General features: G+C 35.7%; 2 protein-coding genes and 1 non-coding gene across 6 annotated transcripts; 2 read left to right on the forward strand and 1 right to left on the reverse strand.

Annotated features, from left to right (window-relative positions):
- The first annotated feature begins 39,741 nt into the window (after positions 1 to 39,741).
- On the forward strand, positions 39,742 to 931,666 carry ZNF385D (zinc finger protein 385D). Of its 4 annotated transcripts, XM_025448806.3 has the most exons (9): positions 39,742 to 39,887; positions 267,899 to 268,117; positions 714,153 to 714,295; positions 816,187 to 816,297; positions 852,827 to 852,989; positions 918,358 to 918,588; positions 925,444 to 925,622; positions 926,674 to 926,775; positions 928,608 to 931,666. In XM_025448806.3, exons 1-9 carry the CDS (start codon positions 39,782 to 39,784, stop codon positions 928,839 to 928,841), a joined length of 1,488 nt encoding a protein of 495 aa, XP_025304591.1. In that variant the 5' UTR covers positions 39,742 to 39,781; the 3' UTR covers positions 928,842 to 931,666. The 4 variants fall into 4 exon arrangements, with proteins under 4 accessions (XP_025304591.1, XP_025304592.1, XP_025304594.1 ...); XM_025448807.3 differs by lacking the exons at positions 39,742 to 39,887; positions 267,899 to 268,117 and adding an exon at positions 639,056 to 639,371; XM_025448809.3 differs by lacking the exons at positions 39,742 to 39,887; positions 267,899 to 268,117 and adding an exon at positions 639,986 to 640,236.
- Positions 288,733 to 288,841, forward strand: LOC112661243 (U6 spliceosomal RNA). The gene has a single exon (XR_003137549.1). It is a non-coding gene; the product is annotated as a U6 spliceosomal RNA (small nuclear RNA).
- On the reverse strand, positions 766,740 to 772,705 carry LOC112661214 (60S ribosomal protein L38-like). Its single transcript, XM_035704706.2, has 2 exons — positions 772,607 to 772,705; positions 766,740 to 766,990 (listed from the first exon to the last, which is right to left on the reverse strand). The coding sequence occupies exons 1-2, from the start codon at positions 772,703 to 772,705 to the stop codon at positions 766,796 to 766,798; spliced, it is 294 nt and encodes a 97-aa protein (XP_035560599.2). The 3' UTR covers positions 766,740 to 766,795.
- Positions 931,667 to 1,153,433: the final 221,767 nt, after the last annotated feature.

The following is a 1,153,433-nucleotide window of genomic DNA, read 5'->3' on the forward strand; positions in this document are numbered from 1 at the left end:
ATATCTATAATACATATATACATATATGTATATATATTGTTTTTCCCCAAGAGTTTATTAACTTACAGTGAGACATTGTTAATGCTGGACATCAGAAAATTCTGTTAATTCTTTCTTCCAAGTAGATGGATAATCTAATCACTTTTTATCACATCTAGTAATTACCATATCTTGCCCAGACATCATCATCATCTTTCCATGGATTATGCCAATAGCATACTAGCTGGGCTCCCTGCTTTGTCCCCTGTCCCCTGTTTAGTCTATTTTCTGCCAGGAAGCCAGAGTGATTCTTTTATTTTATTTTATTTTTTTCAGAGTGATTCTTTTAAAGTCACGTCCAGTAACATTCCTCTCTTTTTAAACCTTCATCAACTTTCCATTTCAGTCTAAGTAAAAGCAGAAGTTACTTTTGATGACCTATAAGGCTTTATGTAATCTTTTATGTTGTTACCACTCTGGTTGTTTCCAAAATCTCTTTCCCACATTCATTTGGCACCAGCCACACTGATTTCCTTGTTCTACTTTAACATATCTGGCAAGCAATCATTGTGAACTTTGCACTGGCTTTTCCTTCTTCCTGGGATACTCTCTCCCCAAAATATTTTCATTGCTACCACATTCACCTATGATATCTGAATCTTTGCTGAAACGTCTACCTTCCAAAGGAGACTTGTCTTCGCCACCCTATTTAAAATTGCCAATGTCATTGGCCCCTGGCGCTTGTCTCTTGAATGATGGTTTTGTTTTTTGTTTTTTTTTTTTTGTTTTTTTTTGCCATAGTAAATAATGGATACTTAATTAATATTTTTAAAATAAAGTGGATGCATTAATTTATCTCTGTGACACTGCAATCAATGCTTTGTATATAGGAGAAGGCAAGCCAGGACAAGAGATTTACTTTACATTTATAGGACAGATAGTCTTTTATGTAAATCTAATTTCTACATAGGAGACTTCTTTATTTTACTTCATTAGCGTCATTTTAACCAAATGCATTTATGAATAATGAATGCTTTGTTGTACATCTTAGATTAGATCATGCATACACAGGATTTGTATTACATAAGTAAATTTATTGAATTCACTGGGGTGAATATGGGGGAACTGATAAAAAGTATAGTTCCACACTTTGAATCTAGTTTTAATTATTTATCTGTCCTTGGGTTAGAGTGTGAACTCCATTTCTGTATACCTAAATGAGACGTCCTTCTAGTCTAGATGAGCCATAGAAATTATTAATACCATAAAGCTTCAATAGTCACTGCTTTTGTGTAGAAATGTTGGATGTGGTTATTCCAAAGGAAAGAAAAATGGATAAATATCTCTTTTTTAGCTTACACATCCATGTTTTGATTAGACTGGACATCACTATTAGGAACACATCTAAAGGTTTGCTTGAATATTATTTATTTGAATTGATTTCTGTTGCTTGAAATGAATTTTTCCTAAAATGCCTTTTGATATGTAGTAAAGCCAATGGCTACACTTCCATGAAACGATTTTAAGGTTTAACAATATTTTCCTTGTGTAAAGTTAAAACAAGACATTGTTTATTAACATAGAACACTTGACAATATTTATCTAATCTGAATGTTAGTAACATTTCATACCTGTAAAAATAGCTACTGAGACTGAAGGTAAGTGAATTCTTGGTTTGTCTTACCAGCATTATTAATACATGTTTATTTTTCATGCATTATATTTAGGAAGTAGAGAGAGAAGAACTGAAAGCTGTTGCCAAGATGCTTTTAAAGTCTGTTTTGGAATTGTTTTATTTTTTTCCATTCCAAAATGTAATGGTGATTGCACTATGTATTCATACATAATATAAAAATTTACAAGCAATTTCTTTTTATTTTATTTTTTACAAGCAATTTCTTAAAAACACCCAAGTATAATAGTATCTAAGTCTAGCTATGGAAATACAACTCTCTGTGAACAAATGCCATTTTACTCTGTCATCATCATTATTACTAGAGCAGTTGGGTATCATTACAGATCTAGTTGGTACTCTGGGTTTGTACTTTAAGGGTCACCTTCTCAGTAATATTTCAGTACCTCACACTTCCTATTCCCATTTGTTTGAATAATAGACATTCTGGTATTCTTAATCCTTTCTCTTCTTTCAACAATTATCTAGCACACAGTCAAATCTTAGTATCACTTAAAATTCTTACATGTTTAACTCAAGTCCCCTCTATGTAGTAGTTTCTTGATCATAAATAAGGTAGTCACTTCCAGATCAGTGCTTGCCAGTAGAGTTTTTTTGTGAGGATGGGACTGTTCTAAATCTATACCATTCCATATGGTAGCCGCTAGCCACATGTGATTATTGAGCACTTGATATGTGGTTAGTGTGACTGAGGAATTGAACTTTTAAACAATTTAGATTTAAATTTAAATAGCCACATGTGGCTACCATATTGGACCTCTCAGGCTAGGATATTATTTCTACAGGATTAATAGACCCTACAAGGAATTTAGACAAAAATGGCTTTGTTCTCTCTCTCAGGTCTTGGTCTCTGCTAGATTTGGGCCATTGCAGGTCCTTTTGAAGCTTTAATGTATCACTGATTGTTATGGTAACTGTGGATTACTGTTTATCCCACTGCCAGTCAGCTCCTTAATCTCTAGTTCTTCACCCACAGGATTGTTGGTGTCCCTTTGACCCCTGGGGTGACCTTGGAAAATTTGGAGTCTTAACTTCCCTTTGCTACTATGTAGTGTTTATTGCTACCTCTTGTTTTCCCAAAGCTGTGGGTCAACTCTGGTCCACCTGGAGAGCTCAGTCTCTTAGCAGAGACACTGCTTTTTTTTTAAAGGTATCTGCCCTTCCACCACTGTGTTCATAAAACCAAGCAGGAAACCAGTTGGATGAGTTACATAGTGGGTTTCATTTAAAATGTATTCCAAAATTCATTGTAAAAGATTCATAATGTGTTGCCTGAAGCCTGCTGACTTCCATACTAATTCCTGAATGCTGGACCTTGTCCCCTTATTTACATTTAACTTGTTACACTGGTATGTAGGTATCATATGCAAGATGATATTGGGTAGGGGTGGAGGACTGTCTTGACACCAAATTTAGAAACTTCTTTTCCTCTATCAGGCTAGTCGGATGACAGATACGTCTAGGAATAGGGCATAAATATGTGGGTTTTGTGAGAGGGCACTCACTGGATTTTGTGCTCTTACAGGCCTTACCTGAGTTGTCTACATAAACTTGAACTGTCATGTAAGAGCCTCTCAGGAGAGAATCTGTCCATGAAACACAGGTGCTTACCCCTTTTTCTAGCCAGCAAGAAAAACAAATAATACAAAATCTTTCCTTTTCTTGTGTCAAGTTCCAAAAGAGGGTGGTCCCCTATCACTGCTATTTGTACTCCTGGGATACAGCGTTTCATTTGTACCATGGTTTGTTTGTTTCTTTTTTTTTTTTAAGATATTTATTTATTTATTCATGAGAGATACAGAGAGACAGACAGAGACATAGGCAGAGGGAAAAGCAGGTTCTCTGCAGGAAATGTTATGCGAGACTTGATCACACCCTGAACCCAAAGGCAGACGCTCAACCCTTGAGCCACCCAGGCATACCTCTAACATGGTTTCTATTCCCTCCGGGTGTATAGGCATTTGGTAGGAGAAGCTGGTCTAAGGCCTCATGACATAAACCCTTGCACTGTACTTAGAATCACTCCCCTCAGAAACCCAACTTATTCTACTCCCTTCTGTCAGATTTCTATTTCACCCACAGGGATTTTTCCTTTTCAGGGCCTCTTTGCTCCTCTCAGTGGCTGCCTGTGGTAATTAAAACTCCCAAAGCCCCAATCAATCTGTTTGTGTAGGTCTGAATCTAAATTGTGGACAAAGTTCAAGATCTTTCCCACAGGACTTGTGGGCCCCACATAAATCATGGCGTATTGATGAGGGTTTAAATATTTCTGAGCTGGTGACAGAACCCTGTCTGCCTAATGTATCCATAGACCTCTGACGGCTGTTGTCATCTACATGGTGGGGGAGGATAATGGTTTGTCTGACCCTCACATTTGACTGAGCCAAAATGTTCTACCCTTAAACAACTTTTCATAAAAATGCAAGTTATATCAAAAACCTTAAACCACAAAAACCACAAATGCATTGTCATAACATAAATATTCTATTAAGAATATGATGGGCCTGGATCATATGACTCTATGCAATACATTTGCACTCTTGTCTTGAAGATGCAGTAGAGTGAATGGTAAGCCAAGTACATTTATAAAATGCTTTCACATACCTTGACTCACTTAATTCTGATGGAAATTCACTGAAGTGCCCAGGAAAGAAGAAACTGGGATCCAGGGAGGTCAAGTGACTCACTCAGTCAAATCATGTCTAAAATAAGTTTTCCTAATGGAAACTGTTCAAAAATCATGCAAAAGAATGCAGCTTTATATTTTGGGGCCCTTATTATTATTATCTTTTAAATTTTTAAAATGATTTTATTTATTTATTCATGAGAGACACACAGAGAGAGAGAGGCAGAGACACAGACAGAGGGAGAAGCAGGCTCCATGCAGGGAGCCCCACATGGGACTTGATTCCAGGTCTCCAGGATCACACCCTGGGCCGAAGGTGGTGCTAAACCTCTGAGCCACCCGGGCTGCCCTGGGGCCCTTATTAACTTTTTATCACAAACATAAACCTCCTAATTGGGTTTCTTTGCCATACTGTTTAATTAGTTCCTTCACTTGTTTCTTTTTTAAAGATTTTATGTATTTATACATGAGAGACACGGGGTGGGGAGAGAGAGAGAGAGAGAGAGAGAGAGGAAGGGAGGGAGGGAGAGAGAGAGAGAGAGCGAGAGAAAGAGAGAGAGACAGGGACACAGGCAGAGGGAGAAGCAGGCTCCATGCAGGGAGCCTGATGTGGGACTCGATCCTGGGTCTCCAGGATCACGCCCTGGGCTGAAGGCAGGTGCTAAACTTCTGAGCCACCTGGGCTGCCCTCTTCATTTGTTTCTAAGACAGGAAAGTTCTAATGAATTCACTGGACGTCTTTTTTGTTTTTGTTATTTGTTTTTAAATATATTGAAGTATTCTTCTTTCTTTTTTTTTTTAATTGAGAATTTTAAATACAAAAGGAATCTGATTCAGTGATGTCAGAACTCCAGTTGTTAGGCAAGACAGCTGCTTGACGGTCCCTACCCCTGTGTCCTCAGAACATACTTGTCACATTTGTTCTGACACTTATTTTTCATTTTATTGGGAAGTATTGGTGTGAAGAATTGCAAGAGGCAAATACAAAATAAGGTCTGCTGAATGGTCTTTGTTCATTTCCCTTTATGGTCATTGTGAACACAAAGAGAATATGAGCCTGCGAAAGAGGCAGAGCTTTGCTTCACCACCCTTGTCTGCCAACTTTCACCCTGACAGTTCTGGAGGACAAGGATCCCTCCCCCCCTTTCACTCGGTTACAGACCTGCTGGCTGATGGTGAGCTGTGCTGATTTGTTTTCTCAAGCCCTAAGGTGTATGTAATGGAGTGGAGAAAAGAGGTAATGAAGAGTGTCCTTAAAACTGGCAGAAGAGTTCCTCTCTCTCCATCACCCTGTTCACCTGGGCATCATTAAATGCATATTTACCTTGGGAAAGTTACTGCTGCCATAGAAGAAATATGTGCAGTGGGGAGGGGGGTCTTGCCATAAAGGGAGAGTTTTAAAATAATAGCATTCTATTAGCCTATAACTAAGCTATGTATGGGTATACATGCTCATGTGGAGTATGTAAAATAAAAGAAAATATTGATGGAAAAAGCACAGTGGGAAATTGGAAAGAGTTTTGGAAGAGGTGCCAGGGTTGCCTCTGATTAGTGATATGACCTTAGAAGAATCCCTCCAAGTCACCATATTTTGCACTTTCAGATCAAGTAGGAAGTGCTGGATCTTGTTGGCTTACAGAACTTGTATGTAGAGCAAGTGTGGAAGTATTTTAAAAACTAGAAAACACTGTAGGAAAAAATTAGGCTAATTACAATCACATTTAGGGTATTTTATCTGGAGAACAAAGAGATATTATTGAGCATGCAACATCCTTTATTTTAAAATAATCTTTTAATTTGAAGGAACATAAATTTAATAAAATGGATTATTCCAGGGAATAAATTACATCTTGAGAGTTAATTGGGCATTTTGGAAGCTACATAAATTTGAACAGTAATTTTCTGGATGAGGTTCTGGTGTTCTATTCAACTTGATGCAGCTTATGAATTGGTCAACTCAGAAATTTATGGATGAGAAAATCTGGTACAGTAGTTTCAAACTCTTACAGTCAATTAGTCAGCAAAATGAATGCAGTGCTCTATAGGTGCTGAGGACTGTATTAGGCAGTAATGGGGCACAAAAAAAGATAGAGATTACATATAACAAAAAAGACACTCCCTTGAGGAAAAGGCTTAAGTTTTTTAAAAAGAAAGAGATGAGACAAAGTCAGCTAACAATGGTGAAGGTGTAGGGAAATAAAGTAAAAATCAAGGTGAGCTGAAGCTTGTTAAGGAAAGCTTTTAAGGGGTGACTTTCTAAAAAAGATTGCATTCTTTGATCTGCACTATTACCACAAAGCAAGCTTACTTGCACATGACAACCTTGAATAATTTATGTGACTCTGGACATCTATCCATTTTCTAAATACCAAAATTACCAAAAAATATAAGTCTAAACTGTATTAACTATGAATTCCTTAGTGAAATATTTTAGTCTAATTTTTCTTTTCTTCCACTAAAGGAGGATGTGTATGGGTAACATAAGTTGCACAAAATGCTTCTACAATAAAATCTGGGGATAATATGCATATCCCAAGGAGTAAGGAAGAAAAACACAGCATTCTTTTTTTTAATTTTTATTTATTTATGATAGTCACAGAGAGAGAAAGAGAGAGAGGCAGAGACATAGGCAGAGGGAGAAGCAGGCTCCAGGCACCAGGAGCCCGACGTGGGATTCGATCCCCCGTCCCCAGGATCGCGCCCTGGGCCAAACAAAGGCAGGCGCCAAACCGCTGCGCCACCCAGGGATCCCAACACAGCATTCTTAAGTGAGGTTGTTTTGTAAAAGTTTTTCCCTTTTAGCTCTTGTAAACTTTTGTAAGCCTAAGTATGCAAGCTGCCCAGGCAACTTTTGCCTTACCTGAAATGTTGCTTTGTAGGTAGGAATTACCAAGGACAGTGAGGCAGTCTCCCCATCTTACTGGCCTTGGGGTGTGTCTACTCTCCAGAGCATAAAGCAGTACGTGTTAGGACAGCAGCCAGGGTGGCAGGTCCCATGGTCCATAATACTTAATTCTCCTAGTGTCCTGTATCCAATGTTAGCTGAGACCAAGTGCAAAGCCTCACTCTCCCTTAAGCTCCTCAACTTTGTAAAAGGATATATAATGATATTGACCTTTATTAGGCTTGAGTTTTGCCATACCCTTCATGTGTATTTTAAATAGTGTTTTAGAGATCTAAAATAACCATACCAGGATTTCTGACCCACAGAAACTGAGATAATATTGTTTTAAGCCACTAAGTTTGGGGTTGTTATGCCGCAGTAGTTAAACTGATACAGATATTAAGGAGAATCTCAGAACATCTTATTATTTGCTTTCAGTACTCAGAAAACTCATGATGAATTTTTGCCTATTATTTTAGATGACTTCATCAGTTATGCCAAGTGCACTCCTATATGCTACTTCTTGCTATTCTCTTCAATGTCCAAATCAAGTATAACCTGAGAATAATTTTATTTGACAATTTCTAGATGTGCTCCACAGAGTGTGGCTAAGGCAATATAATAAGTGTTCCCTTGAAAAACATGCAATTTTTTTCTATCATTTTTCGACAGATAACTTATATTGGTCTTATAAATAGCCTTAATTCTTCAGATACTCTGTGATTTGCTTCTGCATAGTGTGTCTTTTATTTCCCCTGACCATGCTACAAGCCCTATTATCATGCTTCCTTAGACATAGAAAATGAGGTCCTGAGACTTCTCTTATCAAATCCATACAGCTAATAAGCATTAGCAGAATAAGGATCTGAACCCAGATATGATGAGTTCTAAAGACTGTTAAATGATTTGTACTGCTCAAGGACATGATGCTTTTGTTGCATTCATAAAGCCCACCTTACAAAGCATTAAAGGAAACTGTATTCAAGGTGGAGAAAGTTCTTTGGACATGTGCTACTGAATTTCCATTATAACTGATTCAAGGGTGCCTCCTTGAATTAGAGGCTCAAAGTAGTCCCTAGTTTTATTTCTTTAAGCATCACATATGCCATTAGAGTTCAAGTAATTAGTGCAAAGGCTGGATCCAACTGGAATTGTGTTGGATTCCTTGTTTAACTGAAGTTGCCAATTCTTCTGAGAGTAATTTAAGAAATCTATTGACAGTTTCCTTCAGTTGAGTTGTTTTAATGGTAAAATGCTTTGTACTCTGATTTTTTTTCCTGACGTGAACTATTTTTTCCCCTATCCATTTGTACTCCCCCTTGCTCTATTAGGTGAAATTTTCCCTGTGAAAAAGTTCTACCTCATATTCACTTGAAAACACCCAGCTATAGCATCATTTTGATCATAGACACATTTGAGAATGCATAGTGTGTTCAGTCACTTCGGTAAAGGCCCTCTTTGAGAAAATATGAAGTCGTGTTAAACACAGCATGGAACAGTATCTCCATTATATATTTGGTCTTAAGAATTCTACAATCTTATACTTTCAGAATTCATGAAATTTCCTTGTTTGACATGTAATCATACAATGTGGTGTAAAACTGTTGCCTTCTAAGAATTTTGAATGAAGTTTGAAAGGCTTAGTGTCTGAAATTATTCTTTCCTTGTGCTGTGTTTGTGTGCGTGTGTGTGTGTGTATATATATATATATATTGTCTTTTAGAAACCATAAGGAAGGTATGGTGCTGGTGTATCCACTAGATACTACAGAGGGCACATTTCCAGTATTCCAATCTTCACTTTCCTTTCTTCAAATATAAGGCACATTTTAGATGATCTGTTTGCAAGTTTGTTATTGCATGAGTGTAGTATAAGCTACTTTTAAAATTTGTCTGGCATACAAAGACATAGCCTTACTTCCTTGTGCTTTTTATGGAACATTATAAATGTTGTATATATTTCAGTCAGGTTGCATCATGCAACTGCTGCATTGTAAATTCCACATGCAAGAGGAGCCTGCAGTATACCACTTATGGGTCTCTTAAATTTCAGGGTTTATACATATGGTATGATTAAATATTAGCAAGTTATTATATATGTGGTGATAAGGTTTATATTACTAAACTGACTACATGCTGGTGTCTCATGGAACAGGTAGGGTTTCAAAAGATGAGGACTCTATGAACAATTTGGGTGAGAAATTTTTAAAATCCTAGGTAAGTATGTTGTAAATATTTTTATTTTGGTATTAAGTTTTTTTAAAGAATTTAGTTTTTTCAGAGTTATACCAGAAATACCAATATTAAAATATTAAAAATATTTTCTAGTTATGTTATTAAATGGGTCTAAAGAGGTTAATCTTAAAAAAAAAAACTGCCATTAAGCATGTGGTACAACCTATTTTCACTCAGATTATAGTTTCTCTTACTGTCTCTTACCCAAAAGAAACCAGAGTTTCTTGTGATAGGGAATTTAGGATGATCCAGACCTTCTTGTAGTTACCAGATGTTATTAAAATGATGGAGTCAGTTAAAGTGGCTTCCACAGGTGAAGTTGTTCAATTTTGAGCATCATAAAACAAATAATTTCTCAAAGCTATAAGTCCCTATAATATTCAAAATAGGCAAATATGAGATTTTTAAAAAGGAAGGCAGCCATGAATTTCCAGTAAATGATCATGAAAAGGATTTATATCAAACAACTTGAACTGTGTGCATACTACATTCAAATTTTGTTAAACATCTAAAGCTGAAATCTGCAAAATTTTTGAACTTCCTGTTGCACCCAATTATTTAAAAAATACTATCTCACATAAAAGACCATCTAGAAGTAGGTTACTCTCCAGTACCCATGATGCCAGGACCCCTGTACTTTCCTTGTCATTTGGTCATGAACAGTGTTGGCTTCCCTGCCAAGGCTGGTTATCTCATATTCTAAGTGATCATAAGATGGCTCCCAGCAGTAAAGTAGGAAGAGGAGAACCTCTCAGTCATTCCTTCTCAGTCTGCTCTAGATAACTTTAGCTCCATGCTTGCTTCTAGGTGGTGAACAAGAGCCCCCAGGTGTCTGCTTTTGCTCTGATTGACTTAGATTCATTAGGAAGCATATTTGAATTAAGGATGGGGGCAGATTCCTCTAATTATCTGGAATGAATTCCTGAAGAAAATCAGATTCTGTTAGGAAAAAGGGTGATGTAAATAAAGAGTGGCTGATAGGCAAACTAAGTGTGGCTACTACCAGCTGTAAATTGTTTTTTAACTCAGATTTGGAGTACAAAAGCCTTAGAAAGTCAAAATAAGTAACATTAAGTTGAGATAGAGGTTAAAGGATAAAGTTGTTAAAATTATCATCAAAGGCACAATAATAATTATGTAAGATGAAAACCTTAGAATATCCAGGGGATATATGATGTGCAGTTTGGAGGAAAAAAATAGGGACTTGAGAAAACCAATTGTAAGGGTACAGTCCTTATGTGCCAGTTCTACTCAAATTATCCTGGAAAGTGTCCAGATTTCTGTGTCCCAATTACAGCTCTCCAATTTATAGCCCAAATTTATAATTGTTTCCTAGTCTTAAATTTTCTACTGCTAAGAGTTGGTTGAAATTGATGTGGTTAATTCCACTCTTGGTAAGTATTAAATGACTGTACAGTCCCTGTGAAAGTATATAAGTAAGGATAGACATGAATAAATGAGCCAAAGTAATTCAACTCGATTATAATTACATTAACAATTTTCGTAAACATTTCATAATTTATGTAGATTTCTTTTCTGCTTCCTAAGGTGTTTTTAATCTCTTGGAAAAGCATGATTTAAGTTGTAGGTGTTTTAATTGCTTAGGAAAATTATGATTAATATTTAAATTATTTAATGGAATTGAATCAATTAAATATGATAATGTTTAGAGAACATAAAACTGTCAGATTCATAAGCTAATCAAGAAAAAAGTGAGAGTATTTTTAATTTTAATTCTTAAATCACTAGATTTATGTTTTTAATTTTTTTTAAAGATTTATTTATTCATTCAGAGAGAGAGAGGCAGAGACACAGGCAGAGGGAGAAGCGGGCTAAAAAAGTGAAAGAGTATTTTTAATTTTAATTCTTAAATCACTAGATTTATTTTTTTTAATTTTTAAAAAATATTTATTTATTTATTTATTTATTTATTTATTTATTTATTTATTTATTTATTTATTTATTTATTCATTCAGAGAGAGAGAGAGGCAGAGACACAGGCAGAGGGAGAAGCGGGCTCAATGCAGGGAGCCCGACGTGGGACTCGATCCTGAGTCTCCAGGATCACGCCCTGGGCTGCAGGCGGTGCTAAACCACTGCGCCACCGGGGCTGCCCAATCACTAGATTTATAAATAAAATAGCAAGGTTTAAAAATTGAGCTTAAGGGATTTAAGGTAAAAAGTTGTATTTAGACTTTTAATAAAAATTAAACATAATGATTATAAAGGTTATTTTCCCCACACACAATTTCCCTTTAGATACTACTTAGTTTGGCATGCGATGAGCAAGGATACGATTTGGGGAAGGTGAAGAAGCTATGCCTCCCCCATCAGGTATATATAATAGCATCCGTGTAACTTAGGACTTTGGATTTATTGACTAAGGTTATGAGGATTCTGGCTATGACTCTTTGGTGGTGTAAATTATGGAAATTAAAGGACAATAAAAGGCCCCTGAGTAAGATAAATATCCAACCCATCACTTCTTCCCTCGTTATTATATATGTGGTGATAAGGTCAGAAAGAAGAAATTGGGAGGGGCTGAAGAATATTTTGCATAAGCAGAGCTTGTAAAATCTTTAGTGTCTTCTTTTATTCAGCCTTGGACCAGGGTTGTGTTTGGGTTCATATTGTTGATAAATAATGTATTGTTGAGAAATGGATCAAGTGTCTGTAAGTCACCTGGCCTCTCCTTTTTGAATTGCCCTTAAATCCCAAAGGGCTCCAAGTTTGATTGATGAGGACACTGAGGGAGGGAGGATACAATGATGAGTCCCAGTACCAGTTCCTGACAGTTTGTTTCTTTGCTGTAAGCACCTAAACCTATGGGTTTCCCTGTGGCATTTCAAACTTACTCATAGCAGATGATGTTAGTGAAAAGATTATCTGGAATTCCAGAAGCTTATCAAATATCTTGTTTCCAAGTAAAGGATGGATGGCAAATATATTCTGATGCCAATATAATGGACAGACATCTGAAGGTTCTGCTCTAATAAAAGATAATCTTCTAAGCAACTCATGTGCACTTAGGTTGGATCAAAGGCCTTGAAACACTACTTAAAGTGGTTCTACTATAGTGCTTGAGAAGGCTTCATATCAGCTCCACTTCCCTTTAGTTTTAGTAGAATGCTTTCTCACTTGCTATAGGTAGGGATAATATTGCTAACCAAATTAACACAGGTTGTTCATGCTTTTATCAAAAGAGTGTGCTTCTCTGGCTCTAACAGCATTGTAGAATCTATTCCTTCCCCTAACCTTACCCCTACTAACCATGACAACAAATGATTGTCCTTAATAAAATAAAAACAGAAATGTAAAAAAAAGAGCTGCTGGTGGCCTTGGAATATAGTTAGTAAAAAGGAACAACTAGAGTTGCATAAGAAGGATGAGATAGTGTATTAGTCCAAATACTCCAAGAAGCAGCAACAAGAACAGAATTGAACATAAAAAAAAATTGTTGAAGGGAGGATCTTTGTAAGAGAAGACAGTGAGCTAGACAAGGCTGGAGAGCTCTCAGATCACGATGCAAGTCTAATCCTAAGTGAAAGAGAAAGGGTGAAAGTTAGGTGCAAGTGTTATAGATTGCCATACAATCTAACAGAATTCCTACAAAGTTACTGGGGAATCCTCAAGCTAACGTTGACCATCTGAAGATTCACTTGTCTCCAGGAATGGTTCTACCATGATATTCCTGTTCATCACTGACTTTTGGGAATCATGGGCTTAGTGTAAATGTGCGAATAGAATTTCAAAGTACACCACTTGTAGCCCTAGTTGGTGATCTGTGAGTTTTTTTTTCCTGGTCACCATGAATGGCGTCAACAATCAACCCCAGGTTTTTCACTTGAGCATTTGGGATATTTATTAAAATAGGGTGACACTTGACATAAGGAGCTCAGGCCTGTGCATGGCTGAGGAACATTCAAGTGGACAAATTGGAATATGAACATGGAAGTTAAAAATAAGGATTTAGAACATACATAGTACAAAAATGAGCAATTTTGGCTGGAGAAAAGACTTTGTATGGTGTCTGTAAAATTGCCAGGCAGGTGATAACTGTAGATAAGATGTGTGTCATGATATAGAAAAGTACAAAACTAGGGTAATGGAAGGAATCCTCAGGGAAATGTTTCCTGACCTTGAAGGATATGAAGGAGGGTAGAGCAAAGGTGCTCAAGACAGAAGGGGCATCTGTTGCAAGGGTGAGTGGGCAGCAAGAGCTGTTCTGCTTTCAAAGGTCTGTAATTTCTTTTGGTGGAGGTGCATATGGAAACATAGACAGAGGTTACACTAGAGAAGTCTGAAGGGCCAGGCCATAACAGACTTGCTAGAGTTGGGATTCTGAACTACTTCAGGTTCAAGGTGACAAAAATTGTGCATTTTAAAAGATCGCCCTGGCATTGGCATTGACATAGGAATAATGTTCCTCTAGTAAACTAAAAAGTCTCACTCTGTCTCAGGGGCCCAGGGTTGCCAAGTTTAAATGAAGAAAAAACTGTAATTTTTATGGGAGAGTCCTAATTATAAAGTTATTAAAATAATTCATGTAAAAATCATGCACTTGTGCATTTTGTGTGGACCAGTTTGCTATACTTTTCCTGATGTGCCTTCTGGCAAGATAAAACTCACAGCTTCCACTTTGCAGGCTCTGGAACCATAGTTCTGAGCATTTCTATTGCTCTTGTTGCTAAGGAGCGTCATACCTACTGACTTGGATTTTAACTGAATGGAGGTAAATGTTACGCTCTCTGCTTTCTCCCTCTCCTCTTCCTACCTCCCAGCAATTTACAAGTCTTTCCCAATTCTGCCCACCATGGTTTACTTTACTGCAGAAATAGGTATCTTTTTCTGAGTTTTCATTCATGATTTTTCTTGCTGAAGGATCTAATGCTGCTTCTAATCTCCCCTCCATGCTCAGTCTCTCTGAGACTCGTGGCTTTCTTTTTACCCACCATCTTTGCTACTTCAAGTCCTACCACTGCTTCAATCTCCCTATCTAACTTCTCTTATCCTATGTCTGCATTTCTTTTTTTTTTTTTAATTTAAATTTTTCTCTGCCCCAAGTATTTGAGTTTCCATGTTGAACACCTTGTGATGGGCAGTGACAATGCTTCTGAACTTCTAGTAATCCTTAGTTGGTGAGCTAATCAGTCATATATAATGGGATAGTCTTCACATTTTAGCAATGTTTTTGTTTTGCAAGGATTAGAAAATAATGATTAAGAGTATGCTCTCTGTAGTCAGATGACTTGAATTTAAATCCTGTATCTACCACTTTCTAATTACTTGTACATATTTTATTTTACATCCTCAAAGTCTCAACTCTCCTCATTTGCAAAAATGAGGTTAATAATAATGTCCTTTAGGGTTATAGTGTGAACCAAGGAAATTAATCTGTTTAAAGTGTATATCAAAATGTCTGGAATTCAGTATATTTTCAGTATATATTGGTTTGTATTTTCATTATTAAAGATTTCCCCCTTCCAGTTATTGTATGTTCTCTCTTCTTGTCGCACTATTTACTTTCTTAGATTTAAACCATTCCAGAGGTTTCAAAGATCTAAACTACTGTTTAGGATACATATGATTTCTCTACATACGTTTTTTTGTTGATAATCTTGTACTTTATGGGGAGGATGTTGATGGAATTGGCTTTTAACTAACATAATACCTGGATTTATGTAATATCAAGCTGTGTTACAAACAAGTTTCCATGTAAAGCTGGAAGTAGAAATCATAGTTTGTGAATTATAGCCACAAATACTGACCTGTTGAGGCAAAATGTGTAAAAAAAGAGAAAGAAATAGACTGGGATTAAACAAATAGAGTCCTCATTGGAGCATTACCATTGTGTGGCTCTTGGCCTTAGTCAACTTTAGCTTAACTTCATGGGTCTAGATGGAGATTGGACCAAACAGGGATACTCATATGCCAGGGCTTTAGAGTCCTGTGACTATAAGGGTTTAAACAAATCCATGGTATGAACATATACATAACTTCTGGAACATAGTTTTACTCAAAGGTTTGGGAAAAGACACATTATCTGAAAAATAATAGTGAGATAAATGTATTATCACATTTTAAAGTAAAACATGTGACTTAGAAGAAATTGGAATTAACACCTTGGCTCCTTCTGATTAGTTCCTCAGATATGCTGGAGTACATGTCACACCTTCAGATATATTTTGGGAGAAACTTGAGAAGTCTCCAACCTCTAGGGCTAAAATTTATTAATTTTACGTCTGTTTTTAAAGACTTCTGAGGGTCTTTATACACCCTCAATAATGTCTTTCATTTAAAATCCTTGGTTATCAACAAATGAGTGTAATATTCATTATTATTTATAAAATATACCCTTTTAAAATAGCTTAGTATAAATTACATTTACAAAGTTTTGAAATAAAAATAAATATTTAGGCAGGTGCCAGGCTGGTTCAGTCAGAAGAGCATGCTCTCTTGCTCTTGGGGTTGTGAAATCGAGCCCCACATCGGGTGTAGGGATTACTTAAATTAACAAAACTTAAAATTAAAAAAAGTATTTAGAGTATATTATTTACATGCTTTTTCCATTATAGGGCATTAAACATATATTAAATAAATGTATTGAGTCCTTTCTTAAGACTCATTCCTTTTTGTTAGATTTTTAAAAATGCAATTAAACAAAAGTTACCCATAAAAATATTAATATTCTTAACTTAATACTACTATTAATATTAATATTAATATTAATATTCATTTTAAGGTGACCTAATACTAATTTCTCAGTGATACTTTAGGGAGATACTAGTCTCATCATATATATATATATATATATATATATATATAATTGCTGCTTGAATTGTTGAGTTTTGCTTGAAGCTATTAATAAGCCAAGATAGGTGAACAATTATAATTTCTTTCTTCAAAGACTATTTGAATATTTGTAGTCAATTCTCATAAATACTCATGCAGATAGAATTCTGGACTTTGACCTTATCATCTACATTATTTTAATTACTTTTGGGATCAAATGAAAATTTCCAACAGACTTCCATATAATGAGTAACACTTCGTGTTATTTGTAAATTGTCATACTGACTTGAGTCTGCAGGTACACTGGCAAGAGATTAAATTTCTGCAGTAATATTCACCATGAAAGTTTACTTTCTTTTCATTTAGAAAATATCAGGGTAATGATAATAGCATAAAAAAAAGTGTGCAAAAAGATTTTATAGGTAACAAAATGGTGACTTTATTTTCAAGGAGTTGTCTTTTAGCCTGATTTATGCTTTCTTTTCTTTTTAATAAAAAGAGAGCAAAAACTTAAATCCTTTCCCAGTGGCCACTTATATAACAATAGTCACTGTTAATTTGGGGAAAATAATTTTCTGAACCCAAAACTTATTTGACAAAATTTATTAAACAACCATACAATTCTTGAAACAACCATACAATTCTTGGGTAGTAGTTTTCTTCAAATAGTATACTATCATTTTGTATTTCTTCTGCATATGCCACATGACACTTGAATCTTCAAACACAAAGTAAAAGTATGGATAATTTAAGATATTCAGTTGTAAAAAAATTGCCTTCTGAAATATATAGGTTATTACTGAAAAATCTTTTAAAGACTATCTTATAAAGAGTGAGCATGAGCTGGGGGAGTGGTAGGAGGAGAAAGAGAATGTCAAGCCGACTCCACACTGAGCAGGGAGCCCAGTGTGGGGCTCTGTCTCAGAACTCTGAGATCATGACCTGAGCCAAATCAGGAGTCAGACACTTAATGATTGAGCCAGCTAGGTGCCTGATTATTGCAAATTTTCAAAATATGTATTTGTTTTATAAATTACTACCTACCAGAATATTTATAACATCTACCGCTTAACATGTGAACATGAAATGAGAAAACATGTGTTAAAGAATTTGTAACCTATTGAGTAAGCATATAGTTATCATTGTTTTAACTCTGCCTTAGGTCTGTGTGTGTCCATGGGCATACAGTTATAAACTTCCAAGTTCTTAGAAATATTGCCTCTGAAGCACATCAATTTCATCTTTATAAAATATATGCTTAATTGCTAAAGAAATATTATAAATCACAAAGGGTTTTCATGTATGGAGTGCCTTTCTTTTCTGGTTAATGTTTAAGTATTTTAGAATAAGATAATACTCTTTTTTTTTCCTGGTGGTAAGTTTTTCTCTGACCTGCACCACTGAAAATTGTTTTTTCTACATTGATATTTGAATGATTTGCCTCTTTGGTAAATAAATGTACCAGAGCATTTTTGGGTGGACACACCAGTTTTGCAAATACACCTAGTGTTTTGTATCTCCAGCTGGGATTTTCTGATGCTTAAAAACACCAAAAAGTTTATTTCCTAAACAGGAATTCATGGAAGAATATGTATGCATGTCAAGCCTTTAATAATTATGTTGATTAGCGATAGGCTCTTGAATCAACCGTTTCAATCTGAAAAATATTGGAAGGTAAGAAGATTAATTTTACAAATAAGATAGTATGCAGGCAGGCAGAATTTGATTGGAGATAAAGGTCAGTAGCCATCTGTTCCTCAGTCTTATTTAGAAGAGCAGAAGGTGTGGTATGTCATGCCCAAGCTGTTTTCAAATGCGTGATAACAAAAAATGTGAAACCATTTGGAAGGTGAATATTTTGAAATTTCACCTTGAAACAAATTGCTTCCTAAGATAAACAAAATAGTGTGTTTAATTTCTGCTAAGAATTTTTCCTACAGATTTTGAATAGTTGTGCAGCTTCCTAATCTAAATGAATGTACCCTGGAATTAGTCTTTTGAAACAAATTATAACAAACAGAAATATCAGAGAATAGAGGTATGAGTCTGTACAGTAAATTCTGCAGATCTGCCAATGATTGGCTAGTTTCTCACATAAAAATTTTATCTACCTATTCTTTAAATGGATTAATCTTTTATTATTATCACTGTTATTATCATTTACTCTGGGTGTACATGCATCTTCCCAGAATTTTTGTGAGAACCAATGTGGTCAATACTTTTGAGCTCTGATGTCAGCAGACAAGCAACCTTACTGAAGCTTCTAGGTGGCTCTGGGCCTTAAAGCAATAAAATATGTAAACATGACAATTCTTTTTAGCTGCATCAACTCTTTTTGGTATTCCCACAGCTGATCTCAATTTTCTCTTTTTATAACAACTCAGTAAGGGGTTTTACCAGAGCAGACAAGCATGAAATTAATTTTCCATAGAAGTTTACTGGTGCTGGGAAACTCGCTGGTCAGTAATATTGATATAAGTCCTATGCTGGTGTGGCTGTTTCATTTTCTTCTTTTTAATTGCAGTGAATTTTATCAACGTCAATTCTATAAGTATATACTATGCAAAAACTTTAAGTGAAGGAATATGAGTTCTTTTCATATTTAATCTCCTAACTTTTAGCAAGATTTATAGTAGTACAACACTAGGATTTTTTTGCTCATAGCAAGATAACTTAATGATTTGTTTTGGCACTTGCTGTACTTGACATACAAAATGTTGGAAGAAAGAAGCTGCCCCAGTACTCCACAGGGTAACTAAAGAGCTGAGACTCCTGTTGGGCATTTTTAGAACTAGCAAAACTTGAATATGTTAACTCTAATTCAGATAATTTCTTTCCCTATGTTGTTAAGTCTAAAATGCCTTTGGTGTCTTGCCAATAAAAAATATATCTATTAGATGTAATTGTTGCCTCAAATTCTTTAGGAATTATATTCGAACTATTTTAAGACTATACATTTTTTATTAATAGGAGAGGTCATCCTTAACTTTGTGGATCTAAGAATTTCTGGTTATTAGTATGCTCAATTTTAAGAGGGACTTAAAAAGTATTTATACAATCTGGGTTATTGTGCTGAGAGTTTTCCTATTCAGCAGATCTAGTTCTGAGTAATGACTTCTAGAGACTGGTCATCTGGCCTGCTCTTGAAGTACCTTGCTCTTGAGGTAACCTTTGTTATATAACCTCTGCCCAATGAATCACTTTCTTGTCTTAAAAGCCTCAGCTTGGTTCTCCCCTTTGCACCGGGTGCATCACCAGGGATATGAGCTCCTGCTGACTTTCTCACTCCCTGTTGATAACATTTAAAAGGAAAAATCCTCCCTTAGTTTCTGAGACTAGCATGTATTTTGTAAATGGTTTCCTCTGTATCTTTAGGAGAGTGAAGATTTCAGAGATGTCGCAAATCTCCTGCTTGTACATTACTCCTGAAAGGTAAATGGATATATTGTTTGATTTTTTTTTTTTTTTTTTTTTACTATTTAAATGTATTTGAGAACTAAGAGATTGGATGTGTAAGAATAGAAAGGTAAACTATCTGTAAGGATCCTGACAAGCGGGAGGTGAAGCAAGAGGAGAATGTTCCTGCCCTCTAGCCTCCCCTGCCCTACTCTGCCCAAGGGTTGGAACAGACTTGCACTATTTAACAAATATTTGTAGAACATTCATGAAGTACAAGGCAAAGCACTAAGTTAAAGGGCTGTTAAGCAAATGAGCAAGAACAACAAATGCCTGTGATCCCTATCCTCAAAGAGCTCATGGATACACTAAAAAATGTTCAGAGGCATTTAAACCAAAAATATGAGATAATGTACAAATAGGTAGCCATTTATTGAATGCTTAAATGTATTAGCCTGTTAAATGCCAACAACTATTCATGAGGTAGGTACTATTATTTCCAGCATTTTCTAAACAGGAAGCTGAAGTTCAGGAAGGTCAAGTAACTTGCCCAAGGCTGTATAGCTCTTAGCAGAAGAGCTGGGATTTGAACCAGAAAAACCTGGATCAAGCATCAGTGTGCTCAACTGTTAGGCTGTAAATCCCCCTCCTCCCTGTATAGCTCAGAACAGCAGTACTGATGTGTTCTTTCAGAAGAGGAATTGATTAATTCTGTTTGATTGGAGTGTAGAGATGGATTTACAATGGAGTGAGCAGAGTTTTGAAGAATAAATAGTTTTTCTAAGAAAAGGTGGGGTGATGGTGGTTGAGGCATCTTTCAGGCGGAGAAGCCAAAGGAGATTATTTGTAAACAAACAAACAAACAAACAAATGAGGTTTGGCTTTTCTATATCACAAACTTATGTTTTTAATTAATTTGGGTTTTTTTAGAGAGAGAGAATAGGAGGGGAGGGACAAAGGGAGAAGGAGAGAGAGAATCTTAAACTTCACAGCCAGTGTGAAGCTGACTTGGGGTTCGATCTCACAACCCTGAGATCATGACTTGCACTAAAATCAAGAGTTGGATGCTTAACCATCTGAGCCACCCAGGTGCCCCTCTGTCACAAACTTTATGGGCAGAAGAAGCAGGGGATAAAGCTGGAGAAGGAAAACAGAGCTGAATTCTGAAGTGTCTTATAAAAATATGAGAAGATTAAAATTTGAATTATAGGACAGCATCACTTAATGTGTAAACTCAGAAAACAATACATTTCAGGTATTTCTATCAGGAGGAACTCAGTCTCCAGTGGTAATGGAGAAGTAAGAAAGCCTAACAAGGGATATTGAGGTGATCGAGATACTTAACATAGCAGGAAGCCATGAGTCCCCTAGGTTGGAGGAACAAAGGAAGGCAGTGATGTTGCTGGATCCCAGGACCTAGATTACTGGTGGAAGCCAGATCCATGTGAGCCTGACTTGTCAGGGAATGCAGCTATTGCCAGACCTGCCAAGTCATTAGGACAAGTGGTTAGGGGGGAAAAAGAGTCCTCCACTCTCTAGCTAGTGTTTCCTGGTGGACAAACAGCAGAAGCCTGGGGGAATGCTCCTAAGGAGTCAACTCTCATTCACTAGCATACAGATCAAGGAGGGAAGGGAAGGCATGAATCTGACAGGACAAAAGACCTAGGACCACCAAGGTAGGAAGGGTTCCACCATAGGGTTATACCATGTGAGATGTGCAGATGGCTACAAATTTGGAATAGAGATTTAGGAACAGGGATTGGTGAAGTCACGGAGGTTATTTGGAGGGCTACTGCATTTGGCAGGGCTTAATAAGGAGTAGAATTAAATTAGGATCTGAAGGAATGGATCACTTTTTTCATGACTTCATTGTTGGGAATGATTTCATAAACAAGACGCAAAAATCACTAACCATAAGTGAAAAGATGATAAATATATTAAAATTCAACATTCCATTTATCAGAAGACAATGTAGAAAACTGTAAATGCAAGTTATAATCTGGAAGAAGATATTTACAGCACATATAGTTGATGAATCATTAATTTTGAGAATAACATTGTTACAAATCAATAAAAAAATGAAAAACAACCAAACAGAAAAATGGGCAAAAGGCATGAACTTGCATTTCACAGATGAGAAAGCCTGAATGGCTAATAAGCATATAAAAAGATGCTCAATATCAGTAAACTGGGAAATGCAAATTAAAAGCATACCGTATGCACAGCCTGGGTGGCTCAGCGGTTTAGCACCGCCTTCAGCCCAGCGCCTGATCCTGGAGACCCGGGATCGAGTCCCATGTCAGGTTCCCTGTATGGAGCCTGCTTCTCCCTCGGCCTGTGTCTCTGCCTCTCTCTCTCTCTCTGTTTCTCATGCAAAAATAATAAATAAAATCTTAAAAAATAAAAATAAAAAATAATAAAAGCACACCGTGATACAATTCACACTAACCAGATAGGCAAAATTTAAAAACTCAGATGCTGCAAAGACCCAAAGGATACTGAGAAATAAGAATGCTAATTCACTGATTCTGGGAGTATATGGGTATAACCATTTAGGAAAACATTGTGGCGTTACCTTGCACACTCCCAAAAGATATTCCTGTATATGTGCAACACTGTAACTATAAAATAGTGACTATTGTTTGTAAAAGTAAAATTAAAAGAAGTAAAACAATGAAATAATCAGGGGCTACTTAAAGGCCTGTTCAATACATTGTGTCATATTCACACAACATAATTATATACAACAGGGAAATAAATGAGTTATGGGATACCTGCAAACATGGTTGAATATTGAAAATATAAAATCGGGCAAATATACTGATCATATGTATATAAATGTTAACATAAAGTCTGAAATATATAAAACCTAACTATATACTATAGTTATATATCTATATATAACTATGTCAAAAAGTTACACTCAAAACTTCTGGGAAGGGACATAGGAAGAACTTCATAAGAAACTTCTGTTTCTGGGGCACCTGGGTGGCACAGTTGGTTAAGTGTCTGCCTTCGGCTCAGGTCATGATCCCAGAGTCCTGGGATGGAGCCCTGCAGGGGCTTCCTGCTCAGTGGGAAGCCTGCTTCTCCCTCTCCCTCTCTTCTCCCTGTCTCTCTCTCCCTCTGCCACTCCCTTAGGGTGTTCTATATTGTCAAAGACTGTAGTGTTCTAATCTAGAAGAAAGCAATATTTCTCCTCCATGGAATCATTAATTCCCTAATTAAAATATTAGCTTCCTGAGGAGAGGTATTATACCTTTTACTTTTTTATGTTCCTCTTTCTGCTAGTAAAGCCCTAGTGTATGTTTGTGGTTTAGAATGATGGTGCTGAAGGGAAATTAATTCACCTTTCTCCTATCTGCCTCCCATCCCCATTCTGTGACTGGTGGGAAAAAACATCTCCTAACGTGTAGCAGAAACATAGGCAACATGGACTGTATCTCATTCTAGCTTTGTCATCAATCAGATGGCTAACCTTAAATAATACACCTGGCTTCTTTGGTTAACTAGTTTCATTTTAATTCCTGAAAGTTGAGGTTGTATTGGAAGTTCACTTCTGCTTTAAAATTCTAAGGTCGAGGATGTCACTGTAGAGATGGGTTCATCTGCAGACCTTTCCACTTTTATGAACATACATTGTTGTTTCTGTGCTTGAAATTCCTAGTTATAGCCTGTCTTTTTTTGCATAACTGATAGCAGTTTTTAATTCTATGTGAAATACCTTATTTCTGATTGCTGTACATCAAAATGATGGATTTGCCATAATTTTTCAGCTGTCAATCTGAACATTTTCAGGATTTTGGGTGTCCTTGAAGTGCTTCACCTACTTTGTTGGCATTGCACGCAGAAAATAGAGAACACATGATTCTGGCTTAAAAGTCTAGGGAACTTGATTTTGGTTGGCATTTAAACATTGACTTTTACACCACATCATCAGTTGGTAAATTTAGTTTTCACATGCATTTTATTGTGATCTTGCAGAAATAACCTACAAATTCAGTTCATTTTCTGTTTCTGTCTGAGGCCAAAAAGCAGAATGATCCAACAACTATATTTTTCTGAATTCATGTTGGTAATTCATTTCTAAATAACAGTATCCATAATTTTTACCGTACCTATTTTAAGGACATGAGTTTGACATCTAAATCGTTGCTGTAAATCATGATGATAAGCTTCCTCATGCAAGAATATATTTCTCTTTCAGCACATTTATTTTCAGGAATATTCAAATTTAATAGTGAAATATATGGGCCTAATGGGGATGCCAACAGTAACGGTGTTAGAAGAGGGACATCATTAGTATCAAATACTGTTAAATTCAAGAGAGGTGGCTGGGTTGCTGTTGCCATTCTATCTTGTCATGAAGCATTTGGTTGAACTCTTTTATATTTTGAGACTGCCAGTCTTTTATTCTTGCTGATCTCTTATTAAACTTAGGGGATCTGTTTGCCATTTCTTCATTTTGACCTTTAGCCTTTATTTAGACATTAGTAAACCTGTGCTTAGTTCTTCGTTTCCAAACATGGAGTTCCTCTAATGTTCTTGCACATATTTTTGGAAGATTGGGTTCAGCATTCAGGCTGGCCTCAATTTTTAGGTATGCATCTTTACATTATCTGTTTTGCTTACATGGTCTCAGTATGGTAGTTCTTGATGTAGAATCATTCTCCAGTGATAGTGCACAATTAGCCCTATTGTAAGAAAACAAATAGTTTTATTTTTACCAATGTGTGTGGAATGGTCTTCTATTATTTCTAGGATAGTGCACAGTTAAGAAAAAATGATTAGAAGATTTATATAGGTGAGGCTGTATATGGGTTCAAAAAGCTCTGTTGATTAATATCTATGAATTCATTCCTTCATTTAATAATTTTTCAGTCAATATCTACCTTGTTTCAACCATTTTGGGCAATTGAAAACTGGGAGAGAGAATAGATAGTCAACCTATTCCAAGGTTAGTCCAGAAGTTGGGAAGAAAGATGCATTCTTCTCTAAAAATGATTTCAGCATGCAGGCTTTTTACTTCAAAGTAGGTACACAGAAACAGTGAGGGACAGTCATTCCCATGGAACAGTTTTCCAAGAGAAAAATGTTAAGGAGAGGTCGAATTAACCCACCAGGACAGATGATGTAATTGTTTGAACTGGGTCCTGGAAGAACAGTGATCCGAATGGAGCTATGAAAATGAAGATGGGAAAGTTGGCATGTCAGAATGGAGTATTCAAACTTGGCTTTATTACTCTAGGTAGCTAGAAGTGAATGAAGTACAAATCTGCACTTACAGCTAACCAAAGAATTTGTATTTTTCTTAAATTTTGAAAATTGTGGGATTACTTTAAATCCAGGAGATTGTTGTTAGAATAGAAATCTAACTACTTGGGCTCACACCTGAGATTCATTGACCTTGAGCAAAGTATAATACTCATATCTTAGTATCTTCACATGGGAGTAATGATAGTGCTTGTCTCATGGGGTTTTTGTGGCAGAAAATGAGATAACGCATGTAAAGCACTTAATACAGTGTCAAAGACAGAGTATACATACATCAAGTAATTATTATCCATAATGTACTTTAATTGTAGCCAATTTGAACATACAATCTTGCACTTGGAAGAGATCAATTGCAGGAATTTTCTCCAATATATTTTTGAGAAATACCCAATTTTGAGTAATAGGGTACTCACTACTTTATAAGCATCCTATTTCCTTTCAAACAGTTCTAATCATTAGAAAATTCTTGCTTGTTGAGCCAGCAACTGTGATGTCTGACTTCCACCTATTGTTTCTGCTTCACGGAGCTTCATGTAACATTTGAGATTTCTTCCACGTGGCAGCCTTTTAAATTTAAAGACAGATATCTCACTTTCCATATGTTTTCTCATTTCTATAATAAATCTTCTAAATTGTTGGGTTTATGTTATAATTTTCCATTTATTTGAGGATGGTATTGGCTAGCTAATTAGGTAGCCAATCTGAAATCCCTTTTCCCCTACCCGTCTTCAAAGTTAAGTTTGAAAAGCAGCAAAGGGAGCTATAAGACTATTTTGGCCAATGAGATGTAAAGAGAATTCAGCTGGAGACTTTTTGGGAAAGTCTTTAGTTTCCTAGCAAAAAGGATCTTCTCAACTGGCATTGTCTTCTTTTATCTCCTTTCTTCCTGTCTGAAGTGAGAAAATGATTATTGGAGCTACAGCAGCTATATTGCAGCCTTGAGATAGTGCCTTGAAGGTAAAAGTCAGCAAGCTAAAGAGCCCGTGACTTGTTGACCATCTCTGGCAGTGAATCAAAAGAAAGCCAAAATTAAAATTAGAAAAATCAGATATAGGAATTTTAATTTCTAAGTCAACAATGCATAACATATCAGATAAATGCTTATAATTAATATTGACCATGTCCATCTCCTCCCTTTTCAGGACAATATGAAAATAAAATTAGCTTTACTGTTTTCTAATACTTTGGAGTCATAAATTGCCTCTTAAGCAGCCTGACAACTGAGTATTTGAAAATGATCTCTGGGAACTTCTTTTTACAAGTAATTTTTCAACTGATGAGAAACATTTAGTATTGCTATATACCATGACAAATTTTCATGAAGATGCCAGCTTAGGTGACAAGTTGAGACTGAAATCCCAGCCATGCACCCTGCCATGAGACTGCCTCCATCCAGAAGAAGGGGGACATTTTTCCTGAACTTCAGAGCAGAGGGAATCAGAAACCTTTACTCATTTCCCACAGTCCCATGAAAATATCACAACATTCCTCTGGAGCCAGACACCATTTCCAAAGAAATATGGAGCAGGAAGACGTTTGGAGAACAGAAGCAGCCCTAAAGGAAATTCAAACTTTGAGTTGATGGAATATTTACTCAAACAATATTATTTGAAACTGGAAGAGATTGAATTAAATTTTATTTTAAATTTAATTCTTCCATCCTCTTCTTTTCTGCCTTCCCCTTCATTCCATCAGCAGGGACAGGTCTCACTAGGAAGTTGTTGAAGATTAAGACTCAGATGAGCTACTTTTGTATTTGTTTTTGTACATTGTGAAGGCCAAGAGCAAGTCACCCTTGATGTGCTGCTTTGGCATACAGGTTATTTCAAGCTGAAAACAATCAAGGCCCAAAAGACTCAGGAAGAAACTTTGATCTCCCCATTAAATTGCTGAAAGACTGTAGAGGCACCTGTTCTGGGAAGAAAATGATCACCACAGATAACTACAGCATAATGTGAACTTGGTGTGGTAGACAAGGAGGAACTTAGCAAAGTCTGTTAAAATTTCTCTCTTTGTCCCATTGTTTCTGGAAGGCCTAGTGAACATGTATTCACTAGACTAGAACATCTAGTCTTTTTCATTTTTCTGTGAATAGCTTTCCTTCCTTTTGAAGTACCAGACCCCTACCTCCTTCTCCTTAGTTCAGGATGATATATATATCTGATTTTGCCTCTCTTTGAAATCTCACGTCTGTGTGGGTTTCTGGTATGTATGTAATTAAATTTTATTTTCTCCTGTTAATTAATCTCATATCAATTTAATTCTTCTATCTAGTCTAAGGGTAGAGGGATTATTTTCTTCTCCAACAACATCTTAATTGTGGCATATGAATGTCACTACATAGGTAAAATTTGCCACATATTCCAAAGGGTACGAATTAACCATAATAGGAACTTACACATGATGGCACACCACACGTATAAAGTATATGTTCTTGTCCTGGAATTGCTTACAATCTAAACTGCAGAAAATTAACATTGATATAAACATTTCTGAATATAAGTAAAGCAATTCTGAGTTCATTACGCAGTTAGTGAATATTGTTCATTTGCACAATTAAATTGTATGCAATCTTTCCTTAATTATCTTTCTCTATTTTAGACATTTTAAAATTCATGAGATATAACAATAAATACAATAAAACCTTTCCAGTTTTAAAGAATTTTAGTTAGTATACTATAAATAAGTGTGGATCAAGAACCGTATAGAGAAAGAGATGTAAATAGAACAACTGCCTTTTCTTAGTTATTTTAGGAAATTTATCAAAATGTGAACTTAATTTCTGTTCAGGGCTAGAATTCTAATTGAAGTAGGCTATTTCCTATATGGTATAATTTGCATAGTAATATTTTTTCTTTTTCTGATTATTGAAATTCAACCATTAGTGATTCATTCTCTAGGTGCAAGCATTGTGGTCTTTCTGTAGGCCTTTTAAAATGCAAATGCACATGGAAAAGTGCAACCAAATTAAGTTCTTTACAATTTAGAATGGTTGCAAATATCAGATGGATTCTTTTCTCAGCATAGCAACATAAATGTTTCTAGGTGTTTGAAGTGAAATACACAAAGTAAGACATTAAAAGTTGGAGAGAAGGCAAATTTTCAGAAAAATGAGTGGAAAGACATGCTAGAATCCAGTAGCCTGTACTTCACAATTGTAGCTATTGGCACTCCTTTTATTTTTTTAAATTCTGTAAGTATGTAGGTGCTAACTGCTTTAATGACCACAGCATCTTATGAACTGAAGAATAAAAGAGAACATTCTGACAAGATATTTGGCACATGGTGACACTTTCAGACCCTTGGACATTAGACTCTTCCATTGTTCCTCTGCTTCAAATCTACAGATAACAAGGAGGGAGAGAGAAGGAGTGAACAGGCATTTGCACAAAAACCCCAGAAGATTTTGGGGCCCAGACTTGAGGCCAGTGTTTTCTGTTGATATTTTCCCGGTCAAAAGTAATCATAAGCCTTTGGATGCCAGGGGCTTGGGAAAAGTAGTTTTTCCCTGTTCCCAGGAGATAAAGGAGATCATTTGGTAAACATACAGTACTTTCCTGCCACTATTAGGTTTCAGAATTATTAGTAGGAATAATCATCTAAAAGGCAAAAAAATCTTTAACATCTAAAGTAGATCAGAAATTTGTTCAGCACTACATATGATTTTCCACATTGAGGCAAGCATCTTCTGAGTCATATATAACATTTCCCATCAATAGTAAATCAATAAGTACTAATTGAATTCCTATTGTAGCAAATATGTAAAATCACCACTTTCATTAATACCTATGCTCTACATATGTGAGACTCTGTCTTGCCTACACTAATAATTTAAGTACAGCAAGTGTATTAGATAGAAAACGTTATCTGCTATGTTCAGATCAGTTAAAAGGGCATACATAACTCAAGCATTTTTTTTTTACTTAGTACATATAAATGCATATTCACCATTTTTTTATGTAGGGCAGAGATATTCCTTTTAGTGTAAGTGTTCATTGTCATCTATCTTTTGTAACTTGATGCATATTTTACCTGGTGCACATTCTGTGGGTTTCCTGTCCAGCTACTCTCCTTTCCCGTGCTGCCAAGAGATTTTTAAATTTTTTTCCCCTGGTGTCTTCCCATTTCCCAAATGAATCAGGTGATTTCCCACCTTATCAGCAAATGATGTTGGGTATTTAACTGAGTCCTGGCCAATGAGATAGAAAAGAAACCTGAAGAGCTTCTTTGAAAGATGTCTTTGCTCTTAAAGGAGCAAATGCACAAGAACTCCCAGGTTCCCTTTCAGCCTTTGGCTATTGATTTATGAGAGTGGGATGCCATGAACTGCTGCAACCACTTTGATTCAATGAAGGAAGTCTGCCAATAAAGTATAAATGGCTGGATAGAAAGGTGGGAAAAGGATGATTTGATTAAGTTGTCATATCTACCTCAGGACTCTGGCTAGCTGGAATAATAAGCCCATTATTATTTTGCCTTTCAAGTAGAATTTGTTATTTCCAGCTGAAACATCTTAATTAAAATACCACAAATCCTAGTTTGTTTCTTTAACTTGCAGTGAGATATTAAACACATTCATTAAGATATGCCATGTGAACAGTCCTTCGAGACTGTTATGATTTTTCCAATCTTTTACAAATGTCTCCTACTTAATTCAAAAGCAGATCTGTTTTTTGGTTAGTTGTTTTTTTTTTTTTTTTTTTTGAGCAACTCATCTTTTTTTTTTATTCTCCAGTTTTATTGAGAAATAATTGACATACATCATTGTATACATTTAAACTGCATAGCATGATAGTTTCATTTAGAGTAGGTTCAGCTAACATCCACCTTCTCATATAAATAAAATAAAAGAAAATAAAGAAAATCCTCTCTCTGATGAGAACTCTTAGGATTTTCTCTCATAACAACTTTGCTACATATCACACGTAGCAGTATTACAGTCATCATGTTGTACATTATGCCCTAATACTTATAACTGGAGTTTGTAACTTTTGACTACCTTTCTCCAATTCCTGCTCCCCAACCCCCATCCCTACCTCTGGTAACCACAGGTCTGATCTCTTTTTCTTGAGTTTGGGTTTAAAAAACATTTAAGATTCCACATACAAGTGAGATCATATAGTACTTCTCTTTACTCTGACTTACTTCACTTAGCATAGTGCCTTCAGGATCCATCTATGTTGTCACAAATGGATTTCCTTGTTTTTGTGGATGAATAGTATTCCAGTATGGATATTAATATTCTCTATCTATCTGTCTATTTATCTATCATCTATATCTGTGTAATCTATCACAACTTCTTTATCCATTCACCCATCTATGAAGACTTATGTTGTTTTCATATCTTGGCTATTATAAATAATGATGATATGAACAGAGGAGTGCAGATATCTTTTTGAGTTAGGGTTTTCATTTCCTTTGGATATATCCCCAAAAGTAGAACTGCTGGATCATATGGTAGTTTAAATCTTTTGAGGACTCTCCATATTATTCTTCATTAGTGGCTATACCAGTTGATAGTCCCACCAATGGTACACAAGAGTTCCTGTTTCTCTACATCCATGCCAGCATTTGTTATATCTTGTATTTTTGATGATGACCATTCTAACAAATATGAGGTGATATCTCATGGTGGTTTTAATTTGCATTTCCCTAATGATGAGTGATGTTGAGCATCTTTTCACATACTTGATGAGCTTTTGTAAATCTTCTTTGGAGAAATATCTGTTAAGGTTCTTTGCCCATTAAAAAGATTTCCTGTTGAATTATATGAGTTCCTTATGTATTTTGGATATAACCTCTTATCGGATATATGATTTACATTTTTTTCCTCATGGCCATCTCAATAGATACAAAGAAGCATTTGATAAAATGCAGAATCCATTCCTGATTTAAAAAAAACCTCTTAAATTAGGCATAGAAAGAATATATATATCAACATATAAAGGCCATATATGGCAAGTCCACAGCTGACATCATACTCAGTACTTCAAAAGATTGAAGGCTTTTCCTCTAACATTAGGAACAAGACTGGATGTCCACCCTCACCACTCCTAATCAACATAGTACTAGAAGTTCCAGCTGGAGTGTTAGGCAAGAAAAAAAAAAAAGCATCAGAATTAGAAAGAAATAGAAGTGTCTCTATTAGCAAATTACATGATTTTTTATATGGAAAATCCTAAAAACTCAACCAAAAAAGTATTAGATCTAATCAAGTTGCAGGACACAAAATTAACATACAAAAGTCAGTGGCATTCCTATACATGAATAATGAATTTTTTTGAGAAAGAAATCAATCTTTCTAGCATACAAAGAATTAATTTAACTATGGAGGAAGAAGATCTCTACTCTAAAAAGTATAAGACATTGATAAAAGAAATTGAAGGCCTGTATGGAAAGGTACTTATGTTCATGGATTGGAAGCATTATTACTATAAAAGTGCCAATTCTTCCAAAAAAAAAAAAAAAACATTTATAGATTTAATGTAATTCCTGTCAAAATTTCAATGGCATTTTTTTTTTTTTTTACAGAAGTGGAAAACACACTCCTAAAATTTATACAGAAGCATATAAGATCCTGAGTAGTCAAAGAAGTCCTGAGAAAGAAAGACAAAGCAGGAGGCATCAAACTTAATGATTTCAAATTATGGTATAAGGCTATCGTCCTCAAAACAGTATGGCACTGGCATTTGGGGAGCATATGCAAAGCACTGAATTTAATTTTCTTAGAGGCAACATGTCTTTTTTCACCTTCATATTTCATTATTTTATGTAATGTTTAAGTAAAATATACAACTATAATTAAGTACAACAAAATTGGCTGAATCCCGGTAAAAGTTTACTGTAAGTGGTAGGAACAGTATTTGGAAGCACACTAAAAAGTAGCCTTCACCACTCAGAGCTTTCAGAAATAGGGGGTTTCTGATAGCCTAGAGGTTAGGGTAGAAGATAGAAAGTGATTAAAAATGGTTTTGAGATTCCAAGTCTAACAAGAATGAGATACCACTGCACTATAAGCAAAAGAGAAGTCAGTGGGAGGAGATGTTGCTGAAGAAGACACACAGAGTTTGAGGTGATGGGGATTTATGAGTGACCATGTTCATTCTTGTAAACATTCAGGATAGCAATGCTTTCAAAAAACCAAGAGTACAAATTTCCATATATCTCCCTGAGATATGAACAAGCTGAAATATACATAATTTATACATATATATTTGAGAGAAACATCACTCTCTGCTAATTTATACAACTATATAGCAATCAATACATTAGTTATGGAATAGATTTGTGTTTGGGTGGAAAAATAAAAGTGTTTTGAAGCATGAATGGATTACATATTTAGCACATCATGCTTTTATGTGATTTTTCTTTTTCTGCAAAATGTTGTGAGTTTATTACATACATACCACTCCATGAAGTTCCTCTATGTATGTAGTTCAGGTCATGCCTCCCATTCAATTGGTTTCAATAACATATCACTGTCTCAAGGCTGTGTCCTTGAAAATGGCTCCCACTGTGGGAGTGGTGTGTAGAACATACATTTCAGGGACAAGGAGAGGATGAGGAGCCTCTGATTGACTGAATCTAGCTCTCAGGTCAATCAGTGGTCACATCCTCTTGATGGCCTCCTCTAATGTAAAATCACTCCTTTGTCAGTTTATTCTTTTTCTTTTAACTTCTCATTCATTGATTGAAAAAGATCTAGGATCCCCAATCACAAATATGTTCTGTATTTGGCCATTACATTGATCTTCCGTAGTTAACATGTACTTAGATCTATTTTCTGTTGACCGTAGTCTCCTCTTCAATATCCAATCTTTAATTATTTTAAGCCAAGATTTTGCTGTAGTTTTATATGTTTTTTTTTTTCATTAGCACTTGCAGAATTTCACTAGTAATGGGGAAGAACTTTAAAGCAATTTTTTATCAGAAAATATTTTAATCACTGGCCCTTTTCTGAAACCCTGTGAGGTTTTTACTGAGTATTTTTGTTTATCTCTTCCAGTAGAATAGACACATTGGTGCTGAGGCCACACATACAACAAATGGAAGGAAATTGGCATTAAAGGTTTTCTGAAAAAAATTAGAAATAATCTGATCCATATATCAGCATAGCATAATTCAGTGTTGATGGGGCTCAGGGCAGGCTACCCCAAGATATGCCACTTTGGTGTATTGATGATTTTGAATTAAAGTTACTTAAGAAACAGCCAGTGTAGGAGGAACACTCTAACTCTCCTCTGTCTGCCTAAAATTAGGAAGTAATTACTCCATGTGAAGGGTGTTCTCCCTGCACCTGGAGAGTAGAAGGCATTCTTACTACCACATATGAAGCCAGGGCCCTGAAGCTCTGTAAGGAAGCCTTGTTGCTTCATTAATTTGCTACACCACCCTCAAGCTGCTTTGTCTTCCAGATTCTTCACAAATTGTTTCTTAATCTAAAAGGTTTCAAAGCTGCCTGCTTTGGTCAGTTCTTTTGAGTTTTATATTTCTATGAGCACATACAAAAACAAAATTTGTTTTTTTCTTCGGTTAACCTGCCTTGTGTCAATTTAATTATTAAACTAGCCGAAGAACCTAAAAGGGAAGGAAGGAAAAGTTTTCTCCTCCTGCAGTGCTGAGTCATTTGTTCAGAGACAGCTTGGAAAGATGTTAGTAGACAGCAGTCACACTCTTGAGAGTAGGGAGGAGAATTGCTTCAAGATATTCCCGAAAGATATTTGCTCCAGGAGAAAACTGTGTCACAGAAACACTATAGCAGTGATTCTCAAATTTGAGTGTACATCTGAAACTATACCTGGGGGGCTTATTAAAACAAGGGCTACTGGGACCTACAGAATTTCTGGTTCAGTAGGTCAGGGTGGATCCCAAGAATGTGCATTTCTAGTAAGTCCCCAGGTGATGGTGATACTGCTGGGCCAGGGACAACACTTTGAGAAATACTGCCTTACAACAGTGTCTAGAAAGATAGGTTAGTATTAGGCAGGAACTAGAGAAAATTTTGCTTCCAACTTCTTTTAGTTGTACACAGGTTAATTTTCATAAAGCAGCACTTCATATTTCTAATTTGCTAAAAAATTTCACTATTTTCTGCTAAATAAAGTTATAATAATGAACTAGACATCAAAAATCATTAGCAGTGTCCCTAACCTTTGACCTATGTTCTTGACATACTAGTTCACTTGTTGGCCCTCAAAATAATTTCAAAGCCTTCATGCTTTACTCACCCAGAGTACCCATCACAGTACCTTGCAAATAATATTTATTAAAATAATTGCTGCATTCGAGATAGATTTCTTTGGGTTGCTATAAAGCAGTAATAAAGAAATACTCAAATACTTGGGCAGGTTTGTTCTATAGGCTTCTCTGTGAACAAAATTCTGATTATGAGGAATGACAGATGGATGTGACAGTACAAAGACCTGCTTCTCTGTCCTCAGTTCAGGATAACTCTGAAGGTTCCATTCAGCCCAGAGCTCTTGTGGAATCGGTGGAGGCCTTTGTTGAGACTGCATTGGAATTCAACTTCCCTTTTTTTACTCAGTTCTTCCTTTTCTTTCTCATAGGCGTTGACCTCAAGGGCTCTCCCTAGTAAACTTCCTGCACAGAAATTTCCCTGTCTCCAGAGTCTGTTTCCTGAAGAACCCAACTTAAGACAAAAAGCATGGGGACTGACAGCATTTATTAACTCTATTTTGCTGTTTCAGAGACAACATTTTAAAGTGGAAATTAAATGTGCTTTCTAATCAGAGAGATTGAACTTTATTAGGTATCATCTCAGAGAAGTTGCTTTACCTCTCTGAACATGTTTTCTCATCTTGGAAGTGATTTTACTAGGTTGAAGACCATCCCACTGCAGGCACTCAGTACAGGGAGGCCTATAAGTGGCTAAAGCTGAATCACTACAAGGCTAAATATCTAGAGCATATTGTCTGAACTCCTCCCACATGTGCTTTTTATTTTTGCGTTGTAATACTGTGTCTTGATTTGTAGTAAAGCTTCCTCTTAAAAGCCACATGAATTCCAAAATACTTAATATTCCAGGGATGAGATTTTTCCCTCAATTTTGGGAGCAGGAGCAATTTTTATAGCACGAGAGACTGAGATTTACAAATCTTCATCTCAGTGACAGTTGTGTCACATTAATGACTCCTTCTCAGTGGCTTCTAAGGCTGAGAACCTGGCTCTTCGTTCATTCACAGTATTGGTGTTGACCTACTCTTTGCTGTCCTTCCTTGACCCAGTTTCCTCTTTCCATGATCTGATTTCATTGTTATGGTATTGGCATTTTATTATAACAATCATTTTAGAAAGTGTTGGGCTAAGCATAAATTGATGTCCAGATTTTGATCTTGAATATTTCCTACACTAAATACCATCTTTATTTTGGTGAACTTGATCAGACTTTCCCTATAATCCTTGTCCATTATTCACCTTTGTGTTTAATTTATAGCCTTTTAATCTTGAACTCTATATTCAGCTATCATACCTGAGGTGAGTACCAACCCTAAATACCAGCTACTGAGTATTTAGTACTTATTATGTATCAAACATAATATTAAGTGCTTTACAACAGGGGTTTACAAAGAGCAGTCTCTAGGCCAGAAGCATCAGTATCCCTGGTAAACTTGTTAGAAACTCAAATTTCTGAGACTCCTCTAAGATCTAGTAACGCACACTCTAGGGGTGAGACTTAGCAATTTGTATTTTGACAAGCCCCCCAGGTGATTCTCCTGAATGCTCTAGTTTGAGAATCACTGCTTTGCCAATATTATTTTATTATGAAGGCCTAAAACTGGAAGGAAAATAGTCTTATCCCTGTTTTACAGTTGAGGAAACTAAGAATCCGAAATATTAGGTGAATTGTGCAAGGTCTCACACATTCTAGATGGCAGCATGGCAAACTGACCTCAAGTCTGAAAGACTTTGAGAGTCCATCCTCCCAAGTTCTGTTCCATGAAACTCCTCATTGCTTGATCTCATATAATTTCTACTTTGTTGATTACTAAACTTGGGTAAGCCATGCTGCATACTTTGTTTCTGTACGTTTGTCTTTGAATTTCACTAGGCAAACAACAAAAATGCTGGTTAACTTCATTATAATAAATGTATATATCTTACCCCTGAGGTAGCTTCCCATATGGTAGGATCACTTGGTGATCTTTCTTCCCATCTCTTGTGGGTTCACTGTGTTATCCCTGTCAAAACTTGTTCCAGATATCCTCTACTTTTTTCAGGCTCACAGTGCTATTTCTTCAGTAGAATTCCCATTGCTGTTTTCCTAGAGATCCAGGGACAAGATAATGTAAGCCTTTCTTATATCCTGCCATTCCACTTTAGAATCTCAGTACATCTTCTTGTTTCTATTCCTGTGTCGTTTCTTCTAAGGAACGGGTGACCCTTTTCTCTGTTAAGATTGATTACCTAACTCCTGGTTCACTAGTTCTGTTTTTTCTTTTCAGATATTGCTCAATCAATTCTCCCCTTCTCTCACCTGGAACTTCTTTCCCACATATTTGGCCCTTTAATTTCATCAAAAAAGTATGTTTGGACTTTCCGTTTTCTAAAGAGGAACAACCTTACTCAATCCTGCTATCAGCCCTCTCTACCTTCAATCTCTGTCTTTTGTCTTCAGTTGATTGTCATAGTTCTTTAAAGAATAATCTAAAATTCTTCTTTAATTCCTTTGCCACTCATAATAGTGATACTTTTTGGTGCAACAATACTCTTGAAAGTAATCAATTAACTTTTTGTTAAATCCTCCTCCAAAACAAACCCTTCTCCAAAATAAATCTACAACCTCCCTCAATGGCTTTAATGTTTCTCCTTTAATACCTCTGTCCCATTTGTTATCTGTTGTCCGTTCTATCTCTGTAACAAAACTTTTCCCTAACTTGGTTTTCACAACACTGAAATAACAGAGCCCACTTAGCCATCTCTTCCCATCTTTTTCGTTGTGATTTGGTGTTTCCTATTCTATAAAATTATTAATTCATTCAGTGAACATTTTTAGAGGCTACTATGTGTCAGGTTAGTGCAAAAGTGAGAAAACAGTACATTATCTCAGTCCTTAAAACTGCCTTATGCAGAGAGTACTGTTATCCATATTTCATGGATGCTGATTCTGAGTAACAGGAAGCGACATAGTTCTAAGCTTCTGTCCTAAACACTTTATGTTTCTTTCTCTATTCAACTTCACTAACTTTACAGTCTCCAAAAATTTAGCTCTCTCTATATGCCCAGAGCTCTAAAAAATGAAAGTGAACACAAGCTCTAACCCAGAATTTATTTCCTCAAAGCAAGGCTTCTATTCCTACTATGTAATCATCCATACCTGAACATCTCCCCCAAACCTCTGACTAAAAGTATCCAAAGAGAATTGATTATCTGATAGCCTTTCCCCAATAAACATAAAAATATAACCAACTGTAAGTTTCGTTTTTGACTTGTCAGTTCTTAATGGTACTATTTCTAGTACTGCAGGCACAAAACCTTAGAGATCTCTTGAATAAATCTCTCTCCTCCACACAATTGCTATGTAATACTGTTAATTATGTCTCCTTTTAAAGATCTTTATGTTTCATTTCCCACAACTGGTATCATTGTTTGTATCTTTATGATCTCTTACCTGTGGCTTCCACTGCCTCCTAAGTGTTTTCTACAACTCTATTTTCTGCTTATTAGTTCATTCCATTATCTTTTTTTAAATCAAATCTTCTTGCTGTATTTTTTATTATGGTGGTTCCTTGCTCAACCCTTCTAAAGTGAAGTACGAACTGCTAAGGGTAGCAGTCATAGCACCTGCTAACCTTTCAGGCTGTTGCTTCCACCTTCTTCCATGCAGTGTATGTTTGGATCAAGGGGTCCACTACTCCCCATACTTTGCTGCTCTTACACTTTCACCTTAAATGTTTACTTCTGCCTGATGGAATCATATCACATTTAAAGGTTTGTCTAGAATGACTTTTCTTCTCTGAAGTCTCTTCAGACCTTGCTGCCTTTTAAACTGCTAATGTGTTTGGTATTCTCTTGCGGTACCGCAGACTGCCTAATATGATGTTTATTGGTATATGTCAAATTGTTCTTTCAAAGCAGGAACTGTGTCATATTCTATTCACCCCAAGAAAGGCCTTCATCATGGCAAAGACTTACTAACACTTGCTGAACTGAAATGACAGGGTGAGTATTTAAATCCAGACAAAAACATGTGGAGAGAGAGGATCAAACCAAGCTAACATAGTCATGCTAAGTAGTTCTCTTTATTTCTTCTAGGCATTTACTCTTCTTGTTTGTTTGTTTGTTTGTTTTTTTATTAGCTTGAGAAGTGATTTAACTTCTTGATAGTACATACTTGACCAGTGCTGCATATCTGCTAAAGTCAACAACTGGCTCAGAGGATGAATAGACTACACTTGAGAGGGTGTTACTTAGGATTTTCTTTCTAAATGTGTTTGTGCAGTGGTCACTGCTGATTATTTTTGAGAGCTTATCTTAAGGACATATAGCAAATTACCATTATCTTTATACATTTTCTTCAACGTTAGTATTCCTAATAATTTTCTCAACAGCAATGACTAATGGCAATAATGACAGCATTGTATATGTGGCACACTTTATACTTTGCACTCCGCTCATCTTTATGTTATTTGGCCTTCCCAGCATGCTGAAACCCCATGAAAGACAGTGTCTCGGTAACTTGTTATTTCAGATCCTCTTACAAATAGTGGCTCAGCTGATATCAGAAAGCAAGTTTATACTGTTTGTGTTTTGCAACTCAAAATGTGGTCCTTGGATCTGCTGCCTCTGCCACACCATTAGACCTGGAGGGAATCTCAGGCCCTACTCCAGACCTATTTATTTGAAGAGAATCTGAACTTTTCACCAGAGTCCCTAGATGATTAGTGTGCACAGCAAAGTTTGAGAAACACCCCCCTACCTCCTAAGAAAGGACAACAGAGGGTGTGTTTTCATCCCCAGGGTACTATAGTTGGGGGGGGGGGGAGGTTAGGGGTAAGGGTAGAGAGAGAGAGAGAGAGAGGCAGGGAGGGAGAAACAGGAGGAGGAAGGACAGAAGCATTTGGTCAAGGAAGAAAAAAATCCCAGTAGGGCTTGGGTCCCTCAAGAGAGGTGAGAACTGGGGTTTTGTGGAGGAGGGACTTTCCAGTGTATTTTCAGTGTCTTCACCCTATCACTTTGTATCTGCACCCAGGTTGGAGGCTCACTGTTAAAAAAAAAAAAAAAAGGCGGAGTGGGGTAGGAGTGAGGGTGGGGGGTGGAGCTGTTTTCAGGTAGAACAACGCAACCGGGGAGGGAGGATAAAGGACCTAAGCCGAAAAGGAAAGCCCCTTTTCTGAGCCTCCTGGAGCTCATTTCCAATCCCTCTAGTTTCTGGGTGCATTTCTCTTCCTCACGTTTGCCCCTAAACACCCAGGATCCGCTCACCCCATTAAAGCTAGTTGCTCGCCTCTGGGCTGCTTCGTCTCTCCGCAGTCTCGGTCTTTCCCCGGCACCCCGGGCCGGGCCCTCCCTCCGCGCCCGCTCGCACCTCTCCACCGGCTGCACCTGCGGCTCGGGCTGGGGCTGGGCTGGGGCTGGGGCTGGGGCTCGGGCTCGGGCTCGGCTGGGCTCGGGCTGGGGCTCGGGCTGGGGCGCAGGCTCGGGCTCGGGCTGGGGCTCGGACGCGTGCGGAGCGCCGCGGGGCGAGGCGGAGGCAGAGGCAGAGGCGCGCCGGCAGCCACCCCCGCGCCAGCCCGCGCCTGGGGGCAGCCCGCGTGGCGCTCGCCTCAGGGACTGCTCCCCGCGGCCGCCGCCGCCCACGCCGCGCGGAGAGCAGCAGGGCCGGAGCTGCAGGCGGGCAGCTGCGCGCCCCCGGGGCCGGCCAGCCCGGGCGGCCGCTCCTCCCGATGCCGGGGCCGGGGCGCCGGGCGGCTGCGGGCAGGAGGATGAAGGGCTCGGCGGGAGGAAGGAGAGAGAAGCTGCTGGGGCCCACGAAAGCTCAGCCCAGCCACGGTAAGTTGAGCGCAAGAGAGGCGTCTGGGCTCGGGTGGCGGAGTTGGCTGGGCTGCTGGACGTGGGGCTGGGCTGGCGTCCCCGCGAGCGGCGAGGCGCACGCAAGGGGCATCTGCAAGGTCCACGCCGGGACGCCCCCGGCCCCGTGCGCCCTGCCCTGGGGCTGCCCCGGTGCCTCTCCTGCTCCGCGCCCAGCAGCGACGTGAGCTGGGTGCAGGGGCCGAAGTGTAGGGCGCAGAGCTCCAGGGTCTCCGGCCCCCCACCAGGCGCCCACGGGGGCCGGGGGGAGGGGGGGCGACCGGGTGAGCCCGGCTGAGGCTGGAGTCGCGGGCTGGGCCCCCAGGATGGGCCTGTCTCCTAGTGGGTGTGTTGGGGGCGCGCTCCCTCCTCGGGAAACCTGGCGAAGTTGTTGGGATAAGAAGGCACAGCGGGCCAGCTTCGTGATGGTCTTTTCTTCTTATTTTCTCCCTTCTTCTTTGCCTTTATCTTCCCACCTTTCCTTCTTGGTTTCTTTTGAAGATCTTCAGGATGCACAGGATTTGCAAGCAACGTGGGGAGCTGCTGTGGGATAGGATGGCTTCCTCCAGGGGAATAATTTTAACGCGTAGGTTGGAGTTGGGAGGTTAAGGGTAAATCCGTGCCCCTGGATCTGATTGCCCTCCTGGTCCAGGAGGCTGAGTTCGAAGAGACGGCACAGTTCGGGGTACCTTGTGACTTCCTGCGTTTGGGGAGAAGTTTTATTGCCTGTACACATTGGGGTCAGAGGAAACCTGCCGTGCCCACTACAGTGCCGCGCCTTGTGAAACGCTCTATTCCCCATCTGTCCCCCTTACAGTTCAGGCTTGTCTGCATCTCACGTATTGCTGGAGATGATGTTTATGTCGGCTTTAGCCTGAGCTGCAGCTAAAGTAGCAAGGGGTGTGATGTTCCTGGGTGTGTGAGCACCCCCAAATTCTGGAACCTTGAACTGACTTCAGAGACTATGTTCTGTAGTTACACTAAGGAAGGACCCTCGAGCTGGTGCTCTTGTAGGACATTCGTTTGGTGCTTTCTGGGGGATGTCATGGGGGGAATTTCTCTCTTTTCTCTTGAGGCTGTTTGCTAGTTGTCTGTTTAAAGTGATTTTCATGTCCAGTCAATTCTGGTTCACCATGTTCTCTGAAACCAACTAGAAAAGTTTCTCTCTCTCTCTTTCTCTCTCTCTGGGTTTTCATATCACCCTTACTTGCTGGTACCAGTAGTTTAGTCACTATCCTCTGGTCTGTAAGCATGAAAGGCAAATATGGGTCATTTCAAATTATGTAGATTGATGCAGCACAGCGTGTCTGGGGTTTGCTGCAATTTCTCCACATTTCCTTCCAGATGTTCCTCAGAAATTAACTTGCGCACCCTATCCAGGAAGCTAAAACATAGACTGGGGGAATGGGCCATGTATTATCTTAGATTTCAGTAAATGAAATGCTGGAAGCTCTCTGTTAGGAGAAAGGAACCTAAGCCAAAATATAGGGTGTCTGGACTATTTTTGCTCCGGGACAAAGTGGCTAAAGGACCTTTGAGGTTATTTGACAGCAACAAGAACAGTAGTAATAATGACATCTAACATTTTTTTTTTTCCCTAATCAGTGCACACCAAGCAGTGTATTAAGGGCTTTACAGCTCCTGTAAATACCTAACAACCCCAAAAAGGCAACATCTGTACATCTCCATTGTGTAGATAAGGAAAAAGAAACCTTAGAGATGTAAAATTTGGAAAAAATCGAGTTAATGTTGTAGAACTGAGGATTGCAGGACTCCAAAATTGGTTTCTTTAGCCCCTACACAATCTTGTTGAATCTTATTTGAAACGTGGGAGTATTATCTGAGTCCTAAACTCGATGAAAAAATTGGTATGGCAATGACCACATCATAGATTGATTCAGTTCACAGCTATTTAAAATGTTTAATATAACAGAGATGTTGAACTCAGACTTCAAATCAAATGAAAATTGTGCGGCATTTATGTAATTTGGTCTGCCAACTCTAGAGAGAGCTAAATGCTGAGGTCTTGGTGTTCCTCTTGACAGTGTTCCTTCTTTGAGTCCCTTTATTGTAAATCAATAGTGTAGTATAGCCTCTCTCTTAACAATGTGTGATTTATAGCATCCAGCATACCTGGTGCTGACATCACGTTTGTATGACTCTCTAGAGTTATCCTGAGGTCTATCTGGACACTCTTCTGTTTCAGCCAGTTTATAATTAATGCTCAGATCCTAACAAGATGTTGAATTTCTATTAGGAGATACTAGCAGCTTGTTTGAACATTTCCTTTCTATTTTCAACAGTATTTTCAAAACAATTACACCCCCTGCTGTGATTTGCTATTTACTAGGTGCATCAAAAGTTCAGTAATGAAAAATGTTTGTAATTCAAAAAAACATAGTGTCTCATCTACCATAACAACTTCAGCTAAAAGATTCACATCCAATTTAGGGCTTATTTTATCTGAAGTTTAATTAAGATGTTGCATTTCTTCCTGCAAAGTGTATCAGGTAGTTGGGTACACATCTTCCACTATTTTCTTGTAATCTCCAACTTTATAAATTCATTAGTGATGAGTTCTTCAGATAATTTATGTTAGTACTTATCTAAAGATTTTGAGGTTTTAAAACTAAGAGCAAGAACAACAAATAAGATGCATGTGTCATATTTCTTCACAAGCTGTAATTATGCTTATCTGGGGAATAGTGATGTATGTTAAGTCATAGATCTGATTTGCCTGCACATGAATGGAATTATCAGATGAAAGCATATAAATCCATTGGGATTCTAATGATATTCATACCCCAGATGTGAAAACTGCTTTGGAAAGTAGAGAATCTTTGAGAAGTTAAGCTATTTTACTATGTTTCATTGCACTTGCGTTGTATCTAATTGTTTTTTAATAAAACTACATTTCTCTAGTAAACTAGTGGTTACTCCTATGATTTCTTTTGTTTTAGGGTTAAATTGTATTTTCTAGTAGTAACTTAGCATTGCATCAAATATATATTTGCGTCTTTTCTCTTGATATATTTGAAGCCTAAAAAAATAGTATTTTGTCTACCGTAAACACTACATTTCTGAGTACATGTGGGTTTTAGGAGGAATATAAAAATAGTGTAGTAATAACTTGCCTAGAGGTTTTACTTTTTATTTTATTTTATTTTATTTTATTTTTTAAAGATTTTATTTATTTATTCATGATAGTCACACACACAGAGAGAGAGAGAGAGAGAGAGAGGCAGAGACACAGGCAGAGGGAGACGCAGGCTCCATGCAGGGAGCCTGACGTGGGATCCGATCCTAGGTCTCCAGGATCGCGCCCCAGGCCAAAGGCAGGCGCTAAACCGCTTCGCCACCCAGGGATCCTGAGGTTTTACTTTTTAGAAGTAGATACTGAGGTTGCTATAATCCTTAACATATTTAACCGTAGTAATGAAGTATTGAAGCTAATTATGAATATGAATTGTTGAATTGCAAAATACTTTATAAAGAATGTCTTATAAATGGGTTACCCTTATAATCACATGAACATCTGTTCTGTTTTCAAGTTTCATCTTTGCACAATAGGACTACTAGTTTATTTGATATTATTTGGTGATTTGAACAACCAGATCTCTGGAAAATGATTTAAACTCGATAAGCATTTGAGTCACATTGATATCACAAACTGAAGAAACTCATATTGGGGAACAATTTTAAATTTTGAATCTTTCAAGAGCTTAGAACACAAGGTAGGTAAGATTCCTTAGTTTTTTGACAAGTATTCTAAAGAGAGAGTCTGAGTAAAATATGGCTGTGGGTTGAACATCAAGCAAGCACTTCAGTAGCCTCTTAGGAAACCTTGATTTGGCTCAAATGGGGTTATGTGCCTGAAATTCATTAGTGTAATTAATCTTTTGAACAAGTGAATAACATATTTGAGATCATATAAAAAATTCCAGTATATTAAAAATGTATTATATATTCTAGGGCCTGCTTAAAAAATAGCAATAACTCCCCTTTCTGGATTGATCCAGCATTAACTAAAAATAAAGTTTGATGACAGAGAACTTTCAGGATATTGAGAGGTAGAGATGAATTAAATTCTTTATGAAGTTTTTGTCCCATTTTAAATGTGATTTTAATCCTATCCAGATATTCTGTACCACTTTTAGTGTTTTGCCCAGATTAAAGATGGGATTCAAGAGTATCTTATTCCTTAACTTACTGATGAACTTGGTAGAGAATGCTAGAACAGCGTTCTAGAATGCAATAGGGAGCTCTAGACCATTTAATGATTTTATTACTTTGTCTATAGTGTCATCCAACCATGATTCTTTTTTTGCATTATTTGAAACTCAAAGGGGCAATTCTCCTGATCTGGAATTACATGTACCAAAGCAGGCAAAATATGCAGCATTCCTAAACTGGTCTTTTAAGTAAGAGGTTTGCAGTAAAGGAGAGTTCTTACCTTGCATGCATGTAGTTATGTAGCCCATCTTTCAGCAAACAGGACTAATCTTGGTATATCTTGATAAACCCTTAGACCTATATATCTCCATGAGAAGAACAAATACTAATACAGTGCAGTGTTAGGGAGGTCCATTTTAGGATTTAACTAAGGGTTTCTTATAATACTGGGGTCAGATGTTCTCTGTTTAGTTTTTTTTTTTTATAATCTTGTAATGTGTCCTTTTTTTTGTATCTAAAGAGTTAATCACTGTTGTTTTTATAATTATTTAAAAATTCTTAGAGATTTCTTTCTCCTTTAACAACCTTTCATTCTACCCTCAACTGAACGGAAATAAAAAAATAATGTAGTATTTACAGAGGAATACACTTGAAACTCCAGAAGGCATCCTGAAAAATCTAGATTTTAAAACTTTTTTGTGGAGAACAACTTTTATGAGTTGGTCTCTGAGTACCAAATCTATCCAGATCACCTAGAATTTAAAGAATAAAGGTTTCAGGTACTAGATTGAGTTCTCAGGTAGTTAGAAATTTAACATTCATAGTACAATTTGACATTAAAGTTATTGAGACAAAATAGTCATTTAACATGATGTAGCATTTAAGAATGTGAACTCAAGAACTAGAATGCCTATGTTCGAATCCTTGCTCTGTTACTTATAAACTATGAGAGTTTAGTCAACTTACTGTATGTTTCTTTGCCTTGTCTATAAAATGGTGATGCTATGTGACCTATCTTGTAGGTTTATTGGACACTTAAGACGTGCTTCAAATAGTGTCTAGTACAAAGTGAATATGCCATAGATATTAGTTATTTTTAATCACTGTCATGTATTAGTTTTCTGCCAGATTGCCACAAACTTGGTGGCTTAAAACAACAGAAATGTATTCTCTCATAATTCTGGAGGTCAGAAATCTGGCACCAGTATCACGAGGCTGAAATCGAGGTATCAGCAAGGCTGTGCATAGTCAGGAGGCTCTAGGGGAGAATCTGTACCCTGCCTCTTGCAGCTTCTGGTGGCTATTGGCATTCCTTGGTTTGTGGTCACACCACTCTGATCTCTGCATTTGTCTGTCCATTACCTTCTCCTCTGTGAATCTAATTTTCCTCTGCTTTTCTCTCATAAGGACATTTTTTTTATAAATTTATTTTTTATTGGTGTTCGATTTGCCAACATATAGAATAACACCCAGTGCTCATCCCATCAAGTGCCCCTCTCAGTGCCCGTCACCAAGTCACCCCATCCCCCCCTGCCCACCTCCCCTTCCACCACCCCTAGTTCGTTTCCCAGAGTTAGGAGTCTCTCATGTTCTGTCTCCCTTTCTGATATTTCTCACTCATTTTTTCTCCTTTCCCCTTTATTCCCTTTCACTATTTTTTATATTCCCCAAATGAATGAGACCATATAATGTTTGTCCTTCTCCGACTGACTTAGTTCACTCAGCATAATACCCTCCAGTTCCATCCACTTTGAAGCAAATGGTGGGTATTTGTCGTTTCTAATGGCTGAGGAATATTCCATTGTATACATAAACCACATCTTCTTTATCCATTCATCTTTCGATGGACACCGAGGCTCCTTCCACAGTTTGGCTATTGTGGACATTGCTGCTATAAACATCGGGGTGCAGGTGTCCCGGCATTTTATTACATCTGTATCTTTGGGGTAAATCCCCAGCAGTGCAATTGCTGGGTTGTAGGGCAGGTCTATTTTTTCCTCTTTGAGGAACCTCCACACAGTTTTCCAGAGTGGCTGCACCAGTTCACATTCCCACCAACAGTGCAGGAGGGTTCCCCTTTCTCCGCATCCTCTCCAACATTTGTTGTTTCCTGCCTTGTTAATTTTCCCCATTTTCACTGGTGTGAGGTGGTATCTCATTGTGGTTTTGATTTGTATTTCCCTGATGGCAAGTGATGTGGAGCATTTTCTCATGTGTTTGTTGGCCATGCCTATGTCTTTCCTTTTCACGTCTTTTGCCCATTTCATGATTGGATTATTTGTTTCTTTGCTGTTGAGTTTAATAAGTTCTTTATAGATCTTGGATACTAGCCCTTTATCTTATATGTCATTTACAAATATCTTCTCCCATTCTGTAGGTTGTCTTTTAGTTTTGTTGACTGTATCCTTTGCTGTGCAAAAGCTTCTTATCTTGATGAAGTCCCAATAGTTCATTTTTGCTTTTGTTTCTTTTGCCTTCATGGATGTATCTTGCAAGAAGTTACTGTGGCCAAGTTCAAAAAGGGTGTTGCCTGTGTTCTCCTCTAGGATTTTGATGGAATCTTGTCTCACATTTAGGTCTTTCATCCATTTTGAGTTTATCTTTGTGTATGGTGCAAGAGAGTGGTCTAGCTTCATCCTGTGGATGTCCAATTTTCCCAGCACCATTTATTGAAGAGACTGTCTTTTTTCCAGTGGATAGTCTTTCCTCCTTTGTCAAATATTAGTTGACCATAAAGTTGAGGGTCCACTTCTGGATTCTCTATTCTGTTCCATTGATCTATGTGTCTGTTTTTGTGCCAGTATCATACTGTCTTGATGACCACAGCTTTGTAGTACAACCTGAAATCTGGCATTGTGATGCCCCCAGCTATGGTTTTCTTTTTTAATATTCCCCTGGCTATTCGGGGGTCTTTTCTGATTCCACACAAATCTTAAGATAATTTGTTCCAACTCTCTGAAGAAAGTCCATGGTATTTTGATAGGGATTGCATTAAATGTGTAAATTGCCCTGGGTAGCATTGACATTTTCACAGTATTAATTCTTCCAATCCATGAGCATGGAATATTTTGCACTCTCTCAGGCCTGTCTCCAGAGCTTCTTTAAACGTTTGATAGAATTCCCCAGGGAAGCCATCTGGCCCTGGACTTTTGTATCTTGGGAGGTTTTTGATGACTGCTTCAATTTCCTCCCTGGTTATTGGCCTGTTCAGGTTTTCTATTTCTTCATGTTCCAGTTTTGGTAGTTTGTGGCTTTCCAGGAATGCGTCCATTTCTTCTAGATTGCCTAATTTATTGGCGTATAGCTGTTCATAATATGTTTTTAAAATCGTTTGTATTTCCTTGGTGTTAGTAGTGATCTCTCCTTTCTCATTAATGATTTTATTAATTTGAGTCTTCTCTCTCTTCTTTTTAATAAGGCTGGCTAATGGTTTATCTATCTTATTAATTCTTTCAAAGAACCAACTCCTGGTTCTGTTGATCTGTTCCACAGTTCTTCTGGGCTCTATTTCACTGAGTTCTGCTTGAATCTTTATTAACTCTGTTCTTCTGCTGGGTGTAGGATCTATTTGCTGTTTTTTCTCTAGCTAGGTGTAAGGTTAGCTTTTGTATTTGAGTTCTTTGCAGTTTTTGGATGGCTGCTTGTATTGCGATGTATTTCCCCCTCAGGACTGCTTTTGCTGTATCCCAAAGATTTTGAATGGTTGTATCTTCATTCTCGTTAGTTTCCATGAATCTTTTAAATTCTTCCTTAATTTCCCGGTTGACCCTTTCATCTTTTAGCAGGATGGTCCTTAACCTCCACGTGTTTGAAATCCTTCCAAACTTCTTCTTGTGATTTAGTTCTAATTTCAAAGCATAATGGTCTGAGAATATGCAGGGGACGATCCCAATCTTTTGGTATCGGTTAAGACCTGATTTGTGACCCAGTATGTGGTCTATTCTGGAGAAAGTTCCATGTGCACTTGAGAAGAATGTGTATTCAGTTGCGTTTGGATGTAAAGTTCTGTAGATATCTGTGAAATCCATCTGGTCCAGTGTATCATTTAAAGCTCTTGTTTCTTTGGGGATGTGCTTAGGGACCTATCTATTGTAGAAAGCGCTACATTGAAGTCACCAAGTATAAGTGTATTATTATCTAAGTATGTCTTCACTTTGGTTATTAATTGATATATTTGGCAGCTCCCACATTCGGGACATATATATATATTGATGATTGTTAAGTCCTCTTGTTGGATAGATCCTTTAAGTATGATATAGTGTCCCTCTTCATCTCACTAGTCTTTGGTGTAAACTTTATTTTATCTGATATAAGAATGGCTACCCCTGCTTTCTTTTGAGGACCATTTGAATGGTACATGGTTCTCCAACCTTTTATTTTCAGGCTGTAGGTGTCCTTATGTCTAAAATGAGTCTCTTGTAGACAACAAATAGATGGGTCCTGCTTTTTTATCCAGTCTGAAACCCTGTGCCTTTTGATGGGGTCATTAAGCCCGTTCACATTCAGAGTTACTATTGAAGGATATGAGTTTAGTGTCATCATGATACCTATTCACTCCCTGTTTTTGTGGGTTGTTCCATTGGACTTCCTCTTAAAGAGGAATTTTAAGAGTCCCCCTTAATATTTCTTGCAGAGCTGGTTTGGAGGTCACATATTCTTTCAGTTCCTGCCTGTCTTGGAAGCTCTTTATCTCTCCTTCCATTCTGAATGAGAGCCTTGCTGGATAAAGTATTCTTGGCTGCATGTTCTTCTCATTTAGGACCCTGAATATATCCTGCCAGCCCTTTCTGGCCTGCCAGGTCTCTGTGGAGAGGTCTGCTGTTACCCTAATACTCCTCCCCATAAAAGTTAGAGATTTCTTGTCTCTTGCTGCTTTAAGGATCTTCTCTTTATCTTTGGAATTTGCAAGCTTCACTATTAAATGTCGAGCTGTTGAGCGGTTTTTATTGATTTTAGGGGGGGATCTCTCTATTTCCTGGATCTGAATGCCTGTTTCCCTCCCAAGATTGGGAAAGTTTTCAGCTATGATTTGTTCAAATACATATTCTGGACCTCTGTCCCTTTTGGCGCCCTCAGGAACCCCAATTAAATGTAGATTTTTCTTTCTGAAGCTGTCATTAATTCCCTTAATCTATCCTCATGATCTTTTAATTGTCTCTTTTTTCCTCAGTTTCCCTCTTTGCCGTCAACTTGTCTTCTATGTCACTCCTTCATTCTTCTACCTTGTTAACCCTCATCGTTAGGACCTCTAGTTTGGATTGCATCTCATTTAATTGATTTTTAATCTCTGCCTGATTAGCTCTAAATTCTGCAGTCATGAAGTCTCTTGAGTCCTTTTATGCTTTTTTCTATAGCCACCCGTAGCTGTATAATAGTGCTTCTGAATTGGCTTTCTGACATTGAATTGTAATCCAAATTTTGTACTGTGGGAGAGAGGACTGTTTCTGATTCTTTCTTTTGAGGTGAGTTTTTCCTTCTAGTCATTTTGCTCAGTGCAGAGTGGCCGAAAACAAGTTGTATTGGGAAAAGGAGAAAAAGAGAGAAGAGAAAGAAGAAAAGAAAATGAAAAAGAAAAAGAAGGAAAAAAAAGAAGAAGAGAAAAAAAAAAAGCTGGGGGGAAGCAAATAGAAATCAAAAAACAAAAAACAAGGGGGAGTATCTTCTGATTCTGTATACTATAAATCCCTCGACTTCCCCTGGAACTTTCCAGTGCTGTTTGGTCAATAATTTGTTTTCCCCTGTCCCTCTAGCTGGTCTTCTGGGATAGGGGCCTGCTGTGCTGATTCTCAGGTGTGTGCACTTGGGGGAGCTGCTCAGTCCCCTGCCTGGTGCAGGGGTCAGTGAAGGTTGTTTAACCTGTTTATCCGTTGAGGCCACTGTGAGGCTCAGTGGGGGTTGTTTATCCTGTGAGGCTACTGTGAAGCTCAGTGGGGGTTGTTTACCCTGTGAGGCCCCAGGAGGAACAACGCCGGTGGCGGCGGCCAGCTCTCCAGCCCTAGAGTCAGCTCCCGCAGTAACTACAGAGCTCTCAGTCTGCAGGGGCCTGGATGCTCCGGGGGCGGGGCCGCTGATCTGCTCAGCTTGGGGCCGCCAGGGGGCAGGAATGTCCTTGCTGACCTGTGCAGTCCTGGCTTCTGCCTGTCCTTGGGGGAGTGCCGGATCTTGGGCTGTGTCCTCGGAGCCCTGTGCTCCGGGGCCTGCGCTGTTGGAATCATGCTCCTGGCCAGGCAGCTCCCTCCCGCGGAGCCTCCACCGGAGCCGGTCTGAGCTGCTCCTGGGACCGTGCAGCCCCCTCCACGCGGAGCCTCTGTCTCAGCCACTGCCAAGCTGCTCCTGGGTCCAGCCGTGCTAGCACTGCAGCCCTTTAGGGAGCTCGGCCGTGAGGTGTGGCGAGCTCCCTCCGGGGCGCATGTGCTCTGTTAGTGTCCCTGGGAGTCTGAGGGCATCCCCGCCCCTCCTGGGGTCCTGCTCTAAATCCTTGCCAGCGTCTTAAGGACATTCATGACTGCAGTTAGGGCCTGTCCTGATAATCCAGAATAATTTCTTACTTTAAGATCCTTAGTGTAATCATATCTACATTCTTTTTCCAAATAAGATGACATTACGGGTTCTAGGGGTTGGGATCTGAGGGGCTGGAGTGGGGATGGCGGGGTTGGGTGCACATTATTTTGCCTACTATAATCATCATCCTCATATTCTTATACTGTGGTAGTTGTATGAAAAGATGGCAGAACCAACATAAATAAGTTATGAAAAATATAGAAAGGATCAGAAATTTCATGTTTTTAAAGCAAATTGTCTTATGTTCAAATTTTGACCAGATATTTGGATCAAAGACTTCAGAGCAATTAATTATTTTCTGTTCACTTTAACATAATGCAGTCAGTAAATATTTGATGAGTGGTTACTATGTGCTTGTAGAGTACTGGTGCTTAGGATGTCTGTGTTGATGGCAAAAGCAAGGCCCTGGACTCCTGGAGCATTTAGTGTATTTAAAAGATAGCTAGACAGCTACTATCTTTTAACTAGTACTTTTGGCCCTTTGTGTTTAACCTCAAATTTTAGGAGCAAAGAATTACTATTAAAATCACTTTAGAGATAAAGGACTAAGCTAAGAAACATATATGCACATAGCTAGATGGGACAACTTTTGAACTATTCCTTCTGGTTGTACTTTATAAGCAACAAAATAAAAATCAGGAACAAATTTAACAAAATAAATAATACATTTTTAGCAATATAAACAGAATTTTGTCAACCACATAGTTAACTAGAAATATCAACTAATAAGATATTATGGTTAATTTGACTTGGGTTTAGCTGACAAGAGGTTTTCCTTTGGAATTAATATATTTTACATTTTAAAAAAAGAGTATTAGTTGATTTTCTGGCCTTAGTGAATTGACACTATTTTAATTCTTTAGCTTTTTAAAGAAAATTAATTGTAATAAAATACATAAAACATGAAAGTTACCATCTTAACCACTTTTAAGTGTACACTTCAGTGGCATTAAGAACACTCATATAGTTGTGTGACTATCACCACCACACATATCCAAAACTCTTTTCTTCTTACAAAACTAAAACTATCCACTTTAAACAATAGCTCCACATTCTCCTTCCTCCCATTCCCTGGCAACCATCATTCTACTTTCTGCCTGTAAGATTTTGACCACTGTAAGTACCGCCTATAAGTCGAATCATATTGTATTTGTCTTTGTGTGACTGGCTTATTTCACTTAGCATAATGTCCTCAAAGTTCATTCATGTAGTAGCATGTATTAGAATATGTCTTTCCTATTATGTATATATATATATATATATACACACACACTCACACACCTTTTATATATATAAAATTCCCATTTTCTTATTATATATGTATTATATATCAGTGGGCACTTGAGTTGTTTCCATATTTTACCTGCTATGAATATGGATCTACAAACATCTCTTCCAGGCTGCTTTCTATACATTAGGAATATACTCAGAAGTGGAATTCCTGGATCATATAGTAATTCTATTTTTAACTTTTTGAGGAACTGCCATGTTTTCCTTAGTGACTGTGCCATTTTTCATTCCTAGTGCATAAGGCTTTCAGTTTCTCTGATTCTTGCCAAAACTCATTTTTCTTCTTTCTTACTCTTTCTTTCTTTCTTTCTTTTCTTTCTTTTCTTTTCTTTTCTTTTCTTTTCTTTTCTTTTCTTTTCTTTCTTTCTTTCTTTCTTTCTTCTTCTTTCTTTCTTTCTTTCTTTTCTTTCTTCTTTCTTTCTTTTCTTTCTTTCTTTCTTTCTTTCTTCTTCTTTCTTTCTTTCTTTCTTTCTTTCTTTCTTTCTTTCTTTCTTTCCTTTCCTTTCCTTTCCTTTCCTTTCCTTTCCTTTCCTTTCCTTTCTTTCCTTTCTTTCCTTTCTTTCCTTTCTTTCCTTTCTTTCCTTTCGTTTAAGTGGTAGCCATTTTAGTGGGTATGAGGTACTTTCTTTTGGTTGAAATGGTATATTTTGACTTGCATTTCCCTAATAATTAGTGTTTTGAAATCTTTTTGTGTGGTTTGTATATTGACCATTTGTATATCTTCTTTGAAAAAATGTGTATTTAAGTCCTTTGCCCATTTTTGAGTTAGGTTGCTTGTTTTGTTGTTGAGTTTTAAAAGTTCTCTATGTAGGGGTGCCTGGGTTATGCACTAGGTTAACTATCCAATTCTTGATTTTGGCTCAGATTGTGATCTCAGGGTCTTGAGAGTAAGCCCTGCATCGGGCGCTGTGCTCAGTGTAGAGTCTGAGAGTCTCTCTCCCTGTGCCTGTCCTTCTGTTCTCTCACTCCCAAATAAATAAATCATTGCTTAAAAAAATGTTCTCTTTATATTCTGGTTAATCTCTTGTTTGGTATATGATTTTCAAGTTTTTCTCATTCTATGGGTTTTTTTTTTTATTCTATTCATAGTGTTTTTTGATGTGCAAATTAAAAAAATTTTCAAAGTCCAATTTGTTCTTTTTGTTCTTGTTGTTTCCTGGACCTCTGGTGTCCTATTTAAGAAAACAATGTCTCTTATTTACCTTTCTGGTATTTAGTTTGAGGTGTTTTAAAAACAATGTAAAATATTGCTAAATTAAGTTTACAAAATAAGGAACTAGAATGAGAAAGAATAAACTATAGTTGCAGGCTAAAATGAGATTAATCTTACAAATGTGATACTGACCAACAAAGTCCAGAGAGTCCAAAAAGCCTTATTCCATTCACACAGAGTTCAAAACCAAGAAAAGCTAACTTATGAATACATCACAGTTGTCAGGGAGGAAGGGGGAAAGGTGCTGAAAATGTTTCCTGATGTGAGTGTTGATTACATGGACTTATTCACTTGTAAAAATTTATCAAGCTGTACATATGATGTATGTACTTCTCTGTATTTGAATTACACTTAAGAAAGTTAAAAATCAATTTGTCGTTCAGAAGCGCATGACAAAGAGAAATTTCCTTAGGAGTAGAAGAGGTAAGTAAAGAAATGCTCCAACCTGTTCTAAGGGTTTATCATTTGGAGGACTTGGTTCATAAATTTGGCCCTAAGTTTTTAAGCAGTAATCAGATCCATATACCCAGATACCATCAGAATTGTGTTCAAGAGAAAACACCATTTCTGGGACCAAGACTGGAGGGAATTTTTCCCGTGAATCTTTATGAAAAGGGAACTGAATCGTGTAGTGAACAATGTCTGTGTTGTTAATGTGGCAGAGACTTTCACAGGTGTCTTTCCTACAAAGTGCAGAACAGTTTAGTTACTGGGTGCTTTCTGATTTGGCTTAACTTTAAACATTTCAGTTTCTAGAGGACTGGGAAAGCTATGTATCCTTTAGACAATACTTTATAAATTTTGCTCCCTTTAATGACTCTTAGCCATAGTTCCATGGTAGTGAGCTTGAGCCCACTTACACGGACAGATTCCTGGTGCTAATACTCTTTTTGATGAGTTAAAAAATGGCGTCACCTTGACTCTTTGAGAAAGAGAACTTGAGAAAAATGGATACCTTCCAGGAATGAGAAGGTATGAGCAGTGGGCAAATTCGTATTTGCCTAAAGAATTAATAAGTAGGATACAGTGAACTAATTTGGATTTCTCTTGATAATTCTTCACAGTTCTTCACAGGACTTCCCAAGCATCAATAATCCAGGTAATGATAGCTGAAATCCCATAGAGAATAATTCCATTATAATGGGGACCATGTTGTATTAATCTTTCTACCTCTTCCAATGCTTGACAGTGCCGTGAACAAAGTAGGTATCCTAAAACATTGTTGAATGAGTAAATAATTGAATTTCACTCAGTGGTAGACACAGAATTTGTATAAAATTAAGCTAAATAATGATCAGATTCTAAAAACATGCTGAAAATGGCCTCAAAAACAGCAAAATAATATATCAAATTTTGATATATTGTGTCATTTGCTCTCTCCAGAGTAGATACAGCTTAGTTACTGGTTAATTAATGGCTTTAGCACCTCATAAAGAAATTTTTTAGCACCTCATAAAGAAGAGTTTGACTTTAGGAAATTGCTTTCAAATTACATTTTTCTCTTCCTATGGATTTTGCTGAGCACTTTGTATTTGTAAAAATTCCTTATTAATTAGTGGCATAACTCTTAATTATTTATTAATCATAAATTATGTTTGATACCAATGCATACTTCTTTGACTAAATAAAAGACCAGAACAAGTAAACCTGAAGAGATAACAAAACTTAAAAAATATTTTCTCTTCTTAGTTCACAAATTAGAACATGATTTCTTAAAAATTCAAAACTTGAAGAAGAACCATTCAGAATTCTAAGGAAGTTCAAAGAAAGAATTTCTTTCTTAAGAGATTGCCTTTAACAAAGTAAAAATTTCCCTAATTAGAATGTTTTAGCATGCATGAGAAAGTTTGAGAAAAAATAAATACTATTCAGGGTATAAAATGTTGCCATTACAATGGTGAGTTTACATTTTTATGTCCATTTAGAGCAAGACTTCTTTTTCTATTAAAGCACATACTAAAATCTTACATTGAAATAGTGTTTCACAGAATACAGAAATGAAATCTGTATTTTCTCATTTGTTTCTTCCCACAAATTGGGGAGGGGGTGGGTAGGTGTTACCATTAGCTACATTTACATTTTTTTAAGATAGGGAAACAAAAGGTCAAGTGATTTTGCAAGACCAAATAAGTTGGAGGTAGCAAAGTTGGATCATGAACTCACCATGTCTGACTCAAAGCCTGATGTTTTCTGTGCTATGCTGAATAGTTTCCTTTTCTTTTCACATACAAAGGGAGATAGCTTCTGTTAAGTCTATCATATATTCTAATGAATTACTGGGGACAATGATAGTATATGACTGGAATGGAGATGAGAACAATCAATAAATGACAGTATTAAGGGAGTACTAATGAAACTTTAATTTGAAAATTGCTCTGAAATGTATTCCAAGATAGGTTTTATAACCATACTCAGATTTGATGTGAAGATAAACTAATTTTATGCAAATGCTAAAGTGACTTTAACAGTTATGTTATATACCTTGATGTGGTCCTTAAGGAAATTGTCAGGACCATTAATAAGTTTCTAAATTGATTAAGCTAATTTGGTACTCCAAAAGGCATCTTCCTATAAATTAATGCTGCCTATTACATTCTGATTACAGCAAATTGCTTGCTTTCCATGCCCGAGTTCGAAAGTTTCCAGTCTCTGCATTTCTGTGCTTTCCCAGTCGCTGGCTTTCCATTTTGTCTTGCCACATCAGAACAATGAATCATCTTACCCATTAGCTGAGTTTGGAAATTCTGTGTTATTCAATGAATTTGTTTTTACTCCATCCCTTTGATAATTTGAAACCTGGCAACTTAACTACTTTCCCAAATGTGTGTGTGATGTAATGTCAACGAGTTTTGTTTTGAACAGCAAAAGACTGCAGTCGTTTTTTTTATCCTTATAAATCAAGTGCAATATTTTAATAACTGACATTGTGTGTTTCATAATAATAAAAGGTTTAAGGTAATAATAGCTAGTGATCTCTAGAGGCAAGCATAATCAAATAATATTAGAAGGCTTTCAATTTTTATAACCTGATGGAAACAGAAATGTGCCAACTGAGTGATCACTCTGATTATCAGAGTCTCATAGGAATACACAGTTATTCATTTCTATTTCATGAATTCGTACTCAAGGAGAGTCAAAACATTAAAGTCAGAGTGTTATTTCTTTGTTTCTAACACTTAAAGCATGAGGTGAACAGAGGGACACACAGTGAGACAACATATGTCAACACAATGTGCTTCTCATGCCCCCTACAGTGAACCGGGCATACAAGGACGTTGGTGTTTGTTCATTTTGAAAGAATTTTTAAGACTGCATGTGATTGCATTGTTGTTAAAATAAACATCATTGGATCTTGGAAGTTGGCTCTTACTGAAGCGTGAGTAGAGTCTAGCAAAAATGATGGTAATAAATTTTTGAAATTTGGTTGTCATAATGTGTATAGAGAATACAGTGAAGTATGTCATTTAGGATACTGCCAACCACTGCACAATACTTATTGTGTTTGGAACTAGAATCATGGTGCTAATTCCATGAATATGGCTGTATGTGTATGGGATTATAATATGTGTCCACAGACTAAAGTAGTTTGGAAGTCATTGAAAGGTTAATTTGAGGATGGCTTGGCATACTTTTATGGAAAGTTGTAAGAGTGGTTTGCTTTAAAAGAATAAAATTACCAGGCATATGTTTCAAAGAAAGAAATCATCCTCTTCCAATAGTCTAGTAAAGGTTTATTTAGCTCTTACTTTATTAGTTCCTGAAATTTTTCAGAAAATGAAACAAGTTGTAAGAGTTTAACTGTGAATATTATCCAAGATAACATTGGAAATGTCCCCAGAGAGGATATTTGTTAAAGCTAGTCAGGTGGCTGTGATTTTAATAATCATGATAATCCCAACCTCACATGTCATGCTGTTTGTAGCTCTTCTTTTGCTTTATGTTCAGGTAAGAAAGTGATCCCACAAACAAGTTTGAGAACTTAACTCTATGTCAAAAATACCTCTTCATTGATCATTATGCTGCCTTTACTACATATGTCTCATTCTCTTTGACAACCCACATAAAAAATCATATAGCCAAGGAATAGAAATATTATACATTCATTTGTTTATACATGATTCATAACTAGTTTTCATGTCAGTGAGAAATTTACTGTCTCTATAGGGCATCATTTCTTGTCCTTTCTACTGGTTTTCCCATTGTCATCTCAAGCTGAGTTCATCAGTTTGCCCTTAAATTCAGCTTCACTTCTTCTTGACTTGACTTTTTCTTTCAACAGTGTTCTTTCAAGCAACACTGTTTTCTCAGAGTTTAACTATTTATGTACAGTAAATAGCAGATACCAATCTTGACTAACAATGACAGCGATTGCCTTATCATCTTATATAAATAATCATGAGAACCTAAAAAAGATCTTATAGTTAGTATCATTATATTTCTTTTTCAGATCTCACTATTAACTATGACTATTAAATTTAATGAATGTGCCCAAAGTAGCAGAGCATCTGCAAATACTCAAGTTTTTGGTTTATTTTTGAACAAAATGCAAAAACTGTCTATTTTTCCTTCTTGTAAAATGCTAATACCAGCTCATTTTTAAGGAGGTATTGGATTCTGCAAGACAGAAAAATCTCTTGAAACTTGCATAATAATATTTCTATATATATTTTAAGTTACTTGAATCAATTCCAGGCTTCTCCTAGCATTACCTAATGATGGCAAATTTAAAATGGCCACACTAAGAGAAACGTTCCACAATTACATTTTTATTTTATTCCCAGTAATTGGGTCAAAATGGACAAACATATTTTCCTTTCCTTTCCTTTCCTTTTTCTTATTTCTTTCCTTTCTCTCTCTCTTTCTTTCTGTTTTTGTACAAGAACTCAAAACATCGCACTTGTTGCTAGATATCAGAAAGGGGTCATCTGCTTCCATTTCCTGGTTCTAAGCCTGGATTATGTAACCAGATGGTTTGTAGAATTATGATGTTGGGTCATTAAATCATATAGATGGTCTTATAACTTTGGAGATGAGTATTTGCTTTTGCCATTTAAAATTTCAGTTCCAAGTGGACATCCATTCTCAATGCCACTCATTCTTCTAATGGTCAGTAGCTGCCTTCTTATAAAGACCGTTCTGAATTTTGTCCTGCACTTAAGATTCTTGATCCAGTGCCTACTATTAAATTCAGAGTCTTATCTGGTTTCTGCTTCTCGGATGAAATAGAGATCATTAGACAGGCATGCCTTCAAATTTTCTTCTTTCATTACTAGTCACAGCTTTATTTATAGCCATTTTGATTCACATCTTTATCTCAAAAGGATTGCTGTCCCAATGCCCACTTATTTTATGATCCCACTTCCTCCTAGTACCTCTTAAACATTTTTTCAATTACTCATCCTATCTCTTAAAACTTCATTCTGTCTTTCCATCTACTCTCCCTCCAGATCTGCTGTACTCTCCTTTCTATATAGAATAACTTCCTTCAAGCTGCTGCCCTAAATCTCTCCTTGGAATCATTGTCAAACTTCTGGAAAGGGCAGTCTCCATGCTTTTCTTTCATTTCTTCACCTCAATTTGTCATACTTCTGAGACACTTTTCAAGGGTTACACATGAACTTTATGTCAAATCCAAAGGTCTCTTTTCAATATTACTTAGTCCGGAACATGCTGAAATATTTGACTCCACTGACTGTCCTTGTTATTCATTCCACAAATACTAAGTACCCACTAGAACATAAGACACAAAACCTGGAAATATGGATAAGATTCAACATTTTATTTCCAGAAACTTAACTGGGATAGGAGGAAATAATTAAAAATGGAGCATATAGTGCTTGTAGTGATTAGATCTGTTTACCAATCAGTCACTTTGAAGGATTGTAATACTCCACTGCCCTGAGGTCAGGTTATAACATGTCATTTGCTTTGGCCAAGAAAATGTGATTTAAGGTCATTTGTCACTTTTTGGCAGATGTCTTTAAACACTGGTGTGTGTTATGTTAGGTTCCTATCCTCCGTCACAGAGACTGACAGTGTTTCAGATGGTGGGGGCTTTGATAGCTCATGACCCTGAGTGAGGATAATTTGCAGTGAAGGCCCTGCTGACCTGAGATGAACATGTTGTTGAGCAAAAAGTAAGTCTTTGTTTCCTTAAGTCTCTAAGATTTTAGGACTTTGTTAATGCAGTGTAACTTAGCATATCCTGACTGATGCACTGCTACATGAAACGTAAAGTACTATGGAAATAGAACACTCCTCTTGCAGGCTTCTCCTAGACTTCAAGCAGTGTGTCCCAATGTCACCTTAAACTCGGCATGTTAAAAATAAGATTTCTTTAAAAAATGACAGTAATTGCTAAGCAGTTAGTAATGGAATTTAATTGTCTTGCCTCTAACTGAAAAGAGGTGGAGGGTCTTTGAGAAAATCAATTCACAACCAACTATATGCATTTTTTAATGTTCTTGTTATTGCCTTTCAGGGCTACTCTGAAGTTTATATTTCCTCTCTACAAACTTCTTGAAACTTGTAAACATTTCAAGTTCACTTAGAGATTTGGGGATAATGATATGCTTTGGTCTATTTTTCTTCCTATCTGAAAGCTTCATTGTGTTAAGGCTGGAAAAAGTACTGTGTAATTATGTGTGTGAACTTCTTGATAATCTCAATGATGGAATTTTCTTTTATGTGCAAATGCTTATTCCTGCACTTTTCATATAATTAATGTGCTCACAATAATATAGGACCTATTATAACTTGCTATCTCATTTCCTATACATACTGAAGAGAGGGCATTGTCTGGATGGTAAATGTTTTGCTCACTTAATGGTAGACTCTCATTTTGTTACCACCCTTACCTCTTGTTCTTGATATTTTATATCACCTTTTACTTTCTTATAATATCTCACCCAAGACTTCACTTTGTAATACATCCAATAATATGTTTAACTGTGGATAACATTGAATGTAGCAAAGCTTTCGAATGGCCTTATCTTTGATTTGTGCTCATATACGTTACATTATTGCTCTGTCTTCATCATTAAACCATAACTGTCTCTGTTCTATTAATCTATGTAATCTAATTTTGATACTTGAAAACTATCTTTACATTTCCTTGAAAGTTTTGGTTTAAGAAAAATCAGTTGGGACACAGAATTTCAGCACTGACAGCCTGCTAACATCTGATTGAGACAGGAGTTTCTGTGGCCATGAGGAAGAATACCATGACGTTTGTCAGCTTTTTGCTTCTTTCCTCTTAGTTCTCTTAGTCCTCCTCTCTTTATCTGCTGCCCCACCACCAAATATTTACCCCATGTAAAACACTTTCCTTAAGAAATAAAGGTGACACTGAAAAATCCCATATAAGTAACACTCAAAACAGCAGTGTATGTAAAATTTAGCTCTCCGTATGCATCAAAATATACCTCCTATGGGATATGCTGTTTTTTTGTGTGTGGACCATTTTACAAATGCTTAATAATAATGCCAAATAGGATATTTATGATGTATAGACAGATGCTTTGGTTAAATACTAATTGCACGGTTTGGTCTCTTGGTTTCCACCTCCGTCTAGTCATTGGAACTCAAAGTAATTAAATCTCAAGCTGCTTAACACATGCACATGTGTTCACACAGGCATATATCCATATATGAAATAAGAGTTTTTATTATCCCAAATATGTTTTATACATATTTGTTCTTTAGAAAGGAATTGGAACTATTTTCAACCTATATGCAGAAAAGAAAAAAATACTAAAAGGATAAGACAAAGTATTTACTGAATTGTCTATTTATTGTAATACAGCTTTTCATGTTTCATAGCTTCTGTACATCATGATTTGGAAATATATATTCCTAGGCTACAGGCTCCACCATTACATTTGTGATACAGCTGTATTCTGTGTATGCTAAAAATCCTTTATTTGTTCCTTGAGTTACACAAATGAATATTCTTTTCTTATAGTCTATGGATGATTCAAGGTCATAATACATTTTAGTTTGCTTTATATTTGGTTATGATATTCTTGTGAGTTTAGAAAAAATTTTTTCCTGGAAGCTTCCTCCCCTCCCTCCCTCCCCCTCTCCCTCCCTCCCCCTCTCCCTCCCTCCCTCCCTCCTTTCCTTCCTTCTGTCCTTCCTTCCTGGAGGATCTTTTTATTTGTCATCTTGCTAATGTCCAGCTTCTTCTAATTTCTTGGAATCCATTTAAGGATCTTTAGGTTTCATGAATTCACTGGCTTCTTGGTTTCCATTGTGCTCTGGACCTCTTAGACAGCTGCCACTATGAGATTTTATTTCATTTTTGTATTTTCTTATTTTCTTCTATTTCGTATATCCCATGTCATCATTTTCCTGGATCTTACTGTCACTTTACTGGAATACATAACAAGTAACTTCTGTTAGAAAGGATATGTGTGATGTAAAATACATCTGAGTCTTTGCAAAATAATTTATAGCACATATTCAATGCTTTAAAAATGTATATATCATTTGATACAACAAATAAACATGAGTTTTTTTCTAAAATGTATTTAATGAATGGGCGCCTGGGTGGTTCAGTGGTTAAGTGTCTACCTTTGGCTCAGGGCCTGATCCCGGGGTCCTGGGATCTAGTCCCACATCAGGCTTCCTGATGTGGGAGCCTGCTCCTCCCTCTGCCTATGTCTCTGCCTCTCTCTGTGTGTCTCTCATGAATAAAAAAATAAAATCTTTAAAAATGTGCTTAATGAAAATATTATACTATATGTAAAGACTTAATGATAAATTCATAGTTGCAAATTCCTTGCAAGACAATGAAGACTATATAAAGGACCTCAAAATGCATCTTAGCAACATAATGGGTTATATGAGGTAACCAGAACATATCTATTGAGAGTGAATTACACCTACTATATTGTGAATGAATAAAAAGAATCACAATCAAATGTAGATTTAAATTTCTGTTCATTTTTATCATTATATGTGTATAATAAAGGTTATAGTCGGTGTTGTCCAGTAGAACTTTCTTGATTGAGGGTAATGTTCTATATCTGTTTTGTCCAATATTGTAGCCACTAGTCCCTTGTGGTTACTGAGCACTTGACATGTTATTAGTGTGACTGAGGAAATTAATTTTTAGGTTTGTTTAACTTAAATAACCAGAGCATCATATTAGCACAAGTATAGAAAACTATTATATTCCAACATGTTATTGGTGATTATTTCTAGTAGGGAGTCATTGATTATAGGTGTTCTTACTTTTTAAAGTCTCATCTATATTTTTAAAATGAAATTTATGTTAAAAACAGTTAGGAAGCTTTATTTTGAGGAAAACATGCTTGATAGATATTGTTAATCTATGAAAATCATGGCATCTAAATCATGATTTAAGATTTTAATATATAAACAAATTGTTCATTTCTTTCATATCAACATTTCTGCTATATTTCAGAAATAATTAAATTTTCATAAGGGATCGGCCTCTGTCTCTTGGATCAAGTTTGTGTTTTAAAGGACAGAAAAATATTTTTAATAATAGCAACAGCAGCCAGCATTTATCAAGACTTACTAAGTGCCAGGAACTGATTAACATGTACTAACTCATTTAATTCTTTTGGTATATATTTGAAATATAGGATGATACTTTCCCCATCTTCCATAAAGGATCTGAGGCATGGAGAATTTAAATAGGTTGTCCTAATTACTCAGGATACAGGGGTGTAGATGGCAAGAATCTGACTTTCAAACCCAGGCAGTATAAAAGCCCTATAATCAGCATAACTCCATCCGCATTTAGCAGAAAGGTTGCTGGTGAGAAGGAGGTGTAGAGCATTAGATTTAAGAAAGGAGGTAAAGCAAGAGAAAGGTAAAGAAGTTGAGAGTTCATGTGTGTTTGTGATTAGAATGATTTTCCATGGTATTTAGGTGAATAAGATAGAAAATGAGAGCAGAGCAGAGCAAAGAGGAACATTGAAATGTGGTAGGAAGGGATAAAAAATCATGTCACTTCTGGTAGAGTGTGACATGGGAGCAGGAAAGATAGGAGCTGGTAGTCAGTGGGATGTCAGATTAGATTTAGGAGGGGTTTCATGTTATTTGCAGTTAACACTAGAGTACAGAAAAAAGAGTATGTGGCTGGGGTAGGACAGAGGTAGGATTACTGCAGTAAGTTAAAGAATTGAGAGAACAAGGCTTTGGAAGGGTATCTACATGCATGAAATCACCATGACGTATGACAGGAGTAGTTTTGGAAAGAGTGACTGTGAGCCAGAAACTAAAATCTTGCAGTGGTTTGTGGATGACCGCACCAAGGAAGGGGACTGGTGCTGCTAGTGGGCTGCAGTGTGGCTCACGGCTACATCCTCTTGTTCATTCTAACACCAGGTTCTGGCACATAGTAAGAGGTTGCATCAGGGTGTCGAGAATTCTAATTGGGCCTCTTTCCCGCACCTGGTGGGGGGCTACCACAGAGACTACAAGGATAAATCAAGGAGGAGTAATTGTATATTTTTTAAAGACTTTTTAAACAATTTATTTATTCATGAGAGACACAGAGGAAGGCAGAGAGAGGCAGGGACATAGGCAGAGGGAGGAGAAGCAGGCTTCAAGCAAGGAGACAGAAGTGGGACTCGATCCCTGGACTCCAGGGTCATGCCCTGAGCCGAAGGCAGATGCTGAACCACTGAGCCACCCAGGAGTCCCGGAGTAATTGTATCTTATATGCAAGTTACTGAGCTGTTGACCTTGACGAACATGATGCTGCTGGGGCATGGATATGGTCCAGGAGACATGGTGGAAGTCCTAGAAGGAATGCTGTGGGTGCAGCCTGTGTTTCCACTCTTAGCATGGTGGAGATAAATGAATTTCCATGGGTAGAGGGCCATCCACTGGATGAGGAGACTCTAGCAGCAAGAGGCTTTGGCAGGGCTGATGGGTTCAGGTTTGACCAGATCACCCACACCAGAAAATCGTGTGAGGGGGCAGAAGTGTGGCACATAACAAGTGTAGCCCTTTTGGATGCTGTCCACATAGAGGGGATAAGCAGGAAGGAGTGTCTAAGCTCACTGTTGGCTTGTGAGGTTGTTCAGGTAAGGAAGAAACAATCATAAGGAGAAGACTGATGAATCTCCATGGGCTAGCACAAGAAAAAGATCTCTTCTTCCTCCTCTTCCTTCCTACCCCATCTCCAGCAGCATAGGAAACTTTCTGGAAAAGAAGAAGTTATGACATCAGCTGAGGCCTCCTGTCCCTGCAGAACTCCAGAGCTTAGAGGAAGGAGGGGAGAAGGAGAGCAATTAACCCAATCCGAGTCTGAAGTCTTAAAATGGTTATGACTGACTCTTAGTGACTCAAACAAACTCCTAGGTTACAGAATTAGACTAAAATCTTGTTAGAGGAGACTGTTTCCTAAAGGAAAAGAAGACTTTAACAGAGAATATTTGGTAGCAGTTTTTAAAAAGCTGTGTATGCCCCAAATTTTTATTGAGTGAATATTTGTGGAATGAATGAGTAACTCAGACTCTATTACAACTTGACATTATGTATTAAGACCTGAGATTTTTGTACATAGATATTTAGTGACAGGAAATTACGTAGACTTGGTGGCTAGGTCCTCTTCAGGCCAAGATGAAGCCACTCCTCTAAAAATGTGTTAGGAAATAATTATGTTGCAGGAATCAACGATCCAAAGAAATTTTTTTAATTTAGAATCCAAGAATCTTAAGACAACTCTCCATCTGGGCTGTGAATTACACTTCTCACCTCAGAAAATGCAAGCCTCAGTCACACCATGTCACATACAGGAACAGGGTCTCGTGTAATTGTGAAAATGGGGCTCTGCTAACCTCAATGGATAAAAACTATCAGAAACACTTTGCAATACTTTGAACTTTGATCCTGTGCATAACTGAACCTTGTCATTATCTTATTAGATGAAGAATGGAAGGAACTCATCATAGATTTTTAAGCAGAACTGATAACTTCTTTTTTTCCTTTTTAGTTTTTATTTTGTATATGCTAAGAAAAGTAAAGATTGTAAACTCCCTTTAATTTTAAAGTTACTATAGACTTCTCAGGCTTGTAACAAGAAAGAAAGTCTGTGGTACCCATTGTGCTATGCAGTCACATCTTTCTTGCCTCTGGAAATGTCTGTGGCTGGCTCAGGTAAGGAAACGTTGACATATTCCTTTTATGTTGGCTACATGAATAATATGAGGTAATGATACAAAATATATATAAAAGAAAGCCCTCCTTAAGGGTCATTGAAAAGAAACAAGTAATTCTTTTCTTTCTCTTCAAATTGGCACCATTTTCCTTCCATATTTGGAAGGAAAAGTAGTTTAAATCTGCCACTCATACTTAACCTGATTTTTAAATTACACTCTCCCTCCTTTTTTGGTAGAGAGGGAAGCAATTTAGATCTTTGGACTATGAATTCTGTGAATCCCATAATTGTATCATTACTTGGAGTCAATGTTGAAGATATGAGTTAATGTTAAATGTGCTTTGTGCTGATGGGTATTTATTTAGCCTTAAACCACTACCATTTTTCACTATTGGCTTGTTTGCATTGGATTTTCAGCTTATTCTGATTAGAGTTCTTGGATGTATTTGTATTTGAAGTAACTTAGTTATGGCAAACATACTACTTATATTGCAGCTTGCTGTGTAAAAATCTGATTCAGATTTTTGAAATGACACTTGAAAAAATGTTTAGCCAGTCTGCCCAGGTGTTTTAGCAATTATGCTTGTTAATTTTTAGTAATCATATCTCTTGTGTCTGATTATCTCCATGAGCAGACTACTCATTCCTGGAATATAGATTGTTCTAGAAAGTTCTAAAAAAGAGTTGTCTAAGGACAAACCATAGCGAACATTATATTGCTGTGTTTTTCAGGGGAGGATTTTGATAGAATCTCATAGACTTTAGAATGCAGTATATTTGTTTAGCTAAATTAAAATTGCTATTTTTGTTGTCAAACAAACAATTCTGACTACTTTGCATTTCTGTTTTATAACCTAGTTTGTTATTTTATCAGTCTAATTACTTTTTTAAATTAAACTTTTTATTTTGAGATAATTGTAGATACATATGAAATTGTAAGAAATACTAATTACTTTTTGCTGATGTCAGTATAGCATTATGGGTAAGAATATGTGCGTAGTCAGAGAGAAGCAGATCTATTCAACCTGGTCTAACATGCCCTAGTTATGTGATCTTGTGCAGCCTCACTGAGAATTTTTTCATCGATTAAATATGAAAAATAATTTAGATCTCTCAGAATGATATTAGATGCACTCAGGGTATAGAGTGCACCTGCCACTCCTTAAACAGTGGTTATTATTAACAGTATCTTTAAAGTGTTGTGATGAATTACAGCTTTTTTTTAAAACTACAGAATACATCTCCCACATAGCAAAACACAATGGAAAGTACTTAGATTTATACACATGTACATTTAAATATTTATGCATTTAATATGGGTACTCTTTGAAGAAATGGATCCATTCCATAAAAGAAGCTATAATTATGGAAAAACTCCAAATGTGTCTCTTACATATAAGAGATATTATTTCTTGGAGTATTGTTACTTCAGTATATGGTTATCTTTTCCACTGAATTATAAGTTCTATGAATATAATGGCTAAATAGAGAAATAGTGTTTGTACACAGTGTGTCTTCCAGAAATATTAATTAAGGTTTTGCCAAGGTCTGTTAAGCCTCAAATCAATAGCTTACACAAATAGATTTGCTTTGAGCTAATGGTTTAAATGCTCAGTGTTGGGATCCCTGGGTGGCACAGCGGTTTAGCGCCTGCCTTTGGCCCAGGGCGTGATCCTGGAGACCCGGGATCGAATCCCACGTCGGGCTCCCGGTGCATGGAGCCTGCTTCTCCCTCTGCCTGTGTCTCTGCCTCTCTCTCTCTCTCTCTGTGTGACTATCATAAATAAATAAAAAATTAAAAAAAATAAACGCTCAGTGTTCTAAATGCTCTTTATTAATAGACTTTGATTAATTATGGAGAATAATTTTCATATTCAACATTCCATTAAGATGTCATCCACACTTGAGTTCCAGGATGAGTATGTAAACAGATGGGTAATGCCAATCTAAAGAGTTGGGCACAGTGAAATTTTTGCTGAGACATTTCCCAACTACACATGTCTTTCTTGTCCTTTTTAGAAAAAATAATAATAAATTTCAACTGAGAAGACACTATAATAATGTAAAATGCAGACGCAATCATAAATAACAATTGATATAAGATGTTAGAATGGTTGTACATGTTTTTTTTTTCTAGTCTAAACCATGAATAAGGAAAAAATAAATGCATGAAATCAGCTTGGCCTAGAGGCATGGATAAGTGGTATAAGTGTATTGGACATCCAGAACTGAAGTATTGTGAATTCATTCATAGCATAGGAAAAAGTTTTAGTAAGTCCTACTGAATATTATATAGTTATATCCTGAGCAAATGAGCTCAACTTAAGTGAGTTCACTTTTACTTATATTCAAATTTTATTTCACATTTTACACAGTTGCATTATTATATTTCTAAATTCTCATTTAGTAATCTTATGCTTATATCCTGTGGTTGTATCTTACATTATTAATTGGTTAATGTCCTACTCTATAATTCAGAACACTAAAATAAAAATAATAGCAGTGTCTAGAAGTTTATAGAAGTTAATAGTTCTCAATAAACTTTGGAGCATCTTTTTCATTTTGTTCTCACAATAAGTGTGGTGAGACCCAGACTATAAATGCTATATTGGAAACTATATAAGAACTCAGGTGCCCTTTTAATTTATGTATGGTCCAATGCATTTTTTATCTTTCATCAATCCTTGATCATAAGTGGCTTCTATTTTTAAAAATGAGAAAAAAAATAAAAAAAAAATAAAAATGAGGATATCAGACACAGTAAAGCATTGGGTTTGATCCCAGAAATGTCAAACCTCATAAAAGATGTTTTTAAAAATAGATGCATTTGCATTCTTTTGTTTATTTCTCACCCTTAGTACTAGCATGTGAGTTAAGAAAGGCAGATATCACCAGTGTACTACCTGAAGAATGGACAGGGAGTGAAATGATTTGCCCAAAGTTTGGCACTGCTATTGGAGCTCATAACTTGTAGCTCCACACTGAACAGTCTTTCCACTAAATCACAGTGTTTCCACACAGGGGTTCCAGTTCCATCCATTGTTCACATTGTAACAGAGGATACAGTGAATGGGTAATTCATATCTAATTACCTCAGGTAAACTTGATGTTCTGCTGCTGTTATTCAGCCAAATGAGCATTTGTTCATTCATACAGATCTTCCCTGACTTACAGTGAGGTTACATCCTGATAAACCCATTGTAATATGAAAATATTCTAAATCAAAAATGCATTTAATAAACCTAATCTATGGAATCTCAGAGCACTTATGTTAGCCTACAGTTGGACAAAATCATCTCACACAAAGCCTATTTCATAACAAAGTATTGAATACCTATGTAATTTGTTGAATACTGTACAGACAGTGAAAGAGAATGTTTGCAAGTATATTAGTTGTTTGTCCTGGTGATAGTGTGGCTGCCTGAGAGCTATTGCTGCCACTGGCCAGCAGCACAGCAGAGGACTGTACCACATATTGCTAGCCTGGGGAAGGATCAACATTCAAAATTCAAGGTGCGGTTTCTGTTGAATGCATATTGCTTTTGCAGCATGGTAAAGTCAAAAGATCATAAGTGGGCCCATCATAAGTTGGAGACCATCTGTACTTCATGGACTCATTCCACTCTTGAAGCATTTAATGTTTGTTAAACTCCATCCTAGGTACTCTGCCTGCTAAGACTATTAAATACTGTTTTCTTTTTTTTTTCCTCCTGCAAAATCTATAATCTGGTGAAGGAGTCACAGGCTTCTAAATTTTAAGCAGATATCAACCTAAAAGGAGATTAATTCCATAAATAAGATGGGAAGATTAATTACTTGATTCTTGAGTGTAGCAATTAGCATTTGCACTGGTTGGAATTATTTCCTCTCAGATAACTACCAAAGTAAACAAGTTTATGTATTTATATTATTTGATAACTAATTTTGTCTACATTTCCATATTAGTTTTTTTTTTTTTAAGGACTGCCATAGCAAAGTACTATATATAAACCAGGTGGCTTAAACAACAGAAATTTATTTTCTCATAGTTCCGCTAACCAAAACTCTGAGATTAAGGTCTTGGTAGGGTTGGTTTCTTTGAGGCTTCTTCCCCGGGTTTGTAGATATCTGCCTTTTCCTGGGTCTTCACATACATAGTCTTCAACCTCTGTGTTCTAATTTTCTCTTCATATAAGGACACCAGGAATCACAGATTAGGGCCCACCCTAATGACCTCATTTTAACGTAATCACATCTTAAAAAAATTCTTTCTCTTCTTATAATCACATTGTGAGGCAGTGAGGGTGAAGGCTTTAATCTGTGAATTTTAGGGGGATAAACCCATAGCAATGTCTAACAATAGGCTTAAATTTTTTTTAAAAAGTCGATTAAAATAGTTGCTTCTTTTCTCCTGTAAATTTAGGCTCCATGAAAGACATTCACTAGAGTAAAGAACATATATTATTAATGTTCTAAGTGTAGACTTTGTTTAGATTTCATACATGCTGCAATTGTCACAGAATGGCAAAAATAGGGATACACAATTTTCTTTGAAGTTTTTTCTTGTTTTAAATAAAATAAGACACAGCTATCATGTTGAAGGTAAGCTCCAGATTTGTACATTCCATTTTACCCAGTTATTTGAGTGGTGGGTGAGTTTGTAAAAATAAAAAAAATTAGAATTTCTTTTATTTATGTGCAAAATTTAAGTTTGAGACTATATATTCCAATATGAATGCAGTTTTAGAAATTTTGGTTTCTAAGATTTTGTGAGAGTTTATGACATCCCTTTGTGAAATCTATAGTTTATGGCACATAAAATTTGCTGGTTTAGAATAATTTTTTAAACTTAGTAACAATTTGGTTTAACCTTTGTAGTGTTACTACCAAACAGAAAAGTCTGTTCTCATTTAACTTCCAACTCAGATTTTGATTTTGTTGAGCAGTGAATCACCCTCACTGCTGCTATGTCTCATTGTTTGAAACTGCATTTTTCTCATGTTAGATATCTTTCTCTTGGGCAGCCCGGGTGGATCAGCAGTTTAGCACCACCTTCGGCCCAGCATGTGATCCTGGGGACCCTGGGATCTAGTCCCACGTCAGGCTCCCTGCATGGAGCCTGCTTCTCCCTCTGCCTGTGTCTCTGCCTCTCTCTCTCTCTCTCTCTTTCTCTCTGTGTGTGTGTGTGTCTCATGAATAAATAAATAAAATAAAATAAAAGATATCTTTCCCTCAAATTGACTTAGCATCAACTTTCCTTTTTCTTCTTTGGGGGCTATGGATGAAGTACAGTTTACTATTGTGATTCTAGGAGAGTCTTTTTGACTTCAGAACTGCATAGATCAAAACTCAAGGAGATAAATCTTTCTTCCTTGCAGTGGTTTGACCTAAAATAACTGTTCCAATGTACTCATGATATATTTTCCTGTAAATTGTAGTTTTTTTTAACCTATTTTTAAAAAGAATATCTATGGTAAATTTAATTAAATGCATTACTCAAATATAAATGATTAAAATATGAATAAATACATTGTGGACCAAACCACATGATTTTGGTCAGTAGCTCAAGATGAAGTAGATTTTGGGAAGGATAATAAAATACACTACATAGTACACAATATACAGTGCCTCTCTCTTTTGTGTCACTTTCCTTTTTGTGAAGTCTTAATACTTGAAGTTTACTTCTTGTTTCAATATATTTATATTAGGTGGGATTTAAAGTTTCAAATTGTCAATGCTTCATGTGAATATTTGGTTTTTGTATTGTCTCATTAGTGTATTAACAACATGTGACTGATAAAAAGTAGAACAGAATAAAAGAGTATTATAGTGGAGTGTGGCATTCTGGAGTAAAAAAGAAGAATTTCCTTTTTCTTTTTAAAGTAGGAAGAAGTGTCAGGTTGTATTTGAAATTTACACTTTTAAGAACTACCTTGTTGTCTTAGTATAAAATGTACTGGGTTTCTGGGACACCTGGGTGGCTCAGCAGTGGAGCATCTGCCTTAGCTTAGGTCATGATTCTGGGGTCCTGGAATTGAATCCAGCATTGGGCTCTTTGTGGGAGCCTGCTTCTCCCTCTGCCTATGTCTCTGCCTGTCTCTCTGTCTGTCTCTGTCTCTCATCAATAAATTTAAAAAATATATTTAAAAGAACAAAAAATGTACTGGGTTTCTTTTGGAATAGGGGAAGAGAACGGGGTTTTTAAAATAAATATATAAAATGTCACCTAACCCTTAGAATAGTTCTCAGTGGTACAAAAGGCAACTCTAAATGGTGGCCAGGGGTCAAGTGTCCACTGTATGGGTTTAAATTAAAATTTTATCACTGACTGGATTTGGTTTTTCGGACACATTTATTTATACCTGATAAACTTCAGTTTTCCTTTTACTATAATGGGATAATAGTGATTTGTAAATCATGAAGTTTTTCTTAGGATAAAATAAGATAATGAATTTAGAGGCACTTCACTTATTTGAATCATAGCAAATGCTCTGTAAATTAACTATTCTATGATTGTTATTAAAACATTTTAGAATGGAGATTTCCAAGTATAGTGCCTCAAATAATCTAGATTCTCTTTTCTTCTAATGGATGTCATTATTTATATTTTACACAAATATTTTTGAAGAAGGCAATAAGTATTTTTACTTATTACAGAGTCTGGCTTATAAATTAAATCATTCTATAAGCATAAAAGCTAATGGAAACAGGAGATAAATTCTGGTATGCAAGAGGATGCCAAGGGAGTCCAGCAGACATTCAATTTATGTTTCTAATACATTGTAGTTGGGATCCATGGGAAGCCAACTCTGGAAGGAGATTAGTGTGCAAAGAGTTTACTGTGTGAGGGAAGGGAAGAAAGAAGGACTGAGACAAGGGAAGAGCCAGATTAAGATGCAGTTACAAAAAGGATTCAGCCAAACTGTGAGCTCTGTGTCTAGGATGGCTCCTTAGGGATGTCCCAAGTTGGTGCAAGAGGCCAGACTTTATATCTTCACATTGACCAACCATTGGCTACAGGCTGTCCTGAAAAGGGGATGTGACTTTGGGCCAGGGTGCTTTCTTCACCTGACTGAATAACAGGACAGGTATGACAGCCAGTAGTATTTCTGGAAGCTGAAGGATCAAGTCTTGTGGGAATACCAGGGTGGTACAACACAGAGCCCACAACACAGTTTCTATCCTGTACAGAAATGTTTTATTTCTTCCATACATAACTTATATTAAGCATCCCTTTATTTACTTGGTTACTGTCTGTCTTTCCACTGGAATGAAAATCCCATGACAATAGGGATGAATCTGTCATGTGTATTTTCATTGCTTAAAATAGTATGCAGGACATTGTAGCCACTTATTGCCAAAAAAGATAATCCAAAAATATTCATTTAACAAAAGAATTTGAAGCCTTGTTATTGTAAAATAAGACATTTACTTCATGTGTGGTGAGGTGAGTAATTGCATAGATTTTAATTATTATACAAGTAGGTACATATATTTTTGAAGCCCAAACAAAGCCCAAACAAAGAAATTTATTATTGTAAGACAAACTGAAGAACTTTGGGAACTTTCTGTCTAAATCTATCATGATCTAGTCATGGAATTACCTGGACAGTAAAATAACTGGGTTAATAGAGAACTATCATAAAAGTAGTTCATAATAAAAATACCTTTAATCATTATTAATATGGTTTGCACTTTTTACTATTATTGTTGTTATTATAGCTAATACTACATCACATAGCCTGTATCTTTTAAGTACCAATGAGTGGGAAATCTTGTACTAGGATCCATGGTCATCATAAACAATTAAAATACTTGTAGAAACTTAGAGCTAATGCTCCTCACAGTAAGATCCTTAAAGTACCAGGACTGAATGACATAGGAGTCATGAAAAAGTAGAAATTATGATACCAGAGCATCTCACTGGGGTAGGACAGGGCAACTGCATTTTTCAAAATCTCCCTAGGTCATGCTCCTGCACTCAAATACTTTAGACCAATTGCTTAGTTGGTGAATTCATGGGTAGACCATAAAAGGGCAAGAAAAGAAACATAACCATCATTTATTCATCATTTGTTTTGCGCCAGGACTGTGTTAGGTGTCATCTTCATTAGCTTTATTTAATTCTAATCAAAGAAAGGCCGAAAGATAGATAGTATTATTCTTGTTTTTAATTTTTCTATTTTTAAATATTTATTTATTTGAGAGAGAGAGAGAGAGTGCGCGCACAAGCAGAGGGAGCAGCAGGCAGAGGGAGAGGGAGAAGCAGGCTCCCGGCTGAGTAGAAAGACTGAGGTGGGGCTCAGTTCCAGGATCTTGGGATCATGACCTGAGCCGAAGGAAGATGCTTAACCAACTGAGCCACCCAGGTGCCCCTATTCTTGCTTTTTAAACATGAGACTGAGTTTAGAGGAATTAGTGATACTGTAGTTAGCAATGAGTGGAGATAAATTCCAATCCTGTTCTGACTTCAAAGCCCAGTTCCTTTCTGCTGGACTGTGAGGTTTCCTTGTCATGTAATTTAACACACACACACACACACACACACACACACACACGTATAAACATCCAGCAAAACTCACAGACAAAATAGAAGAGTTTGTTGCTCATCTTCACAGGAAGAGTATATATCATATGCAATAAAGTCCCTCAAAAGAGAAATCTGTCTTTCAGGAAGGTATCATGAGGAAGGAGAGTCAAGTTGGATCTTAAAAATTGAGCGAGAAGTGGATAAGAAGAAAATAGTAGAAACAGTCTTCTTCGTTGTTTAGCTTTAAGGAAAAAATGTATGTTGTAAAAGGTTACATAGAGGTTATATATGCTCTGAGGCGCTGCTACTCAAAGTGTGGTCCACAGACCAGCAACATCAGCATACCTGTGAGTTTATTAAAAGTGCAGAATCTGAGGCCCCACTCTGGATCTGCTGAATCAGAATCTTCATTTCAGCAGGATTCCTAGGTGAGTTGTGCACAGTAAAGCATAGGAAGCACAGCTCTGAAAGTAGTGGGCCGGTGTTGCTAGAAACAAGAATATAAATGGACTAAATCAGCAAATATATATCTGAACCAGATTGTGAAGTACCAGTGCTTCAAGACTAACACATCAAGATCTTAATTGTTCAATACCCTATCAAAATCTGAAAACACTTAAGAAAGTTAAAAAAAAATAGGAAAGAAAATGCTTTTTACTGAGAAGACCATTTAAAGGGAGCATCAGGAATAGTAATTATTTGAATTGTGGTTCCAAAAGTGTGGTCCCAGGAGCAGCAGCAGCAGCACTACCACCACCACCACCATGAACTTGTTAAAATGCAGATTCTCAGACCCCTTGCAAAATCAGGATCATTCTGTATCAGAAACCATAGGGGTGGGACCCAGCAATCTGTGTGTTAAAGAAATCCATCAGGTGATCTTGATAAAAATTCAAGTGTGAAAATGAATGATACTAGGGGCACTGAATGTAACATTGTTTTCTGCTGAAAGGAAAAAAAATAGTAAAATATTCCAGATAGATTTTAAGGGTTCATAGATGCATGCATAACTTAAACTGGATGGGAATTTATTAGGAGGATTTTGGATAGCTCACAGAATCCATAAGATTACTAGGGAATGAGCTGAAAGAAATAGGCAGAAGCCAAGGGTAGCAGAGAACATGGCCACCGTCAAGGTCAAGTAATGAGTACAATCAATAGGGTGCTTCATTGGTACTGACACAGATACTGTTGCCACTGGACATGTTTTGCTGTTCCCAGCAGGGTAGTCTATAGTAATTAGGTGCCTAGTTGTTCTGTCTGTCTCTTCAGTGTCAAAGCCCTGGGCAGGAGCTTCTAATTGGCTAAGCTGAAGGCGTATGTTTAACTCTAGATCCAGAGAATAAAGAGAGGGTGTATCTGGACATTTTTGGTTCCCATAGTGACAAATTCCCTAAAATGAGATAGTTGATATACTATAATAATCTCTGGGTTGTTTTTTCTGTTTAGTGAATAGTTTTAAAGGTACTTTTTTCTTTGTCTTTACTGAGAAATAATTGACAAAAGTTGTGTATACTTAAGGTGTAAGAGTTGATGTTTTGATATCTATTGTAAAATGATCCCCACAAGTCAAGCTAATTGACATAATCATTACTTCACATATTTTCTTTATTTTTTGTATGGTAAAAATCCTAGCAAATATTAAGTATATACAATATAAATTAAGTATATATTGTATTCACATTACTGAACATTTGATTCCATCTCTAGAACTATTCATCTTGTATAATTGAAACTTTGTACCCCTTGACCAATATCTTCCCATTTCCCCTTCATCCTAGAAAAAGAAATAACAGGTACTCAAATCATAAAAGAAGAAGTGAAATTATCTGTTTGCCAGTGGCACAGTCTTTTATATGAAAACCCTAAGGATTCAGGAAAAAAATCTTAAGTTTCTAAAGGACTTACTCAAGTAGAAGGAAAGGGAAACAATTCTAGATTCGGGGAGAAAAGTTTAGAGACTCAGAGTCATAAAGTTCCAGTAAATAAGCAGCAGAATTTGATTGTGGGTTTTACAGGACATGTTAAAACCAATGGTAGGACTGAGATTTTAACCTGAGTAACTGGCGAAATTAAATTATTGGTGGTAATTTGTTGAACGTTTTAACTCATTCATTAATTCAGCATAGGTTTGTGAAGTGTTTACTATGTACTTGGCACTATTCTGGGGGCTGGAGATACTACCATAATTAATAGTAATAGCTCAAATTTGTGGAATACTTATGTGTCTGAAATTGAGACGCGTGCTTTACACAAAATAATATTTTAAGGACTATAGTGTATTTCATACATTAGGAGATAGTGAATAATAAGTGGAAGAGCCAAGAGTATAACTTAGTTTGATTCCATTGGCAGTTATGAATTTGGTACTCATAACCACCATGGTTTATAGTCTTTAAAAGATAAGATTGCAACTCTGTATAATATTGATTTCCCTGGGACTTCTTCCTAAAAAGAATAGAGAAAGAATGGAAAGCCACTTTGCTCTTCAGATAATGAATATGTATTTTGGGTTTGGTGGCACATCCAAATCTTGCTTAGTACAACAATTTTTTTAAACCATTCAGTCTAGTGATTTCAATTTTATTTTTTAAACAATTTTTTAAAAATTTATTTATTCATGAGACACACATACACAGAGAGAGAGAGAGAGAGAGAGGGAGAGAGAGAGAGAGAGGGGCAGAGACATAGGCAGAGAGATAAGCAGGCTCCATGCAGGGAGCCCAATGTGGGACTCCATCCTGGGACTCCAGGATCACTCCCTGAGCTGAAGGCAGATGCTCAACCGCTGAACCACCCAGGTGTACGTCTTAGCACAAAAATTAGTCAAAGATATGGGATTGACTTCTGGAGAAATCAGAGGAGAATTCGTAGATTTGTTTGTCAGCAAACTATTTTTTTCTGGAAAAGGCCAGATAGCAAATATTTTGTGGTTTCTGAGCTGTATGGTCTTTATTGCAACTACTCAGCTCTCTCCCTGCAACAAAAGAGACCATAGGCTGCATGCCATACGTGGGTTGTGATTATGTTCCAAAATGTGTATTTACAAAAGCAAGTGGCAGGCCACATAGGCTTTAGTTTGTGAATTCTGGTAAAGATAGAAATATTATATCATGTTGGAATTTGAAGAGAAATCAGTAATCACGAGATTTAATTTCCTCATTTTTGTAGGGGAGGAGCAAACAAGTGTAAAGAATGCTGAAGATTTTTAAAATCATTGATACTGCTAGAAGTAGAATAAAAATACATTATTTCCTTCACTTTTATCCTAGGTCTCTAACCCCCATACTTTGATACTCTGTTTTTTTATTTTTTTTATTTTTTTTATTTTTATTTTTATTTTTATTTTTTTTTTAATTGGTGTTCAATTTACTAACATACAGAATAACACCCAGTGCCCGTCACCCATTCACTCCCACCCCCCGCCCTCCTCCCCTTCTACCACCCCTAGTTCGTTTCCCAGAGTTAGCAGTCTTTACGTTCTGTCTCCCTTTCTGATATTTCCCACACATTTCTTCTCCCTTCCCTTATTTTCCCTTTCACTATTATTTATATTCCCCAAATGAATGAGAACATATAATGTTTGTCCTTCTCCGACTGACTTACTTCACTCAGCATAATACCCTCCAGTTCCATCCACGTTGAAGCAAATGGTGGGTATTTGTCATTTCTAATAGCTGAGTAATATTCCATTGTATACATAAACCACATCTTCTTTATCCATTCATCTTTCGTTGGACACCGAGGCTCCTTCCACAGTTTGGCTATCGTGGCCATTGCTGCTAGAAACATCGGGGTGCAGGTGTCCCGGCGTTTCATTGCATTTGTATCTTTGGGGTAAATCCCCAACAGTGCAATTGCTGGGTCGTAGGGCAGGTATATTTTTAACTGTTTGAGGAACCTCCACACAGTTTTCCAGAGTGGCTGCACCAGTTCACATTCCCACCAACAGTGTAAGAGGGTTCCCTTTTCTCCGCATCCTCTCCGACATTTGTTGTTTCCTGCCTTGTTAATTTCCCCATTCTCACTGGTGTGAGGTGGTATCTCATTGTGGTTTTGATTTGTATTTCCCTGATGGCAAGTGATGCAGAGCATTTTCTCATATGCATGTTGGCCATGTCTATGTCTTCCTCTGTGAGATTTCTGTTCATGTCTTTTGCCCATTTCATGATTGCATTGTTTGTTTCTTTGGTGTTGAGTTTAATAAGTTCTTTATAGATCTTGGAAACTAGCCCTTTATCTGATATGTCATTTGCAAATATCTTCTCCCATTCTGTAGGTTGTCTTTGAGTTTTGTTGACTGTATCCTTTGCTGTGCAAAAGCTTCTTATCTTGATGAAGTCCCAATAGTTCATTTTTGCTTTTGTTTCTTTTGCCTTCGTGGATGTATCTTGCAAGAAGTTACTATGGCCGAGTTCAAAAAGGGTGTTGCCTGTGTTCTTCTCTAGGATTTTGATGGAATCTTGTCTCACATTTAGATCTTTCATCCATTTTGAGTTTATCTTTGTGTATGGTGAAAGAGAGTGGTCTAGTTTCATTCTTCTGCATGTGGATGTCCAATTTTCCCAGCACCATTTACTGAAGAGACTGTCTTTCTTCCAATGGATAGTCTTTCCTCCTTTATCGAATATTAGTTGCCCATAAAGTTCAGGGTCCACTTCTGGATTCTCTATTCTGTTCCACTGATCTATGTGTCTGTTTTTGTGCCAGTACCACACTGTCTTGATGACCACAGCTTTGTAGTACAACCTGAAATCTGGCATTGTGATGCCCCCAGATATGGTTTTCTTTTTTAAAATTCCCCTGGCTATTCGGGGTCTTTTCTGATTCCACACAAATCTTAAAATAATTTGTTCTAACTCTCTGAAGACTCTGTTTTGAAAGATGTCAATTGTCACCGTCATGCTGTTGGAGTTATCCTGCATGACAGGTCATGGCCTGGACCTGCCATTGACTTGGTAACATGGAAAGAAACAGATTATGAAAGAGAAATACGTTATAGTTGCACAGCAGTGAGTTCCCTTATGTAATAGTAGGCAGAAATTAAGGCAGACAGTGGCTCCTCCCCTAGATTAAAGGTATAAAAGAGTGTGACTCTGGATTCCTTTATCCTGGTGGGTTCCTTATTCCATGTGGGTACAATTGATTTCTCATTTGGTAGCATATTTGTATGGATCTAGAGAGACACTGAGAAAACTACGTCCTATTATGCCCTTGTATCTGTATCTTTTGCCCTTTTCATGTTGGGTTTTTTTTTTTTTTTTGGATAAAAAATAAAATTTGGATGGGTGTAAATTGACATTCATTCCAATTTTAAAAATATTTGTTTTCAAGGTAGCAACTTAACACACAAGCTAATAATCTTTAAAATCTATCCTTCAGAAGAATTTGGAGATAAGCAAAATTCTAAATATCTCCCCAAAGATATAGAGTTCTGTCTCCTTTCATAGATATTTAATATAGCTTTCTTTTTTTTAAATGAAATTTTTTATTGAATTCTTGAAAATGGCTATTTTATGAAACAGAGAGTGAATGAGTATTAGTACATAGCTAATAACTCAATTTTGAGAGATGTTCACAGAAAGTAGGACACTGGAGAAAGAACAAGAAATAGTATAGAGAAGAGCTCAGAAAGCTGGGTAGAGAAACCAAATAACTCAGGGAGCTAGACATTCAGGAGAAAGGGCTGGGCGGGAGTGAACGTTGAACAGTATCAAAAGCTACAGAAACTATCACTAGACTTGATACTTCAAGGTGACTGGTGACATTTTAGTGATGTTTCAATATGCTGACGCCAGAAACTAGTGTATAGATGTCTAAGCAGCAAGCAAATTGAGTAAGGAAGCATTAATTTCAGAAATTTGGACCACTAAAGAGGATTATGGAAGAGTAGCATGGATCATCAGATTGGTTGTTTTGACAAGGAAGTTTTTGTTTATATCTGAACAGTAAATGGAAGGGGCTAGTAGAAAAGTGATATATTAAATACCTAGCATTTACTGAAAACGGGGTTTTCAGCTCAAGTTTAAATAGTGCATATGTACTTTATTCCATATCTTTCATCTCTAATAACTTCTTGGGGGTAGATATATGGTTTATTAATCATTAGGTATTCAGCACCTAACATGGTATATGGCAGATAGTATGTGTTTAATAAATATTAGTTGAATTAAAAAGACTACTCACTGTTTACTAAGAAAGTAAGACAATGAGATGATGGAAAATAATGAGCTATACTAATATATTCATGAATAATTTCTAAATTTCCTAACTACATACTTGAGTAACTTCAGTTTCCTGTATTGTGCTTTTATGGTAGTTATTGGGCTTCAGTAAAAACTACTAAACTTTATAAATGATGGCAAAACAAAACTAAAAAGGGAAGGCCAGTTTCTAAATAAGGCAATGTTGCAGGAGCACATACTTTTTATGTTTACTATTTTTTAATATTTATTTATTTTAGAGAGCAAAAGCAGGGAGAGAGAGAGAAAGAGAGAAGCAGATTCCACGCTGAGCCCTATGTGGGGCTTGATCCCATAAACCTCAGATCATGACATGAGTCCAAACCAAGAGCCAGTACTTAACCAACTGAGTCACCCAGGTGCCCTAGGAACTCTTTCTTTCCTTCTTTCTTTCTTTCAAGATTTTAACATATTTATTCATGAGAGACACAGAGAGAGAGAGAGAGAGAGAGAGAGAGAGGTAGAGACACAGGCAGAGGGAGAAGCAGGCTCCATGCAGGGAGCCCGATGCAGAACTCGATCCCGGGACTCCAGGATCACACCCTGGGCCAAAGGCAGGAGCTAAACTGCTGAGCCACCCAGGGATTCCCCCAGGAGCACATACTTTAAAACACATGCAAATATAATGTGCATGCATGTATGTGTGTGTACATATTTATAAGGTATATAGATATGTCTAGATCTACACACATATCTAAACATTGACAATGTTTTCTTTTTTAAAAAAGCTCAATAAACATTGTTTTGTTGCACATTACCTTTGTCTTTACATTCTTTTTGTATTGGGTTATAGTGAATTTTAGTTCTAAAACTCTTGTTATATTCCATTCACAGAAAGCAGTTCTCAAAGTAGAGAGAGTGTACAAGAAACTACATCCTTGTATATTAAACTTATTCCTGAGTCAGCATCCATTTCTATTCACTCTATATTGAGATTTCTGTAATTTCTGTTTATCCTTTGTAAACATCATACTTTTCACACTTCCTTCATACAGCAAACATGAACTCTGCATGTATACAGATTGTGGATTATTAGATTATACATGGAATTCTATGTTATCAAAACTAAGATATTTTCTCTCATATGTTTGTCTCTATTTGAATTACTAAACCAGAAATTTATAGAGAAATCATATATTCACCAAACTTTTTCTCAGAAAATAGAATTTTCCCAATAGATAACTTTAATCACATTTTAAGTTTTTTTTTTTTAAGATTTTATTTATTCATGAGAGACAGAGAGAGGCAGGGGCCTAGGCAGAGGGAGAAGCAGGCTCCCCACAAGGACCCCGATGCAGGACTGAATCGTGGACCCTGGGATTATGCCCTGAGCTGAAGGCAGATGCTTGACAACGGAGCCACACAGGTGTCCCCACGTTTTTTAAGTTTAAATTTAAGTTTTTAATTATTTCTGCTATTTATTTCCATCAGTGTTAGTCTCATCCTAAAATCAACAAGCATGTATTATTTTTTTTTTCTGGGATCTATCTTGGTATATTTTTCTTTTTAAAAAAAAGACTGCTAACTCTGGGAAACGAACTAGGGGTGGTAGAAGGGGAGGAGGGCGGGGGGTGGGAGTGAATGGGTGACGGGCACTGGGGGTTATTCTGTATGTTAGTAAATTGAACACCAATAAAAAATAAATTTAAAAAAAATTTTTATTTGGGCATGCCTGGGTGGCTCAGTGGTTGAGCGTCTGCCTTCAGCTCAGGGCATGATCCTGGAGTCCCAGGATCGAGTCCCACATCAGGCTCCCTATATGAAGCCTGCTCCTCCCCCGCCTCTCTCTCTCTCTGTGTCTCTCATGAATAAATAAATAAAATCTTAAAAAAAATAAAAAATTTTATTTAAATTCAATTAACACATAGTATATTATTAGTTTCAGAGTTAAAGTTCAGTGGTTCATCAGTTGTGTATAACACCCAGTGCTCATCACATCATATGCCCTCCTTAATGTCCATCACCCAGTTACCCCGTCTCTCCCACCTCCCCTCACCAGCAACTGCCAGTTTGTTTCCTATAGTTAAGAGTCTCTTATGGTTTGTCTCCCTTTCTGATTTCATCTTATTTTATTTTTTCCTCCCTTCTCCTATGATCCTCTATCTTGTTTCTTAAATTCTACATATGAGTGAAATCATGATAATTGTCTTTCTCTAATTGACTTATTTCGGCATAGCACAATACCCTCTAGTTCTATCCACATTTTTGCAAATGGCAAGATTTCAATGACTAATATTCCATTGTGTGTGTGTGTGTGTGTGTATACCACATCTTTATTTATTCATCTGTTGAACATCTGGACTCTATAATTTGACTATTGTGGACAATTGCTGCTATAAACATTGGGGTGCAGGTGCCCTTCTAGATCACTGTGTATCCTTTGGGTAAATACCTAGTGATGCAATTGCTAGGCCTTTGGGTAACTTTATTTTTAACTTTTTGAGGAACATCCGTACTATTTTCCAGAGTGGCTGTACCAGCTTGCATTCCTACCAGCAGTCTAAGAGGGTTCCCCTTTCTCCGCATCCTCACCAACATTTTAACAAGCATTTCTAAAATCATGTCAAGTCTGTCCACATTTCTGTAACCATTGAATTAATTGGTCATTTTGGGTAGGTTGTAATACCAAGTGAGAATCTAAACTGTATTAGTTATGATAAAATGTGAAACTATCCATTCTTATTGTGAGTGTACACATTTGGAAAAAAATGTCATGGAAAAAGTTAAGCTTTATTTCCAAATGTTGAATGATTCATAGAGCATAATTAGAATGATTTACAAAGTGTTACAAAATGTATAATTCTTAATGAATTTCTACTCTTCAGCAGCAAATAAATGAATGGGCTTTTAAGACTCAAATTGTAGGTAAAAAAAAAAGCTGCAAGATGTGTGCATTAATGGTGCATAATATATCCCTTCCCCATTAACATTAGGGTTTTTTTTCTTAGGAAAAAATAAAGCCCTTTGCACAATGGTTTTGAGGTTGTCACTCATTACCATTATATCTGTAATAAACCATTTTAGGCACAGGTGGCATTTCCCTGAGCACTCTGGTCCTAACATATTAAATAAAGCTTAGTGTGTTTCAAGATTACTCTTCCATATTGTGTTAAAGTTTGGTGTAAAATGTGGCTGTTTTTAGGAATGCTATAATTAAATTCTTTTATATTTAAAGATTTTATTTTATTTACTCATGAGAGATACAGAGCGAGAGAGAGAGGCAGAGACACAGGCAGAGGGAGAAGCAGGCTCCATGCAGGGAGCCTGATGTGGGACTCAATCCCTGGTCTCCAGGATCCCGGGACTGCAGGCGGCGCTAAACCGCTGCACCACTGGGGCTGCCCAAAATACTTGCTTTTTAAAATAGGTCTAATACAAAAACAAATTTGGTCTAGTTTAGTTTTTGAAATTATTTAATTTTACCAGTTGTAAATATGTATATTTGATGTGTAGTGAAATACTTGATAATATGCTCTGGAAAATAGCCATCATATGTGACAAGATAAAAATACTTCATCCATAGGTCACCAGCCTAACTTTTGAAAATAACAACTTGGATTTCTTCAAAAAGTCACATGGAGTATATAAATAGCTTGTGTGTAATTAAGACAAAAAAAATCAGAAGGCACACTAATTTTGAGTTACTGCTGAATAAGTCCATTTCATAAAACTATTTCTGATACAGTTGGATGATTTTTGAGTTCCAGCAAATAAAACCAAAATTGGGTTTTGGTATTATGCAACTTTTAATACTCCTTTACAGTTATAACACTAGGAGGACTACTTTAAACATTTCACTTGAAGTTCCATAATATATTACAGTGAACTCTATCTTTGTTTATATGTTGAAAATTTCTGGATTTTACTTTATTCCTTACTATATCTTTTCACCTCAAGTCAACAATTTTACCTGATAAGGCTTAACCAATGAGGAGACAAATATATTGTCTCAGTTTTTTTGTAGGTAGTGTTTAGTTATAAACATTAATATTTCTTAATTAAATCTCTATAGTAATTCAATATATTTAGTCTATAACATCAGTGCTAGATCATTTTTAAGATATAATTGATTTGTTTTAGTGGACTTGGAATTCTGAGCACATGTACATTTTAGAAAATTCAGAAAAACCAAAGGTAAAACTATAAATCATCCAAACACTCACCACCCAGAGACTTAGCATTTTCATTTTTGCAGACAATGCAAAGATGACTACATGTTAAGCAAAAATATGTGAAAAGAGATGCTATGCACATTTATGCAATGTTATTTAATAAAGATTCACAAATTAACAATTTTAAGTCTTGTTTTTTTTTTTTTAAGATTTTTTTTATTTATTTGTGACAGAGAGAGAGGCGCAGAGACACAGGCAGAGGGAGAAGCAGGCTCCATGCCGGCAGCCTGATGTGGGACTTGAACCCGGGGTCTCCAGGATCATGCGCTGGGCTGAAGGTGGCGCTAAACTGCTGGGCCACCAGGGCTGCCCAAGCCTTGCTTTAATTTGCAAGAAAATATGTGTTTAACAGAAATCTGGAAGATAAAAGTAGAAGAAAAATCTTCAGAAATAATTGTGACAGACCTTTTGATTAATTTCCTTTGGTTTTACTTCTACACATATGCTTATATATGTCAGTGCCCTCCAGTAATGACCAGTAAGAACACACCTTATGGTTTGAGCAAGTTGGATTTATTGCCCATTTTGGTGAGGAAGAATATGTTACATGGGGACTGTTACATAAGATAGTGTTAGGAGTATAACAGTGTATTGGAAAAGACTATAGGATTTAGGTTTTGGTTAGGTGATTTGGAGAAGAGTTTATGGAACTGAGGCTTTGCTTTGGATTGGGTGTTGTTAGGAAACGGGGCTAATGTGATTATGTTAATAAACCTATCTAGGAAAAGGGAAGACTATTGAGATTAATGTTATTGGTGAAGAAGCAACAATGACTCACATTAGCCTAGATAATGGAATGTTCAGTCATTTTTGTGGTTTGACAATGTTCATGATTTGTCTATTCAGGGATTGCAGAATGATCATATTTTTTATCTGGAACCATCATGATCCTAAAGTAGTCTTTTCTGATGTTGATGTTCTGTTAAATTCTTTACGTCCCACAGGAGAACAAGACCTATCTGTGAAGGCCAGGCCAACTCATGATAACACGGAAGCTCTTTTGCTCCTGGATTATAGGGGCTGCTTTTTTCTTTCTCAGATATTATAATCATATTTTATATCCAATATAAAATATAATACTCTATGAAAGCAATAAACTTATTCCATTCATTGTTCATATTTGCTTTTTACCAGTTTTATTACAATGTGCATCCATGAGGGCTTTTCTTTGTATTTCTTAGTATTTACAGTACGACCTGAATCTATGGCTTAATGTAGTTTATACATTTTGGAAAATTCTTAGTCAATATTTTTTCAAATGTTGCCTCTGCTCTATCACAAGTTTCTTTTTTTTTTCTTATAAGATTTATTTATTTATTTTATATATAGAGAGAGTGAGAGTAGGGGGAGGAGCAGAAGAAAAGGACCAGAGAATCTTCAGGCCGACTCCCTGCTGACCATGGAGCCTGACACAGGGCTTGATTGCAGGACCAAGAGCTGAAATCAAAAGTCAGATGCTCAGCCAACTGAGCCACTCAGGTGTCCGTCTATCATGACTTTCTTACTGAGATCCAATTACACATTTATCCCACCTATTTATTGCATTTCATATATTTCTTATTCTCTTTTAAAACATAATCATGTAAGTTTTAAATCTGATTGTGATCAGATTTTGTCATATCACTAATAATGTTTCTTTCTTAGCAGAATTTTGGAAAAATTAGGTAGATCAGTAGTGCTTCTCAAGTAATTCCTAGCAAATACAGAAGGCAATATAATTTGGTTGTCTATACCTGATACAAATTTTATTCTCTATTTTTCATTTAACAAATATGCATGCCCATACAATGTGTCTGGCGTTATTCTAGTGTCAAGTACACATTTACATAGACACAAATCCCTACTTGCAAAGGAGAGCATTTTATAGTGAAAAGCTCATAGCCTAGCTAGGAGAACCAAAATGAGAGGGAAAGTGGGAAGAGAAGTGACTGATGAGAAACAGATTTTATCAACTGATGTAGTTAATTACCAGGTAGCAGAGGAGGAGCTCTGCTTGAATTATATTATATATATATATTCTATATATTCTATATATATTCTCTATATATATATTCTCTCTATTCTATATATAGAGAGAATATATATAGAATATATATTATATATAGAATTTATATAATATATTATACCAATGTTCATGATTTGTCTGTGTTCAGGGATAATATATATTATATATATTATTATTGAATAATATTATATATATTATATCTCTTCTTATATATATTATAAGACTTGAATTTCAACTAAGAATCCCAGGTATGGAGACAAACTCAAAAAATATTCTAAAGGGAGAGAATAAGAGTGAAGGCATTAATAAAAATAAACTCCTACTTAAATGATCCTCAAATCTAAATTCTAAATCATTTGAATAATTTTAACTTTAAGAAAATAAAGATTAAAACAAAAACAAAAAAAAAAAAAAAAGGAAAAAAAAACCCAAATCTCAACAATTAGTACCTAAATTCACTCCAGATAAAAGTGATGTTATGGAACAGTCTGACAAAGATTTTAAGTAAACATTTTGAATGCTTGAATGGATACGTATAGGCTTAATTTCCCTTGAAAATTAAAAATATGAGATAAAAGCAGATAAATGATAAGAGAATAGTTCTTGGAAAGTGAACCAATTAGAAATTTTAGAAGTAAAACATACAGTCACTGACATAAAACTCAACAGTTTGGATAAATACAAGATTAAACTCAGTTTAAAGGTGAATCAGTCAGTTTGCCACCCAGATTGACAGGGAGACAAAGATATAAAAGAGCAGTTAAGGGAGGCCTGGATGGCTCAGTGCTTGGGCATCTGCCTTCAGCTCAGGCATGATCGGGGAATCCCGGGATTGAGTCCTGCATCGGGCTACCTGCATGTAGCCTATTTCTCTCTCTGCCTGTGTCTCTGCCTGTGTCTCTGCCTCTCTCTCTCTCTCTCTCTCTGTGTGTGTGTGTGTCTCTCATGAATAAATAAATAAAGTTTTTAAAAAAATAAAATAAAAGCAGTTAAGAAATACAGAGAATAGTTTGAGGGATTATAACTTATGCTGATCTTATATGGTAGCTATTAAGTATAAGGGACAAGTAAGCAATTAACATGTGGCTAGTCTGAATTGTTATGTGCTATAAATGTAAAATACACATCAGATTATAGGGACTTAGTTTAAAAGACGAGTGTGAGATATCTCTAATATTTTTTATTTTATTTTAAAGATTTTATTTATTTATTCATGAGAGACCGAGAGAGAGAGAGAGAGAGAGAGAGAGAGAGGCAGAAACACAGGCAGAGGGGGAACCAGGCTCCTTGCAGGGAGCCCAATGTGAGACTCAATCCCAGGAACCCAGGATCATGACCTGAGCTGAAGGCAGACGCTCAACCATTGAGCCACCCAGGCATCCCTCTAATAATTTTTATATTGATCTTTAATCATTTTATATTGGTTTATATTGATATATGGTAATATTTTGGATCTTCTGAGCTAAATAACAAATATTAAAATTAATGTCATATGTTTTTATTTTAATGTGGCTACATAAAATTTTAAGTTATATATGTGGCTTACATTACATTACTGGTGGGGAATGGTGGTCTGTATAGTATTTACTCTTATGCAAGAGTTCCAGGAAACAGTATAGAGGAAATAGTGGAGAAAAAATATTTGAACAGATAATGGTTAAATTTTTATACAATTGAAGAAAGATAATTACAGTCATATGGTACATTAGGCTATGTTAAGGATAAATAAAGACATACTCAAAGTTTATAATGAAGTTGTATAATAAGAACAATTTTAAAATTTGTAGTTTGCACCAATGGGTTACCTATAAAAAAACGGTTGGGTCAATAATAGACTCCTCTGGAGGTCACAGACAATAGAATAACATTCTTAAATTGATGAACAAAAATAGCTGACAATCTTTTTTTTTTTTAAGATTTTATTTATTTATTCATGAGAGACACACACACACAGAGAGAAGCAGAGACACAGGGAGAGGGAGAAGCAGGCTCTATGCAGGGAGCCTGATGTGGGACTCCAAACTGGTTCCCCAGGATCAGGCCCTGGGCTGAAGGCAGCGCTAAACCGCTGAGCCACCCGGGCTGCCCAATAGCGGACAATCTAAAAGCATTGTGCCAAAATAGATATACAAGTATAAGGAAAAAAGGAAAGGGGAAAATACATTTTCAAATAACAACATGTAGTTTACCATCCATGGGTCTTCACTAAGAGTTGTGGAGGAATGTGTATCAGCAAGGATAGTGGACCAACGGGAGGCATGGGATGCAACCAAGCCTAGAAAGTGAGAAAATATTAGTGATTTTAACTCTATTTTAGTAACTTCTTTTTGTTTGTTTCATAGCAGGTAAAGTAATGAAATGGATCAGACAAATGTTCAATGTCAAGTTAGAGGATGCTAACACTAGAAAAATAGAAATATTCATTGTCAAGAATATGAATTATGAAATTAACAGTAATCCTAAAAAAATAGAAATATAATGCATAGTTTCCAAAATTGAAAAATTCCTGAATTGCCAACAGGAATGTGAAGCGAAGGAGAAAAAGTGAGTGGGGGGCAGAGGGAAGGGGGGAGGGAGGGTAGAGAACAGGAGGGGGAATTGGATAGGAAGGAAGAAATGGAATTTTTTTTTTAAAGTCCAAATGGATCAGTAATCACATCATATATAAGTTGATTAACTACTGATTAAAATCAGAAATCATCAGATAAAAAGAAATATAATCTAAGTAGAAAGCATTTGTAAAATATTTAGATAATATAAAACAAAAATAAAAAGGAAGAGAAAATAAATGTTTAGAAGAGTGCTTACCACATAGTAGGAATTCAATAAATGTTACTTATCATTTCACAGTTTTCTTCCAGATGATATATGTTTTCATATTAAAATGATCAGATTCTTTATTTCATATACCTCAAAATGTTGAAATGGAAACAATATGAAGAGAAATGCTTTAAGAAATAGCAATCTTCTTTTCTGTACAAAGTCAACATTTACAAAGCGTAGGGGCGAAGGTGATAAATCACTGAACTGTATAGTTCCCTGGCCTGGAGCTCAGTTTAAATACATGTCAGGGTCTTTTCATCTGCCAGGCAGTATGCAGTCTGCCACCAGGCGAGCAAAATAAGAAAACACAATACTACGGCTCTGTGGAGATCATAGTCTGGCAAAGAAATTCTTAACTGAGTAGATGGATCTAGTTTGAGATTCATGTGAACCTTCAGGAAATCTTTGGAATCTCTGAAATGATAGACAAAATGTAGTTTTATGTATTTTGTCAGTGTGATAGGTCAGTAACTTTCATCACATTGGAAGAGTTGATATCTCCACAAAATTTAATATCACCATCCTAGGATTGGTTAGCTAACGTGTGCCCATGGAAGTTAAAAGAAATGGAAAGGCAAGCTTTCACATTTTTTTATATTTTTCTTACTTACAATTTAACTTAGGAAATTAGATTTCTCATTTTATAGTAATTGTCCTCTGAAAGACACATTCCGCACCCCCCATCCTCCCTGCCCCTCTTTGGGCATAACGTAGTTCTTACATTATTCAACTTGTAAGGTTTAATGCTCCTGACAGCCAGTTTCAAATTGACTTTTGTGGCCCATTCTCAATTATACTTGCAAATTAGTAAGGATGGTTGAGTGATAAAAAGAAACCCTTGGATAATCTCCAAACCTCATTTTAGCCAATAATTTCTATATTTTTATCATTCTTTTTTTTTTTTTGCAAGAACTTCTTAAAATAGGTTTCAAAAATAAGTCATTTGGATTTTACTTCCATCTACTGTCCCTCTCTCCCCTGTAGCGAGTATGTTAATGACCCATAGCAAAAGACCTGGAACCTTGTAAATGGCTCAAGGAATTTAAACAGGAGGTAATTTCCTATTTTCTGGCACCCCAGCTGCTTTTATCAACTTGCTTTCAGCCTTATAATAAATGTAGACACAGGTGTGAATAAATAATATTTTTCATGTGTTGTGGTCTCATAAGCTTGCTTATTTTCTTAGGCAAAATCAGGATAAAAGTTCACATAACATATATGTAATACATTAGAATTTTACTGTTTTTTAACGTAATATGATATGTGGTCGGTTTTACAATAAGCAAAAACCTTGACTAAGGGAGGTTCTGTGATATTTATTAACCAAGGCACCCTAGATACACCTCTGAGATCAGTCAGTCCTCAAGTTTAACTTTTGGTGATAATTTATATTATGTTTCAGATTATAATACAGTTTGTTACAAGAAGAGTATCTTTTAGTGAGAACTGCTACTCATAATTAGAGTGACCTTGGGCAATTGACTTGGTTTTTCTAAGCCTTAGTTTTCCAATTTCTAGAGTGGGTATTGATGATATCATCATCATCATCATCATCATCATCATCATCATCATCATCATAACTTACAGGGTCATTTCAAGGACAGAATGAGATTAATTCATGTAACAGGGTTAATGCAGGGGACACCTGGGTGGCTCAGCAGTTGAGCGTCTGCCTTTGGCTCAGGGGCGTGATCCTGGGGTCTGGAGTTGAGTCCTGAATCAGGCTCCCTGTAGGGAGCCCTCTTCTCCCTCTGCCTATGTTTCTGCCTCTTTCTCTGTCTCTCATGAATAAATACATAAAATCTTTTTTCAAAAAAACAAGGTTAATACAGACCCATTTTCCAGGAAGAATATTTAATAAAAGAATACTTTTTCTCTTAAACATTCAAGGGCCATAAGTTCCTCCATTTTTCTACTTTAGCACAGCAAGTATAGTAATACTTTATTGGTTCCCTTTTCTCAAGTATTTCTGAGTATTACTAAAGAATGTTTTATTGATGCTGTAAAGCAATTACATGCAAACCAGGAAAAAACCCACAAGCAAAATACTGAGTGGACAGTGCCAAATACAGAAAATTACATACAATCAGATTCCATTCACCCTTTGCATAGGGCAGGTAGTGATTGGAAGACAGCAGAAGGGACATTTCTGAGGTGCTAAGAATGTTCCTATTTTTGAACTGGGTGCTCCTAAGACAAATGTGTTTAATTTGTGAAAATTTATTAAACTGAAAAAATTTTTTTTTTTTTTTTTAGAGAGAAAGAGAGCTGAGTGAGGGGCAGAGGGAGAGGGAAAGAGGGAATTATTTTTTAAGATTTATTTATTTGAGAGAAAGAGCATACATGCACGAGTGGAAGGAGGAGCAGAGGAAGGAGAGAGAATCCTGAAGCAGACTCCCCACTGAGCACAGAGCCCAGTGTAGCACTCAATCCCAGGACCCTGAGATCATGACCTGAACCAAAATCGGGAGTCGGATGCTCAACTGACTGAGCCACCAGCTGCCCCTAGCGGAAAACTTTTGAAAAATACATTTACAAAGGTACATTTATTCACCAAAAAATTTTAAATGCTTTTTGTAAAAAAACACCAGTCCATCTGGGTATTAGTTGTCCTACTTTTTGACCCATCCACATGATGCTGAATGCTCCATTGTTGACTGATTTCTTCTTGCCTTGTTACCTTGCCTCTACTTTGCCTGTTCGAACTTGTCCTGTGTGTGGGTTCAGACCTCTCCCTTTAGTCTTAAAGCATAGAGCAGAACAGACTGATAAAACTTTCCTCATGCTGTGCATGGAGCAGAAAAGAGTTGAACCAATGCAGCACATGCCTCAGAGATAAGCAGGAGTTGAAATGCATGGCCAGAACCCTCTGCATGAGTTCTTGGCTGGTTATCTATAAGCCCTTGGAGTCACCTTGTGCTGTGACCCAGACACTCCTTCACACCCCCTAGCTACAGGAGTTTGACATTACTCCCTCTTCTCTAGCCAGTATTCTGGGTCCCCATATTTCTCTGTGACTTGGGGAAAATGGTATTTTCTTCGTCTGAGACTCAAGACTACTACAAAGTCAGCCTAATCAACATAGACAGGAACTTTGACTACAGTGTATACACACTATTATATAAAGGAGAGCATAATAAAGTGTAAGTATTCATGGCCTTGCCCCTTGTCAGGCAATGAGTGGAGATAAGACTCAAGTCCATATTCAGAGAAGCACAAAGCACATACTTTAGGAACTAACTGGAGGGAAAAGCAGAATGGAGAGCAGGAAGGAGAAATGACCTACCTTTTCAATTGGGAACTAGAGATCACCCAAGGGGAAGGGAGACAGTAGACCTAGACTTTTCATGAAAAGGGGAAATTATTGAATCCCTATGAAGTATTGTGTTTTGGGAGAAAGAGATGGGTAATGATTATTAGGAAATTTTCCCTTGTGTGTCCTCTGTGCCACCTCTTGAGAACATTCTCAAGAACTTTTGGGCCTTTAGAGAAAAATTTGATTTATTTTGTTCCCTCATGATACTAAGATAAGTGTTGAGAGAGCAAGATGGCCCAGTGTAATCAGTTGCATTAAATATATCAGTAACAAAGTTGATTGCACAGTATTCCAGAACTTGTCATTTAGGGACATTTTTTTTTTTTTTTTTTGGTGTGTGTTTACTTTATTGTTGTGTAACAGAATGATCAATTCAAGAGCTTGTCCCACTGGTCATCTCTCCCCACTAAACTAAGAACAAAGGTATTCAATACCCTCAGCACCCCTAGCCAGATTTAAAAGTGCTGAAATTGGAGTTTCAAATTAGTTTATTTTTCATCCAAAATTTTAAAAATTCCTGGAACAGGTTTCTAACAAAATTCAAAACCAAAACACCTGGACTTCCTTTCCTTCAGAATTTGTTACAGTAATAATCATAACTTATACAACACTCTGTGACATGCACTGTACTAAGAACTTTACATTTCACTTATTTAATCTTTATAACAAACCTAGGAAGTAGGTACTCCTAATTCTCATCTCCATTTTACTGAAGAAGAAACTGATGCACAGAGAGGGTAAGTGATTTGTTTAAGGTCACACAGCTGGTAATGATAGAGCTCTGATTCAAGCTCAGACGCTTTGCCTGTCCATTATCTCAGTTTTATTGTCTCTAAAAAGACCACTTTGTCAGTCTCATACCCAGCATAGATAATAGTGACAGTAAGTCAAAGAGGAGGCAGGATTGAAAGTCACATTTGTGAGTGGAGGTCAAGGTATGAAGAGGGCAATAAAAGATCTTTTTCCAAAATGTTCTTGCTCTATTTTATATTTCCTTTTCCAGTTGCACTTTAGAATTAGCTTGTCAAACTGCATTAAAAAATGCCATTGAAATTTTGGCTGGGGTTGTACTGAACATACAGATAATTTGGGGAGAACTGAAAGTTTTAAGATACCGAAACTACTATAGAATCATGAAATACTTTTCCATTTTATTTCTTTATATAAGTCAGCAAATGCGTATATTTTTTCATCTCAGTTGTACACATTTCTATAATTTCTGGGTTTTTTATGGGTGTGTTACTACTATGAATGGACTTCCATCATATTATAAATCCTATTTTTGGGATATAGGAGAGTCATTAAATTCTGTTTATTTCACAAATGGACACCTTATTGAAATATCTTAATAGTTCTAAACAGTTGGGGGGATGATTCATATTCATCACTTAACACATTAACTGACTCATAAGTACATAATAAAGGTTATCTGCTATTTTTTATTAGCAAATAGATTCAATTTATTATTTTACAAATGATTTTCTGTCTATATCCTAGATGAGATTTTGTAGAATTTTTGTGTTAACTTTGCTTTTTAAAAATTGATTTTTAATCATCTTTAAGAATGAAACAATATTTAGTACTCCCTTGAATAGAAATAAGAAATTTAGCCATCTTTAGGTAAATTGCACAGTTTCTCCCTTCCTTTTTTTTTTTTAATTTTATTTATTTATTCATGAGAGACACAGAGAGAGAGAGAGAGAGAGAGAGAGGCAGAGACAGAGGCAGAGGGAGAAGCAGGCTCCATGCAGGGAGCCCGATGTGGGACCCGATCCCAGGTCTCCAGGATCACACCCCAGGCTTCAGGCTGCGCTAAACCGCTGCGCCACCGGGGCTGCCCCAGTTTCTCCCTTCTGCCTCCCAATTTTTTACTCTTGAGATTTCAAGTCTAGATGGTTGTTATAACTAAATATGTAAGCATTATAAGTCACAGGCATCAACTGGTGATCAGCAGTCAGACAAGGTCAGGGAATCTTGTGAATCAGCACTTCACCCACTTTTCACTCCATTCCCTAGTCTCATTATTATCAGGATCCCTAGGGTGCCTTATGACCATCAGAGATAATGGGAAATGTCTTCTCAGTTATGAGCTAGGCATATCCCCATAGTAAAACTAGGACAAGGCCCAGGAAGGGATATATCCTCAGAAGACCTTGACCCCAGGAAAAGCTGTGGGTCCTGAGCATGGGGATGATTGATGATAACCCCAAATGTTTGTGCCAGATTTCCCTGTAAGCCACAAAGAACTTGGACGTCCTTCTTGCCCCTGAGAGTACAGGAAGGCCAGGAACCAAGAAGATTCTTTTGCAGAGGCTGTTTACAAATTTTCTGGCTATGAGGGTAGAGACTGCATCCTTTCAACCATCACTGGGACTATGGTCACTTAACAGTGTTATGGGTCCAGGTGAAAGGAAACAGAACAATAGAAGTCAATTTAAGATGCCCTAGCAATGAGAAAGAAGAGCAGAGCAAAGAGAACCCTTACCCAAGACTGCTGGCAGAGATAGATGGTAACTTGATTAAAAATAATAAAAAAGTACTTATATGAAGAATGCCTGTCTTGAACTTAAAAGAATTTATTTCTGACCTTATTACTTCAGAAGGCTTGAAGGAGAAAAAATAATCATCAAATGGCTGGGCAAATGGAAAGGCAAAGCATAAGGATGGATGCTATGTGAGAAAATACAAGAAATGTGGAGAATATGTCCAATGGATATTACATGTATATAATGGTATTCCACTGGGAGAGGGGGGAGAAAACAGATGAAGGAAGGACAAAAATTAAATGATAGATTAAAATATCCCTGAACTGGAAAAATGGCAGATTGGGTAGACTGAAAGAGCAGGGTTGATGAAAAATGTCTGGGATGGGCTGGTAAAAGTCTTAATGTCTAAGGTTAAAGGGAAACCTTATGAAAATCCAGTCAAGTTTCCTAAAAAAAAAGTCACACTCACTGTACTTCTCTTTTATAGTACTGGGAGATAGAGCAGAGTGTGGTCTTGTCTAGACTTCAGAGAGAAAATTACTACAATGTCGTATTGCTGTACCAAGTCAAGATATCCTTCCACTGTTGAGATGAAAGGAAAAATAATTCAGGATGTAAGTAATTCAAAGAAGTGGTCCTATGTCCTGTCCTCAGACAGTCTGAGCAAAGCATTTAAGAAAAGACCACAAATAACAAACAGGTAGCACAGTTTAGGGAAAGATAAGGAAGTAAATAGTGCTGAGAAATGGTATATATGATATTCAGTAAAGATATATTGCCTGGAAATATACAATATGTAAGTGTGAGTGAAGATATATTGCCTGGAAATATACAATATGTAAGTGAAGGACTCTAGAAAATATATATGCTAACCAAGATTAGTAATAGCTCAGACCTAAAGGGGATAAAGTATCTGGGGAAAAGCTATGAGATGGAGAAGGAAGAAAGTTTTCTAAAGATCTCAGTTTAGGGGTGCCTGAGTGGCTCAGCGGTTAAGCCCTTTGGCCCAGGTCATGATTCTAGGGTCCTGGGATTGAGCCCTGCATCAGGCTCCCTACTCAACAGGAGTCTGCTTCTCCCTCTTCCTCTGTCCAGCTCACTCTCTCTCTCTCTCTCTCTCACTCTCTCAAATAAATAAATAAATAAATAAATAAATAAATCCATTTATAGGGGATGTGAGAGGAATGACAGGCAGGGGAAAGTGAGGAGTAACAGTGAGATAAACAGTTTTTATAGAAAGGGGATATAGTAGTCCTAAAACTTAATTGTAGTATTATCAAGATACTCAATAAGAGTATAGCTAGTAGAATAGAATGAAGACCATTAAAAGAATAGAAAAGCACAGCAGATCTTTCTATTTAGCAAGGGAAACAGTAAAAAGAATAGTGTCATTAACATCAGCAAGTCAAAAAGGAAAAAAATGAAGAAACAACATTTAAATAAGTAATAAAGCTACTTGAATAAAATACAGTATCAATCATATTAAATATAAATAGACTGAATTCCTGCATTAAAGTTTAGGGACTTTAATAGAAAGGGTTAAAAAAAAGAATATATGTTATTTGCATTCAACACACTTAAAATGAAATAATGAAAAATGGGTAACAAAGTGGTGGTAAAGAATATACCAGAAAGTCAGAGGGAAAAAAAAAAAAGAAAGAAGACCAGCAGTGTTAGTGTCAGATAAGGTGAAATTAGACTTAAGAAATCCAAACAGGATGAAATGTGATGTAAGCTATCATAATGAGAAAAGTATAATTTGTGAAACAGTTATGAAAATCACGAGCTTATGTACCAAAGCAAATAGCATAATTTATGTTTTTCCAAAATTGACTTTAGTTTCAACAAAATGCTTAATTTTATTATGATAACCAATTTTTATTATAGTAACAGACAAATCTAAGCAATTAAAAAGTTATATTCAAAGTGTACAAAATTTAAATATATTTTCATCACAAATTGAAATAAGTGAAAAATATTAAAAACTGAAGAATTAATTTACATAGCATCATTAAAATTATTTTCCCTTGAAACTATCTGAAGTTATCTATTAAGATTAAGGGACAAATTAATGATATTTTTTTTAAGAAGCCAACATCTTAAAATCAGTTTTTAAAATTTAATTTCATTCTATTAAATATTTTAATAAAAATAAAATTTCCCATTCTAGTGTGTTCTAGAATTCCAAGAATACCAGGGAAATGAATCTTGAGGCAGGAATTTATCATATTCATAACAACTGAAAGGAAGGATTTGGGACAAGTTAATTTGTCTTTCCCTTTACTGGAGTATTAATCCCATTCAAATCCTCTTTGAGTTTTAAATCAGTATTCATCTCTGATACTAGCTGAAGAACAACCTTAATGACATTAAGAAAGAGTTACCTTTATTTTTAGCACACTGGTTAGGAAATGTGCAGAAGTGTTTTCCCTGGGACCTTATCAGTAGTAAGTCAAAAGAATGGATGCTGAGGATGCACAGACCATCAGATCTCACATGAGGCACACATGTACTCTTTCAAAAAATGTTTGTGTGCATGCGTTTTTGTGAGATGGAGACTCTTCCAAAAAATGCCCAGGCAGGGGTCCTTTTTGCCTGTATCCAAGGTAGTTCTGATTATAAAATATCTCAAAATAATAAACAGAAAGATTTTCAGGTTAAAATCTATGGAATAGTAACAGCTGCTCTCAAAGGAAAAAGTATAACTAAAATGCAATCACTTAAAAAATTCTGTCAGAAATTGAGAAAATTTCAAGACCAACTCCTTCATATCCAAGTTAATCAGAGTTGTCTGTGATATCAGTTTTCTACTTGTGACCTTTTGATCCTTAATCTGCCCTTATCTTTTTGTATTGGATAATTTTGCTGATATTTTCATAAGACATCATCTAATTACTTTTTGGTAGCATAGCTTTTCACAGGAGAACATTGTGAGGTAGTATTCAGGGATTTACAATCTAGACCCAAAAACCATAGGGAAATCTGAGAATGCCCTAACATTGTAAGCAAAAACTTGCATTTATTCTTAATTACATTTTGCTTCTTCTACGTGGAGAAGATTTATGGCTTTTGTCATATTCTTTTAAAAAATAATTCCAGTATAATTAACTAACAGTGTTATTTTAGTTTTAGGCATACAATTCAATGATTCAGCAATTCTATACATTACTCAGTGCTCCATCATGATAGGTGTACTCTTAATCTCCACCGTTTTCACCCATTTCCCCATCTACTTCCCCTCTGGTAACCATCGGTTTGTTCTCTTTAGTTAATAGTCTGTTTCTTGATTTGCCTCTCTTTTTATGTTCTCTATGATTGTTTTGTTTCTTAAATTGCACATATGAATGGAATCATATGGTATTTTTCTTTGTGACTGATTTCATATAGCATTATACCCTGTACATCCATATATCCATCCCTATTGTTGCAAATGGCAAGATCTCATTATTTTTTGTGGCTGAGTAATATGTGATACACACATCTTCTATATCCATTCATCTATCGATGGACACATGGGCTGCTTCCATAATTTGGCTATTGTAAATAATGGTACAGTGAACATAGGGGAGCATATATCTTTTCAAATTAGTGTTTTTGTTTTCTTTAGGTAAATACCTAATAGTGGAATTACTGGATCATATGGTAATTCTATTTCTAATTTTTTGAGGAGCTTCCCTACTGTTTTCCATGGTGGCTGCACGAGTTAACATTCTCATCAGTAGCATAGGAGAGTTTGTTTTTCTCTACATCCTACCAACATTTGTTTCTTTTGTTTTTGATTTTAGCCATTCTGACAGGTATGAAGTGATATCTTACTGGTGTTTTTGATTTGCATTTCCCTAATGACAAGTGATGTTGAACATCTTTTCGTGTGTCTGTTGGCCATCTGTATGTATTGTATGAAGAAATGTCTTTTCATGGCTTCTGCCCATTTTTAGTTAGATTATTTAATTTTGATATGTTGAGTTATATAAGTTCTTTTTTTTATTTTTAACATTTTAAAAAAATTTTTATTTATTTATGATAGTCACAGAGAGAGAGAGAGGCAGAGACGCAGGCAGAGGGAGAAGCAGGCTCCATGCACCAGGAGCCCGACGTGGGATTCGATCCCGGGTCTCCAGGATCGCGCTCTGGGCCAAAGGCAGGCGCCAAACCACTGCGCCACCCAGGGATCCCTATAAGTTCTTTATGTAATTTGTATGGTATGTCATTTGCATATCTTCTGCCATTCAGTAGGTTGTCTCATGGTTTTATTGATAATTTCCTGTGCAGTGCAGCAGCTTTTTATTTTGATGTAGTCCCAATAGTTTATTTTTCTTTTTGTTTCCCTGCCTCAGAAGACATAATAGATAAAAGTAGTTAGAGCTGACGTCAGAGAAATTACTGCCTGTGCTCTTCTCTAGGACTTTCGTGGTTTTAGGTCTCATGTTTAGATCTTTAAGTTTATTTTTATTTATGGTATAAGAAAGTAGGCCAGTTTAATTCTTTTGCATGTTGCTGTCCATTTTTCCCAACACCATTTGTTGAAGAGAGTCATTTTTCCCATTGCAGATTCTTGCCTCTTTTGTTATAGATTAATTGATCATATAATCATGAGTGTATTTCAGGACTCTTTTCTGTTCCATTGATGTTCGTGTCTGTCTTTGTGCCAGTACTATACTGTTTCAATTGCTACAATTCTGTAGTATATCTTGATAGCTGGGATTATGATACCTCCAGTTTTTTCTTTCTCAAGCTTGTTTTGGCAATTCAGGGTCTTTGGTTGTTGCGCATAAATTGTAGGGTTATTTGATCTAGTTCTGTAAAAACTACCGATAGTATTTTGATAGGGATTGCATTCAATATATAGTATAGACATTTTAACATTGTTTTCTCAATCCATGAGCAGAGAGTATTTTTCCATTTATTTGTGTCATCTTTAATTTCTGTCAACAATGTTTTATAGTTTTCAAAGTACAGGTATTTCACCTCTGTGGTTAAGTTTATTTCTAGGTTTTTTTTTTTTTTTTTTGGTGCAGCGTAAATGGAACTATTTTATTGATTTATCTTTCTGCTACTTACTACTAGTGTATAGAAATGCAGTGGATTTCTGTATATTGATTTTGGATACCAAACCTTACTGAATCCATTTAAGTAGGTTTTTAGTGGAATCTTTAGTATGTTCTATATGTATCACGTCATCTGCACATAAGGAAAGTTTTAGAATTCTAGTACAATATTGAATAAAAGTGGTGAGAATGAACATCCTTGCCTCATTCCTGATCTTAGGGGAAAAGCTTTCGGTTTTCCACCAGTGAGTATAATGTTAGCTGTGGGTTTTTTATATCTAGCCTTTATTATGTTGAAGTATATTCCATCTGAAGCTTCTTTGTTGAAGGTTTTTTAAAAATAAGGAATGAGTATTGTAGTTTGTCAAATGCTTTTTCTGCATCCATTGAAATGCTCATATGATTTTTATCATTTCTCTTGTTGATGTGTTGTATCACACTGATTGATTTGTGAATATTTAAACACTCTTGCATCCCAGAAATAAATCCCACTTGATCATGGCAAATGATTTTTTTTAATGTATTAGTTGGATTTGGTTTGCTACTACCTTATTGAGGAATTTTGTGTCTATGTTCATCTGTGATAATGGCCTGTAGTTCTCTTTCTTAGTGGCCTCTTCATCTGGTTTTGCTATCAGGGTAACACTGGCCTTACAGAATGAATTTGGAAGTTTTTCTTCCTCTCCTGTTTTTTTGGAATAGTTTAAGAAGTATACATATTAACTATTAACTCTTCTTTAAATTTTTGGTAGAATTCACCTCTGAAGCTGTCTGGTCCTGGACTTTTTTTTTCATTGGGCACTTTTTGATTACTGATTAAATTTCAGTGCTGGTAATGTCTTTCCAAATTTTCTATTACTTCCAAAATCAGTTTTGGGATGTTATATGTTTCTAGAAATATATCAATTTTTTTCTAGATTATCCCATTTGTTGGCATATGATTTTTATAATATTCTTTTATATTCCTTTGTGTTTTTGTGATGTCAGTTTTTATTTTTCTTCTTTCTGATTTTGTTTGAGTCCTCTCTCTCTCTTTTTGATATATCTGGCTAAAGGTTTATAATTTTTGTTGATTTTTTCCTGGTTTCAATAATCTGTCCTATTGTTCTGTTTTTTTTTGTTTGTTTGTTTTGTTTTGTTTTTTAGTTTCTTTTACAGTGATTTCTGCTCCAATCTTTATTATTTCCTTCCTTCTATAGGTTCTGGGTTTTGTTTGTTCTTCTTATTCCAGCTTCTTTAGGTTGTTTATTTGAGATTTTTCCTACTTCTTGAGGTAGGCCTGTGTTGCTATCAACTTTCCTCTTAGAACTACTTTTGATGCACCCCAAAGATTTTGGAACATTGTGTTTTCATTTTCATTTGTTTTCATATATTTTTTGATTTCCTCTTTGATTTCTTGGTTGATCATTCGTTAGCAGCATGATATTTAACCTCCACCTACTTGTGCTCTTTCCAGATTTTTTTCTTGCGGTTGATTTCTAGTTTCATAGCATTTTGGTCAGAAAAGATGCATGGTATAATTTGATCTTTTTTAATTTGTTGAGACTTTCTTTGTAATCTAACATGTGATCTGTTCTGGAGAATGATCCATGCGCACCTGAAAAGAATGTGTATTCTGCTATTTTAGGATAGAATGTTCCAAGTATATCTATTAGTTCCATCTAGTACAGTGTGTCATTCAAGTTTCTATTTATTTGTTGATTTTCTGTTTGCATGATCTACCCATAGATATAAGTGGGGCATTACAATTCTCTACTATTATTGTTATTATTATTATTCCCTTTATGTTTGTTATTAGCTGCTTTATGTATTTGGATGCTGCCATGCTGGGTGCTTAAATATTTACAATTGTTTTATCTTATTGTTGAATTGTTCTCTTTTTGATTTTACAGTGTTCTGGGTCTCTTGTTACAGTCTTTGTTTTAAAGTCTATTTTGTCTATAAGTATTGCTACTTCCACTATGTTTTCACTTCCATTTGCATGCTAAATGCTTTTCTGTCCTTTTACTTTGAATATCTGTATGTTGTTCAGTCTGAAATGGGTCTCTTGTAAGCAGTATATTGATGGATCTTGCTTTTTTATCCATTCCATCACTGTGTGTCTTTTGATTGGAGCCTTCAGTCTATTTATATTCAGTGAGTATTGATAGGTATATATTTATCGCCATTTTGTTAATTGCTTTATCATTGTTTTTGTAGTTCTTCTCCTTTCTTCTATTGTGGTTTGATGGCTTTCTTTAGTAATATAGTTAAATTCCTTTCTTTTTTTTTTTGCATGTCTATTACTAGTTTTTTATTTGTGGTTACTACTAGGCTTATATATAATAATTTGTGCATATAGCAATCTATATTAAGTTGGCAGTTGCATAAGTTTGAACCCATTCTTTACTCCTCTCTCCCATATTTTAGGTATATGATATCATACTTACATCCTTTCATTTTGTGAAAGCCTTGACTCTTGACTGTTTTGTTTGTTTGTGTGTGTGTGTGTGTGTGTGTGTGTGTGTGTTTAGAGAGGGATAGAGAAAGGAGGGGCAGGAGAGGGAGAGAGAGAATCCTAAGCAGGCTCCATACCCAAGGCAGAGCCCAGTGAGGGGCTCGATCCTATAACTCCAAGATCATGACCTGAGCCAAAAGTGAGAGTCAGATGCTTAACTGACTGAGCCACCAAGGTACCCTTGCTTTTGCACTTCTTACTTTTCTTATTCCTGCTTATCTTTCCTTTCCACTTAAAGAATCTTCTTTAATATTTCTAGTAAGGCTGGCTTGGTGGTGTTAATTCCTTTAACTTTTGTTTGTCAGGTAAACTCTGTATCTCCTATTCCAAATGATAGCCTTGCTGGGTAGAGTATTCTTGGCTGCACATTTTTTTGTTCTTGTTCAGCACTTTGAATATATCATGCCATTCTCTCTGGCTTACAGAGTTTCTGTTGTTAAATCAATGATAGCTTTATGGGGTTTTCCTGTGTGTAACTATTTTATTTTCTCTTGCTGCTTTTAAATTTTTCTCTTTATTGGGGCACCTGGGTGGCTCAGTAACTTATGTCTGACTCTTGATTTTGGCTCAGGTCATTATCTCAGGTTTGTAAGATTGAGCCCTGTGTCAGGCTCCATGCTCAGAGTGGAATCAGCTTGAGATTTTCTCTCTCTTCTGCTGCTTCTCCCCCTGCTCACACACTCTCTCTAAAATAAATAAATAAAATCTTAATAAAAGAATTCTCTCTTTATTGCCACTTTTTTGCCATTTTAGTTTATGTCTATTTGGACCTCCTTAGGATGATTTTACTGGAGGTTCTCTTTGTCTCCTGGATGTGAATTCTGTTTCTTCTCCAGATTTGGGAAGTTTTAAGCTACTATATCTTCAAAAAAATTTCCTGTCCCCTTCTCTCTCCTTTTTTTTTCTGGGATCCCTATAATCTGAAAGTTATTATTCTTGATAGCATTACTGAATTACCTTAATCTATTTTCATTTTTTAATTATATTTTCCTCTCTCATTCAGTTTGCTTGCTTTGCATTACTCTGTCCTCCAGGTCACTGATCTACTCTGCTGCTTCTAGTCTACTATTCATTCCTTCTAGTGTATTTTTAGTTTAATTTATTGGTCCTTTATATATGATTGGTTCTTTTTTTAAGATTTTATTTACTTATTTGACAGAGAAAGAGCAAGAGAGAGCACAAGCAGAGTGGGGGGCAGAGGGAGAAGCAGACTCCCTGATGAGCAGGGAGCCTGATATGGGGCTCGATCTTGGGACTCCAGGATCATGACCTGAGCTGAAGGCAGATGCTTAGCCAACTGAACTGCCAGGAGCCACTGATTGTTTTTTTTTTTTTTATGTTTTCTCTCTTTTTGAGAGTCTCACTGAGGTCTTCTACTCTTTTCTCAAGTCTAGTGATTGTCCTTATGAACATTCTTTAAATTCTCTATTAAGCATTTTACTTATTTCTGTTTTGTTTAGCTCTCTTGTGATTTTGTCCTGCTCTTTCATTTAGGACATACTTCTTTGTTCTTCACTTTGTCTAACTTACTGTCTGTTTTGTGTAAGGAAAGTAAGTTACATTTCCTAATCTTGAAGAAGAGGTCCTGTAGTGCCTGGCAGTGCAGGATCCCCTGTTCACCAGGTTCTGGTTCTTCAGGGGCATCTCCAGTGTGTATTCCTTTGCCCTACTGTTGTAGCTGAGTCACATTTGCCTTCAGTCTAGTCATCTGCAATGGCTCTCTTTGCCTATTATGATCAGGGTTTGGTCCCTGTGTTGTTAGTGGGCCGATCTAGGGCTGCCTTGGGCTTGAGTTAGGTCAACCCAGGCACTTGGAGAACTGTGGTTGTATCTATCTACAGGGTACTCTTCTGTGTTATTCCCAGAGGCTTTTGTTGGTGAATGGGGCCAATAGACTAGCTATCTGCCTCCAGCCTACTTCTGGGGCCACAAGCCAGTGTGCATGGTTATCTTCCTTACCCCTGGTACACAAATCACTTTTGGACTGGTAATGGCCCCTGTTGGAGCTGCTTAGAATGCACACCTGCCAGGGGTGTGTGTGTGTGTGTGTGTGTGTGTGTGTGTGTATAAAGGAGTTATTATCCTCCGAGATAATGGCGGCCAGGCACTTGACTCCAGCAAGATCCATGCAAGTCCACTGTCGTAGGTGACCTGAGGTCACCCTAGAAAACTCCTGTGGGCCAGGATGGAGGGGCATGGTCTACAGAGTGCAGAGATGGAGTCACTGTTAGCAAGCTAGGTGGAGAGTGCTTGGGCTGTGATGGTCCCTGCAGGTGTCAGTGTATCTAGGCTGGGAGAGAAGAGAGAAATAGAACCCTCCAGTTCTTTTGTTCATGGAGAAACTTCCCAGTCAACCCTGCCCCTCCAGCATATGTTCTGAGATTAGTTAACAAATCTTCCATCTTCAAACTGTTGCATCTATGCCTTATCTCAGCAGGGCTGTTTGTTGTACTGTCTCTTTAACAGTGGGGGCTCAATTTCCTATCACCCTCTAGCTTTCCTAGGGACTAGCTGATGATTTTTAGGATTCTGGGTATTGAGACTTGTTGATTGTATGAACTCTTGAAGTTAGGTTCCTCTGGTTTTCAAAGCCAAATGTTATAGGGATTCATCTTCCTATTGTGGGTCCCCTATGCCTGCAGTGCCTTGTGTGGGGTCTACTCCTCTCCCTCCTCTGTCCTCATGGTGTGAGGAGTAGACCCCACACAAGGCACTGCAGGCATAGGGGACCCACAGTAGGGAGGTCCCTCCTCCCTACTGTGAACAGTCTTACAGTTCAGTTCCTTGGGTCATTTTGGCTCCTGACTGCATCTCCACCCCTTCCTACCCTCTTCAATGTGGCCTTTTCTCTACATTTAGTTGTGGAGAGTTTGTTTTGCCAGTTTTCAGGTTATTCTCTGGATTATTTACACTGATGAAGGTTTTTTCTTGGTATCCATGGGATGAGGTGAGCCTAGAACCCTTCTACTCTACCATCTTCCCCCAAAATCTTCTATTGTATTCCTAAAGAGATCTATGAGGAGAAGTGCTACTATGAGTCTCTGTATGCATTTTATTAATATATTTTTTGATCCTAGTATTTGAAGAACATCATTCCTAATGTCCAGTATGGTCATTTAACACTTTACCCAAAGGTTATCAGTCAGTAGTCCTCTTGTTTTTAAAGTAATGTGTAAATGCTACTTGAAAAAAAATAATTTAATGAAATTTTGGAATTTCTAGTGAATCCCTTTTGTAAAATATTCCTTTAATATTGCTTATTCTGTGTTATTTATTGTGACTTTAATAGACGTGAATATCTATTCAAAAGAGCTCTTTGAATTAAATAATATTTATGTAACTAATGATAATTAATGTTCCAGATGATATTTTACAAAGCTTTGTAAAGATCTTTACATGTAATAAAGATTAGGTAAAAATATAGTTTTGGTCCTCTTTCCTCCATATGCCCTTAAAAAACTATTTGCCATCTAGTGTTCTCTATGGTGTTTATATTAGGCAGCTGCATGATAGTTATAAATTTAGCTTTTGCTTTATGCTAATTTTTGGCATATTTTCTGGAATGGAACAATTTCTAAAAGGCTGCACTGCAGGCATTTAAGGTAAATTCTTTGGTCATTTATAAGGATAATAGTTATGCTTTTAAAAAGCACAGTATTCTCTCTTTTAAAAAATGCATTATAGAGAACTTAACCTCTGAATATTTCTTCTCTGACTAAAGCTACCATTTTCCTTATTTCTAATGATATTTATCTTCTCACCATGGCCTCTAGCTCCTTAATCATTTTTTTTTCTACAATACATCTTCATTTCATATATTGTACTTGATTATTTCAGGAATGTTCAGTCCAGTAGGCTGTAATTCCTTTCTCTCAAAAATTGGAGAATTCCTGGGATCTTTTCCTTGTAGCCTTATGTTGCTAATCCTCAATCTTGGATACTTCCTACTACTTAATGTCTGTTTCTCTGCTTGCTGCTTCCAGAATATTGCTGAAAAATGCCAGGCAGTGAGCCAGTTTATTTGACCACCAATTCACTTAGTGCTAATTCATCTTGGCTCCTCTCTCCATCAGAAACACTTATACTCAACTTTAATTTCTCTCTTCTTTATTCTTTATATCTCTAGCTCCATAATTTCCTATTTACCTCAAACCTCTGACCTGACTCTCTTCACTCAGGAGATGGCACTTGTCTGATTCTTTATTGATTTATCAAGGTTATCTGATGTTTGCACTCTTCGTGATTTTCCTTCCCACGTCAATTTTTCCCTGCATCTTCATCCACTTTCTCGATCTGGCCTCTTTGATAAAAAATGTTATTTCATCCTTAGGGCCTCCTTCCCACTGGGGCTCTCAGTGAATCTGTCTGCTTCCATTTTCACTATGTTAGGTAAGTTGTCCTCCTTTGCATGTTCAGTATCATTATTTTCTCAGAATTCTTCCCTGCGGTTAAAAAAATAATAGCTGAACATTTTATGAGTACTCCTAATGTACTGACACTATGAAATATTTCATATTAATTATTTTATCATGAAGATGATCTTGTGTGGCAAATACTGTTAATAGTCCCATTTATAGATGAGCAAGCTGAGTCTTAGAGAATGTAGATCAACGTCAAGAATGGGACTCAAATCTAAGCCTATGCGACTTCAAAACAAATACTCTTAAGCATCTAGTTCCTATATTATTACTTTCTTCCTTTTATCAAACTTATTGGGGAAAAAAGAATCTACTTTTGGTTTCTTAAATGTTTCATTCTTAGTTTCCTGCTTAGTCACAATGTGCCTCACGTATTGACATAGCCCACTTCATTTAAAATCCTGTCTTAATGCAAACTACAATGGTGCTTGACATTGTTGTCAGTGAGACAACTTCCACTTTTAATTTCTTTTCCCCCATCCCTCTCTGATATTGTGTTCTACTGACACCACTGCCCTCACTTGTCTTTCCTTAGTATTTTTCTTTTTCTCTCCCCAGATAGTGTTCCCTAAAATTCTGTTATGTAATAATCTCTCTTCTGGGTATCTCATTGTCTTCCAAGGTTTCAAATAGCATCTAAAAAGTCAGTGTGTCCCTATTATGAACATTAACTTTGAAGTCTCTCTCAGTTACCAGACCTGAATTTCCACCTGCCTTATGATCATCTTTAAGGGCAATCACAATATTCATAAACAAGTCATTATGTCTCTGAAACGTTCATTTACTCAGCTTGACTTCCCTTCATCAAAGGCATTGCCACCCACTCATTTGGCTAAGGGGTGTGGCTTCTACTTTCCTTTTATCTTCCATAATCAGTTGGTCACCAAATCCTACTGATTCTGTGTTAGTGAGGTTCAGTTTCCTTTTTCTCCTTTTTTTTTTTCCCCCCCTTTGGTCTCTGGCCTGTAGCCCTGATTTCACTATCTCTCTTTGTGAATATTACCTATCACAATAACCTTGATTGTTTGCCTTGAGTCATCCCATTATTCAATTCAGTCTTTGCCTTGATAGCTTTGCATGAACAGGCCTTTCTTCAAAGCCTGGATATGATGAACCTTTATTTTTTTAACCCATCCTTTATATCAGTTCATGTTCCTCTTGATCATAGTACTGTCAAATTCTCTTTGTTGCACAGTCCTTCCAACAATTGTTTTGTTTACCTGGAGCTGACTCTATCCTCACCTGTAGGAGAGCACATGATTCAGGCCTGGCCAAGAGCAAATGGCCCTGATGATTGATTTAGAGATAAGAACACAGTTAGAGCCACTCAGACTTTGGGAGGAACATTATTCTCAATGGGGAATCTTCCCAAGGAAATGAAAATTGGTTCTTGTGGGACAGATGAAAAAATCTTAACTTTTACAATGGTTTGTGGCCTTCTGGAGCTGAACCCTACTGTTCAACACTACCTGACAAAATCTTATTTCTTAATTTTCTGAGGATGAGGACTGGGGGATGAGGTATGGCAATTAGGGAAAAAATGTGTTAAATGTCTCTATGGGGAGAGATAATTTAAAAATCTTGAGAAACACTAACTAGAGTGTTTGAAAGAGAAGTAATCATCTCCTGTGGGAGCAGCATCTGAAGAAAATACAGGTTCGATCTTCTGCAATCCTTTAATATTACAAAATAATAGAATGTCTGAGACTAGAGCCAAAATGAGGAAGCACACTCAGGGATGAATATAAGAGAGTTGGATCCTGATGGCATCCTTTGTACCTCTGAATCCCGTGATTTCTGAAGTGAGAATTATTGCTGGACTTAACTATGTAGGCAAATGCCTATTTCGGCTTAAGTCATTTTGAGTTGTTTTTATTTTTACTTTTTTTTAAATCAATTTCCAAGGTAATAGTCCTTAAGAATATTCTGACTCTGCCTCATATTTATACATACTAACCTGCTATTCATCTTCTCTTTCAATTTTATTGTAAATTAAACATTTATACGTCTATTAAATTTTTTAAATTACAGTATAGTAAACAGTGTTATATTAGTTTCAGGTGTACAATATAGTGATTCAACACTTCCATACATCACTCAGTACTCACCACAGCAAGTGCATTTCTTAATCCCCATCACCTATTTCATCCATCTCCCACGCACCTCCCCTCTGTAACCATCAGTTTGTTCTCTATAGTTGGGAGTCTGTTTCTTGGTTTTCCTCCTCTCTCTCTTTCTCCTTTCTCTTGCTCATTTGTTTTGTTTCTTAAATTCCACATATGAGTGAAATCATATGGTATTTGTTTCTTTCTGACTGACTTATTTCACTTAGCATAATTGCTAATATATATATATATATATATATATATACACACGCACACTGCTTTATTAATCTATCCATGAACACTGTTTCCATAATTTGTCTATTAAGTAAATAATGCTGCTATAAACATAGGGGTGCATGTATCCTTTTGAATTAGTGTTTTTATACTTTTTGGTAAATATCCAGTAGTATAATCACTAGGTCATAGGGTAGTTCTATTTTTAACTTTTTGAGGACCCTCCATACATTTTCCACATTGGCTGCACCACTTTGCATTCCCACCAGCAGTGCGGGAGTGTTCCCGTCTGCACATCCTGGCCAACACTTGTTTCTTGTGTTGTTGTTTTTAGCCATTCGGATAGGTATAAGGTGATATCACATTGTAGTTTTCATTTGCATTTTTCTGATGATGAGTGATGTTGAGTGTCTTTTCGTCAGTCTGTTGACCATCTGTATGTCTTCTTTGGAGAAATGTCTATTCGTGTCTACCACTACATTTACATATTTTTACATTGTTTTTTTTTCTTATCCATTATGTTGTTTGTATTGTAAACTCCTCTTTTTAAGACATTAAAAATGATACCTATACCATAGTCCTCAATGGATTTTCTTCAAACTATAACAGAAATTTATCTGTAATTTAGTATTTTTGTGTTATATTTTTTTAAAAAATTGATGTGGCTATATTCTAATGAGATTATATGACCTTAGAGTTTTTATGAACATTGTCTTATTTAATTTTTTAATCTCCAGGTTCTAGTAGAGTGCTTTCAACATAAGAACTCCCTAATAAAATTGATTTAATTGCATTTTTACTTGTAGATTACTGTGCATACTTAATTTTTCTTCAGTGCTTCTGAAGAGAAGAGGAAAATTGATTATTAGAACAGTATCTATACAAGTCAAAGAAGTAAAACTTAACCCAAAGGGAAGAGAACCATAATTTCATAAATAATGAATTAACTGAGTCCCTACAAACCTAGGCATTTTTGCCACATAGAGTCAGTGGAGTATAAGTGGATAGTGTGAGGATTTCACTACGGTCCAAAATGCTAGCTGGAATTGAAGAAAGGATAATTATAGGACTCCAATGCCCCAAGTGATGTCTTATTGCATAATGCATAAATCAGAGCTAATTTATGTCAGAACTAGCATCCTTCATCAGTCTAAAGGCAAGTATGCCACTTGACAAAATTGTAGGTATATGGCAGTACTGCTGGGAATATTGATTTCATAGCTTGATGGGGATGATAATAGTAAAAATTGGCGTATTTTATTGTAGAATCATTTGATTTTCTGAGGCTTAAAAAATGCCAAATTGTATCATATTATGAGACAGCAAAGCACCAATATTGTCTTCTTTTCTTCTTTCATCATGTCTTCAACCAGGATTTTTTTCCAGCTTTAAATATAATTAACATATGAAATTGTATAAGTTCAAGGTATACAACACAGTACTTTTATGTATGTATATATTGCAAAATGATTACCATGAAAAGGTTAGTTAACATATCTGCCATCTCATAAAGTTATAATTTTCTGTGTGCAGGGAGAACTTTAAAAAAATCCACTCCTTTTTTTTAATTGGAATAAATATAAGTTTAGATATGCCCAGTTTGTATAAAATTCTATAGAGTTTACTTCTATATATTTAGAATTTTTTCCTGATTTTTTTCCATCTGTTTTTCTTGGCCTTTGCCTAGGTTTGGATTTAAAACAAAATTTAGCTGAAAGAATAAGCAGATAAATATACCTGATATTACTTTTGAAGATAAGAAAGGGAAAATGTGCCCTCCTAGACATGAAAACACATTATAAAGATACCTTCATTATTAAAGTGATAGAGTATTAGAAATATAAACACCTAAAGCAACCTAATACGGTTTTTAAACATCCTATGTCAAGAAGAGAAAAAATATTGTGTTTACATAAAATCAAATTATCTTTCTGTTTTTCATGATGTATAATTTTACTCACAATGAATTAAAGTTTTTAATATGAAACTAAAAGTATTAATATTTATGTAATCTTTTACATCTGGATATAGTAAATCTTTCTAAGCATAAAATCATTTTATGTAATAGAAAAGACTGGTAGTTTTGACTTCATAAAATATAACAACTCTTCAACATGAAAATCTTCATATATAAAATTAAAAGTGGGAACAATTGTGTTTAAATAATATTACGGACAGAACAAAAGCTCTTCTTATATAAATTGTACTTACAAATCAATGAAAAAATATTAATTAAAAGTGGATGAACCACATTACGCATTAATACTAAAATGAGAAGTAAGCCTATGAAAGGACTGTTGGACTTCGACAATACCAAAAGGGCTAAACATGTGAACAACATACTAATTTTCACTTGCAAAGTTTGTAAGCATTATAGAAAATCTTCTTTATGGTAAGATGACAAAGATAAATGACTCATGGAAGTCTAAATTCATTTTTATTTTCAAATAAGCCATTTGACAATAAGTATTAAAATATTTGAAGAAGTTCATTTTTATTTTTTTTTGGGTCACTAATTCTCTTTCCAGGAATTTTCCACAAGCAACTAATCAGTGATGCAGCTATGGAGTTAATTGCAGTAGTATTTATAACAGTGAAAACATGGAAATCGCTTAAATTTTTGAAGTTTAATAATAAATCAAAAACATTATATTATACTACAAAATATAAGCTTTCAATATTTTAGTTATGTAGTAATAGTGTTAATGATGTTACTGTGTAAAAGTTACACATTATACAGGAGGCTCTATGATAAGGACTTCAATGTAATAGCTTATGTTCTCACAGCCATCTGGGAAGAATAATTTTTCTGTTTTAAGCAAAGTAAGATGAAGCTCAGAGAAGTTAAACTACTTGCTTTTGTTCATACTGTCACCAGAATGGTCAATGATCACAATCTAATATTGTGAAAACAAATATGATACTGTGCTTAATATAGTGTAAACTCCAGAGGAGCAGATGTGTTTATTCGTTGGGGTCTTTACTGCTTGCATCAACTCCTATCCCAGGGCAAAGTAACTCTAACTTCTCAAGGGAGAAACTTGCTTGTTCAGTCTAATAGAGCATGAAGCCTCTGTGAATTCATTGGGGACTGCCAGGTTTTCTGCAGCTTATTTTGGGTCTTGTAATGTGTCCTTCTGGGGATGTAAAATTCCACCCTGATGGTCATTGTTACCTTATTCTCTGGGATATCAAAACTGGTTCAGAATCATAAGGTACCAAGATGTGTAGTAAGAAGGATGTAAAGCTGAAGTATGAAAAGAGTGAATTTTGAAAAGCTAAAATAGATTAGATGATGACAGAGAAAGAAGGAATAATACTCTTTCCAAAGAATGATTAACCTTTTCAGCTTACCAAAAACAGGACATAATTCAGAAGTGAATTTGATCACCATAATTTTCAACTCTGACCATTGATGTTTTAATTATTTTAAAATATAAGAAAGCTATCTGGATGCACTTTAGTTTATTCTTGTCCTGGCCATGACTTATCTGGAAACTTGTCTTTTATGTTTAAACTTTACTTAAATATTTCAACTCTTGAATAGTATATATTTTTGCCCTTATATTTTTGCCCTTATATAAATACTCTCTTTATATATAGCCTAGACAAAAATAGTTCAATGTCCTTATTTTCACCTTTAAAAGTGAAAAACTGGGACAAGGTCATGCTCTCTTAAATCCAAGAAGTGTTTTATTTATACTTGCTTCTCCCCAACCTTTGAATGCTTTATTATAGGAAGGATTACCATATGAATAATTAAAGTTTTAAATGTACAGGGCAGAGATAAGTAAATAGTTACAGGCAAAAACTCATTTTTATTTAAAGTAAAAGCAACTGTGGAGGAGAATTTCAGATGGTACTACTTTCTTAAGAAAGGACAAATACCTTTTTACTTTTCACATTTTAGTGTACTTATTCAAAATGGTGACTAGCCTGGAGATTAACACAAGGACTGCTTTTCCTTTTTTGTTTCAGATCCATTAGTGGAATATCTTGGCACCCTTAGAGCTGCACAGTGTGATTTTCTGGGTTATTATTTCCTTTCTGGCAGTATTTTAATACAAGTACAGAAAATGGAAAAATTATCTGTATAGCCTCCCATTTTATTGCAGAAGCAATGCAGGGATTAATCAATTTGCAGTTAGAAAAAAAATTCCCTAAATTATTAAGCAAACTTTTGAAATTTATTAATTTGCAATTTGCAGAAGGATTTTGGCTGTATTTGTTTTCTGTGTTGCTGAGAGAAAATTGGAACCTTACATGAAAGATGGATTGGCCTCAAGTTCATATTCTTCATGGTAATATTTTTGTAAGTCCTTGTTAAAATCTCCACATTTTGATTCTCCAACATCGACTCTATATGTCACTACTTTTTTTTTTTTTTTCCAGAGTAATCCAAGTCTGGCATGGGTTCCCCTGTCAATAAATTCTAATATTCATAAACTCTAATCTCAGTTCTTTTTCCCCACACTGCCTCTCTCAGGAAGCCTCACCCATCTCTCTGCCTGTCTGAAAATGCCAGTGAGTGATCCATTGTCAGAGAACTTCTACCTTTTACATCTCTAAGTTTCCTTGGAAATCATGTAATAAAACTTAAGATAATGATGCCACCTTTCTTTAAAAAGGTGTGTGTGTGCAAATTGTAGTGTTCCTACTGTTTTTTGTTTTAAGACTGTGATTTTCTTTAATTTACTTAGCAAGGATGGTAAACTGTGCTATTAATGCTTTTAAGTTTATATAAAGAAAGTATGGAATTCGGAGGCACCTGGTTGGTTCAGTCAGGTAAGCATCTGCCTTCGGCTCAGGTCATGATCCCAGGGTCCTGGGATTGAGCCCTGCATTGTGCTCCCTGCTCAATGGGGAGTCTGCTTCTCCCTCTCCTCCCTGCTTATGCTCTCCCTCAGTATCTCTGTCTCTCTTTCTTAAATACATAATTTTTTTAAAAGTATGGAATCCATATGAAGGAAAGAAAAAAGTGTGTGGGTTTTGTTTTGTTTTTGAATTGTGAAATTCCATTCAGAGAGCTGAGTTATAATCTGAATAAAAGACTAAAATTCAATTTGCAGGAGGGGAGAGGGGCAAGATGTAGAAGGAATAGGGGTCGGTCCTCAGCTCACCTGGCCCCACAAACTTACCTAGATAACTTTCAAAACATCCTGAACGCCTACGAATTCGACCTGAGATTTAAAGAGAGAACAACTGGAATGTTACAGAGAGAAAAGTTTTCGCTTCTAACAAGGTAGGAAGGTGGAAAAAAAAATAAATGAAAAAGAATAAAGTGGTGGAAGGGCATCGCGAGTATCCCTGCTAAAAGGGAACAGCGAGAGCCTCTGGGAGAGGAAAGCCCAGCCCTGGAGAAGTAGGAACTTTAAAAATCTGCACCAGATATTTCCCAGATGGAAAAGTGCTTTGCAAGGAAATCCGGCAAAATCCCAGGAGGTGCAGTGAAGCCTCCAGATTCCCGAAGTCACTAGAAGAGGAGGGGCGCCTGGGGGAAGGTGCACTGCAAATGGTCGGATCTTTTTTTTTTTTTTTTTTTTTTTTTTTAATTCAAGTATTGATATATAGCACTGTTAGTTCCAGGTGTATAACATAATGATTCAGAAACACTGACTATATATGTATATGTATATATGAGAAATGACCACAATAGGCGTAGTTAATATCTATTGCCATACAAGTTATACATTTTCTTTTTGTGATCAGAACTTTTAAGATCTATTCTCTTAACAACTTTTAAATATATGCAGTACAGTATTACTATAGTCACTGTGTTACATCCCACGACTTATTTTCTTTTTTTTTGTTTTTTTTTCTTTTCTTTTATTTATTTATTTATTTATTTATTTATTTATTTATTTATTTATTTTTTTATTTTTTTTATTGGTGTTCAATTTACTAACATACAGAATAAACCCCAGTGCCCGTCACACATTTACTCCCACCCCCCGCCCTCCTTCCCTTCCAACACCCCTAGTTCGTTTCCCAGAGTTAGCAGTCTTTACGTTCTGTCTCCCTTTCTGATATTTCTCACACATTTCTTCCCCTTTCCCTTATATTCCCTTTCACTATTATTTATATTCCCCAAATGAATGAGAACATATAATGTTTGTCCTTCTCTGACTGGCTTACTTCACTCAGCATAATACCCTCCAGTTCCATCCACGTTGAAGCAAATGGTGGGTATTTGTCATTTCTAATAGCTGAGTAATATTCCATTGTATACATAAACCACATCTTCTCTATCCATTCATCTTTCGTTGGACACCGAGGCTCCTTCCACTGTTTGGCTATCGTGGCCATTGCTGCTAGAAACATCGGGGTGCAGGTGTCCCGGCGTTTCACTGCATCTGTATCTTTGGGGTAAATCCCCAGCAGTGCAATTGCTGGGTCGTAGGGCAGGTCTATTTTTAACTCTTTGAGGAACCTCCACACAGTTTTCCAGAGTGGCTGCACCAGTTCACATTCCCACCAACAGTGTATGAGGGTTCCCTTTTCTCCACATCCTCTCCAACATTTGTTGTTTCCTGCCTTGTTAATTTTCCCCATTCTCACTGGTGTGAGGTGGTATCTCATTGTGGTTTTGATTTGTATTTCCCTGATGGCAAGTGATGCAGAGCATTTTTTCATGTGCATGTTGGCCATGTCTATGTCTTCCTCTGTGAGGTTTCTGTTCATGTCTTTTGCCCATTTCATGATTGGATTGTTTGTTTCTTTGGTGTTGAGTTTAAGAAGTTCTTTATAGATCTTGGAAACTAGCCCTTTATCTGATATGTCATTTGCAAATATCTTCTCCCATTCTGTAGGTTGTCTTTGAGTTTTGTTGACTGTATCCTTTGCTGTGCAAAAGCTTCTTATCTTGATGAAGTCCCAATAGTTCATTTTTGCTTTTGTTTCTTTTGCCTTCGTGGATGTATCTTGTAAGAAGTTACTATGGCCGAGTTCAAAAAGGGTGTTGCCTGTGTTCTTCTCTAGGATTTTGATGGAATCTTGTCTCACATTTAGATCTTTCATCCATTTTGAGTTTATCTTTGTGTATGGTGAAAGAGAGTGGTCTAGTTTCATTCTTCTGCATGTGGATGTCCAATTTTCCCAGCACCATTTATTGAAGAGACTGTCTTTCTTCCAATGGATAGTCTTTCCTCCTTTATAGAATATTAGTTGCCCATAAAGTTCAGGGTACACTTCTGGATTCTCTATTCTGTTCCATTGATCTATGTGTCTGTTTTTGTGCCAGTACCACACTGTCTTCATGACCCAGCTTTGTAGTACAACCTGAAATCTGGCGTTGTGATGCCCCCAGATATGGTTTTCTTTTTTAAAATTCCCCTGGCTATTCGGGGTCTTTTCTGATTCCACACAAATCTTAAAATAATTTGTTCTAACTCTCTGAAGAAAGCCCATGGTATTTTGATAGGGATTGCATTAAACGTGTATATTGCCCTGGGTAACATTGACATTTTCACAATATTAATTCTTCCAATCCATGAGCATGGAATATTTTTCCATCTCTTTGTGTCTTCCTCAATTTCTTTCAGAAGTGTTCTATAGTTTTGAGGGTATAGATCCTTTACATCTTTGGTTAGGTTTATTCCTAGGTATCTTATGCTTTTGGGTGCAATTGTAAATGGGATTGACTCCTTAATTTCTCTTTTTTCAGTCTCATTGTTAGTGTATAGAAATGCCACTGACTTCTGGGCATTGATTTTGTATCCTGCCACGCTACCGAATTGCTGTATGAGTTCTCACAATCTTGGGGTGGAGACTTTTGGGTTTTCTATGTAGAGTATCATGTCATCGGCGAAGAGGGAGAGTTTGACTTCTTCTTTGCCAATTTGAATGCCTTTAATGTCTTTTTGTTGTCTGATTGCTGAGGCTAGGACTTCCAGTACTATGTTGAACAGCAGTGGTGAGAGTGGACATCCCTGTCTTGTTCCTGATCTTAGGGGAAAGGCTCCCAGTGCTTCCCCATTGAGAGTGATATTTGCTGTGGGCTTTTCATAGATGGCTTTTAAGATGTCGAGGAATGTTCCCTCTATCCCTACACTCTGAAGAGTTTTGATCAGGAATGGATGCTGTATTTTGTCAAATGCTTTCTCTGCATCCAATGAGAGGATCATATGGTTCTTGGTTTTTCTCTTGCTGATATGATGAATCACATTGATTGTTTTACGGGTGTTGAACCAGCCTTGTGTCCCAGGGATAAATCCTACTTGGTCATGGTGAATAATTTTTTTAATGTACTGTTGGATCCTATTGGCCAGTATCTTGTTGAGAATTTTTGCATCCATGTTCATCAGGGATATTGGTCTGTAATTCTCCTTTTTGGTGGGGTCTTTCTCTGGTTTTGGAATTAAGGTGATGCTGGCCTCATAGAACGAATTTGGAAGTACTCCATCTCTTTCTATCTTTCCAAACAGCTTTAGGAGAATAGGTATGATTTCTTCTTTAAACGTTTGATAAAATTCCCCTGGGAAGCCATCTGGCCCTGGACTCTTGTGTCTTGGGAGGTTTTTGATGACTGCTTCAATTTCCTCCCTGGTTATTGGCCTGTTGAGGTTTTCTATTTCTTCCTGTTCCAGTTTTGGTAGTTTGTGGCTTTCCAGGAATGCGTCCATTTCTTCTAGATTGCCTAATTTATTGGCGTATAGCTGTTCATAATATGTTTTTAAAATCGTTTGTATTTCCTTGGTGTTGGTAGTGATCTCTCCTTTCTCATTCATGATTTTATTAATTTGAGTCTTCTCTCTCTTCTTTTTAATAAGGCTGGCTAATGGTTTATCTATCTTATTAATTCTTTCAAAGAACCAACTCCTGGTTCTGTTGATCTGTTCCACAGTTCTTCTGGTCTCGATTTCGTTGAGTTCTGCTCGAATCTTTATTAACTCCCTTCTTCTCTTGGGTGTAGGATCTATTTGCTGTTTTTTCTCTAGCTCCTTTATGTGTAAGGTTAGCTTTTGTATTTGAGTTCTTTCCAGTTTTTGAATGGATGCTTGTATTGCGATGTATTTCCCCCTTAGGACTGCTTTTGCTGCATCCCAAAGATTTTGAATGGTTGTATCTTCATTCTCATTAGTTTCCATGAATCTTTTTAATTCTTCCTTAATTTCCTGGTTGACCCTTTTATCTTTTAGCAGGATGGTCCTTAACCTCCACGTGTTTGAGGTCCTTCCAAACTTCTTGTTGTGATTTAGTTCTAATTTCAAGGCATTATGGTCTGAGAATATGCAGGGGACAATCCCAATCTTTTGGTATCGGTTCAGACCCGATTTGTGACCCAATATGTGGTCTATTCTGGAGAAAGTTCCATGTGCGCTTGAGAAGAATGTGTATTCAGTTGAGTTTGGATGTAAAGTTCTGTAGATATCTGTGAAATCCATCTGGTCCAGTGTATCATTTAAAGCTCTCGTTTCTTTGGAGATGTTGTGCTTAGAAGACCTATCGAGTATAGAAAGAGCTAGATTGAAGTCACCAAGTATAAGTGTATTATTATCTAAGTATTTCTTCACTTTGCTTAATAATTGATATATTTGGCAGCTCCCACATTCGGGGCATATATATTGAGGATTGTTAAGTCCTCTTGTTGAATAGATCCTTTAAGTATGATATAGTGTCCCTCTTCATCTCTCACTACAGTCTTTGGGGTAAATTTTAGTTTATCTGATATAAGGATGGCTACCCCTGCTTTCTTTTGAGGACCATTCGAATGGTAAATGGTTCTCCAACCTTTTATTTTCAGGCTGTAGGTGTCCTTCTGTCTAAAATGAGTCTCTTGTAGACAGCAAATAGATGGGTCCTGCTTTTTTATCCAGTCTGAAACCCTGCGCCTTTTGATGGGGTCATTAAGCCCGTTCACATTCAGAGTTACTATTGAGAGATATGAGTTTAGTGTCATCATGATATCTATTCAGTCTTTGTTTTTGTGGACTGTTCCACTGAACTTCTTCTTAAAGGGGAATTTTAAGAGGCCCCCTTAAGATTTCTTGCAGAGCTGGTTTGGAGGTCACATATTCTTTTAGTTGCTGCCTGTCTTGGAAGCTCTTTATCTCTCCTTCCATTTTGAATGAGAGCCTTGCTGGATAAAGTATCCTTGGTTGCATGTTCTTCTCATTTAGGACCCTGAATATATCCTGCCAGCCCTTTCTGGCCTGCCAGGTCTCTGTGGAGAGGTCTGCTGTTACCCTAATACTCCTCCCCATAAAAGTGGGATTTCTTGTCTCTTGCTGCTTTAAGGATCTTCTCTTTATCTTTGGAATTTGCAAGCTTCACTATTAAGTGTCGAGGTGTTGAACGGTTTTTATTGATTTTAGGGGGGGATCTCTCTATTTCCTGGATCTGAATGCCTGTTTCCCTTCCCAGATTAGGAAAGTTTTCAGCTAGAATTTGTTCAAATACATATTCTGGCCCTCTGTCCCTTTCGGCGCCCTCGGGAACCCCAATTAAACGTAGGTTTTTCTTTCTCAGGCTGTCGTTTATTTCCCTTAATATATCCTCATGGTCTTTTAATTGTTTGTCTCTTTTTTCCTCAGTTTCCCTCTTTGCTATCAACTTGTCTTCTAGGTCACTCACTCGTTCTTCCACCTCATTAACCCTCGTCGTTAGGACTTCTAGTTTGGATTGCATCTCATTCAATTGATTTTTAATTTCTGCCTGATTAGCTCTAAATTCTGCAGTCATGAAGTCTCTTGAGTCCTTTATACTTTTTTCTAGAGCCACCAGTAGCTGTATAATAGTGCTTCTGAATTGGCTTTCTGACATTGAATTGTAATCCAGATTTTGTAACTCTGTGGGAGAGAGGACTGTTTCTGATTCTTTCTTTTGAGGTGAGGTTTTCCTTCTAGTCATTTTGCTCAGTGCAGAGTGGCCAAAAGCAAGTTGTATTGGGAAAAAGAGAAAAAGAGAGGAGAGAAAGAAGGAAAGAAAAGAGAAAGAGAAAAAAAAGGGAAGAAAAAAAACGAAAAAAAAAAAAAAAAGAAAGGAGAAAAAAAAAAAGGGGGTGGGGGAAGGAAACAAATCAAAAAGCAAAACAAAACAAAACAAAAAAAAGAACCACCGGGGAGTATCTTCTGATTCTGTGTACTTTAAGTCCCTTGGCTTCTCCTGGAAGTTGTCAGTCTAGCTGGTGTTCTGGGGGAGGGGCCTGTTGTGCTGATTTTCAGGTGTTAGCAGTTGGGGGAGCTGCTGTGCCCCTGCCTGGTGCAGGGCTCGGTGGGGGTTGTTTACCCCGTGAGGCCGCAGGAGGAACAGCCCCAGTGGCGGGGCAGCTCTGGAAACCTGGATTCAGCTCCGGCAGGAACTCCGTCTGCAGGGTCTGGAGGCTCCGGGGCGGGGCCGCTGCTCTGCTCAGCTGGGGCAGGAGCGTCCTCGCTGTCCTGGGCCCTCCCGGCCTCTGCCTGTCCCGGGGGGAAGGCGGGATCCTGGGCTGTGTCCCAGCGCCCTGTGCTCCGGAGCCTGCGCTGGTGGATTCGCGCTCCTGGGCCGTGCAACCCCGTCCGCGGAGCCGCTGCCCGAGCCCCTCCGAGCTGCTCCTGGAACCGCGCAGCCCCCTCCGCACGGAGCCTCTTCCTCTGCCCGAGCCCCTCCAAGCTGCTCCGGTCCCGCCGGGTCCCGCCGTGCGCGCTGCAGCCCTTAGGGAGCTCGGCGCACTCTCCTGGGCGCGCAGTTGCTGTTACTGTCCCCGGGAGCCCGAGGGCATCCCCGCCCTCCTGGGTCCTGCTCCACCTCCCTGCGAGCCCCTTTCCCCCGGGAAGGTCGGTGCAGCTCCTGCGTCTCCGGGACGGGGCTCTCCTGTCCTGGGGACACTCGCCCCGGCCTCAGCCCGGCTCCTCGCGGGCCCCTCCCCCTTGGAGGCCTTTGTTTCTTTATTTCTTTTTCCCCGTCTTCCTACCTTGATAGAAGCGCGAACTCTTCTCACTGTTGCATTCCAGCTGGTCTCTCTTTAATTCTCAGGCCGAATTCATAGATTTTCAGGATGATTGGAAGGTTTTCTAGGTAATTTGGTGGAGACAGGTGATTTGGGGACCCTACTCTTCCGCCATCTTGCTCCTCCCCCCCCCCCCCCCAAATGGTCGGATCTTGGTGCAGGGCTGGAGCTGTAGCCCTCGGGGGATTTTGGGAGAAGCCAGTGGGTTAGGCCCAGGGCTCCAGGTGGAGGTGGCTGTGCCTGGTTCCCTGTAGGAGAGGCGGCCCCGGAGCGCAGATCCAGCGCCACAGGGCCCCGGATCCCAGGGCATTGAGGGGACACAGCCCACAATCCTGCACTCGCCGTAGGACAGGCAGAAGCAGGGAGAGCACAGGACAGACAGCAAGGACTCTCCTGTGGCTGGGCTCCCCTAAGCTGTGCAGATCAGCGCACCTGCGGGAGCACCTAGGCCAGTGTGGACTGGGAGCTGACTCCAGGGCTGGAGAGCTGGCCGAGGCCAGTGGTGTCGTTCCTCCTGGCGTCACCCTGTGCCTGGGAGGGACGGGGCCGCCAGGGAACAGTGGCCTCAACGGATAAACAGGTTAAACAACCTTCACTGACCCCTGCACCAGGCAGGGGACTGAGCAGCTCCCCCAAGTGCACACACCTGAGAATCAGCACAGCAGGCCCCTCCTCCAGAAGACCAGCTGGAATGACAGGGGAGAGCAAACTCTTGACTGAGTAGCACTGGAAAGCTCCAGAATGGAGGGGAAAAATTGTGGGAAAATAGTATAGAGAATTATAAGGTTCCCCCTCTTTTTTCCTTTGTCCATTACAATTCAATTTTATATCAGACTAAAAATTTCCAATATTTTTCTCTTTTCCCACCTTAACTATAATATTTTACCAGCTCTTCATTTTTAAGTTTTTTCCTTTTTGACTTTCATATTTCTACAGTTATATGTCTTAGATATATTTTTCACTTCTGGATTCCCGTCAACGTATTCAGATTAATTTGGGGAGATATACAAGATGTGGGTTTTTGTTTTGTGTTTTTGTTTTCTCTGCCTCGTTTTGTTCTACAATGGCAGAAGTTAATACCTTCTAAAACATGATCAACATACACCCAGAACCAAGTGTAATACTGTGCTGGTTCATTCCATGAGATTATATTCTTCATTGCCATTCTTCCCCCAATTTTATCTTGTTTATGTTTTGGTGGTCAATATGGGGCTTTCTATAACTATTGCTGGTTTACATAAATTTGAGATTGAGCATCTTCTAACATACAGAACAAAATACATTCAGAACCAAGAAGATAACCTTCTAGGACTCCTCAGGTAGACTACATTCTCTCTCCACTACCACTTCTTCACCACCACCATCCCCCAGCGCCCCCCCCCTTTTTTCTTTTTTCTCTTTTTCCACTTTTATTTATTTCTTTTTCTTTTTTCTTCTTCTTTGGGGTTTTTGGCCTTTTACTTTTTACTACTTTGTTTTAAAATTTGTTTTTCACTATAGTGGTCCTTTTGTTTTATTATCTGATCTTCTTTTTAATTTTCTGGACTCTGACCTATTAAATCATGTAGAGTGGATTTTACTTAGGTCATGGTTGATATTTTTGACTCAACCCACTCATACAGCTACTCCGTACAAACAAAATGACTAGAAGGAAAAATTCACCACAATAGAAAGAACTGGAAACAGTACTCTCAGCCACAGACTTACAGAATATGGATTTCAATTCGATGTCAGAAAGCTAATTCAGAAGCACAATTATAAAGCTACTGGTGGCTCTGGAAAAAAGCATAAAGAACTCTAGAGACTTCGTTACTGCAATATTGAGATCTAATCAGGCTGAAATAAAAAATCAATCATATGAGATGCAATCCAAACTGGATGTCCTAACTGCTATGGTTAATGAGGTGGAAGAAAGAGTGATTGACAGAAGACAAATTGATGGTAAGGAAGGAAGCTGAGGAAAAAAGAGAAAAACAATTACGAGACCATGAGGAAAGCCTTAGGGAAATAAATGATAGCCTGAGAAGGAAGAATTTACATAAAATTGGGGTTCCAGAAGAGGCCAAGAGGGAGAGAGGACCACAAAGTATATTTGAACAAATCATAGATGAGAACTTCCCTAATTTGGGGAGGGAAAAAGGCATTCAGATCCAAGATATAGGTCCCCCACAAAAATAAGCAAAAACCGCTCAACACCTCAACATTTAATAGTGAAACTTGCAAATTCCAAAGATAAAGAGGAAAATGAGACAAGAGAGTCTTAACTTATATGGGGATAAATATTAGGTTAACAGCAGACCTCTCCACAGAGACCTGGCAGGCCAGAAAGGGCTGGCAGGATATATTCAGGGTCCTAAATGAGAAGAACACGCAGCCAAGAATACTCCATCCAGCAAGGCTCTCATTCAGAGAGATAAAGAGCTTCCAAGATAAGCAGGGACTGAATAGGTATTATGATACTAAATTCATATCTTTCAATAGTTATTTTGAATGTGAATGGGCTAAATGATCTCATCAAAAGACGCAGGGTTTCAGACTGGATAAAAAAACCAAGACCCATCCATTTGCTGTCTACAAGAGACTCATTTTAGACCTAAGGACACCTCTAGCCTGAAAATGAAAGGGTGGAGAACCATTTACCATTCTAATGGTTCTCAAAAGAAAGCTGGGGTAGCAATCCTCATATCAGATAAATTCAAGTTTATCCCAAAGACTGTGGTATGAGATGAAGAGGAACACTATATCATACTTAAAGGATCCATCCAACAAGAAGAATTAAAAATGATGAATATTTATGCCCCTAATGTGGGAGCTGCCAAGTATATCAATCAATTAATAACCAAAGTAAAGACATACTTAGATAATAAAACACTAATACTGGGAGACTTAAACATGGTAGTTTCTGCAAATTACATATCTTCTAAGCAGAACATCATCAATGAAGCAATGGCCTTAAATGATACACTGGACCAGATGGATTTCACAGATATTTACAGAACTTTACATCCAAACGCAACTGAATACACAATCTTCTCAAGTGCACATAGGAACTTTCTCCAGAATAGACCACATACTGTGTTACAAATCAAGTCTCAACTGATACCAAAAGATGGGTATTGTCCCCTACATATTTTCAGACTACAATGCTTTGAAACTAGAACTCAATCACAAGAAGAAATTTGGAAGAAATTCAAACACACGAAGATTAAAGAGCATCCAACTAAAAGATGAATGGGTCAACCAAGAGATTAGAGAAATTAAAAAGATTCATGGAAACTAATTAAAATGAAGATATGGGGATCCCTGGGTGGCTCAGCAGTTTAGTGCCTGCCTTTGGCCCAGAGCGTGATCCTGGAGTCCGGGGATTAAGTCCCACATCAGGCTCCCTTCATGGAGCCTGCTTCTCCCTCTGCCTGTGTCTCTGCCTCTCTCTCTCTCTCTCTCTCATAAATAAATAAAATCTCTTAAAAAAAGAAAATGAAGATATGACTGTTCAAAATCTTTCGGATACAGCCAAAGCAGTCCTGAGAGGAAAATACATCTCAGTACAATCCTCCCTCAAAAAATTGAAAAAAACTCAAATATGAAAGCTAACCTCACACCTAAAGGAACTGGAGAAAGAACAACAAATAAAATCTACACTAAGCAGAGAAAGGGAAATAATAAAGATCCGAGCAGAACTTAATGAAATAGAGACCAGAAGAACTGTAGAATAGATCAACAAAACCAGGAGTTGGTTCTTTGAAAGAATTAATAAGATAGATAACCCCTACCCATCCTTATTAAAAAGAAAAAAGACTCAAATTAATAAAATGACGAATGAAAGAGGAAAGATCACAACTAATACCAAGGAAATACAAACGATTTAAAAAACATATTATGAACAGGTATATGCCAACAAATTAGGCAATCTGGAAGAAATGGATGCTTTTCTGGAAAACCACAAATTACCAAAACTGGAACAGGAAGAAATAGAAAACCTGAGCAGGCCAATAACCAGGGAGGAAACTGAGCAGTCATCAGAAACTTCCCAAGACACAAAAGTCCAGGGCCAGATGGCTTCCCAGGAGGATTCTATCAAACATTTAATGAAGAAATAATACATATTCTACTAAAGCTGTTTTGAAGGATAGAAAGGAAAGGAATACTTCCAAACTCATTTTATGAGGCCAGCATTACCTTGATTCCAAAACCAGACAAAGACCCCACAAAAAAGGAGAATTATAGACCAATATCCCTGATGAACATGAATGCAAAAATTCTCTACAAGATACTAGCCAATAGGATCCAACAGTATATTAAGAAGATTATTCACCATGACCAAGTGGAATTTATCCCTGGGATGCAAGGGTGGTTCAACACTTATAAAACACCAATGTGATAGATCACATCAATAAGAGAAAAAACAAGAACCATATGATCCTCTCAATAGATGCAGAAGAAGCATTTGACAAAATATAGCATCCATTCCTGATCAAAACTCTTCAGAGTGTAGGGATAGAGGGAACATTCCTCAGCATCTTAATAGCCATCTATGAAAAACCATTGATAATATCATTATCAATGTAGAAAAACAGAGCCTTTCCTCTAAGATCAGGGAAACGACAGGGATGTCTACTCTCACCATTGTTATTCAACATAGTACTGGAAGTCCTAGCCTCCTCAGTCAGACAACAAAAAGAAGTAAACAGCATTCAAATTGGCAAAGAACAAGTCAAACCCTACCTCTTCACAGATGAAATGATACTATATAGAAAACCCAAAAGACTCCACTCCAAGATTACTAGAATTCATACAGCAATTCAGCAATGTGTCAGGATACTAATTTTGTATCAGTGGCATTTCTATACACTAACAATGAGACTGAAGAAAGAGAAATTAAGGAGCCAATCCCATTTATAATTACACCCCAAACCATAAGATACCTAGGAAAAAACAAAACCAAAGAGGTAAAGGATCTATACTCTAAAAACTACAGAACACTTTTGAAAGTAATTGAGGAAGACCCAAAGATATTGAAAAATATTCCATGCTCATGGATTGGAAGAATAAATATTGTGAAAATGTCTATGGTACCCAGGGCAATTTACACATTTAATGCAATCCCTATCAACATACCATGGACTTTCTTCAGAGAGTTGGAACAAATAATCTTAAGATTTGTATGGAACCAGAAAAGACCCCGAATAGCCAGGGGAATATTGAAAAAGAAAACCAATGCCAGGGGCATCACAATGCCAGATTTCAAGCTGTACTACAAAGTGGTAATCATCAAGATAGTGTGGTACTGACACAAAAACAGACATATAGATCAGTGGAACAGAATAGAGAACCCAGAAATGGACCCTCAACTCCATGATCAACTAATATTTAACAAAGCAGGAAAGACTATCCACTGGAAAAAGGACAGTCCCAATAAATGGTGCTGGGAAAATTGGACAGCCAGGCATAGAAGAGAAGACCATTCTCTTACACCAGACACAAAGATAAACTCAAAATGGATGAAAGGTCTAAATGTGAGACAAGAATCCATCAAAATCCTAGAGAAGAACACAGGCAACAACCTTTTTGATCTTGGCCATAGTAACTTCTTGCAAGATACATCTATGAAGGCAAAGGAAACTAAAGCAAAAATGAACTATTGAGACTTAATTAGGATAAAACACTTCCACACAGCAAAAGAAACTGTCAACAAAACTAAAAGACAACCTACAGAATGGGAGAAGATGTTTGCAAATGACATATCAGATAAAGAGCTAGTATCCAAGATCTATAAAGAACTTATTAAATGCAACAGCAAACAAACAATCCAATCATGAAATGGGCAGAAGACATGAACAGAAATTTCGCCAAAGAAGACATACACATGGCCAACAAGCACGTGAGAAAATTCTCTGTATCACTTGCCATCAGGGAAATACAAATCAAAACCACTATGAGATGCCACTTCATGCCAGTGAGAATGGTGAAAATAACAAGACAGGAAATAAATGTTGGAAAGCATGTGGAGAAGGGGGAATCATCTTTCACTGTTGGTGGGAATGTGAACTGGTGCAGCTACACTGGAAAACAGTGTGAAGGTTCCTCAAAGAGTTAAAAACAGAACTACCCTATGACCCAGCAATTGCACTACTGGGTATTTACCTGAAAGACCCAGATGTAGTGAAACTCCGGGACACCTGCACCCCAATGTTTATAGCAGCAATGTCCACAATAACCAAACTGTGGAAGAAGCTGTGATGTCCTTCGACAGATGAATGGGTAAAGAAGATGTGGCATGTATATATATACAATTATCAGATATTACTCAGCCATTAGGACTAATATCCACCATTCGCTTCGACATGGATGGAACTAGAACGTATTATGCTGAGTGAAATAAGTCAGTTGGAGAAGGCAATCATCATATTTTTCACTCATACAGGGAACATAAGAAATAGTGAAAGGGATTATAAAGGAAAGAAGGGAAAATGAGTGGGAAAAAATTAGAGAAGGTGTCAAAACATGAGACACTTGTAACTCTGGGAAATGAATAAAGGGTAGTGGAAGGGGAGGCGGGTGAGGGGTTGGGGCGACTGGGTGACAGGCCTTGAGGAGGGCACTTGATGTGATGAACACTGGGTGTTATACTATATGTTGGCAAATTGAACTTCAATTAAAAGAATAAAATAAAATTCAATTTGCAGTAAATCTTTTCTAAAATAATAATTATATATTTTTCTTCTGTAAGGTTTTATTTAAATTCCAGTTAATTTACAATGTAATATTAATTTCAGGTATAGGATTTAGTGATTAAACACTTCCATATAACACCCAGATGCTCATCACAGTAAGTGTGCTCCTTAATCGCCATTACTTACTTCTCCTATCTTTCCACCAACCTCCCCTCTGGTAACCATCAATTTATTTTTTATAGTTAATGGTCTATTTCTTGTTTTGCCTCTTTTTCCCCCCTTATGATCATTTGTTTTATTTCTTAAATTCCACATATGAGTGAAATAATATGATATTTGTCTTTCTCTGATTTACTCCAATTAGCATAATACTCTCTAGCTCTATCCACATTGTTGCAAGTGGCAGGACTTCATTCCTTTCTTATGGCTGAATAATATTCTGTTGTGTCTTTGTGTGTGTGTGTGTGTATGTGTGTATACACATAATAGCCAAATTATGGAAATAGCCCAGAATTTCCATCAACTGTTTCCATAATTTTGCTATTGTAGATAATGCTGCTGTAAACCTTGGGGTGCATGTGTCCCTTTGAATTAGTGTTTTTGTGTTCTTTGGGTAAATACCTAGTAGTGCAATCAGTCACTGGATCATAGGGTAGTTCTATTTTTAACTTTTTGAGCAACCTCCATACTATTTTCCATATTGGCTGCACCACGTTGTATTTCCACCAGCAGTGCAGGAGGGTTCCCTATTCTCCACATCCTCACCAACACCTGTTCCCTGTGTTGTTGATTTTAGCTCTTCTGACAGTTGTGAACTGACATCCTGTTGTTTTTGCTTTGTTTTGCTTTTAAATATTTTATTTATTTATTCATGAGAGACACACAGAGAGAGGCAGAGACCTAGGCAGAGGGTGAAGCAGGCTGCTTGTAGGGAGCTGGATGTGGGACTTGATCCCTGGACCTGGGATCAGCCCAGAGCTGAAGGCAGATGCTAAACTGCTGAGCCACCCAGGTGTCCTGGCATCCCATTGTTGTTTTGATTTGTATTTCCCTGATGATGAGTGATGTTGAATGTCTCTTCATGTGTCTCTTAGTCATCTGTATGTCTTTGGAAAATGTCTGTCCATGTCTTCAGGTATGTCCTTTGCAAATATCTTCTCCCATTAATAAGTTGTCTTTTAGTCTTATTGTTTCCTTCACTGTGCAGAAGTTTTTTATTTTAAAGAAATCCAAATAATTTATTTTTGCTTTTGTTTTCATTGCCTCAGGCAACATATCTAATAAGTTGCTTTGGCCAATGTCAGAGAGGTTACTGCCTGTGTTGTCTTCCAGGATTTGTATGGTTTCATGTCTCACTTTTAAGTCTTTAATCCATTTTGAATTTATTTTTGTGTATAGTGTAAGAAAGTGGTAAAATAATTATTATTTTGATGTTTTTTGACATGTAAATGTAGATATTTTTTGTGTTTTAAATAATTTGCAATCTTTTTGAAGTTGCAGTAACTTAAGATCACCAGAGCTCTTTAATTACTATTTCAGTGCTTTAAATTGTGGTACTTCTTGCTCTATTCTTCTTAACTAAAAGTAAATGGAACTTTCAAGAGGCCTAAAATATAGCACAGAATTTGATTATACATTGAAAAAAATATGATTCAACTAGTTAAAAATTAAAGATAATTTAAATTTTATTTGACTTTAAAATACTTTGGTTTTATGATTTTCCCCTTAGCAACATATTCTGAGTTTGATGTTATTAACCTTCCCTGCAAATAAGCACTTTACTTTTTTTGCATATACATCTTATGTACTTGCCCTAAAACTTGTCTAGTTTAAATTATCTTAAGAAAACAATTTTTTTTTAATAAGCATAGAGAATAAATTCTGGACATGTTGATAACATGCTTTAAAGAAAGAAACAGATACCTTACGTCATACCTCTTGGTCAACACACACACACACACACACACACACACACACACACCGTATTCCACAAGAAGGTAAAGAGTCTACCCCAATGCATTTGTCACAGTTTCCCCAAAATACCACATATGTTACATCTGTGTGGTTGGCACATGCACACAGATACATACAGACAACACACACATACATAATATTTGTAAATTTTCCAAATAATCATATCTTTCCCATACCTTCAATTTTAATCTACTGATGGATGGCTTTTAACCATTGCAGTCATGAAGGTGGCCAAAATCTATATCTGTATTCCAGTTTTGCTCCTAAACTTTAATTCTTTGATCAAAAACTATTACCTACTTTATTAAATTTAATGTCTTCATTGTGGCACTGAAGGCTTTTTGCATTATGACCTCAGTCTGTCATTAACAGAATTATCTTCTTTCTTTTCTTTCTTCTGCTCATTTGAGTTAAACTGACTTTTCTTGAAACATACTTCCCACCTAGAAGGACTTTTCTCAGGTAGTTACTGTGATTTTTATTTACTTCTCTGTTCCATGCTCCAGGGTTCAACTCCCATGCTCAGAAGCCTTGGATCTATCCCAAAGTATAAACCCTAAACTCTAGAGGAATAAAAGAGGTTCATTTCCTTTATAAGGCTATCAAAGTCAATCTCTTCCATGGAGCCATCAATGAGATATGGTTCTTAGCCCCCTGGAGCTCTAATGCTCACTTATATAGAACCTCTGTAAACACTTCAAAGAGCTTTGTAGTCATTTTTAGAGTAGCATTTTCCCTTATCAAAGTGAAGATGCCTTGATGATGGCCAGTTCTTCTAAAATATAATGTCTGTTATTTAGCTCATTATCTTTATGTGTACATCTCTGCCTCTCTATTTCTAAAAATTTAGTAGGCCTAGTCTAGAATGCTGAATTCCATTCTTCCCTCATACCCACAACCACAAGATAAGGGATAAATCCCTTATCTCTGTCTGAATTATTTCAGACTCATTCAACTTACATTGCAGCTATATAAAAGATACGTACATGCAAAGGATTTCTCTTCAGTTAAGCTGCTGACACCTCACCATGCTAGAGCAGCAGCTTCCTGATCTGCCCCAATATCAGGCCCTTGTCTTTCTCCATCCGTATGGACAGTCTGCTTCTTACTTGGTTCTGAAGGTAGTGTTTTAATGGAAGTGTAGTTTCCTCTCCATTTTCTTAGAAATATTAATGAACAGACAAAAGAAAAGATGTGAATATAGACCAACCTTGGTAAAAAGAGTAACAACTTAATAATATGCCATTCTCCTGGAGGGACTTTTACAAATAGAGTGTGCTCCATGTGCTAAACAAGAACAACAGGTACAGAAGAAAGAGAACATTGTTTTTTAACCACAAGGAGAAAATTTTACCCCACTTGATATCCATAGATCAGAGATTTAGAAGTGTCACTTGCCCCAAAACTGAAAAAGATTTATCTGTGCCACCCTTATCAAATTTATAAACATGAGAATTGCTTATGGTAAATGTAACACCAAAGGCACATTCTATGAAAGAAATAATTGTTAAGCTGTACTTCTTTAAAATTGAAAATTTTCAAAAAAATAAAATAAAATTGAAAATTTTCATTCTGCAAAAGACTGCCAAAAGAATGAGAAGACAAGGCACAGACTGAGAGAATATATTTGCAAAAACATATCTGATCAAGGACCGTTAACCAAAACATACAAAGAACTCTTAAAACTCAACAATAAAAACACAAATAATTCAATTAAAATGGACCAAAGACCTTAACAGACATCTTCCCAAAGAAGATATATAGATGGCAGATAAGCATATGAAAAGAAGCTCCACATAATATGTCACCAGGGAAATGCAAATTAAAACAATGATACACTTTTTAGAATGGACAGAATCCTGAACACTAACATTGAATACTAACAAGCCTGTGGAACAACAAGGACACTGATTCATTGTTGGTGGGAATGTTAAATGGTACAGTCACTTTGCAAGATAGTTAGGCAGTTTCTTATAGAACTACACATTCTCATATGATTTGATCCAGCACCTGTACTCCTCAGTATCTACTCAAAGGATCTGAAAACTCATTTCCTCACAAAAATTTGCACAAGGATGTTTATAGCAGATTTATTCATGATTGCCAAACCTTGGAAGCAACCAAAATATCCTTTAGTAAGTGAATGGGTAAATAAATAATCTGTAGTACATCCAGATAATGGAATATTGTTCAGCATTAAAAAGAAATGAGCTATTAAGCCATGAAATGACAGGGAGAACCTTTAAATGCATATTACTAAAGTGAAAGAAGCCAGTCTCTAAAGGCTGCACTGTGTGTATTTCCAACTATATGACAGTCTGAAAAAAGGCAAGACTGGCGAAGTAGAAAGAACAGAGTTTGGAGTGGGGCATGGAGGGATGAATAGGCAGGCATAACACAGGATTTTCTGGTCAGTGAAAAAAATCTGTATGATATATATCATCATACATTTGTCTAAACCCTAGAATGTACAACATCAAGAGTGAACCCTAAGGTAAACTGTTGACTTGAGTAATTATGATGTGTCAGTAGATGTTCATTGATTATCACAAATAAACCACTTGGTGGAGAATGTTGATAATGAGGGAGGCCGTGCCTGTGTGGAAGCAGAGGGCATATAGGAAATCCCTGTACCTTCTGCTCAATTTTGCTGTGAATCTAAAATTGCTTTAACAATTTTTTTTTTTAAATTTCCTTAATGAAGTAGCCCAGGGTAACTTATGAAGACCTCCATCTCCATTCTCATCCTTATCACTAAGTAAGAATAACCTGAATTAAGAAGGAGAAAATATGAATGAGTAGTGGGGAACTTTGTCGTCGTTTCCTTGCCCTACTTTTACCAGGGAACAGCTGTAGACTTTTAAAAATATTGGATGGAGAGTGGACAGATTTGACCTCAACTTAGTAAAAGAAATAGCTAACAGCTACAAATCTTTATTTTAATCTTAAAAAAGTCTTTATTTCAATCTTTATGACATAAATGTATTACTAAGCTTGACAACCGGTCCTCTGACAACTGGTGACAGTCAACAAGATGGAGGCTTCATCACTCTGAGGTTAGCAGAATGGTGACATGAAGAAAGCCCAGTGCTGACTGTAATTTGCATATGTCATATAACCAAGAAGTCAGCTCATGTTGTTTTAAGCCACTAATATTTTAAGGTTGGTTGTTACTACATTAAAACCTCATATATTTGGTAAACCAAGAAATTTTACCTACCATATTCATGCAAGGGTGAATGAATTTAAAGAAAAAAAAATCTTTAGAACCTATGATAAATGACTTGAAACAACAAAAAGCATAAGAGTATCTAGGAGCAGATAAATAATAACATAATTTGGGAGAAAATAATTATGTATACATTTAGAAAGTATCTGAATTGTATTTTCAATAAAATCTAATAAACTGCAATTCATGAATAAAGACATTATAAAGAATAAAGTGATAAAAAAGATAAACCTGCCTAAGATGAAAGCTGAGATTAAGAGCTAGATGAGATAGGAAAATATTTGGAGATTAAAATGCAAAAGTGAAACAGAAGTCTTTTTGAATACAATAACAAGCAAAATTAACATTGTAAAAAAAGAAAAATAGTACTGTACTAAGGACTCAATGTTCTTATTATAAAATAAATAAGTAAATGAACTAATGACTTTACTAAAATGGAGAGAACTTAAACTGGATGACTATTGAGGCAGATATTAATTGAAATACAGGGAAACAAAGAGTTAGCAATGATAAATAAAATGCTGGCTGCTTATAAATGAAAAATACTTTTTACATGCTTATGCATGTAAAGAGAGAGAGAATAGGAGATATTCAAAATAGCAATAAGAAAAATATTTTAGCCATAATTATGAAAAATTTTTGAAAAGAGAATAATAGTTATAGTTGGAAATCTCATTATGGTAATCATTGTTCAAGGAAAGATAAATGATCAAAATTGGTTCTAGGAGAAATCATTAGGTGTGATTATATCACTAACCATGAAGGATACTAAACATTTATCAAAGAATTATCTCCATGAGGGCCCCAGCCTCAGATGGATTTAAAGGTTGTTTCAAAATTTCTGTCATATAAAGAGAAAAGTATCCAATACAGTTTACAACGTCCACACAGCATTGAAATTAATAACAGAAAACAAACAAAAAAGAAAGCTGCACATCAATGTCAGCTTAAATATATGTATTCAAGAATGTTAAATAAAATGCAAATGATTTGAATTCAACAGTATATAAATCATTAACAAAAAGGAATTTGATTTTTTAAATATTGTATCTTAAATCACAAAGTATAATGTTATATTCAAAACACATTTCTGATAAAAAGTCATACATAATAGGAAAATGTATTAATTGGGACTTTGAGAAGAAGACAAGAAAGGCCTCCTCTTAGCATTTTTATTGAAAATTATACTGGAAGATCTATGGAGAAAAGAAATAGAAATAGGTGGCAAACTGGAAAGGAGGAAACAAAATTATTGAGGTTTTATGGTTTTCTACATTAAAACCATCAACTTACAACATAAAAAGACAAAATCAAGGTTTGACTTTAATTATAGAAATATGATTTAGTAGGTAAACTGTAAACTGTCCTAGGACAGAAAAGCTAAACATAGTGCATGAACTCTGCTTTAAAAAATCACTTCAAGGAAAAAAAAAAAAAAAATCACTTTAAGGGACACCTGGGTGGCTCAACGATGGAGTGTCTGCCTTCGGCCCAGGGCGTGATCCTGGAGTCCCGGGATCGAGTCCCACATTGGGCTCCTTGCATGGAGCCTGCTTCTCCCTCTGTGTCTCTCATGAATAAATAAATAAAATCTTTTAAAAATAAAAATCACTTCAGATGTATAGACTAGCTGATAAATTAAAGAGAATCCTCATAAGCTGAAAAGGAATGAGTCAAGATAAGTGAAAGCACTGTAAAGCTAATAGCTGTCCTGGTCATACAGGCAGATCCTGTATGTTCTATGGTTAGAAATTTGGCTTTTAATCAGTTATATACACATAGGAGAGAATTTGGCAGGGGATAGAACAAAGAGTTAATTTGCACTGATCATGTTATGTTCTCTTATCAGAATATAATTAATTTAGCAACATTAACAAAAAAGATTAACTATCACCTTTCAAATTTGGAAATTAGAGAATTAAAATTTTACACCTTTTCATAATTAAAACTCTTCTAATTTCATAATGAAAACTCTGTCATAGCTGTCTGACATTTTACTTGTTTCTTAGAGAAATAAGACAAAAATGTATATTATTCCATTTGAAATAAAAAAGATATCAGGTAACTAAGAAATTTAATTAAAAAACTCGAGGCCTTTCTGAAAAAAAACTATTTGGAAAGATATTAGAAAATATATAAATAAGCAAAGAGCTATTTACAAGGATATAGTGTTTAAAATTATAAGGATTTTAATTCTCTCCAAATTAATGTAGAAATTCATTGTAATTCAATTAAAAACCCACCAAACATGTTCTGAGTTGAAAATTTTATTCTGAATATATAGAGAAATAAATGCCATTATATATATTTAGTTTTACTATTGATTGGTAGAAATACAAATTAAAATCATAATATAAAGCTTACAGGAAGCAGAATCAAAAATTGTCAACTGTGGGGACACCTGGGTGGTTCAGTGGTTGAGCCTTTGGCTCAGGGCATGATCCCAGGGTCTGAGATCAGTTTTTTTTTTTTTTTTTTAAGATGTTATTTATTCATGAGAGGCACAGAGAGAGGCAAAGAGAGACAGAGAGAGAGGCAGAAGCAGGCTCCACGCGGGGAGCCCGACATGGGACTCCATCCCAGGTCTCCAGGATCATGCCCTGGACCAAAGGTGGCGCTAAACTGCTGAGCCACCCGGGCTGCCCCAGGATTGGGCTTCTTATAGAGAGCTTGCTTCTCCCTCTGCCTAGGTCTTTGCCTCTCTCTGTCTCTCTCTCTGTCTCTCTCTCTCTGTGTCTCTCATGAATAAATAATTAAATGTAAAAAAAAATTGCAAAACTGTGGCAATATTAAGTGTTGTTAGGGACATGAAATAATAGAATCTCTCCCAGAGAGCTGATGATAGTGAAAATTGATACAGCAATTTTGGGGATAAATTTGTTAAGAGATAGTAAAATTGAAAATCTACATTCAATCCAACTGCACAGTTTAGAAAAACTGCTATATACTTTGAGACAGAAGTAAAAATGTTCATGTCACTGTTGTTTGCGAAGTATAAACATGGAAGCAACATAAGTGTAATGAATAGGAGAGTGAATAAAAAAGTATAAACTCTCAATAATATTACATACCCTAGTAAACCAAATAAAAACCCACATGCTTCTGCACAGATAACAATCTCAAAAACCCAATAAAGAGAAAAAAGGCAAATTTCAGAAAATACATGCAGAGAATACCTGTTATATAAGTTTTAAAATAAGTGAAACAATGGTGTATGTTGCAAAATAATACATATCTGTACGTAATGCCAAATTCATATGCAGTAACTTGAAATGATAAACCCTAAATTCATAATAATGGTATCTTCCAGGTGCAAGAATGAGCAATGAGTCAGAGTAGAGGATTTAGCTTTTTTTCTTCTTCTATATTTCACTTCCTAAATTTGTTAAGTACAGAGACTTTTTTCTTTTTTGTATGCCTGAACTTTTTTCTTGAAAAAACAAGAAGTTCTTGTTTTTTTTTTAAATTTTTATTTATTTATGATAGTCACACAGAGAGAGAGAGAGGCAGAGACACAGGCAGAGGAAGAAGCAGGCTCCATGCACCGGGAGCCCGACGTGGGATTCGATCCCAGGTCTCCAGGATCACGCCCTGGGCCAAAGGCAGGCACTAAACCGCCGCTCCACACAGGGATCCCTAGAAGTTCTTGTTTTAATTGGTATTCTTATAGAATTTTTTACTTTTATTTTTTTTCAAATTATGGTTTGTTTCTTGTTACTCAGGTATATTCTTCTGTTCTCCGTCTGTAGCATAATCCTTCTTCAAGTAGGGAATATTCTCAGCATTTGAGCTATTCAGGGCCTATCCTAAAGTAATGACCTAAAGAGTTATTCTGAGAGTGGACTTCTTCAATTTGGATTTTTGGGTGTCAGTTATAGTAGCTACATTCTGAATTGTAATCATCATATAAATTATACTCTTAAAAGAACAGATAGTAATTTCTACCACAAACTTGTATAGATCTTAGTCATTTTATTGGTTATGAAAGTCACCATCAGCCTCTTTAATTTCCACAGATCCAGTGAACCCTGAAAGCAATTTGAGAAGAGATGCTAGTTCATTATTGATAGAAGCATATTCTTCTCTTGACACAAGCTCATAAAATTTGAATTATGGTGGAAACTGCTCCATAATATGTTTTAATCATAAAAGGACCTTGGCTCTGATAGTGTCCCCTCTGCCAAATCATGTTTTCCTGAAATTAAGTGGAATCAAAAGAATGTTGCAATTCTATTTTTAGAACTATCTAATATACTGTGGTTATAATTGCATGGGTTTGGTAGAAAAATAAAACGAAAGTTAAGCCCATGCTCACGTATGCTCAGGAAACTTTTAAATAAAGTTGAGAAACATATTTACTGTTTCTCAGAGCCACTTATTGTTTTGACACAATGAAAACTGAATCCTGGAAATGATAATCTGATCAGTCTTTTGTTTTATATTTATATTTTAATTTTAGGCCTGCCTACTAACACTATTTACAATCAGCTTGAAATGCACTGATGTGACATGCGATGAGAAAAGAGATGGTCACAGATGCTGCTTTTTCCTCCCTCTCCACTTGCTTTTTTTAAACCTCTGTCAACTTTACACCTCACTACTCTTTTTAAATGGCACACTGCAAAATGACCTTTAAGTCATCAAATCTGATGACCTTTCCTGTGTTTTTATTCTCTTTGACTACTGTGTGTCTTTTGAAATTCTTAACAACCTTTTAAAAAAATTCTACCTTTAATTGCTTCCATTTTTCTTCACTTTAAATTATTTGACTTAATTTTTTTAAACATGGAGAATTATCCGCCTGTTTTTAATAAATCAAATGATACACATGTGAGAAGCAGCTCAGAAATTCCGTTTTCAATCCTATTCTGTACCATCTACTGATCCCAAAAGTTATCTGTGTTAATAGGCTGGTAATTGTCACTGCTCTTGACAAAGCCAAGTCACTACTCTTCTCAAAGCTATGGAAACATATTTATAGATGTGCAGATTATTTTTTGGTTTCACTATCTATAAATATTAGACTAAAATATACACTGCTTGTTAAACGTGCTTTTGAAATATCCTGTATTGTGTGCTTCTAGATCAATACAGATATTCATGGCTATTCATTTTACCATTTATACTTTTATATATATATATATATATATATATATATATATATATATTTGTCAATACATTTAGAACTTATTTATATTATTTAAGAAAATGTTCAATTGTACATTCCCCACATGTGTTTACCTAGTTATGCTGTGTCAGAGAGGACTGTGAAAAGGAGACAGGAACATGAACCCACTCGGGGTCACTCTTGACACTTAAAGCTCATCACTCAGTACTGTCCGGATTAAGAAGATTTCTACTCTGGGCTTTTCCTTTTGTGGAGCCCTGCTCTGGCAGTAGCTCCTACCTCTGTGAGGTAAGAAGTTTGCAGATCAAGGAGCTTGCTCTTTTATAATCCATGTCTGTCCCTTTAGACTTTGCTCTGGGTAGTCAGAATCCTGGATTCCTCCAGGATCTGTATGAGCCTCTACCCCAGGCCATCTTCCCAGTGGCAGACTGTGCCAAAGATCTGGACAAAAGTCTTTTTTTCAGATAAAGGGAAGGGTGGAGGATGTGAATGGGCTTGGGATAAGTTATCTGAGGTGTCTAGACATATGTGTGAGAGGCCCTACCTACTAGGTGGCCTGGGGTTGGGAATAATGGTGGCTGGTTCCTGTCTTGGAGCTGAGCACTAGGAACCAATTAGTCTCACTATGCCGCCACATTCTAGTGCAAAGATCTGAGATATTCGAGAGTTCTGAATTTGGGCCCCATCTTTCAGGTCCTTAGGAGACTGTATTTGTCAGGAGAATATAATTCATCTTACTAAGTAGTTTACTAGTTTGATATATAACAGAAATATAATTAGTGGCTAAAGTAATTAGGAAATGAGGGCTCCAATTAGTATGGGTGCCTCAGGACCTGTGAATGTGAGGATGGGTCTGTCAGTGCTTCAGTGTAGATGGTCACTTTGGAGACTCTCACTGAACAAGGTTTCCTGGTATTTACATTCTTGTATAATCTCCTCCCCTTAAATATGGACTATCCCTTTGGCTTTCTTTCACCAATAGAGTATAGCAGAAGTGGCCCTCAGGAGAAGCCATACAATATGCCTGAGACATTTTCCTGTGGGAGGAAACTTAAGTTACCCATGTGGAGAAATCACATGTGGTTTCTTGTGGCATCCATGGAGGTGCCCATCCTTTAAGAAGGAACATTCTATTCAGCAAAGAGTGCAGTTGGCTGAGAGCTGCCAGCTGATGCTCCTTCAGCCTCTACCTCCGTGTTCAAGCTGGAGCTGTGCTTTCTCAGTCAGCCCCCAGCCTATGACCACGTAACGTGGGCACACCAGGTTCTGGCCACTGCCCAGCATGACAGTCTCTGTTGTGGAGCCCCATGATGAATTGATAAGACTTTGTTACCTGCACTGAAGTCCAAGGCTCTCCCTGCTGGATTGTTTTCTGCCTTCTTCCATTTTATAAGCACCAAATCTGCATCATGCCCTAACAGCATTCTCAGCCCATTAGGCCTTCTCCCTCTTTTAACTTTCATGATATCACCCCACTTATCCCCCCAGGAAACTCTGGCAATCCCAACTCCATCTCCGTATCTTCTTGCTGGAGGATCCAACTGACACAGCCACTGAGGCATGAGCCAGCAGCAAGAACCTAGGATTTAAGCAGGTGACACTAGTGGGAGTCATTTCCGCAGTTCCTAGCCATTCACACTACCCCAGTTCATGTCTCATGGAACAATGACAAGCTGTCTGCACTTAGTGCTGCCCACATTGCAGAATCCTGAACAAACAAGAACACCATGGTTTGAGACCTCTAAGTTTTGGAGTGGTTTGTAGCAATATATAATGAGACAGAAATTACTTGAAGTTAGTGACCTCATGACAGAATGCTGACACATACAGCATTGGCTTAATTCATAACCTTTAAATATTTAGATATTTAGATATATGGTGGGTGGACCTCCTTTTGTACTCTTGCTCCAGGCCTGCATATGTTGCAGTTGGGCCTGACATTGGTTACTGTGGAACTTTGCTATTTCTTTTCTTCTCCTTTGCCTTGAATATTCTTATGCACTTTGCCTTGTTTCTTTTTCCATTTTCAAAATGTCAGCCTCCTTCAAAGATTAGCCTTTGTACCTCTTAATCAGAAACCCAATTGGGAGGGATCAGAAACCAGGGGTGGTGCTTTCTCTGATCACATCTTCCAAAGGTTATGGTTTTCAGCAGTTGCTGAGAGAGTGGTGGAAGTTGTTAGATGAAAAATTGTTAAGTAAGAGCTTGAGATATTAGAGGTCAAATTGTATGATTTGTAGACAAAGTAATAAAAAAAAAAAAAAAGAAAAGGTGGCACATTTTCTTGTATGTTCATCTTTTTCTAACAACTGAATGTTCAGGTCCATCTCCTTTACCCGGTTCAGTCCTGGGTCATCTCACTCATGACAAAAACTTCATGAAGGTTGAAATGCTTTCTGTGTGTTCTTACTGTGACTTTTTGGCGATTTGAGTCATACAGATAAACCTGTGTCCAGTTTTAAGTCTTTTCAGAGACTTATTTATTTTCCTTGATGTATTTACCTTATGAGTCCTGGAGCCAGATAACAGCCTTTGGATGCATGTAAGTTAGACGCATCAGTTTCTCTTCCTAGCATGCGAACACTGTGTAGCCTACTCTATAGTCCATGTGTTTGTATCAAAATTGAAACATTTTTCCTAGAAGATCACCTTGATTTTGTGCAAGCATTACACCCAAACATATTGGGGGTATTTTAAATACTACTTTACTAAAATTTATCCAGCCTCTAAAAGACTGCCAAGTTTAGTTTAAGATTTTTTAGTTTATTATTCAAGTGTAAAGAAAGAATTTATTGTTAACTATGATATGTAATTCCAAACACATGTTACTGTTATTACCAGCAGAATGACTTTTCCATTAATAGGAACACTGGAGTTTTCATACTAATAATAGAAATTAATGGGCCATAAGCAAACATTTTGAAATCAATTATTCTATAGTGAAAGATGTATGTGAGTATACATATAAATAGATAGACAAAGATAGATAGTTATTTCTATGGTCCTATAATTGAAATCAGGTATATAATTTTCCTACTCCTTTGGATTAATTTGTTGAATACTTCTTTTAAGCTAAAGGATATCTAATAGTGTTAACAGATTAAAGATTTACTGCTTAGTGACTTTGTAATAAGGGCCAAAGGCATTGAATTCCCACCAAGTCCTGATATCTTATTTATTTTGCTTTATTACAACAAACTGTAATTTTGCATTTTTTTAATAGAGAAAGTAGAGTCTAAGAGATGTAATATAGCTCACCCATCAACATACAGTTGATAACTGTTAGCATCAGTATCCACATCCTGCTCTCTCACCCTGAATTTCATGTTGTCCTTTTGTTATTTTAGCCTTGAAAAATTCAGTGGCTCTACTTAAAATCATCTCTTGATTTCATTGTTACTATAGAATTTTGATCCTAGGGAGTAATGGAAGTAGAGAAGGGAGTCAACAGCAATAAATACCGGGAAAAGAATGGGACTGTAGCATATCCTTCATAATCTGTAACAATCAAATGTAGAAAAAAATAATTTATTATAGAAATAAAGCTGCATGCCACTGTTACATCTTACCCTTTTCCTTATCTCTTGAAGCCTTTAGATTTTTAAGTTGGCTATGTAAAACTATAGATAAATCTAAGTTTTTCGTTTTGACACTCCTATGGACATGTTACTTTCTAATAAAAGTCTATGGAGTTTCTCATGTACTTCTTTGTAATTGTTCTAGTCCTAGACAATAAAGTGCCATCCTCCATAAGAATGAGAGAACTAACAAAAATCCAAATTAAAGTATGTAGTCTGTTCATCTATAAATAGACACAAAGTCTTGAACTTTTGTACTATACTTAATTCCAGACTACCTTGGAAAAGTATTTAAAGAAATATGAGATGAAAATATAATGATCCACATATACAGCATTTTATATGTTAAAAGCAAAATGTGAAAAAAATCTACATACATGTTAGGGCTCCAAGGAAAAACTTTCTGTATTCCCTTCCTGGAAAAATGACAACAACTTTCAAAAGCATATTGTAACTCAGTATATGATGTAATTAAAAAATAGTAGAGGTAATAGAAAGTATATTAGATGCTGCAGAATTAATTAGAAACTGTCTAAATCATTTGGGCTATTCTGACACATACCGTAGATTAGGTGGCTTAACAAGTATATATTTTTCATAGTTCCGGAGTCTGAGAAGTCCACGACCAAGACAGTGTCAGATTCAGTGTCTGGTGAAGCCTACCTCCTGATTCATAGATCGATATCTTCTTTCTGTCACTTCACAAGGCTAAAGGGGTGAGGGGGCTTTCTGAGTTTCTTTATATGAGTGCACTAATCCCATTTAGGAGGGCTCCATCCTCATGACCTAATTACCTCTCCACAAGTTGACCTCCTAATACCATCACATTGGGGGTTGGGATATCAGCATATGAATTTTGGTTGGACACACAATTCAGTTTATAGCAGAAAACCAATATTAAGAATACACCCAGCTCTCAAGAAAAAAGATGAAAATTAGGGGAGAAACTTCTCTTTTTTCAGGGAGATAACAGAGCACAAAGTATGATTATCTTGTAGGACGACTAACCAATTATCAATTGATCTTATGAGTCCAGTGTTGTTAAGATATGAAATCTGAGAAATATAATGGAGGAAAATGAAATTACTTAATTTAACATATGAAAATTGAAATTGTAAGTAAAATATTAAAATTGAATTTTTACATCTTGAAAGAATGCACACAAATGAGTAGGCTAATCCTTAGAATGCAAAAGTGTTTCAGTATTATGAAATCTGTTATAAAGTACCACATAATTCAACAGAAAGGATTTCTAATAAAGAAAAAAAGCAAAGATTCCCATTTTCACAAACTTCACTATATGTAAAACAATTCAAAAAATTATTGGTAATGCAAAAAGGCAGTAAAGAGGTATAATAATTTTAACTATTGTAATGAATAATATAAAACTATCACTATTTGCAAATATACTTAATCAACTAAAATTTGTTGTAAGTAAAGTTCAGTAGGGTACTCAAGTATAGATGATATACAGGGAAGCTGAAATTCTCCTTCTTCCCTACCTATTCAGTGGGGATTAACATCAGGCCTTCAGTTTGGAGAAACTGTCAATTGTGGTTGGTACAGTAACAAAATTCGACGTGCTCTGCCCAAAGCTGGAACATCAACAGGAGCATTAAGGAAAACATTTAGAGTTACTCACTAGCCAGTTTTTTACAGAAACATCAGAGATCAAATAAAAGGAGGAGGAAGAAGATAAAGATGGGAGAAAGAGGTGCACAAAAGACAAAGAAGGAACAGAAAAGAGGGAAGGAGGGAAGAAGGAAGAAACGAGAGAAGGAACAAGAGAAATAAAAAGCAGAAGGAAGGACGAAAAGGAAAAAAGAAAAGAATTGTCAATTTAGAACTGTTCAGATGAATAGAAAAAAAAACCTGGAAATGATTAGACTTTAGAATATGATAGAGAAACTATTGAAATGAACACATACGATTTTTAGAAAATGGAACATGAATAATTAGAGAATTGATATTAGGAAGACAGAGTTGGAGCCCTATTTCGAGTTATATAGTCAAAGTAAAAAATGACAAAAATTTTGCAAAATATGTGACAAAAATCAGTAACTCTCAACATGTAAAGGCATCTTATAAATCACAAAAAGTCCAAACACTCACTGAGAAAAGTAGGCAAATGTAGTTAGTGTATGATTTGTGGAAGACAAATAGAGTCAGCATTGACATATGTAAAAAATATTTAGACTATAGTAATGGAGAAATGCAAACTCAAGTGTGAGTGAGCATGGTAACTTAGACTTGGGTACGTATGAACACACATGCAAGCAACATTTTGGGAAAGATGTAAGGAAATGGGTTTTCATACAGTTTTTTTGCTATTGAGACATTTGTGGAAGGCAAATGGGAAATGTGTGTTGACTTTGATATTTCTCTTTTAGGAATTTATGCTAAGAACACAATTACAAGGGCACACAAAAATATACATTTTGATTAGTGGAAGAATCATGGCAAATCCCTGTGATGGAATACTATATAACCATTAAAAACTCCTGAAGGTTTCAAAATATGAAATGGCCAGAACATATTGTATAGGGAATGGAAGTTGATTTCAAAATAGCACACATGGGGGTATAGCTCAGGGGTAGAGCATTTGACTGCAAAATAGCACACATATTATATGCAGCATTTTTACTTGGTGCTCTGTGTGTTACTCTTTTCATTTAAGAACATCTCCTAGAATTTTCTTCGTTATGAAGCTTTAACTTTGCTTCTTTTTTGTTTAACACATGTTTGAAATCTCTTCTCAAAGCTGTTGTAGGCATTTGTCACTTTAGGGATATCATGATGGGATTGTAGGGCTGACCTGAGACTTCTAGAAAGCCTACTAGTACCTGCCTGAGGTGAATAGAGGGATGTAGAACATATGTGCAGATCACGTAATAGTATCATGTGTTATGGCCGTTGAACATTATTCAGTGAAGGTAACTAAGGGTTCTGCTGACTCCAAAATTCTGTGGTTCTCTTGTAGCCTGTTCTTGTCTCTATTTCTTACCAGTTCTTCTTACTTTGGCTGTAGTACTGGAAATAGACGTAGTGCCACATATCCCCCTTGCACCTGGTAGCAACTTTATTTCTTAACTAATAAGACCCACTTTCTTTCCTGAGCATCTGGTCAGCTGTTTTGATTCTGGTCTTTCACACCTGTCTGACTATGATTCCTGTTTTGTTTACTTGGCTAAGAATCTATAAGTTCCTAAAATTGCTTTCATAAGTCTTAAGAAATAGTTCCAAAATTAGGAAGCCACCATACATAAGGTAGTTGGAGAGTTGTGGAATGTAATCTCATGGCCAAAGGAGTGTATGACATTCTGTGGGAAAATTGTAAACTAATGTTTTTGCTGTCCCTTAAAGGATTTTATTCAAAGTCACCTAAATGGAAGCAACAAGTACTCGAGTCTTTTTTTCAACTAGAGAGAATTACCATTTTTAAAAATAATTGCATGCTTTGCTGATGTAATACAAATTGTGTATTGTCTGAAAATCATAAGTATGTTTGAATCTTTTCTGTGGATCATTGAATGGATTGTGCTGTCAGAAAAGGAAAGAAAATCCATACTTACAATGAGCCCTGATGTTTACTTTTATGATACTGAGGGAGTTTAAATACTTTGAATCATCAGAACAACAATATCAACCACAAAACTTCATTTATAGTCAACATATTCTTTTTGGACATGAGAATCTACCATTATATTTTAAAATGGTGTTGACTGAGATGACTGACACAAAATGATCATTTCCAGAAAATTCAAGAATTCAGGACTCTTCTTTCTAGGAGTATTTTTTAAACATCATTTTTTAAAGATTTTATTTATTCATGAAAGACACAGAGAAAGAGAGAGAGAGAGGTAGAGACACAGGCAGAGGGAGAAGCAGGCTCTTTGCAGGGAGCCCGATGTGGGACTCCAGGATCATACCCTGAGCTGAAGGCAGATGCTCAACCACTGAGCCGCCCAGGCAAATCCCTAAACATGTTCCATGTCCCTAAACATGATTTTGATTTTGTTCATTATGCTGTGTATAATTGTACAGGTATTAGTGCTTCACACATTGTAGAAGAAGAATTAGAAACATGTCAATTAGCTGATCTTAAACCCAAAATATGTTTCCCAGATTTTATTTATGTTGGTAAGTAATAAAGCTGAAAGTGTCCTACACCTTATAAAAAAATCAATACATTGAATCAAGAGAGATAAGAGTAAGTGCTACCCTTACACCACTGTAGTTTATTTCAAACCTTTGAGTGAGTGTGTCCTTACCTCCTCTATTTACAAAGGAAATGGATTTAAAAAGAAAAGCTCTAGGGAGGTATTAAGATCTAGATGATTTCTAGGTAACAACCCACCTGAGTTTATGTGTAGCTTCTTTCTGTTTCTTTCTTTCTTTTTTTTAAAGATTTTATTTATTTATTCATGAGAGACACAGAGAGAGAGGCAGAGACACAGGCAAAAGGAGAAGCAGGCCCCATGCAGGGAGCCTGATGTGGGACTTGATCCCAGGACTCCGGGATCACGCACTGGGCTGAAGGCAGATGCTGAATTGCTGAGCCACCCAGGCATCCCTCTTTCTGTTTCTTGATATAAAATTTCCTTTATCCTCAATTCCTCACTAAAGGAAAAATGGAATAAATAAAACCAAACCCTTTACTTACCAATGTGTCCAATATTTTTAAACCAACTAAATATAAAATAAGCATTTCCTATTTGTGACAGGTGTCTCTATTTAAGAGTTGGACATGAAAAGTTGAAGGTAGGAATGTTCTGGAGGCTGAGGGATGGATGAGCCTCTTATCACCAAAAACACTGTGGCTTAATCAGAAGCACTTACAACATGGTCTATTTGAAGATACCTTCTCTAAGGATACTAATCTTTCTTTATAAGCAAATTGGTAATTCAGTTGGTTTGTCACAGAAACACTGCTTATAATCGCTATTGAAAAATTCCTTTTTCTATCTTTTGAGTTTGTGCATGGCCATTTCTAATGGATTATTCAGCAACATCTAATTCATTGTTCAGTAAACCTAAGATATATTCTGTAATTTTTTCTCCTCTTTGCTTATTTTCCTTTGCATCTTGTTCCTTCCATATTCACTTTGCTGTGCCATTTTTCTTGTCTGCCCTTTTAATGTGATAAAATATTCTCTTATCTAAAATGATTTTGGCCTGTCAAAATAGTCTGTCTCAGAAAGGATTTTCTTTTTTAAGCATTCCAGATCCAGAATCTTCTCCTTTCCCCTGACATTCTTACATTATGATTGAATTCTCTTATTTCTTTCCATAAGAATGACTGATTCAAAGAATTTAGAATGCTGAAGCTGGAAGTAACTGTATTTGGATACACTATGTGGTTAGTTCATATTTGCTTTTATTTCACATGTAATAAAGAGGTTTTTCAATTTTAGCTGTATCTTTGAAATTAAAATTGGTCATAGCGGCTAATGGCTTTAGAAGCATTATTTATTCTTTGCAGTCTGCCCCACAGAATTTAGAATTGATGTATTATATGGAAAAGATTTGAGGTATTTAATAGTTATATTTACTGATTAAACTTATATATTTATTTTTATTTTTATAAGATTTATTAATTTATTCTTGAGAGACACAGAGAGAGAGAGAGAGGCAGAGACAAAGGCAGAGGGAGAAACAGGCTCCCTGTGGGGAGCCCAACGTGGGACTTGATCCCGGAACTCCAGGATAATGCCCTGAGCCGAAGGCAGATGTTCAACCACTGAGCCACTCAGATGCCCCTACACTTATATTTTTAAAGAAGATTCCTTTTGATTGGTGGATATAGAATGGCACTCTTATAGTATCTTGCTTCATGTTAGTATAAAATGATATTGAATGTTAATTTTCTGTTGTCTAGGAATTATAGCCAAATATCCACATATAATAAAGCCACCAGACATGTCATGAATGGCCTCATTAAGGAGTCACAGACCCAGTTATAGAACTATTAAACATCACTCACTCCCTACCCTTTTCTTAAAGAACAAGATGAATCTGAGGGAGAGAAGACATTAGGAATGCATTATTCCTGTTAAGGGAATTGCTCTCTTCCATATTTGTTAAAAGATAGAAGGTAATACCCTCCACTGAATTCAGGTCCCAAGGGAAATATAATAGTAACTAGTATTTACTGAGTATTTTTTTTTTTATTTACTGAGTATTTGATGTGTGCCAGGAAGTAGACTAAACACATCACAGTTATCATGAAGTCTTCTGCTTCTCACAGCTACCTTCTGATGTAGGAGCTGCTATTATCTCAAATTTACAAATAAGGAAATAGGAATACAGAAAACACCTTGCTCAAAGTTACACACAGCCATCAGACTCTGGCTTCAACTCTATCCATATTTCCTGTATCCAGATGCTTTACTCATTAAAAGTTCTAGTACCTCTCACTGACAGGGATTTAAATTAAGGTAAGGAAAGAAGACTAGAACACTATTCTTAATTAGACATCTGCTTAAACATCAGACTTGCAGGTTGGTGCTCTGTTCCCATTTAAAAAGAAAAGAAGGCATTAAAGAGAAACTCAGAGTGGTTGGAGATAGCACTACATTTCTACTATCTTGCCCAGCATTCCTCTGTATCAAGTGGACACCACAGGAAGTAGAAAGTCTAGGTCCATGTTTCCAAAAACCTCTCCCAGAGTCCCTATCAGGCAAAGGCACCATGTGTAGGAGACATGGAGGATGCCAGTGCAGGAGGAAACTGGAGGGAGGATTGGGAAACAGCCATATCAATGTCATTTCCCATGCAAAGCTTATTAACCAAGACCCCATCAGAGATTCAGCATTTGGATTCCTGTCTAAAGGAGACAGTTGTTGACCAAGAGAAGACTACAATTTTAGCTTTTTTTAAAAAAAATTCAGGCATAATTGACATAACATTCTATTATTTTTAAGTGTAGAACATAATGACTCAGTATTTGTATAAACTATGACTTGTTTACCACAGTGTCTAGTTTCCCCATCACCACATAAAGTTACATGGTATGCAGTGCAATATTGTTGACTACAGTCACCATGTTATATATGACGCATCTCCATGACTTATTTATTTCATGATTGGAAGTTTGTCCCCTTAGACCCCACCACCCCACCCGCCTAGCAACCACCAATTTGTTCTCTACATCTGAATTTTATTTTGTTCATTGGTTTTGTTTTTTAGATTCCATATAAGTGACATCACAGGGTACTTGTCTTTCTCTGTCTGGCTTATTTCACTTAGCATAATATCATCAGGGTTCACTCATGTTGTCACACATGGCAAGATTTCATTCTTTTTTTTAGGGCTGGGTAGTATTCTAGTGCATATATCTACCACATTTTCTTTATTATCTACTTATCTACCAGTAGATACTTAAGTTACTGCCACATCTTAGCAATTGTGTATAATGTTGCAATAAACATAGGGATGCATATATCTTTTTGAAGTAGTTTTTGTTTTCCTTGGATAAATACTCAGTAATGGAATTGATGGACTACCTGGTAGTTCTATTTTTACTTTTTTTGAGGAACCTCCATACAGTTTTCCATAGTGGCTGTACCTATCTATATTTCCACAACCAGTGTACAAGGGTTCCCTTTCCTCCACACCCTTGCCAATATTGTTATTTCTTGTCTTTTTTATATAAGCCATTCTGTCAAGAGTGAGATGATATCTCATTGTGATTTTGATTTGTATTTCTCTGATAATTAGTGATGTTAAACATTTTCACATGGCTGTTGGTCATCTGTATGTCTTCTCTGGAAAAATGTCTATTCAGATCCTCTGCCCATTTTAAAATAGAATTGTATTTTGTTACTAAGTTGTATGGGTTTTTTATGTATTGTGAATATTAACCCCTTACCAGATATATGATTTGCAAATATCTTCTCCCATTCAGTAGGTTGCCTTTTGTTTGTTGAAGGTTTTCCTTCACTGTGCAGAAGCTTTGTAGTTTGATGTGGTCTTATGTATTTATTTTTGCTTTTTGTTACCATTGCCTTCGGAGTCAGATCCAAAACACTATTGCCAAGAGCAATACCAAGAAGCTTTCTGCCTATGTTTTCTTCTAGGAGTTTTATAGTTTCTGGCCTTATATCCAATTCTTTAATCCATTTTGAATTAATTTTTGTGTATGGTGTAAAATGTACACTTTCATTGTTTTGCACATGACCAGTTTTCCCAGCACCATTTATTGAAGAGACTATCATTTCCTACAATTAAATCTTTTAAGTAAAAGAAAAAATGCCATTTTCTCTGACCCTTATCTAAATCTCATCACTGAAAGTACTAGAGGAGAAACAGAGGTAGCAGGAGGGAAATGAAGAGCACAGATTTGCCTTCTCTAGCCTTTGACTTTAGGGAAGGGGTTGATGCCGGACTGAAGGAGAAAATTGGACAACTAAATTAGACATGAGATCAAATTTTGAATTGCGTTGTTCAATAGTTGAATTATTAGAAAGTTATTGGATTTTCCCAAGTTAATTTTAAGGTACAGAAAACAATAAACAGAAACAGATTATGGGGGGAAAAAGAATTGGGGAAAAAATAAACTCTTTCATGAGGTTTATCTATGGATTAAGATTGTTCAGTAAATTAGCCACCTAAAACTCTAATTTCTTATAGTAGATAAGACATTGCTGGCTTCAGATTAGAAATACATTCACATGATCACAACAATGATACACTTGGGACAGTACAAAATGGGAAGTTTTATTTTTTGTGATTTTGAGTACTTAATGACTACATTTATAACTGCTTTGTTTTTCTATCCAATAATAATATACTGAGTGTTTATCTTTTTGATATCATTGCAGGGAACGTGGTATATAAACACAAATGAGACATGCTCTATGCTTTCTAAGTAGATCAGTTATGCAGTGCAGAAAATGTAAGTAGGTAATGATCACAAAATCTAGTAAGTACAGTAATGGAGACAGGTCAGGAGGCACAAAGAAGGTCAGTTATAGCTGGGAGAAATCAGGAAGGCTTCATGGAAGAGGTCTAGATCAAGATATGAAATGTATTTTAGAGGTACTACTCCTCATTTTCTATACTGTTCTTTGAGCATATTAAGTCTTTATCCATATCAGGAAACTCCTTCATGTCTTGAACATTCTCAGTCTTCCAAAATCTAATGCTTAACCATTCTTAAGGTTCAGATGAAAAGCCATTTCTTTAGAAAAAACTAACCTGAGCTGTAAATCTAAAATTTGCCTCCCTGTTATTTTGTCAGAGCTTGTTGATTCCTTCACATATCCTCATAAGTAATGCCTGTGTCAACTTTATTAATACGTTCATACCTCCAGGTAATTATAAGCTTCATGACACTGAGAATTCTGTTTTCTTTACTATTGTACTTCTGGCATCTTGTAGATACACGATAAATATTTGCTGCATTATTTTCATTGCCATTATGTAGTGAATCCTTAATCAGTATGTGATTATTTTGGCCTTTGGCACGCCTTTCTTCCTGCTGCTTCCTTGATTTTGGTGATTTTATTTTTCATGAGCTACCTAGGACCAATCTGAATGGGCCTGTTGCCTTTAACTACAATTTTCCAGACTTCAGCTCAAGTCTTGGCATTGCATCAAGGAATTCTTCTAGGCTCAGCCTCTTAAAGCTACTTACTTCGTCTACTCTCAGTCTTTCTCTTTATATCCATTTATTTTTCTCCTCTGGTTCCTTGAATCAAAAGCTCTGTATTTACTCTCACCAATGCTAATCTTGTGGCCTTTACACACTCTCCTTCTCTCAGGTCTGTGTGTGTATCTTCTTGCCACTCTTGTAAGCCATATGGTATATAAAGACAAATGAGACATGTTCTGTACTTTTTACTTCTGGGAAAATTCCAAGGCAGTTTTGGTATGGAAAGAATTAAAACTGTTGTTTAGAATTAGAATTTTTATCTGTCTCATACTTTGGAGGATAGAAAAATAAGCACAAATAAATGCAATGCAATGAAATGTGATGTTATATTTAAATAGTGCTTAGAGTTTCTATTTTTCATTACCAGCCTTTTAAAATAAAATATTAAGTGTGACCCCATTTGGTTGAAATAACTGGTCTTTTTGATAATTTTACTCATGCAACCTATTTTTAGGTACAATAACTTTAGAACAGAAAAGGAGGCTAAAATTTTACTCTATTATTTGGTTCCATTCTATATTTATTGCCCTTGACATCTTCACCAATAATTTTTAGCTTCCATGAGAGTGCTATCCATATGTATCAAAAGCCAGTACAAAACAAAAAAGGGAGATGCAAATGTTCTGTTGTCTTTTCTGTCACCAATAGTGATACACATGGTAATAATTAGGAGTATCACCTATCTTTGCTGTGATTTTCCCCCACATATCCCAAATTCATCTCTGCATTTAATCCATAAAGTAGCATTGTAATATAAGCTAAGAATGCATTACATGATCAATTTACAAATATAAAATTTGTCTTAGCATCTTCAAATGCCCTACATGAGCTTATATGGCTGAAAGGTTTGTAGAACTGCGTCTCAAATACAGGTCTAGGTCCAGGCCTGTGTTTGTTAAACTTGTATTGCTTTGTGAGATTACTATGCCAAGTAAAGCATTGTTGAAGCATTTACTGAGTATACAAATAATAGTAGTAAGTATCGTAAATTAATATCTAGTGGCAGTTAAAGTACGCACTTAGTGAAGGATGAATCTTTCTAATTAAAATTCTGAACTCCCATGCAAATGATTGGATCCAAGTGCTTCCCCTACTGATATCCCAGAAGTATTGAAATGTACACTACAAACAAAATTGAATTCATAATAAAGAAGCATTCTAATAAAGAAGCAATTTTCTTTTTTTATGCCAGTGCCCATCATAACTGTCACCATTTCATTTCTCATAATTCTTTTTTTAAAAGATTTTATTTATTTATTCATGAGAAACACACAGAGAGATGCAGAGATACAGGCAGAGGAAGATGCAGGTTCCCTGCAGGGAGCCAGATGAGGGACTTGATCCTGGACCCCGGATCACACCCTGAGCCAAAGGCAGATGCTCAATCACTGAGCCACCCAGGTGTCCCCATTTCTTATAATTCTTTAAAGAAAATGAGTATGCTAAATATTTGAAAGTGCTCACACTGGAATTTTGCCAGAGGTCTTCTGATATCACCTGATGTAAGGCTGTGGGTTTTCTGTCATTTTTAAAGTTGATAAAAATATTTTTATTACATTTTCCCAATTCCAAACACTCATGCTATCAAAGGTGAAATTAAACTATTGTCTTATATAAGAACATTAATCTAACTTTTACCTTTTGGAAATGGAAAGCAAAGGCTACAATCCCAAGATTCGTAGAGACATACTGATGTATTTTTATCACAGCATAAGTGAACTGTGTCTTAAAAACACCTCAATTTTACCTTGATAAATACAATATAAGGCTCAAATAACCATTGTACTCTGTAATTACCTTGATTAGAGAAGAATAAAAATGGTTTCACGGCAATCAAAGGGCTCTCAAATTTTTATATGTTAACAGCCATTATCTCCCTGCTTCCAGTGTGCAGGTGGTAGTTGAAGTAAAGGACTAGTTATGCCCTACTGACAGCCTTTGATTAATCTCTCTCTTTTTTTTTTTATTCTGCAAAGAGCTAATCAAATTTTTAATTTGCTAATCAGGTTTCCTTCTGATTAATGCCACAGTAATCATTTAATGAAATAGAATACAATGTAAAATGTTCCTCACTGGAAGAATGTGCTCACTAGTATAGCAGAAGCATTTATCTTTACTATGTGTTACTGTTGGGTGTTTGTGAGACATACTCTTCTCAAGTATTAAGAAATGACAACAAGAGTAATAATAGAACCTAGCTGACAAATGTGCTGTATTTAATTCTAATTTTTAAATTAGTGATGACCATGGGTTCATGGAATCAACAAAAGAACCGTTCAGTATGCATGACAGCTATCCACTGGGTTTATCTTATCTTCTAATTGATTGATTCACGCTGTATACTCATCCTGTTTCTTTACCCAAATTCAGATGTAATTTATTATGTTGATCTTAATAGTCTTAAAGATTTCAACATTATGCTGAGTGAAGTAAGTCAATCGGAGAAGGACAAACATGATATGTTCTCATTCATTTGGGGAATATAAGTAATAGTGAAAGGGAATATAAGGGAAGGGAGAAGAAATGTGTGGGAAATATCAGAAAGGGAGACAAAACATAAAGACTCCTAACTCTGGGAAACGAACTAGGGGTGGTGGAAGGGGAGGAGGGCGGGGGGTGGGAGTGAATGGGTGACAGGCACTGAGGGGGCACTTGACGGGATGAGCACTGGGTATTATTCTGTATGTTGGTAAATTGAACACCAATAAAAAATAAATTTACTAAAAAAAAAAGATTTCACATTTTAACTAAAGACAATAGGAGGCAAGACTTTCAGAAAAATGATTAACTTTATTTGAATCCTAGTTGAACATTTCATTTCTACTAGAGGATTACATAGAAAAGATTATATTCAGTGCAGTGTTTCCTTTATACATGTTTCACTTATTTTTTTTCAAACAGTAAAATGAACATATTGATATCACTGACTGCTATTTTCACATTCAAACATTCAGACTGCTAGAAAGCCAGAGGAATTTAACATCTTGATTGCAATGCACTCTTGACCAACCTTGGTGAAACAGTTCACACATAAATGAAGTTAAGATGGTGAGCCATTAAAAATCATAGTGATTTATATGAAGTTGAATTATCCAGGTTTCCTTAGAGGCCTATACTGGACATTCTAAATAGTCTCTGTTAAACTTATTGTCTCAATCATTTTTTCCAGGCTTATGGTTTTCTATGAATCATTAATTTGTCCTCCATATAGATTATTATGAGATATTATACTGTCCTTATGGTTATGTTATAATAAAAATGATATCTTCTTACATAAGGTCCATTTAAAAATACAAAACATTTGATTCTGGTTTTAGGGTTAGGACAGACAAAGGTAATACAGTATCAGATGTCTTTGTTTCTTTCTCAGATGTTCTTTATTCTGATGGAATTTAAATTTTGTTGAGATGGAGGTAGAGAAAATTTAAAAAAGTAATTTTTAGATGTGCATCTTCTAGATCAATTTGAGGAGATTCTTCAGTTAGAATAAATTTGAAATATTAAGTAAATAAAGTATTATTCATAGTCTGACTAAATTAATTCTCTTAGTAAGTATTACTATAAGGCCGGTAGAATGTACTTGGTCAATGGCACCATTTGATAGTGACCAATGTTTCTCTCTCTCCTTTCTGTAGGGAAAAAAATAAAAGTGAACTTCAATGAAACACTATCCTTTGTCCATAGCATACCCATCTGTCTTACCTGATTCTGCTTTAGTGGGGGGGTATATATACAATATACAGTTCTGTATATTGTAGATAATTTCTATTGGCCCAATAGAGATTAAACTAAATTCCCTCCCCATCCTGTAGAAATGATAGTTTTACCTCCATTTGCACATTAATTTCATCTTCTTGATTGATGAACGTGTCTGCTTTTTGGAATCTCTTTTTAAACACTTACGATATCTGCTTGGTTTTCCCCTGATTGAAATAAATTCTTTAGGACTTGTATTTTTTATCTCTATCATAATTTTATAGTTTTTTGAAAATTATCATTGATCACTTCTCTCTCTAGGGCATATATTCTCAGTGTCAATATTTTTGGCATTTGGGGCCAGATAATTTTTTGTTGTGAGAGGTTGTTCTGTGCATTATGGGATATTTAGCAGCTTCTCTGGCTTTTACATATTAGATGCTAGTAACACCCTCTCATTTGTGGCAACCAGAAATGTCCCCAGGCATTGCCACATGTCTCATTTGAGAATATTTAAAATCACCCCTGATTGAGAACCACTACTCTAGGGTAAAATGATACGCTATAATCTTCTACAAAAATTAATGCCTTCTATTGATTTATTTATTTAACTAATGTTTATAGAATAACACATGTACACACACAATTGTGAATAAGACCAATCACAAATTTGCCTATAGGATACTGATAATTAATAACATTTTCATGGTCATATCTTTTTTAATGTAAATTCTTATTTTCCTTTTAGACCTTAAAAACATTCTTTGTTACTTCAGGAAAATTTTCTTATTTTACCTGCTTTCTTTTTTTATCCTATCTCTCTCTCTGACTTTTCATTTGTGAGTTAAATAATGACCCTAGTCATAGCATAACTGTATGCCATATATCAATAAGTCAGCAATAGTTATGTAAGTGAAAATAGTTGCCATTAATTTGGTCATTTATTTTCCCTCAGAGTTCTTGGAAGTTTGCCATGGAGGTAACCCACAAGTAAAAGATTAAGTGGAAAACTATATGAACACTTAGAATATACTTTGGCACATTGTATGTAATAAATGTTAGAAAAGACACAGATATTTAAGACATATCTAAGATACTATAGTTGAGTTTACTGGTGACAGGGCCAGTCAAGGAATGCAATTATTATTTTTAAAGGTTTATTTATTTATTTATTTATTTATTTATTTATTTATTTATTTATTTGATAAAGGGAGAGAGAGAGAGGGAGAGAGCACAAGCAGGGGAAGTGGCAGAGGAAGAGAAAGAAGCAGGCCCTCCACTGAACAGGGAGGCCTATGTGGGACTTAATCTCAGGACCCTGAGATCATGACCCAAGCCAAAGGCAGATGCTTAACTGACTGAGCTACCCAGATGCCCCTGCAAGTATTTACACATGGTCTTTAACAAAGAAATATATTAGATCCTCAATACAATAAATTTTTGATAATTATCTCAAAAAGAAATAGAAAAAAAATTTTGTGAGTCATGGTAATGACACAGTGATAGATCATGTCTTCGGAATACCCTTACCTAAACCCAATCACAGGTTTTTTTTTTTAAAGATTTTATTTATGAGAAACAGAGAGACAGAGAGGTAGAGACATAGGCAGAGGGAGAAGCAGACTCCATGCAGGGAGCCCGATGTGGGATTCAACCCCGGGTCTCCAGGATCATGCCCTGGGCTAAAGGTAGCATTAAACCACTGAGCCACCCAGGCTGCTCCCAATCACAGGTTTTATAAGGTTGCTTCCGTCAGTAAGAAATCATAAGGAACTGTTGCCTATGCACCCAGAGAATATGCTTCTGCAGGCCAGCATTAGAGGGGTTATAATTATTAAGTTATGGTCAATCAGTATATATTTATTTGAGTGTGTTCTGGGTATGGCCCTAGGTATTAGGGATATAGAATTAAACTTTAAGACAGATATCCAACTCTCAAGGAGAGGATATCCCCAGGGAAACAGAAAGCTAGTAAATTAAATTATAAGATGAAAAATAAGATAATTCCAGCTATTGGAAAGTGCTAAGAAGATTTAAAGTAGGGTAAAATGATTGAGCCTGACTGGTGGTTTGATACATGGAGATGGGGAAGTTAGGGAGGCCTCTTTGAAATCAAAATATTTAAGAACACTTTAAATGATGAGAAGAAGGCAGACTAGAAGCTCTGGAGGAAAAGTGCTTTAAGCTTAATGAGCGAGTACAAAATTTTGAGGTGAGAATAAAGTTGCTACGTCTCAGGAAACACAAATCTGGAGCATGACTGGGGCATGGAGAAAGGGCATGGAGAAAGTTGGGGTGAATTTGGAAACATAGGGCGGAGTCAAATGAAGTGTGGGTTTGTAAGCCATGTTTAGACATCTATTTTTTATCCCAACGATATTTTTTTTCTCTGTGCAATCAGGTTCAGTTTTCTTGTCTTTATCTTCAAATTATTTGAGAAAATCTTTGAAAGTTTGAAGGAAAAATATTTGCAAGAGAAAAAAAATTTAGAATAAAAAGAAATGTCTGTATAGAGATTGTGTGGAAAATGAACCCAAATTCATCTTCCCCAATAGATGTCTTTATTTCTTAGACCTCTTTTCTTTCTCTTTCCTCCTCTTCCTGCTTTCCTTTCAATACAGGAATGCTGTTACTGCTGTCTCCTGAGTATCATGACCCAAAATACAGTGCCCAGTGTATTACCACATGTGTCTTGAACATTTATTTTTTAAATTTTAAGAAGATTTTGTTTATTTATTTGACACAGAGAGAGCACAAACATCAGGGGCAGCAGAGGGAGAGGGAGAAGCCCGCTCTCTGCTGAGCAGGGAGTCCCATGCTGGGCTTGATCCCAGGACCTGAGCTGAGCTAAAGGCAGATGCTTAACTGACTGAGCCACCCAGGTGCCCCCATTTTGAAAATTTCATAACAGTGGATAAGAAGAAATGAATGAACAGATAATTGAATACATGAATAGATGGCAGGATCTCTGGTTCAGGGGAGAGAATGTTCCAGAAAAAGTTTGCAGGGATGGGGCATTTCAGGGAGATACTTGGGTAAAGAAATTCTAAGAGTGATACATAGATAACACTGAGAAAGGAAACTGTCAAGAGGCAGAACCAACAAGGGTCACACTTGGAAATTAACAGAGAAATGGCCCAAGGTTAATACAATAAGATGTGTGTGTGTGTGTGATATAGGTTCTTGACTTCAGAATTTTACAGAGCATTTCAGGCTAGAGAAAGAAAATGGAAAAATGATATAAGGGATTCAATATAGTCATTAAAGGTGCATACATTTAAAGTAATTAAATTCTGGGTAAGATTCAAACCTTATCCAAGGGATTATTGGTCTACTTTATAGTGAAAAAATACCACAAATAATATAGGTTATTACCATAAATAATGCAGTAATAACCAAGGGTTTCATGTTGTATAGCTTTATATTTTCTACATGCTTTCTTACTGTAACAATGGAACATTTAAATTTTATTATACCTGGACAGATATTTATATTGTCACTCATTCTGTCTAATAATATGATTTAAAATGAGAGATAGGCATAGCTTTTTAATTTAAATATAAGTATGCCCAAATATAAGTATTACATAAACATTTTCAAGTGAGTTAAAAGAAAGAAAATTTGAGAAAAAAATGTGTTGTAGATTTTAGCTGAAGAGGAGTGAAACAGATAGGCTTCTCAATATCAAAATGAGAATGAAAATCTGTATTTGAAAGCCTTGTTGGATAGCTTCAACTTTTTAAAACTCTAAGATACTGTCCTAAAATCCCTAACTGTACAAAATCATTTAGTCATTTGAAGAACACTGGAGATTAGTTCACGAAGAGAAAGTAGAAGGAGTAAGTGGCCACTAATATTCCATTTGAACTGTGAGCAAGAGAAGACCCTTTTCCAGGGAAAAGAACAGAACGTTAGGCACAAAAGAAGAACTAAAGAAGAACTACTTCTCTGTAACTTTGCTCCTCAAAGTTGAGGAGCTCACATATTGGCAGCTTGTTAGAGACAGTTCTTAGACTACACCTTGTAACTAGAATCTACACTTGACCAGATGCCTGGATGCTACATGCCTGTTCTAGTCTGAGAAGTGCCCCTGTATACCACACACACACACACAAAAAAAATGATGGAAGTTTGGGTTGTCTTGTCAGTACAGGATAAAATATCTCATTGCCAGATATTTAAGAAAGTGATGCAAGTGAGAGCAAGCCAGGATTGCCACTTAAGGTTTATTGGTGTTCGGGGTTAGCACTGATATTTAAACAAGAAACAAGATTAAAGAATGTGAAAAGATGATTCATGGCATTGTGTTTGGAGGTCATACTGACAGTCTACACCTACAAAAAAAAGTTCAACTTTATTTCTCTTTGGAGACTTTGAAGAAGCTGGAAAAATCCTTTTCCTCATGTTGTCATTTAATTCCAGTTCACCTTGCAATCTATGTCTTTTCTTGAAATACGTTTTATGTCTCTAATGGCCAGGGCTCCCTCCCCATTACTCAAAAGTGTTCCTGACTTTCCATGCCCTCCAGAAAGTCATTCTGAAGTCACCAGATGGAGTCTGAACTTCCTTGGCTGTATCCTAGCCCTGACATTAAATTCCGTACAAGATACAGATTTGTCCTTGTTCTCAAGACACCCTTAAGTGCTCTAATTTCTAAGAAGTATCTGATGTTAGCACCTCACTGTGTAATCATGCCGCTTGCTTCTAGTTAACTCTCAAGGGCCTCTGTAATCCTTTGCTAACAGAGATGTCTCTGTTTGTTCTTCTGTTCATAGATTCATTCAGGTTCTTCTTCCCTCATTCATTGCACATTTCCCAACTCTGTGTTAGACAGAAGTTTAGTTCTGGGGATACAGGATAAATAAGCCTCAGTCATGGCCCTTGGGAACTTAGGATGATTTGATGCATATAGATTTCTCATATAGTGGCAGTGCATGCACACTTGTTTGTTTATTTATTTTCTAATCGCAAAGAAATGCTGGAAAATATGAACAGGCCCTTTCTTCTGGACAGGCTATATTGTGTAGAAATGAACCTTATAATAATAGATACTGCTACTTAGTGCTTAGGACTTACCTCACATGCTTCTGAGTGGGTTATCTACCGTAACTCACTTAACCCTCACAGCAACCATATTCTCCTGCACCCCAAATTTTCCAGATGAGGAAGGAGAAAAGACAGAAGTAACTGGCATAGGCCACAAAGCTGGCAAGTGGAAGAGCTTGGATTCACATGGAGGTGATCTGGCTCCAGAGTCTTCACCTCATTAGGTTCACTTTGAAGCATATTGTTACCAATAACATAAAACGCCTCTCAGTACCTTTTTGATAGATGAAAGTAATATCTCCCTCATTTTATGTTCCCATTCTCTCCTGTGCCAGAGGTCCACAACTTATGGCCCATGCCAAATTTATTTTTGTAAATAAAATTTTATTGGAATATAGCCATGCCCATTTATTTGCATTTTGCCTATGACTGCTTTTGTGTTAAAGTGACATGGGGTGCGTTATTGTGGCAGTAACCTTCTGCTTGAAAAGCCTAACATATTTATTATCTGGCTCTTCAGAATAAAATTTGCCAGCTCCTGTTCAAGCATAGTATAAAATCAATTCATACCTTACATATTACATAAAACAATTTGAACAGTAATGCTTTCTACACTGAATATAATATTTACAGTGAATCTTAATGGAAGAAAATAAAGAAACTATATTTATTTCAGGTATATGATTTTCAAATAATCTCAGTAAGAATTAAAGGGTTATTCTTTCTTTCAAAGAAATGACTGGTTTATGCCCTTCCTGAGTGCCTCTGTGGATGGCCTCAGTGACCCTGATGTTGGGAATATGCTTGCCATTTCCTTTTATTGTTATTTCATGTCTCCAACTTCAATAATGCTTTTTTTTTTTCTTAGCAATTATTTAGCACCATCTGAAACTGCAGAATGACTTTATGTAATAATTTCTCATGTAGGGATGCCCGGGTGGTTCAGTCAGTTAAGCGGTGGACTTTTGTTTCCGGCTCAGGTCATGATCTAAGGGTTGTGGAAATGACCCCTGCTTTGGACTCTGCACTTAGAGGGGTGTCTGTTTGTCCCTCTGTCTCTCTCTCTGTCTGCCACCTTGCTCACGTGCATGTGTTCTCTCTCCCTCAAATAAATAAAATTGTAATAAAAATAATTTCTTGTATAGTGCATATTTACACTGTCATTAGAAAAGAGGAGAAAGAATATTTGTCTTATTTCAGTTATTGGAATGCCAAGACTTGTAAAAAAATTAAATCAGATTTATTTTTATTTTTTCACTTTAAGTGGGAATGTAGTCTTTATCTTGTTCCATCAGTGCTTATAATTGCCTTTTGTTTTGTTTCACATAAAATATGAAGAGTATGCTTTGAGTAATTTTTACTGCTTTAATTACTTAGAGCTTAATTTGTTTTTAATAATTTAATAGATAAAATCAAAATAGAGTATTTGATTGTATATGCATAGTTCTAATTTGGGAGTGCATTTAGGGAAGGCAATCATTTGCACAAAATCTTTTACATGACAAAGTAAAAGAAAGTGTAATTAAAATAAAAATAACAATGTTTTAATAAAGTTAAAAGGATTTTTTTCTTAATCTTTCTGTTACTGTTCATCTGAGGTTGTGAACACATTTCTTATTGAGAAATAGTGATCATTCTTCATCTTATTTTCACTGAAACTATATCTTTTGAAAGCAGAAAATTCAAATCTTTTCAACATAAGAGTTATAATTTGACATGTGCAAATTATTCTTTCTGTTTCTTAAAAGTGGCTAAATATGCAGTTTTTAAAATCCTGTTCTTTGGTAAAATATAATAAAAAACAGTTTTGTTAGAATTAGAAAGAGATTGACTATTTAGGTTATGACAAAGAAATAATGTATGGATTTCCATACACATATATTTTACTTCGAGTGGCTTAGACTCTTTGTTATTTATCCTTTGAAGCTTAATTGTTTAATTAATTTATACATAGCTGCTTCTCAAATGCTTTTTCCCATGGACATGTTATACAAGTTCAACTTTGGGATTTTTATCTGAAAAGAAGCCATGACTTAGATTGGTTTATTTACTTATTTAAATAAGTGAATGGACTTCGTAATGTTCTACTAATTAAAATTCAGAACAGAGTAGCCTAGTTTATTTGTATTTTGCTTTAAATAATGCATGTAAGCTGTGGATATTTAGAATATTGTGTCAAAGCTTTGAGCACTCTATTGTCATTTCATATCCTTGGTAGGAAAATTTGTTTGTTTTGCTTAGTTTTGTGAATGGAATGATAATGATGGATGACATTGCTTTTCCCAGAAAAGAGAACCTGACTCTACTTGTGTATCTGTGCACCATCACATACTTAGGAACAGACTCTCTGATAATATTTGAGCAGCCTTATCAAATAATGATAAAGTTGAAAGCGGTGGCCAAGAAGAGTGCTGCTTTGGGACATGAAATATAAATATATATCAAATTGTAGAAATACTACTTTTGCAATCAGAATAAAAAATTTCCATTGCATACTGCTTACCTGTCCTAACTATCCCTTCTGAAAGAGGATGAAGAATGTTGATATTCAAGCCAGTCCTTTTGATTGCTGCTTCCTTTCATGTTCATAATGCTATCACTCAGTGAGTTTAGACTGCTGACTCAAAGGCCTGTGTCATAATCCTTTCGTGACAAAAATTGATTTGATAGTGTGTGTTAGGTTGATGGTGACAAGGTCAATTGAGTTCGATTTGCTTTCCTCTCTAAGTAATCAACTTTGTTCCTCTAGTATGTGGAGACCTTAAAAGGCCTGGAGAGTTTTAAATGTTTCTACTCTACAAATGTTTATTATTTAGATACAAAAGAGTTCATTTAACCTCCTTTGCCAATAATATGCTTTGCAAAAAGATTTTGTAATTTTGTGATGAAAGCTTAAGTGTTTTTGTTCATTTAAAAATGATTTTAGCACTGGCTTTTTCAAAAATCATAAAATATTTTTAGCTTAAACATACCTCCACAGAGGTCTTTGCTAATCATATTATCTGAGTACATCACCCTGTAATTCTCTATCTTTGGCTGAAGTTTTTATCTTTCCATGATGCCGACCATGATTTGCAATTGCATTTTTTAATGCTTACTTCTTTACTAATTTGTCAACTCTATGAATTGAGGCTGGGTCTATTTTGCTCATAATTATATCCCAAGCATCTAGTTGCAATCATGGCACATAGGAGATGTTTAATAAAGTATACATGGAAAAAAAAAAACATTGTCTATTATCTGAGGAGTTTGGAATAGATAACAAGGAAATCCAGTTTTGATCATGAGACTTTTTTTTTATTATAATGCAATTCATTGCTATATAGACCTTTATTCATTAAGTCATTCAGCAAGCAGACCCTGTGTACCAAAACACTGTACACGGGTAGAGCTCTTTCTCTAGATTTTATAGTGGGGAGACCCATATTAAACAAACATTTTTGGGGCATGTTACACATCTGGTGGTGGTAATTATAATGAAGAAATCACATAGAAAACCTAACTTAAACTGTAGGAAGAAGAGTATCCCAGAAGCTCTTCCTGCGAACAGACAGGATCTTCTCCCCCACCATATTATCTCTCACTAGCCATAGTGCTCTGACCCTGGTTGTCACAGAACTCTTACTGGATTTATGCCTCACTGTGGTCAGATGATCCCTGTCCTTACCATATGGATACACTTCTGTCACTGACCCATTGTCTTGTGTCCTAGTAAGCATTTACCTTTCCCAATGGGATTGGTGCCCTTCCCTGCTACCCATCCGTTTTGCCTGGGACTCTGCCAACTTCCTATTTGCCAATCCTTTGTCCAAGGAAAAGCACACTGTTTCCTGTATAGTAGCTATTGGTTCACTTCTGTTCTGGATTAATTGAGAAACACTTTTGCTCTACTATTAGCTTCATCTTATCACACACTTCTTGCATTTCTGTCAGGACTTAGCCCAGAGTTATCTTAAAGGTGACTTGGATTTTGATCAGTCAGATTCCTCCAGTCTTCTTCCTCTTCGAGTCTCTCTTTTGTTCTATTTTCCTTACTCTATTTCTTACCCTTCTGGGTTCCATATTTTTATACTCAACTTGCTGATGATTATGAAATATGCTACACATATTTATATTTTTTAACCTTTCTGTTCAGAGTTTCTCATCCTCAACACTTTTGACATTTTATAGCAGATAATTTTTTGCTCTGGGTATAGCCCTGTGCATTGTAGGAGGTTTGGAATCTCTCTCCCCGTTGCAAAAACAAAAACCTGTTTAAACATTGCTAAATATCCTCTGGGGTCAAAATTTTCCCAATTGAGAGCTAAATATGCTTTCAAGTAACCAAGGTATATTTCACTTAACCATTTATTCATTCTTCTACTTATTCAATAAATATTTATTGAGCACCTACATGGTGTCAGAAGCTATTCAAGGCATTGGAAATACCACTGTAATAAATGCAGATAAAACCTTTGCCCTTATAGAGCTCACATTTTTGTAGAAGGAAAATATAAAAAATAAACGATATAATGCAAATTCATGAAGCACACAATGAATTAAAGGAAAAAGAGCAAGGAAGTAGAACATTATTCTAGAGAGAATAGTCAAAGTCTTTCTGAAGACAACTTTTGACCAGAGACAGAAAGGAAGGGAAGTTGAGAGTTTCGTGAAGATCTTGGACAAAGTCATTGCATAAAGAAAGGAGCAGAAAGCAGAAAGTTCCTGAGTAGAAACAAGTTTGTTGTGATTGAGAACTAACAAAATGCCTTACGTGGTCAGAACTGAAGGAAGAATAACTGGATTGGAGTGACGGTCCTGGGGTATGATGAAAAGTCACTGGAAAGATTGAGCTGAGCGGTAATGGAATCGGATTTTTAATCAGGAAGAGACATTCTGACTGCTCTGGGCAGAATTGACAGTAGTAAGGAAGGCAGGAACGGAATCAAGGAGAACCATTAGGAGTTTGCTGCAAGAGGATAAGTGAGAGAAGATGGAAGCTAGAACTGGGCTGATGATACTGGAGGTGGTGAGATGCCATTGTGGTAAGAGATGTCTTTTGAAGGAAGGCTTGGCTATACCTGCTGAGGGTTTGGATGTTGGATGTATGTAAGAAAAAAAAAGAAAAGAACAAGGCTGATCTGTAGGCATGGTGGCTATTGCTTCCATTTTCTGAAATGGCTAAGACTGGGAGAGGAGCAGGCTGGAGGTGATTAAGAGCTCCATTTTCTGTATTTTAAATCTGAAATGGCAGTTTTTGTGGATGCTGAGTATAATTACTTGTACTTGGATTACCTGGGATTTTTTTGTCACCTCAACACAAAAGTGTACATAGGTAGTTGGTGCAGACTTTTTCCCCCCTTTTAAATGAAAAGCTCAAAAATCTTGAGTAAGCCAGGATTTGCACAAAAAAATTCAGACTCTAAATTTAAACTGTGAAGGAGTACCATTAATTAAAGCTGCCAGTGATTTTCTGATGTTTTTATGTTCAAACTCAAAAACAGAAAGCATTTTTTTACACTTTGCAGCAAATAACAAGTAAGTGTAAGTCCAAACTGAAAATACATGTTTCTAAGAAGCTTAAATATTTAGTTCTGTATCTCTATTATTATTAAAATGAAGATGAATTTATGGAAAAATACCTGAATGATTGGATTTATATAACAAAATCTGATCAACTTCCTCCAAAGACCATTTTTGGGTCCTGGTTGTCATCTTCTTTTTTTTTTTTTTTTTTTTTAACCTATTAATCAGTGTGTGTTAACTCCAAGGATCTGTTAGAAGGTTTTTATACATGTCCCCTTCATAGTTAGTGTCTGTAGTATTAATAGTATTAATAAAAGTAGTTTCCACTTGCATGAAATATTTTTCTTCTTTTCCCTTGTGTATGTATTTGTATTTAAAATGAGTCTCTTGTAGGCAGCACATCAATAAGTCTTATATTCATTCAGCCACTTTATATCTTTTGTGTGGAGCATTTGATTTAAAGTAATTATTGATGGGTATGTGCTTTTTATCATTTTGTTAATATTTTCTTGCTGTTTTTGTAGTACCTCTGTTCCTTTCTTCTCTTGCTTTCTTTTTAAGTGGTGATGGTTTTCTTTAGTGGTGTGCTTTCTCTTTTTCTTTTATGTATTTACTATAGATTTTGCTTCGCAATTACCATGTGTCTTACATATAACATCTCTATAGCAGTCTATTTTAGGTTGATAAAATCTTGAGTTTCACCCTATCATAAAACTCAACATTATTTCTCCCCTGCCGTGTTTTTTTTATGTCACATTTACATCTTTTGTCGTGTGTATCCCTTCATTAATTATTGTAATCATATTTTACTACTTTTGTCTTTAAACCTTTATGCTAACTTTGTGATTTATCCACTACATTTACTATATATTTATCTTTGTTGTCAAGTATATTATTTCATATGTATTATAATAACTAATTAGCACCTTTTCTTTCCTGTAAGGCCAATTTGGTGGTGAGGAAATCCTTTAGTTCTAGCTTTTCTGGAAGATTTATCTTTTCTTCACTTTTGAATGATTACTTTGCTCCTGGAATATTTTTCGTTGGAAATGTTTTTCATTCAGCACTTTTCTGTATCTTACCATTCCAGTCTGGCCTGCATATTTATGCTGAAAAACTCATTAGTCTTATGGTGGTTTCTCTTTATGTAACAAGTTGCTTTTCTATTGATGCTTTTAAGATTGTCTTCTTGTCTTTAACTTTTGACATTCTAATTATAATGTGTCTTGGTGTAGATCTCTTCAGATTCCTCTTATTTGGAACACTCTTTGCTTCTTGGGTCTTCTTTTTCTAGATTAGGGATGTTTTCAGTTATTATTTCTTCAAATGAAATTTCTACCCCTTCTGATGCAAAGCTCTATGATGCAAATGTTTATTCTTTTGGATATTGTCCATAGTTTCTTAAACTACCCTTACTTTTTTGTTTTTCATTTTTTTTCTTGTTCTTGCTCTAATTGGGTGAGTTCTACTCCTGTCTTTAAGTTGAATGATCCTAGATCCTGCTTCATCTAGTCTGTTTTTGAATCCCTCTAGTGTATTTTTCAGTTCAGTTGTTGTATTCTTTAGTTCTGTGACTTATATTTGGCATTTTCTTATATGTTCCATCTCTTTGTTGAAGTTCTCATTTTGTTCCTCCATTCTTCTCCCCAGTTTGGTGAGCACTTTTATGACCATTATTTTGAACTATTATCAGGTAAATTACTTCATTTTATTAAAGTTTTTTTCCCTGAAGTTTTATTTTTTTTCTTTCATTGGAAACAAATCCCCTTGCTTCTTCATTTTACCTGATGCCCTGTGCTAGTTTCTCTACAGTAGATGAAACCACTCTCTCAAGTCTTGAAGTAGTGGCTTTGTGTAGGAGGTAAACCATGTCATTCAAACCTTCCTACACTCTTGCTTGTCTCTCAAACCATTGTGCTTAGCCCAAGCATCCTATTCTGTTTTTAATGACTCCAAGTAGTTGAGGACAGTCAACACTTGTCCGTATCTAACAGAGAGAATCTCAGCTCCTCCAATAGATTCCCACTGACTGGAAGCCAGAGCCTCCAGCAATAGCTTTTAAAAGCATACAAATATAAAAAAATAAAAGTGTGCAAATATATATAGTCCTGTAGGATGCAAGATTAAGCCCGCTGGCCACTAAATACAGGTCATCAAGAGACATATCCCAGGTTGCAGCTGTAAAAATTAGGGCACCAGACTCATGCAAAAGCTCCCTTCCAGGTGACCCTGGTGTTCTGGAGTATAAAAGCATGAAAAGCATGGCATGCACCAGTGTTTGTCCCTGGAGAGTGTTCTAGCAATCTCTTAGAAGTGTGTGTTAAATTACATACCTGTCCTTCAGACTGGTGCTTTAATGTAAGCAGGAGAACTTACTCCCTTTAAATTTGGGTGTGATCACCTCTCTCTGGAATGGGCCCTGGGGTGAGAGATTTTAAGTGTGTGAGACCATTTTTGGGGGAGAGGTAGGTGAGATGAAACACTTTTCTTAAAGTTTTTATTTTAATTCTAATTAGTTAACACACAATGTTTTATTAGTTTCAGGTGTACAATATAGTGATTCAACACTTCCATATAACACATGGTGCTAAATGCATGAGCCCTTTAAGAACAGTTTCTCAGATCTGTAGAATCTTGTGAGCCTTGGTATGTGAGTCTCATTGGTTTTCAAAATTAGAAGTTTTGTGGGCTCCTATCTCAAGTTATATCTTAATAATTGGATGCCTCATGTTGGGTTCGATTCCTTCATTCCCCAGAGGAAAGTTCAGGTTTTGAGTTCCCTCTAGGTTGTGGGTCATTGAATTTGAGGTGAGGTGTGTGGTGATAATGTATCCAAGCTTCTACCTCCTGTGATGTTGTTTTCTTTTTGTCTAACATGTAGCTGTCACATGAATAGCCTTTAGGTTCTGAGAAAACTGTTTCATTTGTAACTGTAGACTCCTCTGTGGGAGGAGTTGAGTTCAGGATCTTTCTACATTAGGTAATTGAATAATTCAGAATATTATTTTTAAATACTTTATATGATAATCTACTGGAATTTTAAAAAATAAAATAATGGATCAATCTATTCTTTAGAGTTCATATATGGGGCACACTCAGGGTAATTGAGTAGAGAGTTTAATAAAAAGAGCAAGGTTGGGAAGGGAGAAGAAATGTGTGGGAAATATCAGAAAGGGAGACAGAACATAAAGACTCCTAACTCTGGGAAATGAACTAGGGATGGTGGAAGGGGAGGAGGGCGGAGGGTGGGGGTGAATGGGTGACGGGCACTGAGGAGAGCACTTGACTGGGATGAACACTGAGTGTTATTCTGTATGTTGGTAAATTGAACACCAATAAAAATAAATTTATTATTAAAAAAAAAGTTACTAGGGAAATAAAATGAATTTTGCAATGCTTTTAAATAAAATAAAATAAAATAAAATCTAAAATAAAATAAAATAAAATAAAATAAAATAAAATAAAATAAAAAGAGCAAGGTTGGACAGCCCCGGTGGCTCAGCGGTTTAGCACCACCACCTTCAGCCCAGGGCTGGATCCCGGAGACCCGGGATTGAGTCCCACATCGGGCTCTCTGCATGGAGCCTGCTTCTCCCCCTGCCTGTGTCTCTGCCTCTCTCTCTGTGTGTCTCTCATGAATAAATAAATAAAATCTTTAAGAAAAATAAAAAGAGCAAGGTTGAGATAAATCAGCAGGGAATGGAACACAACATAGGGCTAGAAGGATCTTCTCTTAGACTTGATAGGAAACTGAAGGGATGTGTTTCAGAAACTTAAAGAGAATCCTGTTGGAAGATGCCAAAAGATGTAAACTATAACCTTTGGTAGATGAACACAATAAACTTGAAGCAACATAGCAGGGGCAATTGAAGATTTCAATCTCAATTTCCCCCACCCTCAGTCTCCATTGGGGCATATCATAAAAGTCAGGCTCCCAGGCATGGAAAAGAGTGAAGAAGGGTGAAAGTCTCTGGAGGGGCAAATCCAGCATACACCATGATTCAGTTATTATTATAATTTTTAAGCAATATTAGATCCTGGAGTACTTCATACATCTTCATCTGTTCCTCTGAAACTATTTTGAATGTTTACTGCACGGACCTTACCAAGCTAATTCAACTACCTCTTATCAAACCAAAATTCACTCAGCGTATTTGCATACCACTTTGTGTTATAAGCTTGAATTGTTTTCTTAATGTTATACTGCGCCATTTTCTACCTAGTCTTTAACTGTTACGTGACAGACTCTGGCCAGTTCTCTCTCTCTCCAACTACTTAAATATGTCCATGGTCTGTTCTTACCTCTTTATTGTTAGAGGGGTGTGGAAGTGCAGGGACTGAAGGGTTATAGAGGTAGGAAGGTAGGGAGATAGAAATAGAGATAGATAAATAGATATTTCTGGGAAAAACACGATTGTTTCTAAAGTAATTGCAGTTTATTTCTTATACATATTAATCAAATAATTACCCTCATTGAAATCATATTAAAATGCCATTTTAATTTTTAAATTTGTGAAGGATTCCATAATAAATGTTTTAATGTAATTTTTAAATAATAGCATAATAACTAGATTTATTAAACATATTGCTTCACTAAAATTATTTCCACAGAAAAATTGATAAAAACATTTCTTTGGAATTAAAAATCTGGCTATAATTTTGAATTTGATAGATAGTAGGTATGTCACATTCAGTTTTTAAAATTAAAACCATAACTAAAAATTTATAGTTGAATTAGCATTTTTATATAGGATAAAATGAGAAGATATTTATTATGTTAAGTAAAAATGTTTCCTTTTTGACAGCAGGCAGATTTATAACCATTTTGCTAATGAAACTTTGTTCAGTATTAAATAGGAATCCTAAAATATCTAGCTTTCAAATTTATGCTCATTTTATTCTTCCTACAAGGGATTACAAAATGATTTACAACCTATCAAAATCAATCCTAAAGAATTTTTCATTTATTGGATACAATAATCACACCTTTTAATTAGAATATAATTTAATTTTCCATGAAAGTCTGTATTAGCACAGAAAGCCTGAATGAAATGTATTTGAATAACTTACTACTTAGAGTGGAGCACATTGAAAATAACCTGATTAATTGTGTTTTTACATGATTAATTGTACATACTAGTTGCTTATCTCTTTCACACATTGAATTTCTCTGTTTCCTTTATCATCCTTTTATGCCACAACAGCCTTTCTCTCTCTTATGTGGATTTTAAGGTTCTCAAATAGAGAAGTACGAAGTTGATAATTCTCATTCAGAGACTGTGAGAAGGAAAAAAAATTACACAATAAAATTATGATTGTTATTTGCCTTTTTTTACTGTGTTGATGATTCTACTGGTGGTGAACAAAGGGAACAGTAGTAAAAATGCTGGCACTTTACACAAATCAAGGCAGTGGCACTAACTGTATTAGTGCTCATTGGCTTCTTCACATTATGTGCATTTAAAAAATATATTATTAAGACTTTAATTTTTAGAGTAGTGTTGGGTTCCCAGTAAAATTGAGGGGAAAGTTCAGAGATTTTCCATATACCTCCTGCCCCCACATATATATCGACTTCCCCTTCCCCTTCCACTCAACAGAGTGGTTTTTTGTGATAATTGGTGAACCTACACTGACACATCATAATTACCCAAAGTGCATAGTTTACATTATTATTTACTCATGATGTTATATATGCTATTGTTTTGGGAAAAATATATAATAAAGGACGTGTATCCATCATTATGGTGTCATACAGAGTATTTTTACTGCCCTAAAAATCCTTTAGTTTTATTTAAGAAATTCCGCCATGAGCAGTAAAACATTTCTTGTATTAAAACTTAAATAATGACTATACTCATCTTTTTAATATTCTAGTGATAAAAACAGGAGGTACACATAAGATGTTTCTGCTACATACTGAAATATGACAGTTATCTCTGGGAAAAGTCTGTGTGATTGTTTGAATTACAGGCTAACCTAGCAGCTTTTATCATGGAGTGTCAATTGTACTTGAAAGAACAACTGGCAAACTATGATTATTCATACGTCAGTAATTGTCATAATGAAGTGAACTTATCATTTCAAGGAAACTAACTCTCAGTGTTTTCTGCAAATGATAAAATTCAAGCTTTCAAGGGAAAATTAGAATTTTGGAAAACTTGAATCTACTACCATGAGTTTCCTGATTCTTAATGACTTTTCTGATGAGTTCAGTTGTAATTTTAACAAATGATATTTAAATACACACACATACACATATTATACAGTGAAATGCACCAAAATTTAGAAGATCAATATAACTCAGTAAGCCAATAGTTTCTAAATGATCTATGCATGATGTTATATAACCATTCATGAGAGATTTACCAAAGTGTAAGATAGACTATTTATAATACTTTATTGATAATATTTCAGAAACCATATAGCAGCTAAGCTTTACAAACTATTGCATATTGAGTTCTATTGTAGTATCAAAGAAGAATACCCACCATTCTTTGGAAAAAGACTTTAAAGCCTCTTTACTTGTCCAAGTATATGCATTTAGGAGATGGGCTTTTTTTTGTATACTTAAAGCAGAGCAATACATTTTAACAGATTGAGAACCAAAATAAAGAGACTGGCATAATTATAAAACAATGCCACTCTTCTCCCTAATTTATTTTTGTTTTGGTAAATATAGATATTTTTCATATAACATGTTATATTTTTAACATGCAATGGTATTATAATTATTATTTTTAAATGAATGGATAAACAAACTATTTCTCTACATTTTTATTTCTGATATGGAAAGTAACAGTAGCCATAATTCATATAAATAAAACCTCTTTGGGATTTTCAATACTTTTTTAAAAAAATATTTTATTTATTTATTCATGAGAGACACACAGAGAGAGAGGCAGAGGCACAGGCAGAGGGAGAAGGCAGGCTGTATGCACGGAGCCCGATGTGGGACTCAATCCCTGGCTTCCAGGATCAGGCCCTGGGCTGAAGGCAGCGCTAAACCACTGAGACACCCGGGCTGCCCCTCAATACTTTTTTTTAAAAGATTTTATTTTTGGGATCCCTGGGTGGCGCAGCGGTTTGGCGCCTGCCTTTGACCCAGGGCGCGATCCTGGAGACCCGGGATCGAATCCCACATCGGGCTCCCGGTGCATGGAGCCTGCTTCTCCCTCTGCCTGTGTCTCTGCCTCTCTCCCTCTCTCTCTCTGTGACTATCATAAATAAATAAAAAAATAATAATAAAAAAAAATAAAAAAAAAATAAAAGATTTTATTTTTAAGTAATCTTTATACCCAATGTGGAGATCAAACTCATGACAATCAAGAGTTACATACTTCACTGACTGAGCCAGACAGGCACCTCAAGAGTCTTGAAATCAAAATGTTGGAGAACTTCTATAGTCGGTCAAAGTAGTTTATGTCTGGTCTTAGATACCTTTTTGGTGGGGGACTATTTTGAGTTCTGCCCAGAGAAACCTGTTGTTTTTGTTTTTGTCTTTCATTTAAAAGAACAAATTTAGTTGTAAAAGCAAAACATTTTTCATAATACTATACAGAGTATATTGTGGGTCTCTTCCAAAATAGCAAGAAAAATATTTGTTTCACAACTTACTTTTGAACCAAACTCTATTTAAATATTCACAAATACTAATTTGAGAAAACTGTGCAGTATTCTTTTTCCTCTTATTCTTCCTAATTTAATGTTGCATAAATGTGGCTGCATCAGCAGTTTCTTTTCTTTTTTTTGGATGCCCCCTCCCTTTTAAAGCGAATGTTACCTCTAACATTTATAGCTTGTTCACAGTAGTAGACCGCAAGGCCTGCAAAACAAATTATTCTAATTAACTCTCTTTGGCAAGGTTTTTCCTAGACAGACTAAAAATAAGCTGCTTTAGTTATAAAGAGTAAACCTTTTCCCTACCCTGGATTGTAAACTCATCAGTTTATTTGATATCCTATTATAATTCTACAGGAAACATTTAGCACTGAGTCTGTCTTTAACACCTCTTCTTCATGAAGATGACTATATTACCCTTAAGTAGTGCTATATAACATAAACTAATTTAAAAAGATTAAATATAATATAAAATATTTTGTAGCATTTGCTGACCTGATTTTTCTTTTGCAAATATTAGTAGAAATTAACTAGGTATCAAAGGATGTGATCTTGAGATGATCACTGTGAATTTTATATTTCTTTAGCATTTCAAATTAGGTCTCTGATACAAACCTGGTAAGAATTAGAGTCAATGTAACAACAGTTGTATTCTCCACTCATTTACTTTATTAGGAGATACATGTTTCTTTCTTTATAGGATTCACTGTCTAGAAGAGAAGACCAGTTTACATAGATATGTGATTATAAGCATGCATGTACATAGTGATTAATTCAATATATAGGTTGTGTACAAAATTCAGATACAGCACAAAGAACAAATGATTTATTCTTTGGGGGATTGGAGGGATATTTGGAATGGCTCACCGAAGATGCTGGATCTTAGCACCATCTAGAAAGGTGAATAGAAATTTGAGAGGAAAATATATAGTGTGGATATTTTAGTAAGAGAAATAACATTTGTAGAGATCTTAGAATTATGAACCAGTATCTTTACACATTGATTTACAGGTTCCTCTGTATTAATGAAGCATCAGTTACTAAGTGAGGCTTGGATAAGAAATAGAGTTGAGAAACAAAGTAAGACCAGATTAGGGAAGAGTTTGACTTTATCCTTACAAGTACCTGTTGAGTCATAGAAGAGTTTAAAGAAAGGAGTGACTGAGTGAGAAATTTGAAGTTAGCACTACAGAAAAGAAGCATGGAGAGGTAAATGGCTGCAGTTGTACAGAGTGCAGAGACAGTCTGAACTGAGAAAGTAGTAGTATTAGTGAAAAGAGTGCAATAGATTTAAAAAGAATTTTGAAGGGAGATTGACAGGACTCCATTTTCACATCCTTTGCTCAGATTTTGGTCAGAGTGGAAATATTCTTTATCTTTCTTCATCTCTAACATATACAAGTCTCTTAAAATACATAGACTGTACATAGGTGAGAACTGCATCTGAAATCCTAGGAAAAATGTACATTGAAAACAAGAGCATAATAGAAGGTCATAGAGTAGAAGAGACACAGAAGGACTAACCAGAGAGTTAGAAGAGGAAATGACAATACAATTCCAGTTAAGGAACAAGAAAGTTTAAGACACATTGGGCAATTGGACAAAATGTGGAGAGGTCAGCTGTGATGCCTGAAAGGTGTTGATGGCTTTGTAGAATTTCTGAGAGTGATGATGTCTGGTCGTGCTTTTCTTTAATTTGAAAAATCTAAAGAAATGGAAGATGTTCATATACTGAGTGTAGAATTGAAAGATTCTATTAAAGGACAGAAGACATGAGCACAGATAGAAGCTGAGCTAAGAAGTTTGTTAAAAGAGATTGAAAATACAGACTCAAGTTTTCCCCTGGTGGTGCTAAGAAGTCTATTGATTGTCATCTGGAAATTGCCTTTGAAAACTGGGAGGAAGCCTACTGAGGTCATGGCATTTTAATCTCATGAGTCTTCTGTGTGGTCTTGAAGTACATTACTGTTTCTGCTTCCCCAGGAATTTTATTCTTCCTTCTGACTGGAAAACACTTGTTCATTTATGAGGTATCAGGGCATGGATAGCTTTTTTTCCAAAGAAGTCTTTTTTAACCTGATTAATGTTCTTTATCCTTATGAACCTATTCTTTAACTCTTTAGGATCACAAAATGTGCCATTGACATTTACTTGTGTTAAGTCTGTTTTCACTAAGGAAATGTAAACCCCATGAAGATGGCACTGTTTTTGATTGATCACGTAAGTCCAAGATTAGTGATAGAAATTGATGCACAGAAAATAGTCATTAAATATTGGTGGAATGAATACAAATATAAAGATGGCAACTGGAAATTTTGCTTATAGAAATATGGTCTTAAAAGACATTAGGCTAATCACTTATCAAGACAACTGCCACACTACAAACAATAATGACAGCATAGGTTGTGTGACATGCAGTACAGTATCACCATTTTATTTGTAGAAAGAGGGAAACTATATTATAAATTATATAAATTATATATATTATATATACCATATTGCTACCTTATGACTTATACCCACATAGGTTCTAAATCAAAGAAAACGTAGAAATACATACTCCAATTAGGGAATAATTATCTGAAATCTGACCCCATGGGCAGAAACTCAAAAGAAAATAAATATCAATAAATTCTAATTTTGTGATTATTAATCATTACATATAGCAGTAACCAATATTCCCCATTAACAAAGTTCAAATGTAAATGATAAAGCATAAAAACTAGTTGTGATATACTGGGAAGACTTTTATTAATAATGGAAGTATTCCTGTGGATCAATAAGGTGAATGTGCGTCCCAAAAAAACACCAAGTTAAGGATATGAAATTGAAACCCTCAAGAGAATAAATACCAACTAGTAGTCAACATGCATGTAAAATCTTTGACTTCTCAAGGGAATGAACATTAAATGGATAAGGAAATACCAAGTGTTCTTATCAGAATAGTGGCTTTTTTTAAAGTGTGATGTTATGGTATTCTTAAAGGCTGAAGATAGGTATGTAGTAGCATAAAGTGATATCACATTTTGGCAACTAATTAGCAATATTCATCCATAAACCTTTGACAAAATTATTTTGCTGAGAATTTTTTCTTAAACAAATGAAAGTTTATAAAGAGATATACATTCAATAATATTTATGTAGCCTTACTAAGAATAGAAAAAAAAGAAATACTACAAACGCTAAGTCAAATGAAGTATTTAGATAAATTATTTCATCTCCATAATATGAAGTATATCCTAAAGTAAAACAACACTATACATGTCTATTTATTGATGCCCACATTATATAAAGGGAAGAGAAAATAGAGGTTTTAAAAACAGTCCGATAATATCCCATTTGTGAGAGAAAATCTTACATAACTGTAGAATCAGTGTCAGCATTGATTTGCCTCATGGCATTGGTGTCTACAAAAATTGTTTTTACTTATTAGTATTTTGTTTATATAATGTTTACTTGTGTATTTAGAAAGTGATACATGTTTTATAATAAAAGGTATGAGGAAGTAGAAAAATAAATAACCTTAATATAAGCACAGAAGAGGCTTGCTGGGTCAAAGAAAACTCACAGACCTAATACTCTTGATAGAGATTGTCAAGTACTTCAGAAGGCTGTTGTCAGTGGAGGGTACATTGTTTATGCTGGGAAATAAAATTAAATATGTGTAATATACATTTGCCAGTTTAATAAGCACATTATCCATTACTTCTTTAATTTGCCTAATTACAGTTCCTAGTAAGATTTGAAAATTTTAACATGTTTATTACTTCTTTTATAAATTGTTTAGCATATCTTTTCTTCTCTTTGTTTCTGGAGACTCTTGTGCCCTCTCTTTAAGTGACCATAAGGGATGTATAAATTAAGATCATTGATGCTTTTAGATTATACATATTGTAAATATTTCCCCAGTTAATTATGTGCATTTAAATTTGTTTATGTTGTTTTCTTTAACATACAGAAAAAAATTAGCTTTTAGGTAGTCATAAATCCCAAAATGTCTACCTTTTTATGCTTAGAAAAGGATTTTTTTAAAGTTTAGTATGTTGGATGAGGGGAAATCTAATTTTACTTTAATTTCCTGATAGTTAAACCAGCACAAATGGATAATGTTTTATTTTCCCACTGATTTGAAATGCTTTTCTTATCATATTTATGCTTGTTTCTGGATTTTCTCTCTTGGTCTAACAATCTGTTCAGTCATTCTTGTGCCAGAGCTACACTGTTTTGGTACTTATATTTTCTAATATGTTTGCTTATATAATATTTCTAGATTGTTATTGTCTATTATTCATCCAGATCAAACTTGGAATGATTGATAAAAATCCTAAAGTAACCTCATTTGAGATTTCAAATTAAATAGTATTAAACTATAAAATTTAATATAAGAAAATTGAGATCTTGTCATTGGTAATCTCCCCATATTATGGTAATATGATGTTTTACCTTTAAGCAGATTTTTATGTTTCATCCTTACCATTATTAAAAGGAAAACTCTTACAATTATTATATTTGTTGTAGACACTCCAATCTTTTTTAATTCCAATATAATTAACATACAGTGTTATATTAGGTGCAATACAGTGATTCAACAATTCTATATATTACTCAGGGCTCATCATGATAAGTGTACTCTTAATCCCCATATCCTGTTTCACCCATCCTCCCAAACACACCACCTCTGGTAATCATCAGTTTGTTTCCTGTAGCTAACAGTTTGGTTTGTTTGTCTCTTTTTTTTTATTTGTTTTGTTTCTTAAATTCTGCATATGAGTGAAATCATAGGGTATTGTCTTTCTCTGACTGATTATTTCATTTAGCATTATACCTCCTTAGATATATCTGTGTTGTTGCAAGATTTCATTCTTTTTTAAAATTTAAATTCAAATAATTAACATATAGTGCATTGTTAGTTTTAGAGTTCAGTGTTTCATCAGTCTTTTTTTTCATCAGTCTTATAGAATACCCAGTGTTCATTACATCATGTGCTGTTCTGAATGTCCATCATCCAGTTATCCCCCTACCTCTCTCTCCTCCAGCAACCCTCTGTTTGTTTCCTATGAAACAAAGTCTCTTATGTACCCTCTAGTTCCATCCATGTTTTTGCAAATGGCAAGATTTCAATTTTTTGTTGGCTAAGTAGTATTCCATTGTGTGTGTGTGTGTGTGTGTGTGTATTTTTTTTTTTTTTTTTAATCTGTATGCTTGAGTCTCCTTTCCCGGATTCCATGTGAGCCTGGGGCTGTCTCTACTTCATTGTTTTATTATGTACAAACGCTACAGAACGAGGGGAGCAGACACGCGTGGGGTAAGAGGGGCCCGGTGGGTGCAGTTCACAGGGCAGATGGTGCACTGGGGCCGGGGGAGCAGCACACAGGCCATATCTATAGGGCAGGCGGGGCAGAAAGGGGTTAAAAACGAGATCCAAGCCAGCCAGATCACAGGGAGTTGCAGGGCTGTCGTCCACCTTCTGATCTCCCCCCAAGGTCACAGTGCGTGTATAATATATATATATATATATATATATATATATATATATATATATACCACCACACACACACACACACACACACACACACACCACATCTTTATTCATTCATCTATCAATGCACATATGGGCTCTTTCCATGGTTTCGCTATTGTGGACATTGATGTCATAAACATAGGGGTGCAGGTGCCTCTTCGGATCACTACATTTGTATCTTTGGGGTATACCCCTAGTAGTGCAATTTCTGGATTGTAGGGTAGCTCTATTTTCAACTTTATGAGGAATCTGCATACTGTTTTCCCGAGTGGCTGCACCAACTTGCATTCCCACCAACGATGTAAGAGGGTTCCCCTTTCTCTGCATCCTTGCCAACATCTGTCATTTCCTGACTGGTTCATTTTAGCTGTCCTAACTGGTGTGAGGTCGTATCTCATTGTGGTTTTGATATGTGTTTCCCTGATGCTGAGTGATGTTGAACATTTTTTTTTTTTGCATTTTTTGCATTTGAACATTTATTGCATCTGTTGAGCAATTTGTAGGTCTCCTTTGGAGAAATGTCTGTTCATGTCTTCTGCCCATTTCTTGATTGGATTATTTGTTCTTTGGGTGTTGAGTTTGATAAGTTGTTTATAAATTTCAGATACTAGCCCTCTCACTGATAAGATATTTGCAAATATCTTCTCACATTCCGTCAGTTATTTTTTGGTTTTGTCAACTGTTTCCTTTGCTGTGCAAAAGCTTTTTATCCTAACAAAGTCTCAATAGTTCAATTTTGCCTTTGTTTCTCTTTCCTTTGGAGACTTGTCTAATAAGAGGTTGCTGCAGCCGAGGTCACAGAGGTTGTCGTTTGTGTTCTCCTCTCGGATTTTGGTGGATTACTATCTCACATTTGGTCTTTCATCCATTTTGAATCTGTTCTCTTGTACAGTGAAAGAAAATGGTCCAGTTTCATTCCTCTGCATGTGGCTGTCCAATTTTCCCAACATTTGTTGAAGAGACCGTCTTTTCCATTGGATATTCATTCCTACTTTGTTGAAGATTAGGTGACCGTAGAGTTGAGGTTCCATTTCTGGGTTCTCTATTCCATTCCTTTGATCTATGTGTCTGTTTTTGTGCCTGTACCATACCAACTTGATGATTACAGCTTTGTAATACAGCTTGAAGTCCAAAATTGTGATACTACCAGCTCTGGTTTTCCTTTTCAACATTCCTTTGGTATTCAGAGTCTTCTCTGGTTCCCTACAAATTTTAGGATTATTTGTTCCAACTCTGTGAAAAAAGTAGATGGTATTTTGATATGGATTGCATTGAATGTATAGATTGATCTAGGTAGCATAGACATTTTAACAATATTTGTTCTCCCAATCCATGAACATGGAATGTTTTCTATTTCTTTGTGCCTTCTTCATTTTCTTTTATGAGTGTTCTAGTTTTCAGTTTTTCAGAGTATAGATCCTTTTCCTATTTTCAGAGTATAGATCCTTTACCTATTTGGATAGGTTTATTTCTAGATCTCTTATGTATTTTGGTACAATTGTAAATGGGATGAATTCCTTAATTTCTTTTTCTTCTGTCTCCTTGTCAGTGTGTAGAAATCCAACTGATTTCTGTGAATTGATTTTATACCTTGCCACTTTGCTGAACTCCTGTGTGAGTTCTCTCAATTTTGGGGTGGAGTCGTTTGGGTTTTCCACATAGAATATCATGTCATCTGTGGAGAAAGAGAGTTTGACTTCTTCTTTGCTGATTCAGATACTTTTTATTTCTTTTTATTGTCTGATTACTGAGGTTAGGACTTCTAGTACTATGATGAATAACAGTGGTGAGAGTGGATATCCCTGTCATGCTCCTGACTTTAGGGGAAAAGCTCTCAGTCTTTTGCCCATTGAGAATGATATTTGATGTAGGCTTTTTGTATATGGCTTTTACGATGTTGAGGTATGTTCCCTCTATCCCTATACTGTGAAGAGTTTTAAAGAGAATTTGCTGTACTTTGTCAGGTGCTTTTTCTGCATCTATTAAGAGGATCATATGGTTCTTGTCCTTTCTTTGACTAATGTAGTGTATCACATTGATTGATTTGCAGGTGTTGAACCACCCTTGCAGCCCAGGGATAAAGCTCACTTGATTGTAGTGAATAATTTTCTTAATGTACTGTTGGATCCTACTGGGTAGTCTTTTGAGAATTTTTGCATCTATGTTCATCAGGGATATTGGTCTGCAATTCTCCTTTTTGGTGGGATCCTTATTTGGTTTTGGGACCATGGTAATGCTGGTCTTATCAGTTTGGAAGTTTTCCTTCCATTTCTATTTTTTGAAACAGCTTCAGAAGAATAGGTATTAATTATTCTTTAAATGTTTGGTAGAATTCCCCTGGGAAGTCATCTGGCCCTGAACTCTTGTTTCTTAGGAGATTTTTGATTACTGCTTCAATTTGCTTGCTGGTTATGGATCTGTTAAGGTTTTCTATTTCTTCCTGTTTCAGTTGTGGTAGTTTATGTTTCTAGGAATGCATCTATTTCTTCTAAATTGCTGAATTTGTTGGCATATAGTCACTCATAGTATGTTATTACAATTCTTTGTATTTCTTCAGTGTTGGTTGTGATCTGTCCTCTTTAATTCATTATTTTAATTATTATTATTTTTTAAAGATTTTATTTATTTATTCATGAGAGATACAGAGAGAGAGAGGCAGAAACATAGGCAGAGAGAGAAACAGGCTCCATGCTGGGAGCCCAATGTGGGACTCGATCCTGGGACTCCATCCAAGAGCACACCCTGGGCTGGAGGCAGACACTCAACTGCTGAGCCACCCAGGTGTCCCATGATTTTAATTATTTGAGTCCTTTCTCTTTTTGATACATTTGTCCTAGGGGTTTATTGATCTGATTTATTCTTTCAAAGAACCATCTCCTAGTTTCATTGTTTTTGCATTGTTCGTTTGGTTTCTATTTCATTGATTTCTGCTCTAATTCTTATTACTTCTCTTTTCCTGCTCAGTTTGGGCTTTATTTGCTTTTCGGTATTTATTTTGGTTTGTTCGTTAGAAAACTGGATCCCAAAATTGTAAAAAAAGAAAAACTTATATATGTATAGAAATAAAATTAAATACTATGATAGAATGAAACTATAAAGATGAAAATTTAAAAAGACTTAAAAAGGTTGATAAAATAAGAAATTGGCTGAAAAGGAAAGAGAAAAAAATTAAAACTGAAAGGCTAAAGAATCGTGAGAAAAAAAACGCATGAATTCTATATACTATTTTCTCTAGGACTGGAGTTTTGCAGTTCTGTGTGATTGAGAAACTTAATCTTAGCTGGATGTTTTTGCTGATCATCTGGGGGAGGGACCTTTTTTGCTGATTCTCAGGTGTTCTTGCCCTGGGTGGAATTGCACCACCCTTGCCAGGTGGCCAGGCTAAAGTGAAGGGCTCTGGATTTTTCTATGTGATTTTTTTTACCTGAGGGCTTTCCATAGTGCTTTAGAGGATGAGAGTGAAAATGATGGCCTCCTGATCTCTAGCCCTGGAGCCCAGAGCTTACAACTCCCACTTCTCAGTGTGCCCTCATTGAAAAGCAGTCAATCATTCCTGTCTCCTGGTCTCCAACCCATTCTGTACTCACTCAGCTTGTGACTGAGCATTTCCCTCTCAGGCATGCAACCCTGCTTCAGGTCTCCAAACCCTGCAAATTCCTGTGGCTCGCTGCGCACTGCTTCTCCCTTGGGAGGCAAGGGTGTCTTCAGAGTTCTGCTGCTTGTTGGGCCCGTGCTCAGAGAGAAGTCCTGCTGACTATGCCAGTTTGCTGTTTATGGCCACAACAAGCCAAAAGCCCACTCCTGGGCTCACTGACTACAGCTGGCTTCCCCACTCCAATACCTGGGAACTCTGCTGCACTCAGGCTCTCTCGTCCTTTCTGTGACCCCTGGAATCCTGAGATCACATTATCCCTACCTAGATTTTCACCCCTCTTTACTATCTGAACACCTTTCAGGCAGGGTTGCCCCTCACTGGAGCTGACTTCTGAAAGTTTTGATTTTGCACTCTACTGTTATATCACTTGCTGGTAGCTGGCTTATATCACCTTTGATTCACTTCTTAGTACCTCCTACTTTGCAGAAGGTGGTTGCTTTTTTATTTGTAGACTTGCAGCAATTCTTTTCTTAGTTCTCTGGTTGAATTCACAGATGTTCAGAATGATTTGATAGCTGTCTAGCTGAATTCCTGGGACCAGACAAAACTAAGGTCTCCTACTCCTCTACCATCTTAGAAAGTTGATTTCATTATTTTTTATGGTTGAGAAATATTTCAGTGTGTGTGTGTGTGTGTGTGTGTGTCTATATCATATCTTCTTTATCCATTCATCTCTCGACGGATACTTGGGTTGTTCCCACAACTTGGTTATTATATAGAAATCATGCTGCAATAAATAACACTTTTAATAACAATAATTTTTTTCATCTTTGCTCCCATGGATTCTGTTTATACTTTTATCATTTTACTTCATGATATAATGATATACCTAAACACATCCATCCACCTCAACTTAGATTGATAGAGGAATAAGCTGCATCTTAAGCTTCTTTCTGTTGTGTTTATTTCCCCACAGCACAGTGACCCCTTACTCTTTTCTGATTAAAGAAATGAATATCAAATAAATTTCCAATGGAGGAAAGTTCAGCATATTGGTATGAAATCTAATTACCAGTATTCTCCCCTTCAATTTACCTTTACAAGAATAGACTAAAATACGTGCTAAGAAAGCATACAATTATTTAAACCTTCCTAACTCAGTATTTTGAAATTCTTTTTTTTTGTTTTTTGTTTTTGTTTTTTTTTAGTATTTTGAAATTCTGAAGCCAGTAATATAATATCACAGTCTAAAATTCATATCCAAATGGAGGAAAACAAAAAGTTTTTAGTTTTGGAAATATATCAGTCTCTTTCTTCTCTGAATTCATTATTTTCATTTTATTGATTTGAATTAGATTGCATTTCAATAGCGGTTTCTAAATAACATCTATTGAATGGTTAACATGTGCCAGGTACTAAGCTAAGCACTTTACACAAGTTATCCATTCAATCTTGACTGCAGTCCTATGACATAATCCTCGTAAGCTCATAAATTTTACACAATTTTACAAAAGAGGAAATTGAACTTTAAAGAGGTGTGAATTTCCCCAGTCTATACAACATCCGAGTGACAGACATGGAACTAAAAATAGTATCCATAGGACACCAGGCACAAACTATGAACTCTTGTTCTGTTCACTTCATTGTTAGGCCTACTATAGTAGTTCTCAATGGAAATGTGTGGTGATTTTGCCCTGCAGAGGGCATTTGACAATGTCTGGACACATTTTTTTGGTTCATACAACTGAGAATAAGGATGCTACTGACAGCTAGTGGGTGGAAGGCAGAGTTCCTGTCCCCAAATAAAGCCCAAGACAGCTCTCTAAAACAAAATGTTATCTGGTCCAAATCATCAATATTGCTAAAGTTGAGAAACTTGGTCTACGGTAAAGACAGAAAAACTTTTAAGTTATGGAGACCCCTTCAGAAAATTCCCAGATAGACTAATGCTGAGGAAGGGGTTGCACCAATCAAGCCTTGCAATATATGGTACTAAATTTTATATAACAGGTGGTAATATATGTTTATTTTTGTAAAAGATAAATGTTATGGAAATATGCTGCTGTGCTTATTTTTCTTATAGAATTTAAGAGATCCTTTTCTTAAATTGTTCAGTGAAGAATGATTCTAGTTGACATTTGTGTAAAGATGATAGTTAAGAAGGAATAGTTAGTTTTACTTATGTACTTCAAAATATCAGATTTTCAGGGCTCATTAATTGTGGTCTTGATTATTTTCACAAATGGCTATCAGTGAAGTTTTTGTAATTTGGTGTAGAAATTTTCTTATTCTGAATTAATATTGAAATTTCAAGTGGCTCAGTAATTGAACAAATCTTTGGGCTTTATATTCTCATTTTGCTGAAGCAAAAGTGATTACTTGGCCTTTGCTCTGATCCCAAGACTTACACACTAAGGATCTTTAGATGGGTAAATGGGTATGGAAACCCATTTTACTGAAGTTTTCGGTAGATTTTCAAGATGTAATTAGTAAAGTTCTTGAGGGGTTTTTGGATTCCACAAATTAAAGTTTTCTTGGCAAGAATGATTAAATTTTAAAACGAGTAAGTACCCACAAATTGACACTTAACTCTCCAGTGACGGAACATTTTACCTTTTGCTCACTTAGTAACTGCTCTGTTTTTGCAATATTCTTTAAATACTTTGTGGCCAGGGCTGGCTTTATCTGTGTATGGAGCAGTGACAAGGACCCTATACTTTGAAGGGCTCACCCTATACTTTGTTTAATCCTCTTCTCTCGACATCTTGAAAGTCTTAACTTTTGAATCAAGGACCCACATTTTCATTTTGTACTGAGTGCCAATATTATATAACTGGTTCTGTACAGCAAGTACATTTTGATTACATATTATTAAGTTGAATATGCAGAATATTGGGGGCAATATTCCCATACTAAAGGATCAATTAAAATAAAGTCATTCTAATCTGAATAAATAACATTGATTTAATTATTTGTGGGGTAGCCTAGAGAGGTAGGTAATTAGTAATACACATGCCTGCAAAAAGTTATCAGTATACTTCATGTATATTAAAATCTAAATTGATAAATCTGTTTTAGTACCCTTTTAAAAATAAGAATTAAAAAAATTAAAAGCCTTCTGTAATTGAAAATAAAACCTTGATACAACCCACTCAGGAAATACAAGAAATTATTTTATGAATATATTTTCATTTTTTTCATTGTATCATATGACTGTATAACTGTGTTTTGCTGTATATAAATACAATTTGCGGAAAATAAGTTTATTATATCCTTGACTTATTCTTTCCAAAATTACAAATTTGGAAGTGAATATTTGTAAACACTTGGAAATTTAACTGCGTGATATGAACATTGAGATTTGTTTTTCAGCAGAAGTTGCTTACCATTCTATGTACTTGCTCTGGATAATTTGTATAATATCCCCCAGAGAGAAAATGTGATGCCCAGTTAGCTTAGAAGGGGTGATCAATATCCTTATAGACTATGTGATAGAGAGGCCTCTTTGCAGAAGGGAAAAGCTGACATGGCATGTACATCCCTCTCTCGTTTCAGGTGGACTCTAGTGGACTTAGGTATAAATAGAGGTATGCTATTTTAGCTTCTGCCATTTAGAAATTGAGCATCAGCGTAATTTCAAATAATGCACATTTGCACATTTCTCAGAGCTTTGAAAGGGTTTGTCAAAAACTATTGCTGTTGCTTTTCACTTATCTATGGATTTATCTCTAGTATAGCAATCTCCATCCTTAGAAATTCCCAGCATAAGAAATCAGCCTGCTGACCGCATCCTTTGCCATTCGTGAAAATGCTGGTGGACAGAGTGAATATTATGCTAAGTGAAATAAGTCAGACTAAGAAAGACACATGTTTTATCATTTTACTCATATGTGGAATCTAAAAAAACAGTGAATAAACAAATAAAAAAACTGAATCGGACTTAGATACACAGAGAACAAACTGATGGTTGCCAGAGGGAAGAAGAGGTAGGGAGGTGGGCAAAATGGGTGATGGGGAATGGGAGATACAGGCTTCCAGTTATGGAATAAATAAGTCATGGGGATGAAAGGCACAGCACAGGGAGTATAATCACTGATGCTGTGGTTCTGCTGTATGATGAGAGATGGTAGCTACACTTGTGGTGAGCACAGCAAAACATACAGAGTTGTTGAATCACTGTGTTGTATACCTGACACTAATGTAACATTGTGTACCAACTGTACCCCCCCCCAAAAAAAAAAAGTTAAAAGAATCCACAATGGGATGATGACAGTCTCTTCAATAAATGTTGCTGGGAAGACTGCATATCCACATGTAAAAGAATGAAATTGGACCCTTATTTTATATAACACACAAAAACTAACTTGAATTAGATTAGAGTTAAATGAGACCTGAAACTATCAAAATGCTAGCAATGATTTTTTGGGGAGATATGAAACTAAAAGCATAGTCAACAAAAGCAAAAATAAACAAGTGGGATTACATGGAACTAAAATGTTTCTGGAGCATCTACTTTTAAATGACTTCTCTACTCATGTGAATGGTGGCTAGGTTGGAGCGTCTAGAGAATTTATAGACGAACTCTCCCAGTGACTTGGGCTTCTCTCAGCCTGGCACATGCCTTCTAAGAGGAAGCATCTAAGAGAGACAGGTATAGCTGTATAACCTTACTGACCTCACCTAAGGAGTAGAGTATCACTTCTACTTCTAACTGCTACACGGGTCCCAGTGGTCACTGCTAAGCTTCAAGTGAGGATACATAACTACTCATAATTTTATTGTTTTCATTCCCTCTCCCTGCCCCAAATACCATTTTAAATTGTAAAATATATATTGCAATTTTCTCCACCGTACTCTCCTTGGAGTTAAAGGCTTTCCTAAGTAGTATCCAGGTCACCATTACTTAGAGCAGCACTTCACCTTCAGATGCCTGAAACCTCAGCCATAACAAAGGAGGGAGTAACTAACTTGTAAAGAGCATTGTGATGCCACCAGCTCCACTCTTCAGTTTTCATGGGAGGCATGGAGAAGACTTTTTCAAGATTGCACTTTGCAGTTCCCCCTAAAATGTCCACAAGTAGGAATTAGTTCCTGCCATAGCGTTCAGGAAGAAGAAACTAAAGAAGGTTGGAAAATGTGCCCAGGTTCACAGAGCAAGTAAATGACAACACCAGAATTCAAATCCAAAAGCCTGTGCCTCCTAAAGAGAAATGCCAGTTTAAAGAGTCACTGTTTATATTGCTTTTCATAACTGTAATCTTAATTTTATACATATAATTGTGTGATTTTTTAAAAATGTTTTGTGTCCCCTTCAAACACTTCATGAAAGGTTGAGGACTATGTTTATCTTCTTCCCTATATTCTCAAAGCACATATTAAGAGCTCAATAAATATTTGTTGAATTAAGGAATGGAAGTTCAGTTTCATCAAACTTGAATAAAACTTAGCTTATCTTTCCATACAGCTGTATGGTCCATGTTGCCATTATGTCCCTTGCAAACATAATTGGCAATTGTTGGATTTTTCTCCCACTAACTACCACGGGTAATGCTTGAGTAGAATAACCTTGATTACGTTGGGATGCTATACGTTGAGGTTTGCCTGATTTCAGAAAACAATCTTCAGAGAGCAAGTTAGTATAGTAATGATCATTGCATCAGCTGGACAGAGGACTATGAAATGATTTTGTCACTTTTTTGTAGACTTAAAATTCATGCTTTTTATGAGCTTATTTTTATAGAGTACACGGTAAAATTCCTATTTTTTTTTTACAGATACTCTGGAATCTGTGGGAAGTCTGCCTTGCAAACTGTCATATTAGAAAATTGTGAAAATTTTGGTATATAAATAGCAATCTGTTAAATATTGGGAAATATATCAAGTAAGCCTAACCTGTGTGATTTTAAAAAATAACACTGGTTTCCAAAACATTTCTGAAAAATTTTCATCAACATATGCATTTTTTAAGCTCTCCTATTTTCATTGACATGATTGTTAGTGTAAGTTACATGGAGCTTAAATTAGTCATCATCAACAATTATTCATGTGATTTAAAAATATGATTTTAAAGCTTAATATATTCCCATGCTAAACATGCACACTTTCTCCTAACTTTCACTTAAATTTTTAGACTTAATTTAAAGAAAAATGTTTCTAGTTTTATAATTAGCAAAAAAATTTTCTTTCTACTAATCAGCAACCTAATATGTCAAATAATCAGCACTCTAAAGGACAAAGAAAATGGGAAATAGAACTGCATTTTTGTGGCCCAAGAAATTTGAATGAGATACTCAGCAATTCGAAATCTAACAGAGGGACACCAGGATAGCTCAGTGATTGAGCATCTGCCTTTTGCTCAGGTCATGATCAGGGGTCCTGGGATAGTCCTGCATTGGGCTCCCCATGGGGAACCCCCCTCTCCCTCTGCCTAAGTCTGCCTCTCTGTGTCTTTCATGAGTAAATAAATGAAATCTTTAAAAAAAAGAATCTAACAGAAAGGACAAATGAAACTCTGTAATATAAATAAAACTTTGTGAGTATATAAATGAAATTGTGTATTGTAAATATGAATAAACTGAACTTGATGTGTATATTAATTGAATAGTGTGAGTGTTGTGTATATGCATATGATTGACAAAAGTGTGCAAAGATGTATGCTACAAATATACATAGACAGAGACTGTCAGTTCTGAAAAAAAATCAGTTAACCCTAAGAATTAGATTCACAGAATTTTGAAGGAAGCACGGTTATGGTTTATCAAAAAAAGTGGGGAGGAAAAAAAGCTTGAGAATAGGAGTGTTTAAAACAAAATGAGAGAATTGGTAGAGTATCTCACAAAGTCATTTCTGAAAGGATTTTCTTCCTTCTTATCTTCATCATAGGATTAAAAAATGCAATAATCTTTTCCCTTCTTTGATCATACATTATGAAAATGAAAGCTACTGAAAGCTTTCTTTTTGTTGAATGATTTAGTGTGCATGTCAGGCAATTGAGAGACTAACCTCAAATTTATATCATAAAGTTAACTACCCTCTAGAGCATTTCAGTTAGTTTTATAACGAAGTATTTCTAGGTTTGAAGTGAGAGAAAAATGTATCTTTGGAGTTCATCAGTGTGGTTCAGAGTATGGTTCTTGTCATTTGAGTTTCCTTTAGCAAATGTGTCTATGTGGTTTTTGAGGACTATCTACGAGTAGTCATTTAATGTCTTCTGGTAGTGAGGAAAGTGTTCACAACACACAAGGTAAACCATTTTAGCTATGGCAGGTAAAATGCTTAAGAATAGACAGCGGTCAGCAAAAAGGTGTGTTTAGTCCTATATGAAAATCAAGGACTAAAAAAGAATTTTGCTAATGGCCATGGAAAGGCATAGATCCAACTAAGATATTGAAGAAAAAGATGGAGAGTTAGATTTGAAAAGAGATATTTCTTCTTGTGTGACCCATTAAAATAATTGTAATCAAATGCTTGAATGAAACTTTACATTTAAAACATTCTCATTATCCATGGTTTTGTGAATATGATCATAGTGTCTGTTATGCTATCCAAACCCCTGGCCAAATGTTGTGTGCCAGAAAATAAAAGTGGCAGGCTGGTTTCATGGCACTGTCACTATCACTGAGCTTGTTTGGGATGGAGATTTCTCCTTCAAAAGGAGCTCAGATTGAGCCATGACACTTAAATCCAAACTACTTTGCAGATTTTCCTGGAAATGATTCAGAGTGATTATTACTTGATTAGAGTAGTTCTTCATGTCACCTTCAATCATATTTCCTTCCAATTTGTGGCAAACTCAGAAAATTTGTCATCCTCCTGATAAGGCAGGTAGAACTAAATATTTTCCACACCAATTGAAAAAAAAATTAAAAAAGAGAAAATGAACTCTGCTAAAGCATTTTCTTCTCTGCAGTTTTCACTAAACCCTTCGTAGTTGCCGTGTAGCACCTATCTCTCCTCTATCGTTGCAAGCTGTTAAAGCTAAAATGAACTTGCAATTTTAATTAAAATGCTTTCACCAGGTGGTTTTAAAATGCTGATTAATGAAAATAGAAGAGGAGGGACCCCTGAGTGGCTCAGCAGTTGAACCTGTTGAAGGGCTGCCTTTGGCTCAGGGCATGATCCTGGGATCAGGGATCCAGTCCTGCATCAGCCTCCCTGTGGGGAGCCTCTGCTTCTCCCTCTGCCTGTGTCTCTGCCTCTCTCTCTGTGTCTTTCATGAATAAATAAATAAATCTTAAAAAAAAAAAGAAAAGGAAATAGAAGAGGAAATGTACTCTCAAATTTTTTGTTGTTACTTATCCTGGTTTTGGAAAATCAAATAGCTGAGTCACATTGCACGGCTTCTAAATATTTGGTAACACACTGGTTTATATAGAATTTGCTGCTGTGAAGCCAACAGTATGCTTTCCTTGGAACGCAGAAATCATAGCTCTACCAATCTCAGGACACATGTCACGTAGTAGAAATGTTGAGGCCAAAATGGTGGTGAAAAAAACAAATCAATATATAAATCCCATCTATTTACTGTGATACCTCTTTATTAAAAATATATATATCAAGAATAACTTGAAAACGAAGTAAAAAATAAAGTTACTAAAATCAATCTATTTATTATTTAGACTTTCTCCTCAAACTCTGAAACCTTAGTTTCCTTGAAGGCAATATACAATAAGTTTTAGTTCAGGAGGCCATAATAGAATACTGTAGACTGAGTGGTTTGCACAACATATATTTATTTCTCACAGTTCTGGAGGCTGGGTAGTCCAAGATTAAGATGTGGCAGATCTAGTGTCTGGTGCAGTCTGCTTCCTAGTTTGCAGATAGTCAGCTTCTTGTATCCTACATGTGGGAACAGAGTGAGAGAAAACCCTTTTGTCTCTTGAATCCCATTAATGGGAGCTCCACCCTCATGACCTAATCATTTTCCAAAATCCTCACCGCCCAATATCATCACCCTGAGGGTTAGGATTTCAACATAGCAATCTTGCGGCGGGGGGGGGGGGGGGGGGGGGGGGGGGGGGGGGGGGCACAAACATTTAGTCTGTAACAGTGTTTCTAGCTTGCATTGAGTTAGAACCAAAAAACAGAATTTCTTCTATTCACTTGCAAGTCATTTCCAGCAGTTTTGATGCAAGTGCAGACAATTTAAGAAGAATTAAGGTAGCCTGCTTTGGATCTGGGATATGCCAAGTTCCTCAAGCATAAATTTTGGAAATCATAGATGGTATTGAGACCTTGGATGATTTGACAAGCTGATAGTTATTCATCTGGGCACATGGTAGTCCAAGTTGTACAGTGTATGTGCTAAAAAAATCTATCACCCTAAAATTACCTAAAAAAATAATAGCTATACTAGAATGTTTTTAATCTTTGCTATTACTTTTAAATATGCCCGCAGGGCATGAAATGCTTGTATTTTGGAAGATCCCATGAAATAGTAAATTCAGCATAGAGTTATAGACTGTGAAGTCATTTGTATTTAAGGGGTATTAAACACACTTTGAAGCCTATCCTATTTCAAACTTATCAATTGTACTTTGGGAGCTGATGTGCCTGAAAGGGACATTAAATATTAATCATTCTGAGGCTCTCATTTTAGATTTTATGATCCTGATTCAAAGTAGTTAAGGGTTTCACTTTGATTGGAGTATTTGTTAAAAGCAAAAGAAAAAGAAAAGATCTAGTTCTTGGATTGATAATAAGAATATACATAATATTTATTATACTTTTCTGCTTCTGATATGTTCAACTGTTTTCACTTCCAGTTGTCTGGTATCACTTTGCTTCAAAGCTGAGTAAGGAATGTCTCTTGAAACTCTCCGAAGACTAACACAATTTTAAGATAAATCACTTCACAAGTCTAAGGCAGTTATAACAAAGCAACACATTGTGCAAACCACAGGTATTATAAACCCTAGAGCAAAAATTTAATAACAGTTAATTTATTTTTTCACTTAGGAAGGTTCTTGCTCAGAGTATTAACACTTTTTTGAACTGTAGATTTTGTAGGGGTTTGTTGGCTTCATGGAAAAATAAAAAAAATATGTCTCAAGAGATTTTTCAATAACTTTCTTTGTCCTGGTGGAGGAGTGGTAAGTCAATAAAGAGATTTACTCAATGAAAGATTGGCTGTTGTCATGAGTTACAAATTTCTTGTCATTATTATGAGAAATATATAACGGCTATATTTCAGACACAACTCTTGCCATCTTCTAAGCTTAAGTTTCATACTTTCAGTTGTCAATTGAATGCTCCATTTGATAGAGTGCTGAGCTCCAAGATCAAAGTTCTAAACATCTCCTCTTAAACTCAAACCCAGTTCTTCACCCCAGTTGTACATTCCTGGTAACACTGTCATTGTTTTGCCAGGCTTAAAACTTACCAGCTGCTTTGCCCTCTCCCATTTCAAACAATGCAGCCAGCTTCACTGGTTAGCCTTTTCTTGCCTTTCACATACTCTGAAAACTTTTGACTTTCTTTTTCTTTCTTTAAAGGTTTTATTTATTTATTCACGAGAGACAGAAAGAGAGAGGCAGAGACAGGTAGAGGGAGAAGCAGACTCCATGGAGGGAGCCTAATGTGGGACTCGATCCCCAGAGTCCGGGATCATGACCTGAGCCAAAGACAGACGCTCAACAACTGAGCCACCCAGGCGTCCCTGAAACCTTTTGATTTTCATTTCCATTGCCCAAAATGATTGGGACAATGATTTGTGGCATTTCTGTTGTCAGAGTAGTAAGCTCATTTCTTTTCCTGTTCTCTAACTCAACCTACCTTTCAATACACACTTTTTTTCTTATTCTCTTGCTCAGAAATCTTCAATGGTTCCCTTTTGCTATATAAGTGTATATTTTTAGCTTTGAAGTCAGGAAGAGATTGCTTTTTTAAATTCTAATATCAAACCTTTCAAATCTAACCCTTGGTATCTCCCTGTACCTCTTTTCAAAATATTTGGCCTCAGTAATTCAGATCATGCCAATTCACTAATCTATAGCATGGCCACAAGGTCTGTATATATAGGCAATGTCTACATATCTCACCATGTTAAGCGACCACTTAATGTCTGTCTTTGATGGTCTCAAGAAGGAAAGGCTGTTTTGAGTGATTCAAAAGGTTTACAAACTACCTAATATTTCCAGTAATGAGTATCATTCCAGTATCATCGATAATTTCCAGAGCTGGATTGGATGATGTGGCCATGTGGAATGGGCTGCTGACTTATCTGATTTGAGGAAAGTTTTCAGATTACTTCTACATAGTAATGCTTTAGGCCTACATTTATTTACTGAAGAGATACAAATTACAGATGCACATGCAAGGACTGATAGAAATACACTACTTCACTGAAGCTTTCTCTGGCACAGTAGGAAACTATGCACATTGCTAATGAGGGACAATGTATTGAACATAGTGTGTAATGTTACTGAATTTATTTTGTACAGTGATGTAATATAGATTGTATATTTTCCTAGTTTCCCAGGCATTTTGTCCACCTTGTAGAATGTTCTTTCTCTTATATAGTTATAAAATTTCTTTAATTTTTTTTTTTTTACTCTGTCTCCTAGTTGGTTTCTTGCATAAAATCTTTCTAGATAACTCAACCTGGAATAATTTGCTGAACTTCCACAGAAATTACTGTTTTGTCTATGGTGGAGTATTTGAAAGTATTATTTAACAAAACTGATGTCTTTCTTATCAGTTCTATTTCTTTCCTTCACTTTTACCCCAAACATCCCCTTCTTGCACATCTTGCTTAGAGAGTTAGATGTTAAGTGTCCAAATACTTTTCCAGATGACAGTCATTGTAGATAGAGCCACAGAATTTAAATCATGTAAGTATATTCTTACATGTAAGTATAAATGCTGGTGACTTGGATTTAAAAAAGAAATGTGTATACATTTGAAACATGAGTTATCCTTTTCTCACACTGGTTTATATTCTGTGGGCTGGGGAAGGGGAAAAGAGAGGTGATGTGGACTAGAGAGCAATCAGAAGCCCCCCTCAAGTTTTATGTCACTGTCATCCTACGTGGGTTCTCTTTCTTAAGCAGCTGGCTTGTTACCTAGTGACCACTGGAGGGCATGAGGCCAATTTTTACCTTGAGATTTTTCTTACCATCTTGTTCTTTGAGCAAAATATCTGTTCCAGTGGCCAAGAATCTAATATAATGATTCTCAAATCATCTGTAGTGAAATACCAGTTGTGTGTGTGTGTGGTGTGTGTAAAGTTTTCATTTCCAATCAATTACAAACTGATGTTTTGTAAAACATAATAAAAATGAATTACTAGAAAAAATACTAGATGAAAAAGGATATTCAAAAAATCAAGCCCACATATCTTGTAAGAATCAACAACTGAAATATTATTCAAATTACTATAGAGGTTTTTTAAGTATTAGAGTGTCTAGGTTTATTTCATTATGGGCTTATAGCCAACAATGTCCAGACTCATCTGTGGAATACATTGAGTAACACTGTTCTAGTTAGTTTGGGCAGTCAAGTGCGGAACTGGGACAACCAGAGGTAGTAGGGATCTGAGAAAGCCACCACCCAGCACACTTCAATAACTATATATGTGGGAGAGGCTTGGCAAGCTGGTTAATTGAAACAACCCTGTCCTGAAAGAGTGACCTAGCAGATGCTTTATTCCCTTATCCTCTTCTCTACTCCACAGGCCATTTATTTAATAATTAGCCATGAAATAATCTCTTCACGGGAGGTCCATCATATTATGGTCTTAAAAGTTGTTTTGAAAATAAGGATGCCCAGATGGCTCAGTCAGTTGAGCAACTTATTCTTGATTTTGGCTCAGGTCATGATTTCAGGGTTGTGAGATGGAGCACTGCATCAGGCCTGCACTGGGCTTGAAGCCTGCTTATGAATCTCTCTCTCCTTCTCCTTTGTCCTTCCTCATGCTGCTTACACAGAAACATTCTCTCTCTCTCAAAAAGAGAATTGTTTAAAAAATATATTAATATTTATTCTTCTCAGTTTACACTTTTCCCCCCAAGGATCTTAAGATTCTTGGGGTTAGACAGTAAATTTTACTTTTCTTTGCATTTCCCACATTTTCTAGTTCAATGCCTTACATAATTGCCTGTAATAATTTATTTGTTCTGATTAAGCAAAAATGCCAATCAATTCCAAGGAAAACATAGCAAAATTTGCATTGTTTAGATAAGTTATAATAGCCCTTATTTTTGATATTCTGGATTGTCTCCTGCATTTATTTATTTTAATTAGGTGGAGTTATTTATTTAGGTTAATAGAGAAATAAGTGAAGTTATTTATTTAATAGGTTAGTAGAGAAATAAGAGGTCAAAAGGGACCTTGATGTTTCTAAACTTTAGTTCGTTTCCTTATCTTATGTATTATGCATACATAACAGCAGCTTTTGTTCTAGGTTACTTTGAAGGTTAAATACTATTTACAAAGTACCTAAACTATGCTTTGTACACAACAGTTACCCAAAAGTATTAGTTGTCCTTCTGTTAGTAGTGATCATTTTAATGCTTTGCTCTTGTTGCAACCAGTATGTAATATAGGATTGCTGGTAAAACGACTTTTTCCCTTTACATATTGATTCCATGTATGCAAATATAGCTACTTAATGGAAGAAAATAGTTCTTAAAATCTTAATTCTAGCTTTAAGGAGAAGAACAACTAGTTAATGAAAATGATAATATACATTTCTTCCCTTTATTTTTAGTGGCAAGTTTATGATACTTTGCCTACATATATATTCCCTAAATAATCTTGTATCCCTGAGGAAACTACACAAAAAAAGACACAAACTACACAAAAAGAGACACAAATACTGATTTTGCCTCAGGGAGCACTAGGAATGTGGACCAACATCTTCCCTGGAGGATTACCAACAAATTGCTAATGTTGACTTGCATCCTTAATTTAGCCAAGATCTCAGCATCTTAAAGTATATTTCTCATTACTTACTTGTTTTTAGTAAATAATTGAACTTGAATTTTCTATCTCATAAATTCACAATTCTAATTCAATGCTATGGTAGTGAGAGGGGAAAGGAGTGTTTATGTTCATTTCTTAGCTTTGAATTTGCTCTTAGGAGCAGTTAGACAAAACACAAAATCGAGAAAGTAAACTTCTGTTGTGTCATTGCTCTTTGTTCTTAGTGTTCTTTGTGTTTCACTAGTACTCCTGAGTTTGTTAATTTATAGGTGTTGTTTTAAAGCTGTCCTGTATTTGCGAATAGAGCTTTTTAAATAACATATAATCATATAGGTATAATCACATTTAGGTATAATCTGGGGGTATTTTTCACTCATTTGCTTAGTCCCAGTGTAAATTTTCTCTTGTTCATATTCTAATTGGACTCTGTTCTAAATACCAATAGTCCTTTTTTCCTCCAAACCTGTGATTTGGCTTCATTACCACAAATTGGTTTGTATAAACTTTAACACTTTTCTTATGTTTTTGGACATAATGCATAATCTTTGATTTCCAAAGATTTTCTTTTGCTGCCAGTTTTTTCTTCTTTTGCTAATTAGTCATTATTTATTCTTTTGGACGAAGAAGCAACTCATTTTTATTTTCTAAGCTGAGGAGAGACATTTTTCTCCCTTAATGGTGGAACTAGACCATTGCTTAGGCTGCTTGACTACTCAAAATTACTGATTACTTGCCCTGGTTTGCATGATCAGTCACTTTATGAACTATATTTTTAAATACATTTACACAATGTATAACTAAACTTGAAATCAGCAACACGAAATGATTCCCTGACACTTGTTGTTAGCAGACAATGCTTCTAGTATAAATCCTGAATTTTTAAAAAAGTATTTGAAATAATTTTAGGTTTTTAGAAGAGATGTGCAGTAGGAACAGAAAGTTCCCATGTCCTTTTACCCAACTTCTCATATGTGACCATGCTATACAACCATGATACATTTTGGTATACTATTCTTAACTAGATTATACTTTATTCAGATTGTATTAATTTTTCCAGTAATGTCCTATTTGTTTTCCAAGATCTAGTAGCAAATACTATGTTATATTTCATTGTGTTATCTCTGTAATCTCTTCCAATCTACAACAGTTCCTCTTTCCTTGTTGTTATGACCTTGGCATTTTTCAAGAGTACCAGTCAGGTATTTTATAGACTGTTCCTTGTTTTGAGCTTGATGTTTTCTCATAATTACCCTAGGGTTATTAATTTGGAGGAGAATACCACAGAGGCCAAATGGCATTTTCATCACTCTCTATCAGGGCTGACACAATATCAATATGCCTTATTATGATGTTAATCTTTATGATTTGGATAATGTGTTTGCCAGATTCTCTACTGTAGTTACTCTCCCCACTCCCGCACTACCCCATCCCAATTGTCTGTTCTTTAGAAGTGAATCACTAAGTCCAGCTCATGATCCAGGACAGTATAATTAACCTCTAGCTTCTGAAAGGAAATCTATCAAAAAATTTATGAACATATGCTAAAGACACCACAGTAATTAATAATATTTTGGGGACATAATTTTTTTTAAAGATTTGTTTACTTTAGAGTGAGAGAGCACACATGAGAGAGAGACCAAGTTGGGGGAGAGGCAGAAGCAAACTCCCCAGTGAGAGCAGAGCCCCACACAGGGCTCAGTCTCACAACCTGAGATCATGACCTGAGCTGAAATCGGGAGCCTGATGCTTAACTGACTGAGGGCCATAGGCACCCCTTAGGGGAGATCATTTAAAGAATAAACAAATATTCTGTTTCTCTTTAGAGTTTTACCCATTGCTTTTATAATTAATTTGTAAATTTTCCCCACAGAAATTATTTCTTCATTGTTCCAATGGTGATTTTCAATTTTCCCATTTGTTTTACATTTATTATTTGGAATTCTTCTTTAAGGAAAAGCTATTCCTTCTGCATTTATTCATTAATTCAATCATTTACTAAGATAAATCTGCACAGTTGGATATACACTTTATTCTTTGGATTATAGGCAATGCTATCATTATTAGTTTGTTTAGATTATTCCAGTTTTGGTGATTGAGAAAATTTTCAAGTTGTTCTCTGTCCCTTTTTGATATATCTCTATCCTTTTTCATTCCTTTAAGCTTTCCCTTGTTTTCTGACACTATAAGATGCCTTATGATATCCTATCTTTGCCCTGTCTCAGGCCTGGAATCAGTGATTTCTCTAAAGGATCTGCTATAGATTGAATGTTTGTGTTCCTCCAAAATTCAAATGTTGAAATCTAATCCCCAATGTTATAATGGTATTTGGAGGTGGAACTGTTGGGAAGTAATTCGGTCACAAGAGTGGAATCCTCATGAATGAAATTAATGCCCTGATAGAAGGAGGCCAGAGACCTGGCTTGCTGTCTTTCTGCCACATGAGGATGTATTGAAAAGTTGTCAGTCTCCAACCAGAAAGAGGCCAGAATCTGACCATGTTGGCACCCTGATTTCAGATTTTTAGTCTTCAGAACTGTGAGGAAAAAAAAAAAAAATCTGTTACTTATCTGGTCTATGGTACTGTGTTATATCTAGCAGCCCAGTCTCACTAAGCCAGAGTCCCAGAACCTTTCATTGGAAAACACTTGGAAACCAAGATCTGGGTGCTGGGTGTGCTTGTAGTGTCATTACTTTTCATCCTGCTCAGTGGACTGAGCTCAATTTCCTGGCCTAGAAAATGTATTTATGTATACTGAAGCAACATACATATATAACATCACTATTCATCCATTAAACTAACCTGATTTTGTGTTTATAGATCTGAGTCTAATTTAGCACCACAGAGTTTCTAGTCTTCCCCTTTTCCTTACTTAATACCTTCTTTCTCTGATAGTGTAAAACATGTCTCACCTTAGCTACAATTTATATATACTTATTTGTTCAGCCATAAACTACATTAAAAGTAGTGTCAGAATTACTAACCGATATAATATTTATGTATAATTCATTTTATGGTTAGTGTTATTCAGTCAAAATATCACTTCCCAGAATTACTTCTAGCAGATCCCTTTCTTCCTCTTCAGTGAGGTTAGATGGAACATTTGCAATACAGTTAGATTCATTTGTAACATCTGCATCCTGTCCTGGGATCCCCTGCCATCTATTGATCAGAAATAGACTCATAAATACAGACAACAAACTGGTAGTTGCCAGAAGGAAAAAAGTTTGGGGATGGGAGAAATAGGAGAAAGGGTTAAGACTTCCCAGTTATAAAATAATCAAGTCATGGTGATGAAAAGTACAGCATAGGGAATAGTCAATAATATTGTAATAACTTTGTCTGGTGAGAGATAGTAACTGCACTAACACCTGAAATGAATATAACATTATAAATCAACTATATTTTAGTAAAAATAAATGCATATGTTCATTCTTTGTGGTGTATAATTCTATGGAGTTTGACAAATATGTAAGCCTGTATTCACCACTACAACAGCATACAGAACTGTTCATTATCAGCATCCATCATCCTGATAATTCCTTTTTTGGCCATTTTGTTGTCAACAATACTCTCCCAACTGTGGGCAACTACTATATAGATGTGTTTTCACTATAATTTTGCCTTTTTAAAATGCCATATAAATGATTGCATGCAGCACCTTTTTGGGTCATCAGGCTTCTTTCACCTAGTAAAATTCATTTAAGATTTATCCATGTTGTTACATGAATAAATAGGAGTAGGATTGCTAGGTCATATGGTAAATGTATGTTTATCTTTGTTTTTGGAAGTGGTTGTCCATTTTGTATTCTTAATCAGAAATGAATGAGAGGTCCTGTTGTTGTGGTATGTCACCAGCATTTCATAATGTCAGTTTTTGGTTGTTTGTTTTTAACCACTCTAAGAGGTATGCAGTTGTATCTCGTTGTGGTTTTAATTTGCATTTTCCTAATAACTGATGATAATGAGCAACTTTTCTTATGCTTATTTGTCATTAATTTATCATCTTTGGTGAAGTGTCTGTTAGATCATTTGCATATTTTCTTTAATTGGAGTTGTCTGTTTTCTTATTGTTGAGTTTTAAGCGTTAATTATATATTCTGGATACAAGTCCTTTTTTTTTTTTTTTTGGATACAAGTCCTTTACCTGGATATATTATGCAAATATTTTTTTTCTGGTTTGTAGCTTGCTTTTCCTTTCTCTTAATACTTTCATAGAATTGTTACAAAATGTGCTTAATATTGCCAAAGTCCAGTTCATCAATTTTTCTTCTCATGAGACATGCTTTTGATGTCTTATAAAAACACTCATCACAATGATGTTCTCTTTCCTTCTCATAGTTCTATATTTTTACATATCACACTTAAGTCTATGATTATTTTTCAGTTAGTTTTCCTATAAAATGCCTGATGTGGGACTGGATCCCAGGACCCTGGGATTATGCCCTGAGCCAAAGGCAGACACTCAACCACTGAGCCACCCAGGTGTCCTCGATATTCTACTTCTTAGGATGTATTTAAAACATCTGTTTCTCTTGTTTAAGTAAGTTCTTCTATATAAATATCACTGTGATAAAATACAAAAGAAGTAGTATATTCAGAATATGTAAGAGTTATTAATGTAAGAGTACATTGTGTTTGGGATTGCAAGTTATGCACAATGCTTATAGAACATGTATTAACCACTGTGTAGGGAAAAAAAAGTTTTCTTAAATATTCTTCATTTCAGCCTCAACCAAATTAAAACAGTATGAAAGCATTCTTCCCTTCCTTTCTAGAAAAACAATGGATGTGGAAGGTAGCATCCTTTCTCAAGCCAAGAAGCTAGGTGAGTCCATTTAAGGCTAAAGGACTATAGACTTAGAAATAATCAACTCAAAACCTGAAGTAGACAAAACTCAAATGTCTGTCTAACTGGAGGGGTGCCTGGGTGGCTCAGTCGCTTAAGTGTCTTCCTTTGGCTCAGGTCATGATCCCAGGGTCCTGGAATTGAGCACTGAATCAGACTTCCTGCCCAGACTTCCTTTCCCTGTCAGCTGCTCCCCCTGCTTGTGCTTTCTTTCTCTGACTCTCTCTATGTCAAATGGAGAAATAAAATCTTTTTTAAAAAAAGTGTCTAATTAGAACACAAAAATAAATCTTGGCCATGATTGGGAAACAGTCTGGGATGGACCAGTACCTAATCATCCAGACAATACAGAAATCCAGGTAAAGGTGAATAGAAAGCCTACATAAAATAGGCCAATATCAAAGACAAGATAGAATTGACAAGGGGATGAATTATGAGAAATAAGATGAGGAATTAGGGAGGAAGAGTGTGTGGGAACATTGCCCTCTAGAACACAGTTTCATTTATGAAGACCAAAGCCCTAACAACTTCCCTAGGATATTCAGCTTTCTTTCATTTTCAGTGTTGTGGGTGATTTCCTAAGAATATTATTTGGTACTTATTTTGAGGAAAGAGGGTAATGTCTCAGAGCCTTTAGGAGATTTGGGTTTCTTAGAATACAATATATACTGAATATCTGCTTCTCATGAGCACCTCATTGGGTATTCAGGACTCACAAATGCATAAATTTACTTAATTGGGCAGACATTCACAAATGGCCTAAAGTATGTATGGGGTTGTGGAAGGTATTTATATAATCTAATAGAAACAATGGATGTGGATACAAACTAATTACACTTTGATAAGCAACAATAGAGGCATGCACTTTATATGGAGGTACTACAGACAAATGATTAGTTCTGTGCAGGAAATGTTAGGGGAGGAGTAGTCAAAGAAGGCTTCTGGAAGGAGATGGCATATGTGCTGGTTGTTGATAGAATCCTTCCTGTACAGATTCATAGTCTAGAGACAGATAATCTAGTACTTATTGTTTCAATGTGGTGCAGTAAGGATCCTTGGAAATGAAATAGAAATTCAGAAGGATAAGGGAGAGAAGGAAGAAAGGAGAAAAGGAGGGAGGGAGGGAAGAAGAGAGGAAGGAAAACTAGAGAGTGACTAAAGGAAATATAACAAAATTTGAAAATTATTATTCTAGATTACTGGATTGTAAAATATTTTAAATATCTATATTTTGCTATGTTTCTGCTAATATGTATACCAGTTTTTGAATTTGGAGAATATTAAAGGTTATTTCTTTAAAGTTTTGCCAGAACTTTTGCCTTTAAGATAGAGTGAAAAAGAATTCTTATTTTTAGGATGAGGATTATGGAGAATTTCTGGTTGCTTAGAGTAGAAAGGCAATTGGCATTGTAATATTTTCTTTAAAAAAATCATAGACCCACATGCATGAATTCCACTATTATGCCAGCTCTCAAACTCATCTTCATGATGAGGAAGATTATAGAAAAAATTTTAATCTGTTGAAATTCTTGCTAGATTAAAGAGTGTAATTTAAGAGAGTTAAAGAAATGATGAAATCTGATTTAAATTGCCATTAAAATTCCTATCTAAAGTACTAGTGTTGACTCAAGAAATTAAAAGCCAGTAAATGTTTCATCTTTTGAGCTTGGGAAGCCTGAAACTGGACAAGTTAGGTGGCATTTTGAAAATCAGGAAGTTTGCCAAACCCTGAACACTGTGTACGTTTACCAGACACTATTGGTCATGCTCAGTATTTTCGTTTTTTTTTTTTTTTTTTTCTTGTATCAGTTTCCTTTATGCCTCTTATTGGTGTCTGTGTTTACACACACACACACACACACACACACACAGTCTACAATTTTGATAAGAATAAAATTGTCTAGTAAACAAAACTTTAATTATTCTTAAAATAGTCTAGTTATGTATGAATGTGGAAGGAAAAAATACACAGTGAGGGGATTGAATTTTACTCTTGACTATTTTCACTTTTTGATATATTCTGCTTTTTTGTCTTTACTATAAGTAAATATTAATGATTTTTTGCTTTATTGTATTTTTCCCTCTAAATGTAGGGAACGAAATGCTGGTAACGTTTTTTTTTTTTTTTTTTTTTAAACTCAAACAACAACAACAAAAGGCTTGTGAAATGTTTGTAAAATTGAATGTAGTAAACCATGAAGCTTTGGTAAGAAGAGATAATAAAAATGGGGAAGTAAAATTATTCAAATGGTATAACTAAATATACTTCTTTTTTCATGTTATTTATATGTTTCTTTTCAAATTAAGGCATAATTGACATACAATATCCTATAGGTTTCAGGTGTATATCATAGCAGTTCGGTATTTTTATATCTTACAACATGATCCTGATGATACATTTAGTTAACATCTGTCACCAAAGTTATCACAGTATCATTGACTATATTCCCCATACATGCTATATATTACATTCCCGTGATTCACGTATTTTAAAACTGGAAGTTCATTCCACTTAATCCCCTTGACATATTTCATCCCCCCCTAAATCTTCTGTCTGGTAGACAATATTTTTTTTCCCGCGTCTATGAGTCTGTTTCCCTTTTCTTTCATTTGTTCATTTTCTTTTTAATGTAGTACGTTCTTTTTTTTTTTCCTATTTTTTTAAGTTGAAATGTACTTGATAAACAATGTTGTATTAGTTTCAGGTGTACAACAAAACAACAGATCTGTACATTATGCTATACTCACTACCAGTGTAGCTGCCATCCGTCATCATACAACGCTATTACAATATTATTGACTTATATTCCCTGTGCTGGACCTACATCCTTGACTTATTCTCTAATTGAAAGTCTGTACCTCCAGCTTTCTTTTTCTCATTTTGCCCATCCTCTCCCTGCAATTTGTAACCATAAATTCTCTGTATTTATGAGTCGGTTTCTGTTTTGTTTTGTTTTTTAGATTCCACATATAAGTTAAATCACATGATATTTGTCTTTCTCTGATTTATTTCATATAACATAATGTCTTCTAGGTTCACCCATGCTATTGCAAATGTCATATATACCTCTTAAATATCTTAAAGATGTTGGAAGTAACTAGTTAATAGCTGTTGCCATCTTTAAGGGTCCAAGTGGTTTATTATTTGAAGTTAAATGCCCTAAATAAAATATAGATTTGTAATATTGTGAAAACCCAAATAATATTATCGTTTTTAAAAATTGAGAAATATATAAATGTATTGAGAAGAATGTAAAATTTTGCTGTCATTCTAATATCATTATTAATTGTACCAACTCTGAAGTTCTAAGAGTTAACTTTTGTGGCTTTTCTCTAGTTTTCCGAACAAAGTTATAATAATTTATGTTAATCTATTCAACAACTGTTTAAAGAAATTTTTTAAAATAATGAGGTAGTGAAACATTACAAAAAAGTTATAAATATGATTAATTTTAAATGAAACTGTGTGCTTGGATAAGCACAGAAGAAGGAACAATGAATCCTCCTGGGAAGGCAGGTGTTCCATTTACTACTATTGTATAACAATATATACTTAATAGTTTATTGCAATATCTTTTATTTTCCTCACAAGTTTTGGGTTAGATATTGGGGAATAGTTTGGTTGGGCCATTCTTTTACAGTCTTGTAGTCAGATATTTGTTGTAGTCAGATATTTGTTGGGGATATAGTAATCTGTATCAAGTTGAACTACATAATTTGTGGAGCCTAAAGTAAAATGAAATGGTGGGGCCCTTTATATAAAAAGTAGAAAACGTGCTGTTAAGGGTAATAAAAATAAAGCCCCCCTTTCTTACAGTCTCTTTCAAATTGTCACAATATATGTTATTTGCTGTTTAATGCTTTTCTAAGTAAAGAAAAATTAAAATGTTTTATTAGCATGAATTGTACCATTCATCTTTATGCTATACAAGTTATAAATACAAATATAAGAACATTTAACTCACATGTAACATCACTGAAATTAAATAATTCCTATTCCATGGTTTATATGTGTACATATATTTCAGTCTTACCAGAAAAATGAAACACTGCACAAAAGCAACAAAATTGTTGTTATTTCACTTCTTGTAAAACATACATTCTACTAATATTGTCTACTTTTGCCTTACTGAATAAGTTCTGAAAGGAAAAGGAACTTTGTGTTGCCTTAGTTTCCCCTTTCTTTTGTCATTGTTTTTGTGGTAAGTGGTTGGCAAATGGAGGGAAGTACCATGAATAAGAAAGGATATGATAGTTTTCTTTGTTTGGTAGTGTTTCTGAATTCAAAGCAAATCCTAAAATTTGTATGGAACCACAAAAGACCCAGAATAGCCAAAGCAATCTTGAAAAAGAAAAACAAACCTGCAAGCATTCCAGTTCCAGATTTCAAGCTGTATTACAAAGCTGTTGTCATCAAGACAGTGTGGTACTGGCACAAAAACAGACATATAGGTCAATGAAACAGAATGGAGAACCCAGAAATGGACCCTCAACTATTAATGGTCAAAAAGCAGGGAAGAATATCCAATGGAAAAAAAGTCTCTTCAACAAATGGTGTCTGGAAAACTGGACAGCAACATACAGAAGAGTGAAACTGGACCACTTTCTTACACCTACACAAGAATAATTTCAAAATGGATGTCAGACCTTAATGGGAGACAGGAACCCATCAAAATCCTACAGAGAACACAGGCAGAAACCTCTTTGACTTCAGCTTTAACCACTTCTTACTAGATATGGCAAGGGAAACAAAAGCAAAATGAACTTTTGGGACTTCATCAAGATAAAAAAAAGCTTTTGTACAGCAAAGGACACAATCAACAAAACTAAAAGGCAGCCTATGGAATGAAGGAAGATTGCAAGTGACATATCAGATATGAGTTAGTATCCAAAATCTGTAAATAACTTATCAAACTCAACACCCAAAGAACAAATAACCCAGTTAAGAGATGGGTAGAAGACTTCCAGATCCCGTAGCGAACTGCACGCATTGGGATTTAGACAACCCTGGGCTGCCAGGCTGCTTTGGCAGTGGCCAGCCCTCCAGGTGGGAGATGCTGGGAGGCAACTGCGGGGCTGGGGAGCGCGAGGCGGAGGGCTCGGACCGGCCGTGGAGGCGAGGGGCCAGTTTGGATATCCCAGTAAAGGGAACGGCTTGTGGACCAAGAGTAGGATGTTGGAGGATGCTTGTGGAGCTCACCCCAGTTAACCATTGGAAAAAGAAGCCAAAACTGTCATAAAATCACACCTTAAAGCGGGAGAATAAAGGATGTCAGAGGCAGACACTCCCACCAGCCTCAGACTTAACTCTGACTTGGAAGATCACGCTCAGCGCGTATGGCAGCTAGAATCCAGTCTCCTAAGAGCCAAGACCAAAGGATCGGACCTAAACAAAGAAAATAACGCTGCTGACTGTTAAAAGGAGCTGGCCATACATACATCAATGGGTTTAATCCTCACCGTGATCCTGTAAGATTGGGTGGTAGTAGAATCTTCTCGACCAAGTTGCTGAGACACAGGTTAAAGACTGTGTTTAAAATCACAACTACTAGTGGCAGAAGTCCCTGTAAATGTTAAACTGGATACAGAGATGGTTTTTCAGGTTGTCTGGAATATTGACATATTGGAGACACCTAATTCCCCTTCAGTTTGGGGAATGGCTGGATTAACTATGGAATATCCAGTTATGGAATACTGTTGTACAAACCTGGGAAGTTCCCCAGGATGTATTTTGGAGTGGAGAACAAAATGCATGCTGCAGAACAATATGTATTTAGTCATTCTTTTTGGCAAAAATAGGCCCTCAAAACAAAACAAACAAACAAAAAGAAATGGGCAGAAGACATGTACAGACACTTTTCCAAAAAGACACCCAGATGGGTAACAGATACATGAAAAGATGCTCAGTATCACTCATCATCAGGGAAATACAAAATCTAAGCCACAATGAGATATCATCTCACACTGTCAGGATGGCTAAAATTAACAACACAAGAAACAAAAGGTATTGAAGATTCAGAGATTCTTGCACTATTGGTTGGAAATGCAAACTGGTGCAGCCATTCTGGAGAATAGTACAGACGGAGAGTCTTCAAAATGTTAAAAATATAGCTACTCTATAATCCTAGTACTACTAGGTATTTACCCAAAGGATTAAAAAAATACAGATTCAAAGGAACACATGCAATCCAATGATGTTTATAGCAGCATTATCAACAATAGCCCAACTATGGAGAGAGCCCAAATGACCATGAGCTGATAAATGGAAAAAAGTGGTTACACACACACACACACTAGATATTAGTCATCAAAAAGAATGAAATCTTGCCATCTGCAATGACATGGATGGAGCTAGAATGTATTATGCTCAATGAAATAAGTCAGAGAAGGACAGGTACCATATGATCTCACTCATATGTGGAATTTAAGAAAGAAAACATGAATATATGGGAAGGGGGAAAAGAAAAAATGAAGAGAGAGAAACAAGACATGAGAAACTCCTAATGATAGAAAACAAACTGAGAATTGATGGAGAGGGGTGGGTGGGTGGGCAATGGGCTATCTACACGACGGATATGAAAGAGGGCATTTATTATGATGAGCACCGGGTGCTGTATGATAGTGATTAATCGCTGAATTCTACTCCAGAAACCAATATTGCGCTATATACTAACAACCTAAAATTCAAATGAAAAAAAAAAAAAGGACAAGTATGGCATTTTGGTCATGTTAGTCCCCATGCTTACTCAGTTGTACATATAACCTACTTATCTTTATTCACCTTGAGTCATTGGATTCCCATGCTTTGGTCCAACTATCCTGTGCTGTTGGGGAATCATGAATGCTGTATACAAGTAGAATGGCAAGGGATAGCAGGTGCTCATAACTCTGTCTCCTGTGCTCACTCACATACTCCATTGTTCTAGTGGAATGCACACACAAAACATAAGTTCATAGATAAAACCACTGAATTCTATGATGGTGACAGAAAAGCGCTATGCCAAGGGTAGAGTTCTTTTAGTAGGGGGCCCTAGGTGATTGCACAAATAAAATGCCCATAAAGTTGGTCCTGATCTGAAGGCTTTGCCTAGCAGAACATCCAAACATGGCTCAATCACACAGCTGGCAGTTAACTGTTATCTAGAGTATTCACATATGGCCCTTCAAGCATGGTGGTGTCAAGATGAACTTATAAACTTCATACATGAGGTCTGGCTTTCCCCACGGCAAGATCCTCAATGAATCAGACATAAGTTGCATGGCCTTGTATGATCTAGCCTCAAACGTTATGTAGAGTAGCTTCCACCATAATTTACCAATCAAAGCAGTCATAATAGCACTCAGATTCAAGGGAAAGAAAAAGGACACCCACCTCTTAACAGAAAAAACATCAAAGAATTTGCATCTATTTTTTTAAAAGCCACTATAGCAGATGACCTGGCAAATTTTGAATGTAATAATAGATATGATAATAGTAATAAAGCCTCGTATGATTACCATTAAAATTAAAAATCTCCTCTCTCTACTGGCAACTTTCTAGTGTAATAGTTATCAATAATTTGAGATGCTTTTATATATAAGCAAAATATATGTGTATACATATTTAAACATGCACATATACAACAATATATACATTTACATATACACACATATATCAGAAAATGTTGCTTTCCAAAAGATATAATTGCCTAAATGATTTCTTATGACTTGGCTTGCTTTATTTGCATTTAAAATTTTGGGGATCCCTGGGTGGCGCAGCGGTTTAGCGCCTGCCTTTGGCCCAGGGCGCGATCCTGGAGACCCGGGATCGAATCCCACGTCGGGCTCCCGGTGCATGGAGCCTGCTTCTTCCTCTGCCTGTGTCTCTGCCTCTCTCTCTCTCTCTCTGTGACTATCATAAATAAATAAAAAATTAAAAAAAAAAAACTTAAAAAAAAAATAAATAAAAAAAATAAAATTTTGTATTATTCTTTGTGCTGGCTGTATATTATTCTAGATATACCATGTACTCCTTCAAGTTTTTCCAGATTCCTTGCTATTACAATTAGTATTGCAATGATTTCTGATGTTACATCTTGTCAATTTGGTAAACATCTGTCCATAGAAAATTTATGGAAGTGGAATTATTGGATCAAAAAACTTTTGCAGTTTTGAATTTTAATTCACCAATGTGTATTTTCCACTTCTTGTTTGCTAGGCATTAAACTAGGCACTTACTTTAATGAATATTTTCATATTACTTTTCAATGAGATTGTACTAATTTGTCCTCCACAAGATTATGTGTGAAATTCTATTTCCTCTTGCCCTTGTTAGCACTGGATGCTGTTAAGCATATTAATTTTTGATAAGTATATAACCATAAAATGCTTTGATTTCCAATTTTTAACTCTGAATTTTGCTATTCCCCCCTCCCTTTTTTTAAGGAATTGCCTGCATGCCTCATTTGGCCACTTTTCTTTTGACTAACTATCTTTAAGAAAACTATCTTTATTAAGAAAATTTTCTGTTTAGCATAACAGTTGCATATCTCATCTCTAGTTATAACTTTTGCATTGTTTGAGGTATTTTGACCATGCTGAAAATTTTAAGATTTTGGTTATATCCATCTTTGAATGTTTTGCCATTTTAAAATGAATATTATCTTTTTTCCTTTCCTTCCTATTAATTGGCCTTAATTTCCTTTCCTTCAAGATTAAATAAATTCACATTTAGTTTTTTCCAGGTTTATTTTTCACATTTGAATTTTTGTTGCAGTTAAAAATGAACAAACACCTTTAAAATCAAAGTATCCACTCCTTTTGAGAAGACAAGACATGGATATTAAAATATGTGAAAGGCATAGATTTGGGTCTGACTGAAGGTATAATTCTGGGTTCTTATAAAAACAATTTATTTTTAAGTTAGATGCATAAAGATTCATACATGTACACATATACCATCTCATATATACCTAGAGACTGTCCTTAATCAACCTATTGGGAGTTCTTTTTACCAAAAATTGACTCACTATGTGTCTGTTTTTGTGCCAGTACCACACTGTCTTGATGACCACAGCTTTGTAGTACAACCTGAAATCTGGCATTGTGATGCCCCCAGATATGGTTTTTCTTTTTCAATATTCCCCTGACTATTCAGGGTCTTTTCTGATTTCTCACAAATCTTAAAATGATTTGTTCCAACTCTCTGAAGAAAGTCCATGGTATTTTGATAGGGATTGCATTAAATGTGTAAATTGCCCTGGGTAGCATTGACATTTTCACAATATTAATTCTTCCAATCCATGAGCATGGAATACTTTTCCATCTCTGTGTCTTCCTCAATTTCTTTCAGAAGTGTTCTGTAGTTTTTAGGATATAGATCCTTTACCTCTTTGGTTAGGTTTATTCCTAGGTATCTTATGCTTTTGGGTGCAATTGTAAATGGGATTGACTCCTTAATTTCTCTTTCTTCAGTCTCATTGTTAGTATATAGAAATGCCACTGATTTCTGGGCAGTGATTTTGTATCCTGCCACACTGCCAAATTGCTGTATGAGTTCTAGCAATCTTGGGGTGGAGCCTTTTGGGTTTTCTATGTGTAGTATCTTGTCATCTGCCAAAAGGGAGAGTTTGACTTCCCCTTGCCAATTTGAATGCCTTTTATTTCTTTTTGTTGCCTGATTGCTGAGGCTAGGACTTCTAATACTATGTTGAATAGCAGTGGTGAGAGTGGACATCCCTGTCTTGTTCCTGATCTTAGAGGAAAGGCTCCCAGTGTTTCCCCATTGAGAGTGATATTTGCCGTGGGCTTTTCATATGGCTTTTAAGATGCTAAGGAATGTTTCCTCTATCCCTACACTCTGAAGAGTTTTGATCAGGAATGGATGCTGTATTTTGTCAAATGCTTTCTCTGCATCTATTGAGAGGATCATATGGTTCTTGTTTTTTCTCTTGCTGATGTGATCTATCACATTGGTTGCTTTACAAATGTTGAACAGGCCTTGCATCCCAGGGATAAATCCCACTTGGTCATGGTGAATAATTTTAATATACTGTTGGATCCTATTGGCTAGTATCTTGTTGAGAATTTTTGCATCTGTGTTCATCAGGGTTATTGGTCTTTAATTCTCCTTTTTGGGGGGTCTTTGGTTTTGGAATTAAGGTGATGCTGGCCTCATAAAATGAGTTTGGAAGTATTCCATACCTTTCTATCTTTTGGAACAGTTTTAGTAGAATAGGTATTGTTTCTTCTTTAAAAGTTTGAAAGAATTCCCCTGGGAAGCCATCTGACCCTGGACTTTTGTGTCTTGGGAGGTTTTGTTTTTTTTGTTTTTTTTTTGTTTTTTTTTTTTGTTTTTTTTCTTGGGAGGTTTTAGATGACTGCTTCAATTTCCTCTCTGGTTATTGGCCTGTTCAGGTTTTCTATTTCTTCCTGTTCCAGTTTTGGTAGTTTGTGGTTTTCCAGAAATGCATCCATTTCTTCTAGATTGCCTAATTTGTTGGCATATACCTGTTCATAATATGTTTTTAAAATTGTTTGTATTTCCTTGGTATTGGTGGTGATCTATTGGTGGTGATCTCTTCTTTTTCATTTATGATCTTATTCATTAGTCTTTTCTCTTTTGTTTTTAATAAGGCTGGCTAATCGTTTATCTATCTTACTAATTCTTTCAAAGAACCAACTCCTGGTTTTGCTGATCTGTTCCACGGTTTTTCTGGTCTCTATTTCATTGAGTTCTGCTCGAATCTTTATTAACTCTCTTCTTCTGTTAGGTGTAGGTTTTACTTGCTGTTCTTTTCTCCATTTCCTTTAGGTGTAAGGTTAGTTTGTGTATTTGAGTTTTTTCCAATTTTTTGAGGGATGGTTGTATTGCAATTTATTTCCCTCTCAGGACTTCTTTTGCTGTATCCCAAAGATTTTAAACAGTTGTATCTTCATTCTCATTAGTTTCCATGAATCTTTTTAATTCTTCTCTAATTTCCTGGTTGACCCTTTCATCTTTTAGCAGGATGGTCCTTAACCTCCACGTGTTTGAATTTCTTCCAAATTTCTTCTTGTGATTGAGTTCAAGTTTCAAAGCATTATGGTTTGAAAGTATGCAGGGGACAATCCCAGTCTTTTTGTATCCGTTAAGACCTGATTTGTGACCAGTATGTGGTCTATTCTGGAGAAAGTTCCATGTGCACTTGAGAAGATTGTGTATTCAGCTGCGTTTGGATGTAAAGTTCTTTAAATATCTGTGTAATCCATTTGGTCCAGTGTACCATTTAAAGCTCTTGATTCGGGGAAGCCCCGATGGCTCAGTGGTTTGGCGCCACCTTCAGCCCAGGGCATGATCCTGGAGACAAAGGATCAAATCCCACGTCAGACTACCTGCATGGAACCTGCTTCTCCCTCTGCCTGTGTCTCTAGCTCTCTCTCTCTCTCTCTCTCTGTCTCTCATGAATAAATAAATAAAATATTAAAAAAAAAACTCTTGATTCTTTGGAGATGTGCTTAGAATATATGTCGTTTGCAGAAAGTGCCGTGTTGAAGTACCCCAGTATAAGTGTATTATTATCTAAGTATGTCTTTACTTTTGTTATTAATTGATTGATATACTTGGCAGCTCCCACATTAGGGCATGAGTATTCATTATTGTTAAGTCCTCTTGTTGGATAAACCCAATAAGTATGTTATAGTGTTCCTTTTCATCTCTTACTACCGTCTTTGGGATAAACTTGAATTTATCTGATATGAGGATTGCTACCCCTGCTTTCTTTTGAGGACCATTTGAATGGTAAATGGTTCTCCACCCTTTCATTTTCAGGCTGGAGGTGTCCTTAGGTCTAAAATGAGTCTCCTACAGACAGCAAGTAAATGGGTCCTGCTTTTTTATCCAGTCTGAAACCCTGCGTCTTTTGATTGGATCATTAAGCCCATTCACGTTCAGAGTTACTATTGAAAGATATGAATGTAGTGTCATCATAATATCTACTCGGCCCCTGTTTTTATGAATTATTTCTTTGGGCTTCCTCTTTCTTTTACAGAGCCCCCCTTAATATTTCTTGCAGAGCTGGTTTGGTGGTCACATATTCTTTCAGTTTCTGCCTGTCTTGGAAGCTCTTTATCTCTCCTTCTATTCTGAATGAGAGCCTTGCTGGATAGAGTATTCTTGGCTGCATGTTCTTCTCATTTAGGACCCTGAATATATCCTGCCAGCCCTTTCTGGCCTGCCAGGTCTCTCTGGAGAGGTCTGCTGTTACCCTAATACTCCTCCCCATAGAAGTTAGGGATCTCTGGTCTCTTGCTGCTTTAAGGATTTTATCTTTATCTTTGGAATTTGCAAGTTTCACTATTAAATGTCTAGGTGTTGAACGGTTTTTATTGATTTGGGGGGGTGGGGAATCTCTCTATCTCCTGGATCTGGATGCCTGTTTCCCTACCCAGGTTAGGGAAGTTCTCAGCTATGATTTGTTCAAATATGCTTTCTGGTCCTCTGTCCTTTTCGGTGCCCTCTGGAACCCCAATTAAATGTAGATTTTTTTTCCCTCTGAGGCTATCATTTATTTCCCTTAACATTTCCTCATAGTCTTTTCATTGTTTTTCTCTTTTTTTCTCAGCTCCCTTCCTTGCCATCAACTTGTCTCTATGTCACTCACTCTTTCTTCTACCTCATTAACCCTCATCGTTAGGACCTCTAGTTTGGATTGCATCTCATTTAATTGATTTTTAATTTCGGCCTGATTAGATCTAAATTCTGCAGTATGAAGTCTCTAGAGTCCTTTATGCTTTTTTTTCCAGAGCCATCAGTAGCCTTATAATTGTGCTTCTGAATTGGCTTTCTGACATCAAATTGTAATCCAAATTCTGTAACTCTGTGGCAGATAGTACTGTTTCTGATTCTTTCTTTTGTGGTGATTTCTTCTTTCTAGTCATTTTGCTCAGTGGAGAGTGGCTAAAAACGAGTTGTACTGGAAAAAGGAAGAAAAAAGGAAAAAGAAAAGAAAAAACAAAACAAACAAAAAACAAGGAAAGGTACCCTCTGGTTCTATATTACTGTAAATCCTTCAACTTCCCCTGGAGCTTTCTAGCGCTGCTCGGTCAAGAACTTTCTCTCCCCTGTCCTTCCAGCTGGCCTTCTGGGGGAGGGGCTGCTGTGTTGATTCTCAAGTGTGTGCACCTGGGGGAGCTGCCCTGCCAGGTGCTGGGCTCCGGTGAGCTGTTTACCCGGTGAGGCCCCTGTTCCCTGGCAGCCCCACTCCGTCCCAGGCACAGGGTGACACCAGGAGGAACAACCCCACAGGCGGCGGCCACCTCTCCAGCCCTGGAGTCGGCTCCCGCAGTAACTGCCACAGCTCCCAGTGCGCACTGGCCTAGATGCTCCCGGGGCGGGGGGCGCTGACCTGCACGGCTCGGGGGCGCCCTGTGGCAGGACCGTCCTCGCTGTCCTGTGCCCTCCCTGCCTCCGACCCTCCCGAGGGGACCGCAGGATCCTGGGCTGTGTCCCTGGGCGCCCTGGGATCCGGGGCCTGCGCCGCTGGAATCGCGCCCCCCGGGGCCGGGCTCCCGAAGGCATCAGGGCGCAGCCCCCTCCGCCCGGAGCCCCCGCCTGACCCACCGGCTTCTCCCGAGGCCCCGCCGGGCGCTCCAGCCCTTTACCGAGATCCCCGGGTGTGTGGGGCGCTCTCCCCGGGGCCCTCCTCTGCCAGTGACCCCGGGATCCTGGAGGCCCCGCTGCCCTCCTGCGGTTCAGCCTGGTTTCCTTGCTTAGCGTCTCTCCCTCCAGAAGAATCCAGGGCTGGGCTTTCTTGAACCGGGAGGCTTTTACCAGCGGCCTTAGCGGGCTCCTCGCGGGGCCCCTCCCCCAATGGAATCTTTTTTTTTTTTTTTCTTTCACCTTCCTACCGTGTTAGAAGCACAAACTCTTCTCTTTATAGCTTCCAACTATTCTCTCTTTAAATCTCAAGTTGAATTCTTAGGTTTTCAGGATGATTTGAAAGTTCTCTAGGTAAGTTGGTGGGGACAGGTGACTTGGGGACCCTATTCCTCTGCCATCTGGCCCCGCCCTCCCCAATATTTTATTATTTTTGATGCAGTTGTTGATGGGATTGTTTTCTTAATTTGTCTTTCTCCTAGTTCTTAGATCCACTATGACTCCTGATCTTGCAAGTGGTGGTCTTGTAGAGCAGAAGTTCTGTGAAGCTATAGTACAGCCCCCTTTGGTCATCAAAACCAGATGCTCCAAGGGTGTCCCTTATGTGGGCTGCATGTGCCCTCTTGTTGGACTGGGTTGTGACTACCAGCATCTGGGTGGGTGTGACTGGCCCTCAGCCTGTCAGCAATGGCTGGCCATGACCATTGCAGGGGCACTGGTAGGCAGGGCCTGCTTCCATGCAGCGTCTGGGAGGACTGGCTATGGCTGCTGCATGTGTACTTGTAGGAGGGGCTAGCTACTGGTACAGCTGACTAAGAAGCCTTGTGGTAGATATTGCAGGCATGCTAGTGGTGGGGCTAGCACCTACTTCCCCAGAGCAAGAGTCACTCTGGAGGGCCACCAGTCCTGACTGACTGGCTATCAGGTGTGGCAGTAAAGCAATTACTCTGAGGATGCTCAGAGTATGCTCACTGGGCGAAGAAGGATAGGAGCCACTTTTGAGGGGTGCCTCCAAGGCTTCAGTCTCTGTGGGCTCTTTCTGCAAGGAAATGCTGGGGCAAGGCAAGCGATATTAACAAGGTAGATGGAAGGCATTATAACTGCCTCCTGAAAGTTTTTGTCCAGCTAGCTTGATGAAAGGCAAGATAAAGGTGCCTGTTAGCACTTCTGTTCTGGAGGAAGCTCCCTTCTTCTCTAGTATATATCTGAAAATTGGTAATAGATCTCCTTCATATATAACTCAGGTGCTTTTTTTTAAACTGCGGTTTCTGTGTTGGGTCAGGTGAGTGACATAGCCTGCTGGCCTCTTAAAAACAGAGACTCAGTTTGCTATAGTCCCCTGGCTCTTCTAGAGTTGTTTGCCATTTCTAAGGTATTATGGGGGCTCCTTTACTTGATGCAAGTTCTCAGGGCCAAGGGTTCTAAGTATCGGGCTAATTCCATTGTTCCTCTATGACTATTTCATTTGTGGTTATATTTATCCAACCTTGTGGGTTGGGAATTTGCTTCCCAAAAACATCTCAGTCCTTCCTACTCTTCTTAGTGTGGCCTTGTCTTTATGTCTTTAGCTGTGGAAGATCTGTTGTGCCAATCTGCAGGCCATATTCAGAATGAGTTTCATTACATGTAGTTGCCTCAGTGTGTCCATGGGAGAAGGTGAGCTCAGGATCTTCCTACTCCATTATCTTTCCCTATTCTTTTTTTTTTTTTTTAAATCATTTATTTATTTGAGAGAGAAAGAGGGAGAGCACAGAGGGAGAGGGAAAAGCTGACTCCCTGCTCAGCAGAGAGCCTGACACGGGACTCCATCTCAGGACCCTAGATCATGAGCTGAGCCAAAGACAGGTGCTTAACTGACTGAGCCACCCATACACCCCATCTTCCTCTATTCTTAGACTGGTTTGGTATTGGGATTTTAATATAACCATTAAATTGCTTCCAAATGTCAGAATAAAAGTAGAAGAGTACGATTTAGGGGAAGAGATATGGAAGGGATGTTTAAATAAGTAGGAGGATAATAAGCTCTTTCTCCCTGGAAATTGAAAAAAGAGAAAGTTTCAAGACAGTAGACATTGGGACTATATTTGTGACACTAGAGTAATTTCATTGAAGTAGTGTGAGCAAAGGCCAGATATCTTGGGGGTTAGTAATCTATTTTCGAGTCATATACATAATAAGTAGGGAGTATTTTAAAATCAGCTTTATTGAAGTATAAATGACACGCAGTAATATGCATCAGTTTTAAGTATGCATTTCAATGAGTTTTGATGAATTTATACATACCACTACAATCAGGATATAGAATATTTTTATTATTATACAAAGTCCTTTTATGACCCTTCTCAATTCACGCCCTAACTTACTGCCCCAGGCAATCACTGATCTGCTTTCCTTCACTACAGATTAGATTTGTCCTTTCTAGAATTTCTCATAAATGCAGTCATATAGTGCATAATTTTTTGTGTCTGGCCTTTTGCACTCAGCATGATTTTGATATTCTTTCATGTTGTTGTATGTGTCAGCAATTTGTTCTCTTTTATTGGTAGGTATGTAAAATATGTTTTTGAGCAGTTTTATTAGTGATATAAAGTATAGACCATAAAAGAGAAATATAAAGAAATATCATACTTTTTTTTCAAATAGCGAAAATCTGAGTATTTGTAAACAGATAAAAGAACTCAACAGAGAAACCAAATAGAGAATACTAAAAAGGAAATAATTTATTTAAAATATTCCAAGAGAACTATAGGTCATAAAAGGAAAAAGGCCATGAAATGAAAGTATAAGTGGGGAAGTTAGCCTTAGAATTAAAATAAATAAACAAAACAAAGAACAGCTAGAAAATGTTTCTTTAAGCACAGTGAAGGAGATATGGTAAACTAAAAAGAAAAAATTAAAAAGTAAAATGAAAATTTTAAAATATAAATATATCAGGAATTATGGTGGAGAGAAGATAGTGGTGAAAATTTACATCAAATAGCCTAGATTTTCCTTGTAAGAAAGTGAAACCATCCTCTGAGAATTAGAAATATGGAGTTGGAGTTGAAAATTTGAGGAATAAGGAATCTATTTTATTAACATGGCACATGGAATCAGCTGATGACTTCTCATATACTCAGCATATTTTTTATTTATTCTAGCAACAGTTGAAAAGAAGAAAGAGAGCATTGAGTATTGCACAATAAGAAGGATCTGAAGCTGAGAAAGTGAAGGATTTCATTGTGTGAAGAAGTATAATTTAAAACACTAACTCTGGTTATTGTAAATAATGCTGCAGTAAACATAAATGTGCATATATCTTTTCAAATCAATGTTTTCATTTGGGAGGGAGGGAATACCCAATAGTGGAATTACTGTGTCATATGATATTTCTATTTTTAATATTTTGAGGAACCTCTATATCGTTTTTCAAGTGATTGCACCAACTCAAATTTCCACCAACAGTGCATGAAGGTTTCCTTTACTCAAGATATGGAAGCAACCCAAATGTCCATTGGTAGATGAATGGATAAAGAAAATGTGTTATACATACAATGGGGTATTACTGAGCCATAAAAAAATAATGAGAAATTGTCATTTGTAAGAACATGAATGGACCTAGAGGTATTATGCTAAGTGAAATAAGTCAAACGGAGAAAGGCAAATAACATATGATATCACTTATGTATAGAATCTAAGAAAAAAACAAAGCAAATGAACAAACTCACAAAACAATAAACAGACTCTTACAGAGAACAAACTGGTGATTACCAGAATGGAGGTGGGTAGGTCAGATATTCACTGGGGTTTAAGAGGTACAAACTTGCAGTTATAAAATAAATATAGTATGGAGATGAAAAATACAGCATAAGGAATATAGTCAATAGTATTGTAATTACATTGTATAGTAACAGGTGGTGATTACACTTATTGTGGTGAGCTTTGAGTAATATATAGAGTTATTGAATCCAATGTGATATACACTTGACAATATAACATTGTATGTCAGGTATACATAATAAATAAATTTTTAAAACCCCACTAACTCTGGAATCTAGAGTAAGGGCAAAGATAAGTCCAGGAAGTTGATGGATGAGAATAAAAGGGGAAATGGAGTGAGGGAAAGATGGTTATGAATGTGAAAAAATCTAATCCATTCGGCCTTGGGTAAATCTCATGATCCATACATTAGGGACCATTGTGTCCTCTCTTTAATATAAGGTCCTTTTGGTGATTAAGACTAGAATTCTCTGAAGACCCTTTGAACTAAGTAATTGTAATCACATGTACTTCCTCAGAAAAATTCTATGTTGCTTTGCATTCTATCCACTTTCTTTTCTTTAATTTGGAGCTCCCAGAATGCCCTATGGTGGTGTGCTTCTTTTTCTTTTCTACGAAGTCTTTGTAGTTTCTGCTCTAGGATTGACCCTGATCCAGTAATGAAATCCTCTAGTATAAAAATTTAAAACAGCCATAAATTCCACTTATTACCGTCTATAATATGTATATTAAGACTTGTCAAGATTTAAGCTTAATATGTATATTAAGACTTGTCAAGCTACATATGAATAATGTGAAGTCTTAATTAAATGCAAGTTCTGATTCAGTAGGTCTGAGCTCCACCTGAGAATGTACATTTCTAGCAAGCTACCACAATATGCTAATATGCTTGAATCATACTATCAGTAGCATAGATCTAGCCTATACCTCTCCATTTTGACCTTTGCAAGCAGAAATATGTCAAGGAAGGATAATCTCAAAGATATGACTAAACATGTGGAAAGATTGAATGGAGTGAAGATTGAGGTCTTTGGAGTTGTCCTCATTGAACTATTAGGAGAAAACACAGATGCTAACTAATACCATATAATAAAATGACAGATGAAGTAGAGAGAAAAATAAGATAAGTGAAGAGGGTAAAAAAAATGTGATAAAAATAAAAACCTGACTGACAAGGAGGTGGAGAAGATGCTGTAAATGGATGACCTAGACTTTGAAAGAGGCAACTGTTGAAAGCTTGCCTAAGGAAAGAAAGTCATAATAAAGCACATCATAAACAAATGAAATTCATGTTCTGCTTGGTAACTTTAATTACAAATTCCTAAATAAACAAAGTAATTATTACACATAGGTTGCCAAGGTTACTGTTTTCACAATTTAAAAGTGTTTTCTCACCTATAGATGGGAGAACAAAAGAGTTGAGCTTTAGAAGATAACTTTTGATGGTTCTATAAAACAATAATCTTGATATTCAAGTGTCCTCATCTAATTTCTACTGAACTCTCTTCCCTTGTGCTGTGTAGCTTTCTCAAATGACAGTCCTTCCTATTTTCTGTTTATGATTCCAAGATTTTGTTGGCTGTCATGCAGGGCTCTGTGCTTCTAAGCACCTTTACCACTGCTGAGAGCCTGCTTAAAATTTTTGTGTCCAGCTGTGGTAAAAGTGAATATTGTTAAAAAAGGAATAGAAGGAGTTTTCTCCTTTGATATAGGATCAAACTTGGAAAAGGGAACATCAATATAAAATGAGCAATACTTAAATAACCTTTTTTCACTTCCGTTTACTTTCGGAGAGATAAGATTCTATTCCACTTACAGTTTCTTTTCATGTTGGAGACTACAGTGAAGGTACAAAAACTATGCATATGGAAGTAGTCAGCAGGGTTTAATTTCAGTGGGAATCAGAGTTGGGTTAAAATAGAGGGAGTGGTTTAAAGACTCCTTCTCATGTTCTTTCAGGTACAGTAGAAACTACTGAAAAGTGGTATATGTGCAGAAGTCATTTTAGCTAAACACACTTGAAGGTGTTAGTATTGCAGGCAAAGATCATTTGATAAATATTAACAAGATTACATTTATTTAAGTCTGGCAGATTCTTTCTACATTTCAGATGATTGTGAAAATTTGCTTACTATATCTTAGTCTGGGTTCCTTCTGAGTTAGATCTGTGACAAGGATTTGAGGTGAAGTAGTATTTGGGGGGTGTTGAATCCAAATACTCCAGAAAGAAATACACATGCTGATAGTTGGGCATCAGACTCATGCACGGTGCAGTAATAAGGGTGACAAGTTCTGGATTGAGCACTGTCAATGTCTACTACATACTATGGTGTATATGTGTCATCTTTTCTTACTAGTATATGTTATTCAATCAGAGCTATTTTGAATCTAAAAGATAAAGGGAGGAAATGATTACTATATGAAATCAGAAATTTAAATATGTGAAAGTATGACAGAAGGCTTTTAGAATATAATTTTAGCTATAATTATAAATATACACCATTGTTAATGGAATTAGAAATGTCATACTTTTTTCTTGACAATGAGTTCTACTAGGAACAGGAGCACCTGGGTGGCTCAGTGGTTGAGTGTTTGCCTTTGACTCAGGTCGTGATCTGGGGGTCCTGGAATCCAGTCCCACATCGGACTCTCCGTGGGGAGCCTGCTTCTCCCTCTGCCTGTGTCTCTGTCTCTCTCTCTCTCTGGGCCTCTTATGAATAAATAAAATTAAAAAAAAAACTAGGAATACAGTATGTTCAGGGACCAGATTTCCTCATGAATATATATGCCAAACTGTAATGAACAGAGGCGTACTGGTGGCTCTGAGAGTGGATTTGCCTGCCATGCCCTGCAACAAGAGCAGTGCCCAATAGTTGAGTTGGAAGTATCCCAAGCTTCACCTACCTGTGGGTTGATCGCATACACTGTGCAGAAATAAAGATTTGTTTCATTTCAGAGCTTACTTTTTTAAACACTATACACAATAGCTCATAGTAGCTTATTTTACTGGAAGGTATTTACTATACCTATGAAAATGACTAACCACTTCTGTAACAAACCATCCAGATCTAAAAAACATGAAGAAAAAAATAAGTACAACATATTGAAATTCTGATTAGTTGTCATACCTGATTCTCATTGGCCCACCTTGATTTAAATGAACTGAGGGCATTTATAATTAAAGCCTAAATATTTGGTTATGAGATTTGGAGGAGGGGTAATGAGACACCAAAGAACTGAACTTAATATCATATTTTTTATATTCAAAACATTAAATGATATTGTATTGGAAATTATAGAGTGATAAAACTAACTTCTTAATAACTTTTAAAATGGAAATAATACCATATCTAACTAAACTGAGTTTGGAAAAAGGATGATTGCATTAGGGAAGACTTTAGGGATAATTACTAAATGATTAAAACAAACCACATAAAAAGGACAAATATATTAACTGGTTTATATAAAATCAACATGAATGTTTAGATGAGCACTATCAGCAAAAATAAAAAAAAACTTTAATACTCTCAAGATGTTCATTATCATTTTAAAAAGTCTTTTGTGGTTCTTATTTTGGTAGTGATACAGAGCATTCTAAATTGCTGAATAAGTTGCCTAATAATAGATATAAACTTACATTTTACTTAGAGCTTTATAATTTCCCAAACCACTTTTGCATCCATTCTTTCATTGGATCTTACAAACTGTGAAAAGTGGGTTGCTACTATTTCTGTTTAATAGATGAAGAGGTTGAGGCTCAGAGCAGTAAGTGGTTTGCCCAAGTAGAAATAGCTAGTCCATTATTTTGCCCATTATGCAAGCCCAGTTCAATTCCAGCTTTACTAAAGCTAGTTCAAACTGAAGTTGACTGTCCCACTCCTTGCTGTCATTGTCCTTATGGATACATATGAAGAAATGAACTTTACCCTTGAGAACTCTTAATTTGAATATATTTGATCTCAGAACTTGCTGTATTTTTATGATGACTCTAATAAGTGGACACAAATTTTGTTTACTTACTAGGCTGTCACCCCAGACTTTTTTCTTTTGTTTAATTTGGGGCTGGCTGGTGAAGACTATGTGATGAAGGACTATGGTTACCAGAGTTGAGGGTGGTTAATGAAATCTTCTGCATATACAGTTTTGAAAAAGAGCCTAGAAAACCAATGGCTTCTCTGTGTGTTTATTGAGAGCATTCACTTTGGCTACTGGGTCATGGAGATATGTCTTTTATGGATATCATAAAGGCTTTGATAAGTAAAGAAGACAAAGCTTAAATTGCATCAATCACACAAAAATGATGTAATTTATATTTAAATTAAATTCAGATTTTTAAAAATCTTTGTTCCAGCTTTATGTATATATACTCTGTAATTTAGTTACTGTCAGCCATGCACCCTATATGCCATTAAGATGTCTGTATTAAGTTAAAAAGAACAAATGAGTTGTCTTTTTTATTAAAAAAGATAAAAACCACACAGCTACAAAGAAATCTATTTTCTTGTAAGCCCTAAAGTGATTATAAATCACTATAAAGTAAGGCAAAATGAAATTAAACCATAATTTTTCAAAATTGCCTCTGTGAATTTGAACATCAGTGAAGATTTTTAGTCTTAACATTCTAAAACAATGCTTAATACAGAATGCCATATTTATGAATGAAATGTGCTGATGTCTAGGATTTGCTTCAAAATAAATGAGGTTGAGTAAGGAACTGCATAGGGGTATAGATGTAATAATATTGACTGTGAATTGGTAAATGTTGAAGCTTGGCAATGAATACAAGAGGTTCATCATAATTTTTTTGCTTCTAAAAAAGATAAAAAAAGAAAATAGTTTATTCTAATATTCCATATATCAAATTCATATACAGAAATTTTTATTTATATATAACTATACATATATGGATGGTTATATATGCATATATGGGAGGTAGGTATGCATGTGTATTTTTGCATGTGCATGTATATATGCTTATACATATGCCCATAACACTTCTAACTACAGAACATTCTAACTAGAATATTTGGGTTCTAGTTATATGCTATTGCTGCAGTGTTCTGGAAGAAATTAAGCTACCATATCTGTAAATGAAAGACTATTATTTTCCATTTTAGACATTACTTTGTCTATGTAAGAATCAGTGCTTTTCTAAGGAAAATTGAAAAATAATGCATTTTCCTGATTATATCCATATGAAATATATATAATCTGTTTTTCTGGTGATGGGAAAATATTAAATATTAAGTTCTGTGAAAAAATATAAGCCCTCAAATAGCTATTATAGTATAGTAGAAAATAGTGAAGTGATACTGGTAGGGGTGGTATGTGGAGGATTGGGATAGTTAAGGGCTTCAGGAATATAATATTAAATGAGTCTAAGAGTTTATGTGATTGAGAGGTAAAATAAAATTTCATACATAGAGAACCACATATGTGAACACCCAAAAGTATGAAAAAATGGTGTATATGAAATGGTTTAAGATTATTATGACTTGGGAATAGTATGTGTATTAAAAAAAAATCAAAGAATATAGAAGAGAGATTCAGATGACCAAGGACTTCTATTTATGGAGGATGGGTTCCATCATTGGCTTTAAATTGAAAGACATTACTTCCGGTTTACTTTTACATGGTCACTTTTGCAATTATTGCTATGAAATTCTGATTAAAATTGGTTAGAGGCAGAAATAACTATTAAGAAATCATAACTGTTCAGATGAGAGGGACAAAAGTCTAAATAAGGCAGGAACAGTACAGAATAAATTAAAAAAATAACTAGGAAATGGAACTAACACATGTTAAATACAGTAGAAAAAGAGGAAGAGAGTATTAAAAAAAAATCACTCTCGGGTTTCTAACTTTAAAAAAGGACTGTAGAGTACAGGTCCATAATCATTTATCTACAATTCCAAAATCTACATGTTCCTGATCAGAAAACTTTTTACCTCTCTTTTTTTTTTAGCCAAAATTTAGTGGCATACCATTTTTTTGGATTGATATGATTATTTTAAAAACTTTATTCTACTTACTATAAATATTCATACATCTGCTGCAGAAATATTTATAGCAGCATTATCTACAATAGCCAAATTATGGAAACAGCCTAAGTGTCCATTGACTGATAAATGAATAAAGATACAGTATATGTATATAATGGAATATTATTCGGACATGAAAGGAATGAAATCTTGCCATTTGCATGGACGTGAATGGAGCTAGAGAATATTATGCTGAGCAAAGTAAGTCAATCAGAGGAAGAAAAAATACCATATGATTTCACTCCTATGCAGAATTTAAGAAACAAAACAAATGAGCAAGGGGAATGAAAGAGAGAAGCAAAACAAGAAACAGACTCATAACTATAAAGAACAAACTGATGGCTACCAGAAGGGAGGTGGGTGGAAATATGGGTTAAATAAGTGATGGGGATTAAGGAGTGCACTTGTGATGAACACCAGGTGTTGAATGGATGTGCTGAATCACTATATCATACACCTGAAACCAATATTCTACTGTATGTTAACTAAACGGAATTTAAATACCAATATTATACTGTATGTTAACTAAATGGAATTTAAATAGAAACTTGAAAAAATGTATTTAATTATGAGCCATTGTCCTAGAAAAAGCTGAGATTATTATATAATACATGATATCAGCTCCTCATTATCTTTATAAAGTCTAAAATAATCTGACTATCAAAACATATCTAGTCCTCAAGGCTTCTGATAGAGATTATGGATTTGTTGTGCTATTTAATAATATATAATTTATTAAAATGATACCACTTTGTCTCTTAAAAGGTAAAATAACTCTATAAAATTCAAGCATGACCTTTTGGGGCATTACCTGGAAAATAGGTTGTTAAATGAATGTTGTCAGCGCAATATGATTAATTTTTGACTCATATGTGGGTAGGACAGAATGTAATGTAATTTTCCCATTTCTAGATTTCTACTGCTTAGCTTCTTTACATTTTCCTGACTAGAGTACACATGAAAACATAGAAGGGGGAACTCTGAAGTAGAAATATAAACAAAGACTAAAAATATCTGAGACATTGCTAGGAGAACATTGAAAAAGGAAGTTTTTTGTGAGCACACTAGTTCCTGATGTACCTTCGTAAAAAATTTATACCAAAAAAAAATTTATACCAAATTTATTAGAAATTATCAAAGAATAGCATTTTCATAGTTACTTCCAGGTTATATTAACCAGAAAAAAATATCACAGTCAAAAACATAGCCACAGTAAGTACCAGCTGAACCTGAATTATGTTGAAACTGATGTAACATTGCCTACATGGTGTGTATCTATACATGAGTGATTGAACATAAAGCAAACTATGTAAATTTTCTTCCTTATACAATTTTTATTTTCTTACTTTTACAAATTGTACTAATTTTAAAGAAAAAATATTTTAAAATGTCAACTTTTTTCTCTTCTTTATGGAGCTCTTTACACTCCTTTATTCCCGCTCCATTTTCTTCCTTCTCTGAAAACTTCTACAAATAATTATATATGAATATAATAACTGAATGAATATATATTTATGTATATACACATTACGGTGTATTACAAATACATATGATGTACACAGAGAGACAGACACATACTTCTTTACTTATATCTATAATGAGATTTTATTACTCCTTGAATTAAGTCACGATTTTATGGTGTAAGTAAAAGCAGACATTAACTTTCACATAACTGATTATTTTTTTTTATGTTTGAATTTAGAGTCAAGACTCTATAAATATTTGTTAGTTGGTTAGTAGAAATTTTGGACTAGTAATCATATTTCAAACATATATTCTCATATGACAAAACTCCAGGTCATCTAGAAAAGGCAAGCTAATTATCCCTTTTTTAATGTTTATCTTATGCTTGTTTTCTTCAGAAGTTAAAGAATTATGGAATGGCTGGTTTCATAGCACCAAAGCAGCACTAATATGACTCTATTCCTATACATTACCTTCCTGTACTTTAACATGTTAAAATTGTGTCTCTCTGAAGCCAATGACCATCATTTATGGGTTGCCGTGGAAAATTGTTAAGCATTCCACAGCAAAAAGAATGTACAAAGAGAAAGGAACAAACAGGTCTCTGGGTAACAGAGAGCATTTTCAAATAGCTTGGCTAATGTTTATGTGGTAAACTATAGCATCTTCAGTGCTTTTAGGACAGTGACCACGTCCATTTTATTTACCGCTTTACCTCAATGCCTAGTACACTATCTAGCTAGAAGTAGTCAATTAAAACTGTTTTTCATTGGATAAAATTTTATGTCTGGATAAAATGGGAAAAACTTAACTTATGTAAGTTTATCTGAAATTCCTTGTGACCTGCTTGCTACTGTCATCTTTTTTAGACTCTGGAGGTAGAGCTTTCCTAGCTGCTGCTTTACAGATGCAGTTAAACCAATACCAATATCACTTACCAGCTGCTTTGGGTCACTGCTAATTGTCTTAACTGCTATGTAAATAGTCCAAGGAAGGGTCACCCTTCTGTTAAAGTTCCTAGGAGTTACAACTGCACCCACAGTGAGCTTGAAATGAAAATCAGTCCTCATTTTGGGCATGCACATGTGTGAGAAAAGTTTCATACTCCTCTAAGAATTTCATTTTTATAGCCCTGAGGGTCACAGTTAAGCTATTTAATTCATCCAGCATGTCTAATATACAAAGAAAAAACCCTGCCTGCCCTAGTTGTTAAATATTTTAAATTTCACCTCTTTTGAGTGAGGATTTTTTACTATTTGAATATTTCCATACTTGGTTGAGAATTTACTGCGCATTAGGTCCAGTTTAGACACCATTACCTTACTGCATCATCACAGCAATGCTGGGCCCTGGGTTTAACTATCTAGAGCATTTTCAGAATTTTCTCAAAGCCACATGGCTAGAATATGGCCAGGTCAAGACCAGGGCCGTCTGATTTCATACCCCATTATGCTGCATACCAGAGTTCACCTATAGCCAACATGTGAATGGATAGCTTTACAAATTTTACCATACATAGGAGTTCCTTTGTTATATTTTCTTAGGATTTAAAACTGTCAGCTCTAGTGCTCTCTTCGGCAGAACATATACTAAAACTGTCAGCTCTAGTATTCACAGAGCAGAAAAGACCAATCATTCAAGTCTAATTACAATTATTAAATAATTAAATAAAACCTATGACCGTGACATAATCAGTCCTATTAAGTACTCTTAAGAAATAAAGGTCCAAAAAGTGTTTCTAACATATATTAAATTTAAAATTAGATTGACATTACTGGGTATTTACCCAAAGAATACAAGAACACTATTTCAAAGGGATACATGCACCCCTATATTTATAGTGGCGTTATTTACAATAATCAATAAATGGAAGTAGCCCAAGTGTCTGTCAATTGATGAATGAATAAGGAAGATGTGGTATATGTACATGATAGAATATTATTCAGCCATTAAAAAGGATGAGATTTTGCCATTTGCAACAACATGGATAGAGTATTAAGCTAATAAGCAAAATAAGGCAGTCAGAGAAAGACAAATGCCATATGATTCCACTCCTATGTGGAATTTAAGAAACCAAACAGGCAAAGGGAGAAAAATGAGAGAGACAAACCAAGAAATATAGACTCTTAACTACAGAGAACAAACTGTTGGTTGTCAGAGCAGAGGGGGTGGGTAATGGATTACATAGGTGTTGGAGATTAAGAAGTGCAATTATGATGAGCACCGGGTGTTGTATAGAAGTGTGGAATCACTGCATTGTATACCTGAAACTAACATAACACTGTATATCAACTAAAAATTTAAAATTAAATTTGGAATTAAAAACTTTAAGGGGCACCTGGGCAGCTCAGTGGTTGAGCCTTGGCCTTTGGCTCAGGTCATGATCTCAGGGTCCTGGGATCGAGTCCCTCATCAGGCTCTCTACAGGGAGCCTGCTTCTCCTTCTGCTTATGTCTCTGCCTCTATCTCTATATCTCTCATGAATAAATAAATAAAATATTTTTTAAAAACTTTAAAATATAAAATAGTTTATAAAAATATAGCAGCTATGACCATAGTGTTTCCACCGTGTTTTTAAACAAATCTACTAGAACCAACACTTCAGAAAACAAATATATTGTAGTAAAAATGCTAGTGAGAGTCTAGAATAATAATGCCTAAAGTGTACAGGGTATTTTCTAGAGTTTATAGCACTCTCATCTGATTTTCCTGACTTACTGAAATGGTGACATCAGCCTCTTCATCATTGTAGGTGAGGAACATGAAGCTCAGAAATGAGAGTTTACCTCCCAGAAGTCAGAGTTTGTTGCTCCAGAGCTTGAAATGTGGTCATTTGATCTAGGGTGCACTTCATTGTGCTGATTCTCAGAACATGGCCAGGAGTTATTAGAGTTTTTGAATTTTTAATGAAAGTTCCTCAAAAAAAGATTTAGGTGTGTATCTTTCCTCTGCCCTTTGAGATGATAAGCTCTGTGAGCAGGGACTCTATGACCCACTTGTTTTTCTTACAACACCTTACACAGTATCTCCTTTGGAGAGAGTAGAAGTAAAATAAATGTTTGCTGAGTGACACCATAGTGTGAAGACATTGGAGGTTGCATTTGTTGGCTAGGACTGGAGTGACAAAGTACCACAACCTGGGTGGTTAAAAACAGAAATTTATAATTTCATGTTTCTAGAGGCTGGAAGTCTAAGATCAGGGTGTGATCAGGGTTCTTCTGAGGGCTCTAAGAGAGAATCTGTTCCATGCAGGTACTTTTCTTCCTAGTAGTGACTTTGTAGCTCACCCATCTTCAGGATATGACTTCCAAATGACCATAGAAAGCAAAAGGGAATTGAAGAATCAGACATAAGAGGTTTTTATGGACCAGGCCTAGAGCTGACTACATATTAGTCACATGGCCACATCTAACTGCAGGGATGACTGAGGAGTGTCATCCATCTGTTGCTTTAAAGAAAGGAGAAATGGGTTGGTGATCTACAAGCAGTGCTTACTACATGACAGCCAATTTTTTCCATAATACTTTCCAATCTACTTTTCCGATTCATACTACCCACACATCCCTTTTATGAACTTGGTGTAAACAAAAGTGAGATATTGTTTGCTTACTTTATGTTTTCATATCTGGATGATGCTTAAAATTTCTTCTATTCCCTACTTCTTCAATCTTAGTCCCCATGAACAATGTTGCTTATCTTTAAAGACTTCACTCCAGTATCACTGCCACCAAGAAATGTCCTCTATACCTTCCATGATTTAAAATGAAAGGAGGTTTCCTCCTTTTGGATTTCCATAGCAAGTTACCCATGAAGGCAGTGTTGTAAACAAGCCATAAAAGTCTCCAGCGTACATTATTAATGGAATGGATGTTTATATTTCTGAAACTATAAATAATTTTTATTAAAATTTTTATCAAATTATGAAATTTGGTAAATAAAATATGTTCTTTAATATAGGAAAAGATTATTCTGACAATAAGAATGAGCGATTCTATTTAAATTCAGATTCTACTTAAATATCTAATCTGTTTTAGAAGAAATTATCTAAGCTTTAAGGACTAGAGGGGATGAGTCAGAGGGGATAAAGGGAGTAAACTCATCTGTTAGAAGGGATATATTTTGCTTGGAACATAAAAGATCCCAACATCGTAGGAGCAGAACTGTCAGCAACTCCTTAGCACTAAGAGTAATTTGCTCTGACTCACAGACTGCAGTTTTTACTCATGTTTGATTGATTAGTTCTTAATAATTGAAAAATCTGACTCAACAAACTAGTTACTCTAAGTCCATAATAAACAAAGAACCTTTTCTTCATAAATTGGTTTCTCATGTAAATCTGCCTGAAAATAGGAAAATCCACATGCCACAAAGATATAAACATTTAACATTAAGTCTCCTATGATTTTATTTAATGTTAATCTTCTTGTGACTTATCTCTGGTGTGCTGGTGAGACTGTGTTTCTTAAAAGTACCAGAAGCTGCTCCACAGAAAATTTGTCCCCTGAAACTTTTTGGAGTTATATATGTGTACCACATCAATCACCTGAGTCTTTCTTCTGACATTCATCACTCTCTACTTTGTGTTATAGTTCAGTGGGTATAGTAAAATAAATTTGTCATACTAATTTTGAATATTATATCTAATGCTGAATTACCACAATATCTATAGTGCTTATTCAGTGTTTTGTTGGTGATAAACCATAAATTAATATATTTTTAAAATTAGGAGCCAATATGAATGTGAGATTACACATAGGAAGTATTCTACTTCCAGAGGAAAATTATATCTGGTTACGTGAGAACTCAAGCACCATTTGCTTTAGAGTAACAAAGTATATCCTCTGGAGTAAATATGGTCTGTGGCTCGTTTTTGTTTTTTGTTTTGTTTTGTTTTGTTTTAAAGATTTTATTTATTTACTCATGAGAGACACTGAGAGAGAGGCAGAGACATAGGCAGAGGGAGAAGCAGGCTCCATGCAGGAAGCCCGATGTGGGACTTGATCCTGGGTCTCCAGGATAATGCCCTGGGCTGAAGGCAGATAGATGCTCAACCGCTGAACCACCCAGGCATCCCAGTGTGGCTTGTTTTTGTACTGTTAATGCACTAAGAGTGGTTTTTAACATTTTTTTAGAGCTTATAAATACAACAAACCAATAGAAACAAGGGAGAAAAGAATATGAAACAAAGTGTATGTGGCCCACAGAACCTAAAATACTTAGTATCTAGCCTTTTATGGAAAATATTTTTCTTTTTTCTTTCTTTCTTTCTTTCTTTCTTTCTTTCTTTCTTTCTTTCTTTCTTTCTTTCAGAGAGTCAGTGTGGAGGGGAGCAGTGCACAGGAGACTCTGGCAGAGAAAGACAGAGAGAGAGAATCTAAAGCAGGCTTGATGCCCAGTGAACTCCCTCTCATGACCCTGAGATCATGATCTGAGCCACAACCAAGAGTCAGACTCTTAACCAACTGAGTTACCCAGAACTCCTGGAAAATATTTTTCAACTCCTGTCCCAGATTACCAAGCCGGACTGTGACATTATTATAATTTTATCTGACTTGTTTCCTGTAATTATATCTATTCCTTGAGATATGTCCTTTCCAACTGAAAGGAACTTCTGAAAAGAATGTGATTTATAAACCTCCACAAATTAACCTATGTTTTATTCATCAGAAGCTAAAACGATTTTAGTTAGCATCTTACTACCTCCAAATAAATGCACTCTAATCATTATGTGTAAACAGTCTTTCATTGGTTCCAAATTAACACATTTTGTTTTTTCACTTTAGTTAATATAATTAATTTGGGTGTGCTTCTTAGCCCAGTATCTTATAATTAAGTATTACGTAGTGATTTCTTCTCAGAAAGGCTATAAATAAGAGAACTAGTGAATGCTTTAAGTTTAGATAGTTGTATACTAACTATAGCTATACCTGTAGCTTTGCCCTAATTTTACTTTTCTAATCATAAAAGAAAAGAAAAAACAGCATTTTTCTTACTTCTTACTTACTTACTTACTTTCGTAAAAAGAAAACCAGCATTATACCTTACTTAACTGTAAGATGTGCTCTCATTTGCCTTCACGTTTTCTCACCTAAGTCATTTTATATTGACATTAGAAATGGCCTTTTTGACTTATTTAAAATAGTCACTTGAAAGAGAAGCATATTAAGGCTGATTTGTTTAATGATGCAGGAATAAAACCTGACATTTTAAAGGCTTATTAGTTCCAAGAAAAGAGACTCTCTTAAGTGAAACATCACTAATGTGTTTCCAAAAGGTCAACAGTTTATTACCTTATAACAGGTGGATCAGAGCCACTTGATCTGGGCTTATCAGTTTCTTTTTTTCTTCCATCTCCTTGATTTCAAAATCATTACAGGAAGACATGCATATAGAAATGTAGCAAGATGGCATGAAAAGATAGAAAAATAGTTTTGTTGTTGTTTTTGTCCTTGTGTGGAACAGGGATTGATAGATACATGGTTAGAGCAAAGACTGAGCTGTGGTGAGCAGGTGGGATGGTGCTGTGTTTGACGGTCCACTGTCTTCTACCCATCTCTTGTCATCTTCTTCCGTTTATGTTTTGCAGTCCACTAGGAATAACTGAACAAGAGACTGTCAGGTCTTTTTTTGTATTTGTGATTGAAAAATACACGTTTTTGAAGGAGAAAGCTAGATATCGCATTGCTACTAAAACACTTTCTATTGCCACAGCATCTTAGGGAATTACCATTTGTGCAGCAATAATCACCTCATATCTAAGAGAGTATTTTCAGGGTAGAGAAAATTGGGTAAGAATTATGAATGAAACATCGCTTAGGTATGTGTTGCCAGAGCCAGGAGTCGTTTTGTTGAATTAAAAACAGTCAAACTAGCTTTAGAAAGGAAACAGGAGATGAAGGAATTTGCTGGAAGTATATAGAGTGATCTTGTAGACTCTAGTACAAGAAATTCAATCCTGTCGCTGTAAGAGTGTTCCCCCAAAAATACATGACACTCAGGAACCACTGAAACACTTCTTGCCCACTCCCACTCTCTGCACCACTATTTTCCATTACCCTCTGTTTTCCCATCATTCCTTCTTATCTTTCCTCCTGCTACTTTCTGCCTCGGAGCAGCATTCTCCTCTCTCTACATAGATTTGATTTCTTGGTATCAAATACAGGAAGAACATACACAGTTGTCCCTTCTACTCTGTAGCTCCTCCTAGTTCAACCACCCAAGTGAAACTCTGTGTCTCTTCTCTGAATCTAGATTCCAAATGCTAACATTAGAGAAGTTTTTGAAAAAACTTAGAGAATCAGATTGTCCTTTTTGAGCCAGCTGCCCACCTGTGACATGAATGAACTGCAATGTCTGGGGTGAAGTTACATAATTCACTGCCAGAAAATCCAGGAAACCACTTTATCTGAAGAGTTGGGAGACTAGGGTGAGAAGAGTAGCTACTGAGATTAACATATTCAAGACATTTATTTGGGGCACCTGGGTGGCTCAATCAATTAAGCATCTGCCTTTGGCACAGGTCATGTTCCTAGGGTCCTGGGATTGAGCCCCACATCAGGCTCCTGGCTCAGCAAGGATCCTGCTTCTCCCTCTCTGTCTGCCCTTCCTCCCTGCTCATGTTCTCTCTCTGTCTCAAACAAATATTTAAAAAAAATACATTTATTTGGTTTTCCAGTCATTTGAACATTGAAGAATATTGAACATCTGGTATGTGCTCGAGTTTTAACAATGAGTAAGATACAGTTGTTTCTTTTAAGGTTATAATCTGCTAGGAATGACAGCTCTGTAAACACTTTCTACTGAAATCAGTTCTTCTGCTGGGTGCACACAGGGCACCTATGTGAGTTTTGGAGGACTCAAACAATTTGCTGGGAAAGCAATGAGACATAAACCACCTATTAAAAGATGTATAGAAATCAGGATGTAAGTGCATTTGATTAAAACTGATTTTAAAAAAGCACAATTTATCAAAAAGCCAATTCACCAACACATCAATTTGTCAAATTTGCCTGTTACCAAAACTTATTTTAAGGAATATCATCCTTTTAAAACTAATACAATCAATACATAGCAATATGAATATATTATGTTTATGGATACATAGTGAGTTTTATAATTTTACTTGATTGATTATTTGGTGAAATTGATATTTAGTAAATTTGAAATTCAGAGCATTGCCTTTGGGTTATTGGGGAGGAAAATCCTCCTCTGCCCTTCAGAGTGCTTCTAGGTGGACTTAGGATCAAATCGACATGAGACAGATTAACAAGAGAAAATAAAATTTAATAGCATATGTACAGGGAATCTACACAGACAGATTCCAGAGAGAATGAGGCAAGATGAAGCTTATATGAGCTAAGGAGTAGGGTAGGTCTGAGGGGAGGGAGGGAAGGAAGGCCATTAGCAGGAAGGTGAAATGATTTGTTTTGAAAAATAAAGGTTGCTGTATTTTGCACTAAGTTTCTTAGAAAAGGTGGAGTCTCTATTAATAGCTCTCTTCCTGGTACAGGCTCTCCTTTCCAATGTAAATTTAGGCTCTTGAGGACCAGGAAGAGAGCTGTTCCTGCATCTGCTGGGTTTTGATTACTTTTAATTCAAAATAATGTTCATGCCAAAGTGGCCCATCCTGGGGCACCCTGCCCTTGGCCCCTACAGAACATATTGGTCTGGTTTCAAGTGCATAGATCCAGAGTTTGAGGGAAGAAGTTCTTGTTCCTCAGGGCTAGAGCATACAGTATGAACTGGGCAGAGGAAGATAGTTTGGGAGGGGGAAAAGAGGAGAGGGGGAAATGAATGATCTCTTAGTAAGCTTTCCTGTATTGACAAGAGTTAACGTCTAAAAAATATGCATAATAAAAATATGCCAGACACATTTTTTTATATTGATTTTATATTTACCCATATCCATTTCATTCCAATGGATTGTAGGCTTCTCAAGATCAAAAATATTTTTTCTTAACCTAAATAATCTCTGATTTGTTATGGCATTTTAGAACACACACATATTCTTCTTTTTCAGGTTTATGAGTTCTTTGAGTGATCAGTAAATACATTTTAACTAAGCCCTTATGCTCATTAACATTAGGTATAATTAGACTTTATTAATTCCCAGTTCACTTGCAGATGCCTCTGTTTTTTCAGAGATATAAGTACAGGACTGTTACACAAATTTAATTATTTTTTTAGTACTTTCTGAAATAGAAAAAAAATTGTCCCTATTACAATAGCTACTTAAGATATTAATCATTGTAAAATAATGACATGTATTTAACATGTGGAGCTACATCTTATTGATTATTAATGCGGGTCTATAAATGAGTATTAAGCACAGCCAGCAGTTACCACTCAGTGACTTCTTCCCTTGACTTCTGCAGGATCTTTTCCCAGGTCTTAGTTGATACAAGTAGTTTGAAACTAGCTTTTTAGTTTTCTATAGATTTTTATCTTTCAAAACATCTTGACACTTAGGGAAATGTGATCCAGAATATGATACTTAAATTGAATAAAGTGAATATAATTATGGATAAAGGGGTTTTTTAGATATCTAGAAATTTAGATCAGAAATTACCTATGTCCCATTACTATGGCAAACAGTTTTCCAAGGTGAATATTTATGCTTATACACTCTCAGTGGTAAGGCTGAGTATATAATTGCCTTATAACTCCACATCAACCTTTAGCTAACTTTTATGTGTGGGTCTGTACTGTTCCTTAGTTAAGTGAAAGACAAAGAAGAAATGATTGTTCTATTAAAGATTAAATCACAAGTGAAAGTCACAGACATCATGGTCATAGTCTCTCTCTTTCTAACTGTCTCTTGAAAAAAAAAAAAAGGCAAGGGGTGTGTTTGGCTGGCTCAGTCACTTATGTGTCTGACTCTTGATCTTGGGTAAGGTCATAATCTCAGAGTTCTGGGATTGAACCCCACATTGGGCTCCACAGACTGAAGATAGAGCCGGCTTGAGATTCTCTCTTTACCTCTCCCTCTAAAAAAATTAAAAGAATAATCAATCAATTAATCATGGTGGTAGGATAGCAGTAATTTGATGTTTTGCTAGAGTTTTCAAAAATAAATGTAAAGGAATAAAATTATTTCAGGAACACTTCTCATGAATAATCTTGGGGGGAAAAGAATTGCTGGTGCACAGGAAAAAAAAACGTGGTTTGCTTATAGTTTATGTTTATATTTTTCCTCCTCAAACCAACTTTATTATAAAAATATGCTAAATAAATAACATAAACCAGATGTAGAAAAGAGGAATTTAAAAGCATTAATAATGAAATATACACAATAATTTTACTAAATATGAATGCCTTTAGAGTGTTGGTATACTCTACAGTTGAATCAGTACCTATTGTGCTTGCCAGTCTCTTTAATTAGCTTCCACCAGTAAGTTTATTTTAACAGTTTATTTAATTTGTATTTATAAGACTAAACACAAATGTGAGCATTTGTGACATGTCTATGAGAAAATTCTGTTTTGTAACTGTAAACTTTTCAAGGGAATGTGTCATATCTGTTCTTCTTCTTGTAACTATTCCAAGATATATATAGCACAATGTTTTATTCACATTGTGTCTTGAGTAAATATTATGTGCTGACTGAATGGATCTGAGAAGCAGGATGCTTTTATGTCCTGTACTTCTCCACTATAATACCATTGTCAATGACTCCGGGTGGCCATGTCAAAGACTGAGACACTTAACATTTACAGTCTCATAAAGTGGGATCACCTTGGAATCTGCAAGTGGAACTATACACTGGCAACAAACATTACAAAACTGGCAACGAAGATTCTCCAGTATCTCTTTACAAGGCCATCACATGATTCTCTAGGAGCTTTTTCAGCCGTAAGGACTGTGATTCAGCTCTGTGTTCTCCTTGGTTTTGCCAGCTTGTAAATTTTAGAAACTGCTGACCATTACTCATCTGGTGGCTGGTAACACCTATCAGAAAGCTATCATGCACAATAAGCAGTTTCAAGGACCTAAAGCCTTTGTTGTTTCTTACCTAACCCAGACACGCTTTCCTGGGTGGCACCAGGAGATTATGCTTCCGTTTCTTTGAAAAGTCCTTTCAACTTGCTTCTGATATGAAGGAGACATGGCTCAATCTGACCTCTTCCCCCCAGAAGATGTGCTACCAACTTTTTCCAAAGATCTTTGTCAGGAACAGTAGCAGAATCCAGGAAAAATGGTTTCAATAGAGTTTATTGGTAGGTTCTTCAGTTTTCTTAATGCTGTATTTTAATTGAGTTAATCCTTACCTGACAGCAGTAAAGTGTCTGTCGTTAACTATTATTGTACAGATTTTAAAAAATAAACCTTGGGGAGAAGGTAAATAATCAGTCTGCAGTTTGTAGATTCCTAGATTGCTGGTCTTAAATTGGGAAGACTTTTTGTATAAAAGCCACTAAGAGAACAACTCATTTATTTATTTATTTATTTTAAGTGAGAGAGATTGTGAGGAGGTGGGTAAGGGCCAGGAGAGGAAGAGAGAGAGAAAATCTCAAACTGACTCTATGCTGAGCACAGAGCCCCAAGTGGGAGCTGAAAGCCCCCATGTGGGACAAAGGGCATAGAACCCAACCACAATCTCACAACCCTGAGATTGTGACCTGAGCTGAAACCAAGAGTCAAACACCTAACAGACTGAGCCACACAGGCACTTCTGTGAAGGCTCATTTACTATCTCAATTTATCAAACCCACTTTTTTTTGTTGTTCTTTTTTCTGTGTAGTGACAGAGTAATTTTCTTTATACTGAAGTTCAAAGGAAAACTGCAAAAATGATTCTATGTCATCAAAATTATCAAATTAAAATGATTTTATATTTCTTTTATCAGGGTGACTGCTTCTACTTTTACCTTTTTCATATATGAATAAAAACTTCTATGGCTAGAAGAGTAGAAAAATAGTGTTTAGATATTATTTAAATTTCAAGAATTAAAAATGAGAAAGCAAAACATTTTAAACATCTCTTAGTTGACTATCATATTGCCATGACTAAAGCTGATTAAAAATTCATTAAAAATGAGTTTACCTCTTTTCCTTAACTTCCTAATCAAAGTTCTCAATGTAAATGCTTAAGGCTGTGTGGCATATTAGGGCATGGATTCTGGAGGTTCCAGTTCCCACTGTAACAACTTCTAATTGTATGATCTGGGTGGGCTTTCTGTGACCTCTTTCTATACAGTGTTTACCTACAAAATCAGAAAAATACTATTTTGTACTCTGTAAGGTTTCTTTGATGATTAAATGCATCAGGGCAGGTAAAGTCTTAAAAGAGTTTCTAGTATCTAATAAATATCCATAATGTTAATAGCTTTCGTTTTTAATTTGAATTTCCATAAAACTCCTCATTTTATCCTTTTTCCTATTTAAAGTATAATCCATAAATCCTGCCTATATATGAAATATATGTATATCTTTGGTTATATATTAATTCTCTATAATTTTTGGCCTTACAGTTAGCCATATCTCATTTAAGTCAAAACTCTGGCTTTAAAAAAAGGTTTTTTATTTTAGGAAATTTACTCACAATTTTTGGCTTAGTATTCCCATCTGAACAATATGGAAACAGTAAGACATGTCTTTGCAGATGAGTATAGCTCCTCTCCAGTTGTCAGAATGTGCATGTGTTTGTTCCCTTCTTCTTTCCCTTCTTCGGTATACATTATGCACTTTTATAATAATGCCAAATCTGAAGTCAGCAAGTCTAATTCCTTGACTATACAGAACCTGCCAAGTGAAACTTTAAACTTTGAATATTACCATGGCATAGCATCTTAGCATCTTATTATTTTTCAGGGACAAACACTCCCTTTTTGGATAGCTCTTGCATTCCGCCTATTGTCAATCATTGTTGTTAATGATGCTGCCTATTTAAGTATGCACTGAATAAAACATTCAAATCATGTTATTTATAACTTGTGCATTTCCTTCCACATATTTCTCTGATCTGAGATGTAAAATGTAATCTACATTGGGCAGACTATTACAGCTTGGTGAAACAAAGGGACAGAAAAGCGAAGGGAAAACACTCTAGACCATAAAATAATAAAAAGAATTGGAGATGGGATTGTGAGACTGTGATTATTTTGTGTAGTTAGTTTTGTTATACTTTTTTCAAATCTCAGAATTAAGGAATTCTAGGATCTTCAGAAGTTGGAGAGGAAAAGCAAGACGTGTGAAATCTAGTCAATGAGGAGTGACACATGTCCTGATCAATAATCATGACATACGTTGAAGAGCAGTAGATGGTATAAATTCATTTTTTTGTGGATGTTAAAGAAGATAGATTTATTAAAATGTACAGCAACAAGGAAGTTTCTACTCTATTTTTCCCTCCATATGTAGCATAAGGACTATGTGGTAAATTTGGAAACCACTATTTTCTATTTCAAAGAAATGGTAAAATCTAACTTGAGAAAAGGAAGTTAGTGGTGGTGTACATTTTCATAAATTAAGACTGAGGAAAGGTTATTTGTTGAATTGTTTACTTTTGTATTAAATGTGTGCTTTATTGCAAGGTCTATCTGCTATGTATATATTTTAACAATAGTAATACAAGTATGTGGCCATTTGTTTAACTTTTGTGTTAGCATGAAATACAAGAGAGAAAAACAGTATAATAAACAATATAATAAGTCTAAAAGGAAATTTTAAGCATGCCAAGCCAAAGCAATGCTTTTGTTGAGATAGACTTTTTTTTATTCCCTTGCTTTACAAACACTTGCAATTCAATAATACAACAAAACCTAACTCCTCTCATTTTCCGTATCTCTTCTCTGAAGGCTTATTTACACAAACAAGGACTCATCAATTATCTCCTATGTATAAAAGACTTAGAACTCTCTTTCACAATATGCTTAGTACCAGATACATTAATTATCCTAAAACTATCTCTCACTGAATGTCCTTTCACAAATCAAGCTTAATATGTCTTTGCTGCAAATATCAGTGATTGCCTCAACACTAAATTGAAAGAACTGTTGTCCTCTTGCTTCTAAATGTGAAATCAGTAAGTCTCTTCCTTATCTTTAAACTTAATCTTACCTTTTAAATTTACCAGGTGAACTTGTCAAATCCAGATATTAGGAGTTCTTTGTTCATTCTGGTTATTTTCTGTATCTTTGCTTAAGTATTCTCATATCTTTATGATTCTGTACACAATTTCTGCGTCTTCTCCCCAGCCTTTTTAATCTGGATTATTAAAACATTTTACTTTCCTTTACACATTGTATGTAAGTACTCCATGAATATATACTTATTGAATAGCAACACATAAATATATTGGGTAAAATATAAAAGTAGATATCTTTTTCTATGACAGAGGAGTTAGTATCAAGCTAGTCTTCCCTTTAAGCATACCATGAAAGCAACATAAAGTCACAACAGAAGGCTGTTTGAAATCTGAACACAATAAAGAAAGGCAAGACTTCTGGAGGCAAGTTTGTGGAGAAAAGGAAACCAAAAACAAGTGAGACATATATTTTAAGCAGCCTTTGTTCATCAAGGCTTGTGTCTAATCCTGAACTGTGGGGAGTCATGAGTCCCAGAGACTGAACAGAATGAAGGGGGCAGAGGCTGAAATTCTAAGGGGTGCTTCTGGCCACAAAGCTGGGACATAAACATGGGAATTCTGGAGAGAAACTCTGGTCTGGAGAGAAACTTTGGGTAGATCCCCCCACTTTCACCTGAGACTCCTAAAGACTTATACCCTATAAGTAAGGGCCAAAAGTCTGGACTCTCATGTCATTTTCTGACTTAGTCAAGAGAATCTGCCTCAATTCTAGTTGAACGCTGGAAGAGAAGTAATCTCTGAGGGAAACATATAGGGCAAAAATGCCCCTATGTAAAAAAAAAAAAAATGCCCCTATGTATTTTTATATGCATTTTCTACCATTCAATAAAATTTTTCAAGTATATCAAGAAAAACTACCAAAAACCAAGAGGAAAGGTAGAGCCATAGACTAGAGATTATTCAGATATTGAGGGATAAAATATAACTGAAGGTAGTATGTGGACAAAAATAAATGATGTGAAGTTTCACCAAAGGACTAGGATCTATAAAACCAAGTAAAACTCACATTTTAGAACAGAAATATATAATCTTTATGAGCTCAATTGATGGATTGACAAAACATTTGGTTAAAGCTTGAAGAGAGATTTTGTTTTTGTTTTTTTTTAATTTCATCCAACTCAATAGAAACATCTGAAATGGAGCACTGGTACAAAACAAAATTAGAAAAATGCAGGATAAAGAAGATGGAGATATATAGTTCACTGAGAAAAGTTTTAATGGTGGAAGTATAGTCCTGGAAGGAGAGGAAAGAGAGTCTCAAGTAGAGATAATATAGATTTGGAGCACCTGGGTGACTCAGTATGTGGAGCATCCAACTTTTGGTTTCGGCTCAGGTAATGATCTCATGTAGGGCTCTGTGCAGAGTCTGTTTGTCCCTCTACCTTTGCCCCTCCCCCAGCTCTTTCTGTCAAATAAAATCTTTAAAAAATAATATAGATTAAAAACATTAAATTACTCGGAATATTTGGATCAGAGATCTCTAAATGTAAAATGTAAAACTGTAGAACTTTTAGTAGAAATTATACAACATCTCTATGAATTAGGTCAAGATAAATGTTTTGAAACATGTTACCAGAAGCAGAGTCCATTAAAGAAGAAATTGATAAATCCCACTTCATCAAAACCTAAAGTCTTTGCTCTGTGAAAGACTGTGTTAAGAGAATGAAAATATATACCACAGACTGAGAAAATATTTGCAAAGCACATATCAATAAACAGTTCTGGCTGCATTTGCTATGTGGGTCCTGTGTAAAATGAAAACACAGGTCCCTTTTTCAAAAATCAGGAGAAAAATGTCTTTAGGTGTGCTAAAAACTTGTCTCTGTCTTCCATGGTTTCTCTCTCAATCTTCATAGTATTTTTCTAAAAGACTTTATTTTTTAATTTTTTTAAGATTTTATTTATTTACTCCTGAGAGACACAGAGAGAGAAGCCGAGACAGGCAAAGGAGATGAAGGCTCCCTTGGGGAGCTGACTCTATCCTGGGATCATGCCCTCAGCTGCCACCAGGTGTCCCAAGACTTAATTTTTTAGGGCAAATTTAAGTTCATAGCAAAACTGAAATGAAGGTACAGAGATTTCCCATATACTCCCTGTTCCCACACATGCATCATCTCCACTATTAAGCAATCCCTTCCAGGCTGGTGCAGTGGGCTGCAATCAGTGGACTTGCAATGACACATCATGATCACCAAAGTCCTTAGTTTACCTTAGGGTTCACTCTTAGGGTTTAAACAAATGTATAATGACATGTATCCCTCATTATAGGATTATACGGAGTATTTTCAGTGCTCCCAAAGGCCTCTTCTCCATCTAATCATCCCTTCACTACCCCCTCCAACTCCTGGTGACTACTGATACTTGTCCTGTCTCCATAATTTCGCCTCTTTCCAGAATGTCATATAGTTGGAATCATATAGTATGTAGCTTTCTAATATTGGGTTCTTTCAGTTAGTGATATGCATTAAAAGTTGCCTCCATGTATTTTCATGGTTTGATAGCTCATTTCTTTTTAGCACTGAGTAATATTCTATTTTCTGGATGTACCAGTTTGTTTATTTATCCATTTATCTGCTGAAAGATATCTTGGTTGTGTTCATGTTTGGGCAATTATGAATAGAGCTGCTATAAATATCCACGTGCAGATTTTTGGGTGGACAAAAATTTTAAGTTTTCAACTCCTTTGTGTAGATGACTGCTAGATCAAATGGCAAGAGTATATTTAATTTTGTGAAAAACTCCCAAACTTTCTTCCAAAGTGGCTATACCAGTGTGCATTCCCACCAACAATGAATGAGAGTCCCTGTGGCTCCACATCCTTACCAGCATTTAGTGGTGTCAGTGTTTTGGATTCTGGCCATTCTAGTGAGGTTTCGTTGTTGTTTTAACTTGCATTTTCCTTATGATATGTAATGTGGAGCTTCCTTTCATATGCTTATTTGTCATATTTGTATCTTCTTTGGTGAGATGTCCTTCAAGGCCTTTGGCCCATTTTTAAAACAGATTGTTTAGGTTCTTACTGTTGAGTTTTAAGAGTTCTTTGTACATGCCCACACATATGTATACATACACCTATAGTACATGTATACATATACATGTGTGTGGATATACATAAATTTATACATATATTGGCTCTTTTATTACTTTTATTTATTTAAGGAATAATTGGAGGATTGCATGTAAACAGTGGGATTACTGATAATTATCAGAATAAATCCTTGGGCTTATTTAGAGAAGGATTTTATGTTTTTGTATCTTTCAGATAACAGTTATTTCTCATAATTATCTCTTGCAAATATTTTCATCTAGTCTGTGGCTTGTCTTTTCAATTTCCTGACATGGTCTTTCATAAAGCAGGAGTTTTTAAATTTAATGAAGTCCCATTTATCAATTATTTCTTTCATAGATTGTGCCTTTGTTGTCATATATAAAAATAATAGAGCAGTTTTCATGCATATGAATTTGAAGGGGATGGCAGAGAGGAATCTTCTTTTCCAGATTTCTGGCAAGTGACACTTCTAATTCTCTTACCTATGGATGTTAAGTGGAGTAAACTCATCTCCTTGTGGTTAAAAAAATGTTCTCTCTTTAGTAACTGTTGTCCTGGTTTAGCATGTCAAACACAGGCTATTTTTAAACATTCCTTCAGGAGCATAGCATATTATTAAGTTGATATTCTTATTTACCAAGGGTGGTCTATATTCACATATCTTGTTTTGACTGTTCATTAACATTTCTAAGATGACTGAGAGGAAACTATGCTCCCACTAAATGCCCTCAGAACCAATTAAAAAGAAGCTGCCTATGTGGAGGGAAGAGGAGGTAGGCACTGATGTTGGAGCTGATCAGGAAGCTGCTGCTCCAACACAGGGAGGTGTCAGGAGCCTAACTGGAGGGAAATCCTTTGCTTGTATTTATCTTTTATATGGCTGCAGTGTAAGGTGAATGAGCATTAAAATGGGGTGAGAATCTTCTGTGCTCTCCCTATTTATCCCTGCCCTGCTGTCATAGTGGTTTTATTTGTTAAAATCTCTTGCTCCCTTAGGAACCTACATACTATAACCTAGCTCAGGGTAGGGAAGGCAGTCTCCACTTTTCACAAGGCCACCACCCCAGCCCATGACAGAGGGCAATACCTAACAGATTGTAACATTGCCTGGGCATTTGGTTGAGGGATCAGTGAATTTGCTATGGCACTAGGAGTCAGAGTGGGATGACCACCAATATTCCTTAACTCAAGGTAAATCAGGGTACATGTGCCCAACCCTGACCATAACCTCCTTCAAGAGTTAGGGAAAAATACCGAAAAAAAAAAAAAAGAGTTAGGGAAAAATACATCCCTTCCCTGCCAACACAAAATTGCTACTCTTGGTAGAGGGTGATGGAAGATGCATTGTGGGTTCAGGGAGGTGAAGGCAGGGCCTGGGCACCACACACTGGGGAGTGGACAGCCAAGGACTCATCCTCGGGAGGCACATGGTGGCATCTAAGTAAAGGCCTAAGGTCCTACCTCCTTGACTTATGCTTCATTTCCCTAGTGGAGTTTACTTACAAAACACAAATTCAAAGACCTAATTAAGAAAGTCATAACAATGACCACAGAACATTAAACTCCAAAAGTGGCGTCCTCCTGAATGTGAGGTGTCATGGAACTGCACAGGTTAAATGCCCTTGAAGCTAGACCTCCCAACAAAAGACTTGTTTCCAAAATATGTAAATATATAGTATATGTGTGCATATTTTTACGTCTAAATTTCTTTTATATAACTCTGTTGTGAATATGATTAAAAAATATTCAGGTTATGAAACTATTGTCAAGTAGATTTAAGAGAGATGCAAATTTTGTGAGTTTTGATAATTACAACCGAATGGTTGTTCAAAGTTAACACAGCTTGTCCTGGGTGCTGACCCCAGCCCCCATCCATTACTATAGTGGACTTATTTTATTTTCATGTTAGAAACAAAATATATTGATTTATGTCTAAGTTGTCAATTATTTGACATCCTTCTTACATAATTCACTACTCCACCTATCCAGTCTTCCACTTAGAGTTGACCTCAAATCTATAGGATTTTTGACCAATGGATTATGTCTAGTTAAATTAAGTTTAATATTTTTATTAGGCTATAAATAGAGATGACATCTTTTACATTATATACATGTATTCTTGAAACTCCAGACCATAGACTTGAACAGTTACTTCATCAAAGAGGATATATGGATGGCAAACACATGAAAAGATATTCAACATCATTGGCCATTAGGAAAGTAGAAATTAAAATAATGATTTGATCTCAATAATTATCTATTAGAATGGCTAAAATAAAAAAATACTGATAATACTAAGACTGGTGAAGATTTAGAGCAATTGGAACTCTCATAAATTGCTGATGGAAATTCAAAATGGTACAGTTTCTTTAGAAAACAGTTTGTAATTTCCTACACTTGCTTTGATACTGGTTCTGAGTATTTACTTTAGAGAAATGAAAATATATGGGTGCACAAAAACCTGTACATGAATATTTCTTGAAGCTCTATTTATAATCAACCAAAACTTGGGAAAACCCAAATATTCTTCAATAGGTGAATAGGTAAGCAAATTGTGGTACAATCATACAGTGGACTGCTTCCCAACAATAAAAAAGGAACAAATTATTGACACATGCAACAACTTAGAAGACTCTCAAAAGAATTATCTTGAGTTAAGAAGCCAGTCTCAAAAGGGTATACACCTTTTTATTCCTTTAATATTACATTCTTGAAAAGACAAAAAGTAGTGACAAAGAACAAATCAATAGCTACTAGGAGTAATGAGTGTGACTATAAAGGAGTAACACAAGAGAGTTCTTTTGGAGTGTGAGAGTGTTTTATATGCTGATTATACTAATGGTTACCCAAATTTACATTGACGTTAAAGTTAATGAAATTTTACACAAATGAAATTCAGTTTTACTGAATGCTAAATAAAAACTAAAAAATATCAATGGATTAAAAACTAAAAATATAAATAGAAAAATAAGATTGTTTCAATAAATCTTTTTAGGATAACTGGCTAGTTATTTGGGGGAAAAGTTTATTAGTTTAAGTCTTAACTCTGTACTATACACCAGAAATACATTTCAAATGAAATTAAATTATAAATCAAAAAAATACTTAGGGTAAAATATAGTTGCCTAATATCTAAAATCTGGAAGGAATTACAAAAATGCACCTACATATATGACTACAATAAAACAAAACTTTAACTTTGTAAAAAATAGCTCATACAAAATTAAAATTAAAATAGCTAAACCTAATAATTTATAGTCAGTGAATAAGAGATTTTAAATCTACTTTTTTTTTTTTTTTTAATTAAGCTTCCTAGGGACACCTGGGTGGCTCAGTGGTTGAGCATCTGCCTTTAGCTCAGGGCATGATCCCTGGGTCCTGGGACTGAGTCCCCCATAGGCTCTTTGCAGGGAAACTTCCGCTCCCTCTACCTGTGTCTCTGTGCCTCCCTCTGTTGTCTCTCATGAACAAATGAATAAAATCTTTAATTAAGGCTCCTAAATTATCAGTTACATATGGATAAGGTATAGCAATATAAATTTCGCAAAGGAAATTCTAATAAAAACATACAGAGGTGTCCTACATGCAAACAAAGTAAAAAATTCCATTTGTTATTACTTTTCATTCATTTCATTAGCAAAAAAAAAAAAAAAAAAGGTATACTCTGGAGACACCATAAGTGATCACAGTAAGCAAAATAGTCCTAAAAAGTCAGTATAATAAACTATTTAAAAATATATTTAACTTAACTAATAATTATTTAACCCTATTAACAGTGAAGAAAATGATTTCTTTTATATGCTGCCTGTGTTAATAAAGAACATAGAATGCTTTGCTTAACTTAATTCACTGTGTTAGTAATTAAAATAATTATATCCAATTTCACTAAAATTGGGCATATTTCTTTTTTTAAGATTTATTTATTTTTAGAGAGAGAGAGCAGGGGGAGGGACACAGGGAGACAGAGCAAATCACAAGCCAACTCCCCACTGAGTGCAGAGCCCTACATGAGGCTGGATCCAAGGCTCTGAGATCATGACCTCAACTAAAATCAGACAGTCTCTTCAATAAATGGTGCTGGGAAAATTGGACATCCACATGCAGAAGAATGAAACTAGACCACTCTCTTTCACCATACACAAAGATAAACTCAAAATGGATCAAAGATCTAAATGTGAGACAAGATTCCATCAAAATCCTAGAGGAGAACACAGGCAACACCCTTTTTGAACTCGGCCATAGTAACTTCTTGCAAGATACATCCACGAAGGCAAAAGAAACAAAAGCAAAAATGAACTATTGGGACTTCATCAAGATAAGAAGCTTTTGCACAGCAAAGGATACAGTCAACAAAACTCAAAGACAACCTACAGAATGGGAGAAGATATTTGCAAATGACCTATCAGATAAAGGGCTAGTTTCCAAGATCTATAAAGAACTTATTAAACTCAACACCAAAGAAACAAACCATCCAATCATGAAACGGGCAAAAGACATGAACAGAAATCTCACAGAGGAAGACATAGACATGGCCAACAAGCACATGAGAAAATGCTCTGCATCACTTGCCATCAGGGAAATACAAATCAAAACCACAATGAGATACTACCTCACACCAGTGAAAATGGGGAGAATTAACAAGGCAGGAAACCACAAATGTTGGAGAGGATGCGGAGAAAGGGGAACCCTCTTGCACTGTTGGTGGGAATGTGAACTGGTGCAGCCACTCTGGGAAACTGTGTGGAGGTTCCTCAAAGAGTTAAAAATAGATCTGCCCTACGACCCAGCAATTGCACTGCTGGGGATTTACCCCAAAGATACAGATGCAATGAAACGCCGGGACACCTGCACCTCGATGTTTCTAGCAGCAATGTCCACAATAGCCAAACTGTGGAAGGAGCCTCGGTGTCCATCGAAAGATGAATGGATAAAGAAGATGTGGTTTATGTATACAATGGAATATTACTCAGCCATTAGAAATGACAAATACCCACCATTTGCTTCAACGTGGATGGAACTGGAGGGTATTATGCTGAGTGAAATAAGTCAATCGGAAAAGGACAAACATTATATGGTCTCATTCATTTGGGGAATATAAATAATAGTGAAAGGGAATAGAAAGGAAGGGAGAAGAAATGGGTAGGAAATATCAGAAAGGGAGACAGAACATGAAGACTCCTAACTCTGGGAAACGAACTAGGGGTGGTAGAAGGGGAGGAGGGCAGGGGGTTGGGGTAAATGGGTGACGGGCACTGAGGGGAGCACTTGACGGGATGAGCACTGGGTGTTATTCTGTATGTTGGCAAATTGAACACCAATAAAAAATAAATTAATTATTAAAAAATAATAAAATCAAGACAAAAATAAAATAAAATTTAAAAAACCAAAAAGGAATCAGAACTTAACTGAGTCAATCACTCAAGTGCCCCCAAACTGGCATGTTTCTTGTAGATAAATAACAAGTCATGTAACTGAAAGAAAAATCCTTGTTTGAATGTGAATTTTAGCTATTTTAAAACATTTTTTTGTAGATTTTAGAATGTCATAGACCATCCTATGTAAATAGTCATTGTAAAATAATAGGTCATGTTCTTATTATTTTAACATAAGTAAATTATACCCAAAGTTACAAAAATGGAATGCTATCTATATATAGAGAAAAAAATCCCTGTATCTATGTCTAATTATTTATTATTTCTAATGGATGGATATGTTTCAAGGATTGCAATTTCATGAAAGAATGCCAGAGAAGCTTAAGGTAATTCAGAGAGATCAGTTTTATACATAAAAATATTTAATTTTACCTCAATATCAAGTTACCCCAGATAGTTCTTGCAAGCTTGTTCCACATTTTAGGTTATTATTTATATAACTTTGACCATTTAAAACTCGGCAACAATTGCTTTATGAACTTGTACCTGCTAGACATTATGCTCAGTGACTACAACAAAATCCTTACCACATATGTTTGGAGAAATTACCTCTAGTCATTTCAAAAAGAACTTTTCACTAATTTGAAATGAAAGCAAGGTTACCAATATAAGAATTAAACAAAATAAATTTATATAGATCTTTCCTCAAAAAACCTAATTGTTATACTTCATAAAAGCAACTATCATCACACAAGGCACAAGCCAGAATAAAATTAATACATGCTGTGGAATCTGAGCCCAGGGGATATGCCAAAACATGGAAAGAATGCCAGTCTGAACTTGAAATTTCCTGTTTTATAGATTTGCTTCTCAACTTTGACTGTATTTGAATATTATTAATATATTTGCCCACAAGTAATTGTTTTAGAAATTACTCCTCAGCAACAATATAAAATCTCAAACTGTGATGGCAACACTTGCCAAGAATACTGTTTTTATTGCTTCATTACACCCACTGGGCCATTTTTATTGTTGAATATAATGGGTAAGTGTTCATTTTCCAAACACTGCAAGCACATAGGGGCAAAAGTGTGTTAGAATTAGTAAAGAATAACAGATGGCATGTGATAGTTAGCATATACATTGCTCTGTAAGTAGAGCTCACTTTCTGGGATATCCTAATATCATTTGGAAGGTAGTGTTTGGTTAATGAACAATGGGACACTTTCAACGGGACACAAGGCAATATAGAATCATCTTCTTAGGTCCCTGTCTGTTAACTGCTGCTTTTGTAGATTCCTGCAGAACAATTTTGAATTATTTAAATTTGTCTTATTGTCCTATCCTGAAGAGAAACATGGAAGAGAAATCTAAAAATGTGAGGTTCTGGTGGTGAGGAGGATAAAAATTGGTATTACTGCACCATCTTTCTTTAGATAATGTGAACCAATTTATTCAGCTCTACAAACTCATATGCAATTATCCAGTATTATCACAATTCCCTCCCTTTCTCTCTCTCTCTCCCTTTTTGGGTTTCCCGGCTTCTGATTCAAAATTCTGCTTAGGTGGTTCTTTTCCTTTTATTTATTTATTTTTAAAAGATTTTACTTATTTATTCATGAGAGACAGAGAGAGACAGACAGACAGAGACAGAGACAGAGGCAGAAAGAGAAGCAGACTCCATGCAGGGAGCCCAATGTAGGACTTGATCCTGGAACTCCAGGATCATATCCTGAGCCAAAGGCAGATATTTAAACCGCTGAGCCAATAAGGTGTCCTGGTTCTTTCTCCTTTAAAAGGAAGTTTGGCACAGGTCTGTGAAATTAAATGTTATTTAGAATATGTAAATATCTAAATATTCCTCATGAGAGGAAAAGTGTTTCCTTCTCATTTCAGTACTTACTCCATTTTCTTACAAAATGAATTAAACATTTATGTAGTATTTAAAAAGTATGTTTATGTGTGTGTATGTATAGAGAGACAGAGAAAGAAAAAGTTACTCTTTTCAAAGTTGATTTCACATTTTAAGAGTTGATTTTTGTAAATTAATTATGGTCTCAAAAACTTTTAAGCCATTCAAAGTGCCCCATTAGTTAGCATGAGCATGAGAAATAAGTATATATTACCAGTTAATTAAAAAACATATGTGGTTGATTAGTACTTAGCTATCTTATTTTCATAGATCTCAATTAAATAAATGACTACAGTATATTCAGACTACAAGATGCCAATTAAAAGTTGATGCTAGAAAAAGGTACTGAACCAAGAAATGAAGAAATTTCAGTGAAGAACAGTCATATACTTTGTTAAGAATTTGCCTTTTCATATGTGAGAGATTGTACATTCTCTTTATTTTTTCAATCTAGATTGAAGATATCATTAGGCACTGGCTCTAGAGCCTGAATTCAAAATCCAGCTCTGCTACTTATTGGCTGTGCCTCAGTTTTCTCATCTATAAATTTGGATTAATTATGGAATATAACCTTCATTGGCAGTGTTTTAAGAATTAAATGCACTAATGTTTATAAAGTGTTTCATCAGTGTATAGCCCTAGAAAAAAAGTGTTTCTAAATTATTAGTTTTTTGAAACACTTAAGAAGCCCTGACATTTTCATTAGTGTTGTAAAATACGAATTAATTTTGAGCACATTTCAAATATGATATTGGTGCCAATTATTCTGAACACTTGTTTTAAACAAGGCTGTTTTTTCAACACTGAGATGTAGTCCATCCAGCATGAGTGTGAAATGAAATAAGACATCGGGATTTCAGAAGGAATTGACTCCATGTGATCGAAAACATATCTGGTTCCTATGATCAGCTCATTTTGCCCTTATACACATCTCCCTTGGATACATATAAGGAAAGTCAGATCAAAGTGAAAAGGTTGCTTGTTAGTCACATAATTAGGATGGGTAGAGTTAAAGGACATTGAAACCTGCAATAGCTCTCACCACAGATATGATCATACCAAAAGCCAGTTCTTTTCTACAGGCATGGTCACCACTGAACAATGCATTACTAGGTCCATGTGACCCTTGCCTCTCTGACTCTTTCACATGCTTTCCTGGTTGACAATTCTTGAAGTCAGTATTTCTTCATAAATCTGGATGTGTTTGTTCAAGTTATTTTAAGTTTTCTCTGAATTTATGCTTGCCTGGGAGCATTTTTTCCGAGGTGACTTTGCAGCTCTTTTCTGACCCATAATGTATCGATTTCATACTTTTCTTATTTTCAAGTTCCTGAAGAAGTCTCACTTTTTAACTGCAACGTGTATTGAGTAAACTTGCTTAATTAAGCCATTGGAATATAAAACTAAGTTGAATTTTAAAATAGCTAGAAGTGTGACCTTTTGTCCAGGAATGTCTCAATTTAGGCCTATTTACAGTTTAGCAAAGTATTATTATTAAGAGTTGCATTAAAATAAGCTAGCAGGAGTTTAGTACAAATATATTCTAACATGCCAACTTGCCGCTGTTGTCCTGTCTTTGATTAGAGAGTTAACTTAAAAGAGTTCTTAGGTTAACACATCATTAGATCGAGAAAACAGTCAGTGACAAATTTTTTTTTTCCTGGACAGATTTCAGACACTACATAACCAACATCTCCCTTACAAAGGTGTTTTTCCAGGTGGGATAGGAGTCCTTAAAAAAAAAAAAAAAGGTGGGGGACATGAATGCTGAATGGTTTGCAACATATTTATATATTTGTGAATTGTTTTGAGGAAAAAAATGTCACCATGCACGCTTTTTGTACAGAATTGTAGTCTAGCTTGCACTAAGGTTGCAATAATAGTTGTTTTACTGATAAGCATCATTGAGTTAGAAATGAGTATGAGACTGAGAACTATAACATTTATCTATTATGGGGTTTCATTTGGCTAAAATGTTCTTCTATTTCTTTCCTAGTCCATTGTACCTTCATTCCTCCAAATTTACAATTTTGAAGTTTCCACAGCCTTTTCCATTTTCATCACTGGCACTTTGGATCAGATAAACAGATCACTTTCCTGTTTGGTAAATTATAGTTATAATGAACTGAGGTTGATAGTAAATAATATTCAATGTATGTAGCAACATATCTGCTGATTACAGCATCTGAAAGGAAAACCATCTTTATTTAAAACATTTTATTTTAAATATAACTCAAAATATAGGATTAAAACAAGGACTTGTTTCTCCTATTTAATAGCCACATAGCACTACCATAAGTTTAAAAATTAGAAGTATATGGCATGACAAATCTATAAAACCTTGAGTGTTAAGAGACTTCTTGGCAATCTCATGTACTTACCCATTCTTGACTCTTGGGCTATCAAGATTTTGCTTGAGTAGTTTAATTCTGAGATTTATCAATCAAGAGCAACCGTCTTTTGTTTTGAAATTTAAAAAAATTATTTGAGTATAGTTAACACAATGTTATATTAGTTATAGGTGTACAACATAGTGACTTTACAATGTTATACATTATGCTATGCTCACTCCAAGTGTAGCTACCGTCTGTCACAGTACAATGCTATTAAAATATCATTGACTATATTCCTTATGCACACCTTTTATTTCCAGGATGCATTCATTCCCTAACTCCAGCAACCACCCATTTGTTCTTGTTCTTTGTATTTATAGGTCTGATTCTGCTTTTTGTTTGTTTATTCATTTGTGGTTTTTTGTTTTTTTGTTTTTGTTTTTGTTTTTTTTTTTAGATTTCACATATAAGTGAAATCAAATGGTATTAGGTTTTGTCAATCAGACTTATTTCACTTACCATATTACATAGTAGATCCATCCATGTTGTCGCAAATGGCATAATCTTCTCCTTTATGGCTGTGTAATGTTCCATTATATATATATAATGGAATATATATATATATTCCATTTTCCTTCATTCATCTATTATAAATGCCTAGGTTGCTTCCATGTTTGGGCTATTATAAACAATGCTGCAATAAACATAGTGGTGCATATATCTTTTTTAGTTAATATTTTCTTTTTTCCAGGTAAATACCCAATGGTGGGATTATTGGGTCATATGGTACTTCTTTTTTAAAATTTTTTGAGGAAACTCCATACTGTTTTCTGGAGTGGCTGTACTGATACATTCCTATCAACAGTGCATGAGGGTTCCTTTTTCTCCACATTCTCACCAAAAGGTGTTTCTTTTCTTCCTGATTTTAGCTATTCTAACAGTTATGAGGTGATATCTCATTGTGGTTTTGATTTACATTTTCCTGATGATTAGTGATGTTGAATATCTTTTCATGTGTCTTTTCACCATCTGTATGTTTTTGGGAAAAATGTCTATTCAGATCCTGTGGCCAATGTTTTAATTAGGTTGTTTTTTTGTTGTTAAATTACGGGAGTTCCTTATTTTATTCGAATAGTAACCACTTATTGGATGTGTCATCTGCACATATCTTCCCCATTCAGTGGGCTGCCTTTTTGTTTTGTTGATGGTTTTCTTTGCTGTGTAGGAGCAAAAGCAGTTGTCTTATCAATTAATCAATTAAAATTAGTAGTCATCAATTAATATACAACATACATTGCTGAAGATTTGAGATCTGGCACAATTAGAGGAAAATTAATTGAGAAAATCTATGTGAAAATCATTTATCAACTCTTAAAGTCCATATAAGTGCCAGATTTAAAAATTTATTCTAAAGGCAAAACACAATGTTGCAATCAATAATGTGAGATCAATAATGGAAACATGAGTCTAAAATATCACTTTCTCAAACTGAGCTACATTTTGTAGCATTAGAAGGAAACAAATTATTTGCTCACCTCTTTCATTTTACAAATGTGGAAACAGACCCAGAGGGGTGAAGGATTTTTCTGGAGACTACACACCTGAAATATGTTAGAATAAGTATACTTTGATAAGTCTTGATCTTTATACTGTAAATTCATGTTCAGAACTCATTAAAATGATCTTTGGTTCATCAATTAGAATTAATATTTAGGTAAAATCCAGGTATTGACAAAGTGAAACTTGTGGTTTTATACCCCATATCTCTTAAATAAATCTTAACCTAAATAAAAATTGGAACTTTCTTTTTTTAACTTTTTCTGTATTATAAAAGTAAAATAACAAAAACATGAAATATGTATAATATTGAAAATTGAATTAAAGGAAAAACTCAAGCTACAAAGAAAGTGAAAAAAAATCACTAATTGCTCTAAGAGCCAATATTTTGTTAAATTCCATTTCAATTCAAAAGCACATTCAAAGCGAGAATTATAATTTATAAATATAAATTATAAATTGTAATTATAATTTATTTGACTACTAAAATTTTAAATATTTTATTTATATTTTTATTATGTATATTATATATATATATATATGTATACACATATATATAAGAGAGAGAGAGACAGAGAGTGTGTGCATGCGAGAGTCAAGGGAGGGTCAGAGGGAGAGGGAGAAGCAGATCCCCTGCTGAGCAGGGAGCCAGACTCAGGGCTTGATCCCAGGACCCTGGGATTATGACCTAGGAGGAAGGCAGATGCTTAACTGATTTAGCGATTCGGGTGTCCTGCCTACTAAAATGTTTTTAATGAAAAATATATGTTAATGGTGGAATATAAATATACTTTTAGACTAATTTTTTAAACAGAGTTTTTATTTAATCATGGAGACAGAGAGGGAGGCAGAGACATAGGAAGAGGGAGAAGCAGGCTTCCTATGGGGAGCCTGATGGCAGGACTCAATCCCAGGACCCAGGGATCATGACCTGAGCCAAAGACAGACGCTCAACCACTGAGCCACCCAGGCATCCCTAAATATACTTTTATAAGAAACTTTTCATTTCATAAAAAAACTTTGTTAGTGAAATTTTTCATTCTCTGGAGATCAGAACATTTGAAAAAAGCAGAATCCATCTTTTTATCTTTAAAACGATTTAATTTTAACTACCCTAGATGAATGAGAGTCTGTTAAAAAAAAAAAAAGAAAGAAAAGAAAAGAAAAGAAAAACACCCAGCTAAAGAACTTTCTTTCTTATTGATAGTACTGTATGTAGCCTAAATTATTCATGCTGTAGTTTAAAGTCATGTAGTATTATTCTTTCATTAAGAGAAATGATAACTGCTTTCAATTTCATAATATTCCTTTATATATTTTAAGACTGTTATTAAGGTTCTTTTTAATCTTTTTTTTTTTTTTTAGGTCTAAGAAACCTAATTTGTTATAATTTAAATTTATGAATCCACTGTCTAACATTTAATGGTCTTTTACATCTCTTTTTAGACCTATATTCACATCTATCATGTCTCTATTTGGAGTTCAAATCTGAATATAATGCATTTGAGGAACATGAGTATGATTAAATCTTTACTGAAACCTACACACAAAAATCTCTCTCTTTATGTGTATAGTTATGTTCTGTCTTAAATTTACCACCCTGCAAAACATTTTATTTATAATAACTGCTATAATTTGACAAAGTCATTTAAAACATTATTTTTACGAGTACAATTATTGAGTTCTACAAACTTACTTAATAATCTTCAAGCTTATCGTTCTTGTAATGGAAAAAATATGCTAAATGGTACCATAGTATAAAATGAGTACTATTTAGTTTTGTCTTTTTTTAAATTTTTAAATTTTTTAATTTTGTCTTATTTCTGAATCAATTTCTAAGTCAAATTTGTTTTTTTTTTTTTTAAGCTATCTGGCCTGATTGTGACCTTTCTTTTTTTTTTTTTTTCTTAGTTTTTTTTTTTTTTTTTTTTTAAGATTTTATTTATTTATTCATAGAGACAGAGAGAGAGAGGCAGAGACACAGGCAGAGGGAGAAGCAGGCATCATACAGAGAGCCTGACCTGGGACTCCATCCAGGGTCTCCAGGATCACGCCCTGGGCTGCAGGCGGCACTAAACCGCTGCGCCACCAGGGCTGCCCTCTAAGTCAAATTTGACAGTGATATGTTAGTCATTGTGTTTTTATAGCAAATAGTTTCATTTTATATGGCAAATCTGATCAATTTCTAGATTCCTACATTGAGATGTTGAGTGTGCAAAACCAAATTCAGGCTCAGAAGCGCAGAGTGTCATAATTAATTAGCAGTGTCTGCCATGGTTATAAGTCAGGTGATTTAGATCTTCATGGAGATCTAATCTAATCTAATCTAAATCTAAAATTATTTTTCTATTTGTTTTACTTGAATATGTTTTGTATGTGTAGAGTTCAGAGACAGCGGAGATATGTTTGTTAAATGGACGTATTTAAGGAAGAAATGACTTAAACCTTTTTGAGAAAGCTGTGGTGGTAAGTTGTCAAGGAACTTTTTCTTAACAAACAAATATATTTCCTTGGAAGTTTGGGTTAATTCCTAATTTCACTGATAGAATATAGAAGAGTTAGTTGATATATTAGTTATCTAATGTTGCATAACATGATCATAGTGAACTAAATGGTTTAAGATAGCACAGGTTTATTATCTCACAGCTTCTGAACATCAATAATCCAGACATTGTTTAGCTGGTTTCTCTGGTTTGGCACTCATTAAAAGGGAACAAGTTATTTGCTCACCTCTTTCATTTTACAAATGTGGAAACAGACCCTGTCTTCTGTCAGGTTGCAGCTGATGAGCAAAAAGAGAAAAGCTAAACATAAAATGTCTCTGATTGGCTAGTTAAAGTACTCTTACTCAGAGTCAAATTACTCAGTGGCATACCAATTGCTTTGTGTAGGCTTATGAGTTTTGAAGCAAAACATCTCTAAACAAAACGTATCATCTGAGAGAACAGATGGCTATATGAAATACTGACTAAGAAAGCCGATGAAAGGAAGTGGTGGCAGATCTTTTGATTCCTTTAAGTTTCTAGGACTTGGTTATCAACTTATCAGCCAGGGCTCTGGTCTCATCTAAGGCTTGACTAGGGAAGAAACCACTTTCTCACTCATTTTGTTGGTAGCATTCAGCTGGTTATGATGGCCTCAGTTTCTCCATGGTTGTTGGTCAGAGTCTACCCTGAGCTCCTTGCCAAGTGGACCTCTCCATAGGGAAGCTTATACTCAGCAACTTGCTTTTCCACAGCTATTAAGGGTAAGAAAGTCTCTTCAATTGATGGGCATTACAATCTCATCTCATGTAACATAATCATATTTACATAATTACATACATCCCATCACCTCTACCATATTCTATTGATAGAAACATGTTACAGGTTCTGCCTATACTCCAGGGGAGTCTGCATAGGTCTGACCGACTATGAGGTAGACACCACAGGGACTATCTTAGAGCATGTCTGCCACAGTTGGCATGTACGAATTATTTCAGGGGACTTTCTTGTGCTATGAAACAATATTCTTATGCAGTCTGAAGATTGCCTGAAATAACAGTAATATCTTCTCTAATCCTCTAATACTAGGGCAGGGGTGTATAAAAGGAAACATTGAACTAAAGGTAATTATGTCATTCATAAAACTGCATGCAGAATATCATGAGAAAGTCTGATTTATGAAAAAACTAGATGTAGACAATAGCCGAAATCACACAAATATGAAAATCCATATTAAGAAGATAAAGTCTCTGAAAAAAAAGAAAAAAAATCCTAGGACTTTAAGTATTATGAATAAGACAAAGGCAAAGCTATTTCTTGAAATAAATGAACAACTCAAGCATCCAACTGCTGAATTTGCAAACTTGAATCTTAATTGCAATAAATACCACAGTTTTACTCTTTCTTGGCATGTAACATCATCAGGTTATCCTAAAGTCAGTATAATGAACATTTTCACCCTCTTCTCAAGTCTTCACAGAGGACTAGGATATTTGCTTTTTGGGAGTGCTAATATCCCAAGTGCCTAAAAGGGTGCTGCACACGGAGGAGGTGCTTTAAATATATTTGTCAAATCACTTTACTGATCTTCTGAGTTTCTGGTTCCTTCCGTCACAGAACTTTTCACCAGATTTAAGCCAAAACAATCTCTCTCTAATTTGGGTCTTCAAAAGTTTTTCTGGGACAAACCACTCTTCAATTTTATGTAAGCTGCTTTCCATGCAAAGTAGGATACAGATAAAAGCACAAAGCTATTTGGTGCATTCTCTAGGGAACAGGGTTAATATTTAAAATAACATCATAAAAAATATAGCCTGAGAACTCAGGAGCATGGCTCATAATCCGGCCTCAACACTCTGATAGCATGGTGAGGATACCGGATGGCATAAATCCGGGGGGTCAGATTTTGCCAAGGAGGCCCTGACATCATGACTGACTTCAAAAGAGATTCTTGAAATAAAATAATAATAATAGTAATAATAATAATAATAATAATTTTAAAAGGCTAGAATATGGGAAAATCTCCATTTTAAAAATATAATAAAAAGTAGTTATGAAGTGTTTTTCATAGGACTTTGAAACATTAAGGGATCACATTAATTACATTGAAATTTAAGATGCAGGGATGCCTGGGTGACTCAGTGGTTGAGCGTTTGCCTTGGCTCAGGGCCTGATCCCAGCGACCGGAATCTAGTCCCACATCAGGCTCCCCATAGGGAGCCTGCTTTTCCCTCTGCTTATGTCTCTGCCTCTCTCTCTATGTCTCTCATGAATAAATAAATAAAATCTTAAAAAAAAAGAAATTTAAAATGCATCTACTGAATATTGGTTTTAATAGAATGCCTTTTATTTTTTTTTTTATTTTTTTTTTTTTAGAATGCCTTTTATTAAAAAGACAAGACTTGCCTTTGGTTTTAGTTTTGCAGTTAAACTATGAGCTCTTGCTTGGTCTCAAAGATTTTCCAGCTATGATTTCATGATGAGTCCCTTGAAGAGTAAGGTAGGATTTTCTTTATCTGAGAACTCAAACTAGAAATTCTGATTATGAGTTTACAATTTTTAAAGCCCAGTGCCTAAGAATGGGGAAAGAATATATATAAAAGTTTCATTCTGTATTTTATCCTGACATTCCCAGTTTAATTTTTGTATGTGAATCCTTGAATATATAGTAAGCCTTTCTTCACCTTGTGAAAACCATAATCTTATTGAGACTGACAAATTTGGTTTAATGCCATGATGTAATAAAAACTGTAATTGAAGTAATAATCCATTAACCTTGACTTGTCTCATGTAATCTTCTATAATATCATTTTCCTATCATAAAAGTAAGATAGTACTAATTAAAATGTCCTCATTTTTAAAATTCCACCGTGATATTTAAGTCAAAAAGCTATATAAAACAGTTGCTGCTCATTAATAGGGAACTTATAGTAACATGATGATTAGATTGATTTAGATTGTCTGATTTTCTATGATGTTTCTCCAATTTATTTTTAATGTCTTTCATAGCTAAATTTTGGTGAATTTATGTGGAATTAATTAGATGTACTACATATATGCATGCCACTAAAGCTGAATACTGTGTATATGAATATGTGTGTGTTATATATTTATAAAGTTACAATAATGCTATTTTTATGCCTAGTGTTATGGGAATCTCCAGATACTGTAGTTTTAAATTTAAATTCATACTGCACTCTAGTGGGGAATGAGATCAATGCAAAATTGTTCTTATGTTGGTATTTTAAGGTAATTACGTAATTATGGACTATTTATAGTTTTAAAAATGAAGTGTATAAGAATGTGATCTATAATTTTCTCAAAGGTAAAATGCTATAAATATAATTAATATATGATGCATATAATATTTATGTTTAATATTGGACCATTAGAGTAAAATATGATGTTTTTTAAATTAGTCTTGGGGATACCTGGGTGGCTCAGTGGTTGAGTGTCTGCCTTTGGCTCAGGGCATGATCCCAGGTCCAGGGATTGAGTCCCACATTAGGCTCCCTGCGAGAAGCCTGCTTCTCCCTCTATGTCTCTGCCTCTCTCTCTGTGTCTCTCATGAATAAATAAATGAAATCTTTAAAAAAATGAATTAGTCTTGAAAATAGAGGAAAATTGTCTACTGAGAGCGCTCACTTGATTTCTTGCAGAAATCCTAATTTAAGGAAATATCAAATAAAACTCAATTGCTCATTTTTTTCTACTAAGATGAAAAAAGAATAGCTAACTTTCTTCTATAAATTTCAAAAATGATGATTAGATTTTAAAATATTTGCTTGTTGGGGCATCTTGATGGCTCAGTTAAGTGTCTAACTCAGTTTCAGCTCAAGTCATGATCTCATGACTCATGATGGATCCCACAGTATTCGGCGCCTCAATCAGCAGAGAGTCTGCTTGAAGGTTCTCTCCTTCTTCTCCTCCCTCCATTCATGCTCTTTCTTTCTCTCTCTTGAAATAAATAATCTTTTTTTATTTTTAAAATATTTTATTTATTTATTCATGAGAGACACAGAGAGGCAGAGACATAGGCAGAGGGACTTGATCCCAGGACCCCAGGATCATGACCTGAGCCAAAGGCAGATGCTCAACAACTGAGCCACCCAGGTGCCCTAAATAAATCTTCAAAAAAATAAAATATTTGCTTGTTATACTTCGTTGGTGGTCCTCATTTCAAGAAGCAACTTCATTGAAACTTTGGACAACAATTTTGTCATCATTAAAATCACCTTTAGGATACATAATAGCTGTTTTATTTTTTTAAAGTTATTTCAAATTAAATGAGTGCTTTTAAAATCCATTTATAATATTGTCTCTGGAAATTTTATTCCAAATAACCAGTATCCAATCATGTAATAGTAGTATAGTACCATTTTTCTAAGTATTTTGTTCTGTGAATACTTTTTCAAGATGTTTATACTTTTCTCTGATTTTTTATTTGACCTTTGAGAGATTTCCTCAGAATGACATCTTACAGTTGTAGTTATGAGATTATATTCTCACAAATAATGATTAATTCTTTGTTGCATTGTTTTATCATCTTTTTTATTGAGTCAGGCAAGTAAAGTCATACAAGAGCAAATTACAAACTCTATTAGGATTTGTACAGATTGTACGAAGTAAAATTTCTCTTCAGTGAAATGGCCTAGAATTTCATGTCTTCCCCCAAAAGTACTTTTTTTCATAATAAAGCAATAGAGAAAGCTATTTGTGACATAATAGACTCTAAAAGGAATTTAGGAATGCTTGGGTGGCTCATCGGTTGAGATTCTGCCTTTGGCCCAGGGCGTGATTCTGGAGTCCAGGGATCCAGTCCCACATTGGGCTTCCTGCATGGAGCCTGCTTCATGCCTGTGTCTCTGCTTCTCTCTCTCTCTCCCTGTCTCTCTCATGAATAAATAAACAAAATCATAAATAAACAAATATATAAATAATAAAAGCATTTAATATCAGTAGATATCTCTTTTCAGAAAGATAATTTTTTAGAACAAAAGTTGTTTTACATTTGGACAGTATTTAGATGTTTGCTTTTATTTTCTCAAAGAAATTGACTTTGAAAGAAATAGGCAAAATTTATCACCTCTTGTCCTTGTATAAGTATTATCAAAAGTCAAGGAATTAAAGCTGCTTATCAATTGAATTTATGAGTTATATATTTTTAGTATTCCTAGCTGTTATCCACCTGAACAATTCATCTTTCATATCTATAATCAAATGTTCATTTTAATCTAAATGACAAATGACTGCTACATACATGGTCATACCAAGGTCTCTAAAGGTATTTTTAGTGTTTGCTATTTAGTTATGCGACTATGTATGGAAGCAGGTCTGTACTAAATGTGTTCTGTATTTATAAGTCCCTATCTATTTCATTTTTAAAACTATTATGGCAGGAGAAGCCACTGAAAAAGCAATAATAGTTTATTTATGCCATTTACTATTGTATGATTTTATAGGTCATATATAAAACTCTTTTTAGAGTATGGTTTATTGTGCTCTAAACTACCTGTTGGCAGATGTTATCTACTGTCACTTCATATTATTGTAGACCCTTAAGATACCTGGAGATCTTAAAGCCTTACCATTTTGATAAGGTAGCAGATCCAAGAACAAGAGATAAAGGCAACCAGGGTCAAAACAATGGAACCTGGCTTGTTAACTTTGAAATAAAACACTGAAATTATCTATAGAGAAAGTTTTCCACTCAATCAAATTTGGTTTGTCAAATGATATACGCTACTGTAAATGCTTCTAATTTTATATTAATGGTTGTTGATTGCTTTGGTAGGGTTGAAATTCTAACCACAAATGGAGTTTCTGAATGCTTAATTATATGGAGATTGGTTGGATAAGCTGTGTGTGTGTGAATAGCTTATCCTTCATCCTGATTGGAACTTATAGACAGACTAAAGGCCTCAGTTAAGGTGTGTTAAATTGTGGTTGGTTAGTTTTTAATAGGCAAATTAAATTTTTAAAAAAATGGCTTGGAACCATGATCTGTATTGGATTTCCCACCCTTTCCTGTCTGAATTGCACTTACCTCCCCAGTCATATGCAGGGCAGCTGGAAAATTCTGGGCTTCCATTCAGGAATGTGAGCCTTTCCATTTTAAGTTAACATATGACAACCGGGAAGATAAAAAAATGTAATTTTTTAAAGTTTTATTTTTATTTAAGTAATCTCTACAACCAACATGCATCTCAAATTCATGACCCTAAGATTAAGTCACATGCTCTTCCAACTGAGCCATCCAGTCCCCTCAGAAAATGTAATTTTAAAAGAATTTGTAATACCAAATTTCTCCTGAAATTTCACCATGTGTGTGGGCCACACATGTGGCAGTGATCCTTTCCCTCACCCTTCCAATCACACAATTTGTTTTTCCTGCTTGGGGATAAATGAGTAAGGGATAAAGAAAAGAAGAGAAGCTTCTTTCTTAGTTCTTTCTCAGTGTACAGAAGTTCCAGAGAAATTCTGGCTTGATGGATCAAGAAGAGAGAATGGACCCTGACCTTTCTAACTCCCCTTTAGAAGAACTCTAGATGTGTAGCAAAGTTGCCAAGTTAGTACAATTCCCATATACCTCATACAACCAGTTTCTTCTATTGTTGATAGGTTAATATGGTCCATTTATCAAAACTAATGGACTTGTAATAATATATTAATATTAATGAAACTGTGGATTTTATTATTATTTTTTACCTAGTGTTCTGAGTTTCCGAACCCTATCCTAGATACTATCTTTCATTTACTTTTAATGTTTCCTTTGGCTTCTCTGGGCTGTGATAATTTCTCAAACTTTGTTTTTGATGACCTTGACAGTTTTCAGGAGTAACAATCAGGTATTTTGTAGCATGTTCTTCATTTTGTTTTTGTCTCATGTATTTCTCATGCTTTGACTTGGATTATGTGTTTTTTTTTAATTTATTTTTTGTTGGTGTTCAATTTACTAACATACAGAATAACCCCCAGTGCCCGTCACCCATTCACTCCTACCCCCCGCCCTCCTCCCCTTCCACCACCCCTAGTTCGTTTCCCAGAGTTAGCAGTCTTTACGTTCTGTCTCCCTTTCTGATATTTCCCACACATTTCTTCTCCCTTCCCTTATATTCCCTTTCACTATTATTTATATTCCCCAAATGAATGAGAACACATAATGTTTGTCCTTCTCCGACCAACTTACTTCACTCAGCATAATACCCTCCAGTTCCATCCACGTTGAAGCAAATGGTGGGTATTTGTCATTTCTAATAGCTGAGTAATATTCCATTGTATACATAAACCACATCTTCTTTATCCACTCATCTTTTGATGGACACCGAGGCTCCTTCCACAGTTTGGCTATTGTGGATTATGTGTTTTTGTGAGGAAAACACATAGAGGTGAAAAACCATTCTCAACACATCTTATCAAGGTTTACATGCTGTCAACATGACTTATCAATGTTGTTAGCCTTGATTACATAGCTGAGATAGTGTTTGTCAAGTTTCCCCATGATAGAGTTACTTTTTCTCCTCTTTCCATACTTTATCATTTGGAAGCAAGTCACTAAGCAGATCCTGTTCTTAAGGGGTAGGGAGTTATGTCTCTTCCCTCCTGAAGAAGGGTATTTATTTAAGTTATTTGGATCACTTCTTTTTGGGGGTTTGCATCTTCTTCTGCATTTACTTTTTAAAATATCAGTATGTATTCATTGATATTTTATATTTAAAATATAAAGTATTTTATACTTTGGACTATACCAATAATATGGTATTTAGTTGGTTGTTCCAGCATTGGTCATTAGAAGTTCCAGTTGGCTTTTATGTCTATTACCCAACTTTTGATTATTAACAAGTTGAGTTACACCAAACTTTGGGTTCATTAGGTTTATGGGCTGTTACCCTGAACGTGGTATGGGGAAGAAAAGATAAGCAATTTTCGGGGCAGTCTTACACTAAAAGGCTGGTTCAAGAGGTGATATTTCAGCTTCTACCTCAAAAGTTTCTCAAGTGGGTCAAAACAATGTACTATAAATGAACTTCAAGAACCCTGTTGCTTCCCAGGGAAAATATTTTGTCCACTTTTATTTCTCAAATTATGCTCAGATATATGGTTTAATATAGCTTGTTAAAGATGAGTTCTCTTATGTACAGTACCTTTTATTTCTATGAATCATAGGATTAATTTAAACTTTTTGTCTACAAAATTTAAAACACCCACAAGCAGATACCTAATTCCTACAATAATCATCCCTATGATAACTCTAATCCTTGAACGTATTACACCATGAAGTCTAGATCCACATTATTGTGTAAAGCCACAGACTTTCATTGTGTCTTCAGTAGTTCTGAGGAACAGAGGTTAGGTGGAAAAAAAAAAAAAAAAAAAAAGAATGTATCTATAAAATAGTTTGGGTTCCAAGCTAGTTACCTAAAGCCTAGTAGGACCACTGAATTTTCTCCTAGTGAAAGTCAAATGAGCAAAATTTCCCCTCCAGAATTTAAATGATAACTTTTACCATATTAGGAGTCAAAATTACCTGTGTATATACTGCCTCCTACTTTAGAGAATGCCATTTGAAACATTGCTGTTTTCTTGCATATTCTATAAAAGCTTTGCAATGTTGCACCTCCGTCACCAAGACCGAGATTTCCTTTTTTCCTAATGTTCATGCCATAGTTAATATATCTTACTTTCTCTTTCCTTTAAGAGTTATTTCCTTGCCTCTCCTTCTCCTAGTGCAAAATTAATTGTTGACTCTGGTGACCTAGTCTTCACTTTCTTTAGTGATCAGGGAACCCCTTATCTGTAAGCAAATAAATCTCATAGCCGTGATAGAAAATTTCGTCTCCAGTATTTTCCCCTACTAAATTGTTGGCAGACATTCTTATTTTATAGGTCAAGGTGGAAATGTGAATCAAGAAAGAAAATGTTTCCTTCCAAACAAACGCATATATTTGTTAAAAATGATGTGTCACAAGGGCTCATGCTCTGGGACTGTCTGTATAGTTTGGCCTAGTTCTGACAAAGCTACCATTCATTCAGTAGGATACATATTCTCTTTTATGGCTTATTTCTTTCAAATATATTGATTTTTAAAATAGTAAGTGTAGTAAGTGATCACCAGGTAAAATTTTGAAAATGAGGAAAAGATATAGAAAAAAAGCCAACTTTAATCTCACCATTCGGAATCAACTATTATCATTTTTTCGAAGTCTTGTTTGTGTTTTACATAGTTGTAAACATTTGTAAATTTACATCTTACAGGTTTTTTTAATTATATAGAAAGAATTTCCCGTGTTATAAATTTTTCCAATCTATTTTATTGGCTATACAATATCACAATGATTAAATGTACCATCTTTTACTTAATCTTTTTCATTACTTAAAGTTAGTTGAGATAAAAGACTTTAAAAATATAAATAAACTCTAGAAAAGAGTTTTGAAATATTCTGAATAGAATCTGGAGTAGATACTAAAATTACTTTTTTATATATATATAAAATAAGAAAAGCTAATATATTTAGTATATATTTTGCTATAACTAAAATTATGTAATCACTTCAAAAAATCTATTTTCTCTTCAATGTGACCACTTAAATTATATGTTTAATATTTTGTTATAGGGTCTACTTGAGTAAGAAAGATGAAGCTTCCTTCTAAAGGGGAAGTTAATATATTTTAAATAAATTGGTCTTCCCCAAAGCATGATTTATATACTTATAATCTTTTATTCCTTTTGGAAATTAGATACTTCAATATTTTTTAAGAGATTCAAGTATTAGGTATTTGACCTGATTTATTAGGTAAATTTTTATTATTAAAATTATTTTGGCATTTGTTACCTCATTCACCTGATGCCAAAGCCTATCTTGTAATAACTGTCTTATCATTATCAGTAAGTTGAATAATGGTAAGGATCATCCTCATCTTGCTTATCAGTTTATCTCCAGCACCTAGGGAGTTGCCTGTCACACAGTAGGCAGTTAATAAATTCATGCTAAAATAATTGTTGCTTTCTTGCCAATATTTTCAATGACAATGCAATAAATCCTTGAGGAACCTGTAAAACTGGAATGGAGAAATCAAATCTGGACCATAAGAGTTAGGCTGAGTCCTATGTAGTGAAAACACAGAATTTTGAAATGAGCCATTGTTTTAAGTAATTTGTAAATGAATAGCTAAATTTGTATTGCAGTAGTTACTTAATTATTACTATGGTAAAGCCAGTGGTACTGGAACTGTTAGTGGCCCTTTTCTCTTGGATTTGAGTATACAAAGCATATATTTATCCAAAAATAATATATTCCAATGTAATCCATAGATAAGTTACACTTTTTGCACCTTACTTACAAAGGTATCTTGGGTATTCAGAATCTCTTTTGTGCTCCAGGTATAAAATATGAAATTTTAGGTACTGAAACAATTTCAGCATTTTTGTATCTGTAGGATGTAAGTGACCTTACTTAATTGGCAAGGAATATAAAAACAAGAGAAAGTTATTTAGTTGAATCAAAAGGATAATATCTACATTAATACATGCTAGAGGGATCCCTGGGTGGCGTAGCGGTTTGGCGCCTGCCTTTGGCCCAGGGCGCGATCCTGGAGACCCGGGATTGAATCCCACGTCGGGCTCCCGGTGCATGGAGTTTGCTTCTCCCTCTGCCTGTGTCTCTGCCTCATTCTCTCTCTCTCTCTCTGTGACTATCACAAATAAATAAAAATTTTAAAAAAAATAAAAAAAAATACATGCTAGAAAACAAGATGATGAATTTGGTATTTGGAGATTAATAAAATGGAATGCTTATCCTAACTATACCATTTATTTGCTGTGTGACCCTAGGTAAGTTTTTTAACTACTCTAAACCTTAGTTTCTTCAGATATGAGACAGGAAAATCTATAGTGTCTATTCTACTGTCATAATGATTGAATGAGACAATGTATGCTAGACCTTTGTCAGACATTTGACACAGAAAAAAACAAAATGAAATATTTCTCATTTGTATTCCATTAAGGAAGTGATATACTTTCAAAGAGTATGAAAGCAACGTGCTAAAAAGGGAAGAAGTGGAAATTTTGAATTTTTATTATCTAGAACAGTGCTTATTTGCTACCCAATTCAGTCCTATGAAAGAATCCAGAAGTCTTGATCAGCCTGTTCATAGATTCCTTTGTACCCCTAGATTTCACATGTGCACATGATGGAGAGAGTGAGGCTGAATTTTTACCTGATGACTTTGAAGACAAACCAGAAAGAGAAAAGAAACATACCAATTTCACTTTGTGCAACGTTTGTAACATTCAGCTGAATTCAGCTGCTCAAGCACAAATCCACTACAATGGCAAATCACATCAAAAGAGATTAAAACAACTGAGCAATGGGATGCTGAAAAATGACAATGGTAAGTTTTTCTAAAAATGTGTTCTCAATTTTACATCATCAACTTAAGTTATTTGTGTACCTGCAGATGTAAATATAAAAGAATGGACTAATTTATTTTTAAAACCCAGACAGAACACTACATAAAAGCTTATCAGCATATCAAATTAAATAATCCCTCACAGCATTTTGGATGAAAACGGGAAATTTTGTTTGTTGTATACACTTAATTGTATTAGCATTGTGATCGTGACCCTCCAAGATATTTGCTATAATTTGAAAAAGTTGACATTAGAGTTCCTTGATGTTTGCCTTTAACGTAGATTTTGCAAATGGGCATCCTTTTAAATATTATACAAAATGATATTTAGAGTTTTTGTTTTTGCATAATAGGGGCTTCAATAGGTAAGTAAGATTGCCGTTCAATTGAGAAAAATACATATCTTATGAACTACATGTTTTAACAATAAAGTATGATGTCAGTACTTACCGATTGTTTAAATTTGCTACTGAAAATTCATGGTTTGCTTAATCATTTTAGAATACTTTTTGAAAGTGTATGCTGAGTTTTAGAGTAAACAGATTTTAAAAATAGCACAAAATACTTTTGGAAACAATGGAACTGTTTTAGAAAAAACATGAGGAGTTGAGGCGGGAGAAGAGTGGATTCCTTTGAAAGGCTAGGAAAATAGGAAACAATAGCAAACAAAATGTTACAATACTGTATTCTGGTTGGATGCTTCATGTTTGGTAAATAATATACATTTGTCTAAATTTTAAGGCTTTAATAATGAGACCAAATATTCATCTATGCTAATGTTTGGCATCATGAAGTTTTTTTTTTAACATAAATTTGTAGTTTGTTTCAAGGCTACCAAATAATGAGAAGAAAAACTCTACATTTTTAAAATGGAAATTATTTCTACCTTGCCTTGTGTTTTTATATGGCTAAGCTAAAGTAGTCTACTGGAAAGGACTCCGTATTTATGTTTCTGTGGTATGACTAATTGTTAGTCTTGGATGTTGGTGGTCAAAAGACACGTAAAAAACAAAAATAGTCATCAGGGAGTGCCTGAGTAGCTGGGTGGTTGAGCTCTGCGTTCAGCTCAGGGCATGGTCCTAGAGTGCCGAGATTGAGTCCCATGTCAGGCTCCCCTCCAGGAGCCTGCTTCTCCCTCTGCCTATGTCTCTGCCTCCCTCTGTGCATCTCTCATGAACAAATAAATAAAATATTTTTTAAAAGTAGTCATCAGAAAATAATTGAGAACTACTAAATTCTACAGGCATAAAATGAACTAGTAAGACAAAAATGTATTTCTTAAGTCATGTTTAAAATATATATTTCACAGCCTCTATTTTGAACTACTTCACCTTATGTTTGACATTTGGGTAAAATCTTTTTTTTTATTATTTGGGTAAAATCTTCTTAAGCACAGTATGATTAAATTTCAAATTGTTTTTCTTCAAGTCTGTATTATTGGAGGTAATGGTGACAAGTCTGGTGTTTTACTTTACCTACCTTTACATTTACAAACCTCTTTTGGGAGGAGTAATAAATGATATCATACAAGGAAACCAAGACAAAAGTCATGCCTAGCTTAGAAACTCAAATCAGAGCCAATCCCAAACAAAATTTAGAATGGTCAAAGGTTTTCAAATCCTAATACTAGGAATGATTTCCCTCAAATTGGTATTTTAAAATAATTTTATCAGTGCATTTATTATAGGGTAGTATTGTGATAAAATTTTTATGTGCATTTTCTTGTTTAATTTTTCATTACAACCACAGAGATGTTGCTATCATATTTTTCTTATAAATGTGGAAATTGAGGGTAACATTGATTAAATAGTGTGATGAAGGTCACACAACTATTATTTTTTTTTTTTTTTTTTTTTTTTTTTGAAGGTCACACAACTATTAAATGGTCAAACTAGCAATCGAACTCAGGTCTTATTCATTTATATACCTGCACTTCTGAAGTCTGCTGCCTCCTCAGAATGAATATTCTGCAGAAACTTGCCTTTCTTTATTCAAAGAGAGAAATCATTTTAGGAAAGATAAAAAAAAATCCTATCATATTTCCAACAATGCATTGATCAATGTGGTGCTTAACAAAATTTATTGCTACATTTTTCTATTCATATTTTTTTCCAAGGCTCTTTCTAGTAAGAGTCATTAAAAACAACCAGGAATTAATAAGAACACTTGGTTTAGATCATATTAGTTTGGCCTGGAATGATACTTCCGAGGAAAGCCTCACCTTTTTGTACAGGTGGATGTTACTACAGGCAATCAACTTCACAACTGACTTAGTTCCTCACATTAATATGGAGATATTATTTCTTATACATATTCCTCCATTCCCCACTCTCAAAGTGTACTTTTTCAGACTTTTTCAGAATTAGAAAGAAGCCCCATTCCAAGCCTTATATACCTATTACTTGTGATTCCTTTACTACACAGAAACCAAGCTAAAAATGGAATTTCTAATAATAAAGGATCCAAAAAAAATTCTTAATTGAGAATATTATCATTTTTATTTGGAGAAATAGAAATTGTTTTATTTTTCTTCTGGAATGTACACACTTGCAGAATGGACTGCTGTGAACTGCTTCCATCTTAGAAAATCTTCTCTTCAATCTAGATTTCAAATGGGGAATAATTTAATATAGTAGTGCCAAAAAGGAATATGACAATAGAGATGTTTACCTGAATTCACTCAACCTTGTGCTTAATTGATTTATTTTTAAGGATGCAAATTAAATAGTAGACATGGAACTAATTATTATTCATTTGAGATTGTCTAAATGGAGAAAAACATACTATCATTTCTGACTTTACTGAACGTAGAGCATCATTATAATTATATGCCTAAAGTCATATCCTAACAAATACTACAGAAGACAAGAGTAAACAAGAGTAGACAATCATCTAAAATTTGGTTTCTGCATTTTTAAGCAAAATATTGCATTTCTCATGTCATCTCACTTAATAGAGAAAGTGGTCATCTGAAGATCATAGTGAAAAAATGCATTAGGTGTACTAATTAATAGGTCACTGTTCCCCCAGGTAAGACTTTTACATTTCTGATAGTGCTGCACTCTTTGGAGAAGTTGTTATATGGAACATGTGCTGCACACTTGGGTGCATGCTATCCTGAGTCTCCAAAGTCCCTCCTGCTAGTTAGAAATGCTGCCTGCTGGGTTCTTCCCTAAGCATGCCCTCAGCCAAAGGGAGCTACCTCTCCTCTCTTGATCTTGTTCCTTTCTTGAGGGCAGCCTGCAGAAGCCCCAGCTCCTTGCCTCAAAAGTCGGTATACAGCTCTAAAAAGCTATTCCAGCTTCAGGTTTGCTGATGGTACTGTGGCAGTACTATCATATCCTTGCCTCACCCCTTACCCAGTCCTGCTTTCCTCATGCCTCAGAGGTATAGAACCCTCATTCACCACTCGCCCACAAAATCATCGGAGTCTACTTCCTGGAAATCTACCTAAGATACCACCGGTGCTTGTTGTATCTTAAAGTGATATGTGTAATATGCTTCATTGTGCAAAAGCAACAAAATTTAATACTTTCCCCCATCTATATTGTCTATTTGTTGCCTGAATATAAGTTTTGTCATAAAAAATACAAAGAGAACAAAAAGTGAGCTAGTGTTTATTAGTCTGGGTGTCTTATATATATATCATCTATGAAACCCCAGTCAACAGCTTTGCAAAGCACATATTATTCTATTTTATAAACAAGGTAGCCAAGAATCAAAGGGACTAAGACATTTGCCAAATAACTCAATGCATAAAGTTTCCTATGTCTCCATTATCAGCAACATACAAATCCCCCTGGTAAACTTAAACTCTAGTGTCACAAAATTATGTCATGTATTTGGATGTATTCTTATGTTGTTGAGTTATGTTATTTTTTAAACAATATACATTATTACAAAATATCTAATGTTTCCATAAATTCTCTTTACCAACTGCTGAAAATATTTTGTGGAGAATAGTCATATAAATAAATAAAATAAAATAAATAAGTCATTTTATAATCTATCACTATACATTCACTGTTACTCCAGAAATACATTTCTTTTTGTTGCACATTTTATAAGGTGAGAAGATACAGAAATAGCAAAAGGGTATTCTGTAGTAAAAAAAAAAAAAGCTTAAATGTGTAGCTTTATCATATTCCAGAAATTCCATGCCTCACCCTCTCATGAAAACTATAAACTAAAGAAATTTCAGTACAAACTGCATGGCTTACTAATTTTTCTCTTTGGATAACATCTTTCATTTTGTTTTTAATTAGAAGTTAAGTTCTGCAGAGAACCATTATTTTTATGATGATATAAAATAATATTATCTCATTTGGGCTGTTCATAAATGTTCAAAACTAAAATAAAAAATCACAAGGGTTCTGCAAATGTAATTTCTCTAAATTGTCACGGTTCTACCAGGTATGAAAATAAATATGAGTAAGTAAAACTGAATGTACAGTATTACATGTATGATAATATAATAGTGTTTGCATAGTACCACCTTTTTATTAATGCATGCTTTAAAATTACTCTAAAGAAATTAATAATGGAATTGAGATTATGGATAAATGTTCAGATTTTGCTCACATTTGGCATTTTATGTTCTAATTATGTGATATATTCTACAGTGAAAAAAATAAGGTTTTTATTGTGTATGTAGGATTTTTTTTAATTTTTATTTATTTATGATAGTCACAGAGAGAGAGAGAGAGAGGCAGAGACACAGGCAGAGGGAGAAGCAGGCTCCATGCACCGGGAGCCCGACGTGGGATTCGATCCCGGGTCTCCAGGATCGCGCCCTGGGCCAAAGGCAGGCGCTAAACCGCTGCGCCACCCAGGGATCCCTGTATGTAGGATTTCTTATAAGATTTTCAGGGAGTATAAAGTTGAGTATTAAAATGAAGCATACTGGGATGCCTGGGTAGCTCAGCAGTTGAGCGATTGAGCGTCTGCCTTCAGCTCAGGGCGTGATCCTGGAATTCCAGGATCGAGTCCCCACATCAGGCTCCCTGAGAGAAGCCTGCTTCTCCCTCTGCCTGTCTATGTCTCTGCCTTCTCTCTGTGTCTCTCATGAGTAAATAAATAAAAATCTTTTTAAAAAAATTAATAAAATGAAGCATACTAAGAATATATAAGTATACTAAAAGTATACTTTTATCTAAAAACTGAAATTTGAAGATTAGCATAAAGATGCTCCTTTGATTGATTCTTAAGAGCATTTTGGAATACATGTAACAAGGGTAAAACTTTCTATGACCAACAAATTTAATTCAGTTCATGTGCTCACCATGGTTAAGCTGTTGTTAAAAGCTCGTTAAAGGATTGAGTAACAACTTGACCTATTGTGACAACTTTATTTTATTCAGAAAACCTTTGTCATATTTGAGTTATTTTATTAAGCCTGGTTTTCTATTTTTATTGGGTTGAAACTGCTATCAAATAATTCAGTTTTATCTAATAGTATTCTAGAGTCTTTCGGTGCTCATTGTTTTGTAGCACATAAATCTAGAATATTGCCGCCCTTATCTATCCTCTTAGCATTAAATTTTCTTTTATTTAACAGAAGAGCTAAATAAAATTTTACTTTCGAGCTCTCACTGATCTATTCTCTTTCCTCTCTATTGATTGTCCCAGACAAGGTTTAAAGTATCAGTAGATTTTCAATTTATAAGAGGTGCCTTCTCTTGCAACATTGATAGTTAATAAAAATTCAAAATAGCTTCATAAATTTTTCTGTTATTTCAGGTCTTGATTTTATAATAAATTCCTCCTTTATATAAAAATTCATTTCATCTTTTGATTTCCAAGGACTATTTGTACACAGACTAGTAAGAACTTACGGACATTTAAGGATTAGTAGTGATGCCTTTTGGGATTATTTTATTAAATAATGATAACTTTCTTAATAATATTTTATCCATATGAGTATAAGACAAAATGTGATATGGCAATAAGGAATATTGCTTTTCTGAAGCTTCTCTCTTCTTGACCATATCCTTTAGAAGGTTCAGTCTAGGGGAAACAATGAAAAAATGCTGATATTAAATTGTCCAACATTATGTAATAAGACATTTTGTTCTTGAGTGATCTAAGTTTCCTTTTTATTACTGAAAGATAAAAACATGGGAGAAAATGACAAATGTTAGTTTTATCATGTTCAGATTTTCAGATGGTTTTTGGCTTTGGTTATCAACTTTTTTTTTCTCCATAAAAGGAAAACACATTGATCATTTCAAACAGATGGAATTCTAGCTGCTAGCTACTCGCTTCACCTGGACTCCACATTAATTTCATTGAACAAGCAGTATTTTTATCAACCTAGAGATTTTTTTTATCCAGTCTGTATCTCTAAGAAAAATCCTCTTTACTGGAATAATAGTGATGTTTTATAATCTGAGGCTGATAATCCAGCATGACCCCCATCTGGATACCACGTCAGTGGGCAACTGTGCCCTAAAAGAAATATAGTCTAGCTCTTCAAGACTGTTGTTATTCATGCAAACTTAGGTGAGATATTTTTCACCTAAAAGAAACATTAAGAAAAAAAAGAATGAATTAAGTACATGCCATTTAGTTTGAGAAAAGAATTTTTTTTTAAGATTTTATTAATTTATTTGAGAGAGATAGCATGAGTAGGAAGGAGGGGCAGAGGGAGTGGAGGAAGCTGAGTCCCTGCTGATCAGGGAGCTGGATGTGAGACTCCATCCCAGGACCCTGGAATCATGACCTGAGCCAGAGGCAGATGTTTAAATGACTGAGCCACCCAAGCACCCTGAGAATAGAATTTAAAGAGTTTTCTATTTGTAATTTTCTGTATGTATATTTGTGTGTTTCTTTGGGGATATTTGAAGAATTGGGAGCTTCTACCAGTGGTAGCATAAACTGGGGGTGCAGAAAAATTCATTTGTTCATCTGAACTCCAAATCTGTCTAGCACAGGTTGAACTTTCTCTTGTTTCCTTTGCCCTTTCAGTCACTAACTCCTTCCACAGCAATATCTTCCAGTTCTAGTATTTGTATTCTCTAGTCTTAGGAAAATAACCACTTTCACTTTTCTATGTTTGAAAGTACATATTTTTTAATTTTCCTATTTTATTTATATTTCCCCTAAAAATAATTTGCTCATGGTAACAGAGCTAGTAGGTAATGGAAATGTGATGCTTTTATATAAATTCCCCTTTCCTAAACAGGTTAGTTTACATGTGGAGGCCAACCATATTTAAATTGGCTTTGGGAAGTTTCTACAGCTTCACCTCAGGCATGGCATGCTTCATCATTTTGTATTTATCAGAAACACAAAACAGTAGTATGAGCATGTGTGTATGTGTATGTGTGTATTTTTAAGTTGGCACTTTAATTCATTAAATAGACTTCCAAAATATTAATTTTAAGTATTCAAATAAGAGGCAAGAAACTAATTTTCAAAAATAGCAACCTAGATACATCTATTTCCTCTTTTTGTTTTCAAAATTGCAATGATGTGACACAAGAAATTTAAGAACAAAAGTAAATAAATCCATAGCAGCATGGCACAGTGGAGAAGAATAAAATAGGAATTTCCGGAATATATAACAAAAATGTGATGAAAATGAGGTAAAACCCTGAAGCTAAATACAAATACAGAAACCCACAGGGGTAGGGAAAAAGTGCTCTAAAATTTTGATTTCCATCCAAACTTCAGAATACCTTTAAGATTAATCTGAAATAGCATTAAAAGTGGGGCTCACTCTTAGATGAACATTGTGATGACTTTAGTTATGTAGGTTTACAGTTAGAGATGGGATATAACTGACATGCCCAACGTAATTGTAGATAAGTGAAGAGCAAATGAGTTTGGAGACTAGGAGCCAGACAGATCAGAAAGTGAATGTTGTCTTGGGGTCAGGGATAAGAGGGTAGAAGGGACAGACTTCTGAAATTTTAATTTGTTAACTTTGTAAAGTGTGCTGTAATTCTCTCTTGCTTCTCACCTGTGGAATCTTCAGTAAAGAATTCTGTTTCTTGACATTTTGTATGCATTTAGTTTCTTCTTGGGGAACTAAAATGGGTGTTAAGACTAAACAGATTGAGGCTGACACGAGGCATACAGGTAGAAAGACAAGGGCATATTATATATGCACGTCCATTTCCAACTACTTGTATCAGGTACAGTGTTGAAATCAGAAATGTGGGCAAGACATATTTACTACTAACTTAAGATTTGCCAATCTTTAGAGGAGAGAAATGAATATAAATTTCAATTCAAGGTTTTACTTCAGAGAGAATATATGATGAAAAACATGATTTTCTGTTAAGATTTTATTTCGGTGGCTAAATAAAAGTATAGAAGTATAGAGAATTGTATGAACTAATCAATGACTTACGGGTACAATAAGTGTGGTTTCAAAAAGAGAGGAATAAAAACAATCAAACTAAGAATATTTAACTTCATTAACATATATTAAACAAATGTGTGTATGCAATAGTAATTCTGATAAATAATTCATATTTCCCAATTCCAAAGAAGAATATAATCTTTTAACAAAGAAAATTGGTGCAATATATATAAATAGCAGGAGGAATAAAATAGTGAATACAGCTTGAATGAAGAATTAGCAAGGTTCTAGGTTAGAACTCTGTTGTATGCTGTGTGACTGTTAAATTAGTGTGGTTAAATGTTAAGACTGAACAGAGGAAAAGCTGACTGGAGGGGTAACAAAGACCTAGGTACTTATTCAGTTTGTGCTACTAAATGGAATTTTATCTCACTGATAAAAGAACTATAACTGAGGGAGTTATAAAATAGCCAAAAGAAATAAAGCAGTATTAAAATTTAATTCTTGTCCTGTAGGAGGAAGTGAAAGGGTACCCTAAGAAGATAATGAGGGTGTTAGAAATATAAATAATGAATAACATTTGTTGTGAATTTACTTTGTGCTAGGTATGTAATTATACATATATTAAATCATATTTTTGTGAGTTACTATAGTTTATTTGTGTCCATTATGTAGATCAGTAAGCTGTGACAGAGAAGGTGATTTGCCCAAGGCCTCTTAGCTCGAGAGAGGTGAATTCAGACTCTGAATCCTGGCAAGCTGGCTCCAGAGCCTATGCTTATATTCATGATGTTGAATCACCTCTTAAGCCTGGAGAACAACTAGGATTGCTTCAGGATTCAGATGTCAAAGGAGGAAAGAGTTTCAGAAAAAGAATATGGTTAACCAGTGGGTTCTAAAGGTTTTTTTTCAGAGATATTGAGAAAGGTAACCTTATATTGGAGATCTGAAAATTATAAAATGGCAGATATCTTTGAGGAATTATTTCAATTAAGTGGGAAAAGCTAAGCTGGTGTTTGAAAGGTAAAGACAGTGTTTTTCTGTTGGTCTTTAGAACATGTGATTCAGAATCACCCTGAGTGTTTTCTTTAAAAATTCAAATTCCCTGGGTATACATTCCAAGCTCCTTTAATTGGGATTCTCCAGGAACATTTAGTTAGAAGAAATAGAAAATCAGTAAGAGGGGAAGGAAGAGGAAGGAAGAGCAATGAGATGGTCATGGCTTAATTTGCATACTTCAACAGCAAAAGCTCTGCTATAGAGACATTTTAGTGACCATCTGTTTTTATTTTAACATGTGTTGGGAAAAGATGAATTGCAAACCCAAGAGACTAATCAAAGTGTTTTCTTGTTATATTTTCAGCAATGTTTCAGGGCCTCTTATAGATCTACAAGTCATGAAACCAAATGGCTATTTCCCATTAAATCTAGCTCTGGTGGTTGTGAGTGGGTCCTGATCATTGTAGGTAATTTGAGGAACAGATAATCCATCTGTGCAGGGGCAGGAGGGTTATGTACACCACAGTTTGCATCTGGTCTTGCTCTTTTGTTTGGCATTCTCACGATGAAATTTTACAACTTAATCATGAAAAAAAGTCCAAGTGTATATACTTTATCCCAAACTACTTCTTTCAACAATATTTTGTATGTTTTTCCTTTTTCTTGTTATATTTTCACTTGTTGAGAATGTTGTCTTCATATGGTGGTAATTTTTTCTCCTAGAAATACATTTACATTTTTACCTGAAAAATACCTATTGTATAATTATCAGTATTTGTTGATGAAAAGTACTCTGTTTTGTCTTTTTTTTACCTTTTACCTTAATCAGCCACATATGTGCTAAAGTCCCTATCTCAGGATATTCTTGTGCATGAGAGATTTGCTGAGATAAGAGGTCTTAGATTTTTTTCTCATTCTCTCATGTCTAAAATTCAAGGCTTACTTTATAAATTGATTTTTACTCTGGGCTAGGTGAATGCTCTTTTTGAATACTGTTGCCTTTCCTTATGTCTAATTCATCTGTTGTTAAATGTAAAAGAAACTCAAATTTAAAAATGTCAATAACAAACCATAGTATTTTTATTTTATTTCAACAAACATGGAGGAACCTCTGCTACCATCATTTTTTCCCAAGACAATTAGAGGGCTAGAATTATACTTAGTTTCTAATCTGAAAATTTTTAAATTTTTTAAATGCTGAAAAATCACAATTTTATGAATAGTAGTAGTGGTGTTTTCATTATTTAAATCTTTTAGTCAAGAGGTCAAATTTTGAGATAATAAATTAGAATAATGTCAGAACAACTTAACACATCTTATACAGGTACTCAATAAATATTAATTTGTTATAGTCTTATCAGACACATTTTACTTACTCAAACTATTCAAGGACCTTGTTTGCTAACATGACTAACAAAAGTGTTACAGTGTTTGAAATTCCTGCTATCAGGGTTTTTTTTTCCTACTTCCATAAAATATTTTCCCTTCTTAAATAGAATTTCGTTAAGAAATTTCTTTAGTCCCAGAAGCATTTTTTTTTTAAAGATTTTATTTATTTATTCATGAGAGACACAGAGCGAGAGAGAGAAGCAGAGACACAGACAGAGGGAGAAGCAGGCTCCATGCAGGGAGCCCGATGTGGGACTCAATCCTGGGACTCGATCCTGAGCCTCCAGGATCACACCCTGGGCCGAAGGCAAGCGCTAAACCGCTGAGCCACCCAGGGATCTCCATAGTCCCAGAAGCATTTTAATAATGCTTTATAGAGAGAGATAATCTTTATATAGAATAGTATTCTCACTATTGTAAACATCAGAGTCTATTTTAATTATATTGTATTTCTGAGGTGGAAATTAAAAAAAAATCAAAGTGGAGATCCCTACATTCAATATATCTGACCCTTAAATGATTTCTTTACCAAACTATCAATAATATTGTCATTGTCATCACATAATAAGGTTGATTGAGTTATTTCATGATGCTTACAAATATCTTGTCTTCGATATGCTATTTAATGATTGCCTTTATTAGCTTAATATGAAAGCCCACCACAAATATCATATGCTATAACATAATTTCTCTGAGGTTCATAAAATTGTATAAACCAAACAACATACTCAACAAACAAATAAACAACATATTTCTTTTAACATCCTTGGAAGAGAAATGGTTTTTGTTTCCTTTGGAAATAGGGCCTTAGTAATCAAACAGTTGAAGGATTTTAAAATTTAAGGCAGAATAAAGTGACCTAAAATATTTCTGTTACTTATTATTATGAACAATACCAGATATTTGTTTGTTGTATGTGATTCAGGGAGGTATTAAAATTAAAAAGGGGAATAGGTATACGGGGAAACTGGAAATGAGGTAAGAAGTCTCACAGAGGGAAAATATATTAGAGGTATTTATAGAAACATCAAGGCTTAAAGAAACTTGGCTCATATTTCATTTAGAACTTATTCCAGAATAGTTCTACTTTGGTGAGTTTGTACCAAGTAAAAAGATGAGAAAAAAGAGGGCTTGAGTTGCACAGTAGAGCTTTTCTTAGTTCTCTTCTGATAGGAAGAGAGACTCAAATATTTCCCTATATGTCCACATGGTGAAATCATACATAGCTGAGTTGCTATGGGGTCTGGCATGGTGAGAGGCAAGGAATGCCCACATCCTAGACTGAGTTTTGGTTTGATGTTGTAGCAGAGCCTCAGAGTAGTTTGTAGCATTAACATGAATCTTTTTTTTTTTAATTTTTATTTATTTATGATAGTCACACAGAGAGAGAGGCAGAGACATAGGCAGAGGGAGAAGCAGGCTCCATGCACCAGGAGCCCGATGTGGGATTCGATCCCGGGTCTCCAGGATCACGCCCTGGGCCAAAGGCAGGCGCTAAACCGCTGCGCCACCCAGGGATCCCTAACATGAATCTATATAAGGTTGGATTAGCCAGGAAGATATTCTTGTTCCTCTTCCAGATATAAATGAAATGAGTTTTGGCCCAAGACTTCAGCAGCGTATATGGTAGAGTACCCTGAGATGGGTACCCAACCAACTCATCCCAGTCAATATCAACCAGCATATTCTCAGAGACCATAATCATGAGGCCAGAGATGACCTCTACTCTGAATTTGTTCTCAGAAGACTTGCTCCAACAAAAAAACCTTCTTGGACAGGAACAGAGAAAACAGATTAAGCTGAAAGACAATATTAAAACTGAAAGTGACTGGATAATACAAACAGGAACATTTGAATCAACACACAGCGAGAGCTACTGTGATTATCACATTTAGATATTAATTTGTAACTCTGCTACATCTCCCATATGGTATTTTTCTACCTCTAGTTGTACATTTTTGCTCTCTGCAGTTCTCAGATTGATTTCTTGGGTGTTAAAAATGATTTGATGTTTATGTAGCTATGATCAGAGGATGAGGCAAGCCTAGAGTACCCCTGCTCCTCTGGCATTTTAACTTTGCCTCCCGAGATCAGTATCGTTGACCCTTGAACAACATGATTTTGAACTGTGCAGGTCTACTTATATGTGGATTTTTTACATTACAGTACTATAAATGTATTGTCTCTTCCTTATGATTTTCTTAATAATATTTCCCTTTCTCTAGCATATTTTATTGTAAGAGCATTGTTATAAGAAATATATAAAGCATGTGTTAATCAAATGCTTATGTTATCAGTAAGGCTTCCAACCAACAGTAGCCTATTAGTTGTTAAATTTTGGGAAAGTCAAAAGTTATACATAGATTTTTGACTGCACAATGGGTTCATGCCCCTAACCCTTATGTTGTTCAAGGGCCAACTTTATTTGTGTCTGGCTTATTTCACTTAACATAGTGTCCTCTAGGTTCATCCATGTTATCTCAAATAGCAGGATTCCCTTGTTTTTTAAGGCTGAAAAAAAATCCATTCTATATTTATAACCACGCATATAATATATATATATAATATATATAATACGTATATTATATATACATATTATATATATCCGAACACATACACAGACACCACATTTTCTTTATTCATTCTTCTGTCTGTAGACACAGGTAGTTTCCGTATCTTGGCTATCATGAATAATGCTGCAATGAACACAGGAGTGTAAATATCTCTTTGAGATACTAATTTCATTTCCTTTGGTTATATACTCAGAAATAGGATTCTTAGATTGTATGGTAGATGGATCCAAAGAGAACCACATGAAGACACACTATAGTCTAATTGTCAGAAGTTAAAGAGAGAATTTTGAAAGCAGCAAGAGAAAAGTCACTTGTATACAAGGAAGGCCCATAAGATTATTAGCGGATATTTCAGCAGAATCCTTGAAGGCCAGAAGGGTGTGGGATGTATACCCTGCTAACCAAGCTGCTATACCTGGAAAACTTATCTTTCCAAAGGGAAGGGAAGATAAAGATAAATAGAAACTAAGGGAGTTCATCACCGCTAGACCTGCCTTACAAGAAATGATAAGGAGAATTTACCCTAACAGTGGTGGATAATCATTTTTAAATTTAGTATAAAAGTTAAAGGACAAAAGTGTTAAAAATAACTATAACTGAATTACATTAGTTATGTCTAATATTAATAGATGTAAATCGAGAATCCCTCTTTCCCTTCAGTGCTCCTCAAATTATTGATTTTTAGTCTCCTGTGAGATAAGCTTTCCCAAGAGGCTCACTGTTCAGTCACATCATCTCCTGAGGGACTAACCCCACACATGCTTTATACGGTCTGCGTTTTTACATGAGTACAGCTGAGATTAAGTTAAAACTTCTAGTAGTTGTATTTACTTAAATTTTGTTCTGGATTCTCCTTTTCAAATGTAAAAATATTTCAAAAACTAATATGTGGATTCACAGCAGGCTTGTTAAGTCATGTTTTAACCACTGTCTCTATCCTTCTGTAGTTGAATGTGTTAGCAAACTAATTGTGTTAGTGGCCTGAAGGAAGAAATTAAAAATATTTATCTCTTACTTAATACTCAGTGCAATGGGTATGCCTTGTGTAAATAATTCCTGTTCAGAACATAGGGGAGAAGAAAAGTAAGCATGAATTTTCACTACTAATTATTTATCTGAAACAACCTTTTTACTCATTTTTATGTTTCTAGGGATGCTATTCCAAGTATCTAACACATGATTTCTTTCTTTTTTTTTAAATTTTTATTTATTTATGATAGTCACACAGAGAGAAAGAGAGAGAGAGAAAGAGGCAGAGACACAGGCAGAGGGAGAAGCAGGCTCCATGCACCGGGAGCCCGACGTGGGATTCGATCCCGAGTCTCCAGGATCGCGCCCTGGGCCAAAGGCAGGCGCCAAACTGCTGCGCCACCCAGGGATCCCTAACACATGATTTCTTTAGGTAAAATCTGATGTGAACAGAACTCTTTCCAACTGAGAAAAGTTTATGTAAATAAAACAATAAAACTATGGGTATATAGAATACCCACACATATAACAATTACTGCATAGTTTTGAGATGTACATAAGGCCCTGTTTGAACATGTATAAAAATGGAAATATAGGGGCAGCCCACGTGGCCTAGTGGTTTAGTGCTGCTTTCGGCCTAGGTTGTGATCCTGGAGACCCGGGATCAAGTCCCACATCGGGCTCCCTGCGTGGAGCCTGCTTCTTCCTCTGCCTGTGTCTCTGCCTCTCTCTCTCTCTCTCTCTCTCTCTCTCTGTGTGTGTGTGTCTTTCATGAATAAATAAATAAAATCTTTTTTAAAAAATGGAAATATGGTTATTCTGAATAGAGGATCTCCCTGAACTAAAACTTATCTTTCAGTTGCTACTTTCTTTTTAGTTCCTCCTAATTTTTTGTGGCATTATTTTATTTTATTTACCTTGCATGTTTAATTCTTGACAGAAGCAAATGAAGTAATGTAAATGGAAGTATTTCAACAATCTCTTTTTCTTACAAAGATGTGAATTTAAACTAGTTATTTCTTTGAAGCGCCTCTGAGTTATTTGAACATAAAGGCCCCGAGAATCTAATAGGAACTTAATTCCATATTAAAATCTGAAGTAAGAGTCAAGGGAATAAACTCTGAGATTTGGTGAAATTTCTGGACTGTTTCTTACACACAAAAATTACCCATCACTCTGCACTAATTAGCACTGATAACATCAAAGCCAAAACATTGGAGACTTAAGGACAGTCAGAAGGAGGAGGGAAGGGAAAAAGTAATTGTCTTTTGGTAGCTTAAGAAAAGAGGCATGTTGGCCATGCCTATGTCTTCCTCTGTGAGATTTCTCATCATGTCTTTTGCCCATTTCATGATTGGATTGTTTGTTTCTTTGCTGTTGAGTTTAATAAGTTCTTTATAGATCTTGGAAACCAGCCCTTTATCTGATGCGTCATTTGCAAATATCTCCTCGCATTCTGTAGGTTGTCTTTGAGTTTTGTTGACTGTATCTTTTGCTGTGCAAAAGCTTCTTATCTTGATGAAGTCCCAATAGTTCATTTTTGCTTTTGTTTCTTTTGCCTTCGTGGATGTATCTTGCAAGAAGTTACTGTGGCCGAGTTCAAAAAGGGTGTTGCCTGTGTTCTCCTCTAGGATTTTGATGGAATCTTGTCTCACATTTAGATCTTTGATCCATTTTGAGTTTATCTTTGTGTATGGTAAAAGAGAGTGGTCTAGTTTCATTCTTCTGCATGTGGATGTCCAATTTTCCCAGCACCATTTATTGAAGAGACTGTCTTTCTTCCAATGGATAGTCTTTCCTCCTTTATCGAATATTAGTTGACCATAAAGTTGAGGGTCCACTTCTGGGTTCTCTATTCTGTTCCATTGATCTATGTGTCTGTTTTTGTGCCAGTACCACACTGTCTTGATGACCACAGCTTTGTAGTACAACCTGAAATCTGGCATTGTGATGCCCCCCGATATGGTTTTCTTTTTTAAAATTCCCCTGGCTATTCGGGGTCTTTTCTGATTCCACAGAAATCTTAAAATAATTTGTTCTAACTCTCTGAAGAAAGTCCATGGTATTTTGATAGGGATTGCATTAAACGTGTATATTGCCCTGGGTAACATTGACATTTTCACAATATTAACTCTGCCAATCCATGAGCATGGAATATTTTTCCATCTCTTTGTGTCTTCCTCCATTTCTTTCAGAAATGTTCTATAGTTTTGAGGGTATAGATCCTTTACATCTTTGGTTAGGTTTATTCCTAGGTATCTTATGCTTTTGGGTGCAATTGTAAATGGGATTGACTCCTTAATTTCTCTTTCTTCAGTCTCATTGTTAGTGTATAGAAATGCCACTGATTTCTGGGCATTGATTTTGAATCCTGCCACGCTACCGAATTGCTGTATGAGTTCTAGCAATCTTGGGGTGGAGACTTTTGGGTTTTCTATGTACAGTATCATGTCATCGGCGAAGAGGGAGAGTTTGACTTCTTCTTTGCCAATTTGAATGTCTTTAATGTCTTTTTATTGTCTGATTGCTGAGGCTAGGACTTCCAGTACTATGTTGAATAGCAGTGGTGAGAGTGGACATCCCTGTCTTGTTCCTGATCTTAGGGGAAAGGCTCCCAGTGCTTCCCCATTGAGAATGATATTTGCTGTGGGCTTTTCATAGATGGCTTTTAAGATGTTGAGGAATGTTCCCTCTATCCCTACACTCTGAAGAGTTTTGATCAGGAATGGATGCTGTATTTTGTCAAATGCTTTCTCTGCATCTAATGAGAGGATCATATGGTTCTTGGTTTTTCTCTTGCTGATATGATGAATCACATTGATTGTTTTACGGGTGTTGAACCATGGCCAACATGCATATGAGAAAATGCTCTGCATCACTTGCCATCAGGGAAATACAAATCAAAACCACAATGAGATACCACCTCACACCAGTGAGAATGGGGAAAATTAACAAGGCAGGAAACAACAAATGTTGGAGAGGATGCGGAGAAAAGGGAACCCTCTTGCACTGTTGGTGGGAATGTGAACTGGTGCAGCCACTCTGGAAAACTGTGTGGAGGTTCCTCAAAGAGTTAAAAATAGACCTGCCCTACGACCCAGCAATTGCACTGCTGGGGATTTACCCCAAAGATACAAATGCAATGAAACGCCGGGACACCTGCACCCCGATGTTTCTAGCAGCAATGGCCACGATAGCCAAACTGTGGAAGGAGCCTCGGTGTCCATCGAAAGATGAATGGATAAAGAAGATGTGGTTTATGTATACAATGGAATATTACTCAGCTATTAGAAATGACAAATACCCACCATTTGCTTCAACGTGGATGGAACTGGAGGGTATTATGCTGAGTGAAGTAAGTCAGTCGGAGAAGGACAAACATTATATGTTCTCATTCATTTGGGGAATATAAATAATAGTGAAAGGGAATAGAAGGGAAGGGAGAAGAAATGTGTGGGAAATACCAGAAAGGGAGACAGAACGTAAAGACTGCTAACTCTGGGAAACGAACTAGGTGGTAGAAGGGGAGGAGGGCTGGGGGTGGGAGTGATTGGGTGACGGGCACTGGGGGTTATTCTGTATGTTGGTAAATTGAACACCAATTAAAAAAAAAAGAAAAAAAAAAAAGAAAAGAGGCAGAATGAGCAGTGACAACTGTGAGAAGAAAGGGGACCCAGAGAGAACCCCTCAGACTAGGTAAATTTTTTTGACAAATAGCCTGCATCTGAGATGTGGACTCAGGTAGTTGAATGGACAGATCCTAATATTTGGGGCTTCTGCATTAGTGGTCCCAATCAGCATCAGCTGAGTACTTGGTGAAACCCAGATCTTGGAAGCATATTCAAATTTATTGAATCAGAAACTCTGGTGTGTAGGCTGAGCAAACTGTTTCTTAAAGGAGCCCTTCAGGTGCTTCTGAATGCAGGCTCAAGTGTGAGAATCACTTCCCTGTGTCATAAATACATCTCGTAAGCAATAGTTTTAGGATAAAATAAAGTAATTTATGTAATTTATTTAGTGCAAGCATGCAATAAAATAAGCATTAGCTATAATTATGGTTAGTCCTTGTTATATCTGTAATCAGCTGACAGAAAAGTCAAGATTGGAAAAGTATATAGGCAAAGACATTTAGGAGTTAGTGTCCTTATAAACATAATTCAGAAACCTCCGCCTATTGTGACCTGCTTACAAATCAACTGTGGATTGTAAATGCAGATTCTGATTCAGACAGGTCCAGGGCAGGGCCTGAGATTCAATATTTCTAACCAGCTCCCAGGTAGTGCTATTGCTACTAGTCCTGGTACCACACTTTGAGTAGTAACGATCTGTTATATGACACCTTTTACTTCTACTTCACAATTCTTTGAAACCCCCAAAGCAATATGAAGCAGAAGTTTGTGTATTCCTAAGAAAGCCAAAGAATAGAAGGTGAGTAGCAAGTTGGGACTCTTTGGGTTTCATGTGATCTATTCCCTTGAATTGTATCTTTTGTTTATCTTTCTTTAGGAAACAATTTAATAGTTCTTAGAAAAGAGAGTTTGGAAAGTAACCATAAATTCCTAAAGTTTTATGGTCATTGATTACATAATTTCAAATTGAGACAAATGGTACTGCTAGACTAAATAAAGGTCAGACAGATGTGTCAGATAAGCCATGTATAACTACCACCATGTAGATCTTACAAAGCCATCTGGAAGGGCCCATCCTTCAGCTTCACTTAGTAAACCGTACACATTTTATTTTCAAAAACAGCTCCTCTTTTTAGTTTGTTTTTGAAGCTAAGCATAGTTTTAATTGTTGACTCATATCACCAAGGATAATTTTTAAAAAAATATGTTTAATTGTGGTCATCCCTTTTCTTCTGCAGTTTTGAAGGTTTTCCAAGAAATAATAGAAGATATGTCTACACTTTAATACAGAAAGCTGAGTGGTGTTGAGTAAATGGTTCTGTTCTTTAACCAAAACAGTTCAGTGTTTAAAAGTGTAGTATGACCAGAAATAGCACCTCTTATTTACGTAGAATCCACTTAATGAAAGACTTTTCACTGTTTCTGGATTCTGCTCTTATAGGTCTGGTAAATTTTTACTTAATTGGATTTGATAGCTCCATCGTGCATGACTGAAGACAAATTTATAAAGCACAATTTCTAATTCAGTTGAGTTTCCTTGAATTATATGGTTTTATATTAAGGTTGTTATACAAATCTTATACAATTGGAATTCTATTCATGAAGCCCTTAGTCTAAAGTGGTATTGAATAATAAGAATAAGCTATATTCAAGCTATTTTTTATAATAAATAGTCATAAAACAATTATCACAGAAATGCAATATTTACTCAATGTCAGCCTCAGAAACTTGGTTTTTAAATTCTTGTCTCTCCGGTCAACCTTCTTCTTTGTTGAAGCCACCATTGCCAATAGCCCCAGGCTTCCATATTCTCAATTCTAAGTCCAATAAAAGAGAGTCCCTTTTGCCTGGGCGGCTCAGTGGTTGTTAAGTGTCTGCCTTTGGTTCAGGGCATGATCCTGGAGTTCTAGGATTGAGTCCTGCATCGGGCTCCCTGCTTGGATCCTGCTTCTCCCTCTGCCTATGTCTCTGCCTCTCTATTTCTCTTTGGCTCTCATGAATAATTTTTTTTTTTTTAAAGAGAGTCCCTTTTTCCTAGGTATTATAGGAAAAAGCCTCATTTATTACTGAATTCTATGGCAGATGCAGGGCTAGGGATATGGTTAGTGGGATCTAAAGTCAACCCTGACTCACTGTGGAGGAAATATTCCCTGAAAGGAGGTACCTGAAAAACTGCAATTTTAAAGCTCTTATGAGTAATTACAGAAATTTAAAGGGTAATAAGCACTAGCTAAGCTCTTGCATGGATCAAAAGAATAAAATCTTTTTTGCCAAAAACTTTTGTGAGAAAAATCTTGTAATCTCTACAAACTCAAAAAGGGTACTTTGGCCTGTAAGAGAATTTTTAAAAATTTTAATTCCAATATAGTTAAGCATCCAGTGTCATATTAGTTTCAGATGTACAATATAATGATTCAAGATTCTATACATTACTCACTGCTCATTAAGTGAGTGATGTATAGAATCTTTTTCACCTATTTCACCCATTAATCTCTTTGATCTATTTCACCCATCCCCCACACAATTCCCCTCTGGTAACCACCAGTTTGTTCTCTTTCTTTATTGTGTTTCTTACATCTCACATATGAATGAAATCATATGTATTTGTCTTTCTGTGACTGACTCATTTAGCATTATACTTCTACCTCTATCCATGTTGTTGCAAATGGCAAGATTTCATTCCTGGCCTATAATAGATTTTAAACATGCCTCTTAAAACATCAAATAACAGTGTTTGCTTTGGCAGCACATGTACTAAAATTGGAATGATACAGATAAGATTAGCACGGCCCCTGCATAGAGGGATTACACCCAAATCCATGAAGTGTTCCATATATATATATATATATATATATATATATATATATATATATATTTTTTTTTTTTTTTAAGAAAACAACAACTAAAAACTCTATCCAGTTATAATGTCAGTTTTATATACTTTGTAGGCAGGATTTGGGCTGATTGTTTGAATTTTAAAATAATTTGAACTTTTGCTAAGAAAATTAATTTTTTGAATATGGAAACAGTATATTGCCTGTGGTCCTTTTGTAAGTATAGATTTTAATATTTAGTACTTAAGAGGATACTTCTTTTTTTATCATAATGGAGAGCCCTACTAATAGGTAGGCTTAGTTTTCAATTTCACATTATTACCCCCACAAGGAATAATATGAATATTGGGATCTGTCATGTTCTGACCTCTTCAAAAATTCCATCCAAGACTCTTATCCAAGTACTTGACTATTAAGGGTGCCTTGGTGACTCAATCAGTTAAGTGACCAATTCTTGATTTTGGCTCTAGTCATGATCTCAGAGTCATACGATCAAGCTACACGTTGGGCTCCATGTTCAGTGTAATCTGCTTAACATATACTTTTTCTCTCTTCTTCTGCCCCTCCCCCTGCTCATACTCCCTCTCTCTAAATAAGTAAATAAATAAAACCTTAAAAAAATAGTACTCAACTAACTAGTTTGCTATAGTGTAAATAATAGCTAATATTACACAGACATGATCTATCCTATGTTAATTTTTTTGTTTAGTGGGCCAAGTTATATAGTAGACCTATGTTATCTCAGCATACTTGTTCCTGTTCTCATTAATTACAGTGCTATTATTATTCAGAATTTTAATGGCAAATGTCAAAAAAAAATCTGACTTAAAAGGGGAGTGTATTGACTCATTTAATGAAAAGTAGATAGGGATGCCTGGGTGGCTCAGCAGTTAGGTTTAGCACCTGCCTTCAGCTCAGGGCATGATTCTGGAGTCCCCAGATGAAGTCCTACATCGGGCTCCCTGCATGGAGCCTGCTTTTTCTGCCTATGTCTCTGCCTCTCTCTCTTTGTGTCTCTCATGAATAAATAAATAAAATCTTAAAAAAAAAAGAAAAAGAAAAGTCATAGATGGAGGTCAGAGAATAGGGTATGTGTGGTTTTATGCACAACTGGATTTAAGAGCACAGCCTCTGTTGTATGTCCTGGTTCCACTGTTTACTAGCTATGATACTGCACACATTGACAGTTTCCTTAGTTATGTAGTGTGTATAATAATGTCATCTTTCTTTGAATGGTGTGTTAATAGACATGAGGTTCCTAGAATGAGACCTGACAGAGAGAAAACATACAGTATTATCATAAACAGTCCATTTCCCAATCTTCATTTTCTGGGGAGCTTTCCTCTGTATTGATAACATCATCCTTACCAGCAGGTCAAGGCTTCCATTTTCCCAACATTAAGTTCAGCAAAAAAGAAAATATCCCTTTCCTAGTTATTACAATAAAAGCTTCAGGATAACTTTCACCAAACTGACTGGGTTAGGGTCAGTCCCCATGGCCAGGAAGCATATGTCCTGCTCTGATAAACTAGCCATCTGTGGGTCACATGCCCATTCTGGGAGCTGAAATCAATCCAGCACAGGGATAGAGTAGGGGCTGGTGGTTTTGCAAGAAAAATTGAGATTCTCTCACCAGCAGGGAAGGAGGTAAATTTGGGGAGGCAGGAATAACTACTGTTTATTTTTAAAGTTCTTTGAACTCTGGTACTAACACTATGGCTACATTGTTGTATTTGTTCTACATTGCTCGGTCTCTTTCTAATTATAAGCATTTACAAAATAGCAATAGGAATAATTACTACTGTAATTTTAATTCACTAACCATGAATGAAATACAGATTCACTAGCAACTAGCATGTAGCTTCTGGTTATCAAAACTGTCTTGTTTGAAAAGCCCTCTCTACTATTTTATTGTTTTGTCTCCTTTAAACAATGAAAGACAAAATAGTCTCTTGAAAATAAGCAAAAACCCAGAATAGTAAAAAACTTCACACAATGTGCTCGCTTCACAATTTATAAAAAATTCTAAATATACTGGCTTACAGATCCTCTTTATTTTATAACATTATCATTAAAATGTGTCATTTTGATTTGCTTTGCAGTCTAGTGTTTTATTCATCTAAATTCTGTGAAGATTTTTTTCAAAGTTGTACACATTTTTAGGTTTAAAGTCTCAGGAAAACCAGAAAACCAGAATCAACATGATCTAAGTGTGAACATAAAATATTTTATGTCACCTGCTATTCGTTCATTCAACAAATGTTATAGAAAACCTTTTATTTGTCAGGCAAAGATCTTTGCCTTCATGAAGTTTATAACTAGGCAAGTACAGAGAGACAATAAAAATCTACATCATAAAAAAGCACATTATAATGTAATGTCGGTATAATATAGAATGGGGACAAGGTAGATATTATTTTAGGTTCTCAGTGTGATTTGTTTCAGTCTAAAGCTTTAAGACAACAGGGAAAGACATGCAAAAAATGTATTTTGTCTAACTCATTTTATAGCCCTTTGGTTTATAATAGTTAATAATATTAATGGAAAACTCCTGTGGACTGCTTACACTTTTAGCATGCTTAATTAATAAAATAATTCTAACTGGAGCTATTTCTCAAATATTACTGTTTATTCTACTTAAATGAAACATTTTAGAGATGTTAGATCAAATCCTATAAATAAAATTGAATCCTTCCTCCTTTTTTTAGTAGACCAGATGATTCTCCCTCAGGCTAATTAATGCTTTCCTTGGATGCTCACAGAGCTTTATAAGCACTTCTATTCACTGTGCTCATTGCACTGCACAGTTTGCTTTGTTTCTGTCATGTGTGCATCTCATGGTCATCTGTCTTGCAGGTCACTGCTCCATTCTCCCTTCGCTGAGTAGCCAAACTCTCCAGGCACGGTTTTCTAGCACTACATTTCTTTTACTCTAACATCCATAGCAAATCTCTCTGTTGTTTATCCCAGCTGGGTTGATTTTACTTCTTTATTGGGGAAAATGTTATCTTCTCTCTCATGTTCAACTACCTGGAGGTCTATCTCCCTCCAGCTTTCCTATTGACTTGGACCTAGTGGCCAGTATGGTCAGCGACTAACACACAGTACTCCTTGTTGGGGAAACACTAGCCTCTAAATTATACTTTTAAACTATTACTCTGGATCATTATTAATACCTGGTCCAAATACAGAATGACTGAATCTGTATTCTTATCAATGTGCTCTTTATATCTGAGTTCTTCTTTCCTGACTCCTTATCCCCACCTGATCAAGGCTAGTGTTTGAAACTTAAAACCCATAAATAACATTTATTTGTTCTTTTTGTCCTATTGTATCTCCCTTGCTGTAGATATAAATCTGGAGATGATACATGAAGTAGGAAGACATAGCCAGAAGAAAAGCCCAAAATTATATTTCAGGAAAAATATTCTGATCAACTTCCCTACTAGACATTGAGTTTCTTTTGTAAGTGAAGAATCTTGCCTAGTGGGGAGAGAAACCATGGTGTAGTTCAAAGAGGAGGGGTTTAAATACAGAGGTCCTTACATTCATATAAAGTTCTATTTGCAAGCTCTGAGGGTTTGGGCTTTTTAATTTCTTAGCCTCTGTGGTTTCAACATTAGATCACAAAATGATAGCTTTATTCCAAGGTGGTTGTGAGGAATAAGGAAAGCATATATATGTAAAGAATAAATGTAATATTCACTCATTTTAAAAGGTATGTCATAGTTGTTAATATTAAAAGAAAATTCTCTAGTAATAATTCAGATTTCATATGCATATATACACACACTCATATATAATTGTGAGTTTAAATAAAATTGTTTAATGAAGAACAGCATGATGTTGAATAAGTTTTTTAGAAAGTAACTTATCAATCATATATATAGATATTCATTGCATCATTGTTGGTAACAATATAAAAGTTTAATAAATCTAAATATCATTAGGCAAATATTTAAAGACAAGTGACAGTTGAATATGCATTATATGATCTAAGCATACCATGAGAACAAATTATCTGCCAGTATGTGTATGCAAATAGAAATAGATCTACTGCATACATAAGTAGTAGTTAATAGTTGCTCTTTCTGGGGATCATAGAAGTTTGGGGTATGGGAAGGTCTTTCACTCTCCTTGTGTTTGTTTTTATTGTTTTAAACTTAATGCATAAAACACATGCTATATTAAATGAATTTCTCCCTCTCCATATAAATTTCATTATCACTGTCATCATTCATAACCCCAGAGGAAGCAAGTGACATGCTCAAACTGGCAGACAGTGAGAAGGGAAATCTGATAATAGTGAGAAAACATTTAATAGTAAGGGATCACTACCACCATTCATGACAGTGAGGACAGAGATATTTTAGGAACCCAGGGGAGTGAAAATCCTGTGGGGGAGGCTGTTCTGAGACCTGTGCCTGTTAACACAGTTAGACCCAGATGACCCCCCAGGGAGAGAACTGGGAAATAAAACACTACCATGCCCATGACTGCACCAACCTCATTTCTCTCTCCTGCTCCCAGCTGTTGGGGCTCTCCATTGGCTTACGGCTGCCAGGAAGTAAGGACGCCTACTGAGATGGTCTGCACAGTTAAGTTTCTCAGGTTGGAGACCAGAGTAGAGAAGATGGAAAGAATAGCTACAGAATCAAGCAAATGTAATATATAAGAATTTAAGTAAATGTTTATATGTACAGTTGTCCCTTGAACAACATGTGGGTTTGGAAGACGAACCCCGTGCACAGTTAAAAATTCACATATAGGGACGCTTGGGTGCCTCTGTGGTTGAGTGTCTGCCTTCCGTCAGAGTGTGATCCCGGGTCTGGGGATCTCGTCCGTCCCCCATCGGGCTCCCAGCAAGGAGCCTGCTTCTCTCTCTGCCTGTGTTTCTGCCTCTCTGTGTGTGCCTCTTATGAATAAATAAAGTCTTTAAAAAAAATCACATGTAAATTTTGACTCCCCTCAAAATTTGACCACTAATAGACTACTATTACATGAAGACTTACTGTAACATAGTTAACATATTTTGTATGGTATATGTATTATATACTGTGTCACAATAAAGTAAGCTAGAAAAAATAAAATGTCATTAAGAAAATCCTAGAGAAGAGAAAATACATTTACAGGACTGTACTGTATTTATTTAAAAATCTGCCTATAAGTGGGCATGTATACACACAGAGAATTAAATTAATTTATAGATGCATTTTGTTTATAATTTCAACCTAAATATTACATTTAATGGTTTGATTTGGTTTTCCATCACCAATTTAAATCTGGCATTTTTTAGACTGTAAGGAAAATGGCTATGGAGAGAAAAACAAAGGAACACCAACAGTTAAATTTGAAATGAAATCCAAAGAATAAAATTCATGAAACATATAAACTTAAAACTAGTAAATAAAAAACCCAAACAGTTTTGTTTAGTTAAAAAAATGCTAAGCCAAATAAACATAGTTTTAGTTAAAACAATTACTAAAAAACTTAGTAAAACATCATATTGAAAAAACATTGTATTAAAACCAAACAAACAAACAAAAAAAACACAAAAACCAAAAACCACCAACCAACCCACAATATTACTGTGGGCTAAACATTTTACCAGAAAGAATAGGCCTGGGTGTTTTCCAAATTTCCTTTAAGACCGAAGTCTTTTTGTGCCTGGGAATTATAGTGTTCTCATGTTTCAGTTACCCCAAATAAGCTGTCAACCTGATGATGCTTTTTAGCTATCTGTAAAATTGACTGTCATTTAGCCATGAGTTCTGTGGATAAATGTTGAAATGCAGTCACTCGATGTCATTTGATCTGTACATGTTATGAGGCAATAATATTCCACAAGTCAAGGAGTACTAGCTTTGAGGATAGAGATCTGAAATTGGCTTGGCTAATTGTCTGTCCTTGGTCAAGGTATTAACTGTTTCTTTCTTTTTTTTTTTTTTTTAAGATTTATTTATTTATTTGAGAGAGAGAGAGAGAGAGAAAAGTGGAGGGACAGAGGGAGAGAGAGAGAGAGAATCCTAAGCAGACTCTGTGCTGAATGCAGAGCTGGGTGTAGGGCTGGATCTCATAATCCTAAAATGGCAACTGAGCAAAACCAAGAGTTGAAGGCTTAACTGACTGCACCACTCAGGCACCCCAAGGCATTCACTATTTCTATGCCTTCAATTCCTTAACAGTAAAGCTGAGAAGTGGATGACAACTTGGGCCACTGTAATCTCACTGAGATAGCACATAAGTGTTGGGACAAAATGGTTGCTCAACACAGGTTGCTTTTCTTTCCTTGATGTGCTGCCCTCTTCCTGTTCCCCCAGGGGTAGTGTCTTCAGTGCTTAATCTGATTCTTCTCTCCAAAAGGTGAATAGCAGACCAGTAAACTATTGCTACTTTTCTCAGAGAGGCCCTGGAAATCTATGATTCACCAGGCTGAATTTTAAGTATTTTGTACTTTACATGACAGTGTTTCCCTACATTGGTACAAATAATTGGAAATTTGTCTCCTTAATCTTAGAAAGTTCAACAAATTGAAACAAGTATGTAGTATTCCTGCTTTGTTTTTTCCCAAGATATAAACAAATCAAGATTTAGAATGAAGTGGGTGGGGGAACTAATTCAGATACTTTAAAAATCTATCTATCTATCTATCTATCTATCTATCTATCTATCTAAGTATTAAGTTATTCTGTTTTGGTGTCTTTTTGTTCCATTAGATGATTTCAAAAGAAAGAAAATAAATTTTTTGAGAACTAGTTTTGCCAGTGGGTTTCTAAAAATAATGAAATACTGCTTTGGGACCATTAACTATACTACCCTAAGAAGAACTGGTGACTCTACATTTGTATGTAAAGCAGTCAAGGAAGTTTTTAATTTTCTTGTAAAGTGTTTTTTAATTTCTTTGGAAGTCCAATAAGCATCTCTTGTAGTTTTAAATGATGAAATACATTGCTCTTTAAATATTTGGCTTACAGATGCATTAGAGCACATCTTTTAATCACTGAGTATTTATTTATTCTACATTGCTCAGAACTTGAATCCTGGTGGTCTTGTACAATTTGTGTTTACATTCAGCAATTATACAAGCTTTAGTATGCCTTATTTAATATAAATCAAACTAGTATACTTTATTTCCTGTAAACCTCAAAATGTAAATGTTTAAAGAAATGGGACATTGTCTCATTTGTCCTCTGATAAAAATGTAGCTAACAAAACCTAGCACACCCTTCTCTTGCTCTTGGTCTTCAAGAAAATAATTTTAGAAAGAGCAACATCCTATAGTTGCATATTAGATCAGAGTTTCTACACATTTATCAACCAGATTTTATTTTCCTATATGCATTTTAATTTTTTGTTTTTAAATAATTCAAGACTTATAAGGTGTTGCAAAAATAGTACAGTTTTTATGCACCTTTTTACCAGCTTTCCCCAATGATAACATCTACAACCAGAATACTTTACTAAGCTGGGAAATTGGCATTACTGCAATATGGTTAAACTAGATTTATTTGGATTGAATCCATTTTTACATGTATTTTTAAAATTTTGCCTTTTATAGTTCTGTGAAAGTTTATTGCATGGCTAGATTCATATAACTGGCACCACAAGCTGATTACAAAATTATTCTAGCCCTATAAAGAAATTCCCAACCTACCTGTAACTCTAATCCCAAATGCCCTTTCTCCAACCACTGATCTATTCTTCATTGCTATATTTTGTCATTTTAAGAATGTTATAAATGGCATAATACAGTATATATAACCTTTTCAAATGTCTTTTTTTTTTACTACGTGTGAGATCCATCTAAGTTGTGTTTCAATAACTCATTTCTTTTTATTGTTGAGTAGATTTCTATTGTACAGCAGTTTATTCATTTAGTAGTTGAAAGATATTCAGCAATTACAAATAATGTTGCTGTGAAAATCTATGTATAGATTGTTGTATGGACATAGTTTTTATTTCTATAGGATAAAGAAACAAAGAGTGCAAATGCTGAGTTGTATGGTAATATATCTTTAATTGACATACTGATTTCCAGAGTGGCTATACCATTATACATTCTAGCTAGCAACATGTGAGAAATATGGTGTGTCCACATCCTCATCAACACTTGATTTAATTTGTTAGTATTTTTTTTTTATTTTGTCCATTCTAATAGTATAGAAGTCTTTCATCATGCTTTCATCGGCATTTACCAAGTAACAAACGATATTCAACATCTTTTTGTCTACTCGTTCTCCATATATTCTATTTAGTCAAATGCCTGTTTACTCATTTATTAATTAGCTCTTTTCCTTTATTGACTTTACGAGTTTATATATTCTGAAAACAGATCCTTTGTTGGATATGTCATTTGGCAATACTTTCTCACAATTTGTGATTTACCTTTTCATTATCTTAATAATGTGTTTCACTGAGAAAAAGTCTTTAATTCTGATGAGTCTAGGTTATTGATTTTTTTTCTTTTTTTATGGATTGTGCTTTTGGTGCCATGTCTAAAAACTCTTCACTAACCCTAGGTCACAAGGATTTTCTCTTATTTTTTTCTTCTATTAGTTTTGTAGTACTATATTTTGATTAATAGTTTTGATCCATTTTCAGTTAATTTTTGTATAAAGTGTTGGATTTAGGTCAAGTTATTGTTACTGTCATTATTCTTTTGCCCATGGATGCCCAACTGTTGCAAAACTATTTGTTGAGAAGCTAATCACTCTTATTTGATTGTTTTTGCACCTTTACCAAATATTGATTGATATATTTTATTGGTCTACTTCTGGACTCTATTTTGTTCAATTGATCTGTGTGCAAACTCTTCGCCAATTCCAGTGTCCAAATTACTATAGCTCTATAGTAAGTCTTACTATTGTGTAATGCAGTGACTCAAATTTTATTCTTTTTTGAAATTATTTTAATGATTAAAGCTTTTGTTCCTTTTCCTTTAAGTGATGATAGATGATAGATAGATAGATAGATAGATAGATAGATAGATAGATAGATTAGATAGATAGATAGATAGATAGATAGATTATATCTGCAAAAATCTTGCTGGGATTTTGATAGAATGGATTAAATCTATAGATCAATTTGGAGAGATTTGACAACTTTTCTATGTTGTGTCCTCCATTGCACAAATATGGTATGTCTCTTAATTTATTTAGATCTTTGTAGTTTTAGCACACAAATTCTGGATATGTTTTGTTAGATTCATACCATATGATATGGTAATTTTTGTAATTGTTATGAATTGCATGTAAAATTTCTGCTTTCAATTGTTCCTTGTTTGTAATGTGTGTCTGTGTGATGACCTTGCATTCTTATTAGTTATAGCAGTTTTCTTGAATATACCTTAAACATTTCTATATAGGTAATTAGGTCATCTGCAAATAGGCAAGTTCTATTTCTACTTTTTGATTTTATATCCCTTTTGTTTGTTTTTCTTGCTTTATTGTACTGGGTAAGATTTGTAGTATGAGATTCAGAAGGAGTTGGGAGACTTTCCTGTATTCATTCTGTTTAGATTTTTAATGATTCCCTTATGAATAGGGAATATACTTTGTATGGTGTTTTAGTTGTTCTCAATTTGTTGGGGTTGGTTTCATGAATGAATATGTGTGCTTTCTGATGAATTTTCCATGTGCATTTGAAGAGAATGTGTATTCTGCTGCTGTTCACTGGAGTTTTCTGTAACTTTCGGTTAGATTTGCAGGTTAATGGTGGTATTTAGATCTTTTCTACACTTGCTCATTTTCGTATGGTTTTAACGATTACCAAAGAAAGGTTTTGAAGCCCTTAACAACATTTATGCTTTCACTTCCATCATTTTTGCTTCATATATTTTGAAGCTCTATTGTTGGATACATATACATTTAGCATTGTCATATTTTCCTGGTGATTTGACTTGTTCTGAACTATTTGTCTAATATTAATAAAGCCCTCCAGCTTTCTTAGATCAGTGCTTATATGTAACTTCATTTCCTATGCTTTTACTATTTTTTTCTTTGTCTATCTTTATATTTGTTTTTTTCTGATTTTTCCGTCTTTCCTCTTTCCTGCCTTCCTATAGGTTTCTGCACATTCTCTTTATATTCTTATATTAGCCACTCATGAATCTTCTCAGAAGTTCATACACAGCTTAAACAATTCTTTTCATCAGCAATTATTATCTTTCACAATTCTCACTTCACTCTATAGATAGGAGGGGGAGACATACTACTCTTTGCTGTCATTTGCTTAGTTCATATTGTGGATGACCCACCAGACTTCTCCCCTCCTCTGTAACTGTGATGTCTAAGGAGAAGAGGAGGATGCTGTCTCTACTTTGTTAATGTATGGTGTGGAGGGTTAGAAGGATCATTTCTTGACTTTTGTGGTCTCTTTCCAGTCTACTTTTTTTTCTCTTTCAGTCATCTGATGGTTGGTTATGTATTTTGTCCAGGGTTTATAGTTGTACTTAGCAGGAAGAATACATAAAATGTGTTTTTATTTGTCTTGCATCAAATCAGAAATGTGATCTGCATCAAATTTCTTAACCATTTTTATTTATTTAATATGGCCATTGTACCGTTCTAGTATAGTGTAAAATAAAAGAGCAGTTTTTTCATTGTCTGGTTCTCTAGCCATTTTTTCTCGCCTCCTCTCCATCTCCCTCCTCCTCTCCCCACCCACACAGCATATAGAGAGTTCATATTCAGTATTCTGTTCCATAGTCTGGCTGAATTGCTTTTTAAACCTTAGAGTCTTCGTGCTATTGAGTAGGGTGTTAAGCAAACTTTATTTGTGGGGATGAAGAAAAAAGGATTTCAAAGATATGAAGTATTTTCCAAAATCAAAAAATATTATGTTTAAGAATCCAAATCCTTTCTTACCTCTGCCAGGAGAGGATAGAAAGGGAATATTTGAGGAGTTAAAGACAATTATATTAAAATATTATATATTTTTAAAATATATCTGTTTTATTAAAAGAAGTAAATTAACTACACTTCCAGCTAATAAGACATTTAAGAGATTTCATAGAGATCTAGAATTTTAGTTTTTGGAAGGGCCATAGAGATTTTCTCATCTGATACTTTCATTTTAAAAAGGAACAATTTAAGGCAACTTCACAATATTTATATAGTTTGAATCTATTATAAGTTAACAGAGTTTTCAGTGAATAATTTGGACCGGTTAATCTCTTCCTTAAGTGTTGAAATATCTTTAACATTTTACACAGGTACATTTTTTGGAATTTCAGAATAGAAAGAAATCATTACTAATTTATTATAAATATACTTTTAGTGCCTTTTTGATAAGTTACTATCAATGACATGGGTAAATTATTAAGTTTCTAAAGTATTCGTATTTCTTAGGAATCAAATCATTAAGCATTAAGTTCCTACAATATTAATAAATTAAAGGTCATTAATTATTATTACTATTCACCAATGCTTCTACTACAGTTCATCTATAGGATGTGATTAAACAAAGTATATATAATGGAACACTGGTTATACAATATACTCAGGTACATGTTGAAATAAATATGGATTAAGCAATCCATTATATTGGTCTCATCATCTATTCACTGAAACTTTATCTTCTTTGTTCTCTCCTCACCTAGCTTATGTTACACATTTTACCATTATAATCACTCTCTTACATGTACCCTAAACTTCTTTCTTCCTTTCTTATTTCGTAGACAAAATATCAACTCTGGTTAAATCATGGAACTCTTTTTTCACATCAGGTCTGCACCCATTCAGGTGAACACACACACACACACACACACACACACACACACTCATGCTGACTTGTTTTCATGATCGCTGACTTGCAGTGGGCTTTCAATGTGCTAGGTAATTGCACTATACTTCCCTGGTTATTTTTCTCCTAATCCACTAGATGACTCTTTTCATCCTTTCCCTTACTTCTCAAGCCTTCATAGACTTCTCCCCCTCTATATTATTTTTTAATTAATTAATTAATTATCAAGAAAGACAGAGAGAGAGAGAGAGAGGCAGAGACATAGGCAGAGGGAGAAGCAGGTTCCCTGTGGGGAGCCTGATGCAGGACTCCATCCCAGGACCCCAGGATCACAACCTAAGCCAAAGGCAGATGCTCAACCACTGAGCCACTCATGTGCCCCTCCCCATTTTTATTCTTGGCTGATGAATTTGCTTCCTATTTCACTATGGAAATAAAAACGTTTAGCAAAGAGCTTCCATGAGCTCCCCCTGTGGCATCTTCTTACCTCCCTCCATCTATGTCCCTACACAGTGTGCCTTCACTCTTCACTCTGGATAATCACCCATTCTCTGGCAATGGCCAAGATCCTGTCTGCTTTTCTAGTCCACTCAGTCCTGCAGCAGTTCTCCCAATTCTTTCCTGACACATTCATTTTTCATTCTCCGCTGGGTATTTCCCATCACTATTCAAACATCCTATTAATTCTTTCATCTTAAAAATACTCTTTGCTTTATTTTCCCTCAACCCCACTTATCTCTTTCCCTTCATAGAAAACTTCTTAACAGACTTATTTATAATAGGTATCTCCAGTTTCTTCACAAACCTACTCCAAAGAGGCATTGCTTCCTTCACCTGTTTACTCAAACTGTTCTTTTCTAGGTCACCAATGATTTCATGCTGATAAGTCCCCAAATCAAGTATATGTCATCATCTTAAGTGACTTATTAGAAAGAGATCACTCTCTTCTTATTGAAAGGCTGTCTTCACTAGGCCTCTAACATACTGGTTTTTCTCTTTCTTCCTTACCATACCTTCTCAGTTTGCTGGTTCCTTAGCTCTTTGACCTCTAAATGTTGGGGTGTTCCAGGGCTTAGTCTCTGGAAGTCTTATTTATTCTGATTTATTTTCTTGGTGATTACATCCAATATCATAGTTCTAGTGCTCTCTAAACATTGATGATTCCCAAATTGTATTCCTTGCCTATATCTCTTCCCTGGCGAAGTCATATGGCCTTATGAGACCCATGTAATCATTTGCTACTTGAGACCTGTGTAAATATGTAATAAGTAAATGCATTTCTCAAATGTGGTTGGTATAAAACTGAGCTCTTTATTTTCCCTTTTCAGATTTCCTCACTTTCTGTTATACCCTATTCTGTATCCTATTCCATCTTATTTCACCCCATCTATTCCCATCTTATCCCATTATCCGTCTTCATTTCTTATTCCTATCCCCTTTCCTTATCCATGCCAGTCATACCAGCCTTCTAGCTCTTTCTCTGATTCAAACTAAGCTTGATTTCACCCCAGAGCTTTTGCATTTTCTGTTGTCTCTGTTTGAAGCACTTTTATTTAGAAAACTGCATGACTCATTTTCGTACCAATTTAGCTCTTTACTGATATGTCATCATTTCAATAGGCCTTTTTTGAATCTTTCTATATCTGAATCGTGACCCATATACATGTATGTGTGTGTGTGTATACACATACACTTGCTTTTCTCCTTCTCTATGGGAATTATCGTCATTCAATCAACCATATATTGTGCTTTTAAAATTTTATTTATTTTTCTCTCTTCCCTACTTGAAACCAAACCCCATGAAGGCAAAGTTTTGTCAGTTTTGTTTAGCTGTTTTTCTAATACCTAGAAAGGACCTTGTCATATATTGTATGCTCAATAATATTTATAGTGTGAAGAGTGTCATTTGTATTGAATGGAAAAATTATTCATACAGGAAGAGAATCCACTTGATAAAATTGTTATAAATTTATTTGAGAGAATACTACTGGGAAATGACTTGTACAACCAAGTTACTCTAAAATCCAGAATCCACTATTGTAAGAAAAACAAAGAATTTCCTAGGGTAAAAATCAAATCATTTTTAAGTCTTTAGGGATTTATATTTCTGCAGGTTTTCTACCTCATTTTTCATTATGAGTAAAGGCCACACCATTCAACAACTTTGTCTAAGTTTTTTTAAGTTTATAAGCATGACAACTAGTACATATTTTTACTGCTTGTTTTGCATCTGTGCATTGGAAATCCTTAATGCATTGTTCACACTGTTCATCCTTTCACACAAGCTCACCAACTCAGAGCATTTTTCCTTTCTCATTTGAACAGGTTACCATTTTAAGATTCTTCAATCAATACCTTTTTCCATTTGCATCATATTAGGAGGCAATTTAAAAGTTTAATCAAAGACTTCAGCAATTGTTGCTGATTATGCATGCTGAATTAAATCTGGGGGCTACAGACTGTGAATTGATTCATGTATGAGGTCCTCTGTGGTAAGAAATGAAGGGAAGCAGGATTTCTCTCCATGCTGTAAGCGCTAGCAGGAAGAGTATTGATCTATTTGCCTTTGTGCTTCAGTGCTTGCCTGGTCAATTATTTACAGATCACTGAGGCAGTGAGCGTTCAGGAGCAGGTGAAAGAAAGAGGTTGAATTTCCTGTGCTTAGACTAAGTTTGATGTTAATGAAGAAGTTGATAAAATGAAAACATGCTGTGTTAAAGAAACAGATATATCACAGTGGGCAACAACCAGTGGCTTCATCAGGGTCTCTTTAAATGAAAATGATTTTGATTTATTTATTTTTTTAAGATTTTATTTATTTATCCATGAGAGACACACAGAGAGAGGCAGAGGCATAGGCAGAGAATGAAGCAGGCTCCTCTCAAGGACTCAGATGCAGGACTCATCCCAGACCCTGGGATCATGACCGGAGCCCCTGACCCTAAGGTAGATAGATGTTCAACCACTGAGCCACTCTGAAAATGACTTTGATTTAAAGCAACCTTGCATTTCTATGTGTTATTTTCTAGTGGGCTTCCAGATACTGAATATGGCCTGGTCAGAAAGAAAGCATAAGTTTGGTGATTCATTTTAGTTTGCAGGTATAAAAATAGATAGTCTCAAAACTCCCTTCTACCTTTAAAAGTCACTGCTTCTAATATTTCATGCATTTTTATAACAAATATTTTTTAAGAACCTGTTTGTTTCAAGTCAAATGTAATGTCTTAGGAATATAACAAGTGAATAAGGAAGAAATTTTAAACTTTTTTTTTTTTTAAAGAACTACCTCATAGGATTATTATGCCTTTTTTATTGTTATGCCTATTAAGTGAGATTAACAGTAGTATATGAACTAGATTATGTTACTATTTTAAAAATATAGATGAAGATGTTATAGCAGCTTAGTTTTCTCTTAAAAGATTTGTGTAATATCACGCAGCTAGTAAAAAGTAGAGATGGAATTCAAACTTGGGTGGCCTTTATTTTTTTTAAAGATTTTATTTATTTATTCATGACAGAGAGAGAGAGAGAGGCAGGCTGAGACACAGGCAGAGGCAGAAGCAGGCTCCATGCAGGGAACCTGACGTGGGACTTGATCTCGGGTCTCCAGGACCACATCCTGGGCTGAAGGTGGTGCTAAACTGCTGAGCCACTAGGGCTGCCCAAGGGTGGCCTTAATTTAAAGCTGGAACATTTATGTGCTATGCTGTGCCCTCCACCAAATTCATATGTTGAAGCCCTACTCCCACCCTGCCTCAGTGTGACTGTATTTGAGATGGGTCTTTCTAAGAGTTAAATAAGGTTAAATAAGGTCATTAGGGATAGGGCACTAATCTAACATGATTGATGCATTTGTAAGAAGAGGAAGGAATACCAGAGATGTGGCAAACACAGAAAAGGCCATGTGAGGACATGGCAAAAAGGCGGTCATCTCTAAGCCAAAGAGAGCTGTGGCAAGAGAAACTAAACCTCTGATACTTTGATCTTGGGCTTCCAGCCTCCAGAACTATGAGAAATATATTTCTTTTGTTTAAGCCACACAGTCTGTGGTAATTTATTATGGCAGTCCTAACAGACTCAAGCTTTCTCAAGTATACAAAATCCCTTTACTTTTTTTTTTTTTTAATTGGCACCAGTGCCTGGTATGTAGTAGATGATGAATAAATATCCACCAATAGGGGCTCACCTGACACATCCCAAAACAGCATATCAAAGAGATCCTAAATAATTGTGTGACAGCAAATCCATTGGATTAATGATAAGAGCCTATTTTCTAATCCACCACTCCCTGAGAGGCCTGTTTCTGGTTGAAGGGGCTATCAGAAGTGCCTGGAAGCAGGGCAAATGATCAGAAGCTACTGGAGAGATAGTGGCTCAAAGTGAGCAACAACTCTAAAAATGTAGTAGTTAAAGGGCATACTATGGAAGCCAAACCATTTAAAGAAACAAAGACCAATAAAAGTGATAAAATTATTAATAAAGAATCATTTGAGCATGCACATACATAAGCATTCTCCTCCCTCAAAATAATTTCTAAGTGAGGAGTTCCTGGGTGGCTCAATGGCTTGAGCATCCAACTCTTGATCTTGGCTCAGGTCTTGATCTCACAGTTGTGAGTTTGAGCACCATGTTGAGCTCCACACCCAGCATGGAGTCTACTTAAAATAATAATAATAATTTCTAAATGAAACATATTTTCAGATTAAAATGGAAGTAAATTACTCTAGAATGAGTTCCAGTTCATATGCCAAAAAAATAAGATTTTAGAGTACATTTGTTAAAATTTGACATAGATCAATGCCTTCTTTTATGTTTGTTTAATATTTCTTTTGACTTAATTTTACAGCAATGAAGATGTTGACTTATATCCTTAATCCATGTTGAGTAGCTCACTAGGTATTTATCATATATTAAGTTCCACGTAAATCCCTTCTGAAGGCAGAGCCAATGGCAAAGTTCATCTGACAGGTGGCATTCTTGGCAGCCCCGTACTGACATCTCATTGGTGGGCTCTGTAGCTTCCCTAGAACAGTTAATCTGGACCTAATTCTTTGGTGTACAAGATAATTAAAGTTCTGACTTTTTAGAATTAGATAATTACTGAAGAAACAATACAAATAGGTTACAGTTTCCTGTATCTTGGATTATATTACATGTTAAACAACTATAAGCATTTTTATTTTGGTTGATAATGTTGTAAGATTTCTGTTTCTAAGAACTTTTAACTAAAAACATTATACTAGAAATCATACATGGAATGCTCATATCTCTGAAATGAACCAAGAAACACTGTTAAGATACTGTTTATATCATGTTTGTAAGGCCTATGAAACTCTAAACCTGGAATTGTTCCTGTTAGCTGAGGATGTGCTAAATCAAGCCAAAGACATTATACTTTAGAGATACTATATCTATCTGCTCTCTGCTTGTCTTTACAGGGTATAGGCTCACTTCCACACAAGTCCCAATGAATTTTTTTGTCCCAGTGATTTCATTGCAAAAATAAGTTTAATTTCTTAATTCATAGTACTAGAATTCCCACTGGTATAATTTAAATGTGTGCTACCATTTAAACATACTTATATATATGACACCCTTTGGGGATGTATAGTCTACGACCTGTACAACTGTACAAAGCAATCTTCCTTTCATTCCCTCCCTCCATCCTCATAAGCACAACCTCTTACTCTGAGCACTATGCTTGTATTTTTACTTATATTGCAATTTCCTAAGATTACTTAACCCTTGCTTCATGAAGGAATTTATCAATGGCAAAACACTTAATCACTTAAGGGATTAACAACTTGAAGTCATTTGCTCTCTGCCAGTTATTTGAAATTACCAAACTCAGGGAAATAATAGCATACTTTAGAATCATGGGATTTTAGAAGTAAAAGGGACATTAGTAATGCTGAAATTCTTAATACCATAAGTAAAATATATTGCATTTATTTTACTTAAAAATTATTGAAAGTGTCAGGGTCTAATAGTTTTCAGGAAGAAAACAATGCTGTTCTTTAAATTTTATGCTGATACTATTACTCACCACAGGCTTCATTTAAACAAATTTCATTTTGTTGATGCTTCTTAAGCTGATGTATTTATCCTTCATGCTGCTTATATAATATCCATGAGAGGGCAGTAGAGTACCTGGTTCAGATGCTAAGAAATTGTGCCTCAGTAAATTCTTTTTAAAAAAACTCTTGACCTCAGAGTGACTATTATCATCGTATTCGATTAAAGAGAATGCTATCTTTGCCAGCTAACAGCTGCAATTTTGAAAAGTGAATATTTTTTCTTAATTTCTTCCTGTTTTGGCAATAACAGATATTCATTCTCTCATATACATACTTTATATTCATTAATAATAGTCAATGGTAATATTAATAACAATGCTGATCAATTAGAGGTTTATGACCATTAAGGTTATTTAAAATTAAATACTTAAAATATTAGATTGAGCCTGTTATATTAGTTGAGAAAATATCAAGTTTTGGTAAAAAATAAAATCCAACGTGATAAATCTCTGTGAATTCAGATACCTCTCCTATTTAACCTGTTAATTAATTGTTTAATATCACTTTTGGTTGAACAAAATGTCTGTGCCTAATCTCTTCCTTCTAAATCCAGAGAGATAAGCATTTTCTTAATTTCAAAATCGATATTTGTATAACCATCCCCCATAATGAAGTTGGCTCATAGCTAACATTCCCACATAGCAAATTAACTTAGTTACAAGGAGCCCATTCAGCAACCTGCTTATCTTAAGAAGGAACATTCAAAGTTGTATTGCTCAAAGGATGGCTTATGAGTGGTTTAGTGAGTTCCTATTTAATCTTAGGGTACAAATTTCATGATATCACTTGTAATGATTTAAGATAATTCCATAAGCTCTACATTGCTGGACTTTTTCTGTTTCTCAGTGCTGAGATATCATGACACTGAGCCTAGCCAGCAGGAATTCATAAGACCTAGGTTCTTAGAGCCAGATTTTAGAGTCATCAATTTGAAATCCTGTTTATACCACTGACAGATTATTCATCTTGGACAATGTATGTAACGATCCTAAGACACTTCCCTATCTGTTGAAAGAGGGTAATGATTTTACCTATTACAAAGGATGGTTATGATGGGCAAATGACCTAACAATTATGGTACATAGTAACAACTCAATTGATGTTATTATTAGCTTTAGCATTTTATATAGTTTCTATGAAGAGGCTACTAGAAATAGCCTCATAAGACCTTATTGCTGTATTTATAGAAAATATATTTTTAAGGGCACTATCACTATATTGCTAGGCCCCACGGAAGAAATGTGTTTCACATTTTAGCACCATCATGCTTTAGATTATGTTGCCAATTTATTTGGCTTTATCTGATAATCACTTTGAATCACCTGTTATGGCCTTGTTTTTTGCCCTAGTTGTTAGAAAGCTTATGTTTCAAATTTTACTTTATTTCTGGCAAATTTGGGGTTATTTAGCTTTCCACATTTGTAAATATCTTCTCTCTTATATACATATCTTTTTTTTCTGTTTTCTTCATCCACATCTATTAAATTTAATGGCGTGTATTATTCAAAAGGCCTTAAATTTCTTACTGGACTAGTTATAAAGTGCATTCATCCATGTGGACAAATGAGCAAAGTAAATCTGAGTGGTTGCTGAGGAGCAAACTTTCTAATTTATAGAAAAGGATGGCATTATGTGTTAACTGCTAAAGACTTCCCTCTGTGAGTTGTAGTAATTATGACCTCAACCAAAAGTATTATTTGATATTGAATAGTAAATATAGATGTACAAGAAGCCTGTGTTAATAGATTTAGGAGGTAATGCAAAGGAAACTTTGAGATTTGAGAGACTGATTCCTCAGCTCTCTCACTCTCAGTATCTATTGGTCATAAAAATTCACTGGTTTCATAAGGAATGTAATTTTACCTTGCATGGCTGAAATCATATTCATGTGTAAATGCTGACAGTGCTCAGTGCCTATAATCCTTATCCCCCTTGGGCTCCAAATAGGCCATTGTTAACCTTCCATTTTTAATATGGAAGTGGTCATGTCTACAGCTTTTAAAATAGGTACAGTACTATCAAGATCATGCTTTGCAAAGATCGTTTTGTTTTGAAAAAGAAAAAGAAACATGAAGTTGTAATGCTACCCCTAGAGGTCTTTTCTGATAATTACTCAAAGGACCCTAATGTTTCAGAGGTCATATGACTAAAGCTGCACAATATTGTCTCATCCTTTGAAATATGTTGAGAGTGACTATTCTCTTTCCATTTGCAATACAATTAAAAAAGAGAGACAGAAACCATATGATACAAAATAATTTGGACTCTGGTATCAGAATTATTTTTTAGGAAGTCTAGGGCACCCGTGCTCCTTTTCTGTTTTGTGCATAAACTTCATTTTTTTTTTTTTTTTGCTCATTTTCTCATTGTATTAAAATCACTTATTTCTAAGGTTTATCAATTCTGTTGGAAACTCTATGCAGGCAGGGTCCATGTTTCTTTTTTATCTCTGCAAGGTCTAGCATTCTCTCTGGTTGTTGCAAAAATTATCACTGCCCTGAACAACTCTGTTAGGTTTTCACCTTTTACTGATGACTTCTTGCTGCCAGTCACTACAATGGTTTGTTTGATGGATTTCTTTGGCCATGGAAGAATACACCTTAGACAGTCTAGGAATTCCAGAGAATCAACACCCCCAGGATAAACCTTCAATCAACAACTAGTAGGACTTGGTTGGAAAATACCTCAATTTTCTTACTGTTAGCTAGGAAAACTCTCAGGTATGTTCTATGCACTATCTTCCAATGGCAGGTAGTGGGATTAAGCCCAGTTTGCTCACAATGGTGATATGTTCATTAATGTACCTTCTGTTGGCTTCCTCTCATATCCTATTTTTCTTCCCCAATCTCCTAATGTTTCCTAGAATCATCTCCTAAATAAACTACTTGCACTCAAGCCTTTATCTCAGGATGACTTCTGGGGAAACACAAAGTGAATTATTGTATATATCAGGGTCACTATACATATTTGTTGAATGATGGATGGATAAGCATATAGATGAGTGGGTAGAAATGGGTAAGTAATGCCTTTATTTAGTTTATCAAATGTTCCTTTTCAAGAGAAAACTTTAGCTAGATAGTATCTGATTAGCTAAGGCACCAATCTAAACACCTTCTCTCTATTTCCTCAAAGTTATCTTCTTGCTTCATATAATGTGAACATATGAAAATTTAATAGCTAGTTAAAATGTTCTTTGTCACAGTAACTGAGGGGGAGAAATAAGAATTGTCCTTCATATGTAGAAAGACCAGGTTAGATATTTTGCACAGATATTTATTGAGAACTGATATTACACTTTGAGTTTAATTCAGTGGGAAAGGACAATCTGTCAAGATACTGTCACGTTAAACTATAAGCATAATAAATCCATTGTAATTGCTATGGTAAGAAGAGAAATCAAATATACTTGAAGGAAAAAAGTTGCCTCTGTGCTGTTTAAATGGTGATATTTCTGAACATTTTCTCATTATACGGTACCTTTTGTAGTTTATAATCAGAGGCTCCATCATCTTTAGATCATGGAAAACAGTACCATGTTTCAATTAGTATATTCAGACAGTCCTATCACAATAGTTTTTTCCTCCACCCACCTCCCTTCTGGTAACCCTCATTTTGTTCTCTATAGTTAAGAATCTGTTTCTTGGTTTGTCTCTCTCTCTCTCTCTCTCTCTCTTTTTTCTCTTCGCTGTTTGTTTTATTTCTTAAATTCCATATGAAGAGAAACCATAGGGTATTTGTTTTTCTCTGAGTGACTCATTTCACTTAGCATAATGCTCTCTGGTTCCATTCGTTTCTTTACAAATGGCATGATTTCATTCTTTTGAAAAATTCTTCTAAAGATTTTATTTGAGAGAGAGAGAAAGAGAGAGAGAATATGAGCAGGGGGAGAGGAAGAGGAAGAAACAGCCTCCCCACTGAGCAGAGAGCCCCACATGAGACTCAATCCCAGAACCCTGGGATTGACCTGAGCCAAAGGCAGACACTTAACTGACTAAGCCACCCAGATGCCCCAAGATTTCATTCCTTTTTATAGTGGAAAAATATACCATTGTGTATATATGCCATCTCTTTTTTTCCATTCATCAATCAATCGATATTTGGGCTGCTTTTATAATTGGGCTTTTAAAAATAATACTGTAGTAACATCAGGGTGCATGTATCCCTTTGAATGAATATTTTTGTATTCTTTGGGTCAATACCTAGTAGTGCAATTGCTGGATCACAAGGTAGCCAATCAAGGATTAGTATGCACAATATATAAAGAACTTATAAAACTCAATACCCCAAAAATGAATAATCTAATAAAAATGGTCAGAAGACATAAATAGATATTTTTCCAAAGAAGACATACAGATGGCCAACACACCCATGCAAAGATGTTCAACATCACTCATCATCAGGGAAATGTAAATCAAAAATACAATGAGCTATCAGAATGGCTAAAATCAAGAACATAGGAAACAATAGATGTTGGCTAGAATGTGGTGAAAAGGGAAAGCCTCTTTTACCATTGGTGGGAATAGAAACTGGTGCAGCCATTGTGGAAAATAGTATGGAGGTTCCTCAAAAAGTTAAAAATATCACAACAGTTTTATATGAAAAAAATCCAATTGTTATAAGTTCACTGTGAGTAAGAATTTAAAAAATAAGATTTTAGTGTAAAATAAGCAATACATACCCTGATATACTTTAAAATAATCTTGAACATTAAATTCTTGATCACCATAGCTGCTGAATAGTCTTGAAGTTCAAGAACAAAATAAAATCAAACAATTTGTTTTATCATTCCTAGTGTTATAAAAATAATAGCTTATATTTCTTGAGAAACTCATTATATAACAATTTATAGACTATTTCTTAATCTCTCAAGTACTGTATCATAATAACCATAGTAGAGTTCTAGAACCTGATTCTAGAAAATCTACATCTTTTGTGATTTTATAAAAATATTTTATTTATTTGAGATAGAGATACAGAGAGAGAGAGAGAGAGAGCATGAGCAAGGGGGAAGAGCAAGGGAGAAGTAGACTCCCTGCTGAGCAGAGAACCCCATGTGGGGCTCTATGTGGGGCTCAATCCAAGGATCCTGGGATCTTGACCTAAGCCAAAGGCAGATGCTTAACCAACTAAGCCACTCAGGCTGCCCAGTTTTTGTGATTTTTATAAATTACTTAACCATCTTCTATAATTATTTTAATGGTTATTATTGAAGTTTGCATTTCTTTAGATATTTAAAGAGTTTTGTTTTGTTTTACCCCCCCAACCCCCATAGTTTGGCCTTTTCTTAACTAGTCATTTTCACTTATCTTGGGTCTGATCATTAAAATATAATTTAGAAGATTAAAAATGGTTTTTCAGTCAGGATTATCCCAACATTAGGAATATGTTATTAGATATTAGAATAGGAATATCACATGAATGAAATGAGTATCAACATTGTACTGCTATGCCTATTGCAGACATCAGTAATCAATTAGAACATTCTATTAAGAGCACATTTTTTTAAAAGATTTTATTTATTTATTCATGAGAGACACACACACACAGAGAAAGAGAGAGAGAGAGGCAGAGACACAGCAGAGGGAGAAGCAGGCTCCGTGCAGGGAGCCTGATGCGGGACTTGATCCCAGGACTCCAGGATCACGCCCTGGGCCAAAGGCAGGTGCTAAACCACTGAGCCACCCAGGGATCCCCAAGAGCACATTTTTAAAAACTTTCTCAGCTTATCTCTTTTGAAAGTTTTTAGAAAGTTTGAAATTGACAAGTGAGTAATTTAATTTGTCATTTCTAATATAGAGAAAACTGACTATACTTTCTTAAAACTACATACCTATATGCATATATGTGTAAAATGTATATCCACCTACATGTAGATGCATGTACACTTGTTAATCACATATCACTTCTCATATTTTATATATGCAAATTTATATATGAATTACTATTTATATTTCTAACAATTTAAATATTTACCTTATATAAATCCTTATCTCTAATGTTTTATGAAGAGAAATAAGTATACACAGACAGAAACAATTATTTTCACTTAGCCTCTAGCACTGATTTGAAATTTGATAGTTTTATATTTTCCTCTAATTACTATAAACATGTAATTTTAAATGTTCCTAAAGAACATGATTTATTTTTTCTTATTTCTGTCATTAAATATATAACATTTATATAATCTGATATATTGCTCTTCTCAATTTGATTATTTTAAGGGTTAATGAAAACCGTTAACCATTGCCATAGCAGGGACTGGTAATTCTAGATCTGATAAATGGATTCCAGTATTTCCATTTAGTTTTTTGATCTAGATTAGCAAAGTAGAACCATGTGCTTTAACGTGAGTAGTAGAAATGATCTCTATTGATATAGTGATTCTCAAAGAAGACTCAATTTTTTTTTAACTTCCTTGAGCAGAATCATCCCCAAGTAACACTCTAGCCAATGAGCTTTCTTTTGTATCTAGGTATTATTTAATCAATTTCTCATTTCCTATAACCCTGACTTCTGAACACATTTCATTACTGACAATAAGGCAAGTCCCATGATCTTCTGGTTCCTGGATAGCTCACTACATATTTCAGTATACACAACCCTTACTGACTATATTGCCACATACATAAGACCTGTTTCCTTTTTACTTATACTGACATATTTATTACAGACTTCATTTTTTTCAAGCCCTACTATCCTCATAAGTTAGCTTTATTGATCAACTAATTTGAACGAAGGTATAAATGATTAGTGATAGTTTAAACTGATAATAGCTGCCTTTATTGCCCTAACCAAAAAAGATGAACAAATATAGAAATTTAAACACTGTATAAGGCAATGCAGTTGACGGTGACATTTTTAAATATTGGGACCTTTCCTAAAGCTTGTCAAATGATTGCCTGCTTGCCATGCATGTTTCAGCATTATCTATTATCTTGATGTTAAATTATAGAGTCATAGAGATTTAGAACCAGAAATTACCCAGGGATAAACCAATTCATGAGTAGCAAATAAGCAGCACTTGACCTGCCAAGTCCTCACCCCTCACTCCATTCTTACTTGCTGAGCTGTGACACAAGCTCACAATCTATTTCAACATAGAGCACCAAGCAGCTTTTTCCAACCTACCATTATTGGCACTTGATGTGAAAATGATTTGTCATTCTGGGCTTAATCTACTTCATTATTTTCACACATGATACAAAGAGAGATTAATGCAGTTGACCCAGGCCACATAGCTAGCTGAAGAACAGGATAAAATGCCATATTTTCTGGGCATGTTCACTTTCCCTACACATGTATGTAGTAAATCACACTATCATTTGTTCATATCTGAATTCACTAAAAGAACATCAACTTGGTAGACAGTTGCTTCTATGATTTTTCCTCATTGGGAAAAGTGACAACTCAGTTCCTGAGGGACACAGAGGCTTAACCACAAATGGATCTGTATTTTTTAATAATCCATTTCTTACCACTTCAAAGCTTTTACCCTTCTTAGAGAATGGGACTTGTGTCTCTCCATCCTCTGTGCATAGTTTTCTCCCTAAGTCACCTAGGTTCATTGTTTCAAATTACATCTGTATATATCCAACCCTCATTTATAAAAAAAAGTTAAATCTGAAAGTGATCATGCTAAGTCCTAATACTTATATAATTGGTATAAATAATCACATTAATAAATTATTTATATAAATTGATAACATTTCATTACAATTGATTACATTAATAATGATAATTTTGCTTATCAATGAGAAAGAATCACTAGTGTTATTAGTAAAATTATTGCCCACTCTTATCCTTTTTATGTCCTATAAAAGTTCTATGCTCTATAATATTTTTGTGCATAATTTGTTCATTTTCCTGATGGCTAGAGGAAAATGATCTAAAATTGTTAATTACTGGAAGATTTCTTGTAGTTATCCATTAGTTATTTTAATTTCTCAGAGCATAAACTTTAGAAATTATTCTATTTATAATTTATTCAAAAAAGAAACTTAATTTTGCAGCTATCAACTAATTGGATATAGGAGTAATGAATAATATCCTATTAAACAGTAGTCTTAACTATTTCTGAATTCAGGAAACTGCTACTTTGGTTGCATTTACATGTTAATTTACAGTGTATTTATTAGCTCTTAGTTGCAGCATCTTGACTTCTCTTTATCAGTATTTTAGTCAAATGAATTTGGTTGCAAACCTTTGAGATTAGGGTAAATGTTTGACTAATTTAGCTGTGTTACTACAGCCAACTTTTCTACTCTTTAATGACTGAGGTGCTTTTGATGGAATTAGGCAAAGCAGCATTAGAACTGAATATAGCATCTTTTGGCACTTTTCATTGGGCAGTAGTGTATATTCTGTCCTGGAAACCTAGCCTGTGTCTCTAAAACCAATAGAACAGTAAGTTAACTCCACATTTCACTATTCATATTTTCATGAAAGTCTTAAGCAAAAGCATTTGGAAAACTGTCAGAAGAAATAAAAGAGAAATAAATGAAAGCTTGATCTGATTCCTTCTACTTTTTATGGATTTAAGCTTACCACCTACCAGCACAATATAAGTCTAATAACAAAACCATTTGTTCAATTCACTGAGTCACTGAAAGGAAATATAAAGGGATTCAGCAGTGGTTGAACAAAATGCCAACATTGTAAATTAGGAAAAGCATGAAGTAGTGCCTAACCCAAGAATTTTAAATCACTTCAACGTGGCTTTTTCACAGTCCTGAACATAATGACACTTGGTGATTGCATCATCACATGCATTCTCCAGGAGTTTGACAACCTAGGCAGTGGGAGGCCCTCTTCTGCAGTGTCCAAGTCATCAGTCCTTAGCCCGATTTTCACTCTGCTTGCTTCTGCTTGAGCTTGCTAAATTGAAGCTCTCATACATATTTAGTAAATTTAGGTGTACCAAGTTCACAGTCAGGACAGATTTCTACCTTGTAGATATTCCTCATCTTTTCTTAAATTATTCCTGAGTAAATAGAGCTGTTTACAGTCTCCTTTTCACATGCAGAATGTATAAACCAGTCTCCTGGAATTACAAAAACCACCGTGGAGCCCCAGTATATCACTGCTTTAGTTTGAATATTCAACCATTTCAGGCTGCATTCTTTCTTATAAAGTGTTAGTCATACTCTCTGAATTTATACCATTTTCATCTGCCTTTAAACATGATACCCGAGGAGCTTTTCCCAAACAACCTGATGAAACCATACACCATGGATTAGGCGTCTTCACACTGCTTTTCAAAATCATCTATAGAATCCATTTCAGATTCCTTGTCCTCACATACAAGACTCTCAGACAAATCCAGCCTTTCTTGACAGCTGTATCATCGCCTGCTCTGATCTCATCAGTACCTCAAGCCCCTTACTGTACCTGTATTTATCTTGCTGTTATTTCATATTCCCTTTGCCTTCACTTCTTTCACTGGGAAAAACCCTATTAATTTACCTCTAGCCCTGTCTATCTGGAGAAGAGCTATTCACTTACAAAATTTGTTCAAAATCACTTTCTCTAAAATGCTTTCTCTCTACTATCCAGGAAGAGGCCATAATGGATTCCTCAAAAAACTCAAGCTTTACTGTATACATACTTCTGTAATTGTAGCTATGATTTGTTAGGGGCTTATATTACATATCTATATACAGGACAGCATTATATTTACTCTTATATATTTATAGTTTTGTAATGAGTGGCACATACTAGGAGACCGGTAAATCATTAGTGAGTGAATGGGTGTAGATGACTAAATGAATGAATGAGTGAATAAATGAATGTGTGGGCTTGGGTCTCCTTCTAAAATGACTTGCCATCAGGAAGAGTTGATTTTGGTTATCTCTAGCTCCAAGCAGCAAGTCAAGTATAGTTTCCTCCCCCAGTGGGTATACACCAATGAAGCAGTGGTATTAAGGATGGAGACAAGTTATAGTTACCATGTGTGCAAGGCTCCATCCTGTGCAAGGGTCATCACTTAATGCTTTTCATATTAATCTTATTTAGAATTTATAATAACTTTTTGAAGTAATTATAAATTATATCCATTTCACAGATGAGAGAACTAAGCTCAAGAGGGTAACTAACTTTCCTAAGCCACTCCAATAATGAGTTGCAGAGCTTGAATTTGAACTCTAGTTTGCTCAACTACAGAAGCCTCAGGTCATGAAGAACACACTAATTTGGCAATCATTTCATGGTGATTGGGATCAAAAATGTATCCAGTCATTCAAATTTTCCTATCTCTGTCCCTGTCAAGCTATAGCTTCATTTCACACTCATGCTCCTTCCCTCTTAAGGAATTTTATGCCTTGACAAACCATGCAAAAGAACCTCCATTATACTTATAGCTACTGTTGAAATTCACCTCTTGGGAAAAAAACACACATTTGACAGCTGTTCTGACCGAAGATATGGATTAAAATGAAAGGGAAATTGCTACTGAATATAGAGCAAGGTAACAAGAAAGAATCCTCTATTGTATCAAGTTTGTGTATATATACAAACACAAATATCATTCATTCTGTATATAAATATCTACATAGAGCAATATTATTAACATTGTACTACATATGTATATACATATGTAACATATGTATGTTATACATATATAACATACATTCACTTAGTTGGCATCATATAGCACATGCACAGAAGAGAAGGAATTATATCAACCATATGTAATTAGCTATTGATAGACAGTATTTTTAATGTATATTTTTTGTAATAGCTATATATCATTTTTCTAATTTAAATAAAGTTATAAAATATATAGTCCTTAAAGTAGTTACTTCATGTTAGGTTCCAATTTACATATAAAATCTATTACAATTAACTGACCCCATTTTATTTTTTAAAAATTATGGATTTTTAGAAAACTGTTAGTTTCTAAAATTCATTTCCATGTAAAACCTCTGCTTTCTTCTCATGCTTCTTCTACTTATTAGTTCATTTTACAACCTCTACTCTCAGAATCTGGAAAATTTAACATAATTTTCAGTCAAAAGGGGAACTGCCTTTTAAAAACTGTAATTGTACATTTTTTGCATAATTAGATAAGATGGCTGTATATATGAGGCCTGCTGGGAGTTCCTCTCAGGGAGCTTATGCAGAGAGAGAGCAGCAACCAGCCAGGGCTGGGGGGAGCAGAGAAAGTACTGACCTATTCTGTGATGAACGAATGTCCAAACTACCCATATAAGGGATCATTGTGACACAGAATCTAAATGATCTTGAACCCAACTGGTCAGGCTTCTCAGCATCAGGTAAGTGAGTGAGTTATTATAGATCAAGGTGGTTCAAACAAGGTAATTTGAAGGCACCAGAAGATAGTTGCAGTTGCAAGGGTTAGGACCAACCAGTACCAGACCAGTGGTTAAACCTCCAGGGAACTGGGCTCAGCTTCAGAGATGGGTTTACAGGAACTGGTATTGAACCAAGTAAGCAGAAACTGGTGAGAAACTCAAGCTAACAGGGTTACAGAGCAAGCACTCAGAAACTAAAGTGACATTGGAAGAAAGGATAGTAAACACCTTCTAAATACTCATGGAAATTTAAAGTAGAGGGTTCCAATATACTGTGCATTCAGATTCTGTAAAAGAATTTTTGGGGATGCTTGGGTGGCTCAGTCAGTTAAGTCTCTGACCGTTGGTTTTGGCTCAGGTCATGAACCCATGGGTCCTGGGATTGATCCACACTCATTGTGAAGTCTACTTGAAGATTCTCTCCTTCTGCCCCTCCCTCTATGCTCTCTCTCTCTCTCTTGCTCTTAAATATATAAATAGAAACCTTTAAAAAAATACAGTTTTTTTTTTTGTTCTCGCACCTGGACGCAGGATTAAGGTCACTAATAGAATGACCATATCTCAGTTTTGTCATCTGTCAAATGGGAATGATAATTGTCCCCACCTCACAAACGTTTTGTGTGGAATAACTGATGTGTTAAATGCTTAGGTTTGTTATTTAGAAAACTTGATTATTTTTGATGACCACTTCCTTATAACCTGATGTTTATACCAGTGGCTTTCATTCAGGTAGCTAGGGAAAACAGCCCAAGGAACTTTGTGTAACTACAAATACCTGGACTGCACTTTAGTCCAACTGAATTAGAATTTCTCAGACTGACATCCGAAGTTCTCTAATTTCCAGAGAATTCCAGAGGTGGTTATATCCTGTAAGGTATGACTATAACATGTGATAGTGATACTTTTTTTTACTAAAAATTATTTATGATTAATTAAAGTAATGCAAAAATATTACTTATGAATACTTAAAGTAACACATTATAACAGATGGATACTGTTCAGTTAGAAAGTTCACAGTTTTAGGGGATCCCTGAGTGGCGCAGTGGTTTAGCACCTGCCTTTGGCCCAGGGCGCGATCCTGGAGACCTGGGATCGAATCCCACGTCGGGCTCCCAGTGCATGGAGCCTGTTTCTCCCTCTGCCTGTGTCTCTGCCTCTCTGTCTCTCTCTGTGTGTGACTATCATAAATAAATAAAATTAAAAAAAAAAAAGAAAGTTCACAGTTTTAGAACTGAAATAACTGATAAACTAGCCTCTGAAGAAAAAAAGATTATGTAATAATCACTGAGTTTAATTATCATAGATATGTTAAAATGCACTTTTGGGCCATTGTATTTACATATAGACAAGCTTGATTCTAATGATACCATTTCATGATTCTGATATTCAGAAGACCATAAATTTTCTGCCTTTCACCTACAGCCCTTCAACGTAAATGAAGGAAGGAAGGGGGGAAGCAGTATTTAAGAATAGACTGTGAAAGTGAATACATATTCTAGTTTCCAAATCTCTTTGTGAAAGGATTTCTTTTTATTGTTGAAACAGAGTTCAATTTCAAATATGTCAGCACTTTAATCTTCTGAACCCCTTTGATTCTCTCATAATACTGGGTCAGTGTAAAGATATCGTGGCAAGTAGCAACAGACTTGAGTAAAACATTGACCATTCTTCAGTACTCCTTTCAGTTCTACCGGCAGCCACTGGATGCCCTAGAGAAAATCGCCTTTCGTTAGTTAATTCACTCAAGTTCATAGACTCTTTTTTCTTCCTTTTTTTCCCCCAGACAATATACTTTCAGGCAGTATGCCTAGTGGCACAGAATATGATTCATACTTGCTAGATGGTGCAATTTATCTCTCATAACAATGCTTTATTTTCTACCGCTTTTGATTGGAACAATTTTTCTTCCTAGTGCGGGTGGGAAGAGACTAACAGCTTTGGGGTCATTTTTATGCCATGTCTTATGTTGTAGTTTTTATGTAGAATGGAATAGAATTTCATAATTCTAAACAATGAAGAAACGGAAACAACACCAAGAAGTACACATCCCCACCAGGAACTGTCTGCCAAACCCAGGGGGTTGTAAAGTATTGAATGAAACATTTACAGTCAGTGAAAAAGGAGAAATCACTGTGTTAAAAAAAATGAGTCCAAGCATCATAATGCTACCTGCAGAAGAACGTCATTATTCTTCCTCTAAAGCAGGGCAATGACAAGAATCAACAAAGTAGATTATAGTGAACAAGTAATAAAACATCATCTTTTTTCAAACAGTCTTTGATAGCAGGAGGCACACTCAGTGAATTTTAGTACACAGGAAAGCTGGGAGTGATGGCACTCTACAGAGGATGCCATATGTAGGAGAAGAGAAGGTTTCTGCAGATGCATCTGCTGGAATCCATCATAGAAGTGATGGCAATTGCATTGGCAGAAATGCATTTTCCATAAGAGCTAGACCAGTTTGTTTCCAGCTTGAAAATATATGGACACCTTTTAAGGGAAAAAATGGAAAGCTCTCACAGACCCCTTTCCCTCCCTAAGGTAGGCACATTATTTTTCTAATACGATTTTTGTATATAATGTATATGTACATATGCCCTATATATTATAAATAATATATGGTATATATTAATCATAAACAAAGAATACATTCCTAATACTGCTAGCTTTTATACAATAAGTAACTGATTTACCTGTTGATTTCAAAGGAGACTTTAAAGCCATACAAGTTAATCATATTAATTTATCAGGATGAACTTTAGTGTTTTCTCAACAAGGGATTATCCCTTTCGGTGTGAAATTACCTCTTATGACTGTACAGAGGCATAATTTGCCATTCTAACGTGAGCCATATGAGGACTTAATTTTTCTGTTCTGATTGTAAAAATCGTAAGATTTTTATTTCACCAGTGATATTGCTTGATCTTCACATGGTACCAAAATGACCATAAGCACCAACCCAAATATGAGCACTGAAGTTCAGTTTTAATTTTTTAGATCATCAAAATGCAAATAAGCCACTTTAGAATAAATTACTGAAGAGATTTCTTGACACCCTGAGATCATGTCCTTAGACTCAACTTGAGAAACAAAGAGACTGAGAAGACAAGTTTATTAAAATTACCAAATCACCAATATTGCCTATAGGGCACTCCTGAGTAGACTGGGTGTGTTGGGTAGAATGTGGGGCAAATATTTGCTTTGTAACACTGTAATTTCAATCTCACTCTTTTCTAAACATTTATTGAACATTTACTGTTCCAGTAAAATGGGAGGCACTGGTGAGATGATAATTTAGATATGCCCTTGTCCTCAAGAAACTCAAGAGTTTATCAGGAGAGACAAATACATATATTGACAAATGGCTCCAGTGCAAGTGTTAAGTCCTATCACAACCACAGAAATATGTCAAAGTGCTGTGAGGAAATATAGAAAGGCACATGATTTTTGTTTGATCTCATAGCTAGTGAAGACTTAGAGATCAGTCAAAATATCCTCACAGTTTAAGGATGAATTAAAGTGTTTCTTCTTTTCCTTTTCTCTCTTTTCCAGTTTTCCTGAGTCAATGTATATATTTCTCATCTCTGCCTGTACCTTGTTTGCCCAATGACTCCAAAGGCATTGCTAACTTTCCTAGGGAGTTCTCAGTACTCAATAGCCAGCCTCCTGTGGTCTTAAACTACATTTTGAGTAAAAATACTGTACACTGATGTTTTTAGTAAGGTGGGATATAGGGAATTGGTTTAGCAGAACCATAAAGTACAGGGACTCCTGGCTCAAAATGCAGGGACTCAGATCCCAGCTTTTAGTATCTGATCAACCTTGGACTCATTTCTTCTATTTTTGTTTCTTCACATTTCAAATAGAAATAAAAATAAAATCAGCATACTATATATTATATATGATAACTAGAAGGATGTAATGAAATCATGCACTCTACATAGTTTGCCATAGTTTCTGGCAAATACCAAGTGCTTCAATAAATATTGGCTAATGTTAGGAGTACTGCTAGCTCTTAATGACACATGGATAAAAGATATTTCCTCTGGGGAAAAATACAGACAATTCAACTCTCTTGACTATCAATCCTGGGGCATTTTGAGTTTTAAAGGAGAACTTATATGGTTGGTTCTTTTCTTTAATATCAGGACCACACTTTTCCATTGATGTAATGTTTAATTTTTATTCTTTTTGTTTTTTTGTTTTTTTAAAGACTTTATTTATTTATTTTTTATAAATTTATTTTTTATTGGTGTTCAATTTGCCAACATATAGAATAACACCCAGTGCTCATCCCATCAAGTGCCCCCCTCAGTGCCCATCACCCAGTCACCCCATCCCCGCCTACCACCCTTTCCACCACCCCTAGTCCATTTCCCAGAGTTAGGAGTCTCTCATGTTCTGTCTCCCTTTCTGATATTTCCCATTCATTTTTTCTCCTTTCCCCTTTATTCCCTTTCACTATTATTTATTTTCCCCAAATGAATGAGACCATATAATGTTTGTCCTTCTCCGACTGAGTTAGTTAACTCAGCATAATACCCTCCAGTTCCACCCACGTCAAAGCAAATGGTGGGTATTTGTCATTTCTAATGGCTGAGTAATATTCCATTGTGTACATAAACCACACCTTCTTTATCCATTCATCTTTCAATGGACACCAAGGCTTCTTCCACAGTTTGGCTATTATGGACATTGCTGCTATAAACATTGGGGTGCAGGTGTCCCAGCGTTTCATTGCATCTGTATCTTTGGGGTAAATCCCAGCAGTGCAATTGCTGGGTTGTAGGGCAGATCATTTTTAACTCTTTGAGAAACCTCCACACAGTTTTCCAAAGTGGCTGCACCAGTTCACATTCTCTCCAACAGTATAAGAGGGTTCCCCTTTCTCCGCATCCTCTCCAACATTTGTTGTTTCCTGCCTTGTTAATTTTCCTCATTCTCACTGGTGTGAGGTGGTGTCTCATTGTGGTTTTGATTTGTATTTCACTGATGGCCAGTGATGTGGAGCATTTTCTCATGTGCTTGTTGGCCATGTCTATGTCTTCCTCTGTGAGATTTCTGTTCATGTCTTTTGCCCATTTCCTGATTGGATTGTTTGTTTCCCTGCTGTTGAGTTTAATAAGTTCTTTATAGATCTTGGAAACTAGCCCTTTATCTGATACATCATTTGCAAATATCTTCTCCCATTCTGTAGGTTGTCTTTTAGTTTTGTTGACTGTTTCTTTTGCTATTTTAAGATTTGTGTGGAATGAGAAAAGACCCGCGAATAGCCAGGTGAATATTAAAAAAGAAAACCATAGCTGGCGGCATCACAATGCCAGATTTCAGGTTGTACTACAAAGCTGTGGTCATCAAGACAGTGTGGTACTGGCACAAAAACAGACACATAGATCAGTGGAACAGAATAGAGAATCCAGAAGTAGACCCTCAACTTTATGGTCAACTGATATTTAACAAAGGAGGAAAGACTATCCACTGGAAAAAAGACAGTCTCTTCAATAAATGGTGCTGGGAAAATTGGACATCCACATGCAGAAGAATGAAACTAGACCACTCTCTTTCACCATACACAAAGATAAACTCAAAATGGATGAAAAATCAAATGTGAGACAAGATTCCATCAAAATCCTAGAGAACACAGGCAACACCCTTTTTGAACTTGGCCACAGTAACTTCTTGTAAGATACATTCATGAAGGCAAGAGAAAAACAAAAGCAAAAATGAACCATTGGGACTTCATCAAGATAAGATTTTATATATTTATTAATGAGAGACACAGAGAGACAGAGACACAGACAGAGACACAGGCAGAGGGAGAAGAAGGCTCCATGCAGGGAGCCCAATGTGGGACTTGATCCAGGTCTCCAGGATTAGCCCTGGGCTGAAGGTGGCGCTAAACCACTGAGCTACCCGGGCTGCCCTTAATTCTTATTCTATTAGAAAAAGTCCCTGATGCGGTATGATGGAAAGGTAGCAGGATACTAGATCCCACGGAACTTCATCTTTTTATAAACCCAATTTGTCTACTACCTCATTCTGTTATTTTGAGTGAATCATTTTGCTTCAATGGGTTTTAGCTTCCTCATTTGTAAAATGAAGTCTGTAGTCACCAGATGATTTAAAATCTGTCCTTGGATTCATTCGAACATTTCTAAGAAGTGTACATTTTTTGATCATTGATTTCATCTTCTTTTGGGGTTACAATTTATGGGGTCAAGAACACTGCTGACTTGGTATTATTTTTGCCAGAAGTTCTGGCAAAAACAATGTCGTTTTGTAGCTGAACTGATACTTTGTAAAACTTATATATACCTATTTTCTTAAGAAGCTGTAGTTGGTGAAATTAAATGTCTTTCTATTCTTGTGTTGCTGGTCTTAGCACAGTATAAATAGAACTTACAGGGAAATAGTTCAGTGTGGAAGTAATAATATGCTATTTTTGTTATTTGGATTAATGTTTAAACTCTATATGTTTATTAAAAGTATGACAACAGAGATGTTATTTCACCTCTTTGAGGACACTTGGCTCACAGATTGGCACATGGTATCTGCTCAGTGAACTGACATTCCTTCGTTGTTGTTTTTTTTTTTTTTTTTTTTTTTTTACCAGTGTCATATATATACACTCAAAGGAAGTCTAGATAGATAGATCTGTATATATAGATCATATAGATCTATCTATCTTATTGTTTTGACCTTTGCTAGAAGTTAAGCATTTTTATTCTTTATTTATTTATTTATTTATTTATTTATTTATTTATTTATTTTTTATTTTTTATTTTATTTTATTCATTATTTAATGGTGAATTTTGGTGCTTTTTAACTTCCAAATGCATTTTGAATACTACTAGAAAAGACAGATTATTTATTTTTATATAAAAAAACTGTATCCCAAATTGAACCTTATCATTTATGAGCATTACAATTCAACAGTATCTCATTTTCTCTAATTTCTTCAAACTAACGTACCTTAGAAACCATAGTATTAAAAGCTCTTTTGGTTTTGGTTTTGTTTTGTGGGGTTTTTGTTTGTTAGAGAGAGAGAGAGAGAGAGAATTCACACAGCAGGGAGGGGTAGAGGGAAAGGGAGAGAGAAGCTTAAGCAAATTATACAGTGTAGAGCCCAACATGGAGCTTGATCTCACAACCCTGAGACCATGACCTGAGCCAAAATCAAAAGTTGAACACTTAACTGACTGAGCCACCCAGGCATCCCTAAAAGCTTTTGGATAGCCATTTATATTGGGCCCCATGTATTGCACTTTATTTTATTTTTATAAAGATTTTTATTTATTTAATCATGAAGATACAGAGAGAGAGGCAGAGACATAGGCACAGGAAAACAGGCTCCCTGCGGGGAGCCCAATGCAGGACTCAATCCTAGCACTCCAGGATCACACCCTGACCCAAAGGCAAGACGCTCAACCTCTGAGCCACCCAGGCATCCTCATGTATTGCATTTTAAACCTGAGTATTTGTACTTAATAAAGTGTTGCCCAATTTCACATTTGCTATTTCGCATTATTCCTTTTTAAAAATATTTTATTTATTTATTCAAGAAAGACACAGAAAGAGGAAGAGACATAAGCAAAGGAAGGAGAAGCAGGCTCCTTGCAGGAGCCCGATGTGGGACTTGATCCCAGATCCTGGAATCAGGCCCTGAGCCTAAGGCAGATGCTCAACTGCTGAGCCATCCAGGCATCCCCTATTTCACATTTTATTCCTAAAATCTCTAGCACGACCCTCAAAGTCTTACCATTTCTGCAAATATCTTAAAAACTGATGTTTAATATTAGAAATTTTTGATAGGGGGCATTTACCAAAACCTCTGTTCTTTTACCTACCATTTTAAGAATTCTACATCTAGACTCTAACATTTTATTCTTAGTATTTAATATATATACTTATGGTATGTAGTTCTTATTTCCACTTATTGTCAGTATAATTACTGGGCTTCTGACATTTCCACAGACTTCAGTCAGGCCACCTTTGCTGGTGTTGGGTTTCCTTACACTTCATTCACCTGTTGGTATCCCTCTATGCTTCAAGGCCCCCTGCAAGTCCAGTGTCTCCATAAAGCCCAGGATGACTACCTTAGCATTTATTTTGTGTGCACACATGAGGGATTATTTCCATTTGTACTTAATTGGCTTTATCGCTTAAATTATTTGTCATCTACTCACACATTTCCTATAAATTCCATCACTCTGGATAATTCAGTCATCTCTATTCCCAGTTTCTCTATATCAAGACTCTAAGACAAGCAAAAACAGTATTGCTTATTCTGGTTGACTGCTATCACTACAATGTTCTGATCATTAATTGCAACTCATATTTTTACATACATCAAAAATTTTCTTTTAAGGATTTGATTTGTCTGTTAGAACAGAGCAGGGAGGGGCAGAGGGAAAAGGAGAGAGTGAATCTTAAGCAAGCTCCATGCTGGTCATGCATGATGTGTGGCTTGATCTCACAATCCTGAGATCAGGACCCAAGCTGAAACCAAGCATCAGATACTTAACCAACTAAGCCACTCAGGCACCCCAAGGAATTCTTTACATTATTAATACTCATTTATTTATTTTATTCATTCATCATTCATCTGTTCTGCTTCCTTTCTAATGGACAACTTGTCTACTGCAAACCTTCAGCACTTTCCTCAAGTCATTTACTCCACTTGCACAGAGGATGTTCATACAAAAGTCTTTATTTTTATGTACACACATGCCATGACAACAATGGCATAACACTGTGCATACTCTTGTTGTTTGCTTTTTCACTTAAAAATTAACATAAACATTTTCCCACGTCACCTGATACACCTGATGCAATATTTTTATTTGGTTAGTATTATACTGTTCAGGAATACCGTATTTTATTTAGACTGTTCCCTGACTTTAAACAAGCAGATTTTTTTCCTTTTCTTTCTATCATCTTCTATTACAAATAGTACTATGATCAACATCCACGAGTAACGTGTGCATCACTCTAATTACGCCTTTAATGTGAAGATTCAAATGGAAACTGTTGGCTCAAATAGTATGCAAGTGTTAAAACTTTTGGTAAATAATGCCAAATTTTCTTCCGGGAGTTTTTTTTCCTAACTGAATTATCAGTATCCTCCTCTTGTTCCACTCTGTCACTAACATTGAATGTGATCTTTTTATTTTTATCTTGCTTATTTGGTAGTCAAAAAATATAGTCTTTATTTAGCATGTATTTTTTTGATAACTAAAGAAAGTGGGCAATTTGTTGTGTGCTTACTCAACATTTGACATTTCCCCTCTTGTGATTAGACTCTTCATGTCATTTGTACCCATGACTACATGACAAGTTCAAATGAGGACTATCTGATTAAAAACAGAAGTCTTGAAACCCTGTATTTGGTGTTGGCAAGATGACCAATCTCAGAGGAACTTCTAGAAGGTGATTAAACACTCAACACTTAAATCAAGTCCAATTACCCTCATACATTCAGCATGGTTTCTTTTAGTGAATTGGAACAAAATCTTCCCCTGTTTTAGATGATTTCTTCTCTTAATCCCTGAGTTGGTAAAGTATTTGAAAAGCCACTCTCTGTACCTTATATGACAATCCATGTATTTACAGTTCTTGCACTTCCCTTGAAGTATTTGACTTGGTCTTACTCCTCCCAGAATAATTGAGTCAAATGGTCACTTTCTCTCATACTAGTATTTTCTGGAAGTTGTAGTGGATAAACATATTTGTCCTTGATGCAAGGTTACAAATAATATAGTATTTTGTTGCTTATAACATATTCAATATGCTGGGAACTCTACCTTCTGTCTAGCTAGGAGGAATTCTATTTCAGTTGTGTTTTGCGATCATTCCCCTCCAAAGGTTACCATCACCCACACATATACACCCTGAATATCACCCTAGCCTTGGTGTAGCTAGAAGTTTAGGACATTATGGGAATAGTCCTCTGGTTTTTAATGGCTATTGGTCAACATTGGCATGCTCCTTTCCCAGCTTACTTGAGTTTATAAAGAAAGGCAACTCCACTCTCTCTGTTACTGGGGGCAAGGAATGTTATTGTTCTTTCTGCCAAGGCTATAGTAACTCTAAGGTATTCTATCAAAGTTCTGATTTGCTACGGATATCTGTATTAAATTGAAGTTCCTTTATTTCCTGGGGGATGAGTGGTAACATAAGCAAATCCTAGTTCTTCCAATTCACATTTTATCACAGTGAAAAGAAGCCAAGTAGAATATCTTTCAATATTCTGGCCAGAAAGCAGCTTATCTGGATTTGAGTTCATCAGGAATATTTCCTACTTTGTATGTTACTGTGGATGACAGTTTTGTCAAACTTTCCATCAATTCCTTCCAGCTTCCAGTAATATTTTGCTTGCATTTCTTTGTGTCCTAACCAATTTTCTTCATGTCCATGCCTCCTTATGGATTTTAGATTCCCACTAAGATTCTCTTCAGGACCTTTTACTTGGAGGACTCATCTAATATATGTTTATATTTCTGTTGAGCAAGATTTAAAGACAGAAGACAATTAAAATGCTTACACATTTCTGAGTGAAAAAAAAAGTGAAGCTTAGGAACAAAATGCCTAGCCCAAGTTACCATTCAAGTATAAAGGTCAGATGCATGCATTCTCAAGTATTCAAAAACTCAGATTTTTTTGAGAAATATAACCAATAGATGAATGCGATAGTTCATCTCAGAAGGAAAATGATCAATAGAATGGTTAATGACAGAGGACATTAGAGCAATGACTTCATGTGTAAAAACAGATAAAATATACACATTTTAAGATGTGAAAGGACTTAGGGAATTCAATAGCAATAAGCCTATTATTTAAAAAAATTGAAAATAAAATCCAGTCTATTCCTTTACTAAAAACTGAAAGCATTTATCAATTTAGAAATCAATGTACTTGTTTTCTTGAGATAGGTATGGCTAGTAAATGGAAGGAAACAAATGGGTTTGTAGGTATGTATAGTGATAGTAATACTCTATTTCTTGATGTGGGTATGGTTGTATAAATTTTCCTAGTATATAAATACTTAAAAAGTGTAATATTAGTATTCTGTATATATATATATATATATATATATTATACCTTATTAAAAATTTTCTTAGAAGCCCTATAATATAGAACTCAGCCTAAACAGCTATGGGAATTATAGAACATAATCTGAATGTTACTAACCTTGAAGAAATAGAAATAAGATGAATAATGTGAGTAATAAAAATGGGAATTAGGGAAATAGGTAGGAAGGAGGACATAGTTGAATGCTCAGTAACTTTCTCATTTTTTGTTCATAATGGGTTCTCAATTTATATAATGGATGAGAATAAAATTTATTGTTAAAATCACAAAGCTTTACAACCTATTAATACTTTTCTGAATGTTTTTACTCACAAATGAACTTTTTGATAATATCTTTTGTGGAAAAAGTATTTATGTGAAGCTCAACAGTTATATTATTTCACTTTGATTTCCTTTACTTTTGGAAAAATCAACTAAAATAAATTTAACATATTCTATTCAAATTACATTTTTATTAAATTATATATAGCTATTTATGCATTTAACAATTGTATACCCCTTAATTTATATCTATATGTGGATTAATGTCTAGGTTGATTTATATGTATTACCAGACTATACTTTGGGAATTTTAGATGGTAAGTGCTTTGTTCTTCTGAAAAGAAGTATGTTTCATTTGTACAAATAGTACAATCAGTCATACTATTTAATTTTTAGGCATGATTTAATGATTTAGCTTCCTGGAGAGTTTTTTTTTTTATACTTTTTATTACATGTGATGGATTATAGCACATGGCTCCAATGAGTCACTTCTCCCAGTGTCCATACTTCACACTGACCTCCTACTTTAGAGATGGAGAAACTGTCTGCCCCTAGACACTGAACTCAACCACATGACATGCTATGGGCAATAAAATGTTAACAGGCGTGACTCAGACAGACACAGGATATGAACTTATGCATTAACATGGCCATAACTAGCAAAGCTCCCAAACCCTGAGTTAACCCTGAAACAAGTAAACAAAAAATGCTTATGTTTCATGCCTGAAATGTAAAAACTAAACAAAAATTTTACCTTTTATGTAGAGTTGTTGTGGCAATGATAGTAGATGTGTTACTGTAATATGTGTTGTACATTTACTAATTATATTGTACATTGCCTCTTTTCTGGTAGAGAGAAATCATTAAAATGATCCTTAATATTTCAGATTAAAAATTAAAGTCTAAACTCTGGGACACCAGTGTCTGCCTTTGGCTCAGGGCGTGATCCCGGGATCTGGGATGGACTTCCACATGGGGCTCCCTGTGAGGAGCCTGTTTCTCCCTCTGCCTGTGTCTCTGCCTCTCTCTTTGTGTCTTTCATGGATAAATAAATACAATCTTTAAAAAAAAAAAAAAAGTCCAAAATCCTTGGCAAATTACCCATGCCTTTTGATGCCATATCTTCCCTATTTTTCCAGTTTCATATCCTACATAACTCTACATATGCTCTTGTTTGTATTCTAAATATGACACATTCAGGACTTCAAACATTTCTTCTATTATTTCTTCATTATCTACTGGAATCCTACTTGTTCTTTAAGACTTAGCTCAAAAGTAACCTCATTGGTAGCTATCCTTTCTCCTTCGCTTCCTAACAGAATCAGTCCCATTCTTTATCTATGAATTTGCAAGTAATTAGACATTTCATTTGAAACCCTTTATTGTTTCTTTTTATTTTAATGCAAAGAATTTTCGTAATAAAATGTAACCACTTTGAGTTCCAGGATACTAAGATCATCTCTTGACTCCTGACCCCTAAATGGAATTGGGCCCTTGAAAAATCATAGATGAATGGATACATGAGTGAATGAATGGATGACTTAAAACATATAATGCACTAATTATATTCAGTTGTATTAACATATTTTTAATTATAGTAACAAGTGAAGACAAATCTTAAGATCAAATATATAAAAATAAGATATAGATTGCTAAAATTAAAGGTGTTTACTATTTCTTTCCTGATTTTTCCTTTGGTTTTAAATCTTTGAAAATATAACCTGTACTCAGTATCAGATATAATGATATTTGGAGAAATAATCAGCTAATGAAGTGCTTTGATTTCATGCTTTTTTATCCAGGCTGCAATCAAAGACCAAAGAGTAGTATTATGTACTTTAATTCATACTTTTATGTCCCTGCAGATTTTCTCTGTAAGTTTCTAATGTCTGGGTTCTACTGAAAAATGCCTATAACAAATTTCTTTAAAATTTTATAATCAGGGTTGGGGTTTTTTTCATTTTTTTTGGTCTAAGAATAAGGATGCTCATAACTAACAGAATTTTACAATGTTCCTTATATTCTTAGAATTTATTGTATAGTTAACTATTAATAAATAAGATGAGGTTCCTTATAGAGTATATTTTTACTTTTAATCTTTTTTCTCCCTGAAGAATACATTTTATTTAATTAACCATGAACCTCAATCTAATTGAGAACAAAAGAAGCCCACAAAAAAAACAAAAACATGGAGTACTTAAATATCTTTATTTAAAAAATATACATTTTCTTTATTCTTCTCTCTTTCATGAGCAAGCATGAACTTGGTATAATTCATGTTAAAAGGACAACAATAAGCTTTATAATTGCTATGTGAAGTTAAAATACATTGTCCATCTGTTCTAAATGTCCATTTATAGAGGAAGAAATATAGAAAAGAAGCATGTAAAAGTCAAAATGGTTTTGAATTTAGAATATATATATTTTACAAAGGAATTATTAATATATAATTTGATGAAACATTATCCAACCTCATGTTTTAAGTTCAGTTTTAGCATTATTGCCTGGAGAGGCTTTGAGAGCCTGGCAAGTTAGGCAGTTGATAAAGCAACAAATGTGTCAAGACTGAAAGTGATTTTTTTTTTCAGAAGAAAAAAACATAATTGAGAAATCCTCCCTAATTTTCTCTCCCATTATGAAAACATCATTTGCTATGAAACTTAAAATAACTTGAAATTTTTCAAATATCTCATAGTATCAGAACAATATATTTTATTAAATAAAATAGTAAATATAAATGGCATAATTATATGTGTGTTCATGTGTATATATGATATTAAATTTGAAATTTCAACCAAGGCACCAGGATGCAACAGAAGATACATTTACGAAAATGAGATGTGAGACCAAAATATGAAGTTACCACACTGTAGGTAGCTTTATTACCCTTGCACCTTTAATGTGATAATCCTAAACCAAGCAAAAGAAAAAAAATTAACAAGAATGACCAAAAACAGAAAATTAAAAAAAAAAAAAAGATGAAGATTTTGTGAGAACAGGTTTTGGAAGAGTAACTGGAATAATAATATGACTCTCATGTTTTGCTAAATGGAATGGAGGGCCCTCTTTCCATTCACTTAAAGTATGGTAAGTGAAGCTTGAATTATTGGAGAATTCTTAACTGATATTGTGTTTATAATTAATGAGTGATTTTTTTTTTCATTTTAAAAGAAATAAAAAAAATAAAAATAAAAATAAAAGAAATCAGCCTATTACCCAGGGGACCTACTGGATTCTACAATTTCATCCTACATTAAGAGAAAAATGGGCTTCCCTTGAAGTTTAAAAGAATATTGGCTAGACATAGCTAAAATTATATTTTAGTTATATCCCATTTGATATGTTTGTTTAATCTTTCCATTAGAATTACATATATAAAATATTTGCTCTTAATTTTTTTAAGATTTTATTTATTTATTCTTGAGAGACAGAGAGAGAGAGGCAGAGAAAGAGGCAGAGGGACGAGCAGGCTCCATGGAGGGAGCCTGATGTGGGACTGGATCCCAAGATCCCAGGATCAGGCCCTGGACTGAGCCATCTGGGCTGCCCTATTTGCTCTTAATTTTAACAGACCTTTCCAAGATTTTGTTTTCATTAAACTGCATCTATTCAGTCTTTCCATAAATAAATAGGGCAAAATATAATTTTGCACATTCTTCTCATACAGGCTATTTTTTACTGCTGAGTTTTAACAGATTTACTAGTTTTTATTTTACTTTTGTAATGTTCAAAATATTTCATTACATCTAATCCATATTAGATAATTTTAGGAATAGATGAGTTGTAAATGATAGAAAACTAGAAATTAATTGTTCCTGGGACACTGTGATTAAATAAGACCTTAGTTTAGTGCTTTCTTTTTCTTCGACTAAAATATTGAACTTTTAAGAGGTCTATCAGTTAGGATTCAGGAGAAGAGGAACCCATACAGAATTCTGAACATCAAGCATTATTAGCTGTAACAGTGGACTGGCTGGCAATGAATAAACAGATCTATAAATAATATAGTAATAACAAATACAGGAATAGGGCCACTAATTCTAGGTCTTAAATAGTGCACAATCAACAGGACAAGATCTGGAAGAAGCTGCCACATACATATATTAAGATCTCAACTTCACTGGAGAGGGTTTGGCCATGACTGGACCACAGTTTTCTGAGCCTGTTGAGCTGCTCATGGGGATGCCAGTGGAAGCCATCCACAAGGTGATGTCATGCCAATGGTACTCTGCCACGTGCGACCTGAGAGGACTCCACAGGAAGCCCTACCTCAATGCCTGGAGCTGGCCCCGCAAATCTATGGGTGTGGCTAGAGCCAGACATTGCAGAAATTAGGCATGTTTCAGGAAACTGCCTCAAGAAATATATCAGGACCCAGAAGAGAAACCCGTTCCTTTTCTGGTTTCCTATAGTACACTCTACTGACAAAGCTTAACATTGTGCCAATTAGCAAAAGAGAAATGTTCACAAGGTCCAGATCCATTATCATAGAGAAGGCAATGAATTGTGGATTTGCAACTGTTGCTATTATTTAGCAACTCATATAACTAAATATTGTGTTTGATTTTCAGTAATATCAGCCTTGTTGCTACAATAAATAAAATATTCTTTCATCATTCTCATGGTAGTTGTCTGGTCCTCAGACTATGACTTACACTTAATGCTTGTCCTTTTTTCTCAATAGGTGTTTAAGTGCCCTCAGAAAAATCTATCCTACACCATAATCCTTGTAGTCATCATTACTGTCATAGCAGTCAAGTGCAGCAGCCAGTTGGGCTCTTAAGACACTTCCTTTAGTTGTCTCTTTATCACAATCCACCACAAGTGATAGTTTGATTAATTATGATTTTATTGCATGCCATAGATTCCTAGAATCCCATTTGCCATTAGCAAAAATCTCACCACTGTACTCGAGCCTAAGAACATCATCAGACCACTTCCTGAATCCCATGTTTGCAGTTCTATTGCTTGGGACCACTCCCAGGGCAAAACTCCACAGTAACTTGAATAAGAGAAGTTTAATATGAGGAGTTATTGATTACAACAGAGATTGAAGTAATGGAAGACATGCTAGTAATGTTTGCCCCTTTGGCTGAGATACTATAACCAAGGAATCATTAGGAACTGAAAGATCCCCTTTCCCAGAGCTGAGATTAAACCTTATTGGAGAAGGTGCTTCTCTGCCTCCCGTTATAGCGAAAAGTTCACTGGTATCATGATTCCACCGGGGAGAATGCCATGGGAAGCTGCCACCAGGGAACTACTGTTTCTGCTAATCACCCAGAGCTGCCAGAAGCACACCTACAGAAGCCATGCACGCTGTAGTAGCCAGAGATAGCAGAAACTTGCTTGTACTGCGGGAGTCTGTCTCTAGAGCTCCCCAGAAGCAGGAAAAGAAACATTTTCTTCTTCCAGTGTCCCGTTAGCACCCTCTGCTGACAAAGCTTAACATCATGCCAGCTGACAAATGAGGAATATTTATAGGGTCCATCAACATTATTACCAGATAGGCAATGAAGGGTGGATTTAGACTAGAAAGATAAAAATTAATGGCTATCACAGACTGCTGTCAGGTTAGGACTATAGGCATACCTTGGAGATCCTGTAGGTTCAGTTCCAGAGCCCTACAATGAAGCAAATATCACAATAAAAGTGAGTCAAATGGATTTTCGCTTTCCCGGTACATGTAAAAATCATACTTATACTATATTGTAGTCTATTAAGGGTGTCACAGCATTACGTCTAAAACTATATATACATATACAACTATAGTTTATAGTTTATATATATATTAGTACTATATATACTAGTTTTATATATATCATATAAAATCATAATTTTAAATTATATTATGTATATTATTTTAGAAAATACTTTATTGCTAAAAAATGGTAGCTATCATCTGAACTTTCAGTGAATTGTAATCTTTTTTCTGGGGGAGGATCTTGCCTCGATGTTGATGGCTGCTGACTGATGAAGGTGTTGGTTGCTGAAGGGTGGACAGCTGTGGCAATTTCTTGAAGTAAGGCAACAATGCAGTTAGCCACATCCTTGACTCTTCCTTTCATGAACAGTCTTTCTCTGTAGCATGTGATGCTGTTTAATAGCATTTTAACTACAGCAGTAATTTTTTTCTAAATCAGAGTCATTCCTCACAAACCTTGCCACTGCTTTGTCAACTAAGTGTATGAAGTATTTTAAATTCTTTGTTGTCATTTAAATAATCTTCACAGCATCTTCACCAGGGGCAGTTTCCTTCTCAAGAAATCACTTTCTTTGCTCATCCATAAAAAGCAAGTCCTCATCCATTCAAGATTTATCATGAGATGGCAGCATTTCAGTCACATCTTCAGGCTCCATTTCTAATTATAGTTTTCTTCTTGTTTCCACTACATCTACAGTGACTTCCTGCACAGAAATCTTGAACCTTCAATTTGTAAAAAATGTAACAAAGTGCAATAAAGCAAAATGCAATAAAATTAAGTATACTTGTGTATTTGCAGATATTATATCTAGCAAGTATGAATAAAAGTTTAAATATAATGTGGAGAATATAGGAGAGTGAGCCATTTTTCTGATGATAAATGGGTAAAAAAAATCTATATTCTGATATTGGAGCCATGTAGGATCAATAAAACAACATTGGCAATAACAATAATAGAAACTGAAGAGAGAATATTTGAGGAAAATTGAGTCTATTCAATGCATTGGTAGATCACCCAACATAACATTTTAAAAAGATGTTTATAAAAATAAAGGGAAACCATAAATAATTTGAACTTGGAATAAATTGATAGATTTTTCTCTGAAATTATCTGAAAGAAGTTTCTAATAATTTATTTAGCCTCATTCTAATGCTTCATGTTGTTACAGCTGTTTTAGTCTTTACACATCTCAGAAAAAATAACAGATATACACATCAATTATTTTACTCCTTTAAGAAAACATCCTCTTTTAAAGCTCTTCAGTACAATTTTAAAAAATGATGTGTTACATGCCTTCTTTTTATCCCCCAGATGTAGTATGCAATGATATATCAGTTGTGTATAACACCTATTGCTCATCATACTACATACCCTCCTTACGGCCCATCACCAAGTTACCCCCCTGACACACCTCCGTTCCATCAACCCTCACTTTGTTTCCTATAGTTAAGAGCCTGTCATGGTTTTTCTCCCTCTCTGATGACTTTGCATTCAGTTTTACCTTCCTTACCTTCTCTTTGAGCATTGTACATATATTGACCTAGCTGGTTAACTCACACAGCACTTAGATGTATAAAGAAAATATACATCATTATTGGTTTATTTAGCTATTCTAATCTCCTTATGATCCCTACCCACTAATTAAGGGGGAAAATAATACAATATAAATTTTGTGTTTTTCAATATTTAATGAAATAATTTTAGAAAGTTCTTTAAGCTGAGTCCTTTTATTTAATTTAATTTTAAATATTTTTAAAGTTGTACTTATTGATGAGAGACACAAGGCAGAGGAAGAAGCAGGCTCCCTGCGGGGAGCCTGAGGTGAGACTCTATACCAGGACCCCAGGATCATGCGCTGAGCCAAGGGCAGATGCTCAACTACTGAGACACCCAGGTGTCCCAAACTGAGTCCTTTTAAATATAATTCTCATTCTCTTTGATCTCCTCTCTTCCTGATGGTATCTGGTTATGTGGACAAGGCAATTTAGCTGCAGGAGGGAAGAATGAATCACTTTTCACTGGTCACTGTTTTTTGAGTTCTCATTTGATCTTGCTGCAATGTTGTCTGTTTTTCTCCTTTTATTGCTAACATTTCATCTGGGTTTTTTGTTTTGTTTTGTTTTTTGTTCTGAAAATATTGGCTTTGTTGTAGTTGTTGTTGTTTTGTTTCTTTGGGTTTCTTTGTGGAGCATTGGTTTTCAACAGTGATGCCCGTGATCCCAGATAAAACCTCTACTTAAGGTTCTGGTCACTGCTCTGCCTCTACCTTGTGCCAGTCCACTAGAGATCTCTCTCATCATTGGTATCCATACTCAGACCGAAGAACATTTTCAAGGCTTTCACACAACAACTGCAGATGATGGAAAACTGGCTTTAGATTCATCCACATACATCTTTGCTCTTATGCCATGTTGGATGGTGCCATGCTAAAGAGATGGACCTGAAATTGCCCAATGCTGAAACAAAGAGAGGGAGGGGTTTACCAGATTTAGTGTTGCCAGGTCCCTTCACATTTAGTGAAATGTTTCTAATTGTGTCACCTATTAAGAGCAAGATGGGAAAGAAATGATTCAGAGTCTCTCATATATTATCCCATATTTTATATTCTCACAGAGTCTAGGACCAGGAGAGGCAGTTTCTGGGTTTTCTTTTCACAGCATATATATTTTGTGCCAACGTTTACATGCCTTGTGGACTAACATATGTCATGAGAAGAAAAGTTGTCTCTAATTTCATGGGAGGAAATCTGTGATTTTTGCCCTCCCTTCTGTGCATGGTTCTGATATATTACATTTAAATTGGTAAAATCCTCTTGTTCTAGACAAAGCCCTGCTTTAATACTATCTACAGGATCTTATTTTGGGTGTTAGAAGCTGATTATTGACATTCTTTCTCTTTGCATTCCTGCTGTAACAATCCTGTCTTTCCCAATCAAATAAGCGCTACTAGCAGACTAGCAGGAACGTTGATAAAAAGAAATAGGAGAGATAAGAGTCATTAATTTAGTTCAAAGATATCCCTCTTGGGAATCCCTGGGTGGCTCAGTGATTTAGCGCCGCCTTCAGCCCAGGGCATGATCCTGGAGACCTAGGATCCAGTCCCACATCGGGCTCCCTGCATGGAGCCTGCTTCTCCCTCTGCCTGTGTCTCTGCCTCTCTCTCCTCTCTCTGTCTCTGTCTCTCTCTCTCTCTCTCCCCCCCCCACTCTGTGTCTCTCATGAATAAATAAATAAAATCTTAAAAAATATATATCCCTCTTTAATAGACTTTTGAATAATCTCCCCTATATGCTACTGTTTGGGTTTTGTTGTTTTTAGATTTTTCTCACTGTTCTATTTCCCTGTTCTCATTAAGAATAAATCACTAATTTTAGACTCACATACCTATTCTATCAAATAGGATTACAATTGACCTCAAATGACAAGGGTCAAAATAAAAAATCATTTTAAAAGTTGATGTTTATTTCTATCTTATATAAAAGTAGGCAGTCTTAGGGTAATATAATGGCTCAAAAATCTTCTGGGACTTAGGCTTTTTCTCTCTTGCTAAAGCTCATCTTCAATAATGAATTTCTACCTCAAGGTCCAGGAATAACTCCCTTGCTTCAGCCACCATTTCATATTTCAGCAGAGAAGACAGAAGCAAAGAAGACCACGTCTTCCTTTTATTTCCGGAATTTATATACTTCATTTTCACTTACTCCCTTTGGCCAGAACTTAGTTACATAACATAGCTATTAGCAAGGAAGAATGGTTAATCTTTTTTTTTTTTTTTTTCCTTCTGGACACCCATGTGTTTAGCAAAAAAAAAAAAAAGGACTGAGAGGAGATGGATATGGCAGACAGTTAGCAGTTTTTATGACCACAGTAAGAGGGAAAATAGTATATTGCTTAATTTTACTCTCTTACTTGAAATAGAAGATGTGATTTTCAGGAATAATTTATGATGTTCAAATAATCAGTGTTCAAAGAATATCTCACAATCACTACTCTGCTGATTAATATCTTCTAATCAGAAAATTTCTAACAGTGTAGTTCCAAACCATTTATTTTGGTTGTTAGATTAAAAGTATAAAAGGAAACAAAAAAGCGACCCTAAAACAAGTAATTACCTCTGACACTATTAGGGGGAAAAATAGACAGTAATTTTAGGAGAATATAGTATCTTTGTGTTAGCTATAGTAATATTATATGTACGTAATGAGCAAATCTAACAATTTCAGTGGATCTATAGAATAGTGGTTTGTTTTTTGATGAAATAGGGGTTAGCACCATCTTTTGTAAAGGGTCAGATAGTCATTAATGTTAGGGGGTTTTGGCGATAGAGTGTCTGTCAAAACTACTCAGCTCTGATGTTTTAGCTTGAAAGCAGGCATGGCTAATATATGCATGAGTGGTCATGTTTATGTTCCAATAAATTTTTAGTTATGAAAACAGCTGCAAGATTTGGCCCTGGCTTCATGTGAGTATTTCTGGCCAAGAGGTGAATGAAATACTTAATCTTCTAGGACTCCAATCTCCGAGGAGAGCCAAGGCTCACTGTGTGCTCAGGAGGAAGAGGAACTGCTTTGGGGAATGACTAGCTCATCCCTGCCTCAGCCATTATTGTAACAATTTCTTAACTTTTGTATTATTTCAAAGTTTTAAAATAATGTTTGTACATATAAACCTATGAATTAGATAATTTGGATATTAATTCAATACTTTGTAGAAGATGGAAGTTAAGTAGCTTGCTCAAAGAAACAGAACTGTTAAAGGGGTGGACAAGCATTTAATTTCATGTTCCCAAACCAGTTCTATAGCACAGTACTCTTAGTTTAAATTAGGACCCACAGATGGATGGAGTCTAGGAGAAGATTAGGAAGAATTTTGTGACAATAAATAAACTACCCTAAGTTAACCCCAGGTATTTAACAAGCATCCTGGAGCATCTACTACATTTTATTCAGTAATGTATTAGACATAAAGAGATATAAGATATGTTTGTTGAGGGGAGTCTGGGTGGCTCAGGTGGTTAGGCATCTGCCTTTGGCTGGGGTCATGATCTCGGGGTCCTGAGATGAAGCCCCACTTTAGGCTCCTTGCTGGGCAGGGAGCCTGCTTCTCCCTCTTCCTCTCCCTTGCTGTTCTTCCTGCTTGTGCTCACTCTCTCTTTCTGTGTCAAATAAATAAGTAAAATCTTTTAAAAATTTTTTAAAAAAATATGTTTGTTGAGCATCAGGGACTTATAATTTAGTTGGAGATACTTATATGTATAATATTTTATATGTATATATAATCATATATATAGATTACATACATGTATTATATATACTTATTGATATAGTTGTATATACAACCTATAGCTATTCTTGGTATACTTATAGACATATATATAAACAGAACAACTGTGATAAATATCCTGAGTGGTAAATAACTGTTATAACTTCAAATTACATTATGTATTTTAGTTTTCTTTAAAATTTGTGAGTTTCTACCAAGATTCAGGACAAAAGCAGATTCTTTGCATTTTTTGGTCGTGGACATTGGCTTCCAGAAAGACAAAAGCAGAATGAGTGTTTTCAACATGTGAGTTTAAGGCAAATGTGTCAGCTACATAGATAACTGCGTCAATTGTCTATGCATTAAAGTCTCCCAGGTTCATTGACACAAAATCACCACAGCTTTGGAGTTTTTAGGGCTTACGATGTCAATAACACTCTAATTTGTGTGATAAAACAGAATGAGTTTTCAGGATGCATTAGTGTAAAGAGGTAGACAAGAAACATTATATAACTTCCTAAGTAATTATATGACAAAGTATAATGGCAAAAACATCTTATGAAATGATTCCCGAACATTTTGTGTCTTCATTAACATAGCTATGAGTAGGCTGTCTGCCAGATAAGCATATCATCTTTGATATTCTTCCCCTGAGCATATATTTAAAATGATTGCTCTGATACTTTTAGATGGAATATGTATACATAAATTTTTAGGGGCCTATTTTTAAACATATACAAAAATCAGAATTAATCTTATGCATTTCACACACGTGTTTTTATAAAACCCATCATTCCTATGTCTTTATTTTCTCAACAGAAGTACTATTTGCTATAATTTTGAAAATCAGAGGCAAAAAACATTCTCCAAAGAAATAATGATACCAATAAAGGCATACAGTAATCTAATTTTTGATACCCTATGCTATCAATGAAACTGGAATTATCTTCCTTAGGGCAACATCTCCTTATTATAATAGGATACAGTTACTTTCAAGTAATGAAAAGCTCTTACTGCCTTGAAGAACTGTGAGGGAACACTTGTTATGTTGTGCTTGTGTCTACTAATTGGTAATTACCATTAATTCACTTCAGAAATCTCTTCCCATTCCAGTTTCCAAGCTCTTATTGAACTCTCACATTTGAAAATATATGAAAGACTTTCAAAAGAGTGTTTCTTCATTAAATATCATTGTTAGTCGCTTGTACTTGGTAGCTTCATATTAAAATGTTTTAATCATATAATTATTAGTTGTGACATGATGTTTTTGCATTAACACCTTTTACTCTGAAGGCTTGTTTATAAAATCAGGTCCAAAGGCTGATCCAATTTTTGGTTTGTTATAAATATTTTTTCGTTTATCAGCTCTTTAATTTTAATGGTAAATACTGCAGCTATGTGTATGGTGTGGCATTCAAGTTTAAGATTGGCTAAATTGGGTAACATGTAACTCCCAGGAACCATGGCCATTCTTTTTATTTGTATTTACCCAATCACATCTTGACTAATTGTGATTCCTTTCTATCTTCTATCTAAGTTCTGATTATTCTAAAGACAAGAATGTTAGCTATTAAAATTAAAGTAAGCATAAAGAATTTTAAAGGGGACACTTGAAATAAAGGAATATGGTGTAATTATTCAGAATTTTGGACAAAGTACACATTTTTAGAAACAAGATTGTTTTCGATTTTTAAGGTATGTAACTCTATATATTCAGTTTTATGGTACTCATCTGGTCTATCTGTCCTATTATTTTTAAATAATACTATGTGTATTCTGTACAGAAAAGTTACTTCTTAAATCCTTCTTTGAATTTATGACATTTACTTCTACAACCTGCCACTATTTATGATACAGGTTCCATACAGCCATGCCTGAGAAGTAGCTTGAAAAGACACTGATTGCCATCCCTTGTCAGTATTAGAGATTTCTTTTTTGAAGATAATGTCAACAAGGTGACTAGGCCTTATGGCTTTTGTTGCTGAATTCTTGCCTTGTTAAACACTGTGACTTCTCTAATTTTCTTTATAAAAATACTGCCAAATTCTCTAATCTATGAACCAGGAGACAAAATATTAATACCAAATTCTTGTCCAGTCATCTTTTAACAGGAATAAAATTAATAAACAAATAAAAAGTACAGCTATGCACTTGATGGTATCACTGATGTTGGATCATGTTCTCAGTTTTTAAGCCTGGCCAACATCATTCTGTTATGATCACCACTCATGGTCATATTGCATGACCACTCATGGTCATATTGCAAATGTATACAATCATTCAGGCTTTTGATTTGTTAATATTTTCTTAAAAATACAGACACCAAACAAGTGGAAAGTCTTTCTACAATATAAAAAAAAAAATATTTTTTGAAAGAGGTCTATGGTATGACTTTTTTAAAAAGGAGTTTGCTAAACATTTTGGACATTATATATCCATCTGGACTTTTCAGATAATGAGCCTCCAAAATTCTCCCATGATTCCAGCATTCATGGAAAGTCATCCAGAGAAACTAAAATGGTTTCTAAATCTTAGAGGTATTTAAGGTAGATAGTCTTCAGTTTTGAAACTTAATAAAAATGCATGATTATTTTAGTCCAACCTTATTTTTCTCTTTTATCACAGACTTTCCATTTGTCAGCTTCTGATGTTCTGAAGATGTTCCATATTCAGGATTCAGGTCAGAAGTGGAGTTAGTGAGCATTTTCTGAGAAAAATGGTGTCTTACTTGGAAAATGAATAAATAGGAACCTATCACTAACACATTTAATTGAGATACCCCCCCCCCCCCGTTACTTTTGTTGTTATAAATAGCTTCTAAAGCAGGAATTAGGTTGTAGGTGGCTGTTTGTACTTTGAAACATTTGTGGAAAAGAATTACTGCATGAAAGGATCATTCAATGTTAACCAGAACAATAGCAAATGTGTGCCAGAAAATATAAAATGTTCATCTGATTCTTTGCATTGAGGAAAGGGTTAAATAGGAAATCTGATTTCTGTTTAGGTATGGGACCATACCCTCGATGGGCTTGGGTAGGTAAAAGACAACCAACTTCTGTAGTAGTCTACTGAGAAGGAACCTTGCCTATTTCAGACATGGTTGAATTGGGACAAAACTACATTCAGCATAGATGATGTAGTCAGTTGATTACCAATATTGCACAGTTTTTTTCTCTTCTCTGCTGAATCTAGGATTGTTTTTAAAAATTCTTCCACTTCTAGGTACCTGGGTGGTTCAGTGGTTGACCATCTGCATTTGGCTCAGGTTGTGATCCCAGGGTCCTGGGATCAAGTCCCAAATCAGGCTCCCCACAGGGAGCCTGCTTCTCCCTCTGCCTATGTCTCTGCCTTTCTCTGTGTCTCTCATGAATAAACAAATAAAATATTTTTAAAAATGAAATAAAATTATTCCACTTCTAATACCAAAGAAGCTCTTTTGAGGGTAGTAGAAATAGGCGAGGAAAGAGCAGAACATAAGCAAAATTCTGAATGGGAATGGAATATGATACAAGGGAATTTATAATTATCAGTGCAGTGTACTATAATGAAGCAACAGAAAAAAAAATTCATACAATCTTCACAAAAAGCAGATACTGAAACTGAACTATATAGTATGGGAAGAGGGAGATGTCTGTTGAGACATGCAAGAGAAAATGGAAAATAGGTATTTGAATATAAAGCTCTGACAAAACTCTAAGATAGATCTGAATGATTTACTTAAGTGATATTCAAGGGAATGAATCAAAACTTATTTGGGAAGAGTATGAAAGAAAGAAAAAACAACCCAGGATTAAGTCCTGAGGATCTCCAAGCTTCTCAGTTTTAGAGAAGGACATTCTTACTAAAGAGTGGCTATTTTGGAGAAGGAAATCCAAGGGCATGGAGTGTTATGAAATCCAAGAAAGACTGGTTAGGAAAAGTAAGAGGGGGATGATGAGAGCAGAAGAGCAGCATTTGGATTTGGCAACATGGAGTTCATTGGCAGCTTTTTTAAGAGCACTTTCAATACAGTGTTCAGAATTTACATTGCAGTGTATTGAGTGGGTGATTCTATATGGTTTCAAACACATAGGGGAGGGGAATCTTGAGGAAATCTCAAAGGGAAATGTTTTAAACTTAAGTGATCAGGGTGTGCATATATGTTGATGGGAGTCATTTAGTGGTAGAAATGAAATTGACAGTATAGAAGAAAAAAAGACTACCAGCACCAGTGGTTTCAACTCCGGTGTCATGTTAGAATCACCTAGGAAGATTTAAAACACATCAGTCGTTGGGTCAATCCCAAACTAGCTAATCGGAATCTCTGGGAGTGGAGCCCTAGAATTGGTATTTTTAAAAGTTTCTCACAAGATTCAAATATGTAGCTAGTGTTGAGGGCCACTGAACTAACTCCATGGTTTCTCAGACTTTAGAGGACATCTGTATCACCCTCCAGTTTCTGATTCAGGTTCTAAGTGATGCTGATGTTGCTGATCTGAGGACCACATTTTGAGAATCACTGAACTAACAGAAGGATTATGCCTCACATGAAGGTGTGAAAGGAAAGGAGTCCAGAGTTCAAGTGGAAGTATATACACCCTGGACATACAGAAGCTTACGTCTCTCATTATCATGGGAGGGAAAGTGACAATAACAAATGTTAAGATTGCTCTGTGAACTCAATGAAGTATATGTGAACTAAGTGGGGAATGGGAACATAAAAGTGTGACGAAAGAGGAAGTTATTTTCTTTTATTGTGGACATTAAGCAAACTGTGGAAGTATAGTAGGATTGCCAGAAATTCCTCTCTTGAAGTCTGAATCCGAAATTTAAAAGGAGGAAAAAAACCTGCTTATATGATTTTCTCACATAGCAAACAGAAGTGATCAATAGAAGATTCTTGTTCAGATGCCATTGATTAGTAATCTTCTAGAATTAGGCAATGGGCTAGATGCTTTTTGCTTAGATACATCCAAAAAAAAAAAATTGAGGATTGGCTTCTTTGCCAAGAGCTAGATGATAGCAATGAATGGAATTATAGCTATTGAAACACTCCAAAGGCTGTTTATGGTAACTACGTATCTAATTATTCTTGCATTGACATAATCAATGCCTTCACTCCAGCTGATCATTGTGGGATCAGCTTGTCTTTGCCTTTTCTTTTCAGAGCAAACGAGCTGGCACAGGCAAGCAAATCAAGCAGCTGTTGACACTTGTTTCTGTAAAACCCTTTGGGAACTTCACTCTAGATATCTTCATCTTCTAGGTACACAGCAACAGAAAAAATTATCTTGGTGTCTACCAAGAATTACTTAGGGTACCAGAATACTTAGGAATGAAAATTGAGTATCTCTGGAAATGTGCAAGGAACATTGAATCAAACACTTCAGTACAAGCAGAACAAAATTAAAGTAATAGATTTTTAATAATGTTCCTTTCAATAAACAAGGATAAATAACCCTTTTAAAGGATACAAAACCATTCATGAATTGTATAAAACAATCTTGTTTATTAAAGGTTGCTTTATAAAAGAGAAAACAAAAAAAATTGTTGCTTGCTACAAATGTGCATATTGCCTTGAAGAAGTGTCTAGTTTTGGCAGTTAACCTCTTTCTGCACTTTTTTATGATACTAAAAATAGTGTGCTTTTACCTATGCAGGGAGCTTCCAAATGTGTTCTTCAATTCACCAAACAGTTCTTAATCTCTTGTGTCTAACCTCCCCATTCCTTTAATTCCCACTACAAACTTGTAAGACGGAGAAACTAATATTATTCTCCTTTTACAGGTGAAGAAAAAGAAAGAGCCAGAATTATTTGCCTAGTCCTGTAATTGATGCCAAGAATGGGACTAAGACTCAGGTTTTTTGATATCTTGCCAATGTTTTTCTCCCCAAGAAAGGTTGTTGAGTGTGGCTTTTTATAGTTTTTAAAAATAAATCGATTATTGAATTTCAGTAAAGATAGGGTTTCTAGAAATTTAAACTACTTTGACCCTAAGAAATAAAGCATTAGCAGTGGGGTAGTCACGCATTATACCCTTCTCAACCTTTCTCTGTCAGCAGAAATTATGCTCATTTTGTCTTCTCTCACTGCCAATCTCTTTATGCAAAACTAATCTTAATGTAATTTAGAAAATGAAAAACAGGGATCTGAAAAGGGAAATATTATTGGACTTGTCTCCAGATTATGATTTTAATTCACAATTTGGGACTTCAAGATGATTGAAGGTCTGGCTTTTGAAGAGAACCTAGCTTTGTTTCCAGCAGGTGTAGAGTGTGCTTCCAGCCTGGCAGAGTCTGTTTTTCTTTGCCCTGAGGGAAGCTGCTTTTTTATGACTACAGAGCTTTCTAGTTCAAGGGTGATTTGAGGTGCTTGGAGCTAAATTTGAACTATTGAAAAGAAAGAATGTGCCTGGAAACTAAGAGGCAAGTTCTTCACAGCCTCTCTCCTCTCTTACTGAGAGCAGGGGCTCTTAACTTGGCTCAAGTCTTCCAGTGAACCTCACTTTAGGATCAAGCAGCTCAGCCTCAGGGAAAAATGTGTATTCCAGGCCATTAGGAATCAAATCTAGATGTTTTATTTTCTTCTTACTTTCCTTAGTTCCTCACTTCCAGTCTACTTTTTCTCACCTCTAGTATTTCCTCTTTAGTTTCTCCTTATAAATTTTCTTGTGACCTTTCCTCCCTCTTCTCTTCCCGCTTCATCCACTCTTTCCTTGTTCTCCATTCTTCCCCCTGCTCCCTCCCTCCCTTCAGATCTAACCTCCATTCCTTTACTTCTTTTCAATTTTGCTTACTTTGTGTAATAATATATCACAGTTTGGGAAGTCATTTGTTTTAAAATTTTCTAACTCTAACCAAATCCATAGAAAAAAATTAATAAGTATAATACTTCTTTTAGGTACCAGCTCTTCAGCAAGTAGGGGATCCTCTTGAGTTCTAGTGATCCTCAATTGTGTTCCTGAGAGAATGCTTGATTCTGCTAGAAGAAACAGAAGTAACTTCCAGGAAGTATAAAATGCTTAAGCATAGTCATAGTAGTCTGATGAACATGGCTTTTGTCCATGTCAGTTAAGGAATTTCCATGTCCAATTGAAATGTTCTACCCTTTCTCAGACTTTCTTACCATAGGGTAGCTTCAGTTACTATCTATAACACTAATGTGGAATAAGAGTCTCATTTATAATCCCATGATTCAATTGCCTCAGTACTCACATTCATCATTGTCACTAAGATGAGGAAATGAAAATAACAATACCACAGTTTAACCATGAGTGTTACAGGAATAAATTATTCTACTCAAGAAAAGAATTTTACAACATATTTTTTCTGAATTTTATAGCTTCCTACAGATCTCTTGATAAACAGTATCAGTTACTAAAGGAAGGCCTTGCAAGGCCATTGTATTATAAACAGTCTTTGACTTACTTCAAAGGAGTCTATGATGAGGCCATTGTTGACTGCCCCACCAATAAATGGCAGAGTGAAAACAGCCTGAGCAAGTGTGTTAGGCATTTATTTGTTTACTTATTTTCTTAAAGATTTTATTCATTTATTCATGAGAGAGAGAGAAAGAGAGAGAGGCAGAGACACAGGCAGAGGGAGAAGCAGGCTCCCTGTAGGGAGCCCGATGTGGGACTTGATCCCGGGATCCTGGGATCATGACCTGAGCCAAAGGCAGACACTCAACCACTGAGGCACCCAGGCATCCCTGTGTTAGGTATTTAACTGCCCAACCAGAAAGAGAAAGGTTTAGAGCTTGTATGGACCTTCTTTGGGTCTTTGAATAGAAGATGTATTCTGTACTTCAGCTTCCTCATCTGCCAACCCAAGAGAATACGAGCTAACTCATAAATAATCATGGATATTTTCTAAGTATATTGAATATTAAGCTAATGTTCACTGTCTGGAAAATGAGAGAAATATACAAGAATGAATAAGGTGAACTTCAGAGGTGATTCCAGAAGAGAGGAGGGAGGACCAACGATAGTAGCTTTGTAATGGGTTTAATTAAAAAAAAAAAAAAAAAAAGGTACTATTAGGAGGCAAATACCAGCAATTTCTCTTCAATCACCCAGTGACTTCTAGTGTGAAGGTGAATAAAATCTATCTCAGGTTTGTATTTAACCTACTGTTTCATACTTTGAGAGGAATATTAGGCTGCCCATTGTTTAGATAGGTTGCCATCTGCCATGAATATTTGTTGAAATTCTTACATTGAATGTAAGTTTAAGATGACCAAGAGATACTGAAGAATGGGATTAAAACTTTGGAATATAATGGATCTGTCAAATACTATAATTTTAGGTCTTATAGTGGGTGAGAAAGGAAGGTAATTTGCAGTGTAGACATGTGTTCTTCAACCTCGTGTAAAGCCAGCACAGGACCATTCCATTCAGTGTCCACAATTGAGCTACTTCATGAATATCATGTTGCCCTTCTATTTCAATGTGTTCAGTCGATACACATTTCATATTCTATTTACAGATTTGGTAAATGAACAAGTAGAAGTTTTAAATTTTGGCAGATTTTAAAAAGTGCTGCGTTTATTTTTTTTCTTAATGTAAGTTAACACACTATTTATAAAATTATTTCTTAAGTTTCAGTGTAGTAAATGCTTTCTGAAGACACATGAGAAGATCACTTAATAAAAGTGACTGGATTGAATCTTATTGAAATTATAAGTTGTTGCAAATAACATTGAAGCTGACCTTTTTCATTGATTTTTGTACCTTTTATAATTTCATAACTTACCCGTAAACCTGGAAATGCAGAGGTTTGCTTTGGCCCTACCATTTTTCTAGATTCTTTTGACCCTTAACAAAATTTTAAAATTGTAAATATTCCAATTTTATTTGGGGGTTTTGTTTATTTCTCCAGCATCTTTATTCAGTATTTTCTCATGCCCTTTACCCTTGAGTGAGTATAGGTCTCCCCATGACTAGAATATCTGTGTGCCTGTTTGAAAATAGGTTCACTCTTTTATGGTTTCTCATCATAATGTGTCCAGGAATGGGAAAAAAACCTTAGAGAAATCCATTTCATTTTTGAAGTAATGAACAAAGTACACAGTTTTATCTTACAAGTCTTAATAGAAACAATTAACAGTGTGTGTAGTAGCCAATGACCTGTTAAATATAAGGTCTCAAAATTTAGGAACAATTTATCTGGAAAGCAGTTACTTCAAAGATATCTCTTTCTTTGCAGCACAGTTGATCCTTGAACAATGTGGGAGCTAGGGGCACTGACCCTCACCCCACATAGTTGAAAATCCACATTTAACTTTTGACTCCTCAAAAACTTTACTGTTAACGAGAGCCTTATTGATTTAAAAAACAGTTGATTAACACACATTTTGTATGTTATATGTATTATACACTGTATTCTTACAATAAAATAGGTTAGAGAAAAAGAAATGTTAGTAAGAAAATTATAGGGAAGAAAAAATACATTTACAGTACTGTGTATTTATTGAGAAAATCTGTACTTAAGCTGACCCAAACTGTTTAAACCTGTGTTGTTCAAGGGTCAACTGTATATTGCTTGTCTTTTTAAAAAATTAATTTCAAGTGGTGCCATTTATAAATTAGTGGACCTCTTAATCCAGGACCTCACTGATGCTTTAAATGGATGAAACCACTGATTTTTTTCAAGGATGTGTGAATAGATAATAATTGTTTTAAAAAATAAGCTCACTTATCTTTAAAGTTTAAAGTGAAACATTTGTGAAAAATTGTTAAATGATGAAGGAAGTCAATGAATTTCCAATTCTAGAGAAGTACCATTATCAATGTGAGGATGCAGTACACAGCTCAGCCAGTTTGTGAGTGGAAATAAAACAGAAAACAAGCAATAACAATGGTAGACAGCATAAAGCTCATTTGGTCTTTCTTGTTCTTTTCTCTAAGTGTAACAGAGAGCTTAGATGTATTAGATGTAAATTAGATGTACAATTCATCTTACACCAGATATTAGAAGCAGAATATTATCAAGGAATATGGGAGGACAAAGGAAGTTGCCTGCCTTTAATTGGGGTTCCCTGGGTTGCTGGCTTAGGCCTGGCTGTTTCATGAGCCATGGAAAGGAGGCCCAATTTATTTCCCACTGTTGTATATCCCCTACTGCCGCACGTAGAAAGGGTGCTAAAATCCTGGAATTTCTTCTTCCCTCCTCCTCCTTGGGGAAAATTGTAGGAAGAGAACCCTATTGTGGTAGAGATAATTTATTTCTCCTTTTTGTTTTTTAAGATTTTATTTATTCATTCATGAGAGACACAGAGATATAGAGAGAGGCAGAGACAGGCAGAGGGAGAAGCAGGCTCCATGCAGGGAGCCCGACATGGGACTCGATCCCTGGTCTCCAGGATCACGCCCTGGGCTTAAGGCGGTGCTAAACTGCTGAGCCACCCGGGCTGCCCTAATTTAATTCTCCTTAAAGAACAAAACATTTTACCAGATACCATTATAAACCACTGATAAGTTTGTCCCATTCCTTTGTTTCAAACTCTTCTTGTAATTTTAATTATCTAAAAAATCAATTCCAAAATTTTCAGCATGCCATTTTTATTGTTTATTTTACCTTTTTCTCACTTATGTACTATACATCCCAGCCCCTTTGGGGTCTTGCCATATCCTGAATACATCTTGTTCATCTTTTCCCAACTCCAAGGCTCACACTGTTGTCACTTGCTCAAGCATTTATTGTTTCCCCCTCAGAAATTACTTTCCTACTGTTAGAACCTTGATTTGCAGCCTAGTTCAGAGACAGCCTTTGCTGTGGGGAGACCCTTCTGCCAGTTCCAAGAAATTATCCATATTAGCCTAAGCCAATCCCTGTGATCTTATTTTTCTTGTGATCTTATTAGACTCTTATTTGACTCAGTACCGACCAGTGAGATGAAATGAGGGGGTGGAGGAGGGTATTTGTTAAAATATTGAATTTTCTAACACAAGGGCCGTTTGTAGCTAATCTAGCACTTTTTACCTTCTTACTGGTTGAACACAGATGTAACTTCTGGGGACACAGCAGTTATCTTGGTATAATGAAACATTGAGCATAAAAACAAAAGATTAAAGCTGAGGGTGACGGAGGGTAAAGATAGAGTCTGGGTATGTAATAACATCTTGAAGCTCCTTATCCAATTCTGAGATACCTTCTTTCATATTTATTGTTATTTTTAAATGCCCCTGTGATCTCAGCTACTATTACCAGATTCTCTGTTACTTGTAGGTAGAAGCATTTTTTCAAGGTTGTGCATTTTGCCAACACTTCTATAGTGTTCTTCCTCACATATGGGCTGCAGAAATTCAGTTATCCTTTATATAAAAGTTCAATCAGAGTTCAACTAGAATTTTGCAAAATAAAGAGTTTATTTTGGGAATTAGACCTTGCACAAATGTGGGAGACAATGGGGAAAAGAAGATCCAAATTAAAATCACTAACAGAATAGGGTACGTGTGAATGATGTTGAACTTGTAGGAACCCAGGTACATCCAGCTGCTAGCATAGATCCTCAGAGGAATATAATAAAAAGTAGTAGAGTTCAAAGGGTATGGGGAAGAGGGAGGGAGAGAAGCAGGGTGAGAGAGAGAGAGAGGAGGAAGGAAAGAAAAAGGAAAGAAGGAGGGAAGGAAGGGAAGGAGAGAAAAGGAAAAGAGGAAGGAGGGGAGGCAAAGGGAGGGGAGGAGAAAGGAGGGGAGGGAGGAAATTTTCAGCTCTATTACTACATGTGGATATAGACCCTAAGAATGGCATCTTGAATTTTAATGTCCAGGAGGAGACAGGAATTGTGATGTTGCTAAAAGTGTTGAGCTGTAACTAAAATAGTAACCAGAATATGCTTCATAGTATTCCTATGAAAAGGAAGGGTTACTTAGGTATAACAAAGAGGAGAATTAGCACCACAATACCTAGAATTAATACAACTATCTAAAAAGTCTCTAAAGCAACTAAATTTAAACTAGCGAAAATAGCTATAAGGGAGATAACCCATAATAAAATAATACGATCTTGTTAATATTACTGAATTTTACATTTAATTTCAATTAATTTCAATTTCGATCGCCATAGGTAGCCAGTGGTTACTGTTTTGGACAGAGAAGTACTAGATATTTTTTATTCCTAAATAGTTGCTTCTTTTGCTTATGTAATTTGAAGTTGTAAAAGAAAGCCATTCTTTCCCATCAAAAAAAGTATATTTGTTTCCATAATAATAGACATCAAGTTTTGAAAATCGAAGTGCATCATCTATGAGGGTAACTTTAGTGTTATGAATCATTAGAAAGAGAGAAAATGGGACACGCACTTCTGTTTTGTTATAGCTCAGAAGATTTCAGTGGCTTTTCTGAAGCTGTTGCTAACTCAGAAACTATATTATACAAATCTATAGTGACTTCATTATCTGTTACCTGTTATTGCCCTGTTGAACTAAAATAAACTGTTGTATTATGTGACCGATAAAATGGTATTAGGTATTTTATTACTTGCTCGCTGTCAACTTGAATGTAAGACAGTTATTAAAGATTATACCAAGAAGATTCAGAGTACTACAAATGTTATTTTACAGAGCTGACAGGTTGCCCTTAATGTCTCCAGTCATAAAATAAAAGAAACTGGATAAATCTGAAGCCAGCGATATAAACTGAACAGGCAATGTGATGAATAAAACACAGAGATGAGCAATCTTCCTTTTCATATTCCCTTTATTTTTCTAATGCTTATGCCATTACTTTAACAGCTTCTAACTGATGTAAATTGGAAAGCAAGAACATTAAAAGAGTAATTCCACTGAGGAAAAGAATGTTTCTTTATAGTCACATTAGGTGCCTGAGTGTGATCTAGACTTTCATAATCCATTGTTGAATTTATGGATGTTAGAAAGTAGGGAAACTAATAGGAATAGGGCACTTCTGATTATAAGCATCATTGATTTTGATGAAGCATCCAGTGGAGGTGAAACTTATTTAGCATCCTGGATTATGTTTCCAAAGAAATATATTTGCAATTTCTTTTTCATGTGGCTTCTTCTCTTTCTAGAAAAAGATGCATCTCAGGTCATGACCAACCAGCTAGGGAACATCAAATAAATGTAAATAGCTAAGTGCACAATATTTATACCATCTTAGCTGTCATTCAGGCACTGAATTCCCTTTTTGTCTGGTGGCCTACTTAGGGCTTAGGAGAGCTGCCCTGGTCTGATGGCGCCTCCTGGTGTACATACAGGCAACAATCTCACCCGGCATCTTTTTACTACCTGCTTCCTTGCTTACGTAGTAACAAGAACGCTACATCACTGTTTTTCCTTTCCTTCATCTTTGATATTTCAAAGCTATATGGATTGTTTCATAAGAAATCTCTTTTTTTTTCTCTGCCTCAAATTGGTTTGAACTCTAAACCAGTTTATTGAATGGGCTGACCATAATATGACTTTATTTTTTCTTCCATGGATCCTTCGAGCATTGTTCTGTTGGCTTTCCTTTCCTGGCTCCCTGAAGACATCTCTGGAAAATACACTAGCTCTCTTATCAGTTTTAAATATCACAACTGCCTTTTTTATGTTTCCCACTTTTGTGAATAAACAACCCTTAGGTGATCCAATTTCAAACGTGATCCTCAGGTATTGTTCAAAGATTCCCCCACTCCATCTCCTTTGGACAATTTTAGATGGAGCTGTGCTGTCCTTTCCCTCTCCTTTCCTTTCTGATTTTTCCAGAATCAATACAGGGGAGTAAAGATTAAAAGAAAAAGAGAATATCATCTTTTATGCCTGGTACAATGTATGGGTATTGGTGACCTTCAGTAACGATAGACATTTATATTCTGGTTCTTTTATGCAGTGTATTGTATGTCTTTTGGGAATGCCTCCCTTCCCAGCTCTCCACATCCCTGGAAATTTCTGGTCTTCATGTATACACCTAATTTTAGCAATGCATGTGCCAACTTCCCGCTTACTTATATTCATACCCATTCCATTCCTCCATAAATAGATTTCTTTTCTTTCTTTCTTTCTTTCTTTCTTTCTTTCTTTCTTTCTTTCTTTCTTTCTTTTTCTTTCCCTCCTTTCCTTCCTTCCTTCCTTCCTTCCTTCCTTCCTTCCTTCCTTCCTTCCTTCCTTCTTTTCTTTTCTTTTTCTTTTCTTTTCTTTTTTTTCTTTCTTTTTCTTTTCTTTCTTTTCTCTTTCTTTTCTTTCTTTTCTTTTCTTTCTTTTCTTTTCTTTTCTTTCTTTCCTTTCTTTCTTTCTTTCTTTCTTCTTTCTTTCTTTCTTTCTTTCTTTCTTTCTTTCTTTCTTTCTTTCTTTCTTTCTTTCTTTCTTTCTTTCTTTCTTTCTTTCTTTCTTTCTTTCTTTCTTTCTTTCTTTTTTCTTTCCTTTTTACCATGCCCAAATAAGCAGCCCTTTTGGGTTGAAGTTGATCAAGTTGGCTTACAGCTGGATGATACTGTACACCGACCTAGCATGGGGAAAACTCACTAGTCCCTGTCATACTAACATGAGAGTGCAGGCCATAAACTCTTGTCTCCCCTACTCTTCACTCTGCCATTGCAGAATGATCCAGCTGCCTCCCACCTTCAAAATTTTCTGGAGAGTCAGGCACCAGTCTTTATAGTCAAGTAGAGAGACAAGCTCTCACAAACACTTTCTATGGGCATCTGAGTTCTGTGTAGATTTGACTATTTTTTCCCTCTGCAGGTATCTGTCTAGCTGGAGGACCCTTTTAAAGGTCCTCATTCTCTATTAGTGCTTCTCCCAGCATATTTCTCACAGTATGAGGATGAAGGCAAGAGAATAGCTAAACAGGTTCTTCTTTTAGTCTAAGACTTACTAACTACAGAACCCTAAATGAGTTCCTCTTCTGCATGTATTTAAGTTAATATTTCTGTTTTTATTTAACACTACAGTTGATAAACAAATGACTTGTCTTTTTACTGTATGTTCACTGCTGAAATGCTTTCAGAGTTTGTTTATTCCCTTGAAGAAATTTCAGAAAACAAAGTTAGTTTGGGAAAATAGTTCTTTACAACCATCAAGTGATTAAGTTAACATTTTTCCTATTACCCAAGGTATAGCTACATTAATACTGCTCTCAGAGAATGAGGAAATCAATAAAACTTTTAAATATCCATGATTATCAATTCATTATATATATATTTTAAAGATTTATTTATTTATTTATCATAGACAGAGAGAGAGAGGCAGAGACACAGGAGGGAGAAGCAGGCTCCATAACGGGAGCCCGATGTGGGACTCTATCCCGGGACTCCAGGATCGCGCCCTGGGCCAAAGGCAGGCGCCAAACCGCTGAGCCACCCAGGGATCCCCAATTCATTACATATTTATAGAGAAGTTATTTAGTAAAAATGTCATTAGTTTGGTATGAAATTAACTTTATTATCAGTTTACAGTTTCTTTTGATAGCATAGTTTATACTTTACTATAAGAATCAATTCTTCATCTTGTGATTGAGTAATAAAGCAATTAGAACTGGAATTCAAACTCTATTCTTTAATTAATAATCACTGTTTTTGTAAAAACTCTCATGTATGGCTTTTCTTATTAGATTTTCCCTTATTTTCTAATTGAGAAGTGCTAGGCTAATAATAATCTACTATGTTATGTATCTAACATATTTTGAATAATCCAAACCTTATTTCTTCATGTTTGAAGATTGGTAGTTTCCATACATATTAACGTGTTTTTAATGAGAATTAAGGTGGATTGATTGTTTAAATAAGTTTTGGAAATATGAATAAAGTTCAAAAAGAAAATTCCCCAGAATTTTCTAGAGCATTTAGTATATTAATATATATTTTCTCTTTCCAAAGAGGAAATACAATTCACAAAATTAAAACTTATTGACCAAGTAATGGCTTAATTTCCCCTTTAGAAAAAGACTTGTTCACCCTATTACTTTCATTAATGTTACTATCTTTAATTATAGAAAATTAAAAGTATTTATTTATAGTTGGTTGAAATTCAATTTGAATGTAGTCAGTATCAATAATTTTTATTTTTAAAATAATTTTTCAATAAATATTTATTGAGCACATGTTCCTGATGCTTAGGCCCAGGAATATGGCAGTAAACAAAATTGACATAAATCCTGTACTCTGGACCTGACTTATGTTCTTCAAAACAGAATCCACATATACATTGGAGGACCCAAAGATAGTGCAATAAGCTAAGAGTTTAAAGGAATACTTTTCTGGATTTTCAACACTGCACATACTCTTCCATAAAATGAATGTACCTAAAGAAGTCCCTGGCAAATGATTCCTGACCTTCACTCCCACCCATCCTATGACAAAGGACATTTTAAAATATTAAAATAGAAAGGTAGGTCAGCCACCCCTGTCTTACTTCTTCTGTGCATTATTTCACAGAAGAAAATCTTCCCAGAGCCAACAGTAAGGTTGATGTTGATGTTAAGAAAGTAATTAACCCAAATCCGCTGGTTCTCACATCCCCACCCTCACACTCATATACATTCTCTGTTATTTTTCTCCTTCTTCCTTTCTTCCTCCCCATCTTCCCCTTTTCTTTTGGACACACACACCTGTCATTTAAGTGAGAAAGCTTTTTGTTGTTGTTGCTGTTTAGTAATGCTCAGTGCTGACCACAAGGAAGGTCACCTCCAATAATTACATAGTACCATTGTGAAGACATAACCTCTGATAAGTTAGTTCCTAAGTCAGGTCAGCAAGCTACTTGGCTACTTAGCTGTCCCCCAAGCAATGTGTCACACCAGTGTCCTTTTCCTTTTCTTCAAATCAGAGCTACTAGGAGGTTTCATAGTCATTAAAGTAAATCTCCTGTGAGTTCAGTTGCACTCTTGGCTAATGAATATCTCTGAAAATGATGTTAAGAGGAAATAGCTTGAGTTACAGAGAGATACCAAACAAAATTAACTCATTAAAAATTGCTTAATTTACATGGAAAAATTATGAGCCTTAAATGTATATAATGAATTAGTCAAAAGTCAGAAGCCTTCACTATTGGTACACAGAAATCAGGTGAACTGTTAATTTACATTCCAGTTACCAGTATAATTTATCCTCCAAAGTCTTCAGAGTTGGTTAACTGAAAATTAATGTCAATTTTAGTAATTGTTTTTTGTTTATTAAATGTAGATTTAATCTAATATGGGCAGGTATATCCCAGTTAGTTTGATTGTTCTTATGGAGTATAATCTATTTTAAAATGTTTCTAGTTTCAACTTTTCCTTTTTTTCTAACTGGAAAAGCCTTAAGATTATTCCATAAAATAAATTACTTCTCCCAATACAATTCTAATTAGGAAAGTACTTGCCTTGACTCTTTAGCAATATGCTCCAAATAAAATACTGAGCTGAGGATAAGATGGCATTCAATTCTACCCACTGTAGCTAGAGCGTAATTTGTCTTGAATGAATTAGTAAACAGCCAATGAGTCTCATAAGTATTAAAAGTAACTCACTGAATCAGTCTCAAGGTATTTGTAATCACTTAAATAAATGAAAATGGCAGAAGAAAACAAAGCAGAAAATGTCAATGGAAGAGAAGGACATTACTGGTGGTAGTTCTCTAGACATTACAGATAGCAAATCTGGGGGAAAATGGCTAGTGGATTGTCCAGTTTGATTAAATGACAATGAACTAACTTAAAAGGAATTTTAGTCAATTTACCATGTCTTTTCTATGTGAACATAGACTGTAATTGGCTGTCAAGGCATTGTCTTTTTTATTTTTATTTTTTTATTTTTTTTTATTTATTTTATTTTATTTTTTTTTAATTTTTTTTTTATTTATTTATGATAGGCACACAGTGAGAGAGAGAGAGGCAGAGACACAGGCAGAGGGAGAAGCAGGCTCCATGCACCGGGAGCCCGATGTGGGATTCGATCCCGGGTCTCCAGGATCGCGCCCTGGGCCAAAGGCAGGCGCCAAACCGCTGCGCCACCCAGGGATCCCCCGGCATTGTCTTTTTTAAAGAACATTTCTATTGAGTATTCTGGAATAGTGAAAGAGATAGGAAAAATAGGCTTGAAAACATGGTTAATGAAATTGCAGCAAAGTGAGCAGTTTTTGAAAAGTTTATTTGGTCCACAAAAAAGTGTATTGGTGCTTTGAATTGAAACCCTAAGTGACTATTTTCCTTTGACTTTTTCCTCTTAGTGGCCATTTGTTTATTCCACTTAGCTGATCCCCTGCTGCCCACTCCGCTGTCATTTTGGTTGGAACAGTTGTGCTGAGCCACTATCATCAATTTTCCTCCCAGTTGAATCTGCCAAGGCTGACAATTATTACACTAACAAGTGCTTGTTCAGTAATGTTCAGTCATTCAGATTGCTTCCCTCATTATTTTTCTTCCCTGGAGGCATTTGATATGAACAGTCCCTAGCTCTTCACCTGGGGCTTAGAGATAGAGAAATTTGTTTAGATCTCAGTTATAATTTTATCTCTGATTAATGGCAAAGAGATTTGAGTCTCATTTCTTGGGAGCAGCTGTTGTCCTAAGTAGCCACATAGAGAGAAGTTGGTCATGTCCCCATGTCTCCATATTTTATTGGTTTGAAGGAAAGTTCTGAAAACCAAACTGGTGAAGGAAAAACTGTAGAAGTAAGATATTCTGAATAATCTTCAAAAATGATTACAGTATTTTATACATAAAAATTGTTTTTAAATATCACCTTACTGCAGCATTAGAAATCATAATGAAACCTGTAAAGAAGTTCCCATACTGTGGTATGGTAGTAGAATGAAAGTTGTACATGAATAACTCCTATCTCTGAATCCCTAAATAAGCTGGCAGCAATTAGAAATTGTTTCAAAATTGAAAGAGAGGTAGGAGCTTAAACCAGCTGGTAATGGAGGAGTTCCAAATACTATGGAAGACTAAATTCTGTTTTGTGTTCTGGATTGTACCTTTCTTCTCATTTTTCAGAAACCTTTCTCCGTTAATTATCTTTTTCTCCTGGGAACTTTCTGTGTGTGTGTGTGTGTGTGTGTGTGTGTGTGTGTGTGTGTTTGTTTGTTCTATATTAAATCCCACTAAGCAAAAAGAATCCTTCTTTGCATACACGCTCCCCATTCTGAACCATACTTCCGATCTCATTTATAGTAAACCAGTACAAGGACTTTCTACATTCATTATGTCTTTCTGTCATCAAAAGGACTAGTCAATTTCCTTTCTTACTGTCATTCCTCACATTCAGCTGAATCATTGTCTTTTGATTTTTAATGTTTAAGGACTATTTTTTTGGCCAATTTTTGGTTCACAGCAAAATTAAGAGGAAGTTACAGAGATTTCCCATATACTCCCTTCTCCTACATATAATTTAGATACATAGCCCTAAAAAGCTTTTTGCAGTTTCTTTAAAACTGAGTTGACAGTGGCTTCTGTTTTCTGAGTGGCAAAAATGTCAAGGAGATAAATGTATGGCAAAGTCAGCCACAGTGGACTTTCTCAGTTTGGAGCCTTGCTCAGCTTTGGAACTTTTGAAAATACTTTACAGTTGCAAACTATAGCCTTGTCAATAGAGTCCAAGAAATTGAAGAACCACAACTCATCATAATTGTAAGAATTATGATTTCAAACTGGAGCATTGATTTGGTGACTGCAGAGCTCACACCTCTAATATAATATAGAATTTTTAAAAGAGTAGTTGAATAGTTTGCTTTTGACAGAAATCTTCAATTTTCCAAAGATAATCAAACAAGTTAGGCCTCAGACAAGGGAGTTTGTTTTTCTTATGTTCTCTTATGTTTATTATGAAGCTATATGAAGGATCTAGATGTTCTTATTTAACTTGGGTCTTCACAGTAACTTCTGAGGATATATTTATTGACTCCTGGTCAATGATTTTTATAGTGAGAAGATTTAGACTTTTGATTATTTAGAGGAGTAAAGTGTTGGAGAACAAACTATGGCTCTTAAATGGGCTTTTCCAGCAGAGAAATACATTACCAGGGTTTCATAGCATTGCTGAAGAAATGGACTTGAATGATTATGAGCTAAAGGAAATAGTTTGTTGCAAAAGAATTAAATTCCCTATAGTATCTTTTGCTATAGAACAATAATTTAAGACCCTTAATTAATTATATACTTAGTAACACGGAGAACATCTTTAAAAAAAGCTTGGGGAGCCTGTGCGGACCAGTCAGTTAAGCATCCTGACTCTTGATTTTAGCTCAGGTCATGATCTCAGGGTCATTAGATTGAGCCCCAAGTTGAGCTCCATGCTCAGTATAAAGTCTGTTCGAAGATCTCTCTCCCTATGTCTCTCCCCTCCATGCTCTGTCTCATAATTAAACAAACAAACAAACAAATAAATAAATAAATAAATAAATAAATAAATATTTTTTAAAAACCTCTACACAATTATGTATAGCAAATCAATTCTATAGCAAAGAAAGTTAGGTATCCATAATCAACAATATTGTAATAATGGCTAATATTGAACACATGGCTATATACCAATCTAAATGCTCTGTGGGTATTAACAACTTAACACAGAAGTTCTGAAAGTGATAGGCAATGTTCCTCATTTTATAGATCGAGTAATGAGATTTGTAGAGGGTAAGTGAGTTGCTCAAGTCCCATAAATCTTAGACATTGAGATGAATTTGGGTCCTATCAGTGTGATTCCTTACATGCCTGAGCTGGAAGTACCTAAGACCAATTCTAGTTGTGTTTTAACCTATTTGATAATTCCTTTGGTAGCACATATGAGAGGTGGTTACTTAACCTCTGCTTACCACCAACAAAGGTGGAAGGGGGAAGGAGCTATTGACTTACACATTTCTTTTACTTAAACATACTTCTAACTTCTATAAAGCATTGGAATACAGATAAAAGTTAATATTTCCTGGTCTTAATTCTGTCTCCAAGATTTACTTTGTATGAATCTACTTTGGTTCCACATGCAAGTTCTTTAATATTGGAAGACAGATATTATAACCTCACTGATATGTTCATCCTCTAATTTGAACATCCTTGTTTCTTCAACCATTCATCAAAGATTATGGTTTCCAGATCCATTCTTAAGTCTCAATTCTTCAATATCTTTCATAAAATGTGGTGTTTATCACCTAAAATGATATTCCAGGTGTAATCCAATAAGTGCAGCTGAATATAAATATTGCTTTATTGCTGTGAACAATGTACATTGATCAATTGAGTATTTTTTAGTATCCACATTATCTTGTTGGTTCATACTGAGTTTCATATCATCCAAAAACCTCAAGGTGGATTACATCAAACGAAAAAGCTCATGCACAGTGAAGGAAAACATCAATAAAACAAAAGACAACCTACTGAATGGAAGAAGATATTTGCAGAAAAGAAATTTACAGAAGGATTAAATTCATCTGATGACATGTTTTGAACCCCTCCATTCATTTTTATCTATCATCCATTAATCTTTAGTCAACTGAGTTGATAAATACTCTTTTTTGCTTAATCCTGTATGAGTTGGATTTCTGTCTCTAGCAAGCAAGACAGGTAACTAATACAAAAGTAGCATAATGAACTATTTATTGCCATGCAATTTTATTTCATTTGCCCTCTCTAGTTTTTCCAGCTCATTAACATTTTTAAAATTCTGTTAGTCTTATGTCCCAACTTAGCATCATTCCTAAATTTAGTAAGTCTGTCTTCTCTGTGTTTCCTTAAGTTGTTGACAAAAATCTAGAAACTCAAATGGCAAATCTCGTAAGGACTAATTAAGACCTCATTTCCATAATTCTTTACATTCTCAAAAAACATAGCATAGGAAACAATCTATGCATATAGTAATCTACCCTTAAAAATTGTGATCAGTGGTATTTCTTCATAGCTTTGTGTGATCTGGATTTTATTTTTCCCCATTTTATGAAATCAGGTTAGCAAATTCCTATCACCCATCAAACCTAGAGTCTCTGGAATCAGATTGCTAAAACTCCAACACAAGGTCCACAAAGCACTATAGAAACTTGGTCAAGTTAGTTAGTCCCTGTGAGCTTCAGTTACCTTATCTATAAACTGGAGATAATAATCAAACCCTCCTCCCAGGGTTGCAAGAATTAGATGTGAATAATGCTTGTAAGGAATTTATCTCTGTATAAATTAGGATTTCAGCAGACAGATGACACATTCAAATTAGGATAACTTACAAAGGGTTTAATAAAGAGTCCATTTACAAGGCTGTGAGCAGCATGTCGAGGAAAGATGATGATAATGGTGGAGTGAATACCACCACAGACTAAGCAGGGAGAGGAGGGGGGCTCTTGCAGGAGCTCAGAAGTGGAGAGTCAACTAGACACTAAATCTTGAGAATAGTAGTGACCATCAGTGGAGATGCATAGCCAGACTCCGGCAACCCCATAAGAGAGCAGGAGACCAAATACACAGCCTTCTATTCCTCTGAAAGTCCCATCTCCTGGCAGGAACCCCCCACTAAATCCAATTAAAAGCTGGAATGCAAAGAAGCCAGCTGATGTAATAGCAAATGTAGATTAGTCTCTTGATCACAGAAAAGAGTAGAAAAGTGGGATGCCTGGGTGGCTCAGCAGTTGAGCATCTGCCTTTGGCCCAGGGCATGATCCTGGAGACCCAGGATTGAGTCCCACATCGGGCTTCCTGCATGGAGCCTGCTTCTCCCTCTGCCTATGTCTCTGCCTGCCTCTCTCTCTGTGTCTCTCATAAATAAATAAATAAAAGCTTTAAAAGAAAAAGTGGAAAAGTATGGAGAGTGGTGCGGAAGCACATGGAGTACATCCAGCAAAAGCTCAACTCCTAAAAGAATACAGTCTATTAAAAGTAATTTTTAAAATCATTTAGTTAACTATTCATGTTCGCTAACAATCCTAAGGTATAATGTTTCTAGATTTTCATAAAATCTAACATGAAGCTGTGGGTTGTCCTTTTTTATGTTGTCTGTTAAATTGAGCTACATGAAATTGTCATTTTGTAGGTCTTAAATAGCTTACTGCCTATACTTTTATATGGGGGCTTGAATCCCTCTAGTCTTATGGGACTGGGCTTTAGCATATACTTTGGACTAAAGGAAAATGGTAGAAAATTTGACTAGAATGGTAAGCTGGACACAGGTAGATAAGATACATTGGACTCTATACTAAGACATTCAGAACTTAGCATGTACTCATTTAGAAGCCATTGGAGATTTTGTTGTTATTTTGTAGATACTTTTAAAATTTTTATTATTTATTTATTTATTTATTTATTTATTTATTTATTTATTTATTATTTATTTATTTATTTATTTTTAATAATAAATTTATTTTTTAATGGTTTCAATTTGCCAACATACAGAATAACACCCAGTGCTCATCCTGTCAAGTGCCCACCTCAGTGCCTGCCACCCAGTCACCCCCACCCCCCGCCCTCCTCCCCTTCTACCACCCCTAGTTCGTTTCCCAGAGTTAGTAGTCTTGCATATTCTGTCTCCCTTTCTGATATTTCCCACTCATTTTTTCTCCTTTCCCCTTTATTCCCTTTCACTATTTTTATATTCCCCAAATGAATGAGACCATATAATGTTTGTCCTTCTCCGATTGACTTATTTCACTCAGCATAATACCTTCTAGTTCCATCCATGTCGAAGCAAATGGTGGGTATTTGTCGTTTCTAATGGCTGAGGAATATTCCATTGTTTACATAAACCACATCTTCTTTATCCATTCATCTTTCGATGGACACCGAGGCTCCTTCCACAGTTTGGATATTGTGGCCATTGCTGCTAGAAACATCGGGGTGCAGGTGTCACCGCGTTTCATTGCATCTGTATCTTTGGGGTAAATCCCCAGCAGTGCAATTACTGGGTCGTAGGGCAGGTCTATTTTTAACTCTTTGAGGAACCTCCACACAATTTTCCAGAGTGGCTGCACCAGTTCACATTCCCACCAACAGTGCAGGAGGGTTCCCTTTTCTCTGCATCCTCTCCAACATTTGTGGTTTCCTGCCTTGTTAATTTTCCCCATTCTCACTGGTGTGAGGTGGTATCTCATTGTGGTTTTGATTTGTATTTCCCTGATGGCAAGTGATGCAGAGCATTTTCTCATGTGCTTGGTGGCCATGTCTATGTCTTCCTCTGTGAGATTTCTGTTCATGTCTTTTGCCCATATTTATTTTTTAAAAGTTTTTGTTTAAATTCCAGTTGGTTAACATACACTGTAATATTAGTTTCAAATACAATATAGGTATTCAACACTTCCATACAACACTTGGTGCTCATCACAAGTTTGCACCTTAATTCTCATCACCTGTTTCACCCATCCCTCCATCTCTCCGCTCAGGTGACCATCAGTTTGTTCTCTATAGTTAAAAATCTGTTTCTTGTTTTGCCTCTCTCTTTTTTCCCCTTTGTCTCATTTATTTTTTTTTTCTTAATTCCACATATGAGTGAAATTATGTGGTATTTGTCTTTTTCTGACTGACTTATTTTGCTTAGCATAATACTCTCTAACTCCATCCTTGTCATTGCACATGGCAAGATTTCATTCTTTTTGATGTCTGAGTAATATTCCATTCCATAGGCCACATTTTGTTTATCCATTTGTCAATGGATGGATACTTGGACTGTTTCCATAAATTGACTATTGTAAATAAAGCCGCTATAAACATTGGGGTGCATGTTTCCCTTTGAATTAGTCTTTTTGAATTCTTTGGGTAAATCACTGGTGTTGCAATGGCTGGATCATAGGGTAGTTCTATTTTTCAGGAACCTTCGTATTATTTTCCAGAGTGGCTGCACCAGTTTATGTACCCACCAACAGTGCAGGAGGGTTCTCTTCTCTCTACATCCTCACCAACACCTCTTTTTCTTATGTTGTTGATTTTAGCCATTCTGAAAGGTGTGAGGTGATCTCACTGAAGTCACTGGAGATGTTAAAGCTGGGATGTAATGCTTCTAGTCCTGAGAAAGGAAGATAATATTTTTAGAAATAGCATGCTATTTGCCCCTAACAATGAGCCTACCTTATTCTTTATTTTGTTTGGGTCACAGCCAAATAAAATGTTTCTATAGTTATTAATATTTTTTAGAAACCTCCATTTATTATTTATATTAGTTATATTGACATCCTTTGTGGGTTTTAGTAACTTTTTTGCAATAGCTTTGCTGTATTCTCCTACTTCTGGCTCATTTACATGTTTTGCATAGGTATCCTTACAATTACTTTGCTATTATTTCATTATTAGAGATCATAACCTCCCTAGACCACCACATAAAAGTTAAGGCATTGTTGAATAGAAAGATAAAATCATACAATTATACTTTAGAGTTTTTATCCATAGGATCATATGTTATTATATCTATTATAAATATCTTTGATACGATGAGTCAAAAAATGACCATATCCATCACTGCAGTGTACATTTTAAAAATGTCTTTAGGGACACCTGGTGGCTCAGTGGTTGAGTGTCTGCCTTTGGCTCAGGTCATGATCCCAGGGTCCTGGGATCGAGTCCCATATCAGGCTCCCTGTGGGAAGTCTGCTTCTCCCTCTGCCTATGTCTCTGCCTCTCTCTGTGTCTCTCATGAATAAATAAATCTTTTTAAAAATGTACTTAAATATGGAGATTTGAGTATTTATTTCTCTTTTTAGTGTGCATAAAATCTTGATGATTATCATTCATTTTCAAAATCTGAAGTTGTCTATACCAGTATATTGACTTTTTCTCTTTTGGTTATATTCCAGAGAATTAGAATTGAAGCCTCAAATAATGCTAGTTTTTCCCAACTTTTGATTGATTAAGCTGTCAGAAAAATAAATGAACAGTATGTTTAGAACTCCAGTTGTGTGGAATAAAATTTACTTCCATCTGTAGGTTACAATAATGATAACAATAACACTACCAACATTTGTCAATGTTAATTCTGCTCTAGGTTCCATTCTAACTGTTCCACATACATTATCTTATTTAATTGTCTTCAACAAAATTGTAAAAAAGGTGTTACTATTATCCCTGTTTTATTGATGAAAAAACTGAGGCCAAGAGAAATTAGGTAAGAAATGCAAGGGCATGCAGATAGTAAGTGAGACAGCCAGGTATTCTAAGTGAGGCCATTTGATTCCAGGGATCCCGAATTTAGCCAGTAATTTATAAAATCTCCACAGGTAATTTGAGGGAGCCCATCACTAAAACATTTTGTCTTTCTTGACTGTTTTGTAATTTTAATCAAGAAAACTTCCTCCTTCTCATGCACTATTAATTTTGCCATCCCCTACACACTCTAGTCTAGAACTTTGCTTTTGGTTAGTGTCCAGTAAATCTAGATATCATGCCATGTATCCTAATTTTCATATCACTACTGCTTTTTCCTTCTTTCTTTCCCATTCAGGTATTCTCCACTATCCCATTCTCCCTTTGGCTTGTGAACTTTTCTATGGGTCAATATTCTTGTCAGTTAATGTTACTCTTTCTTTTCCTATTGGATCATTTCATGTAAAGATGTATTCCAATTTTTACTCTCATTGGACTGAAACTTGGTGATGTCTGTGCTAGCATAGTTACCAGCATGCTTTAAAATATAGCTATTTGGTTAAATAACTGTGCTCTATTGTAGGAAAAAATGATTATTATCTGTCTCCTCCCCTGTTGTTTCCTCCTGAGAACAATTGAGTACCTTCTTCCCCACTGATCTGCTCTTTTTTACCTGTGGTCCTCAATTGATTTAGCTCCTGTTGTTTATCTGAATCCTTTTTCTCTAACTCCTGAACTTTATTGAATTTCATGCATGTTGTTTTAAATGCTCATCATGGAGGTGAGACTCTTGCTAGAATGTCCTTGTCTTCAGGGTAGGCACCCAGCAATATATCATTTTAACCCTAGGTATCAAGGTCTAGAAAAAACAAATACATTTTGCTTTTACTCTTTGCTTTCCATTTCTGTTTTTCTTTTTCTCTTACTTATGCCTTTTTATCTGGACTGTACTTTCATTATATCCCTAATTAGTCATCAGCACACCACCTGCAAACTACATGTCTTTCTGGAGCTTTTAACAGATTCCATACCATTTCTGGATGCAGAATTCTCACTACTTTTCTGCAGGGTGTTCATGCTTTTGTTATCTACATTCTGCATCTTAAAATGAAACACAACTCTTTGTTTCTTCCAGAAGTTCCTCTTGGAAATAGCCATGGTTTATTTCTTGTTTGATAGGTGTCTCCTTAAATAGGTGGGATTTTGGGTGCCACTTGTCCTCTCCCTCCTCTGTTTCTGCCACATTCTTACTGTTAGAGGAACTTATCAAAGACAATTACTTTGGTGTATACTCATGGCTGGGTCCCAGTATTTCAAAACAAAAAAAAAAAAATAGTTTTGAAACCAATTTTAAAATGTTGTTTTCAAGAAACAATATGTTTGTACATGCTCTGTAATGCTCTGGGTTAAATGTTGAGTAAAATGTTTTTCTTTTTAGCTGAAAGGGTATTGTTTGATATAGTGCAGCATATTAACATTCAAAACATCTTTAGAAAAGAAAGTTGTTAGATGAACACTGAGAACAAAGCTGTCTAGCTTTGTGTCTCACAATTTAAATAGCATTATTTGGACCCATGAGAACAAGGTTGGGAAGTTTTGTCTGTTCTAGTATTTCTTCTTACTCCACCAGTCGTTTTGAACCTGATTGCTGTTTAGTGGAGATCAAACTTGATGATATAAGTGATTTAACACACTTCATTCAGAGTATTTTATGAGCACTATAGTTCATTGATACCCAGGTGTAGACTAACAGTAGACTACTCAATGTTCAGTGATTTTCTTGCATAGACAGCAATATATAAATCTACAGTGCTTATTTTACATGCATATCTTTGGATATCCTAAAACAATGTAAAATGATTAAGTGGTACCATTTTGTAAATTTTCCTATTGAAAGTATGTTTAAAAATATTTGACATCCAAATCTTGAAATACTGTTTTAGTAAAGGATAAATCCAACACATCTCTGGGCTGATATTTGATATTTTTATTCCATTATCCTATAAATTTATTTTGCCTAGAGTATCAAAGACTGCTTTAAAATATACAGTATTTTCTTTCCTGAGTATTGCTTTAACCACACTTAATGTTACTTATTTTTTTAACATTTATTGAGTTATTCCTGAATTAAAATATTTGTGATATGCACAACATTCTTGAAAATAACACATCAGTAGGAAAACTGGTGTGAATTACATCCCATGATATCACTTATATCATTTGATAGTTTCAACATCCATTTATTTTTGTTACATATTTTATTTTTTTTCTTTAATATATTAATGTTTTCTTTTTTTAATAATAAATTTATTTTTTAGTGGTGTTCAATTTGCCAACATACAGAATAACACCCAGTGCTCATCCCGTCAAGTGCCCCCCTCAGTGCCCATCATCCATTCACCCCCACCCCCGCCCTCTATTTTTGTTACATATTTTAAATCTATGTTACATATTTTTATAGTCTTTGTAGTCAAGTTGACTTCTTTTTCTTTTGACATGACTTTCTGTCAGTCATTTTTAATATTTATTTATTTATTTATTTATTATTTATTTATTTATTTATTTATGATAGTCATACACAGAGAGAGAGAGAGAGAGAGGCAGAGACACAGGCAGAGGGAGAAGCAGGCTCCATGCACCGGAAGCCCGATGTGGGATTCGATCCGGGGTCTCCAGGATCGTGTCCTGGGCCAAAGGCAGGCGCCAAACCGCTGCGCCACTCAGGGATCCCTGTCAGTCATTTTTAATCATGTAAATCCCCCTTTTGAGATCCAATTCATGATCATTATGATGAGACTTTAATATAGTGTATTATCCTGATATGATGACCAACCATCTGGTTTGCCCAGAACTGACAGGTATTTTGGGAGAAGGACATTCAGTTTTAAAATTGGCATTGTCCTGGGAAAAACCATACCAGGTTGCTTAGAGAGAGAGGGGTTCTTGGGATGCATGATTGTCAATGTTAAAACAAGGAGAGTTCTAGGTGAACTAGGATGATTGATGACCCTACATACTACTGATTACTATGGATTTTAATTTGGAACAGTTTTCATCATGGTGCTTAGTGCTGAAGTAAAAAAGATAATCTAGTGTAACTTGAACAATCAGACCATTCAAAAAAATTTTCCTGGAAAATTGCATATTATGTTTTTAATTACTTTTGATCTCGAGTTGCTTAGCAAGTGTTTTACTTTTTTCTTGTTATTATCACCTTGATTTTTATGATGATAGCCCAGAGGGTGATTTAAGTTTGCCCTTTCCTCTCAGGACACATTCTTCTGGTGGAGTCACACTCTGCACAACACATAACATCTCCTCCTGCAGTCTGTTCATGAATTCAGTGAAACCCAAGTCTTTTAAAAAATGTTCCATTCCCTTTTCTCCCTAGATATTCCTGGTTCTGTCAACTTCTATCATCAACCTATCACAGTGTTCATCCTCTACTCTTGGACTTTACACCATGCAACTTTAATTGTTTGGATAAGAACTCAGTCTCTGTCAGTTCAATCTTTTCCCCTTTGTGTACAGTATGTGATAACTAAGAGCAAGAACTTCAGAATTAGATGGTGTGGCTCAAAATTTAGCTCTAAAATTTGCCAACTATTGGATCTTTGGCAAGTTATTTCACCTCTCTGTGTCTTAGTAACTGGGGCAATAATAAAATCTCAGCTTCATAACTGGGGCAATAATAAAATCTCTACCTTTTAGAAGATATGGTAAAGATTAAAATTAATGCATCTAAAGCACTTAAATTAGTCTATAGCATATAATAAGTATTTGATAAGCATTAATATTAATATTGTTTCTTTTTTTCCTGACCACTGTAGTTTATCCTCATCCACTGATTTTACTTAATTTGTTAGTATCTATTGGTATGTTAAATGGGCAGATCTCAAGATCTCTGTTAAATATAAGCATCTAGAACTAAGAAAGTCACCTCTGCTATCAATTCTAAACAGTGCTCAAACCTCCCATATACTGAGTCCCTTATGGACATATCATTGCCCCAATTCTATAGCATTATACCAGCTAGAGCACACTCTTTGAAGTTCTTACTTTGGACCTTTGTCTGTAATAAACTGTACCTTTTAGCAATGTGAAATTTGCATGACTCAACTTGAAGTATGTTCAATTCCATGATAAAGTAATTTCTCCTGAAATCACTAAATAATATATTTGATATACATGCATTTCTTTTCCTTCAAATCATATTTAGGATGTCTTTTTGTTTGATCAACTTTTCTTCATCTGTCCTCACCCCCAATCAGCTTTGTAATTTATCTTAAAGTGCAAAGGGAAGAAACATTGTCAAAATGACTCCATTTTATTCTCAGTGATGATGGGCTTTGATATAAAACTTTAATTTGAAAGAAGAAATCAGATTTAGTTTCTCAGCATGATCCTTTTTAGTGTTCTATTCTTCTGGTTTTTCAAATGGTAATATAAAAGTGATCTGTGCATGATGATAACAATATAAGTATGTTCCCTCAGTCCTGGTCTTGAGTCTAAAGTATATGGTCTCTACATAGATTGATTGGTGGTACTAAATATACATGAGTTGGGGTCATTCCAAACCAGACTCATTTGCTACACTGCTGCCTCCTGGTCTACTTTTAATTGATCCTTTAGTTTATTTCTGCTACTCCCTTAACCATCAGCATTTCAGTTGAACCATATTAATTGAAAGGTTCATGATATTATGCTTGGACAACGTATGATAGGGAAGATAAAAATTTAAGAAGGCTACAATGTAAAGGGGAATATTTGTAAAGAGCAGACTAAAATCCATGTTATTTTTGAGGTACAGAGAACTGTGTACTTTTATTTTATCTGTATTTGCCTCCTACAGAATCCTCATTTTTATCTTCGGTCCTTAGACTCTTTCCTGAGTCTCACAGTATGAGTCCTCACTGCCTTCCTGGTTAAATGAATAAATAATCAAGCCATACTGGACTATCTCTTAAAAACTATTAACTTTTCAGATAATTATTTTGCATGTTATTTGAAAGAGTAGTTGTTAATTCTAAACAATAGGTTTTAAAATTTGTTAATGTTTTTCTTGATTTTTTTTGCCAATTTTTGTTTTCTATTCCTTTTTCCTCCTTACAAAAATAATATACTACATGATGTAGAGTCTGTTGAGTTTACTTAGGACAAATATTCCTTTCTAGAACTGTAGATTTCTGATAAGATCTAAGGTATGCTCTTGGAGTGTCTGTGTTTATTTGTGAATCTTAAGAATTTTCTGGTGTGTCATTTTTAAAAATTAATTTCCTTTAAGGTATATTTGTTTTAGGTACAAAGAGCTGAACTATAATCATTGAGTGGTGGGTTATTTCTTGCTGATAATAGTTTTTTCTGAAGTTTTGCAATGGCAAGAGTAGAAAGTTTATAGAGCAACTTCTATAAAGTTTGAGGAAGTCGGAGTTTAGGGAGGGTCTTTTTTATGAAATAGATGTGGAAGTCAGTAAACCAATACAGAAATGGGAGTGTGCATTTGGCAATTCAACACTTTGTGAAGTGCTTGTGAGTTAAAAACTATGATAATAATAATAATAGCAGTTAACATTCTTTAGAAGTTTAACCATGTGCTAGTCACAGTACTTTATGAACTTTTTAGGGTTATCTCATTTAGTTTTTATAATAACCTTCTGAGACATATAGTTTTAGGTGCCTTATTTATAAAGAAAACTAAAGTACAGAAAAATTAAGTTGCTTTAATTGCAGAGCTAGCCAGTGACTAATATCTTATTCACATACAGTTAGTTCTGGCTTCCAAATCTGGTACTAACCAAACGTAAGATCTTATACTCCTCTCTGCCTCTGCATGTCATAAGTAGGGAAACAAGCTAATTGAGTTTTCATGAGTTTCATCACTTCATATAATAAGTTAGAGCAGAGTCACTAGGTTGTCTGTGCATTAGAACCAGCTGTGGATTTTTTTTTTTTTTTTTGGTAATATTCCAACTCCAGTTCACACCCTAGACTTATTAAGTCACAATCTCAGGGAGAAGAACAGAGGTATCCGTAATTTCTGAAGCTCCCATGGGATTTCAATATGCAGACAAGTGTGGGAAACACTGAGTTGGAGGAATGCTTGAAAAGAGTCAAAATATCTTCATTCCAAAGCCATTCTTAAAATTATATTAGGCACCTCCAGTTGGTTGGAGATTTCCAAAAGGATCATTCTGCTTTAACTCATTTGGAGCTCTTGTTATGGACTTGGCATTGAACTGGGAAATTCACCTCCCTTAATCCTCACATAAGTATGTAAGAAAACTGAAGCTGAGAGAATCAAAGAAACTTGATCAAATTCATAGACCTATTTAGTGGGGAGCCAGGAGTCAAAACTCAAGTTGGCTTGACTCAGAACCTAAGATGCGGGATTCTGGGAATAACATTGATTGTTTCTATTTTGAGGTCACTTTTCTTTGTTTCTAACCTTATAATACCTGGGGACTTATTCGTGTTATGAGTTTTTGACATTTATTTTCACTGGCTCTGACTCCTCCTAAAGCTTTGAAGTTTGGAGCATCCACATTTAGCATAACTCTGGTTTCTTCCCATGTTGAGAGTCTTAATCATACTAACTGCTGTGTTTAGAGCCTTATCTATATTTAGGTTCCAGCTGTTGTTGCTGATGAAACTGCTGGAGCACAGAAGCTATCTTCATCTTGGGTTCCCCATGTGGTTCAACTTTAGAAAAAAAGGGGGGGGGGAGAGAAAAATCTACCAGCATCCTTGAAATCTGTGCATCCAGCATTACCCCTGCACCTGGGTCTCCTTTTAGCAGACATTATGCTGGCTGTCACTCCTGTTATATTCTTAACTTGAAGTCACAGCTCTGTAACTCCACACTACTCAAAGAATTTTCCATCATGTATTGCATGACAAATCATAGACTTGCTACATAGAATCCAGAATTTCCTAAATATCCCACAATGAAAGATTCCTCTGAGAGAATACAAATTAAAGATTTGTGTTGCATTTTTGGAATTCTATGAATTTTGATTTTAAAATTAGCAGAGTTGATAATTTTAGTAAAAGCTATAAAATATGCAGTAATTTAATTACAAAATGTTATCTTCTTTTACTTATTTTCTATCATAGCATTTGGGGCATAGAAAATGAATAAAAGCATATTACCACATGAATTAAGTTTACTTAATCTTAGAAAAAGTATATATATAGAAGCAAAGCCTGCTTTGTGGGTCTGTGACTTGTGCAGTCACAAAGGACTCCATGCTCAGAGACCTTATACTCAGCTTAATGCTTTGCTATTATTACCTTTAAATATTTAATAATTTATGGAAAAAGGTCCCACATATTTATTCTTTACAAGTTCCCACAAATTATGTATGGGAACTTAGTGTTATGTAGCTTTTCCCACATAGAAGACATATATCTGAGCATAAACTTAGAGTCCACTTCTAGTTCACCTAAAAAACCTCGCGGTTATTGTAATGAATATAGAGATAAATACATAAAGAAAAATATTTCCTTTAGAATTAGGTTGAATAGTCATGTTCTTTATATTCATATTCACATTTTTCATGTATATAGTTGTTACCAATAAAACACAACTTAATTTAGTATCTTTATTGAATTTATATGTGCTAGAATTTTAGCTATTAGTATGTGAAAAGGGTTAGATATATTTTTTGATATTAAAGGTGTCCTTGACATAATTGATATACTGACTGAACCAGTCTGAATGAATTAAAATGAATTTCCCATCTCTCCTCATAAAAATAAAAATATATGGAGATATAACATTAATTTTAAAAGAATACGCACTTGAGCTCAAAGAGATTCTCTTATTCCAGAAACAAGGTAAGAATGCCTTGTTCCAAGGGACTTTAGATCCTGTGCCCTAGGGCCTTGGTTTATTACTCAACTATGTATAGGAGAGGAAAGACTAGAAAAGAAATTCCTATACAAAGCCAGGACCCTGTTTGGACAGCCCCTTTAAAATATGAGATTTAAAGAACTCTACTCATGAAACTGAGATGTGGCGAAGAAGCTATATCTATCAGTGTTGTAAGTGTGCCTAGGTAGAGAAGGGAAGGGAAGTAGAAATTGCGCTTCCAAACCTGTGTTCTACAGGTATAGAGTCCACATTTATATGGCCTTTGCCTTATGAATATCATCTCAAAAAATAAGTTTTAAGCTCCATCAAATTCTGTCAAACAGCTGACCACACTGCAAAAGTAAAGGTCAAATACCTTTGTAGGGACGCTTCCACAGTCAGTGCATACATGATTCTATAGTACAAGGCAGTCTAAACCAAGAATAAGCCCATGACAAAAAATATGAGTAGCCCACAATGGAAGAGAGAAAACAAATGTAAGTAGTAGGAGGATTCACACTTGAAACCTGGACAAAAGAGAATATTCTTAAAGAAACTGTAAGTAATTTCTAAACTTATTAAAGTAATAGAGAAGAACTAGAGTATATAAGATGAAATGAAAAGAATAAGAAAATTAGAAACTAATCAAATATGACTACAAATGAAAAATATAGTAGAAATAATTAAAATTCAATAAGGAAATGAATAGGCAGATTTCACAATTTTGAACACAGAATTGTTAGTGTGTTGGGAGGTACACAGAAAATAACCAAAAAAAGTTACAAAGTTACAAAAAGAAGACAGCTATAAAAGGAAAGCTAAGGGAAATTGAGTTTAGAATAAGACTAATCTAAGTTGATAGGATATTCAGAGTGAAATAGAATGAAGTAGAGATAATAAAGGAAAAAGAAAACAATGTTTAAAAAGCAAGAATCCTATACAAACAATAATTACACATAGTTTTGAGTACTTGATATTGCAAATCATCAGGAAAAAATAGAATTAAAGTGAAGAGAATATTTTAAAGGAAAAAAAAAAGACAGTTTACCTACAAATACAAATAAATTTGGCTAACAGTTGAATTATTATCAGCTAGAAGTTAATGAAATATGATCTTCAGAATACTAATGAGCTATAAATATTGTAAAAATTCTATACCCAGTTAAATATTATTTAATGCTATCTATGTGCAATGAAGACAAGATAAAATCTGAGTTATCCACTCAGAGAACTATATTGAAATAAGTGCCAAATCTCTAGCTCAGTAAGAAATTAATTGAATTTTTAAGAAACAAGTTAGATGCAAGTTGAAATCTAGTTCACATACTTAGGCAAACATATTAAGAAATCAAAATAAATATAGATGGTTAAATAATGAGAAGAACATATTAATTTTGGCAGAGTATTAAGAACAAGACATGCTAAAATAGTAGAAAACATAATGAAAATGAGAAGAGAAATATATTAACTTTAGACTTTATTGCCAAGTTTACAACTTAACAATTAAATGTAATTACTAAAAGCATTAAAAGATAGTAAATGTATTTATTGCAAATGAATGAGGGCATGAATAAATTAAAATCTCTAAACCTAACAAATTATTAGAAAATGGGGAATCAGGAAAGAAGAAATGGTAAAATATATGTATACATTTAAATCAGAGTAAATTATAAATATATTAATTTTCTAGTGATAAGTTGTCTATAAAATTATAAACAAAAATAATAGAACATTGATTTTTTTTTTTAGCAAGAGATGCAGCTAAAAGACTAGCAAAGAAAAAGTTGAAAGCAGAGCTGGGAAGAGATATGCTACAGTTCTACTAACCAAAGGAATACTTGTATAGCAATACTAACATAAGACAAAATGGACTTAAATAAAGGGTTACCCAGAATGAAGAGAGGTATTTTATTCTGGAAAAAAAGAGTAATTCGGTATGTCTTCATGTAATCCCAAACAGATGTGCACAGCCTAAAAATATTTAAAGCAAAAATTGACAAAAGAAAAATGAGCTTCAGTTTTATCTGCAGTGCTATACCTTAATAATACTAATAATATATATAACAAAATGTTAACGTCTATTTAATGTAAATGGCAGCTACACTGATGTTTCTCCTAGTACTTTTTGTACTTTATAATGTTTGAAATATTTTCTAAGAGCATTTAAAATGTTTAGTAGCTTTTTCAGGGGTTCCCAGATGGCTCAGTGATTGAGTGTCTGCCTTTGGCTCAGGTCCTGATCCAGGGGTCCTTGGATAAAACCCCGCATCAGGCTCCCCATGAGGAGTCCGCTTCTCCCTCTGCCTATGTCTCTGCCTCTCTCTGTCTCTCTCATGAATAAATAAATAAAATCCTTTTTAAAATAAAATGTTTAGTAGCTTTTCACCTTACAAGTTGGGTAACTATTGTTCTAATTAAGCCATTTTCAACTAAGCCAGAGTTTTATATATCTCTGTATGTGTACATGTACATATAGATGCATATATACATATTGATTCATGAATTCAATGAATGTTTATGAAATGCCTTCGGTTTTCTAGCCTTGAAGGCAGGTCAGGAGCTTGTAATGTAAAGATTAATGTCAGGGAGATGAGCTAAATTGTGCTGCAGAAAACAGCCAAACTTCAGTGGTTTAATACAAACTACTCTTTTAAACTTATTAAAATTTATTACAAGTTCAGGCAACTCTCCAGAGCTACTCCCCTCAGCCTGATTTGGGCAGATAAAGCCTCTATAATTATTGGAAGACAAACTTTTGATCTATATGAAAGGAAAAATATGAAGATGAAGAATGGCATGCCAGTTCTTAAATGGTCTCAATCTCCCTTGTATTTAATTTACTAAAGAGATTCAGATGGCCATGCCTAACCTCATATAGGCCGTGAAATGACAGTAAAGAAAAAAGAATTAGAATTTTTTGTATAGCATAGTGTGGAAGAACACAATTTTCCTGCCATCTTGGAACTAACAATTGAATATAGATTCTAGATCAAGATTTTTTAGCCTAGCACTACTGACATTTTGGACTGGGCAATTCTTTGCTATGGGGGACAGTCCAAGCACTGCAGAGTGGTTGGAGGCATCCCTAACTTCTATCCATTAAATGCCAGTGGTATCTCCCAGTTGTGATACCCCCAAATATTTCCAGACTTTGCCATGTACCTGGGGGAAAAATTACTCTTGATTGATAAACACTGGTCTTTTTTATTTTTTTAAAATTTTTTTAATTTTATTTTTTTAATTTTTATTTATTTATGATAGTCTCACAGAGAGAGAGAGAGGCAGAGACATAGGCAGAGGGAGAAGCAGGCTCCATGCACCAGGAGCCCGACGTGGGATTCAATCCCAGCAGGCGCTAAACCGCTGTGCCACCCAGGGATCCCCCACTGGTCTTTTTTAAAAAATATATTTTATTTATTTATTCGTGAGAGACACAGAGAGAGGCAGAGACATAGGCAGAGGGAGAAACAGGTTCCCTGCAGGGAGCCGGAAGTGGAATTCGATCCCAGGACCCCGGAATCACGCCCTGAGCCAAAGGCTGAGCCATCCAGGTGCCCCAGAAATACTGGTGTAAAAGAAACAAAAGAACTATCTTATAAAATATAAGTATATGAGATTCCATAACAGAAAGTAGAAAGTGCTAAAAATATAAATAAGTCTATCTTAAATTTTATGTTGATTCACCCATGACTTTTATGAAGTTCCTTTTAACAATATGAGAGACTTTCCATTTTTTATTTGCTCCAAAAGGTTGACAATCATATGATCCTACAATGTCCATTGTTCCCTGTTCCAATGGAAAAAGATGTCTTTTTGACAGGGGTGTGGGCACATTATTCAAGTGTCATCCAAAAGAATGGAGTCTTGGATTGTTTCCCTAGAACCTTGGCATGGTAATTCAAACATCAAAGCGTAAGAATGCATTTAAGGCAGTCATGATACAGAAGCCTGGAGATGGAGATCAATTACCAGAGGTAATGCTGAAAGAACATACTGGGGCAACAATAAGAAGAAGAGGACCAAGAACTAAGAGCCAAATGCTTTCTGTAATAATACACTTATTGCTGGAAATAAGCAAGAAGTGTGATGTTTGTGTTCATTCATAGATGATTATTCACACCTCAAATTTCTGGGCAAAGAGATTAAGTACAAGGGTGCCTGACTGGATCAATGGACAGGAATGGAACTGTGAGTCACCAAGTACAAAGTTGATAAACCAAAGGATTGGAAATGAATTCCAGTGAGCAGCCAGGCTGACAAAGAGGGTGGAGACCAAATTCCTCAGCATTATTGCTAGGGAGAGGAAAGGGAGATAATCTTGTGATAAGCAGGGGTGCTTGGGACCTGGGTTACTAATTTGGTTTAGCATCAGACTCTTGACTGCCACTCAGGTCCTTATTTCAGGGTCCTGGGATTGAGCCCTGCATTGGGTTTCCTGCTTACTGGGGAGTCTGAGGATTTCTCTCCCCCTTCCTCTACCCCTCTCCCCACACAGTGCTTGCTCTCTCTCTTTCTTTCTCTCTCTCTTTCTCTCAAATAAATAAAAATCTTTAAAGAATATAAGGTTGTGTTAAGCCTAGGTATTTTCTTTCAAGTTGCTTTGGTGGATAATGACATGAAAGGGTTTGTATCCTTTTATGATGCATTATGGAGCATAGGGAAATAAAAAGAATGCAACAAATGTGTTTGCAATCTATTAGTTATTATCAATGTTTATATGCTAATTCACAGTATAATAAATTGATAGTGGTGCTATAAAATGGATCCACAAACATCTTTAATGCTTGACACTAAACCTATTTGCTTTAAATTGAATCCTGTAATTGGCAAGGAAGCAATTCTATAGTATCTTACTCTGTAAATTATTTGCTTAGGTAAATAGCAAATAGACCCATCTTGTGGCCACAGCTATATTTAAATTTTTTAAAAAGGAATGATACATGCTCATTATAAATAATTCAAACAATAAAGATGTATGTAAAGAATGGGAATTCTCTTATTCTGCCTCTAATCCACTTCTCAAACCTTTGTAAGAACTACTTTAAACAGTTTTCAGATTAATTTTTAGCCTTTACTTTTAGGTTTTTAAAAAGAAAAATTCTTCTTTAAAAAAGAAAAATAAGTCTGTTTCTAAAGAGTTACTTTTGTCAACTATTTATTAATTTCTATTTTTATTGCATTATGCTTTATGTTTTGTGAATATTTACACAGAAGTGCAATTATTAAGAAATACATCAAATTAATTACTATTCTCAGCAATTTTATTTGTTCATTATTATTTTGTATACCATGTCTTCATTTTCCCTTCAATCCATTTTCCAGTTTGCACACATGTATTATCATATTTTTTAAAGTTCCATGCGTGATAAGTCTTCTGAGTACAGTTGTATGTATAAAAGACCTCTATTTTGAATATTTTGGAGGGTGGGTGACCACTTGAGGTTCAAAATTTTCTTAGCAGGTTTTACATAGTACTACACTTTTGTATTTTTGTTTGTTTTGTTAGCATTACTTATTTCTTGATATAAATGAGTTTGGTTCATATTTCTTCATAGATACCAGTTTTCTTCTTCCTGGCATTTTATAGGATTGTTGTTTTTATCTTTGGTGATTTCACTGTCTAGGACTGTGGGGCTTGAGGATATATTAATGCCTCTGTATTCTATGTTCTGGAAGAATCTCTTTCCTTGCTTTTATACTGATTTGATCTTTTGTCTTTGGACAATTCTCTACTTCAGTTGACTGCTTTTCTTCTTATTTTCTTTCTCTTTTCCCACTCACCTTTAAACATTTCACTAGCTATGCTTTTAATTTCAAAGAACTTTGGGTTCTTGGTTTTGTTTTTAAAATAACAGGCCTTTCTATTTTTAGTTATGTGATAGTATCTTGAAATTCTTTGAAGGTACAGATTACACATTTATTTTTCGATTATTTCTTCTCTTTTCTGGTTTGCTCTACTTCTTGGGTTTACTCCTTGCTTTTACAGACTTAAGGGCCAATGATTTTCCTCAAATGTTTTGTGATTTGGACAGTTTGTTTATATATATACACATTTCTATATATACATATATATGCTCACATATACATTTATATGTAAATGAGGTTCTTGGTTGACCAAAAATTAATAGAGAGCCTTCACTCAGTACTCTTAAAAATCTGTATGATTTGTTAGATGATGTTGCTGAAAACCTGCAGTTCAGTTGGCTTGTTTTCCTAGGACTGTGGAAACACATAGTCCCTGAGGCTCCACCCAGCTTCATCCTCCAGCCTTCTCACCAACTTTTTGTCTTCTTGGGGATTGTCCACTTTATTTAGCAGAACGTACTTAAAGCCTTATTCTGGCTCAAACTCCAAAGCTAACCAGCTCCTTAATAAAATTTCCTACCTATTACTCTTTGGATTGATTTTCCTTCCGACACTGCTACCTGAGTTATTTGGAGCTATCTCAAAATTATACTTAGAAAATACACCTATTTTCAGTTATTTTTGAGAGGCAATAACCCAAATATCAAACCCATTAACATATTCCTACATCAACAACAAATGAAAATATTTTGAGGGGCATGCGGGTGGCATAGTTGGTTGAGCATCCCCTCTTGGTTTAGGCTCAGGTCATGATCTCATGGGTATTGGGATATAGCCCCCACAGGGCTTCACTTTCAGCAGGGAGTCTGAAGATTCTCTCTCTGCACCTCTCCCCACTTGTGATCTCTCTCTCTCTCTCTCTCCCTCTCAAATAGATAAATAATCAAAAAAGAAATATATTTTGTAATACAAAAAATATATTAATTAAAATTTTTTTGGCCCAAAGTAACTAACTTAATACAATTGGCTCTGTTTTCTCAGTAATCATCATTGGGGATTCTTGCAAAGTGAAAATATCTAACTTCAGTAAAGAATATAAATAAAATGTTTATATGTACTGTGTCTAATGAGACAATTATTAGAGTTTTAAGTTCTGTGGACATTTAAGCAAGTGTGTTTTTCATCTGAGTTTTTAAATTTTATATTTTGAAGCCAATAGGTTTTTTCAATATTTAAGCATTTTTATAGATCTTAGGCAGTGACCCTCTTTCTAACCTGTGTGGTTTGTTTATTTATTAGCTTTTTGGGTTTTACCTTCTGTTTGAGCTCATCTACATTAAATCTTCCATATATTCCTCAAATTTTGTTCTTTTGATAGTCTTCTTCTACTTTACAAAACTAATATGGATTCAATTTCAATTTTACATTTCTTCTATCATTCTAATGGGATTTGGGGAAGTATAAAAGTGAAACACTGCTATTAGTCATCTATCTTTGACCAGAGCCTACAATCACTCTTGATTGAGAAACTCCTCTTACTTTGGACATACACATTTTTAATAAATATAATCTATTGGCATTGTTTAAATTTAGACGGAAGCTAATTCCTAGTTCCTAACAATTCTCTGTTAAGCAGTTCATGGAAAGTATTCTTAACCCTGCACTGCAACACAGTGGGGTGGTCACCATTGGAGGACTCTGAATATATCTAAAGACTTGAATAAGTCATTGTCCTTTCTTGCAAGTGAGAAGACAAGTGAAACCAGCTCCAATGTACACCAAGCTGCAGTCACAATAATATTATTATCTTATACTAATTATTTTAACTGTTTGGATGTGATCTGATCTCCTACTAATTAGACTACACTTTAAGGATCATTATCTCTATATCACTTTCTGGAGCACATGTGTTTTCTGGAAGAGACAGGGAGAGGGAGAGGGAATATTGGAACAAGGGAAGGACAGAGAAAGGGAAGATAAGGAGAATTTTATGAGTAGTGTTTTACAACTGGTAATGCAAATACAGAACTTTAGTTTTTAGTATTAAAACACGTTTATGGAATGTATTTAGTGTGTTATCCCTTTAGGATTGACCAAATATTTGATTATTGTTAATGGAGTCAATATTTTGGTAAAGTTCAGAAAGTGGTATGCATTTCAAGCTTGTGAATATAAAGACTTTAGGATAATAATTCTTAAAATGTCAAGGAGGAGATATGTCATTTAACCTTTCAAAGTCTAGTACTGAAAACAAGGCATTTATCCCCAGAAGCATGAAAACCAAATTGTGCTAATGATTCTAGAAGAGTGGTGAGCTCTCAAGTCCTTCTTCTATCAGCCTCCACAATTAGGAATTCTTGGCACAGAAAGTTAATATAACTCCCTGTTTGATAATATTATGCACATGTACTGATTATTTTATGTGTGTATTGAGCCAAAATATTTGGAAGAAAGGAAAGGAGAAAGGCGGGGAGAGAGGGTGGAAGGAGAAACCTGCTACCTACACAGTTCCTTTTTAAAAGATGTTTAATTTGTGCCGCTAGACACAAGTGTATTTTAGCAGCATAATTGTCATTAGACTTAGAATTTTGGCTCAACAACTTTACCAAAAGTGTCGTCTTAGATAAATTACCATGTTACTATGTGTTCAGTATTTCTCTTCTTAAAAATGGTATAATAATAATTTCTTACCTTCTTCAAGGGGTTGTTGTAAATATTAAATGATCGTTTTATAAATTACAGATTATAGTATTAAATCATTAGATATTTACAAACATACTTATTAATACAACCCATTTCCCGATTTACTATTACCTAGATTCCAGAATGTTCCTCTGATCATCCATAACTTTATTTTATGCATCAAAATTTAAAAGTTCTTAAGGAATATCAAACTCTATTGTCATGTATATCTCTTTTCTGTGTTTCCATTAAGTGCCATTATAGCAAGAGTTGTTCCTTTCCTGTTGTAGGCGGAATCTGCTAAGCTTATCAATGTGCAGAAATGAAGTCAATAGACAGTAACCCAGTATTGAGTTTGTTCTTGGGCAGTTTGCTTCTACCTTAGTGATAGATGTATTTGAAGCAGATGATAATGCTCTAATGATATATAGACATGACTTTTTTCTCTAAGAATAAGTATACCATTTTTCAGTATTTTTAGGTACTTTAAAATAACCATCAAGTCAGTGGTGACTGGGTAGCACATTTGGTTGAGCCTTTGACTCTTGGTTTTGGCTCAGGTCGTGAACTCAGGGTTGTGAGATCGAGCCCCTGTCTAGATCTGTACTCAGGCCTGAATCTGCTTGAAATTTTCTCTCTTCCTGTCCTGCCTCCCCTCTTCTACCCAAATAAAATAAATAAATGAAATATTTTTAAAAAGTAACTATCTAGCCATAGTTTGTATTTATTTCCATAAGAAACTTTCTTACTGGGGACTTTTTTGCTTATATATACTTATTTTAGAAACCATAAACACAGTGAAATTTACTCATAATTTACTATAGTTACATGCAAAAATACATCAAACTCTAAGTAATTATTTATTATCCTTCTGGGAACAATTTAGGGATGATTCATTAACAAAACTTGTATAAATTCACGTATCGTGTCTTCAGTGAGTTTTATTAATAATGAAATATTTTCAATTATGATCTGTTGAAATATTCTTTCCAGGATTCTGTCATGTACATTTAGCTCTGAATAAATGATATAGTCACTGGGATTTGGAGAGTAGGCAGGAAAAAGGGGGAAAAGAAAAAAAATCAGACAAAATTTATTGAAATAGCTCTCCTATTATCATTTTTCCAGTTCAAAATATAAACAACCTAAACAACATCTATCAAAATATTCATACAATGTCTTATAAAGAGATAATGATACACCTGGGAATAAATACAGCTGATTTTCTTCTGTCTGTGAGGTGAAATTTGGCCCTAAAATTTTTTTGCAGTATTGGGTCCATGGGACCTTGTGTGCAGCTAGACTTAGAGAATCTTCAATTCTGAATTTCTAGCTTGAAATGTAGTTATTGAAGCACACCATACTGGTCTCCCAGTCTGCACACTGGGCAGGATGCAGGTTTGAGCCTACACAGAACAAACTCAATGGAGATCCCTTTTGTTTGCCCCCTCAACAAATTCAAGGGCTGGCTTAAAGATGAACTGGTATTGGGGAAAAATAATTATTTTTGGAGGTAGTATTTCTTTCTTTGCCAAGGCAGAAATGATGCTGTTGATGAATTATGTGTGTAGAACTCTTGTGAATTTGCTCTGCCCTAAAGTTAATTTCCTGAATATTCTGATTCTTGTGACATGGACTAATAAGATATTTATGGCAACAACTGCTAAAATGGCTCCTGATCTTTCCTCCTTTATTATTATGCCTTCTGGGCTCATCTGTTTTTTCATGCAAACTGCTTTCTAAAATAAATAACATATTTTCTTTATATTTTATTAATTACAATCTATTCTTGAAATCTCTCACAGGCTTTCTTTGTTTGTTGTTTTGTTATTGTATCTTCCCTGCAGTAAGTTACTAAAGGCAAATATAGTCAGGTGAATGATGAGCCTAATTGTAGGACTTTCATAACAGTTGAGAAGGAACTATGATAATTTGTTTTCTTCTTTTTCCTTTACGCCCTTTTATCCTCCAGTCTACTGGTTCTATTCCTATTGTTATTACTACTTCTATCTTGTTCCTTTTTCATTTTTCTTCTACTTTTGCTTGGTTTGTAATGCTTTGGTAATATGTTATTTAAAAAACGATAGAGTCAATATAATAGAAATCTGTATACTGATAACCAAACTTAGAAATAAAACATGGCAATGCAGTCGATGAACCCTGAATACCACTTTAAAATTTTCTTGTTTCTTCTTTAACCAGAATTGACTACTATCCACATTGTGGAGTTTTAAAATTCTGTATTTGGGGGCACCTGGCTGGCTTAGTCACATGCAACTCGATCTTGGGGTTATAGGTTAGGGCACCCTGTTGGATATAGAGAATACTTAAAAATTAAATCTTAAAAAATTCCATATTTTAGTAATTTGCATATTTTAAACATAAAAATGTGATATTTGACATAACCATCTGTAAATTAACTTCTCATTGAATTTATTTTTTCAGGAGTATTTTATACTGTATAATGCTCTGTCATTTGGATATACAGTTTATTTATTCTCTTGTTGATGGATGTGGATATTATTTACAATTTTTCACTATTCCAAATGTTACTTGAATCAATATTTTTACAAACATTTTAGTGGATTGCTCACACAAGGATAGGATAAGATTACTGGGGATTGCTTGTTTTAGGGCATATTGTGATTTAAATGAACTAGATAAAATGTTCTCCAAAGTAGTTTGCCAAGTTACCCTCCTGTTGTCAGTACATGGTAGGACTTATACAACTTTGTAATATTTTGTTTTCTTTATGTTATCTCTTTTTTTGTTATCTAATGTCCTTTTACCCCAATTTATTTTGCTTTATTATATGATTTTAGTTCTGTCTTCCTGTTTTTTTTTATTGGAGTTCAATTTGCCAACATATAGCATAACACCCAGTGCTCATCCCGCCAAGTGCCCCCCTCAGTGCCCATCACCCAGTCACCCCAACCCCCCGCCCACCTCCTTTTCCACTACCCCTTGTTCATTTCCTAGAGTTAGGTATCTCTCATGTTTTGTCACCCTCACTGATATTTTCACTCATTTTCTCTCCTTTCCCCTTTATTCCCTTTCATTAATTATTATATTCCCCAAATGAATGAGACCATATAACGTTTGTCCTTCTCCAATTGACTTATTTCACTCAGCATAATACCCTCCAGTTCCATCCACATCGAAGCAAGTGGTGGGTACTTGTCATTTCTTTTTTTTTTTTTTTAATATATATAAGTCTTTTTTTAAGATTTCATTTATTTATTCATAGAGATGCAGAGAAAGAGGGGGAGAGAGAGAGAGAGAGGCAGAGACACAGGCAGATGGAGAAGCAGGCTCCATGCAGGGAGCCCGTCGTGGGACTCGATCCCAGGACTCCAGGATCACGCCCTGGGCTGCACGCGGCGTAAACCGCTGTGCCACTGGGGCTGCCCATATTTGTCATTTCTAATGGCTGAGTAATATTCCATTATATACATATACCACATCTTCTTTATCCATTCATTCATCCTTCGATGGACACCGAGGCTCTTTCCGTGTCTTCCTGTTAAGCATGACTTATTCATCTTCACACTTTTTTTTATTTTCTAATATGAGCTTAAATGTACAATTTAATTATACACACTGATTTAGTTAATTACTGCTTGCCTTGTTACAGTAGTTTTATAATTGATTAATTATAAGCATTTTCTGATTTACTCAAAGTATGTGTGAAAATTTCCACACACTTTCTCTTGTGTTTGTTTTTACTTTTCAACATGATTGTATTGTAACCTACAATACAAAAAATCAAGCCTGTATGAAGGTGATCATGGCTGTTGAGCTTGCCTTATATTCTAGAAAGTACTTTTCTCAAAACATAGGCTGATAAAAGTAAGTTTCTTTGTCATCTCACTATGTTTCCAAGTGACTGTCTAGTCTACCTTATTTTGAAAGTATAGCAATTTGAAGGTCTAAATTTTTATGCGGAGTCTCAGTTTCAAGCATCATCAAAATAAATATTTTTTAAAGATAAATAATAATAGGCCAGCTAGATGACATTAAAAAAATAAAATTGGACCTTACTTCTCACTGAACACCAGAATAAAGTCCAAATGCATGTAGAGTGATAAACTATACAAGGAGTAGAATATTAAAAGATTCTATTTAAAAGATTGTAAAGTCGCTTTAAAATCAGAATGTGGGAAATCCTAAACAAAACTCAAAATTTATATATAAAAAAGAAAATTGGTAAATTTAACCATATAAAATTATTTTAAAACTCCATAAACAAAAATAAAATAAATGATAAACTAGGAAAAATATTATATATTATGTATATAATATATATACAATATATCACTTTGCAATTTATATATAAAGTTATTGATAACCCAATACAAAAGTCAAGAAAATACATGGAAAGTTCAAATTAAACATATATAAATGGCCCTTATGCAAATGATGGTTATTAACTTTTACTCATAAGTTTAAAAATGTAAACTAAAAGTACACTGAACTATTATTTCCCACATATTGGCAAGAATTCAAAAGCCAGGAAGTACACTCTATTGATGAAACTGTGAAGAAATATTCTCATACACTGTTGATAGGTGTACACAACCCATATGGGGAAGAATTTGTAACATTTATGAAAACTATAGATGCATTTCCCATTGAGTCTGCTGTGAATGCTATTTATCGCTATATACACAGTGGATGAACCTTCATATATACCAGACAACTTATACACAGGTGATGTTATTTGTGATAGCAAAATTTTGGAAACAAACTAAATAAATACCCATAAAAGCCTAATTTGACTACACAATGGTAGACCAACACAAAAGATTATTATTTAGATGTTAAAAAGAATGAAGATGGTCTCTAGGAACTCCTATGGAATAATTTCCAGAATATATTGTGGAGTGAAAAAAGAGTCAGGATGTGGTAAGGTATTTCTTATCTTGCATAAAGAAACACAGAAAGATGAATAGAGGGGATCCCTGGGTGGCTCAGCAGTTTAGCACCTCCCTTTGGCCCAGGCGTGACCCTGAGTCCCATATCCGGCTCCCTGCATGGAGTCTGGTTCTCCCTCTGCCTGTGTCTCTGCCTCTCTCTTTCTCTCTTTCTCTGTGTCTCTAATGAATAAATAAATAAAATCTTTTAAAAAAATGAAGTTGAATAAAAAACTGAGTATAATGGTTATTAATAGAAGTGGGTGAAGCCAGCATAGATGAGATTGAAAACTTCTCTGTGCATACCTTTTCAAATAGTTTGTCTTAAACCTCATAAACAACCTACCTTTTAAAAACATTAATAAATGAGGATTTAAAAAAAAAAACTAAAGTTGAGTCTAACTCTTTGTCAAGCTACACCATGAGCAACTTCACACTTTATAAGACCCACGGTTTGATGTTTTCTTGGCAGAGCTATGAAAACCCAGTCCCCTGTATCTACCATCTCTACACCAGCTTTGCATGATTTCTACTTATCACACTTTGATTTCAATGGATGCTTTTTAAATACTTATTCTTTTTTTGTTGTTTTTACAAAAAATTTTCACAATCTAATTTGCTGTGTTTACAAAAATTAAAGATGTTCTTTCTTGATGTCTCTTCTATTCATGTTTCTTTCCCTTTCTTCTCACTTGTCTCTCTATTCTATAATTATTTTTTTTTAATCTTATTGCTACTTGGTTTCTCATTTTCTACCTGTGATTCAGCTTCCTTTCTCTCATGTCTACCCCTATTCTCCATTTGTTACTATGGTCAAAAGAGATAATTATCCAAAGGTGTTTTTATGTCAACATAAAAGGTCACCTCTGAAAATACCTGTATTTTCCTAAGCTTCTAAATTTGAAATATTGTATTGTAAACATTTCTAACTTTACAAGCATTTTATTAAAAAACATAAAGGAGCATAATGCAGATTATCTTGTGGCTAAAAACCCCCAAACCATTTGCAATTGACTTTTTTTGTAATACATATCAACAAGGATGATATTTTGTCTTTCTACAGATGCACCAATTAGTTTTCTTTCCCTCCTCTTCTAAAAAGTTAAGCCCAATGTAAATTTATCTAAATGTTTTCATTTTGGCTCTTCTTTTTAAAAAAAGTGTACTGATGAGTAAAGAAGGATCCAAACCCAAAGCATCATGTAGAATTAGAGCCAGAAGCTGTGTTTCTTAGACTGTATTCAATACATAAAAGTGCTATTCTTTCCCTTTACAGTCAAAGCTCAAAAAGGCACATTCAAGGATGGAAAAAAGCTTTTAGGACTTCAAATGCCTATGAATAGTCAGCCATTAGAGATAGAGATAGATCTCAATGTAATGGCCTTTCATATAATTCTGTTTCTGATTTTAACTACTCTAATGCTCACTCCCATTCCTAGAAGTGCCTGTTGGAACAAAGGAATGGGAATTTTCAGTAAAACAGTGGCATTTTGAAATTTCACACTTAATGCTCTAAAAATTGTTTAATGGGTTCTTCCCTAATTATGTTAACATTTTCAGAGGGAGACTCAGAGGACCATTCCCTAAGTGAGTAGGGGGCAGGGGAGGGAGCATGGGTGAGAATGTTGAATATTGAGTTGTAGTTGCTTAAACTCACATTATATGACAATCTATCATGTTCAAAGCTTAAGCAATTAATGAGTGGGCACTCACTGACACACATTAGTTCTCAAGGACATTTTTAACTTTTATTAGTGTAGCTTTACACTTCCATCAGTTTGTTCACAATTTATCTTAAGTAAACTTTTTAAAAAGACACTTCTCATTCAAAAGTATTTCTTTTATCTTAGAAGATATAATTTTATTTGCCAAGGAGAGAAAAACTCCTTAAGAATTTAAATATCATCTTAACCTTAGTTATAAGTGTATCTATTCTACATAAGAGTAAGGAAGATTGGCAGATTCATTCATATTTCTGTTTAAAAAAATGATGAATTCATTGCCTGTTTCAGTAATTAACCAAGACATTAACTGTTGCATCACTGTGCATGAATAGCAACAGAGTTTGCTGCCAAATCACAAATCTAAATTTCCATTTCCTGAGAGATTAAGCCAATGTTACTTAAAGTTCATCTCTTAATAAGACCATCAGAGGAATATCATTTCTTTTAAACTGTGATTAATGTTAATCTAAAGATTTTATTTAAGTGTTACTATTCCTGCCAAAGAAATAATCTAAAAAGGAGTGGGTAAGGAGAGAGAGAAACATGTGAGTCTGGCAGGCAAAATAAAAAATAAAGGAAGATAATGATATTCTTGACAACATGTTGTAAAATTTAAGACAACAAAATATTACTGACATCTTTGGACTTCTAATCACCAAGATCAATGAAATGTGACTGATCTAGATAACTATTTCATTTCCATACTTGTCCATTTAGTTTCCTTAAGTAAAAGCATGTCTGTGCACTCATTTATTATCTTTCAGTTTTATTGAAATATAATCAACATACAGAGTGCTTTATGTTTAAGGTATAGGGTAAAATGACTTAACTTACATATATTGTGAAATGATTACCACATTGAGTTTAATTAATATCCATTATATAGATACAAAAAATAGAAATAAAATGGTTTTTCCTTGTGATAATGAATTTTTATTTCATAATTAATTTCTCAGCTTTTCTCTTTCAGGGGATCAGAATTTTGTTTAAGTTTCTAGGAAATAGTAAATGGTATATTAAAGTAGAAACATTAGTATAGAAATTCTTTTTTAATATGTAATGCTTCAAGAATTTATGTATCATCATTGCATGGGGGCTGTACTAATCACATATATATATCAATTTTAGTATACGTGCTGCCAAAGTGAGCACTAATATAGAAATTCTGAACTTTAAAAAACTAGTTGTTGTTGCTCTTGTTTGGAGGACAGGACAGTGTGCATGTGTGTGATTAGATATATAAAAAATCACATCTTTATTTTTAGATATATTTAGTTATATTTGCTCTAGAGGAAATTCTTTCAATTATGAATGTGGATGACAAACCATCTTACTATTGGCAACTCCTATAACTTTGTCACCAATAGACATAATAGAAATCTGTTGTTGCAGTTAACCTGACTTATTTATGTTTATGACCACCTTGAAATAACAGTCATCATTAGACCTGCCAACAAATCTGTTAATGTGTTAACAAGAAAGAACACATATGACCATATCACATTTTTAAAGTCATTTGATAACATCATTTTAATGTAATTGGTTTGCTTTGTGATTATTTGTGCTTTAATATTTTATTTTAGGTTTAAAAACATCATTATACACGCATAGGTTTAAACAGACTGCCAAAGGGCTCCATTGCTTGACCATTCACTTGTACACTCTGAAGAGTTTTTTCATTAATTTATACAATTATATCACAGCAGAAACTTTCTTTTGCAATGTGTACTCCTTGAAAAAGAATTTCTTTTGCGATATGTACCCCTTGACAAAGAATTTATTTTGTAACATGTGCCCCTTGAAAAAGAATGATATAGACTCAGTTACCTGGGTTCCCTAGGTTTAGTTTTTAAAAGGCCTAGCCATACGTCTTAAGTCCTATCTCATTGTGGGTTTTATTTTAGCGATGAAGAAATCCAGTTGTACACATCAATCAAGCTCAATGAGTTATAGCATTTCCCTTGTGGTTTTGTTGTTGTTTTTATCAATAAAAATCCAAGAGCATTACATTGCATTAAAATGCTACAGAACAAAGATATTTTCTGAGAGTTTCACTGACAAATAATTTATGTGAAGTTTACTTGATATCTTAACTATTGTTGCATCCATCTGAAAAGACCGAAAACAAGATAAAGTTGTTTTTCTTCTTCCTGCAATATCTGAACTTAACGTGAACACGTCTTAATACAATCTAAACATATGGAATGAGAATAATTAACATTGCTAGTTTGATTTTGATACTTTATGAGTATGGTTCTTCCAAATCAAGAGAAACAATTGGACATTACCAACATCCTTGGACCTCCTGTTTTCTGTCAGTATTCTCATTAAATTCTTTAATTTATATCAGTATTCTCATTAAATTCTTTAACTTCATTATATTATTGGAAGGCAGAAGCACTATCTATGGAGTCACTCTGACTAATATTCTAATATAACTCTATCATTAGTTTTTGACTTTGAATTTGTTAACTAATATATCTAACACAGTATTCTTATTTATTCAATGAAAATTAAAGCAGCTAAGTCACATGACTGTTTAAGAATTAAATGAAATTATATATGTTGCTGTATATGTACATATACATATACATATACATAATACACATATATACATATATATCCATACACATAGTGTCCTGCAAAGTCTGGCATACAGTAAGTGTACATAGTAAGTACAAGATAGAGAGCAGACATTGCTAATGATCTAAGTCCTTCACTCCAAACAATCAACAATGTTGATTTTTGCTTTTTCATAGTACAAATTCTTTTAGAACAACATAATTCCACTACATGACTTTATTCAGTTTATATACTGCCCTATAGCATGTAATCAAATACATTATTGATTAATGATAAATAAATCCATAATTTAAGGAAACAATGAAAATTTGATTGAAATCCAGAGTCATCGTGTTTTTCTGGTAAGTGCTAATTAAATTTGCTTAAGAAATTTTTACTATCTGGCAGCCCCGGTGGTGCAGCTGTTTAGCGCCACCTGCAGCCCAGGGCATGATCCTGGAGACCCCGGATCGAGTCCCGCGTTGGGCTCTCTGCATGGAGCCTGCTTCTCCCTCTGCCTGTGTCTCTGCCTCTCTGTCTCTCTCTGTGTCTCTATGAATAAATAAATAAATAAATAATCTTAAAAAAAAGAAATATTTACTATCTGTTAGGTCTTGAGGAACTAATAAGTCATAAGATCATGTGTTCTTCAGTAGCTCATAATCTAGAAGAGATAAGAGAAAAGTAAATCATAATGGAATAAATGATAACAAAAGGCATGTGCATGGATCAGAGAAGGTAACAAACTTTGTATTGAGAAGTTGGGAAAACTTCCCAAACATTGTGACAATAAATTGGGACTTAGAGTTTTAGAAAATTCTGTGAGGGGAAAAGCAAGGATTGAATGCAAGAAGAATGAGGAGTAAAGACAGATATGAGTGAATGTTAAAGTATTGTCCACATGTTTTGTTTTAAATAACTGATACTTTTCTCTCCAAGCACCCAGTGTAAATAAAAATACACATTAAAACAATAGGAGACTTAGAAATCTGACGCATTGGTAAGAAACTTTTAGAAAAGATACATTGCTAATATTCAGGATTGGCAAGGATGCAGTGAAATGAACAAGCACTAAAATTATGAAAGGGAGAGAAAATTGCTATCAGATTGCTGGTGAGGCAATTTGACAATTTATATTAAGGGTTTACATCCTTTAGCCTGGAGACTGTACTTTTTGAAATCTATACTAAGAAACTAATCAAATATATACTAAATTTATAGATGAACGTTTGTCTTCAAATAATATACAATATCTAAGGGACTAGAAACAACCTAAATATTTGACAAGACAGAAAGGGGTAAATAAATAATAGTGCAGATGTACACTTTGCAACCATCAGAGAACATGTTTGTATAGAATATTTAATGATGTGGCAAAATGTTCATAATATCATAAGGATTGCAGTAGAGTATAATAATATACACTTTTGCCTCAAAGAGACCTGAGTTCTTGTCATATCTTCATCACTATTTTGTATAGCCTGGGGAAACTTAATGACGTTATCTTAGCCTCAGCCTCTTCACCTGTAAGATGGGTAAAACAAACAGTGGTTGTTCTACAAAGTTGCTTTCAGGGTTCATTGGAAAAACATTTAAAGAATTTATTTAGTGCCTGGCATCCAGAACAGGGACGGACTGAATAATGATAGCTGTGATGGATGATGATGATATAATTTTAAATTGCTGTTTTGCTTCTATGTCATGAAAATGGTTTTTCTACTGCCTCTTGCTGCTCTCTGAAGTTATTGTATGCCTTCTATTATATTTAACATGAGTTTGTTTGGGTAATAGCCCTACTGTGTCCTTATATTTTGCATGCAGAGCAAATAGTAAAGACTTCAGATGCCCAGAGTTATGTCTTCTAGTCTTTTTCTGATCTTTGACTATTATTGGATATCTACCTTCTATAAAATTAGCTATTATGTTATCTAGTAGGTAATATTTAAGGCACTGCTGAGTTGGAGTGGACATAAGATAATAGCAAATAACCTATATAATACTGACTGCCAGGAATTTTGCATTTATACATAGACTAACTCATTTAATTTTCATAGCAACTACATGAGGTAGGATTGTTACAATTCTTACTCCACAAATGAGGATAATGGAAAGATTAGTTTATCTGTCCAATAACACAGAGATAATTGGTAGACAATGGGATTTAAGCCCATGTGGCCTGGCCCTAGAATCCATAACTCACTAACATGCCAAACTACATTTTTGAGGGACTGCACTGTAAGTCCATGCAGACAGACACAATACTAGACTTCTTAGTACTGAAACTCCTCTTTCAACCACTGTGATTGGTACAAAGTAGCAAAACAATAAATCTCATCCAAAGCATGACTGGCCAAAGTGAAGAAGATGGAAATTTCAAATTCCAAATGCAGTCTGTTGCACACAGTACTCCTGATAACCATTCTGCAGCTGCCTTTTACATCTGGCATTCTCAGATAAAGTATCTACCTTTGGGGCTGTACCATAATACATTTCTTTATTTTATTAGCTGTTATGCTAAAGCATTCCTGTTTGTGGTGGAAACATTATTTGCCAGTCACTTGGCTAATCATTTTTAAATCATGGAAATAATCAACTTAACACAATAATGACTTCCAAACTATTTTCTTCTTATTTTAACTGTATAAATGCTACAGTGTTTTGTCCTTGCTTTTCCAAATGTTTTCTAACAAAGCAAATGTGTTTTTTGTCCCACTTTACACTTAGAAAATTCATGGCTTTGTGGTGGCATGTGGCTATAGATCTCAAAGCTGAGAACATGATTTTGGCTCTTGTTTTCAGTTTGCTTGACTGAATAGTTTATTATAACTACAATTTCAAAATTCTTTAGAAACATGAAACAGTCTTTGCCAGGAGTACAACTGCTTTCCATCTAAAATGCCAGCATTTCAGTGTGTCTTGCAACATTTTAATTAGTTTGCTTATGGAACCAAATACACTCATAAAACACTGAAGGCAAAAGAAAGTCTCCCTCACCGTAATTACTTTTTGCAAAGGATTTACTTACATTTTCATAATTATTCAAGTGTTTTTGTACAGGGAAGTTTACAGTTTAAATGGAAAATTATACCTCCATAAAATCCACTGCAAATTAGCAGATTTAATATAAGCATTCTAATTCTCAGTACCGTGTACTGTTGATACTATTGTGGGATCACACATTGGTTGTTTAGAAAGATAGATTTGCTGCAGCAACCTGTTAAATTTGAATTATTGCCAGAAGATATGTTGTCCTTTAATGTAGCATTCTGTTTTCAAAGGAAGTCCAAGCTGTACACATTGTTTGCTAATGGTTTAAGAAGCTCAGAATTTCCCCATGTGGGTAGCAATCAGTGTTTCAGCTCATAATCTTTCTCTGTTAGAGGGTGTAGAGATAGGCCGAGCTCTGCAAAAATAAAATAAGAGACTCAATAAGATTTCTGTACCTACAGTTGAATAAATTAGTAACTTTATATATTACTTCTAGTATCAGTGTGCCAGAGTTACTGTCTTTGCACTAAGATGTAATTTATAGTAAAGTACATAAATTATATATTAAGTATTAATATGATTACTAATAATTGCCTATTTATATAATAGAGTGGAAATATACATTAATTCTTAAAATTAATGCTAAGGAATATAAATGAACAGAAATGAAAATAAAGATCAATTCTAACCTTATTATCCAGAAAAAGGCAGAGTTAATATTATCAGCTCTTACTAGGAAGTTAGGTAAGTTCATGCTCTGGTAATATACAAAATGGACTATGATTTCTATTTTAAATTTATGAAGATTTCCTTGTTGCTTCCAATTAGTCACTGGTGTTGACCAAACCTTTGTATATATAATCATGAGAAGAATTATGTGTGTTCCACTATCAATAAATCTCTAAGATGACAGAGTAATTTCATTAGCAATCATGGAATTTTAGCTCAGGACTTCTATTTTTCAAAGAAAATAAGTACCCATGACAGTTATTCATATATGACACATCCCTACAAACTCTTAAGGAAAATAATCTTAAAAAGCTTTTTAAAATAATAGCAGAATTTTACAAATAGAGTCAGACTAACCTATACCAATTTTTATAACTTCTCATTTAAGATTTGTCTTCAATTAAATGAAAATTAAAAAATAAGTGAGAAATTGTGATCTGGTACTGGAAAGGTTACACATAAAGCTTTGCATTAAATCAAGCACACATGTGAAAGCTCTAAGGCAACTAGAAGTAGAAATAAATTCTCATTCAACAGCTTGATATATTCTGTCAATAGAAATGAGCAAATGATAAAAGTTGGGCCAAAAAGATAGTAAGTTATGAAAGGCTAATTTTGTTTTACCTGGGTCAACTGAGGCACCTTAATGGGATTAAAATGAGGAGAGCACTCAAAGGCAATTACATAGTTACAGATTGTGTGATTGTGTGTGTGTGTGTGTGTGTGTGTGTGTGTGTTTTAATGCAAAGAAAACATGTTGCCCTAAGGACAACCAGTGTTTCTAAGGATCAGAAGAAAATGACTTTTGGTACTTAGGATCGTGTAAGATATTTGAAGCATATTTTATCATTTATTCAAATATTTGTTCCAAGTCTAAAACCCAAAATACCTTTTGCAAGAGAGAATTATCATCATTTGCTAATAATTATATTTTACATGTCTATACTAAGAGGTAATCCACAAATAATTGGTTTCCAGTTCTTGCATCAGAACATTGTCAGAAAGTCCTGACTATTTTGCCATGTGATTATAATTTAGAAAATGACAAACACATTGAACAAATGTGTCCTGAGAGACTGAAGTCCAGTCCAAATCAGGAATGAAACAAGTTGGTAGAGCTCCTGTCCAGTAGGTTAAATCGTATGGAATGGCTGATCTGCAAGCTACACAAAGAGTGATTTTATATGGCTCACTCCAATAGTGGTGTTTTATGAGTTCTGTGACTCTGCTTTTCACTTCAATGTGACATTATTAGTTATCTATTGCATTGTAACAAATTACTCCCAAATATAATGGTTTAAAACCATAAAGATTTATTATGTCACAGTTCCTATGAGTCAGGAGCTAAAAAGGGGCTTAGTTGCCTGGTTTTAGTTCAAGATCTCTTATGAGATTACAGTCAAAATATTGGCCAGGGCTGCAGTTATCTGAAGGCTTGACTAGGGATGGTGGATCCATTCCAAGGCTACTTACATGCTAGCAAGTTAGTATCAGTTGTTGGCAGAAGGCTTAGTTTTTTGCTATTGTGGCCTCTCTATAAGGCTGCTTTACTGTACCCATAATATGGCACCTGGCTGAACCTAATGAGAGATCCAAGAGAAAGAGAGTCACAATGACTTTTGGGACTAGCCTTGGAAAGCAGGCACCATCATTTTTACCATATTTTCTTCATTAGAAGTGAATCCCTTAATTTAGCCAAAATCAAGAAGAGAGGAATTACATCCTGCCCTTTGAAGAGAGAGGCATCAAAGAATTTATGAACATATTTTGGAACCATCATAACAGCAGTAGTTACTCAACATATAAACATATATGATTGATACTCATCCAGTATTTTTAATATAAGTTCCTTTGTTTAAGCTTTGATATGTATTTTTCCACCCTGGTGCTCTCTTTCTCTGACTACTTACCTCCTCTTCATCTTGAATCTTCCTGCAGATTTTATTCTTCTTTCTTTCTTTACTCTGCATATCTGCTGAGGTGGAGCATCTAAATATAGCAGTCGTTTCAGGGGCCTAAGAAACAATTATTATTGAACTTTCCATGTTAGAAAGTAAAGGTTTTACTGGACTGGGGCAAGTGTTTTATTACTTCCCTGTTTATTTTAAACCTCAAAATCACACATTTTGGAAAGAGCTACCCTAGAAGTTTATTATCAGAAAACCTCCATATTGTTGGTCAGAGTAGTTAAATTGTGGTACAGCTTAGTTACCAATTAACTATCAAGTGCTAGGTAAGAAGCTCAATCTCTAGACCTCAGTGTTCCTTACCTCTATGGTAAGATTGCCTCTAAGGTTTTATTTAATAGTAAAAATATTATATGATTATGATTCATTGTGATGTATGGAATTAAATGTACATAGTAGGATGGCATAGAATTTTTTTCTCTCTCTTCTGTTTGGTGCAGTTGTATAGAACAGTAACAAAATACTTATTGTACACCCTTTTTTGTAATGTTTGAACCTAGCCTGGAAAAATTTTCAAGCAAATGAATCATCAACCAGGTATCATTTAGTCAAAGTGGAAATTGGAAAAGAAGATTGGCATGTATTAGAGACAGTCACAACTATTTTCCACTGTTCTCTATCTCATCATGTCCATTGTCAAACTACTGGAGCTGGGGAACCTGCGTTCTTGGAAGCTGTATCCAAAGCAAATAAGCTTTTAAAACCTAAAGTTATGATTTTGATATTAACATGAAGCAAATATGTTTTGTTTTTTCATATATTTTAAATTCCTCTCAGTTTTTTTTTTTTTTAATAGAATTGAAGTCAGTTGTGTAGGAAACATTTGCAGTAATACTGAACTTGTTAAGGTAGATTTCACATGCCATCTAGCCTCACTCCCCAGGAAGACTTTTTAAAGTGTTAATTTGCCAATTTGTGATTTTCTTCCTGATTACATTTGCGGGGAGCCATCTAGAGACATAATTAGTGGGAATGCCTTGTACTCACAAAACAGTAATCGGATAAAAAGGTGTATGGAAATTTTTACTAACACCCACTTGGTCTGGAGACAAATGTAAAAGCTGATTATAAACATATGTGCCAGATCACAGGCAAGGCTTCTAATCTCACAGAAAATTTAGCAAGATTTTAAATTATAACAGGACAAATACATCCTAATACATATTTGTCAATAATGGCATAGTTCCTGGATTATTTTCTTCTCTTTCCAGGAAAAAAAAAAAAAAAGCAAAATATGTACCATGGCTAAAATACTATAACACTAGCCCTAATTTAAATCCTGAGTTAAGATTATTCTAGTAATAGAGACCACACAAATGTTTAGTACTTATTCTTTGATAAATCTTGATTAGGAAATGGAGGTACATAACTAAGTAAGAAAGAGCAGTGAAGGAACTTAGCATCTAGAATCAAGAATTCCTAATCAAAAGGGTATAAAAGAGCAAAAGAAGCTCCAAATAAGTTTGGGACATTTTTTATATATAGAAATGGTGAAAAGCAAATAAATAACAAAAAAAATACAGAGAAAAAAATCATTTATCTGGAAAGAAGATTGGAAATACTTTTTAAAAAAAAATTAATTCCAGTGTAGTTGGTATATAGTGTTGTATTAGTTTCAGGTGCACAATATTGTGATTCACAATTCCATTACTCAGTGCTCATCAAAATAAGTGGACTGGGCAGCCCGGGTGGCTCAGTGGTTTAGCGTCGCCTTCAGTCCAGGGCCTGATCCTGGAGTCCTGGGATCGAGTCCCACGTCCGGCCCCTGCGTGGAGCCTGCTTCTCCCTCTGCCTGTGTCTCTGCCTCTCTCTTTCTCTCTCACTCTGTGTCTCTCATGAATAAATAAATAAAATCTTAAAAAAAATAAGTGGACTACTATTAACTCTTTGATTTATTATTTGTGTGTAAATTCTATATTATTGTCATTGTTAATATCTAGTATTTCTGATTCATACCTTTGGCTACATCAACTATCCCTAGGTCTGTGGGACTGCTAGAGGAGAAAGAATTTGCTGCAAGTTTACTTGGTCTCCAGCAGGGTCCATTCTGCTCATTTCTTTAAGGATATACAAAGCTACTGAGTGGTCATACAGATGTACACACATCCTCCACTCCACCTCCTATTACTTTTTTTTTTTTTTCATTTTTTTGATGCCCCTTCTCTTGATTAATTCTTTGCATTCCTTGAAAGTCAAAGGCAATCAATGTCCAAAGATACTTTCTTAGTTGTGGGAGAATGCAAGTGATTCATCATATCCCTCAGAAATTTAATTTTAATTTAACTTTAATATACTTAGGCTGCAATTGTTTAGAATATTTTTTAATTGAAGCTTGACATACATATACAAAATCACACAAACCGTAAGTGTATGATTCAATGAATTTTCACAAAGCAAACACATTTGCATAACCACCATGGCTCAAAAAGTAGAATACTAATCATCCTCAGCAGCCCCAGTAGTTAAACCCTCTCTGACAACAATAATAAATCGATTTTTACCTCCTTTTGAATTCTATGTAAATAGAATTATGGAGCATGTACTCTTATATATGGCTTCATTTATATATTATTATGTTTGAATGATTCAATGTTTTTGTGGTAGCAGTGGTTAATTTCTCAACTCTAGATAGTTTTCTATTACATGAACATACCAACATGTAGTTATTCATTCTGTTGATGGGAAGTTTGGCATTATAAGTAATACAGAAATGGAAAACGTCATACATGTTTTGGAGCTCATCTATTATATGTTTCATGTGCTCCTCTCTGTACTTTTCATTTATTTTGCCCTCTGTGTTATAGTTTAGATGTTGGGTATTGATCTATCTTCTGGTTCATTCATCTTTCTTTAGCTGTGCCCCATCTATCATGCTGTGATGTCAGTTATAGTATTTTCAATTAAAATTTTTCCATTTGATTCTTATTTTCTGTGAAAATTCTCTACATGGTCATCTATTTGCTTAAAGATATTAATCACACAAAAAAAGATATTAATCACAATTATTTTAAAATTTCATGACTGTATTATTTGTGTCACTTTGTATTGCCTGTTTTTCCCACTGGTCTTATTTCTTAACATCCAAAAAACTTTTAGTTTCACTGTCAGTCTTGTGTGTGGACAACTTTAGCAATGATTTATTTACCCTATCTTCTGACAGGCCAAAAAGAGACATAACACTTAAGTCCAGTCAGACCTTGAACTAACTTGATCCTAGTTTGCACTCTTAGCATGGTTCAGTCTATCTCTGGTTAACCCCCATGCTATGTCCCTCCAGGGATCCTAATTAGAGCCTGGAGTATTTACTATTACCACTTCTTTTTGGAGGTCTTCAAATTTGATATACTGAGCACTATGGGAATGCTGAGAACACCACACACTCTTTATAGTATTTGGTTGCTTTCCACACAATTTCTGCTTGACTTCATTATATCTTTTCCTGTGTGGCTTAATCAGATACTGACTCAGTGAGACAACATGTATTGAGGCCAGTCTCACATCTATCAACCTTATTCATCAGTGGAATCTTGGTCAATCAAGTCCTAGATGCCTTGTTGTATCAGAACTACAATTCTTGTTTCCCAAACATGTGAGGTTACTGAAAGCTCTTTTGTATTTTAGGATGTATAGAAGCTTAGTCACATCTTGGTATATGCCAAGAATCAATAAATGTCCCAAAGAAAAAGCCATTATGCACAAAATCTGGCTTACCTCAATAAAATTTCCTTCCCTCCAAGATCTGGCCCTTCAAAACTGGCTACTTCAGCAGCTCTCTCATGCTTTCAAATCCACTGCTTAAAATTTCATTATGATATTTTTTATTCTTAGCAGGATTATTAATCTGCTATGAGAAATCTCAACATAATTGGAAGTGGAAATTTCGGGCTTGAATTTTCATGCTATATTTTTAGAATAAATACTCACATGGTAATTAGATAAAACATTTAAGACAGTAAATTTGGGAGAAGTGAATCATCTTCACATCATGTAATTTTAAGGAATTTGGGTAAAATAGATGAGATATTATTTCCTTTCCCAATACTGAAACAGGTCAAAAGAGACCAGTAATAAAAAAGCTAAGAACTTAAAATAATGACCATTACAGGACCTCTAGATTTTATATTTTTACAGATGCCTGCATTTTACAAGTCAAAGGTACATATTTTCTTTTTAAAACAAAAGTATAGTAGTTTTCAAAATCATTGAACCTTATTTTTCACATACTATAAACATGTTTATCTATGTATATGTATTTTTTATATTTATATACATGATTTTCTGCTCTACAATTCAAATATTCACATGCATGTGCATGTACTCTTATTCTAAAAAATCAGAAGTAAACCTGCTAGTTGAGTCCAATAGATTTATATGTGACACTGTTAATTAGAACAATCAGGAAATGAATATGATGAACAGTTTTGATTATAAAGCCTGTGCTTCACATTGTAAATTTGACAGAGTCCAAGTAATGCTACAGTAACTAAATTAAAAGCCACAGATGTGTCTTTACTAACCTAAAGTTTTTTATCTCTCTCACTTGCTAGGAGAAATGAAGGTGAGGTCAATTCCTTAGCTTTGAAATGTCAATATGCTGTTTGTGTTTGCTACACATTGAGTTTGTTTTCCAAATAAAACACCAGCTTTAGAAGTTGTGCCAGGTGTTCAGGGTTGTTTTTCAACTCATTCAAGTCAGTAATACAATTCTGCCTAAAGTCCTATACTATAAAATTATTGAATTCATCAAATCCATTGGGGTAGAACCATACTACTCAATAGGGAGGACCTACAAAGTGTAACTTTTCAATTTCTACTGCTGAATCCTAAATAAGATTAGCAAAATGCACTCTAGAAAGGCAGGTTTCAAAACAAGTTTAAAAAAGAGAAAGGTACTTGTTGAATTACTCTCTACCTTTCTCAAATCAATGTGCCTTTATATTTTTTAATATAATTTCAAACTGACAGAAAACTTTCAAGAATAGTACAATAAACTGTCATATATAGATTTTATCCAGATTCACTATTATTTGCATTTTGCCCAATTGCTTTATTGTTATGTCTCCCCTTTGGATTCTCCCTCCCTTTTTCCTTTCATATTTTTGAGTCTTTTGAGGATTATTGGAAACATTTTGCTCCATTACCCCTGTAAACTTTAGTGTGTCTTACCTAAGAGCAAGGATATCTTCTTACCATAGAATAGTTATTAAAATCAGGAAATTTAACATTGTTCTAATATTACCAAATCTGCAGTTTATATTTGGATTAGTCAATTATGTCCTCTGTAACCATTTCTTCTCTGTGTTCTGTCCAGTCCTGGATCATATACTGCATGTAATTTTCTTGTTCTTTAGGATTCTATTGTGAAACAGTTCTAAGGACTTTTAATCTTTCTTTTCTTGGTATCTGTGAAGAGTACAAGACAACTATTCCAAATAATATTTCTCAATCTGTATTTCTGACATTGTATATTTGAAATTTATTTGTTTTCTTGGTTGCCTTCTGTATGCCCTGATAGAATAGGTCTAGGAAATGTATCCGTTTTATACAGTTGTGTTTCCTCATCATTAGGACTGTGACCTGGCACATGTTAGGTTCTCAATAACAGATTTTTGAATACATGAGTGCTTATATGTGGTATAAATTTTATGCATATTATTTCATTTCCTGGCTACAACTTTGAAATTAATTATACTTAAATCTATTTTGCAGGTAGGGAAACTTAGGATCCAAATCTACTAATCACAAAAGTTACCCTAGTTATTAAGTTGCAGTGTTGTGATGAGAAGACATGTTTCTCTTATCAAAAATGTTTTCACTTCAAACTCTGCTCACTCTGAGAGTACAGATATTTTTCATCTTCTGGGCATAGTACTTCCCAATTCTAGTGCCAACTTTGGAATTCATTATGCTGGAAAACTATTAAGGGATAAGTGTAGCTGGATAAAGTAAAATAAACCTAAGCTCTAACATTATTTTATCTGCTCAGTACGTGAACACATGCATTTTCCTCAGTTCACTACCTTCTAAAGATGTTTCATGGTCTCATATTGCTAGTCTCCAAATATAGTCTGTAAGAATAGAAATTACCTTTGAACATAAAGCAGAATATTCTGTTGCTTCAAAATCTTTGAAACTGGAGATTCTTCTCTTTTTCTTTTTTTGGAAGACCAACTGTGGAGCAAGTACTTAAGAATTCTCTAAAGCAAGTGTTTACAAAGAGCCCTAGGGATATTTTTTTTCATTTGTGAAAATGTTTTCACTTTGTCAGACATATAATGATGCCAACTGCAGGTTTTAGTAGATGAAGGAGATACTGAAAGATAGAGGAAATGATATTTTGTGTTTAAAACAGTTTAAACTTCACCAATCTTGATTTTTTTTCTTTCCTGGCTAATGATATTTCTTTCATTCTTTACTTAAGATTATAAATTGATTTATAAGTCAAATGGACTTACAAGTTTTGGATTATCATACAAAGCAATTAGAAGATTTAAACAGTCATGAAGATGATAACTAGGATTTATATATCCTTTATTATATTTCTAGCACCACACATAACACAGACTGCAGTTCATTGAATATGGGTTATTTGTTGAGTATCAATATTATTGTCGGCACCATCATTTTTATTTATACTTTGTTGCTTTTAGTGAGCATTTCTGGAATCTTGGGTATGCATATATCTTTAATTTCCAAGGGAAGAAATACACAAAGCTGTTATAAAGACAGATGTTATGTATCATCTTTTATGTATTCATTGTATTATACCTTAAAGGCAGATGTAGAGAAATAACCTGACCACCAGGGACAGCAAATTATAAAACAAAATGGTTTTACAAGTAGAGTTCATTGCTTTGGCTGCTTTAGATTTTCAGAATGTAAATTCAGGCCAGAAAGTTTTATATAAGGGATACCTGTGTTCAGAATCTTAGGTCATAAGGATAATAATTTGGATACAGGGAGGAAGAAATGAGAAGCAGCAGCAGTAGGAACTTCTCCTTCTTATCCTTGACTACTTTTCCATATACTACCACGGCTGGATCATTGATTATAATCTGAAAAACTAACCCTCCTATTATTAGGAGGCTAACCCTCCTCCTGAATACTGCTTTCACCCTATGTCCAGACATACCACACCATACACAGAGTCAATGCCACCACAAAGATAGATGATAACCGGCCAAACAGATGATAAACTTCTTCCAAATGGTCACTGCAACGAGTTATAAGTGGCACACCCCAATTTACTCAAGATTTAACATTTTGTAAAGCATATGGACATTTTAAAGTATTTCCACATGAATTCTATGGAATCTTTTGGGAAAGGACCACATGGACATTTTGGTTTTTTAGCCAGGTTAGGACTATTGAATAAAAGATATTGCTTGGAGCAAGATACTGCTGCTGTTTAATGAAGAGTTGCCCACAGAATAATTCATAAAGTACTAGTTGTAAAAGATGATCTTGAAAGAAGTGTCCATGTTCAGATGATTAAGGAAATGTGTCATTACTGTATACTCCTCACCCATTAGACTAATAGTATTGACTCAAAGATGTGTTGCAAAATCAAAATCAATTTAATTTTGTTCAATGAAACATTTTCCAAGTATATATGAATAGTGCTTCATCAGGAAACATCACTTCAAAACTACAAAACTATGATACCATACAATGGGCAAAGAAGTTACAACACAAAAAGGAAAATTATCATCAGGTACAAAAAAGTATATTTTCACAGAGGTCTTGACACCTGACTAGCTAACAAAAGTGGCCTGCAGCCAGTATGAATATTGTATCAGATATCTCTTCTGGGAGTCAAATTGCTGGATTGTCTCCGAAAGAAATTAGTACTTCCAAGTTTTGAATTCCTATAAAAGAAGTAAAGAACCCAGTTTTCTCTAAGTAATTGATATCCAGAACAAACTTCTTTCTGATCCATATGTTGCTTACTTCTGAAATTCCTACTCATTATTTATTTCTCATTTCGTCTACCATTAGGATTCTAATCAAATCCATGATCATCTCTTTGCAGCAATGAGAAATGAAAAATAAGAAAATGTCAAACATTTTCTGCCTATTTTTTTAATTATCCATAATCTGTTCTCCACATTCAATGAGAAGGATCTCTGAAAGATACTCATATGACCATATCTTACCCTACTTTGCACTCTTCCGTGTCTTCCTATTGCCTTTAGGATTGAGGCCCAGCTCTTTCAGCTGGCCCAAAAGATCCTATATGATCTCCCAACTCATCTCCCTTTGGGGTGACCTCTCTTCCTTTTAGTCATATTATTCTTTCAATTATTCATAGGTTCTATGGTCCTTTTCAGAATCCTACAAATGTCCCTCCTTCTTTCAAAATTGCTCTGCATCCAGTCCACCATGGTCTCCCATTAAATAATGCATGTGTATGTATCCTTCAGAACTGATGTCTCCAAGGAAGCTTTTTCTGATCCCTAAATAAAGTCAGAAACCCCTTCTATAGACAGTCATAGCTCTTGACGTTTTTACATTATGGTATTTAACAGAAGTTTAATCAAATATTTAATTGGTTAATTAGCTACTGAAAATTTGTCTATCTCACTAGAATTAAAGAAAGATGATACCAGTTTACATCACTAAATCCACAAGGCTTTGCATTTAGTAGGTAATGAACAAAAGCTTGGATGAATGGGATGGACAAGTCAGGAGATGGATGGTTGGATGGATGGATGAATGGATGGATGGACAGATGAACAAATGGATGGTTGGGTAAATAAATAAATTAAAACACAGATGTATATAGGTGATAATCCCTTATTCTATGAATATATGAACATGTCTGGATGCTAAAAGATAGCATAATAGAATAATAAAAATAAATAATAATAAAAATAAAAACCTCAATTTTTATTACTTTCATTATTCAGCAATAATTTTAAAGGTGGCTTTTCCATACCTCTCCTTATTCAAGTCAATTTACCATGGAAATATGATCTTTCTGGACTTTGAAACTGTAATCTGAATCACTCCTTTTGTCCACTATTTTCATTTGTATTTAGCTTATATTTTAGTGTAAGGAGAAGTTACTATCTTTGTTACAAATGCTTTGAATTTCCATACCACACTGAACTGGGGGTTGGCTTTTTTTAGGGGGGAGGAGTAATGTGCATGTTTTTTAAATTATTATTTTCTAATTTTTCTCTAAGTATTTCTATTTTTTTCTAATTATTATACATTGTCTGGAAGCTGCAATTGGTTCACTTCCAAAATATTAGGGGATCAGTTATTTATAAAATGAAATATAACAATGTAAAAGTATAATTTATATGGCCTACTTTAGAAATCTTATGGTTCTATACAAATAAAAGATATTAAAATTAAAATGCAAAAAAAATCATTTAATTCACCATTGCATTTTATTCCAAGGAAGTTTTTCCTGCTTTGCCATAATTTGTTTCATTGCATTTTAATCAATTCTACAGTTACTTAGTAGTTATAATTAAGCTAGGGCTCCGTTTTTTGGGATTTTTGACAAAATACCTGTTGTAAACCAAAGAGAGAAGAAAAAAGATATTGACCAAATTTTGTGCAGTCTAATGTTCTTCAAGTGTGATATTAAATTGGCCAAATCGATGACAGAAAAATTATTCCTTAAGTAAATTCCTATTCATCCGTTCATTTAATATCTAGTTACCAAGACTTTGTATATGCCAAGTAAACTTCTAGATTCTGTAAACCCCAGATAAATAAAACAGAGAAGTCTTCTACCCTTTGTAGAGCTTTTTGCCCACCCTATGTAAGTCATTTCCTCTTTTTGGGTCAGATTATCTAATTTTTCTGGGTTGGGAGAGGCAGTTAGATGATCTGCCTTCCAGGATTCCCCCCACCCACCCCCACCCTGTACTAGGCAGCCACATTGGCCCAAATTTTTCCCTGTGCCCACTGCAGGGCCAGCCCTGGTGGGTGAGAGAATCCCTTGCATCACATTGATAGGTTCCAAGTACTACAAGTCCTGTGACTGGGATCAGGGTAAGAACCTCAGATAGCTGTTTCCAGTGCTCTGAATATATCAAGATGAAATTAATGCCCTCGTTAATTGCATTCTCAGCTAGATGGGAAGGAGAGACATTAAAATTTTGAGTCTTTCATCAGAAACACTATGATATTTTATAACTTTGTGAATTATTTTCTGTTATCATTTAGTTCTGTCAGATTAAAAAAAAAAAGCCTAGAAAGAGCAATGCTTTTCTCTAACTGCATTTAGCATGCTTGTTTATTTTTGACTATAAATTTTGTCCTATTTGAAACATGAGAGACACCTAACTCTGGGAAATGAACAAGGGGTGGTGGAAAGGGTGGTGGGCGGGGGGGTGGGGGGGTGGAGTGACTGGGTGATGGGCACTGAGGGGGGCACCTGGCGGGATGAGCACTGGGTATTACGCTAAATGTTGGCAAATTGAACTCCAAGAAAAAACAATTTTAAGTGAAATATGGAGGTTTTCTTTTACCTTTTGGGAGCACTAAGTTTCATTCTGATTTGTTAAATTTAAAAAGATTTTGATTGGGGATTCCCAGGTGGCTCAGCAGTTTAGCATCTGCCTTCGGCCCAGGGTGTGATCCTGGAGACCCGGGATCGAGTCCCGCGTCGGGCTCCCTGCATGGAGCCTGCCTCTCCTTCTGCCTGTGTCTCTGCCAATCTCTCTCTCTGTGTCTCTCATGAATAAATAAATAAATAAATCTTTAAAAAAATGTTTTGATTGATGAAAAGCACAAATTGTTAAAACAATATAACTGACCTAGATATCATAGGTTATTTGAGATACTATTTGAGCAAAGTCATTTATCTAACTAAACCATTTGTTGCAAAATCACGATAAAAGTAACTTTATTAACTACATGGAATAAAACAACAAATACTAGAAGCCTATATCTTATGCTGCAATCCCAATAGGAGTTATCTTGTAATGTTATATCATAAAAATCTCAGGGCTTTAAAGGAAGACATTATGGTTTCTACATTTTTCCCCTTATAAAAAATATAATACATTATTTTATTTATCTTCCATGTTTTTCCCTTGGATTATTTGTAATGAAAAAAATACTGGCATATAGTTTTAGTAAGAGAAAAAATAATATTATAAACACACAAACATTCATGCCTTATATTTCACAGATTTTCTGATTGCTAAACCCCAAGCCATTCTGGCATAATGTTTATTTGGATTTCTTTTTCAATTGTGAAACTTTCTACAATGATTTGGGAAAATAGATTTTATAGTTGTTATATAATTTGGCAACATAATTTACTTCTACCCTGGGATTATATTACAGTGAAAATGTTCATATTCATTGACTAAGAGCGGTTGTTTTATTTTTTTTATTAAATATACAGCTTCTTGTCAGCAACAATAATGATAATAGCAATAAAATAAGAGCTACTATTTATTAATTATGTAACATGTACTCAGCAAGGTGTCACTATATAAATATCATCTCATTTGTTCCTACAGCAAAGCCTATGGAGAAGTATTATTCCCATTGTTGAGATGGAACTTACTCAAAACCTACTGAGGTTTTGAGATATGAAACTTGTACAAAGTCCAGCAACTGGAATGCAGTACAGTTTTAAACTTTGGTCTGATAGCAAATCTCATATTCCTTACCTATACTGCCACAATCTAGTGTCCCTACCTACAAAATATAGGTCTTCTTATTATGATCAGCTAACAAAATGATCTTGCATGAGCCAATATTCTTAGGTAGAAATAGAACATAATCTATAAGGCTTAGTTATATTAATTTTAAAAACCAGTAAGAGGACAAAGATTTTCAGGGAGAAGAGACATAAGCCTGCACATGTACATTCCAATGAGTTGTAACAGTTTTATTAAAAGAGGATATCTCCATAGCTACTGTGTTCCCATGAACTCCTTCTCCTTATGTGTGTGAGTGTGTGTGCACACGCACGTATGTGCACTTGTATGTGTTTAAGTATGTGGAGTAGCACTCACGTGGAGCAGAACTTGGGCATACCAAGGGTGATCTTGAGAATCGGGGGGCTTATTTAGACAGAACTGTTTCATCCAGGATTGAATACTACCTTTATCCCCAAATTGATGGTCAATAAGTACAGTGAATGGAACTAGTCTATTAATGAGACATTTCATTTCCCAATAGAGTAATAGAGGTGGTCCTATGGGCTACAGAATGGAGAATTGAATGGGAAAAAATCAAACAAAATATTGGACAGGCCGAGTAAAATGTATTATCAGCTCTTTAACTGGGGGGGAGGAGAATCTAGGTAAGGAGAAGAGGCATGAAAAACAGGGGTGGTCAAGTGGTTATGTTCAGAGAAAAAGGGCTGAGCACATAACCCTACAAGCCAAGCTGAGCACCATTACAGCAATATCTTATTTGTATCCTCTGGGTAGCTTTGTGCCATGTGACCATATGGAGATAGAAAAGAGCATAGTTTTACTTTTAAGACCATTGAGTAGGATTTCAGCAGAAATCTCTTCCTTCTAGAAGAAGGCCCTTCTTTTGTGGACATGAATGAGAGTTATTATAACTCACAAGGACACTATTGTTCTTAAGGCAAGAAGATTCATGAAACTTAGTAATGGGACAGGAGCTGTGTCTTTGGAACCAGGAAGCCATAAACTTATCACAGTCACTAGCAGAACAAAGTTGCAAAACAGAATTTTAAGGAAAGAGTATAGTTGGCAACAATGATTGCATTAGGTCACCTTCCAGGTAAGGGCAACCTTAATGCAAGAAATAATTAGAGTACCAAGGCTAACAATATGGAATATTCAGAGATAATACACCTCAAGTAAAGGTTAAATTGGATCACCTGTTTTACACAGGATAAAGTACTATAGGTTTATTTCCACTTAAGGTTTGCTTTCACTGAAAGTCTGAAATTGGCCTCTGCAGCTGTGCATCCCTTTTTCTGAAAGCAGGCTCATTTCATGATTATTTTGAGAGACTGTGCTTAGCATAACACTTCCTCAAATTACCAGAATCATGAATCAGTCTTTATCATTGCACAGGCATATCAGAAAGCAGAAGGTTTCATCGCTGTGGACAGGTTTCTCTGACATATCATTTGTTTTTTTTTTTTTTTTTTTTTTACATAAAGTATTTTTTAATGAGAAAATATCAAAGTAAAAGTCAAATACACTTAATTCTATTTTGATTGCAAAAGTACAAGTGTGCTTTATCAAATCTCACAGGATGTAAGGGAACATTTATTTACATGTAGCTTTCTAAATTGAGATCATATATTCAAACACATAGTTTTGTGGACTGAGATGTATATCAAGATAACTTTTATAAGTATTAAACAACTTCCTGAAATAGGAAATTGTAAACATCTTATTTGTCCAGCTGTCACTTTCCTGTGTTGTAAATGTGTTAGAGTAATGCTACTTTTTATTTTATTATATTTTATTTTATTTATTTTATTTTTTAAAATTTTTATAAATTCATTTTTTATTGGTGTTCCAATTTACCAACATACAGAATAACACCCAGTGCTCATCCCATCAAGTGCCCCCCTCAATGCCGTTCACTCATTCACCCCCACCCCCCACCCTCCTCCCCTTCCACCACCCCTAGTTTGTTTCCCAATGTTAGGAGTCTCTCATGTTCTGTCTCCCTTTCTGATATTTCCCACTCATTTTTTCTCCTTTCCCCTTAATTCCCTTTCACTATTTTTATATTCCCCAAATGAATGAGACCATATAATGTTTGTCCTTCTCCGACTGAGTTAGTTCACTCAGCATAATACCCTCCAGTTCCATCCACGTCAAAGCAAATGGTGGATATTTGTCATTTCTAATGGCTGAGTAATATTCCATTGTATACATAAAATAGATCTGCCCTACGACCCAGCAATTGCACTGCTGGGGATTTACCCCAAAGATACAGATGCAATGAAACGCCGGGCCACCCGCACCTCAATGTTTATAGCAGCAATGGCCACAATAGCCACACTCTGGAAGGAGCCTCGGTGTCCATCGAAAGATGAATGGATAAATATCATTTGCTTTGAATATGTTGCTTTGTTGGCCAGAAACTCCCTCGCAATTATTGAAAAGTTAACTATAATGGAAAATATTTAGTTTTCCCAGGGTAACTTCTTAGTTGTCTCCTTTTTAAATGTTTACAATTAGATCTCTATAAAGAGTAATTTTTTCTCCCCTCCCCTACTCAAACTTTATCATTTTCAAAGTTTCCTATAACCTTTTTTGTGAGTATAACACAATTTCAAAATGAGCAAGAATATCACATTTGTAAAAAAACAAAACAAAACATTAAATGATAGGATTGGGCAGAACCAATTCTTAGGGTAAAGTTTGGAACAACTTTATAAAAAAAAATATGAAAGCTTTCCCCCCACCTCAATTCATTTTTAGGAATTTAAATCAATTAAATCAGCTTTTATCTTGTATCTCTAGCTATTTATATGTACCCCACAAGCAATGGCTTTGTAAAATCTAGTTTTATAATGTTTCATAATTTTATGACATATTTAAGGTAATGGATACTATGTCAAATCAGTTTCCTTTCAGATCCGGGAAGAAAAATTCACCTTTAGTAAGTTAGCAAGTTAAGCTGAATCATCACAGTATTAACTCAGTGTTTTGACAAACGTCTTTTAGAAATATTATTCCATCTTGGTTTATATCCTTACTTCTCACCTATGGTTTGAAAGAAGGTTGAACAAAATGTTTCTTGACAATACCTGAACCGAAGGATGTCTGAAGCCAGCATGTGGTTTGAAATAGTGGGGGACAGATAGGAGGAAAAAAATGGTCAAAGAAAAATATTCCACATGGGTCCTAAATGTTTCTGTATATGTGCAGCAATGACTGTTAGAAGAGCCAAATTTTTCAGACCCATTGATCTTCTAAGAGCTGCTCTAATATTTTTCTTATGCCCTAGCAATCTGCTAACTATTTAACTATGATATAAACTATTCCCACCATTCTCTTCAATTTATCTATGATAAATATGCACTAATAAAGGATTCTGTCATTTAAATAAATGGCATACTTCATCACCTCCTTTTAACAGTTTCTGCCACCCTTCATATTATCAGCACAGCTGACAAGTAGCAAAATTAAATGAATTGAATCTCATCTCTGCCTTGTAGTCTGCCCACCATCTGGTAGGGTATCAAAGCCCTGACATCTGTGTTTCGGCCTGTTTGTTATTTGCTTGTATTTCAACAGTTTAAAGAAAAATATTAAACTTAAATTGTCTAATACTTCGTGTTACTACAAACACTAGAACTAATTTTTTTTAATTCTTTTTAACAAGTCTATTCAAATAAGTATCAGTGGTTCAAGTTTGAGTTTGTCATAGTCCGTATGAGGCCATAAATTCAAATATTTGCAATTAGAAAAATAAGCAGTAATAAATACGTAGAGAGATGTTGAGGAATGCCACTTGTCTTAAATTACTGTTGTTGTTATTGTCTTAATGAAGACGTCAGAGCACTATTGAAAGAATTTGTTTCCTCTTGTATTGCACTTTTTTTATGTTGTGGAATGTACTTTTGAGAAATATTAGGCATGTTTTAGATGGAGGCATGCTGACAAAAAATTGTGTATATGGCGCTAAATGAAAAGGATATATTAAATATATCAATATGTATTGCATAATTTTTAAATTGGAAAATGTTGCCAGCAATATATGTAGTAATACAATACTAGAAGGATTTTCATTATAGTGAGGAATAGTCTAAATTTGCTCACCATCAGTAATATCATTTAAAGTTATTCTGAAAATTCTAGTCACTTCAGTTAGGAAAGAGAGGAAAGTAAGAGGTATAGATATTACATAATAAGAACACAAATTTGACAATTATATCCAAAGCACTACTGAAGAGTATTACAAATTCAATAAAATGATCGGTTATAAAGTAAACATTGAAAAATCAATGATATTTTTTAAAACTACCCCAAACAGATTCAAATATATTTTAGAGTAGTAAGGTATGTTTCCTACTCCTGTTGAAGACCTGTCTTCCAGCATGACTGGAAAGTTCTATCAGGCTTTCTGAGTTCTCCAAAGCCTGACCTATTGTTGGTAGTTTGGATGCCTCATATTTGGTGCCATAATGGAGCTGGAGACAAGGATATGGCTGACTTATGGTTAAGAATGTGGATAAATAAACTCAGGTTCTTATTACTTGTGAGAAACCCTTAAAGATGTTTTCTTTTCTGATTTATGGAAAATTAATTATCTGTATAACTCTTTTGTTGGTAAAGAACTAACTTGAAGTAGATATCTAATCATGATATAGGGAAACTCCCTGGCACCATAATTCAATGAGAGGATCCAAAATATTAAATTATGTAAAATGAGAGTTAACAAAATAGCCAGAATGATGCAAAATTTAGATCAGTCCAAGTTCTTGCTTGGTTTGGCACCAACTGGTGGTGTTCCCTTGCCCTGGCTTGCTTAAATACTGATAGAGATGATTCGGGATCCAGTGGCTACCAGAGGGTTTCCTGGACAGCATCAAAGCCTTAAAGAATAACCTACTTAGCTCATATTCATTGGCCAGATTTTGGAAGATAAGCATGGGAGAATATTGGAGATGACAGGACCCACCTTCCCTCTCCCCATTTCTCATGGTGGAGTAACCTGGATTTTTCATCCAGCCTTGTTCTCATCTTCAAGGTCTATCCCACGCCTCACAAGAAAATAGGAACTTTACCTGCCATCCCCTAAATCCCATCTGTAATCCTCCCTAGCCATTCTGAGAAAACAGCCAAGAAAAAGGGTAAGAATCCAGTCACTGATTGTGTTGCATCCAAATTTGTATTATTATGCTAACAATTTTGTGTAATGGGGAGAAGGAAGGATTTCATCTTGCTCTTTTCCTTTGTTTGAAGCAAGAACTTGTCATAGCATTCCATGACACTCCACTTGTAGTACAACACAAAAGCCTCTGTTGAATAAAATACCTTGAATTTTCATGATAAGGAACAATTATTTAAGGTCAGTAAACACCAGGTAAATCACCACATATTTTAAATTTTTCAAAGACAACACAGCCTGTCAGACAAGGTACAAACCACTTTATTGAGGATATTCATTTACAGTTTCAGCCTTAGATCATATATATTACTTTTTGCAACATCATATTTTTGTAAAGCTTAGTTTTTGGTGGTTGCTGTGATAAAAACCAAGTATAGCACAAAATCAGTGAGGAACAGAAAACGACAGTGAATGTGTTCAATCGTACTCTAAAGCTTGAAAGATTATATCAGATTTAACGGGTCTGGACATCTCATTATTAAATTGTGTGGTAATTAAAGAATAAAATAAAAATAATTTATTTTCAATAATATATATCATTTAGTCATTCGGCAACTTATTTTTTAAGACACAAATATTTATTGTTTGGACATGCCTGCTTAACAAATAGGACTCACACATTTCTTTTAGCCCAAGAGTACCAAGTAAAAATCACTGAGACACAAAATGAGAAGTTTGGAAACCTCTGGGTTGAGAAGATTCTAATTGCTCTTTAGATCCCTGGGATTCTATTAGATAACAGAAAATCCCCATAATGAGAAATTGCCAAAAACTACAATTTTGAGAAAATTGAACTCTATGTGGTTACTTGAGGCTGAGAGAGAGAGAGAGAGAGAGAGAGAGAGAGAGAGAGAGAGAAAGATGGATAGATTACTTTATTGAGATAAATCCCATCTGCAATAGGTGAAACATCACCCGGTAAAAATGTGTCCTTGTGTTCTTGTGTCTTTCTGTCCTTGTTTCATGTTTTCAGTCAGCTCATGTTTGTTGATAATATTATAAATGTGGCTCAACAAAACAGATTGGAAAGGGTCTCATTTTAAAACAAGACCCTGGCAGTGTTTTGTTGTAGAAAACATGTACATTTAGTGTGTGTGTGTGTGTGTGTGTGTGTGTATGTGTGTGTGTATGCACATGTGTGTGGGTACTACTCTAATTAGAAACCATTTTTGTCTATTTTAATATCCAAATAGTGCAGTAATATCTTTGTGTAAGCCTAAATAAATAGCCCTTTCATCCCTCATTTCATGTTAGTTTCATGAACATTAAAAAAAAAAAAGAATGGATGGGCTTATTATGTACTGAAATCAAATGAAAGTGAAAAAAATACTCTGTATCCCTTCAATGTTTAGAAAGTACAGGGTTTATGTCAAACCAAACTATTAGTTAATGTCATTTTCCTGGTAGCTATGTTATTTGAAAATATTTCCTAATAACTGAAGCTATTTCATATATTGCATTTTAACCATTTGGTGAAACTTTTGATAAAAGGTTTACTTGGAAATAACTACTTAATCTTATTGAAGTTATATTTATTCAGGAGATTTCAAGTATGTCATAGTGGAGATAATCATGAAAGATGAGTCAGAGGATAATGACAGGAAGAATCACAATGAAATTCAGAGAGCCAGTAATTCCACTTTTTTCCAGATGTTTTACTGCCACTTGAAGTCTAAATAGTTATCCATTGAGCTTGATGTGACTTCTGAGAGGAAAAAACAGTATATTCTGAGCCTCTAGTTTGTAAGTGCTATTGCTTGAAATGTTCGTTTCCCACATGACCTTTACAATGTTTTAGTACATTTCATTAGATAGAGACAGTGGTGTAAGGAGACACTTGAGTAAAATTCGGACAGCAGAGGAGATAGTATTGTAGTGTATTCGGATTTGATAATTGTGGTAGTTTGTAACCCGACAAAGTATATGATGTTAGAAAATAAAGTCGGCCTCCTGTAATCTTGATTTTGTACTTGCTGAATGTGTTCAATGAGGGCAGAGGAAGAGAATGTGTTTAAGGTACCATGGGAAGCCTTTTAGGAAGTCTTAGATATGAGCTTATAGATAATCAACATTTTTCATATATCTAGTCATTCTACCCTAGATATCTAAACTTCTTTTCTTTGAGGTTACTTTATCTGTGGGAATGCAAATGGATGTGCCTGCTTTTAGAACTTCTTTGAAATCATCATACAAATTAATATGAATCAGGTACATTTTATCATGGTATCATATAACAAAACTTTTATACCACTCCTTAATAATTACTTTATATTAGCCATCACAGTTTTTTTTCAGCACTCATTAATTTATTTATTTGCATATCCTACAACTGTTTATTAGATATCTTATGGTGTCCCAGGCACTGTGTTAGCTGCTGGATATACAAAAGTGAACAAAATTGCTATGGTCTTTGCCTTCATGGGGACTATAGCAGAGGGGAGAACACAGTCCCTGTCATTCTGCTTATAAGCCAACTTTAATACAGATGGCATTGATTGGTTTCTCTTTGTCATCTCTTTCTTTTTTTCCCCCCATTTGTTTTTACTGAAGTTCGATCTCCCAACTGTTAACACCCAGGGCCCATCCCATCATATGCCCTCCTCAGTGCATGTCATCCAGTTACCCCAACCCCCCACCCACCTCCCCTTCCATAACCTTTTGTTCCTCTCCCAGAGATAGGAGTCTCTCGTGTTTTGTCACCCTCTCTAATTTTCCCTCTTGGTTACCCTCCTTTCCCTTATAATCCCTTTCACTATTTCTTATATTCCCAGTATGAGTGAAACCATATGATGATTGTCCTCCAGTTGACTTACTTAACTCAGCATAATACCCTCCAGTTCCACACACATCGAAGCGAATGGTGGATATAGGTCCTTTCTAATGGCGGAGTAATATTCCATTGTATACATAGACCACATCTTCTTTATCCATTCATCTTTGGATGGACACCAAGGCTCCTTCCACAGTTTGGCTATTGTGGACATTGCTGCTATAAACATTGGGGTGCAGGTGTCCTGCCATTTCACTGCATCTGTATTTTTGGGCTAAACCCCCAGTAGTGCAATTGCTGGGTTGTAGGGTAGCTTTATTTTTAACTCTTTGAGGAACCTCCACACAGTTTTCCACAGTGGCTGCACCAGTTCACATTCCTACCAACAGTGCAAGAGGGTCCCCCTTTCTCCACATCCTGTCCAACATTTGTTGTTTCCTGTCTTACTAATTTTCACCATTCTCACTGATGTGAGGTGGTATCTCCTTGTGGTTTTGATTTGTATTTCCCTGATGGCAAGTGATGAGGAGCATTTTCTCATGTGCTTGTTGGCCATGTCTATGTCTTCCTCTGTGAAATTTCTGTTCATGTCTTTTGCCCATTTCATGATTGGATTGTTTCTTTGCTGTTGAGTTTAATAAGTTCTTTATAGATCTTGGATACTAGCTCTTTTTCTGATATGCAAACATTTTCTCCCATTCTGTAGGTTGTCTTTAGTTTTGTTGACTGTTCTTTTGCTGTGCGGAGCATTTTATCCTGATTAAGTCCCAATAATCCATTTTTGCTTTTGTTTCCTTTGCCTTCATAGATGTATCTTGCAAGAAGTTACTGTGGCCAAGTTCAAAAAGGTTTTTTCCTGGGTTCTCCTCCAGGATTTCGGTGGATTCTTGTCTGACATTTAGATCTTTGAACCATTTTGAGTTTATCTTTGTGTATGGTGTAAGAGATTGGACCAGTTTCATTCTTCTGCATGTGACTGTCCAATTTTCACAACACCATTTACTGAATAGACTGTCCTTTTTTCCAGTGGATTCTTTCCTGCTTTGTCGAATATTAGTTGACCATAGAGTTGAGGGCCCATTTCTGGGTTCTCTCTTCTGTTCCATTGATCTATGTGTCTGTTTTTGTGCCAGTACCATACTGTTTTGATGATCACAGCTTTGTAGTACAGCTTGAAATCCAGCATTGTGATGCCCCAGTATTAGTTTTCTTTTTCAGTATTCCTCTGGCTATTCAGGGTCTTTTCTGATTCCATACAAATCCTAAGATTATTTGTTCCAACTCTCTGAAGAAAGTCCATGGTATATTGATAGGGATTGCATTGAATGTATAAATTGCCCTAGGTAGCATAGACATTTTCACAATACTTATTATTCCAATCCATGAGCATAGAATGTTTTTCCACCACTTGTGTCTTCCTCAATTTCTTTCAGAAGTGTTCTATAGTTTTTAGGGTATCGATCCTTTACCTCTTTGGTTAGGTTTAATCCTAGGTACCTTATGGTTTTGGGTGAAATTGTAAACAGGATTGATTCCTTAATTTCTCTTTCTTCAGTCTCATTGTTAGTGTATAGAAATGCCACTGATTTCTGGGCATTGATTTTGTATCCTGCCACGTTGCTGAATTGCTGTATGAGTTCTAGCAATCTTGGGGTGGAGTCTTTGGGTTTTCTATATACAGAATCATGTCATATGTGAAGAGGGAGAGTTTGACTTCTTCTTTGCCAATTTGAATGCCTTTTATTTCTTTTTGTTGTCTGATTGCTGAGACTAAGACTTCTAGTACTATGTTGAATAACATAACAGTGGAAATAGTGACATCCCTGTCATGTTCCTGGTCTTAGGGGAAGGGCTCTCAGTTTTTCCCCATTGAGAATGATATTCACTGTGGGCTTTTCATAAATGGCTTTCAAGATATTGAAGGATGTTCCCCCTTTCCCTACACTTTGAAGAGTTTTTTTTTTTCTTTGAAGAGTTTTGATCAGGAAGGGATGCTGTATTTTATCAAATGCTTTCTCTGCATCTATTGAGAGGATCATATAGTTCTCATTTTTTTCTCTTATTGTTTTAAGGACCACCTTTGCATCCTGGGGATAAATCCCACTTGGTTGTGGTGAATAATCCTCTTAATTTACTGTTGGATCCTATTGGCTAGTATCTTGTTGAGAATTTTTGCATTCATGTTCATCAGGGATATGGGTCTATAATTCTCCTTTTTGGTGGGGACTTTGGTTTTGGAATTAAGGTGATGCTGGCCTCATAAAATGAGTTTAGAAGTATTCCTTCCCTTTCTAGCCTTCAAAACAACTTTCATAGAATAGATATCCTTTCTTCTTTAAACATATGATAGAATTCCCCTGGGAAGCCGTCTGGCCCTGGACTTTTGTGTTTTGGGAAGTTTTTGATGACTGCTTCAATTTCCTTGTCTGTTCAGATTTTCTATTTCTTCCTGTTCCAGTTTTGATAATTTGTGGTTTTCCAGAAAAGCATCCATTTTTTCCAGATTCCCTAATTTGCTGGCATATAGCTGCTCATAATGTGTTTTTAATATCGCTTGTATTTCCTTCCTATTGGTTGTGATCTTTCCTTTTTCATTTGTCATTTTATTAATTTGAGTCTTTTTCCTTTTTAATAAGGCTGGCTAGGGGTGTATCTATCTAATTAATTCTTTCAAAGAACCAACTCCTGGTTTTGTATCTCTGTTCTAGAGTTCTTCTAGTCTCTATTTCATTGAGTTCTGCTCAAATTTTATTATCTCCCTTCTGCTTGGTGTAGGTTTTATTTCCTGTTCTTTCTCTAGTTCCTTTAGGTGTGAGGTTAGCTTGAGTATTTGATTTTTCTTTTCTATTTTTTGAGGGAGGCTTGTATTGCGATGTATTTCCCTCTTAGGACCACTTGTATTGTATCCCAAAGATTTTGACCAGTTGTATCTTCATTTTCATTAGTTTCCATGGATCTTTTTAATTCTTCTCTAATTTCCTGGTTGATCCATTCATCTTTTAGTAGGATGCTCTTTAACCTCCTTGTGTTTGGGTTTCTTCCAAATCTCTTCTTATGATCGAGTTCTAGTTTCAAAGCACTGTGGTCTGAAAATATGCAGGGGACATTCTCAATGTTTGGTATCTGTTGAGACCTGATTTGTGTCCCAGTATGTACTCTATTCTGGAGAAGTTCCATGTGCACTTGAGAAGAATGTGTATTCAATCGCATTTGGATGGAAAGGTCTGTGAAATCTATTTAAGGTACTTGTTTCTTTGGTGATGTTGTGCTTAGAATATCTGTCATTTGCTGAAAGTGCCATGTTGAAGTCTGCTACTATTAGTGTATTATTACCTAAGTATCTCTTTACTTTGGTTATTAATTGATTGATATACTTGGCAGCTCCCACATTAGGGGCATAAATATTCATGATTGTTAGGTCTTCCTGTTGGATAGACCCTTTAAGTATAATATAGTGTTCTGCTTCATCTCTTACTACAGGCTTTGGGGTAAACTTCAGTTTATCTGATATGAGGATTGCTACCCCAGCTTCCTTTTAAGGATCATTTGAATGGTAAATGGTTTTCCACCTTTTCATTTTCAGGCTATAGGTGTCTTTAGGTCTAAAATGAGTCTCTTGAGAGTCCTCACTGACCTGTGCTCTCCTGCCTCCACCTGTCCCAGGGGGAACACAGGATCACTGGCTTGGTCTGCTTGGGCACCCTGGGATCCAGGGCCCTGTGCTGCTGGACCCACACTCCTGGGGATCCCCTCTCCCAAAGGGAAAGGGCACAGCCACCTCCTTCCAGAGCCGCCCGCCTAACCCACTGGCTTCTCCCAAATGCCCCTGAGATTTGTAGATAATGCTGCTATAAACCATGGGGTGCATATATCCATTTGAATTGGTATTTTTCTATCCTTTGGGTAAATCCCTATTAGTGCAATTACTGGATCATATGGTAGTGTTTTTTGAGGAAGCTCCTTGCTGTTTTCTACAATGGGGGTATGAGTTTGCATTCCCACAAACAGAGCAAGAAGGTTCCCCTTTTTTCCACATCCTCACTAACACCTGTTGTTTCTTGTGTTGTTGACTTTTGATATTCTGACATTTGTGGAGTGATACCTCATTATGGTTTTGATTTGCATTTCCCTGATGATCAGTGATGTTCAGCATCTTTTTATGTTTTTATTTAAATTCTAGTTAATTAACAGACAGCATAATATTAGTTTCAGATGTAGAACTTAGCGAATTGTCACTTATATACAACGCCCAGTGCTGTATCACATGTGCCCTCCCTTAATATCCATCACCCATTAACCCATTCCTCTACCCACCACCCCTCCAGTAAGCCTGTTTATTCTTTATAGTTAAGAGTCTGCTTTCTAGTTTGCCTCTCTTTTCCCCCCTGTGTTCATCTGTTTTGTTTCTTGACTTACTTGTTTTTTAATTAAAAGTTTGTACCTCCTAACCTCCTTCACCTATTTCACCCCCCTTCAAGCCCTCCCTGCTCTGATAACCAACAATTTGTTTCCTGTACATATGAATGTCTCTCTGTTTTGTTTTGGTTTTGTTGTTAGATTGCACATATAAATTAGATCATATAGTATTTGCCTTTTTCTAACTTATTTCACCAGCATAATATATGCTATGTCCATATATGTTATCACAAATGACAAGATTTCCTTTTTTAATAACTGAGTAATATTCCATTGTGTCTGTGTATACCATTAATCTATCCATTCATCTGTCAATGGACATTTAGGTTGTTTCCATATCTTGCTTTTTATCAATAATGTTGCATTGAATGTAGGGGTGCATAGATTTCTTTTAATTGTTTTCATTTTCCTTGGAAAAATATTCAGAAGTGGAATTATAGGATCATGTAGTAATTCTACTTCTAATGTTTTGAGGAATCTCCATACTGTTTCCATACCGGTTGTATCGGTTGACATTTCCAGCAACAGTGCATGAGTATTCCCTCATCTGCAAATCCTTGCCAACACTTGTTATTTTTTTGTCTTTCTGATACTAGCCATTTTAACAGGTGTGAGGTATTACCTCTTTTGGTTTTGATTTGCATTTTCCTGTTGATTAATGATCTTAAGTATCTTTTCATGTGCCTCTTAGCCATTTTTATTTCTTCTTTGGAAACATGTCTATAGAAGTCTTCTACTGAGTTTTTTAATTGAATTGTTTTTTTTGAAAAAAACAAAAGAAAGATGTATAACTTCTTCATATATTTTGAATATTAACCCCATAGCAGATTTGCAAATACCTTTCATATTTTTTGTAGTTTGAAATATCTTCTCCTATTTAGTAAATTGCCCTTTTGTTTTGTTGATGGCTTCCTTCACTGTGCAAAATCTTTCTAGTCTGATATAATCTCATTTCTTTATTTTAGCTTTTGTTGCCCTTGCCTGAGGATATTAGTCCAAAAAATATTGCTAAGACCAATGTCAAAGTGATTATTGCCTATGTTTTCTTTTTGGAGTTTTATGGTTTCAGGACCTATATTCAAATCTTTAATCTATGTTTATTTATTTTGTTATACCCACCATTTGCTTCAACATGGATAGAACTGGAGGGTATTATTCTGAGTAAAGTAAGTCAATCAGAGAAGGACAAACATTATATGGTTTCATTCATTTGGGAAATATAAAAAATAGTGAAAGGGGAAAGGAGAGAAAATGAGTGGGAAATATCAGTGAGGGTAACAGAACTTGAGAGACTCCTAACTCTGGGAAACGAACAAAGGGTGGTGAAAAGGGAGGTGGGCAGGGTGTTGGGTGACTGGGTGATGGGCACTGAGGGGGGGCACTTGACCGGATGAGCACTGGGTGTTATGCTATATGTTGGTAAATCTAACTCCAATAAAAAATATACAAAAAATTTATTTTGTATATGATAAAATATAGTGATCTAGCTTCATTCTTTTGCATGTGGCTGTCCAGTTTTCCCAATGCTATTTATCGAAGGTATTTATCTCCCATTGTCTATTCATGCTTCCTTTGTCATAGATTAACTGACCATGTAACATGGATTTTTATCTCAGCTCTCTACTGTATTCCATTTACCTATGGGTTTATTTTTATCCCTAGTACCATACTGTTTTGATTACTAGAGATTTGAAATATACTTTGAAATCAGGAAGCATAATACCTCCAGCTTTGTTCTTCTTTCTCAAGATAGCTTTTCCTATCCAGGGTCATTTGTAGTTTCATACAAATTTTAGGATTTTTTGCTGTACTTCAGTGAAAAATGCTATTGGTATTTTAATAGAAATTGCATTGAAACTGTAGATTGTTTTGAGTGGTTTGAGCATTTTAACAATATTAATTTTTCCAATGCATATGCCTGATATATTTTCATTTATTTGTATCATCTTCAATTTCTTTAATCAGTACTTTATAGTTGTCAGTGTATAGGTCTTGTATCTCCCTGGTTAAATTTATTACTAGGTATTTCATTCTTTTTGATACAATTATAAATGGGATTGTCTTTTCAATTTCTCTTCAGACAGCTCATTAGTAGTGTATAGAAATGCAACCAATTTCTGTATGTTAATTTTGAATCCAAAAACCTTATTGAATTCATTTATTAGGTCTAATAGGCTTTTTTTTTTGTCTTTAGGGTTTCTCTATATAGTGTCATGTCATCTGCAAGTAGTGACAGTTTTAGTTCTTCCTTTCAAATTTGAATAACTTTTATTTCTTTTTCTTGATGCATCTAGGACGTCTTTGAATAAAAGTAAGATGGAAATCCTTGTTTTGTTTCTGATCTTAAAGGAAAAGATTTTGTCTTTTCACTATTGATTCTGATGTTAGCTGTTGGTTTGTTTTATAGGGTCATTATGTTGAGGTGCATTCCCTCTACACTCACTTTGTTAAAATTTTTTTTCATAAGTGGATGTTGAATTTTTCAAATACTTCTTCTACATCTGTTGAGATGATCATATCGTTTTTATCTCTCCTTTTGTGGTGCATCACATTAATTTGAAAATATTGAGCCATTCTTGCATACCTAAAATAAATTCCACTTGATCATGGTGTATGATACTTTTAATGTGTAAATGAATCCTGCTTGCTAATATTTTGTTGAGGATTTTTGCATATACGCTTATTGGTGATATTTGCCTGTAGTATTCTTTTTTGTGGTATCTTTGTTTTGTTTTGTTTTTTATCAAGGTAACATTGGCCTCATAAAATGGGGTTTGAAAACTTTTTTTTGAATAATTTGAGAGGGAAAGATACTAAGTCTTCTTCACATATTTTATAGAATTCTGGTCCTAGACTTTTGTTTATTTGGAGTTTACTGATTCTAATTCATTACTCATAATCAGTCTTTTCAGATTTTCTATTTCTTTATGATTCAGTCTTGGAAGATTGTGTGTTTCTAGGAATTTCTCCATTTCTTCTATGTTTTCCAGTCTGTTGACATATAATTGTTTGTAGTAGTCTCCTACAATCCTTTGTATTTCTATGGTATCACTTACAACTTTTCTTTCATTTCTCTTTTTTTTTTAATTGGGCACGCTTTTTCTTGATGAATCTGGCTAGAGATTTGTTAATTTTGTTTATCTTTTCAAAGAAATAGCATTTGGCTTCATCAATGTTTTGTTTTTTAGTTTTTATTTCATTTATTTGCACTCTGATCTTTATTATTTCCTCTCTTCTGCTACTTTGAGCTTTATTCTGCCTTTTTTAGTTCCTTTAGGTGTATAAATTGTTTGGATTTTTCTTTTTTCCTGAGAGAGGCCTGTACTGCTAAGATCTTCCCACTTAAAACTGCTTTTGCTGCATCCTATAGATTTTTAAAAGTAGTGTTTCTATTATAATTTGTATTAAGGTATTTCTTGACTTTGTTTTTTATTTCTTTCTTGACCAATTGATTGCTTAGTAACTTGTTTATTCTAAGTGTTTGTGTTTTTTCCAGTTTTTTTCTATAATTTTCTATAATTGATTTCTAATTTCATGCCATTATAGTCAGAAAATATTTATATGATTTCAGTTGTCTTGAATTTATTGAGACTTGTTTTATGATCTAACATATTTGTCTATCCTCGAGAATGTTCTATGTGCACTTGAAAAGAATGCATATTCTAAAGTTTTTGGATGAGATGTTCTGTAATATCTCTTAAGTCCATCTGGTCTAATGTGCAATTTAAGGCCAATGTTTCCTTATTGATTTTCTGTCTAGATAACCTATTCATTAATGTGAGTAGTAAGGTCCACTACTATTCTTATTTATTACTGTCAATTTATCTCTTTACATGTATTACTATTTGCTTTATATATTTAGTTACTCCTATGTTGAGTGCACAAATATTTATGGATGTTATATCTTCTTGCTGGATATTGATCTCTTTATTATTATATAGCACCCTTCTTTGTCTTTCCTTATGTCTTTCTTTTAAAGCCTATTTTGTTTCCTGATTAACAACTCAGGAAACAAAAGATGTTGGTGAGGATGTGGAGAAAGATGAACAGTCTTACTCTGTTGGTGGGCATGCTAACTGGTCCAGCCACTCTGGAAAACAGTATGGAGTTTCCTCAAAAAGTTAAAAATAGAACTACCCTATGACCCAGCAATTATACTATTAAGTATTTATCCAAAAGATACAAAAATAGTGATTTGAAGGGCCACATGCACCCCAATGTCTATAGCAGCAATGCTGACAATATCCAAACTATGGAAAGAGCCCAAACTATGGAAAGATGTCCACTGATGGATGAATGAACAATGAAAATGTGGTGTATATATATATATATATACAATGGAATATTACTTAGCCATCAAAAATAGTGAAATCTTGCCATTTGCAATGATGTGGCTGGAACTAGAGTATGTTATGCTAAGTGAAATAAGTGAGTCAGAGAAACACAAGTAACACCTGACTTCACTTGTATGTGGAATTTAAGAACTAAAACAGATGATTTATGGGAAGGGAAGGAAAAACAAAGTAGGATAAAAATAGAGAGGAAGAGAAACCATAAAAGACATTTAACTATGCAGAACAAACTGAGGGTTGCTGGCGGGAAGATATGTAAGGGGATAGGGTAATTGGGTGATGGGCATTGAAGAGGCAATTGATGTAATGAGCTCTGTATGTTATGTGCAACTGATGAATCCCTAAATTATACCCCCATATTCATAATACACTACATGTTAAATAACTTGAATTTAAATAAAATAAGAAAAAATCGAATGTGTTTTGTTTGATAGACTATTGCTAGTCCAGCTTTCTTTTTGTTTTCATTTTCATGGGACATCTTTTTCTATCCCTTCCCTTGGGCCTGTGTGTCTTTAGATTTGAAGTGAGTTTCTTATAGACAACATATAGATGAATCATACTTTTTATCCATTAACCTATCCTGTCTTTTGATTGGAACATTCAGTCTATTGACATTTAAAGTAATTATTGATAGATAATAATTACTTATGGCCATTTTGTTCAACTTTTTCTAGTTGTTTATGTTTTTCTTCTCTGTTCCTTTCTTCCTCTCTGGTCCCTTGTTTCATGGCTTGATGATTTGCTTTAATATTGTGTTTGGGTTCCTTTTTCTTTATTTTTTTATGTATCTATTATAGTTTATGGTTTATAGTTACCATGAGGTACAGGTGTGTGTGTGTGTGTGTGTATACATATATCAGTCTATTTTAAGATGATAGTCACTTAAGTTGAAATGTATTCTAAAAGCACTATATTTGTGTTCCCTTTCTGCAACCATTTATGTTTCTGACATGATATTTTATCTTTTTATTTTGTGTATCCCTACACTATTTATTATGGTTATGGTTGATTTTACTATTTTTGTCTCTCAACCTTTATATTAGCTTTTCCAGTGGCTGATCTATTGCCTTTAATATATTTAATATATTTGACTTTACCAATGAAATTTTTTAAAATATATTTTCTTATGTCTAGTTATGACCTTTGCTTTTCTGCTTAAAAAAAAAGACCATTTATACATTTCTTGCAAGGCCCATTTACTAGTGATCAATTCCTTTATTTTTTGCTTGTCTGAAAAACTGGTCATCCCCCTGGTAATTTTGAATAGTAACTTTCCCATCCAGAATACTCTTGGTTGTAAATTCTCCCTTTCAGCATTTAAAAAATATCCTGCTTCTCTCTTCTGGCCTCCAAAGTCTCTGCTGAAAAATTTAATGATAATTTAATGTTTCCCTTATATGTGACTATTTGTTTTTCTCTTGCTGCCTTTAAGATTCTTTCTTTAAATTTTACCATTTTAATTATAATATGTCTTGGTGTGAATCTCTTTGGATTCATCTTGATTGGGAACTCTCTTTGTTTCATGGACTTGGATGTCTGTTTTCTTTCAGAGATAAGAGAAATTTTCAGACATTATTTCTTCAAATAAGTTTTCTGTCCTTTTTTTTATTTTTTTAATTCTCCTGGAATCTTATATTGTGAATGTCAGTACACTTGATGTTGTCCCAGAAATCCTTTAAACTATCCTTTCAATTTATTTGTTTGTTTATTTATTTTTGCTGTTCTTATTGGGTGGTTTTTTTTATTATCCTATCTTCCAGGTTGCTGATATGTTCTCACTATATAACTTCATCTGCTTTTTATCCCTGTTTTGTATTTTTATTTTTCACTTTATTTTTTTCAGCTCTGATTTGTTCTTCCTTATAGTTTCTAATTATTTGTTGATCGTTCTTACAATGTTCCTTCATTCTTCTCCAGATTTCACTGAGTATCTTTATGGCCATTAGTTTGAATTATTTATCAGATAAATTACTTATCTCTATTTCATTAATTTTCTTTCTGGGGTTATTTTTTGTTCTTTTGCTTGGAACATATTTCTTTGTATTCTCATTTTGTTTGATTTTCTGTATTTGTTTCTATGAATTAGATGGAACAGTTCTCTCTCTCTCTTTCTCTCTCTCTCTCTCTCTCAAGAGTGGACTTGTATAGGAGCATCCCCCATGTAGACTGCATATTCCTAGCTTTGGCGGCCAGCTGGAGCTGAAGTGGATTTGGGTTAGGGAATCCCTGGGAGTGTGATTCAGTGACTTCCCTGGTAGGATGGCTGGAGATATAATGGGCTCAGGCCAGCAAGTCTTAGGCATGATGCACTAAGGCTGCCTTGGTAGAATGGCTGGATTTGGCTTAAGCCAGGAAAGTCCTAGGGTGTGTTGTGCCAGGGTCTCATTGGTGGGACAGCTGGGGCTCAAGTGGGTACAGACCAGGATGTACCATACCAGAGTTATCTTGGCAAGATGGCTGGTAGGAGTTGGAGCAGACATGGGCCAAGAGCATTCTAGGGCCAACCACTGCAGGGCCACCTCAGTAGGATGGCTAGGTCAAGTGTAGGCCAGTGGGGTCCAGGAGTGTGCCATACTGGGACCATTTTGGTAGGATGGCCAGAACTAGGATAGGTACAGGTATGGTCTCAGAATATACCATGCCAGAGCTACTTTAGGGGGACAGATGGAGCTGATGTAGGCCAGGACCCAAGGCACACTGAGGTGGCCATAGCAGGCTGGTTATAGCCTCCTGGCTACATGGACCCTTCTTCTGACACACTATCAAGGTGGAAGGGGTAGGGAGATATAAAAATAGCATTTATCAGGGCCTCCAACCTCCAACTAAGCTCCAGTGGTTACCCACATGTTTGTTATTTGCCCTAGGACTAGTAAATGGATTTCCTTATTAATTTATAGATCTAGCTGCTCCTTGAACTGCTGTTTTCTTGCTGTGCTCCAGGACAGGCGAGTCTGTGTGCAGGCCCTGAGTGATATCCATCTCTAATGTAGATTGTTGTGTAGAGGATTGGGTTCTCATCATTATTACTATGTCTCTCTCTCTCTTCTACGTTTCTCTACTTGGCTCCTCAATCATTTTGTTGTACAGAAGCTCTTCTATCAGCCCTCAGTTCTTCTGGAAGAATGGCTCTATATCTGAGTATAGACTTGTGTGTTCACAGAAGGAGCTGAGTTAAGAGTTTTTCTACACTGCTTCTTAGGCCATTATTCCCGCTATTTTTTTCATTTTAAAGAAAGGATAGAAATGGTTAAGTTAAAAGAGAGAAGTAAGAAAATCAAGAAACCAGTGTACCCACAAAAGAAGAGGTCCTAATTTTGTGGTTCACCGGTGTATGACTTTGGAGAAATACATGAATATATTTGGTGAACTGATCCATGAACTGAGCAGGGGTCAGCTAAATCAGCTAATTTGCCATATGAATATACACACTCCATTAAGTAAAATTAAGAGATGATTACTGGATTCAGCTTAAATTCATATTACTGTGAACTGATTTCTTAATTTTTAGAGAGCTCTTAAAATTGAGCAGCATAATGCAAAATGTGATATTTATTCTTATTAAAGTGAATTCCTTAAAGAGGAAATGAAGCATAGTTACTTATGTTTCTGGAATAAACACCGTGCCAGGTCATAAACTTGATATCTCAGTGCACATATTTAAGTATCTTTACTTCTAAGGTATTTTCACAAAGCTCAGCAATTCTCAACGACATAGTTTTAACATGAGTAGTCTAGTTAAGGGTATGATTAAGATGGTATATCAATTAGGCATGAGATCATTGAGCAAACACACATTCAATATAAGCACAAAATATGTTTTTGAAAGTAAATTTTCACTATCATGTAAAATTCTGAGTCCAGGAAAACCAACATTTGTTCTACCTACTTCATGTCTCATTCCTTGCCATGAGCAAAATAATTTAATATTGCCAGTCTTCTAGTTATTTTTTTTCTGTTTTATTGAAGTTGGAATTCAGTTTTTAAATGAGTTGACAAAGTTCAAACACTAAAGAGGACAGAGAACTAGGCTTAAAATTTTGACTTTTCCTTGCAGAAAACATACAACTAACATGAATCTCACCATAAATATGCATTGTGTGTGCATTATCATATAGATTATAAAAATTTTTAGGTACAGACAATATTAGGGTATAGAAATATATTCTAAACTCTAGTAAGTCAGATACCATTTTCTCATCCCAGCCAGGGCCTTCATGACATAAAAACAATCCCTTGTCTCTCTCTCTCTCTTTCTTTCTTTCTGTAAATATATGTATATTATATAGTCAGTGAATTTATGTGTGCAGTATTTGAAAATTCTTCAAAGTATATTTTTCTAAGAGTCTACCTATGTGTAAAATGAAAATAAAAAAGAATTTCAAATTATTCATGTTAATAGTACATTTGTAACATTTTATATATAAATGAGATTTCTGTTACTCACATGAAATACTTATCTATACACATTTGTGAAATGAAGGTGAAAGTCTTGACCTTAACAAGTACCTTGCATATATATCTATATTTAAATAATCTGAATTTGACTTCCAAATAATTTCTGAGAGAATTTGGAAGCCATCCCTCCCAACCTCACCTCATAAATGTACTGAACATTTTCTTGTTAAAGATGAGAGTAAAAAAAATCCACATTTCTTAATGATTCTTTAAACCCAGTTGTTTTCCTACCCTACAGCTGAATGGCTTTGAAAATACAACGTGCAAACTTGCAGATTAATAGTACTTAGATGTCCGGAGCTGATGTAATTTCAGGCTGCTCAAATTAACTCTCTCTGACAAGCCTTCCCTTGCAAACTACCAGCAGCAAAGTGCCTCTTTGTCTACAGTTATAAGCCAGGCTCCAATCTCTGGGAGTTTTCACATTGTTTCTAATATATTGGTGCTTGGACAAAGTCGAATCATTCCCTATGAAAGCCTGACTGCCCAAAGGGTATAAACCCAATTGCCAGTGGTTTATTCAGCTTTGACAGTTCTCAGTGTGATCCTAACAGCCTTTGGTAAAACAAAAAGGCAAGAGAAAATCTCCAGAAACTTCCTTCTATTCATTTCTTTAATAGTTTTCTTGCCACAGGAGACTTAAGAAGATTTGTACAGCCTGCTCTCTTTTCATTAGCAGCAAGTGCAATGCTGTTGGGTAAGTTAATGTGAAAGACTATAAAAAAAAGTAGAGTGCTATATATACGAATTTTTATAGCATTTAAAAAAAACTGTCCTTTTACTTAAGTACAACAAAGTTGAAAACATAAATAGTAAATATACTTTGTGTTTTCCAAATCATAGACAGCCTTCTGTTTGTTGAATGCAATTCCATGGTTCACTGGTTTTTTGGTAAGAACATGTTAAAATTATCATTATTGGACTGACAAAAAAAACCTGATTGAATTTTCAGCACAATCATAGTTCTTGTCATAGAATTTAACAATATTTAATGATTTCTTTGTATTTCCATATGCAACAAAATGTATCAGTATTTTCTGGTTTGATTTGGCCATTCCATTAAACCTCCAGAACTAAATTACTGTTCATGTAGCATTCTTCGTTCCTTCTTTGCCAGTGAAAGTGTAACTGGTTAGTAAAATTTCCAACTCTGGCTGAGAAAAAAATACCCACATTTATATTTGGTACAGCACATTACACAAATCTATGAATGCATTATATATATTATATACATGTAAAAGCAAGATACTTCCCCTATAAAGTGGTTTTAATTGCTAGATCCTATATAATTTGTTGGTTATATGTTGCATAATTTTTCTTTTATAATTTGTATTTTATTATGTGGGCTAATTTCTGAATTCAAGAATTGATGAAATATACTGAATATATTATAAATCGTCAGAAGATATATTGTTTACTTGAAGTTATTACTGCAGAAGTCATTAATACTTTAAAGTTCAATATTTTATAAATTGAAGCATAGAAAAAGAAACTAGAAAAACAGAATGAGTCAGATAAGGAGAAGTTAGTTATTTCTTTAAGGTACTTTTTACCCTATAAGATAGAAACAAAAGTGAAATTGGTGTGCTAAATTAATTGACTCTTATTTTTATGTCTTCAGGTATAAAATAGCTAAATTCAGCATGATGTTAAGATTTTTCCTGGTTTCTCTGATCTAATTTTTTATTAGAAATATAAGTGCGTATTGGAATGGTATTATAATTATAAATTCTCATGTATTATCAAGAAGATTCCTTTATGGACCTAGCAGGGTTAAATTGTAACATCTCATAAGGCAAAATAAATGATGATTTTAAAATAAGACTGATGAACTTGACATTCAGCTTTTAGTGAAATCCTCATTTTTCAGAAAAGTAACAGAACTGCATGTATTATGTACCTGTGATTAGGGACATCTCAAACAATGACTTGATTAAAGAACTGTAGATAGAAGTGTTCTTTCCTCTCCCCACATCTTTACATTTTTTCCCCTGACAGTTTGTGATGGTGCGTTGACATTTTGAAATATCAAAGCAGAGAATAACCATTGATACAGCTGTCTGACTTACCATGGTTCCTTATTATAGCAATCATGTTACCACGGGCCATACTTCTGTCAACAGCACTTCATCACGGATGCCCCAATTGCCCATATATGCATGGAAGCTTAGAGCGTTGCCTGCCAAAGATGTAATAAATCAAGGAACAAATTATGTGGTTGCTTCTACAGTGCTTAGATTTTCTTGTGTCCTCATGGTCATGTGTCTTATCCAAAGTTAGTAAGTCTCTAAACAATGTATTCCTAGAGGATGAGTCCTTGCATTCTGTTTGTATCATATTTTATAGGACAGAAGGATGACTCCCTAGAAATTTTAATGTGGAGCATAATCTTAAAGAACCCTTTACTAGTGTTCAGTTTTAGAAAAGGAACTCAAAACAATTATTATTCCCTTATTCTCAGAATGCTCACAAAGTTGTCATTTTATTTCAAATACAAGCTACTTGAATACCAAGTAGGTATGATTTCTCTTAAAATGAGAACTTACTAGTATATCAGAAGATTTTTTTTAAAAATGGTATAAAATTGTTAATACTCTATTGGTTCCTTGAAATGATATTAACATATTGACTTATAGTATTATTGTTTTGTCATGTCCATAGCTATAATGCATACATTTACTAACATATTTGTGTGCTGTATATACTTTATTTAAAAAAAGATGAAGTTTGGCAAAGGAGAATTATCCAAAATCAAAAGGATAATTATATATAACCTGATGGTATCTAGTTATGTCACATTGTAAAAGAACTTAAGTCTGTGAAAGAGCAAGACCAAACATTTTATAAAATTTATTTTTCTTTGTAGTTGTAGATCTTAACCTTGTAGTTGCCTCAAATTAGTTGTGGAACAAGGTGGACCATGTTCTAAAAAGGAAATTAAAGAGTCAGAAAAGATCATAGGAAACATCCAGCCTAATTACTATATTTTATAGATCATTATTTTCTTCACTTTTTTTAGCTAAGTAGAAAACTGCATTACAGCTGAAATGTGATTCAGCTTAGTATATACATATACTATGACTTTATTTCCAAAGAGATTACATAATTTACCAGAGAGGGTGTTTGTCTTTTCATAAAAATGAAATTTCTACAAAACTGGCATCATCAAAAAAAAAACAAAACATAAAGTTATATAAGGCAGACCGCACAACAAAGAAAAATCAGAGCTTGGGAACCCAGATATCTTGTTTCCTTAAGTTTTTCTTCTAACCACTGTATAATAAAGAAAGTATTTGAGGCACCTGGGTGGCTCATTTGGTTAAGTCTGCGCTCTTGATTTTGGCTCAGGTCCTGATCTCAGGGTTGTGTGATTGAGCCCCACATTAGGCTCTGTGCTCAGCGGGAGTCTGCTTGAGATTGTCCTCTTTCTGCCCCTCCCCCTGCTCTCTCAAATAAACCAATAAAATCTTTTTTATTTCAAGTATGCATCTTATTTGATAGTTTGTTCTTGAAAAAATATACAGTAGATATCTGAAAGGTATCACTAGCTGAAATCACACTTTCAAGGACTATTTCTGTTTTTCATTAATCTTTACTAGTCATGGCTTTCAAATACTTTAAATTTAATATAATTTATCTTTTAGCCATTTATAAAATACTAATTATCCAAAAATACTTGGATGAATCCACTGTGATGTATCTTTCTGAAATAAATTCTAATAAAGTTAATATTTTTACAGTATTCAAGACTATTTCTGAATCATTATTTGTTGACAAATATTTTGTATAACATGTTTTTGCATATGATATCTTCTGTGTTAAGAAAAAATCTATATATTAGGAATTCCTTGACCACCTTATCTTGGATTGTCCACACCCCTAACCCCACTCGTATCTTCTTAGCCTGTATTATTTTTCTTCTCAGCATTTAATTATAGGTAAAATTTATTTATTATAGGTAAATTTATTATTTAAAATTATAGGTAAAATTTAAAATTTATAGGTAAAATTTATGTTTTATCTGCTTTTTTTATCTCCTAACTCACATGTAAGATACTTGATAGCATGCAGAGTGTTTTGTTTTGTTTTTCTTTATTGCTATACAGCAATAATAAAGTATTTCTGGCATAAAATGTAAACTTTTGAGGTGAATGTTTAAAAAATTGATAATACCCAGAGCTAATATTATATTTACAATGTTGTAAGAGTGGTGCTTTGCACGTATAATTTCTAATTTTCACATCAATCTTGTCAAGTAGTTACCATTCTTGCCATTTTATAAATTAATAATTGAGACACACTGTGTAAGTTACTTGCCACTGAATGGCTGAGATTGAATCAAATCTAGCTCTATCTGTTTCAAAGCCTGTGAATATATTTTTGCTGCTTCACATTGTCTGATGATATATTGTACTTGCAAAAAATTTTATTTCACATGTTGAAAAATGTTTTTTTCAAGGAAGTTTCTTTATAAGGAAGGGGGTGAAAGATAGAGAAATGGAGTGAATGTGATGGTAAACAATGTCACAGTTCATGATTAGCTAGAAACTTATAAAAGAATATAAACAAAACACATTTTCAAATACCTCCAAAAGAAAGTGCCCAGGGAAGAAAAGTAAAGAATCCAAAAGAAGTGAAACATGCACAGAGAAAATTCTTTTAGTTCCAACTTTTATTACCACATTAGTTCAGAAGGACTTTAATTTCTCTTTCTTTGAGACAGCTTTCTTTTTCTCTTTTTTTCCCCTTGAAACCACTTTCCAGCCTTCCATCCATCATGTCTCACTCTTTCCTTTTGTCAAGTTGTTTTTTCAGTGTCATCTGAACCAAGAACTGCACTTAATCCCACCCCCAACTCTGAGGTCTTCCCTTCTTTGATAGAAATCCTTTCCATTCATTTTCCAAGGTCTTTCTCCTAGCCTACCTAGTTCTATAAGCCTTCAGCCTGCAATGAAAATTACCCCCATATAAATATATAAAACCCAACAGCCAAAAATGGATAATCCAATACAAAATGGGCAAAAATCATGAATAGCAAGAAGACATGCACATGGCCAACAGACACATAAAAATCATGAATAGCAAGAAGACACGCAGATGGCCAACAGATCACAACAGATGATCAACATCATTTATCATCAGGGAAATGCAAATCAAAACTATATAATGAGATATCACCTCACGCCTGGCAAGAGCTTAAGTCAACAACAAAAGAATCAAGAGGTGATAGCAAGATGTGGAGAAATGGAAACCATCTTGCATTTTTGATGTGGATGCAAACTGGTGCAGCCACTATGGAAAACCGTATGAAGGTTCCTCAAATGTTGAAATAGAACTGTCCTGTGATCCAGTAAATACACCACTAGGGATTTACCCAAAGAATACAAAAAATACTAATTCAAAGGGATACATGTGCTCTGATGTTTATAGCAGCATTATCTACAAATTATGGAAATAACCTAAATGTCCATTGACTGATAAATGGATAAGGAAGATGTGGTACACACACACACACACGGGAATACAACTGAGCCATAAAAAAGAATGAAATCTTGACATTTGCAATGATGTGAATTGGAGTTACAGAGGATTATGGTAAGTGAAATAAGTCAATCAGAGAAAGACAAATACCATTTGATTTCAGTCATATGTGGAATTTAAGAAATAAAACAAATGAAAAATGATGAAAAGAGAGAGAGGCAAAACAAGAAAAACTCTAAACTCTAGAGAACAAACTAATGGTTACCAAAGGGAAGATGGGTGGAGGGATGGGTTAAATAAGTGATGGGCTTAAGGAGTAGACTTATGATGAGCACTGGGTGTTGGATGGAAGAATTGAATCACTATATTGTACACCTGAAACTAGTATTCACTGTGTTAATTAACTGGAATTTAACTAAGAACTTTTTTAGAAAAGAAAATTACCCCCATAAAAATTCATGGCATCAGTTATTAGACACATCAGATATTGCTTTAGAATATTTTTTATTTTATTACATTTATATGTAACTCTTGATTTCTTGTTATTCATATAAATATTCTAGATTTTAAGGATTATGTATTTTATTTTATTATCTTTAAAGGTTTTAAACATTTTATTTTATTTTTAAGGATTTTATTTATTTATTTATGAGAGACACAGAGAGAGAGGCAGAGTCACAGACAGAGACAGAAGCAGGCTCCATGCAGGGAGTCCGATGCAGGACTCAATCCTGGGACCCTGGATCATGCCCTGAGCCACAGGCAGATGCTCAATCACTGAGCCACCCAGGAGTCTCAAGGGTTACGTATTTTAATTCCTTGTATACTTTACAATATCTAGGTACTCAAGAAGGCTTGGTTGAATATTATTTTCTAATAATGTATAACTAATGAGTTACTTACAGGTAATTTTGGTGGGTGATTCATATTTTAATGGACAAATACGTAGTTTTTAGAAGGCCTAAAACTCTTCCTACAATTCTGTGGTAAAGCTTTAAAGTCAAACCAAAATAAATTTATATTCAAGTTCTTTTCATACTGGCAAAATAGTTGTTAGGAATTCCTTACTCATGCTAAGGGTCTTTTTCCTCAACTGAAAAAATGGAAGTAGAAATACCTGCTGAATAGTGTTGTTATCCTGACCAAATGAAATGATGTGTCTATTAAACCCCCGGTTTAGAGCCTGGAACAAAGTAGGAGCCCAGCAAATACTAATCTTTGTTGTAACTGTGATTCTTGTCATTCTTATTTCATAGATATTTCAGTAGGCACATGGGGATTTCACTCCTCCTCCCCCTCCTCCTCCTCCTCTTTCTCCTCCTTCTCCTCCTCCTCCTCCTCCTCCTCCTCCTCCTCCTCCTCTTCCTTCTTTTATTTTCTTCTTCTTGTATACATTTTTTTTTATTGGAGTTCAATTTGCCAACATATAGTATAGCACCCACTGCTCATCCTGGCAAGTGTCCTCCTCAGTGCCCATCACCCAGTCACCCTATCCTCCCACCCACCTCCCTTCCACTACCCCTTGTTCGTTTCCCAGAGTTAGGAGGAGTCTCTCATGTTTTGTCGCCCTCTCTAATTTTTCCCACTCACTTTCTCTCCTTTACCCTATAATCTCTTTCACTATTTTTTATATTCTCTGTATGAGTGAAACCGTATAATGATTGTCCTTCTCTGATTGACTTACTTCACTCAGCATAATACCCTCCAGTTCCATCCACGTTGAAGGAAATGGTGGGTATTCGTCATTTCAAATGGCTGAGTAATATTCCATTGTATATATAGACCACATCTTCCTTATCCATTCATCTTTCAATGGACACCAAGGCTCATTCCACAGTTTGGCTATTGTGGACATTGCTGCTATAGACATTGGGGTGCAGCTGTACTGCCGTTTGATTGCATCTGTATCTTTGGGGTAAATCCCCAGTAGTGCAATTGGTGGGTCGTAGGGTAGCTTTATTTTTAACTCTTTGAGGAACCTCCACACAGTTTTCCAGAGTGGCTGTACCAGTTCACATGCCCACCAAGAGTGCAAGAGGGTTCCCCTTTCTCTACATCCTCTCCATTTGTTGCTTTCTATCTTGTTAATTTTTGCCATTCTCACTGGTGGGAGGTGGTATCTCATTGTGGTTTTGATTTGTATTTCCCTGATGGCAAGTGATTTGGAGCATTTTCTCATGTGCTCTCTTCTTATCCTGGCAATGACAGCACAAGTTACTCTTCATGTCCTTGTCTATTGTGAGTGGATTTTTATCTTCTGTTCAGCTGACAGCATGAAAAATCAGTTCAGTGACAAGCCTGTCCCTTCAATATGATGTCCAGCACTGCTAATAACCAAACTGGAGGAAGTACAAAATATGGATCATGACCTGGGAGACCTCACAGTTCAGTTTAGATGGTGATCCAGTGGGTTTGAAACAATTAAAAAAATTATGTGCTAAATTTCAACATAATGACAAAAATTAGAGTAGGAATAATTGAGATGGACTGAACTTGGATAAGAAATAGGAGAAGTCAACTAGCTTTTCAGTTTGAAGGATGATGAACTTTGTACTGAGTAAAGGTAGAAATATAGACATGTCAAATTGGGGTGTTGGGATGGAAATTAGTTTTAGGGCAAAGTGCATATAGAGAGGAATAGATGAATTTAGTAAGAGTCACTAGTGGATGATGAGCAATAAGTATGACCCACATGGTAGATATCTCACACAGTTGGTGAGAAAGAACATAGCCAAACTGTAGAAATAAAATGTAAATAATAGTTTATTGTGAAATAGTAGAGAGTGGATAAAAATGTCTCATGTTTATCATCTGGAGCAGTATATGGTGAATGGTTACCTGACAAAGGATGATTCATATACAGGAAAGGGGCAAGCAATAACTGACAAGAAGCATTTAGCCTACTGTCTTTCTCCACTCCCACCTTCACGGGAGTTATATTTAGGCTTGGACTGGTTGGTATGCTATGATATTAGACAGATCACCCATAGGCATTCTCATCTGCCAGGCTCACCAGTGTCAGGACACAAAAACTTTCTTGGTGATTATTCAGATCTTAGCTTGATTAGGAGAAAGCCCTTGCCAGGTTGTAAAGTCAAAGCCTATTTAGGTGTTATGGTAAAATTTTCAACTTAATGAGTACATTTTAAAATATTTAGTTGAGTAGATAAATCAAATTAAATTAAAAACTGAAACTGTCCATAATACTCCATGCACTGAGATTTTGCTGTGTTGAGTATGAGTTGAAGCAAGTAAGAAAAGAAAACATAGGCCTTCTTTTTTACATAGATATTTGGCACTCTGTTAATATTTCTGGAAATTGCATTTGTGGCATATGGAAGAGTGTGGTCATTTGTTGCAAGGAAAAGACAGATTTTTTTTTAAAGAATATATTTTCTACTTTTTGGTCTTTGGCTAGAGACTTTAATGATTGGAAAATATGCTTATTTTATAGAAACTATGCTGTATACATAGTTTACATTGAGTATATATTCAGAGAATTTTAAGATGATAAGAACTTGGAGACTCTATAAAACAGTTAAAATTTCATTCATCATCAGAAGGAAAACACTAATTGTTTCCTCATTAATATCAAACTGTAGGACCAGTTCCATAGGGAGAGTTTTTCCCTTAATTTCAAGACAAAAGAGGATAATAAAGTATGAATGTCCTTTGTGTTTTTATTTTTAAACATAAATGTAAAGGTGAGTAATTTTTAAAATTCAAACAATAGTGAGAAATTCAATATAGTTGAGGATGCTTCATCATCAATAACACAAAACGTCTTTTTAAGTTTCTTGATTAGATTTTACAAACCCTTGTTATAGTGTGACTAAAATACCTCTAGCATAAACAATTATTAATACAATGTCGAATAGGTCCTTAGGTGAACTCAATTACAGTGGCACAATGGGGCAAATAACTGTAAAAGCCATTGGCATTATTGTTCTCCGAAGGTCAAAGGCACTGGAGTGGAGAATGGTGAAATTAGATGACAGAGCAGAATAAGAGGCTGTGATTGAAGATGTTCTGGATCACAGACCTTTATTGTACTTTGATTTTTTTAAAGCTTACTTTATTTGGGTCTTTCATCTGTGAAAAAAATTAGTGTATGCTGTACTCTTCTTTGATTGAAGTATTTGAACTTTTATGAACACACATTTTTTTTCCATCTCAAGAAGTACTTTTTCTTTCTGGTAGCACTCCAGCTGTGAGGCTAACTTCTGTTAGTTTTCACATAAATCTCCCTGATCTAAAAAAAAAAAAAAAAAAAAAAAATCTCCCTGATCTAAACTAGGGTTTTTCTTTCTGCTTTTGGCAATATTTATTACAGCCTTCTATATTCTTAAATATTTTACATCCAAGAACCTGAAAAGGTGAAATGTTAATAGAATTTAACCACTTGGAACAGGAATGTTTAAATCTGGCAAATTCACTGATTACTTAGGTTGCTACTATTCCTAATCTTTTATTTCTAATAAGAAGCCCAGAAAGTTTGTAGACTTTTTTTTTAAGATTTTATTTATTTTTTCATGAGAGACAGAGAGAGAGAGAGAAAGGCAGAGACACAGGCAGAGGGAGAAGCAGGCTCCATGCAGGGAGCTAGACATGGGACTTGATCCCAGGTCCCCAGGATCAGGCCCTGGGGCGGAAGGCGGTGCTAAACCACTGAGCCACCTGGGCTGCCCAAGTTTATAGACTTTTATTCCATATTTTAACACAGTAAAATGAATAGCAACTCCCAAATATTACCTCAGGTTTTAATCTTTAAGATTAAAAAGATCTTAGTTTTTAGTGAGGAGAAGAAATCTGGATCATTTACTCATCTTGTGCCATAAACTATGATAATAACTGGATATACATTGCTGTAAAATGAGATAAAGTACATGACTTCATAAACAACTATCTAGTAGAGGAAACAGATACTTAACCAGTAAACATGTAAATGAGAATGTGATTACAAATTATGATAAATACTATAAAGGAAAGAATAGACTCCATGAGAAAGTAACATGATGTACCAATTTAGACTGATTACCTCACAGAATAGGGCTAGTTATAGTGAGGGAATTTGGTATTGGTAAAAAAGTTTCTCTATATATACCAGTGCTGACATATCAAAAAAAAAAAACTCAATCGAGATTTTACAAAGCTTGAGCATTTTTAGCCTCATTATGCTAAATAATTATCAAAATAAGCCTTTTTATGTAGTCCCTATCAAAATACCAACTTTATTTTTTACATAACTAGAAGAATCCTCGAATGTGTATGGAACCACATAAGACCCTTTTAGCCACAGCAATCTTGAGGAAGAGCAAAGCTGATATACTAGATTTCAAGATATACTAAAAAGCTACAGTAATCAAAATGCTATGGTACTGGCACTAAATAAATAAACAAATAAACAAATAAACACATAGAACAATGGAATGGGATAGAGAGCCCAGAAATAAACCTGGACTTATATAGTGAATTAATCTATGACAAATGGAAAGACAGTCTCTTCAATAAATGGTGCTGTCAGAATGGGACAGCTACATTGAAAAGAATGGGACTGGATCACCTTCTAACACCATACACAAAAATAAATGAAAAATAGATTAAAGATCTAAATATGAGACCTGAAACCACAAAACTCCTAGAAGAAAACATAGACAGTAATTTCTTTGACATTGACTGAAGAAACATTTTTTCAGATATGTCTTTGAAGTCAAGGAAAACAAAAGCAAAAATAAACTATTAAGATTACACCAAAATAAAAAGCTTTTGCACAGTTAAAGAAACTATCAACAAAACAATAAAGCAACCTACTGAATGAGAGAAAATGTTTGTAAATGACATATCCAATTAGGGTTAATATCCAAAGTATATAAAGAACTTATACAACTCACCATGAAAAAAAAAAAAAACAAATAGTTTGATTAGGCAATGGACAGAGGACCCAAATAGATATTTTTCCAAAGAAGACATACAGATGGCCAACATACACATGAAAATATATCCATCACTAACAGTAAGTGAAATGCGGATCAGAAGAAGCACAATGAGACGTCACCATACACCTGGCAGAATGGCTGGACTCAAAAAGATAAGAAGTAACAAGCGTTGGTAAAGATATTGAGAAAAAGAAACCCTAGTACACTGTTGGTAGAAATGCAAATTGGTGCAACTACTGTGGAAAAAAGTATGGCGGTTCCTCAAAAAATTGAAAACAGAATTACTAGGTGATTTTGTAATTCCACTCTTGGGTGGGAGTACTTAAAGGATATGAAACACTAAATCAAAAAGATTAATGTACTCCTATGTTTATTGCTGCATTATTTACAATAACCAAGGTATGGAAGCAATCCAAGAGTCTGTCAAGAGATGAATGTATAAAGTAGAAGTGATGAGTATGTATATGTGAATCAGAGATAGATGAATACCATATGATTTCATTTATATGTGGAATTTAATAAACAAAACAAATGAACAAAGAAAAAAGAGACAAATCACACACAAAAAAAGAAAGAAAAACAAATTCTTAAATACAGAGAATAAATTGATGATTGCCAGAGGATAGGTGGAAGAGGAATTGGGTGAAATAAAGGGGATTAAGAATACACTTACTGTGATAGTCACTGAGTAATGTATAGAAAAGTTGAATCATTAGATTGTGTACCTGAAATTAATATAACACTGTATGTTAATACTGCAATTTAAAAAAGTATACAAATAAAAAATAAAAAATAAAAAAAGTATACAGCCGTTTTGCAAGTTGCTCAAAAATTACGTTCATCTTCTCTCTGCTAATTCTTTGCCACCTTACCTGCATTTCTTTTTTTGGTGAAGATTTTTCTCACCTGGTGATGTGAGTGAAACAACATTCTTTTAGTTATCCATGCTTGAAGCTCTGGAATTATCTTAGACCTCTTTATCTTTTTCTCCCTTTCTCATCAACTTATTCAAATTATTTATAAAATTTGTATCTACTTTAGTGAATTACTTGACTTCATGTCCATGTCTTGGTTTCCTCATCGTATGGGGATAACAACTAATCCTATGGTTATTTTGAGGAGTAAATGAGTTAATAAAGCACTTAGAGCAATTATTGTTGCTTAGTAAGTGCTATGTAAGTGTTTGTTATATAAAATAAGTGATCAGTGGGGTTTTTTTTGATATGATGTTCTTTTTAAAAAATTTAAATATTTTTAATTAATTATTCATGAGAAACACAAACAGAAAGAGAGAGGCAGAGACAAAGGCAGAGGGAGAAGTAGCCTTCTAGCAAGGAGCCTGATGTGTGATGTGATCCCTGACCTGGGATCATGTCCTGAGCCCAAGGCAGACGCTCAACCACTGAGCTACCCAGGCATCCCAAGCCACTCAGGCATCCCTGACATGATGTTCTTCTGCAGACTTATAAGGCATGCATAGCACTAAAAATTGCACTAAAAATTAACTCGTTAATTACTAATGTCAACAGTGTATTCTTTTCATGATCAGAAGACACATACTCCTTCACTGTCTTCTGCTGTACAATTTGTTACTAGATAATTGCACTTTTAACTGGAAAAATATCTAAAAAAGGATACTTTGTAGATAAATCAGGTAATTTAATGGTGGTGTTCTTTTAAGAAGCATTCTTAATAATGACAATACAATTAAACAGTGTGCCCAGCACCACAAGACAGTGTAGTAAAAACAATTTTTGCTCAACTCTCATTCATATCATTTAAGCTATAGCTAATATATATGTACAGTCAGTCTTCTATGTTTAGGTAGAGGTCAGAATTATTCAGTAGTTAAGAAAATGGTGGATCGATGTGTTAAAAAACAAATTAACTATATTTAACAGATTTGTTTACTCATTTGCTTGCAAAGCAAGTTCATCTGTTAGTACAGTCAAACTGCCAGCCAAAGCAGCCCTCCTCGAGGCTAAAGTTGTTTAATCATCCCTTAACTGGAGGAATCCCAGTTGATCCCAAAATCTGAATTCCTTTATTGTATCACTGGGATTCCCTCATGCTGTGTTCTCAATCTGTCTCCAATTTTTGATTATTAATATATTTAAGTGTCTTTATGATGTAGTCAATAAAGAGTTTGCCTTAGAAGTTAAAGCTACATGTACTTTTTCTATATTTAATTGGAAGAAGGAATCATCTGGTAAAAAGCCAAGATCTTTACCTGCTGTTGGATATTTAAAAGATAATTTATGACAAATCTCAGAGTAAACAATTGATGATAAGTGGTAGTAATTTAAAAAGGAGCAACATAAATTTCCTTGGAACTCAGATAATCTATTAACAGTAATTTCTCTTTTTATTTGGAGGAAATATATAGATCATAGAGCACATTTCAACCAAATAAAGCTCCTAGTGTTCCAGGTTTTATAGACTTTCCCTCTAAATATATTCTCATCCAAAAAGAGAAATATAATCAACAATAGATGTTTTCAGTTGATTTCCAAAATACGATTCAACAAAACCAGTAAAACTTGCTTCTTAGAGTTAAGGAGAAATAGAGGATATGTTGAATATTGTTTTTTTTTTTTTTTCTTTTCTGGAAAACATACTCAGATTTCTTTCGTACTGAAGACCAGTTTTCAAAATTTTCATTTTCCAATACTTTTTCTGCCCAAATTAGTTTTATTAGCAATGAATTACTGTGTAAATAATAGTAACTAATTAACCGAAACCCAACTATGCACTAGTCAACTTTGCTAAGAACCTCATATACGTTACCTCATTCAAAATTCCTGGCAATCCTATGATCTAAATGGAATGAAGATTACCTTGGTTTAGACTTGGGGAAACAGAAGCTAAGTGTTTTAATGCTATAAGAGACCAGAACATATGAAAGTTGTTCAGATTTTGATATTTGTAGGACTCTTTAAATTTATTTGGAATTATTTTGACTTGTTCAAGATTTAATCTATATGAAGATTCAATGGTAGAGTCATATTAAGATAGGACTCATTCATCAATATTTGTCATGGTGTACAGAAATTAATAAAGGTTCTCCTCCTTATCCCAAATAAAAAATATGTGTTACATTTTTGTTTTCTGTCTCAGTGCTAAATACCAGTAGATTAGGCCCAGTAATACAAAATAGATAAAGCAGTTTTGATCCTGAGATACTAAAATTATAGCTATGAAGCATTGTTTTTTTGTAAAGGAGTAAAAATTCTGTGTATTAATAACATCTTCTTTGATTACTATCATTAATCTCATTATATAGTTATAAACCAACTCACAGTTACATGATTTCAAATGTACTATGAATTAAGCCATGCATGTTAAATAGCAAAATCTGGAGAAAGTCACATAAGTTCCTTTTGGAAATAGAGAAAAGAAGCTGTGATGATCCTTTTCAGTACTTTACTTTAGGTCACAGATCCAGAGGAGATTAAGATATGGAAGGAAGGAGGGAAAAAAACAACAGAAAATATTCTTCGGAAATGAGGAATTGTTCCAATCATATTTTATTGGTCTTTAAATATATAAGTCCCCAAGTCCAGGCAAGTATCAATATTGCAAAGCCACGCCAGTAGCACATGGGGAAATGGTACACAGGAATCAGTTCGCAGCTACCAAATCCAGCAAGTTTCCCTCCATTTCCCTTGGGTTCAGAATGTCGATGTCTCCTTAAGGAAAATCTGATTTGGAAAAAAGCTGTGTATCTGCTGTAGCCCCGTGACCTTCTGTCTCTATTGACAGTTTCAGTAACTACTTTGAGATAAGCTCAGGTAACAATCCATATGCAATTATTATTATCATAGATAATAAATAACATCCTCACCATGGCATTGAAAAGGAACAGGCATGGTTGTATAATTGTTTTATATGCTGCTTTACACTGTGACATTTTCTAGTGCAGATATGACTTAGATGTGGCTACCTTTTTAGAAGTTGCTCACCTATTTGAGAAAGCAAAAAGTCAAGAAATAAGGTGGAGTGGCTTTCTGTTCCAGCATGTGTATTTTCAAGCTACTTAACTTTCTCAAGAAGAGAGTAATCCTGACTCCAGCTCAATTGACTGTTAAAGCTTATGGCTCCCCACCTAATCAGCCACACAGAATAACTGCTCTCTAGATACTTGTCAAGGATTATAACGTCAAACTCACTGCTATTCAATATTTAATCAAGAGCTGGGTAGAGAGATATAATACTTATAGCAGATAGCCTGAAGGAGATGCTGCCCATCGCTTAAATGTAAAAAAAAAACAAAACAAAAAAAAAATGTCTCTGTTTCAAGCCAGAGTGCTGTATCATGTACCGAAAACTTGCTTTCACTAATTTCATTTTCACATTTTTTCCAGAGGCATAGATGTAGGAAAATTAACCAAGGCAGCTAATTATGGTATTTACTGTTCAAACTATTTTTTCCTATATCACAAATGGCTTTTTTAGCTTTTATTTGCCTTGATCAACTCACATGTTTTTAGCAGCCTTGTTGAAGTATAATTCACATACCATAAAATTCACTCATTTAAGTATACAATCCAGTGATGTTTAGCAGATTTATAGAATTGTGCAAACATCCCCACAATATAGTTTGAACATTTTCATCATCCTAAAAATATTTCCCATGTCTGTTGCTGTCAAGCCTTGCCCTCATTCCCAGCCCAGGGTAACCACTAGTTTGTGTTCTTTCTCCATAGATTTTCACAAAAATGACATTATACGATGTGTGTGCCTATGCAGCTGGCATGTTTCAATAGTATAGTAATTTGGGGGTTCATCCATGTAGCATGTCTATTATTGCTGAATAATATTCCATTGTATGGATAAAACAAAAAATATTGTATTCACCTATTCACCAATTGATGGAAATGTTGGATCATTTCAACTTTTGGTTATTATAAATAATACTATAATACATATTTGCATACACATCTTTGTGTGGACATAATGTTTTTCATTTCTATTAGCTAGATACCTAGGAATGGAATTTCTGGGTCATCTAATAAGTTTATCTTTAACTTTTTAGGCTGCCAAATTATTTTCTAAAGTGACTATATCATTTTACATTCCCACTAGCTGTGTATGAAGGTTCTTGTGTCTCTACAATTTCCGCAACACTTGTTACTGTCTGTCATTTTGATTATAGCTGTTCTATTGACTGAAAAATCATATCTCATTGTAGTTTTAATTCATTTTCCATAATTACTACTTATGTTGAGTATTCTTCATGTACTTATTAATTAGGAGTTTATATCTTTTGATATTCAGATCACTTATCCATTTTTAAAAATTGGGTTGTCTTTTATAATTGAGTTGTAAAAGTTCCCTATATATTCTAGACACAAGTCCTTTACCAAATATGATTTGTGTATATTTTATCCCCTTATGTGGCTTGGCTTTTCATTGTCTTAATTTGTTTTTTTAAAGCACAATTTTTAAAAAATTTTTGACAAAATCAAAATTATAATATTGTAATGGATTATGATTCTGGTATCATATCTGAAATATCTTTTCCTAACCAAAAGTTCTAAAGATTTTCTTCTATATTTTTTCCATGTATTTTATGGTTTACCTCTAACATTTAGGCCTGTGATAATTTTTGTGTTTTTGGTATGTGTGTAATGGTAGGAGGCATTGGTTGGAAATTATGTTTTGCATGTGGATATCTGATTTTCCTAACACAATTTGTTGAAAAAGGTTATTCTTTACCGGTCTGAATTGCCTTGGCATCACTACCAAAAATCATTTGACTCTAAATATAAGGATTAATTTCTGATCTCAGTTCTGTCCTTTGACTCTCTTTATGCCAGCTTCACGCAGTCTGTAGTGACAAAGCTAATCTCAAGTATTCCTGTAGCAGTTTTCAAGCCCTAATATTCATGTCCATTGTGCATTCTCTGGGAAAGAATATGGGTATGGAAAAATAGTTCCCAAACTTCTGTCACCAAGCCCCCCATCCCCCACCATACCACTTTATTTAATTCTCAAGAACTTTTTTTGAGATGTGATTTACATATGATCAAATTAAATACACACTTCAGTAGATATTAGCAGATGCCTATATTCATGTAGCCCACAGTGGTAGCAAGATATAAAATATTCATTCTAGGAAGGCAAGCAGATTCTTAGGGTTATTTTATTTGTGATATGGTAAGCTTAATGCCCCTAGAGTTAGGTAAAATTCTGGTCCAAATATGGCTCTGTAGAGTATCTCATAATCTCCAAGAGAATAATAATCCTCTCAACAATCATTGTCTGATCATTTCCAGCACTATATTAGGTAAGGTGCTGGTAGTTGTCCTTGGTTTTTAGGTAACCAGTATTTTACCAAAACTAGGAATCATAGGACCTAAGGACTTTGGGCTGATACCATGACATTTAAAAAGATATGAGGGATCATTATAGCATCTTCAGTGAATCTTACTTCTGTGTTTTATATAGTTTAGCTGAGGACTTCAAGTGATCCTTATTAAAAGAATGCCATGCCATCAAACATTTAAGGCATCTGGAATCACAGAGTACCCATAATTTTAGGATTGAATAATAAACAATGCAATCAGACTGACTTTTGATAATAGTACATTCTTCCTGATGGGCCAAAATGCACACTAAGGACTATCTGTTAAGAAATGAAACCTAATTTCTTTTACTTTTTTACCATGGAAAATATATATAAGAACATAGAGAGACCTTGTATTTGTGTATTGTGTTATATAGAGGGCTAACAATGTTTCCCTAGATGAATTATTGAATAGTTCTTTATTTTTAGCACTCATCAACCTAAGTGTATTTCTGGGCTTTCCATTCTGTTCCACAACTATTAATCTATCTTATATTAATACCAATACCACATACTCTAAATTACTGTAACTTTAAAAATAACTCTTGTTATCTGATAGGGCAAGTCTTTACATTTTGTTCATCATCAAAATTGCCTGAGTTACTCTTTGTCCTTTTCTCTTCCATACAATTTTACCATCATTTTCTTAAATACTGTAATATACATTTTGAGTTTTAGATCAGAATTCCATTAAATGTATATTTTAATTTTGAAGGAAATATTAATTAGGACATAGATTGCCTTCGTTTATTTGGGTCCTTGTGGATGCCTTTCAGTATTGTTTTCTCTAAAAAGATCCTATGCGGTTTTTGCTACAGCTTTTTTATAGCACCTTGTATTTAAGTTGCCATGTGGTGCTATCTTGCTTATATAGGAATATAGGAATATATAGGAATATAATTTATTTTTGTATTGTTATATAGGAATATAATTTATAGGAATATAGGAATATATTATATTATTCCTATATATAGGAATATATAGGAATATAGGAATTATATATTATATATATAGGAATATATATATAGGAATATAATTTATTTTTGTATTGACCATAAATCTAGCTACACAGATGAATATTTCTATTATTTTTAATCATTTATTCTTATGGTATTCTGGAGTACATTGACAGGCAATAATATTTGCAGTTTTTTTTCTTTTGCAAACCTTTAGGCTTTTACTTTTTTTATTTTTATTTTTTTTAAATTTTTATTTATTTATGATAGTCACAGAGAGAGAGTGAGAGGAAGAGACACAGGCAGAGGGAGAAGCAGGCTCCATGCACCGGGAGCCTGACGTGGGATTCGATCCTGGATCTCCAGGATCGTGCCCTGGGCCAAAGGCAGGCGCCAAACCGCTGCGCCACCCAGGGATCCCACCTTTAGGCTTTTAAAGTTATTAGTGTCACTATTGTTATTGCACATAGCTGGGATGTCCATGTTGACTACAAGTAGTGGTGGTGGGGAATATTTGTCTCATTCTTGATTTTAAGGTAATGTTTCAGACAGCCCCAGTGGCTCAGCGGTTTGGCGCCGCCTGCGGCCTGGGGTGTGATTCTGGAGACATCGGATCGAGTCCCACGTCGGGCTTCCTGTATGAGGCCTGCTTCTCCCTCTGCCTGTGTCTCTGCCTCTCACTCCCTCTCTCTCTGTGTGTCTCTATGAATAAATAAACAAAATCTTTAAAAAAATAAATAAGGGTAATGTTTCCCCATTAAATCTAATGATACCTCAATATTATCTTAAATGACTATATTCATGTCTAGCTCATAGTTGAATTTTGATAAATATTTATGAATGAATGAGCCTGAAGTTGGTTATGGTTCTTAGGAAGTATAATACTTTATTTTTAATGATTTCTATTTCTGAGGAGTTTCTTTGTCTCTTTTGGGGATTTGATAATAAGATAACCAAAATGACTCCTTCACAGATTTTATGATTACCTAAAAGCCTGCTCTCTCATATTTTCTCTAGTCTCACACTTACCAGCATCCACTCCCTCTGTCACAAGCAAGTGGCAATAACATCTTTCTTACTCTGGGCATGTACACAAAGTGAGACTATAAAGGAAAGGACATTTAAAAAGTTAACAAGATTCATATGTTAAGTTTCCAAACTTATCTTTGACCAATAATTTTTTTTACATTATATAGATTAAAATTTAAAAAGTAACTGTAAGAGAAATGAAATTGTTTGGGGTATAGGTTGTATTTTCATTTTGAATATTTGAATTTTATGTTGAACGAGCATATACTGAAAACACAGTGGGCTACTTACCAAATAACAACTTTGAGTAGATATTATTAGATAAAAGCAGAATTTTCTAATTTTCCAGTTACTTCATGCTCGGCCTAGAAAATTTAGAAAGAACAAATAATAAAACCATTGTAACATAATATAATCTATAAAAATGATAACGAGCTATTTTTGACTTTTTGGTGCATTTTTCTCAGGCTTTTCTCTATATGAGAGACTATTAAGCAGCGACACTTTGGTATACTATTTAGTAATCTTCTAAATCAATATGGTATTTTTAATTGCTATACATTACTATATAGAATAGAGGTTGACAGACTATGGTCTGTAGTCTTAATCTGTTTTTGTTTTGCACAGCCCACAAGCAAAATAAATGACCCTAATACTTTAAAAGAGTTGAAATATCAAAATAATAATAATAATATAATATTTTATGACCTGAAAATTATTTGAAGTTTAAAATTGAGTTCCTATAGATAAAGTTTTATTGGAACACAGCCACATTAATTTGTTTATGCATTGTCTATGACTGTTTTCCCACTACAATGGCAGAGTAGAGAAGTTCCTATCATAAACTGATTCTCAAAGACTAAAATACTCATTATCTTGCCATTTACAGAGAAACTTTCCAACTGCTGATTTAGGTTCACTATAATTTATATAACCATACCTATTTTGTTAAGTAGCAGCTTGTTTCCTATTTTTAATTATTCACAGATGACCATGTCATGAACTTTCTGATGGTACAAACCCCTTAGGGTCCAGTAACCCACAAGGCTGTAATTTCATTTTTTCAAAAGTGGTGGCAATGTTAGTAATGAATGTAATTTACACTTGGTGTTTACTATGCGCCTGAGTTTATGCTGAACTCTTGATATACATATGCCATTTAACCCTCTCATCAAATCCATAGGTTATGTACAGCCATAATTTCCATTTTACATATTTTACCACTGGTTTAGGTGGAACTAATTTGTCCCACATTACGTGACCAGTAAATAGAAGAGGAACTACCGGATGGTCACCTCCAGACACTGAGTTTGTACTTTTTGAAATGCATTTTAGTTATTATTGTCTGTGTATGCAGCTATAAGGTCAACCTCTTTGATGCTAGGCGATAATGTATATTACATCTTTGAACTCCTAGTGCCAGCCTTGGTTCCTAATAAATGGTTGGCTATAGTAATGCTGAATAATAAATGAATGGAGACTGAATGCTGACATTATTCTCCAACATCCTCTAAATCCCTTGGCAATTTTACAATAAAACTATCAAAGACAAGATATGAGGGACAACTATTCAAACAAATGTTATTAGAGAAGACCATGTTCTTGATACTATTTAATGTATTATGAAACCATCTGATAGCAAGGAAGAGATTTCAAATTAAGGCTGTCTTTATTTAATAGGAGTAGGAAGGATTTGAATATTTCCTCTTAGATGTTAGGATCTAGGGCAAGCATTTGAAATAACCTTGGAGCTAATAAATAACAAAGGCTGAACCTGAAGACAAAGACATTGATTAATATCACAAAATCTCCCTGTCAAGAGTCATATCAAACTGGCAATTTAACTTCAAAATTATAGAATGATATTGGAATAAGGAGGAAGATAGAGAAAATGTCAAAAGAAAAGAATAGTTTTTCTTAAACCATAGACCATGTAATCCCCATATGTTGTGATTTCACTTTTCTTATCAGATATGCTTATCACTATAACTATGGACATTAGTGTCAAAAGGAGACATTAGTGTCAAAAGGACAATTATAAATGTTTCACATACATTCTCCAGTTTGAGGAATAAAAATATTATTCAAGGAAACCGCTTACAATTTTCTGAGATTCAAAGAAGGCAATTTTAGAATTACAAACCCCACTGAAAAAGTCACTGATTGTGCTTGCTGCATTCTCAAATAAAAGAACCAGAACAGTAACAACAATCATAATAATGGCTTCTCCCAATACCCAAATATCAAGGAATAAGAGACTGGGTAGATAAATTGTAATTAGACCTTTCCAGTATTTTAGTATGAATTAATTGAAATTGGTTTTGTAGAGAATGTTTAACTATATTTGAAAAGACTGACTAACAGTAGAGTACTCAAATTAAAAATAAAGTTACAAAGCAGTATAAATGCTATACTGGAAAATTTATGCCAAAGAATATATATGGCTAACCATATACAAGCATACTACTAGTGGTTAAAATAGTTACTTTGGGTATAGGAATATATGTAATTTTTGTTCTTTATGCTTATTCTCTAAGTATTATAATGCTATTTGTATAAAGATCATACTTTAAATGTAAATGCACAATTTAAAATATGCATCAGGAGTGTCTGAGTGGCTCAGTTGGTTAAGCACCTGACTCTTGGTTTTAGGTCAAGTCATGATCTTAACGTCCTGGGATCAAACCCCATGTTGGGCTCCAAGCTCAGCACAGAATATGCTTGTCCCTTTTCCCTCCTCCTCTCCTCTGCTCATACATGTCTGCTCGCTCTTTCCCTCTCTCTCAGATAAATAAATGAAATATTTTTTTAAATGTGCATCAGAAGCAGCCAAGTATAGAATCAACCCAGCAGAAAAATAATAATCTGGAAAATCTACTTGAGGAACTAACAAAAAAATAAAAAATAAGATTCAAATACAAAAAAAGTGTACACAGTATTTGTTACTTAAGTTGATAATACTTATCCGGAAAAACTACATTACTTTCCAAATATTTTAGCTTTCTGTACTACTTTGTTATAAATATCCAGTTCTGTTACCTTCAGGAAGTAGAACAGAGCCTACAGAGTTTTACCTTTTGATAGATATTAAGCCTTGATGTGGTGTAACATACCTTCAATATTCATGGCCAATTAGAAAGAGAAATCATTTCTGATATTAAAATGAGAAGTTTAAAATCTATCTATTGAAACAAAATCTAGTATATACCTGGTTGTTATTGGTAATCTTTTTTAGTTTTAAGCTAGAATTTAATGGAACCAGTTGAGCTTTTAAGTTGCCATTGGCCAGAGTAATAAGCACCATTTCCATGGTAGTCTCAGCAAGAAAACCTCATTTCTGAGTAACCTCTTAATGTGCATGTTGAAATTCATACACTAGGGACAAACATTTTCTAACTAGCCCTCTGTTTGCTCTGAGTCCCATTAAAAGTATGAGGTGTGAATAGTATCTTTGCCTTCTGCTGACTTTCTATATAAGCCCTTGACTTCCAACTTACATCTGATGTTCTACCTTCTTAAAACTGTTCAACTGACCCCTTTGTTATTTGTGTATGGGGATATATGCTACTTTTGTTTCTCTTATTTTCATTTTTCCTTTTTAGTGGGGAGTGGGAGAATATTTTCACATTTCTTAAATGAACTAGTTGCTTTACTGTAACCACTAATATATATCATCAATACAGACAGCATTTAGAGAGAAACTCATTCATTTCACCTGATAACAGAAAAATACTAGTTAAAACAAGAACATTAAAAGCTGAAAATTAAAGAGATACACCTACATTAAAAAGAAGCATGAGAGCTTTTCTAAAGTTACACAATGCTGTTAGATGTTTGTGCTTACAACTCTATTTGCATTGTCTTGAACTAGCAAATACCTGCAATAATAATACCAATCTTTAAAAAGGAAAAATAACCTCCACCCAAGGTGCCTTTTGGGAAATGGAAAGTAGTGTCAGCAGTTCTGTAGTGTGTTGAATTTTAATGAACTATAAACCCTTTCTCTGAGATTCTGAAAGTATTTATCTTATTCCCAGATAACCACAGCACTGTCAAGGCATAGCACCCACGGTCTCTGGGTAGTAGGAAAAAATATGCCATATAAATGGAATGACAGGGAAGTATGCAGAGTGTTAAATAACATACAAATCTTTTTTGTTGTATTTTTATTAATTCTTAAAATAATTATCACATGCTGGCTTTCTATTGAATATGATTGTGGTGACTTACACTAACCAGGTCTCTTAACTTCTCCCCATATTGGTGGTCTGTACGCACATACTACTTTTTATTGAACTGGGAATTTTTTTTGCCATTAGATATATATGTCTTTTAATGTCCAAAGTTATCTGTGTTAAACATCAGGGTAATTTTTCACATAGTTATTGTTAGATTTTATCTGAACTCCAAATAAGATTAAGACTTTATCTTTCAGAATTTCAATTTTTCAATACACCTGAAACAAGGGACATTTAAGATATTTTAAATAAAGCCATTTTTGTTTTAAAAATGCTATATGTTCATAATTTTATATTCCACTTTTTAGCAGCAGTGCAATGTATATTTTTATTGTAACTTCCAATACAATGAAATGATGCAACATAAATAGATGCTTTTCATCATAATCTTCTGTTTCTAGAAATATTCATAATTTAAATAATTATGTATCTTGAATTCATGCCAATTAAGTTTGTTCATCTAGGGACTGAATTTTAATGAGATATTTGAATGAGTTTTCATTGATACGATCTTTTGGCAGGACACAATCAAATGAGAAAAGGTTTAATCTCATATTTTCATTTCTTCAATATTTGAAAAAGACAGATAAGACACCCCTCTAAAACCAAAAAAAAAAAAAAAAGTCAAATAGAAGTACTGAACAGAAGATGGGCTAGAGACTGAATAGTTTAAGTACATTCGAAGATCATTTACTTACTAACACTTGAAGTCAATATGATTTATCTCAAAAATATAATAGGAAGTGTTAACCCACTCTCTTCAAGAAAATTAAGAAACATAGTGGACAGGTTTTGTCATGCTTGAATTAGTGGGCTAGTTTTAGAGAAACTATCCACTAAAATTCTGGAGATGACTTCATTAAAAAAAAAAAAAGAAGAAGAAGAAGACAGAGAGAGGAAAGGAAAGGAAAGGAAAGGACAGAAGGGAAGAAGGAAGAGTGATTTAAAATTCTTCCAGTGTTAACTGTAGGCTACATGTATAGGCTACATGTATCTCCCTGTGAATGGACAAAGCACAGTTCCCTGGAGGAAGAGGATTTTATTAACTAAATGCCTAACAGCTGCCTCACAAGCATGAGCCTGGATAAACCAAACAAGCTGCAAATCTGTGCACCCTGCATGAAAGGCCACATAATACAAGCTGATTACTTTAGGGCTTGCATTAATGTGGCTGTGAATAAAAATAACCAACCGACAAATCTTTGCCTAATTTTAACAACTACTGATGAGGAAATCTAAACAGATGGGATCATTATGAGGTATGAGTTTATGATGAATTAGCATTGTGATCAAAGGCTGGGAGGATGGCCTTTGGAGTATAGTGAGTGGTAAAGGAGGTAGAATTACTAATCCTCACCAAGTAAGAGTTTTAATCTCCCTTTAAAAGGCCAGACATTTGATAATTTTATTCCAAATTGACAGAAACATAATAACCTCTGTAAGAACAGAAGGAAGAGAACAAGTCCTTTGATTTAATAAAGTTTAGTTTAATGAAGACAAGGCTTCTGATGTAGAAGCTTTCCAAAGATAAACAAAATAAACAAGTTCATATGAGTACCTGTTTGTAGATATCCATCTTTTCTATTGGAATATTAAAAACCATCACTTTAAGGATGGTAATAGTCCCTGGGATATAATACTCATTTGTCAAATGCTTTTCTGTGAATTAGCAATACAAAACTCAGAAATTCATGTAGGTAGTCTTCTAACATCAGGTTTGGGAAGTGGAATGTGCTGAATTTTTCTGTTAATCATTATTTCCTACAAAAGATACATAACCTGAGGAAATAGTTTTTAGGAGGAAGATACAGTATAAGACTTATTCTGTAGGTTTAGGTGTGACAGTTATAACCAGGACACATTGCAACACTGCATGCATGCTCACTCTCCTCTCTCCCATATTCCTTTCCCCATGCACCTACCTCAGGTGGTCATCAGGATTCATTCTCCTGGTGAGAAGGTAGCACATTACTCACATTTGAAGGAACATTGCCTCTCTAGCCAGAAGATTCAATTTGGTTCAATCATTCTTTCACAGTACTTTCCCAGAACCCTTATCCAGAGTCATTATCCACTGGTTCACAAAAGTGAGAACCCAATCCAGAAAGTGAACAATTTACTCTTTTCTTATCATCATTGCAATTCTGTTTCCACTCTTCCCAAACCCCAGTAAGGTTGAGCATTATTTCAAGTTCTTAGATGTGGAAGCCAAAATAGTTTAAGATTTTTCTTTATATTCTTGGTAGGGAGCCAAAAGCTATTTCAGAGAAGTGTTCAAGAGTAAAATGGCAAATAATAGAATAGGAATGCTTATTCATCTTATTAACAGCATTTCTGTAGAGGCCCAAGTGCAGTAAATGCATTATCTGAATATTGTGGAATATAATTTAATACTTGGATTTTCTCCTTATTTAAGTTCCAGAAGGGTGGTGGAAGTTGTAATGATTGCCAATTCCTACTGATGCACAGTTAGATATCTGTATCTAACTTGCACGAAATAGAGAACAATCCACTGGATAGCTTTGAATGGCACACAACCCTAGATCAAAGCATGACAGTTTGTTTAGTTTCCTCAACACATGTTCAGTTTTATCTACACCAGAAAGAAAAACACTTTACCATTTATCATGAAGACGGTAAAAGATATCCATATCTTACCTCTCTAGATACTATAAGAGATATCATAAAAATGACTATCAATAAAAAGAATCGTCCAGTAAAAACATCTGTTTATGAAGTAAAGCTAAATTTATTAAACCTACAGCAGCAAAGGAGTACACTACTTAAAGTTAATAATGTCTCAGAATAGGAAATTAGGGCAGGGTCTTTAACCAGTGTTAGGGACTGGACTGGATAATTTTAAGACAGGTTTTACAAGGTAGAGAAATGGTTGAGATAGCAGAATTTATGACATAATTGTTTTGAATTGGTGTGAATAGCAAACAATCTCGAAGTGAGTCTTAATAAGCAAGTCAGGGGATCCCTGGGTGGCTCAGCGGTTTAGTGCCTGCCTTCGGCCCAGGTGGTGATCCTGGAGTCCTGGGATCGAGTCCCACATCGGGCTCCCTGCATGGAGCCTGCTTCTCCCTTTGCCTGTGTCTCTGCCTCTCTCTCTCTCTCTGTGTCTCTCATGAATAAATAAATAAAATCTTAAAAAAAAAAAAAAGCAACCCATTAGCCTTGGCAAATAAGCTTTTTAGTTGGTTCACAGTCTTAGATTCCAAAAACAAATATTTCTTAGTGCAAGAAAGTAGGTTAATTTTGTTTAGTCTGAGTATTGTTTAACAATGAAATAGAACCTTATTTTAGTTTCAGTTCTCACTAATTTCATTTTTTTAAATGTTTATTTATTTATGATAGTCACAGAGAGAGAAAGAGAGAGAGGCAGAGACACAGGCAGAGGGAGAAGCAGGCTCCATGCACCGGAAGCCCGATGTGGGATTCGATCCCGGGTCTCCAGGATCGCGCCCTGGGCCAAAGGCAGGCGCCAAACCCCTGTGCCACCCAGGGATCCCTAATTTCATTTTCAATGTTCTAAATCCTCTGAAGGTCATTTTTAGTTTGACATACTGATTAATGTCCATTTTACTATCTTTTATGACTACTGAGAAACTAAAGTAATCATGTAAGTTTTTAGAAATCCATCTTATAAAATATAATTCCCTCTAAACCTTCAAATGATTTCCAGGTATGATAAATACCTACGTAGACATGTAAATCCTTCATATTTCTTCAATTTTAATAAAATAATTTGTTGGCAGATAATTAAATAGGGAAATTATTTAATAGCCCTTAATAGCAACACAAATTGTACAATACTGAAAATAGATCTAAAATGTTCTTACCACACACACAAAGTAATTATGTGATGTGATGGATGTGTAAACTCACCCTTTTGTTATCATTTCATAGTATATGCTTGTATCAAATCATTATTTCATATACCCTACTTAACTTACACTATACTGTATGTCAGTTATATCACAAAGCTGAAAAAATAAAACTCAGTTAAAATGACAGAAAAAAATATACAGCTTCTGTAATGTAGCTCTTATTTTTCAATAAGAATGTTAGCGTATGTTGAGTGTTTCAAATTTGTCATGTTGAATGAGTTGACAAGTGTCATCTTAGATCTTGTGATTCTCAAATAACTTTATGAATTGAATATTAGGAATACGGCCATATTACAAATACAAACCTTAAGAAATTATATAACTTGCCTAGAGTCACATAGCTCATAGATGGCAAAGCAACAACATGAATTCAGGTCACCAGCCTCCTTAGAGCATGGCCTTGTCACGGTGGGCATATGGTCACTATGAAATCAGTGATCTACAAAACACTTTATATTTTCTTTCACTTAGAGTCTTAACAATAAGCTTTACTAATATTTCTTACAACATGAATTAAATATAAAAATGAAAGCCAATGAGATATTATAAAATCCTTTTTAGTTTGTTTAGAAATAACAATTCTACATTTTTAACTACCCCAAATATTTGCAATTTTAGGAGTCATTAGCATTTACAAATTTATTTTGAGTTTTAGAAGTTCTAATATTATATATGAGATTGCTAAATTACATGATTTTGAAAATACACAGATCTTCTTTCTCCTCATCAGCATTCTCTCTAGCACATAGCACACATGCAAACAAATACACATTTCAGGATAGCCCAGGTAGGTGGCTCAGTGGTTTAGCGCTGTTTTTGGCCCAGGGTGTGATCCTGGAGACCTGGGATTGAGTCCCACGTTGGGCTCTCTGCATGGAGCCTGCTTCTCCCTCTGCCTGTGTCTCTGCCTCTCTCTCTTTTTCTCTCTCTGTGTCTCTGTCTCTCATGAATAAATAAATAAAATCTTTAAAAAAATACACATTTCATTCTCAGGAATTTTAGAAAACACCATATTGTTTTTCAAATATGAATTAAAGAGCATTGTGTTTCTTTTTTACTTAAAAAAATGTGTGTAAAAACTTAGTCATCAAATATGATGAAATTCTACAACTAAATTTAATTTAAAAGCCAATTGACTCTATATTTTGAAATTATGAGTCATTTATTTTGTTCCTCAAATGCCATCATTTTATTTTCAGGGAATTTATGCAGTGTTCTTTACATTTTCTCTTGCTTCCTCCATAAAAAACTTTCTCTCCTCCCCCTCCCTGGCCTACATCACATTCTGTATTTTCACATTCGTATTTTGACCTATCAGTCATATCTGTTCATTCTCACATGAATATTATTATACATGAGATGCAACGATTATGAGTTTCTGTTTCTGGATTGCTGGTTGGACTTTTCAAAGACTTTTAACTCATTGTACTGGAGCAGTTATTTTTAAGTGAAAATTTTAATAATTTCCTAAAAGTAGTAAATTCCATTTTTTTCCACTTGCGTTTTAGAAGCAAGCAAAAGAGACAATATTTAAAAGAGCTTAAAATAAGTGCAAAATCCCTCCACATTTTGACATTTTAAAAGGTTGTTCATTGAGCTGAGAAATTTCAAGATTATCATTTTAGAAGCTTTTTGTAAGCCACTGTCTCTCCCCTATTTTAGAGATCTGGAAACTTCATGGAACATATGGAATCTACATAATAAACACATGGAACAGATATAATGCCTAGCGAATGTTATCATTTCCAACAACAATGAACTAAATGGCTGAATGAAGCCCTAGAGTCACATAGCTATTAGGTGGCAGAGTAATCGCACTAGTGGAATGAAGTAGGACAATAATAGTTTAGGAAAAAGAAAGACAAGTGCTAATTTGTGTATATTTGTGTTTGGGCATGTGTGTTAAATATGTCTAACCCATAGCTAGTTATCCCATGAGAAATGGGATAATGACTTTGGTGCATTTCACTCAGAGCTTTAAACTGGAGATTCTAAGGGTGAAATAGAATTTGTCCATCTATTAGACTTCTCTCTTTCCAAATTTGACTATGGAGCTCAATGTTTGCTATATTTAGAGATAAAATGATTGTTACAAAGATTTTATTACCAATAATGATTCCCATCTGCACATAAGCCAAGAGGACAAGATTTTCTAATGTTATTATCAGTGATGTTTGGTTGCTTTTCATTTCCACCTGACATAATGGAAAATGCAATGTCGCCAAATTCTCAGAATATCAGAGTTATTTTGTGTTGTTAAACTAAATACATGCTGCATAAATAAAAAAAAAATGAGGGGGGTGGTTGTGTTTTATGCAGTGACAGAGTTTTGTCAAGTGGTTCCAAAATAGAATATGATTGCTTCCATATGCAGTCCATATTATATTCCGACAAACTTACATCTCATAGGACATGGCCATTCTGTAGGAAGAAAAGTTATTTAAAGAAATGGAACATCTGTGTTTTCAACACTTGAGCTATCAGTGAACGATTAACTCTTTGTTTAGCCACTGAGACCTTTAGAGAAAAAGCAATTTAAATATTGGAAACTGTATTCTGCTTTGTTTTACCATATTTTTAAAAATACTAATTTAAGGTTTCTGTAACCTTTTCACATAAGCTAAAAAAAAACTTGTGGCTTTACACCATGCTAAATAGAGCTAGCCCATGGCTATAAATAATTCTCCCATTCTGTAGTCACACAAACTTTTTGAACAGCTGCAATTGTCATAACATTGACACGTGGATGTACATACCCATAATTTGCAAGTTTCTCAGGCAAAGACTTTTTAAGGGCTAAACCGATCCCTCACACTGTTAATAACCAGTATACTAAGGGCTATTGAGTCGAGATGAACATGGATTTGAGAATTTTGCCGGTGCTCTTTCCTTTTCCTGGCATTCCTCCTGATGGTCCACAGTCTGGCCAAATCTGCTAAATTCTACAAATCCTGATTTACAGGTTATAACCTTTGTGAAGACCTTCCTCACGCCTGTGGGTAGTTAATCCTTCATTCTGCTCCTGCAGCACTGTGCCCAGCCTCCGTTTGAGAACTCAGCCTCTATAATGTTTCCAATTGGTCTTCCCCTCTGCTGGTGAATTCTTTACAAACTGGGATCCTCAGCATTTATCCTCAAATGTTGCTATGCACAGTAGGTATCCAAAATTGTTTCTTAGAATAAACGAATGATATATAGTATAACACCATTCTTAGTAGAAAAGACCTCTGTTTCTCAGTATCATTCAGGCTCTTTCCTATGTCAAATGCAGCTTTGCCTCCTACAATTTCGTTTTTCTTTTCCTTATAATTCTTAATTCACCCTTCTAATTTTTAATTCATCCCCCTGTGTCTTGGTTTCATCCTTATTCCTGTATCTGAGAGTCCTTGTTTTTATAAAACATATTAAGAAAGTAAACAACTTTCCCCCTGCTTTCTACCAGTGATGTTTTAAACATACTTTTTCCTCTTCATCTTATATATACTGGTCTTGGTTCCTTAAATGTTTCACCCTTTCACAAACCCTTTGTGGTTTTCATTTCCACTGTTTGCTTATCCTTTCATGAGTAAAGATCTTTCCGGGCCTGTTGCTTCTACCAGGCAAGTTCATTGACCACACCCCCGTTGGCCTCCCTCATCCTATTGGGTCCTATTGGTATTCCCGTCACAGAGCTTAAGCTCTAGGCCACAGTGATGTGTACAATTTGCAGCAATGTTTTCTGTTATTGAGGATAATAGCCTTTTCTTATATTTCATTGGTCAAACCTTATAAAGCATTGACAGTACTGCGTGTTGGTGAGAGTGTGAGAATGTACTTCCAGAAGAATAACTGGAAAAACTTTGTGAAGAGTCATGTGTATCAGAAGGTCCCAGAGTATGTATCCCTCTGAACTGATTCCATGGGTAGGAATTTTCCTAACCTGACTAATGTACATTTATGATCAAAATGTCCACAGCAATGCTGTTTATAACAGTGAAAAAAATGGACACTAGCTGAATTCCAACCAGAGGAATTATTCACATAAACATTGGTCATCTATACAATGAAATGTAGCTAGACTATTTAAAAGTATACATATGACATGGAAATGTCAATTTTTTCTTATAAGAAAAAAAAGATTTTAAGGTGTAATAAATGCCATTTTCATAATAAGAATTAATATTTATTATAGAGGTGAAAGTATTGTTATATACCACAATATTAGTATTGTTTATCTCTAAATGGCAAAATTCATCTATGCTACTTTTTATCCTGTTTTAAATATACATTTATATAGTTAAATATTTAAATATCTAATATGTAAATGTAAATTAAATATAAATGTATTGTATAAATATTTTATATATGTACTTATATATTTGAATTTATGTATTCTAACATATACTTCAAATATATTTATGTAATGTGTTATATAAACATTTAAATATTTACTATTTAAACATATGTATTTTGTATATATTTAAATGCTACTAAAATGAGCTTTATTATATATCTAATGAAAAGAAAACTAAGCTTAAGAGACCATTGAGTTGCCGATGGAGGAAGTATGAGTTCTGATAAACATTCTTGATGAGCAAGTGGAAAATGTATTTTCAAATGGTCTAGTATGAAGGGCCACATTAGCAGCACTAGAGATTGACATCAGCATGGATCCTGGGTACATGCAGTATGTGTGGCTGTACTCTAAAAAGCATGATCACATTATTAGCTCTCAAGCAGTGGGGAATGGGGCAGGGAAGAATGCCAGAATCAGTACAAAGCTCAAGGTAACCTGCCAATGGGTTTTGAAGGGCATAAAGGCTGAAGACTGAAGACTGGAAATGCAGGAACCTGGGTGTGTCCTCTTTGATCACACACATTCTCTCAGCTGTTCATACCAGTGGCAGCTGAGGGACAGACTAGTGTATTAGATAGACAAGGACCCAGGATGTGAGAACAATGATAGCATCCAGAAGCCAAATACCTGGGAATAACTTTTAAATAGCCTGAGTCCCTGGCCAAAACTGAGTCCCTGGCCAAAACTGTGGTTTGGAAGCTATGGCTAGGCATAAGGATAGAGTGGCCCTGGTCCATGGGTATGGGAAAGGAGCCCAGAGACATCAAAGAGAGCATATTGGGTGAAGACAAGGTCAAATACAAAATCATAGGTAAGGGAAGGAAGCAGAGGTAGGAACTGGATCCATGGTGAAAATTCTACAGTCTGTGTTCTTCAGGTCACAGGTGGGAGGTGAAGGCCAGGTGGTCCCTGAGGTGATCCTTTATTCAGGATGTGGAGTGAACATGAAGCTGAGGACTCAGTAATGACATTTAAACATATCAATTATAATACAAGATAGCTACTTTAAAAATGGATGAGTCAGGGATCCCTGGGTGGCGCAGCGGTTTAGCGCCTGCCTTTGGCCCAGGGCGCGATCCTGGAGACCCGGGATCGAATCCCACGTCAGGCTCCCGGTGCATGGAGCCTGCTTCTCCCTCTGCCTGTGTCTCTGCCTCTCTCTCTCTCTCTCTCTGACTATCATAAATAAAAAAAAAAATTAAAAAAAATGGATGAGTCAAATGATGTGAAGGAAATAACTGTTTTTAGGGAAATATTAATAACCTTGCAAAAGAAATTTGGCTGAATTTTAAGAGACGAATAGGAGCTAAGCATGTGGTAATGCAGTTCTTTCCGAATAGAAGGAACTGCATCCTTTATATAGGGCTTGCACCACTTTTAAGATATTTCTTTGTAGATTTTTCTCCCAAGTGTCCATGATTCATAAAACTTCCAGTTACATGGCTCAGCCCTTTTAACATTTTCTTAAAAGAAAAAAAGAAAGAAAACAGCAATTAACAGTTTTCATTTAGCATCTTGATCTCTTGTTAAAATATAATTTTCAAAAAGCAAAATCATGATTGTCAGGCAAATATAAAGTGAATACGTGGAATCTTTTCTTCCATTTAACTTGTTAATCAGACAAAAAGAAAGTTGTCCTTACCAATCCAAAGAGCATTTGAAAAATTGTCTATGAACCCATTAATACATAAATATTAGGGTAAGATGACTGAGTTCTATTGAAAAAAATTGGTAAGTATTCAAAGGGCAATAAATTTGGATGTTTTTAGAAAAGAATTTTACTCCTCTATCAGACAAAAATAATTAAAGAAGTAAACAATTAACTTGACTAGGTTTGGAATTGGTAATCAATTGTTAACAATAGTTCAGCCTTAAACCGAGTGTATTCTTAAAACTTAAATGACTATTGCTCCTGAATGACACTGAAATGATGGGCTACCACCTTTGCACATTATGTCCAAGCGTTAGATAATCTTTTTGAGGCTCTAGACTTCTATCATTTGTTTTCTTTGCTATATTTTTTTATTCTCCGAACTGAAGGGTTTAGTTTTCCTTGGGCAAATCCATTATACTATCAGCAGTTCTTAGGTTGAAAAGTGTGCCCTGGTTTGAAATTGAGAAAGATTGCCTGGTGCTAACAAGTTAAAGTTTATGAATAAATACACCCTTGGATAGAATTTAGCCTTATGTGATAAGAGAAAGCCCCTGCTGCTATCTCTGAATATTAATCTCTAAAATATTAATCACAGCTTGGCTTAAACATGCAAAGTGACAGCTGTGTGAAATTGTTTTTGTGCCTTTTCCTGTACAAAAGTAAAATAATAAAGACAGGTTTAGTTGTTTTTGTATTTTATGTTAAAATACAGGCTACCATTGGACTCTAAGAGGGTATTGATGACCATTTTAGTGCCCTTATAAATCCAAGATTCTATAATGTCATAATTTCTAAAACATATGATTATTTCCACCAAAGTCAAAGATTATTCAATTACTTCAAATGAAAAATATTTTAATCTATTATAGATCTTTCTCATTAAATATTAGTGAGATGAATCATAGCTTAATTTCTTTTTTATTTTTTCCTTGCCAATAATATTCTTTTTCTTTCTAATATTTTCCTGACAACTTTAAGTTCTAGAACATTTCTCGTATCAAATCCAGTCTTTTGAAATAGGTATATTTAGAGTATCTCATTGAGTAAACTAAAAAATTTCCTTATTTCCTCATCAGCACCATCCTTTCTCCAAATCTAGTATAACAATAGAAAAGTGACAAAAAGAGAGATTTTCTGGTTAGTAAAAATAGAGCTTCTAATCCAGTGTGATTTACACAGTTCTATGTCATAGAGCTTTGTCTGGTCTAGCCTGTTCATTTTACAGTAGCAAAAATAGACATAGATCCAGAAAGATATGGTTTTGTCAAGGTGACACAATCAAAAGTGGTTTCTAGGATATGTGTTGCCTCTCAGTATCTACAATGTTACATATTTAGGAAATTAGCCTTCCTGATTATATTTCTTAGATATATTTTCAATAATCCCAGAGAAGTATGCTTTTATTTTTTTGAAACAGGAATAAGATGTGTTCTTCATAGTTAATATACATACAAGCTTGAGCTTTACTAGGTTTAATGATGAGTTATGTGCATACATGAGGGTACAAACCTTTAGAAATCTGAGAATTCTGACACATTCTATGATTAGTTTGAAAGAAAGAAGCAAATTTGAGAGTCTCATAGTGAATGACTAGTTTTGTCTTAGTAAGATGAGGTTCCCAATAGATCTTTAATTGTCATCTCCAGTTTTTCACAAGGAAGTTCTTTTGCTCATGACTGCAACAGTCTTAAATGCTATATTTAATCTTTATTAGTGTGCACCCATAAATGACTTCACGGTTTCTATTGCTTTTGCCAGAGAGGCATGTGTTCATGGTCAGCATGGACAGCTGTCATTTTTTTAAATCAACTTTATTGAGGTATAATTTCCATACAATGAAAAGCACCCATCTTAAATGTATGGGTCAATGAATTTTGACAAATGTTTACACCGGTGTAACTACCATCACAATCAAAATACAGAACGATTCCATCAACCTATAAAGTTCTGCGACAGACATCAATTTTGATTTTCATAGAATGCTTGCTTAGACACTTGGCCTTTTGCCTGTCTCAGATGGTGCTGTTAATCCAGCCTTGCAGACTCGGAGGATCTTTTTAAAATAGAGCACAGGTGTGAATGTGACACAATAGAGCTTGGGTACTATTTTAAATGACTGAATCATTGCATCAAATATTGTATTTTGCTCTTGGCAATAGTTCTTTTTTTGAAGTAAGCCTTCTCACATACACATCTAATTCTGTGATACTGTGTTTGAAATAAGAGGAAATGCCTTCCCAAATCCTTTTAATGATCAGTTTCTGCCCTGAGCTAAAAAGCTTATGCATATTACTAGTTATTAAAACTGGTCATCCCTTTTTAGAAAGATGACTGGGTGGTTTGGTTTATCTGGTCTCAAGACCTCATGTCGTGGGTGACAGGTGCAATCATTTTATAGGTGTGGGGTTGCAGAGCTAGCACTGCAAATGTTGTTTACTTAAAATCACCATGACAGAAACTAAGTTACCCTTCCTTTGGGCTGATGATGAAGTTTGGGTGGTGATCACAAAGACTGAAGTAACAGGCTTGTATTGATGTATTAAAGGACAAAGACCATTTTATTTATACAAAAATAAAGCAGCTAGTTATTCCTATGAAACAGTTGTGCCACAAATCTTTTAAAAATTCCATTTTCTTTGAGACACATTTGACTTGCTTCCTAGAAAATGGAATCAAAATATTAAAATAAACACAAATAATAAATCAAGAAAAATAACTTTCACTGATGTCATTCTATTGGTTATTGGAAAATCTTCATGGGGGCACCTGGATGGCTCAGTGGTTGGACATCTGCCTTTGGCTCAAGTCGTGATCCCAGGGTCCTGGGATCAAGTCTTGCCCAAGGCTCCCCGTGAGGAGTCTGCTTCTCCTCTGCCTATGTCTCTGCCTCTCTCTGTATGTCTCTCATGAATAAATAATTTTTTTAAAAAAGGAAAAGCTTCATTAAGTGCTACTCCCAAACTCCATTAATTCCTGCTTCCTTTCTTTTTATTTTTCAATTTTTTTCATTGAAGACAACCTTATCCTATAAAAAGAGGAAGGAACAGAACATAAAGTCAGATAACCTGATCTATTCCCATCAGATATTAAGCTATTACGTGTTGACTGATCAATAGTTTAAGACCTCTCTGAGTCATTGAGGCCTCTATAAAAACGGTGTATTCATGAATGTTTTGCACTAATCTTAAAATTAAATGGAATAGAATAAAGTTTAAATGCAGATAGATAATAATCTTCTACAAATATTTTGACGCGTTGACGCGGAGAAAAGCAACTTCTATCTAATTATGTAGGTCCAAAATGGGATTTCAATTGGGCACTCTTCATTACTAGACTCAGCTTGAAGTTGAGCGCTGTGTTTCAGATGATACAAAGCAAAGAATAACAACCTATCACCAGCGGAGGGAGAGACTGAACATCCCTGATATTCTGGAAGCTGACACTGGCAAGCAAGCAAACTATACATGCATTTTTAATACCAGGCTATAGACTTTTTTTGTCGTCCTTTTTTTTTTTTTTTTTTCCTGAGGTTCTTCACCCATTATCTGAGTCTCCCTACCTTCCTTTTTACTCTTAAAATAGCCTGTCACTCTGGGTCTTACTGTACCAACTTGTGTCCTGGTACTTCTTACTCTCACAGCTCTTTACAAAGCTACCTATTTTTCTGTTTTAGCCCCCTGGATGAGCACACATGCTTTGGAGCTAAATAGTTAGGGAACAAAATCCCATTTCTACCAGTCAACAGCTCATTTAACCATTCTCAGCCATCCTGTCACCTAACCATCATTTCCTTTATCTGTGAACTGGAGAGAATGATGTACCTTAGAGGATTATTGTAAGGCTTAACAACATTTTAAAAGTGTATATGCATGTAATGCATGCCAGCCACTGGTATCCTATATGCACTGTTAGTACAAAATTACCTGATGCATATATTGCTGGTGAGAGTACTTTTGGAGAGAAACAGGCAGCTTCTAAATCCATTTTAATTTCCACTTTCCATATTCTTCCAAACTTTAGGATTTAAAACCAATAGGATTTAAACTCATCAAATTTGATGATGAAAATTACATTTTACACCAGAATTTAGGATTGGGAAGTAAAGGTAGAAATTAAGACTTAAATCAAAACAGATAGGGTCTTCTCATCATCCTCAATCCCTAATAAAACAATGAATGCCTCTTTCAAACTGATTAGAGAACCATCAGTGGAAAGTTTGTATCTCCCTTTGGACTTTTTTCTCCCCCTTTCTTTCCTCTTATTAAAAAAGAAGAAAAATGTTACATTAAAGAAGAAAATACAAGAAAGATATTTATGTGTAGGCTTTGGAATCATGCGGACCTAGGTTTAAGAATTCTATGACCTTGAACATATCCTCTTAATTTTATCATCTGCAAATGGGAATAGATAACAGGATTATATTGAGAATTAAATGGGATAACACAGGCAATTTGCCTAGCACAGCACTTGCTACTCAATAAATGTTAGTCATTAATGCTATGATGTTTATCATCACCATCCAAGGGCAACACCAGAATTATAGTAGAAAGAGAACAGACTTCGATGCCAGCCAGAACTAGTGTGGTCACTTCATCATCCTGAACTTCAGTGTCTTCATCTGTGAAATGGAGATAATACTGGTTTCCTGAGAGGGCTATTATGTGCATTAAATTCGATGATGTCTAAAAAAAGCACCAGGAATGGAGAGTTTAGTAATCACCAGCCTTTATCCTAATCGCAAGGCAAAGTCAGTCAGACCTTTTACCAGGCCTACCTAATGAACAAATGAATTATTTTTCTCTTTATGTGTGTAAATGTGTACATAAATATGTCAACTACAGTGATGCCACCCTAATACCACTATTTTTATTTTTTTCAATTTACCTTCTTGGCTTAATTCCTTATTGTGGTTCATCTTGTGTGACTCATCCATTCTTATTGTTTTCCCATCAGTTGTCTTGTTATTTTTCCTCCATACCACAGGAGCACTTACAAAGTATAAATATTGCCCACCTCCCTGATTTACTTAAATGAATATTTTTTCTAATATCTCTTCCTTGTTTTAGTATGTTAATAAGCAAAGGCATATCATACTCATCCTCATCAACATCATCATTACGAAGTAGCCATAATGCTATTCTCTTGTTTGGAAGCTGGCTATTAATCTTGCACAGATCTAGTAAAATGCCACTATATTACCTGTTTGACTTTTCCATAATTTGATATTTCTTTCCTATTTGATTCTGTCATCCTTCTATAGCAAAATTTGCTAAATAGTGTCCACTGTGGCTCTAGTTGTTTTTCTCTGATCACCCCCATTCAGTGTTTTCCTTGATCTTTGTCCAAACAGAGGAAGCATGTGCTGGTTATTTTAAGTGGTGTGTCTTTGTTGGTTAAATTGAACATTTTCTCATTAACAATTCGTATTTCTTTTGTTTTTAAGATTTTATTTACCCATTCATAAGAGACACAGAGAGAGAGGCAGAGACACAGGCAGAGGGAGAAGCAGGCTCCCCACTGGGAGCCCGATGCAGGACTCCATCCCAAGATCCCAGGATCAGGACCTGAGCCAAAGGCAAATGCTCAACCACTGAACCACCCACCCAGTTGCCCCCCAACAATTCATATTTCTTGTTTTGTAGATAGCCTCTTCAGGATCTTACTGCAGTTTTTCAAATGCTGTTTTTCACTAAAGGATTGAGATTATTATGTGTGTGCCTTACCGATGTCCAAACATTTCATTTAAACTGTAACTTTAACGTAAACTGTACCACCTGACATAGAGGCTATCCGTTTTGGTCTTCTACTTAGAAGAAATTCAACTGATCTGTTTGGTTTTTAAGATGGTTCAAATTTTACTACATCTTAAACAAGTTCTCTGATTTTCTGTGATGTAATATGAATACCATAGGGAGCAAGACATGTTGTTTCAATGGGACATTTGGTCACAGAGTAGTCAAAGCTCACCAAAATATAAAGCCATTTATGTTTCTTATATTGCTGGTTTTACCAGTGAGAATATAGAAGCCCACAGAGGTTACATTAGTAGTCCAAGGTCACAATCTGATAAATGCTTATTCACAATCTCCTGGAGTGTGGTTGAATACAATGGTTCTCAAATATGTGGTGTTTGCATAAGCATCTCCTGAAAACTTTTTAGAAATGCACATTTTGAGTCCTCACCCCAGAAATACTGAATCACAACATCTGGAAATGGGGTCCAGCAATCTTTGTTTAATAAGCCCTCCTGGCAAGCCCTCTGATGTTTTCTTTCTTTCTTTCTTTCTTTCTTTCTTTCTTTCTTTCTTTCTTTCTTTCTTTCTTTTTTTTTTTTTTTTTTTTCTCTCTCTGATATTTTCTAAAGGTTGAGAACCACTGATCTCATAGTCTTTTCCCCTTTAGGTTCTTGCCAAAAGAACCTTGATTTTGTTCACTTATCAAAAGGCATTCTAACCAGAGAAAGCAAGCAAAATCTTAGGACAGGCTTTCTCAACCTTGGCACTATTGATACTTTAAGCCAGGTGATGTTTTCTGAGGGGGTGGGATGCCATTTCCTTTGTTCCATTTATTATTTTAGGATGCATAACAGCAGTGCTGCCCTATACTTACCAGATTCTAGTAACATCACTGTCCCTAAATTGTGGCAATCAGAAACATCATCAGGCAGTGCAAAATGTCACCTGGGGAGCAAATCCCCCTTCTCCTAATGGGAATGACTGTCCTGGGAGATGAATCATATTTGCACTAATCTGAGCATCATCACCCCATTCCTAATTATCTGTGATGTAATTCAAAGCATACAACCTAGTTCTGGTCAATGAGACATGAGAGGAAGCCTTTTGAGAGGTCTTCTGAAATATTTTTCTGCCCACTAAAATTGGAGATGTCCAGGAGGAAACCTTCTTTCTTCCTTCTCTTTAAACATTACTTTTGTGTATCCATTGCTTGAGCTGTGGCAGAGCTTGCACCATTAGGGGAACACCTATAAGATCAGAGAAAACTTGTCATAAATGACCTACTACATCAATTGGTTCAGATAACAGTTACCATCAGGCCTCCTATTATTTGAGAAAATAATCTATTGTTTTTGTAATCTTAAATTGGTTTATGTTACTTGGAGATAAAACATCCTATCTGATACATGCATTATGACTAGATATTTTACATTTATAAATTCTGGTAAATGGGGAGTTAATATACATATTGGTGCCTTTCAAATAACTAAACTGCAGCAAACTACAAATATAAATAATATGAAGCAATACTGAAGTATACAGTAAAGATAATCTGAAAGGAGTTTATGCGTGAACAACATTTTCTTATGTGTTTATGTATGAAGTTTGTCTTCCAATGGCAATGAAAATGAAACTCTCCAGAAATCACATTCAGATGTCTATATTAGGAAAATTCCATTACAATGAGCTATTTTAGTGTAGAGTACTGCCATTATGCTAGATCTCAGAGGGGTTTTGTCAGTGAATATATGCCCAGGTGTCTTTGCTGTTCAGTGATAATGAAAGTTTTTTGTGATATTGAACATCACTGAAATGTAATTTTATCTCTTTAGTGTGCATTGTTCCTTTTTTTGTTTTAAAATAATTGGCCTCAAAAATAATACTTAAATGCTAGAAGAATGGAAAGTTGTACATTTTGATTTAAATGCTTCATGGTCTAACATTTGAATGAACAAAAGTACAACCTCAGTGCTTATAATTTATTTAGTCACCTCCGTTTATAAAAAGACCCCTTTGGAGAGTGAAAAGTGAGGAATTAGTTTTGGTTGCTATAAAGATAGAATCTAGATAGTATAGCTTATTTAAAACTAACAGTAACAACAACAACAACAAATAAATCAATATTGTGTATGAATTAGGATGTAGCTTGCTCCTTTCCTGCACACATAATGATAATGTTGGACTCTCAGACCTAGTTAAATTAACATGATGGTCACACAAATACATCTCAGTGAAGTTATGCACACATAACTCCATGTTCCTTTCTCCTCTTGCTCAGCCACAATCCCATCTTAATATTCTGAAATCTAGGAAGTAAGTTATAAAGTTAGCCATAACCAGCAAGCCCTACAGAAAAGAGTAAGGAGAAGGAAGGTAGGAGAAAGGGGAAATAACTTGCATAGTAAATAAACATGTGCCACAGTCAGGAAGGAAGAAAATAGCTGCTCCAGTCTTGATTTCTACAACTAATCATGAGGCTACACGTACACAAAAGAATCACAGTGGGTCTCCTGGGTTCAATATATATTCTTTTTTCCTAAATGTTGTAAAGTACTCTATTTTCACTTGCTAGTCAAGATCAATCACCCAGGCAATGTATTAATTCCCTTTTGCCTATTTTCAATGGCACAAGCAGTCTGAAATAGCCATGTGGCAGTCTCAAGAGAACTACTGCTGTAGTCACTGATCTAAGCATTCTTATTTAGGTATTTAAAAACCTCTAAAGCAGGAAAGCCCAAAGTGGCAAGTCTATTGAGGCCTCTACCTAATCAGCCAAAGTCTTGCTTTCAGTAGGCTCAGATGTCCTTGGATGATAACTGCAGTAACTGTTTTATTACTACTTTTCATGGATTTACCAGTGTTCCATCTTCACTGCCCATAAACATAGCTATCAGAAAACCAATCCCAATGTTTTGTTTCCTTAAGGAGCTGCTGCCTTCAATGACTTCTACTAGAAGCTTGTGTACTGGCCAAAATTCTTAATTGCAGAAAATAGTTGCCTCTATCTATCACGCATGTATATGTTTTAGTATTAGGGGAGACTGGGAAAAGTAGACTTTTTTTTCATTCTACTTTGGGAATTGGTATCTACAGTGTTGGAAACTATCAAATTATGAAGTTTGGGCACAGATATTAATGACATATATCAAAAGCATCAGTACTTCTTAAATGTCATCTATTGCTCACTCAAATTTAATATATTAGTGGAGTAAACTGTTCAGATGCTGGAATTTCAGACTTCCCAAGCTTCTCTTTTTATAGTCTCCATTAATATTCTTTCCAATAGACACATGGTGTCACAAAATTTATTTTATTTCCTTAAGATTTATTTATTTATTATAGAGAGAGTACAGGCAATGGGAGTGGCAGGCAAAGGGAGAGGGAGGAGCAGGCCCTAGTTGGCAGGGAACCCAATGTGGGGCTCAATCCCAGGATCCTGGGATCATGACCTGGGTTGAAGGCAGACACTTAACCAACTGAGCCACCCAGGCGCCCCACAAAATTTATTTTAATGACATAGGAGCAGAGATATCTCAGTAACATCACTGATTCCCAATGTTAAAGAGAGGAATCCCTTACCCATGTCCCAAATTTACTTTTAATATTATTCACACAACTATTCTATTCATTAAACATAATTGTCACTGATGACATTTAGTACATTTCCAATGATGTTATTGTAAATTTTAAAAATTTTACAAATTAATACTAGTTTGAATTTAATGTAAACCTGACTTCCAAGAGCATGATAGACACATTTTTCTTTCTCTGTCCTGCACCTAAGATCTTAACATCTCTTGACTCTATGTACTTATTTCCATTTTTGCAGTCTCTGACATTCACTTCCTTCTTATCACTTATTTTTATCCTAAAAATAAGGGTAAAAATGGCTTCAATCACTGCTCTAATCTGGGCTTTACACCACCACAATTTTCCCACATGGAAATCTATCCATGTCACTCCCTTTTAAAAAACATTTTAGTGGCTCATACACAGATAGGAAGGTAGGAATCTTGTGTCCTCCATAACACCATTAGCTCCTTCTAGTTACCCACTTGAGCTCTAATCAAACAGAAATACTTCATTTTCCATATATGTTCAACTATTTTATGAATCTAAGCATTTAAACATGCTGTTCTCTTCTCTTGGAATGTCTCTTCTTTTGAACCACATATTCTTATTTTATGATTTCTTGTCTACCTGCTTAGGATTATTCACTTGCTCTATGAAGTCTCTATTCCTCTTTGTGCATGCCACCATTATTGTACTCACCTCACTGTGTTTTTGATGGGTGATGCTTGTCATTGTTTATAAACATCTGTGTTGTCTCTTCAAACTGAGGTCCTAGAAATAAGTTGTTTCATATCTTGAATCTCCAGAGATTGGCATGGTGCCTGGCACATATTTTAAGCTCTACTATTTCTTGCTAAATGAATAAATAGTTGAATGGCTTATGGCTAAATGCTCACCTGATATTATTCTTCCTTGTAAAACTTAAGCTCAAAGATTTTTAAACCATGACTGATCATTGCTTAAATAAACTTAGTAGTAGAAAGTAGCCATTTTAAGAGATTTGTGGATTCTAAATTAGCCACTGGAGGGAGCCCATATACCATGAATTTAGAGAATCATTACCACTTGCAGACTTTGTTAATTAAAGATAATTATCAAGTAGATCTTTAAATTTAAAATACGGTGAGTTTTACAGTTCTAAAGTACTAACTAAACCACTCTATAAGCTGGAAGGAGATCAGATAGAAGTCCAAGTTTGTTTTGATCTGAAAGTCAAGTTATGTTATAGGAGATAAGGAAGAGAGCAAATGGGAAACAAATAGGAAATCCAAAAATTAGCAGTGTTTTTAGCTTGACACATTGGTTCAACATTTTTTTCTTTACATTTGTGACAACATAATCTCTAAACTTGTTTTTTAAGAAGCATGTTTTCCTACCAGTAATATTAGATGACTAGACCAATTGTAACATACTAATCTTAAGATAGTATTATTGATATTTGGAATTATTTTTTTAATGCAATGGCCTGAATTTCTTTCATTTTAATTAATTATTATAGAGATAAAGATGTTGGCTTTCTTATTATATTGTTGAAAGTGAAATAAATCAGAAATTTTCTAGATTGAGGCAATTTTAAAATATTGTTTGATATAAATGATTATGCAAGTTCAAAAATTTGAGAGGTTTTAAGAAATGTGAAACACATATGTAATTGCCTAGAGACACACATACAAAGATTCTATCATTTGATCTCTTGGAACTTACTAAGTCCTGGCAAAATTTTTAAACGTATTAAAAAGTTACTTTTGCGAATCATCTAAGGCAGTGATTATCTTTAGATTGATCTGAAGCCCATATAATTAAAATAATTTTCCTTTTGGATGATAAAATGAAAAAAACAAATTCCATCTCAAGTGATGCTGTTGTAAGTCTGCACAGAGTAGAAACTGATGACTGCCTAAATGAGGTACTACAATGCATAACAGTGGCTTTCATAAAGTTTGGAATGTTTCTAGAAATTTTCTAAACTCTGAGGCAGCTAGACAAGGGAATTCTAACAACAAGAGAATTCTAATTGGCTCTCAATTTCAAATTTCTCTATGAAGCAACTTTCAACCTTTGGACTGATGCTCTCTCTTGGCACAGTTAAAATTTCAGAGATAACTTCTGGAGATAAGTAATTTGAGGGACTTCAGTGGAAAAACATTCTATGAGCTAAATTATTTGAGGACACATTAAAACATTTAATGAGTTTTATATTTCATATAAATGCTAAGTTATTTATGGTTGAGCCTTTTAAAATATTATTCATGGAGATCATGACTCATTTTTGCATATCTCTTGTGCTAGCTCCCAGACCACAGTGCAGCACAATAAAACAGGTTGATGACTTGGGTATTGATTAAGAGTCAGTTGGCTGATTGCAATATGCAAGACACTTTTTGTTTGTTTGTTGGTATTTTTACTGATATTTCAAATTTTATGCCAGATCTTCCTAACTTCTGTAAGTATGTCACTCACATTTGGAATCTGGTATATTTGTGACAAAAGTAGATGTGGATGAGATCTGATGTCAGTCAGTCCAGTTATGTTCAAATTGATTCTAGTCTACTAATATTCTTTCACTTCTCCACCTGGAATTATCATCACCATTTTGTTTATTTTATTTTTTTAAAGATTTTATTTATGTATTCATGAGAAACGCAGAGAGAGGTAGAGACATAGGCAGAGGGAGCCTGATGCAGGATTCCAACCCAGGACCCCAGGATCATGACCTAAGCCAAAGGCAGACACTCAACCACTGAGCCACCCACGCACCCCTGTCATCACCATTTTAGATGAGAAATATGAGGTTGTGAGAGGTTACCTACTTTGTGTCACACAGGGAGTGTTATAACCAGCATCTGGGCTAGGTATGTTTGACTCTAAAGTTCATTCTTTTCTCTACTGTGTTTTTCAAACTTTTCTGATTGGAATCTGCTCTAAACATTTTACATGTGACCAAGTGCAGATACCCACAATAAAAACATTTTCAAAAAATACTTATCTTCACAACCTGTCATTTATATTGATATTTTGCGTGCTTTTCGATTCTATTTCATTTTTTGAGACATAAAACAATAATTTTACAGTTCACTAATTGGTCACAACCTGTTCTAAGAAAAAACAGTGATCTTCACCCCACTTCTGGACTTTATCTTGCTGTGGGAATAAATAGTTTCTGGATTAACTTCAGAGGGTCTTAGATCAGATGAGGTAAAAGGAGTGGGAAAGTTGATAGAGTCAGTGTCTTTTAAATTAAATTAAATTAAAAATCCATTAGAGACCAATGTTTAGGTACTTTGAATATAAATAAGACTTGTTGTGGAAGGAAACCAATAAATCTTAATCTTGGTATTTTTTTCAAGTGTATTTTGAGAGAAGTCATGCTTACATTAATAAGAGTTTTACCAAATTAAATCAGTAAGGATAATAACTATCTTAAATCAATGAGAGCAAAATACAAACAAGTCTATTTGGAGAAGTACTATTAAAGATAAGAGTGCATTTTAAGAATGATTTTTCTGGATTATGACATCCTTAGAGATTTCTTGAGGAATTTATTTGAGCAAACCTAAGGCAGTCATTTACTATTGTTTTTCCCTTGAGGTTTCTGTGCTGAACCAGCATATACCTGACATTGTAGATTTTCAAGGCTGTAATCTATGGGATCTGAAAAATTCAGGCATCCCTCACTCTCTAAAAATTTAAGTTAATCCATTTCATTTATTAAGATAAAGTTTTATTTGAGGTATTTTAATTTCTCTGCTTTCAGTAACATTCTAATTCAGAATGCCTCCTACCCCATGAAGTAGGTTATTGGAACTTAATTTTTAAAGTAAATTTCAGTTGCCCTTGAAATGAATAGAAATCATATAAGCTACAGTTGAATTAAAATGGTTATTTTACATGCACATATAGAGACCAACATCTTTTTTTGCTGTTGATAATATTCTTTTAATTTAATATTTTGTGATAAGCTTGGATTTCTATTTCAAGAGACTATTAAGCAAACAGAGTGGAACTTTTGTAAATCACATCAATGATAGATAATCCTTCTATGGATTACTGAATTTAGTGAATTAGTATAGATTTAAAAATAATAGAAACTTACTGTGCCTTCAGAATTTTAGGTATATGTCATATAGTAATAATGATGATATAATGCAAACTCTTTAATTTGTGTCTCAGATAATTAAGAAATTTCAAGGCCTCTCAACTTGATTTCGAACTGACTCAACCCCTTGGGTAAAACATTAGCTAGATATTTGCTGCTGCTATGAAGTCATACATTCATTTCTTAATGAACAGTTATTTTTTCCTGTGTGCTAGATTCTCTTCGTTTTTGTTTTTGTTTTTTAAGAGAGGGAGAGAGAGAGAGAGAGAGCGAGCACGTGCATGGGGATGGGGGAGGAGGAGAGGGAGAGAGAATCTTAAACAGGTTCCACACCCAGCACAAAGCCTGATGCAATTTTTGATCTCAGGACCTCAGATCATGACTTGAGCTGAAATCAAGCATCTGACACTTAACTGACTGAGCCACCCATGTGCCCCTAGACAATCTTTGAAACTCTAGAAACACACATGCAAAACTGACAAAACCTATGCTTCCACTATTTATCTTCTAGTTAGGAAGAAAGATGATAAACAACCACATAGTATACTGTCTGGTCATCATGATAAAAGACTTTCAAAAAAAATCTATAGAGCAAGGAGTTAGAAAGTTATTTTACATGGAGCTCTTTTACTTGGGATAGTTGGGGAAGAAGAGAGATTTGGACAATCCTACCTTTTCTTGGAAGCTGCACTTCAAGATATAAAAATAAATTTCTTTCCTTCCCCCACCTATATCTCCAGTTCTCTGCTCTTTGTGCCTTCTGTGCAGGAAAGTTACAACACCATGCATTTTAATGCTAGTGAATGGATTACCTTTAGATATTTCTAATCACAGAAATTTCTATTTAATATTCATTGTTGCTTATGAACAATGTTGAAGAACTTCCTCAAGATGATAGGATTAAATAAGAGAACACTAATGTTTGGTTAGTCTTTTACATTATCTGCATATTGGCTGCACTGATGCCTAATTTTTATTCTTTTAAGGGAAAGAACTTTTTTGTTTGACTTATAAACATACCTTATGGACTATTTTATGTTTGATTATTTTTTATTTTATATTTAATAGAAGGTTGCAGTAAATATCATCTAAATCATATGTTTTTTCTACCCACTTTGAAGAATAGAGCCAACATGACAAGTAGCCTAAGTGGAGATTTTTATTAATAATTCTAGAAGAATAAGAGAATCTAGTCAATAAATATTGTGAATTGGTTACTAATGGAGGACTTCTGATGCAGATATGGCAGACAGACCCCAAGGTGACCCCCAACTATTCCTACCTGCTGGTGCCCTCATCTTTGCTTAAGCCCTTCCACTGGAGTGTGAGAAGGATCTGTGACTTGCTCCTAACCATAGCATGTGACTGAGGGAATGAGATAGCATGCCTGTAACTGTTATGTTAAAAAAAAAAAAAAAAAAAGATTCTACCTTAGCAGAACAGAGCTAGAGAATATCCTTATGGACTTGATGAAGTAAATGGCCATGTGGGAGAAGCCCACGTGCCAAGGAAGTCTGAGTAGTCTCTAGAAAGTTGAGCTGGTCTCTAGGAACTGTGGGTGATCTCCAGGAACTCAGGATGGTCTCTAGAAACTCTAGATGGTCTCCAGGAATTCTGCATCAGCTCTAGAAACTTTGGGTAGTCTCTAGGAACTGTGGGATACCAGTAGAATCTGATATAACCTGCAACTGATAGCCAGTAATAAGGCAGGGCCCCAAGTTATACAACTGCAAAAAAATGAATACTGCCAACAACCTGATTGAGCTTGGAAGTGCATTCTTCCCTAGTTGAGCCTCCAATAAGAATGCAGCCTTGCTAACATCCTGATTACTGTCTTGTGAGAATCTGAGTGTAAGACCCACCTAAGCATGACTGACTTCTAAACCATGGAAACATTGAGATAATAAACAAGTGTTCTTTTAAGCAGCTAAAGTTTGATAAGTTTTTACACAGCACCAAAACAACTAATAGAAACATACTCAACTCCTCCACATCCTTTTATCCCAAGCAACCACCAAACCTACAAAGTTGAAAAATGATAATGATGATGATGATGATAATCTTAAAACTAAAAACAGAACAATAATACAAATATACTATTGAGTACCTACTGTTTGCCAAGCAGTGTATTAGATACTTTCCTCTATCATTTTATTTATTTTTCATAAAAACTCTACAAAGAAAATATTATCTTAACCATTTGACAAACAATAGAAACAACTTTCTAGAAAGTTTATCAACTTGTGCTACAATGAATGTCAGAGACAAAATTAGAACCTGTATCTATCCATTTCCAAGTAGGTCTGTGGTTCTGCCATCCCGCTTCAAAAATTTGCTTTCAATTCTCACTCTCAAACACATCTGTGCTTCTGAAGACAAAACAAAAACAAAACAGACCCAGAAACAAAGACACACAACCAATGTGTTTTGAGGCCACAACAGCTTCATGGTTTCTCTCTTCTTTTGACCTCTCAGAGGCCAATGTCAAAGTGAGTCCATCTTTACTCTGATCTTTCTTATTTCTCCTTCCATCAGAAGCTGTCATGCTGTTTCCCTTGAGTGCTTGGTCCCACTCTAATTCTCTCACCTTATAGCAAGCTATATTTTCTTATACCCATCTGTGCCCCTACAGCTTTTCTTATGATTCACGTGAATCTACCACCATTTGTTCTTCCCTACTACTTTCTAGTTTAAGGGAGTTTTTTTGTTTTCTTTCTGTTTAGAGGCTGATATATTAACTTTACTTTTTATTCATTTAAAAAAAATTTTCATTCCGGTATAGTTAACATACAGTGTTATATTAGTTTCGGGTGTATAATATAGTAACTCAACAATTCCACACATCACCCAGTGCTCATCGTGGTAAGTGTACTCTTTAATCCTCATCACATACTTAATCTATCCTCCCATCCACCTCCCAACCAATAACTATCAGTTTGTCCTCTACAGTTAAGAGTCTGTTTCTTGGTTTGTCTTTCTCTTTTCTTTTCTCCCTTTGCTCATTTGTTTTGTTTCTTAAATTCCACATAAAATCATATGGTTTTTGTTTTTCTCTGACTTATTTCACTTAGCATTATACTCTTAGTTCCATACAAGTTGTTGTAAGTGGCAAAAATTCTTTCTTTCTAATGGCTAAATAATATTACACTATATATATATATATATATATACCTCTTATTTTTTATTCATTCTTTCATCAATGAATACTTTGGCTGCTTCCATAATTTGGCTATTGTAGCCAATAAAATAAACATAGGAGTATACATATTCTTTTGAATTAGTGTTTTTGTATTTTGGGGGGCAGATACCCAGTAGTACAATTACTGGATCATAGATAGGGTGGTTCTATTTTTAACTTTGTGAGGAAACTCCATACTCTTGTCTACAGTTGCTGAACCCGTTTGCATTCCCACCAATAGTGCAAGAGGGTTCCTTTTTCTCCACGTCCTTGCCAACACTTGTGATTTCCTGTGTTTTTAATTTTAGCCATTCTGGAAGATGTGAGGTGACATCTCATTGTAGTTTTGATTTGCATTTCTACAATGATTAGTGACATTGAGTATCTTTTCATGTGTCTGCTAGCCATCTGTATATCTTTTTTTGGAGATATGTCTGTTCCAATCTTCTGCTAATTTTTAAATTTGAGTATTTCTTTTTTGGGTATTGAGTTGTATAAACTCTTTATGTATTCTAGATACTAGCCCTTTATCATATATATCATTTGCAAATATCTTCCCCATTCAGTAGGTTTCCTTTTAAATTTGATAATTGTAAAAAATAATATGAAATAAATAAATAAATAAATAAATAAATAAATAAATAAATAAATAAATTTGGTAATTGTTTCCTTCACCATGCAGAAGCATTTTGTTTTGAAGTCCCAATAGTTTAATTTTGTTTTTTTTTTTTCCTTGCCTCCAGAGATGTTTCTAGAAGTTGCTATGGCCAACGTCAGAGGTACTTTTATTATTGTGTATGATATAAGAAAATGGTACAGTCTCATTCTTTTGCATGTAGTTGTCCAGTTTTCCCAACACCGTTTGTTGAAAAGACTGTTTTTCCCCCCCATTGGATATTCTTTCCTGCTTTGTTGAAGATGAGTTGACCATATAGCTATGGATTCAATTCTGGGTTTTCTATTGTGTCCTATTGATGTATGTGTCTATTTTTGTGCCAGTACCATACTATTTTATTACTACAACTTTGTAATATAATTTGAAGTCTGGAATCGTGATACCTCCAGTTTTGTTTTTCTTTTTCAGGATTGCTTTGGCTATTCGGGCTATTTAGTGATTTTATACAAATTTTAGGATCATTTATTCTAGTTCTGTGAAAAATGCTGTTGGTATTTTGATAGGGATTGCATTAAATATGTAGATTACACTGGGTAATGTATATAAGTTAACAATATTTATTCTTCTACTCCTTTCCATTTCTTGTGTTGTCTTCAATGTCTTTTATCAGCCTTTTATAGTTTTCAGAATACAGATCTTTCAACTCTTTGGTTAGATTTATTTCTAGTCATTTTATTATTTTTGGTGCAATTTTATATTGGATTGTTTCTTAATTTTCTTTCCTGTTGCTTCATTATTAGTATATAGAAATTAAACAGATTTCTGTACATTGATTTTTGTATCCTGTGACTTCTGAATTCATTTGTCAGTTCTAGTAGTTTTTTGACGGAAGTTTTCAGATTTTCTATATAGAGTATAATATCATCTGCAAATAGTAAATTTTTACTGCTTCCTCACCAATTTGGATGCCTCTTCTTTTTGTTATCTAATTGCTGTAAGCTAGGAATTTTTGTACTATGTTGAATTAAAGTGGTGAGAGTGAACATCCTTGTCTTATTCCTGCTTAGGGAAGAAATGCTCTTAGTTTTTCTCCATTAAGTATGCTATTAGCTGTCGGTTTTTCATATATGGCTTTTATTATGTTGAAGTAAGTTCCCTTTAAACCTGATTTGTTGAGGGTTTTTATCATAAATGAACGTTGAACTTTGTTACATGCTTCTTCTGTGTCTACTGAAATAATCGTATGGTTTTTATCCTTTCTCTGGATTGATGTCATGTATCACATTGATTGATTTGTAAATATTGAACCACTCTGGTAACCCAAGAATAAATCATGGTGAATGATTTTTTTAATGTATTGTTGGGTTTGGTTTACTTATATTTTGTTGAGGATCTTTGCATCTATCTTCTCAGAGATAATGGCCTGTAGTTTTCTTTCTTAGTGGTGTCTTTATCTGGTTTCAGTATTAGGGTAATGCTGGCCTCATAGAATGAATTTGGAAGTTTTCCCTTCCACTTCTATTTTTTGAAACAATTTGAAAATCATAGGTGTTATCACTTTAAATATGTGATAGAATTCACCTCTGAAGCTGTCTGGTGCTGGATCTTTGTTGGGAGTTTTTGATTACTGATTCAATTTCATTGTTCATATTTGGTTTGTCCAAATTTTCTATTTCTTCTTCAGCTTTGGTAAGTTATACATTTCTAGGAATTTATCCATTTCTTCTAGGTTATCCAATTTGTTGACGTAATGTTTTATAATATTCTTTCACAATTGTTTGTATTTCTTTGGTGTTGGTATTGCTCCTCTTTCACTTGTGATTTTGTTGATTTGAGTTCTCTCTCTCTCTCTCTCTCTCTCTGTTTGATGTATCTGGCTAGAGAGTTATTTATTATATGGTTATTATTTAACCAATATGTTAATATTGGTTAATATATTATTAATTATTATTATTAATATAATATATAATTAATATAATTAATAATATTAATATTATTAATATTGGTTAATATATTATTTAACCAATAAATAACCAATAATGGTGATTTATTATATGGTTATTATTTAACCACCATATATTTGTGATATTTCTAGATTTCTTTTCATGGTTGATTTCTAGTTTCACAGTGCTGTGGTCAGAAAAGATGCATGGTATGACTTTGATCTTTTTGAATTTGTTGAGATTTGTTTTGTAGCCTAATACAAGATCTATTTGGAGAATGTTTCTTGTGCACTTGAAAATAATTTGTAAATTGCTGTTTTAGGATGGGCTGGTCTGAATATATGTGCTAAATCTATCTGGTTCAGTATGTCATTCAAAGCCACTATTTCCTTGTTGATTTTCTGTTTGGATTATCTGTCCATTGATGTGAGTGGGGTGTTAAAGTCCCCTATGATTATTATATTACTATTGCTTAGTTTCTTTGTTTTTAACTCTTTTATGTATTTGGGTGCTCCCTCATGTTGGGTACATAAATATTTCCAATTGTTATGTCCTCTTGTTGGATTGTCCCCTTTATTATTACGTTGTGTTCTTTTTTGTCTCATTACAGTTTTTGTTTTAAAGTCTATTTTGTTCAATATAAACATTGTTATCCCAGCTTTCTTTTGACATCCATTTGCACAATAAATGTTTTTCCATCCCCTCACTTTCAATCTGCAGATGTCTTAAGGTCTGAAATGAGTATCTTGTAGACATATAGATGGTTTGTTTGTTTGTTTAATCCATTCTCACACCCTATGTCTTTTGATTAGAGCATTTATTCCATTCAGATTCAAAGTGATTATTGATATGTATTTATTGTCATATTGTTACTTCTTTTGTGGTTGTTTTTGAAGTTTTTCTCTGATCCTTTCTTCTCTTTCTCTCTTTCATGGTTTGCTGATGTTCTTTAGTAATAATCTTGAATTCCATTCTCTTTATTCTTTGCAGATCTATTACTCGTTTTTGATTTGTGGTTCCCATTAGGTTTGTATATAACATCTTTTGCAGATAGCAGTCTGTATGAAGTTGATGACTGCTTAAGTTTGAACCCGTTCTCTACTTCTCTCCCCCTCTCTGTTTTAGGTATATGGTGTCATATTTTTTGCACTGAGATGAATGCTGTCTAGTTGTATCTATGGGATGAGGTGAGTTTATGGTCCTCCTGTTCCACCATCTTCCCCAGAAGTCATAATCTATCAATTTTAAATTCTCTCCCTTCTGCTGTGCATCAATTATTCTTCTATGTAATCTACATATTCAAAAATTAGGATTTTTCAGGTATTATGGGCTGAATGTGTCCCCCATCCCCTGCCCCTAAAATATGTTGGAGTTCTGGGGATGAAGTTTTAAAAGAAGTAATCAAGTTAAAATGAGATCATTAGGGTGTACCTAATTCAATATGACTCTTGTCTTTATTAAAAATGGTGAAATTTAAATACAGAGACAGAAACATACACACAAAGATGCCATGTGATGAATTATTCTACCAGGAGCCAAAGTACTACCAGAAAAGCTAAGAGAGAGCCTGGAACAGATCTTTCCCTAGAGCCTTCAGAGGTATCACAGCCCTCTGACACCTTGATCTCAGGCTTCCAGCCTGCAGAACTGGAGATGATAAACTTCTATTGTTTAAGTCACTCAGTTTGCTGAATTTTGTTATAGTAGTTCTAGAAAACAAATACACAGGGTGACCTGAGTGGAAAAACACATCATTCTCTTCCTGCATACCCACTTGCTTTTCTGTATGTTTCTACCTGGAGCCTCTTTCTTTCTCCCCCAAGGATTTTTCTTCTCAGTATTTCCTGAGGAAAGGTAAGAGGCAACCAAATCCTATTTGATTTTGCCTGACAGACATTAAAAGCCACCTTCTATTTTTTTACAAGGGCACTAGGGAAGGTTCTGCTCCATTAATTGTCCACAATATGATTGGTTAGGTTTCTGATTCAGGCCAGGTTATCTGGCACTTCACCTCCATTGTCTTGTATCGACAGTCTCCTTGTCCTCCTAGATGGGCCTTTTAGGCAGCAACTATAGCCATATTAGGCCTGATCTGTTTGTCATGTGTGTCCTGTCTAATCCATGGGAAACATACATCTTTCACCTGATATGAGAAGGTCTGTCAGGCAGTGCCTGGGTGGCTCAGTTGGTTAAGTGTCCAACTCTTGATTCTGAGTCATGACTTGAGGTTGTGAGATCAAGCCCCATATCAGGCATGGAGCCTGCTTAAAATTCTCTCTATCCCTTTGCCCTTCCTTCACCCTGCTTGCTCTCTCTCTCTCTCTCTCTCTCTCTCTCTCTGCCTTTCCCCCTGTTTCTCTCTTTAAAAAAAATATAGGCTATCAGTATTTTACACATTCTGTGCTGGTACCACAAGCAGCCTCAGCTAGTTGCTTCTCTCTTGGCTATTCTCATTGTCAGATGCTTGCCCACTGTGTCCCCTAAAGTCTTCTTATCACAGTCTCTGAGAAGTCTCTATACTGTGCCTCTTACCAGATGTCTAGAGGACTCACACTACTTACTCTCTTCAAAGAAATCATCTCTAGTTTCCTGAGAAACTCTAGGTCTCCCACCTCTTTTATTGACATGGGAGGGAAAAAGTAAGGTAGTATTTTTTTATGTCATCCTGCAAATCCTGCTTACAAGTAATTGGCTGGAGGTGAGTGTTCAGATAAGAGCCACAGATCTGGCCCTCTGCTATCTCTTTGGTACCTCCAATTTAGGTGAACTGGAATCCCACATTGGAAAAACTAACCATGTCTTATTTTGCTAACAGTTTGAGGTCTTAAATGAAATGAAAAACAAGGGACACCTGGGTAGCTCAGTGGTTGAGTCTTTGGCTCAGGGCATGATCCTGGGGTCACAGGATCAAGTCCCACATCAGGCTCCCTATGGGGAGCCTGCTTTTCCCTCTGCCTATCTCTGCCTCTCTCTCTGTGTCTCTCATGAATCAATCTTTTTAAAAATGAAATCTTTTTAAAAAATGAAAAACAGGTCATTTTAACATTCTATTATCACTTCTATTCATCCTCTACCTGTCTACCTGCCCCTGCATCTTATTTCTTTTTCCTTTCCAGCCAACCTTTGTGAAAAACGCAGCTAGACTGTTTCCATTTTCTTCCACTACTACTCAATTCACAGTTCTGTCTTCTTTTTACACGTCAACACTAAAAACTGTCCTGGAATAAATTCATTAATAAACTCTTGATTACTCCAACAATGTTCAATTCTCAGTTCTGACCAATAAAGAAATTCATTAATAAACTCTTGATTACTCCAACAATGTTCAGTTCTCAGTTCTGACCACTCTTTATTCCCATGAACCTCTTTGAACCTCTCCTTCCTTCTTACAACTCTTCCTCCCATGTGCTTTGATATGCTGCTCTCTCTTATTTCCGCCATCACCTTCCAAAAGCTCCTCTTCCTTTTTCCTTCATTAAATGCTAGTAATCTCTGGGGTTCCTTTTTGGCACCCTTTCTTTCTTTCTCTCTTTGCTGTTTAACCCGTATAAAAATTTTCTTTTTCTCTAATCACTTCCAAATCTAAAGGTCCACACTAGTTCACTTTCCTAAATTCCAGATACTTACTTAACTATCAATGAATATATTTGCAGCTCTACAATTTTGAACTATTATTCTTGATACAACATTTTTGCAATCTAACAATGGTGGAGGAATTACCTGGAATTAAAAACCTTCAGTATATTACCTCTCAAAAAAGAGGGGGAGCAATTACTGAGTCTGAATAAAAGCGAAAATGAAAGAGAAATAAATTCTTAATCATTTAATCACTTTATTTTAAAAGTAACTTTATTCATTGTCGTATGATTTTATTCACAAAATACTAGAGTTATTTTATAATATATTAGCATACTTTCAGTTGAAATATGTCATCCATTTGGAAACATTTTGTTACAATTTCTTAAAAGCAACATTTAAAATCATTTTGCCAATTTATTAATCATGCTTTTTTTCTTCAGTTCCTTATGTTCTTCCCAGTGTTACAGAAAATGGTGGTAGGCATCTTAGAAGTATCTTTTCTATACATTCTTTATTTACAAATCACCAGAGCCTAAGCCAAGTCTTAGCCACTTTCTTAGATGATTTTAAACATAATTTCTCTGTTTCCTTTGCTGAATGATTGATATTCATACTACTTATTTTATTTTTGCTTTTATCACACTACTTTGTCCCTAAGCAGCTTGCAAAAGAGCAAATGCTATGTCTATTAAGTTTTGCTTCCTGAAATGCAGCAGCTGATGTATATATAATTGTTATAAATGTTTTTTAAAAACTAAAACAAACTTCTTTGTTTGCTTATTTTCACAACATTTGCTAGACTTACATAAAAATGTAAAGTTTAGTGTTGCTGTTGTTTTTGCTCTTTTAAATTCTCCATCCACAAATATTTGATCTTCATTTTTTTTTTTTTTTTTTTTACAAACTATGCCATTAAGCTGTATAGGAGTGTTTCCTTGAATGATTGCCAAAATGTTAGAATTAACTATTGGTAGTAGACACCTAAGGTTCACACTCAGAAACAAACCCTGTTATTTAAAACCAAATCCACAAAAATCAAACATCTTTCATGGCATTTTGATATTTGAAGTAAATTGTCACTCTGGAATTGAGAATCTACACATTGCAAAAAACTCAGGTTCAAATTTCATCCTCATAAAAGTTTCCCAAAGGTAAATTTTTATGTTAGCACTCCCAGACATCAGGGAACATTTCTTTCCACCAATAGAGGCATAATGGAGAAACTTAGACATCCCTAAGAAAGAATCAATAAATGCTGCTTCCAGAGGGATATCCTTGAAGAGGAGAGGAAGGGAAAGGAAGATTTGCAAGTCTCTTAAAAGTCTGGCATCTGGGCAGCCCCGGTTTAGCACCACCTTCGGCCCAGGTCATGATCCTGAAGACGCGGGATTGAGTCCCGCGTCCGGCTCTTTGCGTAGAGCCTGCTTCTCCCTCTGCCTGTGTCTCTGCCTCTTTCTCTCTCTGTGTCTCTCATGAATAAATAAAATAAAATCTTTAAAAAAAACTTTTAAAAAAGTGGCATTTAATGAGGTTCCAGATATTCTAGCCAGGTGACCCACACATATAATGAAAGAATATGCTGGAAGGGGACTCACAGGGACACTGTGGACCCCTTCATGACCACAGCTGAAGGTGAAGTTAATGCCATTTGGTAGGAACAACTATTAAATAACACACAGCACATTGTTAGGTTTGTTTATGCGAGGCCAATGCTAATCATGCATTTAAACTCAAATCTCATCAACTTATCATGGTCTTTGCTAAATGTAAACCAGAGAACATTCCATAAATAACTATCAGCTGTTCATGCCTCTGTATCTTTGTATAGACACACTCCAATTTGATATGGACAAGAAAGCATACTAAGATTTAACGAGACTAGGCCTGCATAGGCTCATAATTGTAACAATTGATATGGCTTTTCTGAGCCCTTTATCCCGCATTCACCTGAGGCCCTGTTTCTTCAGATAGGATGAATGCCAGAGCTAGTCACAAGGACATCGATGACAGAAGGGTTGCTCTCTGTGAGAGGAGGGTGAATGGATGCCAAATGCAGACAAAGCTCACTTCAAAAGGTTGCTCAGTTCTGAATCAAGGTTCTTCCTCCTCCTCTCCACTTCATGCATAGTCACACCCAGATCCAGCTAGTATGTCCACAGTCATTGTGCAGTAAATTGAGTGTGACCTCATCTATGCCATGACTCATAGGAAGAAGGAGTTTCATCCATCCTCCAGCTGTAACTTTGAAGTACAAAACTAAACGCCATTTGTTAGATAGGCAGACCACTAAAGGATATTAAGAGTTAGGAGTGATCCAGGGTCCATGTGTGCTGTCAATGTTTAAATGGCACTCCAAGAAAAAAAAAAAGCATGTATAAATGTATGTAATGGATAATTTTTTAATTGAAGTATAGTTGACACATGTTACATTGGTTTTAGGGGTATAATGTAGTGATTCCACAAGATTATACATTATGCTCTGTTCACAAGTTTAGCTACTCTGTCAGGATACATCACTATTACAGGATCATTGACTGTATTCCCTATGCTCTCTCTTATTCCCATGACATACTCATTCTATAACTGGAAGCTTGTGTCTCCTACTGCCCTTCACTCATTTTGCCTATCCCCCACCCACCCCCCTCTAATAACCATCAGTTTGTTCTCCATATTTCTGTGCTTTGTTCATTCATTATTGTTTGGGGTTTTTTGGTTTTGTTATTTTAGATTCCACATATAAGTGAAATCATAGTATTTGCCTTTCTTTGTCTTATTCCTTTAGCATAGTACTCTCAAGGTTCATCCATGTTTTCACAAATGTCAAGATCTCATTTTTATGGCTAAGTAATATTCCACTCCGAGTGTGCATGTGTGTGTGTGTGTGTATGTTGCTTCTTTTCTAACCATTTATCTATCAATGCTTGGGTTGCTTCCATGTCTTGACTATTGTAAATAATGATGAAATGAATACATGAGTGCATATATCTTTTTAAATTAGTGGGGTTTTTTTTGGGGGGGTGAGGGAGGGTGGATACCCAATAATAGAATTACTGGATTATATGGTATTTCTATTTTTAATTTTTTTGAAGACCCCCTATATTGTTTTCCACAGTGGCTCCCCCAATTTACATTCCCACACTCCTTTTTCTCCATATCCTCTCCAACATTTGTTATTTATTATCTTTTTTATTTTGACCATTCTGACAGGTTTATGGTGATATCTCACTGTAGTTCTGATTTGCATTTCTCTGACAGTGATGTTGAGCTTTTTTTTCTGTGTCTCATTGTCTATGATAGTTAATTGTATATGTCATGTTATCTGGGCCAAGGCATCCAGATAGTTGATCATTATTCTGGATGTTTATATGAAAGTGATTTTTGGATGAGAATAACATTTAAATCAGTGGACCAATAAGTAAAATAGATTACCTTCATAATGTAGATAGGTGGGCCTCATCCAATTATTTGGAAGCCTAAGAAAAACAAAGACTGACCTCCCCTTAGCAAAGAGAAATTCTACCAGCTGGCTTTCTTTGGACTCCTCCATGGATCTTCAGATTCCTGGCCTACTCTGTGGATTTTGGATTTACCAGGCCTCCACAATCATGTGAGCCAATTCCTTAAAATAAGTCTCTCTTTCTCCCTTTTTCTCTCTGTCCTTCTCTCTCTGTCTTCATTCTGATATCTATATGTATGATCTAGGTATCAATCATCTATCCTTTTGGATTTTTTTTTCTTAAAGAACTCTTATAAATACAATATACATAAGTTTATTATAAATGTTACAGATATAAAAGTTGTATAGCACAGAATTTTAAAAATAATAAAACATGCAAAATTATTGTAAATTTTTTATAGTAGATTGATTCTCACATGCTTTCTTGGTTTTTGACAAACTATTATATTGGTAGCTAGCATGTGGTTGTAATTTAACCAAGGATTGACAAATGGAGTTATTTCCCAATCTGGTCTTTTTCTAATAAACATATTTTTATAAAATCTGATATGTAACTTGTGAAATCCACTATCAGTTTTATATCACAAAATCAGACTAAAAATAAATGTTTAATTATTATTCAATTCAACAAAGAAGTCACTCATATTATTGTGAACATACATAATTTGACATGAAATAGTAGTTGCTATTTTAGCTTATATTAATAAATAAGACAAAAGTGGAAGAACAGTGATGTACTTTGGGGCTTTATTTGACTTCTTTCCTGAATTGAATATTAGTTTTACAATCCTGGAAAAAATGTCCTCAATTTCTGTGCTATTCTCAATGTAACAGGGACACACCTGACATACTTTTAAGTTAATTTAAATTAACTTTTTTTTTTCATTTTTCTTAAATCCAGAGCAGGAGTTGGTAAGCTTTTTGACTAAATGATCATATAATAACTGTTTTAGGCTTTGTGGGCCATGTAGTCTCTGAATTGCAAACATTAAGTTCTGCCATTATAGTTCAAAAGCAGCCCTAACAACATATGTAAATGAACATGGCTGTATTTCATTAAACTTTATTAACCAAAATGGGTACCTGGTTTAAAAGTCATACTTTCCTGTCCCCCTGGTCTAGATATCAACAATCAAGTAAGCAAGCCTTGCTTTGTTGTGTTTGCTGATGTCCTTGGTGTAGGTACTCAGTCATGGCTGATTTTAACCTACTAGCATAATTTCCCTGAATCTGCAGCCGGACAGAGATATGGAGTAACATAATATTGTATAGTATTTCCAATAGACAGATGCAATATCCATAAGTAACCTCAAGAGGATAGATAATAGTAAAATCCATAAGAAATTAGAACTGATGAGCTGTATTTATTACTTTTGTTTTTAATATCATTTCATTATAAGTGTATATAATCTAATATTTAATATTGGTTCTGTTGAAAACTGGCTTGCAAAATTCCTGAAAATTTAAAAATCAACTCTTGTGAACCAATACAAGTTGGCTCCAACACACCACTAGCTATGGTCAAGAACCAGCTTAAAAATCTGGGTCAAGGCCCTGAAACTATTTCAGGGGATAACTATTGGGTAGAAACATAGGTACAAGATGAAGGCATTAGGGGACACCTGGGTGGTTCAGTGGTTGAGTGCTTGCCTTCGGCCCAGTGATCCTGGAATCCAGAATGCAGTCCGAGTTCCACATTGGGCTCCCTGTGGAGAGCCTGCATCCCCCTTTGCCTAAGTCTCTGTGTCTCTCTTTCCATGTCTCCCATGAAAACATAAATAATCTTAAAAAAAAAAGATGAAGACATTAGAAGGAACACTCAGATAGCAATGACAATGAAGGAATGTTTTACTTAGGCAAAACTGCTTTCAGAATTGTCTGCTGATTTTCTTTCTTTTTTTTTTTAATTTATTTTTTATTGGTGTTCAATTTACTAACATACAGAATAACCCCCAATGCCCGTCACCCATTCACTCCCACCCCCCGCCCTTCTCCCCTTCTACCACCCCTAGTTCGTTTCCCAGAGTTAGCAGTCTTTATGTTATGTCTCCCTTTCTGATATTTCCCACACATTTCCTCTCCCTTCCCTTATATTCCCTTTCACTATTATTTATATTCCCCAAATGAATGAGAACATATAATGTTTGTCCTTCTCCGACTGACTTTTTTTTTTTTTTTTTTTTTTTTTTTCTCCGACTGACTTACTTCACTCAGCATAATACCCTCCAGTTCCATCCACGTTGAAGCAAATGGTGGGTATTTGTCATTTCTAATAGCTGAGTAATATTCCATTGTATACATAAACCACATCTTCTTTATCCATTCATCTTTCGATGGACACCGAGGCTCCTTCCACAGTTTGGCTATCGTGGCCATTGCTGCTATAAACATCGGGATGCAGGTGTCCCGGCGTTTCATTGCATTTGTATCTTTGGGGTAAATCCCCAACAGTGCAATTGCTGGGTCGTAGGGCAGGTCTATTTTTAACTGTTTGAGGAACCTCCACACAGTTTTCCAGAGTGGTTGCACCAGTTCACATTCCCACCAACAGTGTAAGAGGGTTCCCTTTTCTCCGCATCCTCTCCAACATTTGTTGTTTCCTGCCTTGTTAATTTGCCCCATTCTCGCTGGTGTGAGGTGGTATCTCATTGTGATTTTCAAGACACACTCTGTACCAAACACCTGATAATTTCAGTTTAGCAACATTTCAGAATTAAAAGAATTTTCTGATTTGAGTAGAGAAAATAATTATTATTTCAAATGCTACCTCAATGGGAAAGGAAATCTCAGGTTCCAAACAACCAACTTGAAAAGGACCTTTTTAGAACACTGTGTTCATAACTTGTAGAGTACCTGTGCATAATACAAGTAACAGGGTCAGTTTTGCATGGGCAAATTATATTTTGCCAAAATAGTATTGAATAGAATTCATGGGAATGGTTTTACCAGCTGTTGAATTTAGCAATCTTAATTTTTTCTTGCCAAATGGGAACAAGCAATTAGGTAATAATAAACCCTCAGTTTTCCTTTCCACTCTGCAGACCACCCACATCATGATTCTTTGTCTTGTGTTACACATCAACACTAGAAGTCTAGAGAAATAGATGAGATGGTGTAACATGTCTCAATCTGAGACCAGTTGTTCTTACCTGTAGTTCAGCCTACATTAGCTGCTGAAGGAACCTCAAAGGCAGTGATAGAAATGCATTGCTTTAATAAACAGTCATGTTTTCCATGCATATAAATTCTACCCTTATATGTACAACAATTTGATGAAATATAATAAAAATGGAATGACCATCTTTTTGGTCAATATGCTTTATTTTGCTGTATAGAAAGCATCGTGCATCACTAAAACCCATTTCTCATCATCTCTAGTTAATTTTAAACTTGTGCCATTTTAAGCTTTGGGAATCTTGGGAAAGTCTGCCAAACGGTGCGTATTTATTCATATCATGAAATTGCATGGCTGAGAAGAAATAGTAAATTCACAAAATCATACATTTTTATATATGAATGTAAATCATAAAACCTCATAATCAAGTAAAACTTCCTCATTTTACAGATGGGAAAACAAAGACCTAGAATAAATAGGTGACATGGTCACTTTTAGCTAGATACTCTGGTTAGAAAGAAATATATATTTTTATTTTTCTTGTTATGGGAGGAAAAAGGTTTCTTAGTTTATTTTTAAAGATAAATTATTTTAAATGATACATGCTTCTAGCTTTAAAATCAATTTGACTTTTCCCCCCATGAACTAATTCTTGTAGAACAATGATTGATTATACAATAACGAATAGGGTTCTTGATGAGAAGACAAACTACAAAGGCGTTGTCATAAATCTAGACAAAATGGTGAGATAATCTTATCTACATACAGATTAATTCATAGATGATGTATGTGTTTTCTTATGACATGTCTTTAATGTGGTGGGAGACAGCATAAATTAGTTACCTCCAAATATCATAAAAAATATTTATTTTCAGAATAATATTTTAATGAGGATTTTGTTAGTGAGAAGTATTAAGTTGTACTCTATCCTCCTATAAGCCATATGTTCCTAACCACATTTTACCTTTATCTAAGTCTCTTGAACCCTTTTTTGAAGGCAAAGTGGAAAATCTGGGGAAGTTTCTAACTATCTGTTTTCTTTCTGAAAAAAAAAAAAAAAAAAAAAGGCCCAGAATTAGCTAAGCAAAACACTATGTTGCAAGTGCTGCTTGCAGTTGGTCTAATGACAATTAAAAACAAAATTATTACTGTTATAGAAGGCAATCTTCCTCAAACCTTAATGTTTGAGAATCAAGGGATCTTGTTAAAGTGCACATTTTAATTTACAAGTTCTCCAGTGGGGCTAGAGTGCCTGTAGGTCTAAGCTCACAGGTGAGGCTGCTGCTGCTGATCCAGACCATATTTTAAGTAACAAAATCTCTCTGGTATGGTCATTTTTGTACTTCTGAAGCCTTTAGAGAAGGCTGGATGAGAGGCCATAATGCAATTTGAATCACTTTCCATGGCTTGATTTGCATGTGATTTGCATATCAATAGCATTTTTACATTTTAGAAGATTACTTAATTTATTAGCTTTATTACTGCCCTGCAGAACCAAATCATGACCAAGAACTAATTTGGTGGACTGACTTAACAATTTAAGGGAACATGAAAAAAGGGTTTGCTCTCCTTTTACTTTCCTTCCTTGTAAGGTGAAAGCATTAAGAAGGAAGGAAGGAAGGAGGAATGTCTACTCTCCATCATAAGACTAAAGGGATAACATCATGAAGTAAAGTCTTCTATATTTATTCATCCTCTGACACTGAAGTTTGTAAGCAACTTTCTGAATGAGGGCTTTCTGGTGCCTTTTAAACATAGCACCCAGTGGCTCAGAGACAGCTATTTTTATTGTGTTTAGTTATTCCTAAACCACACGTGAATATTTATTTTTTAATTGAAGTGCTGCTATGTGTTACAGCAGTTGTGAGAAAAGTGTGTTTAGACTGTGTGAAGGACTTGATACTTAAGTTAATAAATTCATCTTTAATAGCTTCTTGCCTTTGAAGAAAGGTTGGTTTACAGCAGATCAGCTGATACTTAAAAGCCTACACCATTTCAAGATTACAGTCCTGCTATTCATACTAGATGTTATGATGACATAGCTATTTTTAATGCAAAACAACTATATTGAGAACATAGACAAGAAGCATCTGTAAAGGTAGCTGAGAACCAGCATTCTCATCCCAAAGATGGTAATAAATGGGTCCCATGTGTACTCACCTTAGCAGAAGTTCTGTCATTTAGACATTGCTGCAGTTTGGAAGAAATAATTTATGAAGACAAACACTTTGGAGTCAAGAAGACTAAACTCATTGTGCTGATGAAGGAATATAACAAACACAGGACTTTTTTCTCCTATACATTTTTTTTTTGGTCCAATAGGGGTAAATTATCATATCATTTGATCCACATTAACCCTGTGACAGACAAAATGTTACAGTCCTGATGTGTTTTTAAAATTTGAGAGGCATTTGAATGATGAAAAATAACAAGGGCAACTTTTTTTTCTGGAAGTATATCACAGAACAACTCTTGGTAGCAAGTATTGTCCAATTGCTGTGCTCTTCAAACGTACAAAGTTCTTTATACAAAATATATTTTTAAAGACTTTATTTATTGGGATGCCTCGGTGGCTCAGCCGTTGAGCATCTGCCTTTGGCCCAGGGCATGATCCCAGCATCCGGGATTGAGTACTGCACTGGGCTCCTTCAATTTTATTTATTTATTCATGAGAGATACAGAGGGAGAGAGAGGCAGAGACACAGGCAGAGGGAGAAGCAGGCTCCCTCTGGGGAGCCTGATCCAGGACTACATTCCAGGACCCCAGGATCAAGTCCTGAGCCAAAGGCAGACGCTTAACCACTGAGCCATTCAGGCGTCCCTACAAAATATCTTTAGAGTGTATATGAACCTAAATAAAAATGGTATTATAAAGGATTTTCTGCATGATGCAGAAAAGCACTTCAAATTAATTAGAGAGATAATTGCTGTAATATATAGTTATAAATAATTTGCTGATCTTAGGAACAAAGTGCATATAAGAGGCTTGGTATATTATAGCTAAAATATTTAAATCTTCTAAAAAAAGTAATAGAAACATATCCATGACCCAGAAATTCCAACTCCTAATATCTACTTAGAGAATAATTTGTTTAAATGAGAACATTTAAACATGTGTTATTACAGGGCTGTCTATAATAATGTAAATATGAAAATCGCTTACATGTTCAATAATGTAATAGAATATTAGGTAGCATTTAAAAAGGAAGTTAAAAAGTAAAAAGGACTACATGCAAAAATCAATGAATGATGAAAACAAAATATAAAGATTGGCACAGTATGATATACTCTTCTGTAAACATATAGAGAATACTATATATTTTCTATTTTTTTATATATTAATTTCTTCTTCATACTGGGGACAAAAATGAAACAGATAATGGTGGCTCCTTTTAAGAAGGTCTTGTTCAAATGGTGCTTCCGTCTTATCTAAATGGATCCTTAAAACAACATTTCACAGTAATTAAGGATTTGAATCTGGAACTAGATTGCTTACACTTAAACCACTGCTCCATTATTTACTAGATATGTCATGTATAAGTTGCTTAAGATCTCTCCATGCTTCAGTTTCCTCTTCTGAAAGTTGCTTAGATTAACTTAGTTGCCATATTTTACTCATCCATTCTAAGATTCACTATTATGGTACATCACCAAGATGTCAAAATGGGAAAAGATGAGTGTCATAAGATGTCATAAGTGTCATAAGTAAGACAAAATATTTGTATATGTTATCATTATATTCAGAAATCTTCATTTACTACTCTTATAATAAAATATCAATGCATAAAATAAAGGGAGATAGACTTTATCAAGTTCTCTGTGACTTCAAAAGTGGATTTATTTTGGGAAACCATGAAATAGGGTCTAACTACTTTCATTAGGTATCTCTACAAGCAAATACACCAATGCCTCAGCTCTAAAAATCAGACAGCATTGGCGGAGTTAATTTTCTTAGGTTCATCCATTGCAAATCCCAATTCCAACAGCATCTGACACGGCAGCTCATGTATTCCACTACAGGCCCCTTAAGAAAATCAGCTTTATTAACTAAGTACTAAAAATAGTTTATAATCCAGAGCAAACAAGAACTGTTACACAGCACAGCTGTGTTTTCCTTGAACCATTTCAGAGGCTCTCCAGAATCAATTATCACTAGTAGTCTATTGTGCTTTATAGTTTTAGGGAAAGGTCAGGTTAAATTAATTAACTTTAAATAACTACCAAAGTCTGTTTGACACCACTGTCATCCTTCTAATCTAACACGTTTCTGGGAATTTGTGTGCTACCTAGAATCACAGGCTCTGAGAATGGGTCATATATTGAGGGCATCTGCTCTTGAATTGATTTCCTTAGTGGATCAAAATTCTGGGCCTGTGCTTTTGAGACTCCAGGCTGCAATAGCCAACAGTGTTGGCTAGGTTGATTCTCAACTTTATAGAGAGTGAAAATAGAGTAGTTATTAGAATTCTTATTCCTATGCAAACAGAGTATCCAAAATGACCTTGTTTATCAAATCTGAGTGGTTTTGTGTTCCACATGATAAGGTTTGCCTTCTTGGTGTACAGATCACTCAGGGCAGGAGGACGAACTTGATCCCAAGGCACTTAAAACTCTCCAGGAACCCACAGTCATGGTGCTTTACTGCAAATGCAAATGGATCATAGAAATTAAACTGAGCTTTAATTATTGTGTTAACAGTTGCTCTTAATCCTTCCTTGGAGTGGGGATAGGGTGGAAAGAAATGCTTCTCTGGTTAATGGGCAAAGGCATAAAGTAAACAATGATTCTTTGGAAGATTAGCGATCCTAAAGAAAGCAATTAGAGAAAGAAAGAACATTTAGACAGAAGCTAATGCTTAGTAGCTTGCAGCAGGATGAAGCTGTGCAGAATTTTATTTCCACATCAGATGAAATTCTTTCAGAGCTTTGGTGTTATAAAACAGGAAATTGAGTTTCCAGTGATTCCAAATGATACTAACAAATTACTAACAAATTACATAAAGTATAAGAAAATTGATCCAAACCCCCATATTATTTTTTCCTTATGACTCATTGTAGAAAACATTTTTGTTCTTCATGTATATCCAACCCTGAGCACAATTCCTGGGATATAGTAAGTGTTCATTAAATGTAGCCAAATTTAGCTGTTTGAAAAGATAAATGAATGAATGAAGGAGTAAGTGAATTCTCAGTAGAAATAATAAATAATATATTTTACCCTCTCATTTTCTTGAAGACAAATGTTTGGTTAATTTGTATTGATAAGTAAAACTTGGGGTGCCTGGATGGCTCAGTCAGTTAAGCATCTGACTAAGCTTAGGTCTTGATTTCGGGGTCATGAGTTTAAACCCTACACTGGGCTTCACATAGTGGAGCCTACTAAATTTTTTTTTTTTTAATTATTTGGGCAGCCAGTGGCTCTTTTGTGATCCTAAACAAATTATTTTGTCTACTCCCTTTTGGCCAGGCAGAAGAGGAAAAATCACTGATTGTGTTGTTCCTCTTACTATGTAAGTAGAAGGACAGAGAGGAGGATCACCAGAATTGGAATAAAAAGTTTCTACCACTAATAAGATATGGGTTTTGGTAAATCACATCCACTTCCTAGCCCTGTTCTTAAGGCTCTTCTTTTTATTTATTTATTTTTTTACATTTGTAAGACAAGTACAGTATTCTTGATATTCAGCATTATTTGAGTGCTATATTACATGTGAAAATGTTTATTTAAAAGAACCATAGAGCAATATTTCTCAAACCAACTATGATGAAAGGCCAGCTTTTTTTCTTGGTTTTTAATTTTAAATCTATTGAGAATTGATACTTTTCAATCTCCATATTTCAATGTTATAGCGATTAAATTGTATCAAGATTTCTGAATGCTTTCTTTCCATTTTAGTCCTTAACTTACTGTGGAGTGGTAAGAACCGGTTTGCTAACTGGTAAGGTCTCCCAAGCTTTAGTCTTTGAGTAACAATGTGCTTAGTGTCTGCAAAATAGAACAAGGTGATGATGATGATGATGACAACGATAACGACAGTAACAATGACCTCACTGCTACTATTCAGCATTGGTATCAAAGTTGGGTATCAAAGGCTGGACTGGATTTTAGTTGGTTGAGAGGTAATTGAAAATATGCTACATTTCTAAGGAAATATGAGCGTAGGTGAGATGAGAATCACACAGCAGCATCAAAGCTTGTATTATCAGCAAACAGATTAGATATCTTCAGAAAATAAGAGATGAGAGTGAGATCTTGAAGGACACATGGGTTTAGCAGGTAAGTGATGGCTTACAGAAGTATTTATAGATGCTACATTTGCCAACTTGAGGAGGGATGCACGGAAGTAGGAATACAGCTTACTATTCAATGTATGAGGTTTAAAAAAAGTCCAAACTAGTGACTAAAGTGGGATCCAAAATAAATGAATGTGAGAAATATAGTGAGGAACTGATGGAAGCTATCATCTGTTGGGGAGATGAGGAAGAGAAAGGAATGGGAAATTATGCAACTATGAAAATATAGTATTAAGTAGAAATATAAGGAGCCATCGAGTGTATTATATGTGAGAACGGGTATCAAGTTCAGACTATATCATGGCTGTGCCACTTGCTGGCTATGTGCCTTTGGAGAATCATTTCAACTTTAGGAGATTAGTATTACGCTTAGTAAAACGTTGAAAAACTATGAACTAACTTTAAAAACATACCTCATGGGTTCACTGTGATATTGAGTGTAACATGCACAAGATACGTAACATACTTAATAGCATACTGTGTATTGTGTGAACACACACATATCTATGTGTCTACATATCTTTTTTTTTAAATCAGCTTATTAAGATTTTTTTTTAAGATTTTATTTATTTATTCATGACAGAGAGAGAGAGAGAGAGGCAGAGACACAGGCAGAGGGAGAAGCAGGGAGCAGGGAGCCTGATGTGGGACTCGATCCTGGATCTCCAGGATCACATCCCATGCTGAAGGTGGCGCTAAACTGCTGAGCCACTGGGGCTTCCCGATGTGTCTACATATCTATACTATATTATCTTCCTATCATATAGATGTCTACCTATAACATATCCTTTTTCGTCCTCGCTTCGGCAGCACATATACTAACATATCCTTTTTCATTCCAAAATATATTTTAAGTTATCAAAGTCTATTTGATACAAATGTAGATAAACTTTAAAAGAAGGCATTAGATAGATTGTGTGATAAAGTATGATAGAAAATAGTGGTGACAATTGTGTCATTCTATCTTGGATGCACACACACACAGTAGCCATTCAACTGTAATTAAAAGTTCACACTGTTTTGTGGGCACACTTGTTATTGAGACTGACATTATCAGCTGTATACTCTCAATACTCCAAATTATATGCATCTAACTACATCTTTAGAGAAAATATGTTATTAAGACAGTATGGTACTGGCTTTGAAATTTGCTGAAGATAGACAGCTATGTTTTGTGATGCTCTTTCCCTTCATAGCTTGATTTGCAATCTCAGTAATTCTATTTCTTTGAGACCACTTTGCCACCCACTGAAAAGCAACTACTTCATCATGGTTTCCTATTCTGAATATTAAGGATTGGCAGAGGCATGGCAACCATTTCAAGTATTAAAGGGTGGTATGTAAAACCATATAATTTGAAGACTTCTAGATTAAGTGCTATAACTTAAACTCCTGCTCTAAGTATGTGTTTCTATTGTATGAGACCAGTATATTTTTGGTTATCTAGAATGCCTTCAGTATTTTCAGTTCAATAGAGTTTTGTTCTTTCAAAAAACATGAGGTTCCAGTTGTGTTTGGTATTAGAGATATACATATAATGAAAGATGATTCTTGCCCTCAAAGAATTTACAACCTAGTATAGCATGTCCTATGGGAAAATGCAACATCGGTTGCACTGAAAAATGTCAAGGCTCTATTGTGAAAGGCAGTTGTCTTAAAAGCATATTTAATCATGCATCATCTCAGTAAATTTCTATATTGTTTTTGTTATGTATATTGATGTATTTAAAATTTTTTTTGATGTATTTAAAATTTATAAATAATCTTTCTAATACTAATATGCATAAACATCTTCAGTTGTGGACATTAAATAGGATGATCTAAAAACATTTTAATATATTGTTAAATTAATGTTATACAGAAAATACGTAAAAATTGCCATTAATCAAAAATGACAGTAATTTCAAGGTCTGTTTCTAAATTCAGTTTAAAATAATTATTTGGTTGAAATTACTATTTTAACCATATTAAATCTCTTACAAAGATATATAAATCCAATAAAAAATATAACCATTTGCTAGACTGCTAATTTTGATAGTCACTTATTTCTTCAAACATTGATTAGTTTAATAAGTATTTACCTAGTACCTAGTACAAGCCAGGTACTGCTTAAAACTACAAAGATAGAGCAATGATTATAGCAAAGCTGTTGCCCTCAAGGATGAAAAATAAAGAGCAGACATAAGGACTACTCTAAGCAATAGTGTGCTGGCAAATACTAACATCCAGCTTACGGGGGGGGAAATGGTGTATATGTATTCATGGTATACAGATATGTTTATGGCATGTATATATATATTTTTAAATAAGATTTTTCATTAGGATATTAGCAGGCATTTTAAATTTTAAATTGATATACTTAATAGAAATGTTAAAATCTAATAGGCTATACTTTCTAGAGGTTTTGGATCTATAAACTATTGAGCAGACAATACAGGGAATTCCCATATATCTGTCCCTCTACACATATAAAAACATAATTTCCTCCATTATTAACATATTGTTTCAGTATAATACTTGGTTATATTTAATGAACCAAAATTGATACCCTGGCTATAAACTGATGTCCATAGTTTGCATTATGGTTCAATCTGTGCTCCATAGTTTTATGGGTGTTGACAAATGCATATCATGTATCCAACATTACTGTATCATACAAAATAGTTTCATCACTTTAAAAATCTCGTGTTTACTTTTTTATCCTTTATGTATTTATTTTTTTAGGTTTTTATTTAACATCCTCTTAGTTAAATCCTCTTAGTTAACATACAGTTTCAGGTCTACCATATAGTGATTGAACACTTCCATACATCACCTGGTGCTCATCAAAACAAGTGCACTCCTAGATCCCCATCACCTGTGTTATCCATGCCCCCACCCCCACCCCCAATCTCCCCTTTGGTAACCATCAATTTGTTCTCTATAGTTAAGATTGTGCATTTCGATTTCTCTCTCTCTCTCTCTCTCTTTTTCTCCTTGCTCATTTGTTTTATTTCTTAAATTCCCATATGAATGGAATCATATGGTATTTATCTTTCTCTGACTTATTTTGCTTAGCATAATACTCTCTAGCTTCGTCCATGTCCTTGCAAATGGCAATATTCCATTATATTTTTATGGATGAGTAATATTCAATACTGATATTATTTCAGTAATATCAGTAGAGATATACTACATCTTCCTTACCTGTTAATCAGTCAATGGACTTTTGGGCTGTTTCCATATTTGGCTATGGTAGACAATGCTCCTATAAATATCAGGGTACATATATCCCTTTGAATTAGTATTTTTGTATTCTTTGAGTGAATACTAGTAGTGCAATTGCTGGGTACTTAGGGTAGATCTATTTTTAACCTTGAGGAACCTCCATACTGTTTTCCACAGTGGCTGCACCACTTTGCATTCTCACCAACAGTGCAAGAGGATTCTCCTTTCTCCACATCCTCATGAGCACCTGTCATTTTTGTTTTGTTGATTTTAGCCATTCTGACAGGTGTGAGATGATATCTCATTGTAGTTTTAACTTGTATTTTCCTGATGATCAGTGATATTAAGCATATTTTCACATGTCTCTTGGCCCTCTGTATATCTTCTTTGGAGAAATGTCTATTTGTGTCTTCTGCAATTATTAATTGGATTATTTGGTGTTTGGGTATTGAGCTTTATAAGTTCTTTTTTTTTTAAGATTTTATTTTATTTATTCAAGACAGAGAGCGAGAGAGAGAGAGGCAGAGACACAGGCAGAGGGAGAAGCCGACTCCATGCAGGAAGCCTGACGTGGGACTCGATGCTGGGTCTCCAGGATCACGCCCTGGGCTGCAGGCGGCGCTAAACCGCTGCGCCGCCGGGGCTGCCCGCTTTATAAGTTCTTTATGTATTTTGGATACTAACCCTTTATTGCATAAGTCGTTTGCAAATATCTTCTCCCATTCTGTAGGTTGCCTTTTAGTTTTGTTGATTTTTCCCTTTGTTGTGCAGAAGCATTTTGTTTTGATGAAGTCCCAATAGTTTTTTGTTTGGGGTTTTTTTTTGTTTGTTTTTTGGTTTTTGTTTGTTTGTTTGTTTGTTTGTTTGTTTTTCTTTTATTTCCCTTGCCTCCAGAGACATACCTAGAAAGAAGTTTCTCTGGCCAATGTCAAAGAGGTTGCTCTCTTCTTTTTTTAGGATTTTTATGGTTGCAGATCTCACATTTAGGTTCTTAAGCCTTTTTGAGTTCATTATTGTATAAAGTATAAGAAAGTGGTCCAGTCTCATTCTTTTGCATGTAGCTGTCCAATTTTCCCAACACCATTTGTTGAGGAGACTGTTTTTTTTTTTTTTCCCCCATTGGATACTCTTTGCTGCTTTGTTGAAGATTAGTTGATCATGTAGTTGTGGGTTCATTTGTGGGTTTTCTATTCTATTCTGTTGATCTAGGTGTCTGTTTTTGTCCATACTGTTTTGATAACCACAGCTTTATAATGTAACTTAAAGTCTGGAATTGTGATGACTCCAGATTTGCTTTTCTTTTTGAAGGCTGCTTTAGATATTCAGGGTCTTTTATGCTTCCATACAAATTTTAGGATTGTTCTAGTTCTGTGAAAAATGCGGTTGATATTTTGATAGGGATTTCATTAAATGCATCGATTGCTTTGGGTAGTATAGACATGTTAACAATATTTGCTCTTCCGATTCATGAGCATGGATTGTCTTTACATTTCTTTCTAGCATCTTCAATTTCTTTCATTAGTGTTTTATAGTTTTCAGAATAGAGATCTTTCATATCCTTAGTTAGTTTACTCTGAGTTATCTCATTCTTTTGGTGCAACTGTAAATGGGTTTGATTCCTTAATTTTTCTTTCTACTCTTTCATTATTAGTGTATAGAAATGGAACAGATTTCTGTACATTGAATTTGTATCCTGAGATTTTACTGAATTCATTTATAAGTTCTAGTAATTTTTGGTGGAGTTTTTTAGGTTTTATATATAGAATGTCATGTCATCTGCAAATAATGACAGTTTCACTTCTTCCTTCCTGGTGTGTATGCCTTTTATTTCTCCTTTTTTCCTAATTGCCATGGCTAGAACTTCCCATACTAGGTTAAATAACAGTGATGAGATTGGCATCCGTATCTTGTTCCTGACCTTCAAGGAAAAGATCTCAGTTTTTCCCCATTAAGGATTATATTAGCTATGGGTTTTTCATATACAACCTTAATTATGTTTAGGTATGTTTCCTCTAAACCTACTTTGTTGAGAGTTTTTATCATGAATAAAACTGCTTTTTCTTTTTTTAAAAAAGATTTTATTTATTTATTCATGAGAGACACAGACAGATAGAGAGGCAGAGACACAGGCAGAAGAAGAAGCAGGCTCCATGCAGGGAGCCTGACGTGGGACTTGATCCCGGTCTCCAGTATCACGCCTTGGGCTGAAGGCGGTGCTAAATTGCTGAGCCACCTGGGCTGCCCTGCTTGCTTTTTCAAATGCTTTTTTTGTCTCTACTGAAATGATCATATGGTTCTTATCTTTTTTTAAATTAATATTTTATATCATATTGATTGATTTGTAAATATTGAACAACCCTTGCAACAGTAAAAAATCCCATTTATCATATTAAATTATCATTTTTGCATCTGTGTTCATCAGGGATATTGGCCTGTAGTTCTCTTTTTTAAGTGGAGTCTTTATCTAGTTTGATATCAGGGTAATGCTGGCTTCATTGAATGAATCTGAAATCCATCTGTCCTCAGTTTCCCATGAATCCCTCATAACCACTTTTTATTTCAGTGTCTCTGTAGTTTTGCCTTTTTAAGAGATTGCAAAATTGGAATCGTACAATAGGTAGTCTTTTCAGACTAGCTTCCTTCACTTATTTAAGTTTCCTCCATCTCTTTTCATGGCATAAAAGCTCATTTATTTTATGTGCTGAATAATATTCCATTTTGTAGGTATTATAATTTATAAATTCAACTATTGAGGGGCAACTTGATTACTTACAGACTTTGCAGTTACTAATATATCTACTGTAAAGATTTCTGGGCAAGTGTTTGTATGGACATAAGTTTTCAACTCAACTGGATAAATACATAAGGATTTGACGGCTAAACCATATGGTAAATGCTATATTTAGCTTTGTAAGAAACAACTAAAATGTCTTCCAAAGTGACTGTACTATTTTATATTTCCACCAGTAATGAATGAGCATTCTTGTTGCTCCACATACTCATCACCTTTGGTATTATCAAATTTTTGGTTTTAGACATGCTAATAGGTGTATTATTGTGTTTTTAATTTGTAATTACCTAATAACATATGACTTTTAATACTTTTCATGTGTTTATTTAACACTGGTATATTTTCTTTTTGAGTTGGTGTTCAAATCTTTTGTCCATTTTAATTGGGTTGTTTGTTATCTTATTATTTAATTTTTAAACTTTTTTTGTATATTTTGGATACAAACCCTTTAGCAAATAGATGTTTTTGCAAATATCTTCTCCCAGTTTGTGGTTTGTCTTTTCTCTTAATGATGTCTTTCCAACAGTAAACATTTTTTATTTTAATATGTAATATTTCTTTTTTCTTTCGTAAATCATGCTTTTAGTACCTAAAATTTAATCTCCAAATCTAGTCACCTACATTTTCATCCTCTGTTAGCTTCTGGGCTTATAGTTTTGAATGTTACCTTTAAGTCTATAATCCATTTTGACATAACTTTTGTGAAAGTTTTATACCTTTCACAGTCAGTGTCTGTCTTCCTTTTTTTTTTTTTTTTTTTTTGGCATGTCAGATGTCTAGTTGTTCCAGCACCATTTGTTGAAAAGACTACCCACTTTCCACTGAGTTGCCTTTGCCCTTCTATCAAAGATCAGTTAACTACCTTTGCGTAGGTCTATTTCTGGACTCTATTGTGTTTCATTTATCTATGTATTTATTCTTTCATCAATACTATGCTGCTTTGATACCCTAGGCTTCATAACAAATCTTGGATTCAGAGGTGGCAGTCCTTCAACTTTGTTCTTCTTCAGCATCCTGTTTGCAATTCTGGGTCATTTTCCTTCCATGTAATCTTTAAAATCAGTTTGATGATATCTACAAAATATGTTGCTGGGATTTTAATTGAGATTGTGTTATATTTATAGATCAAATGGGAAGAATTGATGTCTTAACAGTATTGAGCCTTCTTATCCCTGAACATGGAATAGATTTCCCTTTATGCAAATATTCTTTGATTTCTTTTATCAGAGATTATAGTCATCCTCTTATAAATCTCATAAATATATTGTTAGTTTTATGCTTATGTGTTTCTTTGCTATTACTATTATGGGTAACATAAATAGTATTACATTTTTAATTTAAAACTCCAGTTGCTTATTACTGGCATATAAGAAATCAAATTACTTTTGTCATGGGACCCTTGTATCCTGTAACCTTATTACAGTTGCTAATTAGCTCTAATTTTGTTGTTGTTCTGTCCGGTTTGGTTTGGTTTCATCAATGCTTTGGGATTTTGTACATGTACAATCATGACATCTACAGAGACAGGTTTTTTTTCCTTCCTTTCTGATTTGTATACCTTTTACTTCCTGTTCTTGTCTCATTGCTTTAGCTAGGCCTCCCAGAATTCATCAATTGAATGGGAGAGATGAAAGGAGATATACTTGCCTTATTCCTGATCTTATTGGAAAAGATCCCCATTAAGCTCACCATTGTTTCTCACCACCAGTCTGATGCTAACTGTAGAGTTTTTGTAGATGTTCTTTATCAAGATACAGAAGTCCCTCTCTATTTCTAATGTGTTAGAGTTTTTATGAATAGGTATTGGATTTTTTCAAATGCTTTTATGCATCTTGATCATATGATAATTTTTTCTATAGACTATTGTAGCAATAGATTACATTCATTGATTTTGAATATCAAACCAGCTTTGTATACCCAGAATAAATATTTTATTTTGAGAATTTTTACATCTAAGTTTATAATAAATATTAATCTTTATTTTTCCTTTCTTATAATGTCTTTATCTAGTTTGGTATTAGGGTAATGCAGATCTCATAGAATGAGTTAGGCTGTGTTCCCTCTGTTTCTAGTTTCCCGAAGAAATTATAGAGAATTAGTAGCATTTTTTCCTTAAATGTTTGGTAAATTTCACCAGGGGAGAAAAGTGTGGTTCTTTATTTTTGGAAAGTTTATTATTTATTCAATTTTGTTAATTTATATAGGCCTGTTTAACTGATCTATATCTCTTTGTGGGAGTTTTGGTCATTTGTGTTTTTCAGTAAATTGGTCCATTTCATCTAAATTGTCAAATTTGTGGCCACAGAGTTTTTTACCATACCCTTTTATTATAATTTTAATGTCTAGGATATCAATAGTTACAAGCCTCTTTTGTTTCTGATAATGGTAATCTGAGTCTTCTATCTTTTTCTTAGTAGTCTGGCTAGAGGTTAATCAATTTTATTTACGTTTTCAAAGAACTAAGTTTTGATTTGTTGATTTTCTCTATTAATTTCATGTTTTCAATTTGCCTGATTTATTATTGTTATTTCTTTTCTCCTGTATATTTTAGGGAATCACATTGTTCTTCCTAGTTTTTCAAGGTGGAAGCTTAGATTATTAAACTCAGGATTTTTTTGGTTTCTTTAATATATGCATTCAATGCTATAAATTTCCCTCAAAATACTACTTTTGCCATATCTAATAAATTTGGTCAATTTATTTCGTATTTATTTCATTTTTTTTCTCTTAGGACTTCTTATTCTTTGACTCATGTGTTACTTAGAAATATATGACTTAATCTTCAAATATTTATTATTTATCAGCTATCTTTCTGTTACTGATTTCTGGTTTAATTCTATTTTTACCTGAAAGCAGACATTGTGTGATCTCTATTCCTTTAAGTTTAGTAAGTTGTGTTTTTTTTGCCCAAAATGTGGTCTCTCTTAGAGAATATACCATGTAAGCTTCAGAATAATGTGTATTTTATTGTTTTAGGATGGATTATCATCTAAATATCAGTCAAATTCTGTTGATTGATGGTGCTATTCTTTATATTTACTGATTTTCTGCCTGTTGGATCTGTCCATTACTGTTAGAGGAGTGTTAAAATCTCCAACTGTGGTAGTGGATATTTCTATTTCTCCTTGAAATTCTATCAGTTTTTGTCTATGTATTTTGATGCTCTATTGTTAGTCACATAAACATTAAGAATTGCTGTTTCTTCTTGAAGGATTGACCTCTTTATCATGATGTGCTTCTCTTTATCCCTGATAATTTTCCTTGTACTGAATCTGTTTGTCTAAAATTAATATAGCTTCTTCAGCTTTCATTTGACTTTGAAATGTGAAATGTTTCATATGTCTTTCTGCTTCTCTTTACTTTTAATCTACATGTGTTTTTATATTTAAAGTGCTTTCAATGTACACTATATAGTTTTTTTTTAATCCACTGACAGCCTTTATCTTTTATTTTGTGTACTAGGCCATTTATTTATATTCAAAGTGACTATTGATACAGTTTTTTATGTAGTTGGATTAATATCTACCATATTTGTGTTTTTTATTCATTATCATTCTTCTTTTTTAATTTTATGTCTTCTGCCATTTTTCTGCCTTCTCTCATTTTAATTGAGTATTCCATATGAACTTATATATCCTTTCTTGCATATCAATTATAATTATTTTTAAAATTTCTTGATGCAATATACATATACATTCACAACTGCCCCAAGTTCAGATTTAAGTAACACTACGCCATTTCACAGGAGTATAAGTAACTTGTAACAGAATTTTCTCACATTCTTCCTCCCAACTCTTAAAACACTTTAGCCATTCATTTCAGTTACCCTCAGCCAAAATGACCGATTAGATTGTTACTATTATTATTTTGAACAAATTTTTAACTGATAGAGTAATTAAGAATAAGAAAAACAAAATATTTTATTTTATTTTATTTTCTCTAGCACTCTTCTTTGCTTTATGTAGATCTGAGTGTCTGACCTAAGTTATTTTCTTTCTGAAGCACATAACATTTCTCACATGGAATATCTACTGGCAAAATTTCCCTTATTTTTTGTTTGTTTCTCCATACTTTTTGAAGGATAATTTCTCTGTTACAGTATCCTATGTTGGTGGGTTTTTTCCAGCACTTTAGAAATTTTATTTCACACTCTTCTTTCTTGTGTAGTTTATAATAACTATTCTGATGTAATTCTTATCTCTTCCTGTACAGGCAAGGTGTTTTTCTTTCAACTGGCTTTTTCAATATTCTCTTTTTGTCTTGTCTGCTGTTTGACATGATGTGCCTAGGTGTGAACATTTTCTTTTTATATAAATATCCCGTACTGGTTTCCGAGCCTCCTGGATCTATATTTTGCTGTCTTTCATTAATTCTGGAAACTGTCTAGCTATTAATTTTAATTATGTTCTTCTCTCTTTCTTTTACTGCTATTCAAATTATATAAATAAGTAATTACATATTACATATAAATATATATAATATTACATCTTTTATAATTGTTTCATAGTTCTTGGATACTTTATTTTTTCATGATTTTTTCTTTTTGTAGTTGTAGTTAGGAAGTTTCTACTGGGACATTATTAAATCTCAGTCTACTGACACTCCCTATAAAAGTATTCCTCTTTCTGTTATTATTCTTTATTTATAGCAATATTTTTATTCTATCTTAGAGTTTTCATATCTCTGATTACATTATGTATCTGTTCTTGCATGCATGCTATTTACTTTTTCATTTATAACTCAACATATTAATCATGACTACTTAAATTCCATATATGACAATTCCAAAATATGTATCATATATGAATCTGGTTCTGACACCTTGTCTCCTCAAACTTTTCCTCAAGTCTTGTAATATGCTTTGTGATTTCTGGTTGTTATTGTTGAAAGCTCACATAATACTTCAGGTTGTAAGAACTGAGGTAACTAGGCATTTAATGTAAGGTTTTTTAATTCATTTGTCTGGAAGCTTGGCTGAGATTAATATTTATCATAGCTGTAGGCTTCAGAATCTAGTTCCTGTGATTTCATTTTTTTCTTCTCTGTATATTTTTGTGTTTCCCTAAGAAGTTCTTCTTGAATAGAATGTGCATTTCTCTCAGTTATAGTCTTGCTATCCCTGAGGTTCTGTTGATTGGTGGTATGGTGTGGGAAAGGAAACACATTTTTTAATCTTATGCTTAAATCTGTTTTTTAATTGGCCTGAGTTCCTGGACTGTAACCTTCAAAAGAATTTCTTAGCCTTTTCTTTCTCTTTCCATTAGTGGAGCCAAAAAGCTGGAGTGGCCTAGAGTTGTTTTACATATTTTTTAATTAAGTTTTTTAATTTTAATTCAGGTATAGTTAACATACAATGTTATATTAGTTCCAGATATACAATATAATAATTCAACAATTCCATAAATTACTCTGTGTTCATCATGACAAGTCTACTCTTTAATCCCCATCACATATTTAACCCATCCTCCCACCCACCTCCCCTCCAGTAACCATCAGTTTGTTCTCTATAATTAAGAATCTATTTCCTGGTTTGTCTCTCCCTTTCTTTTTCTTTGCTCATTTATTTTGTTTCTTAAATTCCATGTATCCCTGAAATCATGTGGTATTTGTCATGTATTTCACTTAGCATTATACTCTTTAGTTCCACCCAGGTTGTTGCAAGTGGCAATTTTTTTTTTCTTTTTAGTGGCTGAATGATTTTCCATTTTATATATATGCCATATATACCAATTATTTTTTATTCATTATTTCACTAATGAATATTTTGGCTGCTTCTATAATTTGGCTATTGTAGCCAATTCAATAAGAAAGGGGTACATGTATCCTTTTGAATTGGTATTTTTGTATTTTTGGGGCAAATTCTCAGTAGGGCAATTATTAGATCATAGGGTTATTCTATTCTTAACTTTTTGAGGAACTTCCATGGTCTTTTCTACAGTGGCATTACCAGTTTGCATTCCCACCAGCAGTGCAAGAGATTTCCTTTTCCTCCACATCCTTTCTAACACTTGTGGTTTGTAATTTTGATTTTAGCCATTCTGGCAGGTGTGAGGTGACACCTCATTGTAGTTTTGATTTACATTTCTCTGATGATCAGTGATGTTGAGTATCTTTTCATGTGTCATTAGCCATCTGTATGTCTTCTTTGGATAAATGTTTGTTTATGTGTTCTACACATTTTTAATTAGATTATTCATTTTGGAGATGTTGATTTATATCAGCTTGTTATATATTTTGGCCTAGACTTGTTTTATTGTGACTTTTTTGAACTAGATAAAGCTCAGATATAGTAATATTTATTTATTTATTTATTTATTTATTTATTTATTTATTTATTTATTTATGATAGGCACACAGTGAGAGAGAGAGAGGCAGAGACACAGGCAGAGGGAGAAGCAGGTTCCATGCACCAGGAGCCCGATGTGGGATTCGATCCCAGGTCTCCAGGATCGCGCCCTGGGCCAAAGGCAGGCGCTAAACCGCTGCGCCACCCAGGGATCCCAGATATAGTAATTTGAATGGCAGGACTTTTTTATAGTGAATGCCTCAGGAGTAACTCAAAATTTTTATTTTTCACCTCCATCTGCCCAACACAGGAGTAGGTTTTTCTCCAATCTTCATTCTTGGAAACCTGATGGGATTCTTGGAGGTAAAACCCATAAGAGTGTAGGGACTCTCTTCTAAAACTCAGTCTCTGGGATTCTAATTCTCTAACTGGCCTATATTCAGCCTCCAGTAATTCATCAAATTTCCATTAAAATATTCCTATCAGTTACTGGCTTCAGGAACTTCTTCAGGTAAGCTGACTTCAGATAGTCTCTGCCTCCCCAGATTTGGCAGTGGTGGTTTGCCCTGTAGCCATCAATTTTGAAGTAGGTCAAAGAAAAGTGATTGAATTTCAGGTTGCTCAGATTTTTTTCTTGTTGTGAGGTCGTGAATGATGATTTTCAAGCTTTTCACATGTTGGAGCTGACACAAGAAGTCAATCTTTTAAATTCTATTTTTCTACATATAACTGAATTGTAATTCTTGATGTATAGCTTTTGAGTATGTTTACCCATTCATCAATAATGGTTAAGCAACCACATTTCTTTTTAAAATTCCTCAATATTGTATATTGACCAAGTCATTAAACACGTTATGGAAAAGGGTTTTTAGTTTATTAATGTTTTCTGTTGTTTTTTTTTATCATATCTTATGACAATAAAAAGAATTTTATCAGATTCAGAAAAGTAATTTGAAATAGCCTGAAATTAAATATAGGCTCTATTTGTAAATGAAACTTATTTGGGGAGCCCCTGAGAGTCTTCCACATGAATATACTCTATATCGTTAAAGAAATAGACAGACTTCCAGATAGATATCCCTGGTTCTGTTGCTCAGAGTGGAACAGCAGAAGCAGCAATACCTGTGAACTTGTTAGAAATGCAGACTAAGGCTTCTACATCAGAAGTACTGAATCAGAATCTTTAGGGGTGGTCTGTTTTTTGCAGTGTGTCAAGTGTTTCTGATGTACACTGAATTGAAGTTTGAGACCGGTAATAGTATATTTGAACAAGAGGTTCATGTGGCAGATGATGCCCTACAAAATAAGATAATACAGAAAAATATATTATTGATTGTAAATATGAACCCCAAATTGCAAGTTATAAAGTCAGAAATAATATTTATAATATTGCTACTTTTTACATGAATCACAAACAGGAACATGCTGTAGTATTTAGTCATACTAGTAATACAAATTTCTTTATTTAATGGCAAATTTATTTGCATACTAGATATAAAGGCATCCATATTTTTCTTTTTTAAAGATTTTATTCATTTATTCATGAGAGACACAGAGAGAGAGGCAGAGATACAGACAGAGGGAGAAGCAGGCTCCATACAGGAAGCCTGACGTGGGACTGAATCCCAAGTCTCCAGAATCACGCCCTGGGCTGAAGGTGGTGCTAAACCGCTGAGCCACCCTGGGCTGCCCGGCATCCGTATTTAGAATCCAGTTTTACTGTTACCATGATGAAACCAGAACTAGAGGCTTATCCTTTACTTTAGGCTAACATCTAACTAAAGACATGGCAGGGAGGAATTGCTCAATCTCTGTATATCCTCTGTATATTTGTGTAGAATGCATGGACATTTTAATTTGTAGCTGATAAAAAGGGATCAAAATATCCAGCCATGTATGCTGAAAATTGTGATTTGAGTCAGGAGGAATGCTTATTTCTTGAGAGCAAATATTTCCAAAATATTTAGCTATCTATATCACTGAAATGTTCTTTCAGTTTACAAGTGTAATTTATTCAGTTAATATTTTTGTATTAGATATTCAAATGTAAAATTAGGTATGTGTATTATACTGCACATTTGGGAGATTTTTGTTTAATTCCACAATAGTATAGAAGTTCAACATCTTTTTTTTGTTGTTTTATCATCTTTACCTTATCAACCTTCTTTTACCAATTTCAAGTTTACCAGTTTTCATCTAAATTAGAGAAATATTTGCCCTAATGCTAAGTTGCAACTTTCTTTTGAAGATATTCACATCCACTTTATTGACTAGTTTTATTACTGCTCTGACAAGATATTTATTTAAATAATATCTTTGATTGACTATAGGCTTAATGTTCTGTTTTATGGTAGAAGAACCTAATCTGTGCTCAAAATAGGTGGCATTAACAAATTAGTACAATGCATAATATATTTATTTTTCTCCTTATATAGCATTAAAAGCTAAGAATAATATTCAGTTTTTTCACCAAGAGTGCATCTAAACTGCATCACTTAAAACATTTAATATTTTGTAAGCCTATATTTAGCTTATCAATTATTATTACTGATCCCTTACAATATAAACTGATGTTGCTTATTCAATGTATTTAATACACTTGGTGGATTTTGCCAACCTTCAAAGTTAGCAGTATCAGGGTTGCTCTCTGAATATAATACATATCCCTCCTTTAGGAAAGATGCCTTTAGGGGAGGTGGGGATGTCACATGTTGAAGAAACTTTTTATTGCAAGGTTTGTGACAATTTCTATGGGCATTATAGTTAGTAAAAATAACTATAATAATAAGAACAAGCATGTCTTAATGACTATGTGTTCGGGAAGCTAGTAATAGAATATGTGCATTGTCCCTCTGAAGAGGGTTTCAAGTCTTATTTGAATATCATAGTATTTGACATTGCACCTCTACCCTGTGAAAATATACCAATCCATTAGCACTAGAATGATAGTCTTTAAATGAAACGATAAAGTAATCTCTTTCTGTTGGCTTAATCTGTGTGCTAATGAGTTTGTATAATGTTTTTTTTTTTCTGGATCCCTCAAAGCATTGTTATGCAGTGTACAACTTTGATAGGAGGAAAAACAGGCACTTTAAATTAAAAAAAAAAAAAACTCCAACTGAAATAGAGATCAAATGAATTTTTTTCTCCATAATTCTTGCCACCTGATGTTGTGGCATTTTAATGCTTCAAGTTTTAGGCAATCTGTAGACTATGAGAAAGCCTAAAATTTCACCTCTGAAAATAGGGTCTTATTCGGGAAGGCACAATGTGCCTCAGGCATCCATGTAACAGATGGATAACATGTTTACAATGAAACAAGAATGCAGTTAAAGAAAGTATTACTATAATTGAGAATACTATATTCAGGTATACTACCTTTTACTGACCTATTTAGATGCTAGGAAAATAGTTTTCACTTTCCATTTGATTTACATATGTGAAATATTGTGCTTTTTCTCGCCATGATACTTTTAAATCTGCATTTTGGATCAATGGTAGTGTATTTACAATTAACTTAAATGACAAAAAATTTCTAATAGAGTGGCCAACCATTCTCTCAAAATGGCAACATGGTGCATTTAAAAGGAATGGTATGAAGGAGAAAAATGAGGGGTGGTGGAGGAGTAAGGAGTAAGTATATTGTTAATATGTTGAAATAACAAAAATATACTGAAGACCATTTTTTAATGCAAATAAAAATTATTGTGTTTATCAAGGGATTCTAATTTTTATTTCTGTTCCAATCCTGTTAATGGTTTGTTTCTGCTGTATTGGATCCCATGAGCTTTAGAGCATATATATACCAAACTGGCTTTTGTCCCAGCAGTAATTACTTTCTGAAGACTTAACCATCTTTCATCTCTTCACAGTTAACACAAAAATCTTCACCCTATGCACTATACAGTTCTATCATAAGAGTTCTAAGATTTATATGTTGACTGTACATGTTGTGACAGTAATATGTTTTAGATTATAAAATATTAAAACTTAAAGGTTTGACCCTATTGATTGCTGGGTGATGTTATACCACTTTATTCTAAAATTGTTTGTTTGTTTGTTTTGGTCAAGTAGAATATTACATGACACTACACTTTGACATTGCTTCTTGTGTAAACACAAACTTTTTGGCCCTATGCATTGGTCCTTCCATAGGATGTGAGTCTTCAGAGCCTAATTAGATTTTGTAGTAGTCTTCTTTACTCTTGATTTCGATTAGCTATGTCATATGACTTATAGAACTAGCCCCCTTTGAATTTCTTCCAGTTGTTTGAAGAATGTATTCATGCTTTTCTAATAATATTTTAAACCCAAGGAAGAGAAAACTTAATATTTTTCTCTTTTTGTTGTTGTTATCTGCCAGTAGCCTAACAAAATTCCAGGCATAGTAGACATTTAATAGATGAACACTAATTGAATTGATTTGAATTCTAGTGAAAAGTGATCTCTAGCTCCTCCGGACTGCTAAATATTTAGCCTCTACCTCTCTTAAGTCAATTTGTATTACAGTGACTTCCTTACTTGAACTGTAAGTTCCCTGGAAAGAATCATGCTGTATTTTCTTGTCTTCCACAATAATACCCAGCATTTTCCCTTGAATATAATAAGCATTTAATTACTGTTAGGCAAAATAATAAACATGTATAGCAGATCAGCTTCTTATAGCTGTATTTAATAATCTATATACAGTCATAAAAGTGTTCAACTGCTGTGTAATAACTCTGCTTTCTATCCAGTAGTTGAAACCAAGAATTGCACCATAAAGTCTCAGCTTACAAGCACATTATAAAAGTGGACCTAATAACAGTAAAAAGACATTTATCTTTGACCAGATGACTAGGAAAAAAGGTAGAGGAAGGACTTCCTTATTATGGATAATTCATGTCAAGAAGTTACCTCTTCTGGTCCCAAAGCAATAGAGAGGTGAATGTTGAAGCATTTGCTCATAGTAGAAATAAGATACTTGCCTAGACTGTCTATGCATTCACTTTCTGCTATTATCTCTGCATCTGTAAATTTATAGGATTCTCAGGAATGGGGTCTAAAAATTATGCTCCATAGGCCAAATCTTTTCTGCTGCCTATTTTATAAATAAAGTTTTATTGGCACACAGCCACCCCCATTTCTATATGAATTGTCTGTATATGCTTTCACTATAGTAGCAGAGTTGGGAATGTGCATTAGATATCACATAGCTTAAAGGCTTAAAATACTCTGGCTCTACAGAAAACTTTAACCAACTGCTTGTCAAAAGAGTCAAATGTAATAATGTATGTCATTCCTTAGCACAGAGGTAGAATTTAGTAAATCTTTAAGAATTAGCACATATTACATATATATGTGTATATATATACATATAATTTATTATTAGAAGTTTAGAAAATAATTACTACTACTTGTTGCAGGCCAGTTTTGTGGTAAATTAAGTTTATTAATTAAGTTTATTGCTTAATTCTGTATTGTCCAATAGGATGGCCACTAGCCACTAATGGCTATCTAAATTTAAATTAATTAACGTTAAACAAAATTTAAAGTTCTGTTTCTTAAGCTGCACTAAGCTGCATTTTATGTGCCCGAAAGTCACACAATGTAGCTAGTGGCTACTGTATTAAACAGAACACTTATAGATCTTTCCATCAACTCAGAAAATTCTATTGGACAGCTCTGGTCTAAAGTCTCAAAACTGACTAAAAAGTCTAAAAAGTCTGTTAGGTTTTTTCCTATTAAAATATGTTTCCTGTTGGCATTAAGTGAGACATTAAAGGGTATTAAAATAAGCTAATAAAACAGCATATTTTATTTATAAAAAGAATGAAATATGTTTCCACTAAAACATTTATAAATACCTAAAAACGAGAGATTTAAATGTAAAGAATAAATACAAATATGTGATCAAGATGTAGTCTTGACAGAGAGAGAAAGGAAAGGAGAGAGAGAGATTGATTTTCATGATTAGTCTAATCTCATAGGAAGGAAGCAATAGAGTCCCCTTTGGAATACAGACTCCTAACACAGAGTTCTCAAGCAGGCAGACTGGTCTCAACTTTGGAACCACATTGGAATCACCTGAACATCTAGTCCAGGTCCCACCAGCCTGAGTCCCACCCCCAGACTTCCTGATTTAATTGGTATGGGGTACAGCCTGGGTCCCAGAATTTTTAAAAGCTCCTGAGTGTATTATAATAGGAAACAGTGTTTGTGAATCACTGATGTAGAACCCCTGGCCTCACTTCAAGTCTGTGGTTAGGTGAGGCCAGGGATCATCCCTCATATTCCTCATATCCCTCATCATCCCTCCACTTAAGTCTGATGCAACTCATGTTTGAGAATAGCTGCCTTGGGTATATAGTGGTGCAGTCATGAAACCTGGGCAGAGGTTTTTGTTGTTGTTGTTTTTAATTTTAGATTTATAAAATCAAGATAAGACTATTTTTTATATTTTGCTACTATATTTAAAATTATCGTATGTGTATATATACATATATATGTATTATACACGGATATATATTAGTATATGTTATACATATATATATATATATATATATTATAAATGGATCTAGAGGGATATCTGAGTGGCTCAATGGTTGAGCGTCTGCTTTCGGCTCAAGGCATGATTCCAGGGTACCAGGATCGAGTCCTGCATCTGGCTCCCCATGGGAAGCCTGTTTCTCCCTCTGTCTGTGTCTTTGCCTCTCTCTCAGTGTCTCTCATTAATTAATAAATAAAATCTTTAAAAAATAGATCTAGATTGAAATATGATAGTATATTGCCCTTACAATTTGAAATGATGATATAATCTAGTATTATTTTCTTAGCTAGTATTCAGTCACTTGAAGCCCAATGATATAAATCTTGTGAGTGTTCTTTGCACTATCACAGCATCTGGTTACCCAAACAGAATGGATTATAGCTCTAAGCTGCAAAAGAAATATTTATATTTGCACTAAAAAATCTCTTAGTTGTATTGAGGTAGGAAAGTGTACACATTTGAATGAAGTGACTAGTTCAATAATGCAGTATATGAGTTTCAAATACCTTGGTTTATTTTTTTTAAATAATTCTTTTTTTTTAAAGACTTTATTTATTCATGACACATACACACACACACACACACACAGAGAGAGAGAGAGAGAGAGAGAGAGAGAGAGAGAGAGAGATGCATAGACCCAGGCAGAGGGAGAAGCAGGCTCCATGCAGGGAGCCCGACACAGGACTCGACCTGGGTCTCCAGGATCACACTCTGGGCTGCAGGCGGCGCTAAACCGCTGCGCCACCGGGGCTGCCCCAAATACCTTGGTTTAAAGCAAGGCAATTTTAATGGGAAAGTTCAGTCTGTGTAAGTGAAAACTCAGGATCCTCCCATGAAGTAAATTGCTCAAGTTACACAACCTAATATAACAGTTACCCAATAATGTTCAGCTATCCACCCTACCTTAGCAAGTTCTCAGTAAAGACATTCTGTATGGTTTTTAAACGTTTATTTCGTAATATTCAAGAATATACATTAACAATATTGTCAGAAAAGATCTGATGAGTCTGCTTTAATGAACTGAAAGCAATGTTGTGTGTAATTAATACGCTGTATCCCCTTACACCCATTTGAAATGCTTTAATGATGGGGCGGGCAGTGGTTGAGCCTCTGCCTTTGGCACAGGTCATGATCCCGGGGTCCTAGGATCAAGCCCCACATCTGGCTCCCACAGGGGAGCCTGCTTCTTTCTCTGCCTATGTCTCTGTCTCTCTCTCTCTGTGTCTCTCATGAATAGATAAAATCTTTTAAAAAAAATACGTTCATGATAATATATTCTTTTAAAAAGGTAAATGACCTCATTATACTGTTGAGTGAAGGGATTTTTTTCCTTCCATAAATAATACAAAAGCAGATTCCGTCCGATCTATGTCCAATAAATAACAAATTCTAAACTAGTATGAAATTACTTTTTGAGGTTTCACCGTGTATTGATTCCATCTATTTATAAGTTTGTAAAGCAGATTCATGGTGTTTCTTACAGACTCTGGAAGCCCACAATGTGTAGCAAGCACTCTAATTACTTGTAGTGTTCTTTCACAGGCTAATCTTATAAATAATAACTTGAAGAAACAACTGTATTACACCAAATGAAAGTGATATGACAAGTGATGGGCTCTTATGAAAATAAAAAATACTGTCCTCAAACTCCCAAAGTATTTGTTGCAAAAGATAAGGGAAGCATTGTTCTGAAGGTAGGATGGCTCCTCCAGGCTGTTATAATCACACTAACAATGTTTGACTATTTGGTCAGTAGCACTATTAACTCTGAAGGCTTCATTTCACACACCACTTATATTTACTTGACCTACATTTCTGAGTTATTGGCATAATAAAGAATGATATTTTACAAGGACATTTTTAGGCTTGAATACTAAGCTTCTTAGTAAGAAGATACAATGAATAGAATTAAACAAGGTGACAGAAAGGAATACATAATGGAATGGAAAGCTTTATAGTTATCTGCAGGCACACCCAGAGCCAGAAGACTAATTTTAGAGTCATAGCAATAATAGTAAACCTGAATAGTCCTTCAGAAAATGGATAATAGTATTGGCTTACTTTACTAGTTTTTATAACACTAGTACTTAATGAGCATTCATGATGTACCAAAGACTGTACTAAGCACTTTAAATATGTTCACCTTTTTGATCTTCACAAGTTCTATTGTATCCATAATTTAAACATAGTGAAACTGAGGTTCATAGGATTAATCAACCTCTCCAGTTACTCAGCCAGAATTAGAGGAGCAAGCACTCAGAAGCAAGGTAAATAGCCCAAATTACAGATGCTGTAACTGATGATCAGAGAATTTCTAACTTTCCTAAGACTCTTCATCTAACGCATTTCCTTTTTATCATAAATAAGATTGACATAAAACGGATGCATACCTGGCCAACCAATCAGACCTCATGATAAGGATCAAATATCATGTATATTTTCTTTAAACTATCTTGGTTGTTGAGCTCAGGTTTTCAAAACGGCAATGAAGGACTAGCTGAGAACTAAACTGGGATGAATGCTGTGTGTGCATATGTGTGTGTATACACATAAGGAAATTATAGACACAGCATATATATTACTGAGGCACAGTTGTTACCTGGATCTTCTTTATTCTGTTTTTTTTTTTTTTTTTTTTTTTGCTAAGAAATGTATGTCAATGAACCAGCAACATGGGCATCATTTAGAAGCTGGTTGGAGATGTAGACCCTCTCCCAGACACAGTGAATCAGAATTTCCATTTTGAACGAGCTCTCCAGGCTATTCATATGCATATCGACATTTGAGAAACACTGAACTTACTGTGTTCATGTTCTATAGATGTCTGGATTTGACTGACACTTTCTTGTGTCTACACAGATACACTAATAGCTCCTAATTTCTTTCTCTGTTGGCAACATGAGTCTAGTCTTTAAAATTCTGACCTTTCTGCATCAATCATACTGACATATATTGACTGTATGTCTTTGCAAGTCCTTGTCCTTTTCTGAGCTAAAGCCTCGGTGAATAACTCTTCCAGTATTCAGTAGACCCTCCATAGCTTCTTATCTTGACTCCACTACTAAATTTCTCCAACTCTTGAGTTAAATACATTTGGTTAAATACTGATTTGCCCTCAGAAACAGACTTAAAACGTATGATTTGGTGACCATCCTATGTGTATTAAATGTGAATACTGTTTATTTCTCATAACCAAGAAGGTTGCTCAAAGAGTGAAGACAAATATTTAGTATGAATATTTGACACTTATTAATTTATTCATCCATCCATGCTTTCAACAAATAATGAGTACTACAAAGGCCTAGAAAAGAGAAGATATATTACAAAATATAATCAAACACTGGCATTATTTTTAAAAGAATGTTAATACTTGAACATTTAGCTTGGCAAAATTGAAATAAATGGGGCAAATGAAATACAGAATGAAAAGAAATTAAACTATCAGTATATAGTTTCTACATTTTAAAGATACTACAAATTCAGTATCAGTAAGTTATTTTACTTATAGATGAGCTCTAACATGGTTTCCCAACATGATTTTATGCTACTGGCCTCTGGGATTTTGAGGACAGTGGAGTCTATGAATATTTACATGTATAGCTTCAAATATATATATCCTTTTGCAAGAAGATTATTTGCATATATTTTCACATATTTGTACACAAAATGAGAGAAAGTGGATTTTTCAAACGCAACTAAGTGGGGTGGGATGTAGGACAGCATTAGTCTACCTTCATTAAGCTCCAGAAATCCTGGAAACAATGGAGACCATGTAATTGAGCTAATAGTTCAGTTTGACTTGAAGTTAGATGTGTCTTAGGTCATAACTGTTGGCACAGCACTCACAGATCTGTAGTGGCAGATGTAACAGGACCACGCAAAGAGAAAAAGGATTTTCGTAAGAAGGGACAGCTGCCTGCCTGGACAGCTTCATCTGGGCTGCAGGATGATGGTCTCCAAAGGCTTTTGGCTTCTTCTAATTTAATTACCTCGCTTTAGTATAAGCTCTCATGCTGGAATCCCATACACATAGCACAATGAGGACATGGAGAGAATTCATTCAAATGTGCACTATAATGTGGCAATGAAGTTTACCTCTGGTCTCTTAATAAAAATATTGGCATATCTTCAGTCAGGAATGATAAAGGGAAATATTTTGTTCTGTTTCTGTTGTTCATTTTTTATTCCTGTAATCCTAGTGTGATGTAAGAATCTCAGATTGATTCACATTCCATGCTGATTCATATCACTTTGATCATGTTCGGTAGCAAACCTCTTGTACTTACCACATTTGTCTTAGGCTTTTAACCTGAACTTGCTAAACAGTAGAGATATCCTGCCTTTGTACACAGAATTAATTTATCAATAATGCTTACGTGGTAGCACTATTTCTACCTCCAAGTACTTAAGTACAGAAATGTGAAAGACATTCTGCATCATTTTGAAAAGTTTCTTTAAAAAAAGAATTTGATATCAATATAGAAAAGTGTTGATATTTCCTAATATACATGAGATCCTTGGGTATCTGTTTCAATATTTAATTCCCTATACATTTGAAGTACTTTATGATTTAAAAATATACTTTAAACCTATTGAGGGGTTATTTAGATCATATGACCAGATGGTCTATCTTTATGATTGTGATGTCTTCAAGGCATGGCATGGCTTTCCTGATGTGCGAGTAACTTCTTTTTCATAAAGCTGCTAGGACTTTTCTTCCTGTCTCGCTTGCCCAGGTTATATATGCAAAGTATCAGGGGAATGCTATGTGCTGATTGGCATAGAACAGGTTATCTCAACCAACTACTGTAGCAAAGAGATGGGATTACCTTGATTGGGTTATACAGAATAGATATTACCCACAAGTTTATACATTTCATTAAATAAGAGAAGGAAAGACTCTTGGGGAGACAACCACAGTATTCACCACATTCTCCTGTTCTGCTGAAGCCATATTCACCTATGGCTAGTAGAAAGATTCTTTCACCATATGCCATTTGGCTTTCCCAGCTACAGTTTGCAAAATAATTCTGACTGATCAGTGATTTTTGTGTTAAGCTGTTTCAAATCAATTATATATTGGTCAAATTCTCCCCATACTCATTTTAATTAATTGCATTTATCTAAATTTCCACTCTGCACACAAGAGAATTTACCTGTTTTCAAGGTCGTATTAGAAATGTCATCAGAGTACAGCACATTAAGTGATACGAGTGAAAGCAATTAGACGAATGCATTTTCATGAGCAGCAACTGATGCCCCTAAATGAAAAATTTCACTTACTTCTGAACTTGGAATAATTGCAATTATTCAGAATTTTCCAGTTTATGATGACAGACTGTATCAATACCATTGAAACACCTGTACTATGACATGACAAAAAATAGAGCTTGTTTTGAAAGCAGTCTGTTTCCTTGGATTTCCCAGATGCACTGAAGATGAAGCATGAGGCTGTGAGTTGACCAACCTCACTGGCTTGGCTGACTGGACTCAAACACTTTAGTTTGACCTTGAATTGGTGGAGTTTAAATTCTGCCCTTTGCCCCAGGCTGTATATTGTAAGCATCGCAAAATATGGATGTATCTTAATCAAAGCTTTACCATAGATCAGCCATAAAGATAAGCACTGGCAGATGTGCCCAGAGACTAAAAGAAATCAGAACTACTAAATGAGAATTAGTCAGTGAATCTAAACGGATGTTATTACATTCTGCCCCTTTTCATTTGATTTGACAGCAATCTCCAAATGGAACTCCACGTGGGTTTGCTACAGACAGATGTTCAAATTCCCTTAGCCTGGCCTTCCCTGGAGCAGCAGAAAGCCATTGCAGTGGAACTGCCCTCAGTACCAATGGCTGAAATTAATAGATGATTTTGAGGCAGAAGTTAGAGAAAATGTTTGTGAGCCCGGCTTTGAAAACTGTTAAGATTTTATTAAACCTGATGATGGAAATGTTAAACCTAATACAGACAGGATGCTTATCTATTCCCAGGAGCACTTTGATATTGGGAATGTAAATGTCTCCCTCTTTAATTGATGTTGATATGGGGAAATCTGTACCTGTCCAGCTGATGAAAGAGATCCAGGAAATTAAAAGAGGAATAATCAACTTACAAAAGTAGGCAGTAACGCTTTTAAATATTTAACTTGCCTCATAAAAATAGTAATTATTCTGTAAAAGTATATTCTACATCAGGGGTTGTCAGACTATAGCCTGCAGGTGAAATCTCTTTGACCACTTGTCCTTGGAAATACAGGTTAATTGGAATACAGTTCTGCCCATTTATTTACATACAGCTGTTTGTGCACACAGGACGGAGTTAGGTATTTAAAATAGGGATCATGTCACCACAAAGCCTAAAGTATTTAGTATCTGGTCATTTACAGAAAAAGCATGCTGAAACTTGGTCAATTACAATCTCTTTTGGAAATACTTTTTTTTTTTTTACACAAAAGAGTATACTTCTGTAGTTATTAATGTGCTATTTTTACATTCATCTTAATTTCATGTATTTTTACCCAAAAGACCACTGTATTAGTAAAGTTTCTGAATCTGAAAAAGCGATTTCTGAGTTTTTTTCTTTTCTTTTCTTTTTTAAGTTTTGATACTTTTTCAAGTCAAACTCTGTCTGAAATTATTTCCCCATTTCAGCAGGATGCGGAGCGTGACATCCTCCATGTCCCAGGGAAGTACGGCATACATAATGCATGAATCTTAGGGAAGATCTGAGCCTTTGAATACACAATTACACTTTGGGCTTAAAATGGAAAGTGCCACGTTTGGAAGCAACTTGAAGTTTCCCAAAATATTTGTTTGCAGTTCTAATTTCAATAATTAACATACGGATTAAAACATTTTTCTTATCTTCCAATTCCAGCAGTGAGGTCAGCACCTCATAGCTATGGGGAAAAATGCCTTTAGAGTTTCCTGAGTCAAAGCCCACAATAATGTTTCAGTGGCAGGCTCTTTGCAGGAAGGAGAGCTCAGTAGGCTGCTGAATTGATGGGCCTACACCTTGACATGGCATGAGACATACTGTTTTGTTGCTTTTTTTTTTTTTCCCTGAATGCCCTATTTTGTGGGCATTTGATGAGAGCAAAGGGAGGACCAGTAGAATGTCCTTTTCAGCTACATGACCATAAAAATGGGCAACTATATTTCTCCCTTTATTGTTTTCCAACTTCTATTTCTTTCTTTCCAAACTCAACTACTTAAGAGGTATGATATCCACACACTGATGACCCTGACTTTCTCCAACTTCTGGGCTTTCCACATGCTGGTTTGGCTCCTTTCTTCCTGAACCAGAAGTAAATCTGCAGACAGAGTATAAAGTGTAGTTTTACCAAGGGAAGTTCTTTGAGCTTCTGGGATCTCAGAGCAGAAAGGCTCAGTAGTTGCTTTGAGGCTTTCATCTCTTACCTGTATTTCCTTACTATTTACAGAAATAATAAATTCAAGTTCCAGGTGGCATTGCTACATGAAAGAATCCATTCCTCAAACGTCAAATATGAAAGTTGAGTTTTAACTTTTCTCTTCATTATATGTAGGGGGTGATGGCTGTGATGTATGCTATTCTGACTTCCTGATGCCAAATCTGTTCCTAGATTGCTTGACATAAAGCAGAGCTCACCATAAATGGAGTATACAATTAAGAAAAACAGGAACTGCATGGCATTTACAGATTGGCCCTGTTACCTGATGGGTGGTTACAGTGAAGCCATTATGCCTTACCTGCAAGCAAAGTGAGGAGCATAGAGCTGCAACGTGGGAAGTTGAATTAATGAAGCAATCCATGAAAGCCACCTAGCTAAATGGAGGAGTTACAGGTAGAACATCCACAGAACTAAGAAATTTTGGACCTGTATATCTACCCATCCATGTGAACATTTAATTGAACCAAAGGATTGATTGTGTAAATAGCCTTTCCTCCATGGCTTCTGTTAGACCTCCTTACCTTACCCCTCTCAGAATTACATCTTCTGAGTTTTATTGTGATTTTATGGTCCTAGCATTCTTAAAAGTTTCTGAGGTAAACAGTCATTTGGATTCAAAATCTGAGTTTCCTCTGAAACCATATTTTAAGCCTTTCATTTGCTCCATGACTATTTATTAAATGCATATTGGTTATTTTCTGATTATCCCTCAAATCCATCTCCATCCCTCTCTGCCTGGCTCTGTGTCCTGAGAGACTCACCCCTGGTTTGAATTGCTGGGTTCCATTGATTCCAAACTTCCACTGGGTTTGGCCAATGGACAGTGTCACCAGGAGATTCAAACGCACTAGACAACAGAGGTTAGGGCAAATATCCTCTGCTCCCTTGATGTTTCAGGCTGTATAACTGGGGCCATTCCCTTTCTATATAGAACTAAAACTTCTGGCAGCCAACTCCTCATCATGACTTCAGCTCTCACTGAGCTCGCATACCTCTTTAGCCTCCCTACTTCTTCTTAGGGTGTCAGGATTATAAGGACTTTACCACAGTTGCTAATTTTGGGCTGCAAATCCCTTATCAGTTTTTTTTTTTTTTTTTACACATCTCCTTATGTACTTTCTACCTTAAAAAAAAACCAACAACTCACTACTTGAGTAGAATTCTATTTTCTTATGGGACCTGAATAATACAACTTAATATATGTGAGTCACTGTACTAGACTTGGGGATACAATGTGAACAAAATATCAAAACAAAAAAACAAAAACAAAACAAAAACCCTACTATCATGCCATTATAGTCTAATAGGAAAAGACCACAATACAAAATATAAAAGTGACTAATTAAATACATGTTGACAGTACTATGAAGTGATATAAAAGAAGATCAAGTGGATAAGAAAAGCTAGTGATGGCTGAGATCAAATTATTATGGTTTTAAATACAGTAGTGAGGGAAGGTCTTGAGCCAGGGCATGGAAATTTTATTTCTGCTATAAATAGTACATTTCTTAGATGGAGTCATGGTAGAACCTGTGAAGGCTGTTTACCTTAACTCCACTTAGAATTGTCTCCCTTGAGTCTTATTTTATCATATCTGTGACTTCTTTTTTTTTTTAAGATATCTCAGAAATCTCAGTTATCAATTACCTTTGAAACCATATTTTAAGGACATTGCATTACATTTGCTCAAAGGAACTTTTTATTGAGCACCTGCACCTATGAGCTGGTTGTTCCTCATGTGCTTTGTTAGAGGTATAGGGGCAAGAAGAGAAATGGACTACCTAGTGAGGAAGACACTGCAATATCCAGGCAAAAATGATGGTGGCTTGGACTGGGTGGCAATGGAGAAAGGGATGAGTTGTGGTCAGATTCTCATTTAATTTAAAATGTAGAGCCAACAGATTAACTTATAGATTCTATATGGTGTATGAAAAACAGAAATTAGAAAAACAAAACAGAACTCCAGGACTTCTGACCTGAGCTGTTGAAAGGATGAGATAGATGGCAATTAGAGAAGACTTTGAAAGGAAGATCAGGAGTTTCACATTGTATATGTTGTTTCATCACATTGTATATGTTGTATATGAAGTGTTTGTTGTTATCTTAATGTAGATGCCCCATTAGTAATTGAGTTTAAATTTCACAGAAGGGATTCAGAAAAAAGATAGAAATGTGGGAATGTCACTTAAAGCTAAGGAACTAGAAGAGAGTACAAGGGAAATGAATGGATATAGAGAAGTAGGTGGATCTATGGAAATAATCCTGGATAATCTGATGTCCGAACTTCAGTTATTGAAACACACCCACAAAAAAGAGCCATGAAGAAATGATCATTGAACGAAAATGAAAGTTTGATGTCAACCAGTACTATAAATAAAATACCTCATGTGAATAATTTCCCTTAGAAATTACAGCAATATAATTTCTGTATACAAACACACACACACACACACACATACATATATTGTACTCACATAGTATATTCTATGTATATGTGTGTGACTATATATGATAGATAAATTTTATCCCGTCTTGTGTCTGGTGTTATAGTATTAACAGCTACCTCTTCTCAATACTTTCAGCAAGATGTAAATTCATCAGCAAGATGAATTAACATCGTGATATACTAGAATTATTGGCACAAATTATTACTATAAAGCTTCAAATGCCATTTCACTGAGCTCATAATCTTTAAAGCAATATTTACATTCAACAGAAGTTTCATAGCTATTACTTTAAGTTTACTTTTTTCTCTGTATTATCTTTTTTAATTTTAATTCAAATTGCCAACATATAGTATAACACCCAGTGCTCACTATATCACTTGCCCTCCTTAATGCCCATCTTAAGTTTACTTTGAAAACAAGTTTTCATTCTGTATCTTTCAGTGCAAATGGTTAAGAAAAAGTCTTTGAGAAAAACTAAATAGCAATTCTGCAAGTAGAAGTGCTCTGGGTCTATATTAGCGTACATCTCATTTGGACAACTTTTTCTGATATATATGAGAAGAAAGAAAACTAAAAACTGTGCTTTCAAAAGGCTGTGATTAATGCAGTGATTCTAATTTCCTGTGAAAATAGGAAAGAAATGAAATCCAGGCTCACAGGATTAAAACACTAGAAATGACAAGGAAGTCCTTAGTTCTACAGAGGGCAAATGATAGGAAGCCTATAGTACCTTATCTTCATAAAGAAATGCAACTCCCTGGCAGTCTGTGGAGAGTGTGCATCTTGTCACACCCCACACCATGATTAATTCCCTAGGTGGTGCAGACACAATCTCTGCTAGAGCAGGGCAGTTCGGGATGCCAAAAAGTACGATTTTTCATCAGCTAAAAAATTCTTAAGGGAAGAGACAAATTATTTTCAGACAATATGTTGGGACTAGATTGCAAGCAAATTCTTAGAGAAAATAACAATATGGTAAGTTACTTTCTGGGTCGGGTATAGGAATGGGTTTGGAGATATAACTATTGATAACAGCATGGCCAATTTATTAAGAGACCTAGAAACCACTGAGATAAACTCATTGAGAGCTCTAGTGGGTTTTGAATCATGGTGTCTCCAATAGTTACCTTTAGAGAGCATGCCTCCAAAACAAAATGGGTATTGCAATGTATCCAATATAACTTCCCTAATGATTTTCTCTTGACCTCCATTTCTCATTTCATTGACAAGGAATAAATTGCCAAGTGAGTTGTCAAGGAATGCTTTTATAAGGACATAAGATGAGGGGATCCCTGGGTGGCTCAGCGGTTTGGCGCCTGCCTTTGGCCCAGGACGCGATCCTGGAGTCCTGGGATCGAGTTCCGCATCAGGCTCCCGGCATGGAGCCTGCTTCTCCCTCCTCCTGTGTCTCTGCCTCTCTCTCTCTATGTCTATCATAAATAAATAAATAAGTCTTAAAAAAAAAAAGACATGAGTTAAAGTTTAAAAGAAAATTAAAAAGTAGGCTTGAAAACAATATGGCAGCCTGCCTAAAACTCACTGGTTCTGCCCAACTTTACTTTCAGTTCCTGCCATGGACATTAGGGGCAGATGTGCTGCACAGAGGTATGGTTTTTGTTGCTTTAGCCCAGGCATATGGGAAGGAGGACAGTCAAGTCAGTCTGTCAAGGAAGGGAAATGATGGATATGATTGCCAGCCAATCAAGTCTTCTGGCAAACTGTAGGTACTTAATTTAATGTTTGTTGAATGAGTTTACATATATGATTAATGAGCAAATACAATTTTCTGTTTACTACTCAACTCCTTTATCATTTCTTAACTTGCCATATCAATCTCTTACTCAATAACATTAATTAATTTGTTCTATTAATTAATTCACCCAGTTAATGGGTCAGTTAGTTATTCTATCAATCAATTAATATTCATGCACTACCTATTCAGTACTACGAGGTATTCTAGATTCTTGAAATAGAAATGGAAAACTCATAGTCCTGATTAAAGGGATTCTTGGTAAGTTAAAGAGCTAAAGAAGTAAATAACAAATCCCAACAAAAAAGATGCTGGTACAGGTACAGCAAAGGGTCAGAAAAGCAGGACCTAGTACATAATTTCAGGACCCAGAGCAACATGAAAATGCACATTCCTTTGTTGAAAAATTAAGAATTTCAAGGTGGCTATAGCATAGCATTAACTAAGTGTATAGCCTTTATAATAATGGGGCCCAGTACTATTTCTATGGTTGTGTGTCCATGAAGCTAGCTAGCCCTGAAATGGAGGATTATCTGATTATCTATGTGGGATATTTCTGGGAAGATTTTTGGAATAAGTAGTATATAGGCTCTGTTACGAGAGAGGACTTGTAGTTTGTTTGGCATGGTTGAAATAGAATGTAAGTAAACAAAGACATGGGCCTTTTACAATTTCTTTTTAACTGTTAAATGGCAAATGTTGTGACCAGGAAGTAATGATTGGTTCAAAAATTGATTGAAACTGGAGAATGGAATAGTCAGACTTGAGAATAAAATAGAAAAGTAGATAAGGAGCCAGTCATGACTGTCCTTGTGACAATGCTAAAGAACATGGATAAGTATCATAGTAATATCTTCCTTCAGTTTATTTTATTGAGGTTTAATTTGCTACAAGATGCATAAATCTTAAGTGCACATCTTTATGACTTTTTATATTGTATGTAATCTTATAACCACCTAGATAAAAGTATAGCGTATTTTATCCCCCTAGAATATTCCCTCGAGTTACTTTCCATTCAATAGCCAAATCTCCCATAATCATTGTTCTGATTTCTGTCACTGTACATTTGTTTTCCCTTTCTTGAACTTCATATAAATGGAATCATACAGTATATATGCTTCCTTTTGTCTTGTACTTGATATTTTAATGAATGACTTTACAGCCATATTTTCAGTTAATCACTATATTAATACTTTCTCTTTTTATAAATAGAAAATTAATACTAGTAGTTATGAATAGCATATCACATTATATGGTTAACAAGCAATACAATCAGGCCCAAAATCTACTCTTCCAAGTGTAAGCTAAGTTTCTCCACCATTGTTTTTCACAACTTCCTACTTGGGCATTCATAATCTGATAAAGTGACATTTCAGAACTTAAAAAGAACAGGAATGCAAATTTTGAAAAATTAAATTCTAAAACTTAAAAAGGGGGAGGGGCAAGATGGCGGAAGAGTAGGGTCCCCAAATCTCCTGTCTCCACCAAATTACCTAGAAAACCTTCAAATTATCCTGAAAATCTATGAATTCGGCCTGAGATTTAAAGAGAGACCAGCTGGAATGCTACAGTGAGAAGAGTTCGCGCTTCTATCAAGGTAGGAAGACGGGGAAAAAGAAGTAAAGGAACAAAGGCCTCCGAGGGGGAGGGGCCCCGCGAGGAGCCGGGCTGAGGCCGGGGCGAGTGTCCCCAGGACAGGAGAGCCCCGTCCCGGAGACGCAGGAGCTGCACCGACCTTCCCGGGGGAAAGGGGCTCCCGGGGAGGTGGAGCAGGACCCAGGAGGGCGGGGATGCCCTCGGGCTCCCGGGGACACTAACAGGCACCTGCGCCCCGGGAGAGTGCGCCGAGCTCCCTAAGGGCTGCAGCGCGCACGGCGGGACCCGGAGCAGCTCGGGGGGCTCGGGGCGGCTCCGGGGAGGGGGTTGCGGGGCGGGAGCAGCTCAGGGGGGTCGGGGGCGGCTCCGCGGAGGGGGCTGCGCGGTGGGAGCAGCTCGCGGGGCTCGGGCCGAGGAAGAGGCTCCGTGCAGAGGGGGCTGCGCGGTTCCAGGAGCAGCTCGGAGGGGCTCGGGGGCTGCTCCAGGGAGGGGGCTGCGGGGCGGGAGCGCGAATCCAACAGCGCAGGCTCCGGAGCACAGGGCGCCGGGACACAGCCCAGGATCCCGACTCCTCCCGGGACAGGCAGAGGCCGGGAGGGCCCAGGACAGCGAGGACGCTCCTGCCCCAGCTGAGCAGATCAGCGGCCCCGCCCCGGAGCCTCCAGGCCCTGCAGACGGAGAGCTCCGGAGTTACTGCGGGGGCTGAATCCAGGGCTGCAGAGCTGCCCCGCCACTGGGGCTGTTCCTCCTGCGGCCTCACGGGGTAAACAACCCCCACTGAGCCCTGCACCAGGCAGGGGCAGAGCAGCTCCCCCAACTGCTAACACCTGAAAATCAGCACAACAGGCCCCTCCTCCCCCAGAAGACCAGCTAGACGGACAACTTCCAGGGGAAGCCAAGGGACTTCAAGTACACAGAAGCAGAAGATACTTCCCCGTGGTTCTTTTTTTCTTTTCTTTTCTTTTTCTTTCTTTCTTTCTTTCTTTTTTTTTTTTTGTTGTTGTTCTGTTTTGTTTTGTTTTGCTTTGCTTTTTGATTTGTTTCCTTCCCCCAACCCCTTTTTTTCTTTCTTTTTCTTTCTCTTTTTCTTCTTTTTTTTTTCGTTTTTTTCTTCCTTTTATTCCCTTTTTCTCTTTTCTTTCCTTCTTTCTCTCCTCTCTTTTTCTCCTTTTCCCAATACAACTTGCTTTTGGCCACTCTGCACTGAGCAAAATGACTAGAAGGAAAACCTCACCTCAAAAGAAAGAATCAGAAACAGTCCTCTCCCACAGAGTTACAAAATCTGGATTACAATTCAATGTCAGAAAGCCAATTCAGAAGCACTATTATACAGCTACTGGTGGCTCTAGAAAAAAGCATAAAGGACTCAAGAGACTTCATGACTGCAGAATTTAGAGCTAATCAGGCAGAAATTAAAAATCAATTGAATGAGATGCAATCCAAACTAGAAGTCCTAACGACCAGGGTTAACGAGGTGGAAGAACGAGAGAGTGACATAGAAGACAAGTTGATAGCAAAGAGGGAAACTGAGGAAAAAAGAGACAAACAATTAAAAGACCATGAAGATAGATTAAGGGAAATAAACGACAGCCTGAGGAAGAAAAACTTACATTTAATTGGTGTTCCCGAGGGTGCTGAAAGGGACAGAGGGCCAGAATATGTATTTGAACAAATTCTAGCTGAAAACTTTACTAATCTGGGAAGGGAAACAGGCATTCAGATCCAGGAAATAGAGAGATCCCCCCCCCAAAATCAATAAAAACCGTTCAACACCTCGACATTTAATAGTGAAGCTTGCAAATTCCAAAGATAAAGAGAAGATCCTTAAAGCAGCAAGAGACAAGAAATCCCTGACTTTTATGGGGAGGAGTATTAGGGTAACAGCAGACCTCTCCACAGAGACCTGGCAGGCCAGAAAGGGCTGGCAGGATATATTCAGGGTCCTAAATGAGAAGAACATGCAACCAAGGATACTTTATCCAGCAAGGCTCTCATTCAAAATGGAAGGAGAGATAAAGAGCTTCCAAGACAGGCAGCAACTGAAAGAATATGTGACCTCCAAACTAGCTCTGCAAGAAATTTTAAGGGGGCTCTTAAATTTCCCCTTTAAGAAGAAGTTCAGTGGAGCAATCCACAAAAACAAGGACTGAATAGATCTCATAATGACACTAAACTCATATCTCTCAATAGTAACTCTGAATGTGAACGGGCTTAATGACCCCATCAAAAGGCGCAGGGTTTCAGACTGGATAAAAAAGCAGGACCCATCTATTTGCTGTCTATAAGAGACTCATTTTAGACAGAAGGACACCTACAGCCTGAAAATAAAAGGTTGGAGAACCATGTACCATTCGAATGGTCCTCAAAAGAAAGCAGGGGTAGCCATCCTTATATCAGATAAACTAAAATTTACCCCGAAGGCTGTAGTGAGAGATGAAGAGGGACAGTATATCATACTTAAAGGATCTATTCAACAAGAGGACTTAACAATCCTCAATATATATGCCCCGAATGTGGGAGCTGCCAAATATATAAATCAATTATTAACCAAAGTGAAGAAATACTTAGATAATAATACACTTATACTTGGTGACTTCAATCTAGCTCTTTCTATACTCAATAGGTCTTCTAAGCACAACATCTCCAAAGAAACGAGAGCTTTAAATGATACACTGGACAGATGGATTTCACAGATATCTACAGAACTTTACATCCAAACTCAACTGAATACACATTCTTCTCAAGTGCACATGGAACTTTCTCCAGAATAGACCACATACTGGGTCACAAATCGGGTCTGAACCGATACTAAAAGATTGGGATCGTCCCCTGCATATTCTCAGACCATAATGCCTTGAAATTAGAACTAAATCACAACAAGAAGTTTGGAAGGACCTCAAACACGTGGAGGTTAAGGACCATCCTGCTAAAAGATGAAAGGGTCAACCAGGAAATTAGGAAGAATTAAAAAGATTCATGGAAACTAATGAGAATGAAGATACAACCGTTCAAAATCTTTGGGATGCAGCAAAAGCAGTCCTAAGGGGGAAATACATCGCAATACAAGCATCCATTCAAAAACTGGAAAGAACTCAAATACAAAAGCTAACCTTACACATAAAGGAGCTAGAGAAAAAACAGCAAATAGATCCTACACCCAGGAGAAGAAGAGAGTTAATAAAGATTCGAACAGAACTCAACGAAATCGAGACCAGAAGAACTGTGGAACAGATCAACAGAACCAGGAGTTGGTTCTTTGAAAGAATTAATAAGATAGATAAACCATTAGGCAGCCTTATTAAAAAGAAGAGAGAGAAGACTCAAATTAAAATCATGAATGAGAAAGGAGATCACTACCAACACCAAGGAAATACAAACGATTTTAAAAACATATTATGAACAGCTATACACCAATAAATTAGGCAATCTAGAAGAAATGGACGCATTCCTGGAAAGCCACAACTACCAAAACTGGAACAGGAAGAAATAGAAAACCTGAACAGGCCAATAACCAGGGAGGAAATTGAAGCAGTCATCAAAAACCTCCCAAGACACAAGAGTCCAGGACCAGATGGCTTCCCAGGGGAATTCTATCAAACGTTTAAGAAGAAACCATACCTATTCTCTAAAGCTGTTTGGAAAGATAGAAAGAGATGGAGTACTTCCAAATTCGTTCTATGAGGCCACCATCACCTTAATTCCAAAACCAGACAAAGACCCCACCAAAAAGGAGAATTACAGACCAATATCCCTGATGAACATGGATGCAAAAATTCTCAACAAGATACTGGCCAATAGGATCCAACAGTACATTAAGAAAATTATTCACCATGACCAAGTAGGATTTATCCCCGGGACACAAGGCTGGTTCAACACCCGTAAAACGATCAATGTGATTCATCATATCAGCAAGAGAAAAACAAAGAACCATACGATCCTCTCATTGGATGCAGAGAAAGCATTTGACAAAATACAGCATCCATTTCTGATCAAAACTCTTCAGCGTGTAGGAATAGAGGGAACATTCCTCAACATCTTAAAAGCCATCTACAAAAAGCCCACAGCAAATATCATTCTCAATGGGGAAGCACTGGAAGCCTTTCCCCTAAGATCAGGAACAAGACAGGGTGGTCCACTCTCACCACTGCTATTCAACATAGTACTGGAAGTTCTAGCCTCAGCAATCAGACAACAAAAAGACATTAAAGGCATTCAAATTGGCAAAGAAGAAATCAAACTCTCCCTCTTCACCGATGACATGATACTCTACATAGACAATCCAAAAGTCTCCACCCCAAGATTGCTAGAACTCATACAGCAATTCGGTAGCGTGGCAGGATACAAAATCAATGCCCAGAAATCAGTGGCATTTCTATACACTAACAATGAGACTGAAGAAAAAGAAATTAAGGAGTCAATCCCATTTACAATTGCACCCAAAAGCATAAGATACCTAAGAATAAACCTAACCAAAGATGTAAAGTATCTATACCCTCAAAACTATAGAACACTTCTGAAAGAAATTGAGGAAGACACAAAGAGATGGAAAAATATTCCATGCTCATGTATTGGCAGAATTAATATTGTGAAAATGTCAATGTTACCCAGGGCAATATACACATTTAATGCAATCCCTATCAAAATGCCATGGACTTTCTTCAGAGAGTTAGAACAAATTATTTTAAGATTTGTGTGGAATCAGAAAAGACCCCGAATAACCAGGGGAATTTTAAAAAAGAAAACCAGAGCTGGGGGCATCACAATGCCAGATTTCAGGTTGTACTACAAAGCTGTGGTCATCAAGACAGTGTGGTACTGGCACAAAAACAGACACATAGATCAGTGGAACAGAATAGAGAACCCAGAAGTGGACCCTGAACTTTATGGGCAACTAATATTCGATAAAGGAGGAAAGACTATCCATTGGAAGAAAGACAGTCTCTTCAATAAATGGTGCTGGGAAAATTGGACATCCACATGCAGAAGAATGAACCTAGACCACTCTCTTTCACCATACACAAAGATAAACTCAAAATGGATGAAAGATCTAAATGTGAGACAACATTCCATCAAAATCCTAGAGAAGAACACAGGCAACACCCTTTTTGAACTCGGCCACAGTAACTTCTTGCAAGATACATCCACGAAGGCAGAAGAAACAAAAGCAAAAATGAACTATTGGGACTTCATCAAGATAAGAAGCTTTTGCACAGCAAAGGATACAGTCAACAAAACTAAAAGACAACCTACAGAATGGGAGAAGATATTTGCAAATGACATATCAGATAAAGGGCTAGTTTCCAAGATCCATAAAGAACTTATTAAACTCAACACCAAAGAAACAGCAATCCAATCATGAGATGGGCAAAAGACATGAACAGAAATCTCACAGAGGAAGACATAGACATGGCCAACATGCACATGAGAAAATGCTCTGCATCACTTCCTATCAGGGAAATACACATCAAAACCACAATGAGATACCACCTCACACCAGTGGGAATGGGGAAAATTAACAAGGCAGGAAACCACAAATGTTGGAGAGGATGCAGAGAAAAGGGAACCCTCTTACACTGTTGGTGGGAATGTGAACTGGTGCAGCCACTCTGGAAAACTGTGTGGAGGTTCCTCAAAGAGTTAAAAATAGACCTGCCCTACGACCCAGCAATTGCACTGTTGGGAATTTACCCCAAAGATACAAATGCAATGAAACGCCGGGACACCTGCACCCCGATGTTTCTAGCAGCAATGGCCACGATAGCCAAACTGTGGAAGGAGCCTCGGTGTCCATCGAAAGATGAATGGATAAAGAAGATGTGGTTTATGTATACAATGGAATATTACTCAGCTATTAGAAATGACAAATACCCACCATTTGCTTCAACGTGGATGGAACTGGAGGGTATTATGCTGAGTGAAGTAAGTCAGTCGGAGAAGGACAAACATTATATGTTCTCATTCATGTGGGGAATATAAATAATAGTGAAAGGGAATATAAGGGAAGGGAGAAGAAATGTGGGAAATATCAGAAAGGGAGACATAACGTAAAGACTGCTAACTCTCGGAAACGAACTAGGGGTGGTAGAAGGGGAGGAGGGCGGGGGGTGGGAGTGATTGGGTGACGGGCACTGGGGGTTATTCTGTATGTTGGTAAATTGATCACCAATAAAAATAAATAAATAAATAAAACTTAAAAACTTCAGCATTTTCATTACTAATTATAATGACCTTAATCATCATGATGCTATAGATAAGCAAAGAGATTGACTTACCAAACATTATTTCTGAGCTAATAAAGACAACTACGTTTTTTCCATCAAAACATTTTTTAAACCATCAAATAGGAAAAAATTTAAAAAGTCAGATATATATTTCTAGATCTTTTACTAAAAATAACTTGGTATTTCATACCAACAGTAAGAAAGATTTTATTCTCTTATGTAAGTAAAATTAGTCACACTTAATTTTAACATATATTTGCTGTTTAAAAAAAACATTGCTCTGGATGTATCTTTTCATTGTTTGCTTAGTTTTATCACAAACCACTTTCAATTTCCTTGGAAGTCTGATTTTTAAAATGTATCAGAATTTTAATTGGCTTTTACCACTGGAGAAGGAAATCTTAGTAATAGGTATAAATGGATTTTGCATTAGTATGTGAAAGGAACAAGTGGAAGAAACTAAAACTGAATTTTGGTCTCCCACAATATATTTGAACATGGATATATAACTTATTTTCTTTGTGGGATTATTCTATTATATTTCATGATGACTTTATCAGGAGTTTGAGGGGGTACATTTTCTCTTTGGATACATTTTTCTTTAGATTGCCTTATCTTTCAATATTCTAACCTCTGCTCTATTCCCTTTTCTATTAAGGTTCATTTATTTCATAATGACCCTTATCCCTTAAAATAGTTTCTCAATTTACAACTTCCCATCTTGTCCATTATTTTATTCCTGGTCAATTCTTATTAAATGCAGCATCATTGTGTCCTAAACACTACTGTAGAGATGTTAGAACCTACTGCTCAGCTCTGGACGATAATTACTGCCTAATCTTATCCTATTCAGAATCACAACAATTATTTGGAGAAAATAATTCCCTATTTACAATCAAACATTTAGCATGATCTTCATTTTGTTTTTGACTTTGCTACCTCAAAAGTAAAAACAATGTAGAAATCAATAAAGCCACAGGTGTAGAGATGACAGTTTTCAAAGTAATGCTGTCTATTACAGTCACTTAAGGAAGCTCTTTTATGAATAAGACCTAAGAAGGGTGTTAGAAATGCCCTGAGGGAAACTACTATGCAATTAATTGAACTTGTTGAAATTTCTACCTTCTCTAGATTGTCTTGCAAAGATTCCTTAGAGACATACCATATGACTCCTTTAGCTTTAGGAAACAATAAATTTACATCAGAAAATAGAACATTTTTTTTTTGTTGCTTAACAACACCAAAATGTCTTTTTAAAAAATAATCTTTATAAAAACTATTTAGCATTTATTTCACTATTGGAAAAATATTTTGAGGACCTATCAGGTACAGTTTTAGGTAATGGAGAGGGAAAAAAAGACAAAAGGTTTTGATTTTTCTGTCATAAAGCATATTAGAAGAAGGAGAAGAGCAATAGTGACAGTGATAAATGTTGGGAAGGTGAAACAGAGCAATAAAACAAGGGATGTCTGCTTTAGGTTGAGTAACCAGAGGACAAAGACCAAGGTAGATGTAAACTTGTTATATCTGAGAAACAGAAAGATGTATATAACTAGAACACAGATATGGAAAAGGAGAAAAGTGCAAAATGAGAGAAGAATCTGGCCTCTGATTTGACGAGTTTGTATTTTATTACAATTGCAGTGGACACAAATAGGAGAGTTTTGACTGAATAGCAGTGAGACAATTTTTTTAAATCCAATTTTTGCTAAAAATATTGATCACTTAGTTTGCTGCTGTTAAGAGAATGGACTGCAGGAAGCAAGAGGTAAGAATGGAGAGCTGTTGAGTGGAGCTCTTCAGACCTAGGGATGCCTCTCCTAGTAATAGTCATCGTACAGGGTACTCTGTGGCATGATTGTTTTAACAGAATCAATTTACAACTCCTCAACTTCCATATGTATTCTTTTCTTTTTTTAAAGAAGTATTTATTTATTTGAGTGAGAGTGCAGGGGAAGCAGCAGAAGGAGAGGGAGAGAGAGATTCTCAAGCAGACTCCCCACTGAGTGCAGAGACTGATCTCATAACCCTGAGATCATGATCTGAGCCTAAATCAAGAGTTGGGCATTGAACTGTCTGAACCACCCAGGTACCCCCATATATATTCGTTTCTAAAACTGGCCTTCCTGGGATCCCTGGGTGGCGCAGCGGTTTAGCGCCTGCCTTTGGCCCAGGGTGCCATCCTGGAGACCCGGGATCAAATCCCACGTCGGGCTCCCGGTACATGGAGCCTGCTTCTCCCTCTGCCTGTCTTTGCCTCTCTCTCTCTCTCACTGTGTGCCTATCATAAATAAAATAAAATAAAAATTAAAAAAAAATAAAACTAGCCTTCCTGAAAACACTCTTTGATCATTCTATTTTCTCATAATTCCCATAATTTTTCATAATTTACTAAACAAGGGCGCAGCTCTTACCCATTTAGAATCTGTTATGGTATATTGCCATGGTAAAATGTGCTCGGATACCAAACAAAGGGACAATTAGAACTATTGGTGTGGGTACTAAAAAAGTGAATAACTAGTTACTAGGAAAATTTCTATAACATATCAGGTAAGATTTCGTATTTGTCATTTTACTAAGATTGTTGAAAATACTTTTTTGGTAGATCACGATGTGATGGCTGGATGCAGAGCCAATAATTCAATAATATTACCATCACAAAACATCCATTGCCCATCTACTTATTCAAATTAATATAATGCTCAGTGCTTATACCTGTAAATACACATAAAAGGAAACATAATTAATCTTGAAGATTGTATCATTATTAATATTTTGTAAAGCTTATTTTACGTTCTTTTAATCAGCTTTGATTAATACGATCACAACATGGAGTCTTATTATTACAAGAGATTTTCTTCTTTGCTCTTTATGCTGTTTAGTATTCCTTTAAGAGTCTGTGCCACAATTTGTTTAGTCATTAGCACTTTAAGGAAACTTGAAAGATTTCTAGTTTTCAGCATTTTAAATAAAGGTTCCATGAACATTTACATGAAATATGTTTTGATTTCTCTTGTGTAAACACTTAGGAGTGGAATTACTAAATCATATGTTAAATGTATATTTAATTTTACAAGAAATTGCCAAACTGAAGTGGTTATATATGTTATACTTTCACCAGCAGAGTGTTACCCTCTGGTTGCTCTGCATTCTCACTAATATTGCTATTTTGGGAAGTTTTAATTTTAGCCAGTCTAGCAGAAGGCTGCTGGTGTCTTGCTGCCATGATGACTAATAATGCTGAGAATTTCATGTGGTCATTTATATATTTTCTTTTATGAAGCACATGTTAAAATCTTTTGCCATTTTTAAAAAGGGAGCATTTTTCCTTTTGTTATTGAGCTGTAGGTTTCTAAAAAATAAATTTTAGATAAAAGTTCCTTTTAGGTATATGTATTAGAAATATTTTCTTTCATTCTGGCTTGTTTTTCATTTTCTGAAGAAGAAATTTTTAAAATGCAAAAGTTTTAACTTAAATAAATTCCAATTTATCATTTTTTTCCTTTTATGATTAATTTTTTGTGACCTAAGAAATCTTTGCCTATCCCACGGACATAAAGATTTCTTCCATGTATTCTTCCAGAAATTTTGTGTGTTTTTTTTTTTTTTTTTTTTTTTTGGTGCATTTGAGTTTAATTTTTTCTGTGGTACAATGTAGGCATCACAACTCATTATTTTCCATATATTTTCCCTTTAAATAATATTGGTATTTTGAAATTTAATTAACTATTTATGTATAGGTTTAATTTGGGGCTGTATATAAATCATGTTAACTTGTATGTCTATAGTTTTCATCGAAATACTGCATTTCCTTAATGCAGCTTTACAGCATGTATAAGTCTTTTGAGTTAGTTCTGATTTTTCAAAATTTTTCTTGTTAATCTATGTTATTTGAATTTCCACAAAAGTTTTAGAATTAGATTGTCAGTTTCTCTAAGAAAGTATGCATGTATTTTGAATCTGGTGGTATTGAAATTTCCATTTAAATAATATTGAGTATTCTAATCCATGAACATAGTATATCTCCCTATTTTGGTTTCTTTAGTTTTTTCTGAGGAACATTTTATTCTTTTCAACATATAGGTATTCATATTCATATCTTTGTTAAAGTTATCTCTGTGTGTTTTTAAGTTTTTAATGCCTCAAAATGATATTTTTAAAATATAACATGATCATTGATCATATTCAGAAATATAATTACTTTTTTGATCATGTACTCTGTAATATTGCAAAACTACCTATTTCTAGTAGCTCTGTAAATTCATGAAACTTTTTTGGTACATGATCATGTCATCTACAAAAAAGATAGCTTTACTTCTTCCTTTCCAATCTGTGTCCTTTTATTATCTATTTATTACCTATTTATCTATGTATAATTTAATTAGTTTAACTTTTATTCTATTGCTTTTTCTCTTTTCTTTCACATTGTGTGGGACTTTGATATAATGTTGAGCAGAAGTAGTGTTTTAACCACTGATTTAAAATTTTGAGCCTTGTTTTATGACCCAGAATATTGTCAGTGTTAGTAAATATTTCCTAAGTACTTGAGATGAGCATATATCCTACATTTGTTGATAGTATTTCAGTAATTTAACATAAGTAATTTATGTTATTCTAATCTTATATATAATGTTTATCATAATGAATATCCACCTTTATCTCAGGTAATATTACTTGTTGGAAATAATTTGTCTGATAATCATATAGTCACTCCAGTGTTCTTAGATTTACTATTTGCATGATCTGACTTTTTCCATCAGATGCCTTTACTCTTACTCAGTCTTTACATTTAAAGTGAATTTCTTGAAGACTTAAAATTGCTTCTTAGTCTTTAAAAATCTATTCTTGGAGCACCTGGGTGGCTCAGGTGGTTAAATGTCTGACTTTGGCTCAGGTCATGATCTTGGGATCCTAGGATAGAGCCCCACATTGGTCGGGCTCCACACTTAGCAGGGAGCCTGCTTCTTCCTTTCCCTCTGCCTGTGCTCCCCCTGCCTGTGCTCTCTCTCTCTCTCTCTCTCTTTGTCAAATAAATAAATAAAGTATTTTTTTAAAAAATCTATTCTTATAGTATTTTTCTTTCATTTGGTATATTTAGGCAGTTTATATTTAATACAATGATAGATGTACCTAAGTTTACACATATCATTTTGCTATTGATTTTATTTTTGTCTCATCCATTCTTTGTTTCCTTTTTCCTATTTTTGAAAAGTATTTTATTTATTTATTTGAGAGAGAGAGAGCAAGAATGGAGGGGGGGTGATAAGGGAGAGGGACAAGCAGACTCCCTGTCGAGTGAGGAGCCTAACACAAGACTTTATCTTAGGATCCTGAGACTATGACCTGAACAGAGGTCATAGGCTCAACCAACTGATTCACCCAGGTGTCCCTCTTTTTTTCTATTTTTATTTTGTATTTTTGGATTGAGTATGTGTTAATATTTGACTTTATCTCTTTATTAGTTTATAGGCTATACTTCTTTGTTTAATTTTGTGGATTTTACTCTAGTGTTGACAATTTTCTTTTTTTTTTTTAATAATTTTATGTATTCATGAGAGACACAGAGAGAGAGAGAGAGAGAGGTAGAGACACAGGCAGAGGAATAAGCAGGTTCCACGAAGGGAGCCTGACATGGGACTCAATCCGGGGACTCCAGGATCACGCCTGGGGCCGAAGGCAGACACCAAACCGCTAAGCCACCAAGGGATCTCCAGTGTTGACAATTTTCATCTTTAACTTGTTAAAGTATACCCTCAAATAATTTTATACCATTTCATATGTAATGAAAAAACTTAATAATAGTACATTTTAAATTTTGTCCATTATCCTTTTTTCAGATATTTTATTTCTATAATTGCCTTTAAAGAAATTTAGTAATAGTTACATTTTCTTACATGTATATAATTTATTATGTTCTTCATTTTTTTAGGTTCCTTTCCATTTGATATTATTGTCCTCCAGCCTAAGATACATCCTTTAACATTTATTTCTCTTACAGCAGCTCTGCTGGGGTCAAACTCTCTCTTTCTATTTTTCTGAGATTTGTTTAAATTTTAGTTTAAATATGTTTTTCTGGTAGTAGAATTTTAGGTTTACAGTTTATTGCCCTTCAGTTACTTTAACTGTCATTTCATTGTCACCTGACTTGGATTTAATCTGATGAGAATCCAGTGGCATTATCATCTTTGTTTCCTTGTATTTAATGTATGTTTTCTATAGTTTTACATTTTTAAAAATTGTTTTCAGTAATTTTCTTATAATGCATCTTGGTTGTTTATTTAACTTACCTATTTTTCTGCAGTTCCTTGGACCTTCTTTTGTTATCTTTTGTTTTTTTATAAAATTTGAAACATTTTTTGGCTACTATTTCCCTAAATTATTTTTTCTTCCCTTCCTTCTGAGACTCTGATTACATGTATGCTGGACCTCTTGATATTGTACCACATATTCCCGAGCATTTCTTCATTGTTTTATCTTTTTTTGCCTCTCTTTTCTTCCATTCAAATAGTTCATAGGGCCCATTCATCAAGTCCACAAATCTCTTTTTCTGTAGTTCCTAACCAGTTAGGTTCCTCCAGTGACAATTTTATTTTAGACATTGTATTTTTCACCACTACAATTTGTATTTGGTTCTGTTTGTAAACTCATAACAAATAATTTTAGAGTTCCATTTAATATGCAAAGAGAACAAACATAGGTTTCTTGAATCTAGGAAGAAATATTTAAGCAAGAACTTTAGAAGACATACATATTAAAATATATGAGAGTAGTTTGGACTACTGAATGATGGCATCTAGGGTAGTGCTTGGAGTGAAAGTGGAAAAATGAATGGGTTTGGCATATAGTTTGGAAAATAACAATTTTAATTGGGGAAAAATGAAAGAAAATATTAGGAAATGTATTTTTTATTATTTTAATGCCCCATTTTAGGATTTGTGCTGTATATTTTATACTGTTAGTAAGAAAAAAAAAAAGCCAGTGCTGAAGAAAGGCTTGTTGAATAATTAATTTTTTTATTCTTGTGTTAAAAAAAAGACATAAAATAATATCTTATATAACAAGTACTTAAATGTATGATTCATGAAAATATTAGATAATGCTCAAGTATCAGCTCATGCTTTGGTATTATGTTAGACTTCACTTTCTTACTGTGTAGGATATGGCATTATTATACAGAATATGTAAGATGTATTAGGTAGATTTATGTATTCTGAAAAGAAATTACATTGACATTTGTGTTTCAGGACTCATAATATGTAAAAAGAGTAAAATACCTTGAATAAAAAATAGAAGTGTAACAGATATGTGCATACATATACTTTCTAAGTTCAAATAATATAGTCAACCAATGATATCATGTAGGGTTTAATATGTTATAAAATACAGACATGATGAGAATAATCATAGAGAAGTATTTTATACTGTTAATAAAGCTGTAAGACAGGAATATGAAATGAGTTTAAGCAATGAAAGTTTTCATAAGAGATAATATTTATGTCCCTGCAATGTGGCTATATTCAAAAATAGAAGAATGTGATCTCTAATTATCTATTCCCAAGAATAAGTGATGTCTGTTGGTGCTTTTAGAGTCTATTTTGGACCAGAGAAAATGATCAAAAGTTTAGTAAAGGTAGTATTATTAGTTATGTACTGTTTTCTGATGGAAAAAAGAGAGAAGCTATATAATGATAAAGAGATCTTTCAAATTTCTAAGCTAATCAGTCAGTTTTCAAGGTTTCAGTCATTTATGACTCATTTAGTGACTGAGTGTATATGAGTTTGGAACATTTTTTATTCTAGCCACTTTGTTACTTGATTAAAATACATAACTTTGTGTATCCAGTGTGGGAACAGATCCTTAAAATAAGATAGCAACATCCTATTGGTGCTTTAAGTGCTAATCCTTATTGATAAGTCTAAAAGAAATCTACTTTATGCTGACTTCAATGCTTGAAAATCTTTTTTCTCTTTAAATTCCATAGGCAATGTCTAGAACTCATAAAAGAATAGAAAACATTTTAAATGATGCTTGGAAAACTATTTGAAAGGCCCTTTCATATTTTAAGTATTAATTATTTTCAAATTTACTGTTATATGAGATCAGGTCATGGAGAAAAATAGACAAAAAAGAAAACAGCAATTGTCAATTTATTTTGCCTGTCATCTAACAGTATTGTTCTGGATCACAACCATTCATGGCTATAAATAATCTGTCCAAATCTCACGTTATATTGGAGAATGAGATCATGGAAGTCCTTGTAAGGTGTAATCAAACGGACTTCTAGCCTAAAACTTCTACTTCACGTGTACGGACTTCTAGCCTAAAACTTCTACTTCACATGTGGCAGGGACTTTCCACCTAGAATCTAAACACAGTGCCTGAGAAATTTGTCATGCTTTTAGCAGGATTCTAATAGGTTTGCACAAGTTTATGGGGAAAAGTAGAAGGGAGAGGTGAGGGGAAAATTGTTCGTTCCATAGGACTAGAAGATGAATCAAACTGTCTCACAATTCTAAAAATAAAATTCAGCCTTAATTAGGATTTCACCACATTTCTCCAAGTTCCTTCACTTCATTCTCTTTGCTACATATATATATACACACACACACATATATATATACACCAATGTTTTCAAAAGTTATTTGCTTTTTAAAAGTTTTTAACAGTTCCTTTTGAAGAGACAAACTTTTAACTTTGATGATGTCCAGTGTATTAAATTTTTCTACAGTTTGTGCTCTCTATACACTACTTTAAAAGTATTGCCTTCAATAATATTTTCATATATATTCATATATATATATTCCAGAATGTTTATTATTTTATCTCTTATGTTTAAGTCCACAATTCATTGTGACTTAGTACCTGTGTATGATGTACTGTAAGAGTGAGTTTCATTCTTCCAATTTTTTATTGTTTTACATATTATTAGATAGTTATTCCAGAACCATTAGTTCAAATGATTATGCTTTGCCTGTAGAATTGCCTTGGTGCCTGTGACAAAAGTCAATTGACCCTATATCTGTCAGGTATTTTTGGATTTTCTATAATAGTCCAGTCAAACATATGTCTGTTTTTATGCGGTACCACAGCATCTATTACTGTAGCTTTATAATAATCCTTAAAATAATGAAGTATGAGTCCTATAATATTGTTCTTCTTTTCCCCAAGTATTTTTACTACTCTAGGTACTTTGCATTTACATATATACATATAGATGAATTAGCTTGTTTTATATATATATTTTTATGTATATTTATATCTATATATTTATATATAGATATATATTTAGCTTGTCATGTCTAAAAGAATATCCAGCCAGGATATTAACTTGGGTTACTTTTTAGACTCTAAGTCATTTTGAAGAGAACTGGCACCTTAAGAATTATATGAATCTTAGATCCAGGACAAATATATCTCTTTATAAATTTTATTAACTTTTTAACTTTATTAGCTTCCAATGTGTAGGACTTGTATATATTCTGTTAACTTTATACTGAATTTTTTTTTTGTTTTTATACCTTAGTAAATGATGGCTTTCATGTATTGTTAGCAATATGTTTGTTCATATTCACATATGTGGAAATAAAATTAATTTTTACATATTGGCAAAACTTGACCATTTTGCTAAACTATTATTAGTTCTAATTGCTTATTTTAAAAATATATATAGTATTTTTTGTATAGGTGATACCATCTTATAATTAAAAAAACAGTTGCTCATCTTCTTTCAATCTGTATGGCACTAAGGATACAAGTCTATAATAGAAAGATAAACAACCCACTTAAAAAACGAGCAAACTATTTGAACAGACCCTTTGCCAAATTTATAGATAGCAAATACATACATACAGAATGTTCAACAGTATTAATCACTAGGTATACACAAATTAAAATCAAAGTCAGATACAAGTACCCACACTCAAGAATAATTAAAGTTAATAAAACTAATAATACAAAATATTAGCAAATATGTGGAGCAAACAGAACTTATACATTGCCTTTGGAATTGTAAAATGGTGCAATCACTTAATTTTTTAAGTTTCTTATGAATTTAAACTTACACTTACAATATACCACATAAATCTACATAAAAACTTGCATATGAATATTCATAGAAGCTTTATTCATCATATTCTCAAATTGGGAACAACCCAAACTGTTATCCATTCATTAACTGATGAATGGATAAACAAATATGATATATCCTTACAATATTACTCAGTCATAAAAAGATATAAACAACGGGTATTTGCAATAATATGAATGAATATCAAAAGTATTATGCTAAGTGAAAAGAAGTCGGACATAAAGAAGTACATCCTGTATTACTCCATTTATAATGAAACTCTAGAAGAAATAAATGGCAAAATAAGAGTGATAGACAATAAATCGCTTGTTTTTTGCTTTTGTTGCTAATGCTGTTTGTATTATAACTGAAATATTTGCCATGATTAGTGCCATGAAGGTTTTCCCTCATGTGTCTTTCTAAGGGTTTTACAGTTTCAGATCTTATGTTTCAGTCTTTAATCTATTTCGAGTTGATTTTTGTGTATGGTGTTTTTTTTTTTAAGATTTTATTTGTTTGTTTATTTAAGAGAGAGTGAGCACAAGCAGGGGGAGCAGCAGGCAGAGGGAGAAGAAGGAGAACCAGATTCCCACTGAGCAGGAAGCTTAATGTGGGCCTCCGTCCCAGGACTTTGGGATTATACCTGAGTGAGCAGAAGGCAGATGCCTAACCAACTGAGCCACCTAGGTGCCCCTTGTATATGGTATTAAAATAAAGTCCAATTTCATTCTTTTGGATGTAGATATCCAGTTTTCCCAGCAACACTTGTTGAAAGATATTTTTTCCCCATTGTGTATTCTTGGTACCCTTTTCTAATATCGGTTGATTGTTTTTGCATGGATTTATTTCTGGGCTCTCTATTCTGCTTCATTGGTCTACATGTATGTCTTAATGCCAGTACCATAATGTTTAGATTACTGTAGCTTTATAATATGTTTTGAAGTCAGGAAATATAAGGTCTCCAGATTTGTTCTTCTCAAGATGATTTTTCACTATTTAGGGTCCTTTGTGATTCCTTGAGAATTTTAGGATTTTTTTTTTCTATTCCTGTACAAAATACTGTTGAAGTTTTGATAGATTCCATTGAATTTTTAGGCAGCTTTGGGAGTGTGGACATTTCAACAATATTAAGTATATTAAGTCTTCCAGTACATGAGTACAACATGTCTTTCCATTTGTTTGTGTCTTTAACTTTTCATTAATGTTTTGTAGTATTCAATGTATAAATCTTTCACTTATTAAGATTTATTTCTAAATATTTTCTTCTTTTTATGTCATTGTAAATGTAATTGTTTTCCTGATTATCTTTTCAGATAGTTTTTTGTTAGTGTATGGAACACAAATGATTTTTATGTGCTGACTTTATATCCTGCAACTTTACTGAACTCACTTATCATTTCTAGTAGATGTGTGTGTGTGTGTGTGTATAATCTTTTGTATTCTCTATATAGAAATATATCATTTGTAAACAAGAACAATTGTATTTATTTCTGATTTGGAATTTATTTTTCTTGCCTAATTGCTTTGGCTATGGCCTTCAATATTATTTTGAATAGAAGTGGCAACAGTGAGCATCCTTGCATTATTCTTGATCATAGAGGAAAAGCTTTCAGTTTTTCACAAGTATGTTATTAGCTGTGAACTTTTCACATATGGCCTTTATTATGTTGGAGTAATTTGTATTCCTAATGACACCTGGGTAGCTCAGTGGTTGAGAGCATCTACCTTTGTTTCAGGGCATGATCCTAGAGTCCTGGGATTGTGTCCTGACTGGGTTCCCTTAGGGGAGCCTGCTTCTCCCTCTGCTTATGTCTCTGCCTACTCTCTCTGTCTCTCATGAATAAATAAAATCTTTTAAAAAATTCTATTCCTAATTTTAAGAGTTTTTATCATGAAAGGATGGTGAATTTTATCAAATGCTTTTTTGCACCTATTGAGGTGATCATATGATTTTTCTATTCTGTATTTCTTTATCTCTATTTTTTATTTTCTTTTTTTAAGATTTTATTTATTTATTCATGACAGACACAGAGAAAGGCAGAGACATAGACAGAGGGAGAAGCAGGCTCCCTCTGGGGAGCCTGATGTGGGATTCGATCCCAGGACCCCAGGATCATGACCTGAGCCAAGGGCAGATGCTCAATCACTGAGCCACACAGGTGCCCCTATTTCTTTTTTAATTTTCTACTGTCTGCTCCATAAATTCCATTATGTGTATTTATCTAAGATAATGAAAGTCAGAATCACAGAAAGATGTTTACCACTCCCATGTTCATTGCAGTACTATTTACAATAGCCAAGATAAGGAAACAATCTGAATGCCCTTTGACAGATGAATGGATAATGAAAATGTGGTACATATATGCAATAGAATATTATTTAGCCTTATAAAAGAAGGAAATCCTGATATGTGTGACAGTGTGGGTGAACCTTGAAGACATTGTGTTAAGTGAAATATGGAATGAGAGAATACAATAGTGGTTAGCAAGGCCTAGGGGTAGGGCAATCAGGAGTCACTAATCAATGGGCATGAAGTTTCAGATATGCAAGATAAATAAGAGATCTGCTGTAAAACATTGTGCATATATTTTACAATATGGTATTGTACACCTAAAAATATGTTAAGAGGATATATCCCATGTAAAGTATTCTTGTCAAAATAAATTAATATGAAAATAAAAGAAAAATAATCCATTGCTGCTGAAGATCAGCCATAGAGGAGAAGGCTGGTTACAAAAGAACAAAGGGAAACTATCTGTGGGTAATAGAAGTGTTCCATATCATGACTATAGCAGCCCTTGTAAGCCTTCACATACTTATCAAAACTCATAACAGTTATACACTTAAAAAATTGGTGAAATTTATTGAGTGTAAATCATATCTCAATAAAATTGACACACACATATCCAAATGAAGGGGAAAACTGCAAAAGCATTATTTTATTCAATAAACTACATTCACTATGTGATTATTTAATTCTTTTTTTCTAGTAATCTAAAACATTAGAGCTTAAAAAGATCCTAATTCATGAAACAATCAGATTATTAAAATTTTTTGCCACTTGTCCTATCAAGCATACAAACATAAGCTTTTACTCAGCTGATACAGCCTTATCATTTATTATTTTGTTTTGTTTTTTGAATTTTTGATAATAAGTCATAGACCCTTTCTTATTTTTTTCTCAATCCCCCTGCTTTATTCCTCAGCAGCAACTGTTTTGAATATAGATAATGCGATGCTTCCAAACAACTTATAAAGCCATTTTCATATACAGCTTTTTTACTCATACAGGGTCTCTGGGAAGTTAGTCATAAAAATATAAATTGGTCCATGTTTCTGTTGGTGAAAAATAGCTTTAGCAGCTGGGTTTCCAGAGGTGAAATCTTTGGCAACTGATGGGGGGTTGGAATTTAGAATTAACTTCAATTGAAAAAGTTGAGGTTGGAGCTCTGCAGCAGAAGGAATCTGGACAGGGCTTGAGAAGTTCTGGGTTTTTTGTTGTTGTTGTTTGGTTTGGTTTTGGTTTTGGTTTTGGTTTTGGTTTTGGTTTTTTTTTTGTTATTTTGTTTTGTTTTGTTTTGTTTTTTTGTTTTGTTTTGTTTTTTGCTTTATCTTTGACTGGTCACATAATCTTTGTTAAGTCATAAGCCCACGTTGTTTAAATCAAGTATAGAAATAACCGGCCATCAATAATACTTTCCTTCATTGTAGCCTCTGTCTCAAGCCTACAAGATTCCTTTGAGTCCCCCTTGTCTGTGGTCTTGGGCATGGATCTGTGCCTGGTGTAGGCTTCTTGAGGTGTATTAATAGGCCACTCCTTTCCGCATTTCCCATTCTCACTTTCCAAATTCAAGGTGTATGTTGGCAATGGATAGTGCCTAGGAGCCAGACCCAAGGACCCAGAGAAATCTCAGTTACTCTCTATTCTCTCAGTCTCCCCTGCATCACAAGAGTACTCTGCAGCTTTCTGCCCTTCCAGCAATGTGTCATAGTTTTCTAAAAAAAAAATTCTGTTTTTTCATATGCCTTGAGGAAAAACCTGCTTCACCTTTCAGCCATAGCAAAAGCCCTAAAGCAATACATTACAAACTTTTACTGCCTGCTAGAATTCAAAGACAAGAGAAAAAAATCAAAAGAACATATACAAGTTAATAAGTCAGTAATTTTGCCACCATCCAGGTTTATGGGAAAGTGCTTTTTAAATCTATAAAACCCTAGCCTAACATTAAGAGACTTTTGAATAATTTGGGTATTACCCTTTAGGGTTGGGCAGAGGTGATTAAATGTGAATTACTATAGGATATATTAATAAGTTTGAGCATCTAGAGCACTCCAGAACTAAGAATCACTTCTCAAATATGTTTTCCATATCATCTTGGCCAGTTTCCCCAGCTGTACAAATGTCAGTAGGAAGCCTTTCCACAACAAAGGCTAATAATGTGCAGTTCTTTCCCTGACTCCCATGGCCCAAGTTAATATATAGCCTACATGTTCATTCTCACTTTGGAGGAGTTTTCCTGTATGTTACTAGCAGGCTCATCAGCAATCAGAACTCCAGTGTAGTGTCAGTTCTAGCATGTTTTGAGTGCTTGCTGCATTGTGCAAAGCTACCTCCTGGTCTTTTTCAGTAAGATTAACTTATTTTTGCTCTAGTAACCTCTTTTTGTGTGAATCTCCAAATATTTTCCTATAGTCAGGTGTATTTTCCTAACCTGACATTGGTATTGAAATTGCAGTCAAGCTTTCTCCTTTAAAAGTCAAAGATGTTGATTCATAGGAGTTCTCATTAACCACAAAAATCTCATGTCTAATAATCAAGTCTTTTAAGCCCTTTCACTGAACATCCTGATGTTATAATATAGCAAATGTGGCTGAGGTTATTCAGGGTTTTTTTTCAGGGGGTGTCTTTGTACACCAGAAAGCACTTACAGGACTCTATTAAAAAAAAAAAAAAAGTTCTTCCTGGAAGATTGTAATGCTGAAAAGTATTCTAGATTAATGGAAACTGACATGGTTTGTTCAGTTCGCCTTTTTAAATTTAACACTGAAAAAAATTATTTTCACTTAGAAAGATCTCCATATCAGTTTAGAGGGTAGATTTCCTAACTGAAAAGAAATTTCAAAAAGGAGATGATGGAGAAAATACAATAGCCCTAGTTGCAGGAGCTACCCTGTACTTCGTTACTTTTATGAATGAATTTATGTCACAGCCAAAATTATCATTCCTATTATATTACATTATACAAAAGTTATTTTGTGCAGAAAACTATTGCCCTAAGGCAAATTTAAATCTCCAGATTCTTTTTGTCCCTTATTTTTAATCTCAAGAAGCTGTGTTCTGTTACAACCTATAACCTGGCATTTTCATTGAACCTGACCAAAGATTAAATGATTAATAATAGTTCCTACCGTTTTAACTCTAGCTGGTTCTCTGGAAGAAAGAAGTTGCAAGGTAACATTAAGACTTGTGTATTAGATATTATTAGCAAGTTCTGTATCTTTTCATTGTCCTTTGTCTCCGCTCATTGTTTAACACTACATCAGCACATATTTTAAGGTGCCAGAAGTATAATAGTACTATAAATGAAACCAACATCTATAAAACCAATTCTGAAGTCCGTCAGGATCTCTTAAATTATCTATGCATAGTCACAGTACACTATACACTGATGCTTATCTGTTTATGAAGTGGAATAAGGCAGCTCTGTAAAATTACAATAAAATTGATCTTTTTTGCCTTTCAAGCTAAATGAAAATACTAGCTCCCAGTAGAATGTGGACAATTTGGTGATAGTGCAATTTTGTTGATTGTGACAAATTCCTCATAGGCCTAAATATTTCAGATTTTAAGCATCTTTCACTGGGATAAATTTTAAAAACGATGTCATGCCTCTGAATTTGGACTGAATGTTCACCATGCAAAACTTAACACCTTACCTTGACACCTTTGAAAGTCATTTTTAAAAGACTTTCCTGTTTGATTTTTGTAAGTAGGCTTTATTACCTCCCACTTAACATATGAAGAAACTGAGTTTCATACAACTTCAGCATATAGATTGTCAATCATGAATGCCAAGAGCACAATGCATAATGTCCAATCTGCTGGTGGGCAGAAATAAAGCAACTGATTCTCTGGTCTCACAACAAGGTGAATTTCCTTTAGCAAGAACAACCTCATAAAACTACTGTTGAGTAGTGAAACACAACTACAACAACAAATAATAACAAAAGCCCTCTTCTCTTAACTGAGTTTCCTTACCTGTAAAACAGAGATAACAATAAATCTTAGCCTATTTTGTCTACCTCTCATGATACTTTTAAGATTAGAATTAGATACTATAGTGAAATATAACATGTATGTGTTTTCAAGTCAATTGGCTCTGGCCTACCACTATGCCGAGTATTTCTCTAAATTCCAACACAATTCCCAAAACAAGGATCTATATATACAGGTATCTATAGATAGGAATAAATATAGATTATAGATATAGATAGATATCATCTTTATTTGAAAATGTATCTTATCCCCCTGAGCTCCTTCCTACACAATTCATGTCTGTTTCAACTTTGTTCCACCAGCGGGAAGCATGATGCTTTGAATAGAGTTGTTACTCACTAGAAAATTAGAACAGATTTTCTCCTCTGACCTTTGAGGTACAAGTCCTATTTCCACCCAGGACCTTGGAATTGTTCCTACCTCTCAAAAGTCCATTTTGCCTGACTTTCTCTCCTTAAGAATATATAATCTTCTGGGGTTTCTTTCCTTTTCAAAATTGGTAATTCCTTAATTATTCCTGTTTGCTATATCCTGACTTTAATGTATGTCCACTATCTTGGTTTTATTTATTTTGTATTTCCTGCAGTGCCTCATATATTTTAAGGGCTCAACAAATTTCAGTTGAATTAACTAATTAATGTTTTTGGTTGTTATCACTGAGACTACATTTCACTTGCTTGGATTATAGAATATGAGAAACAGAAATGACTCTGTATCCCTGGAGCCCACTTTTCTAAAAGTAACATCAGGCTTGCATTTTTCCTGGGCTGAAACATAGCCTCAGGGATAATCCAAATAGCCAGGGCCACTAACGCCATACTGGTGATCTTTTTTACTAGGCCCACTTTAAGACCTACAGGAAAAATTAAAGTGACAAAGGAATTAATATTGATTTTCTGGGTGTTTCTACTTCATTCTGAAACCCTCTTCCACACACTGAAGAGCTTGTTCTGAAACTATCTTCTAACTGAAGATAGCCCCCTACACAGGGTGGTCCTATTCAGCTTGTTCTCATTCTAGCATTTATCCAGAAAACTACTCTCTAAAACAAACCAGTTTCCAAGAAAAGCCAACCCAGCTTCCAAAAAAAACTATTCTTGAAAACTTTTACTCCAAACAATTTCAAACAAGGACCAAACATTCTTCGGAGAATACAATGCAGTACAATTTGAAAGAGAATAGATTTTCAGAAGTGCCCCAACAATGTCTGGCAGAGTATTATTTACTTGACATTAATGGGGGAGACTATAATGTTCTTGTTTTGAATTCTGTCTTTAGAAATGGTCTTTTCAAAATAATGCTTGTGCATCAGCTTAACTGCTGTTTGACAGCAGATCAAATGTAGAAATAACCAAAGCTGAAAAGTACTATATTTTGGCATTTGAGAGGTGATGGATTGACTATGGGGCTGAATTTAGCAAGAAAAGACTTTCATTTCACTTTCAACAGTTTTACAATTATAAAAAAACTCTTTAGATTTAAATTCACATTTTTGGGTCAGTAAGTAAACAACTATTCCAAAGATCTAATTACAGCATCAACATAAAGAAGCATCACCATGAGCATCCACCATGGTTTCAAAGAACCTCTGGTGAGCCAACTTGAGTTTTAAGCCATCTTTCATTCTTACCTATGGCTGCCTGGCCTTTCAAAAAAGGTGTCACATCCAATTCAGAACTGCTGGAAATAATGTAGAGGAAAATCCACTTGAGCAATAGAAATCAGAGCTGAGAAAAATCAGATCTTAGGACAAAATTCATTCACCTTTCTACCTTATCTTTTTCTCCCAACTCCCTATTAGCACTTCCATCCAAAATAAGAGGTATTCCAAATGACATTCCTACTGTTCCAGAGTGGTTTTTCTTTTGGATCCCAGCTGACCTACACTACTGAGAAAAGATATATATATTGATTATTATTTATATCCAGTTCTTATCATATTTTTTTCTGAAAGATAAAGCAACCCTAAAATGATGGTTCTAAGGTGAAAAAGAAATTTAAATTTTAGAAATAATAAAAGAATTAGAATAAGTTCAAGGTAGGGGAGACTTTTTAGAGGATACTAAGAAACTGAAAAATTTATAAAAGCAAAGAATCTATTTGCATTTATGAAATTAAAAATAATGTTATAATTAAATACATCATAAATGATGTCAACAAAGTCATTATAAAAAAGTCAAAAGACAAATAATAGGAAATGTGTGTAACTCAAAAGAAAAATAGCTAATCTCCTAAGTATTCAAAAGGAACCCTAGAAATGCTGGGGGATAAAAAAAAGACAACAGGAATGCTCAATGGATATAAACAGGCTAATCACAGAAAAGAAAACATTTTCAACCTCATCAGTGGCTCACATCTCTTATTGTGCTCATTAAATCAGCAAAATTTAATAAGATTTGTACCTACACTGCTAAATGAGAAGATAAATCAATACCGTATTTTGATGTTTTGGGTTTTTTGAATGAAATATCCTTTGACTCTATAATGTCAAAATGCAGATATGATCTTAGGAGAAATCAAAACAGGTAAGCCTACAAGTATACATAAATGAACGTTTATGACAAGATTGTTTGTAGTAGTGAAATCCTAGAAATAATCTGAATGTCCAAGAGTAAAGGAATAGTTGAATAATCTGCATCTAGTCTAGAGATTACTGTGTAGCTTTTAGAAAAAGTGAATTAGCTCTTATCACTGATCTGTAGGGATGCTCATGATATGCAGTTTAGTGAAAATGTAAGCTGCAGAGTAATGTGAATGGTTGGTGTCATTTTTGCTCTTGAATTTTCTTGCCTCATTGCTTTTGGCTTGCTCCCCTTCTCTTGCACCATCTATCTCGTCCCACTTTTACATTTTCTTAAATGTCTCATTCTTACGTGTTTCTTTTTTTTTTTTTTTAAGATTGTATTCATTCACTCACAATAGACACGTAGAGAGAGAGGCAGAGACACAGGCAGAGGGAGAAGCAGGCTCCATGCAGGGAGCCCGATGTGGGACTCGATCCTGGGACTCCAGGATCCCCTCATTCTTACATATTTCTAAATGCAGCAGGAGCTTCAGCTTATCAGGAAAGCTAAATTGACCAACCCATGTGGGATATATGTTCATTCCTTGTGCTGCCAAATTATCCTGACCTCAGTCATGGCCATGTATTCAAATCTTGCTCTCTTGTAGACCACAAACTCTTTGAAGTCAGGGACAATATTTTTATCTCAGCATCCCCAGCATGGTATTTAGATATACTGCTAGATATAAGGGATGACTTATCAAGCTACATTGAATGGATGAAAAAATAAGTTAAGCCACATTCCAAAAGTTAAATAAATAGTGGTATAATATTAGAATTAGATGGAACATCACCAAATGCTGAAACATGTCATCTTCTAGGTGCTTTCATGTGGAAAGTAGTATCTAGCTTAAGTGTTTTCAAATCCTGAATACATTTGTGTGCCAACATTGTATAAAGGCAAAAATTTTCTTAAAAGTTCTCAAATTTGTCCATAAAATACATAATTTTAGGATTATATATGTATGGTAATTCTTATGCTTGCTAAAGATTGAGTGCTTGGGTTATACAAAAGGAAGAAATGAAATGTCTACATGGGGACGTCTGAAATAGAAAGCACTCGCCTTTTACCTAGTAAGCAAATTCCTTACACTGCCCTCTGATGTGGAAAAGTGAATATGATCCCACTTGCCTGCAGCTTTTCTCCATTCTGCTTTAATTTCAGGTCTTTGAAGTCTTAATTTGTTTTAACCTTTTTGTTTTTGTTAGGGTTATTTGAACAATATCTTGTCCCATGTCTATGACCAATCTATAGGAAAAGCCAATAAGGGTTAGTGATTAAAAGTTCAGGTTTTGGTGTTAGACCAAGGATAAAATCTTAGCTTTGTGTTTACTAGCTACATGACCTTGAAGAGGTGACTTAATCTCTTTAGCTTCAGTTGCCTTGTTCATGTAATAGGAATTACAATAATGGAAAGTCCTTCATGGATTGTTATAAGCATCGATGGAAAATATGAAAAATGCTTAGCGTGTTTCTATGCTTATTGATTACTCCGTGCTATTTTTGTTATTATTACTAGCCAGTTGTTACCTCTAAAAAACATGTTTTCTTACAGTTTGTCTCTGAAATCAATGAGGATACATGTCTTTTGTTGTTCATTTGTTTGTTTTTTTATAGAGGGAGTGAGTGGGAGGAGGGGCAGAAGGAGAGAGAGAGAGGAAAATCCCAACCTGGTTCCACACTGGGATCCACCCTGAGTTCATGACCTGAGCCAAAATCAAGAGTTGGATGCTTAACCAACTGAGCCACCAGGCACCTCCATCTAGATGCATCCTAACAGTTAGTGGCACATTTGAATTATAGTTACTGACAGAATATAACTCAGAATGCAATTTAAAATAGATGACATCTGGGGATCCCTGGGTGGCTCAGCAGTTTAGTGTCTGCCTTTGGCCCGTGACATGATCCTGGGGTCCCAGGATCGAATCCCCACATCGGGCTCCCGGGATGGAGCCTGCTTCTCCCTCTGCCTGTCTCTCTCTCTCTCTCTCTCTCTGTCTGTCTGTCTATCATGAATAAATAAATAAAATCTTTAAAAAAATAGATGACATCTTAGATTTGAAGAAACAGATTATTATCAATGCCATTATCAGGTTTCCAGGTGGAGTTGACTTGAGCATTAAGTCTTAGTGGATAGGGTCAGGTTGCTGTCCTACAGCAATATTATAACCTGGCTGTGCCTCTCTTTCTCATCACTTTAACTATTGTCACTCAGATCCCCAGTTGTTTCCTTAGCAACATTTGAAATTGTGTTTTGCAGTACTGTAAAGATCTAGCATGATATTCTGGATAAAGAAGGTCTTAAATCTGAACTAAAACACTCTAACATGGAAGGCTGGCCACTTTATTGTTGACTCATCCCTACTGTTGACTATGATACCTTCTAGGAGCTCTTGCTCTTCCACAGTTCTGACTGTGGCTATGACCAAAACATTCCCAGAACTTTGTCTCTACAATCGTTACCATGCATGATTTTCTTTTTCCCAAGTCCTCCACCTGCCTGTCCTGACATGTTTGAAGATCTCACTAGCATTTTCATCCTTGGAACTGTGTTCATCTCCTGCACTGTCTCCACAGGCAATCTTCTTGAATTTTCCATATTACCAAAATGACAAGAGCCAACACAAACCAATTTGATGGTAGGTTGTTTGGTACTCATTAATTCTCTATTGGACCTAGGCTAGGATCCTGTCTTGCTTGGAAAAATAGAACGTGGAGAAAATAATGCAGTGCAGATTCTTGAGCCTGGACTTCAAGGGGTTTTTCAGGTTCTACCTATGCTCACTTAGATTGCTGCCCTGAGCTCACATGCTATGAAGAAGGCTGGGATGTAAAGAGAAAGGCCTAGCTGTGCCAGCTGTCCCAGATGAGTCCAGACCCCTATCTACCCACCAGCTGAACACAGTTACATGAGTGAGCCCAGTCAAGAGTAGAGCTCCATAGCCAATCCACAATATCACTAGACATAATAAATTACTGTGGTTTGAAGACATTAGATTTGGAATGTGTTTTATACACCAGTAGGTAACTGAGAGAAGCCAAACAAAGGCTTTCAACAGCTAGAAGGAATTTCTCTGAATTAGAGGCAGAAAGAAAGCCTGTAGGAAGATATCTGACAATGAAACATGAAAAAAAAAAAAAAACTTTCACTTAACTTTTTTTTTTTTTAAATATTCCAGTGTTTGTGACATGTGAAAGAAAGGCTTTTTATACTTTATGGGACTGTAAAGATAGTTTGAATTTTTTTACAACCCTTTCATGAAATCATCACAAAATGCTCTTCTAACAAGTAACATGTCCCTACTTAATGATTTCTCATCCTGCAACATAAGAAAGTGGCATGATTAGCTCAAGGAATGGGGAGAAGAAGAAGCCTAGCATAAGGTGGACCATACCTCCTGGTTCAGAATAATATCATTCTAAGATATCAAAAATGGGGTAGATCTAAAGCAGGGTCAGCTATCCCAGGAGCCAAATTTGCCACCATATGTGTTTGTATGCCTGTGAGCGAAGAATGTTGTTGGGTTTTTTTTTTTTTTTTCATTTTTTAAATTAAAAAAAATACTAATCAAAAGAAAAATCAAAAGAATACTAATATTTCAAGATATGTGGAAATTACATGAAATTCAAATTTCAGTGTCCACAAATAAAGCCAAAGCCTTATAGGAACACAGAAATGCTCCTTCATTTACATATTGTCATTTACGTTGTGGTCTATGGTTACTTTTTCACTATAATGGCAGAGTTGAACAGTTGTGATTGAAACTGTATGTAAAATCTAAAAGGTTTACTCTCTAGGTCTTTATAGAAGAAGTTTGTTAACTCTAGGTCTAGAATGCAGCATTTTCTTTTTAGGCTGCTGTAATATGTTACACCTCATGGCAGTGTTTGTGACTCCGTAAATAAGCACACCCAGCTGACTTCCTCCAGAGACCTTCACAGTCCTCACAGCTCTTTGGTCTAATATGGGAAGGTGTAAAGGTTTTTGAGTCCTAAATTTACTTAGAGAAAGAATGAGGAAGGGAGAGAGAGGAAGAGAGCAGCAGATCACAAATGAAGTGTTAGGTGATAACAATTGAAAAAGACACTTAAAAACTCCATGTTTCTCTTTTGGTACCTCTTTTAAGTAATGTGTTTGTTTATAAATCAAAGCAGTTTTTTGAAGAGCTGGAACAGCAAGTGACTAACAGCATTAGTCTTAAAAATACAATTTTTTCCTCTCTATGTGCTTCCATCATCAGCAAATTTCTCCAAAAGATCTTATTTTGACAGTGTCATTGACAATAGATAAGTAAATATAGAAGTAGAAAGACCAGGTACATTTTTCCTTACCCGCTTGACCTTCACAGGCTCCCTGACATCCATAGATTTTGGCTTCTTTCCATTCTTACTCAAAAAGGTGTTCCTAAAGCAGCCTATAATTTCTTTTATAAATTGTATTCAGAATCCATTAATATACCTTGCTTCTACAACTGTTGAGGGATTATGTAATAAAACATCAGGAAACCAAATTGAAAGAGACATTTGGTTAGAGAAACAATAATTGTTAGGTCTAGAAGAATTTTCTTATTTTTTCTGGAAATGACACATTGTAACTTATAAATGGAAGAAAAGGAAAACAAGTCCACTTTCCTGTAATAATATAGTTTCAAGTATAATTTCTGGTTTGCCAAGAACCTTTCCAAATAACATATAAAACCTTTTCTCCTTTAGGCTGCATGACTCTTTCCCCATGTTTTTTTAGCTTTTCCTATTATACCATATGCTAATATTTATTACTCTTACCTTTCACCTTAGTGAACATATGTATTTGGTTTAAGTATTTTTTTTTAATAATCTGACTTTGATTCAACCTCCAAATCACATTGTGTTTACCACATTCCTGGGAGGGCTGAGTAGTTCGGCAGGAAACATTATCCAGCTGGAAAATTTTGGAGGCAACATATGCTATTTTAACAACTTTCTGGAGGGAAAACCTATTCTAAGCGAATTTTACAATGGAAGGATCTTAAGCCATTTGCTATACAGTCTCACAGAATCTATTTAGTACTAAGAACTACATTTTTTTTTTTTTTTGCTTCTTTACCCCAAACCTAAAAAAACAAAAAAAAATGCTAACTATATTATCTTCACTACTTTTATCTTTCCTTCTTAGCTATTGAGCATCTCCTGTTTTCTGGTTAATTCTCACATATGACACTGATTTTATTAAATTTAAATTTAAATAATAAATTGCAAAGAATAAGTGTTCATTTAGGGCTAGTGAACAGGTAGATTTATTTAGAGCTATAGTTATTTGCTAGGCCAATCTATCACTTAGGATTTGTGCAAGTGACAAAGTATAATTCAAAATTGCCTTTCAAAAAATGGGAATTTTTATTAGCTTGCTTAACTGGGAAGGCTAAGGTAGGGTGAATCTCAATGTTGGCTGATTCAAAAGATAAACAGTAGAATCATCAACCACTCTTCATTCTGCCACCTTTCTTCTAAAATGTCATAGGATGGCAACAATTGCATTCTTTCTTATTTACATTGGGTAGAGGAGAATTCTCCTAAACTCTCTTCCAGATAAACAAAATATAACTTTCTAAGCACCCTCAATAGTAATAGTACTTTGTGTCTCATCCACTAAATTGTGGCATATGTTCATTCCTGAGCCAATCCTTTCTTTAGAAAGAGGATAGACTTTGGTAATTGGACTTGGAGCGCAAGATGAGAAAATGATGTCAGCTCCGAGTTTTATGGGCTGTGTGGCTGTTTGAACATAACTAGGGTAGTTCAGAAAGGGGGAAAGAAATGGCTGTCAGATAACCAAACATCAGTATCTGCTTCAGCCAGCTATATGTGTGTGAAATGCAATGAAACTTTGAGATTATAAAGCAACCCCTTTACCCCTTTCCTTTATTGTCTTCTTTTTTATTTTGTTGTTATGAGTATCAAAGATCACAGATAGGTAAAACATTTTGTATGTATCTCATTATCACCACAAAAGTAATTCCAAATACTTGCTTATATTTTCAATTGAAGAACTCTTTTAAAATAACTTTCTTTTATACAATTTTTTAAATGACTACTGGCTGGCATATTCAAATGCATTCCTTGGCTGACCACATCCCTCTCTGTTCAATCTTCACATCATCTTTTTCTATTATGTGTAGTGTTGAACCTCCCCTCTTCTCTATTATAAGGATAGACGTGATTGAATAACAGCGCACCTGGATAATACAAGATAAACTCCTCCTCTCAATATCCTTAATTTAATCACATCTTTTGTCACATAAGATAATAATCACAGGTTCCGGGAACTAGGATATGGACATATCTGTGGGGCCACCTTTTAGTCCACTAAACATGCCATGCTAAAAATCTGAGAACTCAGTAATAACAGGATTCCTGTTTATCCTGATCTCTGCTGTGTTCCTAGTATCCAACACAACACAATGTCTGATATAGAATGTGCTCAATAAGCATCTGTAGAATGTGTTAATTAATAAATACATCAGAATACAAGGGTGGAAAGTACCTCAGTTCTGGTAAAATGTGTCCTACCATTGAAAAGAGGCTGTGGGTAAAGAGCACAGCTGAGGAAAAGAGATTGGTTTTATATAAGATACTCAGATTTCTCGTGAATAAGTCTGACCACAAGGATGTCCTTAAGTGAAGTCAAAAACATAAATGAATATCTTCTTATTTTTTTATTTTTTCTAAGATTGTATTTATTCATGAGAGACACAGAGAGAGAGAGAGAGACAGAGACAGAGACAGAGACAGAGACATAGGTAGAGGGAGAAGCAGGCTCTCCACAGGGAGCCCGATGTGAGACTTGATCCCAGGACCCCAGGATCATACCCTGAGCCGAAGTCAGATGAGCCATCCAGGCATCCCCATAACTGAATATCTGTTGTATTAATCTTTTCCCTGTTTTGGGTAGAAAGAAGAAGACACAAAAGAGAGCAAGCAAAGGAATTCATAAGTCAGATCATTTCAAGTTGGAAGGACTTGAAATGTTATCTAGTTCAAATCCACACTCAATAACAAATAATCACACTTGTGAAACATTGACACCTTCCATTCAAATACCCCAATGCTGAGAATTACACCACCTGACTGATCAGCTCGTTTTATCATTGGACTGACCCGGCAGGGTGAAGAGGACCGATTATGCAGAGTATTGTCTGGGGCAGTTAGAATTTCTAAGTTTTTAGGAGTTTCTTAGGAGAGAGTCTCTTACTAAAGGGAGAACAACTTCCTATACTGTAAATTTCTAAGATTATGAGAGGATACTTGCTCTCCTAATCAATAAGAATATATGACACTCTATTAGATGTAAGGTTATTATTTCTCCTCAGAAGTAGGGAGCGAGCACCAGTGGTTTTCAGATTATTTCTTGAAAGCAATGTTTATTATTTATCATAAAGCTCTGACAGAATGTGAATGAGTCTCACATGTAAAATGCTAAAAGGCAGACAACAATATAGGGATGAGTTGATTTGCTGTAAGATTTGTTACATTAAAGAAAAATGCTGTAATTACTTTTCATATTTTTATTGGATTTTTAAAAATAATTGTAAACATGAAGAAAAGAATCAAATAATACATGTGATATATTAACATATTCAATATTATGAAATTCAATAAAAAGAAAAAATTAAATCTAAGGAGTTTGAAAGAGAAGAAAAGACAAGAAGAAGATAAATTATTTAGCAACACTGCTTAGAAAGCTGATTGAGTTGATTTTTAATGTTTTTAGAACTCAATCTGGAAAAATTATATCTATGCTAGTTAAAGGGATAATGTGTTCTAATGTCAAAATGTTTATATTTTAAAAGCACATTTCTAACCCCATTTCTCACAAGATGTTTAAGTATGAACATGTATGTGTAAACTTTTAAAAATATTTTTAAACTATAGGTTATTTTGGCATGAGCACAGAGTTGTGCAATATTAAATGTATTGCTAAGATAACATACTTGAAATTGTATGTGCTGAATGAAACCCCCCATAAAAATCCAGAATGATCAGATTCAATTTCTGACCTCAGTATTGGAAACGTAGCCTGTGAAGGGGTCCTGTGAACATTTACACTCCAAAAAGAGGAAAATAATGTCCCTCTCCAATGGTCATGAGGCTTCCCAACTGTCTTTTTCCCAAAGGTCGTGTTCATGGGTGGAATAGAGTTGATTTGAACCAGATTGAAGCTCAGTAAATATTTATTGAACAAATGAGTAGGGAAGTGAAATAGGTGGCCTTTGAACTGAATGTAGAATAGTTTGGATTTAAATTCAAACACTACCACTAACTTGGAACAAAAGCTGAGGTGTTCTTATCCCTAGTCCAGTACTCATTCATCAAGAGCAAAATGTCAGTGAATCAGTTAAAAGGGCTGAAGGAATATAAAAATAAAACAAAATACATAAAACTTTTGAGGGCCTACTAGGTCTGCCACATGACTTTGCATATATATTCTTTATCATAGCATCCTGTGAGGTAAGTATGATTCTGTTCCTCCCCATCACAAGTGAGGCTAATCGGGGAAGAGTCCTGGAACAGTTAAGTTTTGAAGGAAATGACAGAACATAAGAGAAAGGGCATTCCAGGTAGCAAAGGAGAGGAAATTTTTAAGCAAAATGTTTTTACAGTTATTGAATCGTGCCTCTAAAAACAACCTCAAGTGTTGATTTGTTTTGAAAAGAAATGTCAAGAAAATATTTCCTTTCATGCTTAGATTCCATCTCTAGTCTCACTATTGTACATAAATTCTGAAGTCCTAGAATCTGACACATTTAGTTTTATAAAATTTTACTCTTGAAACTAAGTTTTTTAACAGAATATTTTATACAGCAGTTTTTAAAGCCAATTTATGACATGGCGTCCACCAAATGAGCTTTGAGGATAAATTAGATCAGTTACATGAATATTTTCCTTCAGATTATTCCAGGCTTTCTGTCTTTACAAAGCAATGACAGTTATGGACCTGCTTTTTTTTTTTTTCACCAAGAATACAAGGTTTCTTTGTACACCTCAAGTAAAATTTCCAGACACAAATATTTGCTAAGGAAAAGAAATCACAAACATAGGACACCTACTTAAAATTTGACAGGCACATCCCACAACTCTGCTAATAAAGATATTGTAAGCAAGATGTTGGCTATAATTCACCTCATCCTAGACAGCCAGGGCAGAGAAGTGAAGAAAGAAAGCAAACAAACACTGAGTAAGAATAGCTAACCTACTATAGTTTGGGCTACAGAATTAATTTGACATCAAACAACAGTCACTACAAATTATATGTAAAGGCATTGTATCCAAGAGGATATCAACTAAGATTACTACTAGTAGTTTTATATAAAAGAATTTAAGTGTAGAACCCAGGATATAGCTCCATCAAGACTGCTAAAATAACAGGTCAATCCAGTCCATTCAGCCAAACAGCTCATCAACTCAGTTGAACACGTATCAGTCAAACCAACTGCCAGACCAAATGAGCTAGAAAACAATCCCCAAATACTCATGCCTGTTATGTAAGTATAGACATTTTCAACTTGGTGGATATAAAGATTGCATTTTTGCTAGAGTAACCAGAGTCTTAAATGCAAATATTTTTGGAGCTATTCTAAAATATATTCCAGTAACTTCTCAGCATCTCTCCCATTAAAACCCTAATACAAAACACCATTGCAACCTGCTAAGTTATGCAACTCCTCCTCCCCACATGTCTCCCTGCCATCAGCTTGACACTCTATGGTCCACATTTTTAAGAAACAAAGTTATTGTCTCAAAAGATAAACTACATCATGTCTTCCCATTGATTATAATTCTTCTTTGCTTTGCCTTCAATTTTGGATCATATTCAATTCAAATTTTTTACTATGATCTACAAAGACCACCTTGGTCAGGGCACAGCCTTCTTCTAATGGAGTCTCCTGCCACTGACACTCTAAGCCACTACGATGACCTTTGTCTTGCCCTAACACCCAAGTTGCTACTGATGCTGGGCCTTTGCACTTGCTATTCCTTCCACCTAGAAATTTCTTCTCTTCTCTCTCATCACTTAGATCTGAAGTTTTAAATCTCAGAGACTTTCTCTTACCACCTCAGATAAAATATCCACTTCCTCTATATCTAATTACTCACTCTCCTGTGGCCCATTTAATTCTTTTCATAATAAAAATTAATTCCTGAAATTATGCACTTTATTGATTTGGTTACATATTTGTTGTCTTCCCTCTAGAAGATAAGTTTCATGAGAGCAGATACCTGGTATGGCAAATAGAATAACATCCAACTCCCACAGATGTGACCATCCTCATCCTCAGAAACTGTAAATATACTTCCGTACATGGCAAAAGGGGCTTTGAAGATGTGATTAAGGACTTTGAGATGGGAATATTTTTCTGGATTATCCAAGAGAACCCAGTGTCATCACAAGGACTTTTATAAGAAGGAAGTAAGAAGGTTGAAGCAAGTAAAAGGAGATGTAAGAAGAGAAACAAAGATTGGAGTGATGTGCTTTGATGACAGAGGAAGGAGTAAATGAGTTAAGAAGGCAGGTGGCCTCTAGAGGCTGGGAAAGGCCAGGAAATTATATTCTCTTAGCATCTCCAAAAGAAACTGCCTTGATGGCACCTCGTGTTTAGTCTAGTAAAACTAATTTCAAACTTCTTCCATAACTATGAGATAATAAATTTGTATTGCTGAAAGCCACTAAATTTGTGGTAATTTGTTAGGGCAACAACTGGATACCAATTCACAGGTTGCCTCATTCCCTTCTGAATCCATCCTGTCCACATCTGCCTGACACATAGAGGAGAGTAAAACAAACAATGGTAAACCACATGCCAAAATTATCTTATGTGAAGATGTGAATGCCAAAGTGATTTAAACTGTATATTAGCAAGATTATAGTTAGAAGCCCCATTTGTTTAAAAAAAAAAAACAATAAGATTTCCCACCATTCTCTTTTGCTTATTTCTCTAGTGGGCAACAAAACACAGTAATATATATGTTGATTATGTCATTCTGAAAATGTCTAAAATATGACCCTTTGCTAACTTCATCACTTATTGGAAGCTGCCTATGAACACACTGGCATGACTGTTTCCTTGGAACTGACCTTCGGAGGTAGCATGTGCAGGATGAATACTGTGACAATATGAACAAATTTTTTCTGCACAGATGAACATGTGAATTTTAAGGGAATTTTTTTTTTAGGAAATATGGCTCTAGGTATTAGAAATAACAAACTCTGGTATGCATAGATTTGTTTCATCGTAAAACACATAGTGTTCATTTATGGTTTATATTTCTGATTAGTGTATCGATGTGATATTCCTGTTGGCTTAGTTACAAGTGCAGGATAGGAAAGAGAATAAAGGTAATCAGAAGAAGCTGCATAAACTGTAAGTCAAGTTTTTCTTAATATCCAGGACAGCTGACTCATAATGGCATTTATCCAGGTAAATAAGCTGAAGATTAATTGCCCTCAATATGTCGAGCCTCTTACCAATACTCTGAATAGAGAGAGAAACATCGGCTACAAATTCAGTGTGTTTCTTCCTGCACTGTATATTTAACTAATGAAAGGCAAACTTCAAAAGAATCAGAAATTGCATTTGAATGAAGAGCCAAATATCATGCACATTTCAAGACTTCTTTTACAGAGTTGTAGCTCCTGGGAGAATTATTCTTTCTGTAATTTGTCATCCTTCAGCATTCCAAGAGTATTTGTAATTCTTCAAAATAGAGGCACTCTAGTATATTAATATAAGGAGGCTGTTGGTATGATTACTGCTCTCTTTCCTATATAAAATCTGGTTGAAATATAAACTACTTAGCATGTGAATTTAGTTCAACAAATGATTTTACTGATCTAGTATAGCAGGTTTCACCTTGAGACACAAGTAAACTTAAACCAGGCTAAGGGGTGCTGTTTGCTTATGAGTGCTAGCTGATCTCTTAAAAATATTTGGAGTTGTTCAGGAGTCCTTGTAAAGTCAGGACTCTGAAGCCTATGATAAAAGGCTAAGAATGATCCAGTTATACACACTCGTATACATATTTGTGCACGTATGGATGTATACATAGTTTGTACAACAGCTGACTTAAAGATGAGTTAATATAAAATAAACAATATTCAGGGAGGTTATGGAATTACTTTCAAATCTCTTCATGAAGGACTGTCAATCACTGAATCAAGTGTGTCTTAAAAGTATCAATGGTGGTGATAGAAGCTAACAAGATTTGAATATTGACAGTGTGTCAATGTTAAAGGATGTCACATGTACTACATAATTGTGTCCTCACAATAACCATATGAGGTGGGGGATCCCTGGGTAGCTCAGTGGTTTAGCACCTGCTATTGGCCCAGGACATGATCCTGGAGTCTCAGGATTGAGTCCCGCATCAGGCTCCTTGCATGGAGCCTGCTTCTCCCTCTGCCTGTGTCTCTGCCTTTCTCTCTCTCTCTCTCTCTTTCGAATAAATAAATAAAATCTTTAAAAAAATAACTATATGAGGGGAGTATTATTAGAATCCTCACTTCGAGATATGGAAGCAGAGGCACAGAGAGTTGAATTGATCAAAGTTGTTCAGTGGAGCAGGCATCTGGACCAAGTTCTGCACTCATGCACTTGGACCTTGAAGCCAGTACTCATGGCTATTTTATTCAGGTCTTCCCAGGAGTGGGATCCAACTGAGACCACCTACACCCCTGTCTGCTGGGGAATTTTCTGTCAATTTCCTCACTCTAAAAATCCTCTCACTTCTCTGTTTATAGCAATTGCAGAGAATTCTCTAGCTTTCTTAATGAAGTTGTTTAATAATCAACAGAGGTTTCATTACCATGTGAATCTATTTGTAAAATTCTGGAACTTAAGGAGTGTATCCCCACCCTCGTTACAGTTCATGTTCTGCAAAGTAGCTCTTGTGTACAACCCCAACCTTGCTTCTTTCTTTGTCTGTCTGAACGGTGACAGAAGTTACCTGATCACATATACTTTCTGAAGAAAGGGAATAACTCCCAAGTGAACTGCTAACTGAATCTCCCCTAAACTCTCATTACTATTTAGACATCAATAACATATGGCTGTCTGTGTGCCCCATATTTCTTCTGACCGGTGCCATGTAGGCAAATTCTCATGCTGATGTTAAGCTACTGGCACTGAACAGGCTGCTCTGCTGAAAACATCTTTGGATAACTCGCAGTCAAGTTGCAGTATTACAGTAGCCATTGTGGTTTCCCACCCATTAGGCATTCTCCTCTCCCATCTTCCTATTGATAGAGTGAGCATTATATAACAGAGATGACAAAAGCCAGGTATCGATTTTCCCAGCTTCATTTTCTCCTGGAAATGATCCTGTGACCTACTTGAAATCAAATAAACATAAGGAAATTCTGCTACAGAGTTTATGGGGAAAATTAGGCCGCATGATTTAAGAGAGAGAGAGAGAGAGAGAGAGAGAGATGAGCAAGATGATCTTTACCTTTCCCCACTCTCCTTCTGTCTTGCTCTTAAATGTTGCACTGTGAAAATGTGGTGTTTGAATTGCTGCAGCCATTTTGTGACCATGAGGCAAGATAATGGTAAGGAATTGAGGAATGCAGAGTAAAAATAAAGAGCCTAGGTATTTCAGGTTTATAAGCCACTGAAACAAACCTGGAACAACCTAACTGTACCCTTTTTGTTATTTGCAAACAACATAAAATATTTCATCAATTTTAGTTTCAAATTTTGTTTCTTAAAACCAAAAACAGTTTGGCTAATGTGCTGAGACAAACTGCAAACATTGGAAGTAATTTGAGAAGAATACAAAATAGTATGCACTCAAGCAGCAAAATAGTTTTGGCAATAAATGCTATAGGTGACAAAGGAAATGCTGCATGAGTTTGATGCACTTCATGGACCCTAACTTCCTTCTGACATTCCAGTTAGGAATGCTTGTCATTTTAGAACATTATTTAGAAGGAAAATTACCTGCTTTTTCTAGTTTGCATTAGTGTGTGCATTTATTAGATATTGACAGTGAAAAAATATAAATACTAGAAGAAAGTTTTTTCTTTATAAATGACCCGTGGGGTACTGATGCTTATGAACCTTGAAAAATCTCAAATAGACAATTGGATCAGTATTTAAATGACATGGGATCTCTATACTATCTTAAAGTCTGATATATTAATTTCCTAAAAAGCATTTATAGAGAGCATTTTGAATGGAAATAATTTTTTTAAAGATTTTATTTATTCATGAGAGACAGAGAGAGAGAGAGAGAGAGGGGCAGAGACACAGGCAGAGGGAGAAGCAGGCTCTATGCAGGGAGCCGGACGTCGAACTCGATTCCAGGACCCCAGGATCATGCCATGGGCTGAAGGCAGACACTTAACCGCTGAGCCACCCAGGCATCCCTGAATGGAAGTAATTCTGTTTGAAATGGCTCATTATCATATTATAGTTAAGATCAGCATTATGGTGCAAAAGAGCAAACCAATATCTCTTCCACCATTTCCTTAGAGTATAAAAACAGTCATTGAGTCTTCTCTGCCAGAAATTTTAGAACAATTTCTGGTTTTTGCCTTAAATTCTCTAATTTATTTGTTAAGATATTAAACTTTTCCATTTTCATCCATAGCTAATATTTTTCACATACTGGAGTTCATACACTGATGAAAACACCGAGGGCAATCATTTGTCTCATTTCAGTTTCTTTTTTTTTTTTTTAAGATTTTATTTATTTATTCACGAGAGACACAGAGAGAGAGAAAGAGAGAGAGAGAGAGAGGCAGAGACACAGGCAGAGGGAGAAGCAGGCTCCATGCAGGGAGCCCGATGTGGGACTCGAACCCGGGTCTCCAGGATCACACCCTGGGTCGAAGGCAGGCACTAAACCACTGAGCCACCCAGGGATCCCTCATTTCAGTTTCTATTAGGTTTGCCACCAATCTGTATCAAGTTCTTAAAGGAACAATTAGGCTATACATCTAACTACACAACTATACATATTAGTTATACAGATGCAATATAAGACTGTATATAGTTATGTGTGTGAGAGAGAGAGAGAGAGATCAGGATACATAAGAATATAGGATCCAGGGAATCCCTGGGTGGCTCAGCGGTTTAGCGCCTGCCTTCGGCCCAGGGCGTGATCCTGGAGACCTGGGATCAAGTCCCACATCCGGCTCCCTGCATGGAGCCTGCTTGTGTCTCTGCCTCTCTCTCTCTCTCTTTCATGAATAAATAAATAAAATCTTTAAAAAAAAAAAGAATATAGGATCCAGTGAAGCATGGATACAGACATATATGCATATGAAGGTATAGGTATGTGTGTATACATGTGTATGTACACATACGTGCATGTGTGTGTCCTTAGGCTTAAAGGAGAAAATGTTATTTATCGATTTTGTATACCAACAATTTTCATAGATATGCATATTCTTACATTAATGTACTCATGTATGTGGACAAGGGCATCATTTGGACGGATGGACTTTTTCACTTGCTTTTTTTTTTTTTTTTCACTTGCTTTTTTTTTTTACTTACCCCAACAGCTGTTTTTATAAAAGCACCATTGCTATTTGGTCCTTTTAATAAAAATTCTCAAAGGCTAGATAGATACTTTGTTCTGAATACAGTGTTAATTTCAAGGACTTGAGGGGCAAGTCTTCCCTGTTTTGCTCAGAAGTCTTAAGGCCTCGGGTGGTGCACTGTTCTGTGATATAATGAATTTTGAAAGAACTCGTGTTTTAATTAGTCACCTTTTGTCACTGCCTTTCAGTTTTAGGTTTGCACAGATGGCCATGCTGTGTTCGGGGAACTGACAGAAATGCACCATTTTGCATTACTAAAATGCATGATCTATACCCAAAATGCTTTTCTTCACAATTGCATTTTCTTTTCATGCATCATTAAATAGTGTAATAATTTAATGATTTCTCAATAAAGTGACAACTCCACCTCAGGTTTGATATACAGCTCTGTGCAATCCATTAACATAAATTGACTTTCAGTAAACCTAAGCAGTAGAGACCTCTTGGGAGTTATGAAGGCAGATTTTTTTTTTTTTAATGTTTAGAACCTTATCTGATGTTGTGGCACAATCAGCTTGGATCATATGTAGATATTATGTGCTCCATTTGCATTTACTGGTGTGTTCTTTAGAAAACATACCCTCTGTGGTTAAGGAGTTTTCTGCTCTGATATTGCTATTGAATTTTGTTTCACTGGTTGAGTTTTCTGGCTCACTTCTGGGATATTGCTATTGACTGTGTGCAAAATTATCTCCTTGGGCCAGAAAATTCATCTGAACATAGCAACGCTTGACTTCATCCCCAGAGAGAGCCTGTAATGTCTGATGAAAAGAGAAGTGAATTAAAACAAAATGTGTTTATATACTACATACACATAGTGTGCATTTGGGGGCATAGCAGAGGGCACCTAGGTGCAGGACATGTAATGAATGCAAGTCCAGTAAGTCAATGTTACGGACAAAAACAGGAATTGCCAACACTCAAAACGTTATTAGAGTGAAGATTGGGGTACAACAATTTAAACCTAAAGTTGCCCAAATTGGTATGTTACTCATTTTTATAACAACATATTTGGTCTGAATAAGCAACCACATAAACTATGGCGTAGAAATTTCTACCTATTCTCTATTTATGAAGTCTTTCAAGGTGTTTATGCAACATCATTAATGCCAAACAATGTTTATAATGCACGTATACAGTATGAATATGACAATAAAGACACCTGTTTATCCCCTCTGCAGCTTGAAAAGTAGAAAAATTACAATATCTTTGAAGTCTCTTGTGTCACTTTTTTTTATTACAAACTCCTCTTCTTGCTATCCTCCCAGGTAGCTACTATCCTGAATTTTGAGTGATCCATTTATTTTCTTTTGTTACAGCTTTATAACATATGCACATATCTCTAAACAATATTTTATGCAACTTTGCCTGCTTTATGCTTTTTGATCTTTATATAAGTGTAAGACTCCACATATATTCTTTTGTCACTTGCTTTTTTTCACTAAAGTGCTGTTTTCAAGATTTATCCATGTTGATGTGTGTCACCTTAGTTTCTTCTCTTTCCTGTCCTCCAATCTCTAGGTATACCACATTTCACTAAGCCATTTTACTGAAGCTTCTTTCCAGAGTTGCTCTCTTAATAATGCCATGGTCAACTTTCTTGTTCAGGTCATCTGTTGTACCTTTGCACAAGTTTCTGTAGGTTATATACCTAGGAGTAGAATCACTGGGTTATAGGATACATGCGTTTTTAATATTTCTCAGTGAAATGACAAATTCGTTTTGCAAAATTATTTTTGCAAAATGAACAAATATGCATGCCCACCAGTCAAGTATGAATGTTCCTCTTGATTCACCGTTTATGTCTAGTCAATTTCTTCATTTTTCACAACCTGCTAAGTGTGCAGTGACATTGCCTTGTGATTTTAATTTATGTTTTCTTTATTAACAATGAAGTTAGACATCTTCTCATAAACATGGTGATAATTTGTTTCTTTTTTCTTTTATGAGGTGCTCATTCAAATCTGCTAAATTTCCCGTTGGGCTATCATCATCCTTATTTCTGATTATTATTATTATTATTTTTTACCCATTCCCCAAGTCACATCTCCTCTGGTAACCAGCCCTCCAATCTCTGTGATTTAAGATCTTATTTTTAATTTTAAAGTGAATAGATTTTACATTTTATTTCTAAATATAATGTTTGATATATACATATATGTATATATAGTATATATAAATAAACTATATAAAATAGTATATAAATTAAAATTTATATAATTTAATATATAACACATAATTATTTATCATTTATTATAATATTATTTGTTATTTATATAAATATTTATATAATATATAAATTAAATATTATATAACTATATATATAACTATATATATGTATAAATTCTAAGCGACCTGTATTGGTAAAAAATGCTCTCTTCAACTTTTAGTAGATGAAGGGAATTTTTGTTTGTTTCTATCATCAAGGTTTTTTTAATTGCAAAATTCTTAATAATTTGCCAATATGTTATAATCATATATAATTTTTACTTGAATTGACTTTGCACTATTGAGACAAAACCAACTTGTTTGTGATAGTTTTCATATTTTATTTATTTATTTATTTATTTATTTATTTATTATAAATTTATTTTTTATTGTTTTCAATCTGCCAACATATAGAATAACACCCAGTGCTCATCCCATCAAGTGCCCCCGTCAGTGACCATCAACCCCCACCCACTCCCACCTCCACCCACCTCCTCTTCCACCACCCCTAGTTCGTTTCCCAGAGTTAGGAGTCTCTCATGTTCTGTGTCCCTTTCTGATATTTCCCACACATTTTTTCTCCTTTTCCCTATATTCCCTTTCACTATTTTTTATATTCCCCAAATGAATGAGACCATATAATGTTTGTCCTTCTCCGATTGACTTACTTCACTCAGCATAATACCCTCCAGTTCCATTCACGTCGAAGCAAATGGTGGATATTTGTCATTTCTAATGGCTGAGTAATATTCCATTGTATACATAGACCACAGCTTCTTTATCCATTCATCTTTCGATGGACACTGAGGCTCCTTCCACAGTTTGGCTATTGTGGCCATTGCTGCTAGAAACATCGGGTGCAGGTGTCCCGGTGTTTCATTGCATCTGTATCTTTGGGGTAAATCCCCAACAGTGCAATTGCTGGGTCGTAGGGCAGGTCTATTTTTAACTCTTTGAGGAACCTCCACACAGTTTTCCAGAGTGGCTGCACCAGTTCACATTCCCACCAACAGTGTAAGAGGGTTCCCTTTTCTCTGCATCCTCTCCAAAATTTGTGAAGTACCCTACCAAATTTGGCTTATTCATCCCTTGTTTAAGATTTTTTCAACTAAGCTTACAAGTAAAATTGTCACGTAACTGCCTTCTACTATCCCTGTCTCATAAAATCACTTAGAAAGTTTTTTTCTGTAAAATTTTATTTAAGAATAGAATTTTATGTAAGATTGGAATTCTCTTTTCATTGAAATTTGGCAAAACGTCTTTAAGAAACCATCTGTACCTCTTGAAATATTTTAAAATATTGATTCAAATTACTTCATTATTGTGAGTTTATTGAGGTTTTTAATTTTCTCCTGAGTTGTTCCTAATGCTGCTCATTTGCACTGTGTTTTAAAATAATGTATATGCCACAATTTGGAAAGAAAGTGTTATATCGATGGGATAAAGCATATTAAATGTGTTTATACATCCTATTTTCCTACTGGTTTTGATATTACTAACTTAATACTTGTAAAAATTAAATTTATATAACATAGCCAAATATTATTGTAATTTCTTCTTTTAATTGCTTGAAAATTTGCTTCCATATATTAAAGTAATGATATTTTATATAATTTGTTCCTTGCTGGGAAATTAAGTCTTTATTATTATGTAGAAAATTTTACTCTATTAATTTTTTCTTAAAGCATAATATTTCTTATATTAATATAACTGCAAATATTTTTTCAAATGTTTTATTTCTATTTATTATTGAAATACAATTGACATACAATGTTATATTAGTTTTAGGTTTATGACATATATTTGACCATTTTATACATTACTCAGAGCTCAACACCATAAAGGTAGTCACTGACATCTGTCACCACATGTTATTATAATAATATTAACTATATTCCCTATGCTGTCCTTTTCATCATCATGACTCATTCTGTGTAACTGGAACTTTGTACAGCTTAATCCTCTTCCCCTATTTCACCCATCCCTTCACCTACCTTTCTTTTGGCACCACTATTTTGTTCTCTGTGTATGAAAATCTGTTTTTTCATTCTGTTCATTTATTTTTTTTTTAGATTTCATATAAGTGAAATCATATGGTATTTATCTTCCTTTGTCTGACTTGTTTCACTTAGCATTATACCCACTAGTTCTATCCATTTGTCCCAAATGGCATATATATATATATATATATATATATATATATATTTTTTTTTTTTTTTTTTTTGCACACACATACACCACATCTTCTTTGTCTATTCATCTATTGATGAACACTTGGGTTGCCTCCATATTATGGCTATTGTAAATAACTCTGCAATAAACAGAGGAGTGTATATATCTTTCTGAATTAGTATTTTCATTTACCTTGGGTAAATACCCAGTAGTGGTATTACTGAATCATATGGTATTTCTATTTTTATTTTATTTTTTTAGGAACTTCCATACTTTTTTTTCACAGGGTGGCACCAATTTACATTCTCACCAATAGTACATGAGTGTTCTCTTATCTCCACATTCTGGCCAACTCTTGTAATTTGTCTTTTTGACACTAACCATCCTGACTAGTGTGAGGTGGTATCAGTATGGTTTTGATTTGCATCACCGTAATGATTAGTGATACTGCTAATATCATCTTTTCATGTGTCTGTTGACCATGTGTATTTCTTCCTTGGAAAAATGTCTCTTCAGGTCCTCTGCCTATTTTTTAATCAGACTGTGCTTATTTGTTTGTTTCTCATTTTGAGTTGTATTAAGTTCTTTAAATATTTTGGATGCTAATCCCTTGTCAGATATACCATTTACAAATATCTTCCCCATTCAGTAGGTTGCCTTTTCATTTTGTTGATAGTTTCCTTTGCTTTGCAAAAGCATTTTATTTTGGTGTAGTCCCTTGCCCAAGAAGACATATCCATAAATATGTTACTAAGGCCAAAGTCCAAAAAATACTGCTTATATTTTCTTTTAGAGGTTTGCTGGTTTTAGGTCTCGTATTTGTCATTAATCTATTTTGCATTTATTTTTGTGTATGGTATAAGAAAGGTGTATGGTTTCATTCTTTTGTGGGTAGTTTGTCCATTTTTCCAAACATCATTTATTAAAGAGACTGTCTTTTCCCCATTGCCATGGATTATTTGACCAAAGAAGTGTGAATTTACTTCTGGTTCTCTCTTTTCTATTCCATTGATATATGTGTCTTTTTTTGTGCCAGCACTATACTATTTTGATTACTATATCTTTATAGTATATATTGAAATCTAGGATCATGATGCTGTGGCTTCATTCTTTCTCAAGATTGCTTTGGTTATTTGGGATTTTTTTTTTTTTTTGGTTCCTTACAAATTTTAGGATTATTTCCTCAAGTTCTGTGAGAAATGCTTTTGGTATTTTGATAGGGATTGCATTAAATCTGTAGATTGCTTTGGGATGTCTGGATATTTTCACAAAATTAATTCTTACAATAGAGCATGGTATATCTTCCCATTTATTTTTGTGGTCTTCAATTTCTTTTATTAATGTTTTTTTTTTTAGAATATGTGTCTTTTACCTCCTTGCTTAAATTATTTACTCTTAGACATTTTATTCTTTTGAGTGCAATTATAAATTGGATTTCTTTCTTCTTTTTTTTTAATTTTTATTTATTTATGATAGTCACACAGAGAGAGAGAGAAGCAGAGACATAGGCAGAGGGAGAAGCAGGCTCCATGCACCGGGAGCCCGACGTGGGATTCGATCCTGGGTCTCCAGGATCACGCCCCGGGCCAAAGGCAGGTGCTAAACCGCTGCGCCACCCAGGGATCCCGGATTTCTTTCTTAATATCTCTTTCTGCTCATTACTAGTGTACAGAAACACAACAGATCTCTGTATATTAATTTTGTATCCTGCAACTTTACTGAATTCACTTATCAGTTCTAATAGTTTTGTGATAGAGCTTTTAGAATTTTCTTTATATAGTATCATGTTATCTGCAAATAGTGATAGTTTTTCTACTTCCTTATCAATTTGGTTGCCTTTTATTTCCTTTTTCTTGTCTTATTAATGCAGCTAAGACTGTTAGTCCTATGGTGATTAAAAGTATTAAGAATGGGCATTCTTTCTTTAGAGGAAAATAATTCAGCTTTTCACAATTGAGTATGATAGCTGATTCTTTTAATAATGTATTGTTGAATTTACTTTACTAATATTTTATTGAGGATTTTTCCATCTGTGCTAATCAGGGATATAAGTCTATGGTTTCCTTTTTTTGTTTTTGTAGTGGCCTCATAGGATGAATTCAGAAGTTTCCTTTTCCTTTTTACTTTTTGAAATAGCTTAAAAATAATAAGTATTAATTCTGTTTGAAATGTTTGGTACAGTTTACTTCTGAAGTCATCTGCACCTGGGCTTTTGCTTACTGAGAATTGTTTTAAATTACTGATTTGATTTCTTTACTAGGAGTCGGTCTATTCAAATTTTCTATTTCTTCCTGATTCAGTTTTGGAAGATTGTATGTTCCTAGGAATTTATCATTTCTTCTAAGTTGTCCAATTTTTGGCATATAATTCTTCATAGTATCCCTCTTGTATTTCTTTGTATTCTTGTGGCATTGATTCTTTCTCTTCCTTCATTTCTGATTGTATTTATTTGAATCTTTCTCCTTTTTTTTTTTCTTGAGGAGTCTTATCAAGAGATTTATCAATCCTGTAGAATGTTTCATGTACATTAGATCTTTTGGATGGAATGGTATATATATGTGTGTATATCCATTAAATCCATCTTGTTTGATGTATCATTCAAAACCATTGTTTTCTTGTTGATTTTATGTCTGAATGATGCACGCATTGATTTAAGTGCTGTATTAAAGGCCCCTACTTTATTGTATTACTGTTAACTTCTCCCTTTATGTCTATTAATGTTTGGTTTTATTTATTTTTTTTAAGATTTATTTCTTTATTCATGAGAGACACAGACTGAGAGAGAGAGGCAGAGAGAGGCAGAGAGACACAGGCAGAGGGAGAAGCAGGCTCCTCGCAGGGAGCCTGATGCGGAACTCAATCTCAGATCCCGGGATCATGAACGGAGCCAAAGGCAGGCGCCCAACCTCTGAGCCACCCAGGCGTCTGTGGTTTTAAACATTTAGGTGTTCCTGTGTTGAATGCATAGATATTTATAATTGTCATATCCTCTTCTTGGAGTGATCTCTTTACTGTTTCCATCTGCATGATGTGTGTTTTTCTCTCCCTTCACTTTCAGTCTCTAAGTGTGAAGTTAGTGTCTTATAGTCAGCATATAGGGTCTTGCTGTTTTTTGTATGTTTGTTTGTTTATCCATTTTGTCACCCTTTGTCTTGTGATTGGAGCATTTAGTCGATTTACAATTAAAGTAATAATCAATAGGTATGTACTTATTGCCATTTTGTTGTTTTCTGGTTGTTTTTGTAGTTCTTCTCTGATCCTTTTCTTTTCCTCTTACTATCTTCCCTGTGGCTTCATGGTTTGGTTTAGGATTATACTTGGAGTCCTTTATCTTTATTTTTTGTGTATCTATTAGCAGGTTTTGATTTTTGATTACCAAAGATTCATATATAACATTGTATACTATACAATAGTCTATATTAAGTTGATGGTTGCTTGAGTTCAAGCACATTCTAAAAGCACTAAATGTTTACTCCCCCTTCCACATTTTATATACATGATGTCCTATTTTACATCTTTTTATTTTGTGTATCTTTTCACTAAGTTTTGTAGGTATAACTGATTTTACTAATTTTCTGTTTTAACTTCCAAACTGGCTTTTTAAGTGATTAATCTACCTTTGCTATATGTTTACTTTTACCTGTAAATTTTTATTCTTTTATAATTTTCTTATTACTACGAGTTCTGGCATTTTCTTCCCACTTAAAAAATCCCTTCTAACATGTCTCAAAAGGCAGATTTAGTGGTGAACTCCTTTAACTTTTCTTCGTCTGGGAAATTCACTACCTCTCCCTCAATTCTGAATGATAATCTTGCCAGGTATAGTACACTTTGTTTTAGACTTTTTTTTTTTAAATTTCCTTTCAGCACTTTGAATATATCATGCCACTCCATTCTAGCCTATAAAGTTCCTGCTGAAAAATCAGTATATTGGATTCCCCTTGTCTGTAACTATTTTCTCTTGTTGCTTTTAAGATCCTCTTTTTATTATTAATTTTTGCCATGTTAATTATTATGTGTCTTGATGTCGACCTCCTTGTATTTATCTTATCTGGGGCTCTTTGTGATTCTTAGTCCTAAATATTGGGATTAGGAAACTTTTTAGCTATTTCTTCTTCAAAGAAGTTTTTTTGTCTCTTCTCTCTCTCTTTTCCTTCTGGAGTATATATTGTGAATGTCATTACACTTGATGATATTGCAGAGGTCCTTTAACCTATCCTCATTTTTATTATTCTTTTTTTTCTTTTTGATATCAACATGGTTGCTTTCCATTGCCCTGTTTACTTGATTGCTGATCTATTCTCTGTATCCTATAGTCTGCTGTTGATTCCCTCTAATGTATTTTTTATTTCAGTTATTGGATTCTTCAGCTCTCACTCAGTATTATATATATATATATATATATATATATATATATATATATTATTTATTTATTTATTTATTTATTTATTTATTTTTCTGTCTCTGTGTTTAAGTTCTCACTGAGTTCATCTACTCTTTTCTCAAGTCTGGTGACTATCTTTATGACCATTACATCTTTCAGTGCTTTATTAGGCATATTGTCCATTTCATTTAGCTTTTTTTAAAAAAAAAGATGTTATTTATTTATTCATGAGGACACAGAGACAGAGAGAGGCAGAAACACAGGCAGAGGGAAAAGCGGGCTCCATGTAGGGAGCCTGACGTCAGACTCGATCCCGGATCTCCAGGATTACACCCTGGCTAAAGGCGACACTAAACCGCAGAGCCTCCTGGGCTGCCCTCATTTAGCTTTTTTAAATGTGATTTTGTCTTGTTCTTTCATTTGGGACATATTCATCTGTCTCCTCACTTTTGTCAAAGTCTCTGTACTTGTTTCTGTGTATTAGGCAGCTCAACTATATCTCCTGGTCTTGAAAGTAGTAACCATGTGTAGCAGAGGTTCTGTGGTGCAATATAGCATAATTACCCCTTTTTATCAGAATCAAGGGATCTAGGGGTATCCTCCAGGGGGGTTGCAACCTCCTATTGTGACTGAGCCACAATTTCTGTGGGCATGGTGGTATATGGGGCTGGCTTTCAGCCCAGCTTCCTGAAATGACCCATTTTGTCTCCTGTAGACACATTGGGCAAGGTTTGTGCCACATGCTATTGAGAGGTCTTGCTGCAGCTGCCATGGATTTGCCGGAGGGTGGGCTGGCACTCAGCCTTGCTGTCTGCAATTACCCTCTGCCACAGCTGCCCAATGACAGAACTTGTTCCCTGTACAACCAGCTAAAAGGCTTAGATACAGGAAATGTGGGCATGCTGGTATGTGTGGTTATTTGCTCCTATACCCAGGGCAGGAGTCACTTTGATGTGGGACTGGTCCTGGCTAGAGCTGCCTGCCAGGTGTAGTGGGACACAGCTGCTTTGGAAGGATGCCTCCTGAGGCAGGCAGGTTGGGTTGGGTAAGGCTGTAGAGAAACGTAGGTGTGGGCACACGGTGCCAGCAAGGTAGATAAAGAGTGTTAGATCTGGTTGTGTCAAGCCCCTGGCTATCCAGGATAGGGGGCACCAAGAAAAATGGAACTAACCAGCACTTTTGTTTTCAGATAAATATCCTACAGATCCCTGCCTTCTGGTACATGTTCTAAGATTAGTCAATAAAACCCCTTTACATATTCCTTAGGCATTTTGCAAAGTGCTGTATCTGTGGGGGTCTCAAGCCAAGTTATTTGGTTTGCTGGCTCTTTAAGGGCAGGGACTTTTCTATCACCCTATGGCTGTCACGAAGTCAAGTCCTCCTCATTTTTGAAGCTCCTGGAGTTAAGCCCTGCTGATTTTCAAAGTCTGATGTTATGGGGTCTCACCTTCCCAGTGCAAATCCTCAATGCCAAAGGGTACCTACTGTGGGGTTTGATACTCTTGATTCACTATGCTTGTGATATCCCTGCTTGTGATTAGTCTCACCAGGGGTTTGGTTCTCTCTGCTCCTTCTACTTTTTTAATGTGGCCTTCTCCCCATGACTAGCTATGGAAGATCTGTTCTGCCAGTTTTCAAGTCATTTTCATAATTAGTTGCTATAGGGATGTCTGGGTGGCTCTGGTTGAGCATCTGCCTTTGGCTCTCGGCATGATCCCTCAGTCCCGGATCAAGTCCAGCATCGGGCTCCCTGCATGGAGCCTGTTTCTCTCTCTGCCTGTCTCTCTCTCTCTCTCTCTCTCTCTGTGTGTGTGTGTCTTGTAAACAAATAAATAAAATCTTAAAAAAAAAGAATTAGTTGCTATAGATGTAGTTGTTGCCTCAGTGTGGCTGTGGGACAAGGTGAGCTCAGGATCCTGCTACTCTGCCATCTTCCTCCTCTCTGCCCAGATTCTCTTTATGTTTAGTGTTTGGCTTAACCCATTGCTTAACTTTCAAATTTTTGTGTTAATTTGTCTTATGTATGAGTCTCTTTTAAAGAACATAACCAGGAAAAAAAAAAAAAAAAAAGAGCATAACCAGGGCATCTGGGTTGCTCAGTCAGTTGTCTGCATAGGCCCTGGTCCCAGGGTCCTGGGATCAAGCCCCATGTCAGGCTCCCTGCTCAGCAGGGATCTGCTTCTTCCTCTCCTTCTACCCTTCCCCCTGCTCATACTCTCTCTCTTACCCACTCTCTCAAATAAATAATTAAAAAAAATAAAGACCATATACATTTTTAGTTCCAATTTTTTTCTGACAATCTTCGTCCTTTAATTGTAGTTTACATTGATTGTAATTATTAATATATTTGAATTCATTTCTAACATCTTATTGTATGCTTTTAATTTATTCTTTTTTATATTTCTGTTTTTCCTTCTCTTTTTGTCTTTTTTCTTGTTCTTTTTTCTCTATTTTATTTATGTTTTTAGTAGCTACTCCATTCCAGAAAAATATAAGCCCTTTAGAACTACTTGATGTCAACCACTTCTCAACAGCATATATGCAGTTCTCTATCATAACTTTAGTTCTATTTTGGTCTATTTTTACCATGAAAAATAAAACAGATAATATGATGATATTGGTTTAAATTCATCCCTGTGTTCTCAGTTTTTTTGTTCATTACTCCATCTTTAGTTTTACTCCTTGTTTCTGGTATTTTCTTCAACCTGAAATTACCTTTACTATTAATACACAAAAAAATTTAATATATACAGAAAAGAAGAGAATTTTATCACCCAGCTCCCACAGTTATCAACATATGGCCTGATAGAGGTCATTTATCTTATTCGATATTACCCTTCTTCCATTTCCTTACTCCTAATTCTCTATTATTTCAAGCAAATTCTAGCTACATTTTGATCTAGACAAATTGCAAAATATATCTCTAAGAGATAATGACTCTTCTCAGGTAATCACACCTAAATATGAAAAAATAATTCCTTGCTACCATCTCATGTCAGGTAATATTTAGATTTTACCCAATTGTCCCATTAATATATTTTTTACAATCGATCATTTGATATAGATCTCTTAAGTATCTTTTAAAAGGATCTTTTAATCTATAAGAGTTTCCCCTCTCTATTTATTTTTATTTAAAAAAAGATTATTATTATTTTTAAATATTTTATTTCTTCATTCATGAGACCCACAGAGAGAGGCAGAGATACAGGCAGAGGGAAAAACAGGTTCCCTGCAGAGAGCCCAATGTGGGACTCAATCCCAGGACCCCAAGATCAAGCCCTGAGCCAAAGGCAGATGCTCAACCCCTACCTAAGACACCCATGTGCCCCCCAGATTATTTTTTATAAAAATTTTTATATTCTAAATTTGATTGACTATTTACCTTGGGTGGCATTTAAATTGTTTCTCTGTTTTTTGTGTTTCCTATAAACCAGTTGTTATACCCTCAGACTTGAAAAAGTACAAGATTGATTTTTTTTCCCAAGAATATCTTAGAGGTGGTTCTGTGTACTTTCTATTGCATTCTCTTAAAGGTACAAAATATGTTATTGTCTTTTTTTTTTCTGTTGTATTAAAATTCAGCTGTGGATCAAGTTTTGTTTATCCTCATTCATTAATTGTATAATTTACCATTAATTAGCCTTTTACTAAATAATTTAGCAACAATTGATGACCATTGCCTGGGTACATAATTTTATTAGAATTTGCAAAATGGTGATTTTTTGGTTCTATTTTCTGCATTAATTAGCTGGAATTATTTTATGAGTAAGTACCATTCTTCATCAATTAAAGGCAGAATAAATACTTTCCTTGTTTTTCAAGTTTTCAGAATAATTAATTGGTGCCATTTATTAGCAACCTCCAATTATGTTTGTATTCTATTTTATTTTGTGTTGTTTTTATAATGTGTTGTTTTTATTGAGTTTTCATAGTTTAATGTATTATTGTTGTGAAAAGTATACCCTCTTGAGAAGTAGGAGACCATTCCTCTGATTCTTGACCAATTTGAAATTATCATGATAGTCTTTGATAAGGTTTTTTTTGCTTTCAAATATGAAAATATAATCTGGTCTCATCTTGAATATTTCCTCTTCCAATCCTGAGATTCAGCAATTTTCCTAAGAAGTCCTGGTTCTTCTAAGAGGAAATATTATTTAAAGACCACAATCTCAGCAATTAGAGTGTTCATTGCTGCTGTGTTTGTAATTGCTTCCAGGATTTTTCAGCATATAAGCTAAGAAATAGCATTTGTGTTAAAAAGAATACAATACATTTGCTGGTATTTTCAATTCAAATTTAAGATTTCAGGTTATTTTTATAACTTTTTTGCTTTTTTGCAATTATGTCCCTTTTCTATATCCTTTCTCCTACATGGAAAATGTGGTCACTAAAGATCTTGACATAATTACTTATTTCATACTAATATATATAATAATATGATTACCATTTAAATAATTTTTAAAATTTATTTTATTATTTGAATATACTCAGTAAGAATGTTTCTTTGTTTAAATCCACTCAAAATAATTCTTACCTGTGTAGTTAAGTCCCCAACTTGATATATAACTTGTATTATGATTCATTTTGTTTAATAGTTATATAAAATATTTATATGGATCCAAAACCAAACTGTTAAATAAGATATATTCAGAGACTCCAGATATAATCTCTATTCTGTTCACCTTGTTTTATACCTTCCCAATAGGTAATTAATTTCTTTAGTTTTGGTTTACATCTTCATTTTAAAATATAGATATATACATTTGTGTTTGTGTATGTATCTGTGTGAGTATGTATGTATCTATATATACACATATATATAAACCTTTTTTTTCCTTTTAATAATGTGTCTGGTAAATGCTTTTTCCACATCAATTTATATAATCATGTGATTTCTATCTATAGATTGATTGATTATTTATTAAATAATCTGCCTTGCATTCCTGGAGTAAATGCCACTTGATCATGGGTTTGTTTGTTTTTGTTTTTCATACATTGTTAAATTTGATTTGCTAATATTTTGATTACTTCTCTGTCAACGTTCACAGGGAATACAAGTCTGTAATTTTTTTTCTTGTATTATTGCTGTCCACTTTTGGTATCGGAATAATGCTGGTCTCATAAATGCATTAAATTATGTACTTCTCTCATATTTTCTGTAAGAGATTGTGTAAAATGGCTACGATTTCTTTCTGAGATGTTTTGGAGATCCACTGAAATAATCTGTGCCTAGGTATTTGTTTGTTTACTTTTTTTTTCCTATGAATTTAATTTCCTTTCTAGTTATAGCTCTATTCAAGTCATGTATTGGTTTTCTGTTTATTCCCTCTGTGTTTTCTATTCTTCTCTCCTTCACTGCCTACTTGTTCATTTTTTAGTATTTGATTTTAATTTATTTTTAGTGTTTTTGGATATACATCTCTGCAACATGATTTTAGTGGTTCCTCTAGGGTTTTCATATATTCCTAAGTTATCACAATTTATGATCTTGTTTCAATATTTTATGACTCCAAGGAGAATGTAAAAACCTTAACACTTTTTATGTCCCTCATCCTCCCTCACCTTTATAATATAATTATCTTAAATATCACCTGTATGTTCATTGAAAATCATATCAGACAGTTTTAAAATTTTTGCTTTTAATTATCAAGCATAATTTTACAAACACAGGAGAATAAGAATGCCATATCATGCCATATTCTGTTTACCTAGATATATACCATCTCTGTTGTTTTTTATTTATTTCTGAAATGTTTTTCAATTTCTATTTTTTTCTTTGCTGAGACATTCATTTTTCCCTTCCTCCCCACCCTACCCCCAAGAATATTTGTAATTACTTGGTGGAGCATTTTATGATAGCTGTTTTTAAGTCTTCATCAGATAATTCCAACATATATGTCTTCTTTGCATTTGATATCTTTTGATTACCTTTTCTCATTCTAGTTGAGGTTTTCCTAATTCTAGATATGATGAGCATGTTTGCATTATATCTGAGATATCTTATGAGACTCTGGTTCCTATTTAATTCTTCTGTTATAATATGCAGTTAACCCCTTGCAGTTTAGAATGCATGCATGTCCTGGCTGTCCTTCATGGGCTGTGGTTCAAACCTCAATTTAGGGGATGCCTGGGTGGCTCAGCAGTTGAGTATCTGCCTTCAGCTCAGGACCTGATCCCAGAGTTCCAGGATTGAGTCCTGCATCAGGCTCTTGCATGGAGCCCTGCCTCTGCCTGTGTTTCTGCCTCTCTCTGTGTCTCTCATGAATAAATAAATAAAATCTTTTTAAAAATATATAGTTTAGTTTTGAAAGCCTTTGCACTACTATTTATTCTTGTCTATCCCACTTGGGTGTTATCCTGAGGCCATTTGAAACTAGGGCAGTGTTCCATACCATAGTTCAGTTCTCAAGGCTTTTGTGATGTTGATTATGGTTAGTTTTATGGGCTGCTCCAAGGGGTGCCCTGGGACCACACACTGATTTAAAGCATTGCTTTATCTAGCTCATTTTTTTCCTTAGTCCTTCCCTGCCACATTAGGTAGAAGAATGAGGTGATTTGCACCCTTGCTGTCATCACTTAGGTCAGGAGAGGGATAGTCAAAAATGTTTCACCCAACAGTCTCAATGACCACAGCACCTAAAAAAGGGAAGGGCAGGTATGGAGGTACCATTAGTGAAGAAAAGAGCTAGTCAACAGAGTTCTTGTCATACTCTCTGCAACTGCCGTGTCCAGAGGAGATGCCATCTCCGCTTGCATTCACTTATGATAGAGTGGGGATGGTCAATGGGCAACTTACCACAGTCTTCGAGAAGGCACCACAAAGTAGCAGGTGTGGAGTCTTGGGTTCTGATGTTTGCCTAGAGAAGGCAGGCATATTCAGAAGGGATTTATGTCCCAGGTCCTTTTGTGAAGAGAGTGTGTTTTTGTGTGGTGACTTTTTAACAAAGTTTGCTTGTAGTATTTAATTCAGTCCTATAAGCATCTTCAAATTAACTTTCTCTATGTATTTTAAAAATTCCAATACTTGTTTGTTTATGCTGTGTCACTTTTATTTTACATGCAAGTATAGTAATTAGATGAGCATTTTTCTTTTGAAATTTAAGAACTAACTTTTTAATAAAGTCTCTATGAGTTCTTGGTTTTATCTTTATTGTTTAAACTATCTGAAAAATATTTATCCTCACAGTTTTCATGTTTTCTGTCATTTTATTATGCTATACAATTTATTTTTAAAAGATTAGTACTGGGACATCTGGGTGGCTCATTGGTTTGGCATCTGCCTTCGGCTCAGGGCATGATCCTATGCTTACTGGATGGAGTCCCTCATTGGCCTCCCTAATCCATGGGAGCCTGCTTCTCCTTCTGTCTATGTTTCGGCCTCTCTCTGTCTCTTATGAGTAAATAAATAAAATGTTTTTTTTTAATTAAAAAAATAAAAGATTAGTACTAGTGATTACATATGATATATGACATTATGTAGTTAACACATATTAATCCAGTCACATTAAAATAAATGTATAAAATTACTATCTTATCTTTCACCATTGGCACATTCAAGTTTTCATAAATTATATAATTTTTGCATGTATTCTAAAACATTTTATATATTATATATGATAATATATTCATAAATTATATATTTTTTCACATGTTCTTAATGTGTTTATTTTCCTTACTCATTTGCTTGTTTTTTAATTCTAAAACTCTTAGGTTTCTACAACTATTTTCCCTTATAAGAATTATCTATAGCATGAATTGTTTATTTTGGAAAGAAACATGGTAGGTTGTAGCAAAGCCTATTTCAGAAAATGCATATTAAAATTGATGACTGATGACATCTCTCATCTTCTTTGTGGAATCCAACATCTGATAAGACTTTTGCATCTGAAGCAGATGGACAATCTTATGTTTTCTTATAATTCAAGGGAAGACAGGACTATATGCTTGGCATGCAATCGCCATCACAATTGACTTTCTAGGCAATGAAAATATCAGGATGAGCTATGGAATAGACAATTTAGAAAGAACAGATTTAAAAATCAATTTAAAGAGTTTATATATTATATGTAAGAAATTACTTTCTATTTCTTATCAGCACAATGCAGCTCCTGTCTGTGGACACCATACGAAGTTTCTGACAGCATTTAGAGATATTTCGAGCCAAAGTGAACTGCTTTCTGGTTTTCTTAGCTCAGTACCTTAGCAAAGTCAAGATGACCCTATTAATATCTTTAATCCCCATGGAAAAATATTTCAAAACTTTCTTCCTATTCATTGTTTTCTACCCATAATTTCATCATGTCATGTATTAATAAGACATATGCCAATGTCCATAGATACAATTATATCAATGACAAAAGATTCAGGAAATCAGGGGATCATTTTAGCATTTTTACTATTTGAGGCAATTGTCATGCAGAAGAAAAAATTGTTATCACCAAGCTACCTTTTCTTTTTAAGAGTGATAATATTACTAATATATTCAGAAGAGTTCTTCAATTTTTTTTCCCCAAGAGTTTCGTTATATTTTCAGAAGTTTCTGAGTGTATTAATATCAACTTTAAGTGAAAGGAGGCTGGGATGGAAACAGTGACCCATGATGCCAGTTCTCAAGACTATTCTGACTTCTTGGCTCCCTATCTTTATGGCAAGGCACCATCTTCATGCTATTTGATTTGAAAACGAAAGGGCTAATTTATCTCCAGATGTCAACACCACAGTCCAGGCAACAAGAGGAATTGTGAAGGCTAGTGATAAAAGGGACAAACTGACAAACTAACTAGGTCTTTCCTATTGTAAGGATTTAACCAAATGCCCCAAACAGAAACTTCTGCTTCAATTTGATTGTGACTGTGTCACATGGATAGCCCTAACTTCAAGGGAAGCTAAGAAATATTGACACCTCAACTTAATCTATTTGTAAAGAGAACTAGAAAACTAGAGAGTGGAAAGTTATCTAAAATATGTGCCACTATCTTCAGTATGATAAATTTGAATTTCTTTTATATTAGGACCTCAGGAAATTTGTAACTATGTTTTTCTTATTACAAAATTTATATTTATGTGTGTATATTTATACATATAAGAAAAAGTAGGAAACACATGTATATATTAACACATGTGCAGTGACAACTACAAAGAAAACTGTTACCAGTATTCATTATGCATAGAAACTTTTGATTTACAAATTATTGTTTTGCCAGTACTCCTTAATACTGCTTTTGGCTTCCTATCTCTTGAACATTTTATTACAGTATCAGGGAAAAATGATAAAAATAGAATCTATACTAAGCTATTCTGTTTTCAAACACATTTGGCCATACCTGATGTTAGACCTAATACAAAATTAAGATTTGAATTATTGGCACAAGGCAAACATCCAGGAAATAATTTTCTTCTGTAAGTCCAGTGTAGGTCCTAAAAATAATGCAGATTTTGAATTTAGGGGAAGAGTGTAGGTAACTGCAACCCTATAATGTTTCTGACTTTGTCTACCTCAAGGAGCACATTTTTTCCCATATACTATCAGGGAAATGGATTAATTTGGGGGCCCCTGTACTGATGTTTCATTTGGTCTGTGTTCTTACTTTATTTTAACAAAATTACTATGGGAAATTTATCTGGGCTTTATTTTTAAAGGTTACATATAAGGATTTAGTATATTATCTCAGTCTCAGAGCCTCCTAGAGACATTCTTCAAGCCTTCCTTAGTAGTGGGACCATTTCAAAAACCAGTGTGTTTAGAGATGTCATTAAAAATAGAGATTGGTCCTCTGTAAAGCTTCAGAAGTAGTAAAAACAGGGCTCTTATTTTGTTAAAAATATAAAAGAAAAAGAAACTCAAAGATCCTAACAAATATTTTTCCATGATTCCATTCCACTAATACTAAACTTAATTATTTAAATATATACATTAAGTATATGTTTTGTCATGGTAAGGATTAATTCCTAATTACAAATAAGAATTAGAATATATTCTCTATTGTACTTCTTAACTCAATACTATTTTTAGATAATGAAAATGAAATTGTATCTACAGGAAACTCCAAAGCCCTATTATTTGTGTAACCTGTGTTCTTGATTTTCTCTTCACTTTTTATTTTGAGAGTCAAGATAAATCATCATTAAGATGTGTAAAAACTGTTGCAGTTTTTAAAAAAAGATTTATTTACTTATTTGAGAGAGAAAGAGGGAGGGATAGTGTGTCTGTGAGTCAGGTGAGGGGCAGAGGAAAAGAATCTTCAGGCAGACTCTCCATCGAGTGTGGAGGCCCATTCAGGGCTTAACTTCATGTTTGATCTCATGAATCAAAATCAACAGTCAGACACTTTACCAACTGAGCCACCCAGGCAACCCTGTTACAGTTTTTTACAAGATAAATGAGTAGGACAAATTAGAGTTAATGTTTACTGTTATGATACAATTATCATAAACCAATATATTCTAAATTGCACAAGACACAGTGACCACTGAATCCTTATATAAAATATGCTATCAAAATTAATTTCTGCTTTTTCACTTTTTAAAGTGTAGCTTTTAGAAAAGTTGCAAATTACATGTGTAATTGGCATTATATTTTTTTTGAATAGTGCTATTTGCAATCCTTCAATTCCTCCCCTTTCTTTCTTGTAGTTTTCCACAGTAGTGTGGACTACGAAATGGGCTAGATTCACATCAGAAAAATAGGAGAGAGGTTGGCATTGATTTCAGAAAAAACACACATAGGTGATGCAGTTTCCATCTGGAGGCACATCGATGGCTTCCTAATTTGGCTCTCATTGTAAAAATTGCTGCTGATGTTTACTGAACATACAGATTCTAAGGTTTCTCTCCTTGAGATTCTTATTTCAGGTCAAGGGGAAGGTTCCAGGGTTGTTATTTTTAACAAGAACGCCAAGTAACTTTTCTGACCAGGAAAGTTGGGAAACCATGAGTAGAGGGAAATATAAACACAAAGTTTATTGAGTTGAATTGAAAGCTATGTGTCATTACTAGGTAACATATGTTTCCTTGTGCTGACAACAACATCTATAAAAAATTAATCATTGTGTGGCTTGGATGAAGAAATTCTAGAATGACATTGTGCTCTATTCCCCTATAAAAATAGCACTAGCTTTATGTATACTTTTATTATGACCTCACTTAGCCACAATACAAACTCTATCTAGTCCATGTAGTTTCCTTTGGTCCTGATTAACTAGAATAAAATAGTATTTTATTTAATAAAGGAAATAGATTTTTAAAAATAAAACAAGTGGTACATAGCACTTGAAAAATAGAATTCTTGGAGGAGATTGCTGGTGATCCTGATAACATTTTAGAAAAGGAGTGAGCAAGTCTTGATAAAATGGTGTTGGAATCCATACCAACATGATTGTTACTACACCTGTGTCATAACATTTTCATTACAGAGAATGCAAAAGGGGTTTAGATTGGTATAACAAACAAAAAGAAGAAAGATAACAGAAGGGAAGGGAGGGAGAGAGTGAGGAAAGAGGGAAGGAAAGAAGAAAGGAAGGGAGGGAGGAAGGGAGGGAGGCAGGCCCCACTGGAGTAATAGGCATATGAGTATGCTTGCTGTTTGGCTACGTATATATTAATTGTGCCAGCAAATGAGAAATAAGGGTATATGCAACACTGTTTATTAAAGTACTACTTATTATAGATACGGTATTTTTATAGTTTCCAAATCATATTCAAAGTGACCTCTTCCAGATTCCCATTATTTTATCAGTGGAGGTAAATAGAAATGATGTACAGCATGCATTTCAGCCAAATGCTAATTACTCAGGGAGAAATGTTTCATTTTCTGTGTGATCCCATGCTCCAAGGAGTAGCCCATGTTTTCACCATGTCTGCATTGTGGCCATTTCACTGGTCATTAGCATCTCTACTTGATAGGTGGGAGAATATTATAGTGTTGTCAGGAATACTATACTCCTGGCAACTCTAAGGTAAGTTGTGATGGAGAAGGAATCCTAATGTCAGAGGTGGGGTGTTTAAAGATTGCTGAGCTCATTCATACTATAAATGACAAAATTGGTCTCCAGGGGAGCTGCAAGTCAATGTCATATAGTCAGGGACAAATCTCTGAATCTTAGAATGGTCTTCTGTTACTTCACTTAACTTTCTTGTCTATAAGACTCTAAGCTGCATATAGCCCAGAGCTGGAGTTTTAGCACCATCTTCTCTAATGACAGAAAATGTTTGTTTCCAAAATTCTGGGCTTATTTGTCATTTTACAGTATGATTTCTGTGTTATCACATACCTGCCAAAATACTTAAAGATGAACACTGCTATATATGGTTGTAAAAGTAAGCTCAAATACCATGCCTAAGAGTAAGACAAACAAAACAAAACAAAAAACATAAAACATTAGTGACTATAAAATGCAATTTGGAAGTCCCTGGATTGAGCCTCTAGTCAGCATTATCCGATAGAAATTTGTGTGATGATGAAATGTTCCTTATTTGTGCTTCCCAGGAGCCATATGTGGCTATCAAGCACTTAAAATATGATTCTTTTAACTGCGGATTTTGTAAATTTTTTACTTTAAATTAATTTAGATAACTACATGTGACTAGTGGCTATCATAGTTGATGGCATGGCTCTATTTTAGAGTCTTCTGGAAAGTTTTGTTGTGGTTTAAATTTTAATTTCTCCAAGAAGAAATAATGATAATTATAAAATGCTTATCCTTAAGACTGCTTTTGCAAGCAACATTCTTTCTAACCATAAAACACTATGAAAATAGAAAAGAAAATAGGGTAAGATAGTGCAAACAATATAAATATAATAGTAAAAAAATTAAAAAAAAATAAATATAATAGTGTTGAACCAAGATATACCCACCTTCATCTTTTATGATCTTGGACAAATTATTTAATTGCTCTGATATTCAGCTTCCTCATCTGTAGAAATGAGTAAATAATATAAATAAAATTAAAAACAATTTAAGTAAATTATGAAGAATCTGAAGACAAGTGAAGTTCAAATAAATTGTTTAGGGATGAACAGCTTTAAGTGGACAGTGGAACTCAAACTCTTGTCATCTGATTGTCCCCATAGTGTTTTCACACACTGGGGGGCTCCACTTTGTGCAAGGCCTGACAAATGGAAAAGAAATATCACTGCCTCTATTTTTGAATCATCTTTTATTCATAGTCATTCTGCATTCCCTGGGGAAATTTAAGCACTTCCTTGGTGATATTGATGATAGATTTACTTAATTTTTCATCTGATTTCTTAAAAACTTTACTCTTCACTAGTAACTGCCATCAACACATGTGTTCATTTTAATTAGAGCTCACAAATAGAGACCTATTTAGCCTTTTCAATTCGAGACAGCGTTACATTTTATCATGTAAGAGAAGAAATTAAAAATTCATAGAGGACAAGTATTGTGAACAATAGGCATGTGTTATAGAAAAATACTATTCTGTTTACTAAAACTACCACGTCAAACACATTTTAATTTAGTCAAAATTGTATGCAAATAGCTTAACATGGGTAAAAAATGTGCAGTAGTTTTAATTTGCCCTATGACTGTGATGATTTCTCTGCTGAAATAATTTATACCTTTATAAAATCCCTTAACTTTGATTTTTGATGTTTCTTCTAGCAAAGACTCTTTCATTGTCTAAACATGCAATGGAACTCTACAAAACCTGACAATACTCCTACTGAATTTGAAAATACTGAATTTCTCATCCTCAAATGACAGTGCCACGGGTGCTGAGCGTGGTCCCAAAATGAGCAATGATTAATTATTCCCATGGGGACCTGTTAAAGCATTTTCCCCTTCCACCAGTTTGCTTTCCAAGACTCTTGGGATAAATGATTCCATACAAACTTTATCTCATATGGAGATATTTAAAAACTACTTGAATTTGTCCAATTTTAGGAAGCCTAAAAAATGGCAAAGCCTGAGAAAAATGCTTTTGTTTCTCTATGTTCTGTCTGTGAAAGTTATATTTTATTTGAATTGTGACAGGAATGGTATATGTATCTTTTATGTACCAGAACAAACAGCTTTGCCTTGAATTGTTTTCACATCTATTCTATGTAGATTTAAAGAAAAATATATTTTCTTATTGTAAAATTAACCTGAAAACTGAAACATTTTAAAAGGCTATTTTATTATGAAATATTTAGGCTTTATGCTGAGTTCTAGAACTGTAATTCATTTGCACAGTTATTAAAGTATCTTGATTTTATAATTTTGTTTTTTTATTTATTTGAGAGAGAAAAAGCATAAGCAGGGGGAAGAGCAATAGGAGGGGGAGATAAGCAGACTCCCCATTTAGAGGGAAGCCCCACGCAGGGTCTTGATCCCAGGCCCCTGAGATCATGACCTGAACTGAGTCAAGAGTTGGACACTCAACCTACTGAGCCACCCAGGTGCCCCCAAAGCATCTTGATTTTAAATATCAGTAACTATATCTATACTTAGGCAGAACAAAACCTGTGGCTAGACAATTTTTTGAACACTGTTAACAGGTGAAAATATGGGAAGAAAATTAAATGTTAAGAAAAATGGTTACAGTGGACACCCCTGGCCACCCAATCCTAGAAGATCACTTTTACCATTCAAGCACCATTCCGCCACCTTCACATTTGCTTCTAGGGTGCCCCTGTACCTGTAACCCTCTCTGGAGGACTTTAGATTCTTTAGGCTCTTAGAGCTGCTTTGCTCACACACACACACACACACACACACACACACACACAGAAAATTAGAGTGGCAAGGGGTTTTTATCCCACAAGGGAGACCTCAGGAATGACTTGCAGCCAGCCACCTTGCCTTGAGTCAAGACAAACTGACATAATAACACTCCGAAGATCCCTGCAGGATCAAGATTGCCTAAATTCCCACTCTTCCCTTTTTCTCCCTTTCCTTGTACTCTTTCCCTGACCCCCTTCCTTGTTTCTCCTGGAAGCACTTTCCAACCAATCATTTGCACATAAATCTTTGAAAACTTTTCTTTGTTTAAGTCTGGTGTTTTTCAAAGCATTTCATAAACTCATGTGAGTAACCTGCTGGCGTGGGCAGGTAAGTAAGCATTTGTATCCTTATATGAGAGGTGTGGCAGCAAAGGCTCAGAGATGATGTGACTTGTTCCGGTTCACACACATGCCAAGATGGAACTGCCAGCATAGTGTTCTGAGGATGTTACTTCCTCTAGAGCAGGAAAATCATCACCTGATTCAACTGGCCTGTGTAGACTTCCTTGCCTGTCAGCCATACACAGATAGTTTAGGTTACACCTGCTACACTTTATATACCAAAATGTATCAACTCAGAAAATAAAATTCCTTTTCTGCATGGTAAGGTGCTGGTACAAGTGTTTTATTTATTTGAAGATATCTGTTACAGAAAAGTTTTGATTCTGTGCTTTTGAAGGGACTCAGAGCTCTCTGAATCAGGGTTCTTAGGCAAAGAAAAACAAGTTGTTTGGGACACAATAATGGAAAATCCTTCCCAAAGAAGTGAGTCCATTTCCCTATGGGAACAGTAATTGGATTTTTCAAAGAAATTTCGTCCTCATACTTGAAGCTCAAAGCCTTTCTTGTTCTCTACTCTTCTGAGAAACAATAGTTAACATATGCTAACTCCTTTATAATTATAAACTCCTGGACAATATTGGAACTACAATCTATAGATGCTGATGTGTATCATTTTCATGAGCCATAAATTAGATTTTTATGTGCAATTTCCTTGTCTTTCAGGAAACATATTGATTAGACATTTCTGTAGCCTCTGATTGCCCAGTGTGTGACTTGAGCAATAGCTTTTTAAAAAGCTATCCAGTATCTTACAAAAGTTAAAGATTATATGCTTTCCTCTTTGTGGAGAGAGGTACTATTTCTTAATTTTTTTATGTTTTCCTGTTAGTGTTCACTAGCAGACAATAATTCGTTATAGGTGATCCATTTTCTGAATTATCCAAGTTTAAATATCTCTAAGATTATAAGAACAATTTTCTATAGCTCCCAATTTTTTGATGGTGAATGACCTGTTCTCCACCTCCAAGCCACAGCAGTTGCATAGGCAATCCACTGCCATCTCACTCCAGCGTTGCCCTTCTGTTTGATCACTTTGCCACAGTAGCTTCACAATACAAGTGTTCTTTTTTTTTTTTTTTAAGATTTATTTATTTATTCAGTCAGAGAGAGCGAGAGAGAGGCAGAGACACAGGCAGAGGGAGAAGCAGGCTCCATGCAGGAAGCCCGATGTGGGACTCGATCCTGGGTCTCCAGGATCACACCCCGGGCTGCAGGCGGCGCTAAACCGCTGCGCCACCAGGGCTGCCCAATACAAGTGTTCTGATCAGAGAAAGGAAGCAGTGCCTCAGTTAAGTTCCAGCTTTGCTAGCCAGAAGTTCATATTTAAAATAGATTAAAAGGTAAAGAGAGTGAATTGGTAATTAATAATAATAATAATAATAATAATAATAATAATAATAATAAATTTCTGAACAAAGAAAAGCCTGGAACCATATGGTTTCACTGGTGAATCTTATCAAACATTTAAAAATGAATGAACACCAGTCCTTCTAAAATTCATCAAAAAATCTAGGAGGGGGGAACACTTCCTAACTCATTCTATGAGGCCAGCATTACCCCCAGATAAAGACATCAGAAGAAAGCTATAGGCTGATAACCATTTTTAATATCAATGCAAAAATCCTCAAGCAAATGCTAGCAAACTGAATCCAGCAGCCCGTTAACAGTATTATACACCAGGATCAAGTGGGATTTATTCCAAGAATGCAAGGGTAATTCAACGTATGAAATCAATCAATGTAATACATCACATTAATAGAATGAAAAGAAAAAAATAAAATGCATGGTTATCTCAATTGATGCAGAAAAATCGTTTGACAAAATCCAATACTGTTTCATGATTAAAAACAAAACAAAACACACAAACCAGGAGTAGGTGCCAACTTTCTCAATGTGGTAAAGGGGATTTTTGAAAAACTCACAACTAATAGTTTACACAATGGTGAAAGATCAAGTATAAGACAAAGATGCTAATACTGGAGATGCTAGACAGCAATTCGGCAAGAAAAAGAAATAAATGACTTATGAATTAAAAATAAAGAAGTAAAACTACCTCAATTTGCAGATAGCATGATCTTATTATAGAAAATTCTAGAGTCCTAAAGAATCTCCCAAAAAAGCTTTTAGAGCTAATAAACAAATTTAGCAAAGTTGTAGAATACAAAATCAGTGTACGAAAATCAATTGTATTTCTATGTACTAGTAATGATTGAAGAGTTTGAAAAATGAAGTTAAGAAAGACAATTTTATTTACAATAGCATAAAAATATACTTATCAGTAAATCTAACCAAGGTGGTGTTTAACTTCTGTAGTGAAAACTATAAAACATTGCAGATAAAAGTTTGAGAACACCTAAATAAATGGCGAGAAATCTCATACTCATTTGTTGGAATACTTAATATTCTTAAGATGGTATTAGTACTGAAAGCAATCTACAGATTCAATGTGATCCCTATTAAAATTTCAATGGACATTTTTATATAAATGGACAAGCTGATCCTAAAATTCATATGGGATTGCAGGGCACCTCAAATAGCCAAAGGAGTCTCGAAAAAGTAAAACAAAATTAGATTACTAACACTTCCTAATTTCAAAACTTACTACAAGCCACAGTAATCAAAACAGTTTGATACTGTCTATAGATAGACTTATAGACAATTGGAATAGAATTGAGGGTCTTGAGGGATGCCTTGGTGGCTCAGTGGTTGAGCGTCTGCCTTCAGCTCAGGGCATGATCCCAGAGTCCACATTGGGGTCCCTGTGGAGAGTCTGCTTCTCCCTCTGCCTGTGTCTCTGCCTCTCTCTGTGTGTCCCTCATGAATAAATAAATAAAATCTTAAAAAAAAAAGAATTGAGGGTCTTGAAATAAAATCATAAGTCTGTGTTGATTTTCAACAAAGGTACTGTATCATTCTATGGGAAAAGAATAGTCTCCTCAACAAATATTTCTGGGATAACTGGTTATCTACATGCAAATAATTAATTGTATCCTATCTCACACTATATAGAAAAACTAACTCAGAATGAATCAAAGGTGTAAATATAAGTGCTAAATTCTTAGTAAAAAACATAGGTGTAAATCTTCATGAAATTTGAAAATGAATTCTTAGATAAGGCCCCAAAGGAACAAGGAATAAAAAAAAAATAGATGATTTGTATAAAATTCTCTTTCAAAATTAAAAATATGTTGGCATCAAAGGACACTATCAAGAAGGTGGCAAGTTTCATTAGAAACGACAAATACCCACCATTTGCTTTGACGTGGATGGAACTGGAGGGTATTATGCTGGGTGAACTAAGTCCATCAGAGAAGGACAAACATTATATGGCCTCATTCATTTGGGGAATATAAAAAATAGTGAAAGGCAATAAAGGGAAAAGGAGAAAAAATGAGTGGGAAATATCAGAAAGGGAGACAGAACGTAAAGACTGCTAACTCTGGGAAACGAACTAGGGGTGGTGGAAGGGGAGGTGGGTGGGGGTGGGAGTGACGGGTTGATGGGCACTGACGGGGGCACTTGATGGGATGAGCACTGGGTGTTATTCTATATGTTGGCAAATTGAACACCAATAAAAAATAAATTTATATAAAAAAAAGAAGGTGGCAAATTTACCTACAGAATGGGAGAAAGTTATCTGAAAATCACATAGCTCATAAGGATCTAATAACCTGGATATATAAGGAGCTCTCACAACTCAATAACAAAAAGGTAAACAACCCAATTGAAAAATGCCCAGTGGACTTATTTTTTAGATATTTTTCTAAAGGAGACATAAAAATGGCCAAAAGCACGCAAAAATATGCCAGCGTTGTTAGTTGTTACGGAAATGCAGATCAGAATCACAGTGAGATTTCACTTTAAACCCACTGGAGGGCAGCCCCCGTGGTGCAGCGGTATAGCACCGCCTGCAGCCCCGGGTGTGATCCTGGAGGCCCTGGATCCAGTCCCACTTCGGGCTCCCTGCATGGAGCCTGCTTCTCCCTATGCCTGTGTCTCTGCCTCTCTCTCTCTCTCTCAATAAATAAATAAATAAACAAATAAATAAATAAATCTTAAAAAATAAAAACTTTAAAAAAATAAACCCACTGGAATGTCTATAATTACAACAACAACACCTGAAATACCAAGTGATGCTGAGTATGTAGAGAAATTAGAACATTCATATATTGCTGGGAGAAATCTAAAATGATGAAGCCACTGTGGACAATAGTTTACTAATTTGTATGTTCTACAAATTCCATGCCTAGGTATATACTCAAAAGAACTGATAATAGATGTTTTAAGTATTTGTACAGGAATGTTCACTGTAGCACTATTCCCAATCACCAAAAAGTGCAAACAACCCAAAGGTCCATCAAATGTTAGAAGCCAGGCACAAAAGTTCACATACTGTGTGATTCCATTTATATAAAATATCCAGAATGACTAAATCCACAGAGACAGAAAGCAAATTAGTGGTTTCCAGAGCCCAAAGGGAGAGGTATTGGGTAGTGACTACTTATGGGTATTGGAGTTTCCCTTTGGCGTGATGACAATATTTTAGAACTAGATAGAGGTGATCATTGCACAACATTATGAATGTATGGAGTTCCACTGAATTGTACACTTTAAAATGGTTGATTTATGTTCTGTAAATATTACTTTAATAAAAAAAGTGGTGTATCGCACAGAATTCAAAAATAGCCCTCAAGATTCCTACCTCCTTGGGCATACTATGTACAATCCCCTCCCCTGAAGTGGTAGCAGAACCTTTGAATATGATGAAATGCCACACTCTTCGTTAGGTTACATTATGTGGCAAAGGTGAGGAATTTTAGAGATGGAACTTAAGTCTAATTGGCTGATTTTGAGTTAGAAAGGAGATCACCCTGGGTGGGCCTGACCTAATTAGGTGAGTCATTCAAAAAGACTAGTTGCTGAAGCAGATCCTCTCCTATGCACCTGGAAGAAGTATACTACCCTATTTTAAGAGGAGGGAACCGTGTGGTAATGACCTGAGGATGGCCTGAAGAGCTGAGAGTGGTCCCTCATCTAACACCAGCAAGAAAATAAGGACCTCAGTTTTACAGACGTAAGGAAATGAATTCTGGCAACCACCTGTGGACTTGGAAGAGAATCCTAAGCCTCAGAGCAGATAGCAGGCCCAGGCAATGTCTTGATTTCAGCCCAGTGAAGCCATGAGCAGAGGAACCCGCTAGGCTGTGCCTGGAGCCTGTCCATGTAACTGTGAGATAATGAATTTGTGTTGTTTCAAGCTGCTTAGTTTGCAGTAATTTGTCACACAGCAATAGAAAACTAAGATGGATAGAGAGATTTCACTGCAGTGAAGTTCTCTAATATACTCTGTGTGTAAAAAGCTCCAAAGGACTAGGAAAATCTACCAGAACTTGATTAAAACGTACACACACACACACACACACACACACACAGCAAACCACAACTGGTCACAGTATTTACATCCAGATGCCAAGTAAGAAAAAGAACTGCATGACACCTGGGCTTTGCTACTGCTGTTACTGCCCTAAATCTATTTATATGTGACCCCTAGACCTTTCAAACGTAGGTCTTAAATATTTTTGCTAGTCTTTGTAGTTACCTGCCTTTTGCATTCCAGGGCTTAAGTATTAATATTTATATTCTTTTGGGGAAAAAGAGTATTTTCTATTTACCATTGAGGATGGAGAATGGCTTTCTCTTGCATGCTGTTTGATAGTTGTCTCTTCACTATATTTGAAAGCTCATCATTTGAGTAAGTGGAAGATGGGGAAAGTTTTCTGTGTTGTTGTTGTTTTAAATTTGTTTGCCAAATAGCCAGAGTTAGAATTTTTTCTTACATATTCACTGTCAAGCACCTGTAGACACCTTGTTCCCAGCTTTCTTTCCCCCGCATCAGGAGACATCCTGACCTTCCTCTTCCATGGAAATAACACAATTATTTCAGTTTATCTTTCCTGTTTCAGGATCCAAAAGAAAAATTTTCCCCTAATTTCTTTCAGTTTATTTTTTTCCCCCTGGGTGACACCAAGACAGGATTATCCCACTCACTGTCAATTATTTTCAGACCATGCTTTCCTTGTGCACACAGCTACCACTCCACCAAAGTGGAACAGACGCTAATGGCCATGTGCTCCACCCTCAGCCAAGTGTCTGGCAGTGGCCACTAATAAAACCATCTGTTACTGGGGTGAGTCCATAGCCTGCCACTGCTGTAATTTGGGGAGGCACAGACTTTCCAGGCTCCTCTGTTATTAGAGGGCCAATGGGGCCCCTGGGGCCTACAGCAACTGTGTACATAATTACATGAAAGACTTTGATGGCTTTTCCATTCACACTGTGTGCTCTTAGAGCAGGCTAATACTGTTGTTAGATAACGAAACCTGAAGGGTGAGCTGAGGACAATCAGGGCTGGAACACTTAAACTTAAGCATTAGATTCTTTGGTTTTTTTTTTTTCACACTTCTTCCTCTTAAGTTAGGATCATAAATAAATTGTTGGATACAATAATTAACACAGGATGGATGCTGACCAAGAGAGCATGAACTAACAAACTGAGCCTTAGTAAAAAACACAAGAAGAAGGAATGAATATGTCATGGCCACTCATGATTTGTCACAACTTCATAGTCGTTATTTCACTTAATTATCATAACATTATGTGAGATGTGACAATAATTCATTGACTGCAGAGGAAATTCAGAAAGGTTCATTATGATAGATAAGATGACACAGTAATGGTAAGTGGAAGAACTGGGTTCAAATCCAGGCTTCTATGATGCCGAACTCTGCCCTTCTAGGACATTCCAGAATGAGCAGCAGTAGCAGGTTCAAAGGTATCATTTTTTTTAAATGTTATCATTAAATTTGGGTTCTTTTCCCTTCCATTCTTATCCACCATGCTCAGGGGTGGAGAAAGAAAAGATAAGGAAATGCGTTAACCCAGTTTCTAAGGTCTGTATAATTGTACCCCTGTATGTATGTTCTTCCACTCTGAATCCCTGTTGTTCCCTCAACAGGGAACAGGTGGTCTAAGCTAGATAACTGAGACGTTGTCTTTCCCTTACGCGCTAGCTGAAAGCTCTTGAATGGACTCTGTTTTCTGTCCCTGAGTGGTATAGTCTGGCATCTCTAGCTCTCAAGAGGAGAGAAGCCTCAGGGATATCTAGTGGCCTTAATAGAGCAGGAGTTCCCAGTGGTCTAAACTGCACTCCCTTCTCCTCCCAGTTTTAGCAAAACTTTCCATTTCTTCTCATTTATTTCTCATCCCCACACTCCTGCATCCCTGACCTGGCCAATTGCTCCTGGTGGCAGAGAATGGGAAGGTGGAGAGGAGACCTTCCTCTGTAGGCCAAGGAAACATTACTTCCCATAGATACTCTTGCTATTGTTTTTCTTGGTTATATTATCAGCAGTAGTTTCTGTTGTGTTGTATGTGTGTGCTTTTAAAAATATCCCCAGTTATTCTTTGTTTCTCTGTCCACTTCTTCCATGTATGTCCTTGAACTTGTTTTCTAAGACTAACTGCTCAGTGGTAGGGAGAATAGCCGATACAGTCTGTATAATTTTCAGAACTGGTTTTATTTCATCCCAATGAGATGTTACAGAGGAATAGATATGACATTTCCCATATTTTGTAGGTTAGAAGATCTAGAAATCCACGACTTGCCCTGACAGTGTTTCCATGACCTCATAATAATAGATGTAAACTCTTTTTTGGGTTCCAGAAACCTAAGTCAAGGAGTTTTGAAGCTTCCTACAGCACGTGTGTTTATGTAATGATATGTCTGTCTTTCACTAGGCAGTAAGCACTGTGGACACAAAGTTATTTTGAAAACATTTCTAAAACCAAGTATCTGTTGTCCTCCCATCACCTTGCAACTTGACTTGTGCAAAACCTTAGCATGTGCTGTGATTTCTGTAGGCCTCAGTTTCCTTATCTGGAGAAGATGAGCTTTATGAAGTGATTTATACTATGTGAAGAGATTTTTCTATGGCATGTTCCTCAAGCTTTAGGAGGTGCACAAATCACCTGGTGATCTTTTAAAATGTAGATTCTGATTAATTCAAAGAAGTCTGTAGAGGGACCTAGGAATTTGTACTTCTAACAAACTTCCTGGTAATATCTACCCTTTGGGCTGGAGGATCACACTTTGAATACAAATAACTAAGGTTCTTCTGTACCTCCTGTGAAATGGGTTGTCAAAACTCCTTACTGCTCCAGTGGAAAGAGCTGTATGGTTTACAAAATCCTCTCTTACACATTACCTCATTTCATTCCTATTGCAGGCTGTTGAGTAGACAGGACATATATTAATTTCACTGTTTAATAAATCAGGAATGAAAAGCATGCAGCACTTTAGTGGCCTGTCATGTCTGGTTAGTAGCAGAGACAATGCATCAACTAGTTCTGGCTTCTCATGGGGTATTCTTTGTGCTAGGTCACATTGGTATTCAGTCCTATATAGAAATCTTGACCTTTATAGAGAGACTATCGTACAAATTATCTTGTTGAGAAACTACAATGGCTATCTCTTGTAAGGTCTTAGCCTAATGTGAACCAACCCCCACCCAGGAAAGAAAAATGAAAATAAAATCTTGTTTGAATTATGCAAGATCGTTTTTCTGGGGAGGGTCCATAACTTTAGCCCTATTCTCAAAAAGGCCAGTGACCAACCAAAAAGTCAGAGATTAATTAAAATGTACAAAACAAGGAAAATTTAGAGCATTTTTTAGAAAAAATGATGGAAACAAGCTTTTGGTGTCAAATAGCTGCATATTCCTCGTCTTTTAATCTTTTTAAGGAACCTGGGTATTTGGTTTTGCCCAACTGGAGGGAGTGGGAAGTCTGCTGGGGACCCTATCTTTGGCTATATGTATAGTTCTGCATTCCTCACCTGAACACCTGTACGCCTCTCAGGTCCCCTACCTCACAGAATGTCCTTAGCAGTTCTGAGATTTTCTAGACCAGAAAATATTTCTGTGAAGGGCCAGTTAGTGAATATTTTAGGCCAGATGGTGTCTAGTGCAAGTCCTCAATCGTACTCATTGTGGCCTGAAAGCAGTCATAGATAATAAGCAAACACATAGGTGTGGCTGTGTTCCGATAATATGTTATCTACAATAACAGTGGCTGGCCAGACTTGACTGGAGGACTTAAATATACCAACCCCTTCCCTAGAGGAACATTCATTTACCTAGAGGCAGCGAGTGGTTGCCATGACTTTATAAACCCCCATGTCTTTTAATGGATGGTGCAAAGTGCTCTAGAGACAGAAAAAATCACATCTTAGTCATCAAGTATTAAAGTCAGGAGAGACATCACTTCATTTTACAGATATGAAAATACAAGGCCTAGAGAAGCTAATTGCTTGAAACAATACAGTTTACAGTTGAAAGAACTTAGAATTTTGAGTCCCTGTCTTTTGATGGTCAAACATCTTTGGCAGAAAAGGACAAAGAGAATATGAAAATGATGAAGGTCATTTAAATTAAAAAATTAATACATGAACTTTCACAACTTTGCTTTAGTTTTCATTCTGATGCATAATGTTAGAAATTATTAAATAATGACAACCATTAGGGTTGCTAATGTTTTGTAAAATATTCCTTGCAGGGACTGTAAGCACTGGCAGAGTTCCAGGTTTTTGTCCTCAAAGCAGGATGGGAAGTTGAAGGAGCCAGATTTCTGCTTTGGGGAAGGGAGTTTCTCTTAAAACTTTCAGCTGAAAACCTTAAATTTAAGTGGCCAATGATCTGTAAGAATATCCTTCTGCAATACCTCCCACGTTTGTCAGTTTCTCTTGGGTAGATGTTTGCCATTCTCTCCTGTCTACCTCATATACCACTGCACACTTCATGTCTGTTTCTCAGTTTGAGCCACTGAAGGAATGTTTGTATATTGTTAAAAATGAAATCAAAACAACTTGCTGAGCTGGAAGCAAAGCAATTGCTCGACCTAGTCATGTTGCAGAAAAGACAATAATAATAATAATAATAATAAAAACCCAACACACTTCTGTTCCTTTTACATGCCTCAGAGAAGGACAGAAAACATGCAATAAAGCTGATAAATTCCACATTGACCTTTATAAAGGCATTTACTTTCCAGGAAAAGTACTTGTGATTTTTAGAAACGTAACCTGTGGTAAATTGAGAATGAAGTTACTTGTTATTCTGCAATGGTGCTATGCCTGCTTGGCTGAAGCGCCACTGGTTCTGTGAGGATCTTCATATTAGCTTATAGTGTTTCGTTTTGTTTTCCTAACCCTTGTTTTAACATATCTGGCAACTTAGGAAACAGAAAAAATAAGTAGGCCTAAAGGACAAGTTAAAAAATGATCCCCACACCCTCACCCATCGAAGCTATCCAAAGTTCACATTCTGTAATTTACAATCTTTACAAAAGAAAAAAATTAATTTTGATAATGGGGAACTCCTTAAGAAAATCTGAGCAGATGCCTAATTCACATATTGGAGAGAGAAAAGTCAAGCATAAAAAAGACCTAGTCTGCCAAGGTTTAAATAGCAACTCGTGCCTCTACAGCAACAATTTTCCTTGAGAAAATCTACCATATGCTTTGTATGAAGTCCATCTGCAAATGTAATACCCAGATGCTCGCTCTTCCTTTCCAGAAAAGCTACATTCTGACTACACATCTTCTTTGCTCTAGAGAATTGATAAAGGAATAGCATTTCCTCCTCTTTCTTGTTTTTATCTTTTTAATATTTTTTTTCATTTTTAAAGTAAAAAATACTGTAGAAAATCTGTAAACCTCAAAAAACTTCAAAAAAAGAAACTATAATCACTCCAAATCTTATAACCAAGAGATAACTGTGTTTGTTTTATATATGATCATAATTCCTTTTCCCTGTTGTAACTTGGTTGATCTTTCTATTCTTCAAAATTGTTTATTTTAATGGTAGCATGGTAAGAATTGGCATTTTATTTATCTTCATTAACCACATTCTTACTGAAAATAAACCATATATAAATAAGGTTAAAAAATCAGAGTATTAAGGAGTTCTGAATGAAATATTAATCTTCCCCTGTGATTTCTTCCTGAGAGGCCAATAGAGTTAGCAGTATATTATGTGTCCTCCTTAAATCAGTCTGTGTATACACAGGCATAAATACTGGGTGTGTATATCTGTTTGTGTATTTGTGTGTGTATGTGTATGTGCATGCAAAAGGAATCAGAATACATGTTCTTCTCTACATCTTGATACTTTTACTCAATCTTTACTGGAGATCTTTTTCATATAGATCTATCACAGCCTAGTAACAACTTCAAAATGTTGCATTTTAAGATATGACTGTACCTAATCAATTTCCTGTGGAAGATTTGAGTCCCTTTAACTTATCCTCATGCCATAATCTAACAACATTGACAAATTAAAAGAAGCCAAGAAGTCATATACATGAAAGTCATAAAATATTCATTAATTATGTCCAAAAATCAGTTACAGTGTATGTGATAAATGCCATGAAAATGCAATAATCCTGCTAAATACTTTAAGCATTTTGGATCTTTGTTTAGTATTTAATTTATTTTTGTTTGTTTAGTATTTAATTTAATTACCTGTTTTGAAAAAAAAATTACCTGTTTTGCCTTTTTTTTTTTTTAAGCATGCAAATCCAGAATTTTCTAAAGATAGGCAAATAAGGTTGCTTTCTCACCATGTAAATCTATGATGTCTACCTTTATTTTTCAGGGAGATTTATTTGCAGTAATGCAGTTAAAAGGCATTTTAAAAATTAATTTATATAGCTAACAAATGAAGAAATGCCTATAGTATGAAAGTCAAGCAGTGCTTTAAGATTTTGAGCAAAACAAGACCAACAGTCTACTGTAATTCTCTCCATTCCCACATCCTGCTCACCAGAATCTACCACTTTCAATTCTTCTACATAAGTCTTCTAGATTTTACTTTTCCCCCTACTAATATCAATAGTTTATTACTCTTGGTTGATTTATAATTTTAGACAGTATGTCTTGAATTCCTAAATTGGAATGTGTGTGGCACACACACCCTCCCCATACTCTAAAGATAAGTATATTATGGGTTTAATTAAATCGGTATTTTGTGTTTTCTTTATTATGCCTGTGTATATACTGTTCATGGTGAAGCCAAGTAATGCGCTATAATTATTTTTACTTTATTGTACAGTTTATTTTTGTTTTTCTAGGAGTTAAACATTGTTTTAATTTTTTCACTTGCTCAAGGCATTAGGGATACTTATTTTTCCATACCTTCAATAACACATGGAATAGTCTGTCAGATACTGTATCTGATCCATTCTTCTTTTATTTCTTTTTCTTGATACCCTCAGACTTCCTGCCCTAATTTAGACCAGCAGTGCTCTAGGCCCCCTCTGTGGCTTTTTGGTCAAAACATCCCAACAGCCATCACCCTGGAAATTTCCAAACTTCTAGCAGGTGCATTGCATCACTGATTCCTGTTTCCTGGATTCCGTGTTCCCTCTAGTGTGATGACGCCTTAGAAGTGGCTCCTATAGTGGAAAGAGTAGAGAAGGGTTATTCATTGGAAAACTTAGTATCTCAAAAATATTTTTATTCTAGCCTCATGCTTACATGCTATGATCTCATGAGATCTTATTTCTTCTTTTTAACTCATTTTATTTAGTCCTTATGTATCTTGACACATGTCCTTCCATGTAGGCGATTTTTTTTTTCTAATTTGCTGTCCTTAATTGTATTTGTGGATCTCTCATTAGGTAAATATCACCTTGTATAGATCAGTTCTCCAATTTTGTTATCATTCCTCTCTCTCTTCCAGCTAATTGTGTTTTTATTTCTACTCTTTGGAAGATATCCTTAACTTTACCTTCTAATGCTTCTGTTGAATATTTGATTATTCCTATCATGATTTTAATTTCCTAGAGCTCTTCTTATCTGATTGCTCCTTTTTATGGAATCCTCCTTTTTTATGGGTACAATATTAACTCCTACTTCTCTGAGGTTATTATGTATTGTTCTTTTAAAAAGAGATATCTCTTCTGCCACTGGGATTGTCTCTCTTTGAATTTTATCCTTAGTTATCTTGGTCTCTGCTTTTCATGGTGGAGGCTTTCTCTAAATATATGATCTTTCTGTTCATTCATATTTAAAAATGAGATGCTAAAAAGTTGATGGCAGAGTTTGTGGGCCAGTAACCTTCCCTGTAGGGTGACTGGCTGGCTTTTTCTTGGCAGCTTCCAAAATGTCAGCATCTGAATGACATTTTTCTGGGATCTGTTTCTCTGATGAAGGAGCTTCTAATGTCCTGCAGGACAGAATGTGTGTGGTCGGCAGTGTGCTGGATATTAGTGTTGGGGGAGATAAGGAAGTGGTATCTATTCCCATTTACTTTTCATTTTCACTAAATACTTCCCTTTTTATTTTAGTTTCTCGCTACCTCCCTTCCCTTTGCCTTGTGTCTCCTATTCAATGAGTCTTTGAAGTCTCCTTTCTTCGACAAATGTTGAGGAGGAATGCTGTCTGACGGGCACCCACACCTGTGGATGTACTTTACTCCTTCAATTTCTGAGCCTTTCCAGGGTTCTGGAAGTGCAACAAGCTGATCTCTCATCAATATCTTCTCTGGATACTTAGTTTCACCTTCCACTACTTTGCTAGAGCATACATTTTTCCTCCACTTTCTATCTTCCAAAATGAGTTGATATCACTTATATATTGTCGTTTCCTCTTTTATTTCTTTGCCTTTATAGATTAATACTTTTCTCATGCCTTGCAGTCATTTAAGTGTATGTGATTTCAGGCAAGAAGAAGATAAACACATATGTCAATCCACTATGTTTTATTATTAGGTTTAAATAAATGTAAATTTTTCTTTTTCTTCTCTTCTTCTTTTATTTTTGGTAGCATAATTCCTAAAATAGCATAATGAACTACTTCATATGGGCTTAGGAAAATATATTTGGAGATTTAGCTTGGGAATTTGTTTCTGGTTTAAAAGATAAGGTTCATTTATACAAAAAATAATTTCATTTCATTCATTAGCATATGTCCACAGACATGGCAAAGCTTAATGCTAAAAAAATTACTTAGCTGTAACTTGGTTTTACGAGTTACCAAATAGAAAAGTATAAATGGCCTTATTATTCTGTCAGTACTGATGCTGTGCCGTTTCAGATCATAGTTTTTGCGCAATGGGAGGTATTTGAAAGTTGTTTTTCTCACCAATGGCCCTGCATAGATTGATTCAGAGATAATGTACTGGTGAAGACAGCATATGTGGTTTCAGGGCAGTGGGAATGAGAACAAAATTTCTGATTAAAGCCTTTTGAATAATTCTTGCTGGAGGCTCTATATCCCATTTGCTGTGAATTGTATATGTTCAAAATCTGAAATATGCCAAAGCAAACAATGAAGATTAAAAAAACCCTGACAAAAAAAGTAAAAAAAATAAAAATAAAAATAAATAAATAAAATAAAAAAATAAAAAAACCCTGACTTCCCTAGAGAAGTACAGTACTCCCAAACAGTCCTTGGCTTTCTTAGACTGCGACTGTCAAAAACATTCCTGGCCAGGCCATTAAGTGGCACACCAGGCTTGAAACACAGTGCTCTGTCCTTCCTAGCACAGTCAGTAGGGCCACGCTTAGCATTCGAGGCAGCTTATTAAGTGCTCCATCAAGAATTCTGGAAAAGGAAAGTCAGAAAAGAGTGGAGTTCAAGTCCCATTTCTATGACGTATATTTGTAAGGTTGAACAGATTATGAATCTTTGCAAAACTCTTCACATTCTAGAATAGTAAAGGCATCGATATCCACAAGGATTTTATGAAGGTGAAATGAAGTCACATGTAAAAATATCCTGAAGTACTGGCACTTGGACGAGACTGCATGCTCCCTGCTTTGTGATTTTCCTCATCCTTTCCTCACATCAAGGCTAAGCCCTCCATGGAGATGAAGTATTATTCACTTTGATTCATGTGAGTGGAGGCCAGGCAGGGGGGAAAAGGCAATTGTCACAGTTAATAGTCAAAAAGGGTTATGTGCACTTTAGCAGGCCATGACTACGCTGAAACTAAACATGTGTCATGTTTGTCTTTAAATCACCATCAAAGTGCCATAAAGTATGGGTAGGTACCTACTAGGTGTTTGTTGAATTGAATTTGTTATTATGTTGTGATAACCCTGATCAAAGGGAGAGACTGTGTAACAGAATTGGCAAAATGTGGGGCTCAGGTGTGACCCACACCAGGGTTCACATGCTAGCTGCCTTCTCAACTAGTTTGGTGATTTGGACAAGTCATTAAATTACTCTGACCCTCATTTTCCACAACTACTCTCCTGGGCTTGCAGAGGGCAAGCACGGGTGCCATGATTGATGTCCATAGCACTAAGCCAGTATGTGCACCCTTTTCAGGGCAGAGTAGAGGGAGGTGAATGAGGCACTACACTCAGTCACAGAATTTAAGGGATTGACCAAGAAAAAACCCTCAGTAATTGAGATAAATAATATCTTAATAAACTATTTTTCAGAATTAAAATGCAAAAAAAATCTATGAGGAATAAAACATGAAAGTTTTAAATAAAAATTATAATCAGTAACAGTGCCATGTAGAGTCATATTGGGACCTAAGGCAAGTGGAGAAATGAGGGAACTTGCTTATATCTTTATTTAAAATTTTAATATTTTCTTCATTATGGCTTTTTTTACATTAATTTTGATTTTTTAAGTGTTCATATACCTTCCATCTTGGTTACTGGGATGTTTGGGGCCCTCTTAAATTTTGTGCATGAGGTGAGGAGAACTCATTCTCCACCACCCTGTCCATTCCCTGCTTCTTTCTCTGTCTCTATACATACATATGTGTGTGTACATTTACACAATACTTAAAAGTAGACTATCTGAAACTTCTTTATAGCTTCCATTTATATGAAATCTGTGCATTAAATAGCCGCATTGATGCCTTGTAGAATACAGGTGCCATCACCTGAGAAACTCCAGGTGCCAACAAAATGGCTAATGTGATTATGCTGTATTTTGAAATGTAACACCAAAAAATAGATCTTTCAGTAAGCAAATAAGTAGCCCACACTGAGAGTTGGCTAGGAAGACACATTTACATTTTTAAGAATACCCATCCTATGGCTGCTTATAATTTCCTTTTAAATATATGGATTTTGAAGCCATAATAACATTCTTCTTCTCTGTAGGCTGATTTTTAAAGTTTTATTCTTGGCAGAATTTGTTCCCAGTAACTCAGTTCTAATATCCATGGTGCACTAAATGACAAAGTTCTTACAGGAGACTGATAAGCACGTGTATGAGAGAACCTGACTGCCTGCTGAATTAGTCTGGCAATGCTGATAACGCCGCACTGTGGTATATGAAGTCTGATAGAGAAAGAGGAATAGGAAGGAAAAAAATCAATGCCACAACTTTCTTTCTGGAAGACTTGCTTATATGCTATATTTTTAGTCTTGTCATAGGAAGTGGGTGTCGATCAAGATATTTTAGGAAAAGCTTAACTTTCTGCAGCTATATTGTAAGCTTTTGAATATTTTCTTATTCAAATAAATAGTAAGGGAAGAGAGCAGCTAGTTTTTTCCAGTGCTGCTATTTTATTTTATTTTATTTTATTTTATTTTATTTTATTTTATTTTACTGATTCTGGTGAGTAGCATCATTTAGCTGGTTCCTTTGTGTTTCCTCTACTGGTGCCCCTTTTGCATTCAGAAAAGCCAGGTGAGAAATCTGACGTTACGGGAGCAAGGGTAGAGAAACTTCTGGTCCAGAGTGAAATGAAACAGCTGGACTTTCAAAAAGCTCAGGGCTTACACATCAAACTGTGCTGTTAGAGCATCTGAGGTATTTGAGGATGATTTTTTCGATTCATGCTTTAGATGGACAGTCTACGCACAGTGCTGTCTGAAAAGCTTTCTGCCAAATGGTGACATGTAGCGACATCTAAGTGTCTTCCTTGGAAAAGGTGCTCTTTCCTTTCTCCTACTTGGAAGATTTTCAGGGAAGTTGTCTTCTCAGGTTCTTTTCTCTCCACTGTTCTCATGAAATGTTTGACACTCTGGAAGAGCTTAAGTTTGAATATAATTTAATGGAAACCTTGATCACAGGAAACCATAACCAGGCAACATTGTCTGAGTCAGTGGTTTGTTTGCTACCTATCCAGGTTCTTCATTTGTCAGGTTGCTTCAGGTATTCATGTATATAAAACCAGAATATCACAATACATGAGCATTCCTAAATATAATTTATCAAAAGAATATGGTATTCTCCTCGTATGATAATCTTGAAATGTTGAGCCAAAGATCAAAAAGAATAGTGATCAGTTACTAATCATGTGAATCAAGCAACACAGCAGGGTGAGGTTCAGGCTGAGGAGGACATGCAGTTGAGGCACAGATGTTCTAACTAAGCGATGTTTCTCTAAGTCTGAATGCAATTATAACCGCATAAGGAATTTTCAGAAGGGTAGCTTAATTATCTAGGATATGAAATGATCAGTTTAAATCGAGTTCCTGTTCCGCCTTCCCTCTCATCCTTCATTCAAATACACCACAACATGCATTTTATCACCCTCATCCAAAGAGTAATGGTAGGAAACCAACTTTTATCAAATAGTTACTATATAAGTAATAGACCATGTTTTCTTAAAGTGTTGTCTAATTTAATTCTCTGAACAATCCTGAGAAGAATCGAGTTCTATTAACCATGTAGATTATGATACATGTTTTTACTCATAAGGAAATAATTTCAGAGAGGTTAAGTATCCTGCTTGTAGTCACACAGATAGCAAATCTGGAGAGACTTAACAGTAAAGAGAGGAAAAGAAAATACAAATTAAGTTGATCATCTACCCATATTTATGAAAATGAAAATGGTTAGAATCTAGATGACAAAGGTCTGAGTTAGAGGCTCATTGCCTTGAGTCAAAGTCAAAAGTTTGACCTTGAACAAACCTCAATCTCTCTAAGCCTCACTGTCCACACACACACACACACACACACACACACACATATTTAAAATCTCTGATCCCTAAATTCCCTCCAAGTAACAGATCATTTCTCTCCTTTCCAATCTTGGAGATTTTTGGTTGATGTCTTATCAAGATAGGTGCCCCACACTCTGCCCTCTGTGTGTGGTAGGTACCACTAAGCATCGCCCAGGATACTGAATCCTGACAAGTATGTACTCCTTACAGGAGTAGCTATTGACCTCCATGAAAAGCAGGGCAGCATCTTCTCTGAATGAATTATGCTAACAATGCATCAGATGATGAAAGAGCTTCAGTTTTTTATCCAAGTCATGAAATGTCCCTCATCATCGAAGAGAAGGAGCAGAAAGTGTGGGGTAAATGGTACAGGTGAATCTTCCCCCTGGATGGAGATAGAGAAAACCATGAAAGTGAAGTGCCTATTTTATTGATAGAGGCAATTTTCATCAGTTTGAGGAGTGATGGAAGTTGCTAGTTGTTCCACCTCCATTTAGTCTTTCAGCTTTCACTTTATTGCAATAGCTTTTTTCTGGGTCAAATGCCATTGCTGGGATGTCAGTTATTGGATTCATCTTGACCTGTGGGCTAGAGGTCTACTTGTAAGAACTTTTCTCTGGCTGGTAAAGGGATGAGCCTTTAAAATCCATGCCGCTTAGATATTTATAACCTTTGATATTATGAGTTTAGGAGTCATAATAATAATAAGACTTAAGGGTTTGCTCAAGGTGTCTGGCTTATGTCGTCAAGAACAGCAAGGAATCTTTAGTCATTCTCTGGCCTGAATTTATATGAGGTATTATTAGAGACTAGACTCACAGAACACTTGCCCCGAATGACTCGTAAATGAACTGATATTCGAAAGGTTTTCTATAAAGAATTATTTGTTTTATCAAAATATTACATATTTCATGGGCCCTCAAGAATTGGACACTCTTTGGAACAGTTTTCAATATATTTAATATTTACCATATATTATTTGCTTCCAGATAAAGTCTAAAGGGAGTTGAAATAATTCAGAAATTTTTGGCATGTTTTGTGCATGGTCTCCATTTTAGATGTAGAGAGACTGCCCATTCTACATAGGCAAGGGAGCTTTAGACTTCTACCTCTCATTCCTTCAGACAATGTTTTCTCTTAAAAGGTTCAATTTTTTTAAATTTTCTTTCTTCCTGAAGTTCACTATTTTCTGTCTTCTTTCTCTTTCTTTTTTTCCCATTTGTTTTTATTGAAGTTCGATTAGCCAACATATAGTATAACACCCAGTGCTCATCCCATAAGTGCCCTCCTCAGTGCCCGTCACCCAGTTACCCCATCCCCCCACCCACCTCCCCTTCCACTACCTCTTGTTCGTTTCCCACAGTTAGGAGTCTCTCATGGTTTGTCTCCCTCTCTAATCTTTCTCTGTCTTTCATAGAAAGTTACCCTATTCCTAGACTTCATATTTATCTTGTACAACAACTGTTTGTTGTTTTTTTTTTTTTTTTTTTTTTTTTTCATTTTTTGAAGGATTGGTATAGGACCTTACCTATCTCTTCTGGGTTACCTCACTGTTACAATCTCCTAGCTTCTCCATCCTAGTTGGGGGAACACATTAAAACCACTGCCTCAAAATTTCTCAAATATGGTGGATCTGAAACAAATTGCTTCAAATTCTCATGTCTCAAGTACTGGCCACGACATCTTTGGAAATAAACAACCATCTATCATGCTAGATGGACCTCACAGAAAGTTTTTTGGTTTTGTCATTGTTGTGTTGTTAATATTTGAATACTATTATTGGTCACCTGATGGAAGAGATTCCAAAAATGTTCCCTCAGGTGAAAGTTAAAGAAAAAGAGTTAATTTGAGGACAATGAGGTAGCTCCCTGTAGGGGTCTTGTGGGTTACTCCTTAGTATGCTGTTAGGGGCCCTAATGCTGACTCAGTTCAGTTGAAAGATACAGTGTGTACCTTAGCAGCACTTTTATGTGTTAACTAGTATTGGTTCCTAACTTATCTTAACTATTCTAAGGGAAAGAAAAAGTAAATACAAGTTCAGAAAGAGAACAATATTCATGTTTTCCAGTAAGTAAGTAATATCAGTAATGAACGCAAATGTATATATATCCATAATCAGAAGACAACTGAAATGGAAAGATACATAGGCTGAGTCTAGAAACTAATGTAGGTGAGCAAGAGAGGGAAATGTCGGAGACACTCTAAACTGTGACATGACTCCCCTGGTAGAAGTTGCAAAGATAGTATGGCCTACATCTAGTATTCATTTTGGCAGTGAGCTCTCTGTTAAGCTGTTACTTTCCTTTGAAATGTGTGAAACTTGTCTCATAAGATGGTTAGGAAGATTAAAATAGTTAATAGAAGTAACGTATTTATAACAGTGCCTGGCACATACATGGTAAATGTTATGTGTTTGTGGTTATTACTATTGTTGGTTCTCCAGAAGTGTTTATTTCCTGTATAGATGGCTGTGTGTGTTTCTGTGTGCCTGTGTGCTCTTCATGAATACACTAGTTAAATCCTGAAAGTCACTTTCACATAACAAAATAGATAAACCCATCTTTCTCTGTTCTTCTTTGTGAAAAGGCAGCCTCTTAAGACAATGCTTGGAAATTACATTTAGAGCCTTTTGAATCTCTTTTTAAAAAATGTAAATTCAATTTTTGGACTAAGTCTAGGAAATATATAGTGAGGACAAAAAAGAAGAATTGAAGAGTTATTTTGAATGATTAAGTTAGTAGATCCTATTCAACAGAATATAAAAATCTGTTAAATCTAAGGCTACGCTCAGAAACTACTACAAACATTTCTAGATGTCTGAGACTTTGCAGTTCTAAATGGGTATGAGCTTCACATTCTATTGATTCTTTGGTCGTGGATTAATTTTTACTGTACTATATTAAATAAACTTACATATGTAAAGTGAGTGTCTTTCAGAAGGTAGTCAATGTTAATTCCCTACCCCCTTTTTTTTCTCCAAGGTAGAAATTAAAGTCAGGAAAATAACTTTTGTTTCTAATGTTCAGAGGAATAGTTATTGTGTAAATTCACTAATTACAATAGATACTTCAATTGCCTTTTTTTATTTTACTCATAGTAAACTATATTCTTCAGGCATACAATTTATAAAAAGGCAATAATCAAAGCTTTTTAATGTTTCTTCCACATGTTTTTTTTAAAAGCAGAGAAAAGTAAATATATTTCTCCAGAGGGGCTATTTAGACATGTTTCCAAATACAAACGTTTGAAACTTATGATCACTGAGACAGAAATTGATTTGACTTGCAGAATCTGCTCAGTTTTGTTGCACAGAATATAAAGCATTTGGAATGTTTCTGTCCTGAAAAACTCAGCAGTACTTAATGACACTGATGCTCTTAGTTTTGTCATTGGTGCCGGTACGGGAATGCGTGCAGGTGGCTAATTCCTAGGCAGTTCCAGCCTAGGCTTGTTCCAGCCATGACTGGCTCGTTTGTTTTTTTCTTCTCTAGGCTAAAAGTGGTTTGCTTCTGTTCACATCAGCCACCAGATCACCACTTACTGAGGGCTGCTAAAGAATACCTTCTTTTTCAACGTGGTTCTCCATGGGGAAGATGTAGTTCTGCCTAACAAAACAGGCTAGGTTTGTTGTCCTTAGAAAAGCACGGATATTAATAGGATCTGGTCCACATATAGTAATGTTCCAGACTATGTGCCAGACAGTGATTTTGTCTTATTAAAATAGTCTTTTCATCATGATATTTTTCCTTGTTTTTGCTGCCTGTTTATAAAACACTTAACTGCAAGCGGCCTATTGATTTTGGTAAAACTGAGTCACAACATAACCATTGGAGAGTTTGGATTTGGCTTTTTGGATGTATTTTTAATTAAATTATAAAATAAGTAAATACGATCCTCTCTTCTATTGTGAGAAGTAAGAAATGATATAAAATATGGGATGTGATTTCTCAGCTTCATTTGAGGCAGGTGTACATATACTTTTTTCCCTGTGATTGTAGATTTTGTTTTTCATGAGCCATGCCCTGAATCAGAATTGTTTCTCTGCATCTTTCAAGAGCTGGCAGTGAGAGCTTGCCTGATTGACTACAGAGTGCTTCAATGTTTAGATTATTCCTGTGAGATGAATAGGAAATGGGAAGGCTTGCTTTATTTCTGAACTCAACCATCACCACCTTTCACTCAGGCTCTTTGCATCTCTGTATGTAGGAAAAGAGTGAAGTACTTGGGAGCAGCTTTGAAGAGCAATGACTAGGTGTTTTGAGGGGGGAATAAAGATGTATTTGTAGTGAGTAATGTTTCCTCAGAAGCCAACAAATAGAAATGCTTCTAGTGGAAGGTACATCTCAGGAGCTGTAAACAAGAATCTAAAGAAGTTGGACATTACTGTTCCTAAATGAAAGGTGCTGCTGGGCTTTCTTTCCAACTAAGGAGTTTTTAAACTTTTTAATTTTTGCATCAAGTGTACAAGTTGTAAGTTGCTACAACTTCTAAAGGTAATGTATTAATTTGTAATTGCTGTTTAACAAAGCATTCTGGGACTCATTGACTCAAAACAGCAATTGATTATTATCTTTATTTTTTGACACATGCTGCGTATCAGCTGGGGTTTAGCTAATCTAGTCTTGACTCAGCTGTATAGGTTCACTTCAGGCTCTGATTGCTGAGCAGCTCTGTTTCTCGTTGCAGGTTTGAAGCTTAGGTGGATTGTTTCTGTTCCACATATCTCTCATTTTCCTTGGACAAGCAGGCTTGCCAGGATAGGTTCTTCTCATAGTGATTCCAGAGGCATAAGAGAGCTAAGTTCAAATATGGCATATCTCAGTCTGTTAATTAAAATTGGTCACACAACCAAGTCCAGTGTAAGGAGGAAGTTGAAATATAATATATCTATTAGAAGCAGGAACTACATAGTTACACAGCAAATGGAATGGATATGGGGACAGATGAAAATTTGGAGCCAATGATGCAATCTACAATGGGGGATCCATATGAGCAAGTTCATGGACATGATTTGTGAAGTCCATGCATGGAGACCATGTAGTGTTTCAAATGATCCCTCCTTCCCTGTTTGATTACTCTGAAAGCCTTACTTCCCTATGCACTAAGAATACTCTCTATTCAGATGTTGATCAATGTTTTTCAGCTTCTGTGGTGCTGGGATACCTCATGGAAATGATTCTTTTGTCTATCTCCTCTCACTGTCCTGCCCCAACCAGGGTAAAGATGTGGACCAGAAGGAAAGAACTTATGCAAAATTTTTGCAAATATTTATTAAAGAAAAAAAAGGCCACTGTGATGAAAATGAGTTCCTGACCAAGATCAAAAAAGGGTTTGGAGTCAGAGTGGATTTATCAAAATGCAAATATTTTAAACAAAACAGGATGTCACAATTGCATACAGAAGCTATTCCCTCAAAGCCTACTGGGGACGTTTTCTAGTTTACATAATGTAATTAAACTCAAGCCTGATGAATTCAAATTTATCCCAAAGACATTATTGGCAACATGATCCCATGTGGTGAAAAGACTGAACAAGTAGCATGTTTGGGGCCAAGGAGGAATTAGAAAATCGTATCTAAAGCTCACAGCAATTGTTTGTAAAGATTCCACTGCAACTCTGTTCAGCAGTGATGGAAAGGGACTGGGAACCCTTCTGAATCTTGCCTTCACTCTAAAATTCAACTCCATCCACGGACTGAAAAAAACACCTTCAGTATACACCCAAAGTGGTATCAAATGTGCCTTTCTTGTGGGGTTCTAATAACTGTAAGGGATAATGTTTTTTTTGTGCTTTGTGTAATTATGAATTGTAAACATCATTTTCATAGTTTAGCTTTATTTTCCCGTTTATGGTAACTGCTGATGCTCTATTTAGAAATTATATTTCTAGAAGCTCAAATAAAGTTTATTATTTTAGTTATCTGTAAATTGCATCAAATTCCTTGGGTAAAGTAAAATGCTAAACATCAATACAAAAATGAGCAAGGGATAGGAAGAGAAATTCACACACACACACACATTTTTCCTATAAAATACATTAAGCTATCTTAATAAAAGAAAAATAAATGCAGCTAATAATGAAATACTAGTTATTGCTTATAAAATGGGATACACACACATATATACACATACAAACATACACATATGTATTCCCGTTTTTAAAGATAATATTCAATGCTGGCAAGAGTGGAGGGAAAATTGATCCTCACATATAGTGCTGATGTGGTTGTAAATTGGTACAATCATTTGATAGTACAATTGAACACTATGTACCAAAATTCCTTGCAGCAATTTTATCCTTTAACCCAGTAATTGCATTTCTAGGACTTTATCCAAGGAAGCAATGAGTAATAAGCACAAAAACTAATGGAAGAGGATATCCATTGCCGTTACATTAATAATAGTGAAAACTTGGAAACCATTGAAATGTCCAAAATTAAAATAATATTTAAGTACATATGATACACTCAGAGGACATTGTTCAACAATTAGGATTATATTTTGCAGGATTTTAGTGACATGAGGAATATGTTGATAGTATAATACCAAACATAGTTTCAATATGTAAAGAAATACTATCAAATACATAATATATAAGCAAAACATGCCATCATGAATATAAACTGTATACTAGTTGACTATCTGAAAATAAATACTATTAATAATATTTTTATATGAGATTATGGATACTTCTCTTTTTGCTGAATTTTCTAAATTCTTTAACAAGAGCGTGTCATAATTTTATAATTAGTGAAAAGTGCCACTAAAAAATGAACTTTAGAGAGGGATGTATACTATTTTTAGCTTAGATAATCCAAAACTGTAATATCAGTCAAAAATTATCCATTATTCCCTTGTCATTGAAAACTCCAAATATTTTAGTATGAAGATTTCTGAGCACATAATATATATGGATGAGGAAAAGATAAACAAATACCAAAAGGATCATGATAAATTAAGAAGATTTAAATTTGGAAATTAGATAACATACAGCTTTCCCTTTGCTGAAGGAGATAGCCAGGAGTTTAACATCAGATGTAGAAATAGGTTCATTGAGAATTTAGACTACTTTGGGGATAGTAGAGCCATAAAAGCAGTTTCCCTTGCTCTTGTCATTCCCACTTCCCCCTTTTTTAGTAAGGAGAAGCTATTCTTCATTTACTGTCACCTTCAGATGACCTTGTGACCTTGCAGGTGCTGTAGGTGCCAACAATGAAAGCCCCACCATGATTTAAGGAACAGATGCCAATTCTTCCTGCAACTACTAAGCAACCATGCATGAAAGAGTTCATTAAACAGGAACATAAGTGGGGCACTTGGGTGGCTCAGTGGTTGAGCATCTGCCTTCTGCTCAAGTCATCATCCTGGGGTCCTGGCATCGAGTGCCATATAGGGCCCCCCTCGGGGAGCCTGCTTCTCCCTCTGCCTATGTCTCTACCTCTCTTTGTGTGTCTCTCATGAATAAATATATAAATCCTTAACAAAAAGGAAATACAAGTGAAACAGAAGCAAAAGAGATACAAAAGCTGTCCCTCCTCTAGAGAAATTTACTCCACTTTCCGTGGATACTTACACCTTCGATTACTTCCTGCTTCTTGACTCACCCATTATGTGATGGAGCTGACTTGTAGGAGCCAGCTGTGCACATCCCTTCTGAAGCTATGCTGGTTGTGTTATACCATGAAATTGCAGCTTTGGTGGGAGTATGTAAAACCATAGATATTGGCAAAGGCTACAAATCGGGGCTTTGTTTCTCTAAAGAGACAGTTGTTAAGTATTTACCAGCATACAGAAGTCGGCTTATATCTATTTCTCAGTTTCAGACCTTTTCTTTAACTGCCTAATGTCATTTCCATTTCCTTGTTTCAAAGTAACACAAAGATCTTACCCAAACCTGTTAATGTTGCTCCTTAAACTGAGCTTCTTCAATGTTCCTCAAATGCCTATATCAAGGACAGTCACTGAACTGAAAAGGTCAAAACCCTAGGTTATTCTTAATCATACCTACTTCTTCTCCAACTGACCACTACCCACCAACATCTGTCTGTTTAGTCAACAAGACCTCTTCAATATTTCTCAAATCAGTCCACTTCTCTCCATCTCATACCCACTATGAGATCCTTCTTGGGAATTATTATTTCCTTTATTCTAGTCCCTTGGCTTTGTAATAACATGGAATTGAAACTCCATGTCCTCTGTCCCCTTGCATGCTTCCATGACAATGTCCCATTGGCCTCTGTTTTTAAAGGTATAACTTCTTTTTGACCCGTTTTTAATGGAAAAACCCACTGTAGGTAAGAGAAGACTAAAGAAGCCTGGAACTGCCAGGCATAAAAGCACAAAATCATGCATTTTTTTTAATATTAATACAACTATATTTTAAATTTAAAGAAATTAATATTAATACATTAAGATGATGGATGATAATGATGATAGCAGCTATTTATTAAACACCTATATGAGCCAACTATTCAAAACCACAAAGCAAAGTAGGGATTATTATCCCATTTACAGATGATGAAATAGAATCTCAAAAGGTTAAGTGACTTTCATGGGGTCACATAGCTGTTGAGTGGCAATTCTTGGATTCAGTCCTAGGTGAGTATTATTACAAATCCATGCTCTCCTTTCTATAACATCATACCTTAGCAGCAAGTGCAAGGGGCCCATTGGTCTTGGTGTTGTAACAGGCTTTGTTCAAGCTTATTAGATATTTAAGGTTCGTTTTAATTTTTTAAACATTTTTTACTATATCTCATTGCTAACTCCAACTTTCAATCTTTTGTTTATCCCATCTAATTCTTTCCTGCATGTGTATGCCTTAACCATCTATTTTTCCGTTTCTCTTTTTTGGAATGTGATTAACACTTAATAAAAACACGATTCTTAGGTTTAAAGTTTGATTAGTTTGACCAATGTACCCTTTAACCAGCACCTTGATGAAGATATACAAAATCTTTACAATTGAACATGATAAAACCAGGTTTGGGAATAAAGCAGTTCCATAGGACTTTTGATGTTAAATAATAATAAATAAGTGCCTCAATCTTGGCAATATCTGTCCAGCGCTGTCCATATGAGCTGGGCACTAAATTTTAATGGCATAAACATTAGGAACATAAGATAGGAGTTTTGCTGAGGATCTCCCTGTGGCCTGGGTAAACCTATAATATTTTTCCATCGCCCTTTGCTCTGAAGTTATGTATCTTCCCTAAGAACGACTGATTATCTAACTAATACTTCTATTCCTCAGACAAATGATATTAGGAAAAGGAGAAGTTCTTAGCTAGGGAACAGTGGCATATCAGTCATTGGATTTTGTAGATTAATTGTACAAACCTAAGAAACATGCGTAGCTTTAGTCTTGTTTAAAGGTAGTTGTCCAATAGTATTCTAGAATTCCTCTAAGAATTGCAATTTCTGTAAAGCTTTTGACTGACAATAACTACTACCAAATTCTGTTTCAGTGTAGGCTTAAACAATACCCAGGGTGTGTGTGGGTGAGGGAGGCGGTGAGGTGTTTGTACACACATTCTTTACTTTCCATGAGTAAAAAGAAAAGATTGGATTTGAAAAGATTTTGTATATAATAGCTACATTATATATGATCATTGAGCCCATAACTTGAATCAAGTACTGGATTAGTTAAGATTTATATTAATAGAACCTCATTTGGCTGTCCTCCTTACTCATAGCCACAAATCCTTTCAAGTACATTGGTTCAAGTACAAATTATATTTCTAGTGAATACAATTTTAACTATGTATTTTTGACTTCAAGGATCTCACTGCTTTACCCTGCCTTCTAGCTCATTGTATCCTTTCATTCTACCTTTACTCAATTTAATATACTATCTCTTAAATTTCATCTATTCTAACTTGCTCTTCTTGTCTTTACTACTTAATTCTCTGTCATCCTTCATCCAATAACTGATGTTCCATAGTGATTTAATAAAATTTTCTCTGTTCTCCTGCAAGATCTCCCCTGAGATTTGCATCTCATAGCAGATTCATTGTGAACTACCAGAAATTGAAAAAAAAAAAAAAAAAGGAATCAATGAGTCCATGTTACTTATGGCCAATGATGTGCTACACTCCTACTCTTCATTAAAACACAAATATATCTCTAGAAAGTTTGCTGACCTTGCCTCAATAGATGGGCCAAAGGCATGATTTGAGGTCCTAATACTTCAATAGGCACATCTCTCATCCATAACAGAAAATTATCTGGTTGAGAAAAATCAATGCTCTTCATAATTTTATTAATAAAAGAGGTTTTGATTACCAGGAACACAATATATCAAAATGCAAGGAATACAGGCTACATACCAACACTAAGAGTCAAAATCCTTACTCTTATTGTTTACATGTACATCTTTACAAAATATTAGTGGAAAATAAAGGTTGGAAGAGAATACATCTTTGATTTGAAAAGCCAGAAGCAATTATTTTTTCCTTGTATAAACTATTATTATTAATCTCATAACTACTATTAGGTCATTTCCTGAATGTCCCGAATGCCCCCCAGCATAATCTATTCTCTTTTTTCCCTAGATTGCCATCTTTCCCTTCCTCACAATGCTGCCATCTTGTGTTCACTTGTTTAGGAGAGGTAGTCTGAAAGCTAGTATACAATATTTAAATACTTAAATATGACATGACGTCTCCTGGTGTCAGCTCTACTGAATCTCTTCTAATTAACTGAGGGTGTAATAAGAGATATTACTATTGGAGAAGTGGAGTCCTATTAAAGTTGCCTGGGATGGTGTGTGAGTGGGTGGGTTGGTGAGATTATTGAAAAGATGCATGGGAAAAGAAAGCCATAGAACAATTAAAGCCGAACTATAAGAATGTGCCTCTCTCTCTCTCTCTCCACCCAGTATCCAGCATGTGAACTCTTCTCTGTGTCTGTCTCTTCCCCTTTTCCACCTTCTTGTGCTTATTCACCTTGCACATGAATCTGTATGATCTGAGTCTATATGACCTTCTAGTTCCTGGACCCATCACCAATTGATAAGTTCCTTCTCTATTTCTTAGTTCATGTTTTCGAGAATCAACATAATTGTCTCAGTTCATCTTTTCAAGCTAGGTCATACAAGTCATAGGTCTCAGAAAATCCTATTCAGAGGCCACCATAATCAAATCAGTCATGTCCAAGGGTGAGTAAATCCTGCATATTTCATAAGAAAAAAAGAATTTCCCCAGAGAGGAGGATGGCTTGGCAGATACCCTGAAATATGTCAGAGTACCCTATATTTCCCATCAAGATTGATTCCTGACTTATATTTCTAGGAAAGTAAGAAAGTAAAATCTCACATACTCACATTACATATTTACAGTGTGTGGGTGCTATACATATATAACCTGTTGGAAATGGCTGCTTTTATTTTTCTGAAATAAATGCAATAACTAGCTTATTTTGTGAAAATATTATTGTGATTAGAAAGACACTCATTTTTGAAACTTTAGAAAAGAAACAAGATGCTTCTGGCCACTGCAAATCTTCAGGGTTTTATTTCTTTGAGGCAACTATAGGTAATGGTAATCTTAGAATACTCTTCAGTATTCTTCAAAAAAACAGGGCTACCCCTAATATGATTGAAGTTATTTAGGTAATTTACAGGCAGGAGAGAATTGAACATTTGAAAAAAAATTGGGTCTGGGAGCCAGAAATGTAAAATCATACCATGTCTTGGAACATAAAAACTTATGGCATATGCCTTGAAGTGTCATTTTCCCCATTTTCTTACATGAATCATATATATATACAATATATAAATAAATAAATAAATAAGTATATATATATGTAAAATTTCAGTGCCAGTGTTTGTGTGGCACGGAATTCAATCTAGCCAATGCTGGCTCCATCATTTGAAGGCTAATCTAGGTCAATAGTCAAACAATCAGCCATTCAGTTTTCATTCTTTTATTCAATGCTCAGCTCCGATGACAGCTAAAAAAAGGTGATTTACCCTGAAACGGGTTGAATTGGTGATTCCTGACTAGACGAACCCAGCCATGCAAGACATCTTTTTCTTTTTCTCTTTTTCTTGCCTGCTATGTTTCATTGGGTGACATATAGACAGAAAACCAGAGCAAGGAGAATTGTACCTTGTACTAGAGATTTATAAGCATTACTGCATATACTTTTCACAAAGTCACATGATTATATGGGAGCTTTGCCATATTGCCACAGAATAGTTAGTGTTTAACTCTTCTAGTAGCTTTTAAATATATAACCATATGGTTCATCACTTTCTTGATGAAAGCCTTTGTATTTTTTTGAAATCTTTGTTGCAGGTTCATGGTTGCTTCCAAGCTATCTCATTTTCTACCACTCTCCCCTACTTTTTCTTATTGAATCTCTCTTAGGCTCTTGTCTCCATACCTTTTACTTTTGGGCCTTTTCACATGCTGTTAACTATGCTTTATTTTTATATGATTCATTCCAAATGTTCTTCACTCTTCAACTTAGATGTCTCATTCTCAAAAGTCCTTCTCTAACCTCCCCAACTCCCTACCTTCTTCTCCCTTTCTGCCCATCTGCCCATCTCAGTAGATTCTTGCAACCATTGATCCACCTCCTATTACAAATTTTTATTCTCTGGGACACTGTAAGTTCTATGATGCCAAGGACAATATCTATCTTGATCATTCTTATATCCCTAGTCCCAAGCATAGTGCTTGACAAATGAGCAGTAAATGAATATTTGTCAAATTAGTGAATAAATGAAAATACTTAAATGACTTCTAGATTAAGCATTGAACTTGAAAATAGATTATAAACCACTTGGTTTATGTCTTTACTCTGTTGTTGGTAACATGTAGCCAGAGGTTAAGAAGGCTTTACTGTTGATAGTTCCATTAGGGTAGACTCCCCACACATATCTCTACATTGTAGATTTTTCTAAGGCAAATTTTTGCTTTCCTCCAGAAAAAGTGGTCTGGTTATTTATGTAAAAAATATAATTGTAAAAGATATGTGTTATATATTATAGGCTCTCAAGAACATGATAAATTACTCAGTTTAAGAGGATTTTATACTTCAAAATTATGAAAGTTCCTCTAAGCTGATGTATTTTTTCATGCTCAAATTAACTAGGGTCTTTTTCTCCTTAAGTTTTTTTTTTTTCTTGAAAATGAAGAGAAAATTTTCCACTTTATAAAAACACTTTGTGAGACTTTTATTGTCTTTTCAAAGTAATGACACCTTCTAGAAAAGATAAAATGCTGAATGATTACCTTTGTTGAAGAGAAAGAAGAGAGCATCATGATTGAATATCTCCTGGCAGACCTGACAGCTCTGAGCCATCACCATTACTCAGACAGAGTACACGGACCAGGGCATTCATTTAAATTCTGGGCTTTCTTTTTATCACGTTAATTCTAAAATCAATGAGTTTCTGGGTAAAAGGTGGGCTTTCTTTCAAAATTATCCAACACCTTCAAGGCTTCTTGGGGAATGACCCTACTCTCTTCTTTGGGAAATTAGTCTTGTCTGTTTATGGGGACTTGGGACTTAAATCTATACCACCAGGCATTTACTGAGTATCTACTCAATGACAGTGTCACAGGATGGGTTCTCTGGGAAATAGACGGAGATGAAGGTTAGCATGAAGGATGTTTACTAGAGATTAGGTCAGCAATGTGGAAAGGAGAAGAGGAATTGGAATGGGGAGAGCGAGAAGTTGAGCTGTGATGCAGGACCCAAGACACCTTTGGATGCTTCAGAGCTTGAGTGGCTCAACTTGACCAAGTTGTCCCAGGTTGGTCTAAGATGGCCAGGCCTTTCTACTTCTGCACTGATCATTGCATAAGGTTCACCACAAAGGGGTGAAACCTTAGAAGTGCAATTCTCAGCAGACGAGGCAATACCTAAAGGAGCCAACAGTTGAAAGACATATATCTTCACACTCTTAACAGGGAGCAATAGTCTTTCATTTTAGGGAGATCTGGATGGTATATTGCAGATAGACATTGTAAAAATGCTCAGTGACCAAAAAAAAAAAAAAAACTAATGAGATGTTAATTTTGCCAAATGAGATTTCACATTATAAATACCTAATACCTAGAAAGACATACCTAATAGGACTCAAGAGATAAAGAGCATTACTCTTGAGGTATAAGAAGCGTAATCGCTAATTGTGACTGGTAATCAAGCAAAGCCTCCTAGGGGAGGGATGCCATGTGAGTGGACTATCGAGGACAAGCAGCATTTCAACAGGCTAAGAACGTGTGGGGAAGAGCCTGATAGGTTAAGAAGAGAACATTATGTCAGGCAGAGAGGAATGTGTGCTGGTAGTTGGATGGTAGAAGTTTGTGAGTTACAGAAGGCTAGAGATAGTAATAGGAAAAAGGATGGAACAGATGAATATAACAGTGGAGATCTTCGAATAAAATTCTGAAGATACTGGAAAATGCAAGAGAGAGAGAGAAATGTTGTTTCAATCATAGTTTTAACCAATGGCTTCAAGTTGAAGTTACATGAAATTTTTATCAAATGTGTAATGTTTTAGTCATAGAAGTAAGAAGTAGAAAAAAATTGAGGAATCTAGCAGCATTTCCTCATGGCATACTGTCAATAGAAGTGAAGTAAGAGAATCTCCCTTATTAGTTGATACTCTTCAATCCTCTAAAGTCTCTAATGCTATCTGTAAGCATATATCTAGCTCACTCTATGCAGCTGTGTGACTTCCCTCACCTCTCCCTAAAGGATCTTATATTGGTGACCCTCACTTATTCTGATACCACCATTACTTGGATTAAGAAACCATGACCTTGAACACCTGGGTGGCTCAGTAAATTAAGCGTCCAACTCTTCATTTTGGCACAGGTTATGATCTCAGAGTCATGAGATCAAGCCCAGTGTCAGGCTCTGCACTGAGCATGGAGTCTTCTTAAGATTCTCTCTTTCCCTCTCCTTCTGTCCCCCAACGCCACCCCAGTTCATGAGTGCCTGTGCTTGCTCTCTCTCTCTCCCTCTAAAAAAACAAAACAAAAACAAAAGCCAAGACTTAAAGGAACACCTACCTCTTCAAGGAGTGTCTATCTCTATCACAGCTGAGATCTATGTCATATTTCCATAATTTTAAGCTATAAACAAAGGCTATAATGCATTAGTTATCTATTGATGCATAGAAGAAAATTACCTCAAATTTATAAGCTTAAAACAACAATAAATATTTATCATTTCACACAGTTGCTATGGGTCCAGAATCTGGAAGTAACTCTGTTGGGTGTTGGAGTCTTTCATGAGTTAAAATGTTGGTCATGGCTACAGGCATCTGAAGACTTGACCTAAGTTAAAGGATCTACTTCCAAGGTGGCTTACTCAGATATATGCCAAGTTGATGCTAGATATTGGCTGGAAATCTCAGTTCCTTGCCATGTATACTTCTTCGTAGGGTTCTTGACTGTCCTCACAGCATGGCAGCTCATTTACCCTAGAGTGTGTTATTTAAAAAAGAGAAACAGAACCCACCTTGCCTTTTTATGATCTAATCTTGAATGCCATACTTGGTCATTTCAACAACATCCTTTTTGTTACATAGTTCATCTCTATTATGGTGGGAAGGGACTACACAAGAGTGTGACTACTAGGAAATAAGAATTGATGGGGACTATTTTGGAGACTGTGTTCCAGAGGACACATTACAGTCTTGTTTTTCTTCATCAGATCCTGCCATATGTGTTGACTCTTGGTGAATTTCTTTTCTAGTTCTTGATGGCTATCCTATAGATGTGAATTGACTTTCATATAGTCAAACTGTGATAACATTTTATAAAATCATTCTATTTTTTTAGCAAATTAAACTATGGTCAGCATTGAAAAATAATGCATTATATAAAATTGTATTTAAAATATATGTATATTAAACCCAGTCTTTCAAAAATATGACAGAGAGAGATGATACTACCATTTATTTATCAGTTCTTTTGTTCCATCATTAAATCCAACTTTCACCTAATCTCCTTACCAGGGATCAGTGAAAAAGTCTAGATTTCTTATGAATTACATTCTCTATTTAGTATAGTTCCAGATAATGCACTAAGCGTCAGTATTCATGAAAACAACATAAAGAAAATTATGAACTTTTATGTCAAATACATAATCTGTGCATAAGTTTTAAAGCAATTTCCCTGGTGGGGACAGGAGAGGTATTTATGTTCCTTATGTTTTTATAACTTAAATATAAAATGTGAGGGTTATCTCTATATTAGAGTAGCAATAATAATGTCCATCTGCATAAAACCTCCCTACCACAAAGGTCTTTGTTTACCTTTTGAAAATGCTTTCACAAGAAGCTATGGGTAGCCATTTCCAATACAGAGAAGGCCAGTTGATCAGATAGCAGCAAAACTAATGAAAAGCATCACGGAAGTGACAGCAAGATTAATTAAGTTCCTCCAGCCCTATTCACGTGCGGCTGTGCAGAGTTCCTTTGGGTACTGCTGCAGTTAAATGGTATTCATGGTGACAAATACTGTAGATTTCCAGATCTGACACTTTTGAGTCAAGGGTAAAAATCACATTCGGTCATTTATCCACCAAAAGGATCAGAGATGAGCCCTTAGGATTATTATTATGTTTGAGCAAAGCCAAGATTGAAATTGAGATATAATTAAAAGAATGTTGAATCTGTAATATTTTGTTTTCCGTTTACACATTTCCTTTATGTGTTTTAGACATTTTGACAGAGGAAGCCAAACAAATTTCCATCTACTGTATTTGACTGGAGGCACAGAATTATGCACACTTGGAAACACTTTCAATTACTTTGTGAATTCTTGCAACATTGGGGTAGAGTTGCACTGTCTCTCTGCTCACTCTATATAGTTATTATCACAGTATATATAAAAATGGAATGTCCATGACCTAAAGCATCCAAATTTACTAGAGCTGTACTCAATTTATCTTGAAGGATCTTTTTTTTAAAAGTAAAAGAAGAAATTCAATATGATGCTGTTTTCTTCTTCCATTTTGTTTGCAAGCACATTTGCTGTGGGGCTGGATGGGGGGAGGGCTGATTCTCAAATTGCTGCCCAGGAACCATAAATGAATTTTATTTTAAGAAAAATTGGAAACCTCTGGAGTGTATAAGATCTTTCAACCTGCTATACAAGATATATTAACTCATGTTATTGTGTCGTCAAATGTCTTTGTAGGAGGCATATTATTATATTTCTGTCCTTGGAAACACTTTGAGGCTCATTCATGTATTCATTCAGCAAACATTTCCTACATTATCTATCAAATAAAATTAAAACTTTTTAACCTGGAATGTGAGATCACATCCAATACAGCTTCTGTGTTTTCCTCTCCAAATTTACTCTGCATGGAAATCTTTTAAGAAACTTGCTCTTTAATTCTCTAATTTGTTCTTGTTCTCTCAGATATATTATTCACATTCCATCCTTGTTTTATATCATTTACCAACTTTTTCTGCATTTCATCGATCTTAACTGATACTGAAGAACAAGTTCAGGTTCCACTTCTTTGTATCTTTAGGTTTACCTAAACCATCATAATTTTATCTCTTACCACACCCTTACATGCATGTCCTACATTGTTCATTTGTCATTTACTTTATATTACCTTTGTTTTTACTTATATTTTTGGATATGTGCTTCATCTCCCTAAATAAGATAACAAATGCTTTTCAGAGTGGGCTGGTAGCTTACGTATTAGAGTTCATAGCTTTGCTATTCAGGATCCCTACTTTTAATTTTTTTTTTTTTTTTGCCAGTGATGATGATAATAGTTATTATGACTTGGTACCTTCCTTTTAGGCACCTCTAAACTAGGTGGTATGGGGCTTCTAAACCTATGATGTGGTGTCCATCGATTTTTAGAGACGGTATCTACATAGATGCAAGGCAACTTTATAAAAAAAAGAAAAGAAAACTAGATAAAAATATAAACAACTTCTAGTCGTCTGAGAGCCTTCAGAAAGAAAGCTAGTGATACTTCCTGTTTTAAGGGGAATGAGAACTATTACTCAGTCAGGGCAAATGCACTAATAAAAACCACCTATAAAAGCAGCAAGGGGGTTGACTAGTTTCCCCTGAATCACACTCCGCTTAAACTCTCTTCTGTTCTTGGGGTACCTGGGTGGCAAAGGTGGTTGAGTGCCCGACTCTTGATTTCAGCTTGGGTCCTGATCTTGGGGTTGTGAGATGAGCTCCATATTGGGTTCCAGGTATGCTCAGTGCAGTCTGCTTGAGATTCTTTTTCCCTCTCTCTGCTGCTTCTGTTCTCTCTCTCTCTCTCTCTCTCTCTCTCTCCTCTCCCTCTCAAATAAATAAGTCTTAAAACAAACAAACAAGCAACTCTCTTCTGTTTTTGATTCTGGTACGTGCCTCCCACATTGGCCTCCTGACTTGCCCACAACAGTTCTGATCTCTTTCTTGCATGAGAGCTGATCAGTCCTTCCATTCTTAGCTGACCTTTCCTCAGACATTTGGGATTTCTCTAATTTAAGATTACAGTCTTGATTTCTCTTCCTTTTCTGATCCTTGTCTCCTACCACAGCAAAGTTTTCTGCTTCCTAAATCATGGACAATGTTTGATGTTAATGGCTTACCCTAGTCACTAACTCAATAGGTCATGTCCTTGGCATACATTTCTGTTATGTTCTGAAGTATGTTAAAAAATTCAAGGAATTAACATATATTTCACTTTTCATGTGGCCCAAAAGAAACCTTCATTTACTTGGAGGATATTGACAATTGGAAAGGTTACTGAAAGCCAATTTGATAAGCACTCTAATGGAGTTCTATGAAGAATGTGTAAGTGCTCATTAGGGGAACACATGAGTCAGACATAAGCTCAGGGAAGACTTCCTAGGAAACAAAATATATCTGAGTAGTTTTGGATTATGAATATAAGTATTTAGACAAAGGGGAATACAAAAGGACATTTCTGGTAGAATATAACTATATTCTCAGTAAGATCAGGATAGAACATCATCTATACTCTTCTACTCATAAGTATAAGACTTTTAAGATATTTGCATACCTGCTCTTGTTTAGACAGTAGATATAGCATCAACAATGATAGACATGCCCTTTCCCTCATGTCCTTTGTACTGGGGGGAAGAAGCAATAAACCAATGAATAAATGTGATGAGATGAAGAATGTTTTAGCTCCTTCCCTCTGCATGGAGAAAGGTAGAAGATGTTCCAAATTGTAGTAGAGAAGTTGATAGGCAGAAACCCCTAGAATGTAAGCTCTTTATAGACAGAGATTTTTGTAATTTCATCAATGTGCCTTGAGTGTCTAACAGTACTTGGCACCTGAAAACCCTATACCCAATATATTGAATAAATAAAGATGCCTAGGCCACAGCTAGCTCCAAGGTAAGAATTCTAAGAGGGCTCCCAAAGCTAGTTGCTAAATATTATAAAAGAGTTCTTATTAACTGACCATCAGAATAGATAGGACAATATACAGAAGGGATTTATTGGATGTCTCCAAAGACAGAGAAATTCAGATAGAATTTTGGAATATTACTGTATTAATAGTTTTTTTTTTTTTTATTCTTAGCTCACTATTAGCACTTCTTTTCTTACTTCTTTTCTTGTAGGCAATTCATTTTCCAGACTAAGGTTCTCTGGGCATTAATTTTAATGGAAGCATCAAATGAGAATCTAGGAATAAAAATGCTTTATGAGTAGTGTCTATGCAATCTAAAAAATTCGTAAAGACTACATGGACTAATTGAACTAGGAATTTGTTCTCATATAGATCAAACTGTTTTAATGGTGGGTGGTGATATATCAGACAAAGGCAAACTCAGGCTTAAAATAAATAGCCTTCCATCAAATATCATTCATATGTCAACAAATACTCATTCAACAAATTGTTATCCTTTCGAGAAATATTCAGTCACCAAGTACCCATGTTTTTGGACCCTTGCTCTTATAATGTCCCAGGGCTCAGTGTCGACCCTCTTCTCTTTTCCAAAGGAGTATACTCCTTTGAAGATACCATCTGGCCTCATAAATTAAATTACCATCTATAAAATGATGAATTCCAACTTTTAAATTTTTATTTATTTATTCATGAGAGACAGAGAGAGAGAGAGAGAGAGAGAAGCAGAGACTTAGGCAGAGGGAGAAGCAGGCTCCATGCAGGGACCCTAATGCGTGACTCGATCCCGAGACTCCAGGATCACATCCTAAGCTGAAGGCAGATGCTCAACCACTGAGCCACCCAGGCATCTGAATGACTTCCAACTTTAAATATAAAGCCCAAACTTCTCCATTGAACTCCAGACCTATATAACCAAACTTCTGTAAACATTTTCACTTGGATATATAAATGGATATTAAACTAAGCTGCCCCACATTGACCACCTCCTAATCATCACCCAAAGCATCTTCTTCCACAGCCTTCTCCATATCAGTGAGTGGAAATCCCATCCTTTCAATTGCTCAGTTCCCAAATCTTTAGTAAGATTTTACAAATTATTTTTTTTTAAATTATCCTGTATCACCTATTCAACTCACAGGAAACTCTCTTGACCTATTTTGACACATATACAGACTCTGACCACATTTTGCCACTTCCACTGTTTCTACCCTGATCTGAGCCACCATTTCTTTTCTAGATTATCACAGTCTTCCTCAATGGTTACCTTGCATCTTCCCTTGCTTCCTTTTATCCATTTTCCATGCATCAGTCATAGTAAACCTGTTAAAATATATCAAATCATGTCATTTCAAAGGCTTCCTATATAAGTCAGAATAAAAGTCAAAACCATTATAATATGACCTACAAAGTCCTACTGAATTAGGCTCCATGTGACCTATTTGACTTCATTTCTTTTTTTTAAATTGAAGTCTAGTTGACAATGTTATTTTATTATTAAAGGATAATAATGATCTAATATGGAGATTGGATGGGATCTGGGCAAGCTGGAATTAGAAACACTGGATAAAATTTTATTGCTGCAATATAGTAAGAAATGAAAGTGGACTAAACTAAGGCACAGGGGACAGCAATGGAAGACACAACTAGGCTGTGCTAACTCAATGCTAAATTACTGCCGCATTCAGCTCTGAGAACTTGAAAGGACAAGCAAGCTCACAAACTGTGGCCTGCAGTACCACCTGGCATCTGTATTGCATAGAATTTTGGAACAGCTGCTGCTAAGCATGGACAAATTCAATTTGTGTAAACACTTTGTATAAAACACCATCAACCTCAAAGAACTGACTGTAGGCACATAGAAAAGTATGATGTTTTACACGCAATATGGTTGTATTCAGTATGTTCCCTCAGTCATTCACAAATATTTATTGAGTAGGAACAAGTGCCAGATGCCCTTGAAGGAATGGTGGATACAGCAGTGAACAACAAACAAAAATCCCTGCCCTCATGGAGATTATATTCCAGTGAGAAGAGATAAAAATAAACAGATGTCTATAGTCGTGTGTCAGATGATGACAACTCTTATGGAGGGAAACTATGCTGACAAAATTTTGAACAAGACTTGGAGATGAGGGATCGAGGCAGACAGCTATCTGGGTATTTGAGCAGAGAGAAAGTTCTCCTCCTACCATAATGTTTTCAGTCAAAATATGTAACTGGTTTTAGGGCATCTTTTGTTTTAATCATGAAAGATAACGTTTCTATTTGGCAAGCAGTGACCCGATTCTGCCTCAGGATCCCCCAGTTTCTCAGAGCAGCTTAGAGACAGATAAAGGTCAGGGGTGTAAACAAGGTCCTTCCTTAAAAGCTGCTGGGTCTTCTCCTGGACATGACACATGGAAGCATCTCTCAGGCACAGCTGGCATGTCCACAGCCCCGTGTGTAGCCACTATCAGCTATGCTATAAAAATACTTGCATTTTTTCCTTTATAAATATAATGCATACCGATAATTTTAGGGGAAACAATAAAAAGTATACAATTAAAATAAAAATCACTTGTTTTCTATCCAGAGATAAGCACTGTTTCTATCTGAGCCCTTAATATTCCAGATAGCTCTTAATTGGAGAAGGGCGGGGCATACACCTTTAAATAAAGCAGATGCCTTCCTTTTTTTGGGTGACCAGGATTCCAATGCATACATGTAACCCTTACTTGGCTCTTGGATGCCATACTCTTCCAGAACCTACATGCTGCTTTTTCAGGAATGATCCTCTATAGACCCAGCAGAGGTTGGAATGTTCTATTACCAAATACTCTCTGCCTGTGTATCTGTGCCCATGAAGATACTTTTTTTTTTTTCTTTCTAGAACACGTAACATAATTTGATCGGGAAAGACCTTTACCTGAGCCAGTATAAATGGGAAATTTCTAATTTCTTTCTTTCTTTCTTTCTTTCTTTCTTTCTTTCTTTCTTTCTTTCTTTCTTTCTTTCTTTCTTCTCTCTCTCTCTCTCTCTCTCTCTTTCTTTCTTTCTTTCTTTCTTTCTTTCTTTCTTCTTTCTTTCTTCTTTCCTCTCTTAAAAGAGAGAGAGAGAGAAGGGAGAGGGGGAGGGCAGAGAGAGAAGGAGAGAGAGAATCTTAAGCAAGCCTGGAATCACCAAGCCTGGAACCCAAGGGGGGCTTGATCTTAAGACCCTGAGATCATGACCTGAGCCAAAATCAAGAGTCGGACACTTAACCACTCAGGCACCCCTATAATTTATTTCTTTGAATAAAGAAATCTGGGGATGCTAACATAAATTCAACACACAAGTAATAAGGCAACTATATGGACTGCACCATTGAGAAAACTGCTTAATGTCTCTGACTCTCAGGTTCATTTGTCCTCAGGTTCAGTGCCCTGTTCATCAGGACATTGATAATATCCACCTTTTTATATGTCAGTTAGTAAGAAAGATGGTATAAGTGAAAGTGCCTTGTGACTGCAAAATGCCATGCAAATGCAAGATGTTATTAATTATTAACACAGTCCTTTAGTGTCTTAAACCTCCTGTTTTAAACTCAACTCTTAATGCTTGCATCTTCAAACTACAGGAACACAAATGGACCAAAAATTGTAGCATTAAACTACAGTGCCCCCTAGCCCATGTAGGAGGTCAGGACAGCTGATGAGCTTCATGAATAAGCTCTACCACAGATGGTTCTTTTGCCGGAGGGAAGGGCCATTAATTGTACTTTTGGATGATTTCCATCTGTCCAAAAGGAAAAACACTTCTGTGTTTTATTCAGTATTTTCCTGTAACATTCTTTTTATTTCTAATTTTGAAAAAGGAGTAAAAAAAGTATTCTTTACTATTTAAATTTTCTTTCTCCAAATTGCTTTCAATGAAGAGTATTAAAAAACACACACACACACACACACACACACACACACACACAACCAAACTAGATTTATCCAAAGACTCATTGTAATGTTTCTGATTTAAATGATTACCCATTCACATTCACCAAATTCTTCATAATCCATTGTAAGAGAGGATATTGGTCATAGTGCTTTTTTTCAGAGAGGAAATAGGGAGGTTTAGCTTTTTTGCAAGATCGCACAGCAAGCTGCTATTATGAGCTTCAGCCCACTAGTTCCAATATGCATTAAATCTACCAATAGAGACAGGATTGTACAAGGAAAGACCACTGATTATTTTAATATCACAATGTAGAAATATTTGTTACTATGGCTTATAAAAACCTGTACTGAAAATATATCAACTGTTTCCTTCCACACGCTACAGTTCTTTTGTTATCCTCAGTTCTTAATTTTATAGATTTTTTTGTGTGTGGAAATTTTTAAGTTACAATAGTCCAGTGGTGAAGTTGGATCCCAAAGTGATGAGTCCTTAGGAAACTGAACTTGTTTTATGGGTTTATTTTCCATGCTGAGCATTTAAGTATTAATCAGAACTGCTTTCAGGGATTTCTTTCTAACATCCTTTTCTATGTAAGATAAGGACTGCAATTCATTAGACTATTGGAGGAGCCAGAGGCTTTGCTAAGCTTTGCCTTTCTTGACTGTTCATCTCAAATTTAATGCGAGTTTGTGTGTGCTTGTGCGTGGGTGTGTCTATATATTATACTGGTGACCCGACTTGAATTATGACACAATCTTGGTTGCCTTCCTCATTAGGGGTCAAAGACCATTTCAGCCTCAGTGCCCTTTCTACTACCTACCTTTCACAATGTGATCTTGTGAAACTGAGGGGGTGACTTTTGTTGTGTTTTTGATGGGCGACTTTTATCACGTTCGTTTTCTTTACATGTCTCTACCAACGTAGCTCAGAAAAATACTTAAGAAATAAAAATAACTCTTCACCAACTACTAGGTTTCTTGTGATCTGCTCATTTCTAAGTGAAAACCTCTATTACCCTAGCAATGGTCCCTTGAATGTTTTTTTTTTTTTTTTTTTCTTCTTCTTCTGCTCTTAGGCATGTACATCACAAACAGCAAACCCTCAAGCCCACAGCAAAGAGAACGCAGACACAGGGCACCATTCCTTTCCCCACTGCCTTTTCAACTTGGGGGGGGGGGGGTAGGCTACATTTTGGCGAGGATGATGACATTCACGGGAGGGGCGGGATAAAAGTGTGTCTAATTCCACGTTAATGGCAGAGCTCGCCTTAACCACATGCATCCCGCCCCGTGGTGACTCTCCCCCGTGTGCTCCCCTGTGCATCCGGAGACCCTTCTCTCTTTAAGAGAGCCTCGGGCGCCCCGCACTCCGCCCCCTCCCAGGTCTCTGGGCTCGTCCAAGCTTCCCGAGAGCCATGGTTGGTCCAGGCAGGCAATCGGAGCACCTCCTGGAGCCGCCGCTACCCAGGGGTGGGGTGGGGTGGGGTGGGGGGGTCTGTTTGTAGTACTCTCAGCCCTGATGTCACAGGCGCGGCAAGGACATCGCAAGGAGGAGTCGGATTACAGTAAGGATGGGCAGTGCAGCAGGCAGCCCGAGCGCACGCTCCAGCCGGGGCTCGTAGCCCGGGAAAGGCAGCCTGCGAGGCGCTCCTCCCGGAGGACGCACGCCCGGCGCTCCTGCTCTCCGCGCCGGGGACGTTTCCCCCGAATGTAGCATGAAACGACTCTGCTCTGCGTGCCAGCCCTGGGTGCGAGCTGGTGCTGAAGACGCCGCGGTGGGGTTCCAGCTGTCTGATTAATGAGAAACATAATGTATTTTGGTGAGTGTGAACTCTGATGATGTAATTCTGGGCTTGTCCAGCTCTCCCGTGCAGACCAAGCCCTTAAAAAAAAAAAATCTTTAAGCCGCGAGAATACATTCCACGAAACCTACCTTCAGTTAGCAAGTGGAGGACTAAGCTGGTGCAGCCTTCAAAGCTTCCTTTGTGCTACAGTTGGGGGCAGCTTATTAGTCGTGGATGAGTTTAACTTGGAAAAGAAAGGAACCGGGTGTGTGTGTGTGGGGGGGGGGGGGTGGTGGTGGTGGATAAACTTTGCCTTGGTTTGTCTGCATGAAGTTGGCTTTTTTAGCTAGGTGAAGAAGGAGAAATGGTGCGGCGTGGGAAGTCGGGGGCTAACTCCGTGGAATGCAAAACTAAGTTCCTATACTATTGATGCTGTGGAAGCTTAGTCGGTATCAATGTTTCATTAGGCATTTTGGTTTTTCCCTAATTCTGGGCCAAAAAGGGAGAACGTTCTTTGGTGTGCCGTGGTTGAGCAGCTGAGGACGCTCCTCCACACCATCCCATTTTCCTTCTAGCTAGAACAGCCTAGCAGACATTGCATATTATTTTAAACCTTTAGAGGTCTCGAAGCTGTTAAATATTTGTGCAGTTTAGTTGTGTGCCACGGTGGAAGGCTCCCTTAAGATTCTCAGCTGAGCTGCCTGCATTTCCAGAAAACATGTTGAGGCTTAGATCAGGGCTACCACTGGAGCACTGTAAGCGGGCTGGGAGCTGTGTGTTCACACTGGAACGCTGCAAGTTACTGCTGGGAGAGAAGGCACAACCCCTTCACTAAATAAGAAGCAGCCAGAGATTGGGACCGAATCTCCTTCCCTCCTCCCTGAAGTTATGCTTTCCTTCTGTAAGTTCCACCCCAGCGTCATCCTCCCAGGGCATCTATCTGATATTAAAAGGTCTGTGGGAACAGCTGGAGAGGGGCTGAGGAAGGATTCCAAGATGCAAATGCACCCGGTGATTGCTTGGTTTGCTTTTAAATCTGAGATCGAGAGGCATTTTTCAGATTAAAGAGGCGCTTAGCTAAACTTGTGTTGGGGGGATAGTTTCTTGGGCATTTATCTGTGTGTGTACTGTTTGCTTTGTTTTGTTTTCCTGAGACTTTGAAACATATGTGAAAGTATGGAAAGAGCACAAGGTTGCACAAGCTGAATGCCTTTGGTTGTCTTGACAGGAGTTTTGATTTTCCTATAATTTGTGTTATATTAGAAGTCTTGAAAATAGCTAAAATTGATTTGGGAAGAAACCAAATTTAATTTGGTTTAAATTTAATCAAATTTAATCCATAGCCAAATTTAAGCTGAATCCAGAGTTAAACGGCACCTCTTTCCAGGGGTAGTGATGGAGGTGGGTAAGCTTGTTTGTTGGCAATTGATGAAACACCAAGTGTTTATCGTGAAGATGTTCTTGATAAATGGAAAAATCTTGTAAAGGAATATGTCTTTTGGGCAAAATAGAATTTCGGTGTCTGCAATGATATCGAGGGATAATAAGTAGATTATAATTTTAGTTTAAGTTTTTAGCCTCTTGGCAACAATTCCTTATGTGATTGCGGTGAGGAAGGAGAGTTGGCCAGAGTAGTGGCATAGTCTAAAAGTCCTGGTCAGTGGCCATCCATGCTGTACTGGATTATTGTATGGCTATTGGAGAAATGTTACTGATCTAGCTCATGTTAACGGTAGGCTAGTCCAGCTGTCTTGTAAAGCAGGGTGATTCACGGGGCAATTAGTTTCACTGTGTAATGCAAGTTTTTAATAGTACAAATTGAAATGTGATGTCCTACTTCAGATGAAACTATACTCTTTTAAAGGCAAAGCTAAAGTTGCCCTCTGTGTCCTGAACATGGTTCGGTCTTACCATAATTCCAGCATGAGATATGTTTTTCTATTCTTGGAGGAAATCGTGGGTATTCAGGAATGCCGTTTATTTCAGGTTATGCTATGCAGCCCCTCGCTCAAGCTGTTAGACATTCAGAACTCTGAGAGCCCACCTGTCTCTAATAAAATGCACAGTATAAGAGCTAGGGTGAGAAAAATTGAGCAAAACAACCCAGGCATTTTCAAGATCCAATAGCATGCCAGTGTGTGCAAATCCCTGAGACTACATATATGTGTGTGTGTGCCCATGTGTATTTGTGTGTTTGCGTGTATTTATAGCTATCCAAAAATTTAGCTATTTCAGGTAGTTTTTCAAAACAATACTTTTTCGTAGTTTGGTTTCCCATTACTTTCTTCTTCATTTTTGAACTGAGAGGGAACATGGACAAAGAGAAAGTGGGGCTGCATTCCTGGGCTTTTCTGGTGATTTGTGGGAATGGAATAGAGGTGTCAGAAGACTTTTATTTGCATCTCCAGCAGGGAGTGATGAGGAGCATGGTGATGCTGTAAGAGCAGGTAAACTGATATGTAAGCAGGATATTTATTTCCCTTACAAATAATCTAATTTGTCAGTGTTGCTCAATAACCCCTCTTCAAATATAACTGAAGAATCATTGCCTGAGGAGGCTGGCTCAGCCTACCGACTTTCCTGTATATCTCTCTCGCCTTGGGGACTGGACAACTGGCTCCTCCGTCCTTGCTCAGCTGGGGTCAGTTTCACGTGTGCAAGTGGGTGGAATATGTAATATTTCCAGTTCTCTGGAACAGCTCATGTTTTGAGTGTGCTCAGACTTACAAGACTAATGGACCCTTTTAATGACTTAAGCCTCACTCTTATCTCCTATTGAAATTTTAGTGCAGCGTTTTCAATAATTGTTCATTTGCACTTACTGTGCAGTGATTTAAGAGTTTGCTGTTCAGTCACCGTGGATACTTTTGTTACTTACGCTATCGATCTTGCATTCATTACTTGGAGTTAAAAATAAGGTTCACATAGGAGAAAGAAGCGAGGAAAATCCCAGTCAGCAACCTGATTGGGATTTACAGTAAAAGCCAGGAAAAAGAATAAATACTTACAAAATTCCCTCCCCACCCCCATAAATATCTTACATAGTTAAAAATTACATGTGGCAAGGATGAATAGCCATTAATAATTTATCCAGAAATAAAAGCAAGGCAGCTGGGAGGCTTCTCCTCAGATTAAGGAAGAGAGGCTGTGGGTGGTTGTCAGTACAACAGACCTGAGCTGCTGGGTTACAGTTTGGTTAAGAGGAGTGTGCTGGTATGAAGGGCATGTTCTTTGCTTGAGTGCATCCCGGCTATTTGTCAGAGCCTGGCAGAAGGTTGTAACCATGTACTCTCTCCAGCTCTAAGCACCGTATGTCTGAATCATCTCCCTCTTTCCATCTGGCCCACCACATTTCTCCACTGCTGGAGTGGTGAGTCCTTGCCAGTGGTCATGTCAACCTCACAAATCGTCCATGGTTGGCCAGAGAGGTGCCATGTCTCAATCTTTTGCCATCAGGAGAGAAAATGGGAGGCTGATTGCCCTGAGAAATTCTATGTGGCTGAAATGAAAGATGTTTTCAGGCCTGAGTCAACCAGATGGAGACTCTGGGGAGTTTGCACCCAATGAGAGGCCAGGGCTTGCTCCGTGAGAATAATCTGGAAAAAGGAAATGATACACCTTAAACAAATGAGCAGAACTGAGAGACAAGTACTAGAGCCTGCGCTAAATGCTACTGTTAACAATGTATTAAATAAAGCTGGCGAGAGGGGCGAACACAACCCAGAAAGTGTGAGAGAGCCAGTCAAGTTGAGCTTAGTGTTCGTTGTGGATCAGCTGTCTTCCTTAAAATGCCCGAGAAGAATAGAAAAAAATAATTAGCGGTGTGCCCATCATAAGAAGAAACTTGTCATACAACAGCTAGAAAAAAAAAAATCTGGTAGGAAAATTCTAGCCCAGAAACCTATTCCCCTGCCTATAATAGACACGTTTGTACGTTGTCATAAGAAGGACTTTTGTTTGTCCCCTGGGAGGTTGAGAACATTCTCACGTCAGCATTTACACTTTTGGTTGTGGCTGGACCATCCAGTTTCACCTCTAAAGCAGTCTGTTAGGAAAACAGTTAAGCAGTAAGGTTATGGAGAAGGAAATGAGCAGAAAACAGCAGGCAGCAGAGAAAAACATTCCTCTTTTTGTGTGTGTTTTCAGTGGAAACATTTAACTCGTCCTAATTAGTTTGTACTGAGTGATCTGTTATGGGGAATTAGGTCCACTAGAGTCTCTCTAAATGCTCTGGAGGTATTTCTATCTTCCTGAGGCTGACACTTGGGAAGGTACTTGTTAGCGCGCATTCCTCTTTTGAAAGCTTGAACTCATTACCGTTCTGTTTTATTACAAATGAATCTCAATGACATGCAATAAATTAACTACGTAACAGGGATGGAGAATGTGACAGGTGAATCCTGTCAGAAGGAATCACATGCGGGAACCCACAATCTAATAGAAGGTGGAAAACCATAAGGATTCCTTTCTCAAAGCAGGTTCTCTTCTAAATTCATACGAAGCTCTTATTTTAAGGAAACAAATCCCATAATTGATCAATATGCCAAGAGCATGAGATCCTTGTTACACTCTTAAATTTTGAGCAAAAAAAAAAAAATATTTTTAAAGGATCTTATTAGTTGCTGTAATTATATGGAAATGAGATGGGTTTATTTAAGGGATACGTTCCAAAATTCATGAGATAATGACGATTTGCAAAGTTACCATTTTGTGGGTGGCATAATTGTTCCAAAAAACAAATGAAAAATTTAAATTAGTGGTTTCTGACTTCCATTCCAGAAGATTAGGTCACAGCTGCTTTTGACCGAAACCTCCCCTGATAAGACAAGATGTGCTGGCTTGTGTATGTGTGTGTTTCATACTGGATCATCAAGTAGTGCCTCTTGATGTAAATATCAGAATTTCATTCCTCATCCACATCTTTTATGTATTCTTAAATCTTTTCACCTCATTTACAAGGTAAAACATTAAGTATTGGTGTAACAAGATGGATTTTAAACTATTTTTTTTTTTTTTTAGCAACAGCTGGCTTCAAGTTTAACAACCATTATATACATTAGTTTTTAAAAAATCAAGTCATAAGGATAATTTTCAAGCCTTTTTCTGCTTACGAAAGAGTGATGCTGGTACAAGCGGAAACCTAGCTCTACTTTGACCTTGAGAAAGAGATGTTTCCATTTGTATTACACTGTGAAAAACATGTCAAAAAACAACAAAGGTCATAGCTGCTGCCCCCTCTCTCTCTCTCTGACTCTCTTTAGAAAAGCCATTACATATCATTTCCCACAAAGATTAGTTTTGCCACAGAATTTCACACATGATTGGTGGCATTAAGAGAAAATACGGCATAAGAGGTGGCTAGAAATATCAAAGCTTAAAGTGGTTGAGATCATGCTTCAACCAAATTGCTAGGGTTGAAAATAGGAAGACGCTTTGCTCTGTTGCAGCGTTAAAATCATTATGAAGCAGCTGGAGGTCGGGCTTCAATGCATGTGAGCTTCAGGTTTACAAAGCTTTGAAAATTTAAGGTACTTCCAGGAAACCCTGTTGACTCCAAAACCTGAAATGCACACGAACCTCCAGTGGAGCACTGGTTGGGATGCACTGAACATCTTCTTATCAACTTTTCTGTCTTCTCGCTTTTTCTACCCTGGCAGTATCACATTGCTGTAAGTAAGACGGAAAGAGAGAAGTCACCTGGCCAAGGTCAGCATCCCTTCTGACACTACAGCTGTGTCAGTCAGGATTGGTGCCCTGAGCAAATGCTGTCCGCCCCAAAGCATCGTTGTACCTGGTGGGAGGTGAGGGCTGCCCATGGGGTGTGGATGGGGTGGGTGGGCTGAGCGTTCTTTTACAGGATGAATGCTGTTTAATCTGTATCTTCAGGACCCTGTTTAGCTCAGTGCCAGGTGCATATAGGCACTTCCAATAGGTGTTGATTGTGCTCCGCTGAATGGGTTGGAGAATTAGGGAGGGAGGGCTGGAGTCCACTTCCTCAGCAGATCCTTTAAGGCTGTTATTCCCAGTGAAAACTGGCCTATGTGTGTTGACAAGAGAAACACTCTCCTTTGCTCCTGAAAACATTTTAGCTGACTTTTTTTTTTTTTAATTTTGAAGATAAAGACTAGTCAGTCCTTCAAAATTAGATCTTAAAATAAGTGTATGTATTTCTACAATCTTTTTGCTGTCTCCATTTACATTTTTCTTCATAGGACTCTGTGGTGTAAAGAGGAACAGATATATACAATATTAAGGCCAGTGTACAAAAATGTCTGAAGAATCCCTAAGATCAGTTTATAAGGTGGTAGAACTGCACTTTTTATCTATTTCCTTGATCACAACTTCAGTGCTGAGCTTTACTGGGCTTCTGTGAGTTTGCCCCAGATGTTGACACGCTCTTACCATGAGGCTGGGCTGCGCAGGAAAGCCCACTGTGTTCAAGTAGCCAGAAGTGCCCACGAAGGTCACCAGTTTTGAGAACTGTCGTTCCTGAAAGCTGAAGAAAATGGAGATAATTTTGACTACTATTTGCAAGGCTTTTGTAAAATCGTTCTTCGCACTTACCTTTTTCATATTCATGCATTTTGCTGATGAGGGAAAGTGCTTGTGGCAGATTGCTCTGAGGATGAAAACGCCATAACGAATGTAAACGTTCTTTGATAAACACGATCCCTTACACTTGTATGGCAATTTGTATCTTTCAAAATACATCAACGTTATGCTTCTTTTAATCCTTAAAATGATCCATTGCAGGAGGTAGATAAAATATAATTATTTCTATTTTGAGATGAGGAATTTGAGCCTCCGATGACTGAAACAGCATTCTCAAGGTCACACAGCTAGTAAATGTTAAGGCCAAGACTCCAATTTGGTCATTCTGAGGCTTACTTCACTGCTCTTTACACTTGGCAGAAGAGTATAGGGGAATATATGTATTTTTTTGAATGGAAGATTATTTGTAACAGTTATGCTAGAAGGAATAATCCAGCTGATAGCTAAATAAATGAATACAGATAATTGGGAAATAAGATCTATTTTAGTTTTGACTGGGCGGAATCATAATAACAGAGGTCTGAACATAATTCATACTTTTATTGATTCTGCCTTGTTTTTTATGTCAAATAATAATAATTTTAAAACGTAGGATATTAGATTAGAATACTAATCGGCCTCAGGCAGGACCCAGCTTTCTATACTGCCTCTGTTTTTCCAAGGCAGTGTTAGATATTAAGGCTTGTATTAATTATATGCTGTATTTTCCTGTTGTGTCACTATTTAACTCAATGCATATGAAAAGAAAAAAATCCAAGTCATTTGTGCTGCAAACTCTTCGATATTTACAGTGACACCTTCTCCAGTATTTGTTCAAGATGGAGTTCCAGCCTGGTCTTTCTTTACTCCATGACTGATAAAGAGGGAAAAAATGGCCTATGTTAGAATTTATCTGTTCCACTTACTGGCTCTATATCATTGGGCAAGTCACCTCACATTTTTGATATCCAGATTTTTGTAAAAGGAGAATAATGAAAATATGTTTCCCACAGTTCTATTTTGAGGACTAAAATATACAAGGCATATAAAAGTGCCAAGCCCCAGGAAGTACATGGTAAGCCGCCAGTAAAATTTGATTCTTTCTTACTTTCTCCCTCTATATCCAACCTAATATACAAATGTATAAAAATTGAAAAAAAATCAGCAAACAGGAACCATGCTAATCAACTGAAAACAGGTCAAATCAGAAAACAGGAACCATGTTAACTGATTCACAAAGGGCTTAATGCAGATTTTTTGTTATATGGGTGATAGAATTGCAGAGAAGCCACATGGGATCTGGGTGATGCAACCCAGAGATTAGCAATAGCAAAAAACTGGTAGTTGTAAGATGGAAAGACAAGAGACCATGGTCTTGCAGGCCAGCACCCAATGGCCTCCTACTGGGAGCTGGAAGGCAGCCCTGAGATGTTGAAGGATGAAGGATTCAGCCTTAGGCATGGAGAGAGACAGGAATTCCCTTGTTTCTCCCTTTTGCCCACCCTCCAGTGCACTGTCTTTGCCTCTCATTGGTGGAATAGAGCCAGAGGCCAGCTGACAAGGCAGCCTGGGCAGTGCATCCTGCAGGTGTCACCACCTTTGCAGTCCAGGGGACGTTCAGGAACTAGACCTCTAGGCAAACTGGCGGAGGACCTGGAGGGAGATCTTACACCTGATCTGAGTAGTGCTTTACATGAGACCATGTCTCTGCAAAACCATCTCAATTATCATTAGCGAGAGGTTTGTTTGAGGGAGATGCAAGTAAGAGGGAATGGACCAGAGTTGAAGAGCTCTTAGCAGCCCCTCACCTATCTTCTGGGTTCGCATACATGCTTTGTCACTTTCTGGTACTGTGACGTTGGATAAATTGGCAAATCTGTCTCTGTGTCAACTCTTTCATTTGTTACAGTGGGTTAAAGAGTCTGTTTGACAGCGAGGTTCAATGAGTTGCTGCATGCAAGCTTCACAATATGCAAAGCACCATGTGAATGGGCCTTGTTATGAGGATGTAAAAAACCGAGTGAATTAGAGAAGAGCGAGCTTGAAAAAAATAACAACTTGGAAATATATGTTCAGTTATGCAGTTTAGCATTCCAGCAGAGATTTCTGAGTACAGAGAGAAAGGAAGATTTCTGAGTGCACTGAGAAAGGAAACATTTGGGTACATCCTCACATAGCCCCTTGCATGATGGGGTCAGATGTACCTGTGAAGTCATATCTAATCTGGTCTTTGTTATTATTCTATAACAAAGGGAAATTGCAGGAGCAAAGGCAAGGGAGAGAAAGTGAGCTGGGCAGGACACCCTCTGTAAAGATTCTGTGCCCCATATTCCTTCTTGTCCAAGACTCTAACGGGAATAGACACGTTGAAAGCTGAGGGAGTTTATTAATAGTTGCTTGGGAAGGGAAGAGGGATTTGATATCGATTTTACCTATCCTTCCATGTGTTGCTGGACTTTTAAAGACTGATTTCTTTGGCTGACTGGCCCTGCTATTAAAAAAAAAAAATTAAGGCAAAACATTCTGCCCTTCCTGTATGGAGTTATTAGCATCTATCTCAAAGCCTTCTTGTAAAGCCCCGAGACAGTTCATAACTTATGGTGCCCTTGTTTAGAAGCAACGCCGCAGTAACTGCTCGGAAGCATTGCCCTTGCAGGGCACGATGTGGAAGGCACATGATTACCGCCAGGTGTTTCAATGAGCTGCTCCAAGGGATGGTGGGATATACCTTAGAGAGCTCTGAGGATTCTTAGGAGACGTACCCTGAGGTTATCAGTTAAAAGGTGCTTTAGAAGGCTGCTTGTTTAAAAATTTTTTTTTCCTTTAAAAAAAAAAACCTGTTTAAGATCCTAAACACTAACCTTCTGGTAAATTACTTCTTTTTTAGCACTGCGGTTTGGTTTTCCCTAGCTTTAAAATGCTTAATAAGTTAATAAGAAAGTTATAGTGAGGAGCCCAAGGCATAGACTTTATGGACCTCTTGGTTTCCTGAGTGTTTCGCAACTCCTGTTTGCGGAGAGCAGTCCTGGCGCTGACAGGTGATGTGGCTCCACTGACATAAAAAGGGGTTTAACAGCCTGAGTGCCTACTTTGTGCCAAGTGCCCGGCATGAGCTAATTCATTGCACTTCACCACCATCCTTAAGAGAAGCTCAGTGGATCTAAATCTTGGCTGCACAAAGGAATCCCCCAGAGAAACTCTGAATAGATGCTGTTGTCAAGGCCCCACTGCAATCCAATTCAATCTACTTCTCTAGGGGTGGAGCCCAGGTATCTGCATTTTCTTTTAAAATGCGTCAGTTGATTCTGAAAGACACCAGAATTGAAAACCACTGAGATGGGTAATTTTAACCACTTTACCGAGTGCGCATGTCCTGCTCCCTAAGGAGTTGCCAGCTTGCCCCCTGCTCACCCAGGTCAGGAATCCAGTGCAGAAGTTGACCTGAGTTCAAAGCCTGTGTTCTTTCGCCCTCAACAGGCTGACTCCCCTTAGGGAAATCAGCCCATGGCATAAAGTCCCGTCCTGATTACAACCTTCTTGTGCTGTCCTGTTGCTTCTAGAGCAGAAGTCCCTAGGAGATGGGCCATCTCCCGTCTACTTGGGGTTCTTTATAGAGCTGGCACCCAAAAGAGGTTCATGCTTTGCTAATCAATTCAGAAGCACAGTAGTGTGATTCTGGGAAAGGATTTTAGAACCATACTTCTCAAAATTTCACATTCATAGATATCACCTGAGGATCGTAGTAAACTGCAGCTCTTGATTCAGAACGTATGGGTGCCACCTGGGATTCCTCCTTTCTAATAAGCTCCCAGGTGCTATCAGCTCTGCTGGTCCACTGGGCACACTCTAAATAGTAAGGCTTTGGAGGTCATTTATCTAAGCTACAGCTTTCTGCAGATACGGGGTTTCAGGTCTGAGACTTCCACCTACACCTCCCTGTTTCTATTCTAGAAGATACTGAATGGCCGATGGTGCGAGTTCTGAGTCAGGTGACCGAGCATCCTATTTTGCCTGGTTCCCAGGATGTGGGTTTTCAGTGCTAACACTGAGAGAGTCTCATGCAAATAGTGATGAATCAGTCAGTTACCCTGGTTCCAACAGATCAAGCTTGAATTCTAGGTTCAGCACTCAAGACTAAGTTCCCCATGGAGAACTTGAGCAAGTAACTTGATTCCTTGGAGCCTCAGTTTCCCTGTCTGTGAAGTGGGAAGGATAAATGATCTGGCCTAGAATAATTATAGGTATTAAATTAGGTGGTGCATATAAAGCACTAGGCACGCTGTCACACATTCATTCTTACTAAATGCTGGCTGTGCCTATTGCCCCGAATTCATAGACCTGACTCAGCACTCCCCTTCATTACTAAAAAGAAGAAGTAACCCAAATGTCAAGTGTCAGTACTCACAGATCATCTGTATGATCACACCGTCTCTGTGCAGGCAGGGCAACATGTAAATCACCTGATGGGCAAGCCGGGTGGAGGCATTCCATGGTTCAGTGTATAGTTTGCCAAGCCTGAATATCATTAGGAATGTTTTTTGTTTGCCGTTTAGGGAAAGAAAGGCCTAGCTAAGGCTTCCCCACCCTGGGACATTCTGAACTGGACCCTGATGTTCCTGTCGACCTTGTTTATCCATTAGTGTTTCTCTGAGCTCTGTAACAACTTATGAGGGCAGCTGCAGCTAATGACTGTGCCTTCCATCTCCTGACCTGTCATTGTGTTAACAATCGATATCCTTAAAACAACACACACACACACACACACACACACAGATAAGCCTGCCCCCACACCACAGCTTCTTCTAAAAATGCCCACAGAGAGGAAAGAAGGAGGGTTAACATATGCTTCTTAGCACAGAGTCTGGCCCGTGGACACTGGATTCATCAGTGTTTGGTGATCGCAGTGCCAAGCTGTGGGCACCCCTCTTTCATGCAAGTGAAATTCTAATAGAGACCCAAGGTTCTACTTCCTTGCGTTCAATTGGCTGGTGTTGAGTGAATGAGGCTGGCTTTGCCAGTCCTTACCTAGGAAGGCCAGTCTCCTCACCTCCTGTCAAATGCCATCAGCTTATCAGAGCACTTAGTCTGCCAAATATGTGACTATTATTGGTGAAGCAAGGTGTACTTTTGTTTTTCTATTATAACGAGAGAGTAGGACTGCTACAAGCACCCAATTATTCCACAGTAGGGGTTAGCGGGCCTGAACTGCTGCTGAGTAGCATTTTAGACAAGAAAACAAATGAACAACAGAGCAGAAGCTATTCTTGCTTTCCTCGAGCATGATGTGGAATTGCAGAAAGGACCCAGCACAATCTTACTTTCAGTTATATCCATTGAAGAGGTCAAATTGGGAGATTTTGTCTCTGGTCCCATCTCTGCTTACTGTACTTAGAGCCAAATGCCATCCTGAAAGGGCATTAAGCATGCAGAATCAAAGTCTGGGTTTCGAAGACAAGAACATAGAGGCCAACTGATAAGTAAATGCATGTATCTGGCTAGGACCACTACTCAAACTAAAAATTAAACCCTGTATCTTTAGTGGTATGAATTTGGGTGAATTGTCCTGGGCCTCAGCCATTATCCAGCTCGTAAATTGGATAATGACAAGTCACCCTACCTCACAAGACAGCCCTGTAGGTCCTAAAAATAGTTCAGGTTTTTTAAATGCTTAGTCCCTGCCATCACTATTCTAAGTATATCCCTCAACTCTTCCTCATCACATCCCTGTGGTGGAAGAATGACAAGTATGCCTATTTTACAGATGAGGAAATGGAGTTACAGACAGGTTTAGTAAGGAGAGTACAGTAAGTGGAAGAGCTGAGGCATACCGGGAGCTGCCTGGCTCCCCAACACAGCCTCCACCACCATCCTGTTCTGTGTGACCTTGAGTAAATCTTAGCCTCTGAAAACCAAAGCCCTGGAGCATATTTTCCCTATTCAGATGGAGCAGCAGGTATTTGAAGCAGGCAAACAGACAAGCAAACCGACAGAAAAGCAAAACCCCTCTTAGTTTGCAAGCCAACAGCCACCTGGTGGTGGGGCTGAGGCTGAGATCAGGAAAGGTTCCAGTTCCTTTCCAGAAAGACTGCCCCAGGGCAGGAGACAGGAAATCTTGCTCATAGAACATGTTGCACCAATCTCCGTAATGCTTCAAAATCAAGGCTTACAAATAATGTCATCACAATGACAGCTGGCTTCTCTGTGCCAAGAGATGTGCAATGGGCTTTCCCTGTGTGTTTGTGCCTGTTACAGGGACCACACTCTTCCAAATGGAACAGTGGATTTCCTTTCTCCCTGACTTCTTCCTGGGCACAACATGCAATGTGCCGTACATGGGCGATCTGTTCTTAGCAGATGATCATCTGAACTTATTTTAGGTCCATGGAGCACCAGGAAAGTCAAAGAGACAATGAACTCTCTCTATTCCCTTAAAAAAAATTGCTATTTTCTGAAAAAATAGTACAGGTACAATTTTTATTATTTATATTATTTTTTAAGATTTTATTTATTTATCCATGAGAGACACAGAGAGGCAGAAACATAGGCAGAGGGAGAAGCAGTCTCCTTGTGGGGAACCCGATGCGGGACTCGATGCTAGGACCCCAGCATCACAATCTGAGCCAAAGGCAGATGCTCAACCACTAAGCCACCCATTCTACATGTACAATTTTTAAAAGCAAATATTATAAGAAGGTAAATAGTGAAAACTAAATCTTCTTCCTTCATTTGTGTGCACTTTCTTGCATTTGAGAGACTATGTTCTATGGAAGTCAGGGAAGGGAGGGTGGGAGAAATAGTTGAAGGTGGTCAAGAGGTACAAAGATATAAGATATTTCAGTTGTATCTTCAGTTATATTTCAGTTATAAGATAAATAAGTCCTGGGGATGTAATGTACAGTATGGGGACCATAGTTAATACTGTATCATATATTTGAGAGTTGCTAAAAGAGTAGATTGTAAAAGTTCTCATCAAAAGAAAAGAATATTGAAACTATTTGAAGTGATACTAACTAAACTTATTGTGGTTATTTCTGAATATATACATTTATTACTTTTTAAAAAGATTTTATTTATTTATTAGAGAGAGAGTGCGCACAAGCAGGGGGAGCAGCTGGTGGAGGAAGAGGGAGAAACCGACTTTCCACTGAGCAGGGAGCCCAATGAGGGGCTCTGTCCTAGGGCCTTGGGATCATGACCTGAGCCAAAGGTAGAAGCTTAACTGACTAGCTACCCCGGTGCCCCTATACATGTATTAGATCATTATGTTGTAAACCTTAAACTTATATAATGTTATTTATCAATTACATCTCAATAAAGCTAGAAAAAAAAATTCTATGGAAGGGTGTATACCCACTCTCTTGTTTTTACATGGAATTGAAACATACCATGAACTCTGTTTTGCATATTGCTTTATTTAGCATAGCTGAAGTTTCTCATTCTCTTTATTTTATAGCTACACAGTATTCTAATGTAGGAACATACCATGATTTATTTTACTGGCCCTTTTAAAAAAGAGATAACTTCTTTCCATTATTTTACTGATAAAAGCAATGAATATCATTGTGCATACATAATTCTTTGTGTGCATGAACACACATATCTATAGGGTAAATTCTTAAAAGTGGAATTTATGGGGGAAGGCATATTAAATTCTTATACGTATTGCCGAAGAGCCCCTTGGAAATTTTTTCCTGGTTGATTTCCACATATATTCATACCATTAAAGAGTAGAATAACTTCTTTCAAAATGGTAAACTGTTTATGTGAACATTGCCTTGCAGACTTCTCAAATGTGAGTTTTCAGACTGAAACAAAATGAAATGACTTTCCACTTTTTTTGCTCTTGCTTCCCCCTCCACAATCTATGTCTTCATTTCACTTCCACTGTGCTAATTCCTTATGGATACTAGTTATAATTTCCCAAAAAAAAAAAAAAAAGCAATGGTGCCATAAAAGGAAAGATGCCTTATGCTTTAGGAATGGGGATGTACCTAGTAAATAAAATTGTACCCTACTCCTCAAAACTAGAAGGTTGGTCTTTGAGAGATCTCTGTATCAGATCTTAGGCCAAATATGTATGGAGATTTCCTTTTCTTTCGAGTCACTGGGCATTAAAAGGTAAAGACACATTTGTATAATTTTGTATTTCAGGTTTTTTTTTCTTCTATTCCTAACTCTGTGTTCTCCTTTGACTTTTGTAGCCTCTCTGTTTAGAACACAATAAGCTTAGAAATAATCTGGAAAGTCTATAGCATGTTTCTATGGTAAAAATGCCACACTTATTAAAAACAAAAGCTTGGAGCAGCTGAGTGGCTCAGTTGGTTAAGCGTTTGCTTTCAGCTCAGGTCATGATCCCAGGGTCCTGGGCTCATGCTCTCTTTCTCTCTCTCTGTCTCAGATAAATTTTAAATATCTTTCTTTTTTTTAATAAGGTGTTATTTATTTGAGAGAGAGAGCGAGAGAGAGCACATGCATAAACAGAGGGAATGGAAAGGGAGAGGGAGAGTCAGGCTCCCCACGGAGCAGGGAGCTAGAGGCAGGGCTGGATCCCAGAACCCTGGAATCATGACTTGAGCCAAAGGCAGACACTTCACCTACTAAGCCAGTGGCACCCCTACATTTTAAAAATCTTTGAAAAACTCAAAAAACATAAAAACTCCAAAATCAAAATCAAACAAAAAAACCCCAAGAAAGCACAGAGACTCTAAATAGTGATGATGGTTGCTACCATTTATTGAGTTCTTGAGTTCTTTCAAAGTTTAGCTCACTCCCTAAAGAAATGACATTGTTTGTTTCTTTTGGTAATGATACTGTTTTAATGATCTTGAGATCATCTCTACAAAAAGTGGAAAGGTGTGTTTAAGGTTAAGTTTCTTGTCTCAAAAATGGATTGAAAATGGCAGGCGCAGTATTCAAACCCAAGACCATCTAACTGGACATCTGGTGTGTCAAAACGTTAACATCCTTTGGTATTTTCTGTCCAACACATTGCTCTTGGTGCACTTTTGTGGAATCTTGCTAGGAGGAGACATTTATGTTAAGTGGAGGTTTTCATTTTCCTGATCCTTGCTATTGAAGAGTCTTAAGGACAATCACAGCAATCCCTGCTAAAATATAGACAATAATAAGAGTTCTACCCTGAGGGATCCCTGGGTGGCTCAGCAGTTTAGCACCTGTCTTCAGCCCAGGATGTGATCCTGAAGACCTGGGATTGAGTCCTACATCAGGCTCCCTGCATGGAGCCTGCTTCTCCCTCTGCCTGTGTCTCTGCCTCTCATTCTGTGTCTCTCATGAATAAATAAATAAAATCTTAAAAAAAAAAAAAAAGGAATCCTATTCTGTGGTAGAAGACCTGAGGAGGGAGGGGAAATCAATCCTCTTTTCTTTCTTCTATTGGAGAGATGGTCTCCTTTGTTACCTGCTGTTTCTTTGGATCCCCTTCCAGCAGTCCCCAGTGCTCTCAAAGCCAAAAAAAAAAATTAAGTGAAAGAAACCAGTAAATCACTACATTTAATGACGTGCTATTTGTGAGTGCTGTGCAGAATTCATTGTCTGGTGTCCTAATTTATATTCCCTCTGTTCACTGAGGTGTTCGAGTTCTCTCCCATCCTGGTGATCATACAAACCTGTGTAATATGCAGTAGGAGAATCTGATATCTGGATGCAGGCTTGGGATCTCATCTTAGGTCTGACATCCTTTACTTACAGGTGAGAATAAGGAAGATATGGATTTAATTAATTAGCCCAGTCAGTAGTGAGTAGTGGGGCTACCTAGATTTGATATCTTTTGACTGCTTTCCAGTATCATTTTTTTCTCCTTGGGATGGAAGGTGGATGCTCATTGTCTCATGTTTTTCCTTCAAAACAAATCTAGGACATAAGTATCATTCTTCTCATTTTATTGACGAGGAAACTGACAATAAGTTACTTCCCCAATGTGATATAGAAAGTGTGGGAGTACAGAGTTGAATCCAGGCTCACATGCTTTCTACTCCTTTTTTCTGTCTCCTGGACTCAAGACTCCAGTCTGCCATTATGTGCATTAGGTTTGAATGCGTGTGGATCCCTGCATTCTTCAGGGTCTAAATGAATTCAGAGATTCCTCTCAGCTCTCAAATTCCTGGATTCTACAATAGCTTTGGGGATAAAAGGGTAGCACTCATTGGAGCAATAAATCACTGTAGCTCACATGAGTCCCAAACACATGAGCAAGTGTCCCTCATTCTATTCCTCACTGTCTGCAGAGCACATCATTTATCTTTTGTGCGAACTGCCATAATCATCCTTAATGGATTTGCTGACTTGATTCTTTCACGCTTCCATTTCAGCCAACATTTTGCTATCCCAAGGCATAGCTACAGACATGATACCTCCCAACACACACACACACGTACTTAAATGCCTCCAGTGATTCTTATTTCCTAATACAGAGCTTCCAAACTGCTTATCCAGGCAGTCAATATGGTCCAGGTTTTGGCCCTAATTTAAACTGCCATTTCATTTGTACACAACTACCCTTATCCTAAACCCTGTAGTACTACTCCCTGCATCTTAACCCTTTTGAAACTATCTTGCATTGCCTTTCTCACCTGATACATAGTTTGTTTTTGCCTCTTTGTCTTTAAAATTCTATGCATTCATCATCTTTTTCATTCTTACTCTTTTCTATCCTTTAAACATTTTATGTAAAAAAACATAATCTTTTGAATTTTTCAAGAAGTTCCACCACAAATGCACCTCCTCTAGGAAGACCATCTCATTCTTTACAAAAGGAGTAAATACCCTCTCTGAATTTCCATGTCTCCTATTGACAAAACCTATCTTAACAATAGCCTGGAGTGCTTGAAACTTCTGTTTCCTATACCCCTCTCTAGATTTACTGAATCAGAATCTCCAGGGATAGAGCCCAAGAATCAGGATTTTCGAAAACTACCTCCAAATTTAATACCACAAGATTGTTGACTCTCTGTAAATAAACCTATAAAGGCAATGCAATTGCACTTAAAATACTAACAGGATTTAAAAGTGACTAGAAAAAATTGACATTACAGCTTATCTGATAGAAGAAACATAAGGGAGCACTCCAGGAAATTATGAAGAAAGAGTGGTCTGACAGAGGAAACTTACCCTAAATTATATCACAAAACCATAATAATTAAATTATTTGGTCCTGAATAATAGATAATAAGAACCAGATTAGAATATCTAGAAGTAAACCTCGATATTTATGTATATGAGGACTCAGGCTATGATGAAAATGACATTTCAATTCATTGTTGAAAACAGTAGCTATTAAATAAATGGTTTGGGTACAACTGGATGAACATTTAGACAAATAAATAAAGTGGATTCCTATTCTACTTCTTCTACCCAAATAAATTATAGATTGAACAAAGATTCAAACATAGAAACTGAAGCCATAAATTTATAGAAGGAAGCCTGAGTGAATAAATTTATACTCTTATAGTGGAAAAGGATTTTGTAATCAGGATACAAGTCCGAAACTATAAAATGGAGAAATGGTAGATCTAATTGCATAAAGTTAATAACTTGTGTTTGGGAAAAATTATTCAAAAACTAAGTTAAGAAATGACAAAATTTAATTAAACACCAATGTCAGATAAATGGTTATTTTTTTAAATTAACAAAGAGCCTGTATAAGAATCAATAAGAAAAGACAAACAATCCAGAACAAGAATGAATATGAGCAAACATATTATAAGAAATATATATTGCCAGTGAAAATATAAAACTACATTCAATTTCACTCATAATTAATAAAACATACATGAAAATAATGGGATATATGTATAGTTTTTCGCTTAGCAGATTGATAAATATTTAAAAATTGGGTGAATATTTAAGAATTGGGTGTGGGAAAAGCCATTCTTACACACAATCATATGTGTAGGGAAGTAAATTTTTGCAAACCCTGCATAAGTGATGCATATTTTTATAGCACATACTCTGTGTGCTGAGTTTTTTTTTACTAGAAATATGTTTTATATTCCCAAAAGGTCACTCACACATATGAGTAAGGATGTTAAATGTAATGTTGGTTTTTAAAGCACAAACTAGAAACAACAAAAGTGAACATCAGTAGGGGAGACATTAAACAAAATTATGGTACATTCAAAGTGTTGGAATGTGCAGCTGTGAAAAAAATGAGTACATCTTTATGTTGTGATATGGAAAAAAATCTAGAATTTAACACCAGTAAAAGAAGGCTCAGAAGGGTAGAGAGAAATCCCAAAAGAGATCCCTTTGGAAGTGAAAATTTAGGAAGGTTCTTGAACAGCTATACTGATTATTCATGTGCATTTCCAAAAAAACCCCATAAGAAATTGTTAGCAATTCTTAGATTTAGGCAGGATTTATGCTTTTTAAAGTCACTTTGTTTGAATAGAATGCTCCACTGGGCCAAGGATTCATGTCTGTTTTATTCACTTCTTTACACCAGCATAAGGACATTGCCTGGCCATCAGACATGCTCAGTAACTATGGAATATATGGAACTATATGGAATAAGTGGTGTGCTCTTCTTTTTTTCCCCTCTCATCAAGGGTGATCTGTCATTGGAATATGAATGACTTTTGTTGTTCTCTTACATTTCTCTGCATTAACAAGGATAATAAATATATTAATTAAGGATAACAAATATATATCTGTAAAAAGGTAGAGTCATCTTTTGCACAGTGTTGAGAAATGGTTTAGGTCCCAGGTTCTGTTGTCAGGTTGCCTGGTTTTAAGCCCTACCTCTTGGGCCTATTAGCTGAGTGACCCTGGTCAGACCCCATAGTGTTCCATCTTAGTTTCTTCATAGGGTTGTTCTAAATGTGCATAGTGTGCATTCCAGGATCTTGTTAGTATACAGAGTAGCAGTTTGTCATTTAGCATGGAATGATGCAGAGGGTAAATGATTATTGAATGAAAGGAGAGAGAATGGAAGAAGCATGAAGAAGCAGCTCATGCATTCTGAAGGGCAGCTCAGGAGGAAGTTGAGTGAAAAATCCTCTGGTGATTTACCCAGATTGGATATACAGTCCATCCTCTTCTAGTTACAAGGAGATCTTGGTCTCCATTTCTTATACCTCAGCCCAGTCATGATGGGTGTGGTTCCTCGAAGCTTTCCTGAGTGGTGTCATCTCTTGCGTTATTAAGGCATTTCCTCTGCATTATCCTGGCTTTCTGGGCTGTTGCTGTCCTATCAAACCTCCTTTGTTTTCATTTTGTGCCAGGATTTCCCACCTAGACAATTCTGGACTGCAATCTGAGAGATTATAGAAACTCAGCTGGGTAAGGCACTGGGGGAGCCCAAGATCTTATTTTTAAAGTACTTTGTGGGGAGAGAGAAGCTTCCTTCCCACCGGAGTTCCTCAGACTTGACAAGATTGCCAAAGTCCTTGAGTCACACTGTCTTCCACTGCTTGTGGAAATGACAGCTTTATCTTCAAATATAGTGAAGTGGGAAGATAATCCATTTTCACTCTGGTTATAAGTGTTGCCAGTTCTTAACTTTAAAATAGGTTGAATGAAGGCCTTTTAGCCAACACCTAACAAACCAATATTTAAATAAATATACCTTAATGAGCAATCAGCTTTTAGGGTTTTCTTGCTTTTAAATTCTTATTGTTTATAAATTTTTATACCTCAAGGTGTAAGGCGTACTTGAATACTCATACCTTTGATTTTTGCCATCAGTGAGACCAGAATGATAGAAAGTCTCTTGCTTACCCCTCCTGAATCGTTAGCAGGGGGTGTGACATGGCATGGAATGAAATAGGATTTCTATTTCTGCACTCAGAGGCAGTATGGAGAAGTAGTTAAGAACGTAGGCCGTGAAGGCATTCAGCCATTTCATTATTAGAATCCCCACATGCACACAGTTCAGCCATGTCCCAGGCACTGTTCTAGATACTAGAGGGGAATCAGCAGACAGAACAAAGATCTTTTCCCTTGAAGAATTTCCATTTTCTTGGGAAGAGACAGATATTAAACAACAAACATAACTAATAAATTAAGTATACAGAATGTTAGGACAAATTAAGTGCTATGGGGAGCAAATGTAGGTCAAGAGAGATCTGGAGCACTAGAGTGGTGGGCTGGCTTATGGGAAAGGACCTCTATGTGAAGGTCACATCTGAATCCAAATTTGAATGAATTGAATCCCTCCTCTGCCACTGATTAGGATGATCAGGATCCCTGACCCCACTGAGGCTCAATTTTCTCACCTGTGAAGCTGGCAAAAATATATCTTACTGTGTTGTGATGGGAATTAAATCTTCAAACTCCAGTAAATTAAATGTTCAAACTGACCTATAAGCAGGTCCTCAGAAAGCTATAGAGTTTTTATTGCTTGTTTTATTACTATATTTTTAGATAGTCTAAACTTTTGTTTTAAAAAGATAAGTAAAGTAGTTTTTAACTGAATGTTTTTTGTTTTTTGAGTGGATATGTTCCTTGTGATGATGTCACACATGCATTGAGCTACTGTGACTTAGTAAAACTCCGGATTTTTTTCCTCCTGTAAACAGAGCCTGGGAAAGAAAATGCCACCATACTGGCTGGGCGGGTATCTGATCTTTTCTTCCTTTCATCTTATATAATAGTATTGGGGGATACTAACCTCAGGTCCTAACCTGAGCAGGCTTGACAGGAGCAGAAGGTAGCAATAGCTGGGTAGGCAGCAGGGTGAGCCTGGAAAAGTAGCCTGGGCCTGGGAAAGTAGCCAGGGACAGCAAGTCAGAGAGCCACTGTCCAAAAGGTGCAGCAAGCTCACAAGTGTTAAGTGGTGGAGGGGAAGACAAGAAATCTGGTGAATGGAGCCAGCTATACTATAGATTTGTAGGCACTTGGATCACTTGAAGGTTTTAAGATCTTTGTTCAGTGCCAGCAGGCTTCAGAGGTGGTTCAAAAGCCGGAGGAAAGAATCTGGTCTCCTGAGTACAGAGGTTGGTGAGAAAATTGAGGTCATATCAGGGGACAGGAGATGGAAGGAGTTTGAAGTGTGAGGCACAGAATCCTAATGGCCCCCAGGAGGGGTGGGATGAAGACAATCAAAGCTGCCTCTCAGGGGCCACAGTGGCCTTTAGGCCTTCCCCAACTTATCTGGGAGCAAGACAAAATTCTAACCTACTCAAGTCGAAGGGGCCCAGGAGCCTGAGAATTCAGGCTCTGTCAGGTAACCGTGGGCCTGTTTCACGGGTACCATTGCATCTTCTGCTGCAGAGAAACTTACAAGGAAAAGCAAAGCAAATAGATAGGGTCGAAGCACCAGATGGTTGAAAGCATTGTTTTTCCAAGGATAAAGGGGAGAGGGGGGGAGAGAAAGAGGAAGAGGGCTATGTATGCATATCATACAAAATATCTGTTGTGCACACACTTTGGTATCTAAGGAGAAGTTTTTATCCAGAGTTGCTTGCCAATTTGCGCAGCCACAGGGAAGTGAACTACTATTGTATAGCTTGTCTGTTAGAGACAGCGAGTTTGCTGGGGGTGGCCATTGACTTAGATTACTAGTCCCCTTTGGGGACCAGGCACCACCCCTGCTGCCCTGTTATTTGTTTGCAAATATCTCTGGAAGTTGGGACAGTATTACAGTTCAGACATAAAATGCCAGGCTGGGCTCCAGATTCCATGCTGATCTTTATACAATCCAGTTGAGAGGCTTTGTGTATTTATAAACTCATCTTTTCCATAAAGTGTAACATTTCACTTGCATAACTTAAAATAGTCTGAATTAATATTACTATCATTGCTAAGGGATTTAAGGATCAAAAGTATTTTAAAATAAATTAGGTACTCTCCAAAATAGGATTTTCTTGTCCTCATTTTCATTATAAAACCTCAAAGAAACTCAGGGCACAAGAAAATTATTTCTTTATATTTAAAGATGGGCATTTTCCTGTTTTTGTGAAGTCTTTTTTAGGATATGACAACTTTTGGTACTCTCTCCTCTGGATTATTTCTTTTTATAACCATGGGAAGGATGTTTCAGACCACTGAGAGACAGAGCCTGTCCAAAGGATTTTAGTTGCTCTTTCTTCCCACAGGATGAAATGTCCAAACATGTTCAGATCTTACCCAGTCTGCTTCAACTCTCTGCCTTAAGGTGGAAATCTTAAATTCTTTACTGGTTCTAGGTCTTGGAACAGGCAGTGAGTGGCAATGCGAGCTGAGGTCTTGTAGGGGACTTCTAAGCAGCCATTTAGCAATGGAGAAAAGGTGTGTATGCCTCTTTCCAGGAATATAGACCATAGGTTATATTTATATTTAAACTCTGCTCATCAGAAAAAAATTCTACTACAACTTTCTCATGATGATAGGAGTTATGTTTTTTAAAAAGAAATTCTAAGCAAAGCGTGTCATTTATCCGATGGGCATAGATTAAATATGCCTTCTCAATTGTGAAGTTCATCTTAGAGAAAAAAGGTACAAATAATTGCATAGTTCTTGTCAAGGATTTTTTTTGTCACCATTTGAAAATCTTCCTGAGAATCTCTTCTTCCTTCCTAGCCCCAAAATAGAATGTCTTAAAGTTAAATATCATGGGACTCATGAGGTAAACATATTGTTAACGTATCCAATAAGAAATATGTGCTAAAATTATAGCTACACAGAAGAAGGGGCCTTGATGATTTCTCCAGCTCAGTGCTCTCAAAGTGGAGCACACAGCAGAATCACCCAGAGGGCTTATTAAACACAGGTTTCTGGGTCCCACCTCCAGAGCTTCTGATTTGGTATGTCTGAGGTAGGACCCGAGAATTTGTTTGAGTCTCTAGATGACGATGATGCTCTGGGTCTAGGGAGCACACTAAGTGTTCTAAGTCAGTGGTTCTCAACCATGGCTACACATTTAAAGCACTGGGGTAAGTTTAAAAAAAAAATCCCCAAAAAAAAAAAATAAAATAAAATAAAAAAAATAAAAAAAAAATCCCAATTCTTGGGCCACACCTCTGACCAGTTTAAATTAGATCTCTATAGGTGAGAACTGGGCATCAGTGTTTTTTCAAGATCCGAGATGATCCCAGTGTACAGCTAACCACTGCATTTGAAATACTACTATTCTAGGTCCATCCTTCTTTATTTTAAATGAAGAAATATAGGCCAAGAGAAGTGAAACCAGTCAGGGTCATAGAGCTAGCTATGAGAGGAAATTCTCCTGATGTTTGGACCAGGGCATGTTTACTACATGACACTTCTTTACTGGTATGCCTGGGTTGAAAATTTAGCAACAAGTGCATAATGTGACTTCTGCATAAGATTCGCTTGAGATCTTGTTAAAATATGAAGTCTGATTCACCAGGTCTAGGGCACGGTCTGAAAGTCTATGTTTCTAATAAGCCCTCAGGTTTGGTCCATACAGCTGATTCATAGACCACACTTTGAATATTGAGGTTGAAATGGGCTTTATCACTATTTTAAATGGAAATATAATTAAAAACATGACTCCAAATGGAAGGTAATAGCTACTACAAGGCAAATTGGCATATCTTAAGTAACTGTATTAGACCAGTTGGTAGCCTTTTTAAATAATTTTCCTTTATTCATTTTTGAAGTTAAAATTTTAATAATTCAAAGGTTTTTTAAACTCTCTGCTGAAAATATAGTCTAAAGGTAAGCAAAGAGCAAAAATTGATTTGGAGTCAACTGACTTCTGCAATGGTATTTGATTTTAAAATTGATCCAGTTATTTTTCAGTTCTGGCTGAACATTCCCAAATCATGTTAGGAAGTAAATTGTTTAATTGTGTTAGTTTTTCTATTTCCTGATTTCATAGTTAGGACAAGGTAGTGTTGCACCTAGTTATAATTTTGGCTTCTGGAATTAGAATATCTGGGCTTAAGTCCAGGCTTTGCTACTAACAAGCTATTTAATTATTAGCACAATACTTAATCTTGATGAGGTTCAGTTTTCTCATCTATAAAATCGAGATAATGATGGCACCTGCCTTGTAGGGTTTTTGAAAGGATTTAATAAAGCAATAGATAGAAAGTTCTTAGCAAATATCCAGGCACTTAGTAAGCATGTAGATAAACATTAGCTCTCATTGTTATCTTACCTCATTGGCTGCTGGCTATAGCTGGCTGACTGATGTACACACCAGTGGTTCCCAGGACTCAGTCTTCTGACTTGGCTGTCAGGAATGTCCCTTGGAAGGCTTTCTCAGGAGACCAAATCAGAACTATTCTTCCTATCAACCCCGGGGGATCAAATTGCAGAATGTAGTTATCTGAATAGGAGCCCTGGAAGGATTGGTTAGGAGAAAACTTGGACAGAACACTCCCAGCAGGTTGGCCTAGAGGGCCCCAGACTGCCTATTTATGAAGTATATTATGTAGGTTCATCTGGAGGAGGGACTGGGAGGAAAGCAAATGTGTTCATTTTTTTAGCTCAGTGGTTTGCAAAGTGAGATCTCAGCACAAGTAGCAGTGGACTCCCCTGTGAACCTGACATGCATATTCTCTGTCCCCACCTCAGACCGACTGGATTTGAAACTCTGGGGTGGGACCCAAAAGTCTATGTCTTAAGAAGTCCTCAGATGATTCAGTTGCAGGTGAAAATTTGTGAAGCACTGCTATAAGTATAGGCAATCCCTAAAGGACTTTAACCAGAGGAGTGAAATGATGGAATTTCAAATTTTAGAAAGATTACCTTGGTAGAAAAAATGGAGTGTTGGTTTCAATCTCTGGATCATGACAGCAGAGGGATCCAGGAAGTTACGACGAGGGATCTAAAAATCTCACAAACGTACAAATATTATCTGTAAGTTTGAAAATTCCAGAGGGGCCCAGAACATTCTCCACTGCTTATCCATTCTGTCTTTCCTTGAATGTACTAAATGATATTATGATCAAAAAAGGCAAATCTATTTGAGGGCATAATAATATGTATAAAAATGATTTGCCATGTATTTTCTCAGTCAACTGATAGCTGGAAGTACAGCAGTTATTCACTTAATATTTAGTATGGATTTGCCAGAAACTTTTTAGGGACTTGCTGCAGAACAAGGAACAACAATGAAAATAAATGAAATTCCTTACTCTAATGTAACTTGAATTCTAGTGGGGATATAGAGATATAACAAGACAAATGAATGAAATATTTCCCATGCTATAAAGGAATCTATTTTAAGTACTAGAGTAAAGGAAGGAAGGATGAAGACAAATATTGGGGGATCAGGGAAGTTTTCAATGAAAAGGTGAATCTTGAGCAATATACTTAGGAAACTAAGAAATCAAGCCAGACAGATATATGGGCAAAAACCAGCCCAGGCACGAGGAAGAGCAAAAATCAAAGGCCCGAGAGAGAACAGTCTATGACATGTGAGAGGAATGAAATGAAGACCAGTGTGGCACAAGAGGGGTTGCATGAGAATGGTGCTGAATTGGAGGAGGTGTACTTCTAGTGGTGGAAGGTGGTAGTAGTAGGAATCATAAAGAGAGATAATATAGTGATTATGTAGGGACCTTGGGATACTTTAAGACCTTTGATTTTATTCTGAATAAGATGGGAAGATAGCAGCTGTTTCTAAGAAGAGGACAAAAGTAATCCAACATAGGCGTAAATAGTATCATTCTGACTGTTTTGGGAATAGCTTGGACATGGACAAGGGTGGAAGCAAAGTAACCCATTAGGAAGCTACAAGAGTATTTCAGTTGAGGCATGAGAGTGCACTAGAGAGTGATAGTAACAGCAGAGGTGTCTAATAGCAGGGAAATGTCTACTTTTTTAAAGACTTATTTATTTATTTTAGAAAGCGGGGGTAGAGGGAGGAGAGAGAGTCTTAAGCAGACTTCCCACTGAGCCCAAACTAATAGTTGGATGCTTAACTGACTATACTACCAGGGCACCCCAAGGAAATGTCTATTTTAAAGGTAGAGTTGACAAGATTTGCTGAGGGATTGGGTATAGAAAATTATAAATGATTCAGTTTTTGGGCTTGAGTAACTGGAAGGATGGAGCTTCTCTTTCCTGAGATGGAGATAATGCTGAAAGGAGCAGGTTTGAAGGGTAAAAGGTAGGAATTTGGTTTTGGACATGAAAGACTTGAAGTTCCTGTTAGATATCCATGTGGAAAATACTGAGTAGGAAGTTGAATGTAATGAATCTGAAGTCTGGGGAAAGCTCTGGGCTAGACATGTAAGCCCAGGAGTCATTAGTGTACACATGTATTTAAAACACACTGGAAAAGATTGCCAAAGAAATTAGTGCAAATAAGTTAGAAATTTAGGAAGTTCTAAGGACCAGACCGTGAGATGTTTCAACATTTAGTGGCCATGGGAGATGAGGTTAAACCAACAAAGGAGAAGATGAAGGAAGAGCCAGAGTGATAGGAGTAAAACCAATACCCTATAATCCAAAGAGAAGGGTACAATTGGTTACGTAATACAAGGACTGAAAATTGTCTTTAGTGATCTCAGTGAGAGAAGTTTCTGTGGCATAGTGTGAGCAAAGGCTTGGTTGGAGTGGGATTAAGAGAATGGCAATAGGGACTTTGGAGACAGCAATTATAGACAACCCTGTCATGGACTTTTGGTATAAAGGAAAGACAGAAATTAAGTGTTAGCTGGAAAAGGATGTGGGATTAGGACATTTTTTTTTCTTTTTCCTTTTCTTTCTTTTTTTTAAGATGGGAGAAATAACAACATGTTTGAAGATGAATAGCAGTCCTATTCAGTAGGGAGGGAAAGTTGATGACAAAGAAGAGAGAGGAAGGAGTGAAGAAGTGATGTTTGTGTTCAGACTTCAGGGCAGAGATCAAGAGGAAGAATTGGCCCTAGCTTGGAATGCAGTTCATTCATAAGCAGCAGGAGAGGTGAGGATATAGGCACAGCTGAGATTTTGTGGTATTCGTTTTTATGGTATTCATCTTTTATTGCTTCCGTTTTCTCAGTGAGATATGAAGCAAGACCATTGGCACAGAGGTGAGTTGAGGAAGTATTAGAAATTATAGGAGAAAAGAGAAAAAAAATAGAACAGTTGTCTAGGAAAGGAGAAGAGTGAATGAACAGACTCAGAGAAGGTATTTGTTTACTGGGCAGCACAAAGGGCCCACTTGATGTTAACTATCATGAGTTTAAATTGAGAGTAGTCATTATGGAGCATTTAATTTCTTCTCCTGCCCAATTCAGCTGCATGAGTGCAGGCATGAGTAGGCAAAAATTAAATTTAAGCATGGTTTCATTTAGTCAAGGGGATAAAGAAGCAAGAAAGGGATAGGGAGTTGAGGATGCATGCAAGAGTATTATGATTAACCAAAGATTTAAACTGAGTAAAGATAGAAAAGCATGAACAAGTTGAAGAACTGAAAAGATGGTAAGATAATTAGATTAGAGGTACTCATGGGATAAAGGATCCTTTGAGTTGATATAATAGGAGTGACTTATAAATAAAGAAGGTGGTGTTTGGAGGGCAGAATGTTTAAAATTGAGTTTGTGGTGAAATTGTAGTTACTGTGAATGATAAGTTCTAGTAGAGTGGAAGATAAAATTGTTGGAGGAGAAGAGGCCAAACAGCAGGAACTCCAGTGAACTGGAAGTATTGGCTATGGGTATGTTGAACTCACTACGAAGTATACCAAAAATGTGTACAAAGGTAGTGGTAGAGAAACAAGTGTTGAAACCATCAAGAAAAGAAGAGGAACACCCTTGGATTGGTAGGGATAACAGTAAGGAGATTGACATTATCATTATAATGAATGGCAGTGATACCCTGAATGTATAAAATTTGAAGCTAGGAATGGGAGGGCAAATGCCTGGAGATGGTGGTGAAAGGCAAGGACAAACTATCCCCCCAACTCTACGCTCAAAGTCCAAGGAAAATGGAGGAGAAAATAGCCACCACATGAGAGGATTTTGGGAGAAGTACCCAGACTATGGAAGGAAACGTCACAAAATTGGTTTGCAGGTGCGCAGAGTTTGGGGGCTGCCGCTTAAAAAGTGGAGGTTTAAAGAACACATCTCTTTTTTAGAATGGGACTTCTTTTATATCCTTCAGGTGGAGTCTTCCAGGTCTTTGAGAAGGGATTATTAGTACAGGTGTGCAGCTTTGTCCCTGGCTTCTGACAGTGGAATTAGAGGAGTAATTTAAGTGTGTGGGTACTCTGTTGATTGTCTCCACTGGAGGTCCCAAGGTTAGTGTAGTTTCATGGTAGCGAAGTGAAAGAAAATTATTTTTACATTGGAAAGTGATACTCATATTTTTAAAAATCTGGTGCCACTGCTAAGTTGAAAATAGGAAGGAGTGAGAGAGAGAGAGAGAGAGAGAGAGAGAGATTGTGTGTGCACGTGCACACAAACACATATGTAGTGGGTTGAAACTGAAAACATCAAAGCCAGTTAGGAGTCCATTGTGCTATTTTAAGAAGTAAATAGAGAATGAATTAATTCACTGCCAGTAAGGCTGAAAGGATATGATGGATTCAAGAAATAAATTACTCTTGATTGAGTAAAGAAAACTGTATTTGCTCAGAGTAGATAAAGGCAGCTAACGGGTCTTATGTGTTTAGACAACAATAAAATCCATGTTTTCAAGAATTTATATATTTGCAAACCTGAATAATCTCCATATGAACTATTTTTTAAAATATTTTATTTATTCATGAGAAACACAGAGAGAGAGAGAAGCAGAGACACAGGCAGAGGGAGAAGCAGGCCCCATTCAGGGAGCCCGACGTGGGACTCGATCCTGGGTCTCCAGGGTCACACCCTGGGCCGAAGGCAGGCACCAAACCGCTGAGCCACCCAGGGATCCCCATATGAACTATTCTTATTTCTTTCTGCATGAAATTTTCACACCGATACCAATACTTATAGGGTGAAATTTAATAGGATTTCACAGGGAGTACAAATTATTGAGAAATCTTTTACTTATATTTGTGCTTTTCTGTTTAAAATAATATTATTTCATGATGGTTTAAACTAAGCAAATAGGAAGATGTAACAGGTTGTGGAAACATTATAAATTGAAATATGGGGATAAGAATGATATTCCACATATCAATTTGCCAATGGGCTATGCTGGAGCAGGCAGGTGAGATGCTTACTGGAGCATAAGGAATGGAGGACACCTGGCCTTAGGGGGCAGAGATCCTGCTCCATAACATGGGCATTGCATTCCTGCAGCGATGTCTTAGAAACAGACATATCCAAGGATGAGAGGGGAGGATTATGGCCATCCATGTGGTTCTCAAGAGGAAAGAATATTTTAGGGCAAAGTGACTATAGTGAACAGAGGTACAAAGATGTAAAAGGACACAGCAAGTTTGAGGAGTCATTACTTGTCCATTGTTCTAGAGAGTAAGGGCTGTGGTGGTAGAAGGGTCCAGAAATGGCAGAGGAGCCTTTAAAAAAGACCTCAAATGCTCCATCAAATAAAGGTTTAGGTATTACAACATGTTACAGGGAATTGTGGAAGGTTTTTTTTTTTTTTTTTTTTTAAGATTTTATTTATTTATTCATGAGAGACACAGAAAGAGAGGCAGAGACACAGGCCCAGGGAGAAGCAGGCTCCCTGCAGGGAGCCGGATGCGGGACTCCATCCCTGGACTGTGGGATCATGGCCTGAGCTGAAGGCAGATGCTCACCCTCTGAGCTATCCAGGCATCCTATTACAAAATGACATTCGTGTGATTGTGTGTTTTCAAGACAGTTACTTGGTCTATAATTCTGTTTGTTCATTGTCCTGAGCAGTGATATGGGGAAGGCAGAAATGGGTTTTCCAGGTGGAGTTCCAGGCATAGTGGTATTCTCCATCCCCCTGAGTCTCAAAACTTTCTCTCTCAGCTCTCAGAGGAGATGGGGATTGGCCTTGGATGTTGCTGTTTATTTTCCTTTTAATATACTTGGTAATGTATATGTCAGTAAAGCTCAATAGAAACATCCAAATTACTTGGGTGTGTTTTAAAATTTGAAAAGGCAGAATGAATGAGTGTTCTTTGAGGAGTATTTCTGTTCATCTTCTCCATGTGATAGCTCCAGACTGCATGGCAATGATGTATAGGCTCTGGGGCTGTCAGACTGGATTACTTATAACAGAATTGTCCTTTAATTACTCTTGTTAAAATTAAAAAAAAAATGGGTTAGAGGTGAGCTTTTTCCAAAATCCCTAACCATTTCTTTTATATTTACGAACTTATCACTAATGGAATATGAGAAATTCTGAAATAATTATAGAGGAAGAGGATTATATAGTCTATTTATAGAAAACCTTTGGAGGGATAGGGAATGTAAGGTCCTGAGAATTTAAGTTGCCCAAGAGCAATGATCACATGGCAATTGTAGAGGAAGGAATAAGAGAATTTCAGAGGGGTTTCAGATCTGCAAAAAATTTTGAATGTATTAGCTCATGATGTATGGCTGAGTTTTATAAAGAATCTCTTAACGTCAGGGCTGTGGAAGAATTAATCAGCCTAGCTCCTGTAGTGATGAGTTCCTCTGCCCTACTGGTATCCAAGGAAAGACTAAGTAACTCCTTGGAGGAAATATTATAGTGAAGATATTCCAGCATCCATGATGCAAAGGCCTTAAATGTCAATTCCAGTACTGTGAATCTGCAGAATTAGCACAGATCCCTTCTTTACTCTAGCTATAATTTAACAAATCCTGTCACAAACATGCCTGAGTGAAGGTAAAAAGGATTGAAGAGCAAAATTGGGAAAATGATGTGAAGACTGTAAAACACTGATGTAAAAATGCAGTGCAGATTAGGCATTGCCCACCAGTGTGCATTCTGGAGTTGAACCATCCAATCCTCAGATGATGGAGGAATATGATAAAGATTCAGGAGATAGTGGCACCTGGGTGGAGCAGTCAGTTAAGCTTCCAACTCTGGATTTTTGGCTCAGGTCATGACCACAGGGTCCAGGGATCAAGCCCTGAATCAGGCTCTGAGCTCAGTGGGGGAATCTGCTTGAGGATTTTCTCCCTCTCCCTCTGTCTGTTCCCCCCACTCGTACTCACTCATTCTCTGTCTCAAATAATTTAAAAAAGAAAGAGAGATTCAGGAGGTAAAAAGAGATTAGAACACATCACAGAAACCCAGAAAAAGCCATGAAGTTGGACCTTGTGAAGAACAGAATGGGTTTTGGGGATGGGGTGAGAATGTAGATGTCTTCTCAGCAGCAGTTTGTGGGGCCCTCATTCTAGCACTTCTCCAATGAATTGACTCAGCTATTGCTTCTCCCACACCATGTGTTCACTGTCCACTACCCAGTTTTGTCATTTTCTAGTTTAATTTCTCCAAAGGAATTCTGACAACCCAAGCTAAAAACCTTGGACAAATTTTCTTTTCTGTTCTCTTTTCTATTTTTTCTCTTTTCTCTTTTCTCTTTTCTTTCTCTTTTCTCTTCTCTTCTCTTCTATTCTCTTCTCTTTTCTCTCTTCTTCTCTCCTCTTCTCTTCTCTTCTCTTCTCTTCTCTTCTCTTCTCTTCTCTTCTCTTCTTCTCTCTTCTTCTCTTCTCTTCCTTTCCTTTTCTCTTTTCTTTTCTTTTCTTCTTTTCTTTTCTTTTCTTTTCTTTTCTTTTCTTTTCTTTTCTTTTCTTTTCTTTTCTTTCTTTCATTCTTTTTTTTCTTTGTCTACATTACAATAACTTCAAAAAGCTGTCCTGGCATTGACTTTTCACTCCAGGTCCATTGCACTGTGGCCAGGGAGAAATAAGGCTTAATCATGAGATACAGAACATGCCACTCATTCCTCAGCCTTTTTCCCTGAGAAGAAGGCTGTCATTCATAGGACAGAATTTTCTCCTTGTAGTCCTCTTTCAGTATTTTATGACCCATGTCAGCCTTCATCTGTTTCACTGGCCATTGGGTCTGGGAGACCTAATTTACTTTGAAAAATGTTTATTATCTACTTATTTTTATTTTTTTTAAAGATTTTATTTGCTTATTCATGAGAGACACAGAGAGGCAGAGACATAGACAGGGGGAGAAGCAGGCTTCTCAGAGGGAGCCTGAAGTGTGATTTGATCCCAGGACCTGGGATCACACCTGAGCCAAAGGCAGATGCTCAACCACTGACCACCAGGCATCCCTATCTACTTATTTTTATTAAGATATAATTTATCCCTTTAGTCTATAGTTCTATAAGTTTGGCAGTTATGTACAGCCTTGTAACTACTGTCACAATAAAAATACAGGACTATTCCATTTCCTCCCCAATTCCCCTCTGTCTCCCACAAGCAGTAAATGTCTACTTCCAACCCCATTCTTTCTGTCTAAAAAAGAATTCATGGATTTCTGTCCCTGCAGTTTTTGCCTTTTCCAGAATACCATGTAAATTAAACTATAAAGTATATAATAGTCTCTTGAGAGGCTCCTTTCACTCAGCTTAAAGCCTTTGAGACTCAACTTTATTGTTTTATGTATCAATACTTTGCTCTGATGGATTGATTGATTAGTTCATTCATTCATATGATATTTAATGTATGGGTGTGTTACAGTTTGTCAAACCAGTCACTTGTTGAAAGGCAGTTTCCTTATTTCTAGTTTTTTTTTTTTTTATGTTTTATTCATTGGAGAGAAGAGAGAGAGCACAAGTGGCAGTGGTTGGATAGGGAGAGAGGGAAAGGGAGAAGCAGACTCCCCACTGAGCAGGGAACCCGATGTGGAGCTCGATCCCAGGACAGCGAGATCATGACCTGAGTTGAAGGCAGACACTTAACCCACTGAGCCACTCAGGTGCCCCTCCTTATTTCCAGTTTTTGGTGATTACAAATAACTCCACTGTATACATTCAGAAGAAGCTGGAACTACCTAGGAGTGAGAGAGCTGGGTCATGTAGTCAGTGTTTACTTAACTGCATAAGAAACTGGGGGAAATGTTCACTTTTAAACCAAATATTGGAAAAACTGTGTACAGTAGTCCTTCTCATCCTTTCCTTTTGTTAAGTCTAATATATGATAGTAGTCTCTTATAGCCAATAAAACCCAGAGATTTTTAGTTCCAACATCATGCAAGAGTAACTTCTACAGAAAATAATTAGGAAAGGAAGAAACTGATGGTTTGGAAATAGAGAAAGAGGCTAAAGAAAGGTGTAGTTTTTTTTTTTTTTTCCGCAAGCTTATGGAGGGGTCATCTGAGAAAGCTCTGCTCCTGATAAGGAGTTGGTAAGTGAGCTGAGGGCTAGACGGGCTTTCTAGAACCTCATGGGCCTTTCTGAAAACCGAGGTATTAGTGACAAGTAGGTGTAGATAACTCTGGGTTCTAAAATCAGAAAGGCATTGGACATTTGAAGAGAGAATATAATACAGAAAACAGACTGTACCTGCCCTTTTGTATATCTGCTTGCTCTACCAAAGCAAATGAAATGATGTGCTTCATCATTACCAAATGTATATGAGATCCTGAAGGAAATAGGAAATGGAAATAGACATTTGGTGTGCACTACAACTAATGTAAAATGTGTAATGTGTCACTAACAGACATTATATTTGTAGTTTGTGCACATTTTAGTTTAAGAAATATGAAAGGAAAGCTCAATAAACCTATGAGAGTTCATCACAACTTTAATGCCAGTCTAATGATGTGGTCTCAGGATTCTGACTATCATAGAACTTTTGGAAACAAACTTCATCTTCAAAGAAAACTTGCTTTATGACTAAGAACATTATGATCAAAGTGTTGCTCTGTGTGTGTGTTAACACACTCTGTATGTTTTAATTATTGGCCCAATTAAACAGGTTGGGTATGAAAAAAAAAAGAACCAATGAAAGCTATTGAGACAAAGTAGTTGAAATTCTAAGACAAATATATCGTGTGCTTTTATTTAAGATTTCATTTATTTATTTATTTGAGAGAAGAGAGAGAGAGAGCACAAACAAGAGGAGGGACAGGGGGAGAGGGAGAAGCACACACTCCTTGAGCAGGGACCCGACCTGGGGCCTGATCCTAGGAACCCAGGGTCATACCCTGAGGCAAAGGCAGACACTTAACTGACTGAGCTATCCGGGGACCCCAAATAGATGGTATTTTAATTGAAAGGACTCAAACCATACTCTATTAAAATTATTTTTAACATTTAATACCCCCCATAATCAATGAAGGAACATAAAAAATAAAATGAAAAGGAAGGAATAAAAGCATCTTTTTAATTCCAAGTAATGTAAAACAAAAATATCAGATTTATTTCCATACTCTGGGATTTGGGATGAATAATTTCTTAAAGAAGATTGATTAAATATGAAGGTAGCTTAAATGTCCATAGATGGGAGGAAGTTATGAGATTGTTAGAATATTCAGGAATCCCAAATTATATGGGGAGGTGATAGTGATTATGAGCAGTGGCATTGAGTCAGAATAACATGAGTTTACCTAAGTTTGAATCCTATTTCTGCCACTTATGAGCTGTGCCACTTTGGATAAGCTCTTTTACCTCATTCTGCAGGAAATAACAGCTTCCTCACAGGCTTGTTGTAAGCATTGCAGGAGCTTGCACCCAGCTCAGCTCAGTACCTAGAACATAGAACGTCTTCTGTAGTTACTGCTGCTGTCCATATTAGTAATGGTAAATAAAATTAACCCAAAGTAACTTTTTGTTATTTTTTTACCTGTAATCACCAGCCATTTTAAGCTGATACTTAGGAATTTTTGCCTTATATTAGAAGGCAAGTCACTTGTAGAGGTTGAAGGCTAAGAGGGAGTCCAGATATGTTTTCCAGCTGTCCCCTTGATAGATAAGGAAACTGAGTCACAGGGCAGTTGTTGCTTTCCAAGGTCCCACATTCATGTTGCACCAGAAGCAGCATAAAAACCCAGCTGTCTGTTCCCAGCCCAGAGATCCTCCACATCACCACAAAATAAATGGCTTTAGGTCACTAAGCACAGACACACATACATAATTTTACTCACTTACTTCTCATCTTCTAAAATTTCAAAAGAACTGATTTGTCATCTTCCACAATTTGTGTTTTTTTCCAGTCTCTAGGGCTGATTAGAGACTAGATATTACTAATTGGAAACATCGACTAAAACACAGTTAAAGAGACCAGTAGATTCTCAGATGATCTCACCTTCAGAAGCAATTTATAGCTGTGCTCAGATTGGCTGTGCCCTTTCCAAATACCGCCATCCCAGGGGAGCCCATTTCAGGTTTTGCCCATATTAGCATATACTTCCCTAATCTGCAGTTTTTTTTTCTCTCCAAAGCGTTTAGGGGTTTAAATATTTTCTATATGTAGAGATCTTCCTTTTCAAGGTTCTAACAAAGAAGCACTTGCAATGTCCTTATTTAAGAAGATACCATGAGGGTCCCAGAGTCTTAAGCTTGATCTGCATTGACAGTTGTTTCATATATAGTTTCCTACTAATGATCCTAACATTTCAGAGTTAAATGGTATTTACTGCACCGTGAAACATAAATGAAAGCTTGACTTCCTACTGAACCAAAGGACTATAAACAATCCCACACCTGTGCACAATTTATAGTAAATCAAGCATTTAGAATTTCATTTCATGTTGAATATTTTAAGTTCCTTTAATAAAGATGATGTGATTTGTAAGTCACATAATGAAGCCAATCTAAATAGGAGTTATTAAAAAAGAATAATAACTATTTAACTAAGCATCTCTCTCCCTCGGCAGTATGATTCAGATCATCAACTCACTCGATTTTTCTTTAAATAATAATAACAAATACTCTTGGCAAGTAAGGCCTACTCAAGTTTGAATCACATCTGGGTTTTATTAAAGGTAAGCTACTGAAAGCCTCTGAACTTAAACTTCATCATGCTTTTCAAATTGTCTCTGTGGATATGTCTACATGTACAGAAGAATTCAGGCGGAGGTGGCCACTTTGAGGAGGAGGAAGAAAAATAAACTGTCAGCTTTCCAAACCGGATTTTGTCTCTGGTACTAGCATCTATATTATCTATCTATCTATTACCTATCTATGTATCATGGATATAGATGAATCTTTCTACTTGTTTAAATACCTGTCCTCCGAAGTGGAGTATCAGGGGGGGGGTATGGCCCTTTGTTACCTTAAACAAAACTAGCTGCTTTGTTTAAGCTGCTATTACTTAGCTGCTTTCGTAATGCATGTTTGCATGCAAAACAATAGGTTTTGGAGTATTTATCTTAATTATAGTTGACTCTTTGATATCTAAAAAGATTTGAAACTGAAACAAACCCTACTGGTCTATGATTACTTCTAATGACAAGACTATAAAGCTAATATAGACATGAATTTGAAAACATGTCCCTGGACCCTAATTTCTGCCACTACTCACAGGACCAAATATAGGCTACCAAAAAAAAAAAAAATCCTAAAATCTTCTCTTTTGTACTTTCACATTATAAATAAGCTGTGACTCATGTAGAATTAAACCCTGGTCTTGCTGTAGTTTCTACTGAAAGATACACCTTTTTGTAGAGATATGTGATACACCCTTTTGTAGAAATATGTTATCTTTCATTGACCCCAGTGTAAGATATGTCAGGTAAGCTATCAGAAGTTGATTGTTTTTAAACAGATGAATTGTATGGTATGTCAATGATATCTCAAAGTGTTAGGAAAAGAAAAGCTGATCGTATGACAAGGAGAAATTATAAGGACAAGAGCTTTGTGATAAGTCAGTGTGTAGTCATGTAAGTTTGTATGGCCATGTTGAAGTCTCTTCTGGTTTTGTCCTGTGAGGAAAGTACAGTGATTTTTGAGTCATTGCTAGTCCTGTCATAAATGAGTAACTATTTTAAAGACAATCAGCATGTGGAAGTGAGTTAGACCCTCAGAGGAGACGAAGCAGTGCATCAGATGTTCCACAGTGGACAGAGATGGTAAATTTCCACTTTCCACCCCCACCTCTGCCATCACTGGTCAAGTTATGTTTTCTCCCTGGTGACTGAGCTCATCTGGGCACATGTCCCAGGCTGAGTCTTTGGCAAGCAGGGCTTGGTGTGGGAGTGGCAGGAATTGGACCATTGAGTACTTCTGGGTCAGGAAGCAGAGAATAGTCCAGAGAGTCGAATCCAAACATGAGTGGTACAGTAAAGTTCATCACTAAAAAGGGTCCAAACCACAGCAGGGGCATGATGCAGCAGGTGGATTTAGGAGGTGGTAGAAACCAATGGAACACAGAGTGGGTTCTTTTTCCATCTCTTCCATCATAAGACCTCAGGCAGGTCTCTTATCCTTCTAATCCTTAATTTCCTCACCTATAATGTGAGTGCCCTACCATGCCTGCTTAGAAAGAAGAACCTTATTACAAGTAAATTGAAGGTCATAGGATCCTTGAGATCATTGAGTTTTTAGCACAGTAGAATTCACTTTAATTAAGTTTCAAATTAAGTGCTAATTAGTAGTTTTATCTGATAGTCTTTGTGACTTCTACAAGAGAACATTTTTATATATAAACATACAAGCTTTTGCTGTTCCTTCTTAATCTATAGTAAGAAATAACTTTTGATATTTTTAAAGCATTGCAGTAGTCCAGGGTGCTGATATTTGTTAGTTTGTGTTCTTTTATGGATGCATTTCATAGGGCAAAGATGTAGGGTAGAGTTCTCAAACTGATAGGCTACTGGGTGTATTACACTTGAACACATTTTATTTGGGTCACATAATTATAACATTCTAAATTAATTACCACTTCTAAAAATGAAGAAACTTTAACATAGAAAAATCAAGAACCTTGGCTTTTCTTGCAATATGTCAAGATATGGCAGCATCAAGCTTACATTCTCAAATGATAATAAATGTCTAGCATCGAGTCTAAGCTGCTCCTTCTAGATGGTTCAGGCCCTCTCCAGTTCACCATGGCTACCTCCACGCCAAATTAAGCCTTTTCTTAGAAATATATGAAATAGCCTGTTGCTGTAGTGTGGTACTAGAGTGAAGCTCCTCAGCATTCAAACAAGCATTTATTACACATCTCCTTTATCTAGTACTGTGTAAAAAACATAAGATTATTTGTATATTCATTAATATATTATTAACAGTTACTAATTAAGGGCCCATTATGTGTCATGTACTGTTCCTGATATTGGGGATACTGTGATAAACAGAACATGATTTCATGGAACTTATACTTCAGTGAAAGAAAAGGATAATGAATTCAGAAGCAAATAATATCAGATGTTGATAAAGATTATAAAATAAAGTAAGGAAGGGTGATAGAGAATGAAGAATGGCACTTAGGGGGGAATGCAGGGAACCCAACAATGACAGTAAGGTGTGCTCAGGACTCTGATGCAAGCACAAACACATGAAGTAGGACTTCATCTAAAGTCTAGGATTTAGTGGTGGCTTTTAGCAAGAAGTTGTACCTGAGTAGAAAAAGTACTGAGGGAAACATTGATGGGTGACTGAGTTGACAAACCAACCACAAAGCTGAAGCAGTAATGCAGTGTTACCTCAAAAATAAGAAAAGTTTGGTCCCAGAAAACTTGTGGGGGATCAGAATCCCTGGGAAACTCTGTTCTAATTTCCAAATTTGTGCATTTTCCCTTTTATGGTTGAGAATTGTTTTTATTTTGGCACACAATTTCTTTTCAGTGTTTCTAGTTGCTAAAGGACCTGAGCAGGTATAACCATAAATAGAGCAGATATGGGCACCACTTACAAATGGCTCAGTGTGCGAGGCAGAGAGTGCGAAGGGAGTTTGGCATGCTTACTGATCTGGAAGGTATACCTTCCCAGTGCTACAGTGTATGGCTTAAGGAAGGAAGTGGTGGATGGTGGCCATGAAGGAGCACTTATTGCTGTATAAGTGGCTGAGCTCAGTATAAGCCCAGAGGAGGACCTCCAAGTAACAAATTTGGCTAACTCACCATCTAATGGTTAGCCTTGTGGACCAACATGAGAAACAACTCTCTACAGTGATATCTGAACAGAATAGGATGTGTGTCCTAGTTGTTGTTTTTATGAGAGAATATACAGTATGAGCTATTTTTTAAAAAGATTCTATTTTTATTTATTCATGAGAGACACACACAGAGAGGCAGAGCCATAGGCAGAGGGAGACACAGTCTCCCTGTGGGGAGCCTCATGTGGGACTCCATCCCAGGACCCCAGGTTCATGACCGGAGCCAAAGGCAGATGCTCAACCACTGAGCCACCCAGGTGCCTCCAGTTTAAGTTATTTTTATAAATTTGCAATAGTTTCTTTCTTATTTAAATGGTTTATTTTACACATACTTACCAATGACAGGACCTAGCAAGAAACAGATGCCTACTAAAGTTGTATAATTGTGAAGGATTAATTAAGGGCCTATTTACAGAGGTTGGGTAGGATTTAAGGAAACCAATAAGGATCGTGCAGCACCTTGGACAAGGAGGAGGGTAGTCATCTTTGAATAGCATGGAGAATGCTGTCTCATGAGAGGTTTGGTAGAGGGCCATGGACAACCAATGAAAGTCCATCAGGAAGTAAAACCTCAAATTTATACTCATTCTGCTTTCAGATAGTTTATTGTCTCCAATGAACAAAGTCATCAGAAGCTGGAACGCTAAGAGCCCATTGCTGTAATCCATTCAGGCCAGCCTTTCAAGATAGGATGGAGAAAGCTTGAATGTACACACAGGGTGGGGGAGGGGTGGGGCAAAGAGAGAATTACTTATTTATATATAGAGAGAGATGGACGGACCGAGACAGTGAGACAGAAAGAATGATATAAAGGAAATTCTTTCAACATAAAACTGTGGAAGATAGGTATGTATATACATATATAGACAGATATTAATCTGAAGGAAATCCTTTTCAACATAAAGCATGAAAGGCAGTTGTAACAGAGATGAACTAGAACTGTTTTGGATGTCTCCCCTCTATTTTTCTATTATGAAACTAATACATGCATATCACTTGAGTATTCCAATGTGATTTTTTTTATTTTCTATAACTTAAATAACTTTCAAAGCCTCACAACAATTCTCTGCAGAAGCAGAGCAGATATTCTTATTTATCTTTCTCCTCCATTTTACACACCAATTAATGAAGCTCAGAAAGGCCAAGTGAGTTACTGCATGTCACAAGGTCACAAAACCTGTCACATCCAAAGGGCACTCAGGTCTTCTGTCCTGTCCAGCTGTTTTTCCTTAATCCCTAATGACAGTTTATCCTGACTCTTCCTCCTCAAAGAGAACTCAAAACTAATTTTTAAAATTAATTGTACAGTATAAATGCAGATATATAAATTAAAAAAAAACTATCCAGGAGAATTTTAAAAAATATTTTATTTATTCATGAAAGACAAAGAGAGAGGCAGAGACATAGGCAGAGGGACAAGAAGGCTTCCTGTGGGGAGGCTTATGTGGGACTTGATCCTGGGTCTCCAGGATCATGACCTGAGCTAAAGGCAACCACTTAAACACTGAGCCACCCAGATGCCCCTAGCAGTCACATTGTAAAAAAAACAAAAGGATACAAGGACAAATTAATTTAAATAATATTTTTAATTTAACTTAATATATCTGAGTATTATCATTTTAGCACACAATCAATATAAACCATTCCTGAGATATTTTATATTCTTTTTCTCATATTTAAGTCTTCAAAACTGATACATTTAGGACACATCTGGTAAATAGACTTTATTTATACTTAGAACATGTCTCAGTTTTGGACCAGCCACATTTTAAGTGTTCAACAGCGACATGGGACAGCCATATGGCTACCATATTGATCAGTGCAGCTATATGCCTTTTACTCCACTTTACTTTATTATTACTATTATTATTATTATTATTATTATTAGGTTTAGCAAGACCAAATGAGTTATTCAAAACAGATCACAAAATTTACTATTATCAAACCTAAGATGGAGCTCAACTTAACACTTTTTGACATATTATGTACTGATTTATTGTCTTTCTTCTTGTGATTATAAACTTTTGAAGGGCAGAGAAATTAATCTATTTTATTCATTGTTGTGTTTATAATGTGTAGAATGGTCTCTCACTCGAAGCAAACACTCAAATCTTTGTTGGATGAATAATAATCTTATGAAGTAGGTTCAGCTTTGACTACCCCCATTTGCAAGAGGAGGAGGCAGCACCAGAAGTACCTCTCCCCAGGCCACACGGTTAGTTAATGGGTTTCCATCCAGGCAGTCTGTTCTTCAAGAGCACATACTTAATCTGAGCTATTTTGCTGAACTTAAAAAATACACAAACACATTGATGAGAATGATAAACTGTCACTTTTTTCATGTCTTTCTCATAATTTTCCTTTTTTCAAATACTATTAAAACAAACAAATATTAACAAGACACAAAATGATTTATAAGGTAATAATTTCAGGTCCTTCCTAGCCAGCCAAAGAGGATAGGTTTAGTGGTAAAGCCCTTGCTCCCTTCAGGCCCCAGTAATTGTGTGCTCTGCTGATTTACGAGGAGGTTGACTCAGGAGTAGATTTTTCCCCACAATAAAGCATTGTTTGATAGAAGCTAAGTTCTCATTATTTTGTTGGACAATTCTCTGGAAATGCATTATATGGGTTTGATAGACATTGATCAAATGTTTAGAGAGCTGAAGTTTGATGGATGTGGGTATGATATATGGACATACTTATTCTGATTAGATCAGAAAGCCTATTTATTGATTGATTAAGTGGTTTGAGAGAGAGATGTTTAAATGCTCTGGGTTATAGCTGAATTTACTGTTTTGCTTTCACTCATATGGACTAATTTCTACGTGACTGTATATAATGATTATGTGCTGTCACAACACAGTGGATACCATAATAACAACCAATGTTTGCTGTGTGTTTTCTTTGTGCCATGTATGGAAGAACCTGGGATTAATCTCAAACATGCTTAGGCAGGAGAGTTTACTGTCTCCATTCTGTAGATAAAGTAACTGAGGGGAGAGAGATTAATTCCCCAAGGTCAAATATCTGCTAAGTGTCAGTGCTCCGATTTGAATGATCTGAATCCAAGCTCCATGTCCAACTTTCCCGTGGCCCCCCTTACATTATAAGCATCCTAACTCACCAGGCCTCTGCCTCTTTCTACTCTCTGAAGGCACTTCAAAGGAAGTGCACTTTGGATGGCTTTGGAGCCAGACATAACTGGGTCCTCATCCAACTCTGACGATTACTAACTGTAGGAAATTGAGCAAAATGATTTACCTGCTGAGAGCCTCACTTCCTTTATTTGTAAAATGGGGCTATAATACCAATAGCACGATTAGGATAAGCAGTCATATATCTAAGCTGCTTAGCACAGGGTCTAGTGTTGAGAAGACACATAATGGCAATTATCTCTATAATTACAAAGTACTTCAGGAGAATAAAATGCTGTTCTTATTTACACTACATCTTTTTCCTCTAACAAGAGGTAGCAGCAATTAGAATTAAAAGGGAGGGCATTTAAAAGAAAGACAATGAAATATCTTCATGGACTCTGTGCATAACATATCTCTAATAGATTTGTAGTTTGACTACAAGGATAAAATTATGAAGATGGCTGTAACATCTCATGCTTCTGGGCAGAACTTGATGACTGGTTGATGTCAAGAATAAATTCTCTCTATGGTATTGTAGAGCATGGTGGGGGTATTTGATGCATTTTGTGCTTTCCATTGAAGCATCTGGCATTATGTGAGGAAGAAGCCTGGTGTTAGCTGGATGGGCTATTGGTCACTTCTACTTAAGCTATAATACATACTATATCCTGCAGCGATGCTTGCTTAAAATCACATGTGGCTGTAACCTTTGAACTAAAAAGTGCTGCAATGGGTGGTATCTTGCTGATGACACACATTTTGCAAACCAGACTGTTTCCCTTAGGTATTATGCTCTACTACGGATCAGCTTCACTTTCGCACAGCTCTTGAAAATCACCTGTCTCCAGAGGCATTTGAAGATTAATTTAAAAGGGAAAAGAAAAGTAATTTCTGAAAGCTACTTTAGAAAAGAAAAATAACTCCATTACATTGCTCTTCTTTTGTCCTTTTGGATGCCTGACTCTCTGCTTCTTGTATTCCTCTTTTCCATTCTGGAGGTGATTTACTGCCAATATTTGTAATGATGAGAAGGAGGACAATGACGTATATGATGTCCATTTATGCATAAATCCTATGTTTCAGGTACTTTACATACCCCATATCTGATCTTCAAGATAATGTACTCATTTTATAGAAAAGTTAAATGATTTATTAAACACAAAATCAATTCTGTGGTGGAGCAAGAATCCAAGCCCAGGTTGGCCTTACTTCAAAAGCCAAGCTTATCTTTCTGCCCCTCTTCCCGTCCTCCCTTCTTCTCTTCTTTCCTTTCTCCCTATTCTCTTTCCCTTACTTTTCATTCCTTTTCCTTTAATTTTTTTTTCTTTTTTCTTTGTTTGTTTTAATTGGACTCAGTGAAACTGAATAACTGGCTTGACCCTACACAGTTAGTAAGAAGTGGATCGCAAGTGAAACAGCAAGGTTGCTTAACTGAAATCCATCACAAAAAGCTTTCTAAGTTATCCTCGTCATTGTCATATGTTCAAATATTCAGGATTCCATCTTTTGTCTCTATGTACACAAATGAGCACTCAACACCTTCCAGAGAATGAGCTCATCAGTGTTTTGATTTCTCTCTCTCTCTCTTTCTCTCTTTTTTTTTTTCCAAATTGTCTTCCTCTGTCAAGTATGAGATGTTCCAAGATCTAAGAATCCTTCCCTAGTGCCCAAATCTGGCTGTAAGACCAGTCAGTAGCAGATTAAGCAGACACTGAGTATTGACACCTCCTAATCTGAGCTGCTTCCACTGTGTTATGAGTACATATCCAAGTAGCAGGTTTCTCCCATGAGCCCTCATTATATCAGAAGGTGCTCCTTAGAAGACTCTACTAAATGATTTCCTAAAGTTTTATAGTATCAGTAATTTTAACTATAATTCCTACTCCTTTCTGACCAGATGATACCTCATTTTTCTTATTTTCTTAAATTTGTAAACTGTTTATTGTCTTTGTTCGTTTGCATAAATCTGTGGAAATACTTTTAAAAACTTTTGAAATATCAATATGGAGAGAATTACTTCTAGTATTTCTAATACCTGGTATACTTTAGAAAGGAAATATGTTTTTTCAGCCTATGGGTATAATTCTTCTTATTATATTCTGTTTATGGATAAGGAAAACTGAATCACAGGAGAGTCCAGTAACTTACCCAAGATTACACAGCTTATAAATGGTGAAGACACATCATGTGCAAGATTTAGTATTCTGATTGTACATTTGAGATTCTCCCAGAAAGCAGAGCTTGACACAAACTTGACAGTACTGCATTGCAAGTAGTTTGTTTTGAGAGGAGTTCACAGAGAATCAGAATGGATGATTGGGAAGAATGAGACAAAAGGTGTGTTATCACACTGATCACTGCTCTGGACAACTAGGCTCAATCCTTCTGAAGCTCTCTGAGTTGCTGTATACGGTAGTACCAGAAATTTCTACGCAGGAGACTGAAGAATGAAGCACTCCACCAGTGCTGTTTCCCTTTGGGTATAGATGGCAACATGGGATAAATCCCCCAGAAATTTAAATCTGTGCATTTTGTGAACTCAATCTTCCCTAGGCATCGCCCTCATTGAAGAACCAGAGAAGATCTGGGGAAGAAAGCAACAGATACGTATTATCACTGAAGCCAGGAGCTGAATGATTACAGCTATATGAAGCTAGTTGCCAGAAATATAGCTGGAGAAGAAGTGGCTAAGAAGTTATGAGGAGGTCACAAGAAATATTCAAATAGGGATCCCTGGGTGGCGCAGCGGTTTGGCGCCTGCCTTTGGCCCAGGGCGCGATCCTGGAGACCCTGGATCGAATCCCACGTCGGGCTCCCGGTGCATGGAGCCTGCTTCTCTGCCTGTGTCTCTGCCTCTCTCTCTCTCACTGTGTGCCTATCACAAATAAATTAAAAAAAAAAAATTAAAAAAAAAAGAAATATTCAAATATGTAAATTTTCTACTCTATTTAAAAGTAGTAATTACCTCCAAGATGTTCATAGTATCTTGGAGAATGACAGATATTTGGAGAATGTTAGTATTATAGTGGCCAGTAGCATTAATAATGGTAGCCCAGAGAAAAACATGATTGCTTTGTCTGAAACAGGTAGAAGTTGGGATGGCCTAGGAGACTCCACAAAAGGGACTTATGACCTGGGTCTAAAAAAGAGTTTGTTAGTGGGAGTGGGAAGAAAAGGACATTGTAAGGAGTATGTAGGGAGAAGAATGGAGCCCCCCTGTGCTCCTCAGGAGGGACAGATGTCCTGTGTAGAGTGCAGAAAGGGTGTCATTGACAGATAAGTCTGTAAAAATACATTGGTGCTGGATTAGGAGGCATAAAATGACCAGCTTTGAGTGGGAGAAGAGGAAGAAAAGACACTTAGAACATCACTGGTGACCTTTGATGGCCAAATTTGGGAGAATGTGGGAAGTAACATTGAGAGCGGGAAGTCAAACAATTATTTTTAGTATTGAGTAGAATTGAATATGATTTTAGAAAGGAGTGGGTAGTGAGGGAGAAAGCCTACCTGACTGAAGTTGAAAACTGATCTAGTACAATCTCCAAAGAATTTCCAAAGTATATGAGATAGAGCCTGTGGGATATAGTGGGAAAACCCAGAGATATAAAGATTTCTTGATCTGATGTCTCCACCTGCTTAACAGCTGTGATATGAACAATTTAGTTAATCTCTGTAAACTTCAGGATCTTTATCAAAAAATGAGGTTAAAATTAGAAACCATACAAAAGTTTTGTAAGAATAACCCAAATATTCATTGATGAATGAATGGATAAACAAAGTGTGGTCTACATATACAATGGATTATTATTCAGTCTTCAGAAGGAATGGAATTCTGATATTTGCTACAATATGGATGAACCTTGAAAACTTTATGCTAAGTGAAATAAGCTGGACATAAAAGTTCAAATATTATATGATTTTACTTCTGTGAGATACCTAGTATAGTTGAATTAATAGAGACAGAAAGTAGAACAACGGTTGCTATGGATGAGGAGAGGAGGGCAATGGGGAGTTACTCTTTAATAAGTACAGAGTTTCAGTTTGGGATCATAAAAAAGTTCTGGAGATGGATAGTGGAGATGGTTGCACAGCAGTATGAATGCACTCAATGCCACTGAACCATATTTTTAAAGATAGTTAAAATAGTGAGTGTTTATATAATATATATTTTACCATGATAAAGTTAAGTGTTGTGAGAATTTAGATGGGCAGTGCATACAGATAACATAGTTTCACAGCAGTGATAATCAGCATGTTCAATAGGTAGGCATCAGGATCTTGGCCAATATAGGATAGGAGAAAAGGGAGATGGGTGAAGGTGATCTAGGAAAGGAGGTCAAGACAGCTTAGAGGAAGGAAGGGAGGAAAGGATGGGCATAAATATTTAAGTCCATTTTTAGTTAGAGGGTAAGAATGTATAAGGAGCTCCTGCCTGGTGACTCTTCTCTGGGTGAAGGAGTGTGAAGGTTGAAGGTGAGGTTGGGGACTTGGGAAGTTACAAAGTTGTGGAACAGCTGTTGTGGGTGGGAAAGGAAACAGACTGGGGAAGAATAAAAATAATTGCCAAGTAGCATAGAGGAACCAACCGAGGTTGAATATAATAAATTTGTAGTGGAGCCAAGTGAGCATGGCTATGTCATTTTCTCTAGCAGTACTTGGCAATACAGAAACAACCCAGAGAGAACAGTCAGTTGGATTGATTTAGGGTATGGCATTGGCAAGACAGCTGTGGTCAAGAGTTAAAGAGTTGAGGAAATTGAGAGTACTCATGAGAATACAATTTAATTGGTTGACCATGTGGCCCAGGCTGGAGAGGAAAGAAAAGAAGCAGGAGGGGTTGAGAGACTGAGAAGAAACCTGGAAGCAAAGCCAAGAGGTTGTAAGAAAGGGAACATCTAGTAAACGTGGATTGTGATCAGAGGTCAGCCTGAGTTTGAGATTTTGGAAGAGTGGTTCCAGATACTGATCGAGTAAATGCTTAGGCTGAGGCAAGTAGGTGGTTTCGAGCTTCAGGTGTATTAGAAGTACCCGAGGTTCTTTAAAACATGCTTTGCTTGGTCTAACACCCAGAATTTCTGATGCAGTAGGTCTGGGGTGGGGCCAGTGAGTCTGGATTTCTAACAAGTACTTATTTGATGCTGATGCTGCCTGGCTTGAAAACCACACTGAGAACCATTGGAGTAGGGCACAGAAAAAAGTCTATCTAACATTAGGGGGTAGGGTGGATTTTCAATATAGATGTTGTGCACGAAAGAAGATGAAGAAGGAGTACTCTGTCCCATATGCTGAAGTTTTCAAAGAACATCAGAAAATGACCTGGGGGTCTGAAGATGATCATCAGGAGAGTGTAGAGTTAAGAACATAAGCACGGTGAGGGATAAGCATGAGATTTCTGCTAGGTTGTCCAGTTTACCATCCAATGAGGGCTTCACATAGTTTCCAACCCTGGTGTGGCAGGGTCTATAAGCTCAGGTACACTTAAGAACCCCTAAACAAGGCTAAACTGAGTTATATATGCATCCTAGGTGGTTTAGTGGCTTAGTGCCCTTTCAAATCAATATTCTTTGGATTTGTGTTACATGGACGTAAATGTTTATCCATATATATTTATTTTGTATTAAAATTATGAGGAGTGCCTGGCTGACTCAGTCAGTAGAACTTGAGACTCTTGATCTCAGGGTTGTGGGTTCTAGCCTCGCATTGGGTATAGAGATTAATTAAAGTAAAAACAAAAATTAAAAAAATATATATTTAGTGATATTAAAAAAAGATATTTTTCCTAAAGAAATAAAAATCTTATATATATAAAAATTACATACAAATTTTGTGTCTAGCATAAAGGATTTTTTTTACATGTACTTTATAATTAGTATATTTAATTCTCAGTCTTTTTTTTTTTTAATTTTATTTATTTATGATAGTCACACACAGAGAGAGAGAGAGAGAGAGAGGCAGAGACATAGGCAGAGGGAGAAGCAGGCTCCATGCACCAGGAGCCTGATGTGGGATTCGATCCCGGGTCTCCAGGATCACGCCCTGGGCCAAAAGCAGGCGCTAAACCGCTGCACCACCCAGGGATCCCAATTCTCAGTCTTTTCATCACTCATAATGTTTAGTGGATCACACTCATTAGGATGGATGTAAAGTCTCATTGAAAATAGATTTAGTTCTCTTTCTTGTTGGCAAAGGTTTTCCACTTAGAATAACAACAATGCTTTTTTTTTTCCTTTTTGTTTTTATTTTTATTTTAATTTTTTTTGCAATTTTGACCCAGCCAACTTTTTGGTAGATCTATTAAAGACTTTCACATTTAGATTTTTAAAATAATGAAGATAATCTCCTTTTCCTTAGCAGCACCAAGGCATGCATTATTCAGTCTTAAAATTTTAGCTGATACTGTGTAGCATTTTCAGGCAATCATGAGCTTGTTGATCTCAGAATTGGTATGAAATGACAAGATCTGTCATTTCAAAGTTGGATGGGGAGAATGCTATCCCTATTTGTTGGAAATAAGTGGGTGAAAATGAGGTAAGACTTTTAATTTCTGATGGGATTAGACAGATTTTATGAGCTTTCCTGGAAAGTCTCAGTACCTCCATTCTCTAGACTTTCAGCTTCTTGCGCTATGTCACCCACTACCAATGTCAAGGAACAGACTCTCAAAGCCATCTAGCGTTGTCCAGTAGCTAGTCTAGGAGGGTCAAGCCTTCCTTTTGGGATGTGGCTAACTGGCTACTTTAGATAGAGTTAAGCTCTGGATCTCTGGCTTCTCCGGATACTTCCAGACTTCAATGAAATGCCACACCTCTTGAAAAGTGGAATGTGTCATTGTTCCAAAGAGGTCAGATGATGCAACCTGGAAGAGCAGGGGGTTGGCTTCCTATGGGGCACACTTAGGAAAATTTGGAGAAAAGAAGAAGGAAGGTAGCCAAATTTTCTCTCCTTCCCCTCTCTCTCATTGGCTGCTCCACAATACAGTTTCTCTGCACAGTCCGTCTGGAGACGTCAGATATGGTCCAGCAGAGTTGGCTGGGTCCCTTCACAGCTTCTTCTGAAGCAGTGGCCATGCGTTGCCTTGTGTTTCTTTCTTTCTTTTTTTTTAAGATTTTATTCATTTATTCATGAGAGACACAGAGAGAGGCAGAGACATAGGTAAAGAGAGAAACGGGCTTCCTGTAGGGAGCCCTATGTGAGACCTGATCCCAGGACCCTAGGATCATAACCCAAGTCAAAGGGAGATGCTCAACCATTGAGCCACCCAGGTGCCCTCACCTTGTGTTTCTTGCCAGTCTTCCCTGCCTCGTATCCCATTCCCTTACTCTCACTGCCTGGGCCACATACCTCCTCAATATAGCATTAATACTTAGTTCTTGCTTCAGGCTCTGTTTCCTAAGGAGCTAGGTCTGAGATATCACTCAAGGGCACTATCCACTTTGGTAGGCACAAAAGCACTTACATTTCACTAGGTCTGTGAAGAGTCATGTTTAGAAACCAGTGTAAACTGCCATAACATTCCCAATGTAATCCAAGGGTATTTTAGGGCAGTGACTCTCAGTGTAAGACCCTCAAGTCATTATAGTCAGCATCACCTGTGAAGTTCTTAGAAATGCAAATTCTCAGGTGTTGGGACGCAGAAATCTGTGTTGTTTTAAGCCATCTTGATGATTCTGATAAATCTTGAGACTCAATGCTTTAGGGCTTCTGATAAGATTGATGCCCAGGTGACTACCTGACTAGCCTCCCCATAATCTGATGCTATTACAAGAAGCAAGCCAGTTCTCAAAGACTGACATGTATGAACAAAAGGCGTGTGAAATCTAAACCTAAATGTCTAATTACTAATATACAGTTGAATATGCTGAATTTCCAGTGACTATATATTTAAAGCCACTTTTCAAATCTACCCTTTCCAGGTGGCTGAAAAGGCCCAAGCAATCTGCAGGTTGCTCGGTGAACATGGGAGTAAAGGAAAGTTGATCATTTTGAGTGACAGTTCATTTAGACATTGCAAGGTCAGAGGGTTTATGCAACCCTACAATAGAACACACATCTCCAGTGATTGAATACTAGTGGTTAATTAAATTTAGTGTTGCTCTCCTCTGGACATCACTGGATAAACTGCAAAATTCTCTTTCTGGCATCTTCTTTTTATATAGTATTATATTAGAACACATTCAGCGTGGTATACTGTTCTGAGATTCAGTTGTTCAGTCTTTAATTGTGGTAGTATCTTTGTGCTTCAGGAAAAGAAAGTAGGGAAGGCCAGATGATTCTAAATATTTGGACATCACAAAAATCCCTGGATGTTGACATTATACAGCCTTAGCCATGGCAGTGTGTAAGGTTTGTTATCTCCAACTTCCCTTTCATTGTCACAGAGATTATTTTTCTTAGCTTATTTAACTAGATAATAGTCTTCTTTGCAAAGGGCATCTCTCTATATATGTATTGAAGTATGTTGTTGGGAACACAAGCACATTATAATAATTTCATAGTATACACATGCTGTTTTCAGATATCCTGGTGTGCTCTTAATTGATCTTTTAAACATATGGTATGGTAAAAAGCTGTTGTGTGGGAACTGAGAAATTTCTCTTTGTCATTTTAAAAATTATATGGCTTGGCATTTGGTTTTCATGTTTTATTTCTGGAGTTATTAACAATATTAGAATACTAATTGAATATTCAAATTTCATCAGATGACAATAGTTATAGCATAATTCATAGATTTTAAAAAGTTTATTATTTAAAAACGGCTTAAACAGTTTATCCATATACTTTGGAAATAGAAGCATTGATAAACACATTTAAAGCTGCTGAGACTTGAAAAGAATGTTAATATCTAGCTGTGATAAAGACTTGTTTTTTTAGTTTTATAATATAGACATAACTAATGAATAATGATATAATGATGTGTTTCATGGTATGCCTTATCCTCCCTTCATTTATTGATTGCCTTCTTATTTTGTTTCATTTGAAATAACTTATTTATGATTGTAAAATTATTCTGTCAGCTATATTTATAATAGGAAAAGCTGGACATATCATAATTGCCCAGTGATGGGGCATTGGTTAAATAAGTTATGGTATACCCTAAAGTAAAGTACTTTTCAAAATTTAAAATGATGTTTTAGTAATATATTTACTAAAAAGTCCAATTATTCTCAAAAGAATAAAGGCAGTTTCAAATGATTCTGTTTTTGTAAATTAATGTGTTTGCCCCCATATATATATATATATATATATATATATATATATATATATATATATTAAAAAGGAGCAAAATTGGGGCATCTAGGCAGTTTAGTCAGTTATGTGGCCGACCCTTAATTTTTGGCTCAGGTCATAATCTTAGGGTCATTAGGTGAAGCTCCAGGTCGGGCTCCAGCTCAGGAGAGTCTGCTTGAAGCTCGCTCTCCCTCTGCCCCCTCCCCTCCACACATATAAATAAATAAATCTTAAAAAAATAAAAGGCAGCAAAATAGTTGAGGCACCAAAAGTAACAGAGGTGACTTTTGGTAGTGAGTTTATAATGATTTAAATTTTTTTCTATTCTTTGCTTATTTATGTTGTCTAACTTTTCTATAATGAACATAAAGCTTCATGAAGCCATTCAGCTATTTCCCAAATGGCACAGATCAATACAGTACATGATTATCATTGATGAACCATTGTGTTTCCTTTTTTGTTTATTCCCTGTGAATTTAGAAGTACTTTTTGCTTTACTCAGAAAGCATAATAGGTTTTGGGTTAATAGTTTTGTACTTACCACTTGCTACTAACTCCCAAACTAACTGACTTAAAACAGCAAAAGTAAAGTATTTCTCCTGGTATGTTGGATTTGGGTACTTCTGCTCATTTAGTCTAGCTTATTCCTATAGCAACATTTATCTCAAGAGTCTCTGGGGCTCTAAGATCCAAGACGACCTCATTTACCTTTCTGGAGGTTGATGCTAGCTGTCGGCTATGAAATCTGGTTCTCCTTTTTATGGCCTCCCATCCTCCATTAGGCTAGACTGGCTTCCTTTCCTACTGCTCTCCAGGAGGCCTTACTGGATGACAATGGCAAGACTCTGAAACCTCATGAGACCTAGATTCTAGAATGCACATGGCATTCCTTCTGCATATTCCATTGGAAAATCAGATTACAAGATCAGTGATAACTCACAGGGTGAGAATAGGTTCCTCTTCATGATGGAAGGATCAGGAAAGTATCTATTAATATCTATTTTTAGTTTGCCATAGAGGTGACCAAATCATTAAAGGCAGAACCCCACTTTAATTGACAAAATGTATTTTTGCGGCTCTCACATCTTAGGACTATAAGTAGTTCCAATGTCATATTAAAATAGTCTATTAAAACTAAAAAGTATTAAATGTTTCGTAAGTGTGGATTATCTCATTTAATCAACAGAACAACATTTAATGGTAGGGACTATTGTTTTTTTTCCATTTTACAGAGAAAGGAAATTAAGTTAAGAAATATTAGTTCTACTGCTTGGGTCACATCAGTTAGCTGGGGAGATAAGTTTTAAATTTATATTCTGACTCTAAAGTCTGATTTTGTAACTTCTCTCCCTGTGCTGCCAAATACAGTAGTCAGTAGCCACAGGTGGCTGTTGCAGACTTTAATTGGCTAGTCTGAATTGAGGTATGCTAGATGTATAAGATATATACTTTTTTAAATGAAAACTTAGTACAGAAAAGGAGCATAAAATAACCCATTTTTTTACATTGCTTATATGTTGAAATGCTTTTCTATGTGAATTGAATTAAATAAAACATTATTGTATTCATTTCACCTGTTCCATTTTACTTTTTTCATGTGGCTACTAGGAAATGTAAAATTATGTATGTGACTCATGTCTGTGACTCACATTATATTGCAATTGGTTAATGTTACTCTATACACTGATGCTTTACAGCTTCTCATTGTTATTTTTTTAATTATGTGGTTGGAGACCATACATGATTTCAAAGCATAATATTTAAATCTCTGTATTCCAATGTATAATCTGTACTTGCCAATAATAATAATAGCAACCTTAAAATCCAAACACAATAATAATTTAGTTTGTGTTATGTTACAATAATGAAGAGAACTGTTATAAATTGAATACACGTTTCTTCACGCTATTATATTTGCAACTACTAAATTGCTTGATGCTTTAAAAAAAGTTCATTTTAAAATTTTCTTTGTCTTTCTGTGGAAATACAGTGTCTATATTCTTCATCTTTAATTATTTGTCTATATTGTTTATGTTTGTCTATATTATTTATCTTTAATTATTCTAATGTGGGTCACATGAAAGGTTAGAATGTTTCAATTTGCCTTTATCACTTATTCGTGTGGGAAACCCAAGCTGGACATCTGTGACAGCCAAAGGTCTTGCCTGCTAGTTTTCACCATTGTTCTTTCTCTTTTTCTTGTTGACCCATCCTCCCTGCTCTGATTGTCTCAGTTGAGGAATTATTGCCTAGGGAATTCACCTATCTTGCTATCACAGTTGGTTTATTGCTTTGCTGGTCCCTTGGCCAAAACCTCAGGGTGGCCGATCATTTGTACTTCTAGCACTTCATTTTCTAAATTAAGATAGGCAGATGTGTTGTTCCATACAAGAAAGGTTCTCTAGAAATCCCATGCTATTAGTAGTTTGGCAATGCCAATTACTAATTTCATCAATTTCTAATGGGTTTGTACTTGGTCTTTTTATGAGCTGTGCTCTTTAGAGCCCTTGAAATCTAACTGGAGTGTTTGGTTAAAACACCCACCAGGTGAAACAGCTCTTTGGACTGATACTTCCTCTTGTTGGAGCGAAATTGCATGTGCCAGCATGTCTGGTTTATAAAGTTCGTTACACACAAGGTTAGAGAAACTCATATGGAAAGATTGAAGAGAGGTACAGAAATTTGAAAATCAAATGCTTAAAATTCTGCCATTTGTGCTTTCTTTTATGAACCATTAGGCTGAGCCAGGTTGTGTGTGTTTTTTTCTTTTGTTACACTTTTTTCTAAAAGATTTTATTTATTCATGGGAGACACACACACACAAACAGAGAGATAGAGATAGAGATAGAGAGAGAGAGAGAGAGAGAGACAGAGACATAAGCAGAGGGAGAAGTGGGCTCCATGCAGGAGCCTGATGTGGGACTCCATCCCAGGACCCCAGGATCACACCCTGAGCCAAAGGTAGGCACTCAACCACAGAGCCACACAGGGATCCCCTCTTTTGTTAAACTTAAATATTTTGAAAGTGTACTTGTATTTCAAGGGTAGGTTGAATTCTTGTCCCCAAGGCAAGTGATGTTTCCAAATAGCTAGTAGCCAAAAAATCCTCAGGGACACTCTTCTTGACATTTCTTAAATATTAAAACCAAAGAAATCTATTCTTTTCTTACATTTGGCAAGAAGGAATCCAATATCTCTCTTGCTAAGACAAAATGGGAAGGTAATTGATTGAGAAAATAAAGTTTAATACCTATATGGACCAGAATTTTGCAGTATTTCTTAGCATTAATAGGATATGTTCCTTCCTTCACGTACACATTAGAAAAAACTATTGTCAATACCCACTGGATTCTTTATGAAGTTCATAGACCTTATCGGTTTCCTTGCTAACTAGCAATGTACCAGCTCTAAAGCATTAGCTTAAAAATTAGAATTTTCCAAATTGCCATACAAGTTTGCTGAACTAGCAGAATACATCCCTGTCATTTATTTTCCTAAGCTACACTCCTGCTTCATTTAAAATGAAGACATCCCTTTGAACAAAATTAATCATTAGTTTTTTTTTTCCAAGTAGGCTCTTGAAAAATATGACATTCTTAAGTAGCTAATATGTTCAGAATAAAAATGGGAAATTCTTTGGAAATCTGTTTGCAACCTAGCTTTGCTCTGATTAATAACCCTTGCAAATGTGTGCTTATTATACCATAAACATGACCTTTATAAGAACATTAGAAAAATCAAACTATGGATATGCCATGTCAGAGACTTTTTAAATGTCAGAAAATGTAATGCTTTTAAATTAATATGATTTTTATAATACTTAACTGTTGAGGGTATTTTTGAACTTCTTATGAATTTGGGTTTATCAAAAATTCTTAAAGGGGTTTTGTCATTAAAATAGTCAGGATTGGCTCAAATTAGATGCTAAAGAATATAAATCTCTTTGAAAAGATAAAAAACAATTAACTGTTTTTAAGTTTAGCATGGCTAAGCTTGCCAAACAAATAAGCTATTTATTACCTAAGTTTCTTTTAGCCCCTGACCAGAAGAGAGGACTGAACAATTGGAGAATGTTTTAATTCAAAGAGAGATGCTTCCCAAACACAGTGCTTTGGGGAGTATGCGTGTAAAAGGGGCAAAGGGTGGAGCAGAGCATGTCTGGTTTTTGTTGGGGTTGATAATGATGTCTAGAGGTAGACTTATAACTGGTTCAATGTGGGAGGTTTAGGTCTAAGTTGGGGTATACACTTTACACAGTGTTTGATTTCCTAATACTGTGGAATAAGTTTACCAGGAATTTGGAGGCTTAAAATCATACTCCTTTATTAGTTCTCAGTTCTTTTGGTCAGGAGTTGAGCACTGGTGTGGCTGTGTTCTCTGCTCAGAGCATCATAAGGCTAAAATCAAGATTTTGGTTGGAGACTTTGGGGAAAAAATAAAAATCTGTTTCTAAGTTCATTCTTGTTGGCAGAATTCAGTTCCTATGGTTGTAGGACTGAGGTCTTTGTTTCCTTGCTCCTGTGAGTCTGCAGCTGTTCTGAGCTCCTTAACCATGTGGCCTTCATCTGCAAGCCAGCAACAGCACCATTGAATGCTTTTGGTGCTTCTTTGACCAGCAGGAGGATGTTCTTTGCTTTTAAAGGTCACATATGATTAGCTTAGGCCCACTCTGATAATCTCCGGATTTTGAGGTCATGTCACTTAGAATAACATAATCACAGGAGAAATACCCAGCAAATTCACATTCTTGGGGATTGTGCACAGTGTGTACACTGGGAAGCAGAAAATCCATCTTAGTATTTTGCTCAACGCACACACACACACATGCACACACACACCCTCGCCTGGACCTTGGCTTGTCAGTTCCATTTTCTGGCTGCAGGGTTCTTAGTGTATGGTCCCTAGATCAAAAGATCAGCATTGTCTGTCAATTAGTAAAACATGCAAATTAGCAGGCCTTGCTCAGGACTCAGAACCTCTAAGTAGAGGTTGACCTCAAGCATTTGTGTTTTAACAAATCCTCCAGGTACTTCTGATGCTCACAAAGTTTGAGAATCAACATTTTAGACCAGGAAACTTACAGCTAGTGCCAGAGAACTAAATCTGGCTTGATGACTGTTTTAGTAAATAAAATTTTATTAGATCATAGTCATGTCCATTGGTTTAAGTCTTGTCTGTGGCTGCCATCACACTACAACGATGGAATTACAGTACAGATCATATGGTTCACAAAGCTTAAAATATTTATTATTTGGCAATTTCCAAAAAAAGAAATGTTTGCCTACCCCTACTCAGGGAGTAGATTATTTGATTGGTTAAGTCCCATCCTATTCAAACTTGTTCTGATTTTTTATGTCTTCCCAGATGAATCCTACAACATTGCAGAGGAGATTTAGAAGCTCATTTTCCTATAAAGTTTTAACCCTTGACAGTCATTCCTATTGGAAGGACTGAAAGTGTGCCATTTCCTCCAGACATGGTTGCAACTAAAATAACTTTTTTTTTATCCTTCCTCTGCACTTTCAGTCCTCTGTCTGCTTTTTCTGTCTTAAGTGAAAATGGAGAACATCTGTTCACCATCCTTCCTATATTACTTTTCAAATAGTCAAAGGCTGTTAAGTCACACTGAGTCTCTTACCTGCAGGCAAACATTGCCAATAACTAGCTTCTCCCAATTCCTTTTCTTTCTCTATCTGCCTTCCCTTGAATCATATCTTTTCTGTATTTTGGATATTTGCCAGGGTGTGTACCTCTCTCATAAGCTATTAACCATGAGCATACTTACCCAATCCTTCTGGTTTCAACATTAAAATGAAATAGAACAACAAACAAATGAACCTTCCAATAGTCTAGATTTTAGCTTTTTATTTTGTGAAGACTTCTATGTAATTGTGTTTCTTCCGAACTTACCTTTGTTTGAACTTCACTAAATGTGGCCTGTATGCTTACTTTACACCCTTCTCTCTCCAAAATCAGTCCAACAATCAGGCTTAATATGATTAATTCTTATGTTCTGAAGTCTGACTCATTGATGTCAGACATATGGTGTACTGGATGCTTTTCACTGGCATGTGATGTTTTTAGTTGGCCAGCCAATGGGTTCAATATACTCTAGGTGCCCAACAATAATTTACCTGTTTTTTTTTTTTTTCATTTCTGCCCATTCTGTGAATCAGTAAATCAATGAAATCTCTATTTTCTCTTTCCTTTAGTCATATTAAGTATGATCCTTCATATTGGTATCTTCTGATTTGTGACACTAAAAATATATGCAAAATTTTTTTTGGTTGTTTTGTTACAACTTTTTGTATTTCTTTTATCATTCTTTGTCTGGTTTCTTCCAGAATACATGTTTTTGTTTTTTGTTTTTTTTTTGTATGGATTGCAAATATACACAGAGCTGTTTTTCCGTCCCTTTTGGTGTCTCTTCTACCCTACTTTATCTGTGATATACATTTGTGCTTTTGGTATTATGGATATCTTTGAGGGACAGCTGGTTTTCCTAAGCTTGCCTCTCGAGGTACGCCCTGCTATTTCCTTTAGCAGATTAAAGCCTGCTCATTTGAAATATCTCATTACTGAAATAATCACTTTTAGTTTACCAATTGTACTGCCTTTGCCTTTCCAGAAACATAATGAATAATATAATTTGCTCCAATCAATCAAATTTACATCCCATGTGTCAAAAATGTAGGGTTTTATTCAGAGACCATATTCACATAGGATCTCTGAACATACGAATTTTTAAAAATAAAAATAAACATGTTTCAAAGAAGATTTACCTCACCATGTTCTTATGTTATCAGGGAAGGACTTAAGATATTTTTGTAACAGTATATAATACTCTGAACTGTGATGGGTAAGTCTGAGTTTTTGCAAACAGGTCTACTATGCTTGTATCAATAGTTGGAATTTATCAGTCAGTTGAGATCCTACCTAGGCTAGCTAAATGAAAATGTAGCCAAGGACAATTGAAAATGGAAGACAACATTAAAAATGAAAATACAGACTCTCCAAAACATCTACTGGCTTTGTGGTAGTGGCCATTAAAGACAGAGTGAGCATACAACATGGCTGTCTGTGGGGAATAAGAAATAGAAGATTGTGTGTTTGTGTATAAGAATAGAAAAGAAAGGAATTGTATAGCACTCATGATTTGGCTAGGGGTATTTGACAAAAAGAGCCAACTAAAATTTTGGCTAGACTAATTGAATTCTTCAGCTACAAGCAAGACTGCCATAAACAATTATTATCAAGATTTCCCCAGTGCCAATATGCCATCTAAAACTGTTTGCCTGGAATAGTTGGTGAAAATGTAGCAAATGGACAAGAAAGCTACTCATAAAATTAAGTGGCCTTGATTCCAGTCCATATAAATACCAAACATATGACATTCTGTTTAAAAAAAAAAAAAGTGCCGGTCATATTTGATACTGTTAATTAAACATCACACATGGCTCTTTGCTGGAAAAAAAAAAAAAAGTGGGCTTCAAACTATAGGAAAATATGGAGCAAAGACCAAAGTAAGGCCAACCAATGTCCAGTGAGAAGCTGGTTTGCTTTTGTTAATAAATGCTAATATTAACAAATTTTACTTGTTTTTATTTGATGGTTCAGAGAAATATTTTATTAAATAAGAGAAAACTATTATTCCAAAGGGGTTGCTGAAGAGAATAGGGATGGAAAAAAGAATGTGCTCATTCCCTTGCTATTGCTTTCATTTTATCTTTATTTAAAGGGCTTGGGATCATATTTACTTTTATTAAAACTTACCCAGTACATTCACAACAGTGGGCAACCAATAAATATTTGATGAATGTTTGTGAGAGAGAATGAACGTGCCAAGAAGTAAATCTGAGAGGATAGAGAAGTGAGGGGTGGTAAGAGAGAAGAGGTGACAGAGCAGACAAGTAATTGAAAACGAAGCTAAGAAGGGATGACTGTGAATCAGCGTGTGTCCATTTTTCCACTGACCAAAAATAATAGTAAATATTTCCATGCTAGATTCTGAGTTGGCTATTTTAGACACAGAGCTGGTCTCTGTCTCATGTAATACTTTGTCAGATAATGTCATATGCTTAATTACTTTCCAGTTTAAAAGATAGAAATACTTCTGTGGATCACCGTGAGATCTTGGAAGAGTGGATGTTTCCATATAGGACATCTTTCTGGGTAGTTTCCATGTTGTTTCCAGGTTGTTTCAGTAATAGCTCTGTCTAGGTCAGGTGGGTCATTTGCATATCTGATTTGATGATGATCATTCCCCAGATTACTGTTTTGTATTCCCTCTCCCGTTCCTTCCTTCCTCCCTTCCTTCCTTTTTAATTTATTTCTGTCTCTTTTCTTAATCTTGTTTCTTGTGCCTACCACCACAATGCTCATCCATTGAAAACAAACATTATTTAATAGTTCATGTTCTTAGTAGGAATGAACCACAGAGATTAATGAAATTAAATATAGTTCACCATTTCCATTTACTCTCTTTGGATTAGTTTTCAGAGAAACAATGTCTTATTTATCCATTCACTTATTCATTCACTCAAGAACACTTAAGTGCCCATAAACTTTGAAGCACTTCATTAGGCATCATGGGAAAAAATTAAGGTAAAACAGACATGAACACTTCCCTTCCAAAGCTTTTTAAGCCATAGCCAGATAATTGTACTAGCAAATAAAAAAGTAAGACCCAACATAATGATTAATTATTTAAACAATAACTTTAATGAAATAAAATTTCATAAAATATTGTATCGGTTTATTTCCTATCATTTAAATAAAATCATGAAAATATCAGTAAGAAGAGTTACTATAATCTAGTGTTTACACTGTTAAATATTTCTCCATGTAATCCTTAAATCCTGTGATTTAGGTGTTATTTTCTTAATCTATAGGAGAAGAAACTACATAGCTGCTAATTGCCTTAGGACATGAAAATGTTGGAATTTGGATTCAGGTTTCTGATGACAAAGCCTGTTCTCATCACCACTTAAAATATTCTGTGGAAGTTTGCAAAGGAGAAAATTGATTTTGGCGTTAAATGGACAGGGGGGAGGAGAAATGGCATTTCAGCTAAACCTTGAAGGGCAGGGAGGAGTTAAACAAATGACATAAATGTGAAAATATTAAACAAGTATTTTCCTTATCTTACTTATATGATGAAGCCACTCAGTGGTATGAATAGGCAAGAAAAGGTCATAATGACATTGATAACATGGGAGACGGATAGTTAGCGCTTGGAAGGCATAATGACTTTTGAAAATGATATGCGGGACAGATCAGAATCATTCAGGAAAATGCAGTGCCAATTTCACAAGAGACGCTTCTTGCAGAATTTCTCTCCTCTCTCAGCAGGCATTCCTGCTCAAAGCAATTTGACTCATTCTGTTTTGTTCTTCCTTTGGGATTAATGTCCTTTCAAAAGCACAAAATAATCTTTACAATTTAAGGCAAACAGACCCATGAATTTAAAAGGACTAACTACAGCTCTGTGTCTGTGATCAGAACCCCTTCTCCAGTTTCCTTTTAGGGTTAGTAGTTCTTTTGTTTTCCACAGACCTTTCTCAGTTTACATTGATCAGGTCAATCCACAGGCTTCCACTCTCAGAGACAGATCAATGAGGAAGAATAGCTATGAGGAAGCTGTATATTTTCAAGCCGTTCAATCACATCTGAGTCTGGAGGGGGTATCACTAAACATATTATGTCTACAGTCACTGTTGCAGAAAGCTGAGGAGTGGAAGTCTCCTACTTACTGAGGAGACTTACTGTTGTCCTCATAACCTGGGCAAGCTTTGGCAAAAAAGTCACATGCCACTCTTATTCCTCTAACCAGATTCTAACCTGCGGAAGGCAGAACAGTTGGCCAAATAGCTTGATATAAGAACACCAATCATGGGGATGATTCTACTTTGCATCTTCTTATGTTTATAAAGCATTTCTATGTGTCTTCTAACATGGTCTTTAACTCTGAGAGTTGAGTCTAAGATGTCCTGATGTCATCAGGTTTAGGTCATTTTGAGTATTATATTGGGGATAGCAAACTTTGGTCAACTGGATTAGATACTAGTATGTTGTGTTGGAAGGATTCTGAGGTCAACTAGATATATGATTGATTGGTAACTATGTCCTGAGTACTAGAAAGGGAAGTAGTGATAGGGATTTGTATCCTTGGCTTATGGGGACAATGGATAGAATAGGATTTTTACCAAGAGCAGGAATACTGAGCCCAGCGAATTAGTGGTTGCCTTCCTACTTTGAATTGGCTGCTACAAAGTACTTAATTTCATACAGCCTCCGTTTCACTACTACAAAAATTAAATTATTCAGGCTGTGAAAATTAAAATCCTATGTATATATAAAGAGCTCAAAAATTGTGAGTGGTTATTATTATTATTTTAATGTTTATTATTATTATTTGAAATTGAATAATTCGGTGCAGATAGTCCACCACACACACCAGCAGAGTGCAATTTAGTTACTGGGACATTTTATCCTCATTGCTAAATTAAATATTTCTCTTCAAAATTTATTTAGGCCAGTGATATCTGGATACTCAAATTCTAATACTCCTAATAAGAAAATGAGCTTTTAGGAAATTTGTAGTCAAAGAAAAATCAGAGACCATTTCTGTGATGCCCTACATTAGTCAGTTAGGTCTGGTTTGGTCTGAGTTGAGTCAGATCAATGGGTTTTAGTAGCACAAATCAGGATGTGTATGTACCTCACAGCAAGCAAAGAACTATATAATTGAGGTTGCAATTCACAGGAGGGCAAGAAAGTGATTATGGCAAGCAAAGAAAAAAAAAAACAAAAAACTTCTGTTCTCTTATTTACCTTAGTCTCTGGTCTTGGACTTTCGGTCAGTGCCTGGTATTCTCTGAGCTCAGGGCCACTGCAGACTGCCTCTCTCAGACTGACCCTGTACTGCCAGCACTCTCTACCAATGTGGCTCCCAGCAGTGACAGCTCCCACTGATTATTTGCTCCCCTTTTATTTTAGTTTCACTTTAATCCTCATATTTAACTGTATTATTTTATGAGGTCTTTTATTTTATCATAATATAGATGTCCCTTTTCATTTATATGTTATGTTTGGTAATGGCTCCATAACCTTGATATGATGACTTTCTCTTCCCTGAGGCTATAAGCAAATTCTGTTTTTTTTCTCTCCTGGATTTGTAAATCCTGTCTCTGCTCTCTCCTAGCTATGTGAATATGAAAACTTAGATCCTTTACTCCAAGGCAGTTTCTGTTTCCATCAATACCTCTTTGTGGGCACCGGGGTGGCTCAGTGGTTGAGTGTCTACCTTTGACTCAGGTGGTGATCCTGTGGTTCTGGGATCAAGTCCTGCATTGGGCTCCCCACAGGGAGCTTCTCCTCTGCCTATGTCTCTTCTGCCTCTCTTTGTGTGCTTTTAAAAACAAAAACCTCTTTCATGTGATCCCCACAATTTATTAGGTATTTGAGAGGAAGAAGGGTGTAATATGATCAAAGAATATGGGCTTTGAATCAGATATCTCTGATTTCTAATTCTTCTTGGCTCTACCACTTAACAAGGCAGTTTATCTTCAGTAAATGGATCTCACTAAGCCTCTGTTTCTTCACCTGTATGATAAGAACAAGGATATCTTCGTTGTTTACATAAATAATGTATATAAAAAGCCATCTAGCACAGAACTTAAAATATAATAAGTGCTCACAATGACAGGACTTCTTAGAAAAATAAAATATGGCTTGTGTATCTTCTCACTTGCAATCACTTATAGACATTTTATTTCTCTTCCATTTTAAAGCCAGTCATTTTCAGAACACCATAATTACTACAATTCCATTAGTAACTGATTTTACAACACTTCCAAGGACCAAATGTTTCAGAATTAAAAGAAAATATAAAGTTAGGTTTGTTTTAAGCAAAACCTGCCAGAAGAAACAATCACATTGAGGCCGAGACTAAACAGAGCACATGTCAGCTCCACAGGGAATGTTCTTGAGGAAACTGAAATCTGAATTTTTTTTTTTTTTTTTTTTTTTTTTTGCTATTATAGGATTTGTAAGAATGTTCACCAAAGTACTGGAAAACAGAACTTACATTTCCTACACCTCAGAAGCTAATAGATGCTACAAATGGAATGTGCTAAGTGTAGGCCCCTTAAGATGGCAAAAATGTGATTGCCACTCTTTTTGATATATTTTATTTTAATTTGGCGATGGTGATAGTGACATAGTCTCTTCCATGGTTATTTCTAAATGTTACCCACTGCTAACTCCAGTTGCATTTCCTAGGAATTTTGTGTCATGACTATTATGAAAGAAGATTCAATTGAAATGTGGGGAAAAAAATCACAGTGAAACATTGAATGAAAACATTCACAATCAAGTGAATGCTGTAGCACATATGAGTTTTAAGTTCAAGAGAATTAATATTGATGGATGTAAGTTTAACTTCTACTTTGCTCTTCTGGACTGTGTAGATTCATTGAAAGGGAAAACTAAATCAATAACAGAAATAAACAGAACTGAATTCAAACAGAAAAAATTGTCTCAAAAAAAAAAAAAAGAAAAAATTGTCTCTTTGGATGAATGCATCTGCTTAGTTAATTTGGGCTACTCTAATAGAATACCATAGACTGGGTGGCTTATAATTAACAGACATTCATTTCTCACAGTTCAGGAGGTTGGTAAATCCAAGATCAAGGCACAGGAAGATTTGGTATCTGGTAAGTCCTAGCTTCTGGTTCCTAGACTTTAGCCACACTTGTGGAAGTCAGGGAATCTTTCTGGGGCCACTTCTATAAAGGCACTAATCCCGTTCTTGAGGGCTCCAACCCTCATGACCTAAACAGCTTCCAAAGGCCCCACTTCCAAATGCCATCACAGTGGGGGCTGGATTTCAACATACTAATTTGGGGAGGAGGGCATGAACATTCAGTCTATTGTGTAATGGTATCTGGTAGATTCAATATATGCATAATATGCAATACACTGGATTATAAGCACCAGTGGAGCAAGAAACTGAAATTGCTTCCTGAATATTCCATTGCCTTAAAAAATGAGTCCCGCTCAGTATATATTCATTTGATTTGCTTTGGCAAAGTTTACTTGAAATCAGCCTTTTGTTTATAGAATTTGTTGTTCTTTATTACACGTCGTCAACAAAATGGCAATATCTGAATAAAATGTAGCTATAATGGCTTAGACTCCGGAAGCAGAATGTTTGGTGTCGAATTTTGGCTCTACACTTTACTAATGGTGTGACCTTGAGCAATTGTCTTTAACCTCATCATTCCTTTTTTAATTTTATTTTTTAAATTCAAAAGGCTATGAAAGTACAAAGGAGATACACTACGTAGAGTTCTCAGTACACTTCCCTTTGTGCAGAAGTTGAAATGTAATTGCTTTTAGGCTGATGGAGAAGAAAGGGGAGTTGTTTAAAAGATAGAGTAAATTCACACCTCAAAATGAAATCCATGGTTAAGAAACTTACGTTGAGAAAAAAAAAATGCTAATAAAATTATGTTATAAACAGATTAGAGCATTTTATATTTGGACCATGTAGTTAGCTCTTTTTAAAGAAAAAAAAATCAACAATGGAATCTTAATTGGACTCATTATTGGACTAAAAATATGTGATAAAGTGTTCCTCACCTTTTAGCAATACACACTAATATACTCTGATAGGTTAGCCCCTGTTTCTGTTCTCTTCCTCTAGGAAGTTGCTGGTTAGTTTGCCTCAGGGCAGGCACATTCTCCTTCCTCCCATCTTGCTCTTTCCAGTCCTTCTGGGTCATCTTGCTCTTTCCAGTCCTTCTGGGTCTTTCTCACTGGGCTAAGGATCATCAATGCTCAGGCGGAGGCCCAGGCCTTTTCTACATTTTTCCAAGGAAATCTTTCTCATGTCTAGATTTCTTCTCTGATGACTCTCCAATGTTTGCTCAGAGTGGAATCTGCCCAGAACTGGCTTCTAAGCAGTGGACTCTCTTATCCAATGGCTACTTTTCCATTTATACCTCTGACTCATCAGGTCTAAAACTTGTCTTCTTCTCTTAGACTTGCTCTTCTTGTCAACTAATAGCTTCCATTTACATAATAAAAATACTACTTAAGATAATGAAGGTGTTGTGTAATTCTGATTTGATTTAGCTCATTTGAAGGATACTGGGAGAATTACACTAAACCATTTAAACTCAGGAGGTGTTTCATTAATACCTTGGATCACATTTAGTACCTACACAGATTGGCAAGGGCTTGGAGATGAAGCAAAGAATGCACCACAGTGATATCATGTGGGGAAAAAAATGGGATAAGATATTTATCAGGCTATGGAGGAACTGCATGCTCTGTTGGCATAGCAAAGTTCATGCAGGTAAGTCCCAGTTCAAAGGCACAGGTCATGGAAAAACAATGCCAAGTAACAAGACTTCAGTGTGGTATTTTGTTTTTTGTTTTTTTTCTCTTTAGAGCAAGGTGACTAAAGCCTAGATATTATGAGTAAAATTACCCTAAGAGACAGATGTAGTTAGGCAGGTTTAACTGCCTACATTAGCTCGATTTAAACACTTGACTATTAGTGAGACTGCATTGTGACACGCTTTGTTTCATGAAATAAAAGCTTGGTGATAGCACTCTCAGAGAGTATCCGATATTAATAAACATTCATTTGCCCTAGGACTGGCCCTTCTTGCATCCTTGGTTTGAAATGTGGTATCATTTTTATTCAAAGCACTCATTATTCATTAATATTGATTTCAGCATTACACATTTTTTAAATTAGGTTTCGCATTGAGTATTATCATCATTGATGACACAGATGAAGATTCATATTGGCCATTGTCTTCTCCAGCAGTGGACAAGTAATCCTTTCTCATATGATTCCAATAGTGTCTGCCTTCTGACATTGGCCTCATTTGGCTCTTGGAAGACTCTCTTCCTTAATCTCAGGAGGAGAAGAAACCAGGAGAAAGTAAGACTTTCTCTCTTATTAGCAATGCATTCTGAAACAGACTATATCAGGCACCTTATCTGTAAATTACTTAACACTCAAAAATGGTGGCTTTGCACTGGAGTTGTAATGGCCAATAGAATCTTCTGTGATAATAGAAATGTTTTTTAACTGCTGCATACAACATGATAGCCTCTAGCCACATGTAGCTATTGAGCATTTATATGTGGCTAGTGTGACTGAGGAAATGGAATTTTTAATTTTACTAATTTTTAATTTAAAGGAGCCACACATGGCTAATGACTATCATGTTGGACAGCTTGGTATTAGAGCATTTTTATTACTACTTGTAATTTATTTTGTGAAATTAAATCTTGGGAAATTCATCTGGAGGAAAATTGTACATTTTTATGTTTTATATCACTGGTACTGAGTTGAGAGAAATTTTTCAGGCAAAATCTTTTGACTTCTTGTGAGGGGGTACTTATCCTGAGTTTTGTACCCTTTGACAGAGAATGCTGAAGTACAGAGGTAAAAGTGTAAAACCTTACTCTGGCAGTGCTAACAGAATGTTCTCCAGTGTTTCCCAGCACCAGAAATTGTCATGACAGTTAAATAAATGAGAGATTCTATTTCTCTTCTAGTGAAGACTTGACTCAGAATATTGGCAAGTTCTAGATAATAAATAATAGCTTTTTTTTTTTTTTTTTTTTTTTTAGTTTTGGTTATGGCATTCACTGACAGTGACAGAGAAAACAATGTTAGCTAGCTCTTCTTAGGTTCCTTCCAAAATGAGTTTTGAGGTGATTTACTGAAATGCTAAAATACCATGACTTAAGATGAAAAAATACAGAATTTGGATAGGGGAAAACATGGCTTGCTCACATGTGTTTTCTTTCATGGTTCAAGATGGAGGCCTGACCATTGACTTAGGCTAATGTTTCTGAATCAGTGTTTCTACAGTGATGCTCCAGTTGCCCTGACTCATACTCCTATTCTCACCTCATCCCTCTCTGTGGTCAGGAACAGAATGTGAGACAGCAGCCACCCTCCTGTGTGGCTTAGTGCTGCCCCTTGCCTTGTGGATTAGATCTTGCTTTCATGTTAGAATTGACCTACCAAGGGCAAGTCACTTTAGGCCAATAAGGACCCTCATCCAGAGGGAGAAAGCCCTGGGTCACCTTTCCAAAACCTAGTAGGTAAGCCAACAATCTGAAACAGGGAGGACATGAAAGTAATAAAAGAAAAATGGTGACCAAGTCACAGTAAATTCAGATTTTTATTTCAAAATAAGTTTCTAGTTTTATCATTCAGTTGGGAACAATATTTAAACAAAGATCAGAACTGAATTGGAGTTTGGATCCTTGGGCTTAAGGAAATATGGTAAATAAAGTTTCTAGCCAGAAAGTTGAAAAATCATCACAACGTTGAAGTACCCAGCCATCAACCTTGAGCATGTGAGAGGCAGTCATGCAAGGGAATACAACAAACACATATTTGTTTTTCTGATTTGGCAAGTAGATGTCAACGAATGCAAACTTGAGGGCTTTTGAAACATGTTTGATACAATATGCATGTCTTTCTGGATTCTTGCTTAAATATAGGGCAGTGCCAGGATGTTCCCACGGTAGATAAATATCTGTGATAAATACTGAATATTCCTTTATCATAGCCTTTACAAGGAATGTGTGTTTATTGTTTTTTTTTCTTTTTGAGCAGTAATAAAAATTTCTAGATTTCTCATTTTAGTACATTATGTCTGACTGCAAAGGAGCTGCTTGCTATATATGGCAAAACTGACTTTGTCGAGTGTTCCTTTTATTGGTGTTTGGTTGGTTTTTGTGGTTGTTTAAATTTAAAAGCTATTTGCATCAGTGCTTTGAAAATTCTTAAGGTCACTTGGATTCACAACAAATGCCATTTCTTACCTGTGTGATTTTAGGTAAGATATTTTGCTTCCTAGAGCTTTGGCTTTTGAATTTGTAAATTGAGTATTATTGTAGATATATGGCAGAATTGTACATTTTAGTATTTTTTAATTTTATGTATATTTTTCAAGTCTTTCTTTAAAGTCCAGTTTGTTAACATACAGTGTACTTTTCGTTTCAAGTGTGCAATTTATTGATTCAGTACTTAAATCCAGTGCTCATCACAAGTTCCCTCCTTAATCCCCTTCACCTATTTCACCCATCCCCCACCCAACTTCCCCCTGGTAACCATCAGTTTGTTGTGCATCCTAAAGGATTTTAGGGGGCAGCCCAGGTGGCTCCTCAGTGGTTTAACGCCACCTTCAGCCCAGGGCCTGATCCTGGAGACCTGGGATCCAGTCCTACATAGGGCTCCCTGCATGGAGCCTGCTTCTCCCTCTGCCTGTGTCTCTGCCTCTCTCTCTCTCTCTCTGTCACTAATAAATAAATAAAATCTTTAAAAAATAAATAAATCTTTTTAAAAAATAAAATAAAATAAAATAAAATAAAATAAAATAAAATAAAAAAGGAATTTAGGGATAGCCGACTTAATCCGTGCAGTTACTCAGTAGATTTATAAAATTTAGCTATATTCTCTACACTCACTCCCACCCACCCTGGCTGGTTGATCTCACTGACTACAGCACTCTATGACCAGTATTTTGTGTCAAATCAAGTTTGACCTTTCTGCCCCCAATTTATCATTTGTTCTCTACTACGTGTGAGTGGTATCAGATCTAAATTTTTTATGTCTGCTATCGCATAGACCAAATTCTAACTGAAATAGTTAGAAATGGATGTGAATAATGTTTCATGTGTATCAAAGTAGCTGCTTCACAAATAACTACTTAGGACTTGATACTACTTAAAATGCTCTGGATATTTTCCTCTTAGGTATGAATATTCTAGTGGTTTACTAGTTTAATTATAGCTCACTATTGAAACATATATATTATACATATAGATAAGCAGGTATATAATTATATACATATTTAATACATAATAATATTTAAGACATAAATAAATATGTATATATTTAATAAAAATATATAGTTGAATTTATGTGTGTATATGTTTGTGTGTGTGTGTGTGTGTGTGTGTGTGTGTGTGTATAAAACTAACGGTTGGGATCCCTGGGTGGCGCAGCGGTTTGGCGCCCGGTGCATGGAGCCTGCTTCTCCCTCTGCCTATGTCTCTGCCTCTCTCTCTCTCTCTCTGTGACTATCATAAAAAAAAAAAAACAAAAACAAAAAACAAAAAAACAAAACAAAACAAAACAAAAAACTAACGGTTGGGGTTCCCTGGGTGGCTCAGCGGTTTGGCGCCTGCCTTTGGCCCAGGGCGCAATCCTGGAGTCCCGGGATCTAGCCCCACGTCGGGCTTCCTGAATGGAGCCTGTTTCTCCCTCCTTTCTGCCTCTCTATGTCTATCATGAATAAATAAATAAAATATTTTAAAAAAACCTAATGGTTAAGGAAAGAGATACCATAGAAATTATTTATCCAATCAGGAAATTGGGAATTTCTGCTGCTTTTTATAAATGTAGACTTAACAAATATTTTTAATATATATACTGTATTATTATTATATATGTTATATTTATATGTACATATTTATACATGTATATATAACTATGATATATTTGATATATATACATATACATATGATTCTCAGTTCTAAAGCATACACTCTTTTGAATATTAAACAGCTGCAACCCTTGATTATTTCCAACTTTGGTTTTGTTATTCGGAGAAATGAAGGATTAAGTAGTAGGTTAAGCCGGCAGGCTGTCAGACAGGACATCTGTGACTGTTTGATAAACCCTGAATGGATCCAGTGCAGAAGTTCAAGGTTAAAAGTGTCATATTACAGAAAGAACACTGTTCTACCCTCGAGGAATATTTCAACATATTGATTTACAAAGCGTCTTCTTTGTGAAGACTCTCTTTCTGCAGGAGTTAAAATAAAGTGAACAATATGAACATGCTTTTAAAATTGCCTTGATTGACTACTTTCAGAGAACCCCAATTTGTGTCTTCAGGAACTTTAACAGCTCCTTTGCAATTTATTAAGTTCATTAAAAAATACATGCCTCACTTATTAAGCGTGAATTGGCCAGGCATTTTGTGAGGCACTGTAGATACAGTATCTCTAATAAGGTAAGTCTCAAGTGGCAACCACTGGCTTAGAATTCCTATTTTTCTGTATGAATTATTAAAACAAATATTTCCAAATTTATATTTTAATTTGATTTTCAAAATGCAAACTTTTAGAGTGAATGTATCTTATTCTGTTACATAATCTTTATTAGCAAATACTCTATTAACAAATAAGTTACTCCTGTACTTTTGTGAATGTACAGCTGTCTTGTGAGTAGACCAAAGTAATATTTAATATTTGCTCTATAGTTCCATTCTAAATTCTAAATATAGACTAGCAGAAATAAACATAAAAAGGGACAGAGAAATTTTGTAAGCTTTAATGAGTATCTTATTTACTCTATTAAATTATTTAATATCTTAGTGTCTAACATTCTGTACTAAATGATTTTTTTTATTTGTTGACTTTCATGGTATATTAGAAATTTGTAACTGCTCTGAAATCAGAATAATTTGTTAAATTTAATTTGTTAAACCTGTGCCTGTTAAAATCACATAGTCTATGAAGGGGTGGTACTAGGCATATGTAGGTAGGGTTTCAAACATAAAAAGTATAAACTTACATTTTTTTTTTTCCAGTCTCCTGTCATGGAGGCTTCAAAATGCTTTCTTCAAATTAAGAATACCAATACTTACAGAAGTGTAACATTCCAATGAGTGAAGTGACACTGTTGGAAAACAATAGCAACATGGCTACTCTTTTTAACATATAGAAATGCCTACAAATTAATTATGTGTTTTGATGTTTATTATTGGTAAGGTAATTTTATAATAAAGAAAATAATAAACATATATTTATATCCTAAATGCCATAGTTTCTATTAAAAAATGAATAAATGAAATAGCTGTTTTCTCAAGGAGAATACTTTAATCTGCTTTACAAATGAAATATGTTTTATTTCCTGATTTTGATTTTGCAAAGATTATTCTTGCTGCTGAGCATGTACAGACTAGTGCAAGGAAATATTTCAGGACTTAACCAAATTTTAAAAATAGAAATGTTAGTTACAGATAATTTGTAAGAGGTAGCTTCAATTTTGTACCTCAATATCAGCGCTACGGATATAGTGGCAAATATCTATTTTAGAATAAAGCAACTCAACATTTCACATAGAGTCATGAAGAGTTAGTTACACCCTGCTTTCAAGTACTGGAAGCAGACTTAGACTTTATTGGAGAACATCTTCTATGAGTGAGACCATGTGGGATTGGGCAAAGAGAAATATTGAACTGTGATGCAGTTACAACAGAGGGCTCAGTCTATCCTAGATCTTAAGGGGAGGTCCAGAGCAAAAATAGAGCTTCAGAGTTGTCCTGCCTTGAAGCAAAAGTGAGGAGCTGTGACACTCTGGTATTAATTAGTCTTTGCATTCAGGAGGAATTTGACCTTAGGTGAGGCAGCACCCTTTGGCCCAAGGCAATTTATGTGAAGAATCTCAGGTGTGAGTCATTAGCTACCAGGGATATCAGCACTCTTGGGAGCTGGGGAAGGGGGCTCTGGAAGCACACTACAGCATCCACTACCCCTGTATTTGCATAGCCAGTAGTGAAAAAGTATGTAGTCACATGTGCTTTGCTTTTCAACCATCTTTTTTGGTTTATTTCTTCAAACAGGTAAGAAGAGATGGACTCAAATAGTTTTGCTTAGGTTCCCCAAATTTTATGACTCTTCTTTCATATTTTGTATCCCCTAGTAAGGAAAACCCAGTGGCAACATGGAGAGAAGGTCTTGAGCTGTGCGTATAAGTGTAAATGAAATACTTATCTCGGAAGAAGAGAGGTGGGAATTAACTTTATCAAGCAATCAACTTTGTGCTTCTCATTGTACTGGATAAAATAAATAAGTTTGAGCTATCTCTTTAACCTTTTTGGTCATCCTGAACCTAAGGGGGACTTATAACTAAAATAATTACAGAATATGTTCCTATTAAATTGTATTCTTTTAATTATAAGAATGGAATGTTTCAATGGAAACTACATTAACAACTCAAGAGTTTTCCAACTTATTTTTTTCTCCCATCATATTATGTTAACCCTTACCTAATTTCTGATATTTTAGGCTCAACCAAGGTAAAGGCTATATAGGTACACCTTTTGGAAAGCATGATGTGTGACAGATAAAAATAATATAAAACTATTTATTAAAGCTCACTATTATTTGTGGACATGTTTAAACCTTGTCATTAATTTTCACCCAGATATATTTTACTTTGAGTTTTCTAAAGACATACTGACCACAATTTATTTTGGTTCTTTAACTTTTTATCAAAAGAAATTTTTAGTAATACTAAACTCAAGACATATCATCAAAGTTTTATGAATGCTCTCGCTAAGAAAATTTAGACACCCACACTCAATATACTAACAGGTGGGCAATAAAATAAGTTTACTATGTGCTCTGGTGAATGTAGACTTGTGTTTTTTTGTTATTTGTGTTTTGTTTTTATCTATGTTTATTTTAATATCTGCCCTCATTTTCTGACTTATACTACTTTTTATTTTAATTGGTAATAATTAAATTTGGTCTAATTATTTAAACCAAATAATGGTTTGCTGATTCAAACTTGCTGCCACTGGCCTTTGCTGTTGTTAAGGAATATTTTAAAAGGGAAGTGAAAAGAGTGGGAAAAATACTGGTTTTGTTAATTTGGCTCCAGCTGATTTTATACCTAGAAACAGGAGAGTTAATGGTTTTTTTGTATGGTTAATTACATCTTGTGCTGATGGCTTCTGTTGTAGGCATTAAGTCACCTTGTTAGCAGATCTATTGGTCTAGTAGTGTTAGATTTGCCTTTGGGAAATCACTTTTAGAATGTTTACCTTGTTTTCAGGTAACTGATTGAGGGCAGGATGATGGTTGTGTCCAGTTTCCAGAGAACCAGTTGTGAGATTTTTAAGTTATTTTTATGAGTCTCACTCTACTTTGTTTTGAAAACAAAATGGCAGGCCAGTGAGTGGCACAGACATAAGCCTCTCTTCTCTCTTCTGTCTCTTAGAGTTCTTCTCCGTGAGAAAGGAAAAATCCCACTGTATTTTGTTTTCCTAATGCTTCTTGGATTTTCACCAGCAGGTTTTTACAGTCTGTTGCTTGCCTCTCAGATTAGAAGAATGCTGGCATATTTTAACGGTTTCCTAGGATTCAAACAGCCTTTAATTAACAGCAAATTGATGTTTTGGAATGTTACCAAAATATGGGAGACTGAACACTGAGATGGGCTTCTTTCCTTCCAGCTTCTGAGTGCAATGGAGTCCTATAATGGGGAGTGGGGGAGAGGGATGGGGGTGCTCTGTTGCAAACAGCTGGTTGCCTTCTAGTATGCAAAGGGTGTTTTTGTTGGCATAATATTCCCACTGCTTGCTCATTGGTGGCCTTCTAAATTCCACCTACTCATGACTGGGAAAGAGGCAGGTAGTCATCGAATGCTCAAAGCTACTGGGGTGCTGAACAGTTCAGGGATTGCTTGGCTTGTAGCTGGGTTCACTTGTTTTAATCTTTCAGTTGCCAAGGCGGTAAGGTATGGCTGCCTGTCTTTGTGGTTAAGTTTCTTTTCCATGCCAAGTTTGTGTCATCTTGCTGCCAGAGTTTTGGATGTGGTAAAAAAGAGCAATTCTGTAAAATAATCGCTTAGACTTGATGCATAGTCTGAGTAGAAGTTCGTTTTCAAAGAGGGATGGGAGTGCAACGGAGGGGTTTTCTTTTTGAATCAATGGACCTTAGTGAAAGATTTGTTGCTGATGTAATCCAGAGCTTTAGGCCAGAAAGGAAGGATAGATTGGGGACTATGCAGTGTATGAAATGGTAACTGTTACTTAAACAACCATACAGTTATAATCTGAGGAGGGAAAGGGAGCAGTTTAACTAGCTCCCTCTGCCTAATGGCAGATCTGCTCATTGGCCAGCTCCTAGCTGAAGCCACTATACTCCATGTCTTGTTTTTTCCAGTGACCCATAAAACTGGCCTTTTGGGCTCAAGGGACACCTTGATGGTTTTTTGTTTTGGTTTTTAACATGCACAATGTCCCTGATTGTTCCCTTTGCTCTCCTCTGTTTAGGTGGTACATGCCAGAGCCCTGCTCTCCCAGCCCTGGTCCGTCCACCAGCCCCTCCTCTGCAACCTTCGCTGGATATCAAACCCTTTCTTCCCTTTCCTCTGGACACTGCAGCAGCAGTCAACCTCTTCCCCAACTTTAATGCGGTAAGTCCCAAGGTCATATTTGCATATGCCAGAGTGGTAAGTGCCAGGAGTACTTTGTTGTTATTGTTTTTCTTTTTTGAAAGGATTATTTTAGCTTTTCAAATTTAATGCTCATGTAAAATGTTTTGTTGGTTCTCAGAGGAGAGTCTGCTGCAGGGTTGTTTCAATACAGTATTTGAGGTCATAGGGTTCCTTTTGTATAGCTGAGCCTTTGGGACTTGTTATGAACAATAAATTCATTTGCCCACAAGATTGTAACCCTGGTGCAGAATAGAAAGGGAAGTTGACCCAAAAGAAATAAGAGTAGTCCTGGTGTGCCAGGGGTGAGTTGGTCACTACCCTTGTATTGTCAGAAAGCTACAAGGTAGCTGGTTGTCTGGAAATGTGAGGTCCCTAGAGCCAGGCTCCTTCAAGAGAAAATGAAAAGAGATTTAATCCAACTGGGTTGGTCTTGGGTTCATGTCTCTCATTTAGTGTCTTTCTGGGTAATGCTAATGATTCCTGTATTTTGTTGGAATATATCTGAATTAAAACTTAATGATTTTTTTTTTTTTTAAAGAGAACATTAGAATTCAAGTAGATGTTGAAAAACTTAACCATGTTTCTTCTGTCTGGGTCTAATACTTTAATTTTCAAATTTGTTGCTTCTTTTCTAATTTAATAAAGAGAACCCGGATAATCACAATAGTGATTAATTCCTTTGGGAAAGCACGTATTTCCTCCTTAACTTAAAGCAACTCAGCATTCTGGTAGTAGGAGGCTTTTTTTGTTCATTTTACTTTGTTTTGTTTTGTTTCATTTTCCCTTCTTACCCTGTCACAGTTGCTCAGATTGTCTTTCTTAAATTACTTTGTTTTTTGGGCTTTGTTAATGGCCTTCTCAACATAGGTTCATTACTTCTTTGCTTCTATTTTCACTTTTAGCATGTCTTTGTAAGTAGACAGATTCCTCATATTCATCATCATCTCTTCTTGTACAAGCAGTGAAGGTATTCTTATGATGAAAACAGAAATAAGGGTTGAAAAGGTTAGAAACCAGTGACTTTTTTTCCTAATATCATCTGATTCAGATTTCAGCAGTTTGCCATAATGGAAGTCTGAGCTTATCAATGACAGGATGTGTCAACACAACCAAAGCAAAGAGGATTAATATGGGAGGTCACTGAATGCCTAGTGATCTACATAATACACATTTCTTATTGCAACATCTTGCTCCCATGTTGGATTTTTAAAAATCTTCCCACAGTTAGATCATTCTCTTTCAGGAGACAGAAGTGGGTCTTATTTTCTTTAATAATATTTCATCATGGCTACATTGGTAATGCCAATGAGATGATACAGTTATATGCTAGTCCTCGCTTAAGAGCAAGGGAGAATCAGAATGATCACTTTGCTCTTTTAGGGGTGAGGGATTTTCCATGGGAATCTTGTTTTGAAATTTATGGAGCATAAGTGGAAGAGCATAAAGATCATATTTCCAAAGTAAAGGTTTCTAATCCTAGGCGTTTCAGTAAGAGTAGAGAAAAAATTGCTCAGTATAAAATTCTCTGATTTTAAAATGACCACACTAAAGTCCAGTGGGTTCCCTTTATCTGCTTCTCTGTTAAGTGGCTTCCTGGCACGGTCTTACTTCCCAGATATCCAGGGATGATCCATCAAGGTGTGTTACCTGGCCTTCAAGACCACTTGGCATCCTGTCGGTTAGATCTCATGTTAGTTTTAGAGCAGTTGAGGTGAAATTCCTGGAAGGCTGTAAAAAGCTGGGTTTTATACTTTCAATTTATCATTTGAGAAACATTAAAGGTAAAAAGATTAATTTGATTGACAACAAGTAGTATTGTCATAAAAAACAAAGATGAGTGATATGCGAAGCTGTCTGACACTCAGAAAGTCTCTTCACCCTCCTTGCTACTATTTACCCCTCTTTAAAATCACAGGAGTGGACCTAATAATCTCTTCCTGTGGAGATTATTTAATTCAAATATTTGAATTTTTGTGGAAAAAAGGCAGCATTGTGTGATGGTCAAGCTGGACCCTATTACTAGACTGACCATGTTCAAATCTCAAAGTTGGGGTAAGTGACATGACCCTTATGTATCTCAATATCTTCATCTGTAAAATGGGTCCAATATTAACCTACTTCTTAGGCATGTGGTAATACTTATGTGTGTTAAATAATATAAATATAAAAACAGCACTTAAGAAATAACAAACACTATTTAAGTGGTAGCTATTATGTTCATGCATAGCCTGTAAATTCTTTTTCTGAATGTGGCCATCCATTCATTGACTGATAGCAAGAGCTTGACTTGATTCTTTTTCCTCTGTGATGAATTCTGACTTATGTTTGCACATAAGTTCTATTGTTCTATTTAAATTAGGAGACCCTCATTGCTATACATATTAAGTTATTCCCTTTCAGTGCTAGTCAAGCTACAGCAACCAAGGATTAAGCTGTTCCTTGTTTCATACTGTGGGGGATGGGGGGGTGCGGGGGGATGGTTGCAGAGCCCGTGATCAGGTGGGTTTGGACTCAGAGAGAGTTAGCATTTCTCTAAATAATGGTCTGACTTCTTGATTTTGTAGCAGGTGTGAATCTCAATCTACAAATTCAGAGTGTCTGAAGCATAGTTTTTTATTGCTGTAAATTTATTTTATTTCTGATTCAAAGGTCCATTTTATGATGAAGGGAAATGCAATCTAATTCTGTTTCAGGGTGTGCTAAAGTTGTGGCATCTAACAGGCCTATCTATCCAGCTCTTGGGGGGAAACTCCCTCTGTTCACTAGGTTATTTATCTACAAAGGTATTTGTAGATAGCACCTGGTTACCATGGTTATTGAAGTCCCTAGCTCCCGACTTTAGACACACAAACTTTGCAAGGCTATTGGTGGTCCCTTCTGCCTAGATGTGCCAAACCACTATTATCTCTTTGCCAAGAAAATGTTGAACCATCTGCCACCAAATAACCGTCCTGCACCTGACCTTTTTGAAGCAAGTTCATGACAATCACAGACTGACTTGCCTGTTACATTCCTCCACTGAGGATATCTGTATGGAATCATCTGTCTATTGGGGGTGGGGTAAGGCAGAATGGTGAAGGAAAAAAATACATGAAATAAAATCATGAAGACATAAATGGATATCCCTGATTATTATCCTTCTACAAGAGTATAAGCCACTGGGTTTGGGTGTAAGTTAAGTAGAATAATGAAACATCTGTAAAAATATGCATAGTTAGAAGGAAAAGGAAAACGGGTGTAGAATCTGAGCTTGGATATGGATATAAAAGAGAACAATCAATAAAACCATTAGGATCCCTTGCTGTACTCAAAGTCATTTTTTAAAGAATAGCAACAGAAACTGTTCTCTTGACTTAGGGATGTTGTATCTTGTATGTTTCAGTAGCTTTCAGACAAGAGAAAGCTTTCCTTGATTTCCTCATGAACACCCTACCCTGCCTCTCAGTCTCTTAAGACCTTGGAGTTTCAGTGCTTCATTGTTTCATTGATCAGTTTCATTCTGATCCCAGTGATCCCATTCTGCATCAGTATTTCTTGAAAGGAACCAATCCTAGAAGATGATTAGGAAAGAAATATTACAAAGTAGTATGAGCTTGGTCCATTCAATCAACTGCTGTTTATTAAGCATCTACTATGTGGCAAGAATAGTGATAATAAAAATTATATTGTGACTTCTGCCATGAAATAATTCAATTTAAAAAGAAACTGAACAAATAAATATACGTAAATATGGGTGTTTTGATAGAGAAAGATGCATAAGGTAGAATGGCAGGTTGGGGACAAGAGGAGAAGGCTGTATGGTTTTCTTAGGGAGGTTTTGGTGAGAAAAATAGAAACTATTCTAGGCATGCAAACAGGAAGGGACTTAATATAAGGATTTAGGTGCTTACAAAGCCTTTGGAGGTGCTGGGCAGGCAACAAAGGTCAGAGAAGGCTATTGTTGGCTCTCAATTTTTCTGCTTGCTTTCATGGAATCAGGAAGTTGCAGAAATACAAGATGCCCGGTAATCCCAGTTACTTTCATCCAAATCCCATGAAATGCTTTTCTTTATGAGATCCATGCCTGAATACTGCTGGCAGAGACCTGTGGGAATGTAACCCTAGGGCTTCCAGTCCTTGTGATGTAAGGGAGAGCACAGAAGAGGGAAGGCGGTATTGAGTTGCCAGCAGACTTGACATGATGGCAGAATGGAAAGGTTTATGAATAATCAGAAAACCTGAGCATATCTGCAACCATGGACAAGAGGCTAAATCCTTTGGAGCCTCAGTGTCCTGTTCTACAAAGTGAGAATGAATAAATTTCTCTTAGGTTTGTGATCCAAGAGATTGTATGTATGTATGTATGTATGTATTTGTTTCAAAGATTTTATTTTATTTATTTATTCATGAGAGACACAGAGAAAGAGATAGTGACACAGGAAGAGGGAGAAGCAGGCTCAGTGCAGGGAGTCCAATGCCAGACTCGATCCCAGCAACCTGGGACCATGCCCTGAGCTGAAGACAGATGCTCAACCACTTAGCCGCCCAGACATCCACTAGGGATAGCTTTTAAATGCTGAAGATCGCAGCTGAGAAGTGGCTTGGTCACTTAGGATGTTGTTTAGAATGGGAGCTGATCATTAAAAAATGCCTATATACTTCTTGACAACTTTCTTCTTGGGTCACGCTTTCTCTTTGTTTTCATTTCTTTAACATATTTTCTTCAGATTAGATACTGATCAGTAGTTATGACAATAATGAACCTTCAGAATTTTGTTAAAAATATGCAACTTTGGGGGAATGTGTTCATGGGGACTAACAGTAAGCCTGATCTTATGCCTAGCTTCCGTGGCTGTGTTTCCTGTTGGCATAAAGATTAAATGAGTAGGGATGCCTGGGTGGCTCAATAGTTGAGCATCTACCTTTGGCTCAGGGAATGATCCCGGCCTGGGTCCTGGGATCAAGTCCCATATCAGACTCCTTGCAGGGAGCCTGCTTCTCCCTCTGCCTATATATCTCTGCTTCTCTTTGTGTGTCTCCTATGAATAAGTAAGTAAAATCTTAAAAAAAAGATTAAATGAATAAACTGACCTAATGTACTTGCATGTGCCAGATTCTCAGTAAATATTGAGGTCTTCTTTCTTCCAGAAGATGCATAAAAAAGAAAAAGGTCACATAGAGGGCCAAAGGCAGAAAAATGGGCATATAAAGGAGAATAACTATTTTGTTTTCAGCTAGCTTGGGCTAATATTCTTTTTTTAAGTTTATTTATTTTTCATAATCTCTACACCAACATGGGGCTTGAACTTATGACTGTGAGATCAAGAGTCGTATATTCTTCCGACTGAGGCAGCCAGGCGCCCTATATTCTTTTACATTCAAAAAAAGTAAACTAATACAGAAATGTTGACTCTGTGTTACTCCTTTGTATAATATGACTTCATTTGGGGAGAGGGAGCCAAGGGGGATGGAGGGGGAAAGAGATACTGAGAAAGAGAGATCATACCTTAGCATCCAACTCTACTCTAATTCTTCCTATTTCTAAAAAACAAAAAACAAAACAAAACAAAAAAACAGCTACCCTAGACACTTAAGAGTGGTGTTAGTTTGAGTTCAGAAGTGTTATCAGTTCCGAGGAGTGGGACAGGAAGGTGAAATTTAGGTGATTTATAGCAGTGCCTCTCATACTTTATGGTGCATGTGAATCACTAGGGGAATCATGTTAAAATGATTTCTAATTATGGTGCCTGTGAATCACTGGGGGAATCATGTTAAAATGGTTCTAATTTAGTAGTTCAGGTTCTGGACCTCAAATTTTGAACATATAAGGGTATTGGGAGAGGAAGCCAGGAGAATGAGTAAATATACTGGACAATTCTTATACTACTAGAGCATATTTCTTCATTCATTCAACAGAAGTTTATTGAGAACTGACCATAGGCCAGTCCCTTCAGAATCAGCAGTAAAACTATTAGGCTAAATTTCTCTCATTCTGAAACTTTCTGGTGTTTGTGTGGTGAACTGTTAGAGAAGTTTGAAGTATTGGAAGCTACAGCTGCATGTCAAGCATGATTCTTCTGTGGTTGTGCTTTATATCCCAGGCATACTATGAGCCTTGCTTGTAGGGTGACACTGTGCGGGACTTTGGCTACAGCTGCCACTTATTAAATGCTTATTATGTGCCAGGCATCTGACACTATCATCTACTACCAAACTGGTTAAAAGCAGAAATTTTCTATGGAACTTTAAAGCTTTTATGTGAGCCACTGTCTCAAAATTGTTGGTGAGAAAAACAGATGACTGAGTTTTTTATTCATGCATTCATTCAATAATGTATACATTCTAAAAAATTTTGAGTCCCACTAAATAATACTATATATTCAAACATGGGCCTCTTAAAAATAATAGCTCTATCAAAGGCATCTTATATAAAAATAACCCAAATTAATGGAGACTCCGAGAAAGAAGTAATTAATGTCTCATGCATTGATTTGTTTATTAGACATTTCCTAAGCACTGACTATATGTCTGACATTTTGGCAGACAATAGAAATACAAAAGAAGAATGAGGAAGAGGAAAAAGAAGAGAAGTGGAGAAAAAGGAATAAGAGGAAGCAAAGGAAGTGAGGGGCAGATGGAAGAGGAGGAATTGTCCTTGAATCTGTAATATTGAAATAAGTAGATTAGTAGCTTCTTAAAACACTCTTCTATCAGCTACTAGTAAACATCTAGATGTTAAAATACTGCATTAGACAGTAAGTTTCAGGTAGACAGGAACCCTATCTATATAGTTTGGTTCATTTGTTGAAAAAATGGGGTGGAGTAGTTAACTCATTCTATAAAGGACTCTGTAATGCTTAAATAAAGACCTTTGAAAGTAAATGCTTCCTAAATTCAAGGGAAGGTGAGGTTACTTGGAGATGGCCAAGGAAAGCTATATGGTAAAAGTTAAGGTTTAATTTAGGAACTGAGATCAGTTCCATATTTATCTTGTTTGGTAAAGTAACCATAGCACAGAGCCTGGAACATTGCAAAGACTTAACACACAATTCTAGAACGAATGAGTGGAGGACAGATGGGTGCAGGGATGGATAGATAGATAGATAGGTAGATAGATAGATAGATAAACAGGGGGAAAATGATAGATAATAGAGGAGAAATAGCCATTATAGTTGTGCCATAAGAAACATAATTGATGGAAATGCCTCAATAACTTAATCTAAGTACCCACTGTTTTCATACATTAGGTTATTTTCATCTCAGCAAAGTTATTAATTTAAGCAATTATTAGGAAACCTAAGCAAGCATAGTATCAAACCATCCCCTTCATTTACATTCATAATTTTATGTTGGCTTATGCATTTATTTACATTGGTTATATAAAAGAACAGTGATGTTAAAATCACAGTGGTTATTTATAGAATGTCCTCCAAAATCAGTATTTTATAATATGCATCAATTATTTCATGTGAATCCAAAAGGACTTTTACCTTAAGATATTGGTGAAGCACTTCATGACCCGAAAAGGACAACATTAAGATATCCTACAGCTTTGGTCTAAATATGCATTTATAATATCATAATAGATGAATGACAGAAATACAGAACCCTGATTAGGAAATGTCAGATTCAACTTCTTGTTATCTTCAGATATATGCCCTTCAAGATCTTCATTTTCTCCATCTTTAAAAAATAACAATACTACCGTGTTTATCAGCACACTGTGTCTCCTTTCCTTTCAAAAATTATTCTTAACTCTTGCTTTCCTCTGAGGTTCTGTATTTCGTTAACTGCTCCAGCTTTAGAGATGCTTCCCATCCCTCAGCTAGTGTAGGAGTTAGAGAAACAATAGTTAAACACACTTGCATTTTTTTAAGAGATATTAATTAAATCCAGTTTATTTATTTATTTATTTTTTTTAAAATCCAGTTTATACCTTAGTAACTGCTCTTACTAAATGTTTACGATTGCTGCTGTCACTAAAATAGGTAGGCAGCCAGCTGGAAATTATGAGTAGAAAAAAGTAAGACTGTCTTTCTTAGTCACAACTGGTAGAGAGGGTGGAAATTTTTCAGGTTAAAAATGCCACAGTAAATATAATATTGATTGCTAAGTTCCTTGTCCTTTGAAGACAGAGGTAGCAGATTGCTAGCTAGTTCTGTGCATTAAGTATGTCATATTTGTATAGCAAAAGCCTCTTAAGAAACATCTGCTTATAAAGTCTTCTTTCATTATATGTTTTCACACTGAAACAAATGCGTAAGCTTGTTTGCCGAACCCTGTAGCTTCCTGTGAAGCCAAAAGCTGTAAAAGTCAAGCCTACTTGTAAAGACTCCAAGACACAAAATGACTTAAATATATAATATCTACCTTTGAAAGTAAAGGGCTTGGGCAGCCCCAGTGGCGCAGCGGTTTAGCGCCGCCTTCAGCCCAGGGCGTGATCCTGGAGACTCGGGATCGAGTCCCACGTCGGGCTCCCTGCATGGAGCCTGCTTCTCCCTCTGCCTGTGTCTCTGCCTTTCTCTCTCTCTCTCTGTATGTCTCTCATGAATAAATAAATAAAATCTTAGGGGAAAAAAAAGGAAGAAAGTAAAAGGCTAATAAACAAATGCACAGCACACAAATACTTTTCTGTTTTAATACATGCTTACTCTTTGAACAGGTACACATTTTCCTGTGATTCAAAATGTAAAAAGAACAGCAAAAAAGTTTCTCTTACTGTTCTTCCCTTGCCACTCAGTTCTCCTCAGTGACAATCAAGGTGGTCAATGACTCTTCTAGCTGTCTTTCCATAGATGTATGTATGAATATGTTTCTTGTTGAAGATTGTGGCATAATACACATCATGCGCTTATTTCCCCTCATCAGTTAATCTAATCATAATGAGCTGAAATTTTGGTCTTGCAAAGAAAACATTTGATCTGTTTCCTTTTTTTATATATATTTTTATTTTTATTTATTATTTATGATAGTCACACAGAGAGAGAGAGGCAGAGACATAGGCAGAGGGATAAGCAGGCTCCATGCACCGGGAGCCCGATGTGGGACTCGATCCCGGGTCTCCAGGATCACGTCCTGGGCCAAAGGCAGGCGCCAAACCGCTGCGCCACCCAGGGATCCCTTGATCTGTTTTCTAGTCTGAATTTCTTACTAACTGATATAGGGAAAAGAGGGGGTTCCCATGAGAGCTTGTCTAAGCTCAGGGTTTATGGGATCCAGTAATTCTTTTGGAGATCCTTACTTCACACTTAGGTATAGACGTTTTAGAAATGAAATAAACTTTTTAGAGTTAATTTGTTTCTACTCCAACTCCCCCCCCCCCCTTTTTTTTTTTACGGATAAGCCTAGGAAATTTGAGACACTTTCAGTTTTTTGGCTAGTGAGTGGCAGACATGAGAAAAAACTAAAATTTATGTCTTCTGTTTCTTGAGGATGCTAATCATTAAATCATAATATCATGGATTGAATTGTGTCCCCCCCAAATTCATAACCCATAGTGCCTTTGAATGTGATCTTATTTGGAAATAAGGTCTTGAAGATAGATGCAATTAGTTAAGACAAGATAATTAGAGTGAGCCCTAACCCATTATGACTGGTATTCTTATAAGGGGAAATTTGGGCACAGAGACACACATGGAGGGAAGATAATGTGAAGAGACACATGGAAAACACCATTGACAAGCCAAGAAGACAGGTGTAGAATAGATCCTTCCCTTATTGCTTAAAGAAGTAACTAACCTTGTTGACACTTTGATTTTGGACTTCTAGCCTCCAGAACTGTGAGGCAATAGATTTCTGTTGTTTAAACCACCTAGTTTGCACTACTTTGTTATGGCAGCCCTAGCAAGAAAAGCTGTTTAGAGCCATGTGATCTACCACCCACCAGACTCCATATTAGCGTTTCTGACAACTTGTAATCCAGTTTTTTAATTCACCATCCACAATGATTGCAGATAAGTCTACCCCTGGGGGAGAGAGACCCAACATCATAGGTCACCTACACTATAGGGAAGTTTTCCTTTTGGAGCTAGTTCAGGCAACCTGGAACTCCTATAAACAAAGGAAAAATATATCATACAATATATTGCTTTTTAATAAATACATGTATATTGATCACAAACTGAGTGACAAGGGCTCTTAAGAAAGGCAATTTTACACTCACCTTTTAAGAAATCTAATTTCATAAGAGTCTTGTGTGTTAAGCTTTTACCTGAATAACATAGGTAAGGAAACCTGTAGGTAAGAGAGAAAATAATTTGCCCCAAATCACACAAATACTGATCACCAAATCATGGGTAGATTTAGGTTGTTACCCAGGTTCATTGCAATTTCGTCTATAATAAGCTAACTGATCTCTTGTCTGAAAACAGTTGTAGTTTCTTTAATTAGCTATCGGAGCCTTGGTTCTATATTAATTAATTAATTAGGTAATCTGTGATTCCTTAGAAGACTTAACTCCAAGATAGTAAGCTATTTCTTGAATAATATTCTGGCCATGACTGGACAAGTATGGAAAAGAATATTAGATCATAACTAGGGGCTGTATATTATGTCACCCTCACAAGCATTTATGTTGTAGATGGGCAGTCATTGTTAGAGGGATAACTTACTCTAAATGGCAATAAATTTAAAAAGAAAATCCACTCCTACTCCAGCAACAATTTAGGCTTCTTAAGACTCAAGACCCATGTGCATGCATAGGGGAAAAAATACTAAAATTAGAATCTAAACGGTTTGATTTCTGTGTTTAGTACTTGCCCTGTTGTGAAACTCTCAAATCCAGATTTTCTCATTTGTGGAACTAGAATAATCATGTTGACCTCATACAAGTGCCTAAAGGTGTTAAAAATTGATAGTAATATAGAAATAGTAGATATTAAAGAAGTCTATTGAATCAGAGGTTCTGGTGTTGGGATCGTAATAAGCATTATTTATAATCTCCCCAAAGTGTTTCCTTTGCACTTAAGCGTTGAAAGTCATTGTATTCTATACTGTGGTCAAAATTGGTTGGAAAAATCCATTTTTACAGCTCAGTACATGTGTGAAAATAACCTTCTCAATCTTTTGAGGAAGGTTGTCTCTTCATATGTCCCCTTCAACACAAATATAAAGAACAATGCAAATGCTATTTCTCATTACTCTTAGTCAAAGGAATGAGAATTTTTTGCCAGCAAGACAGTCTGTTTCATGACTCAGTACTTCTCAAAGTGTGGTTCTTAGACCTATCCTGGTCCAAAAACTGTTGACAGGTTCATGATATGTACAGAGATTGAGAGTGAACAGCATTTGGAAGCTTTTTTAGCACCTTAGAGCAATTTTACATTTGTTGAAGCCAATGAAGAATTGTGACTTAAAATTTGGTATAATTTTTTTCACTTTGTTTTTTCTAGTAATATATTTTATTATATTTTATAAGCACTTTGCACTGTGATTGATGTGGGGGATAGCTGGTCTTTAAGCCAAGAGAATTGAGAAGCCTGCTCTACTCTTCTTGTAAAGATTTGAGTTTCATCTATACATAGAAAGTGGTGGGGACTTTGAAGTCATTATTTAGATAATTTGAATGATGTATAGTTGAGAAAGCCACAAATACAATTTCACCCAAATTCCTTTAGTGTTATCCAATTTCCCTTATCCTGGTGAGGTATGGCAATGGTAAATGGCTCTCTCTGAAACTCATAAATCAGGACTATACTAGAGTCAAAAGTAAGATAATATGCATTTTGCCTTTCTCTGAAGCTTAACCCCTTATGGCACATTTTATCTGGAGTTTAGGTGAATATGAAAGGGGTAAAGTTAGTAGTTAATTCTTGAGCTTACTTTCTTGAATACTCTAAAATGGAAAATTTACTTCAAGGAACTTCCTGAGAGATTTTAAAGAACTAAAATTTAAAAAAAAAAGAAAGAAAAAAGAATTTTAGGGGATCCCTGGATGGCTCAGTGGTTTTGCACCTGCCTTCAGGCCAGGGCTTGATCCTGGAATCCCGGGATCGAATCCCACATCATGCTCCCTGTGTGGAACCTGCTTCTCTCTCTCTTTCTCTCTCTCTGTATCTCATGAATAAATAAATAAAATCTTTAAAAAAATAAAAATAATTTTAAGTGAATAGAGATGAGGATAAGAAGCTAACTTTATTGCTTGGATTTAGAATTTTTTTTTTTTAACTAGAAACTAGTATAATTGATTGTCTGGTAGTATATTAGGTTGGGGACATTAAGAAAAAATTGTTCCCAAGTAATTTTTCAAAGGAAATCACACCCAAAAAACAACCAGATTTACCAAAACATCCTTGAGCTCTTTAGAACATCTGTGCATACCTACTGTTTTAGTACTTCTGTGACTTTTGTCACCTGCTACATTGAAAAGCAACAGTCCCTGCTTTCCTAGGAACTTGTGATAGGAAGTATATAAAAGAGAGGTAATCAGCACTTTTTTTTTTTATAATACAGAATGTATATAATCAAATAGTGCCTGTGTATGATGGTGTCTGTGGGAGACTACCCTCCCCTGCCCCGATAACCTTACTTATTTTTTTAATTAAAAAAAAAAAAAGGAAAGAAAATATTCATTTAGTTTTGAGACTCAACTTAATTAGGTCTTAGACTATTTATCAGGTCCTGTTGGCATACTCTGATTTTGAGATCTAGTTTGTAATGAGGGCAGAGAGATAAACTAGAATGGTTTTGAGCTTAGAATTAGTTTGTTTTTAATTCTACTTATCTAAAATCATAGTAAAACATTTAGAATTTTGAATAAGGAAAAAATATATATACATATATGTATATGGATATCTATAGTTCTGCATGTATACATGCTTCTTACTGGGGATAATGGTTTAAAACATTGAATCTAAGTATATAGAAAAACTCTTGCATATGTGTGTCAAGAGGCTTAATTCAATGATGTTGATTGCAGCAATGTTTCTATTAGCCAAATGAAACAAACAAAACAACTGCATGACAAGCAATATGATTATCAGTATGAAAATAAATGAACATTGAGATCTATTTAATAAATGTATCTTAAGAGATGTTTGAAATAAAAGAATTGTTTTTACATGGAAATACCATAAAAGTAAAAGGTGGGATGGGGAGGAAACACAACTTGTACGGTGTATACAGAACTATAGAATATATGTGCCTGTGCATATTTTTAAATCACATGGCAAAGAGAGAGAGAAAGAAAGGTTGATTTATGGTATATAACAATGTGGATAACAATGTGGATCGGAAGAATGCACATCAAATTGTTATTTGCAGAGAGTTCTAAGGAGTGAGAAAGAGACAGTAGGACTGGTGAGGGGAACAAAGGAGCCTTCAACGTGTCTATAATGTTCAAGTTTTGTGGTTGAAAAAATATATATCTGTAACAAAGAGTTGTTAATATTTATTCATTCTAGGTGATCAGTACATGGTTATCATATTCTGTACACTTTATGTATTAAAAAACCTTTCAAATTTTGTAAGTTGCAAATGTCTTTGGCAAAATACTTACTTGCAACTTATACTACCTATAATATATGATTAGTTCATGGCTCAGCTGATATTAATACTTAGATGTGCCAGCTCCAGACACAAGTCTCTGTTTTCTGATCAACATGTTCCCAACTCTGAGATCTCTATATCATGCTTATGCTTAGGCTTGCTTAAAGTCTTCTACTAGAACTATTTAGAGTAATACCCAAGTAGAAAGGTTAGCACATTGCTTCTTGTAACCTTCTATTATTTAATGAGATTGCATAATCAGAAAGTTTGTTGACCAAGCTTGACAACTTACTCCTAAAATCCAATTCAAATGTACTTGTTAAAGATGTTACCATGTAGGGATCCCTGGGTGGCGCAGCGGTTTAGCGCCTGCCTTTGGCCCAGGGCGCGATCCTGGAGACGTGGGATCGAATCCCACGTCGGGCTCCCGGTGCATGGAGCCTGCTTCTCCCTCTGCCTGTGTCTCTGCCTCTCTCTCTCTCTCTCTCTGTGACTATCATAAATAAATAAAAAATTAAAAAAAAACTTAAAAAAAAAAAAGATGTTACCATGTAAACACTTCCATATTCGTTGGAGGTTGAAAAGATTAGGAAAATTTTGGACTCTTGTTAATAATATCAATTGTAATGGAATTTGATTGAGGTCATGCTCTAGCTTATATTGGGTTTCATAGTATGGGAGGGAAGTTAGAGTCTTGGGCAAATTAATATCACCATTCAAACACTGCCTTTTGATTATTTCTCAGAAGTGGTCAACTTTATTCACAATTCCTTACATCTGGTCCACCTAGCAAATTTAAATGTCAAGTTGATACTTAATTTCCTGTTGAAAGGTCTGTATTTTTCAAGGAATGGCTGTAGTTTTTTGATAACCAGTGGGTTCTGAGTATTAGAAAGATTTTCATTTTAGAGGTAAGGATCATTGAACCCACTATAACGTATCTATCATAAAACCCCTGAATGAGGTTAAAAAGGCCAATTTAAATTTAAAGTTGGTTAACTGGACTTGTCATTACATTCAATTTACTATATAAACACCCATTATTCTAAATAGTTTTAGTAATAACTTACATGCACCACTCCCTATCACTACCTCCAAAAAAATCCAGACTGCTATACTTACTAACTCAAGTAGAACCATAGAACCATTTCTTCCACACAGTAGAATTAAGTGATCACAGATATACTGTGTGGTATACTAGATGAATATACTCAATTTTAGATGAATGAAAATAACATGAGCTCGGGCAGTCCGGATGGCTCAGCGGTTTAGCACCGCCTTCAGCCCAGGGCGTGATCCTGGAGTCCTGGGATCGAGTCCCATATCAGGCTCCCTGCATGGAGCCTGCTTCTCCCTCTGCTTCTCCCTCTGCCTCTCTCTCTCTGTGTCTCTCATGAATAAACAAATAAAATCTTTTAAAAAAAGAAAAAGAAAAGAACATGAGCTAAAATGTAAATGAGATAATATTTTATAGGCCCTTAGATTTTTTACTTTATAAAAATATTTAATTTGTCAAGGTAATAATAAAAGCCTGAAAAATATATTTTTGTCAAAAATAAAAATATAAATATTAGCATACTCCTTAAAAAGGAAAACAAGCCACATCAACATCAACAAACTTTGAACCAGTCGACTACTTAATTTTAAGTTTGCATGATGTCTTTTATTATATTCAAAGGCAATGCACTCTTCTCAGAAACAATCAGTGAGGCCACAATGAGAAGGACAGACTCCCTGCCTTGTGTTACACTAGTTAATTTCTAACTTCATTGAAAAGTTTTGAGAATCTGTGAGAGGTGAACATGAAGAACTGCAGAGCCTATGTTGCTCTCAGAATTCTTTTGAAAGCATAATACATGGTATGTGTTATGTTAAATAGTGTATCATTTGCAGATATCTATAAGCTGTTTGAAGGATTTTTAAAAATTATGTTTTGAAGATTTTCATACCTAATAAACTAAAAGAAATAAATGTAGCCACTTCTTTTTTTTCTCTTTTTTCTTTTTTTCTTAAAGATTTATTTATTTTAGAGAAAGAATGTGAGCAAGTGTTCAAGTTGGGGGGTGGGGCAGAGAAAGAGAAAGTATTGCAACCAGACTTCCTGAGCCTGATGCATGGCTCCATCCATCCCAAGACCTGGAGATCATTTCCTGAACCAAAATCAAAAGTTGGTTACTCAACCATCTGAGCCACTGAGGCACCCATAGCCACTTTACTATCTGTGCTTTGTGGTGCCTGTTCTGTTTTTAACTGGTTAAGAAGACCCTTACAATAGTTGGCAAAGAGAAGGGTGTTAGCATTCCTCTCGATGGAGCCACATCTGCCTAAAAGTACATCCAGAAAAAAAAAAAAATCACCACAGGAGTGAAGAAAAAATGTTCCAAGTTGAATATTGGCTCCTGAAATCATTCCAAAGATTTAACATTGACAAAAGATGAAATTTGTTTATATTTAATAAACAGTTCCACAGGTTTTTGAGAATGTTGATTACATATGTAGTTCCTCATATTCCACATTTATTTTGGCCACTTTTCCCACATTCTCAGTTTTTGAAATACTAGGACTCCAGGATGCTTGACTTCTCATCACATCTTTGGATCTTCTTGCCAACTTTAATGTTTGACTGTAAATATGGTAATTAGTTCTGCAATTACTATCTAATTCCATATTTAGTACATTGGCCTTCTTCAATAGAAGCTGCTTTCTTTCTTTACATTGCTGGTCAGTGGCCATTATTATTATTATTTTTTTTGGTGGCCATTATTTTTAACTGACATGGGCAACTTCTGTTTTTGAGTAACTAAAGTGGAGGAATAAATGGCTCTAGATTTCTCCCCATGTCCTGAGGATATTAGTTTCTTCTTTTTATTATTTTTTGAGAATGACACAAACAAAAATCTTACAGATGTGAGATGCTCTAAAAAATACTTGTTATACTAAAAACCTGTATTTTATCTGTACCCTTTTTTAAAATTGTCTTTCTATGGCGCATTGATGTTTAAAGACCTGCCTTAAGGAATTCTGCTACTAAAATCATTAATGCATGTTTTATAATTGTGAACTTTGTTCTCATAAACTTTGGCTCTTGATAATGTGAATATTAAATAGGAGCTAACTTTGGGAAATAAAATACATAAATGTATTTATTAACTTGATTGCTAGCAGGCAATACTGAACCACAACATATATGAGCTAGTAGGAAATGAATAGAAATTGAAAACTGACAATAGCTAGTTTTATTTAATTGAACTGATAGGTATTTGGGACATAGGGGTTCTATTAGTTTATATTTTAAGATATTAAATATTCACATTATTGCCATAAAAATGGACATTATTTACTTGTTGGAATTAACATGTTTCATGGTACCCTTCAAGAGCATGAAAACTTCCTACTTCTCTGCAACTTCTCATTCATTAATTCAGTAAATATTACTGTCAGGTTTCTAGTATGGTAGATACAACAGTGACCAAGACTCAGGTCTTTCCTTCAAGGAACTTAGTCTTTTTTTTTTTACCTTTATAAAAAAAATATTTTATTTATTTATTCATGAAAGACACACATTAAGAGAGGCAGAGTCACAGGCAGAGGGAGAAGCAGGCTCTATGCAGGGAGCCTGATGTGTGACTCGATCCTGGTACCCCAGGACTACGCCCTGAGCTGAAGGCAGATGCTCAACCTCTGAGTCACCCAGGCATCCCGGAACTTAGTCTTTTTTTTTTTTTTTTTTTTTTTTCCGGAACTTAGTCTTAATTCAGAGAACCTGAATAAATTTTATTTTAATTCTTGAATCAATAAACATTTATTATGTGACTAATACAGATCTGTACCATACCAGGTACTCTCAGATGTGCAAGAAACAGACAATTCATAAATGTTTGTAGAATGTTTTTGAATAAATGAATAATAAAGCTCATAATTTAACTGAAGAGGCAGGCATAAGAAATCAACATATTTTAAATAATTTAAGTAGTAAATTCAATACTACTAATTTGACAGATTGATTCCCTTTAATGAGCTGGCTCTTGTTTGAACAAAGTCAAAGAATTGAAAAAAAATAAATTCTGTCCTATCATTGTTTTTTAGCTAACTCACATTTATTATAAAAGAGCTATATCCAGTTTTGCATTCAATACAAATTAATTAAATTTGGTCTTTGAGTTATTTAAAGCATTCAATGAAAGAGACTGGAATTCTAAATATTTTCTGGTTCTGAACAGTTGTTTTGCCAAGATTGCTTCTTATATAAATGGAAATGGGTTTCTTTCATATATTCTCAGAAAGGACATTTAGTGTCATTTCTGATGTGGTTGAACAACCCTTCCTAGGTGAGTTCAGCAGATTTCCATGACGTCATAGTACTAAGTGGTTTCTGGGGACATGAATCCATAATCCATGAATCCATAATCCCCTCATAATCTTCCAAGGATCCAGTGTGTTTGTGTTTTCTTAAAAACTGCGAGAAGAACGTCCTCTGGTGACATCTAAATAGCCTCTCTCTCTTTCTTCTTGGGGTGCCAGTGAGGCTAAGTCGGTTAAGCATCAGACTCTTGATTTCAGCTGAGGTCTTCACCACAGAATCATGAGTTCAAGCCCCATGTTGGGCCTACTTTGAAAATAGAAATTCTTACTTGCCCTCTCACCTTGTCTTGCCCATGTTTGAGTAGTGTATGTGCACATACCTTAAATATATAAAGAATTATATAATGTAATTTATGTTATTATTCATATTATTGTTATAGTGTAGAGCAGTTCCTGAATATCTGTATACAACTAGATCAGAAAATGCACTTCTAACATATTTATAGGGAAAGCTGATCCTGCCTGGCATGGATCACATATTGAGGAGCAAGACGATGGAGCTGCAGACAATGAGTTTTGGAATCCAGAGTCTAAGATTTATATTCTGGATTCACTACTTACTAAATATATATAGAGTGGAAGAAGTTACTTGGTTTCCCTCCTTTACCTCTGTTAAGTTACCTCATCTGTAAAATGGAAGTAATACTACTCACTGCCTCATGGATAATTTGTGGGTTAAATGAAATATCACCTGTTTCTTATTTTCTGAAATACACCTAACCTTAAGAATATGGTACTGACTTTGAGCAGTTGGGAAAGTGGCAAGGATGATTGCTCCTTTGCTATTTCCTGACAGATCTTTGACAGTTCTTTTGTCACCTACTAGCATCCTCTAAATTTGTTGAATTCCTGTTGTGGGATATTTTAATTAAGCAATCATAAGAGATGTGTAAGAATCACGCAGGTTTTCATTGGGAGTTACTCCCATTTCAATTTGTTTTTGATATTGATAGAAAACTAAAACGATGAACAAGATGTGATTCCCTGCTCTTCTTCCCACCTTGACTTGTGTAAGAAGCAATTTGCTCAGCATATCTGTAAGAAATAATCGCCCACAGGTACCAGCAACTCTAGACCGCCTGCGTCTTTCTGGGTCTCACAGTCCCACAGGCTCTTCTTTGCATGCAAAACATCCTCATAATGGAGATTAAATAAAGTACTCTCCAATTTTGTCAAGTCTTAATGAGAAAAATTGCTTTAAAATAAGTTTTAATAAAGCATCTTAAGTAACATTTTAATCAGTTAAAGTTTACATCGTTTTTCTTAATAGCATTCATATGAAAAAGATCAATGATTATTTTATTCTGCTAAGCCTATAAAATTGGTAGTGGATGACATATAATATCATATAGCACATAAAATCTACAGTTAAATGTAGGCAGTTGTTAACCTGTTTTTTAAAGCGGTATTTAAAATGAAAAGTGATGTACTTTAAGAAATTATTTGATTAAGCTGGTCAGGAATATAGAGGGAGAAGTATATTTTACCAACTACAATTAATTCTGTGGGTAAAATAAACAGACTTATAGATAATGAAAATGGAACAAAATCATTATTTTAGGAATTCAGCTGTGTTAATGGGCATTATATAATTAGCTGTATTAATGGATGTTCTTCAGAACTGAAAGCACCCTTGAAAAATAAGCATGGGTTTACTGTATCTGTGTAGTAAGTAAACGGAAGGAAGGAGAAAAAGAGAAAAGAAAGGAAGTAAGAAAGGGAAACAAAAAGAAAGAGCAAAAGGGGAAGGGACAGGGGAAGAAAGAAAAGAAGAATTGATTCATCACTGTCATTTCAGGATATTTTGTCAAAGAAATGTAGGGCTGAAATGATTCATAGTAGGACAATAAGGAGACTCTCATATTGAGATTTTGTGTTGTTTTTATTACATGTTATTTAGGGAATCCCTTTAAAAGATCAGTACTTAGAAAATGACTATAATTTACTTAACAGTCATATCAGAATTTGGGTAATAAGAATTATTCTGGATATTTGGAGTATCTGTAAATTTAATATTGAAAATCTTAGCTCTGTCTATACCTGCTGTTTTCTTTGAGTATTTCTGTCTTGCTTAGAAATGAAAAACTGCAAATGTCACTAAGAAATTGATTGCCAATTAAAAATATCATTGGTAGCATGATATAAATGACATATTACAAGATCACTTTGGCCTGGCTCTCCATACTGTCTAGCCTTAATTTCAACAAGCCATAGATTCAGACAAAGACAAGAGCACCTGGATGGCTCAGTGGTTGAGCATCTGCCTTTGGCTCGAGGTGTGATCCCGGGGTCCTGGGATCAAGTCCCGCATCCGGCTCCCTGCAGGGAGCCTGCTTCTCCCTCTGCCTATGTCTCTGGGTCTCTCATGAATAAATAAAGTCTTTAAAAAAATATTGGCTGAATGGGTTAATCTCAGTTACCACTGAAAATAGTCTGTGGCTGATAAGTCCTCTTTTAAATTTGTAGCTTACCTTTGAAGATAGAGATCTGGGTTCAAATCTAAGCATTGCCACTCAGTAAGTGTGGCTCTGGGTCCATTTACTTCACCTTCCTGGGCAACTAATTCCTCATCTAGAAAATAAGGTTGATAATGTGTAACACAGTAGTAAGCAACACTTCCAAAGTAAAACTTTATGCCGTTAAGCACAGTCCCAGATAAGTAGGCATTCAGTGAATGGCATGTACCTTCCTTCCTCATTTTCCTAACCAAATCCATGTCTGCATTTACTTCTGTGGCTTACTTCTACACCCCAAAATTATATATATATATATATATAATTTATAATTATATAATTATAAAAATATATAATATAATTATATATAATAAATATAATAAATATATATATATAATTTATAATTATATATAATAAATATAATAAATATATATATAATTTATAATTATATATATATATATATATATATACCCTTCTTCATCCATGTTTGAAAAGAAAAATAATTTTTAAAACTTTTCTTGATTTTTTTTCCTTCTTAAAAAATTCTTTGGCCCTGTTAGATCTTTTAGATCTTTTCTCAGTCCCTGTAAACTGGGATTGCATTTCTCTGAGCTTTATAAGATGCTCGTTTAAACTGAGTTGCTGGAGTCCACTACCCTTCCAGATAGAAGACAAATTTGCGATTCACCCTTAAATTATGAACTAATCAAATGCAAAAACTTAAAAAACCTTACCAGTGAAAGAGAAATTTTTTTTAAAAAAAGATTTTATTTATTTATTCGTGAGAGACACAGAGAGAGAAGCAGAGACATAGGCAGAGGGAGAAGCAGGGTCTTCATAGGGAGCCTGATGTGGGATTTAATCCCAGGACCCCAGGATCATGCCCTGAGTCAAAGACAGATGCTCAACCACTGAGCCACCCAGGCATCCCTGAAAGAGACATTTTAAAAGTTTTATTAATGTAGTTTTTCTCTGTGCCTGATGCTGAGCATAGACCTAAGAAAACTAAATTTAAAACAAAACCCAGCCACTGTGACTTAGTGATGAGGGAGAAAAAAAAAATGGGATAGTTGGAATGAAGTCGCTTTATCTTTGTCCAGTTGCCTTTCTTTCTGACTTTCCTTCCTCCATGCAGGGGCTGATGGTGTGAAACTTGGCTGACAGGGAGGGCTGGTGGCTGGCTGCCTTGGAAGTAGGTGGGGATTGCAGGGAACTTGTGCTTTTCCAGAAATTCTTAAGCCATACACACTTCTGTAGAATTTGTACCAACTGATTTATTTATTTTTCTCAAATCCCCCAATTTTGGCCTGCCAGTAGATTTAGAGGTTTATTACTTCTTTCTAAGCCCTTCTCCTACCTTCAAAACAGAAGCTATACATCAGGAGTATTACCCCTGAGGTCCAGTTATTCCTTCATCCTGTCAATTTCAACTGTAGTTAAGATCCCCCTGTATTAGAAGGGTCAGAGACAAAAGGGTTAAGAAGTTAGTTCTACTGAGTCTGCAACTGTGTAGGTTGCAAGGCTCTCAACTGACCCCTGCTTCCTGTCCCTTTTCATTCACACCCCAAGCCCCAGCTGTTAGCGAGATCTCACCAGCTTGCACCATCTCCCTCTCAACAACTGTTTATTTTATCAACGACTCTAACAACCTTGGCTGCAATTTGATTTGGACAACTGTTAACTGATTAGTGTGAGTTTGACAGCACAGCTGTTGCCAGTTCCGGTACTGCCAGTGGGTGCAAGAACCTGGTATATTCCACCATTTGGAATGCACAAAACTTTCTCAGGGCCATTGCATCAAAAACATGCCAAATTTTCTGACTTAGAGGACTTCACGTTCTCTCCGCTCTTATTGGCTGCTTTTTCTCAAAGATAGTTTTTTTTTTCTTTTAGATATGGAAGTTTTGCTTCTCAGATACATAATTTTATGTGTCCACAATACGATGTGTTTAGGGAGTAGTAATTAGAAAACTTACCATTTTTGAGTGCTATCTATAAACCAGGCCTGTAAACCAAACTAGGCACCACGTTGCACATTTGATAGAGGTGGTGATAAGAACACAACCTTATCCTGAAAAGGTTCTGCAGTTACTTTCACACAAGAGTGTAGCCTATCTTTTCTCAGGAAAGTGTGATTTATGTGTGATGTGGTACAAATCTTGATTCATAAGACTATGTGTGTAGGAAACTTTACTTTTTTTTTTTTAATCTGAATTTAGTATCTATTTTGATCTTTAATTCTGTGTGTGGTAAAAATACCTATTTTAGTTAATCCAGAGTCTTTTTACTTTCCTGGATTATATTTATATTCTGGGTGCTTTAAAAATCCCAGGGGTCAGGAGACGTCTGGTTCTTTATCCTTCCTGTTCATGCTGGCAAGAGGTGAGATGTACTGTGGTCTATTCCATGTGATTCTTGACTGTTCAGCCATACAGATTGCTTTTATAGCCTTTCATTCTAAACCAGTATCATCCAACTAAACTTTTGGTGATGTTGGAAATGTATCTGCTCTAATTGAATAGCCACTAGCCATGTGTGGCTGTTGAGCACCTGAAATGTGGCTAATGCAACTGAGTACCTGAGTATTTGATTGTATTTAATTTTTTTAAAAAGATTTTTATTTATTTATTCATGAGAGACACACACAGAGAGAGAGGCAGAGACATAGGCAGAGAGGAAGCAGGCTCTATGCAGGGAGCCCCATGTGAGACTCGATCTCCAGACTCTAGGAGCACGCCCTGAGCCAAAGGCAGACACCCAACTGCTAAGCCACCCAGGCCAGGAGTCCCTAATTGTATTTAATTTTAATTTATTTATACCTAAAGAGTGGGGGTCCCTGGGTGGTTCAGTGATTTAGTGCCTGCCTTTGGCCCAGGGCATGATCCTGGAGTCCTGGGATCGAGTCCCACATCAGGCTGCCTGCATGGAGCCTGCTTCTCTCCCTCTGCCTGGGTCTCTGCCTTTCTCTCTCTCTCTCTCTCTCTCTCTCTCTCTCTCTGTGTCTCTCATGAATAAATAAATAAAATCTTTAAAAAATATATACTTAAAGAGTGATACATGGCTTATGGTTACTGCATTGGACAACCAGTTCTAAACCATAGGGTCTCTGCAGGTTCCTTCACGTCTCTGACTGTGTTGCCCAGAGAGTGCTATTATCCTTTGGCATGAGAAAAATGACTCTTACATGAGCTTGCATTTTTCTCAATCTGTCTAGTGGGGACCTTTATATGCTGTGGTCTTTAGAACTTATACTCAAAAGCCCAAATCTTAGAATTCAAAAACATTGGCTTTAAAAATCAAATGGATTTTCTCTCCTTTGTCTTTTTTTGTGTCAAATATGCATAATATAAAATTTAACATTTTAGCCATTTCTAAGTGTATAGTTCAGTGGCATTAAATATATTCACATTGTGATGCAACCATCACCCCCATCCACCTCCAGAACTTTTTTATCTTGCAAATCTGAAACTCTGTACTCCGTAAATAACAATTTGCCATTCCCTCTATCCTCTCCCAGCCCTTGGCAACCACTTTTCTTCATTCTGTCTCTAAGGGTTTGAATACTCTGTGTACAGTGTTTGTCCTTTTATATCTGGTTTATTTCATTTAGGATGTCTTCAAGGTTCATTCATGTTGTAGCATGTATCCCTTATTTTTAAAGGTTGAATAATATTCCATTGTATGTGCATACCACATTTTATGTATCCATTCACTTATTGATGGGTATTTGGGTGATTTCCACCTTTTGATTATTGTGAGTAATGCTGCTATGAATATAGATGTACAAATATCTATTCAAGTCTCTGCTCTAAAATCTTTTAAGCATATACCCAGAGGTCTCTTTTTTCTCAACTAGTGAGTGCTGCTGACTAAGTGAGGGTAGAATGAAAATACCACAAAATGCATCTTGACTTATAAGGAGATTTTAAGAAGACTGCTTCAAAGAAGAGCTTATTTGTTCTGCATAGTAAAGTGAGAGAATTTTTGGTTGGAGAAAGTGGAAAATATGTGAGAATAGAGAAAATAGAGAGATGAAATAATGGTTTAACAAGAAAGAGGAGTCTGAGAATATGGCAGGAGGACTAGACAATAGAGGGATGTAACCCATGAAATTCTTGTAACAGGAAATAATAATAGTAATAATAATAATAATAATAATAATTTCCTTTTGCTCCCTCTTGATTTCTCTCTTCCCACCTTCCATTTTCTCCTTCTTTTCCTTCTCTTCCCCCTCCTCCTCCTTCTTCTACTCCAACTTCTCTGGTCCTTTACATCATTCCTCATGCTAAATTGTACTCTAGGTACCTCTTGATCATTTATGACACTCTACTAAACACAAGAGGTGTAGGGAAATTGAAGATAAGGGATAATCTACAGTGTGAGCAAAAACTGGACCAATGAAAAAGGATATTCATTGTAGGAGCTAGCAAGGACTTAGTTATAGTGAGGGCACATACATGAAGACTCTAATTCTACTTACAACTTTTGGAGATATTGCTGATAATCTGGAACATTCCACCACCTTGAGATGGGCATCGAGATGCTTGCTTATGAATGAGTGGACTGAAAGATTAAGTGACTTGGGGCTACCTCAACTTGAACTTCTCAGTTACATATGCAGTTAGAACAATTTTGTGTGGTTTAATTATCCTAATTTTAGAAAAGAATATTAGACATAAAGGCAGAAATTAATTTGCCTGTGTTCATAAAGCTAGAAATTAATAGATACATGTTTCAGACCACATTTTTCTGATTGGATACTCAAGAAGTACCTCTGGAGCAACTGAAGCAGAGATATCAAATAAGGCATCTTATCAAATCCACATGTGTATGTGTATTTATAGCAGAACCATTTAGAAGTCAATGTATGGTTGTCTTTTTTGTGTGGACATAGATGCCAATATCCTTTAGCCCGTTAAGATCTAGAATTCTTTTTTTTTAGGATTTTATTTATTTATTCATATGAGAGAGAGAGAGAGAGAGAGAGAGAGAGAGGCAAAGATACAGGCAGAGGGAGTAGCAGGCTCCATGCAAGGGAGCCTGACATGGGACTCGATCCCGGGCCTCCAGGATCAGGCCCTGGGCTGACTGGCAGCACTAAACCCGTGAGCCACCCGGGCTGCCCTAAGATCTAGAATTCTATAAATGTTTCTATAGATGGTGAATTTAAGGGTTAGAGTAATTAGGTGATTTACCTGTGCTTAGTGACCACGTCAGAATAGAAGCCAATACAAGCTGAGAGTCATCAGGCTACAGCCTGTAGGCCAAATCCAGGGGGTCACCTATTTTTGTAAATAAAGTTTTATTGAAACACAGACATACTCGTTAGTTTACATATTGTTTATGGGTGTTTACATGCTGCTACACAGTTGAATAGTTGAGACAGAGACCCCATGGCCCTCAAATCCTGAAATATTTACTATCTGGCTCTTTAGAGAAAATGTTGTCAATCCCTGGTCTAGACTGAGTCCTATTCCAGTTCTCTTGCATTAAAATAGGACATATCAAGTGTCACTTCCATGGTTCTCAGCTCTTCATACAGCCAGTTTATAGACCAATTAATTTAGTTAGCACTAGTATGAAACACTTAAATTTAGTGTGTTGGAGTGACTTTGACCCTATGGCCAAGGAAACAGAAGGGACCAACCAATGATGGCCTTTGTCATGAAGAAGCCCTAACTTCTTGTAAGGGCTTTTCTCAAAGCTTGTAAGCAAGCATTGAAATCTTATATAACTGTTAGAGTTATCACACCATTCCACTCTTTCTCTATGTTTCCTAGAAGGCCAAACTGTATGTTCTCACATGTGCCATCATACATACCAAAGAATACATTCACAAAAAATTCTGGATCATTGTTACAAGTATATACTTGGTAGCTCCCAATCATAAGAGGCACTTTCAATAGCCATTAAACTATGCCTCAAAAATATATAATAGGTTTGGAAAACAGGATCTGAATTTCAAAAGTGGTGAATCCAAGATGGCCTGTTATGTGGAGATGGATTTCAGGAACGTGGGTTCCTGTGAAGTGGCACAATCTTTCATACTCCCCACTCCATCACTACCATGGCTTAGTCAGAAAGTGGAAAAAAAGAGACAAAACTACAATGATAAATTACTGGGCTTGTCTTATGTGTGTGTGTGTGTGTGTGTGTTTGTGTATTTCAACTGGAAGACCCACTTTTGACCATGTTAATTCCAGCATAATGTGTGAATCAGATGTATTGGGAGGATCAGTGTATAACGTGCAAAACTCACAGTACAGAGTGGATTTCAAGTTTCTTTTCTTTCTCAAAGGTTTGCAAAAAGAAAGTAAGTTAAAACTTTAAACAAGGGGAAAAATAACTCCAATTTTAAAATCCAAGATAATTTTGAGTTAACAATTTAAATTTAAATGTTTAATTACTTAGCTGTTGCAAAAGGGAAATAATTACACTTTATCCAAAGTTTTTAAAGTAAGGCAGGTCTAAAGCACAATTGGTTTTCATCAAAATTGTATGTATAGGCATTCACTGAAATGAGAGTACACACTTAGCAGTAGGATAGCCAAAGATTAATATTCATGGAAGTATAAGGAGGATCATTTATAATATCAAAACACTGGACAAAAGCCAAGTGTCTACCGATTAGGAAATATTTAAGTTATGGTAGATGAGTAAAATGGAATTTTATATAGTCATTAAAAATAATGGCTTGAAAGAATATTTTAATGACATAGGGAAAGGCTCATAATATTTTAATTTATAAAGCAGAATATAAAACACTTTTCAGTAGTTTCCTAATTTTGTAAAAAATCAATTAGCATATTTATTTAATGTATTTATTAATTCATTCAATATTTATTAGGTAGCTACTATGTATCATATTCTGTTATTGCTCTAGTGATCACACTGCTTGACTTTAGTGGAGAAAGACAGATAGTAAATAAATAAATAAGTAAATAAATAAATAAATACTATATAAAGGATGGTAGGCAGTACTAAGTACTTTGGAAAACAAAGTGGAGGAGAGATATAGGTAATACACAGTGGTGTGTGTATTTCTCTGTTGTTGTAGGACTTAACTATAAAAATATTGTATGTAATAATTATTTTACTTATTCTTAAATAATTTGAAAAATTGCTCTCCAGCCAATTGAAATTCTGAGATTCTAGCCTCAGAATGGTAGTTAGATTAGATGGGAATATGAGGTTAACTTTTTCTGAAATTGGAGTGTGTGTGCCTTTATCTTTTTCTGGTGAATTTGAGAAACTGTCTTTTGTAGTGTCTATCAGACCTGCCATGTCTTCGTGGTTTCATACCAAGGAGTATGTATGTATGCTTCAGCTATTGAGGAAGTTTCTCTAGATAAAAATTTCATATATGATTGCCATCGGGTCATTTCTTGTCAAGTTCAAGTACAAGCTTATTTCACATTTCAGATTTCACATGTCTGTAATCTGAAGATTACAACAGGTAGATGAAGATTTAAATAAAGGATAACTAAAATAGCTTTCTATACGCAAAACCAATGTACCTCCTATTCAATTGGAATGTTAACACATAACAATTAACACATAATTGAATTGTGTTAAGAACAGTAGAATATCTGAGATATATACACTACTTGCAAGCTAAGTAAGTCTACCACAAATTTATACGTGTTAGCAAAAGACATAAGACTCCTAGGTCAGAGATAAATGACTTCATTACTAGAATCATTGAGCTTTATGTTCACATTGGTTTGCTTTGCCTCCCAAGTCCACAGGGTGATGATGCCATTCCAGGCGCAGATGGACACTGCACATATAGTGGCTTTGTATCACAGCTGAGGAACCTTGAGCTTGGCAAAACCACAGGCTTTTAACGGGGACTCCTAGCAAACCTGCATAACCTTTGCTGCAGAGAAAAACATTATCTTTATTTCACTGGTCAGGAAACAAATTTGTCCTTTGCCCAGAGGGAGAGACTATATCTAACTTACAAGGCTGTTTGCTAAACAAACATCCTAGAAAAGGTAGTCTGGAACAAAGCTGTGAAGTCCCTTTGATCAGAAGTGTAGAAACGAAAGACTCCTGAAATTTTCCTTCCAATTTTATTTTAAATATTAAATTTTCTGGTGAGTTATTTGCAATTTCCTAGATTTTATCTGTGTGTTTGAGTTTGTTTATATTTAATATGTTTAGGAAAAGTGCAAGCTAAAACTTTTCTGTTAATGCGTGCACACTGTAACGTAATGACTAGTATTACTTTATTTTTTACAGTTATATTTCTTTTAATTTCCTGTGGTTATTCTTTGGAATTTCTGTGGATGATGTGTGTTCAATAACAGAGAAGAATAGGAAAGTAGAGGGATGTATACAGTAGGACTTAATTTTAGATCCAGCTTAGATCCAGAGTCAGTAGTTGAGGTTTTGAAATTGTGGAGATAACCAGGAGTATCTTAAAATTCTATTTTCTCCTTCAACAACAACAAAACAATAAAAGCAATTTCCTCTGAGAGTGACCCATTAAAGTCGTCTAACATCAAGAATCTAGATTTTTGGGAGAGAGAGGTTGGAGAGGGAAAGCATGCAAACGGGAAGAGAAAATTGGACCACTTGCAGACATTACATTTTTGAACTCTGCATCCAAGGTTACTTGTCAAATGTGGATTGGTGGCACTGTGCTCACATGGTCTGTTACCAAAGTTCATGCAGTGTTTGAGAGCATGGAGCCTGGAGCAAGACCACCTAAGGTAGATTCCCATCCCAGCTACTCTAGTCACTAGTTTGGGAGAAGTCATCAAAATTCCTTGTGCCTTAATTTCCTCATCTACATACAGGAGATACTAATGAAACATAACTTGTAAAATTGCTGTGATGGTTAAAATAGTTAATATATAGGCATGTGTTGGACACTAGATACATTTTAGTATTTTAGATATCATCTAATTGTTTATGATTTTTTCCCCGTAGGAAACAAGGACATTTTCTGCATCCATTTGATTCTACAAGAGTAGGAACCAAGCCTAGCTTGCTCTCTGTTTTATTTTTAGGCAACTATCATGCCTCATTTGTGCTTGATCAAAATTAATCAAATAGGAGAATAAAATAAATACTTTTTATCAAAATTGAAAACAATCTAAAGGGATATAACGAATGTGATTTATTTTGTATGTATGAGTATGTGTCTGTGAGTTTCTATGGGCATAAAGATCTGCTTTGACTTTTAGGGAAGTGCCTCTTTGATAGCACAGTTAGAGCTAGATAACAAAACCATGATTTGTTCCCATTGAAATTGTAAGCTAATGACACAAGTTTCCCTGGTGTGTATGAATAGATTTTCTTGACTCATATTTTAATCACATTTCTCCTAAGTGACAGTTTTCTTCTCTGTGTGAAATGAGATAAAAAAAAAAAAAACTGCAATCCAAAAATTTGTAAGCCTTAAGTCCTAGAATATACTGAAGGAAAATAACAGGTTTGAGAATGTTGATTTATTTACGTGTAATTTGATTAGATAGATATTTGTATACTTAGGAAGCCATCACAATAACATAATATACATGCAGTTGATTTAAAATGTTATTTTGTAGTTGGAAAAACTAGAAGGATGTTACTTAGCCTTGATGTCCTCCTAAGCTAAGTATATCATATATTCAGCTTTTTATTGACTGGCAAATGAGAATTAAATTTTGGTAAGTACCTCTCAAATTTAATATTACAAAAATATTAAATATTTAAAAATGACAGAGATATGTAGAATACAATGCTGTTTAGAGCTAGAAGATCATGAATTTCCTTTATGGCTGATTTTATGGTTTATTTTTATTATGAAAAAGAAAGCCATCTTTTCCTTTTATTTGCTTTGTGCAGCCACCAGTATCACTGGTTAAAACACTAAGTATGCAAGTGTAAGATCATATATTTATTAGGTTTATCCATATGTTATGAATAATGCAATGTGTACATTAATGAAAGGCTACAGTTGGAAGAAATATGCAATTTTATATAATGTTTATACTTGATTACAAATTTTCTGTTTACTGGAATCATTAAAAGAACACAATGCTAAAAGCTCCATCTCTCAGAATCTTAATGAATTTATTGATTATCAAAATAGCTTAAGATATGATTCAAAGTTTCCTCAGTGAGGTCAGGACATCCAGACTAATATTTAGAACACTCTTAAAAAAAAAAAAAAAAAGAACAGTCTGAAAATAGTCATACAGCACAATAGCTGCATACAGGTAAATATATTAAAGTTGATTTTTTTCCTGTCCCACCACACCCCGTTGCCTTCCATTTCTTGTTTTGTTGCTAGTTTGTTTCATTTTTCTGCATTTGCATGTGTACTCCAATTTAAAGATATGTCATTTTGACATACAACTCATGTGACTTTGTATAATTCAAGTGCTACAGCAAACTCTTATTCAAGGAAATTGAATAATCATGAATAGTAGAGTAAAGTAAAGATAAAATCATACAGTAAAATAAAAATTGTTGCACCTCTAATGATTTCATTTTAATTTCACTCTCAAAAGATAAGGAATCAAAATGAGTGATTTTATACTCCTTTTCTTTCTCTGCCTTTAAATATCAGCTTATGACAGCTAGAAAATTGATTTTTCTCTTAAATCTCAAGAATATACTGAATTTTAGATTTTTTCAGTGTATTTTAATTTCAGGTAAGTAAACATAATTCATTCTAAGAGCATCATATTCTTCAAAATAAGTGTATTGAAGTAAACATGTAAGAATAACTTGCCTATGAATTAATTCATCAAATAAAGAAATAAAATAGTTATAATGCAAATGTCTCACTTATTCACATTATATTTGACTAAGATACATGAAAAATAATTTCTCAGGACTTCATATTGCCTGATTACAATGTAACTTGATTCCAATTTTCACACAAAATGATGATTTCTATTTTGTTTCCCCAAATTTTGTCATAGCCAATCCAACAGAGATGATGTGTGTTCTACTACAAATTAGGGAGAAGCAACAGTCCATGTCAACTGAATCTGAAAATAGATTTGTTATGTCTCCTTTCTCTGGTGTCTTTCATTAAAGAATACACTCTGTGGTCCAATTCATATCGCACATTATTGTTCAATCTCCCAGAGCAAAATGCTATTATATTGCCTTTTTTCCCCTTAACTACATTCTTTTGGAAATTAACTTAATGCATTTCATGCAGAATTGTTTTGAATTGACAAAAATCAGCATGAGAAGTGAGTAAAATTTAATATATTTCCCAAGGGTTTAAACTAATGTTATAAACTCAGCAAATGAACAAATTAAGAAAGCCAGTCTCACATTGGTCGCTTTTAATTAAAATTTATCAGCTACCATTTCCTCACCAGTATGCCCTGCCTCCTTTCCAGTATTGGCTTTCTATATAATACTTACTGAAATCTGACATTATTTTATATATTTTTTTAGTATCTTTTTCTTCACCACTAGAAGTAAGTTCTCTAAGGGTAGGAATATTATAGTTTCTGCCCATTTTTTAAAAGACTTTATTTATTCATGAGAGACAGAGAGAGAGAGAGAGAGAGAGAGAGAGGCAGAGACATAGGCAGAGGTAGAAGCAGGCTCCATGCAGGAAGCCCAATATGGGACTCCATCCCGGGACTCTGAAATCACGTTCTGAGGCAAAGGCAGATGCTCAACTGCTGAGCCACCCAGGCATCCCAAATTTCTGCCCATTTTTAATGGACTATCTCTCCTACCACTAGATTGTAATCTCTGTGACAATGGGGATTTTTGTTTTTTGTTTATAATTTGTCACTGATACCTAGAATAGTGCCTGGCATATATTAGGAATTCAATAAATATTGGTTAAATGAAAGAAACCTCTATTGGACATCCATAAATAGACATATACATAGTACCAATAAGAGTTATATAAATTTGGATTTTATGTAAGTTCCAAATTAATAAGGATCCACCTCTGAAGCCTTAAAGGAAATGCTTTAATTTCCAGTAACATGATGGGAATATATCCTTTAAAACTTTACCTAGATACTTACCAGAACATTTGCTTATCTGATGCTCAAGTTTGGGCATTAAGAAGCCTCCCCTCCCTATCTAAAATATCTTGAGAATATTTATTTGTGTAAGTCTTAGGACTTCCCTGGTATCTAGCTAAGAAACTCAATGGACTCTTTGGTGTTTTACATTATCTTCATCACTTACTAATTATGTGGACTTGGTCAATTGTTTTACCTCTTTAATCTCTTACCTCATCTTTACAATAGTGAAATGAGTAGTACCTAGCTCACAAGGTATGTGAGAGAAGTAAAACTCTACACAATGATGAACACATACTATGTGCTCAGTAAGTAATAGTGATGGAGGTTATGAGGAAGATCGTGATGATGATGCAGAGAAACTTGAAGTTCACATTCCTGATGAGAACAATTATTAAAAATTTATCATAATATCCAAACAGGAGTGTACTTTGGAGTTCGTTTAGTCATGTCTCCCTATTTTATAGATAAGCAAAGTGAGGTTTACAAAGATGAAGTATTAGTGATACTGAGATACGGGTTGTATTTTAGAAGTGCAGTGTAACTTTTGAAAATAATGGTTGTGAATTTGGAAAATGTTGACTTTGAATGCTAGTCCCTCTACCTATCTGTCTAAAAGATTTATTTATTTATTTGTTTGTTTATTTATTTATTTATTTATTTGAGAGAGAGCATGTGCATGTGTGCATGTTTGTGCTCCAGTGGAGGTGAGGGGCAGAGTGAGAGAATCTTCAAGCAGACTGAGCATAGATCTGGTTGGGGAGCTAGATCATATGACCCATGAGATTAGATCATGACCTGAGCAGAAACCAAGAGTTGGACGCTTAACCAACTGAGCCATCTAGATGCCCCTATTTCCACTATTTACTAGCTTAATAATTATGAGGAAGTTTTTTTTTATAATCTTCACTTCCTCATCTGTCAACTGGTAATGATGATAATAAAACCTGTTTTACAGAATGATTTTTTTTCACAAAGAGAATTTTCTGCTTTATTAGGAAGATCTCGATTGCCTATCAGCTCATAAACAGCAGCATTGAGGAAAAATACACAGAGGGACACTTTCTCCAAGAATCCTCCCTAAGAAAACACCATCATTGTGATGAATATTTAATCACATCCTTGCAGCAGATATTGTGATGGGTTTCCTCAACCGTCTTTGGCAGAGAGCAATGAAATGATGTCAGAATACATTCCATCAAAGCAATTCTAGGGTACAGTGTGGGTTCCAGTATGAATGCGTTCTAGTTTTACATCTTTCTGTTTAATCCTTGACTAGAGTTTCAAAAGCTTATATAATATATTGCATCTTAGGTTCTCCTTTCTGATAAATACTGGAAACCAATTGCTTATAAAGCTTAAAATAGTAGCCCATGTGGGAGGAGGCCACCTTTCCTTTGAGAAAATGCTGATGGTGGGGAAAAGAAGAAGGAGAGAGAGGGAGGAAGATGAAGAAGAAGAAAAAGGGGAAGAAGAGGAAAAGGAAGAGGAAGAAACGACTCCACATGTGTAGAAAGAAGTGGGTGCTTGATTAAGTAGTCATTAGCAGCAGTTCCCATTACCCAGGCAGGTGGTCATTTTTCATGTATATAATCTTTTTATTTTCAAAGTGAACAGTAGAACCTGGACTATATGCATTGTTCTGAGTTTTTATTCCCTTTTAAGAATGAGCCTTTTTGCCTGATACGAGAGGAATAGCCCTGGAGAAAAACAGATGGAAATCAGAAGTAGATTTTCATAGGGTGTTGTGTGGGGAGGAGCTACTAGCTGGATGCTCTTCTGAGGGGCCCCCAATGTCCACTCCTAGCTTAAGATAGTCTTAAGCAGAGACCTGATAAAGAACTCTGTACCTTTTTTGTTCTCCTTCTTGTAACAAATAGCTTTGACAGACCACAACTTTTAGCAAGTCTACAGATAAAGGGCAACTTCCCAGTATAACAGACTCATTCTCCCCAGAGTTGACTTGGACTGGATCACAAGAAAAAGAGATGTTAGGCTGATTCTCTGAATTTTAACCAACACTTATTAAGTGTTTGTTAATTGTAATGTATGGGCTGGCTGGGAGACTTTCTCAAAAAAATATAATCTTGCCCTTAATAAATATTTGCCAGGCAAAATATGAGTGGGAAGGTATATGGAGACATAAAAACAAGGAATTAGAAAGGTCATATTTGAAGAGATATATATGTATGTTATTTTATTAGGGCCTCTGGCACATGGTCAATGCCCTAGAAAGCTAACTATTGTTATTGTTATTATTTTTATTATTATCATTATTATTATTACTAAAACTACTCCCACTTTTGATTGTGTGTCTGAATCATTGCTTGTAACAATTCGAGTTCTACAGCTCCTCCTCAGACTTACTAAGACAGAATTTTAGAAGAAATTTAGAACTTCTTCTAAATCTAAAAAGTTTAGATCCCCAAGAATCGGTATAATGAAGAAGATCCCAGGTTATTCTGATGCTACAGCCAGCCACGAAGCCACAGAATAGAATTCCACAACCACTGATAAACTCATCTGCCTTTTTTAGAAGACAGTAAATGGAAGCTTGGAGAAGTTAAGCAATGTCCCTGTGTCTTCTTACTTAATTGACCTTTATGTCTCAGCTAGGTTGTCCACATAATCTACCTCAGATCCTTTTTCTCCAAGAGTACCCTTTAAGAAATGAATAAAAATGACTTGCCTAAAGTGACCAGTTGCTGGCAGATTCGGGAATAAATCTTCCTTTTTCTCCACTGCCAGTTAATGTTTCCTCTGTTGAAACTACAGCCTTCCTCAGTTAATGTCCCTTCTAACAGCAGAGTTGTTGATTGTGGATCAGTTGTTCAGCTGGATCCTATCTGACAACGGCGTGTTTCTTAAAGCCCATGATGTCAGAATGAAGACTTTTTGCAACAGCCTTTACTCAGCCCCAGCCTCAGTTTTTCTAAATGTATTGCCCCCTTATGTGCTTTTCAGACTTCCAGAAAGTAGTAAGCATCTATGCAACAAGCCTTTGTCCACAGTGTCAGGGGTGAGTGGGGAACAAAAGAGTTGATGGGAAGAGTAAAGTCTTTCAGGTCATTGCTTAAATTTTTTTGTGCAAATTACAATCTGTCATGCAAATTGTTTTGCAAATTGCAAGCAAATTATTAATATACCCCTTCCTTGTTTTAGAATATATTTGCAAAGAAAACACTTGACAGTTTGGTTTGCTCTGCTTGTTGTCTGCACAGCAAAATTTAAAATAAGCTCTTTAGATCAGATTCTATTTGTGGTATAAATCAAAATCTACCAGTATTGTTGTATGATTCAAAAGCAGTTAGATGACCAGCAGACCTCTTTCCACATAATGATACTTTTATAGAAAATTTCCTTCTGCTCCAGAACAGTAAATACTTCAGAGATATGCTTACTCCAGCACCACACATTTTGATGAGTTGTTTCATGGGAAAACCATGTCTGCCCCTTAGTACTGTGTATCACCTAAGGCAGCTGCATTTAACTGTTTTGTATGTTTATTTTCTTCTGTATCTATTCTGTTGTTTGTGATGTGCACAGCTTAGAAGCCCCAACAAACAAAGGAGGTGAGTATAATTTCAGTAATTGGAATTGGGTTGGATGGTGAGAAAAACACACTTGAACTATCACCTGACTCTCATAGCATCTTTTGTCTTAAAACTTTCAGCTTCCCTCATAAAATGTGACACACTGATTAAAAGATAATTCTTTAAAAGGTTCAGGATTCAGTATAAACTGCAACATGTGGAGGACCTAAACAGATGGAGTCTGAGTTTTGCTTTCTCATTAATTGTCCCATAGCAGAGTGGTTCCTAGACTTGGCCTTCACAAACCAGGAATAGTTCTCATACACACACACACACACACACACACACACACACATCTTTTTGAACCAACACAAGGTTGCCAGTATTTAATTTTGATAAGTTAGTAAGGGCATTAAAATGAACAACCTAGCACATACTATTGATGGTATTTCATTTAAAATAAGTATTTTAAAATCAAAAGATAATCTTGAGGGGAAGAAAGATAATTCTGTAATTGTAGTTATTTATGGAAAAAGATAAAGAAAAAAATTCCCTAAAATGTCCTAATTATTTTATTTTATTTTATTTTATTTTATTTTATTTTATTTTATTTTATTTTATTTTATTTCATTTCATTTTTTAATTTCATTGAACAACAAAAAAACCCAACCCATTTGCTAGGCACCAAATCTCTAATTGACATGTGCTTCTTTCTTCTTGAGCCCCTCAATACCAGATCTTTTAAACAGGCCAATCATGGCCACATCTATGTGCGCTGAAGCATATAAAGAGCCCACCAACCCTTGACCCCTGATTCTGAGATCCATTTAGATCACTGCCTATTTACAAATTCTAATGTACTTGTTTATCTCTCTTTCTCCCTGGTTGTCTCTCCTGTTCTGCCTTCAAATACTATTTGACTTAGGTTTTCTTATATTGGTTACTATCTGGACTCACTTTTCAGGTTCCATCTTGATACTTCCCATCACTTTCAGGCATCTCAACCAGAGGTGAGAGGTATTCTCATTACCTACCTACACTTCTTTTCAGGGGAAGGGAGTATGTGCAGTGGCCAACGTTGCCACAAGGTGGTGATAGCCATAAAGCTTCTCTCTGCTTTATCCTGCTGTAGCCACGCGGGATCTCTACCTCAAATCAGATAGGAACATCCCACAGGAGAGAAAGGAAATGCCACAGATCAGAAGCAGATACGACCTCAGGAGAGGACGTTTCATCCTCTTCAATAAATAAGCCAATTTATTACTTTGGTTCAATGACCATCACTTTCCCTGTCTGTTATTTATATACATTGTATGAGCTTTTTGTGAAGATTGAGACAACATACCTGGCATAGTTCCTGGCACAGAGGTGACTCTTAGACCATGTCAATTTCTTTTCTACTTTCTCACCCTGTCACAATGTGAAGGGCATTTGGGTGGGTTTGCCTCCTTGTCTTGTGTCTCTGAATTATCTTGACCAGTAAGTACGAACTCCAGAACCCATAAAGCATTGTGCATAAAGCAGGAGCCCTGATGTAGGCAGATCTGGACTGAGTGCTAGGGATTTGACCTTGGGCAATTTGTTTAACTTTCCTCAACTCCAGTTACCTCATCTATAAAATGAGAATGTATCATCTGTCTCACAGGGCAGCCCTGAAAATTCAATGGAGATGAAATGTAGAAAGTACCCAATCAATAGTATGATTTAAATGAAATGCTAACTAAGAAATCTGAAAGGAGAGAGGGCTTGAGTGACAACCTCAGATTTCTTTGACTACCATGGAAGTGCTTAGTGTCCATTAGAACTTCCCGTGATGATGGATGTGTTCTGTTTCCATTCAGTGTGGTAGCCACTTACCATGTGTGACTGTTGAACATAGAAAATGGGGCTAGTGAAATTGAGGAACTGAAATATTAGTTTTAAGTAGTCACATTTAACCACATTTAACCAGTGTCCATGGTATTGGACAGCACAGGAAGAGAAACCATATGACTTTTTTGTGTCTCAATCACTCAATTTTAAAAATGGACAAGACTGAGTACTTAACACTTCCTGTTTTCCAAGAGCTAAATTTGAGGCCAAAGTTAAGACTCTCTTATGTAGTCAAGGAACATTGTTCTCTTGAGTTGTTCGAATTTAGTGGATATGTGTGTTTCTAGAGCTACCAGCAAAGGTAAGAGAAAAATGTTGCTAAATATTAATAAGAGGACTAGATTCAGAAAAAGATTCAGTGAACAATTTTGAAGTGAAGTCCCAAAGGCTTCACCATGGCTTAGAAACTTTTCATTTGAATGTGTCCTAGAGAATTCTCAGGTAGGCTGCCCTTCCTGGTTATTCCTAATTTGGATCATTTCATATTCTAACTGTCAATAGGAAGAGCAAAAACATGTAAAATGCCTGCATCCATGAGAATATGAACCTTAGAAGGACTTAGAAGGTCCTTTGCCCTGAATTTGGAATCATTAGGAAATGTTTTATTTGCTTCTTATTTATAAAGCTAATTAGATTTTATCTTTACTATTTCATTTGACAGTTGAGGTCCAGCATCAAAAGATTTTAAGTATGTTCTGAAAATCAATTCTGTTCTATCTTGTTACATTATAACTTTAACACATTTATCCTTAAAACTAGTTCAAAGAAAGTACATAGTGATAGGCAAGAGGTAGATTAATTAAGAAGTATTAATTAATTATTAATTAAGAATAGATTAAGAAAATATTCATGAGTGAACAGATGCTTACAAAGTCTAATTGTTACAGAACTGTAATCTTTCTTTCACAGCCTGTTTGAGGGTGGCATTGAGTAGGCTTGGCAGGTCACTCTAAGGAGAAGGAAATTTTTACCTTTGCTCTTTCAAAGAGTCAAATTTGGCTTGTACTAGGAAATAGGAAAACAGTCTGGACACTACGGTGTGACTTGAGTTGAAATAAAATGTTCTTCCCCACCTTACAGGATTCAAATTGCAGTTGGCCCAAGGTTTTCCTGGAATACTCAGCATTAAAACTGCATGATGCCTGAGTTGGGTCTTCTGAGGCTGGGGAGTGATGATTTCCTTCCTGAGTTCTGAGTAGGGACTAAAGGTTTCTCTGTGCATTTCTCAAGCCAGCATTTTCCCAGCTGCCTGGATTTCTACCAATCTAATTCTTGCTAGTAGTCATTATAAGGTCTCAAAGTATGATTATTTCCCAGATTTCTGTTATTTTAAAATAAATCCGTTCCAATTCAGGTAATGTATCTTTTTCATTTTTTATATGTATCTGTCTAACTGGAAATAGGGTTGTTATTTTTATTGCAGCACTTTTTGAAAAGGAAAAAAAAAAGAATTACTTCCGTTAATGCCAGTTTTTAACATCGTGCTAATTTTGCAGGTCACCCAGGAAAGCTGATATATCACAGGGTCATCCTCTGTGTAGGGGAAGACTGGGCTCCATTCTAAGGTTTGAGGGCAATCTAAGGAGCTCCAAAGGAGAAACTAAGTTTTAAACTGGATTATAATGTCTATAAAAAGAACTCTTATGAATAGAGGTACCTTCTGAAATAGTGCTTTTGGTTTTCATAAAATAAATAATGTTGATTGGTTGTATGTGAAGTAGGAATAAGAAGTGGAACTGAATACTTTTAACATTTTTTCTCACTCTCATTCCATCTCAGGTAGAAGATTTAGTGCATTTACATCTCTGAAACAAACAGGCCACCATAAAATACCTTAGGGCCATTCCTTCCTTTCTCAATATATCCTAATGATTTTAATATATTCAAACTCAGTGACATGCATAATTCAAGATTAATTTTTGTCAACATTTTATTGCTTTACTTTTGCAAGAAAAAGAACCTGAAGCTCAAATAGGACATACATGATGGGGAAAAGTAGTTTAAAATCAGCCTTATCAGGCCATGCCTTATTAAAGAGGTAAAACTGCTATGGTACTTGCAATTATACAATATACGGTAATGATTTAAGGATCATGTGGAAGTTACATTTTTCCTGAAATTTGTTATTGTGCAATAAAAGTGCTAACTGAAGCAAACATTATTTTATGGTCTATGATAAAATAATAGGAAGTTGTTTTTATTAAACACATTCTAGGTTCTAGGTACTATTACATAATTTCTTGACCAACATCATTTATTGGGATCCTTACAGCAACCTAGTAGAGTGGGAACTGTGTTGTCTTCATATACAGTTGAAGAAACTGAGAGCCAGATCACACAGGCAGGACAGACCAGAGCTCTAATGTGAATGAGGGCAGTATAAAATCTGTACCTCTGTTTTCTTTTTTTTTTTTTTTTTAAGATTTTATTTATTTATTTACGAGAGACACACAGAGAGAGAGAACCAGAGATACAGGCAGAGGGAGAAGCAGGCTCCATGCAGGGAGCCTGATGTGGGACTCCATCCCCGGACTCCAGGACTATGCCCTGGGCCAAAGGTGGCGCTAAACCGCTGAGCCATCCAGGTATCCCCTGAACCTGTTTTCAAACATGAGGTTTACTGCCTCTATTCTAAAAAAAAAAAATGATAGCTCCTCTGGTTGAGAATATTATTTTATCATCACTTTGTTTCAGTGACAAATTAGAAAAGGCTGGGCAGCCCAGGTGGTTCAGCAGTTTAGTGCTGCCTTCAGCCCAGGGCCTGACCCTGGAGACTCTGGATTGAGTCCCACCTCAGACTCTCTGCATGGAGCCTGCTTTTCCCTCTGCCTGTGTCTCTGCCTATCTCTCTCTCTCTCTCTCTCTCTGTCTCTCATGAATAAATAAATAAAATCTTAAAAAAAAAAGGCTAATAAACATTTTCTTTTTCATTTGGGGGCAAAATTTTTAAATTGTTTTTCCCTTTACCATTACATTTTGCTTGGAACATCTATATAAATCATTTTGAAAGAACATAGGAATTAGTTTAAAGATGCAAGTCTTAGTTAAAATGAGCCTCGGCTATACAAGTATTATGGCTGTCATCAAATAAAGTGAATATTAAGCAAAATGCACCATTTACTTTACACTAAAAAGCAAAATAATAATTATGGCCAAGAGAAATTAAAAATAAGCCCTCTTGAGCTATATAGATGGGACTGAATTGAAGACAATTAATTTCACTGTATAGATATATAGACTATATGTATATCTATCTCCTTTTTCTTCCTATAAAATAAAGAAAAAAACAAAACAGGATGTGCAACAGAATTATCTCTAGCATGTGTAGAGCCTGACCAAATACTGTTTGGTGTGGGGCTCCTGTCTATAAAACAATTTGGTTACAAAATGTATTATAATATCCATGGGCCTATATGAGGCACAGTGACTTATTGAAGAAAAATTAAAATAATGGGTAGAGAAGAGCTACCGATGTATTTATTTATTGTCTAGTCAGTGCACTTTAAGATTCTCTGCAGGGCCCAGACACCATCTCTTCCTGTTATTGTCCAATGCACCATTCCTTGTGGACTTAGTCTCTCCACACTGTGTAAGGAGGAGGGAGCAGCATTATTACAGTGCCAGAGTTCTTGAAAGTGGGTTTATATTGAAGCAGACTAGATCTTGTTGCTTCTGATTTTCCCTAACACCATTAATTTAAGGGTTGTTATATTATTACATCTGGTGAGCTGCCTTATCCCTTGTGCTCCAGGGGAAGATTGGCTCCCAGTGACCCTCTCAAAGCTTGTTACTATGTTTTCCCTTAATGATGAACAGAAAATGCAAATCTTCATGGGTATGCCAGAAAGTGCGAAGGATAATTCTTTTTGGTCACTTCAAGTTTACTGTTTGAAATTTTCTAGCCTAAATGTAGAATATCTTACAGTATGTTTCAGACAATTCAGGAGGTAATCACTGGCTTTCTAGAATGTGATCTCTGTCATAGGGGCCACCCCCTTGCCAGCCACACAAGGCCACCAGCCTGGGAAGTGATGGCCTGCGGGAAGAGTGACAAGAGCAGTTCCATCCTGGCAAAAAGTGTCCACCCTCATCAGGCCCTGCCTGAGGTGACAGACCAGCCCAGGGCTGGTCTAAGGACGTTTCCCAGGTCTGAGGGATGTTTTGACTCCTGGCCCCGACTAGGAGAATCTGATCTACATGGCCTGAAGATTCTTCTTTATTGAGAGCTACAAAGATGAGCTAAATTCAACACAGATAATTGATTTATATTTATGAACATTTTCCTATCTGTAAAATCACGTGAAGCCTTTAACATCTTAATACCCCCTTAGTAGGAAGGAAGATCATGTCCTATTACTCTCTTGATGGATGAGAAATCTAAATTCTAGAATTTTTTTCCTAGTAAGTGACAAAGCTACAATGTCACCTTTGATCTTTTCCCTGAATATTTAGGACTCAGTTTATTCTATCTCTTGACTTTTTAAAAATTTGCCTTCCCTCTGATTTGTGAGGTTCAATATGAATCTGATTGAAAAAAAAACAAGTTTTGCACGTCTAGAAAGTTTACAAACAAATGATCTCCTCAGACTAAGTGTTAATTGTTGTGTCAAGGCAGATTTGTGATATGAAAATTTGAGGGCAAATTCTCTTAACGTTATTTTCTAAAGCATTGTTTTGTTCTTTTTTTTAAATTTCTTCCTCCTCAATCACATTTTTCCTATTGAAACAGATTTATCTTTTATCTGTGACAAGACCTAAGGGAGAGTTTATTATTGTGAATTTGTAAAAAAAAAAAAAAAAAAAAGTGGAAACTCTTGGTGCCTTTGTAAAAGAAACTACCCTTTAAAAAAAAAAAAGGATTGGGCAGCCCAGGTGGCTCACCAGTTTAGTGCTGCCTTCAGCCCAGGGTGTGATTCTGGAGACCAGGGATCAAGTCCCTCTCTCTGTGTGTGTCTCTCATGAATAAATAAATACAATCTTAAAAAAAAAAAAAAAAGATTGTATTTATTTATTTGGCACAGAGAGAGTGTGCATGAGCATAAGCAGGGAGACCCAGAGAGGGAGAAGCAGGCTCCCAGCTGAGCAGGGAGCTCGATGTGGGGGATCAATCCCAGGATTCTGGGATCATGACCTGAGATGAAGGCAGACTCTTTTTTTTTTTTTTTTTAAGATTTATTTATTTATTCATGAGAGGCACAGACTGAGAGAGAGGCAGAGACATAGGCAGAGAGAGAAGCAGGCGCCTTGCAGGGAGCCCGATGTGGGACTTGATCCCAGATCCCCGGATCACGACCTGAGCCAAAGGCAGGCGCCCAACTGCTGAGCACCCAGGCATCCCTGAAGGCAGACTCTTGATGGACTGAGCCACCCAGGCACCCGGAAACTGAAGCCTTTATTTAAATGCAAATTGAGTTTCTTCTTGACTGTAAAGTAACAAAGCACATGTCCCTGCTAAGAAAATAAAAGCAACACAAAAATGCTAAAGGATTAAAATCCAGAGGAGCAATCAATTTCCCCTTGTGTGCTAAGGACCAAACAAAACACACACACACACACCCCCGTAGTGGTAAAGGATTGGAAAGGATACTTCAAGTTAATTCAAGAACAGAAGACATAAAATTAGTAATCAAACTGGGAGCTTTTTGTGATGAGAGCAGCAAATGTGCTCCAGTATCTCTTAAGATAACACACTACATTCATTTGTCCTCGGTAGCTAATTTGACTCGCCCGTTTTACAGCTGGTATGCCTCTGTTCCTGCATTATTAGCTGAAGTCCACGTTTCCTGCTGAAAGGTTGTCCTTTGTGGTGATCATTTGCCGCTGCATAAAACAAACAACTTTACACAGGCACACACGTGGTCGCCCGCACGCTCGAGCATGCACACACAGGCACACAGATTTTTTGAAACGGATGGCACAGTGAATTGGTAGTTTCGTGCTCACTGTATCGTGAACGCTGTCTGCATTGTCATCCCCAGCAGCCACTGCTTTGGTCTGCCTTTAATGGCTCTACTTAAGCTTTACCCCAGCTGCTACTAAGGTATGTTTTATTTTTTCCCCCACCACAAACTATTTTTTACAGAAGAATGTTAATTAGTAACTGATAGATATAAAGATTGCCAGCGACAGCCCATTAATTCCATTTAGTTTAATAGGACTTAGAACTTAGCTTGCAGTACAGCTGTATTCAGACTGGATTATAAATGTAATTTTTTGCATCATTAACTTCCCTGATTAATCTTAGACAGCAAATGCATAATTATCAAGGGAAAAAGCCACCCAGTGTTTGCAGCAAAGAGTCCAGCTCTCAAAGTTGTGCTTTTGCAGCCTCCTTATTAACATCATGGTAGGTAGCCCAGGTTTTTATAAGGGAACAATTGCTTTCCATTGCTTAACATTAACCTATGCCGGGTACTTAGTACTTCAAAAAATAAATAATGTATTTGTGGTACTGTGTGTGTGTGCGCGCTGCGTGCAGGCATGTGCACAGGACCCATGCACACTGTCACACTGCCTTGCTTACCTACTGTGTCTGGTTTGTGATGAGTTCCCTTACAAGGATTTGCAAACTAGTCTCACACCATTAATAGTTTGCATATGTAGCTTTCCAGTTTTGGACTTAAAGGAGTCAGCTATGCCTCTTGAGCCCTTTACGGAAAACTGCCTCCTACTGTGACATTTCAGGGATGACATGTAAAGAGGCAGGCTTCGTGTCATAGCCACCCTAGTTTGCTGTTGCACATGTGACTCTGATTCAGCATATTGGGCTAAACCAAAACACAGACACCGATAGGCTGAGGGCATTCAGATGAGGAAACCAGTGGCCTGAGACTGAAACACTTTGTCGTTCTGTGCCTCCTGAAGCTGAAAGGACAGGCCTAGGTGCTAAAGGAAAGAGGCCCTGGCAGAGAGGTAGCCTGAATCAAGGCTGTAGGCAAGGGCTGCTTTGGAGGAGACTAATTATCGGCTTGTTAGTATAAAGTGGCACTTTATTAACATAAAGTTTGCTGCTAAGGAAGATAGAAAACATCTCACCCCAATCATGTGTTTATTCACCACCAAAAAGAGCCACTAAGAAGGGAATGAAGACTCTCTCTCCGTGTCTCTCATGAATAAATAAATAAAATCTTAAAAAAAAAAAAAAAGGAATGAAGAGCTGAGGAGGGAGGGACGGGAGGAGAGAAGATTTTTTTAAATTGGCAAAAAGAAGAATCTTCTCTAATGCGTTCTTAATGTTTATTTGAATAATGATCAGCCCCAGTTTTGCTGTTTTTCCTCTGTTTTGAACATAAGAGGTAAGGGACTCAGGGCTTTGCTCCTTTGTGGCCTCAGTTTTAAATGTAAAGTAGCCAGACATCTCTGACAAATGTAAACTTCCTCATTACTGGATTTCTGGTGCACTGATCATTGCTTTCTGAAATAACTTTCCCTTACCCTGAAATACGTTCCAATGTTTGGTTAGTAGGCTCTAGAATACTTACAATGATGATTCTGATGGGCTGTCAGTCAGGTGATACATACCTTTGCTTTATCTTTGTTAAAAAGCATTGAAGAGCAAAGCCTGGTTGGTACCCAGAGCAGGCTGTGGTGTCCATCCACGTGAAGTGATCGTCCCCCACCCCCTTCTTTCTCAAGTACAACAACACAGTGGTGCAAAGGCTGGTGAGGGACTTGGGTGGGAGTTATAGGAACAATTTAGGGTTGTAATTGCTAGAGTTCCTATCTTCTCCTTATTAATGGGTTCCCAGAATCTCCCTATCAGATTCAGAATATTGTGGGCTCCTCCTCATCATGACTTCCTCAGTAAATCTAGGCTGAGAACATTAAAGCAGCCACAGGTTTTGCAACCTTACTGCCATTCCCTAGAGAAATAGAGGCTTCGGGGAATTCTTAATGGAGTAGAGTCTGGCTTTTACAGCATTGCTGGTATTAAGCAGGAGAACAATGTGATCATCAAGTTTGTTTTTTTGTTTTTGTTTTTTAAAGATTTTATTTATTTATTTATTCATGAGACACACACACACACACACACACACACACACACACAGAGTAAGAGAGAGGCAGAGACACAGGCAGAGGGAGATGCAGGCTCCATGCAGGGAGCCCGATGTGGGACTCGATCCCGGGTCTCCGGGATCCCGCCCTGGGCCAAAGGCAGGCGCCAAACTGCTGAGCCACCCAGGGATCCCCAGGTTTGTTTTATCACTGTTGTTTTGCCTAGATAGTAAAGTATGAATTTCGAGAGGAAACCTACAGGCATGCCAGGATGGATCTGAATATGTGTGTTCTTGTATGTATTTGCATCTTTAATCACACACACGTAAAGGTTAAGTCCAGAAGAAGACAGCTTTGAGTTTCAAGTTTCCTCAACCGCATTATTGTGTAGTGGGTAGACCTATGTTCCTTTATTGATGGATGCTTTCCTTGTTTAAGATTATTGTCCTTGGTAGTGATTCTCAATTTAGACTTAAAAAACAAACAAAAACCCCTAAGGTATATTGATTTGTATGATGGGATTTTATATTTATTGCTCACTTACTATGCAGTCACTGGGATATAAAGATGACTCAGACACCATTCTTTGGCTTACCTACTTCACCCTGAATGGGGGTCTGGGGGCTACTACAACAAATTACCACTTAATGGTGTCTTAAAACAGCAGAAAGTTATTTTCTCATGTTTCTAGAGGCTGGACTTATAAAATCAGATATTAGCAGGGTTGTTTTCCATCTGAAGGCTCTAGAGAAGGACCCTTCCTGGTTTCTGCAGGCTCCTGGCAATCCTTGACCTTCCTGGTTTAGAGATGCATCATTGCAATCTCTTCTATGTATCATGTGTGAAAGCTCCCTTTGACTCTGCTTTATGGGTACACTTACATAAGCTGTTTCTAGTCTGTTTTTTGGTAGAATTGGTTAGATGTACAGAGAAATACTGTAGTTTGCAAGCTTAACTGTGCCGTTTTACAGAGGTCTTTTTAGGAGTGAAGATGTGTTTTGCTGTGACTAGTTACATAGCATTTAGGGCCCACCTGGGAAATCTTATCTCAGAATCCTTAACTTCCTTACATTACAAAACACCCTTCCCCAGCCCCCAGGAAAAAGGCAACATTTATTCTCTTGTTATATAAAATAATATTCACAAGTTATCGGATTCCAGGGATTAGATATGGCTGTATCATTTGGGAGACCACCATTCAAGAAATTCTTGCCACTATAGAGGTGGCAAGAAATCATTGTCCTGGGAATCTGAGCTTCTATTCACAATAAGAGACATGCCATTTGTTAGTTCAGAATTTAAATCCACAAATGGAGAACCGGAAGGGACTTTCCTGGCTGCACACAACTTCTTAAGAGTGCAGGAGGGAGAGAAAGCCAGTTGGCTGGTTCCTGGTCCAGGTTCTTTCCTTATGGCATGTTACTTGTTTCAAAAAATTTGTCAAGAATACTAGATCTAAGTTCCTTGAAGGAGAGTTTGATGTAAATCAGAGCACATTAGTGCTTGGAAGGACCTTAGCAGGATAACAGGGTGGCTAAGAGCATTTATTCCTGGTTTGAATTTGCTTCATACTCACTTGCTGTTTTGACCGTGGGCAAGATTCTTAACCTCACCAAACCTTAGCTTTCTACATCCGTTCAGCAAAGATTCTCAGGGTACCCTCCCTTGGGGTTGCTCTGAAGAAGAAGTGAACTAATACATATAAAGCACAGGGAGGTATCTGGGTCACAAAAACAGTGTAACATGAACTATTTAGCAAGTATCTTGTCCATTCAGATAATAGATACAGAGACATAATAGATTACGCACATACCTTGATCTATAATGTGTTTCAATGAAAAATAAAAAAATATTTAAAATTCTGAAAAAATAATAGAAAAAGAAAAAAAATCTTGTCCAAATAGCTGCACACAGGAGGTCTTAAGAGTTGTGACTTGTCAGGGACACACAGCTATTGAATAACGGAGCTAGATTCAAACCCAGCTCTCAGGACCCTCGTCCGGTTCTCTGTACCCAGCATTACTATGCCCCAAGTGCTTACCAGAATGCTCTCATGAAGAACTTAGCTTATTGTTCTGAGCACATGAGAGTTGAGACACTTTGCTCTTATTAAATGGAGATGAAAGTTTGGTATCCTTGGTGGCTAGGGAAGCCAGAGTTCTCTATTACTCAACTCATTAAGGTTTATAAATGTAGAAATTGTTATTGATGGAACAGGTCTCAAGGACAGAGAGGAGATTGCTGAAGTTCATGCTTTTGCAAAGAAGGAAAATATCAGGTTTTATTTTTAAAATATGCGGTAGGGGCAAAAATCAATGTGTTCTAGTAATTTAGTCAAATGGTTCCTTCTGACTTTGTTGAGGCCTTCAAAAAACAATCAGTGAACACGAATTAATAATTTGGCTATTTGCTGCAATAAAGAACTGTATTGCAGATTCAGAGGTGATGAAAATGTGTATATTCTTTTCATGACACATTGAAGTTCCAGCTTCCAAGTGACCTGTATTAGTAATTTCTGTCTTATTTGTCAAAAGCATACAAATAGCACAAAAAGCATTTTGTCCTACACATTTCGACACCAGAGACTGCAATGAGCAAGCCTTGCACGCGCGCGCACACACACACACACACACACACAAGTTGTTCCAAAGCAGGTCACCATTGTTTGTAGACATTTGAACAAACCACTTACTGAGTGTAACAAGCAATAAGAAATAAGCAGGAGAATGTGAGTTGTTTTTAATTTTTTTTTAAATGGTAAAACTAGTTGGATTTAAAGGCTAGAGAAATATTTGTGACTTGCAAGAGTAAATATGCCCTATTTGGTAGAGGTCATTTTAGGAATGAAAGTGTGTTTTGCTGTGACTACTTATTTAGCATAATAGAAGTTCCCCAGCCTCCTTCAAAAACTCTCCTGCAAGGAAATTGATTTTCTGATGGAAGGTACTGAAGGGTATCTTTAGCATCAGTGGAGAAGCAACTAATTTAGCACTATCAGTGAGTCAGATGTCTGTATGTTCCCAACAGTAAACAAGAATTAAGCCATTCCTTACCCTGTTTCTATTACCCAGATTCCTTTGCAAGGAAAAAGCATGAATTGTGGCCACCATGAATTCTCAAATAACCTGATAATATATGCTCTCACTTCTTCATTTTGCCATTATTTTTATCACATTGTGCATATTATATGATTACAATTAGATATCCTTTTCTTTTTTAAGTCTTTTATTATATTCATTTGGTTTTTTTTATTATTATGGAGAAGGGTAGTCTTAAGGTGATTTCATTTTTAAAATTCTAAGAGATTTCAGCTTGTTTAAAGAGAACAAACTTGATGCTTGATTACAGTTTTTCTTTTCCTGTTTTCTATGCATTAATTCTATTCCTTAATTCTTCTATTCATTAATTCTGATTAGCCTTTCAGAAAGTTATCTTTTCCTGTCCTACGTAAATAAAACTACTCAGATTCCTGAAGACTCATTTGAGTTAGCTTGTTATGCCTTTTCCTCTCTTTCACTGAATAATGAGGTCTTTTCAAATTGATTGGTTTCTTTAAATCTCTCTCCAACACATACGTACTCACATAGGACTGCAAAAAAAAAAAATGTAGTGTTTTAAAGTTGAAAAAAAAAGGTCAAGGACTTGGCTAGGGGGCAAGATTAATAATATTAGGAGATGAGAGCAAGAAACAAAGTGAAATAAAATTCTATTTGTTGAGTTCTTGTTATGTGAAACTCTGTGTTTCATTTGAATAAGGAGCCTACAAGTTTAAATACGGAGCTGTGGCAAGGATGCCTACCTGTCCACCAAAAAGGTGTTCCAAACTTCCATTGTGTGAGCTTTTGCTGGGAGGGGGATACTCCGGGATACTAAATTTCCCAGTTCTCCTTGTGAGCACAGCCGTATGTCCAAGTTTACCTAAAGGGGGGACTACAAATGATAATTTTATACTTCAGGCATAGCTGAAGGAACACACCCAATGTTATTTTTCTCCATAATCCTTTCCACTTCTGTGTGACTGGAATCAAAAAAACCTCCAGGATGACAGTTTTGGATTGAACTGTGCCCCTCACACCTCAAAATGTATGTTGAAGCCCTGACCCCCACTACCTCTGTATTAGGAGAGAGACCTTTAAAGGGATAATTAAGTTCACAGGAGGCCATTAGGGTGGGCCCTAATCCAATTTGACTAGTGTCTTTACAAGAAGAGAACAGTAGGACACACAGGCACTGCACACATACAGAGGAGAGGCCATGTGAAGACACAGCAGGAAGGTGGCTGCCTGAAAGTCATGGAGAGAGGACTCAGGAGAACCCAAACCTGTCAACACTTTGATCTTGGACTTGTAGCCTCCAGAACTGTGAGAAATCAAATTTCTGTTGTTTAAGCCACTTATTCTGTGATTTTTTTTTTTTTTTTTTTTGGCAGCCCTAGCACAAACTCATACAGGGACCTTGGAAACCACCTGTTAAAGCTGGTATAACCTTTGTCATCTAGGATTCCTGAGTGAACAGAGTGGTGAGAGTCTCACTTCAGACCTGCTCTCTACATTATCTTGTGCACTATAAATAAACCTTCCCTAGGGTCACCTAGCTGGCTCATTTGGAAGGACATGTGACTTTTGATCTTGGGAGTCGTGAGTTCCAGCCCCACATTAGGTATAGAGATGTCTTAAAAAAAAACAAAAACAAAAACAATAAAACAAAACCCCTAAACTTCTGTGTACTTAAATTATTGTTATATTTGGAGTCTAATTGTTAGAGCAGTTTGCCTCTCCAAACTAGCAGAGGTGGTTTCCATGTCCAACAAATTATAAGGGCAGAGATTGATTGCTCAAATAAACATGGATGTGGCATGCATGGAAATGAATTGTGTGTTCATTCCCTCCCACAGCAGCTTTTCTAGGATTCATTCATATGCTTGGCTACAACTTCCAACCTCAATATTATCACTCTGTCCCTATCTGATAATGCAAATCTGCCTATTTATTGTTTCAAGAGTTTAAAGGACCATTTAATGAATAAAGAACAGAGTCTATGTAATTACATTGGAAAGTTCACTAAGGGTCTTGACAAAACTTCATGTGATGTGAGGTTTTCTTTTCTATTATCAGTAATGTACAGAGTAACAACAGAAATGTAAGGTCTGGGTTTAGATCTCAATATGAACCAATTCTAAAAAGACTAGCACTAAAGGTATGTGTCTAAGAGAGGAGGGATGAGATTTGAAATCTATGGAGACAGAAACTGGTCTATGGAATATACCTCTAAATCTTATAGCTCAAGTATAAAAGAAACTTAATAGAAGTGTCCCAAATTTGACAAGAATCCCAAAAGTTTACCTTATAAACTATTATCTTATAAACTTAGTCAACCAAACCAGAAGACTGATTTTGCTTCTTTCATTGTCTTCATTGAAAACTATAGTATAAAATCACTGCCATTGAAGAAGTCATCAAAGAGTATGTGAGATGTAGAGGGCTGTTATCAAGTGGGTGAATTAAACATATATAAATTTTTTTTCCTGAATTTTATATTTGTGTTGTCTGTCAGATTTTCTCTTTTTAGGTTTGAAGTTTGTTATAAATCTCCTTATTATAAAAATATTATTTTTCTAATCTACTTTTTGTACTTGATAGTATGTATTCTTTTTCTTAAGATACTAAAATTGTATAAATTTCATCTGTAGGCCCCACAAAACCTTGAATTTGTGCCACTAATAAGCCTTGACATGAACTCTCTGGTGACAAGAGCCTCCCACCCCACCCTAGGGCCCTCCTTTCAGTGCAGGGAAGCCTACCCATGACAGTGTTTATTATGCTGTTAATGCTGTTATTATCTGTTTGTTTGTTTTGGCTTAACTCCTGAAATCAGTTGCGACCTGGCTCTGCCTGGGACATGGAGACAATGTTCCATTTCAGTTCCATGTATTCACAGATACACAGTGGTGTTATAAGGAAGTAGGTGTGAAGCTCAGCATTTTTTCTAGATTGTTTCTATTAAAAACTATAATGTTTTTAAATGAAACATGAAAGATTTAGGGAAGGGATGCCTGGATGGCTCAGTGGTTGGGTGTCTGCCTTTGGCTCCCGGCGTGATACTGGAGTCTGGGGATCGAATCCCACATTGGGCATCCTGTGGGGGGGCCTGCTTCTCCTTCTGCCTGTATCTCTGCCTCTCTCTCTGTGTCTTTCATAAATAAATAAAATCTTTAAAAAAATAGAAAGATTTAGGGAAAAATACGTCTCTTTAAATAGGATGCCTTTATCTTTACTAAGTTTGTAAAATTGTATCATCATTTCTGAAATTAGTTTACTTGTGGGTATATAATGATTAGAAGCCAGTTTTTTAATTCAGTTCTTTCTTGTACATATTTTACATTTACTATTAAATTCAAGACACTTCAAAGTTGTTCTTATGAATACAGAGTACTGTTAGGTACTGAGGGTTGGACTATAGAATCTAAATCAGTTGACTTGGACACATGGTGAGTTAGCAGTACTGTTAGATAAGGAGAGATGTTTTTGGGTCTCAACTGAGTCATTTCTCTTTCAAAATACTGTGACATTTAATCTGACTTTCCATTGCCTTTATGTATCTGTGACTGATATAAGAGCTCATTACTCCTTGGTAATTTGATAACTGAATAAATGAGTGAATTCCCATGATGATGTTTTATATATATATATATATATATATATATATATATATATATATATATATATATAATTCCACCATGATGTTTTTTTTTTTAAGAATTTTTAAAATTTTAATACAGTTCAAATCAGTGGGCCAGGTTCATTTTAGCTCCTTCACTGCCAAACCTGGGGGCAGAGACTGCTTGAGTTTCTTTGCCTTCTCTTTGTCTGTAATGACCAAAGTATAAAGATATCGGCTGCATCGAACTTTAAACTTCACATTATCCTTATTCTTCTTGATCTTGAAGGATTTGGCGTCCTTTCGCTGGGCGGTCAGCAAGAAGTCCTTGATTTCCTCAGATTTTGCCAGGCATGGCAACGGGGGGCGCAGGGGTCAGTGCGCGGCCAGCACCCCCTGGCGGATTACCCCGGATTGCCCCCCAGGCTCCCCTTTACCGGCAGAGACACTCACCACCATGATGTTTTATATATATATATGTATTTCTCCTATGTGTCCAACTTGAATAAGTCTTAGGTTTAAATCCTACACTGTATAAGTTATATGACCTCCCTGATCCTTAGTTTTTTAATCTGAAAAAAGAGTTAAAAGTGACTGTTTCACAGAACTTCCTGAAGGTTAAATGAAATAACATCAATGAACTGCCTAGGACAATGGTAACTTTTAGTAGCTGCTCACAAGATGTGCATTTCCTTCATTTTTCCATCCATCATTACCTAAGACATTTAAGTCCAGCCTTTATGGAAGTATTATAAAGCGTAACAAGCAAAAGAATATGAGTGAATTTGTGGGAAATCATCTATCTTGCTGTCTGTTAATGTTCTCAAGTATGATGTCTTGGTGATGGTGAAGCACCATGTCATCCTCAGATACTTCTCTCTTTATCTCCCTCTGCCTAATACAACTGAACTTGGTATAACACTGCAGAAAGCAATGGATGATTTATTGGCCTTTGACCATGTATGTAGGTGCATAGAATTGCAGCCAACTTAGAGTATACAGAACGATTTATTTGGGGAAAAAAATTTAGAGCAATTTAGTTGATAATGTCTTCATTCTATATCATAGGAATATAGGGTAATATTTTTAACACAATAGAAATGCCTTTATCATTTCTGCTTTACAGAAGGCAAAATGTGAAGAACAGAGAGGTTAAGACATTGTCCCAGCTCACACAGCTAGTGAACATTGGATCTGAGACTGATACTGATCTTGCCATATGTAGTTTGCTTTTCTTTTTCCATAGAGTAACATAGTAGAAACAGGCTGCCTGGATTTGAAGCATAGCTGTGTATCTTATCTTCTCTGTGAAGAATGCTTCAATATCCTCATCTGTAATATGGGAAATAATAATAAAATATACATCTGTGGCAGATAGACCCTAGGGTAGTTCCCATGAGCTGCACCTTCACACTCTTATGTAATTCCGCTACTTAAGTGTGGGGGGACTTATGATGTACTTTTAACCATGGAATATGACAAACATGGTGGACAAACACAATTATATGTATATAATTATGTTGTGTATGATTGAAACACAGGTCTTACAAGGAGATTTTCTCTCTTACTGTAAGCTTTGAAAAAGCAGGTTGTCATATTAGTGAGTTGCTTATACAGAGGTCCCCATAACAAAGAACTTGGGACAGCCTCAGGCCAACAGCTAGCAAGAAAATGAGGTTCAGTTCAACAGCCCACAAAGAACTGAATGCAGGCAATAGCAGTACTTCCCAATCTAAGCCTCAGATGAGACTGCATCCCAGGCTGAGCCCTTGCTCTCAGTTTTGCAAAGGATGTAGCAAAACTGTGTCTGAACTCCTAGCCCACAGAAATTTTCAGATGAGGGAATGTTGGTTTAAGCCCCTAAATTTGCAATAAAGTTGTTGTATATTGGTAGATAACTAATTCACCCTAATAGAACTATTGTGGAATTAAATCTGGTAATAATGTGAAATGCTTGTATCTATGGCAGACATATTAACTCAAAAGCAGCATTGTCATGCCTTATTTTTTATCCAGTAGCGTAGGGACATTTGTGTTCTTATATATATATTCCTGTCCTTTGTTACAATACAATCTCCAAAAAGCTTCCTATGAGGCCTTTCTAAAGACATATTTCTATGTTTATGCATTTTTTTTTGCATTTTTTTAAGATTTTATTTTATTTATTCATAGAGACAGAGAGAGAGAGGCAGAGACACAGGCAGAGGGAGAAGCAGGCTCCATGCAGGGAGCCTGACGCGGGACTCGATCCCGGGTCTCCAGGATCACGCCCCGGGCTGCAGGCGGCGCTAAACCGCTGCACCACCGGGGCTGCCCATTTTTTTGCATTTTATGTATTATTTATGCATTTTAAAGATGCATAATTTTTGCATTTTAATTTATTTATTATTTATTATTTTATTTATTTACTTATTTATTCTTATATTTTTTGTAGATATGACTACTTCTGAATTGCCCCTATATTTCTAGGGTCTTTGAAATAAAGCAAGACTCAACAATATTTAAAGAAAGTAACCATGGGGTACCTGTGTGGCTCATTCAGTTAAGCATCTGCCTTCAGCTTGGGTCATGATCCTGGGGTCTGGGGATTAAGTCTCCCATCAGGCTCACTGCTCAGTGGGGAGTCTGCCTCTGCTTCTCCCTCTTCCTCTTCTGCCTCTGCTTCTCCCCCTAGTCTGCCTCTGCCTCTTCTTCCTCTTCTGCCTCTGCTTCCTCCCCCAGCTCGTGCTCTGTCTTGCTATCTTGTGCACTTTCTCTCTCTCAAGTAAATACATAAAATCTTTTTAAAAAATAAAAAAAAGTAGTGGCTTGCTAATTAAGACATTTTGATTGCAAACGACAGAAACCCAAGTTAGATTAGTTTAAGAAATATAGGAAATTTATGAGCCTGTATAATTGGGAATGGTAAGAGTAAAGGTAGGGACAGATGGAAGAAGGGATTCAAACAAGATAGGCCTCTCTACTCATCTTTCCATAAATCACATCTGTTTCTTCCACATGAGGGTTTCATTGTCTTTGTGTGGCTTCAGAAATGGCTACAAGCTAATCAAGCTTATATATTAACAGTTCTAAGACCAGAGTGTGAAGAACACATCCTCTCATAGCTTCTTTTCTGACACTTCAGACCAATGAGTATGACCACCATGGGGCAAGCTACTCCAGGGGGCTCAAAGTAGTTTGTGAGTCTACTCTCTATTTCTAGAGGCTGGGTAGAACTATTCCCATAAGAAGGGTGGGAAGACATGTTAACTAGACAAAACAGTGGTGTCTAGAATTGATTTAGCAACATTTTTCTCAAGTGCCTGGAATTTAAATATTTACTACTGGAAAACCTGATTTGGATAGCATTCTCCATAAATGAGCCATTTGGCTTGCTAATAGATGATTATGAAGCATAAGTTCACTCCATACTTCTGAGCACTCTTTTTTCTTCCCTGTTTTAATTAGTGATTCTGGAATGAAAGGCCCAGAGATTGAAATCTGAAAACAATTAATGGTAATTCTATCTATAGCTGACCCTAATTATTTAGCTCAATTGGCTAGAGCTGTGTGTTAATGAGGCTAATGTGGTGGGTAAATCCCTGTGTGGACCAGTCGGTTTTACTCATTGTGGAGTATGGGCTCTCCTCTTCCCCTAACCTTCTTCTGAAAACACCAGCTTTGGGATGTGGGACAGATCAAATGAAATTATTCAGCACAATTCTATTTAGCTGGGAAAACAGCTTCTGAAGAACATGGTTGGCAATCATTTACATTTGTAAAAGATGGCACAATTATTTTCATATTAGGTACCTGATTATATGCCATAGTTGTCTGACTTAACCATTGCCAAGATGTTTAAAAAGATTTTTCCTGCCTTTTTCAGTGAGGTCTCATCACCCCAACACCTGCTTATGATAATGAATGAAACTTACAGGAAATTTAAAGATAAAGGAAGAACCATAAATGTTAATACTAATGGCTATGACAGATCTTGGTTTTATTGCACAACTGGATTTGGCACTACTTTTATTTGTATAGAATTTTGATGCTTCTCCATGAAACCCCAAAATGAAGCTTTATCTAGAAGTAGGACAGGGGAAAATAGCTGTGGAGATGATCAGAGTAAAAATAACACCAAAAACAACAACTGACTTTTTTTTTTTAGCTCCTCTTTGGGTCAGCTACTGTGGTTATTTCTCTCCATATACTACTAAATTTCATAACAACCTTTTCAGGTAAATTCTTTTATTTGCCATATTCTATAGCAGAGGAAGCAGAAGCAGAGTAGGTAAAAATAACTTGTTTTGTGTTATACTTATGCAGAGATTTGAACCTAGGCATTCTGAATCCAGAGCCCATACTTTTACACTAGCTGATAATTCTACATTCTTAGTTATCTGACATTCCACTAATGCTTGTGGTTTGATAACCAGCCACACTCAGAATTCATGTTCATAGCCACATTCCTAAAAGACATACATAATTATTAGAAAAGATTATAGTTTTGCATTATGGGTCACTTGGTTGCAAGTAATGCAACACTATTCAAACTTGCATATGTAACTAGCTCGCTCTGGTCCCACATGCACGTGGCTTCCAGCTCATGCTCCCACAGGATGTTTCCATTTAACCATTAACGGAACCTAAACCAGTATCTGCAGGACCCAAAGCTAAACTTCCAGAAGAAAGAATGAGATGTGACCAGAGGGGTGCTATCCCTTTATGAACTAGAGGGCAGAAAGGTATTCTGAGAAGATGTGGGTACTGGAAAGAAATGATTGGCAGAGGACATCATTTGGGCTCATCAATACAGTTGTTCTCTGTGGATCAGTGTGATGATGGTATTGATTATAAACCACCAGAAAATGGAAAGAGTGTACACTGCTTATATAGGAGAGCCTCGGTTCAAATTTGCAGTTTTCTACTTACTGACCTGTGGCCAGTTTAGGCTGATTTTTATTAATTTAAATATGCTTCGATTTTGTCACCTATTAAACAACAATAAAAATGCTACCTTAAATTACTGGATAATTCCATAAAGTCATTAATGCAAAAGTTTCCCCTACTAAACAATAAATAAATGCTATTCATTCTTTATTATAAACTTAATTTTGTATTCATTTTTAAAGACTTCATGCATGTATGTTTGTATGTACTTGTTATATATCTCTGTGTGTTTGTGTGTGTGTGTGTAAGTTAGTTACTATCAATGGTACACAATCAATTTTAAGAATAATTTTTGGGAGAACAAAAAGCTAGGAAGTTAATTTTGATTAATGTGAATAAATTCTCTGTTTTGTAAATGCATTTGAAATAAGGAACTGTTTTAATTAAAGACTGCATTCCTCAATGTTGCCTGATAATACATGATATGCTATAAGTATACAGGAGAGGGAGAGAGAAGAAGATAACCCCTCACACATCCCAGAACAAGAAGCAGGTAAAAGAACTTCATCCATTTGCAGCAGAATTGATCAGAAGAAAATAGTTTTGACCCTTAAGTAACATCTCTTTTTGAAAGCTAGCAGCTTTCTGCCTCTGACACGGAGGTTAAATCCTAATTATCTCCATGGAGAGAGATGGTAGGACTCTTCTTTCAATGGGGTGGAAAGGTTTGACGGTGGAATTTATTTAATAGAAGCCACAGTCACTGTCTTGCAGCTGCTTCCTTTAATCAAAACCTTTTGTTTTCCAGTTCAGGTCCCCCTGTGAGGGAGACCATAGGATGGAGCACAAATTGTCTGTTCTGGGAGTCAGGAGACCAGCCCTTCTCCATTTTCACTCTTACTTGCTTTGCAGCCGGGATCCAATTTATTTCTCCAGCCCTCACTTTTTTCATCTATTTCAAATGCATTCTAAAGTCACCTGAAACTAAAAGTTATTATTGATGTTCCATTTTGTACATAAAATATATGGTATTTCCTATACCCTCCGTGAGTCAGTCAGGATACTGGTAGGAAAAATACCTACTCTAAAGGGTTTAATGGAATTCATAAAAGGACTGTGCTTGGAGGTGAAGGCAATGCTAGAGGAACTAAGTTGTGTGGTGGCCCCCAGAGGTGGAATCATGGCCACTCCTGGGCCCAAAAGGGAAGGGAAAGGGAATAACAATGCTGGAGCCCTGGGAGACCTGGGCTGGGCAGAGGGACTCGGGACTGACCCCCCGAGGCTGACAGTAAAAAGAAGCAGTTTCTGTCAGAGTAGTGTGGACCTTTGGCGAGAGCTGGGAAAGGTACACTAGGCTCTCTCATCTCCATCCCTCAGTTCTCCTGTTGGTGCCTCTAGGGACCAAACACAACCAGAATTCAGGAGGAAGGAATCAAGGTGATGGAGTGAGACCAGGATGGAAGAAATCCAGGTGATGGAGTGAGACCCCTAGGGAACAGAGGAGGTTAGAGAAAGAGAGTGGATGGAGGTGGTCCACAGACAGTAACTGGTGTGGTGTGCATTATGAGGCTTTCCTATAGTAGTATACATGAATCATTTTGCATTTGACTTATCAAATGTTGGATAATGTTGAGTAGGGTGAGCCTTTACTTTGAAGTGTTTATGTTCAAATATTTTAATAAAATCATTAAAGATCGAGGTAGGAATCTTTTAATTTCTTCATCTGTAACCTTGCAATTAGTCCCTAACTCACCAGATAGTAGTAATGATTAAATGAGATTAAAAATAACAATTAGTGGGGATCCCCTGGTGGCTCAGCGGTTTAGTGCCTGCCTTCAGCCCAGGGCATGATCCTGGAGTCCCGGGATCAAGTCCTGTGTCAGGCTCCCAGCATGGAGCCTGCTTCTCCTGCTGCCTGTGTCTCTGCCTCTCTCCCTCTCTCTGTGTGTGTCTCTCATGAATAAATAAATAAAATCTTAAAAAAAAAACAATTAGAAAAAAAAATGACAGTCTTCAAATTAACCCTATGGATACTGCTATTATTTCCATTTTAGAGATGAAGAAACTGAGGCATGGGGACGTTATCAGTGCCACGGGAGTGAGTCAGGCAAGTGTTGAAAGACATCTGAAGAGAGAATAATCTGTTTTCTTTATGTGATCTGGTAAAGGTGAGGGGTTGACACCTCATCTGTGTCACACCTGTGATTGACACACTTGTAATTTCCTACCCTGGCTCACATCCGTTGCTGGGCATTTTGTAAATTCATTGGTAGATGCTAGGATTCATAGGTTTGCCATCATTTAGAATTTTCAGTGATAGACATTCACTCCTTTGACTTACTCTTCTCTTCAGTTTAAGCCCAAGGAGACCCCAATTCTATTTTCTCTGTGCCCAGGCTGCTGTGCCCAGGCTGCTGTGCCTAACTGGAGACATTTACCAGATGTCTCTATTGTGTCCAATACAAATTCTTTCTCTTTGTATCTGAACCCCCAGTGGGGCTCACATGTCCTTGCACTTCTTCCTTCCCAACTCCCTGTCTATTCCTGGAAATGAAATGTCCTCAACCCCCACAGTCTGGTCCAGTGATCTCACTTCTAAACTGCTTGCAGCCTCCACACTCTTATGGAAAGGGCATACCTTTTGCTTCCTCTACCGAGAAGTGTTAGGACTAAGGTTAATTTCCTGTGAGCTCCGTCTTCATTTCAGAAGCTTGTATGGGTTTCGCCCACTTTCTCATGCTTCCTGCTGGAGTCAGAAGGATGCTCAGGGTTGTTCTCTGTACCTGTACCAGTGACTTCACCCTTTGCTACCACATGTGGACCATTGGTTACAACCCTCTAATTCCCTTTCTACCTTCCTAACCTGACTCCTCTATGGCCACAAATATCTCATTACTTTCTCTATCAAAAAAAAAAAAAAAAGCTACATTTTAGGGAGGAAAAAATAACTTTTTTTTTCACTTAAAAACATTCCTGCAAGCTGTTCTCATTTCTCTCCTCTTTGCATATTTCTTTAGAGAGTTTCCTATACTAAGTGACCCCATTTTCTTACCACCTACTCACTGTTCAAACTTTTACAACCCAGTTTCTTTCTACCTTACTCTACTAAATTACTTTCTCTAAGTTTATCTGTTAATCACCAGAATCACTTAATTCTCAGGCCTTACCTTATATTACCTCCTTGGATTTTACATTGTGATCCACCCAGTTCTCCTTCCTTTGTCCTTGGATTCTAGAGCACAAAATATTCCCACTTTTCTCTTAGTCTTTTTTCTCTCTTGGTTGCTGAATACCTCTCTTCCATTTCCAAAACTAGATATCCTTCTTAGCATAACACTGTCAGGCTAATTATCCCAAATAATTATTGATATTCCTAGACTTTGAGCATGGCACTATGCAGCTTAAAACCAAAAAGCCAAGCAACCAAAAAACTTTTGGCAATTTAGTAAGTCCAAACAAATCAAATGTTAACTCTTCATTTTGGCAGGCAATTTCATTTCCTTTTCTAATCCAGGTCACTTTCTGAGTGTGTATGTATATATATGTGTGGATATAGATATAGATATGGATATAGATATAGATATTGTTATTTCCTCATCTAAGGTCACCTACATTAGTCAGGCTGAGTTTGGCTCTAGTAACAAACATCTCTGACTCTCAATGGGTTTGCAGTGAAAGTTTCTTTTTCATTCTTGAGGATTCACATGACAACTGAGCATCTGTTCTTGTCACCATCTCAACATAAATTCCTTTCTATGATTGAGTCAGAGTACGCAAGGGCTTTCTCTTCCTCAGCCTAGATATAAGATCTGCCACTTCCACTAACGTGTCACTGGCTAGAACAAATCATATGGCCATGCATACCTGCCACATGCTGTCCACTCTGTATAGAAAGAATCCTTCCACCACCTCTGCCTCCTGAAACACTACCTACCTTTCAAGGCCTGTATAAAATATCAGTTTCTTATTTAGTCTTTCCCCAATATTCATACCACTAACCTATCAACTACATAAATATCCACAGATGTTTAAAAAATATGTAATTATGAATAGGATAACTGTGTTGTTAAAAATTCAAATACCAAAGAATAAAAAATGAAAGACTGATCCCCACCCACACCTCCAATCTTGCTTCCTTAAGACATTTGATCATTACTTGTACTTTTTCAACTGTACTTTGATAATTTTAATGTGTATAAAGGCATATTTGTGTAGGTATTTTTAGACAAATGGAATTGTATTAGACATTGTCCTGTACTTGGCTATTTTCATGTCTTATGTTTGAGTTTTTTCTGTATTAGCTTGTAGCGAACTAGCACATTCTTGTTCACACATATTTTCTGTATAGATAACAATACAATTTCTGTTACCACATCCTATAAGTGAACACTAGTTTTACTGGTTTTGGAATCTTACAAAAAGTGCTATAGTCATTAATGTATATAAGAATTTGAATGCACATAGGAGAGTATCTTTAGGAGAAATTACTAGAAGCAAGATTGTTGGATTTGAGGGGACAGGTACTTTTAGCTTGGCGAAACATTGCCAAATCCTCTCCCCTCAAAATAAAACAAAACTGTGGCACTGATTTATATTCCTACCAAAAGTGTATAACAATGGTTTTCCTCAACCTATTACCAACTCTAGATATTATCAGTCTTTTCCTCACCAAATTAAATGGTATGCTTCTTTAAGAGAGGCCATTTTTTATAGATCTTTTTTTCTACTGTATTGGTTGACATATAGAAAGTATTCATTGTTTTATCTAATTTCTTTCTTAGTTTTGTAATTGAAAGTGAGAGTATTTAAGCTGGACCTTGAATGATAGTAGTTTTGGGATAGAGGCAGAGAATTCCTGGTATCAACAGAGGCATCAACAACAGAAGCAGGAGGAGGTAAACAGGCATTATCTAAACCTAGACCTTTTTGTGCAGAGGTGTAAGGGTAGTGAAGGAGAAGTAATGGAGGAGATGGTTATAATCATTTTTGGTGGCTCTTGAATGTGGGCTAATGAGTGGTTTTAATAGTTTAGCAAAAGTAATAAGTGGGAAGCAGGAGATCTAAATTTTGCTCTTGTCTTTGCTACTAACCTGTTTTGGGCTAGTATTTGGGTCTCAAGTGCATTTTCTCATTTCTAAAATGAAGAGTTCTGTTTATTTCTTCACACTTGCCTTCAATATATATATTTTTAAGATTTTTACTATTTTTACTTATTTATTCATGAGAGATACAGAGAGAGAGGCAGAAACATAGGCAGTGAGAGAAGTAGGCTCCCTGAAAGGAGCCCAATACGGGACTCGATTCCAGGACCCCGGGATCATGCCTTGAGCCAAAGGCAGATGCTTAGCCACTGAGCCACCCAGGTTTCCCTCTTTCCTTCAATATTTGTGCACCTGCCAAGGTATGCAAGGCAGTTGATTAGTAGCTCTGTGTATAAATAACAATGAATAAGACTGCCTGGTTCCCAATTCTCTCTGAAAATAAAGTATCATGGAGAACAGAGGCCAGATGAAGGCATCATTACAATATTGTGCTAAGTGATCCAAATGGAGATGTGTCGGGTGCCTGGGTACCATTAGTTGGATCACTTCACCACCACAGCATGAGCTGATTTTCTAAAGCTTCCTGAAGCTTCGGGGCAGCTACAACCATCTGAGGGGTGAAATGTGCCTTCCAGATCACTAATGAAATGCAGTTATCTGGCCTGATAGGGCACAGGGCATCTGTGGATGCTTGTGAGCAAAAGTGACGTGATCTTTTGTTTATAAAATAATGGTAACGTTCTAGAAATAATTAGCATCAAATTTTGTTTACCTTAACTGATTTCACACTTAGCAACCTTATAAAAGTAAAGCATTTGCTCTAATCTAGGCTTGGAAGTACTAGAAGACACTGCTTTTTAAGAGACGTTCATTTCCAAAGGAGGCCAGATGCTTTTCTGAACTCCCCAGTGCCTCCTCCCCAGGGGTTTTCCCCATCTTGGGAGAACAGACTCTAATCTTATGGGTTATTTTTTACTCTTGAGGTTTCTTTGTAACACTTTGTGCTAATCAATTGGAAGTATTCATGCTAATGAAATTGCACAAATGGCCTCATTAGCTGGAGGGTTTTTAATTTTATTTCATTTTTATTTTATTTATCTTTCTTGAGGTTTCGAATGTTTCACTTCATTCATGCAAATGAGTCAGCAGGAAGAATTCAGATCTGTCTTGGCCTGTAGTCTATCTTGTGCTTTCTAAAGTGAAAAATCTTTTGGGTTCACCCTCAAGAATTAATCTCAGATATGTACTTTGTAAATAATTTGATCACCCATCCAGTGATGTATATGGATTCTACTCTGTTTTGGAAAATTGTTTTGGGGTTTTCATATAGTAATGATTATTTTAATTTTTTAAAAAGATTTTTTATTTATTCATGAGAGACAGAGAGAGAGGCAGAGACACAGGCAGAGGCTCCATGCAGGTAGCCTGATGTGGGACTTGATCCTAGGACTCCAGGACCACATCCTGGGCTGAAGACGGCACTAAACCACTGAGCCACCCGGGCTGCCCTAATTATTTTAATTTTTATCTAGATTATTTGCCTACATGGCAAAAGTAATAATGATAAAATGCTCCTAAAGAATAACAACAGTAAGGGCAGCCCCGATGGCCCAGCAGTTTGGTGCCACCTTTAGCCCAGGGTATGATCCTGGAGATCCCAGCGAGTCCCACGTGGGGTTCCCTGCAGTGAGGCTGCTTCTCCCTCTGCCTGTGTCTCTGCCTCTCTCTCTCTCTGTGTCTGTCATGAATAAATAAATAATCTTAAAAAAAATAACAGCAGTAAAAATAGTAAGTGTTCCCGAGACTTCTATAACTTTCTATGCAGATTTTCTGAGGATTTTCTTTTTTTCTTGGATTCCACTAGTTAGATACGGGTTCTCTAGGTTGAATATTTAATTTTCATATCTTTTCATCTATTGTTCATACTTTTGGTTTAGTTTTTGTATTTAATTGTGAAGATATTTTCTGAAGTTTTTCTTTAAACTTTTCAATTACATTTTGCATATGTACTTTCATATTTATAACTCTCAGAGCTTTTTTGCATATGAATATTTGTTTTTAACAGCATCATCTTCTAATTTCATGCATGAATATATTCTGTTATCTGTCATGGAAATTTTTTTTTCTATTACTTGCACCATTCCTGTTTCCTCTGCATATTGTACGTGTCCGTGTACCTGCGTATGCGTTTTGTTTAGGTCTTTGTCTTCCAATATGAAAGGTTTTCTTGAATGTTTTATGATTGATCATCAGTTTTAGAAAAGGCATATTTGATGTCCTGCATGAATGGTGGTAGGATCAGCAATGTAGGGTGAAAAGATAGAGCTATTTTTCATTAGAAGACTCTAAACATTACTGAATCTAGGTCTTATTCTGGGGCTTTCAGTGTTTTGAGAGGCACCATTTAATCTCTGGTGGCCTGTAAAAGTTGCTCATTTCTTTTCTTTTTTTAAGATTTTATTTATGTATTCATGAAAGGCACACACACACAGAGGCAGAGACACAGGCAGAGGGAGAAGCAGGCTCCATGCAGGGAGCCTGATGCAGGACTCAATCCTGGGACTTGGGATCACGTCCTGAGCTGAAGGCAGATGCTCAACCCCTGAGCCACCCAGGCAACCTGAGATTGCTCATTTCTTTAATGCTGTCCAGTCTCTCTGTTCTATGATGATGGACATATCCTGCACCAACCTATCTAATATAGTTACGATTAGCCACATGTAGCATTGTGCACTTGGAAGGTACAGTTGAGGAACTAGGTCTTTATTTTGCTTCATTTCAATAGCCACATCTTGCTACTGGCTAACATATTGTCAGCACAGTTCTAGATTTTGGAGGGAAGAAGGGGACTGGGAAATTTTACCAGTTATTTTATTGACCTTTACTAAATTCCCATTTAGTCAGTCACTCCCCCCAAATAGCTACTGGGTTCGAACATTTCCAAGAATATACCTCTTGCTACAATCAATGATGGATCAAAAGTGAGCATGAAATATAAAATGGCAGGACCTGGGAGTCTAACCACTCCTTCTAAAGCATCCCCTGCTTTTATAGCCCTAGGTGTCACCCCCAAGGTGCCTCGTGGCCCAAGTCCCTGTAGCTCACTATTACTCTGAGATGGAAGTGAGATTTTGTTGTTGTCCTCTCACTTGAAGTCTCTAGACTTCACCTTTTTCACTTTGTTCCATCCATATTTATGTTGTCATTCCATGTAGGGATTTTGATTCTGGTTCTTGTGTTCATTGACCTTTTTTCAGGTCCCACATTGAAGGAGAAAGGGGCAGAAACTTGTTTACTTTCCATCTTATTATAGAGTTGTTTTACCTTCCATTTGAATATTTGTGATTCCATAAAATAATGCATTGTTATTTGACTTTCTTCAAATATTCAATGTAGAAATTGTGCCAACCACCTTAGAAATTCAAGTTTCTTAAGAATTTAATATCCCTATTATCTTTTAATATCTTAAAAACTTGATCATTTAGCAATATGCTACATAGGAATTCATGATGTTAGTCCAGACCTGTACATAACAAAAATTCAAATGTTTCATTAGAAAATTTTGATTGATTACCATGTCTTTATTTTTTTCTTTACAGAAGCACTAAAATAAATGATTGATGTCTTTATGTGTTTTATGAGTAAATATAATCTAGGTTATTATGACATTAATATTTTAAAATTTTGCATTAAAAATTAAAATAAGGCATATTAGAACCAATAATTTGCTCTTTTTAAAAATGGCATATCATAATGGCATGACTTGTATCAGTTGATTTTGTGCAGCTGATACTAATCAATACAGTTGTTACTATCTAGAAGAAAAAAAAATCAAAATCAGGTTAGGAGATCTTATTTGGAAAAATTTAAAAATGGCAAAAGGCATGAGTACATATTAAAATAAAAATGTTAAAAAAATAAAATAAAATAAAAATGTTCTACTGTTAGAAATTTTAAAAATCCCTCAGACTATTATTTTCTTTCAACTACTTTTTGGTCAGCCTTAAACATTTGTTCTACATACCCTATGATTTTAAGTAAATAACTTCTCTGAGCATTATTTTCCTCATCTCTAAAACCAGAATAATAACACAAAACTTCAGATTTGCAAGACCAGTGCTCTAACCCCTGAGCTATGGAGCCGACCACTTCAGATTTGTATAGTGGATCAGCATTAGAGTCATCAAAAGGCTTAGCACATGGGAGATTCTCAATAAGTAGTAACCATTCTAGTTCACCGGTAGAAATTGTCTCCTATGCAAACCCTGGAGGACATACTTAGGCAAATTAGGAACAATTTTGATTTTAAAACTATAAAATGCAGATTCCTCATGTTTAATGTTTTTGTCTTTTGATACCACACAAACTCACCCACTCGATAAATGTGTATTCAGTATTTTGTATTTGCAAGCACTATAATTAACCCTTAAAAAATCCTTTCCAGAATCTTTTCTCAACTTTCTCTTTCTTACAAATGGAATAACAGTATTTCAACCAAATCCATAAAATGGCTTGCCCTCTGTTTGTTGTGAACTGTCGAGATATTTGTCTGTAAAAAAATGGAGCTAGCCTACAATGAGAACCAGCACTAACTTTTCAGTGACCTTTGTAGAAAAGTTTATATGTGACCCCAGATTGACATTAAAAAATAGTTGAAGTTCATTTGGAAATCACTACCTTTTTTAGTGGAGTTCTCTTTAGCCATTTTTATAAATATGACATTAGAAATAGTTTTAGGCATGACTGGTAGACTCAAGGACGCCTTGTTCCATTCAGGTCAGCCATGTAGATAATCCCTATTTAAGATTTTTCTGAATGTTAGAGAACATAGTGAACTTGTCTGGAATTATTAAAGAAGTTGAATAAATAATATATAGTTTTGAAATGAAATAGATCTATATTTGACTGAGAGGCCAGGATAAACTCTGGTGACACTGGGTTTTTTATAGTAGAAATTTGCATTCCTTTTTCAAGTCCGAAAATATTTATGTAGTTTACCTAAGTCATAGTACCTAATTTGTGCTTTAAACTAACACACATAAATTCATCTATTCATAAATTAATAAAAGGCATAAATTGGTGCTTGAGATTTTTTTTTCGTTCAGGATCCAAGTCAACAGGAATTATTTGAGACTCTCGTCTCTTGCCTATTGGACAGAAATCTCACTTTCTTCAGTTTTGAGCAATGACATTGCTTCAGTGTCATTAAATCCAATTATAGTATTTGGTCCAGTTATATTGTTTATTCACACATAAATGATCCAGTTGGGAATATGTTATATAGTGCTTGCCAATTCTTTCTCCTAAATTTCCCCCTCCTAATGATCAAGCTTAAAATGTTTCAATGTTTTCTAAAATTTTTATTATGGATTTTTTTTCCCATTAAGCTAAAAGCTGTGTGTACATGGTTCTCTACTGCTGCCTATTCTTACTTCTTTAAAAAATTCTTTTAAATCTAGAATTCTTTGAAAAATAACTTAATGAGATATATATTTATAAATTTACCCGTATAAATATTAAGCTAAATATATCCAATAGATATTGTTTGAAAAGGGTGAAAAAAATCACTTATTTCCAAGACTGCTCTAAGACCTCATGGTTATCTTCTTTTATGAATATTTCAGCCCCTTATGAATTATTACAGATGTATTTGGTAATAGGTGTTCCATAAAGTGGGTTTTCCTTAAGGTGGTATGCGAATCAGTAGATATCTCACTAAATACATTTCATTCTTCTCTTTGGCAGTTTCAGGCATCTGTACAGTTCACCCTTTGTCTTTCGCCTCTCATTAAATGTTGCCTGGATCATCGTTCAGACATCTCAGGTTTCTGTGTCTTCTCCTCTCTTTCCTGTTCAACCAGCTCTCCATATGTTGGATTAAAATTTTCAAGGACTGTTTGTGATACCATTTCCCATCTATGCAAAAACACATTCCAGGTCTTTGGTGAGCTCATCTTGCAACAGCCTTCTTAAGTTTATCACCCATCTCTACCCAATGCTTTATCACCTATCCCTACCCCATACGTTACCAAGTACCCATTGCTTTGTTATCTCCATATGGGCCTTTTCTATTCCTTCCATTCTGATATGTAGTTGGCTTGTCTTGATGTGCCTCTCACAACTCCCATCCATTTTTATGGTCCTACTCAACTATGAAACTTAAGCTTTAAAGCTATTTTCCACCAAATCTTCCTAATTTACTCCTGTTAGAAATTGCTCTCATTCTCCCTTTCTACCCCCTGAACTTCTTTAGCATTTTATTTGTATATTGTTTGTTACTCTGTGTATATTCTAAGGTTTTTTTTTTTTGAGAGGCAGTGTGTGTGTGTGTGTGTGTGTGTGTGTGTGTGTGTGTGAGAGCAAAGGGTGGGGAGGGGCAGAGGGAGAGGGAAAATTTTAAGCAGGCTCCCTGCCCAGCACAGAGCCTGACGTGGGGCTCAATCTCATGACCCTAAGGTCATGACCTTAGCGGAAATCAAGAGTCCTACATTTAACCACCCAAGTGCCCCTATATTTTAAGTTTTATGGAACTACAGTTAATATCTCATTTTTCTTTAGATCCTTCCCTCCTCTTCTTTAATAACATAGTTTCTAGCTTACATAAGCTAAATACAGCTTCAGGAATCTTGCTTGTTTCATTTAATAAATATCAGTGTGGTGTGAATTGCAGGACTTTGTGAGTCACTTGATAACAGTACTTAAAAATAATCTCTATGAGTGCTCCCACTAGAAAAGAAAATGAAACCACTAATTAATTAGGTTATCTATTATAACTAGTTGATTAAACCTTGAACTGAAACATAGCTTTATTTTTAAAGCAAACCCTGTTTAATTAAAATGCCTTGTTTTTAGGTCAGTAGTCAATACTTTTTTTTTTCAAATCTACAAATATGCCAATTGTTAGGTATATTAGCCAGCATCAAGATACCTAGCAGTATTTGACACTCACAAAAACATGGGGGAAAACAGCATAGCTATCATGAAAGTAAAACTTTCAATTTCTTAGACTACATTAGCAGAGGGATGCATTCTTAGGGCTAAATTCATTGTTTCAGGTCTGGAAGTGGGGGTTATATCATAAAGTGATACTCCCTTTTCCCCTATATCATTAACTTCCTCTGTATTTTTTAGCTATGAAGGAAAAGCAAAGATGAGGGCAGCAAATACTCAGTTCCTCACAAGCACAGAGAGTAATGAAAACTATTCACAGATGCACCTCTGATTATGTTAGCTCCCATTCCCTCAGAGTATCACCTCAAAAAATCAGAAGATGCCTGACTGATGAAAAATTTGTCTTCTGACTGCGTCAAACTGCTTATATTATTTGAAGATGAGACCAGAAGTCTCCAAAGAATACTAAATTCCCACCCTTCTAAGGCTTTGTGGCTCTGTATACTGAATCGTGTGGTTTGTAACTATCTGGTGTTTGCTTTATTTTATTTATCCTCTTAATTTTGCTACAAAATTATTGAAGCATTTGGGAGTAAATCACTCTCAAACTCAAGTTACCCTCTTCTTGCAGCTGCTAAAACTGAAATTCAGAACCATTTTGGATAATTTTCTTTCCTATATCATCTTTTCTTTTAATTAGAAGATGATTTTGAAAGAGTTTCTGGGAACTTTTGCAGTTAAATGGCCATTATGTTTCAGTCAAGGCTGTCAAATTGCTGGTTCTTTGAAAAATAAAAAAGCCTTTGCATTGTGAAATCGCATTGATGTCAATGCCTCTAGATTAATGTTTTAGAAGAGACTTGATCTTCAGTTAGGTCTTGTGCATGTTTTTGGTAGAAAACCACCATAGAATGAAGGATTAGGGGCTGATGTTCCATGTTCATTGGTATTTATAAAAGATCACTATAAGATTTTCATGCTTATCTTCCTTACTTTGTCTTTCTTGGCCTGGAAGCTTTGTGTCTGCAGACAACTTTAGTTTACTTCACTTAGGGAACTTTGTCATTATTTCTGCTACTCAAAAATCATCTTGGTTGATAAAATGAGATTCAACTGAGAATAATATGTTTCTCTATAGTGAGTGAATATCATTAGGTGGCCCACACTGATCAATGAGTTCTGGGATAGAAGAGAAAACTATAGATATTAGAAGCTGAGGCTTAGTTCATTCCAATTTCTAGAGTTGGTCTGGTATTCAATATTGGTCATGTAATAGGTGCCCTATTTTCCTCTTTTATATGTACATGGGTTCCTGTCTTGAAGAGTGCTAAAGTGAAGACCTGTACACAAATAATAGGGCTTGGAAGATGAAACAAAGCACTGAACAAAGGTGAGAAGTCTCATTCTTAAGAGGTCTGCAAAGATCGACCACTACAGGCATTTATAGAGCCTGGAACAATGAAGAACCAAGCTTACAATGTGCTGATTCTTGTCCGGGGGAGAAATATTGGGTGTGGTGCAAGTATATGACTATCTGTTGGAACTCACAGTAGCCCTGGTGTAGGTGAGCTGTGTGATATGCATGCTTTTCAGGATTCCTTCTAGTCTAAGTTCTGTTAAGACAAATGTATATTTTTAAGCCTGAACTAGAGAGTGTCACAACTACTTATTATTTAATATTGGTTATGAAATGTCAGAACATTTAATTAACTGTCTGTTTTACCTGTGGTAGCAAATGAGCAGTTTTATTTTGTACTGTATTGATTTATACATATTTTAAAAATATGTAAGTAATTAGCATTATGGCTCAACAGCTAATTGTCAAAGCGGCTGTATCCTAGGTCATGAGTTTATTTTGTGTTTTCTTTCTAGGGGTCATGGCTAGAGGATCAAAATTTCATTATAAATGAATATAGGATTAAACAGGTTGAGTAGCTTAAAAATACTTTGTTGAGCATAAGGCAAGATGGGGGAATCCCTCAGTTTAGGATTGGTTTAAATTTTCTCCAATTTTTATTCATGTCAGACTGATCGCTAAACTTAAAATTTCTAGTCACTATGTCATGGTGGCTTAAAGCGCCTGTAATGGCTATTATCCATTATCCACCCAGATCACCTTGATCCTCCTGGCTGTATCTGTGTGCCCTTCCCAGCTTTGATATGCTTTTGCTTCCAACACTTTGCTGTTGGGCTACTAGACCACATTGCCAACCTGGGCAGAGAGCCAGAAGTCTCTGAAATTTAAGATGCCCGAGAAAAGTCCTTAACAATGATTGACAGATATGGGAATATGTAAGCCTAACTTCCTCACATCGAGTCAGAACAAACAATGGCATAACCTACTCCAGACACCCCTACAAAATCAGGCTAAAGCCATTCTCCACAGGCAGGGCCTAAAATCACAGCATCCATATTCTTCTGCCTCTCTCTGTCCTGCTTCCCCATAAGTTTCCTGGTCTCTCCTAGAATCATGTCATTAAAAATCACTGTACAGTGTGATCTTTATCTCAGAGTCTGCTTCTGGGAATCCAGACCTAAGACAGGTCTGTTCAAAAACAAAGATGCACAGACTTCATCTGTTAGCTAGCTCCATTCCTGTTTGTCATCCCACACCTTCATGAAGATGTGTTACAGTCACAGGAAATACAGAAGACAAATGCACACTTCAAAATAACTAAATGATCTTGGCAGTTCTGGCATGACGTATTACATAGAAACCCCCTTGGTCTTCATTGATAAAGAACAGCTTTTGAGCATTGCCTGAATGCACTCAGGGCATCATGCAAAAGCCCTAGCTGCTAGAGTTGCATCTTTTCTTCCATTACCAATGTTCTTCTGGGACAGCAACTCTAGTGAAAAATTATCCATTTTCTGCCTGGTTGGAGTTATACTACTTTAGCTATTTCCTGTCAACTCTCCTAAGGTTAAGCTCCAAATTGGGAAGCCAGATTTGGACAGTGAGCTGCAGTGGGATTAGATCTTCAGTGGTATGATAAACCCATCAGAGATCCTCTTGGTTCTCTGGTCACTGCCCTGGCACTTTTGTTTTCTCCTCTTAAAACCTCTCTTTTCCTTTTTTGTCCTGCAGTTTTCTGGGACTAGCTTATCTTTTGGCTTCTCTGTTTTCACTGTAAGTAGTTTCAGATCACATTTTCTTTCCTATTGCCCACTGTAATTTGAGACAAAGTTTGTAATATACAACTAGGAATCCAGAAGCAAAAATAAGCTCTGTTTACATTTTTAAAAATACATTGTGTGTACGTTGTGTGCACGTGCACGTATTTTTGGAGTGGGGTGCAGATTATGTTTAGAAAGAAAGATTTGCTACTAAACGCCAAAAGCAAGAAATGGTAGGGGAGAAAAAGCTCTGCCTTACTTAGGTGCCCCTTCCCCACCCTTCTCTTTTTCAGTTAAACTCATGGAGAAAATACGGAACTTTGTCCATAAAAGATGGCCTAAGAGTCCTTTACAGATCAGAAATTGTTTGGATATTTTGGTCCAGGGCTGGGTCTAGTGTAAGGATGAAGAGAGGAAGACAAAAGATTTATCTGGGAAATGAGACAAAGAGAGGGGAAGCCAGAAATATAGCTAGTATCATGGGCATTGGAGTCAGGGGAGAAAAGTCAGCTGACCCTTGGTCACTATATCCCCACTATTGCTCCCTCAGCCCTTTTTTAAAGATATATAACCAGAGTCCCCGTTGCAAGATGCAAAGTAACATTGGGTTGAGAGATCCAAATGGGACTAGTTGGGAGTGACCAGACACATGCTTCGCAGCAGCAGGAGAGAAGGTGTTCTGTGACTGGGGTTGTTGACTGTCCTGGTGGGGGGCTATGTGCCAAGAGACTCAAAGATCATGTGAGGATGTACATTTCCCTGTCAGCAGCTTCCTGTGCAGGCCACATTCTAGCCTTTGTTTTCCCTTAGCCAGTGTAGGGAACAGAGCACATTAAGAAAAGCGCCTGCCTAAGAGATCTACCTTTTCATTTGATTTAGATCAATGAATGGCTTTATGTTCTAGAATGCTTTTCCCTTGTGGAAGTTTTGCACTTTGATTGACAGATTCTAACTGCTTTCTACTTAGAAGAAAAAGGAATAGGTTTTATTCTTGAAAGGTACCTGTTGATGGGATTCGAAATCTTAAAATAGAAGTTGCCATTCCTTTCACATCTAAAAAGATCTGATTTGAGAACAAGAATGTGAGCAAACCAAAGCTTTACTGCACATGCATCTTTTTTAAGTTTTTGCTTCTTTTTCAAAGAGCAGAAAATTGCACATAATTCAATAATTAATTGTGTTTTGCCATGAAGACAAAGTTATGAAAGAGGAAGGCTTTATAAGGAAACATAAATCGTATTATAGAGGACACAGTGAGACAAGAGAACTACAGGGCACATCAATAATATTGCCATCTGTGGCGATCATTGACTTGTTTCTCTTGATGTTTGTTTACAATTTTTAAGATAGTATCCTTGTATAAGGACACTAAATCGTAATAGATAAATAATTCATCAGGTTAGAATACAAACAGAATACTGGGGAATGGTATCATTTAAGGGGTAGGCAGAGAAATATCTTGTAATAGAATTTACAGAGAAGTTGCAAGAGTGTGGAAACCAAGTAGGAAATCTACACGAGGGTTTCATTTATCACAGATAAGTCGGGAAAACTACTAATAATCACAAGTGATAATTATGAGAATATCTTATGTGCCAGAAAATATACTAAAGTCCTTTGCAAATATAATCTCACCTGATCTCATACAACATAATTGTATGTCACATGTTATTATTTTAATTATAAATACTCGGGCTTAAAGAAGTTAATTAACTTGTCTTAACATCTCACCACCAGTAAGAGTTAGGAGTTGTTACTTGAAAAGATATCAGACTCGACAACTGGTAAAACCAAAAGGGCTAGGAATTCAGATGTTTGATTAATTTGTGATGGGAGTTTTTAAGAAAAAAAATGTTATGGAAGCATAGTGGAAAAACAGGCATGAATATCATTGATATGGAAGGCTTGATACTGGAGTCAGAATTACAACTAAAAAGAGCTAGTGTTCTGAAGGAAATTAAAGACAGGAAATAAGGGGGGGTGGGGAGGAAAGCCTGTGGACAGAATGGATGATGCATTTGAGATTTCAGAGGCAAGGAAGTTCCTAGTAAATCAAGGTTCAGGGTATGACCCTAACACAAGGCAAATACATGCTAAATTAATTGCATATGTGTGTCTTCTCTATGTAAGGACAGCATAATAAATATTTATGAATACCTAGTAAGTTAATCTATGTTCATATTGGACTTAATATTGTTGGCTTTTAAAAGTAGACATTGGTTACTACAATGTTTAATCATATAATCAACTCATTAAAGGTAAATCTGGGTGAACAATGATTTTGGAAATTATTAAATTTCTTTCACCTTGTTCTGTTTCCATATCTATTCAGTGATTTATCCCTCTCCCTAAGAGGTTTTAAACTATATAAGAACAAATAGACTCTTCATTTCCTTTTGGTTAGTTAAAAGAGAACATCATAAGGTAGTTTTGTTTATTGAAGAGGCAAGAGTTGCTTATGAAGAAAGAAATTATAATGTGGAATTTATTAGTTTATTACAATTGAATTTAAAAAGAACAGGAAGAAACTTAAGAAATATTTATCCATATGTATTTTTCTGAGTTGCCACATCTAACCTGTGATTTTAAGATTCTGTATACATATTTAGGGGTGCCTAGATGGCTCAGTTGGTTGGGTGAGTCACTCTTGATTGTGGCTGAGGTCATGATTTCAGGATTGTGAGATCCAGCCCTCAATGGGGCTCCATGTTGGGCATGGGGCTTGCTTGGGATTCTCTCTTTCCCTCTCCCTCTGCCCCTCCTGCCCTCAAGTGCACTCTCTAAACAAACAAATAAATTAAAAAAAATTTTTTTTAAAGATCTGTATACATTTTTAAATTTTTAATTTACTTTTTATAAAATACAATAGAACTCAGATGCTTTCGAATATTTTTGCTTGTTTTTTTTTTTCTTAATTAGGTAGAGATATATAGCTAGCCATTATAGTGTTTTTTTGGGGGTGTGTGAGGGGTGCTCCAGTGCAACATTGCTACTATAATTCTTCAATTTCCTGCTCCTCTCCCACCACTTACCACCAAATGGAGAAAAAAGTAGGAGAAACAGAAGAAATACTCACTACCTCCATTTAGTTAATTTTAATTATCTTAAATTCCTGGTAGTATGAGGCATTTTTCAGGATGCTCAGGATAAAAATTCAATTGATAAAGATTTGTTATTTTTACTTTAGAGACAGGGAGACAGAGGTAGAGGGAGAGAGAATCTTAAGCAGACTCTGTGCTGAGCCAGAGTCTGATGTGGGACTAGATTTCAGTACCCTGAGATTACGACCTGAGCTGAAACCAAGAGTGAGACTCTTAACTGACTGTACCACTCAGATGTCCCAAAAATTCACTCGATAAAACAATGTAATTCATTTTCTCATCATGCATTTTTGAATACTCATTATAAGCATTATTTGATAATGTTTCATAAACTTTCAACTCTCTTTTTATGAACTCTCAACTTTTTTAGATGAAATATTTCTGTCTACAAGTATATGTGGCCATATATGTAAATTATGAAGCATAATACAGTATGAACACCATGTACCTCCTATGCAGCTTAAGAAATTGAACATTAGCTTTTAAGGTAATTTGTTCTTTCTCCCACTGATCATATCTGCTTACTTCCCTATCAGAGGTAACCAATATATAAAATGTTTTATTCATTATTCCCATTTTTATTGTTTTAGTCTTTAAAAATATATTCTTAAATAATATATAGGGAGGTATATGTCCTCTGTCATTTATTTTCTACTCAGTATCATGCATCTGAGATTCATCCAGGTGGACACATTTAGCTGTACTTCATTTCTTACCATATTGCATGGTCTGTCCATCGTATGAGTAGACCATAAGATATAAGCCTAGTCTACTACAGATGGATAGCTGGCTCTGTTTTTGGTGTTATAAGGAATGTTCCTATAAACACTCTTGTACATGCCTCCATGCACAGCTGCATAGTTTCTCTAGAGCCTATTGTCTAGGAATGGAATTGCTGGGTCTTATAATACTAGGATCTTAACTTTAGTAGAAGTTACCAAAAAGTTTTTACTTCCATAAGAGTGCGTAGGAGCTCTTTTCATTCCATGTCTGTATTAAAGATTGGTGCTGTTGTACATATTAAAAAAATTATGTCAATTTGTTGGATGAAAAATACAATCCAAAAGTACTTTTGTGTATTCAAAAATTACCCTGTCTACTAACAGGGTTGACCAATTCTTCACATGTTTATTGGCTACTTAGTTTTCCTTTCTGTGAAATGTCCATGTTCTATTAGATTAGGAATTTTTTTATTGAATTGCTTAAGTTCTTTATATGTCAAGGATATTAATCCTTTATAAGATTTATGACTTGTCATTTTGCTGTATTTACAAGTGACTTTTAATGAACAAATGTTCTTAGTTTCAAAATTGTTTCAACATTTTTTATCTTAAGTAAAAAAAAAATTCTACCATTGAAATATTCTCATCTTCTTTATTTTTTCTTTTTCCCTTGTCTTCTAAAAAGGTAAAGATTTGTCTTTCACACTTAAGTCTATAATCTACTGGGAATTAGTTTTTATGTATTATAAGCGATATGAATTCAATTTTTATTTTTTCCATAAGGATAAACAAATGTCCCAACTCACTGATTTGTTGATTGTTTTTCCAGCACATGACAATGACATATCTGGTTCAGGTAGCATCTCATTTCAGGATCTTTGCACTGACTTTGCCCTCTCATTGAAAGATTTCCTCCCTCACCTTCTTTAGGCTTTTCCTCTAAAGTCACTTTTCAATGAGATCACATTCATTTATATTGAACGTTCAACACTTCCCCCAAACTTATTCTGTCTCTCCTGTCTGCTTTTTCTCCATCACTCTTATGACTGTTTGAATTTATGCTATTGTTATTTTATTGTGTATCTCCCCACCATAACATAAATACAATGAAGAGAAAGATTTTTGTCCATTTTGTTTACTGTTTTGTTTACAGCACCTAGAAATGCCTCGCACATAATCAGCATTCAGTAATACATATTAAATGAGTGGATAAATCAACATATTATATTTTAAAAATTTATCTCTTCATGGACTTCAAGCCTATTCATTGGCCTATTATTTCTTTTTCATGGCTGAATGTCATTGTCTTAATCTATGCCTTTATAATAAAGTTTTTGTATGATAGGACATGCCTCTCCATGCGCTCATTCTTTAAGGACAGTTTGTTTATTCTGGATAATTTCTTCACCAAGGTCAGTTTTAGAATTATTCTGTCAAGTCCCATGAAAAACCTCACAGCTATTTGATTCACAGTGCATTGACTATAGTTTGATTTGGAGAGAACAAAGAGATATTTTAATTATTTTTCTGTCCATAAATATGATGTATCTCTCATTTATTAGGTTCTTCTTTAATGTCTTTCAATATATTTTAAAAATTATCTCTATAAGGTTATACATAGTTTGATAAATTCTTTTTATTCTTGCAGACACAGTTAACTTATCCATATATTCTTCAATTATGATGTCCTTATCTTTAACTAAACATTGACACTATACATTCTAATAATTAAATCATAAAGTAACATGGATTTTTGAATGAAGTAAAATTTTGAAAGAAGCTAGTAATTCTAATTCATCAGAAAGTTTCCATTTAGCTAAGAGATGAGAATCTAAAAAGAAAAACCTAATTAAAACTGAGAAAGCTTAAAGGAAAAAATACTTTGCTCTTAACTTGCAACTTTTCTTCCACTATGAAGCCTTCTGTGACCCATCCCTGACAAAATTCATTAGTGTCCCCCCTGTGTTTCTATGACCCTGTTTTACAGCAATTATCATAATATTATCTTGTGTTGCAATTATCTCCATATATGTTAGTTTCCCCTGCCTGCCCTTACACCCCCACCCTGGATGACACATTTATCAAGACCAGGAACTTAATCTTGTGTTTGTATCACAGAGTTCAGTCCCAGTGCCTGCTGTGTAGATTACAGGATCTGTAAACTTTTGGACATGAAATGTGGGCATCCAAAGGAGATAACAGAATCTACTCTTAGTGAAGTCTTCGAAAATGACACAGAAATGGGCCTGTATGGTAATTCCTTCCTTCTAGACCCCTGCCCCTTAGACACTATTGTTCCATTCTTCCCTATTTCTCTTCCAGCACTCCCCCAGAAGTCTCTTTGTAGTCCCATCTCATGTAGTCTCACTCCAAAGTCTATAGTATATCATCCACTCCCACTCTTCAGTTATACCAAGAATTATTAAATTTGTAACTTCAACACTAAGTACACTTAAACTCCTGAGACTTATTTCTAATTTCCTACATATTTATGACATATCTCAATAAAACCTGCTGTTAACGCATAAAATTTAATATGTTCCCAATAATGAACTCTAAGTTTTGTACCCACATGTACACCTACAGATACACCTTTCTGAAATTTGCCCTTCTTCCTTTATTCATGTGATGGTTAATGTCACTATCTATTCTCCTACTCAAATGAGAAGAATCAGTCATTCTTAGGACTTACTTCAAATAGATAATGCTGACTTAAAGCCCATCTCTTAAAAATCTACCCAATCTCTTCCTCAATCTTCCAATTGCTACTGGCTGATTTATGACCTGTGTTTTCTGCTGGATTAGTGCAACAGCCTCCTGATTTGTCTTCCTGACTTCAGATTGATTTTCTCCCTTCAAGTTCTTGTCTAAATTATTTTTCTAAAAATACAAATAACATTACGTAAACTTTTGAGCTGCATGTTTTCTTACAGCTTAACATTGATCAAATGATTTGAAGACCAAATTCATCAGTGTAGCACCCAATTATGTACAGGCCCCAACTGACCTTGTAGTTTCATCTCTCCTACTCACACTGTGCTCCATTTATACCTACATTTTAAATGTTTATTGACAATATCACAGTCTTCTATGCCTTCACATGGGTGGTTTCTAATTGCCATTTCTCCTTTGCTATCTAAATAATACTTAATCATTCAGCCCAAATATGGTCATTCATTTGGCATCTTCCAGGACACCCCCAAACTGAGTAACTGCCTCCTCTCTTCTGTTCCCATGGCATTTTCCTCATATCTTTATTTCAGTACTTGCTAATTTGAACTACAGTGCATTTATATGTTTTTCTCACTTTTATTATTCTAAGATTTCTTTCTGGAGACCAAAACCATTTGTTTTACATTATTGTACCTGCCCCAATGGTGAAATTACATATCCTTTCTTGCATAAAAAGTCTGCAGATATCTAGAAAACACCTTGATCTATTTGCAGACATCCCTCTGTCTCACCAGCACTGGTCAGCTACCATCCCTCTTGTAAAGCCTCTATGTTTGCTCGATGTATTTAGTTTCTTCCTAAAACCTAATCAAACTGATCAACTCTCCCAGTTGGTCTTCAATTTGTTGCTTTCCCTTTATTATTGTACTAACCAGTTTCTCAATCAACCATCAGTACAGAATATTTTTTAATGATTCTATATTTAAGCCCTTAAAAAACAGCATAGAAATTACTATTTCTTCCACTCATTTGGCCCTCAATATCTGGAAGAGGATGATGTCTGAAAACCACAGTACCACTATGGATCTATGACCTGCCTGGCTATGTTTTGAGTACTTCCCATATATTATCTCATTTAATCCTTCCAGTATTCCTTTCTTGTCAAAAAAATTCAGAGGAACTCATTTCTGAATGTAAACCCAAGTCTACCTGTCACAGAAGTTGTATTCTAGGATACCTTGTTAAACCAATTTCATCTCGCCATGTTCCAACGTTCAGCTGTTAACCTTCACCACATTTTTGAGCCCTATGTCATCTTTATTTTATTCATGTGTAGATTTATATCAAAAAGTGCAAATGGTTACAGAAACTCTTGCCAAACTGTGTCTTACAGTGCATGAGCTTTTCCTGTTTAATGCTTTGGAATTGCTTGAAATTCAGCTTAGCAGCCTGACACTTGATCTGTGATGTGCTTTTCTTAAGACTTAACATCGCCATCCCAGAGGTACTCAGGCAGCCAGATTGTAATTAGCAGAAGTCTTTAGTACTAGAACATTTTCTTCATTGTGATTTTTTTTATGTTTGCTTTTCTTTAGCCAAGATTTTTTTTTTAATGTAAATCGTTATCAAGAAAGATCTGGAGACTTGGTTTAGAAATTCACTTAAAATACAAAGTATATTCAGTAACCAAGGAAGGAGGAAAATGTAGTTTTTAGCTGTCATGTATTATTTTCATGATTGAAGGAATTATTTATTCTAAGAAGTGGAGGAAAGCAACTTTCACAAAGAGTTCCCAGAAGATTTCAGAGGAAGTGACATGATCTTAAATCATGTTCTTGATGTTAAAATGTTGTTTAGAAGAATTATTTAGATGGAGTAGTTTTTTCTAATCAAATATGAGCAATGGTAATCCCTTACCTACAACTATAATTTATTAATAGCAGATATCAGGTATATTGGACTAATGTACATTTTTAGGAGTCAAGGTTACCTCTCTACAGATTTTTTATTTAAAATACATTTAGGGTGCCTGGGTCGCTCAATGGTTAAGCATCTACCTTTGGCTCAGATCATGATCCCGGGGGGCTGGGATTGAGTCCCACATCAGGCTCCCCAAAGGGAGCCTGCTTGTCTCTCTATGTCTCTGCCTCTCTCTCTGTGTCTCTCATGAGTAAATAAATAAAAATATTTTTAAAAAATAAAAATAAAACACATTTAGAAATAACTTCTACCTTTATTTTAAAATGGAAAAAAAATTTTAAAAAATGGGATAAAGATCATAAAATAGATTTCCTTTTCTCCTAAGATTTTTGAAGTAAATCTGAAGAAATACAAAAAGGAGACATAGCTGCAAAAAAACTAAAGTGTTTGGGCCTCCCCCAAACCTCAAAAGATGAAGGTTTAAATATTTCTGGAAGCAGATGGATGCACACAGAAAAATAAAGTGGAGAAATGTATAAAGTCAGACCTTGAAGAAGGTCTGGAATTAGGGTTTGTATAAGGTATAATGATAAGTGAACAAATCAGCATGAGACGGTAGGGCTAAAAACATGGGTTCTGACTGAAAAGAAGAAAATTCATTTTAAATTATGATAAAAACACATTTATAGAAAAAGGCATAGAAGAAACAATGAAAAAGTATGGCTTATATATGTATTAGTTGAAAATAGGACAAAATTTCAAACAATTGATGGCTGCTTTGCTCTAAGCTAAGATACTCTCTCTTTTTTTTTTTTTTGTGGTTCTAAATACACTTTATTTGGATTTTCAATTTACTCTTTTTATCTCTTGTGTGCACCAGTGTCATCAATACTAACAATTGTTATTTTAAAGTTTTACTTGAATTCCTGTTAACACAGCATAATATTAGTTTCAGGTGTACAAGATAGTGATTCAACCCTTGGATTTAATGCCTAGAACTCATCCCAGGTGCCCTCTGTCATCCCCATCCCCCATTTCCCCATGCCCCCCCCCCCCACCTTCCTCTGGAATTTATTAGTTTCTTCTCTATGGTTAAGAATGTGTTTCTTGGTTTGCTTCTCTCATTCCACCCCCCTTTGCCAGTTTGTTTTGTTTCTTAAAATCCACTCTTTTGAACAGGCCAAGATTTATAGCTTTGGAACTTAGAAAAGAAATCTAGTCCTATGACATTACCTCATCAGCAGGAAAAAAAAAATATTGATAAAGCAAAAAAAATGATAATGTTTGTTTATTAGCTTTTAAATTTTAGAGTTACCTTTGGACAAAGCCTAGAAGAATGAGCTATAGTTAGAGAACAAAATATTTCAGATAGAAATAATTTTGAGCATTTTAAAGGGTAACTATAGTTGAGAGAATTTGGAAATTGGCAATTGTAGAAAAGATGTAAGAAAACAAGTAACTTCAAGCAGGGAATTTGAGATCCTGACTCAAGTTAACAAAACCAAATGTAAATATGGAGACATATTATGTATAATTATAAAATAATAGAATATTCAAATTAATAGGACTTTGAAAGTTTCTGTAAAGGAATATGGAAAGAAAAATTTAAAAGTATGAGGAGCTCCTGGGTGGCTCAGTTGGTTAAGTATTTGATTCTTGATTTTGGCTCAGGTCATGTTCTCAGGGTCCTGGAATCAAACCCCACATTTTGGGGCTCCCTGTTTAGTGGGGAGTCTTATCTCCTTTTCCCTCTGCCCCTCCTGCTCTTTCCCTCTCCCTCTCTAAAATCAATCAATCTTTTAAAAAAAAGTATGATAGTGTATAAATGTCAAATTCTCATCTTTATGAATATCTAGAGATATGAATATGTTAGTGTGTTATTAAAGCTATGATGTCAACTTACTTTTCCTCTGAAGCTCTTTTGCACTATTTGGTTTGTTGCCATGTATGTAGTATTTGGTCAAAATAAACAAAAATAGAAAAGAATCATATAGCAAAAATATTGTGAGTCCCTATGAAGAAACCTGGAAGTGCATGGGAAATACAAAATACACTAGGTAGTGTTCCAACTAACAAATAACCTCTTAAATCCATGGTTCTCCACTTGCTTGCTCCTGGGAATCCATCTGAGATTTGCAAACCCGTGGTTTAAGTGGTTACAATTTGTATTTTAGTTTATACATTTTTGCTGTGGTTTATCCAGAAAGCTACCAATAGTCCGACAGCACTGTATTTGGGGTTTTTCAAAAGTTTATACACGTTTCCAAATGGTAGACCCCAAAATTATTTAAAACAAACAAAATGTAGCAGTACCTTCATGGTTAAGAGAAATCCTTAGGATTGATTACCTTTACTCTAGGTTCAGGTGGGTTTGATCTTGAGGATTTCTGGGGGTACAAGATAGCCTCATTTTCATCCTTCCTTAATCTTTACAATTGAGAACATTCTGCTCACCACTTGGCCTTCATAATATCTGATTCAAACTTCTAACTAGTTCACCTTTACCTTAGTTTCTTTAATTTAAATCCTTAAAAAGATTGTAAGTGAAAAACAGACATAGAGCAAGATCTAAAAAGAAGTGAATCAGTGCTTTAGCAACACTTTGGGGATTAAAAGCAGCTTATAATAAAAGTAAATCAGTTGTTAGAAATGCTTTATGATAGCCTTTGTTCTGGTGTCATTTTCTTCCTCAGTTCCTTTTTCTTTAATGTGTATTTGTTCCTGTCCTTTGCCAATGCCCAAGAACCCCAAATTCAGATCCAGTTTTTAAATTGAGTCCAGAAGTTTGTTGCACTATTACACGTTTGAGAGTCCATGCAATTTATAGGAAGAACACTAAATTTCAATAAAACTGGATTTCAATCTTGGAGCTGCCTGATAATATAAAGGTTACTGTGGTAGATCATTTATTCTGACTATTCCTCAGTTTCCATTTCTGTAAAATGAGGATAATACCACATTATTTCACTAAAAATTATTTGTTAGTGGACAAAGGACATTGGTTTCCTGGGATACATGGGAAGATAACATTTTAATCACCGGAAGTTGATTCTATTACTGAGGTTTTGACTAGTACTTAGCCACCCACCATATGGATCCTTTTAAACACAGAATGAACTTGGCTTGTATTAGGACCCTGTGTTGGATACCTTAAATATATGGCAAGCATTTTAAGAGGCATATTGTTATTTTTACATTCTAAACATGCAGCTTATTTTTGAATATTTACATCAAAGCTCCAAACACAATTAGCCTCAGAGAACAATGCAATTTTTCTGTAAAATTGAATAGTGTGACTTTAGTCAAGAATAATACCTTGGGACACTTTTTTCTATTTAAAGTGATTGACAGTTGACTAGAATGGCTACTTTTACATATCTAATTACTTTGACAGTAAACCTTTTTTGAGCATTTTTATGCTTAGACACCTTTTTTCAAGGATTAATAACACTACATCTTTTGCAATTTGAGGAGGGGAAAACTAAAAGCAGAATATTTGAGTGGTAGTCGGTGATATGATGCTAGAGTGTATAGGGTATTGTGAGTACTGGGAGGAGCCCTTCATTGTAAGAGACCAAAAGAGATCCTCTTCAGAAAGATGACATTTAGAGCAACAGACAGGAATTATACATGTAAGAAATAAGTAATAAAGGAAAAGTGCCTTACAAAAGATGAGGAGATAATAAACCACAGTTGGATTATGCAAGATATTGCCAATAGATCTGCATTAGTGGAACAAAATATCAGAGGCAAGGAGAAATAGAAATGAATCCAGAGACAGGTCTGTGCTAGTTTGTGGAAAGCAGTGTTTGACAATACAAAATGCCCTTTGTGGCTTGAATTCCATATTACTGGCTAAGATAAACAGGTACATAGGCAACCCATGGAGAAGAGGGAAGGAAGTGTATGTAAATTAGTGGATGAATACTTCAGTGCAGGGAGAAGTAGAATATTTCAAGGAATGATCAAGTCCAGCCAAAAACAGAACAAAGGAAATGGAGTCATGAGAAATTCCAAGCAGTGAGAGACTTCACATAGGGAGTTGGTAGATAAATACTGGTACATAAATTAATACATAAATAATATGCATGCATGTGTATACACACCTACAAGCATACATGTGCACAGACATATATGTATATTTATGTTTTAACAAAACAAAACCAAGCAAGGATATTCTCACATGTTCAATTTTAACGTGGGTAATATCTTGGTACTTTCATACTAGGACAGACCACATAGATTACCTACAGAGATGGAATTTATATAAAAAAGAGCCCAAACATTATTGTACTTTCTCAAAGCATTCAATGTTATTTAAGCAAAGAAGTAAACAAAGGAGCAAGAAAAAAATACAATGCAAAACATGTAGCCACAAATATATATCATTTGTAATTTAACCAAATAATTAAAATCAGGATATTTACTTACCTAGATCATTACCAATGTACCACTGTTTAATCTTTCTGTATACTTCATTACTTTAATATTGAACATTTTAAAAATGCCTCATCTAAATTATTTGCCGGCTGGCTAGTAAAGATCAACACTACCTCTTTCAATTCCGTTCTCCTCATCTCTATGTATCTTTCAAAACTTTAAGTTTATTTCTTCTTCCCAGATCATTGTGGATTGCAAAACTCTTTGAGGATTAAAGTGATCAAGTTAATAAGCTGTTAGGCAGTAATGGTCTCAGTGATCCACAGTTTGTTCAGATTTTCCCTTTTAGCCACTGAGACAAAGAAACTGATTATAATTGTTTATTTTTCCTTTAACCGAGAAATCCTAGAATTCGTGCTTTAGTAAAATTTTACAGTGATTTCCAGATTTTCACGTTGCCCAATACATTTGTTATGGGTTGAATTGCGTCCTCTCAGAAAAATATGTTGAAGCCTGCACCCCCAGTACATCACAATGTGACCTTCTTTGAAAATAGGCTCTTTGCAGAGATAATCAGGTGACAGCGAATTCAGTAGAGTGGTCCAAAATCCAATATAATTGGTATCTTTATAAAAGAGAAATTTGGACACAGGCTCACAAAGGAAGAATGCAACATGAAGGAGGAGGATAATAGCAATCCTTGGCATCTATAAGCCAAAGGTTGCCAGACATGGCTAGGAAAAAAACAGAAGCCAGGAATAGGCAGGAAAGTCTCCTTACGGACTTCAGAGGAAGAATGGCTTTGCCAAGGCCTCAATTTGCGATTCTAGCTCCCAGAAGCATGATATCATGAATTTCTGTTGTTTTAATCCACCAAGTTTGTAGTATTTTGTTATAGAAACCCTAGGAAACTAATACACTGTTAAAATATTAAAAAGAAAATATTAAAAGACCAGTTAACATAGGACTTCCTCATTTTGATTTTTTCAAGCCAGAACTACCTAATGAACTAACTAAATTCATCTGATTGCACCATGATTTTGTAAAAGCAAGGAGTTCAACAGAAAAGTAGGAAGGACATACTTTCAGAATAAGAGAAATCCTTCAATTTAGCCATTTGTAATTTATGTACAACAATGTGTTTGTCCCTGCCTTTTCATCTCAGAGTACAGCAGATTTCAACACCTGGCCCATATTTGAATGACCGCAGGAACCAGTTGTGTTTGTGGACTTCTGGTACAGCTGGTAATAGAATGGATTTCTAGAATTTATTTTCTTGTTCAATCAATAGTGCTAGGCTCTCTGGGGCATTCCATGTAAATGGAATACCAACTCTGGAGTCCCTGGGTTTAATTATTTTAGATCTTATTCAGACCCAATCCTGAAGAATATTGAGAAACCTGACTTCTTGCACCAGCAAGCACCCTAGGCATTCATTGTCTTTGGAGGAGATTTTGCAGAAGCAGGAAGTCTGATCAAAACATTTGAGTTAAATTAAGTCCCTGTAATGCTGATAACAAAATTTCTAAAGCGTCCAAATTAAACACTGGAATCTTCTCAATGGGGAATTATTAGTATGAGCAGGCAACAATCATTCTTTTTTTTTTTTTTTAAGATTCTACTTATTTATTCATGAGAGACAGAGAGAGAGAGAAAGAGAGAGAGAGAGAGAGAGAGAGAGAGGCAGAGATACAGGCAGAGGAAAAAGCAGGCTCCATGCAGGGAGCCAGACATGGGACTCAATGCTGGTCTCCAGGATCAAGCCCTGGGCTGAAGGCGGCGCTAAACCACTGAGCCACCCGGGCTGCCCAACATTCATTCTTTTCAAAGAAATTTAATACTCTTTTGGTTAGAAAAAAAAAATCATGTTGCAAAAAAAGGAAGCCTATGAATGGAATGAAATCACCTTCCCTTCCTTTTTTTCTCAGACTCCTTCCCCCACTTCAGGGTATAGCTTTTCTCATTTATAAACTGAGAAGTTTTGATAGGTTTTAAATATATTCGGAGTTCCAGAGAAAGGAATGAGAACCAAAGGGCATATAAACATGTGTGAAACTTAGGCCCTACCCAGTGAAAATACCAAAGAGATAATTTCAAACATTGTAACCAGAACTGACTTCCATGACTAATTAATTGTGTTGGTAACAACTTCATATTTGCCCTTCCAAATCTCAAAATGCATGTCCATCTGTGGGCATTCCATGACAGGGCCATGATACATTGGTTAAATGCAATTTTCATGTTCATATCAATGATTCTAAGAAAAATAATGTCTTTTTTTTAATATTTTATTTATTTATGACAGATACAGAGAGAGAGAGAGGCAGAGACACAGGCAGAGGGAGAAGCAGGCTCCATGCACCGGGAGCCCGATGTGGGATTCGATCCCGGGTCTCCAGGATCACGCCCTGGGGCAAAGGCAGGCGCCAAACCACTGCGCCACCCAGGGATCCCAGAAAAATAATGTCTTAAGATCCCCTCAAGCTAATCCATTCTTTACTTTTAGCTTTCTACATTTCATTGTATTAGCCTACTTACAGAACATTATGAAAAGTAACCATGGCAGAGAACTACTGACAATGAAATCTCGGACATTTGGACATGTCTTCGCTCACTTACGGTCAAGGACTGGTTTTCTGAACAAAATAATCTTCTCCTTAACTGATCAAGGGGCCAGTATGGCTGTTAGCCTTTGTCTAGGAGAATGCCTGGTGGAAAAATGATCTCAAGTTAACACCTAACGGGTAGTTGAAAGAAACTATCAACAATGACCCTATTGCTTAGATGGTGATAGGTTATATGTGATTTCTGCTTGGTAGCTTAGAGTTCTAGATTTTACTCCCAGAGTCTATATCCTACATCCTATATTGTATCACGGAGTCATTTCTCATGTAACTTTGTCTCTAATAAGCTCACTTCACCTCCTATGCCTAAAGTTTCTTTGTGAATCCATGTTTTCTCACTCCTTTTGTTAGTACCATTCCAAGACCGGTATTGTGTTTTTATATTGGGTTCAATATCATTCAGTTTACCAACTCAAAAGGCATGTGTTAAGCCTATGATAATGGGAGCCATTCTACTAATTGCTGAGACAAAGAACAAGGGGACCCAGCCCTACCTTGACTTGTTATCTGTTGGGAGAGACAAACAAGTCAAGGGATATCGTTGATGGTGCCATAGAGTGTTATGCTGGATAAGTGGGAGAACTTAGCCCATTTGAAGGAGGTACCAGCTAAGTGTCCTGAAAATTAGAGTTCTGAAAATTGAGTAGGTGTTAGCCAAGAGAAAATAAACTAGAACAAGTGGGGAAAGAGTTTTCAAGGCAGAAAAAGTAGAATGTACGAAAGAATTAAAGGTTGATGCTTTGAAAAATGGCTATGCCTTTAATGTGCCTATGTGACTTTATATGTGTTATATTTCTTTTTTTAAAGATTTTATTTATTTATTCATGAGAGACACAGAGAGATAGAGAGAGATAGAGAGAGAGAGAGAGGCAGAGACACAGGCAGAGGGAGAAGCAGGCTCCATACAGGGAGCCCAACGTGGGACTTGATCCCAGGTCTTCAGGATCACGCCCTGGGCCAAAGGCAGCACTAAACCACTGAGCTACCCATGCTGCCCCTATGTGTTATATTTCCTACTTGATTTAAATAAACAGATTTGGGCATGACCTGATTAATGAGATTGATGGGAATAAGTGTACTTCTAGTTGAATGAGTTTGTTAAATGAACTCATGTTTGTCCTTTGCTATTTGAAAAAGAAAGAAACTATGAGACTTAATGTGTATCTGCATTCAGCACCCTCATATACCCCACTCAGAACTGTGTCTTGATCTTGGGTGATTGGTATTCCTGTTAAATTCCCTACTGGCCCAAATTTCAAAGAAAGAAGGGTAAAGACATTATCCCTCAACTTATTTTCACTTGGGTATGGTCTACTGAGGGATTCACATGTGTATTTTACTTTTTGATCTTTTACAAGAAATAAAAATTATGATAAATATTATAAGAAAACCTATAGTCACCTATAATTTTACATCTGTTAATATTTTGTTGCTTTTGCTGCTAGTTCCATACTAAGAAGAAATGTTCTGAATGTAGCTCTGGTGCTCTGTAGCCACTGTCCCAGTCACATTCTGAGATCCCCAAAAGACAACTGTTGTGAGTTTGGTATGCTCCCTTCCTTCATCTGTGGTTCACTTTTAAATACGTATGTATGCATCCATAAATCAGTTACAGATTGTATACATGCGTGTGCTATGATTATTGTTAATTTTGTCTTATGGAGTATTTCAAGCATGTATAAAAATAGAATAATATAATGAAAATTCACATAGTCAGCATTTACCTTCAGTAGTTTTCAACTAAGGACCAAGTTTCATTAATATCCCCACTCATCCCTCAAATATTCTCAATTATTTTGAAGTAAATCAGACCCATAATATCATTTCCTCAGTATATATTTTACTGAATATTTCTAAATGATAATGACTTTTTAAACACATAGCTACACTACAATTATCACAACTGAAAATAAAAAATAATTCCTTATTATAAGTACCCGATTTTACTTCCCCCTGACTATCTTCTAATATTTATTATACAGTTTGTTAGAATCAAGATCCATGTAAGACCCATTGTTTGGAATTGACTGCTATGTCTCTTAAGTATCTTTAAAGTTATAGATCTTATTCCTATTATATTCTAGCTACTGATTTGTTTTAAAAAGCCTGACATAAATTCCTATTGGAATTTATTGATTTTATTAATGTGGAGACTTGTTTTTGTTTTGTTTTGTTTTGTTTTTAATATTTTATTTATTTATGATAGACATAGAGAGAGAGAGGCAGAGACACAGGCAGAGGGAGAGGTAGGCTCCATGCAGGGAGCCCGACGTGGGACTCGATCTGGGGGCTCCAGGATCGTGCCCTGGGCCAAAGGCAGGCTATGCCACTGAGCCACCCAGGGATCCCCTGGAGACTTGTTTTTAATTGAAGTATAGTTGACACATATTATTACATCAGTTTCAGGTGCACAATACAGTGATTCAACAATTATGTGCATTATACCACACTGAGCACCAGAGGTGTGGTCACCATCTGTCATCGTATAGCATTATTACAGTCTTCCCTATGCTGTACTTTTCATCCTCATGACTTATTTATTTTATAACTGGAAGTGTGTACCTCTTAATACCCTTCACTTATTAATTGCCTGGCCCCACTTCCCTCCCTCTGGCAACCACCACTTTGTTCTCTGTATTTATTAATCTGTTTCTGTTTGTTTGTGCATTTGTTTTGTTTTTTAGATTTCATATATAAGTGAAACCATATGGTATTTGTCTTTTCTGTCTGGATTACTTTTCTTAACATAACACCCTCTAAGTCCATTAGTATTGTTGCAAATGGCAAAATTTCATTGCTTTTTTAATGGCCAAGTAATATTCCATTATGTGTGTATATGCATATATGTGTGTGTGTGTGTGTGTGTGTGTATGTCTGTATGCATATACATACCACATCCTCCTTATCCATTTGTCTATTGATAAACACTTAAGTTGCTTCCATACATTGGCTATTATAAATAATGCTACAATAAACATAGGGGTGCATATATCTTTTCAAATTATTGTTTTCATTTTCTTTAGATAAATAGCCAATAGTGGGATTATTGAATCTATGGTATTTCTATTTTTTTATTTTTTTGAGGAACCTCCATACTGTTTTCCATAGTAGCTGCACTAATTTACATTCTCACCAACAGTGCACAAGGATTCCCCTTTCTCTATCCATGTAAAGACTTTTACCACTTTGTTTTGTCCTGTATTTCCTAAGAATGGGTAATTACATCTAGAGGCTTGACCAGATGCAAGTTTGTTATTTCGAGTATGACTTCCTCACAGGTGGTTTGGTACTTCTTCAAGAGACACCTGCTGTCTGGTTGTCTCTTTTTGTTCAATAGCTGTAATTGATGGCCATTTTGCAGACACATTACTTTTTTAGAAGGTATAACATGGTGATCTCCTAATCATTCCTTCTTACTTTATCTATTGACTATGAATGTGTGATTTTTTTCTTAGTATCTGATATCATATTATAGATATTCTGATGCATTTTATCTATCGCCAATAAAGAAATATTTTATTAATTCCTTTTAACCTCTGTGTAGTATTCCATTTTATAGCTCTTTGACTATTTACCATTGGCTCTTTAGGTTGTTTTAGTTTTTACTGATAAAAACAAAACTTCAGGGAACTTCATTGTGAGTTTATCTTGGCAATAAGCTTCTCTAGAGGGTGAATGTTTAGATCTTTTTTTTTCCCTAAGATTTTATTTATTTATTCATGAGAGACACACAGAGAGAGAGAATGGCAGAGACACAGGCAGAGGGAGAAGCAGGTTTCCTGCAAGGAGCCTGATGCAGGACTTGATCCTGGACCCTGGGATCATGCCCTGAGCCGAAAGCAGACTCTCAACTGCCGAGCCACCCAGGCATCCCAAGTGTATAGATCTTATGTTCAGTTCATTTTCAGTTTTCCTAGGTGATGCCAAATTTTTTCTGCACTTTTCCCAAATCCTTGTCAATACAAAATGTCAATTTTTGCCAACTGTCTCCTTGTTATTTTAAGCTTTACTTTCAGAATAGCCAATACATTTTATTTTTTATTGACCATTAAGATATTTTCTTCTACAAATTGCCTTTTACTATGCCTTGAACATTTTGGCTTTGATACGTTATCTTGTAGAAATCATAGTGATTTCTAGAGCTCCTCTATGTTGCCAGAGTACATAATCTTTGATTAGATGTTGCAGACATTGTCTTCTCCCTGCCCCCTTTTGTGTATGTATGTGTATGAAGATATTTATTTTTTTCTTTTGCTGATGAAAGAAAAAAATGGCAGTGTTTTTAAGCTGTGAAAATGACAGTGTTAGACTACCTGAATTCAAACTAGAGCTCTAGAACTGCCTAATGTGAAAACCTAACCCAATTAGCTTCATGTCTTTGTACCTAAACATTTCATATGTAAAATGGGAATAAAAAAAAAATCTACTGTTGTATCTTAGACTCAGTTTTGCTGCAAACTTCTAACTGCTATAAAAATGTTAAATTTAGAGGTGTCTGGGTGGTTCAACCCATTACGTATCTGCCTTTGGCTCAGGTCATGATGCCAGGGTCCTGGGATGTATCCCTGCATCAAGCTCCATGCCCAGCGGGGAGCCTGCTTCTCTCTCTCCTGCTCCTCCTGTTTATGCTCTCTCTCTCACTCTCTCTCTTTCTCTCTCTCTCTGTCAAATAAATAAAATATTTTAAAAAATAAAGTTTAGTTAGGTTAATTCCTAGGTAGCTTATGGTTTTGGGTGCAACTGTTAGTGGGACTGACCCCTTAAATCCTCTTTCTTGTGTCTCATTATTAGTGTATAGAAATGCATCTGATTTCTGTGCATTGATTTTATATCCTGCCACTTTGCTGAATTCCTGTATGAGTTCTAACAATTTGAGGGTGGAGTCATTTGGTTTTTCCACATAGAGTATCATGTCATTTGCAAAGAGTGAGAGTTTGACTTCTTTGCCAATTCAGATGCCTTTTATTTCTTTTTGTTATCTTATTGGTGAGGCTAGGACTTCCAGTAGTACTATGTTGAACAGCAGTAGTGATAGTGGACATCTCTATCATGTTCCTGACCTTAGGGGAAAAGCTCTCAGTTTTTCCCCATTGAGAATGTTACTTGCTGTGGGATTTTCGTATATGGCTTATTAATATGATATGATATGATATGATATGATATGATTGGTATGTTCCCCAGATTTCTACTCTGAAGAGTTTTAATCAAGAAAGGATGCTGTACTTTGTCAAATGCTTTTTCTATTTTATCTACTGAGAGGATCAGATGGTTCTTGTCCTTTCTTTTATTAATGTGGTATATCACATTGATTGATTTCCTGAAGTTGAACCACCTTGTAGCCCAGGAATACATCCCACCTGGTCATGGTGACTAATCCTTTTAATGTACTGTTGGATCCTATTGTCTAGTATCTTGGTGAGAATTTTGCACCCATGTTCATCAGGGATTTTGGTCTGTAATTCTCCTTTTTGGTGGGATCTTTGTCTGGTTTTGGGATCAACATAATGGTGGTCTCATAGAAAGAGTATGGAAGTTTTCCTCCCATTTCTGTTTTTTGAAACAGCTTCAGAAGAATAGATACTAATTCTTTTTTAAATCGCTGGTAGAATTACCCTGGGAAGGCATCCGGCCCTGGACTCTGGTATGTTGGGAGATTTTTGATGACTGCTTCAATTTCCTTGCTGGTTATGGGTCTGTTCAGATTTTCTGTTTCTTCCTATTTCAGTTTTATTAGTTTATACATCTCTAGGAATGCAATCATTTCTTTCAGATTGTCAAATTAGTTGCTCATGCTATGTTCTTATAATCGTTTGTATTTCTTCGGTGTGGTTGTGATCTCTCCTCTTTCATTCATGATTTTATTTATTTGGGTCTTTTTTCTTTTTGGTAAGTCTGGCCAGGAGTTTATCTTACTAATTCTTTCAAAGAACCAACTATCAGTTTAGTTGATCAATTCTATTGTTCTTTTGGTTTCTATTTCATTGATTTCTGCTCTGATCTTTATTATTTATCTTCTTCTGCTGGTTTTACATTTTATTTCTTTAGGCTCTAGCTCCTTTAGGTGTAAAGTTAGGTTGTATATTTGAGACCTTTCATGTTTTTGTGAAAGGCTTGTATTGCTATATACTTGCCTCTTAGGGCCACCTTTGCTGCATCCCAAAGGTTTTGAACAGTTGTGTTTTCATTTTCATTTGTTTCCTTGAATTTTTAAAATTCTTCTTTAGTTTCCTCATTGACCCATTCATTCTTTAGTAGGATGCTCTTTACCCTCCATGTATTTGAGTTCGTTCCAAATTTCCTCATGTGACTGAACTCATGTTCCTGAGTTTCAAGGCTTTGTGGTCTGAAAATAGGCAGGAAATGATCCCAATCTTTTGATACCCACTGAAACCTGATTTGTGACCCAGTATGTCATCTATTCTGGAGAATGTTCTATGTACACTTGAAAAGAATGTGTATTCTGTTGCTTTAGGCTGCAAAACAGGATCATAGAGGAAGAGAGGAAAAAATACAAGACAAATAAGAGAAGGAGACAAACCATAAGAGATTCTTAATCATAGGAAACTAGACAAATTGAGGGTTCCTGGAGGGGAGAGGAGATGGGATATCCAGGGGATGGACATTAAGGATGGCACATGATGTAATGAGTACTAGGTATTATAGAAGACTAATGAATCACTAACGTCTGCCTCTGAAACCAATAATACATATTAATCAATTGAATTTAAATAAAATTTTTTAAAAATAAAGTTTATTAAAAGGAAAAAAACAAAAGTGTCTCCCTTGTAGGGATACTATGAAGACCTAATGAGACATGTAGGCGTTATTAACAGTGCCTCATGTGTCAAAGTGCTTATTTAAAATTAGCTATTTTGGGGACACCTGAGTGGCTCAATTGGTTAAGCATCTGTCTCTTGATTTCAACTCAGCTCATGACTTCAGGGTTGTGATAATGAGCCACACATTGGCTCTGCGCTCAACATGGAGCCTGCTTAAGATTCTCTCCATCTCCTGTTCCTCCCCACCTGCTCTCTCTTTCTCTCTTTAAAAAGAATTTAAAAATAAATAATTAAATTCATATTTTTTCAAATATAAAGTTTATTATAGTTAAATTTATTTTTTCTTGGATGATCGTGGATCACAAGGACCTTTTAAGGCATCTTTCTACTCTTTTTTTGGTTTTCTGCTTCTGGAAAGGAATTGTGATATTTACTATCATTGCTATAAAATAATAATAGAGGAAGCATTTACTTTTATTGAGTGCTTTCTATGTGACAGACACAGTGCTGGGCTCTGTATACACTTTACATAGTTTATTAGTCATAATAACCCAACATGATTATCACTCCATGTAAAGGTAAAGATAGAATTTAGAAAGAGTAAAATAAAACAGCCAGCAACTAGGAGCAGCAACAGTGTAGACTACATACATCTTAACCATTTGTTATTTCCTATGTGGGGAGAAAAAGGAAGGATTATACTTGCTGTCATATGTTATAGCTGCAAGAACCTGGAACTGGGATATGGATAATTGGTTTGTTGTCCATTTTCTACTACTGATTGAAACATTTCTGGTCTTCAGTGGGCTTGTCAATAGAATGAGAAAGCAAGATATGATCACTCAGATTCTTTCCAGCTCTAAGAGGCTGTAGTTCTTAATAAAAGTTGCACCCATACAGATGATCTTTGCAGTGGTATTTAAAACTGGGACAGCCTAAATATCCAAAAACAGAGAACTAAGTAAATTGTGGTATAATTATTTAATATTAGTATGCCACCATTTAATTGGTAAAGATGAAAGCTGATGTTAAATGAAAATATTCTTAAGATGTATTTTAAATGAAAAAAGAGAAAATATTCTATATTATGCTTGCAACTATGTAAAAATATGCAATGAAAAATACAAAGATGTGCATAAAGAATTTGGCTATCTTTGTCCTCAGATGTTAGATTTTAGGTAGTCTCTAGAATCTTGGAATTTCCTGAGTGATGAGTAGCTTTGTGAATCATTCCCATGTTGGATCACACCTGAGTTTATGCAAGTGCAATGACTCAGGATGGAGGCCAGTCACCAGAAGGACTGACCATGTGATTAGAGGATTAGGCTTTGGGCAGGTGATATCATTTGGGACCTTCAGGAAGGGGAAAGGGGCTAGAGTTTGAATTCGTTCACTTTGCCAATGATTCAGTCAGTCATGCATATGTAATGACCCCAATAAAAATTCCAGAGAGCAAGATTTGGGCAAGTTTCTTAGATGTGAGGGTGTTGCAGGGGCCATGCATCCTAATTTCTTGGGGAAGGGACATGGAAGCTCCATGTTCACGATTCTAACAGATCTCACCCTCTGGAACTCTCCATTTGGTTGGTCCTGATTTGTAGCCTTTATGATAAAACTGTAACCACAGATTCAGTGTTTTTTTGAATCCTGTTAATCATTCTAGCAAGATATCAAACCTGCAGGAGTCATGGTAAGCCCCAAATTTGTAGCCAGTTTGTCAGAAGTGCAGGTGGCTTGGGGACTCCCAAATTTGTGGCTCTGTTCCGGGAGCCATCTAAATTGCTGAAAATGTTCTATATGTTTATCGGGATGGTGATAACATGGAAGTATGCACAAGGCAGAGACACAGGCAGAGGGAGAAGCAGGCTCCATGCAGAGAGCCTAATGTGGCACTTGATCCCAGGATTCCAGGATCATGCCCTGAGCCAAAAGCAGACGCTCAACCGCTGAGCCACCCAGGCATCCCACAAGTTTTTTTTTTTTTTTAAGATTTTATTTATATATTCATGAGAGACAGAGAGACAGAGAGAGAGGCAGAAGCCAAGGCAGAGGGAGAAGCAGGCTACCTGCAGGGAGCCCAATGTGGGGGGTCCTGGCGTGACAGCCTGAGCCAAAGGCAGACACTCAACCACTGAGCACTGAGCCACCCAGGTGCCCTAAAGTATCACAGGTTAAAAAAGTCAACTAATGATATACTTAAGATGTATACACTCTTTAAATGTAATTTATGCAGCCTTTTAGAAAGTTAAAGAAAAAGGTCAACATTGCATATGTTTCAAGTGAATAAATTTGTTGCAGGATTGGGAGAATTAGGTTTTTTTATTAATGTTTTCTAATGTGTGAATATAAGTCATATAAACTCAAACTTTGCTAATTCATAGTTGATGTAGTAAATCCACCCAGTGTCACCTAATACTACAGAGTCACAAATATCCAGGACAATGGACATCACAAAGCTTGATGGTGGTACCTGAGAGAGATGGGAGCAGAGCGATGGTTGTGCCTCTTAACTGGCTCTGCTGCTTCGTAGTAGTGTGATAGTAGGCAAGGGGCAAGGAGAGTTTCTCAGTAAGTTGTCAGGATGGAAATGATGCTTTTCAACAAAACAAAACAAAAAAAAAACACACAGCAAATTCCTCTGAGTAACCTTTAGAATTATTGTTACTGGCCATTGTTACATGGAAATACCAGCTGGAGGAGACAACCTTTATATTTCTGAACTTCTAAGCTTCCTGGCATTTCAGTTTTGTTCTTTGATTTTAAAACTGAAAGCCACAATAATAATAGGAACAGAAAGAGAGGAAGTCTCTTAGAGCAGGAAATGTAAACTCAGGACTAACCCCGCATCCTCAAAAAAAAAACAAAAAAAAAAAAAAAAAAAAAAAAAAACCAGTTCATCCTAGAGAAGGGAATCTCAGCTCTGGCTGTCCCTCGTATACTCATTTACAAATCAATTTAACAGAATGCCCAGAGGGGAGGTGAGGGAAAAAGCAAGACCTGAGATAGAAATGCAAAGATCCTTAAGCCTGAAATGAAGAAAAACATATTCATTTGGCTTTAAATAAGGCCATAGGCTGAGTTTGAAATTGAATTTTAGACTAGAGTTCGGGTAAGCATATCAATAGGTTCGTGTATCATCCTTCACTTTTTGTTTGTTTGGGGGCTGGATAATGTATTTAGAATATCCCGCTTTAGAAATTAGATAAATATGTATTAAAATATCATGTAGATTTTACCATTTAATTTAGTTTTTAATTTCATGCTGCATGAGTTAAGTGAAACGTGTCAAAGCTCTTATGGATCTGATTTCTTTGTGTTACATTTTTAGTGTCTTTATTTACTACTGAAAGCTTTACATTTCATTCATATCTTTATGTTGATTATATTCCCGGATCATTATTTTCTAAACTGTATGCATTGGGGGCACCCGGGTGGCTCAGTTAGTTAATATCTGCCTTCAGCTCAGGTCATGATCTCAGAGTCCTGGGATCAAGCCCGGCATCGGGCTCTCTACTTAGCAGAAGGCCTGCTTCTTTCTCTGCCTCTGCCTGCCACTCTACCTACTTGTGCTCTCTTTCTCTCTGTCAAATAAATAAATAAAATCTTAAAAAAATAAAAAAACCTCTATGCATTGAACAAGGATGTTAAATTTAAAAACAAAGAAAACAAATGTTTGGTTATATTATTTTAGAAATTACCTATTAAAAACTTGTTTTTGCTGCAGGTCACCCCAGAAAATTTAATATTTTATTGTGCACTATGAATGTCTAGGCTGTAGTATCAGGGTTTCCTACAGTTTATTTGACCTAAAAACCCCTTTTCTTGCCTCGACACATTGGCATCTCTTGAGACTGATTTTATGGAAAAACTCCTAATGATACTATGTATACACACAATAAGATGTCATTGTTTTGACAGATCACACCTATTGTAGGAAAAGTCAACACATGCGACTTTCTTTTTAAACAAAATATTTGATTATAATGGTAAATAATAGTGTATTTAGACAAAATGATCTAAGTGGCTGTGTGTGTATCCCTATGGTTGATAACAGATGCATGCTACTTTTAGTTACATACCATGTGGTATCATTTAATCAACTATTTAACAATAGAACTGGTTATTATTTAGATTTTAACCTTTCATGATTCTTTGCTGTAAATGGCTTTACTTATAGATGTATATATGAGAGAGGTGAATATGATTTATACTCATTAATAACTCATTTACTCAAACTCATACTCAAAATAACTCATTTGTTGTATTAGATTTCTAAAATGATAAAGATAATTCTGTTGGTGTAACTATAATTTGTGAAATCCATCTTCGAAATATACTTAAGTGGGTTTTTTTAAGTATACTGGGAAATAAAATTGTCTCTGAAGAAGAATACACTACTTTGCATTTTGAAATTTGATTTTATAGTCACAGTGATCAGAACATCATTCAATTCAAACAAAAGAATTAAATCTGGAGAATATGCCACATTTGCATTAAGTGTCTAGTTCCAAAACACCTCCTACACAAATTTGGATTGAATGTGGTCACTGCTTTCCCAGTATTACTGAAAAACCAAAATAATATGCTGCTCACTAATATATGATAAAAATTCAGTACTGTTCACTTTCAGAGAGCATCTTTAATATAATTGTGCAATTTATTTTTATTTTATAATATCATTATAAGAAGTCTTCAGTATTTCTAAATAGGTTAGAGGCATAATTCACCTTATCCCCAAATAGAAATGGGCCCCATTTATGCACTGAACAGATGCAGTAGCATATGATGAAGCAACTACCTCTAAGTCAGAGACCTCTTTCTGCTTTTAATTTTTCTTTAGCTGTTGGCTAAAAGGCAAATTAAATTATCACCGAGTGTTCTCTGTGATTATTGTTGGAGAAGCATTGTGATAGCACGTTTAAACTAGTATAAAAGTGATCTTAGGAAGCAGAATGAAGGCTATTGAAGTAGCCCAGATTCACACATTTGTGTGGCTGTTGGCTTTCTCAAGAGCCTCCATTTGGAAGATGCAAATGGAAAAATACATTTTCCATTTTGGGCTCTAAGTAAGTGGGGTGAGATGGCTTTGAAGAAGGTTTGGAAGATTAGCTGGGGTAAGGGTAAGGGACATGAAAGAAAAATATGTAGAGAGAGAAAAGAGCCCTATTCTATGCTCTGTGACTTTTCATACTGTTATTCATACATTGACAGTAGTTCTAAGCTAAGAAAGAGAGTGGAATTTTAAATTAGTTTTTAATGTTTGGATTAAGATGCTGAACTGAATTTAGGAATGAGCTTTAGATTGTGTGTTCAGACTTGAAAAGATAAAGTTTACTGGAAGCAATTCACATGTTCATCAGCTCACAAGTAGATAAACACATTGTTATATCCATACAAAGAAATACTACTCAGCAATAAAAAGGAATAAGCTATTGATAACATGCAACAGCATGGATGAATCTTAAAAGAATTATTCTGACTGAAGGCTGTCAGCACACAAAAAAACCCTACATGCTATATGATTCCTTTTATATGAACTTCAAGAAAGGGACAGAAAGCAGACTAGTGATTTCAGAATTAGGAGTGGGAGTCAGGTGTTGAGAGGGGTAAGAGGAAACTTTCCCAGGTAATGGAAATGTTCTGTGTAATAATACTACTGTATGTACTTGCCAGATCCCATCAAATTCTACACCTAACATTACTAAATTTTATTATATGTAAATTATACCTAAATAAAACTGGTTAAAAAGAAAGTATGATATGGCTAAAAAAAAAAAAAGGATGATAGAATTCACTAGTAAGGAGAAAGGGGATCCTAGAATTTATTAATACCTGGAAATGACCGGAAAAATCATGAGATAGCTGAGTTTCCTCCAGAATCTGGAAAAGGATTAACATCAAATAAAAAAATGTAAAGTAATGATGGAAGATAAAAATGATTACATCTGTGAGTTCTTCTTGATCATCATAACTATTTAATATTTAAACCACCTAGCCTGGTGCTTAGCACATAGAAGACAATAAATGCTGAGTGCTATTATTTTTATTGTACATTAGGAGTGCCTAGACAGCCTAATAGAAGTGTGGCTATCTAGACAAAAGCTTCCTCCTACCTACCTATGAAGACAACCTATGAGTTAACTCATTCTGATAATTTGAAATACACAAAATGAGGTGGAATTTATCAACGACTTGCTTAGGATAATTAAGAACTACAGTGTATCAGAGAAACTGACTATTAGAACATCATTTCACAGATACATTCTTAGCTTTTTTGTATGTGTCAAATCATTTCTGAGCTATCTGAACCCATTGTGAGGACTTTCAGAATAACTTTCTATCTGATGAGAGTTGAGAGTTCTAGTTTGCAGGTATTCAGTGGAAGTCATAGCCATATGTGTAACATTTGATTTATTTTTAAATGTTTCTTGGCCATGTAAGAAATTAGTAGTGTGACAACAATGATTATGGGAGTATGAGACTCAAGTTAACTCTGATCCTCATATGTGCTGTGATAGAGAAAATATAATAGCCAACATTTATTGATTGTTTAATGTGCTTAGCACTGACTGTGCTAATTACACAAATTATCACTTTTGAACCCTATCACCACCTTAGGAGACACAGATAAGCAAAGGGGTTGCACTAATATTAAGAAGCAGATCAAAATTTTTATCTGACTCCAACAGTTGAAAACCACTGATGTGGATGGTAGGACAAAGCCTATCAGAGCCAGATTGCTGACATTATGTCTTTGGTGTCGCTTGACCTATCCTGGGAATATGGGATGGAGAGAGATAACTGCTCTGATCCAGACTCTCTGAACCTCAAATACTAAGTCCATAGGATAGCAGTCTACATTAAATGGTCAAGAGATGGTTTTTGAATGAATAGATAACTCCATACATTCGAATTCTTAGAAAGTAGGATTTGTACACTATATTTTAACATAGAAGAGATACCAAACATAGCATAAGGTTAATGTTGGATTATGGTGCATAATTTATTTTCAGAACTGCTCATCTGACCAAGTCTATTTACAAGTCCATTTGGGGGCAATGGCATACATACTTCTGTTTGAGATTGCTGGCATTTGGAATAATTTGAGTTTTGATAAACCTTTAATTATATTTTAGGATTATCAAACCGAGACAATTGTTGATCGTAAATGAGAAAAACAGTTAGCATGCAAACTCTAATGGGTACATTTATCATTTTCTTATCATACTGAGCTTTGAGCTTATTGTCTATTTTCCAAGAAAGTAGAAATGCTGTTTCTTAGAATAAAAATGTTTTTTTATAATGTGAGCAGTAGATTCAAGCTGTACAGATTGGCTCTTTAATGAAATAGGCAACATTCCAATGGAACTGACAAGCTTTATTTCTATTTGTTGTATTTTCTTTCTCATTACAGATGGACCCGATTCAGAAAGCTGTAATAAATCATACATTCGGGGTTCCTCTTCCTCATCGAAGAAAGCAAATCATATCATGCAACATTTGCCAGTTGAGATTTAATTCCGATGTAAGTTTACCATTTAGTATTCACTGAAAAAAATGTATTATGCTGTTCTAATCTTGCAGAAGAGATTTCTTCAACATTTTTCTCCAATAACTGAGCATGTCAAAATTCAAAGATAACATTTTAACTCCTTATGTCCTTTAAATTCAGAGTTTATTATATTATTTTGGGGGGTTTACTCTGGAAACATCATACATTAACAATATTTTATCCTTGCAGTTTAAAGGTATGTTTTTAGTCTTTAGGAATACTAAATTTAGCTAATACACTTTCCCTTTGGGGAATAGTCAAATAGCCTTTTAATAAATTATACCTTTGATATAAGATAATTCCCAAATTATATTTCAAGGCCAACATCTTGCTTTGTAAATTTTTTTATCTGCCTTGGTGGTCCCCAATTCCAGATCAGTCCTTTGTGTTCTTAATGATATTTGTGTTAGAGCTCTCAAGTTATTATCCTAGAAGTATTAGCATTTTAATAGGGAGTCCTAAAGGCCTCAAAGCACTGGAGCCCTTGATGAATAAAACTTAAGTGGAGAACATGACAGAAATGAGACATTTATGGACCTGACCAGTGCTTTGCAAAGTATTCATAGAGAGCTATTCATATCTTCCATACCTTTTCTAGGGATCAGAAAATCTCTGGTTTCATCACAATGAAGCTAATTTGCTCATGGCCAATTTGAAAATTACTGCCTGCCTTCCCCAACCTCCTTGGTGTGGAGTTGGTCCTGGGAGATACAGAAAAGAGAAGGGATGTTGGAAGGACTAGGAATAGAATACCTGTTGATACTTTAGGAAAACAGAGGACCCCAGCCTGTCAAAGTGGCTCCTGCACGGTGCCATTATTTTACAAGGTGATGTGTAGTGTGGAGATGACCAAAATGATCTGGATTTTGGAGAATGTTAGGCCTTTCAGTATTTAATCTTTCTAGGCAAGTAAGTCCTTTAGGTTCTCTGATAATGAGAAGAGCATGTGAGATAATCATGCAGAGAAAGCAGATGTGACAGAAATAAAGTATCTTTTTTTCTTCTATCAGAACATCTTATTTTGCATAAGGATTGCTACTGTCTTATGAACTCCTACCTACTAGTATTGTCATCAGATAGTTGTATACCATTTCTTTTGTTGGCTTAAAAAAAGAATAGATTGCCTGCATAGACTCTAAGTGGTATTTGTTGATATAAAAAAAGAATACACTAGGGATCCCTGGGTGGCGCAGCGGTTTGGCGCCTGCCTTTGGCCCAGGGCGCGATCCTGGAGACCCGGGATCGAATCCCACGTCGGGCTCCCGGTGCATGGAGCCTGCTTCTCCCTCTGCCTGTGTCTCTGCCTCTCTCTCTCTCTCTGTGACTATCATAAGTAAATAAATAAAAATTAAAAAAAAAAAAAGAAAAAAAAAAAAAAAAAAAAAAAAAAAAAAAAAGAATACACTAAACATGTGGCATTTTATTGAAAGAGAGGTTTTTGGTTTTTTGTTTTATTTTGTTGTTTGTTTTTAAATACTGAGTGCTTTGAATTGATTTGAATTTTAAGAAATTTGTCATAGTTTAATTTATTAACAAAAAATCTTTTCAACTGAAAAATATCATATAATAATCTCTTCCAGCTGTTGTAAAAAAGGGGCGGTCCTCCAACATGTAAATTTGAGTTCTGAACTCAATAGTTGCAATTTGGTCATTTCTAAACATTTAGTGAATAATCATATAGTTCTGTAATTGTTATTTAAAGTGATTTTTTCTTGATTTCATTCCTTCTTAAATGGTATTGATATTTCACTTTGGAACTGATCAGATAATGATGCAAAAGTCTCCCAGGAGCCATGTTGAGAGCTTCTTACAAATAATGGGGGCTATTTCAATATTTCCTCCTGCCAGCAATTTCACTGTCAATATTTTCCTCTGTGTTAAGTTCACTTCCTGTAAACTGGGAATCAAAAAGAGACTTCAAGCTCATTGAACCCAATCTCCCACTAAATTTAAGAAAACCATCTGCCACATCCAGGCTAAATCCTTGGTTGGTTATCTCCTGCTATGGGTCACCACTTCAAGACAGTTGTTCCTTTTTTTTTTAATGTTTCTAATTCTGTAGATTGGTATCAAAGTCATGTTTAAAGTATTTAGAATTATTACCCGGTATACATTAACATAAAGAGCATTTACATATTTTATAAAATGTATTCTTGTTTTATTTCCTTGACAGAAGAGAATAGCAATTTATATTGCTAATGAAGTTTCAAGTTGATATAGAAATCAATATGTATTCATCAAGGACCATTGCTTCTCATTCTTACAATTTCACTTTCAGGTGTGTCTGGCATGTGGCACATGGAAAATAGCTGAGGTATTTGGAGAATTTAGACTAATTGGTCTGGATCATAAGTATGCAACTGCACACTTGACCATTCACTAGATGCTTACTGCCTTAATCTTCTATTGCTGCTGTAATAAATCATGTAAACTTAATGGTTTAAAACAACATAAATGTATTATCTTATAGTTCTGGAGGTGAGAAGTCAAAAATGGGTATCACTGACTAAAATCACAGTGTTGGCGGGGTAAGGTTCCTTCTGGCAGCTCCAGGGGGGGAATTCAGTTCCTTGCCTTTCTTGTCCAGCTTCTTGAGGCTTCCCTTTTGTTCATGACTCCCTTCCATATTTAGAGCAAGCAATGGCTAGTTGAATCCTTCTCACATTGAATGATTCTGACCCTCACTGGTCTGCCTCCCTCTTCCACTTTTCACAACCCTTATGATCACAGTGAATTCATCTGGATGATCCAGGAAAATTTCTCTACTTTTAAATCAGGTGATTAGCAACCTAACTCCATCTGCTAATTTAATCCCCCTTTGTCATATAATGTAACATATTCATAGTTTCCAGGGATTAATTCTTAAATATCATTTTTTCTCCCTACCACAGGTAGTCATTTGGATGTTTGGCTTAGATTTGAACTGAATTCTATGATGAATTGAATTTATCAGATAATTACCCAGTATAGCTTCATTCCTTTCTATATAAATTGGACATATGTGAATTCATTGCTTTTACATTTTTATCTTGAAACTTGAATGTAAATTCACTATGCAGTCCTAATTTTTTAAATTGTGGTTTAAAGAAAATAGGAAAACCCAATGTTATTGAGTTTATAAATCACATAGCAACATTTTACCATGAGTTACAAATAAAATATAATTATCGTGAAGTTGGAGTACAGGAGCAGAAACTCCTTTAGAGACTTAAAAGTCTCTGTAGTATTATCATGTCAATAAGGGGAACTAATGTGCTGGAAATATGAGATTTGTTTACTATTGACTGGTCATGTCCATGAATACTATTTTTATAAAATATTTAATAGTAAGTGCCAAGATCAATTGGATTTATCACCCCTTCATCCACATATAATAAAATAATATTCACACTAAGAGAAAATACAAATATTTTCTAGATAGATACATATAGATATATCTCATATTTGACCATTTTAATGCCAAGAAAAAGTTTTACAATCCCAATACAACTGCATCTACTCCCTCCAGGTAAATCTGGAATTTATCTGCCTATTTCCATTCTTAAACCTAAAATTATTCTGGAAAAGTAACACTGTAATTCATGTGTATCCTTAGTTGCATCCTCAATCACATAGGAAAGTATTTTTGCCTTATGAACCTTTTTACATTTCAAAGCTTCTTCCCCTTCCAATGAAAATAATAGCTTGTAGTTCTTTTCATCTTTGCATCACGAAAATTCAATTTTCTTTCCCTCTATGCTTTTATTTATTTTTTAACCCTTCATATTATAATCTGTGTAGTTTGGTGTTATGTGATACCTGTTTCATTTATAGTACATTTTCTATTTTGGGCCCCACAGAAATCTTTTTAAATGCATATTATACTATATTTTTATTTAAATGAGATTGCTTTCTCCTGATACAGTCTTTTTCTTTGAAAAAAAAAAAAACTTAAAAAACTTTTCTTGACATTTACATGAAACACAGATAGGGGTTATGTAAAAAGTTCCCAATTAATTACCAAAAGTTTATAATTTGTCCAGTTATTTTATCAGCATCTTGAAATAAGTATAAATTACCATTGGCTTGGGCAAGTTAAGCGTGCCTTTGAAAGACAGCTTATTTCTAGATCAGCATGGATATAAGATTATTGAGATATCAAATGATTTCTTGATGACTGTTTATAGAGTGGAAAGTAAGATCTTAGGCCCCAAACTAAAAATTATTAAGTTGTTGCATCAAAGAATCACTATGATTTTTTTTTAATTTATTTTTTATTGGTGTTCAATTTACTAACATACAGAATAACACCCAGTGCCCGTCACCCATTCACTCCCACCCCCCGCCCTCCTCCCCTTCTACCACCCCTAGTTCGTTTCCCAGAGTTAGCAGTCTTTACGTTCTGTCTCCCTTTCTGATATTTCCCACACATTTCTTCACTATGATTAACATACAATAGTATTTCATGTTAGAGACAGAAGAAAATTTTTGCTAGTTTCTCATGTGGAAACTGTGATACAGAGAATGTGGGAGACATACAAGGCTACCTGGCCAGTCACTGGTCATGCAGGTTCAGTGTCTACTCTTATCCAGTATTACTGCTCTGTCTGGCCCAGGCAAAGTGGAAAGTCCATCAAAGGCTCCAGCCAATCCTACAGTAATGGTGTGGCTAGAGATCTGTGAGTTCCCAGAGAGGGGGCCTGAATGTGTCAGCTGCTGTGGAAAGTCATCTACAACTTGGGTGAGGCCTTGCCCACCAGTGCTTGTGAGTACTTTCAAACAGCATCATCCATATTCAGTCACACAACTTATCATAAACATGGTGAACATTTAAGTAAAAATGCAAATTACCAAGTGATAATATAGAAGCAACATGTCCTTTATGACTCAGAACTATCAAGCATCAATTACCTCAAGGTGCTCTTTTGTAAAACAGAAGGGAAAACCACCTCATTAGAAGGTCCATTGCTTGAAGCCCTTAGGCCCCTCCAAAGGGGATCTTGGGACTATCATCAATATAACTGATATATTTCCCAATGGTATTATAAAATAGAAATCATTATTGTTTTTCTACAATTTAGAACCCATGAATGTAGTAAAATTAAGCAATATGTTTGAATTTAATTTATATCTCTGGGTTAACCTCTGTAACCAAATGAAGCAAGATAGTGTTGAAGTTGCTAAAAGGAACATTTTTTCCTACCAAATAACCAAATTAGATAATTATACTTTTGTATCATCACAACCTAAGACATTTCTTTTAAATACTAAATCTGCATTATTTGTGTGTGTTGATATTAAAAGGAAATACTACTCAGAGGGAGAGAAAAAAAATAATCGTGGTTGTACTGAAGTTAAGAACTATTCTTATTTCTTCCCAGTTTTATTTTCCAAATTTCCTGTTTAATAATGCTTAAATTTTATAAAATAAAAAGGAATTGTTGCATCTACTACCCTACTGAGGCTTTAAAAAAAAAAAAAACCCACACATATTTTATCCTGAATTATAAATTGCTTTTTGAAGGCCTCAGTTGCAGTTTTCTAAACATTTCCTGCCTCTTTCTGACAGTATCTGCAGCCTCAAAACATGCCCAGGAGAGTTCATAGATACAGTTGCCTTATTCAGATTTCAATATTTTATTGCATATCCTACAGTAAGGGTTAATAAAAATCTGTTCATGGGGATGTGCACCTAACCCCAAATCTGAAAACAGCATCCAAGGAAGCTGAGTGTAATGGTAGGAAAATCACTGGATCAGGATTTAGACAACCTCTTGTCTAGATCTGCCAATTTTTTTGATTGGCCATATGTCTTGGGGCCAATCTTTGTTGAATTTACAGTTTCCATAATCACCTTATTTAAAATGAAAAGCCAAGGATACCTGGGCGGCTCAGATGGTTGAGAATCTGCCTTAAGCTCAGGTCGTGAACCCGGAGTCCTGAGATCAATCCTGAATCTAGTCTTAGTCCAGCTCCCTGCTCAGCAGGAAGCCTACTTCTCCCTATCCCTCTCCTTCTGCCTCTCCCCCCAGCTCATGCGTGCTCTCTCTTGCTCTCTCTCTTTTTCTCCCTCAAAGGAATAAATAAATAAAATATTTTTAAAAAAATTTTAAAAATAAAATGAATAGCCATTCCTTATAGCCATGTTCTAAGGATTATAAAATAGAACACATAGGCAATTGGATTGTAAACCGTATAGCAAATGAAATGGAAAGGTCATTTTTATGTTATGGAACAAATAATGGGGTTATCATTGTTTTATTCTCTGAATGCTAAATTACTTCTTCAGAAATATTGAAGCTGGAAAATATCTATCTTTCAGAAAAGTGCTTAAAGGAATCTACACTGCTGAAAGTGCCTGTGTTTAGTGTATTTCTGTGTTGATTTGAGGTTCTCACTCCTCATAAATCTTTACCTTTTACCTTTTAAAAACTGCAGGGTCAACTTGTCCCTGGCAGAGCTGGATTTCTTAGAAACTCTCCACCTCTCTAAGCCTGTTGCCACTGCTGCTAAGTCCCAAAGGATTTTCTGAGGGACCCAGTTAGAAATTAAATTTTAGGCAGCTTTGAAACATCTCTTTCATAAGAGAGTGTCTCCTGTTCGTCTTCAAGATTCACAGAGCTATTTAGAGCTTTGGCCTGCGCACTCTGGCCTTCCCACTTAGTGCTTTTTCTTCTTCAAAAGTATTTCTATGACAGGGCCATTCAGCTTGTGTACAAAGAGGCATGTCTGGGGCCTGATGGGGTTTAGTTGCAGTCATGTCACCCTTGTGTGAGGAGCGAGCTTTGAGGCATGTGGTGATGGGACTATAGGTTTGGATGTATTTGAAGCAAGTGCCTGGCACATCCCTTTTGGAGGGCTCATGCTCTGAGTGTGCATTTGGGCCCCATTTCATCGCTCAGCCTCACACCCATCTACTTCCTTAATGGAGCCTACAGCTCTGTCAGGAATTCTCAGAAACAAAACTTGGAACAGAAGGACTAGGCAAGAAATATTGAGTCTGGCTGTTCGAGATTTCAGGAGAAAATGAGCCAGTCAAGAGCACAGGAACCTATTTAAGCATCGTGCTTCTTTGGCAGGCTTTTAAAAATAAAACTTCAACATTGGGATATTTTGGGACTCTCTGAATCAGGCTTTGATAGTCCAGAGTTTCATCTGTGGATGGAATGAAGGGTAAGGGACTGAGAAAAGAGAACTCTTTGTAAAAGAGTCTATCTTTCTCTGTGCTTTTTTTCCTCTATAAACAAAGAGAAACATAATAATAAAATTCACTTTTCTATCAGATTCTCTTAGACATAGAAAATTTTACCATCTTCTCTAGAAAGAGAAGTTGATGTAAGATATCATGAGCAGATGTGTTATATAACTTCTGGAAATCAGAATGATATTTGTTATTTCTATGGACTACCTCAGAGAACTGTTGTGTTTTAGGACTTAGTTATATCTAAGAAGTCATTCTCTCCATTTTAGAGATTGTAGAGATGGAAAAACCAAAGGTGAGCATCTCAGCTGACTTATTCAAGGTCACTAAGCTGTTGAAACAGCTGAAACAGAGCTCTTAAGTCCCAGCATAGGCTTTTATTTGTCATATCAGGTGACATGCCCTAAGAGAAATTTATTTTGAGGTTTGCATTGGCATCAGCTGACAGTTTTCAGCTAAGACAATTGGTCACTTGAGTTCTACACACAATACAGAGGTTAATCAAGGTGGATATGCTCATTACTAAACTTCTAGAAGTACAAACTGCCGGAGTGTAGAAATACTTTTCAAAATTGAGAGCCACTTAAAGGACAATATGATCATACTAAGTGTTGAAGAGGGGAGGAGAGAATCTGTGCTGAGAGTGTGTTTTATCCAACACCTATTGAAAACAGAGTTTCCAGAAGAGTAGGCAAAGCATGGAAGGACACAATGAAAGGAAGGTAGAATGTGGTGAAGCAAGAAGTCTGTGTGTGTGTGTGTGTGTGTGTGTGTGTGTTTAAGATTTATTTATTTGGGGATGCCTGGGTGGCTCAGGGGTTGAGCATCTGCCTTCAGCTCAGGTTATGATCCCGGGGTCTTGGGATTGAGTCCCACATCGGGCTCCCTGCAGGGAGCTTGCTTCTCCCTCTGCTTGTGTCTCTGCTTCTCTCTCTGTGTCTCTCATGAATAAATAAGTAAAATCTTTTTAAAAAATAAATACGATTTATTTATTGGAGAGAGAGAGAAAAAAGCACATGCAGTGGTGAGAATGGGGTGGGGGAGGGTGGGGAGGGCCAGAGAGAGAAGTAGACTCTCCACCTGAGCATAGAGTCTGAGGTAGGTCTGGATCTCAGGACACCTGAGATCACAATTTGAGCCTAAACCAAGAGTTGGATGCTTAACTGACAGTGCTACCCAGGTGCCCTTCACTTGCCCTTTTTGTTATATGTCATATAGTTTATTCAGCATTTAATAAACCATAAGTTTTGCCATGGCCCCTGAAAACTAGGACAGTAGAAGAATTCGTTCCTGGGCAGAGGAACAAAGGAATTTAAGAAAAAGATAATTCATGTTAGTATCTATTCTTTTGTCATTTTGGATTTTGTGTCCCTTTGTATCCTGGCTTTCCTAGCTCTTGCTATGTGTTGTCTCTTTTGTTGAGTCCTAATATCTGTATAATTAACTAGAGTCATTTTACCTTTTCCAAGGATTCACATGGCCAAAGATTATAGATGAAATGAACATACCCATTCAATTTACCTCCTTCACACTAAAAGTTTCTTGTGATGACTAGTTTAAGAGTGGCTATTTGGTTTTATTGCAAGTTTAAGGAGATTGAAATTGTACCAGGCATGCTATAAATTGCACACTGCGTTGGATTGTGGTGCTAGAATTTCTTCGAAGACATTAGAACCAGAAGTTGAGAAAATGGATGTATTCCTTCATACTCTCTAGATCTCTGTATGGTCTGTTTTAGAACACCGTAGTACACCAAACATTCTGGCCCAGATTCACCTTTTTCAAGCCTGCCAAACCTCATTTTAAATGCAAAATACTGCCTCTGGGATCTGTTGTCTCAGTCCAAATCTATGTTTTGATGTTAATTGAATGTGATAGTGGTAAAGGTTGCAGTCATTTGGAGAGTTTATTCCTTGTGAGGAGGGAGCTGAGGAGGGCAAATGGAGGCATGGTGTGCTATGAAAGTTTAATTTTCTGTGTCCATGTGTGATTTTCAGTAATACTTTGAGAAGCAGAGAGATAACTTTTAAGAATTGCACAGGTAACACTGAGTGTATGTGGTTTACTTTTTACTGGGCCTAAATGAGCCTTTAAATTCCTTACCTAGGAAATCTGTTGAGGTCCAGGTATGGCAAATTTATTCTTATCAGGTGTATCGGAATATCCGATCCCTCTGTACAACTTACACCTTCTCATAGACGCCTTTATAAATAAGGTTTCAGAAGGTAGTCTCTTAACAGGTTTTTTATCCATTTCCCAAGCAGAGCTTATTTTCTCTGCATCAGCGAACTTGTCATGATAATCAACTTTTTTGTCCCAACCATCAATCACTCTTGATTACAGCTGGGTAGAAGTTCTGTTCTGTTGATCAGCTCATCAGTGCACATGATATTACACCTGGAGGCCAGTAGAAATCATCCCTCGATGGGGAAAGCGTTTCCCTTCAAGGCTTTTGTCGATGGTTTTATCATTTACATTTGGGTCTCATTGAGTTGTCATGTCTATCTTTAACTCTTCTCTCTCATATGAAATATTCTCCTGAAATAGCCCTCAAGGTTTGGCTGGTAATTTGCACTGTATTGTTATTATTATTGTGCTTTTGCCTTCTTAATTCAAAAAGGTGGCTTATGATCTATTTTCCTATCAACTTTTTCCCATTCTTAATGCAGTTATTGTAGAAATTAAAATCATGTGAATTATAATTCAATGAATATTCAGTATTTCTGTAAAAAAACAGTTTAGCATATGTTTTAGTAGAATGTTTGCAAGTCTAATTTTGTTGATTTTTAATGGTTTCCTAAGTTCGTTTTTTTTTGTTTGTTTTATGTTTCGGCTTGGGCTAGGGAACATTTATCTTTAATTTTCATCTTATTTTAAGTAACACTAAGTAGCTATCTTCATGGTTTAAAAGACATTGAGAAGTAAATGTTTTAAAATCAATTACCCAAAGTCAGCATTATTCTTATTTATTTTTTTAAAAGATGTTATTTATTCATGAGAGACACAGAGAGAGAGAAAGAGAGAGAGAGAGAGAGACAGGCAGAGACACAGGCAGAGACACAGGCAGAGGGAGAAGCAGGCTCCATGCAGGGAGCCTGATGTGGGACTTGATATTGGGACTTCAGGATCACGCCCCAAGCCGAAGGCAGATGCTAAACCACCGAGCTATCCAGGGATCCCAGCATTTACTCTTAGCTGTGTCTGTAATATGTATTATAAATAGTAAAACTATTTCTTATCTCTCTAAGCCAACTCATATTTCTTAAAACAGGAGCATTTTCAGAGCAGTACTAGAGCAATGATAGAACATTATTGTAATAAAATATTTATTGACTTCATAAAGTATTTAGAATAAATATATGATTAAATAAACATTTAATATGTCCTTTGATACTTTCTCTCTTTGTTGCATTTTGTCATATTTTATTACTTTATAAAATCCAGAACAATTCAGGAAAGCATAAAAGATATTTTAACATTTAGAGTGCAATGCATAAAGAAAACTGAATGGAATATGAAATTATAAAATAGTGTGTATTTGCTTGGAATTCCTGCCTTTCCCTTAGAAAGGATTAATCAGAAAAGCCTGGGGGATCCCTGGGTGGCGCAGCGGTTTGGCGCCTGCCTTTGGCCCAGGGCGAGATCCTGGAGACCTGGGATCGAATCCCACATCGGGCTCCCGGTGCATGGAGCCTGCTCCTCCCTCTGCCTGTGTCTGTGCCTCTCTCTCTCTCTCTCTCTGTGACTATCATAAATAAATAAAAATTAAAAATATTAAAAAAAATCAGAAAAGCCTGAAATTTCTTCTATGGCTGGATTTCCTATGATGGCAATATATTTCTATTTTTGAATGAAAGAGGACAAAGAGAGACTGCATTTTTCATTTGATACCAACATTTAAATGTTATTAGTTCTTACTTTAATCCATGAAACAAAACAAGGGAAAATGGCATCAATTAATAAGGAAGTGATCCATGTAGGAAAGTAAACCTCACAACACTAAATGGGATTTGGTTTTGAGAAGCTGGGCTAACAGCTCAAACTGGTTCACTGATAGATGTGTGGTCTTGACTTTCTTACCAGGATAGGAGCTGATCACTTCAGGCAAGAGATGCTTTGTTATTATGTAGGTTTGACAAGTAACGAGAATATTTGCACCCACTTTGGTGGATCCTCATTAGAAGTCAGCAGACTGGATCTTGTAATGAAGAATAGGTCAAGATGGTTCATCTCTTCTTAGCCCAGAGATGCTGCTAGTCAAATAGTTTACCACAAGGAACTTGTCATCTTAGGCTGCCATATGATTTTTATACTTTTAAACAGTAGCCACAGTGTATAACCTAATGCCGAACTTTGAAAATCAGCCCCATGTAAGTGGCCATGTTTGTATATTCATAAAACATGCAGATTGGCTGAAAATTTATTACAGTTTATTGGAGACTGATATGAAATGACAGATCTTTATTTTGAATAATTCGAGGAGAGGTTTCTTTCTTTTTTTTCCATTGTTTCCCCTGTGGAGATATTTAGTTACATTGTAGTTCTTTAGCACATCTCATGTTGGCAGAAAATTTAATGCAGATTCTGGAAAGTGAGACATTTGTGATGGGATCTAATTACTAAAATTTTACCATGTAATCCCCTCTAATTTAAAACACATTTTCAATCTTTACATTTAAAAAAAATGCTGAGAATTAAAACCTCAGTGGAAAACAGAGATTCCACCAAAGGTATAGAAACCAAGGGGATTTTTGTTGTTGTTGTTTTTAAACAAACTCCTAGACTACTGAAGAGTCTTGAAGAGTAGACACTAACATAGTTCTATCTCATGAAGACATGTATTCTCTATAAAGTTCCTCAATTCTAGTTTACAGAAGATGACTTCAGTATCTGGGAGTGGAGGAGGCGAATAAGTTAACTATATAGATTTCAAGATGGAATCCATATTTATTTCTTCAGCTAAAATCTTTTCTTCAACTTCATATTTGAATATCAATGGTTTATATAGTATCTTCAGTTGGTCAGCTAGTAGATACCTCAGATCTAAAATGTTCAAAACTATAGGCTGTGGCTCGTTCCCTAAACCTGTTTCATAGATAGCATTTCTCAGATCATAGCAGCTCCATGTTTCTGGTTCATCTGGTAAAAATATTGGAATTATCTTTTCTTCTTCTCTCACACCCTATATTCAATACTACGCAGATTATGTAAGTTCTACCTCCAAAATATATCTAGAATCTGATTGCTCTCCACCACTTTCACACTACCACACTGGTCCAAACCACCATCCATTATCTCTCATTTAGATTACTATAAACATCCTCTTAATTATTCTCACTGCTTCTACTCCTTTTACTCAACATTTTAAAAATGTAAGTTCAGACCAGATGTTCTTCTCATTTAAAAACCTCCAATGTGGTATGTTTCACTTAGGTTAAAAGGAAAAATCCTTAGAATGGTTATACAGCCCTATATAATGTGGCCTTCAGAGGTCTTTGTGACCTCATTCCCTCCCATAGAGACCCCCTCACTTCCTCCTTTACAGCTTCACTGGCCTCTTTTGCAGAGCTGGGACTAGGTAAGGCAAGTGAGGCACTTAGGTGCAAAATTTAAGGGTTGCTGAAAAACTGAGCAATCAGAACAAATATTAAATACAATAGTAAAAAGACAAAATTGGCAAACTGTGGCCCACAGGCTGGCCACCTGCTTTTGTAGGTAAATTTTACTGGAACCAGGTGAATGAGGCAGGGTTAAGTACAGGGTCAGATTCTATCTTCTGTAAAATTTTGCTATGTTGTCCACCATGGAGTTTTTGCTATTGATTTTAATTTAAAAAATATATTGCATGAAAATATTGTTCATTTTGATCATGGAGTTTTTAGTATCCCCTTAAATTTTTCTCCTGAAGCAAGTACTTCGTTTACCTCAAACTAGTTCCAAACCTGTCCTTACTATATCCTGAATACACCAGGCTTGTTCCTACTTCTAGATTCTTGTATGGACTCTCTCTCTCTCTCTCTGCCTGGAATTCTATTTTCTCAGATTTCCACATTTATTTTTTCAACTTTATTCAAATGTTACCACCTTATGATGCAGCCACTATGTTTAGGATTTCAACCCCTGTCATTCCTACTCCTTACCAATGGTTTTTCCCCTAATAATTAATCATATCCTAATATACTTCACAGTTTACCTATTTATTATATTTATTGTCCACTACTAATTAGAATAGAAGCTCTTGGGACACCTGGGTAGCTCAGTGGCTGAGTGTCTGCCTTCGGGCTAGGGTATGATCCTGGAGTCCCAGGATTGAGTCCCACATGGGGTTTCCTGCATGGAGCCTGCTTCTCCCTCTGCCCGGGTCTCTGCCTCTCTCTCTATCTCTCATGAATAAAGAAATAAAATCTTTTAAAAAAAATAAGCCCTGTTGGGGCAAAGATCGTTTTTGTGTTGGTTCAGTGTTTTATCAAGTACTTAGAGCAGTGCCTGACATATAGTGCTTAATAAATATTTATTGAGTGCGTAAGTTGATGGCTAAGTGAATATCATGATGCTTACCTCAGATGTAAATATGTCTTGAAGCTTCATTTCACCCAAGGTTTATAATATGCCAGTCCTCCCCCAGTTTGTCTTCCTCTTCTTTCATACTCAAACCAGAAAAGCCCACACCCCATGACAAGGAATGGAGACATTCTTAGGAGAGATGGAAGAAACTCCCTCTGCCCTAATTCACCCTTAGTGAATGAATATGGTCTTCCTCCTGTGAGCTTGATTCATTTCCTGATATCAAAATATTTGGTCTGTCCATGTACATTAGATGGCTTCACAGTGGATCCCGACTTTTCTTGGTATCTTAATACCAAACACATCGTTAGGCTCTTCTATCATGTACCACATCAACAATTAAGATGAATGCCCAATAATGTAAAATATCCATATGTCCATTGAGGGCAATAGTAAATGAAAAAGAAGGGCACTGTATTTCCAGATGAGTTGTCAGTGTTTTATCCCCAGAAAGATTTAGGATGATCAAGGGCTCTGGCAGCACCTAATCTTAGAGAATATAAGTGAATATTGAGCTTTAATAGCTCCAGCTCCCTGTTGTGATTGCAGAGAATTCGTGGTATTTTCCTAATCCCAACTGAAACCCTATCTTCTCTACCACAGACTCATGTTTATCAATAATATAGATAGCTATGTATCTAAGAAAACTAAGGGTTGACAAGCAATGACCTGTGGTCAGGGAAAAGCAAGATTACAAATAGATATGAGTGGCACAATTTCATTTTGTTTCCTCTGTGGATATTAGCTCATGTGGAACAGTGAGCATAAGTCAAAGTGACTAGTTAGAGGTACATCATGGGGGGCACCTGGGTGGCTCAGTGGTTGAGCATCTGCCTTTGGCTCAGGTTGTAATCACAAGATCCTGGGATCCAGTCTTATATCAGGCTCCCCGCAGGGGGCCTGCCTCTCCCTCTGCCTATGTCTTTTGCCTCTCTTGCTGTGTCTCTCATGAATAAATAAATAGAAATCTTTAAAAAAGAGGTACATCATGGGTTAGAGAGTTTCTAGTTTAATATTCAAAGTCAAATAACTTAGACTACCAACTTTTCTCCACAGTATACAAAGCTAAGCTCAAAGAATAACATTAAAAAACCCAAAGTGGATGTATCTTTCCTTTTCTAATTTTTTACCTATTAGAACAATTTCCCTTTATTCTTATTCTAATAATTCTTTGAATTGATTCACAGTTCCACAATAATCGTTCTCCACACCTAACAAAACAGGAACAGATAGACATACATTTTTCTGTTGCATTAACTCTGACAGTTGCCACAGATGAGATCTTCACAGATACGGCACAAGCCCAGGTTCCTTCAGTAACTCAATAGAATTCTAAGAAACTTACCTAATAACCAGGAGTCAATATTTTCTAAGATTTTGTTCAACTGAAAAGATGGGGATCAAAGCTGTGGAATTATTCAGTGAGTTCTTAGGTGTTTAGGTATTCTAGAGGGGCACTGTTCACTGGCAGTTAAATGAACAAAAAGAAAAAAAAAGACTATCAACTTTATTTAATAATTCGTACCTAGATTAACAGAATTGTTCAGAGGCAGAGGCAGTGATTAGTGCTGACCTTCCTCCTCTCTTGATATGATACAAAATTCCAGGCAAATTATAACATCCCCATTGCCTTGTTCTTTAGATGACTTAGCCTAAAATCCAGGAGTCCTAGATACTAAGAAGACATTATCTGAAACTTAGTGTACACATGTGTCTTCTGATCTCAATTTTATTTTTGTGGAAAAGAGAGTTGAGGCAGATTTAAACACCTGGACCCTCCTCCGTGGGGCTCTAATTCCCCCTATAGAGGCAATTGCTCAAAAGAAAACAAATAAACACAAATGGCAGCTAAATATTTCTCCTTCCATAATACTAGAAGGCACAGGGGTATCTTTCATGAACTATTGCTTCAAAAACCATCCATCACTGCAACAGTTTTCCCATAGATTAAGGACTAGATTTGCATTCTAAATTAGTTCTTCCAACAGCTGCTGTAAGATAACTTGGCTGTATGTTAAGAGTTTGTATTTGATCATCTGCCAGTGAAGATCATAAAATTCAGCTTGGCAACAGAATTTAGGAAAAGAGGTCTCCTCAGCCCAGCTGTGCTTATCCCAGTGAGTGGTGGGGGTAAAAGCACTGCTCCCGCTCTCTCCTTCTCTGGTCAGCATGTGAGTGATTTGCTGTTGAGGAAGGTTGAGTTTAGTTCCAGTTTCTTTGTGTCAGATTGCTGAACTACCTTTTGTTGGAGTTTGGAGAGGGGCGGAGGAGGGAGGATTATATTAAGCCTGCTATAGTAAACATTCTAGAGTGTTGATGCGGCAATCTGTTCAAATCTTTGGATGATCCCTTGATAAATCACCACGACCATCATTTCAGCTTTGCACCTAGTCCACACAATGCAAGTTCAGGTGAGAAAGGAGTTATTTTCCAGGTTACTGTTTGCTCCAGATTCATGAAATGGAAAGACTTAGGGACTGGGATCAGGCTAATCCTGTCTCAGCACATATTCCCTGTGTGATTTTGAGCAAGTTTGTTTAACTTCTACAAATCTCAGATTCTCACTTGTGCAATGAAGGGGGGTAACACCATCATGCGAGACGTTAAAGGCAGTATTGTAAGCAAAGCAGCAGATTCACAGTAGGTATTTAGAGTTAATTTTCTTTCCTTCTTATATTCAGTATTGGCATAAGAAATGGTCATGTTTTTCATACTCGGTGTCTTTCCAAAAATCATAAACTACATATCTGTGACAAGGATCAATTGATGTCCAATTCCTCCTTTATCTTTCTTCATCAATTAAATAATTTAATGTTAATTGGGCTCTGCCAGTATTTTCTCTCCTTTGTCTAATTCTTCCTTCCAATAAAGCTTTGAGCATGCATAGTCACTAAGTTATTCTTTTAAAGTATGGGTAGATGGTAGAAATTAATTCTAGGAGCAATTTATAGCTTGACTCAGTAACTGACAGGTTGATTCTGGGTTTTCTCTTTCTCACTTTCTAATCCTAAACCACAAGATCTTGTATAATAAATGCAGGTTGGTCCTAACATTTTTCAAAAATGATATCCAGTGAACTGCTGTTCAGGTATCAGACAGTTGGCATTTTGCGTCAGATGGATGGATAATAGATGTACAGCTATAGTTATAAATAAATTTATATGCCATTGACAGATACGTGAAAGGTTTGCTGCTGCAGGATTAGGGGAAGATGACTGGAGTTCAAATACTTAGTGCACCAAAATGTTTCTCAAAGAGAACTGGCCTTTATTTCCAGATATGAGACTGTTAGTGGGAGTAGGGGCGGGGTGGGGGTGGGGGGACCAAGCATTTTCTAACTGATAAGTAATCGCTTGGTACTTGTGGTTTTCTAAGTAGGGAAAAGTTTCTTATGTCAGCAATTCATGCGACAGACCAATGATGAAGTGACTTCCTCTGCTCATGTTAAATGGTGAAGTGCTTATTTCCCAGTCCATTGTAAAGATTTAGAGCTGCAGCCTACAGGGCGAGGGCCACCTGTTCTTTCACTCACTGAAGGTTTGGTACTACATCAGTAATTTCAGGGACCTGTGATGGCTTGTGGCCTTGTTTGTCACCATCGTTTCATGCATAACTCGTCAGTTGATGGCAGTGATTATATCCATCTTCACGGAATACAGACTTAGGGTTTGAATCACAACATCTGTAACCCTTGAATTGCGGGACCCTGTGTGAGGCAGTTGCACAAACTCCAAAATCAGAAGTTAGTGATATTTTGGAGTGCCACACAATGAATTTTACAGGCTGTTTTCCTTTGTAAAATGCTTTGATTTACCACCTTACATGTGTTCTTGAATAACAGCACTTAAATAATTTCTGGCTGTCATAAGCATTCAGTAACTGTTGAATAAACTCAATATGTGCTGGAATGAATTGGTGAAGGATAAACAGAAATGTGAAGAAGAACGTGACCCTGGAAGTTGCTGCATATGTTTCAATTTGGAATACTCAGAATATTATACTGTGTACAATTGACAGATACAGACTTCTGTACAAATACTGCCTGCACTTGTTTCAGATACGGGGAACAGATGATTTCATTTTAAAAGTATTTTCCATTAGGCTTGGTAATTCATATTGGAGCTATAGCCAGAAGGAAGCCAAAATGTTCCATTTTTGAGAATATTTTAAAATCTAATTATCAGAAATCTATATTTAGTTAAATATGATGTTGAAGAGTGTGAAACTTTTGCAGCATGTACTATTCATCACCGTGTTCTCCTTCCCACATACATCTTTTCACACAACTCCTTTCCCCCCTGCTGACATTAGAACGGGCATGTGAGATTGCTGATATTATAGGTCAAAAATAGTCACATGTTGGCATTTTAATGTGATTCCTACATAGCACATGCAAATACATTTTGGTTGTTCTAACAGCAGTCTAGTGTGGGAGAAGCACACTTCATCTGAAAGCAAATTGCTCTTTTTGCTGTTTTTTTTTTTAATAGAAATCTGGAAATCCCCTAAAAGCCTCATAACCTGCACCACGATTGGTCTATGTGTCATAATAATAACAGTGTCCTGAGTAATAATAGATATAACTATCATGTATTGAGCATTTAATGTTTTTAAATTCACTGACTCCTTTAATCCTTATGATAATGTCAAGCTCATCAAGGACAGGGACTGAGTCTCCCTCTTTCCCTCTTCTCTACCTCTCTGTCTCTGTCTCTGTCTCTCTTTTTTTCTCCACCAACACAGCCTTAGTATTAATCACAGAGTTTAGTACATAGTGTGGATTATAGCAACATTTAGTAGATTCATGATGAACAGATAATCATGGATTGTTACTCTTACTTTGCCAATGAGAAACTTAAGCTTTAAGGAGGATGCTTAAATTCCCTGTACCAGCATGCAGTGGGGCTAGGGTTGGAACCAGGTTGTCTGAACACAGAGTCTACACATTTCATTAAATACTGTGCTTTCCTGGAGCTACCACAAAAAGCTACCCTGTTCTCTTCAAAGGTCTTGGGGAAAATTTGACATGGATCTGAATTATAGAGCAAATGATGAGAGAGAGGAGTTGAAACTAAGTATGATGGTCATCAAAAGGACATCTAATTAAAAACAAACAACTGACCATTACCAAAGTGGAGGCAGTTTAAGGGGAGTGGGTGAAATAGACAATGGGGACTAAAGAGTAGATTTGTGATGAGCACCAGGTGATGTGTGGGAGTGTTGAATCACTATTTTGTGTACCTGAAACTAACATGACATGATATGATAACTAACTGGAATTAAAATAAAAGCTTAAAATAAAAAATACAGTTATGAGAAGAAACATTAAAAAATAAAATATAAGAATAAAATAAATAAAAAATAAATACGAACAACAAAAAATACTGTTTATTGTCCCACCAGAAGGTAAAAGAAAAAAATAAACCTAGAATGTGTCTTTTCAAGTAATTTTAACAAGAATTAATATGAGAAAGAAAAAGGAATGTTCCCAAAACACTATATAGCTTGCTCCCTATTTCTTTAAAATGTACCATGAAGGCAACATATACTATCTTAACTAAAAGGTACCTCTAAGAACATCTCACCCCTTCCTCTTGAGCCTTAAGGGTCCCAAAGAAAGTTCCCAGTAAGTATAAGAAAGGGAATGAACTGGCATCTGTAAGGAGGAAGACCAAAAAGTTAGGGATCGTTTTCTACTTCCTTCCAGGAACAAGCAGATCCTCTGTATTCTATGTTACATGCAAGTAAGAATGACTTCTTTACAACAAGTTTTAAGCACATAGCTCTGGGGGCACCTGGGTGGTTCAGTGGTTGAGCATCTGCCTTTGGCTCAGGTCATGATCCTGGGTCCTGGATCGAGTCCCACATCAGGCTCCCCAGAGGGAGCCTGCTTCTCCCTCTGCCTATGTTTCTGCTTCTCTCACTGTGTCTCTAATGAATAAATAAATAAATAATTTTTAAAAAGAACATAACTGTGCTATAGCCATAATATAACCACAATATGAGGTTGGGAAGAGCTAGCCCCTTACCAGTAAGGAAATCCTATATTAGGTGACTAAGCATGTTCACAAATTAATTTACCTCTCCTGTCTAGTCATCTATCAGTCCCTAAAACGATCCATTAGTCCCCTTGGATAGAAATTGAGGATTCCTTCCCCCCTCATCTCCTCATCTTTGTTTCCTATTTTACCCTTCTCCTGGTCTAACACACTGACCAGTTCTCTGCATTTCCACCAGCTGACTCTCCATCATCAGCTTTCCTTTAGGGGAAGGGCACCTTTTTAGATCTTGCATTCTCTCGGCTCTGGAGGGGGTACTTAGATTTCTCAAGTTCCTTCGGATGAAATACCCAGCAAACTAACATTTTTTTGCTCATGCTGAGGGTGTATTTTTGTATAACTTTTCTAAGTTATTATAAAAACGTTCTTAACGTCTTTCTTTTTCTATCTTACTAAAACTACTCATATTCTCTCCTTCCATTTGAATAAGCTTGGAGCTGATGGGAGCAGTTAGTTGAGATTTCCGAAAGCGGTTAAATCTGAGAGTTGGAAAAAGCTCTGCCTTCCACAAAAGGGTTCTAGTGTGATGAAAAGTAAGTTAATCAAAACCAGGATAAAGATTCCAGAATTTTTCATTCAAATTTAGTTTTTATTCAAGGCACTGAAGGTTTGCTTTTCCAATCTGACCCTCACAAAGTAAAGAATAGCCTTTCCTATAATAATTTTGCAAATGAAGACACTGAAGTTTGGAGAATAGTAACTTGCTTAAAGTCACATAGGCCATGAGTGGAAAGCCAAATTTTAAATTCAGAACCATGAAATCCAAACTTAGTTTCATTCCATTTTACTTAAAGTAAGGCTTATGCTGACTGCTTAGCATATAGACCTGGGACTGTGATCTTTTGGGTTTTATAGTAACATTTATACAAAGATTTATGTACTTTTTGTTTGTTTGTTTGTTTGTTTTTTTTACATTTACACACCTATTGCAAAGCAATGTTTCTTATGTTTATCACTTGAAGATGGTGAAAATGAATGGATGTTTCCGGAAGGAACTTGAGGTCGGTCTATAGATGAAATTCATGTTAGGATTGAAAAAAAAAATCACAAGACTATCTTGGTGTCTGCTGAAAAGATTTTTTTTTTAAAAGGCATGAGTAAATTATTTTACTTTTTTAAGCTTTCTAAGAGTGTGATGAGAAAGGACAGCCAGGAAAAATGAAGATACATGAAAAGCTGTGGATTTGGAGGATTCCTGAAATAAAAGTAATACTTATTTTTGAAGTGCATGATGTTAAAATTTGGGGGAGTTTCATCAATCACTTGTAGGAGTCTTTAAGAAGGAGCAGGATCTTTTGATTTATTCTGTCAAAGCCAAATAGGATGGCAAAAACTGAAATTCCATTGCGCTGTGGTTAGAGCATAGCACCTGGCTTCACTGAAAAGACTGAGAAAACCCTCAATCATGGTTCCACCTATGGTTTCAGGTAGAGCAGCATTTGGGGAACCTGGGTATGCTGATCCTACCAGAAAAATATTGACTTAGTAAGAATTGATTAGGAAATATATGGAAAGGGTGATTTGGGTCTGTCCACATCTGTGGTTTAACACCACCTCTAGGTCTTTACTTACTTGGGCTACCCAAAGAAATACCCAAAGAGGCCCAAAGAAAGATACATCATATTCTTGCTTCTTTTAAAAATCATGTAACATGCAGATTTTCAGAGTCCTTTGGTCTTCATTTAGTCAAAGATTAGCTAAAAAAATAAATTTGCAAACTTAAATGTGTCCATCTGCTCACACATTGGCCCTTCTTTTCCTTGACTGGGACCCCTATGTTTATCCAGATTTAAGTCAAAATGAGAAAGTAGATTCATTTGTTAGTTTAATGTAAGTCTGGTTGTTGTGTAAATCAATCAAAAGATATGTAATAGCTCCAGGAGTGCCTGAGTGTCTCAGTTAAGCATCCAACTCTTGATTTCAGCTCAGGTCATGATCTCAGGGTTGTGAGATAGAGCCCTGCATTTGAGCTCAGTGCACAGTCAACTTGAGATTCTCTCCCTCACAGTCATCTCCTACCCCTATGTGCTTTCTTGCTCTCTCTCAAATAGATAGATAGATAGATAGATAGATAGATAGATAGATAGATAGATAGATGATAGATAGATAGATAAAATCTTAAAGATGTACAATAGCTCTAATAATAGACATTTTAATTTTTCCTGTGTAATATCCAAAATATGTGTACTCCATCCACTGGCACATCTCTTCCAAGTGTGATTCAGAAATCCAGGCCCTTTCATCTTGTGATTTCAACATCTTTAGTGTGTGGCTTCCAAGGCTATGCTTGTTTGCATTCAACAGGCAGAAGAGGAAAGAATCTGGAAAACTATGCTTGGGAAGTTTTAGTAAACTGAGGCAGGACATATTGCAGGTCACTTACCTTCACACTCATTGTCTATCACTCAGCCACATAACCACTTAGGTGTAAGAGAAGTGTAGTCTGTCTGTTTGCCAAGAAAGAAGAAATAAATTTCTTCTATGAGTCCCTGACATTATGCCCTAGAAAGTAGCCAATATATTACAAGAAACATTGTTTTGTTTTTATGGCAAAGGTAAAGGGCCATAGGAGAAAGTAGGAAATCTTTTCTATCAGAAAAGACTTTTTAAAAATTGTAATCTTTTCTCCCCTCTGGTTAGATATTTTTTCACTTTCCTAAATATCTGCATTAAAGATAGAACTATTTGAATTCTTCTTGTTGTCATAGAAGGATCATGAGTTTTAGAGATAGGAAAACCTGTCTTCAGATGTTTCCTCTCTGGCTTGCTTGGGCAGGTCACTTAGACATTATGAAGTTCAGTTTCCTCATCTGTGAAATGAATATAATCTAATTTTGAGAGAAACTGTGAACCTTATGTAAAATATTCAGTAGTACATAGAATATATTCATTGGCAAATATTTGGTAGCTATTACTATCATTATCAGGGTACTTTTATGTTCTTTCTCACCTGAAAATCTGTGGAAAGAATTTGATTCTGTTCATACCAAGCAGCTGTAATAAATAGAACTTAAATAGGAAAGACTTGAGAACATAGATGTTTATTTCTCTTTTACCAATATTTTTGTATTGAGCATTTCTGGTTGTTAGGCATCTCTGTTCCATATGATTTTGGTGATGTAACAAGTCATGGCCACTGCAAACATTGAAGGATATTGAACACCAGAGAGTAGCCAATTTAAAATATTAATCTATAGAAGAAAGCCTAAATTTAATATCTCTATGAATAATTAAGATTAGTTCCTTATTTAGACTTTATCTAAAAATTTGCTTTCAAAGCAACAAATAAATCATTTTACTCAGTAACTTGATTATAGCATTTTGTACCATTGCTCTATAGAGATAGGGAAAACTTCAGGTGAAATGGTTCAAGTTGGATATATGAATAAACTTAGGGGACTGGTGGGGAGGTCTGCTTTCACTGTTCTAACTTGCTGCTTACAACAACAAGCTACATCACCTCTCCCTAAGAGTGGCAATCATCATGAGGGTGTGAATGAAACAGTCTTGATCAAATACAGAAATGTTGAAGATATGATAATAACTAAATATTTTATATAACAGTGAAGAATGTGATCTCACTTTTTATATAATGATATGTAATTATAATGCAACAAATAGATATTGAACATCTACTATATATCTACTGATAGAAAAAATAATTCTTGAAAATCTGAAAGGGTTTATACTAGGTGGTTTGTTTATATGTTATTTTACATTATTCTTTCTTTTTATTTAAACTTTCAAGATTATCTACTCCAAGGGCTTTGTTTTAAAAAAAGTGAAAGTATTTTAAAATAATTCATTGATGTTATTGAAAATATTAACTCCTCTTTGTGCTTTTATGAATGGTAGAATTAAAATGCAGGTTTGTTTCCAGATATCTACTTATAATTTGGAAACATGCATTAGTAGAATTCAATAAGATAATAGTGCTTAGTTCAGAATGATAGCATCAGATGATAAAGTTTGCATCTGGAGACAACCTACATTGGCAACTCCATGACCAAGCATTCAGATCCTTCATGTAATCCAGATCTTTCCAAAATCCATTATTCCAATCAATTGATTAAGCATTGAATTACCCTTTCCTGGTTACAGTTACCAATAATATATATAAAATCCAGTGGACACTTACATGCTCTCCTTTAAAAAAAATATTTATTTGAGAGGGAAAGAGAGAAAATAAGCAGGAGGAGGGGAGAGGGAGGGAGAGAGGCAGAGGGAGAGAATCTCTAGCAGACTCCCTGTCTGCTGCCAGGCTCGATCTCAGGACTCTGAGATCACAATCTGAGCCAAAATCAAGAATCACGTGTTTAAGTGGCTGAACCACCCAGTTACCCCTCCATGCTTTCCTTTAATCTGGCATGACAAATTCAGTACTGATAACCATTCCCTTCCAGAAGCTGTTATCGCTCTTGGTTTCCATCTGCCAGATTCTTCAGGGTTAAAACCTTTTCTTGGTCCACTTCCTACAATATCTGTCTATATTTGGAATGCCCCACAGCATAAACACTTGTTGAATACATAAATATTTAAATGAACAGACACACACATAAGTAAATGTAATCTTCAACCTTAAGGAATGACACTGAGAGCATTTCAGGAAATAAGAGCCCTGCGAGCAGAGGAGCCTGTGGAACCCTTCCACTTGGAAGACTGCAGGACACACTATACAAAGGTGAAAACACATCCTTGGCCAAATAACCTCAAAGAACAGGGGCTTCACAATTCCTTATCAAAAGCTGAATTTTGGAACAATTTTGCAAACTTCATGCTTGATTTTTCTCTTGGTTTCCATGCAGCTTGAATCACTGACTCATTCTTGAAGTTCTTTTGTTGTTTTAATACATTAAATTAGCTCATTACAGCTGAAAATGTAGTGGAAAATAGCATCTGTTTACACTGTAATAATATAAAAATTACTTACTAGTAACAGAATAAAGAGCAATTTGCAAAAGCTAATCATATTTGTGCACTTGTCTGCAAAAAGTAAATTGTTAACGTATGCCCAAGAGGGGAATCACTTGCTGGTTTAAGCATTGGAAGCAGTGATATTAACAAGCATCACTTAAAAGAACTCCTGTATTTAAGATTGAATCCAAATATTCTAACTTGTCATGAAAATATAGATGCTTATTAATTTTGCTTTGACCCTGGTAAATTCAAATAATATGGGGATTCAGATAATATTATGGAAAACCCAATGGTTAAAAATTTCTTAATATTTACAAAGTCAAAGTTTTAACATCTTATTTAGAGGACACTCTTTTTGACTTTTCTTAGTACTAATCACAAATGCTATTGAAAAACAATGTCAAAAGCAGTCCTCTGCATCCCCCAAAGCATTAAAATTAAAGATCCGTTCAAAAATTGAAAATTAACATTTTAATATATTTTAAAAAACTGTAGACAAGGATCTTAGATTTAGTAATCTCACGAAGTTGTGGCTTTTTACTTCTTCACGTATACAAGCCGGAAAGTACTTAAATTTTATAATAACTGACTTTTAAATGTTATGCATATACAAATTTAAAACATGATTTACAGAACAAACCCTTTCTCCTTTGGTCATGATAGAGGCAGATAATGTTAGGTTTTTGCTTTGGTTTTGTTTTTCACCCACATTTATCAAGAGGAAAGAAAGAAATCTAGATGAAGTTAATCTTTAAATTTCCTTTTTCCAGATGCCAGGATGAGACCTATTCAACTACGATGGTCTTACTTCAGACATGTTAATAATATTCATTAAGCACAGTTCTCTTTTACATTTAGTCAGCCTTTGATTAGTAATTCTCTCCTGCCTTGTTGCTTTTGACCTCCCCTTTATTAAGGTTTCTGTAAATGGCTAATTCCATCCACTACAATTTTAACGGCGAGAACAACTTACTGCCATATCTGGAATCCATCTCATTGTAGCCTTCAGTAGTTGGATTTTACCAATCCTCATTTTGCTGCTCTAGTGATACAATTTTTATCTTTATGAATCAAGCCTCTAAAGACCAAATGCTGAGATAAGATATGCTCTATAGCAGAGAGAAGCGTGTCATTTATTTCTAGTTAACTCATGTTGGTGTGAAGATTAAAAAAAGAAATGATTCACTCTGTGGCTGAAACTTGAAGATTTTAAACACTTTAAGGAAAGACTTTTTTTTTGAAGCTAAGTGATGAAGTGTACTTTAGCTCAATGAAGGATTTGGAAATATGTTCTCCCGTACAGTACCAGTTGCAGTCTTCATTCACCCATTCAAATGTTGCAGCTGATTAAGGATTGTGTTTCAGTGGTTAAACAGAAAAAAATCTTTTATTTGCCTTTCAAATGGCATTTCCCAGTGGCTTCGTTTACCATCTGTTTCTGATAACTCCCCAGTTTAGCTCCAGCCTAGACTTCATCTCTCGGCTCCAGACCACATAGCTAATTGCAGAGCCCAAACTTTACTTAGATGTTTTAAAGACTCCTGAACTCAATGTATCCCAACCTGACTCATGCTCTTCCCCAAACATTTGGACTTCTTTCGCTATCAACAATTCTAGGTTACCTCCAACCATGTGTTTGAAGAAGCAGAAATCCATGAGACCACCTCTCAAAGTTCATCCATCAAGTTCTGACATTTTTAACTCATATATTAAGCAAGTCTGTGTTTGCTTTCATCATTGAAATCTTCACTGTGGCCATCTCTTCCTTGGGCCACTGCGATAAGAATAAGAGTCTACCCCCCTGCTCCTTTCCCACTCTGGCCCTCCTCCTCCCATCCAGTGTTCTTTGCCTCCTGCAGGAGTGATCTCACAAAAATGTAAAATGTCAAGCAGCCTTTCTTTTGAACAAAAAGTAAAAAATATAATCTTAACCAGGCCTACAAGACTTTCTATGCAAGAGCTGACTTATGCCCAATGATACTTTTTGATGCCTGAAGGCTTCACATTTTGGGATATAGATAAACATCACATAGTTTTCCATACTTTGTTTAGAACATTAGCATTGCTTTATTGGAGCCAGAATGGAAAGAATTGAACAAGGTAGACCTTCAAATGATGCTAATAGTAGTATTTAAAGCATGAGCCTAAGACAGATTATTAGTAAAATTATATGACTTAATGGCCACAAAACTCAAGAGTAATTTCTTATTCATAAGCTTTGTATCTATGCACTATTTAGCCTTACTTATGTCTTTGCAAGGTGAACCACTATGAAGTTTTGAAATAGGGTTTTTTTCCATGTTTCACTCTCTTTTGGACTGGCAATGGGAGCTACATGTGTGGTCTTGGTGTTAGACAGATAGGTATACACCTTGCACTGGCCTTGCTATGTGGTTGAATGGCTCTAGCTTTCAGAATCTCAGTCTCCTCATTTATAAAATGTTCATGGTAAGTATGTAATTCCCTCAGATCTTTGCAGGGAATGGGTGAGAATGTTCATATAAAGCCTTTAACACACTACCTGGCATAGATTCCATAAATCTATGGAACATCCACTCATAGAAACATCCACTGTGCAAAGGGACAGCAGGATCTCCTTAGTACATTCATGACACAGTGAGCTTTTCTTCCAAGTGCGTCATTCAAGACAAAACAAAAACAAAAACAAAAACAACCCTCTGGCCAGAATTCCACTAAGGATTACTGATTGCTCAAGGGGGATGCTATGCTATTAACACCTCATCATTTGTGGAAGCTTTCTCTAAGCACTAAACTCATGGGATTCCAGTTGCTAATACAACTCATGTACCCCCTGGTCAATCAGCAAAAATAAATACTTTTTAATGCAAGGAGAAGAAATTTTGGCATAACAAGAAATCAGGCATTTATGCATGCCCAGATAACTGTCTTTTAAAGTCATTACCCTTCCTCCAAAACTTAATCCAGGGCCAAACCCATTTCTTTCTTCAACTTTTGCTATATGAAATCATAAACAACAGCAACAAACACTTTATTTCAGCCCACAAAATATTTTCCTCAGTCTAAGAGACCATTATTTGAGAAGTTGGGTGATTTTGCGGAGTTTTGCCCGCAAACTGTCTTACCTCAGACTTCTTTGGTCAAAGGAGTACCTTGAGGTGGGGTCCCGTTGGCATAACTTGTCTTATGTAAAAGTATTTTCATCTTTTTCCTAAACCCACAGTTTCCACAAAATAACAGTTTATTTATAATTTTTTTTAATTTCCAGAGTTCTGACATAGGCACCAAATTGATTTATACATCTGAACACTAGTTTTCTTTTATTTTGACCAAACAAATGGCCATTTATTCTCATTATTGAGCCCTCATTCCATCTCAAGAAACCTTTAGGTACTTTTAGATAATTTAACTCATTGAATGGCATGAAGACTTTGCCATTTTTTTTAATCATTGGTGTGTTTTTTTCTCCTGATTTTCTAGATACTCTTTATGTAATGTGGAATCTAACCTCTTTGCAATAGGATTTACAAGTATTTTTTTTTTCAAATCTCTTTTACTTTGCCTTTGGAATTTTTTATAAAGATGTATAAATATAATTTATCAGTCTGACTTGTCTCTGCTCTATTCCCATTACTACAATAATGTCTGGCTACAGCTCTGTGAGTCCTTTGTGAATGAATGGACAGCAGCTGGATTACAGGTTGATTATGCCTATAAAGGTCTAGGTTCTTGAGGTTATTTGTGATCTCACTCTTCACCTTTTCCCACTATACCCAAACTACTTCAGAAAGCTGTAATAGTGCTTAACACTGACAAAGTATCTATCTCAAATATAAACAATTATTTTGTGAACCCAATGAATTTTATAACAGCTGCATATCTTAGAGGTCATCTTTGGGAAAAGTTCATTAGAGTTGCAATCAGAACAATTCTTAAATTTATGAGTTAGAGATTAGAAATGCTACAAAATTATAGAGGGAAGCCCTTCCTTGGTTTATGGAAAAACGGGAGATTTAATAGTTTTTCCTCAATGGAAGGTGTTCTTTTTCAGCAAATACAAGGTATATATTATTATGTGTGTTTTCAGGGAGCAAAGTGGGTTAACAATGTCATAATTAATTTCTCTGTATTGTTTTAGAGCATAAAATATTCCATTTTGAAACTTTAAAAGCCGTGTTAACAGAGAAACAGCATTCTCCAAGTATTGAAAATTCTTATATAAGAATTTAGTCTTTAAAAAAAAAAGAATTTAGTCTTTCAGATGAATCTTAAATTGCATAGTCATCACTGGAATAATTCATTACATTTCCCAGATTTAAAAAAAAAAAGTGTTTGTTATTCATCAAAATTTTTAAAAAATGAAACAACCTCCATATTACACCTTTGCTACATTCCATGCAAAGCAAGCTTCTGTAAATAGCACAATTTGCAGTTGATGATAAGCTTCTTCCTGAGAAAAAATAATAGTTTGTGTTTGTGCCAGATGCTTTTCCAGCATTAAGTGCCATAAAAATTCCCTAAAGTGTGTTCAACAGATAAGGTAAAGTGCCAAAGAACGGCAGAGAATTAAGTTGAACCCTGTTCACATACAAAATCCATTGAGACACCATATGCATATTTCCATTTTAAAATCAAAATGTGAAATTAATTCAGCGTGCATTTAATAGGCACCTATTTAGAGCTCCATACTAGGTTCTAGGGACAGAATGATGAGTAACACCAGGTCTTTCTCTCTCTGTTGAGAGATTCATTCTCTATGAGAAGAAACAGACATTTAACCCTTCTTATGACAGTGACATAGGTGTTAAAATGTAGGCATACCCAGGACCCCATGGAGGAGGTGACATGTGATGAGTGGATGTCTGCCAAACAAGTAATGGTTCTCCAGACAGAGGTTTGAAAATCATTTCTTCTTATTCTCCCTTAAGTCATACAAAGGTTTGAAAATCATTTCTTCTTATTTTCCTTAAGAGAATAAAAGGGAGGGCTATGCCTCAGTGATCTACACTCCAAGCAGTTGTTCTCTATAGAGAGCAGACATGGTAACTGTGAGGGTCATGACTGTAGAGTTGTGCCAGGGGGCAGGTAGGTTGCTTGGAGGAGGAAGCTGGGGGTTATTTAGAGGATGCGTGCATGTCAGGCAAGAAAGAAAGCCATTTTTCTCTGTTACTGATACCAATACCTATGACAGCTTGACCCTCATATATAATTAGATTCAGCATTTCTATGCCCCCCCCCCACACACACATACCCATTTTAAGTGGTGTGCGACAGTCGCAAACTGAGCAAAGTGTTGTGGTAAGCTATAGGCATTGTGAAAGGATATTCAGCACTGGTTGAATAGTTAGACAAAGTGTTTTTTCTGATTTTTCTTAGTTCCATACAAAAAATTTTTGCAATTATATCACTAGTTAAAACTCATTTGAAGTATCGGGCTTACAAAGCTGCCATCAGTATTGACCAAACTTAGGCAAAGCCAGATGTTCCTTTTGGCTTCATCACATCATATATGTTGCATACATACATACATAACACGTACATACCAGAGCCCACTGTTAGCCAGTGTCCCCCAGTTGGGACCCCACACAGGAGGTCAATGAGGTGGCTGTTGGGATTCCAAATACAACACAAACAGATGCCCATTTCACGGTACAAACCAAGAAGAACCTCTCAATTAGCTTCTCTCCCTCTAATAAGTACTGCACTTTATCACTCACATTAAATACTTGAAAACGTCAAATACTTAATGCCTAAAAATCATGAAGTTTGTAGATGCACTGAGATGTTTTGGAAAGATAAGTGAGTCCATCTAGATTACTTTTTTCACTACTACCTAAGTACTTAGTGACAAGATATTTTCTTTGCATATAAAATCAAAGAATTGCCTAATGTATCTGAGACACTGGGACATGCCTCTTTTTCTTTATGTTTATTTAGAATTTCTTTCTTCCAGTGGGTATTGGTGGCGTATAAAAATCATTCCACTCTTATGGCATTATCTCTTTTCTTCTATTTTTTTTTTCTATTTCTGTGTCATACTGTTCATTTCTGAATTGAAAAGTACAGAAGACAGGAACACATTTAAAGTAAGGCATCAATCACTTGAGCTCAGAGAACACGCTTAATTGAATCGCGTTTTTCACTTTGGGACTCAGTGCAAGTGAATTTTCATTTTTATCATAATGCAGTCATCTACTTACGTGTTAACTACACAATCACATGTTAAAATAAATTATTAAATATTCTTTATGGGACATGTAATTAAGGGATGAAAATATCTGTAGCATGTAATTTTCCTCATTATGTAAGAGAATTTGAACGGTACGTGTATCCACAGCAGTAAGGCAAGTGTAAAACAATGAATATTCTATCTTTAAGTTTCTTCTTCAAATATTTTGTTAAATGGACTAGCAGAGAAGGCACTCTTCAAGCTTACCAGAGTGGTCTTTATTTATCTGCTGGCTAGAAGTTTCACTTAGTGAAAGAGCCCTAACTACATAATAAAAGAAGCTAGACCTAACTAACACTAAGTCAGTTTGATGCATATAAAATAGTGGCTTAGATTCTTGTTATAGTAACATTTTAGTGTTGTGCACAGGGCTTGACTTTTATTTATTTTTTCATAAGGCTGGGGATGTCCCCATGCCCCTTAAAAAAAGTCATAGCAAAGAATTCAATATAAAGGTAAAATAATGGGGTCAGAGGGTCATGCTGCAACAATAATTAGCTTGAAAGGAAAGGAAAAAACTGGAAAGAAAAAATTACAAGGACTGGGTAAGCACTTCTGTGGGGTTTTAGAATTGTTTGGAGATTACTAAGATTGATTTGCTCTTCTGTATCATCCCTCTTTGATGGAAGTTCCTCAACTACCTATGTATCAGCTATTTTTTATTTCTTGTTATGACTTGTTCTTAAGGAAAAAACTTTTGTTTTTTCTCAAGGGATACTCATTGTTCACATTTAGTAAATGTTAAATCTTCAAATGATTAAATGTTAATCATAAAATATCTAGACTTTGAGGGGTGCCTGGGTGGCTCAGTTGGTTAAGTGACTGACCTTTGACTTCAGCTCAGGTCTGATGTCAGGATTGTCAGTGTGGCCTACATGCTCGGGAGTCTACCTGAGACTCTTTCCCTCTGCCCCTCCCCTCTGTAAAAATAAATAAATAAATAAATAAATAAATAAATAAATAAATAAATATTTTTTTGAAAAATCCAGATTTTTGGCTATTTATTAAAGAAGGGCTTGGAAGAAAATGCTCTAATACATTTAAGATGAGTGGTTCTGAAACTTTAGTATGCTTTATAAGCACCTGGAGAGGTTATAAAACCCGGATTGGTAAATCCCCCAGCTCCATTATTTCTAGTTCAGTAATCTGGGATGGAGGTTGAGAATTTGCATTTCTATCAAAATCCCAGCTGCTGCTGCTGCTACTAGTCTGGGAACCATATTTTGAGAACGAATTATTTATATCAATATTAAATGAAGCTGAGAGTTGATAATAAATACAATAAGGATAGAATAACAATAATAAAGATAGAATAAGATAGAATAGAAATCTTCTATTTGCATATACAAAAGTGATATTTGAAATATTTAATAAACTGCTGACCAATTTAAAATTCACACTGGCCCTAACCGATAGGGCTGAACCTGTGCATTGTGCTTCAGTATTAAACTTAAGTGAATATATACAACATAAAAACAACTATACATAGATAAATCAAAATGTTAAACTTTTTCCTGAAGTAATTTTTTAATAATCCTTAAATGTAAATCTAAAGTAAATGTAGAATTTAGGATACTATATCATGCTTTACCATTTTGTTTTCTTTTTTATTTCCAAAACTACAATCTAAGCTAAAATTAAAAATATCAGATAATTTCTAAGAAAGAAAGAAGGAAGGAAGGAAGGAAGGAAGGAAGGAAGGAAGGAAGGAAGGAAGGAAGGAAGAAATAATTCCCCTGGCTCAAGTATTATCTCTCTACTCCCCGAAAAGAATTACAACTTCTCTAATAACTATTCTTTCTCTTTCTAGTGTTGCCTTTTAATATGATAATGTTCACTTAATTTAATACAATTTCATATGTGGCAAAATTACATGATATTGCACCCTAACAAAGACTACCGTGTTCTTTTTGAAGTCCCATGTCTTCTTGAAAATTAATTGGTTAAAGGAACTAGATGTGTGTGCTAACAATAAACTTAGTTTTTAAAAATCATATTATGACACCTTATATTAAAGAGAGAGTAAAAATGTACAATGTATTGGTGCTAACAAGATAAAATGATAGGTAAATATTAATATTAACAAAATTATTCAGGGAGTTTCATAAGATAAAAGTGATTTATCAATTAGCCTCTTAGAAAAGTAAAATAAATGCGTGTGTTTCCAAAGAATAAGATTCCTCTCCCAATTTTGGCCATTTAACAATTATTTTTGTCTACTTTGGAATTTCAGTTGCATTTAAACTTGAAGCCATTTTGAAATACTAAAGATAAAATTTGAAGATGAGAAAATCTGACTGGCTACTGATGACTAGATGTGGTGATGACATTTAAAGTGGCATCATTCTATTCTACAGAAATGTGTGTGCATATCTTTAATGTCAGCACTTGCCTCTGGGATGACACTTGTTAGATTTCATGCTGTCATGTGCTATTTCAAGGTCAGTAGTAGTGATGTTTATTATACAGTACCTTCATATTACACTCATTATCTAAAAGGAAGTTGTCAAAGTCCAGTTTCTATTGTTCTGCTCACTTCCGTGTATGCTATGATCCTCTGATTCTGTTTCAGTTTTTAAAATACAGAATGCTAAAATAAAATAAAATAAAATAAATTAAAATAAAATAAAATAAAATACAGAATGCTGAAATGTGCCATCACGAAGCAGTACACTTATTGAACCTTAAAATCGTTCCTGTGAAAAATAATGGTTTGCTTCTGTCTTATGGTTCCCAGATTTCTGGGAGTGGCTTGATTCTGATTATTAGCCAGAGACTGGCTAATAATAGGAAACCATCCCAGAAGGAATATGGGGTGGAATGATGCATCCAGCAGCTCTCTGTCCAAAGGAAAAGTAGCTGAGGTCCAAAGAAACATCTCTGGCCACTGCTGCTTTTAAAACATCTCCCAGTAGGACTGTAGCTTTGTCTACAGTTATAGAAATATTAGATGGGTCTGAATAATTTATTCAGTCCAAGAAATGGCCAAAAGGGCTAAAGAGAGCTCACTGGATATACTTCCTTTACACAAAGAACACACTTTTATATAACACACCTGTGTCAAGATGGATCAAAAATTATGGGGTCAATATGCATAGACTAGAAAAATTTATACCAGTATAACCCAAGGGCAGTCCAGTAAATTCTACAAGCATTAAATAAAGGTCTATGACAAAGAAAATGTGAAATACCCAGAAAGAGTTATCTGTTTCAATTCAGTTTCCAACTTGTATGCCCACCTTCTCCTCAACACATTATGTCCTGCACCATCATAATCACGTTGGTGTCACCTCCAGTACTGTCAACTCCTCTATACTTTATCATTTCCCCTAAATTTTACATGTCCTAATCTCTCCATAGCACTTTGGATCTTCATTTTTTTTTTCAAATTTGGAGAAGGCTTAGTTAGCTTTTTGTAAAAGTCAGATAATTTTTAATTAAAATAATTATTATCAAGATGCTTTGGAACTACTATTCAATTAACAAGTGAGTATGCATGTTTTATCCTGTTTTAATGGATCAGATGTCTCCCTTGGGTTGGAGCCCACCAACTATTGCTCATTCTTTCACCCCCTTCTCATGACTCCTTGAGCCATTTCACTGGTTGGAAGCATTGGCTTAGTTGTACGTGTGCAGAGAATGTTTTTGGGAGGTGTAAGTACTGTCTTCATTTGCAGGACTTTTTGTGGGGTTTTTTTTAGTAAGTTTCTTACTATCCAAAATAGTTACATTCACCTGGACCTTTGGTGTCTTAAAACAAAGTCTTGTCTGATTTGAAATACTACTGAGAATGCAGATTTGCTGGGAACCTTAAAATGTATATTTTGGAGATGTAAGTGGAGATAACACTGTTAATCTAAACTTTGTCTTTTAATATGTATTATATATAAAACATTCACTTCTATGTCAAGGATAGGAATGTGACAGAAGAGAGGAAATTCACTTTAAGGGAAAGTATGTAGCCAGCTGTCTAGAGAAGGTGACTGTCTAGAGAAGATGACTGTTTATATTGTAGATTTAATTGAATATAGCATATTGCCCTCAAAAATATGGCCAAAGGACTTGATTTATTAAAAAAGGAGAACTAGGCAGGGAAAAAAAGAAGGAATGCAACTCGGTCCATCAAAGTGGCATTCTTTATGTAGAATCAACCCAATCCAATCTATCACTGGTTCTTCAATTAACTATAACAAGTCTTAGTTTCACATTTTGGCTCACACTATGTCTTTTGATGTTATGTGTTGTTGGAAAACTTGTAACTGATGCATGAGTGTCCTCTCTGTTCAAACTGTTTCTAATATAATTTCCTTGTCCAGTGTTCTTTCAATAAGGGTACCTAGACCTTTGAGAATACTTGTCAGAATGATGCAAATGAAGGTGTGGATTATTTACTTATCTATTTATAAAAATATATTATACTGCAGCCCTACCTACCACAGTTACTGTGACAAAGAGAACAGTGTGGTTATTATTTTTTTCTGGCAAAATGGAGCCAGAACATGGAGTGGAACACAGAGTTTAAATAAGTCATGGGAAGTAATGGGTAGTCTAACCAATAGAGTCCTCCACTGAGATTTCTTCTTTGTGAGGTGACTTTTTAAGGGTGTTGAGCTGGGAAACCTTCAGATCTAAGAATCTCCCTGCCCACTCCCATCCTACCCAAAGCCACACAGCCTTCTTTTTCTCCCCCTAATAAACATTAATAAACATAGAATTCTTTGAAATGATTTTCTATCTCAATTAATGTGTCTTTCCAGTAACAACAACTACAACAACAAGAAAATCATGTTAAGAAAACATAAACTTGGGAAAATGTATATTACTATTAAAGAATTCTCATCAGTCATGAGTAAAAGAATTGTGTATGGGCCCCATTAAGTAGTTAAAACACACTGGAGTCCCCTGGCAAGGGACCAGGGCATGAGAGACCTGCGTGTTTATGGAATGCCACTCCCTTGAATTTCTCAGACTACCTGTTTAGGAAGCAAGGAGAAAGGAAGAATCAGGAAATTGCCCAGCTTCTGCATACTTTGTCTGGACTTAGGCAGTGCCTTTGCTTTTGAACTCCCAAACTTCAATCTTAGTCCCCAGGGTGCCCACTTCCCATGTTATATGTGAACTTTTCCTTGTAGACAGACACCTGTTGGGGATCACGTTAATAAGACCCATTGTAAGAAAGAAAACATATTTCCTGAGCCAAGGTGAGAGCTACTGTTTTCTGGGACCCTCGTTACTCTTTGGGAGCCCAGCATCTTCTGTGGAAGAATAAAAGCAATATGGGTATAGATTCTTAATTTTTCCCACTCCACCAAGAAAAATGTTGACATGTTAGTGTCCAGCTACATTTCTCTTTAGGGAAATGATAGAGTATTTCTTCCTTCCATCCAGAGGTTTTAGAACTTGATTTCCATTGCTTTCTAGCATCATTCTAAATAGAACCCTACTGTTTGGCCACTGCCAGAATTAACTTGAATGGTACCTATTATTGAAAGGGAGTCTGTATTTGCAGTAATACAGAGAATGCCAGTTTAGAAATGAGCCTGATTGCATGGTTCATTTTGTTCTCCTTTGTAGAGCCAGGCTGCGGCCCACTACAAAGGCACGAAACATGCCAAGAAGCTCAAAGCACTGGAAGCCATGAAAAATAAGCAGAAATCTGTAACTGCCAAGGACAGCGCAAAGACTACCTTCACCTCCATCACTACCAATACCATCAATACCAGCTCTGACAAAACAGGTTAAGCGATGATCTTTGTTGTTGTTGTCATCATCGTTGTTTGGGGGTCCCTTCCCTTGTCTAGCCCCGTGTCTGTTTCTTTACGTGCCTGCCGCATTGATTCATGCTTGATCCATCTTTTTGTGTAATGGTAATTGTTTCTCCTCATTTTACCAATACCCTTCAGCAATTAATTAAGATAATCACTAGTTATATTGCAGATTTTATGTTTGAAATGGTCCTGTGGCTGTTTTAGAGGAACACGAAAGCATAAAGGCACTTGAAGCCATGTTTTTGAGAAGTAAACCTTTTCAGTGTGTAACATTTACATCTTATATGCACCACCTTAACCTGTAACCACATGGCAGATTTGATTTAACTGTGAGTACACTGCAACGTATGCCAAATGAATCGAGAAGGCCCTGATAAGGGCACTATTACTGACAGGACTTATTCTCATAAATCCCAAACACCGCATTGTTCTAAGTAGTGGCTGTGTGATTCTGGGATTGTTATGCCTGGGTAACCTTCCCTCTGCATACACAGGTAAGTGTTATTGATACCAATTATTCTTTTTAACAGAGTCTTCACAGTGAAATAATGGCCTCTGAATGGCCTCTTGGGGTAGCTCCTGCAAACAACCAGTTCATTCATGGCAGAGGAAGCAGAGGAAGCCAGTGGGGTTCCCAAGCTGGCGGTTTTAAATATAAGACCACTGGTCCTCAGTGTTTACATAAAAAGAGGTCCTGTGTGATTCACAGGTGTATCGTTAATAAATCACTTTCTGGGACACAATGGGTAGTACATGTCAGTTGTTCTCTAATCCCTGCAAATGACAGTAGTCAGGAAGTACTTATATCATCATCATCAATAGTAGTATCTTTTTTTTTTAAATTTTATTTATTTATTCATGAGAGACACACACACAGAGAGAGAGAGAGGCAGAGACACAGGCAGAGGTAGAAGCAGGCTCCATGCACGGAGCCTGTCGTGGGACTCGATCCCGGGTCTCCAGGATCAGGCCCTGGGCTGAAGTTGGCGCTAAACACTGAGCCACCCGGGCTGCCCCAGTAGTAATATCTTAACTAGAAGAGAAATTCTAGCCATAATTATATTTTCTGATGAAAATATAAAATGCTAGAGTAAACAAAAAGAACAGATTAAAGCAACTTTATTACATATGCTGGCATCGATTAGACACATATATGCTCTTCAAAGGATCTGGGGAAATGCTTGCTCCCATATGAATTGGTAAGGGATAATGATGTTCACTCCGAGCTCCCATGACACACGTCCTGTCCTTTACCTAAGTATTATTGGTCGATGCATTATGCTTCCCACTCCCTGAGAACTCTGTGTACTACTCTCTGAGGGTGAGTGCACCTGTCATCTGTGTACCTTGGAATCTGGTCTAGCATGGTGTAGGTATTTAGTAAAATGACTGTAGAATGGCAGTATCTTCTCTCACTCTTGGTTCTCTGATTGATCCAAGTTTTTGTCACAACATACTGAAAAAAAGTGCTTGTCATGTTCAATTCTTTGGTTTCCAGAGCAAGAGCTGGATTGTGCCATCTTATTAATTCAGATGTAAAATCTTATCAAGAAAGCATTAATCTGTTCTCTATTAACTGAAAATTCACTGCCTTATATTGGAGGCTGTAGGGGAATGGGCAGTAATGAAGCAGGTGAGTGTAATTTCTACTCCTAGATATCAGGGAACAGATTGGGATTCCTAAAGCCATACTTGGCATAAAGAAATATATATATTTTGCAAAAAGGTAGGTAGGAAAAACAAAGAAATTAGTTTGATATAAAAAGAAGGAGATTGATGTAAAGTTTTTTGCTTGTCCCGAGTCTTTTCTATTATTAGCTATTTTTATTAATAATGAATATTTGGATTACCATGATTCCTCTTTAAAATGCAAAAAATCCATGTGAAATTGAGGATTCTCATCATTTAAAAACATATTTGTACATGGTGAGTAAAACTGCTAACTTCAGTTAGGAAAGGCTCCCATGTGTGTAGTCTCTGGATTATTTCTACTAAGAATGATTTTGTAAAGTTAGTAAAATGTGATTTAGTGGATCTATATCTTTTATGTATGAATAAGTCCATGAATAACAAAACAATCTTGCATATGAAGCAGGAGGGTTTAAATTTTTTATTGTTAAAAAACACATGATCTGGATCCCTGGGTGGCGCAGCGGTTTGGCGCCTGCCTTTGGCCCAGGGCGTGATCCTGGAGACCCAGGATCGAATCCCACATCCGGCTCCCGGTGCATGGGGCCTGCTTCTCCCTCTGCCTGTGTCTCTGCCTCTCTCTCTCTCTCTGTGACTATCATAAAAAAAAAAAAAAAAAAAACACATGATCTTTGATTCTAGAATCTTATCCCTCTCTCTTTCTGCCTCCAAGTATTTATTTATTTATTTTAAAGATTTTATTTATTTATTTGTGAGAGACACAGAGGAAGAGAGAGAGAGAAGCAGAGACACAGGCAGAGGGAGAAGCAGGCTCCATGCATGGAGCCTGATGTGGGACTCGATCCCAGGACTCCAGGACCACACCGTGGGCTGAAGGCAGGTGCCAAACCACTGAGCCACCCAGGGATCTCATGCCTCCAAGTATTTAACAGTTCTAGGAAACTAGAATACTAAATGAGTTATGAATACATACCTCCATCCCTCAACCTAAGAGACTGAAATGGAAAGGGTGGAAGTCATCAAGGCTTTATCTTTTCAGAAGTAAATGGAAACAAGTTTTGGATTAAGTAGTAGGAGAGAACCTACATAAAATAAACAGATTCCCAGTGGAGATGCCGGCACTTACCTAATGGTTGGAATGGTGTTGAAGTATACCTTTCAAGCTGAAGCTAAGAATATTCCAGAAGGATAGAAAGGATAGGAAAATCTGTAAAGTTAGCAAAAATATCCTGAAGCCAAAGGAACAAAGTTATGAGCATCAGAAGTATGTTGTCTTCCTAATCCATGGGGACATATGCCCAGAAAAAAAAGTCATATAGGTTGAAAGACTAACAATTTCAGCACACTCACCAGGTATTTTAAGCAGAATTCTATCCTTAAATTGGGATTTCCACAAGACTATCCATGAGAAGCAGCCCAAGAGAGCTCCTATCATTTCATAGCCTCCTTACCCATTTGTACTGAGATATAATCATATGCACTTATGCTGACAAATTGGAGTTTTTAAGAAACTATTACTTGTCCTTTTTATTACTGTCTTTTTCTTCATATTGATTAGGAAGAAATACAACCCTGAAAACAAGATGGGTCTCTGAGCTAGTTCCCTAGAATTGTTAAATATTTGGAAACAAAAGGAGAGAGAGATAAGACTCTAGAATCAAAGATCATGTAGTTTTTAACAATAAACATTTTAACGCTACTGCCTCGTATGCAAGGTTGTTTTGTGATTTGTGGACTTACCCATACATAAAAGATATAGATGCATTAAATCACATTTTACTAATTTTACAAAGTCATTCTTAATAATCTAGCTATATAAAAAAACTAATTGCTTTTCAAAAAGCTAAGTATACAATGGTTTGGTAGATGAGAACCTTAAGGGTAGACAATAGTGAAAAGGACAAGAAGCAGTGTGGACTTGAATTAGAACATTGATTTGGAGGTTTTCCTGGGATTCTCTAAAATACAAGAAATAGAATAGTCATAATCAAAGTTTCACTGCAGATGAAAATAATTTTGACAGACAATTTCTCTTAAATTCCTAAATCATATATTATGGATTTTAATTGTTGCCTTGGGATAACAAATATGTCTACATGACCTGCAGGGTAAGCTCTTATTCACCAACTATAATTTTGGGATTTTTTTTTTGTCATTGTTTATGTCAGTCTGCCTGCTGACATGATGAACAAAAGATAATATTCTGTGATCAACCACCAACTGCTCACAGAAAGCCTAGTTCCCCTATCTCTAGGTAGGATGAGACTCCCTAACATTAAAGCATAATTTTATTTCTTACAATCTAATGAAGAGTGTGAGGTTAGTGAATTTACTCAAAGAAAAATTTCCAGACAAAAATAATATTTTTGAAAATATATTGAGCACTCAAAATTGATGGTATGTAAGAATGGTTGCTAATCATTAGAGACTAATTCAAAGAGCAAACATTTCCAAATATGGACAGAATCATTTTATCTGATCTAGTAAGCTTTTTTAAATGTGAGTTTTTATACAGAAAAAGTAATGAGAAAAATTAAGAATTCCCAAAGTAACTTAGCAGATGGAGCTCATTCTTTTTCCTGTGAAATGATAAATTCACAATAGTAGAATTATGTCCCAGGGTTGGTCATCCTCTGATGTTTCTTTAGTTTTCCTTTTTGGGTAATATTATTCACTCCCATGGTCTATCAGTTAAGTTAGGCTAGTTTATAATGCAGTCATAAACAACCTCCAAATCCTAGTAGCTTTTACAACTAACTATTTCTCAGGCACACTATGTACTAGCTGTGATTTTTTTTTCCATACTGCAGGCTAGGTAATGGAGGAGTCACTAGCTGGGCATTACCAAGTCTATAGCATTGTGACGGGTAGGGGGAAGATAGTGAATCAATAGGCACTCAAAGCTTCTTAATGGAAGTGACATATAATATTCTTCTCACTTTACTTTGTCTAGTCCCATGGTCAAGCTTGATTATCATGGACAGGGAAGAATAATTTCCTCTAGGGAGGGGAAGCAGAAATTGGTGAGCAGTAACACAGCATTCCTCCATGGCTTCAACTATGACTTGTGCCTACATGTCTCAGCATTCCACACTTATAGCCTAATATCTGATCTGACTTTCCATGATTTATTGGTCACTCACTCGGGTAGCTAGTCAGCACCTCTGTTTTACAGGTTCACACACAAAAAATAGGCCTAACCTTGACCACCATCCCCAACTTTGTCCCCATCCTGCCTTTCCTAGTTTTGTTTTTGGTCCTACAGTTCACAGAGTTGAAACTTTCTAGGTGTCTCTGCCTCTTCTATCTCAGTCCACATGTCTATTTAGTTGTTGGAATCCACTCCCCTCCCATCCCCAGAAAACATCCTTTACTCATTCCTTCTTGGTTACTATGCTCATCCTGGCCTCATATGTCTGTGCCTTGCCCTAGCCTCTGTGCAGGTCCAGCTGTCTCCATTCTTGTTTGAGAATGAAGGATACTTCATTCTCCTGACCATTTATACTATACAGGGCAGATCATAGCACCTACCCATTCAGAAACCTTTAATGTACCTTCATACTGAGCCTTATGGCCCTCTGTAGTTTGACTACAACCTACCTTTCCATACGTCTCTTCTGTTGCTCATCTGCAACATTCTCCACTAGAAGCACACCTTGTTTTTCTCTCTTTATTTCTTACTATTTTTCTAAATTTCTCTCCTTGTTTTTCTCTCTCTCTTACTATTTTTCTAAATTTCTCTCTTAAAAATATATTACCTATCTCTTATCTCTGCATCTCAAATCCCATAGGAATCCATTCCTAACCACTCTTTCATATTACTCTTAAAATACAATTTTTATTTCTTTACCTCCTATTGAGAGTATATACTTGATTAGTCTGTTTATTTTTTTTTGCAGAGTACTATTTATATGAAGATAATAAGAAGTTTTAAAACTTGAAGCAATCAGTTTTGTTTTTGTTCTTGAATGAGGGAGCATAGCAAAGCTTTAGACTTTTATATTTGTGTATAGATGGTTCCATAGAAGAACAATGATTCTCGTTAATCTAAGGAATTCTGAGATATTGCTCACCAAATTTTAGAATTTTCATAAAGGTTTTCAAATCTAACCCCTAAAGTTTGTTTGTTTATTTGTTTAGAGAGTCTCTAGTTGCACAAGTAAGGAACACTTGACATTTCTAATAGGCTCTCAATGACTATCAATCAGGAGTTAATTAGCCTATATAGTGAATATATAGATATACCTTAGTCATCTAATTGGTAAGATCTCAAAACATTTCTTTGGATTCTAGTACATAATTCTCTTTATCAAGTCTCAGTGAATTGCAAATATATTCATTAGATAAAGGCACTATGTTATTTAAATTTGCACTATTCATCCTTATGATTTATTCTTTGTATCCATTTTTCCTCTCTTTTTTTAAATTTAAAATTATAATCCAGGGATATTGTATTCATCTGACTCAGAGGTGCTGAGAGTGAAATGTTTTTGAATCTACTGTTGAGAAGTTCTAGAAACACAAAGGAGTATTTACTTGCTCTGGGTTATTAATTGACTCTAAGTCTTTATTGGAATTCACAGTATTTAGTCAGGCACTTATAAAGAAACTTTTCTAATGATAAAAAAGATATTCAATGTAAAACAATAGCCAATGACTGAAAGCAAATACATCAGGAAACAAAACCTCTTTGGGAAAATCAATCAGTTGTAAGGTCAAAGAATGTGGATTCTTTACTTTCTGGGTTCTTTCCTGAGAATCACTCTCTAGAGCCAGCTGTTTACAATAGGCCCGGTGCCAGGCAAAGCTAAGCAAAAACATTTTCTCCCCTTCTATTTAGGTAGAAGCCAAATTATGAGAATGGTAAACTGGAAATAGAAGTGGTAGATGAATAGTTTGTAAGGAAACACTAATTCTAATGTCATTTAGAAAATAGATACACAGTTTTTAATGAAGGACAAGTGGGAATTAGCTTTGTACTTTTTTCATAAGGAAGATGGGGAAGGTTTGTTTTTCTTGACACAGTCTTCAAACAAACGTCCCAAATGTTGAAAATAATAACGAAATACAAGTTGGGGTTGATATCAGAAAGCTATGTATCTTTGATACTGTGTTATATATTTGTATATATGATATAGTATAGTATATATTATATATAAATATATCTATTAAGCATACATTTATTTATATGCAAGATTCTATCTTTCATACCCTGAAATATCCCACTATGCCAGGTCTTCATAATCAGCATTGCACATTTTCTTTAAGAAGAGAAACAAACATTTTTGTGGCTTAGAAATCTATAGCTCTGTTGAAGCTTAAGAAGAAATATAAAGTTGTTTGAAAAGGGACACATTTCTATCAGCACTTAAAGATCTGATGCAGTGATGTACAAATGCCCCTCTTGGCTTAGTGGAAATCGTGCTAGCTCCTGAGGTCTTTCTTTTCTGACCCATCCTTCCAAACAAAACCTCCCTGGGACAATCAGTACTATGATAAAGGACCCCATTGCATGCCTCTTGGGGCAGGAGTTGAAGTACCATTGTGAGAACATTTATACCTAAATTGCTTTTTCTTTTCTTAGCGCTGGCTCATGACATGCTTCAGATTGGTCAAGGATAGAGACTTTTATCAAGTGTTCCCTTCTCAAGATGTGTGATAAGTGCCAGCAGAGTATGATGGTAGCAGATCTCTAGAGAGGTTGAAAAAGAGAAAGGAAATTCAGAAGAAAAAAAAATCTAACACTTATTTGAATATTGTGGTTCTAGGATCTTTGCATGTGGATCAGTGATGGCAAATTGTATATTAGAGAGGACATGGAAATAACACAAAATATTCTATCTTGTTCTTCTGCATGGGAAAATCCAGATGAATGGTATTTTGCTGGCCCTATTCGGCTGGTAAAGGTTTTGTCTTAGATCCATTACATAAAACTGCTTCTTGTATCACAGAAGAATTTCACAATGAATTACTCTTCTGGACAAAAACATGTTGTCTTCCTCAACATAATGAATGAGTGAAGCAGTTAGAGACCTAAACTTTCTAAAGGACCTGTCATAACAGCTTTGTTTGGATGCAGGTGTATGGTGTGCAAGATAAGAAGTGAATTAAGAAACTTGAAAAGCTAGTGGGTAATTTTATGTTAAAGCCTAAAGCAACTGAGTTGCTAACTTGCATGCATACATGTGTGTATGCATGCATGTGGTGTGTATATGTACACATGCTGTATATGTGATTGTCTTTTTTTACCAGAAATATCAAATCTTAAAATAAATGATAAACTAAATACCTAACTGGTGTCTGTGAAATAGCAGACATCTGGAAGAATTTTAAAAATTAAATTAAAACTCCCGGTGGCTTTGCCTACAGATGCCACACTTCTAGAACCATCTGTGTCTCTGTGTGTGTTTGTATGTATTCTTCTTTTTTTTAAATTCATGGAGGGATTTTTTCCCCTATTTTTATGTCCTTCTTAATAATTGAGTAGACACATGCTTATACAATGATAAACTATTTCAATGGCAAGATAATAATTCTTAAAATTAGAATATCTACTGTAACAAAAAAAGTTGAACAGTGATCAAATATGACAGAATGTGAAATGAGGACCGGTAAGAACATGTGGACCATTAGAGAACTTTGTCTCCAAATTGGAAAAGTGAAGAGTTTGCTATCTAATAGTGATAGACAGGAACTATGAAACAAAGCATGTCAACAGCACATTTTTTTTTTTTTTCCAGTCAGGACACATAAAGCTTCTACTGAATTCTTAGTAAAACCCAAACTGAAACAGATACTTAAATTAAGAATTACACTGTTATGTTCTATGAAATCCAAACTCTTAAACATAGCATCAGAACTTGTTTTTGATTTTGCTCTTGCTTTCCATTCTATCAGTCCTCCATATCTGTCCTTAATTCCAGCCCAACAAAATCATTTGTGTGTTGCAAGCAAGATGTATATGTTCTTTTGCTTAGAAAAACCCTTTCTTCTACCTCACCCTATCCAGTGCATCACATACAGATGCACAGAGGATATACATGTTATTTTACCAACGCATACGTGCATGGATGCATACAGATGCATACCAATGCATTCACACTTTGCCTGATTGATTCCTATTCCACACCCAAGGTAGAGCCTACTTAAAAAGAAAAGAAAAGAAGAAGTATATAAATAGTATAAGTATATAAATAAATAGTGCTGTATTAATTTTATTTTCGGGAAGATCATCCTAAGAATTCTTATAACAGTAAAAACTAACACTTCAAAATATTTAGCAACATCTTGAATGCATGTAGTCAATAAGTTTTACTAATTGAAATCTATCACATTTAACTACTTTATAGTACAAATCAAATATATTAACTAGTGTAACTCAGATTTTGAATGTGCAACCCTCGGGTTGAACGTTTCCTAAAGACAGTATAAAATTAAGTTACTGAGATCCCTGGGTGGCGCAGCAGTTGGGCGCCTGCCTTTAGCCCAGGGCGCTATCCTGGAGACCCGGGATCAAATCCCATGTCGGGCTTCCGGTGCATGGAGCCTGCTTCTCCCTCTGCCTGTGTCTCTGCCTCTCTCTCTCTCTCTCTCTCTCTTTCTGTGTGACTATCGTAGATTTAAAAAAAAATTAAGTTACTATTTTAATGATCATAATTGTAGTCAGATTCATCCTGAAATTACTGTGCTACTCCAGTTTCTAATGAGAGTTGAGAACATTTTAAAAAGCTCTGGAGAATCAGATTGACTATGTACTAACTTCAAGTTCTGACATTGGTATCAGGTTAAATTTGAGGGCAGAGAGCATATTTAACTACATGGGATAGAATCTGTGCCACTTGGCCAGCACATAGCCAGTGCTTTAGTTTCTTTTGCTTTTATTATGACTCAGTTTAGGGGTAGCCTTACATTTTACACTTAGGTGATTGTTCAGATCAATCACTCTCGAACTAATAGTTGGTGCCTGGACAAACTACAAGGTGAAAGTCAAGATGCAGAATGTGTAGCAGTAATGATACTGACCCATTTGGACCTTATTTTATTTATTGTCCTGCCTTCTGTTTTCCTGCCAACTCTCTAATGGAATTAAGTAAAACAAGAAAAAAAAATGCATTTCTTTCATGCTGCCAAAGTAGAAAAGCTTGTTTAAAAGGAAAACTCCCCCACCCCTCTCTGAAATGGTCAGATATTTAAGAGTCTGACTAGGTTGTTTATTTGTTCTTTTTCCATCCATTCAGTCATACTTACGCATTCATCTACAAGTATTTTTGCAGTAGGCAAAATAAGGCAGGAATGAAAGCTAAGTTGCAGAATCAGAGTTCTACCTTAAGGTGTCTTCAAATCAGTTGGAAAAGCAAGAAATAAGCCCAAAATATAATCCAGGGTAATATATGATTTTTCAGGAGGAAATAGCAGATAATGGCAGGTAGCATGAAAATCAAGAGCAGTTGGAATGACCCTTTCATCTGAGGGAGGTAGAAGAGGATAACTATTAATTGGCATTATGCTAAACTTAATGTCAAGAGTATGTAATCTCTAAAATGACTCCTTTGATGAAATGTTTTATTTAGCCAACATTTAGCAAGTACTCAGTATTTGCTGTCTTTAGATATAACTCCCATACTCTAGTGACTCATGTTAGTGAAGGAGACAGAACAAAAGGTTCTCCCAAGTGGTTTAGAGCATCTGTGCTAGAGAGGTTTATGAAGGTTATGGGGAGTACCTAACTCAGAATTAAACATTCTTAATTTGCAGATAAAGAAACCGTGTTCTAAATTGAACAACTTCACTGAGGTCAACAAATTTGTAAGAAGTAGAGCTAGGGCTCGAACCCAAGTTCTGACTCTTTTTGCCTGTCTTCTCTTAGGCAGCAAAATACGAAATCCTCCCATAATCCTTGTTAGCACTAACCCCAAATTTGGTTGCTAATTGATATCACTGTGGCTGTAGATCATCCAGGGTAGTTCCACTTATTTTGCAAAACACTCTTAATACCCCTAAGAGTGCTGCTATAAATCTTTGCCAATGCATATCAGTCCTTGGACCTGTTAAAGGATTCTAATATGTGTGTCTGCCTACATTTAATCTCTTCACATCTTTTTTTTTTTGTGTGTGTGTGTGTGTGTGTGTGTGTGTGTGTGTGTGTGTGATTTTCACCTGTATGGAAGCTGGTAAGATAAAATAAGATTAAAGGCCAAAGCTTTTGTTGGTCTACATTTTGTTAATGAAAACCATACTGTTATTTTTATTATTTTTCCAGACAGAAAAGTTTCATGTGCATTAGAAAGTAACATCTTTTATCTCTCTATGTAAAATACATAGTAGATAATTTAGGAATTGTGTGTGAAACCATTGCAACCTTAGTTTTTCTGTGTGATTTTTCGGTGCTGTCTATACAATGACAGGATTCTCTGTAAGAAAAAACTACAAAAGAAACAAAAATGGGGAATTTTGCAGTCAAATGTTAATTTTTTTCAAATGAATATAACAGAATTAATCAAATAAAGATATGAGATTACTCACATTGTGAGAAATTTGAGTCTTATAGGACATTTATCATCTCCTAGGAATTTGTACTTGAAAAGGTGCCTTATTTCTTTCAGGCAACTAAGGTGATATTTAAGGCAGTAATTTTGGTATTGAAAATCCAGTAGCCCAGAAAGGATTAGTTTAGGGCCTATAAATACAAAGTTCCTACTATGTTATGAAGACATTTTAGATAAGCATATAGGGATGTTTAAAAATAAAGTAATGTAATCTAGAATTCAAAGTCATAAATACTTTCCCCTATAAAGTTGGCAACTTTCTAAAAGGAAAAACAGGGTAGTTTTTATTAAATAGCTTTTAAGTTTTTAATATGCCATCATATAAATTATAACATTTTATGCTCATACAGAAAAATTAAAAATGGAAAGAGCTATTTCTAAGGTATTGGTACCCCTATTTAAATAATTTGCTTTGGGGATCCCTGGGTGGTGCAGCGGTTTGGCACCCGCCTTTGGCCCAGGGCGTGATCCTGGAGACCCCGGATCCAATCCCACGTTGGGCTCCCGGTGCATGGAGCCTGCTTCTCCCTCTGCCTGTGTCTCTGCCTCTCTCTCTCTCTCTCTCTCTGTGTGTGTGTGACTATCATAAATAAATAAAAATTTAAAAAAATTAAATAATTTGCTTTGAAGAAAACTATATGCATCAGAAATGGGACAGAATTACACTTATCTCCCTATTAGTAGAAACATTTCATAAATCTCTCTTTGCCAAATATTATGGAAAAATATGTTAGTGATATAGTATCTGTCTTTGTTTTTTCCAGGTACTAGTATGTGTTAACCTTTATTTCCTAGGAAGGTGAGGTAGGGGAGTACTCATTACCCTAAAAGATGAATGGATTTTGGAAAGGTTTTTCGAACAATAAGTGAAAAATAGTTTTCTATGTTAGAGTAATTCAAGATTCCAACCGGATTATGTGCCTTTGTGTTAAAAACCATTAATCTAATAGCTGTGGTTGGAACATTGATAGAATAATTTACTTGCCACTATTGTCAAATTCACTGAGTATTTCTGTCCACTATTATTTCTTTTATTCAAAAGGGTAAAGGAAAAAAAAAACAAAAACAAAAACAAAAGGGTAAAGGTAACATCTTCCATTAAACTTGCAATTAACAGAGGAGGGTAAGATAGGTTTATTTTTAGTTGTATGCTGCAAAATTTAATTTTTATAATGCAAGAGTAAAGAAGGAAGCATGCCAAGTTGGCCTTGATTGACAAAATAATTTTTTCACATAGAACACATTTAAAATCCATAAAACAGTCTCATTTAGCTTGTGGATATTTTGTCATCAGGTAATTTAAGTTTAGATGTTGGTTTTTAAGAATATTTACCTTTAGTAAAAAACCTGAGAAAGCCTTGTTCTATTTTCATCAAAATCCACCCAATATAAACTTCTGCAGTCAGGGATTGCCAGTATTATTAGCTGTTTTCTTATTCCAGAAAGAAAAATGAGACATTTTAGCATAATGTGTCACACTCCCTGATTTGGTCAATGAGCATATTTACTTTTGGGTTCCTCAATTCATAACCAATTCAACATTACCATTATGAAAACTACACCTATGACTATTTAGAATATCTGTGTTACATTTGAGTTTAATGAAGGTTTTACCTAAATACATGAGTGTGTATGTGTAGCTCTACTTTTAGTGTGCAAATTAATATAAAATTTTTACATAGCCAGATAGGAAGTAAGTATATTAAGCAGCAAAATGGTAAAAATCTAATGTCAGAAGTTTTCTAAAAAATAGGAAAAAGGGGCACCTGGGTGGCTCAGCGGTTAAGCATCTGTCTTTGGCTCAGGTCATGATCCTGGGGTCCTGGGATCGAGTCCCATGTCTGGCTCCCTTCAGGGAGCCTGCTTCTCCCTCTGCCTATGTTTCCACCTCTCTCTCTGTGTCTCTCATGAATAAATAAATAAAACCTTAAAAAAATAGGAAAGAAAACTCATGTGTCTAGATCCAGGGTTCAGCAAACTTTTCCTATAATGGAGCCATATATTAATATTTTAGCCTTTGTGGGCCATGCACTCTCTGTCACAGCTGCTCAACAATGACACTGTCACATGAGTGCAGCCATTGACCATATATAAATAAATAAGCTATGTCCCAGTAAAACTTTATTTTAAAACATGCAGCAGGCTGGATTTGGCCTACTGACCATACTTTGCAAATCCCTGGTGTAGATGCCTCCACATATTCAGCTATTTAATGTTGTTTTTGGTGGTTTTTTCCCAGTTATCTGTGTATACAAAACCAACCACTCCAAACTTGGTAGTGGAAAAAAAAAGAGTCATTTATTATCATTTATTTAGTATCTTTCATGATTATTAGCATCTTAGTAGTAGTATTATATTATTAATATCTCTCGTGATTCTGAGATTAAGTGCATGATCTTTGCTCAGGAGGGGATGCTTTCTTCTGTATGATTCAGTCAAATGGGACCTTGTGCTGAAGTGACTTCAAGATTTTCCTGACTCACCTGTCAGGCTATTGATGCTTTTGAAGATTTATTTATTTATTTGAGAGAGAGAGAGAGAGAGCATAGTGGTGGGTGGTGAGAGGGGTAGGGAGAGAGAATCTTAAGCAGGCTCCATGCTGAGCAATGCAGGGCTTGATCTCATGACCCTGATATCATGACTTGAGCCAAAATCAAGAATCAAATGCTTAACTGACTGAGCTACCCAGGTGCTCGTGATGCTGCCTATTGGCTGGAACCTCAGCTGAGGCTATCTGCCAGAGCACCTACTGATGGCCTTTCCATATGTCCTGGGCTATTCACAGCGTGGCACTGAGGTACCAAAATGACAGCCAGAAAAAAAAAACAAAAAAAAAAAAACAAAATGACAGCCAGACTTAAGCTTAATTTCCTTTTATGACCTACCATCTACAGAGACAATATCCTTCCACCGTAGTCTGTTGGTTGAGACAGACACAAGGAAGAGAGCCTAGATTCCACTCCATGATGGCAGAATGGCAAAGTCACAGTGTGAGATGGTCCTGTGAGATGAGAACCAATTTTGTGAATAAAATCTTTCACAGTGGTATTCCATTCCATTCCATTCCATTCCATTCCATTCCATTCCATTCTATTCTCTATTAAAACAGCTGCAGTAGAAAAGGCAGGACAAAATTTGGAAAGCAAGAGAGAAATTGGGGCAATAAAAGGAAGGACATATTGATCATGGTGACTGGCGCAAGGAGGAGCTAAATCAAACTTAAAATGAGATTCAAAACACTGGAGCCATGTATTGAAGGAAAAGAATTTTAGGATATACATATAAAAAAATGAGTGGATAGCCTCAAGTTTTCCAAGGAAGGTGGTGAATCTAAATACAAACAGGGAAGGAAATCAGAAAGTGGTCTCCATAACCATAAGAGTGAGATATTCTTAACATCATGGCTACATTCTGACCAACCAAGAACTTCATCATCTTCTGGAGGTCTGGAACCTCTTGCAGGTCAAGGATATGGGGGGAGACAGGCAAGTGAATGTTCTTAGGAGACAAGGGAAAACCAAGTGTTGACTGAAGTTTCATTGTGACAGCCATCACAAAAGCAGAAAATCTCACCAAAATGAGTGCATCACTGGGTTGGTTTGACATCACAAATCCAAAATAGATGAAACAGCCCATCTGGGAAGTGAAAGAATGAGCAAAGTCTTTAAATGCTCATCCCCTAACTTCTCTCATTTTTGCGCTCAATAAGCCATTTCCCCTATTAGAGCCCCCGGAAGAGCCCTTCTGAGCATGCACCTTGATATGAGAGCCCCGAGACATCTGTTGTGCCATTTTAATCCTCTCTCTGCTATACTCAGCTCTTTCTGTCTGTGGACCAAATGTGCCTGTTTTTTGCTCCACTGATTTAATAGCCCCAGGAAAAGTTAATAATGTAATCATAGTTTGGTCTGAGTGAAACATCTCGAGTTTCATCTCCCGACTGCCTGTAGGGCTTCTCAGACCCTCTAGACTCTAGGTTTTGCTCCATTCTGGGTACTTTTGGTGTCAAGTCTTTGGAAATGAATTTCTCAAGTGTGTGTGTGTGTGTGTGTATGTGTGTGTTCTTGTCCCTCTATCAACTGCAAGAAAAATTTGTCTTATTATTTAGCAGCATTTTAACAGGTTTCAGTCCATTAAAAGCAAAAGAGAGCATTAAATAGCATTCTTCAGCTTTTAACTGGTAAGCTTTCATCAATTTATTAATAGACTCTAACTGCAAATGTGCTTATTACATGCTAGGGCTTTAGGCCGACGGTAGCAGCAACAGTGGTGTCCCCTGGGACCAGAAATCCAATTCTAAGTTCTGCCTTCAGGTAATGCTTTTGGACTGCTTTGGAGAGATTAAACAAATAAATGCTGAAACTTTCCTTCCAGAGAACTGAAGCTGACTGGATTTATTCATGTTCTAAAAACCCTGGTCTAACAAAATGGCCAAGTCTTTGCTTAAATAGCAAACTGCCCATTGGGTCCAGGCCTATTCTACTTGCTATCTCCTTAATGTCATTTCTGTCCTGTTTCTACAGCACTTGTGACATTGGATTAACAGAAGGTTGGGAATCAGGATAATCAGAAGGATACATCTGAATTCCTCTACAGACAGTCAGATGTACTAGAATAAGATTAGGAGTTTGGCTTTGGTAGTATGCTGGAAGATTCTGTTCTAGATATGCAGATATATGCAGGTGCCAAAGAAGCTGAATTATTATTAGCTCTCTTTGGAACTGGCATACTTCTTGCTTTTCCATAATGACTTGTGTTTCCCTTCTTGCCCTGACTGTCAGGAAAATTAGAACAAATTTTATGAACAATTATAATCCTCCTGAAATTAATGGAAGAGAAGAGGTAGAGGTAGATCAAGCACAGGAAGAGAAAGAGACATAAAATATTAATTCTGGAAGATAGACTTAAAAGAAGTCCAACAGAGGTTATTCAACCTGTAAAAAAAATCATTTATATTATATGATAACATAAATACGTAAGTTCAGTGTTCTAGTAGATTATTCTACCCCCTTACAGTTTAACATGGGGGAGTCTATTTAGGAAGACTGACTTGGCCTTAGAAAATAAGGAAATTATGTTTTCATTGCATAATTTATTATGACAACAACAATAACATATATCTCTAGCACTTACTATGAGTCATGCAGTCTACATGTTATGGATGGACACTAATTCTGATCTTATTCTCATTTTGTGATGAAGATACTAAGGTTCAGAGAGGTTAAGTATTTGTCCCAAGTCACACAGCTGGTAATGATAGAACCAGAATTGGAATCCAGGAAATCTAGCCCCAGAGGCCTGATCCTGAACACTAAGCATGTTACCTCTGCAATGCAAGGTTGTGATCCAGCTATATGTTATATTTTCAGTAAGCACATTATTTAATTCCCTTTGTTAAATAAAGTCTTCTCCATTTTATTGCTATATTAATATTGTTATATGTTGTATATTGTATGGTGTGTGTGTGATTACATTTGAAAATATAGGTTTATGCTATTACAAAGAGTTTATTCAAAAAACAAAATAAAAAAGAGTTTATTCTTGTGCAGTTTTGCTTATTGTCTGCCACCTCCAGTAGAATAGACATTCCTTAAGAACAAGAATATGTCTGTTTTGCTCATATCTATTTTTCTAGTTCCCTGCATAGTCTTGGCGCAAGCAAAACAAAACATGATGATTATCAAATGAATGAATGAATGCATGAACATGAACAAATCAACAGAAGAACTTTCTATCAAACAAAGCATTTCAGATATTTTCCTGACTCTGGAGGGATTCTGATAGAGGCCATATAACTAGTTGTTAGGAACATTTTGGAGCAAGTTCCAGCTCTGGATTATGGCTATACTAGATGTGATGTAATGTCTATTCCAGTGCCCAGATCCTCTGATTTTTATTTCTTTACATTTGAACTTTCCTGATAATTAAAGCTTTTTGCTTTTCATTCTGCAGGAAACAGAAAATGCAGACAAGATGTTTGTTGTGGCAAAACCACTGAGAAATATTGCAGGCACTACTCTTAGCCCTACCTGTTTGTGAAGACATTTATCATCCTTTGATAACATGTCATCATGTTCAGAGAAATGGACAGTGTGTACTTTGTAATCAAGATAGGAGGCTATGGCATGACTGATGTGAGCCTTTATCAAGTATCATCGTCATATATGAGTCTGTGAAATGTGTGTATTTGAAAGGTCTGTACTTGCATTTATGACACTTGGCTCAATTTCTTCATATGTAGCTATAAATTAATGCATACGGTGACACCTCTTTTCAAGTTGGGTGCACATATGCATGCATGGTCAAATTTTGATTATCAATCAGATTAGCCTCATTATTCACTGAGCATCCCTTCCACTCAGCTAGTCATTGGCTGGATTTGTGACTCTCTAGATAAATTCTTTTAATCTCTCTGCTAAGTCAGTTGCTAGAGAGAGACAGCTTCTAAATTGGCAGCTATGAAAATCAGCAGCCACTCAACATCTAACAGGATTCTGTGTCAGTTCATTGTTTTAAGACCTAATTCACTTCCATCAAGGAGCATTCAGTCTTGTTTAGTTGATAAAACCAAAATGGAAATTACAATGTATTACCTGCAGACACAGGTAAAAAAAAAAAAAAAATGATATAGATGTGGCAGTAGGGGGTTAGAAGTGAGGGGTTGGTTTGAGAAAAGTAGCAGAAATTTGGAATCAGACTAGTTTTCTCATCTCTACCATTTATTTTCTTCATCTGTCAAATAATAAATTGTAGTGAAGATGATCAAAAATGCAGTTAAGACAGGTATCATAATGCCTGGCACAGAGTAGATATTCTGAAATGGTAGAAAGGTTACTATTACCCTTTATTATTGTAATCATTATTGTTATCATGTACTGTAATTTTGAGACAGGAGTGGAATTTTCTCACTCCTCTGTGTGTCTCACTCCTCTGTGATCCTCACAAATAGAAAAAATGGAGGAGGAGAGGATTAGAAAGACAGCATCTATCAAAAGGAAACCCCAGGGCACCTTGGGTTAAATGTCCCAACTCTTGATTTTTGTCTCAGGTCATGATCTCAGGATTGTGAGATTGAGCCCTGCATAGGGTTCCATGCCCAACATGGAGTCGGCTTGAGATTTTGTTTCTTTCCTTCTCCCTCTGCCCCTTCCCCCAGTCACACACACTATCTCTCAAATAAATAAATAAATCTTTTTTTTAATTATAAAATAATTTAAAAAAAAGGAAATGCCATGGAGGAAGCTGATAGCCAGCAAAATCGGAAATGATGGTATAGCCAAAAGAATACCAAGGCATTCCTGGACCTTTGATGTGCTGCAAAGGTGAGAATTGATGATGCCAAATGTACATTTGTCTCTACCAGCTGATAGTTTAGAACAATTCAAATTCTTTCTTCATCAGTTTCAACATTTAGTAAAGCTTGCCCTTTATAATGACCCGGGTGTCTCTTTAATGCCCACGTTATAGTCCATCTCCAGCTTTAGTGAATAAGAAAACCTTGCAGATCAGGATAAGAATTTTTTTGAAAGAATTTTCCTGAGCCAGCTGATCACGACAACGCCATGGCTCAGAAATACCTACATATGGAACAAGCTTTGACATACTATCTAAGGAAATACATCAATTTAAACAAAGACTTTGGAGAGTTTCTGGTTCCAGAGAAGATGGAGTAAGCACATAACATCCTATCTTGTTGCTAATTACAGCTCTAAACTCTGGGCAGAATTCATGGAACCACTATCAGAAGTAGGATAGCCTGGGGGTCAGACTTGAGAGATGACTCAGTGGGAAATTCCTTCTCTTTCCAGTCCCCTTGTAAATTGCAAGATGGTAGCCCTATAGGATGGGCCCTTTCTGGCTATACACAATCTCCTATAGGTGAACAGAACAAAGAAGCTTCTTCTCCTCACTGGACCCTTCAGAGACTATAGGGTAGAGTCCTGCTTACCATCCATGTTCAACACTGATGCAAGCAGAGGCAGTACCCTTCTCCAGCAGGCAGTGTGAAACTGTGGGACAGAGCCCTATTACCAGCCTCACTGTGAAAATGGATCTGGGTGGGCCCTTCTAAACTATCCTTCTTTTTACCAGCTGGCATTATGTTAAGCTTTGTCAGTAAAGAGCACTGGAGAGACACTGAAGGAGGAAGGAGTTTTTCTTCCTGGTCGGGTACTCACTGGCCAGACTCTGGCAGTATGGTCAGTTTCTGCCAAAGATACCCAGCTCCTGCCATGCATGGTGACCAGAAGCATAATACATAGGCCAGCAACTTCTCCCAACTCCCCAAATGGCAGGTTTGTAGCTTTGTATCTCCAGTTTGATACTTAACCATGAATAGCTTTTCCTGGCATTTTAGAAGCCAGATTTCCAGCAAGTACAGGGAGGCCATATAGCAACCTATTCAGTGAACCATGGCCACACCCTATCCAACAAGGTCTTGGAGCTCAGCTCCGTGAGGGATGGGCTCTTCCTTAGGCACATGACCTCAGCCTCAGGGGTGTTAGCTGCTTTGTATATCTGTTAGTCTTACATTATTTAGAGATCTCTTTACTTTTAACTAGCCAATTGTCATAAAGCTATCTCCTGTTAAGAGTTAATAGTGAACTTTCTATGTGCACATTACTGTGTACTTTATCTTTCTAGATTGGACCTTGACTGATAATGACAGCAAATGCATGATCCATACAAGAAAAAATTGATAAACTGAGCTTCATGAAATTTAAAATTTTTGTTCTATGACAGAAAAATGTTAGTCTAGGAGAAAATATTTTCAGTTCACAAATCTGGCAGATTCTGTATCCAGAACATATAAAGAAAATGTTAAATTCAGCAGTAAGGAGATAGACATTCCAGGGGCACCTGGGTGGCCCAGTCAGTTAAGCCATCCTCTCAGGCCATGATATCAGGGTCCTGGGACTGAGTCCCACAATAGGCTCAGTGGGGAGTCTGCTTCTCCCTCTCCCTCAGCCCCTCCCTCCTGCTCATGTGCAATCTCTCTCTCTCTCTCTCCCTCTCTCTCCCCCTCCCTCCCTCTCTCTCTCAAACAAAAAAAAATAACATCTTAAAAAAAAAGACAGACTTTCCAATTAGAAAATGGATAAAAAGCTTAAATAGATATTTCACCAAAGAATGCACAAATAATAAATAAGCACACAAAAATATATTCAACTTTTTTTAGTTAGTAGGGAAATGCAAATTAAAGCCATAAGACAGCACTACACACCTACTAAATGACTATAATAAAATAAGTAACAAATACTGGCAATACTGATACTGATGAGGATGCAAAGCAACTGGAACACATTGATGGTGGGAAAGCAAACTGGTATAGCCACTGAGCAAACCAGTTGGCAGTTTCTGTAAAAGTAAACTGTACTTACCATATGACCCAGCAGTCTTACTCCTGGGTATTTACCCAGCAGATCTGAAAACTTATGTTCACATAGAAATCTGGGTACAAATCTCTATAGCAGATCTATTAATGCTTACCAGATATTGGAAACAACCCAAATGTCTTTTACTGGGCAGACAGATTAACAAACAATGGTACACTGATACTATGGAGTGCTACTCAACAATAAAAAAGAATAAACTATTGATGCATGCAACAACTTATGTGGACCTCAGAGCATCATGGTGAATGAACAAAACCAATCTCAAAAGATTCCCTACTTTATTGTTCCATTTATGTAGCATTCTCCAAATCATACTCAGTCACAGTTTTTAGGACTTGGAATTGCAGGGAGGCTGTAAACACAAAGGGGTAGGATGAGGAAGTTTCTTTGGAGTAATATAACAGTCTGTTTCCTGATTGTGGTAGTGATTACAAAAATATACACCTGTGATAAATTTCAAAGAAATAATACACTAAAACAAATTGTGTGTTAAAACTGCAAAATCTGAATAAGATCTATAATTTAGTTAATAGTATTGTCCGCAGTCTTTTTTCTGGTTTTGATAATTTTGTTAATGTTATATAAAATATTCTCATCGGGGGAATCTAAATGAAGACTACATGAGAATTATCTCAATACCATTTTTGCAATTTCTCTTTCGGTCTAAAGTTATGTTAAAGTAAAAATTAAACAAATTCAAACAACCACATCAATAATAAAACCAGAAATAAATGAAGGATGTTAGAATAGGGCTAAGGCAGGGGTGCCGATGTCAGGAATGACTCAAAGCCACACCCTTGAGTTTCTGAGTTACTTGACCTAGTTTGAAACCCAAGAATTAGCATTTAAAAAAAATTCACAGATAATTCTAAATATTACAGAGGTTAGGGAAACACTTGAAAGAATTATAAGACGAAGAGTTAGTTTTGCATAGGAGGGAGTAGTTTCCTTGGTTCCCTGGTGTTTATGGTCTTTAGTGGCACTGCTTATGTTGGCCAGAACTTATTTTTTTTTAATTTTAAAGAAGGAGTGGGGTGCCTGGATGGTTCAGTGGGTTAAGCATCTGCCTTTGGCTCAGGTCATGATCTCAGGGTCCTGAGATCAAGCCCTGCATTGGGCTCCCTGCTCAGTGAGGAGTCTGCTTCTCCCTCTCCCTCTGCCCCTCCACTCGGCTTGTTATCTCTCTCTCTCTCAAATAAATAATAAATAAAATCTTTTAAAAAGAGAGAATGTACACATGAAGGGGGTGGCGAGGGAGAGAGGCAGAGAGAGAGAGAGAGAGTCTTAAGCAGGCTCTATGCTCCTTGGGGAGCCTGATGTGGGGCTCAATCTCATGACCCTGAGATCATAACCTGAGCCAAAATCAAGAATTGGATGCCCAACCAACTGAGCCACCCAAATGCTCCTATGATGGTATGAACTTTAATTGACGCTGGACAAGGATCAGCAAACTTTTCTGAAAAGGACCAGATGGAAACATTTTCACCTTTGCACGCCATACAGTCCTGGTCACAGCTACTCACTTTTGCCTTGTAAAGTGAAAGCAGCTATACGTAATACATAAAAGAATGACTGTCCCTGTATTCCCATAGAACTTTATATATAAAACAGATGTAGACCAGAGTTGGCCAACAATTCAGTGGCCACTGATTTAGAGGATTGAGTGAACCACACACTTAGTAGAAGTGAACCTACTCATGGTCCTAGACCATGAGTTTTTGCAATCCTCCTCAGAACAAATGCGTCCCAGACTTAAAGAACCAGTGGTTCTACTTAAACGGTGCTTAGTGCATTGCACTTAGTTCTTATCTTCTCACTTCAAAGAAAGTCTGTGGAATTGCTTGAGGCTAGAACAGATCCCCTCAGAAGGTAAAAGTTCTACAAACTACACCAGGAGAGAAGTACCTGAAGTAACTAGAACTCTGAACCTGATGAAAATGTTGAGAACAGCATCCAAATACTTTATTTGGAAAAAAATATGAAGTTTATGACTTCTTAAAAAAAATGAGGGTTGTTAATGCATCCATTCATCCTACAACTGAATATCAAACACTTACTACATTCACGTGCTGTTCTAAGCCTCAGAGACAGAGCTAACTGGTCCAGAGCTAACCAGACAATGAAAGTTTCAGAAAGATGGGTTCCAATTTGATGAGAAAGCCTCCAAAATGTAAAGCTATCTGCAAGTGGACTGGGTGACCTTGGGAGGTGATGAATTCTCAGTCTCTATAGTTGTGCAAAAACAATCCCACAGATAGAATAAGCTTGGCCTGAGGCATTTCATTTGGAGGTGTGATTGGGGCAGTGGTTCATAATCTGCCATATGGACTCCAAGGCTCTCACTGAGTGCCATAAAGGATCCAATTCATGGACTAAGCTTACAAATTTGAACAAGCCAAATAGCAAATATCATCAGTCAAATAACTTACTAGGGAATCAAGCCATATGTGCTATGCTTTTTAATGATCATCAAAGTGAACAGGAAATCCTTCTTCACCTCCTGGGTCTTTCCTTATTGAAAGTTGCTGCTGATCTGCATGAATGTGGTGAGGACAAGGGAGCAGTTAAAGAAAGGGACTTCTGGAGGATGAATTGTTATCAAGTGACAAATGGCCTTAATCTTGACTATGATATCAAGTGGCCCATCCTCCTTGGATCCCCCTTTTTTCTATACAAGTGAGGACTTTATCCCTTTTTCCTCTCTCTTTTTTTAAATAAATGAGTCCCCACTATGTTTATTATATGCCATTATCTCTGCATATGGCTCTTTTAATATGAGGAAATGATATTAATCCAAAGCATATCTAAAAAGTAGATATTTCTAATTTCTGGGGACTGTAAATTTTATTTCCATTTTAAAAAAGAAGACCAGAAGGAGTAATCTGTATGTTTAAATAGCAATAATTAGCATAGATTCTACTTGCATTAATACTGTCTGAGTACATTATGAAGCATTTGTCATAGCTAATGCATTTCTGTCAAATCAAGTAATATTAGAAAGGAGCTTTTGTAATGAATATTAATGTAAGAGACAGCTGTAAGTAAAGCAAATTATAGAGGCAGGTAAATGTAGAATTAGCTGCAACTGCAAAGTAGCCTTTCATTGCAAATTAAGTTCTTATGATGTTAATAAAAACACAAGGTTCTAGAGTCATCTGGAGCCTGCTTAATGCTGATAGTTTGGAAATGCTTTTCTAGTACTCTTAAGTCTAAATCAAAAGCCTTAAATAAATTTGTAATGCAGAAGAATATTTGCATGTGTTAATTTTTTATTCTTGCCCTTAAATATAAATCTTATTTTATAGAAATCTATTCTTTGGTAAAGTTAATTTATTTTAAGTCCAAAGTTAGTTCCAGATGCATATGTTTAGAGAATAAATTAAGTAAATAGAGTACTTTGTGTTCATTGAAGCTAGATGCTGTATAAATAAGAGATCATTAACACATCATTACATGTGTTAATTACACATGCTAAATTATGGATCATGTCTGAGAAGGAAAATTTCCACAAAAGTTACATAAAACAAAGATAAATTTCTCAAGTGGTATAGATGAAATTATACAGAGAAATAGGCATTTCCTGCATGAATATTGAACTAAATGAATTTACAGCTCTAGAATCTTCTAAAGTTTCCTATAGAGGGAATAATACTGATACTTATAGGCTACCCATTTAGGTATAAAAACATTAACTTGACATGTTTTGATCTTAAGTAGTTAATATGTTCACAAAAATATTTCTATCTGGGCAGCCCAGGTGGCTCAGCAGTTTAGCGCGGCCTTCAGCCTAGGGCGTGATCCTTGAGACCCTGGATCGAGTCCCACGTCCGGCTCCCTGCATGGAGCCTGCTTCTCCCTCTGCCTGTGTCTCTGCCTCTCTCTCTCTCTCTCTCTCTGTCTCTGTCTCTCTTGAATAAATAAATAAAATCTTTAAAGAATATATATATATATATATATATATTTCTATCCAAAGTTTACATGAAATTTATTGTTGTCACCTTATCCTCTCATATACTTATTACTAATATATTAATTACACATAACACAAGCTCATTTTACACATTTTATAAGATGTATATAGTTTAAAAGTTTAAAAAATCAAAAACAAAAAACCTCCCATAATCCCCTCTTCCTCAAATTTCTCCTGCTATCAAATTTGAACAAAAGTAAAGAGAAAAAAATAAGGTCTCATCTCTTTTTCTGTCCCTTCAGTCATCTGTTTACTGAATTGCTGGGGATAGTGTTTTTGTATTAAATATATTCACAAACTTGAATTAAAAGAATTGTCCATTCTTTCATTCCAAGACAATAGCCAGTTCTAGGAGAGAATAGTCCTACTTCAAATATTTGATTTCTCTCTTATTGAGACATCTTAGGCCAAGTTATATTATAGTAAGAGATTACCCCCAAATCTCAATGACTTATAAAAGCTAAGATTTTCTTTGCTATGACTTTACTGAATAAGCCTTTGTTTCTGGACATGGTCTGATAGAGTAGGTATTTCTGGATATTGCTTGTCTTATGCTACAGGGAAAAAGAAAGAAATGGTAAGTCATACATTATCTGTTAAATTATCTGCTAAGAGATAGCATGGGTCACTTTTACTCATGGTTTGTTTTTTGTTGGCGTTTTTTGTTTTGTTTTGTTTTGTTTTTTTGTTTTTTTTGTTTTTGGTGGGGGAACAAAGTCAGTCACATGGTAGTCCTTGCATTGTGAGGCATATACAGTTCTCTAGGGGAAGAGCACTGTGGAGAAATGTTTTGGGTATTTTGAGCAATGATGCTATCACCCACAGTAAATATTTGTCTATATAATACATATTCTGGGATATCTAATCTCTGCTAAGGTTTGTGCTACGGTTTAGGCTAGAAAAATAAATAACATAGATGTATTTTCTTCTTTCATTGATACGGTATCAAATGAAATTTTATATTACTTTCATAGAGGCTGCAAATACTACTTTCTGAAAGTAATTCCGTTAGGGATTATGGAGCAAGAAATGGACAAAAAACATTTTCATACACATCCCTGGAGAATTATCAGTTCTGGAAGATGCCCCCTCTGACTTCATTGTGATAATAGAGAAAGTCACTGTCACCCATTTGTGTCTTTTAGGAACAGGGTTGGTAATTTATAGGGCAGAAAATTGGTTGCCATACATGTTTCTGGTTTTAGATTCTGGGGGCTCCAAGAGTGATATAAAATTTAAAAGAAAAATTAGCTTGGATACAGATTTTTGGGATGTTAGAAAAAAAGCGAGATTGATGGAAGTGAGCATGAATAAAAATGGGGTTGCAAGAAGGAACATGATGCTGGTTGATGGGGAGTTAAAATGCCAGGGCTGGGTAGTGAGGATGGGACCTCCAGCAAGAAAAGACAAACACAGTACATTAGGGACTCAGGGTTTGACATTAGGGAGATTAATCTGACAGTTGGTAGCTTATCTGGGTGCCGGCAGTGACTTGAAGAAGAAAGTACGTAGGGAGATTTTTGCTAAATTGCAAATATAATGCAATCACTTCCCAGAACAGTGCCATTAAAAGGGCAGGAATGGAAGGAGTGGGCTGAAGAGGCCTTTAAAGTGTGGTGGATTCCGTCTATCAGAGTAAAGGAAGAGGTAACAGTGCCTTAAAGACTGTGGTCTAGAAGGTCTTAGAATTGTGGGGCAGTTAGTTACAGGGATGATTGGGGGCTCTTCAAGGGATAGGAACGGAGAGAAGGCTGTGAATATGGATGAGACTGTATCTAGGAAGACAGTCATCCCAGAATCTCTTCCATACAAGGGAAAGAATGAGCACCCCCTAAAACTGTTTTTTTGGGGGGGAGAATTAGGTTCTAGCCAAAGTAAAAGATGAAAGGAGATAAGAAATAGATTTTGGATAAGGAATTTTTTCTTTGCTAGAAGAGAAGTGTTCTATTTTAATTCTGACCTAAATTCGAGTTTTGTAATCTGAGAAAGATAGCCATCCTCACCTAAAACCAGGTATATTTTATATGCTGCAAATACAAAGTAGAAGGGTATAAGTCTTCTTTCAACCCACATGTGCAGATGCACACACAATGTACCCTGAGCATCTTACAGACATAATTCAAACAAATATATGTGATCTGATCTACTGTAAAAAGAAGATTGAGCTCAGTGACATTTTAAAAGTTTCAATTTGTGTGTGAGAAAAGTGGATGGTCTAATTTTAGAATTATTAGATAAATAGTAAAATTGGCAATTATTACTTTGAGCAGTCCCCTTTTCTGACTACTGTATCGGGTCTGTTTTAGAGGCTTTGTAAACAGGGTGGCCTTCCTTTATGGAGGCAGTGTTTAAATACAGCCTGAGACCATGACTGAAGTGGTTTAGTTCTGTGTTTCAATGCTGTATTTCAATAGAGTAAAGCTGCCTCACACACTCTCATAGTTTGCAGCTTCTCTGCCCAAAAATATATCAATTATTTAAATGTCTAACACTGTAGTTGGAGTTGAGGAATATTTACAGAGCTATGTTCTAATAATCAGGAATATTTAACTATACTCTTATCTTTTAATCCATATGACCAACAATTGCTAAGAAAGCAACATGCTTATGTGTTGATAATTTATTGCACACGCAAAATGCATATACACATGAGCTGTATCTAAAAGATGAGGTTTTTTCCATACATAATACACTGGAAATGATTTTGTATCAAGCCATAAAAACCAAGAGAAAAGAAATAGATTTTCCCAAGTGTCCCAGTAGAGTCTACTTTTAAACTAAAAATTTAAGTGCCTATAATAAGTAATCTTTTTTTTTTCTGGTCTTAAATTTTATTTGCACTAGTGGAAGTCCACATTGATTGTTTCCTAGGGGTACTGAAAGAGTTAATAATGGGCCTGACATTTGAAATGTGTATGTCTGTAGCTTTGAGCATAATGGAGGCATTTCTTTGGTGCATAAGAAAAACAAAGATGTTTTGAAATTTTTTACAATTTTAGAATGTTAGATCCAGGAGGGTCTTTCCTCTTGGATCTTTTCAATTGTAGTGAAATCGGTCTACATAAAGTCTCTGGATTTTAAGAAAAAAAAATCTTTTGTTTTAGTAGCTATGAAAGATTTAAAAATGAGTATCAAAGCCCTAATTTTCTGAAGACAAAGTTGAACAAAAGAACCATTAGATATTTTAAATGAACATATAATCTTATTTTATAAATGACAGTATTCACTAAACATCAAAACTGAAGTTAACTGCTCCAGATTTGACATAGATGCCTTCAGACATATTAAAGAACATATATATTAATATAAAATATTTAGTCTAATTATATTACCTAATATAAATATCAATTCAGCTACTAATAATGATAAATGAAATAAAACCTCCCCCAACCAATTTTTTAGGTATTTTTTTCTTTTAAATTTCTATCTCAGTAGCATTTTATCACCCCATATACCTTATGAAAAGAAATAGCACATCAAGGATTTAATTCTAAAACAAAAGTTTTTTTCTTGATTTATTTTATATTTTCTGTATCAACAGCTAGAAAGAAGTGTTCTTATCTATTACACCAAATATATCTCAGTCATAATTAAAATATAAAACTATTCAAGGAAGTATGTAATTAGGAATATAATGAATATGAGGAATATATCATTTATGCATGATTTTGTTAGCAAAGACTTACATATGGGCTTCAAGCAGTACAAAATCATTTTGGCTTTTGAGATCAGCAAGACATGAGAGGGCTTTGATTAGAAAATATTCTGTATGTTTTAAAGTTCAGTGCCCAAAATTGTTCTTTAATTTTCTTTCTCAGAATTTAAAATAAATATATTTCAAATGTCAAAAGTAAAATGTGAGAAATCTTCAAGACATGACAGCTTAAACTGTAAGAGAATGTTGTAAGGAAGGAAAAGGATAATTTCTGTTGACCTTGAGAGAGTGATTTAACCTCTCATACCTCATATGACTCTCAAAAGTAAGGATGCAATGAGATCAGTTCATTTGCCAAATATTTCTTTTTCTAGTACCTATTCAAATTCCAGAAACCTTGCAGATACCTGGGAGATAGTACAGCACTGTGACACAATCCCACACTTGTGATCCTCACCATCTCTGACAGTTTTGCTATGATTCGCCTTGATGCAGTGGTCTGGGGAACTTCCTTTGCTACTCTGAATAGATACTCCCTCTTGGTTTCCCTAGCTACACCATGGTCAACGAAAAGCAATGGAAGAAGAATGGGCTGGTTGAAAAGTTGGAGAACTCCTAGAAGCAACATAGATTTATTTTAAGTATATTTGTGCCATGCACTCTCCAAGGTACGAGGTATATACCAGGTATATATTGTTGAGCAAGTGTCCGAACTTACAACTTTGTGGCTAAACATGATAAACAAGGTTATATAGATACATTATATGCTACAAAATATCTGATATTTTATATGTGTTTATATATTATAGCCTATGTTAACTACTGTTATATTTAAAAAAAACCAGAGTGTTTAATGGGAGAAAACTGGGGAGTATCTAAGTTGGGTTGATTAACCAAGAAAAGTATCTCTGAGGAGTTTACATTTACATCAAGAAGTGAGATATGAGAAAGACCCCCAAAGAAGGCCAATGCAGTCATGGAAGAAAGTATGTGCAAAGACTTTTTAAGAAAGAAAAAGTTTGGCATATTAGAAGAACTGAAAATAAATACATCATTCAAAATTGAACAGCTGAATTTAGAATTCATCTTAGCTAGTTTTAGTAGGAAACATAAAATGGATTACAGATTCATTAGGAAAGAAACAACCTGTATAATTGGTCCAGTATCAGGGAGACACTGCAATCAGGAAACCACCCACACGGGGAAACTTCCCAGGACAAACAGACCCTTCCATCATACTACTTGCCAAAAAAAGGAGGGAAGAAGAGACAGTAATGTTTTCTTAATCCCATCTTCCAGTTTTATGCAATCTAAATGGTTGAAACCAAACCTTAGTCAGAACATATTGGGTGAATCCAGGACCTAGAGTTTATAGCTCTCTGGCCTATGGCATGGATGTTGAGCTGAGCTACCCTGTCCTCTACCAAAGAAGAGAGGAAGATAGGATCCAAATCATGCTAGTTTTGTAAGCTATGGCAGCAATTGGACTTTTTTTTTTTTTTAAGTAAACCCTACACCCAACATGGGGCTTGAATTCACAACCTGCCAAGATCAAGAGTCATGTGCTGTACCAACTGAGACAGCCAGGTGCCCCAGTAGCAGGTGAGGAGCAATGAGAAGCCATTTCAGAGTTTTAGGTAGGAGTCATCTTATTCACGTTTCAAAAATGTTTACAATTTTTTAGTACTGAGAGTGGGTCAGAAATTAGGAATAGATGCAGGGAGAATGAATAAAGGTGGCTCCACCAGTCTAGGCAAAAGTGGTGTTGACTTGGGGAGAGAAGTGGTGGAGGGATTTAAAAAGTACATTTTGTTTTGAAACAAGCAGGCTTGTTGATGGATCAGAGGTGAGAGGTAAGAGAAGAAGGAAAACATAGGGTCAGATTTAAGCACTTGGCTGCATGGTATTGCCATTTGTGGCTGAGGATCACCTTTTCTAAATGGGAGTCATCATTTGCCCTTTAGTGTTCCATAATATACTGTTTGCTCCTATGTTGTAGACTTCTTACATCCTCTTGTAGTGCCATTGGGTGAAGTTCTTATCTGCTTCCTTTTCTTAGTTTTTAAGTTCTCCAGGAGTAGAGACTTCTTGTCATACTTTTAAATTAAACTTTGTATCCCCCTAAAGTGCCTAGCACAGTTCCTTATGTCAACAAATGTTAAAAATAGAATTAAATAATCCTTTGGTCACACTCCAACCCTTAACAACATGGCTTTATTATAAACATGAGGAATTATTACTTTAAAAGCTTATGGAAAAAGTTTAACCTTGAGGCTTCATCAGCGTGTAACACGAGCTAAAGTTTAAATACTTAGGTGATGCTGTCTTGAACATATTTCAAGATGACAATAGTACAAGCCAGTTCTCACATAAACACAAAATTTCTCTCTAAATTAAGCAAAGTAATTTAGCAAACTTGGCATTTTGTTCTCTGAACCTATGTATGTAATGAAATGGGAAGAAATAATTAATATGTTTCCCTCCAACAGGGAGGGAGAAAACATAACCAACAGTAATTGACTTCTTTTGTCTCTCTGAGATTTTCATGCACAAAGACTTTCAGAAAGACCTTATAAATATATTCAGAAAGAAATCATTTTTCCAATTGTGTCAAAACTAAAGAGCCTTAAGGGAAATGTTACCCTACATACTGCAGGCGATTTCAAATAAGACAAAACTGATTATAATAAAAATATTTTGATGTTTTAACTTGAGGGATGAAAAGTGTTCTCTGTACTCCATCCTCTGGGAATTTTTGATTATTAGAAGATTTCATATAATAGATTAATTAACAGAGAAATATTTCCACCATAAATATGAGGGGCTGACATTTTATTGCAGCGAAATGAGTTTGCATACTTGCTCTGGGTTCTTTAGAGACAGTATCAGAGCTGCTTTAGGGGCTATGTATTAGCAGAACCTCTGCAATATCAGCAGACTATGGCTTTGAGCTTGGTTCATAAAAATAATGGCCTTGTATAAATAGATCCTGCCAAGTAATGCTAAGAAAACAAACCAGAGTTTAAGTGAACGAGGGAATGAGGGTGGCAGAGAGAAAATGGTGCCATGGAAGAAGCCCTAACTCAGGACTAGAGAGAATTTGGAATTGACCCTGGCTACAACATTAGAGTTGTGTGTTATCTTGGGCAAGGCATTCATACTTTCTGGACACCTATTTTTCATATTAAATTTACAGAAATATAACATGAGGCCCACCATCTAACTCTGAAATTCAATAATTTTCTCTGTGAATCACTAATCTATATGGTCTTTAATGAAAAGTTAGCTATAGAATTTTAATTAGGAGTCCCATTACTTGCTTTAATCTACTGGCAGATTCTGGTGACTGTGGTGTGTTGCATGTAATTGCAAACCTTCCCAAAGTGTCTACCACAAACATAAAGGGACACTCAGGCCATTGGTGGCTGATGGTTGGTAACAGCAATGCAAAGACAATTTCACCACGAAAAGGTAGTCAACTCCAGGCCCTTTCCTTAGAACTTAGCTGTGTCCTATATTATTCATCTTCATCGTCAGTCCCAGAAGACATGTCTTCTCTCTGTGGGAGTGGTTATCAAACTGTAGGTCTCGCTCAGTCAGGGTCTGTGATATGATAACCAACATTCTCTAATCAGATGTTCAGAAAACCATTTGTTTTTGCTTTCTCAGAAAAATTAAAGATAGAAATCATATTAAGCACATATCACACTAGTTTTGCTCTCCCTTTATATATTTTCATGTCACTAATTTATTTTTGAATAATGCCTTCGTTGTTTTTTTTTTTTTTAAGGTTTTATTTATTTATTCATGAGAGACACAGAGAGAGAGGCAGAGACACAGGCAGAGGGAGAAGCAGGCTCCATGCAGGGAACCGGACAGGGGACTCGATTCTGGGTCTCCAGGATCACACCCTGGGCTGAAGGCGGCGCTAAACCACTGGGCCACCTGCGCTGCCCTGAATAATGCCTTTGATACTAATTCTATGAAACAATTTTTTTAAATGTTAAAAAGGTTTATGTAGAAATTTCTGATAAGAGGGACACCTGGGTGGCTCAGTCAGTTAAGCATCTGCCTTCACCTCAGGTCATGAAGCTAGGGTCTTGATATCAAACCCCAAATTGGGCTCCCTGCTCAGTGGAGTGATTGCTTCTCCCTCTCCCTCCGCCTGCCGCTCCCCCTGTGCTTGTGCTCCCCCCCTCTTTCTCTCTCTCTCTCTGTGTCAAATAAATAAATAAAATGTTTTTTAAAATTTCTGATATGAAACAATATTTTTATTTTTATTTTTTTAATTTTTTATTGGAGTTCAATTTGCCAACATTTAGCAAACACCCAGTGCTCATCCCAAGTGCCGCCCCTCAGTGCCCATCACCCAGTCACCCCAATTCCCCGCCCACCTCTCTTTCCACTACCCCCTTGTTCGTTTCCCACAGTTAGGTTGAAACAATATCTTTAAATGTTAAAAAGGTTTATATAGAAATTTCCAATGTCCTTCCTTAGTCATTTTATACTCTGACAGCTTTATAGAAATTTGAGAATAATATAGGAAGAATACATCCAGCTCCATCACAGTTTGCAATAACACTAGTGACTGGGTCAAGAATTTTAGAGCTCAACAGCTGCCTACTTTCCTCAAGTTACCTAGACAATTACTCTGTATCAAGCACATTTTAATATAAACCCTTTTATAATGTACTCTTAATTCTTTAGTTGTATCAGCACACATTTGTTAAAGAGTTCGTTCATGTAGCACTGCATGAGGCAAAACAAGAAAACAGAGAAGTACATGGTATGTTCCCTTATGATAATGTGATGAGCCTATATTTTCAAGGCGGGGGTAGGGGGGTGGGGTGGAGTGCTCTGAGTGCCTAACAAGACCCACAGCAAGCAAAGTGCTGAGAGAAAAGCAGTTATCCTTGGTTGATCTGACTTCCATTTTATCCAACTTTAAAATCAACACATTCCATTAGGAGCTATATTCTTAGTCCTTACCCATCGTTTTTGTCTTAATGCACCTGCTTTATGGAGTACTTTGCAAGAAATGAGAGATTGCTTTGGATCTCCAGTATTAAATGTCTAGACCACAAAACAATTACTGACTTCCCCCCTCCCTCTTTAAGTCTTCTTTGTACAGTTATTTAATACCTTGAGTTCCACTTTAATAATTTTTTCTTGAGCTTTAAGTGGCATTGCCTATGTCAAATTATTTGTTACACTGAAATAAGTAAAACTTAAAAATCTTTCTCAAGTAATTGCACTTCCATCAGTCTATATAGTTATTTTTAAAAAGAGAGAATAGAACCTGAACATCAGTGGAATAATTTATAATAAAAACAACTAGAAAAAAAAAAAAAAACTAGAACACTTTTCCCTCAATGTGAACCAAAATCTATCTTTTATCTGGTATATACCCAACGTATACTAATTGTTATAGTTCAAAAAATTCCACTTATTTTTCCCTACATTTCTTAAATTCCTTTTGGGAAAAAAAAAGCTGTTTAAAAAGGGCTACTATAATGTGCTTATATTTTCTCCTCAAAGCAAAAACAATATGTACTAAGATGTGTTCCATGAAGCACGGGGTCAGCTGGAGGTGAACTCAAATTTTGGCAGGTTGCAGGGGGAGCTCAGGGTGGCATTTGCCTCTGTTAAATCACAGTGCAACTATGATTATTTTCCAAGTTCATGGCAGAAATGTCTGTGGCCTCCTCCCATATTCCATTTACAATATAGGAATCAGTATGAGTGAACAGATTTCAGTCCCTTTACTATTTTATTGAGACATACTTTACAGATGAATCTGTTCACCAGTGAAAACATCACCCTGGGAAAGATACAGGACCTTACCATCACCCCAGAAATTTCACTCATATACTGCAATCTGGTCAATGCCTTCCCTATGCAGACGCAACCATGATCGGCTTTCTGTTGTGGTAGACTACTTTTGCCTTTTCTAAAGTATGATATAAATGAAATCATACTGTATACTCTTTAGTGCCTAGTGTTTTTTGCACAACATAGGGTTTCTCAGGTACATATGTATTGTTTTGTACCAGTTAATTTTTTTCTTTTTATTGCTGAATAGTATCCCGTTTTATGAATATACCACAAATTCTCCATTTACCTTGTCATGGCTATTTGGGTTGCTTCTCAGTGGTGCTTTTTTGTACAGAGCTGCTCTGAACATTTGTGTATACTTATATCCCTGTGGATATATTTTTATTTTTCTTGGTAAATACCTAGTAGATTGCTGTGTTCTAGAATAGGAATGCTTGACTTTATAAGAAATTGTTAAACTGTTTTTCAAAGAGATCATACTATTTTACATCTCACAGGCAATACCTAAGTCTCGTTTACTCCATATCCTTGCTAATGTGGAATTGTCAGCCCTTTAAATTTTAGCCTTTCTAAGTAGGTGTGATAACATATCTTGTTGTAGTTAATATCCCCATTCTGTGGATGTAGAAGCTGCAGTTTAGAAATGTTAACTTGTTCAAATTCACACCAGCCATGAGAGGCAGAACAACATTTCCAATATGCCCATATATAACTACTATGCATATTCTCACAAGTAGAATTTCTGGATTCTGAAGAATATGGCACTCATATAAATTATTCCTCAAATGGCCATTGAGGAGGAATATGAGTTTAGGACCAGAATATTGTGAATTACCAGGGAGATCCCACAAAAAGATGTTACTGACACCAGACATCTACAACTGGACTAAGCAGCCACAGTGGAAATGAACTGAACTGAGATTGGTGCACTTGTTTGTTGCTAGCATCCTCACTTTCTCCCTATTCCCTAGGCCAGCTTCAATGAGAAATAAGTAAGATTGGCAACAACAGCAACAATAACACAACCTCGCAAACAATTTTGGAAAACTTTTGTACCCCCAAATACTATGAAGTCTTTATGCATCAGTAATAATGTCTTGAAGAAACTATTTGACTAGGTCTTTCAACTTATACATACTTAGAATGCTGTTTTGGCTCTAAGCCTCTAAAAATAACTACAGCACCAACAAAAACAAAATTGTTCTTGGTTTTTGTATTTTATAAAAGCTGTCAAGTGCATTCAATAGAAAAGTAAGTGTAATGTGTTCAAGTTTTGACACAGAATATCATTGTTTCCTTCTTAATTCTGCTTTCATATGTCATTGATGAGTACATTGATGAAGATCCATTAATTAAATAAGCTGCCTACCCCAACCCCCAGCAACATTTGGTATGGATAAGAGTGTAAGTGGTAGGGCCAGTGGCAAAGAACCCTGTGGGAAGGAGTTGATGAGAAAGCCTTGATAATCTGTAAGCAGCTTTGCATAGTCAAGAGAGTATAGACCAGGGATTTAGAAGATTTGCTTTCTGATCTAGAACCTGCTCCTGGGATCCCTGGATGGTGCAGCGGTTTGGCGCCTGCCTTTGGCCTGGGGCGCGATCCTGGAGACCCGGGATCGAATCCCACGTCGGGCTCCCGGTGCATGGAGCCTGCTTCTCCCTCTGCCTGTGTCTCTGCCTCTCTCTTTCTCTCTGTGTGACTATCATAAATAAAAAAAAAATTAAAAAAAAATAGAACCTGTTCCTTTCCAGTTCAATGTCCTGGGCAAGTTGTTTTATAGGACAGTACTAGAAATTATCCTAAGTTTCCAGTCCTCTGAGCTTTTCTATATTTGCTTATCAAGGCCAATAATTCATGAGGACCTAAGGTGGAGAGAAAGAGGGCATGTGTAATTGGGAGAAAAGATGGAATTAAAGAAGATGGAACATTAGCATTAATATAACAGATTTTTGTACCTAATAAATGCTTGAGCAGGACTCACAAGACCTAAAGGAGAACAAGATGGATGTTACCATTTCTTATGGAGCTTTCAGATTAGTGAGGCATGCAACTAGTAGGACAAGAAATTGAGATACAGATATTGAGAGCCATGATTGAATTGTTAACAACAGCATGCAAGAGAGATTGACAACCCATTTTAGAAGATCCTGAAAGACTTTCTGGAAAAAAGAACTTTCTTAGCTGAGTACAAATAGGCTTTACTAGATGATGAACTGTAATATTGAAGCCAAAGATGACATACTGTTTGAAGCCTTGAGATAAGTAAGAATGATATCCAAGGAAATGAAAGAAATTCAATGTGACTAGAGCAAAGTGGATATATGGAGGAGTGGGCAAGGTGAAAGAAGAGTCTAAAAAGTCAAACCAAATCCCTAGGGACTTATAAGTCATATGAAGGTCATTGGATTGCTGAGCAAAGGAACATGTTATAAGGTAAATACTGGCAACAGATTTGCATATTAGAATGGATTGAGGTGGTGTAGTAGCAGGTATACAGGCATCATTTACAGAGCTATTTCATTGATGTAGGTGAACAATATTAGCAGAATATTCTGAACTTTACTGTGGAAGTAGATGGAGACACGAATTTTCCAAGACCCTTGCAAATCCTAGTAGAGTTGCCTGGCATACATGGATGCAAAGAAGAATAGTAGTGTTCACAGTAGTCTCTGTAGCCTGAAGTATGATGGAGAATGAATATTCTATAGCCTGAGAGAGTAGGTCAGCCTGCAGGCCATGAGTCTGGTTATGTGCTAGATCCTATCTCCAGTGCCTAGTGTAGGTCTACTGTGCGATTAATCACAAATATTAAATGGGTAATAAAGAAACATATTACAGGGATGTTATGAAATTCTCACAGGTGGACTCTGAAAGGCTTATTTTCAGTCAAGGAAGAAGCAGAGTCAGGAGAGAAACAAGACACATGGAGACTCTCACAGATGTGAGACAAGAGTGCCAAGAAAACTAAATAACTGTAATACATTCTTGGAGGAATTATTTAAGAATGCGAGCTTAAGCTCTGGTGATAATTGACAGTTTTGGCTTCTGATTCATTCATTCTTGTATGGCTTTTCCTGGACTTTAAGATATTTTGTCTTGTGTTATCTATCCTTGCCAGGTGATGAGAGGCTGTGGCCCTCTTGGGGCCAGGGGTGCTTTGCAAAAACATGAATAAGAAAAGAGAGGCCCATTAGATCTAAGCTCTGCATGAAATATTTCAATACATGATTTTCCCCACTGAGAAAAGAGAAAGTACTTCAAACTAACAGAGATTATATATACGATATTTGTAGACAAATTTCTAGTACTTCCATAATCATAATCATGGTTCCAAATAAAAAATATCCAGTGAAGAGAACAATGTTTAAAAATTAATGGGTTTTTCATTAAACACTTAATGGGTTGCATAAAAATATAATCTAAAGCCACAAAAAAATTGGAAAGACTCTAGATATAAATGTAGTTGCTTACATGGAAATAAAATTTAGGTTTTCCAGGTGGTCAAGAAGACAGTAAAAACATATGTGTGCAAAGAAATATTTAACAGAACATATCCCATATAAAGAGAGATGGATGGAAATCTGTTAAAACACAGGGCAGAGAGTACTTGGATGTAAAATCTTCCTGTGAAGATGACTGAGTATTTAATGAGAAAGAAATTTATAGCTTCTTACTTTGTAGCAGAGTCTTTGGCTGACACTGGGATCACATGACAGCCTCATAAATTTGCTTGGATCTCTCTGCCTGTACCCCACTGAAAAAGCAGAGAGTAGCCGAGTAATGTTTGGTAAGCAGGGGTACCAGCTCATTTTCACATGGGTGATATTTCTATGAACATTTTAAGATGCTACACATTTGCTGTTATTTGTTTTTCTTAATCTGGAAATTACTGCAGAAATGGTGTTCATGAGTTGTGTATGTGAGTGTTTAAGTGGTTACACACACATGGGTGTGTATTTTATTTTCTGGTGGCTGTAAATAATTGAGCATGTGTGTCTGTGTTTTTTTTTTTTTTTCAAAGGGGGATTTTTTTTTTTGGAAATTATGAGTTGAAAACATGGCATAAATATATTAACTTTGGACTGCAGCTTCTAACAGCTGTGATTTTAAAAGTGCAATTCTAGAGCCTATTCTATTTGGAGAAGAGTTGACTGCTGTTGTTTCTGAAGCTAATACAGTTTCTCCAGAGAGGAAAAAAAGCAATCAGCATTTGAGTTTGAGGTTCTCTGGGTAGGTGTGTGTGTGTGTGTGTGTGTGTGTGTGTGTGTGTGTGCACGCATATGTATGCCTATAAGGAGAGACACAGAAAGAGAGACAGCATGGGAATATATTTTTGTGTGCTTTTAATATAAGATTGCATTTTATTAGCATTAAGACTTATCTGCTTCAAATCAGTAGACTCATTTAAAAAAAAGTTTTTTAGTTTTCCATTTGAAAATTTAAGATTACATAGTTAACAAAAAAGTACATGTGACTAATGTATTATTCTACATTAATCTTCCAGTCAGTAATTATGAAGTTATTTTGAAATCTCTACAATCACTTTATCAAAGTCTTCTTTATGTGTTTGAAGCAAATACTCTGCAAATATTATAAATATTTGCTTTATTTTTTAAAGATTTTATTTATTTATTCATGAGAGAAACAGAGAGAGAGGCAGAGACATAGGCAGGGGGGAGAAGCAGGCTCCCTGTGGGGAGCCCAATGTGGGACTCGAACCTGGGACTATAGGATCATACCCTGAGCACCCAGGCATCTGAAATATTTGATTAAGGTACAGATTTAGATGAGATTAAGGATTATTTAACCTTTGTTCCTTGCTAAGCCAGAATTGTATGTAACATTTACTTCAGCTGAGCTCACTTCAGTTCATTGCTTTCTTCCAATTGTTTCATTTGGATGTGTGCAGTACTTCCTATAAATAAGACAGATGAGACATACACTCATTCCTGTTGCATATGAAGACACTGATGCTAAGTGTCTCTCCCAAGAGTACACTATATAAGAGTACCAATTTTGAAAGAAAAATGTTATCTCTAAAACGTAAACATTTAACTAATTTTGAATTTTTTTCCAGTAAGGTCTGTCCCTGAAAAATGAAAAAGACCTCAGATCTGAAGAGGTTTTTCCTGATTCCCAGATATTTGGTCTCTAGTGTAACCACTCGGAAATGGGCATCTTAGCGTACCTGCAGGCATCTGTGGAGAAAACTAGCGAGTCTGGAGTTACGAGTGAGAAAAAGCTAGGCAGCTGTTACGGAGAACTGTATCTTCAAGGCCAGATCTGAAGGGGCTTAGCTGTTCTTCACTCCACCATGGCATTCAGCTCTGAGCATGCCCTCAAGACTCTCAGATTCCTCTGTGTGCTTCTCAGCTTTGTGGGACTCACATGCTGGCCCACTGCGCAATGCTCTCTCTTCATTGTTTTAAGTAATTAGTATTTTTTTAATTGTGAAAGCAATAAATCATATATTTGTTTTAATACAGAAAAAAAAGGATTGTGTCGATCACTTATATATCCTTCTAGACTTCCTTTAAAAATATACAGGATACAGGGGTACCTTGGTGGCTCAGTGGTTTAAGCATCTGCCTTTGGCTCAGGTCATAATCCTGGGGCTCTGGGATCAGATCTCATAACAGGTTCCCACATTGGGCTCCCTGTGGAGAGCCTGCTTCTCCCTCTGCCTGTCTCTGCCTCTATCTCTGTGTGTCTCATGAATGAATAAATAAAATCTTTAAAAATTAAAAAAATATATGCGGGATACATTTTTTTATAAAAATGGGAACATATTACATATAATGTTTTATAATATGTGATTGAATATTTTCTGTTCTCGTAATTTTTCCTCTTTGATTTTTCTATGTTTACAATTTTAGTTAGCTAGACTGATACAATTATACATATTACCTTTCATATCATTGTAGCTTAGTGTACTTATTTAATCTTTCACATCTGTATGTTTTTTTTCCATAAAACAGTATTTTAAAAATTGTTTCACTTGGTGCTGCCTGCTTAGCTTTTGAGTTTTGCATGTAAAGCATTATATAATTATTATTATTATATATGATTATGTGTAGTTATATATACGTTATGTAATTATTTATAATGTATAATTATAATGTTGCCATATATAATTCAAACTTTATAGCATTTAAAATCCATTTTAATTTATTTTGTCTTTGCCTTCATTATCATTTGTATTCTTAGACTCCTAAAAATTGCTATTTACTTCTAGCATAATGTTACATGTACATATTTTAAGGTCTTTAATTTTATTTAATGTACATATTTTAATGTCTTAAAATAATATTTAACTACTTATCTATCTACCTATATACCTATCTGACCCTCTTTACCTAATTTATTTTGTCTTTGCCTTCATTATCATTTGTACCCTTAGACTCCTAAAAATTACTGTTTACTTCTAGCATAATATTACATGTACGTGTTTTAACCCCTTTTACCCTTAAAATAATATTTAGCTACTTATCTACTTACCTATATACTTATCTCTCTTTACCTATGTCTTCCCTTGACTTACTTATTTGCAAGCAAGCATTCTAGGTGTCAGGATCAACTCTGATGTAAACGTCTCTCTGTTTACTATTTGGTTCTATGACAAGTGCTCTAGATACTCGTTACACAACTTTTCTAAAGAAAACTAAATTCTTAGTATCTCATAGTCTGAGAAATCTTAAATACTAGAGAATTCTTGCATCCTATGTTGGGGTTGGGGAAGAGGTAGAGATTAAATTAACAGCCACAAAGTTTGTTTGGATTTGAACGTAACAATGCCGACTGCCAAGCCATTATGGGGTACTCTTGGAGTTTCAAGATTAAGAGATTTGTTGTTGATTGTTGTTGTTACTGCTGCCATTGGTCATGCAGATGATGTGTCGGACCATCAAATTTCAGTTATGAAAATGGAGGAACCAAAAACATTAGCTTATTCAGAAATTATTTATTTAGCAACTACTATATAGCAAGTACCCTATTCTTACCTATTATACTAAAACCTAGAAAGTCACAGGGAGATCTAAGCCAGATATGAAGTGCTCAGAGGTTGAAAATACTTGACTATGGCTGCAGATGTGTTTTTGTCCCAGTTTATACCATCAAGCAGCGTTCCTGGACATCTGTAGTTATGTGGAGAGCATGCTCTCAGAAGAGCATTCAACACACCTCTTTACAGCAAACAATTGAAATGTACAGCTATAACTCGATAATGTGTGATTTCAACTGGCTGGAAGTCTAATTAGTGCTGTGCAAATTTGAAAACAATTAAGGTATTATTTAACATTTGGCCCAACATGAATAATGATATAAATGTGAATCTATAACATCTGTACCAGAATTGCTCTTACCCTGTCCTCTTCAAAATTAGAAGTTAATTCCAAAGAGTAGTTTTAAATTTAAAAAATTTACATAGCATTTAGAATGCAAAGACAAAAAAAGGGAAAATGAAACCTTGAGAATGATTTTAAAAGGTGACAGACAAAGAGAGTCGGTTTTCACTTTGTATCCTTTCCTTAACTCAGTTCCCTACAATATCATAGGTGATGGGAAAGGTACACCATAGTCATGGTCCAGCCGGGCAGAGCTTGGGTCTTTAGATGAGTAAATTCAAGTCTCCCAACTTTTATTTTTGTGGGTTTTTTAAAATTTGAGTTTTATTAAGGTATAATTGACATAAGAAATTTTAAGATATTTAAAGTATACATTGTGATGAATTAATACATGTATTCATTGTGAGATGATTCCCCCCATCTAGTTCATTAACATAACACATCCATAACCTCACATATCTCTCTCTCTTTCTCTCTCTGGTGAGAATATTCAAAGTTCTATTCCTTTAGCAAATTTGAATTATACAGTACAGTCTTATCAACGATAGTCACATTTTAAAGGAAGCAAAAATAGCTTTTGTTCTGATTTTAAAGAATTTTGTAAGAATGGATGGATATAAAAGCATTTAGCAAATTGCACAGTGCTAAACAAAGCTTAGATGTTATTAAGGCAATCAACTTAATATTTTTTTCATAACAGAAAGATAAGTCTTGCGTTTTTCTGGAACTAGATTACAAATCCAGTTGTCCTAATTAATTGCTCTTTTCTTTAAAAAGTTCTACATCATTGGGACGCCTGGGTGGCTCAGCAGTTGAGCACCTGCCTCCGGCCCAGGGTGTGAACCTGGAGTCCCCGGATCGACTCTCACATTGGGCTCCCAGCATGGAGTCTGCTTCTCTCTCTGCTTATGTCTCTGCCTCTCTCTCTGTGTCTCTCATGAATCAATAAATAAAATCTTTAAAAAAAAGTTCTACGTCACGACTCTACATCAAATTAGAAAATCATCAAATTTAGAGATTACAACTGCTCTGATAAGTAACTTTGTTATATTTTTCCTTTATTGTGGTGAATAGAAAATAATATAAAATACTATTTCTTACAGCACAAAGACCACACACATAACCACTTGTGTGTTTATTAAAGGACCTGTTTGTTATAGTTTCATCACAAAATTATATCCAAAGATGTAATTTCTAAGCTGAATGAAATATAATATTTTAAAGAAGAATCGATTGGTTTGTCCCTTTTATCCCCATTGAAGTACTCATTTTCAAAGCATGCTGTTAAAGCTTTATACTGAATATAATCTGGTATAAACAAAGTTAAATGATAAATAGTAGACACCAACTCACATGATCTGATATCTATGAAATAGATACACAGAGCATTAGGCTGTGACATACGGATTTCAGGCAAATACAGAAACCAAAAGCACTCCACTCCAAATCTACATTAGTTGTTCATGCAAGTTAGGGCAAAATAAACTATATTTGAATTTTATTTTGTCTAGCACTGGAAAGAAAAACAGGTATTGTAGAAAGAGCATCTGAGCATGAAACCGAGATCAGGCCTGAGTCTCTTGGGAATCCTTACATAAACAGCATCAACAAAAACATGAACACAAAGAAGCAAGCTTAACATTCAGAGTAAATTGAGAATTCAGAAAATTTGACAGGTGATTTAGCAACAACCAATAATATTAGTGATGTATGCAAAGGCTTATTGAAGCCTAGGGCATGAAGCAACACTATGGGAGGTCGTAAGGGGTTAGCCCAGGACATGGAACAGAATCGTGTCTACCCAGACTTAGAGAATGGAGTCCCATCTTATGTGGGAGCTGAGTTCTACAGTCACCATCAAAGGGGAAAATAGAATATTATCGTAGTTATCCTTGAAAATATCTTAGGAAGGTGGCAATTTGGCGTAAAGATTCCATCTTTCCTGAATGCCCAACTTATTCCATTTTATCAAGCAATAAAATAGATTATGGTACACTGGGCAAGTTGAGGTAGTTGACTTGTATTTATGGGTTGTTTTGTTTAAAAATAAAATACCTTTAGCATGGTGGAATGTTCTCTTTCTCTTTTTCAATTTTAGTTTTTAACATAGAGCATTATATTAGTTTCAGATGTATAATATAGTGATTCAGCAATTCTCTACATTGCTCAGTGCCTCATCATGATAGGTGTACTCTTAATCCCCTACTCCTATTTCACCCATCTCCTCACCTACCACTCCTCTAGTAACCTTCAGTTTTTTCTCTGTATTTAAAGGTCTGTTTCTTGGTTTGTCTCTTTTTTCCTGTATCCATTTGTTTCATTTCTTAAACTTTTAAACATATGAGTGAAACTATATGTTGTTTGTCTTTCTCTGCCTGACATATCTCGCTTAACATTTCCCCACCAGATCCATCCATGTTGTTGCAAATAACAAGATTTCATTCTTTTTTATGGTTGAGTAATATTCCCTGTGTGTGTGTGTGTGTGTGTGTGTGTGTGTACACATCTTCTTTATCAGTTCCTCTATCGATGGATATTTGGGTTGCTTCCATATATTAGCTATTGTAAATAATGCTGCAATAAACACGGGTGTGTGTATCTTTTCAAATTATTGTTTTTGTATTCTTTGGGTAAATATCCAGTAGTGTAATTACTGAATCACATGATAATTTTATTTATAACTACCATCCCATGTGCATGTATTCATTTATAAATCTCAGCCTCCCAATATAGCATCCTTGGGGCTTCGATAGCAGGGGAGCCCTACTGCCTCTTGATACTTCTGAAGTTCACCACTGCACCCACATGAGTGTTGACATAACCCACTCTCCCCTCTGATCCTCCAGGTAGTAGGAGTCAGTATTTGGTCATGCTTCCTCATAGGAAAACCGAAAATGAAGGTGCTAGAATTTAAAAGGCATTTTCACAGCTTATTGTGTTTTCTTAATAACTGCCTTATTGACATATCATTCACATACCATACAATTCACTCATTTAAAGTGTACAGTTCAGTGGTCTTTAGTGTATTCACAGAGTTGTGCACTCACCACCACAATCAATTTTAGAGCTCCTCAGAGAAAGCCCATACCCATTAGTAGTCACCCTTCATTTCCTCCCACCCTCCAGAATATGTTTTCTGTCTCTGTAGATATGCTGGATATTTCATAAAAATAAAATTACAGAACACTTGGTGTTTTTACTTAATGTAATATTTTCAAAGTCCATTCATGATGTCATATGCATCAAGACTTCATTCCTCTTTATTTTTTAAAGATTTTATTTATTCGTGAGAGACACAGAGACATAGGCAGCGACATAGGCAGAGGGAGAAGTAGGCTCCTCTCAGGGAGCCCAGTGTGGGACTTGATCCTAGGACCCTGAGATCATGACCTGAGCACCTGAGCCAAAGGCAGATGCTCAACTGCTGAGCCACCCAAGCCTCCCTTCATTCCTCTTTAGAGCAATTATCCATTGTATGGATATACATTTTATTTTCCCTTTTATCAAGTGATACATGTGTGGATTTTTCTATTTTGGGGTATTATGAATAATGTTGCAGTGAACATTTGTGTACGGGTTTCTGTATAGACATAAGTTTTCTTTTCTCATGGATATGTGTAGAATTGGGTATGATGGGTGTTGCTGGGTCATATAGTAACTCTGTTTTTAATGTTTCGAGGAACTGTGTTAAAATGTTTTCCAGCAGGGTTGCACCAACTTACTAGGTTTGAGATCACTTATTCTTAGCTACAAGGTCGAAAGTTACTTATAAAATTTCCCTGGATTCATACTCTTAGGAAGTAGGCTCTTCATGGGACTAACTACCTGGAAAAAAAATCAGTTTGTGTTTTTATTTAATGATAGTGTTTCTGTAAAAACAAAAAGCACATAAAATGAACAAAGTATACTAACTAGTCCTAATAATACACATAAAAGTCATTTAGGTTTAGAGTAAGATTCAAAGAACCATAATATTTAGTAGGAGTGAACTTTTTCATATTTTTATCTATAGTTTTATTTTTTTTTTTTTTTTTTTTTTTTTAAGATTTTTTTTTTATTGGTGTTCAATTTACTAACATACAGAATAACACCCAGTGCCCGTCACCCATTCACTCCCACCCCCCGCCCTCCTCCCCTTCTACCACCCCTAGTTTGTTTCCCAGAGTTAGCAGTCTTTATGTTCTGTCTCCCTTTCTGATATTTCCCACACATTTCTTCTCCCTTCCCTTATTTTCCCTTTCACTATTATTTATATTCCCCAAATGAATGAGAACATATAATGTTTGTCCTTCTCCGACTGACTTACTTCACTCAGCTTTATCTATAGTTTTAAAGAGAGATCCTCAATCTGTTCCTTAACAGTATCACATTTCCTAGGTTTTATGCTATTTGAGGCTTGAGAGTTCAAATTTTCCTAGTCTTTTTTTTTCCCTAAATGCCTGGCTTTTATCTAGATCTCTTTTTCAGCCTCTTAATTTTTTTAAGATTTTATTTATTTATTAATGAAAGACACACAGAGAGAGAGAGAGAGAGAGAGATTGAGAGAGAGAGAGAGAGAGAGAGGCAGAGACACAGGCAGAGGAAGAAGCAGGCTCCATGCAGGGAGCCCCATGTGGGACTCAACCCTGGGACTCCAGGATCACGCCCCCGGCTGAAGGTGGCGCTAGACCGCTGAGCCACCCAGACATCCCTTTTTCAGCCTCTTAAAAAGTTGGTGTTTGCTCGTTTTTCCCCCCAGAGTCTCAGAAACTCACTTTTCTTGACTATATCATCCCCTTCTTCCTGATCTAGCCAATTGGAGGGTCGATAGGGGGAGGCATAACAGTATTGCCTTGATATAATTCCTGGCATAACTTCCCAAATACAGAAAATAATTTCGTACCTAAACTCCATTTAATTTAGCTGTTGGCCTTTGGTAACAGAAGGAATAGTGAAGAATTAGTTGTGTGTAATTCTCAAATTAACTTATTAATCACTTCTTTAGAAAATCTGTGGATCATATAGCTAAGTTTTAATAAACACCCTGTTTTTCAAGGTATCATTATTTTAGAGCTGGAAGAGATTTCAGAAATCATGTAGCAAAATTCCTTGTTTAAAAAAATAACACTTTTTTAAAAATCACCTAATTAAGATGCCTGTGAACAAAAGAAAGTACACATTTATTTATTTATTTATTTATTTATTTATTTATTTATTTATATTTTATTTATTTATTCATGAGAGACACACAGAGGCAGAGATACAGGCAGAGGGAGAAACAGGTTCTTCACAGGGAGCCTGATGCAGAACTTGATCCCAGGAACCCAAGATCACGCTCTGAGCCGAAGGCAGACACTCAACTGCTGAGCCATCTAGGTGTCCCAAAAGCAGACATTTTAAAGAGATAAACAATGACTTCCACAGAAATGCAGTCACATACTGGTGTTGGATCTTCCTCTGCCTCCTCCTACAATTCATTCTTTCTCTTTCAAGAAACATTTTATTTCTTGGGGTGCGTTTTTTTTGTTGTTCATTCATTCGTTCAAGAAATAGTTGTTGGGAATCTATTATGTTTCAGGTACAATTCTAGATGCTAAGGATCAGCATAGAACAAAAACTAAAAAACCACTGCTCTTGGAGAGTTTATATTCCACTGGTAGAGAATAATAATGAACAGCCCTCGGGCTTTTATGTATTTCCTAGCATATATGAATGTGATAAGCTTTGTGGAGAAAAAGCAGGGAAGAGAAAGAGGAATCACAAGCCTGGATGCAGGGATACATTTTTACCCAGAGTAGTATGATAAAGCCTCACTAAGAAGGTGATATAGACCTCAAGTTGGGGAGGGAAGGGGTAATGTGATTTTCTGATATCCTGGATATACAGAATAGCAAGCTCAAAGTTTCTGAGGTGAGAGGCTGCAAGAAGACCAGTACAGTACGGTTGTTAAAGAGGGAACAAGAGGGAAGTGTAGAAAAAGATAAAGTCAGATAGCTGATGGAGAACCAGGCACAGAGGCCTCTGGCCATCACAAGAACATTGGCTTTAAAAAAACAAACAATTATAAGATTCACATAACAAAATTCACTGTTTTATCCATTTTAAAGTGTACACTCTAGAGGGTTTTAGTATATTCACAGTGTTTTGCAACTATCACACTCATTTCAAAATTTCCATCCCTACAAAAAGAAGCCCTATACCTCCTAAATTTCCCCCTTTTCCCCATTCTCTGGCAACCACTAATACTTTTGTCTGTATGGATTTGGCTATTCTGGTAAATATGGGGTGTTGTGTGACTGACTTATTTTAATTAGCATAATGTTTTCAAGAGTCATCCACATTGTGACCTGTATTAGCACTTCATTCCTTCAGTTGGGTAACTAGTGTTACATTGTACAGACATACCATATATATGTCCACTCATTAGTTGATGAACTTTGGGTTATTTTCATTAATTGGCAATTGTGAAATGCTACTATGAGCATTCATTTAGAAGTTGGTGTGTAAAAATATATTTTCCTTTATCTTGGGTCTATATTTAGAAGTAGAACTTCTGAGTCATAGGTTAACTCTATATTTAACTTTTTGAGAAACTACCAAACTTTTCCACAGCCACTGCACCATTTTTAATTCTTACCAGCAATGTATGAGGATTCTAATTTTCCCTCATCCTTGATAAAACTTGCTATTTTCTGTTTTTTTTTTTAATTTAATTTCTCATCATTATGATAGCCATCCTAGTAGGTGGGAGATGGCATCTCATTTTATTTTGATCTGCATTTCTCTAGTGGCTGATGATGACAAACATCTTTTCATGTGTTTTTGGCCAATTTTATATGTATCTGGTGCAATGTCTACTTAAATCATCTGTCCACTTCTTAATTTGTTTGTCTTTTTCTTGTTGAGTCTGTGGTTTGTCTTTATTACTTTTTTATAGTGTCTTTGACATGCAAGAGTTTTAAATTTTGATAAAGTCCAATTTATTTTTTCTTTCTGTCTTCATGCTCCTAGTATCATTTTTAAGAAACCACTGCCTAATCCAAAGTCACACATATGTACAACTGTGTTTCCATATTAGAGTTTTACACTATTGCCTGTCACATTTAAGTTGTTGACCCATTTTGAGTGTATAGGATATGAGCCAGGGGTTCATAGTCATTCTTTTGCATGTATCCATATGTCCCTTGAAGAGACTATTCTCTCCCCATTGAACAGTCTTGTCACCCTTATCAAAAATCAGTTGACCATGGAATGTATAGTTTTATTTTTGGACTCTCAATTTAATCCCATTTATCTATATGTCTGGTATCCTTATTCTTTATTCATTAATGTAGCTTTTTAGTAAGTTTTGAAATCAAGAAGTATGAGAACTCCAACTTATTTTTCTTTTCCAATATTGTTGAATATTGGGATCCCTCCATTTCTATATGAACTTAAGTTTAGCTCATCCATTTCTGCAAAAAAGGTCATTGGGAATTTGATAGCTTTTGAATTTACACTGTAGATCACTTTAAGGAGTATTACCATCTTAGAATATTAAGCTTTCCAATTCATGAATAAGGAATGTCTTTTCATTTATTTAGATATTTTAAGTTTTACTTTAGCAATACTTTGTAGTTTTCAGCATACAAGCCTTACTCTTCAGTTTACATTTATTTCTAAGTATTTTATTCTTTTTCATTCTATGGTAAATGAAATTGTTTTCTTAATTTGATTTTCAGATAGTTTATTGCTAGTGTATAGAAATACAATTGTTCTTCGCACATTGATCTTGTATTCTGTAGATTTGCTGAACTCATTTATTAGCTCTATTTTTTTTTTTTTTTGGATCCCTAGGGTGTTCTATATATAAGATCATGTTATTCATGAACTGAGATAGTTTTACTTTTGCCTTTCCAGCCTAGATCTCTTTTATTTATTTTTCTTGCTTACTAGTCCTGTCTAAAGCTTTCAGGACAAAGTTGAATAGCAATGGCAAAATGGGTATCTTTGTCTTGTTCCTGATCTGAGATAAGGAGAAAGCTTTCAGTGACACATTGGTCTTTACTTGAGATGAAATAGGGAACATTCTGGTAGTTTGAGGAGAAGAGTGATGTGATCTAACCCCTATTTTAAAAGCATATCTTTGGGGTTTTTTTGATGTTTTAAGTGATTATAATTCCTAAAACTAAAGCTAGAAACCTTAGTAAATATAATAAGTAGGTATTAAAAATCTGACATGGTTCATTAAATTTAAATAACATAGTAATACTACTATATGAAAACGTTTAATATATACATATATCTCTTCTAAGTGCAATGAAATTAGTTGAAAATTAAATATATAATGTGTTCAAGTCATACACATGGTCTTAACTATATATCTCTCTAGCCATCTATATTATTGTGATTTTGTAATGTCCTATTGATAATATGCAATTTTTTATACTTCACTCTTGATAATCAAAGATAGTATTTTCTACCAGTTGGCAACAAGCCCTAAAAAAAACTCTTGGCACTGATAATGGCTTTCCTAATTAATATCTACATGGTTCTAACAAGTGCCTTTATATCAATAAGGCAGTTTTCTCTTTAATAAAATAAGAACTCTCGTGTCTATCTCACACGAGATAGGATAAAAAGGATAAAAAGAAGTGTCTAGAAAAGTTATTTGAAAACTAAAAAGCACTAAAACAAGTGCTGAACATCACTATTATCTTGCATCTTTTAAATGTTCTTTATCACACATTTGTTTAATTTCATAATTATTTAGTTTACCTTTGAGTGAGTGCATTGTTATACCTGATGGCTTATTTATGTGACAATAATGGCATTTAGAATATGAACCTATAAAACTAGACACCTAGGTTGTTGGACTTACTAGAGAGAACCACTCTATATCATGCAAAGTTTAAAATAGCAAAAAAATAATGAGGCCTTAAAGTAGTTGAAGAAGCAGTCTACCTCATTTTGAATGATGCATTATCTATCATCTTGGGTATATTGTGTAACATATATCTTGCAAAAATCAGCTGTAGACTTCTTTGGCATTTACCATTCATTTGCGTTTCAGTGATATTCACATCAGAAGTCATAAATCATCATATTTGGTGGCACCTTTTCCATTAGCATCTCAGAAATTGTAACAGAATATAACCTTAAATAGAAATGGTGCTTTTGTGGTGATGTGAGCCTCAAAGATTGAAAGAGAATAGTTTTATCCAAATCCTATGGATGGTCCATCATATTGATCCATCTGGACTGACTGATAAAAATATCCTTTAAGAGAAGAAACTCACAAAAGTATTCTACCTATATCTGTATCTTAGAAGGGCAAATAGGACACAGGTCTCTCTTGCCCTCCTCTCTTACTTCTTTTCTCTCCCTTTCCCTCTTACCTTGCAAAAAAAAAAAAAAAAAAAGAAAAAAAAGAAAAAAAGAAGAGCTAATAGGCAAACAATTTCTATCTCATTCACATCTATTCAACTTAAGTTAATTAAACTTCTAGTTTGAGGAAACATTTATTAACCCAGATTGATAAGTCAGGCAAAGAAGACATTTTTATTGGCTTTGGAATTGTACTTTGAAGGTTAGGTAGAGTGGAATTTTTCTGAAGTGTTAAGTAAAAGCAAATGATTACTGAAATCGTGGCTTAGCAATGCTAAAAATGAATATATCACATATGGAATGAAAATAAAGTTGTGTGAAAATAAAATACGTGATTTAAAAAAAATCTCTAAGCATTTTTCAAGAATTTCCAGATACTTACAATTATTGTTACATTTAAATTATCTAGGGAAATTCATTTTGTGCTTTGATTTTGGTAAAAAGCATTGTATTTTTACAAAGCTAGGCCTAAGCTTCAATGTTCTCTAGATGAGCTGATGAGAAAAAAATGATTTCACTGAACTCTTAAATCATACAACTCAACTCTTAGCTAACCTGCCCAATCCTTGGTCACTTTTTCTTTTCTTTTTCCCAGCCAACCTGGAAAGTTTTTTACTTTCTTTTCTAGCTATGTCCTCAATTCCAGAGAAGCAGCTCAAGGGAGCAAATTGAAATCTCAAAGGGAGAAATATGTATGTACGTACATGTGTTATTTTATTTAGTTATTTTATTTTGGAGAATGTAGGAAATAGGTAAACTGAGCAAAATAGGAGGCAAGAGAGGAGCTTGAGCCCTAGCCTGGTGCTTGCCTGTCTATTCATCCCAGTATCCTACAGTGTCATCCAGGGGCACAAAGCCAGAGGTCTTTAGACACACAGCTACCATCTCTGCCTTTGCCTCTTCTCCCCGTTTCTAGGAGGTGCCAATTGTGGCCATGAATACTCTTTCCTCAATAAACCACTACAGTGCTGTCCAAGAGGTAAAAGCCTCCATGCTAAAAATAACCTCACAAGGTCACCACCTTGTCTGCCTGCCATAGTCTTAAGCCATGTCCTTAGATCCCCGAGAGCTGTTTCTTCTCACCCAGCTTGCCTTCTGGCTCTGACTTCTCTCTCCAGCCTTATGAGGTGGACCTGGCTGTGATCTTGACTGGTTGGCAACAGCCTTCCAAGTGCCAGGCTTGGATGAGGTCTCTCTGCCTTGCACACTCCCCGTGCACTCAGACTTTTGACTTCACACATCCAGCCCTGGATTGCTGGCATCATCACCTGGCTTCCTCTCTGAGCAAAAAGACATGAACATGCCAGTAAGGACATGGACAAAACTAGTCACATGCCACAGTAAGGCTTTTTCCCCATTTCTAGAGAAACAACCATAAAAGAAACTAATGTTGATTTAAAACAGATTTATAGAAAACAGGATACATAGAAAAAATCTTCTGTCACAAGAAAATTAATTTTCAAAAAGTGATCTATAAAGCGAAGTGGTTGACTCTAAGTGCTGGCTTTAAATTTTAATTGTCACAGTTGGGTTTGGTGAAAGCAATAGAAATAGCGCTTGTTAAAATCAGCTATACACATATGTATCCTAAATAAAATCATGAGTCTTTTCTAAGCCTTGATTAAAAATTATATTTTAAAATTACTTTATCTAGGGATGCCTGGGTGGCTGTCAGTTAAGCGTCTGACTCTTGATTTTGGCTCGAGTTATGATCTCAGAGTCATGGGATTAAGCCCGGCATTGGGCTCTGAACTCAGCAGAGTCTGCTTAGGATTGTCTCTCTTCCTCCTCACTCTCTAAATAAATACATAAATACACAAATAAAATGTTTAAAAATTATTTTATCTAAATTGATGAAATTTCAGAACTTTTATTTATATCAAATGGTTTCTAATTTGTTGTTCTAATTTGACTCATGATATGAGATCTCACAAAGTGAAATGGAATAGAAATGCCATCATCCTTTAAGAGGTCAGGTCACAGGGGATAGATTTCTATCCTTTTGTAGCTATAAAAATATTTAGCATTCTACAGGATCAGAATGACAGTACTGACTGTCAGAGATAATACGAATTTACTTTGAAATTAATTCTCAGACAGTATATCCTTTATTAACACAGTTCTTTAAAGATATATTTATCTTAAAGTATTGAATGAAATCTTTGTAGATAGAGCTAACCTAAAAGTCTTTTTTCCCAAGTATGTACTCAAAATAAATAATTGAATTTGAAGCTATTTAAGTAATGCCAAAATAACTGGTCTCTTAAGTAAGCCCTAAGGAAAATCAAAATGGTTATTGTGCATCATTTAGACAAAAAAGAGACTGGCTTTTTTTTTTTTTTAATGTTTCAGTTAATGTTTTGGTGAAATGGCAATGCAGTTACAATGAAGGTATTCTGAAAAACAAAAAAGAAGAATATATGATATGGTAAATTTTTGTGTAAGATACAATCTGCTCTAGCTTAGAATTTCTGAAACAGTATGATAGTTTATGAGAATAATAGGAGAGTTAATTTTATAACTGGAATTTCATGAAAATCTGGTTTATGTAGCTTCTGTAGATAAATAGGGTTCTTACCATGTCTGAAAAAAATCTGTTGGCTTTGCTGGAGAAGAGAAGCATTAGCTCCAGAATTTTATTATTTTTCCAAGCAGTTCTATTAATTTTTCAGCAGCCAACCTTTCAGTAAAGGAGTAAATTCTCATTTCTTTAGTTCTATTTTGATGTGCACACTTCCCCTAATTTTTATGTGCCTCCCCACTCTTAAAAACTTGTATATTAACATTACAAGGAAACAATTACTTGAGGAGAGAAATTCTATCAAAAAGTGATTATATTATATGAAGACCTCTCTCTTCTTCCACTTCCAGCACAGGGGAAAATAATAATAAATTGCTATCTTGAGTGAAATGACTGGAGTTTTTGCATCTTGAGACAACATAGTTTAAATGGAATGCTCAGCAGTTGTTGAAAAGTTATTTAAAATATATGTTATAGATTTTCTTGACATTTTTAAGTCTTCTTTTTCTGTGTCTCTTATCTTTGCCAAGCTTATTCCATAATTTGTCCAATAGGACTTACTTCCTAAAAATATGTTTCCTGGTCTCTTGAAATTTGAAAAAAAAATCCTTTAATCCAGATGTTTGAGTGTGGCATGTTACATCATGTTATCTTTCTGATGATTAAAACATTGTCTGCATAGTTAATCCATGAAGCACTAACATTGTAATGAAAACTGCTAAGCAACTCTCACACATACAGTAAACCACCCAAGCCCAGATGGGATAAAGTCCTAAATTATATCCATGCTAAATATTTTATCAGTATGCCAAACATTGTAAGAGCTTGTTTTCTTTTCTTTTTTTTTTTAAGATTTATTTATTTATTTATTTATTTATTTATTTATTTATTTATTTATGAGAGAGAGAAAGAGGCAGAGACACAGGAGGAGGGAGAAGCAGGCTCCATGCCAGGAGCCCGACGTGGGACTCGATCCCGGGACCCCAGGATCGCGCCCTGGGCCAAAGGCAGGCACTAAACCACTAAGCCACCCAAGGATCCCCAAGAGCTTGTTTTCCTATCTTTAGGACAGGTCTATGGTACAAAAAACAAACAACAACAATAACAACAACAAACCCTGCAAACTGAAAAGCTGACAATTATTACTTCCTTTTTATTATATGAGCTACCTAACAGAATTCTACAGCAAAGATTTGTATGCTAAGTGGCTTTGTGGAAATGTCTCCATGTCCCCAATTCTCTACACATTCTAAATTCACTAATCAGAAGGCATGATCTCTCTCACTTTGTGTTCACTTTCAATTAGTAAAAGCTTTCAGGATTCATGATTTATCATGTCATAACATTTAATAGTTAGCTATTATGGAAGGACACAAGGCAAATCCTTACTTTTTACCTAAAGCACATGGCCAGAAGGAAGACTATTGCCATATACATTAAACAGACTACCAAAGGCAGTTGCTTGAAAAATTATGCCTTGACTTTTTGCCAGATTTCAGATCGAGTTTTTGAATATACAGACCTTCTCATTGATGAAATGGGCACTGCTACGGTGGCATGCAACACTTTTCCCTTTGGAAGTCTTGGAACAGGGATACTAGATTTCATAGATTTGGAAAGATTTTTTTTTCTTTCCTATTCCTTTAGAAGCTTAAAAAGGCAGCTTCCTAATTGAGTGACATCCAAGTCACTTAAAATGGCTTTGAATAAACTGATTTTCTTTTTGACTTCACAAATTTTGACAAAATTCACCCTTCTTTTGGTGCTTACAATTGTAAGTACAGTGGCCAGACCCACTCCGTTGACTCTGCCAAGTCCTAGCAGTCCTACCACCTTATTAATTTAGTTTTCAATTGATTTACTTTAGATTAATCTGTGTTTGGAAGGGATGAAACACACATCCTATGAGCTATATAGGAAATGAATCCCCTTGGAAATGTACAGACTGTGAGTTAGGGAGAGAAGACTATATTCTTACAAAAGAACCCCTGGTTTAACTGCTAAATGGAAGGATAATTAAGCCCTGTAGTTATTTTTCTCTGTTTCAATGATCTGAATATGTCTCCATCCTCCCTCATTTATTGTCACAAATATCTAAAAATATGTATCTTTCAATAGAAGTGTTCATTGCTTGCTTTAGGTAGTGTCTAAAATATATATTTTGAGTTGTTTTCTAATTTATCCTGAATTCCCTTATGGGATGATCAACTTGTCCTGACTTGCCAGGATTTTTCCTTGTTCTGGTACTGGAAGTCCCATTTCAGGAACTCCCTTCATCACAGACAAAACAGGACAATGGTCACTTGATCCCTCATTTCCCTTTTTCACATCAGTGACTTTCTATTTAAGTGATAATATAGCTCTAAAGCTGAGCTAACCTAATTGACAGATCTGCCAATTGTGGTTCTTGGCTTGCTGGCCTCAGACCAGCGGCGGCAACAACACCTGGGTACTTGTTAGAAATGCAAATATTCAGGCCCCAACCCAGACCTAAGTAAAGCATAAACTATGAGGGCAGGAATCCACAATCTGCTTTTATCAAAACTTCCGGGTGATTCTGATACACATTTTTGCAACCACTAAGCTTCCAGGAAGAGGATTATTTTTGATTCACAAAGGTTTCTAGCATCTTGGCTTCATCATTGTTGGATACTGTGGGAGCCATAAGACTATAGAGAAAATAGAGTGAAAGAAGCAGTGTTTTAAGAATTATAAGATGAAAATGATTAAGGATGCAAACTTAGGTTAGCAGGTCAGAGATTTGCTATTTTATTTTATGCCAGTTTTTAATCTGGTGCCTTATAGGGATATGACCTCAACTTCTGAAAGAAAGGCAAGTGCCTAATGACAAATTTCTTGATGGCATCCTCTTTGTCAATTATAAAATATCCAGCAAGCTGTAGAAAGAGTTGTGTTACGGGGTACGGATATATACTATAGGAGTATAATATATCTCCCTGACTTTTAGAATCTAAGGCTCCAACATGATAAGACATTGATAGAGATTGCCAAGGTGACTATTACCAACCAAAAATATCACTAAGATATTAAGTTATGAGCCCTTACACATAGCTGAAAGACATGTCAGGGTTTCTGCTCTGGAATGAACCGCTTCTTGTGAACTCGAGGGAAAGGAATGGAGGCAGATTGTCTGGTAAAGAGGAAAAAAAAAAGGACCAACTCTAATCAGCTTATCTTTACTTCAAGTAGAGACCTTGTCTTCTGAGGGAGAACCTAAGTCAAACCATATGATCAGCATATCTGAACCACTGTAGAAATGAGCAGCAGCTGGAAGTACAGGCAGTGTGTCCCAAGAGAACTTGTAACACTGGCAGCCCACAGCTCAGATAGAACACAGAAGTTTTGGGCCCACACAGGATTTTTATACACATCCACCCCCCCCAACTCCCCCCCCCCCCCCACAGTAATGCTTAAATTTTGGAAATTTTACATTAAACTTTTTGGCTTTTATCAAAATAATAATCAGAGCATCTGGTAAAACTGGACACGTGTTTCTCAAATGACAGGAACGGACTGAAGTGGTATCATGGACTATGCCTTTTCTAAGGAGTTCCGGGCTCTCCAGTTTACAGCTGCTAATACTATCATTGTCTATTGCCCTGCTTCACTCATTTACATCTTCTGCCTTCCTTGGAGTGTGTGTGTGTGTGTGTGTGTGTGTGTGTGTGTGACTATCACCTAGCTTTATGCCTCTTTCTACTTGGTGAGACCCCAGGTCAAACTAGAGAGGTCAAGGACATTTTGGAGACATGTGGTTTGGAGATATAGGTAGATTTCAGCTTTGGTTGGCCAACTGTTCCATCCTGCCTCCTTCCCCAGAAAATTGCTGGACAATTTCTCCTGAGCTTCAGGGGACTCTGGTATCCCTCCTCTTGGCTTCATCCCCCAGCCCTTCCTCCTCCTCATTAGCTGCACTTATAGGTGCCCCACCTAAATCAATCCTTCTTTGCTCTGGTCCTAATTAGGGCTTCCTTCTGAGGGCTTCTGCAACTATATGCTAACCTGGCAGCCTGATTACCTAGCTTCTTACTCCAAAATTCTAATCAGTGATAGGAATAATTTAAATTTCTGAAAAAACTATCCCAGGAAAGTTAATCTAACATTACTTTCTCAAATCATAGATGTTCCTAAAAACTGGCCATTCCCAATGAAACTTATTGATTCCGGCTCCAAGAGGCAAATCCAAAAGTTGAATCACCTTCTTAAAATAAAATAGGCTCTGTCTCAAATACGTTTCATCAAAATAATTTATATTCTAATCTGCATATGATATATATGGCACAAAGTGAGCTTAAGTGAGTTCAACAGATAATACTATTAGTGTATGAATCTACTCCTAATGTAATTGCCTCTAAGAGATCATAGATTGGGCAGCTTTGAGAAGCATTTCAAAAGTTGCAGTTTGATATTTTTGTTTTGTAAGTTTTTGAAACCCCTTGCCTTTCTATAATTTCTAATACGTGCAAGACATGGGAAATCTAGTTCAAATATTGTAAGGCAGAATGAATCATTCACCCAATCAGTAAGAGCTTCATTGGATATTAAGAGTTTCACTGAGGTCACTACCTTACAACAGAATATGTCACATGACTTAGAAAGTGCAAGGAACCACTTTTTACATGGCACTTGTACCATTGGAGGCATGATGAAATCAAAGTTTGAAGTACAACTTAAAAAAATTAAATTAAAAAATTAAAAGAAGTACAACTTATTTTTCTAATACTTTCTAGTGACACTTCCTTATGTTCATCCTCCTCAAAGAGAGAAACTCCATCGTTGTCTTCCTTCATCGTATTAGTGCCAAATCACTCTTTAGTGTAAAAGTTATATCATGCTTATTTCTTCACCTCCAGTGAGTAGCACAAGATCTGACATATGAGGGTTCATTCAGGCCCACCCCAAAAGTTCCAGGACCAGGAAGACCATCTGTCATAGAGGTAAATACAGACAAGACCTACCTCCAGCTTTACCTACCAGCCCCACAGCCTGCATCGCAGGGATGGCCCTTGTGACCTGAAGGATGAGGGATCTATTCCCCTGAGTCAGACCTGAGCCCTACTGAGTGGTAACACAGATCTACAGGGGCAGGGCAGAAGCTACTCCCTAAGCCAGGACTTTTGGATGGTGATTGGACCCACCCAAATCAGGTAGCCAATCTTGGGGGGTACCCTTTCTCCTCACCTTAATTTTGTAAACTCGGGATTGTAGGCACTTTGAAGCCCTTCCTACTCTATTCCAGCAGACGGGAGGGAGAGATTTTGTGGGGGCAGGGACTTTGTGTGTTTAGGTGACTTGATGTAGCCAGGTATGAACAAACCTCTTCCTCTGGTTTCCAGATACAGGCTGTGGTCTCCTCTCACCCCTTTTTCCTACCCACCCCCTGCTTATTTATTTGTTTAAGAGAGAGAGAGAGACACACACACACAGAAACAGAGACAGAGAGTGTGCGCGTGCGCGTGCGAGAGAGAATAGAAGGAAAGAGAGAAAGATAATCTTAAGCAGGCTCCACACCCACCCTGGAGCCCAGTGTGGGGCTTGATCTTACAATCCTAAGATCATGACCTGAGCTGAAATCAAGAGGTTGATACTTAACTGACTGAGCCACCTACCCACCACACATAGACACATGCACACACAGATACAGACACATACATACACACATAAGCTTGTGAGCACTGACTTTGTATGCTGGCCCTTAAGGCACCCATTCTAGCTCTCACTTCCCTTTCCTATAATTCCCACTTGCTCAACTGGTTATTAAACTCTCTAAAAACTTTTTTACAAGATCAACAGATTTAAAAAATAGACTTTTGTTTCAGTAGCTTGTGATATGTGGAGCCTTCAAAAATACAGTCCCCAGTGCAGAGGCCATTCCCACCTGGGTCTAATGGGGTGGTACTGTGCTCAATGAATGTTCATTAAATTAAATTAAATCCATAGGAAAGAAACCACTAGTAATAATTTTTAAAAACTTGTGATGATTTTTTTTTGTCACGAGGCACCTTTTTATACTTCAGAATGTCAGCATATTTAAGAGGAAGCAGCTGTTCTGCTCACTTGCTAGCAAGCCTGGGTGAGACTTAAATTCACACATGGAGGAAGGACATAAATTGTATATAATTCTGAATCTCTAATCTACTGGAAAACATGATGAGCATCTTTAGGTCATCATATTAATTCCTATCACCTGAAAGAAACTTAAGTAACTCAGCTCTGGTTGTACTACTTGGATTATGAGGTCTGTGTCTAGGTGAATAAATTTCTTACCCAAACCATGTAACTTAGCTGCTTTATTGTGTTATCTGGAATTCAAGTCATTGATATTTTTTGGAATCTTGTATGCTTTATGGATTTTTAAAAAGTATTTGGAGCGTTTTTTTACAAGGATGAGGGCCACAAGTGGGCCACTCTGAATACTGACAAGTTTTTTTTTGTTCTCAATTAAAGCCCCATTCCACTAAGTATTAGCAATCTGTTTTGATGCCAAAGCCAAATAGTGACAGTTGCAATAAAGAATATTTGCTACAGGATGATGGCAGAAAAACTGCACAGAAATACAAACCCAAACCATCTCAAACCTTTTTCTTCCCACTGAATAGCACCCATTATTTTATATATTTATATATATATAAATATTGTTCTTAGAGGGTCATTGGTTGAAGAGTAAAAAGAAATCTGAGTTCACCTTTGGGGAACATAGGAAAAGTGAATCACCATTCCAGTTTCCCATATTTTGAAAAAGGAGAGAGAAGGAAGGACAGGGAAGGAAAGGGAATGGAAGGGAAGGGGAGGGGAGGGGAGGGGAGGGAAGGGAAGGGAAGGGAAGGGAAGGGAAGGGAAGGGAAGGGAAGGGAAGGGAAGGGAAAGGTAGAAAGGAAGAAAGAAAAAGAGAGATGAAAGAAATATAAGACCTGTAGTTTACTACAGAGAGATAGGGAAGGAGGGAGGGAGGAAGGAAGGAAGGAAGGAAGGAAGAAAAGAAAGGAGGGAAAGAAAATAAAGGAAAGAAAGAAGAAAGAAAAGGAGAAAGGGAGGGTGTGGGGGAAGGAGGGAGAAAGGAGGAAAGGAGGGAGGAAGATGGAGAGAAAGAAAAAGAAGAAAGAAAGGAAGGAGAAAATAAAAAAGAAATGAAAGAAAGATAAGACCTGTAGTTTAGCTTTACTATTTTGCACAGAAAATTATTTGAGAGCTGTTGCTTTTTTTTCCTCCCCTCCTCCCAAAAGTAACTTAATTCTTCAGCATAAAATGGCTGATTGGACATACATGGCTGACTCTAACTCAGGCTATGTTTAGTTTCTTTTAAAGTCAAATTTTGAAGATGCTATCCTCAAATGTGCATAATAAATCACAACCAACTTGAATTAGCTGAAGAGGAAAAATAATGAATTAGCTGAAGAGAATGTAGTCAGCTCTTTTATGAAAAAAAAATCAAAATTTTAGCAGTAAAAAATAAATGAAGAGCATGTGCTTCTGAGCTGGATTGAGTTCAAATCTTTGTGCTCCACCTGGCGGCTCTGGCTTTGGGCAAGTTCCCAAATCTTTCCATACTTCAATTTCTTCTCAAGATACAGATAAAAATGGTATGCCCCTCTTTGGCATTTATAAGAATTGAATGAATTCATACCTGTAAATTCTTTAAAAGTGATTCAATAATCATTAGCTGTAATTGTTTTTCATTCATTCATTGTTTTCTTTTAATAAATATTTGAGTATCTTTTTCATGCCAAGTGTAAGTGTAAGAATATAGCAGTGCACAAAACTGATTAAAAATGTGACTTTTATCATTTCAAGTCATCATGAGATATGAAGGATATTTATTAGCCTTTCTTTTTGTTTAAAGATTTTGTTTATTTATTCATGAGAGACATACAGAGAAAGGCAGAGACATAGGTAGAGGGAGAAGCTGGCTCCATGCTGGGAGCCTGATGTGGGACTTGATCTCGGGACTCCAGGATCACACCCTGAGCTGAAGGCAGATGCTTAACCTCTGAGCCACCAGGCGTCCCACTATTAGCCTTTTCATCCTCAGTGCTTTAGTATATATAGAACTTAGCACAAAATAGCTGCTTAATAAATGTTGATGGAATGAAGTGTGAATATGTGAGTCATTGCAACACAGGATAATAGCACTTAATTTAAAATTGGGAGATGCAATGTCAAGTCCCAGTTTCTACCCTAGAGCACTATATGTGACCTTGAGAAATTTACCAAAAAATTTTAATCTGAAAACTAAGAAAGCTATACTATGAAACCACTAAGATCTCTTTTGATTATGATTCTATAAAGTAACTGAAACGATGCACTCTTTGTTGACTGATTATAATTCTGTTTTTCTTAAATTTAATGAACTTTTCATTTTAGAATAATATTAGATTTACAGAAAAGGTGCAAGAATATTATAGAAGTTCCTATATACCCTGCATCCAGTTTCCCTTACTGTTAACATCTCACATTATTATAGCACAATTGTCAAAACCAATGAACCAATAGTGATATATTACTATTAACCAAAGTCCATGTTTCATTCAGATTTCCTAAGTTTTTACTTAATGTCCCCCCCCCTTATTTTTTGCTCCAGAATCCCAACTACCATATTATATATGATCATCATATCATGTCTCCTTAGATTTGTCTATATTTGACAGTTTCTCAGACTTTCTTTGTTTTGATGACTTTCACAGTTTTGAGGACTATTGGTCAGGAATTTCATAAAATTCCCTTAAATTCAGGTTTGTTGAATGCTTTTCCCATGGTCAGACAGGGGTTGTGAGTTTTGGGGGAGGAAATACAGAGGTAATTCATCTCACGTCTTATCAAAAGTATATGCTATTATCATGAATACGCATTTAAGATTCTATCTTTATGGCTGGATAAGAATTATGTATAATTGGTCATTTAATGTACCATATTAAGGAAAATCTCCTTTCTCAATGTAATTTTCTAGGCAAATATATAACAAGTTGATTCTCTTTAAATATGACATAATCATAAAATATATTTACCTTACTTTTCATGAAAAAGTTCCTTCACCAGTGACAAATGAAAAGTAAATGAATAATCCATGTCTTGTTATAAATTAATAGTAATTCTACTTATGGACACAAGATTTACATACTGAATTTAACATGAAAAATATGACTGCTTGTATTTCCTTCAAATTAACTGCAAAATTGAGAAAATAACAGATTTGTGCTCAGCTATGAGGTCTAAAGCATTAAAGTAGAAGTGCCAGAAGTCAAGCATTTTGATACTAATTCCACTAAACCTGTCTCATGCAAAGGACTTGCCTTAAGAGAAGTTAATACTTCACTAAGCCATAGGCATAGAGAATCTGGCGTTTCTAATCTTGTGGCATCCTTGGTCTAAATGTACGTTATCCTCTGAGGTTAGAAAAAATACTAATGTAGCTGTCACAGGGATTAGAAGATCCATGGTTTTGTTTGTTCTATACTCTTCTTATGAATTTCACTATAAATATGGAAGTTGGTTTAGGATTAATATGATCTATGCTAGGCACAGTTTTCAGATCAAGACATAGAATAAACATTGTCAATCCAGAGGAAAAGTCGTTAGAAGTAGGATATTACTAGGGATATCCTTACTTGGATTTAAATGAAATAAATAGCCAAGAATATCACACACTGGCTCCAGCAGGTAGCCACACTAAGTTTAGCTATATCTATATTTACGGTTGTCACTCCTCATAATGCTGATCACAAAAACAACTTAGTAGTTTTGGCCTGAGTATTTATTATCCTACTGCTGTCTGTCACCTTTTTGAACTTACCATGTGTCAACAATCATGACCAAGAGTATTATCTGCAACGTATATTTTTGAAATCCCTGAATTTGGGTACCTGGGTGGCTCAGTCAGTTAATCCTCTGTCTTCAGCTCAGGTCATGATCCCAGGGTCCTGAGATGGAGTTTTGCATCATCTGGCTCCCTGCTCAGCAAGAAATCTGCTTCTCCCTCTCCCTCTGCATCTCTACCCTGCTCGTGTGTGCATGCTTGCTTGCTCTCCTCTCTCTCTCAAATAAATGAATAAAATCTTTAAGATTTTTTAATTAATTAATTAAATCCCTGATTTTTTTAATCTATAAAACACTTTGCCCTGACTCACCATATTCTGTTTGTGTGACCTTGGGAGATTTCCTTAACTTCTGGAATTTCCTCATTTGTAGAAGTTTGTGTAAAGGTTAAATGACATTATGTATACAAAAGACTTAGCAAATTAACTGGACATTTGTTATTTATTCATAGGCACATATTCATATGCTTTCAATCATTTCTGGTTTGTTGGAAGCAATGAATAGCCACTAGACCGTTTTAAAGTAGTCATTGCATTTCATGCTGTATCTAGATTCTCAGAAATATTTTCTATTTATTACCTGATATTTTAACATTGGTACCTCAGCAGATAAGTAAAAACTATTCAGCACATGGACTTGTCAATGTTCAAGGCAATAAATATATTCTGGTGGCAAAACTTGGTGTTAGAATAATTTTATTGCTTTTTCTTTAGCCATGAAAACCTGATGAGCAGTATGACTTTTTTTACATGGTTGGAGGAAATTCTTCAAAACACTAGAGGAGGCTTGCTTGATGATGTTAGCAGCTAAATAAGTGATTAAACATGTATGAAGTGTTGAGCAAAGGAAATAAGATCCAGATGAATTGTTTTATATAGCAGCCCTCAATAAGAGTCCATTTCTCTTCTTATTGACTAGTGCTTCTGATGCCATATTTGGGAAAGAAGCCATAACCAATCTCACCTAAACTCCCACCTCTATATCTGGATCAAAGGAGTTATCCAAGTTAAAAGGCATCCTGTAACTGCAATCAACTCTTGAGAGTGTGATCTAACAAGAAGTAAGCACTTATGAAGACAACACTGCATTGCAGGCAGAACACTCTTCCTTATAACAACTGCCTAATTCATTTATTATGAACTTAGTGTGGCATTAGTGACCACAGCAACATCTGGAATGAAAAAAGTTGCAAGAGCAGCTGTGGCTAGAAAGACAGCCTGAGAATATTTTTGAATAGGAGGTTAAGAACCATCCAGCTGGGAGGCAGAAGTCAGTAATATAAAAGTAGAAAGGATAGGAGCATAGAGCTCCCTTTGCAATTTGTTATTGGATATGGCAAACATCCTAATTGTAATTCGTAATTATCATATTCGGAATGGGAGCTCTGTGTACCCAAGTGAAGTCAGGATAAAGTACTTTTGCTTTATAGGTTGACCTCTCCAGATTTAGAATCAGACTTTGAAGCCAGAAGGGTTGTAGGGTTCCAGTATATCAACACTTGGTCATCAGACTTTTAAAATGATGATGTGACATTAACATGGTGTGACCAGTCTGTGAGTTTCTTGTGGAGTGGCCATTGATGTCTGAATACTGTGTAACAAACTCTCTGAACACAGCCTGGCACAAAACATGCACTTAACAAATATGCCAGACCAGAATTTTTGTACCTGGCATTGAATATACTACTCTTTGTAAATAGAACAACAATTTTCTAAATTGTTGATCTGAACAAACCAATATGTCATCAGGGCTCCATTTTTTCCCCCTTTTTTGCACAAGCAAATACAAAAGGATCAGTACTTATATTTTAATTAAAGAAAAAATATAGAAGGAAAATTGATAAGTAATAAAGAAAAATAAAAAAACTGTTTATTTTTAAAAAGTTGTCTGTGTAGAAATATATGTATACAAAGTACAATACATTGTAAAGACTATTCTACTAAAGCCATATGTTAACAAGAGAAATCTGTGGGTATGTTTATTTGTCCCACAGAAGGAAAAAAAAAGTAAGTATATTTGGGTGTATTTTTAAGAATTGTCCACATGTTTTATATCAATATAGGCAACTACAAGTGGCCATCTATGTGAATTTCTTCATGAGATGAATGACTCATAGTCGACAAACAGCAATTGCTGGCTGCTCTTATCATTATTAGCAGAATGTAATATTGGTGATACAATTCCAAATAGGGGAAGATAATACCACTGTTTTTCCCTTTTTTCCTATGCTATTTTGAATGCAGACAGTACCACAGGGACACCAGCAATATCAACGACAACTGTGGAAATTCGCAAAAGCAGTGTTATGACAACTGAGATCACCTCCAAAGTGGAAAAAAGCCCCACGACAGCCACTGGCAATAGCTCATGTCCTTCCACGGAGACTGAGGAAGAAAAAGCAAAACGGCTTCTTTACTGTTCGTTATGCAAGGTTGCTGTCAACTCCGCCTCGCAGCTGGAAGCGCACAACAGTGGTGAGATGCAGTGATTTCTCTTTTGTCTCAACAGCTCTGCAATTATCTTCCTCTAAATGGATTAGATCTTTTGCAGCAGGGGACAAAGGGGTGGTGGAAAACTGGCAATTATTACATGGAATTCATTAACAATTAAAAAACATAAATGACATGCAAAGTGTCATTTACATGGGCTCAAGAGAGGACTTCCAGGGCTCCTGTGCCTCGATGTGTATGTGTTTTTGTCTATGGATGTGTGTCTGTGTATGTGTGTGTGCACGTGTGTTATTAGATATTAGGAGATAAAGTGAAATATAATTCTAAAGTATAAGCTTTGCATTTATTTGATTTTCACACTGCTATGAACTCCCATGCATTTGCTTCTAAATGAAGTTTAGAACTTCAAACTTCTAAAGTTTGGTCAATAACAGCAGCTCTTTCTGCCCTTAGGTCCCTTCCCCATGTTTTAATAAAATGGTCTTTTTGGACCAAAGGAAAAAAAAAAAGTTTGTCAATAATGCAGTTACAAAATTTGCTTCATAACTCCATGTGCTTTTAGCTAAAACCTCTCCATTTTGGTTTTTATGGCAAATGACTTTGAGCTAAATCTTTATCACACTGACAATTGAACTTAAGTGCTTATTATGGGCAACAACTGAGGTATGTTCTCTACAGGTAATATTTTATTTACTCTTTGTGACAACCTAAAGATACTATTCTTGTTATTTGAGGCTCAGACAAGGCATATGACCAACTAAGTGGCTGAGCCTCACTCAGCCACTAAGATTAGTCTAAGATTTAAACTTAGGTCTAACTTTTTTTTTTTTTAGGATTTTATTTATATATTCATGAAAGACACAGAGAGAAAGGCAGAGACATAGGCAGAGGGAGAAGCAGGCTCTGCAGGGAGCCTGATGTGGGACTCGATCTCCAGACCCAGGATCACACCCTGAGCCAAAGGCAGATGCTCAGCCACTGAGCCACCCAGGTGTCCGTAGGTCTCTCTAACTTAAACACTAAATTTGAACATAATCAAAACAGAAAATACTGATAAACCAGGATGAAATTCTTCCCTAATATATTTCAATTTCATCCATCTGCTCTCTATCTATAGGAAGGCATTATATAGATATTATATATCCATACCTATGCCTATCTATCTAGACAAGCATATACAAAGAGTCTGTATCTACATATCTATCAATAAAATCTAGATTATATTTGTATATCGATATAAAGATATATTGACATAGATAATTATACATAGCCTACTTGAGATGTTAGCCGGCCCTTTGGCCCTAGATTAGATTTTCTCTAAAAGGCTGGATTCATTGCCAGGACCCTGTCAGCAATCACAACAGAAACAGAATCATTTGTAAATCATACCCTGGGTTAATATCGCAGCTTTATGTTGGCTGTCATTGGCCAGTCACTATGCTGCACAGTCATGTTCAAATATCGACTTCGATTTTCTAAGGGAATAATTACAGATGGAAAGCAGTTCCTTCAGCACATATCCTCCCCCCTGCATGCAACATTAGTTGTCATCTGGGAGTTCATGAGTTCAGAGGCTGAGGAATACAGAAAAAGACCTGGCCCCAAGTCAGAATCTATACCATGCAGATGTGCCTCATGTTTTACTCATGTAAATACATTATTCAAGGATGCCAGATAATTGAGAGAGCAAAATCATCCTTGAAAGTCCATTTATTTCTCAAGAATTCTTGAGCATTCTGCATCATAACAGAGAAATACATTCATTTTGGTGGGGGATCAACTCTGACAAATAAACAAACCATACCCTTTGATGCTGGAGTTAATTTATCAAGGATGTGGATGTCCTTCCTGAATTCCTAACAGAAACATCTGATTAAGAAGCAAAGAATAATCAGTTATTTCATCATATCACATCAGGTCAACATTTTTCATATTCTAATTCTACAATCCTCATCTCTGCTTTGTGTGTTGGAAATGCCCACGAAGCTTTAAAAGACTATTTACCTGTGTCACTTTAATATATAGATGTTCATATAAATATATATATATATATATGTATATATATATTTCCTATATCCAAGGATTCTAATTTATTATATATTCAGGCCTCGAAGCTATAGTGTTTGGGAAAAGAAATGAAGCAAAACAATAGACCTCACAAGCATTGTGCAGGCAGCGCTGAGAACTGCTGTTATCTGGGAGTTATCTGGCTGTAAATGTGGTGTAACCTTACATGAATCACTTTATAGGAATGTCCCCTCCAAACCTTCAGCCTCATCAGAGGACTATATACCCCCTCAGCTTAGATTTCTTGATCCCTTCATTTCCCTTCTTAGATCAGAGATCATTTTCCATGGTCCAGTTATGGTGCTTGTTTTAGGCCTCACACTAGATATGTACCAGCCAGTTGAGCCAGAACTGGAAGTGACAAAGGAAGAAGAGAGGATGCATGAATAGATTATCTTTAACGCCCTTTGCACACCATTTCCAATCTCCAGATTCAGCTCTCTGATTTGTAACTGAAGTGGTGGTGGGAGGCTCGTTGTATCTGGGACATTCTCTAAATGTGGATGGTGAATGCAGTTCATTCCCATATTCAAACAACTGGTCCTTGTCCACTGGTTCCTTTATCTTTCCCTTAGGATCCCATATGGGGAAACCCAGGGAAGGGGAGGGTAAAGGAGAGAGGATCACCCTCTTGTCACAAAAAGAGTAGTCCTTGTAGAATTCATCGTAGGATCAGTGTGGTGTGTTTTAGTTTGGGTTCCATTAGAAGCAGACTCTGTACAAGGATTTAAGAGCAAATAATTTTTAGGGGAGGCCAAGGGCACAAGTTAGGAAGTGGGAAGAGGGAACAGGGAAGGGAAGCAGCCAGTGCAGTGAGCCATCATGAGGCAGTTACCAAGGTAGGCAGCTGGAGCTCACCAAACCAAACTGTGACACTACATGGTTTTACAGTTTTAAACATAGACACTTCCAGTGGTCACATAGAATAACAGAAATGAATTAACTCAAATTCTGCCCTTTAATCTTTACAATCACAGTGCTGTCATCTCATTGTTCACTTATGATCTACTGTTTGCATCAAAAATACGGACTTTCATGGGGGTTGAATGCACAAACTGCAGCCTTTGTGAGCTTGAATAATTCCAAACGGACTTGTTAAGGGAACGGGAGCATGTAGCTGAATTCCTGTGTGTCTGTGGCCCACTGTATAACACAGAGGTCTACAAATTAATTTCCATGGAGCATATGATGTTTAGTAGAGGATAAGTAAGACAATGGGCTAATTGAATATATTCTAAATCTCAACAGTAAAAACACTAATGGTTTAGAATATAGACAAATTGTTTTCTACGAAGCAGTCCGTTATCATGGACATCATCAAGACTTGCCAGTTCATGGAGCTGGTGGAAAGCAGACTGTCTTCTTGAGTCCATGTGATTATTTTCTAATTCTCTTTAATGTACCTCCGTATTACCTGCACCCACAGCAGACCACAATCACTGCCTTAGTGCTCCACTGCCTTCACACACACACCCCCACCCACCTCTCTAGTATCACTTTAAAAGAGTTCTCTGCTTTCTTTCAGAGCTAGGTATTAGGAAACCACTGTTAAGATTGGGCTATTTGTCAGGGAACCAGGTTTGAAGGCCAATTTGATCAGAAACAGATTTTGAGACTATTATAGCTTCCATCAACTACTGCCTCTTGTATGTTACAATAGAATGAGCTAGAAGTGATCAGACCATTTTTACCTCGGATCCACACATAACAATTCTGTGTGAACCTGGGCAAGTCAATTGTCCTCTTTGGACTTCTCACGCTGTCTCTTTCTCTCTCTCTCTAATGGAGATAAATGGCCATATGGCACTTTGTAAAGATGAATTACTATGGCATGATGCTTAGTATGATCACAGTTGCTGCTGGCATTATTTGGGGTTAAATTGTGTTATTTCATTTGTTTTCTCTTTCTATTTTTTCACTAAAGATGCAGTTAATAGATTTATATTCCATAACATTAGAATGCAGGATTTAAATATGGGCATTCCTGCTTTGCATTTATTTTTAGAATTTGAAAAGAGAAGGAATTCTCCTAAGCTTACTAGAATGATTCACAAAACAGTCTAAGAATGTTTTAAACAAATTATGAGGACACACTCTTTTCAAAATATCTGGAAATCCCCTTTTAGTCGTATGTTACAGACACAACACAAAAAAAAGTTTCATCTTTTTCTTCAAAGAAATCCCCCCCAAACATTCTACTAGGTAATGCTTTGCTTAGCTGATTTTGATGATTTTCTCTATATTATTAAAAAAAAACTTTGAAATGTTTTATAGTCAATGCTTATTACTAATTTGGGCAAATTTTTCTGGCAATAACTTGAAGTGGCAACATTTGATAATTTTCACTAAGCTCATTTGAGCTATCTCTAGACAGAATTTATTCTATTCTTCACTAAGTTTTAATATACAGAAAAGGCAGTTCTCAAAGGATAGACTTTACTAACTTTTAAAGTGCTTAGAGGTTTCTAAATTTTTGCTTAAACAAAACCAACACTGTTAAGAAGGAGAAGAGGATTGACTAAATTTTATTGAGCACATGGAAGTGCCAAAAGTAATCCTTAAAACAATAAATGCATTTAATGCAACACTTCAGTAGAGCAGGTAATTTCCTTTTTCACAGCTGAAAACACTGAGGCGCAAAGAAATGTAAACTACACAGCTCATGGAGGCAAACTTTGATTCACACCATTCCAGAGTCTGAGCTCACGGTGCTCTTCACAAATTTGTTCATTGCTTTTTATTAATATCTAATGCTTGAGCTGTATCTACACTGTGTCAGGCACTGAGAATACAGTATAAGCAAAACCCAGGAGTTGCCTTCAGGAAGCCCATGTCTAATCTGTGCTTCTCTGCTCAGGAAGAGAACTGGGTAAAGACTTGCTTAAGACATCTGTTTCACATTTCAAGTAAAACTGCATAGAAGTCAATCCCCTGGGGTCAGTGTTCATGGCCTTATTATTATTAAGGCCCAAAGATTATCTGCCACTCCTATTCAGCATCTTCTAGGATAATGGTAAGACTCCCAGTTACAAAAGGTATTAACCAGAGTGGATCAAGCGTCCCTACAGAAAGTCAGAGTAAGAGTCATTCTCCTACTGACTACTTCCTAGGCATTGATAAGCCAAACTGGCCCAGGAATGCTTTTCAGTTTGATTGAAGAATCTGCTTGGAAAAGAAATATTTTGATAAAATCACCTGTTTAGATAAAGAAGGTTGGATAACCATCCAGACACACACACACACACACACACACAGTGACACAAAGTGTGTGTGTGTGTGTATGTATATGTATGTATAAATGTATATATCTTACTCCCTAGAACATTGTCTTGCCTTACATTGACTTACACCACCTGCAGAGTACGAAGGATGTCTGTTTTACAAGGGGGATGGGCTTGCAAGCTGCGAGAGAAAAAAAACCTACTGCAGGGAGGTACCTCAGTACCCCACCAGCACCTCCGAGCAGTGCTATGGTTCCGTATTTCAAGTCCTCCAGTCTACTGACAAGATGTTGACCTTTTTCTCTTTCCTTAATATGTTGGGATATGAACATTTTCAGAGCTGTACATAAGAATATGACCTTCATATTCTTGGAGTAAGAGAATCTACATTGTAAGAATTTCCTTTTTTTTAACATTGGATTCAGTAAAGTTGCAATCATTCTGAAAGAGAGAACCGTGACTGTAAACCTGTTTTGTGTACTCATCACCTCTTATTTAAGGAGATGGTGATTGGCGCTGACCTAGTGCGCCCCTCAACCTGTTTTCCTCATTAATAGTCAATAGTCTTAGGAGGCCAGTCCAGGAATCTGAAGTTGAGAACCTTATTTTTAATGCTTCCAGAACTGATAACAATTTAATAAAGTCAATTAGGAAAGGGAAACCACTAAAAAAGGATTTAAACAACTAGAATGGCAAAAAGGGCATAAATGGTAACAAGAGAAAATTTCATAGCAAAACCATGTAGCTAAGTGAGAAAAATAAAGAATAGTTATCAACACCAACAAAAAGAAAGTTGTGAGCCATTTTTTGAGAGGAAACCCCCATTCATGAACTCTAATAATTAGAAAAAAATTAAAAAATAGAAAACAATGTTAATAGCTTAAGTTACACTGGTTATGTGTAAGAATAGTCAGAAGATGTTATTGGTTTATTCAAAAAGAAGCTTTTATTTATAGTGTATTTGCTTAACCTTTCACCCCTCATCTTTTTGGTCATTTGTTTTTACATTTGAAAGGACATAACCAATCAGTGTGGGCTTTACTACCCTAATAGGGCTTTTTTTTTTTTTTTTTTTTTTTTTCCAGTAAGATCTTTATACTCTTGCTCTTCCTTTTGGGACCTAAAACACATAGCCAGGAAAGCTTGTTTGTATTCTATTTAGAAAGTGAGTATTTAATTAGTGCCACTTCTATAAACACACCATGTTTAAACTGAAGACATTTGTTACACATCACCTCCAACTATACCTTTAGCAACTAAATCACTCTTCCTCATCTTCTATCATTTCTGTCTTATTAGCATCAAGAGGAAATAAAACTAAGTCACACCCATTTAATTTCACCTTAGGACTCTGGGGTGTAGGTGCTATATTAATGGTGTCGGTTTGTTATACGGGACGTTGTAAAAACATGAGTAGTGTAATGGAAGGTGGTCAGAGCACATTGTCTTCTGAGTGAAGCATATTTCAGTAATAATCCCCGGAAGAAATGCTCTACAACTAGACATCACATTTTATTAATTGTACCATTTCCTAAAGGCATAAACCAGCTAATATTTTTTTTCTTTCTTTTTTTCTAAATATTCCTGGCAGGTACTAAGCACAAAACCATGCTAGAAGCCCGGAATGGAAGCGGGACCATCAAAGCCTTTCCTAGGGCAGGTGTGAAAGGCAAAGGACCAGTTAATAAGGGAAACACAGGTCTGCAAAACAAAACGTTTCACTGTGAAATCTGTGATGTGCACGTCAACTCGGAAACACAGCTTAAACAGGTAGACAGCACATATTCTAGAAATAAAAACAACAGATAGGGGACATCCTTATGAGCACATATGTGTCCTTTCTTTGTTCCCTTTCTTTCCTGTTTTCCTCTCCCATCCATCCATCTATCCACCCATCCACCCATCCATCTATCCACTTACCTTCTCTCCACTGCCCTTATTTATGCATATTTTAGTTTCCAAGGAAATACTAAAATGTAAGATTTTCTAAGTCCTTTCAAAAAATGCCTAAAGTGAATTTGTACTATTCTTATATCTGAAGAGTGGGAGGAAAAGGGGTATTAGATCTTTTCTCTACCAGATCTCCCACTCAAAAGTGTTGATTTTTGTTAAAGGTCAAATTGCAATGTTCCATTTTTACTTATTTAGACTATTTACACATTACAACTAATTTTATACTGTTCTATTCTTTTATTTTATGTACTTTATTACATGGTGTTGTACTGTATTTCTAAATCCTGCAGCCACCTGCTAAAGGGATGACTAATCCTGTTGCATTCACTTTTACTGTGAATAGCCTTCCAAAGAGATCAGTTATATGTTGCCAATTGAAGGCCCAGCCCTCATATTGTGTTGTATTTTATGTGCATATGTGCAATATTGTACTCATTTTATGCACCTTAGTTATTTATCTTTAGACTTTAAGGGGTTGACATTTGGCTGTACAAATGTGAGGATAAATATTAGTATGGAAATATATTCATACCTGCCTGGGCATCTTTGTTTATTTGCACATGAAATTCCTTTAGACATTCTTTTCCTTTGTACACTTTTAAAAAGGAGATCTGTGCAGCGATAAAGAGAAAGGCTCAGAAAAAGAAGAGCCTTCTATTTGTTAAAAATATACTAAAATGGGTAGCATAAAAATATATATCCTCAAGCCATCAGAATCCAAGGACAAAAGTGCATGCTCTTTTGTTTTTATCTTTCTGCAACTTGTATGAAATAATTAATATTCTTCCTCAGGTTAAAACAGTATTTACGAGGGAGGGTTTGGGGATGATTTTTTTTAAAAGATGTCATTTTTAATTGCTTTTAATAGCACATTAGCAGTAGAAGGCACAAAGACAGAGCTGCTGGGAAGCCCCCGAAACCTAAATACAGTCCTTACAACAAACTACAGAAGGCAGCACATCCACTGGGGGTGAGTGTCATCGTTGATTCCCAAACCATAATGATCTTGAATGTCCCACAGTCCACTGACCTTTTATTTTTTTTATTTTTTTGTCAATTACTAAATGAAATCAATGGAAAGTACCTAAGTCATGACAAACAATTGATCGGAAAGTCCAACCCCTACTCCACCAATAGAATTTTAGTTTCATGAGTTTTTTGGGTGGTTTACCACTTTTAGCCACAGTCCAATACCTTTATCCTTTGGAGTTGGCCTCTGGTTAATGACAGAGCATGGTGAAGAGAGGAAAGCCAAACTCTTGAGTCAGGTAAGTAGTCATGAAATCTGGTCTTGATGTTAGTGGATAATTTTAGGAAAGGTCAGTGAAAAATAAGCTCTCACATGTCCTTTTTAATATCTTCAAGGGACCAAGCATTGGTTTTGTTGATACCCCCAACAGTTTTGGGTTTTGAATAGCACACCCTCAAAGGCATGGCTTATTTTATTTAATTATTCAGCCAAGAATCATGTCGAAGGCCTGGTGAAATTCTTCCTGGGAGATGCGTTCTTCCCATTACCCCAAATATACCTTTTAGATTAGTGAACATATTAGTACTAATGTCCTGACCTGGATTTTTTTTTTTTTTAGGAATTTAGCAGAAACCTGTGAAACCTCCTGATAATCTCAAACTAATATTTATGATCCTGTGGTGTTTTTTATTGTTTGTTTATTTGTTTCCTGATTGTATTGACCATCACTTTCATCAGGGAGACCCAGGGCTCAATGAAAAGTTAAGAACAACTGATCTACAGTATATGCTGAGTTGTGCATTTTGAATTCTGTTTTCTTCAAAATAGATCTTATTAATAATTGGTGCTATTGTGTGCTGCTGGCACATGAAAATATAGTTAAAGGAAAACTGCAATCATCTATTATGAGACTTCAGTAGGAGTTGACCCAATTAATTTAGTAGCATCACCCATTTTTATGCAAATGAAGTCACTCTACTCTTGAACAGAAGCAATTTTAGCTGCATTGAAAGACTGTGAATTCTGCACAGAGCTGATGTTTCAGCACCACTAGTCATAACTTTGAGTGCTATTTCTGACCAGCATAGATGCAGCTTTCAACAATCAAGTGAATGGTTCTTAAATAAACAGGGAAGTCAAATTGTGTTAGTTTTACCATCCAAATCCTCCTCAGGTCTCACTATGTTACTGTTTCCATAAATGGGAACATTCTTTCTGTGAGACCAGCCATCTTACTAATGCTACTAGCCAAGGAATGAACTGGTTTGAGTTGAGAGAATGTTGTTACCATTTGCATAAAGAGGAAGTAGACCATGTCAGATTTGGGGAGAGATAAGTTTCTTCCCTGAAGTGGAATTTGTTATTTTTATTTCTCTTCATCAATACCTTACACCTTGCTGTGCTCCCCAGTTTACACACTTGGATAGTCTAATAGTAGCTGACAGCATTAATAAATCTCTCTTTTAAAGTATCTATTCCATGACAGCTAACATGTGTGTGTAGAGTAAAAATTCCATACTTTTTTTTTTTTTTCTCAACATGAATACTTTCCTCAGGAGGTATATTTATGAAGAAAAATAAAATAAGGTTGCCGAGTACTTTTCTAGAGGACTTTTCAATATCCTAGGTTGGTCGTCTTCAAGGGATGTTCTAGCTCTTCCAAAGGAAAGTTGTTCTACACTTTCCATTATTCTTACTGACCCTTCACAAATGTGATTTTATCTTTGTGGTTGTTTCCTGCTGCATTTTGAAAGCTGCCCATCATTTTGGAATCTAAGTGTGATGCCCAAACTCCTGTCCTACTGCTCTTTTCTTTTTTCTCTCCCTTGCAGGTAAAATTAGTATTTTCAAAAGAACCTTCAAAGCCATTGGCTCCGCGAATTCTACCAAATCCACTGGCAGCTGCAGCCGCCGCTGCTGCAGTGGCCGTGAACTCCCCCTTCAGTCTCCGAACTGCTCCAGCGGCCACACTGTTCCAAACCTCCGCGCTCCCTCCAGCACTCCTGAGGCCAGCTCCTGGACCTATCCGGACCGCCCACACTCCTGTGCTGTTTGCTCCTTACTGAATTCCAAATGGGAGTACTTGTACTGCAATAATTTTTCAAAAAACAAAAAACAAAAAACAAAACAAAAGAGAACTATGCAGTGTTTATTTATAGTTTAAAGTCTATCTGAAGAGCCAGGACTTTTGATAGTGAATTGAAAAGATTATTTAAAAAAAAAAAAATGGAGGGAGGTTTTGGGGGTGGGAAGGGAGGGGTGGTATTTTCTCCAAATTAAAGCATTCCTCTTGAACATTGATTGTTTTAGAAGTGATCTCCAGCATTGACTTGTAGTGGTATCTAGAACTTCTGAAGCCTTTGTGACTGTGCTTTTGGGCACCTATTTCCCTCTGCATTGTCTTTCCTGCTTTATGAAACAACTATACATTGTAAGGGCATTAACTGGTTCCAATGTATATATATAAGAATTTACTCTGTAGATTAAGATAATATGAAAAAAAAAAAGAAAAACAAAAAACAAAACAAAAATGAAAAAACAAAAACAAAAAAACAAAAGCAACACTGTGAATAGTAGTACCCGTGCTGGTCCTCTTGCTATGACAGCAATCACTGGGTATTTATCCCAACAAAAGTAGATACAGTAGATGTCTTGTAAAACAATAGTGCTGTGTCTCAATCTATGCCACTAGGTTTTAAAGAATTGCAAAAGGTAGAATGAACAACTATTTCATGCCAGTAAGCAGTCAAAGAATACGCAAACACCGGAGGGTTTAGTGGAGGTCTTTCTGGTCCACGTTCTTCCCCTCCTATACAGTATATGACTTTAAGTTGAGGACAAGAGAGCAGGGCTGAGCATAGAGGTAGGGGAAGATATCATTAAAGGTAATTTCCTACAAAGTACTGTTTCCCCACCCTGAAGCAGTATTTCTGGAAAAAGGGAAGTCTTTGTAATGAAACTATATCTGAAAATAAGTAAACCCATGCATCATGGGTGTTCAGAAAGAAATTAGTACAATTGTTCTATTTCATGGATGAGGAATGATCATAACCTAATATGAGAATGCAAAGTAAAGTTTTTCATGTTAGTACATATCCAAGAAATAAAAACAGAGAATATTGCATCTCTGCAATATCCCTTTTATATCATACCAGTAAGATTGTCTCTTAGGCAAAGGTTTCTGCTTTGAACATGATGATAGATGTTAGCTATTGTTGTGGGCTTTTTCTTGTGTTTTAGATCTCCTACTGACATGATATAAACAATTAATATATATATTTAAATGTTAGTAAAACAAGAAAAAATGAATCCGAGGTGATTGCAGACCAAGGATATAGTGTTGAAAAAAATTCTGGTAAGATGCACTTGACCATCATTTCTCTAGTGGAGTTATGAAATACTGGCAGCCTTTGATAGTCACCATAAGGCTGAAAGGAGTTGATGTTTTACCTTTAAAACAAGATTTATCAGGGGTATATATAAATACATGTATATTGTATATATGTTAGAAAGATTAAGAGAATAACTTATAAAAAGAAAATCTATATAAAATAATTATATAATCATCCCATGTTACATGTTATCATTAAGTTGGTAACAAATGGCATAAAAAATAGCTGTGCCTTTAATTTGTGATAAAGGCTACTTGCTTTTTCCCATAGAAAGCTATCCTATACCTGTCACTATGATGGGATTCAATGCAGCCAATCTGTTGCATTAATAAGAACAAGGACACTCAAACTTAGAACAATGATAAAACATGTACAAATCAACCCTACATGATTTAAGTTTAGAGAAAAACAAATATTTTTGAAAAGGTTTTGTAAAGATTATTTAAATCTATAGGGAAGGGCTTGGTATGGCCTTCCTGAAACTGCTCTTATCTAAATTGTAGTAACCTTTGAGAGGTATAAAGATTCAAGATGAAACCATTTGAGAGATAGGTATTTAGCATTTGTCATTTTATATTTAAGAAACACCCATAGCGTGCTTGGTGCTCAACATTGAACATGGTCTTTGGAGTTCATCTCCACCATCTAGCTATAGACATTTGTCATATAAACATATCTGTAAAGCAATTGGCTTTATATATCTTTTGTTAAACAACAAATTAAGGAGGAAGAAATGAACGAATGAAAAAACAAATCATGGAAAAGGGAAGAGGGTAGGCAGATAGAAAAAAAACGTATTTCATTAGTCTTTGGAAAAAAGAATTTTAAACCATACATCTCTGGTTAAACATGTTGGTTAGTATTAAAATTTGTTTTTTGAGAGTATCTGGTGATTTTACACTTACCAATACCTCTACTCTCTGGTCTTAGTAAGTGTTTCCTTTTTTCACACACAGACTGTGCTGGTTTAACCAGATGGAAAGATGCTCATGAGTGTGTTGTTTGGGGCTCTGTCTGTATCCTGTGTGACCAGCTTCTAACGGATTTGAACTTTAGTTGCTTTTTTCTGCTTTGTCAATATGTTGATCTTTCACTATAAATTAACCTGAATCCTTATCCAACAACCTTTACACCTGATAAAACCTCTTTCTGTTGGAGAACTTAATGTTAATTGATGCAATCTCACTACTATGTGCTTTGCTGTTCTTCCCCATTTTCACCAAAGTGAATTAGCCAGTCCACTAGAAGTCAGGGCCTGTGGGATGCAAAGAGTCCTGGATCACAAGGTGTTACTAACTTTAATGATTTGCTGGGAACAAACAAATCAGCCATATTTTCTCCATCAGCCATATGAGAAAACTCAGAAATACCTAAATCCCTTCTGCCTCACTTCGCTATGGAACCATTTTTGTTTAAATGGTCTCTTAAATTGGAGTTGTAATCATCAGTTGTCTTTTACTCACTACCTAATAAAGGATGAAGCCTAACTCTAGAACTTACAGTGGGTTTTCTGTGAATTGCTTCCCTTCACTCCACATATTTATCAACACCAGATCAACATCTATTACAGTTTAGACTGCTATAAAACTATATCCTTTCCCTTAGGAAACTTTTTTCATGAATAAAGATCAATAATTCAGATTGGTCACCATTGGTGCTCTGAAAATCCCCAAGGGTGGTCTGACTTTATGGTTATGTATCCCTTCCCATGCATCACACCCATGGCAAGGAAGTCATAGAGAAAGCATCTCTGATTTCATTTGAAACAAATATAAATGCATTGCAAGAGCCAAATGTCTCTGGAAAAAGCATTGCTGCACCTCATCCAGATCGTCCAGACAAATGGGAAACAGTCTTGGGAAGGTACTGTATTTCTCTTTTGAGAAAAGATTACATATGACAAATTGCTCCTCTCACTGGTCCCAATCTTTGAAGAGTGGTGTTCTATTCACATAAGCAAACACAATTGGCTTTTGGCATTTTATATCATCACTGCCTCATCCATAATGATTGCAATCTTTAGGTACTATTAGGCTTCCCTTCATCTAGTACAATAATTCACTGCCATTATCATCAGAGCTATAATTTGGGTTTTTTTGAAGGTGCTACATATTTTACTGCCAAAGAACTATTTAACCAAGAGAGTGTTTATACTCACAAATTAAAAGAGCAGGAAATCATAAAACAATTCAAAGAAATAAGTTTTTAAAAATAGGATTATTCAAATTTATTGTGGATGTGCCTATGTAAGTTTCTAAGGCATAGGACCAATGCATAGCAGACATGGCATTAAATTTCACTTAAAATTAAATTTTAAATTAATACTCTACCCCCATACCCATGTAATGTTCAACTTTCTTGAAATCAGATCATAAAGCTAAATGATTCAAGTGGTCTAGATGTCTCCTTCCTTCAAATATTAATTAATGTAGAGAACTACCTTTCTGTACATTAGCATGGATGACTATATTAATAACTATTTGTATACAGGAAAGCAACATAAAGTGGTGGGGAAAACAATGAACTGAAGGAAAACAAAGTCTATTGTAGACTTTGTCTCAGACCGGACCAGCAGGATAATAATTAAATGGTCAACTAATACTTTGTCCTCAATTTCTTCCTCGGTAATATGGCTGAGCTGGTTTACCATTTCTGCATTAAAAGACCACTTCTCCCATCCTGTCAAAAATAAAATTGCTTTCTTATAGTGAACCATATAGCTACTCAAATATTTGTATGTATCCAGAAATGTGTTCTATATTCCTCTCTATCCTGAATATACCACGCTGCAGGTCACTCATCTAATCAATCAGAATGTAGACTTCAACAATCATCAAAGGAGTTGCTAATTCACACAGGACTTTCAATAAAGTCATAAAGGATGGACTGCATCTCTTTTCTCAATCTAGGATATATTTTGAACAGAATAAACTGCAATAAAAGCAATAGAAAGTTGGCAGTGTGAATGTGGAGGGAGCAATAGCTATTTAAATTCCTCATCCTTATTCTTTTTTTGTGCCTTCTCCCTTCAGCAGAAAGGGTCTCCATCACTAATCTGGGTTTACATGTGTTTTAGCTAATGGACACCTTATTAAGACTGCTTCCTCCACAGTCAAAGGATATTCGTGATGCTCTCATTGTTACAGCAAAAAAAATAAATAAATAAAATAAAATATTTGAACTGTATCCTGACAGCGAATATTTTACATATTTTTATTGGTTTTCACTAAAACAGATAGATTTATTTCTAGAGCATCTCTTCTGGTCTTTCTATGCCATGCTTTAATAATGACAGAAGCTACTACCAGAAAGTGAAAGGGATCATTTATCTGGCAAGTCTTCCTTGTCTACTTATGAGTTCTGAGAGTGGTATCAGGGCTTCCAATGAAAGATGGCTATGTTGATATATCATCCTGAGGTGGCCTACAAAGTTGTTACTCTCTGGAATGGTTTATAGCTTACCAGAATTATGAATGGTGATGGAAGGCCAGCTCTGCACTGTATAAACCTCCTGTGTACTGCTCTTTTTAGTAGTCCACGCAGGTTACAAAACATCAGAGTTTGAAGAATTCCCTGGCTTGCACAGGTGTGAAAGGACTAAGAACTATTCAATATGATCATCTTTTTCCTGTTTTCAATGACAGAAAGCCATCCTTCATAAATGGTCAGGTTGATTTTACAAATGGCCAAAATGCATTTCAGGTCAAACCTGATGAATAATATGTACGATCTAAGTGGAGTATCTTAGAGTTCGGTCAAGTTTACTAAGACTATAGAGAATGGGGTCATGTTCTTTTGATGACTGAGAAGTCAACTCTTCCAAAGAGTAGGGCTAAAATAGTTTGTAAACAAAAGAGTCTAACTAAAAATAAGTACTTAAACAGTGACCAAATCTAAGGTTAATATATATATATATAATATATATATATATGAAGTGATAGAGAATACATCCTTTTTCAAAGCCATCGCAATATATTTTTCCCCAGTGATCAAGTTGATTTTATTTTAAGAGAGACTATAATTTCACATTTGGGAATCAATAAATTTAGGGCATTAGAGAGGTTGACATAGAGGTGTTATGCTCTCTACTAACATTATTATGCTAGCAGTTTGAGTTGAATAATGTAACATTTCATACAAGCTACTGACTTTCCATATAGAAGTAGAACCTTTATCAAATCTTCTTTAAATCCGGGTGTATAAGGCATGGTAAAACAGGACTAAAGAATATTATCAAGGAGAGAATCCTTTATTGAGGGCCTACATTACATTTTTCTTCAGGAAACAAAATTTGTAAAGGCATTTGGCTATTTGATTATCTAAATCTAGCAAGATATAAATCCATTGTGAAATGTTGTTATGGCATCTTTAAGCCATGGTAATAGAGTCCAGAATTTTTTTTATTAACTGAAAATAACAATGTGGGTTTTATTGGATACTTGTCAACTCAATTTAAAATATTGAATAATCTCAACATAGGACACAAGGATGAGGCAAGGCTAATATTGGATAAAGACCCTCTACTAAATGCTTTGTGTCTATTATGACTGTGAGTTGATATTATTAGATACACAAAAGAAATAAATGTCTTGAGATTCTGAAAAGTTTAACTTTCATGAAATAGTCAAGAATTTCCTGGGATAACATCTGGTTTTTAAAGTGATTATGGAAAAAAATGTGTGGAAGTGTTAGATATTGAGGAAATCTTTATGTGGAAGGATCTAGGCATAAGATGGATCATCACAGAACAATGGGCATGTTTTCTGGCTTCAACACAAATTTTCTGTGAGGAAACTGGGCCAGTTTACTTGGTATTTTGATTACCCCTCTTCTGGAAAAAAAAAAAAAAAAAAAGGAGCAACAAAGTAAGTACAAAACAAAACAACCCACACAACAACAAAACAAACAAAAAGCACCTGAATTTAGTAAACATAAGTCATTTGCCTCTCAAAACTGGTCCCAAAAACTAAGCTTACTTCCTAGAAATCTCAATAAAGTTGTTTTAAAATACATCTTATACTTACGATGTCCATATTCCTACATATTTTAAGTGAAATTGATCTGATGCCAAACCAATGTCATTTACAGCTATGTTAGATCCTCAATTTTTGTCCCGAAAAAAAACTTGATAGATTTTATTTGAGACATCTAGTCTTAAATACACATGGAATTCTATGCTAAGAACATTGTTTTTCCTGGGAAATTTATTGGTCTTAGTTTTTTTTTCCTTTTATCAGTGAAATCTTATGTCAGTTCACCTAAGGTTTCCTTACTTACTTGTAGTCCATTATTCCTGCTAGTAATATTTCTTTTACTGGAATTTTATGATGACTTTGAAATTGCCTCCTAAAAATGGTCAAAGAAAAAATTTACTTAGCTAATATATGATGAGATATTCAACTCTCTTGGAAACTGGAGGTTTGGTGATTTTTAAGTAGTTATTCTTAATAAGAGAATTTTAAACAGATTCTGTCAAATTGAGTGATGACTCTGCCTATTTACTGACAGCCAATTTGAGCCTTAGTCTCAAGTTCTAAAAATAGCAAATACACATGCATTTAGTGACCACAAATTGAAGGCAGTATTTGTTTTTGACAACCAGACTTCTGATTGGAAACCTTGGTATTAACATTCAAAAAAATTGAATAAAATTTTGAAATTTTAAAAATAGGTTATGGCTTGCCCTACATTTTTGTAACCCTGCAAAAAAACTATTCAAGGGAAAAAGCTAGGTGATTTTTTTTACACCTTACAGTCTCATAGTTTAGAAAATATAGGCAGGGCTTTGTCCAATATCAACCACTTGGCAAAAGGTTTGATAAAGTTTTACCCAATGACAGTAATACCTCATATTTGAAAGAGCATTGCCACAAGCACTAATGAGGTACAGTAAACATAGTTTTCTTGATTTTACAAAAAAGAAAAAGAAAAAGAAAGAAATCAGGGATCCAAGAAATTGCCTTGCCTATAATCACACAGACATTGCTAAAATGATGCTGTGGTTGTATACAACAAGCACATTCTTCATCTGCACATTTAGGATCTTAACTTGAGCAGCAGAAGCCAAAATGCTTAGGATGCAAATTTGTGCCACCTTATAGCCCATATGTTCGGTAAATCACTTTGTTCTTTTTATCTTGCCAAAGCATGCTGAATAACCGTTAAGAGATTCTAGATGTCCCCAGGGGGATTTGGACCGTTGAGATAATTTTTTTTGTGTTTTACATTTTGATACTTGAATTATGATTACTGTGTTATTGTTATTTATTTTAATTGAAGACTCAAATAACTGCCTCTTGTGTGACAGTGAAGTCTTAAATTTAAAATAATGCTAATCAGGACAATTCACAGAGTTTGTATCATGCCATTCTTCTGTTTTAAGTCATGTAATAAAATCTCCCCATATGCTAAAAATTTCCCCAACGTGAAATGAACCTGCTATCAATTTTATTGACTTAGAAACGTAAATGTAGAACATTTTACCCAGTCTCTGGTCTTGTACGAAGTCAAACTTTCAGCTGTGAACAAATTAACCTTTATTTTTATCAGAAATTCTATATGAACTTTTCAGTTTCAATAAAGGAAAGACACTAGAAATATTTTTCTGTGACGAAAGCTCCCTGGTTCCTTCAACAGCCCTAGAAATGTCCTCAGCCATTATCTCTCCCCTCCTTGACAATATCAAAATTGTTCAGGTACAAAACATTTCAGACAGTTTCAGGAAATCGGGACATTTAAGTCTTTAGTCTTCACTTACTTCATGAAATAAAGATGGTTGCTTATTTTCCTCTCATTCACAAATAATCCATAGGCAATGTATCCAATTTAGGAGACATCTTTCTTAGTTTAAGATTTAAGGTTCTTTGGAAGAGGAATATTAGAATAAAGTCAATGTGTATTCTGTATGTTTTTCTCTATTTGTTTGTAACATCTTACCATTCAGAGAAATGCAAAAACAAGGAACAGAAAAACCCAAAGAACAAAAAACTGCAAAACATGATCGTTTCAAGCATCAACTAAAACTTTCAGCAACTCACAGAACATGTGTCTCATGATTGCTTCTCAAAAGACATGTTGTTTGGAGGGAGGTGGATAAAATATTTTGTTTTTGTCCATCTCTGAACGTTGCCCCGTTGGCTCCTTTCTCCCTTGTTAGAAAGATAAGAATTATTATATTTAAACTGACCACTTAGTATATTTTAGCTAAGTATAAGACAGAACAACCATTTGTGTGTGTGTGTGTGTGTGTGTGTGTGTGTGTGTGTGTGTGTGATGTTGAAACCTGTGGTTGGCCTTGATGAAATAAAAGTTCGGTGCAGTCAAGCAAAAGGGTGCATGTCTCCATAGGGCTGAAAAAAGGTTTTGCCTGAACAGTGTTTTTTAAATAAATTTTAATTAGTTCCCAAACATCTCCCCAAAAACTTTTTTCTTCTAATTGGAAATTCTGATTTATCTTAACAAATCAGAAAAATCTAAGAGCTGTAGTACTGTATCCCCACTATACTATTAGTTGCAATTGAACCGTGGCTGCCCCCTTTGGACAAAGCAGAGTTTTGCAATTTATTATGATGTACACTGGGAACCAATAGTAATTGTTTCCCGCCAGGCCACTGTAATCATTTGGTTTGCAAACTCCAGCATGGCTTACTGATTCTCAATCACCAACTACTCTTTTGCCAGGTAGTTTTCAGGTTTCTCTTCAACCTGTTACCTGGTCCCTCAATTTGTCATTTCTGAGTTCATCTTGCGATGCTTTTGATTTTCATTTTAGAGAGGTAGTTTCATAAGGATGAAGGTTTTGCAAGCATCCATTTCAATAAAGGCTTCCTTCACTAGAATATGATGATGGGAGCATGTGGGATTTTCTAGAGTTGACACCCAAGAAAGATCTGAATCAGGCAGTGAGTGGGTGACTGCAGTCAAGAAAAGGATTTGCTTCACATTTCTGTAAAGGAAGGTTTGGCTTCAACTAATAGCAGAAGTCGGATTTTAGGAAGAAACACCAAGCATATTTCACATGAAAACAAGTCCTTATCTCTTCTGTTCTTTCTCCAAGCAAAGTATGAAGAAAAATTCAGAAATAACGTTCCTGAACATATCTTTGCCGAATACAAGTTGGTTCTTTTTTGGGGGGATGGTGGTGATCATAGACAACTTTCTTGATATGAACTGCCGGATAGTTTGAAAAAAAAAAAAAAACAAAACTCATGCCAAAGTATTTTTATTAACTTTTAAAATAACCCCCATTCTTTCCTGCATTTAGGGTCAACATTCAAAACGTGGAAGCAGCCATGGCATACAAAAGATCTATCTTTAAATTCTTTCTGACCCATTGACATGAATATTAACATTTATGATTTTTAAGTTGTTAATTATCTAACAGCAAATGTCTCTTCATGTTGTTTTGCTTAGAAATAAAATCAACAACAATAATTACAACAAACCTGGCTGATCATAAGTTTCTGTTGGATATTCCAAGCAAGGAGCCTAAGCCAAAACTAGATTTGGAATCTTGACTAACATACAACTTCACATTTTTCAGAGTGTGTAATCCAGGCATTGTGAATAATTTCTGGCCAAGTCCTAGGAAATTGCTCACTGTCTTTCTAAACATAGACAGGGAATTGTTATGCTGAAGCTAAAACCAAATGTCAGCTAAGGTCTAATGCTGGGGAAAACAATTAGAACCTTACTGAATTACCTCCTGTTAAAGAGTTCACCTTCAAAAGCTAATTATCAGTTTATCATGTTTTATTCATTAATCAGAATTATTTTCAAGAGTGTCAGAGCATTTCAGGTGGGCTAGGTTGGGTTATAATAGGAAGAACTACATAAACAGACCTTCTGCAAGTTTGCGATTTATTTAGATGCAACGCTTAATGGGAGCAAAATTCTTACAGTGTAGGAGAAAATGTAGCTTATTTTGGCCACTGTTTCCTTTTCTCTGGATTTCTTCTAGGTGAGAAGTGGGACAGGAAGGGGGGCACAATTGCTAGCAACAGCTGGTACAGAAATGGTTCCATCAGATTTGTGATGAAAAGCCCAGTTTATGGCAACTCACTGCCATTGTATACTTAGTTATATGAGTTTCCTAGGGCTACTGAAATAAATTACCATACACTTTGATGGCTTAAAACAACAGAAATTCATTCTCTCATAGTTCTAAGGGCTAGAAATCCAAAATCAAGGTGTGAGCAGGATTGGTTTCCTCGTAGGGGCTGAGAGAATCACACTATTTTGTGCCATCTCCTAATTTCCTGTGGTGACCAGCAGTCCTCAATCGATGAATGTATATCCCCATCTCTGCCTTCATTTTCATATCGGGGTTCTCTCTGTGTGTCTTCACATAACCCTCCTTACAAGATTGTGTCTCTTTTCTTTTTATTATTAGGAGACCAGTCAAGTTGGACTTAGGATGCACCTTCCTCCTGTATGGCCTCATCTTAATTAATTACATCCGCAAAGATCCTATTTCCAAATAAGGTCACATTCTCAGGTTCCAGAGGTAGGACTTAAACATATGTTTTTGAGGAGAGAGATCAATCAGTCCTCTTTAAGCTTACCTTACATTTCCCAGAAAGCTAGTAGCCACAATTTGTACCTTTCCCTTTAAGGGGTCATGTATAATCTTAGGGTTTGCCTAGCTCTTGAGCCAAACAAGTACCACCAAGGCCTCCACTTTTGTCATCAAAGTTTGAAGTGGTACAGAAGCAGAACAGGACCCTGAAAACTTTCTTTGCCACCATCTTTTCTATTTCTGGAATACTGTACCTCTCGCTATCCATAATCCATCCTACTGTCTTTAGTTTGGGTCTTCTAGAATCAGAGCCTCAAACGGGATTCTCACGAAAGGTTTTTTTTTTTTTTTTTTTTTTTTTTTTTTTTACTAAGGGTTGCTCTCAGGAGCAGAGGAATAAGGGAAGCAGGGAAGGGCCTGAAGGGAAAGCTCAGGACGGGCTTTAATCTGGTCTCCGCAAAGTTGTGAATATTTTCAACGATTCTTTAAGATAGTATTTGATCATTAATATAATTCAAGGATAAGGTATTAAAAGAGGCAAGTTGGTCACAAAAAATGCTGAACTGAGTACAAAAGAGTTCTTAGGACCACTGACAAGTCATTAGCCATCTTTGAGTGTGCGATTAGAAATCCCAGTTTGCTTGAACATCTGCAATTTATACTAGCTGCACTGGTGTGATCACTATTAGTGTTTCATTGCAAGCTCCAAAATGTCCTGGTTTGGTCAATAATTATATGGACAGTTTGTTTTTGACCCTGCTTTTCTCAATTTATAAAATCAGTGGGTTCAAATAGGTGATATAAGTACCCTTCCAATAATAAAAATTCCTGCATAGTACCTTGTGTTTAATAAAATGCATTGCTTTTTGATAAGTGGAGGTAACTAAAATATACTCAGCACCAGGTTCTATGGTAAATCCCATGCTTCTAATTTTTAAATTTTATCTTTACAATGATCACAAGCAAAAATATTACTATCCCCATATTATAAATGCAAAATAAGTAAGATCAGAGAAGTCAAGCACCTGCCCCAAGATAAACAGTAAGTAAACTAGAGACAATATTTGAATCAAGAATTCCAATGCCTAACTTTTTTTCTACTTAACACTGCAAAATGTTTCATTAGTGTCCTTTGTAGAGAAAATAACAAAACTTCATAGAATCTAAAGAATAGATAACCAGAAATCACTTGTACTACAGGCTGAAGGTCACAGCTTTTAATTAAATTTGTTGAGGAATAATAATGTTGACTATGATCACAATGATAATGATGATGATGGTGTTGATGACTCTGAGCTCATTTCAGATTCAGAGCACTTCACTGTTCACTCTTCGCTGTCTTTCCTTTTTCAGTAAAGTGATCTAAGATGTTCAGACCAAAGTGCAAAATCTGTGACCAGTCATCAACCCTTTCACTGCTCTTGGCAACACCTGCTATATTCAAATCTCAAGTTCCTTTTATTTAGTCTTCAGTGTGTTGTAGTCACTTTAATACAGCAATAAGATTGATGTTAGAAGGATCGTCAATTACACAGCAACAGAAGAGGCCCTTCTAAACCTAATGAATTCCTTAGCAGCAGTCAGAAATTATGGAAAGCCAGGAATTCTCCATAAGGCATTTAACCCATCTCCACTGTCTATAAGCAAAGGTCCAACCACTACATGTGAAATGTGTGACAGGAAATAGGCATTTTAAATACAGTAGAAGAAATCACAAGGGCAAAACTGCCTTCTTGATGACACCCTGAAAGCTCCGAGGACTAAAATATCTTTATCACTTAATGAAGGATCATTTTATAATCTACAGTGTGTCTGAGACTAATCGCCTTCCAAATTTTTGTATAAGAGTGCCTGCATATCTTAGGATCTAGGGTAATGACACAAAGGGTCAAGAGATAATTTTCTATAATTTTTAACAGTTTTTGAAGCATTTAAAACAAACGGTATCAGCTATTAAACAACTAAAGATGTCCTCAAACAGTGTTTGCTCAAGTGTAGTACATAGACCACCTCTATCAGAATCACAGGAAAGCTAGCTCATTATGCAAATTCTTGAGCTTTAGTTAAGAGAGAATTGGGACCTTTGAAGCTCTATGTGTTTCCAACTTTCATGGTGATTCTTTTGTACACTAAACTGCTGTCTAAAAGAGGTACTTTATACGCATAATTATATATTTATATTTATATAAAGCCCTCCCTTATGATCCTTGGTATAATAAATGACATCGGAATAGTGTCACCACAGTAACTAGGCCTTTTCCCAATAGGAATTTTTCTATTTTGGTATTAATCTTCGATAGATACCTGTTTATGTGATTACATAGCTGAGGCACCTTCTAGAGAGTTTATATGCCCCAAGTATCACTGATACCACTTCAGGGATAAGCCAAACACAACGTATGTCAAGTTCCAAATTCAAATGGCACTCTGGGCGCCTACACTGAGTGCTCCTGCCTACCACCCACCATGCCTAAAAGTCTTGCAATTCTGGGTGTCAGTAGACAGCTAACAATAAAAGGACTCTCTTCACTTGGTGGGAACCTGAACCTCTCTTCCAACTTAGACTAGCATAACATGTTTCTGCAAGTCATTCTTCCTTTCCATTATATTTAGCTTAATAAGGTTGGGTATATTCTGTTCTATAGATACTGAATAGCTCCTGTTTAGCCACTTGTTTCATAATGAGGTAACTTCATGTCATTGCTACCTTAATCAATTTGCCCAACTCGTGCTGTTTACAAACTGTAGGAGCTTGGGCCAGTTATTTAATTACTCTGTGCTTATGTCCATAAATGAACCTAATATAAGTGAAGTGCTTAAACAGCACTTGGCACATAATAACCACAATATATATATATTACTATTATTGTTACTATTATTATTCTGCATGCCTTGTATACCCAAGCAAGAGTTCCTAAAGTATTTTCTGAGAACAACAGATATTTTGTACTCATGATCATGTGTATCTGTGTGTGTGATAAATTATCTCTTGATTTGAACATTAGTGTTACAGAGGAAATGTCTATGCATGCATTTGCATGCCCTAAGAGGTCTTCAAGAATTTTTATTTAAAAACAAAAATAGGTTTTAAAGTACACAGAGGTTCTTAGGCTTAGAAATAATAATAGTTACCATTTGTTGAGTACTTATAATTGACCAGACCCTTGATTTACATAATCTTATTTAAGTTTTGTAAAAATTCTTTGGGATAAACACCACTAGGCTCAATTTGTGCAAGAGGTAGTCTTTGATCTAAGAAATTAAGCAATAAGAACAAGTCCAAACAGCATGTAGGTACTGTCATAGGTATTTAAACCCAAGCATTTTTATTTTTAATACAATTGATCTTTTCACTCAAATTGATCATCTAAATCAATGAATGATTAGTAAGTCTTCAAGGTAGTGATGCCAGATTTCTACTAAGTCTTATCATTTAATTCATCCATCCAGTCATCCAACCATCCAACAAATGTTTCTTGAAACAATTTGCTAAACAATTTGGATTAAAAACAACAACAACAAAAACCTAAACATAGCATCTGTCTTAAGAAGTTCACACTATAGGGCAGCCCTGCATTGAGCCTGCTTCTCCCTCTGCCTGTGTCTCTGCCTCTCTCTCCCTCCGTCTCTCTCTCTCTCTCTCTCTCTCTCTCTCTCTCTGTGTGTTCTCATGAATAAATAAAAATAAAATCTAAAAAAAAAAAAAAAAAAGAAGTTCACACTATAGAAAGTAAATGAATGTGCTGACAAATAAATGTAAATTATGCCAGTGGGACACATAAAATGTTATGCAAACCAAAAGAGAGGGTACCTAAGAAGGCTTATAGATGAGAGAGAATTTCAGAATGGTGAAAGATGAGCCAATCTCTAGAGCCATGGAGGAAGGGATGTCATGATTTTTTAAATGATGAAGTTCTTGTTTATGAAGCCTGGGCTGGTCCCACAGGTAGAGACATTTGTATAGGAGGGGTCTTTGGCCTACATAGACCACTCACCATAAACCATACAGGACAGAAGTGGAGTAGGATGAGTGGGGTTGGATATTACATGCCAATAATAGAGATATTTGGCATTTCAAGAGCAATTGCTTGGAACTTAGCAAGACTTCTTTGGTTCAGTTGCATAATTCCTCAAATAATTATGTATATAAAAATTATATAATGTTCTATCTTGTAGTGTATTTTTTTCCGTTATTCCACTCCACTTTACCCTTTACCCTTCCCCCTAAACTTCGAGATTCTTCAGAGGAGCACTGTAGGCATGAGCTGACTGGAAATGAAATCAGAATGTCTCCTTTGCCAAGTCAGTGTTCTAGCAGTAGATACAGAAATGATATCTGATAGAGATTCATCCTTTTAAATAAAACTCTCATCCTTGACATTGTTTCTCCACTAACTCTGGAGAATTTTGAAAAACAATGTTTTACCATCCCCTGAAAAACCAAAGTATTTTCCACTTGTGATAATAATTTACCGAGGGGGAAGAAAGTTTGTGTGGTTTTTAGATTGAGCACAGGAAGAACAGAACATCAAGTGCTATTCAGACTGAGAGACAAGAACCTGAAATCTCTCCTCAGTGAATAAAGTTATTTGGAGAATCATTTATTTATTAAAAATGTGCATGTTGCTATGATACAAATTTGCAACAGGCATATAACTGCTCTAAAGTTGCTGATTCCTGAAAGGCAGTCCCCGTGCATTGTGGGTGTATGATAATGTGAGCTGCCAAGCCAGAACCCCCATCCCCACTGGAGCAGAGTAAATTTGGACATGCATGCCCCTCTCTTGTTGGCAAAAAAGGACACAGAACTGCCTCCTCTCAAAGAATAAGCTGAGAAACTCCCAGATACAATGGATTGCCCCTATCATTATCTTCCATTGTAAGAAAAGCATTGATCCTTAAATAGATCTTATTTGTTAAATTTAAGACATGCTTTTGGTCAAACACATTATGAAAGTTGCTTTCTCGTTTTGGGTTGTGTTTATTTATTTTGAGCATTTTCCCTAGGATATCTTTAACAAATTACTTGTGTTGTGAGTTTAGTGAAGCAGGATTATTGAGGTGGGGTGGATGAGAAGAGAGGTGGAGCATTAGATGGGAGGAAGGAAAAAGAATATTCTTGTGGTTTGGTGATGTGCATAAACTATTAATAACAGAAACTAAGATCAAGGGGTTAAATTTCATTCATACAGTTTGGCTTCAAATAGAAACATGCTTGCTAACCAACAGTGTTGCCCAACAATAGCCAGAGTATCAGCTGCTGACATAACAGGCTTCAGAAACTAATGCCTAGGACAGGATCCTGGCTCGGCCACCATTCCTCTGTATCTTTAAGAAAATTATATAACCCCTCCAGGCTTCATCTTCCTTAATTGTAAAAAAAAGATAACCATAGTGCATAACTCAGAATTACTAAGAAGATCCAGTGCAATAATGCAGATGAGTTGCTCAGCACATCGCCTTGCATGCAGCAATTAAAAACAACCTAACAATATAAATTTTACTGAGTTTACTGAATGCTTCTTAGTTGCAGTCACATTCCCGAGAGTTACATGTATATCACCTCATCTAATTTTCACTACAACCCTATATTAATGGGAATATTATTTCCCACTTTATAAATGAGAAAACTGAGATGTTAGGAAGTTAGGCCCAAGATCTCACAATGGCAGAGTAAGAATTCAAACCCTGGCAGTCTGACTTTGGAACCCACAGTTAGAATCACTGACCATGTTAAGAATGTGTCTGGTACATTGCAAGTGTTACATAAATAGTAGCTATTCTTCCTCTTAGTATTAATAATGGAATAGATGCCTTGGAAGGCAGGGACTTGGAACTATTCAGAGTTTGGTTAATTACCCTCCAAGAATTCTGAATGAATGATGACTACATTTTGTAAAAAATGATCTATTTTCCTTGAATGATCCTTTGAATTCTGTGTTGGCTTAAACAAGCCGATACACATTAAAATACTCTTCCACTTTCTAGTTATCTGTAAAATCAAGACAGTAGTATCAGTATTGTAAAGATTAAATGAAAATAATGTATATACAGTTTAGTCCATAGTTGACATATAGTAACTATTTCACAGATGACAGCAATAATTTCTAATATTATTATATTTATATTTACTTAGGTTTATAGTTCTCTGATCTGTTTTATTCTCTAGTCTCACCTTCTTTTTATGTTGGACTACTTAATAATATCTTATAGGAGATGCATTTTTCAGATGGCTCTGTTATTCTTTCAAGGGAAAAGACAGAATTGGAAACCCCAGATTAAGAGAAGATGGAAAAAAACTAGAAGGAACCACTGGAAGTGAAAGAAGCAGAGCTAAAAACAAAGAAGGGAGGAGAGGTAGGAGACCTGTATTACTGGCTTCTCGTCGTTTTGGCCTAAATCTCATCCTACTGCTGAGCACAGTTAATTCTAAGGATGAAGTAAAGCAGTGGCTATCCACTGGCCCATGCAAAATGCCCATATATATTCAGCAATAATGAGAAGAGGAAATGCCCTTCCACCACGAATCAAGCAGAGTCACTGTACCTAGTTACACCTTCAGAAGTATGGCCCACCCCAGTTATCCCTGGCTCCACTGTGAAAGAACCATGCTGAGTTTTGTATTGGCCAATATGACAGAGTTATGATACTTACTCAGAGTGCAGAGAGAATATTCTAATAGAGATTAATGACCCTGATTGAAATAAATCAAGGTGAATACCCCCAAATGCAAAATATTTAGGTAAGTATATTATGTTCAAATTATACATTTAACTCTTTAAGATTGACCCCAAAGTCATATTTTTAATAAAAACATTTACCTGATCCAGACAAATTTAACACCCTTTCTTATGGGTGGGGGGGGGGACTATTAATAGGTCTATTTTAACTCTGAAGGGTTTTTATCCCTTTATAGGTTTCAGGCCATTCATAGATAGGGAGGGGGAAGGGCATTGTAGGGCAAACGGAGTATCACAAAAAGAATGAAATAGATGTAGAAAATTCCATGTGCTTCTCACACTATAGTTAGGCTGTCACTAATGTGGCTATTAACTTTTCATGTTCAGATTTATTATGCTGTCATTACGGCACTTTTCTTTGCTGATGTATCAAGCCACTATTACATAGTTGTTGGCATCTCATCTATTTAAGGGAAACAAGTGATTACCCGTTGCCAAGGAGACTAATAAGGAGTGTGCAAGCAAAGGACTGCAGAGTTCTTGTTGGAAGATAACAAGTCACTGGTATTTTATTTTCGATTAAATCATAAACTACCTCATTGTTTGAAGAGAAATCACCTTCTCCCTCCCATTTAAAAAATAAAAACAAACTAGAGTACTTTTTCAGAGGATAAGCCTACAGACTTTTTAAAAAGCAAAATAAATGCACATAAAATATTTTGTATAATAATTTATAATAATCTTCCCTAGAAAGGAAAATTACTTTTCTAGGATTTTTGAGACTTTTCACCTCCACCAGAGAACTATGGAACTGAAATATACCAAAGTGTTTCTGAAAATGAGAAGACACAAGGTTACAGATATATTGCATATTTCTGCAGTTTTCATGACATGTGTCAAGCAAGTAATGTAGGCTTTAGAGTTAGATCTGATTGTCATTTCTCATGTTGGTTGTCAACTTTGCCCAAATTACTTGCCTTCTAATATTCATTTTCTTGCTTATAAAATAGAGAAAATGATTCATATCACAAGCAATGTTGTGATAATTAAATGAAGTAACTTTTATAAATTACCTAAAATATGTTATTTCCATGAATATGGAACTTCAGGTCATCATTCACTAAATTCAGGCATTCATTGAATACCTGCGTTAACTTAGGAATAAAAATATGAATAAGACACGGCACTGTCTCCAAACTCAGAGTTGTTACAGCAGTCTAATAAGTGATTCAGATATATAAAAATATAATTTCAATACAATGTTTTTAGTGTTATTGCAGACTGTATTTACTACCATAATGCTAACTGCTATGACTGATAAATCCCTAAATCTCAGCAGTCTAACACTTTGCATTAATGATCTCAACATATGTGTTTCAAATGGTTAGGTTGATGGGCTTCCCAGGTTCACTCAGTACTCAGGATCCTTTCATTTCATCATCTTCTGAAAACATTTGTTTAACTTTCAGTATGATGGACAGAGAGATAGAGGATTGACAGAGAGGTTCTCCAAGGCCAGAATTAGAAGAGTCACAGGTCACCTCTGCTTGAACTCCATTGGCTAGAAATCCATTATATAGCCACACTTAACTGCAAAGGACACGGGAATGCTACTGAGTTATGAGCCTGGAAAGACGAAAGTGGTCTATGAACATCAAACAGTCTCAGTCTTATCTGAAAATTTGTCATTCTTACCCGAATCCACTCATTGGTAGAAGTTAGAAAATTATCAGCCTCTTTCTTAAGGGCACAACCTTAATAAATAGTTAAGGACATGTGTTAGATATACTGTAAGGCATTCAGTCCTGGAGATCCCTGCATCACTACATATAAATTCCTCTTAATATTTTAATTCTTTCCCACTTTTTTTTTTTTTTTTTGGTCTTTTCCCACCAAATCCCTCTTTCATTCTTGGTTCAACTTCTGTGTTGTACAACTCACTAATGTTATGAGGAAGGAAATTACATTCCAATAGCTGACTGTCAAGTATTTTGAATATTCCAAAGCAAATAGAATATCCAAGGGAACATTCTACCCAAAACAACAAATGAAAACTCAATATGCTTAGTCTGACAGATAATTAGTTTTTCTAATTATGAATTATTTACATGAAAAACTTAGAAATGCATAGAAATAAATATTTAATTGTATAATTAAATTGTCTTTAATAATCATAATATTTATATTCATTTATTGTATACTGGGGAATTTTATACAGGTTTATAATATTATTTCTAATTCTAATAGAAATAGTAGAGATTTTTATCTAAAACTTGTATGAAAAACATACCTGAAACTCTAAAGTTTTTTAATATGATCAAAGTCTCAAAACTAAATGAAGCCTATGATTTGGCAAAGCCATAATTCTTCAATGAGGCCAGCAAAATTATCATACATTTAAATATATAATATAATACTCTGATATATATATATAAATATATATATATATATCTTTATAGATAATGTATACAGTTTACTAAAACTGTTTAGAAAAGATTTAGGGTCCTCTCACAGTAGAAGCTGAATTTGCTTTTTTTAATAGCAAAATATACACATATAATGGAATACGTTCATATGTTATACACAGAATGAACTATATGCATATTTATAATGAAAAGTAAAAAATCATAATGGATCTAGTAATTTTAAAAAGTTAATTGATTTTGTTTTTGTTTGTCCTAACACCATCCACATACACATTTGACTAGTCGATGTGGATCACTTAGTTTGTTATGACATGTGACATATGTATGGTTTGAGGAAATCTCATAATACCATTAATATCCCTAAGTGGTAGGTGTTCACTGCCCTATATTCTTCATATCACATCCTGTTTCTGAAAAAAAAAAAATACTGTTTGTGACTCCTGGGAAAATTAGTGGGATAAGTGCAGGTTGCCAATCTTTTCATCTACTACCACCTTATAGCAACTGGCCAAAAGAATAAAAAATAAAAATTGGGAAAAATTTATTTAATTGTCATTCTACCGATAGAATGGTCAAAACAAACTTCTTATCTAGAGGAATTTCTGTATATATAGAACTGATTAGACTATTTTGAAAATAGACATCAAGGGCCAAAACATGTGTTTTTCCTCCAAAAGAATAATAAGTCATTGCTGTGATTGCATAGTTTGAACCAAACATAATAAAATCCCATGATTCAAACACATGTGCTGAAAGATTCTAGAGAAGTAAGGAGGCAATTATTCTGAGTCCCCTTTCTGGACACATTCTGACAAATATTTTGTTCTGAGTCAGATACTGTTTGAAGGTGCTGGTGACATCAGTCATCAAAGCAGACAAAGCCTGGGCTCTAACAGATGTTACATTCTAAACAAGAGACAGAAAAAAAGAAAAATAAACTGATTTATAGCTAGGATGCCAGGTAGTGAGTGATTAGTGCAATGAATAAAAATGACATAGTCTAAGAAGTTAGAAAGGAAGAGAAAAATCTTACAGAAGGAGATACTTAGGAAGAAGTCTCTGAGAAAGTGACATTCCTTTTTTTTAAAATATTTTATTTATTTATTCATGAGAGACACAGACTGAGAGAGAGGCAGAGACACAGGCAGAGGGAGAAGCAGGCTCCATGCAGGGACCCCGATGTGGGACTTGATTCTGGGACTCCAGGATCACACCCTGGACCGAAGGAAGGCACTAAACTGCTGAGCCACCTAGGGATCCCCAGAAAGTGACATTTCAACATGGCTGTGAATAAAATGAGGAAGCAAGCCATGTAAATATTAAAAGAAAGAAAATTCAAAGAAGTAGGAACAATAAGTACTAAAGGTGGTATATGATTAATATAGTTATGGAAAGCAATAATAGTACTTCAAGTTTATATTTGCAGAGTAGAAAATAAAGTATAATTCTATGTAATTTTTCTATAATTTACATTTTTTAATAATAACATATCAATTCCCAATTTAAGTAGATTAAAAACAAAAGGATGGAAGAAATTATGTCATGCAAACTTTTATCAAAGGAAAGCAAGGATGGCTATATTAATATTAAATAGTCTTTAAAACAAAGAAAATTACTAGAGAAAATGAAGCACATTATACAGTGATAAAAGGTTAAATCAACATGAAGCCATAGCTATCCTTAATGTGTATGCCCCAAATAACTGAATTGTCAAATACATGATGCAAGAATTGATAGAACTGAAAAGAGAAACAGAAAAATCCAAATTTTTGAATGGAGGCTTTAATACCCTTCTCACTACTGATAAAACAACTTAAACCAATAATCATCAGCAGGGTATAAATCAATTCAGTACCATCTCCTAAAAGGATTGAAATCATATTTATAAAACATTCTACTCAGCAATAGCAGAACATAGATTCTTTACAAGTGTATGATACTGTGATTATAAGGAATATATATTTGGTCATTGTCCCTGTTTCTGGCACAGAGCTCCTAAAACTCTTGGAATTTCCTAAGTGATGGGGCCAATAAAAGTGTCTTTGTTATATTAATGTGATTTTGGACTCTACCATCTAAGGGCGGGAGCTGGTTGCCAGTGGAGCCAACCATGTGGTTAGAGGGTTAGAAATTTCTGTCCCTCTAACCCTCCCACCCCCACCACCTTTAGAGACAGGAACAGGGCTGAAGATTGAGTTCAATCACCAAAGGCCAATGATTTAACCAATCATGTCATTGTAATGGAACTGCCATAAAATCTGAAAAGGATGGGGTTTGGAGAGCTTCTGGATTGGTGAACACATGGAACTTTGGGTAAAGTGGTATGCTCAGAGAGATCATGGAAGCTCCAAGCTCTGTATCTTACCTTATACACTTCTTCCATGCTGTTTCTGCGTTATATCCTTTTATTATGAACAGGAAATCGACTAAGTCAAATGTTTCTCTGAGTTCTGTGAGCCACTCTAGCAAATTAATAGAACCCAAGGAGAAGATTGTAGGAACTTCTGATTTATAGCCATCAGTTTAGAAGTACAGAAAACAACCCGAACTTATGATTCACGTTTGAAGTGGAGAAAAGGGTAACAGTCTTGTAAACTAACTGCTGAACCTGTGGGATCTATCTCTAAGTAGATGGTATCAGAATTGAGTTAAATTCTAGAATTCCCAGGCAGCCCCGGTGGCCCAGCGGTTTGGCGCTGCCTGCAGCCTGGGGTGTGATCCTGGAGACCCGGGATCGAGTCCCACATGGGGCTCCCTACATGGAGCCTGCTTCTCCCTCTGTCTGTGTCTCTGCCTCTCTCTCTCTCTGTCTATGAATAAATAAATAAAATCTTAAAAAAAAAATTCTAGAATTCCCCAACTGATGTCACATCCACATTTGGAAATTGGGTTCAGAACACTTTTAAAGTGCCCATGGAATAAATACCAAGATAGGCTACATCCTACACCAAAAAATAAACCTCAACAAATTAAAAAGGCATGATTATAAAAATTGCATTATTTGAATACATTGGAATCAGAGTAGAAAGTAATAATGGAAACATAAGTGGAAAATCTCCAAATATTTGGAAACTAAACAAAACACTTCTAAGTAACTCTTGAGTCAAAAGGAAGTCTCAAGGAAAATTAAAAATACAATGAGCTTCAATTTAAAAAAATACAAAATAAAATTTGTGGACATAACTGTAGCAGAGTTGAAAGGGAAATTTACAGCAACAAATATGTATATTTCAAAAGAGGAAAGCCTCAAGTCAGTAATCTAAGCTCACACCTCAAGGGCTTAGGAAAAAAAGAGCAAAATGATTCCAAAGTGATTAGAAGGAAGGAAATAATAAAGATAATAGAAAAAAAAAAATCCAAAATGGAAAACAATAGATAAAATTAATGAAACAAAGATCTGGCTTTTTAAAATATCAATAAAGTTGTCAAACCCCTAGCAAAACTGAAAAAGAAAAAAAGAAAAACAAATTATCAATATACAATTACCAATGAAATAGGGACTATCACTACAAAATGTATGGGCACAAAAAGATGATAAAGGAATTCTACAAATAACTACAAACAACTCTACACTCATAAATTCAACAACTTAAACAAAAAGGACCAATTTCTCAGAAAATGTAAAATAGTATAAATCACGCAATAAGAAATAGATAATTTGAAATACTCTATAAATGTTAAACCAAATTTGTAATTAATAAATTCTCCCAAAGAAAATCTCTAAGTCCAAATGGTTGCATAGGAGAATTCTACCAAATGGTTGGTTAAATAAGAATTAACAATTATTCACACTCTTCGAGAAGATTGCAAAGAAAGGAATACTTCCTTTAGTTATTTATTGAAGTTTATTTATTGAAGTTTATTCCTTATCGATTTATTTCATGAAGTTAATATTACTCTGGAAACAAAATCAGACAGATAGTACAAAAAAAGAAAACTATAGACAAAAGTATCTTTTGAATATAGGTTTAAAAATTCTTAACCAAATGGTAGTAAGTAGATTTGTTAAAAAAAACACTGAAAGCAAAAAAACCCACCAAAACCAGAATTTTGAATCATAACCAAGTGAGAACCATAAATTAGAACAAATGACAAACCTACCACAAGTAGGTCATGAAATAATTGAAAATGGAAGAATATAATCAATAAACAACAAACACACAATTACCAGTTTACATTATAAAACAAAATTCAATCTGAGCTGTCTATGAGAGATTACTGGAAAATTGATTTAACAAGGTTGACATACAAAAAGGATGGGCAAAACTATAACATTTAAGTATAAACAAAAGTAATGGGATTCTTATTAATATAATACAGAGTTCCCGGTTGAAAAAAATGAAAGGACACCTAGCAGAAAGTTTACATGGAAAATATTATGGCCAACTTGCAATCAGATATACACAGTTAAAAATTTTTTAAATCATAGCAATAAATTGAAAAAATATATTAATGTTGCAAAACTTTAACATCTCTATTTGTCCTTAATTGTTTAGATACAGAGGATTGTGTTATAATTCTTTTGTATATAAAGTGACAGAAATTAGTTAAAACTTAGTACTTCCAGTAAGGAATCTACTGATGAAATTCAAGACATAGGATTCAGACATCTTTTTTTTTCAATATTATTATTGAGCACCTATCTCTCTCAGGGAAAAAATTTTCTCACTTTTTCTGTCTCTAGGCTCTACATTCCTGTATTTTGGCTTTGGCTCTCTACAAGTAGCTTTAGGTTTACATCATTGGTACGACTGGCAATACAAATATAAAAATACCTTATCTTTCCTAACAATTCTAGTGAATAGATATGGCTATATTTGCTGGTTAAAAGTCAAGTGAACTTTTGTGGTTCAGTCCTGGTAACCAGATAGAATGTTCTGTTTGGCTAGTACAAGTTACATACTTAACTCTGGGGCTGGCTTAGGGTCAGTCTCCCTCAAATCGCATGGAGAGTGATTCATGTAGGGGAAATTAAGCTATTAGTTTCCAAAGAGGAAAAGGAAGCTGAGTAGGAACAAAAAAATGTATGTCCACTACAAGGATTTGAATAATGTAACATTAAGGTCAACCTTACAGATACAGACACTTGCATGGCACCAGGCTTCACTCTTTTCATCTGCATAAGGTCATATTAATATGTATATCATGTTTTTGCTAGCTTGCAGCAGCTCCCACTTTTATAGCAATCTATTCTCTATCCTCAGGTCCTGTCCCTTCACGCGTAAGTTCTTTAAGCTTCCTTATTCCTGCTAATAGTTCTAGGAGTCTGTAGAGGTCTCACATGTTCTGACAGGTAACTTTTAAGCTATCACTGTTACTGCCACCCTAGCTGTGTAAAAGCCCTCCTTTGTCATCCTAGTTGGGTAATACTCTTGACTTGTTGCCTCACCTATGATTAGCCTCCTGGTCTATACCAACCTGTCTTCAGCAACCTGTTCTTATCATTTCCTTTGAGCCTCAGAGCTGACAAATGCCTCCTCCTGATTTTCATCCTGGGGCACTGTGTATAGAGTATATATTCTCTTTTCTACCATTTTCCCACTATGCATATAGTCCTTCCCCTCTGTTTTCAGCAGTACTGCAGAAGGCTAATAATATTTAATGGATTTTATTACATATTTGAAAATTACATTAAAAAACAGTGATTTATGGTGTATACTTCATGGGCTTCAATGGGCTCTTGTCATTTACTAATAGGATTTATAACATGCTTCCTTGACTGGCCATTAGCCAGTTACCTCCTGCCTACTAGTTGCCTTCAGAAAATCTACACTTAGAATGAAGTCATATAAGATGACCACATTTTAGAGAGCCAGCCCAGGACTCAGACATATCAGAACAAAGATATCATAATAGTATATTAAATGATTATCTACCATGAATTATTACTTTAATATACAAGTATGAAAAATAGGTGTTTGTTTGAAATTATATATTATTCTGTGTCATTTTTCTGTCACACAAATGCTATTATCTAAACACAGCAATGGAAGTAAGTAACAGTGGCAATTAGTAGTAATTAATAGTGGGACTCATGAAATAATGTGTATGAAAAATATAACAATAATTTTATTCTCCTTTGTTGTTCTTTAATATAACAGCTTAACTCTTAAAATTCTTTATCGAATCTTTATATTTTATAGGCTGTACTATTGTATATTCTAGAGATCCATAAATTTAAGACCTTTTTAAAAGAGAACATAAATATATTAGGACTAATTAAACAGATATTACCTATATTCAATTTTTATAAAAAAAGTTTTGCTTTTCTGTTTGATGATAGGATACTTATTCTTTCTGTTTCTTTGCCCAGTAATACTTCTCTGAACTTCTTGTAGCCTTTAGGATAAACTTTTTTTTTCTTTTATGTGGCAGCAGAATTGAATTTGGTTAAGTGTAAAATACATTTTGACTTGCAGCTTTGCTCTTATTAAAGCCACAATACATTGATTCTTGGTGCCAGTCCAATATGATAACATCAAACTAAATATACTCTTAACAAAAGCATGTAGCCATAGAGTACTTAGGATTTTACTTACCAGAACCAGCAATCCTTTTCAACTTGTAGGGATTCATTTTTCAGTTTTCAATAATGCCATCCAGAGACTTCGGGTTTCTGATGTCCTATGTAAAAATATTAGTAGTTGTGAATCCTAGCCTTAAAATTCGAAGAGGGCCAAACTAAAAATCACCAACTCTTCCAAAACCCATCGAAGACTTGAGGTCATAGTTCAAACCACTACTTTAAAGCTGGAGAAACAGTCAGATAAAGAGATCCAAAGTTTATCTGGAGCAGAAGCACAAACTAGAACCAGCACCTATGGGAACATGTAAGCCATGTTTGATGAACATCTGGAAATCCAGCATTAACTAGCTTAAAAGTTAAAAAGCTCCATGATCCCCACCAGGTTTTCCGGGTAAAGATTCAAGAAACATCCATTATGCTTCTGGAACAGGGAGAGAGAAAGCAACAATTTTTAAGTCAGTTCAGAACATTCTGTTCTCCTTAACAAAAGTCTATCTTAAAGGTCAACTATTTTGCCAGAGCCTAAAGGACCTGGGTTTTATGAGAGCCTAACACACACAGCTGGGAAAAGTGAAATACTAAACTCAGGTCTCCTCTAGCTCCTTATGTTTCCTAAGAAAGTAAAACTAAAGGCAGAGAAGTACTTGTAAAAGTTACATCTCAGGGGCCTAAGCTCACTAAAAGATTAGGACCTAATAGAAGACTATGGAATGCTTCCTCTTCCCCCACAATTTAGATAGGGATTCCCCCACCACATAGATAGGGCTCTTGTATAGTAACAAAAGATTATGGCTGAAAGAACATCAAGCCTCAGGCCCTATTTAAGGTTTCTCTAGGAAAATCCAAAGACCACAGGAGAGACCAGAATGGAGAAAATTTAGCCTCTGACACCTTCAGCTAGAGTAAGAAATTACATATTTTCTCCTTAAAATCAGAAGTAAAGAAGGATGGCTTCTTTCACCATTCCTTTTCAACACTGTACAGAAAGTCCTAACTAACGCAATAAGACAAGAAAAGGAAATAAAAGGAATACAAATTGGGAAGAAAAGTATATAATTGCTTTTGTTTACAAATGTCATGACTATCCCATATATTTAACAACAAAAACAAAAATTTCTGGAACTAATAAGTGATTATAGCAAAGCTGCAGGATACAAGGTTAAATACAAAAGCCAATTCTTTCCTACTTACCAGTAGTGTACTTTTGGAAACTGAAATAAAAAATATAATAACACTTATATTAGCATGCTCCAAATTAAATATGCAGGTGTAAATCTGACAAAACATGTACCAGATCTATGTGAAAAAGAGGGGATCCCTGGGTGGCTCAGTGGTTTAGCGCCTGCCTTCAACCCGGGGTGTGATCCTGGAGTCCCGGGATCTAGTCCCACATCGGGATCTCTGCATGGAGCCTGCTTCTCCCTCTGCCTGTGTCTCTGCCTCTCTCTCTCTCTCTCTCTCTCTTTCTCTCTCTCTGTCTCTCATGAATAAATGGATAAAATCTTTGAAAACAAAAGATTTATGTTAAAAAGATAAAAAGCTGATCAAAGGAATCAAGGAAAAACTAAATAAATGGAGAGATATTTCATGTTTATGGTGGGGAAAACTCAGTACTATTAAGATTTCAGTTCTTCACAATTTCATTTATAGATTCAACACAATCTTAGTCCAAATACCAACAAGTTATTTTGTAGATATCAACAAACTTACACAAAAGTATATGTGGAAAGGCAAAAGACTCAGAATAGCCAACATAGCCTTTTGTAAATGGAACAAGAATAGAGGAGCGATGCTCCCAAGCTTCACTTATTACAAATCCACAATAATCAAGAAAGTTTGGTATTATTGAAAGAATAGAAAAATAGATCAATACAACAGACTAGGGAATCCAAAAATAGACCCACATAAATATAATCAATTTATTTTTAACAAAGAGGCAAGGATTCCTGTGAAGACACTGTTAAGAGAATCAAAAGGTAAATATTTGCTGAAAACATACCTGATAAACGACTTGTATCCAAAATATATAAAGAATTCTTAAAACTCAACAATAAAGAAATGAAGAGCCCTATAATAAAATAAACAAAAGATCTGAACATCAGAAAAGATATACGGATGACAAAGGAGCATATGAAAAGATGCTCGGTATTATATGTCATTAGTGAACTCCAAATTAAAACAATAATGAAATACTGGGATCCCTGGGTGGCGCAGCGGTTTGGCGCCTGCCTTTGGCCCAGGGCACGATCCTGGAGACCTGGGATCGAATCCCACATCAGGCTCCCGGTGCGTGGAGCCTGCTTCTCCCTCTGCCTATGTCTCTGCCTCTCTCTCTCTCTGTGACTATCATAAATAAATAAAAAAAATTAAAAAAAAAAAACAATAATGAAATACAACTCTACACCTATTATAACTAAAGTTATGGCTTAAATAAAAAATACTAACAATAATGTTATCTATTTTGTATCTATATACTTGTTTTGGTAGATTAGATGTTCGTCAATAAGATCTTCTGCGTGTATAAATTCATCATATAAATTATCCGTATCTAAAATGTCCTATCATTTTTGAGCATTCGGAAGTACATTAGATTTCAGCAGAATTTAAATCTCTCCAGGAAAGTGGTTTTAATATATAGAGATAATATGAATTTGTGAAATCGAAATTGGATTCCAAATAAGTTATGTTTTTAGTAAAGATATTGAGAAAGTCCTATTAAATTTGGCCTTCTTTTTCTGCAGACATACTTTTGGATTCTTAAACAGTCTTATTTCCAAAAAATGAGTCATATTTTTCACTGTATGAGTTTTGTTGCAACCTACACATAACATTAAGTAATTCGGATACAATCAGTTCATCCTTTTCTTGACTCATTATGGCCCTTCAAAGATTATCAAATAGTTTTGGAGAAACAGCATATTTGTTTCTGTCTTACTGTAATCCTTTTTCCATCTCTTGTCTTAAATGTATGTCTATATTAGAGAATATTTTTCTTGTCCCAAAATTTGAAAATGTAATTTTACAGTAGGCCAACATTTTAATATCTTTCGTATGACTGACCACGATCAAAGCCATCCTGTAGACATATGAAAGGTTATCTTATTTTATTTAAACAGTCTAAAGTGCCATTAAGTGTTTATGCACATTTCAAGGAAACTGAAAGCTGATAAAAATTTTTCGTTATGGAATCCTTAATATCACAGATAAACAAATCACATCCTTTTCTGGCACTGTTGTGTATAGGTTCGCAGATTTAACAGGCAAAATCTCTTTTTTTTCTTTTGTAAGAGGTTTATAAACTGAATGGAATTTTCCAAAATTTACATTTGCCTCATTGCTGAATTATGCAGATGGTAGGCAGAGTATAGTGTGTAATTTAGTCAAGATATTAATAATCCTATAATAATAACAAATAATAATTAATAATCAAGCTATTAATAATTAATAATAATAGCTAGAGATAATTTTCTTTTTCCATGATTCAGTGTTTCACTTGATATACGGTAGAAAGTATGACCACTTGTAAGTTCTGACAGAAAAAGCTGAACACTGTAAAGGAGCCAACATAACTATTTTTTAAATTTCTTTTTTTTTTTTTTTAACACTTTTTAGTTGTAGTCTCTGAACCAGGAAACTTAACTTTACTAATTTTCACAAAACAAAAAAGGGAACAATATGATATTGTCAAGAGTTTAGCTAAGTGAATGAATGGTGGTATTGTCTTGGCATTCATTTCATTTGGCCGAGGGCGCCTTAAACTAACATTAGCCCCTCAGGGTAGCTCATGCCCTTGTCAACGTGATTAAAGCAATATACTGGGGCAAACCCAAATTACCAGAAATTGAGTTTATTTGGAAATAGCTGAGGAATTGCAATTTGGGAAATGTAATCTGTAGCAAGCTACAGGTGAATCCATTGAAAGTCGGGGCAGCCTGTATTTTGCTCAAGGAATACAAACAAAGGGGGAACAAAAGCTTGGCTAAAGTCCAAACAGGAAGTTCATTGGCTTAAAGATAGATAGATGGTCATGGAGGATGTTCATTATTAGTCAGGACGTAAGTTGTATTTTCTCTAAGTAGGCATTTACAGGAAATCGTTCTCTTCCGACTGTTCTTACATCTTTGTTTTTTTTGAGGGCACATGTGTGAGATTCTCCATTTCAGGTCCTCTGCTTCCATTTTAGATTTTACACTTTTTGCGTAATGGCCTGCAGAGTCCACAGGTAAATATAAGTTTTTTTGTTTTGTTTTTTTAAGATTTTATTTATTTATTCATGAGAGACACACAGGGAGAGAGGCAGAGACACAGGCCGAGGGAGAAGCAGGCTCCCTGCAGGGAGCCCGACGTGGGACTCGATCCCCGGACCCCAGGATCACGCCCTGGGCTGAAGGTGGCGCTAAGCCGCTGAGCCACCCAGGCGTCCCTCTAAATATAATATTCTGATGTGATTTTCTCAATTGTCTTTGTGATAAAGTTTCCCCTGCTTCCCAGGGCCCTTGTGTTGTGTGCTGCTTAGATACAGCCTCCATGCGGCTTACTGAAACTTCACTCTTTTTGGTTTAAATTGACCAATGCGTCCCTAGCCTGGAGACTCCAAGCACTCCACCTACTAACCCTAACAAAGGCATGTGCCCTAGTAGTGTAGGTCTCTCTGCCTGTACCTTGCCTTGATGGTTTACTACATAGTAAACCCATAGTCCCCCTAACTTCCTCCAGGACCTGTGTGTATTACATTTCTCCATTACAATTCCTTTGTCTTTTGTTGAATGAAGGTTCACTATCAGATATTCCAGGGTTTCACTTACCAAATGTTAATTTAACAAAGTCACAACAAATATGTGTTCATTTGTGAAGAATGTCAAAGCTAATTCAGTGGCTGGTTTTTTGTTTTGTTTTGTTTTGTTTTGTTTTTGTTTTTTGTTTTGTTTTGTTTTGTTTTGTTTTTGAGCATTCATATCTTTTTGGGAGATTGAAAAAAAAAAAAAAAAAACTTTTAATTGATTTAGAAGTACTTCTCTATCTCTTCCCAAACTGGTGAGATTCAGTCTCAGTATGTGCTTTCATATTGCCTTTTCCATTTTGCCCATTTTCAAATTCCTTCCAGCATATTATTTAATATGCTCTGTTGTGATAACAGAGCCCAATTGTACTTCCATCTGTTATTAAAAAAACACAGACATTTAGCCTTCTTTTTTGATGATGTCTGGGTCATGCTAACATTGGAATTGAAATTGTTCTTATTTTTACTATCTAAACTCTTAGAAAAGATGATCATAATATTTACAATGTTAAAAATTAAATTTGCTTTATCTTGATACAAAGCACAGCAGGAATCCACAAGCAAAGTCAAAGATGGGCTGTTAAAACTCATGATTATGATACACTTTATTAATAATAAAGGTATTTTTTGTATTATCACATTGTTTAGGCCTTACTGCCACAAATGCCCTAATATTTGAATTTATATTATGGACATTGCTCTATGTTCCCATAAAGAAATGGTTCATTCAGGTGGTTTTGTAATACCTGATAAACTGGATGCCCAAAATTGTCTTCAAATCTTCAGGTCTTGTCAGTTCTTTCAGTTTCGACTCTTCCAATGAATAGTTTCCATTTTTTAGTCAGGGTGAGGCCTCAATTCTCTATTTACTGTGCAAACTGAAAATGTATCTGGAAATTCTGTAGGTTGCAAACTACTTGATACAATATAACTGGGATTAAACTGATTATATTTAAAGCATTTAATATCATATGATGGTGCAACAAAATGGGAACACAGGATCCAGAGATGTTAATGAAATATAATAACCATTGGATAATTGCATGTCAGTCAGTCAAATGGCAGGAAAGAGAAGGGAGTATATAACAGTTAGGTTCAGATTAAATAATTATATTGCAGAGGATTTCAGACAACTCTCTCTGAGTTTGTATGAGCAGGAACAAGTTTATAATTTTCCCCCCAGGAATAGTAATAAGAATTTCAAAGGCTCCTCCTGGCTAAATGTATTTTACATAAATACATAATGCAAAAGCTGAAGTCAGAGACAGGTACATTTAGTGATATTCAAAGGCCAAATTATGTGGCATTTGAATCTATAAATATATACAAGGCATTTCTCTCTCTCTCTCTTTGTACTCTTTCTTCCTTTTTTTTTTTTTTTTTGTTGCTTTTATCTCTTATACTCTTCCTTTCTGTATTCCTTCCTCCTTGTTTCCTTCTTTTAGTTCTCTGATGAAAAATTTCTTGCTTTTGTGACTGCAGGGGAAAGCTCTCTGATTTTTGTCTACTCAACATCAATGGAAACCCAGTCCAACCTGTCAAAGCCAAGCTGGGGGTCTGGTTAGTGATTCACATTAGAAAATCCTATAGGCTGATGGGTGCCTACTTTAACTACCTCCACATATCAATGGTCAAAGGTCTTCCAGACCTATTTGGAGACAAATAATCTAACACACAGGAGTATGAGATCTCCTTAGAATAAGGAGGTGGGAACTCAGGCCAGCTTGTGAGGTCACAGAGCATTGTCTCTCTCTACTGTTTCTATCTGCAACCCTGGCACCGCTTAGTGCCTGCCTCTGCAGTCCCTCGATGAAGGCTTGTGGAATTGAGATAAATTCCAATGCAAGAAAGAGGGCCATTTGTGCCCAGTGTATAGTAGAATTCAATAAACATGTGTTAATTCCAAAGGAGGGAAAAGCAATGGATTTGCTAAAAAGCTAGATGAGCTTTTGTGAGTTTTTTCTTTTTGTGTTTACCACATAGGACTATGGGATACTGCATTTGGAAATCCACAGCCCAAAATATGGTTCAGTCATTTTAGAAATCCAAAAAGGACAGGAGGTTCTTAGTTTTAAATAATATACTTAAAAAAAAAAACATCTGGAGGAGCTCATAAAAATATTCTGGATATAAGCTAATAGAGCATGTGTATTCCACTCAGCATTAAAGCACTTGGTGGGTGACAGGAATTGTTTCCTCATTGTTTGAATGTGGGTTATATTTTCTATTGAAGGAAGGGACTGACTCTATGTGGTAAATTTATTATTACTCTTTCATATGAAGGAAATTTCTACTCAAGGTAGTGAACTTGCCTAAGATCTCAAAGCTATAGGAAGAACTTGAAGTAGAACTCAATGTTGCTGTTTTTTTCTTCTCAAACCTCTACTCTTAGCATTATACTGTTTTTTGTTTGTTTGTTTTTTTGTCTCATTTAATGTTCCTTATTTTGTTTTTGTTTCTTGACCTGAATTTAACTTTATCTGGCTATTAGGATTGCAATCATTGCTTTCTCATTTTTTTTGCTTATGCCTTTGTCCTTTATTTTTAGCATAGAGGTAAATTTTACTGTATGAGCCAGTTTGAAAATGTCTTTCCTTTAAAAGAAACTTTAACTGTGACTGATATGTTTGGTCACAACTATATATATTATCATTTAATAATCACTAGATTATGTTATATTTACTGTTTCTTTTTTTAAAAAGGTTTACTTATTTATTTTAGACAGAGAGAGAAGCAGGCTCCATGCAGGGAGCCCGATGCGGGACTCGATCCCGAGACTCCAGGATCGCGCCCCGGGCCAAAGGCAGGCGCTAAACCGCTGAGCCACCCAGGGATCCCTACGTTTCTTTCTACATTTGATGTGTCTTCCTTGCTTTAAAAATTTCTTCTCTCTCTCTCTCTCTCTCTCTCTCTCTCTCATCATAAATAATAAAAAAAAAAAAATTTCTTTTGTTAGGGGTGCCTGGGTGGCTCAGTCACTTAAGCATCTACCTTCAGCTCACGTCATGGTGCCAGCATCCTGGGATCAAACCCTGTATCAGGCTCCTTGGTCAGTGGGGAGCCTGCTTCTTCCTCTCCCTCTGCTCTACCTCTCCCCCTGCTTGTTCTCTCTCTCTCAAATAAATAAATAAAATCTTTAGCAAAAAAATTTCGATATTTTGAAGATTTGGGTTTTTGCTTTTGTTTGCTTTCAAGTGCCTTGATCTTCCTTTCTCTCATTTTTTGCTATCTTGTTGGCTAGTGTTCATTAGTATTCCTACACAATAGCTTAAAACTTATTCTACATTTTTCTCTCTCTCTTGTATCTTCCCATTTTTTTAAGTTTTTAAATTTTAATTCCTGTGTTGTTAACATATAGTGTTATATTAGTTTCAGGTGTACAATACAGTGATTCAACTATTCCAGATATTACTCTGTTCATCATGGTGAGTGTACTGTTTCATCCTACATATCCTCCCATTTTTTAATTGCATCCTTTTTATTTTATCAGAACACTGATATGTTTGGTCACAACTATATATATTATCATTTAATAATCACTAGATTATGTTATATTTACTGTTTCTTTTTTTAAAAAGGTTTACTTATTTATTTTAGACAGAGAGAGAAGCAGGCTCTCTCTCTCTCTATATATATATATAATATATATAATATAATATATATATTACTCTTCCACCTTTTGTTTTAGACTCAGTTCTATAATTAAATACATGAAACACTAGTGGTCTGTTTGTCAAAATTTTCTCAGCCGTCACTTGGTTGGATAAAGCTCTCCTCTGGTAGACTGCTCAAGGAGAGCATAAGAGCACAGCATTCTCTGAGTGGTCCTGCGTTGTGGCTGTTTTTGTTGCTTTTTAAGATTTTATTTATTTATTCATGAGAGACATAGAGAAGTGGAGAATAGGTGGAGGAAGAAGCAGGCTGTCTGTGGGGAGCCTTATGCGGACTTGATCCCAAAACCCCAGGATCACGCCCTGAGCCAAAGGCAGATGCTCAGCCACTGGGCCACACAGGCATCCCTGATCCTGTGTTTAAAATTGTTTTCCATTAGGTTTGGTACTCAATAGAAAGGTTAACTGACTTTTGAAAATGCACCTTGCAGAAGTGGGAAGAACCTCTGTCTTGAGGCTATCCATTCAGTGCATTATTTATTACACATGGAATTGATTCTCTGTTGGTGTTCATTTTGATTCTTTGAGAGCTTTGGAGGTTTCTATAATCAGGGCCCTTCCTATTATATAAAAAACTCTAAAAAAAAAAAAAAAAACTCTACCATAAGCTTTATGCTATGAAAGCAGCAGAGTGGGGAAGGGGGTAAAATTGTCAGGTGATAGCAGAATATAATTACTGAAATTAAGTTGACATAGCATGGATATTCCTCCATTACTTTCTGTCTATCACCATCATGTCCCTTCATTCTCCGTCCACACAGCCTCCTTCCTCTTCCTTCTAATACTGCTCTTGATGTTCATTTAAATTAAAATGACATGGTGGTTTCTAGTTTCTCATGTTAAGATTCTCCATGGTAGCAAGTATGGCTACATTTTTTCCCCACCTATGGTTCCCTTTCCTTCAGAATCCCAGCCCAGAAATATTTGAAATGTGACAACCTCCTGTTGGATCAGGTCATGTTTGAAGAATCAGGGAAGTAAGTTCATACAACTAGTATAGTTTAAAATAAAACAGAAAAAGAATCTCTTCTAAATTTATTCTGCAAATCATTATATGATAGCTTAAAGGTTAACATAATTTAGCTGCGTAAGTATACTCTTCTGAGCTGTGGCTATTTGTATACATTTTAGTTTGTCTTAGAAACCAATGTTATTGTAAGAAAAATAGAATTTAACTTAAAAAATTCAATTTACACTCGTTCTTGTCAAAGCAATTGGGGAATCTACTCAATGTCTAAATTTTAGAAATCTACTCTTGATTTTAAAATGTTTCATTTGCCAATTTATACATGGTTATTTTTGCCAGGGTTCTCCAATGAGAAACAGAACCAGTAGGAGAGATGGAGAGAAAGTGAGAGAGAGTGAGGGAGATTGATTATAAGGTGACTGCTTATGTGATTATGGAGCCTCAGAGGTTCCATCATCTCCTGTCTGCAAGCTAGAGAACCAGGAAAGTGGGTGGTGTAGTGCAGAGGCCTGAGAGCTGGGAAGATGATGGTGTAGATTCTGCTCAAAGTCTGATGGCTTCAGAGTTAGGAGCACTGAAAGCAGATTGATGTTCTAGCTTGGGGTCAGAGTGAATTCAGTCTTCCTTTGCCTTTTGTTCTATTCAGGATTTCAACAGATTAGATGATGCTTACCCACATTGGGGAGGGATATCTGCTTTATTCATTCCACCAATTCAAATCTTAATCTCTTCTGGAAATACCCTCAAGAAACCCCCAGAAATAACGTCATCCTGTGGTCCAGTCAAGTTGACACATAAAATTAACCAGGTTTTTAATTTTTAATTTTATTTTTTTTTCAGTTTCAAATTTTAAATACAATGCTTATAAAAATACTATATTGGATTTATATGATGATATTTATTAACACATACTTCTCCCTCCCCTTTCACAGGGATTAATATCAAAATAGATTTACATATCATTGTATCTCCTCATTCTATCCTCTCAGCAACCATCTAATTTAGAAATCCCAGTCTAGTTCTGGGTGAACTGAGATGCAGAAGTTTTGTGATTTACCCAACGTCTCATATTAGGACAGAGAGGGAAGAAAATAACTGAGATTTTGCTATTGGTGTACTTTTAACCTTGGTGGTTTGAGATTTTAGAAGTCCCAGCATGTGTTTACCAAATGGTACACATTTAGAAACAGCACATCCTTTTACACTGGTAATAGGATGAAACAAAATTTTCCACACAACTACCCATTTATGCTAGCTGAGAGCTTACACTTATTTTTATTGAAATAATTATTCAACCAGGGTGGAGTAGGGGCTGGTGAGATCACAGTAGGATGGGAGGAGTGAGTGGACTTCCTGGCATCAGTTGAGAGCTTACAGATCTTACACAGTAGATGTGCAAACTTCACCCAAAAATATAGTTGATGGAGGAACTAAAATACCATGCCTTCATACTTCAGGCAAAAACATAGGCAATTGGATATAGAGCCAAATTTGAGTATTAAAAAGATACAAATAGTTAAAGAATTCCAAGTGTTTTATAGTACATGGATATTAAAGTCAATTTACATGGTAAACTATACACCAGTAAATGAATATTAATGCTCTTACTGTACAAATGCAATGAACTGTGGACTGTGGATCCTATTCTCTAAATAGAAAAAGAAATTTCATCTGTTGAATTTTCATTTTAAAAAAGAACTAAATTTACAATTTTCCACATCATTTTCTATTCTTGAGAATTTCCACTGACACCACAGAAATGGCATGTCACTGACATTTAAAACAAACAAATAGGAAATAATTTAATCCATGTCATGCCCAAACCCTTATTTTATATTGGAAAGTACTATTATTACATTCAGAGACACTTTCAGTTTTGAGCCAGAGAAGAGGGACAGGGACTCTGAGCAGCATTTCAATGGAAAAATAGTTCCTTTGCTTTCACACATACAGCAGCCTGGGTCTTTTAGCTAAGGGGTCATACAAACTCCCTGTTTCACCTATCTTATGTCACTTAATGACTTAAAACAACTGTGTTTTTGTTTACTCTTCTGAGAATCAGGAATTGAGACAGAGCAAAAGATGGATTGTATCTTTCCATGTTGGTTCGGACTTCTGCTGCTGAAGTGCATAGTTGGGACTGTGTCTGGCTCCTCTATTGGCATCATATACCTAGGGCCTTAGTTCTGGCTTTTGGCTAATTTCTTTCATTCTTTGTCATTTAGCCCCTCTATATAGTTAAATTGAGCTTCTTTATAGTTGTGATAAGAACTCTCAAGAGGAAATGTTCTAGGTAGGGAAATATAATGAGCAAGTGCTTATCAAGCCTTATCAAGCTTGTGTCACACTTACTAATTGACCAAAGCAAGACATGTGACCAAGCTAAGAGCTTGGGAGGGGACGATACAAGGGATGAGTATGGGAGGCTTGGTTCATTGAAGGCTACCAGTTTAACAGTTTTTCTCAACTTCATAACCTCTGGACTGAATGTCTGTGTCCCTGCAAAATTCATATGTTGAATCCTAATGCTCAATGTGAGGGTATTAGGAGGTGGGGCCCTTAGGAAATGCTTAGGTCATGACAGGAAGGAATCCTGAATGGGATTAGTGCTTTTATAAAAGAGATCCCATACAGCTCCCTAGCTTTTTCTACCATAGAAAGACACAACCAGAAGTCAGTAGTCCGTATCTGGGAAGAGGGCCTTCACCAGAACCCAGCAATGCTGGCACTTTGGTCTTACACTTCTAGAGAATTGTGAGAAATTCGTTTCTGTTACTGATAAGCCACCCAGTCTGCAATATTTTGCCATTTAGCTATAGCAGCCTGAACAGACTAAGACAGAAGTTAACTCTAGCTTGGGATTAGAACAGTGTCACTCAATCTATAAAATCACAGAATTTAAAAAAAATGAGTCTACTAGGAAGTATATGTACATATACTTCCTAGTAGACTCATTTTTTATATATATATGACAGTGTAGAACTGCTGCTATATATGAAGGGAAGCAGGAGTTGAGGGAGCCTGTATGCATGTCCTATCCTTGATAAGTATATTACTTGATGTACCTTGAAGAAACCTCTAGGTTTGGGGAGCAAGGCTGGATAACCCCTATCCTGTACAATGTCAATGATGTAAATGCACCCCAACACAGTAATCATTTACTCCTGACCTGCAATCAGTATCTTCTCCTTGGAGGGCTCCACATTTACCTCCATACCTGAACTTTTATACTTTGTCTTCTGCCTCATAATATGGCAAATCTTTAGAACACCATGATGGTATTTTGCATTTTGTTAAAAAAAAAATCTATCTTTGGCTTTGGGCATTATCTCCCGATTCTCAGAGAAGATTCTTAATCTATCCGAACCTTAGCATTCATTATTCTAGGGGACTGAATATAAAAATCAAAAGAATTCTTAACAATTGCTTAAGGATATTTTTTGAGTCTGCCAATTTTCATGGCATTGTTTTTCAACCATTTATGTAGATAGAAATGCCTTTAAAATTGAATGAGAATCTTCTCCACATCTGGTGTCCAGGACCTGAAGCTTTCATATAATCTGATTGATTAGTAGCCAGGACTATCAGCTACACTGCTCCCTTTGCTAACAAGTACTTTGTAATGTTCCTTTACTATCCTGAAATGAAAATCATATACTTACTGAATTATCTCTACACATTTAAAATTAATATAATTCTCAGGCCCCCTTGGTGGCCCAGTTGGTTAAGTGTCTGATTTCAGCTCAGGTCATGATCTCAGGATCCTGAGATCCAGCCGGGCATCAGGCTCTGCACCCAGTGAGGAGTCTGCTTCTCCCTCCCTCTCTCTCTCTCTCTCTCTCTCCCTCTGCCCCTCTCCCTGCTTATGCACTCTCTCATATAAAAAAATCTCCAAAAAAATAATATAATTCTCAAATTATAATGTAAACTTAAAAGGAATGTAATTTGGAGTAAAGTAGTAGGTTTTTCAATACACAAACCCTGAGGTACTTCTGAACTGGAAGATAAATAAACTAGCCAGATGTTTCTACCTAATTGTAGAATCCCTGAAATGTGGCAGCTACAAATACAGATTAATATATATAGGAGTTTGTACTGAAGCCCCAGATATCATGAACAGCATTGCTGTTGTCATGTACTTTTCTGAAATAGCTAACAATTTACGTAGAATCCCTTATGAAACAAAGCAAGATCTTGACTCTATAAATACAGTAGTTACATTTCTTCAGCTTTCAGCATACATTTAAATAGTGTTAAAATACTTTGAGTTTATTATGAAAAGTTGCTATTTCAGGCACAGATAAATACAATCAGGCTTTTTACTGACTTGACTGGTCAGTAATTCTTCAAAAGTCATGCACAATACAGAACATTTCTTTATTGTGCCAGTGGTTTCAAAAATTCCAAGATGTCCATCGTCATAGCCTCCCATCCAATAAATGCCTATTTGTATCCACCAATCAACATGCCAATAAAATGTCTGATTTCCATGCAGAGAATGATACCACTGTACTAAGGACTACCTATCAAATTAAATTATCTGACTGCCTGTCAGATCCAGGTTGGTGCTTCCAAGGGAAGCTAGGTTCAGCACAGATAGAAGGAATTCATCTTTTGAATTGATCTAATAGATCAGTTCTTAGACAGCTAAATCTCCTTATAATTTGGAATTGTGTAAATATTTTCCGAACATGCATCCTATTTTCACTGTTTAATCACACTGACAGAAACACTTAATTATGTTTAGCCTAAGTCTTGTTTTAGATAAAAGCAGAGTTCCTCCTGTAGAACTAAAAATCATCAGTGGCATCTTAAAATCCACATTCCTATATTTAAAGATGGATTAATTTCTTAGCTTTTACTTTACCAGAGAGAAGAATGTGACTATACAGTAGTAGGCCCCATTAATATTTGGGCCTTCTTTATCACTATTGCCACACTGGCAAAACAAGAGCTATTTTACTAAAAAAACCTTAAGAAATCCATTTTTGTTATTTTAGTGTCACATCATGTCTTTTAAAGGTCTGTGTCATCTAGCGTTTTTTCTGCATTATTGAGAAGGAGAAAAAGATGATGGGAGCTGAATATTATTGGGGACTTATGCCTCCAAGACTAATACAAGATTATCAACTTCTGTGTTGCTATAACCATTCCTACCTCAAAGGTTAACACAAGTAGATAACTCTAAGGGAGAGGGGATTTGAAGACATTGTTAGAGTCCTGAGTCATTTGTCCAGAAAGAAGTACTGGCTTTTCTTTCCTCTTTATAATGGAAGAGTTTGTAATTTTGTTTCAGGGCATGGCATGAGTACATGGGTTTCTAATGGGTTCAGTGAGTACATTGGATGTAGCCATGTCTTGCTGTGATGAGGGATAGCTTTGTAAAATTGTAGGGCATACTCCTAGTGGCAGAAGAGACTGCGGGCTTGGCCCAGAGATTGGAAGAACAGTGGAAAAGGTTTATTTAGAGTGACTGGAAAGACCTAGAATGGAAACGCAAATCAACATGGCTGAAGTCAGTTTTGGCGAACAATAAAATGTTTTCATGTTTGTATATCCCTAATTTCACCCTGCTTACTAAATTGGCTGTGCATGGATTGACACATTGAAACAATGTTGGTAGTAGTAGGTTTTGTGTGGACTCTGAGGGCATTTACTTCAATAAAATGTTTCTGTTATATACCTTTCTTCACTGAAATACCATGAATCTATTTTTATACTAACATTTATGTACTCTTCATTACAGAATAGCATGCTTGTCAATAATTGCTTTGTTGAACAGTGATTCATAAAAATGCCTAAATCATCTTGCCACGCTTTGTGGAAAGTCTAATACCATCCCTGTTTTTCTGTCAAATTTCATGGTAATTTCTGTCTCTGATGTTCTGTGTCCAATAAATATTTGTTTTCCATATCTCTGTCTTACTGTTATTTCTTTATCTTCAATATGACATTTGCTCAAGGGGACTTGGCTCTTTTTCTTTTTTTAGGTTCATGTACATACACACACACACAGTCACTGTGTGTTTAACAGATATTTTTTGGAAAGTTTTGGGAGTAGAGAATTTTCATATTGGAAGTGCAAGTAATTTAAAACTGAGCATTTAAAATCTGTCTTTGAATGTCCTTCAAACATTCTACCAACTTGTTCTGCCATTTACTTTATGCAGTTGGCTCTTCTGTTCAGAAGTTAAAAGAGACCGAAACAAAGATTCTCATTTTCATGTTCAGAATAGTTCAGCCCATGATAGAACTTACCCCTAAAACTCCTTTTCTGAACTTTTTTGTATATATCTAGTTATTCCCTGTGGATCTTAGCCTGTACCTGTACCCATCCCCTGAACCACACACACACGTTATCACTGGTATTGGCAAAGGGCCTGAGAGCAGTACATTTTATTTTATCACTGATATTAGGCTACTAATATCAGGTTTAGGTAAAAATTAATATCTGCCTAGAGCTTATCCTATCCTCTAAGCAGATATTAATTTTTACCTAAACCTTATATTTAGTATATAATTATCATTACTACTCATTGATATAAAAATGGAAAATTCTTGAAAATTAAATTAATGTTCTTTCACTTGCAAATGACAGAAATTCCAAACTATTATAGATATTTATTGATATTTTCCTATTTTAAGTGCCAGTCACATAGTTTGACCCTAAAAGCTCTAGCCAACATTTTCTTGTTTCAGAAAGATTCCTAAAAAACTACTGTTGTTCCGGCTCAGCAGTTTAGCGCCGCCTTCAGCCCAGGGCCTGATCTTGGGGACCCGGGATGGAGTCCCGCGTCGGGCTCCCTGCATGGAGCCTGCTTCTCCCTCTGCCTGTGTCCCTGCCTCTCTCTCTCTCTCTGGGTCTCTCATGAATAAATAAATAAAATCTTAAAAAAACAAAACAAAACAAAACTACTGTTGTTCTTTTTTGGCCTTTGAATCCCCATCTACAAAATGAACATCTGGATCTCCAAGATTCTTCCGTGTCTGTTTGTGATACTATGACTAATACTTTTCCCTCTTCCCTTTAACTATGGAGTTAAAGGCTGTGCACTTCTTAAACTGTGTGTATCTTATGGCGAAGCAGCCAAGGGAAAATTTCAAAGGGCTGTAAGTAACTCTAAACTCTCCTGTAAAGACAGACCACAAAGGCTTATCCAGCTATTCCCTTACTGGTCTTGAGTAGAGTTTGTGCAAGTCCTGAGGCAGTCTGTGTTCTTGGAAAATCTTCATATCTTTAATTATGATGATGACAATGGATCCTTCTCCTTTCCCTCTTTAATTATCGCATTATTCAAAATGCCAGACGTTTCCCCTCATTTATTACACTGAGCACCATAAACGTCATATAGAGGCTCTCGTGTATTAATTATCATTTCCTTTATTTGTGTTAATTAGGTTAAACATAAGAGATTAAAACAAACTTACAAACATTATTTTGGAAAGGTTTTACATTTGACTACCAGGTTGAAATAACAAATCTTTTACACATAAAACCAAAGAGAAAATGAATCATTGCCTATTTCCACTCCATTCTACATTTATTATTTGTTAATTCATTTATTTAATACTCATTAGTGTATGTCCACTTACTCCTAAAAAAAAGCATTTGGTGAAACTCAACAGATATATCTGTATCTATCTATTTACCTATCTATATTTAAGGAGTATTTAAAATTATTAAATAAGAATTCATCTTTAACAACTTGCATGGAACCTGCCTGCATCTGGTTTGGGCAACAGGAATTTGGGTAATACGTAATTGTTTACAAAGATATGACTTTTTCATATGGGGTTTTCCTATATTTTCAATTCTCATTGTGATAGGACATGGATTGTATATTTTGTTGGCAAATTTTCCAATGACCTCACCTTCCATGAAGGCAACATACTATGGATATGAAATAAATATTCCTCATTGGTATTTGTCTCTTCCTAGTAACCATATCAAATCATAGAGCTGAAAAGGCAAAACCACTTACTTTTGGCAGCAAGTGGTTGATTCCCTACTGATGTTACTACTTCTATTGGCTTTCTCTCTTACTTAAATCCTATTATGATTTCAGCCTTTATGTAAATGAAAATTCTCATTAGATTAGGATTTAATTTCTATAACATATTTTGAGATTCAGCACAAGATCAACCCTTGGTAAGAACGAGATTCTGACCAAGCAAAACAGAATTCACTGTAATCAAGCTGTAAGATTGTGTCAGAACATCTATGCCTACGAAATGTCTGCTATGCACACCCTTGTTATGTGCTGTGTTTTATACACATTAAAACTTTTAATTGAAAATTCTACAAAGCTGGTATGTATGTGTTTATTTCCAAGATTTTGTGTTTTATTTTGTTTATTTCAAGATTTTATTTATTTGAGAGAGAGAGACAGAGAGACAGAGAGAGCCCAAGTGGGGAGCCTGACATGGGGTTCAATCCCAGAACTCCAGGATCATGACCTGGCATGACCATGGCCTAAAGGCAGACATTTAACCAACTGAGCCATGCAGGTGCCTCTAAAGCTGATATTATTTTAAAGCTGAGGAGAAGAAGGCTCAGAAAAATAGGGGACTCTCTAAGATTACATATTTTATAAATTAGTAATTTTTGTTAGTTATTAACAAATATAACAAATAATTTCACTCACAGTTTAAAAATATTCATTATTGGTGTATGGAAATGCAACAAATTTCTGCACACTGATTTTATATCCTGTGACCTTGCTGATTTCATGTATGAATTCTAGCAATATTTTTGTGGAGTCTTTGGGTTTTCTATGAAGTATCATGTTTTTTGCAAATAGTGAAAATTTGACTTCTTCCTTGCCAATTTGGATGCCTTTTATTTCTTTTTGTTGTCTGATTGCCTTGGCTAGGACTTCTAGTACTCTGTTAAATAGTAGTGGCAAGAGTGGACAATCTTGTCTTGTTCTGGACTATAGGGGAAAGGCTCTCAGTTTTTCCCCATTGAGGATAACATTAGTCATTGGTCTTTGGTATATGGCCTTTATAGTGTTGAGGTATGTTCTATCTATCCCTACTTTATTGAATATTTTTTATCAAGAATGGATGCTGTATTTTGTCAAATGCTTTTCCTGCATCTATTGAGAGGATCATATTATTCTTATTCTTTCTTTCATTAATGTGGTGTATCATGTTGATTCATTTGCAAGAATTGAACCACCCTACAGCCCAGGAATAAATCCCACTTGATCATAGTGAATAAGTTTTTAAGTACTATTGAATTCAATTTGCTAGTATTTTATTGAGAATTTTTGCATTCATATTCATCAGAGATATTGGCCTGCAATTCTCCTTTTTAGTGGAGTCTTTGTCTGGTTTTGGAACCAAGATAGCTTCACAGAATGAATTTAGAAGTTTTATTTCTATTTCTAGTTTTTGGAATAGTTTGAGAAGAATAGACAACCTTTTTAAAAAATGTCTGGTAGAATTTCCCAAGGAAACCATCCAATTCAGGATTTGTATTTGTTGGGAGATGTTTGATTATAGATTCAGTTTCTTTGCTGGTTATGGGTCTGTTCAATTTTCTTTCTCCCTGCTTCAGCTTTGGTAATTTGTAAGTTTTTAGGAATTTGTTCCTTTCTTCCTGGTTGCCCAGTTTGTTGGCATATAATTTTTCATAGTATTCTTTTATAATTGTTTATATTTCTGTGGTGTTGGTTGTGACCTCTTGTCTTTCATTTGTGATTTTATTTAGGTCCTTTCTCTCTCTCTCTCTCTCTCTTTTGATGAGTCTGGTTAGGGCTTTATGAATTTTATTAATTCTTTTAAAGAACCAGCTCTTAGTGTCATTAATCTGATTCCATTGACTTTTGTTGTTGTTGTTTCTATACCATTTATTTCTGCTTTAATCTTTATTATTTCCCTTTTTCTGCTGGCTTTAGGCTTTATTTGCTGTTCCTTTTCTAGCTCGTTTAGGTGTTAGGAATGCCTTGCTGAATCCCAAAGGTTTTGCAATATCATGCTTTCATTTTCATTTGCTTCCATGTACTTTTAAGTTCTTCTTTAATTTCCTGGTTAACCCACTCATTCTTTAGTAGGATGTTCTTTAATCTCCATATATTTGAAGTCTTTCCAACTCTTTTCTTGTGGCTGACTTCTATTTTCATAGCATTATAGTCTGAAAATACGTTCAGAAATTTGTCACATTTCTATACACCAATAACAAAGTAGCAGGAAAAGAACTCAAGGAATCAATCCCATTTGCAATTGCACCAAAACCATAAGATACGTAGGAATAAATCTAACTAAGGAGATAAAAGATTTGTACTCTGGCAACTATAGAACATTTATGAAAGAAATTGAAGAGGATACAAAGAAATGAAAAACCATTTCATGCTCATGGATTGGAAAAACAAATATTGTTAAAATGTCTACAATACCTAAAGCAACCTACACATTTATGCAATCCCTATCATAATACCACCAGCATCTTTCACAGAGTTAGAACAGACAATCCTAAAATTTGTATGGAACCACAAAAAGACCCCAAATGGCCAAAGCAATGTTGAAAAAGAAAAGCAAAGCTGAAGGCATTACAATTCTAGTTATATTGCAAAGCTGTAGTCATCAAGACAGTATGGAACTGGCACAAAAAAACAGAGACATAGATCAATGGAACAGAATAGAGAACCCAGAAATGGATCCACAATCATATAGTCAACTAATCTTTGAAAAACCAGGAAAGAATATCCAATGGAAAAGAGATAGTCTCTTCAACAAATTGTATTGGGAAAACTGAATAGCAACTTGCAGAAGAATGAAATTGGACCACTTTATTACATCATACACAAAAGTAAATTAAAAATGGATGAAATACCTAAATGTGAGACAGGAAACCATTGAAACCCTAGAGAAGAACACTGGCAGCAACCTCTTTGACCTTAGCCATAGCAACTTATTAGACACATTGCTAGAGGCAAGGGAAACAAAAGCAAAAAATGAACTTTGGGACTTCATCAAGATAAAAGTCTTCTGCACAATGAAGGAAACAATCAACAAAACTAAAAGGCAGCCCATGGAGAGGGAAAAGATATTTGCAAATGACCTAGCTGATAAAGGTTTAGTATCCAAAATCAAAAAGAACTTACCAAACTCTACACCCAGAAAGCAAATAATCCAGTAAAGAAATGGACAGTAGACATAAATAGACACTTAACACAGAAGACTTCCAGATGGCTAACAGACAAATGAAAAGATGCTCAATGTCACTCATAATCAGGGAAATCTAAATCAAAACCACAATGAGATATCACCTCACACCTGTCAGAATGGCTAAAGTTAACAACACAAGAAACAGGCGAAGATGTGGAGAAAGAACACTCCTGCACTGTTTGAGGGACTGCAAACTGGTGCAGTCACTCTGGAGAAGAGTTTGGAGGTTCCTCAAAAAGTTAAAAATAGAAGTTCCCTGTGATCCAGCAATTGCACTACTAGATACAAAAATACAGATTCAAAGGGGCACATGCACCCTAATGTTTATAGCAGAATTATCAATAATAGCTAAATTATGGAGAGAACCCAAATATCCATCAGCTGATGAATGGATAAAGAAGTGGTATACACATACTCACAATAGAATATTACTCAGCCATTGAAAATAGTGAAATCTTGCCATTACTAATGATGTGGATGGATCTAGAATGTATTATGCTAAGCAAAATCAGTCAGAGAAAGACAAATGCTGTATGATTTCATTCATATATGGAATTTAAGAAAGAAAACAGATGAACATAGGGGAAGGGGGAAAACAGAAAAAAAGAGAGAGGGAAACATGCCATAATGGACTCAATGACTGAGAATAAACTGATGGTTGGTGGAGAGAAGTAAATGGGAGATGGGCTAGCTGGGTGATGGGTATTAAAGAAGTCACTTGTGATAAGTACTGGGTATTATATGTAAGTGATGAATCACTGAATTCTACTCCAGAAACTAGTATTGCATTATATGTTAACCAACAAAATTAAAAAATTTCAGGAGTAGGCAGTGTGATTTGTATAGAGCCTCCAATAAATCATCAATGGACTCATACTCTTTCTTTCCCTGATCTGCCAACCTGTATACTTGACATTCATCCTCAGGTTTGCCTACCTACCCAAAATTTCTGTGAGTTATGGAATACCTATATTCCACTCAGAAATTAGGAGAAACTATGAGGGAGGATAGAGCTGGTTCTTTGCACTTGTCTGTTTCCCTCTTAAATTATTTTCTTGGAAGCTTCCCCCCCGCCCCCCCGCCCTCAACTCTATAGTGCCATTGGTTAATGATAGCATCATAGGAATGAGTGCAGTGCTATTTGTAGGGAGAATGGGAGGAAGAAAAAAAATCTGTTTCTAAAGCAAAGTCTGAGATGGATTTGAACAGACAATGAATAATCTCTGCCACACACAGCTAGAAAGCAGTATATTCAGGATCTTAATCCAGATCTCACTGATTTACTGACTCATATCACACAGCCTCTCACACATAATGAAAGCACCCAGAATTAAGAAACCAATCTTCAATCTATTTCTTGTGAATATTACAATTTCAGCATAAATTGAGAATAATTAATGTCTGTCGAGTAAATGAATGAATATGGAAGTGCAAGAAAAAGAGAAGGTTGGATTAGTGGAGTTGCACCGACTAGTAAGTTAGGTGATATTTATTCCTATATATACTATTTTTATTTTATAAATAATTGAGGTAGAGCTTAGGAGAGATTGGTACTTGTGGTGAGAAATGAAGAAACAAACTGAATTCTTAAATTTGAATGTTGTGCATATGTTATTTTTAACAATTATCACTTAAAGCATATATGTAAAAACCTTTGAAATCTACAAGGCACTGAAAAGCTACTGGCTTCATTTCATATTCAATCTTTCACTTATTCATCTGTTTTTGAACGATTCATCTACTGGCATGCAGAAATCTATTTCTTCTTTTAATGATTATGCATTTGATAAGTTTTTGATAGCTAAAGTCTCAAAATCTCTAGTGTGAAGTGCAAAATGAGATGGATAAGTAAAACAATTACTGAGTATTTCAGAAACATTTTTTTCAATTGCTATAAAAGCAATTATCAGGATTGTCCCCTTGATTTTCATTTCAAACATGTTTGTCAATGAAATTAAATCAACTGTTCAGCTCTTGATTATTCTGTATTTTAAGTTAAACACACACATACACAGAGTCATATATTTAACCTAATCTAATTATTTTATGAACTTTTCATTGTCTAGTGAGTTCAGTTACTCTCAACGAAAATGCTGAATTTGGCCTTTTTGCAAGTAATAATTAGATATGTGGTGAATCTGCTCCTTTTTGTTTGGAGAAAATTATTTATGTGTGAAGGTACACCTAAATTTGGCACACAGGGCCGAAAGCAGCAGACTATTTCAAGCATACTCAGCTCTAAGGTGTTTGTACTTGAAGCAGATTCCAGAATAAACCAATACCTTCTTCACTTAGTTAAATCCATCACAGTCAGGAATGCCATAAGACTGCCCACATGTCTTTGATGCAGTAACATTATGCTGTGTCAAATATTGCTGAAAATAGATGAGCTGCTGATTAGGACTTGGAAATGATTTTATAATGTGGAACCTCAGGTTATACTGACATTTGTTGAGTAATAATCTGCCTCCTTAATTTGTTGGCAAGCTTTGTCCAAAGCTTCAGGTTTCTTTAATGGCTATATATGCCATGCAAGTTATTAGGCCAGTTCGAAGGGTTGGAGTTGTTTCACAATAATAACTAAAACTAAATGTTACAAATACAAAGGTAGAAATGAATTACCAAAAGCAAGGCAAGCATGTTTTCATTTCTGATAACAAATGTCACATGCCTCATTTTCTATTTGCTGGAAAAAATTTGATTTTGCTGGAAGAGAATTTAAAAAGGGAAATGAACAAAAGGAATGGAATGCATGCAGCTGGTTCTGGGTAGCATGACACTTGCAGAAATCATATGAGTATTAGGAAATATATAACAGGGGTGAGATTTACCTCCAAAATGCAGAGCCATCTCATCTTAAAGTGGTAACAAGAATAGAAAGCTCGTTAATGCCTCTATCTTGCTGCTCCTGTTACTGCTGTGTTGCTATATTCTCATTCTTGAGACCACAGTTGTAGGATATTTTAATCCTCTTCTTTTCTTGCTTCATTTAATAACAGCTGGCAGTAGATGCCTATTTCAGTTACCTGGTCCTGTCAACCTGTATCAGTCACTAGTGCCAGCTCTCAGAAGGTAATCACTTAACCAGGCATCACATCAACTAGTCATTCAAAATAAAGGATCTTTCCAATTTAGAAGAAATCAGTTCTTGAGGGAATTGGTTGTTAAAAAAGTTAGCACCCTGCCTCTTATACAGACACACACATACACACACACACACACACACACACACACACACACACCACCCCTCTTTTTCAGCTGACTATTGCTCTTGGTCCCAAGGTTAAATAGCAGTGCTGGAGAACTGAGAGAGAATAATAAATTCATCAGATGAAAATGACTTATGGGGATGCTGCATGTAGTGTGAAGGCATGTAGCTTGAAATTGGTAACTACATAGCATCCCTGATAACCATCTTTAGAAAGCTTCGGTCCTAATGGTCAAAAAGTTAATGCCTGTGGATTAGGTGTTTTGTCACAGTTCAAGAACAGCAGTTTGTGCACATACACATTCTCTGCATTTGAGCACTGAGAAGTGCAATGTGCATACGTTGGTCTCTTATCCTAAAGACAGGCAAGTCAGAAGTTAGGCTGGGAAGCCCTCAATGGGATTGTAGACTTGAAAATAGCAATTGTTCAATATTTCATCACAAAGAAAGACAGAAAATATAGCTTCACCATTAAGAATTACATTGGCTAAAATGAAGAAGCCCATAGCTCCCTTAGAATGATAAATGGAAAAAAGTCATCCTAGCTATGTGTAAAAATTACATTGATAGCACAGTTTCCTAAAATGTGCTGTGAGATCAAGCTTTGAGATGTCAACTAAAATATTCTTTTCTAATTAAAAATCAATACATATTAATTGTGGAGTGTTCAGAAACACAGATAAGTACAAAGGGGAAAATTACCATTTTTCTTTTATTTTTAAATTTTTATTTATTTATTTATTTTAATTACCATTTTTCTTAAGTCTAGATAACCTATACAAATAAATATCTTGGGACATTTTCTTTCAGATGTCTCTCTCATTTTGCCTCTCTCACATGTCTTCATAATCACATTTTATACCTTCTTTTTCACTCAACATTAAACTTTAATGTACATTACCACGTATTCTTCAAAATCATGATAGTATGTGGTTGTAAAATATTGATTCTATTTTAAAGAATAGAAACAACTCAATCGTATTTCATCTTTGGACAATATTGCAGATTGAATTCCCTAGGAAACCAACTTTGAGACAGAAATTAGTATTCAAGAGACTAATTAGGGGATGCTCTCTGAATTTACACTAGTGTAGAAAGGAAGTAAAATAGGATTGGGCAGAGTAAGAAGTTGGTCCATGATGCAATCATAGCAAAAGACTCAAATGACACCAAAATATTGTGAGCTTCAATTGCAACTTCATAGTTATTCCCAGATTACTTAAAGGGACTGAGTCTTCATACACACATTTCATCAGATGCAGGCTACCCAAAATAGTGGTGAGGTGTTGTTGAAGCAACTTTCTTCAGCTAAGGGCAACTAAATAGCATCTGCTATAGCAATTTTAGAAAGCTCACACTATTATGTCCAGTTAGTTTAAACATTTTGGTTAAATGTTTTGCATAGACCAAATCCAGTCTATCTGCCAGCAGTACTCCTAGCAGCTAGGGAATATGTTAGTTCATTCTGAAGTTTATCTGGATGACACATCATGCCTTCTAAGTCCACATCTTGCATTGTTCAAATATACTTCCTTGTTTAATTTCTGGAAGCAATTCTTTCAAAATTATGATTATCTTACCTTCCTGGAGTAAATTTATAAAAGGAAGATTAGTGAGATAAATGATCATTCCTGCCATCAAAACTGGTCTTTTAAAACTGATATTTAATCATTTCTTTCTTTTATTAACCATTCCAGTTTCTTCTCACCTTCTCTGCTGGTTGACCCAGATCCTCATTCCTAAAGGATCTAAGTCTCCTTTCTGCACGCCTTAGGGAATTATCTAGATGCTGAACATATTCAGCTATACTCCTTGTAAGAGTAGCCTACTTCCTCCAGTTGATTAGGGTCAATTACTCCTATTAGTTGCCAATAGTCTCTAAGCACCTTAAGAATTCTGACGTAGCTGGTAGTACCCTTACCTTAAAGATCAGTAGAATTCCTTCTGGTAGAAGAACTACCATTTGGGAGCGAGGACCTGTAAACCTCCAGAATCTGGAATGTGGGAATGGAAAACAAAATTTTCATGAATGGGTTATTCAGTGATGGTTAGTGAAGCTGCTCCTATTTGCACCCTTTGGTTTATGGGACCCTACATTCTACTTTTGGGGCCAGATCATACTATAATGCAATTGATTTAGAGTATACTGTGCATAAAATCTCATCCTTATAGGGTATTATCTTTAAACTGTTGATTCAACCATACTTTTAGCATGGGGTAAGGACAGAAGGCAACGAAGCAGAAAGCTAGAGAAGTAAGATTGCCCAGAAAGAGGTGATAAATTGCAAAGTCATCACAACAAAGTCTTAACAAACCATAGGGGATCTCTTAGGTTCTAAAAGTGAGACAGCCTTTCAATGCGGTCTCAAAGAGAGACAAAGAGGTTGGCCCTTTATATCCTCACATCAGCCAGTCAGTGGATATAGGATGCTTCAGGGATGAAAGTATGCTGTTGGACAAGATGACTCTTTTTAGATGAAGGCAATTCTTAAATGGAGCTGAGGGCTGTCAACTGGCAGTACTCTAAGCAGTTGGGAGAGTAAATAGATCTTCTATTCTACATAAATGGATGGTGCAACACAGTGTCACTACATATAACTAAGGCATGCACAATTTTGATAAATGTTTTGATAAATATTCATAAGTAGATATCCTGGTGATATGATTTTTTTATTATATAAGCTTTATTTTTGCTATTTTTCGATTTTTGATTAAAAGAAAATCTGCCATAATAAACCCTTTAAAAATGAAATGTTGACATCAGAAGACATTCTTATATTTAGACTCTGTCCTCCACTCATGTGTTTGAATTATCAAATTTCGAATGTGCCATATCTGCTTCTACCTTGAATGGTTATACATTTTGATTGCTTCCATCCTAGAGTAAAACAAATTCTTGAATAAGTAAGACATGGATTCTGTTTCAAAAATTGTATCTAGTACCTGTCTTTGGTTTGAGACTATTACCTTGATTTTCTTGATCTGCCAGTTGCTAGCCAATAGTATGTGGTTGGTTACCTGCTTCTATCTAGCATGCTTTGTCCATTGCCTCATCTTGATGTCTGACATCTGCAGACTTGTTGATTTCAGGCTTTAATACAAGTTCTTTTTTTTTTTTTTAATACAAGTTCTTACCATATTCTACTTTCTCTATATATATGGATAGATGGATGGATAGATAGATGATATATAGATAAATAGATAATAGGTAGATAGATAGAGGATATAGATGTAGATATCTATATAAACGAAATAAGGATATTTATTATAATGAATTGGCTAATGTAATTATGGAGGCTAAGTCCCAAGATCTGTAGTTGGTAAGCTGGAGACCCAGGAAATCTCATGGTGTAGTTCCAGTCTGAGTCTGAGTCTGAAAACAGAAGACCAATGTCTCAGCTCTAAACAGACAGAGAGAAGTATCTTCTTGCCTTGACTTTTTTTTTTTTTTTTTTTCCTATTTGGGTCTTCAGTTGATTGGATGAAGGCTACTCACATTAAAGAGGATAGTCTCCTTTGCTTAGTCTCCTAACTCAAATGTTAATCTCATCCAAAACTCCTTCACAGACACTCAGAATAATGTTTGGCCAAATGTCTGGGCATCTTCCAGTTAGGTTGAGAGATAAAATTTACCATTGTAGGTATATCTTTTGAGTTTTTCTCAGACAAATGCTTACTTTAATATGAACTTAACATACCTTAAGGGACATAAAACTAAACAAAACTCTATCATAATGGGTTAACTGCTTTTCTCAGACAAGGTATCCCCTACCCCAATTTTCAGCATATTTTTAGAATCAATCAGAAATTGAAACATAAACTATTAGAAAATGGTAAAAAGGAACTCTTATGCTGTATCTGCCGTATGCTTTCTGCCCTCCACAGTCCAACCAGAGGAATTAATATAATGAAGAGACCAGCAGAGAAATTTCCTCTTTTGTCAATTTCTTTTCATCTAAGGTGACTTTTTAAAAATAGTGTTTGGATTCTGAAATTGCTTTTTGTATAATGAACAAAATTATTATTATACATTATGAATCAGAATATTATAAATGTGTTCTCTATCTTTGTACTAAATTCCAGTAACATCTAAGAAATATGTATATATAATATGCATTTCTTTTGAGGCCAAGAAGTACATATACAACTACCTACTCAGTATCTCATTTGAATAAAGAATCATAAATTCAGTATGTCTCAAACTGAAGTTATCTCCCTCTTCAGTACTGCAGCTCTTGAAAACTGACCTCAGTGTTTTCTTGACTTGATTTAATTTAGCTTTCTATTAGTAAATCCCAGGATATGCTCAGTTCTTTTGATCTGGAGATTCAGTAGTTTTCTTCTATTATATTTCTAATGTTTTACTTAGTTCTGATCTTTAGGAATGTAACTCTCCATTGTCTTCTATCATTCAAATTACAGCAATTTTATATCTTACTTCTTTAACATTTTGTCCTGTATTATTTTCCCTGATGTGTGCAACATGTCACCAATTATATTTCAACTTGTATTTATTTTGTTGTCTTTCATACTGTAAAGTTGCAGCTCTGTCATATTTAGATTTTTCCACAGTTTTTGTATTTTGTGGTTTTGAATACCTTCTTTGAATATTTCTATCTTTTTCTTGAGCTATTTATCTAGAGAAATTATATTTTCAGGAATTTCTTGGAGGAATGAAGAAATATTTATTAAAATGTCTCCACCTTTCCTTGGCTAAGTCTTCTTGAGGGATAGTCCTTATTTATATTTTGCATGTTCCTTCTCTTCCTTCCCATTTCTCGTCTACATTTCTGCAACCAGAAACTCTATGTGATTTCAAATCCCATGTAAATCCCATCATGAGCTAGAATTTCACCCAGTAATGCTCTATCCACTACTCTTCTTTATCTTTAATTTTTGTTTCTCTTGTCCATATTGAAATAAACTTGTAAAGATTGTTCTGAGGTTTTCAGAGATCCACAATGACAAAATTCTCTCCCCAGTAAATACAAATTGTCCCTTAGTTATCATTTGCAATGATTGGTCCATCTCTTTTGCAGGAGAAATAGCCTTGATGCTGGAACATGTAATGGAAGATTTTCCCCATAATGGTCACATCACTGCGATCATGATTATAGGTAAGAAAACTCAATGTGTGTCAATGAAGGCTGTGATTTCCAACAGTCAGGTTGTGCCTGTGAAATGTGATCCCGTATCTCTTTGGAACATGTAATGTACCGTGTGCTTTGGTTTGTAATTGCAGGTGTAAATATCAATCTGGTCTTGCAATTTGGCCTCTGAACATGCAATTTGCCATTTTATGATTCTGCTTGTGTTTGTGTTCAGGTGCAGTAGTAAATGTGCCTCCGAGAGGCAGTCACTCTGAGTCTCACCATGTTTTCACAGTCCATTAGATGACAGACTCCAATTCAGAGAATGTGGAAAACCAGCAAGGCTGATGAATCTCTATTATTAAATTTACTTCTGTTGGTTACTTACAGATCAAACACGATTCATCTGCATATTAAAGCTATTTATAGTTTGATGTGGTAACTTATTTTTCAATATGTTGCTAAAAGTCTAGTGGATTTAAACGAGTTCTCTTCAAGGAAAGGCAATTTGAGTCTAATTCAGATTGTAAGAGTGAAAATGTATCTTTTCAAAAAAACAAATGTGAGAAATAATCAAAATAGTGCACATCTATCTAAAGATATGTCAGAAAGCCTTAGCAAAGCAAACTAGAAAATAACCATTTTAGATGATAATAGAGAGCTCTTTAAGATTTATGTTGTTGTAAATAAACTAAATTATATAAAATATGCATATATATACAGAGACTAATAAAAAGAAAAAGTTGGTGTAGAGGAGTCAATGAAAAGTAAGGCTTTTTGTAGATCTAACAGTCTAGCAAAGGATAGATAATTTATAACTTTGAAACATAAGAATTTGACAAGTGACACTCTATTTGAGTTTTTAAAATCAACTTTTTATTTGAGAATAGTTTTAGATTTACCAAAAAAAAAACAAAAAACAAAAAACATAAAGTAAAGAATTCTCATATACTCTACACACAGTTTCTCCTATTATTAATATATTATAAAGGAGTGTCACAATTAATAAATCCATGTTGATATAATATTATTAACTGAAGTCCATACTTAATTCAGATTTCCTTAGTTTTTATGTCATTTTTCTGTTCCAGGTTGTCATCCAGGATACTACATTATGTTTAGTTGTCTTGTCTCCTTAGGCTCTTCTTGGCTGTTGACTTTTTGAGACTTGACTTGTTTTTGATGACCTCAAAAGTTTTGAGGACTGCTGGTCAGGTATTTTGTAAAATATTTCTTAATTAGGATTTATCTGGTGTTTTCTCATGACTAGACTAGATTGATGGGTTTTTGGAAGAGAGGTCACAGAGGTAAAATCTATTCTAATCATGCTATATCAAGGTAACATGCAATTAACATGACTTCATTGCTGATATTAAGCTTGATCACATGGATGAGGTAGTATTTGCCACATTTCTCCACTGTAAGTTTTACTTCTTTCCTGCTTCCCAGTATGTACTTTGTGGAAGGAAGTTACTATGTGTAGGTTATATTTAAAGAGTGAGGAGATACGTGCCAATTCCTTGTGAGTGGAGCATCTATATGAATTATTTGGAATTCTTCTTTAACGAAGTTAGTCTATTATTCATTATTTACTCAACCAATTATTTATATTAGAATGGATTCCTAGATATTATTTTATACTTTTAGATCATAATATAATAGTACTTTATTTATTTTCTTGCTTAAATTATTCCAGCTCTGGCCATTGGGAACTTTTTCATTTGACTCCTGTGTCCTTTTGACATACTTCATCATTGTGTTTTTTATTTTGTTTGGCTTTTTTTTACTTCACTACCAAATGCCCCAGGCTCATCTTAAATATTTGCTGCTCAGTCCTAATATCAATCACTTTTGTAAAGATCCTTAGAGAAGTTCCTTAGGAACTGAGATCTAGGTACTAGGTATGCACATTTCTACTGGGACATCGTGGCTTCTAGGCCCTCTAAGCTGACATAGAAGGAAATACTAACCCACACATAATACATATATCTACAAATATTTCTATCCCTAATCACTTTACCTATATTAGGGCTAAACAGGAATTCATACTGAGTGTCCCCTACTCTAATTCATTACCTCATGGATTATTCTGTGCCCCTCCCCTTGATTATTTTTAATCCCACACTCTAATAATACTGAGAAACCTGCCCCCATCATTTACCACCCATTTACTCAATTACTTAATTTCAGTGTACATGTAAAATGATCTCAGAATTGTTTACCTGTATCCCCATGGGACATAACTTTATCAACTAGAGTAGAATGTCCATGTTCCTTTTAGTTTTGGTTGTACAGACTCCATTTTGTTACTTAAGTCAGTTAACTTTCACTCCAGCCCCTTTGGGAAGATTATTTGATATATTCATAATACAGTTATATTCTTTTGACACATTCTGAATTCTGTAATGGAATATCCCAACTTCCTTAAAATATTTTTTATTTTTATTTTTTTTAAGATTTTATTTATTCATGAGAGACACAGACAGAGAGGCAGAGGGAGAAACAGGCTCCATTCAGGGAGCCTGATGTGGGACTCAATCCCAGGACTCCAGGATCATGCCCTGGGCTGAAGACAGGCACTAAACCACTAACTCACCCAGGGATCCCCTATTTTTTAAATTTATATACATTAATCATCATTCTTTAAAGTTCCGTGGGTTTGAAAAATTTAGTATCATATATCCACTATTAAAGTATCATACAGAGGGGCACCTCGGTGGCTCAGTGGTTGAGCATCTGCCTTTGGCTTAGTTCATGATCCCAGGATCCTGGGATTGAGTCCTCCATCAGGCTCCCCACAGGGAGCCTGCTTTGATAGGTTTGTTGGATTGGACACAACTGAGGAAAAAAAAATCAGTGAGCTTAAAGACATGTTAGTAGAAACTGACATTACCAATTTCTGACAGAGCAACAGGAACTCTCATTTATTATTGGTGGGCATTTTGGCAATTTCTTACAAAGATGAACACAACAGTCATCCTTCTAGGTATTTACTTAATTGATTTGAAAACTTATATCCACAAAAATACTTGCATGCAAATATTTATAGCAGCTTTCTTTATTATCGCCAACAAGTGGAAGTGTCCAGGATAGTATTCAGTAGATAATTGTATAAAACACTATAGTACATCCGTAGAACAGAATACTCTTTATTTATTTATTTCTGTTACAATCTTTTTTATTTTCATCATTTATCATTCATTCTTTCTTAAAGTTTCCATCTATCTATGTTACCTATTTATTCTTGCATATTTGTCTATTTTTTAACTTAGAGCCCTTAACATATTAATCATAGTTATTTTATCTTTAAAAATATTTTATTTATTTATTCATGAGAGACACACAGAGAGAGGCAGAGACATAGGCAGAGGGAGAAGCAGGCTGTCTGTGGGGATCCTGATGTGGGACTCAATCCCAGGACCCTGGGATCATGATCTGAGCCAAAGGCAGATAGATGCTCAATTACTGAGCCACCCAGGTGCCCCAATAATAGTTATTTTAAATTTCCTGTCCAATACTTTCAACATCTGTCATATCTAAATTTGGTTCTGATCATTGCCTTGCTTTTTCAGACTGTTGGTTAGTTTGTTTTCCTTTTGATGTGCCTTGTAATTTTCTTATTGAAAGTCAGACAGGTTAATGTTTTGGGTAATAGGAACTGATTGAAGGATTAAATAGGCCTTTAGTATCAGGCTTTGTATTAATCTAGCTAGGAATAGGACTGTGTTCAATATTTGTGCAGCTGCATGTGCCTAAAGAATAAATTCCTGTAGTGTCCTTGTGATTGTCTCCCCTCAGGACTTCAGGCTTCCTTAAATACTCCTTCTTTTGAAGAATCTGTGTCTTGTGGCTCTTTGAAATTATAATCCACTGTTACTATGCCAGAGTTCCCTTGGTGTGGTAGTAAGGTATTGGGATGGGAGGCATTGTATAATCTAATAGAATCTTTATGTTCTAATAGATCTGTGATAGAACTGTGAACTTCACAGATATTTCTCCTTGATAGAGTGCTTTCTCATCCTGTTCCCCTGCACCCCTCTCTGGCTATAGTAGTCCTAATTTATTTCATTGAAGCCTAACTCTTGTTGACTAATGTTTTTTTCCTCCTTCAGTAAGACAGAAAGGCTAGATAGGCTGTAATGGAAGGGATTTCCTTCCTCAAGCTGGGATAAGGTTCTGGCAAACTCTTTACCCCTGGAAACTGCGCCTTTGTTATAGAGAAGGCTCTGTACATGTTTCACAATGATTTTTCTACTCCTCACTTTGGCAGAGTCCCAAGAGAATCTTTCTTAGTTCTTCCCTGTGAAAATCCAGTGAGGCTCCTACAGGTAGCACTCATCATAATGTGGGAGTTCCCCTGATACTGTAGTCCCCAGGAATTTATCACTTTACCAATGCTACTCCATACTCCAGCTCCAGCAATTTATCAAAATTATCTTTTAAGCATTCTTACCAGTAACTGTATGTTTCCTTTGTATAACTGAGGTTTCAGATAAGCAGATCTCAGTTGCTGTATCTCACAGATGTGCCTATCTCTCTTGATTTTGGAGTGATGGTTTACCTGCAAACCTCAGTTCTCTGATGGGTCCAAAAAGAGTGCTTTTTAGTTTGTGAAACTTTTTTTGTTTAGGGATTTAAGTGGCAAACTTCCAAGCTCTTTACAGGTTAGTGCTGAAACCAAAAGTCACCTATGTGCTGTTTTTGATACAGAGTTCTGAAATTTCATTTTTTTTTTTTAGTTTTTTAGAGATTTTTTATTTATTCATGAGAAACACACAGGAGCAGGCTGTCTGTGGGGAGCCTGATGTGGGACTTGATCCCAGGACCCTGGAATTATGACCTGAGCCAAAAGTGGACACTCAACCATGGAGCCACCCAGGCACCCATGAGTTCTGAATGAGTTCTGAAATTTTAAACCTTCCCAATAAATTCTGGGGGGAAGTCAAACACTAAGATTTGTGAAATCTTACAGTGATTTGAGAGTATATCTCAAAATGGTCAGAATAGCAAGGTTAAATTAAATTTGGTAAGTGATATTAGTTAAGGATTAGTGAGAAGGAAATTCTATTAAACTAAAATGTCCATTTCAACTGAGATGCAGAATTCTCTTAACTCATTAACTGTAGCTCTTATGAGAAGAGTCCTTCGTTTGCTTATTTTTAGGATAACAGATATTATATATACATTTGTTCTCTTCATTAGTAATTCTATCAAACCTAGCTATTTGTTTACTCTGTTACCAGATATCAGTGGCCAGCTGGTTATAGTTTTGTGTTACAAAATATGGGCAACATGCCTTAAGAGAAAATAGCCTCTAAATCTTAAGTTATAATAATTCTAAATATACAGACAGATAAACACATGGCAGGCATTGTCACTCTTTAAACAAGAAAATTCTTTATAAAAAAACATATTTTACTTAACATCTCCTTGTCTGAAATGGCTTTATATTTAAATGGACTACTTTGCTGTGGTTGAATTTTTACACCATTTAATGAGCACAGCTCTCAATTTTGTTGTAAGAGTCTCTGAATTTCTCAAAATTATAAATGTAAAGATGATGGGACTCTTGGCTGGCTCAGTTGGTAGAGTGTGCAATTCTTAATCTCAGGGTTGTAAGTTCAAGTCCCATATTGGATATAGAGATTACTTTTAAAAATGTAATGATGAGCAGTTTTTCCAGAGAGAGCTTCAATGGTTTTTATTAGTTTGTAAAGGAGGTATATAAGGTAAAAATATTTAAGAATATGATAGATTTAAGTATTTAACTAACTCTGTGATCCTAATTTCTGAATTCCATTACAAATAACATCAGTGACAAAATATAACTCTTAGGATCCTAACAGTCATTGAATTATTACTTACAAAGATATTTTTGCAGTGGAACGTATCTACCAACAAAAGAGATATAACTTTTCTTTCTGTTTCTTTTTTGGTATAATATCTCTAATTTATTAACAATTAATCCCTGCATGACAGCAAATACCATATTTCAAAATTCTTTAACAATGGCATTCAGCAATAGGTGTTCTCATTATACAGGGATATTTCCTCAAATTCAGTTTGTATTTAGATGTGTTTCTTCCTACCACTTTGCTACTGGCTCTAATTTCAAAGTAAAGGAAAAATTTTCAGATTTCAATAAGCTGCTCTCCAGGATAACTAAGGTTCAAACAATGTTTGGAATATACCACTATATCAAAAGAAAGGTTTATTAATTTGAAATGAGAAAACAAATGCTATTCTATTTCCATTACTTTGTAGATGGGTAGACTTGGACAAGTCATTTCACATCATAAAAACTTATTTTCTTCATTTGTAAAACATGGGTGGTGGTTTTCCATTCCATTTTGCTGAGTTGTGGCTATAACAAAAGTACATGTGTATTTATTATGCATGGAATATATATATTTATATATAATATATAACTTGTGTTATATTGTAATATATTATATATATAAATGTTATCTTCTAAGTGAAAAAGTACTAGAGTAATTTTAATAATCTCACTTTATTGACTTAGATAAACTGCTTACATAAATAATGTTTTTAGAAAAGAAATAATAAATCTCAAAACTAAAGCCTTGTCAAAGGTACTTCATGTTTTCCCCTAGCTTTATTGAGATATAGTTGACATATAACATTGTATAAGCTTAATGTGTACAATGTGATGATTTGATACACGTATATATTGTGAAATATTTACCACAATAATGTTAGTCAACACATCCTTCACCTCACATAATTACTATTTTGTTGCTGTTGTTACAGTAAGAACATTTAAGATTTACTGTCTTGGCAACTTTCCAATATGCAATAAAGTATTGTTAACTGTAGTCATCATGCTGTATATTAGATTCCTAGGCTTTATTCTTCTTACAACTGTAGGTTTGTGCCCTTTTACCTACATAGTTTGAATTTTCATAGCTAAATAAATTTATTTTGAGAAGTGGATTGAAAGCTAAAGAGTAACTTGTTACCAATATTCAGAATTTACTTAATTTTAACAATGGAATGAGTCACCAACCATTTCCAGTAATTTCCAGTTGAGCTTTTGGTTGCTAAAAATGAAAATGGAACTTTAATCATGTTTCAAGATGTTAATACCTTGACATGGAAAGACAAGCTATGGATCCTGTTAATTCTTGAATGGTAATAGAAGTTTCTCAAACCACAGACCAATTTGGGCTCAGATGCCTGCATTTATGAGACAGCTGGACATAATTGGAAACCTCATTTCTGAGAATTAAGGTTCTGAATCTGGTTGCCCAGTGAAATCTAGGGAGCTTTTAAAAGTCCTGATAACCAAGACAAAATATAGAAAATTTAAATCTACATCTTTAGGGGTAGGACACAGGCATCAGTGTGTTATAAAGGTGAATCCAAGGCAATTTCCAATGCACAGCAGTTTGAGAACTATTGTGTGTGTTAAACGTACGGACATGAACTGATCATCACCTAGCCAACTTAAAATAATGCTGCAAAGTCCTTTCTAACTATGTGTAGATTTCTCCTTTCATACCCAACAACTGAACCAACCAGCATAAAACAATTCACTCAAACAGTTAATAAAGCAACTATAAACTTTATAAAATATACTTGACTTTCCTTATTCCTAATTTACCCTTGGACTTTCCTTTCTGATTATCACATTGTTTTCTCAGGTGGATTGCTTATTTTAAAGCAGTGTTGGCAGAACAACTTTTGAACAAAAATCCTATTACATGTGTGTGAATAACTATGCATTTGATACTGAGTACAAAATTTTCTCTTTCTTCAGTTTAAAAAAATAGTCGATCTCTAGTAGGGTATAAGCAACCTTAATAATAACTCTAGCTAATTGTATAATAAACAAAAAAAATCACATACCCAAATACAGACAATAGTAGTAGTACCAGACCCTAAAAAATCCTCCATCTTACCATCACGATACATTATTTTCAAACATTAAGGAATGACTGAGTTTGATAAGTATCTCTCTTTCCTTCAAGCTGGTCTGACTCTCAGAAGCCATTTCAGACAAGCTCGCAACCCAGGAACTCCTTCACACAGGAAGCACATATGAATGTTGGCAATGAAGCGAGCATATGTCATCTCATCATTGGGCCAGACACAGAGACTCACAAGCTGAACACCTTATATTTAGTTCACTTATTCCACATTGAGAGCAAATTTATGTTCCTATCCATTAGAAGGGAGATATGATAAACCACCGCCATTTTTTTTTCTTTTTAAATCGAGAGTGATATAATGGCTACAACAGAATCAATTGCTTTGAAAGTAATGGGGTGAGGCTGTCCACACCATTACTTTCAGCTTCGGCTTCTTGCCAATTCCATCCAACAGACATTGTAACTGAGTTCAGTGATTTGCACATTCTGTATTTGCAAGTTTGCAGAGTTTTTGGATTCTTCCCCTTTCAGTGCCAACACACACACACACACACACACACACACACACACACACACACACGGGAAATAAGGAGGGCTGGATTTCAGCAGTTTCTAGAAGGAAATTCAGGCCCCACTGTACGTTTTGGAGCTTATGAGTATTATTTATAATATTACACAGTCTTTGTGCCTTTGCACAAAATTTCTCATTTCACAAAAAACTACCTTTTAGTCAAGATAAGTTGACAGCTGTGTCTCAGAAAACCTTTTCCTATGTTTCTGGTGGGTCACTCACCATGGCTGAGATTTAATTACCACTCCACAAAAAATGCCATCAGTGGGGAGAAACAAACAAAACATCCTACTAGTTTGATTTAAACAGGAATGAGTCTGAAGAATACAGAGAATAGTGTCTAATTATTTTTCCATTTTTATTTCCATCAAACCACATTAATTCTGGAACGTTTATTTGTTTATTTGTTTATTTATTTGTTTATTTATTCATTTATTTATGGAACGTCTTTTAAAAGATGAACATTGATTTTCAAATTGGGACTTGAGATATGCATGTATGTTTCCTTTTCTCAGGAACATATCTTGCATCAGGCCTTGTATTGTGAGGATACAGGTGTTCATGCTTTTATATAATTGAAATGTACATCTAGGTCTAACATTATCTATCTATCTATCTATCTATTTAAAAATCAAATATAATGTAACAAAATAAAATGCCTACAGTCATTTATCCATTTAGAGAAAAATTCTTTTGTGTAGCAAACTTTTTAGAGATGCAGATATTTTAAGAAGTGACAAAGATTCCTGGTCTAGGAAGGAAATGGGAAGCAGTGCCACTTTTAAGTTATTTCTGATTGGCTAGATCTGGAAAACAATATTTGGCATGAGAAAGAGGAGGAAATGTAGATTGCCTCAGAGCTTATTCTTAAGTGACTTCAAAACTTATTTGGGTCCATTTAATGAAAATCCAAAGGTAATTACTATATTATATTAGTTTTGACTTATTTTTAATTCCTTAATGCTTCAAAGTTTTGCCATATTCACACATTCTTAAAATCTCCTGAGATAAGCTCTGGGTCAATCAACATTTCTCTCTTCTTTCTTCAGGTTCAAAGGCTATCTTAGCAAAATTAAACAACAAAATGATAAACAGGTAAGAGAAGCAAAGGAAAAGTGCCCCTAAGAGCATATCAGATAAAAATAGACCATTATCACTGTAAGTCCAAGGGATAGAGATAGAGGACCTTGAAATTAATCTTTTCAAAAGAGACTTAAGAGGATAAGAGAAATCCTAAACACTACCCAATCATTCAACAGACAGTCATCAGAGTCAACATTTTTCTCCCTCCTTGAATTTGGGAAAGACCTTACAAAACTTCTTCATCTGTAATCTTCAAACTTTTCAGCATCTGGAATTCACATTTTTGAAAGAATTGATTCAATGATAAGTAATAATTCATTGTGATAGTTCATTTTATTTGCTAACTTGGCTAGACCACTGTAACCAGATATTTGATCAAACACTTATCTGGAAGACTTTGTCTAATATCCCCATTTTATAATTTTGTTCATCAAAGGACATAATGAATTATCATTCATCAAAGCTATATGTGTTAGAAGGTGGAGAGAATACGTCTTCAACAACTCCTATATTAGTTTGAAAAGAAAAAAGCAAAACTGAAACAAGTTATGTAGGGTGCAAAAGGAAAACTCAAGGACATAATAAAGTTTCAAAAAGTAACAGCCAAACAGTCTTATATGACACATATTTTGCTCCATAGGTGGAAGAGCAAAAAGGAGAGGAACAAAGAGAGGGAGAAAATGAAGGGGGAAGAGAACTGCCCAAGAGATGGTGGAATGTTAGCCAACATGCTATCATCATTTATCAACTGTTTGGTTTGGGAGGATTTAATGGACCCTGCATCAAATGTTCAACATGGTCAACATGATGGGGAGGTGACAGAGATGTGGAATTGCCCTGGGTGTGTGAGGGCATGGGGGAGATGGGAACGATCTCGGCAACTCTCAATAAGTCAGAGGGCCTCAAACTGACCTTTGCCTTCTGATCGTAATTGTTATACTTAAAATTTAGAATAGACTTAAGTCCAGCTAATAAAACAAATGATGATTAGCTAGATAAGCATCATTTTTTTTGATATGAGGACAGTTTCCATTAGGCTTTTGAATCATCGGAAATCCCTAGAAATTTAGAGAGTAAAGGCTAGGAACATTTGCCTAGTCCAGCATTTCTCATCTTACAGATGAGGAAATGGAGGCTATATAGAAGGTTAATGATGTCTTTGACTGAATGGAGTCATAGAATCACTAAACAACACTGACATTGATTTTTGGGTTTTGGTCTGTGTTTTTAAGTTTTAGATTTTTAAAAATTATTTATTTGAGAGAAAGAGAGAGATGTGCATGTGCATACAAGTGGAGGTAGGGACAGAGGGAAACAGAAAATCCTCAGACTCCCTGCTGAGTATGGAGCCTGATGCAGGGCTCTATCCCAGGACCCTGAGATCATGACCTGACTAAAACCAAGAGCTGGGCACTCAACAGACCAAGCCAACCACGTGCCCCTAGATTTTTTTTTTTTTTTTTAATTCTGTACACTTTTAGTACTCCTTCCTAAGGTAAATCTTCATTCCTAATCAGATGCAGGTACACAAGTTTCACATTCGACTTGCTCCCAGCTTTCCCCATTCACTTTATCATAATTTCTTAGAAACTTTTAAAAATGGAAGACATATGTTGTTTTAAAATAAGCCCCCAAGAGTACACTTGAGTCAAATTATGTTCGTGACTACTAGAAACACTTACATACCTGCCACCTGTCCCACCGGCTAATATGGTAGATTGGCTCTCTTTCTCTCTTCTCTGTGGTCCACACAGAAATTGGTAACCATAAAACAAATTCTTGGTAAAGAGTATTAAGATGTGCTACAAATTGAACATTGTGGCTGAAACAATAATTCAGTAGTCCCACAATGTGTAGTTTGTCCCTGAAATCAAAAGTAAAAAAGTTAATTATCTTAAAATTATTTTTCTTCTTTTCTCTTGAAAAACAGCACAAAGGCAATGCACTCATTTGGAAATTAGAGGCCAGTCTGTGATTAAGACAATGATTTAATCATGCGGAGAAGGATGGCCAGAACATTTATTTGTGTTCAATGAGCTGAGATAATTTCACCCTTCTTTCTAGATCTCCCAGGAAAAGATTTTTTAGGGCCATTCAAAAATGGAATGCCTTTAACACTCACCCTTTATTTTAAGGACCGAGAGGAATGTTTGAGTCATCCTAATTTCACAGAAATTTTCCTGAAAGGGGAGGAATGTGTCTCTTTGCTTTGCATGTCCTTGGCCTTAAATGTACTGAGTAGATGGGGGAATTTGACGGCTTTTGTTCTAAAGTTAGCCCTCATTCTCTATTTCAGACTCCACGGGGGAAGGACTGAACTTTGTAATTAATACTCAGGAAATTAGCAATCAGCAATGAGAGAGAGAAGAAATGGGTAAGTGGACAGATCTCAACCGCCCCTGACAGGCAAAGGCCAGTGAGCTGCTCACAACAGCAGAGATTCCAACAGTAGCAGAACTCTCTTTTTAGCTTGTTTTGATTCTTTTAAATGTACTCCATTCAGTGTCCCAGAAGTGTAAAAGCAGGTCTTATTTTTGCCACTGTGCCCCTGGCTAGTTAGCTTACCTTTTGCTTTGTTTTGTTTTGTTTTTGTTTATAAGGGAGTAGTTGTTTTTGCTGCATTGAGAAGTACTCTGATGAGCCAAAATTAGATTCTTCACCAGAATTCAAAGAAGAAAAATATTTTTTCTTCTCCTCTTGCATAGAAATAATAGTACCTTAGAATTAGCTTTTGATCCAGCAGGACTTGAGAGGGCAGGCTGTTTATCTTTATAATAAAGAACCATTGAAAAATGAAAATTGAAAATTTCTTGAAAGGAGTGCCTGGATGGCTCAGTCAGTTAAGTCTATGCCTTCTGCTCAGGTCATGATACCAGCGTCCAGGGATGGAGCCTGGCATCTGGCTCTTTGCTCAGTGGGGAGTCTGCTTCTCCCTCAATCTCTGCCCTTACACACATATACTCTCTCTCCTCTCTCTTAGATCAATCAATCGATCTTAAAAGAAAAGAAAATTTCTTGAGAAAGCAGGCTGCTTATTAGAGGAGTCATGAACAAGAGTCAGCAGGGATCCTGCTCCTTGGGGACCACTAATGTTGACCTTTTTAAAAGGAGAACTTATTGGGAAGAATAACAAACTTACTTGATTCCATTATATACAGAAGTGAGAGAATGTCCATAAAATTAGATTCTCAGGGAATTGTTTCTTTTTTTTTTTAATTTATTTTTTATTGGTGTTCAATTTACCAACATACAGAATAACCCCCAGTGCCCGTCACCCATTCACCCCCACCCCCCGCCCTCCTCCCCTTCTACCACCCCTAGTTCGTTTCCCAGAGTTAGCAGTCTTTACGTTATGTCTCCCTTTCTGATATTTCCCACACATTTCTTCTCCCTTCCCTTATATTCCCTTTCACTATTATTTATATTCCCCACATGAATGAGAACATATAATGTTTGTCCTTCTCTGACTGACTTACTTCACTCAGCATAATACCCTCCAGTTCCATCCACGTTGAAGCAAATGGTGGGTATTTGTCATTTCTAATAGCTGAGTAATATTCCATTGTATACATAAACCACATCTTCTTTATCCATTCATCTTTTGATGGACACCGAGGCTCCTTCCACAGCTTGGCTATTGTGGCCATTGCTGCTATAAACATCGGGGTGCAGTTGTCCCGGTGTTTCATTGCATCTGTATCTTCGGGGTAAATCCCCAACAGTGCAATTGCTGGGTCGTAGGGCAGGTCTGTTTTTAACTCTTTGAGGAACCTCCACACAGTTTTCCAGAGTGGCTGCACCAGTTCACATTCCCACCAACAGTGTAAGAGGGTTCCCTTTTCTCCGCATCCTCTCCGACATTTGTGGTTTCCTGCCTTGTTAATTTTCCCCATTCTCACTGGTGTGAGGTGGTATCTCATTGTGGTTTTGATTTGTATTTCCCTGATGGCAAGTGATGCAGAGCATTTTCTCATGTGCATGTTGGCCATGTCTATGTCTTCCTCTGGGAGATTTCTGTTCATGTCTTTTGCCCATTTCATGATGGGATTGTTTGTTTCTTTGGTGTTGAGTTTAAGATATAATTGACATTAAATGAATTGCCCATATTAAAATGTATAATCAGATAGGTTTTGAATGCTGCTCCAGGATTGTAATTTCTAGAATTATACACAAATAGAGTAATACACATATATTATTTTTGTGGCTTATTTCACTTACTGTAATTATGTAGAGATTTATACATGTTGCATTTGTCAGTAGTTTATTCCTTTTTATTGCTGAGTAGTATTCCACTGCATGAATGTAGGACAATTTTTTAATCCATTCAGCTATTAATGGACATTTGTTTATAACTGCTAATTATATCTGCTTCTAGTTTGGGCTATAACAATGTTGCTATGAAAATTCATGCATGAGGCTTTTTGAATATATTGTATTCATTTCTCTAGGAGTAGAATTGAGCAATCACCTGGAGGATATATATGTTTAAGTTTTTAAGAAACAGCCAAACTATTTTACAAAAGGAATGTTTTACCAATAATTATAAGAGTATCAATTGCTCCACATTATCACCAATGGTGGGTCAGTCTTTCAAATTTCCTGAATCTTGTTCTGTTATTATTTATAATTTGGTCTCATTTTGATCACAGAAGTACTTTGTATTACCGTCATCTTCTTTTTTTAATCTATTGAGACTTGTTTAATGACCCAGAATATAGTCTATTTGTATAGATGCTCCAAGTACACTTGGAAAAAAATGTATTCCATTCTTGAATGGAATGTTCTCAAAATATCAATTAGGTCAAGTAAGTTGATAAGATTTTACAAGTCTGCTATACTCTTAATGATTTTCTACCTATTCCATCATTTATTGAGAGTGCAGCATTGCAATTTCTTTTATTTTTTATTTTTTATTTTTTTTTATTTTTATTTATTCATGGTAGTCACAGAGAGAGAGAGAGAGAGAGAGAGGCAGAGACATAGGCAGAGGGAGAAGCAGGCTCCATGCACCGGGAGCCCGACGTGGGACTCGATCCCGGGTCTCCAGGATCGCGCCCTGGGCCAAAGGCAGGCGCCAAACCACTGCGCCACCCAGGGATCCCTCTTTTATTTTTTAAAAGATTTTATTTATTTATTCATGAGAGACACAGAGAGAGAGAGAGGGGCAGAGACACAGGCAGAGGGAGAAGCAGGCTCCACGCAAGGACCCCGACGTGGGACTCGATCCCGGGACTCCAGGATCACGCCCTGGACAGAAGGCAGGCACCAAACCGCTGAGCCACCCAGGGATCCCCCAGAATTGCAATTTCTAACTATAATTGTGGATTTGTCTATTCTTACAGTTCTATTGGTTCATATGTATTTTGAAGCTCCATTATGCTCATAAATGTTTAATTGTTGTTACATCAATTGCTCCCTTTATAATTATGAAATTATCTTCTTTATCCTAGTAACATTCTTTACTATGACATCTACTTTGTCAAATAGTAATATAGCGATTCAAATTTTCTTGTGATTACTGTGAACATTCTATATCTTTTCCCATCCTTTTATGTTTAACCTATTTGTGCCTTTATATATGAAGTTCCTTTCTTGTATATAGCATATAATTAAATCTTGTGATTTTATCCAAAATGATAATATCTGTCATTTAATTCGAATGTTTATATCCTTTATATTTGATTTTTATTAGTAATATGATTAGAGTAAAATCTTTTTGTTTCCGTTTATGGCATTAATATTTTGTTGGGGATTTTTTGAGATATAATTGACATATAACATATTAGTTATAGGTGCACAATATAATGATTTGATATTTGAATACATTGCAAAAGGATTACCACAATAAGTATAGTTAACATCTATCATCATACATAGTTACATTTTTTCTTTTTTCTTATAATGAGAATTTGAAGGATTTATTCTTAGCAATTCTCAAATATGCAATACAGCATTAATTATAGTCACCATGCTGTAAATTCTATTCTCATGCCCTATTCATTTTATAGTTGAAATTTTGTACCTTCTGAGCCTCAATAACAATTCTGCCCCCTCCTCCACTACAACTCTGGTAACACAGATCTGTTCTCTGTATCTATAAGCTTGTTTTATGTTGTTGTTGTTCTATATATAAGTGAGTGCATACAGTTGTGTGTTTCTGCTTGACTTCTTTCACTTAGCATAATGTCTCAAGTTTCATCCATATTGTTGCAATTGACAAGATTTCATTCTTTATGGTTAAGTAGTATTCAATTGTGTTTAAGTACACTACATCTTTAACCATTCATCCATCATTGGACACTTAAATTGTTTCATGATTTGGCTATGGTAAATAAGGCTGAGATGAATGGAGGGTGATGTATATATCTTTTTGAATCAGTGATTTCATTTTCCACAGGTGAAGCCCAGAGTGGAATTACTGGCTTGTATGGTAGTTCTATTTTTAATATATTGAGGAATCTCTATACTATTTTCCATAGTAGCTGAACCAATTTACATTCCAACCAACAGTGAGCAAGGGTTCCCTTTTCTCTACATCCTTGCCAACACTTATTATTTCTTGAATTTTTTATAATAGTCATTCTAACAGCCATGAGGTGACCTCACTGTAGTTTTGACTGCATTTCCTGGATGATTGCTGATGTTGAGCATCTTTCCATGTGCTTATTAGTTATATGGATGTTTTCTTTGGAAAAATGTGTATTCAGTTTTTCTGCCCATATTTAAAATTGGGTTATTTGATTTTTTTCTATGGATTTATAGTTCTTTATATTTTCGGGTATTAACTCATTTTCAGAGATTTGATTTACAAATATGTTCTCCTACATTGTTAGATTGCCTTTTCATTTTGTTGATTTCCTTTGCTGTGCAGAAGCTTTTAAATTTGATGTAGTCTCACTTGTTTATTTTTGCTTCTGTTGAATTTGCTTTTCCTGTCAAATCCAAAATAGACCCTCACCAAGACCAATATAAAGGAGCTTACTGCCATGTTTTCTTCTAAGTGTTTTATGGTTTCAGATCCTACATTCAAGTCTTTAATATATTTTGTGGTAATTTTTTGTCTATGGTATGATACAATCAGTTTCCTTATTTGCATGTGGCTGTCTAATTTTCCTAACACAATTTATTAAAGAGACTGTCTTTTCCCCATTGTATACTCTTGCCTCTTCTGTCATAAATTGAACATATATGTGTGGCTTGATTTATGGGCTCTTTATTCTTTTCCATTGATCTATGTGTCTGTTTTTCTGTCAATACCATAATGTTATGATGACTATAATCGTATAATATAACTTCAAATCAGGGAGCATGATACCTCCAACTGTGTTCTTTAAGCCTGCTTTGACTGTCTGAGATCTTCTGTGGTTCTGTAAAAATTTTCAGATTGTGTGTCCTATTTTTCTGGAAAAAAATGCCGTTGGAATTTTGATAAGGGTTGCATTGAGTCTGTAGATTATTTTGAATGGTATGGAGACATTAACAATATTAATTCTTCCAGTCCATGAGCATGGAATACTTTCCCATTTTATTTGTCTTGTTTTTAGTTGTTTTAGAGGTCTTTTACTTCTTCAGTTAAATTTATTTCTAGGACTTTATTTTTTTTTAATGCAACTGTGAATGGGATTGTTTTCTCTTTCTGCTACTTTGCTATTAGCGTGTAGAAACACCACAAATTTTTGCATGTTGATTTTGTATCCTGAAACTTCACTGAATTTGTTTATGACTTCTAACAGTTTTTTGGTGGTCTTTAGGGTTTTCTGTATATAAAATCATATCATCCACAGAGTGACAGTTTGACCTCTTCCTTTCTAATTTATGTTCCTTTTATTTCCTTTTCTTGTTTGATTGCTCTTGTTAGAGCTTCCAATACTTTGTTGAATAAAGTGGTGAGAGTAGGCATTCTTGTCTTATTCCTGATCTTGAAGGAAAAGATTTCAGCTTTCACTACTGAGAATGATGTTAGCTATGCACTTATCATATATGGCCTCTATTATGTTCAGGCATTTCCCTCTATGCCCATTCTGTTGAGAGTTTTTAACATAAGCAGATGTTGAATTTTGTCAAATGCTCTTTTTGCATTTAGTAAGATGATCATCTGATTTTTACCCTTCATTTTGTTAATCTGACGTATCAAATGATAGATTTGCAGTGTTGAACCACACTTGCATCCTGGAATAAATACCACTTAATCATAGTGTATGATTCTTTTAATATATTGTAATACTCTGTTTGCTAATATTTTTGTTGAGGAATTTTGCAATTATGTGCATCAGGAATATTGGCCTGTATTTTTTTTTTTTTGTGACATCCTTGTCTGATTTTTGATCAGGGTACAGCTGGCCTTATAAAAATGAGTTTGGAAACATTCCCTCCTCTTCACTTTTTTTTGTGGGGGGAGCATTTGAGATGGATTGGTATTAATTTGTTTTTGAATGTCTGGCAGAATTCGCAACTGATACTGTCTGGTCGTGGACTTTTGTTTGTTTGGATCAGTAATCAAAAATCTTCCATCTCTTTATTACTGTCTGGTCTGTTCAGATATTTCCATTTCTTCTGGTTCAGTCTTGGGAGTTTGCATGTTTCTGGAAATGTATCCATTTCTTCTAGGTTGTCCAATTCATTGACATATAATTCATATATTGTGATTGTGATCCTTTGTGTTTCTGTTGTATCAGTTGGAACATCTTACATTTCTGATTTTATTTGAGTCCTGTGTTTTTTTTCTTGGTTTGTCAATTTTATTTATTTTTGTAAAAACCAGATCTTCATTGTATTAACGTTTTCTATTGTCTTTTTAATCTTTATTTCATTTATTTCCTCCCTGATCTTTGTTTTCTTTCCTTCTACTAACTTTGAACTACTTTTTTTTCTTTTGTAGTTCTTTGAAAAAAGTTATGTCATTTATTTGATAATTTGTTGTTGTTTCTTGAGGTAAGCATTTATCACAATGAACTTCCCTGTTGAACTGCTGTTGCTGCATCACATAAACTTTGGTATGTTATATTTTTATTTGTCTCAAGATATATCTTTTATTTCTACTTTGATTTCTTTATTGACTCATTGGATGTTCAGTAGCATTTTGCTTAATCTCCACATATTTGTGCACTTTCTAGTTTTCTTCCAGTTGATTTCTGGTTTTATACTATTGTGATTGGAAAAGATATTTGATATGATTTCAGTCTTCTTAAATTTATTGATACTTGTTTTGTGGTCTAATATATGATGTATCTGGGAGAAAATTCCATGTGCACATGAGAAGAATGTGTGTTCTTTTAAATGAAATGTTCTGTATTTATCTATTAAGTTCATCTAGTCTAATGTGTCCTTTATAGCCAATGTTTCCTAATTGATTTTCTGTCTAGATAATCTATCCTTTGATAGATTTAATACCTCCTTTGAGGTATTAAAGTACCGTATTACTATATTGCTGTCTATTTCTCCCTATAGGTTTGTTAATATTTGCTTTATGTACTTAGGTGCTTCTATATTGGGAACATAAATATTTATAATATAAATGTTATATCCTCCTCTTTGATCATTTTATTATGTAAAGCCCTTCTTTGTCTCTTATTACATTATTTTTTAAACTCTATTTTGTCTGATAAAAGTATAGCTACCCCAGTTTTTTTTTTTTGTGTGTGTGTGTGTGTGTGTGTTTTCATGTGTGTGTTTTGTTTGTTTTTGGTTTCCATTTTCATGGAAGGCCTTTTTCTTTCTCTTCACTTTTAGTCATGTGTTTCCTTGCATCTGCATCTGCAAGTGCCTCTTGTAGGCAGCATATAGATGGGTCTTGTTTTTGATCCATTTAGCCATTGTATATCTTTTGATTGAAAATTTTAATCCATTTATATTTGAAGTAATTATTGATAGTTATGTTATCATTATCATTTTATTAATGATAATGTTATCATTTTATTAATTGTTTTTTGGCCATTTTGTAGTTCCCCTCTATTCCTTTCTTCTTTACTTTCATCCTTTGTGGTTTGATGACTTTTCTTAGTGATTTTCATCCTTTGTAGTTTGATGACTTTTCTTAGTGATATGCTTAGATTCTTCTCATTATCTTTTGTGTATCTCCTATAAGTCTTTACTTCCAGTTACCTTAAGGCTTAGATATAAAAATTTATATTTCTAAAAGTCTATTTTAAGTTGATAACAACTTAAATTTGAATACATTATAAAACTCTGCATGTTTACTCTCTCCCCCTTTCCATGTTTTATCTTTTTGTTGTCATATTTTACATCTTGTTATCCTCTGTGTCCCTTATCAGATTATTGTAGCTCTAGCAATTTTTACTAATTCTCCCTTTAACCTTTATACTAGCTTTATAATTGAGTACTTTACCACCCTTACTAGATATTTACCTTTCTAGTGAGATTTATACTTTCATGTTTCTTGTTATTAATTAAAATATTTTCTTTTCAGCTTACACAAGTCCCCTTAACATTTCTTGTAAGGCTGGTGTAGTGGCAATGATCTCCTTTAGCTTTGGCTTCTTGGCAACTCTATGTCTCCTTCAATTTTGAATAATTACTTTGCTGGGTTAAAAGCATTCTTTGTTGGAAGTTCTCTTCTTCCAGTACTTTGAATATGGCATGCCCCCCCCTCTTTTGGCCTGTACAGTTCTGCTGAAAAATCTGATAGCCCTACTGGGGTTCCTCTGCATGTAACAATTTATTTCTCTCTTGCTTCATTTAAGATTTACTCTTATTTTCTTTAACTTTTAACCTTTTAATTATAATGCAACTTGGTATAAATCTCTTTGAGTTCACCTCTGGGCTTTGTGAATTTGGATATCTGTTTTCTTCCTCAGGTTAGGGAAGTTTTTATTTTATTTTATTTTTTATTTTTTATTTATTTATTTTTTTAGGGAAGTTTTTAGACATTATTTCTTCAAATAAGTTTTCTGTTCTTTTCTCTCTCCTTTCCTTCTGGGACTCCTATAATATGAATGCTAGTCAACTTGATGTTGTCCCATACATATATTAAGCTATCTTCATATTTTTAGTTTTTAAAAAATTTTGCTACTTTGATTGTATGAGTCCTGTTGTCTTATCTTTAAGATCACTGAGAATTTTTTGTGTTTCATCTAGTTTGCTGTTAAAATACCTGTACTTTATGTCTCAATTCTATTATTGGATTCTTCAGCTCTGTGACTGTGTTTGGTACTTTACTATATTTTCTGTTTGTTGATGTTTTTACTGTGTTCATCCATTACTCTCCCAAGTTTGGTGAGCATCTTTATGACCATTACTTTGAATTTCTTATCAGGTAAATTACTCACCTCAATTTCTTTTTGTTTTTTGTCCCCCACCCCATGAGGTTTTATCTTGTTCTTTTATTTGGAACATATTTCTCTATTTCTTCATGCTGCTTGACTCATTGTGTTTGTTTCTATGTATTAGATGAAACAGCCACCTCTTCCAGTTTTGGAGAAATGGCCTCATGTAAGAGATAAACCTTATTGTTCAAACTTGCTCTAGCTCTTGGTTGTCCCTTGAACATTCATGATTGTACAAGCGGCCTATTTTATTTTTAATAGTTCCCAGCTATTGAGGGTTGCCAGGACCTGTCAGTGTCCCAAAGAGGGGGATTTCAGTCAGCACCTAGTTTCACACTGATTGGAAACCAGACCTTCAGGCCTGCTGTCTGTGCAGTGCCCTGGAAGTTGTAGTCTGCCAAAAGTTTCTCTCTTATAGTTTCATGCTATTCAGGAATGCAGGCTTCCTTGGCCACCAGAACTAGGCAATCAAGGGACTGAGAGATACCAGTACTCTGGAACATAATAGAGGGAGAACACGAAGTGCCTATCTTCTGAGATCTCTGGGAATGTTTACAGTTTCCTGTTAGGTATATGTTTAACTATAAATCTGCCTCTCTGGTTACAGCTATGATAATAAGCCTATAGGCTTGTTTCACAGAAAGGCTGAGCTCCTCTTTTTGTTGCCTCTTGCTACACCCTAAGTGTGGTAGCTGTTCAAGAACTCTTAACCCACTGGTTACAGTCCGGTGGGACTGGTGAGTGTAAGCTGTACTGGCCACCTGAGCCACGTGATACAGAAGTATCTCTTGGCAGCTGCTGAAACAAAATTAGGGAACCAGACCAGGGTATAAGTTCCTTTCTAGAAGATACTGGCAAGCTGGAATGAGACAGAGGGAGAGCACAAAATTGTGTCCAGCAGCCTCTGTTCCTGAGAGCCCTTTGGTTCTTTTCCAGGAGATACTGGCACTATGGAGCATGGAAAAGGATGAGCATGCAGTTTACATTTGCCAAGGAATGAAAAAATGAAGAGATGGCAGTTGCCAGCATTAGCAAGGCAGGGGAGCTCAAAGATGGTACCTGGTTATTGGAGAGTAAAGATGGCAAGCCAAGGAAAAAAACAAATGGCTTTAGCAAGGTAGAAGAAGAGTATAAATTGGTGCCCAGCAGTGCCTCTATCCCCAGAGAATATCTCAACAAGCCCCTTGCCCTCCAGCAGATACTTTAAGATTAGAAAATCTTTGATCTCCTTTAAATCTCCTTCTCATATAGTTGGGTGCTTTTCAGACTGTTTTATCTATGAAGGGCCCTATGACAAATGCACCTGTGCATTAGCTCTTATAGCACAGTTTTTCAGTTTGCTAAGGTTCTTTAAGTCTTATGGAAGTGAGCCTCATTGGTTTACAAGACTAGATGTTTTGGGGGCTTGTCACTCAGATGCAAGTATTAGAAGTTGAGATGTCTGATGTGAGATATGAACCATTTGCTTCTCAGAGAGAAGCTCTGGGTTTGTGAGATCCTTCCCTGATTATGGGTTGCTGTGCCAGGGGTGGAGAGGGTGGTTATGGTAAGTGCATCTCAGCCTCTTCTACTTGACTCCATGAGATCCCCTTTCTCTTTTGCTGATGTGAAGGATCTGGTCAGCTAGTTTTCAGGTCTCTTGAGAGGGAATTTTTCCATATGTAGTGGTAAATTTATTGTTTCCATGGGAGGAGGCGAATTAAATATATTTCTGTATCACTATCTGGCACCACCTTCACTACATTATTTGCTTTTCCTTCTTTTTTCTCCCTTCTTTTGGATTAACTGTTTTTTTTTAATAAATGTTTAATTTAAAAATAAATATTTGATTTTTTTTTGCCTTTTTTGCTATACTTCTTTATCTTGTTTTAGTGGTCTCTTTAGAATTCATAGTGTATATCTTTTTTTAAGATTTACTTATTTATTTGAGAGAGAGAAAGTGAGAGAGAGAAGAGTGTGTGTGTATGTGAGAGAGAGAGAGACAGAGTAGGGGGGCAGGGGAGGGGCAGAGGGAGAGAATCTTCAAGCAGACACCCTGCTGAGCATGGAATCTTACATGGGGCTCAATCCCACGACCCATGAAATCATGACCTGAGCCTAAACTGAGTTGGATGCTTAACTGACTGAGGCTCCCTGGAGCCCCCATGGTATACATATTTAATTATAGTCTATTTCCAAGTGATGATATATTACTACACATATACTATAGCTAGCAAGCCTACAATAGTATAGTCCAGTTTTTTCTTCTTGACTTATATGCTATGATTGTTGTAAACTTTGTTTTTATAAGTATTATAGAACCCAAAGCACATTGTTACATACCAACTAAAATACAGGGTGGAAATGGTAAAATATTAGAATCAGCATTATACAACTATAATGTTTTGTTTGAGCCAGGAACATCCAATAAATGCTAAAATATCTGGATAAAAATTTATTGGGAAACAATGTTTGTTTGCCTTTGTTTCATATATCCCATAGACCCTTTATTGCTCATAAGGGGCAAAAGGCTCTTCTGTAAGTAAAAAATGCAATAGACTCCATCTTAAACTCAGAGACAAAACTTAGAATCTCTATTTATGGAGCAAACAGATATTATGTGCCTCTAGTATCATGCAACAGAAAGTTAATTACCTCATGTATATACTGTTCTTGCCAAAACCCCACAAAAACACTTTTTCCCTCATCTAATCATAAAGAAATAAGCATACAAATACTAATTGTGGGATACTTTATAAGACAGAGAGGGAGAAGGAATGATAGGAAAATAACAATAGATAGGTGAAGTGAAAAAGCTAGTGTGCCAACATCTTGACAAGTATTGAATCTAAATGAATGGTATACAAGTGTTAATGTATAACTATTTTTCAATTTCTAGAAGTTAATTTTTTTGAAATTAAGTTTTTTTAATAAAGGGTGGGAGGTAGTTCTGATTATATCCCTGCAAGAATGTTCTTAACTTTGAACATTACTTGCCATAATAAATGGTTGAGATTGCTTGCTTTAGGGTATTATGTTATAATGAAGTGGCAACTTCATTGCATAAATCCAGCAATTTCATATTTTTCACTTCAGGTTTCACTGCACAGAAACCAGGTTGGCATCTACAGATTTTAATTAGTGACATCCCCCAGAGGTCAATTATATTCATTTTGTGTATCCATTTTCTCATGTGAGGTAATATCTACTTCACAAGACTATTGTAGTAATTAAATGAGAAAGTATATACAAATCAGTTAATGAAGTGCCCAAAACATAGTAGGTGCTTTATCAATAGTATTTGCCTTTCCCTTGGACACTCTAAAGTGTCCAGGTTTATGCTTATGTGGTCATAACACCCTTTCTGGGTACTGCAGTATTCATTGATTACCTTGAAACTTGGATTATCCCTTTACCTAACGTGAACTTCTAACCTATTTCCCTGCCTCCATCTGATCACTTATATAGACCATGTACATCAAAGTAGCACAATAGATCAGAATTTTTAAAAGTTTATCCATCTTTGTAGTCCTTATGGTGCATAGATCGGTGTCTTTTAGTTAGCAAAAGCTCAATGAATATTTTAGACTAAAGAATTGTAAAATTTGGGAAAGTATTTTAGCATCCTACCTTTCCCAACACTAGCAAATCTTTCCTTGGAATACCTGAAAGTGCCATGATTTTTTACTCAATAATGAGCATCTACTGAAGCCTGAAAAATCTTCTGACCCCAAGCATAGACCATGAAAGGAAATGAAAAGGAAAGCAAAGCAAAGAAAGTCATTTATCAATATATGTGTCATCTTTTTCTGATCCTTAATTAAAATTAATCTCTGTTTGGGGCTAACTTATAGGCTCTTTTTTAAAAAACATTTTCTCTTTGATGAAGAAAAATGTGCTTGTGGATGGTGAAATACAACCTTTCATTTCTTTCTCTCAATCTATTTTGGAGAATTCCTCTCCTATTTTGAAACCTTGCCATAGTAAACAATTATCACCTGTAATTTAGCACTCTGTCTACAGAAACTTCACCACGGAGCTTTGGTGCATTGCCAGGTCAGGCAAAAAAGAGAGAGAAAAATAAAAATGTATACTTAATCTCTTCTTAGTTTTTACAGAGTAAGAAGAAGAGTACACAGGCCTCTACAAAAGAAGTCCCCAACTTCAGGCTGAATTTGTTTAAGAAGTTTATATGTAAACAGAAACATAAATCACATGGAAGATAAATAAAAATCTAAATATCTGTTTAGTTCTTTATAAAGTTGAATTTTCAGCAATGGTACCACTTCCAGAAATTATTATAAAATTAAATTGGAGATATAATTTTAATAACTATATTCCAACTAATTTTTCTGTATATTTTGGCTCTAAACAGCTGCAATAAACATTAAAATGCCACATAATATTCAAACATGGCTTTATTTTTCTGAGCAGAGAGGGAAATCTTGAGTACCTTTAGACCTTGTCTCAAGTTCCCAAATACAGAAAAAGCAGTAATGACTAAGTGCTCTTTTTCTGCCCTTACCAGGACAAAGCCTAAAAGTAATATTGATGAAAAATCAACTTATCCCATGTTGCCAATGTGGGAATAAGAGTGCCAAGAATGGTCTTAATACAACTGACAAAGAAAACACTACATGTAACTGTTATTTCCATTCCACCAGAATTCAGAACTCTACCAGGTGAGGTTCAATACCATAATTTATCAACTTAATGACAACAAACTTGAATAGGAGGAATCTGTGCCTACTGAGAGCTGTGGTAGTCAATTATTATCTTCTTCATTGGACCTTAATTATCAATGCAATCTCACCACTCTTTTTCTGTGTTGTCTTCCTTTTCAACAGTGGGATTTAGGTATAAGTAGTTTATGTGATCACTTTCAAAGTCTGGTTGGCCAGCAACCTGCTACCTAATATTTTTCAACCACCCTACTACTTTTTTCTGGTTTAAATGCAGATACCTTTGGAAGGAAATAATAGTTTAAGGAAGTTAGGTCATTTATTATTAAGTGTAAATATGTTGAAGAAGCTTTTGATAGAAGAGAGATGATGTTAGCAATGAAGAAGTATAGTAAAAGATAAAGAGGGGGAAAACACCAACATGATACTGAGATGTCATGGAGGAAGTGAGAGGACAAGGAGTTTATGTCATGATTTTCCCAAATTTTTCCTCTGTTTTCCTAAAATGGATTGTTATTCTTTGATGGGAGTTTCAGTGGCTTATGTTCAACAAAGTTATTCTCTTCCTTCACAAAAATTACATATATATTTTTAATCTACCTTACTCCCAGAGAAGAATAGAATTTTAGTTCAGCCTGTGTCTATACACAATTTGTAGGCAAGGATCTTTGTCTCATTTACTTTTGTGTTCTCCCACATACTTCAGTAAATTCTGATAAAATGAACAAATGAACGAACTTCAGTTAATTGTTATTTGTCAACATATTTCAGTGCTAGTTCCCTCTATTTATATTTCCCAAGAAGATCTTTGTTTCCTTGCTTTCTAATTACCAGAGCAGACATTTCTTACCTAAAGCCACTTTACTGTACCTGTATCATCCCAGGTACGCTCAACTCCACGAATCAGGGCATAATCTCCAGTTCTTTCCAACTGATTTTTTTTTTTTTACAACTATTCAGAGGCAATCTTTCAAAAAAGAATCAAGATGCAGCCGGAAGAGGGGTTTGCTAGATATTTTGCCTCCTTTTTAATTTTTTTTTATTTTAAAGATTTTGTTTATTTATTCATGAGTGACACAGAGAGAAAGGCAGAGACACAGGCAGAGGGAGAAGCAGGCTCCCTACAGCGAGTCCAATGTGGGATTCAATCCTGGAACTCCAGGATCATGCCCTGAGCCAAAGCCAAATGCTCAACCACTGAGCCACCCAGGTGTCCCCAATTCCTTTTTTTTAAAAAACTTTTCCCTTTTATATATTGTTTTTAAATATTTTATTGAAATTCAATTTGCCAACATATAGCATAACATCCAGTGCTCAATATTTTGCCTCCTAAATCATGAAATTAGCTAAATTTGTGAGGAGTTAGTTTTCGAATGCCATAGTTGATGCTTATGCATAAGTTCCCTTTCATGTCTTACCAAATATGAGATTTTTTACCTTAACATCATTTTTTTTTTTAGGATTTATCTTGGAAATGCAAATTTGTAATTGATGTGAGTTGTGAGCAGAAGTCAAGGAAAATAGGCTATCATCTTGCAAACAAAATCCTTCAATGATTTATGTTTTGGCTCCAACTTTGGATTACAATTACTAAAATATTTGAGCTACAATAAGCTGACCATTAAAGTCTTATCAAAGACTTTTAAATTATTAACTAGATCTCTGGCTAATTTATGAAATCATGAAATATTATCAGGAAAAAATGGCAAAAGGTAGAAGGGGAATTTTTGAATTGCTAAGTAATGTTTTAAAGAAGGATAGTTAATTCAGAGGGAGGAGTTAATGGATTAGGTGGGTCATGGCTTTTAAAGAGGACACTTGCTTTGATGAACCCTGGGTATTGTATATAAGTGATGAATCACTGAATTCTACTCCTGAAACCAATATTGCATTGTGTGTTAACTAAAATTTAAATAAAAAATTTTAAAAAGGATAACCAAATTGATTAAAGGGCTTAATTGTGTGACCTTAACTTGAAATTCAGGAATATGGCTGTCTTATGGACACTGTGTATAAATTAGAATGGTCATATGAATTTCTGTCAAGTATATGTAAGAGTCATTACAATTGTGATTTAAAGAGAATGTTCTTCTTGGGTAATGTTCTGGCAATGTGTATTACTATCATTCCCAATTTACTGTATCATTTTGACTGTATAGTATTGGAACACGGATATTTAAAAATATACTCAACTATTTGAATAAGGAAACAACTCTAAATATGAATTGCAATAGCATAATCAAAAGGGGTGCCTGGGTGGCTCAGTTGGCTAAGTGTCTGCCTTTGGCTCAGGTCATGATCTCAGGGTGCTGGGATCAAGTCCTACATCAGGCTCCCTGCTCAACAGGGAATCTGCTTCTCTGTCTCCCACTACTCCTCCCCTCTTCTCCACTCACGTATACTCTGTCCCTCTCAAATAAACAAATAAAATCTTTAAAAAATATTAAAAACAAAAACCACATCAGGAGGAACAACCATACATACTTAGGTAGCTATCTCAATTGTAGGGCAGAGTTTTAGCTCTGGGAAAAAGACTTTATAATAGTGTCAGTGAATCCTCTATATTACCTTATGCAAGAAAGAAAAGGTGGGTGGGAGATGTTGGTTATCTAAAATCCTGTAGATAAAACTTGAAAAAATTCAGAGAATAGGGCTATGAGCAACCTAATCTTAAAGAATAAATACCTAAAAAATAGCCAAATTTATCATTAATATATCCTTCCATCATTTACTCATCACACACACACACACACACAGAATAGGAAAAACTGCCCTACCTCTCAGTAATAGAAAAGTAGAGTTTTCTTTTTGGTAGAAAAGATGTATACATAAAAGGGATTAATAGAATAAGAAACATAATTACTACAAAATGTAATGCAAAATTTCTTGATGTGTTGGGTTTAAAGGATAGAAAGAGAGAAGGGAATTCTTTCAGAAGCAAGAACTCAAGCTAAGCTCTGGTTGCTTTCATAAAAACAGAAAAATAGAAATAAGTAAGAGGTTTGGAGATAAGAGAATGGCTGGCATTGATTTAATTGAAAGAACAGTCTGACATGAAAAAATGTTTCATAGAATTGTACACGTTACTCAAATTTGAATTTTGAGTAGATTAGTATAATTGTGAAATAAAAGTTTGTATACATATACAAATAGGTTTAGACATAAAATATTTCAAAACTCTTCACTAAGAGAAAAGGAAGAAGGAGCAAGTGGGCACAAATCTGTATCTGATTTTCCCCCCAGTTTTAGGAAATATTTGAGATACATCACTTTTATAAGGTTAAGGTATACAGCAAGATGGTTTGACTTACAAATACTGTGAAATGTTTACCACAGTAGGTTTAGTCAACATCCATCATCTCATATGAATAAGATAAACAGAAAAGAAGAAAACCAGTAGAACTCTTAGGATCTACTCTCTTAAGTTTTCTGCATATCCTATAGAAGTGATAAATATATTCATTATGCCGTACCTTACATGACTAGTACTTACTTGTCTTATAACCAGAAGTTTGTACCTTTTGACCACCTTCCTCCAATTCTTCTTGCTCTCACTCTTATCTCTGATAACCACAAATATGGTCTTTTTTCTATAAATTCAGTGATTTTTTTTTTAGATTTCACATATAGGATCATATCGCATGTCTTTCTCTGACTTTTACACTTAGCATAATGCCTTCATGTTTCATCCATGTTGTAAAAACGGTAACATTTCCCTGTTTTTTTATTTCCTATGGCTAATAGTTTATGGTGTATATGTGTGTCTGTACATGTATATACCACAACTTCTTTATCTATGGATTTATTGACAGTTTGTTTCTATGTCTAGTTATTGTAAATAATGCTACTATAAAATATGGAGAGGGGAAATGCATTATCTTTTGAGTTGTTTTCAGTTCTTTTGTATACATTCCCCAAAGTGGAATTTCTGGGTCATATGCTAATTCTATTTTTAATTTTTTGAGGAACTTCCATTCCATTTTTCATAGTGGCTGCATCAATTGATAACCACACCATCAGTGCACAGGCTTTCCTTTCCTCCATATACATGCCAACTTCTGTTATTTCTTGCCTTTTAATGAGATCCATTCTTGTAGGAATGACATAATAGTTCTTTTTGCTTTTAATTTGAATTTCTGTAAAGCATAATGATGTTGAGCAACATTTCTTGTGAAGTTCCCCATTCTTATATCTTCTTTAGGAAAAAAACACAACTATTCAGGTCCTTTGTCTCTTTTTAAATTGGATTACTTCGTTTTTGCTATTGAGTTGTATGAGTTCTTTATATATTCTGGATATCAAGCTCCTATCAGATACATGGTTTGCAAATCTTTTCTCCCACTCTTTGGCTAACTTTTCAGTTTGTTGATAGTTTCCTTTGTTGTGTAAAAACTTTTTAATTTGATGTCATCCTACTTGTTTATTTATGATTTTGTTTCTTGTGCTTAGGTATGATTTCCATAAAATCAGTACCAAGACTCAGGTCAAGCTATTTCCTTATCTTTTCTTTTAGGAGTTTTATAGATTCAGGTCTTACATTTAAGTCTCTAATCCATTTCAATTTAACTTTTGTTAGTAGTGTAAGATAGGAGGAAAGTTTCATTCTTTTGCATTTAAATATCCAATTTTCCCAGAACCATTTATTGAAGAGACTATTTGCTCTCCATTGAGTATTCTCGGCTCCCTGTCAAATATTAAATGGCCAAATAGACTTGCTTTTATTTCTGGGCTCTAAATTCTGTTCTCTTGGTCTCGTTTTCTGTTTTTAATGCCAGTTTCAGACTGTTCTAATAACTACAGTTTTATACTATAGCTTGAAGTCAGGAAGTATGATGCCTCCTATTTAAGCCAATAACAACTTCAATAGAATTCCTAAACTTTATACTTTTACTTCTTCTCCCTCTCTCATTTTGGGTTATTGCTGTTAAAATTTACATATTTTTAAATATTGTGTAACTAATAACACATTTTTGTGGTTAAAGTTATTTTTACTACATTTATTCCTTAAAACTTTTAAACTAGAATTGTAAATGAATTATGAACCATCACTGCCATATTACAGATTCTAACTTTGATCCTATGTTTACCCATACTAGTGAATTTTTTTAGTGCTACTTTTTAATGTTTTTATGATGCTAATTCATGTATTTTTACCTCCACTTAAAAAACTCCCTTCAGTATTTCTTATAAGACTGGTCATGAATGAACTAATGGTAATGAACTTCCTCAGGTTTTGTGGGGTTTTTTTGGAAAATCCTTATCCCTACTTCTAAAGGGCAGCTTTGCTGGGTATAGAATTCTGGATTTCCAGAGTTTTGGTTGTTTTGTTTTAATATATTGAATATATTATCACATTATCTCCTAGCCTGAAAAGTTGTTGAAAAATCTGCCTATAGTCTTATGGGAGTTTCCTCGTATGCAACTTTTTTCAACTTGCTTCTTTTAAAATTCTTTGACTTTGATAATTTTATTACAATGTGTCTCAGTATAGCCCTATTCAAGCTATTCTCTTATTGGATAGGACTGCCAGTTCAGTTTCCTACCCAAGTGAAAGGCTGGGCTCTGTATTTGTCTGGCTTTTCTGGTCAAGCTTTATATCATCAGGTTTGGTTACTACAGGTGTCTCTTTTACAACATAGGTTTAAACTGCACCAATCTTATATGTGGATTATTTTTGATAAATACATAACTATAAATATATTTTCTCATGATTTTCTTAATACATTTTCTTTTCTCTAACTTACTTTATTGTAAGAATACAGTACATAATACATATACAAATATGCATTAATTGACTTATCAGTAAGAATTTCACTCAATAGTATGCTATTCATAGTTAAGTTTATGGGGAGTCAAAGGTTACACATGATTTTCAACTTTATGGAAGATTTGCCCACCTAACTCCTACATTATCCAATGGTAACTGCATATTCATTAGTAGATAGGGTTATGAATCCATTTTTATGCCCTGGTGGAACAACAGAATAGTACCAAAAAAAGCTCATACTTGGGACCTGAATTAGGAGAAAGTGCACTGAGTTCCTTGGATGGTGAGACCAACAATTTTGCTATGGCAAATGGGGAAAGTTGAAAGCTGTGTTTTCTTTTCAAGTAACACTATAATCAGGGCTTTTGTATGAACTGTGCATCTTCCTATGTTCTGTGTCCTAGTCAGTGAGGCTGAAGGTTGTATTCAGCACTAAGAGGGGCTATGAATTAGTTTCCCTACTTTAGCACAGTGGAAGGAAATCTAAAGATGGTAAAGTTCTTTGTTTGTTATCTTAACTCAAACCAACCAATGCCCCAAATTTTGTACTGAACTGGGCCACTGGCTTTGCACTGTAGACTATTAGCTCTGTCTATGCATCCCACCTTGAGCATTGATAGTTTATGCAGCACCCAGGTGTTCTCACCAGCCCTTCTGTTCAGATGGGACTGGGAGACACTCTCCACAGCAGGTAGAGCTATGTCTCCATTCCCTTGCCTGAGTTAGCCACATCAAGCTTCTCCCAGTTTTTCCTAAGTAGGTTTCTGGTCACAGTGGTCTGGGAGCCACCCTCATCCATAGCTCTGAATTACTCCCAATGCCCAGGCATACCAGAAGAATGTTCTAAACCAGTACTGGCTTTATTATAGGAGCTAACAGCTCTGCCTTGATAGAGTTCTTGAACAGCCTTTCTGGTTAGATAGAAGAATAGCTTCTAGGTCTTCTTGCCAATACTTTTGGTCAGATAGAGCCCAGGAGCTATAACCCTCTGTATTGGCTATGAATTAATACTCCTTTTTGGGCTTAGCAGGGGAACATTTCACGCCTGGTACTGGTTTTGTACAAGTGGTTATTGGTTCTGCCTACCCACCTCTCAGCTTGAGTGTTGTGAGGCTACACAGCTACCAGGTATTCTCACAGGCCCTACCAGCACATAGGGCTGTGACTCAGCTCCCTGCTTTGGTATAGGCAAACCAGATTCCTGGGCCATGAAAGCTTATTTGAGGACCTGAATCAGGCATTTTGCACCTCCATTGAGTTCCCAGTTAGAGGGTGCTCTTCCCTTCCAAACTTTGTTCTGTAGATGAGCAAAAATTTAGTTGGGATTACTACTTGGGTACTACAGGTATGAAATCAATCTGCCAAGATCAATGTGCTGATTGTTGCAAGCACCTTTCTCCTGTTCTGTCATAGTAAGATTCTCAGTACCTGGTCCCTACAGATTCTGCTTTAATCCCCATCAGGTGAGACCAGAGAATGGGCTGGAGGATCTGATTGTCCCTGCCCATACCCTGCTTTTCCACTGGAGGAAACAGATGTCTGCATGGTGCTGCAGTGGCCTGGGAGGAGGAGCAACTTGGCTAAGATATAGCCACTCCTTTTACCTTTCTAGTCTGACTTGGTCTCTATGGTGCAGGGGAGTCCTTCAGCTTCACTCCTATGTTCTGGAATTCACTCAGTGATATCTTGTTCATGAATAATTGTTAATTGTTTTTCTCGTGAGGGAAAGACAAGTCAGGAACAACTTAGGTCATCATCTTGGTGATGCCACTCTAGGTATCTAATTTTAAGAATAGATATCCAAGATGAGAAAAGTCCATTGAAGTGCCAGGACAGTGGATCATGGATTCTTGCTAGAGCAATGTCTTCAATAGCTTCTTATAAGTGATTATATTCTATCACTTATACTGATTGATATAATGAAGTGATACATCAGACTCATATATGTGATGGAGGAAACCCAAATCCATCTATATCAGAACTTGGAGTTATGTATCCAGCCCATGAAAGACACAGACTTCCTTCTGTTACCTTCTGAATATCACATGTAGATATCTTATCCAAATAATTTAGGGGTTCTGTAAACCCAAATGTGGATTCCTGGAAACATGCCCCTATATTGGTATGAATGTGTTTTGGAAGGTTTGGGAAGAAGAGTTAAGCAATATTGAGATTCCAGAGCTGTAATATTTAGTATCACATAAAAATGCTATTATAAATTGTGATAAGTGCTATGAAAGTAAGAAGTACAATGAGATTGTGAAAAAGGTACCAGATTTAGGTTAGAAGAGTTATAGAAGTTTTCTTGAGGAAGGGAAATGTAAAATAAATCAAATGGGGGAGGAGTTAATTAGGAAAATAATGGAGAAGAGAGCCCTCTTGGCATTGAGGCTAAGATGGGTCAGAGTTCTAGGGGGTAAATATCTTGATGAGAAAAGTGGGCAAGATGAAGCTGGAGAAACATAGGGTCCAAATCATATAGACTCTTGTAGAGCAGGATGAAAATAAGAAATTTTATCCCCAATGAAATGCCATTGAAAGGTTTAAAAATTACTGGTGGTTCTCATTAAATAATGAGATTCAATAAAATCTAACGATTTGTGATTTAAAAATATCACGTTGTCTTCTGTGTGGCGAACAGTTTGGTCAAAGGGCAGAACTTAAAATGATGAGATATGAGGAACAGTTAGAAAACATTGCCTAAATCCAAGTGGAGATATGGTAAGCTGTATTATAGTGATATATGAAAGAAAATTATAGTGTAAAGATTTTTCTGTGTGTCGCAATGACTAGGATTTGGACTCAGTATGCATATTATTGGGGTAAAAGTGAGAAGGAATGTGTCCTCAATTATCTCCCAATATCTGAAATGAGATATTGGAGAGATGAAGGTAACATTCAGATATTAGTCAAAATAGTCACTGCTTATTAGTCTCTGGGGAATATTTGCTGTTTCAGCTTTACCTTATATTTTATCTTAGCATTCCTATAGATACACGTTGAGATGTATCATATTTTTTAAAGTTTTTATTTATTTATTCATGATAGACATAAAGAAAGAGAGAGAGGCAGAGACACAGGCAGAGGGAGAATCAGGCTCCATGCCGGGAGCCTGACGTGGGACTCGATCCCAGGACTCCAGAATCACGCCCTGGGCCAAAGGCAGGCGCTGAACTGCTAAGCCACCCACACATCCCTAAGATGTATAATATTTAAGATTTCCCCTTTTTATGCATGCAGATACCAACCCACACATTAATATGTACATTATATAATTATCTGAACAATTATAGTAATTTAAGAGCTTCATTTCCTTTCTTCCATCCCATATACTTCTCTATGTATCTCTAGCCACTGAAGTTTTACACTTAGGAATATAATTTAGAGTTTTTAAAGGGCATGCAATGTCCAAATCAATTTATGATCTTGGAGAAATTACTAAATTAAGCATCACAATAACAGTAGTAAAGCATGCCTCTCATATTATGGGGACTTCAAATAACCAAATATAGCATTTACTGTTAGTGTTATTATAATATAGCATGAATAATTTGTAACACTGATCTAGTAAAGTTCTTTTTAGGCTTGGCAATATTTAATCCAAAACTTAAGGAAAATTTCCTATCAACAAAAGCAAATATTTAGATAATTTTGCATATTTAATGTGACTTAAAAATGCTACATTTATAGATTTTTATGACTCAAGAAAAGACATTTAAGAAATAGTAAAGAATCAAACAAATTCCATAATAGTCTTGTGATATTTTGTATCCATATACTTTCTCTATTTTTAATTTATTTTTATTTTTATTTTTTTAAATTTTTATTTATTTATGATAGTCACACAGAGAGAGAGAGAGAGAGAGAGAGAGAGAGAGGCAGAGACACAGGCAGAGAGAGAAGCAGGCTCCATGCACTGGGAGCCCGATGTGGGATTCGATCCCGAGTCTCCAGGATCGTGCCCTGGGCCAAAGGCAGGCGCCAAACCGCTGTGCCACCCAGGGATCCCCTTTCTCTATTTTTAAAATCAGTTATACCAAAAACTGAATAACAGAGTTAATTGGAAAATCATAAACATCCAATGAAAAAAGGTATAACTTTCAGTGGTTCATAGTAGGATAGCACATAGGCTCTACCATTGCATAACTTCAAATAGAGTCCAACTCCCTTTATAAAGAGACCTTTGTTTAACTGGATCAGAGAATGGAACAACTTATGTCGCTGGACATTGTGAAAAGCAGTAAAACACTCAGCTGGCAAATAGTGGTTGAGTGTGATACCAAACTGGGAAGATAGTGTAACAAAGATCAGGGAAAGAAATAAAAAGCACTTTGCTAAAAGCACTGTCATTCAGGGTATCTGTTCACATGTTTAAAGTTGCACTGTAAGATGAACAACTGTGGGGGGAGAATAGACATCAGTAAAATGATCCAACCCAGTTATTAAAGAGAAAGAAAAATAAAGAAAAATTAATAGCACTTCAAAGAAATGAAATTTTTAAATGAAATTAATGAAATAGAAAATAGAAAAGCAATAAACTTAAAAATTGGTTCAACAAAATTGACAAATCTTAGACAGATTGACAAAGCCAAAAAGAGATTAAAATTATTAAAATAACAAAAGTAAGAGGAGACATTACTATTGAACTTAAAATATCAAATGATTATAAAAAAATTTTAATCTATGGTAATAAAGTAGATAACAGGCATAATAGACAAATTCCTAGAAAGATATAAACTATAGAAATAGAGTCAAGAAGAAATAGAAAACCTGAATAAGTCATAAGAAGTGAAGAACTTGAATTACTAATAATTTTTAAAAACCAACCATAAAGAAAAGTCCAGGCCAAGATGGCTTCACAAGTGACTTTAGACTATTGAATGAAAAATTAATACTGATTCTTCCAATGCTCTTCCTAAAAATGGAAGAGGAAGGTATAGTTAGTGCCTCATTCTGAGGCCAGTATTCCCTGATAGAAAATAGAGAAAAATCCACCACTAGAGAAAAAAAATTAGATCCGTTCAATAGACCCAGAAAAAAATTGACAAAATCAACTTTACATTATAAACATATTCAAAAACTAAGAAAATTTCAAACTTCAAAGAAAGGAAAATTCCTCAACCTGAAAAAAAGTACCTATAAAGAACCTTTAGATGCATCATAGTCACCTTCTGATCAGGAACAGAACTAGAATATCTGCTCTCACCATTTTCTTTCAACATTGTACTTGAGTTAGGGCAATTATGCAAAAATTCAGTTAAAAGCCATTCATATTTGGGGTGCTTGGTGCTCAGTTGGTTAAGCGTCTGACTTGATTTTTGGCTCAGGTTGTGAGATTAAGCCCTTTGCTGCGCTCAGCAGGAAGTCTGCTTGAGATTTTCTCTTTCCCTCTCCCTCTGCCTCTCCCGACAATCCCCACCCCCCCAAACAGCTGGTGCTCTCTCAGATAAATAAATCTTTTAAAAAGCCATTCATTCCTACTGGAAAGAGAAAGTAAATCTATTTCTATTTTTAGATGATTAGGTATATGTATATGTGTGTGTATAATATATATATTATGTATATGTGTGTATAATATATATATATGCATATATTCCAAAGGAATCCACTTAAAAACTATTAAAACTAATGAATGAGGAGTACCTGGGTGGCCCAGTTGTTTGAGCATCTGCCTGCTGCTCAGGTCGTGATCCCAGGGTCCTGGGATCGAGTCCTACATCAGGCTCCCTGCTTCACAGGGAGCCTGCCTCTCCCTTTGCTTCCCTCTCTCTCTGTCTCTCATGAATATATAAATAAAATCTTAAAAAATAAAAAATAGAATAATAAATGAGCATACCAACTTTTCAGTTTATAAGATCAGTATCAAATATCAATATTCCTTTTTTATCAATAACATTTCTATCTGTACTAAAATACATAATTAATAAAATTATATTTATAATCAAAATATGAAATATTTGGGATTAAGCTGAAGGAAAAAGTGCAAATCTTATACACTGAGAACTATAAGGAATTATTGGAAAATTTAAAGAAGATCTTATAAATGGAAAGACATTCTTTGATAGAAAACTCTATATTACTAAAAATATCACTACTCCACACATTGATCTATAAATTCAAAGGAATCTGCCACCATTTCATCAGGTTTCTTTGAAGAAATGAACAAACTATTCCTAACATTCAGATAAAAATTTATAAAGAAGTTCAAGGTAAACACCCAAAAATATCTTGAAATAAAAGAAAAAGTTGTAGTATCCACTTTCTTATTTCAAATTACTACAAAACTTCAGTAAACAAGACTATGTGGTACTGGCATAAATATAGGCATATAGATCAATGGAATAGAACTGAGATTTAAGAAATAAACCTATACATCTATGGTCAGTTGTTTTCTTTTTTTTTTTTTTTATATTTTATTGGTGTTCAATTTACTAACATACAGAATAACACCCAGTGCCCGTCACCCATTCACTCCCACCCCCCGCCCTCCTCCCCTTCTACCACCCCTAGTTCGTTTCCCAGAGTTAGCAGTCTTTACGTTCTGTCTCCCTTTCTGATATTGGTCAGTTGGTTTTAAACAGAGTGCCAAGATCATTTATTGGGCAAATAATAGTCTTTTCAATGTGTAGCGTTGGGACATTTGGAGAGCCACATGCAAAAAAATGAAATGGAACTCCTATCCCACCTCATATATAAAATTTAACCCCCAATAGATCAGTACATAAATGTATGAGCTAAGACTATAAAGCTCTTAAGATAGAGATAAATATTAATGACCTTACATTAAACAAAGGTTTCTTAGATATGATTTTAAAAATACAAGTGACAAGACAAAACATATAAACTTCATTAATAATAAAAATGTTTACATTTCCAAGGACACCATCAAAAGATCTTTCACAATAGGAGAAAATATTTGCAAATTATATATATGGTAATAGGCTTATATCTTGAATATATGAATACATCATAAGTTATTAGGAGAATATAAACCAAAAGTATTATGAAAATTTGGGCTCTTTTCATAATTTAGCTATTGTTGATGCTGCTGCTATAAACATTGGGGCACATGCATCCCTTCAAAACATTATTTTAGTACCCTTCAGGTAAATACCTACTTGTGCACTTGTTGGATCATAGAATGGTTCTATTTTTAACTTCTTGAGGAACCTCCTAATGTTTTCCAGAGGGGCTGCACCAGTTTTAATTCCTCTTAACAGTGTTGGAGGGTTACCTTTCTCTGTATCCTCACCAACACCTGTTGTTTCTTGAGTTGTTAATTTTAGCCATTCAGACAGGTGTGAAGTGGTATCTCACTGTAGTTTTGAGATACCACCTGATGCTCGCTGGAATGTCTATCGTAAAAATACAGATAATAACAAGTGTTGAAGATGTTGAGAAATTGGAATCCTCATGGATTGCCGATGAGAATGTGAAGTGATGTAGCCTACTTGGAAAACAGTTTGGCTGTTCCTTAAAAGGTTATTACAAGAGTTGTATGACCTAGCAGTTCTACTTGTAGATATAGACCTAAGAGAAATGTAAACATATTTCTACACAAAAGCTGTACACAAATCTACATGGTGACATTATTTATAATAGTCCAAAAATAGAAATAGTTTATATGCCTTTCATTTGATTAATGGATAAAGTGTGAGATATCCATACAATGGAATATTATTCAAGCATAAAAACTGAAATAGTGATACATGCTAGTACCTGAATGAACCTTTAAAATATGCTAAATGAAACAAATAAAACATAAAAGAACACATGCTATGTAATTCCGTTTCCATGAAATATCCAGCATATAGAAGTATGCAGGGAAAGAAAGTAGATTAATAGTTGCCTAGGTCTAAGAGAAGAATTGGACAGAAGTGAGTAGTGACTGCTAATGAACATAGGTTTTCTCTTAAGAAGTATAAAAGTTTTTTAAAATGATTGTGGTGATGGCTGTACACCTGTGAATACTTTTGAAAAATTGAATTGTGTACCCTAAATATATGTAAATTATGTGAATTATAAAGATGTTATAAAATTTTTAAAAATGATGATACAGGAGGTTGGATAAATTAAAGAACTTGGAAAAACGTTATTTTCATAATAAGTTATGACAAACCCCTGGAATTAATTTGTGATAGCCATATGTGATAAGGAAGAAGGAAAGAGTACAGAAAAGTGAGAGAATTTTAAGGTTTTAACTTACTGAGCTTATGGGAAAACATACATAAAAATAAAGATAATGTGTTTAAAATAATATGTAATCACTAGGAAAAAATAAACATTGAAAATAATTAAAATTTAAGAAATTAGTTAGTAGAAGGCAGGATAGTAGAACAGAAGAATAACAAATAGTTGCAAATAGAAAAGTAGAAACAAAAGCAGAAATAACTTCAAACATAAAATCTCAAATAAAAATGGATTATTTTCATGATAAAAATATATAAAACCATATATTACAATGAAAAATAATATCCTGGAATATGTTATTTATAAGAGATTTACCTAAAGGAAAGTGTTACAAAGATTCTGAAAATAAAGGCAAGAAAAGTTTAATCAGGTAAATATGGAACAAAAATTTTAAAAAATGATATCAGAGAAAATAGAATAACAGAGGATAAAAACATAACTTCTGAGTAACAGGGTAAATATATATATAAAACAACTAATATACCATAAAGAGAAATTTAAATGTAACTATTAAACTTGTGTTCTCCAATACACCCCTCATGGTTACAATTTTCAGTAAGCTAAACAGACCAAGGAATCAAAAAATAAGTTAAATAGATAGAATATTTATTTAATCATACAATGACTAAGCTTGACTTCTTGTGTGTATGTGTGTGTGTTTACCTAGTATTAGGCTCTAAAATTCAGAATACAATTTTTTTCCTAGTACTTATGAAAAATGATACTATGCCACAACCTAAACTGTACAAATGTGTTAATATATTCCAAAACAATATCATAGAAACTATGAAGAATAAACATACAATATATTAGTAACAAAAATTGATGATGTGAAGATATTAAATATATTATAGCAAAAAAGACACATATTAAAATAGTAAGACAAGACACCCCTAGGTTTAAACATGAACACACATGAAAAACTATGAGAGTTGTAGAGCTGGGTATTAATGAAATCATTGAGTGTCATTAATGTAAGGAGGCAACTTCACAATTTGGCAATAAGATGAACATTTACAAATACAAATGCGTATATAAGAAAATGAAAAAAGTTCAGATAAGCTCATTATTTAGTTTTAGAATCTAAAGATTCCGATACAAACAGAAACAGAAAGATGCAATAAAGATAACACTAATGAGAATTTTAAAAACACACAGTGATCTTAAACCTAATATTAAGGACTTTAAAAAACTAAAAGCAGACTCTTTGAAAAGCCTTATATTATAATATCATGAAAACTTTTGACAATGTTACATCATAAAATAAAAAATGAAAATGCAGTGAGCATGTAGAAATAAGTATTGTTATAAATTATGTGGCAAAATGTTATGGAATGTTAAAAATAAATTTAAAATCTGGTTATTGTGCAAAGAAAAAATGGAACATTACATGGAAAAATAACACAAAACTGAACTGCTACTCAGAAATTTTTCCATAGTTAATACCTACCCTACCTTACTAGCTTAATGAACATGTTCTAACAAATTTGTAGTGCCATATAACTTTCATTTTATTTAAATTTTGTCAGAAAACAGAATAACAAGACAAGCTTTCCAACTAATTTTATGGACCTAGATAATCATGCAATCAAATTCAGCTAAATCTAATTCAAACTATGGGCAATTATGTCTGTGGATTTAAAATTTCTCAGTGAATATCAGTTGATTGAATAAAAATAATACCTAAAAATTGATGGTTACCAAGGGTTTGGCTGAGAATTGCAATGAGATATGTAATTTCAAAAATCAAGCAATGCAATGTCAAATAAACTAAATTTTTCAAAAACCGTCAAATGCACCAGTAGAAATGGAGAGGCACTTGAACATTTTCCAAATATTTTATGATTAAAAAATAAGCCTAAGCCTATGAAACAATGTGGAAGAAGCTTAAATTATTGTGAACTGAGAGAAGCCAGTCTGAAAGGCTACATAGTATATGATTTCTGACATTTTGGAAAAGATAAACCCTAGAAACAGTAAAAAGATCAGTGGTTGCCAGAAGTTCACAGAAAGGGGTCCAGGAATAAGTGGGTAGAGCAGGGAAGATTTTCAGGGCAGTGAAGCTATTCTGTATAATACTATCATGGTAGATACATTAAATTATTCATTTGTTAAAACCTATAGAACTGCACAAAAGAAAGTATGAAACCTAATGTAAACTATAGGATTTAGTTAATAATGTACCAATAGTGGTTCGTCAATTGTAATGAATGTACTACACTAATGCAGGATGCTAACAATAGGGGAAACTGTCTGGAGGGGACAAGGATTATGTAAGAGCCAAGCAACAACAACAACATAAACCCAAGATACATGAACTTTTCAAGTGCACATAAAACATTCTCCATGGTAGAACATATGTTAGGCTTCAAAATTCTCTCAAGAATGAAATTGTACCAACTATGTTCTCAGACCTTAGTGAATGACACTAAAAACCAAGGAAAACTGGGAAATTCATAAATATGTGGAGAGTAGTCCACTTTCCAACAACCTATAGGTCAAAGAAAAAAATCACAAGAGAAATCAGAAAATGCTTTGAGATAAAATAAAAAGAAAACACAAACTTGTGGAACTCAGAGAAAGCAGTGCTCTGATGGGAAGTTATAGTTGTAAATGCCACCATATCAATATCCTAACGTTTTGCTATAAGTAACTAGAAAGGGTACATAAAATGAAACCCAAAGTTAACAGAAAGAAGGAAATAATAGACTGAAGTAGAAATAAATGAAGAACAGAAAAAAATAATGAAAATCAATGATATAAAAAGTTCTTTGAAAAGATCAACAAAATTGGCAAACCTTTAGCTAACCAAGTAATAAAGGAAACTATTACAGCTCAAATCAGAAATGAATGTGGGATCATTACTCTTGACTTTACAGAGATAAAAACGGATTATAAGGGAAAACTATGGAAAGTTATAGGACAGCAAAATTAGACAAACTACATTAAATGGACAATTCCTAGAAGCAGAAAAACTATTAAAACTGACTTAAGAAAATCCAAGCAGATCCATAACTAGTAAGGACATTGAATCAGTAATCAAAACATGCCAAGAAAGAAATATCCAAGCCCAGATATGCTACCAAATATTCTACCAAATATTTAAAGAAGAATCAACACTAACTCTTCCAAAAAAATAGGAAAGGATAGAACATTTCCTATCTTGTTCTGTGAAGCCAGCATTACCCGGTTATCAAAGCAAGACAAAAACATCACAGGACGACTGTAGACTAATAACTCATATGAATGGAGATGCAAAAATCCTCAACAAAATACTGGCAAACTGTTGAATACTAGCAAACAAAAACCTAGCAGCATGTTGAAAGAATTATATGTAATGATCACATGGGATTTATTCTAGAACTCTAAGGGTAGTTCCACATATTATACCATATTGGCATAATAAAAAAGGACCACCTCAACTGATGCCCAAAAGACATTTGACAATATTTAATACACTTTCATGATAAAAAAACATTTGACAAACTAGGAATAAAAGGTAAAGTTCACAATATGGTGTAGAACATCTATTAAAAATGATGCCCTCAGAGCTAACACCATATTCTATGGTGAAAGACTGAAACTTTCCCCTTAGATGAGAAAAAATATAAGAATGCCCATTTTTGCCATTCTAATCAAAATTTTACCAGAAGTTCTAGTGAGAGGAATTAGAAATGAAAAAAGAAAAGGAAAGGAAGAAATAACACTATCTCTATTTACAAATGACACAATCTTATTTATAGAAAATCCTAAGGAATCTCCAGAAAAACTCCCAGAAAATATCAGGCCCAATAAATAAATCGAACAAAGTTGCAGACACCATTCACAAAAATCAGTTGTATTTCTATACAAAAGAAATGAACAACTGAAAAAAAAAAAACCCTAAACATTATCATCAAACTAATATAATATACAGGAATAAATTTAACCAAGGAAGTGCAAGATTTGTATCCTGAGATGTAGAAAACATTGCTGAAATAAATTTAAAAAGACCTAAATAAATGGAAAGACATTTCTATTCATGTGGGATTAGAAGATTTACCACTGCTAAAATGGTAACATTCCCTGAAGTGTTGTATACCTTAAGTATAATCCCTATTAAATTTCTACTGCTGTTTTTTGTTTTGTTTTGTTTTGTTTGCCAAAATGGAAAACGTTTTCTTAAAACTCATAGAATTACAAGAGTTCTTGTGATGGTTAATTTTATGTCAGCTGGGTCATGTGAGCCCAGATACTTGGTCAAACATTCTTATGGATGTTTCTGTGAGGTTGTTTTTGGATGAGATTAACAGTCAGATTGTTACAATGAGTAAAGCAGATTGCACTCCCCACTGTGGGTGGGAATCATCCAGTCAATTAAAAGCCTGAATGGGGGCTGCCCAGGGGTCTCAGCGGTTTAGCGCACCCTTCAGCACAGGGTGTGATCCTGGAGACCTAGGATCAAGTCTCACCTTGGGCTCCCTGCACGGAGCCTGCTTTTCCCTCTGCCTGTGTTTCCGTAAGAGGGAATTCTTCTGCTTTCAAACTGGTATATCATCTTTTTCCTACCTTCAGATTTAAAATGAAGCATGTATTCATGAGTGTCAGGCCTGCCAGTCTTCATTCAGACTGGAAATACACCACCAACTATCCTGGTCCTCAGGTCTTCAGATTCTAACTGGAACCACACCATTGGCCCTCCCGGGGCTTCAACATGCTGACTTACCCAGCAGATCTTAGACTTGTCAGCATTCATAATTATGTGAGTCAACTCCCAACATATAAACATGCATCCTATTGGTTCTGTTTCTCTGGGGAACACTGAATAATACAGATGTAAAATAACCAAAACAATCTTGATAAAGAAGAACAAAATTGGGAAAGTCATAGTTATTGGTTTAAAAATTTACTACAAAGCTACAGTAATCAAGATGCTGGTACTAGCATAAGAATAGGTATGCAGATCAATGGGATTGAATTGGGAGTCTAGAAATAAACCCATATATTTATGGTCAGTTCATCTTCAAAGAGAGTGCCAAAGCTGTTCGGTGTGCAAAGAATATAGTTTTTTCCACATATGTTGCTGGAACAATTGTATAGCCATGTGCAAAAGAAGAAAATTGGGCCTGTACCTCACACCATATATAAATATTAATTCAAAATTAATCAAAGATTTAAATATGAGTTAATATTATAAAATCTTGGCAGAACACAGTGATAAAACTTTGCAATATTGGATTTTGCAATGGATTCTTAAATATTAATTTAAAAACTGTATTATATGTAATACTGAATTTTAATAAAAGTCAAGACACATCTTTCCATTTATTCAAATATTTTTAATGTCCCTAGGTTAGATTTTTATGGATGTTTCTTAACATCCATAAAACAATGATTGATTGAAAAATCATTAATAAGAGCCAGAAATCTTCCTTTCTTCAAAAGAAATAAATAAACAATAGAAGTTAGGCTGATGAGTTAAAAAAAAAAAGATGAGCTAGGCATATGAGTATTAATATGAGTTACAAAGCAGAGCATATGGGGCAAAGTTTTCATAGTTATATTAGTCAGGGTTCCCCAGAGAAATAGAACCAATAGGATACACATAGATACAAAGAATGAGATTTATTTTAAGGGTTGTGCTCCAAAATTATGGAAGCTGAGAAGTACTTTTGTCTTAATTTGGACTGCTATAGTACAAGGTGTTTATTGATGATTAATTTTATGTGTAATCTTGACTGAGCCAAGGGGTACCCAGCTAACTAGTAAACCATTTCTAAGTGTGTTTGTGAGGATGTTTCCAAAAGATATTAGCATTTGAATCGGTGCACTGAGTATAACAGATGGCCCTCCTCAGTATGACTGGACATCATCTAGTCCATTGAAGATCCAAATAGAAAAAAAAAAAAGTGGAGGAGGGGAAAATTTACTCTCTCCTAGATCTTGAACGTCCATCTTTTCCTGTACTCTGATATCAGTGCTCCTGTTCTAGGGACTTTTGTACTTAGTCTATGCCTAGATTTAGTTTTTTGCGTGTTGATGTCCAATTATTCCAGCATCATTTGTTGAAAAGACTATATTTGCTCAATGGTATTGTCTTTGTTCCTGTGTCAAAGATCAGTTAACTGTGTTTATATGTCTCTATATCTGGGCTCTCTATCATTTTCCATTGTTCTATTCATTTATTCTTTAAAAATACCACACTGTCTTGATTACTATATAGTAATAAATCACACTATAGTATATCCCAATGTCTGGTAGTGTCAGCCCTCCAACTTTTTTCTTTTTCTTCAATATTGTGTTGGCTACTCTGAGTATTTTACCTGTCATCAACTTTGTTGATATCCACAAAATAAGTTTCTGGGATTTTGATTGGGATGGTATTAAATATAGAAAGTTGGGAAGAACTGACATAATGACTCAAAACACAAAAGCTCAATAATGAGTTTGCCTCAGTATTGTCATTGAATATCTCTTCCATTTCTTTAGCTTTTTAGAGTTTTGTGGTTTTCCCCATATAGGTCTTGTATATATTTTGTTACATTTATACCTAAGTATTTTTGTTCAGGAGGGGATGCTAATGTAAATGATATTGTGCTTTTAATTTTAAATTCTGATTGGTCATTGCTTGCATATAGGAAAGCAATTGAGTTTTGTGTATTAACCTTGTACCCTGTAACCCTGATATAATTGTTTTTTAGTTCTAGGAGTTTTTTTTTTGTTGATTATTTCAGATTTACTACATACACAGCCATGATATATATGAATAAAGACAGTTTTATCTCTACGATCTTAATCTGCAAACTTTTATTTTTTTAAGATTTTATTTATTTATTTAATGAGAGATATACAAATAGAGAGAGGCAGAGACACAGGCAGAGGGAGAAGCAGGCTCCGTGCAGGAAGCCCGAGGTGGGACTCGATTCCAGGTCTCCAGGATCAACCTGGAGCGGGAGGCGGTGCTAAACTGCTGAGCCACCCGGGCCGCCCAATCTGCAAACTTTTAATTTCCTTTTTTTTTGTCTTATTGCATTAGCTAGAATTGCAAGTATGATGTTGAAAAATAATAGGGCATATACATCCTTGTCTTGTTCCTATTTTAGAAAGCTTACTGTTTCTCACCATTAATTATGACATTAGCTATAGATTTTTTTGTAGATATTCTTTTGTTTTTTAAAGATTTTATTTATTTATTCATAGAAACACACACAGAGAGGTAGAGACACAGGCAGAGGGGGAAGCAGGCTCCATGCTTGGAGCGCGATGTGGGACTCGATCCAGGGTCCCTGGGATCATGCCCTGGACCAAAGGCAGCACTAAACCACTGAGCCACCTGGGCTGCCCTGTAGATATTCTTTATAAAGTTGAGGAATTTCACTTCTATTACTAGTTTACTGAATTTTTATCATGAAGGATATTGGATTCTGTCAAATTCTTTTCCTGCAACTATTGATGATCATGTGATTTTTCTTAAGTCTCTTGATATGATGAATTACAGAAAATGATTTGTGAATGTTGAACCAGCCTTACATATTTAGAATATATCCCCCTCGGTTGTGGTGTATAAAAGTTTTTATTTTTAGATTCAATTGGCTAATTTTTTGAGGATTATTTGTGTTAATGAGAGAGAGATTTGTAGTTTTCTTCTAATGTTTTGGTCTGGTTTTGGTATTAGGATAATCCTGCCTAACAGAATGAGTTAGGAAATATTCTCTCATCTATCTTCTTAAAGAGATTGTGGAGGATTGGCATAATTTCCTCGTTTAATGTTTGGTAGGAAGCACCAGTGAATCTATCTGTGACTGGTGCTTTCTATTTTGGAAGGTTACTAATTATTGATTAAATTAGATATAGGCCTATTCAAATTATCTATTTAGTCATGTATAAGTTTTGGCAGAGTATATCTTTCAAGGTATTGGTTCATTTTATCTAGGATATTGAATTTATGGGCACAGAATTGTTCATAGTTTTCTTTTATTATCCCTTTTTGTCCATGAGATCTCTAGTGATATTCCCTCTTTAACTTCTGATATTAGTAATTTGTGTCTTCTCTCATCTTCCATAGTCTGGCTTACCAATTTTATTATTTTAGAGAGCCAACTTTCTGTTGACTTTTTTTCTCTATTGATTTCCTGCTTTCAATTTCATTGACTTCTGCTCTACTTGTTATTTCTTTTTTTCTGCTTACTTTGGATTTAATTTGTTCTTTTTCTAGTTTTCTAAGGTAGAGACATATGACTGATGTTATATTTTTCTTGTTTTCTAATATATATATTCAATGCTATAGATTTTCCTCTAAGCACTGATATCAATGCATCCTATAAATACCGGTTCATTATATTTTCATTTTCATTTAGTTCAAAATGTATTTTAACTTCACTAAAGAGTTCTTCTTTGACTTATGTGTTATACAGAAGTATGATGTTTGCTCCCCAAGCATTTTAGCATCTTATGGCTGTTTTTCCGTTATTGATGTCCATTTTTCATTCCACTGTGATCTGAGAGTCAACATTTTATGCAATCTATTTTTTGTGAAGGTGTATTTTATGGCCCAGAATGTGGTCTTTCTTGATGAGTATTCTTTTTTTTTTTTTTTCTTGATGAGTATTCTATGTGAGCTTGAGGAGAATATGTATACTGCTATAATTAGTCTATAAATATTCATTATATCCAGTTGATTGATGGTGTTGCTTAGTTCAACTATGTCCTAATAATTTTCTGCCTACTGGATCTGTTTATTTCTGATAGAGAGGGTTGAAGTCTCCAACTATCATGGTGGATTCATCTATTTATCCTTGTAGTTCTACCAATTTATGTCTCATTTATTTTAGTGCTCTGTCAGGTGCATACACATTAAGAGTGTTAGGTTTTCTTGGAGAATTGACCCTTTTATCATCATGTAATGCCTCTCTTTGTCCCTGATAATGTTCCTTGGTCTAAAATTGGTGTGTCTGAAGTTAATATAGCTTCTCCTATTTTCTTCTGATTGTCATTAGCATGGTATATTTTTCTCCATCCATTTACATTTAATCTTCTATGTCTTTATATTTAATGTGGGTTTCTTCTAGTCAGTAGACTTACTTTTTGGTCCACTCTGACAATTTCTGTGTTTTAATAGCTGCATCTATCCTATTTCTGTTCAAAGTGATCATTTATAAAGTTAGATTAATATCTACTATATTTGTTACATTTTGATGGCATTGTTCTCTGTTGCTATTTTTGTCTTCTAATCTTTTTTGTTTTGGTTTTGTGGTTTTATTTTTTTTAATATTTAATGATTATTATTTTGGTGTTTTTAGAGAGAGAAAGTGTGAGTGAGTGAGTGGGGAGGGACAGAGGGAGAGAGGGAATCTGAAGCAGGCTCCACATTTGGCACAGAATCTGATACAGGCCTTGATCCCATGATCCTGAGAGCATGACCTAAGCTGAAACCAAGAGTTGGATGCTTAACTGACTGAGCCACCCAGGTACCCCTGTTTTTTGTGGTTTTAATTGACCATTTTATATAATTTCATTTTTTCTCCTTTATCCTCATATCAGTTTTTTATTTGTTTGTTTTACTTTTTATAATGGTTGCCCTAGAGTTTTCAACATACATTTACAGCTAATCCAAGTCCACTTTCCAATAACACTGTATCACTTAACAGGTAGTATGAATATTTTACATTGACAAGGTAATCCCAGTTCTGTCCTCTCATTTTTGTATCATTAGTGTCATTTATTTCACATATACATGTATACATAGACATATATAATCAAATACATTGTTATTATTTTGAACAAACTGTTTTTTAGATTAAGAATAAAAAATAAAAGTGTGTCTTTTATCTTCACTTATTCCTTCTCTGATGCTTTTCCTGTCTTTATATAGATCTCAGGTTCTGACCCTCATCATTTTACTTCTCTCTAAATAAATTATTTTAAACATTTCTTGCAAAGTAGATACAGTGGTAATGAATTTCCTCAGATCTCGTTTAAAAAAGTTTATTTCTCTTTCGCTTTTGAAGGTTAATTTTTCAGTGCACGGAATTGTAGAATGGTGGGTTGTTTTTTTTTTTTTTTTTTTTTTTTTTTGCCGTCAATGCTTTAAATATTGTACTATACTCCCTTCTTGCTTCTACAATCTGAGGAGAAGTTAGATGTAATTCTTATCTTTGTTCCTCTGCAGGTAAGATTTTTCCCTTCCCCTCTCCCCTCTGCTTCTTTCTGGATTCATTGTTTTTCTTTACTGGGAAAATTATATGCCTAAGTGTAGGTAATTGTTCTCTTTACATTTATCCTACTCCGTGTTCTCCGAACTATTGGATCTGTGGTTCGGTGTCTGACATTTTGTGAAAATTCTCATTTAAAAAAAATATTTTTCTATGCTTTTTTTCTTTGTGAAATTTTCATTATACATGTATTATAATTTTTGTATTTGTTTCAGATATTGGATATTGTGTTCTAATATTTTTTAGGCTATTTTCTTTATGCTTTTTAGTTTTGGCTGTTTCTTTTGAAATATTCTCAAGTTCCAAGATTCTTTCCTCAGGCATTTCTAATCTACAAATAAGCACATCAAAGGCATTTTTCACTTCTGTTACAATGTTTTCGATCTCTAGTATTTATGTCCGGTTCTTTCTTAGAACTTCCATCTCTCTGCTTACATTATCCATCTGTTTTTTTACCTGTTTTTTACCAATCCTTCTGTTTTTTACCTCAACTCCAGTTGAGCCTTTAGCATCTTAATTATTGTTGTTTTAAATTCTTGTTGTAATAATTTTAACACTCTGCCATATCTGAATCTGGTTCTTTTGTTTGTTCTCTCTTCAAACTGTGTTTTTTGCCTTTTAGTATGTATTGTAATTTCTTTTTCTTGATACCTGGAGGTGTTGTACTAAGTAACTGGAACTGCTATAAATCTCCCATCCAAGTACTAACCAGGCTCGACCCTGCTTAGCTTCCGAGATCAGACGAGACCGGGCACGTTCAGGGTGGTATGGCTGGAGACTGGAACTGCTATAAATAGATGTTTAGTAATGTGGTGGTGAAGTTTGTAGGGAGAAATATTCTGTAGTTTTGTGTGTTGTAAGAATCTTGCAATCCTTTTTTGATCTTATGCCTCTGGACTATCAACTCGACACATGCTTCTCAGTCCCTCAATGTACCTTTCAGTGTGACAGGATAGCTAAAGTAGACTGGAATTGAGTATTTCCCTACTCCTAGGTCAGTTAGTTTCTGATAAAACTCCAGCACGTTAGGCTCTGGTTAAACAGTTTCTCCTGAGGGACAGACCTTAAGAGAAAAGAGTGCTCTAGCCTATTTCAAAATGGTTCCTTTTCCCATCCCCTTGCTGGAAGCATTAGGGTTTGTTTGTTTGTTTGTTTGTTTTTTCCCTCTGAAATTCACTGTGAGAACCTGGTTGAGCTACTAGGGGTAAAATTCACAAAGTTTGAGGATGCTTAAAGACTGGGCCCCCTGGAGTTTTATGTCTCAGACTTGTTTGCTCTGAGTCTCTAGCAATTCATCAGTGTAGCTCAGGTTTTCCTACCCTGGCACTGGTTCTCAAAGAAGTTTGTGCTTGTGCTAAGTAATGATTCTCTGTATTTGCCTGTTGGTCTCCAATCTGGGAGGTAGCAACTTGCTCTGTGACTTCATTTCTCTGATGGATCTAAGAGGATTGTTGATTTTCAGTTTAACTTTATACTTGTTTAGAATGAAGTGTCGACTACTGGCTTCTTATGTGCCAGACTTATTCTCTTGTTTATACATGTACATTACCCTTCTAACTGGACTCTCTGGCTTCTGTCATCTTAGTCTCAAAATTGTTTCATCAAATTAATGTTTCCACAAGTCCATGCCATTTTGTATTAGTCCTTAATGAACTACAATGGATATCAGATAAAATCAGACACTTTTACCTTGTGTTTTTGATATCATTACTCTACAGGACATTATTTTAGCAATCTACCCATATCTCAGAGTACTCTATTGTTCATATTATGTGCCCATGTAGAAGATGTCCTTCCTTCTCAGTAAAGGGTATCATACTTTTTATTTGAGATGTGTTTAATTATTCACTGAAAGATTTCCATACTTGCTTTAGGGAATAATAGTCTTCTGTTCTCTACCTTTTCTTACTTTATATTGGCACACATAATCTAGCTATTTCTCTTCTCCCTCTTTTTCTTACAGACAGGCACATGCATACACACACACACACACACACATATACACATATACATTATATTCACACTTAAGTTAACTTATGAATAAATATATTTACAGCAGTAGCTTTTAATCCTTTTTTACAAAAATAATCTTTGAATGACATTTATTGAGCAAATATTTACTGAGGCTCTATTGCTTGCCTGACACTAAATTATACATTGAAAATATAATGGTGACGAAAGCCTATGCAATCTGTGCCCCAGGAGTTTATAGACTAGTAAGATTTGCAAAACTTTCCTATTTTATAAAATAATCTCCTTATAAAACATGTAATATGACTTGTCACTCTGTCCTATGACACTCTAACTTGTCCTAAATAGTGCCCCAGGCTTAAATTTTATAAAGCATAGTTCTGAGCATCTAATTTTCTTAATTAAAAACCTTCAATATCTCCCTGTGTTTTATGATTGAAGACTAGTTCCAGCAAAGTCTCAACAGCATATTTGTAAGTTGCTTTTCTAGGTATACCTCACTGGATGGTGAATTTCCTGGCATATCTCATTAGACTGTGAATTCTATGAGGAAAATAACTATATCTCACACTTTTATTTTCATGCTACATGGCTAGTAACCAGCTGCTTCCTGTATCTCTCCAAATACTCTGGTTTCTACTGTGATGTTTCTTCCTCTAATTGGAATACCTCCTTCACCAAGTATCAAGTTCTATTGGAGATGCCAGCTCTTCTATAAAACATGTGTTGATCCCTATATCCAACCAAAAGTAATACTTCCCTCACCTAAATCCCTATAATAGTCCTCTGTATTGCTATGTATCTTAGTTTCAGGTTCAGAGCTTTGCATTCTGAGGATCTGCAGAATGATTAGTTTCAATGAATGGCACAGTGATTCAAGGCAAATAAATATATTATTAGGCAGAGATTGGAAAATAAAAAACAAAGAAAAAACTCCAAAACCCTGCATAAATGCATTCATACACATTTGATAAAAATGTTATCTTCCTGATTTTTTAGTTATTTACAGTTGAAACAGAGTAAAAAATTAGTAGTGATTCTGGAGTAATTTGAGCCTAATTCTGAGGCACATTATGAGGTCAAATTCCCCATGGGTTTAATGACAGAATTGCATGAATAAGAGCTTCAGAATCACCCCTAATTAAAATGATTGATTGGAAAATGCTATGTAGAAGACTCCTTTACACTAGCCCCAGAAAGAGCACTATTAAAAAAAACATTATAGTTACCAGAAAGGCCAAATTAAAGCTCATTCATTCCTTCATCTTTAGTACATTTTTGTTCTTACAATGGAAAGTATGGAACATATCCCTAAGAATACCACAATTCAGTGAGGACAGTGAAGAACTATACAACTGAAAACTTCTGTACTTTCCCTGGAAGCCTTTCCATCCCTCTTACTGTAGTTCATCATTTCTATTCTATGCCATCTTAGTGGCCCTGCATGACTCCAATTGATATACTTTTCAAAGAAAATCGTGATGTGTTTATATGCATGTCACTTCCACTAATATGAGAATGTGTTAATTTCTTTTCATGTCTTCATCTTGAGTATTTAGCACAAGTTGATCCTGATAAGTGATCATTTTTTAAATTATATAAATGAATTAATAAAGGAATTAAGATGTGGTTCAAGAGAGCAAATAGAGAAGGAGATATTTGAGTTGATATAAAAGGCCTGAAGATGTGGTGGGGAGGAGAATATTCCATGAAAGAGAACATTGTTTTTTCAGTATCTAATAGACCGTTTACCTATAGTTGGTCCACAAAATAGGAACAGGATCTTAGGAAGAGCATCAAAAGACGTGAATTCTAAATCTAGATCTACTACCATGTTACTGAACTGGCCGCTTACAACCTCTGTTTTTTTCTACCTATAAATACCTCTAGAGTTTGTATTTATTTTATAAGGCTAAAGAAGGTTATATAGATAAAGGGACTTGGTCAGTAAAATTACTATTGGAATGAATGAATTTATAAAGTGCTCCAAGTCACACTGTGTCTAAAGAGAGTTAGCTTTTGATAAATCGGGGGCCTATAGTTATACACATTGAACTTAATAGCTTACTACGCAAAAAAAAAAAAAAAAAAAAAAAAAAAAAAGAAAAGAAAAGAAAAAAACAGTCACTGCAAGTCTGAACTGGCTGGATGACTTATTTCTTCCCTTGGCATTTATTATGCACCTGGCTTTGAGTCATGGTTAAATACGTTTTCTCAAATAATTGAAATCCAGCTGACACTGAACCAGATCTCCATCCCAAACTGAAGGTATTTTAAAACATACTAAAGAGAACAAATAATGTGTTATTTTGAAAATGAGGGAACAAGACATATTTTGAAAGAGTTATTACATTCTTAACAGGCGAAAATATTGCCTTATCATTTAATTGAGAGCTCAGAGATTGTTTATATCACAGAGGTTCTTAGCTAAATGGTACCAAAGGCACTGTCTACAAACAAAATGGGCAAACCCTTATTAGTGTAAAGAATTGGGTAGGAAGTTTTGTTTCACTTTGTGTTGTTTTCAATTTTTCTATTTTGAGATATTTTCAGAACTGCAGAAGAGTTGCAAAAATAGTACAGAGTACTTCATTTTGACTCTCCTAATAATACCTTATATAACTGTAGCATAATTATCAAACTAAGAACTCAACCTTGTTACAATGCCATTAACTAAACCATACAGCTTTTTTTTTATATTTCACTTGGTTCCAGGATCTAATTTGGGATTGCACATTGCATTTAGTCTTCTTGTCACCTTATTATCTTCCAGTCATAAGAATTCCTCAGTTTTTCCTTGTCTTTCATGACCTTGAGAGTTTTGAAGATTATTGGATGGTTATTCTGTAGAATATCTGCCATAGGATTGTTGCTGTTATTGTTTTCTCATAACTACACTGGAGTTATGCATTATAAGGAAGAGAACTAGAGATGATGTGCTTTTCTCAGTGCATTGAATCAAGGGTACATGAGGTCAAATGAGGTCAAAATGTCTTATTTCGGCTACTGTTAATCTATCTTCTTAGTAAAAATGGTGGCTGCCAGAGTTTTTCTACTGTAAAGTTGCTAGTTTTCCCTTTGCCATTAATAAGTATTTAGAGTAGAGGCTTTGAGACTATGCAAATATCCTGTTCCCCTTAAACCTTGTCCACCAGTTTCAACATCTGTCAGTGGTGCATGTCTGCAGCTACTAAGCTATTATGTAATAATAAGAACTTTCAGGGATCCCTGGGTGGCTCAGCAGTTTGGTGCCTCCCTTCAGCCCAGGGTGTGGTCCTAGAGTTCCAGGATCAAGTCCCACATCAGGTTCCCTGCATGGAGCCTGCTTCTCCCTCTGCCTGTGTTGTGTCTCTGCCTCTCTCTGTGTGCCTCAAAAAATAAAATCTTTAAAAAAAAATTTCTATTTACCTCATTGCTTTTACATTTGTTTGTTTTCATCAGTTGGACTCAAGAATATTTATTTTAAGTCTAGGATTATAATCCTATACCATGATTATTTATTTTGTTGCTAAAATTGCTCCAGCTTAAAGACACTAGGTATCTAGATTTTGTTGTTCTTTTAAATTTATTTTTATGAATAGTTTTAGATTTATAACAAAATTAAGAAAATGGTATATGGAATTCCCACATTCCCCTAGTTTCTCCTATTATTAACATCCTAATTAATATAGTATATTTGTTACAATTAACGAATAAATATTGATACATTATTATTAGCTAACATGTATAGTTCATTCAGATTTCTTTGGTTTTTAACCTAATGTCCTTTTCCTGTTACAGGATCCCATTAAGGATGCCATATGACACTAATTTTTTGCGTCTTCTTAGACATCTCTTAGCTCTGATAGTTTCTTAGACTTTCCTTAGTTTTGATAGCTTGATATTTTTTGAGAAATTCTTGTTAGGCATTTTGTAGGATGCCCTTCTTTGGAATTTGATGGATATGTTTTTCATAATTAAAGTGTAGTTAAGAGATTTGGGAAGAGGTAAAGTACCATTTTCATCATATCATATCAAGAATACGTATCATTAACATGACTGACCACTGCTGATGTTAACTTTGATTACCTGGCTGAGGTGGTATTTGTCAGATTTCTCCACCATAAATTCACTGTTTTTTTTTTTAAATCCCTTTCTGTCCTTCAGTTTCTGGAAGGAGGTCACTATGCACAGTACACACTTGAAAGGAGAGTTAGGTTTCTTCTTGAAGGCAGAATATTTACATAAATTATTTGGAATTCAGTGAGGGAGATTTGTCTCTTCTTCCCTCATTATTTGTTCAAGTATTTATATTATTATAGAATCATAGATATTTATTTTATATATTGGGTTATATTACAATACTACCTTATTGTCCTCGAATTAGTTTGGCTTTGGCCATTGGGGGATCAGAAAGAAGTGAAGCTAAAAGATGGCCCTTTGACATATTCCCTCAATGGGGTTTGTTTTTATTGTGAAACTTCCTAACTTTCTGGGACTTTGGGATTCTCTGTAGTCATCTTATGTATATTTTGCCCCAGTTCTAGAATCAGTCTTTTCCCCCAAGGGGCAGTTCTGATTCCTTTAGAAAAAATTATGATCTGAGTTGTATGCTCATTGATGTACTCATTGCTACTGGGTTTCACTGATTTTATTTTTTTTAAGTTTTTATTTAAATTCTAGTTAGTTAACATACAGTGTAACATTAATTGTAGGTGTACAATTTAGTGATTCATCACTTCCATACAACACCCAGTGGTCATCACAACAAACACACTCCTTAATCCCCATCACCTATTTTACCCATCCCCTCCTACCCACCTTCTCTCTGATAACCATCAGTTGTTCTTTATAGTTAAGAGTGTGTTCTTGGTTTCTCTCTCTCTCTCTCTCTCTCTCTTTGCCTATGTTCATTTGTTTTGTTTCTTAAATTCCATATTTGAGTGAAATCATATGGTATCTATCTTTCTCTGATAGACATTTCTCTTAGCATAATACTCCCTAGCTCCATCCACATGATTGTAAATGCAAAGCTTTCAATTAACTTTTATGATTGAGTAACATTCCATTGTATATATATATACCACAACTTCTTTATCCATTCATCAATCAATGGACATTTGGGTTCTTTCCATAACTTGGCTACTGCTGATAATGCTATCAGAAACATTAAATTGCAGGTATCTCTTCAAATCCGCGTTTTTGTGTCCATTTGGTAAATACAAATAGTACAATTGCTGGATTGTAGGATCATTCTATTTTTAACTTTTTGAGGGATTTCTATTTTCTGTTTTTCAGAGTGGCTGCACCAGTTTGCATTGCCACCAAGAGTACAAGAGGCTTCCCCTTTCTCTGCATCCTCACTAACTGTTGTGTCTTGTGTTGTTAATTTTAGCCAGTCAGACAGGTGTGAGGTGATATCTCATTGTAGTTTTGATTTGTATTTCTCTGGCGATAGTGATGTTGAGCATATTTTCATGTTTCTGTTGGTCATCTGTATGTCTTCTTTAGAAAATTGTCTATTCTTGTTTTCTGCCCATTTTTTAAATTGGATTATTCAGTTTTGTGGTGTTGAGTTTGATAAGTTCTTTATAGATTGTGGATACTAACCCTTTACCAGATATGTCACTTGCAAATATCTTCTCCCATTCTGTAGGTTGCCTTTTAGTTTTCTTTACTGTTTCCTTTGCAGTGCAGAAGTGCTTTATTTTGGGCAGCCCAGGTGGCTCAGCGGTTTAGTGTTGCCTTCAGCCCAGGGTGTGATCCTGGAGACCCGGGATCGAGTCCCACGTTGGGCTCCCTGCATGGAGCCTGCTTCTTCCTCTGCCTGTGTCTCTGCCAGTCTCTCTCTCTCTCTGTCTCTGTGTGTGTGTGTGTGTGTGTGTGTGTGTGTCTCTCATGAATAAAAAAATAAAATCTTTAAAAAAAAGAAGCTTTTTATTTTGGTGAAGTCCCAATAATTTCTTTTTGCTTTTGTTTCTTTTGCCTCAGGAGACCTATCTAGTAAGAAGATCTACAGCCAATGTCAAAGAGGTTATTGCTTGTGTTCTTCTCTAACATTGTGCCATCACAATGTGTGATGGCACAGGAAATGTGTTTCCTGTCTCACATTTAGGTCTTTCTTCCATTTTGAATTTATTCTTGTGTATGGTAAAAGTAGTCCAGTTTCATTCTTCTGCATGTTGCTGTCCAGTTTTCCTGAGCCTAAAGAGGCTGTCTTTTTTGCATTGGACATTCTTTCCTGCTTTGTCAAAGATTAGTTGACCACATATTTGTGGGTCCATTTCTGGGTTCTCTGTTATGTTCCAGTGATCTATGGGTCTTCTATTTTTTGTGCCAGTTCCATACTATCTTGATGACTACAGCTTTGAAATATATTTTGAAGTCCAGAATTGTGATGCCTCCAGTTTTGCTTTTCTTTTTCAACATTATTTTGGCTATTTGGGGTCTTTTGTGGCTCCATACAAATTCAAGGATTGTTTGTTCTAGTTCTGTGAAAAATGCTGGTGCTATTTTGGTAGGGATTGCCTAAATGCATGGGTTGCTTTGGGTACTATAGATATTCTAATCATAAATTTTCTTCCAATCCATGAGCATGGAATGTTTTTCCAATCTTTCTGTTATCTTCAGTTACTTTCACCAGTGTTTTATAGTTTCAAAGTATAGGTCTTTCATTTCTTTGTTTAGATTTATTCCTAGATATCTTATTGTTTTGGTGTCATTGTAAATGGGATTGATTCTTTGATTTCTCTTTCTGCTTCTTCATTATCGGTGTATAGGAATGCAATCAATTTGTACATTCATTTCGTATCCTGTAACTTTATCAAATTCATTTATCAGTTCTAGCATTTTTTTGGTGGTCTTTGGGTTTTCTATAAAATACCATATCTTCTGTAAAATGTGAAACTTTTACTTTTTCTTTGCCAATGTGGATGCCTTTTTATTTCCTTTTGTTGTCTGATTGCCTTGGCTAGGACTGTCAGTTCTATGTTAAATAGCAGTTGTAAGAGTGGACATCCCTGTCTTGTTCCTGATTGTAAAGGAAAAGCTGTCAATTTTTTCCCATTGAGGATGATATTATCTGTGGGTTTTTCATATACAGACTTTAGTATTTTGAGGTATGTTCCCTTTAAACCTTCTTTGTTGAGGAGTTTTCATTGCTTTTAGGACTGACTGGAGCAAAAACACATATCTGTGTAGTAAGTTGCATATATTCATATATCTATAAATATTTCTATGTGTAGCCATCTGTATTTACTTTAATCTAAACAGGAATTCATACTGATGTTTTGAATACTCATCCGTTACTACATAAATCATTTTAGCCTTCTCCCATTTACTTACTTATCTGTAATCACACACTCATGTAGGGAGAAATCTGGCTCCTGTCGTTCCTCATTCACTTACTTACCTATTTAATTCCAGAATACATCAGAGTTGTTAATTAATATCCATGGAAACAACTATATCACCAAGAATACAACTATATCAACAAGTATAGTAAGGTACTATACATAAGCACTGTACTATAATATAGCCTTAAATTTTACAGAATTTGCTAATTTCCAAAGTACCTCAGTCAACACTATTTCTCCACACACTTCAGTAAGGTTGTTTTCTTCATTTTTGATGTTAGATTCTTTGCCACAGTCTTTATTTCTTCCCGGATCCTTTGAACTCCTTTGTGTTTTCTTTTTTAATTTGAATAAATTAAAGCTTATAATTAAACTATAGTGTTCTATGAGCTTTGACAAATGCAAAATGTCCTCTATCCATCATCACAGCCTCCTACAGAATAGTTTCACTGCCTGAAAAATTCCCTGTGATTCACCTATTTAATTCTTTATCTCGTTCCCCTCCTCCTAGCAACTTATGATCTTTATGTCAATTTTATACTTTTGTGTTTTCCAAATTGTCATTAACTGAAATTAGAAAATGTAGCTTTTTTTTTCAAGCTGGCTTTTTGCATTTAACAATATGTATTTAAGTTTCATATCTTCTTGTGTCTTGACAGGTCATTTCTTAATTTTTATTTATTTATGATAGTCACAGAAAGAGAGAGAGAGAGAGAGAGAGAGAGAGAGAGGCAGAGACACAGGCAGAGGGAGAAGCAGGCTCCATGCACCGGGAGCCCGATGTGGGATTCGATCCCGGGTCTCCAGGATCGCGCCCTGGGCCAAAGGCAGGCGCCAAACCGCTGCGCCACCCAGGGATCCCCGACAGGCCATTTCTTATCACTGAAAAATAACCCGTTATGTAGATTCACTACAGTTTATTACCATTAACCTATTGAAAGACATGTGGGTTAATTTGTTTTGGTGATTAATAGTAAAACTGTGATAAACATTCACATGCAGATTTTGGCGCGCACATATATTCTACAATTAGTTGGGTAAATACTTGGGGTGAGATAGATGCATTCTTGAGTAAGAGTATATTAACTTTGTAAGAAATTGCCAAATTATCTTCCAAAGTGGCTAGCCCCATCACATTTTGCATTACTACTAGCAATAAATGAGTGTTCTTGCTGTGCTGCATTCTCACCAATGTTTGGTATTGTCAGTTTTTTTTTTTTTTTTTTTTTTTTTTGTTTTAATTTTAACTCTTCTAGTAGGTGTGCAGCAGAGTCTGGTGGTTGCTTTTCTTTTCTTTTTTTTTTTTTTAAGATTTTATTTATTAGTGAGAGACACACACACAGAGAGAGGCAGAGACACAGGCAGAGGGAGAAGCAGGCTCCATGCAAGGAGCCGGATGCTAGACTCGATCTGCGACTCCAGGACCATGCCCTGGGCCAGAGGCAGGCGCTAAACCGCTGAGCCACCCAGGGATCCCCTGGTGGTTGCTTTAATTTGCAGTTTCCTGATGACAAATTATGAGAACATCTTTTTACATGCATTTTTCCATGTGTTGGTTTTCTGTTCAAATCTTTTGCCCATTTTTAAACTGGATTCTGTTCTATTATTTCATCTTTATAGGTTTTTGCCACAAGGCTTTTATCAGATATGTATCATAAAAATATTCCCTCCCAAGTCTGTAGTTTGTCTTCTTGTTCTTTTAGCAGTGTCTTTCTCAGGATATAATTTTTTTTAACTTTAATGAAATTCAACTTAAATTTTTTGTCATGTGTTGTGCTTTAGATATTGTAGCTAAAAATTCTTTGCCAAGTGTAAACTCATTGAGATTTTCTCCAATGTTTTCTCCTAGAATTTTATACTTTTTCATTTTCTATATAGGTTTATAATTCATTTTGAGTTAATTTTTGTGAAAGATGTAAGGTCTGTGTCTTAATTCATATTTTTGCATATGGAGATACAATTATTCCAGCATGAATTGTTGAAGAAGACTATACTTTCTCTCCTGAATTACCTTTGTTCCTTTTTGAAAGACAAGTTAACTATATTGTGTGGGTTTATTTCTGGGCTTTTTTGCTCCATTGACCTATGTGTCTAGCTTTATAGTAAGATTCTTGAAGTCAATTAATGTTAGTCCAACTTTATTCTTCTTAAGTATCATATTATTCTGATTCTTTTTAATATATATATATATATAGAGAGAGAGAGAGAGAGAGAAAGAGAGAATCAGTTTGTTGACATCTACAAAAAAAGCTTTCTGGGATTTTGATTGGGGTTACATCAAATTTGCAGATCAAGTTGGGGACAACTGACATCTTAAAAGTATTAAGCCTTCCAATCAATGTACACTGAGTTTCTCTCTATTTGGATAATCTTTGATTTCTTTCATGAGAGTTTTGGAATTTTCTGCATGATGATCTGGTACATAATCAGGTTTAAAACTACTTTATTTTTTATGTTATTGTAAATGGTACTGTGTTTTAATTTCACATTCCAGTTGTTGGTTGCTGGCATATAGAAAAGCAGTTGGCTTTTGCATAATAATCTTGTGTCCTACAATCTTGCTATAAATGCTTATTAGTTCCAGGAATATATTTGTTGATTCTTTGTGCTTTTCTATATAGATAATCATATCAGCTGTGAACAAGGACAGTTTTATTTATTTCTTCTCAGTCTGTATACCTTCTATTTTCTTATTGCACTGGCTAGAACTTCATGATGCTGAATAATAGGGATATTCTTACTATCTTGATCCCAATTTTAAGGGAAAATAATCTAATTCTCAGCCGTACATAAGGAATTCTCATTCCTAGACATAATTTTTCTAGGCATATTTTTTTAACAGATGTTCTTTATAAAGTTGAGGAAGTTTGTCTTGAGGTGGTTTGTGGGATTTATTCATTTGATCATCTTGCTTTTTAATAAAATTATGGGTAAAGTGTCATCCCTGAAAATAAACAACTATAGGAAGTTTCTCAGAAGAACATTAGTGGAAAGTTACTCCATTTTTATGAAAAAGAAAAAGTTCAAAAAAAATTTATCTCTTAAAAACTTACTTACTGCCCTCTTTCCCCATAAAGCTCTTTATGAAATGATAGGCTGACTGGCTGACAGCCCCTCTAGTTTCTGTTAGCAGGTTTGCTTAAGGCTCTTTTTTTTTTTTTTTTTTTTAAGCTTCTTTATTCTTCGCAAGCTCCAAAAACTTTATATAATATAAAACACAAATCCAGTCATATTTTAGCATCATGCTCCTTAAATATATGCATTTTCCCTCCATTTCTCTTGAGACCCCAAAATAGTGGAACTTATACAAAAAATTGGTTTTAAAATTTGTTATAACCTTTACTAGCCATATAACGTGGACTATTTATTCTTTCTGATCTTAGGTTTCCTAGGGGATGCATATTCTCTTTCTGTATTATTCTCTTTTTACCTTTTGCTACTTTTGAATACAAAGGTAAAACTTATATAAAATATATGATACATAATAACTTTTCAGTAAATATTAGTTTTCCCTTCTACTTTAAAATAATGGTTTAATCTGTCTGAATTTAATTAACAAGTAGTACAATGATAGAAATTTAGATTCTATGGCAATTTTCTGAGGAAGTCTCATCACTGACTAATTTACTCCAATAAATATGAGTATCTTTTATATGAAATATGATATTTTACTAAAAAAGGGCCATACTGCTCTGAAAACATATAGAAAAATAAAATAGAGTTTGATATATACTAAAGCAATGAGGTCAGTGTATGGGGCAAAGTAATTTTCACAGAGAGACGGAAACACAGAAAAACAAAAGGGTCCTCTTTGAAATTGAAAATAAGCATATTATATATTATATAATACGTATAATATATATGTGTGTTTGTCTATAAAATCACTTTAATGAGATTGTCACTGAGTCAGTGACAGTAAAATAAAGTATAAATAAAGGCAAAAATATAGATGAAGAGAGAATGTACTGGTCACCTATGGATATAAAGGACATGTGAATTCAGAGAGGACATTGACAGAGTCCCTGAAAACTCTGCTCAAGGAGTTGTGTTGAACATAAGTTTCACCTGTGACTTCTCATTGTAGAGAAGGACTGAGTTGACATGGGGACATTAACCTCATCAATGTCCTAACACTCTGTTCTAATCTCATACTACCTGGACTACCTTCTGATTATAAACTGACTCCCTAAGTATTCTACTTACAGGGATAATATGTACTGAATTGGAGAACTGAATTGGAAAATTCCTCTAAAGGAGGGGGGGGTGCAGAAAAAGATTTTGCATTCAAAGTTTACTCATTACTATCATGAGCTGTTTAATAATGAATATGTTCTTAAGAGACGGAGATAGTCTTAGAATGCCAAGAGATGAGGCTTTTAAGCTCTCAAAGACTAGGTATTTTTATGAAAACTCATTAAATTAAAGCTATTATTGCTTGGATTACTTTCTTGAAGAACTGGGCCAAGGAGGCAATGCTTTTCAGTTAGAGTTGATGAACGGTATGAAACATGTTTGGGGGGGGTACTGGCATGACTGGGGAAAGGAGTGTGAGAGTTTAAATGTTCTGAGGTAAAATAGGGAAGGGGAGTGGGAGAGTGAAGTTTTAAGAGAAATGGAAGCTAGCAAGGTAAGCTGGAGCCAGAGAATAAATGTATGTCAGGTAAGAGATTATAGACAGTAGAGAGTTTTCAGAGCAGTTTATGCTGAGGAATGATCCAACCAATGTTTGTTATCTATTGCTAGATAACAATGGCATTAAAATGTATTGGCTTTAAACAGCAACCATAAACACTGGGAGATGTGATTTATTGAGCCATCAAAGTCTACCATTATGAGCAGTCCTTTGGTTTGAGGGAAAAAAAAGTCTAGTGACAAGATAGAAAATATAGTAGATCAGAGAGAGACCTGAGAATAAGAGATCAACTAAAATACACATGTAGTGTAGGCAGGAATTTGAGTAAAAATTCTAAACCTGGACTGAGAACCATAGTCCTCAGAGAATCTTATGAGAAGAGGAAAACAATAATAGGAATATATTTCTAAAAAAAAAAAAAAAAAGGAATATATTTCTTTTGACCTTTAGTAACCAAATGCCTCCCTTTTCTAGATCTTGGAAGTATAGGGAATCAGGGTTGTAAAGAGAATTGGTTAAAGTTAAACCATACATTTTACTTAAGGAATCTTAAAATTTCTTCAAAATATTATTTTTTTTATTGCTTTTTACTTTGCTTTACCCTTGCCACATTTCTGTTCCTTTCTGTAGCCTAACCCACTAAGTTGTCTACCTCACTTCCACCTAAGCCAAGACAGTACATATTGACCTCAAGTCTGAGAAATTCTTTAAAAGTAGAACAGGAGGTATGAAGGATGTTTATAATGGTATTTTCTTCCACATTTTCATAGCCATTACTACCTGTGACAGATGCTCAACCACTGAGCCACCAAGGCACCCCAATCTGAACTTCTTATGAGATCTTTGATTATTCCTGATTTGGGATTTCTGGCCTGATTAGCCTGTAAAATCTGGATTTTGCTGATTCTAATACCAATAAAACAAGTACCTTATATGAAAAGGAAAATGAATCAAATAAATGAAATGAACATATGGGAAAGGTATTAACTAGTTGTCCAAGGAGTGTCAATGCTTATAAAAGATATAAGAGCTGGAAGAGATTTTTAAATGTAAGTCGAACCCATTTATTCTGTAGATGAGGAGAGCTACTACTTGGCCAGAGAGGTTAAGTGGCTACAAATTACTAAACTACTATTAACAGAGCTAGGTTTGAATTTGTTCAGTTACGAGTACTTTCTGCTCACTTATATGACTTAGGAGAATTTTTGCATTAAGTTTTCGGGGGCTATAACTTTGTTTTCACCAAGGATGGTCACTGATTACTAAAATAGATTCACAGGAGCAATGGAGCGATCTCACATCTCCCTCTCGCTCTGCCTCTCTCTGTGTGTTTCTCATGAATAAATAAATAAAATCTTAAAAAAAAAAGTTCAGATTGATGTCAAAGATGCTAGAGTTACCCACAATCAGAGAAGATTTTGGATGAACACCTAAGGGGCCAGAACTTTTTGGATTTGAAATTCTTGCCATTATCCCAAATAAATTTTCCATAATAAATCTGTTGTATGAAAAAATGATAACACTTTGCATTCGTATGAAATATAAATATGAACCAGATGTTATTTTAGAAGTTTAAAAATTATTTATATTTTCATATACCAGGGAAAAATCATAAGAGGTCTTAATATATGTCTTAATATAGACAAAAAATTTAGTATATGTCAAGTTTTGACATAGATGAAACATAAGGTGTGTGATAATATATGTATTCATTTATTCCTTTATTCATCACAAATTCTTTGAATGCTTACTGCATGCCAGGAAATGTGTTAACTGCTATGAATAGAAAGGTAATTAAGTTGCTGCCTTCACAGTAATAACATTTCAGGAAGAAAAACTTCAAAATCATATAACAAGTTTTATGAGATACCTGGAGAGAGAACACCTAATTGGGACCTGGTATGTTAAGAAAGCTGTCTGGAAAAGTTACATCTTAACTGAGGCAAACTGGTATATAATACAGTGTTTGAAGCAGAGAAGAAATCATACAAAAGTCGAAAACCCAGGGATATGATAAGGAATTGGATCTATATCAGCCTAGGCTGAGTATAGAGCACAGTGAGGGAATTGTTAAATAGAATTAGGCTGGAGAGGTCAGTAAGGAATACCCTGTAGATACTAATGTTATTCCTATTTTATAGATAAGAAACAAAGGCAAGGGGAGGTGAGTAAGGGACAGAGCCAGGATGGAATCCAAACAACTTAGCCCCAGTGTCAGTACTCTTAACCACTAAGGTAACTGAGGCCATAGGAAGATTAATATGTGACCCAAGGGAAGTAAGCAGTGATGATAGAAGCAGTCTCAGAGAGGACCTAGGTCTCTCCACTATCACCAATATTTCAGAGATTGAAAGAAAAAGAAGAAAACATACAAGAGACATGTTAAGAAGTAGAGGGTAGAGAAACAGCGTCTGTATTATAATGCAAAAAACCCCCAGTATATTCTAAGTTATAAGGTGTAGTTAATCCTATCAAATTCTGTTCAGAAGTTGGTGAAGATCAGTTCTAAAATGCACTCATTGGGCTTGAAACATAATGAACTGAACCCAATTGTGAAAAGTTTTATATATCATGCTAAAGGGTTTGGCTCTTGTTCTGTGGTCCAGTGATTGTCTGAGTTTTGTACATCAGGAGTAAAGGCCAGACAATAGCTAAGAGATGTAGATTGCCCAGTATTTTGGATAAGCTCCTAAATCTACACTGAGAAGTGTAGCTATTCTGAACTTCTCATACTGTTTACTTTCTTGAGGAAGATTCTACGTTGTAACCTAGCCCCTGAAACACTGGTATTTGCAACATGAAAAAGCTTTTCATGATGAGTTTAAAATGACTCAGTTTGGCAGTTATGTTCAGTAAGACACTAGCAACTCTAGGACATAGTTGGAAATAAAGGGCTTCCCTACACTTTGCTGTTTAGTTAGAAATGTGCTATTTTTTTCCTATTGCTTAGAAACGATACTTTAATATGTCTGTAATTTTAAAAGCATTGGAGGAGGGGTTCCAATTGAAAGTGTTGGGTTTGTGTGTTTGTTTATTTATTTATTTATTTCAAAGAATTACAAAGAATAGAGGGGAAAAGGCATTGTTTTCTGTCTGCTACTTTTCAAAAAGCCATAATTGAGCACAGCTGTGATATGACACAGAACTAAAACAGGAAATGAGTGTTTCGATAATTCTACATTTCCAAAGCACTTCTTTTGAATGTCTTGGTGGAAATACCAACAATAATACCTTTTGAGATTAACTGTGAAGGGATGAATTTAACTTAGCAAAGTATTTCAGAAGACCCCATTTTCAAAAAGGTTCTGAAAAAGATGTTTTTTCTCTAAACTGTCAGGATACACCAAACATAATGATAAAAGCAAGAAAAAAAAAGTGAGTGTAGAAAATAGAGAAAAAGGCTGTTGTTCCAAGCAGAATTTCCTTCCATGCATTGTGGCTGCCAAGTACAATTTTGCATTTTTTGATTTAAGAGCAATCTTCTCTAGATCATTTCTTCAGTGGGAATGTGGAATGTGGCCAGTGATGAAGTGCCTGGACTCTTGAACCAAGTTTTTAAGCACTTTGCAATGATGCAGTTCAGGAAGAGATTTTTTTTTTTTTTTAGGACTTCCAATGTCAACAAATTTTAAAGCTAATAGCAGCACTATGTCACACACATCCTCTCCTACCACTACCTCTACTTGTTCTCTGTATTTATTTGGATTACTGACAGATAACTCTGACCCAGTGGCCTCATTGCTGGCAGCATAAGAAAACCTTTGCTTTAGATCATTTGACTATAATACTTTTGGTCATAGATTCTTGGGTTTGAGTGAGCTGTAAAGTGTGAGTAATATTTGTAATTCCTTTTTTTCCAACAGGTTTCATTGAGAAACCAAAAAATTAGAACCATTTTCATCTTGTTTTCTTCTTATGAAATTTATCAGTCTCTTAGTTAAGTTTGAAAAGCATTTATTGAGCACATAGGGAGTCCCAAGCACTGTGTTATGTTGGTAACACAAAGATCTCCCCCAAATGGTAATGGTTTAGCATTAAAGTCTGCAAATTTTTCTGCAGATGGTCCAGTTATACATAATTTAGGCTTTGTGGGTCATATATAGTCTCTACTACATGTTCTTTCTTATTGTCTTACTACCATTTAAAGTGTAAGAACCATTCTAGGATTGACAAATTATACAATAACAGATCCCTGGTTAAATGGGTAAATAATACATAAAAGATGTTTTTTTTCAAAAGTGGAAAAACAATACATTGGGCCATATCATAGTGCCAATAGTTGACCGTTTTTAAAGGCAATTTCATGTGATTCAACCTATTACATAAGTAAGTTCTGTGCAGTTGTATATACTTGTTATAATATTAAATATAAATGCTACCAGGCAATATCTAATCAGAAAGATGAATTTTGATTTACATTTTATTTTAACTTTTCTTATTGAGGTATAATTAACATACAACATCGTATTAGTTTTAGGTATATAATGTAATGATTTGTTATCTGTATAAATTATGAAATGATCACCACAATAAGTCTAGTTAATATTCATTACCATACATAGTTACAATTTTTTCCTTATAATGAGAAACTGTAAGATCAACTCTTTTAACAACTTTCAAATGTGCAATGTAGTATTATTAACTCTAGTCACCCTACTGTACATTACCTTCTCAGGACTTACTTATTTCATAACTTTTGACTTTCTTACCCATGTTCCCCACACTCTGCCTCTGGCAACTACCAATCAGTTTTATGTTTCTATGAGTTTATTTACTTGTTTTTGTGTGTGTGTGTGTTTTTCATCCTTTATTTTTTGGATTTCATGTGTAAGTGACATCATATAATCTTTCTTTTTTGTGACTCAATTCACTTAGCATAATGCCTTTAATTTCCATCCATGTTCTTGCAACTGGCAAAATTTCATTCTCTCTTTAGAGTAATATTCCAGTGTGTGTGTGTGTACATATGTGCACATTTATCCATATGTCTGTCACTTAAGTTGTTTCTATATCTTGGCTATAGTAAATAATGTTGCAGTGAACATGGGAATAAATATATCTTTTGAAGGTGCATTTGTTTTCTTTGAATAAGTACTCATAAAAGTAATTGCTGGATCACTTTTACAACTTTTTAAAGAAATCTCCATACTGGCTGGAGTAGCTGTACCAATTTACATTCTTAACAGTGCTCAGGGGGCCCTTTTTCCCCATATCCTTGCCAACACTTGTTATTTCTTGTCTTTTTGATACTAGCCATTCTAACAGGTGAAGTGATATGCCATTTTGGTTTTGATTTGCATTGCTCTGATGATTTGTGATGTTGAGCCTCTTTTCCTGTACCTCTTGGCCATCCCTATTTCTTTTTTGAAAAAAAAGGTCTATTCAGATCTTCTGTCCAATTTATAATCAGATTGTCTTTCTGATATTAATTTGTATAAGTTATTTATATAGTTTGATATTAACCTCTTATATATGTTGCAAATATTTTTTCCCATTCAATAGGTTTCCTTTTCATTTTGTTGATGGTTTCCTTTGATGTGCAGAAGCTTTTTAGTTTGGTGTAGGTCCACTTGTTTATTTTTGCTTTTGTTGTCTAATTGATCTTTTGATAAATAGAAGAGAAGAGATAAAGAAAATTCAAGTAGGCAAAATAGAGTTATGACAACAAATCTTCACTGTGGGCCTGAAGTATGAGGTTAATAGGACAAAGGTACTTAGGTAAATTTGGACTAGTATCTGGGACTTTATACCATTTGCTAAGAAGTTTAGACTCTGTCTTATAAGAGGAATTGAAGACCTACCTGGAGAAATAACATGATTCAATCAGTGTTCTAGAAAGCTAACTTTATTCAGGGCCATTTATTCCATATGGCATCATGTGCATATTAGTAAAGACATTGCTTTCTTAAGTGACTTTCCTTCCACACATTACAAAAATTGTTTTTAATATACTGATTTTCTTAGATCAAAGCATTTTGTCATCTGCTGGAAATTTGCCATAATAAACATAAAAAATTATAATGTCTGCTCTGTAAATGGTGCTCACGAGGTGTGGCATCTTTTATATGAGTTATATGCATGGCAGTTTTATCTTGGAAATAAGTATGAGGTTAATAGTAATGAGGAGAATAGTAACATTGAAGTAAATTTGGAAAATTTAAAAAAAATTAATAGCCAAGGCAAGAAGTGATGAGCCATCGGGAAGTAGAGTCATGGATGTTGTAAACACAGTAGCTGTATGAGTTATTGAGTGCAAAGATTAAAAAAGAGACATGACTCTAAGAATTGTATGAGACACCTGGCTGAAGAGCTTTGCCTTTAGCTATGAGAGGAAATGCATTGAGGAGTGGCAGGTTTAGAGAGAATTTAGAATTAAAATTTGGAGATATTAAGTATTAATTAAGTGTGAAACATACAAGCACTTTCTAATAGATGTCTAGCACTCAAGAGAGGGGCTAATGATGAGGGGAGGAGCTAACATTGTGGAGTAATAGGAGGACCCCAGGCTTGCCTTGTACCTCAAACACAGCTAGATAAATATCAAATCATTCTGAATACCCAAGAAATTGATCTAAGGACTGACAGGAACAAACTACACAACAAGAGGGAGAGAGGAGGCCACTTTGTGGAAGGTAGGAAGTGCGGAGACATGACTTGTGGGAGAAATGGATCATGAGTGCTGCAGAGGAGAGGGAGCCCTGGTTATGGAGACAGAGGAGAGAGAGAGAGAGGAACATGTAGGGGATTGCACAAGAAAACATTTCCCCAAAGCCATTCACTGGGAAACTGAGAGAGGCTAATTTTTGTAAGTTTTCGGAACCACAGGGGGTCAAAAACAGGAGTTTTAGAAGTACATGGTATAGCAGGTATACAGCTTTGAGGACTCTGCTGTGCTCCTGTAAAGAAGGCAGGCAGAGGGTAAGGTCTGTGGATCACCTGAGACACAATGGGAGACTGTTCTTCCTTCTTGGAGCACATCTGAAAGATGTGACATTGGGTCTCTGGGGACAAAGAAGCTGGCAACCACCATTTCCCTCCCTATCCCTCAGCATAGATGTGAAGACATCTTCTGAGGGTGGCTAACCTGGACATCGGCTTTTTAGTGCACTTTGCTCCAAATGCTATACTCTTGTGTTTTGGTGTGACCACCCTTCTAGGTCAAACCTCAGAATAAGTACATAAATATATGCAGAAAACAGATGGCTCCCAAGAATCTAAGTAGAGATCGTCCTCTGGTGATCCACAAACCACTTGCAGGCAACATATATGGTTTTGGCGACATCCTCCCGCATCTGTCTGTCATAGGGCTGAGATGCTGAAATCATCTTGAGAGTCAATGAGTTATAATGCAAATGGAACTCATAACTTCACAGAATGTCTGCTGTTAACGTGAGGGCACTGGTCAGGAAGGAGTGATATCATGAAAGGTCTAGAGAGGCACCAAAAATCTATGTCTATCTCTCAACTCTGTTTTCTTTCATGTTGACTCCATTCTTAGGCAAGCTCTCCCTTTTTCTTAGTAAAGATGGCAGCTCCAGGTAATACTCCTGCTAGGTTAGCATCCCAGTAGTTCCGTCTTACATCCCCAAATAGAGTCTGATTGGCTCTGACTGGGTTACATGGTCATCCTTTGGCAAGAATGGTTATATGGTCAAACCCAGCATAGCAAGACCCTCCACCAGAAGATCAGTGCATGTCCCTGCCACACCAGGTCTCTAATCTTTGGAGTTTTAAAATTGGCTGGGATAGAGCTGCCCTGGTCCAGGCAGGCAAGCAACCCAGACATTGTGAAAACAATGATCTGAAAATCACCTATGATGCATAAGGGGAAATTATTTACTCTGCTGGGAAGGCTTCCCTGATGGCAGCAAGAACTTCCTTCTCTGGGGATAAAGGATCTGACTGGCACCATCTCTCTCCCCTTTACTTAGCATAAACTAACTTCATTAAACAGAACAGTGCCAACACTGGCTGCCTAAATTGCCTGCACCAAGCCCTGCCCCCTGCACTCTTCTGGTACTGCTTTTCCTCGAGTAAGTATGCCTGATAACCAGCTCACCAGGCCCCTCTCCCAGAAGATCAGCATAAACCCTGCACTTACCATGTCTACTGAACACAGAGTTCTGCAAAGCTTCAGCTCTAGTAAAAGTAGCAGCATGTCTCTTTTCACAAGAAGTTAAAAGCATACCTAGTTAAAACTCACCTCACTCTGGCCAAAGTCTGAACACTCCCCATTGTAGAAAAGGAAAAACTCTGCAGAGATCTGACCTGAGGGATAGAGCAGCCATAACACAGCAACAGAGTGCACACACCATATACCAGAGACACTTCCTGAAGTGCCAGGTCCTGGACATTTTATGACCTCTTCTTCATAAAACCATTACTTTTAGGAGCAGGAAACGTAACAGGCTTCCATAACACATAGAAGAAGACAGAGACCGAGACAAAATGCCAAGACAGAGGAATTCATCCCAAAACAAAGAACAAGAAAAGGTCATGGCCAGGGATTTAATTCAAATAGATAAAAGTAATATGTCTGATCCAGAATTTTAAGCAACTATCATAGGATACTGGCCAGGCTTTGGAAAAGTATAGAAGATACCAAGGAGTCCCTTACTACAGAGATAAAAGGGCTTAAAACCAATCAGGCCTACATGAAAAATGCAATAACTGAGATTCAATACAGACTGGATACAATAACCACAAGGATGGAAAAAAAGAGGAACCTGTATGGTTATAGAAGATAGAATTATGGAAAATAATGAAGCTAATCAAAAGAGAGAAAGAAAAATTTTAGATGACAAAAGTATACTTAGGCAACTCAGTAACTCCATGAAACAAAATAACATTTAAATCATCAGAGTCCCAGAAGAAGAAGAGAGAAAAGGGGGCAGAAGTTTTACTTTAGGGATGTTTCCAGCTATAATTTCCTCACCTGGGGAACAAACTTCCAAATCTAGGAGGTACAAAGAATTCCCATAAAAATCAACAAAAGCAGGCCAACAGCATGACATATTGTACTTAAATTTGCAAAATATAGAGATAAAGAAAAATCCTAAAAGCAGCAAAACAAAAGAAGTCCCTAACTTACAAGGAAAGACAAATAAGGTTAGCAGCAGATCTATCCACAGAAATTTGGCAGGCCAAAAGAGAGTGGCATAAAATATTCAACATGCTGAATAGGAAAAATATGCCATCAAGGATATTCTATCCAACAAGGCTGTCATTAGAATAAAAGGAGAGATAAAGAGTTGCCCAAACAAAAGCCAAAGGAGTTCATGACCACTAAACCAGCCTTGCAAGAAATATTAAAAGAGACCCTTTGAGTGGGGAAGAAAGACCAAAAGTGACAAACTAGAAAGGAACAGAGAAAATTTCCAGAAATAATGAAAAAAAAAAACCCAAGTAAAAAAATGGTCATAAATTCATATTTATCAGTAAATACCCTGAATGGAAATGGACTAAATGTTCTAGTCAAGGGACATGGAGTGCCAGAATGGGTACAAAACAAGGCCCATCTATGTGCTGTCTACAAGAAACTCATTTTAGACCTAAAGATACCTGAAAATTGAAAGTGAGGGGATGAAGAACAACTTATCATACTAATGGACATCAAAAGTAAGCTGGAATTGCCATACTTATATCAGACAAACTGATTTTAAACCAAAGACTGTAATAGGAGTTGAAGAAGGGGATTATATCATAGTAGAGCACTCTATCCATTAAGAAGATCTACCAATTGTAAATATTTATGCCCCCAACTTAGGAACACCAAATATATAAAACTATGACAAACATAAAGGAACTAATTGATAATAATGCAGTAATAGTAGGGGACTTTAACATCCCACTTACACCAATGAACATAACATCAAAGCAGAAAATGAACAAGGAAACAACGGTTTTGTATGACACACTGGACCATATGGACTTAACATATATTCAGCACATTTCATCCTAAAGCAGCAGAATACCAATTCTTTTCAAGAGCACATGGGATATTCTCCAGAATAGATCACATACCAGGTCACAAATCAGACCTCAACAATTACAGAAAGATTGAGATTAAACCATGCATGTATTTTCCAACCACAGCACTAAAAAACTTGAAGTCAACCACAAAAAAAAAAAAAAAGAAAAAAAAAATTGGAAAGACCATAGATAATATAGATAATGGAGGCTAAAGAACATCCTACTAAAGAATGAACGAGTCAAACAGGAAATTAAAAGATAAATTAAAAAATACATGGAAACAAATGAAAATGAGAACATGATGGTCTGAAACCTTTGGTATACAGCAAAGCAGTCATAAGAGGGAAGTATATAGCAATACAGGCCTACTCAAGAAGCAAGAAAAATCTCATATATATAGCCAAATTTTACACCTAAAGGAGAAAACAACAACAAAAACAAAAACAAAAAAGGAAGCCTAAAGCCAGCAGAAGAAGGGAAATAATAAAGATTAGAGCATAAGTGAAAGATATAGTAACAAACCAAAAAACCCAGTAGAACAGATCAATGAACCAAGAACTAGTTCTTTGAAAGCATTAATAAAATTGATAGACCCCCAGTCAAACTTATCAAAAAGACAAAGGGTCCAAATAAATAAAATCACAAATGAGAAAGGAGAAATAGCAACTAACACCACAGAAATACAAACAATTATAAGAGAATATTGTGAAAAACTATGTGCCAACAAATTGGACAATCTGGAAGAAATGATAAATTCCTGGAAACATATAAACTGCCAACAATGAAACAGGAAGAAATACAAAACTTGAACAGATAAACAGCAAAGAAATTGAATCAGTAATCAAAAATCTCCTAACAAACAAAAGTCCAGGGCCAGATGGCTTTTCAGGGGAATTCTACCAAACAATTAAAGAAGAATTAATACTTATTCTTATCAAACTATTCCAAAAAAGTAGAAATGGAAAACTTCACTCATTCTTTGAGACTTGCATTACCATGATTCCAAAACCAAACACTCCACTAAAAGGAGAACTGCAGGCCAACATCCCTGATGAACATGGATGCAAATCGAATCCATCAGTACATTAAAGAATCATTCTCCACAATCAAGTGGGATTTATCCCTGGTTGCAAAGGTGGGTCAGTGTTTGCAAATCCATCAACATGATATATGACATTAATAAAAGAAAGGATAAAGATCATATGATCATCTCAATATGCAGAAATAGCATTTGACAAAGTACAGCATCCATTCTTGATAAAATCCCTCAACAAAGTAGGGCTAGAGGGAACATACCTCAACAAAAAATGTCATAGACAAAAGCCAACAGCTAATATCATCCTTATTGGGGAAAAAAATGAGAGCTTTTCCTCTATGATCAGAAACAAGACAAGGATGTTCACTCCACTACTGCTATTTAATAGAGTATTGGAAGTCCTAGCCAAGGCAATCAGACAACAAAAACAAAAGGCATCCACATTGGCAAGGAAGAAGTAAGAATTTCACTATTTGCAGATGACATGATATTGTATATGAAAACCCAAAAGATGCCACCAAAAATTGTTTGAACGGCTAGATGAATTTGATAAAGTTGCAAGGTACATAGTCAACATACGGAAATATTCTGCATTTCTATACACCAATAATGAAAAAGCAGAAAGAGAAATCAAAGAATCAATTTAATTTACAATCGTACCAAAAAAAAATAAGATATCTAGGAATAACAGTTTAAAAATAGATGAAATGCCTGTACTGTGAAAACTATAAAACACTGGTGAAAGTAATTGAAGATAACAGAAAGAATGGAAAAACATTCCATGCTCATGGATTGGAAGAAAATATGATTAGAATATCTATAGTACCCAAAGCAACCTATGCATTTATGCAATCCCTACCAAAATAGCACCAGCATATTTCAATGTATGGAACCACAAAAGACCCCAAATAGCCAAAATAATGTTGAAAAAGAAAAGCAAAACTGGAGGCATCACAATTCTGGACTTCAAAATATATTTCAAAGCTGTAGTCATCAAGATAGTATGGAACTGGCACAAAAAAAAAAAAAAGCAGACACATAGATCACTGGAACATAACAGAGAACCCAGAAATGGACCCACAAATATGTGGTCAACTAATCTTTGACAAAGCAGGAAGGAATGTCCAATGCAAAAAAGACAGCCTCTTTAGGCTCAGGAAAACTGGACAGCAACATGCAGAAATGAAACTGGACTACTTTCTTTTACCATACACAAAAATAAATTCAAAATGGAAGAAAGACCTAAATGTGAGACAGGAAACCATCACAATCCTAGAGAAGAACACAAGCACACAATAACCTCTTTGACATTGGCTGTAGATCTTCTTACTAGATAGGTCTCCTGAGGCAAAAGAAACAAAAGCAAAAAGAAATTATTGGGACTTCACCAAAATAAAAAGCTTTTTTTAAAATATTTTATTTTATTTTTTTATTAATGAGAGACACACACACAGAGAGAGAGAGAGAGAGAGGCAGAGACACAGGCAGAGGGAGAAGCAGGCTCCATGCAGGGAGCCCGACGTGGGACTCAACCCCGGGTCTCCAGGATCACACCCTGGGCTGAAGGCGGCGCTAAACCGCTGAGCCACCTGGGCTGCCCAAAATAAAGCACTTCTGCACTGCAAAGGAAACAGTAAAGAAAACTAAAAGGCAACCTACAGAATGGGAGAAGATATTTGCAAGTGACATATCTGGTAAAGGGTTAGTATCCATAATCTATAAAGAACTTATCAAACTCAACACCACAAAACTGAATACTCCAATTTATAAAATGGGCAGAAAACAGGAATAGACAATTTTCTAAAGAAAACATACAGATGACCAACAGAAACATGAAAATATGCTCAACATCACTGATTGCCAGGGAACTGCAATGAGATATCACCTCGCATCTGTCTGAATGGCTAAAATTAACAACACAAGACACAACAGATGTTAGTGTGGATGCAGAAAAAGGGGAAGCCTCTTGTACTCTTGGTGGCAATGCAAACTGGTGCAGCCACTCTGAAAAACAGAAAATAGAAATCCCTCAAAAAGTTAAAAATAGAATGATCCTACAATCCAGCAATTGTACTATTATGTATTTACCAAATGGACACAAAAACACGGATTTGAAGAGATACCTGCAATTTAATGTTTCTGAGAGCATTATCAGCAGTAGCCAAATTATGGAAAGAGCCCAAATGTCCATTGACTGATGAATGGATAAAGAAGTTGTGGTATATATATATATATATATATATATATATATATATATATATATATACAATGGAATGTTACTCAATCATAAAAATTAATTGAAAGCTTGCCATTTACAATCATGTGGATGGAGCTAGGGAATATTCTCCTAAGGAAAAAAAAAAACTCAGAGAAAGACAAATACCATATGATTTCCCTCATATGTGTAATCTAAGAAGCAAAACAGATGAACACAGGGGAAATAAAAAAAAAAGGAAGAGGCAAACCATAAAGTAGACTCTTCACTAAAGAGAACACTCTGAGTATTGCTGGAGGAGAGATTGGTGATGGAATGTGTTAAGTGGAAGATGGTCTTAAGGAGGGTACTTGTGATGAGCACTGGGTGTCATATGTAAGTGATGAATCACTGAATCCTATGCATGAAATAATATTACACTGTATGTTAACTGGAATTCAAATAAAAACTTGAAACTACAAAAAAAAGAAGGCCCACTGGCATGCATATGATTGCTCAAAGTGTAAAAACATGAGAAAATCTGAAAGCAAAATGAGGAATCCAGATAAAAGAATGAACAGAGAATAAAATATACAAAGTTTGAATAAAAATTCCAAAGGCCAGATGAAATGATATCACAGATTCAAAAAGGAGATGATTTATGCCTTACTCCAGACGGCATAAATATCACAATAATATCCACCTTTCAGAGTGAGAATAATCCAAATGGCCAATAAGTTAAAATGTCAGTAATTACCATTGTAAGAACAGTTTGGCAAATAGAGTTAAGATTTCTGGATACTTAGGAGAGATGAAAAGTAAAGATCAGAAGATAGTAAATATCAGATGCTTTTGTTACTATCATTTCAAAAATTCTGACTGCATAGTAAAGGAGAAATAAGAGTCCTTATGAAAGGAAAGGGGTGTGTGTGTGTGTGTGTGCGCATGCGCATACATTTATAAGGACCAGAGGGGGAAAAAAAAAAAGGACCAGAGGGAAACAAGAAAAGATTAAATATACAATAAGTAATTACATACTGTATAATATATGAAAGATGAGTTATAAGGAAAAAAGATAGTGAACTAACTTTAAAGTTAACTTTAAAGATCAAAAGAAGAATGTGTGAAGGTACATAGCAGTCAATTGTTAAATGGGCAGCCTGGGCAAGAAGTATTATGAATTTAGGTATTATTAGAATTTGCTTCAGCCTCTGCATCTGAGCATCTCTTGCTGGGATGGCAAGATTACATTTTCCAGCAGGATTACATTTTCCATACAGCTTGGAATGTTTGGAAGAGATTGAATTTATGACTTGCTACAGTTTGACCTTTGTATGCTACCTCCATATAAGAGAGAGAGAAAAAATACCTGTACTTCTTTTCAATTAGCTTACCTTGGATCTGAGAATTAAAGCTAAACTTGGAAATAAAATCAGTCATCCTAAACATAGAAGCTCTTTTCTACACACGAATTCTGGAACTCAGACAGCTTATTAAAAATTTAATGTCTTTTAAAAAATTGTTGTTGGGTCTCCTTTTCTTCGCTCCATCCCTCTGATCTCTCCTCCCCATTAAAATTACAGTCATCAGGATCAATTTGGTATGTTTAGATTTTCTGAGGCAGTGGATTTGTTCTGGGGCAGTTGTGTAAGCACATTTCTCTCTATGATTAAATGGAACCAGTATACCTTCTGCCATCCAAGAACACGAGCTTTATTTTTCTGAGATGGATCAAGAAGAATAATCTTTGATATTGAGTGTCATTCCTATCTATTCCTCATTTGTACACAGACAACAGTCTCCCTCTGAATCTCAAAGCAGATTGCTTTATATTATTCCTAGCAAATACAGCTGAATCGTTTAGAGTTCACTTGGGCTCTGAGAGACACAATGATCCATTCAGGAAGAACACATCAGAGACCAGATGGCATATATCACAGACCTATTAAGTATACCTTTAGAATCAAATGCTATAATCTCTAAATGTTAATAGACTAGTGAAATGTTATTTTTCTTCCTTGTTGGTAAAGAGCTTGGCAGGAATATATAAAAGTCAAGGTATCCAGAGTGGATGTTCCTAAGATTTAATTAGACAGGTAGGGGGACACCAGGGTGGCTCAGTGGTCAAGTATCTGCCTTTGCCTCAGGGTGTGATCCCCAGGTCCTGGGATCAAATCCGACATTGGGCTGCTTCTCCCTCTGCCTGTGTCTCTGCCTCTCTCTCTCTCTGTGTCTCTCATGACTACATAAAAAGAATCTTTAATCAGACAGTAGGGTGGGAGAAGTTAAAGTGTTGTTTTATTTTGGTGAAGTGATATGAAGGGTTGGAATGACATCTTGAAATCTCCAAAATCTATCTACCTGATTGAAATTTGTAGCTAAAATTCAATGAGGTCAAGATGATCTAGTCTCAAGGTCATGGTCAAGAGAACTTGGAAATTCATTATTGCATAATGATAATGCGATATCAAAAAATCATTAAATATATCAAGTGAATAATGTATAGAATTAAACTGTAACATGCTCAAGATGTTTGAGGGAGCAAAAATGATGAAGTTGTAGATTTCAGCCAATACAGTGTTTTTGTCTCAGAAATTTTTAAAATTTCAAATTTCTCACAAAAGTAAATATTTTGCATCTTTCTTACTCCCAGCAAGTTGGAAATATTTGATGTTGTGAGAAAGTATCTGCATGTCTGTCTGCCTAGAAGGGATTGAGACTGCCACAGCTAGTCTGGAAAGTTGTTCATGCTGTCAACAGGATGTTTGTGAAATCTGAATTCAGATAACATTTCTGCTCTTATTTATTCTTTAAGCTATTGAAAATACTTATTTCTATCTCTAGAAATAGATTAATAGAATATTTGCTAAAGGTTCAGATACCCCAAATATATAACATTTTTTTTAACTACTGTCCTCCAATTTTTCCTCTTCTGATCTCCTGCCTCTGGTAACCACAAATCTGACCTCATTTCCTACCAGTTGTGTGTGTGTGTGTGTGTGTGTGTGTGTGTGTTTTATTCCACATTTAAGTGAGAGAATACTGAATTTGTCTTTCTCAGTATGAATTATTTTATTTAGCATAATTCCTTCAGTGTCAATCTGTGTTGTCCCAAGTGGTAGGATTTCCTTGCATTCTATAGCTGAATATTCCTGTGTGTGTGTGTATGTGTGTGCCTGTGTGGAATGAATATAATCATAACTTCTTTATCCACCCATCTACTAACGGACACTCAGGTTATTTCTATGTGTTGGATATTATAAATAATGTTGCTTTGAACATGGGGGTACAGATATCTTTTTGAGTTAGCAATTTCATTTCCTTTGGGTATATTTACTATATACATATACATAATTACTATATCACATACTATATCACATAACTATATTACTATATCACATACATATACAAGTTCTATTTTTACATTTTTGAGGAATCTCCATACTATTTTCCATAGTGACTATAACAGTTTACATGCCCCAAAAACGTGTGCAGAAGTTCCTTTTTCCTCACATTTTTGACAACACTTGTTTCTTGTCTTCTGGATTTTATCCATACTAACAAGTGTGAGGTGATATTATGAATTTTATTTGTATTTCTCTGATAATGAATGATGCTGAGCATCTTTTCAAGTGTCTGTTGGCCATCTGTAGGTTTCCTTTGGAAAAGATCTACTGAGGTCCTCTGCCCATTTTTAATCAGATTATTTGGGATTTTGTTTGTTTCATGTTGAATTGTATAGTTTCTTTATATATTTTGGAAACTAACTCATAATGGGATATATCATTTGTATATATCTTCTCCCATTCATCAGTTTGATGATTTCCTTGGCCATATAAAAGCTATTTATTTTGATATAGTCCCAATAGTTTATTTTTGCTTTTTTTCCCTTGCCTTAGGAGACATATCTAGAAAAATATTGCTATGGCTAATGTCAGAGAAAATACTACCTATGTTCTTTTTCAAGATTTGTATGGTTTCAGGTCTCACATTTAGGTGTTTAATCCATTTTGAATTTATTTTTGTATATGGTATGAGATTGTGGTCTTGTTTCATTCTTTTACATGTAGCTGCCCAGTTTTCTCACAGCATTTACTGAAAAGACTGTCTTTTCCCCATTGTATATTCTTGCCTCCTTTATCATAGATTAATTGACCATTTAAGTATATATTTATTTCTGGATTCTCTATTCTGTCCCATTGATCTGTGTGTCTATTTTGGTGCCAGGACCATACTGTTTTGATTACTGCAGCTTTGTAATATAACTTGAAACCTAGAATTGTGATACCTCCAGTTTGTCTTTCTTTCTCAGTATTGCTTTGGCTGTCCAGGGTGTGCTGTGGTTCCATGCAAATTTTAGTATTTTTGTTCTAGTTTTTTTTTTTTTAAAGGCTCTTGGTGTTTTGATAGGGATTGTATTGAATTTATAGATTATTATGACATTTTGACAATATATTTTTCTTCCAATCCATGAGCATGGAATATCTTTCTTTTTGATTGTGTCATTTTCAATGCCTTTCACCAGTATATTACAGTTTTTAGAATACAGGTCTTTGTTTAAGTTTATTCTGGGTTTTTTACTTTTGGATTTTTCTGTGTTTAATGTCATCTGTAATATTGACCATTTAACTTCTTTACTGATATGAATGTCTCTTATTTTCTTCTTTGATTTCTGTGGCTAGTACTATGTTAAATAAAAGTGGTGAGAGTGGAAATTATTGTCTAATTCCTGACCTTAGAGGGAATGCTCTCAGTTTTTCACCATTGAGGATGATGTTAGCTGTGGACTTTTCACACACATCCTTTATTATGTTGGCATATGTTCCCTTTAACACCATTTTGTTAAGATTTTTTTTTATCATGAATGGATGTTGAGCCTTGTCAATGCTTTTTTCTAGTTAGTTTCAGTGTATGGTTAGATTGTTTCATTTTTCTTGTTTTTTGAGGTAGGCCTGTATTGCTATATACTTTCCTTTTAGAACTGCTCTCACTGTGTTCCAAAGATTTTTGACCATTGTGTTTTCACTTTCATTTGTCTCCATGTTTTAAAATTTTCTTCTTTGATTAATTCATTGACTCATTAGTTGTTTAGTATCATGCTATTTAGTCTTCTAAAGTTTTTCTCCAGTTTTTTTCTTATGATTTATGCTTACTTTCATACTGCTGTGGTTGGAAATGATGCCTGGTATAATTCCAATCTTCTTAAGTTTATTGAGGTTTGCTTTATGGCTTAATATGTGATCTATCCTGGAGAATATTCTATGTATACTTGAAAAGATTGTATATTCTGTTGTTTGGGGATAGAATGTTCTGTATATATCTGTTATGTCTTTCTGGTCCAATGTATCATTTAAAGACATTGCTTATTTATTTTATCTCTGGAAGATGTATTCAGTGATATAAGTGGAGTGTTAGTCCCCTATTATTATTGTAGTACCATCATTTTCTCTCTTTATGTATGTTAATATTTGCTCTATGTATTTAAGTGCTCCAGTGTTGGGTGTGTAGATATTTATAATTGTTATATCTTCTTGTTAGATTGATCCCTTTATCCTTATGTATGCCTTTCTTTGCCTTTCATTACAATCTTTGTTTTAAAGCCTACTTTGTGTGATATAAGTATTGCTGCCTTGGCTACTTGTTTCTTTTCTCTTTTGTTTCTATTTGCATAGTGAATGTTTTTCCATCCTTTCACTTTCAGTCTCTATGAGTCTTTAGATCTGAGGTGCATTTCTTGTAGGCAGTATAGATGGGTTTTCCTTTTTTTAAAAAATTTTATTTACTTATTCATGACAGACAGAGAGAGAAAGAGAGAGAGAGAGAGAGAGAGGCAGAGACACAGGCAGAGGGAGCCTGTGGGACTGGATCCCGGGTCTCCAGGATCACGCCCTGGGCTGAAGGTGGTGCCAAACCACTGGGCTATCAGGGCTGCCCTGGGTTTTCCTTTTTTTGGGTGAGGGGAGGAGTTGCTTTTTTATCCATTCTACCCCTCTATGCCTTTTAATTGGGGACCTGTCTTCCAGATTGCTGATACATCCCTCTACATTCTCTAATCTATTAATTCCCTCTAATGTGTTTTTTATTTTAGTTATTCTTCAACTCTGAATGTTTTTTTTTATTAATTTATATCTCCTTATTGAAGGTCCCACTGAGTTCCTCCATTCTTTTCTCCAGCCCAGCAAACATCTTTTTGATCATTACTTTAAATTCTTTATCAGGCACATTGCTTATCTCTGTTTTATTCAGTTCATTTTTTGGAATTTTTTCTTGTTCTTTCTTTTGGAGTGTATCATCTGTCTCCTCATTTTGTTCAACCTTCTGTGTTTATCCTTGTGGATTAGAAAAAGTGACTACTTCTCTTAAAGTTGAAGAAGTGGTCTTGTGTATGCAGGCTATGGGTACTTGGTGATAGGGTTGGCTTACTGGAGCTCTGGCTATATATATTAGTTACTCTTTTAAACCATAGTTTTTACAGAAAGAATAAAGAAAATAATAAGAAGAAAAAACAAATAAAAGAAGAAAAATTTAAAAAGAAAATAAGATTATAAAAATAGAATTAAAGAAGAGAACAAGAAAGAAAAGAACAAATCCAAAAAGAAATTAAGAAAAACAAATTCAAAAAGTAATATATATATATATATATATATATATATATATATATATATATCCCACAAAACCACCTCTTGTTTCCTATGCTCCAGCACCACAAGGCAGCTGGTATGGGCTTATGGAGCCTGGGCTTGTAAGCTCACTATAAGCCAGACCCTACTTCAGTCTGGGCTTTTATGATGGAGGGGGAGAGAATATTCCCACAGTTTCTCAGTTATCTTAACCATAGTTGTTGTTGTTGTTATTGTTGTTGTTGTTGTTGTTTCTGTGCCCCAGCATAACCAGGATATGGGCTTAAGGACTGGCATGAGCTTGCTGAAGGTGAAAGCTTTTTATGATAATCTGACTTACCAATTTTGTCATAGGGATCTGTAATTATGGTATCTGAACCCACCCCTTGTGGTGGCCAAACCCTGCTCCAGTCTGGGCTTTTATGATGGAGGCCGAGAGGGCATTCCCACAGTTCCTCAACCCTTTTAAACTATAGCTTCTTTCTCTGTGATCTGACATGACTAGGTTGGGATGCTAGGCTCACTGGTCTCAAGTTCACTGAGATGACTGGACCCACTTATTATGGTGTCCAAATCCTGCTCTAGTCTAGGTTTTGAAGGTTGGGTGGGAACATAAACTGACATTCTTCAGTTCCTCTGACCTGGAGAGATTTCCCACAGCACTTCCATTGTTTAGCAGAGCTTTAGGGTGGTCCCTTTCATAAGCTATTTGCTCTTTTAAATTTTTTTTTTATTTCAAGATAGTTAACACACAGTATTAGTTTCAGGTATAAAATACAGTGATTCAATAATCCTTATATCACCCAGTGCTCATCATGACAAGTGCACTCCTTAATTCCCATTACCTTTTTTATCCATCTCCCCACACACCTCCCCTCTGGTAACCATCAGTTCTCTATAGTTAAGAGTCTCTTGGTTTGTTTTTATCCCTTTGTTTGTTTGTTTTTCTTTAATTCTACATATGAGTGAAATCATACGGTATTCGTCATTGTCTGACTGGCTTATTTTGCTTAGTATAAGACTCTCTAACTCCCTCCATGTCTTGCAAATGGCAAGATTTCATTCTTTCTTATGTCTTAATAATATTCCACTGTATATATATCTTCCACTTCTTTATCCATTCATCTATTGATGGACACTTGGATGTTTCCATAATTTCAGTATTATAAATAATGCTGCAATAAACATAGGGATGCAAGTATCTCTTCAAATTAGTATTTTTGTATTTTGAAGGGTAAATACCCAGTAGATCAATTGCTCAATCAGAGCAATTGAGCTTCTTTTTTAACTTTTTGAGGAACTTCAATGCTGTTTTGCATAATGGCTGTACCAGTTTGCATTTCCACCAACACTATGGAAGGGTTCTTTTTTCTCCACATTCTCACCAATACCTGTTGCTTCTTGTGTTTTTAATTTTACCCATTCTGACAGGTGTGAGGTGATATTTCACTGTAGTTTTGATTTCTATTTCCCTAATGGTGAGTGACTGTAGAGTATCTTTTCATGTGTCTATTGACCATCTGCATATCTTCCTTAGAGAAATGTCTGTTCATATCTTCTTGTTTTTTGATTGGATTATTCATTTTGGGGGGTGTTGAGTTGTATAAATTCTTTATATATTTTGTTTTATTTTTTCAAGATTCATTTACTTATTTTAGGGGTAGTGTGGGAGGCAAGCACGCACAGAGGAGAGGGGAAGAGGGAAAGAGAAAATGACTCCTTACTGAGCATGGAGATCAATGCCTCCACCTTTGCTTTCAAAATTGCTTCAGCTATTCAAGGTCTTTTTAGGTTTTAGGATTGTTTGTTCTACTTCTGTAAAAAATACTGTGTTTTGATAGAGATTGCATTAAATGTGTAGATTGCTTTGGGTAGTATAGACATTTTTTAACTTTATTTGTTCTTCAATCCATGAGCATAAAGTGTCTTTCCATTTCTTTGTGTTGTCTTCAATTTATTTCAACAATATTTTACGGTTTTCAGAGTACAGATTTTTCACCTCTTTGGTTAGGTTTATTCTTAAGTATCCTTTTATTTTGGATGCATTTGTAAATGAGATAGTTTTCTTAATTTCTCTTTCTGATGCTTTATTATTAGTGTATAGGAATTGCTACAGGTTTCTGCACATTTACTTTGCATCCTGTAACTCTCCTGAATTCATTTATCACCTCTGGCAGTTTTCTGGTGAAGTCTTTAGTTTTTCTTGTATCGTATCATGTCATCTGCAAATAGTGAAAGTTTTACTTTCTCCTTACCAATTTGGATGTCTTTTATTTCTTTTTGTTGTCTGATTGTTGTGGCTAGGACCTCCCGTACTATGTTGAATGAAAGTGGACTTTTTGTCTTGTTCTTGATGTTAGGGGGAAAGCTTTGTTTTTCCCCAATGAGTAAGATGTTCACTGTGGGTTTTCATATATGGCCTTTATTGCGTTAGGGTATATTACCTCTAAATCTATTTTGTTGGAAGCTTTTATCATGAATGGTTGTACTTTGTCAAATGTCTTAATCTATTGACCTGATCATATAGTTTTTATCTTTTCTTTTATTGATTTATCACATTGATTGATTTGTGAATATTGATCCAACTTGCTTGCATCCTAGGAATAAATCAAACTTGATCATGGTGGATGATTTTTTGTAGTATATTTTGGATTCTACTTGCTAATATTTTGCTGAGAATTTTTGTTTCTATGTTCTCATAGATATTGGCCTGTAGTTCTCTCTGTGTGTGGTGTCTTTACCTGGTTTTTGGTATTAGGGTAATACTGGCTTATTGGCATCATAGAATGAATTTGGAAGTTGTCCCCTTTTTTTGAATTCATTGAATGGAATAGATATTAACTCTTCTTTAAATGTTTGGTAGAATTCATCTGTAAAGCACTCTAGTCCTGGACTTTTGTTTGTTGGGAGTTTTTTATTTTATTTTTATTTTTTTTATTACTGATTCAATCTCTTTGCTTATAACCAATGTGTTCAAATTTCCTAATTCTTCCTGCTTTAGTTTTTGTAGGTTATATATTTCTAGGAATTTATCTATTTCTTCTAGGTTGTCTAATCTTTTGGCATATAGTTTTTGTAATATTTTCTCACAATTGTTATTTCTTTGGTGTTTGTTATTTCTTCTCTTTCATTTGTGATTTTGAGTCATTCTCTCTCTCTCTCTCTATCTCATGAGTCTGGCTAGAGGTTTATCAGTTTTGTTGATCTTTTGAAAGAACCACCTCCTGGTTTCATTGATCTATCCTTTTTTTTTTTAGTTTCCATTTTGTTTATTTCTGCTCTAATCTTTATTTCCTTCCTTCTACTGCTTTGGAGTTTTGATTTCTTCTTCCAGCTCCTTTAGGTATAGGGTTCAGTTGTTTATTTGAGATTTCTCTTGCTTCTTGAGGTAGGCCTGTATTACTATAAATTCCCCTCTTAGAACTGATTTTGCTGAATTCCAAAGGTTTTGTTACCATTGTGCTTTCATTTTTGTTTCCATGTACTTTTTGATTTATTCTTTGATTTCTTTTTCTTTTTTTATTCTATGATTTCTTGATTGACCCATTCATTGTTTAGTAGTGTGTTATTTATACTCCATGTATCTATGGTCTTTACAGATTTTTTCTTGTGGTTCATTTCTAGTTTCATACTTTGTGGTCAGAAAATATGCATGGTATGACTTCAGTCTTTTTGAATTTGTTGAGGCTTATTTAATCACCTAACGTGATCTTTTCTGGAGAATACTCTGTGTGCACTTGAAAAGAATGTGTATTCTGCTGTTTTAGGATGGAATGTTCTGAAAAATCTGTTAGATCTATCTTGTCTACTATGTCATTCAAAGCCACTATTTCCTTGTTGGTTTTCTGTTTGGATGATCTGTCCATCAATATAAGTAGTGTGTTAGGTCCTGTACTATCATTATATTATTATCAATTAGGTTTTTTTTTCTATTTGTTATTAACTGTGTTATGTATTTGGGTGCTCCCATGTTGGGTGGATATATATTTATAATTGGGCATATTTTCTTGTTGGATTGTCTCATTATTATATAGTATCCTTCTTTGTCCCTTTTTACAGACTTTGTTTTAAAGTGTATTTCATCCAAAGGAAGTATTAGCAACCCTGGCTTTCTTTTCACATCCATTTGTAAAACAAATGGTTCTTTATCTCCTCACTTTCAATCTGCAGATGTCTTTAGTTCTGAAATTAGTCTCTTGTAGGAAGCAGATAGATGGGTCTTGCTTTTTTTAGCCACTTTGTCACTCTTGTTTTTTGAATGGAGCATTTAGTCCATTTACACTCAAAGTAATTATTGATAGGTATGTATTTATAGCCATTTTGTTACTTCTTTAGAGGTTATTTGTGCGGTTTTTCTCTGACCTCTTCTTCTTTTGATCTCTTTCATAATCTGCTCATTTTCTTTAGTGATACACTTGGAATCCTTACTCTATGTTTTGCATATCTTTTACTGTTTTTTTTCATTTGTGGTTATCATTTAGTCTATATAAAATATCTTCTGCATATAGCAGTCTATTTTAAGTTGATGATTGCTTAATTTTGAACTCATTCTTTACTCTTCTCCTCTCCACGTTTCAGATATTTAAATATTTAGTATCATATTTTACCTTCTTTTATCTTGTACTTAACTAATTTTTACAGATACATTTAGGTATTTTGTTTTGCTTTTGTGCTTTTTTTTTTTTTTTACTCTTACTTATGGTTTTTCTTTTCCACTCAGAGTCCCTGTTAACATTTCTTGTAAAGCTTGTTTAGTGGTCATGAGTTCTCTTAATTTTTGTCTGGTAAACTCTATCCCTCCTTCTATTCTGAATGATAGCCTTGCTGCATATTTTACCCTTTACTCTTGGCTGCCAATTTTACCCTTTCAGCACTTTGAATATATCATGACACTCTCTTCTGTCCTGCAAAGATTCTGCTAAACATTCAGTGGATAGCCGTATGGTGTTTCTTTTGTATGAAATGCTTTTTTCTTGCAACCTTTATAATCCTTTTTCTCTTTCTTTCTTCTTTCTTTCTTTTGTCATTTTATTTTTTTTATTTTTTATTTTTTTAAATTTATTTATTATAGTCACACACACACACACAGAGAGAGAGAGAGAGAGAGAGAGAAGCAGAGACACAGGCAGAGGGAGAAGCAGGCTCCATGCACTGGGAGCCCGACGTGGGATTCGATCCCGGGTCTCCAGGATCGCGCCCTGGGCCAAAGGCAGGCGCCAAACCGCTGCGCCACCCAGGGATCCCTTTTTTTTGCCATTTTAATTACTGTGTGTCCTGGTGCAGACTACTTGGGTTGAATCTCTGTGCCTCTTGAATCTGGATCTCTCTTTCCTTCCCCAGATTTGGGAAGTATTCAGTTATTATTTCTTCAAATACATTTTCTGCCCCTTTTCTCTCTCTCTCTTCTCCTTCTGGGATCCCTATAATACAAATGTTATACTTGATGGTGTCACTGTGTTCTTTGTTCTCATTGTGCAGTATTTGTGTGTTTCTTGCCTGTTCTGATTGCTGATTGCTTTCCATTACTCTATCCTCTAGGTCACTGATATATTCTTCTGTTTCCTATAAGCTGCTCTTTATTTTACCTATTATATTTTTAATTTCTTTTATTGAGTTCTTCATATTTGAATTTTTTTTTTATCTCTTTGTCAATGGTTTCACTGCTGTCATCCATCCTTTTCTGAAGTCCAGTAAGTATCTTTATGATCATTACTTTAAATTCTCTATCAGGCCCATTATTTGTTTGTTTTGCTTAGGTTTCTTGCTGTGGTTTTGTTTTTTCTCGTCTCCTCATGTTGTCTACCTCTCTATGTCTGTTCCTGTGTTTTGAGACAGTCAGCTGCATCTGCTACTCTTGAAAGTAGTGGCTTTATCAAGAGGTTTTATAGTGCCCTGCAGTGCAATGTTTCCTGTTCACCAGCACCTGGCACTTCATGGGAGTCTCCTCTATGTGTACTGCTTGCATCCTGGTATTGTATCTGAGTCGTTTTTCCTTTCAGTCCAGAGATCTGCACCTGTCTACCTATTATACACTGTGTTTGCTATCTGTGATGTTAGTGAGACCTAAGCAGACGTGCTCTGAGGAAGCATGACTACAGAAAGACTCAGGGATGGGGTGGCAGTGTTAACAAAATCTGCACTCAGCTGCTAGTCCTAGGCTGGATATTTGAAGCATGGTGGCAGCCAGGGGCACAGCAGCCAGGAGCAGGCACCATCTGTGTACAGGATAGCTGTGCAGTATGTACATGGCCCTAATAAAATTTGCACTGAACCACTAGTCCCAGGCCAGATCCTTGTAAGTGCAGTGGTTGCCAGGGGCATGGTGCATGGGGTGGTTGGCTGGGTGGGGTGTGTGTGGCATTAAAATTTGCACTGAGTCCAGGGCCTAGGCCAACATACTTGGACTGGCTCAGTCCTCAGGAGAACTGTGGGCAGGGCACACTGCTAGCAGGTTAGGTAGCAATTGCCACCTCCTGCAAGTGGCTCTGTGTTTATGCTGGGGGTAGGGGAGGAAAATGGTACCTGACAACTCCTTTGTTCCAGGAGAAGTTCCCCAACAGGCTCTGAAATCAATATAAACAGATCTCTCTGACCTTTGCCCCAGTGTTGTGCAAATGTGCAAACTATGGCTTCTATGTTGCCCTCCTCTTGGCTATTCTCTCTTTCAGAGCAGAGACCCAATTATCACTGGCCCTCCTGGCCCATCCACTGAGGACTCAGCTTACTTTTAAAGCTCTGGGCTCCAAGTTACCTGTTTATGCAAACTCACAGAATCCATCCCCTCTAGTTTTCAAGGCTGGAAGTTATGGGGATTTGTTTGCTCTTTGTGGTCCCCCTGGTGCTTTCCCCTCGCACCTACAGCTCCCTCCCTCCCTCCTGGAGATAGCTCCCAAACACTGTTTCTGTTCTAACTTCTCTAGTGTGGTTTCTTCTCTACATTTAGCTATGGAATTTGTTCTGCCGGTCTTAATTGCTCTTTGGCTTATTCACTCACATGTGAGTGCTATGTAGTTGTAAACATGGGATAAGGTGAGCTTAGGGTCCTCTTACTTCTGCCATGTTTCAAAGCCTCTTGCTAGTAGCTCATTTAAATCATGCCTGCTTTTCTGTGCCCAAGGGCAGAGGGATCTGTTCCCGGTCCCACAGTACTATCCTTCTATATTGTGTTCTTAACATTGAGGGCAGGTGTTCCTTTTGTTACTGTGTCTTTGTCTCTTTTGTTCTCTTGCCATTTTCTCTATCTTTGGTTGTTCAGTAACTATTCAGTCAGCCTTCAGTTCTTTTTCATTGTTACATTAATATGTGTCATTTAGTGTGTTCTGTGGAGGAGGTGAGTTCAGAGTCTTCCTACATTGCTATCTTGAGAATCAAGTTTTATTCTTTTACAAGTGAATAATCTTCCCAGCACCATTTCTTAAAGAGGCTATCTTTTCTCCTTTGAGTATTGTTGACTCTCTTCTCAAAGATTAGTTGTCTATTTATGCTCTGGTTTATTTACAAACTCTTAATTCGGTTCCATTAGTACATTTGTCTGTTTTTTATGGTAGTACCATATTGATTTAATTACTATAGCTTTATAGCATAGCTTGAAATCAGGAAATGTGATGCCTCTAGCTTTGTTATTTTTTTTTCCTCAGGATTTCTTTGGCTATTCATTGTCTTTTGTGGTTCTATATAAATTTTAGAAGTATTTTTCTATTTCTGTGAAAAATGTCATTGGTATCTTGATAGGGATTGCACTGAATCTGTGGATGAGTATTGTTAGTATAGGCATTTTAAGAGTATTAATTCTTGGGCCTTCTGGATGACATAGTTTCTTAAGAATCTGATTTGGTTTCAGCTCAGGTTGTGATCTCAGATTCATGATCGAGCCTGTGTTAGGCTCTGCACTCAGTCAGAGTCTCCTTAAGATTCTCTCTCCCTTTGCTCCTCTCCCACTCTCTCTCTCTCAAATAAATTACATCTTTAGGAAAAACATATTAATTCTTCTAATCTATTAACATGGAATACCTTTCCATTTATTTGTGTTGTCTTTGATTTCTTTCATCAATGTCTTGTACTTTTCAGAGTAGAGATCTTTCAACTTCCTGGCCTAGATTATTCCGAAGTATTTTATTGTTTTTGATGCCATTGTAAATGAAATCAATTATTTCTTTTTCAGAAAATTGTTAGTGTATAGAAATACTATTGATTTCTGTATTTAATTTTTTACTCTGCAACTTTACTGACTGATTAGTCTCACAGCTTTTGCTTGAGTCTTTTGTATTTTCTCAATAAAAATCATGTCATCTGCAAATAGAGACAGTTTTACTTCTTCTGTTTCAACTCTGATGCCTTTTCTTTCTTTTTCTTGACTGATTGCTACAGCTAAGGTCTTCAAGTACTATATTGAATAGGAGCAGTGAGAGTGGGCATCCTTCTTATGTTCTTATATTAAAAGAAAAACTTTCTGGGGAGCCCGGGTGGCTCAGTAGTTTAGCACAGCCTTCGGCCTGGAGTGTGATCCTGGAAACCCGGGATCAAATTCCACATAGGGCTCCCTGCATGGAGCCTGCTTCTCCCTCTGCTTGTGTCTCTGCGCCTCTCTCTCTCTCTCTCTCTCTCTCTCTCTCACTCTCTCGAATAAATAAATAAAATCTTAAAGAAATCTTTAAAATCTTAAAGAAAGCTTTTCTTTCTTTCTTTTTTCTTTTCTTTTCTTTTTTTTTTTTTAAGAGGAAAAGCTTTCAGCCTTTTATCATTGAGTATGATGGTAGCTGTGGGCTTTTCATAGATTACTCTCATTATGTTGAAATATGTTCCTTCTAGGAGACAGAACATGAGAGACTCCTAACTCTGGGAAACGAACAAGGGGTGGTAGAAAAGGAGGTGGGCAGGGGGGTGGGGGTGACTGGGTGACAGGCACTGAGGGGGGCACTTGATGGGATGAGCACTGGGTGTTATTCTATCTATATGTTGGCAAATTGAACACCAATAAAAAATAAATTAAAAAAAATAATATGTTCCTTCTATATCTTATTTAAGTGGTTTTTATTATGAACATGTTGAATTTTGTCAAAACTTTTTTCTGTATCTATGGAGATGATTTTTTTTTCTTTCATTGTATTCATGACTGATTCTTTGTCACATAATGACCTTGTCTATTTTTACTATTTTTAGCTTAAAGTCCATTTTGTCTGATACAAGTATAGCTATTTCAGCTTTTTGGTATTGCTATCATTTGCTTGAAATGTCTCTTTGTATTTATTTATTCTATATGTATCTTTAAGGCTAACAGTCTCCTGTAGGCAGTATATCATTGGATCATGTTATTTATTTTTCTTATCCATCCAGCCATTGTATATCTTTGGATTAAAGAATTTAATCCATTGATGTTTAAAGTAATTGGTGATAGATAAGAATTTCTTTACCATTATGTTAATTGATTTCTGGTTGTTTTGTAAAGTCATTGTTCTTTATTTCTTATCTTGCTGTCTTTCTTCATTTTTTGATGTCTGACAGTAGGCTTTGACTTCATCATTTTTTGTGTGTGTAATTGTTTACACAATTGTGCCATGAAGCTTACATTAAATACAATTGTTTTTTTTTTTAAAGACTTTTTTTTTTAATTTTTTTATTTATTTATGATAGTCACAGAGAGAGAAAGAGAGAGAGGCAGAGACATAGGCAGAGGGAGAAGCAGGCTCCATGCACTGGAGAAGCAGGCTCCATGCACTGGGAGCCCGATGTGGGATTTGATCCCGGGTCTCCAGGATCGCGCCCTGGGCCAAAGGCAGGCACCAAACCGCCGCGCCACCCAGGGATCCCCATTAAATACAATTGTAACACCTTACTTTAAAGTAATAACTTCAATAGAATGTCTAAATTTTATACTTATTTTTATCCTCTCACATTTCATGTCTTTGCTATATTTAACATTGCATAATTATGGTTATCTTACATTTGTTTTAACTTTAGAGTTATAAGTAAATTATGTGCCACTATTATCATATTGAAGAATTTAATTTTAACTATAATTTAGCATTACCAATGAGTTTTATGCTACCATTTTTATATTTTTATGATGTTAATTACCCCTGTCCTTTTACTTACACTCAAAGAATTCCCTTCAGTATTTCTTGTAAGGCATATCTGAACTCCCTCAGCTCTTGATTTTTCAGAAGGTCTCTATCTCTCCTTCATTTCTGAAGGGCAGTTTCACCAAGTATAGAATACTTAGTCAGCAGTTTTTTTTTTTTTTTTTTCTTCTTCTTCAATATTTTGAATATGTCAACCCATTCTCTTTTGGCTTGAAAAGTTTCTGGTGAGAACAACAGTCTTACAGTTTCCCTTGCATGTAATTTTTTTCTCCTGATGCTTTTAAAATTCTTTATTTTTGATTTTTGACAATTTAATTATATGTGTCTCATTGCAGCCTTATTCGGGTTTAACCGTTTAGGGTCCTTTGACTTTCATGGATGTAGATGTCTATTTCTCTTCCCAGTTTTGGGAAGTTTTCAGACATATTGTTTAAATACTCTTTCTGTCCCTTTCCCTTTTCTTTCTGGACTTTCCATCAGCAATTATTGTTTCTTTCCATGTGTCACACAAGTTCATAGGCTGTATTCCACTTTTCTTTTTTAATCTTCTGACTAGATAATTTCAAATTTCTCATGCTCCAGGTTGCTGATTCTTCCTTCTGCATTATCTAGTTTGCTTTTGAAACTCTATTGAATTCTTCAGTTAATTTACTGTATTTTATAAATCAGGAATCTTTTTATGGCTTCTGTTTATTAAATATTCATTTTGTTAGTTAAATAAAATTAAGAAAACATTTAATAATCAGTCTGTGTGTTCTTATAGATCACTAAGCCTCCTAAGAGGGTTATTCTAATTCTTTGTCTGACAGTTTATGGATCTCTATTTCCTTAGGGTCAGTTAATGTAGCTATATAGTTTAGTTTTCCTTGGAGGTAATGTATTTACCTGATTTTTCATTATCTTTGATTCTTTACTCAAACTCATGGATACCAATGTAATCAGGTTCCTCTTCCAGACTTTATATGTTATTTTGGCAGAACAGATCTTTATAAGTCAAGTCAATTAAGTTTTTGGGTGTGTCTGCTGTTAGTGTCTTTAGGATGGGCCTGTTATTGGAATCTATTTTGGGTGAGGCAGCTGTTCTAGTTCTGAGGTCAGGGCTGGGTGGTGTGCCACTGGCTGAAAGAAGTTGGAAGGGAACCCTGGCTTGGTTTCTTATCCAAGTGAAACTGTAGAAGTGCTATCCATTCGCCTGGTCAGGCTTACTAGATGGTTGGTACTGAGTATTATAGTTATTACTAGGTGTTTCTTAGAGTCAGCTTCCTTGCTCTGGTTGAGCAGCAGGGCAGGACCTAGGGCCTGTGTATCTTATTATTTGAGAACTCAACTCAGTCGAGAATGTGCATTTAATTACCTTATCAGGTGAGGCCACCATTTTTGCTGTGCAAATGGGAAAAGCCATGGGCTGTATTCTCCATTTAAGTAAAACTGTAAGAAAGGCTGTTGGATGAATAGTGCAGCTTTCTGTGTGCTGTGTTTAGGCTCCTTGCTCAGACAGGCTCTATTCAACAATAAAGGAGACTATAAATTAGTTTCCTGTCTGGGCACAATGGGAGGTGGGAAAGCTTTTTGTCTTAACTCTAGCCAACTGCACCTCAAGCTCCCTGACTAAATAGAGACACTGGCTTTACACTGCAATCCATCAGCTCTGCTTGCCCATTTTGGCTCAAGTTGCTCACTTAAATAGCTTACAGGTGCTCTTACCAGCACTTTTGGACCAGTGGGACCTAGGAATCACAGTAGATGTGGTTACGTTTCAGCTTACTTGCCTGGTAACCAGTCTTTTTACTACATTTTATTCCTATTTTATCAATGACTCTTCAAACTTTGAGGATATCTGTGGATGTTTGCAAAAGCTTATGGTTTACCTACTTTGACAATTTCAGGTTTTTTAGAAACTACCTCTTTTGTCTAGGGTTTCCCACAGGCTGTTTCAAGCCCCTTTCTTCCTAGGCCTGAGTTAAAACTATTTGTTCAATCGCATTCTTACAAGAAGTTCAAAGAAAGGAGAAAGGAAACAAAAACTCTCCTTAGCGTGTATGACATTGACATTAGATCTGGAACAAGGTTTAGAAAGGGTAGAATTTGAAAATAATCAGTTAGGCTTAGCACCAAAGCTTGTGTTTAGATGTCTTCTCTGTCATGTGAAATGCTCAGAATTGGTTATCTTATTGAGATAAAAGGGATAAATCTGAATAAGGTCTTTTTTATGGACACCAATAAATATATAAGTGGCTTTACTTTTTGGATGGATATGACTCAATTAAGACCCCAACTCAAAAACCCTATTACCCACTTGCTAGAAAGGCAGTGAAACAAGAAAGAAGAAAAAATGATGTATCAAAAGTTGTGACTTTTGACCAGCTGGATTTACTGATGGATTTTAAGGGACAACAATACATTATAAACACAAAACTATATTTTAGAAAGTGATTTAAATGATTGCAGGAGCTGTTCTCTCAGAAGAGGTTTCAAAATATTATCATTAAAAAAATCAAAATGTGAACAAAAGTTTTAAATAATGGGACTGCAGCAAAGATGCAGTCTTAGCAATAAACATTGATATTCCCCAAATGGCTTAAATTTGATTGTGCCGAATGAGTAATGCTCATGAATTAATGTACATTATTTATTGAAATTCTTATGCCTCCCCTTCAGCAGAACCTTATCAGAGAAGAATAGATCCCCATAGTACTCTACCCTGAGCTTTCTGTCAGGAACATATTAAATTACTCACATAATGATGCTTAAGCATCTATTCGTAGGAACATTTGGAGCCTCAAAATGCCCTATAGTGAATAAATACCATGTGAGTAACTCTTAAGTGACTCATTGCCTTCAGTGGACATTTGCCCTGGAAGGCAGGGAGTGTAAGACTTGGTGTGTGAGGTATGTTTCCAACTGATTAGAGTTGAGCTTTGTTTCTTGTTTATTTTCATTCTCTCTCTTGTTCTAGTTCTCCTTCAACTTAGACTTGTATGTAAAAGGCTGATATCATGACCAACTGATTTTGTCACTGCATCTTTATCATTGATGTTTTAAGCAAACTGCAGAGCTCACTATAATTTTTTAATACTTACCAGCATCAACTAGATGGTGCCACTATTTGCTATGATATGGAAGAATTTATGCATTAATAGGTTAAAGAAAGCAAATTAATGAAAACAAAGATATATACTGTGAAATGACTGATTTTTACCTTCTAAATATACTCATATTTCAAATAATGGAAAAAATTAGTAAGTTTAACTTTAAAATATACATATATATTGGGACACCTGAGTGGCTCAGTGGTTGAGTATCTACCTTTGGCTCAGGTCTTGATCCTAGGGTCCTGGGATGGATTCCTGCATCAGGCTCCCCACGGAGAGCCTGCTTCTCCCATCTGCCTATGTCTCTGCCTCTCTCTCTCTGTGTCTCTCATGAATGAATAAATACATCTTTTTAAAAAATAAAACTATGTTTATATATTGCAAAATCCAAACAGAAGAACAAAAAGAGCAATAATAATCTCCAAGTACAATAAAGTGAAACATCTATGAATTCAGTAACTTCTACTTTAGTTGCAAGTAAATTCTTCCTTTTACAAAGCTCTAGTTCCATTTATCAATTTATTTTCAGGTTTTAAGTTGTCAATCTCATCTGTGGTGGCTGTATTAAATTTTTTTGCTAGAACATCATACCTATTCTTGCACATTTACTTGGTCAGAGTGCTGTCTTATGTAATGTCATGTAGCCTCATGTATCTCCTACAAAAACGTCTTAATACATCCTAAAATAACTATCTTTGAATCTATTTTTCCTTCTATAGTAGAAGCAAATGGTGGCATTGTGGCTGTTCTAGAGGTTTTCATTGCTTCTTGTTAACTTTCTCTGAGTCAAAGACTCAGAAACTTTTCCAAGAGTCAAGTTCACTATAAAACAGATGTCTTTATATTCAGTGTTCTACATTATGAACATGAGTTTCTTATTGGAGTGAGAGCCAAATGGATTAAGTATATTTAATCTGCCTCCACCCCTCTTTTCTCTCTCTCCTTTGATTTGTAGCTTTGATTTGTAGCTTCTATTGATGTTACGAATAATGAACCTAGAACAAAAAAGATGCTGGAAGCAAATAGGCACCATGGGTATTATTTACTTCATATTTATTAGAGATCTAAAAAATAAGAACAACAAATATATTTGAAGTGTTAAATGCTTTGCTATATAGTATATACAACTGCATACATAGAGTTTGAGAAACACTTTCAGTGGAAAGAAATTGGATAAACCTTTTAGTTAACAAATGTTAAATATCTAGAGTTAAGTAGTTTTCAACTTTGGAAGATACTTTGGTCCTCTGAGGTTCAGTGTCTTTATATAAAAAAATTTTTAATAAAAAAATAAAAATAACCTGTTCCACAGTTGTTGGAAACATTGTATGAGAGTAATATGAATAATGCATATAATATATTCCCAGTGGACATTACTCAATTAAAGCTTCAGAAATGTCTTCTAAAACATTTTCTGAAAAATGTCTTCATTTTTTTTTTACATGATAAAATTTGATTGGTCTTTTTTCTCTGGGACATCCAGTGTGTTCTTGACATCAGTGGACAGGTGGGAGGAGTTAAAATTTGGATTGAGGAGTTAGGATACATCTTTTTAAAAATTAACATGTACTGGGTGGTATTAAATCAGTATTACAAATATTTTCAAAAATTCTATGTATTATATATATTTCTCATACCTATTTCAGGAGTGTGTAGGATTACTCCTTTATAGATGAAGAAATGGAAGCTCTAAGACAACTCAGTTTCAAGAAAAGCTCTACTCCTCTTCAAGATCTGTTATGCCATTTTAAAATTTATGATAATAAGAATTGATTTGGATTCTTTTTCCCTCTTAAGATTAGTTTAAGAAACATATAGAGTGATCACCTAATAACCTGCAAGAGCTGGCTGACTGTATTCATGTGGCACGGACACTACTGATAACACTACTCTCACCCAGGACCTAAGTATATATTTGACTTGCTATAATGATTCCAGGCCTATAGTAAGACTAGATATTTATGTTTGGAGATTTTTGTCTTCACACCAGTTAGTTTCAGAGAAGTTTCATATCTTCTTGACAACATAAGTATATAATGTTAAATATTTACTAAAAGATATTTTTAAAATTATTTTTAATTTTAAATTATTCTGTGAGGTATATTATTATTATATAAATTTTATTAAAAATTTTAATAATTTAAAATTATTCTGTGAGGTATACTGGTTTTGATATACACATATTAGCTTCCTGTCTAAATAATTAAATGTGTAAGTTAATTCCCTCACTTTATTGAAAGTGAAACTAGATTGAAGATTGTCAAGTAAAACATGCTAAAATGACATGACCAATATCACTCATCATCTCTATAATTGTGTTAGTCAGTTTAAATATTGGAAATATCTGGTTGTCTTTTATGACTCTATAAGGAGAGTTCTTCAGTTTTCAGAATGGAGGAGTCACTAAATCGTCCCTAATCACTTCCATGATGCTGCCTTCTTACTGAAGCTGAGTGGCCAGCTCTTAGATTGATCTACCTGCTGACTGCTTTGTGAGAGGCCACCTGGAGGGCTGGTCTGAAGTAGAAATCTATCCACTGTGAAGTACAAGAAAAGGGAATTACCTTTAAAGATTCTTAAGTACGAACACAGAGGAATAGAGGGGAAAAGAAGGTTTACTTTTACATTAATATTAATAGATGTAAACCTGAACAGCTATTGTGACCAACTGTAATGTAGTAGTCTTCAAGGTGTAGGAATGATGCAATATCTAATGCTCTCGGGGACAATATTTAAAATTTGTCTATAGATATTTCAGGATCATGTATCCTTTGATGCTTACCTGCATTTGAAAGAAGAATGGATTGTCATAATATCTCTTTGCCCAGTGCTTTTTATTGGATTGTGGTTTCTTAATTATAATAATTGACAGGTAAGCAAATTTATGTAACTGTGAGATGCAATACTTTTTAGAGGGACAGAAAGATGTTATAGGGAATACTATCAGAAAAAAAATGGAATAATCAATCTGGCTAAGACAACAGTTACAATATTGGTCATAGAGTTGGGGAAAATCACAAGAAATCAGGCTTGATTCCTATCTTGCCTACTCTCTCTGAGCACTTGAACAAGTCATTGGACCTTCTAGGCCAGTGTTATCCAATCAAAACTCCAGCAACAAATTCAAGATATATAGGCAGTTTTCTCATGGAAAATAGAAAAAAAAAAAAACTTCTCATAAAAATTTAAGACTTAAATGAGATAGTATATATCAAAGCACCTAAAATGATAAAGCTTAATATACTTTCTACATATTTAGAATGAAAATATAAAACCATAAAAGCCAAGATAGTGGAGATGTTCTCAGACTGGGACAAATCTGTAACTTACAGAACATAGCATTTTGCCAGTTCATAAAAATTGACATCTGTCATTGGTTGTCCTTTTCTTCTGGTGGAAGCCCCTAGATTTTTCTTTCAGGACTTTCCCTGAACCAGGAGTTCTGTGTGATCCAGACCAGCCTGATCATCCACACTTGGAGTTTGAATTTAGGGCAGAAAGCTTCAGGAAGGAAGACAGTTGGTGGAATCTTATTCTAATAGAGCATTCCAGAAGAGACTGTCTATTTATTCCCAATGCCCATTTCCCTGGACCATCTCTGGTTTTTGTCATTTCTGAGGTCTGGTTACTCAGTTTTTCAACTGATTCTACAAGATTCCCTAGCTTCTACATAAATTCCCCTATTTGATTAATAGAGTCAGTTTCTGCCATTCTGATTGGGCTAGGTTTAAAAAGAACTGGACTTCTAATCCCCACAAACTTCTGAATTGAACATATCACATCCCCTGACCAAATATCTAGGTCAACAGTTTGAACAGATTGTTTTAAGCTAACTGGGAGATAAACAGTCACTCACATTTGTTAGGTATATACTGGCCCGTTTTCTGATCTGTTGGGCTCCAGTGTCCAATAAGGTAGCCATGAGCTAGTCTCATGTGGCTATTTGGTTTATTTGCACTAGCCAACTTTCAAATACTCAAAAGCTACACATGACAAGTGGCTATTAAATTGGACAGCACAGAATTAGAATATTCCCACCATCTCAGCAAGTTCTATTAGACAACATTGGTCTAAGGCCTTTCCAGAATGCGTGTTCAAAAGTTCACTAAAGGTTAAGACACTTCTTTTGAAAGTTGTTGAATAAAGACAAAATGAAGTTTGCAGTAAGAAAAAAAATTATTTGAAGGTGAAGATTAATGTCTTGCATAAGAATAAAACTCAGTTAAAAAATTATGGTGAGGATAATTGCAATGCTTTAAGAAAAAGTACATATGGAGAAAATAGACATTCAATATCTTAATTTTTCCTTTCATGATTAGGGGATCCTTTCTCACAGTCCTCCTTTAGGACAATGAGGAATTAAATTATAGAGTGACTTCAGACTCTAGTCATTCTCCCTCATTTTAGAATGAAGACATGTCCAGAATACATAGGTCACTTTCTAGGTTACACAGCTCAGTTACCTGCAGAAACAACATAAGAACACACATCTCCTGAAGTCTTAATCTGAACAGTAGTTCTCTGTTGGACAAGGTATATTCAGGAGATCTATCTCAAAATAATTTCTGTATTATTTTAACCAAAGATATTCAAATCATAGCTCTCCTGAATTCAGCTTTCCCTGCCTCCTGTGAAATGGATTATTGTGTAGCTGCCATTTAACTTGTACCTGGATTTCTTTAAAGACCAGAAAAAGGGAAGTCAGCCCCCTAAAGCCAATAACTATGCTTGATCCTGAACAGTCTAAATCTCATCCTCTGAAATCAAGTCCCTATCCACTTTCCCAAGCAACTGGGGAAATTAAGTCATCTTTTACAGGTGCATTTTGCTTAGGTAAGGGTCTTCAGACCTAACATGTGTTACATATGATGGAAAAATATATATATTTGTAGAATTTTTTACAATGTATATTGTAAGCAGGAACAAGAGAAAGCATTTCCTATTTTATATGAAAGGTTGTAGGTGAGGAAGAGAAAAAATTGTTAAGCATATAAACCTGCATTTAATTAGGTCTATTTTGGAGAGTCATAGTCATATATATGTAAGTGAATATATATTTTTGTCCTTGGGGCCTAAATCTGCCAGGTCTTGAGTTCTGAGACTGAATCAGGACAGTCTTAAGTTTTACATTTCCTTAAGTGGTTTAGTATTGGCTTGGCCAAAGTCTCCCTGCCTGCCTGCCAAGTCTCCCTGTCTGTTACACATTTGATGGCTTCCTTCTGGGGCTTGCTAAGTTTTGCTGTCTGACAAATGAATTAACAACAGGATATCATCAGAGTGGCTCCTAGATAATTAATGTCCAGTTGACATTTCAGTGAGTTTATGCATTGAAAGACATTTGCTTTTAATGTATATGCCTATCCTCAGCTTTGCTTGGAATTTTTTTCAGCTACTCTTTACAACCTTTTTGGAATAATACTCATGTTTCCTCTCCCAGGCTAAATCAAATTTCATGTACTTTGCCTACCTTCTTTCACGATCCCTTGTCTCTTTCCCCAGTGTTCTCATTGATTCTACCCTGGGTCATTACTGGCCTTAAAAAGCTACTGCCCTCTTCAATCTTCTACCTTTAAAAAAAAAAAAATAAATAACCTTCTCCTGAGTGGGTTAAAACGAATGCTCCATGCTGTTAGAGACTGTCAGCCTTGCCACAGACTGGAAGTCATTCCTTATAGGGGACAAAAGATCTCAATTCTCAGAGAAAATCATAATACAGGGATGATTTACTTTCTGAGGAATGGTAGAATCAAACCGAACACTATTTTTTTTTAATCATGGTTTCTGATTCTGTGTGTGTGTTGGGGGGTGGGGGGGGGTTATTGCTGTTTCACAGACTGCACAAGCATATATTCTTTCATTTTTAAAAATTTAAATTCAAGTTTATTAACATATAATGTAGTATTTGTTTCAGGAGTAGAATTCAGTGATTTATCAGTTGCATATAAAACCCAGTGCTCATCATAATAAGTGCCCTTAATGCCCATCACCCAATTACCCTATCTCCTACCCACCTCCTCTCCAGCAACCCTCCGTTTGTTCCCTATAATTAAGTGTCTATTCTGGTTTGCTTCTCTATCTATTTCGTTTTCCTGCTCTTCCCCTATGTTCATCTCTTTTGTTTCTTAAATTCCACATATGGGTGAAATCATATGGTATCTTTCTCTGACTTATTTCACTTAGCATAATACACTCTAGTTCCATCCATATCATTGCAAATGGAAAAAATTCATTCTTTTTGATGGCTAAGTAATACTCCATTGCATATACACACCACATTTTGTGTATCCATTCATCAGCTGATAGATATCTGGGCTTTTTCCATAGTTTGGCTATTGTGGACATTGCTGCTATAAAAAAACGGCCCCTTTGAATCACTATTTCTGTATCCTTTAGATAAATACTTTGTAGTGTAATTTTTGGGTCACAGGGTAGTTCTATTTTTAACTTTTTTGAGAACCCACCATACTGTTTTCCAGAGGGACTGCACCAGTTGGCATTTCCCCCAGCAGTGTTAAAGAGTTCCTCATTTCTCTACATCCTCTCCAACATCAATTGTTTCCTGAATTAATTTTAGTCATTCTGACTGGTGTAAAGCGGTACCTCCTTGTGGTTTTCATTTGTATTTCCCTGATAATAAGTGATGCTGAGCATTTTTTCCTATATAAGTTAACCATTTCTACATTATCTTAGAGAAATGTCTGCTCATGTCTTCTGCCCATTTCTTGACTGGATTTTTTTGTTTTTCAGGTGTTTATTTTGATAAGTTCTTTATAGATTTTGGATACTAACCCTTTATCTGATAAGGCATTTGCAAATATCTTCTCTGATTCTGTAGGTCACCTTTTAGTTTGACTGTTTCCTTTGCTATGCAAAAGTTTTTATCCTGATAATGTCCCAAGAGTTCAGTTCTGCTGTTGTTTCTCTTGTCCCTGGAGATGTATCTAGCAAAAAGTTGGAGCAGCCAAGGTCAAAGAAATTCTGCTTGTGTTCTCCTCTGGGATTTTGATGGATTCCTCTATCACATTTTGGTCTTTCATCCATTTTGAATTTATTTTTCTGTATGGTAGAGGAAAGTGGTCCAGTCTCATTCTTCTGCATGTGGCTGTCCAATTTTCCCAACACCATTTTTTGAAGAGACTGTATTTTTTTTCTATTGGATATTCTGTCTGCTTTGTCAAATATTAGTTGACTACAGAGTTGAAGATCCATTTCTGGGTTCTGTATTGTGTTCCATTGATCTATCTGTCTTTTCTGGTGTCAGTTCCATGCTGTTTGATCACGATAGCTTTGTAATATAATTTGATGTCCAGAATTGTGATGCCTCCAGCTTTAGTTTTCTTTTTCAACATTACTTTGTCTATTCAGGGTCTTTTCTGGTTCCATTCCAATTTCATAACTTTGTTTCAGCTCTATGAAAAATGCTAATAGGGATTACATTGAGTATTTAGATTGCTTTAAGTAGTATAGACATTTTTACAATATTCGTTCTTCCAATCCTTAGGCATGGAATGTTTTCCCATTTCTTTGCATATGCCTCAATTTCTTTCGTAAGTGTTTTATAGTTTTCAGAGTACAGATGTTTAACCTCTTTGGTTAGGTTTATTCCTAGGTATCATAGTTTTTAGATAATTGTAATCAATTCCTTGATTTCTCTTTTTGCTGCTTCATTGTTTGTGTATAGAAATGCAACAGACCTCTGTGCATGGATTTTATAGCCAGCAACTTTCTAAATTCCTGTTTCAGTTCTAGCAATTTTTTTGGTGGACTCTTTTAAGTTTTCTACATAGATTCTGATTTTGTTTACCACCTTTTCAGAACAGAAGCCAGGTTAGATAACCCTTAAATTCAGTATAACAAAAGCCATCCCCTTTAATTTGCCCATAAACATGTTTTCCAAACAAATGTAGATATTTATGTAATTGGGACCCAAGCCTGGGTTTTGAGAGGTCTCTTAATAATTCTCCTTAGCATCTGTTATTTAGTTTTGGATACGTTAGTCGATTTCCTAAAAATATGGCTTTTCTTGCACATCCTTGAAATATACTGGATATAGGAGAAGCATAGAGAGTTGTGGTTACAAGCCCAGACTACGGATTCAGATTACTTGGATTCTAATCCCCACTGTGATTTATCTCTCCACTTTAGTTTTCTCATCTGTAAATAGGATTAATAGTAGTATATCTTTTATAGGATGTTATAAGGATTGCAAATCAAAATATAAAGCTTAGAAACATTAAATATTTTGTTATAAAACTTGAGAGACTTCTCATTTATAATCAACTATCTTTAGTAGCCTTGTCAATAATTGATGCAAATCTTTTGTCTTCCTAGGTTCAAAGAGGCTAATAGAAAGCCTAGAGAATTATAAGTCCATTTACAACTAACATTTTCCTCTTCGAAGACAAGGTAAATCAGGTCCTAGAAGTTTAAACTCATGACTCTATGAAATCTATTCTTACTATTCCTTAGGATACTAGCTAAGCAGCCAAATCAAGGACTCAGATAAGAGTGTTTTAAAAAGATAGAGAGGTATCTGTTTCCCTTTTCTGTAACAGTCCAGGCCAGTCCTAAGTTGTCATGCTAGTCAGCCCTCACAACCAGGAGCACATTCTACTGCTGAAGGAAGAGAAAAGGACAAGGGAAGATACACCCATTTTACTTAAGGGCATAAACTATTGAACTTATAATTTTTGTTCATATACTTTTAATTAGAACTCACTTACATTCCCATATTTATGTTGAAAGAAGGTTGAGAAGTGTCTTTAGCTGGCAGGCCATGATAAACCCACATCCCATCTAAAATTTAGGGATGCTCTTACTAAATTTAGAAGAATGTGAGAAGAATGCATATATATGGACAACTAGTTTTATCTTCCAGAGTCTACTCTTCTTATACTTATCATTATTTACTCCTCCCCAAAGAAGTCAAAGTTCCAAGGTCCTTGGGCTAAATGAAATATTTTCCTTCAGTTATGTGTGTGTCCATTCTTTGTCTTGCAATCTAAAAAGTAAAAGTATTTTACTGCTACCTCAATCCCTACTATTCCTGATAAAATGAGAGAGAATGGAGTAATAAGCACAGAGTATCTAACAAAAAGTTCTCTTGGAGAAGGCTTAGAATGGGAAACACAAATTAGTTGTTCTTCATGACAATTATTAAGTCTTGCTGGGCATTCTCAGTCTTCCTCATGGATTAAGTTCCTGGTTTAGCACATCCAGCAGTTGTTAGTTGGGGGTCTATTTTCTTCTATGGCTCAGGGATTTTCCTCTTGGAAGTTTTCCCTTATATTTTAGCGATCATGTCCACCTCTGAAATGGGCTCTGGGGAGAATTCTCTTTTGGAGGCCTATGTAGTCCTGGGGTTACTTTAGGTATTAAACAGCCACAGACTTTGGCAGTCAGCTAGTGGTTCCTTTAGGAGTGAAATACTCTTAAAAACCTGGAAGGCTTCTAGTCTATTTTCTTTTAGTCAAATTTCTATATGTCAGAGAGATGGCCAAAGATATAAAGTAAGCATTGTGTTTTTATACCTGAAAATTTTTCTATTTTGTATCCTAGTCTCAATGATCTGCCCATCTCCATCTTTTTCACCTTAACGAAGACCCATGGAATTCTATTGAAATAAAAAGCTTGGATGATATCTTCGGTTGGATTCCTAGGAAATAAAACCTGAGCCTCACAAGTGCAAGTACTTGTGAAAATGATTCAAGAGTGTTATCAAGGAAAATCAGTAAAGGACTTGGAAAGTGGGACAGGATATTAAGGATGGTAATATTACCTCAGTTGCCCTGGAGAGGACACAGCAGTGGACATCCTATCTTTAATGTTCTAATCAAGTCACAACAGAGCTAGAGTATTTATACTTCTGTACTTATTGGTCATTGTTTTGGGTTAAATGAAGGAATTTACATTTACAGTCACTTCTGGCTTTCCCAGTTTGAGGCAAAACAGTTCCAGCAGTCCAAGGGCAGCATGCCCAAAAGAGATGCAGGTGTTGGCTGCAGGGAGAGGAAGCAGTCCTAGAGTTGGTGTGCATTAAAATGGTAAAGAGATCACAGTAAATAACCTAACAGCATTTCTACATAAAGCCATGATTCACTGAGGCCAGTGTGGTCTACCAAATTCAATGTGGTTTTAATTTGTATTTTTCTTATTATTAATGAATTTTAGGAATTAGAACATCTTTTCAAATGTTTAGCAGCATTTTTAATTTCCTTTTATATCAAATGTCTAATAGATATTCAGCCAATTTTAATTCTCCATAGTTTTGTTGGGCTTTTCATCTAGATTTTCAGAAACCATATTAGGGAGAATGTTTACTTTTCTATAGCATGGATTACAGATATTTTACTTTTTTCAAACAATGGCTTCTTAATAGTTTTTTTTTTTTTTTTTTTTTTTTTTTTTTATGATAGGCACACAGTGAAAGAGAGAGGCAGAGACACAGGCAGAGGGAGAAGCAGGCTCCATGCACCGGGAGCCCGACGTGGGACTCGATCCCGGGTCTCCAGGATCGCGCCCTGGGCCAAAGGCAGGCGCCAAACCGCTGCGCCACCCAGGGATCCCAATGGCTTCTTAAAAAATGGACTATGTTGACATTTTACTGGTAGACCTTACTGCCTTTTTTTCCTCATTTTTGAGGTATTTTGTGTGATGCTCTGGAAATACTCTTTTTATTATCAATTATTACATTAATTAGATTTTTCTAAACTGTAGAGTTTCCTGTGGTATTTGGTTTTTATTTTTAATTAATCCATAGTGATATTTTTCTGGCTAGTATTCTTCATTGATGTTAGTATGATTGTCTTTGCATTTTAAAACAGCATCTCTGTGTCAAACCCCGTTTAATTATTACTTATTTATTGAAGTCTCCTGGAGTATGGGGAGATTGCAGGAAGGCTGCCAGAAACAACACAACTGAAAAGCTTTTTTGCAAGTTTGCTGCCAATGATTTAGCCTGCTTCCCACAAAAACTGCTTCTCTGGGTGATTCCTTGAGTCCATGTTGACAAATGGAAAACATGGCATTTGTATTTCAATTGTATTTCAAAGCAATCTCTTTCCAAAAGGAAAAATTTATCCACCCCCCCCACCCCCCCGCCCCGGCATTTCTAAGATCAATTTTTGCTTGGTCCTTTTGCCACTACTACGCCTTATCTCTTCACCTATTATTTTGCGTAATTGACTACTCTCTTGGCTGCCTCTTTCACTAAAATTAAGTTTATAGGGATTTTCCTTTTATTCCCCCTTTTGCATATGTTCAGTTTAGGTTTGGTGCTTATTACCATAAACAAATAGAAATTTTAGTCTTATGGAAAATAATTTTGCAAAGAACTCATAATAAACAACAACCACATTTCTGCAGAATTAAATAGGGAAGACTTACAAAGATAGTTCTGAAAGACCATGAAATAGGAAACTAGTAGAAAGAGTAAGGGCTTTGGAGTTTAACAGGCTTGGATTTAAGGGTATTAAATTGCTAGTTGATTTATCAGAGGTACATTACTACAACGTTTAAGCTTGTTTCCTTCTTTTGTAAAATAATAGTAATGTTTTCTTGTCTTCTTAGGATGATTAACTACAATATGTTTTTAAGTCATCTAGCCATAGATTACCCCTAATATGTGCTCATTCTTTTTTTTATTACATATTCAAAAACAATTAATACAGGCAGAATACGAGACAGAAAGGTGGCTGGAAATAAATAGCTTAAAATTACCTAAAATGTAGAGAAGGTAATATAGATGGCTGTTAAAATTGGTGAAAGGACTTTTATCTAAATAACTGGAAAATGCTTGTTGATTTTGAAACATGGTGAAACTTACTTTCACTTAAAATCAAAATATAGTGGTTGATGGTTGTTAATTTTATGTGTCACCCTGGTTAGGTTGGGAGTCCTCTTGTTGGGTCAAATGCCAGTCCAGATGTTGCTCTGGAGGTAGTTTTAAAATGTAATTAAAATCAGTAGACTCTGTTTTACTCACTGTCCATGGATTGCATCCAATCATTTGAAGGCCCTAAGCAAATTCTGAGGTCCCCCAAAGAAGGAGTCCTGTCTGAGTTTCTAGCTTTCAAGCTCAAGATTGTAATATTGTGGGAGAGGAAAAAGAATTTTCCCTTTACCTCACTGAGTTCTTCATTGAGACCTCCCCGTAATAAAAAACAAACAAAAATGATTAAAAAGGGAAAAACGTTTTTTTTAATAGCATGCATCTCCCCTGTATACATGGGAGATAACCAGAAAAACTAAGATACTCCCCAAAATGGCCCAATATTACCATCAGCTAGAGACAAAAGACCCTGGGTTAGAGGGGACCAGTTTTGGGAGGTTATCAGGTAAAACACAATAAATAAGAATATGGTTGCTATGCAGATTTAAGTTCCTGCCTTCTTCATTGGCAAGGATTTTTGGAGACTTCCTGGTACAAAGAGAGAAAGTCATCCTTAGAAATGGAAATTCCCCTTATACATCCAAGTGGCTCTTACAAAAAGGTGATTTCTATCTGGTTTTCAGAGCATTTCCTATGTCTGCTGTATCTTATTTATCAGCTCACAATAATCCTTATTACACAGGGGCACATTTTAGGGTTATATATTTGGCTTCCCTTTAGTCCTACCTTTGAAACTTGAAGTAAGTGAAGGTTCAGAATCCATACACTGAATTGATTTCTTCCTATCTCACTGAGCCAGTCTCTTGGTCCTGAGGCTGGTCCAGTTAAACAGTACAGTCCTTGCACATGGGCTTTCAGAGTTAGGCCTTTGTAGTGTGAGCCATTTTGTATGTAATATGAGGCATTGCAATAGTAACAAAAGACACACAGGTAAAAGGTTATAGCAGACTATAAACCCAGTATGAGTCCCGAGGACAACCAGGCCAGATTTCTAGATGCCTGGTTCAAAGCATCTTTGGCTGTTTGAAAGTCTCTGATGATGTCATCAGGTGAGCAGGTACACTTTGTGAATGAACAGGCATGAAGGTTGTACATACTAGCAGTATTGTGGTTATTCTTTGATCTTCACATGAAGTTGTTCCCTTTCAGTTTGCAGAGCATAATGAAAAAAATGACCAAGAATAAAAAGTGCACAATTCAAAGGGTGGGAGAAAATTGCAAACTTCAGTTGGGAAATTCAGTGCTAGAGTTTGAAGGAATTGGAAGAATTCAGGATCCAGTCCATAAGTGGAAAATAAAACCTCAGAAACAATAGCACTAGAATCTTATTATTTACAGAGAGGCAAACATAATTTCTCTCTCTCTCTCTCTCTCTCTCTAATCACCCAGATTTCTATTAAAAATAATCACAGTAAAGCTAATTTGTTTGCAAATTAAGTCAGTTTGGATAAATTTGGTCTGATTATTTACATAAGTGGAACAAGAATAGCTATTGATCATGTTGGCCCTTTTAAATCTGCTTTGCTGGAACTTTTCTTTTTTTTTTTTTTTTTTTTTTTTTTTTTTTAATAATTTTTTTAAATTTATTTATGATAGGCACACAGTGAGAGAGAGAGAGGCAGAGACACACACAGGCAGAGGGAGAAGCAGGCTCCATGCACCGGGAGCCCGATGTGGGATTCGATCCCGGGTGTCCAGGATCGTGTCCCTGGGCCAAAGACAGGCGCCAAACCGCTGCGCCACCCAGGGATCCCTGCTGGAACTTTTCATAAGGAATTTCATTGAACTTTTTTTTTAAGTACAGTTGACACACAATGCTATATTAGTTTCAGGTGTACAACATTGATTCAGTGAGTGAGTCTGCATGATATGCTACGCTCACAAGTGTAGCTCCTCTGTCACCATGTATATGGTATTATTTACTATATTCCCTATGCTGTACTTTTTATATTCATGACTTAATCTATTTCACTCATCCTCTCCCCTCCAATCTTTCCTCTGGCAACCACCAGTTTGTTCTGTATATGTAAGAATCTCTTGGTTTGTTTTGTTTTCTGGATTCCACATAAGTGAAATCACGGTATTCATGTTTCTCTGACTTATTTCATTTCATGTAATACCTGCCAGGTCGATCCATGCTGTGACCAATGGCAAGATCTTACTCTTTTATGATTGAATAATATTCTAGTGTGTGTGTGTGTGTGTGTGTGTGTGTGTGTCTATGTGTACATAACACACCTTCTTTATCCATTTGTCTATAAATGGACACTGGAGTTGTTTCCATTTTTTGCTATTATAAATAATGCTTCAATAAACAAAAGCGTACATGTATCTTATTGAATTAGTGTTTCTCTTTTCTTTGGGTGAATACCGAATAGTGAAATTATTGGATCATGTAGTATTTCTCTTTTTAATTTTTGGAGGAAAGTCCATACTGTTTTCACAGTGGGTACACCAATTTACATTGCCACCAATAGTACAGCAGGGTTCCTATTTATCCACATTTTCACTAACATTTATTTCTTATCTTTTTGTGAAACTACCCATTCTCACTTGTGTGACAGGATACCTCACTGTGGTTTTGATTTGCATCTCCTGATGATTAATGATGTTGAGCATCCTTTGTGTATCTGTATGTCTTCTTTAAAAAAATGTTTATTCAAATCCTCTGCTCATTTTTAAGCAATTTTTTAGTGTTGACTTGTAAGAATTCTTTATATATCTTGGATATCAATCCCTTATCAGATATCATTTGCAAGTATTTTCTCCCATTTAGCAGGTTGCCTTTTCATTTTGTTGATGATTTCCTTTCTGTACAATATGCTTTGTTTTGGTATAGTCCCAGTAGTTTATTTTTTATTCTGTTTCCCTTCTGGAGACATATTCATAAGCCCAAGAGACTACTACCTGTTTCCTCTTAAGGGTTTCATGGTTTAAGGTCTCATGTTTAGGTATTTAAACCATTTTGAATTTATTTTTTGTGTATGGTATGAAAAAGTGGCCAGTTTCATTCTTTTGTGTGTAGTTTTTCAATTTTCCCAATACCATTTATTGTTTCATTGATTTTTTAAAAATTTCTTTTCTCCTACTACTTTTGGCTTTGTTCTTTTTCTAGATTCCTTACCTGTAAGTTAAGATTTTTCCTGTTTCTTGACAAGGATGTCCACTCTCTCTTCTTTTATTCAACATAGGACTGAAAGTGTTAGCCATGCAATGACACAGAAAAATAAATAAAAGGCATTCCAATTGATAAGGAAGAAGTAAAAGTGCCACTATTCACATAGTACATGATATTCTATACAGAAAACTATAAAACCTCCACCAAAAAAAACCTATTAGAATAGATAAATGAAGGAGTGCCTGGCTGGCTCAATCAGTTGAGCATCCAACTCTTTGTTTTGGCCCAGGTCATGATCTCAGGGTCATGAGATTGAGCCTTGCATCAGGCTCTGTGCTTGGCAGGGGGAGTCTGCTTAAGAGTCTCTCTTCCCTTTCCCTCTACCCCTCCCTTTGCTTATGCTTGCTTATGCACACACACTAAAACTACATAAATCTTTACTGAATTCATTTATCAGTTCTTTTCTTTTTAATACCATAGGATATTAAATCAATGTACAGAATTCCATTGCATTTCTATTCACTAATAATGGAGCAGCAGAAAGAGAAATTAAGAAAACAATCCTATTTACAATTGCACCAAAAATAATGCATAGGAATAAAATTATCAAAGGAGGTAAAAGACCTATGCTCCAAAAACTATAAAACATGGATGAAAAAAAATGACAGTACAGTAACAAATGGAAAGATATTTCATGCTCACAGATTAGAGCAATAATGAGACTTAAAAATTTCCATTCTAAAAAAAAAAAAAAAAAAATTTCCATTCTACCCAAAGCAATCTACAGATTTAATGCAATCTGTATCAAAATGCCAACAGCATTTTTCAGAGAAATAGAACAAATAATCCCAAAATTTGTAATGGAACCACAAATAACCCCAAATAGCCAAAGCAAACTTGAAAAAAAGAACAAAACTAGAAGTAGCACTATTATTGTAAATAATAGCTAAATTATGGAAGCAGTCCAAATGTCCATCAATACATTAATGGATAAAAAAGAGGTGATATATATATATATATATATATATATATATATATATATAACACGGAATATTACTCAGCCATCAAAAAGAATGAAATCTTGCCATTTGTGACAGCATAAATGGAACCAGATAGTATAATGCTAAGCGAAATAAGTCAGCCAGAAAGACAAATACTATATGATTTAATTCATATGTGGAATTTCAGAAACAAAATCAACTAGCAAAGAAAAAAAAGAGAGAAACCAAAAATAGACTCTTAATTATAGAGAACATACTGATGGTTACCAGAGTGGAGGTGGGTAGAATGGGTAAAAAGATGAAGGGGAATAAGAGTACACTTACATGATAAGCATGAGTAAGGCATAGAATTATTGAATCACTAAATTATACACCTAAACCTAATATAACACTGTATGTTAACTATACTGGAATTAAAAAAAAAAAAAAAAAAAACTCTCCTGTGCTCATCCATAAAAAGCTACTTCTCGTCCATTAATATTTTATCATGAGATTATAGAAATTCAGTCCCATCTTTAGGCCCCACTTCTAATTATAGTGCTCTTGCTGTTCCCACCACATCTGCATTTACTTCCTCCAATGAAGTTTTCTACCCTTCAAGTCATCCATGAACATTGGGTCAAACTTTTTCCAAACTCCTGTAAGTCTTGATTTTTTTTCTCTTCCCATGAATCAAAAATGTTCTTAATGATGTCTCAATAGTGAATCCTTTCCAGAAGATTTTCAATTTTTACTTTGCCCAGATCCATCAGAGGAATTCATATCTATGATAGCTATAGTCTTGCAAAATGTATTTCTTAAATGGTAAGATGTTAAATTCAAAATGACTTCTCTATTCATATGCTGCAGAATGTATATTGTGTTAGCAGGTATGCAAACAACATTAATCTTGTTGTACATCTCCATCAGGACCTTTGGATAACCAGATGAATTGCCAATGAACAGTAATATTTCTAAACAAATCTTTTATTCAGAGCAGGTCTCTACAGTGGGCTTAAAATATTTAGCAACCGTGTTATCAACAGATGTGCTATAATCCAAGCTTTGTTGTTCCATTTATAGAGCACAGGCAGAGTAGATATGACATAATTCTTAAGGGCCCTAGGATTTTTGAAGTAGGCAATGAACACTGGCTTCAATTTTAAGTTAATAGATACATTAGACTGTTTTAAGAGACTGGGCCTGTCCTTTGAAACTTTGAAGCCAGGCATTGACTTCTTCTACTCTCTAGTTATAAAAATCCTAGTTGACATCTTCTAATAGAAGGCTATTTAATCTATATTGAAAATGTATTGTTTAGTGTAGCTACCTTCATTAATGATTTTAGCTAGATCTTCTGCATCACTTGCTGCAGCTTCTACATCAGCACTTGCTGCTTTATCTTGCTCTTTTAGGTTATAGAGATACCTTCTTTCCTTAAACCTCATGAACCAACCTCTGCTAGTTTCAAACTTTTTCTGCAGCTTCCTTACCTCTCTCAACCTTCATAGTATTAAAGAGAGTTAGGGCTTTGCTCTGGATTAGGGTTTGGATTTAAAAAGTTTGTGGTTGGTTTGATCTTGTATTCAGACCCTCAAAATTGCTCCATATCTGTTTCACTTTCTTATTCATATGCTCATTGGAGTAGCAATTTTAATCTCCTTTCAAACTCCTTTAAGAACTTTCCTTTGCATTCATAACTGGGCTAACTGTTTGGGATATGAGGCATGGGATCATGAGGATATGAGGATATAGATTTTAGCCTATCTTGGCTTTTGACATGCCTTCGTTACTAAGCTTAATTATTTCTAAAATTTGATTTAAAGTGAAAGATGTGTGACTCTTATGTCATTTGAACATATTTGAGGCCTCTGTAGGGTTAATAACTGGCCCGATTTCAGTGTTATTGTGTCTCAGGGAATAGGGAGGCCTAAGAAAAGAGAGATGGGGTAATGGCTGGGGAGGGCAACAGTCAGAACACATAAATATTTATCAGTTAAGTTCACAGTCTTATGTAGGCATGGTTTGTGGTGCCCCAAAACACAATAGTAACATCAAAGATCACTGATCACAGATCACTATAATGAATATAGTAATAAAAAAGTTTGAAATATTTTGAGAATTACTAAAAATGACACAAACACAGAAAGTGAACAAATGCTGTTGGAAAAATGAAGCCACAGACTTGCTTCAACACTGGGTTGCCACCAACTGCATTTATAAAAACTGCACTATCAGCAAAATGCAATATAGAGAAGCACAATGAAACGAGTTTGTCTGTGATAGCCAAGATTATAAAGAACTTACAGAACTCAGTAGCAATAAACAATCCAATTAAAACAGTTGGCAAAAGACACGAATAAACATTTTTTCCAAAGACAAAATATAAATGGCCAACAGGTACATGAAAAGATGTTCAATATCCCTAGTTTTTAAAGAAATGCAAATTAAAGCCATAACAAGATATCACCTCACATATGTTTGAATGGATGTTATCCATTCAAACAAGAAAGACAAGAGATCACAAGTGCTAGCTTGGATGTAGAGAAAAGGAAGCTCTTGTACACTCTTGACAGGATTGTAACTTGACACAACCACTATGAAAAATGGTATATAGATTCCTCAAGAAATTAAAAATAGAATTTATATGAACCAGCAATTCCATTTCTGAGAATATATCCAAAAGATATGAAAATGCTAAATCAAAGAATTATCTGCACCACATTCATCCCAGCATTATTTACAATAGCCAACATCTGGAAACAAGCTAAGTGTTTATTGATAGATGAATGGATAAAGAAGTTGTGTACATATACAGTGAAATGTTATTCAGCCATAAAAGGAAACAAGAAAATCATACCATCTGTGATAACATGGATGGAACTTGAAGCCCTTACGCTAAGTAAAATAAGTAAGACAGAGAAAGACACATAATGTATGATCTCACTTATATGTGGACTTTTAAAACAAAACAGAACAAAATCCCAATAACTCAGAGGAAAAGAAGTCACATTTTTGGTTACCAGAGGCAGGGAGTGAGGAAAGGGGGACTTGGAACAAGGTGGTTAAAGGTTACAAACTTCCAGTTATAAATAATTATTAGTCATGTAATGTACAACATGAGTACAGTTATTACTGCTATATAAAGTTGTTAAGAGCTCTCATCACAGGAGAAAATTTCCTAGTTTTGTATTTTATCTATATGAGATGTTGGTTGTTAACTAAACTTTTTGTGGTGATCAGTTCAAGATATATGCAAATGAAACAATTATACTATGCATGTTAAACACAGTAATGTATATCAATATTTCTCCATAAAACTTGGAAAAAAATGTACCCATAACAAATCTTTTTTTTTAAAGATTTATTTATTTATTTATTTATTCATGATAGACATAGAGAGAGAGAGAGAGAGAGAGAGAGGCAGAGACCCAGGAGGAGGGAGAGCAGGCTCCACGCCGGGAGCCGGACGCAGGACTCGATCCCGGGACTCCAGGATTGCGCCCTGGGCCAAAGGCAGGCCCCAAACCGCTGAGCCACCCAGGGATCCCTCATAACAAATCTTTATCAGTGTCACTATGCAAGGAAATAGTTCACACAAATAGCTTCTTCTGTTTATCTATAGTTGGAAAAGAAGGGATAGCTTAAATTTTTACCTTCTGTTCTCAACTGGGCCCTACAGAGTGAGATCCCATAGAACTGACTTTGGTAACAATTCTTACCCTTTGCCAGCTTCTGTCAGTTTTCCAAGTTCCTGTCTATAGGCTCTGGAACGAGTACAGTGTCTCTGCAGGCTCCATCATGGGTCACTAAACTGTAGGTGAGGAAAAGTAATTTTTTCTTTACCTTAACAGACTTTTGGCTGAGACTTCCCATAATAAAAGACATATGAATAGAAAAATAAACAGAAGTTTAATAACATGTGTTAGGTTTTCTTTTAATGATGGGTGGAGAAAATTAAAGACAGCAGAGCCAGGTGGTAGGTTGGAGAGTGCTTTAATGGGGAGCGCTCCCAAGGGAGGTTCCCTGACTCTGAGAGGAGGCCCGAGCCAGGGAAGTCGCACCCAGGCAGACTGCAGGGGGTTTATAAAGAGTTTTTGGCCGGAAGATGGGGACAGGGCGGCATTCCGATTAGGGGAAGGGTTACAGGTGTTTGTAAGCTAAGTTAGGGTAGGGCGGCAAGGCAGCATTGTTGGGAGGTTGCTGGCCTGGGTTAGGCCGTTTTGAGGTCCCCAGTCTCGCCAGCCCAACAACATGTATTCTTCTCATGTACATGGGAAATACCCCCAAAAAGCTGAGTAACCCCCTGACTTGGCTCAAGGTACTACCTTAAATACCATCTTTAGCTAAAGACAAAAGATATGTATGGGGAGTCTGGTTATGGTAAAGCACAGGAAATGAGGGTATGATTGTTATGCAGATTTAAGTCCCTGTCTTCTCCATGGTAAAAGTTTCTGGAGATTTACAACTCCCCTTCTCTGTAGGGATAGGGAAACACTTTTACAAATGAACATTTCCCTCATAAATGTAAGTATCTTACAAAAGGGAAACTTCTATTCAGTTTTTAGAGCTTTTCCTGTGTCAGCTGTTTTTCAAAAATAACCAGCTCAAAAAATCCTTATGCCAAAGAGGTGCTTTTGGGTGTTATATTTGCTCCCTTCAATATGCACTCTTACTAAAATGTTCAGCTTAATGGATGCCCTGAGGATTTTGGATCTGCCATCACCCATGATTGCATAAGCCAAATTCTTAAAATAAATTTCTCTCTCCCACTCTAATATATATATATATATATATATATATATATATATATATATATATATATATATATTTACATTTACAGCATATGTATTCTGTATTTTATCTGTTAATAAAAATTAAAATAATAATATTGTCAATATTAGCTTATGTGTGATGAAGTAGGAATTATGATAGCACTGAAAATTGGATTGACCTTTTCTTTAAGATATTATAGTGGCTGATAGCTTTTTTCTTAAGTAAATTGACAATGTAATACAAGTGCTATAAAAATGCTTATATCTTCTAATCCTGTGGTAAAACTTCTTGCTCCTGATAAGGTCATTCAAAATATAGACAAATATCAGTATACAAAAATCTTAGTTTCAGTGTTGTAATAGTGAGAACTTGAAAATAATATAAATGTTAAATTATGGAGGAACAATTATGGTACTATCATTTTTGGGACATAGTATAGACATTAAAATTATGCCTCTGAAGCTATATAATTCAAGAATATAAAAATTTTAGACTAAAAATAAACAGGTAATCTTTTACATATAGTTTTATTGCCAATTATATGAAACATATACATGTGACAAAAGACTGGGGAAATAATTTTAAACGGATAATTTAGCAATGGCAAAACATTCAAATGAGCTTGGCTATTTTTGTTTTTGTCATGATTTTCTGAATTTTCTGTTCAGTGATTGAATTATAATTTTTAGAAATTATAATTCAAACAATTTTCTTTAAGCAAATTTTTAAGTTACTCTTTAAAGTCCAGTTTTTTTTTTAAGATTTTGTTTATTTATTCATAAGAGACACAAAGAGAGGGAAGCAGAGACATAGGCAGAGGGAGAAGCAGGTTCCATGCAGGAAGCCTGATGTGAGAGACTCAATCCTGGGACCCCCAGATCAGGCCCTGAGCCAAAGGCAGATGCTCAACTGCTGAGCCACCCAGGCGTCCCTAAAGTCAAGCTTTTTAAATTAACATTTCTATATTTATAAAAATTATGGAAAATTATTTTTAGTAAAAAAAACTTCTATAATTTATGTCTACTTTTTAGTATACTGGGTCATAATCAAGCTACTGAAAAAGAAACAAAAAAACTTAAATGGTAACTGTAAATAAAATAAGCAAAAAAAACTGGTAGAGAATTTCAAATGATTAAAAAAATGCATTTAAAAATTTATGGAAATATACTGTATAATAAACTACATAGATAGCAAAGGTAATTTTCTTCATGCATATAACCTTGAATTTATTCCAATCTATTTTCTAGAAAGTTTGCAACGTAAGCATATACTAACTAATCAACCTTACTTGGGGTGATGGTGTTCCCTAACGGAGCAACATAGTCAATTAATGCAAAAAGGAAATGAAGTCTGGACCAAGGTCAGAAATACATGAATCTCCATAGTACAACCTAGGTATGGGCAGCTGAGGAATTAATTATACCTGAATTTGAGAAGAAGATGAAGGTCAATCACTATTTCAGTTATTTAACCTCAGAGAATTATCTCTATCTCAGATCATTCCGGAAACTCATTAATAGACCTAGAGGATTAATCTCTTCTCTGAAATTTAGGTTGGAAATAATGTACTAACAAGCAGAAGCTGTGACATGGCAAACTCCAATTAAAGGAATTGTTTCTATGATGGGAACTAGAGAATTGATTTTGAAACTGCTTGGTCTTATTAACCAAAGGAGGTGATGAGTATTTTGGTTTTGGGGTATTTTTTTCCCTCTCCTAACTATGGAACTAGCCAATAATATTCTGGAAAGCTTTCAACGTCTCTAAGAGAAGTGGATGCTAACATCAAAATACAGCTTTCCTTTTGTGAAAATTATGAGTTTAAAAAGAAATGAAATACATAGTGCTTCTTATTAGCACATATTCACCTGAAGCACCAATATGGTTTTATTTATAAATATAAAATTTGGTTAAGTATATCACAATGCCTATTCCCTTCATAATCTCTATTCAAGAAGTAGAACTAGTGACCATGAATTCTAGGATTAAACTCCTTTCTAGATTATAGAGAAATAAAACTAAAGTACAAAAAAAGAATCTGTAATCATTCCAAAGTACTAAATATCCACATAATATAGAGCCAGAACCAGAATATAGCTCTCTCAGTATTTAACCTTGCACATTAATACCTCCCTACCCCCCACTATACATATTACCATATTGTTAAGAAACCTACCTGCTTATAGTAACATCTCACTAAATGAATAATCTATGGATACATACCAAGTATACAGTTACTAGAAGTCTTTTCAGTGTTACTGACAATAGATATATTTTTGCTACAAAAATCTGAGTGGCTCAGTTAAGCACATACTCTGGTTCAATTGGCAATAACCACGGGAATAGTCAATAGTGGAAACATGATTTCTGGGCATCAGAGAGTCATTTCTTTTTTTCTTTTTTTTTTTTTTTTCAGAGGGTCATTTCTAAAATGGAGTCTAATAGTGATATTCATGCTGAGAGTTGCTGACTTCAATTTTGAAAGACAAGAAATATATGGATAGGGAGACAATAAAAAAGGAAGGCATTATGAAATGAGAGGGGAATACATTTTATGAAAAGTGTTTGTGGAGGAAGCAAATGGAAGACATAAATCAATAATCGAAACTAAAACTTAATGTATGTTTAAGTGTGCTTGGAAAAGTAGGAAGAAAACATTATGAAATTTACTATTATAACAATAATTTACATTTATCCACTGTTTAGAAGAATTAGTCCTCCATTTTATGTAGACTAGACTGATCAAGGCAAAGACTGGCACTCAATTCATTAATTATGGGTCATGCTCACTCAAGATTTGTACTCTTCCCTATTTTTCTTTTAAGTGTAAATGGCCACTTGACAAGTTCTGGTCAATGAGCTGTGATTAGAAATGTGTCACTTCCAAGTTGACTATGAATAGACTATAACTCTCCAACATCTTTTCCTTTGCCTGGGTGATCTTTAAGGTCTCATGTTGAGATAGTAGAAGGAACATAATGGAAAGTTTGAATTTGTGAATCACCATTTGTAAAGGTGCTGCACTGGGAAGGTCATCCTATTGGTATAAGTGATACTAAAATACATAGGATACATTATGCCTCTGAGATATAGGGGGATTACTCCTATTTTATAGCATAAACCAGTTCAGTGATTCTCAAACTTACACATGCATCAAAATCACCTGGAAGACTTATTAAAACATGGATTGCTGATCCAATATTTAGAGTTTTTTCTTCAATGGGTATCCTTTTTGTATATTTTTTAATTAGAGTTCAATTTGTCAACATATAGCATAACACACAGTGCTCATCCTGTCAAGTGCCCCCCTCAAGCGCCCGTCATCCAGTCACCCCAAACCCCCCGCCCACCTCCCCCTCCAACTTTGTTCGTTTCCCAGAGTTAGGAGTTGCTCATATTCTGTCACCCTCTCTGATATTTCCCACACATTTTCTCTCCTTTCCCCTATAATCTCCTTCACTATTTTTATATTCCCTAAATGAATGAGACTATACATTTGTCTTTCTCCGATTGACTTACATCACTCAATATAATACCCTCCAGTTCTATCCACGTTGAAACAAATGGTGGGTATTTGTCGTTTCTAAAGGCTGAGTAATATTCCATTGTATATATAGACCACATCTTTATCCATTCATCTTTCGATGGAACCAGAGGCTCCTTCCACAGTTTGGCTATTGTGGACATTGCTGCTATAGACACTGGGGTGCAGGTGTCCTGCGATTTTACTGCATCTGTATCTTTGGGGTAAATCCCCAGCAGTGCATTTGCTGGGTCATAGGGTAGTTCTATTTTAACTCTTTGAGGAACCTCCACACAGTTCTCCAGAGTGGTTGTACCAGTTCAGATTCCCAACAACAGTGCAAGAGGGTTCGCCTTTCTCCACATCCTCTCCAACATTTGCTGTTTCCGGTCTTATTAATTTTCACCATTCTCATTGGTGTGAGGTGGTATCTCATCGTGGTTTTGATTTGTATTTCCCTGATAGCAAGTGATGAGGAGCATTTACTCCTGTGCTTGTTGGCCATGTGTATATCTCTTTGGTGAAATTTCTGTTGATATTTTTTGCCCATTTCACGATTGGTTTGTTTGTTTCTTTGCTGTTGAGTTTAATAAGTTCTTTATAGATCTTGGATACTAGCCCTTTATCTGATATGTCATTTGCATATATCTTCTCCCACTCTGTAGGTTGACTTTAATTTTGTTGACAGTTTCTCTTGCTGTGCAGAAGCTTTTTCTCTTGATAAAGTCCCAATAGTTTATTTTTGCTATTGTTTCCATGCGTTCATAGCTACATCTTGCAAGAAGTAACTGTGGTCAAGTTCAAAAAGGGTGTTGCCTGGGTTCTCCTCTAGGATTTTGATGGATTCTTGTCTGACATTTATATCTTTCATCCATTTTAGTTTATCTTTGTGTATGGCATAAGAGAATGGTCTCGTTTCATTCATCTGCACGTGGGTGTCCAATTTTCCCAGCACCATTTATTGAAGAGACTGTCTTTTTTCCAGTAGATAGTCTTTCCTGCTTTGTCGAATATTAGTTGACCATAGAGTTGAGGGCCCATTTCTGGGTTCTCTATTCTTTTCCATTGATCTATGTGCCTGTTTTTGTGCCAGTACCACACTGTCTTGATAATCACAGCTTTGTAGTACAACTTGATTTCTGGCATTGTGATGCCTCCAGCTCTGTTTTCTTTTTCAATATTCCCCTGGCTATTCGGGGCCTTTTCTGATTCTACACAAATCTTAAGATTATTTGTTCCAACTCTCTGAAGAAAGTCCATGGAATTTTGATAGTGATTGCATGAAATGTGTATATTGACCTGGGTAGCATTGATATTTTCACAATATTAATTCTTCCAATCCAAGAGCATTGAATATTTTTCCATCTCTTTGTGTCTTCCTCAATTTCTTTCAGAAGTGTTCTGTAGTTTTTAGGGTATGAATCGTTTACCTCTTTGGTTAAGTTTCTTCCTAGGTATCTTATGCTTTTGGGTGTAATTGTAAATGGGATTGACACCTTCTCTTAATTTCTCTTTCTTCAGTCTCATTGTTAGTGTATAGAAATGCCATTGATTTCTGGGCATTGATTTTGTATCCTGCCACAAGCTCAATTGCTGTATGAGTTCGAGCAATCTTGGGGTGGAGACTTTTGGGTTTTCTACGTACAGTATCATGTCAAAGGGAGAGTTCGGCTTCAAAGAGGGAGAGTTCGACTTCTTCTTTGCCAATTTGAATGCCTTTTATTTCTTTTTGTCTCTGATTGCTAAGGCTAGGACTTCTAGTACTATGTGGAAAAGCAGTGGTGAGAGTGGCCATCCCTTTCATGTTCCTGATATTAAGGGAAAGGCTCCCAGTGTTTCCCCATTGAGAATATTTGCTGTGGGCTTTTCATAGATGGTTTTTAAGATGCTAAGGAATGTTCCCTCTATCCCTACAGTCTGAAGAGTTTTGATCAGGAATGGATGCTGTATTTTGTCAAGTGCTTTCTCTGCATCTATTTAGAGGATCATATGGTTCTTGCTTTTTCTCTTGTTGATATGAGATGTCACATTGATTGTTTTATGAATGTTGAACCAGCCTTGCATCCCGGGGATAAATCCCACTTGGTAATGGTGAACAATCTTCTTAATGTACTGTTGGATCCTATTGGCTAGTATCTTGTTGAGAATTTTGCATCTGTGTTCATCGGGGATACTGGTCTATAATTCTCCTTTTTGATGGAGTCTTTGTCTGGTTTTGGAATTAAGGTGATGCTGGATTCATAAAACAAGTTTGGAAGTATTCTGTCCCTTTATATCTTTTGGAACAGCTTTAGTAGAATACGTATTGTTTCTTCTTTAAACTTTGATAGAATTCCCCTGGGAAGCCATCTAGCCCTAGACTTTTGTGTCTTGGGAGGTTTTTGATGACTGCTTCTATTTCCTCCGTGGTTCTTGGCATGTTAAGGCTTTCTATTTCTTCCTGTTCCAGTTTTGGTAGTTTGTGGTTTTCCAGAAATGTGTCCATTTCTTCTAGGTTGCCTAATTTATTGGCATGTCGCTGTTCATAATATGTTTTTAAAATTGTTTGTATTTCCTTGGTATTGGTGGTGATCTCTCCTTTTTCTTTTTCTTTTTTTTTTTGATCTCTCCTTTTTCATTCATGATTTTATTAATTAGAGTCTTTTCTCTTTTGTTTTTAATATGGCTGCAAATGGTTTATCTATCTTATTAATTGTTTCAAAGAACCAACTCCTGGTTTTGTTGATCTGTTCCACAGTCTTCTGGTCTCTATTTCATTGAGTTCTGTTCAAATCTTTATTAACTCTCTTCTGCTGGGTGTAGGTTTTATTTGCTATTCTTTCTCCAGTTCCTTTAGGTGCAAAGTAGGCTTGTGTATTTGAGTTTTTTCCAATTTTTTGAGGGATGCTTGTATTGTGATGTATTTCCCTCTTAGGACTGCTTTTGCTGTATCCCAGAGATTTTGAGGGTTGTATCTTCATTTTTATTATTTTCCATGAATCTTTTTAGTTCTTCGCAAATTTCCTGGCTGGTCCTTTCATCTTTTAGCAGGATGCTCTTTAACAGTCATGTGTTTGAATTTATTCCAAATTTCTTCTTGTGATTGAATTCTAGTTTCAAAACATTATGGTCTGAAAATATGCAGAGGACAATCCCAGTCTTTTGGTATCAGTTGAGACCTGATTTGTGACCCAGTATGTGGTCTATTCTGGGGAAAGTTCCATGTGCACTTGAGAAGAATGTGTATTCAGTTGCATTTGGATGGAAAGTTCTGTAAATATCTGTGAAATCCATTTGGTCGAGTGTATCATTTAAAGCTATTGTTTCCTTGGAGGTGGTGTGCTTAGAATATATGTCATTTGCAGAAAGTGCTGTGTTGAAGTCCCCCAGTATAAGTGTATTATATCTAAGTATGTCTTTACTTTGGTTATTAATCGATTGATATACTTGACAGTTCCCACATTAGGGGCATAAGTATTCATGATTGTTAGGTCCTCTTGTTGGATAGATCCTTTAAGTACGATATAGTGCCCCTCGTCATCTATTACTTCACTGTTTGGGATAAACTTTAATTTATCTGATGTGAGGATTGCTACCCCTGCTTTCTTTTGAGGACCATTTGAATGGTAAATGTTTCTCCAAACTTTCATTTTCAGGCTGGAGGTGTCCTTAGGTCTAAAATGAGTCTCTTGTAGACAGCAAATAGATGGGTCTTGCTTTTTTATCCAGTCTGAAACCCTGCATCTTTTGATGGGATAATTAAAGTAGGGTCATCATAATACCTATTCAGTCCCTGTTTTTGTGGATTATTTCTTTGGACTTCCTCTTTCTTTTATAGAGTCCCCCTTAATATTTCTTGCAGAGCTGGTTTGGTGGTCACATATTCTTTCAGTTTCTACCTGTCTTGGAAGCTCTTTATCTCTCCTTCTATTCTGAATGAGAGCCTTGCTGGATGAAGTAATCTTGGCTGCATGTTCTTCTCATTTAGTACCCTGAATATATCCTGCCAGCCCTTTCTGGCCTGCCAGGTCTCTGTGGAGAGATCTGCTGTTAATCTAATATTTCTTCACATATAAGTTAGGGATCTCTTATCTCTTGCTGCTTTAAGGATTTTCTCTTTATCTTTGGAATTTGCAAGTTTCACTATTAAATGTCAAGGTTTGTATTATTTTTATTGATTGAGGGTGGAGAGGGCAACCTCTCTAACTCCTGGATCTGAATGCCTGTTTCCCTCCCCAAATTAGGGAAGTTCTCAGCTATGATTTGTTCAAATATGCTTTCTGTCCCTCTGTCCCTTTCGGTACCCTCTGGATCCACAAGTATATGTAGATTTTTTCTTTCTGATGCTGTCATTTATTTCGCCTAACCTTTCCTCATGGTGTTTTAACTGTTTTTCTCTTTTTTCCTCAGCTTCCTTCCTTGCCATCAACTTGTCTTCTATGTCACTCACTCTTTCTTCTACCTCTTTAACCCTCATCATTAGGACCTCCAGTTTGGATTGCATCTCATTCATTGATTTTTAATTTTGGCCTTATTAGATCTAAATTCTGCAGTCATGAAGTCTCTTGATTCCTTTATTCTTTTTTTCCAGAGCCACCAGTAGCTTTATAACTGTATTTCTGAATTGGCTTTCTGACATCGAATTGTAATCCAAATTCTGTAACTCTGTGGCAGAGAGTACTGTTTCTTTCTTTTGTGGTGAGTTCTTCTTTCTAGTTATTTTGCTCAGTGCAGAGTGGCTGTTTGAGTGGGCTGAGTCAAGAAGATCAAGCATGACCTATGTAAATTTCACCCTAGATGATTCTGCCAAGGTCAGAGACCAGAAATTGAAAACAAAGATCAGAACAAAATAAAACAAAAGGACCACTAAAGTGAAAAACAAATATTAAAACAAAGTAGTAAGAAAATAAAAGGCCAAGAATCCTAAAGGAGAGAAAAAAAAAAAAAGGAGTAGAAAAAAAAAGAGAGAGGGGGTACTGGGAGATGGTGGTGGTGACAAAGCGGTAGTGGAGGGAGAATGTAGTCGACCTGAGGGGGTCTAGAGCGTGATCCTCTTGTTTCTGAGTACATTAAGTTCTGTATGTTAGAAGATGCTTAGTCCCAAATTTATTAAACCATAAGTACTTGTAGAGGACCTCAACATTGACCACCAAAACATAAATGAGATAAAAGAGGGGGGCAGAATGGGAATGAGGAATCTCACAGAATGAACCAGCACAGTATACCACTTGGTTCTGGGTGCATGCTGGTCATGTTTTAGAAGGTATTAACTTCCACCATTGTAGAACAAAATGAGGCAGAGAAAACAAAAAACACAAAAGAAACATATCTTCTATATCTCCCAAAATTAAGTTGAGTATGTTGAAGGGAATCTAGAAGTGGAAAATATATCTAGGACCTGTAATTTTAGAAATATGAAAGTCAAAAAGGATCTTAAAATTGAAGAGATGGTAAAATATTGTAGTTAAGATGGGAAAAGAAAAAAAAAGGGAAATTAACAATCTGATATAAAAACGAGTTGTACTGGAAAAAGGAAGATAAAAAAAGGAGGGGTACCCTCTGGTTCTACATACTGTAAATCCTTCGACTTCCCCTGGAGCTTTCCAGCGCTGCTCCGTCAAGAACTTGCTCTTCCCCCCGTCCTTCCAGCTGGTCCTCTGGGGGAAGGGCTGCTGTGCTGATTCTCAGGTGTGTGCACCCGGCGGAGCTTCTCCCCACCCCCCCCCCCCAGGTGCTGGGCTCAGATGAGCTGTTTATCCCGTGAGGCCCCTGTTCCCTGGCAGCCTGCTCCGTCCCAAGTACAGGGTGACACCAGGAGGAACAACCCCACTGGCAGCGGCCAGGTCTCCAGCCCTAGAGTCAGCTCCTGCAGTAACTGCCACAGCTCCCAGTGGGCACTGGCCTAGGTGCTCCCAAGGGCAGAGGGTGCTGATCTGCATGGCTCGGGAGGTACCCAGCAACAGAGCATCCTTGCTGTCCTGTGCCCTCCCTGCCTCCACCCCTCCTGGGGGACCATAGGATCGTGGTCTGTGTCCTCCTCCAGCGCCCTGGGATCCGGGGCTTGCGCTGCTGGAATCGCGCTCCCAGGGCTCCGGCTCCTGAAGGCATCAGGGCGCAGCCCCCTCTGCCCGGAGCCCCCGCCTGACCCACCGGCTTCTCCTGAGGCCGAGCCGGCGGGCTCCAGCCCTTTACGGTGCTTGGCTCGCAGTGTGTGGCGTGCTCTCCCCCAGGTGCCCTCCTCTGTTAGTGATCCCAGGATCCTGGAGGCCCTGCTGCCCCTCCTGCGGTTCTGCTCGATTTTCCTGCTAAGCGCCTTTCCCTCCGGAAGAATCCGGTGTGGATTTTTTTAAGTTCCTGCTTCTCTGGGGCTGGCCTTTCCTGGAGCCTTAGCCTGGCTCCACGTGGGGCCCTTCCCCCACTTGATTCTTTTTTTATATTTTTTTCCTGCCTTTCTACCTTGTTAGAAGTGCAAACCGCTCTCTGTAGCATTCCAGCTGCTCTCTCTTTAAATCTCAGGTCGAATTTGTAGGTTTTCAGGATGATTTGAAAGTAATCTAGGTAAGTTGGGTGGGGCCAGGTGACTTGGGGACCCTACTCCTTCACTATCCTCTTCTTCAATGGATATCAAGTGGAATTGGAAATGTTGCATTTCTAGTATGTTCTCAGGAGACGATGAGCCTGCCATTGAGAACACACTGGTCTAGGCAAACTAGAAAAATTGGGTATCTCCCACAAAATACACTCATTTTTGAATTAGAGTGGTATCAGAAAAAAAACTTAAAGGGTATACAAAGAAGAAATTCTACATCTTATGTAAAATTTATATTATTTTGTGATTAATTACAGAAAAGCAAAGTCTCTGCATGACAGGTATTTTGAGCCTAGGTGATTTTGGATGCTCTTTTTGGTTAGGTAACCATCTATGAATTTTTTCTTCTTTCTACTTTTCAGAACATCATTTTTTTCTGTCTCTACCATTCTGTCATGGGTTTAGCCTATCTAGCCACTTATGTAATCATCTTTCTAAATTACTGTGACATTATCATGACTGGTTTATCCCACACTTGTTCAAAATTTGATTGTTTACTATCAGGAACAAAATGATCATCTTGTTGGTTTTCTTGCTTCTTTTACCTTTAATACTTTATATCTACCAAGTGAAACATGAAAGAACAGTCACCTCTGCAGAAGTTTTGAGAATCATGAGGTTCCACTGCTTTCTGCCAGAAACTGAGAGGTGGCTGCTGCCTATGTATGAAGTAGAGCAGAGCTAGAGGACTCTAGTTTCTGCCAAGTAGGCACTGATTTCTCAGCATGTGAGGGTCAGTCCTCTTTGTACAGTGACTCTTGACACTTGCTATTCACTGGTTTTCCATCATTAATTATAATTATGGCTATCTACATTGCTGACACCTTTGATTAGAATGTTGGAGGTGGTGAGCTATGATGAGGTTTAGTGGCTAAGTCAGCAGAAGTCATTCCAGAAACAATCTTAACACTGGGATGAATGCAATAGCTGTTTTTGCCCAGAGCAACTCTAGCTATGGGAGAAAGGTCTTATCTTGGTAAATGACAAGTAGCTCTCTAAGGAAGTGTCTTCTTGCACTCTGATCATAATGGAGCCTTCTGTGTGTGGAACCACAAGCCACAAACCTTATCTCTAGCTCCCAGCTCTATAGACCATTTGTGAAAGACAGGGACTTTCCATGTAGAAGGATGAACATCCTTTTGTAATCTAATGCACAGATTAGACCACAAATGAAAGAGAGCTACTTCTTTTCCTACAAAGAGTTCTCATAAGTGGTCCTTATCAGAATAAACCCACTGAAAGTTTTGGATTGGTAAACACATAGAAATCTGGGGAGAGTAGTCACTTAGAGCATGGAAGTTTCCTGCTCTTTCCCACATACCTTGCCTATGTATCTCTCCCATCTGGCTGTTCCTGAGTTATATAACTTTATAATAAATCAGTGATATACCTTCTAAATAAGAAAATTATGTAGGAGTGATATCACCACCAAGATAGTGACAAATGTTATTCCTGATTTTGCTTCCTCCCTCACAAGAAGAACAACTAACAAATATTCTTGGACACGACACCACTGAAAGAATTTTAGAACACAGAGGAGAGATTGAAGCAACCCCTCCTCCCCTTACCACAGAGACCAAAAATGCCCACCTCAGAAAGGTAAAAGAAGTGCTATACATTGACTGCATTTTTCCTACCCTGCCCAAGTCAGTGTAGCACCACATGGAGAGGTATCTTATGAGCCTCCGGTTCCTCCACTGGAAAAAGAGCCTGGGGAGCTTCCAATCCCCCAATGTTGTGGGTTGCTTTTTGGGAACCCCTAATATGGTCTTGCTTGACAGATATTTCAGGAAAATCTGAAGGACCCACACGCTGGGAACCTGACAGTGATGGAGAAATGGAAAGGGCTTTGCAATAACCAGAATATAGATCTTGGCAGATCAAATTCATTCCTGCAATGTCTAATTATAATACCAATCAGTAGTTTTGCTCATTTACAGAACCAAGTTGGTGGTTCTGTCTGAACAGGAAATTTGTTGAGGTATAAATCTGCTCAGTTCAGGTCCTCAAATGAGAAGTTTTGCTGGTCTTAACCCAGCTGGTTTGGGTTTGCTGGTTTGCCTATGCTCGGACAAAAAGCTAAGTCATAGCTTCCCCGCACTGGGGACTGTCTTCTGGCTGCATCTGGCCAGAAGGGCTGGTGACAGCACCTGAAAGCTGTGTAATCAGTAACTCTTCAGCTGAGAAGGGGTAAAACTTATTTCCTCTGAGCAGAGCCAGTACCAGGCTTCATGTGTTTTCCTATACCCTGGCAGGGGGATTAATTTATAGCCAAAGCTCAGGGTACCTTCCTGGTCCAATCTGAACCAGAAACCTTGAAAAAATCTGAAAGTTGCCCTGACTGGCATCTGCCTAATACAATTACACAAAAAATCTGAAACATAGCCCTACCCACTATAACTCTCAGAACCCATCTGACCAGAAGAGGTCATTGAAAACACCTGGAAACTGCATAAGCCATAAATACTGGTGCCAAGAGATAGGCAGGCAAAGCCAGGAGTTGTGTTCATTCAGAAAATTTGGGCCACACAGGTCAGCTTAAGACAAAAACCATTACCAACTTAAGACCTGCTTCTCCCACTATGTCCAGGCAATTAAGCTAACTTATAGTCTGCACTCATTTCTGAATACAGTCTTTAGCCTACATGACAAGGGAATATAATCAAAGCACATAGAAGCTGCATAGCCCATCCAGGACCCCTGTTTACAAAGAGCACAGCCTGTGGCTTTGCCCATCTATAAAATACAACTTGTGGCTCCACCTGACCAGGGAAGTCAGTGCACACTGCTGCCTAGTTTGTATACCCAAACAAAGAGCTGTACAAGCCCTGAGTCCCATCCTGCTTTCCTACCAGGGCAATAAAGGTAATTCATAGTCACATCTGCTACTGACAATAATACCCAGTTCCAACTATCTAGTAAGTCTCAATAGAACAATCAGGGCCATGGAAAATGGCAGAGCCCATCTTATAGCCTTACTGCATTAGGAAACCAGGCCAGTGGTCCTATCCAACTATTCTCAACCAGCGGCACACCCCAGAACACTCCAGATGCCCACCATTTCACTCTGGATGAATTGCTATGGCATCCCTAGTGCAGGGCACTCTAGGACCTCCTGGCTCATGCCTGATGTGGCTCCCGGAAAACCACCAGAGTGGTCTCCTGTGGAACACCTGGGACCACTACATGAACCTAGGCTCAGCTTCTAACCATCTGGTTAGAGTGCCCCTGCTGTATGAAGCACTCTAGAATCATCGAGCCAGACCCTGCTCCTGCACTGAGCATACTCAGACACCCTGGCTTATATACACTTAACCTTCAGCTATCCTGCCAGTGTGCCATCTCTGCAAAGCAGCTTTGAACACCCCTGCCTAGCACACTGCTTTGGCACCAGCTGCCCTTCCGGCGCACCCACACACTGAGTGCCCTGGGACTCCATGCCCATATCCCATCTAGGCTCCAGCCATCAGTGTGCCCTCTGCACTGAGCACATGGGGACACTTTAGCTTGCACCTGCTTCAGTGTCAGCTCTCCTATAGGACATTTTTTGCATGGAAAGCTCCAGGACCAACTGGCTTGCATCCACTTTAATTTTCGTTGTCCTACTAGGGTACACTTTGTGCAGAGAGCCCCCCAGGACATCTCAGCATGCATCTACCTCAGCTTTAGCTATCCTGTCAGGACAACCCCTTTATGGAGAACCCTGGGACAAACCCAGCCTATACTTTGGCTCTGGCTATTCCAGTGAGGTACCTCTAGCACAGAGTACCCCCAGGACTCCCTTCCCACCCTAGCCACAGCTCCAGTCAGCCAGCCAAAGTCACCAAGTACACATACTCTACACAAGGAATGACCATATACAAGATCATTCCTTCAAGTTTATGAGAAGTAGCTTTCTGTCTAGTTTATAGAAAAAAACCAGAAAGTCAAGCAAAATGAGGAAAAACAGGAATATGTTCCAAACAACAGAGCAAGACAAAACCACAGAAAAAAAAAAACTATATGAAATGAAGATAATCAATCTACATGATAAAGAGGTCAAAGTAATGGTCATAAAGATGCTCATCAGACTAGAGAACAAAGTAGATGAACTTAACAAGAACTTAAAGGAGAAAATATTTAAAAAGAACTAATCACAGTTGAAGAATAAAATAACTGAAATGAAAAATACACCGAGGGAATCAACAGCAGGTTAGAGGCTGCAGAAGAATGGATCAGTGATCTGGAACACAAGGTAATGAAAAGTACACAAGCTGAATAGCAAAAAGAACAAAAAACTAAAGATAGGTAAAGAGATCTCTTGGAAAACATCAAACAAGTAAACATTCACATCACAGGTGTCCCAGGAGAAGAAGAGAGAAAGGGGCAGAAAACTTATTTGAAGAAATAATAGCAAAAAAACTTCCTTAGTCTGGAGAAATGAAACAGATATCCAGGTTCAGGAAGTAGAGAGAATTCCAAAGATGATGAGCTCAAGATGTCCACACTAAGACCCATAATATTTAGAATGGCAAAGAAAGAAATTTTAAAAGACTTAGTAAGAGTGAAGCAATTAGTCATATACAAGAGAAGCTGTGTAAGGCTATTAGCTATTTTTTAAGAGAAACTGCAGGCCAGAAGAGAGTGGCATGATATGTATTCAAAATGCTGAAAGGAAAAACTTACAACCAATAATAGTCGACCTGGCAAAGGTATCAATAAGAATTGAAGGAAAGATAAAGAACTTTTCAGACAAACTAAAATTAAAGGAGTTTATTACCAAAACTAGCCTTACAAGAAATGTTAAAAGTATTTCTTTAAGAAGAAAATAAACAGCCATATTTAGAAGAAAATTATGAATGAAAAAAATTCATGAGTAAAAGGAAATAAACAGTAAAAATAGTAAAATGATCATTTTGAAAGTGAATATGAAAATCAATTATATCTAAAAAATTAATTTAGGAGACTCACTAAAGAAAAAGATGTAAAATGTAACATATTCATAAAACATGGAAGGAATAGTAAAAATGAAGTTCTTTTAAAATATGTTTAAACTTAAGTGACCATCAACTTAATATAGACTAGTATATACTTAGAATGTTATATGAATTTTATGGTAACTAAAAACCCCAAAAAGCTACAGTAGATATATAACAAAAATATAATGAAACAAATTTAAGCATAACACTAAAGAAAGTCATCAATCACAAGGAAAGAGTGCAAGAGAAAAAGAAAGGAATAGGGAAGAACAAAATAGGAATATATGCCTACTTATTAATAATACTTTTAATGGAAATGGTCTAAATGTTCCAATCAAAAAACAGAGTAGTTGAAAGGATTAAAAAAAAAAACCTCATCTATATGCTGCATACAAGAGACTCACTTGAGACTAAAGATACGTATACACTGAAAATGAAAATATGGAAAAAATATTTCATTCAAATAAAGTTTAAAAAAAAAGCCAGGATAACAATACTTACATCAGAAAATATAGACTTCACAACAAAGACTGTAAGAAGAGGCAAAGATCATTACATAATGATAAAGGCTTCAATCCAACAAGAGGATATAGCATATTAATTATCTATGCACTCAATATTGGAACACTTAAATTCACGAATCAAGTATTAGACAAAGGGAGAAACTGACTATAGTAAAATAGTAGTAGGGGACTTTAACAGTACATTTGCCTCAAGGAATAGATCATCCTGGAAGAAAATCAAAAGTGTCTTTGAATGATATGCCAGACCAATAGACTTAATAAATATATACAGAAAATTCCATCCAAAACAAGACAATGCACATTCTTTGCAAAAGTACATGGAGCCTTCTCCAAGATAGAGCATGTTAGGCCACAAAATAAGCCTCTATACGTTTAAGAAGATTGAAATCATATTGAACATCTTTTCTCACCACAAGAGTATGAAACTAGTAATAAATTATAATAAAGAAACTGAGAAAAAAACCCAGAAACACGTAGAGGCTAAATAACATGCTCCTAAACAACCAGTAGGTCAATGAAGAAATCAAAGGGAAAATTTTAAAAAATAAATGGAAACAAATGAAAATAAAACAGAAGAGATCAAATCTGGGATGTAACAAAAGCTATTCTAAGAGGGAAATTGATAGTAATATAGGCCTATCTCAAGAAACATCTCAAATAGAAAATCTCACCTTAAGCTTAAAAGAACTGTACAACAAAGAGCAAAAAACCCAAAGCCAGAAGGAGGAAGGGAATAATAATGAACAGAGTGAAAATAAATGAAATACAGACTAAAAAAAGAAAAAGGAAAAAAGAAAAGAAAGAAAAGAGCAATGAAATCATGAGATGGTTCTTTCAAAAGGTAAACAAAATTGAAAAACTTTTATCCAGACTCATCAAGAAAAAAAGAATAGCCAAATGAATAAAATCAGAAACGAAAGAGGAGAAGTAAAAACCAATACTGCAGAAATACAAACAACAATGAGATTACTATGAAAAATTATATACAAATAGATTGGGTAATCTAGATGAAATGAGTAAATTTCTAGGAACATACCATCTTCCAAAACTGAACCAGGAAGAAATAGAAAATCTCAACAGACTAATTACTAGCAATGAGTTTGTTGGAAGTTTTTGATACTGATTCAAACAAAAGTTCAGGACCAGATGGATTCATAGATGAATTCTATCAAACATTTTAAAAAGAACTAATACCTATTCTCCCAAAACTATTCCAAAAAAATGGAAGAAGAAGGAAAGCTTCAAAATTCATTTTATGAGGCCAGCATTTCCCTGGTACCAAACCCAGACAACAGCATTTCAAAAATGAACATTACAAGCCAAGATCCTTAAATGACCATACATGCAAAAATCCTCAAAAAAATATTAGTGAACCACATTCAGTTACACATTAAAAGAATAATTCATCACAATCAAGAGAAAGTTATTCTGGGGATGGTTCAGTATTTGCACATCAATCAGATATTCCACCTTAAAAAAATGAAGGATGAAAACCATATGATCATATCAATAGATGCAGAAAAAAATGACAAAATTCAACATCTGTTTATGATAAAAACTCTCAACAAAGTGGGTTTAGAGGGAACATACCCTAACATAATAAAGGGCATGTACATAAAACCCACAGCTAACATCACATTAATTTTGAAAAACTGAAAACTTTTCTCTATGACCAGAAATAAGACAAGGATGTCCACTCTTGCCACTTTTATTCAACATAGTACTGGAAGTCCTGGCCACAGCAGTCATACAAGAAAAAGAAATGAAAAGAAATGAAGGACATACAAATTGGTAAGGGAGAAGTTAAATTGTAAGCATTTGAAATGATGTTTACTACATGTAGAAAACCTAGACTTCACCAAAAAACTATTAGAAGGAATTAATGAATTCAGTAAAATTTCAAGATATAAAATTAATATGCAGACATTTGTTGAATTTCTATATGATAATAATGAGGTAGCAGAAAGACAAATTAAGTAAATATTTCCATTAACAATTGTTTCAAAAAGAGTAAGATACCAAGGTTTAACTTTAAAAAAGAGTGAAAGATCTGTGCTCCGAAAACTATAAAATATTGATGAAAGAAATTGAAAGACGACACAAATGGAAAGACACATCATGCTCATAGATTGGAAGAATAATACATTACAATGTCCACACTAACCAAAGCAATCTACAAACCCAATGCAATCTCTATCACTGTATTACTAGAACTAGGACAAGTAACCTTATAATTTGTATGGAACCACTAAAGATCCTGAATAGCCAAAGCAATCTTGAGAAAGAAGAAAGGTGGAGGTATCACAATCTCAGATTTCAAGATATAAAGTTGGAGTAATCAAAACAATATAGTACTTGTACAAAAATACTTAGGTCAATGGGACAGAATAGAGACCCCAGAAATAAGCCCATGCTTTTATCATCAATTAATTTACTACCAAGGAGGCAAGACTATGCAGTGGAGAAAAGATGGTCTTTTCACTAAAGGGTGCTGGAAGACTGGACAGCTACATATAAAATAATGAGATTGGACCACTTTACTACACCATACACAAAAATAAACTCAAAATGGATTAAGACATAAACATGAGACCTAATGCTGTAAAACTCTCATAAGTAAACAAACAGTAATTTCTTGGATATCAGCCTTAGAAACATTTTTCTAGATACATCTTCTCAGAAAAGGAAACACGAAAACAAAAAAGTACTGGACATACATGAAGATAAAAAGGTTTTGCATAGCATAGGGAAACATCAACAAAATGAAAAGGCAACTTACTGGATGGGGGAAGATATTTGCAAATGATATAGCCCATAAATAATTAACATCCAAAATTACTGTAAAGAACTTATACAAGTTAACACTAAACAAAAACAACAATCCCATTTAAAAATAGGCAGGGGACCTGGATAGACATTTTTTTCAAAAATGGCATATGGACGGCCAACAGACCCATGAAAAGATTCTGAATATGACTCATCATTGGGGAAATGTAATCAACTTCAATGAGGTATCACCTTACGCCTGTAATGGATAGAATAAAAAAGACAAAAAATAATAATTTAGAGAGGAAGTAGAGAAAAAGGAACCCTGATATACTGTTGGTGGGAATGTAAATTGGTGAACCTACTTGGAAAAAAAGTACGGAGTTTCCTCAAAAAGCTGAAAATGGAAATACTGTAGGATCCAGGAATTCCCTACTTAGTACTTATATAAAGAAAACAGAAAAACTAATTTAAAGTGATATATGCATCCCTATGTTTATCATAGCATTATTTACAATAGCCAGTATGTAGAAGTAACTTAAATGTCCACTGATGAATGGATAAAGAAGATTTTTTTTTTGGCGGGGGGGGTTGGTGGTGATGGAATATTACTCAGCCAAAAAAATTAATGAGATCTTGCCATTTGCAACATCATGGAAGGATGTAAAGGGTGTTATGTTAAGTGAGATAAGTCAGACAGAGAAAAACAAATACCATATGATTTCACTTATATATGGAATCCAAAAATAAATAAACAAGAAGACTAAAGCACAAACAGAGCCATAAATATGGAGAATCAACTGATGGTTGCCAGAGGGAGTGGGGTAGGGAAATAGGTATAATGGGTAAAGGGGAATAGGAGGTAGAGGCTTCCAGCTGTGGAATGTACAGGTCATGAGGATTAAAGGTTCAGCACGGGAATATAGTCCATAGTAGGTATTGTAAAATCATTGTATGGTGACAGATGGTAGTTACACTTGTGGTGGACATAGCATCATATAGAGTTGTCAAATCATGGTACTGGACACATAATTTAAAAAAAAAACTGGAAAAAATGTTTAAAAAAATTTCCAAATGACATCTCCACCTACGCATTTAACAGTCTAACAATTGCCGTGTTTCTAGGGAATGATGTCCCCTTCTAACTATTATCTAGGATGAAGTTCTTTCAAGCCCTTGTTTGTTGTCAAAGGAAAGATCATTCATCCATATTTAGAAGTTTTTAAGAGTATTTGTTATGATAAAAGCAACAATTAATGGCTGTTTCAAGAGGTGTGTGGCTAGATTACTGGCACTCTGAAGAAAATAAATGGAAGACTAACTTTCTCATTTACTCAGAGCCTCCTAGGTATTCACATAGCAACAAAGAAGGATTCTTTTTTATTTTTATTTTTTGAAGTATTCCTTTTGAGCTCTACTCTCAGGTGATCCCTCCACAGTTATAGTCTTATCACCTCAGATTATGGAGGCAAAATTTGTGGGGATCATTAGAAATATGTGGGAAATATTTTTGAAATGGTAGATTATTCATAACTACCCTGAGAAATTCTTATTCACAAAATGTAAAGTGTTGGTTGAGAATACATACACATTTAAGAAAAATTCCCTCCCCACCCCAAAAAAGAATTATATTCCCCAAATGAATCTGATCATTAGACAGATTCTAATAGCACTGGTGTAGAAGAAGCAGGAAGCAAGCAATAGGACAAATAATACCAGATGCCTAGCTTTGTAAGGTTCTTGGCCTTGAAAACAGTCCCTTCGGGATCTCTGGGTGGCACAGCGGTTTAGCACCTGCCTTTGGCCCAGGGCGTGATCCTGGAGACCTGGGATTGAGTCCCACGTCAGGCTCCCTGCATGGAGCCTGCTTCTCCCTCTGCCTGTGTCTCTGCCTCTCTCTCTCTCTCTCTCCCTCCCTCTCATGAATAAATAAATAAAATCTTAAAAACGAAACAAAACAAAACAAAAACAGTCCCTTCTACCCAAAGCCTCCATCGGCCGACCTCTTCTTGTGCTGCCACCAAATATCCAGATTGTCGAAACTTGATAAGAGAGATGTATGCCTAATTAGTCCTTGACTGTCTTCCAAAGAAAAGGACCACACAACCCCAGCTCTGAACAGGAGGCTATGTGATCATTTTATTCAACCAGTATGTGACTAAGACATAAGTATTCCACGGGGGAGAGGAGGAAAAGAAAAAAAAATTGGCAGAAAACTATAAAATTAATTCTCTTTGAGCTGTGCAGTTCCCTGTCTGGGATATTTAACCCTGTGTTTTCATAAGCTAGCTGAAATTATTTTGATATTTCCTTTTTGGCAATGATAACCCAGAAAGAAAGGATTTTTTTTTTTCTCTTTTCTCATAGTCTCCTTTGCCTGACTTTTGTTCTCTCAGGCAAGGGTAGATGGTCCTGACCATACAAAGAATGTGTCTTCCCAACTTCCCTGATGGCTATCTGTAATTTTAGGGCCTCTTAATCTCTAAAAATATAACATTTATGGGTTCTATTGTCTGATAAGTTCCTCTGAGATATTCAGGATATATGTGTGAACCACTCTGCAGTTGGGCCTTGAACCAGATGTAGGAAATAATGTACTATTCCCCTATGGTATTGGGAGCCAACAGAGCCTCAGGTCAAACATATGATCAGAAATAATTTTCTTTAGGTGCCCCTTCTCTACTGCTCTGCATACCCTGGGTTCTGCCCTGTAGGACTATACCCACTAATCCTACAATTCCTTCCTGGCTAGTAGCATCTTGGCTACTATAAATGATAACAACCATTCATAAATCACACCTACAGACTTCAGTTCCTATTCTAAGAAGCTAATGCTTGATTCTGTGCCAGTATGATTGTTGCATTCAGGGAAAAAATCTAGATGTTAGGCATTGTTAGTTGCTAGTAGGTTTGTACTTTAGCTCTTATGGCATGTTCCAAGGATCAGAGAAGGTATCCAATTAACCTTCACTGAATGAAGGAACATGTTTGCATTCAAACTGAAATCCTCTGGAAATTGCTTTAATCCTAGAGAGTAGCTGGTTATTCTAGAGGTTTTCATCTGGCTCTAATTCATATATGATTTCTTACACTATTTATCCATGAGGTGGCTTCAAGAACTGGAACTGAAATAGAAACCGTGAATTTTCAGTGAAGTGTCAGGATATAGCTAACATTTTATCTCCATCTGCTACAGAATCCATGAGAGTATACTATCCCTGGAATGGAAGCAGGGGTAGGGAAAAGGTAGAGAACGGACACCAGAATAATCCAAGATTAGAATTTGGGACTCTTTCAGCACAATTTCGGAGAACTTTCTACACACTTCAATCTCAAGAAAGTGCTGAGAGAATCCATGGAAAAATTTGTGTTCTTATGACCTTAAAAATAAATTCAAAGAAATTCTATAGTAACTCTTCCAAAAATTATAGTTTTCAGGCACTCAGTTACTTAAGAACCCATTTTTACTTCCCTCTTAACAGGCCCACATCAACCACCCAACTCTATCTCCAAGAAATTACTAACAAAGTAATATTCTTCACAGATCACCATTCTTTTTTTTTTAATTTATTTTTTATTGGTGTTCAATTTACTAACATACAGAATAACCCCCAGTGCCCGTCACCCAACACTCCCACCCCCCGCCCTCCTCCCCTTCTACCACCCCTAGTTCGTTTCCCAGAGTTAGCAGTCTTTACGTTCTGTCTCCCTTTCTGATATTTCCCACACATTTCTTCTCCCTTCCCTTATATTCCCTTTCACTATTATTTATATTCCCCAAATGAATGAGAACATACAATGTTTGTCCTTCTCCGATTGACTTACTTCACTCAGCATAATACCCTCCAGTTCCATCCACGTTGAAGCAAATGGTGGGTATTTGTCATTTCTAATGGCTGAGTAATATTCCATTGTATACATAAACCACATCTTCTTTATCCACTCATCTTTCGATGGACACCGAGGCTCCTTCCACAGTTTGGCTATTGTGGCCATTGCTGCTAGAAACATCGGGGTGCAGGTGTATCTGTATCTTCGGGGTAAATCCCCAACAGTGCAATTGCTGGGTCGTAGGGCAGGTCTATTTTTAACTCTTTGAGGAACCTCCACACAGTTTTCCAGAGTGGCTGCACCAGTTCACATTCCCACCAACAGTGTAAGAGGGTTCCCTTTTCTCCACATCCTCTCCAACATTTGTGGTTTCCTGCCTTGTTAATTTTCCCCATTCTCACTGGTGTGAGGTGGTATCTCATTGTGGTTTTGATTTGTATTTCCCTGATGGCAAGTGATGCAGAGCATTTTCTCATGTGCATGTTGGCCATGTCTATGTCTTCCTCTGTTAGATTTCTCTTCATGTCTTTTGCCCATTTCATGATTGGATTGTTTGTTTCTTTGGTGTTGAGTTTAATAAGTTCTTTATAGATCTTGGAAACTAGCCCTTTATCTGATATGTCATTTGCAAATATCTTCTCCCATTCTGTAGGTTGTCTTTTAGTTTTGTTGACTGTATCCTCTGCTGTGCAAAAGCTTCTTATCTTGATGAAGTCCCAATAGTTCATTTTTGCTTTTGTTTCTTTTGCCTTCGTGGGTGTATCTTGCAAGAAGTTACTGTGGCTGAGTTCAAAAAGGGTGTTGCCTGTGTTCTTCTCTAGGATTTTGATGGAATCTTGTCTCACATTTAGATCTTTCATCCATTTTGAGTTTATCTTTGTATATGGTGCAAGAGAGTGGTCTAGTTTCACTCTTCTGCATGTGGATGTCCAATTTTCCCAGCACCATTTATTGAGACTGTCTTTCTTCCAATGGATAGTCTTTCCTCCTTTATCGAATATTAGTTGACCATAAAGTTCAGGGTCCACTTCTGGGTTCTCTATTATGTTCCATTGATTTATGTGTCTGTTTTTGTGCCAGTACCACACTGTCTTAATGACCACAGCTTTGTAGTACAACCTGAAATCTGGCATTGTGATGCCCCCAGATATGGTTTTCTTTTTCAAAATTCCCCTGGCTATTCGGGGTCTTTTCTGATTCCACACAAATCTTAAAATAATTTGTTCTAACTCTCTGAAGAAAGTCCATGGTATTTTTATAGGGATTGAATTAAACGTGTATATTGCCCTGGGTAACATTGACATTTTCACAATATTAATTCTGCCAATCCATGAGCATGGAATATTTTTCCATCTCTTTGTGTCTTCCTCAATTTCTTTCAGAAGTGTTCTATAGTTTTGAGGGTATAGATCCTTTACATCTTTGGTTAGGTTTATTCCTAGGTATCTTATGCTTTTGGGTGCAATTGTAAATGGGATTGACTCCTTAATTTCTCTTTCTTCAGTCTCATTGTTAGTGTATAGAAATGCCACTGACTTCTGGGCATTGATTTTGTATCCTGCCACGCTACCGAATTGCTGTATGAGTTCTAGCAATCTTGGGGTGGAGACTTTTGGGTTTTCCATGTAGAGTATCATGTCATCGGCGAAGAGGGAGAGTTTGACTTCTTCTTTGCCAATTTGAATGCCTTTAATGTCTTTTTGTTGTCTGATTGCTGAGGCTAGGACTTCCAGTACCATGTTGAATAGCAGTGGTGAGAGTGGACATCCCTGTCTTGTTCCTGATCTTAGGGGAAAGGCTCCCAGTGCTTCCCCATTGAGAATGATATTTGCTGTGGGCTTTTCGTAGATGGCTTTTAAGATGTTCAGGGATGTTCCCTCTATCCCTACACTCTGAAGAGTTTTGATCAGAAATGGATGCTGTATTTTGTCAAATGCTTTCTCTGCATCTAATGAGAGGATCATATGGTTCTTGGTTTTTCTCTTGCTGATAGGATGAATCACATTGATTGTTTTACGGGTGTTGAACCAGCCTTGTGTCCCGGGGATAAATCCTACTTGGTCATAGTGAATAATTTTCTTAATGTACTGTTGGATCCTATTGGCCAGTATCTTGTTGAGAATTTTTGCATCCATGTTCATCAGGGATATTCTATATAATTCTCCTTTTTGGTGGCGTCTTTGTCTGGTTTTGGAATTAAGGTGATGCTGGCCTCATAGAACGAATTTGGAAGTACTCCATCTCTTTCTATCTTTCCAAACAGCTTTAGGAGAATAGGTATGATTTCTTCTTTAAACGTTTGATAAAATTCCCCTGGGAAGCCATCTGGCCCTGGACTCTTGTGTCTTGGGAGGTTTTTGATGACTGCTTCAATTTCCTCCCTGGTTATTGGCCTGTTAAGGTTTTCTATTTCTTCCTGTTCCAGTTTTGGTAGTTTGTGGCTTTCCAGGAATGCGTCCATTTCTCCTAGATTGCCTAATTTATTGGCGTATAGCTGTTCATAATATGTTTTTAAAATCGTTTGTATTTCCTTGGTGTTGGTAGTGATCTCTCCTCTCTCATTCATGATTTTATTAATTTGAGTCTTCTCTCTCTTCTTTTTAATAAGGCTGGCTAATGGTTTATCTATCTTATTAATTCTTTCAAAGAACCAACTCCTGGTTCTGTTGATCTGTTCCACAGTTCTTCTGGTCTCGATTTCGTTGAGTTCTGCTTGAATCTTTATTAACTCCCTTCTTCTCCTGGGTGTAGGATCTATTTGCTGTTTTTTCTCTAGCTCCTTTATGTGTAAGGTTAGCTTTTGTATTTGAGTTCTTTCCAGTTTTTGAATGGATGCTGTATTGCGATGTATTTCCCCCTTAGGACTGCTTTTGTTGCATCCCAAAGATTTTGAACGGTTGTATCTTCATTCTCATTAGTTTCCATGAATCTTTTTAATTCTTCCTTAATTTCCTGGTTGACCCTTTCATCTTTTAGCAGGATGGTCCTTAACCTCCACGTGTTTGAGTTCCTTCCAAACTTCTTGTTGTGATTTAGTTCTAATTTCAAGGCATTATGGTCTGAGAATATGCAGGGGACGATCACAAACTTTTGGTATCGGTTCAGACCCGATTTGTGACCCAATATGTGGTCTATTCTGGAGAAAGTTCCATGTGCGCTTGAGAAGAATGTGTATTCAGTTGAGTTTGGATGTAAAGTTCTGTAGATATCTGTGAAATCCATCTGTCCAGTGTATCATTTAAAGCTCTCGTTTCTTTGGAGATGTTGTGCTTAGAAGACCTATCGAGTATAGAAAGAACTAGATTGAAGTCACCAAGTATAAGTGTATCATTATCTAAGTATTTCTTCACTTTGGTTAATAATTGATTTATATATTTGGCAGCTCCCACATTTGGGGCATATATATTGAAGATTGTTAAGTCCTCTTGTTGAATAGATCCTTTAAGTATGATATAGTGTCCCTCTTCATCTCTCACTAAAGTCTTTGGGGTAAATTTTAGTTTATCTGATATAAGGATGGCTACCCCTGCTTTCTTTTGAGGACCATTCGAAAGGTAAATGGTTCTCCAACCTTTTATTTTCAGGCTGTAGGTGTCCTTCTGTCTAAAATTAGTCTCTTGTAGACAGCAAATAGATGGGTCCTGCTTTTTTATCCAGTCTGAAACCCTGCGCCTTTTGATGGGGTCATTAAGCCCGTTCACATTCAGAGTTACTATTGAGAGATATGAGTTTAGTGTCATCATGATATCTATTCAGTCCTTGTTTTTGTGGATTGTTCCACTGAACTTCTTCTTAAAGGGGAATTTTAAGAGTCCCCCTTAAAATTTCTTGCAGAGCTGGTTTAGAGGTCACATATTCTTTCAGTTGCTGCCTGTCTTGGAAGCTCTTTATCTCTCCTTCCATTTTGAATGAGAGCCTTGCTGGATAAAGTATTCTTGGTTGCATGTTCTTCTCATTTAGGACCCTGAATGTATCCTGCCAGCCCTTTCTGGCCTGCCAGGTCTCTGTGGAGAGGTCTGCTGTTACCCTAATACTCCTCCCCATAAAAGTGGGATTTCTTGTCTCTTGCTGCTTTAAGGATCTTCTCTTTATCTTTGGAATTTGCAAGCTTCACTATTAAATGTCGAGGTGTTGAACGGTTTTTATTGATTTTAGGGGGGGATCTCTCTATTTCCTGGATCTGAATGCCTGTTTCCCTTCCCAGATTAGGAAAGTTTTCAGCTAGAATTTGTTCATATACATATTCTGGCCCTCTGTCCCTTTCGGCGCCCTCAGGAACACCAGTTAAACGTAAGTTTTTCTTCCTCAGGCTGTCGTTTATTTCCCTTAATCTATCTTCATGGTCTTTTAATTGTTTGTCTCTTTTTTCCTCAGTTTCCCTCTTTGCTATCAACTTGTCTTCTATGTCACTCACTCGTTCTTCCACCTCGTTAACCCTCGTTAGGACTTCTAGTTTGGATTGCATCTCATTCAATTGATTTTTAATTTCTGCCTGATTAGCTCTAAATTCTGCAGTCATGAAGTCTCTTGAGTCCTTTATGCTTTTTTGTAGAGCCATCAGTAGCTGTATAATAGTGCTTCTGAATTGGCTTTCTGACATTGAATTGTAATCCAGATTTTGTAACTCTGTGGGAGAGAGGACTGTTTCTGATTCTTTCTTTTGAGGTGAGGTTTTCCTTCTAGTCATTTTGCTCAGTGCAGAGTGGCCAAAAGCAAGTTGTATTGGGAAAAAGAGAAAAAGAGAGGAGGGAAAGAAAAGAGAAAGAGGAAAAAAAAAGGAAGAAAAAAAAGAAGAAAAAGAGAAAGAAAAAGAAAGAAAGGAGAAAAAGGGGGTGGGGGAAGGAAACAAATCAAAAAGCAAAGCAAAACAAAACAAAACAAAAAAAAGAACCACGGGGGAGTATCTTCTGATTCTGTGTAGTCCCTTGACTTCCCCTGGACCTTGTCCTTCTAGCTGGTCTTCTGGGGGAGGAGGGGCCTGTTGTGCTGATTTTCAGGTGTTAGCAGTTGGGGGAGCTGCTGTGCCCCTGCCTGGTGCAGGGCTCAGTGGGGGTTGTTTACCCCGTGAGGCTCCAGGAGGAACAGCCCCAGTGGCGGGGCCAGCTCTGGAGCCCTGGATTCAGCCCCCGCAGGAACTCCGGAGCTCTCTGTCTGCAGGGTCTGGAGGCTCCGGGGCGGGGCCGCTGATCTGCTCAGCTGGGGCAGGAGCGTCCTCGCTGTCCTGGGCCCTCCCGGCCTCTGCCTGTCCCGGGGGAGTCGGGATCCTGGGCTGTGTCCCGGCGCCCTGTGCTCCGGGGCCTGCGCTGTTGGATTCGCGCTCCCGGCTGCGCAGCCGCCTCCACGGAGCCTCTTCCTCTGCCCGAACCCCCCCTCCCAGCTGCTCCCGCCCCGCAGCCCCCTCTGCGGAGCCGCCCCCGAGCCCCCCCGAGCTGCTCCCGCCCCGCAGCCCCCTCCGCGGAGCAGCCCCGAGCCCCCCCGAGCTGCTCCCCCCCCGCAGCCCCCTCCACGGAGCCTCTTCCTCTGCCCGAACCCCCCCCTCCCAGCTGCTCCCGCCCCGCAGCCCCCTCCGCGGAGCCGCCCCCTCCCCCCTCCGAGCTGCTCCGGGCCGCGCCGTGCGCTGCAGCCCTTAGGGAGCTCGGCGCACTCTCCTGGGCGCGCAGTTGCTGTTACTGTCCCCGGGAGCCCGAGGGCATCCCCGCCCTCCCGGGTCCTGCTCCAACTCCCCGCGAGCCCCTTTCCCCCGGGAAGGTCGGTGCAGCTCCTGCTCCTCCGGGACGGGGCTCTCCTGTCCTGGGGACACTCGCCCCGGCCTCAGCCCGGCTCCTCGCGGGGCCCCTCCCCCTTGGATGCCTTTTGTTTCTTTATTTCTTTTTCCCCGTCTTCCTACCTTGATAGAAGTGCGAACTCTTCTCACTGTAGCATTCCAGGTGTTCTCTCTTTAATTCTCAGGCCGAATTCATAGATTTTCAGGATAATTTGAAGGTTTTCTAGGTAATTTGGTGGAGACAGGAGATTTGGGGACCCTACTCTTCCGCCATCTGCCCCTCCTCCCACAGATCACCATTCTTTATTCTACTAGGCCCAATTTATTTGATGATATTCTACTTCATGCACTGAATTGCTCCCTCTTTTTCTCCATTTATTGATAGCTCATTCATTCTTCAGGACCCCAGCCCTATTCTCTTTCTAAATACATCCCTTCCAATGGCTCTGGCCCCTTGTTATTTTTTTTATTCACCTCCTGGCTTTGTGTAATTCCCGTCTTTACCACTTAGGATGATTTCATATTATTTTATAACTGTTTCAGATGCATTTTAAATTATCAAGTAAGTTGAGAAACTTTGAGGGCAAGATCCTGGTCTTAAGTATCACCGTAGCTAGCAAAGAAACATAATTGACAATAACTTTTTAGTTGAATAGTATCAAATTCATCATTTCAACTCACAAACCTCATAGCTAATCAAAATCATTGTAAAACCCAAGGGTTAGGGTCACTTAGGGAGCATCCTTCTTTTACATGTCCCTGACTTTGGGCCTGTGTGATCAGATATTTGTCTAAGATTCCAGGGGCTTCAAAGGACAATCATGAATCCACAAAAGAGAAGTAATTCAGTTTCAAGTCTGTATAGTGTACAACTTAGGTGACTGCTAGACCAAGCTGATTTACTCAAGTTTTTATTGGGAAAAGGGAACTTACATGTTTTGAGCATTCACAAATCCTGAGAGGCTTTGTATGAACAAATAAAAATGTGTGCAATTATTCAATAAATGTGGCTAAATGTTACATATTGGCCTATTTTTTTCTAGAATATATTATTTCTTTCAAGTGGACAACACATATCATTTCGACTATTAGCCTCTGTAATTACTCACTCAAATGTTGGCCAATACATGTTATCTGATCCATGAACAGTTTCTTATCAGAAAATGAGGAGTATTTGAGATCTGAGCATTTTATAGAAATGTACTAGTTCCTCTAAGGATAAACCCCTTTATTTGTCCTCAATAGGATATGCCCAGATTTACTATTTTCTTGAAATAGTTGGGACACTTGATGACCTCCTGGGCTTTTCTGAAAAAGGGAGAGTGCTTTGCATCTTCTCCCCATCCATCATAATTAGAGCAAGTGAGTTAAAAACATGGATTTGAGCTTCCTTTGATGGCAGGATGAGAATTGCTCAGGGCAGCTGCTCTGCTGCATTAGCCCATCAGCTGCACTTCATTAGGGGGTGCATTCACCTTCCTAGAAGAGTTCAGGGCTGTGTGGCTTTGCCACAAAAGCCTGGCTTCCTGCACAGTATTATTTAACCCTTCCCTAGAACCGAAATGTCCCTCCCACGAGGAGCATCTTCACTCAGAAAACTGGCTGAATGTAGGGGCCTCAAAGACAATTTTCAGCTTGATTTTTTACCTTTGCCAGCAGTGTGCAGATGGAGAGGTTGGGCAGGGAGTAAGGTGGGTGTTTTAATGTGAATTTTTTGGATGACAACAAATGGAGATGCTAATAAACACATTTGTTCCTGACTTCACTGCAGATTTATGGCTGCCCTACAGACGGTTTAGCACCTGGTGGAGCACTGCATGGGTCAACTGCAGATACCATGCACTAGTCCTTACAGAAAAATTGGTAGAAATCAGAAGAGATAAAATACATATAACCACTTCATTGGAGACTATTTTGTAGCACACCCACCAGCAAATTTACTATTGTAGATCACCTCTTTCACAATGATTCAAATTTTCTTCCAAATTTTTTTTTGCCTGGTTTCAAAGTTCCCATCAATGCCCCCTTTTTCCCTCAGCAGGCATTCAGAGAAAGGGCTAAATAAAATTGTCTTGAAATGTGTCACTATAATTTGGAGTTCTAAGGGTAAGAAGAGAAGGTAGTTCTATCAGTGTGCTTTATGCACTATTTTTAGTTTACCCTTTTCACTTTAATCTCATAACTAAAAGTAGTGCTCAGCATCTATTTCATGTATACCAATACATTTTGGCAGAATTTTAGGTTCAAGTGAGTCTTGGTAGGGACAATTACATTTGTTGAAAGGAAGCCCAAAGCTACAATGCTTAGCTATTTCCAAATACAGTGGCTCCCCCTTATTTGTAGTTTTGTTTTATCTAGTTACATAAGGTCAGCTGTGGTTTGGAAGCATATAATCCTTCTTCTGACTATTGTCAGAATATCATTAGTGGCCTAATGCTGCATCACACGCTTAGGTCATTCACTTCACTTAATTTCATCATGTAGCACTTTATGATCTCACATCATCACAAGAAAGGTGAGTACAGTATACAAAGATATTTTGAGAGAGACCATCTTCACATAATCTCTATTACAGTATATTGTTTTAATTGCTCTATTTTATTATTGTTAATCTCTAATTTATAAATTATAAATTTATAATGTCTAATTTATAAATGAAACTTTATCATAGTTATGCAAATATAGGAAAAAAAACCTGTATAGAGTTTGTTACTATTTGTAATTTCAGGCATCCATTGAGAGTCTTAGAATGTATCTTCTGTGGATAAGGGGGACCACTGTACATAGCATGTTCTCAGTATATGATAGTTATTGCCCGCCCCCCCCCCCCCCCACTTTTTAAGAGAAACTTAAGCTGGAGTTCCAAGTAGCATCATAAGAATATTGTGACTTTGGTAAAGTCATCGGGCTTTTCTGGGCACCAATTTGCTTACCTGATATATAAAGTCATGGTGCTGGAGGGTGGGATGAACAAGAGAATTCCCAAGGTCCCTTTCCAATTGTATGCTTGTGTGGGGGAGAGACTTCTTAAAGAATGCTGATCTGTGTCTGTTAATAGTCTTAAATCTAGTTAAAGATGGAATAAATATTAAAAGGAGCTTTCAGAGGATTTTTTTTTCTCTTGTTAATTGTTTTTAGCATCCAAGCCATGAGAAGTGAATGTTTGTTGAATTCATGAACATTTGCAAAGAATCATTAATTTTTCAGGGCAATTGCATAAGCCCCATATTCTCTTGCTTTCATGGAGTAATTTCAACAATTCCCAAACCCAAAGACCTGCTTTCTTATGTTGATATTGGTATTTATAAAGAAAGTGACTCTCGAGCAAAGTTTATATCAAGTATTTTTTCTTGGTACATAATTTTTCATTTATTGTGTATCCACTTATTATTTCATTCACCAAACAGTCACAGGACACTAACCAAATCTTGGGCTCTGTGAGAACTGCTAAAGTGAATGAAATCTCCTGGCAATCAGTAATACTAAAGAAACCAAGAACCACACATTGGGAGACACAATTATCAAGAAAGTTATAAACCCACTATTGGTCTTTTATTTTGTCTATTGATTACTCAGAAAAGGAATACTGGGGGAAAAAAGAAGATTTGATTGAATATGCCCTTTTACAATTCATGTGCTATGTCCAAGAAGATAGGATGGAGTAAAATACTATGAAGCAATCATTCAGAGTGAAAAGAGCAAAGATATTAAAGGATGCTAGGGAAGTCATCCGTGTCCCCCATGGATGACATGGAAGTCATTCATGTCTCCCTTCAATCATTTATCCATTCACTTATTTAAAAATATTAAACATCTATTAAGTGCCACATATTGTACAAGAAAGGGGAAAAAACTGACAAGAGCTTATATTTTAGAAGGAGATGATGAGAACAAGTACCTAAGATAGAGAATGCTCTCTCTTATGACAGATTGAGATGTAAGGGTACTGGGGTCATCTTCTTGGCTAAAGAAACATAATTCTGAGATCTAAAGTATAAGTAAGAGTATTCATGTAGAGAGCAGAGTAAGGAGTGAAGTAAAGGAGAGAAGTAGGGATATGTGCCACCCAAAAGAAAAAGCAAGCCCCAAGGTCAAGAAATGAGAGATAACAGGAAATGGAATTAATTCAATTTTATCAAAATGGTGACATCCAAAGAGGGAAGGACATGGCATGGAATTTGGCTAGAAATATAAGTAGAGGATATCATATAGGTCCAATAGGAGTTGTAGGCAGAAATATGATGTGACCAGATATGCATAGTATGAGAATCACTTAAACTGCAGTGAGGAAAATATATTGAATACAATGAGAACTAGAAGACCGATGCAGTATTCCAGGTGAAAGATGATAACTTGAACTAGGTAAACATCAGTGGGTTCTGAAAAGGAGCAACTTTGAGTAATCTTTAGTAAGCAGAGTAGACCTGACTTGCTGATTAGATGTAAGAATGAAAGAAAGCTTTAATAAGTTTCTGTCTAGATTGTGATTATGATTTCATTCATTGGTTAAGATATAGTAACTATGATGCAATATAAACATAGTTATTGAGAGGAGATAGGATGACTTCTATTTCTGATGTTCTGAATTTTAGATACGCATGGTACATCCAAGTGAGGTTCTCCATTGGGCAGTTTGTTAGGTTTAAATCCAAAGCTCAGCAAAAATAGATTAGAGAATCATCATTATAAAGAACAGAATTGTTGGCAGAGGGATCCAGGGAGTGTATATGAAATCATCCACTAGATTTGGGCCTACAAGAGGGAAAGGATCTGGTATAAAGACTTTGAATAATAATAATATTTAGTTTAACTTTTCTTAAAGGTCAATATATTAGTGAGATAAAGAATAGCCTAGTAAGGAGATTGAGTGGGAGTGTTCAGAGAGGTAGAAAGGTATTTTCTATACTGAATATTGCTAGAATGTTCATATTGTCAATTACTATTTGTAGTCAGTTCATTCCTATACTCTGTGCTCAGCTCTGTGTCAGGTTTAATCTGACTGGTAGTGAAATGAAATAGAGAGGCCAGGCAAAAGTTGGTCAAGGCAAGTTTTTAATAGAAGTGCTCTTGGGCGAGGTTCCAGGCCCTGCGAGGGAGTGAAGCCAGGGAAGTCTCGGGGCCAGGGAAGTCACTCCCAGGAGGCTTTTTAAGGGGGAGGGGTTAGGGGTTGTGTGTCTGTGATAGGTATTAGGGCATATTACTGGTGGAATTGGTGTGGGACGATAACTGCATATGCCCTTATATGGGGTTTGGGTAAGGTGTGGTTCAGGTTTCCTGCATAGGTCCTATCTCCCTCTGATGACGTGCCCTTGGGTGGTCTGCTGGTGGTGGGAAAGTTCTGAGGCGGGTGTAACAAGATGGAGGGTCTGCTGTCATATTGTTGGTGCCTCCCGATCCCCCTTGATCCTGCTGGCCCAACACTGTGAATTGTGGAGGAGTGGACCACTCAAAACTACATCTCCCAGACTTCTTCATTAGTTGACTTCCACTTCAGTTTAGACAATGAAAGATGCCTACTAGAAATTGGAAGATGTAAGGAAGGGAGAAGCTATTGAATTTTTCTGTCACTCTTTCTAGTAGATGTCTCTAGCAGTAGAAATCATGTCTTCCAGAACCTGTGCGCTCTCCCAATGTCAAAGGTTCCCAGGCAGTAGTTTTCATAATAGCATCTGCTGCAAGTGTGCTCCTGAGTTGTGGAAGAACTATCTCTTGCTTTACTTACCCTACCCTAGGGATGATTATTAAGGTTTCCTGTAGCAACTTCCTATACTAATTTGCTTTCTCTTCTTGCTCCCTAAGCTCTTCAAATACTCAAATTTCTAAATATGATTTGCAAGACTCTGTATCATCTTTCCATGAATAATTTTCCAGCTTCATTTTGTTCCATTCTATTTCCTCTTTTAAAATTAATACTCTGAACATATTTGAGATATTTTAATTTTTCCATCTTTGTAACAGACTCCTTGTGTTAAATCTTCTCCATTTGAAACACCTGGCATGGTACTTGTGTTCCTGGTTGGATCTTAATTGATTCAGAACTCTGCCAAAGAGACGGGACTGGTATTTTATGTGGCAACAGAGAAGTTGTTAAGGACTTTGGTAAGAATCATTTCAGTGTAAAACTGGGGCAAAAGTCAGACTGCTCTAGTTGAAGATACTGAATGATGACTAGGTCCAGAAAGCAAGGACAGACATGCTCTAGAAGTCTGGCCATGAAAGTGAGAAGAGAGGGAATAGGTAGAAAGAAATACTAGCCTTGTGCTGTTAAATGTGGTAGCCAGTAGATATATGTAGTCATTAAACTTTTAAATTATTGTGAGTTTGAATTGAGATGTGCTGTAAGTAAAAACAAAACACCAACAACAACTTACTGTATTTCAGATACTTAGTATTAATGGAAAGATTTCATTAATATTTTTTTTCATTGATTATATGTTGAAATAGGAGTATAATAGACATTAAATTGAATAAAAATGCTATTCAAATTCATTTATTTGAAATTCTAATATAGTTACTAGAACATTTAAATTACATATATGGCTTGCACAGTGCTGTTCCAGACTAAGAGTGAAATAGCTAATGGTGTTATAAGTCCCCTTTATATGTTACACTCTACAGGGTCGGTGGTTTAGAGTTAGGGCCTAAGACATACAATATGCACATGAAACAATGTTACCATCAAAACAAACCGGTAAAATGGAAAAATGCTGATTGTTCCCAATCGCATAATTAGAAAAAAATATATAATCTTCTGCGCTCAGAAGACTCTTGAGAACAAATGGTATTTGTAGGATACATGATCAGATTTGCACTAATTATCATGGCAGTGCACAAGGTAGAATTAGGAAATACTGAAGTCAGGATCAGTTAGAGGATATTAGCAAGAGTCCTGGAGAGATGGGATGGAGGCCTGGATTAAGATAGTGTAGGGGGGCTAGAGAAGAAAGAGTCATATAATGGATATTATGGAAAGAAAATTGTCAAGTTTGGGATAATGACTAAATGTAGATGTTTAGAGTGAAGCCACACCACCTATAAACTTTGAAATGCACAATGAAGTTAGATTGAGTACTCACATTTCAGATAGATTTGTTTAAAAAGAGGAAATGTCATCACTTCGGAAAACAAGTTTACTTATGTTGCTGTTTTGCCAAGGACCAGAGACATCACATCATGCCCTGATGTTTCAACCAAACCTCCTTATACCAGACATTATCTTGAAATTGACAAAGAGCAATTCTGGTGATGATAATGTTGGATACAACTATCCCAACTCTCATACCCAATCAGGCATTTAATTGAAACATCTGCTGGATATACTAATGTGATATTCTCAAATGATGCTGAACAGCTACATGCAGTGGAAACTATCTTGGAGGTGGAGACAGCAGGTAAGGGTTCAAGGCCTGGCTCTATCAAATCCAATTATGAAAGTGACTTTACCTATGGAACCTTAATTCCTTCACCCATACAATAAAAATAAAAACATCTACCACCAGATACTTTAAAATTGCACAAGGCCATGTAAGTGAATGTACTCTATAAATAAGGAAAATTTAGATAAATATACATATGGTACATTTTTTATGGCTTATATTTCAAACTTACAGATTTTTTTTAGTGTAAATGTGAACATTTCCACAAGTGAACTTTTAATGATTAAGCTCCAAAACTGTGGAGAAATGAAACTGAGCTAATGTATCTATTAATAGGGATTCCAATACTCAACCACCCCCATAGTAAATGTGTTGGTATGTGTAAGCTTGTGTGGGGAGGGGTTGGTGGGTGTGTGTTTCAGAGTGAAGATGTAGAAAGAAAACATCACAGCTTGAAAAAGCTATACTTGAATGTTTTGCAAAAACAGTTTCTACAATTAACCCTGCTGATCTGTTTATAAACCCAAAATAGTATAAACACACACAGTTGCTCTCATTAATTTTTGATAAGCAATAAGACTCACAAATATTTTACTTCTAAGCATATGCTATCTGCAGTTGGCTACAGTGGCAGGCATATGTTTTGACATACGATATTCCATCTTGTACCAAATGCACATGACTCACATCTATAACAATAGCTGAACTACATGTAGGCATCTCATTGGCTGTGTGTTTGGCTCATTTATATTTGGGCTTCTCTGAATAAAATTTTAAGCCAGGGACATACGCAAATACCTAAACCTGGGACACTTCAAATTTTATGAATGTATATTCCCTTATCCATTCTTAAAACAGTAATAGAAAATAGTGGGCTAGATGTCTATGCAGTGCAATTTGAGTTTGTGATTTCTTTTCCTCCTACAACATCCATTCATCCTCAAATAACCTACAGCAATTTTTTGAGCCCTTTCCTAAAAATATAATTCTCAAAGTTATTCTTTTGTTTTAATCAACCAACCAAAACTGAATACCTTTTACATGCTTAGCAAAATAGTTACTGTAATGTTTTCTAAAAGTTCAGAAGATCCAAATAGCAACCCAGTAGTTAGTCAATATATTTATACATAAAACAATCAATAAGTCACTATTGCATAGAATGTTCTATATTATTCAGTGAAAATGAATAGGTTCTATCATTAATATTTATCAAACTGGAATCCTAGAACACTTAAGTTAAAGGATATGATAAGAAATGATATAATAAAGAAATAATGGATGACTTGAGTATAAACCACAGGTAAGTTAAGAATGTCCAAAGAGGAAAGGCATTCCAGTTGTAGATAAAAACATGAACCAATATGTGAATATGTCAGTTTTTATGCCAATTGCAAGGGCAAACTGGTCTTAACAAGCCAGAAGCATTTGAGGAGAATTTGTCTAAGTTAAAAGTATCTAGAGGTCAGAGTAGAGGAAGATGGTAGTGGGGTAGGAAGACCATAGGCCCAGATCATCTGATGAACACAATTAGGTAACGACTAAATCATAAAATACCCTAAAAGTAGACCTGAAGACTGAAAGAACAAACTCTACAACTAAAGGGAGAGAAAAGGACACATGGAAAAAGCTAGGAAATGCAGAGATGTGATTTAGGGGAGAAATGAATCATAGGTACTGTAGATGGGAGGAAGTCATGGTTACAGAGAAAGGTGAGAAAGAGAAGAATATGCACATGGAGAATGTTTCCCCAAAGCCATTGGCTTAGAAAAAGATGGGCTGAATTTTGTGAGTTCTTGGAATCAGCAAGGCTTAAAGCCTAGAGTTTTAAAGGTCAGCAGATGTGGCTGAGATAGACCCTAGAGAGCACTGCTTTCCTCTAGAGAAGGCAGGCAAACAGCCCAGGGGCAGACAGCATGGAAACAGTGATCTGAACAGCACCTAGGGCACACACAGGGAGATTATTCACCTTGCTTGGAGCATGTCCCTGAGAGGAAGCATTCATGGAGATACCTCTCTGGGAAGAAAGGAGCTAGCTAGTACCATTTCCCTCCTCCTCCCTTCACCATAAACACAGAGCCATTTGTGGAAATCAGCACAGCAACAACACTGGTTGCCTAACTTGCATACACCAAGCCCCATCCTTCTGTACTCTGGTAGAACTGCCCTTCTCATTCACACTTGCCTCAGTTCCAGTGCAGTTTCTCCCCAAGAAAACAAGCATAAACTCCTCCCACACCACATCTCCCAATCAAAGAGTTCTGCAGAGTATCAGTTGCAGTGAAGGTGGTAACAAGTCTCATTTCACAAGCAGACCAGAGCACTCCTATTGAAAACTCACCACATTCAAGCCAGGACCAAACACTGCCTATAGCAGTAGAGGGCTTCTGCAGATGACGGACCTGAAAGAGGAGCCATAACACAAAAGCATAGTGCACAGAGCATACACCAGAGATACTCCCTGAAGTGCAAGGCCCTGAGCAATACATGACCTCTTCATAAGACTATTACTTTCAGAATCAGGAGACATAATTAGCTTTTCTAACACAGACAAGAAGGAAGACTTAGGCAACCTGCAAAGATGGAGGAATTTATCCCAAGTGAAAGAGAAATATAAGGCCACACCAGAGATCTAAGTGAAACAGATATAAGTAACATGCCTGATGGAGAATTTAAAACAATGATCATAAGGTACACACACTGGGCTTGAGAAAACAATAGAAGACATAAGTGAGACCCATACCACAGAGAGGAGTTAAAAAGGAATCACAGAAGAAGAGTGCAATAAAGAGATTAGAATCATGCTTGATGTAAGGAACAGCAGGCTGGAAGAGGCAGAGGAACAAACTAATGACATACAAGACAAAGTAATGGAAAGCAATGAAGCTGAACAAAAGAGAAGGCATTATGTAACATGAGAATAGGCTTTGGGAACTCAGTGATTCCATCAAATGTATTAACATTCATATTATAGGAGTCCCAAAAGAAGAAGAGAGAGAAAAAGGGAAAGGTAATCTATTTGAAAAAAAAAAAATAGCTGAAAGCTTTCCCAATCCAGATCCAGGAGGCACAGGAAACTACTATCAAAATCAACAAAAGCAGGCCAACCACCAAGACAAATTATAATTAAATTTGAAAATTATAGTGATAAAAAATCTTAAAAGCAGCAACACAAAAGAAGTTCTTAACTTACAGGGAAAACCCACAAGCTTAGCTGGAGATTTTTCAATAGAAATATAGCAAGCCAGAAGAGAGTGGCATGATATATTCAAAGCACTGAAGGAAAAATCTGTAGCCAAGAATACTCTATCCAGCAAGGAAATTATTCAGAATAGAAGAGATAGAATTTATCAGAAAAACAAAAACTAAAGTAATTCATGATCACTAACCAGTCTTGCAAGAAACATTAAAGGTGCTTCTTTGAGTGCAAAGGAGAGCCAAAAGTGTCAAAGACAAGAAACAATCAGAGAAATCTCCAGAAGCAATGACAAAACAAGTAATAAAATGGCAGTAGGGGATCCCTAGGTGGCTCAGTGGTTTAGCGCCTGCCTTCAGCCTGGGGCATGTTCCTGGAGTCCCGGGATCGAGTCCCACTTCGGGCTCCCTGCATGGAGCCTGCTTCTCCTTCTGGCTGTGTCTCTGCCTCTCTCTCTCTCACTCTCTCATGAATGAATAAATAAAATCTTTTTTTTTAAATGTCAATAAATACATATCTATCAATAATTACCTAGATTGTGAATGAACTAGTGCTTCAAAAGACATAGGGTATCAGAATGGATTTAAAAAGACCCATCTATATGCTGCCTGCAAGAGATTCATTTTAGACTTAAAGACACCTATAGATTGAAAGTGAGGAGATGCAGAAACTTACCATGCAAATAGATGTCAAAATCAGAGTAGCAATACTTCTATCAGACAAACTAGGTTTTAAAACAAAGATTGTAACAAAGACAAAGAAGGGCATTATATAATAAGAAAGGGGACAATCCAACAAGATTGTAAATATTTACACATGCAACATGGAAGCACCCAAATACATAAAACAACTAACGGTAAACATAAAGGGCCTAATCCATAATATAATAATAGGAGGGGCCTTTAACACCCCACTCACATCAACGGACAGATAACCTAAACAGAAAATCAACAGGGGTGACATCTGGTACCCCCAGCATTGTGGGTTGCTTTGTGGGACCTCAGGTCATATCTTAGGATTGTGAGATTGAACCCTGTGTCAGGCTCCACACTCAAGAGTCTTTCTCTCCTTTTGTCCCTTCCCCATTTTTGCTGTCTCTCTTTCTCAAAAAAAAAAAAAAAAAAAAAAAGAACAATCTCAAGGAAGAAAGCCTAGGATCTGGTGGCTTCACTGGTGAATTTTATCAAACATTTGAAGAACAATTTACACCAATATTTCTCAAACTCTTCGAAAATCAAAGAAGAGAGAGCACTGCCAAACTCATTTTATGAAGCCAACATTATCCTGACAGATAAGGAAACTAGTAGAAAAGAAAACTACAGGCCAATATCCATGATAAATATAGGTACAAATTTTTTTTTACAATAAAATAATACCAAACCATATTCAAAAGGATCATTCACCATGATCAAGTTGGGATTTATCCCTGAGATGCAAAGATGGTTCAATACATGCTTATGAATCATTTTGATATGCATTAATCAAATGAAAGAAAAATCATATAATTATCTCAATGGATGCAGAAAAAACACTTGACAAAATTCAACATTGGTTCATGAGAAAAACACTTAACAGAGTAGGTATAGAAGGAACATATCTCAACATAAGAAGGGCTATACATAACAAAGCTCACAGTATCATTTCTCTAAGATCAGGAACAAGACAATAGTGTCCTATTCAATACATTGCATAATGTATTGGAAGGTAAATAATGGAAGATCTAGCTAGAGCGATCAAGTGAGAAATAAGAGACATCAGAATTCAAAAGAAAGAAGTACAGTTGTCTGTATTTGCAGATTACATGATTTTATAAAGAGAAAATTCTAAACATTTAATGGAAAAACTTAGATCTAAACAGATTTCAGTAAAGTTGCAGGATACAAAATTAACATACAAGAGTTGGTAGCATTTGTCTACATTAACAATGATTTATCTGAAAAAGAAATAAAATAATCCCATTTACAATAACAACTAAAACAGAAATAGACAAGAGCTTGAAAATTATATTGGTAGGATACAAATGGCTCTAGATCTATACTCTTCAAAACATTGGAAGAGGTACCTGGGTGGCTCAGTTGGTTAAGCATCTGACTTTGGCTCAGTTCATGATCATGGGGTTCTGGGATTGAGCTCTCCTCACTGGGTTCTGTATTCAGAGGGGAGTCTGCTTCTCCCTCTCTTTTATTCCCTTCCTCTGCTGTACTCTCTTTCTTATAACTAATTAACTAAATAAATAATTGGCACAATTATTTCATCTTTCAATAGCAATTTCCTGCCACTTGTATTGAGCTAAAAAAAAAATCACTATTCCATATGTATTCTTTTTTAAAAAATCCTCTTTTTATTAATGTTCTTGGACACTATTGGGCTTGTAAAGTTCTCTTATTCTGATTCCTTCATATTTCTATCACTCAGGCTTCATTTTCTTTAAAACAAGCTGAGCATACTGTTAAACCATGAATTTTCATGACCTTTGATTTTGGGCAGTTTTGGGGTCAGGGAGAGATTACATAAGAATATGGAATATGTTATGAATAAAAAGCTAGTGCCTAGTCTTGGTAACTATAAGAAATTTAAAAATATATTTAAGTTTTCTTGTATTTAAAAAAACCCTATTATTGCCTGTTTTGTATTCCTATTAGCAGATCAATTATTTTTTTAAATCATTATAATTTCACATTATTTTGAAATTTTCCCTACAAATTTTGTTAGGCTTGAATTTAACAGTAGGTGCAAGATTTCTACTCTGAAAACCACAGATACTGATGACAAGAATCAAAGAAAACAAATAATTGTAAAGATATCCCACACCCATAGATTGGAACAATCAATATGGTCAAAACCTCCATACTGCAAAAAGCCATCTATAAATTCAATGCAATCCCCATCAAAAATTCATTGGCTCTTTTTTACAAAAGTAGAAAAAAATTCTAAATTTATATGTGACTGCAAAAGACCACAAATAGACAAAGCAATCCTGAGAAACACAATGCAGGAGACATCAAACTTCCTAATTTCAAATCACATTAAAAAATAATAATTAGGGCATATGGGTGGCTCAGATAGTTGGGCATCTGACTTTGGCTCAGGTCATCATCGTAGGGTCCTGGGATGAAGCTCTACAGTAAGCTCCTAGTTCAGTGGGCAGTCTGCTTCTCCCTCTCCTCCCTCTGCCTCTCCCCCTGCTTGTGCTTTGTCTCTCTCTCTCTCAAATGAATAAATAAAAAGAGAAAAAAGCTATAATAACCAAAACAGTTTAGTACTGGCATAAAAATAGACAAATAGAAAATAAGAGAGGAGATTCAGAAAAATAAATCAGAAAGTAACAACTGACACCATAAAAAAATACAAAGGATTATGACACTACTATAAAAAATTACGTGCAAATAAACTGGACAATCTAGAAGAAAATAATAAATTCCTAGAAAAATACAATCTTACAAGACTGGATCAGGAAGAAATAGAATATCTGAATAGACTAATTACTAGGTATGAAATTGTATCAGTAATTAAGAAAACTCCCAAGAAACAAAAGTCCAGAACTAGAGGACTTCATAGGTGAATTCCAACAAATATTCAAATGGTTAATACCTGGTCTTATCAAACTAGCCAAAAAATGGAAGAAGAAGGAAAGTTTCCAAATTCATTCAGCAAGATATCACCCTGATAACAAAACCAGATATAACCGAAGAAGAAGAAGAAGATTACAAAACAATATTCTTGATAAAGATAGATGTTAAAATCCATAGCAAAATATTAAGAAACCAAATTCAATAATACATCAAAAGGATCATTCACCATGATCAAGTGGGATTTATCCCAGGATGCAAGGAGACTTCAATATCCACAAATTAATCAGTGTGGTATAATACAGTAGCAAGATGAAAAATAAAATTTATATAATCACTTCAATAGATGCAGAAAAAGCACTTGACAAATTTCAACATCCATTCATGAAAAAAAAAAAACCCTCAACAAAGTAGGTATAGAGAGAACATACCTTCACATAATTAAGGCCATATATGACAAATCCACAGCTACCATCATACTCAATGGTGAAAATCTGAAAGCTTTACCTTCAATAATCAGGAACAAGTGAGGATATTCCTTCTAAGCACTTTTATTCAACATAGTACTGTAAGTCCTAGCTAGATTAATCATACAAGGAAAAAAAATAAGAACTCCAACTCAGCATGGAAAAATAAAAGTGTCAGTATTTTCAGATGACATGATAGTATCTATGTATCTAGAAAATCCTGAAAACTCCATAAAAAAGTATTAGAAATAATAAAATAACTCAATAAAATTGCAGGATACAAAATTAATATACAGAACTCTTGTATTTTTATACATTAATGATGAAGTAGCAGAAAGAGAAGTTAAGAAAATAATCAGATTTACAGTTATATCAAAAACAATATTTAGGAATAAATTTAACCAAAGAAGAGAAACCTGCAATGTGAAAACTGTAACACTGGTGAAAAAAAGTGAAGTTGACATAAATAAATGGAAAAGTGTATCATGCTCATGAATTGGAAAGATTAACATTGTTAACATTTTCCTACCATCCAAGACAATCTACAGATTACAGGCAATCACTTTCAAAATACCAATAGTATTTCTCACAGAAGTAGAACAAATAGTACTAAAATTTATATAAAACCCAGAGGGCCCTGAATAGCCAAAGTGATTCTGAGAAAGAAGAACAAAGCTCCAGATATCACAATCCCAGATTTTAAACTATACTACAAAGCTATATCAATCAAAACAACATGGTACAGGCACAAAAACAGACATTAAGATCAACAGAACAGGAAAGAGAGCCCAGAAATAAAACCATGCTTACATGGTCAATCTACAACAAAGAAGGTGAGAATATATAATGGGGAAAAGAGAATCTTTTCAATAAATAATGCTGGGAAAACTGGACAGCTACATGCAAAAGAACGAAACTGGACCACTTTCAAACACTTTATGCAAAAACTCAGAATATGAGTTTAAAAATCTAAATCTGAGACCTGAAACCATAAAGCTCCTAGAAGAAAACATAGGCAATAGTCTCTTTGATATTGGCCTTAGCAAATTTCTCTAAAAATGTGTCCTCAGGCAAGCGAAATAAAAACAAAATCTCTTGAGAATCCACAAAAATAAAAAAAAATAAAAACTTTTGTATAGTGAAGGCAACCATCAACAAAATGAAAAGACAACCTTACTGAATGGGAGAATATATTAATAAATCCTATATCCTATATTCCATAGGGGTTAACATACAAAATATATAAAGAATTTATAGAACTCAACATGAAATAATAAACATCATAATTCAATTAAAACTGGACAGAGGATCTGAATAGGCATTTTTTCTAAATAAGACATACAGATGGCCAATAGACACATGGAAAGATGCTCAACATCACATACCATCATGGAAATCCCAATGAAAATCACAATAAGATACTACCGTATACTTGTCAGAATGGCTAGAATCAAAAAGAAGTAACAAGCATTGGCAAGGATGAGGGGAAAGGAGAACTCTTGTGCACTATTAGTGGAAATATAAATTTGTGCAGCCACTGTGGAAAACAGTATAGATGTTCTTTAAAAATTAAAAAACACATATCATATAATCCAGTAATTCCACTACTGAGCATTTAAACAAAAAAATCCACTAATTTAAAAAGATATATGCATTTCTATGTTTCTTGCAACATTATTTACAATAGCCAGGATATCAGAGCAATCCAAGTATCCATCAATAGATGAATAGATAAAAAAGTACACACACACACATACACAGTGGAGTATTAGTCACAGAAAGAATGAGATCTTGACATTTGCAACAACATGGATGGACCTAGAGAGTATTATGCTAAGTAAGATAAGAGAAAGAGAAATACCATATGATTACATTGTTAAAAAAGATATTTATTCATTTGAGAAAGAGAGCATAAGCAGGGTGGAGAGGAGTAGCAGGAGAGGAAGAAGTAGACTCCCCACTGAGCCGGGAGCCTGAGGCGGGGCTCCATCCCAGGACCCTGAGATCATGACCTGAGCTGTAGGCAGATGCTTAACTGATTGAGCCATCCAGAGAGTCCCAATGATTACATTTTTATGTGGAATCTAAAGAATAAAACAAATGAACAAACAAAAGGAGAAATGCACTCATAAATACATGGAATTACTAGTGATGGCGAAAAAGGAAAGGATGGGGGAATGAGCAAAGTGGGCTGATGGGAGTGGGAGTTACAGGCTTTCAGTTAAATGAATGAGTGACAAGGATATAAATTATAACCTAGGGAATATAGTCAATGGTATTATAATGTTACATGGTAGCAGATGGTTGTTATACTTTGTGATGAGCATAGAACATATAGAGTTGTCAAGTGACTATATTGTAATCTGAAACTAATGTAACATTGTCAACTATACTCCAAAAAAAATTATTTTAAATAAAAAAAAAATAGGCCAGTGGAACACAACTGAAAGTGTAGTTATTAACTCATGCATATATTGTGAACTAATATCTGATAAGGGAGTTGAGAATACTCAATAGAGAAAATGTAGTTTCTACAATAAATAGTGATCATAAAATTGAATATTCATATACAAATAAAACTAGACACTTATCGTTTATCACCCACAAAAATTAATTCAAAATAAAGACTTAAACTTAAGACCTAAAACCATAAAACCCCTAGAAGAAAACATAGGAAGATAGTTTCTTGACAGGAGTCCTGATAATGATTATTTTTAGGATGACACCTAAGGCATAAGCAGCAAAATAAAAAAATAATAATAATAATAAGCAAGTGGAACTATATGAAATTAAAAAGCTTGGTTTGGTACAGAAAGAAATCAACAAAGTGAAAAGACAATCTACAGAATGGAGTAAAGTATTTGCAGTTCATATTTCTTAAAACAAATTTGCACCAAATACATAAACTTGTGTATCATACAACTCAATAGCAAAAATACAAATAGTCCAGTTAAAAATGAGCAAAAAACCTGAACAGATATTTTTCCAAAGAATATATGTGAAAGATATATGAAAAGATTCTTGGGGATCCCTGGGTGGCTCAGCGGTTTAGCGCCTGCCTTTGGCCCAGGGCGCGATCCTGGAGTCTCGGGATCGAGTCCCACATCAAGCTCCTGGCATGGAGCGTGCTTCTCTCTCCTCCTGTGTCTCTGCCTCTCTCTCTCTCTTTCTCTCGTCTATCATAAATAAATAAATCTTTTTAAAAAAAGAAAAGATTCTTAATGACATTCGTCATTAAGGAAATGCAAATCAAAACCACAATGAGATATCATTTATTACCTGAAGAACGGCCCTCAACAACAACAAAAGAGAGAGAGAGAGAGAGAGAGAGAGAAATCTAGCAAGGATGTGAGGAAAAGAAAACCCGTGTGCACTGATGGTGGGATTGTACACCTCTATAGCCACTATAGAAAACAATATGGAGACCCCCTCCCCAAGAAATTTAAAAAAATTAGCATATTATTCAACAATTTTGCTTCTAGGAATATATTCAAAGGAAACAAAAACACTAACTCAAAAAAAAAAATTTGCACCTTTGTGTTCATAGCAGTGGTTATTTACAATAGCCAACATATAGAAACCACCTAAATAGTTATTGATGGATAAATGGATAAAGAAGTTGTGGCATGTATATACATGGAATATTATTCAGCCATAAAAAAAAAAACAAGAAAATCCTACCATGTATGACACCATGGATGGTTTTTGAAGGCATTATGCTAAGTGAAATAAGTCAGACCAAAAAAGACAAATACTGTAGGATCTCACCTGTGGAATCTTAAAAAAAAAATAAAATAAAATCATAGAAAAATAAATCAAATTGTGATTACTAAAGGTAGGGACTTGGGGAGGAGGAACTGGAAGAAGGTAGTCAAAAGGTACAAACTTCTAGTTATAAGATAAATAATAAGTCCATAACATACAGGAGGACAATGGTTAACATTGTCATATGATACATATCAAAGTAGTTAGAGTAAATCTTAAGAATTCTCATAATAGGGAATTTTTTTTGCTTTCTCTTTTTGTTATACCTATGTGAGACAATAGATACTAACTAAAGTTAATGGTAATCATTTTACAAAATATGGAAACCAAACTATTTTACTGTATATCTTAAACTTGTACAGTGATGTATGCCAATTATATCTCAATAAAACTGATTTGAAGAAAAAGACCAGAAATAGGAAGACAAGGTAAATTTTAGTAATTCAAGACTCTGCTATTGATTGCCTGAACTAAGGTAATAACAGAATGCAAAGAATGAATGGAATAAAAAAAGCTCATTCTTCATGGGGAAAAATGGCTCTTGTCAACATATTTTCTTCCTTTCTTGCTCATTTGCTTCTTTTTTTCTTATTTCATTCCAATAATTGAGAACTTGCCATATACCAGGCATTGTGCTAAAACCCTTCACATCTTTTGATTTATACATTAATTTTAGGTGCTTATTTTTATGTCTACTGTTTAGATGAATAAACTAAATCTTTGAGAGAAGTGGAAGTGGTGAGCCCAAACCCCCTAGGACAAAGTCAGGATTCCATTCCAAATACATTCCACCCTGAAGCCTAAGCATACAACTGTTAAAAAGTTGTCAGATCTAACATGTGCAGTCAATCTTTGATTATCCCAATCTTCTGTTTTCCTTTATTTTCAAATCTTTGTTTAAATTTAAAAATAAAATATACACATTGAAAAGAAACAAAACAAAACATGGGTGGCTCCGTGGTTGAGCATCTACCTTTGGCTCAGGGCATGATCCCAGGTTCCTGGAATCCAGTCCTGCACCAGGCTCCCCAGGGAGCCTGCTTCTCCCTCCTGCCTGTGCCTCTGCTTCTCTCTCTGTATCTCTCATAAATAAATTAATATCTCTTAAAAAAAAAAGCTCACAATGAAAAAAAATACTATAAAAGTTCATGAAGTACAAGACAAACATCCTGTTCACCACTCTGCCCCACCCCGTCTCCTCCCTGAAGACAACTGCTATACTGTAGCTTTCCATGTCTTGTTCAGTGGTGAAAGTAATTTTTTTTTTTCCCTTAAGAATTTACCCTGCTTTGATTTCATCTTGATATGTAGGTAGGGATCTTATATTCTCATTCCCCTTGGGGTGGGTTTGGGTGTGAGTAGATGAGGTGGGGGAGAGAAGAGGATACTCAAAAAATATGGCCTATGTAGTGGCATAAATATTCCTTCATTTTTTATAAGTTATTCTTTTATTTCTCATCAAATTCAAGAAATATAAAAAATAATCTTCCCTATACACTTCAATTCAGCAAATATGCATTGAGATCCTACAGTGGATTCATACACTGATGTTATAAACATTTATAAAACAAGGCACCAATCTTTTAAGATGTTCATAGTCTAGTAAGGAAGACAAACATGGGAACATGGGGGGAGGGGGGGCAAGTGGTAGAGGAATAGGGGCCTCAACTTGCCTGGCCCCACCAGCTTACCTAGATGACTTTCAAACCATCCTGAAAATCTATGGATTCGACCTGAGATTTAAAGACAGAACAGCTGGAACGCTACAGAGAGAAGGGTTTTTGCTTCTACCAGGTAGGTAGGAAGGCGGGAAAAATAAAGAATCCAGTGGAGGAGGGGCGCCGAGAGGAGCCAGGCTAAGGCCTGTTGGTGAGAGCCTCAGGACAGGAGAGCCCGGCCCCGGAGAAGCAGGAAATTTTAAAAAATACCCACCGGATTATTCCCGGAGGGAAAGGCCTCAACAGGAAATTGGGCAGAACCGCAGGAGGGCAGCAGGGCCTCCAGGATCTCGGGGTCACTGACAGAGGAGGGCGCCGGGGGAGAGCGTCCCACACACCGCACCCGAGCACAGTGAAGGGCTGGAGCGCCTGGCGGGGCCTCCGGAGAAGCCGGTGGGTCAGGCAGGGGCTCCTGGGAAGAGGGGGCCGCCCCTTGATGCCTTTGGGAGCCCGGCCCCGGGGGCGTGATTCCAGCAGTGCAGGCCCTGGATCCTAGGGCACCGCGGGACACAGCCCAGGATCCTGCGGTCCCCCAGGATGGGTGGAGGCGGGGGCGGGGGGTGGCGCAGGACAGCGAGGACTCTCCTGCCACCAGACACCCCCAAGCTGTGCAGATATCAGCGACCCCTTCCTGGGAGCATCTAGGCCAGTGCCCACTGGGAGCTGCGGTAGTTACTGCAGGAGCTGACTCCAGGGCTGGAGACCTGGCCACCGCCAGTGGGGTTGTTCCTCCTGGTGTCACCCTGTGCCTGGGAGTGGCGGGGCTGCCAGGGAACAGGGGCCTCACCGGGTAAACAGCTCACCTGAGCCCAGCACCTGGCAGGGCAGCTCCCCCAGGTGCACACACCTGAGAATCAGCACAGCAGCCCCTCCCCCAGAAGGCCAGCTGGAAGGACAGGGGAGAGCAAGTTCTTGACGGAGCAGCGCTGGAAAGCTCCAGGGGAAGTCGAGGGATTTCCAGTATATAGAACCAGAGGATACCTCTCCTATTTTTTTTTCTTCCTTTTTCCAGTACAACTCGTTTTTATATCAGACTGTTAATTTCCCATGTTTTTTTCTTTTCCCATCTTAACTACAATATTTTATCACCTCTTTAATTTTAAGATTCTTCCTTTTTGACTTTCATATTTCTACAATTACAGGTCTTAGATTTTCCACTTCTAGATTCCCTTCAACATACTCAACTTAATTTTGGGAGATACACAAGATATTTTTTTGTTTTGTTTTGTGTTTTTTGTTTTCTCTGCCTCATTTTGTTCTACAATGGCAGAAGTTAATACCTTCTAAAACACGACCAGCAGGCACTCAGAACCAAGTGGTATACTGTGCTGATTCATTCTGTGAGATTTCTTATTCCCATTCTGCCCTCCTCTTTTATCTCATTTATGTTTTGGTGGTCAATGCTGGGGTCCTCTACAAGTATTTCTGGTTTATATAAATTTGGGACTGAGCATCTTCTAACATACAAAACTTAATACTCAGAAACAAGAAAATGACCCACTAGAACCCCTCAGGTAAACTACATTCTCCCTCCACTACAACTTCGTCAACACCACCATATCCAAGTCCCCACCCTATTTTTTTCTTCTTTTTTTTTTTTTTTTTGTCTTTTTTCTTTTCTATTTTTTTAAATCATCTTCTTTAGGATTTCTGGCCTTTGATTTTTATCTACTTTGTTTTAAAATTTGTTTTTCACTTTAGTGGTCCTTTTGTTTTATTTTGTTCTGAACTTTGTTTTCAATTTCTGGTCCCTGAACTTGGCAGAATCAACTAGGGTGAAATTTACTTAGGTCATGGTTGATATTCTTGACTCAGCCCACTCATACAGCCACTCAGCACTGGGCAAAATGACTAGAAAGAAGAACTCACCACAAAAGAAACAGTCAGAAATAGTACTCTCTGCCACAGAGACACAGAATTTGAATTACAATTTGGTGTCAGAAAGCCAATTCAGAGGCACAATTATAAAGCTACTGGTGGCACTGGAAAAAAGCATAAAGGAATCAAGAGACTTCATGACTACAGAATTTAGATCTAATCAGGCTGAAATTAAAAATCAATCAAATGAAATGCAATCCAAACTGAAGGTCCTAATGATGAGGGTTAAAGAGGTAGAAGAAAGAGTGAGTGACATAGAAGACAAGTTGATGGCAAGGAAGGAAGCTAAGGAAAAAAGAGAAAAACAGTTAAAACACCATGAGGAAAGGTTAAGCGAAGTAAATTACAGCATCAGAAAGAAAAAATCTACATATACTTGTGGATCCAGAGGGTACTGAGAGGGACAGAGGGACAGAAAGCATATTTGAACAAATCATAGCTGAGAACTTCCCTAATTTGGGGAGGGAAACAGGCATTCAGCTTCAGGAGTTAGCCCCCCCCCAAAAAAAAATCAACAAAAACCGTTTAACACCTCAACATTTAATAGTGAAACTTTCAAATTCCAAAGATAAAGAGAAAATCCTTAAAGCAGCAAGAGATAAGAGATCCCTAACTTATATGGGGATAAATATTAGGTTAACAGCAGACCTCTCCACAGAGACCTGGCAGGCCAGAAAGGGCTGGCAGGATATATTCAGGGTACTAAATGAGAAGAACATGCAGCCAAGATTACTTCATCCAGCAAGGCTCTCATTCAGAATAGAAGGAGAGATAAAGAGCTTCCAAGACAGGCAGAAACTGAAAGAATATGTGACCACCAAACCAGCTCTGCAAGAAATATTAAGGGGGACTCTGTAAAAGAAAGAGGATGCCCAAAGTAATAATCCACAAAACAGGGACTGAATCAGTATTACGATGACCCTACTTTCATATCTTTCAATAGTAACTCTGAACGTGAGTGGGCTAAATGATCCCATCAAAAGACACAGGGTTTCAGACTGCATAAAACAAGACCCATCTATTTGTTGTCTACAGGAGACTCATTTTAGACCTAAGGACACCTCCAGCCTGAAAATGAAAGGTTGGAGAAACATTTACCATTCAAATGGTCCTCAAAAGAAAGCAGGGGTAGGGATCCTCATATCAGATAAATTAAAGTTTACCCCAAAGACTGTAGTAAGAGATGAAGAGGGACACTATATCATACTTAAAGGATCTATCCAACAAGAGGACCTAAAAATCATGACTATTTATGCCCCTAATGTGGGAGCTGCCAAGGATATCAATCGATTAATAACCAAAGTTAAGACATACTTAAATAATACACTTATACTGGGAGACTTCAACACAGCACTTTCTGCAAATGACAGATCTTCTAAGCACACCATCTCCAAGGAAACAAGAGCTTTAAATGATACACTCGACCAAATGGATTTCACAGATATTTACAGAACTTTCCATCCAAATGCAACTGAATACACATTCTTCTCAAGTGCACATGGAACTTTCCCCAGAATAGACCACATACTGGGTCACAAATCAGGTCTCAACCAATACCAAAAGATTGGGATTGTCCCCTGCATATTTTCAGACAATAATGGTTTGAAACTAGAATGCAATTGCAAGAAGAAATTTGGAAGAACTCAAACACATGGAGGTTAAAGAGCATCCTGCTAAAAGATGAAAGGGTCAGCCAGGAAATTAGAGAAGGTTTAAAAATATTTCTGGAAACTAATGAAAATGAACATACAACCATTCAAAATCTTTGGGATACAGCAAAAGAAGTCCCAAGAGAGGAAATACATTGCAAATACAAGCATCCCTCAAAAAATTGGAAAAAACTCAAATACACATGCTAACCTTGCACCTAAAGGAACTGGAAAAAGAACAGCAAATAAAAACTACACCAAGCAGAAGAAGAGAGTTAATAAAGATTTGAGCAGAACTCAATGAAAGACTGTAAAACAGATCAACAAAACCAGGAGTTGGTTCTTTGAA

This window comes from Canis lupus, chromosome 23, assembly GCF_003254725.2.
Source record: "Canis lupus dingo isolate Sandy chromosome 23, ASM325472v2, whole genome shotgun sequence".
NCBI lineage: Eukaryota > Metazoa > Chordata > Mammalia > Carnivora > Canidae > Canis > Canis lupus.

Coding starts and splice junctions, on each gene's coding strand:
- ZNF385D (XM_025448806.3), top strand. CDS start 39,782: ATGCCGGGGCCGGGGCGCCGGGCGGCTGCGGGCAGGAGGATGAAGGGC. Junction 39,888..267,898: donor GAAAGCTCAGCCCAGCCACG/GTAAGTTGAGCG, acceptor TTGTACCCCTAG/ATTTCACATGTGCACATGAT. Junction 816,298..852,826: donor AGTTGAGATTTAATTCCGAT/GTAAGTTTACCA, acceptor TCTCCTTTGTAG/AGCCAGGCTGCGGCCCACTA.
- LOC112661214 (XM_035704706.2), bottom strand. CDS start 772,705: ATGATTCCACCTCTGGGGGCCACCACACAACTTAGTTCCTCTAGCATT. Junction 766,991..772,606: donor ATTCCATTAAACCCTTTAGA/GTAGGTATTTTT, acceptor GCAAAATCTGAG/GAAATCAAGGACTTCTTGCT.